Here is a 1,153,433-nt window from a genome sequence, read left to right on the forward strand (position 1 = left end):
CCTTGCCAAATCCCCATTGTTTGTTCAGAAAGGCTTGAATCTTTTTCGAGACAGTTCACCCATCCCTACTTTGTAATTAATAAACAAGTCCCTCCTTAACAATCCATAGCAAAATGACGCAATGAGTGTAAAGGCATGTTACAGTCAACAGGAGTGAGGGTGGGAGAGAGAATTGTATTAGCTGTTATCAACCAGAGGCAGGTTATAATTACAAGGCTAAGTTGAGGCCACAAAACAATGTTCAGGGATGATATGTCTTTCAGAACGCCCCCTGGTTTTGTAACATCATTATAATATATCAATAAATGACATCAATATTTAAACAACAAAACCAATTTTAGAACGTGATTGGACCCATGCAGTGAGCATTCTCAAGATGTAATGTTGGCTATGGGAGACCTAATTCGTGAGGAACGTTGGGATGGAAGTAACAGAGGCCTTGTAACAGTTGTTAAGGCCCTCTTAAACACCATTGTTCACTATGGTCTGTCAACATTCCAATGCTAGGTCTATGAACGGACGAATGGTGTTGCATTTAAATAATACCTCAAATGATGGCTGGTGGCCTTTCGCAAACTTGACATGTACCTGTATGTGTCAGATCTGTGTGCAGGAAGTGGAGTTCTTGGTAATATGAGTTACTGTGCCCTGCTGTAGTTTATGGGATGCAATTAATATTTAACACTGTGGACAAACAACAATTCACTGGGGAATCTTTAAAAAAAAACTCATGGGGGCGTGGGGGGTTGAATTGCTTATGCAGTTCATTGCTCCAAGGCAGTTGTGACATGTAGAGAAACCAAGGCCATCGACGTATTCAAAAAATAGGATGGGCCTCATTCCGAGTATGGCGGTAAGGGATAGCGGCCACCGCTAACGAGAGCGGTGGCGGTAATCCCTTACCGCCATACTCCGAGTTCCCTTAGCGCCATGGTGCTATTAACACCTGCTTTTAGCAGGCGTTAAATACCATGGCGCTAAGGGACCTTGATGTTAATTACGCCACCGTAATTTACGGTGGCGTAATTGACGCCTTCCCCACTCCCATTATGCCCTATGGGGCAAGAATGGGAATGGGGAAGGGTAAATGGGGATTGGGGAATTACCGCCCCGCCAACCTTGGAATGGGGCGGTAATTCCGCCAACCACCAAGGCGCTGCCGGTCCGGGTACGGCGTCAACCAAGGCGTTAATAGCGCCATTGGTTAGCGCCGTACTCGGAATGAGGCCCAGATGTGTTGTAAATAACAAACTTCTTCGATGGAATAATGTTGATTTCATCCTATAAAAAAGGTTAGCACATACATTCATCTAAATGTTGGAATGAAATATAACCACAGCAGGATTTCTTGAAAGATTTGTAAGTACTCTAATTCTCTGTTAGGCGGTGACTCCATCTGGGAAGAAACTCTATCTTCCATTTCAACAACCACCATTACTTGCATTATTTGTGTGGGTGTATATTTCGCACCTTTTGAGGAGGACTCTACGGACACAGTGGGAGACAGGCTTATGTTTCATTTAGGTTTCATACTGAGGTGGAAGCAGCAACCACATAGGTTTAGTTCTTGTATAAAGACATTCACATACAGCTAATTTTCAATAAGCCTATCTGTCAAATATATTGGCAGTCAACTTCTGTGCACAAATTTGAGCTTTCGGGGAATCCCATACAGGCCTCCAGGAAGCAGATCAAGAGAGAATAATGGGTTTAGGACTTCTTGGTGTATCATCCTTAGACAATCTGTATGTGAGAGGGATCTGGCTAAACATGTATTGTTTTTTTGTAAAGGAATCATCAGTTGTAACCAAACTTCTGCAACATCCCGAAAAGCATTCCTGTGTCACTGCTGCTATATTTCCTTTGTAAAAAAAAAACCACGTTGATGACTGGTTCTCACATTTTTGGACTGGAGAAAATCAGAGATGCCGATAGGCATTTCTGATTTGCATCTGCTACCTTATTCCTGAACCACAAAGACTGAGCAACTCTGAAGATGTGTGGAGAAAGTCTAAAATACTCACTGCAACCTTGATTCACACAAGTTCGTTGAAGGGCAGATAGGAGTTGCTCCAACCATATCAAGATTTGTCCAGTTTGAGGCTTTGCGAATTCAGGTAAAATGCGTTAGGTGCAGAATCTGATTTCACTTTCAAATCCTTGTGTATGAGTCTCACCTTTTCTTTCAAGTATTGAAGATAGACCTGCAGGCTCCGGAAGTGAGATATTATGAATATTCCTAGCAGGCCAGATTTTCTAACAAATGGAGAACCAAGTCAGAATTCTGAGTCAAAGGACTTGTGGTTCACCTACATTGATAAACCATGTTCACACTCATGCACATTCACTTCTTTAGAACAACACACATAACCCACCCAATCAATTATGAAAAATTGACGGTGTAGCATGACTAGTGAAGAAAGGAGAACACTTTCAGTATATCTCACTCAATGATATGAGTCCCCTAAACTTCTCCCTTTCTGCAATGGCCTTGAATAGTTGTGATAGAGGGCTTTAAAAGCTTCACAGGGGGTCTACCACATCATCTTCATTCTAGGATGTTGTGCACATTATCAGTCTATTTAGTATTATTTTCGAATCCTGAGGCTGGATAGCAGGATAGTGTTGAGAATAGTGATTATTCCCTGTGCATAGTGAAAGGATAGCTGCCTTGCTACTAAAATACTTGGTGGCACACACTGCTTAAACAGCAAAGTCGTGCATCGTGCGCTGTGTAGAACGGTATGCCAAAATGTTCAGGTGAAGAAATGTATCCATGGGAATATTGCTACTTATGCTTATACCAAATATACACTGTGCTACTCCTACTATTAAGAACAGACTCCAAAACCTATGGATACCCCAGTTCCCTGCACACTTTCGTACTGAAAAGAGCCAGTCAGAACTAAATGAGTTTAATTAATGATTGGGAGAAAAGTTAATGAGTAAATAACAACTTAAATAATACAATACATGTTGTGTGGACAACTCAAATCCTTAATACGTTCTTAATGGTTTAATGTATCTCAGATTCAACGCGTTTCAGGAGATATTCCCTTCATCAGGAGCAACATTTACATCTGCCAGTAGAGAGACAAAAAATAAACAAATCTATATATTACTAGCCAATAGGGGAGTCAGTGATAATGTCCACACGTTTCCACCTATGACAATTTTGAAAAATATTTTACATATTTCTTCTACATTAGTTATCAATAACAGTTCCTCGAATTAGTGACTAAAAACAATGTTGAAAAATGTCAAAAATGAATGGGAAAATGTCAAAGAACACACACAAAAAAATCAAAACAATGAAGTATGACAAATGTATCCAGTATTTGTCAGGCAGTTTACATTTTTCAAAACTGAAAGCAATGTGTAGGCCTAATGGCAATCATAGAAATTAATCCAAGTAGCAAATGGTAGAAAAGTACCAATATGTGAGACTAGCCCTTCTAGGACCCAATCTGTACTGTGGGGAAACATCTGGAATTGAAAATTGCAGGTACTGTAAACTGCTATATTTAAACCACTGTTTCTTGTTTGTGTGATGCAAGGCTTTAGGCTTTACTGTGCATGTGTTTGCAATAATATCCATATGTGGGCAATCATTTCATCTGGGATTACATCAAATTGAAAACGAAGTCTAGAGATAGTGGGAGCATGGCTGAATTTACCGAGGGATTCCAGACAATGTCACTTGAGTGACCAAGTTCAATGAGAGTCCATCAACCACCTTCTGACCGCCTGTCATGCTCTTCTCGAATTACGATTGCTAGCACTAAAATCAGTTGGAATAGAGGGGTAATTATCGGTAGCGGCTCTGTGTTTGATATATATGAATGTAATTATGAGGGATGCATTATTTTTCTTACTACTTTATGGAGAAAGATTGAGGCTATTGTGCACATCTTGACATGAGATCATTGTAAAGCTGCTACATGTTATCTTTTTTCTTTTTCTCTGTTGATTTTGAAATGATATAAAATGTGGAAACCATGTTTTTATTTTTAAGCTGAATTTTGAAAGGTTCTTTGATTCTGTTCCATAATTTGGATTGCATAGGAGGCGTATTAAAAGTTGACTCTGTTGACTGTATAACAAGATACATGTCTAAATAAATAAATGCACTGCTACATTTGCATTTAGGACCCAATCACCAATGATTTGAAAACAGACGTGTACCCTGCCTCTCCCTAGCGTTTTATCATCACACAGATACACCAAGTGAATATCTGAGGAAATAATCACACACAGGTCAGCTATTAATCTGAGGAGGGTTAGCATCCTCAAACAATTCACGGAGACATTTTTATCTCGAATGGACTCAAACAACAATCCATGGCAACGGCCAACCCTCCGAGATTGCCAGATCATCGTCGTCTGCTTTTATTTCCAAGGGCTTTTCCCTCTTACTCCCTCCCAAAGTGACAACAAAGCCAATACTTTCCAGACCCATAGTATAGGACTGTGTAGCAATATCCTTACAGTCCTCAAATACTGTCTTTGTTGGTCCTAGCACCATGTACACACACTCCACTTCACTACCAATTCTGTTAATGTCAGTCTCTACACTTTTTGTAAGAGCTTGGGCCTCATTACACGGATGGCGGTGAACCATGGCGCTATTAGCGCCATGGTTCATGCCGGTAAAATACCGGCACCGCCTTGGTGGAAAGGGGAATTACCGCCCTATTCCAAGGTTGGTGGGGCGGTAATTCCCCCTTCCACCATTGCCCTTGCCCATTCCCATTTTTTCCCCATAGGGCTCTATGGGAATGAGGAAGGCGCTAATTACGGTACCGCAAATTGCGGTACCGTAATTAGCTCCCTGGTCCCTTTGCGGGTTGGTTTTTAACGCCTGCAAAAAGCAGGCGTTAAATTCCCCAACCCGCAAAGGGACCTCGTAGTAAGGTGGTAAGGATTTACTGGTACCGGTAAAATACTGGTACCGGTAAAGTCTTACCGCCATCCGTGTGATGAGGCCCCTTGTCTAAGATCTCTCTACCACTTTCCTTAGTTAAATTAGTGTCTGAGGTGGTCCTGTCTCCCTGCTCAGAAATCTGAAGTCCTCTGTTAGATAGGCCCTTATCTCTGTATTTATATGAACCGACTTCACCCTCTCACTTACAGTACGCACCATTTCGTATTGCTTGATCAACTGATCTTGCAGAGCTTCCGAGTCCTCGGTCATTCAGAGCTGATATTTCTAAAGAACTGGGTGATCTTTTTGTTCTTTTTAGCCTGATTCTTTTCTCCACCTATGCAGAACTGCTTTATTGCTATGAGTCCCTCCTACCTCCAAGCCCTGTGCAAAAGTATGGCTGGGCGAGTCAGGAGATTGTGCAAAAATGTCCTACAACTGACTAAGTTCAGAGAGTTTAGGGCACTACCATTGTACAGTAACTCTTGGAATGGTAGAGAGGGACTGATACCATCCGGTGGTTGATCACTGTAATTGCGCGGTACAGACAAATCACCCTCCTCCTCGTGAAACAGTAAATTCGGCGAGACACTCCGCCACTGTGAGAACGGACCATGCTCTTTGTAGCCCACTTTCCTCAATTAACTTAGTATTAGGTGGGGGAATATTTCGATTACCCCCCAACACCGTGGGATGAGCATCATCCAGTTGCAATATATGCTCTCTTCCTCTGGAGCCGGAGAGTAGCATTACAAACTCCTGACTATTCTGCGTGGGCAGATCCTGCACAGCGTTTACAGTCTCACTGTACAGTTTTTGAGGGGCAATAGCAAAGAACAGTGTGATTTTCCTAATTGCTGGCAGCATTACCCCTTCTCTGCACGAAATAGTAGAAGATACTTCCTTATCCAAGGATGTTGCATCCAAACTCCTCAGGTTGTAGCATTTGGCATGCCTCCTAATTTTATAGAAACAAGTCCAATAAATACGATTTAATCTGGTATCTCTGGCAGGACTTAAAATCGTCTAATGCTCAAAGTATGAGAGTGACTCGTTGGGCAGAGCGGCTCAGGGCTTTTTCACCACTCCACCACCACCAACAGCAACTACAGAACTCTCATTCGGCACTCCACTTCTCGGTGCTCTGTGTCGGTTCACTGTCTATGAAGTGGGAAAGGTGGCCACGTCAGATGGCACACGAGGGGAGTCCAAGCAGAGTGTCGGCAACAACGGCCTGCCTGGTCACGCATGGCAATATGTGGTGGTGCGTAAAGTCAACTTGTAAACTCAGGAACATCATTTCACCAAAATGCCAGGGGTACCTGAAGAGACATCACATGACCATGACCTCTGATGACATCACAGGAAGTGATGTCATTTGACCCCACTCCAAAGTGAAAACACAGGAAGCAATGGAACACGACCATTCACCCCTTGACAAAACAGGAAGTGGCATCGCATAACAATGATCCTTGGTACACTACGAAAAATATGGTTACCATATCGCTAAAATGTGATATACATTTCATACAGGAATGCATCACCATATGTATGGTTAATATCAGTGTGTATAAGCCCATATTACCAAATTACTGTAATTACAAGCAGACGTCCAAGGACAAATGATAATGATGTGGTACTATATAGCACTTACGCTTAAGCGCTTTATACCAAACAAATATACATTCAATATCACCCAACCTGTGTTGGTACTCATTTAGCGACCTCATAAGAATGAAAGGCTGGATTGAGGTGTTTATGAACAGACTGAATCAGTGACTCATCCCCTGAAGTGTGTCTAAAACAAACCCTTAATGAGGCTAGCAGTTATTGTATAGAATTCCAGAAAGACACATTGCCTCATTAAGAGTATCGAGGCAGCCATGGAGCTATGACTACCACCATACCGGGCTCCATTACCGGGTTCCTGCAATGGGGACTTACTGGGTTAGTCCGACCCGGTAAGTCCTCCTTGCAGGAACCCATCCCCATTCCCATTTGAACCCCTATAGGGCTCAATGGGAATGGGGAGGGAGGTAACAACAAGCACATTACGAGTGTCCCTTGCTGCCTCCCTCTTCCCTTCGCGGGACCCAGAAAATGGTCTGGTTTTACCAGACGTCTGATCCGGTCCCGCGATGGCAAGCTCGTAATCGGCTCTCACGTAATGAAGGGGGCCGGGCACGTACCTGCCCCCTTCATTACGGGAGTGCCAGCCTTATAATGAGGCCCATTATTTGTTATTCCAATTTTTTCTTATTTAGGGTCACTGCTCAAAGTGTTACACTTTTAGAACACCATGGTTTTTTAAGAGGCCTGAGCAAGAAAGCCAGCCACTTTAGAAAAAAAGAGTCACATGGCACTGGCCAGATCCCAGGAGCTTACATGTAAAAATATATAAATATTTTTTATAGGGGTAGCAAGGGAGACCACAGGGGTAGCAAGGGTGTGCTCATTTCAGTTGACAGGCATTGCAGGTAGTGTCGGCTGGTGAATTTTCCAATTGGAAGTTTTGTTAGGAGTGCTAGGTGTGTAGTACGCCCTTGGTGTTAGGCCAACTTTTGGTACTTTCCTGAATTTGAAGAAATATTGGTTTGTCCTTAATATTGTGGGTAGGGAGTTCCAAAGTCGGGCGGCCATAACTGGAAAGCTACTGCCCTCTGTTTTATTTTAGTTTGAATTGGGTGACTCTTAGGCAAATGGTGTTTGATGTCCTTGTAGGACGTGTTGACGTGTTTTTGAGAATTTTCTCTATTGGGTATAGAGGAGCTGAATTATTTAGACATTTGTGGGTAAGGGAGACGGTTTTGAAGTGAATTGCCATTGAGGTGTTTCAGAGGTTCTCCCACCGTGAACATTTTGACCGAATACCTTCTGTGAAAAATGTTGTCAAAAGCCACAAAGTTTAAATTTGATTTTGACAGATTTTGACAGGAGTTCCCACACCTTTGAGAATAGAAAACATACCCAGACAGGTAGCAGCAAGGTTGGCCAGTCTATCCATATAACAAATATTATCATGTTTGCTTTACCCATGATGCCCAGCTATAAGTGACATGTCAGAGGCACAAAATGTAACTTCAGTAACTTCTGGCTGCAGAAATGAAGTTCAGTCTAGCCACATAAAAACACTGATCATGTTTGCTGTAAACTTAATGCTCAGTAAAGAATTCCGGGAAGCATAAAACATATCCAGACTGGCTGCAGCAACATAGGCGAGTTTAGCAGCATAGCAACTCTTATATTGCTTTAGTTATGATGCCCAGTATAAAATGCCATACCAGAGTTAGAAAACGCAGCCAGACTCACTGAAGAAATGCATTCCAGTTTAGCCATGTAACAAAATGTTTAATGTTTGCTTTAACATTGATGCCCAGTACAAAATGCTGGGCCAGAGTCACAAAATGACTGGATGCAACAATGCAAGCCAGTATAGACACATAACAACACTTATCATCTTTGCTTTAACCATGATGGCCAGTAGAAAAAGAAATGATAGGGTCAAGAAATGTAACCAGACTGGCTTCAGAAATGAAGTTCAGTATAGCCGTATAACAACACTTACCATGTTTGCCTCAAGCTTGAAGTCTAGTACAAAATGTCATTCCAGAAGCATAAGGCATAACCAGTCTTGTACCAGCAATGTAGGCCACTCTAGCCATGTAACAACTCTTAACATGTTTGCTTTAACCATGATGTTCAATAAAAAGTTCCATGCCAGAGGCAGAAAACATAACCAGACTGGCTTCAGCAATGCTGTCTAGTCTAACCACATAACAATACTTATCACTTTTGCTTTAACAATAATGCCCAGTAAAAAAAGGCAATGACAGAGTCGGTAAATATAAACAGATGTATCATGCTTGCCTTAACCTTGATGCCCAGTAAAGAATGTAACCAGACTCACTGCAACAATGCAGTCTGGTCCAGTTTATCCACATTACAAGACTTATCATGTTTGTTTTAATCTAGTTGCCCAATAAAAAGTGATATACCAGAGTCTGAAAATGTAACCACACTGTCTGAAGCAACATCGGCCACTCTAGCCACATATCAACAGTTATCATGTTTGCTTTAACCTTGATGCCCAGTACAAAATGCCCTGCCATTTTAAGAAATTGTAACTGGACTGGTTGCAGCAATGTAAGCTAGTCTAGCCGCATAGCAACATTTATTATCAGTGTTTTAACCTTCATTCTGCTAAAAAAAAATAACATCCCACGGTAAGGAACCATAACCAGACTGGCTTCAGCAATGTAGACCAGTCTAGTCATTTAATAACTTGTTTCATGTTTGCTTTAACTATTATGCCCAGTAAACATTGTCATGCCAGACTGATTGCAGCTGATCAGCAGGCCTCTGATTATTGGGTGCATCCATTTATGTATTTTAATTAATATTAGGCTGTATAGTGTGTGGGAGTGATGGTTCATTTGGGCCCTGCTCACACATTCAGCACAAAATAACACACTTGCTCACGCATTAACGAGGGACACCGCCATTGCCCGTATGCTAACATTAGCATAAGAAGGGCTATTGCAGGAAACACTTGCCTTCCATTTTGTGTGCCCTCGACTCCATGTTTGGACTAGGCCTCACTTCGATAATATGAAAAGGCTTCTCCCCCTCAACAGCGCTGCTCACAGAACGCTCATGGCGCCCACCTCTTCCTCCACTGTCTGAAAGCCTCACAAATCACTTTCTCACTGATGCGCCGGGGATAATTGAAACAAATAATATAATGTATCATACCACCCTTCCTCTGTGATCACTGCCCTGTGTATGAACCAGCTTGAACCATGCCTTGTAGCTCATCCATCTCCACAAAACCCGCTCCTGCCCTCTTACCCCTGCTGTTAGAAAATTACTTCCAATGTAACCCTGTGCCCTCCTAAGGTATTCTCTTGATGTACCAGAAGTGTAACCCTGCTGTGCAGCCCACCCCAGAGTGCCCCCAATAAACCCAGACCTCTGTCACCGTATATTGTGCCCTAAAACTAAAATGTATCATTACACTCTCCACTTGCCTTAATGTGCTAAGAACCCCCCACCCCCTGTCGCTCAGGTTATCCCAGAGGACAAGCCCCCTAAGCCCTGTACCACATAAAAGTCCCAATGAAAGATGCTGTAATCACATGTATGCAATTTATAGGTTTTCAAGATTTATTCAAAAGTATACTAATGATTGTTTTTTATTAGATGTCTAATGGTAGTTTCTCATGCCAGCTTAGTTAGTGTCAACTCTATCTCGCCATGACCTCACCCCTCCTAGACACAGGAAGCTGGACCTTGTGATGCTCACCTTCCCGCCATCTGGGCAGCCTATCCAGAAGAAGCAGCGGCTACAACGACATATGTGCCTTTACCCTCCAGCCAATTATGCACTTTTGTAGTACCTTTTGTTAGTTTCATCATTTATGATGCTATTTTCCTTTATAATTCTTTGTAACTGTATTGTTTGCCAGGCAGCAGAGTTCTATGGATGCCAACTTTATATAAAATTGCTAAATCTTGCAACCCGTTCTCTTAGTCTCATTCCCCACTGGGGTGTGTTATATTTTATAATTCTGTATTGGTAAATCGGGGAGTGAGCCATTACATTTGGTGACCCCCGCGATGTGATTGAGACAGGTGTGCCGAGCGATGTTCTGGGATGCCCCCAGCAAAACCATTGCCTCCACGGTTGATCAGTGTGCGCACAAAAAAGAAAGGTTCCAAGGGTCCCCGTCATCTTTGCAACGGAGGCTCTCGGACAACCTTGGACACGTGAGTACTGGTTGCATGATTCTTATATGAGGGGCAAAATTGAGAAATAATGGTGTAAAAGATAAGGGTTCCGAAATAGTGGGAAAGTGGGAATTGGAAGTTTAGGTTTAGGGCCTGTGTGAGTGAAACTGTGAGGCTTTTCTTATCTATCCTTTATATGGTCATTAGGTTGTTGTGGAACAAGAGATAAAAAGGAATACAGGATCCTAGCTCCAAAGGGGGGTAGAAGGCGGTGCCAGGTAGCATTGTCTCAACCAGTGCAGGATAAAAAGTGGAAGTATGAAAGGAAAACCTAGGTGCCTCATATATTTAGTAGGCTCGGAGTAGTAATTTAGAATATTCTTTTTCCGTGTGAACAGAATTCTTCAAGGAGGTAGCCTAAGGGGGCTCAGAGGTGGGGAGTGAATGAGAAAATAAGAGTAAGGGGAAAGAAACCAGAACAAATAAGGGGGCGATCTAAAGCAGAAGATAGTACATGTTATATGTTACATGTTCAATGTTGTTGAAGTACTTTGTGTTGGTCTGCCGACAAAGCATGTCTTTGTCAATGGTGTCTATGCAATAAGTATTGATAAAAAATGTTTTGTGTTTTTTTAGTTCCTGAAAAAGGTGTAAGTAAAAAAGAGTATTGACATTTAATGTGGTACAATTGAGAAAGTATTGACAAAAGAAAGGAAAGATTGTCAAAGTTACATTGTATAACATACACAGTAGAGTGCTGGAAAAGGAAAAACATTGGGAGAAAAGATGACGGGGGGAGTACGCCACTAGCACATATTTGTCAACACCTCCCTTTGTACAGTGAAAAAATACACAAGCAGTTGCTCACAGAAATAAAAGGAGAGGGCTTGTCCAAAATATGGCCAAAAGGAAGGTCCTTTGAGAAAAGAGTGTTAGATCTTGTAGCAACCCATTTGTTAGCAAAGTATCGAGGTAAACAACTACAAAACAGACGCAAAGTACTAGATTTGTGGAGAGTTTGTTTGAGAAAGCAGCCCCGAGCCGTGACACAAATAAGGAAAGGCCCTCAGAAGGGCAGGCAGCCCCGACGGGGGGAGAGGGAGTAACAGTGGTGGGGTGTTCAGTAAAAACAGGAGAAAATGATCTCACTAAGCTTTATCCATTATTATCGAGGATCGCAGTAGGGTATAGTGAGTATATGCCTGCGCCGAGTGCCCCAACAACTTCAGCTGCCATGGCACCACCTCCTTATAATACGAGAGGATTATACAGGCCCACTAGTGCCCCTCCAGTAGACCTAGCACAGCTTACTGGGGATTTAGAAAGACAACTTGCTAATTATCAAATGGAAATAACCCGGCTAAGAGCACTGTGTGATAGGGGACAGATGCTGCTGGGGGGAGGAGAGGCACCACCCAGTGTGGCGAGTGACTTAACACCTCCACCCAGTGTAGCAGGGGAGTCTACACCATCTCCGCCGCCACAGGGGAATCGCCAAAGGGACCAGAACATGAGCGGCAATCAGGAGAGTTTTTCTTCCATTTAAACGATAAGTCAATAAGAATAGTATGAGCAGAAGCCGCAGACGACAAAGGAGGAGAGGGACAGGGAGAAAGAGAGTCAGAAGAGGAGATAAATGAGGCATGGAGTGATTTGGATGAGCATGAGGAAGGGGCAGCAGCAGCAGGATTTTCGCTCCCATTACAGATCGACCCGGAGGATGGGGGAGGGCTCCCAAGGTGGCAAGGGAGGTTGAGGCAAAGAGTAGGAAACATGTTGGTAAGTAAAACAAAGAAGGGAACGGTAAGTAAAAAAGGAGGTAAGGCCAAATTACAGATGTCGCTGATGCATAAGGCAGCAGGAAGACTGCACTACATACGATGGGCACAGATGGACACAAATAACCTGTTGAAACTCCTCCCTCCACTTTCGGGTGGGGCGGGGAAGTGGATACATGCATTTGAAAAGAACACAGCAGAGGTACCATTGATCACAGGGGATGTAAAAAGTTTATTAATGTCCGCCGTCAGTGATCAAGCAGATGGGGTGTGGGTGAAGGCCGTGTTCCCGGGAGTAAGTACGAACTGTGACCGCCATGATGGGTCGCCGTTCAACAATATAAGAGACCATATAAGAGCACAAGTATGGGATGCATTGCGGAGGATCTTCCCACACACCCCAGACTTACATTAAGTAATGCAGTGTACTATGGGAGAAGAGGAAGAGGCTATGCAATTCATCCTTCAGGTGCAAGAATTGTGGAGATCAGAAATGGGCACGGCATGGGACCAATCCACTGCCGTATTTTATTTCATAATTAAAAAAGGGCTCCCGAAGGAGGTACAGAAGGTCTTGGATAAAATAGCTGAGATAGAAGACAAGGGCTGACCAGAGATTCAGAGCATAATAGTACACCATTGTAGGAGGATCAAAGAAAGAGAAAAGGAGATAGGTCAGAGAAGGTTGGCAGATGAAGCAAAATTGGTTCAAAATAAATTAGTGAAGGTCGCGTCAATGAATTCAGCACTACCCACTGACAGGCAAGGAGAGGAGGGGTCAGGAAATACACCAGGGGGGATGGCAGCAACTTGGTGTGCAAACGGACAGGAGCATTGGGAAGGAGAGGAACAGTATGAAGGCTCCCAATGGCAGGGCAGACCCGCAAGAGGATGAGGTGGGTACCGGGGACAGAGAGGGGGATTTGAGGGAATGGGAAATAGAGGATTTGGAGGGCAAGGAATGAGGGGTGGACCCCAAGGATCGTGTTGGAATTGCGGGAGGTGGGGACATTTTTCAAGAGAATGTCGAATGCGACCAATAGGATATTATCAAGGGCCGCCTCCCATGGGGAATGAAAAGCAGTGTAGTCACCCACATCCAGGCAGTCCCTCTGGGTTACCAATGGGTGGGAGTGGGCAGAACGAATAATGCTATAATGAGCAGCAGCAGAGAGTACAGCAAATGCCATGCAGACAACTACCCCAACAGCAAGGTATGCAACAACAAGTAGCACGTCAGAACACAATGGGAAACCCAAACACTAACATTTTTGCAACAACTGCAAATGGCGTGCCGGCACATTTCCGCAGCACAGCTGTGGTGTGGGACAATGTCTTTTCTGTACCTGGAACAGACACATACCCAGATTAGGACAGCCCACAGAAAGCACTTGTGTGTCCAGTCCTATGAACTACCCTACGTGCAGAAGAGGAACCCCTGGTGGGCGCAGAGATAGGCAACAAACAGTTCATCTTTATGGTGGACTCGGGAGCTGAAAAATCATGCCTCATGGAAGGCCAGTTCCTGCTCTCAGGAACAAATTTGGAAATGCAGGGGTTCTCTGGGGCTATTTTAAAAGTTCCTTACACAAAAGACCTAGACATAACGGTGGGGGGAAAGACTGTGCATGCACCCCTACTATATCAGGAAAACTCGCCAATACATTTGTTGGGTCGGGACCTCCTGAGCAAATTGAATGTGACAATTTCCTTTACAGAACGAGGGGATAGTGTGCTCACTCCAGGGGTGTGCCCAGTAAGAGCAATGTTGATGATACGCACTATGACAAATGAAATTGCAGTAAGAGGGGTACCCATAGATGTGGACATGTTCATTTATGGAATACGGGTACTGGCTAGAGTCGTGCCTGAGATAACATGCAAAGAATGGAGAGTGCCATCTGATTTTGTCTTCCGCCCAATTGTAAACTCAGATATTGTGCCAGGTACAATAATGTCTATTGATTTAAAAGGGGTACAAGTGTCAAGCAAACGTATTGCGGTAATAGGACTGGACACACATGGATGCGAATGGAGAACAGTGTTGTGTATAGACGCGAATGTAGCTCTGCGTGATTTGACTGATGAGGAATTGTTCACTGACAATGATACTGATCGGGAAATTATAATGGAAATAAGTGTACCTTGTGACATAATGATCCAGCAAAGAGAAATACATAATCCTCTCATGGCTAGCATTAGTGCACCACTCACTATATTTGATGAAGATATGGAAAAAGTACTGCCGGAATTATGGACTACAGGCCCATATGACGTAGGGCTATTGCAAGAGGTCACAGCCATAAAAATAAAATTGAAACCAGGTGCAATTCCGCCTAGAGTAAAACAGTACCCATTGTCAAGAGAAGCAGAGGAGGGCATAAAATAAACTATAACAGCATTATTACAACAAGGTATAATAGTGCCATCAAACTCAGCTTGTAATACGGCAATTTACCCGATCAAAAAAGCAAGGGGCTGGGCTTGGATGATGATACAGGACCTACACCCACTTAATGATGTCATACAGAAAGAGTTCCCACTAGTGCCTAATCCTGCATCCATTTTGTGTAGCATACCTAAAGAAGCCACTTGTTTCACGGTCGTAGATTTGAAAAACGCTTTTTTTCTCAGGGCCACTTGACCCCAGTGTCAGTATCTCACAACATTCACATTGGGGTGCAACGGATATGAACATTGTAGATTGCCACAGGGGTACTGTGAGAGCCCAAGTATCTTTAATAGGATTTTGCATGGAGACCTTGGTAATGTGTATGTAAAGAGCACGATTATCCAGTACGTGGATGATCTCCTCATCTGCAGTAAGAGTGAAGAACAGTGCAGAGAGGACTCGATTTCATTACTAAACTTGCTGGCCACAAAAGGATACAAGGTGGACAAAGGTAAACTGAAATACTGCCTAGCAGAAGTGTTATACTTAGGACAGTTTATTTCAAAAGATGGTAAAAGAATTATACCAGACAGAACAGCAGCATTAATTCAAACAATAATGCCAAACAGTGAAGGACATGCAGACATTTCTTGCCATTTGTAGTTATTGCCGTGCATGGATACTGGACTATGCAGCATACATACGCCCATTATTGCAAGGATTAAAAGAAGCACAAAAGAACATCGCCCCGATAAAATGGTCACAGGAAATGATGACGCAATATTTCAAACTAAAAGACCTCATCTCACACATGCACCAGTCCTAGCGAACCCCGATTATAACCTTGAGTTATACCTATTTTCACACTGTAATGGGATACTGCTAACCACAGTGCTAACACAGAAAACATCATTAGGCCACAAGCCATTGGCCTACTACAGCAGCACATTAGACTTAGTAATGCAGGGCCACTTCACGTGCGAACAAGCTCTCGCAGCAGCAGCCTTCGTGATAGAGAAAAGAGCCACCATCGTGATGGGCTGTTCAGTGACATTGTATGCAGAGCACTCACTGTTTGCCATTTTAGAAAGGTCAAAATCAACTCTCACAACACAAAGGGCCACATCATACGAGATCATAATATCCAGCCCAAACGTCCATGTGGTTAGATGTAAGACAGTGATCGCTGCAACATTCATTACTGAACCATGCACAGTGGAAGACATACAGGCACATGATTGCACCACATATGAAGGAGAGGTGGATGACATTCCAAAATCGAGTGAGAATGCCCTCGAGGAGGGGGAAATATACTTTGCAGACGGGTCAGCATCAATAGGCAGTGAGATAGGAGAAAAACATATTGGGGCAGCAGTGATCAGAATCGAAGGAGAAGAGTAGGAAGTTATTGTGCAGAAACGCCTCCCCTCACATTATTCAGCGCAGGCAACAGAACTAATAGCGCTCATTGAAGCATTACATACACGATGTGCAGTAACAATCTATTCTGACTCGGCATACGTGACAGCGACGGTACATTCAGGGTTGTCACGATGTCGACAAAGAGGGTTCAGGAGGGCAGATAGCTCGCCAGTACAGCATGTAGCACTATTAAACGACCTAATTGAAGCCCTACCAGAACCATAAGTGGTAGCATTGGTAAAGTGCCGATCACATACAAATAACACAAACGTGATCTCACTCGGGAACGCAGCAGCAGATGCTGCTGCAAAAGAAGCAGCATATTTTGATGTCCCACAACCACTAGAGTGCATTATAAAAACAACAAGTTCGGAGGTACAGGAGGAAGGATACAACTGCACACCCATTCTACAAGTTATAGAATTGCAAAAACATGCACCATTAGAAGAACAGGAATTATGGGGAAAAAGAAGATGCAAACAATCACCAACAGATTTAATATGGCGACAAGAACTGACAGGGAAGGTAGTGATGCCATTAGAATTGTTACTGATAGCATTCCAACAACTACACTTCCCAACACATGTAACAAAACAACACATTACAGCAGAGATTCAGGAAGAATGGGTTGCCCCCAATTGTGCAGGAACATCTTTCTAAATTAACAATTGAATGCACTACATGCCAAACATATCATTCAGGGATGACTCTCAGAACACTACGAGGAACACTGCCACTTCCGGTGGGGCCACATTGACTATACAGACATGGGAGAAAGTTGTAATGGAGCGAGGTATCTCATTGCAATAGTTTGTCCCTTCTCACAGTGGGTGGAAGCTGGGCCATGTCCCCACCCAGATGTGAAGTGCGCAGCAACGTGTTTGGCACTAGGGGTATATGTGATGTGATCAGATCAGACAATAGCACCCATTTTGTAAACGATCTCTTCAAGGAGGTGACCACCTTGTTAGGTGTAAAGTACAAATTATGTTTGATTTATCACCGGCAAGCAAACTGGGTGGTGGAAAAAATCAACGGCCTGCTCAAAAGTAAATTGTCCAAGTTGTGTAACACACTCAAGAATAACTGGGTGCATTGCTTACCTCTAGCACTGTTCCAGCTCAGAAAACAACTGAATAAAGACCACCATTTGAGCCTGCACGAAATATTGACGGGGCAGCACATTTATATGCCACTATCACCAGTAAGAAGACCATCAGATTCTCACAGAGCTGTCACAGTGCTAGGGGATGAATTTACAGAATACCTCGCCCAGCTGAAACGTGCAGTACTGAGCATAGCAAGGCACATAGCGCCAAGATTTACACAGGATAATGAGACACAACAACACCAGCACAGGACAGCCCCACAGGACAGTTAATGCCAGGAGAAAATGTGTATGTGCGTAGTTTCGTGCAGAGATGGAACCCATGAAGTTGCAAGTGGTTAAAAATGAGGAATGAAAGATGTAATACAATATTAAAGATTTTCAGTGAGCATGCAATGAAGAAAATGTGCAAAAATAAAGAAAAATGTATAAAAAATGTGTTAAAGAAGTTTACAGCATGCATCTCTCTGTCTCTCTCTCTTTGTGTTGCTTGCTATTTCTTCATGTCTTTCTATTGAGCTCACGTTTTTCTGAGCACGTCTTATGGACACTAATAGAATTTAAAGAAATACACATAGATGAGTAAAATATCAAAATAATTAAGTGTTTCCTTACTAAAAAGTTTAATATTACTAAAAATAAGATAAAGGTCATACGTGTGATTTATAAATATGTATGTGCTATTTTTTGGACAAAAAATGAGTATAGAAAAATATAAAGTGTTTTATGATGTACTTAACCCTTTTATATCACCCATTTAGGTGCAAATATGACAGAGAGGAGGGCCCTCACTAACAACGACTCCACTTTAGATAGTGATAGGGCAGATAATAGAGCGAATAGATACTATAATTATGCCTGCGGCCTATATTTTTCCGCAATAGTGTTTTCTGTAATGTTATTTTGTCTTGGATTGTAAGGAATGTTTCTTTCATAATTGGGGATATGAAAGAGGGGGAGAGTGGGGTAAGCCTAATACGAGAAGGATCAAGCCTTATATGGACTGGAGTTAAGGTCATTTGGTCACATAATACCTCCCTAAATGATAATCTTACAACATTGCATAAAAACCGAACTGTGAAAACCCCGTCCCTACCTATGCTGCTATAGGATTTGTTAATGATGATGAAATTAACAAATATGATGGTGATTATTCCCTGTTCGGTATGCCTGACCTGACATTCACAAACACACATGCAACCACAGAACCTACCTCATATGGCACTCACATGCACTTTAGCACAAAAGCCCCAACCACCCAGGATCCCTTGGTATCACAGTCCTGGCAAAATGATAAGTTGATGCAACATGGGCAAACATTTTTCCTATAAAGTATCAAAGAGTAAAAATGCTAAATAATGATCAAGGGGGGAGCAGGAGATGGAAAAGCGGGGACGGAGGGAAGAATTATGATGCATACCATGGCCTGGGACTAGACGAAATTGAAGACCCCCACCACCCGACCAATCTAACAAATGGTACTCAGACATGCGCGCCACCGCAAACAAGCAACGAACGAGAGCAGTTACGTTTTGCTCTCTCATCCCTCATGCCTCTGGCACACACAAAAATATTATAACTCAAGAAGTGCCCTTGTCGGATGCCCAATGTTTAGTTCTTCTAGTATTGTGTAGGATTCGAAGCACCTTCCAGGTGCACACAGTTACAATAGAAATGCTACAGAACGAGAAAACCTGCACAAGTAAACCACAAGGAGTGATTTGCATCAAAGAACCCTTTTTTGTTATCCGAGGGACACGGTTCACAGAAAACAAGTGGCATTACGAGACTATCACGTGCAAATCTGAGGCATTGCAAGGCCTAACGGAAGAGAACGTTCAGTGGTTCAAAGACACATGCACTCTGGTCTGGTCACAGCACATCACGAAACTCACGTGGGCTAAGCTCTCGCGAAACCCATTAAAACACAGAAGGAAATTGGAAATGAACTTTGTTTCCATGGCAAAGGGAAGGTACAGATGGGCTCTAACAGACAATGCAACAAAACTATCATCATTCCAGATATGAAAAAGGGTACACCAGCACTCATGGACATGTATTGGGTATGTGGCAAGCAAGTATACCTGCATCTCGCAACATCGTGGAGGGGTACCTGTGCCCTGGCCACACTGCATTCGGCGCAAATGGTGATTCCAGAAAGCCATATCCAAGGGGGGAAAAATTCAGCTGACATATCGGCAGCACCCCAGCCAGCAACAACAGAGCCTTCCACATACGACATTCTGTCTGAAAACTAACTACAAGACAGGGTGTCTCGCAAACGACAGTCATCCAACTATATCTCCAGCAAGTCATCAGACCTCCTGGCTGAGAATCCAGATAAATACAAGCTCTTCAACTAGGCGGACACATTTTTGCCTCTCTCCTGGTGCCAGGAGTTCATCCGCGAACAAACACCAAATGGCTGCAGATCATGCGCTGGGAGCTGATCCAACTGGCCAACGGCACTGAAGGAGGGTTCAATGTGATAAAAGTGGAACTTCGCACCTTGCGCCTAATGACGATGCAGAACTGGTACGTCCTGGACCTCCTCACAGCAATGGACGGTGGTGTTTGCCAATAAATCGGGAGTGCCTGCTGTACATTCATACCTTCTGAAGACGCAGACAATGGGACCCTTTCCCACGTCATCTCAGCGGTGCACAGTGTGGGGGAAAGAATGCGGAAGGAAGGAGGAATAGAGCCAAGCAACTGGTTTGATGACATTTTTAATTGGATACCCTCCTGGTTCAGTGTGATGATAAACATTTTCGTGCCAGTCATTGTTTTTCTTTTGCTATTTTTCTGTGTGTGTTAGATGTTTTGCAAAATCAATGCCTAGTTCTGCACTGATGATGGAAACAATGGGCAAATTGACAACAGTAGCAAATGTGAAAGATGCTCAAATGCAAACAAGGGAATCAAACCCCCCAGTTTTGCCTGACAGCTGTATATCATCAGCGTGGGGACAGGGTGGATAACTTATACCACACCACCATTAAAGAGCCACGTGATATACAATGGTACAGGGAGGTGTGGGTGGACCTGGATGGAGGATTATATATGACCTGTGCACCTGATGGGTATGCCAGGAGAGGTCAAAGTTTACGAAGTGTTTGCAGGGCCTGGATGCCAATAAAAGGCACTCCCGCATGGGATGAGGCAGTGCAGGAAGCAGAGTATTATCGGAATGAAAATAGTAATAAGGAGAAGTTTGTTACTTTAGATTTAATGAAAGGGGGGAATATGTGGGAGTGAGGGGTCGGTTGGGGCCCCCTCGCACATTCAACACAAATTAACCCACTTGCTCACGCATTAGCATGGGACGCCTCCATTGCCATTAAGTGGGGCTATTTCGGGATACACTTGGCTTCCATTTTGTGTGCCCTCGACTCCATCTTTGGACTAGGCCTCACTTTGATAATATGAAAAGGCTTCTCTCACCTCTGCAGCGCTGCGCACTACGCGCTCATGGCCCCCACCTCTTCCTCCACTGTCTGAAAGTCTCACAAATCCCTTTCTCACGGATGTGCCGGGGATAATTTAAGCAAATAATAGAATGTATCATACCACCCTTCCTCTGTGATCACTGCCCTGTGTTTGAACCAGCTTGAACCATGCATTGTAGCTCATCCATCTCCACAAACCTGCTCCTTCCCTCTTACCCCCGCTGTTGGAAAATTACTGCCAATGTAACCCTGTGCCCTCCTAAGTTATTCTCTTGATGTACCAGAATTGTGATTCTGCTGTGCAGCCCACCCCCGAGTGCCCCCAATAAACCCAAACCTCTGTCACAGTATATTGTGTCCTAAAACTAACATATGTCATTACACTCCCCACTTGCCTTAATGTGCTAAGAACCGCCCCGTCGCCCAGGTTATCCCAGAGGACAAGCCCCCTAAGCCCTGCACCCCATAAAAGTCCCAATGAAAGATGGTGTAATCACATGTATGCAATTTATAGGTTTTCAAGATTGATTCAAAGGTATACTAATGATTGTTGTTTATTGTATGTCTAATGGTAGTTTCTCATGCCAGCTTAGTTAGTGTCAACTCTATCTCGCCGTGACCTAACCCTCACCCCTCCTAGACACAGGCAGCTGGACCTTGTGATGCTTACCCTCCTGCCATCTGGCAGCCTATCCAGAAGAAGCAGCACCTACAACGACATATGTGCCTTTACCCTCCAGCCAATCCTGCACTGTTGTAGTACCCTATGTTAGTTGTGCCATTTATGAAGCTGTTTTCCTATATAATTCATTGTAACTGTATTGTTTCCCAGAGAGCTCTCGAGGCAGCAGAGTTCTCTGGATGCCAACATTATATATATATATATATACTGGGTTGTGTTTTATTTTATTATTTTGTATTGGTAAATCGGGAGTGAGCCCTTACAATATTTCAGGCTCTTTTAACATTACACTATACAATGAGGAAACGTTGGATACGTCATAGAATATGAAAGATGTAAGAATCAGACAAAATAACCTTGAAAATCAAGATTAACATGTTGAATGTGCAGCAATCTAAACGGTCTATCCTGATTACCCCAAGCATATGGTGTAAATTGAGTGCTTCTAGTGGCTAGTAAGATCAGCTACAATGCTACGAATTAGGTCCCAAAGCTTACTAATATAAAATGTCAGGTTATGAACATTACAAGCCATAAAATGTGACCAGATGTATTTGCAAGTTATGACTTTTCTGTTAAAATGGCCATTGGCCATTATAGTCTTCCTGCAAGTTGCTACTTGGCTTTCGCAGTCGACCAAAAGGTGATATGTGGTTTTGATAATTACTTCCCACATATCCTGCATTGATGATGTTCTGTATGAATGTGCAGTCTGGCCCCAGTAATGTCAAAGGAAAGCACTTGATGCCACTTTTTTTTCAATATTTTCCAGAAAATATCATTTTCAGTATAGGCATTGATATAAGCAAGCAAACCTTGTAGCTCGTGAGATGTATAATATAATCCCTACTATTTAATCTGGTTGAGAAGTACACAATTGCTGTGAGTTCTTTAACAGTTATTCATGTGACCAGTGTTTACCGCTGGAAGCTATTACCATAAGTATTAGCTGGGAAGTATCTACTCAAAGATTTCTCATTATTGAATAAGTGATTCAGTGTTCTCCATCCTAGAGCCTCCTTGAAAGCCTGAATGATGATATGCAGCAAAGACCCATATAAAGCATAGGTACATTTTCAAAGTAGATTCAGGCACTGTAAAATGAATGTTGCTGAAAGCTGACATAGGTTAAACTTTAAGAGGACATACTCATTACAGGGCGAAGTGGGGAGGGTTGAGCAGTATCTTTAAGCATTTGATTTCAATCTGATCTAAGGCTTTTTCATGTTTTATGGCCCAACCCATAGGTGATCGTATATAGAATTTAGGAGCAATACACCTTAATTATTGTATCAACAGTATGCCCCCCATGCTTAGAAGAAAAGGCCTTTAGTAGTCCAACCTGCTGATCGATTTTTAGTTTGATGTGTTCTAGTTGTGATGCCCAGCTTAGTTTGTTATCTATGATCACTCCAAGATATTTGTATTTGTTGACTACATTCACGTTTATTTTTCAAGTGACCACCACATTCATTCTTTCAGCATCCATGCACATTCAATTATGCAGCCATTCACATTCACAACACTTTGAACCGTACACCCATAACATACGCTCTCTCATTTGCATGCACATCAACAAAACATACACTCTTTCATTCATGCATGCAAACACACATATACTCATTCGTAAATACGCAGCCAAGCACACATTCACATACACATTTCTTATCTGCGGCCCAGTTCCAGAATCAGCTCTGCCACCATCAGGAAAGGATCCCACATCCCTCTCCAACTCCTGCAAAACATGAACAGAAACCAGGAAGCAAGGAGAGCTTTCTGGTTCCTACACATGCATGCAGGAGCCGGAACGCCCCTTGGAGTACTCACTAGCAGCTCTGAATGTGTGGGGAGGTGCAGTAGTGCCCACTACACATATTCAGAGATGCAGTACCTCAGCCTGCATCCCCAATGGATCATGCAATGCTGGGGAAGAAAAGCACCGATGGCCTTTGCACATGCTCCCTGGCATACAAATGTTAAAGGGAAACCACTTGTCCCTTTGACAGTTCAAGCGAGCTCAGAAGTGCTCCCTCTGTTGCATGTTGCAAATTCATTTGAACCTTTGAGAATCTGACCCAATGTTTGTGACTTGGCTTTAATGGCCGCTTTATATTTGGAGGCCTTTCAGTGTTTTTTTTCCAAGGATTTCCAGTAGTCTTGCTGAAATGTGTCAGATACCACTGACATTCTTTCTTTCATTGGAGATTGTGGGTAAATGTATATCTTTCTATAGCTCTAATGAAACGACCATTCAGAGGTTTGAGAACTAATTTTAGGAAAAACAACTTCATTTTACTCCTGTGTACGTTGCCTATGAAAGGTGGGTGTAGGTGATGCTTTCCTTTTATTAATCACCTCCCACTTTTTGACGTTGAATGTCATTAATGAGTTGCATCTTACAGATTTAACGGAAGCACAGCATGCACCTCCTTCATGTTACTTGATTGGTATTGTCGAGCGGAGACACATTTTATTAGGAGATGTGATCAGGCATTTCTGCCCCGCGCAGATCATTTCCACGGGAGGACTACTGCAAAGTAATGAGATGCAAAGATTCTCACACTTCGGTGCTTTTAGAGAGTGGAGGAATATTCAGTTGTCTCCAAGGTATCTAATAAGAAGAAAATAATTCTAATCAACGCCTTTGGGACAAGCCTAGGCTAATAGATAAATGTGCATTCAGTGATGACTCGGTGGCGCTCCACAGAGGGAATTCCCAGCATCAGAGATGGTAATTTGAAGTGTAAGTGCTTCACACATTATGCACGTGCGAGTCAGGGCCTCGATTCTTGTCACATAAAATTGTAACTGATCTTGGTAGATCTGGACTTGCAGTAAGTAGAGCTGCGATAATATATATATTTTTATTGTGTATTCAGTTTCAAAAAAATGAACACAACGAAAATCACACAAACTTGAAATTGCATGAATGATGATACATATAAAGTAAAACAATACATCAGAATTCATTCGCTTATTAGACAATTACAAATCTAACTCATATAAAAAGAAGGGATTAATACATCTTCATTAAGATCGACAAAATAGATGAAAAAGATTAACAGAGAGATGGGAGACAGAATCACTAGAGCACTGAGAGGCAGAATAGTATGCAGAATGGTATAAAACTGCCATAATTGTATTAATAATTTTCTTAAAAGCATGTTGGCGCCTGGAAGCACTCTGCTGTATAGGTGCCATGCAAATGCTCAATAAATAAATACAAAACTGTACATGTGTTCGTTTTGCATTACTGCATGTATATACAATGCTGCATGTATTTGTGGTTTCATGACTCACCAGATTGGCATCAACCTCTGCAGCAGTGTATGGGCAGGTACTTGGGTAAGAAATCCTTCCTGAACACTTGTCTTGGAATGCTCACCTTTGAAACGAACACATTGGGCCTGATTTACAAAAATGTTTTACAATGGCACAATTAAGTACAAAAACACATTGATTTATAAAAAGGTTTTTTGATATGATTTGTTGGTTGGTTGAAATCAAGTTTGATTGTTACTATTGACTTAATGAGACACCTTCATATTTTCTTTTTTTAGGAATTTATTTTGGTTTGCTAGTTATTTAAAGATTAACATTTATGTTCGTGCAATAGATTTTGTAAGGTGGTCAGGGTATGATTTGAATATTCATAAATTAGTGCTGTCGTTGCATTGTTTATGAGCAGATTACAAATATGAAAGTTGTATGGTTCATTATACAAGGTTTTATGAATAAAAAAGTGCATGCAAATTTAGTAAACAAGAGGACTACATCAACAGCAAATATTATCCAGTCACACAGATATAGTATAAAAGGCATTAAATGAAACATAATTCATCCTTGCCCAATATGTGCCATTGCTTGTAAATACCAGAATAAAGCATACGACCTAAAGACGGCCACAAGTTGGGGGATATGTGTGGAACTATGTACTGCATACCCGGATCTCCTTGTAAATCTGAAGTACGTATAGTTGCAGTCAGCCAAGGCAAATATAGATAACAAGGCAGACGTGTCTTGACAAAAGAATTGCTCGCTCTCTTACCAATCATCATCATCCTCATTCTCTTATTTTTTCCTGAAAATATCACAATAACCCTCGGTCGCCCAATACTGTAGGGAAGCTGACAGAGTCAATGGCGACACTTGACAAAACAAATACGTAACTAAATAAATCCACACTTACTTTAATTTGACTAAAATAAAATAATATATAATTATATAAAAGTTCTACATGACAGCTGCAAACATAATACAAAGCCATGATATACTACTGATTATGACATACTACACAGACATTAGTTACGTTAACTGTGATCTAGAAATCTAGAGGACTTTCAAATGAACCTAATATGTCTGGACATAAAAAGCTTAAGCGTTTAACCAGTGACTGCTCTGATCATTTCAGTGTATGCGCCTCTGCAGCTGTGTACAGGTACGTTATAAATGCCACATCATAACATATCATATCATATCATATGCTGCTTTGTGCTACTTTACATTTATTTTGTTGCGACTACTACTATAACATGGTGATATTTAAATGGTTCAAATCCTCCTATAATGCAAATTGGAGTGTGGGGGAAGATGACAACAGAGGCCTATAACAATACACTACACATGGTCATCTTTTTCATGTGTTGTACTTCCTACTTAATAACAAATCATCAAAAACTCCTTGCAATTATGACACAAAAAAAGGTTTTTGCTGGAAAACGTTCATATCATACATTTGTTTTCATTGTTTTTTTTTAATTGTGTGCCTCCGGTTACATTTAAAACCATTTTACACTGCTAAATTTACAGCAAATTAAAAGCATACTGTCTAAAACAAACCTTAAATCATCATACATTACATTTACATGAATAGTCAAAATTAACATCATTTTCATACAGTAAAATATAAAAATGTCCTTAAGACGTCCAACTGGGGTCATTGTAATTTAAAATTAGGCATATATTGTTTTAGTTTTATTTTTTATTGATGTAGTTGAATAAACATCAACCTCTCAATTTTTTATGTTTGAAAATGCACCGCATCATAACATAAGAAAATATTGAAAAAAATATTAAGAAAATTATCACTCAATATTAAACAGGGAAATAAGTAAAGAAATTAAATCAGATATTCCATCCATCACAATACAAAACAAGAACGTATCGTTATTCTCTCTAAGTTCATACTGAGGAGTACAGATTTGTAGACATAATATATAACAATTAGAAAACGAATAACAGAGCAAGAAAATTGCACAACATCAGTCAATTCCGTTAATATCTAACAAGAGCAAAAACCTAATTATAGAAATTCTTACTGTTGTATGTTTGGAGGAAATAATGTGATTCCAAAGAACATTTGAGGTTAAAATTCTAAAATGTTTTAAATATTTTTCCAGATAAAATGTCCACTTGTGAATGAGTTTCGGGCATTCGATTATATGTTTCAAAGTGTCAGATTGATTTGTTGCCTTACAAAAGTGACATATATTATCAGACTTGCCAATACTTTTCCACTTGGCTAATATCTCATTGGTAGGCCACAGGTTAAGCCTGAATCGTAAAAAGGCATTTCTAAACAAAGAAGAAGGGAATTGTAGTAAATAAGATTCTAGAGTGCAGAACCTTTTATGTTCAAATGGGTTGTTCTTGAAATCTGCATAAGTTAAACACGCTTGACACCTGTTAATCCAATCCTGTCGCCATAGTTTTTCTTTGGCACATGTTGAATTGGTCACAAGAAGATTGATAGATATATCTGCCGCTTACAATAACTTTGTTGTTTCTGTCTTCCAGGTTAATATAAATGTATGATTGGAAGTTCTTAAATAATCAGATAAAATTTGCAGAAAGGAATTTGTTTCAGTAGATAGCAAGCATTGTCTATGTAATAAGCACACTTTCCATATGTACGCACTGTACAAAGATAACTATTCCAAGCCATGCCTAATAATCGGCATTGGTTGTCCTTTGGGAAGAGAGAGTACATGTTTCCAGAACATATCTTCCATGTTAAGCCAGAAAGATTCAGATTTCCATGACTTGGTCTCTGCACCATACAAGAATATTGGCACTACCTTCTGAGTATAAAATGTTAGCACCGGAGCACGGGAAAACTTTCCATACTTAGCATGTATTATCCATGCTTGTGAGATTGCAGTAGTCCTCTTGGACCTGACCTCCAACGTGTATGGGAGGTCCAATATAGGATCATTCATATTTGCTCCTAAATATCGATAGTCATGGACCACCTCTAAACTTGTTTAAAAAGAAGATTAGAGACAACAATTTTTCAGGCAATTGTTAACCAATTAGTCATCAATAAAAATATTTTTGGAAGCCAGTCTGGCCCCTTGGCCATCCCTCCCTGTTTCTTCATGCCATTTCGTAAGTTGTGGAGGGACTTTACTGAAGTACTTAGGAAAGAGTTGTCCCAGGTATGTAGTGGATCATTGGTGCAGCATGTGGTGCCTATTTTCTTGCATACTCCCCCTTCCATGCCAGTGAGGAAATCTAAGATGAGCCTGTTTTGTAATGTCATTAATCCGAGTGCCCTTAATTCCTCATTCGCAGCATTGAGACCATGCTCTGACTGATTGATTTTTTTTTAAAATGTGTTTATTGACATTTTTAAGTCATACATTGCTTAGCAATTAACAATAAACAGCATCACAATGCCCTTATCTGAGATTACAGAACATAATACATTAATTCAAAAAACAAGTAACAAACTCAAACTGTCTTCATGCATTTTAGCAGGTTGTATCTTCCACTGTAGTTCAGGAGTGTGGTGTTGGATCATCACTGCACAGCAGTAGGGTGGTGGCAGAGGTGAGTCAGTCTAGTGTTCTCATCTGTCAGTGTGTTAATTACATTTCCAGATTTCATCCCGTTTTTTCAGGGGGGCATGTCGTCAGACGGGAGGAACATGTCTCTTATAAGTGCCTTCCATGCCTCAAATTTAACATTGGTCTCTCCATCACCCCCAGGGGCCCCAGTGCCCCATGCTTCTGTTTCTGCAGTTGCCCACCGTTCAAGTTCCCCTTTCCACTGTACATACTGCATGCCTGTTTTCGATTTCCAGGCTATGGCAATGGCCCTTTTTGCCAGTATGCAGACCTCATCCATGAGCTTCACAGTATTTTTGATCTTACTCAATCTGGGCTATGTACCTTAAAGGCATTCTTTTGGGGACCTGGCATATCATTGACTCCCCCTTTCTTACATGTCTGTTCAATATTCGTCCAGAAAATGCTCACCTTCCCACATCCCCAAAACATGTGCATCAAGTCAGCTTCGCCGCAGCCGCACCACAGACATTGTGCCTCTGTCTTTCTATTGAAACTTGCCACGTTTTCCAGGGTCATATATGTTCTGTATAGGACATTCAGCTGTATTGGGTAAATCTAGTATTCCTAGATACTTATTTAGGGTATTTCAATGCCCTCTCCCACTCGTTGTCTGTGATAGTTTCACCAAAGTCCATCTCCCACTTGGCTTTTAGTGTGGTGCTGCGGGGGTTAGATCTATCATTTAATTGGACGTATAGCCCTGACACTGGTTTCCATCCATCACTCAGGATATATAATTCGGTCACTAGGGGGTTTGTTGCTGGCTCAGTTGGCTAGCCAGCACACTTCCCTCTTGCTGCATGTTTAAGCTTTTGATACCACAGGAACTGTCCCTTTGCCAACCCCTCCTTCTCGTAAAGCTATTCCAATTCTCTAAATACCCCCTCTTCGTACATGTTCCGCCAGTTATATATGTCCAGTCTTTCCCATTGTCTCATGGTGTGTAGTTCAGTCGGCGCTATTCCTGTCTTTGACACAATTGGTATTTCAGGAGAATAAAGATGCACCAGGTGTGTGAGAGTCTTGGCCCCTTCCATATTTGTCTACCTAGCTGAGCTAGCATTGGAGTGTGTTGCGTGTGGTCTTGTGGGATCCACAATATCTCCTTCAGATATGCAGGTGTGACCAGGTCCTGCAAGAGGCCCGTCTCAGTATTGGCATTGTCCAACAGCCATCTAGTAATGTGGCTTAGTTGCGCCGCCAGATAGTATTGTTCAAAATCCAGGAGTTGTATGCCCTCTGCTCCATATGGTAGTGTCAACATAGTCAGTGCCAGTTTGTCGCGTGCCATTCCCCATATAAAGTCTCTAATCAGGGCATCCAGATTTTGAAAGAATGTCGGCCTGATATAGTAGCAAATGTTCTGGAAATAATATAAACATTTTGGCAGGATAATCATTTTAGCAATCAATGCTCTCCCCATGATTGATAGCAGCAGTTTGGACTAGAACTCCATTGAGTTGTGGTGTCTCTGTATTACAGCCATTGTGTTGTGCTCGTCCATGAGTTCCGGCGTATTTGTATTTAATTTATTTCTAGAGCGCACCAGTCCCACAGGCATCCGGGCATATAATCCTGCATAACACAGTTACAGTTACAGTTACAAGTCAATGAAAGTGAAATAGCTCAACCTGTTTACAGAAAAATATAGAAGTGAGCCAAATTCGCAAAATGTCAACATAAATAAAAAGCAGTACAGTAATATACATTGAGACAAAGCAGCCGTAATGCTGTTGGTATCAGGCCCTATGTTAGGGGAGTCACATATTCTGTGTGAAGAGCCACAATTTAGTTTTATTATTGAAGGCTTGGAAGGACAGCTCAGTTCTGATGGAGATGCGAAGGGACTTCCAGAGCTTCGTGGCCAGGACGGGGAAGCTCACGCCCTCAGCTTTTTGCAGTTTGAATCTGGGCAGAGAGAGACTGTGTATTTGGGCAGATCTCATGGGACGTGTGGAAGTGTGGAGAGTGAGGCGGTTGGATAGGTACGATGGGGCCTTGTTAGCCAAGCACTTGTGTGTGAGGGCAAGGGTTTTCAGAGTGATTCAGTGTTTAACTGGGAGCCAATGTAGATTGGCTCTGAAGTCAGAAATATTTTGGTTCCTAGGAATGTTAAGTGCTGCTCTGATGGCATTATTCTGGGTAATTTGCAATTTGTTGAGGTTGAGTTGGCTAGTCCCCAGGTAGAGGGCACTGCAATAGTCAATCCTAGACATAATGAGAGTTCTGGCCAGGGTGATTAAGTTAGGGGAATTTAAAAAGGGCTTGCAGGCGTTAATGAGTTTGCAGGTATAGGCCGCTGATGACCTTACTGCATTGGTTTGTCTGTTCATCGATAGAGCCGAGTCAAGATAGACACCCAAGGTTTTAGCGTCCCTGGAGACCATGATAACATTGCCATCAATGATGAAAGACTTAAAGGCCTGGTCTAGTTTATGAAGATGATGAGTTGAGCCTAATATTAGGAGCTCAGTCTTGTCATCAGTAAGCAAAGTTCATGTTGTGCCATCTAGGCTTGAATGACCAGGTAGACGTCATTCAAGGAGTTGGTGTCAGCTGTGTGGTCACCTGTGATAGGGATGAGTATCTGGGTGTCATCCGCATAAATAGTGTTAAGAGACACCCAGATAGTCAAGAACGTCAAAGAGAGGTTTAGTGAACACATTGTAAAGTGTAGGTGACACACAAGAACCTTGAGGGAAGCCGCAGTGGATGGGAGCGGGGTCTGTGGAGGCTGTAGGGGAGAAGACCCGCATGGATCTATTGCTTAGAAAGAACTGATCCACGCAGTGGCTGAGTCAGAGAAGTTGACGGCAGATGTGAGATGCTGGAATAGGATTTGGTGATTGATCAGATCAAACACAGCAGAAAGGTCAACTAGTAATAGCAGAGCTACTTTCCGATTATTTTTTAAGAACTCAATTTGTGTTTTGAGATCGATCAGGGCTGTTTTAGTCCCATGTCTAGGACGGAAGCTTGATTGTCTCAGACCAAGGAGATTGTTGGTTTCGAGTCTTGGGTTAGCAAGTACGCTGCACAATCTAATATTTTGAGCATGAAAGTGACAAATTCTCTCAGTACCTTTACCAGCCATTCCCAGTATATGGAATCGAACACCTTAATGGCATCTAGTGACAGCACAGCCAGGTGTTCCTCACTTTCCTCTGTTTGTGCCATGCTCTGATGGGTTGATGAGCTGCACTACATCCCACTGTACTGCATTTGTGGCTGCCTGAACACCCGGGGCTAACAGCGATGTGAAGAAGCTCTCAGTCTTGGTGAAAAGCCTATACTGAGCAGATATTTTGTTCAATGTGTCTATGGATTCTCAGCAGTAGTTTGATCTTCTTCTATGGGAGAAAATGAGGGATCGTTTATTAGGCCGATGGGACAGAGCTACCGGTGGAGACTTGAAATTCCAAATTTCTACCGAAAGGTGATGTTCAGGTAGTAACAAAACAGGTGGATAACGAGGACCACGGAGCACCAGGCCATGATTGCAGATGATGAAAATAGGCCATGCCTCCACACAGCCAAAACAGGTACATGAGGGTAACCATACCTTGGTACAGGACTGGCATAAGAAATGTTTCGGCGCAGTTTAAGTTCCTTCCCATGGGTGCAGTCCCATTTCCTATGAAATAGAAGGAAGATTGGGTGAGTCTTTGTGCCTTAACAGGTTGTTCATGGTGTTGCAGAAATGTTAATCATTTGACATTAGCGTTCCACAGTTGTCCGGGAGGATAGCTGAGGGGCAACATGTCTGTCTTGGAAGCAAACAACGCAAAGCAACAGAGGTTTGAATCCCGGTCTTGTGCTTTGTTAAGATGGATTTCTGAAGGGGCAGAGGTTCAGAAGGCCAGCCTAGTTTCCTGGAACAGGGTAACCTCTGGACAAGTAACTACAAATTGGAGTTTGGAGGCAGTCGCCTCCTGTTTATACCTCAGTATTATGACACATGTGTAACAGAAGGCTAGGCAATTACAAAAGTTATTCCTGACGCTGAGTCCCTAGCACAAAGTTAAATGACCCTACATGTAAAAAATCTCGTATCCGATGTAGAATGGCCCTAGTGAGTGCTGCTGAGCCGACTACAAAGGATGTTGAGATCCTGACCCCATCCTCTCTAAAACACTTTCCTAATATCTACAGGTGCACGCAAAAAATGGAGGTCGGTATTTTGTTTTTAATCTTTCCGCCCCCACAACGCATGTCTTATCGTTAAAATAACAAAGGTCCTCACTGACAGTTAGTCACTAGAGGAATTAAAAGACCCTATTACCTCCTCACTAAGTTGTAGTGGAGATAGAGTATATAGTGATAACTTCAGCAATTTCTTTGTGCAACCCCTTTCTCTATATATAAGGGTATTGGATTATGGGTTATAAACCAGTACTCTTAAACCAACAGTCAACCGGTTTCAGCCGGATTCTTGGGTGGTCACTTTCATCAGGACGAATACTTTTCAGGTTATAATAACCTCTGGACAAGCCAGACCAATCAGGGTAGCGATGGCGGCGGTCAAGACTGGGGGCCTCATTACACGGTAGGCGGTAAACCATGGCGCTATTAGCGCCATGGTTCATGCCGGTAATTTACTGATACCGCCATGAAGGAAAGGGGAATTACCGCCCTATTCCAAGGTTGGCGGGGCGGTAATTCCTCCTTCCTCCATTGCCCTTCCCCATTCCCATTTTTGCCCCATAGGGCATAATGGGAATGGGGAACGGGCTAATTACGGTACCGCAAATTGCGGTACCGTAATTAGCACCCTGGTCCCTTTGCGGGTTGGATTTTTAACGCCTGCAAAAAGCAGGCGTTAAATTCCCCAACCCGCAAAGGGACCTCGTAGTAAGGCGGTAAGGATTTACTGGTACCGGTAAAATACCGGTACCGGTAAACCCTTACCGCCTACCGTGTAATGAGGCCCTAAGTCTCAAGAGGGGTGAGGGTGACGGAAAGACCTCAATGAGCACACAAAGCAAGGACACTTACAAATTACTCCAGACAGGTGTTATATTAAAAATATAGACACATTTATCACAAGGCATTTGTAACATCGACCATAGCAAAGAATCACAATAATACTAAAGTAAACCAACACATCACAATCAATACAATATATATACAAGACCGAGGGGTCTAAGGAGTTAGGAGCACGTAATATGTAGACCACCTAGATGGGGAGGAAAACAGGCAGTGCAAGTAATCATTAGACCCAGTTCGACATCTGAAATACACCTAACTAGGAGGAAGTCCGAACCCTAGGAACAGAGGCGCCTTATGCTCAAAAGTACCTGCACGCACTGGTGCCAATGGACAAGAGAGGGCCTCTTCGAGGATATCCGGCAGTTCAGGAAGGTGAATAAAGCAATGCAGAACAAGTCCCCACTACTCAAGCAAGGCCTCCACTTGTGGGCAGAGGCAGGGCGAGAGTGCGAGGTAGAGTCGCTATTTCGCAACAGCGGTAGAAAAGAAATGGGCTCCTGCGTGAGGGGCCACCAGTTGGAGTGAGGACTACTCACTGGTCCCCGACGCAGGCAGACCCAGACTTCTCCAGTTCAATTCACGTTGCTGGCAGGTTCAGCTGCGATGTTCAGGGCGTCTCGACACCGTGTAGATTCTGCGTAGCAGGATGCAGGGTAGAGGGTGTCCCAAATGCAGCGGACATGCACAGGTTGTTACCACTCCAGGGCAACACGGCAACCACATTTACTCTGGTCCGGGCGCACTCGTCTCACTTCAGACCTGGGAATGCCAAGTTTACGAAATTCAGTGTGAGGGTGCCGTGGACACAGAGCAAGCAGTAAACCAAGTTTCGAGGGCTTCCCTGAAACGGCGGCGGTGACAGAGCAAAGCATCCTGCATAAACTGGTCAGCCCACTGGTTGGCCCAGGGCCACTTCCGAAGAAGCTTGCAGGGTTTGATGAAGGTGCCGGGAATAGTTGATCCCACTATTCCAATGGGTCAAAGCGCCTTCGCAGACCTTCTAGGACATTCAGATGCAGAGGGGTCTCGCAGGACGACAGCAGTTCAGAGTGCCAAACCTTCAGCGGGTCACCAGCGGTTCCTCGACTCAGCTTCTTGTTGCAGGATACTTGCTCCTTATCCCTTGTTCAGTGTGAACTCAGGAGATCGACATGGTAGTGGTGTTTTCAGCCTCCTCTTATCCAAAGTTCCCTTCGCGCCAAAACGGAGAGGGCCCAATGGGAGATCTGCTCACAAACACTCACACCATACGTGGACCTATCACGGACCACTGTGGTCCCAGGCATTCAGGACACTCTAGAATCTCTGGCACCCAGGATGTGTATTGGGAACAGACATCCCAGCCCACATCCTGTAGGCACACACAAGGCATGCAGAAGCCCACGAAAACGTTGTGTTTCGCGGGAAAGTGCATGACCAAATAAGGACTGCCCCGGGTCAGCTCGACCTGGGGGAAGGTGAAGGGGCAAGACGGTCAGCGGACAGGACAAAGAACCTCGTGGCATGGCCATTTTGGGAGCCAGGCCACCTATTCGTGCCAAATGCGGTAAGCATGAATACATGGCAAAAAAGGGTTCAAAACACAAGAGAAACGATAGCTGCCACCAGTCCCGTCTGTGACACACTTGCACAGTTCATAATAAGTCCAGCGAGAGTTTCTGGGGGCCTTTCGAATGACTAGCGACCCAAGAGCGCGGTAATGTAAGTTACGGTGCACTCTTGTTTCATGTTGCACAAAAGCTGCAACATGAGGAAAGGACTAAGGGAAACAAAGTCTCCTAGTACTGACTGTCTTAAGGGCATGTCAGTTTCCCCATAAGAATTGAGCGAAAGCCCAGAGGAGTGCTGCAGAAGGCTGCGCTTCTCTGGCAAAGTCTAGATCAGGGTGTAAAACAACAGCAAACAGTTTGGGGGTTGCCACATGGAGGGAAAATTACCTACAATTATGAAATCTTTCCTAACACGCTTAGAAACTGGTCTCTGGTCTCCGGTATTAAGCACGTTATAAAAGAACAATTATAATCGGTCATTGGTATCCACCACTATGTCTTCTGTAAAGCCCACCAGTCCCTCAGCTCTGAAAACAGATCACCACTTCACCGATTTGTTATGCCAAAGGTGTGCTCCTTTGATATGTATTTTGCAGTCTGACATTGCATCGCATGTACTCCCTCTGGCTTTTTCCCATTGCAGCCATTTTAGTTAATCTTTTCTAATGTTGCTTGAGCTGTGTGTCCCTGGAACTGTCCTCATGCCGTGTAGAGAAGTGGGTGTGCTAAACACTGTGGCACTGAGGATGACACTTCCTTGTACAAGAATAATCTGGGGGTGCCCACAGCATAGGGATTGAGAATACACACATGGCATGAAATGCTATACTCATTCCTACACACCTCCCTCATTCTACTATACCACAAATTGGTAGCTTCAGAGTAATGCTCTTTTATAATGCTGTTATATGTGTTCTCTTAATTGTGGATAATCTTTTTTGATCTGGTCACAGGGTTATTATAAATTGCTAATATATTTACTACATTAGTGCCATTATTCTTCCCTTTTTCACCCCTCATCCTTATACGATCCATTAGAAAGAAGGAGAGAGTGACAGAGACAAGCAAACAAAAGTCACACAATAAAAATATTATATTCTCCTGCATTCCTCCAATCATACTCCTCTAAGCTGTGAAGAAAAGTCAGACACTTTAGCTCAAAGGGGCACAACGAGTTTCAAACAGTCTGGACGTTTCCTTCTTTACTCATTTTTTAAATGTCTGTATTGTCCCCGGTGCCCTCCTGGTGGTGGTTGATAGAGCTGGCACTGGTATCTTTGTGGATATCAGTGAGGTGCACCCACGTTCTGCAGCCCTTCACTTTGACTGTGGTCGGGGTAAAGAATATTACTTCATAGGGGCCAGAAAACATCTGCTCTTGTCACTTTTTATTTAAGCCAGGGTACAGTTGGGGTTTTGATAGGGACACTTGGTTGCTTGAGTGTGGTGCAGCTGGCTGGTGCAGATGGGGGGCAGTGTGATGGGTGATAACTTTAGCACATGTTGTTAAATCCCTAAGGTACCCCTGGAACGCCTCCCCCAACACTTCTGCACTTTAACCAGGATCTGAGATTGTTCAAGCAGGGCCAACCAGCATATGCATTTGCGGGCACGTAACCACCTCATGAGGTGTCAAGTGGTGGTTCTTGCTTGGCTGGTTGCTCAGGCTGAATGATGCCAGAGGCAAACAATAGAGCCAACTCTTTTTTAAGCAGTGGTATATTTTAGACAGTTTGTTTTTAGGCAATTTAGTTAATCTTTCCACTATTCCGTTGGCTTGTGAGTGGTACACTGAGCAAAGCCTGTGCTTTATGCCCAGCAAGGTGGGAATTTCTCTGAAAAGTTCATTTCCAAAATAAGAAATATTGCCAGAGGTCAGGAAATCACAAATGCCTCATCTGGGGAAATACCACTCTGCTTTGGAATTTTGCTGCAGATTTTGCATCAGCATGGACACATGGGCCCACCGCAAGCCAACAGGAGAATGGACAAACAACAACAATCATATAATGAAAGGTACTGCAACAGTTAATCATGTTGACAAAGTCAATATAGATCTCTCTGAGCGGTGGGGTAATGTTATTTCCAAAGTCTTTAGAGTGTGTCCTGAGTTGAACAGGTGGCACATGGTGCAATTCGCCATGAAATTGTCAATGTGTTGTGAAAGATTGGGGACAAACCAATGCTCACTGATATCTGCATCAATGTGCTGCTTAGGGGCATGTGTGGGATGGTGCAAATGATCCAAGGCAATGGTTAATAATTCTAGAGGCATAATATTTTACCTATAACAAGTTGGCCCTCATTAAGAGTTTGGAGGTATCCTTGCCAGTATTACTGGTGATATATTGGCAAACTGCCCTTACAATCTCTGCCACCTGATATCTCGGTGGCAGAGAGCAGGTAAGTTCCCGATCCCATGGAGTCCTCTACGATGGGATTGCCTGAATCACCAGCACTGGATTTTCCGGTGCCAGTGATTCATGCATTTCTTTGCCCAATTGGCCCTGATCTACAGGCAGGCTCTGGCTGCCAGCCGGTTCATCTGTGGCCCCCACTGGCAACCTTAAAGTGTGCCAGTCCAGAAAAATGGCTGGAGTCGGAATTACTGTAATTTTTCCAGCATTATTTCCAGACCGGCACACGTGTAATGAGACCCTAATGAGGGTGACAATGCACATCCCCTTTTGATCCATAGGTCTTTTTCCTGCTGTGGGACTCATCCTTGCAATTCTATGATCTGTGCTAGGGGGACTGTGTTATACTGGACAGGTGGCTGTGCTTGTTATAATGCAATAACAGGGGGTTTGTTCCCCTCTAAAAGTAGAATGTATGCTGCCTGTTTTGCTGCTGTGTCTGCAGCGCCATTACCACAAGAGATTTGGTCTGTTCACTTAGTATGGGTGATGCATTTCACAATGACCACTAGTGAGGGGCATTTGAATGCATCAGTTAATCTAGTGAGCAATGCTACATGCTATTGGGGTTCATTCTGACTTCTTGAACCCTTTCCTGTGCCATCTTGATAGACATTAATGTTTTGTGGAAGTGATGCATGCTGAGTCTGAATAGATGTTGACCTCACATTCTGGTGACATTTATTATGCCTTAATGAGTGCTATGAGTTCTGCTGCTTGTGCTAAATAGTACAAGAGCATTATTTTTGGTATGACCACTTGATATTCCTCTTCTCGTCCTATACAGAACTCACCACTGCCAACCCTGTATCCCTTTGTCCATTCTCCTGACCAATCATTGATGACCCCTCAATGAACAACACCTCCCTCTCCTCCAGTGCATCTTTGATTACTGGGGTGCCTTCCTCGGTTGCACCCTCAAATACTTTGCAATCGTGCACCTTAGTTACTGGGCATCCCAAAGTTATCCTAGTGTACTTCTGTATTGCAAAAGCGAGGCTGCCAGTGTCTGTTCACATGGAAAATGTCCCTGCATTTCTGGGTCTAGGAGTCATCTGTATTAAGCTGTGGGTTTTGGCCACTGGACATGTGTTGGTGAGAACTGCTGTCACTATAGAGTGTGAGAAAAAAAGAATGGCTTGCTGAAGTTTGATGATGCAAACACAGGCGCATTGCTAATCATCCCTTTAAGATCCTGAAAACATTCAGCCATCTCATCTGTCCATTCGATGGTCCCCTTCACTTTATGTGCTTCCTTCAAAACTTGCAGCAAAGGCCTAGTGTAATCAGTGTAATTAAAGATCAATTCCCTGCAATAGTTGCACAACCCCAAAATCTGATGTGCTCTCTCACTGTGGTTGGCTGGGGTGTGTTGTACACTGCTGCTGCTCTGTCTGGGGTCACTCTCCTCCCTACTGGCAGCATTTTTTGCCCTAGATACACTACTTCCTTCTGACAATACTGCAGCTTATCCTTGTCCATTTTATAGCCAGTGTGTGCCAGTAAGGTTAAGAGCTGCACTTAATCCTTCCTGTACTGCTCCTCTGCCGGGCTGCATATTAAAAGATCTTCTATATATTGAATGAAAAAGTGACACTATGGGCCTCATTACACGGACGGCGGTAAGGGTTTATCGGTACCTTACTACAAGGTCCCTTTGCGGGTTGGTACTATAACGCCTGCTGTTTAGCAGGTGTTAAAAACCAACCCGCAAAGGGACCATGGTGCTAATTACGGTACCGCAATTTGCAGCACCATAATTAGCGCCTTCCCCATTCCCATAGAGCCCTATGGGGCAATAATGGGAATGGGGAAGGACAATGGTAAAGGGGGAATTACCGCCCCTCCAACCTTTGAATAGGGCGGTAATTCCCCTTTCCACCAAGGCGGTACTAATAGCACCTTGGGCCTCCGCCTACCGTGTAATGAGGCCTCTGTGTATGGATCTAACCACTCGAGTGTGTGCTATGTCCACTTCTAGAATAAAATATAATTGCAAGCTGTGTTGCTAGCACCACAAAGTCTGCCCATAAAGACCAGGTAAGACAAAAGATTGGATTGGTACTAGCGATTCGCGCTTAGACTCCCAAATCTTAATTTACAAAGTTACTGCCACAATGACTGAACAATATTGACAAATCGTCATCCTTTAGTGTTTTAATTATCAAAAAATCAGCCGACTCGTGCTTTGACCTAAGTCATCCTCAAGGCTGACATAGTAATCAAACAATCATAATCAGATGTTACAAGTGTTGATAAGTGTGTATACAAATCTAACCAGTGTTATAAACATAACAAATAGTGAACAAAATGTTTAAATATAAGATATAAAAAACGAAAAAAATATAGCAACCAATAAAATAAAATATTAGAATTGTACATTTGCCACAAAACAAATAATGAATAATCACAAAGTAAGTATTGCTAGAGGTTACATACCCATAATTGTATCAATCACAATGGGGTATATAGATGCGGAAAGAACAGAAAAATGCAGTTCATTATATGTTATTGCTATGTTTCTCACACTAATTTCTTATGAAATTGTTGATTCAATCAAGTTATGTTTGGAAAGTAATTACATGAGATAACTCATTTCTACATGGCCATTGAGACAACTAATCCTGGAAGTTGAATAATTGTTAACTGGTATTATTCATGCATACACTTAAGAGTTCATATAGTGTATGGTAATGTGAACTATATTTCCTATCAATGAAAAACTGCCTATCAATTGCCAGAGCTACAGTCGGCACCAAGCTTGACTACTGTAATGCCCTCTTCCTGGGCACATCTGCCAAAAACCTTAATAAGCTACAAGTTACACAAAACAATGCCCTCAGGGTGGCATTGAGCATTGCAAAGAGGGAAGACATCTCCCAGGCAAGGAAAGACGCACATTGGCTGCCAATAAAAGAACACAGTCTCTTTAAAACCATGGCCATTACACACAAATGTCTTTCACTTGACGCCCCCCGTTACCTATTGGAACGGATCACTGTCAGCACTTCTTCCAGATGCACGAGATCGCATCTCACCAAGCAGATCTATGTTCCCTCCTTCAATAAGTCCAAAGCAGGAGGCTCCAGCTTTCAAAATTTAGCACCCAAAAACTGGAATGCCCTCCCCACTGAACTCAGAAATGAAAAGTCTTATACATGATTCCGCAAAATATTGAAAACCAAACTGTTCAACTAATCAAATCACGTTGCCGTAACCAGCTAATCTTTTATGCTGTTCCTCTGTAGCTGATTAACATGCAACCTCCTACGCTTTGTCCACTTTTGTCTGCACTGTTTTACTCTCTTATGTAAGTCTGTGCTAAGCAGCAATTCTGTAACAGTGCCACGATGCCCCAGGACCGCTGTGAGCTATACGAATGTAAATAAATAAAAAAATGGTGGCAGTAACTTTGTAAATAAAAATTTGGGGTGCTACATGCGAATCGCTAGTACCAATCTGATCTTTTATATATTGAATGCCCATGCTTGTACCCTGCAGGTTACCTAGATCCTTCTGGAGTACCCTGTTGAAAATGCTTGGGAGGTCACAATATCCCTGAGGTAAGCGAGTGTGCTGAAAACACTGCATGTGGTAGGCAAATTCAGTGAGATACTGGGAGTCTGGGTGCAGTGGGATGGAATAAAAATCTTTTTTTTAGATCAATCACAGTGAAATGGCTTGCATTTGTGAGTATATTGCACAGAATGGTGAATGGGTTAGGCACTACTGGGAACTCTGCTTCAACAATATTATTTATTGTGTGGAGATCATGTGTCATCCTCCAAGATGACCCTACTGCTGTCTTCACAGGGTATATGGCCGTTTTGCACGGTGATACTGATGGTACTATAATGTCTTGTTCAACTAATGCATCAATGGTTGATTTGATCCCTTCGTCTGCCTCTCTAGCAGGTGGTATTGCTTCACTCAGGATAATATTGCACCTGGTTTCAGCATTATTTGTACTGTTCTTATGCTCTTCAATAATCCTACATCATGAAGGTTGCTAGTCTACAGGCAACTGGATACCATTGCTATAGCTTCATGTAAGAGCAACGGTGGTGACTTGGCAACTCGTGCAGTGTGCCATACTACTTTGAATTGTACTGCTATGTGACGGGGTATGCGAATTGCAAACACTGTTTCTCCTTCCTCTGCCGTGTTTTCGGACAGCTGTTTATTGGACATGCACATGACTGTACTCCATTCTACTCCCTCCTCGTCTGTGGCTGCCAAAATTACTGTATCTTTTCTGGTTATCATACTTCCAAATCTGAGGTAATGATGGTACGGTGTGCCTTTTCCTGGTGGACTGCTGGTCTGAACATTCTGGATCCCGGTCAGTCATCCTAATAGAATTGTTACTCCATATAGGAACAGGTCTCGGTGTAAGGGCACCCATCATACATCACTGCTACTCTAGCGTAAAGCATGCCTGGTGTCAAGCACACTATTCCTTTATCAGTAAATGAAATGGTAATGTTCAATTTGCTCAGATGATCTCTACCCAGAAGGTTGACAGGGCTACCTTCACAATACAACAAGGGTTCTGACAATTCATGTGCACATACATTAATGGGTAAATACTTAGTGAAAGTAACTGAAACCACAGTTCCTGTGAATCCCTGTGTATCCTTAATTCCATTGGCCAATGGAAACCTCCCTACAGGATCTGATGGCCCTTGTGTCAACAATAAAGCTGAGCTTTCTGTGTCCTATCTTGACTCCCACCTGGGGTTCCTCTTCTCGGTCGGGGGAGAACGACAAGACTTGGCATGTGGATAGGTGTTCATACCTTGAAGTGGGAAAGTGTTGCTCCCTAGGACACTCGCCCCTGTGTAATGGGTTACTGTAACCTGGCAAGGTATTCTTTTCCCATGGTTGCGTGCTTATTTGGTCAGATGCTTGCTGAATGGGTGTCTGCATTACGTTAGGGGTTGGGTACTGGATGCACTGTGGTTGCATGGATGCTGGGACCTTCATGGAACCTGTTGTTTGCATTTCTATAGAGCCTGGGGCTGGACATACTTGGAAGCTGGGGCCTGCCCTGGGCCTGGGCTGTAGGGGGCCCCGAAAGGGTGGTAGGTGGGATAGTGATCGGATGGAGCACCTGGGTAATACTACATAGGGGGCCTGCTCTGACAATCGTGCACAAAATGCCCCATTCTTCCACAAATAGATCATCCCCCCTGAACTTCGGTCTTGGTGTACACAATCCCCCATCCCTACCTCAATGAGAAGTGCCTCTTCCTCTCTGAAAGCCTCCCATGTCTCTTCTTCAGTCTTCTTGCCCCCTATCCATCCTCGCTGCTGTTTCTGCTCATACTGCTACTTTGTGATGTTAGTAATCACTGCTCCTTCCAAGCTCACTTAAGCTAGCTTTTTCTGCACCAGTTTTGCTTCTGGTCTCTGAGCTTCTTCCACCTTCTTCCTTTCCTTCTTTCGCCTTCTCCTACAGAAGTGTACTATATGTGCCTGTATCTAAGCCTATTCCTTTGCCTCCACACCCACTACCTTTTTCAAATCTGACTGTACTTTGGTGTGGAGACCCCTGCGCGACATATGATAAAACACTGGTAAACACTTATCCCATGGTCCTCGCCTGGGTTCATTGTGCGCACCATTATCAAACCTTTGTCTGGTTTGGCTGGATAGGTATCCCTCAAAGCCTTCCACACATGGGCTTGACAGTTGTTAAATGGACTGCCAGTAGGTGTGTCACTTTCTAGTTGTACCCTGGTACCCTGCTATTGGCCAAATGATATTCATCTGTTCTCCAATTATTGCAGCAAACAGACTCTTCATTTCCCTCACTGCTAACGTAACTCCTGCTGTCTGTTTCTCAAGGGCATAGATCCATTTAGCTGCTCCCGCTGTGAGAGAGGGCAATGCCTTCAATAGGTTGTTCCTGTCCATATGTCGCCAGGTCACATATATTCACTTCTGTAGTAAGGGGAACTATGGCGTCCCCTTCTGGGATGGTGTGATGCTGGAAATGCCTTATGGAGGGATAGGGCCTCCTGTACTTGTCCTACCACTTCCCTGTGTGTGTTTTCTCTATGTTTTCTGTCACTGAGGTTCTGACCTGGGCCTCTGGCAGTGCAGCTCTTCATTCTTTTCTTTTGTTGAACATCACCCATGGCATACTCTTATGCTACCCATGGGTGGATGTACTCCCTTTTACCCCTTATGTGGATTGTTGGGCGCAGAGCAGGGCATGAGCTGGTGGCAGCTATATGCTGACTTGACAGTGGCTCTGAGTATCCTTTGGTTTGGGATACCCAGGCCCTGCCCTAGGAATCAGGAGATTTCTGACAGATTGTAGGCTGGCCCCTGTGGCCTCTTGTTTTCTATTGCCTTTTACCTTGTTTCCCAAGGTTCTGGCAAGCCCTGACTCTGTCCCTTCCTCCTGAATGGGTGCTGGGTGGAAACACCACATATGTCTCTGTTGTTCCCTTTGCCTATGACTGGCTGTTGGGCTGAAATACCATGTATGGCTCTGGGGCTGCCTCCTGTCAGACTGACTGTAGCCTTACCAGGTGTTGTGTGTTGTTGGTACACCCTAGGGGTGGGACTTGTATGTATGGAGTCTGAAGTAAACTCACGTTCTGTGTTGGGGTGTCAAGTTTCTGCTTGTGTGACACAATGTATTAGATATCCCTGACTGAAACTGACATGCATGCAGTATAGTGTGCTGAAAGGCTGGGTGCTTGCCCTAATCAACATTCTTTGTTATGGGTGTTTGTGTGTAGTAAATGGCTTGAACGGCTGTGAGCTTGATTGGTTGCCTGCCTGCATGAATGCCTTACTGTGTAATTTGTAAGGGATTTCAATCAGGCACACACCCAGGTCTCGCCTAGCATGTAGTACACAATGAAACCCTTATTTATTTTTGTCTATAAGTTCAATATTCTGAATGATATACGTCTCATATAACACCCATCTCAAAATATCCCCTAGGTCATACTGGAGCAGGAATCAGGCTAGTTTGTAAAGGTAAATATTTATGTATTTATTTATTTAATGTTCAAATCGCACACCAATTTTAATATATATATATATATATATGGGGCAGCAATCACCAAGGGGTGACAATACAATTCAGAAAATAAGTAAAGCGATTGAATTCACTTATAATAAGGCAGAGTAGAAAACACAGGAAAATGAACAGTTTTGGTTTGTGAGCAGATAGCGTTTAGGTTAATATTCCCCCTGCAAAGTTTTTTTAAATACAAATGAGCAATCCTACACAGATGTAAGTAATCAGCAGGTATTCAGGAATGAAAGACAATGGACCTCATTACGAGTTTGGAGGAAGCCATGGTGCTATTAGTGCCATGGCTGCCTCCAAGCTCGGGTCCGGGTTCCTTGAATGAGGAATTACTGGGTCATTCAAACCTTGGAGGACCCGGTAATTCCTCATTCAAAAAACCCATCCCCATTCCCATTTGAACCCCCGTAGGGCTCAATGGGAATGGGGAGGGATCTATTAATGGACCTGTTAATAACAGGCCCCTTATTAGCTCCCTGGTCCCCTTGCGGGACCCGCAAAGTACGTCTGGTCTGACCAGACCTTCTGAGCGGGTTCCGCAAGAGAACCTCGTAATAGGGCGGAATGGGATTACCGGCACCAGCACCATTACCGGCGCCGTTAAACCAATTCCACCCACCTCGTAATGAGGCCCAATGTCTACAGCTTAAATGCAATCTTCCTCTCCAAACAAGAGAGAAAACCGTTTTTGGAAAGTGACCCTTTTAAACTGACAGGTGACAATTGCTTTGTAAAATAATGCAAAAGGGTGCAAAAATGCTTAAATGGAGAAAAATTCTGAGGAAAGCAACACAAAACAAGTCCTAACACACATGAGCAATAATATAAACAACAGTACACACTTTAGATCAGGATGGGATGGAAGAAGCACTTTAAAACGGGAAAAAGACATGTGTAAACTTTTGAAAACTGCAAATTCGTGGCAAACTTTACTATGCAAAATTGGAGAAAACCGGGTCAAATTCGGTTTTAAAAATTACAGATACGTTTTATTTGCACTATTATGATGACTATGAAAAAGAGGAGGCCACACATGAATCTTCACAGCTACGTGGCCAGCGCAACCATTCAAGTGGTGGATACTCAATTTCGTTCTGGGATTTACTTTAGTTACTAAAAATCACTACGAATTTATGGTTTTGTAACACAGATGAGAAAAATCAGCGCAAGAAGGGTTATAACGAAACTAGGGTTCTGAATTTAAAGATGGGATGGGTTGAGATTGGGATAATACAATGCAGATATACTATGGTTCACTGTTCTTCCTGGGGGGAATTTAATTACAGTCTTTTGTAATTAAATTGGACCGTCAGCTCTGGTCATTGGGTCGGATCAGGCCTACCGGCAGCAGGGCACCTCTGGTGGGATTGGATCAGCAGCGCGGTTCTGGTCAATTTTGGACTGCGCCTAAGACTGGATTTGGATGGGCCCTTCTGGTCACTGGGCACGGCAGATTACAGGATGCATGCTTCTTTTTTATTTATTTATTTATTTTTTGGGGCAAAAATGAGCCTTTAAAAAAAAGAAACACGTACATCATTACAACATTACAGATATCCATATTTCACCACATATGTTTTTCGTGTAACCACCATCCAGCGACCTGTACTACGTCAACAATTTTTCCAGCAGAGTCAAAAAGCAGATTAAGGCATAGTTCAGCTGCTTTTCACGACTATCAAACAAGGCTTGCCACCATTCATCAGCACTTGGCGTTTGATATTTGGTTAGCTGTGGTCCCAATGTCAGCGATCTTTGCTCAAGTAGCCCTTTACAAAACAGTGTTAGATGCTTTAGCGTTTCGTCCGTCTGGTTGCAGAATCTACACTTTGCATTGGAGTCTTCTGTATTACGTAACTCTCTTAGCCACTCTTTAGTTTTGTATACATTTAGTCGTAACAGTATATACAGCGATCTACTCACATTGTCTGGATATATATCAACGTAATTCTGCAGCTTATTTAGCTTTCTGGCTTCAGGCGGGGAGTCTTTCATTAGCTTGTTTGATGTCCTAAGCTCCCCTGTCAGAATCCAATCTAGGCACCAGACTTTGCTTTTTGCTGCATTCGGAGTGTCGTGAAGAGTTTTTAGGTCTACGTGGTAAAAAGCAAGAATTTCCTCGCAAAGTTTACTCCATAGTGATAGAAGGCACTCAGGATTTCCCTTGCTTGAGTTTTGGAGTATCTCAAACTGCAGGGCTACTTCTTTCATGGTAACCTTCCGGAAGAGGCTCAACATGTTCCAATTAACTCGTGCATTGATTGATATTAGATTTAATTCATATCTAATGCAAGCAGTTGAGGTTCCCTTCGGTAATTGCAAGACTTGTACCCAAAAGATGTTTTCTAGAGTCGACCAAACATCAGGGGAGCAACCAAATGCATTTTCTGCGCCGTGTATGAGTGCAGGCACTACCTTTTGACAGTAGAAGTTCCTTACTGGTTTTATGGAGAATTTGCCATATTTTTTATGTAAGACGCTTCCTTGGCAAGTAAATTGCCGACATTTGGTTTTGGCGATCTCTTCCCAGGGACTATCATTCAGATTGGCATTAATTTGCATGCCCAAGTATCTTGTATTTGTTATGTTACCTAGGCATTCATTCCCTAGGTGCCATTTAAATGACTTCTTCTTGGAGTTCTTCAAGTTTTGCAATGTTAGCACCTCAATTTTTTTTTGTTGATCTGTAGACCGTTATCTCTTAAGTACTGTTCCACGGCATCCATCTTACGCTGTAGACCTATTGGTGTGGTATCCAGTAATATCAGTTTGTCTGCGTACAACATCCAACTTATTGGGGAGCCATGTATTTTTGGAGAGAAGGATCGGATATTATCAATTGCACCTCCAATATCCGATAGGAATAGATTAAATATTATTGCAGCCAAAGGACAGCCCTGCTTGACTCCACAAAAGGTGTTGATAGCTTCAGAGAGGGTACCTTTTTGATCAAGTCGGATTTTAATGTTTGTGCCAGTGTGGAGTTCACGGATGGCTGCGATCAAATTTTCAGGGCACTCCCAGGCCTTCATTTTGGCCCATAATAGGTCTCGATTTATGCTGTCGAAGGCGTGGGAGAAGTCAATTAGGGCTAGATACACCTTGGTTCCAGTTCTTATGGCTTCCATTTTGAGTAGATTTATCAGTAGTAGATTCAAGGCGCATCCAACTCCCTTGACAAAGCCAGTCTGACGTGGGTCGAAATGTTTTGATTTGGCTGCCCATTTCGCTAGTTGCTGCTGTAATAGGGTAGCATACACTTTGCCCAATACATCTAGTAGGGCAATAGGTCGATAGTGCTTTGGATCCGCGCGGTTCCCTTTTTTAAAACTTGGGATAATTATCGCAAATTTCTAAGATTCGGGGCTTTTGCAATTGGCCGATATTCTGTGAAACAAAGCATAGCATAATTCTGTCCACATCTCCGGATTTGCTTTGATGGTGTGGTTTGGTAAGCCGTCGGGACCTGGAGCTCTGGAGGAGCTGGATTTTTTTATTCTCTTCAATATCACTTTTTTCAAAGTTTAAATTCCAGCTTTCGAGTTTGGGTGATGAGCTCTCTTTTCCCGTTCTTCTTTTGCTGTATAATTCCGAAAAGTGTTTAACCCATTCAGCTTCGGTTATAACGTTAGCCAGCAATGCCATTTGCGGCGCTCCTTTGTTATTAATTAGCTTCCAGAATTCAGAGGAGTTTTTGTTTTGCAGCTTTTCCATTATTAATTCAGAACCATTTTGCAACATAGTTGCTTTGTGGTTTCGTAGCCAGTGTTTGTATTTTTGTTTACATACTCTTTTCACGTTTAAGTAGGTGTTAGAATCCAAGTTTGGCAGATGTCTTATTTGTGCTCTCAGTTCTCTTCCTTGTTCTCACCTCTAGGTCAAATTTGTGTTTTGTGACGAATCCACATGCTTTAGAGCCCTGTTGTTTTTCTTTATAAGCGACTAGCAGATGGGTATACTCGGTTTCATTTTGCTCTTCTACATGCGAGGTTACAATGTGTGTAACCTCAGTCTTCTTTAGCCTCAGTCTAAATCTGTTAGATTCGATCAGTAGAGGAAAGTTCCATGCTGGGCGTTTAAGTCCATTGGTTGTAGCAAGTGACAAAATGACTAAGTTATGATCACTTAGGGACGTGTGATGCACTTCAAGCGAAATCGACATTTGGTGTACTTTCTCGCTGACATAGAAATAATCAAGCGTGGATCGTTGATTACCTCTGGACCACGCTGGTTTGGCCGGGATGTTGCCTGCGATGTTTCCATTCATCATTGTTAAGTTTCTTAATTCCATCTCTAGCATCCATTGACTAGCGAGTTGCGATTTGTTAGTTTTGGTCACTTTAAGATTTTTAATTGGTGCTAGGCAATTCAAATTCAGGTCTCCACAGATCACAATATTGGCATCAGCGTCAGCCTCTAGCCATTCGTCAATGACCGAAGTAACTTCATCTATGTAGCCAATACCGAAAGTTTTTTTTTGATTCCAGTATAGATTTAGAAAATGCGTTTTCCTGTTACCCGCGTTCTTCTGTGCAATTGTGATTGCCTGAATGTAATGTGACACATTCTCCGATTTGATGATATAGTGTCCAGAGCTTTTTTCACCAAGGTTAAAAGGCCTGCCATAGGTCTACCAAATGTTTGTTTGATGGCGGGATTAAAGGCAATCTCATAGTCTCCAGAACTAGGGCAGTTGCCCATCCACGTCTCTTGAAGACAGACAATATCCAAATCAGAAAGCCAGCTCTCTTGGAACAAGTGTGAGAATCCTCTGGTATTCCAGGATCCAATCTTAATCGTTTGTAACTTGGGCTCCGATTGGCATTAACTTTGATTTGTCTTATTCAGGGCCTTAGCGAGCCACCCCCAGTTTTCAGGTTGTTCCATCTCAGATTTTCTAGCTTCAATTTTGCTGTTTTTCATATTGGAGGCTTCGTTACTAGAAAATGTTATTTGGATTTGCTCCCCCAAGTCTCTTGCATTGTATGTCACATTTTTTGAGTCGTGACTACTTTCGTGATCCCGTTTTATCTGGTGCGTCGAGTCCTGTCGCGTTGACGCCGATATCTGAGCCTCGATGGATTTCTTCCTGTCAGAAGGAGCTGACCAAGCTTCTGTGTGCTCTTGTATGTGTTCGTTATAGTTATCTCTGTCGGTTACTTCCAAGATGTCAAACCCTAAAGACATCATCTCCGAAGTTGCCTCTAAGATAATATTAAATATAATTTTTGACTTCAAATGGACGATCACATGATCATTCAGGCCTTCTTGCGGGAATTCCACCGTTTGAATATCAAGCGATTGTATGGTTCACAGACGTGGTACACAGTACAAGAGGCGTAGAACATTGTTGCGGTTCATGATCAGATCATCTCGACTTTCAATTCTTTCTAGTTTCAGTTTGTACATTGCAACAGGAATTTTGCCGACTTTCTTTTGTGTTTGAAATATTGTTCGTGTTTTAGGCTCCTCGAGCATTTGTTTCGACACAAATGTGTTTCTTGCAAGGGACCCCTTCCCGTTATGGTTGATGGGTACAAACTTGCTAACTTCCGCTTGCTCCCCTCGAGTTTCCTCCGAGCATTCAGAGTAAGGGGTGTTTTTTTTTGTATCCATCTCCCATTTTTCTCTTTCAGCATTTTTCTTAATGAGGTTGTCTCTTCTTTCTTTCATTGTTAGGAAGATGGGGCTTGTCTCAGGGGCTTGCTCATCTACTGTTTTTGCCAACTTCGGTATCAGCGAACATATTCTTTGAGGGATTAGGTCAGTGGGAGCCAATGTTGGGTTCATATCCTTTGGCTCGATGTTAGACGATTCAATCTCTTGTGTGCTGTTGGTGGCCTGTTTAGTAACGTAGATTCGGGTGCTTCCAAATCATCTGCATCCTCCTGGGTGGACAAGTTCAGTAATTCATTAATTTGCTCGTCGTCCTTGTTAGCATCCACAGGTGATTTTACATCTAAATCCCCTACATTTGCAGTTTCATAGTTTTCCTTGTGCTGAGTTTGAGTTTTTGCACTTAGATTTTGATCTTCCGTTCTTAGATTTTGATTTACAGTGACGACATTAACAGTCTTTATGAAACGTAAGAACTTTCTGGAGTCGTTACCACGTCGAAAGTTCTTGCTGCATTGGTTTTTAGACATTTTACATTGTGACGGTTTTTTTACTTTGATTTTAAGTGTTTCATGCAATTGATTGTTGTTTCCCTTGAAAATCGGAAAGATGTCATTATTTGTTGTTTCCTCTGTATCAAGGATCATTAATTCGCTGGTTTGAAGGGTTTCGCATTTGCTCATGTCTGATGAGGTAGTTGGTATTTGTGGATCCAGCACAGCTGGATTATATGATGATCTCGTTTTTCCCAAAATACTTTCAAAGCAGGACATGTTTTTTGGTTCGGGAACCTCTCTTCTACCAGCCTCGAGTACAGTGGAGCATGGTGTGTTGGTTTCCATTATTCAGTACTTCAGTTCTTATTTGGGTATCCAGGCTTTTTTTCTTTTGTATCTTGTCTTGCTGTATATGTTCATCTTTAGTTAGGTCTATGGAAGGCAGCATTAGGTCAATCTCTTCATGTCTTCGACCTATCGTGCATGCTGTCTGGTCAGACGGATTTACTGCAGTGTTTGATGAAGGTGCCAGATTTGGAGTCGCCTGACTGCTCGGTCTCTTGTTAGACACACTCAGTTCCTGCTGATTCGGATTGACAGGCATAGTCTCCTCTCTGGCGATCTCAGATGAAATTTTCTTTGTTTTTAATAAGTTAAGTGCCTCTTTCGTGATTTCAACCAGCAGCTTGTTTTCCATACCATTAGTTTTTCTTTGATCCAGCAGGGTGTTTAAGGAGGCCTCTATTCTTTTATTAGAATCGTCGCGCTGTACCTGATTGGTTAATGTGATTTCCATGTCCATGCCAACCAATTTTGAGTTCATCAATGTGACCAAGGTGGTCAGGTCCTTTAGATTCCCGTCCACTTGCTCATAGAGTTTTATGAATGGAGCTATTGAAATGGCAAGCGATGACATCACTTTGGGGTGGATTTCTTTCATTATGGAACCCACTAGCTCTGAACGTGCCTCCTTGTTCCTTTGTTGAAAAGATGCCTGCTGTCGAGATTTAGAGTATCTTGGTTTGGTGTAGTTTTGATCTGAGGTACGCGAGTCAGGGGATGAGGACGAGGGGGTAGAAGATTTTCTTGCCTTGTGAGCACCTCTATGCGAATGAGTAGGTGTATTGATGCTCTTTATTTGCAGGGCAGTTGGATTTGTGCCTTTCCTCTGTGACCACGGCAGAGTAGGGGATACACTATTTTCAATGCGTCTGCGTTTCCCATAGGTGTTGTTCTGATTCTGCATAGACGATCCGCTCAGCGACTCGTGCATTACCTCCGTAATGTTTATGATGGCCTCTTTAATGCTTGGCTTTGGTCTCGTAGCATTCTCATTTTCTTTACTGAAAGAGCTGCATAGAGTCTCTATTGTGGAATGATGGCCTTGCAAGAATACATCATCGTCGTTTGAGATAGCTTCGCGCGCTGTGCTCTTTTTTTCAGGCAAGGTTTCAAGGGGTGCAGAGTCTTTCCAACAAATGGAATTTCTTAAAGGAGCCTCCTCTCCGGTTATTTGAGGGCTCTTTAAGGTTGTTTGTGTGAGTTGTACGCCCGTTTTGAGTGAGCTTTGAGTGGAATCCTAGGTCTGACAGATTGATGGCACGGTTCCGCTTACAACAGGGATGAGCATCACCACCTCTCCATCTTTTAAAGACGCTTTGTAGATAGCACCAGAAAGGCCTGGTGCATGATCACACACGCACTGGGTCTCGGCTTTGCAGAGTGAATCTCCTTTGCGGGCTTCATCAGGATTTAAACTGACGGGACATAAGTCGGCCGGGCAGCTCACCATCCGGTTTGCACTCGCAGCATGTGGTTGAGTGGTATCCTGGTGATTAATGATGGTAAGGTCCACGACCTCCTTTTCGCTAGTTAGGGTATTACAATCTGTTTTGGAGTGTAAGCTCCCAGATTGTATCTGATTTGTAAGAGAAGTTAGACCATGTTCGAAAGCAGAGTCAGGTGTTAGGCTGTTTTCCATACTCTTGTAATCACAGTCTGACTTGCTTACGAGGGCGCATGTGGTTTTGCTAGTGGAAGCTAGCGAATTCCATCTGCGCAGCTGTGATCTAGTTTGGTGATGAAACTGATTTTCCATGTTTGTTGGAGCATTAGGCACCTGTTTCCCGCGTGCCAATTGTTCGGTATTAGTTTTGCCATAAGTTGCAGACATCCTATGCCTATCCTTTCCGGGCGTAAGAGCTCAAATATGCTCAATTAATCAGGGTTTGTCCGACCGGGTTGGCGTGACTAAACTCAGTTGGCTCTCAGGGCTCGCTGGGCTCACAGGGTTCAAGGGATCAAAGGGGTCAACCCCCCGCAGTCTCCCTAGCCCGGGCACAGCTGTTACAATAATGCGATATGTGCTCAAGAAGAATCACTGTTTGCAGATCAATATTATCAATAGATAAGGATACCAACTGAGTTTAAGCAATGATCTGCTTATCTCACCTTGATCGCTTCCTGGCTAACTGCAGGGTGAGCGCCTCCAGCGCCGAAAAGCCACACAACAGCCGATGGACTTGACTCCACGGGGCTTAACGCCGCGAGGGTGGATGGCTCGGCCTCTTCAAGGTGTTCAAAGTCACGTAATACGTCACGTGATTAGCATGGCCACGCCTCCTCCAGGCAGCACACAGGCACACGGGAACCAGCAAGAGCTCCTTTCTTGCTCGCAGTGCTGGTGCTGGTGTGCACAGAAATAAACGTTTGTTCGCAAGCACAAAACTACTGCTTTGATGCAGCAACAGACGCCCCTCGGGCGGATGGCTCTGCCTCTTCAAGGTGTTCAAAGTCACGTGATAAGTCACGTGATTAGCATGGCCACGCCTCCTCCAGGCAGCACACAGGCACACGGGAACCAGCAAGAGCTCCTTTCTTGCTCGCAGTGCTGGTGCTGGTGTGCACAGAAATAAACTTTTGTTCGTAAGCACAAAACTACTGCTTTGATGCAGCAACAGATGCCCTCGGGCGGATGGCTCTGCCTCTTCAAGGTGTTTAAAGTCACGTGATACGTCACATGATTAGCATGGCCACGCCTCCTCCAAGCAGCACAGGCACACGGGAACCAGCAAGAGCTCCTTTTTTGCTCGCAGTGCTGGTGCTGGTGTGCACAGAAATAAACATTTGTTCGTAAGCACAAAACTACTGCTTTGATGCAGCAACAGACACCCCTCGGGCGGATGTCTCTGCCTCTTCAAGGTGTTCAAGGTCCAGTGATACGTCCCGTGATTAGCACGGCCACGCCTCCTCCAGGCAGCACACAGGCACACGGGAACCAGCAAGAGCTCCTTTCTTGCTCGCAGTGCTGGTGCTGGTCTGCACAGAAATAAACGTTTGTTCGTAAGCACAAAACTACTGCTTTGATGCAGCAAGCTTCAGCGGGCAAGCCTTAATGGTATCAAGCCAAGCTGAATCAGAATTATGAATACGTTTTGGATGTTTTGAAATTGGGTCTAGCTAGCAAGAGTTCATCATTGCTAAAGTCTAGTTTCTGCAAGGAAATCTGCATCATCAAAGAAGTCTGGAATCTGCAACAAGATGAAGAGTTCTGGAACAAAGTGCTGCGTGTAAATTTGGATGCGTTCTGGAAGCAGTCTGTCCTATGTGTTGTGAAGTTCCTATATTTATACTATCAAATGCCATCCACAAGTTTATGGTGAAATCTGCATCATCAAAGAAGTCTGGAATCTGCAACAAGATGAAGAGTTCTGGAACAAAGTGCTGCGTGGAAATTTGGATGCGTTCTGGAAGCAGTCTGTCCTATGTGTTGTGAAGTTCCTATATGTATACTATCAAATGCCATCCACAAGTTTATGGTGTGGGTGGAATTTCAAAACATGCCCCCACGGCTGTGAGTGGCCACAGGCACTTGCCTTGTCCTGGTTGGCGGTCTGAACAGAGCTGTCATCTTTATGATGCGATTTAGGAACCCCCCCATTGATTTTGACCACAAGTTAGCTTTCCCATAAATACACATTTTTACAATTATACCCTCTACTAAAATCAGACACATGCATTACATTTTTTATGGTTTATTCTGGCGTCCAATTCACTTCTCGGTGAGAGCTGTCTTTCTCATTCTATGGGATTTCATCAATTTTAATCATAACAGTTTGGATTAATAATTTCTAATTTGGTACACCTCAGGGTGCTTATCAGTGGATCAAGTACATACAATCTTAGGCTTGCAACATTAATAGTTCTGATGCCATAAGGATTTTTTCGTAACTTCGGTTCCTTAAGTGGTACAGATTTCATCAATGTCTTAAAAGCATTGGCCTAAAATTAGGTTAACATCTACCAATGTTTAGATGTATATTCCTTCAGGTTGCACAGTTAAATAGTTTCAACAAACAACAGCTGTCAGATCCCTTTGATCAGGGAGGTGTGTCCCCTTCCTGGAGAGGGAAGCTCCTGCCCCTCCCAGCAGAGGTCAATGCTCAGCTTGTCCTTTGTTCTTGGCTCAGCCAGAGACAAATGGCTAATGTGGTCTCATTATGCTCCTTGTTGTCGTTATGCGGGAACCATTAGCATCACTTAAGCCGTCCTGTAGCAAGGGGTTGTCAAACTGAAGTGTCAATCTTTCCCAGGCTGGGCTGTCAGATCAGAATGAAATAGTTGATTAGCTCCAGACTGGGTTCCTTTAAATTAAATTCTTTTCATTTCCCACATATAAAATATAAGAACAGTTTATAAGGGATTTGGACATTTTAAAAGAATTAGCCCTTCACAAACATGCTTTTTGAAATCTCGTCAGGAAAAAAAAAACAATTTAAACTGGGTTTGACTGCTAATTTTCGGATGCAGCTGTCAGACAGTGAGGCCTGGCCTTCTCTGAGCCACCTGTAGAATCTGTTATTTCAGCAACTTTTCATTTCAATAGCTTACAGGGTAAATGACTGAATTTAGCGTCAAAACAGCACTTTGAAGGTTGCCATTGATTAGGAAGCTGCATTTAAGGGCATTTTCGGATTTTAGCCCACCTTTGTGGCCTTGATTCATGTGACAGGTAACAACACCCACTGGCATTCTCCTGCAGGGAGTTCTGGTTTTGACATCAACTTTGCCTGTTTGTGGCAAGGTGGTGCAGCCTCTTTGTGATTTCTGAACCATGCACAGTTTTTCAGATTCTTTCCCCCATTGGCAAATGGATGTAGTGTGGTGCATTGGCATGGGTTGAAATATCCCACAGATTGGCTGACTGTGTATATCTGGGGACCTCTCTCATATCAATTTTTTAGGTAGCTGAAATCGAAGCATAGAAAGAAGAAGCTGCTCCTTGAAGCCCAGCTGGAAGAGAATCTGCTAGTGCATTTCTTCATGAATCTGAAAGCTGTTGTGTCTCCCAAGGACTGATCCTGAGAGGACCTTCAAAGGAGACCTCTCCCTGAGCTAAGAGGGACCATCATGCAAAATTGCTACATTTCATCGAAGTATCCTGGAAGCCAGTCCTGTGTTCCTGCCATCCAAAGAAAGGGTCTTCGAAGTCCAGAAGAGGAGTGTCGAACATCTAGAGGCAGAGAAGTCCATTGGTGTTGCCCAGGGTCCAGAGATGCATTCCGTGACTGCTGGAAGCCAATGCTGTCTACCGCCAAAAAGAGGGGCTACCTTGGCATAGTGCTGCTGGACACCCGCAGCTGCGAAAGTTCCAATCTGCCTAAGAACATTTGAAAGGACATTCTTGCAGTCACCTCTGACCACCTTTTCCCACCTAAGAGAGCCCAGGGTCGTGGAATGTCATGGAAGGTCTGCCGGTGGATTTCCCGCCACCAGAAGCTAACAAGGTCATCCTCAGGGTCCAGATTTGGTGAAGGACTGAGGTTGAATCCAGTGGTCATGTCCAGGTCACCAGAAGCCAACCAGATGTCTGTGTTGTGGCTGCATCACCAAAGAAATGAAAGTCAAACAACTGCAATATTCTAAAACCTAACACCAGAAGTGGCCCATGCACCGCTCATGGCCAGAACTCATTGAAAGGTCTCTGTTACGCTCACCTGACTCCCACGGAGGCGCTGACCTGGTTTGCGGTGCTCTGACCTCTTCTAAGGTGAGGCGCAGGGTTCGGAAGACGGACTGGACCGGGCCCCCAAATCTGGCTTGTCTGGCTCGCAGAAGTATCCTTCTGTAGGCGAAAATAGGGGATTAACTGTCTGCGGGGTAATGCAATCGGCCTTCCATTTTCCCCTCTCACCCTCCTTGAAACCCTTCTGTGATTTCTCGTAGCGTCTCACCTTAGGGTCTGGAAGGACGAGCTCTCCATCCTGCTTCTGATTCAGGGCGCGTTGGTATCCAGTTACTTCAATGGATTTTCGGATTGGTGAGAACCAAACTTGATTGGCTTCCAGGTAAGTTTTTTGGTAAGAGGTTCCCCTTGTGTCCATGCATTAATGTACTAATGCTAGTGTCTTTTCCCCATAGGGGCCGGGGTACGGAATGCCGGGGAACAGGCACCGACCCGAGATGAGAGGTGAAATCCTTGTAGAAATCAGGTAAGTCTTTAATGAGCGTTTTTTGGTAATGTCTTTTCATTCGCTCATTAACGGTGATGCCTTTTTTTCCCCTTAGGGGCCGGGGTCCGTAAATGCCAGGATGCGGCGCGGACCCGAAATGAAGAGGGAATGAATCAACAGGTAAGTCTTAACATGGAGATTTAGCTTTCCTTATTCCCTTCTCTCTCTCACCTTTTGTTCTGGTGTTTTTCTCCCTAGGCGCTGGGGCGTGACTGCGAATCCAGATGATCGCTGCTGAACATGGAGGCGCCCTGTAAAGGTGAGTGGAATGCGGCGCTGCAGCGATTGACGCAATGAGCTTTTAAATGAAAGTCTTCCTTTTCAGGATTGTCGGCGAGATGTCTCCGGGATGCGGATTTAGCAGGTAAGGACTTTTCCTTCTTCTGTTCTCTTCTTCTCTTCCTTTGTAGGTGATCCAGGATGCTGGCAGGCGTGGCAGAAGTCAGGATGCAGGAGCAGACACGGTGAGCGTCCAGCTGCTAGATGCAGAACAACGCGAAGCACGTGTGGTTGTTCGGGTGGGGTTTAATTAGCCTTGGAAGAAGTTCCAGGTATGTATCCTTCCTCCAATCAGGTCTGTATCCTTCCCCGACCACGCCCGGATGGTAAATTAGTCCCACAGGTAAAGTAGTTCCTTTCAGGCCTCAAGGAGGCCGGGATCCTGCAGCATGGTCTGCATCAGGTAAGTGCACCCAAGCATTCCCATAATGAGCCTGGTGCCTAAGGCGCCAGGACTGATGTCTTTTATGAGCCTGGCACCATAGGCGCCAGGACACTGTCCAAAGGGCCCCCATATGGGGTTGCTGGGTCCTTCCTTGGGGACTGGATGTCAGCTTTCGGGGACGCCGGGCTTGAACCGGCTCCCTGGGGGCGGGCATCATGACAGTCTCAGGGGTCTTATGTTCACCCACCAAGCATTTAAAGAGACCACAGACATTTCTTCTTCACTGGACTTTTACAGTGAGATAAATCGTCGACCAAAGGAGAACACCACGAATAGCCAAACTGCTGCCATTCTGAAAGACTTTGGATCCTTTTTATTCTTGGACTCAGCATCCCAGCGTCTCCTTCTTCCAAGGGGGTCCATCCACAGAGGGAAACATTGAGTAAAGCCAAGAAACTCTGCCTATTCACCTGCAAAAGCACCACAGGTACTGTGACGAGGAAGAGCATATGCTAGCCTCAGGAGTCTTCCAGGGGTCCCCGATTCATCTTGGACCCTCTTCTCCTTTGGTTTCTCAGGAACCTTTTAAAAGAAAGCACAAACGTTATTGAACAATATTGGACAGGTCTGTAATGGACAACATAAGTTACTCCCTAACTTTTCCATCACAGGTTGCCCAAGTGGGGGGATCCTCAGAATGACTTGTCTATTCTAAATGTAACATTCTGCCACTGTTCATAACTGACCTGCCTTTCTTTCCTATTCTATGCTGGTTATACCTTATTTAAGAATTCACCTGCCATTTAAAACTGTCTGCAGTTAATACAGTTCTTACTCAATTTAAGTAGTGCGTGGTACCACATAGAGTGTTTATATGTACCATTCCCTGAATAAGTCATTCCATGTACAAAGTGTTAATATTTATATGTGTATACTGTTGGTAGAGAGAGCAACCTTATGTTATATAAAGAAGCTGCATAACCACTTAACATAGTGTTTGGACATTCCTTTGTGGGGGCTTTGGGGAAACACGATACTTAAGAACCTGCCTGCATCATCTCCTGAAAGCCTAAGCCTGGCTGCTTTCCACATTCTACCTAATTGAGAGCCTTGCTGGGGGTGTTCGGTGCCTTTACCCTACCATATCAGGGGCAGAAGTACATATACCCCCCAACACCTGTCTTCCAGACGGTTTTCCACTTTCTTCCCTTTTGCAACTGCCATTCGCCTGGGACATGGTCTAAACCTGACTCCCATGGTGTAATTTCCCTCTGTTTCTCATCTGTCTCCCACTCCTCCTCCTCTGCCTGTTCCCCTTCTCCTTCAGAAAATACTGAATCTTAGCCTATGCTCTGGTGTTGTCCCTGTCTACATGCTCAGCTCTCCCAATTCCTCCTTTGCGGAGTAGACACCCTCATCCGTCTCTACCTTGACGTCCTTAATAACATTAACGTCCATTTTGAGAAGGGTGTATGTATCGGCATCCATTGCCAGACACTGGCCACCCCCTTCACTTCTCAGTGCCACCCTCACAAGTTCCTCCTCTATCCTGTGCAATTTGGCTACCAAGTCCCTGCACTCTCTGTTCTCTATCTCCATTATAAATGGGGTGGGTGTTCTGGCTGCACCACTTCCTGATGAACTTGATCTGAGTTCAGTTCGAGGCACAATTTGGGGGTTTGTATATACTGCATCAGGCTGTAAAGGATATGTTCCGGTAGGTCCATGGCACGTGTGTTGGTGCCTGTACCTGGCTGGTAGCCGTGGCAGAGAGGGTCGGTGCAGCTGCCTGCGCCTGTCCCTGAGCAGGTGTTTGTGCCTGTGTCTGACTGGGGGCATGTGCGTTAAGCAGACGGGAGTCCACCTGTGCAGGTGTCCTTGACCCCTCCTCTCGATGATACTATTGGGAGCTTCTTCTACCTCCTCGTATACCTTCCATAACTCAAGTATGCTTTGCCTATTTTTTTACTTCTTGCCTTTATAGGTTGATATCAAATAAGTGTACATATGCTCAATGATTCTCTTGTCGTGCGTGAACGCAGTGAACATCTTGACCTCTGTCCCCTATACACACTCATGGTGGTACTTCAAGATCTTTTCTTGAATTGTGGGAGCACTTTACACATGTGCTTTACCAGCGTGCTCATATTTTCTCAATAACAACACTAACACAAAGCCCCAGCAACAAACCTACACACAAAATCCACTACTAATTAAAACCTCCAGAGGGTAACACAGGCACATGCTCACTTCTTCTTTGTGTGCAGGCAGGGGAGTTTCCAGCTCCTTGCAGGGGAGGGTGTGGGACTGGAAATCATATCAGGTTCACCACAATGTTGGAGCAAAACGAGCAAAAACAATTCAAGGAGCAATAAAGAGTGCACAAATTGCAAGAAAAACAAGTTTTATTACATGCTTCTGCTGGGAAAAAAACAAGCTTCATTCACCATTCCTATATTCAATGGTGCTATATAGAGCATGAAATGTAAACAGACACAAGACACATGTAAAATCCTATAATCCCATTGGCTAATATCCTTAGTCTTCTAAAGAAATCCATACATCAGTTGGCCCTATTGGCCCAATTCTACCCTCGTTACCCATCAAGTACAACCTCTCTAACAGTGACCTAATACCTTAGCTATACTTCTACATTCCCATTGGCTGGTAGCTTCGGGTACATTTGTTTCATTCATACCCTTTCCCCATTGGTCAATCCAACCTCGAGTATCTCATTGTGTGCTTTGCCCCTTAGCCCCTCAGCAATGACCAATCCCTTGTGAGGTGTGAGGCGTAGAGCGTGTGACAACAGAAACAGATGCCTCATCCACTTCCCATGTGACCAGAAAGTTCGGCACCCCTGATGGCTCTCAGCCTTGTGGTTGGTCAATGGGCAGCTCCTGCTGTGATTCCCATTTGGGACACATCCTTCCCTTCCTCCTAAGAAAACATGTGTGTGTCCTTTTAAAAAAATGACACTGGGACATCGCTCTTTGGAAATTAATTTCTCTAATGTATGGGCTTCATTTACCCTGCTTACTGCAGTTTCAATTGAGTGACCATTCCTCACTGGGTAGCAGTACAACCACACCCTGATCAAGCCCCTGTGGCCACAGCTAAACAGGACCCTGTTCCCACCAAGATATTTCTGTCACCACTAAATTGCTAAGCCAATGTCTGGAACACTATTATAAAGTCCTTTGTTCGATGTCTGGGCTACTGCTAGACCCTACAACATCAACTAATCATGTGTGGCATTTGACAACACCTGCAAGGGTGCTGGCACCATCTGTGCACTGGCTACAGGGAGCAGGAATTAAATCTAATTCACTAAAGAAAACAAAAGTCAAAAAAGCAGCCAAGTCATCTGGGGCAACCAAAAGCTACAACATTGAATGTAGCTTATTTCGACCTGGCAAAACACTAGCTAATATAACCAAGGGTCTACTAATAAACCCAGCATATGTTCTCCTTAACACCTGCACTGTCTGATTCCTATTAACTAAATAAAGCTTTGTCATATACAAAAGGGTTCCTGCCACAACCTCTGTCTAACTGCACATGTCTACACACCCAAATCACCTAATTTTCACTAGCAAACGCCCCTTATACCACCCAGGTCTAAACTGCATTCTATAGTGTATCTGGACTAACTACAATTTACACGTGGCTAAACTGATTATCTTGCCTTGCTATAGGAACTTCCTTAGTTTTTACTTTCTCACGTTTGGGGCATTGAAATTGTATCCCAACAACATCACAAAAACAATGTGCGTCTTTTGGCAAAATGGTCATCACATAATTTTCCAGTTGCCTCTAGCCCACATTTTCTTATGGCTGATCTGACATAGTAATAATCCTAAATTATTGTGTTGGTTGTAATTATTCCTCATATTTCAAGCATTTCAATGTTGTTAAACCTGTTCTTAATTGTTTTTTTTCTTTCTGGTAATTTCCTCATATGCTGACTCCCTACCTTTACTGTTTATCATTATACAACTTTGACTTCTTTATATTGCAAAACCTTTTGTCTACTTTTTAATATGTTTTTAACATAGGTTTGCACATCTGCTGGAGTTACTTCTACAAATGTATCTATATTTGCTTTTACATTTCCTGACAAGATGCACTTTCTTGACCAATTAATTCTATTCACTTTTTCATTAAGCTTTAAAACCCACAGCGAGGCTCCATCCGTCTCATAAGGTTCCAATTGCATCTTCAAATCCATAATATACTGGTCACTAGCAGAATTCCTTTTAACGTGCAATATGCATCCAAAGTCAAAATGATTGATCTTAACCAAGTAATAGTCATTTTTTATCAAAACAGACGCATCACATCTCGTGTAATTTCCTGGTATATCCCCCTTGGTACATCTGTTTAACAAGACCATATTCCAATTACCAAAGAAATATGTCCAAACATTCTTATATTCTTATTGGCTACCCTTTGTTGCATAAAAGCATCAGAATTCAACTGGGAGGCCAAAGCTTCTCTATTGAAAACTGCAGTATTTTCGGGTCATCACTGGCACAGAAGATGAATGCTTCTGGATATTGTTCAACCCGATTATCTAGAATATAGTTGAATATCTTCCAACTATTTTGCTATCAGGAATTCCAGAGTGAACATAAATATTCAGCACCAGACCCTTCCATATATGAATTAGTCCTCTGTACATAAACATAATCACTTGAATATTATAATTTGAATCACATTTCATACATTCTTCTGAGAGAATATCATTATTAATTCCAAAACATACTCCTCCCCTAGGTCTACACAGCAGGCCCTTCTGGGCCAGCCTATTGTAAGCAGTATAGCCATCTATGTTCAACATAAATATTAGCCAGGATTCCTGAATAAAGTAAATGTCTTGAATAATGTTTTCCCACAATATCTGGGTCATTTAACAATGGAGTGTGTGCCATGGAATTCCATGAATGAATAGAAACTATTTTACTACAGTGATCAGGAGTTCCTCTTAGCATGCTTTGTCAACACTGTAGGTAACCATTGCCAATCATCTTCCTTTGTGGTCACTTCGCATGACATTTCCATGTGCTGCCATACCACTGTATTATTCACTGAATCCTTCAGTCATTTAATAAAATAAGAATTGTTTGTTTACATAGTGTGGTGATTAGGCTATTTTCCCACCTTTGCCATCAGCTGTATTATAAATATCATAACCGTACAAATTATTTCAATTTTCCACAATTAATTTGGTTTCCAACCAATGAATCAAGATGAATTTCCACATGATTTAATGTTTCATCATCCGTAAATTCAATACACTCAATAGTAGTAAACAATCTCAACATACGAATTAAATGAAACACAGGTTATGTTCGAATTCTGTTTAAAGTCTCCAGTTTATCACCAAAAATTCCTTCAAAGACCAGTTTCTAGACATTCATTTAGTATCACATTAATCTTTCAGATGTAACCTACTACATTTCAATACCTTTTCCATATTAGTCATCCTAACTGTAACCAGATCTTGACTCATTTGTTTGTTACTGACAAGCAGTTCCCTATTTTCCATTCTCATTCTGTCCTCAAATGTTCAAATTTCAACATCCTTATCTATCATTCTTGTCATGATGTTGTCTTCTTTGTTATTCTGTTTCATATTATCACTAACGTCTAAAACAGTTAAATCTTGTAAATTGACAGAATCTTCAATTTCCAGATCTTTTTGACAGAGTTTTTATTTCTCATTTCACACATTTGTGAAATATTTCCAATACCATTTGGCATATGTTTTGATGCTCTTTTTTTCTTACTGTTGCACTAACTTCTTTTCATTTAAGAAGACCGATTACCTTCATTTTATTCTCAGTTAGTTGAAATATTCCTTCTTCATTCCCAATGAATGTGAAGTCTTCCTATTACTCAACTCTGAATCCTTCTGTTGTTTCTAACTTATGTACATCATGATCATTAGAACTTTATTTCAGCAAAATGCCATAGAAGAAATATACAGATGCAAATAAAATCCCATCAGTAAAATACATAAGAATGTATAAATAATAAGAATATGTGTCTATCCTCTGTATAATATTAACGTTCCGTTATTTCCATTTCTTTTCAATTTGTCTCAATTTATATTTCCTTGATCTATTTTAGTTTTTTCTCATACTGATTTATTCTGAGAATTCACATTTAAGGAAACATTTTCCAAGCCATCTTTCGCACAGTTTTCTATCACTTCACAAACCAATTTGTGACAACAATATGTCCCACATTTGTGTCTTTGAAATTGTAAAATTTGTGCATGAAGGTCACATTGGGGGTCATTACGAGTGCGCGGTAAGGGGTTAATGGCGCTGGTAAGAAAGCCGGTGCCGTTAACACCTTACCTCCGTATTACGAGGTCCCTTAGCGGGTCCCACTAAGGCCAACTGGTAAAACCAGCCATATCCACCAGGAGTCGCTAAGGGACCAGGGAGCTAATAACAGGCCCATTATTAACGGGCCCGTTATTAGCTCCCTCCCCATTCCCATTAAGCCCTATGGGAGCTCGAATGAGGATGGATATTTTGAATGGGGATTTACCGGGTCCTCCAAGGTTGGAATGACCCACTAAGTCCCCATTCAAGGAACCCGGACCCGGACACGAGTTTGGAGGCAGCCATGGCGCTAATAGAACCACGGCTGCCTCCAAACTCGTAATGACCCACTATGTGTTGTTTGTGAAGGAATTTCATAAGTGACATATTTTTGGATAAACTGCAAAACAGTGGCATCACTGTGCTGACCAAATGTAGGAGCATCTTTAATCCATAAAAGCATGTAGATGTGTGGTGCTCCTCTGGCTTGGTATTCTTTTCTCCAAAAGAAGTGTGGCACTTCTCCAAGGGGAAGAACAGTTTTATTACAAATAAAGTGTACCACTGCAATGAAGCGATGATGGAAATATCTTGATACATTTAAAGGATCTAGAGAGCAGAGTTCTCCTGGTGTTTCTATGTTTGTTTTATTTTTGTTTGCTATGCGTAGGAAATCGTGTAAATCTTCCCATGCATATTCAGCACAACTTAATGTAACAAACCAAGAGGGTGGGCCAAGGTTTTTTATCATACAGCGTACATCTCTGTGATGTCGGAACCAGTATTCTTTTGTACCACACATGTTTGCTAAAGAATGTGTAATACTTGACTGTAAAACCTCATCTTTTTCTTGCACTTTTTGTAGTAATTGCGTAGCTGACATACTTTGAAAATGGGTACCTGATTTTAATGTGTGTGCAACTCCGTAACATAGAGTTGCTCGTTCACTTTCAAAGAGAAGGTGCAATATGTATTCCACGTTTTGTCTGAGTTTGGGGTTGTCAGAATACATTCATAAAGAGCGATATTCTGATGCTGTTATTTGTGTGGGTCTATCATCGTACCTTCCTCCTTTTCCAGTAGGAAAGAGTAGAGGAAAGGCACGTGCTTCTATACATTTTTCCCATATGCTGATTGGAGATCCTTTGGCTTGTTGCATTTGGTACGTTTCCAGTGCATCATCTATGGTGTCTTTATAGTATAACGGATTAATTGTATAATGGTCTAAAATAGTGGATTCTGTAGCAGGATCTAGAAGTTGAAATTGACCAGTTTCTGGTGACTCTTGAATTATTTCAATGGTTTCTCTCAGGTTGTCACGATCCATTCCCCTGACCCCCTCAGGTATAACAGCCCCCTGGCAGCAGCGGGGCTAAAGCCCTTCACACTGGCCCCAAGGGCCTTAAAACTCCATCAGAAACATACATGGAGTCAGTCCTGGCGCCTTAGGCGCCAGGCTCATTATCAGGAATAAAGCAATACCAGTTTTGGACCTTAATCCAACATGGAGGCCTATTACACAGCTCAGTTCTTTAGAACAAATCCATGCGGTCTAGTGTTTTGGGTGTGGCTGGGACTGGAACTACTTGGCCTGGAACTACTTTACCTGGGCTATTTAAACCACACCCAAACAGCAGAACATGCTTCAGGTTATTCTGCACTCCTGCAGCGTAACGGTCACCGTGTCCTGCTCCTGCTCATCTGCTTCTCCGGCGGCCTGATCCTGAAGCCCTAGATCCGGATTACATTAATAACCTGAAAGAACAAGAACAGCATTAGCAAGCAAGAACACTTACCTGTGAAGTAACCAGCCTTGAATCCATCCCGCGCTTCGCTTACCTCGGCCATCTCCAGAGTTTTCCGCAACCTGCAAAGGTAAAGAAACAAGAACAGCATTAATAACAATTCTTACGTGGGCAAGCAGCGAGTCCTGGCAGCACCCTGCGCTTCTCTTACCTCGCCCATCTCTGGGTTTCACCGCAACCTGCAAGGGAGAAGGAACAAGGTCAGCATTAACAAAGCACTTACCATCGCTCATCACTCTGGAACATCACCGCAACCTGTACAAAGAAGAGAAGAGAACACAGTTCAGCAATTAACACAAATAAACAGCGCAGCCCTCCGCGCATCTATAACTCACTGTGGTGTTCGCCATCGGTGCGACAACTCCGAGATTGCAACCATCGCTGTGAAAACAAAAAGAGACATTGTTAGGGAACAGCATAGAGATGCCGACAAGACAGAGAAAACTGAGGGAAAGAAAGAGACAGAATAAAGAATGAAAAGACATTATAAATCACCTGGAAGACAGCAAGCAGAGTCGGAGTCACAGCCGGTCTGGACCTGACATAAGGGCACACGGACCAGTGAAGCAACTAGGTCCACGGGACGCCTGCACCAACCACGCACCCCTGCACAGAGATGCAGGACGGAGAGTTCAACGCACAAAACCTAAGGCGCTAGCCAACGTCTGGCACATAACCAAGCAGAGAGGGGTCCGAGATAGCGCTTAAACCTCCATCCAGTATCGTGTGGTGCCCCAGTGGATACGAGGTGAGCATAACACAGGTTTTCTTCAATATTAATTTCTTTGTAGTATTCATTGTTCTTTTTTAGATATTGCAGGGCTTGTCTAACTTTATGGAAGTCCACGAGTTGTTGCAAATTTGTTTTGTCTTTTGTAGGTATGCCATTTACTAAGACAATTCAATATTTATCTATTGGATGTTGCACTCCCAGAGTGTGTACATTTTCTTTGAGATCTAATGGTAAATAAACTACTTTGCTACGAATGCCTTTCACTAATTCAGAGGGAGGTAATTTTGCTGTTTTTGGTTGAAGGCGTTTTATTGCTTGAAATGGGTGCACTGTTTGAATTATGATAGCACATGAAGGTGTTTGGTTGTTGTCAGGTTCTGCAGTGCAATAAAGTATTAAGGTGTCAATAATTTCGTATTTGTTTTCAGCTATAAGGTAGAGAGCTAATTTGAACCATTTAATCTTCATTGTCGACTATTTTGTACGTTATGTATACAGTTTTTGTGCTACTGTTATAAAAAGTCCTGCGGCAACACACACACATGGTTTGGTACTTCAGCAGATGTACTTTTAAACTTTAGTATTTCTTTTTTTGTATGTGTGTAATAGAAGGTTGCTATTTGTACAGTAGTTGCTAGTTTATTGTAAAGCTATTGATTTTGTAACTGGCATTCACTTCCAAAATATTTTCTCTGGATATGCTCTATTTCTTCGAGTAGTTGTTTGGCTGTACCATGTAGAAGATTGTTATTTAACTTGGCTAGTGCTAAAGCTAGACTTTTAGCATAGTAGAGTTTATGGACCAGATTTCCTATAGTTGAATGATGTGTTGATATCATTTTGATTTGATGGAAGGTGCTTTAGCAAATAGGTCCTTAAATGCAGGCTAATGAATGTCCTTGTAGCCCTGTGTATTTGCGCACTGGCCAGGCATCCATATTTTGTAGTAGTTTCATTTTGAATTTGTCTTTGCTTTTTACATACTGATTGAGGAACTGGGTTAAACATTTGAAAGATTTTTTGGCAATGTTATACATTGATGTGCACAGCCATTTGTAGACTGGACGTTTTGGTTCAGTGGAATGGAGAGGTTATATTGAGTTTTATGGGGATATTTTTGTGAGCAGTGTTTCTTGTTCCATAATTGGATAATTACGTTTTTCATACCCTCGTCCACTGCTATGTATGGCAATTGGGTTTGTTTGCTTTTGTTTGTTTGCTTCTTCATTAAAATATGGTTCTGTGCTCGTTGTGTGACTCCATTCACCTCCACAGATGTTTAAGAAGCTAGTTGTGTTGATATTCCGTTTATTGAGAAGTTTTTTGTAGTTTAATAGTTAGTTTTGTTAGTGGTTTCATTCTCTTTAAAACTAAAATAAATAACTCCCTTTTGCGAAGGATTGCACTGTCTATGAGAGCTTCTAGGATTAATGTTCTACTGAAGGGTTAAAGAGTTGTGCATGATTTCTCACCTGTTTTTATAAGGTTCTGAAGGACTCTGTGACGGAACATTTATTGTAAAAAAAAAATGTTGGTATGGTTACTTGCCACTACATTAAGATGTATAGGTTTAGTGTTAGCAGTAGTGGTAGCGGAAGTCTTGTTCATCACTTTCTGTTTCGTTTTACATTTTGAAAGAGGAGGCAAAGTTTCTATAATGGAAGCTTGTTTTGTTTCACTTAATGACTGTATTAGCTGTTTTGTTTGAACTTTTTGTACAAATTCTGCTAGAGATGGATTCTTATTATGAACACTTTGACTACTTCTGCATTGCTTTCTACAGAGTTGTTTTTTGGTAGGCATTCTTTGAAAAGAAAGTATGGGTGGGGCTGTTGTGCAGTGTTTGTGTGCTTTGTGCATGAGTGTCTGAGTATGATGGTAAGGATGTGTGTGGAGGTTTGTGATTGTGCAATGGGCAACTAAATCAAGTTGGGAAGACTATTCTTACATTTGTGTGTTAATATATTGTGGTTCAGATGACAATACAAAGTATGCAGCTGGTGAGGGGAAGCACTAATACTAAATCTAATGGTACAGGGATAATATAATTGTTTGTTCTACAATACTAGAAATCTAGTGTGTTTTAGTAACAGTTAGAACTTTATGGTAGTATTGCACTTACTTTTTTGTATGAAAAGAGTAGGTTTCTTCTAAATTCTTATTCGTACTTCAGACGCTGCAGCTGTTCAGGAGAGTGGTCTTCACTGCAATTGTAAAAGAAAGAAGTTAGTAAATATGTGTGTTTATGGCCCTGTTGCTAATGTAGACATTGATTTTTTGTTTTGTTTTTGCAGTAGTAGTGTTTTCTGATAACTGAGCATAGTATGTACATGCACTTTCCTTTGCCTATGTGCATCCTGTATATTTTACTTAGAATCTGTTAGTTGAACATGCTTTACAAATGAGTATAATAGTAAGCATACGGAGCACACTTGGCTTCTTAAGGCTGTGTTATTGGATGTTAGAATATAGAAGAAATAATCATATGCTTTTTTTGCTATTTTTACAGTGTAAATGGCAGGAACTGTACAGAAAAGCATGCACTGTATACATTTGTGAAGGTGTTGTAAATAAAGCAGAAGGATTTGATATAGAGGCAGTGTTGTTGTTTGAGCTGGGAGCCTTTCCAATGATATTGTCTATCTGTGTGCATGAATAAAGATGCATGTACTCATCCTGGCTGTGTGTCATTTTATAATACACTACAAAGCATTTTTCAACAATTATACCATTATTTCTCTCATCTTTTAATATGAAATGCCACTTTGTTAGATAGCTGTGTGTGTAAACAAACATTTGGAGAGCAGACAGGTTTGCAAGTGACACTTGATCATTGCAGATGGGAGAAATGAAAGTAGGTTTATTTTACAGGTTATACAGGGTAAGTGGCAGTTACTCTGTTTATATGCATTCATACAAGAGCTGTACATGTACTGTGCAGAAAATATTCATACCTGTAGTTTGTGTTCATGCATGTGAATGTGCATGAATCTCCAAGTAGAATTCTTGGGGCGTTGTATAGTAGTTGTTGCTGTAGGTCCTTTGCAGTCACAGCCCAATTGTACTGAGAGTGATCAATAGTACATCTAAAGTGCTGATCTGACATGATGGAGTTCGATGTAGAGTTCTTGCATGTGATTGGTGGATGGTTGTGTGACTGCTTAACAGTAGCCATTGAGGAAATGGTGCAGAGAGTGAAGTGGAAAGGGTAGAAGGGCTGCTCCATTGTTACACGCTCCGTGGACACCGCAGCTGTCCGCGGACAGGGCGTGCCACATACGGGACTTGCCAACATATCTGGCATGGAAATAGGACTGTAGGGATCAGCCAATCAGGTGTTGAGGTTGTGGTTTGTATTGAAAGAGGCTGGGAGTAGTGAAGATGGCAGAGGTGGAGAAAGCCAGGGTGTTGGTGCTCGGAAATATGTGTGTTGATAGTTTGAGGCAGTATACTAAATGTGGGAATGTGGCAAAGAATTCTGATGTTAAAGGAGTGGAGGTGGTGTGGAGTACTGTGCCTGATTTCAATTTGCAGGCAATTGTACGAGTTTGTGAAGATATGGGCAAGGTAAGCAGTCTGGTGCTTTGAATTTGGGCTGTGTCAGTGCCACTACTTTGTTGAAAGATGTAGAAAACTTGGTTCAGGCAGTAATGAATCTAATTCCAAATGCCAAGGTAATGTTTTCTGGTTTGGTACCTATGGCAATATGGGACAATAGTTTTGTTTGTTGTCCTCAGCAAAATATTGCTTGGTGTTTAATCAACTGAGGATTGTTTGCTTTTATGCTTAGAGCTGGCATGTTCTTTTGCAACAATGACAACATTGACTCTGGTAATGTTGATTGTTTTAAAGAAGATGGCATGTCTTTACCTTTATTGGGAAATGCCTGGATATAAGGATTGCTTTAGAGAAGGTAATGTGAAGGATTTCTGGAGGAAAATAAGGGAAAATAAAACCCAAAATACAAAATAAAAGGTGTTTCTGAAGCATCTTACAAAAAAAACAAAAAAAGGTTCTTTTCAGAGCCAACCTGAAAGGGGAAATTGGGCACACTATTTAAATTTTCATTCTCCACTCTCAGATTTTTCGATTTGTCCGTGGACAGTGCGTATTACATATGGGGATTTTGAGGTTGGAGGTATGCAAATGAGACTTAGCAGGGCAAGGGATTGGTCAATAAAGTTTACTGGGTGTGATGTGTAAGGAGAGAGTTTGTTAGAAAGTATTTTTCCTGAGAGGAGAGCAGATAGCTATGGCTGTGTGTTTCAGAAAGCAGATTGTTTGGATTTTGGGAGATTGTGGATAAATTGGTTGGAGGTGCATGCAGATCGCTGTGGAGTAGCTGTACATCTTGGATTCCCTCATGTGGAAGTGCACTGGCATTTGTGATGTTATCTTGGATGTCCTGGGTGTTAGTCAAAGCAGTGCACAGTGGTGGCATGAGTTATGGTAGCTTAGCTTACTATAACTGGCGAATTGCAGGGGTTTTTCAGTTTTACTTGAAGCATAACGTCCCTTTAACAAAGTTTTTTTCTCTGAATTTCATTGGCTTTAGTAGCACAACTTAACCAGAATGTCCCTTTAACAAAGTTTTTTGACTGAATATATATATATAGTATATATTTATATATATATATTCACTACAAAAAAACTTTGTTAAAGGGACGTTCTGGTTAAGTTGCCCTATTAAAAACATATGCCATTCAGTACAAAAAATGTGTTAAAAGGACGTTATGATTACAAGTAAAATCTAAAAACCCCTGAAATTTGGCAGGTATGGTAGGCTAAGCACTCATTTTTCCCATCAGCACTCTCCACTTCTACAACTACCACCCCGGACATGAAAGATGCCATCGCACATGTCATTGCTGCCATCACTGACGCCATCACATGTTTAGCCCCTTTGTTTTATGTCAGCTAAGCAACCATAACTCGCACCATCTACGTGCATTGCTAAGACTAACACCCAGGACATCAAAGATGACATCACAAATATAATTGATGACATCACTGTTCCTGTTTGAAGAAAACAAATCCTTTTCCAAGATGGCCACCATGGAAAAGGAAGGCGGGCGTTGCATAGAAACTCTTTTTGCGCTTTCCATTACAGCTGCCAAAAAGGAAAAAAGGAAATGGTGTGACCGTAGTGGGTGAAGGACATTTGTGTTTGTTCTAAAATGTGTCCTTATCAGCAACATTTTTAACAGAAAGGCAGTGCCTGGTGGGCATGGTGACTTCAATGCAATGTTTTGTCCCAACCAGTAATGGGCAGTATTTAGCTCCCCGGCATTGTGGTCAGTAACCATACCTACAGCCTACCCTTCAGAGACGAAAGGCGTACCGTTGATTTGTTATGTACATGACGACACTTGTGAAATATGAAAACACTACCACATGTAAAACACAAAGGTGTTCGGTCGTGCGCAATGAACTTTACATAAATATGTGGAAGATACAGTGAATATGTTAGGCAAAAATGTGCGTACAGAAGGCAAAGGAGTAGTCTTCTAACGTCTGGACAAAATCACAACAAACTCTATAAGTCAAGTGCAATAACGGCAGAAATATTGCAAGCAACACCATTACCACTGACCTGTGCACACATTTTTGTGTAAGTGCCACAGGTTGAATGGGGTGAAGAAATGTGTAGTGGGAAGGTATAATGAAGCATTGCTTTGCAAACGTTTCTCTGCAGCAAACAATTTCACTGCACCTGATCTCATTTGTTCACTTTTAGAAAGATACCAAATCTGACAACATAGCGTCTTCTTGCAGAACTAATCTTGGTAATTGGGGCATCTGGGTGACAGAAAGTAGCCTGACGGCATGGAAGCATAAGAGATGGGTCTGAGCGTTAGGTAGCCAAACCAAATGGTGTGCAATAGCAGTCTGGATAACGTACCTTGGCAGCATAAAAAATGATTACATAATGACTTACGTACCGTGATACGGCACCTACTAAAGAACATACTGCAACGTAACATGACACATTGTGAAGGGAAAGATTAAATTGTTAAAAAACACATTAACAGGTAGAAATGTGCAAGGTACTTTTATTTCACAATGCACAGTGCTAAAACATCACCCTATTCTCATTTGCAGAGAAATCGGAAGTGTGTTTCTGTGCTGCACAATGAAAATGGTAATTTTGACGGTGACGTTGATGTTTTGCCACACAGTCACCATGCGTTGGCGGCACAGTTTTTATCACACACACAGTATGCATTGGCGACACAGTAGTCGGTTTCCTCTCACATTCAGCACCAAGAGGACATCAATCACTGTGATGTAGTCCATCAGAAAGCATGGTATGTTACTTAAAATGTTAGTGGTAATGGTGACGTTGTTTTACCGCATAGAAAATATGCGTTGTTGACACAGTAGTCGTATTCCTCTCACAGTGATTTACAAGGCGACGTGAATGGCTGTGAACTATGACACCAGAAAGGATGGTATGTTGCTTCTTAATGCTACAACTGCGTACGGACATAGAGGTCCGAACGGTCATCCCATTCAATGATGACGCACATGCATCTGGTGACGAATAGCTGCACTTGACGTTAAAAAAAACATCACTTGGGTGCTGCAATCCATGACAATCACGATAGGGAAGGAAGTAGCTGAGGTGAAAATGAAAAAAAAGATCTATCAATACGAAGCCTTTGCAGAAATGAAAGGTGTAACACATAACATTTCTATGAACAATTAATGTTATATGGGGAAATGTAGTGGCACCCTACAAACGGCCACAATGTGCAATCTGCATAATTGCTAAAAAATTATCAATGACACATAAAGTTTGTAGAAAATAGTACAAATAGTAGTGACATCGTACAGACGGCGGTAATGTGCAATCTCCATAGTGGGGGTACGTCATTATTAATATAAGACTGTGTGTTTCGTACTAGATAAGCAAGGAAGTGGAATTAAAACATGTAGCAGTACGCAACCTCAGCACAATCCAATGGTGTAAAACGTTCCCTTTTTTAGTAAACATGAACTTTTTATGGAGCAATATAGTACCACCTTACAAACCGCGACAATGTGCAACGTGCATAATGGCCATTGGAATTTCAATAGCACAGAAACGTCCAAATGGATTAGTAGTAATAATTTTTTTTTGCAGACTAAGTATTTAATGGCAGTTTAGTGTACAGGCCTGAAAAATAAGCTTACATGATATGCACCGGCTCCATTGCGGCCTCCCCAGACACACAGTAGGTTGTTTCCAGGAAGACGTCCTCGGGAACTGATTTTTCATGTGCTTCACAAACCTTTTTGAAGCATAACTTATCAAAGGGTATCTTTCACAAACTGTGCTTCCCTGCATTCTTTCTGTGTCTTCCCTGTACGTCAAGGTCAAAAAACAATTGACCCTTATGAGTTTTGGTACATGTGCGACCATACAGAGCGCCTACTGAAAAATTTAAATTAAGTGACCTTCACTCAGAACGCAAATACATTCTCATTTTGCAACAACATACCAGCAGTCATTCAAGAGAACCGTTACTCCCGAACACGTGCAGAAGCAATGTGTTTACAAAACAGTGCAGGTGGCTGCCTCAGATTCCAAACTATAGGACGCCAGTCTGACCGCAGTACTGTTGGTTATGGCTTTTTACATAGATGTGGTAAGGGCTTGTCTTACATTGCCTACCAAGACCCACTGTACGGTATGATAGTGGTAACAAGAATAAAGCACTGTTTCACTTCCTACTGCCACATATAAGTAATGCTTTCCTTCGACACAGTGTTCCATAAGGGTTTGTTTGTGGTGATTTCGGCATACAACAGAAAACAAAATAACCATGGTGGCCGTATCAAAAGAACGCACTTGACGCTGTGGCAGAACCAATCGGTGAAAGTTCAACATCTTGACGTGCAGCATGCCACAGATTAGCCAATAGAATTCTTCTCCACTGAGCGAACAGGGAAGTGGGATCGCGGAGCAGACATTGATATCACTAATTCTTAGAGTGCTACTTTTTGATTGTTTTAAAGAAAAGTACTGGATGATTTGTCACAATATTTACAAAAGCACGCTTTGGGAGAAAAAAAAATCCATGTCGGATTAAAAAAAAACTTTTCTTGTTATGGTATAGTACATTTATTTGTTTGTTTTTAGTGTTTACTTGTTGTTTCTGGCTAATGTTCTATCTGTTGGTTGTTGCAGATTGTTAGATATGTGACGTCGAATTGTAACTGTTTTTTATTTGTATTATTAACTTTGCTAATATACCTGTTGGGTTGTTGCAGATTCTTGGGGCAGTTTGATACCTGTTACCGTATTCTAACTGTTTATTTCTTCTTATAATTTAGTGGTGTTGATTAATCTGTTTGGTTGTTGCAGAATTTTGGGGCAGTTAGATATCTGTTGGTGTATTCTAACTATGTATTTCTTTTTATAGTTTAGTGGTGTTGATTTATCTGTTTGGTTTTTGCAGAATTTTGAGGCAGTTAGATTCCTGTTGGCATATTGTAACTGTTTATAGTTTTCTAATTGAAGTTTTATTAATGTTTATGCACAGATTGGTTATTACATTTTGGTTTTAAGAATATTAAATAAGCATTTAAAGGATTTGCTGGTAATCTTTGTTTTAGAGTAATGGTATTATCATTACATTCAAACCAGCACAATTGTTTTTTATATATGCAGTGTAGTGACTTGCATTGGTTGTGGCTCCTGCATGGTAGATTATACCTACTGTTGTGAAGGTTTTCTTACCAAGTGATACTTGACTATGTGTGAATCCAGTCAGCTTGCAATTGTTTTTGGTACCATCTGCATTGTAACGTAGAAGCATTAGTATTAAGTATTTACTATGTGTTTGTATTTTTAAGGTGGGGTGATTATCTGAATTGCAGGTAGTACATAATCTACCATGGTTTGCATTTTGTACAAGTTGCTGAAATGAAATGGATCCACAGTTAGGTATGTATACATACACAAAGCATTCATTAGGGATTTGTTCCTGTGGCACATTGTTGCAGAGAGTGCATGTATGTTTCCACATGTGTGAAATCTGGAATATTTCATTTATAGGCATATTTTTGTTTTCCAGTACTTGTAGTAAGTACATTAGACATTCTTGTGGATCTTCTTGTTAGTTTATAGTGAATTTCACCATTCCAGCACAGTAGTCCAATGCTTGTCTTATTCCATGAACACTGTAAGTGTTGTCAGGATTGTTGGTTGCATTTCTATGAAGGATTAACATTTGCAAACACAATTGGTCAGTATTGTGTAAGTAAATGTTGTTAATAATTGATGGCAATTGAAATAGAATATTTATTGCTACATTTGCATAGCAATTTACATCAGTTACATTTGAAAATTTAAATGGACCAGATAGCTCTGTGTCCAAGTCATTTCTTCGGATTGTGTGTTGCTTCTTTGAAGAAGTATCTGAGTTACTTTGAATTGACCGTCAAGTGTACGTAAGCGTGATAGTGCTACATAGCTCATGCCTTCTTTAAAGACTGTGTTACCAATATCTATCAATGCTTTATCTACGGTAAGACCCTGTGATTTGTGAATGGTGACTGCGTACGCTAGAGTTAGAGAAAATTGCTCTCTGCGTACATACATGTCTTTTAAAAGACGGAATTGAGCTGTTGAGCATTATTTTCTTTTTACTCCCAATAGTTTGTCAAAGAGAAGATTGACAAACTGAATGTTGGTGTCATGTGAGTATGTTTGAAAGCCAACAACTGTACCAAGTGCTCCATTAAATAGTCCTTGCTCCACGTCAAGGTTACCTTTAATCATTACTCTACAGTTTAAAGATAATTTTAATATTTTCTCCAAACTTGCTGTGTTGGAGATAGAGTTTTCTGAGCCATTTAATCTTGTTGTGGCTTGTTGACACATGGGTAGTGTCATACCATGTACGTCCAGTTTGTCTGTGGAGCAAATTTCAATTATTGGTTGCATTTCTTTTTTTAACATTGTTTCATTGAACTTGGAACAGCTTGCAAGAGTTGGCATCAAGGACATACACGTGAGATTTCTGTGTGCTAATTGTTCCATGACATCAGAAGAACATGAGTTTTGGCCATAAATGCATGGATGTGCCGGGTTTTTAATATTGCTTGTGCTTCTTGAGATAGTACACCAACTCTAATACTTTATAAAATGTTGGCGTATGTGAGGTCTGCAGACTGGCGCATGTTTTCTGTTAATTGTATGTATTGAAAATGTTAGCAAAGGTTAAAATTTCCTATGCTGCCAACAGTTTTACAGCAGAGCTTGTGCCCTAAGGTTTTAAAAATAGGTTCACCTTTCACTGGTGTCAATTGAAGAAGATCTCCGAAAACAATAATTTGTTTTCCTTCAAAGAGCTCTGCATAATTTGTTTTGAGTACTTCTTGTAATCTGAGATGAATCAAAGCCAACATTAGATTGGAGACCATGCTCACCTCAACTATTAGCAGCATTTTCATTTAATTTAACACACTGTGTAATTCCATTGCAGCTTCTGTAGAAAGTTTGTAATATTCTAATTTGTTTTGGTGTTCCACTGGAAGGAGTAGTAATCAGTGTAAAGTGACACTGCCTATGTTGTACGCATCTAAACCTGTGGGGCCAGTTACAACAGCTGACAGTTTGTTGTTTGTCAATTGTTGAAGGAATTTGCTGATGATTTTGATTAAGAATGTTTTGCCTGAACCAGCTTCACCACTGACATATAGTATTATAAGTTTGTAATTTTGGCAGGTACATTCTTTATTTTCATGTTGTACACCATGTGCAATTTCTTTTGTTACTTGAAAAATGGTATGCTGTTCTTTATTTAGTTTTGATTGTAGTACAGTTAAGTCTTCTGTATCTTCTTCATAGTGACACATGGTGTTTTCTACTTCTGTCATAGCTAATTCTGCCTCAATTGCTATTACTAGCTGTCCCAGTGGTTCTTGGCTTCCTGTTTTAGAAGGTTGACTACTGTCAGGAGTGTCTTTATCTAGTTGATCCTGGAGTTCTTCTTCGTGTTGCTGTTCATTGTGCAACATTGTTTTGTACTGTGTAAAGTTTACATTGGTTATAGTGCTTTGATTTGCTTTGAAAGTGTCTTCATAAGAGTCAGAGATACCTAGAATCTCTTCTTCTTTTCTCCATGGTTTAAAAAGTTGTAGCAGGGACATGTAATATAGTTCTTTATGTTGAGGAGTATTTAATGACAATTTTATATGATTAATTAAGTTTCTTTTGGTAAGTTTCACTAAGCTGTTTGTCACTCTGTATCTACCTTTGTTTTCATCGGGTTTTATATTATTTTTGTATGTGAAGTTTTGGGCTATGTGGTATAGACACATGGTTTCCAAAGTGGTACTTCTGTTTGGGTAGTACGTGTCAAGTAAATCATTTTTCAAAATGTCTTGGCTGTTGGGATCATTTATGGCTATTGTTTCTATTTCGTCGTATGATTTGAGAACTCTTTTTCTAGATGTAGCAGGACCAAGATTTAGCCATACTATATTTTCAGATTTTCCATATAAAGCAGTACCGGTTAAACGATCTGCAGCTACATAGCAGCCGCATTCTCTATGGGAGAGCATTTTTATGCCTAAGCTGTACAATTTCTGAGACAGTGTTTTGTCCAATGATAGGTCATTCCAGAGGTCTTCCAGCTCTGTTTGTTCTGCTTTGGTTAAGTAGGCTGTAACATATTGTGCAACTGCAGTGGAATTGTCTGCAATGTACTGCACATCTATGTTTGCATTCCATAAGAGGGCAATGATTGCATTGTAATCATTGATATATTTTGCTTCTTCTGTTCTTTTTATGTAATATGAATTCTTAGGTGATTTACTTTTAACACTGTTTCTAACTGAAGACATGAAGTTGTTCACTTCACCTGTTTCTGTAACTGGTCTAGGGAAACCAAAGCCGCATTTGGTGTAGTATTTCCCTTTGTTTTTGTATTTGCGACTACAATATTTCCGACATTTGTGTCTTTGAAATTGTACAATTTGTGCATGAAGTTCACTATTTGTTGCTTCTGATGGAATTTCACAAGTGACATATTTTTCGAAAAACTGTAAAACAGTGGATTCACTGTCTTGACCAAATTTAGGAGCATCTTTAATCCATAAAAGCATGTGGATATGTGGTGCTCCTCTGGCTTGGTATTCTTTTCCCCAAAAGAAGTGTTGCACTTCTCTGAGGGGAGGAACACTTTTATTACAAATAAAGTGTAGCATAGCAATGAAGCGAGGATGGAAATTTCATGAAACATTAACAGGATCTAGTGAGCAAAGTTCTCCAGGTGTTAGTATATCTATGTTTGTTTTGTTTTTATTTGCTATGTGTAGGAAATCATGTAAATCTTCCCATGCATATTCTGCACAACTTAATGTAACAAACCAAGTGGGCGGGCCATTGTTTCTATCACACAACGTACATCTCCGTAACATCTGAACAAGTACTCTTTAGTACCACACATGTTTGCTAACAGATTTATTATGCTTGATTGTAGAACCTCATCTTTTTCTTGTACTTTTTGTAGTAATTGCATAGCTGACATATTTTGAAATTGGGTAAATCTGGGATCTTCAGAATACATTCATAATGAGCAGTATTCTGATGCTGTTATCTGAATGGGTCTATCATCATACCTTCCTCCTTTTCCAGTAGGAAAGAGTAGAGGAAAAGCACATGCTTCTATACTTTTTTCCATATGCTGATTGGTCATCCTTTGGTTTGTAGCATTTGGTACGTTTCTAGTGTATCATCTATGGTGTCACTAGAGTGTAATGGATGAATTGTATAATGATCTACAATATTGGATAGTGTAGCAGGATCTAGAAGTTCAAATTGACCACTTTCTGGTGACGATTGAATTATTTTAGTGGTTTCCTTCAGGTTTTCTTCAATATTAATTTATTTGTAGTATTCATTATTGTCTCTTAGATATTGCAAGGCTTGTCTAACTTTATGTAAGTCTACGAGTTTTTGCCAATTTTTTTTGTCTTTTGTAGGTACACCATTTACTAAGACAATTAAAGATTGCTCGATTGGACGTTGTAGTCCCAGAGTGTTTACATTTTCTTTCAGATCTAATGGTAAATAAACAACTTTGCCACAAATGCCTTTCACTAATTCAGAGGGAGGTAATTTTGCTGTTTTTGGTTGAAGGCGTATTATTGCTTGAAATGGGTGCACTCTTTGACTTATAATGCTCTCAAGTTATTTGTTATAGCACGTGAAGGAGTTTGGTTGTTGTCAAGTTTTGTAGTGCAGTAAGTGCAAAGTATAAAGGGGTCATTTATCTCATATTTGATTTCTGCTATAAGGTACAGAGCTCATTCAAACCATTTGCACTCTTCATTGTCTTCTATTTTGTATGTTACGTCTACTGTTTTTGTGTTACTTTTATAAAAAGTTCTACAGCAACACACACACACATGGTTTGGTATTTCAGCGGATGTATTTTTAAATGTGCGCATTTCTTTTTTGTATGTGTGTAGTAGAAGGTTGCCATCTGTACAATTGTTGGTAGTCTGTTGTAAAGGTATTGTGCCTTTCACTTCCAAAATATTTTCTCTCGATATGCTCTATTTCTTCAAGTAGATATTTGACTGTACCATGTAGAAGATTGTTATTTAAATTGGCTAGTGCTAAAGCAGGACTTTTAGCATAGCACAGTTTATAGACTAGATTTCTTATAGTCGAATGATGTGTTGATATCATTTTGATATGATGGAAAGTGCTTTTGCAAATAGGCCCTGAAATGCAGGCTAATGAATGTCCTTGTAGTCCTGTGTGTTTGCACACTGGACAGGTATCCATATTTTGTAGTAGTTTCATTTGATTTTGTCTTTGCCTTTCACATACTGATTGAGGAACTGGCGTAAACATTTGAAAGGTTTTTTGGCAATGTTACACATTGACATGCACAACCATTTGTATACTGGACGTTCTGGTTCAGTTGAATGGAGAGGTGATATTGAATTTTCTGGGGACATTTTTGTAAGCAGTATTTCTTGTTCCATAATGGTATTATTAAGTTTTTCATAGCCACTTCCACTGCTATTTATGGCAATTATATTTGTTTGCTTTTGTTTGTATGCTTCTTCATTGAAATATGTTTCTGTGCTGGTGGTGTGTCTCCATTCACCTCTACAGATATTTAAGAAGTTATTTTTGTAGACATTCTGTTTATTTAGAAGTCTTTTTTGTAATTTAGTAGTTAGTTTTGTTAGTGGTTTCATTCTGTTTAACACTAAAATAAATAATTTCCCTATGAGAAGGATTGCACTGTCTATCAAAGCTTCTAAAATTAATTTTCTACGGTAGGTTTTAAAGGTTGTGCATGATTTCTGTCCTGTTTGTATAAGATTTTGAAGGACTCTGTGGCGGAACTTTGTTTCTAATATACTTTTTTTGGTATGGTTACTTGCCACTACATCAAGATTTATAGGAGCAGTGTTAGCAGTAGTGGTAGCTGAATTGTTGTAAATCACTTTTGTTTTGTTTTATATTTTGAAAGAGGAGGGAATGTTTTTGTACTGGAAGCTTGTTTTGTTTCACTTAATGACTCTATTAGATCTTTTGTTTTGACTTTTTGTACAAATTCTGCTAGAGATGGATGCTTATTTTGGACACTTTTATTTTCATTTGCTCTACTTCTGCTTTGCTTTCTACTGACTTGGTTCTTGGTAGGCATTCTTTGGGGTCTGTTGAAAATAAAAAGAAGGTATGGTTTGGGCTGTTTTGCAATGTATGTGTGTTGTGTGCATGAGTGTGTGAGTATGATGGTAAAGATGTATGTGGTGGTGTGTGATTGTGCATTGGGCAGCTACAACTAGTTGGGAAGGCTATTCTTGTACGTGTGTGTTACTATGCTTGGGTTCAGATGACAGTACAAAGAAAGCTAGTGGTGAGCAGAAGTCCTAATACTAAATCTAATGGTATAGAATTAAACCAGTTCTTTGTTCTGTAATACTAACATTCTAGTGGCTGAGTTATGTTATTTGTGTGTCGAAAAACAGGGATTTGTGTGCTATTCTGCCTATTAATTCATGTCTAACAAATGTCAAATCTGGTGTACAAATCTCTGTTTTGTGGCACACAAATTCAATGAATCAACTGCACAGTGAGTTTGAGTAACAGTAAGGATATTATGGTAGTACTGTACTTACTTTTTTTGTTTGGAATGAGCAGGTTTCTTCTGAGTTGCTGTTTGTACTTCAGATGTTGCTGCTTTTCAGGAGAGTGGTCTTCACTTCAATTGTAAAAGAAAGAAGTTAGTAATTTTGTGTGTTTATAGCATTGATGTTAATTTAGACGTTTATTTGTATCTTTTTGCGTAGTAGTATACATATGTGTATATGTATGTGTGAATATACTGATACTCATGATAATGCTTCCTTGACTTTCAATGACCATTGTTTTGTATTTAATGTATCCTGTACCTGTATCTTGCTCCGATTGCAATCACTGCTCTATGTATTGCTACCTTTGCACTGTAACTAAGTTTAAAGATTTCTTGTTTCTCTTGCGCCCGTCTACCTAAGGGGTTGGTGCGCATTACCAAACAAATAAACAAACAATCAAACAAACAAACAAGTATTCTTGTTTGATCAGAGAACATAGTGTGTGAATGCAGTTTCCTTTGACTATGTTCAGGCTTTATATTTTACTTATAATATGTTACTTCAATATGCTTTGCAAATGAGTAGAATACTAAGGGCCTCATTACAAGTTGTGCGGAATGCGTTTAACGGCGCAGGTAATGGTGCTGGCGCCGTTAAACGCATTCTTCACTATTACGAGGTTCCCTCGCGGGACCCGATGTGGACGTCTGGTTTATCCAGCGGTCCATACCGGTTCCCGCGAGGGAACCAGAGAGCTAACAACGGGCCCTCTTGTAATGGGCCCGTTGTTAGCTCCCTCCCCATTCCCATTGAGCCCTATGGGGGCTCGAATGGGAATGGGGAATGTCCGGGTCCGGGTTCCCTGAATGGGGAAATACCAGGCCCTCCATACTCGGAATGGCCCGGTATTTCCCCTTTCAGGGAACCTGGACACGGTTTTGGAGGCAGTCATGGCGCCAATAGCGCCATGGCTACCTCCAAAGTCGTAATGAGGCCCTAAGCGTTTGTTTTTATTTGTTTGTTTTATGTGTACAGCGCTCCAAACCCAGGGGTAGAAGGGCGCTTAAGAATACGGTTACAGCATTGAGAAGTATCTTTGTGTTGCATACTTTGTGCATACTTATAATACATATATATATATACATTTATCAATATACAGTTACAATATACATACAGTACATGAACCAGTTACCGCGCATGGGGTGTGAGGTATGGTGTTAGTGGGGCTACTCTTTGTTTAGGAGCCAGCTGATGACCTGCTTCCTGAAGATCTGGAAGGACTCGATAGTTTTGATGTTGAGAGGTAGGGTATTCCAGAGTTGGGGGGCAAGTACTGTGAAGCTTGCCCCTCCAGCTCTTGTTAGGTGGAATCTGGGCACTGTCAAGCATAGAGTATTGAGGATCTGGTGGATCTGGTGGCAGGTTTCATGGTGAATTTGTTAGCTAGATATGGTGGTGCTAGGTGGTTGAGGGACTTGTACGTGAGGCAGATGGTTTTTAAATCAATTTTTTGGCGTATGGAGAGCCATTTGCAGGCTTTCCTAGTAGCGGAGATATGCTCTCGTCTGGGAATGTTGAGGGCTGCACGCAGAGCATTATATTGTAGTGCCTGCAGCTTGTTAAGTACGGATTGGTTAGCACCTAGGTACAGGCTGTTGCAGTAATCCAGTTTGGATTGTATGAGGGCTTTGGCGAGGGTGAGGCAGCTGTTGGGTGATAGGAATGGTCTGCTGGCCCTAATGAGCTTGCCGGTGTAGGCAGCAGCTGAGGCGGTCATATTGGTGTGTTTGGAGAGGTTGGTGTTGGCATCCAGATAGAAGCCAAGGGTTTTCACGCTTTTGTCAATAGGGATGGTGTGACCATCGATCGTGATGTTATTGTAGCTAGGATTGAGTTTAGTTAGTGTGTTGGGGGAGCCGACGATGAGGAGCGCTGTCTTCTCATCATTCAGGCAGAGGCCATGCGAGGCCATCCATGCCTGAATGATGGAGAATAGTTCATTGATCCGGGTGACGTCTGCTTGGTAATTGCCTGTGATGGTGAGGAGTATCTGGGTGTCATCTGCGTAATTTGTGTAGGTGACACCCAGACGGTCCAGTTGGTCAAATAGAGGCTTTGTAAATATATTGCACAGAGTGGAGGAAACACAGGATCCCTGTGGGACCCCGCATGTGATGGGGATGGGGTCTGCTGCAGCTGTTGTTGAGAAAACCCGCATGGTTCTGTTTGCCAGGAAGGATTGTATCCATGTGATGGCAGAGGAGGAGAGGTGGGCTGTGGTGGCTAAGTGACTACAAAGGATTTCATGGCTGTCCAGGTCAAAGGCCGCTGAGAGGTCTAGGAGGAGTAGGAGCCTTTGTCTTTAATTTCATCAATCTGGCTTTTGAGATCAACAAGGGCGGTTTCTGTTCCGTGTTGAGGTCGGAAGCCAGATTGACGTATTCCTAGCAGTTGGATGGATTCCAAGTATTCCTGAATTTGGATGTAGGCAACTCTGTCCAGGATTTGTAGTAGGAAGGGGACTGTGGTGATGGGCCTGTAGTTGGTGGGTATGGCTGGGTCGAGGGATTGTTTTTTCAGGAGTGGGATAACCCATGATTGTTTTAGGTTGCTGGGGATCGAGTTATTGGGGAAGGATAGGTTAATAAGTTTGGTAATGAAAGGGGAGAGCTCTCTAGCTGCATCTTTTATGATCTGGGTTTGGCAGCTATCTCCTTTGCAGTTTGAGGGTTTCAAGGAGGTGATGATTTTTTGAACTTCCGTAATGGTGACTTTCTTAAACGAGAAGCCCAAACTACTATTGTTAGGCGTGCGTAGGCTAGGGTTGGTGGCCTTGTTATTGGAGAGTTGTTGGCGTTTGTCCTCAATTTTGGTTTGGAGTCCTGAAATGTTATTGTTGAGGGCGTTTTGGATGCTGGTGCACCAGGATTTGTCTTTCAGACAGGTGTCTGGAGGTGAAATAGGGTTTTCTAGTTCCTTCAGAATTTTAAATAATTCTTTGGTGGAGGATCCTGCCTGAACAATCCTGGTGTTGTATACATCTTTTTTGTTGCAAATTATCTCGCGTATGAAACTCACTTGTATTTTTTAAGGCTGTGTTATTGAATGTTAGGAGAAAGAAGAAATAATGATATACTTATTTTTCAATGTTTATAAGGTAAATGGTAGAAATTGTATAGAGAACCATGGAATGTATATGCATTTGTGAAGGCATGGGTAATAAAGTAGAATAATTTGATTTATAGGGAGTGGTGTTATTTCAGCTGGGAGCTTTTCAATGATACTGTCTATCTGTGTGAGTGTATGAAGATGCATAATGTGTGTAATTTTATAATACACTACTAAGTGTTTTTCTATAATTATACTGTTATTTCTCTTATCTTTTGTTATTATAATTTTTTAGATAGCTGTGTGCGTAAAAAATAAATTAGATAGCAGACAGGTCTGGAAGTGAGAGTTGATTATAACAGATGGGGAAAATGACAGTACTCTTTTTATAGGTTATACAGATTAAGTGGCAGTTACTCTGTTTATATGCATTCATAAGAGTTGTTCATGTACTGTGCAGAAAATATGCATACCTGTAGTTTGTATTCTTGCATGTGGATATGCATATAGCTGCAAGTAGAAATCTTGGAGACTTGTACAGTAGTTATTTGTAGTAGGTGCTTTCCAATGATATGAGACTTGTACTCAGAGTGATCAACATTACATTTGAAGTGCTGAACTCTGATGATGGAGTTAGATGTAGAGGTCTTGGATGTGATTGGTGGATGGTTGTGTGACTGCTTAGCTGTATCAAATGAGGGAATGGCACAGAGAGTGAAGTGGAAAGGGTAGAAGGGCTGTCCAAGGTGCCTGTCAAGCATCTGCAACAATAAAAACCATAAAAAACAGCTCTTTTCAGAGCCAGCCTCAAAAGGGAAATGGGGCACACTGTTTAAATTTAATACACTACGCTCAGATTTTTGATATATCCCAGACATGGCAGTAGTCCGCGGACAGCGCATATTACATACAGGGATTTTCGGGTGGAAAAGGCATGCAAATGAGAATGAGAAAATCAAGGGATTGGTCAGTAAAGTTTACTGGGTGTGTTGTATAAGGAGAGAGTTTGTCAGAAAGTCTTTTTTTCTGTGAGAAGAACGGATAGCTATGGCTATGTGTTTCAGAAAACAGATTATATGGATTTTGGGAGACTCATGAATACATTGGTTGGAGGTGCATGCAGAACGCTGTGGAGTAGCTTCAGATCATGGATTCCCTCATGTGGAACTGCACTGGCATGGAGTGTGTGGAATGACGTGGCTGGACTTGCTACTTCTCTGTGCTAGTTTGGAGACAGATCATCATCCAGACATAATTATAATTCATTGTGGAGGGAACAGTTTAGGATATGTGTCTGGACTTTCTTTGCAATTTGCAATGAAAGAAGGACTTGGGAAGGTCATGGACATGTTTCCAAATTCCCAAGTAATTTTTTCTCGTATTGAGACAAATGTGGGTGCGTTCTTCTTCATTTGGTCCACAAATGGAGACAGCGAGGTGAAATGTCAATAAGGCTGTTTGTGCCTTTCTAAGAGATGTTGGCATGTCCACTTTTCACAATGAAAATATGTTTCATAGCACATACATTTTTCGCAGAGATGGAGTTCATCTTACTTATGCAGGCAATCAGATTTTTCTCAGAAATGTGCAAAATGCATTACAACCTTTTTTGTAATTACAGCCATCCATTTTCCAGTAGGTGTTGACCATTTGAGGTTTTTCAAACACAAACACCACCAAACGCCTCTTTTCAGAGCTACCACTTTCTCCCACAAATAAGTGCAACGGTTATGATAGGGCAGCACCCCAAACTTTTAGATGTCCGCGAACTGTCCGCAGACTTCTACAAGATGCATAGGGCCCTGCACTATTTTTTTGTCACTTCTATTTTTGGACTGTGAAAGGCGGCTCTGAAAAGATCCTTATTTTTTGGGGGATTTTTGTTGTTTTATTTTTTTTGGGGGTTTTTTACATACGACATACTAGGAGAGGAGGGGAAAGGAGGGTAAGGAAGGGACACCAACCACGGGGATAAGAAAGGGCAGGTGGAGAGAGGAACATGTATTGTGGGCCTTATTTAGGCAGTGGGCAGACCTTCTCATGCTCCATGACTGTAATCTCGAAAGCACTCCGAAGACTCATCCCCCTGCAGAGTACTGCGTCACAGTACATACACAATATTGTGACCCTCGAAAGGTAAGGGTCAACAGAATCGTGAATGGCCTGTGAGGCAGCTGGAGGGATGCGCTGTCCAACAAGAGTGGGTCTTGTGGTGACAGGAGCGGAAACAGAGGATGTGGTAGAGGAAATCAACCTACTACGTTGATCACAAGGAACAACCTTGCGAACGACCCCACCGTGGAACCACCTTAGGTGTCACTTCATAGATGTCGTACCAATGCTGTACGAACCAGGCCTCCCACGACTCAGCACCAGGTGGAACTGATTGCAATTGACCTTGTTCGCACACGCTATTGGCACTCCACCCTGAATGGTAAATAACCGCCACACCCAAGTCCCACGGCGAGTGCTGGTAGTAGGGACCTACACTACCTCATCCTCTTCATCCTCTTCATCCTCCTCTACATCCTCACGCCTGTTCCCCTCTTCAGGCCCTTGGGGAGGTGGTGGTGGTGGAGGGGGTAGGGGAAGTGCTGAGGCAGATGTAGCACCAGGTGGAACAACAGCAGCCATGGATGCCATCAGGTTTCAGCAAAGGCAGCACAGCAAAAGCAGGTAATCTTCAATAGTAGGAAGACAGAATAAAGATCAGCTCTGGGGTGTGGCATTTTATAGGGGTGCTGGTGTGCGCTCCGCGGACAGCCATGCTGTCCGTGGACAGATCGAACACCCCAAAAAGGCTTAAAAAGTTCCAAAAATTATGTAGAAAGTCAGGGTCATTGTCTGGGACATTTGCAATGGTGAATATTTACTGTAAAATACATTGGATTACCCAAAAAAGTACTTCTAAAATGTTCAGGGTTCAGAACAGTGTCCGCAATTCAGGACACACGCCCAGCGTGGGTGCGGTCACATGATAACATCGTGAACACGTCCGCGAAGGGAACCGGTGTTCGCAGGACACCAAATGCACATGAATGGCCGTGCGCATGCGCGCGGATGTTCTACGGACAGTGTTCGGGTCCTCAAACTAATTAAAAGTGCAACACGAGTAATACGGACAGTTACGGACAGGCATGATGTTCGTAGGACTTATGGGTGTGGTGCGCATGTGCGTAGATGTTCTACAGACAGTACGGACAGGTATAGTTTCCTTAGGACACCTCCATTTTGGGTTAATTGCGAACATTTCGGACACCAAATGTGTTCTAAGAACAGTTCCATGTTGCTTACGGACTGTACGGACAGATATAGTGTCCTAAGGACACCTCCATTTTGATTAATTATGGACACTGATCGCCTTCTAAGAACAGTTCCATGTTGCTTGCGGACAGTACAGACAGGTATAGTGTCCGCAGGGCACCCCCATTTTGGTTCATTACAGACATTCCGGACACCAAAAGTGTTCTAAGAACAGTTCTATCTTGCTTGCGGACAGTGCGGACAGGTATAGTATCCTTAGGACACCTCGATTTTGGTTAATTGCGGACATTCCGAACACCTAGTGTGTTCTAAGAACAGTTTCACTTTGCCTGCAGACAGTACGGACAGGTATAGTGTTCTCAGGAAACCCTCATTTTGGTTAATTCCAGACATTCCGGACACCCGTGCTGTCTGTGGACACCCCAACTGCCTTTTAAAAAAAAAAAATAAGACACAAAGAACTAAATTAAAACACACATATTATTTTTTTATTATATACAGATATAACATTTATGAAAGAGACGGGGAAGCAGAAACTGACACAAACACAGGGGAATTAGGGGTTCGGAGAGGATGGATGGGAGGGGATGAAGGGATGGATGTCTCATCAAAACGTTTTTCTTGATGCTGAGGGTTTTGGGGATATTTGACTGGGACAGGGAGAGGGGGAACAGGTGCATGTGGGACAATGAGATTTTTTTTTTTCTTTTATGTGGTCCTCCACAAAATGTTTCAAAAGATTGAAATTTTCCATAAGCATGTCCATTTTTTGTTCCATGCGCTGCAGAGTATTTTATAATGTCTCTTTTGGTGTATTATTTTCAATGTTTGTATGGACTGTTAAAATGTATATATATATATGTTAAGTACACATAAAGTAATGGTTATTAATTTGCTTATATAGAGAAGTGTCTTCCATTAGTATCACTGTCTTCAGACATTTACTCAAGAGGGAAATATTCCTCAAGCCATTCCAAAGTACTGGACATTTCTGTGTAAAAGAAATAATATATTACTTTTACTGTACCAAATACAGAAAGTTTAGAAATGTATAAAAAAAATGAAGTTTACTTACTAGTTTCTGCTAACTTGTGTTCTTACTGTTGTGTAGGTCTGCTGTTGCTCTTAGCTGTGCAGTTTCTGTCAGGTAATTATGTTAGAGGCATATCTTTTTTGTTGTGGTATATTCCATTTTAGTACATATGGTATTTAAATGGATGGTTGATGTGTTACATATATAGGTTCAATTTCCTATTTATTATTACATATAATGTGTTAATGTGCTGCTTTTTGAACTTTTTCAGTGTTTATATAGCATGATCGAACAATCTAAGATTCCCCCTGAGTTTTTGGGTAGTGTTGATGTTGTCCGCGTCCGACCGCGGACATTCGCACAGTCCGCAGACATCAAAATCACTAGCAGGGGGTTCAGCAGGTTATATGTATGTAAATTAACGGAATCCTAATAAACATCTATCAAATTCACACTATGTATATGTGTATTCAGGAAAAAATACTTTGATAAAGGGACGTTATGGTTAAGTTGCGTTACTAAAAACCCATGAAATTCAGTAAAAAAACTTTGTTAAAGGGATGTTATAGTTCCAAGTAAACAAAAACAAAAACTGAAATTTGCCAGTTATGGTAAGCTATGCAACCATAACTCGCACCACCATCGTGCATTGCTAAGACTAACAGCCAGGACATCAAAGATGACATCACAAATGTCATTGATGACATCACTGATGAGATCACATGTGTATTTACTTTTTATAAAAACTCTGTACAAGGGATTTTTATTATAATGTTTACAGAAAAAGTGTTAGCGATCATTGGAATAGATATCTTGAGCTATGTAGTGCATTAGACAATGCATTGATATAAATAGCATTCTATTATGAAGTTCTTAAGAATATACTAAGCTACTCATGTATAAAAAGGATTTTGTGCAGCATACATGATGGAAGTGCAATATTCATAATTTTCCCGTGTTGAATAGTGAAATGATAAATGCTTTCTTATTACAGTTTTCTGTACTGTGCAACTTGTAATAAGTAGCTAATAAAACCCCTGACTACATAATTTCATTACTACATCCAAAACAGAATGACACAACAACACAAACAAATATAAATATGTATAGAGAATGTAAAGTATGTACAAAAAGCAGCAGTAGAAGCAGAAAGTGTTCACAACCTAACTGATTATCTTTATGCACTGAAATTATTGCTCTGCTTCATACCTAGTACTTCCCTATGTACAAATGTCACATGATGTGACTGTACCCTAAAAAAGTAGTACAAATACAAATATGAACACATGCAGACAAAGTCCAGTAATAAAAGAACAACAGAACAATAAGAAAGTGTTGATAACCTTACTGATTATCTTCATACACAGAAAACATTGCTATCTTTTAAGTGTATATTTTTCTTATGTATATTGTCATATGCTGTAAGTGGACCCTAAGTGAATTATTGTAAGGACACATTTGAAATATAAGTCTACAAATATAGTACTTTTTGATTTATTTGTTCCTAACTATTACTGTCTAAGATATATCACTAAAAGAAAAATCAGTGAGTTAGACATGCGATGTCATCAGTGATGTCATCAAGGAAATTTCTGATGTCATCTTTGATGTCCTGGGTGTTAATCTTAGCAATGCACAGTGGTGGCGCGAGTTATGGTTGCATAGCTTACCGTATCTGGTGAATTTCAGGGGTTTTTCGGTTTTACTTGGAACCATAACGTCCCTCTATATATTTGAGAAAGAGTTGAAAAATTATTTTTTTAATACATCCATACCTGTTAGATGCAGATCTTGTTGAATATGGAAATAGAAATCTTGGGCAGTTGCATAATAGTTTTTGATGCAGATGTCTTTCATTAACAGGGATGTGTACACTGAGAGTTCAAGAGTACATCTGAAGAGTTCAATGGAGATGACAGAGTTATGTGTAGAGGTTTTGGATGTGATTGATGGATGTATCTGTCACTCTTCAAAAGCAGCCAATGAGGGAGTGTTGAGAATATGAAAGTGGAAAGGGTAGACGGGCTGCCCCTGTGTCAAGGGTCTATGGATACTGCAGTAGTCCATGGATGGCACATGTCACATCTGGTTTTTTTTTAGGATGCCTGCCATGGAAAGGGGAATGTGGGGAGTAGCCAACCAGGTTTGCTGGGTGTGGTGTACAGGAAGAGAGGGTAGTATGATTTTTGTTTGCAGGAGTTGTGAGAGCAGTGACAATGGCTATGGCTATGTGTTTCAGAAGGCAAACTGAGGATTCTGTGGGACTCTTCAATTCAGTCATTGAAGGTATATGCTGATAATATGGCATCCTTGGAAATATTGGATTGGCAGAAGTGGATGTTTTCAGGCATGCAGTTTGTGGTTTAAACTGGGCAGGCTTGCTTTCATTCTGTGAGAGTATGGCTCACTTTAAATGTCCAGACATTGTGATTGTGCATTGTGGAGGGGACAGTTTGGGTTTCGTGACTCCAGCGTCTTTGCAAGTTGCGCTGATGGCTTTCTTTAAAAACCTAATTCAACTGTTTGCTTCTACTCAGATTGTTTTTTTAGAAATAAATCAGAGGTGAACATGGAGATGTCCCACAAACTTTTTCAATCCTCAAATTGAAGAATCAAAGCAGATTGTCAATAAAGGTGTATCTGCTTTGTACATGCTTTTGGAATGTCATCTTTTGAGATTAATAATATAAATTCAGATGGTGTTCACTTTACAGAAGTCGGAAATGTAATTTTCCTTTACAATCTTAGAAATGCATTGAAGAAGTTCCTGTAAGGAAATTGTAAAGATAGATGTAGAGTGTGCAATACAGTGTGTGGTTTGGAGGGAGTGGTGGTTTGCTAGTATACAGTGTCTGGGCTAAACTAGGTGAGTCTACTATCATTTTGTAAGACTATGGCTCACTTTCAATGCCCACATATGGCTCCTTCTGAAAATGAAAACATCAAAGTGGATGGTGCAAACAATGTTCTGAGTGATGGAGTGAATTTTACTGATTATGGGAATCAGATGTTCCTTGTAAATATTCAAAATGCACTGAGAAAGTTTACATGAAAAAGATGTACAGTGCATATGAACATATTTGTAAGTAGTTTTAGGAAATACAAATAAGAAAAGCAACAAAAAAAATCAAAACTGAAAAAAACAAAGGGCCACCAGTGTATAATACATTGTTTAAATTAAGTGTCAACCTCCCCACCCCCTTCACTTGGATGATATCTACCTGCGGACACCACGGTAGCCTGCAGTCAGCACGTGCTGGGTCGTTTAAGGGTGTATGGCATGGAAAGGGGATTGCGGAGATCGCGAACAGTCGTAGGTGTCCACGGACATCGGAGGAACAGCCAATCAGATTTCCTGGGTGTGGTGTTCAGGAAGAGATGGTAGCAGGAGTTTTGTTAGTAGGAGTTGTGAGAGGATTGAAAATTGCCATGGCACTGTCTTTCAGCAGGCAGAGTGTTTGGAGGTTGGGGAACTCTTGGGTTCACTGGGTGATGGTGTTTGCTGAGCATTGCGGAATAGCCAAAAATCTTAGATTCCCCAAATTAGAAGTGTTCTGGCATGGAGTTCGAGGCATGAAGTCGGTGTACTTGCTCACATTTTGTGCAAATATGTTTCAATTGAAACATCCAGACATTACTATCATTCATTGTGGTGGGAACAGTTTGGGGAATGTGACTGGAATTTCATTTTAATGAAGGAAACATTGGGAAACTTGAAGGAAATATTTCCTAATACCAAAATAATTTGTTCAACCATTGTGCAGAGACAAATGTGAATGTGTTCCAATTCATTTGGTCCACAAATGGAAAAAGCGAGGCACAACGTCAATACAGCTGTGTGTGATTTTGTTTGAAATGTTGGCATTGCATCACTTCATAATGAGAACATTAAATTTGATAGGGCCAACATTTTCGGTGAGATGGAGTCCATCTAACTGATGTGGGTAATCAGATCTTTGAGGAAAACATTCAAAATGCTTTGAAGCAGTGTTTGTGAAAGTGAGAAAAAATAATGAAATTCAGTTAAATGTTTTTTTAGTTCAGTTTGTAAATCCCAAAATGTAAAACAAATATAAAAGCCAAAAACACAAAAAAAAGAAATTATTTTAAGAGCCATACTTTTTGAGCACTAAAAACAATTAAAATTATTTCAACAGTCTCATGCCCAGAATGTTTTATATGTCAGCGGACTACCATGCTATCCGCAGACTATTAAGGCTACACAGGGGCCTGTTACTATCTAACTGATGTGGGTAATCAGATTTTTGTGGAAAACTATCAAAATGCTTTGAAGCAGTTTTTGTGAAAGTTAGAAGAAATAAAGAAAATACAATGAAATATTTTCTTAGTTTAGTTTGTAAAACCAAAAATTTAATAAAAAATATAAAAGACAAAAACAAAAAAAAAGTTCTTTTAAGAGCCACACTTTTTGATAAAACAATTAAAATGATTTCAATCGTCCCACGCCTGGAATGTTTCAGATGTCCATGGTCCACCATGCTATGCGCAGACTATTCAGACTACAAAGGGGCCTGTTACCTTTTTTCTCACTTCTATTTTTTAACTGTTAAAGATGGCTTCTAAAAGAACCTTTTTTTGTATTTTTTTTAATTTTGTATTTGTTTTGCATTTTTTCTCAGGAGAGGCAAGGTAGGAGAGGGAAGGGGCACCAACCACAGGGATGAAGGGGCAGGTGGAGAGACGAAGATGTTGGGCAGGTCTTAATCAGGTAGGTGGCAGTGTTTCTCATGCTCCTTGACCGAAGCCTTGAAAGCACTCTGAAACTGCTCCCCCCTACAGATCGGTGTTCCACAGTAAATGCATGGCACTGTGACCCTCAGAAGGTAAGGATCAAGAGCATTCTGTATGGCCTGTGAAGCCGCTGCTGGAATCCTCTGCCCCAAAGGAGTATCCTTTGTAGTGACAGGAGCAGATGAAGATGATGGGGTGGAGGAAGTCAACCTGCTCTTACCTGAGAAAGGTAATACCTTTCTCAGATCAGTCTGGTGCGTCAATTTTGTGTAGTGCCTCATGAAAGTAGCAATACAAGCCAGGTTTCCGACAACTGAGTACAAGTTTCCACTCAGTGCATCGAACCTTGCTTACACAAGCCTCTCAAACATGTGCAACGGTCATAAATAATTGTCACACCCAGGACTCCCTCTGAGTACTGGTGACAATGACTTCCTCCAATTCATCTCCTTCTTCCTCTTGATCCTCCTCTTCTGCATATCTGTGCCTGTTCCCCTCTCCAGGCCCTCCAGATGATTGTGGTGGTGGTGGTGGGGTGGCTGGGTAGAAGCAATGGCCATACCAGATGACATGGTTTCCAATATGAACAGCAGTGAAGCAGCAGTGAAGCAGGTGCTGTCCCTTGAACAGATCTGCAAAACAGCAAAGCAGGAAATTAGAAACTGCAAGCAGGTGCTCTCTCCTGGATAGCCCAATTGAGATTGGGGAAAGGTAATGAGTGGGTTCCTTCTGAGTTACCGTCCGTGGCCAGTTGTACTTCCAGTGGACTATCGAGTCACAAATAGGACTTGACAAGTTGTACAGGTTGCTAGATCAATCAAGAATGGGTCTGGAAGCAGTGCAAGGCTACGGTTTCTGCTTGAAACAGACCAGATTGGCTGGAAAAGCACTTTTAAACTGTCCACCTCCACGGAGACAGTATGCAGTCACCATGTCACGCTTCACAGGTGCGGTCACATGATGACATCCAGGGACGTCTGCTGACCCGAAGGCCATCCGCGGACTCCCTCCAGGGAACATTTTTAATTACATGATTTTTCACGTACTGTACAAGTTCACGATTTGATTATTTACAATTGGGGATAGGGCTTCTGGTTGTGATTCTGGGGGTTGGGTATGAATCAGTTAGGGTGTGGTTTTTTCATGAAACCGATGTACTGTAAGAGAAATAGAATTTATTATTTTAGTAAGGTGTGTACAACATACATTATTTGTTTATATTAAAATATCTATTGTATACCTTTGGACATGTTATAGTCGCTCATTTCTTCTTTTGGAAAGTTCTCCTCTAACCATTCAAGTGTGCTTGCCATTTCTGTGAGATAAAAAGGGCTCCTGTCTTATAACACATCTTTCTATAATGAAAGGTAATAATAGAGAAATAAATACAATGCACTTACTATTTATTGAGAATGTGTTGTCCAATAAGCAGCTGGTGTTTTTCATGCTGTATGAAGAGCTGTAGTGAGGAGATTATATGAAATGCACAGTTAAGCTTTGTGATTGGAGCATTCCATTGTAATGTGCATTTATTAAATAATTCATATTTTTGTAATGTACGTGTTTGTACAAAAAGGTATATTTGCATGTTGTGAACATTAGTTGTGATTTTTGGTACATCTGTTTGTTGGTTGCTGGATACATCTTTTTTGGTTCTCCCAAATGATTCTGAGCCTTGTAAATGCTGCCCGACGTCTGTGGACTACCCCACTGTCCACGGACTCCATATCTATGGCATGGACATATTCGGGGGGGTGTATAATATAAGGAACTTGTAGCTGAGGAAAGGGGCATTAGTAAAAACCTATGAAATTCACTGAAAAAACAATGGGGGTCATTACGAGTTGGGTGGTAAGGGATACCGGGCACCGGTAAGGAGACCGGTGCCGGTAATCCCTTACCGCCCAATTCCGAGGTCCCTTAGCGGGAACCGTAAAGGACATGTGGTTTGACCACACGTCCTTTATGGGTCCCGCTAAGGGACCAGGGCGCTCCTAACGGGCCTGCTATTCGCAAGCCTGTTATTAGTGCCCTCGCCATTCCCATTGAGCCCTATGGGGGCTCAAATGGGAATGGGGAATGGTTTGTTCAATGGGGACTTACCGGTCCCTCCAGGGTCGGAATGCACTGGTAACCAGACCAGTGCCGGACCCGGTATTGGAGGCAGCCATGATGCAAATAGCACCATGGCTACCTCCAATCTGGGAATGAGGCCCATTGTTAGAGGGACATAATGGTTAAGTTGAACTAATAAAAACCCATGAAATTAACTGAAAAAACTTTGATAAAACCCATTATGGTTACAAGTAAAACCGAAAAACCCTTCAAATTCACCAGTTATGGTACGCTAAGCAACCATAACTCGCACTACCTCTGTGCTGTGCTAAGATGAACACCCAGGACATCAAAGTTGACATCACAAATGGGATACCATTGATTTTATTGAGGAAATCCTTGGTGTCTCTTAGATAAGATGGCAATGAAGTTACAAAATAAACCAGGGTCTCATCTACAACGTTCTCAAGTAAAGCTCCAATTAAAGTGACAATGGGTCTGCCCGGAGACCTCTTCATACTTTTATGGAGCTTCGGTAAGAAATATATTGTAGGCATTATATATGTACATTACAGGGCCTGCGGTAGCTGCCCTGTAGTTATGTTTAAATTGATGAACCCATAGGAAGAACACTTTTTGGGAGGCTTATTACTTTGCACCCCTGGACTAATCCTTGTGAAACTTTGCAAAAAAGTATTTGGCCCAGATTGATTGTGCGAAGGCCGGGCAAAGTTATAGGAGGGTTCCAAAATGTGTGTGTTTTTTCCACAGACGCAACCGAAAAGAAATTTGCTCACGTCTACAGCCCAAACTGCTGGATGGATTTTCACCAAATTTTTGGCAGGAGTGGTGGCTTGGTCCCAAAAGCGGTGGCTTGGTCCCGAAAGTGTGCTTTTGTAAGTTTGGTGTAAATCCGTCTAGTAGTTTATTTTTAAACCTAAAGTAGGTCAAAAGAAATTAGTGATATCTGGGTTCGGTCCATGGACTCACTTCCGTGTTCGTTCCGCGGACGGGCATTCAATTGGTACAGCAGGTGGCATGAAGGCCGAAGACATCAGACGTACCCGCTGATTGGATGGTGAAAAGCGTGGGATGTGTCAGATTTTTTGAAACCCTCACCATGTTGGATTTGTGGACCTTGGCCGTTGCTTGGGTACGAGATTACTTTGTTGACCATGTTGTGATTTTTTTTATAATACCACTGTTAAGCAAGTATCTGAGAACACCATCTTCAAGAAGAACTCCTTGCTCTTTATGGGATAAGCCAATAAGCCAAATAAGGGGCTTGGGAAAGGGTTCTCTTTAGTTGTTTTATTGCCTCAGATTGTTCCGTACCTCAGTCCCACTTGACCCCAGCCTTTTATAAATGGACCAAGGGTCGGGTGACCTCTGCATAGTCTTCAATTAACTTTATGCTATGATTAGTGAGTCCAAGAAGGCTTCTTAGTTCTCACAGGGTTGTAGGGTCTTTTCATTTCAACAATGCTTCCACATTGTTCGCCTGTGGACTGAGGCCCATAGGGTTGATTTTGTGCCCTAAGAAGTTTGTGGGTCTTACACCACTGAGGTTTCTGAAAGGACAGTTTTGCTCCGCCTTTCGGCAACTGGGTCAGAACATAGCGCAGTTCTGCTATATGTTCCTTGACAGTTTTGCTCTTGGTTAAGACATCATCTAGATAGTCCAGGTTTGCCCCTTCGCCCAAATCGAGCATGGCCTTATGTATGAAGATGTTAAATTAATTGGCTGAGTTTATGTATCCGAAGAGGGTTTGGGTCCATGCACATTGTTGCCACCCAAAGGTAAAGGCAAGCTTATACTGGTCTTCCCTACTCACGGGTGGTGTCCAGTAACCGTTGGTCAAGTCAATGGCGACATATACCTTTAACCATTGAATCTGGGCCAGTCCCTGATCGATGTAAGGAAGGGGACATCTTGACATGTGGACCCATTTATGTAACTCCCTTAGGTCTGCACAAAGTCTCCATTGGCCATAGGGTTTCAGTATCCCCAGTACACAGTTGATAAAGGTACTGTGGATTGGAAGGATTATCCCACAGGATTCTACGCTTTTCATAATCTCTGTGAGTGACTCCATGAACGAGAGAGGAAACCGGTATTGCTTAACAAATACTGGAGCCTTCTCTGGGTCCATGGGTATGGTGTTTGAATGTATGTCTGTGCATCCACAGTCATATGAATAAACTGCAAAGACATCCTGAAAATCTAGAAACACCAGTTTCAGGCTCTGTTTTTGCTCCTCGGTCTCACAGGCATCAGCAAGATTGATTTGTTCTTCACCCATCTGCTTAAAGCCTGGAAAGACATCAGGCTTGGCAAATTCTGTAGTATCCTCCAGTTGGGTGGAGAGATCTCTTGTGATGGTGTTGGCCTGGACGGGAGGTTGCAAGAATGGAGTAGTTACTTTTGACTCAGAATACCACCTCATCCTTCCTGATGTCACAGGTCACCTCTTCCACACCATGAGGGCAGGAAGCGTACACCAAGAAATTCCTCCGTTGCCTGGTGAAATTATTTTCCGGAGGGATACTGTTGTTAAAATTCTAGCAGTCATTTGAAATTGGCCCAATGATCTCATTACCTAAATCAATAGAATAATGTTGGGCATCAAACAACATTACAATAACAGTGTGTGTGCCCAAAGTGATACTTTGCGTATTGCTGTTATCCCCCAATATCCTAAGGGTGTCATGTTTTAGGTCACCTAGGGGTGTTAGATGTAAATACAAGCCTTGTTGGAGATGAGTATTCAAATTTAAATACGCGCCCTTGTTTTTGAAGTTCTGTCCTCGCTTAATTTTTGGGGGAACTGTTAATTGTCAAACCTGTACTGGGATGGGAACCTCTTCTCTCACTTGAACTTCAACCACATACAGCAGCAATTGAGCTGACCAGATGCTTTGTCAGGTTTGTCAAAGCCCATTGGGATACCCCCAGTCGGGACCAGGCTTTGTTATTAATTAGGTCCAAATTAATTGAGAATCAATTGAGAATGTCACTGCCTAAGTAAAAGGTGGAGGGGACAACTCTCACAACCCAACAATTATGTTCTATGCTTTTGTCGCCAATGGACATTTTTAGCTTACACCTGCTAGGCAGGAGATGTTTGAAATGTGGAGTTTCCAGCCCCATTTCCCACTTATCATTCAATTTAAATGTGGGAATGGTCTGATCTTTTGGGAGTTTCATGAATAATGCTTTGCTGATGAAACTTCTTCCATTATTCAAGCATACTCTGGCGAGAACAGGCTCCTTGATATGATATGATATGGCATTTGTAACGCGCCTATCTGAATGGGGAAAACAGCTGTTCATCCTTTACCTGGATGTCGGTCAAACTTTGAGCTGGTTTTTCATCAGCTTTTGTCATGTGATTTGGGTTTTCCTCTGATTGTGGATTATGATATGATATGATATTTTATTGGTATTGCGCTCATAAACAGGTTTTTCAGAGCACGATGAAGCAAGGGAGGGGAACAAGGGACGCCAAAATATCTTACTATGCCCAGTGACATTGAGAAGGTGCAAGTGAATGGTAGAGGGAAGGGGGTAAGTGCATGGGAGAGGGGAGTAGTGGAAAGTGTTGAGCAAGGGATAAAAAAAGTGGTTGTGCAGCCAGCAAGGTGGCAAGGGAAAGGTTTGTGGTGCAGACACGGGGTGTCTGATAAGTGCAGGTAAGGGGACTGTAGGGTTACAGATACAGACCCAAGTGCAAGGGTTGCCAGGAGGCAGTGCAGGTGTGTGGATGGGTAGGCAGGGCCCTGGGCCCAAAATCAGAGGGTAACCATGTTCACTGTGCCGAAGCAGACAGATCAGCAATGGAGCAGAGGAGCGAAGGCAGAAAGAAGCAAAGAGGAAGGTCTTGAGGTGCTTCCGGAACTGGAGATAGTTCTCCTCAAGTTTCAGAGTGGGAGGGAGGCTGTTCCAGAGGGAGGCTCCAGCTGAGGAAAGAGATCTACACCCAACTCGTTGCTTGGAGAAGCGACTGACACTGAGGGAGTTAGAGGTGGAGGAGCGAAGAGCTCGAGTGGGAAGGTATTTATGGCAGAGAGCTGAACGTATTTTGGACCTAAGCCCCAGAAAGCCTTTTGAACAATGCAAAAGGTCTTGAATTTAATCCTTGCAGCCACTGGGAGCCAATGAATAGATTTCAGGGCTGGAGAGATATGATACCAGGGCTTGAGGCCAGGGACAAGTCACGCAGGCTCAATTGGTATAAAACTTCAGCGTATTTACCTCCAGTGTGGAATGCCTTTTAAAACTGGGAGGGAGGGTGATTTTCAAGAATGGAGAAGGGTTCCCATCACCAGTTTGTTCTGCTACAGAGATGACGGTGATGTCTGGGACTTGATTTTTCCTAAAATGGAATTCTATTTTGTCGAACCGTTGTTCAATCATGTGGCATGTGCCATTCAAGCTCACATAATTTGCACTTTGTTTTAATTTGATTGGCCCGTTAGTCTGAGTCCAGAGGACCTTGTTCATGCAGTCAGTCAGGGGGGATAACCTCTGATTGAGGTTATTCCTCAATAGACAAGGTGTGTCCTTTGGAGTCACGACTATCACTTAATTTTTATCTCGAGATCTGCAGTCTCTTCAACGGAATTATCATTTACATCGAAGTTTGTCCGGGAAGAGGTTTGAGGGGAATTTGGTGACTCGCTCCCTTTGCCGAATTTAGTTGGTCCAAGGCCTTTTTGGACAGGTATGGTATCCAGTATCCACCAGCGCTGATAATGCACACTGACCCTGTACCTTGCCGGAAGCATACAATCTTCCTTCTCTCTCCTCAAGGGGGCAAAGAAAATGTGCATGCTGTGCCAGCTTGGCAGTTAACGTTATTATTTTGAACTGTGACAATGTGTGGTCTTGGACAGTTTTCTGTGTTGGAATCCAGGAATCGATAAAAAATAAATTGCACCCAGAAACAGGTGGGATTGGGAAGTCCTTTTTTTCATGATTATTTTCTGTCTGCCTTTTCCTGGAGACATTTACCCAAACCTGTTTGGGGGGAGGATACCTATATGATTTCTGGATCCTCTGGGTGACATTGTTTGGGGACATTGTTTGGGTTTAAGAGCTTCTTGCTCTGGGTCGGTTTCCATACTTACCCCATCAAAATCAGGGTCTTTTGGGACCCATTCTTCCGTGGGAGGGATCCCTCCATCTCTGAATGAGAAGATTGTCTTCCCTGAATCCTCTAGGGATTATTCTCTTTCGAAAGGGATGATGCAGACTTCCTCCACAAATGGGGTTGTCTTTGGCTGTGGATTTCTCCTACTTAATATCTGTTTTTTAGGTTCCATCTTTTCGGGGGTAGAAGATTCATGCTCAGTTTCAGGGGTTTCCAGGGGTTTGTTCAAGTGCGAAAGGAAGCTTCCTCTAGGGCTTTACACCTCCCTTCCACCCAGGCCCCCTAATCTGGAACCTGTTGGTTGTCATGGTTTTCTTCCCGTCATTGCTCCCCCAGGTGTTGAGTTATTCTAGGGCAGACATTTCCATTTGAGGGCTATGCTTAGCTCTGAACATGTGACCCAAATCAAGGTTTCATTGCTGGACTTGTCGCTCAAGTTGTGACATTTCTTCTGGTTGGTAGGGAGGTCTAGATTCATACCTTTGCAGCTCCCGGAAAGGTTAGCTGTCCTTTCTCCCGGAGTAGCTTGGGTATTGGTAGTTTCCCTGATAAACTTCCATCCTCGGTCTCCCTTCTCCCAGATTCAGGAATCTAGTGTCCTAAAAGCAGGGAGAGAGAGGAGGATTGTTCTGGAAATGACAGTTTGAAGGGTATCTGGGAAAGAAGCTTAGGTTATGGGGTGGAATATTATTCCCTCCTGAAGGTAATTTGGAGGGACATTTTGAGGGATGTTTTCTGGGGCGATACTTACCTGATTGGACCCCTCTTGAACCAACGGAGTCCATATAAATCTGGGTATATGTCTTGTACCTTTGTATTTTGGACTTACATAGGTGGCAGGGTCAGAAGGGTCATTTGTCTGATACCCTGCATGGCTATCACCCGATAGGGTTGGATACAAGGGCCTCCTCTGCCTCTCTTTCTGCTTATTGGTGGTAGGAGTATTTTTAGGCCACCCGTTCTCCAAGTCCAATAGGGAGTATTTTTCACCTCCACTACCTTGGCAGCAGCAGGTGTGTTTGATCATTTTTTTGTGGTTATTCTTACAAGGCCTGTTCTATCACCCAATCCAGGGTCCTATCCTATGCTCATGGAAATCCCATACTAATTAGGTCATTATGTATTTTGGGAGCGCGTGAAAATTTGTGTTGATGAACTCCCGGCTATTGGTGTTCACCCACCTAGAAGTCTGTGCAAATGCTTGTTTCAGCTCCTGCACAAACTCTCTAGGCGCTTGGTCTTCCCCACATTGTACGATGTATGCCACCTTTTTGGCCTCCTGTGTGGTTCCTATAGATTGAAAAGTATTTTAGAATGGCCGCCTTATAAGTGGACCATTTTTGGTGATCTTGGTCCTCCGGCCCTGCAAAGAAGCTGGGGTATTCAGGGGAGAATGTCGACTTAGCGAATTCCATACAATTCTCATCATTTTTAATACCAAATGATGTCATCTTTTGGTCATAAATGTCTAGATGCTCCCAATACCCAGTATTTTGCATTTTTATGGTAGGGAGTCATGAAGCTATTTATGGCCTTTATCGGCTGAATTGGGTCTTTTGCCAGACTTTTCTCCTGTTTGGCAGATTTCCTTTTCTGCTGTACTTGGGTCCACTCATTCTCTGACTCAGAGCTGCTACTGTTGGTGGTCCTTTCCCTGTCCTCTAGACGCTCCTTACCCCTATGAGACAGGGAATACCTCCCACAATTACAGGGTCTGGACTCTTCTCTCCTGTGGAGCTGTGAGCTCTTGGGGTAATTTCCCTTATACTCCCCTTTTCGTACTGGAGAGCACTCATCCTCCTCATCACTTCTTCCATGGATGGTTGGGAATTCTCCCCACATCCCTGAATGTGTGGAGGTTTTTAAGATGCTCTTTTGGGGCCTAAACTCTGGTTCTCCTCTTTGTAACTGCATATTCTGCCAGTCCAGCTCCCTGATCTTTTCATCATATGTGCCCTTCTGGTCAGCATTACATGCCAGGGTATTTTTAAATTCCCAGAGACTAATGGTCCGGCCACCTTCCCTTCTACTTGGCAACTCTGAACCCTCATCGATATCGGATAATGACTGGCCTTCTGGATCAGTTGGACTAGGCCTGGTTGAGTCCAGCTACCTCATGTTTCCCTGTTCTTGACAATTGGCAGGTATGAAGTCAGCTGCATTCTGTATATATGAGGTGGTGTGTCAGCTTGAGGTCCCTGGTAAGGGGGTCATCACTCCATAATTGGATGGTGTTTTTCCATAGCCTGACTGGTCAGGGTGCCTCAAAGCCTTTTTGTATTTGGCTATTTCACTTTCCAACCTCTCACATTTGTTTTTCTCAGTCCCTATCTCTTGGTGATATGCAGAGACCTGCATGTTTAATTCTGACACCAGTCGTCACATCTCACTATTCCCACTGGTCGTGGTGGTGCTGTGGCTGGCTTCACTATGATGGTGCCTTACGGCCCGCTATTCGGTTACACAAACTGCTTCCAAGATGGCTGCTGGGAAGTGCCGGTCTGATAATGTTAGCATGTTGGGTTTAGCATGCGGGGTATCTCTGCCCTCTCGCAGTCATGTGACAGTTCTTAAGCAGCTGAAGCTGGTGCTCCTGCGTGTCGCTACTCCAGAGTCAGACGCTCGGTAAGTTTGCAATCTAGGAGACCTTTCTTCCAGACAGTGTATATTCCTTTCTGTTAACTTTCTCTCTTCCTCTTGCAGAACCGTACTGTCTGTGGTCACTTCTGCTGCAGGATCTCCCTTTCCCTCTTATCTCTTATCCCGGCACACTCCGTAGGGCTTCGTATTCAATCTCTGCTATCCACTTCTCTGCGAGTGATACCAATGAGACATGGTAGGGAATTTACTTACCTTTTGAAACTGTCCCACCTTAAGAGAGGATGGTAGAGTTAACTTCCATTTCTCTTCAGTTCGACAACAAGAGAGGACAAGCCCCCTTTTAGAGACATCCAACTGTTTTCATGCGCATCACTTGTGGGTCCTAAATACAAGCAAGGACATGAAGGTTCTAGGGGAAGAGGGAGTTCTTACTGGCAAATCAGGGACACACAATACTCATTGTTTCTTACTACTTGAGTAGGAGACAAGACATGTCCTGGGAAACACTTCACCATGTCAGAGCTTGTTTACTAGGGAGGTCAGAACACAAGTGACTCCGTTTCAGGTTCCGATCTCTACTCTGTATTTATCTCTTTCCCTTCCTACTTCTGGCAATTCTATTTACCTCATCTCTTGTATTTGGTAGACAACTTCCAAAACAACAGTTGTGGAAGAGTAGCAGTTTTTTGTCCAAAGACCCAGGACCCGCAGCTGTCATCACACTCCAGTCCAGCACAGGGTTTTCTGTCCCAGAGGGTTTACCTGGGGATTTTGCTTCTCTCCATTCCCTGTTCCAGTCAGGCGGAGAGTGGTAAGGTTCACAGGGGAGTTTTCCATACGTCCAGGGATTGCATCCTGCTCAGGTTAGTGGTTTCTGCTAATATTTGTACTTATTCCCTAATACCAGTGCTTGAGTGGCTTCTAGCACTTTACTTTGTGCCATTAATCGGTCTCTTAGTCCCTTGTTCTTTTCACAGTGGGACTCATTTTCCTTCTGTGAGGCTTGCATCGTCTGTGCATATTCCGAGTGTTTCCTTTTCAGGAGACTAATCTCTTACCTGTGCGCAATTTTGGCCTGTGTTGGCTGCTCTAGGTGAATCTCTGCTTGCCTCACATGCATTAATTATGCATTTTGTAACCTATTGTCAGTCAGTTCCTGAGGACAGGACTCATTTTCCCCACATCCATCTTTAACTGATGCACTTCCTGAAACAGGGTGCTATTCTCTTGACTTCATTTGATAGTTTCTTCCCTCAGCTCCTCTCTCAGCCATTTCAAGGTGTTCAGATCTTGGTGCATCTGATCGAACTCACTCTGAGAGTCAACCCCTTTGATAATTAACTGGCCGTTTTCAGCCTTCACTTGTTTTACCTGGGATTGAAATGTGAAAATGCCCTCTAAGCAGGCTCTATTATGAAAAACATGCTCATTTAATTTGTGTTGACTTGCGCTCCAATTTTCAACACATTCTTTATACTCCCCTTGCAGTGCAGAACATTGAGTCTCTCACTCTCCATTTTCTTGTTGCTGTGTTTTCAAATCGTCTTTTAGCTGTTCAATAATATTTCCTAATTTTAACTCCAAATGTTGGCTCTGTTGTGCTTTCGCTTCTAATTGTTTCAGCTCTTTCTGGGCTTGATTCAAAAGCTCAGGCTGGTTTTGCTCAGAGGCCACATTATCCTGGTGTCTTTCTTCCATGATCAGCATATGGAAATACTTGTATGCTGTGAGCTGAGCCATTTTAATTGGCTCATGTTTGCTGGTCTGTGTCATGTAAATGTTTGTCAGGACCTGCTGTAACAGTCCATTATCCAGTTACATTTCAACATTTCAACATTTGCAGAGGTAGCCTTGTGCATCATTCTGGATTGCCATATTTCATGTTCTTGTTCTACCCTTCACCTTTAATAAACAATTTGGATAAGAGGTGCTTCCTGGCCATACTGATTTCTACTGTGCTCATTCTGAAATGTGTTCTGCACCTTATAAACTCTCCATTCAAGGGCACAACTAACACCCCTGTTCCTGCTTAGTTTCCACTTACAATGACAACTCAAAATCAACACTGTTTTATCTATACACCGCCCTGGAACCTAGCTTAACAATGCAAACACATCTTTCTGTTCAATGCAATTACACCAAAATAAATAGTCTGCTCTTACTGCACCATCACAAGTGAAGACTCTCAACCAATACCTGACTCGAGCCCCCATTTTTGTCACGGTTTATTAGATGGTCACTCTCACCTCAGGGAGCCTCCCCCAAGCAAGGTGAGCACAACAAAACACTGTACAGATTCAACTTTAGTGAGGCCTCCACTTCTATCGTACCCTATGTCAAAATAACCTCTTTACCATAAATCAGCTATGAACCAGGCCGGTGTACAGTATAAATATATATTTATTTAAGTTTTACAAAGAATAATAGGCAATCACAAAAACATCAACCACCAACGCTGTGGCACTACACAATAACAGATTTCTTGCACCAATTGACTAACATAGGTTTAAAGGACTTGCAGTTGCTATAAGACACCAGTAAAATTTTGAAGTTTGCAGTCACAATTTTCATCACATTTCTGGCATATTAACCAATAGGAAAAATACAAAACACACAGTGATTGCTTGGTTTGGCACAATACTCCTTTCTTCCAGCAAACCCAACCCTCTGGGCATCAATTAGATATGACCCCTCTGATCTGAAGGTAAGGTACCTTGAGTGGGAACACAATTGAAAATCGTTCAGGGCTTTTCATTTTGGTAAAATGCAATGTTTTGAAATGATGATTTGCGATGCCAGGAAATACATGGTTACTTTTGTTGTGCACCACTGGGATTCTGGATTGGACTGAAAGGGAACTTTCATTTTGCACAATTTGCTTTCAAAGGGGATGCAAGGTTTTGGGATTTTTGTTTTGGGGACACTAGGACATTGAATTTAATAGCAGGGTTAGACAATTACATTACAGACTACAGTAATTTACAGTTCACTGGGATAATCCTTTGTCAATTTTGAATTTTGACAAAAACATCACCCTGTTGGAACTAATTAAATTAGAATTTTAGTTAATTGTGCTAAGGGTATACGCGCTTTCCCCACCCCCTCACACTAATGAAGAGCAACCACCAATGCAATGGTAAGCGTTAAACAGACAGATTTGAACATGATTCAATGTAACTAGATAGAGTGTTGTTCTATAGAGAATTCATTGAGTTAACTTTTTTGTTCAATATGGACAGGGTCTACCCAATTATGCCCCCCTTCACCCACTAAGGAAAAGGTATTAACCCCCCACACAACTGATAGATTAGGGATATATCTACTTGCATGGGAGATCTCTGATCTTGGTTCAGGAGGCCTGCCAGATCCTAGGACCCACTTTCAGGCCAGCAGCTCCCACCTCAAGCCTCTATCCACCAGCCAGGTCTCTCTGGACACAGACCTCTCTCAGATAGGCCTCCCAGGTTTCGAAGCAAAGTCCCTGAGTCTCCTTTTCTCCCTCCTTCTAGGTAGGCCTTGGTTTAGATTTGTTCCCCTGGCAAGGTGGTGCCCAGATGGATTAGGAAGCTCTCCTGGTTTCTATCCCTATTGGTTTTCTTGCAGTTCCCCTCTTAGATTGGAAATTGTCAAGATATAGGGCTGATGACACCTAAATATTATCATAATTTCCATGATATGGATACGCTAGCTCTCTCCCTTCACCTCCCACCAAGATGTCCGCTTTCTGCTGACAGGACCAGAATTTGGGAGGTATGGGTTAAGGAAGCAGAGGGAGGAGGAAAAATACATCATTTAAAAAAGACAGGTGGTTTTACACTTTTGGGTTCTGGAAATCTGCCAACGCGGCAACTACCTTAATCTTTCAGATAACTGCATGAACCTATATATTTTGGAATTCTACAGTTTATGGCAAGTCAGAAAATATGAATTTTATTTTGGCACGCCCTTCCTCGGTGGAGCTACCATTTTTCATGATTGGCTCCTGAGCCGAAATAGTCACAATTCTGCCCCTTCCTGATTCAAACCTTACTTCCATTACCTGATCGTCACAACAACTTTATATTCCCTCGGAATTATGAGAAGGCCGGAATCAAAAATGTTCTTATAACTCAAGTTGTATCATCACACAAAATGTGTTTGTACATGGTCCTGACCGGGGTCTGATCCCCTTTAATATGAACCCAGGATGAGCTCAACGGAACACACAGTGCACTTTTTATGCAAGAAAATGTATTTAATGTTAGTCAATGGCAAGGTACCGCAAGTGTCCCTGGGTTTCACAACAGCCCCCACCAATTTTTAGGTTTCATTTCTCTCCTATGACCTGATCAGGACATCTGGCTGGCCCATTGGATCATGCCATCCCATCCTGGGCTTCAAATGTTTTTGTTCGAACTAATGCACAGTTAATGCGGAGACCTGACCTTAAAAGTTATTTCTGCTGACTGTGTTATCTGCAAATCCCACAATTCTGATCTAATTATCCATATATCTTAGCATTTAAACTGAACACCAGACCTTCTTCTCCTAGAGGTCCTCAGCCAATGTCTTGAGGTCAAAGTTTCAGAGGCACAGACCTTCCAGTTCAATGGAGAAAAACAAGCTACATACATAATTCTAAAATAATTGCATTTTTCATTGATAAGATGTGTTTAACATGTAACATTTTGTATTACAAATAGGCCTACTGTTCATTAAAACAATCTTTCTGTTCTACTCTATTAGGACAGAGGTACATTCATTATTAATCTTTTGCACACAGATAGGCCACAGTTAACATAGGAAACCAGTACTCACTTCTACAAAAACTAAATAGGCTGTTCTCTATACAGGCTGTCATTTTATATAATGAAAATTAAGTCTCTTTATTCCTGATAAACACAATCTGTCACTTGACTTTATTCCTGAAATGTTATGCATTATTCCTCCTTTTTATCTTCCAAATGCACAGTGTTTCAGATGTACATTTTATTTCCACATGCACTGCTGCAGATTTACATCTGTCAAAGGTGCCTTTTCCCAGTTTATACAAAGTCAGCAGCTACTGCACCATGTGTTTCTTTTTGTTTGCCTCCATTGTACACAATCACAATAATACAATTCTAAGTCATACTCTCCTTCAACTCAGTATCTTTGTCTTTTACTAAAGTTGAAATAGGCCAATGTTTGTTCATTCACTAGGCTTTATATCGGAAAACAATGTTTTGACTGGCATTTATATTTCAATGGAACTTCACATTAGCCAGCTTCACTCTCACAATAGTGGTCTAGCATGGCCTCTCCATCTATGTCATTCTAGGGCTGTATTTTCACCCCAAATTAGTGAGCTATGAGACTTGCTCTTTCAGTACCAGTAGCCCTACCAAGCATTTCCGGAACTCTCTTAGTTGTCATGGCCTAGTGTCCTAGTTCATAGTCTGCACTACTCACTTGCTTCCTACAGACAGTTCATTCAAAGCCCAGGGCATGAAGTTCAGCAACACATGAACATAACAATGACACCACCACCGGGGATGAGAACTCAATCAATTCCCATTTACAACAGTCTCCCACCCTAGGTAGTTTGATACAAGTCATATCGACTGTACTTAAATCAGAGAGCTTGGGAGTTAAGGACCGTAGAATCATTAGATTAGAAAGATTCAGAAAAGGGCTATTCAGTACTGGATTCAATTCTTATAATTGAACCCATTTCCCTACTAGTAAGCATTCTTGGCAACCATAATATGTAGACCTTTGTGCTGATGAAGATAGTTCAGCCTGTCTGAACTTTCATTAATGACAGACAGACAGCAGCCCCAGCTGAGGTGGTAGTGTCGGGTATCACCAGATTATCCAAGGGAGCCTTATCCTTGGTCCGACCCTCTGTAGCCATCCATTTATCAGGCCCCGCAGATGTACCTTCCTAGTGGATCTATCTGCTTGGGTTTGTGTCACCCTAACGCCTTTGTTGAGGACAACTTCACCCCTCATCACCATTTGTCTTATAGCCAGGTAATGTTGTTGAATAGGCTGTGTGACTGAGACGGGTTCCACCTCAAACTGTTGTTTGGGCAATGTCTCCTCCTCAATTTCCATACAGGGTGCCCCCCCTCCCCTTGAGGTGAGGCCAATCATGAGGAATTAACAGGCAGTTCAGACACCGGGAGGCGGTCGGATACATTGTTGCCGATCATAATGGTCGGCTCTAACATTTGAGCAGACTTAGCTGCCACTGATTCCCTGGGGTGAGCGGGGCTCAGCTTGGGGTTGCCTGGTGTAGAGATGTTTCGATCATCCAATAGTGAGTCCACAAACCTTGCCAGGATACATTTCAGATAAAGTTGTTCTACTGAAATAGTAGTGCGAAGTAGGTGAAGTGCTTTGATCTTGTCGATACAGTTAGTTATTGCATGCAGATGGGAATTGTAACTCTCCATGTCTTTTGAAAAAGTTATTGCCTTCATTAGCGCAATACTCTCACCATCACTAGAAGAGTCAGAGAAATCTAAAGTCGAGCCTAGCCTCCGAAAGTCTGGACTCGCCAAAAAAATTGGAACCAATAATGTTTCTGAAATCCTGCTCCTCTTCATTAGGTGCCTTAACGGCGCCAGCTGACTCATGCCGAAGTCCTAAGCGTAGATTCAGGAGGGATTGGTTATTATCGATGGAGAAGGATTCTGGGCTTAAAGCTTCTTGGGTACATGTGTCAGCTACGATGTCTGGGGTGTCGGTAGTTTGTGCTGATAAGAGAAACCCAGATATGTGTGGCTGTTGAGCAGCCAGACCAGTGGGATTGTCTTTCTTTGCCTTGGGGGATGTGCAGGTGCCGGTAGGATTGGGGCTACGTGCTTGTTTGCCATTCTTCCTCAGGGTGCTCTGAAGTGAGCATTTCCACTGTTTACAAATCTTCATCCTGTTACTATTGCGTTATAGCCATTAAATTAAGGATAGTAAAAAAGTCGTAATCTGCATTCACTTACTGCATATTCAGCGAGTCAGGAAGCGCTTGGGCGAACCCCAGCATACTCACAGGAATAGTCACGGGCAATCCCTGAGTGACAGGCTCTTTGCGGCACTGTTTCTTCTGGCACCGTTAACCACTGTCTAACACCACAAACACCACAAACACTTTTCCTCCTCACTTCGCGTCGCTTCGCGAGATTAGGCAGTTATGTTGGCATTCCTTAAAGGCACAGGAAAGTGCTTGCGCGCGACCAATGAACCACGGTAAACGTCCTCTCCCTCCAGGCATTAGCATAGACTCAAACACCACAAACACGTCACCTCACTTCACGTCACTTTGCGAGAGTAGGCAGTTATGTAGGTGTTCCTTAAAGGCACATGAAAGTGTTTGCTTGCTCGGGAACAGCGAACCACGATAAGCGTCCTCTCCCTCCAGGCACCACCAGCATAGAGACAAACACCACAAACACTTTGCCTCACTTTACCGAGATTGTGCAACAATAGCTTCTTAAATAAAAATTCCTTCATTCCAGTAACACACTGTGATAAACAAATGCCATGCTAGAGTTGTATTTAAGCACCCGAGCCCCTCAATGTAGAGAGTACCCCGTCATCTACCTAGAAACCAAGTAGCAAATGCGCACTGTTGAAGGAACGTTCTAATTCAGAAAACGCATCGAGGCCACCAATGGTGGCAGATGGGCACTAAAGAATCACACTTACATTACATTAGAAAATCTTAGTTATGAAACCAGTATGTGTATTCGAATCATCCTGTGTGTTTATGGAAGAGCACTGTATTCTGCACGCAAGTCGCTAGTTCCTCAAGCAACTATCTAAAAATTTGGCGTAATTCGACTCGACCGTCTAAATCGAGCACGTTCCCTCTTAAAAAAGAACAACTGCATTGTTTAAGGGCCCTATAAATAGCACATGGTGTGTGCGGATGTGGTGTCCAGTTACAGTTTCGAAAATAAAGGTTCAAATGACCTTTTATTCGAAAGTCAAAGGGTCGGAAAAAAAAGGTTTTATTTTTTTATTTATATTTTTTTTAGTTTGGTTTGGTAAAAAAAAGTTTTTTTAATAAAGAAAACGGGGGGTTGGAGTGACCCCCCCCATAAAAAATTGAGTAGTTTTGCGCAGTAATCTGCGTCACACAGGGGAGGCTCTATAATGTTTACCGACACACTAGTGGCATAGCCCAGGGCGTTGGGCAGCGAGCTACGGAGGGACCTGTGTTGGGGTGGAGGATTATGGATGTGATTATTCAACACGCATGCCCTTGCCATGAGTGCCAGGACAGCGAAATGTGCGCTGCTTCGTCGCAAACTCTCAACAACGTAGAGGCCATTTAACATACCGCGCATAAGTATTGAGTTGCGCATTTCACTCATTAAAGGTACACAACCCCGGGTCATATATTGTGTGCTGTGCAAGGGTCGCCTTACTTCCTCTTGTTCTGAAGCGTCGACGCCTCGGCGGCTGGCAGCGCGGACGCGGTATGTACCATAGCAGTGATAGTGAGTGCATAGCGCAGACAGGTGCGATGGGCACTCTGCAGAAGAACCGTCATTGCCAAAAGGAAAATGCGTAAGGTGGTGGAAAACTCTGCATACGCAGAATGGGATGTTACAGATGATGTACCTTCTAACCTAATTTCTCTGCATTATTGGCAAGTAAACTGCACAACTCCACGGCGCAGCTGATGCCACTGCGCCATTATGTCGGCTATTTGTGTGTTGCTTTAAACAGGCACTCGTGGATTGCTTGGAGATCTGTCAAGATCCTCGCGAATAGGGCGCGTGCCTCTTACCCGGCTCCTTGGCACCCTTGAACCTCTTGCCCCCCCCTCTCTGTCACTCTGTCAAAATGTTAGTTCACGGGTTAAACCCCGAACGGCATTTCCACTTTTTTCACTTCGACGACATTATTATAACTCCCCGATAAACAACGCAACTACGCAGGGCAGTACGAGTCTTATCTGCCCCGGCCTTCGGTGGGCAGCCTTGGCATCAACCGCCCGTGCCACGAAGGCTGTGCAGGAATGGGGAGGTGGGGGGACACGCGCCTGCAGAGCGGTGGGCGGTGAGGAATCGGCGAACGGAACCAGAAGGCAGTGTGGATCAGCCTGTTGCCTCCCACCCCGGCAGCGGGAGGCGCTGGCTACTTGATACACAGGCGGTGTCTGGCGCACGGCGAGAGGGGTGCAGGTCCGAGGCAGCGCTCCCTGGGGTCGCCACCATCAGCAGGAGGTGGGCCGCCCGCCGTGTGTGCAGTGCGCTTGATGCGACGCTTGCCTGGCGCTGCTGCCGGGGTTCTCCCCCAGACTGGGCTTGGTATGGCATGACGAGCGACGCCGAACCTTAAAGGATGGCATGCAAAGATGGTCTCTGCCAGGAAGGAGCAAGCAATCGTGATGCCCTCCGCCGCCTTCCCCCTTGTCGCCCTTTACTATCTCCTGTGCCTGGTTACATGGTAAGTGCCGGAGACCCCCGCCTCCACCCACATGACCGTGCTTTAGGGTGTGTGGGCGACGGCAACACGTGTGTGTGTGTGTTTTGCCTGAATTCCAGCTATATTGTTTTGAGTATGGGGGCATCACGGAGAGGCGCAGTTTGCCAGCCGTGTTGCCTTCCTGCGTCTCCGCATCAGTTGCAGAAGAAGCGCCCCCCTCCTCCTGCAGAGCTCTAACTCCATCTCTGCTCTCCTTCCCCCGCAGTGCCGCTGCTGAGCCGCCCGGGCAGGCGAAAAAGGAGGAAAAACTGTACCCCGAGAATTTCACCAGGATCTTGGACAGTCTGCTGGACGGTTATGACAACAGGCTGCGTCCTGGATTTGGGGGTATGGTGATTTCAAAGCATCGAGTACTGTGCAGTCCTGTCTGTTTGTCTGTCTGTCTGTGTTGGAGTACCGCCGTAGGTATGTGCTGTGTAAAAAATATGGATTTTCGTTTAATAAGAAATGCACATTTTGAAATGGTAAACGCTGTGCAGCCACTTCTCAGTGTTATCGCAAGGCAAGCCACCTTTCACGCTGTAATGGAACGGGTGGGGGTGAGGGGGGGGCGCTTTAGTTAACTGCTTCGCGTTAAACAAAAACATGGAGTTACTGCTTTGCTCGTCTTCTCCTCCGGCGCTACTTTGGCGCCTGACTGAAGCGCGCGTGACGCACCTGAGCGCACAGGCGTGTCATCTCAGCCACACCCTCAGGACCCTCCGGCGCGCGCCGAGCGCGCCATGGAAACACCTGCGTGTTTCATCCACAGTCAGGCCGATGCCATGTTCCCGCATAATGAACCAGACTCCCAAACGCCCGGGACCAAGGAGCGCTAACCCAATTGCATTACTAATGAAGCCATTTAAGCGGATGCTCGCGGCGGGTGCGCTCCTGGAAGACGCGCTGGTGCGCGTATCTACTGTTCGCTTAGGAAGTAATGACGCACTCTAGATGTATCCTTCCTCAGTGGCGTTAAAGGTTGCTGGGGTCATTACATGTGGAAGATCGGCAGGAGGAAGCTTTTACGACAGACCTTAATGACAGAACCAGAAGCGCACGTGGAGCATTTTAAATTACATGTCTTCATTGGGTCGACCCATATAGTACTCGGCGAGGCCTTCCCCACGTTTCATGCAGTGCAATGCTCCAGTTACAGATGGGGTATGAATGAAGGGTTCTGATTCCTATACGCACACTAGACCCGTGTCGCGTTATATGTACTGCATTCTGCTAACAGGCATATTCATACTATGTATGGCGTAATTAATATACAAGACCACAGGTTTGAAATCCATGTGGTCCGATTTTTGCCAACCATTATAGAAGTTTTGCAGGTACAGTCGTTCTTCAGGGCCTCATTGTGGCAACGGTAAAGCATATGGGCCTAATTCACGGACGCATTTTTCAATGGCAAAACCCCATTGGAAAACGCTCTGTGAATCTGGACCATAGTATTATAAATGGCTCTTATTTGTTTTGGCTATTAGGTGGAAACCAAGCACCACCTGCAAGCCAAAACATTTGCATTGGAGTACAGCTATGGGGTAGATGATGTGTGAGGAGGGATACAGAGGGTGTGGGTGTTGTTTGGTTATTTACACACACCTTGACTGTCCATGGCTATGCTAGTCGTGGAGGTCAGTGCGTGTGACAACCAAAGCAGAAAAGGGTTTGCTATAGAAGAAGGTGATAGAAATGTAGTATTATTTTGGGGGATTTGCCTCTAAAGACACCCGAAGAACCTCCTCTTATTTACCTCTCAAGTATAGAAGAGGAAGTTAACGGTAGAGAGTGCGTTACGGCCGATGCGCACAGACTGGGGGATGGGCGGCTACAGAAGCTCATGCAAAGACAGACATGTAGAGAAGCTAACAGCATCACTGTGCATTCTGATCACTAATCGTAAATGAGCTTTTTCAAGAACTGAGGTTTAAAAAATATGCATGTAGAAAGTAGACACATCCTCTCTCTAGAGGAGGGCACACCTGTTTGGGATTGTTTGCATGCTCCGCGAGAGGGAACCTCATTATCATATTGCTGGTCTGCTCATGCTACACGTTAGCTCAAAACATGGAATGGAATGCTACACGGAGGAATTCCCAGTGGCGAAGAAGCATTATCTGAAGCACATGCATCCATCATGTCTTGGACAGACATGTGGTGGGGTTTTTCAGAAGACAGGCAGGGTGGGGCTGTGACTAAGGTTTCATCAGTGAGGAGGCACACGTCTTCGTCTAGTCTGGGTGGCCTGTGTCTCTTGAACAGGAGACATGGCCTAGCACTTCAAGTTGGACTGCACGCTTAGTTACTTTCTGTAATGGCACAGGTGAGACATCAAACTCTTAAAAGGGAGGCTTCAGGGCCTGGAGAAGTTACCATTTGCCCTGTTTTAAGCATTTCCAACCATCTCTTTTTGGTTGTTCTAATGAAAGTTTTCTTTGTCACATCTGTTCTTTTCCTCACATTATTGTCAAAGTTCAACTCACTACAGATTGTTCACCTGATCCAACATTATTTTTCGAAACGTGCTACCAAAACCGGATCTACATTGGCTCATATTGGAAAGTGAAGTGTGTTTTTCAGGTGTAATGTCAGGCAGTCCAATACACATAGGGTCTGATTTACAAAGCAAAGGAGTGACACGCAGTGCACAGCGGGTACAGGAACACTCTATATTTAAGTATTACAGATAACAGGCCCACCACTTAAGTGCTACTGTTCTTCCCTGACTCTTCTACAAACTGTCACTCCAAGAACCTTCCCACAGAATGCCCTACTATTCCATATTCCACTAAGTGTTACACATTCTACTACCCATACAATTCTAACACGTAGCTAAGAACTAAGAACACTACACAAACGTTTTACAATTGGATGTTCCCATTGGAAAACTCTTTTGTAAATCAGGCCATTTGAGTCATTTCATTGCCAATGGCAATCAGTGCTGAATAATGACTCTCTGTTCCCTGGAGGGCCACGAGGACATGTTTTTGTAACCGACCAGGGTTATTCCATTTGTAAATCTCCCACAGGTCCCTCTGTCAGCAGAATCACAGCTTCATTTTGAGTATCGTGATGGGAATTCATATCATTATTTATTTTTAACTGCAGATTTGTTTTCTTTCTGCAAAAAAGTGTAGGGACATATGAAGTGTCTCAAAGTAACTTTGTAGATACTTACCAGTTACGGACATGATGGCGTATATTATGCTTGCTCTGGATTCACACCTGTGATGTAACCACAGGAGATATTTCAAAATGATTCTCCAAGACATTGGGCCTCATTACAAGTTTGCCGGTACAGTAACAACGGTACCTATAAGCTTGCCGGTACCATTGTTACCGTACCAGCAAACTATGAGTTCTGCTCGTGGGTGACTTTTTGCTTGCCAGGTTTGACCTGGCGGGCAGACCGGCACCCGTGAGCAGACCATGCTGGATGCGCCAGCACCATTTTGAATGGTGCCAGTGCATCCGGCCTCCCCATTGAATCCTATGGGGCTCGTATGGGAATGGAGAGCATTTCTTTCCGGCACCCTGGAATGGGCAATTACTGGATGCAGGGGGGCCATAATGACCCAGTAAATGCACATTCCTGGGCGCCAGGAAAAAGATGATACCGGCAGCAGCCGTGCCTGTTATACCGGCACGGCTAGCACCGGTATTGTAATGAGGCCCAAATATGTTCAATCAGGAGGCAAACTATACGGATTTACTGGAAGGACGAGCAGGAGCAGAGGGAGAGAGACAGACAGACAGAGATCAGTGGATAGAAAGACAGGGAAGACGAGAAGAAGAGAGTGACCGAGAAAAAATAGCTAGCCAGATGGATACAAGATCCAAGCAGACAGGGAGAAGTCTAGCAAGCAAAGGCGAGAGAAAGAGAGGTTGATGGGAATCGGTGAATGGGAGAGAGACAAAGAGAACGAGCGAAATCCAGAGATTGGTATAGAGTGAGTGTTATCCAGAGAGAGGATGCATGGGAGACATAGAGAAAGAGAGAGATCCAACCAAAAAGCGAAAGAGAGCCTTTTAGCATGGCTGCGTTGTCACTGCTTTTGTGAGTGCTTACAATAAAAACAGCTCTGCATGAATGACCAGTTATGCTCTGCTGAAAAAATGAAACTGTCAATATTAGTGCGAGGTGAATAACTTCAGAATTAACTTGAACTACTTGATTTTCGTGTGGTTCTAGGTCACTTTCAAATTGTTTCTGAGTTTCTTTCATAAAAGTTTGAGGTACAATAGGAGGTCAGCAGTTGGTGTACTGTGTGGGAAAGTAGGGTGCTGCCATGTTATGTTATGTTATGTTATGTTATGTTAAAGGTACTTATATAGCACACCGTCACCAACGGAATTGGTCCCCAGACACTCTGGAGGATCTGTAAACTGGAAGGACGGGTAAGGTGACTAGGGAGGAGGGGAGCAGGAGGGTGCGAGAAGTGATGTGCTGTTGGCAGCTTCAGCTCGGTATACACCGAGTGCTGGGCTTTGGTGCTAGTATCGGATTGCGTGAGACCCCAAGTGCTGTAGGTGATGTTTATGTGTTGTTGATGCGGTGTTGTAAAGTACGTGCGGATTGCTGGGAGAGAGATGGTTGTGTGGCTTTGTGTGGTTTAAGTATGCAGAAGATTGAGGGTTTGGTTAGTGGGGTCTGTGTCCTGATTCAGGTACTTTTGATTCTGTTAGAGTTGTATCCCATGTGTACCAGCGCCATGATGCCCCCGGGCGACGGTGCGCTCTACAAGTTCAGGTAACATAACATAACATCCCTGTGGGTTGGGTTGATGCTGGTTCCTCATCGGCCGACTCACTTTGTTGGTGCTGTGCTGACCCTGCTGTATCATAATGAGTATTGTTTGGATTGATAGGTGCGTCTGAACCTTTCTTCGGGTGTGGGACTGGGTTGGTAATATCTCTATTCTCTTGTTATCTAGTGTGACACTGGTCAGTTGAGGTTATGAATGGTTCAGGGTTGGAGTGGTGTTGATGTGGCGTTCTAGTGCTTCCGTCTTGGTGAGCCTGTGTATTCAGTTGTTCTTTTCCTCCTATCATGACTATCTTTCCGTTGGTTCTTTGGTTTCTGTGGGGTGAACATCCTTGGGAATGTTGTTTAGTTGTAGCTTTTGTGTGATGGTGCATTGTGCTTCCCGCTGTGTAGTAGGTGGACAGTGTGTAGTTATGAAACATTCTGTTTCTCACCCACTGGATTGGGGCTCGTGGTGTAGTGCTTCCTTTCCCTCTCTGTCTGTTGTCTTTAGGTCAGTTGGGAATGGCTATGGTTTAAGGTCATGGTCCTCTTGATGATTCGTCCTTGTGTTTCTGTCTTTGTCTTGCTATGTATACGGTCTTTGGTCGTATTGCGGCTAATTCCCGGTTGGTGTTTAGTATGTTGTGGGATATTTTCCTGAGGGTTTTTCCCATTGATTGTTTGGTGTGGATCCGAGTCTCTCTCTACGTTCATAGATGTTTTAGTTGTGTGCGTGCCCCTGTGGCTGGTCCTTCTAGTTATGACGTGAAAAGCCAGGTTTTGAGTAGTTTTCTGAATAGCAGGTGGTTTCTTGTGTTAAGTATGTACTTTGGAAGGTCATTGCAGGTTTCTGGAGCTTGGTGAGAGAAGGAGGATCGTCCAAGTTTTCTTTCGTTGTAGAGTTTTGGTTCCAGGCGCATGTCAACGCTTGATCTGAGCGTTCTTGTTGGTTGATGTAGATGCAGTTTGTCTCTGAGGAACTCAGTGCCTACGTTGTGTACCGCTCTGTGCATGAGGCACATTGTTTTGAATTTTATTAGTTGTTTTATTGGTAGCCAATGTTGTGTGTTCAGCGCTGGTGTGGTGTGTTCTCTTCGGGGTAGTTTCAGAAGCAGTCTGGCTGCCGTGTTTTGAATGCGTTGTAGTTTTTTTAAAAGTCGTTCCAGCATGCCTATGTATAGGCTGTTGGCGTAGTCTACTCAGGACATGACTAGGGCGATGATGGTGGTTGTTTTGTTGGCGAACGATAGGAATGGTGGGATCCTCTTTGCCGCTCGCAGGAGGAAGAAGATTTTCTTGAGAAGGGCGTTTACTTGTGGCTCTAGCGTGAGATCATTGTCCATCAGGAACCCCAGATTTTTTACAACCGGTGAGGGTGCTGGGGTTGTCCCGAGTTCCCTTGGCCAAGGGATGAAGTGATTTTCTCCTCCATTTTTTCTGACAACCATTATTCCTGTTTTGCTTGGGTTGATTTTGAGGCAGTGAGGTTCATCCAGAGGAATATATGACAGAGACAGTTTTCTAGCGTTGAGTTTATTTCTAAGTTTTCTTGTATTTTGAAGATTATTTGTGTATCGTCGGCATAGGTGTAGCAGGTGAGGCTGTGGCTTTTGATGATTCTGATAAGTAGATACAGGTAGATGTTGAATTGTAGCGGGGAGAAGGAAGATCCTTGTGGTACTCGACAGGTGGAATAACTTGGGCTAGATTTGAAGGGTTTCACCCATACGGATCCATTCTGTTTTTTAGGAAAGATTTGATCCATAGTAAGGTGGTGTCTGTTATTTCCAGTCCTTCTAATCTTGTTATGAGTGTGTTGTGGGTAACTGTGTTGAATGCTGCTGATAGGTCTAGGAGTATCAAGGCAGTGCTGTTGTCCCAGTCTGTGTTCATTTTTAGATCGTCCCATATTTAGAGCAGAGCTGATTCCGTTCCTCTCATTGGTCGGAAGCCAACTTTTGCTTGGTCTAGTAGGCCGTGCTCTTCTATGAAGTCTTGGGTCGTTTTTTATTTGTAAGTTTCGAGCAGTTTGGCTGTGTACGGGATGTTGGAGATGGGTCTGTAGTTGGAGTTGTCCTCTCCGTTTCCTCCTCTACGTTTCCCCCACACAGACCTCTGTAGCTTGACCCAGGGTCATAGTTCTGCCTAGTAGGCCATTAAAAAGCAGTGAGCTAGATTCACGTTTTAATTTGGCCTATTAGGTGTCGCTATAAACCAAAACTATTGCATTAGAGTACAGATAGGGAGAAATGGCACATGAGGAGAGACACACAGCTTGTAGGTGTTGTTTGCTTATTTACCAGCCCATTAACTGCCCAGGGTCATGATAATCTCTATGGCCATTCTCACCAGGTTCTTGCCCTTCCCCGCCCAAAACACTTCCTTGTGGGAACTTTTTGAGCTCACTTTAATCAAGCCATACCATCAAACTTTGCACTCAAAGTCATCATTACGAGTTGGGTGGTATTTCGGTGGTAAATCTGCCAGAATACCGCCCAAAGGAATTACTTTTACCGTCACTTTGTCTGGCAGATTTACAGCTGGATTACAAGTGATGGTGGCAGTGTTAGTCCCCATTAATATGGAGTGCATTGGACTTCATGGGTGATTTCGGCAGAATTACTGGCAGCGTAATTACCCCAGTGGTAATTCTGCCGATTTTGCTGATGTTTCACGGAAAGTGGGAGGTTTTACCTCCAGCATGCTGCTGGAGGTAAATCACCAACTCCAGGGCCAAACTCGTAGTATGGCAAAGGGGGAAAAGTGGCAGTAATTTTGTTACATCACTTTTTTATCACACAACCATACTCGTAATGAGCCCCTTATAAAGTGCCTGCCAGTGTTTTTTTCAAAGCAGTCTTCTGCGAGTTAATTACTTAAATGAAGTTGTAAACCCACTGTTGGTGTACCTGAAAATATCTTAACCAGGTCTGCCAGGCCTGCCTTTAGCCACTCTATTTATAAGCACTCCTTCACTGAAGTCCTGCTAAAATCAAGCACTGTGAAAGCCAACATTTCTGGTTTGTGTATAACTATTAGGCATTTGGCAGTCACTGCTATTAGATGCCAAGGAACCCACACCATTTTGCACCTGCAACCATCAATGGGCAGTTAGTACCACTATGGCTGTGCCTGGCAAGTGCCTTTCCCATGCTTAGTCTACACAAAAACACAAACTGTTGGCCTTGCTCTTGTACTGGAAACAGAACATTATTTTACACTTCTTGGGGTGATTTGTTGGGGCATGGTGAGCAGTAGGGGAAAGAGGGGATCTTTGGGTGTCTTGGAGGTAATTGGTCAACCCCACAAAAGAGACACACTTGCCGATACCAACATTTTTAATCTGTGCCCTGCGAGTTTTTCAACTTTCCTTTTGGAGGGTTTGCACAGGCTTAGTACAGAGTAAGTCTTACTAGAAGGTATGTTTTGAAGAAGAATAAAAATGAAAGATGCAGACTGTGGGCCTAATTTAAGAACCATGTTAAAAACAATATGGGGCTATATTCTGTACTGTGCTAATCACAATAAAGTAGAAACCGAGTTTAGGATTAACATATTTCAAATGATATTCTATCTCTTAGCACTTGCAGTTCAATCTACAGCAGTCAAAAATAAATGCACCATAAATTCAATGGATATTTTTGGACACTATGCACATAACCTGCTTTTGTTTTGTGTGGGCTGAGGCAGGAAGTTCCACATCATTTGAAGGAACAGGATTTATTTTTGGAATATGTGGAACATTGATTGGATTTAGTTGAATGAAGGGTAGGAAAAAAGGCAGGTACATCATTTAGGGTCGCAACTAGCACCCCTCAATTCTCCCTTGCTACCCCTGTGGCCTCCCTTGATGCCCCTAAAAAAAGAAAGAAAAAAACGTGTTTTTTTAGGCTCCTGGGCTGGGGCCAGCAGCATGTGTTTTTTTTGTTTCTGGAGTGGCTGGTTTTCTGGTAGCTATAGCTGGTAAGATAGTTCAGTGGGTAGAGCGTTCACTGATGCAATGTGTGTGTGATCTACAGGTTCGACTCCCGGCAAGGTCAATTTGGTCTTTCTTTCTGATGAGGTTGATAAATGATTACCAACACAGGTTGGGTGATATTTTATGTATATTTATTCTATATGAAGTGCTTAAACGTAAGTGCTATATAATAATACATCATTATCGTTTGGCATTGGATGTCTGCTTGCATTCACAGTAATTTGATAATATGGGCCTATACGCACTGATATTAACAATACATATGGTGATTCATTCTTGTATGCAATGTATATCACTTTACAGTGATATGGTAAAAATATTTTTCATAGTGTACTTAGAAACAATGCTATTTGATGCCACTTTCTGTTTTGTCAAGAATTGGAAGGTCATGTTCCATCGTTTCCCAGGATGTCACTTCGGGGTGGGGTCAGATGACATCACGTCCTGTGATGTCATCAGAGGTCAATGGCCATGTGATGTCACTTCCACTACCCCAGGTATTTGGTGAAATGACATCCCTGAAAAACATTTTTGTGACTACACCTTACATTGCATGACATAAATGCTTTGACTACTGCTTGTCAGCTTGTGGAGCAGGACATCACATCATTGTTTGGAAGAAGCTACAGGCAGCAGATTACATTTCGTAGCTGAAAATATGTCCTCCTTTTTGTGGCTAGAGAAAATAATAATTTGTACTCGTGTAGAATGAGTCTTCTAATGCTTAGGAGGCAGGAGAGTGCATACAGTAGTTGTAAATGTCATTCCGCGGCCATGGAAAATACTTTTTGATCATGTAGAAAAAGTCTTATAATTATTTGGTGGTTGGAACAGACTGCAGCTCGTTTTCCTTAGGCATGTGGCATAGAAAACATACATAAAAGGCAAGGGTTTTATGCATTTTCCATACTTTACGTTTCTTCCTGCATTTGGATAGCGGAGAAGAGGGGTGGAAGACAACATTGCATTTCCGCCACTCCCTTCCTCTCTGAGATACAAATACTTATAGCATTTGCGCTGGCATGGATTTTCTTGCAGGCAGCAAATGCTGTGGATCCCTATGCGGTCTGCTGGTTTATTATTTTTATTTTATTGGGTATTTTTGAAACATCTATACAGCAAATGGTGTTTCAGGTGCCACAAGACAAATATGGGGGTGGGAAGAAAAAAAGCAATAACAGTCCTACTAGGCCTTGTGTCATTCGTATCATGCATGTACTGTAACAAGAAGTGCAAGGGAGGGGGAAGTGGAGGGGGCGAGGGGGGTTTGCCGGTCGGTGCCAAATGCTATTGTGGGATGGGAAGTGCAGGGCAGAGAGGAGAGAGTGCAAGGGGTTTGGGGGGGGAAGAGGGCCACAGGGCGCATAAAAAAGTAGGCAGACCCCATAGGGATCCATTGTAAACTCTGCCCGCGATGTACAAATGGCAAGCAGCGTTTACTCAATTTGCAAGACGGAGTGGAAGATTGCAGGGCAAAAGGCAGCGTACACGATTGTAAACTGGCTTTTGTCTGCACACTTGCACTCTGTCATGCAAATGATCAAATGTCAGCAGCAGGGACTTGCCTACATGTATGTCTAAACGTAACTTGTCCCTGCCTCCGAAAACCACCTGACTCCAAAATGAACCCCATTATGTTCAGTGACTTTATCTTAAGTGAGTGTGCCATTTTAGTATTGGGGTACAGATCATTCTAGTGACCACCTTGTATGACATAAATGTGCATGTCACTGTTTGCCAAACTGAGCAGAAGAACATCAAATATTTTTTTGTGAGGTGAGCAGCAGGCCAGAGATTGCATTCAGTTATTGTACCATTTTTTTGCGGTGAGAGAAAATATTAGCATATTAAAAGTCTTATAAGTCTTTCAAGACTCATTCATTTAGTGGTTTTAACACAGTGAGTATTCATTTGTGACCAGCGAAAATACCGATTGATTGCTTAGATGCAGTCTTATAATTCCTATGAGGCAGGAGGAGGTTATATTCAATGTATCTAACTCTTTTTTCCATCTTGTTGCATCCTGACAAAATACTTGTTGCTGGTGAAGTTGGGAATAAAGCAGTTTAGTAGTCTTTATGGCAAGAGAGTGCAGTCAGGGTCTGTAAATTAATGCGTCACCGTTCTTTGTCTACCAGAAATACTTGCTGCTTGTATGGAAAAAGTCTTACTTCGAAATGGTTGAGATTATCGTCAGTTGCTGCAAATGAGTGCACCTTTTAGTGCTATGGATGCGATCATCCCAGTGATTACCTTCCATGATATAAAGACATTTTTGGAGAAAGAAGCAGGCATGTGATTGCATTTAGTGGATGTAACTCACTTGATTATTTGTTTGTAGTAAGAGAACATATTCGTGTCTTGCACAGGATAAATCTTATCATTGTTTGGAGGCAGAAGCATGCATTCAGTCACTGTAACCGCAAGTATTATCTTGTGTGGCCAGAAGATATGCTTGTTTCTTACTAAGGTGTGAATACAAACATCTTAGCACGCAAGAGATCTTATTGAGTGTCTATTTCTGAGTGTGTTATTTTTTTATGGTCAGAGGTTGGTTATACATGTTGCTTTCAGGGAAAACATAATTTTTGGGGGGAAAGAGGAGATTATGTTGAGTTTATGTAACTTGCGAGTGCCATATTTTTATAGGGAGACAAAATAAATCTATGGTATGTACTTTGCTGTCTAATTTGATCATATATGATGCAGAAATTACACAGATCTCCCACACCTGACTGTAACAATCCCACCCCAAAATCTAGGACAAGTAACACCGTTTTTAATCTATTTAGTTTTACTTAAAATAATTAATTAAGAAATTAATGTAGGTCCCCAGATGTTGACAAAGACACCTTCAACCTGCCTCTGTTGCCGCACTGTTTTCATTCCAATTTGCACCAAGATCCATACATAGAAAAAAAAATTAAGAATGAATTCTAGGCAGTGGATTCAAATACTTCTCAATGGAAGACACGCAAATTGACATTGCTACATTTTACTTTTGTGAAAGATTCTATTTATATTATAGAATTGTGTCTACCGAGACCCACCCCCAATGAAATTGAAAGGTGAGGCAGATCTCAGACAAAAGTTTAAAATAAAACAATGTACATTGTTTTCCCTGAAACAGTTAAGACATACTTGCAACAGGGACATATTTTGCTTTAATAAAAACCATCAATTCTTGTACTGATTTAATCTGCAATGTTTGGTATGTCTGTGAAAAACCGTTGATTCCAAGTTTGGGTATAGATACTATTTGAAATCTTTTGTGATGTTTTATTGTTTGTAAATATTTGTAAAACTTGACTTTCTTAGAGTGTCTTTTTCTTTTGGAATGCTGGGACAGTGTGGCCTAACTTTCACTTTTCTCCAGGAATCAGGTTCACCATCACAACACCTGAGCATGATGTGTTTATTAAGAAATATATGTCAATTACTGTATGGACTGTGGCAGATACCAACCAAAGTCCTTATAATTCCACATCTTAATCTGAGATGTCTAAGGGCTCCACATATGCCAAACTGCAGCAGAAAAAGCATATTATGTCATGGCACCTAGGGTCTAAAGAGGGCTCCTAAAATACTGTAAAAAACAGCTCTGAAAATACATGTTATCTGGGATCTAATTTTGGGGAAATTGTCTAGCTAATGTTGGGCGTGATACTCATTTTGTTTGTTTTTCAAAATCCAACAACGGGTAGAAAAACCAACTGGACTCATGCAGCTCTGTAAAGTTAGATCTTTCTTTCATTCCGTACACCTTCTCTCAGGTAGGTTGGTTCTGTCCTGGAAAAGGCCTCTTCATTCAATCCAATGTGGGAAAAGGCTCTTTATTGTGATTTCCCCATAAGTTACATCCGGTTGGCATACAATTTACTTCTCTCCTGTCAGACGGGCCTTCTTGCTTCCCTGTTTTTTTTCTAAAACTTCAGCTTATTCCTGTATGTGTGATCTTAAATAGCTAGCAATCTCCCACCAGGCAGCTTTATTTGACATGGCATTTTGGATTGGACAGGGCTTGGGATGGATTCCATTCACTTTCTCACACTCGCCAGAACCCTATTATTTGAGTCACTTGGCACATTCAATTTTGACACGTCAGGTGGGGTTGTATCAGCTACAAACTAATTTGGAGTAACCAATATTGAACTAGAATCTTTATTTTTCAACTAATTCTCTGCATGGGCATGTGATGTTGGTAAAATAGCATGTTCAGGGTCATACACATATTCTCAATCTAGGTATATTTTGTTATGTTCTTGGCACTAAATGCATGATGGAGTTATTAAAATATGTGAATTATACATGTCATATATTTTTAATATACAATGTTTATATGCAAATGATTGCCAAATGCCTACTGAATCCAGATCTATATCCGGTTTAAAAGAGAGATGAATGCTTCTGAAATTATAACTTATAATGTATTACCCATCTTCACTCTGTCCTACACCATTCTAAGTCAATTTTACTATTCATTTTAACTGAATTTCATATGTGTGGCTTTCCCCTTTATCAACAGAAACCATATTTTTAAATCTATTATTTAATGTGATAAAAGATCAAACTGGACTGAGACCTAATAGCACATATGTACATTTGCTGTGAAGCATAATGCTCTTCAAGATTGCATGCTACAAACCTCTCGTATGTATCTGTTTCTGGAATTGTATGTAATGTTTGATTAGACACGGGAATTGTAGACTTTCTCTTTACATAAAAAAATAGGGCCAAGGCCTTGAAAATTTTAAAGCAAACTACTCACATTTAAATGTATTTCTTGTAGTTTTGAAAAAGTGCCTATTGTTAAAAGGGCTATTAAATCATCTCTGCATTGATCAATGTGGTCTGCACACAATAGCTTTACAAAAGAGTTTAAATGTATGGATGGTTTCAGGACATGTTCCTTTTTGGGTTATTCTGAGTTCACATTCAAGAGAGATTCTGGGGAGGTTGAAACCTCAAATCTCCCTCCTACTGCTGCCCAAAGGTATAGTCATTTAAAATAAGTGGGTATACCTTACCTTACTGTAGACACCTCCAAAATCCCCCTAAGGGAAGTGGTGTACTTATAAAAACAAAATTCACAGCTGATCACCATTCCCCAGACCCTGTCTTAAAGCAAAGGGGTGTTAAATGTAAACTGAATATCCGGGTATGTGCTGGGGCAGAAACGTGTCTTGCCAAATTACATAGAGTGAAGTCCCTGATTAAAAGCATTCCCTCTACAGAGAGTGACAAAGTGACTTCTGATAGAAGAGTGATTCTTCATTGCATAGTGGTGAAGGAGAAATGGTTCCATACATATAAAACATTTAATTTTTTACATCTGTTGTGCTCCAACACTGCTAGCATTGCCAAGTGCACAGGGAGATTAAAAATAAAGAGTGCTGCATGTGTGAATTTGCTTTTGCTAATAGAAAAGTGATGCATGTAAATTAAGCTTAATGTAAAGTGTATTGCCAAGCGTATGATCTGGTCAGGTTTCATGGTGCTTCATGTTATGTAAATTAAACCCCATGCAAAGTATACTGGGAAGTTAACTAGTTCTGTCATATCCAGGGTGCTGCACATTTCTGTATATTAATAGTATTTTGTGATAGACACAGGTATCTGAGGTTTCTAAAGACCTGTATTTGTATGTAACCAAGATGGGAAAAAAAGAACCAAAGAACCCAAGAAGGAAAATTGTACATGTTGTTAGGTTAAACAGACTGGGATCTGCGTTATCCGAAACCCACTGGTGTTTTCAATTTGTGTGAAAATTGAATTGTCAGGAAATAAAAACATTTGGCCCATGGAGCGTGGTGGTGTGTATTGTGATTTGTGCAAATATAAATGTTCCTATTAATCAAAAAATATATTCTTTCTACACACTGGCCCAATTCTTGTCTTATCTATTGCACAGGGGTGAGGGCTGATAGTGGTGCGAAATGAAGTCAAGTAAATCATCAGTGCGCATCCACTCAAATTACAAGCAATTTATGCTTCAGAAAAGTTATATACAATTTGGGTTCAGGGGAGGAATACTGAGCCTGACACGAGATCGTGATACAAACAGTGAAAGATAAGAGTCCTGTCTATTGACCATCCAGTCTCCTGCTGTCATGATGCCTACCCCCGGGCATCCGGATCAAGCCCATCACATCAGCCCCGGGAGCAGGCACCCAGACATTTACAAAAACCCCAGCAGCCCCAGCTAGGGGCTGTCTGGGTTCAGTTCTGGCGCCGTAGGCACCAGGCTCATAATAAAAATCAGTCCTGGCGCCATAGGCGCCAGGCTCATAGACATTACTTACCTCATGCAGACCATGCTGCAAATAAATCCAAGCCAACGTGAGGCCTGGATGGGACTATCTTACTACAGGGACTATTTTTTACTTGGGTGTGGTCCTGGGGAACTTCCTTCCTGGGACTACTTTGGAGGCTATTTAAACAACGCCCGAACAGCAGCACTTGCTTCGTGTTATTCTGCATCCAGCAGCGTGACTCTCACCGTGCCTGCAGCCAGCATCCAGTCTTCTGCCATGCCCGCCTCGAATCCGGAGCTCCTAGAATAAAGAGGAAGAAAAGGACAAGGTTAGAAAACAAACTTATTTCAAATTCCTCACCTGATTCTGGATCCATTTCATCTCCCGACCTGGAAGTACATCAGTCCTGTACGCGTCGCTTCGCCAGCTCCAGCACGGCGCCATACTCGCCAGTTCTCACAGCATATTTCGATCCGGCACTGTCTCCATCATTTCTTCGCCGTACTCCGGCACCGAGGGGCACAAGAATAACAAGGTGAGCCAAGGGAATCAACAAATACCTCTTACCACCATAGACTTACCTGATTTACCACTGGCGGTATTATTCTCCATATCTTCATATGCCGCATCTTTAAAGAGGGAGAAAAACAACACGTTAACGCATGTAATAGTTACCGGACAGCGTTGGGTAACACAGACTCTTACCTGAATGCCAGCAGCAGCTACGAGACCTTCTTCTCACGAACTCAGTTGCAACTTAAGGAAGGAAGGGGACAAGAGTGAACATCGGGCACATTGAACTCTTTGAACTTGATACTTACCAATCCCGCCTGGGACTTCAGAGTCAATGCTTACCGGAACTCTCCCAACGCCTTCAAACCAGTGAAGTAACTGGTATCTACGTGCCACTGCAAGACATGCAGGATGAAGAGCTCATCTTTACAAACATAAGGTGAAGTTACTAAGGGGATATCAGAGGTGATTAGTGGGGGAGAGCGAGAACAGTTGGGAGGCCCTCACTAAAACCCACAGGTGGCTAATCCCTGTCTCCACTAGCAGGAAAATACTTCTTCGGGTCCAGCAGACAAGACTAGGCGGGCCAGTCCAGACAGTCATCTCTGCACTACACATCACGTTGACGGAGACCGCAGCTGTCCGGGTCCGATCGACACCCCTGTGGGGTCCAGGTGAGCGTAACAGAACACAAAGCCTTTCTAAAAATACCCACCCGGGTGTTATGGAAACCTCAGAAACCAACCAACTGGCCCAATTATTGGGGGAATTTGGGGCGGAAGTACATACCGCTCGCCAAGAGACTAATGCCCTCAGGAGAGAACTGATTGTCTCAAAGGAGCGCACTGATGATCTGGCTAGGCAACTACTGCAAAACCAAGCTGGGCAAACACCCCTACCTGGATATGGGGGAAACCCAACCCCCGTTTCATCAAGCAATCCTGTGCAAGTGGTTTTACCAGGAAATATTCCGTTAGCTCCACCCGAATGCTTTGCTGGGGACCCCAAAAGGTTCGTCGTATTTATGAACCAATGCCGCTTGCACTTTTTATGCAGACCGGGAGCCTTTCCAAATGACAAAGCCAAAGTAGCCTTTGTATTGTCATATCTTAGTGGCAGCGCAGCGGATTGGTCCATTCCATTAGTCAACCAGGATGATCCTCTTCTCCGGGATTTTCAGGGTTTTCAAAGGAGCATGGAAAAACTATTCGCCAGACACTTACAGTGTCAAGCCCTAGACAATGAACTTTTATCCTTACGACGGGGTAACCAGGATCTGCTAACCTATATTGCAACCTTCAATAGGTTGGTGGTGGAAACCGGGTGGCTGGAGGAAAAACGAATTACATTGTTTCATCGTGGTCTTCGGGGAGAACTCAAAGACGTCTTGGCTCAAGTTGTGAACAAACCTCAGGATTGCACAGAATTTATAGACTTAGTGGTCCAGCTAGACCACCGACTTCAGAACCGAAAGACTGATTGAGCTAAGTTCGAGAATCGGGTATTGGTTAAACCCAACGTTGCCCTCAAAGGAACAGATGCATCTGAACCTATGCAGATCGGGGGATTAAAGGACCCTTAAATCAAAAGGAAAGAGAAAGAAGACGACAGATACAGTTGTGTCTGTACTGTGGAACCTCAGGACATTTTCTACGGGATTGCCTTACAAAACCACCCAAGAAGGTGGTAGGAGTTGCTGATAAAAGCTACATAGAGCCTGATTCGGGAAACGACCACGCCCGACAAGCGTAGAGGTCCGCTTGCCGAGCTTAAAGAAGGACACTCAGACCTCGCATCTGATCATCCCAATGGTCCTACTTGATTCCAGGCAGCCATCACGTATGCACGCAGTAAGGGCATACATAGATAGCGGGGCCGTAGGAAACTATATGGACCACGAATTGGTGTCAAGGATGAATCTACCTCTTTCAAAAAGACCACTTCGGATGTCATCACCACAGTTGATGGAACTGAGATTGCCTCGGGGCCTGTAACTCATTCCACTTCAGAGATGACACTGTTGAGTCAAGATGGGCATCGAGAGACTATTTTGTTTGATCTAATCAAAGCCCCACAGTTCCAGATAATACTGGGGATGCCATGGTTGGAAACACATAATCCTTGTATAGAATGGCGAGAGAAGAGAATAACCTTCCCGGATTGTGCACACACCTGTTACCCGGAGAAAACTTTGAACAAAGGCCTGGCTACAGTCGTTAACCAAATCGTGCAGTTACCTCAGGAATACCAAGAATTTCAGGATGTTTTTCAAAAAGAACAGGCCAATACATTACCTCCTCACAGATCATACGATTGTCAAATCGACCTCCTACCCGGTGCACAACCCCCATGCAGTAGAATATACGCCCTCACAGAACCTGAAAATCTTCACCTACGGCAATACTTGGACCAATACCTTGCTAATGGCTTTATTCGTCCTTCCAAGTCTCCTGCATCCTCAGCTTTATTCTTCGTGCCAAAAAAGGAAGGTGACCTTAGAACGTGCATAGATTACCGTGCATTAAATCAGATTACGGTAAAAAACCGATACCCATTGCCTTTGATCCCCGAATTACTAGACCAAGTAAAGGATGCTTGTATCTACACTAAGTTAGATCTCCGAGGGGCATATCATCTGGTACGTGTCAAGAAAGGCGACAAATGGAAGACTGTCTTTCACACCAAGTACGGATTATTCGAATATCAGGTGATGCCCTTCGGGTTGTGCAATGCACCAGCAGCCTTCCAGTATTTTATGAACAATGTCCTTCGTGAACTCATTGACGTCTGTGTCGTCGTATACTTAGATGATATTCTAGTGTACTCCTCCTCAGAATCAGACCATATTAAGCACGTGCATGCAGTCCTTGAGAAACTACGCCAGCACAAGTTATATGCAAAATTGGAAAAATGTGTTTTTCATGCTACGGAAGTTGAATTTCTTGGATTTATCCTGACTCCAAAGGGAGTCCGAATGGACTCTCGAAAGGTGGACACAATTCTCAAGTGGCCATCACCCAGTTCAGTCAAAGGGGTACAAAGCATGCTCGGATTTGCTAATTTCTACCACAGATTCATTCCGGACTTCTCCCATGTTGTACACCCCATCACAGCACTTTTGCGAAAAAAAAAACGCTTCTTGTGGACCGAAGAGGCTGAAAAGGCCTTCCAAGAGCTGAAAGCGAAATTCACATCAGCACCTGTTTTAAAGCATCCACGCCCTGAGCTTCCATACATAGTAGAAACTGATGAATCCAGTTTAGCCATGGGAGCTGTCCTGTCCCAGAAGGATCCTGAAACCGGTCAACTTCACCCAGTAGCGTTTTTGTCCAGAAAGTTCCCAGCACCTGAGTTAAACTATGCGATTACCGATAAAGAGCTATTAGCTATCAAATCTGCCTTTAAGGCTTGGCGGCACTACCTTCTTGGTGCCAGGCATACCATTACCGTAATCACTGATCACCGAAACCTGCAGTATCTAAAAACAGCCAAAGCCCAATCATCGCAACAACTTCGATGGTCATTGTTCTTTGCCGAATTCGATTTCGTGATCACTTATCGACCAGGCTGCAAAAATGGCAAAGCAGATGCCTTATCCCGAATAGGGATGGGAGAAGCATATGCAAACCCGGAACCGGTGCCAATAATTCCCAAGCAAAGAATTCTTGGCATAACTACTCTACAGACACTAGACGATATTCATTCAAAAATCCAACATTTCTTCGATCCAGCAACCCTGCAGGACTGGGTAAAGAAAGGCCCGGACTACTCAGTCGTCAATGACCTACCTTACTATCAAGGACAACTATTTCTACCACACAAGGAAATACAAGAACTAGTCATCTCCAATTACCATGACACCCTGATGGAAGGGCACCCAGGTATCGCAAAAACTGAAGCGAAAATTAAGAGACAGTTCTGGTGGCCCACTTGGCGAAAAGACGTAAAGTCATTTGTGATGTCTTGTGGCATTTGCGCCCAAAACAAAAGCCAGAAGAAAAAACCCGCTGGCCTTTTACAACCTTTGGATATTCCACCTACACCATGGCGCACCTTGTCTTTAGACTTTATTACAGATCTATCTCCATGTAATGGATTTAACACCATCCTAGTTATTGTGGATCTTTTTTCCAAGATGGCCCACTTTATTCCTTTAAAAGGATTACCTTCCGCTTCAATTTTGGCCAAGGAGTTCCTCGAAAACATTGTTCGAATACACAGATTTCCTTCCGTATTGGTCTCTGACCGAGGCAGTCAATTCATTTCACAATTTTGGAAGAAATGTTGTCAATTGGCGCAAATCGACGTGAGGTTATCAACCAGTCACCATCCCCAGACCCATGGTCAGACGGAGAGGACCAACCAGACCCTTGAACAGTACCTACGTTGCATGCTGCACCAGACCGAAAGCAATTGGAAGGATATTTTATGGATTTCCGAATATGCATACAATAACTCAGTACATTCTGGAACCGGACAAAGCCACTTCTATACCATAAACGGACATCACCCTCAAACCTCAGAACTCGATTCGCCTCAGCACTTAGAAATGCCTGCAGTTAGCCATTTACACTCTACTATTACACAAGCCTTTAAGGTGGCAACAGAACATTTGAAACAAGCGAAAGAGAAATATAAGAAAAATGCTGATCAACATAGAAGCAATGCTCCACGATATCAGATTGGGGATCAAGTTTGGCTGGCTACAAAACACATACCTCTAAAAGGAACTAAGACTTTTAATCCTAGGTATTTGGGACCTTACACTATTAAGGCCATTAGCAACCCGGTGGCCGTCAAGTTGGAATTACTCTCTAATATGCGGATCCATCCTGTCTTTCATGTTTCACTTCTGAAACCAGTTCAACCCTGTAAGAGGATTCAATTCAACACTACAGCTAAGTCAATGTCTAGTCTGGGATACTGAATGGAAACCCTTATTAATATATCTTTATGTCCAGTTCATGCGTTCTGGATGACTACCCCTATATAACACCCCTCTCTTGGAATCCCCCTGACCCCACTGAGCCAAGAAGTAGTTCTGTTTTGCAAGTTTAAAGGTTTATTTGATAATTTAAACAATATATATATATATCACGCTTTATAATAAATTAATAATTGAATATCACACTGAATCTGAGCAGTAATCAATAATGGATAGTCCGGCACTAGCACACTTGTGAATATGAACAGAAGAATAAGGTGGTAGAGAATGCTTTATATAAGTTCAGATGGATGTAATGATGAATGAAAATGCAATACAGAAAATACTCAATATGATTTCAACAAAACAATGTAATCACTTTTCTCTGGCAATCCCCTCCCCCCTTTATGCAATGCAAGGAAATGGAAGGAAAGCACACAGTTCTCAGAAATACAATCAAACGTAATTCAGTTCACCCCAGCAAGCTTAGACTACAGATCGGAGTTTTAAACACAGGCCCAAAATGTTTTTATATGTGCTGGCAATGAAGTGAAAAATATGCTAAAATGCTTTTAATTCCCTCTAGAGGTTCCGGGTGAGTGGTATCTAGTTTATATTAGTCCCGGCTCACTCTAGCAATGATTCAGGGATGGTTCTTAAGAGGCAAACAAATTTTTGGCAAGGAAACTGCTGTTTCACACGTAGAGAAATTTGCAAATCGCGGTAAATTCACGAGTGCGTTTTTCGCGATTGCGGCAAAAGTGTATGGTTAGGTGTAGGTTCGTTGAAAAGCCAAGATTCTAAGCTTTCAGAGGAAAGTTAAACCAAGTTCCTAGCCCAAACGGTGACGGAGTTATGAACAATTAAATAAAGGTAGTTTTTCGGATTTGAAATTTTAAAGTTCAAAATGACAAATGACAGCTAGCAACTAGAAATGACAGGTGACAGCTTTTAGGCAGTTCTACTTAGATTAAAATAGATTGAATTATATTATTTTAACTAAGAGATTGGTTCTGCACAGTTCCGCTAGGTACTCACAATATCTTTAGAAATAGAATGGGCCTCGCCACGGATCTGGTCAGGTTTTAGACTGGACTCTGGTCTGGTCTCGGCACTTCACAGTGATCTGGGTCAGCTCTCTGGTTCTGCTAACAGTGGTCTGGGTCAGCTCTGCTCTCTCTGGATCTTTCTGCACAGCTTTCCCTGGAGATTGATGGATTTGAAGTCTGGATCTCTGGATGTGGTATGGTCCGGGAAAGCGCGTTGCAGCAAATGGAATTGAATGTCCCTATCTGTCCTGACTGTCTGCTTTTATGTGTTTTGAAAATGGGTGGAAAGGCTAGCTTCCTAGGCCCTACCCCTCTCCACTTGTCATTGGCCACTTCCTCCTCTTCCCCTTGATTGGGGGAATGAAATGAAGTGTCATCATGATGAGGTCTGTTTATGATACAGAGAACCCACCCCTGTCAACTTTACACACAATCTATATTTGATCCAAAAGACATATTTGCACAGGTACACATTTGTTTAAAATTACATGCACCCATCACATATCACAGGAGGTATACCCTGTCCAAATCTGCTCTTCCTGGGAGCTTGCATTGAGAAATGGCAACATATTTCACTTTTTGGTCAGGTTACCAATATCAGATTCTTACTCAAATTTATACACATGTGCGCAAGGCATGCAGGCATTAATTGATGAAGTATCAGACTTTTCACATGCATACATTTTAAGTAATACCCTCTTAACTGCTAGCTTGCCCCCAGATCATGCCACCGGTTCTAAAAACCTCTTAAAATGTGGGCAGAAAAATCACAAGAATTATGGTATCATTTAAATAATTATGACAAGTCCGTACTATGAGTTATTCATCTTTTTCTAAAACCATATTCTGGCTACAGGGGTGTGTCTTTTCAGGTCACATGGTACAGAAACCAGTCTTTCCACTTTCTTCAAGCTCAGCCTCTGTCTCCAGTTTCTCCCCCGCCCAGTTTCTGCCAAGAGGAAGCCATTTTTACGCCCCCATAATAAAACATTTGCCTGAGTCAGGACAGGGCTTTGTTCAATTTCCTGCAGAGCCCAGGTAATTCAATCAGAGAAGTGTCATATCCCTTTTGGTGGGAGCAGCAAAATGGCAGCTAGGCCTGGGAACACAGCTGTTGTGCAAGTCTCATCTCCTGTCGGGGGTAGCTGGTGGGCAGAATTCAGTTCCTTAAGCGAGGCCCCAGCTAATGTCATTTTTAGTTACCCAGTTTTCTGCATTCAAATAAAATGAACCATTTTTACATATGCAGCTAGAATGCTGATTCTAAGTTTAAAACTATAACATTTAAACAATTGCAACCTATGTGACACTCAAAAGTAGGTCACTCATTTCTTTTAAACATTTAGATTTTTAGTGTCTTTCAGTCCAAATTTACTTAAACTGCTGAAATCCACAGCTCAGCCAGTCTGGTTATAAACCTTCAAGTCACTTCAGAATATAACTTTAGATTGTATCCACCTCTCAGTAAGCCTTTCTTTGGCCTGCCTTCATTTATTTCATTCATTTATTCAGTTTTACACAAAAAGAAAAAAGTCTGGTGTTGTTTTAAAACGCCGGCTTTCTGATAGTGGTGAGTACTGGTAATGCACCCATTTTTGGGATTTAAGAAAATGAATTCCCCACAATTCTAGGTTGCTTTTGGCAATCAGCATTGCCATTCCCAATGGTTTCAGACTACTGTGTGGGTAGTCCAATGGTGGTTTTAGGCAAAATGAGTGGCAGCCTATTCTTCATGCATTTCCCTGTGCATTTTCTGGGAAGCTCTGGCCATCATGATGTTTTCCATGTCAGTACTGCACAGTTTTTGAGGTAGGGCTTGGTAGGGCTTGGATGCGTGGATAAAAACATCCCACAAGCCCCGCTCTTGCGATGGCCATTCTGTTTCACTGATGGAACTCGCAAGACCTGGGATGTTTCCTCATCTTCTTCCAATAGATGGCACAGTTCAGCATCTTTTCCTCCATCCGGTCGGATCGATCGGTTCTCCTCGCCGGTCCTGATGGGAGTATTGGGCGGTACACTGGGCCCCTTGCGTCTCTGCTCCCGGTCTCCGGATCGTCCTCCTTGGCCCGTCTCCAGGTTTTCTTTCTCCTAGGACGACAAAGGAAGAGCGGCAATACCTACTCTTAGACATTTTTCCCCCACCATTGATATAGTGGGGTGGCATATAAATTTATAGTCAAAACATATGGACATGCACATTTCTTTTTGCATTCAAAAACGAAAACACCCACATTGAGAAACTCAGAATTTGATTGGCGATATGTAGGATATTTTAAGTTAGAACTGAATTAATCTGAGACAGTACCCTCTAGGATTCCAGAGGATTCCTCCAGTTGTTGCAGAGTGTGCCTGGGATGGCAACACTTCAACTGGTTTATGTGTACCCACTTGTCTTCCCCCTCTGCCAAACCGCCTTTGGGGATGCGGATCTTGTAGGCCACAGGGGAGATTTTGTCTATAATCTCAAAGGGTCCCTTCCATGTAGGCAAACATTTTCGCTGTTTGGCCTGGTTCCTTTGGAAATTGTATAGATAGACCCGGTCCCCCACCTGATATTCCTTCCTGGAAGTCTTCAGGTCATAGTGGGTCTTCATGCTATCAGCTGATCTTTCTAGATTCCGCTGAGCATAAGCAAAAGCATGTTGAAGGTGTTTCCTTAAATTCTCCACATACTCATGAGTTGTGGAGGCATTTATCAGTGTCTGCTCTTGGGTCCTGTAGAGCAAATGCTGAGGAAGCACCATCTTGCGCCCAGTCATCAACTCAAATGGTGACATTTTGGTTGCAGATGAAGGGGTAGATCTGATGGCCATTAGGACCAGAGGTAATCGGATATCCCAACTTGGCCCAGAATCTGCCACAAACTTCTTTAATATGCTCACAATGGTTCGGTTATATCTCTCTACTGCCCCAGAAGAAGCTGGCCGGTAAGCAATATGCAACTTCCTTTTGACCCCCAGTATCTCCCACATCTTTGTCATCACTTCACTGGTGAAGTGGCTACCTCTGTCTGACTCAATCCTTTGAGGTAGACCAAAACGGGAAAAGATGTGGTTAATCATCAGGGCAGCTGCAGTTTCTGCCTTGCAATTTGGGGCTGGGAGACATTCCACCCACTTGGTAAACAAGCATGTCACAGTCAACATATACTTATTCCCCCTAGCAGAGCGAATCACGGGGCCTACAAAGTCGATTTGTAAATCTGACCATGGCAGTGTCATCCCCCTCTTTTGGAGAGGCGCACGGTGCGTGAGGGATGATGGCTGAAATTGTGCACACACAAGACACCCCTTCAAGTATTGGTTGAGGTCCTGGCCCATGTGTGGCCAGTATGCAACCTATCTTAAGATTTCCAATGTTGTGTGAAACCCCCTATGACCGGCGGTGGCCGCATCATGGGCGTGACTTAACATCAGGCTTCGGAATGAGGTAGGAACCACCCACTGATCGTGGCCAGCTTTGGATTTCCTTACCAGTAAACCGTCTTGGATTCGGAACATTTTTGGACATTTCATCAACACTCTTAGGTCCTCTTTCCCAATATAATCGGTATCCGTCAGGGGAAAGTTCTCAGGGTCCTCAAGGTGTTGGTAAAACTTACCAATTATTGGATCCCCCTTCTGAGCGGTAATCAAATCAGCATCAGGGGTCTCCTTACTCCATTGGGCAGTTGAAAGGTCGTTGTGAGCATTTGTCTGGGACCTAGTGATAGCAGTGACCTGGATTTCCCCCAACAGGGACTCAATATCAATTAGATCCCCTTGGATGGCCCCCGGTTTTGGCCAGCTGATCAGTTAAGTCATTTCCAGTTTTGTCTGGTCCCTCTACTTTGGAATGACCCTTGATCTTTTTCCAATAGATGGTCATCTCATTCGAGGCGACCAGATCATCAATGTTCTGGATCAACTTCCCATGTTTCAAGGGTTTGTTATTAGCACATAACATGCCTCTGGTTTTCCAATTAACCAGGTGCTCCACGAACCCGTTCCGTACATAATCCGAATCTGTGATTATGACCAGTTCGTGGAGTTGATGCTGGACAGCAGTGAGGATGGCCTGATGCACAGCCATCAATTCTGCCACCTGACTACTTCGGGGACCAATTTTGTATCCAGCGGAGGGTTCTGGGAACTCCTTCACCCATGCATTCCCTACGCCGGCCACCAGTTCTTTCTCCCCGTCGTTGTCAACATGGTAAGAGCATCCATCCACATAGACAGTGGGCATTCCCTCGCACTTGTCCTCTTCAAAGACTTTGTGGGGGGAATTAAGGTATGCCTCCATGTTGTCCTTTATTTTTAGACTTTCGTCCTCGAGACAGTTTTCTCTGGCACAATCATGCAAGTCATCCAGACCTTGCGCGAGGGGACTCTTCTTGTTTTGGCCATATCTGACCTCCACAGGAAAGCCTTGCATTGACAGAATCCAGGAAGTAATTCGGGAATTACTCACATTTCCGGCCCGGATTCTATCACTTTGGAGATATTGCAGAGGCTGGTGTGGAGTCTCCACTATGATGTGTTCCCCCTGGATAAACGGGCGGTAATTCTTCAATGCCCACACCGTTGCCAGGAGTGCCTTCTCACAATCGTTGAATTTTTCCTCTGCAGAGGATAAAGTTTTGCTCGCATAGGAGATTACTTTATTGACCTTGTCATGCTTTTGGTATAATACTGCCGTCAGGCACGTATTAGAGAACCCTGTCTCCAGGAAGAACTCCTTGTTTCTGACAGGGTAAGCTAGGCAAGGCGCTTGTGAGAGGCTTCTTTTGAGTTGTTTTACTGCCTCGGCTTGTTCTGGACCTCATTCCCACTTGACCCCCCCCTTCAAGAGATGAATCAGGGGTCTGGTGATCTCTGCGTAGCCCTCAATGAACTTTCTGCTGTAATTAGTCAGTCCAAGGAGGCTCCTTAGTTCCCGCAGAGTTGTGGGGTCTTTCAGTTTTTGGAGTGCTTCCACCTTCTTTTCCTGGGGACAGAGACCCTGAGGAGTAATCTCATGCCCCAAGAAATTAACACGGGTTCTACACCACTGTGCTTTCTGAAAGGAAAGTTTTGCTCCGGCGGCCCTCAACTGGGTCAGAACATAACGGATCTCCGCTATGTGTTCCTCCACAGATGAACTTTTGATGAGGACATCATCTACATAAGCCAGGTTACCCCTCGCACCCAGGTCGGGCATGGCCTTATGTAGGAAAATGTTGAATTAATTGCCGGAGTTGAGGTATCCGAAGGGAGTCCGGGTCCATGTGTACTGCTGGCCCCCAAAGGTAAAAGCCAGCTTGTATTGGTCCTCCCTGCTGACAGGCACAGTCCAGTATCCATTGGTCAGGTCTATTGCAGTGAATACCTGTGACCCCTGGATCTGGGCCAGCCCTTGGTCAATGTAGGGCAGAGGCCATCGGGAAGTATGGACCCGTTTGTTGAGCTCCCTGAGGTCGGCGCAGAGTCTCCACTGGCCGTTTGGCTTCAATATTCCCAGCACCGGATTATTGAAGGTGCTGTGGACTGGACGGATTATTCCCCGGGACTCAAGGTTCTTAATAATTTCAGTAAGGGACTCCATTGATGCGAGAGGCAAGCGATATTGCTTCACAAACACTGGAGTCATGTCAGGGTCCGTGGGGATTGTTGTTGTGTGGATGTCAGTGCGACCACAGTCATATGAGTCTACCGCAAAGAGATCTTGGAAATCCAAGAAAACTTGTTTCAACTTTTGCTTTTGTGCCAGAGTCACACAGGCATCAGCTAGGTTGACTCTCTCTTCCACCATCTGCCTGAATCCTGGAAAGACTTCTGGTTTGGCTATTTCAGCGGCCTCCTCCAGCTGGGTGGAGAAGTCCCTGGTCAGAGTGCTGATTTGGACTGGGGGCTTCAGGTGGGAAAGGCAGCCCTCATGGACTTGGAAAATCACCTCATCCCTCCTGAAGTCACAAGTCACATCTTCCTTACCATAGGGGCAAGAAGTGTACACCAGGAAGTTCCCCCCATGCCGGGTAAAAATCCTGTCTGGTGTTGTATTGTCATCACTGTCACTGTCAAAGCAGTCCTTGGGGATTGGCCCTAACAGTTCATTACCTAAATCTATGGAAAAATGTCGGTCATCAACCGCCATTCCAATAATGGTGCCTGCGGCTAGAGTAATACTCTTTAAGTCGCTGTTATCCACCTCTATTAGAATGGTGTCATGTTCTATGTTGACTAATGGTGTTGGGTTTACCCCCAACCCTTGGTGTTGGAGAGAAGCGTTTAGATGTAAGCAAGCATCAGGGTTTTTCAAATGTTGTCCTCTTTTAGCTTTCACTTCCAGGGAGAATTGTCGGGTCCTTTCTGGGATGGTGACTTCCTCTTTGATCTGAATTTCAACTGCATAAGGTAGCAATTGAGCTGACCTAAATGCTTTTTCTGGATCATCAAAGCCCATGGGATTATCCGCTAATCGGGACGAAGCTTTGAAGTTTATTAGGTCCAAACTAATGGCAAAGCGATTGAGAATGTCACTGCCTAAGTAAAAGGCGGCAGGGACGTCTCGCACGACCCAACAATTGTGGACTATGCTCTTGTTGCCAATGGAGATTTTGAGCATACACCTGCTTGGCAGGAGATGTTTGGAATTAGGCGCTTCCAGGTCCATTTCCCATTTGTCTATCAGTTTGAATGTGGGAATGGCTGGATCTTTTGGGAGTTGGTGGAACATGGCTTCGCTGATGAAGCTCTTACCGTTGCTCACACACACTCGAGCGAGAACAGAGTCCTTCCCATCATTTAACTGAACAGGGATGAACAACTGCTCTCCAATTTGCTGAATCTCAGCCAGGCTCTGAGCTGTTTTCACATCTTTCTGGACTATAGGAGTGGGAGTTTCTGGTTGTGGATTAGTAAAAAATTTCAGGGTGTTTCCTTCCAGTGTGGAATACCACCTTAAACTGGAAGGAAGGTTGATTTTCAGAAATAGAGAGGATCCTCCATCACCAGTCTGTTGTCCTACTGCTATTACCGTCACGTCTGGAATTTGGCTATTCTGGAAGTGAAATTCTACTTGGTCAGATTTTTGTTCAACCATGTGGCAGGTGCCGTTTAAACTAACATGGTTGACACTCTGTTTTAATTTTATTGGTCGGCTAGTCTGGGTCCAGAGGACCTTGTTTACGCAATCTATTAAGGGTGACAACCTCCTCAGGAGGTCATTCCCCAGTAAACAAGGGGTGCCCTCTGGAGTCACAACTATGACCGGGTGTTTCAACTTGTGTCGCCCAATTTTAATGTCCAAATCTGCCGTCCCCTCGACGGGAATTTCCTTCCCGTCAAAGTTCTGGAGTTGTCCAGGAAGTGAGGTGAGAGGAATTTGGTAATTCCCTTCCCTTCCTGCATTCAGTTCATCAAAGGCCCTTCTGGACAGAAGGGTAGCTTGAGATCCCGTGTCCACCTGTGCCAAAATTGTACCCTGTCCCTGTACTTGTACCGGGGCATAGTATCTTCCCTCCTTCTCCTCAAGAGGAGAGTCACCAGGATGGGTTTGAACCAGGGGATTTTCTTGCTGTTGGTTCTGGGATGAGATGGTGGGCGTCGGTAGCTCAGTCTCCACATCTCCCCAGTCTGAATTGACATCCCTTGGGACCCATTTTTCTTTGGGAGGAGTTCCCCCATCTCTGAAGGAGAAGATCCTTTTCCCAGGATCTTCGGAGGATCCCTCTACCTCAAATTGGAAGATCTGTACCTCCTCCTCAAACTGAGTCTGTTTGGGTCTTTTGTTTCTCCTACCCCCCCTCTGCTCCTTTGGAGGCAGACTTTCAGGGGCAAGAGATTTTGTTTCCGGTTCCTGGGTTTCCAGGGGCTGTTTACAAGTGAGGAAGGAAGCTTCCTCCAAGGCTTTACACCCCCCTTCCCTTTGTGCCTCCTCCCTGGGAACCGGTGAGTTATCGGGGTGCTGCCCCCGTCATTGTTCTGGAGCACCAGGTCCAGAGTTGGGTGCGTTCTGCGCCGGCATGCCGATTTGAGGGTTCTGCTGAGCCCTCAGTATGTGACCCAGATCCCGTGCCATATTTTGGACCTGGTGCTCTAACTGGGAAACCCGCTCAGGCTGATACGGGGCTCTATTTTCTCCCCTGGGCTGAACCCGGGAAGTGTAGCTATCCCTTCTCTGGTAGTACCCCTGGTTGGGAAGATTTTGGTACCCCTCCACCCTTGGCCTCCCCTCTCCCGGATTAGGTTGTCTGGGCTCAGGGAATTGGGGAAAGAAGGATGGATGATTTTGGGGTTGGAAATTGGGTGGATACCTGGGGAAAAAGTTCTGCCCAGGATTCAGAGAATTTCTGCCCTCCGGTGGGAAGTTAGGAGGAAAGTTCCCTGGGTTAGGTTCTTGGCTGGATCTCCCCCCTTGGGCTGGAGGAGTCCACACATAACCCAAGCCCTGAAAATGGGCCCCCGCACACCTACAACTGAGCGTCTTGAAGAGTAGCTGGCCAACCAGGGAACACAACATACTGTGCACCAGCCAGAGAATATATCCCGTAGACTCACTACCATGAACCACCAGGACAGACACGGCTAGCTAATTGGATTCCAAAACATAGCCAGGAACAGGAACCTCCTACCAGTAAGCACAGACCAATATGTTCATTCTCCACTTTACACCAACAAACAATAGAATGCAGCTGTACCCCTCAAACAATTTTGGCCTAGCTGCACATATACTTAAACTAGTCCTTGTACACCTCAGCAGTCTGCTAGAATGCAGCTATACCCCACAAAATAAAATTGGCCTAGCTGCACACATAATCTCTCACACAGGCCCCACAGCAGCTAGAATGCAGGTTTGTAGCTCACCTACCCTGCTGCACACATTCCACTGATCTCTCACAACCACTGCACCACACCTAGCATTGGAACGCAGCCAACTCCACGCAACCACAATAGCTGCACACATACTGAGTGCACTCTAGCACCATATGCTAATCTACTCTCGCCACTGATCCGGACTATGGTCCCCGAGGGGGTTCAACCCACAGTGCTTTGAGATCATGCCAATGTTGGCGCAACCCACTGCTCGGTGTTAGCATATGCCGATGACCTGATATTTATGGATCACACGTTTAGTGGTTTACGTAGATCTGCTTTGAAGCTATGGGAGTGTGCAGTGAATAACGATCTAATAATTAATCAAGAGAAAACCCAGTTAATGGTCTTTTCAAGTAAGAAGATCGCCAGACCACGGCTCATACTATATGAAGCGGAAATCAAATATACTCAGCAGTATAAATATCTAGGTGTTGAAATGGACGCTAAGAGCGGTTACAATTCTTATATCCAATCAAGGAAAATCAGGGCAGCCCAAGTAAAATCTTTGGTTAGTCAATTTGCAAGAAAGAACTGCGGTTTTAGCCTGTGTGGAATTCGTCAACTATACACACAGGTGTTAACTCCAATGGTTGTCTATGGTCTGGAAGCATTGCTACAAATGGACTTAAGATGGTTGCAAGTGATCGAAGGGAAATTTTGGCGGAGAATCTTAGGACTTGCTCAATCTATTCCAATGGCGATATTAAGATTGGAAATTGGTGTCTCCTCTTTAAGGTCTATTGTCCTAAAAAGGAGAGCCGAACTGTATCTAAGGATCTCTAATAACCCAGAGAACCAGCTATTGAAAGTGATCTACTCAGAAATTATTAAGGAAACTACTAATTGTCAACTTAAAATGGTGACTGAAACCTTTCTGAGGGAATTATGTTGAACTGAGAGTGGTGATAAGTTTTCCAATCCCCAAAAAAAAGCATTGTCCAAAAAGGTTGATCTCTGGGATTGGCTCGAAAATTACGCCCACCTTGAGAAACTCCCCGAATACCAATTTATTCATCACATGCTTTATTCTTTTAAACAAATGCAGACCTATCTAAATCTCTGCCCTTCAACTAGACTTAGGCGATTTGTACTTTTGCTGAGGACGGATAATCTGCCGCTAGTGACTAACAGAAGTATATATACCTGTTTATCTCCCACAGAAAGATATTGTCGCCTATGCAAGGACAGAGGATGCAAAGAAACTGCAAATCATTTATTAACTAATTGTGCAAAGATGACTGATATTTACTCAGTATGTTATAGCAAACTTGTGCATGACATTGCTTCTTTTATACGGGAATCTGCGTTTTGGCAACACCTTATGAACACTCAAAGTCTGCAGATGCAAATTGCTACCTTTAATGTCTGGCTGGTAATAGAAAGAATTTTGAATATTTTTATTTGAATTCATTTGATATTATGATATTGACTTCTGAAGAGGACATTGTTTTCTGTGTTATATCAATTTTATCAATTTGTTAGGAATATTAAGTCTAAGTTTAAGTTTAAGTTTAAGTTTAAGTGTCAATCTAGTTTTAATTAGGTAGATAAGTAGAAATATGAGATTGAATTTTTTGCTGTTGTTTTGTTTTATGTATATTCTATTTTCTAAGCAGTATTGTTTTATTTTGTAACTTATCAATATGTGTAAAGTTTAAATATAAACTATAACACATTATTAATAAATTATTATAATATATAGGAATGGAATGCTTAATTCCTGGAAGAAAATGTCAGTGCTTTTCACAGTTGCAGTTCGAAATGGTTTGTGCAAGTTTAAGCCACACTTGTGTAGATCTCATGTCCCACAATGCAGTGGGCTAAACATAGTCAAAAGACAGACGATGAGAGCCGAGGGCAGCTTGTGCCATTGAACAGAGCAATGACTAGGTTTGTCCTATTGTGAGAAGCCCATAGACCTCAATTGCCATCAACACTGTGGTAGAGGTTGCCAAGAAAGAGAGGTGACTAGGAGGTGTGATGTGTCCTCTAGGACTGTTTCCTGTGTTTTACTTTCTTGTGGTTCCCAAGAGGCATTCTTTGCTTTGTATATCCTGCTTGACTGGTGTCTTGCATAAGTTGCATATAACAGTGTCGTCCACCCACTTACAGTCTTCCCCTCCCACAAGCAAATTAGTCCCTGGCACATATCAAGTTGGGCACTGTCATGAATATGGAGAATGTACCCTTTCCTTCCGGAATCCTGTCATGGGACACTTGTGCCTTCCTTGACCCTTCTACAAATACAATCACAAGTGCAGTATCAACCTTAGTCTAGTTCTCCTCTGAACCATCTGCTGTCGCAACACTTGTGTCTCATCCATTGTCTCCTTCAGCTGTATCACCCCATTCCCATCTGCCTCTATGGAGCCCTATATCTCTGCTGCACCCTCTACCTAAGCCACTATTATAACAACTCCAACCTTAAAGTTAATTAATACATTATCTGTCAAAGGCTATAGTTTATCCAAAGCTACAATGCCCTCCTTATGCAATATTTCAACTATGGCTGCTCAATCCCCAGGTACATCACCAGATCCATCCACAACTGTCACTGCCCCTGCCTTCCACTGTCCACACTGTCTCCTCCTTTTGTGGAAGTGGTAAACCCTCCAGTGTCAGCCCTGCATACTCCTCTCTCAAGCAACAGATACTACGGCTGTGGGTGTCTGTCATCTACAGCTCCCACTACCACTAGAGTCCCACCATTCTCAACCTCCACTGGCCAATTGACATCCCCTTGCCCCAAAAAGTGAACCGCCTCTCTCTGCTAAACCACTACCTCAAAATACAAAGCCGAAGCCCTCTTCAATATTTTTTTTTTAAAGGAAGATTAGACAAAACAAGAACTATACGTGATTGACTATATAGCAATTAAACGGTTCACGCAGAATTGAATAGGGTTCTAGGACACACAATGAAGGTGATTAAACATAGCAAGGATTCCCTGATTCTCTGGTTCACTCACTAGTGGAAATATTTTTCATATTTCACAAAAAGCAGGAATTCAAATGTGTATAGTTGGTTTATTTTCTTATATATTCTATAAGGTAAAACCCCGGCCAAATGGTATTAGGAATACAAAATGCCAAATCATTTTTTTTTAAACCTTTTGGGTGTCACAAGGGGAAAAGGACAGGGAATGCATGTTGATGATGTTTTAAAAACCTTTTATGAGTGAAAGTAGGGCCAAAAGTGAAAGGAGATAAAAAGGTTGTAACATACATACACACAGACAAAGGGAGAAGGAGGTGAGGCTGGGCTTAAAACACACTTTAAATTTATTATATTGGCTAACAAAAAGTCCCCCAAAAACTCCAAAGTCCAGCAAAATCCTTTAAAAATGAATCTCCCCTGTACACTCATGCTCCTGCAGTCTAACAACATTCACCAAGAGAAAATGAAAGGAAGCTGGCCCAAATGAGCACCAAAAGCTACCCCTGGAAAACTTTTTGATACCTCTGGCAGTGCCTCTGTTTCACTGGTCACAGGTACACTGTCCGAGGCAATAAGAATTGTGTGACTCTTGGAAGCAATGCTATGCTATGCTGGAAACGTGGATTTCATTGGCAAGCAAATTATTTTGTAATTAAAAAACGGTCCACGTGTTGCATGAAATACTAAAATGGCAGAAAGTTTTAGATCGTGGATCAGAGTGAATCTTCAGGTCGGTGTGTCATAAACTGTAGAATACCTCTGATTTCAATAGCTCTCGATCCATGGCAAGTCATATGTACATTTCTTTATTGAATTTGACAGGGAAGCTATTCACAACCACTAACTTTGACAGGTTCTATTTTCAAGTACAAGTGAATAATATACAGAGCATATTGAACCTTTCAGATTACATGATAGGTTTAAACTGTGCTCACTGCAAGCCACAACTGCAATGCGCATTCAGAGTATATTCTTATCCAAGCAGAAAGCCCAAAGGTAGCCAAATTATGCAAAGGGTTAATTTCTAATTTGTAAATGTAAAAAATATTTCTGTCAAAGGAATGGTTCATGCTTTGCCAAAATGAGTGTTGTGAGAAACTGGAAGGTGTCTCACCCGCTAGTCCCCGGGGATCTGTCATCCAGGTGGCCAGTACACGGCCATTGCTTTTGGATCCAGTTCCTGCGGGTGTACCAGTGCGGGGATCACCTCGATGAGGGGTCCTCAGGGAGTGGAAGGGGGACAACAGAGGGTGAGACGTGGTATCCCCTTCCCAATAAAACTTTTCACCCATCCTTCCAGGTAGGATACATAGGAATTCAACCCTCCCCTTTTCCGAGACAACACTTTCTCACGGACAGAACACCATGAGCGACAAAGGACTAACACCCAAGCCGTATACCTGACATGTCCCAAAACAAGGGTCAAACAGAGTCATGCAATTACTGATAACTACACACACCTGACTTCCATCACACTTCCCCACACGGATAAAAGGCGGAGCACCAAAGCACACTCTGAGCAAGGCAAAACACACAAGGAAGCAGCAGTTCCGAGTTTGCAGTTTAATACGAGGAGAACGACGACGAGACTGGAAATGGTCGCAAGGAAGGGATTGCTCTTGGCCTTTTCAGAGGAAAGAAACCACTACTTTCATGAACCCTCGAGGATAAGAAAAATGAAACTGGGAGATAAAGCTGAAGAAAGATGCATTGTGTGTTGAAGGTACCCGGGTCTTTCCTGGATCGACAGCAGAGGTGGGTAGGAGCGAATGCTGCTGTGTTACTGTCCTTGGCTCCTACAGCAAAGCCGCTGCAGAAAAGTCAGCAAAGCCAGTGAGTCGGAGAGACTGATGGCAGATCTGTCTGTGTTAGAACCAAGGATGCAAATGGCAACATTGTATGAAGAAATCTGCAAAGAACAATATACAGGGCGTATGTGGTGAGCGACACAAATATAATTGAGTATTCATGGAATAACTGAACTTTTGTAAATCAAGGCAGATACTGTATACAGAATGGTCCAGCACTATGTGGGTGCGCATTCAAAAGTCTCTGTAAGATATCCAACTGAGAGTGTAACATTGTGAACTGTGAAATTGAAGTGGTCCTGCAATGTGGCAAGCCAAACCCTGTGCACATTCGAAAGTCTGTGATAGCTAATGCAAACTGCAATTGGTCCGAGCCCAAATGAGGGAGATTAATTGTGGAAAAGGGACCTGAGCCCGGATGAGGGGGATCCAGGGTGAACCATGAGTTACCCGAAGAAAAGGTATCCGAACTGTAATTGGTCTGAGCATGGCTGAGGGAGACTAATTGTGAAAAGGGGATCTGAGGCGGTTGAGGAGGATCCAGTGTAAATAGTGAATCACCCTATTTGAATATATGTAAAGGAACTTTTCGTTTGTTTGCTACATCAGGCCCTCTGAGTCAAGAAACTTTGATGACGTAAGAGACTTGGGCACAGAAGGCCCTGATGTTGGTAATGGAACTGTGTCCTCGTGCCGCAGAAGCCCAAGAGTGTTCTATGCTCGACTGAATCGCCTTGTCCCGTGCTGAAATGCGGGGAAGGGAGGAAAAAGGCCTGACCATCCTGACTTATCATTTTGTGAACACTTCTTTCTTTTTCATGAACATTACCCCACATTATTTTGTAACTTAGCGGTAAGGATTGGCAATAGGTCTTTTAGTATAGGCCCTTTTATTTTGACGAGACTCCACTAGAACAGCATTATTAATATTTGATGGTCTTAGCTTGCTCCCATCTTGCTTTAGGTTTAAATAGGCATTTATCACACACTTGATTTTAAGGCTCAATAAACACCCTTGAATTGTGGCACTTGTGTCTGTCTTACTTTATTACCATTCCTTCCTATCAGTGTGTACTGAAATGTATCTATTATTCTATTGGTTTATTATGGAAACACTGTAATAGAGAGTGCAGCAATTAAAAACAAAGAATGGCTATTTGTTAAACACGAGAAGTACATTTTAAAAAGGATTAATTACACACTGTAATAGAAACACTTTTTCATTCTCATGCATACATGGCATTGCACGTTGTAAAATATTCAGTGTTAAATGATTCTTACTTCAAACAAATCCATGACACTTGAAAATTATGAAATCTGCCATATTAAAATGTGACATCATGCACAGAGAAGATGATAGTGAAATGTCAAGGTTGCACTTATAATACGAGTTTGTAAATGTCCTAGTCTGAAGTTGATTTTGTAAACAAATTACAGATTGCCATGGTTTTTATGTTTTATTTGTTTTCAGTTTATTACAAACCTTTACAAAAAGATAGATGTACATAATCAAGAAAATATACAATAGTTATATAAAAATAATTATCACTTCTTGTTATTTAAGGAACATAATTTTCACATTTTGTCTTACTGCATATTTCATCCCAGTTGCTATACAATAAACATAAAGGCAATTAATTGTAATATATATACAAAAGAAACCCTAGACAACAATTCCTAAAACCTTTTTGGCAAACCTAATAGCAGCAGTAGTAAGGGCAGGGCAATATCCATTTAAAATTCTACACCAAAACTCTTTACTGTGACTGTTATGATATACGTGAACAAATCTCCTAAAAAAAACAGTTCTCTCCATAAAGTAAGGTTAGAACATTTAACAAATAGACATTCTAATGTTTCTACTTATTTTACATGACAGTAATGACAAGAGATAATGATTCGATCCAGTTTGCCCAAAACATCCCTTGTAGGTAATACATTGAATATCAGCCTCATGAATGTAGATCTCCAACTAGCAAAGGGAAAATGTTTAAATATTTGGGCAAATGATCTAATCTTTTCTCTTGTAACTGAATTTACAAAAATAACTTGTATTTATTTTTGCCTGAAGAAATTTGTATTCAATTCATAAGCCATAACCTTTTCTTAATGCTTGTTGGATTGCAAACCAGTTCTTATTTGGTTGCTTCAATTTATTTTTAAGATATCCACCCAGTGCAATATCCATTTGTTAAGGACAGTGCATTATCTCACTTCAGCTAGGCAGCATTATCTCACTTCAGCTAGGCAGCATTATCTCACTTCAGCTAGGCAGCATTATCTCACTTCAGCTAGGCAGCATTATCTCACTTCAGCTAGGCAGCATTATCTCACTTCAGCTAGGAAATGCAGGTAATAAAATAAAGAGTCGGGTGGAGGATGCAGACTTTGGAAAACAGCAACAGCCTTTTTACATTCCACCCTCACCTGAATAGAAGTCTATGCTAATTCAAAGCAAATGTTAACAGTGGGAATTGCTTGTGGGAGATAGAGAATTTCCCTGGTAGGTTTCACCAAGGGAAATAGGGATCTTTTAATTCAGCTCTCAATAGCAATACTGGAAGAATGTTAGCAAACTAAAATGGTAGTATTGGTCCAATAGAAAATGTGCCATACTTATTATTTTCCTTTCTCATCTGGGCCACAAAGGCCATAATACGAGGAGACAGATTGTTGAAATCTATGACTGGATTAAAGCAGGTTTTTTTCCAATCTAATACCTCCTTCAATTTGATGCTATTCAGACACCATTTAAATGTGTTGCAGCAATTAATTTTAGATATGTTTTTTGAAGTGAAAATCCACATTTTTGTTTTATTTGGATTTACCTCCAGATCCATTTCCTTGTTGTACACTGAGAGATAATCAAGAGAGTGTTGCAATCCTACTGGCATCTGATCAATAGGGACAAAACCACCAGCATATATAATATACAGTATTCCAACAGTACCAAGACACGGTGGAAAAGCCTTAGTCCCCTGAGAATAGTCCCTGAATAGTCCCTGATGTCTGCTATATATAGGTTAAAAAGTATAGGCACCAAGACATACTCTTGGCATAGTCCTCAAAAAGTAGATATAGGCTTGTTAGCAATCCTTCTGTGTCTGATCTGATTTGGAACTTAGGGTTACAATGAGGGTTCCGCAAAATATTTAGAATATGTGATAGACATCCCCATTTATGCAGTTTGAACCACAGTTTCTCCTAGTTGCGACAAATAGGTGTTTTATTTACTGTCACCTGTTCTTGTAAAAGGGACATAACAAATCCATTCAGAGCTGTTCCAAGTCCTTTCCTGAAACGAGACTGATACTTGTCTCAAATGCCTGCTTGATAGTACCAAAGTTTGAGATCTTTTAGAAGGATGTAGTCAAACGTTTTGCTTGAGGTATACAGTAACGCAATTGGGCTATAGTTGTTGGGAGACATCCTATCGCCTTTTGGCATGATATAAACAGTCTTCCAAGTATCAGGTAATAGCTTGTTTTTAAGTCTACTAGAAAATAAGTGTTAGTTAATATAAATTAAACCTGAGTCAGTGCAAGCAGTGATTAAAATATGCAGATACAACCGAAGGACAGCCCTAACAAGCAACAATGGGAAACATTGGTCTTGTATATACTTGTTTAAAGACAAAATGCATGATTTTCTTGGATGAATGCCAGATTATGGGCCTCATTACACGTTGTGCGGTAGGGATTTAACGTTACCGGTAATGGAATACCGGTAACGTTAAATCCCCATGCCATTTACGACCTGGCTCACCGCTATTAGCGGCACCGCTAAGTACGGTGCCACTAATAGAGGGCAGGCCGCGTGCGCGCGACCCTCCTTCCCGTAAATTACGCCATGCCGCTATTAGCACAGCATCACAAGGCGAGCGGACATGCTAATAGCGGCATGGCAAAGCCCCCCAAACCCCTTACCGCCATGGTGCTAATACCGGCATCGTGAACCATCCGTTAAGAGAACTGAGCAGTGTTCCCCCCTGCCACAGGTGGACAAAATCAGCACAGGTGGAGGCAATGGAGACAGTGGCAGCACTAAAGGAGCACACCACACCCCTTCCCACACCAAGATGATTCCAATACTGGCAGCATTACATGGCCTGGAGGACCTCATTGCAGTGCAGCTGCAACAACAACAGGCAGCACAAAGGAGACGCAGGAGGAGGAGGAGGAGGAGGGCAAGGCAGGCACAGCAAGCACCACCATGGCACCTAATCATACCACAGAGGCACCCACCAATCCCCAGGATCAGAGGCAGTCCATTCAACCTAACCCCTGAGCAGATACACACCCTGTACCGTCTGGACACGGCTACCATCACCAGCATTGTGGACATGATGCACGACGACATTGTGTGCCTCATAGACACAGAACTGCCATCCCCCGCCACTTCCTGTCCACAGGTACTTATCACCATACAGTGGGACAGATGCATGGCATCTCACAACCAGCATTCCCACACACACTGAACCAGGTACCCGATGCACACCTGAAGCATGCACCTGAATACATATCCATGCCACAGACTGCCCAGGAGATAGCAAACACAAAAGTTGGCTTCCATCCACTGGCAGGCATCCCAAGTTGCATCGGGGCCATTGACTGTACCCATGTTGAATTGGTGGTCCCACATCACAATAAAGTAGTCTACCAAAACAGGGAGCAATTCCACTCTATCTACGTCCAAATGGTATGTGACGCCAACCAGATATTCACACATTGCTGTGCCAGATTTCCTGGAACTACACATGAATCCATGGTTCTGCGGATCTCAAATATCCCACACTACATGGAGCGACACACCGGACAACGTACGTGGCTACTTGGTGAGTAGCCGGGCAAGCACATGGCAACGTGATTTGGGGGGGGAGAGACACACGCTCAAAGTGGGTGTTGACTGGCGTCCGTACGGAAAATGGACATACAGATGTACGCCAATGTCCATCAGGGAAGCCCACGACGTACCTGAGAAAAACCAACATGCAATTTGAAGGTGCACGACTATGAGAACAATGCAGGCTGCAAAATATTACACATCCATTCACATTTCACGTCATGCCACGCCACATATTACACAAATCAGCAACATGGCGTCAAGATGGTAATACAGAATCAGCGCATCACAGCATCAATCCAGCAATGTACCCTTGAATGCATGCAAAGGGAACACCCCTAGGCATAGCACTGAACCACACACCTATAGCACCACTGAAGTGATGCTTCACAGCATGGCAACATCGGTGTCAGAATGTTAGTACACTAGCAGTGTGCTACAAAATTTGCCTGGCCCAGGGACACCTAAGACCTGGCCTCACCCAGGACATGTCAAAATTACTGTTGTAGGCATTATTGTGGCATTTCTACTTGCAGGGTCGGCCACACACTTGCACATTGCTGTCACACAACCATCTGCATGTATGCTCTCAGTTTAGCACTAGCATCACAATGCAATGTCAATTTGTGTGATGTGAACAGGCCGCCCTTGAGGTGAACAGTAACAGGACCCCATTCATCCCCCCATACAGGTGATGCGGCCTATCCCCTGAAAACCTGGCTCCTCACACCTGTACGGAGACCACAGAACAGGCACGAGGAGGTATACAATCGTGCACATACCCGTACCCGCATCGTGATCGAGCAGGCCTTTGGACTTTTGAAGTCACGTTGAATGTGCATTACCAGGTCTGGTGCTGCTCTCCTGTATGGACTTGAGAAGGTGGCCAAGATCACCATGGCATGTGTCATGCTGCACAATATGTGTGACAGACGGAATGGCCCACTGCCCCCTGACGTTGGAATAGAAGCCCCTGATGAGGATGATGATGTTGATGAGGACGGAGGTGAAGGGGATGCAGGTGTTGCAAGAGGGGATGGCCAGGAGGCACGTGCTGTGAGACAGCATCTGATCAGCCAATCAATCTGCAGAACATGTTTTCGTACTGTCACATGGATATGGGGAGGAATGCACTGGTGTATGTCTTAGAGCACGCAATGGACCCTGTCGCCAATTAAGTACACACACACACAATGAAGATGTCCAAGGCTGTGTTTTCATCAGAAACCAGTGTATTAACTAACATAAAGGTGAAGAAGTGCAAGCCCCACAACATCCCACCACCCTTGATACCCACCCCCCCACAACAGACCCATAACACCCTTCCCACCACCCCCCACAACAGACCCATAACACCTTTCCCACCACCCCCCACAACAGACCCATAACACCCTTCCCACCACCCCCCACAACAGACCCATAACACCCTTCCCACCACCCCCCACAACAGACTCATAACACCCTTCCCACCACCCCCCACAACAGACCCATAACACCCTTCCCACCACCCCCCACAACAGACCCATAACACCCTTCCCACCATCCCCCACAACAGACCCATAACACCCTTCCCACCACCCCCCACAACAGACCCATAACACCCTTCCCACCACCCCCCACAACAGACCCATAACACCCTTCCCACCACCCCCCACAACAGACCCATAACACCCTTCCCACCACCCCCCAAACAGACCCATAACACCCTTCCCACCACCCCCCACAACAGTCCCTCATGTGTCTGCCATTTTTGCCATGGCCAATGCACACCGAGGTATCCCCATCAACCCCCTAATTTCCATTGTATCTTGAGGGTTGCCAGATGTGCGCCTGGTGGTTCGCATTGAGCGCCTGAGGGGGCTTGTTTGTGTTGACCCGGAAGACGAGGATGGGGCAGACTGGCCTTGTTGGTGAAAGTGGCGGTCCATTGTGTCTGCCATGCGGACAAGCACCTCCCTAAGCCTTGCAATTTCATTGCATATCCTGTCCGTGTTGGCGTCCATGCGCTCAGTGGAGTGCCTCACCGTCTGGACAATGTTCTCACTGAGATTGGCAGCCTCAGCGACATGCTGGCCAACCAGCACGGTCAGCTCCTGTTGGCGCTGCAGGATGGTGGAAATTTGGAGGTCAGTGCCGGGTGACCCTGCACTGGATGCCGTGCCCTCAGATGGCTCCAATGCAACAGGTGATGGTAGCATGGGTGACATGATTGCAGGGTTGGTGTCCTCAAAAGTCCCATCAGAACCAGGGGTCTGGGATGCCACTGACTCTGGGCTTCCTGGGGGGCTTGGGGTGTGCATCTCCATGTGCTGGACTAGGGTGTCCTCTGGATCGGATAGGGGGCCAGTGGCGGCTGCCTCACCAGCGGAGCTTGCCGCAGTTGATGGTGGGCCCTGGGTGTCTGGCATTGTTGCCAGTGGGTTTGCCTCCGGTGGTGGGGCCACAGTTGGTGGTGCAGCTACTGCTGCCCTGGCAGTGGCACTATGTGTGGTCTTCCCCCCTTGCCCCTGGATGTTGCTGGGGTATCCTCCGGCTCCTGTGCCCTTGGCCTCTTGGATGTAGGTGGTGCCTTTGATGCATCAGCGGCATCCTCCCCATCTGTATGTGAGCCTGTCAGGGACGAGAAGGGGGATGGCATTGGTTGCGTTTCTCCATGCTGCCCACTCCCTCGATGCTTTCGGTGGCAATCATGTTTGCACATGTCTCCTCCCATTCCTTCAGGCGTATTGGGAGCCATCTCCACCGGCACTGGCAATGCGGTGGTTCTCCGCCAGGATGCCCCTCACCCGCAGCCTGAGGTCGTCCCACCTCTTCCTGCATTCGCGCACAGTGCGCGTGCTGGTGCCCACGGCACTGACTTTGACAGCCACCTCCTCCCAGATGGCTTTCTTCTTCAGCAAGGTAGCGCGGCGCATGTCATTGGCAAAGACTACCTCTGCATGCTCTGCAAGGGTCTGTGTCAACATGACCAGTTCCTCATTAGTATATTTTTCCTTCCGCTGCCTGTCACAGGTTTTCTTCAAGGCCTTGGGCATGATGCAGGTGTCACGGATGATTTAACACAGCTCCCAACTCCAAGATGGTCCAGGGGGCAGAGGATGGCAATGGATTGTGTTTTTAAAGATGGCCGCCGTGCTCTTTCCCGTTCCGGTGCGATGACGCTATTTCCGGTTCCGCAATTTAACGGTCAATGCTAATAGCGGTGACCGCTAATAGCGGTGACCGCTATTAGCATGTAGAGTGAGGGCGGAGGTGCTATCAGCACTTTGGTCAACCCCGGTAAGGTGCTTTTGCGGCATGGCGGTAGGGTCATTTACCGGCATGGCCCTATGCGCGTGTCCGCTTACTCGTAATGGTACGCTATTGGCGGTCTCCTGTGAGGGCGGACACGCTAATACCGCCATGCCGGTAAATCCCGTTTTTTACCGCCTACTGTGTAATGGGGCCCTATGTGTGCTGCCGACAGGGCAGCTTTGCTTGCATTTCAATATAAACAAACAGAATCACCCATCTGTTAGTATTGGATTGGCCAACAGGGGAACAGGGGTGGATCAAATTAAGATGAAGGGTCTAACCCTTTATTTGAAAAAAGCTGTTTCAGAAAGCATGGAGGACCACTTCCCAGGAGACACTGGAAGCTACCTCACTGCAGTGCATATCCTGGGGGGAAGAGCTTAAAGGACACCAGTTTATCCCACAAGACTGCTGGGTAAGAGAGCAAGCAGCAGATTTAGTGACTACGCCAAGACTGTAATTCTAGTATATGGGCCTACAATTGGCACTTTGCCAACGTTTCAAAATTCTGATTTTTATTGTTGTTTCAATATTCAGGAGCAAAACTTCATTACAGAACTGAACTGCTTTAGAAACAAGAAGAAAACAACTTTAAAATGTCATTACCCTGAGTCAGTAAACTCCTCATGGAGTTAATTATAGGCATAGGCGCTTTGCCAATTTTTCCAAATGTACATTTTTTACAAGATATTGTTTTTCTTTCCGTGGTTAGACCATTAATATACACCATGATGTATTTTTGTTATGTATGTCTTGTAACATTCCCTGTGCTGGTAAAACATTGATGTAGCCTGGTACCGAGTTGTGGCACAGCAAACCAAAGATAGCATGTGCTGTCCCTTGTAGGTTAAATGCATGCATCAAAGCACAGAGGAAGTGTGAGTAGAATCCTGCTAGGGGATTCAAAATGCTTAACCTGTAATCTTTTTATCCATGCCTGTGAACTGCTTTTAGATTGTTCTTAGTTAACCTCCCATAGAAGCCATAGACCTTTGACAGAACTGCTTTGACCCTTTCCATCTGATTGGTTTTAAGAGTGCAGTCTTTATAAACTCACCTGTCCTCTGGCTTGCCAATCCCTATTGTCAGATTGGTTTTAAGTTTGACTGTGGCACAATGGATACACATCTTGCTAAGAAAGAACATATATACATACATGCTAAACAAGCCATTGATAGCATTCCTGCCACAATATTGCATATGCCAAAATACGCATCGGTTTAGTGATAAAACCTTGTAGGTAAAATATTGATAATAGCCTAATGTTCATCATACACACAAAGGAAATATGCATTGGTACAAAGATACTCTAGTGGTAGACTCACAACAATATTGTTGCCCAATAGTACGCCTGTCAGATGCCATGGAGTAAAACTTTATCTCGCACTAAGTGCATAGGCCGACATTTCTCCAGACCCTTGCTTTGGACACAGAGCCATTCTCTGCCGCAAAACCTGCCACAGAGGCAGGTAGGCATTTAGACTGCCTTTGGGGTGGACGTTCACCTCTGGCATGTAAGGTATGATGAAACCATGACAGAACTTCATTGTACTTGTTTTTATCATGCTGGTGGGGGAGGTATGCCATTTATTTTCATTAAGTTATCACAATGCACCAATTACAGTACTGCACTGTCTGTGTGCCTGCCTATGGGTATTGGGAAGGTAAAGAACTTTATTAACATAAATATGCCCAGTTGTCCCATTACTACTTCATTGTTTGCATTACTGCACACACAGTTGTGCATTTGTAATAGAGAAAATAAAATATCTGTATCTGATTGCGAAGGAAAAACAGGCGCTGGATCAATGATATACTCCTCTCGGATTTGTCCCCCTTTAAATATCAATGTATTATTATATGTATGTATGTGTGTGTGTGTGGGTGTGGGGTATTTCAGAAAAGAAAGATATTTAAGAGGGTGTACTTAAACATATTCAATATGAATTCTTAAATCTACTAAAGGAACTGGGCAGCGTAGAAAGCTGTGCACTGAGGAAACAGTGCAGTTTCCCATAGATTAGCAGGCGAGATAATAACCTATTACTACAATACATAAAAGTAGTAGAACTCTATCGAGAAGCTATAACACATTGTAATATGTTTAGTAAGATTGAATGTCTGTGACTATTGCTTTGTTGCAAAGGAACCCTGAACTGGTCAGCTTCCAAAACCCTATGGTATTGGGGCTTACACACCTGTGTATGAGCGCGATATAAATAAAATATCATATCATATATTATCATATCATATCCCCTCAAGGTAAGAGAGGCTGGAGGGCAGAAGGGTGCTACTCTGGCAAATTATGTACCTTGCCAGGTTTGGGGGCTATTTTGAGTGGCCTATGAATCCTGTGTGATCTTGCAGGACCACAACTGTGTTTGACCCACAATTAGGCCTGGTTGGATGTTCGCCCAACCCAAACCCTTACATCAGGTTTCTTCAAACCAAGAAAAGTAGTAAACTAGTGTGTGAACAGCCAAGTCCATGATAATATTTCAAAAACTACGTTCCTTTTTTGGGAGTCAGCACCATTATGCCATGTCAGCATACCAGTGTATTTTGTAAATTAAACTCCGTTAAGAATCCTTACTCATAGAACTTTTGCAAATGAAATAAGTGTTATCCAACTGCTTAGACAATTTGTAATCATTTTCACTGTTGTCACATTTCCAGTAAATTGTATCGTAAATTGCTCATCGTCAAGATTGCTGTTTTTTTCCATTTTCTCCACAGATCTTTTTGGAATGGTTTATCCTATCCTAAAAGTGAATTATTCATGTTTGGTGTGGTTGAACCCTGCATCGACCATGCAGTGGCTTCCTGGGTGTCTCATAGTGATTTATGGACCAATCAGGAGCCTCAGTTCACAGGTCGACTCTCAAGCCTTTTTGTTGGGGTTAGTTCAGCCAATCCCAGCCCTGTCAGGCTGATTCACTGTGTTGATGTGTAAAGAAGAGCCCTCAGATATTCTAATTCTCTTAGGAGGTCTATAAAAAGCCCTGTTGTCAGTGCAGTGTTGTGTATTGAGTCTTGAACTGTTCAAGCGTGGTTCTCCTTTCTATGGAGTTCTCCCATTTTCCAGCTCTCTGTTTTAAGAAGAGGAATAGTGTGTGTAGCGTAGCTTGGACAGGAAGAAAGTGGGAGTAGAGTAGGAGGAGGGCCTGTGTTTCACTTCACATTGGTGAGTTGGGGGGTACCTTGTGCTGTTTGTTGACATTGTTTCACCAGTGTAGCGCACATATCATGTATCTTCTTTTCTGAGTGAGGGAAGCTGATGAATTGGGAAGGGTTTCATGAGCAGGTGTAGAAGAGGATGCAGACCCATTTGAAGAGTCTCTGTGCTGGAGCGGTGGCAAGGGAGATATACTGGGACGCATGGCACAGGAGTGCTTCCAGCACCTGTACAAGCACCTTTGAAAATGTGGGCTGTGCAACACCATGCAGCATAGACACAGAGTGCTGGAAGGTGTCAGTTCTCAGGAATTGTAAAACAGACACTCAGCGGTAGCCCTGCTGGTGCTAATGGCGGCTTGCAGCTGGACCCGCAAAGATTGACCGGCGCCTGACTTCCCGGTGCCACCGTCTCATTACGAGTCCGACAGCTGGGAAGTCAGGAGCCGGTAAATTTGTAAATCCCCATTTCCATAGAGTCCGATAGTTAATTATTCTGGTGCTTCTGTGACAGCTTTGCTTGCCCTTATCGCTGTGCCGGCAGGGTCAGACCTGTCGGGCACAGCAGTTCTGGCAGGCAAACCTGTAGTTTGCTGGTCCAGAAGAAAGGGTTCTGTGAGCTTACCAGCACCATTATTTCTGGACTGGCAAACTTAACATGAGGCCCTAGGTCTTCATTGATTGAGGTGTGCAGCTCACCTACATACTCCCTGTTCAGCCTCTGGGGGAGTTATGTCAACATCCGGGCACAGAGAGGCATGTCTCCTAATGCACATGTTGTGCAGCATGGCCCACACAACAATGTTGCCCACCATCTCACATAAGGGTCCTTCCTGTCTGACGGAGACACCAGGACCATATCTTCAGCAGGCCAAAGGTACGCTCTGTACAGCCTGGTCTTCATATGCTTCTCATTGTACGCGTCCACCAGTGCTGTCCATGGGTTCTGGACAGGTGTCAGCCAAGGGAGCTGAGTAAAGCAAGAGTCCCCTACAAAGGCAATGGAGATAGGTGTTGTTTACAGGAATATGAGTAAGTATAACAATTAGTCATGACATGAAGGACGACATGTCAGTTACTAAACGTATGACATATTTGAAATTCACAAGTTGTCTCCCATTCACTTTATTATACAATGCCACATTGACTAAGGGGGAAACGGTAAATGTCACAAACAGAATTCCCCATTACACACATCACTGCCCCAAAAGTGGTAACAGTCATACACTGCAACTGGATTGCCAATTAACATCTTCTGTATGAATATTCAGTAGTGGGCACTCATGCGTGTGCTCTGATAAGCTTTCTGGTAATGTTGTGCACTTTGTGTAATTCTCCTGCCCTCGGGAAATAACATTCATGGGTGGCAGGAAAACTGTTTCTAGAATTTATGGAATTCACTTTCTATAATTTCTGGATACCTGATGGTATTGGTTCTTTATTTTAGAGGACGGAATCCATGCATAAAGGGTCACAACAAGGCCTATGTGTAGGTATGGGTTCCCTATGCATTGTGGTACCTGTAGTTCACTCATAGTATATATTTTAGTAAATTTGGGTTCATGCATTTCTCACAAGCTCTGATGTTGTCCTGCAAGGCCTTACCTGGTTTGGTGTTGCGTCTTATGTCCTGTGTCAGAGGACAGGTCCTTCAAGCACCGGGATGTGACAGAGCATGCATTACATCAACATCAAATAGGTGTTTGCCCTCCGCCATTGTTGGTTCCATTTTCACTTGAGAAGTGCTGTGTTGTTTGATGGGGACTGTGCTTGAACAAGATCCAGGTTCGTTGTCTTCTGTCTGTCTCCATATATGCTGGCAGTATACAGTTTCAGAGGATCATGGCATTATGGGTTGACCCTGGGAAGTTGGTGCAGCAGTGTCGCAGTGAGGTCAGCATCACAGGTCAGCTCTATGGTTGTTGTTTCCTGTTCCTGTGCACTTCTTGTCACGTGTGTGCTGCCCAGAGCATTGTTGACTTTGGAGACTTGGACATCTGCATGTAACAATTCCTTAGTTGCATTTATCTGTGCAGGGGTGTTGGGCAGGAAGAGGTGCTGGGGTGCATGTAGCATGAACACGTCCAACACCTGGCCAAGCACAATAGAAAACATGTGGGTTGAGGCCTACCATGTCCCATGCCCACAGTATGCTGGAAAGTGCATTACCCACACACAATAACAATTAGCTGCCCATCAGTTAGTACCCAGGGTGATGGCCTAATCTGGAAAGGGGGAGCTTTTCTTACCAGGTGTAGCATCTATGTTTCTGCCGCTTGCTCTCTGTGGTCCTGCTGTGCATGTCTCACCAGCGCAATGTACATCAGGAGATTGTGGATCTCGGGGTTTGCTAATGCTAGTGGCAGCATGGTGTTGGGACATGTGTTTGGTGAAGGTGTGCACCTACCATGCCCATGGAGGGCCCATTGCTGTGCACCTGTAGCTTAATTTCCACTTCCTGTCTGTATTCAACACCACCTTTTGGGTGGAGGTAACTGTGCTGTGTTTTTGGTGGAATTACCACCCATTTTTGGTGGCACACCAGCAATATTTCCACTTGTAATTAGGTGGAATTGACATTTTTATTTCTGGCTATAATACCACCAGTGGACTTCCATTTCCTCCACTTACCACACAACTCCTAAGGAGGCCCATATTTGTCTCTTTTTCATTTTTGAGATCCAATCAGCACTTAGCAGTTTCTAGTCCAGAGTTTTAAAGGTCCTGCTTAGGTGGACACTTCTTATATTGTGTGGCTTGACTCTGGAAGGATATATCCCTCTATATTAGAGCAACAGAAAATCATCTATATTTGGGAAACTCTTGAAAACCTATCTGTCTCTGTACTTAAGACTTTGGTATGCAGTGTGAGTCATTCTGCGTAGGTTTAAGCCAGCGCCAAGAAGCTACTCAAGTGGTGACAGTGCACTTTAAAGAACAAGTTAACATTAAATCATTCATTCCCCAAATTGTTTCCTATAAATTCAGATGTGTTTGACTCCTTTCTTAGCAGGTAGAATCTGGCCAGTGCCCAATGTGTCTGAGAAGATGCCTTGTGTGAGTGAGGCCTTGCTAGTGTGGAGGAGAGGCGTGAAAGCCATTCCTGTGAAGACATCTATCTGTAACCTGGAAGTCAAAGGTAGATTTTTGAATGGCTGTCATCAAGGTGCATAGAACAAACTTGCCAAGTGTCCCTTTGTACAGTGGGCATGACAATGTTTAGCAAACTTTAAAAACGTTTCACAGCATGCAACCGCCAAACATCTATGCTCCCATGAAAACCATTTGTAAAACAAAGCTCAATCTTTCGTGCATTAAATCATTCAATTGAATTGTTTCGAAGGTTGACATGTATTATACGTCCAAGTGATGCGTCCAGCATCTGTTAACACACAAAATGAGATTTTGTGGCCGGAATAATTAGACTTTTATTTGCTCATTGATGTGCATTAGCAGGTGATATGATTAAACCGAAAGTAGAAGAATTGGAAGCAAATTAAAATTAAATAAAAGGCATCTCTTCTCCTAAGCTGCATTACACAGATATGTTGCAGTTCTGAATCCAGCCACAACCCACCCAGAGTTGCATAAATACTACAAAACCCAAACACTGTGCATAGGCACTGATGCTGCCACTTTGTCTTACATTATTAAAATAATATCTATGAATACACAACTAATACACACATTAACGGTAAGTTACAAATCCACAGTCATGTGTCCATGTTGCCCCTGCCCATGCCCACATGAATGCCCTATTTCTAAAACACTGCCTCCCCAGGTATATGAGAGCATGAGTCTTGGCCTCGGAGGTGATGTCTGGGTCTGTGGTAGATTCTGTTCTATGAAAGGCACAAAACACCACTAGAGATTCTCTCCAAAACTTGCTGATTCCACATATGCTGTGGTTTAGCCATGTCTGATATTTTGGCAGGAAATAGGATGCTCACTAGTGAACATTAGCTCTATATGAATTCAGCGTCAAGTTTGATTAACAGTGCTACTGCTGCCAAGGTTGTTCGCATGACACAAATGAGATGGTGAATGCAGTGAAAAGAATAGAACGGGTGTTTGAGCAATAGAGAAACATCAAAGACATGTTCATACATTGTTTCTTTTTAGTCATGGAAGAATATTGTATGCCCATACATAGCAATGGCAAAATCCAGCGTTTTTCTTGATAGGATATAGAAAGCTTCTGACCGTGGCCTCCTCATCTTCTCTTGCCAGATGACCTATACTTTTTATGGCTGTCTTGTTATCTCTATACCAATGAGACCCATTTCTTTTCATCCTTTCCTTGTCCTAATGACTCTCTGTATTATCTCTGGTAGCAAGAACACATTGGCAGCAGATGCTATTGAATGTATTATGTTCAACCCTGCTCTGATTATTTATCATTCAGATTGTATCTCCCATGTCTTCACCATCTTGTTTGATTCTGCCTAGCTCCTTTGCATGCAATCTAGGTCTTCAAATGAGAGTATTCACATTCATCAACTTGTCTGTCTCAACCACCTGGGACAACGTAATACAACATTTTATAATCAGCCAGTTCCTCACCTTCCACACTGCCAATATCCCAAGTTATGCACTAAGTCTAATTGAGCTGGATACACAATCAAAATGTCACTGGAATCCCATTTACCCCTTCCTTCTTCATTCTTTCTTTCTTAACAAATATAAATATAAACACACAGAAATATTATATTGCATTGTAAATGTATAGCCCACCATGAACAATGATTATTATTCAAACCAAACAGAAATAGAAGCCCCTTAAACCACACCCACCAAAAACAATTCAATGTAGTCACCCAACATGTTGTTAGGTGTATTCACATTGTCTATACAAGGAAATGGGATTCCTTCGCTTAGCCAGTACCACTGTCTTCCATACATTCACGAGGCCATGCAGAATCAACCCACAAAGACACAAGTTTTGATGAATTAGATTAATGTTTACACGAGGACCCTCTGGGGAATCCCGGGATAACTCGAGTGAACTACACTTAGAGAAACCCAACCTTGCCCCGGACTGAAAAGACTCTATAGAAACCATAATATGGTTTAGGTATAGGGAGGTTTAGGGAATGTCTCTTTCCTAAAAAGGACGATATGCCCATATATAATGTTAAAATCATGTTTTCAATTTTGCAAATACAAAAATGCGAAAATACTAAAAATGTTTTAAAGCATCTTACAGAGAACCAAAACAATCAATGTGATACATTCAGTACTTAAAGTGTACCATTCCACCACCAAAGAGACCCCTAAACCTTAATACACTGCAATGTCAGACATATTTTATCTCACTGTCTTTGACACCCCACTGTCCGGTTGGTTTAAAAATTGCTTAAACTCTGGGCAATGAAAATTCCGTTGTCCACTAGCTCAACAAGTCTTATTTACTGTATTGGGTTGTAACCAATGCCCTACACTCTTCAGGAGCTTCAAAAAAGCACATATTATCAGTTGTTTTCAAAATAAGGAATGTGTCAGCATTTGTCTTGGGCCTTGTTGTGGCCCTTTATGCAGGGATTCTCTCCTCTTACAAAAAGAACCAATACCATCAGGTATCTAGAAGGTACAGAAAGTGGTTTCCATACATTCTAGAAAAAGGTTTCCATAAAATCTAGGAAAAGGTGACACACTGTATTATTAGTATGTGGTCATCATTATAGACTACAAGTACATGCATTACCTGTTTGGAGTCTTTTCTGGCTTTGCTCTTATTGTGCTGCATTTCTTTTTAACATGGTACCAGATTGCCTTCCGTGTCCTGCAAGGATACATAGAGTTGTCCTCTTCAGTGCTAGAAGGCATGACAGTAAACTTCCCACCTCTCCCCATTTCCCACCTTGTCTGTGTACTCACCAAGGCGTCACATGCTGGATATGTACGCTGTTATATGGCTAATCGTTGATTCTTCTGCCGGGACTCTTCACATTGAAGTGCCTATGGAGAAGACAATATATGAAATTCAATACAGGTGCTTGTGCCCTGTAGCCTGGAGATGCTTTTGCCTGTGCGTTCACTGGATTACTTATGGGGAAATTGCAATATTTGCTTACCTGAGTCTTATTGTTATGGTATTTCAAACTCAATCAGGTCACTTTGGCATTTGTCCTTAATACACGATACCGCCTTATCCTGTTTCCTGCTGTGAATTTGCCCACGTTATGTTGCTATTTGGAAGAAAACACACAGCATGTCAGGCACACCATTTGTTCACTATGCGCTCAATATTGCCATGCTTAGCTAGGGATGCTACCTTTTCTTGAAATTTCAGAGCCCACAGCGGATTACTGCTCGCAATGAGGTGTTCTTTCTGAACAATCCAGCACTGTTCTTTCTCTCCTATGCCCGCGCTGCACTTGCAATTTACACAAATACAACGTTGGAAGACACTAACAAGGAACAAATTCTTACTAGAGTGCTTCCTTGTCGCTACTATTAAGTGTCTATAAACCCACTCTCAAATGGAGCTGTTCCTTGGAATTAGTAAAAATGGCTGCAAAGCAATCAGCTGTACTTTCCAACTATATTGTGGCAATAAGACCTGAGGCGGCATGCCAATACCGCCCCAGGTAATGCCCCAGGCGCTGTAGTTACAGGCTGTAGCGTAGCAAGGGCCTTAATGAAGCCCCAGGGCATTACTGTGGCCAGTATTGGCCCCCCGTGAGGGTCTTATAGCCATTAGTACCCTGGCCCGTTAGACCACCCGCTGCCACGTTTCGAAACAGAAAAAAAAAGGTGAAAACAAATGGCTGCCGGGACGTAGTCCGTTTTCCCTTTCCATGGCGGCCATCGGGAGTGGATGCGCTGGGAACAGAAGTGTTTCCAGCACGTTTGCTCCCAAGAAAACAAGAACAAAAAAGGTAAGTGGGTTTGGAAGGGCGGGGAGGGGATAGTTTGCGGGGCAGGGAGGCGGAGGAGCCTCCTCATTGGCTAAGGGGCTGCCACGCCCTTCGTTGGGAACAGAGTACCCAGCACGCGTGGGACGCACTAACGTACACAGGAATACTGTGTGGTATGGCTCGGAAAAGAGCCAATCCACACGTAGTATTTCCAGTGTACAGCGCGCGCCAGGTACTAATATGTGTTCCACCATGCTTGGCAAATAACTCTATTTCAAATCTGAAATATATATTGTGGACATAGTAGCAGCCATTGTCAGATGATTATAGGTCTTACTATGAAATATCACAAGCATTAAAAACGACCCCTTTGCCTTATATGCTCAGAGGTGGCTTCCTTACCAGTTTGACTGTAATTGATAGCTGAAACTATTGGAATGGAGGTGCCACAAAAAAGCACAGGATTGCGATCTTCCAGATTTATAGAGCAAATAACATTCTCAATAACATGCACATTTCTCAGTGAGGGACATACAAGCAGTTTTATATCAAATTATGTTTTTGTTTCTAGGGAAATTCACTGTGCCATATGTGTTTTAGCTGGCTTGGATTTCAGACCACTAATTCACTACTGTTACCATTCAGAGTGGACTGTGGTTTTAGGAAGGTTTTGTGTGTGTATGCAATGCTGTTGGAGAACGAGATAACCTTGGAGGAACCAAAAACTCTTTATCAATGAGATTTTCAAATTATTGATAATCACATGGATATAGGATTACTTGGAGGGTTTACAGAGGGTGCACCATGTAGAAGGGTGATGACGGCTACTAGAACTCAGCAAAGGAAAATGTATGGCTCTTAATTGTACAATTTACTAGGTTGACTGAAAGATGTCTCATTTAGAGCTGTCAAGAGATCTCAACAGTGTAATATTAATGCACTCCTCAAATTCAATTATAACATTACATTAAAGCTTTTGAAAAAAAAAACCCATTTGTAACTATCCAGGATGTGCACAATCCATTGAAGAGCAAAAAGATGCCATCTCTTCACATGGCAATCCAATTATCAATATAATGCCACATCATAGACCAATGCTGAGAACACTGGGTAGTGCATTCCTATAGATATGTAAGGTGTTTTGGAATGCTACCAGAATTTTACCAAAGTGGCTGAAGAATTCTTTGAAAAACATCCAGAAACATAGAAGAAATGTACGAAAGTAATGTGCAGCCCATCAGTAAAACTCTTTAATATGATATTGGAGGAAGGCAAAACCCAGTATTTCTTTTGACTAGGGACAATCATATTGTACCCCAAACCTAAGAAGCACAAGGCATTGCTGTTGTTATCACTAAATGACATATGTATTTGATTGCTATACAAAATTATGATATATGTAGTTAAATAGTGTCTAAAATAATTTGTTCTTTAATAGGTGCTGACCAAACTGGTCCATCCCTGGTAGCCAACTAGCAGTTCACTGGCAATATTTAGTGGAGACTGTTAATTATGCAGACAATATTTTACTTCTAGACCGTAGTGTTCTGTGTTGCCAAAAAACCTTTGCCCCGGTATCTGGAAATTTCTATGAGCCATAGTTTTGAAAATGTACTTTTCCTTCCGATTCACTAGGTCCTCAAAAGGCATACCTGCAGGTTCCAAGTCTAATTTGACAATTGGTGGAACGGATCTGAAGTGGTTGATAATGGTGTGTTGAGGGAGTGTCTCTGTGTTTTCCATTCCTGGAGGGGGTGCCTATTTGCAACAGGAGCTCGGAACGACATATCATCCCGAATTCGGCGTGGAGCGCTGCACGGATCACAAGTGGTTCAAGTGATCTGTTGTAGGAGTCTCTCTGCATTTTCCATACATGGAGGAAGTTCCTATTTGCAACATGAGTTTGGAACGGCATATCATCTCAAACTCAGCAGGGATGGCTGTGTGGATCAAAAGTGGTTCAAAGTGGTCTGTTGTGGCCATCTCTCTATGTTTTCCATACCTGGAGTAGGTGCCTATTTGCAACATGAGCTTGGAGCGGCATATAATCCAGAACTCGCGTGGAGCACTGCGTGGATCACAAGTGGTTCAAAGTGGTCTGTTGAGGACTGGAAGGGGACCTTGCTGCCTTACACAGTGCTCTGGAACATATTTCAAGGTAAGACTTTCACCAAAAACCTTTGTATTCTGTGCATGATTGCACGGGCCTGAAGATAGCGTGCACAAAGTAAAGTAGCACTTGGTAACATGCCAAGGAAAGCGGTCAACAAGACCAAAGCATATATGTAAGGAATGCAAGAAGGCTATTGCTCCCGCTCTCATCCAAAATGAAAATTCACATGGATGGAAGTGGTTAAAGAGCTTCTTGCCAATACAAGGATGTGACACTAGATGAATATGCAAGTTGACCTCCTGGAATACTAGGTGATGCTCACATTTTATAGCTTCATATGGTTCCTTGGACATGCTATCAAACCACAACATGCTATTGCTCCAGGAGAACTGGTTGACCACCCCTATACACATGGTTGGGTACCACACACATCAAGTAAATGCAAGAAAAGGGCCAAGAGGGCATCTCTGTGGTGCCTTATGGTGAATACAAAATAGGTCCTGAATTCCCTTAGTATAATGCCTAAAGATAGCAATGGAAATATGGCAGTGGTGGAGGTCACACTTATGGATGGAGAAATTAGTAAATGTATGCTAGTTGTAAATGTATATGACCCTCCTGGAGGAACTTACAATGGGTGTACTAAGGGAGATTGCTTAAGGAGGGGCACCTGAAATAATGGGTCAAGGATCGCAAATAGCAAACACCTACTGGAACCCAGCAGCCATAAACCAACAGACCTACTTATCCATGATGGAAAACCTGCTGGATGAAATTCAAGCTTCGCACCAGGTCCTTTCAATCATAATTTGTGGGGACTTGAACGCCCAATGACTCGACGAACCTGCAAAGCCGGATACAACCTCAAATACGACAGCAGCTGTGGAAAGAGGGTGTCTTTGGTCCTCCCTAATGTCATCAAGAAAATTGGAAAATTTGAACTCAGTCTTCCCAAACGATCATTGATTTTCAACTTGGGAACAAGGATCGCTCCATGCCACCATCGATTACATCTACGTATCCCGACCCTTTCTGGGAAAGGTAAAAGATTTTGAAGTCCGCAAGACAACAGCCAGCGATCACAACCAGCTCACGATGTCCCCGGTTAATCACTTTTAAGAGCCTGCACCGTATGTCATGGAGGTGGAATCAAACTCTCGTGGAAACCGTTTAAACTTGACAACACAAGCTGTTACAACCCTGCTGGCAAAATACACCGGGGATGGGAGTACCGAGGGAAACAAATCCTTGGACTATTTACCTCTACTGGTCCAACACTTGGTGTAATCAAAACAGTCAGCCTCCACATTCATTCCACCTAGACACACCTTTGACGCCACATCGGTGGCAAAAAGACGTGAACTCCGCAGACTGAAGAGACAGTTGGGAAACCGGCCGCAAAACAAAGAACAACTAAAGTCGGCAATATCAACTTACAAAAATTGGGTGAAAGATCATCGACGCCAACTTTACCAACAGGACGCGGAAACCATGCTAAAAGCCATGTGCGGTAACAAAGTTAAAGAGTTTTGGTCCCTGTTAAAATCTTTGGTGCCCTCACACAACAATTCGACTATCAACGCTATGGCTGAGCAAAAATGGATAACCCATTTCACCTCTGTCTTCCAAGCCCCCGATCCAAACGTCCAATCCGGAATGACATCTCTGAAGGCAGGATGGCTAAAACTGGATGACCAACAAGAAATCAGAGATCACATTAAAAAACTCAAGACTTCTAGAGTAGCGGGCCCGGATGGAATTTCCAACATAGATCTGAAGCCAAACCAAGTAGAATGGGCCATGCTGATCACGTCTATCTTTAAGAAATGTTCGGAGCAGAAATCTTTGCCGCCCTCATGGACAAAATCCATCATTGTCCCTATCTACAAAAAGGGGGACATTTCAGATCCACTAAACTATCGTCCCATAGCCCTTTTGGACTGCATTGGTAAAGTCTTTGGGAGTCTGCTTCTGAAATGATTCCAATCCTTGGCAGAGTCGGCCCCGTGCAACGATAAGTTTCAATCGGGCTTCAAAAAAAACATGGGCACGGCAGCAAACATTCTAACTATCAGCACCCTGAAAAGCAAGGTTTGGGAGGGAAAATCTCAGATTTTCATCGTTTTCATCGACCTCTCCCAGGCTTTCGACCTAGTTGATAGGTCTCGCCTGTGGCAAAAACTAAAGGGGTGGTGTTGCCCCCAGGAGATTCTGCAACCAATTAAAGCCCTACACTCGGACACCCCCTTCAGGGTCCGTTTGTCACAAAGAGGCACTCTATCAGAAGAAATACAGACTGGGCGGGGGGTAAAACAAGGATGCCCACTAGCTCCAGCGCTGTTCCTTGCATACATCGGCGACTACTACGCGTCCGTCAAAATAAGCCATCTGTTATATGCAGATAATTTAATTTTACTGGATCAGACTCAGATCGGCCTCCAGAGACAGTTATCCAATCTACTCACTTACACAGCAGAAAACAACTTAAAAATAAACAAAGAGAAAACCAAAATCATGATATTGGAAGCCAGCCAGAAGAAGAAGAAAAACACATACAAATTGAAATGGTGCCTTGAGAAAAATGTGATTGAGAGGGTCACAGATTACAAATACATGGGCGTTTCGATAGGCCTCCCAAGGAAAGGCAATCGACTAAAGATTTGGAAAATTCTCATGCATCCCCGTGACAGAGTTCTACAGGAAAAATGTCGTCCCCTCTATCATCTACGGAGCTGAGGCCATGCCAATGATTCCAGCTAGAACTTGGCAGAAACTAGAAAGCATGTTTTGGAAGGCGGTTCTTTCTCTCCCAAAATCTACATCCATTGCTGCAATCTGTCGTGAGCTGAGTCTAGTGTCATTAACGGCAACTGTAAACATCAATGCCCTCAGGCTATTCAGAAAATGTATCATGGACGACAGCGATCAAATCTACGGATTGCTAAACAAAGAACTTCAATCTGGCAAGGTGAAAATGTTAACATCTTGGAAAGAAAAAAACAGGGCCTTACTTGAGTCCGTCACATGCTCGGAAGCTGACCTCAGCACAAACCCGTCTAGAGTCTATAAGAAACTCAAAGACTTAGACTGGATTCAAACACAAGAGTCAGCAACCAATAACAAACTTCTTCACCTGCCCCCATCGTTCTACAAACTCAACAAGCCGATGAAGTACCTCCAAAAATTCCCGAGCAGGGGGGCACGAAATTTTCTTCTAAGGATCAGGCTGAACTTGCTTGAAACCAACGAAATCTGCAACATTAGAGGCCTATCAGACTCAAGTACGTGCCGCTTGTGCAAATCCAAGACTGAAACAATCAGACATCTACTGCTGTCATGTTCGAAAACTTCAGACTTGGACGATCGTGGGTGGGACGAAGAAACATGGTGGCCAAGACTGATCAGAGGAGACCGAATTACCTGGCTTCTAGCAACCACAAAAATACTAGAACACACCATGATTAGGCTAACAGGCTGAGGGTCCCAACCTGTGTAGTTACCGTGATTTCAACTTTCAACTTCTTTTGTAAAGTTCTTTTTGAACATACACAAATAAAAAAAAAATTAAAAAAAAATAATGGGTCAAGCTGGGCGACACTAGACTACTTCTTTGGTAGTAACACCCTGTTACACCATGTTAGAGATCTTGCTATGATTCCCAATGAATATAGTGATCACACAATCCTTTCAGTATCCCTGAGGTTAGGTGCTGATAAAAAAAGGATAGCCAATAATGAAGGAATAGAGCCAAATCATACTGGAAATAGTGGTCAAATGCAAATATAGAGAATACCTCTATTGTTACACAAAATGCAGGTACATCTGGATTGCCTATGCTTAAAAATGTTACTGCCAATTAAATGGCAAACTGGCTTAGGTACACAGTCACAAGGGTAGGAGCCTACAAAGGCCATTTTGTGTGATTCCCAATTAGTCGAATTCTAAAACATTCGACATAGTAATGTGGAATGTAAAGTGCAAGATGTGTGGGGTAATAATGGAGATTAGGAAAACTTCTTGCCCAATTAACGACAAGATGGTGAACATCAAAAAAGTTAAGTGTCGTTACCATATTTGGTTAAGGCGGTACAAGCTGTTTGCAAAAAATGCTCAGTTGCAGCGTATGATCGGGTGCCAAGGAGTCGAAATACACGCACCATATGTCAATTGTTGACCATGGCAAAGGGCGTGAAAACAAATCTTATTGTAAATCCTATTAGTGAAGACTTGTGGAAGAGCCATATTAGCACAAATATAAACATGCCAGAACCACCTCCTCTAGTAGGTCTTAAGAGAGTAGCTTGCTAGCCTATTAGCATGAGCAGCCAAAACGAAGTTAAAGAGCTCAAAGCCCTGGGCCCCAATCACCTAGCAAATGTCATGCTTAGGAAAGGCCCAGAAGGGTGGGCTTTGATTTTAGAACTCCTGTTTGAGAAAGTCTGTACTGAACACACTATTCCCAAATTATGGCAGCAGTCTATATTGGTACCAGTTTACAAAAAGGGCATCTGAGTATCTCCCAATAACTATCGACTGCTGTCCATGCTTTATGTTACAGGGAAGTTGTTTGCCTCTTTCATCCTTACAGAGTTGCAAAGTTGGTCTGAGACAGCAATATAATGTATGTCTTTCAGACAAGATTTTGCCCTGGGTCTTCTACTGTTCACACCATATGATTGCTGGACACATTGATAAACAGGGCTAGACAAAGCGCAGGAGGTGCGCTTTATATAACATAGGTTGATTTTCGGACAGCTTTTGACCGTGTAAACTGGAACATACTATGGCATTAATTGGATAAGCTGGGCTGCCCAAACTGGTCCCTGTAAATAATCAAATTAATACACAGTGATACAAAGGCACGGGTTCGCTTGGACTACCAGGGAGTTTTATCTGCTCCCATTGCCATCAACAGGGGAGTCAAGCAAGGTTGTGTGCTGGCTTCCCTGTTGTTTAACTCATATCTTGCAGATCTGCCACCACGACTGCATAATAAGGCCAACTGCCCCCCGAAGATTGGTGACTTGTGAATGGTTAGGATGTTATATGTTATATGCTGATGATTTGTTCATTTTTGTCCAGACTTATTCAGGCATGAAGAGCATGTTAAATGAACTTTCGCCACACGCAACTGAAAATTAACAGAGTTTCAATGGTAACATTGTTAGACACTATTGGTTACACTGGAAACTACCCTTATTTAGGCCATGAGATGAGTGCCCAAGCTGACCATTCTTTGATAAAAGAAGTTAGTAGAAAAACATGGCAGCTCACAAATTTCTTCTATCGATTCGCAGAACGGACTGCAGGTTACTCTCTAGAAAACATTCTGAGCCTATACAAACAGTACTATTGCCCAACAGTACTCTATGGGTTTGAGGCTTTGACAATGAAAGACACCTCTTGGTTGAACCACCTGGACGGATACTTTTAGCGGAACATTTTAAACTAGCCTCCATCCACCCCCATGAAGCCTGAGACTTGAAGTAGGTTTAGTTTCCATGAGCGGGCACGCCCTGAGAAAGGGAGGAGAGCTTTAGATTAAATCAAGGGCTTTGCCCAAATGCCTGCTGCTTGCAAAAATAGGCAAAAGCTCAAAAGCTATGGCACTGAGTGCACTACTTTTCAAAGAGTTAAATATTGAGCTCTTTGAAAGTATAAATTGGGTACCGCTTTTTGACCATGAAAAGAATTACGTTGTGCTCAAGGAATCATTTAAAAGAAAACTGTATCTTTGGGACGGGGTCAACAATTTTTTACATTAGCCTAGCTACAGAGTTATTAATGCATTTCTACTGTGGTTTATAACTTTTAGAGGACACAGTCCTGTTTGCTCCAGTGCCAAAATCCGGCAGTACGAAAATTGATTCTTCAGTTGTGCACCAATGAGTTTCCGTTGCTTACAGTATTTGGCTTACACTCTTCTACTTGAGCTTGGGTTTTGCTGCATATGCAAGCTACCTCATAAGCCGGTAATGGCCAAGTATGTGTTTACAGAATGTGCAAAACTCGGATCTCTATATATGTGTAATCTGGAACAGTTTGTGAATCAGCATGACACGATCATATTCACAGACTTTTGAAACTATTGTATTAACTTTGAGCCGATCTTTGGCTTCAGATACAAAAATGCTTGAACTGTTAAACTAATGGATGGAGATAAATACTATGATATGATTGATGTTCTAATATGACTGGCTGTGTATGAATGTTATGCTCATTATGGGTTATGTAAGACGGGTGACCACTATTTTTAAAAAAAAGTTAAATGACTGAATTAGTCGGTTGATATAGATGAATTTCATTAATGATTAAATGAGTATTGAGTATGATTTATTGAATTGAAGTGTTGCAATAATGTATTTGAATTTGCTATTTTTGCATTTGTGAAAAAAAAATGTATGAAGAAAACATAAGAAATATAAATAAGTACATGAAACATTGGTTTCAATTTGTGTCCGTCTTTGGAATTTAGATTTCTTCCAATCCATGCAAAAAATAGTTGCTTTTATGAAGCTTTGTTTTTTAAACTGAGCAGAGAACACATACGGGTTAGCCTTATCTTATGTATTTATTGGGGGCTATCCATTAAGCATAGAATAATTACATTCTAGCAGCCAAATTGTTCCTTGTTGCAAAAAGGCCTTGGATATGGTGAATTGAGAGTTATTTCTGTTGTCTATGTCCGTCATTTTCCTCTCAGTTCAACAGGGCTACAAAAGGCATACACATAGGTGCCAGGACAAAGTTCAAAAATTGATTACATTAGGATTTTTGAAAAGTGCTTATATGCTGATGAAGTTGCCTTGTAGTTCTATTCTACTATGAAAACGCAAGGTTAGTCCTGAATACATTTACAGATTTATGTGAGTATGTAATCCATGGTGCTTAGTCTTTGTTAAGTTGTAATAGAGAGGTGGCGAGTGATGGTGGCATGACCAGTATTGCTAACATGTGTTTAGCTTAATGGCTTCTTCTGTGAAAATTGGGTAACACCATTTTGTATTGTAATGGGGTTGTGTTTGGAAAATCTATTAGTGCAATCCAAACAGCAGGTATATTCATTTTAAACAATTATGTAATTGTTGATGCAAAATAGTATGTGGGTCAGTTTGATAGAGGAGGATGGAAAAAGAGAAGATGAAAAACTAAAGAAACCCAAGACTTCTTTACAATTGCACCAGCTGATTATGGGATGTTCCAATGCTGACATGTTTTAGGTGACAAGGCGATAGTCAAGTTTATATCCTAGTTTCAATACTTTGCATTGTTCTTAGTAATGATAAGCAATTGTGTTTTTTGTTTCTAGTAATGCCATACTGGGAGTTGAAAATGTGATAAGATGCTGTCACATTTGGCAATATTTTCTAGGAATTGGTTTTTAAGGATCTTATTTGACGGTTACAGTATAATATTCATTGCGACATGTTTTTGGTAAAACAATCAAATTGATGATAAATTGTTTGAATCAAGTAATAATATGACTTAAGAATAAAGCAAAATGTTCATTTACGTTAAGGAATTATGGTTATAGACTTCATTGAACATTAAAGTAGTCATAGAGGGAGAATGATGTAAAAAAGGCATGCTTAGCAAAAGATACTTTGGCATAAGAATGGGTGCTCCAGGAATGTGGCATTGCTAAGTCAGGGAGAAAATAGATTAGCAGTGAGTAGTAGTGCTGACATGGTCACATGGCAGCGGCTTAGTAGAATGGTTTACATAATAAATGGATCAAATGAAACTGAACTAATTCCATCATTTCATGATAGGCAGGGCAGGAGTCAGAGTTTCTTTGTTTAAACATAAAAGTGCATATCAGTTGCAAAAGCAACTTTTTACACTATTATCATAAGATAAACATCATAAAAACATCATAAATAAACAATTCACAGCGAAGACCTATATCATTACCATTAAAAACATATAGAATAAAATCACAATGTAAATATTAGTACCAATATTAAATCTGCTATTCTTTAAAATGTAACCATACATAATATTGTCCAATACATTATGTTTAGATAATTTACCCCAAACCTAAAGATAAATCTCAAACAGTAAATGAATATCACTTTAAAAATTCAACAATTATCTATAAAATAATATACACATGTTGCTACTATCCATGCAAGATTTCAATAAGACCAAAACTTTCCTTTTCTATCCTTAACCATTAATTGGATACTGCCAGGGTCAGGGCCCAGGCTGCTGCCTTTTAAACACCTTCCCCAAGCATATCTCTCTGGATACTTTCCAGCTTACTCACAAATGTAGCTAAATATCTTTCATATAAAGGTAGCCGCCTCTGTGAAAATATGTCTGTTAGTTTCAATTGTGCCATTCTTAGTGTTACAAACACGGTAAACCTGCTTATTGAGTGCAAGACTCTTCCAGCTCTGCAAACATCTAATTATCCTTGTGCGTGTTAACTGCCACCTAATATTTGTGAATGTGTCTTTGGAAAACCAATATACCTTAAGAAATTGGATAGTAATAATTTTGTTCACTATTTTATATTGGTCATTGAATTAAAAAAAACATTTAAACATTTATAACATGTATAGAGTGGTACCTGTAGAGGGGTACCTAGACCAATAAAGTACAGTGGTGTCCTAACACACATATACATATTACTTGCCTTTTACAAATGACAACATGAAAAAATTTAAAATCGCAAAATTCAATTTAATTCTTGGTTAAACTGAAGCACCAATCTTGGAGAAGCACTATCAATGGACAACATCTCTTAAAGGAATGGTTCGCCCAAAATGTTTTATTTCAAAAATAGATAGGCAATATAAAAAAAAAAGATTGTCATTTTTTTTTTTGAAGTCCCTATGTAAAATTTTGAGCAATTCAAGTTCAAAGATAGCACATGGGGGCATCCATTTTGTGAAACGGATGCCCGCCGCTGTACTCGCTTTGGCTTCTGCGGCACTAATGAAGGAAAAGCCAGCCAGCTGTAGTAAACAAAAGCTACCACTGGGTGGCTTTTCTTTCATTGGTGCTGGGACTCGGAGGACGCGGACCGGAGACTACAGGCAGAAAACCTGCAGCTGCATCTCGGTAAGTGCTATTTATTATTTTTTTAAAAATAAGCACTAGCTGCGTTTTCCGGGCTGGAGGAGCTTTAAGAACGTTCTATTTATGTGTGCGGTAGCTTTTGAAGCGACCGCAAACATAAATACAACGCGGTTGTGTTTGAAAATGCTGCGGTTTTTCTTTCTGAGTTTCTCAGGCTCCTCTGATCCGGAGGAGCCTGAGAAACTTAGAAAGAAAAACCGCAGCATTTTCAAACACAACCACATTGTGTTTCTGCCTGCCGTGGCTCCTCCAGCCCAGAAAACGTAGAAAAATAACTGCAGCTAGTGCTTATTTTAAAAAAATAAATAAATAGCACTTACCGAGATGCAGCTTTTCTGCCTTTAGTCTCTGGTCCGCGTCCTCCGAGTCCCGGCACCAATGAAGGAAAAGCCACCCAGTAGTAGTTTTTGTTTACTACAGCTGGCTGGCTTTTCCTTCATTAGTGCCGCAAAAGCAAAAGCCAGCACAGGCGGGCAGCCATTTCACAAAATGGATGCGCCCATGTGCTTGCTTTTTCAATTTTTGAGCTTGAATTGCTCAAAATTTTACATAGGGACTTCGAAAAAAATAAATGCCAATCGTTTTTATTTTATATTGCCTATCTATTTTTGAAATAAAAATGTTTGGGCGAACCATTCCTTTAAATACTATCTCCCATTATAGACCCTTATTCTTCTGTGTCTTATTTATCTGACTCGACCCTACATGTTGCAACCCTCTATGTTGGTAATGGGTTTTTCTTCAGGGCTTGTATAGTTGTAAAAGGTGCAAACTTGATGAGGATTTCATCAGGTATTGGAAAGAAGACTGTGGTGTGTGGTACCTATCGATACACAATGACATACACAATGTGTAAGGGGCAGGCAAGTGACTGTGAAATTATCAACAATGTGAGCGAGGAAAAGTCCTTAGTTATTTGGGAAAATACCTCTTCTGTGCTGAGGACTTCAAAAAGTGCCAATGGATAGGCATCCATTTTGAATAAAGCATAAGTCCTTGTTTACATGTTTCAGCTTACACTTGTCTTCTCATGACAAACAGGTCTTGTGAAAACCACAAGAACCACTATGTTGTTCATAGTGCTTGTGACCGGCTTTTTACTATAGAATGTTAATGTGCAAAAATGCACAGAAAGGGAGAGAATGATTAAGGGGTAACCAGGTTTAGGTACAATACAACGTCAATTTGGATTACTACACATTCTGATAATGGATCTTACCAAAGAGCGTGAGTTATGCTACAGCGCCTGCTGGACTCACGTTGATACAGCATGAACACTGATCTTTTTTGAAGCCAGAATCTAGGCTTGTTTCTCGTGCTATTCAAAAAATAAAGAATAATAAATGGGACTAGATAGCCCTGTTGTATACAAATGACGGGTATGTTTTGTCACTCTGTGCCAACTGTTCGATCCCTCCAGGTACCTTAAGGTATACCCATACCCTGAATAAACAAAAGGTTCTGAACTGGTACCTCTGTGAGGTGCCAGTCTCTCAGTTGTTGTGTGGATTTGTATCTTATTAAATAATCATTTCAAAGTCCTGTACCTTTACTGCCCATTTAGCATTATTATCTCAATAGCCCCACATGTTGACATGTGTTTCGACCGTGTTTGGGTCTTTGTCAAAACTGGGTTGGTTGTGTCAACCACATCAGTTTTTGCAACAGCAATGTAATGTGATGAAGATACATATAAACCATCATCCAATAAAAACCATGATGTATCATATCACGAAAAATGTGCAGATGTTATTGATACCATAAGGGTGTTAAATAATGAAATTGGGAAAATTAAGATATAGAAAACAAAAACATTATCATAATGCCAAGCAATGTTGAGTAAAAAATAATAAATACATGATGAGTCCAGGATATTAACCAAAAGAAATGACAAGAAAGAAAAGATTATTCAAACACAACATTATAACACATAAGGACGGCATAGGGTTGGTTAAGGGGAGGTTTGTTAGGGAGAGAGAGGTATGAGAAATATAAGTCAAGATACATTGATATAAGGAATACTTGCCACATATATACTTGCACTTAGAACCTATAGGGCCTCGTTACAAGAATGCCAGTAAGAAATTTGAGTTTCTGGCATGCCGGTGCAACCCGTGATGCTGGAATCTCCGGATTATTACGTTTTGTCGTGCACATGAATTCCGTCATCCCAGAAATGGTGGCACCGGCAGGCCGGAAACACCATCAAAACCCCCCAAATATTACAACACTGTCATCCTCGTGCCTGTGAATCTGAATCCGGCAAAACGGTCCTGGAGTCACCAGCACCATTAACAGTGGTCCCGCAAATACCGTGACCGGAAACAAAGTGATTGCCAGAACAGGAAATCGGCTGGTGGGCATTAAAAAAACACAATGCATTGCAATCCTGAAAGCACAGGTGACATCCACCCCTCATGACCACAGAAACACCACTTTGACCATGACATCAAGAGTCTGTGAGACCCGAAAGTGCAAGCCACGCTTAAGTAAGGCAGAATTGAACATGCTAGCGGACACCATTGTCCAGCATGCTGCAGAATTCTTCTCAAATGCCCAGCACAGGCAGGCCAAGGTGCGCAAGAAGAGCATCTGGGAAGAGGTGGTCCTGAAGGTCTCTGCAGTCGGCACAACCCCCCGCACAGTGCGAGATTGCCACAATAGTTGGGATGACCTGTGATTAATTTGAGGGTCCGCAACATCCTCACGGACTAGCGCAGACAGGACATGGCCACAGGAGGAGTGAGCACATTCCCAATACGCCTCCTGCCTTGTGCGGAGATATACAGCAGTGTGCTGCACCTCGAGGCCATCAAAGGGCTCAGTGCTGCAGAGCTGGAGCCGAGACACCTGAAGAGGGTGGTGAGTACACGCAACCCCAATGTAATGTAAACATATGACATGATTGTCAAGTGCATCTTCCACAACACCAAAAATACTCTGCATGACCCACCCCTAGAGACCAGCAACCTGGGTGTATACACTGACATACACCTTGTCCCCCAAAGTATGACTGATACCACTAATACACCTAGAACACAGCAAAGGCACCCTGTACTGCCAACAGCACATGCTTCTGCTTCCACACAAACACAAATCACACTGCCACAGCTTAAAGCACGTGTGCCCGCCGTGCTTCCACCTGGCACAAAATAAAATCAGTGTTAAGCCCCATCTCCACCCACAAATGACCAGCGTCACACAGAAAGGCAACATGTGACTTCCTTGTCCCAGCCAGCCCAACCCACTTATGCTTGTAAGTGCTACAGGCAGCAGGCACATGCTGACCCCATCCATACCACACCCCTACCCAACCCAACATCCCACAGCATCAAGGTCACACCCCTAACACCATACCCAGCAATTGTCAGTACACCACCACAGTATCCTTGGCACACTGCTCTACCATGTACGAACATCACACATCCACCCACAGAGTACACATGACACAAGCATATGTGTGCTATGCCATGTACCCCACCATGTCCCGACACAGCACAGGGACAACCAAGATAATGCATGTATCTCTGCCTCATCAACCCAGACTATTCACTGACAACATGTGTTTCTGACTCCCTGAGGCATATCATCTGACAATGAAGAGGTGCAGCCAAGCACCTCAAGGGGCTCCACCCATTGACGCTGCAGGGCCCAATGGACCACCACCACCTGCACCCAGGACACCACTGTCTCAACAGGCACAACTGCCACTGCCACCCCAGCTGCACCCGTTGAGGCAGCAACGGTCACCCCAGCTGCACCCATCCAGCCAACACTGGTCTCCCCAGCTGCCTCTGTTGAGGCAGCACTGGTTGCCCCAGCTGCACCCATCCAGCCATCACCGGTCACCCCAACTGCAGCCATCCTGGCAGCACTGGTCACCCCAGCTGCACCCATCCAGGCAGCCCCGGCTGCTGCAGTACCACCACCACCACACCAGCCAGATGCACATGTGTCCAGTGCAGAGGACATAGCAGACAACGGCGGAGTGGACAAATGGGAGACCACTGACCACAGCACCGATGAGCCATTGTTATTCATCCCCATGGCCCCAATGAGCCACAATGCTCACTCTTCCCCAGTGTGAGGGAAATGGATGGCAGACTCAGGAGCACGGAGTAACGCCAGGCTGCCTTGACTGCCCTAGTGCAGCAGCACCTCCAGAAGGTGCAGGTGATGCAGGAGAGTGTGCAGGCTAGTGGGCATAAGAATTCTCATGCACTTGACCAGTGTACAAATGCTATAGTACAGATAGCCATGAGGGTACGGGAGGGCAACAGTGTGATTTCATCAATTGCTGAGACAATGGATATGTTCCTCCAGGCATTCCTAGACAGATAGCCCACGGAATTGGTCCACACACCATCCACTAGTTCAACACCTGCTAGTTCCGTGCCTAGAAGCCCAAGGTGGGATTCAATGTGGCTGTTAAGCATGGCACACTGCCGCACACCAGTCACAAAAAGGGGACGTAAATAGGCCCAGGACACACATGTGCCCTGTCTGTGACTTGTGCAAGTACTCCATGCAGGACATGACAGGAGCTGTGTAGAGACAGTTGGGGATGGAGATTGGGGAGGAATAGTTGGGGCGGGGTAGTGGGAGGGATAGTTGAAAAGGGGAAGTGGGGAGGGATAGTTGGGGAATGGGAGTGGGGAGAGATAGTTTGGGCAGTTATTGTTTTTCCCCATTTGTGACTCATTTCATTATACACATTACAGTTGGTGTTGCATTGAAATCATGATAGGACATTGATTAAGTGAATAATTTATTTACTGTGCAGTGCCAAGTGTGTTAGCTGGCATGTGCCACGTGCATGTGTGAAGTGCTAAAAAATAGTGGTAAATCAGGTAATCACATGCAACACAGCCATTCATTGCATCCCTGCGATGTGCCAAAGGCAGTTCATCATCAGTGGCATCCTTCTCCGCCTCTGGTGGTTGCATCTCCATATCGGGGGGCAGTGGGATGGTGCACCTGATACACATGTTGTGCAACAAAACACAGGCCATGACTATCTTGCCCACTGTCATAGGGCTGTGCATAAGTGCTCCCCCCGATCTGCTCAGGCAGTGGAACCTTGACTTTAACAGGCCAAATGTCTGCTCTATCGCACAACGAATACGGATGTGAGCACGGTTGTATCCCTGCTCATGCTGGTTCTATGGCTGCCTCATGGGGGTCATCAGCCATGGCATCAGGGGATATCCAGCAGCACCTGCATGGGAGCGACCGAAAAGGTAGAAGGTCATTGTTGTGCCCGTTTCATTTTGGTACAGTCTGCATAGTGTTCACTAAGCAATGCAAAATTACACATGCTAATGGTGACGTAGCATATGTCATATTTGGGCATGTTCACATGCACATTGTCACTGTGAATGGATGTCCATGCATTGTATGGACCATTTTGCATAGGATCAGGGTGATATTAGGGATTTATGTCTGCACTCATCAATGTCAATGTAATGACAGGTTCTAAACGCAATCGTGGCTTGCCCGGGTGTAAGTGTGCCAGTGCATCACCAGGTGGCAATGTTTCTCAGCCTGCAAAATAGTATTCGGCCTGACACAGCCGGTGTGCCCGACAAGGTAGACCCTGCCGGGCCGCAGATTTGGTAGGCAGGGTTGACACTGGTAAGGATGTTAATCTCTGTTAAAATGAGATTTAATATATTTTTGGGATTCAGTCATGCCTGAAGGTATACTTGCATTCTGATATACATGACGTGCTGTCTGGGAGTGGTTGAACAGCATCAAAAATTATGCCAAAATTATGGATGTGGATATATTCGCAGAACGATACCATACGAGGAATTGAATGGATGGGGAAGGCGATGACAGCCTAATGATTACCTAATGATTGCCACCAAGCCAATAAGGCTTCTCAATATGCGTGGTGGGTGTGTGGTTTTCTGTAACTTTTCCATGGCCCATTCACACCCACCTTCACCTCCGACCCTTTCACTACAACACACATATATGAGACTGGTGTGTGTTTTTATTGTGTTCCAATTCTATAGTTCTATGATGAACATATCACACATTTTTGCACTTCAGGTCACATTCATATGTGTATGTGCACTTGAAACAGGCAGGGGACTTGGCTACCTGGTGTGCGGAATGCTAGTGGTATGGGGGTGATGTGATGCATAAGAATGATTAGTCTCTGCAGCAGGTGGAGTGGGTTGTGCTGAGTGTGTCTGTGCTGGGTTTTGGGACATTGGTGTGATGCATTCTGGTACATGTAGTGCGTTTGATGTTGCAGTACAGTTTTGATGTTGTTATGCATGTGCATGATCTGTGTGGACAATTGACACACGCCAGTCAAGGCCTTGAACTCAGGCACAATATTTCTGTGTTGGACATTGCATTGCACACATGCACTGCTGATAGGTGTTGTATATCCCACCATTCAACACTGCACATGCTTTGGTAGATACACTCACCCAAATGCCAGTTATGCTATGGTGTATTCCTCCCACCCCCATTCAACAGTGAACATGATTTGGTAGATACACTCACCCAACAGCCAGGTATACTATGGTGTATCCTGCCCCCCCCACCTTCAACAGTGCCCATGCTTTGGCAGATACACTCACCCAACAGCCAGGTATGGCATGGTATATCCTGCCCCCTTGCCCCATTCACCAGTGCACATGGTTTGGTAGATACTGTCGTCCAACAGCCAGGTACGCTGTGCTGTATCCTACCCCTATTCAACAGTGCACATGATTTGGGAGATACACTCACCAAACAGCCAGGTACACTCTCTGCTGTGACGTGCCATGTACCCTGGCAGCGTGGAGTTCTGCAGCACCATGGAGTTGTGGGTTGAACCAGGGAATCTGGCACAGCAGTCGGTGATGAGGTGGCCGGCATCACACACCATCTACACATTGAGTGAGTGGTAGAGTTTTCGGGTTCCTGTACATTGCCTCAATGGCATTCCTGGCCGCCAGCTTCCAATGTATATAGTCCAATGCACCTATCACAGTGGGCATGCCAGCAAGGGCTTGGAATTCGATTTTCATGGCATTGACCTGTTCAGTTGTTCTGGGTAGGCCTATGTAATCTACCACGTGCCACAGGAGTGCATCAATGACCTGAAACAGGAAAGCGATAAACAGGGTTGCAATAGCCCATGCAGTTCACCCACAGTGTGTTGGTAATTGCCCGTGGCTAGGAAGTATAGCGCAGACACCACCTTGAGCAAGGGGGGATGGCTGTCCAGATCTGTATGAGGCTGACCACGTCATCATGGATCAGATCCACTATGGATGTGATGGTGTCCCAGTCTAGCTGGTACAGGGTGTGGATCTGGGTTTGGCTCAGGTTGAACGGTGTGGCCCTTATTCATCGTATAGGTGGCTGCCTGTGGGCTGCAACCTGCTGGTCACTGTTGTTTTGCAGGGCCTCTGTGCAGGGCTTCTGTCGCATTCTCTGCCTTCCTGCCTCTACAAGTAGTAGGCATGCATGCAGGGCCTCCAGCTCCAGTACTGCTACTGCTAGCATGGTAGTGTTGGAAGGGGTGTGGGTCTTTGGAGTGGTCCTTTTGTACTTTTGCAGTGCTCATTGGGGCCACCTGGGCTGATGTTGGCCACCTGTGGGCTGTTTCTGCACACCTGACTCTAGTTAATGCCTGGTCCGCGATGCTGGTGTTTCCGGCGCAGATTTCCCGATGTTACCAGCATGTCCATGGCAGTGTTTCGTGTACATGGTGCTCGGAATGTGCACGCACTTACGCCATGCTGGTGTCTCAAGCACGGCTGACGCATTTTGCCACAGATTCCGGTCACAGTGTTGCCGGATAAGTAGGTCAGTTGCGGTGATGGTGTTAGCGGCATCGCAACTCAGAGAATGCTCGACCGGCACCCCTATTTCTGGACCGGCATACTCGTAATGAGGCCCATAGTGTTCAGTGTGAGTAAGTGCAAAACTCACATGGACACCATTAAATCCCTTATCTCTTCATATCTTAGTGCCTATTTGTGCAACATGGTGATTAGGGGCTATTGTTATACTCCCTAAGGTCATGAGTTCGAAATTACATCTATTTGAGTCATTGGTTTCTGTATTACAACACATGCTCAACTTGTTATCTTTGACATGGAATCGAGTTGCTCTTGAACGAAGATAAAGGGGATAACTCTCTTGAAACCTGAAAGGATACTTCCATAATATTATTCCTAATAGCATTCTGCTGGTTATGCAGCTTGAAATTGGGGCATGTGTCTCCAAGTGGCTACTTATGTGGGCCTGAGCAAATAGGGGTGTATGCTTCAGAACCCATACTCATAGCAGAACTATTGATTTGACTCCTTATTCTTAGTTGATGACTGTTTAGTTATTCGATTCATGTATGAATACAGTCTGAATGTGGAGACTTTAGGGCTTACACTAAAGTCCTTATCCCCTTGTTCAGGATGGGTAAGAAGGCATGCATTGTGCTCCACATATAATGTTTGACGCAGGCATCATTTTGGATATCTTACTGGCATATATAAACATAGATGTCTTCACATGTTGGGCGTGGGACGTAGCAGCTCCTTACTTGGATGCTGAACTCACAGCTGTGTTCGGGAATGCTAATACTTATAAAAACAATTATGAGTTGCGTGCCAAACACTCATATTCGAAATGTTACTGTGACTTTAATCTAACGCCTATCATGGAGAGCACCCTTAATTCTTTATTACGTAGCATTTCATTATTATCACCCTTATCAGAAATGTCATAGCCAAAGTAGGTGTTTGAGATCGCAAGATACTGCCAAAAGGAGACGGAATGTAGTCAAAGTTCTTATTACAACAGCCAACTCTCATATATTCAGTGGTCGGAGTGGGCGGGAGCGGTTGGGAGCAGTGCTCCTCTCCTTCTTTTAATTAAGTTTTACAGTTCCTATACTTTTATTTTAAAAAGAAACCGTTTTAAAAAGGAAGAAGTAGAAGCTTTCACTTTCGGTGCACTGCACTGAGAGTTCCCCTAAACAGCAGGAGCATGTGTTTTCGGGTTTGTATTTTGCGTGGGGGGGGGTGGCGATTGGGTTTGTGGGGAGCTGTGCAGGCTGGTAGAGAATATAGTTCCACTACTTCTTTTCGTACACACCGACCGCTGCATATATTTCATCTTGGCACATTCATTTTAAGGTCATTGGATTGAGCATAGTCACAGAGTCTAGCTGTGCTTTGCTTTAATCCTACATAAGTATTATCCACTATTAAAAGGTCATCGGCATATGCGAACCAGAGTATGTGGGTGTTACCAATTTTTCGGTGAGTATTGTCGCCCGCCATGAATATGTCTTTTTTGTTTGATTCATATATATTCAAAAGCATGGGAGCCAAGGTGCACCCCTGCTTCACACCACTAAACATTCCTATCCCTCCGGAAGGTAGGCCATGGCTATTTAACTTTAAATTAAATACCCAATCAACCATTCGGGCAGACCAGACACCATAAGGTTGGTCCAGAGCTTAGTTCTATTTACAGTATCGAATTTAGTGTTCAAGTCGATAAAAACAATATGCAAAGAGGGTTTATCATTCCTATATGCATTGACAATTTAAACATTCAGTATTTATTATTATGCATAGTCGCATTTCCTGCTCTAAAGGCTGTGTGAAAAGGGCTTAGCAAGCTATGATTTTCAACCCCTGCTGACAATACTTTCAATACAAATTTTGCAAATAGTTTAGAACTGGTTTCTAATGAAGTCCACAACCTAATTCCTTGGGTCGCCCCGGTGTCCCTTTTTATGCACAGGTTATGCATAGGTTTTTCCCACCTTCCAACACAATTTTACATAACCAATATAGTCTAATGGAGCAATAGTCTGTGTTTTTAAGGATCAAGTTAGGCAGCCCATCTGGGATGGGGGCTTGAGAGGTCTCTAACCTCTTTATGCATTTAAATATGTACTCTTGTGAGATATCAAGATCCCTCTCACAGCATCTAACCTCTACAGTTGTCCTCATACAACTATCAATGGTTTCCCCCACAAAACAATCCCCTGTATCCTCTCCTATATGGTTAAGTAGCGTTTTTGCATCTTTATCTCTCTCAACATTTAAGACCTTCCAGAATGTATTCAAATTGCATTTCACTGATCACCTATGTGCCTTCACCCAATTATTGTCTCAGGTCCCTGAATCAAGTTGTATGCCTTCACCTGATCATTACAGTATTTTAACACCAGTCTACATTATCTGTACAAGAACATTTCTGCTTTACTAATCCGAGCATCAAAAGGAGCAGAATGCTTTACAGGACAGCTCACCATAGTATTATTACGTAGGGAATGAAACCAGAGGTAACCTTCATAATTTGATTCACAATCTCTTCCAAGTGTAACCACCAGGATTATCACCCCAAGGTCTACCATTCATCTTCACTAATTTCCAATGGTGGGCAAACTCAATCCATCTAAATCCTTGTCTATTTTCCTGACTTTGTTTCATCACCTAGTGCTACCCAACAGATGTGTGTTCACCACATACAGAATCATTTGTTTATTTGTTTATTTGTTTATTTATTTGGTATTGTGCGCCAAACCCATTAGGTAGCCGGGCGCAGTAGAGGTCAAGACAGCTTAAGCTTGGTTACATAATGTGTACAAAGAAGCACAGTTTGAAAATAGGTTGCCAGGATGGTTACAGTGGCATACAGAAGGAAGCAAGTTAAGAGACATGCAGCAGAGACAGGAGTGCAAGGTACCGAGAAGGTAAGCTAACAGTCATTCGTTCGTAGCCATTTAATTATATTGAGTCTAAATTTAGGATATGGTTGTTCCTTTCTGAGGTCAAACGGTAGTGCATTCCAAGTTTGTGCTGCAATAACTGGGAAGCTAGATCCTCCAGCTGTCACACGTTTAAATCTAGGCATTTCCAGGGTATGGGCATTGGCTGTTCATTGACACCATGGACATTCAGATCACCCCGCCACATGATCATTTAATTAGCATTATTTAATAACATGTCATTCATCACTTCATAGATATTTGACATGATGCTCTGAGTCTGAAAACCCCAAGAGGGATCATATATATATCACACAAAAGTATCTTGTTAATCCCCGCATAACTCATGACCCCAATACAAATTACTTTTAATAATCACAGCCAGGAGTATCAATCATCATGGAGGTACAACACGACTTAACCCAAACCAACAAACCACCCTTCAGACAACCCCTTTCCACCTTAACCACCTGCTTACAATATGTGATATATCCATCCACGTGAATATTTGATTGCAGCCGGCACTCCTGCAAACAAAATATATCAGAAGACATAAAGAGGTCACCACCCCGCCTCTTTACAGTAAGTTGCCTGTGGCTCTTAGTGTTCCATGACATCAAGCTTATCTGTCAATTCCACCTAGAAGGATTTGATGGAAGAAGCCTGACAAGCCAGGATCACTCTGCCTCAGTCTTTTTGGAAAGGGCCGGGTTTATGATCTAATAAAAGGGCCGCAGAAATAGTTTGACCACTTCTGGAAGTAGTTACTTTCAGGCACAGTAGTGCTAGTCTATTCCTGTAATCTGCTCTTGGTCTGGAAACAATGTTGTATCCCGTAAATAAGTCAAACCGTGTTCACAATTGATGTAGAAACGCATTGAGCAAAAGCACAGTTCAATCTGGTTTCATCCAGAAAGTCTATAAATTCAGTATCCCTTGTGCTCAGCACATTTGGGAATAACTGTTTAATCACAAAAACCATATCATCTTTAACAAGACTAGAGCCCGGTACCCCATTAACTTCTCTCGATCTTAATTGACCTTCACGTTCTCTTACTCAGAAGACTAATTTGTGCCATGACTATGTATAGACTCTACATCATCTATATCAGGGGGGTCCGGCCCTTCCAGTACATTTTTGTGGATTCCATGTCTTGAGCCACGCCCCACTGTGGGGCCTGCTGGTCCGCATTTGCAGGAACCGAGTCGTCCAATCTTGTGTTGCCACTGATCCGACATTCTCCCCCAAATAGGATCTAGGCCCATCATGATTAGAGAATCGTTTCCTATGGTAAACAGAATATCTGTGTGCATACCCAGAGTCTCATTGATTTTTCCAGAGTTTTAACAGTATTTTCAATGTGAATTGCATTGTCCCTAATTACGCCCCTTTAGATAGCATTCCCTTGTTATACTCTGTGTCAACCTCATCCCCAACTCTTTCTTGAAACAGTCCTGGAGTAGCTGATATTTTGGTAGTCTCCAACTGCTTATGACAAATTTCCCTACTAGGTTCCCTGGGCAACATAACAGAGTTCAACGGTTCAGGCCCTGTCAGGACTTCACACTCTCTTTGCAAGGAATACCATAGGTTTAATAGTGAGTTGTTATTGTACATAGGGGGGAGGGTATGCATCTCCAATCATTCTTGAGCTTTCAGCAATCTTGTTAGAGCTCAAAACTACCATGCTGTGGTCTTTAGTTACTTAATTTAATAATTTATTACCAGTGTTTGCTGCAGGAAAATATGCCGTAATCTTATTGCCTCCCACGACATATTCTTCTGGTGAGCTACTTATCTGCCCTTCCTTAGCCCCCTCCACCACTTCTTCATGCCCCGAGGCTGGCTGAGCCATAGGGTTTTCCCTCCCAATATTTACAGTTCTCTTTCTTCAGGGCACGGCAAACGCATGTTCATTGAAACCGGAAACTAATGCACTACGTCAGTAGAACTGGAGCAGCCGCTGTAACACAAGCAATTCCCCTGCTGAGGCTCCCCTGTAAGTCACTAGTCTCACCAGATGCTTTAGTGAGTGAGTAAAATCCTTATTGTAATAATAGATCAAGTGAGTAGGAGTGCATGGGGGGCTTATCTGGGCACTGGCATTGTTGTCCCTAGATGTTAGTTATGCTGTGCAGATACCGATGTCACCGCTGCTCCTGCAGCAGCTGCCATCATTGCACTCCGCTGAACTCCGCATGGCACTCTGCACTGCCTACAGTGTTTTGTTGATTCACACCAAGCACCTCCTGCACTCAGGGACAGCCACAAAAAAACACTAATGATGTGCTCCATGGGTAAGATATCTTGCTGATGCAGCCGTAACTTCACTCGGCTGCACTGCAAGTCAGAGGTACCATCATGACATGGTAAATTGGGTGATGGGGCATCGAGATATGTATGTGCATGTTCCTAGTGTACTAGTCAACTAGTGCAGGAGAGGAAGGTGAGTTATGATGTTCTGGACACTGCTAGTGAAGATCAAGGAACCCATAAAGATCTGAAGAGTGTAGCTGCAAAGTCTATTGGTCAAAAAGAAAAAAGAATAACTAAATTAAGTGAAGGGTAATATTTGTAGTTGGAGGTTCAAGGTGAATATAACATGTCAATATAACCCTACTGGTTTTGTTGGGCCTGTAATATGAAAATAGAAGTACTTGAATATTTGTGATCGTTAATTAGAAAGAGAGGTGATGTACGAGGGCTAGAAATGTTGGCAGCTTCACTTGGTGATTCATGGGCAGTGCGGCACATTTCTCGCAGGGATGACCTGTTATGGTTGATAGTTCATGCAGGAACAGGCTAGGTGGTGGTCTGAAAGTGACAGCAACTGATTGCTGGAGGTTTAGCTAAAGACCTCGACAAACCTTTTGAAAACTTATCCACGGTAGTGGACCCATCTTTTATAAATGTTTTGTCCCTACAGCGAGACTGGGATGGGATTTTGAAGACTTATGAATCATTCACAGATTTGGGTCAGGCTTCCAGGTCTCGCTCAATAATTCATTGTCCAGTCTGCAGTGATGGACACGAAATGAATATCAGCTATATTGATCAGATTTGTCAAGCCAATAAGAGCCCAGGCAGGTGATTTGATGAGTTTGTCCAATTATTGCTTCCAATCAAAGGCCGCCAATCTTCTAAAGGGCACTCTTTCCGCTACGAATGTCCCTGCCCACTTCCTGTTTCTTTATGGGGTTTGATAGGCTGTGAAGGGAGGTGTTGCACAGGGCTGACTCATACTTGGAGGGCAGCTGAATCTTTTGGTGAGTTTTAGATGTTTTTGAAGGAGTTTGGAGGACAGTTTTCTGTTTGTTGTTTGTTCTTCGTGTAGTATCTTTTTGTCAGTGTGTTTCAAAGCCAATGTTCTGTTTCCTTTTGTCTAAGTGTTTGTTTATTTTGAGACAGTGTCTTATGTTCGATTTCCTTCATTAAAAGGAAAAAAATAACCTTTTGCCTTTTCCCCTTGTACCTTTGCCTTTTTGTGTTCTTTTATCACAGTGCTCTGGTTCTCACATACATGTTTCTCAGCCTTAATGGCAGTTGAAATAGTGCTCCATCTATCAAACTGGGGGACAAAGTGGAAGAAGGCTGGGTGGAGAAGGAGAAGAAGAACTACACTTCTCTTGCATGATTTTAGGGTAATGATTTGTGGGCCCAGGATACAGAGGACCGCCAATCATCTGAGCTGGGACGAGGGGTAGGTGAGGGTGAGAAGACATTAGGAGATGTCTAAGGAGTGGGAGAGGAGGCAGGGCCAGTAGATGATGTCCCAGGAATGCCAAACACAGAGGCAGGATGTGGAGGACATTATGCAGCACCTGTACTAAGGTAATGGAGGAGCAATCAGGCATCTCCATCATATGGGAGGGAGGAAGGGCCACAGAAAGCACCCTAAAGTGGATGTTTACTTTGGGCCCTGACTGGGTGGGTGCTCAGGGAAACGACAAGTATGTGGAGGTGCCACTTAAGAGGTTCACTCACCATAAGGGGAGTATGAAGAGGATGGGCCGTTAGTGGTAAAGGTGGCGATGGCAGAGGGGAAAAGCCAGGATTATCCTCACAGAGTGGGTGACCTCAACCTCCACATCCCCCACAGGGTCTTTCGTGTGGCTATTTCACCTTGCAACAGGTAAGACTATCAGTGGTGAGAAGCCTTAGATATTCTGCCACAGGGGCCATCTTGCCTTCCTACAGGAATCTATTGATTCCTATGGCAGGGTATGGGTGTCCCAAAATGGAGGACACTCAGAGCCACTGCCAAGCAAACATATAGCTGCCACCGGCCCATACCCTGCTCTGTGGGAAACACACGTGCCTCAAAACACAAATAAGGGGTAGAAGGGTGTACCCCCAGCCCTGGTTGCCATAAGGGTACCCCATGGGTGTTTTTTCACCAAAATGAAAACATGAAGAGCAGCACTGCCAGAGGTCCAGGCTGGACCTCAGTTGCAGAAATCACAGAGAAAACACACACAGATAAGTTGCAGGATTGTTGGGGATTCTTGTGAAATTGGCGCTGCACATATAGTTTAAGTGTTTTGATTAAATTGAATTCGTGGTCAGTTTGTTGGTTCTCAATTCAAAAAATGAGGAGAACTTGTTGGTCCCATGTGTGCCATTGGTTTTAACCCACGAGTACAGATAAATCCACCTGGGGCATTGAGCACTGCCCCATTCGGTTCTTAGAACAAGCTGCTACCACGCACCCATCGCAAGGAAACAAGCACAAGCGTGGCAGTCAAACTTTTGCGGTGCTTCTAACCCCCCTTTCTTCAACACACATAGAAGTGGTAGGACATGGGCTAAGAGGCCCTGTGCCTACATAAGGCATTTCCAGCATCACAGGGACACACCCAGGGAGTTACAGGCAGAGTACAGATTTAACAGAGGTTTGGGAATGCAAGGGTTAGTGAGCTCTGGGGGTGCGAAGTGATTGGCTTGAGTGACATCATAGATAACTCAAAAGATGCCCACACTGTCTAAAACGTAACTCAAGCTCAGTCCCCCTATGTAGTAAACATGCCTTTATTGATGAAATTATGTACTTTTTGTGAATGTCTCATTACATCTTGGTGTATATAAGTATTTTCCATTTTGAATCTACATTCATCAACGCCTTATTTAAAATGACTAAGTCTCCCTCTTTCGGTGTTATGCCCTTTTCATACTCAAGACTAGCATCACGCATCTGACTATCCTCTACTCGTTCACTTATAAGTCATCCTTTGTATGTACTCGGAAGTCTTAACGTGTGTATGCTACAAGAATCATGAGACTTCAGAACGAAATCTAGGCTGCTCGGTTTGTGCTCTAGAAATAGCAAAGCTATATCCCACTGTATTTGAACAGACTAGGTTAAGGGTTCAGTGGAATCCCTGGCCTCACAATTAGTGGTAGATATTTTTTGCTATGCAAGGGAAAGATACCATTATACAACAAATGTTTCCCGGTATAAAGGCAATATATAATTTTGGTGAAATAGAAAGACAAACTCTTAAAAAATAAAGACATATTGAAAAGAACATATTTTAAAATGTCCTTCATGTGGTTTAATGACGTTTTAATGATAGATGGGTTCTTAACAAAATATTTATTTGACATATTTTCCTCAAGCAAATGTGATATGTTTTCTCACATTATGTATACATATTTATTTTCTGAAAATCAAATGTTTATAACTTATTTCAATTATTCAGGTCCTGTTACAGAGGTCAAAACAGACATATATGTCACCAGCTTTGGACCGGTATCAGATGTGGAAATGGTATGTAATTGATTATCTTCATATAATTACACAATCAGGGAAAGCTTGTGCTCTAAGTTTGAAACCGATTGTAAAGAAAAGCAATTACACACGCACTACTTTTTTTTTACACTGGCTAGAGACCCACTCTTGCTGTGATTGTATCACTAGGGGGCATTTCACTTCTACCATATTCTGTCTCAGGGAACCCTTCATAATGCTACATTTCATTGTTTCAAACAAGAAATATTTTATGCAAGTTGTAGCTCGTTTTAATTATAAGAGAGAGCCTGTAGTCACTCCCTCTCTTTCCAAATGCTCTTCGTCCCTCAAGTTCCATTTAATTGTTCTAATATTAGCAAGAGACAGTCACAGACAAAGCTAATATATATTTTCAACAGCAACATGTTATTTATGTTAGTCTAAAAAACGGCTAAAGGAAGAAGAACAGGAGTGGGTACCAGCACCGTTAAGAAAGAGTAAGGTATATAGTAATACATGAAAGTAATAATAATAATAATAATAATAATAATAATAAGAATAATAAGAATAATAAGAATAATAGTTCAACCGTCCCCAAACAGGCATTATTGGGTAAAGTATAAAAATACGAATGAGCAGAGCAACTAACTCAGGTGCTGTGTGCTCACATCCAACGTTATACAATAAACCAACTTAGATTTTTTAATAGGTTGCAAGCATAGAAGTACTTGGAAAGGTTCCGAAGTTTGTAGAACAAACCTTCTTAATTATCCATTTAATTCATGGGGTTGAGAACAGAAGCACGCAGCCAAAAAGGCCAATGCGAATACTAGATCCTTCCTCAGGGCAAATCCATCCTTCTCAATGGATAACATCTGCCGCTCCATCTCGTGAGAAATCCACATGATCACACAACAGACTTTGAATATTATGTATGTTTTTGGTGGAATATTGAGAGGGAGAAGTTTGGCCTGACAAAGGATCTACGATCCAAAATTCATTGGCCTTTTCATTTGATTGCTTCTGCTCTCAGCCTCCTGGAGTATATGGATTACTACAAAGATTTGTTCTGCAACCTTTGGAATTTTTTTTGAGTTTTTCTTCACTTGAAACATATTGAACAAACTAGCCTGGTTTCTTAGTTTATTTTATAATATTGACAGTGCGCACACAGAGCCTGCGTTAATTACTCTGGGCTTCCCTCTTTTTGTCTAAAAAAAACACACCTATAACTTCAGAAGAACTAGCTTTTCTTTGACTGACTCAACTTCAAAACGGTTTAGTTCAAAGGGTCTATGAATCCTAATGAAAAAGGTCAAAATCAAGCTTACTTAAATAGCTATTTCAACTGGATTTAAGGTCTTCATATCTACACTCACCAATCACAAATATACTGAGAAGAGTTATTTTGATTTTCTGCAGTGTGCAGTCTCATTCTTTTAGACTTGGGGCCTCATTACGACCCTGGCGCTAAGGGATTACCGGTACCGGTAAGGGTACCTGTATGTGTAATCCCTTAGCACCTGAATACGAGGTCCCTTTGCGGGTTCCCACCTTAACGGCTGGTTTTACCATCCGTTAAGGAATGGACCCGCAAAGGGACCTTGGTGCTAATTACGGTACCGCAATTTGCGGTACCGTAATTACCGCCTTCCCCATTCCCATTATGCCCTATGGGGCAAAAATGGGAATGGGGAAGGGCCATAGAGGAAGGGGGAATTACCGCCCCGCTAACCTTGTAATGGGGTGGTAATTCCCCTTTTCTCCATGGCGGAGTCGGTAAGTTACCGGCATGGACCATGGTGCTATTAACACCATGGTTTTCTGCCTGGGTCGTAATGAGGCCCTTAGTATGGTTGAACCTTGGTTGCATTGCAGTCATTGAACCATACACGTAAGAGGTTTATTGTAGTATTTTTTTCATGTTGTCAACGAAAAATATTGAAAAGGTGTTGATAGTACGATTATGTCAACTTAAAATTTGGAGCTAGAGAAGCCCCTAACGATAGGAGTGATAAGTGAAGCTATTGTTAAACTTGCTTGTTAAACTTGCTTTGTCTGTTGGTTTAATATACGGATTGTTAATAAATATTACCATTTGCTAATCACTCATACTGTCAAAATAGTATTCTTAACAATTACCATGAACTGTTTACAGTTTATAACCATTTCCTCCTCTTCAAGTATATATGAGCTTGATGCTTTGCAGTATTGTACACGTGGGTCCTTTCTCCTCTCTGCCTTTCTATTTATGAGAAGATGCATAGTCTGTTCAGTCATTCTTGCCACGGAAAAATCCTTAACAATTATTTGTCCATTCATGTTTTTCTTTGGAGTCAATGTCCTTGTGTCATTGTAATAACATGTCACCTATTCGTTCATGATGTATGTTGTGTAGAAACACACAGTTCTCAGTAGCTATCAGTTCCATTTTAGACCAGCAACAAAAGACAACCCAACTGTGCACTAAGACGGTAGACATGAATACATGTGTATAAAAGCAGTGCCAATCTGAAGGAACTGTTGATGCTATTGAGAGGTGACCTATTTGCTCCACAATGGCCATGGCTTGTCAGTTTAATTTCCAATCGCAATTGCGTAACATGAATCAACAATACGTTGCAGTAGGTGTAACTCATTGGGGCTGATTCTCAAAATGTTTTCTTGAGCAATTGGAAGATGCACCAGAAAATAAGCAAAAGAAAAAGATGTGCATGATTTAAAAAATGGGCATCTGCAAAATGCACCAGTGCGAATAAACTTTGGAAAACCATGGCAAAAGATGCTCAAAGTGAGCATAACACATGGGAATCAGCTAAACCAAGCTTACAAGTGGGAGGTGGTCATTTAAAATGCAAACCATTGTTAATGTGCCCCATTCTTCTGCAGGTAACACTGCATTTTACAGTGGGGATGGGGTCTTAATAGACAAACAATGCAAGGATTTGCCATCTCCCCACAAGTGAATCTGATATTAGCCTTGCATGTCTTGGCAACTGACCCCTCCCACAGGACCGGGGATAGATCACAGTTACATGCTCTACACAAGGTCCTCAAATTAATCATTGCATCTGCAAGATAGTACATAGCCGTTCCGAATAACCCCGGGACAACAGAACAACAGTACATGAAGAGGCAATAATGGCATTGTTAAGCGGCTTCACTTCAACACTACAGCTAAGTCAATGCCTAGTCTGGGATGCTGAGGGAAACCCTTATTGATATATTTTTAGGTCCAGTTCATGAACTCTGGATGACAACCCTTATATAACACCCCTCTCTTAGAATCCCCCTGACCCCACTGAGCCAAGAAGTAGGTTTGTTTTGCAAATTAAAAGGTTTATTTGAAAATTAAAACAATATATATATATATCACACTTCTATAAATAAATTGATAATGGTTATTACACTTGTGAATATGAGCAGTAATCAGCAAGAGGTAACTTATGAATAGGAACAGAAGAATAAGGTGGGAAAGAATGCTTTATATGGTTCAAGGAAACATGATGAATGAAATGCAGTACAGAAAATAACTTGATATGGCTTCAACAAAAGACAATGTAATCACTTTTCCTTGACAATTCACCCCCCTCTATGCAATGTAAGAAATGGAAGGAGAGCACACAGTCTTCAAGAATCCCAACAAAATGCAATACGAAATGCAGTTCCCCCCAGGCAAGCTTAGAGGAAACAGGTAGAAGTTTGAAACACAGGCCCAAAATGCTTTTAAATGTGATGGCAACGGATGGGAAAATGTGCTAACTGATTTTAATTCCCTCTAGAGATTCAGGGTGAGTGAGAGATGCTTGTTGGTATTAGTTCAGGCTCACTTTAGCAATGCTCTAAGAGTTATTACCAGGTTGCAAACGGATTTTAACAAAGGAAAGAATGGAGCTGCTATTTTGACAAGTGGAGAAATTGAGCCAAAATCGCAAATCGCAGTAAATTTCACGAGTGCGTAAATCGCGATTGCGGGAAAAGTATAGGGTAGATTTTTGGATTTAAAGTAAAACTCAAAATGACAGGTGACAGCTTGCAGCTGCAGAATTGACAGGTGACAGTTGTGCAGCTTTACAAATGACAGATGACACGATTTCTAGGAGGCTGTTCTAATTAGGTTAAAATAGCTTGGATTAGATTATTTTAACTAAGAGATTGGTTCTGCACAGTTCTGCTAGGTACTCACAATATAAATTTGAACAAGGCCTCGTCACGGATCTGGTCACCACGTCTGGCGGCGGTTCTGTCTGCTCGGCGGGTCAATCAGGCAACGGTTTTGCTCACAGCGATCCGGATCTCTGGTTCTGCTCACAGCGGTCTGGGTCAGCTCTGCTCTGCTGGTCTAGCCTCTCTGGATACAGCGGCCTCTGGTTCTGGATACTGCTCTGCTTTCCGGTCCGGATCAAGTGGATTCTGGATGTAACACTGCTTTCTGGGTACTGGCAAAAGTTCTTGGCAAAAGAATTCAGACAGCTCGCCCGGCTGTGGAATAGTTTGCAAATGATTTTAAGGATGCTGAGGCCTGCTGAGAAGAGTTCTCAGTTTGTTGGTTTAGGCCCTTGCTTTAAGTTCTGAAGTAAATTTCTGGTCTCTGAAGATTGATGGATGTGAAGTCTGGAGTCTCCCGGCAGAGCGTCCCGCAGAAAATGGAATTGAATGTCTCTACCTGTCCCAGCAGTCTCTTTTTATGTGTTTTGGAAGTGGGTGTGTGCGTGGCATAACTGAGCCTGCCCCTCTCTACTTGTCATTGGCCCAATTCTCCCCTCTCCCATGATTTTGGGAAGGAAACGGATTGTCATCATGATGAGGTCCTTTTATGGGTCAGAGGATCCTCCCCTGGTCAATTTGCCCACAAATCTATATTTGATTCAAATACATATTTCCCAGATACACAAGTGGTTGACATTACATGTACACATTATATATTCCTTATGGTCCATGCTTGTCCGCCTCTGATCTTCCTGGGGGCTTGCATTAAAAAATGACAACATTTTGCGCTTTTTGACTGGTATACCAATATCAGACATTTACCAAAAATTACACACATGTGCGCAATGAATATGGACATTAATTGAGGAAGTGTCAGATTTTTAACATGCAGACATTTGGAGTAAGACCCTATTTTCCACTAGCAACCCCCCAGCATCACCACAGGGTCCTAACACCTCTTAAAACGTGCACAGAAAAATCACAAGAATAATGATATTACTTATATAATTCTGACAAGTCCGCACTATGAGTTATCTATCTTTTTAAAATTATGCTCTGGCCCAGATGGGTATGGTTTAGGTTCCAAAGCACATGGGGGAAGCTTCTGTCTGCCCCCGCCTCCAGCTCGGGTGGCTCCCAGAGGCACTTCTCCTCCCACTTCTCCCAAGAGGAAGCCACTTTACGGCCCCCCCAATATAACATTTGCCTGAGTCCAGGACAAGGCTTTGTGCAACCTCCTGCAGGTGCCCCTCCCCTAATCTAATCAGAGAGGTGTCAACTCCTTTTGGTGCGGAAGCAGGATGCAGCTAGGCCTGGGATGAGTGGCTGAGCAGGTTTCTCCTGTCGGGGGTAGTTGTCAGGCAGAATTCAGCTAAATGTCACTTTTGTTCCCAGTTTTCTACATTCAAATCCAACTTACATGCAGCTATTTTTATATATACATTAAATAATTACTTCCTTCAAGTCATTTCAGAATATAGTTTTACATTGTATCCACCTCTTAGCAAGTATTTCCTTGGTCTGTTTTGGGTTCCTCTGTTCAGTTTTACACAAAAGTCTGGTGGTTTTAAAATGCCGGCTTTCTGATAGTGGTGAGTACCGGTATTGCAACCATTTTTGGGATTAAGAAAATGAATTCCCCACAGTTCTGAGTTGCTTTTTGGCAATCAGCATTGCCATTCCCAATGGTTTCAGGCTACTGTGTGTGTAGCCCAATGGTGGTTTTAGGCAGTGCCCTTCTGTGCTCACAACATAGGCAAAAATGGGTGGCAGCCTATTCTTCATGTTTTCCCTGTGCACTCTCTGGGGAGTTCTGGCCATCATGATGTTTTCCATGCCAGTACTGCACAGTTTTATGGTAGGGCTTGGATGCATGGGTAAAAACATCCCACAAGCCCCCCCTCTTGCGATGGCCATTCTGTCCTTTCACTGATGGAACTCGCAAGATCTGGGATGTTCGCCTCCTCTTCTTCCAATTCCATAGATGGCACAGTTCAGCATCTTTTCCTCCCTCCAGTCGATCAATCAGTTCTCCTTGCTGGTCCTGATGGGAGGATTGGGCGGTACCTCGGGCCCCTCGGATCTTCGCTCCCGGTCCCCAGGTCACCTTCCTTGGTCAGTCTCCATGTTTTCTTTCTCCTAGGACGACAAATGAAAGCGGCAATACCTATTCATAGACATTTCTCCCCCACTATTGATATAGTGGGGCAACATATACATTTTATACTTTAATAGACATAGCATTCCAATTTTTAAAAACAAGATATAATTCAGAGACAGTGGCTTACAAGCATCATAATATTTTAGAGACTATATATGGGATATTTTAGGGTTGGAACTGAATTACTCTGGAGCGGCCCCCTCTGGTATTCCAGAGGACTCCTCCAGTTGCTGCAGAGTGTGCCTGTGATGGCAACACTTCAGCTGATTAATATGGACCCACTTATCTTCCCCTTCCGCCAAATTACCTTTGGGGATGCAGATGTTGTAGGCCACAGGGGAGATCTTGTCTATAATTTCAAACGGTCCCTTCCAGGTAAGCAAACATTTTCGCTGTTTGGCCTGGTTCCTTTGGAAATTGTATAGATAGACCCGGTCCCCCACAGTATATTCCTTCCTGGTGGTCTTCAGGTCGTAGTGGGTTTTCAGGCTATCAGATTCCGCTGAGGAGCATAGGCGAAAGCATGCTGAAGGTGTTTCTCCACATACTCATGAGTTGTGGAGGCATTTATCAGTGTCTGCTCTTGGGTCCTGTAGAGCAGATGCTGGGGAAGCACCATCTTGCGCCCCGTCATCAACTCAAATGGTGACATTTTGGTTGCAGATGAAGGGGTAGATCTGATGGCCATTAGGACCAGAGGTAATCGGATATCCCAACTTAGCCCAGAATCTGCCACAAACTTTTTTAAAATGCTCACAATGGTTCGGTTGTATCTCTCTACTGCCCCAGAAGAAGCTGGCCGGTAAGCAATATGTAGCTTTCTTTTGACCCCCAGTATCTCCCACATCTTTGTCATTACTTCACTAGTGAAGTGGCTAACTCTGTCTGACTCAATCCTTTGAGGTAGACCACAACGGGAAAAGATGTGGTTAATCATCAGGGCAGCTGCTGTTTCTGCCTTGCAGTTTGGGGCCGGGAGACATTCCCCCCACTTGGTAAACAAGCATGTAACGGTCAACATGTACTTGTTTCCTCTAGACAAGCGAATTACAGGGCCTACAAAGTCGATTTGCAAATCTGACCATGGCAGTGTCATCCCCCTCTTTTGGAGAGGCGCACGGTGTGTGAGGTATGATGGCTGAAATTGTGCACACACAAGAGACCCCTTCAAGTATTGGTCGAGGTCCTTCCCCATGTGTGGCCAGTATGCAACCTCTCTTAAGATTTCCAGTGGTGTGTGAAACCCCCTATGACCGGCTGTGGCCGCATCATGGGCGTGACTTAACATCAGGCTTCGGAATGAGGTAGGAACCACCCACTGATCATGGCCAGCTTGGGATTTCCTTACCAACAGCCCGTCTTGGATCCAGAACATCTTTGGACATTTCATCAACACTCTTAGGTCCTCTTTCCCAATGTAATCGGTATCCGTCAGGGGAAAGTTCTCAGGGTCCTCAATGTGTTGGTAAAACTTACCAATTATTGGATCCCCCTTTTGAGCCTAATCAAATCAGCATCAGGGGTCTCCTTACTCCATTGTGCAGTTGAAAGATCATTGTGAGCATTTGTCTGGGACCTAGTGATAGCAGTGACCTGGAGTTCCCCAAACAGGGACTCTGTTTCTATAAGATACCCTTGGATGGCCCCGGTTTTAGCCAGCTGATCAGCTAAGTCATTTCCAGTTTTGTCTGGTCCCTCTACTTTGGAATGACCCTTGATCCTTTTCCAGTAGATGGTCATCCCATTCGAGGTGACCAGATCATCAATGTTTTGGATTAACTTCCCATGTTTCAAGGGTTTGTTATTAGCACATAACATGCCTCTGGTTTTCCAGTTAACCAGGTGCTCCACGAACCATTCCGTACATAATCCGAGTCTGTGATTATGACCAGTTCGTGGAGTTGATGTTGGACAGCAGTGAGGATGGCCTGATGCACAGCCATCAATTCTGCCACCTGACTACTTCGGGGACCAATTTTGTATCCAGCAGAGGGTTCTGGGGACTCATTCACCCATGCATTCCCTATGCCGGCCACCAGTTCTTTCTCCCCGTGGTTGTAAACATGGTAAGAGCATCCATCCACATAGACAGTGGGCATTCCCTCACACTTGTCCTCTTCAAAGATTTTGTGTGGGGAATTGAGGTATGCCTCCATGTTGTCCTTGATTTTTAGACTTTCGTCCTCGAGACAGTTTTCTCTGGCACAATCATGCAAGTCAGCCAGACCTTGCGCGAGGGGACTCTTCTTGTTTTGGCCATATCTGACCCCTACAGGAAAGCATTGCATTGACAGAATCCAGGAAGTAATTCGGGAATTACTCACATTTCCGGCCCGGATTCAGTCACTTTGGAGATATTGCAGAGGCTGGTGTCGAGTCTCCACTATGATGTGTTCCAACTGGATAAACGGGTGGTAATTCTTCAATGCCCACACCATTGCCGGGAGTGCCTTCTCACAATCGTTGAATTTTTCCTCCACAGAGGATAAAGTTTTGCTCATATAGGAGATTACTTTATTGATCTTGTGTCATGATCTCTGCTTCCAAAAGATAAGGACTTGCCCGACTCCCTTGGAAGCAGACCCATAACCCCGGTTCCGAGTGCCAGCCAGTCCCAATTGGGACCTTTTGGACCCTGTCCTGGCGCCAGTGGCACCAGGCTCATAAAGATGCCCAGTCCCAGCGCTGGAAGCGTCGGGCTCATAATGCTTCTACGGTCTTCAGTGGCAGCGCATCTCTTACCTGGTCCATCGGCTGTCACCAACGCCTCGCGCTGCATTCCGGCATCTGAAAGACAAAGGCTTACCTACTCTTCGCATGCTCCGGAGGCCTTCGGCGCTGCATCCCGCATCTGAAAGACAAAAGAAGGTGCGTTTAAAGACATTGGGCAACTTTATTACTCACGTGCCATTACTCCTTCCCACGCCGAATCCAGTGGGTATTCCAGCACCTTTCAGCTTCTCTAAAGCTCCGAACTTGTACCTGCAAGATAAAAGGGACAGTTAGTGCGCATCGTGAAGCAGGCTACAAGCGCTTACTTACGTGCTTCCAGGCGCTTCTATTCCTCACGCGGGTTCGATCCTCAACTCTCATCAGCCCGCCATCCGCCATCGCCGGAACCCTGCAAAACAATAGATATCATTACAAAAGACTTTTAAGACATTTGAAGTGCCCAGAACTTACCGTTCGTGCAGTTAACGACGGACAGCAGTCCTCTGAGGTCAAGAGGCCTGCACCCTTATCCAGTGAAGAAACTGGTTACGGCACCCTGCCCCGAGGCAGATGGAGAGCTCGGCGTTCACTTACCTAAGACATCTTACTCTTCAAGTCAGACATACAGTGCACAGAGGTCCAGCCCAAAGAGCCAACCGTGAGTTACACATCACCTTTGAAGATACGGCATTCACCCAGTCAAGACCGGCGCCTCTGCGGGAATCAGGTGAGCGTTACAGAACACAAAGACTACCGCAAAACTCCCACCCAGGCGCTATGGAAACCTCGGATACCGACCAGCTAGCCCAGTTACTTGGGGAACTAAGAGCAGAAGTGCATGCAGCCCGTCAGGAAACGAATGCTCTAAGAAGGGAACTGATTATTTCCAAGGAGCGAACCGACAATCTCGCTAGTCAATTGCTACATTCACAAGCCGGACAAACTCCGTTACCTGCATCAGGGGCAAATCTTCCTTCAACATCCTCTACGAACCCATTGCAGATAAACCTACCTGGGAATGTACCTCTGGCTCCGCCCGAACGATTTTCTGGTGACCCAAAGAGGTTTGCAGTATTTATTAATCAGTGCCGGTTGCACTTCTTATGCCGGCCAGCAGACTTTCCAACTGATCAAGCTAAGGTAGCTTTTGTGCTTTCGTACCTTAGTGGCAATGCGGCAGACTGGTCGATCCCTCTAGTTAATCAAGATGATCCGGTTCTCCATGATTTTCAAGCTTTTCAGCTCAGTATGGAAAAACTGTTTGCAAGACATTCACAGGGGCAGGCCTTGGACAATGAGCTCCTTTCATTGCGACAGGGTAATCAAGACCTTTTGGCTTATATTGCGTCTTTCAACAGACTGATAGTGGAAACTCGATGGCCTGAGGACAAAAGGATTACGCTGTTTTATAGAGGTCTACGTGGAGAGCTCAAAGATGTGTTACCCCAAGTAGTGAATCCCCCGCAAGACTGTTCGGACTATATTGACTTAGTCGTTCAAATTGACCACAGACTGCAGAACAGGAAGGCCGATCGTTCCAAGTTTGATGCTCGAGTATTTTCCAAGCCACCAACACCTACCAAAGGAGTAGACTCCGGGGAACCCAGGCAAATAGGGGGCCTGAAAGGACCACTAACACAAAAGGAGCGGGAAAGGAGAAAACAGCTGCAATTATGCCTCTGTTGTGGAAACTCGGGGCACTTTCTTTGAGACTGTCCGGTGAAACCAGCCAAGAAGGCAGTAGGAGCTGCAGTTACCAGGGTCACAAACTCTGAGCAGGGAAACGACCTCGCCCGACAAGAATAGAGGTCCTCTTGCCGAGCGTTAAAACCAGTTCAGTGACCTCGCATTTCGTGATAACTATGGTCCTCATTAGCCCTGAACATCCGGATCGATTACATGCGATTGAAGCTTACGTCGACAGCGGTGCCATCGGCAATTATGTGGATCATGAAATGGTTTTGAGGATGAATCTGACTCTTTGTCCAAAGGCTGTAAAGGACGTCATTACTACGGTGGATGGTACGGAGATAGCCTCCGGACCAGTAACGCATACCACCCAAGAAGTGACGCTAGTAAGTCAAGATGGACACCATGAGAAGATCGTGTTCGATGTGATCAAGGCCCCTCAGTTCCAGATTATTCTAGGAATTCCTTGGTTAGAGAAGCACAATCCTCAGATCGATTGGCGAGCAAGAACGGTTCAGTTTCCAGAATGTGTCTCTACTTGTCACCCTCGACCTGGTGTTGCACTGGCAGCAATTTCCTCGGAGGCTCCCCAGTTACCTCCTGAATACCTAGAATTCCAAGAAGTTTTCCGGAAGGATCAGGCTAACTCTCTACCTCCTCATAGGTCTTATGACTGCCAGATAGACCTGATACCTGGATCTACTCCTCCTTGTAGTAGAATTTATGCCCTCACCGAGCCTGAGAATCTTCACCTCCGACAATACCTGGATCAATACCTAGCGAATGGGTTTATTCGTCCTTCCAAGTCCCCTGCTTCCTCAGCTTTGTTCTTCGTTCCAAAAAAAGAAGGGGACCTTAGAACTTGTATAGATTATCGCGCCCTGAACCAGATCACTGTTAAGAATAGATATCCGTTACCTTTGATCCCTGAACTCCTGGACCAAGTCAGAAAAGCATGCATATATACAAAGCTGGATCTTAGAGGAGCCTACCACTTGGTACGAGGAAAAGAGGGTGATGAATGGAAGACGGCCTTCCGCTCCAAGTATGGGCTATTTGAATATCAGGTCATGCCCTTCGGACTTTGCAATGCCCCGGCCGCCTTTCAATATTTTATGAACGATGTCCTCAGAGAGCTCATAGATGTGTGTGTTGTTGTTTACATTGACGACATTCTCGTTTATTCTTCATCGGAAACTGAACATCGGAAACACGTGAAAATGGTCCTCGAGAGATTGCGTCAACACAAACTTTTCGCTAAGTTGGAAAAATGTGTTTTCAACGTGACTGAAGTTGAATTCTTGGGATTCATATTATCACCTAGCGGAGTGCGTATGGATTCAAAGAAGGTCGATGCAATTCTCAAATGGCCATCGCCATCCTCCGTAAAAGGTGTTCAAAGCATGTTACGCTTCGCTAACTTTTACCGCAGGTTTATCCCCGAATTCTCTCGAATAGTCCAGCCCATCACCGCCTTGTTAAAGAAAAACAAACGTTTTGAATGGTCTACCGAGGCGGAACAAGCTTTCCAGAATTTGAAGACTAGATTTATCTCTGCACCGATCTTAAAACATCCTCGCCCAGAACTCCCCTACATCGTTGAAACTGATGCTTCGAGCCTTGCCATGGGGGCAGTTCTATCACAAAAGGACCCAGTAACCAATCAGTTGCATCCCGTGGCATTTTGGTCCCGCAAATTCTCGCCTCCTGAAATCAATGACACTATTACTGATAAGGAAATTCTAGCTATCAAGTCCGCCTTTAAGGCTTGGCGGCATTATCTTCTGGGGGCCCGACAAACCGTTACTGTGATTACAGATCACCGAAACCAGCAATATTTGGAAACCGCAAAAGCTCAATCCTCTAGGCAACTCCGTTGGGCACTATTCTTTGCCGAGTTTGACTTCATAATTACCTATCGACCTGGTACAAAAAACGGTAAAGCTGATGCCCTTTCTCGGATGGGAGTGGAAGAACGTTTGATCAATCCTAAACCTGTACCTATCATTCCCGAACAAAGAATTCTAGGTGTAATCACCACACAATCCATAGAGGAAGTTAAGGATAAAGCCAGGCTACTGGTAACTCCAGCAGACATACAGAATTGGCATCTGCAGGGAAAGGACTTTATGGTGAAGGACAACCTATTATATTTCCAAGAACGGTTATACCTGCCCAGCACAGATTTACAGAAAAAGGTAATCTCTTGTTATCACGATTCTTTAATGGAAGGACATCCCGGTATGACCAAGACCTCGGAAAAGATCAAGCGCTACTTCTGGTGGCCGTCTTGGAAAAAAGATATCAGAGACTTTATAATGTCCTGTGGAGTAAGCGCCCAAAACAAGAGTCAAAAGGAAAAACCAGCCGGCCTCTTACGCCCTATTGACATCCCGCCTCGCCCTTGGCATACGCTTTCTATGGACTTCATTACCGATCTACCTCCATGCTCCGGATACAATACGATCCTAGTAATCGTGGACCTATTCTCCAAGATGGCGCATTTCATTCCACTCAAACCAACCAACCAACAGCAGCAACTCTGGCCCGAGAATTTCTCGAAAACATCGTCCGACTGCACGGTTTTCCTTCAGTTCTGATTTCGGATCGAGGTAGTCAATTTATTTCTCATTTTTGGCGAAGTTGCTGTCGGTCAGCTCAAATTGATGTGAGACTTTCGACCAGCCACCACCCTCAAACCGACGGACAAACCGAGAGGACCAATCAAACTCTGGAACAGTATTTGCGCTGCATGCTACAACAAACTGAAAAAACTTGGAAAGATATCCTTTGGATAGCCGAATATGCCTACAATAACTCTGTCCACTCGGGAACTGGGAAGACCCCGTTTTTTCTTTTATACGGTAGTCACCCTCGAACCTCGGAGTTGGATCCACTCCAAGATCTTGGAACACCAGCAGTAGACCACCTGCATTCTACAATCACCCAAGCCTTTAAGGAAGCCGTTTCTCACCTTCAAAGGGCTAAAGAACAATACAAGAAAGGAGCAGACCAACATCGGAAGGAAGCCCCCCAATATCAAGTAGGAGATCAAGTCCGGTTATCCACCAAATATCTACCTCTAAAAGGACCACGCACATTCAACCCAAGATACCTTGGTCCCTATTCCATCACTACCATAGTAAATCCAGTAGCGGTCAAGTTGGAATTGCCCCCTCACATGAAGATACATCTGGTCTTTCACGTCTCTCTATTAAAACCTGTGCAACCTCAAACCCGACTAACTGCATCTCCAAAACCTATTCTAGTTGATGGAGCATCCTGGATTCCAAGATCTCCAAATCTAAACTATTTTACCTGATTGACTGGAAAGGCTACGGTCCCCAAGAAAGATCCTGGGAACCTGCAGAATATGTCCACGCGCCTCGTCTAATCAAAAGATTTCATCGAACATTTCCTAACAAGCCCAAACCCCCAGAGAAGCCCGGTTTGGGAGGGGCCTTGAGGGGGGGTGCTGTCATGATCTCTGCTTCCAAAAGATAAGGACTTGCCCGACTCCCTTGGAAGCAGACCCATAACCCCGGTTCCGAGTGCCAGCCAGTCCCAATTGGGACCTTTTGGACCCTGTCCTGGCGCCAGTGGCACCAGGCTCATAAAGATGCCCAGTCCCAGCGCTGGAAGCGCCGGGCTCATAATGCTTGGGTGGACTTACCTGCAGCAGACCATGCTGCTTACTTACCTGCCAGTTGAACCCCTGATCCTCTTCTGTTTGGGACTACTTTTCCTGTTGGGTGGGGCAGGAGCCACTCCCTAGGTTCAGAACACTGGAACTCTTCTGGAAAGCAGGAACTCTTTTCTTACCTAGGCGTGGCTGTGGAAGGAGACACCTAAGCACTACAGGAGGCTATTTAAACCACACCCGATGCATGAATCTTGCTTTGTGTTATTCTACATTCTCTGCAGCAGAACGCTCATCGTGTCTTCTGCTTCTGATCCTGGGCCTAAGGGAACAAAGGCTTACCATCCTGGAATCCAGTCTTCAGTAGCACCTGTAACGACAAAGAAAGAACAGGTTAGCACTACGGACTAACTCGGCGTTCACTTACCTAAGACATCTTACTCTTCAAGTCAGAGATACAGTGCACAGAGGTCCAGCCCAAAGAGCCAACCGTGTGTTACACATCACCTTTGAAGATACGGCATTTACCCAGTCAAGACCGGCGCCTCTGCGGGAATCAGGTGAGCGTTACACCTTGTCATGCTTTTGGTACAATACTGCCGTCAAGAACGTATTAGAGAACCCTGTCTCCAGGAAGAACTCCTTGTTTCTGACAGGGAAAGCTAGGCAAGGCGCTTGTGAGAGGCTTCTTTTGAGTTGTCTTACTGCCTCGGCTTGTTCTGGACCCCATTTCCACTTGACCCCCCCTTCAGGAGATGAATCAGGGGTCTGGTGATCTCTGCGTAGCCCTCAATGAACTTTCTGCTGTAATTAGTCAGTCCAAGGAGGCTCCTTATTTCCCGCAGAGTTGTGGAATCCTTCAGTTTCTGAAGTGCTTCCACTTTCTTTTCTTGGGGACAGAGACCCTGAGGAGTAACCTCATGCCCCAAGAAATTAACACGGGTTCTACACCACTGTGCTTTCTGAAAGGAAAGTTTTGCTCCAGCGGCCCTCAACTGTGTCAGAACATAACGGATCTCCGCTATGTGTTCCTCCACAGATGAACTTTTGATGAGGACATCATCTACATAAGCCAGGTTACCCCTCGCACCCAGGTCGGGCATGGCCTTATGTAGGAAAATGTTGAATTTATTGCCGTAGTTGAGGTATCCGAAGGGAGTCCGGGTCCATGTGTACTGCTGGCCCCCAAAGGTAAAAGCCAGTTTGTATTGGTCCTCCCTACTGACAGGCACGGCCAAGTATCCATTGGTCAGGTCTATTGCAGTGAATACCTGTGACCCCTGAATCTGGGCCAGCCCTTGGTCAATGTAGGGTAGAGGCCATCGGGAAGTATGGACCCATTTGTTGAGCTCCCTAAGGTCAGCGCAGAGTCTCCACTGGCCGTTTGGCTTCAATATTCCCAGCACCGGATTATTGAAGGTGCTGTGTACTGGACGGATTATTCCCCGGGACTCAAGGTTCTTAATTTTTTCAGGAAGGGACTCCATGGATGCGAGCGGCAAGCGATATTGCTTCACAAACACTGGAGTCATGCCAGGGTCCGTGGGAATTGTTGTTGTGTGGATGTCGGTGCGACCACAGTCATATGAGTCTACTGCAAAGAGATCTTAGAAATCCAAGAAAACTTGTTTCAACTTTTGCTTCTGTTCCAGAGTCACACAGGCATCAGCTAGGTTGCTCTCTCTTCCACCATCTGCCTGAAGCCTGGAAAGACTTCTGGTTTTGCTATCTCAGCGGCCTCCTCCAGCTGGGTGGAGAAGTCCCTGGTCAGAGTGCTGATTTGGACCAGAGGCTTCAGGTGGGCAAGGCAGCCCTCATGGACCTGGAAAATCACCTCATCCCCTCTGAAGTCACAAGTCACATCTTCCTTACCATAAGGGCAAGAAGTGTACACCAGGAAGTTCCCCCCATGCCGGGTGAAAATCCTGTCTGGTGTTGTATTGTCCTCACTGCCACTGTCAAAACAGTCCTTGGGGATTGGTCCTAACAGTTCATTTCCTAAATCAATGGAGAAATGTTGGTCATCAACCCCCATTCCAATAATGGTGCCTGCGGCTAGAGTAATGCTCTTTAAGTCGCTGTTATCCACCTCTATTGGAATGGTGTCATATTCTATGTTGACTAATGGTGTTGGGTTTACCCCCAACCCTTGCTGTTGGAGAGAAGCATTTAGATGTATATAAGCATCAGGGTTTTTCAATTTTAGTCCTCTTTTAACTTTCACTTCCAGTGAGAATTGTCGGGTCCTTTCTGGGATGGTGACTTCCTCTTTGATCTGAATTTCAACTGCATAAGGTAGCAATTGAGCTGACCTAAATGCTTTTTCTGGATCATCAAAGCCCATGGGGTTATCCACTAATCGGGACCAAGCTTTGAAGTTTATTAGGTCCAAACTAATGGCAAAGCGATTGAGAATGTCACTGCCTAAGTAAAAGGCGGCAGTGATGTCTCGCACGACCCAACAATTATGGACTATGCTCTTGTTGCCAAAGGAGATTTTGAGCATACACCTGCTTGGCAGGAGATGTTTGGAATTAGGTGCTTCCAGGTCCATTTCCCATTTGTCTATCAGTTTGAATGTGGAATGGCTGGATCTTTTGGGAGTTGGCGGAACATGGCTTCGCTGATGAAGCTCTTACCGTTGTTCACACACACTCGAGCGAGAACAGAGTCCTTCCCATCATTTAACTGAACAGGGATGAACAACTGCTCTCCAATTTGCTGAATATCAGCCAGGCTCTGAGCTGATTTCACATCTTTCTGGACTATAGGAGTGGGAGTTTCTGATTGTGGAATGGTAAAGAATTTCAGAGTGTTTCCTTCCAGTGTGGAATACCACCTTAAACTGGAAGGAAGGTTGATTTTCAGAAATAGAGAGGACCCCCATCACCAGTCTGTAGTCCTACTGCTATTACTGTCACGTCTGGAATTTGGTTGTTCTGGAAGTGAAATTCTTCTTGGTCCGATTTTTGTTCAACCATGTGGCAGGTGCCGTTTAAACTACCATGGTTGACACTCTGTTTTAATTTTATTGGTCGGCTAGTCTGGGTCCAGAGGACCTTGTTTACGCAATCTATTAGGGGTGACAACCTTCTCAGGAGGTCATTCCCTAGTAAACAAGGGGTGCCCTCTGGAGTCACTACTATGACCGGGTGTTTCACCTTGTGTCGCCCAATTTTGATGTCCAAATCTGCAGTCCCCTCGACAGGAATTCCCTTCCCGTCAAAGTTCTGCAGTTGTCCAGGAAGAGAGGTGAGAGGAATACGGTAATTCTCCCCCCTTCCTGCATTTAGTTCATCAAAGGCCCTTTTGGACAGAAGGGTAGCTTGGGATCCAGTGTCCACCAGTGCCGAAATTGGACCCTGCCCCTGTACTTGTACCAGGGCATAATATCTTCCCTCCTTCTCCTCAAGGGGGCACAGATAATGCACATTTTTGGACAACTGGTGGGCTAACTTTCTGGTTTTGGACATTGCTAGCGAAGAGATTTGGGCAGAATTCTGTGGAGAGCCTGGGGAATCTGAAAGAAAAAGTTGGCAACTGGAAATGGTTTCGGGTTCTGGGCCGCCCCCCCCTTTTTGGAGGCAGTCATCAAGATGGGTTTGACCCATGGGATTTTGGTATTGTCGGTTCTGGAATGAGATGATGGGCGGCGGTAGCTCAGTCTCTACATCTCCCCAGTCTGAATTGGCATCCGTTGGGACCCATTTTTCCTTGGGAGGAGTTCCCCCATCTCTGAAGGAGTAGATCCTTTTCCCAGGATCTTCTGAGGATCGCTCTCCCTCAAATTGGAAGACCTGTACCTCCTCCGCAAAGTGGGTCTGTTTGGGTCCTTTGTTTCTCCTACCCCCCCTCTGCTCTTTGGGTGGCAGACTTTCAGGGGCAAGAGATTTTGTTTCTGGTTCTTGGTTTTCCAGGGGCTGTTTACAAGTTGGGAAGGAAGCTTCCTCCAAGGCTTTACTCCCCCCTTCCCCTTGTGCCTCCTCCCTGGGAACTGGTGGGTTATCGGGGTGCTGCCCCCGTCATTGTTCTGGAGCACCAGGTCCAGAGTTTGGGGCATTCTGCGGTGGCATGCTCATCTGAGGGTTCTGTTGAGCCCTCAGTATGTGACCCAGATCTCGTGCCATATTTTGGACCTGGCGCTCAAGTTGTGAAACCCGCTAAGGCTGATACGGGGCTCTATTTTCTCCCCTGGACTGATCCCGGGAAAGGTAGCTATCCCTTCTCTGGTAATACCCCGGATTGGGAAGATTTGGGTACCCCTCCACCCTTGGCCCCCCCTCTCCCGGATTAGGTTGTCTGGGCTCAGGGAATTGGGGAAAGAAGGATGGATGATTTTGGGGCTGGAAATTGGGCGGATACCTGGGGAAAAAGTTCTGCCCAGGATTTGGAGAATTTCTTCCCTCCTGTGGGAAGTTGGGAGGGAAGTTCCCTGGGTTAGGTGCTTGACTGGATCCCCCCTTGGGCTGGAGGAGTCCACACATAACCCAGGATGGGTCGGGTTCCCTTGTAGCGGGGACTAACATAATCAGGGGAGCGAGGGACCCCATTTGTGGGACTACCTCCTTGACTCCCTGTCTGTGACTGGCCCGAGGGCCTTCTGGGATGTGAATTATTTGGTGCAGGCAGGTTTTTAGGCCCCCCATCTCCAAATCTAAAACGGGGGCAATCTTTACCTTTGCCACCTTAGCAGCAGCAGGGATGCTGTTGGTTTTGGGGTTTTTCTGTGCATTATTTTTATTTTCTATGGGCTTCTGCACCTCATAGATCCGGGTAGCCTGTTCAATGACCCAGTCTAAAGATCTTTTCTCATGAAAATCTCTCACAAGCTGGGTCATTATGTATTTGGGTAAGGCATGAAAAACGTATTGATAAATTCTCGCTATCCGTGCGCACCTTTCTGGTGGTCTGCGCAAAAGCACGCTTTAATTCTTGCACAAACTCTTGTGGGGCCTGATCCTCCCCACATTGCAAATTGTAGGCTGCCTTGCGAGCCTCTTGAGGATTTCTGTGCACAGAAAAATGTTTCAAGATGGCCTCCCTGTATGTGGACCACCTTGAATGGTTTTGATCCTCCAGCCCTGCAAAGAAACTAGAGTATTCTGGGGAGAATGTCCATTTGACGTACTGGATGCAGCTACTGCTGTCCTTCAAATGGAAAGTCTCCATCATTTGCTCATAGAGCTCCAAGTGTTCCCAAACAGAATACTTGGCGTTCTTAAGATAAGGGGTGATGACACTCCTTATTGCCTTTATTTGTTTCAATGGGTCCTCAAGCAAGGCCCTTTTTTGCCTTATTGGCCTTTTTGGTTCGGGTAACCCTGGTCCATTCATCCTCTGACTCAGAAGCACTGCTCCCAGAGGTGCCCGTCTGATCTTCCAGGTTTTCCCGGATTCTGCGAGCCTGGGAATGGCTGGCAGAATGTGGGGACCTGGTCTCCTGTGTCCTGTAATGCTCAGAGGAGTCTTCAGATCCCTCCTTGCTGCCAGGATTTGATTGGTACCCCCCCCACTGACCTAACTGGGCAGAGGTTTTCAGGATGCCCTTAATGGGCCTACTCTCCTGGGGTTCCCCACTAAATTGCACTGTGCTTGGGTGCCCATACTCGGATGCCCGCTCATCCAATCCTGGGAGGTACTGGCCTATGAGCCCCATACTTCTAGCTGGATAGTAATCTGCCATCCCCGTGGCCCTGGGCTCATGTGCGCAAGGGGACATAGGGGTGGCAGAGTCCAGGGACTGGGAGAGATGAAGGCCTCTGGTACTAGGGCTCCTGAGGTTATGCTCAGGAGTTTCTCTTTCCCAGCGAACCTCATCTCTATCCGCCCCTGTTCCCTGTTGCAATGCAAGAGCCTGCGCTTTCAGTTCCTCAGTTAAGGTCTTACTAGACTCTATCAGTCTCTCCTGCATCGCTACCTGTTGCTGGAGCCTATCATTGTGCTGGCAGAGAGCCTCATTCTCTCTCTGTGCCTCCTGATTGGTCCTGGAGTACTGGGCCAGTCTGTGCTGCAGGAGGGTTACCTCCTGAGTCCCATCCCTACTGGCATGCACCTTTCTTGCCAGAGCCTCCTCCACCCTCCTGGTGTGCTCTAACAAGTTCTGGTGTTCTTTTTGGAGGTCACCCAGTCCCTGGAGGGCCAGGTGATTTTCTTCCATTTTCCTTTTTAAGTGGCAGACTTCCTGGCCTAAGGTATCCCTTTCCTGACTAAGAGCCTGGATCTGTGCCGCCAGGTGGTCCCTTTGCCTTTGGAATGCACCAGCTTTCTGGCGCTCCTGGTCAAACTCTGCCTGGGTATCCAGGTCTTTCAAAATCAGTTTATTGCTTTCCTCTTTTTCCCTATCTAGGTGGCTTTGCAGGGTGACTACCTGCTCAGCACATGCCCTATTGAAATCTAATTGTTGCTCCAGCTTTTTCTGGCTCTGCAGTAGGGAGTCCAAACCTTCTTGGTACTCCCTCTGTAAGGCCAGAAATCTGGTATCCTGGTCAGCCTTTTCCTGTTGCAGCACATCCATATCCTCCTTTATTTTAGTGATGTACTGTCTGCTGTCATTTTCTGACTCCTGGCTCCTGAGCAGCCTCTGCTCAGAAGAGTCCAGATCAGATTGGGCCTTCTCTAACGCCATCTGTTGCCTATTTGCCAGATCTTGGCCTTCAGCACATTTATTCTGTATGGCTCCCATATATAGGTACAAATATGCCGCTATCCTGCCAATATTATTATGTTCATCTTTGGCTTTAGGGACCATATATAGTTCACTCAGGGCCACATGTAGGGGACCCTGATCTCTCCATGTATCTGACCCTGTTTCAGTGACCTGTTGCGCGATTGCCTGCAACCAGACCGTTTGGTCCTGATGAGTCCACTCACCTCTCACAAATAGCTTATGTAAGAAGTGCTCTCTAGCTATTTTGATGTCTACCAGTGTCGTCATTCTGGAATTTGAGTTCCTTCCTGACTTACAGAAGTTTGTATTTTATTTTTGCAAAACAGACCGTTTCCTTAGAGCGTTCCTTTAAAGAGTGCTTTACAGCGTAACACAGTGTGGTGATCCGACTGGATGTATGTCTCCTGTCAGTTAGCACACTGTATTAATCTGCACAAGTGATAGATCTAAGCCAGAATCTCCGGCTACGAGCCCCCACTTTGTTAAGCGGCTTCACTTCAACACTACAGCTAAGTCAATGCCTAGTCTGGGATGCTGAGGGAAACCCTTATTGATATATTTTTAGGTCCAGTTCATGTACTATGGATGACAACCCTTATATAACACCCCTCTCTTAGAATCCCCCTGACCCCACCGAGCCAAGAAGTAGGTTTGTTTTGCAAATTAAAAGGTTTATTTGAAAATTAAAACAATATATATATATATCACACTTCTATAAATAAATTGATAATGGATATTACACTTGTGAATATGAGCAGTTATCAGCAAGAGGTAACTTATGAATAGGAACAGAAGAAAAAGGTGGGAAAGAATGCTTTATATGGTTCAAGGAAACATGATGAATGAAATGCAGTACAGAAAATAACTTGATATGGCTTCAACAAAAGACAATGTAATCACTTTTCCTTGACAATTCACTCCCCCCCCTATGCAATGTAAGAAATGGAAGGAGAGCACACAGTCTTCAAGAATCCCAACAAAATGCAATACGAAATGCAGTTCCACCCAGCAAGCTTAGAGGAAATAGGAAGAAGTTTGAAACACAGGCCCAAAATGTTTTTAATGTGATGGCAACGGATGGGAAAATGTGCTAACTGATTGTAATTCCCTCTAGAGATTCAGGGTGAGTGAGAGATGCTTGTTGGTATTAGCTCAGGCTCACTTTAGCAATGCTCTATGAGTTATTACCAGGTTGCAAACGGATTTTAACAAAGGAAAGAATGAAGCTGCTATTTTGACAAGTGGAGAAATTGAGCCAAAATCGCAAATCGCAGTAAATTTCGCGAGTGCATAAATCGCGATTGCGGAACATATATAGGGATAGCCTAGAACATATATTGGAAAGCCTAGAATCACAGCTTTAAAATGAAAGTTAAACCCCGTTCCTAGGACAAACGGTTCCGGAGATACAGACGATTTAATAAAGGTAGATTTTCGGATTTAAAGTAAAACTCAAAATGACAGGTGACAGCTTGCAGCTGCAGAATTGACAGGTGACAGTTGTGCAGCTTTACAAATGACAGATGACACGATTTCTAGGAGGCTGTTCTAATTAGGTTAAAATAGCTTGAATTAGATTATTTTAACTAAGAGATTGGTTCTGCACAGTTCTCCTAGGTACTCACAATATAAATTTGAACTAGGCCTCGTCATGGATCTGGTCAACACGTCCGGCGGCGGTTCTGTCTGCTCTGCTGGTCAATCAGGCACCGGTTCTGCTCACAGCGATCCAGATCTCTGGTTCTGCTCACAGGAGTCCGGGTCAGCTCTGCTCTGCTGGTCTAGCCTCTCTGGATACAGCGGACTCTGGTTCTGGATACTGCTCTGCTTTCCGGTCCGGATCAAGTGGATTCTGGATGTAACACTGCTTTCTGGGTACTGAAAAAAGTTCTTGGCAAAAGAATTCAGACAGCTCGCCCGGCTGTGGAATGATTTTAAGGATGCTGAGGCCTGCTGAGAAGAGTTCTCAGTTTGTGGGTTTAGGCCCTTGCTTTAAGTTCTGAAGTAAATTTCTGGTCTCTGAAGATTGATGGATGTGAAGTCTGGAGTCTCCCGGCAGAGCGTCCCGCAGAAAATGGAATTGAATGTCTCTACCTGTCCCAGCAGTCTCTTTTTATGTGTTTTGGAAGTGGGTGTGTGCGTGGCATAACTGAGTCTGCTCCTCTCTACTTGTCATTGGCCCAATTCTCCCCTCTCCCATAATTGGGGGAAGGAAATGGATTGTCATCATGATGAGGTCTGTTTATGGGTCAGAGGATCCTCCCCTGGTCAATTTGCCCACAAATCTATATTTGATTCAAATACATATTTCCCAGATACACAAGTGGTTGACATTACATGTACACATTATATATTCCGTATGGTGCATGCTTGTCCGCCTCTGATCTTCCTTGGGGCTTGCATTCAAAAATGACAACATTTTGCGCTTTTTGACTGGTTTACCAATATCGGACATTTACCAAAAATTACACACATGTGCGCAAGGAGTATGGACATTAATTGAGGAAGTGTCAGATTTTTAACATGCAGACATTTGGAGTAAGACAAGTCCGCAATATGAGTTATCTATCTTTTTAAAATTATGCTCTGGCCCAGATGGGCGTGGTTTAGGTTCCAAAGCACCTGGGGGATGCTTCTGTCTGCCCCCGCCTCCAGCTCGGGTGGCTCCCAGAGGCACTTCTCCTCCCACTTCTCCCAAGAGGAAGCCACTTTACGGCCCCCCCAATATAACATTTGCCTGAGTCCAGGACAAGGCTTTGTGCAACCTCCTGCAGGTGCCCCTCCCCTAATCTAATCAGAGAGGTGTCAACTCCTATTGGTGGGGAAGCAGGATGCTGCTAGGCCTGGGAACAGTGGCTGAGCAGGTTTCTCCTGTCGGGGGTAGTTGTCAGGCAGAATTCAGCTAAATGTCACTTTAGTTCCCAGTTTTCTACATTCAAATCCAACTTAAATGCAGCTATTTTTTATATATACATTAAATAATTACTTCCTTCACGTCATTTCAGAATATAGTTTTACATTGTATCCACCTCTTAGCAAGTATTTCCTTGGTCTGTTTTGGGTTCCTCTGTTCAGTTTTACACAAAAGTCTGGTGGTTTTAAAATGCCGGCTTTCTGATAGTGGTGAGTACCGGTATTGCAACCATTTTTGGGATTTAGAAAATGAATTCCCCACAGTTCTGAGTTGCTTTTTGGCAATCAGCATTGCCATTACCAATGGTTTCAGGCTACTGTGTGTGTAGCCCAATGGTGGTTTTAGGCAGTGCCCTCCTGTTCTCACAACATAGGCAAAAATGGGTGGCAGCCTATTCTTCATGTTTTCCCTGTGCACTCTCTGGGGAGTTCTGGCCATCATGATGTTTTCCATGCCAGTACTGCACAGTTTTATGGTAGGGCTTGGATGCATGGGTAAAAACATCCCACAAGCATTCTAACAATGTCCAGATGCTTTGTAATCCAGCATTAGCACCCCCGAATGTGAATACCAACTACTCAGGCGTGGCAGCTACTCCTACCAGCACTTTGAAGTTGCATTCCTTTTTAAGTCAGGATAATATGAGGATACATGTTTGCTTGGTCAATTATACCAATTTACTTTTGGCACACATCTGCATGCACAGATTTAAACAGCTTTGACATGAGGACTCGCTTCCACATGGCTGACAGTGCTTACCTCTCGAGGAAAATACCAATTTGTCTATTTCAGGTACTTAGTGAGCAGCAAAGTTACTATACAGCACATATATGCAATGGAATTTCATCGAGTGTATGTTTGGGATTCCGAAGTCCTGCATTATATGTCCTGATCATTCTGGAGTTGCGCTACTGCATGATTCTCTGACTTTGTTTAGCATCATTGTTGCCTTGCTGCCTGTTGTGGCTATATAGCTTTATGTGACCTTCAAAAGGAGTTGTGCTATAATCTGTGCCCACATTCGCTCATCCCGCATGCTGCAGTTGATGGACTGAGGGACGTTGCTGTGGGTTCAGGCATGATCTGGTAGCAAGGTATTTTGCATGATTATGTATGATCTGCCAGTGACACATGACAGGTTGTGGCTGCACATGACATCACTCTTTGTGACTGTTCTTGCACTAAATATACTTGGATAAGCAACTGTGTGAAAGAAGTAAACCAGTTACACAGTGGCACCCATATGTATCCTTAATTGCCCATCTACAAATTGGAGCTCACATCACACAGCACTTTCACTGAATCATCTGGATTTACACAGGTCTGTTGCTTCAATGCTAGATAAGTTTAATATGAGATTGCAACACCCCATTCCATTGGCGATCCATGCATCAGTGGCACAAAATGCATATTTTGTAGAGAGATTGTTAGTGATGTAGTCTTACCCAAATGTTAGAGCTTAAACTATATTTTAGGAGGCGTGGCTTGACGCCGAGGTTGATGGCTGCTTGATTTCACTCTTCCCGCCCGTGGCATCTTTTCAACTATGCCTGCATCTTTTTATTAATCCTTTTTGACATTTTTTACTTACCTGGTGGCTGCCTTTTCTTGAGGGAGTAGTGCAGTGACTTTTTCTCCGACATTGCTGACTTTTCAGCCTGCATGGAGCCCTTTAGCTTTGCAGCGACAGCTGTTCTTCTCTGAAGCTGATTCAGCTGACTGGAATTTCGGCTGTCTCATCAGGAAACACCAGAGGTCTCTGAGCCAGGCCTCTCACATATGCCATCTACTGGATAATAACAATACACACTAAAAGGAATAGAAATCTAATATACTGGAATTGAGAACATTTCTCTTTCAGCAATTTCTGCTTTATACTGCAGTGAGAATCTCTTTATTTTAATTTGTTTGTCATTTTTGTGTAGCTGCTCATTTGACTCCTAAGGCCTCATTACACGGAATGCAGTAAACCATGGTGTTATTAGCACCATGGTTGCCGCCTGTACCATACCGGTACCACCATGGAGAAAAGGGGAATTACCACCCCATTCCAAGGTTGGCGGGCGGTAATTCCCCCTTTCTCTGTGGCCCTTCCCCATTCCCATTTTTGACCCATAGGGCTCAATGGGAATGGGGAAGGAGCTAATTACGGTACCGCAAATTGCGGTATCGTAATTAGCACCAAGGTCCCTTTGCGGGTCCCAACTTTAGCGGCTGGTCTATATGAGCCGTTAAGGTCGGGTCCCGCCAAGGGACCTCGTAGTAAGGCGGTAAGGGTTTACCGGTACCGGTGCCCTTACTGGTACCAGTAAACCCTTACCGCCTTCTGTGTAATGAGGCCCCTAGTCTTATACTGAGGCAAACTTCACTGAAATATCTTATTTGCTATTGCTTGTGATACTCAGTCATATTCCTGGCTAATTCCCCATTATCTCTGACACTATAACTAACTATACGAAATAATAATATATAATGGGAAATAATTTAAACATCATGGCTTCAGGAAAAGGCACGCAAAAGCTAGCACAAGCTCACAAAGATGCACAGTCAGCCTCATCCTCTGACACACTGAAAAGGCTCAAAAGCGATTCTCCCCCTCCATCTTACTCAGTTGACCCCAGTATGGAATTATTACTACTGGAAATCCGGTCTTTGAGGCCTTTTATTGAAACTACCAATTCAAAATTACAACTCAATGATAGATGATGCGCATTTGAAAACAGAATGGAGGAGGTAGAAAAAAGAGTAAACAGTGTGGAGGATATCTCTCCTAGAGTGTATGCACTTGAAACCACTGTTAAAGAGCTCCGGAAGCACAACGAAGAAATGGAAAACCGAGGAGGAGGAATAACCTCTGCATATCAGGCTTTCCTGAAGGATGTGAAGGAAAGGATGTCATCTTGTTTCTTCAGAAAATTCTGTCATCCCTCCTCCACATTCCACCAGATATTGTCCTTACCATTGAACAGGCACACAGAATAGGACCTCACAAATCTGCTTATCCTCCAAATCCCATGCCACACACTCCTATTTTCTTATTGCTGGAATATACACAGTTGCAGCTTATCATTTCCAAAGCTAAAGAAAAACAGAATCTCATCTGGCAAGGCAGAAGGAACTGCATCTCACAGGATGTCACTCGGATTATGGCCCAGTGGTGAAAGGATTTCCTCTCATATCGTCCTGCTCTCAAACAACTAAACATCAGATATGACATTTTCTATCACTGCTCCTTCAAAGTTAAACATAATGGAAGAACATCGGTCTTTGACGATCCTGCAGACATCAAATCCATCATAAGATCCCTCAAGGCTGAGAACATGGACACTTCTGCTCCACCCATGCCTTCTACTTCAGCCACCTGACTCTCCTCTCAGTTAAGCTTATCTCATTATGGTACTGTTTCTACTTTTCCTTTATTGCGGGCATAGACCACATGTTCAGTTATTTTTTTATATAGTTTGCAGATGTGGTGGCTCTGGCTTGGGTGCCCTCCAACCTGCAGGACTCACTTTGAAGTCCAGCCAGGGGTCACCTAGCCCTAAACTACACTTGGTTAATTTCTCTGTTTTTACCTGACACCTATTTTCTTTTCTTCTTTTTTGTCTTAACATTTCTCTTTTTCCTCTACATCTCCTATTCTCATGCCATGTCATTCAAATGCCAGGTGCGTTCGTCATCCCTCCCTCCTTATGTGTTAACCTTTTGTGCCCAGCTTACTCTTAAAAGGTTCATGTTACGAGCCATGACATATATATGGTTGTTTTTCCCATTATCATCCTATGTTGGCTATTTATTTTATTCAATTGCTATGAATAACATGTACTGTTCATATTTTCATGCTCCAATAGTCAATAATGAGCACGTTTAAATGTATTTCCAGGAATGCAAAAGGGATTAACAACTCTGTTACACAGTATAAGGTTCTCTCACATCTCAAAAGATGTGGCACCTCTGCTGCCTGTATACAAGAGACCCACTTGTCCATGGTAGAGTCCATGAAGCTAAAATCGCTATGGGTCCAAGATGTCATTGCCAGCCCTGCCTCTACAAAGAAAAATGGTGTTGCCAGACTCATTAGTAAAGGCCTCCCCTACCAGATTATTAATCAAAATTTCGATGCTAGTGGTCGGTGGGTATGGGTTAAACTACGGATCGGAGCTAATGTTATTGCTATTATGAATGTTTATGGACCCACTGTGCCTGACCCAAGTTTCTGGGACTCTGTGAAACAAAATATTTTACAATCTGACCTCACTAACCTTGTAGTATGTGGTGACCTCAATAATGTCCTTGAGCCTTTTATGGATAGGTGATCCAAGTGTGTTTTTCGTAGCTCCAAGTCCCATGATGTTTTCACCCGCAGCATTTCAGAAACTGGTTTGACCGATACCTGGAGACTCTTGCACCCCACAGACTTTGACTTCAAATTCCAATCTTTGCCTCATGATTCCCTCTCACGCCTGGACTATATCTTTGTCACTAAATCAATGTCACACGCTGTCCTTGATTCTAGAATCACCAATATTGTGATCTCACGTCATTACAACTTTTTCAACATTATAAATATACTGGCAGATGGCACTTCAATAATTCCTTATTACAAGATGATCAGTTTATTAAATCATTTTCTAGTTTTCATCAACAGTTCTTTCTTGATAATAAGGGGAATAACTGGAATGCATTTAAAGCAGCTTTATGAGGGCATGTTATTCAGTATGTCAGCAGAAAGAAGAAAGAATATAAAAAAGTATTGGATTAATTATTTCTGGAGCTCTCCAGAACTGAGAAAACATACTACGAATCCCCTTCCTAATCTAAGCTTCATCAAGTTCTGTTCTGATCTTGCTTCCAGTTCCAACCTAAAGTTCAAATCGAAAATATACCAAACCTCAAACAAAGCAGGGAATGCTCTTGCTTCATATCTCAAATCCTGCAAAGAGAAAACCTTCATCTCACAATTTAAGAATGGTGTTGGCACCACCGTTACCAGCTCTAGTGAGATTCTTGATGTTTTGAAAACCTTCTACTCTCACATTTACTCCCTTGACACCACCATCACTCCAGATAACCTGGTCTCTTTCTTCCAAAACATTAAGAGTGACCCATACCCTAAGGTAGATCTTAGCAGCCTGGACTCTGAAACATCCACCCAAGAAATGTTTCAGGCAACTAAAGATCTCAAGACAAGCAAAGCTAAAGTCCTGATGGCCTCTCTCGTGATCGCTTCTCTAGTATCCTATCCCCTATCCAATCAAATCTCTCTTTAGCTTTTTTCGCTAACAAAAACTCCTCCTCCGGGTTATTTGCCAAAGCCACCCTGATTATCTTCCCTAAAGCTCTAATAGGCTCTGACCTTCCTAAACATGATAGGCCCATTTCCTTAATAAATGTTGAGTGTAAGATAATTGCAAGGATACTTACCAACAAAATTGAATCCTTCCTCCCCAAACTAATTAAATCAGATCAAGCTGGTTATGTAAAAGGGAGAAATATCTCCACAAATGCAAGACTAGACACCATGGATCTTATAGCGAAAGACAAATCAGTTAAGCATGGTTATGCCACCATAGCGCTTGACTGAGAAAAAGATTTCAATCGTGTGCACTGGGATTTCGTGTTCCAATCTCTACATTTGCACAGCTGTGGTGTGGGCTTTTACTTGCTCGTTAAACATCTATATTCCAACCCCAAATCCTCTATTTTCATCAACGGTTGATCATCATTTTTCTCCCTCAAAAGGGGTACTAGACAGGGCTGATCCTTTTTTCCCATTTTATATGTTTGATCTCTTGAGCCTTTATTACAGCACATAAGAGCTAACCCGCTAATTCCAGGTGTAACTTGCAGTAAACATGAATTTAAAATTGCTGCATATGCAGCATATTCCACACTTATTGTCAGTCCTCAATGATTTCTCCTTGGGCTCTGGTCATTTTGTCTTAAGCATGAAATTGACATGTTTGACTTCAAATGGTGTGATAACTCATTTAATTATCTGGTTGTACTCTTTACCTCTTCCTTTAAAAATACCATAAAATTAAACTCGACATCTCTTCTTCTTAGACTTAAGGAACTCACCTCTCTCTGGTCACCCCTATATATCTCTTGTAGGGGCGTCTTGAAACTATTAAGATGATGCTTTCACCCATTGTCCTCTATTACCTTCAAATGCTCCCCATCCCTGTTTCCTCTTCCTTTTTCTCTGCCATAAACTCTATCCTGCTTATCTTTTCATGGGGCACTGGTAAAAGTAAGAGAGTTTCGGTCAGCAAACTTAGAGCCCCCTTTAAGCATGGTGGTGTTACATTTTTGGACTTCAAAATATATCATAATGCATTCCTTATTAAACAATCATGCATCTGGTTTAACATCTTTGCATCCAAAGACCTACCTACTTGGTTCATTCTTGAAAGGGAATTAACCTCACCCTTTAAAACCAAAGATTTGATCTAAATATTTGGATCTTTTTCTACTAAGCTCACCAATCCGATTAAGGTGGCTGTCTATGCTGTAGAACCTGTCTCTTCCAACCCACTTGCTAGCTTTGTCCTGTAGAACAGAAAATATATCACGTTCAATAATAGGAAACTTTATAGAAAGTCCTGGATTAGCAAAGGCATTAGATTTATTCATCAAATCTATCATTCTCCCGGTTGGGAACCCTTTCATGAATTGAAGAAACGATTCTCCTTACCCTCCTCAGAGTTTGGCTTTTACAAGAAATTAAATAAAAAGATAAACTCTGCATCTCTTCTTCTTAGACTTAAGGAACTCACCTCTCTCTAGTCACCCCTATATATCTCTTGTAGGGGCGTCTTGAAACTATTAAGATGATGTTTTCACCCATTGTCCTCTATTACCTTCAAATGCTTTCACCCATTGTCCTCTATTACCTTCAAATGCTCCCCATCCCTGTTTCCTCTTCCTTTTTCTCTGCCATAAACTCTATCCTGCTTATCTTTTCATGGGGCACTAGTAAAAGTAAGAGAGTTTCGGTCAGCAAACTTAGAGCCCCCTTTAAGCATGGTGGTGTTACATTTTTGGACTTCAAAATATATCATAATGCATTCCTTATTAAACAATCATGCATCTGGTTTAACACCTTTGCATCCAAAGACCTACCTACTTGGTTCATTCTTGAAAGGGAATTAACCTCACCCTTTAAAACCAAAGATTTGATCTAAATATTTGGATATTTTTCTACTAAGCTCACCAATCCGATTAAGGTGGCTGTCTATGCCTGTAGAACCTGTCTCTTCCAACCCACTTGCTAGCTTTCCCTTAAATTCTCACCTTTCCTGTAGAACAGAAAATATATCACATTCAATAATAGGAAACTTTATAGAAAGTCCTGGATTAGCAAAGGCATTAGATTTATTCATCAAATCTATCATTCTCCCGGTTGGGAACCCTTTCATGAATTGAAGAAACGATTCTCCTTACCCTCTTCAGAGTTTGGCTTTTACAAGAAATTAGTTAACGCATGCCTTAATAGTTTCCCTCACTTCTCTCAGAAGGAGCTCATTCCAAAAACCTACACAAATCATGTTCATGACCTCTACTCCCATTATCAAAGTGGCTCAATTCTATACTTTATTGGGCACCAAACATTTTCCTGCTGATATATGGTCCATCCAAGCCCAATGGGAAACAGATTGTGAATGAGGTTTGATGATGAAACATGGCAAATACTCTGGTCTAGGGTCAAGACTGTCTTCACTGCTGCCAACATATTTCACCAAAACCTATTCTTCTTTCTTCATTGAGCCTTTATAACCCCAAAGCATCTGTTGAAATCCAAGTATGCTGCAGATGGAAACTGCTGGACTTGTGGCAACATTTGCAGATCCTACAGTCATATGTTCTTTCAATGTATCTTTTGGTCAATCATTCTGGCGAGAGGTGTGGCCTCTCTTGATTATTGTTTTCAAGGTCAATCCCTCATAACATTCTCAAACATACTCCTTGGAAGCTTAGCCCTTGATTCTAGGAAGAGCACACGCCCCACCCTTGGCTTATTTGACCTATTCATTGCAATTGCTATTAAGCTTATTACAACCAACTAGAAAGACTTTAAAAAACGATCTGTTAATGGCTGGTGGAATAATGTTTGTCACATTCACAGACTAGAACACTGCATGGTGGACACCTCGATGCTAAATCCAAACATGATGTCAAATGGTCTCTTTTAATTGAGTATCTCTCTTATCACAATATGTCCACTCATGGTTCATGAATATCAATTGTTTTTTTATTACTTCAAGTTACTGATTACCTGTGTACAATTATTTCAACTACCCAACTCTTACTGTGTTCAAGTGCTCCCTCACCCTCTTTTCCCTCCATTATCTGTTCGTCTTCAGTCTGTCTAGCCCTCGTTCGTCTCATTGTAATCTCCATTTAATCTCTATATAATGATTAGATCTTTAATCTAGTTGATTTCTATATGTATATCATACTGTTAGTATTCTCTCATTTAGATAATTTATGCTGAATATTGTCATTTTATACTTTTTTCCTCAGAACCTTTGGTGCATAATTGTACCCACAGATATATTGTTCTCATCATCTTCGTCATTTGTTATTACTATTAAATGATGAATAAAAATGTATTAAACAAAAAAAACTATATTTTAGTATGCCCCTTCACAATACAGCTATATTTCAGTTTTTTGTCCATTATTTTTGAGAGTGCTCTGATACTGTTGAATTTGGAGAAGAAAAATTATATTTCGAAAGTTTAACGTTTTTTTCTACAGAACCATTTTTAGAGGTATAGATATTGTCAGTTCACCTTCAAATATATTGGTCACTTATTGAATCCCTTTACTTAGGCACTCTGGCATACCAGCTCAGGAAGCTCCAAAGAATCTAAAACTCTGCTGCCTGTCTCTACCTTGGCCTCTAACCAAGAGAACATATAATGCCCACACTCAGAGTACTACACGGGCTCCCTGTCAGCCGACAAACTACCTTTGAAGCCATGTCCATCACTCACCACGCAGCCTTTTACAGATGCAATCTGTACCCAACAACTCAAAGACAAGGCTGCGACCGAGCCTCAAAGTACATATGCACACACTGCTTCAGTGTACCTCGGCCAAAGGCATGGCTACCCATCCACACGCATTAGAATGCAGTGATGACTATGACACAAATTCGGTCTTGCAGGACACAATGCTCCCCCATGCTTAAACACAGCCTACAACACATCTTCCATCAGAATTCAGTGATGACCCACAACTAAATTCGGTCTTACTGGTCACCTAACGAGTACTCTTGTTATATCACACACAGTCCCCCCACTCAGCACCCATCCATATACCTGACTTTATGGGTAGCTTTTTTGAGCCCGGCCAGCCCTCATAACTCCTTATCTGATCCAAATGCACACATGCATTCTAGTCTTCACACAATTTCCCACTCCTTGGACTTCAGCCCCCCGAAAGCCTTCCCACGACAAGTGCATTGAAGCCATTTTTTTTAAACATAATTTATTGGTGTTTTGTATTAAGCGCATACAAATACAAACATATAAACTGTAAACAATGAAAAATAAAAAAAAACAAAAACGACAGTCTTCATGAGGTGTGGTGCATGTCTCTCGGGTGAATGTGAGGAAAGAGAGATTGCATGTCTCGGGGAACTGGTGGAGTCTCGAGTAGGGATCATCGTCACAGTGGTATCTCAAGCGTTCAGTTGTAACAGATTGTTGGGGGTTTTCAAGGGGGTTTGTGGTCTGCGCTGAAGGATATGTCTCTCAGTAGGGCCTTCCAAGAGTCTAAGGTGCCACTCGCCATGTCTCCGGTGGAGTTGGCTCCATCTTGCCAGGCCCTGGTTTCAGCTGCTGTCCATCTCTGCATCTCCTTCAACCAGTGTTCGTGTCTGTGGCTGGCTGGTTTCTTCCATGCCATGGCTATGGTTCTTTTTGCTAGGATGCATGAAATGTCCATCATTTTTACAAGGTGTTTGAGTTTGGTTGGTCTGGGGTAGGTGCCCAGTAAACATTCTCCCGGTGTCCACTTTCCATTCCTGCGTCTGTGCAGGTCTGTTTGACTTTGGATCACAGTTCCATCGCTTTAGTGCATGTCCAGAACATATGAATCAGGTCCGCTCTGTCGTTCCCGCACCTTGGGCATGCCGGGGAAGCTTGTTTGTTGAAGGAAGCCACCCTGTGTGGAGTCATGTATGTTCGATAAAGGACGTTCAGCTGGATCTGACCAAATCTGGAGTTCCTGGACACTTTCTTGGGATATATTAATGCTCTTTCCCATTCCCTGTCTGTGAGCGTGATTCCGATATCTGCTTCCCATCTCGCCTTCAGTGCCTCTCCCTTGGGGTTGGGTTTATCAGTGAGTCTGTTGTAGAGCCTGGAGATCAGTCTCCAGCCGTCCTCAAGATTGTGCATTTCCTGCAGCAGCGGGTCCGGAGTGGGTTCCTCTGGTCAGCCGTTCCAGTTTTTCTTGCTGGTTTGTTTGATACGTTGGTACCAGAGAAACTGACCACTTGATAGCCCTTCTTTGGTCTGCAGTGACTCGAGTTCTCTGAATTCTCCCTCCTCAAACATATCTCCCCATGTGTAAATGCCTGCCTCTTCTCATCTTCTTGCTGTGGATAGGTCAGATTCTGATTTGCACATGTCCACCAAGATGGGGTTGTCTGGGGAGTACGGATGTTTCACTTGCCTGATGTAGCAGGTTCTGGCCCATACCTGCCTGCCAAGACCGATGACCAAGGGGGCGTCGGGGGATTGTCGTAGGGGGCTCCATAGGGTTTCCCTGGGTGTTAATTTGGTAGAGAATTGACTCAGGAGTCCCAGTTCAGCGGACGGTTCATCCGAGAGCCACTTCGTGATGTGGCTAAGCTGCGCCGCAAGGTAATATAGCTGAAGGTCCGGTAGTTTTATTCCTCCCTCCTTGTGTGGGAGAGATAGTGTAGCCAAGGACAGTTTTTGCCTGTTGGGACCCCACAGAAAGTCTCTTATAAGCGCCTCTAGTTTCTTGAAGAAGGGTGGTCTTACGTAGAAGCAAATATTCAAGAAAAAATACAGGAACCGGGGGAGAATTATCATCTTGACAATCGCCGCTCTACCAGCCATTGCCAGTGGGAGTTTAGACCAGAATTTCATGGATCTGCGAAGGCTTGATATGGCAGCTTCCGTGTTGTGTTCGTGTGTGAGCATCGGAGTGTGGCTCACTTTAATTCCTAAGGTACCTGAACTTATCGAGTTGCCATTTTATTCCTATAGCTGGGAGATCAGTCTCTGCTAGGCCTCTCAAGCCAGCCAGGGGGAATGCTTAAGATTTGTGTCTGCTAAATTGTATTCCGGAATATTTCGAGTAATTGTCTAGTACCTCCAGTGTGGTCGGTGCATTGACCTTGGGGTCATTTAGGTACAATAGAACGTCATCAGCGTAGAGGGAGATTATGTTGTAGGCATTGCCGACCTTGATGCCAGCGTCGAAAAATTGTTGCCTGAAATATATGGCAATCGGCTCTAGGCCGAGTATATATAGCATTGACGAGAGTGGGCATCCCTGTCTTGTGCCCCTCTCTATCTGCCAGGGTTCTGACATCGTTCTGCCTGTCTTCACTCTTGCGGTTGGAGTGTTATATAGTACCGTGATCCATCTGATGAAGCCCTCGCCAAACCCAAATCCTCTCAGTACCTCGATAAGCCACTCCCAGTAGATGGAGTCGAAGGCTTTGATGGCGTCAAGTGAAAGCACCGCTAGGTCCTCATCCTTTTCATAAGTCTCTGCCATGATGTGTTGAAGCCTTCTCAGGTTAGCTGTGGTGTTGCGACCGAAAAAAAAACCGTTTTGGTCTTCGTGGATTATGGAACCCAGCACTCTGGCGAGTCTACCAGCTAATATGGTGGTGAGGATCTTGTTGTCATAATTTAGCATGGCCAGAGGGCGATAGGAGTCGCAATCAGTGGGTGTTTTGTGTGGCTTGAGCATAGGAATGATTATTGTCTCCCTCATAGTGTTGGGCAGCACCCCGTCTGCGTAGGCCTCTTGATATACTTCGTGCAGGATTGGAGTTAGGGTGGATTTGTGTGTTTTATAGAACTCAGATGGGAGGCCATCACTTCCGGGGGCCCTGCCGGTGGCGAGCGATCTGATTGCTCCCTTCACTTCCTCGGCCGTGATCTCCTTCTCCAGTTCGTCCCTCTGTTCATTGGTGATCTTGGGGAGGCCTATCTCTTCCAGTGTATCGATGATTTCGTCTCTGGGAATTTGCTTGTCGTGAGTGTACAACCTGGAGTAGAATTTGGCGAATGCCTTGTTAACTCCCGTCTGCGTCCTGTGAGATGTCCCTTCTTCGTCTAGTATCTCGGTGGGGAGATGCTTAGGGTGTTCCTTCCTGCATAGCCAAGCCAATAGCCTACCAGGTTTATCCGATTCTTTATGGGATCTAGTGGTGTACGTTGCGTAGTCAAATTTATCTAATCTGTCCCAGGAGGATTGGCAGTTCTCGCGGAGCTCTTTCAGTTTCATCTCGACTACTGGAGTGATGTTAGAGGAAGATTCCAGGCGTGTTATCTCCAGTTCCTGTGCCTCAAGGGACGCCTTTAGTTGCCTGCGGGTACCACCAGCTTTCAATATTATTTCACCCCTTGCCACCACCTTCATGGCCTCCCACAGTGTGCTCCAGGTGGATACTGAGCCCTTGTTGATGTCGACGTATTCTTCAAGTTTTTCGGTGAGGTCCTCTCTGAACTCTGGGTCTTCGAGGGCCGCAACAGGCATCCTCCACATAGGGATGGGGGGTCTGGGTCCTTTAAGCTGCCATTGCATGATCAGTGGTGAATGGTCGGAGACCGATCTGCCCAAATACTTTGAAGACTCCACCCATTGCATTTGTTCTCTATCAACGAAGAAGTAATCAATTCTTGTGTAGACTCTGTGTGGAGCTGAGTAGTAGGAGTAGACCTTTTCCGTGGGGTGTTGTTCTCTCCATATGTCCATTATGTGAAGCTTCGTTAATGTCTCCATCAGGGCGCACGATGCAGGGTTTCTTGTTTGGGGAGGAGGTATTGATCTGTCCATGGCAACATCCACAACACAATTAAAGTCACCGCCCCATATAAAGGTTCTGTCTCCGTGTTGAGCCAGCTTTGCACTGATCATTCCGAGGTGCGATGGTATCCCATGGGGTGGAAAGTATGAGTTAACTAGGCATATCGGGATTTGCTCTATGGTGCCCCACATAATCACAAAACAACCTTTTTTATCAGTCTCGTACCCTTGTAGCTGAAAGGGGACATTCGGGTTTACCCATGTGAGCACACCCCTCGCATATTTGGAGTAGGGGGATCCCTTCGGCGTCCCATCCCATCGGTCCGCTAATTTGGCCATGGCATCTTCTGTGAGGTGTGTCTCTTGTAGCATCGCAATTGAAACTTTCTTCCTTCGGAGGAAGGATTGTATGCGGTTCCGTCTGAGATACGAGCCCATCCCCCTCACATTCCACGTCATCACGTTGAGTTGTGACGCCATTGGGTCGATGTTTCGGGGCTGGCGGGGGGCTCCATCCTTGGGGCCTGGAGTGACGACGATCTGTACTCAGGGGGTCGCAGACAGGGACGGTCTGAATCTGTACTTCTTATTGCATTTCTTACACCCGGCGTATGTTTCTTCGGCAGCATTGATTTGAAGACTGTGTAACTGTTGAAACAAACAACATAACTCAAACTGGTGCGCCCAGCGACTACTCTCGTGTCGTGGTGCTCAGGCGCTCTCGAGCCGTCTAGGCCCATCCGGGCTTCGGGCGCGAGTTGGGTCTGGTGGTGGCCTGACCCGGGTGGGTTGTTCGCTGGGGGTTGGGATGGGGCCCGGCGAGGAGGCCGAACGAGGGTCGTTTCCATATAGCATGCTGTAACTGGATTACCTTCTGAGATACGGGTTCAATTGTTGCTGTGCTGTCTCTGTGCTGTATGTGTCCTGCTTAGGTAATCTGAGGAGCTCAGTCCTTATTATGTGGAGTGTCCCTGCCATCGGCAAGGTTGTTGTCCTCGAGCCACATGTTGGCGGCCTCTGGGTTTTCGAGGAATATCGCTCGTCCTTTATGTATAACTTTCAGGCGTGAGGTGTAGAGCAGCCTGTATTTCAGATCTAGCTGGCGGAGCCTTGCTTTGATCGGTACGAAAGAATTTCTCTCTCTCTGTACTTTCTGGGTGTAATCCGGGTATATGGTTATCTTAGAGTCTCCCCTTTCGATAGGACTTTCTTCCCTGGAGTGTCTTAAGATGGTTTCCCTATCTTGAAAGTTTAGTATCTTGGCAATTATTGGTCGGGGATGCAAGCCAGGGGGGGGGCGTTTTTGGAGGGATCTGTGGGCCCTCTCGACGGCGAATCCCTGTGTCATCTTCCCGGCTCCAATCTCTTGCAGTAGTAGGGATTCTACGTAGGTTGTGGTGTTTGAGCCCTCACTTCCCTCCGGAACCCCCAGGATCCTGATGTTGCCCCGTCTGGCCCGACCTTCAGCCTCCTCTGCCCTTTCTTCAAGAGAGTGAACTTTCCTTTTCAGATCGGCAACCTCAGACCGTAGTGATGCGGTTGCCCCGGCCGTTTCTTCTGCTGAGTTCTCAATAATCGTCACTCTTTCCGTCAGGTTGCGTGCGTCTTGGCGGATGAGTTCAATGTCAATTTTGAACTCATCTATTTTGGAGTCTATATGGGTCCTCAATGAGGCAATGGCTTCCAATATTTGAGAGTGATTGTCTATGGATTCACCCTCTTTTGTTTGGGTGTTTTCGGCAGCGCTAGGTTTAGCCTGAGTGGGTGTTTTCGGCTTGGCAGCAACGAAGGAGTTCATGGTGGCTGCTTTGGCTTTATTCCTGGCGGCCATTTTGGAGCGGCTCTAGTGTTGTGACTAGGGCTCTGTGCTGGGGTGAAATTTCAAGTCCCTTCTGCTAGGGCTTAGGTGGTGTTCACAGGGTTGTTGTGGGCTGCAAGTTCAGTGGAGATGGTAGGGGGTGATTAGGAGTGCCTATCCTTGGGTCTGCGTGGGTACCCAATCCCCGTTATATAGGTCCAAAAAAGGGGCTTCTGTTTCTTAGGGGCCGTTGCCTTCCCCCCTATCTTGAGGGCTACTAACGTTCATGTGGCACTGGGGTGATGGTGGTGGTGGGATTAGGTTCACCTCTTGTGGGGTTGTAAAGGCAACTTACCAGGTGTCTGTGACCCCCAGTACCAGGGGACTGTGGATGAGTACCTCTCGTGACTGTTGCAGGGTCTGTCTCGGTCTGTCTTTCCGCGCTGCTTCCTCCGTAGCTCCGGTGTTCCCGCCTCCTGGTGTCCGGGTCGCCAAGAGATTTCGGAGGGGAGGTGTGCCGCAGGGGCTGCTCCTCCGTGGTCTCGCCGCCGAGTCAACTGCAGCATAGGAGTCGGGTGTGGGCCCGGGGACCGTGTGCTCCCTCTTCGGGCTGTTCGCGGCGCTGGTGGCGTCCGCGTATCACGGGCTGGGGATGATTGAGAGGCTCCACTGGATCAGCAGTCGCGGAGCGAAGGGGCCGCCTGACGATGGCTCCGGAGTCTGGTGTGAGCTTCAGGCTGCCGCCGCTCCCAGGTTCCTCGGTCCTTGGTTCACTGCCTCCCACCCGGCCAGTAACCGCCGACGGAGGTGCTTCTCCGCGGTTTCGTTACATGGCGCGTGGCGCCATCTTGATTTCTTGCGAGGCGGGGGGAGTGCAGTTTGGGGCCGCTGGTATCGTCACGGGGGTCTGATTCCCCGATTGAGCAAGCGGGGCTTGTCGGGATCAGCTTCCTCCACCTCCGTGGTCCTTTATTATTGATGCAGCTTCGCTCGAGCCGGGATAAAGGATCTGGAAACGGCGTCTCGGCCGGAGCTCGGCGGATCAGCCTCCGAACGCCATCGGCTCCAGGCCACGCCCCATGCATTGAAGCCATATTAATGGGATGAAGGCGCTATACAAATGAATGCTACTACTACTACTACTACTTTGAACAGCAAAATCAAATGCACGTTAGAACACCTAGCACTTGGGAAATCAAATAAAGTTATCATTTTAAGTAAACATTGTTCTCTTGGGAGTTCAGTGTATTAAAGTAGAAAACTTGTGTTTTAGAATTTCTTTGGAGCAGTCTACCTTAGACGTCAATCATGTAGCACGGAAAGCACAGGCTACAAAATGCAAAGTTGCACTTTTGGCCTAAAAGAAAAGGTTTTACACAAATTGCATAGATGTTGAAACAAAAGAACTGACAGGGGTTATTAAAACATCTGCAAAGAATTATCAGGAAAGCCTCCAAACTCTGTTCATATACCTCTTACCCAGGAGTTTTGCAATCTGCTACATAACATTTTGTTGTGAAAAAAGATCATAACATTAGATGTCCAATTTTAGACGATCGAATTCCGGTCTATAATGACTGTTACCCCTTCTGCGCAAGAGTTGTCCAAATTTTGGTTACTGTCTGACAGAACGGACACTAGCAAAAAGTACCTGTACTCCACATGGGTTCTGTAGACAATCATGATAACACTCTCATCAATTGTTGAAAATCGATGGTCCTGTAGGCTGCTGATTTGAGTTAATTATCGCTTGATGTGCTTTGTGCTCTGACGTAAACTGCGCTGAGAATGGCCGCATTTGGCTGGCTTGCAAACCCCGGAGCAGACGTGGAGGGGAGGCGAGAGTTGGGATGCTGCAGCACAGTGGGAACATCTGTGCACGCTCCCCACCTGTTGCCTCACCCTGGCACGATGCAGTACGTTGCGGTGCAAATATCACAGAAGTGTGTGCTCCAAACAATGTTCTGATAACACATTTTGTATTGCTCCACAATTCATTTTAAATTGTCAAAACATGCAATGTGCACAAAGCAGCCTGTTAAAAGTCATGCTATTCAAGTCTTTTGTAGTCACAGAAAGTTTGGCCATGTTACCAATTTAGGCATCAGACTGGCTACCTATTAACATTCACATTCTTTCAGGGTTCTCCACTGGATTCCGATTGACCGACCTTCAAGGCCAAGTACATTACCCACTGTGTGCATTACCCACAGTGCCCTCCACAAGACAGGCCCTGAATTCATCCAACACAAACTTACATGCTATGAACAGAACACAAACCTTAGATCTGGCTCTACGCTCCTCCTTGTGAACCCCCCCTTCAACTCCACCAGAATAGGAGAATCCTCTTTCTCTTTCCCAGCTCCCACTCTATGGAACTCCCGATCGCTCTGCATCTGCTGCATAGAAGACCGCCTCTCCTTCAGGAAGGCCTTCAAAACCTGTTTCTTCCCTCCCCCAACCTGGCGAACCTTCCCCACCTTATGTTGTCCTTCATAACACCTAGGCTGTGACACTGTTTGCCACCCCAGGACATCTCCAGAGCAAGGTAAAGTATATCTCATGGCAAACTGGACAGTCAAATTCCATGGCCACATTACAAGCTAACCCAACACATACTACAACGTTGCATTAAACTGCTTTTCCTGTACACATTCCCACTTAACTTAGTAAAGTTCATTTTGGTGGAAAATATTTACAATTATCATGAATTTCCTTACGGAATGCGATTTACATAGGGGGTAATTCATAGAATTTCGCGCACACGAGGCGCACGCGGCTGGCGCACAGTGTGCGCGTGCGAATGTCTGCGCCAGCCGCATGCGCTAAAATCGATTTCCGCGCACAGCGTATTCATGGATTTTAGCCTCCAAAACCAGCCGTGGCGCAGAGTGGTGCAGCGACCCTGCAGCAGAGCCAGTTATGCTCCCAAGAACGCCCTTGCGCAAGGAAAAGCCATCAAAATCCCCAATCCAGCGCAAAGGGCTGCGCTAACCCTGGACCAGTTTACAGGGCTGCCAAACAGCAAACGCCAAGCGGGGAACGTGTATTACTGGGGTTCGCGTGAAGTTTCACACGCGAAAGGGCCTGTGCGAGTGGGGTATGTGTATCACTGGGGTTTGCGTGAAGTTTCACACGCGATTGGAGCAGGGTACGTGTATTACGGGGTTCGTGGGAAGTTTCCCACGCGAAAGGGCCTGTGCGAGTGGGGTACGTGTATAACTGGGGTTCGCGGGAAGATTCACATGCGATTGGAGCAGGGTACGTGTATTACGGGGGTTTGCAGGAAGTCTCACACACGATTGGATCCGGGTACGTGTATTTTGGGGGTGCGTGGGAAGTTTCACACGCAAAAGTGCCTGTGCGAGTGGGGTATGTGTATAACTGGGGTTCATGGTAAGTTTCACACGCGATAGGCCCTGTGCGAGCGGGTTACGTGTATTACTGGGGTTCGTGGTAAGTTTCACACGTGATTGGAGCAGGATACGTGTATTACGGGGTTTGCGGGAAGTTTCACACGCGAAAGGGCCTGTGCGAGTGGGGTACGTGTATAACTGGGGTTCGCAGGAAGTCTCACATGTGATTTCAGCAGGGTATGTGTATTACGGGGGTGCGCAGGAAGTTTCACACGCGAAAGGTCCTATGCGAGTGGGGTATGTGTATTCCTGGGGTTCGCATGAAGTTTTACATGCGAAAGGGCCCTGTGCGAGTGGGTTACGTGTATTCCTGGGTGTTAGGCAGAAACCTGTGCAGTTCCCTCTGGGACCACTGCAAAAGATTTAGGACTACAGGTGTTTGGCAGTAAACCCAATTGGTAGCAGTCTGTACCACCCAGATTTACCTGGTAGCTGTGGCTGAGCAGTAAGACTTCCCTCAAGAAGAGTTAGGCCGTATTTGGAGTATACAGGATAGGGCAATTTACACAGTAGAACATGCAGACACTGATCAGAGCTTGGGTGTAAAGATATATAATTATTTATTTAAAACACATCTATGGAAAACACACTGGCGCTAATATAGCAAACAACTTCAATCACAGTTACTATAAGTATATATCAATCTCATAACAATATTTTGACAAGTCTAGGTTCAACAGCACCACTTATTTGCAGACAAAGGTGAATGCTTTAACCTAGATGGCACTCTAGTAATTGTTAGAAAGGGAGAGAAAAAGGCAGGGTATGAAACCAACTCAGTACCAACACTTTTACGAAACAAACTCAAGGCGAGCAAGGCAGGGTCGACTGTAAATCATAAAGTTCAGAGGCCAGGCCCACTCGGAGAGAGGCAAGGCTGTATGTCCCAAAAGTATCACAGTGGAAATGCACTTCAAGTCTTTGTAGCAAAATGTCACAGCAAGTTTGGAGCACATATAGAACAAACGTTTAAGACGGTCTGGAGGCGACCCAATGGAAGGCTAAGGATTTAAGACACCTCACGCTAACCGTTTCAAGGGAAGCCAGGCAGACACAGTACCTTGAAAGTGAAGAGACAGCTCCGGCGGGGGCAGTTGTTCCTGGTGGTGGATGCAAGTCAGGGCTTTGCCAGAAGATGGGAGGATCTTGTCTTCGAGGAAAGTTGAAGACCGTTGCACCACCAGGGAAGAGACCAGCCGCGGAGTGCTCCGTCACAAGGCACCACCTTTTGGTCACGGTACAGTGGTCAGTGGCTATCCGGTTGCCGGGGTGCTTAGCACGGGCAATTCGACCACTAGACGTCCTGGAAGTGAAGAAACAGCAAGGGACTGGTTGTTCCCACCAGTCAGGGGAAGAAGACTCTCCAGCAGGGAGATCTCCTCTGTCGTTGGGAAGTGGTGAGTTGGTTCAGCAGGGCTCCACCAGAGGTGTCGTCGTAGCAGGGCGGCTCAGCTTTACCCTCGTCGGATTCTTAGGTCCTGTGGCGACTTCTGAAGTTCCAGTCCCAAAAGCCCTGCTTTTATGCAGAAAACATGCTAAGTGGTGTGGGGGGCTGCTCACCACTCGGGCCAATCATACAAGAGTGCGACTTGAGTTGGCAAGGCAACTCAGTCCAGGGTGCCTAAACCCCCTCCCATACCCCCTGTGGTACCCAGACAGAATGGCACCACTCTGGAGGGCTTCTGTGCAGAAGCCCGTCAAAAGTGGAACAAAGGGCTCAACCTTTGGTTTCGGAGTTACAGAGGCGAACACATACGCCATTTTAAAAACCGAGTTCTGGCAGAAAATACCAACCGGTGGATTTATTTAAGACAAATAAACCGGCGGTATGTTAGAGACTAATGTGAAAAAGTATTAGCATCCAACAATGGGAAGAATCCCATAGGAATATATTTGCGGTCGAATATAAAAAGTAGTGTCCACTGCCACCAGCCAAAACTCGAAGAGGGGGACGGGACAGTGCCCCCTCGAACAACAGACCCAGGGGTAATCGAATTACCCCTACCAGTACGTCCATAATAGGAGGGTTTGTACTATTTCTGTTAGTAAATGTAGGTCTAGTAAAGCCAATGGTGACTTTACATGCCCTGGGAGACAGTAGTCAATCCCAGGGTATGGAGTCTATGGTGGGGATCCTCTAGGACACCCCAGTGTTACGGCACGGAGGGTGCGGTGTAACACACATAGCAAAACACATGAGGCCCTATGGAGTAAAAGACCCCATAGCCCATAGAACACATTGACATTCAAAGAAATCAACCACATTCATGTCCAAGTGTGGGAGAAAAAGAGTCTCACTCTTGGCAGGATCAAAAAAACAAACTCCATGAATCCAACAAAGCTGCTGGGGGACTCACTAGGTTAGGAAATTCAGCCTAAGCAGAGAATTCTCCCTAACACTGGGGTTCGCATGAAGTTTTACACGTGAAAGGGCAACGCCCGTGAGCGATACGTCACAGACGCGCTTACGCGCTAAGGGCCTTTGGTCCAATGAAATCGCGTACGTGTGCTGACCCGCTTACACGCTAAGGGCCTTTCCTCGAATTACACGCTGACGTGCAATTTATTCACATGCCAAATCACTCCGTATCAAGCTGGCCATGCATACACACACGGAAGACCACGCTCCTGCCCTGAAGGCCATTTTCCTGCCCCCCAGAGCCCCGAGCACGCTCCCACCTGCCATGTGCTGCTGCCTAACTGTCTGCTGCCCACGTGCCCTGCTATTTGGTGCCTGCACATCAGCCATCTGCAGGGGTCCAGTTGCTGTGTCCACCCCTGCTGGAACAGAAGACTCCCGACTGGGATACCATCGCTCCACAGCCCAGCCCCAGGACCCAGTTGCCCACCCACTCCTGCCTCTGGGGTTGCCATGTCGGGCATATCTCCATCTTGCACCACTGGCAACCCCCAGCCAGAGAGGCAGAGGGCCACCAGCTTCACTGCCACCGAAGTTGGTGCCCTGGTGGAGCATGTCCTGGGGCATTATGATGCCCTCTTCGGAACATCACGCGCCAACAAGGAAGGATGGGAGAGGATCTGGGACGACGTAGTGGTTGCCATCAACGCGGAGGGGGTGGCATCCCGCAACATCAAGCACCTCAAGAAGCGCTGGGAGGACTTCAGGTCCAAGACCCTCCACAAGACCCGGCACGTCGCGGAGGGGGGCCGGGCATGCATGAGTAACAGTCCGGTCTAAATATTGCCATACAGTGGAGTCTGTTTATCCACTAATAGCTCAGACAACCAGTGGGGGGCTAATGAAATATGATCGCATTGCCATTTATGTCTATCATGTCTGCTGGAGGGTGATGCCTTGTCTAAAATTGTCATAGAATGCATAACCATTGTGTGCACAAATTTGCTCTATAAGAAAAAATGTATTTGACACACTATACACACCCCCTTACTGAGAACTAGCAAGCAGATCATTATTTACTGCAGTGTTAAGTATACCTTCATAGGATCCATATACACTCAAAAATGGCGACCCCTTTCTAATACTGAGGAAAGTCCTTCCTCTGTTACACACACGAATGGACTGGACTTGGCAGTCCTCTTTCGATGTCAAGGAATGACATTTGGCTTACACCAGTATTCAACCAAGGAAAAAGCCACGGGGTAAAGCAAATCTGTGAAGGCGAATGCACACACGACAGGTAAGCCTGCTTTGAAATCCATGCCACACTTGATTGTTGCTCAAAAACGTACAGAGAGTCTAATTGTACTCTCTGGTACCTTTGTCTCACACACAGAGCCATTCACTGACACGCGAGCGGTTTGAAATATCTAACCCAATATATAACAATGCAAGACAGCCTTGGGGATCATTATGGCCAAGTAAGTGTTACTCCCTGCCACTTAAATGCTTGAAAGAAACGCAAATCAGGTGAAACCTGTGAAATTGAAAGGCTTTTTGCATTTCTTTTAGATTCCATGATGCATTATGGGACATGTAGTATCCGGAATACCATAGAAACTCGGTACACCACTGAAATTTCTCTGCAGTACTTGAAACAAAAATCCCTGCCTTACACATAAAGTGGTAAATATGATTGATTCATATATCAAAATGTAACTATTGTTGGTTCAATATGTGACTTGTTTCAACAAAAATCCAAATAAATGTACGTATTGATTTACAGCTTGAATTCTTAAAATGGACTGGTCTGCCGCCTCATTTAAATTGATTCATGCAATCGCTTTGCCCATCACACCAAAAGAAATCACTTTTAAGGTTAGCAACCTGGCTACTTGTTTTGTATGCACACAAACACCACCATCACCGTTTTTATCATGTTTGAGTAAAACAATTTTTATTTATCTTTTTAGGTCACTACACTGACACATAGGAGCCATGTTGCCAGTGTAACGTGTTTCTTTAACCTATCGCGTCCTGAAGACGGGGCGTTGGACTTTACTGACAAGCTTTAAACTGCAACAGTGTTGTCCTTCTCCCTAGAAACATATTCAAATGTTGACGCTATTATACCATGTTGTTGTATAATTGAAAATGCGATCAAAATACACCATTACTAACATCACGCAAATTGTACATTGCAAATGTTTTGGTGTCTGCTTCTTCCGCCCATTTGTGTTTCTACAAATAACGAACGCTGGAAATAGATTTTTTATGTTGTTTTACCATGTTGTTTGATATAATAATTAAAATATGCTAAACACATTTCTTTGTCTATGGTGGGAGATATAATCCTATGAAATTCCTACTGTGAGGTAAATTCCTGACAAGTAGCCACCTTTCGGTGTGTTAGAGGTGGGTAGCTAGTGGTATATGTACGTTTTTTTCTGCTCTATCTCTCCTCAAATACCACAGCCACCTTAAAAAATTGAGGAAACCCTTGTGCTCAAAACACTTGCTTATCCCCCACGCATGAGTAACATCTAGATGAGGGTCCTGGAATGCGTAGGCCCAGCGCTCCACGCCCAGATCCTTCGGAGGCAGACCCGCCTGGAGTTGAGCGGTAAGTGGCCAAGCATTGCTGTGTGAGACAGGGCATGTTGCAGTGTGCTCGTAGTCTGATGCTTGCCTTATGTGTGACATAGGCCATGTATGGATGTGTGTGTGCAGGAACATCATGGTCATGCATGTGAGACCAGTAATGTGTGAACCACATGGTTGGTGCATGTGTTTTAATGCAACATGGGGAGCTCTATGCGGAATGCACACATGAAAGCATGGCTGTCTCTGTTCCTGGACATGAAGGGGGGGTGAGGAATGGGTGCTGATGTCATGTACATGTATGGTGCACATGTGTGTGTGTGTGTGCCTGAGAAGTGTGTATGTGACTTTGAAATGCCATGGATGCATGTGACTTTGAAGGCAACATCATGGTTTACAGGGGCCCTTCTACATGGATGTTGATGTTGATTGCAGGTGCCAGGACTGTTTCTGCATGTGTGTTGTGTGCATTCACCCATGTGTTGTGGAATGACAGGATGGAAGTGACATTTGACAGTGCCACTCATGTGTTATTGCTTCCTGTCTATGGTATTTTGCACTGTACCCTGATGCTTGTGTTCTATGTCTCCCTCTACGCAGTGTCAAGTGAAGAAGAGGGCGGAGACACCCCCACCCCCCAGCAGTGCGGGGCACCTGCCAGCAGGCCCCCACTCATGTCCCACTCATGTCCCCTTGCACCGCCACCCCTCAGCAGTGCAGGGCACCTGCCAGCAGGCCCCCACTCATGTCCCACTCATGTCCCCCTGCACCCCCACCCCCCAGCAGTACAGGGCACCTGCCAGCAGGCCCCCACTCATGTCCCCTTGCACCCCCACCCCCCAGCAGTGCAGGCCACCTGCCAGCAGGCCCCACTCATGTCCCACTCATGTGCCCCCTACACGAAATAAAGATGCACAGTCATGGCCCACTTCTACGCCAAAAAATACCACATCACGCCACCCCATTCTTGAGACGCAATGATTTCCCAATCCACCCCACACTGACATGCCTATCTCAAGACACAAACCACACATGGAACTAAAATATGAAAAGGTATTATGTACATAAATAAATAAATAAATGAAATGAAAGCATACCAAAATATCAAACATGAAATGAAAAGCATGTGAAAAAGATGAAAGAATGAAAATGATAAGCAATGCAAAAAATCTGAAAGAAAAACAGTTCAAACTCTTCCTCCACCAACGCAAATCCAAAAAAAGGTAAAAAAAGATATCCATTGTTTCATGTTCATAATGATAAATAAAAATGCGAAAGCAATCCATAGTCCAACTATTTACAATACATTGTCCTGAAAAGAAAAACCATTACCCCATGTCCATAATGAAAAAAAAAATCCAAATGAATCCTTGATGTAACTATATACAATCCATTGTCCAAAATAAGAATCCATTAATCCATGTGCAAAAATCCCCCCAAAAAAATCAATCCATTGTCCAACGATGTAAAGGGTCCATGAGCTCAACTAAACAAATGAAACCTACCTAAGAAACTACCTAAAAATATAACTATATACAAATGTGTGTGGCTTTGTCCATTGACCACAAATAAAAGGAAAACGAAAAGGAAACCTAACTCTAAAAACTATTTACAATGGCAGCGGACTAGTCCGACGGCTCACTTTTGGATGTCCTGGGCCAGGGCATCATCGAACTCCTGCTCAATGTCCTGGAGGCGGGCCTCTGTCCTGGCCCCGAGGTCTCGCAGGGAGGCACTCATGGCCTGTTCCAACTCCCTGCGAGTTGCCTGGAGGCACTCTGCCCGCCTCAGGGCCCTCCGCATGGAGTTCTCAGCCCTGACCATCGTGAGCCGTGCCTCTTCTGCCCACTGCCGCACTGCATCTATAGCATGGCCTAACCGCTGCCACACGGAAGACACTTCCAGTCCTGGGTCCTCCTGCCCTCTGGCCGATGCCTGCCCCTCCGATGACGAAGTCCCTGAGACATCATGGCTCCCACCTTGTTGCTGCTGCTGCTGTGTCTCTGCCTGTGCCCTGGCTCTTGCTGCCTGCACATCCTCCTCCGGCTGGGGTGCAGTTGTTGATGTGGCCACCCCTGCTGGACGTCCGACTCCCAACTGTGGCAGGGATGTGTCCTCCACCAGCCTGGCTGCAGCATCAGAGGCAGCTCCACAGGGTACGCAGGTGATACATGGGTGGGAAGATGGCATGGAGTATGACTGGCACATAGGGGGTTCAGTTGAGGAGGGGGTTGGAACAAGGTCCAGCAAACAGAGGAATCCAGCCCTGGTGTGCTGTCCCAGTAGGTCAACGCGGTCAACGAGCCATTCGAGATGACGTGCAGTCTCCTCATGAAAAGACTGCAGGTCACCTCGCATGGCCCGTTGACGCAACGCCACACCACCCAGGACAGGCTCAACCCGATCCTGGATAGCCACGTCCTTAGGGAGAGGAAGGCCAGTTGTATGCGGATCCCCTCCCTGAAAACGGGTCTGGACGTAGGCATCCCTGCTGGTGCGGGATGATGCTGTCACAGGATCGGGGACAGGATTAAACACAGGCACCTCCGCGGTGGCTTGTGCTGCCTCCTGTCCCTGCCTCTGCACTGCACCACTAGCACCAGTGGAATCCCCACCTCCAGACCCCGTGTATGTCCCTTGCACGGCCCCCTCCTCCACCAAACCGTCCACCAACCTGGATGACTCCGTGCCATCTTCCTCCGTCGGACCCTGTGGGTTCTCAGCTGCCCCTTCTGCTGCTGAGGAGTCCAATTCCGACCTCCGCCTCTTGGACCTTCCCTCGGCAGCTGCAGCCTGGGATGTGGCACTGGACTCCTCACTCACCGACAAGATGACAACCTGGGAGGGGAGCCGGGCCTTGCGTCTCCGGCTGGCGGGATGATCCCTGCCGCTGTGCTCCACAGCACCCTCTCCGCTTTCTTCTTCAGTTGACGCTGCAGACAGGGAGAGATAAAACACAGGCATCAGGGCACTGTACAATGGACTGATACACACATGACAGTTGCACATGAGCGGCATTGTTTAACTACAGACACGGCATCACACTCCACGACACACATGTCATTTTACCTCACACACATGAACATTTCAACAGCAATATTGCACCAGGCAGCACCATCCATACACATACAACAGCATGAACAGCCAAAGGTGAGCCTGACATCACATGAAACACAAGGAGTGCACTAGACATGCACACACACCACCACACTTACATGCATGTCTACATCTCCTCCAACTGTTGCAGTGATGAGATCGCCATACATGTCACATCTGCCATTCATCCTTCTGCATATCAGTGTCATATGCATCCATGTTGCATCACAGTTGCACACTTGTCAGATACACATACATGCACATGTACACAGTGCAGATACATGCATTATGAGCCACCATCCATGTCACAACCATGCCAATGTACATACACAGAAATTCAAACATGTGTGCTCCCACACCTGCATTTTCCTAGCATGCTTACCAACACATACACCATCAATGTGTCTCACAACTGAGAGGACTTACATGTGGCAGCCTCATGCCCATGTTCATACACATCCCTACATGGCCCTACATAAACACATGTGCAACCTGCACACTACTGGCACACCATGACACGCACAGCGTACTATGAACATGCATGTACACTTACCGCTCGACTCCAGACGGGTCTGCCTCTCAAGGATCTGGACGTAGAGCGCTGGGCATATGCATTCCAGGACCCTCATTTGATGGTTCGACAGCTAGCCCCAGCGCCCCTTGGCATCCACTGCCTTAGCGAGGCGCCGGGCCTTGTTGAGGGTCCTGGACCTGAAGTCCTCCCAGCGCTTCTTGACATGATGTAAGTCGCTGCCTGCCACCCCCTCCGCGTTGATGGCAGTCACGATGTCCATCCATATCCTGGTCCGTACTTCATTGTCGGCGCGCAAACTTCCAAAGAGGGCATCATACTGCCCCAGGACTTGCTCCACCAGGACACCAACTTCAGTGGCAGAGAAGCTGGTGGCCCTCTGCCTCTCTGGCTGGGGGTTGCCAGTGCTGCGAGATGGTGTCGTGCTGGACATGGCAACCCCAGAGGCAGGAGTGGGTGGGCAACTGGGTCCTGGGGCTGGGCTGTGGAGCGGGGGAATCCCAGTCGGGAGTCTTCGGTTCCAGCAGGGGTGGTCACAGCAACTACCCCCCTGGCTGACGTGCAGGCAGGAAATGGCAGGGCACGTGGGCAGCAGGCAGCAGCAGATGGCAGGTGGGAGCGTGCTCGGGGCTCTGGGGGGCAGTAATTCGGCCTTCTGGGCAGGAGTGTGGTCTTCCGTGTGTTTTCACGTGACCCGCTTGATACAGAGTGATTTGGCACGTGAAAAAATTGCACGTCAGCGTGTAATTCGAGGAAAGGGCCTTAGCGCTTAAGCGCATCAGCACATGCATGCGATTTCATGGGACCAAATGCCCTTAGCGCGTAAGCACATAAATTACATTACGCACGCAGGCGTTTCCCTCATAGCACGTGATGACAGAGCACACATGGAAAAACTGCACGTCCGAGTGTCATTGCGTGTAATTGGAGGAAAGCGCCCACGTACACTCATATCTGACGTGTACGTGTGGGCCGGTTTAAAAGCTACGTGTAGGATGCCATTTCCTTGTACGTGCTTTTCGTGGAGAGCGAGTGGGTGAAATCTGTACTTCTTGACAGTTCACATGCGATTACTTCACAGCGTTTCTAGTTCGTACTCCCTGTTACCTCTGACAGCTCTTTTCTGAATTTTTGTTGGGCCTGTTTCCTCAAACAGAGTTCACTTCTCCTTTTGTCCTGTCTCTCTCCGCGTATTTTTCACGTTCTTTTTCTAGGCAGACGGTGAGTTCCGCACGTACTTAGCAATGTGCTTGCCCCATGTGTCGCGTTCCCCTTCAGAGATCATTGTAGGCTGCGTGTATTACGCGTATGCTTATTTTTGTGTTTCTGGGTGCCACAGCATAGTGCAGGTTCATTTTTTCACACACGTGGTCTACGAGGGGTTGCATGCCCGTTCATTTTTGATTTTGGGCTGCCTGTGCATTGCGTGACCCGTCATCTTCCCCCATGGGTCACAGACAGCCTTGTTAGAGCACTAGGGTACGAATTCCATCTAGTATCCTAGCCCTTTGACCCCCAATTGCCCAGGACAATAGTTTACTGCAACTCCCATACGCACAACAACATCAGTGCCATGGTTGGGAGGCGACCAAGCGGTAGGGGAGACAAAGGTAGCCGACCTTCAAAAGATGGGCGTGGTGGGCGCAGTAGGGGACGTGGCCGGGATTTGCAGGGTACCCCTATACCCCCATGTGTGGAGCAACAATCAGGGACACCCATGCCCCCCCCATGCTTGAGGGAAACGTGGCTGACACCATCCCAGCTCAGCCCCTGTTGGACCAGCCAATTGTGGCACCTGACCTGGCACAGAATGACTCCCTGGCTGACTTCCAGGTCAGCAAGTCTAGGCCACATGTGGCGGGGCAAGTTGTTGTCACCAAGCCACGTGGATCTAGGGCAGCTATGTTATCTGCTGCCCCAAGTATGCAGGGTGGGGAGGCTGCAGGGGCAGCTGCAGCTCCATCCGCCCCAGCTCTGACTCTCCCAGCAAGGACAGTGTCAGACCAGGTCCATCAAACTGACGTTCCCCCTGCCAACATTACCCTGCAACCAATGCCTGCATCAAGACCTATGGTCATTGTGCATTCCCACACTCCTACTACCCAGTCCACCGGTGATTATGCCCCTACTGACCAGAGCAGCGTAAGCCACTCTGGCTCTGCTCCACCTTTAAAGAAGAGGAAGAAGGGTGCTCTGGCACAACAGGCTGAGACCCCAGACACGGCTACACACTCCGGTACCTCAAGGAAGCCTTGCTTTAATGAAGTGGAACTTGATGCACTTGTGTCCTATGTGTCTGCACATAGCCACGAAATGCTGGTGACTGCAGGGTCCAAGACCACAACTGGTCAACGTAAGTCACACTGGCAGATTATCGCCGACCGCATAAGTGCCCTTGGATTTGTGAGGCGCACAGCTGATGATTGCTACAAGCGGTGGAATGACCAGAAACGCAGAGCAAAGAACAAGCTGGCCTCAAATCATGCCGCTACTCTGGTGACTGGTGGTGGGTCTCGACAAGAGGACAACAAACTCACTGAACATGAGTCTGTTGCTGGGGCCTTCGTCACAGAGGAACAGATCCAAGGTGTGGGAGACTACCTGATTATGATGCATTGTCCGGTGAGTGCCCATGCATGTGTGTGTAATGCAGGTGTATGTTGTTTGGGTGACGGGTTCTGATTGAGTACCAGGTGAGGGTGTGTGTGCCTGAGTGGTATGGGTCACCCATGTGCTTCATCCAAAACATTCAGCGGCCTTGGATTTGGGTGTGACAGTATCCCTTCTGCCCACAGTAGTAATTTAGCGCAACATTACGGAAGTTGCCCTTGAAGTGGCATCTTGCAACAACATTGTTTGTATTTTTCAGTGTTCGTTCAGGCTGATTGTTTCAATTCTCCCAATTTTGCTACGCATTCCTCAGCCCTATTGTCACATTTGTGACATGCTTCTGTCATTGATGAACCCCACATTGGCCCACATGTGTTACCTTGTTAGGTGAATGATTTGACCATTCAGGCTGATTGACTATTGGCCTGATCACATACATTTTTGGGGCCTGTTTGAATGTGGAACATGATAGTTGTTTCCTGTCATGTTGAAGTGCACAACCATTGATGTGTACATCGGCCTACAATCACTGTATTTTCGTACGCTGGATGTGTTGCAGTGTGTAGCACATGCCTATTTTGTCACACTATGTAGCATTTTTCATCTCATCATGTCCATCTCACATGGATGGCTGACAATATTCATTCACTGACATGTGGATGTATTTGCGGAATGTACCATGGCTATGGTACATGCCATCTGTGTGATGGCATGTGTCATGTATGTGTATTGGACATGCCACTCACAGGCCAATGTCCTTTCCCCTCCCATGCGCAGTGGCCGTGCATGTGGTTGGGGATGTGGGGGCATCACCATGTCCACAGGCAGGCCCTGGCGTGTTGCAACGTTGTGCAGGACACATGCTGCCACTATGATCCTGCACACTATTGGGGGAGCGTATAACAGCTGCCTGCCAGAACGGTCAAGAGAGCGAAAGCGTGACTTGAGCACTCCAAATGAGCGCTCCACTATGCCCCGGGTTGCAATGTGGGCTGTGTTGTATCTTACCTCGGGTGGCGTGGTGGGGTTCCGAATTGGCGTCATCATGTGGGTGCTCAGAGGGTAGGCACTGTCCCCTGGGGAGGTAGTGATGGGTATCATTAGTGGGGTTGTGACATTACTCAGTATCTGACATGGCAGTGCTACCCAGCATGCAGCAAATGTGTTGCTCTTCCATCTTGGTGTCATCAGTGTCTGGCCTTTTGCCTCCCCAGTGCATGCATGAGAGGGTTATAGTCATGTGGGACATGTGTAAATCATGTAGTGGTTCTGTAGCTTGTCAGGCCTATTTGTGTGCTATGGTGCTAATGCCTGTTTCCATTTTTTGTCTTTCATGTTTTTGCAGGGGATGACGCACTTGATGCTGTTGAGGTTGAGGAGATGGTGCAGACCCAGGAGGGATCTGAAGCACGACCGGGCACCAGTGGGGGACGTGGTGTGGTGGTGGGTGAGAACCCAATCTTGCCACAGACCATTCTTTCCAGGGGTGTCTCTGGGTGCACCTCCCCAGACCTATTCAGGTGTTGATTCGGATGATGAAACCTATGTGCCGTCGCAGGTAAGTGTTTCTGGCAGGGATTCTGTTCTGTCCAACCCACCTGCACCAGGGGTAGAACCCTCTATGGGGATGTCAGTGTTGGTAAGTCTGCCTTTGGTGGTTACGGATGCAGGGTCACACTCCACAACATCTGATCCTGTTCCTGGGCCAGCAGATCAGAGGGGGAATGCAGTCCTGCAGCCTCAGGCAGTGCCGGCACAGCAAGGTGCAGATCGCCTTGCCCCAAACAGGTGTGGTGCCCGCCGACGCGGTGGCCGTACGCCACCAGGCAATACCGCATGGGAACAATCCATGTACGGTATGGCAACCCAACAGGCAGCATCAGTTGAGATGAATGGCTCAAGCAATGGAGAGGGTGGCCACTTCCATTGCCCCCCCTGAAAGGCAGATGTCGCAACTACAGCAGGCAACAGACTCCATTTGCCAATCACACAGGGAGGACATGTTGGCGTCCAACAGGGACCAACGGGCGGCACTGGAGACTCTACGCCAATCGATATCAATAGAGTCCCAGGACCACAGGGTAGAACTCCATCACAACAGGGAGACTCTTGTTGACCTGGAGGCTTCCACTACCTTGAGGACAGAACAGCAGCTGGAGCGGCTCACACATTCGCTCTCAGCTGAGATGCAGGCAACTCGGGAGGAGATCCGGGCATCACATCAGGTGCTGCATGGGGATCTCCGCACTATAATCCTACAGAACGAGACCTTCCATACCCGCATGCTTGCTGCCATGGAGGACCATACCGGGGCTTTGCGCGGGCTGCCACCCATAGCACCACCACCTCCTGATGCAGCAGCTGAGGGTGATGAGAGCGACAGCAGCAGTTCTCCCACATTGGCATAGCCGTGCAGGCCATGAGCCCATCAAGGTGTTTTTTTTTCCCAACATCCACACAGGTGGCTGTTGGTGCGCACCCTGTCCTCGGACCTCCTGGGTGGCCTCCCCCCCTGCCCCCCACATGGCCATTTTTGATTTTTGATTTTTTTTTTACAGTGTGTTGCCCTGTGTGGCTCCCGTGGGCATCCACTGTATTCCGGCTGGGCACATGCAGGCTTGTCCTGAGTTTGGGTTAGATGCTTGGGTTCATGAGAGACACACCCCTCCTGCTTCCCATTTCCATGGGCTTGCAAAGGGTGTGTCCAAGTGACAGTGACTTACACAGTGATGTTGGACTCCCATGAGCTGTGTGGGCAGACTGTAGTCAATACTGTGTATACATTCCTAGTGGATATTGTTGTTGTATTGTACACTGCATGGTGTATTGATATGTGCTTGTGCATCCATGTCTTCCTCCTAATTTGCAGGTTCATTCCTCATGCCTTCACAAGGCCGTCTACTTTGGAGATGGAGTTCATGTTGTAAGCAGTGCACTTACACATTTGCGTGGCAACAACACTGTACAGTTGGAAGGGGGAGATGTGCTGGCATAATCAGGTTGTAAGACTACTACTACTTTAACTTAGTACTGTCATGTTTTTGCTATGTTTGAGGTTGTGTAGCTGCATTGTATTGTTGGTAAGTATTTGGTCATGTGTGTTGTTAGTTCTACATTACTGGGAGCATATTGTGTGTGGCCAGTTTCCATTAGGGACACTGTACTTTGTGACACTTGTGTCAGGTTTTGGGGATTGCTTTGTTTGCACTCACATAGCATGACATGCCATGGTGTGTTGGGTGGCGGTGCTGGGGAGGGGATGGGTGACATGGCACTGTTGTCATGTTGTATTTTGCAAGGGGGTAATGAATTTAGCAGCATAGAAGTGTATCTTTTGATGACACAGCATTGGTGGTGTTTGTGTAGGTTGGGATGCACACAATGTAACACTTCTAGGTGACCAATCTCAGGCTGGTATGGTTGTGACAGTTGACTGTCCCTTATGTCATCATCATTGATTGTCAGATGGTATGTGCCAGGGCTGTGTGCACTCCACAGGGGTGTGATTTTAGGTGAAGTAATTAGCCACCAGCTGCGTACAGGCTGCCTCACCCCGTGCCCTTTCCCCTCCCATGCGCAGTGGCTGTGCATGTGGTTGGGGATGTGGGGGCACCACCATGTCCACGGGCAGGCCCTGGCATGTTGCAATGTTGTGCAGGACACATGCTGCCACTATGATCCTGCATACTATTGGGGGAGCGTATAACAGCTGCCTGCCAGAACGGTCAAGGGTGCGAAAGCGTGACTTGAGCACTCCAAATGTGCGCTCCACTATGCCCCGGGTTGCAATGTGGGCTGTGTTGTATCTTACCTCGGGTGGCATGGTGGGGTTCCGAATTGGCGTCATCATGTGGGTGCTCAGAGAGTAGGCACTGTCCCCTGTGGAGGTGGTGATGGGTATCATTAGTGGGGTTGTGACATTACTCAGTATCTGACATGCATGCATGTGCTGTGGCATTTATACTCACCGAGCAGCCATGTATCGCCATGCTGCCCAGCTTCTAGGTCCCGGTTTAGGGTTGAAATTCTGTAAATAAAACTGTCGTGGGTGGACCCTGGATAGTTGGCAAATACTAAGGTGATGATTCCCTTGGCATCACATATTACCTGGACATTGATGGAATGCCAGTGCTTGCGGTTTCTAGAGATGTGCTCTGATGCCCTGGGGGGACGTAGAGCCACATGGGTGCAATCAATGGCACCTAGGACTTTGGGGAATTGTGCCACCCCGTAGAAATCCTGGACGGCAGCCTGCCTTTCTGCAGATGTTCTGGGCAGGTATATGTGCCTGCGGACTGATGGGCGTGCAGTCATGATGGCCAAGACCTGGTGTAGGTAGCGTGACTGCGTGGCCTGTGACACCCCCCCACTATAGCACTTGTTCGCTGAAATGATCCAGTGACCAAGAAGTGCAGTACATTGAAGACCTTCACCGGGGGGCTGAGTGCCTGGGAGCACAGGGTGGGTGATGTGAGGTCATCCTCCCACTCACCAGGTCGAGTATTATGTGAGGTGGAAACCTGTCCTCCCATACACCTGGTCATCAGGCATCCCAAAAAGGCTAGTTCTGGGTGTGAAAATTCTGGACCTGACTATCCTCCTCCTCCTCCTGCGGTATCCCACGACCACTGCTGCTAGGAACGGTATATTCATCCTGGCGTCTGAGCTTGTTTGTTGTTTGCGTGCACTTTTATGCTGCGCAGGTCCACGTACGTCTGCTTCCTGCTGGCGTACGTGTTTCCGGATTAGCGCGTCTTTTTTGGCGCACGCGTTAGCCCGTTCGAATCCACGAATACGTGTTTTGAACGTGCATGTGGGCGTTCCGTGCATTTGCCTCCTGTACTTCCCCCGTGACGCCCACATTTTCACGCGTTGTTCCGCATTCCGTGTGTCACGCCCTCTGTTCCTCCTACTTTTGTTGTGTGCACCGCGCTATGTGCGATTTAGCTGTGCGCGTAGCGCACGCTGTTTGGAGACGTGTGCGCCAGCGTGCACCACTCAGAATTTTGGCGCACATCCTGGGATTTACACGCGCACGGACTTCCATGAATCGCTGTGCACGGGTTTCGCTGTGATTTTCGCACTGGCACTGCGATTTGCACGTTTTTGCACGCGTTCGCACGCTTGCACTGAAAGTTTCAGCACACATTAATTCCATGAATCGGCCTGATAATGTCATGTCACCACATTCACCAGTGTCCATACCGCTTACTCCAGCAGAGAAGATTGTCTCTACTGGAGGTTCATGTGTTTTCTGTGTCGGTCATTTTGCCCTTTCATATACCTTGTCTGTCACCTCACTGGAGATAGTGCTTTTGCTAGATTAAGTTACCTGGATGAAACATAGTCCTCTGCTCCTATCGCTGTGTTTTTTTACCCCTATGTCTTGTACACTGTACATTAGCATAAGATGTACTTGACTCTGAGTAGTATGCTGATGCGTATGGCATATACTCAAATAACTTGGCCAGTTCCTTGCCTCTTGGGGTCCGGTAACTCAGCCACTATGTCCACCAGTTGTCCATTGCCTCCCTCTCAATGGCTTGCCTGCTGCTGGACATGTTGTTGTTCACCCCCTGTAGCACCTCACCAAACATTGTATGGATTAATGAGAGCCAGATGTGAAGGGCTACATGAAACTGTTGTATCTCTTCCTTAAAGGTCATCAATGGATGTGTGGCAAGCATATTGGTGTGTGCTCATCGGGGCACATGTTGTCGTGTGGCGGCACCACCATCTAGGATTGTGCATAGACCTATTGTTCTGTTATGTTATCCACATTTATAGAGCGCCCCTTCACCATCAAGAGCATCATGGCACGAGAGGCTGACTACTAAACACTGGACAGTACCAAAACAGCAAAAAAGATTTAAGCTGAATAATGAAAGGTCTTCAGATCTCGCCTAAAGGACAGATGATCAGAAATCTCACAAAGGGACAATGCAGTGGAGTTCCAACGCAGAGCCGCAGCCACTGAAAAAGAGCGCCCACTCATGGGAGAAAGTTTAAACCTAGTGCATTATAATCTGAAGAGAAGTGGAAGAGCAAAGAACACAAGATGGAATATAGTGTCTAAATTTGGCCTGCAAGTACTCAGGCCCTGAGGCATAAAATGGCAGATGAACCATACACAAAGCCTTAAATTTGACTCATCTCGCCACCCGAAGCCAATGCAGGGTGTTCAAAACTTGAGAAGCCGAAGACCAGCGAGTCGCACCCACGGCCAGCCTGGCCGCCAATTTTTGAACCACCTGTAAACGTTGAAGAAGAAAAACCGGCTGAGCCAAAAACAGGGCACTACCGTAGTCAAGTGAGCCCAAAGTGAGAGAAGATACCACCACAGGACAAAGAGCTAAAGGTAGCTAATGCAGAACCTTATGGAGAGTTTGTAATGTAAAATGGACAGGTTGCGGTGATAGCTCTGAAACATACGGGAATGCCATAAGTCATTCTGTGGTGTCTCAGTCCATTGGTTCATCCAACATGTCCGAGCTTGGTTATACAGACATCCCCCTCTGCATGCTCCTCTTCTTTCTCTCCCTTCTTAGATAGAACCTGTGCATGTCTATGTAGTTTCCTGTGGCAAAGCATCTGTGTGAGGCAATGATGGTTTATTGCCTTTTTTGTGCACATGTCTGTGTAGGTTAAACTAAGCAATATAAGTCTGTATCTGTTAACACATTATTATTCCTTTGTTATTCCTTTGTAAGCTAGCCCATCAAGAGCTCATTACTTAAACCTGATCTGTGTACCAACTAAGGCTCATAGACTGCGGAATTTCGCTCCCACCACACATCACATATCAAGACCCTCCATCTGTCTAATCAATTTAGATTTTGGTTTCCAGAACAATGTGTCCTCACACCACACAGACACATAAGGCTGCAGTGCCTTCTGTGGGATGTGTCATGGCATCGGGTTTATGGTGGGTTTAGGGAGGGGTGTCCTGGTGCATGTGTGGAGTGTGAGAGTTTAGAAAGTGTTTGTAGTTTATGATTACTTCCTTCAATTAACCCTTATACAGGCACCAAGTCCACTTCCAAATGATGGTTCCAATTTTCTGTAAGTGTCCAGAGATCTGCAAAGGGCATTGTCTGGGCTTTAGAATGCTTTTGAATACTAGTCTGCCCTTCAACAGATCCTGTCCCTGTGCATACATCGTTCTGGATCACTCCATGTTAAGGCTATACGACCATAGAAAATCAGCGTTATTGATCTCCACTCAATTCCCCAACTCCAAGTCAGGGGAAGAAGCAGCTTGAAGAGAAGTGGTCAGAGCACAGGGTCCCACAGTTCGCTTCATGGGAAGCAGTGCAGCCACTTCTTTATTTATTACATTAGTGGGAGGTTATGGCGTTTTCCCTAGGAAGAAATTTGACCAGTGTTGGTCCATTAACCATTGACTAGTGGCCTGGGAAGTCCATTATTTACATGGTGCAGTGCCTCTCCCTTTTTCACTCCATGTACATTTGCTATTCAGTTGGTTTTGCTATTCCCTAGTGCGTGCAGTACACAGTTCCTCCTAGGGTTAGTAGGATTAGTGATTCTCCGGTAGAGTCACTTCTTCCTCATTGGATGCACTGTCTATTCGTTTTTTCCAGCTACACCACTTTGTTTATTACTTACCTTGTAGAACATCAGTTAGGGATCGAGTTTTAGGAAGTTGGAGTAGGTTAGTTAGTTAGTTAGAAATTCCCATTTGTTGTCACCTGGTCAAGATCCTATGTTTTCAACTCAGCCATCTGAACTCCTTAAGAGAAGGACTCATGCAACTCTTCAAAGAATTCAAGAAATTGAGTTCAAACCTTTGCAGAATTTTAGGAGCTATATCCAGGTGTGCAGGCTCAATCGAGGAGGAGTCCCAGGTGCAGTACACCTGTTGAAGGTTTTTGTAATTTCTTTCCTTCCCTTAGAGACTGTGATGAAGTCGGGGGAGAATCCTTTCTGGTTTTTCTACTTTGTCCAATTTCCCCTTCCCCCAGCTGTCCAGAAGCTGATACACATGTTGTAACGGGTATTTGGTATTGGATGTTTGTGGATGGATGGAGCATGGCACTCCTACAATAAGGTTCAGTGTAGAGCTCCTGGCACTTTTTACATGAACCACAGAGGCAATAACCCACACACAGCAGCCATACACTTCCACACAGTGCACACCAGCACAGCAGCAACGTTGTCTGGCATTTCACCCTTTTGCACACTGACAAACCCTGGTGCCAACCTTTGCTTGCCCTAAGGCACTATGTTCAAATCCAAATATATATATATTATATATAATATATAGTTTAGAGTGTGTCCGTATTTGAAATGACACAGGTAGAAAGTGTGTCATCTAGTATCGAGTATTTCTGAACTCGATCGAATGACGCAAAGATTGCAGGATACAAAATAGGATGATGTCATAGATGACGCATTTTGGGGTATAAATCATGTGTATAGTCAAGTGTGTGTGTGAGTGTACAAGTATCAACCCAGTGTCTGCCAGTCTTCCTTGTTTTAGTAAATGGAGAATAAAGTATTGCTGTGCCATATTCTTTGAGTCTGTCAATTTATTTTGAATCAGATCTTTATTGGTAATACCATCTAGCACAAGAGACACTTCAAGGTGCTGGAGCACATTTTGGTAGCAGTGCTGATGGTTCAGGTCTAATAGACCTAGGCCCATGCCCAGATTCAGACCTCCAGACGTTCGACTGCTTTCGACATTAGCCAGAAGACCGCAGATCTTCTTCTGCTGAACGGGTTGCAAAAGCATGTGTGAGAAGATATGGTTCACAGGTCCCCCTTTCACAAAATTCCTGTCCAGTCCCTGCAGGTGCCCCGTGGATGGAAGGCAAAATTGTCTGTTGACAGAGAGTAGATGCCGAGTGCTGAAAGTGTAAAGTATAGGGGAAATAAGTGTAAAGTATAGGGGAAATAATACATATATATGAAAGTAACAGGATCATTGTGGATTATAAAGCAGACAAATAGATACCTTGATTCCTGGTTCCAAGGGACGGAAGGATATGCACTAAAAAAAGACTCCAAATAGGGCTGCAAAGGATTCCCGAGGCAAGGCCAACAAGAAGAGTGCTTATCAAACTCCAAGATTGAGTAAAAATGACATGAGATATATTTATTAAAGAAAGTAAAACAAGGCATACACAGATTTTTTTAAATATCCACGTGTGGTCTTATGAATATGTCAGTGTAAAGCATTTGTTGTGTTTAAACCAATAAATATAAAACGATAGTAAACAATTAAGTGATTATTAGATTTTTTAATCGAGAGATTGACGTCAATCAGGAGGATAAAAATCAAAGGAACAGACTCTTAAAATATCAATGGTAGAACAATGAGATACTATACATTCATAGAAACTGTAAACGAAAGAACAAAAAGAACTTTGTTGCATAGATTTTAAAAGTGGTTAAAAAACATATCTATATATATATATGTATATATATATATATGTAATTTATTTTTTCAGATAAATCAGCGGCGATTGATGGTGCCTGCTCAAATTGATAAGTGTGGTTTACTTGATAAAATAAACAGAAGAATAAATGGATGTGTAAGTATAGACAGTCAAGATCAACTCATTATCATGGGGGACACTCCTCTTTTACACTTATGCAGAACATTGCCAAAATACACAGCCAAAATAAGGAAGTATCATCCAGAGTGGGTTCGAGGCAATAATGCCATGGCCTCAGGAGGGTTTGTTGTCAAAAACATTATTGCGACATATGGTGACATATTTGCATGCCACATATACGGGAAAGAATTTACATAAAAGGTTGGCTATTTTAGAGTTATTGAAAATGTATCAAAGTGAGAAAAAAGATCCAGCCGATAAGGAGTGGGTGCTTAATCAGCATAAAGGGGAGTATGTAACGTCTTCGGCTCCCCTCTCCCCTCATGAAAATAAGAGCGTAGACAGAGAGGGGAAGGGATTTTATCCCTTAAAGCAATATAATGCATCGGCGGGCCACGTTAATCCTACATATGAGCCCCCAGCTTACAACAGTGAGGAAAATGCAGAAGAGAGCAATAGCAGAGAATGCAAATATATATGGACATGCACTGAAAGCAAACAGTATGATGAGAGAAAGGATTGGCAAGGTAGACAGATGGAGAAAGAGGAAGAAGCAAAGAAGCAGAAAGTAAAACACTACAGAGCTAATGGAATAACAATAGTATTTTGTATTTGTATTTTATTTATTTATAAAGCGCAGAAACCAGGCCCAGGGGCAACCGGGCGCATACTCTTAAACATGTTACAATAAACAGTTACACAGTACATTACAACATATACAGCATATATACATATACCGAGGGGTATCATTAACAGAGTATAATACAGTACATATCAGAGAGAGAAATATATACATGTCCTGAATCACACAGAGGGGCTGGACTGAGTAAGGGTCTCATAGATCATGGGAGAACAGCCATGTTTTGGCATTGTTCTTGAAGGAGTGGAATGATGGTTCAGTTCTAATGGGCGTGGGCAGGGTGTTCCAAAGTTTGGGTCTAGGACAGGGAAGCTCACCCCACCTGCTTTTTGGAATTTGCATCTCGGCACGGTGAGGCTGTGAGTTTGGGCTGCTCTAATGGGTCGAGTGGATGTGTGGAGTGTGAAGCGAGCGGACAGGTAAGGTGGGGCGTTGTTGCTCAGGCATTTGTGAGTCAGGGCTAGGGTTTTCAGGGCAATTCTTTGTTTTACCGGGAGCCAACGTAAGTCCGATCTGATGGAGGAGATGTGTGAATGTCTCGGGATGTTCACACATCGTACAGAATGAATGGGTGTGTGTTGACAAATATTACTCAAGCTAGAAAATAAGGGCATTGATGAGGTTCGAGAAAGAAAATAGAGAGAAGAGTGGAAAAAGAAGGAAAAGGAAGAAGAGAGGGCATATAAAGAAGAGAAGGAAAGAGAAGGAAAGTGAAGGGAAAAATAAAGAAGATACAGGGCAAGGAATGAAAAGGTGGGTTTAGAAGAGAAGAGACGAGAGAAGGTTGAAGCACAAAACATCGAATGAAAGTACATAGGTTGCATAGAAGGAGAGAGGAAGATGAATTGCGGGGCATGAAGAGATGAGGAGAAGGGAAGAAGAGATCAACAGACGTAGTTGACTAAAAGATGATGTGATAGAGTATTTATGTCATAGAAGCATAGTGCTAATCGAAGCCCAAGAACGATTTGAGGAACATAGAGGGTCACAACAGCCCTGCGGGAAGCTGCAAGAGATACCAAACATACTACCGTGGGCTGACTAGCGAGATACAGAAGATGTAGGGAAAAGAATTGGTGATTTATATAGGCAAATGTGGGATGAACAAGGGTTTAAAACCGAATATAATGTAGAAGGATCTTTATCAAGGGAAACTGGAGGAAGGCTAGATGACATTATAACAGACGAGCACAGAACGCTGTCTTTGAGTTGACTAAATCGTGATGATGCAGAAAAGGATAACAGTCATACAAGCTGGGGTATAATAATCTCAGGCGAAGAATGGGAAGAAAATGAGAGAGCCCAAAGGGAGCGCGCATGCAGATTTTCAAAAGAATCCAGTTTAGAAAAGGGGTATAATGGTTACATTTAAAGGACTCCATAGAAAAAACACCAGAATGGACACAATATACTGAGCGACCACAAGCAGGATTGTGCAGTACAGGGGATGTATTCCCACCTGGAAAACAACAAGTGTAGGCAGGTATGATTACGAACCAGGATTTTCACAATTCAAGATGTACATTACTGAGTTTAACCTCTGGTGTGGGAAAATGGATTTATGAATTAGGTAGAATGACATCAGGAATGATGTTAGCCATAGGTGACATAAAAGACTTGCGAGGAACCATTACAGGAGAGAGAGAGCTGATGACATTTGGAAGCATGCAGGATATGCAAGTGTGACTGCACAAAATACAACAGATGATGGAGTGCCATTTAATAATTGCAGAACAGATGTATGGTGGGTGCTCAGTGTACAATAACCCATGCGATTATGACTCGGATAATGGGGGAGGATGAAAACATTCAAGAGAGATGGTGCATTGAGACGCGTAAACCATGGGATAAAACAGTGGCATTATTTTACCACATTTTGGGTCATGGACTGCCCGAGCCAGTGCCACGGCAGATGAAGAAACAGGTGGAAATGGAAGCGAAAACATGGCTAGAAATACACTTGACGATTGTGCATTACTACCGATTGATGCAGGAGAAAAATAAGAAGAAAGCCGTAGGAATCAGGAGAAAGCGAAAGCGACGTTAGTCCAGAAAAATGTGTCAAAAATAGCCATAGAGGGAGTGGTATTGACGAGTAATGAAAGTAGGGTGACACAGGAGATGCAATCAGTACAGCAAAACAACATAGTGTATCCCACAGATCCGAGTGGGTATAATATTTGGCCAAGTGGAAGAGGGAATGGACCTAGAGGAGATGCATACGGTGGATTTCAAAATCCTCAGGGAGGAGAAGGATTTAATGGTGGACAGCATCAACATTGTTGGAATTGCAGAAGAATAGGACGCATAGCCAGAATATGTAGAAGCAGAGGAGGCATGCAGCAAAATTGGCAAGCACTAAGAGGGGGATGGGCTATGTTCTGCAATATAATGCAGACTTGCACGAGTATTATGCTCAAAATCACATGCAGGCTCAGATATATGCGCTGCAACCACAGCAAATATAGCAAGCGCCATTACAAATGCAATCGCCACAAGGACAATCGCAGCAAGTACCCATGCAAACACAACAGGTACAAACTCTGCAAGTGCAGAAACAACAGGCCATGGTACCACAATGGAATATGACTACACAAGTCCAGCAATCACCCGCACCCAAACTGGCAAGTGTGACCATGGTAGGAGGAAATCATTTTGCAGTTACAGGGATGAAATTATATCCACAATAGGACAGCCCACAGAGTGACATGATGTGTTCAGTACTATCTGTGACACCAGACCCCGAAGAGGTACCAAGGGTCAAGGTGACAATAGGATACAAGACATTTTCAATTCTTGTGGACACTGAGCAACTCGTTCCTGCATCCGTAAGGGAAAATATCCAATTTCAGGTTTTGTCATGAATTCACAAGGATTCTCTGGCTGATGAGTTTAGTTCCTTTTAAAGATGAATTAACCATCTCTATAGGAGAACATAATATGCCATTGCCATTATTATATTCTAAGAAGATGCCTTAAACTTAACATGAAAATATAATTTACTGATGAAGGAATAGTGTGTTCAAATCCAGGGACACATTATATAAATATGAGAGAGTTTATATTAGCCTTTTACAGGCCAGAATGCATTACCAGGAATTTCCTTAGATACAGAAGTATTCTTGTATGGATTGACTGTTTTATTATCGTGGTTACCCAGATTGATAGGTAAACTATTATGCATACCTGATGAGCTTTTGTTTAGACTAGAAATCCCTATGGATGAGGAAGAAGGGCAGATTATCCACTTAGAATTAAAAGCAGCAGTGGTCAGAGAGGAAAGGGTGGTTCATCATGGAACAGATGATGATGGAAGAGGATGGAGAACAGTGATAGCCCTCTGAGAAGTATGTAAACTGACAGATCTGACAGACGAGGAGGTATTTAAGGATGAGTACTCACATGATTAATTCATATTTTTCATATGTCTCACTTATTTGATTAAAGAAGAGAATAAAAAAATACTGCAGAGAATGGTGTTGGTAAAAATAAAACATGATGTTTCCAGGGTGATTTGGAGAAAGTCCCACACATTTTATGGACCACAAGTTAAGGTCTATTAAAAGGAGTAGGAGCAGTTAAAATAAAACTTAAACCAGGAGCCTTTTTGCCATGTGCAGGCAATAGCCCATGTCTAGAGAGGGGGATGAAGGTATATTTGAGACTAACTGCTTTAATGAAGCAAGGAATATTAGTACCATCCGATTCTCCATGTAACACGGCTGTGTACCCAGTGATAAAAACAATGTGGGGGTCATGAATATTCATACAGGACTTTCGCCTTCTAAGCAATATAGTCGAAGCTGAGTTTCCATCAGTTCAAAATCCTGCAACAATATTGTGCAAAATCCCATCTAAGGCCAGATATTTTAAAATCATAGAATTAAGGAACACATTCTTTTCAATTCAACAAAGACACACAGGATTTGGCTAACTTTATGTATAGAAATAACCACCTGAAACATACTTGTTTGTCCTAGGGGTACTGTGAGCCCCCTTCCATCTTTAAGATACTCCTTCAGACGGACCTAGGCAATGTTCCGCTCAAAAGTGCAATAGTCCAATATGTGAATGAGATTTTGGTGTGTATCGAGACAGGAGAAAGATGCAGAGAAGATTCAGTTAAGCTTGTGACTATATGAAAGCTACAATACTGTTAGGAAGAGGTCTTGTATATAGGACAGTTGATTTCTCACGAGGGGAGGAAAGTGACTCCTGATAGTGCAATAGCAATTATGAAGACCTCAAAGCCTAAAACAGTGAGGGAAATGAAACCATTTTTAGGCCTTTGTAACTACTGTAGTGACTGGGTTTTTGATTACAGTACATATATTTGACCACTTTTAAAAGGGCTTAAAGAAGCACAGGTGGGCAAGAGAAAAATAATATGGACATATGAGATGACTGAAGGATTTGAAGAATTTCAAAAGACAATCAGTACAACCCACGTGTTGGGAATTCCAGATTATCATGAACAATTGTACTTATTTTCTCATTGAAATGGAGAAGTCATGACAGCAGTCCTTACACAGAAAACAACATTAGGAAATGGATGCACACCGTTGGCCTATTATAGTGGGATTTTAGATCCAGTTATGAAAGGGCAATATCATTCACAATCGAAAAAGCTTAAAGTATAACAATGGGGTGTTCAGTAACACTATTTGTAGAGAATGCATTATTTGTGATTTTAGAGAAACCTAAAAGTAAATTGACCACACAAAGGGCATCAGGATATGAGCTAATTATATTGAATCCTGCGATTAAAATTGTCAGATGTAACACAGTGAACCCAGCAATGTTCATAGCTGAACCAGTCAGGGGGATGATTATGTATATGATTATAAAAACGCATACTGAACACTATGATGATATTCCCCAAGCTAAAGAAAATAAATGGGAGGGGGGAAGTTGTCTTCATTGATGGTTCTTCAGAAATTGACTAAATGACTGGCAAAAGGCTTACTGGATCAGAAGTAGCAAAGTTGAACCCAGAGGGTGTATTTGAGGTAGTGACACATGCAAGATTGCCTTTGCATTATTCAGCATAGGCTGCAGAATAAGTGGCTCTTATTGCTGCTCCTCAGAGATTTGAAGATGAAGAAGTGACAGTTTACTCTGACTCCGCCTATGCGACATCAACCGTACATGCAGGTTTGTCATACTGGAAAAGCAGGGGCTTCCTCCACGGAGACGCCACTCCAGTGCAACATGCCACCCTATTGGATAAACCTATTGAAGCATTAGCTAAAAGAGAAGATGTAATTTCCAGTGGAAATGAGCCCACAGACTTAGAAGCAAAAATGGCAGCCTATTTCGCACCATTTCTAAATTTTAAATAGAAAGTCTACAACAGATGACAGGATGATGCATGTTGGTAAATGAGGGCTTGAACATGCTGTCTATTGTCCATTTAACCGATATACATGGTCAAGCATCACAAGAAGAAAAGGATATATGGAAAGAGCAGGGGTGTTCTTTATCCCCCACTGAGGCAATTTGGAGACAGGATAGCACTGGAAGCCAGTTATGTCTCCAGCATTATTCAGGGTTGTGCTGCAGCAGCTCCACTACCCCATGCATGTGTCTCGAGACAGTCTAGCTGCTACAATTGCAGAAGAGTGGTTCTCTCCAAATCTGCTAGAGCATGTGAACAGTGAGAGGAACAATTCCTAGACCCAATGGCCCATTTCAGCACCTACATATAGATTATGTGGATATGCTGCAGACATACAAGGGCTACTGATATATGCTGGTGGTTCTACTATGCCCTTTTTCTAGATGTATAGGGCAGGTCCATGCAGCCCTCTGATATCAGGTGTGCTGCCAAGTTCCTTGTGCGTGACGTGTTTTCAAGATGCAGTGTATGCAAGGTTTTGTGGTCGGACAATGGACCGCATTTTGTAAATGAACTGTTTGAACAAATCTATTAGGCTTTAAGTACACATTTTCCTCTGCGTATCACCCATAGGTGAATGGCGGCTGTGAATAATTAAATGGATTATTGAAGGAACGGATTGCAAAAATAAAGATGACTCTAAAGAAGGGTTGGTTATATTGCTCACCCCTTGCTTTATATGCCCTAACAAACCAGCCTGGCTCAGATCAACATCTAACACCTGATGAGTTGGTGACTGGACGCAACATGAGAACCCCCCCGTGCTCCTCCAACTAGGTTCAAAACGTATGCCCATAGTGTATCAAAGACACCAGGTGATGGGATGCATGATTACCTGACAACAATGACTGCAAGTGTTTCTTTCATGTCTTAGCAGGTCAAAAACTGAAGGATTGGGTCGAAGAGAAGTGACCAAGATGATCAATCCATTGATGCAGTAGATTTGTTTAAACAACACAGCTATACCCAGGGCACCAGGTGCTGGTATGAAAGTGTGTTCTCACTTGGAGCATGCCTCGTTTTGAAGGACTATATGAGGTGGAAGAAGTTACCCCTACAGCTGCCAAGTTAAAAGGAAGAAGAGCTAGGCTACATTTGCATGACATTAAACCATATAAAGGAGAAACTCAGACCCCTCATGCAACTACCGACGGTGAAGCAAGAGAAGAAGTTCCACACATACAAACTTCTTTAATGGCCAAGAGCAAAGACAAGGAAAATACGAAGCACAACAGCACTTTAAATTAGAGACCAATATCTTTCAACATTGGATAATAATTAAATAGACTTGAAGTTATCCTAGAACTTTTCTAGATAGGCTCAAGCAACAATGTTTTAATCTACCAGAGCTGAAAGAAGAGAAGCACATTTCATTTTATGTTACCCATTACAATAACAAGACACTCAATTTTGTATGCTGTTTTTACGAACATATTACAGCCTTATCTTGCTTTAGTAAGAAGACACATGAATATAGTGATGTTTTTCGGTAATAAAAAGAATAGTCATATATATATATATATATATATATATATATATATATATATTCAGTGAAACAACTTTGTTAAAGGGACGTTATGGTTAAGTTGCGCTACTAAAAATCTAAAAAATTCAGTGAAAAAACTTTGTTAAAGGGACGTTATGGTTCCAAGTAAAACCGAAAAAACCCTTGAAATTCGCAAGTTATGGTAAGCTAAGCAACCATAACTCGCGCCACCACCGTGCACTGCTAAGACTAACACCCAGGAAATCAAAGATGACATCACAAATGTCATTGATTACATGTGTGGCTCCCCCTTTTTTCCTTTACTGACATATCTAGGCCACATGGTTTTCTTCAGTAACAGTCAGGAATTAAAAGTGGAAAAGGTAGTATATTTGTAGACTTATCCTTCAAGTATGTTCTTACAATAATTCCCATAGGGTCCAGTCATATCATATGAAACATATACATAGGGGAAGACACAAGCTTGAAAGATAGCAATCCTTTCTGTGCATTAAAATAATCAGTAGAGTTGTCAGCACTTTCTGATAGTTCTGTTGTTATTACTGTACTATCCCTGTATAAGCTCCTATTTTTAGATCTTGTATTCACACTACTTTCATTAGAGTCCAGGCACATCATGTGATATATATACATAGGGTAAGTAGCAGCTTTGAAACAGAACAATCATTTATCTGCATAAAGGTAATCAGTTAGGTTATGAACACTTTTTGCTATTACTGCTGATATTTTTCTCTTACTTCAATTTCTTTGTATATACTCATATTTGTATGTGGTGTTGTCTCTTTGTGTTTTGTCTATAATAATGCAATTATGTAGTAACTGGTTTTTATTATCTACTTATCACGTTTCCCAGTATTCCAAAGTCTAATAAGAAAACAGTTATCATTTCACTATTCAACATGGCAAGCTTATGAATATTGCATCTCCATCATGTTTGCTGCACACAATGCCTACATTTCTACATGAGCACTTTAGTATACTGGATGGACTAATTAGCCCTTGATATTTATTCCAATGATCCTTCACACTTTTTTTATTAACATTACAATAAGAAACCCTTGTACAGACTTTTCATGAAAGGTAAATGCATATGTGATGTCATTAGTGATGTCATCAATGACATTTGTGATGTGATCTTTGATGTCCTGGGTGTTAGTCTTAGCAGTGCACGGTGGTGGCGCGAGTTATGGTTGCTTAGCTTACCATAACTGGCGAATTTCAAGGGTTTTTCGGTTTTACTTGGAACCATAACATCCCTTTAACAACGTTTTTTCACTGAATTTCATAGGTTTTTATTAGCGCAACTTTACCATAATGTCCCTTTAACAAAGTTTTTTCACTGAATTTCATAGGTTTTTAGTAGCGCAACTTAACCATAACGTCCCTTTAACAAAGTTTTTTCATCTGAATTTCATAGGTTTTTAGTAGCGCAACTTAACCATAACATCCCTTTAACAATGTTTTTTTCACTGAATTTCATAGGTTTTTAGTAGGGCAACTTAACCATAACGTCTCTTTAACAAAGTTTTTTCACTGAATTTCATAGGTTTTTAGTAGCACAACTTAACCATAACGTCCCTTTAACAAAGTTTTTTCACTGAATTTCATAGGTTTTTAGTAGCAAAGCTCAACAATAGTAACTTTGACTTTATGTACATGTAATATGGAACATACTGAACCACTTCTACTGAATGTGATGTCCGCAAACTTTTTTGATGTCCGCAGACATGTTCGGACAACAGTACCACTACCTAAAAAGTCGGGGGGGGGGCGGTATGTTTAATTGTTATATTACAACATGATAACATTTAAAAAATTCACAAAGTAATACACATACATATTAGATGTAGTAACACATACGAAATGTAACCCATATATGTACCACACTAACCATTCATTTAAATACAATATGTTCTAAAATGGAATATACCAAGAGAAGATAAATTGGCTTCCAACATAATTACCTCAAAGACACTTCACAACTAAGACCAAGACCAGACCTACAGAGTACTCAGAACATATCTTACCTGAAATAGTAAGTGTACTTCATTTTACTCATATATTTATAAACTTTCTGTATTAGATAAAAAAATGATTATATTTTTTTTTCTCACAGAAATGTCTAGTACTCTGGAATGGCTAGAGGAGCACTTCCCACATGATGAAATGTCAGAAGATATTGAAGCTAATGGTACACACTTTACAATATAAACCATTTACTTGTTATTATTTTATATATGTTTAACATATATATTTCTTTTTGTACAGAGCATACCAAAATAGAAAATATCTCTGAAGAAACTGTTATGGAAAACACGCTTGACTGCATAAAAGAAAAAAATGATTTATTATTGACCAATTTTAATAGTTTGAAAACTTTTGTTGAGGATCATTTTAAAACAAAAGCCTCATACCATTGTGCCACATGTACTTGTCCCCCCCACCATATCGCAGTCAATTATCCCCAAACCCGCTCCATAACCCAAAACGTTTTGATGAGACTTCCATCACTTCTTCACCTGATACCAATCATGTTGAAACCCCTAATTCTCCTGTTTTTGTTTCTGTTTCTGCCTCACCTTCTCTGTCATAAATTATTAATATATGTTAAATAAAGTTACATTTTTATATTGTGTTGTAATTAGTTCCCATTTTTTATTTTTTTAAAAACAATGTAGGTGTCCGCGGACAGCGCGGGTGTTCTGAAATGTTCGTAAATAAACGAAAATGGAGGTGTCGTGAAGAACACTATACCTGTCCATGGTGTTCGCTAGTAAGTTGAAACTGTTCTAAGAACACACGCGGTGTCCTGAAATGTTCGTAATTAAACGAAAATGGCGGTGTCCTAAAGAACACTATACCTGTCCGTACTGTTCGCTAGCAAGTTGAAACTGTTCTAAGAACACAATTGATGTCCAAAATGTCCGTAATCAAACGAAAATGGAAGTGCCCTAAAGAACACTATATCTGTCCGTAGTGTTCGCTAGCAAGTTTAAACTGTTCTAGAACACACGCAATGTCCAGAAATGTTCGTTTGATGTGTGACGCACTTTTAATTAATTCAGGACCTGAACAGTGTCCATAGAACATCAACGCGCATGCGCAAACCAATGTCCGTGCATTTGGTGCGAACAGGAGCTTCCTTCGCGGAAATGTTCGCAAAGGGATCATGTGACCGCACCAACGCTAATCACTTGTTCTGAATGTGGACACTGTTTGTGTCCCCGAACAAATTAAAAGTACATTTTCGAGTAATCCACAATATTTCTGCATAAAAACTCATCATGGCACAAGTCCCACATAGTAATCCTGAGTTTCTACATATCTTTTGAAACTTTTTGAACCCTTTTTTGTGTTTGATCTGTCCGCAGACAGCGCGCATGTCTGCGAACCGTGTAAAAGCACCCCTATAAAAAACCACGCCCTAGAGCTTATTCTCATTGTGTTTCTGGCTATTCTTCAGAGCACAGCTATTTTTCCTGCAACTTGCAGATTACACCATCGAGATGGCATCCCTGGCTGCAGTACTGCCACCTAGTGCTGCACCAGCTCAGCACCATCCCCACCCCCTCCACCACCACCACCTTCCCAAGGGCCTGAAGAGGGGAACAGGAGTGAGGATGCAGAGGAGGAAGAAGAGGATGATGAGAATGAGGTAGAGGAAATCCCTACTACCCGCACTAGGCGTGAGTCTTGGGTGTGGCGGTTGTTTACCATTCATGGGAATGGTCCTAAGGCTTGTGCGAACCATGTCACCTGCAATGAGTGCAAAATGATACTCAGTCGCGGGAGGCATGGTTCGTACAGCTTTGGGACCATGACCATGAAGCGACACCTGAGGTCATTTCACTCTGGGGCTATTCGCAAGGTTGTACCTTGCGAAGAACGTAGTAGGTTGATTTCCTCTACTTCATCCTCTGTTTCTGATCCTGTCACTAGAAGGACCACCTCTGTGGGACAGCGTCTTCCTCAAGCTGCCTCACAGGCCATACAGAATTCTGATGACCCTTACCTTTCGAGGGTCACAGTTGTATGTATGTACTGTGACACAGTACTCTGCAGGGGGGAGCGACTTTGCAGCGCGTTTGAGACTATCGTCTCAGAGCATGAGAAGACTTGCTCACTACCCAAATAAAACCCACTCTACATCTTCCTCTCTCAGCTCACCCTTTCTTATCCCTGTGGTTGGGGTCCCCCCTTTCCCCGCCTTTCCCCTCCTCTCCTAGTGTGTCGTGTCTAAAAAACCAAAAAAAATACAAAATTACAAAAATCAAAAAAAAATAAGGCTCTTTTCAGAGAGCCGGCTTTCACAGTTAAAAAATAGAAGTGAAAATAAATGAAGCAGGGCCCTTTGTATTTTTGAGAAGTCCGCGGACAGTTCGCAGACATCAAAAAAATTGGGTTGATACCCTATCATAACCATTGCAATTTTCTCTGGTAGGAAGTGGTGGCTCTTAAAAGAGCCTTTGGAAGGTGTTTGTATGTCAAAAATTATAAATACTTAACACCTACTTCAAAATGGATGCTGTAAATCTAAAAAAGGTCGTAATGCATTTTGTATAATTGTCAAAAAAATCTGATTGCCAGTATAAGTAAGATGGACTCCATCTCTGCGAAAAATGTTGGTACTGCGAAACATAATATTTTCATTATGAAAAGAGGACATGCCAAAATCTCTTAGAAAGGCACAAACAGCCTTATTAACATTGCACCTTGCTTTTTCCATTTGTGGACCAAATGAAGAAGAATGAAGCCACATTTGTCTCTGTGCAATCCGTGAAAATATTACTTGAGAATTAGGAAACATGTACATGACCTTCCCAAGTCCTTCCTTCATAGAAAATTGCAAAGAAATTCAAGACACATGTCCTAAACTGTTCCCTCCACAATGAATTACAATTATGCCTTGATGTTGCTCTGTCTCCAAAGTAGCAAGTACAACCACTTCATTCCACGTACTCCATGCCAGTGTTCTTCCACATGTGGAAATCCAAGATCTACAGCTACTCCACAGCTTTCTGCATGCACCTTCAACCAATGTATCCATGAATCTCCCAAAATCCAAACAATCTGTTTTCTGAAACACACAGCCATATCTATCTGTTCTCTCAGCAAAAAGAGTATCTGAGAAACTCTCTCCTGGCACAACACACCCACTAAACTTTCCTGACCAATCCCTTTCCGTGCTCATTCTCAAGTGCATGACTTCTGAACCCAAAAATCCCTGGATGTAACACCCGATGTCCGCGAACTACCGCAATGTCCGCGGACATATCGTAACATGAACAGTCCTTCTATCATTTCCACTTCACTTTCTGTGCCATTCCCTCATTGGATGTAGCTAAGAAGTCACATGACCATCCACCAATCACATTCAAGACCTCTACATCTAACTGCATCATCATAGTTCAGCACTGCAAATGTACTGCAAATCTCTCTGAGTACAAGTGTCATATCATTGGCAAGCACCATCTACAACAAATACTGTACAAGTCTCCAAGATTTCTACTTGCAGCTCCATGCATATCCAAATGCATGAACACAAACTACAGGTATGCATATTTTCTGTACAATACATGAACACATTTTCAAACGGACTTAATATTTTTGTTTTATTTCTTTATTTATTCAATTACTTTAATTTAAGCATGACATTGAGGCACTATCACCTGGAAGAGCTTACTTACAGAAAAAGTGGTATTCAGTGGTACATTATGAATTTCACATTTTCAAACGGACTTAATATTTTTGTTTTATTTCTTTATTTATTCAATTACTTTAATTTAAGCATGACATTGAGGCACTATTACCTGGAAGAGCTTACTTACAGAAATAGTGGTATTCAGTGGTACATTATGAATTTCACAAACATAGTAAAGATATTTTGTTTGCTAAAGTTAGTAATTACAATACAATTTGTTCATTAAGGACATATCATATGTATTGAACTTGTGCAACGTATCTTATGTAAATAAGATAGCTTTAATGGTTTTGAGGAAAGCGCTGAGGATTTCAATAAAAAAAATCAATGTCTAAATTAAAACAGTGCTATATACAAACAAAATTACTAATTTGTTTCTTTTACAATTACAGTGAAGACCATTCTCCTGAAAAGAAGCAACCGAATTTGAAGAACAAAGAAGAACTAAGAATTAACCTGTTCATTTTAGAAAAAAAGTAAGTAGAATATCACAATAATATTTGCATTATTACTTAAAAACACCGTAAAGTTAATTCATGCTATTTCCGTGACTAAAAATAGACTTTGTACACCACTCTGTCCAAAAATCCCCATGTCTTAAACAAAAATTTACAGACAGAATGGCCCACAAATTCCTATTTTTGGACACACAAATTACCCAACTCAACCGCTACCATTTGGATATTATAGAACAAACACAAACAACTGTTTTAATTGTATACATTAGATTTACTATTTTACTTCTCCACACCACCACACCACCAGCTTACTTTTTTCTGGCATCTGAACCCCAGTTTAGTAGCATATAAATTCAAGAATACCCATCCCTACTAGTTGTAGTTCCCAATGCACAATCACACACCATTACATACATCCTTATCATCTTACTCAAACACTCATGCACACAGCACACATACATTGTAGAACAGCCCAACCCATACCTTCTTTATTTTTTCAACAGACCCTAAAGAATGCCTACCAAAAGTCAAGTCCGTAAAAAGCAACGCAGAAGTAGAGCAAATGAAAATAAAAGTGTCCAACATAAGCATCCATATCTAGCACAATGTGTAAAAGAAGTTGAAAACAAACAGCTAATACAGTCATTTAGTGAAACAAAAGATGTGTCAAGTGGAAAAACTTTGCCTCCTCTATCAAAATGTAAAACAAACCAGAAAACAATTAACAAAAAATCAGCTATCACTACAGATAGAACTGCTTCTATAAATCTTGATAAAGTTCAAAGTAAGCATACAAAGAAAAGGATTTTAGCCAAAATGTTCTGTCACAGAGTCCTTCAAAATCTTATAAAAACAGGAGAGAAACCAGGTTCGACCCTTAAAACCTATCGTAGGAAATTAATCTTAGAAGCATTGATAGATAGTGTAATTCTTCTCAAAAGAAAGTTATTTATTTTAGTGTTAAACAAAATGAAACCACTACCAAAACTAATAACTAAATTACAAAAAAGACTTCTCAATAAACAAAATGTCAACAGAAAGAACTTCTTAAGTATCTGCGAAGGTGAATGGAATCACACTACGAGCACAGAACCATACTTGAAGAAGCGTACAAACAAAAGCAAACAAATACAATTGCCATACATAGCAGTGGTCGAGGTTATGAAAAAGTAAATAATACGATAATGGAACAAGAAGTATTCCTTACAAAAATATGCCCTGAAAACTTAGAATTACCACTCCATTCAACTGAATCAGAACATCTAGTGTACAAATGGCCATGCACGTCAATATGTAACATTCCCAAACAATTTTCAAGTCTTTATGCCAATTCCTCAATCAATATGTAAAAAGCAAAGACAAAATCAAAATTAAACTACTGCAAAATATGGATACCTGTCCAATGCGCATGTACACAGGACTACAAGGGCATTCATTGGCCTGCATTACAGGACCTACTTGTAAAACCACCTTCCATGATATCAAAAGGATATCAACGCATCATTCAACTATAAGAAATCTAGTTTATAAACTGTACTATGCTAAAGTCCTGCTTTAGCACTAGCCAATTTAAATAACATTCTTCTACATAGTAAAGCAAAAGACCTACTTGAAGAAATTGACTATATCCAGAAAAAATATTTTGGAAGTGAAAGCCACTTACAGAATGAAATGGCTTTAAACCAAATTAGCAACAATTCTACACATTGCAACCTTTTACTAAACACATACAAAAAAGAAATACTAAAATTTAAAAGTACATCAGCTGAAGTACCAAACCATGTGTGTGTATGTTGCTGCAGAACTTTTAATAAAAGTAACACAAAAACTGTAGACCTATCATACAAAATAGAAGACAATGAAGATTCTAAATGGTTTGAATTAGCTCTCTACCTTGTAGCAGAAAACAAATACGAAATAACTGACCCCTTAATACTTTGCAGTTACTGCACTACAAAACTTGACAACAACCAAACTCCATCACGTGCTATCAGAAATAACTTGGAATTATACCCACTACCAAAACCCCTACAACAACTTAATTTATATGAGAGCATCATAATTCAAACAGTGCACCCATTTCAAGCAACAATACGCCTTCAACCAAAAACAGCAAAATTACCTCCCTCTGAATTGGTAAAAGGCATTTGTGGAAAAGTAGTTTATTTACCATTAGATTTAAAAGGAAATGTGCATACTCTAGGAGTGCAACGTCCAATGCAGCAATCTTTAATTATCTTAGTAAATGGAGTACCTACAAAAGACAAAAAAATATGGCAACAGCTGGTAGATTTACATAAAGTTAGACATGCCTTGCAATATCTCAAAGAGAATGATGAATATTACAAAGAAATTAATATTGAAGAAAACTTGAAGGATACAACTGAAATAATTCAAGAAACACAAGAAGCTGGTCAATTTGAGCTCCTAGATCCTGCTACAAAATCAAATACTTTAGACCATTATATAATTCATCCTTTGCACTCTAATGACAACATAGAAGATGCACTGGAAACGTACCAAATGCGTCAAACAAAAGGATCACCAATCAGCATATGGGATAAAAGTATAGAAGCACATGCTTTTCCTCTACTCTTTCCTACTGTCAAAGGAGGAAGTTACGATGATAGACCTATTCAAATATCAGCTTCAGAATACCACTCATTACGGATGTATTCTGAAGATCCCAGATTTAGACAAAATCTGGAATACATAATCCACCTACTGTTTGAAAGTGAACTAGCAACATTATTTTACGGATTTGCACACATATTAAAATCAGGATCACACTTTCAAAATATGACAGCTACACAATTATTACAAAAAGTGCAACAAAAGGATGAGGTTTTACAATCAAATATTACAAATCTATTAGCAAATATGCGTGGTACTAAAGAGTACTGGTTTCGACGTCATGGAGATGTACGTTGTATGATCAGAAACCTTGGCCCACCCACTTGGTTTGTTACATAAAGTTGTGCAGAATATGCATGGGAAGATTTACATTATTTCCTACGCATATCAAATAAAAACAAAACAAACATAGATATACTAACACCCGGAGAACTTTGTTCTTTGGATCCAGTTAATGTTTCAAGATATGTTTACCATCGCTTCATTGCTATGCTACATTTTATTTGTAATAAAACTGTTCCTCCCCTTGGAGGAGTGCAACACTTCTTTTGGAGAAAAGAATACCAAGCCAGAGGAGCGCCACATATCCACTTGCTTTTATGGATTAAAGATGCTCCTAAATTTGGTCAAGACAGTGATGCCACTGTTTTACAGTTTATTGAAAAATATGTCACTTGTGAAATTCCAGCAGAATCCACAAATAGTGATCTACATGCACACATTTTACAATTTCAAAGACATAAATGTGGCAAATATTGTCGTCGCAAATACAAAAACAAAGGGAAATACTACACCAAATGCCGATTTGGTTTCCCTAGACCAGTTACAAATACAGGTCAAGTGAACAACCTCATGTCTTCAGTTAGACATAGTGTTAAAGGTAAGTCACCTAAAAATACATATTACATAAAAAGAAAAGAAGAAGAGAAATATATCAATGATTACAATGCAATCATTGCCCACTTATGGAATGCAAACATAGATGTGCAGTACATTGCAGACAATTCTACTTCAGTTGCACGATATGTCACAGCATACTTGACCAAAGAAGAAAAAACAGAGCTCCAAGACCTTTGGAATGACCTGTCATCAGATAAAACAGTGTCTCAGAAATTATACAGTTTGGGCATAAAAATGCTCTCCCATAGAGAATGTGGATCATATGAAGCAGCTGATCGTTTAACTGGTACTGCATTGTATGGTAAATCTAAAAATATATTATGGCTAAGTCTTGGTCCAGCTAAATCTAGAAAAAGAGTTCTAAAATCCTACGAAGACAAAGAAACGATAGCTTAACATGATCCCAACAGCCAAGACATTTTAAAAAACAATTTATTGGACACATACTACCCAATAAGAAGTAATACTTTGGAAACCATGTGTCTATACCACATAGCCCAAAACTACACATACAAAAATAATATAAAACCTGATGACAAAAAAAGGTAAATACAGAGTGTCAAACTGTGAAGGCAGCTTTGTTAAACTCACTAAACCAAATTTAATTAATTATATCAAATTGTCATTGAAGACTCCTCAACATAAAGAAGTATATTACATGTCCCTGCTACAACTCTTTAAACCATGGAGAATAGAAGAACAAATACTAGAAAACTATGACTCATATGAAGATGCTTTCAAAGCAAATGAAAGCACTATAACTGATGTAAACTTTACACAATACAAAACAATGTTGCACAATGAACAGCAACACAAAGAAGAACTCCAGGCCCAACTAGATAAAGACACACCTGACAGTAGTCAACCTTCTGTAACAGGAAGCCAAGAACCACTGAGAGAACTACTAATAATAAATGAGGCAGAATTAGCTATGATAGAAGTAGTATGTGTCAGTATGAAGATAAAGAAGACTTAACTATACTACAATCAAAACTAAACAACGAACAATGTAGCATTTTTGAAGAAGTAACAAAACAAATTACACATGGTGTACAACATGAAAATAAAGAATGTTCCTGCCATAATTTTAAACCTATACTACTGTACGTCAGTGGTGAAGCTGGTTCTGGCAAAACATTCCTAATCAAAATCATCAGTAAGTTCCTTCAACAATTGACAAACAACAAACTGTCAGCTGTTGTAACTGCCCCCACAGGTTTAGCTGCCTACAACATAGGTGGTGTAACATTACACCGATTACTACTATTGCCAGTAGAACACCAGAACAAATTAGACTATTACAAACTTTCTGCAGAAGCTGCAATGGAACTATGCAGAGTATTGAAACAAATGAAAATGCTACTAATAGATGAAGTGAGCATGGTCTCCAACCTAATGTTGGCTTTGATTCATCTCAGATTACAAGAAATACTCAAAACAAACTATAAAGAGCTCTTTGCAGGAAAACACATTATTGTTTTCGGAGATCTTCTTCAATTGACACCAGTAAAAGGTGAGCCTATTTTTAAAAAATTAGGACACAAACTCTGCCGTAAAACTGTTGGCAGCATTGGAAATGTCAACCTTTGGCAACATTTCCAATACAGAGAATTAACAGAAAACATGTGGCAATCTGCAGATCTCAATTATACCAACATCTTAAAAAGTATCAGAGTTGGTATACTTTCTAAAGAAGAAGAAGCAATATTGAAAACCCGGCGCATTAATGCACTTTATGCCGATAATGCATGTGCTACAGATGTTATGGAACAATTAGCCTACAAAAATGTCAATTGTATGGCCTTAATGCCAACTCTTGCAAGCTGTTTCAAATTCAATGAAATAATGTTAAGTAAAGAAATGCAACCAATAATGGAAATTAGTGCCACAGACAAACTAGATGTACATGGTATGACACTACCTATGTGTGACCAAGCCACAACAAGACTAAATAGTTTAGAAAAATCAATCTCAAACACAGCAGGCTTAGAAAAGATATTAAAATTATCCTTAAATTGCAGAGTAATGCTTAACCATAACCTTGACGTGGACCAAGGACTAGTTAACGGAGCACTGGGTACAGTTGTTGGCTTTCAAACATACCCAGTTGACAACAAAATTCAGTTTGTCAATATTCTCTTTGACAAACTTTCAGAAGTAAAAAGGATAGGACGCTCAACAGCTCAATTCCTTCTCTTCAAAGACATGTATGTACGCAGAGAACAATTTTCACTAACTCTTGCATACGCAGTCACGATTCATAAATCACAAGGTCTTACCCTAGAAAAAGCAATGATAGATATTGGTAACACAATCTTTAAAGAAGGCATGAGCTATGTAGCACTATCACGTTTACGTACACTTGACGGTCTATTTCTAATCAACTTTGATGCAAGTAAACTAAACGCTGATATTCCTTTCATTTTAGAATACACTAGGCTTCGCTCACTATACACCCCCCATCTAAACACATATTCTGTTCCACAAAAAGTAAAACGTTATAAAAGAAAAATAAATCAAACAGAAATGCAACAGGATGTCACTGCAAATCCTCCAAAGAGAGTAAAAGAAAGTAATACTTCATCAAGTACCACAAGCAAAAAATAATCAATTAGGGAAAGTAAACCAAGTACTTCTTCAAAGAAGGAAGACAAACTCCAAAAAAAGCAGTCAGATACAGAACTACCTGGTCCATTTAAACTCTCAAATATAGTTGGTGTAAGTTGCTATGCAAATGTAGCAATGAATATTCTATTTCAATTACCACCAATTGTTGACAACATTTACTTACACAGTACAGACCCATTGTGTATGCAAATGTTAGTACTTCACAGAAATGCAGCAAACAATCCTGATAACACGTATAGTGTTTATGGAATAAGACAACAATTGGACTACTTTGCTGGAATGGTGAAATTCACTATAAACTCACAGGAAGATCCACAAGAATTTCTAATGTACTTACTACAAGTTCTGGAAAACAAAAACATACCTATAAATGAAATCTTCCAGATTTCATACATGTGGAAACATACATGCACTCTCTGCAACAATGTGACAGAAGAACAAATCCCCAATGAACGCTTTTATATATATCAATACCTAATTGTGAATCCATTCCATTTCAGCAACTTGTAAATAATGCAAACCATGGTAGATTATGTTCTACCTGCAATTCAGATAATCGCTCCACATTACTAATACAAACACATAGTAAATACTGAATGAAAAAATAAATACATTAAGAAATACTAATGCTTCTACATTACAATGCAGATGGTACCAAAAACAACTGCAAGCTGACTGTATTCACACATGGTCAAATATCACTTGGTAAGAAAACCTTCACAACAATAGGTATAATCTACCACGCAGGAGCCACAACCAATTCGGGGCACTACACTGCATATATAAAAAAGATGTGGATGGTTTCAATGTAATGATAGTACCGTTACTCTAAAGCAGAGATTACCAGCAAATCTTACAAACGCTTATTTAATGTTCTTAAAACCAAAATTTGATAACTAAACTGTACTTAAACCCTAAGCAAACTTGTAGTAAAAAATGTAAACTGTTAGAATATTCCAAAAGCTATCTAACTGCCCAAAGATTCTACAACAACTAATCAAATAAATGAATACCCACAAATTATAGCAAAAAAAAGACAGTTAGAATACGCCTACTGGTTGCTAACTGCACCAAAATTTTATAATATCCAAACAAATAAATAATATGTTACTGCTCCAAAAAAATGCAATAAGCCCATGTATAAAACATTAGCCAGAAACAACAAGTGAACACTGAAAAGAAACAAACAAATAAACTGTAGCATAACAGAAAAAGGTTTTTTTTTAATCCAACATGGACTTTTTTTTTCTCCCACAGACCCAATGATTTTAGCAACGAACACAGAAACTGAGCACATTGCACAGTACTCTGGGTTGTAATCTACTAAATATGAGGGTAAAAAAAAAATGTTGATTATACAATGTAATAAGTCATTACAAAATACTAATACTAACATGCTATTTTCTTTTATCACAGAAATGAACAAGAAATACATGTACTCCAGTTACTAAACCAAACAAAATGTATATTATACACTCTATGCCCTGGCCACAACCATTGCAGCATATCACACCCATAGTATCTTATAACTTTGTTCCGTATAAATTTGATTTTGACCCAAAGTTATAAGCAACTATAAGTGTTATATGTTGCAGTGGTTGTGGCCAGGGCATAGAGTGTATAATGGCCATGCACCCAAACTCTATGCCCTGGCCACAACCACCGCAGCATATCACACCCATAGAGTAAAACATTTCAACTATGGCTTATGGAAACTTTTAATGTCCGCGGACATTATGAGTGTTATTAGAACACTTTGAACTTGACAACGAACAATACGGACAGCGTCCTCAGGACACCCCCATTTTGTTGATTTACGAACATTGCAGGACACCGCGAGAGTTCTTAGAACATTTTCAACTTGACAACGAACAATACGGACAGCGTCTTCAGGACACCCCCTACAAACATTTCAGGACACCACGAGTCTTCTCAGAACACATTCAATTTACCATCGAACAATACGGACAGAGTCCTCAGAACACCCCCATTTTGTTTATTTACAAACATTTCAGGACACCACGAGTGTTCTTAGAACACAATCAACTTGACAAAGAACCGCTAGGGACAGCATCCTCAGAACACCCCCATTTTGTTTATTTGCGAACATTTCAGGACACCACGGGAGTTCTTAGAACACATTCAACTTGCCAGAGAACAATACTGACAGCATCCTCAGAACACCCCCCTTTTGTTAATTTACGAACATTTCAGGACACTGCAAGTGTTCTCAGAACATATTCAACTTGCCAGAGAACAATACGGACAGCGTCCACAGGACGGACAGCGTCATCAGAACACCCCTATGAACATTTCAGGACAACGCAAGAGTTCTTCGAACGCTTTCAACTTCACAACGAACAATACGGACAACGTCCTCAGAACACCCCCATTTTCTTTATTTGCGAACATTTCAGGACATAGCGGGAGTTCTTAGAACACATTCAACTTGCCAGAGAACAATACAGACAGCGTCCTCAGAACACCCCCATTTTGTTTATTTGTGAACATTTCAGGACACCGTGGGAGTCCTTAGAACACATTCAACTTGCCAGAGAACAATACGGACAGCGTCCTCAGAACACCCCCATTTTGTTTATTTACGAACATTTGAGGACAACGCGAGTGTTCTCAGAACACATTCAACTTGCCAGAGAATAATATGGACAGCGTCCTCAGGACGGACAGCATCATCAGAACACCCCCTACGAATATTTCAGGACACCACAAGTGTTCTTAGAACACATTCAACTTGCTATCGAACAGTACGAACAGCGTCTTCAGAACACCCCCTACGAACATTTCAGGACACCGCAAGTGTTCTTAGAACACATTCAACTTGCCATCGAACAATACGGACAGTGTCTTCAGCACACCCCCTATGAACATTTCAGAACAACGCGAAAGTTCTTCGAACATTTTCAACTTGACAACGAACAATACGGACAGTGTCCTCAGAACACCCCCATTTTGTTTATTAACGAACATTTAAGGTCACCGCGAGAGTTCTTAGAACATTTTCAACTTGACAGCGAACAATACGGACAGCGTCTTCAGGACACCCCCTACAAACATTTCCAGACACCGCAAGTGTTCTTAGAACAGTTTCAGCTTGCTTCCGAACAAAACGGACACACATTGAGTCCTCAGAACACCCCCCATTCAGTTTATTTAGAACATTTCAGAACACCCGTGATGTCCGCAGACAAATCAAACACAACAAGAACGTATACCACATAAAAAAACACAACTTTCAATCTATCTCATACTCTCCCACCCTCCCCAAACACTCCTACACACCAACATACTCTACTAAATCCACATTTTTAACCAAGTTTCACTGCGCTGTCCGCGAACGTCCGCGAATCCAAGATGGTGGGCGCCACTGAAAATCTGACGCGCTTCACGCTCCACACCATCCAATCAGCGAACACGTCGCATGTCCGCAGACATGACGTAAGCTGATCAGCCAATCAGGACACTGTCCGCGGAGCGAACAGGGAAGTGTGTCCGCAGACCGAACACAGATATCACTAATTTTTATGACCCACTTTTTGATCATTTTTTTAAAAACTACTGGGCGGATTTTCACCAAATCTGCAGAAGCACGCTTCCGGGACCAAGCCGCTGCTCTTGGTCCAAATTTGGTGAAAATCCGTCCAGCGGTTTGGGCTGTAGGCACGAGCAAAGTTTTTTCCCATTCAGTCTATGGGAAAAAAAGAAATTTTGGAACCCCCCCTATAACTTTTCCCCCCCTGAACGAATCCTCACCAAACTTTGCAAAAAAATTCAGATATCATCACATATCACATCAGTGATTACATCACTAATTACATTACAGCAGTAACTGGCATTACGCAAGACCTTCTGGCATTGTCAGTGTACATTGCCAAATATATTCTAACACATTAATGGGTACTAGTTATGGCCTTCAGTTATGGACAGTGGTCACAACCTTCACTGATGCACACTGAACATTTTAAAACACTAACAGGCTACCAACCATTGATTTTGGCCTTTACCAGTGGACACAGCTTTCAACTGTGTCCACTATATAATATATACACTGATCAGGCACTAGCCATGGAATTTAGCACAATACTGGCTGTGCCCACTATATATTCTTACAAATACATGGGCAACTAGCCGTGGCCTTGATCTTGAGAAGTTTTGAGAAGCCATGTCCACTGTATATATCACAATAATAACATGCAATGAGCGATGGCCTTTAGCAGTGCCCACTGTATATACACTAACCAGCCACTAGCCATGGTCTTCAACACAATACTATCAATGGCCACAGCCTTTGGCTGTGCAAACTGTATATTTTAACTTATCAATGGGCCCTAACTATGGCCTTTAGTCACAACCACTGACTACAGCTTTCAACGTTGCCCACTTTATATTTTAAAACAGTTATGGGTACTAGGCATGGCTTTTAACCGTGCACATCAGTATTTTTTAACACTAACCGAACACTAGCTATGGCCTTTGGTACTAGCCCGTGACCTCAGCCTTTGTCATGGCCAAGTCCATGGCCTACATTTTTATTAAGTTAATCAAAGTTTTTATGAGCTAACTTATAAATGATGGTATGTCTAATTCCATTATTCATGTAATCGTTATATACAATGTGATTGGTGTTGTCACCAGGGATGTCATTTCAACAAAATTCCAATGGTAGCAGAAGTGATATCACATGACCCTTGACCTCTGATGACATCAAAGGAAGTGATGTCATTTGACCCCACACCATAGTAGCATCACGGGAAGCAATGGAACACAAACTTTCACCCGGGATAAAACGGAAAAGTGGCATTACAAAGCATTGTTCCTATGATAAATATGGTTACGATATCACTGCAATATGATATACATTTCATACAAGAATGAATCACCCTATGTATCATTAATATCAATGTGTATAGGCCCATATTACCAAATTACTGTGAACGCACGTAGACATCCAAGGCCAAATGATAATGATGTGTTATTTCATAGCACTTACGCTAAAGCGCTTTATACCAAACAAATGTACATACAATATCCCACAACCTGTGTTGGTACTCATTTATAGACCTCAGAAGGATGAAAGACTGAGTTGGCCTTGCCGGAATTCAAACACGCAACCTGCCATTCACACACAGAGCACAGCAGCGAGCGCTCCACCCTCTGAGCTATCTTATCAACTAATGCTATCTTTCCTGCTATAGTAAAATGAGCAATTGCATGGCTGAATGTTCTTAAAGTCAGAAAGCAAATTGCACTCTGTAGTGGATACCAATAAACTGGTAACTGAGATTTAAAAGCGGGGAAGTTCATCTGCAGGTCTGTTGCAAAGTTGGCCTGCATGCATCTACTTTTTAGGCTTCAGAGTTTGGCAAAATACATACCAAATGGGAGGGTTACACACACAGTGTATTCAAGAATGTAGACTAGCACAGGGAAAGCAGCACACTCACACAGCATCCAGTACTCTGGGCACTCGTCACCTCATACATGAAAACAAACATCCTGAACAGCATGCCAGGGAGTTAGGAAAGATAGACAAATCAGAACATGCATTAATTTAATTGTGCCACAATGAAATCAAGGGCCACTTGATGTGCCTTGGTCAAACATTTCTACACTGTACACAAGCATTTAGGCACAAGGATTTTGTCAAGTGACAGTGGACACCGAGATGTAATGTCTTGTGATGATCGTAACAGAGACAATGGGCCTCATTCCGACACTGGCGTTATTTGATGAATCCAAGGTTGGCGGGTCGGTAATTCCCCATTCACCATGGGCCCTTCCCCATTCCCATTTTTGCCCCATAGGGCTCAATGGGAATGGGGAAGGCGCTAATTACGGCACCGTAAATTACGGTGCCGTAATTAGCACCTAGGTACCTTTGCGGATTGGTTTTTTAATGCCGGCAAAAAGCAGGCGTTAAGTACCAACCCGCAAAGGGAACTCGGAATAGGGCGGTAAGAGTTTAACGGCACCGGTCTTGTTACCGGTGACCGTTAACCCTTACCGCCCTACTCGGAATGACCCCCAATGGCAAAAAACACTTTGTGAAAAGCAAAATAAGTGTTTGTCTGCATTGTAAGGGTCACTGCTCAAAGTTTTACACTTATGGAACACCCTATTTTCTTTAGGACGCCTGAGCAAGAAAGCCAGCCACTCGAGAAACAAAGAGCCACATGGCTGTGGCCACAGCCCAGGAGCTTCATTGAAAAAAGGGTGAACTCATAGACCTTAGAGTCCTTTAAGACGAGTTAGCAATACTTAGAGGTGGACAGGGATGCCGAAGTTACTCAAACATCAATAATCAAAACGACTGGGGAAGTTGGCAAAACTGCGTTCTGTTTTATTAACAATTATCTAATACAGGGAGTACAACGGAAATCAACCGACTTTGCACAGCACGATCTGAACACATTTCATAAAAAACAGTACTTTTATAACAAAAACCTGTCATTGCTGACGTCATTCTATGTGGCAAACTATAAAAACGTATGAGTAACAGTGGTTGGCTTTCAGGGAACATCTATATAGCTGGAGGTTATGATTGGGTACCTTAAGTCAGGTGGGCAACTAAGCCCATCGCAAATAAATGGTCATCATCATCGTCACTACATACACAACGATTCATTAGTTACACAAACTATAGGGCTCTTTACTACGTGACCCTCTATGATTGGTTTGGCACTATGAACTTTGCTTTGCAGAAGCTGCTTGCACCTGAGAAATAAAGGGAGTGTGCGATCATTCTGTCTTCTTGGTTTCGGTGTAGCTGGACCCAAGCTATTTTGATCTCACCGATGTGATTAGAGACCAATCTTTTGAGCCTTTTGCTGCATTTAATATTATTAAATGATGAGCTCTAGACACCTTCAGTGTTTTTTCATTCTGCTTCAAACAGAAGTTTGTTCTTTTCTCACGTTCGGTGTAGCCTTTTTGGCAGGCACCCAACTCACTGTGTCTGCGTCTTCTTGGTCCTTGCCTTCAGTAATTTCCAACTACGCCACACACTGAAATCCTTTCCACCCATGGGATTTCGAGCTTTGCTAAAGTGCATTGTGGAATATCCAGGTTCCGTACATTCCCGTATGTATACATGGGCGCATCACCGCAAAATGTATTCACTACGTAGCCAGCCTTATGATTACTTTTCCATACTTGCGTTACTGCGTCTGTACAAGTGTAAACTCATTTACATATTCTTCCGCGTTTCTGTAGCATGAGCATCTTCATCTCGAGCCTGAAATGTTGCTCATCTTTACCATCTCTCTTCAGCTCTTAGAGAATGTTTATGTTCTTTCACCTCGTCCATCTTTTCTGGGTACGTGAGCTCTTACTTCGCATGACATCATCAGTCTCCTTCCGTGTTCAAATGCACATTTCTTCTGGCACTCCAGCCAGAGTGGCACCATTTCTTCGTGCATTCATATAGGGTTTTCTCAATGGGTACCTTATCTCAAAGGTTCTTTGCAGTATTGGCATTCTTACTGGAACTGCACATGTCTCCATTTCTGTTTCCCAACATATAGGCAACAAGGGGGTGGAGCTTTTCATGGGGTACATGGCTCCACCTCTACACTCCCCCCTCTGGGCGAATCATTGACCACTCTATCATCAACCTTCACATGCAAACATCCTCATCTGAAGAAATACTCTTTGGTACCCATATCTTTATGACTCGCTTCAGACCTCCTGCTGATTTCACATGTTCATCTACACTCCAAGTAATAAGCATGCATTGTACATTGGGTCTACAGTAGATCCATTTCCCCACATACCTCTTGTGGTGTCTCGGATACAGGAACTTGGTTCCATCAGGGGCGTGGATGCTGCCCGTCACGTAGTCTCTGATTTCTTCATTTGTCAGCTCTTTAGGCTGAACTCCTGATTTAACATCAATCATAATCTGCATTCCTACTGCTTTCTTTGCAGTCTTCTTGCATTGTGTGATTATTATTCTGATCACACAAAATCCGACCATGACCATCACCAGCAGGGCTCCCAATAACTTGATCATGTCTGCCATCCATTGTGGAATCCACAAGAAGATCGATCCAAGCCAACTGTCATCAGCAATGTCTTTCACTTCGTCTATCATCTGAACGTGAAAGTTTGTCAGTATTGATATGGCCTCTGGTAAGGTGCCATTCTCATCAGTGTGAGAAGAGATGAATGTGCAACATGATTCTCCAATTTTGGCACAAACACCTCCATCCATAGATATGATCATGTCAAGGACATATCTGTTCTAGAGAGTCATTAATCATACGGCTCTCAGCTTTTGTTATGACTTGAGGTCCACGTGGATTATAATGCCTCCGTCCTCAAGTACCAGTCAGAGATGAGTAAAAGTACTCGCTGACCAGTTATTGGGGCCGCAGGAGGTAGGCAGGAGCAGGAAGCACCGGGTCCCCGGGTGGCTGAAAAGGAAAGCAAAGTTAGAATGCAAATCTAAGAATACTGTAATGACTAATGATATAGTGGAAAATAATAAACACCTACCCCAAGGATAACAGGTGCTAGCGTGGAACCTAACAGCTCCTGTCTGAAGGAATGGAGGGCGGGATGTTGGTAATCAAGGTGGTAAACGTGCGGCTGAATACTTGAATCTTGAAAGTTCCAAGAATGTCCAGGGCAAACAAATCCAAAGGATAATCCAGATAGCAGTCCAATTATGCAGTTCAGTGGTCAGCACAGTTCCAGTATACAAGGTTCAGTGGGTAAATCCAAAGCAATCCAGGTAAGCAGAAAAACAAGGTTAAAAATACCAGAAATCCAACAAGAAAAGGTCCAGATAGCGACTCGCCGCGAAAACAGCTGAAAAGCAATGAGAATACGGACCAAGGCTCCTTTTAAGCGTCTCTTCTGGGTCACGTGACTGCCCACCTAGTCACGTGACCGATTTGTACAAATCTTCCGGGTCACATGACCACTAATCGGTTCACGTGACCCTCTGCTGTGGAGCGCTGGATTCCTGGGGTGCCCCTGTCATCGGTGGGCACCCATGTGCACCCGCAAGTGCCAAGGCAAACCCCAGGACAGGCGGGGACAGAGGCTCCAAGGACGCCACAAGGGGCAAAGTGCCGCCGAAGGCCGAGCGGAAGGGATCCGCGGCCCGTGCGAGTGCTGATGCTCCAACCCAGCAGGTAAGGAAAGGGCCAAGGGGGCGGAGGTGGACGATGACAAGGAGGGCATGACAGAGCCCCTCCCCAAGGCCACACATCCTTGTGGGCTTAGAGGATTATCCCTGTGGAATCAGGCAGTCAGCAAAGGGGCATTAACCTCACTAGTGGGCTCTCAGGACCTTTCCTCCGGGCCATGCCCTAACCAATCTATCAAATAATATAGACAACCCCGAATGAAACGGGATCCCAAAGTGGCGTTAACCTCGTATTCGACTGAGGTTCCTTTAAGGACTGGGGAAGGAGGCAGAACTATCCGCACACTGTTTGGACATGGTTTGAGAAGGGAAGTGTGAAATACTGGGTGAATGCGCCAAGAGACGGGCAGTAAGAGTCGATAGGCTACTGGATTGACTACCTGGGTTATTCAGTATAGACCAACAATAGAGGAGAAACCCGCGATAAAACGTCGGTAAAAGTTAGCGAAACCAATAAACGACTGTAATTTGTTCACAGTTTTTGGTAGGGGCCAATACACCACTGCTTGGATCTTGGTGGTGTTCATAGCCAGCCCGCCAGAGGCGATATGGAACCCTAAAAAGTCTACTTCATGGACATGGAACTGACATTATTCAGGTTTGGCATAAAGATGGTGAGTACGGAGTCGGTTTAGGACCTCGCGGACATGTAGAATGTGTTCTTGTTGTGTCTGTGAGAATATAAAGATATCATCCAGGTAAACAACCATGAAGGTATCAATGATATCGTGGAATGTGGCATTCATGAATCTTTGAAATGTTGTTGGTGCATTACAGAGCCCAAAGGACATAACCGCGTATTCGAAAAGACCGTATTTGGTAAAGACTCTGGCGTTTACAAGGCGATCCAGTAAAGGAGTGTTGAGGGGAATAAGATAGCGATATTTGATAGTAACATGGTTAAAGCGATGATAATCGATACATGGGCGGGGATCGCCTTCTTTTTTAGGGACGAAGAATATTGGGTTTGCAGCTGGGGATTGAGACGGCCGTATATGCCCTACTCGGAGAGATTGGTGTATGTATTCCCACAAAATGGCATCCTCTGGAGGGGAGAGGGAATATATCCACCACAAGGTACTGCAGCCCCAGGAACCAAATCTATGGGGCAGTCGTGAGACCGGTGAGGAGGCAAATGTTCCGAGTCTTTTTTGTCAAAAACCTCTAAATACTCGTGGTATTCAGGAGGTACATTGGTGGTAATGAGATCGACTACATGTTCTGAGACATCTCGCTCCATCGGTTGTGGATCATGTATGGACATCTGTATGGACATCTGGGCCATGGCGCCCAATACTTGGGCAGGTGTGGTCACTTGATCCGGTAGGGTAAAACAATGTTCTTGGCAGATTATTTACTCAAAAAACACTAAACCTTGGGACCAATTATTGACAGGATTATGAGTACGTAGCCATGGGATTCCAAGGATGAAAACAACCATATTGCGGGGTGGTAATCAGGTCGAAAGTAAAGACTTCTTCATGTGTGTCTTGCATGAGAGTGGGTCAGAGGTACTGTTTGTTGTCTGATAGGACCCGAAAACAATGGAGACCCATCCACGGCCTGTACGGGTTCAGGTCTTGGTTTGTTCTGTAAAGGCAGGTTAAGTGACACTGCTAGTGAAATGTCAACATAATTACCCGTAGCTCCTGAATCTATGACCAATTGAACCTGATGTTTGATTTTATCAGCAGAAATAAGAACAGGTGCGAGAGACAAAGGTTGCGTGACTTGCGACAAGGTAGGGGGCATATGATGCTGTGTTGGTGGGCTCGTCCGTGCCCCCTGCTCTAGGGACGAGCCTTCAGAAAACCCACGGATCGTTGTTTGGGCCTTCTGGGACATTCTTTAACAAAATTGCCATTCAGGCCACAATAGAAGCAGGCATTGGCCTGTCTGCGCCTTTCCCTTTCGGTAGGGGATATGGGACTCTGGACACCCCCGATTGGCATAGGTTCACTGGGTTATTCGGACGTGATGGAATGCGAGGAAAATGAAGGGCTAGGTCTTTTGGATTCCGTCTTCCTTTCAGAGTGTCTGGCATCTACTTGTAGTGCTAAATCCACTAATTCAGGGTATTGTGTAGGAAGTGAAGGAACTACAGCAAGGGCATCTTTCATGCGATCACTTAGACCTTTATAGAATATAACTGCTTTCTTTTCTTCTGGCCAGGCCGTCTCGAATGATAATTGATTAAACCGTGTTATGTATTCAAGCAGTGGGGTTTTTCCCTGTGTTAAATCAAGGAGGTCCAGACCTGTGTCTGTGCTTTGTGTCGTGCGTCAAACACCTCAGTCATTTCCTCAACTAGCCTATCAAAATTATACAATCCAGGACTATCATTTTCCAGCAACAGGTTGGCCCAAGTGGCGGCAATGCCAAAAAGATGAGACAAAGTAAAAGCAGCCTTGGTTGTAGAATCAGGGAAGGCTTGGGGGCAGCACACAAAGTGTAATTTGCATCGATTTAGGAAGGTGCAAAACTTCCGAAGGTCTCCATGGAATTTCTCAGGGGCGGCTAATGGGAAGGGTGTAGGTACATAGAGCGGGGCTGGAGCGGTTGGTGCTTCAGGGGGTTCTGACTGAGAAGGGGCGTCTCTGGGATTCTTCATCAGGAGGTAGGGCATGTCTCTCACTTAGAATCGTATCTAATCGCTGATGGATGGCGACAGTGGCTGCCATCATATCAACTCTCAGGACAGTGATTGCTTGGACATGGGCAGCCACCGGGTCCCAGACAGAGGCATCCATAATCCTGTGGGTGGCGGCTTCTCAGTCTGTTATGACTTGAGGTCCACGTGGATTATAATGCCTCCGTCCCCAAGTACCAGTCAGGGATGAGTAAAAGTACACGCTGACCAGTTATTGGGGCCGCAGGAGATAGGCAGGAGCAGAAAGCACCAGGTCCCAGGGTGGCTGAAAAGAAAAGAATACTGCAATAACTAATGATATAGTGGAAAATAATAAACACCTACCCCAAGGATAACGGGTGCTAGCGTGGAACCTAACTGCTCCTGTCTGATGGAATGGAGGGCGGGATGTTGGTAATCAAGATGATAAAGGTGGGGCTGAATACTTGAATCTTGAAAGTTCCAAGAATGTCCAGGGCAAACAAATCCAAAGGATAATCCAGGTAGCAGTCCAATTATGCAGTCCAGTGGTCAGCACAGTTCCAGTATACAAGGTTCAGTGGGTAAATCCAAAGCAATCCAGGTAAGCAGAAAAACAAGGTTAAAAATACCAAAAATCCAACAAGAAAAGGTCCAGATAGCGACTCGCCGCTGAAAACAGCTGTGAAGCAATGAGAATACGGACCAACGCTCCTTTTAAGCGTCTCTTCCAGGTCATGTGAGTGCCCACCTGATCACGTCACCGATTTGTACAAATCTTCTGGGTCACATGACTGCTAATCGGTTCACGTGACCCTCTGCTGGGGTGCCCGTGTCATCGGTGGGCACCCCTGTGCACCTGCAAGTGCCAAGGCAAGCCCCAGGACAGGTGGGGACAGAGGCGCCAAGGACGCCACAAGGGGCGAAGTGCCGCCGAAGGCCGAGCGGATGGGATCTGCAGCCAGTGCAAGCGCCGAGGCTCCAACGTGGCTCCAACCTGGCAGGTAAGAAAGGGGCCGAAGGGGCAGAGCCGGACGATGACAAGGAGGGCGTGACAGCTTTTCCTTGATAGCTTTGAATCCCTTTATGGTAGTGTTGATTGTCTGCAAAAGCTCCCATCTGGTTATTTGTAACCATTTAGTATTTGCGTGTGTCTGGATCCTGGGCATGAAGATTATCGTGCAAATCGATTAAGTCTTACTAAACAATCTGTGTTCACAGGGAATGGAATCAAAAGCTTCTATTGACTTTGCTGTAAAATGGTTCTCCCTCTTCAATCGATTCAATAGCTCAGCAGATCTCTTCTTTCTCAGGTGAGCATCTGCCTTTGGGAACTCACTAATGTTCAGCACTTTTTAGAATCACCAATGCTGGAACATGGACAATCACTATAGAACATTGTCCTCAACAAACTCTGGGCATGTAAGCTCTGGATCCACAGGCCCAATATTGATCCATTATCACTGCTGTCTCAATGCTCATTCCTGGCACATCGAAGATTCAACCACAATTTTGATTCTCTCCAAGTTTTCTCATGCCATTATTTCTAAAACATAGCTTTGCTTTATCCAGAGGTACTATCTGTAAAGGACCTGTTTGTCTTGGACCCACGTCAGTAAGTTTGCAAGTTTCGGCAATAAGGGATTTCATCAATTTTCCACAATGTCAATGGTTGGCTTGCGGTACCCAATTACTACCCAAGTACTGTATATAACCGTACCTTCCTCCCAGCTGCCCGTAGAAAGTACTGATCCCCAGATCTGCATCTGGCCTCTTTATTTCCATCTTTATATTTATTCTGCAGTCTTTCCTGGGCTCTCAAGTCTTCTGTTTATTTCCCATCTGATTCCTCCTCCCTTCTTACCCGGCTATTAATATCTTATCACATGATTTTTGGCGTGTACTCTTCCTCTTGTTGCCCATACCAAAGATGCGGTTGGACCCATGATCTGGACTCTTGCCAGGCAGAGTGCTATGTGAGATAGGCAATGTGCTGTTTGGACATCTATTTCAATGTCTTTGAAAACCTTAGACTTTCCCATACTATAAGGCAGGAGTGCACATACATAGCATTCCTCCTCAGAAGTTGGTTTTCCCACCTCTTTCATATGCTGATACCACACACTATTTCCTAAATGTGCTGTACTGTCTAAATAATTATTTAATTCATTATCATCTTCTACTTCATGTCTCTTGGGTCTCTTTCTTGCATAATACTCAGGCAGCCAAAGATCATGAAAAACTTGTAGCGCATACCTCCCTCCAAAGGGAAGCTCTGAACCATTTGTCACAAACCTAAGTGCTTTCTCATGCACCACTATTGGGGGGACAATTACATAGGGCCTAGGGTTTCTTACAATGTCTACCTCTCCGTCAGCTACTGGAGTGGGAAGAATTAGAGGAACCCTTCTCCTATTTGGGCCCACAATATATGCAGCATGAATTATCAGGATCAGAAAAACAATGATAAACATTGAGCAAGCATATATAGTGCACCAGTACATTAATCTCCATCAACGATGTCTCTCCACTCGTCGCTGTGTTTGACACTTTCTGGAATAGCTAGGTGGTTTATGGACCACATTGTTTGCCTGTAATTATCATTAAGTAAAGAAACACTCTTTTGATTCAGGCAATCTCATAACTCTGGCAGCTGTTGAAACTGCTCCACAAGTTCTACAAGCAGCTGGCTGATTGCAGGACGATTGATAGGATTCCAAATTAACACAAACATGTTATCTTTGTGCCAAACAAGATGAGGATGTTCTTCAAGCAAATAGTAAAAGATCAAGGCCAATAAATTGTGAATGTCATCACTCAACAGGACCATTCGTACGTTCAAATAGATATTCAGGTATTTGTCTGATCTGGTCTAGAATTGCTGCCAGAAGACGTCTAATCGCGGGGCCCTTCTTGGGACCTTGGATGAAAGTGCGCACATCAACATGTTGGCCAACAAGAGCAGGGGAAGCTCTGAGTATGAAGATGAAGACAGCAAGAAGTAGTCTGCATATGTCGACATCAGTGAGCACCATATGGCCCACCAAAGACAAACTCTCTTTTTCAATCGTCAAACATGAAAACTAGATCTGGCATTCTTTGCTTTTTCTTTTGCACTCCAAAGTAGGGAAGTCCGTGGAAGGGAGCCCAAGGGCAAGCCTTATCTAGGCTTCTTATCCACCTGGATCCTAAGAACTTCGACTGGAGCTTTTCCGTCTCTTGCTTGGCTTTCGGCCATTATCCTCTTACCTCCCTGTCGCCTCTCTCGCAGTATCACCCTCTTAATTCATTTCATTGCGTTTTGATAAATTCGAACCAGTGGCACTCAGTTTGGAAAGAGTCAGGGAACTGCTCTCTCTTCCACTCATCAAACATGAAATCCAGATCTGGCATTCTTTGCTTTTTCTTTTGTACTCCAAAGTCCAATGTCAACACACTTCTGTGGCTAAAGAACATTAACTTTCTCACTCTTTGCTGTAGCAGATACAAAGACTGTTTTCAGGGAAGCCACAGTCCAATGTCACCAATCCCTGTGGCACAAGAACAATTGCTGGTATGCACTCCTACCAAGTATTTATACGAGTGCCTGAAAAGGAACCACAGTCCAATGTAGTCTTTATCTATCTATTGGATAGTCTCTGCATCCTTCTTCCTCATCATTGATCTAGTCTGCACATGCTGAACTCCTTCTTATTCACTGCTTTCTGAATGGGTTGTGGTGCTGGGGTCTCTCCAATGTAGAGTTTCACGTCACCTTGACGAATCCATGCTCATCTTCCAAGGATCTTGACTGCTGATGGTGTGACGTTTTCCACAATAAAACATACTCCACATCTAGGCTTGTGCCACTTCCTTGTGAAATTTCTGAAAAGTATTTGATCTCATGGAAAAATCTAGTTCTTGAAATCGGGTTGCTGAATGGTCTTCATCTGTGTTCTGAGACTGACATCTGTCCGCTTGACTTGATCTGAACTGACAGAGATCCTAGCCATCATACATGTTAAGTAATCACGTAACTCAGATCCTGACAATTCTGCAGTTGTCTGGGCATCATTCCTAATCCTCGATGGAGGAGTTAGAGGCATTCTCATTCACCTCCCTGGAACTAGTTTGTGGGGTGTGAGGTGGCGGTCTGAGCCAGGTTGATTTCTCAATGCATATAATGCAAGGGGTAAGCAATGCATCCACCCCTTCTTCAGTGTAAGCTTTAATATGGCTATCCTTCCCTTGAGCAGACCATTGAGTCTCTCACATAATCAGTTCGTTTGTGCGTGATAAGCAGAAGACAAATTGTGCTTTATACTGAGCAATAAACTAATTTGCTCGAACACTTCATTCACAAAATGGGGGCCATTATCTGATCGCAGCACCTCACATATTCCCCATCTAGGAAATACTTCTCAGACTAAAAACTTTGCAGCGCAAGTGGCATCAGGGTGTGTGCATGGACCTGCTTCAATCCACCTTGAGAAGGGGCACACCACCACTAACATATAGCCATAACCATTACAGACTTGCAGCATATCAATATAATCAATATGTAAATGCTGAAATGGGCCATTCGGTCGAGGGATAACTCCTCTTACTGCTTGCAGCATGTGCCCAGCAGTAAACTTTTGACATACGAAGCAATATACTACATAAAATGCTGCAAGGCTTTCCGTAGTGACATGCGCAGGGTAGTGTAGCTCTTCTAACGCCACCCTTATTAAGGCTACTGGCATCACTGGTTTACCAGTGCTGTCTTGTCGCCCCAGTACCTTGGTGGGGGATAAAGTACACCCCCTCTGTGTCCACAGTTCTTTCTCATTCTCTGGGGCTCCAACCTGATCTTCCATAAGTTGCATTTTCGATAAGTGGTTAAAGCTTTCATTCACAATCATAATTAGAACAATTTTCTCTTTCACATCAGGCGTATCAAAACTCATTATGTCAGATGAATATGCAACCCTTTTCACCTCTTCGTCCGCGGCTTGGTTTCTGCGTGAAACAAAGTCTGTTCTCTTAGTGTGTGTTGCGCACTTAACTATTGTGATGGCTACTGGGAGTTGTAGTGCCTTAATGAGCCTCTCCATTAAAGCACTATGTTGCATCAGAGTGGCATCTGCTCTGAGGTAGCCCCTCCTTTTCCAACGTGCTAGCCCTGCATGCATGGTTGACGTGACATAGGTGGAGTCACTGTACACTATAACTTCCTGGTTTGCATGTTTCTCGAGCATGACAATCAGCGCGACTAATTCTTCAGACTGTGCTGAAAAGTGAGATGGTAGTCTTGCACTCGCCATTACTTCGAAATCCCCACTAGCCTTGTGCTTTACTACAGCAGCACCTGAATGCCTTTCTCCATCAGTTTGATCAATTCTCGCAGAACTCTCAATAAAAATATTCTCCCCTGCCGCGAGAACATTTTCTTTCACTCTCGGAATATCATCATAGAATTCCTCATAATTCGAACAATCATGCACTTCTTCATCCTCTGCCAGTACCCTAATATGGTTCTCTTTGTGAGCACTGCTGTCATAACTGTTCCATTTGTGTGCAAAAATAAAAAAAAACTCTTCAGAATAACAGGGGATTCCTAAAACTGGCACTGTGCATATTGCCTTTTTTAATTCATCAAACCCTTCCTCCATTTCCTCAGTCCATTCAATTTTTCCCTGATTCTGATGTGCCTTTTTCAGGGCTTGCACAATGGTCTTGTGTAAGAATTATAATCAAATAACCATGCTCTGACATAATTGCACATTCCTAAAAACTGCTGCATTTGCTTTATCGTTTGGGGTTTTGCTGTTATCAAAATTGCCTGAACTCTTTCAGGTGTAACCTTCTTTAATTTGTGTGAGATTAACTGCCCTATGTACCTCTTCCTGGCATTACTGCAGTTTCTCTTTATCTACCTTATACCCTTTCTCTGCTAAAATGATTCACTATTTGAATCAAGTCTCATCTGCACTCTTCTTCTGGTGTGCTGCAGACTAAAATGTCATCTACATATTGCAGCACTACACTTGGCAAATCAATATTGCTTAGGTCCATCTGCAGGACCCTATTGAAAATTGATGGAGTCGGAAAATACCCTTGAGGCAAACGTGTGCTTTCAACTTAGTCTGACGGAACGTAAATGATGTAAGATCTTGAGAGTCCTTATGCAACGGGATCGAGAAAAATGCATTTTTCAAGTCAATCACCGTGAAATAATGTGCCGCAACCGGGATAATACATTGGATTGTCGCTGGATTTGGAACTAGAGGAAACTCTGCCTCCACAATCTGGTTAATCAGCCTGATGTCCTCAATTAAACGCCACAACCCCCCTTTTGATTCTTTGATAGGATACACTGCAGTGTTGCATGGTGACTCTGACATCACTAAAATGCCTTGATCCATCATGGCTGATATAGTCTTAAAAATCCCCTCATCTGCCTCTCGAGACATAGGATACTGTCTCGCTCGAGATAAAATTGCCCTGGCTTCGGATTTATCTTGACTTTTTCATCAAAAAATGTGGGACGCTACCCACGATCACCATTCGCTGAGGGATCTCTCTCCTCTCTGTCCTGATCCAATATGTAATGCTCATCTCAAACAGTACTTCGTCATCTGACGGGTTGTCTCTAAACATATCCCCGTCAGTGATGTCAGTCAATTGGTAGCCTTCCCCAATAACAATCACTGTCCCCCATGGCCTGGCCTCATCATCAAATCCTTTGAGCATGGCCAGCTCCCCTCGTACTACAGCTGCTTGTAACTCCAAATATCTGTCCCCCCTCTTTGTCCATAGGTATCTGTGGTCTGAACAAAAATTCATCAGGTATTGTCATTACCCTTCCCACTAGTCCAGGTAGCATTGTTAACAAAATGTGTACCCCATAGTGATAAACCTCTGGTTCTAGCTGCTTTTTTTTGCAAAGCTATTTGTCCTGTGAATGCCATAATGAGTTCACTTACATTCAAATAACGTATTCCTGGTGTAGAACCCACTATGCCTTCATCAGAGAAAGAAATTGTCATATTTAACTGTGTCATTAAATCTCTGCCTAGTATATTAACTGGTGTCTGTTTAGAATACAATAATGGAACAGACACCACATTCTCCTATAGAGACTGGCCATTTCTCAGTAAAAAAAAAAAACTCTACTTGTGGCTCCTGAGGATCCTTGAGCATTCATGGTATTACCCGATAATACACATTTTCCCACTCGTATACATGAGCGAGTTGCTCCAGTGTCTACTAAAAAAGAAAAGGATTTGACTCCTATTGTGACGTCAACACTTAGTTCCTCTTGAGGATTAGGCATCACAGACCGTACTGACACATCAAGTCACCCAGTGAGCTGTCCTATTGTGGGTATTTACTTATTCCCGTACCTGTCAAAAGATTCCCACTCTCCACGGTTGACACCTCCTACTCTAGGGGTCAATAACTGTCCTGTATTTGCACTTTGCTGTATCTTCATGGGTGTGTGCTGTGACTGTCCTTGTGGCGGACTCAATGGTGCTTGCTGTGCTTGCAAAGCCTGCTGTGTTCATGGTGCTTGTGTCTGATACACTGTCTGATCTTGGTTGTACCCGTCCCTGCTTTGTGGGCTATATGCTGGAGGATAAGCTGTCCCCCCCTCTCGAGAATTGCCCATTCTGTACATACCCTTGGCACCCACATGTTCTCGCTATATGTCCTGTCATTCCACATGTCCAACATACAGGAGGGAATCTTCTAACTTGCCCATCCTGCATGCCGTGATTCCCACCTTGGTTATTCTGAAAATGTCCTTGATTACTCTGAAGGTTTCCCTGATTATTCTGAAAGCCTCCTCTTCCGCGGTAGCCTCCTCTGCCTCTTGGTATAAATCTGTTTCCTCCTTTGTCTGATTGCCATTGATTATTCACCTGTGGCATAGTCAGCATTGCCCCTTCTATAACATATTTGGACCATTTCTTCTGCACTAGTTTAGTTTCTTCAATCTTCCTGGTGTCCTCTATCTTCCAATTTTTCACTTGCAACAATCGGCAATGATGGACTATGGTCAGCTGTACTTCTGGCCATGGCTTTGCCTCCATACCCTCCAGCTTCTTAAGCTGTCCCTGTACCTGTTATGTCAATCACTGACCGGAATATGATAGAATAACGGTATAGATTTTCCCCATGGTTCTCGAGGTTCCAAAGACCACTGCTCTTGAAAATTCTGAATGTAAATAAGCGGATCCTCCCCATCCAGCATTTTACATGCCATTATTGCTCCCATATATGACGTGCCAGGATATTGTACTCTAAGTGCTTTCCCGACTGCCACTCTTCAATTATTTAATGGTGCGCCATCATGTGTTGTGCTCTGTGCAGTGACTCCTGCATATCCTGCTCTTGTCCAAATGTCATCGCATTTTTCCCAAGATGGCTGCAAGTAGACCGTTAATGTCCCCTATTGCTAACGTTTTTCCTCCTGTCATTTTTTCAAATTCATAAATCCATTTTCTGGCACCCGACGTTAAGCTGGGCAATTTACATTTCAAGTTGTCTTGTTCATTTGGGGCAATGGAATATACTGTGCTCTGGCCCCTTCTTTTTCTAACAAGGGTCACTGTGAGATCCCAAAATCACAATCAGCTTCCATCGTTTGCCTATCCATAGTAGGGACAATGGTTCCCGATCGACTTCTTCCTGGCAATTACCTTAGTCTGTTCACATATGATGGCGATCCCCCTTACACTAGGGGATCGCCCTTTAGGTCGACCTGGCCGCACCACAAGTTCTGGCATGCTAGGCTCAGGTAGGTCCAAATCCGACTATCTAACTTCCTTGTTTGTCGGAAAACATCCTTCGGGACCGCAAGCACCAGCTCCCCATAGAAGGTTTCCCTTTCTTCAACTAACATATCTTGTCCCCAACTCATATGGCTATCCTCTTTCTCGTTCCAATTCAGGGTTAGCCTGTCCAAAAGCAAAGCTCAGTGCTTGAAACTGAACAGACTTAACTCCTTGCCTCGTAATCTGGAAATCTCAAATTGATCATCTTTCCCCTTTCCTTTCAATTCACTTTTTGTCCTCATCCTGTGATATGCTTTTGCAATTCTGTCCCCTATGGTTCCTACTTCAAATTCCTCCTCTAGATTTACCCTAGAGCGCCCTGGCATCGGTTCCTGTGGTGGGAAGAATTCCTCTGTCCTCCCATGCTACTACTGGATTCGGTTGGATTAGCTCTCCCTCAATGAGATCAATTACACATGCTCTCTGTCTCCTCTTTTGTTCCATTTCCTCGTCAAATGCCCTTTGGTTTTTTGCTTCTTCTCTAACGCTGTCTTCCTCCGGTCTTTTTGCTTCCCTTCTCTCATTTGCCCTACGCAATTCTTCATCTTTCCGTCTTTGCATTCTTTTCTCTCTTAATTTCTGTTCTTCCTCTTATTCTCTCTTCTTTTCTAGCCTGTCCCGTTCTTCGATCGCTCTCTGCCTGTTGTCATATTTCTTTGTTCTTCTGCCCTTTCTTCCATTCTTTGCTGTTCTTCCTAACACATCTGTTATCGTCTTTGTCTGCTCTTTTGTTTAGACTCATCTTCTCTCAATCGCTTTTCTCTTTCCCTATCTTTTTTTATCTTGTTCATCCTGATCTTCCCTTTGCCTCACTTCCTCAATACTCTTCACAACAAGTTTGAGCAATATCTGACAGGACACATAGACAACCTGGTCAGCCCACATATGTCTCCGCCAAAGCTCCTCGTGGCTACTTTCTACCCCTAAATTACTCCTGAATTGGAGTTTAGATTGCTTTCTTTAACAAAATCTATTTTGTTTGTCGTCTATATATCCGCTTCAGATTTTAAAGCAATCTATTCTGACGATCGTGAATGCAGGCCTCTGGGCTTATCCTATGGATTGCTCCTCGTCCATATACTTTTACTCAATACTCTTTATCACTAACCTATTTTCCAACCAACCCTCTGTTACTTTTTTCCATTATCATTTTCCCCATACAATGTACTTTTTGCCACATTTCTAAATCTACTCACCATTCGTTTTTCAGCTCCTGACACTCAGGATCGTCTCCTCCTTAACCAGCTGCTTCAGCCTTTCGGTCAGCTCAGCTGCCCGTAGAAACTGGGAGGGAAAATCTGTGAAAGAGGGACCCGCCCCAGCTATCTATTTAGTGACTTGAAGTGTTTACTACTGGCCACTCTCTACAGGGAGCTTTGCATTCTTCCACCTAAATGGCAGAGGACATCCGATAATCTGAAACACATAAAAGCCTACCAGGTCGATGGGGACTTTAACCATCACCTTTGCTACCACGTGAACTCATAGACCTTAGAGTCCTTTGAGACGAGGTAGCAATAGTTAGAGGTCGAAGAGGGTGCAGAAGTTACTCAAACATCAATAATCAAAATGACTCAGGAAGTTGGCAAAACTGCGTACTGTTTTATCATCAATTATCTGAAACAGGGAGTGCAACGGACATCATCCGACGCTGCACAACACGATCTCAACACATTTCAGAAAAAACTGTTCTTTTATAACAAAAAACTGTCATTGCTGATGCCATTCTACGTGGCAAACTACAAAAACGTATAAGTAACGGTGGTTGGCTTTCAGGCAACATCTAAGTATCCATTCTATGTAGCCGGAGGTTATGTTTGGGTATCTTAAGTCAGTTGGGCAACTAAACCCATCCCACATAAATGTCCATCATCATGGTTACTGAATGCACAACGATGGATAGATTACACAAACAATACGGTTCTTTACTACGTGACCCTCTATGATTGGTTTGGCACTCTTTCACCCCACTGGAATATTCCACACTCTATCAGCACGCAGGCTACCACTCTAGGTGCATGGAGGTTTGGCGTGGTCTTGCCTCCCCACCAATTAGCCCAACATCTATCATCACTCCTACAGTCTGCCAGTCATCAAGGCTCTGACCTAGGCCTTGCAGAAGCTGCTTGTGCCTGAGAAATAAAGGGAGTGTGGCATCATTCTGTCTTCTTGGTTTCGGTGTAGCTTGACCCAAGCTACTTGAATCTCACCCATGTTACTAGAACCACTATTTTGAGCCTTTTACTGCATTTAATCTTATTAAATGATGAACTCTTGATGCCTTCAGTGTTTTTTCATTCTGCTTCAAACAGAAGTTTGTTCTTTTCTCACGTTCATTGTAGCCTTTTTGACAGGCGTCCAACTCAGTATGGGCCAGCCAAGCCTTTCTCAAAATACGTCCTCACGATCAGTACACTGAAATCCTTTCCACCCATAGGATTTCAAGCCTTGCTAAAGTGCATCATGGAATATCCAGGTTCTGTACATTATTATATGTATACATTGGTGCATCGCTGCCAAATGTATTCACTACGTAGCCATCCTTATGATTACTTTTCCCTACTTCCGTTACTGCGACTGTACAAGTGTAAACTGATTTACATATTCTTCAGTGTTTCTGTAGCAAGAGCATCTTCACCTCATCCATCTGCGTGCGTCAGCTCGTACTTCGCATGGATCATCAGTCTCCTTCCATCTTCAAATGCAAATTTCTTCTGGCACTCCAGCCAGGCAGGCACCATTTCTTCGTGCATTCATATAGGGTTTTCTCAATGGGTACCTTATCTCAAAGGTTCTTTGCGGTATTGGCATTGTTACTGGAACTGCACGTTTCACCATTTCTGGTTCACAACATATGGGCAACATGGGAGCAGAGTTTTTGGTGGGGGTACTTGGCTCTACCTCTACAAGGGGTCGCAAGATAGACCAGAAAGGTAGCAAGGGAGACCACAAGGGAAGCAAGGGAGATCTCAGGGGGTCGCAGTTCTGACCCCTGGTGATCCCCAAATGGCATCCCTGGTTACCACCAGGGATGTGATTTGTAATGTCATCAGTGTTCTCATACAACATGCAATTAGTGATGTCATCAATGATGTGATCTGTGATGTCATCATTGTGGTAATAGCCTAAGCAACAGGGGGCGCAACATTCAGGTGGCTTTAGCTGATTTTCAGGGGTTTTGTCGCATTTAGTACTCAACTTAACATCCCTGCAGCTAACAATTTTTCCTTGAATTTCAAGGGTTTTATTCTTCCATAGACCACTCTATACATTTTAGAACACTTGCAACCCATCGCTCAAAGACTTTCATCAATCACAAACTGATTTTGTGTTGTTTTGACAATGGTATTGTTAGGTATAGAAGATTGCAGCCTTTGAGAACTCACAATGTTTTTAGGCAATGCGCAGTGAGATTACATTATTTGCCATGGACCACACACATTGGTTCAGCAAAGTGCTCCAAGCCCCTTGTTTTATGGCTGGTCTCTTGTGACTGTTGTGATACATCTCCCCACCAGAGCTTAGTACACCAACCAGCTACACATACCACGCATAAAGAGATCCACAGCGGGAGGTCTAGGCTTCTCCTATATTGCACCGAAACTCTGGAACTCACTCCCTGCCACCCTTAGAGCTGAAACCCATCTCTGTCTTCCGCAACAACCTCAAGGCCACTCTCCTCAACTAGCAAGTGGGGGACTGCCTCCTCCACTTCTGCCATGTATATTGTAACATAACACAAATGTAATATAACTATATTGTAACCTGTATATATACTGCTAATGACTATGTAACTATATTGCAACCTGTATATATATTGCTAATGACCATGTAACTAAGTAACTAAGCTGTGTACTGTAACAAGTGCCACAATGTCCTTGGGCTGTTGTGCGCTATATAAATACGAATAAAACAAAAACAAAACAAACATTGCACATCCCCAGCGAATCATATTTAAGTAGCACGGAAACAGGGAAAAAATAACACGCTGCGAGAATAACACATGCCCAGGTACTTTGTGCACCTTTAGCGAAAATTAAAAGCTGGCCCCCATGAATAAACACACAGTAAGCATACGCATATCTTAAAGTGAAATATACAAATGTAGTTCATTTGACCTGCACCTTAGAAGAAAGTGCGCAAGACAAAATAGCATTGGAACACCAGAAAAATAACATGAGAGAGGAAATGCTCCAATAAATATGCTGGTAAAGTATGAAAGGTGCTCACCTTTTAAACCCAGCAATTGGTAGTGAAATATTCCCTGGTTAACAAAATCCTAATATGAAAACAAGTGCTTGTGGTCTTGTGGGTAAACATATGCACTGGGAACATGACAACCTGAGTAAAATCCTGGTCGCCAAATACTTGAGCAAGCTTGCCAATCTCAAAAAACACATGTGTTGCGTTCACCCTCTGAAAAACAGTTACGGTCTTCTCCCAAATGTGTCCTTTACTTGTGCCCTGAAAAGCCATGATCAGGGAGAATAACTGCACCATTGTCTAGGATTACAAACTTTCTTGCCACATTGTGGGTAATACTAATGCTTGCCTTCTCATCATTTCCCCTCCTCTCCCTCATGTCTTGCTTTCAACAATACTCTGCTTTATAAAGAAAACCTGAAAATTACACATTCCATAGTGTCACTCAACTATATAAATCCTTATTATACAATGTTAGGCAAAAAGTTAACAGTTGTGCCATTACCGGCCGGTCTCTTGGTGACTGTTTTGATACATTGACCAACTCCTACTAACAGCATTTAAGCAGCACGGAAAAGAGAACAAGATTTCCAGCGACAACAAATATTTATGCCCAGGTACATTTACCACCATAGCGAAAAGAAAAACCTGGGACCCATGAATATATGCACAGTAAGTGAATATATATATATATATATATATATATATATATATATATATATATATATATATATATATATCTTAAAGTAAAATATACAAATGTAGTTCAATAGACCTCCTTAGACGAAAGTGCACAAGACAAAATAGCATAGGACTTCTAAAAAAAAGTAATGAATACCAGAAAAATAACATGAGCGAGGAAATGTTCCAATAAATATGCTTTTGGTCTTGTGGGTAAGCGTCTGTAATGCAAACATGACAACCTGAGTTAAATCCTGGTATCACAATACTTGAGCAAGCTTTCTAACCTCAAAATAACCCAAGGGGTTGCGTCCCCTCTCTGAAAAATGTGACTCTGTCCAACCGTCCAACCACATGTGTCCTTTACTGGTGCCCTGAAAAGCAGCCACAATCAGGGGAAAATAACCAAACCAGTTTCCAGGATTGCAAACTCTCTTGCCACATCATGGGCAAATACGCATGAATTCCTTGCCCTCTCATCATTTCCCCTCCTCACCCCCATGTCTGGCTCTTAACAATACTCTGCTTTATAAAGCTAACTTGAAAAGTACACATACCATATTGTCACTCAAATATATATATATATTCTTATAGAGCTATGTTAGCTAAAAAGTGTACAGTTATGGAATGTTTCCTCCCATCTTGACTGTGAGCCTACAAATACCAGGATGCAATTCAGCAAAAGGCTAACCATGGTCTCTGAGTACAAAACTTTCAAGTACTGATCATAGTACAGTTTAAAAAAAAGAATGGGGATGCCGTGTGTTATGAGATATTTAAAACTAAGACAACACACAGCATTCAGGACTGTGGACTGTTTGCCATCCATACAGTAACCGGGACCCACCTGGCTTAGTTTCAGAGCCAGGAAGGATTATTAGGCAACATGGCCTTAAGGGGCTGACCCCTTCCTCACTTTGAAGCTAAGCAGTGTTACTCAGTTACTGCAGTGATGGAAACTCACTGTTGCTCTAAAAATATCTTATTTTTTTATATTATTGACTGGGAGACTACAATACCAGAATACAATTCAGCAAAAGGCAAAAAATTGTCTCTTAGTGCAAAACGTTCAAGGACTGACAGGGGCACGGTTTAAAATAAATCATAATTTGGAAGTCCATTCGGTCGCCCATTCATGCAGTAACTGGGTCTGATCCTGCTTAGCTTCAAAGCGGGACTGACATTGCTTAGCTTCAAAGCAAGGAAAGTGTCGTCCTGTTTCTCTAGGTTGTTTTGTAACATTGTATCATTTTTTGGGCAACATGGCTGGAGGAGGCTGACCCCCTTCCTCACTTTGAAGCTAAGCAGAGACTGTCATGGTTACTGCATGGATGGGAGACCTGAATTGCAATTGTTTCTCTGGACATGGCCAGTGATTTTTCACCCCTGATGTCACTTTAGTTGTCAGAAATATATATATTTTTAAAGAAATCTGTAACTGCGGGCAACGAGCTACACATACCCTCAATCATCTGCAGTCCTTTATAGCCTTGAATATAGCTGCGGATATCAGAAAAATTGCTGGAAAAAATGCTTTCCTGTCCTCCAAGGCCCTCACCCATGCCCCATTCCCCAGATGACCTCCTCACTTCCCCTGCCCTCTCCCTTTTCCCCACATCACACACTGTTTCTATGACGCAGTTTGCTATGTTATGTCGGCAATTTGCGGCTATAGCCGAGGCTACTGAAAGCTTTTTGTAGCAAACTGTGTCCATAGACACCTTCCTACTCCCAAATTTCACTTGGTGCCCTCTAGCTTGATGGCATTTGCATGTTTTTTGACATGCAAATAGCTTTTTTCCTGTGTTTATTTTATTTTCCCATATCCTCTGCTATAGCTTCCAATATGTCTCTCATTGAAAGAAAAACAAGATGGTGACTTTTTCATTTTTGAAAACCATTATATTGCAATGCAACATGGGAGATATAACTATCAATTTTTGAGAAGGGTGCACCCCTGTGTCCATCATATATGCAAATAACTACTGCACAGAATAACCCCAAACCATGCATGTATCGCGAGTCATGGCTTTGTGCCCAAGTTGTTTCGGACCTGGTCCAAATCTGTCCAGTGGTTTGAACTGTACACTTTGGCAAAAATGTACATTGTTTGTCAATGGGAAAATGAAAGGGATGTAGGCCACATCTTTGGAGAAAAAAAAATGGGGGTGTGCGCGTCCCTTATCATTTCCGGAATATTTCAGTCAAATCCATTAATCGAATCAAAAGTTATTAACAATAAAGGTTTGAGGGGTCCCTATGGGAGTCTGACTCACCTTAACTATAGGGCAGCTATTGCCACCCTATAATATATATAGTCAGAATTAAACAAGATAAGGAGTCTCCAGGATATATGAGGCTCATTGCAATCAAGAAAATCAATGAGCTTTCATGAAATAATAATTGTTGAGAAAGACCATGAAAATATAAACACATATCTTGATAATTCGGCTAATTTTGGATGTAGAGGGGCCAGGGCCCACACTTCATCCAACTCTCTCTTCCTAAGTACCTTCCTTCTCGAACCCTTTACTCAGCTACCTCCAACTCTCTAATGATCAGACACTTCTCCAGGCAGAGAGTGGGTAATAGATCACTCTCCTCTGCAAGTGCCTCCCTCTGGAATGGCCTTCCTGCCCCACCCAAACTGGAGCTGGACCACCGGGAGTTCTGGAAGCAGCTCAAACTTTTCCTCCTCTTCTCTGCTTTCTCTCTCTCCCTCCCCTGCTGACCTACCTGACCTACTTGTCTGTCGCACTGACTGGTTTCTTGCCTACCCTCAGAGTCTCAGTGGGTCCTAGGCTCTCTCTTGATCAGTCACCCCTGCACTACCTCCGGACCTTTCATGTACCTAGGGGCTGTAACTGTAACCTCTACAGTCCCTTGCCTCCTTGCATTTACCTAGAGCCGCGCTGCCCTTTGCTGCACTTTGTCAGGGCATTGCTGCCCTTTTTTCCCCAATCATGTCCCTTGCACTTCTCCCCATCTCCTTTCCACTTTCCACTTTGCACTTCTCACACTTGCACTATCTGTATGTTACAAGGCCTAGTAATATAATTTGTCTTGTCCTCCCTCTGTCTTCCCTCCCTTGTCATTTCGCACCTAGTAACACATGTACAGGTACATTATAAATGACTTATCATATCATATCATTTAAAAAATAATTTATGGTATCAGCACATGAAGGAGGTGGGATAGAGAACGTCAGATGAAAGCTACTATGTCTGTTCCCTAATACCGTATGGCATGAATGCAGCAAGGACATTTATTGACAAAGAGATGCCTGCACATGATGCAATATGTCTCAGTGTGAACAACAAGAGGGCATTTGAAAGAAAATGGGCAACTTTACAATGTCGATCAAGAAGAACATTTCCATATGAAGATACTTATGTGAAAAAGGATGGGAAGTGGGATGGGGTGGACAAGCAAAAAACATGTGTATCCATCCCAAATTGGAGAACAAATCAAAATTGTTGAAATGAAGAGGATGGATTGCTCAGATTTGACTGAAAGATCAGTAGAGCCAGAATGCTGAGAGAGACCTAAGCTATTGGTATATGGGCGTGTTGCCACCAGTACTGGATAGGAAGAAGTACTATTATCTTGCCCTGCACATTTTTGAAGAAGAACCAGTAGGTATAGTGCAAATAGCGAATGACAGATGCCTAGAATCCTGGACCAAGTATTCTAAGTTACTAATATGGGTTGACAATGTAGCAGGACCAGTATCTATCATACCATTAAAGAATGCAACAACATGCTTCAAGAAATGAGTCTTGGTTCTGGTTGGGAAGAACAAAGGATGTCGACAGACAGTTGAGGTCCCAGGAATGAATGAAGGAACTGCCGTACTGATGGACTGATATTGGGCCTGTGGATCCAGAGCTTACATGCAGTTGCCTAAATATTGGAGAAGAATATGTTCCATTGTATTTATAGATGTTCCAGCATTAGTGATTCCTCAAAGTGATCTCAATAACAATGAATTTCCAAAAATGAATGAACACCAGAGAAGGAAGAGGTTGCTTATTCTTTGCCGGCTGAAGAGGGAGAACTACTTTTCATCGGAATCAATAAAGGTCTATGAAGACATTCCAGATGAACACAACTGTTCACCAAGACAGCAATGATAATGACATTTGTATTTATGCCAGGACCCCAGATTGCAGTGAATGCTGAGTGGCTGCAGATCACCAGATGGGAGCTGTTACAGACAAAGCTACAATAAAAGGATTAAATGCAATCAGAGAAGATTTGAGAGCCAGCAGGCTGACAACTCTCCAGAACAGGTATGTCCTGGACTTAATTACAGCAATAGGAGGAGGTGTGTGTGCCAAGTTTGGGCCTACTTGCTGTACATTCAAACCATCCCATGATGGAGAAAATGGAGCCCTGACAGAAGCAATACCTATGCTGATGACACTGCATACAAAGATGGAACATGAAGCTGATGAGACACCAGGAGATGACTGGATCTCATTTCTATTGTCATGGATTCCAACCTGGCCGGCCAATGCTTTCAAAATACTTGGAGCAATACTCGTGTCGGTGTTGCTAGGATTTTGTCTCATAAGGATCATCAGGGGACAGTGAGAAGATAATGATTGATATAGATGCTGGAGCTGGTGAGCAGATGCAAAATGAGGAAAGCACCCATGAGAATATAAAGGAAAGCACCCTTGCACCTCCAGTAACAAAGTTCTACTATCTCAAGGATCATGAAAAATATGTAGGACTTTGGATGTTCTGTCCACCATCAGGAGAATGCTGCCAAATTACCTGGCATGTGGATGGACATATAAAGAATGCAGGACAACTGAGGGGGTGACAAAGATATAAATCCCAAAGAAATGATGGTATAAAGAGAAGATAAAGGAGAACAAAGATGAGAATGTGGTTGAGGACTCGACCAGAGGAGGGAATGTAAAGGAGCATGTGGATGCATTATCCCTAACTCCTGTCCCCTCACCATCATCATACTGAAACAGTAGGAGAAGAGCCTTATATTGGACTCCATGTGTTATGCCTATATCGCGTGGACTGTACAAGAGACAATATGCACTCAGACAACTGTATCAAATGCATCCTCACACTGAGAGAATGGAAAGATATTGTTTGGAAGGATGTCAGCACACACCAATGGACATCATGTAGTGCTGAGTGCAATCTGACAAGGGCAGAGTTATGTTAGTAAGAAGATATACAACGACATACTAAAACAATATGAACATACATACAATTGACAATGCTACTGACGTGACACGCGCTACATGTACAAAATGATAAAGTAATAATATATTATAATAATTTATCTTTGTTAATTGTTCTTTTATAATGCACTTAATACCAACAAGTGCTTTCTAAGCGTGGGATCAGGATTCAAACCTGTGCTGTGTTGTCTTGTTTACAAGCAAGTGCATTGCCCCTGAGATATACTTTCTCCCAAAAGAATATAAAGTAACTACAAAGAAGATAAAGTAACTTGCTGACCAATAAGTGTAAATAAGCAGCAATGCAAGATAGATGAGACTTAAAAAAGCTTGCTATGGAGAAAAATATAATGTGGCAAGGACAGACATGATAGGAAAATGAACCACGGCTTGTGTAAAGATTCAATCAAGCTACCTCAAAACAGACTAGGGGTGCAGAATCCGGAGACATTGAAGAGTTAGCTTTGTGTGCAAAATGAAGAGCAGTCTATGGGCCTCATTCCGAGTATGGAGGTAGCCATGCTGCTTTTGGCGGCATGGCTACCCCCATACCGGGTACCAGGTCGGGGTTCCTTGAATGGGGAAATACCGGGCCATACCGACCTTGGAGGGCCCGGTATTTCCCCATTCAAGGAACCCAGACCCGGAACATCCCCAATGCCATTTGAGCCCCCATAGGGCCCAATGGGAATGGGGAGGGCTAACAACGGGCCCGATAACGACGGGCCCGTTGTTAGCATCCTGGTCTGCTTGCGGGTCCCGCAAGCAGACCTCATAATGAGGCGGTAGGGGGTTAACAGCGCCAGCATCTCTACCGCGCCGTTAAGCCCCAATCACCTGGGTCATAATGAGGCCCTATGTTTCCCTGGGATCAAGGATGCTATTTCAAGGAATAGCTGCAAAGCACAAAGGGAGACAGATGGATAAACCATGGACGTGAGACACATTTTTCTTAAATTAAAGAAGAAGAAAGCATTTGCAAGAGTCAAGTATTGGACAATTACCAATGGAAAAGGCTCCTACAAGATGGAGTGAGCAAGTCTCTAGAAGCCAAGAGGAGCAATGACATCCAGCATGATTGAATCAAACAGCAGTAAATAAGAGGTCAAAATGGAAACCTTTGCATTCACTTCACACATAATTCAGAAGTCAAAAACACAGGCTATTCATTAAGAAGTAGATGAAGATAGTGATGTGCTTACGCTACCTTGAATGACCGAGAACAGAGGGCAAGCTACAAGGTCAACTATAGATGGGGAATTTTGGCTCATGTTCAGACTGATGAGAGATGATGAACTCATTGGGAAAGTGGGGAGTCATCTGACGTCACTCAAACACATGTGTTTCATTTTGCTTACATGCTGCTAGCCCAGCCAAAAGTCCAAGGTTGGGTGAGAATGCCAATCAATCAGTGGGTCTATGGGGCAACCTGCTATACAATGTTGCATAGACCAATTTTCTGCTATTTTTCTGCTCTAATCAGTATTATACATATTTAGAGGTAGTTTGAGGCGTGCCTTACAGATAAGAGACAGCCAATGAAGTACTAACCCATATGTATTCTATAAGTCGATGTGTCCCCCTAACCAATCCCTCCCATCAATAGGTTTTAAAGTTTGCTACATAGGATGATGTCATAGATGACGCATATTGGGTTATAAAGCCTCTGTGTAATCAAGTTTTGTGTGAGTGTGCAAGCATCAGTCAGATGTCTGCCAGTTTGCCCTGCTTTATTTAATAGAGAATAAAGTAGTACTGTGTCATATCCTTTGGTCTGTCCAGTTACTTGGTTGGAAATCGTTATTGGTAATTCCATCTAGCACAAAAGACACTTCAAGGTGCTAGAGCAGAGATCCTACAGATAACATTGGCATCACATTTAATTTTGTACTCGACAATGGCCTCAGCAGCAATCTTGTTGACCACAGTCTTTGAGCGATACACTTCCTAACCCTGTTTAAAATCTCTTGTTGCACTCCTTTTTCATATTAACTCAAAGGATGAACTCTGAACCCCATCACACCATTGAATAACATCACACTTTGGAGCCCAACATAAGGCAGGACCCAAATGTGAATGCCTTAGATTCCTCTATACATGGATGTTCAATAGGAATCTATGCTAGAATAGGGACACTATGGACATACTTAATACCAACCACAAAGACCAACAAAGGAAAACACACATTTGATCTAGATATTTTTCATCTTAAGGACCGCACCTCGAATTCACAGATAACAGATCTGAAGACCATTAAAGACTAAATAAAATCAGGAAACAACTCAAACAGGTTTTCATGAAACTCACCTTCTCCTTACTGTACACTACTCTGCTGATTAAGAGAATAGAGGACTGTCCATAGCGTATGGTCATATGTTGCCATTACTCCAATTATGCTTTAGTTCACACAGTAAAAACAAGGAACGTATTGTAAGACCAGCCTCTGATTGAAAAGTGTAATGCTCCCTTTTCTCCTGCCCCATCCCATGTTCGTGCTCCCTATTTTTACACCTCTGTGTGCCCTCCATTGGGTTATTTGCATGCTGACACCAAGTTATGAATGAGAAAACACTAACCTGGAAAAACCCAAGAACATACCATTAAGTACTAATCAAATCTATAAAATTCCCCATATTATTTAACAATCAAAATCAGCAAAATAAGCATCATCATCCAGAATGACCAAGCCAGATCCACATTTCCCCCTCACAACACAAGTGACTAACTGTCATGTACCCCAGGAGTCTCATGCAAATGACTTTGGCTTCTACTAATGATTGCATCCTCAGATCTTCCATCCAATTCTCGTCAATCTGTTTACAAATGTCACACGATTCAGTGGAATATTCGTGCCAGACATAACTGAGCTGTTAAATATTTCAGTCTTCAAAAGTATGGTTGCGTAAGCAGTGAAGCAAACTATTATGAACCTGTTGGATAGTCTAGCGAGTTAAGCTTCTAATATAATAATAAAATAAAATAAAAATATTTCAGCAAACTAATTGCTTGCATCTGACATCTGCCTGCAGCCTGCTGACACAGGTTTCACACCTGGCAGGGAGTCCTTCTTCCTGCTGAGAGCAGTACATTGATCATCATTAAATTCAGTCAAAAACCACCAATTTCCACACTGGTGATAAGCAGATAAATCCAACATGAATTGCAATATAAAACATGATATTGTAATATTGTTATTATAATATTTCCTCTTCTAAAAAGCCAGTAGCAGACAGATAAGAACTATTCAATCAATACGTCATCTACAATCTCTTTTATGCTGGAAGGGTATATCACCAGACAATGCCAGGTCTTTGTGAGCTAACACATTCTTCCTCATGATGATCATGGTACAGACTGCCCATGAAAATAGAAAGGGCATAGCTGAACATGTGGGAGGGATTCATCAACTATTTATTTATTTTTATTTATTTCATTTGTAAAGCGCGCAACCGACCCCTGAGGCATTGAGGTGCTGTTGCAGGTACAAGTCAAGGAAACATACTTTGTCATACAGATAGCATATTACGTCAGTCATGTGAACAATGGAGGACTTACATAGAGGATAAGATAGTATCATGCATGTCAGTGAGCAGAGTGCTGATATTAAATACAAGACCAAGGGGTGAGTGGGAGGTTAGGAAAAGAGCTGGGTTTTGAGAGCTTTGTGAAAGATCCAGTATGATTTCTCAGCCCTGAGGGATGGAGGGGGGGTTGTTCCAAAGTTTTGCAGCAAGGTAAGGGAAGCTTGAACCTTCTGCTGTGCATTTCTTGATATTGGGCACGATTAGGGGGTCAATATAGGGGGACCTGGTGGGTCGGGAAGACTTGGTGATTCTGTGTGTGATGTATGGGGTATGTGAGGTATGTGAAACTACCTCAATAAATGTACCTCTATAAAGGTACTGTGCCAGCACTATTTCTACTTGGCCTATGCTGGGGCTGTGGTATGGAAGCTAATCAGATCTACCATGAAGAACTTATAAATTAGGTAGTGGTATCAGTATTAGCCCTTAAACGGTTTTCATGTCAGCCTATTAATCACGCATGTATGTATGGTATTTACTTAGGCTGAACCTAACAAGGAAGCAGCAAACAAGAGCTCAAAAGGTACATAATTGGTTTAAAAGAGTAACAACATGTTGTTGAAGTCCATTGTGGTGTCTGGGAGGCAGGCACATGTTTGGGCATGCCATGGTCACTGGTGCTCTGAGAGGAACTTCTGAAATTAATAGTCGTCAGTTCTTTTCTGACCAATTAAAAACATTGCAGTTGGGTTTTTTGTTATTTTGTTTTTTTGTTCACAGTATCAGGGTATAAGATGGCCTGTTTTTTGGAATTCTGTTTCAGCTAGCTGTTTTCTCCAGGCCCAACATTTTGCAACTTCTGTCATTGTATTGATGCCTGCAATTTTGTAGCTTTTCTGATACATAGGTCAGCCCTTGTGTTGATATAGCCTTGAATAGCTAGGCTCTTTTAAAAATTATCCTGGCTCACATCGACAGCAAATTATTTTTTGAGAATGGGAGGGATAGTGGACTTTACTGATGCTGGTGATTAGTGTGACAACAACCATTTTTACTGCTTATAGTTGCACTAAGGCTGATGTAGTGACACCTGAGAGAAGCAAGGTTCATCAATCTAGGGGTCACAGGACTAATGCTTCAGCAGTGGTCCTGAATTCAGAGGGTGGCAGAAGGTTATTGTGTTCTTTTATGTAGGTGTATTATCTGTCACCAAGCTGTTTGGGTCATGTGAGGTTTAAACAGTTAGGTTGCCAAAACCGAGGGATTGGTCACACAGACTAAATATGACCTCATTTGAGATTCATTTTGGGTTGCAGAGAAACATACACTCTGTTTTAGTGAGTCTGAGATTTAGGTTGGATTTTGACATCCAGGATTGGATGATCTTGAGACAGTGTTTCAGACATGAGCTTTCTTGGGTGTAATCAATCTGACGGACTGAGTTGTGCGAGACATCTAGGAGATCTTAAAGAGGCTCCATGAATAGAACATGTTTCGTGACAGGGTGGTGAACCAGTTGAGCAGTGAGTCTGAGATCCCCATCTGTGAGGCTAGCAATATAATCAGAGGTATGTGGTTGACTGTGTCAAAATCTGCAGGTTGAAGCTACATCTGGGTGTGTTATATAGAGTTTTTCCTAAAATAGACTATGTTGTTCTAATATTTGTGTATAACTTTGTGGTAAGATTTGGGCAGTCTGAACCACCATCCTTTTGTATTATATGTAGCGTACCCAAACGCTTGGTGCTTTCACTATTTCGCTACAATATATACATGCGGGCATAACCATAAGTAAAAGAACAGCAGCTATTTCACTTGAAAATGTATGTAAAGCAAATGCAAATTCATCTTCAGTTGCAATACAAACCCAAAGAGTAGAATGTTATCACTGAAGGCCTAACTGTACCTAAATTGGTGAAAACAGAAATCTCCTTTATTGACAAGGCATAACTCATGTCTTTCCAATGGTCACAAGTCTTAGGTTCTTCTCCGGCACCAAAACAAAAAAAGGGCTTTTTGTTTGACAAAAACCTCCCCTTCACACCTCAGATCAACGCTGCTGTGGTGAGTACTAACATTGTTATGATGCTAAGAAAGGTACAGCCACAAAGAATGAATTACAAAAGCTTCAACTTTGTGCAAGAGAGGCACCTGAATCACAATTCTAACAATAACATTGTGAAATGATAGGTACAAGCAAAGGAATACATACTTAATCTAGCATCAGTAGCATAAGAGTGGCCCATGAAAGAACAAGTAAATATTGCTGTCATCCACTTGAATGGAATGCTTTGAGATATATGACATCACAGATATGATCGCTAAAACGTAAAGTCTGCGAACACGAGAAATAATAATATTAAAGTAACAACATACAAATATATAATCTATATGTTTATGAAAATATATTAAAATCAAACTTCATGGTAGCCTTTACTCGGCCTGTTTTTGTTTTGTAAAATGTAGCTTGTGTCTTAAATTGAAGGTGAAGGAATTTTTTTAAAATTAATATTTGTTTGTGTTTCATACAAAAGGGAAACCATGTTTTATTGATTTATGATCTATGTTTTTGAATGTTTGTATGTTTGTATTCTTGTTTATGTATAGTATGACTATTAGAATTCAAATGTGACTAACTTTATACATTGTGTAAATTGTGCATATGTTGATGTTATTAGTGGATATCATCGTTGATGAATATTGTATTGTATAGTATAATGTAATCATTATTTTTGCTTAGTGTATGCTTTATTTTTATGTGTACTGCATGTTGTATTTTAATTTATGTTTATTTTTACTGAATTAAACAGTACAAAAATATGTTATGGTTTGTTTAATAATGAATTATGTAGCAAACATTAAATTTACTTTTTAATCACATTATTTGTTTGTATGTATATATGTTTATTACATAATATTATTTCGCGTTTGTAGGTTTCTGGGTAAGGTTACCAAAATATTTGATTTTAATATAATATTTTTATGAATGTATTGCTAATATACGTTTATGTTGTTACCTTTACGTTTTATTTCTAATGTTTGTAGACTGTACATTTTGGTTGGTTTAAAAGTAACTCTTTGGTAAAAAAAAAAATCAAACAATTCCTACAGTATTTTTTGCAATTTTGTAATTCTTTATAACATGTTCTAAAGTACTCATACTTTTTGTAATTTATTATGTGTTATAATGTATTTATTTAAACTATATTACATTTTTCTGTAATTGTGTTTTGTTTTTATGTAGTTGTTTAAAATCTAAATCTATTAATACCTTACCTCCAATACTATGAAGAACCTTTGAAAATAAGTCAAATTTTAAAAAAAAATCTCATTTAAAATTTTAAACATTTGCTTAGATGTAATGTTTGTGTAGTAAATAGCTTTTTGAAAAGTACCAATTAAAGGTTCTCAGTTATAATATGAATACGTTTATTTACTTGTTCAATTTTTTCTGAGTATCACCAGGAATTGAAGATATATTAAAAGTACACTTACATTTTAATAATATCAAAATATGATGGGGCTGTTTCATGGAATTTGTGCGCCGAAAAACAGGGATTTGTGCGCCATTCTGCCCGCAAATCGTTGTTTAACAAATGGGGATTTGCGGGCAGAATGGCGCACAAATCCCCGTTTTTCGGCACACAAATTCCATGAAGCTACCCCTTTATATTTTGAACTTTTTTTTTCTTTATTCTTTTTTATAGTATGGATTAAGCTTCAGTAAATGTACATAAAACGTCTAATTTATGGGACATATTTTAATGTACATATTTTAAACATTGCTTTTTAAAATTACTTTAATTAGTACTAACTTTACTTGTGATTGTATGATTTTTTAAATAAAAACAATATATTTGAATTATAGTTTTTATTATCAGCATTATTGATGCTGGTGGTTTCACATTTTTTTAATTAGCCAAAAACTATTTTCTGTGTTAGTATGTTTTGTACAACATATGGAAAACATGTAAATTATATTAGCTGTTATATGCATCTTTAATATTAATAGATTATTTTTTAAATTGGTATGAAGTGTATTTGTGTTTGAGGTATTGTTTTATTAATGTTTAAAGTTATATTATACATTACCTATAACATTTAAAAAGTCACTTTTTAAAGGATAGACCAGTGAGAGGCACACACAACGGGTCTTAAGATGGGATTGAAAGATATATGAAGGCTGGAAGAGGCACAGATGTCAGGAGGTAGTTTGTTCCATAGTTAAGGAACCAGAAGTTAAAATGACCAGAACTGCAAAGGGGCACAGGCAGAATTTAGAGAGGTAAGAGGATGAAGGTGCTGAGAGCGGAGAGAGTGTGTAGCAATGCAAGGCGAAATAATGGAGGAGAGATAGGGAGTAGCAAGACTATTATAGCATTTTAAGAATATACAAAAATTAAACTGACAGGTCCGGACAGTAGACGAGATGTGTTAAGAGAAGGATAGCGCAGAATCAAAAGTAACCCCTAAATTACAGGAAGTAGTAGATCAGGAGATAAGGGAAGGGGAAAAGAAGAGAATGTCCATTTCAGAGGGGTTCAGAGCAAGAAAACACAGTGACATCCAGGATAGGATTGTTTGGAGACAAGAAGTGACACGAGAGTGGAAAGAATCAGGAAAAGAAGAAAAAGAAAAGAAAATCTGGGAGTCACCTATGTAGAAATGACATGAACTATCAAAGGATTCAATTAGAGATGCAAGGGATATTATGTAGACAGAAAAGAGGAAGGGGCCCACAACTGAACATTGGGGAACACCATAGAGGAGGGGGCTGGAAGAAGAAGTACAGCCAGACCATGAGGCAAAGAAAGATTGAGCAGAAAGGTATGAGTTAAGCCATTGTAAAGCAGAACCTGAAAAAACAGAGATGATAGCACAGTAGGGTGATCAACAGTATGAAAGGTGGCAGAAAGATCTAAAATGACTAAAATAGAAGCAAGCCTATTGTGACTATTAGAAAGAATAGAGTTAGATAGAGAAGAGCTATTTTAATGGAGTGAGCAGAACAAAAATCAGTTTGACTAGAGGGCAGAAGAGAGTGTTCAGTAAAGTAGGACGATATTTGATAAGAGGCCGCTCATTTTAGGGGTTAGAAGATAGAACAAAATGTATGCTGGAATGAGGAATCCAGCTAATGTTTTTTAAGTATAGGGATAACAGTAGCATGTTTGAAAGAAGAAGGAAAGTTAGATGTTGTATGCAAAATATTGATAATAGTGGTAGGACAGAGTAGTAGCAATTCATAGATTTGAAGAACAAGAGAAGCAGGAGAGAGATAAAGATGGAAGGCAGTAGGTAGAGCCAGTGATGAAAGTTAAATGTGTCAGTGTCATTTAACAAAGAAAACAAAGAAGTAGTTGTGGAATGCTGGAGAAGAGGAAGGGGAGAAAGACAGAAGCAAATAGTAGACATTTTTGTAGTGAAATAATGAAAGAATTCAGAGGCTGCAAGTATAGATGAGGTCAAGAGATCAGCAGAAGGGAGAAAGTTAGTTTATTAATAGGTTGGAAAATAACATGAGGATGGTGGGAAAGGGAAACTTAGAAATGAGAAGAAGTGTTTTAGCAGCTAACAGAGAAGAACAGTAAGAAGAATGAAGAGCAGACAGGCGATTGAGATCAGCTTGAGAGTTTTTTTTCCAATGCTGCTCAGATTGTGGCGTGAAGCGAATGGTGAGCAGAGGATAGCCAAGGCTGTGAAGGTTTACGAGAGGGAAAAAAATAGAAGGAAGGCAGAGTGTGTCCATAGTGGAGAAAAGATTGTTATTTAGTGTAGAATCAGCAATATCAGGTGATAAAGTAGAGAACAGATTGATAGATGTAAGACAGAGAAAATAGCAGATGAGAAAGAGAATGGTGAGAACTGCCATAGATTAAAACAATAGAAGGGGTTAGGAGAGAAAGTGGGGAATAATCGCAAGTGGGAGTTGAAGGGATAAAGACAGAACAAAATGGTTAGATGAGTAAATCAGGAAGGAAACCACAGGGCATGAGTGGAAATAGATGAGAAAAGAAACATCAAAAGAAGATGCCGGATATGACAGGGGGAACATGGAAGAGCAAATAGAGAGTACATTTGAAGTATGACAATAAGGTGTAATGAGGCATGTGTAGAAGATAGATGGAGTTTAAAGCCACCAAGGAGATAGAATAGAGGGTGGTTAGGAAGAAGAAGAACGAGTAGTAAGTCTTGGTCTTCATAGAAGCTGGAAATCAAACTAGGCGGCTGGCACATAGCCAGTATGGTTTAGAAAAGGCAGAAAGGTATACTCAAAGGGAAAGAAGGAAGGGAGGTTGGTCAAGGGGGGGGTAAACGGACAAAGAGGGGTAGCAGGAAATACAGGTGCCACCTCCATGTCTATATAAGATTGATATAAGATTGGCAGTACATCAGTGTGAGAGCATGTTGGGTGACTTGGTGAGGTGAGGACAAGTAAGGTAAGACTGTGCAGGAGATAGGAGATTAGGGGAGACATGGGAGAGCAAGCAAAACAATAGCAATGGAATTGACCCATGATGTAATATAGGTTACCTGTAATTTTGTAATTGAACCGCATTTTAAATATGTATTTTTCTTAGGCATTATGTAACACACACAGATATGTGTATTACTGGTTTATAAATGGCATTCATTTTTTAGACTGAATTTATATTTATTTCAAATACATATTATTTTATTTTATTTTGGAAATGTACAAATCATTTATTGTAATACATTGCTTAATATTCAAGAGCAACCTCCAACATTTATGAATAAGCAAGAAAGCACAAACCTTAATGTGAAAGTATGTATTTAAATGGGGCTGATTTACAAAGCTAAATAAGTAGCTTACTAGGAGCCTAAGTATACTTACACTATATTTTTAGCTTAGTAAATGTAGCTTTGCTTACAATATTTTTGTGAGCTCAGAAAATCAGTCCAATACAAATATATGTGTGGGGCTAATAAATGAACACACCTTACAAGACCACTTAGAGAAACATGAACTTAGGGGGATAACTCCTTCCTCGCTGTGAAACTAAGCAGCATCGGTCCTGGTTACTGCATGGATGGGAGACAGTCCACAATCCCAAATGCTGTGTGCTTTCTTAGTTTTAACTATCCCGTAACACACGGTATCCACATTTCTTTTCAAACCGTGCTACTGTCAGTACTTGAATGTTTTGCACTCAGAGACCATTTTTTGCCTTCTGCGAAATTGCATTCTGATATTTGAAGTGTCACAGTCAAGATGGGGGTAATAATGCCACAATTGTAAACTTTTTGCCTAACATAGTTCAATAAGGATTTATATATTTCAGTGACACTATGGTATGGGTACGAGGTGGCAAAAGAGTTTACAATCCTGGACACCGGTGCAGTTATTTTCCACTGATTGTGGCTGCTTTTCAAAGCACCAGTAAAGGACACTTGTGGGTGGGCAGTGTAACTTTTTTGAGAATGCAGACCCAACCCCTTGGCATGTTCTGAGTTTGGCAAGCATGCTCAAGTATTTGGGTATCAGGATTTTACTCAGGTTGTCATGTTCCCAGTGCAGATGCTTACCCACAAGACCATAAGCACTTGTGTTATATTGGGATTTTGTTTTCCATGGAATAGTTCACTACAGATTGCTGGGTATGAAAGGTGAGCACATTTTATACTTTGGCAGCATATTTATTGGAAGATTTCCTCTCTAAGGTTATTTTTCTGGTGTTCATTACTTTTTTTAAAGGTGCAGTGATATTTTGTCTTGTGCACTTTCTTCTAAGGAGAAGGTCAATTGAACTACATTTGTATATTTCACTTTAAAATATATGGTCACTTACTTTTTGTATATTCATGGGTGGCAGCTTTTGATTTTTGCTAGGGGGGCAGACGTACCTGGGCATACATTATGCTTTCAGCTGATCATTATTTCCCCTTTTCTGTGATGCTTTAATGCGGTTAGTTGGGGTTGTGCAATGTATCACCACAAGCACCAAGAGACCAGCCATAAAACAAGGGGCTTGTAGCACGCTGCTTAACCAAAGTGTGTGATCCTAAGCAAATAATGTAATCCCACTGCGCATTGACTAAACACATTGGGCCTGATTCATGGAAGTGTTTTATAATGGCTCAATCCCATAGGAACACGTTCTGTGAATCAGGGCCATTGTGAGGTCTCAAAGCCTAACATCTTTTATACATATCAAACAAAAAGATAAAGAGGGTATCCCGTACATGCAGTAACCAGCGACCAACCTTGCTTAATTTCAAAGCAAAAAACAGGCAAGCCCCCTCAGGCCATGTTGCCTAACAAATGAGCCCACATTACCACACCACTTAGAGCAACATGGCCTGAGGCGGCCGGATCCTTCTTCAATTTGAAGTTAATCAGGGTCGGTTCCTGATCCTGCAGGGATGGGATAGGCCTGAATGCTGTGTGTTTTCCCAGTTTTACATATCTCATAACACACAGCATCCACATTATTTGTTTTAAACCATGCTACTGTAAGTCCTTGAAAGATTTGAACTCGGAGACAATTGTTTTGCCTTTTGCTGATTTTCATTCTGCTATTTGTAGTCTCCCAGTCAAGGTGCGGGAAATCATTTTACAACTGTGCACTTGTTGCCAAACATATTTCTATAAGGAATTATATATTTAAGAGACACTATGGCATGTGTCATTTACAAGTTTTCTTTATAAAGCTGAGTATTGTTGAAAGCCAGACATGTGGGTGAGGAGGGGAAATGATGAGAAGACAAGTAAGTCATGAGTATTGCCCACAATGCGGCAAGCGAGTTTGCAATCCTGGACATTGATGCAGTTAATTTACCCTGATTGTGGCTGCATTTCAGGGCACCAGCAAAGGACACATGAGGGTGGAGAGCGTAACTAATTGCATGTTCCATGAGAACACTGATGACATTACAAATTACATCACTAATGACAACACTGATTGCATTGTATATAACTGATTACATCAATAATGGAATTAGACATAACATGATTTATAAGTTAGCTCATGAAAACTTTGGTTACCTTAATAAGAATTTAGGCTGTTTTGTTGCGTTAAGTTCTCACCTTAACGTCCCTGCAACTAAAGTGTGTTCCTTAAATATATATTCAATGAAAAAATATTGTTAAATGGATGTTATGGTTACAAGAAAAACTGAAAAACCTCAGAAATTCGCCAGTTATGGTAAGCTAAGCAACCATAACTCATGCCACCACTGTGCACTGCTAAGACTAACACCCAGGCCATCAAAGATAACATCACAAATGTCATTGATGACATGACTGATGACATCACATGTGACATTAATTTTGATTAAAAGTTCCTACAAGGGGTTGTGTTTATAATGTTGGTTGCATGATGTCAGGGGTGATTGTGTAATGTTTAACATGTAATAACTAGCTAACAATTCAAGACTTAATACACACTTGTGCTAGTACAAACAATACATATGAAGGCACACAATGCATACAAGTCAGAGGCACATACAGGGAAACTAAAGTAAGGAAGAAAGACACAGCATCATCAGAAAATGTTAATAACATTAACGTTTATCTTCATGCATACAAATTAATTGTGTGTTTGAGGCCAGCCTATTGCCCCATGTACGTACACCATGAGCTGAGACCAAACCCTAAGGAAAGTACTTTAAGAACATATGACAAGGTTAAAGTCTAGATATGCAGCACCTTTTGAGTTTTAATGTTCTGACTGTCAGTGAACAAAACCACCTGACCTAAAGATTTCAGTGATGTCATCAATGACATTTGTGATGTCCTGGGTGTTAGTGTTAGCAGTGCACGATGGTGGTGCAAGTTCTGGTTGCTTGGCTTACCATTACTGGTGAATTTCTGAGGTTTTTTAGTTTTACTTTTAACCATAATTTCCCTTTAACAACTTGTTTTCATTGAATTTCATAGGTTTTTATTAGTGCAATTTAGTATAACATCCCTTAAAAGAAGTTGTTTCATTGAATTTCATAGGTTTTTATTAGTGCTGCTTAACCATGAAGTCCCATTAACAAAGTTTTTTTCAATTAATTGTTTAGGTTTTTATTGGTGCAACTTAACCATAACGTCTCTTTAACAAAGTTTTTTTCAGAGAATTCCATGGGTTTTTACCATTGCATGCTATTTTCCTCCAACTTACTAATATCATACTTACGCCAATATAGCAAAGTTTTTTTATCCAATTTACAACGTTTGACCTTAGAACTCTGCCATTTCCCACCTTCTAGCATCATTTTTAACACTTCTACATTTGTTCCACTGATTGCGCATGTGCGCGGTAGGTTGACATGTCCATGAACGCGTTTGCACTTCGCATTCGGGTACTTGCTTCGAGGACAGTTCGATACCGATTTTTCTACTGATCTAGCAACTTTGAAGCTTAAAATGTACCCTTACACAGCTCCTACACCTATTCTTACTCATTATCCATTAACAATCTAGTACAAAGCACATACTTGAAGAATATTAGCAACACTGCTATTTATCTTAAAAATGGCAAGAGTTATTGCCATCCCTCCTCCCCAAGAGCCACCACCACCAGCTGGAGGATCCACACAACAGAAAAAGCACAGTATTTCCAAAGACAATGAAGAGGACCAAAAAGATGAGGTAGAGGAAGTGCCTACCTGTAGCACCCAGAGAGAATCGTGGGTGTGGCAGTTCGTTTGTTCAACTTTGTACTCAGTTGCAGACTATCTGGACATTACTCATACAGGACTGCCTCCATGCGCCGCCACACCAAATCCAACTACCGCAATGCTCTCAGAAAGATTGTTCCTTTCTTAGCAAAGAGCAGGATATGTCTTCCTCCACCTCATCTTCCTCAACCAATAGTGTAACCACACATCCTACTTCTGTGGGACACAATATCCTACCAGCTACCTTGCAAGCGCTAAAAGAGGCTGTTGTCTATTTCAAAGACAACAGTCCTCTGTGTAGACTGCAATGCACCACTCTGCAGGAGGAGGCAATTGCAAACTGTTTTTGAAGCTGTAATCAAGGAGCATGAGAAACACTGCCCCCTACCTTAGATGTAAAACACACACAACATCTTCACCTGTCCACCTGCCCCTTCTTATTAGTGATTGGTGCCTCTTCCCTCATCACCTTGCTTTTTATTACCTCTCCATTTAAACATGTTTTAAAAAGAAAACAACAAAAGAAAGGTTCCTTTAGGAACCACCTTTCACAGTTAAAAAATAGAACTAAAAATAAATCTTATAGACTCATCTACTTTACATTTCTCAGTAAAGTGCATAGACTCAATACATTTTTCCAACATTTCTATTAGCATTTTGTGTTATGCTAATGGGAATGATTTGACGTTCCCTGGAACGGGGAATAACAGCCTGACAACCCAAGTTATGGGCCCAAGTGAAGTGTGTCTGTGTGCGCCCTGATGACTATGGGCTTCAGAACATTATAAATAAATAGATAATGAGGACTCTGTACCATTATCCTCCATTGCAGCCCCTTGGTTCCCAAAGCATAAACCCGGGGTGCTAAAAAATTGATTTTTCTTCCTACAGCGGGGTGCCTGTAGCGTCCCACTGTAGGAAGGAAAATCCTGTTCCAAGATGGCCACCATGGAAAGAGAAGGCGGGGCTCTGTACAGTGCCCCTACCATGTCAGCCCGAAGAAGGCGAAGTCAGAACCCTATGACCATATTACCACGAGAACATTTTCTTTCAATTTCAAACCTATCCTATTTCGAATACCTTTACAACATAGCCGGTCCCAGGTGGACATTGCCACTTTAACACAATGTAACACAATTTTTCATCCCTCCCGGTCATGGCCAGTACCCAGATTGTCCGGGTCATTACCTTATTTTTTATTTTTTTATTTATTTGAATCCCAACTGTTTACATAGCAAGATATATAGAAACTGAAGAGATTCTTTCACAATTGTTCAAAAAACAAGATGTATAAAAAGATATAAATGGTTAAAAAAATATAACTGTTCTTTTACATTTATCGCACACTTAAAAAAAAAATAGGTTCTGAAGGGAGAATAAATAAGCAGAGAAAAATATACAGCAAACACTATAGAGAGAACATAGGAACATACAACCCAAGTTACACCATTGCAAACTAAGCCAGTTTGGGGGGTTCTTCTTCCACTACTACCTTTCTTAGCTTCTCCAGGATCTTGTATAGGAAATCACATAGTGCTAATATGAGACTCTGTGCTTGTCCACCCATCAGTCTAACCCACAGGGCCTCGCTCCCGTGGAATATATCTAAATATCTTAACCTTTCTTCCCTTAAGGCGTCACAACCCATGACCAGATGTTTTGTGGTTTCTTTGAGCTCAGCACATAACCTACAGCTTCTATTGTCTGTGCCCCCTTTCCAATTTCCCATTCTCTCAAGGGTGGGCATTTGATTTAATTGAAAGCAGAGATATAATCGTCTGCTTCTTGGGCATGGGAAGATAATGTGATATTTTGAAACCTGTTCCCTTTTGTACACCAATTTTGAATAGTCCCTATATAAGCTATACTTTACTAATTCTTCAGATGTTTTCCACCAGTCATGTTGAAATAGCTTTCTCTTTACTTTGGCTTGATTAATTATCAACTCCTCACTTGATGAGCGATTTTCTCTTAATAGTTTACTCATCTCAAATTTCAGTGTGTTAATAGAAGTTTGCAAAGTTCGTGTTTGTACTTCGCCTCATTTTTCATACAGAGAATCCAAAGGTGGATTTAGCAAATTTGCATAGCTCGTTAATTTCCTCCATGTTGCCCTGGTGGCAAGTGAGATTAACCCAAACTCATGCCATATCACGGCATTTGGTAGTGATATTGCGAATCTCAAGGTCTCTTTCCAGAGTTTAACCTGGATTGTGTTAAGCTGTTTACCTAGATCATTTAGGTTGATGTCCAGCCTGTACAAAATTGTTGGCTCCACTTGCATTAGGTAAAATCTAATCAAGGATGTCAGTGAAAATGTGCATAACTGCGCATATACAAGCCTAATTTTTGCAAGTAACAGACCAAATTTACTGGTTAGATATTTTGTCCCGCCCTCTAGGGAGGTGGAGCTTACAACTTCATATCCCAGGTAGGTCAGGGCGGATACCCGCTCCAATGGCTCATCCCCCACTTGCCATTTCATTGTTTTTGAATGACTGATTATTGAAAACACACACACTCTATATTTGGATCCATTTACCTTGAGGTTGTTCTCAGCTGCATATGTGTGGAACAGTGACAGTTTCTGTTGTAATCCCAGGGGTGTTATATCAAACAGCACTACATCGTCGGCAAAGGCTATCCAGTCAAGTGTTCCCAATACTAGTCTTACTGGATTAGTACCTCCCCCCTTCCAGATCTTTGCTACATCTGCCACGTACAAGTTATACAAGGTGGGAGCAATGACACATCCCTGTCTCAGCCCCACTAGTGTCCAAACAAGGTTTGTCATGGCCCCACCCTGTTTTATACCATGACCCGGACAATCGGGCCACTGCCCATGACCACAGATCATCCCTCAGTCACCAAAGGTATATCACAATTTTTTGTACCTACATTATGACACGTGTCAAAAAATAAAACACTGGCACATTTGCACAACCATGCTTTAAGTTCCTTGCTAATGCTCCTTACACAAGTTTGCTTGAAATCCGCCCATGTTTTATTTTTTCAAAAGTGTCAAAATGTATCTACATACAATAGTCATATAACTTAGCCCCTACTTGACAAAATCCATTCAGTATTTACAGACACATTGAAGGTTGGGTCTATAATCGTTCTGAAAACTTTTGTCCACATTCGTCAAACGGCAGCAAAGTTATATGTAAAAATGTTATGACCCCCCCTCTAATTTAGCCCCCTCTTGAGAAAATCCTACCAAACTTTACAAAAACATTTATATCTAGATTTAAAATAGTTTTGCATACTTTTGTAAAGATTTGTCAAATGGCACCACATTTATCAACTTTAACAATATTTTGGGACCCACCTCTAAATGTGTTCCCTCTTGACAAAACAGCTCCACACTTTCCAACACCATTCAGAATCAAGTCTAGAATAAAATTCCAAAATTTCATGCAGTTTAATTGAGTCCTAAGCCATCCAAGAACTGCTTTTCACCAACGTTGTAATCCAGTAATAAGCATAGATGTCCTCGAACATCTGAAGTGTTGGTGGACTTCGGGGAAGGAAAACCCCAGATTTTTGGCTTCTTACCACCATATCCAATCCCATCCTCATCAGCCCTCATCTCCCCATAGATTGTTTGATAAGTTTGACAAGTGCAATGTTGTGTTTTTTTATGTTTCTACTGCAGTGTCCGCGGACACTGGCAGATGTTCGTAAATCCAACATGGTAGGCTTTTCCAAAAATCTGATGCATTTCGCGCTTTTCACCAAACAATCAGTGATGCGTCTGATGTCCGCGGACATTACAGCACCCTTTAGGCCAATCGGCTGCCTATCCGGGAACCAAACAGGTTAATGGGTCCGCGGACCGAACCCAGATAGCACTAATTTTTTTGGACCTACTTTTTGGTCATTTTAAAATAAACTACTGGACGGTTTTACATCAAATTTACAAAAGCATGCTTTTAGGACCGAGCCGCCTCTCCTGGAGAAAATTTGTTGAAAATCTGTCTAGCGGTTTGGGCTGTAGGCGTGAGCACATTTCTTTTCCATTATGTCTATGGAATAAAATCCATTTTTGGGACCACCTATAACTTTGTCCCCCCTTGACGAAACCTCACCAAACTTGCCGAAACATCCCGGGCCATATACTTATTTTACAAAGTTTGGTAAGGATTCGTGCAGGGGGAGCGAAGTTATAAGCCGCCCATAAAGTGCTCTTGCTATGAGTTGAGCAACTTAACCATAACTACACGGCAGCTGCCGCAGGCCGTCTAATTCACTGAAAACACTTTCTTAAAGGGACATTATAGTTAAGTTGCACTAACATATGTCAGTGAACAAAAAGAAGTGACCCAGATGTATGATGTCAACAATGACATTAGTGATATCATCTTTAATGTCCTGGGTCTTAGTCTTAGCAGTGTACAGAGGTGGCGTGAGTTATGGTTGCTTAGAGTACAATAACTGGTGATTTTATGAGGTTTTTCAGTTTTACTTGTAACCATAACATCCCTTTAACAATGTTTTTTAGTGAACTTCGTGAATTTTTGTTAGTGCAACCTAACCATAACGTCCCTTTCACAATGGTTTTTCAGTCAATTTCATGGTTTTATGTTAGTGCAACTTAACCATAACGTCCCTTTACCAACATTCTTTCAGTGAATTTCATAAATTGTGCCCCTTTAATCTTTGCCCCTTTAATCTGCAACAAGTTTCCTATATTATAAGCCCCCCCCTCAATATGGCAGATATGGAGTCTGTGGACAACGCAGTAGTCCGTGGACATTGAGCAGTATTTACAAGGCTCAGAATCATAGCGGAGAACCAAAAAAGATGTACCCAGCAACCAACATACAGATGTACCTAAAATCACAACTAATGTTTACAACATGCAAGTATACCTTTTTGTACAAACATGTTAGAAAATATGATTTTATTTTTAATTTAACATGCTTTACAAAGGAATGCACCAATCACAAACCATAACTGTACACTTCTTGTAATAGCCTCACTACAACTCTACATACAGATTGAGGCACACCAAGTGGTTATTGGACAACACAGTCTCAGTAAATAGTAAGTGCATTGTATTTATTTCTCTATTATTGGCTTTCATTATATAGACATGTGTTATAAGACAGAAACCCTTTTTTCAAAAAGAAATGGCAAACACACTTGAATGGTTAGAGGAGAACTTCCCAAAGGAAGACATGAACAACAATAACATCTCCAAGGGTATACCATAGATATTTTAATGTAAACAAATAATGTATTTTGTACACACCTTACTTAAAATAAATTTTTCTTGGTCTTACAGTACATACTTTTCATGAGGAAACCATGCCCTTATTTTAATTATACCCAAACCCCAGAAGTACAAACAGAAGCCCTATCACCAAACTGTAAATAATCGAATCATGAACTTGTCCAACAAATGAGATAAACTTAGTATTAATTTCAAAGAACTTGTACAGTATGGGAAAAATCATGTAATTAAAAATGTTCCCTATCACTGTCCTTCTTGCCCCTGTACCCCTTGTCCCCAGCCATCATTCCCAGCAAATTATGAACATTTTAATGAAAGATGCTTTGATGAAACCTCATTCCCTTCCTCACCCCATAATTATTGTACAAAAGTTCCGGATTCTCCCATTTATGTTTCCCATTCTGATACCCCATCATTTTCTTGAATAAATATATGTTTTTGTATTATACATGTTTTGTTTATTGTTGTGTGAAATGTCCCACTTTAAAAAAAACTCCCATTATGAGTCCACGGACACTGCAACTGTCCAGGGTGTCCACATACAAAATGGAGGTGCCCCCAGACAGGTGCGATGTCCGGAAATGTCTGTTTTTGTGTGACACACATTTAATTAGTCAGTGCATACCCTATTCTATGAATATTCTATAATTGTGAAATTGGGTCAGTGAATGGGAGGATTATTAGGGGATGAGACAAGAGAGATAGGGGACAGAAAAATGGTATATATATATCAGAATCACCATTGAAATACATATATGTTGGGTTAGACCGTAGGGCATTGATATGTTCATGATTGTTGATACCTGAATAGCTAGCATCCATATTTGCATCATACATTCATTTTAAATTAGGTTTTATTTGTATGTCATTAAGTGTCACTATTTGTATTCTATATAAAAGATCCAAGTAGTGCAATTGTTCCTATCATTCTTGAATCCTTTTGTAATTTGTGATAAAAATTGTAGTTCAAAATGAAGATTCCTCAAGGTTCACATTGGTTTGGGACACATGCATTTACTCAAAAAGTCTCCTTACCATTCGTCTTCTAGTCGTAGTGCCATCCAACATTATTTTATAGGGTTAAATCCCTGTGGAAAATTGATAACAAAATAGGCCATGAGCAACACTTTGTGTCTGGTTGTTAGTATAAATATCCTACGCGTTTCACTAAGCCGGATTGCAGTGGGTCGGCCAAAAAATGTGCGAGGCGCATTGTTGCAAGTTTGTTTGACGTCAAATAGGTGTAGTACCGCTGGTCCTGATGGCGATCTTGTGATCTGATTATAATTGTCGATACAGATACAGATTTGCATAACCCAACATATATTTATTTCAATGGTGATTCTGATATATATACTTTTTTTGTCCCTATCTCTCTTCTCTCACTCCCTAGAAATCCTCTTCTTCACCAACCTTTGAATTTCTGTCACCAAATTATACAATTTTATGTTGGATTGAATAGGATTGCATATGGTTGTTCATCTTGACCCTATTGATACCATTTAACTGTACAGAGTTATCTTTTTTCTTTTCTGAGATTATAAATATCACAAGCCCTGATTTGAAAAAGGCGGTGAACGCTGAAACACGATAAGTGGTTACAACCAAATGATTGTCGCCAATTTGACCACCCTTAACTAAAGCCAAGTTATTAACCTCACAACAATGGATCATGTCATGAATTGAGAAGACCCAAGTAGTATATAAGGAGTTAGTGGTTGTGCATAGTACACAGACTCTGAAGAGTCAAGCAAACTCATGAATTAAACCCCAAATTCCTTTTTTCATGCCAGGCATCCTTGAAAGACTCGGATGTGGCACTTCCCGTACTCAGACTTAAGCGATTCCGTGGATGTCATGACCACTCAAAGGGGTGGATGGGGGAATTAAACACAATTTAAGTTATTTAATCTTTAGTGGCATCTCTGAAATGAACCTTTTTGGGGGGCCTTGGGGTTTGCTAACAAACACCTTTTTTTGCTTTTATGTACATTAGTACTGTACACTCTACATCTACATTTACAATTTCATTACAGGAACTTGTTCAGTGCATTCCTAAGATTGTAAAGGAAAATTGCATCTCTGACCTCTGTGAAGTAAATTTCATCTTGACCAAAAAAAATCACACCATCAGAACTTATATTATCATTCTCAGAATATGACATTCCTGCAGCATATACAATAGCAAATACGGCTTTATTGACAATCTGCCTTGATTCTTCAATCTGTGTACTGAAAACGTTTGTTGGACATCTCAATTTTTGCCTCTGATTTATTTCAGAAAAACATATCTGAGTGGCAGGACAAAGTTGCATTGGGGTTTTGAAGAAATACTTCAGGGCAACTTGCAAAGACACTGGAGTCACAAACCCCAAACTGTCCCCTCAACAATTCACAATCACAATGTCTGGACATTGAAAGTAAGCCATACTCTCAAAGAATGAAAGCAAGCTTGCCCAGTTTAAACCACAAGCTGAATGCCAGAAAACCTCCACTTCTGCCAATCCAATATTTCCAAGGATGCCATGATTTTTAGCATACACCTTCAATGAATCAATTGAAGAGTCCCACAGAATCCACACATTATGCCTTCACAAACAGATAGCCATGGCTATTGTCACTGCTCTCACAACTCCTGCAAACACAACTCCTACTACCCTCTCTTCCTGTACATCACACCCAGCAAACCTGCTTGACTTATCCCCACAGTCCCCTTTCCATGCCAGGCATCCTCTAGCCTTTACACTTTCATGATCTCAATACTCCCTCATTGGCTGCTATCAAAGCATCACACACCCATCCACCAATCAAATCCAAAGCCTCTACACCTAATCCTGTCATCTCACTTCAACACTTCAGATGTACTCTTGAACTCTCAGAGTACATATTTCAGGTTAGTGAAATACATCAGCATCAAAAACTACTTTGCAACTGTCCAAGACTTCTTTTTCCAGAGTCAACAAGATCTTCATATAACAAAACATAGTACAGGTATGCTTATATTTTTTAAAAAAATCAACTCTTTCACAAATACATCTAAAGGGTTGCTGCTACTTACCCTTTAATAAGCTTCTCAATAAGCATATTCTCTTTTTTAACGACTTGAGCAAATGCTATGTGTTGCAGCATTCATCAACTGCTCACATGAAGCAGGAAACCATTACAATGCTCTGCGCTTCAAAATGTTTCTATTTACAATCCTTGTGATGAAAGTAAAAAAAATGCATACGTGCATGTATAGCAGCACTGTGTCACTGTTTCATAAAATAAAGGACAAGCAGATAAAATAGATCTGTAGATCATTCTTAAGTTATGCAAATTGACAAGGGGGTCCTGGGAGTCCCTTTGCCAAACATTAGTCCTGGTTACAAGAGCCTTACCCAGATTCTTTAACTCACTATCTTTCACAGAAGAGAAATATCCAAACATATCAGTCTTTGTCCTGCCCTGTGGCAGTCCAGCACAGAAATGCACAGGAATTCTCCTCTGAACAAGAGTACCAGCAGTAACCCTAGACACATGTTTCGGTCTATTTGGACCTCATCAATAGGGTGGAGCTGTGCCTCTCTAAGACAGCCCCACGCCGGACAAAGACTGATATGTTTGGATATTTCTCCTCTGTGAAAGATAGTGAGCTAAAGAATCTGGTTAAGGACCTCGTAAACTGGACTAATGTCTGGCAGAGTGACTCCCTGGACCCCCCTTGTTAATTTGACCATTCCTAACTGACACTTAGTGTCTGCCAGTTTAGTATGTTAGCAGCAAATGCATACAACCCAACATCACCCATTTGAATCTATAGGGAAGCACATTTCTTTTTTCTTTTTCATTCTGTCACTTCCAATTCCACTTCTCCCATTATGAAACTCAAACTACAACTCCCAGAATGCAAAGAAAGAAACACGACTATAGCTGATAAAATAGATTTGTACATCATTTGTAATTGGTACTCAGTGTATGCCAAATGAATATATTTGCAGTACATGTACACTTCCTAACATAACCCATTCCATTCTTCAGCTGCTTATGCAGTCCTACTTTTTTCTCTACATTCTGTGACATGTACACCAACTTGCACAAAGTCAAAAGTGGAACTACAAGTCCTAGAACGCAAACACAAAATCTAGGACTACATAAATGGAAACAGATTAAAATACATCATGTTACCAAGTGTGCATATGCTCCTAACATATTAAACTTCCACACACCAACTGCCATTCAAAAAAGGACAAGTAAATAGATTAATGTCTTCTGTTAGACACAGCGTAAAAGGTCCCTCACAATACATACAAAAAGGGCTGAAGCATCCAAGTGCATCAATGATTACAATGCAATCATTGCCCTGTTATGGAATGCAAACATAGACATACAATACATTGCATGCAATTCCACTGCAGTTGCAAGGTATGTCACAGCCTATCTCACCAAAGCTGAGAAAACGGAGCTAAAAGACCTCTGGGATGGCATATCATTTGACAAAACACTATTAAAGAAATTGTACAGCTTTGGTATAAAACTGCTATCCCATAGAGAATGCAGATGCTACAAAGCTAAAGAGCATTTAACAGGTACAGTATTCTATATGGCAAATCTGAACGCATTGTCTGGCTGAACCTCCCAGAAAAGAGTACTACCAAGAGATAGAAAACATAGCCACAAATGATACCAACAGCCAGGATGTTTTGAAAAAATGGAATTGACACATACTACCCAAACAGAAGTACTTCCTTGTAAAACATGTGTCTGTACAACATTGCCCAAAACTACACCTACAAAAACAATGTCACACCAAATAAAACAACTGGCCAATATTCAGTCTCAACTTATGAAGGAAGGCTAGTCAAACTCACCAAACCCAGTCTAATTAATCATATAAAGTAATAATTTAAATCTCCACACCATAGAGAACTGTATTACATGGACCTACTGCAACTTTTTAAACCTTGGAGAAAAGAAAAATAATATTATGCTACTATGACTAATTTGAAGCTGCATTCAAAGAAAATGAAAACAGTATAACACATGACAAAAAATACAAACAAAAGTTGGACAATGAATGCCAAGCAGAAGAAGAAATTGCAGCTAAACTAACTAGGCAAAGACACTCCTGAGGGCAGTTTCCCTTCCCTTACAGGAATCCAAGAATTACTTGGAGAACCACTAATTCTAAATGAAGCAGAGATAGAAACGAGTGAGGTAGAAAATACCATGCATCAATATAAACAATCTGAGGATGTCTTGTCAGTGTAGGAATCACAAGTAAATGAGGAACAACTCACCATTTATCTAGAAGCCACTCAAGAAAATGAACATGGCTTTAAACATGAAACTAAAACCTGTACCTGTTACAATTATAAACCTCTGCTCCTTTATGTAGGTGGTGAAGCCAGCTCTGGTAAAACATTCTTAATTAAAATAATCAGCACATTTCTACCAAACTTAGAAAACAACAACCCTTCGGCTGTAGTAACAGCCTCCACAGGTTTAGCTGTTGTGAGAAACCTGAAGGTCTCTCACTAGCTAGTCCTCGGGAATCTGTCAACCAAGTGGCCAGGACACAGCCATCGGTTTTGGATTCAGTTCCTGGGGATGGACGAGTGTGGGAGGATCACCTGGATAAGTGTTCTTTGGGGAGTGGAAGTTGGACACCAGATGGTGAGATGCAGTATCCCCTTCCCTGTAAAACCTTTACCCCATCCTGCCAGGTAGGATACATGGGAATTCAACCCCTCACCCCTTTTCCGACATGAACACTTTTCCATGGACAACTCACTGTGAGCATTGTGAGCAAAAATGAACTAACCCCTGAGCCGTATACCTGACATGTCCCAATACAATATTCAGGCATGGTCAGTCAGTAAACCCCAAAACCCACCGGAAGATCGTACTAGAGATTGTGCATCCCCATCTGACAGGGGAACACTTAGGACAATCCAGGCACACATCAGTGGGCAGTTTTACTTGCCTGGTATTGTTGCTGATATAAGAATCTGTATTTACACATGTGAAATATGTCAGAAAACCAGCACTCACATCCTATTGCCTGCCCCTCTGAATCCTTTACCAATAATAGAAGTCCCTTTATCAAGAATTGCGATGGACATCATTGGACCTTTAGAAACGTCTAGACTGGGTAGCAAATATGGCCTTGTGATCATCAACTACGCGACTAGATACCCAGAGGCATTCGCTATGCCGAACAACACCACACAGCAGACTCTAAACCACCTCATCCCCCTTTTTTGGCTTTCCTAAGGAAATCCTGACAGATCAAGGATCCAATCCAAGCTCATGGGTAAAGTCAAGGAGCTGCTCCATATGACCTACTTATGAACTTCAGTTTACCATCCCCAAACAGACAGATTGGTAGAAATATTACACGAACACTCAAATTGATGTTAGGAAAGTTGGTAGATAAGGACGGGAAGCAATGGGACAGTATGATCCCCTTGGCACTATTTGCAGTAGGGAATATCCCTTAGGCATTCACTGGATTCTCTCCTTTTCAACCACGTTATGGTAAAGAACTTAGAGATATCCTGGACATGCTACAGGAGACCTGGGAAGAAAGACAAGAGGCACCCATTCCCCTTTCGTAAACTGCTACCAGGTAGCAAGAGCATTTGAGACTTGTTTGAAATCTATTCTATACTCATATGGAAAAAGCCCAAATCCAACAAAAGCCCACATATGACAAAAAGGTAAACCTAAAATAATTTTCCGTAGGACTAAAAGTATTGATCCTCTTGCCTATCTTAGAAAACAAACTTGTCTCTAAGGGGCATGGGCCATATGAAATATCAGAACAAACAGGAACCTGTACTTATAAGGTAGCACAACCTGACAGAAAACAAAAGATCAATCGATATCATGTAAATCTCTTAAAAGAGTGGAAGGAAAACCTGTCTGCCACCTATTCAACGATACTATCCTATTTGGTACCAGAAGAAATAGATAACTTTGAATTAATTCCTCAACAGTTATCTAATCGAAAACAAGAAGATTTAAAGGAATTAGTTGTAACATTTTCCAATGTATTCATGGAGAAACCAGGAAGAGTGAAAGGCACTTATCACTACATTAGAACACCTAAGGGAAAAGTGGTCCATCTGAAACCATATAGACTCCCGTAAACTCGTAAACAAAGAGTGGTTGAGAAAGTGAATAAAATGTTAGGAGTGAATATTATCGAACCCTCTTCAAGCCCATGGTCCTCCCCTATGGTATTGGTCAGCAAACTTGACCATTCCAAGATGTTTTGCATAGACTTCCACCAAGTTAATGCCATTTCCGTTTTCGATGCCTATCTCATGCCAAGCATCAACGACCTGATTGATAAACTCAGAAATGCCACTTTTCTATCAACCCTAGACTGAACCAAAGGGTACTGACAGGTCCCAGTGTACGGACCTGATAAATAAAAAGACAGCTTTCTCAACACCCCTTGGACTGTCCCAGTTCCAAGTCCTACCTTTTGACTTTCACAGGGCTCCAGCTACCTTCCAATGACTTATGTCCAAATATTACAGCACTACTCTGATTTCTGTGGAGCTTATATTGACGAAATTGTCACTTATAGTAAAACCTGGGAATATCATCTTTCCATCTCTTTACTATTATGAATGCAGACTGGCCCGATCAGCCGTGAAATACCTCAGCTTCTTTGTAGGGAATAGTAGTGTTCAACCTTAATGCAAGAAAGTGAAGGCCGTTCTGGATACCACTAGACCTAAAACTAAAATAGACCTCAGAGACTTCTTGGGGTTAATCAGTTATTACCGTAGGTTTATCGCAAACTTCTTGGACAGGACAGCTAGGCTGACAGACAAATTAAAGAACGCTGAATCCCAGAAAGTGCATTGGACTGACAAAGACTATATATGTTAACACAACCTAAAACAAACCCTGTGCCAGAACCTGATCCTAAAATAGTAAATTTGAATTACAAACAGACGCCTCCCTTGCAGGGCTAGGAGCAGTCTTGTCACAAATTTGCAATGGATTGGAGCATCCCATCTTATTTACGAGTCGCAAACATTTCCCTCTTGAAAAATTACTCTGTGCTGGAATAAGAGGTCCTTGCAATCAAGTTGGCCATTACCCACCTTAGATATTACCTCGTAGGAAGCAAGTTCACACTTGTCACAGATTATGCTGGATTAGCCAATGGAAAGATTCTAACCCTTGAGTCATGCGATGGTTCTTAAACCTGCACCCCTACTGTTTCACTGTGGAGCACCAAAAAGGCAAAGACCAAGGGAACGTAGATTTACTTTCTCGGTTCCTTTGGGAAACAGATGCAGGTACATTGCATAAGGGAAGTGTATATGTGAAACCTGAAGGTGTCTCACCCGCTAGTCCCCGGGGATCTGTCATTCAAGTGGCCAGGACACAGCCATCGCTTTTGGATCCAGTTCCTGGGGGTGGACTAGTGCGGGAGGATCTCCTGGATGAGGGGTCTTCAGGAAGTGGAAGCGGGACAGCGGGTGGTGAAACATGGTATCCCCTTCCCTGTAAAACCTTTTACCATCCTACCAGGTAGGGTATGAAGGGAATCAACACCCCCCTTTTCTGACATGAAACACCTTTCCACCGACAACTCACTGTGAGCAAAAACAGACTAACACCCGAGCCGTATATTTGACAATGGTCAGACTGTGTCAGATAATTACTGATCATTACACACACCTGACTTCCATCACATCTCCCCACAAAAGGCAGAGCACAAAAGCACACTTGGGCGAGGACAAGCACATGAGGAAGCAGAAGTTCCAAGATGGAAGTTTAATACGAGGCAGAAGTCGGCAAGACCGAAGAGCATTGCAAGGAGGGAAATGCCCTTGACTTTTTCACTAAAAAACTGCATCTTTCATGAGCCTTTGAGAATAGGAAACATAAGACCTGGAATTAAAGCTGAAGAATCCTGCATTGTGTGTCAGAGGTACCCGGGGCACTCGTCGCGCTGAAAGTCAAGGTGGGGAGAGGCATTTGCTGCTGTGCTACTGTCCTTTCCTCCTACAACAAAACGCCACCAGTGAATTCAGTAACGCAGGTGAGATGGGACGACTGATACCAGACCGGTCTGTGTGGAAACCAATGTTGCAAACAGCAACATTGTATGAAGAGGATTATAAAAACAGCAGATGAGTGAATGAACTTTGAAGCTAAAATATGATTCCATAGACAGAGTGGCTCAGAATCACGTGGGTGCTCATTGGAAAGTCTCTGTTAGGTATCTAACCAAAAGGGTGCGAACATTAAAATAAAGAGAATTGTGAAATCGTAGTGGTCCTGCAACAGGTCAAGCCAAATCCTGTGCCCATTCGACAGTCTTCAATACTTGATGTAAAATTGACATTGGGGCGAGCGTGGTTGAAGAAGACTAATTGTGTTGAAGGGATCTGAGCCTGGCTGAGGGGGATCCAGGTGAACCGTGAGTCTCCCAGAAAATAATAATTTACAAACAAAGCAAAAGGTGAAAGCAAGCTCGAGGATATGAGCCCGGCTGTGGGGGATCCAGGGTGGCGAGTGACTCACCCAATGTGAATACTGTGAAAATCTGGAGACGAAAATAACTTGTTGTTTATTTGGTTGTATCAGGCTCTTTGAGTGAAGAGACTTTGAAAAGCAAGGAGACTTATGCTCTGAAGTCCTGATGCTGATGATTGAGCTGTAACCTTGTGCTAAAGAGCCAGAGACTGTGCTATCCTCGAGTGACCTGCCTTTTCCCGTGCTGAAAACATGGGAAAGGGAGGACAATGGCTTGAAAACCAGACATATCATTTTTAACAGGTTGTTCTTTCTTTCATAAATTTTCCCCACAGTATTTGTATTTAGAGGTAAGGGTTGACAATATCTTTTTTAGTATGGGCCCTTTTAGTTTGACACCACTAGGACTGCATTATTATTATTTGATGGTCATTGGTTGCTCACATCTGTAGATTTAGGTTTAGATGGGCATTTATCACACCCTTTTTGAAGTTCAATAAACACCCTTAAACTGTGGCTGTCTTACTGTGGATACCTTGCCTTCCTTACACTGCCTATAAGGTTTAGCTGCATGATCTGAATGACACAAGTCTTAGTAAGATCATTGTTTTGGCATCCCTTTGTTTCTCCTTCCTTTTCTTGTCACGCCCAGAAACCCTTGTGTACAGGCACATTACAAATGCCATATTATATCATCATATCATAAGGGGTAACTTTACTGTGACTACTACTCCTCCCCGTAGAACACCAAAACAAATTAGAATACTACAAATTATCATCAGAAGCTGCTACTGAAGTACGCTAAATTGTTAAACAAATGAAAGTGCTCCTGATAGATGAAGTAAGCATGGTTTCTAACCTCATGTTATCTTTTTTTAATCTCAGAATGCAAGTCCTTAAAATCAACTACGAAGAACTGTTTGGAGGAAAGCATGTTTTTGTTTTCAGGGACCTCCTACAGTTATCACCAGTGAAAGGTGAACCTATTTTCAAAACATCAGAAAAAAAACAATGCCGTAATTCCCTCAGAAGCATTCTAAATGTAAATCTCTGGCAACATTTCTATTACAGAAAACTAACTCAAAACATGCCTCACTCTGCAGACCTCACATATGCTAACATTTTAAAAAGAATTAGAACTAGCCTACTTACTAAAGATGTAAAATCCATCTTAAATGGTAGACTTATCTATGAGTATATATGGACAAAATACATCTGCTTCTGATGTCATGGCACAATTAACTGAACAAAATCTTAAATGTATGTCTTTAATGCATTGTAAGCTGTAATAAATTCAACGAGACAATGTTGAAAAAAGAAATGCAACCCATACTTCATATCAGCTCCACAGACAAACGAAGTGCACAGCATGACACCTATGTGTTAACAAGCAACAGCACAATTAAATATCTTCGAAAAATGTTTCTCCAACAAAGCTGAATTGGAGAAAATATTGACTTTGTGTATAAACTGCAGTCATTCTTAAATGTAACCTTGACGTAGAACAAGATTTAGTCAATGGAGCAATTTGTTCAGGTTTTGGCTTCCAAACATATCCACATGACAGCAACATTCAGTTTGTCAACATCTACTTTGACAAACTTGTGGAAGTTAAAATAAAAAAATTGGCCAGACAATAGCACGTTTACATCTTTTCAAAGACATGTACGTATGCAGAGAGCAATTTTCTCTATCCCTTGCAAATGCTGTCACTATTCACAAATCAAGGTCTAACCGTAGATTAAGCATTCATTGATGTTGGTAGCACAGTCTTTAAAGAAGCTATGAGTTATGTAGTACTTCCACTTAATGGTCTATTCCTAGTTAACTTTGATCCAAACAAAGTCAATGCTGGCATTGCTTGCATCCTGAAATACAACAGGATATGGGCACTATACACCCCTCATCTAGATATGTACCCTGTACCTCAAAATCTGAAACCTATTAAAAAGACAGATGGACGCTATAGCAGATCTCCCAACAATATTGCTTAAAACAACCACCAATTCCTTCAGGATCAAACAATACAACCACAAAACTATCTATGAACAAAGTCAACTGTGCATCCATGAGAAAGGAAAGACTGACATCTGTCTTCTCCAGAAAGTTCTGCAGGCCCATCAAACGATTCACAAACAGAACTGTTTGGTCCATTTAAATTCAGGAACACAACTGGAGTAAATTGTTATGCTAATATGACAATGAATCTTCTCTTTGAATTGCCACCAATGGTTCACAAAATTCACTTAAACGCTCAGACCTATTATGTTTGCAAATGCTTGTCCTTCACAAAAAATGGGCCTCATTACGACCCTGGCAGAAGACCATGATGCTCTTAGCACCATGGTCCATGCCGGTAAATTACCGACTCCGCCATGGAGAAAGGGGTAATTACCACCCCATTACAAGGTTGGTGGGGCGGCAATTCCCCCTTCCTCCATGGCCCTTCCCCATTCCCATTTTTGCCCCATAGGGCTCAATGGGAATGGGGAAGGCGCTAAGTACGGTGCTGCAAATTGCAACACCGTAATAAGCACAAAGGTCCCTTTGCGGGTCCCTACTTTAACGGCTGGTTTACACCAGCCGTTAAGGTCGGGTCCTGCAAAGGGACCTCGTAATTAGGCGCTAATAGGTTAATGGCGCCGCAGCCTTTTACGGCGCTGTTAACTCATAAGCGCCTGGGTCGTAATGAGGCTCAATGTCACAAATCATCCTGACAACACTTACAGTATCTCAGGTATAAGGCAAGAATTGGACTACTGTGCAGGAATGGTAAAATCTACCATAAACACACAGGACGATCCACAAGCATTCCACATGTACTTACTACAGGTACTGGAAACCCAGTTGTACATTTTTTCTTTCTTCAGGTAGTATATTGCCCAGGAATTGGAGTACGCGCATCACCCCCTCTTTTTTACATGTATATTGTGGAGCTCTGGACTCCAGAGGCTGTAGCACAGGGGATAATTTGGATAATTTACCCTACAGTGGAGAACTATAGTTATGGTTTTCCCCACTCCCCCTGCTAAGGGTAAGATGTGTGCTCCTGGAGGGGAGTCTTTCCTTGGTCACCTGAACTGAACAAAAAAATGTTCACTACAGCTCCCATAATCCTTAGAGACTGCATTAGCAATTTAATTGGATTCATCTGAAAAGCAAGGCAACACAGCTTCCCTGAAGAGTGTTGCGAAACGAAAGCGCTAGGAGAAGGAGAACAGCAGCACAAATGCAGCCGAAGGGATCTTAGCCTGTGAACATTTTCGCAACAATTGGGATCTAACCCAGTGAATTGGACACGTTTGGGATTTAACCAAGTTACATATTTTTTCTTTCTTCAGGTAGTATATTGGCCAGGAATTGGAGTGTGTGCCTCACCCCTCTCTTTTATACATGCAATTAACTATATGACAAGTATGTACCATAGACCGACAACTAATAAAACTCACCCTGACCCCATGCAATCAAAATGATGTCTGTGGACACCGGAATTGACTGCGGTCTCAGCAGCATTTCTAAACCCCTTTTCACCTATAAAAACAGCTCCATATTGCTATCATTCCAATGCTATCACCTACCCAACCTTTTTCAGCCTGCAAAAATAGCTCCATATCAGCTTTATCCCATTCACCCACCCTTCGCAGACCATCTTTCCACCACCAAATCACTCAAAATGTGTTTTTCAGACTTTATCCACACTGTGCTGTACGCAGTCAGCTGCGACTGTCCGCGGAGCCAGCATGGTGGCTGTTTTGAAAAAGAATGATGCATCTCATGCTCTTCACCATCCAATCAGCTAGCACGTCCGATGTCCCCGGACATCAGACTGGGCCAATTGGCAGCCCATCCATGGATCGAATAGGGAAGTGAGTCAGCGGACCGGACCCAGATATCACTAATTTTCTTTTACCTACTTTTTGGTCATTTAAAAAAAATTACTGGACGGATTTAGACCAAATTTACAAAAGCACATTTTTGGGACCAAGCCGCCACACATGCCGCACATTTTGTGAAACTCTATAAAGCGGTTTGTGCTTTGGACATGAGCAACCTTTTTTTTGCATTGCTTCTATGTGAAAAACCACACATTTTGGGAGCCCCCTATAACTTTGCCCCTCATGCACGAAACCTCACCACACTTTGCAGGATAAATCTGACAGGGCCATATACATGTTATGCAGTGTTTCATGAGGATTTGTCCACAGGGGGTGAAGTTATACATCACCCAAAAAGTGCTCTTCCTTTGGGTTGAGCAACTTAACCATAACTACAGGGCTGCTACCACAGGCCCTGTAATACAGATATATACATATATATTATAGTGTGGCAGTCATTGCTCACACTATAGTTAAGGTGATTGCCTAGATCCCCAGGAAATCAGAAAATTCTGTTACTTATAACTTTTGACTTGCAGGACAGATTTGGCTGATATTTTCAAAACAAAATGTTTGTCTCATCCCCACCGCTCCCTGTCTTCCAGACAAGACATTTTGTCCAAGATTCATTACAAAATCAAAACATTATTAAGAAAGCAAAATAACACTGTTTCTGCCTGCTCCCATTAATTTTCCCATCGAGAAAAAGTCCACATATTTTCTCACCGAAGGTTAAAAACGGCTGGACGGAATTGGACTTAATAAAAAACAACTTGGGCACTAAGTGTTGACTTGATTTCCAGGACAGGTATGGAGTAAATCCATCCAGGAGCTTTAAAAATATTTGACAGAGGCGGGGGTGTCCCCTGCTTCACAAAAAATAGCTTTATCTCCCATGGTACTTTTCAGCTGAGAAGCAGAGAGGATTTTCAGAAATGAAAAAGCACACATTTTTCCCTAAGAATCTGGATGGATTCATATGAAATGATCAAAGCAAAGACAAGCCCTCCCCCAAATACACACTTTGGGAAAAATACATTATAAAATGAAAGTTATAAAGAAAATAAAACACCACAGTTTTCAGCCCATTGATTTTCCTGAAGAGAAAAAGTGCAATTTTTGAACACCTGTAGCGTGAAAACCGCTGGCCAGATTTGAGCCCAATCAGAAACAAAATGGGTACAAGGTATTGATGTAGTTTCCTTGACTAGTTTGGGGGTAAATCCATCCATTAGCTTTTAAAGTATTGAACAGAGAAGGGGTGCCAGCTGCCCATTAAAACCTTTATATTGGCCTTTGTGCTCTGCCGCCAAACAAAACCCGACAGTTTTCAACCCATTCATTTTCCCATAGAGAAAAAGTACAGTTTTTGAACATCTGTACCCTGCTTGGCACATTTGGACCAAATTAGAAACAATTTGGGCACAAAGTCTTGACTTACTTTGCTTTACTGGTTTGGGGTAAATCCATCCAGTAGTTTTTACTGCTCCTTAAAACCTGTATATCGTTTGTGGTGCTTTGTAGAAGGGAGGCTGAGAGACTTTTCAGAAATGAAAAGCAACAATTTATTTTTTGCGCAATACAAGTGATTCCCATGATATTACTGGGAGAAAACACCAATGCAAATATTCAAAATACGATTTGGAGGAGGAAAAAGGATGCCATCAAACCTTGGAATGAACTCCCTCATGAATTTAGTATTGGTCTCAAAATCAGAAAGAGACTCAAAACTCTTCTGTTTATGTAGTCACTACACGGGGAGCACAGATTGTTTTTAACAACAGAACTTAGATGGCAATCATATCATGCTAGTGGTTGGGAGTGGGAAAGAAGAAATCATCTGAAGATAGGGATTTGAGGGTGGGTTGGGGAGCAAGTTATGGGTAGAACATTTTCAGTTTATCATGGAAAGACCATGTGCATCTCATGAGATTACGGCGGCAATGCCTCAAGAGGCGTTCAGAAATAAATGTGTGACACACGAAGCAATGCATTATGGGATAATCAGAGAGTGTTTAGGGAGGGATAAAACAGTCTAGTGGACTGAGGGGAACTGTAAAAAAGAAGGGGGACACATGCTGAGTGCCTGTGAGGATGTTGAAATCCTTTTGATGTTGAACAATTTCTCCCGTTAATGCAGGAATCGGCGAACTGCCACTCTACCACAGGAATTTCTGTTATTGGAAATGATTACTGTGAAATTATTGTGTAACTAAGGAGTTAGAAAAAAACGGTTTAACATCTGCAGTGCCTACATCTACTGGACAGGGGCAATGAGTTTTTGGTAATACATTTATGGTGTGACAAGGCCAGTGGGCATGGCTAGTGGCCCAAAAAAAGATATTGCTGCAACATATTCAGAGGCCATGGCCGTAGGCCACAGCTAGTGAGATCTCATAGACTATGTAACTTGTTTGGTCCTGGCCACTGGCCATAGCTGAAGGCCATTGCTAGTGGGACCCAAAGAGTACTAATGGTACAACATGTACAGTGGTCATGGCACACGTTCATGGCTAGTTCACACTGAGGAAATTAAAGTATAGCAAAACCCTTGAAATTCAGTGATAAAACATTTAAGAGAAAGAGATAAGGTGATCAAAATGTACACTCCCATTTCAATTAAGTCCACCTTGGAGAATAAAATGTGTCACACCTTCCAAACAGTGATCGGGGGTAATGGCCAAGAGACAGCCAGGGAGGCATCAAGCAATTGAGGGGAGTGCACCATGCAAAGGGGAGGTGGGCACTTGGTGAGTGCCTGTGATGAATTCCGAGCATTATTGGGGGAATACCAGGGGAATACCCCAGGCATGGGTAGTTCAATGCCACTGTATGTGTCGTTTGTTTCCATTATCGGGGGAATATTGCAGGAATCCCACAGAAATGGAAAGATAGTGGAAAAAGAGCAATTTTACACCTACTGTGATCACATCTCCTAGGTAGGGGATAATGGGTCTCTGTGCTGAAGGTCATGGCTAGTGTACCCCAGTGAAACCTATTAGTGCAACATGTACTGTGACAATGGAATAGGTCCATGGTTAAAGGACCCCAAAGAAACCTATTTTTAAAAGTTGTTTTTCCCCATAACCGCAGTTATATCAGTAATGAACTACAAATGACCACAAATATTATGATGCGCTTTAAAAAATAGCCTGGAATATGAACAAATAACCTTGAATACGCAAAACGGTTCAGGCTCTGAACTTGGTTCCCACACACATACAAATGCACCAATGTCACATGGTGTCCTCCTTTCCCCTCCCCACCACTAGCATGGTGCCATTTCATCAATTTTCCTCCTCCAAATGGCATTTTTTCAACATTTAAATTTCGGATAACCTCGAATATTAACGGTAATATTCACAAATATTTCTCACATTGGGCAATGAACATGGCAGATTTTTCAATTCTATAAAGCCTTTCTGCTGCAATGCAGATGGTCTCCACGAAATATAGACTCACTAAATGACACACTTAAGAGGGTTTATGTCTTCTTCAACTTTGGAAGGGAAGTTGAGGGTGTTTAACGTCCTTAGTTTCGATTCCACCTTCGAGGAATTCATGATGAGTTTATTAAGAGGAGGGAGTATTAGGGGTAGTCATTGGCGCAGGTGACACTTACTTGTACACAATGAAACTCTTGCCCATAGGAAATTAATGATGATATGTGAACTTAGAGTACTGAGGGGAGAAAGGCGACCTACGCCTCTGCTAGCCGAAAGAGTTACGTTACTAAGACAAAGTTACAAGTATTGGTGCAAACAAAAGAAAGCAGACCTTGTGAAAAGGGATGGGGAAAATATGCTTCAGGTAGTGATTAGTAAAGATGTCAGTGTGTTTTGGTCAATAATTAATGGTCTAGATGTTTCACTACTTCTCTCTCAAACTAATACAGTTTTGGAGAAGGATTGGGTTGCTCACTTTCCTAAACTGTATTCCTTGGGGAATGCAAAACAGGAATCCCCGGAGGTTACACCACCAATTGAACCATTAGTAGGATTTGAGTTGAGGGTGGATATTGAGAGGGTAGCCAAACTAATCCAATCTTGTAAGCCCTCCAGGGTGGCTGGCCGCAATGGCCTAACCAATAGTACTTCAAGGGCTAATCCCTTTAATTGGACGAACACTCTGGTAATTCTCTCCAACAGCATAATTGTATCAAAAGCTCTTCCGCCCTCTTGGCATACAGCCACAGTGGTCCCCATATTCAACAGAGGTGCACGATAAGATCCGAGTAAATATAGTCCGATATTCCTTTTGGATTCTGACAGTAAGATATTTGCATTTCTCTTCATGCCTCATTTAGAAGCCTGGGCCACCGGCAAAGAGGTTTTACATTTTTCAGACAGGCTTTCGGAGAGGCCACATAACCAATATTAACGGGTTGGTGGTAAGAGCATTCCAGGAATGTTCCTTTTCTGATAAATCTCCTACTACTTATGTGACCTCTATAAACCTTTCCGGGGCCTTCGATCAAGTGGATTGGATCGTAGGCACTATGGTGGAAATTTAATTCCTGTGGTATGCCAAAGGGTATGTTGAAACTGATTATGGCCCTTCATGAGAATTCGAGGGTGAGGGTATGCCTGACTAGGGATGGTATGATTTCAGACTTTATTTCAACTCCGTCTGGCCTAAAGCAAGGCTGTAAACTCAATGTGCATGCATCAGATTACCGATGTACTTAAGTAAGGCTTATATTGCCTCCCCAAAGCTAGGAGATTCGACAATAACATGGCTTAAATATGCAGATGACTTTTTGTTGTGTGACCACACATGCATGGGTATAAGTAGGCTATGAACTGCTTTTTCAAAATGTGCTTCTTAATTAACTCGCAAAGACTAACATTCATAATTCTTAATGTCAGTAGAGGGAGGAAAACAAACCAGCTAGCTTGGGCTTTTTTATTTCAGCTAGACCATCTATGTTATTGCTCCAACAAATTCTGAATACAAAAGGCTTCACTATTGTCATACCAATTGGCGACTGTGAATCAACGATTTGGTTGCTTTTCGATTAAACCAGCATTAACGGTCTAAGAAGTGAAGTTTATCCCTAAAATTGAATGCAGATTTGGTCTGTACTGTGTTAACATAAAGGTTATGTTGAACCAATAACAATATTAAAACAATCAATACGTGTTGCAGAGGAGAAGACATCTTATATTTCTTTGAGGGCAGGGAGAGATTAGATTCATTGAGTGTTACTGAGGCAGGAAGAGACCATATTCAGAGTGTGTAACTACCATATTCAGCATATTTAACTAAGTGTGTTGTCTTTTAATGGCCACACCAATTATTAGTTAGCAGTTAAAATGAGAAAGTTGCTGAGCAACAGGAGATTATATGCAGTGGCATAGTTGGCTGTGCCATACCAGTTTCTTGCAAAGTTATAAATAACAAATCTTAGAATTCTCATGCAGCAAAATGGAGCATTCAGTGTCTGTAACTGGGTGCATCATATTTTAGTGTGCACAACAAATACTGCTTAGCAGTTTCAGAGATACATTCTTATAATTCTTGGTAGGCAGGATGTGATTATACATATACACACTGTAGGTGCTTTCACATGACTCCTGAATTGAACTGGAGGGAATCGTTTGTGTTTGCAGCTATTTGCAAAAGGCCCCCCCTGTGTAATTTTTTTTTTAAAAAACATTATTTTGAAAGAACAAGATAGACATCACAAACTCATTGTTAAGATGACATGCAAGGTTGGTGACATGATTCCAAAGATTCAACCCCACGCCACCAAAAAGCAGCATGCAACTGCATTTCCACAACTCTGCAACATATTTGTTAATGCTCATCCCTTTGTTTCTCCAGTGGGGTACTTCCAATCGTTTGTGTAGACTACGCTAGATATATAGTGCAATGGGTTCCAAATGTCTTTGGTCCTACAGGCTGAGGTTACCATAGGAATATAGGTTTCTCCTCTCTCACTAGTGCAGACCAGGTCTCTCAGCCATGCCGAACATGTTGGAACAAAAAGGATTTTTTTTTCTGCAACAATAAAGGCTGCATTAAATAGTCTCTGATTAACTATCAATACCTTGCCATGGTCCCCCAACAGATATTTAATAGGAGACATTGTGGGCAGGATATCAACACTATAACCTAAGGACCTAGCCACCTATGCGCAGAAATTAGCCACAGACGGGCATTCCCAGACCATGTGAATGAAATCTGCCGGGGATATCCCACATTTCATGCAGGCATCAGTAGGGGTGAACTTGGCCAGTTTAGCTGCTGCATAATGTAAATGGTTTAGTATCTTAAATTGAATTGATCTGTATCTAACACACATGGACACCTCTTTGGCTAGTAGGCAGTATATCTTTCACTGTATATCAGAGAATTCCAGACCCAGGTCCCGTTCCCATTTCAAACGTACTCCAATTTTAGAAGGCTGATTGGCCTGAATAAGGCTGTACAGCTTGGAGACCAAATCCCTAGTTTGATCTCCCGTAACAATGGCTTCTATTCGTGAATGAGTCTAAGGCTCTTGCAGAGAAGATGGCCACAGCCGTCTAACAGCAGCCTTCATACGGAAATATTGCAGCACTTTAATAGGAATATTCCAAGTTTACTAGTGAATTCATCGAGTGAAACAAATTGCCCATCAGGGAATAAATCACCAAGTGTCAATTGCACTCCCTCCCCCAAGAGAGCAATGCCTAATAAATTCCTCAACGGGATACCTCTTTTATATAAAATGGTTGCATTCAATCTGCGGAAGTTCCTAGACCAAGCATTAAGGGGTAATTCATAGAATCCAGCGCACAAGTGGCGCACGCGGCTGGCGCTCAGTGTGCACGTGCGAATCCCTGCGCCAGCCGCGTGCGCTAAAATCCATTTCCGCGCACATTTGGTGGATTCCAGCCACCAAAACCAGCCGTGGCGCACAGTGGCACAGCGACCCTGCAGCAGCGCCAGTTACGCCCCCAAGAACGCCTCTCGCGCAGGGAAAAGCCATCAATATACCCAATCCAGCGCAAAGGGCTGCGCTAACCCTGTACCAGCACAGCAAGCGGGCTACGTGTATCACTGGGGTGCGCGGGAAGTACCTCACGCGATTGGGCCCGTGCGAGCAGGGTACGCGTATTTCAGGGGTGCGCTGGAAGTTCCACACGCGATTTCATCATGGTACGTGTATTTCAGGGGTGCGCGGGAATTTCCACACACGATTGGGCCTGTGCGAGCAGGGTACGAGTATCTCAAGGGTGCGCGGGAAGTTCCACACGCGATTCCATCAGGGTACGTGTATTTCGGGGTGCACGTGAAGTTCCACACGCGATATCAGCAGGGTACGTGTATTTCAGGGTGCAGGGGAAGTTACACACGCGATTCCAGCAGGGTACGTGTATTTCAGGGGTGCGCAGGAATTTCCACACGTGATTGGGCCCGTGCGCGCAGGGTACGCATATCTCAGGGGTGCGCGGGAAGTTCCACACGCGATTCCATCAGGGTATGTGTATTTCAGGGTGCGCGGGAATTTCCACACGCAATTGGGCCCGTGCGAGCAGGGTACGCGTATCTCAGGGGTGCGCGGGAAGTTCCACACGCGATTCCATCAGGGTACGTGTATTTCGGGGTGCGCGTGAAGTTCCACACGCGATATCAGCAGGGTACGTGTATTTCAGGGTGCGGGGGAAGTTTCACACGCGAAATCAGCAGGGTACGTGTATTCCAGGGGTGCGCGGGAAGTTCCACACGCGATTCCATCAGGGTACGTGTATTTCAGGGTGCAGGGGAAGTTCCACACGCGATTTCAGCAGGGTACGTGTATTTCAGGGGTGCGCGTGAAGTTCCACATGCGATATCAGCAGGGTACTTGTATTTCAGGGTGCAGGGGAAGTTACACACGTGATTCCATCAGGGTACGTGTATTACAGGGGTGCGGGGGAAGTTCGACACGTGATTCCATCAGGGTACGTGTATTACAGGGGTGCGCAGGGAACACCACACGTGAATTGCACGTGTGGGCCCTCCCAGGTGTTCCCTCTACACCCTCCACGGCCCCTGCAGGTGGCTCACACCACAGGGGCCTACCCTGCACATGTCCTGCAGGCACCCCATCCACCATGGCCATGCCCCCCAGCCAACCCACATGTCAACTTGCACTACTGCCCACCAACGCATGTCCCCCTGCACCCCCAGCCACCAGGGGCACCCTCCACAGGCCCCCACCCATGTCTCCCACCACCCCCACCCCCCAGCCACTAGGGGCAGCCTCCACCAGGCCCCCACCCATGTCCAGCTCATGTACCCCTGCACCCCCACCCCCAAGCACTGTGGGGCACCTGCCAGCAGGCCCCCACCCATGTCCAACTCATGTTCCCCACCACCCCCACCCACCAGGACTGTGGGGCACCGGCCAGCAGGCCCCCACCCATGTGCAACTCATGTTCCCCACCACCCCCACACCCCAGCACTGTGGGGCACCTGCCAGCAGGCCCCCACCCATGTCCAACTCATGTACCCCTGCACCCCCACCCCCCAGCACTGTGGGGCACCTGCCAGCAGGCCCCCACCCATGTCTCCCACCCCCCCCAGCAGTGCAGGGGCAGCCTCCACCAGGCCCCCACCCATGTCTCCCGCCACCCCCACCCCCCACTCCCCAGGGGCACCCTCCACCAGGCCCCCACCCATGTCTCCCACCCCCCCACCCCCCAGCAGTGCAGGGGCAGCCTCCAACAGGCCCCCACCCATGTCTCCCAGCACCCCCACCCCACAGCCACCAGGGGCAGCCTCCACCAGGCCCCCACCCATGTCTCCCACCACCCCCACCCCCCACTCCCCAGGGGCCACCTCCACCAGGCCCCCACCCATGTCTCCCACCCCCCCACCCCCCAGCAGTGCAGGGGCAGCCTCCACCAGGCCCCCACCCATGTCTCCCAGCACCCCCACCCCTCAGCCACCAGGGGCAGCCTCCACCAGGCCCCCACCCATGTCTCCCACCACCTCCACCCCCCACTCCCCAGGGGCAGCCTCCACCAGGCCCCCACCCATGTCTCCCACCCCCCTCACCCCCCAGCAGTGCAGGGGCAGCCTCGACCAGGCCCCCACCCATGTCTCCCAGCACCCCCACCCCCCAGCCACCAGGGGCAGCCTCCACCAGGCCCCCACCCATGTCCAACTCATGTACCCATGCACCCCCACCCCCAAGCACTGTGGGGCACCTGCCAGCAGGCCCCCACCCATGTCCAACTCATGTTCCCCACCACCCCCACCCCCCAACACTGTGGGGCACCTCCCAGCAGGCCCCCACCCATGTCCAACTCATGTTCTCCACCACCCCCAGCACTGTGGGGCACCTGCCAGCAGGCCCCCACCCATGTCCAACTCATGTTCCCCACCACCCCCACCCCCCAGCACTGTGGGGCACCTGCCAGCAGGCCCCCACTCATGTCCAACTCATGTACCCCTGCACCCCCACCACCCAGCACTGTGGGGCACCCTCCACCAGGCCCCCAATCATGTCCCCTATCACCCCCACCCCCAGAAGTGCAGGGGCAGCCCCCACCAGGCCCCCACTCATGTCTCCCACCACCCCCACCCCCACAGCAGTGCAGGGGCAGCCCCCACCAGGCCCCCACTCATGTCTCCCACCACCCCCACCCCCCAGCACTGTGGGGCACCTGCCGGCAGGCCCCCACCCATGTGCAACTCATGTACCCCTGCACCCTACCCCCCAGCACTGTGGGGCACCTGCCAGCAGGCCCCCACCCATGTCCAACTCATGTTCCCCACCACCCCCACCCCCCAGCACTGTGGGGCACCTGCCAGCAGGCCCCCACACATGTCCAACTCATGTACCCCACCCCCACCCCACCCCCCAGCACTGTGGGGCACCCTCCACCAGGCCCCCACTCATGTCCCCTATCAACCCCACGCCCAGCAGTGCAGGGGCAGCCCCCACCAGGCCCCCACCCATGTGCAACTCATGTTCCCCACCACCCCCACCCCCCAGCACTGTGGGGCACCTGCCAGCAGGCCCCCACCCATGTCCAACTCATGTTCCCCACCACCCCCACCCCCCAGCACTGTGGGGCACCTGCCAGCAGGCCCCCACCCATGTCCAACTCATGTTCCCCACCACCCCCACCCCCCAGCACTGTGGGGCACCTGCCAGCAGGCCCCCACTCATGTCCAACTCATGTACCCCACTACCCCTACCCCCCAGCACTGTGGGGCACCCTCCACCGGCCCCCACTCATGTCCCCTATCACCCCCACCCCCCAGCCACCATGGGCAGCCTCCACCAGGTCCTCACAATCCCCATTCATGTGCGTTATGGTCAGCCTCCACAGCCAAAAAGCCCTACAAAGTAACCCATTCACCCACATGGAAATTGAAATTACATGTTACACCCCCAATGTCCATAAAGCAAATGAATCCATGTCCGTCACACACAATGGTTGCAATTGAATGGGAAAACACCCAACATGACATGCATGAAACCAATGAGATGATACCACACAGTGAAGTATGAAAACAAAATATGATATCGCATGTGGAACATCACGCGCACCCCGAAATACACGTACCCTGATGGAATCGCGTGTGTGACTTCCCGCGAACCCCTGAAATACATGTAGCCCGCTCCCCCAGGCCCGATCGCGTGAAAGAGTTCACGCGAACCCCTGAGATACACGTAGCGCGCTCCCCCAGGCCCGATCGCGTGAAAAAGTTCACGCGAACCCCTGAGATTCACGTAGCCCGCTCCCCCAGGCCCGATCGTGTGAGAATGTTCCCGCGAACCCCTGAAATACACGTAGCCCGCTCCCCCAGGCCCGATCGCGTGAGAAAGTTCACGCGCACCCCCGGAATACACGTACCCCGCTCAATCGCGTGTGTAACTTCCCGCGCAACCCCGAAATACATGTGCCCCGCTCGCACAGGCACTATTGCTGTATGTTGCCACTTTTGTAATGCGCAGGGACGCTACCGCCTGCCTTCGTGTGGCGGACGTGTTTCGGCTTGTGCGTGTCTTTCGCTGTGCGTGGCTTTGCCCTATTCGATTCCATGAATACGTGTGGTTCGGGTGCGTGTGGGCGTTCTGTCTGCTTCCCTGCAGTTCATCCCCAGTTATGCCCTTATTTTCGCGAGTTCTTCCCCATTCCGCGCGTTACGCCCCGTGTTCCGCCCACTTTCTAGTGTATGCGCCGAGGTTGTGCGCTTTCACTGTGCGCGTCGCGCACGTCTTTCGGGATGTTGCAGTGACGTGTGCGCCATGCACGGGTTTGGCGCACATCCCGAGGAAGAAACGCGCAGGGACTTCCATGTATCCTGTTTTTTTCCGCTTGCGCCTGCTTGCGCGAAGATTTTCGGCGCACGTTTGTTCCATGAATCGGCCCCTTAATGTTTTATCAGCAGGATCGAAAGTGCAGGAATCAACGTATGTGTTGCTAAAAATAACCGCTTTCAAGTTAGTAGGGGGTGCAGGATATGCCTCGATCGCCAGGTGCAACAGTTGTGAGGGGGAAGTATACAAATTCCCTGCAAATTGTGCTTTGGCCGCAAGATAATACTATTCAAAATATGGTGCTGCCAACCTGCCCCACTTGTATGGTTCCACTAGTTTTTCACAACTTATCCTGGCAACACCCCTCCCCCAGAGAAACTCTACCACCAAAGACGTCAAAATTGTGAAGAATGTCATACCCAGCCAAATAGGTGTGTTACAGAAAAAATATAGTACTTTAGAGAGAACTATAATTTTCAACAAGGAAAGTCACCCATACATTGACAGTGGAATCCATACATTGACAGTGGAATCGCTTTTGAAGCAACCGCAAACATAAATGCAATGTTATTGTGTTGGAAAACGCTGCGGTTTTCAGGGGAGCACTGGAGACCCAAAGTGATAGCCACAGCAGGAAGAAACACACGCGGTTGTGTTGGAAAACGCTGCGGTTTTTCTTTCCAAGTTTCTCAGGCTCCTCCGAGCCGGAGGAGCCTGAGAAACTTGGAAAGTGAAACCGCAGCGTTTTCCAACACAATAACGTTGCATTTATGTTTGCGGTCGCTTCAAAAGCGACCGCAAACATAAATACAACGTTTTTAAAGCTGCGGTTTTATTTCTAAGTTTTCCGGGCTCCTCCAGCCCGGAAAATTTAGAAAAAAAAACGCAGCTAGTGCTTATTTAAAAAAATAAAATAAATAGCACTTACCGAGATTCAGCTGCAGCTTTCCTGCTCTGGTCTCCGGTCCCCGTCCTCCGCCTACAGCACTAATGAAGGGAAAGCCACCCAGCGGTAGCCTTTGTTTACTACAGCTGGCTGGCTTTTCCTTCATTAGTGCCGCAAAAGCAAAAGCCAGCACAGGAGGGCCTCCATTTCACAAAATGGATGCACCCATGTGCTTGCTTTTGCGAATTCTGAGCTTGAATAGCTCAAAATATTACATAGGAAGTTTTAAAACGGAGAATGCTAGTATTTTTTTTTATGTTGCCTATCTATTTTTTAAATAAAATTTTTTACTAGACCACCCCTTTAAGAAAAGTGGTACCAAGGATCACATATGGCTTGGAACTCTTTTCTACAATCACTACAATCATTGCAGATTTTTTGAAAACCTTGGAAGGAACTATATGGAAGAGGCTACTATTTTTCTTACCTAAAAGCATTCCGATGGAGGTATTAAGATATGAATTGGGTTTGCAGTCTCTCCATTCGGTGGTTGCAACAAAGAGGCTTTTGATATGGAGAAAATGTAAGCTGTCTGGGGCTAAATATTTCTACGTGGAAGCAGGAATTGATCCAGTATGCCCGTTTATGATTTCTTTAAATAATGAAGTTGAAAGGTTGTTGGCTGAAACTCGTATAGCTAAGTGCACTTTATTGAACAAGCCGGAAAAATGTAAAACTATTATAAGTGGGATGGATTAGTCTCTGACAAAAAGTAAAGTTTAAAGTTTTTGATTCCAAGCTTCATAACCAAGCTCACTCTTTTTGGAAATTCTTACCAGGCATGGAAAGGTATTTAATAAAATATCCATCAAGGATTTTTAGAAATTCTTTTAGGAGATTTAGACTGAATGTTATGCATACTCTCTATATACTAAATATAAGAAACCCATTACAGGAGAAGAAATGGTGCAGGTTTTGTAATCAATCTGAAATGGATGAAACCTTATATCATATCATGTTAAGATGTCCTTTGCTGACCAAGCAGAGAACAGAATACTTTACGGATTTATTCACCTCTAGATTATGAGTGGACTGTAATTGTATCTGGTATAGAATGAGAAATGGATATTCACCTACTTTGATTATTCGTTTAATTACATTTTTAAAAACAGTGTGTGAGTTAAGTTAGACATGTCTCTGTTTCTTGATTGGTGGATTTTGAATTTTGGTGTTTTGTTTCATATTCTTTCATTTTGTATTCTCTTTAGTTTTTCTCCTTCTTATGTATTTTAGAAATATAATGTCGTTTTTATCTTAAAGTAATGTTTATACTGGGAAATATTAAATTTTGCTTAGTTTTAACTGTTTGTTCAGTGTATGAATATTTTGTAAAGGTTTATGATAAACCATGAACAAATAAACAAATGAAAAAAAATGAGAAATTACCCATTTGGACCCCATCAAGTCAGGGAGTGGGGTGCAATGTCAGTCAAGGGAAACCACTCTGATGTGGTCCTGTTTACATTGTATCCCGACTACCCTGAGAATTCATAGACATCATCTATTATGGGACTGAGATTCACCTGCGTGTCATGAACATATAGCAACGTGTCATCTGCATACAATGAGATCACCTGCAGTGGCCCAGGAATGCGAATAACCCTATGCCCATGCCTCAGTGAAGCTAGCGGCTTTATCTGGAGTGTGAAAAGGAGGGCAGACAGGGAGCTACCTTGGCGCATCCCTTTTCCCAAGTTGTTGCTCTGAGGCATAGTGTTGTCTACTCTCACCATGGGGTGAGAGTAGAGGATCTGAACAAAACTACAGAATTATTGGCTGAACCGGAATTGCTGCAGAACCATGAACAGGTATTTCCAAGACACTTAATCAACAGCATTTTCAGCATCTAGTGAGGCAGCTACCACTTTAGGATAAGGATCTATTTGGGCCATAATACAGAAGAGTCGCCTCAGTTTAGAAGCCGTAGACTGGGATGGGGTGAATCACAACTGATCAGGATGTACCAGAGTGGTCAAATATGGCAGGAATCTAGTAGCCAGGATTTTAGCAAATATTTTTGCATCTACATTTATTAGGGACAATGGCTGATATGAGGCTACCTCATCAGGCTGCTTATTCGGCTTCAACAACATAGTAATGATTGCTTCTCTTAGGGATGGGGGAGTTTCCCCAGTTCCAATGACACCTCCCATACATGGAGTAAATGTGGTGCCAGGGTTAATTTGAACACTTTATAGAATTCCACACTTTATAGAATTCCACCCCCAGGTTATCAGAGCCAGGTGCCATGCCAGATGCCAACGTTGCTATAGCAGCAGTCACCTCCTCAGCTGTTATTGGTGAGTCAAGAACAAGACATGCTTCCTCCGGAAGCTCTGGAAGACCTATCCCATTCAAATATTCCATCAGCATCTGTTCTGAGAACGTTTCTACACCAGCATTTAACACGGTGTAATAATTCCTAAATTTTGTGTTGTTATCACCATGTTCCCCATTATTGTACATGCCTTACTTACAGCCCTGACAGCTGTGGCCACTGGCCTACTTGATCTGTCCATCTCACCATATTTACAAGCAGGCACTGGCTTCAACATATACAACACCTCCTTTTCCGCTAACTTCTGAAATCTTAACAGGTTACATTTATTCACTTCCAACAATGCCCTGTTGATTGGCACACCAGACTCATTCTCTAACCATATTATCTGGTCATCCACCTCACACAGCTCTGAGTTTAGGGTCCTAAGTGTCCCAGTCAACCATTACAACAGCTTCACATGCACAAATACTTTAAATCCTTCCCAAACCGAGGAGTACAAAGGCACAGAGCCAATATTATGAATGAAATATTTGTCAATTTTGTCATGCAAAGATGCCGTCCGGTCTAGGACCAGCAAAATAACAGTAGACATCTTCCACATTGAATGGGACTTAGGGTGCTAGCCCCATGCAAGGGACAGTGCCACCAGGGAATGATCTGAGAATGTTCACGAGAAGATTACACATTTTTCTACTATCAATACTAGGTCAGTGGAGAGTAGCCAGTAATCTATCCTGGACATTGGGTCATGGACCATTGAGTAACAGGTATATTCCATACCCTCAGAAGGAGAACACCTCCAAATATTGACAAACTGTGACACTTAATTTGAACACCTCCAAATTTTGACAAACTAAAGGTGGGACATAATATGTGACACATTTTCATTTTCATTTTTTTATTTTTACTGTGATTTAATTTGTCAATACAAACTTTAATCACATGTCCTACATCTGCTTCATCTTACAAAGCTCTACTAATATACTTAAAACACATCACTTGATTGTTGTCATGATCACTTTACCCAGGGTATATTTGCCCAGTCTATATGACATTTGTCATTTAATCATCCTTTGGGTTTCATTTGTGTCTTCCTATCTTTGATCAAGTTTCTTTAAAGGTTCGTCCAGTAGCTTTATTCCAGCACCAGTAAATTTCATATTTTGTCCTAGTATAAAATGTATCCACCATGTGTCAACAGATCTGTCTCTAAACGGCATCATATGACTTTCAAGGTATGCTGTTCGCTCTAATAGTTGTTCAGAGCATTCCAGGAGAAGGTGTTTTGAAGACTCTAGCATTTGGACTTCATTACACAATCTACAGACTCTGTTATTAACTCCTCTATTGCCTGTCCTTTGTTTTAAAAGGTTAGTTGGTAGTACTCCAACTCTAGTTTGCAAGGTGTTTCGATAGGAGTTTCTTCAGATATTGAGGAACCGTATCTCTTTACCTGCACTCGTAATCTGTGGTTTGATTAAACTTGGATTCTGATGTGGCTTCTTTTGTAAGAGTCCTGTCATTAAAGTTTCTCATTTACCTTGGTCGGATTCTCGATTAGTTCTTGTAGTGAGGAGTCAATGGAATCTAGTTGATTTGTCCATTCTGATTTCCAGAGGTTTAATAGGGTTGCACTCTTTCCCACTGTGTGCGCTGCAAGAACTTGATACCCTGTTGCCGCAGAATCCGACAATATTTACCTCAACAGGGATACAGTTTTCAATTTTATTATGGAATACAGTGCTTGGAGACCCAATTCTTCTCTTATGGTGGCTATTGGAGTACATCTAGGCAGTTTCAGAATTGATTTCCAAAATGGCGATTCCAGTCTTTCCCATATTTCCCATGGGAGGTTCAAGCCTGCTTCCCCTCGATATGTCAGAATTGGAATAACTTTTTGGATATAAAACAGTCGAACTGGCATTAAGGAAAATGTTCAAAATTTCTCATTTAGAATGGACCCTTGAGCGCTTAACGCTCTTGCTTTAGAAAATAGGTACTCTTCCCAAGATTTTTCCATGACGGACCGGTTTACTCGTATTCCCAGGTATCGAATTTCTTTCACTTTTTCAACTGTATCTTATCCAATCTTCCAGATGAACTTTATCCCAGATGGCTCAGATGGCTCAGTTGATCCTACTAGTGATAAGATTTTTGACTTTCCGATGTTAATATCCAACTGATTTTGAATCGTGTACAGCTGAAGTTTAGATGGGAGTTGCTGAAGACCTATTTGTGTTCGGTCTAGTAGAAAGATATCATCGGCGTAACAGATCATTGAGATATCCTGGATATTTAGTTTCAAGGGGAAATGCCTCACGTGATTGAAGACTTCTGGCAAATGAGCAATGTATAGCTTAAAAAGGGTAGCTGCCAGTGGGCACCCCTACTTTACTGCTTTATTAATTTGCATCACACCAGAGAGATTGCCTTTGGTGTCTATCCTCACTTGAGTTGTGATGTTTTTATGGAGAGCTTTTATCGGCTGTAATAGTTTGTCCGGGCAGTTCCATTTCTCAAATTATTGCCATAGCTGTTCTCTATTTACTCCATCAAAAGCTTGCCTTAAATCAATAAAGGCCAGGTAGTTTTGTTACTTTGTTATGATGGTATTGCTTTTCAGAATTGACAAGATGAAGAGATTTAGATCGTTCCGGTCCCCTTAGTGAACCCAGTCTGGCAAGGATCTATTGTACCATTTTTATCAGCCCAATCTGATAACTTTTTTTGCAGGTCGGTTGGCAAATATCCTGCCTATTGTGCCCAAAAGAGATATTGGTTGATAATTAAAAGGGTTGTCTCGAAGACCTTTTTCAAATATTGGGACAGTGATGCTTTTAGTACATGAATCTGGAATTATTTCAGCAGCTTCGATGTTCTCAAATATGGCTTTTATTATTGCAGACCAGTGTTCCAGGCATTTTTTTAGGTGCATGTTTGTAAGTCCATCTGGTCCTGCTGCTGTTGAATTTTTTAGTTTCTTGATCATTTGTTCAATCACTGTCTCGTCGGTACTTCCAAAGACAACCTCGTAGTGCTTCATCCATTGTGCCTCTGTGACTCCATTTATTACCCTAAATTGTTGGTTTAGAGTTTGGTTATTGATGATACGCCACATGTCTCTTGTTGTGGAATGGGCCATGGCACATAGCATCATTTCCCCTTGCTCCTGATCGCGTAAGAAACAGAATTCTTTGAACCAGTGTTTATACTGCTGTATCTCAAGTCTGATCTGTTTCTGTAGTTCCACGCCAACATACGTTTTCTTTATTCGTCGAATTTCACCTCTATGTTGTTTCCTCCTGGTTATCAGTTGGTTACTGTATTGATATTTTGGCTTCATTTGAGATGTTTTCGAACCCACACTTTTGTTTTCGTAAGTCTTCAGGAGTGTGTCATAGGCCAGGTCACTTTTATCGGCTTGAGTTTGCGATCTGTACTTGTCCAACAGGTTGTCAACATCTGATGGCTTCAGTCTCAAAAAATTATAAGTTGGATTCAACTCCAGCTGTATCGCTGGGACTGAAGCCTCACTTTTTTCATCGCACAACCTGGTCACCTGCAGGATGTTGTGGTCACTTAGTTCCTGCAGCCTAACTTCCAAGCCTTCAATTTTTTGTTTAATATTTTCCGATACCCATACATAGTCTATTATGGAGGAAATCACTAGACCATGTTGCTTTTGCCGGAATGTCACCCTTCAGATGTCCGTTCAACACAAGTAGATTGTGTTCCTTGGCCATCTGGATCCATCTTCAGGTGTCTGAGTTCTCATGGGTGATGATGTCTATTAGTTCAGTGCCATGGCTGTTCAAACATTTAATGTTTAAGCCACCACAAATTATGAATCCCAAGTTAAAACATGTTTTCCTTTCTTTTGTGATGGTTTTCCAATCGTGTTCAGTAGTGTGTTGGTCTTGATCTTTAGATGATTCCAGTATACATTAATTATTAGAAGGCAGGGTTCCCATGCTTGATAACTTCTAGACCACTTCCATGTTTAGTTAATATCAGTAGACCACCATAGGGTCTGCCGTTTGCACCTTTTTGGGCCGGATTCATGTACATATCATGGGTATCACATAGGAGAAGCTCCCGAATCCACGTTTCTTGGAGACACACTACTGATGCATTAATTAGCTCATTATTACTTGCGTTCATTAGATGAGGAAATCCCCTGGTATCCCAAGAGACGAGTGTTACTTTTCCTCATAACTCGTCTATATCTTCACATCGCTGCTAATGCTTCAATGACAATGTACAAGCTAACCAGGACCAGGACCAATCATCATCCAATGTAGATTTCTGTGCTTACAAAGCACATATATGTTCAGGAACTTGTTCTTTCTCTACATGGTCAACTGTAATTCTTATTATATCCATTTTGATCTTATTCTGTTCACTGAATTCTTTTTTTTCCCACGCTATTTTGTCAACATTCTGATTTCCTTTACATGATGTTGAACCCGTCTTTTTTTTTTGTGGTCTGTGTATGTTCGTGAACATCGTAACCCAATTTTCTTTACTGGCTAGCATCACATAGAATTTTGAGACTCTCTGAATGCTGGTGTTGAATTACTTGATCCACTAGTTTTTCATCTACATATACCACCACCGCTATGTCATCTGAAGAGATTTCTTTTAGCGTCTGGACGCTACATAGTAGATGAACCACATTTTTTCTGTTTAGGTTAGTTTCTTTGTTTTCCTTTAACATATTTTCAATTCTTATTCTTGATCTTTACACTGATGCGTTGTTAAGTTGATGACCTTTAATAGGATGTGATTGCCATTTGTTTGTTTTTTCTGCAGGTTGCTTTGGGTTCCAGGTCGTTTTTGTTGGAATCTTTGGGGATTTATTCCTTTTTACCTCCTGATGGCTATCATTTGAGAGATTCCTGTTTCTTTTTTTTGTTTCTCGTCCATCGTGACAAAGACACCCTCCTCATCTTCGCTTGTTTCTGTGCTTTCATCTTCTATGACCACAATCTTGGTCTGAAGTTTGAGAGTTTTCTCCTTTTCTATTGTCACTTTTCTGGACTCTTGCGAGACTGTGCTGATGTCAGCCACTTCATAGGTTTGAGCTTTGTTGATATAAAAGGAGGCATTGTCTATTAGATTATGGTCCCCTTCTATGGTGGCCTCGTACATAGCTAAGAAGTTGTCCGTAGTCGTCTCACTTTCCTGTGGTGTAATGTTGAGCTCTGGTCAATCTTTTACCCCTTTCTCCTGATTATGCTTCCGTTCAATCCTTTCAAACATTTTTGTTGGTGGTAAGATCTGAATATTCCTTAAGAAAGCTCTTGAGCCACTGCCTTGTTCCTTGGGCCCGATTTGAAGTTCTTTGATTTTTTATTGGTGTTTTAAATTCTACATCAGCTGCTCAATTTCTTTTTTGAGTCAAAAGACTGCCTGCATGGTTCTTACTAGTCATGGTCAAATCTAAGGATATGTGGAACACTGGAAAGAGACTACCGTTCACCTTTGTCTCTTTGTTTGTTTGGAGCTTGTTCATCTGTGGTCGGTTTACCTCCTTGGGTACTGTTAAAACCATTAGTCACAGTGTCAGAGAACAGTGTTGTAATTCATCACCTTGAGGTGTGGAATGTAAAGGTGACTCTGGCAGTTGAACTTTCATGTTGGTGTTCTTCAGATGCTGAGTTCGTTTCTTAGAGCCCGCATTTGTTACCAATTTCTCACGCACTTGTATCTTCTCGTTTGTTTCTTTATTTACAGTTGTTAAGATTGCAACTGGAGCAATCATTTCTTTGGCCGAGTGAGATGTAAAGTTACTTGAATTTCGCATTTCTAAATGGTCACACATTTTCGCAAGCTCTCTTTCTTTGTATTCTGTTGATTTCCTCATCCACTTAATTGAGTCTAATAAGGCTTGTTTGAATATTGATTGCTCATCTTGATTTCCTCGGGCTAAATCGCACAGCCTTCTCTGCCAAACTGATGAGGTCTAAGCTTCTTGGTTTAACCTCTCTTCAAGTTTGCCTGAGAAGAGTTCCAAAGTTGTTGATTTAGATTGTATTTGTATCAGCAGATTTGTGTTTTCCCTTAGGTTTTCGTTAATAGTTTCATACAACTTTGTGTATGGTGTCAGGGAGATGGTGAGCGCTGCCATTACATTGTTATGGATTTGCATCCACGCAGCGATGGATAGTTGACTTTTCTCTAATGGATGTGGTGGAATAACTTCGGGGGTATGTTCCTTCCTTTCAGACACATTCTTGTTGTATGGTCTCATAATTTTGGGAGATCTCTGTTGAATTCTTTCTTTCTGTCACACTACTTGTGCGTTCAAGTCCACTGGCCTATTAGTGTTCTCAAATGACTGATTTTGTGGTACGAGCCCACTAGCCAAGGTACCTGCATCATGCTCCTGACTACTCTAAATACATTTAATGTTATCCGTTTCATCCATAGTACTGCCATTTTGTGCTGAGGTCGTTTGTAATTCAGAATTACATTTTTCGTTGGAGTATTTTTCCAAGCATTCATCTTTCTTATAAAGATATCTCGCTATTCTAACTCGCAGATTTCGTCTGCTATCGACACATCATTGACACTTTTATTTCTGGTTTTACCTCGTTTTCCGATCAATGGGGTTGAAACCTTTACCCTTTCTAGCATTGGATGTGAGAAATGTTGTTTTTTTCCCCATGAAGGTGGTCTTGTTCCGTTGTTCGCTTTGTCTGATTTATTTCCGAAGATTGGAAATCTTTATTTGTGGAGACGTTCTGCAGCCACACATCCTCTTTGTCTCTGTTGATGGACAAGTTGTTACTGTCATCCCAGGACTTGTGGTTGACCACAATACGCACCTGTTTGTCATCAGCCAGGATTGTAGAGACGTCATTATTTTAAAAATCACCAGAAATTTCTCTTGGAAATTTTCCCATGTCATTTTTAGCTGTTGAATCATTGCTTGTTTCAAGATGATGCTGTCGTACATTTTCATGAACATTCTTGTCTTTTGAATTCTGACTGGTCACAGCTGGAATATTCAATGCTTCATCGTAGTCTTGAGAGATCATTTTTTTGCTAATGTCCAAGCATGTTGTTGTTGTTACGCCAACCAAACTGGAATTTGTCTCCAGCCTGCCTTCACAGGCTCCATATCTATTTCCGTTGGTCACATGTCAGATGGATTCGCAATGCACAGATATTCTAGCCAATATTCAAGGAGGGTTCACGTCTTCTGGACTTTCAATGGAATGCGCATGTTCGAGATCGTATTGCATGAATTCATTTTCTCCAGTTGAGGGACTATCTGTCATAAGAGGACACGGTATAGCCCCTCCTCCTTGAGGCGTGATTATTGGCATAGTTGCTGGAAAAGTTCTGAATTCCAATTCTGTTTTCTTCTCAATGTCTCAATGTCACCCGTTTGTTTATCCGATAATTGTCGGATTTGATCCACACTTAGGGCACACATTTTCTATTGTAAGTCTGTAAGTGAACTATGAGTCTCTGAATCTAAGACCAGTTCCAATATAGCTCAACTCTGCGTCTGTGACAATCAGAGTTTCAGTTTCATTTAGCTGTTTTCACCGAGTTCAATGTATGTCACTTTTAACTCAGCACAACTTGTCGAGCCTCTTGTTGCCGTATGCAGAATATTAACTTCCGTGTTGAAAAGGGGGCTTTTAAAGCTGTTAAGGCTTTGAGGGCAAGCTGTGGGTATTAAATTCCTTGCACCAGACAAACCCACCATGCTGCTTATTTCGACAGCGTCACTGAGGTAACTATGGTTCATTTCATGGTCATCCACTTCGCACGCATCACATGCTTCACTCACCGCTCGTGTTTTAGGCTTCCTCAAACGGGATGTCGGGGACTGAATATCACGAGCGGCTGTCAGTTGAAGTTTCCGTCTGGTGTTCTGCCGCTTCACTGGCAGAAGAGAGGGAGCCTCCATGACTCCGCCTGACCTCAGACTGGCCTCTGACTGGAAACTCCTTCCCGAACTCACGTGACACATAATCTGGGACACTTGCGCTGCATTAGATATGGACTGAAGAGTATCAAGGATAGTGTTAAGGTCCCCTCCCCAGATAATGGAAACATCCGTCACTTCAGCTAGGATGCCAATAAAAGTCAGGGTCATCGACATTTCGACCCGTAAGTTTTGATCAATCCAATCATTTGACCAGCCATGGTTCTCCACACTATTACATACCTCCCAATGGGGTCAATACAGGTTGTACTAACATTGAATGGGTTCAAGGAGTGGATGAGGGTCATAACCCCTCTTGACTAAGATGAGTATTCAGTATAATATCTCTGGTGCCCACACTTTCCTTGCAAATGCCTCGTGCATGTTACACATTGCAGGTGTTTCCTGCAACATTAGAACTTTAGGGCTTTGCTGTTCGAGGTATGCTAGCAACTTAAAGGCTTTGGTCAGATTATTTAAATACTGTACATTCCATGTAAGAAACATAATGGCCTCCCACTTGCCCCAAATGTTCACGTCATGCATCACCAAAAGTCCAACGAACAGCCACCAACCCTGGCGTAAATGCTCCCTGCATGTCAATTACCAGATTTTCTGACATAGCTTTTAAACTTGCCCCATCCCACCACCCCCCATGCTCACTATCCACCCCAACATGACGGTGCATACACCAAACATATAATTTTGAAAAATCATGGAGTACGATGTGAACAGCAACTTTACATACAGTTCATTTGAGTACCACGACATACCTCAAATCCATAAACATTGAGCCATATTCACCCCATATCTAGGAGAATCTCCCAACAGGAGTTTTCATATTCACTCCTCTGAGGTCAAGGGACCAGTGGGCGGACCGTGGCCCATCCTGTCACTCCCTGCAATGCCTCTAGAAGGCAACAGGATTGATGCTTTCAATGTAGGCTTTAGCTTCTCCACGATTCTCCAAAAAGTGTGCTTTATGCAAAGCTTTGACAGGAATAAAATTGCATAAGGGATTTGTTGCTCACAGAGCAGATGCTTGACAGGATCATAGGATGTTGTGGTGGATTGGACGCTTGCAGTGTGGATATATAAAAACTGAGCTCGATTCATACTTTAGCGACCCCTGTTCTCTCGATAGCTTCAGTATTCTATTGGTCTTTGTAATTCAGTAGCCTCGCAATAATTGTGCATGGTGGAGCACCGAGCTTTGGGGCTGAGGCAAGCACACAATGAGCCCTTTCCACTAGAAACTGTACCAAAAAGGGTGTGTCACCAAAAAAGCTTTTTAGGAGGTCCTCAAGAAAATTTTCCATGGCATCTTTGACAGCATTCTGGGCACCCCACTATGCGTATGTTGTTCCTACATGAACGTGACTCTAAATCTTCACATTTAGCCTGCACTGTTGTCAGCTCCTTCTTAACCATGGCTATATTTTGGTCATGACGTTCCACTAGATCATCCAGGTCACTGATGTGCTTTTCTGCCATGGTTATGCGCCCACTTTCCTTGTATAGTTTGGCCCACAAGGAACTTATATTGGCCACAATATTGTCCAACTTTGAATTAACAGAAGCAAAACCACTCTGCATTGCAGCCATGAGGGGCTCCATTTGCGCAGGAGTGTCCTGGCTGTCCTTTGGGGTATCGTTAGAGATGGTCTCTGCAGCAATTTCCTTGGTTGATGTAATAGTAAAGGAATCAATGAGCCCATGCTTTTTCTCCGTTCCTCTTGTCATGACTGCAGGTAAGGCTTTGTGTAGTCTTAGAATATAATAATATCCCACTATGTCCACCGAGGTTCTAGCACAGATTCTAAATATCTCACCGAGGACTGGCAGGCTGATACAAAAGCCAGATATCAGTACCTGTCACTGGAGCCCCCAACAAGCTAGGCCACTTTCCCCCACACTGTAGCCTTCCCTCACTGCACAGGGCCTCTTCGGCTCCTCAACCCCATGCACCAACACTCCACAGGCCTCGTCGCCTCCTTCACTCGCCTTCCACTCAGTGTCACAGTGCTGACCCAGATGGGTGACTTGCTGCCTCTCCACTTCTCACCACCACAGTCCTGAAGTGCACACAAGTTTGTCAAGCTCAACTCCCGCGTTTGCCAGGTGATGCCTCACTTCACTTGCCTGATGATGCACAAAGGCGTGCCCACCAGATGTTTCGTCTGACAATCTACTCTTCACCCCTTCTCCACAGAGCCAGCCCTCGTGCACCACCAACAGCAGAACTTGACATCCCCTTTGCACCATAGGGGCTGCGTACCAGGAGCCATCACCTAAAGCCCAGGGAAAAGCTCGGAAGAAGTGCCGCCCCTGCCACCGTTACATGCTCCTGCTGGGAGCCTGGAGCCTCACAGAGAGCGCTCCCACATGAGAACTCCGCTGACAGCCTCGATCTGTTGCGGGATTGTCACAGGACCATACACCACCTTACACACACTTTCCACCACCTGCAGCAGCAACGGGGGCTCGTCCACAAGGCTAAATGTGGGATTTATTTAATGGAAGGAGGTTGCCAGGGCCAGAGCTCACAGGCTAGGAAGCCATCCCTGTTGCTGCCCATCAGCAACTAACCCCTTATGAGCAATTTCAGATATTTCAATAAATGGAGTGTAAACGTGAAGATTAACAGGCACAATTGCTCTACTCTTTACAATTCCAATCCATTTTGGGAAAATGTATAAATGATTTGCAAATGACCTTTACAGTGGATTTCTCTGGGATATGCATGCATTTCCCAGAAGGCAAACGGAGGCAGATTTCATATGAATTCATTGCTGTTCCACCAGCATGTATATAAATGCTAATGGACAACCATGGTCCTATTTGTAGTCAGCGGGGGAATGCACAATGGAAATTGACATCCCATTCTGCACCCCCACTCTGCGTTCAAATAGCATGAAAGCCCTCTGAACTATAAAAAAGGCTTAAAGAGCTTATGTCTATGTTTGCATATTTCTATAATGTTCTGGAGGTTTAGAAAATGACCCCCATTGTCGTTAACTAAGTGTGGTGTATTTTAGTGACCATACTAAATATTAGTGGCTGAGAAACATTCTTACATTTCTTCATAGGCAAGAATAGATTATATTTAAGGGTTGTAACTGAGTATGCAATGTGCCATCTTTTTGTGATTATAGAGAAAGAGGCCATTTTGAGTGCCAAATATGTGCAAGACCTAAAAGTTAGATTGCAAGTGTGAGGCCCATGGATGAGGTTCAGGATATTGTCTATGGGATTTACAAGGGAGTATGGTTACCAATTGTATCCACTGGCAAGGGGAAAGAAAAAAGTGCAGAGGTGCAGTTTGGGTCTGAGGATAATGATGATGGTGATGATGAATGGAACCATGATCAAGGGGGTGACCCATCTGAGCCCAGGCCCGACAAAACATCCATTTGAACCCCAGCGATACATAGGAGGGAACAGAGGATCATAATGATATAGAAGTGAGGGCAATGCTACTCTTCTACTATTGTACAGTGGCTTGGACAATGTCAGCATGTGACACTCACACCACAAACTCTGCCCCTCCACCGTTAACTTTGTTGCCAGAAGAGCATAGAAGAACATGTCTTCTTACTCCAGCAAGAAAGTACAAAGTGTAGAAGTTCTTCATTTTATCAGAAAAAGAATGACATACTCTTGCCACCTTCACATGGTGCAATTAAATTATGGACAAAGGAAAGTCTGGGACTAAGTCGGGCACCCTATCTTAAAATGCAACACCGCACACAGGACTGTGATGAACCCTGAAAGGCTCTACTGCAACCCGCTTAACACTGTCTAGTAAACGTGAGCTTATACAGATGGTCGACAACACCCTCAACATCCTTGATGATGGCCACTCCTGCCTCCTGGTTCTACTCAAACTCTTGGCGACTTTCGGCCCAGTAGACCAACAGGCACTTACAGACACCCTACATCAGCACATAGGGATCAGCAACCGTGTCCTACACTGATTCAAGCCCGGCCAAGTAGTTGTTTCAGATGGGCTCCTCTAGATCGCCAATGATGCTTGTCACCTGTGGAGTACCACAGGGTTCCATCCTCTCCCCAGTGATCTTCAATCTATACATGAAGCCACTGGTAGCCCTCCTAGCCACACACAACATACACATCCACCAATATGCCAACGACGCACAGCTTTACCTCATGATTGAGTCCATCAAGGACATCGCCACACTCAAAACCTGCCTCTCACTGATCCAGTCTTGAATGTCCAGTGCATACTTGAAGCTGAACCCGTCCAAGACCGAATTCCTACTCCTCACCAACAACACTCAACACCCATACATACAGATCTTGCTATAAACCATGAAACCCGAAGGCCTCACACCTGAGCTCATCTCCTGCGCCAAGTACCTGAGGTTTCGACATCGACAAACATCTCTATTTTCAAGACACACATAGCTAAGACATCTCAGACAACTTGGTATTAGCTCTCGCCCTGCGGAAGGTCTAGCCCTTCCTCCCTCCAGACAGCTTTAGATCCACTACTTAAGCACCAGTCCTATCTCGCTGGATGGGGGCAATGCCTCCTTGAAGACCACCTGCTGTCCTTACTTGTGCCCCAGAGAATTATTGTACATGCGGTTGAATCAAGGGTCTACATAGATACAACCACATCACCTCAGCCCTCATCAACCTTCAATGGTTCCCAATGCACGCATAAATCTCCTTCATGTCTTGCTGCATCATCAATAAGGCAGTCGCACTCAAGTCACCCAACTACCTCAAATAGAAACTCAGCATCTCCAGTGGACAGCGCACCACCAGACGCCAGGACACATGCAGAATTGAAAGCCTTCTCTGCCTATGACTCAAGACTATGAAACCTCTTTCCTTTCAGCATCAGACTCGCCCCCATGCTCCTACAATTCAGAAATGATCTGAAGAACTACACCTTCGAGGAGTCTCTCCTCCTCAACACCTAGGCAAGTACGTGACCCCCCACACCACCTGACTCGCTAGACACGTCCACCCCTCTCCTCCCTGCCACCCTGTACAGCTGTATCCCTCCTCTGTGCCCCTCTGTATCATATCCCCCACAGTATATCTGTTCTATTACCTCTGAAAAGTGCTCCGTTATGTATCTGTACTGTTATATACCCCTGTAAAGTTCTCTGTTGTTTATCTATATTGTTGTATACCTCTGTAAAGGTCTCCCATTGCGTTTCTGTGCAAATTCATTTTAATAATATAAAAAATATTTTCAAATCTTTAAAACAAACTTAGAAACTCACTGTTCATGTTTGGATGATTTTTAATTTTTTTATTTAGTTGTGTTTAGTTTGTCTACAAACTTTGACAACATAATTAGAGTTGCTTAATTTGTACAAAAAATATATGATCATGTGAACATTTTACACGTAATGTGTCCATCACAACTTTACATAATTTAACAGTCATATTACAATTTGTTAAAATTTAAGCAAGTTGAAAGTTACGAAGTTGGGAGGTTGAGGTAAGTTTCATAATTTTACTACAACCCAGCCCCTCAACTTTAAATTTAACACGCAGTGTCATTTGATGCGATTCTTGTGCAAATAACAGATGTGCAAATATGCAAAAATGATTATTAAAACATGAGAATGTTGAGAGATAATATAGACACTTAACTTCAACAGTTAAGCACACAAACAGATCAAATAATCTGGGTACTCATACGACTATCGATACATGGAGTTGTTCGTTAGGTATACCAACGATGTGCATTGTACATTTCTAGTGTTTGACATTACCATGCATGACAATTCTTATCAAATAAGCTGATCAGTCCAACCCTGTGAAAACATCAAACATAGCTTCTCTATAATACATTTACTTTCCACAAGAGGTCCTTGTTAATAATGGCTAATAATCGAGTCAATGATAACACAAGAGTTATACTTCTTCCCCACATGCACCTAATCCACAACCATTCCCTTGATAGTTCTGTCGAGCCAATGTTTCCTTTGCCTCAAATTTAATTTCTATGTATGTCAAAGTGCTCACAGTGCAAGACCAAATGCTTAAGGGTTTCAACTTGTGTGCCGCTGCAACAAAAGCGACATGCTCCCTTCAGTCCATTGTGAGTGTGAGGGAACCGATTATTGATTCTTTCGTTGGTGTGAAGCTGGTTCAGCTTGAATCGTAAATAAAGATCTTGCGCCCTGTCACAGGGAAAGCGAATGAGATAGGCCAGGCGCGGCACTCTTTTAGTGATAAACTGTGCTGATTCCTGTTAGTAATTGTATGTCCCAAGAAGTTCTAATGTCTGACCCCAATCCAATTCAAACAGCTTTTTTTTTGCATACGCTGGCCTTAAGCAAAGGTCATCAACATTTGACTCAATCGATTTCAACTATTTATTTATTTTATCATAATGCACCACTATTGACTGTGGAGTTCCCTCTTTTATCATATTTGCAATATCCTCAAATAAGAAATTGCTTGAGGGAGAAGTCATTTTAACAAAGTTATTTATGAGTTTCCACTTATATCTGACCGACAATGATAGGATCCCAATTCATGCTGCAACATTGAATTCGGTGGTGAGTTTGCGAGCCTGAGCGTTTGTTTCCAGACCTTCCTTGTAACTGGTCCAGGATGGGATTGAGGTTTACAAGACACATGTCTAGTCCATAAAGAATAACCGCCTCTACTTTTAAAATATAAAAATCAATGAGAGGCATTATAGAATATTTACAGTATTTACTGTAAATCAATTTCATTTGGAAAATTAACGACTTAACTTTATTGTTAAGCACATTTTTCCACATGGCAACTGATGACATGTCGCATAGATAATAACCCAAGTATTTAACAGATGCTGCACATTCGACATGCAGTCCATCAATGGACCACTTGAATGAGGATATTTTCTTCTTTAAGTTATTAAAGATAATGATGCTAGATTTGGTGGCATTGGAATGAAGATTACGGTTCTGTGCATAATGGGCAAAAAGCTCTAATTTAGGCTGAAATCCAAAGGGGATTTTATCAGATAGGAGAATATGGTCGGCAAAGGCCAACCAATGGATATGTAATTTACCAGGTTTAACCGGAAATGTGACATTTTGATGCCACAGCTTGTCCATATCACTCAAGTATAAATTAACAATGTTGAGGCTAAATTTCAGCCCTGCTTAACACAAAACCAGTTCGGAATCGGCTGAGTTAGAGCCCCATGTTCATTTATTCTTACTGAATAGGTCGTATTCTCAAGTAATTTAGATAATAAAAGGACCATTTGAGCGGGAAAGCCAATTTGTAGAATCTTGTTCCATAAGACGTTACGAATAACACAGTCAAATGCCCCAGCTAGATCCGAGAGATGCCATATATACTGGCCCAGAATTGCCCATCTTGCTCCTTGCGAGTATGGGTGCCAGAACGGTGGCATTCAAGGCAGTCCACATCTGTCTGCGAAAGCCAACCTGAAAACATGACAAAATGCTATTTTGCATCATTTCAAGTTCTGTTAAGATTTAGAACGGAAAAGACCTTTGCCGAAATGTCCAAAACTGCAATTGCACGAAAATTCCCCGGTTCCGCCGGGTTGCCCTTTTTTGAAGATTGGAACTATAAAAGAAGTGTGCCAATATTTAGGTATTTTATTTAATAGGTAGATGTTAACACATTTTGTTTTTAATACAGAGGCCCAAAAGCTCGGATTGTGTTTGTGCACGCAGGCGGGGATGCAATCCGGACCAGGATCTTTGGAGTAATTCAATCTTGAAATTTCCCATTCCACGTCTCCTGTGGACCACGGGCAAACAGTGCTATTCAATCTAGTGCAATTGGTAACCTTCACATTGATGAATTCTGGCAGCAGTTTATATTTGTCTGTGAAGTATGAAGACCACATTTGTGCAGATATGGACGAAGTTAGATTATCAACCTGATTGGAGGATACACTTCTTTACTATGCCCACAATGATCTTCTATTATTATGATACAGATTTAAAATGATCTTTTGGTTGTCTGCAATCTGGATATTGTGTTTGATGATGCGGCACTAATTCCTGTATGAGTTGCACATCAGTTTTTTTCTGTGTAGATGAGACTGCAGTCGGAACTATCGCCACAGCTAATCTCAGTACTGACTAAAGGGCTTACATTTTGTCCTACAAATACTTATGATTACTTTGAGACTACAATCGATCTATACTGTTTCTGAAGTAAACTTAAACTCAGAAAGCATTTTCTGAAAATTACATCTCAATCAATATCTACCAGCACAGGAATAAGTTCTGAACTATCCGTCACACATGTGAAAAACACCATATATTTACTCAATTTGTCTGAAGAAGTGGACATCCATACCACAGAATCCTTCTCTCAAGAACAAGGGATCATATTGGGACTCTCAGAGGAAACCAGTTTGAAACCGAGATCTAGATTTGTCCCAATCTTGGGAACTGACAACACTATAGATCTTTTCTTTCAGGCGAGCCAATTACATTTAAGAGAATTATATTTTAAGGACACCAAACCAAAAATGTAACAAAATCTGAGCCAATCCCATCAACAAGCTCTAATACAACTTAAAGACAATTATGGAATCACTGTCAAAATTGCAGATAAGGGAGGAAATATTGTTTTGCTCGAAACTGAAGGTTACGTGAAGATAGCTATGGAACACTTAAATGACAGTGAATGCTATCAAAAATTGAATTACAACCCAATACCCTAATTACAAAAAAACTGGCAAGACAATGGACTACTAACAGAAGAAGAACATCTGTACATGAGCATGTCACATCCAATATTACCAACTATATATTTTGTACCAAAAATTCATAAACCTTTTTTAGATCTACCACAATGTCATCCAATAATAACCAGTATTGGCTCCCTGACAGAAAGGATCTCAGAGTACATAGACCATCATCTACAACCATTAGCCACAGGCTTAACTTCCTACATCAAGGACACCACTCACACCATTCAACAATTAGAAACTATCCATTGGGAAATCGGCTACTGGTTTGTAACTCTAGATGTTACAGCATTATACACAAGTATAATACATGAAAAAGGTATCCTCACCACTAATTATTTCTTAAAACCAAGATTAATATCATATCAGGAACAGAATCAGATGATCCTGGAGATGCTCCATTTCACTCTAATCAATAATATCTTCAGTTTTTGAGAACTATTGTATAAACAATCCGAAGGCACAGCTATGGGTGTCAAATTTGCACCAGGTCCGCCAATCTGTATATGTGACACATTGAGACACAATATGTGTGGCAACATCCGGCTTTCTCAACACAAAACAAGGTTGCCTTTTAGAGCAGATTCATTGATGACATTATTATGATATGGAATGGCACAGAACAGGAACTTCAGGACTACCATCAATACCTGAACAATAACACATCCAACCTAAAATTAACCATCAACTACAGTCAATCAGCCATAGATTTTTTGGACCTTCATCTAACCAATAGCAGTCAACAGCATTTTACATGCATCAAGTAATCATCCACAACATACAATTCGAAACATACCCTATGGAGAACTCTTATGAGCAAAAAGAAACTGCACAACAGCAGACGAATTCAGAAAACATGCAAATATAGCTATTTAAAAATTCACACAAAGAGGATAAAACCGCAAACACTTACAAAAACACTTCAGAAAACGAACAGATGACTGAGGTCCGTCCGATCATCACATGAAGAAAACACAAGACCAACCACAACCAACGATAACAAGATTTATAACAACATACAGTACCAACAACTCTATAATTAAGATAATTCTAATAATAAATTGGAATATACTACGAGTAGACCCAGATATGCATACAATTTTGGAAACAACCCAGTATCACATTCTTCAAATGTAAAAACTTAGACATCCTGAGTCCTTCTTTCTTTGACCAAAACAAAAGCAAATCACAGAACCAATAATCATCATGGTTACAACCACCAACCAAAGGAAGCTACAAATGTGCTCAATGCAATATCTGTAAATAGATGATAAATTCAAAACAGGAAATCATCAAACCAAATGGTAGCACTGTAACAATTAAGGATATCATAAAATGTAATAGCAAGCATGCATTGTACAGAATTGAATGTGTCTGCCTTATACTATATATAGGCAGCACGATCAGGAAACTAAAGATAAGGATTGGAGAACACTTAAGAGCAATCATGAATAAAGACTTAAGATAACATTTAGCAATGCATTTTCAGGAACAACACCAGCAACAAGACATCATAAAACTTAAGTGCTATGGAATTGAAAAAATACTGCCCCCACCGAGAGGAGGCAACATGGAAACAATATTAAGAGACAGGAGGCCTTCTGGATCTGCACTATGGACACATGCCATACTGGTCTAACATAGACCAAGAGATGTACCATTTTCTTTAATAACTGAATATGTTGGAAAAAACTGTTATATATTTTTTTTATTGTGTATTCTTTCTGTATGTCGAATGAAAGTGATACTAATCTGAAGATAAACCCAGCAGAATGGCATTCTGCCTGTGCAGTGAATGAAGTAACTATAATATATGTCGCTAGTAAACACATACAATATAAGTAAATATCAATCACATTATTCTTCAACTCTGGGCAGGGTTTGGTTTATTGCAAAATAGATTAAACATATTCTCTAAAATAACCTCAGCAAACTCAATTGAAAATAACCACCTATATGAAGTAATTAAAATAACCAAAAAGGGCCAGCCTCATACAGACACTGAGAAGATAGAAATGCAATAAAGATTTAAGTATTTGTTAATCCAATTCCAATCCAATATGGCAGCAATACAGGATTTACGTGTGACGTTATCACGTGAATGACACACAAAGTCATCCCGCTATACAGAAACAATAATTACGCCTGTTATTATCCACAGCAATCGAACCAGAGGCAATTCTCAAAACAGCAAGGTAAGAGATAGCCAAAACTAACATCCTTTACCAAACGCTAGTACCATTAGTAAGGAATATCTTGAATTAAACACTTTTTCTTTTTCTAAATGTAATTTAAATGACTCAAATATAAAGCACTAGTGAACAGTAAACTGTTAAAGTAAGTACTTTGTTGAAAAAGTACATTTAACTTAACACCGCTTTAATCGTATGCAACACACTCAGTGTTAGCACTGACCTAATCTTCAGCATTGTTTGTACCTTTAGGAAGTACTTGGTCTCAATTACTTAAGGATTTTGCATCAAACCATATTACGGTGCAAACAGGAAATATAACCCCATAAGGATTTGAGCGGATAAATTTACCCCACAGTGGCACACAGATTTGCATATTGGCATAAGGCACCTTGAATCCCAAACATCACAAGTGTACTTATTTAATAAGTATATAATATGTAATCTCTAATTGAGTCAAACCAACACATATATGATTGAAGACTACCAATACTCACCCCTATTTGGTTGTATTATTTATTTCAGAAATCTCTAATATGGCTTCATGCAATACATTGTATACCAATCGGATTTTGTATCCAATAATAAATCTATTCCAAGAATTACAATATATCCCCTGAAGAACCGTCACACACCAGACGGAGAAACACATGTCGGAATAATAGGCAAAGAGGGATGTCATACAAAACGTATATGACTGCTTTAGATGAATGAAGACAATTCATTAGAGTGTAGTAGTTGAATGCAACAAATCCGAAACAGGATAAAAGGCAAAGATGTATAATCAAGCATAACCAACAAGAACTCTAGGATTGCACACAAAATGTTTATGATTGCTTCAACTGAAACAAGATAATTTATCAGAGTGTGACAGTTGAACGAAGTCAATTCAACACAACCTGTAACAACTCAGGACGTACACATAAAATTTGCTGAGGAACAAAAACAAACCAGTTTCTAATTATTTCTTGTGTGCGAGTGCAATACAAGCTGAATCTACTTATACACATTTTGCAGTTGGAACATGAAGTGATTTAAGATTACGCAATAGCCTATTTTTGTGCTGTTTTAAAGCACGCACCTCAGGATTGTAAAAGTGAGCTTGGCTAGAACTACTGGTTGAGTGAGCTTCAGCAAGTTTTCCCAGCATGTGTTTAATTATTTGATTATTGCTGTCTTCTTTTTGTTGAACGTGTAATGTGTTAGTTGTGACATCATTATTCAGAATGATCTCTTTATTGATCATAATGATTAGCTTTTTACATAGGTAAGAGCTCCCTTGGAAAGATAAACTGGGACAATCAATCTCAAGTAATTCTAGGCAAGGAGCCATTCAAAGAAGAGGACTTGCAGCATCAATAGAAGTAGAGATAATTATATGATCTCCCAAGCTAGGGTCAATGGTCGACACTGGCTTGCAGGAGGGAAGCAAATGGAGCGAAGCTGCAAAGTAATCTATGCATGATGTTTTGGAGTGGCTATGCCACGCGAATTGCAAGGCTTGATGGTCATAGCCCAAAAAGTAAATATCCCATTGTGCTAAGAAGTCCCTCCATCGTATATCTCTGCTATTAGCTGTGGAGTCAGATTCAAACGACATACTACATACTATTTCCCAAAGTTGAAGATTGGGAAAGACAACAGGCATTGAAATTGCCACATAGAAGAATATTGTAGTCAGGATTGTTGATGAAGTCATCTTCGAAAATCGCACCTAAATGTGCAAACATTTGATCAAGCGATTTTCTGTCCGGGTTCCAGTATAGGCATATTATTAAGTATGAGACATTGTTTACATTAGACAGCGTTAAATCTATGGCAAGGATGTCTTCCAATACGGTCACTACTTTGGAGGATACATCCATGCCATTGTTGACTAAGATAGCCAGACCCCCATACGGCCTTCCCAAATTTCCACCTTTTGCATTAACAGAACAGGACGTGAACCCATTTAAATATAGTTTTTTTAAACTTCATGGTTTCTTGACACAACATGATGGATACATGGTCATTAAAGGATGTAGAATTCACCCACAAATGATTGTATCCACATGAATTCCACACAACCACTGAGGGGGCGCATTGGTTCCATTGGTGGAGTAGAACTCTTAGCAGCCTTAAGACTGTTTACTAAAGGCGCAAGCCAAGAGTAGTCTTTGATGGCCGAGGACAAAATTGCAAGCTGTGCAATGACAGTTTCATTTGAGGGGTTCAAGGTTGAATTGGATAAAGAGGATTCGACTGCCTCTTTATATACGTTATCCTGGAACTCTAGAAAACTCACTGCAGCTTCCTTAGAGGTAAATAAGTGCAGAGTTAAGCCTAACTGCGTGAAGTCTAATCTATGCTCCCATACCATTTTGGTGATGATTGCCGAATGGAATTGGCATATCATGCCATTGTTATTAGTTTGGGTGAGTGTTACACAGTCAATATCCTCTGAATTTGAGATTCTCAGGAATCAGATTGCAGGAATGTAGTTAAACGATTGAAGAATAAAGGAGCAATTGAGTCTGCACCTACCATTAATAGAGACAGCCACTAATATGAGTGGTATCAGAGGTGAAATCAATGGCAGGAGTCACAGCTATATGTGCACCCTTGTCTCCCCCTTCAATAGGAATCACATGGTGATCTACAATACCCATTGCCTTGTCATTAGATGGTACCATAGGATCAGAACCACTCGGTGAAGGCTGTATGGAGGGAGGCAATGGCAAATTGCAGTTGCCTACATCATTTGCTATAGTATAAGGGGCTAGCCCCAAGGAGTCGGACTACGTAGAGGGGTGCAGAATTCCCTCATTGGAGAATGCAGAGTTAATACCTTTTATGGTTCTCTAAGTAAGCGGCTGGAATGTTGAAAGTTGGGTCTGCTTAGAGGCTGCTAATGCTACAGGTAAAGTCTGAGGGATCATTGGTGCAGCGATATCATTAACACTTGCTAACACAGAATTGCCCGCTTCTACGGTACAACCCGCTTCAGTAGGAGCTTTTTTTTCTTTTTTGTTTTTATTCTTGTTTTTGTTATTTTTGTCATTTGTGTTAACTGTATTAGGCAACATCTCCTTCATTTGGAGCGCCTCTTTACTTTCTTCATCAAGTTGGTTCAAGTCCAACACAGCCTCTTCGTTTGACAGAGTGAGGTTTTTTACTTTTTTGCAGCACTCATTGTTCTGTGAGTCCTTCTCTTGAGTGCTCTAATTTGGAGCCATTTGTCTCTAGGTGACATAAAGTGCCTATAGGAGCTACCTTCAATGTACTTAATAGATGCCTCAGGCACAACTTCCCTATTCCCCATTCCACTTGATTCCTGATCGATCAAATTGGTCAAGGCTGAGGGACTATATGGGTTGTCACATATAGAACCATATCCTGTGGGCATACGTAGCAATTCGATTGGGTAGGGTTAGTCGAAAGCTGTAGGGTTTTAATTACTGCTTCAAGTTTTTCAATTTTTGTCATGTTGGTAATGACATTTAGCCTCAGCTTAGCATCTTTGACACCTTCACCATCCTGCTGTGTCTGTGCGGGGGTTAATGAGAGCCTGAACATAAGATTGGGTGGAAGATGTTATTAATTTCTCAAAGAAGGTCGTTTGTGTAGACCTCGCACATACAGAAGGCACACTGGTTTGAGAACCCTGGGTCCTTGATGACACATTAAGAGATTGTACATCTTTAGCGGCATTAAGTGCCTTCACAGTTTCCTGGGCACACATGAAGCCTTCTAGTTTGTTTAATTTTGCTAGTATATCAGATGAGGAAAGTTCTAAGTCTCTGATCTCATAATGCGTTATGTCATGTTCTTTGTCTAGCATGTTTAGTGCACGCGTTAGTACAGGAACTTACATTTCAAAACTCTGGAGATCCTGAGCTGAAAGCGAATTGCCCATAAAGGCGATGTGCGAGGCTTCATGTGTGCTTAAGGGAACTTGTATTGATTGAAATGGACTAGAGCAGACCTGGAGGGCCAGGGTACAATCAAGGTTCGACTTTGGGTCATTTGGTTCACTGGGGTTAGGAAAGTTCGCCAATGATGCAGATGGATGCAAAGCACTCTGAACGGCACCCGAAAGGGCGGCACCAGGGCCTCTGATCACCCTGTACCTGTTATTATGTAAGTGCACATTATCAGTGCCTCAACTGCTGCCCCCACAGGGATAGATGGACCAAGAGAGAGTCAGACTCTTTTCCCCAGTTCAGTCATTATGGCTTGGGCCAACATTGAAACGTCACAGATGGATTGATTTGGCAACTCTGAGAGGCGTACTAGGGCAGACATATGGCATGTTTTCCCGGATGCTGAGAAAAGCGTGCTGGGTAGAAAGATCAAGGTCATGGGCCTCTTTGAGGGCAAAAGAGTGCGTTCTTCGTGCATCATCAGAAGGTGCATGCATTTGCGCATGCATAAATGAAAAGGCTACATCTTGGGCAATTCCCTCATTCCTACTGATCTGCGCAGTATTGGCCTGTACAGCTCCCTCTCCCGTAACCGTTACTGGATGTGGTTGAGGAATCACCTCAGGTGTATAAACATCTGATGTAGGCGCAACTGTGGTTTGTGATGTTCTGTTAGCTATTATATCGCTTTTTAAAATGTTTTGCTTTACAAACCTTCCCGCTTCTGAGGCTTCCCACCATGCTATGGATTGCAATCTGGCAGGCAGGACGACGACGGCAGCAATCAGCTATAGCAACCTGCAGTCCCGCAGTCCCGGTCGCAAGCCCTGAAAAGTACACAAAGCTAAATGAGTGTGTTGCCGATAGTAGCACTTGTTATCCGCACCGAAGGAGTGCAAAGTTTAATTACCATGTGCAGTGCAAGCAGATATTTTAGCGCAATTTCCTGAGCCACTACGCAGCTGATGTAATCGGGACACCGTTCATGCATAAAAAACAATCCCGCATTGAAAATGTAACACGCAGATGTTTTAACCCCTGTGAAAGAACAACATGCATATACCATGTGTTAAGATGGATTTCTGAACTCTGTCCTGGAGGGGCAGAGGTTCAGAAGGCCAGCCTAGTTTCTTGGAACAGGGTAACCTCTGGACAAGCCAGACCAATCAGGGTAGCGATGGCGGCGGTCAAGACTAGGTCTCAAGAGGGGTGAGGGTGACCGCAATGAGCACACAATGCAAGGACGCTTACAAATTACTCCAGGCAGGTGTTATATTAAAAATATAGACACATTTATTACAAGGCCTTTGTAACATCAACCATAGTAAAGAATCACGATAAAACTCAAGTAAACCAACACATCACAATCAATACAATATATATACAAAACCGAGGGGTCTAACGAGTTAGGAGCATGAAATATGCAGACCACCCAGATGGGGAGGAAAACAGGCAGTGCAAGTAATCGTTAGGCCCAGTTCGACATCAGAGACCACCTAACTAGAAGGAAGTCTGAGCCCTACGAAGAGTGGAGCCTTGTGCTCAAAAGTACCTGCAAACGCGGGTGCCAACGGGCCAAGGAGTGTCTCTTCAGGGAAATCAGGCAGTTCAGAGAGGTGAACAAACGATGGCGAACAGACCTCCGCGACTCAAGCGCAGCCTCCACTTGTGGGCAGAAGCAGGGCGCGAGTACAGAGAAAGGGGTGCTGCTTTTCAACAGCGGGGGAAAGCCACAGGCTTCTGCAGGAGGGAGACCGGTTCAGGGTATTGACTACACACCGGTCCCCGATGCAGGCAGACCCAGGCTTCTCCGAGTTAGTTTCTTCGCTGGCAGGTTCAGATGCGATCAGAGGGACGTCTCGGCGCTGTGTAGATTCCGCGGCAGCAGAAGTCAGGGTCGAGGGGGTCCCAAACGCAGCGAACACGCACAGATGGTTACCTCAACAGGGCAACTCGGCAGCCGCTTGTATTCCAGGCCCAATGTACACTTCTCACTTCAGACCTGGGAATGCCAAGTGTACGAAGCGTGTGAGAGTGTCAAGGGCTTGGATTTAAACAGCAGCCAGACAGCGGTAACAGAGCAAGGTTCCAGTGTAGGCTGGTCAGTCTGCTGGATGGCCCAGGGACGCTTCCGAAGGCTTACGTACAGGAGTTGGTGAAGATGCCGAGAATAGTTGTTCCCACTATTCTAAAGGGTCGAAGCGCCAGTACAGGCCTTCTCGTTCGATCAGAGGCAGAGGGGTCTCACAGGACGACAGCCGTGCAGGGTGCCAAACCTTCAGTGGGTCACCAGCGATTCCTCGACTCAGCTTCTTAGTTGCAGTATACTTGGCTCCTTTATCCTTTGTTCGTGAGAACTTAGGAGATCGACATGGTAGTGGTGTTTTCAGCCTCCTCTTATCCAGGGTTCCCTTCGCGACAAAACGAAGAGGGCCCAATGGGAGATCTGCTCACAAAACACTCACACCATATGTGGACCTATCATGGACCACGGTGGTCCTAGGCATTCAAGACACACTAGACTCTCTGGCACCCAGGATGTGTATTGGGACCAGACATCCCAACCCACATCCTGGAGGCTCACAACAGGCCTGTAGAAGCCCGCAAAAGCATCTGTGTTTCGCGGGAAAGTACATGCCCAAATAAGGATGGCCCTGGGTCAGCTCGACCTGGGGAAGGTGAAGGGGCAAGACGGTCAGTGGACAGGACAAAGAACCTCGTGGTCTGGCCATTTTGGAAGCCAGGCCACCCATTTTGGCCAAACAAGAGAAGCGCGGTTAACAGAGCAAAAGGGATTTCAAAACACAAAGAAACGATCGATGCCACCAGTCCCGTCCGTGACATACTTGCACAGTTAGTTTTAAATCCATCGAGAGTTACTAGGGCCTGTAAAATGACTAGAGACCCAAGAGTGCAGTAACTTAGCTTACAGTGCCCTCTTGTGCCATGTTGCGCGAAAGCTGCAACATGAGAAAAGAACTATGGAAAACAACGTTTCCCGGTACTGACTGTATTAAGGGCATGTCAGTTTCCCCGTAAGAATGGAGCGAAAGCCCAGAGGAGTGCGGCGGAAGGCTGCGCTTCTCTGGCAAAGTCTAGATCAGTGTGTAAAACAACAGCAAAAAGTTTGGGGGTTGCCACATGGAAGGAAAATTACCTACAATATGAAATCTTTCCTAACACTCGCCCCTCCCAGACTAAGGACAGGGGGAACTAATCCACCCCTGGATGAGTCTCTTGTTCAGGTTGGTTAAACATTCTGGACAACCCATCAGCATTGCTATGTTGGACACCTGGCCTATGCTCAATAGTGAAGTCAAAGCCTTGTAGACTTATGGACCACCTAAGCAACTTTGGATTCTCTCCCTTCATGTTCATCAGCCACTTTAAGGGCTTATGGTCAGTTTGCACAGTGAAGTGGGTCCCATAGAGGTAGGGCCTCATCTTCCGTAGGGCCCACACAACAGAGAAACATTCTTTCTCTACTGTGGACCATCTGAGCTCTCTGTCCTTAAGCTGGTGACTAATGAACCCAATAGGGTGTTCCTTACCCTTCTCATCTACTTGCGATAGTACAGCTCCTATCCCAGTGTCAGAGGCGTCTGTCTGCACAATAAAAGGCCTTTGATAATCAGGGGCCCTGAGGACAGGGGCCTGGCACAAGGAGTATTTTAAGCCGTTGAAGGCCTTCTCACACTCATCGGTCCAAGTTACCTTCTTGGGTTTCTTTGGAGTGGTGAGGGCAGTCAGAGGGGCAGCTATGGTGCCATAGTCTGCCATGAGGTTGCGGTAATACCCGGTGAGTCCTAGGAAGGCTCTCACTTGGGTCTGTGTAGTGGGGGTAGGCCAGTCCTGTACTGCTTGTACTTTACTGGGAAGAGGCTGTATCCTTCCTCCACCTACTTCATGTCCAACGTAAACCACTGAACCTTGTCCAATCTGGCATTTACTAGCCTTTATGGTCAAATGTGCTTTCTGAAGAGCCTGTAGCACAATCCTGAGGTGTTTCACATGGTCTTCCCAGGTGGCGCTGAAAGCTGCTATATCATCCAGATATGCAAGACAGAATTCATCCAACCCATTCAAGACATGATTCGCAAGCCTCTGGAAAGTGGCAGGTGCATTCTTCAACCCGAATGGCATTACCCTGAATTGGTAAAGACCTTCTGGAGTGGAAAACACTGTCTTTCCCTTGGCATGTTCTGCTAAGGCTATTTGCCAATAGCCTGCAGTGAGGTCAAACGTGCTGAGGTACTTGGAGGCACCCAAGGTATCCACCAGCTCATCTGTTCGAGGCAAGGGGTGTGCATCTGTCTTGGTGACAGCATTCAGAGCCCTGTAATCCATGCAGAACCTCAATTCAGAAGTGCCTGCTTTTGGAACCAAAACCACATGGTTGGGCCAAGGACTACTAGAGGGTTCAATCACCCCAAGGTCTAACATTTTGTTGACCTCTGTCTTAATGTAAGACCGTACTTTGTCTGACATCCTGTATCCTCTGCTTTTGGTAGGAACGCTGTCTCCTTTGTCTATGTTATGTTTGCACCAAGGTGTCAAACCAGGGGACTGCGAAAACAGGGGGGAAAATTGCCTAAGCAAACTTTTCACCTCAGCCTGCTGATCAGAAGTCAGTTGAGGGGCCACTCGGACACCCTCAAAGGAGCTATCTGAAGGACTGCTTTGGAACAGGTCGGGGAGAGTTTCAAACTCCTCTTCCTCAACATCTGAAGCCAGAAGCAGTGCTGCGATTTCATCTCTTGGGACGAAAGCCTTCAGCCTATTTACGTGGAACACTTTTGGAGCCTGTCCAGGCCTTCCAAGGTCCACTAAATAGTTGACCTCACCCAGGGGCTCCACCACTGTGTAAGGGCCTGACCATTTGTCCTGTAAATCTCTAGGCCTTATGGGATTCATAATCAGGACTTGCTGACCAGGTGTAAAGTTGATGAGGGAAGCTTTCTGGTCATACCAATGTTTCACCAGCGCTTTTCCTGCCTTCAACTTGTCACTAGCCAGACCCATCAGAAGTACCATCCGTTTTCTGAGCCCTAACACATAGTCTACTATGTTGGTAGTAATAGGGGGAGTGGGCATCTCCCATCCCTCCTTGACTATGGCTAAGGGTCCCCGCACAGGGTGACCAAACAGAAGTTCGAAGGGGCTGAAGCCAACACCCTCCTGGGGTACCTCTCGGTAGGCAAACAGTAATCATGGTAAAAGAAGATCCCATTTTCGTCTTTGAGGTTCTTCCAGAGCCCCAATCATACTCTTTAACGTTCTGTTGAACTGTTACACCAGACCATTGGTCTGGTATGCGGAAGAGAACTTGTAGGTGACCCCACATTCCTTCCACATAGCCTGCATATACTTTCACATAAAGTTGCTGCCTCTGTCAGACACAAGTTCTTTAGGGAAGCCAACCCTAGTAAAGATGCCAAGTAATGCTTTTGCAACTGACTTGGCGGTTACAGTTTTCAATGGGATGGCCTCAGGATATCTGGTAGCATAGTCGACCAGCACCAGGATAAACCTATTGCCTGAGGATGTTTGCGGGTCAAGGGGACCAACGATGTCAATCCCTACCCTTTTGAATGGTATTCCCACAACTGGGAGTGGTACCAATGGAGCTTGGATTGTTGAACCACTCTTACCAGATAACTGGCAGGAGGCACAACTCCTGCAGTGACTTTCTACTTGCACCCCCATCTTGGGCCAGTAGAAGTGCATGGATAACCTTTGCTTGGTCCTCTTAATACCAAAGGTGACCAGCAAGGGGCACTTCATGCACCAGATGCAGGAGGAAGGGTCTTACAGCAAGGGGAACCACCAACCTCCTATGGTCTCCTTCTGTAGACTCTGTGGACTCACTGTACAGGCGTCCACCTTCCCAATACATCCGATGCTTCCCAGGAGGTTCACCCTCAAGCTGGGAGCAGGCCTGTCTCCTTAGGCCTTCCAGAGATGGGCACTCACGTTGGCCTTTACTGAACTTTTCCCTGTCATGACCACATTCTACTAACAAGTCTTTTAGTTCAGGATGGTCATTGGGGTCAAATACTTCAGGTATCGCCGCCTCCTCATCAGGTCCGGGGCGATTGACCAACTTCCCCAACCGCAGTGGTAGGTGAGTTCGGGGGAATATTTCCTTTCCCTCGTTTTGGTTTCTTTACTCCTTTAGCCTTGGGTTTCCCCTTTGGCTGTGGCAGTGCATTGGTCTTGGCCAATGCTGCCCGCAGTGCTTAAAGTGGGGTGGGGTCTCCAAAAAGTGGGATGCATTATCCCGTCGCGGCCGCAGCCGCAACGGAAGATGCGCCTGCCATGAAGTCAGGCGAGCTGACAGAATTGGCAGCCAGCCACAGCGACGCTGTGACTGGCTGCCACTTCCGTCAGTCATAGTAACTGCCTTTGGTGACCTCTTGCGTGAGAGGTCACCAGAGGCAGTTACTGTCCCTTTGTTTCCCCAGGTCGCCGAGGTGTCTTTAACCCTCGGCGAACCTTGGGATTCCTCGACGTTTATAAAAGATGGCTTGGAAAGTACACATTTCAAGCCATCTTTTATAAAGCTTTGCCGACGGACAATTTTGTCCGTAGTCAAAGCTTTATAAAAGATGGTTTGGATTGTGTAATTTCAAAGCCATCTTTTATAAACCCAAATTCTTTAAAAAAGATGGTCTGAAAACTAGGCAAACCGTAGGGTATGCACACAAATATATATAAATGTTATATATTTGTGTGCGTACCTTACTATGGTTTGTGTACTTTGCAAGCCATCCTTTATAAACGTAGAAATATGTTACATATCTCTATGTTTAGAAAAGATGGGTTGCATAGTACACAAACCATAGTAAGGTGTGCACACAAATATATAACATTTATATATATTTGTGTGTATACCCTACGATTTGCGTACTTTTTAGGCCACGCCCCTCCCACAAGCCACGCCCCCAAATGAGGGCCCCCCCTCGATTTCTTACCCCACTTAAAGCCCTGGCTGCCCGTGTTTGAGACCGTGTGCAGGGTCTGTCAGCAGTTTCTCCCACGAGCCCTAAAGCTCTGCGATCGTTGCCTAACAAGACCTTTCCTGGGACGTTCCTCTGAATGCTCACTGAAATCCTGACTGCTTTACCATTGAGAGTAAGATTTACAGGTATTACTGGAAACATGCGAGGTGGGCCGACAGCCAACTTAGTGGGAATCAGAGTAGTTCTGGCAACTTCCTCTGAGTCTACCGAGGTAGAATCCATTACAGTTCGACTGCACCCACTATCCCTAAGAGCTGGAGTATCGACTCCTTTGATCAGCACACTGTCTTTAAAGTAGTGCTTGGTGTTATCTGTAATCCTAGCATAAGCCTCTGCGACTTTAGGCTCCCAGGAACCAGAGGCGTTGCTAGGGGGGGCTAAGGTGGCTATAGCCCCTGGGCTTTTGGTTGTAGCCCCGGATAGAATCTCAGGAGCTACAACCAAAAGGCTAGCTAGCCCCCAGTCCCGGCAGTTCTGACATCAGCGTAGCCCCAGATCTTTGCCAGACCTAGCAACACCCCTGCCAGAAACCCAGGGAAACTAAAACTACCTCAGCTTCTATCCCACTGGGGAAGGAGTCTGAGGGGAAGGATGCTCCTGTAATCTCTTCTTCCTCGTAGGAGGAGAAGGCCAGATTAGCGGAGTGGACCCCCAAAGGTTTAACAACATTACACCGGGGATCCCCCTTCACGTGGTCAGTTGCTCCACAAGCAAAACAAGAGCCATTGGGTCTGTTTACATGGGGAGGCATACTATAACCAGAGTTCTGTTTCGGTGGCTTACCTCCACTACCCTGTGAGTTCTCTTGTGTCTTACCCTTATTTTTCTTTTTGTTGCCCTATTGAGAAGAAGTTTTATCAGATTCTCCACCCTCCTTATCTTTGGACTTTTCCCCTTCCTCCTGCTTACCAGGATGAGTTTTGTCCTTATGGGACACTCGATGTGACACCCATAAATCTGCTGCAATCGCAAGCTTCTTAGGATCTATCTCCTTTGAATCTGCCAAATGCTGCTTATGTTCAGGGGAAGAAGATGCAAAAATATGTTCCAGCATGACAAGACTTATCATACCTTCAAAGGTAGAAACCTTATAACCTTTGACCGAGCCAGTCACGTTTTTTAAGGATTTGGGTACATAAGATACCCAAGTACCACCTTATTTTTTCTTATACTCTCGGAATCGTTTTAAATATTGGGCAGGAGTCTTTCCAAACTTTAAAATGAGAGTTTGCTTCAACATTGCAAAATCTGCTCGCTCAGCCTTTGACATTTCCATAATGGCACTGAAGCCAGAATGGGGCAGTCTGCTGAGAACCAGGCAATTTTATCAGCATTGTCAATTTGTTGAACTTCACATGCATACTCAAATGTATTCAGCCAGTCCATAATGTCATTTTTTCCTCATACACACTGAGCAGATCTTTTGGAAACCTTGGATGAGAGGAAGCCCCAGACCCATGTCCAGGACCCTTGGATCCATTGGCAACTTGAAGCTTGGCCAGTTCCAAATGATGATCCCTGTCTTTCTGTTTTTCTGCCTGTGTCTGTTCGATTTTTAGTTTGGCCATATTGAAATCAAGTTCTTGCTTCTTGAATTCAAGCATGGCCTCCCCATCGACACTGGCAGAGGAAACATTGGACATTTCATCCTCCCTGTCCTCATGGTTGCGGTGGACCAGTGCAGCGGCAGAACTGTCAGTTCTACCAGTGAGAGCAGCCTCACCTCCTTCTGCACTGTCCTTGGAAGCTATAGCGTCAAGCTGAGCTTCTTGCCACGCCATGATTCTTTGGATCATTTCCATGTTTGTGCCTTGCGAGGAGACACCTCTTTCAGCACATATCTTTTTCAATGTTTCGGATTTAGAAGCATTTAAAGTTAACAAGGTACCTGTTTCCATACTGTTAGTTCTGCAGCCAGAATGGGGCAGTCTGCTGAGTAACCAGGCAATTTTATCAGCATTGTCAACTTGTTGAACTTCACATGCATACTCAAATAATTTCAGCCAGTCCATAATGTCATTCATTTCCTCATACACACTGAGCAGATCTTTTGGAAACCTTGGATGAGAGGAGGCTCCAGACCCATGTCCAGGACCCTTGGATCCATTGGCAACTTGAAGCTTGGCCAGTTCCAACTGATGATCCATGTCTTTCTGTTTTTCTGCCTGTGCCTGTTCGATTTTTAGTTTGGCCATATTGAAATCAAAGTCCTTCTGCCTAAACAGCAGTTCTTGCTTCTTGAATTCAAGCAGGGCCTCCCCATCGACACTGGCAGAGGAAACATTGGACATTTCATCCTCCCTGTCCTCATGGTCGCGGTGGACCAGTGCAGGGGCCGAACTGTCAGTTCTACCAGTGAGAGCAGCCTCACCTCCTTCTGCACTGTCCTCGGAAGCTATAGCGACAAGCTGAGCTTCATGCCACGCCATGATTCTTTGGATCATTTCCATTTTTGTGCCTTGCGAGGAGACACCTCTTTCAGCACATATCTTTTTCAATGTTTCGGATTTAGAAGCATTTAAAGTTAACAAGGTACCTGTTTCCATACTGTTAGATAGGACTATGGCCTTTTAAAAGTTATACTACGACAATTCACTACGTGTCCTGGTAGGAATAACTAGTTTCTTGGAACAGGGTAACCTCTGGACAAGCCAGACCAATCAGGGTAGCAATGGTGGCGGTCAAGACTAGGTCTCAAGAGGGGTGAGGTGACTGAAAGCCTGCAATGAGCACACAAAGCAAGGACGCTTACAAATTACTCCAGGCAGGTGTTATATTAAAAATATAGACTGATTTATTACAAGGCCTTTGTAACATCGACCATAGAAAAGAATCACGATAAAACTCAAGTAAAGCAACACATCACAATCAATACAATATATATACAAGACGGGGGGTCTAACGAGTTAGGAGCACGAAATATGCAGACCACCTAGATGGGGAGGAAAACAGGCAGTGCAAGTAATCGTTAGGCCCAGTTCGACATCAGAGACCACCTAACTAGAAGGATGTCCGAGCCCTACGAAGAGTGGAGCCTTGTGCTCAAAAGTACCTGCACACGCGGGTGCCAACGGGCCAAGGAGTGTCTCTTCGGGGAAATCAGGCAGTTCAGAGAGGTGAACAAACGATGGCAAACAGACCTCCGCGACTCAAGGTCAGCCTCCACTTGTGGGCAGATGCGGGGCTCGAGTACGGAGAAAGGGGTGCTGCTTTTCAACAGTGGGGGAAAGCCGCAGTCTTCTGCAGGAGGGAGACCGGTTCTGGGTATTGACTACTCACCGGTCCCGATGCAGGCAGACCCAGGCTTCTCCGAGTTAGTTTCTTCACTGGCAGGTTCAGATGCGATCAGAGGGACGTCTCGCCGCCGTGCAGATTCTGCGGCAGCAGAAGTCAGTGTTGAGGGGGTCCCAAATGCAGCGAACACACAAAGATGGTTACCTCAGCGGGGCAACTCAGCAGTCGCTTGTATTCCAGGCCCAATGTACACTTCTCACTTCAGACCTGGGAACGCCAAGTGTACGAAGCGTGTGAGAGTGTCAAGGGCTTGGATTTCAGCAGCAGCCAGACGGCGGTGACAGAGCAAGGTTCTTGTGTAGGCTGTTCAGTCCGCTGGATGGCCCAGGGAGGCTTCCGAAGGCTTACGTACAGGAGTTGGTGAAGATGCCGAGAATAGTTGTTCCCACTATTCTAAAGGGTCGAAGCGCCAGTACAGGCCTTCTCGTTCGATCAGAGGCAGAGGGGTCTCACAGGACGACAGCAGTGCAGGGTGCCAAACCTTCAGCGGGTCACCAGCGATTCCTCGACTCAGCTAATTAGTTGCAGGATACTTGGCTCCTTTATCCTTTGTTCGTGAGAACTCAGGAGATCTAAATGGTAGTGGTGTTTCCAGCCTCCTCTTATCCAGGGTTCCCTTTGCGCCAAAACGAAGAGGGCCCAATGGGAGATCTGCTCACAAAACACTCACACCGTACGTGGACCTATCACGGACCAGGTGGTCCCAGGCATTCAAGACACACTAGACTCTCTGGCACCCAGGATGTGTATTGGGACCAGACATCCCAGCCCACATTCTGGAGGCTCACAACAGGCCTGTAGAAGCCTGCGAAAGCATCTGTGTTTCGCGGGAAAGTACATGCCCAAATAAGGATGGCCCCGAGTCGGCTCAACCTGGGGAAGGTGAAGGGGCAAGACAGTCAGCGGACAGGACAAAGAACCTCCTGGTCTGGCCATTTTGGAAGCCAGGCCACCCATTTTGGCCAAACGCGAGAAGCGCAGTTAACAGGGAAAAAGGGAGTTCAAAACACAAAGAAACGATCGCTGCCACCAGTCCCGTCCGTGACATACTTGCACAGTTCGTTATAAATCCATCGAGAGTTACTAGGGCCTGTAGAATGACTAGAGACCCAAGAGTGCAGTAACTTAGCTTACAGTGCTCTCTTGTGCCATGTTGCGCAAAAGCTGCAACATGAGAAAAGAACTACGGAAAACAACGTTTCCCGGTACTGACTGTTTTAAGGGCATGTCAATTTCCCCGTAAGAATGGAGCGAAAGCCCAGAGGAGTGCGGCAGAAGGCTGCGCTTCTCTGGCAAAGTCTAGATCAGGGTGTAAAACAACAGCAAAAAGTTTGGGGGTTGCCACATGGAAGGAAAGTTACCTACAATATGTAATCTTTCCTAACACCATGGCAACCTATTATGCTATATAAACTATTTGTTTTGGGCATTATTGTTATTCTGCCGATCACCGTGAGACCAGCAGCGCACTACGAACCCAGCCGGGCACGGATCCTATCCAGCCAACCACTCTGATATTCTCCAAGACCCAGACCCACACGGGACTTCTTACAAACAAATCTTGCCTTGAGAAAACCTTGGGTTGAAACACTTGTTGGCACTTAAATCCTAAGCAAGCAGCTTATGACCATAGTTGAAATACATTGTACACCGGGACGCATGTCACAAAAGTGACAACTACTGCTAGATGAAAACATACAATTGACCAATTGGACCATTAAAGACAAAGTTTCTCAAAGCCAAAATGGTGCCAAAAATGATTTAAGAAAGAATCAGAGTACTCCCAAAAATAGATAAATACCTGTTCTAGTGCCAAGGTACAACAGGGTTCTAATTCCCAAAACAAAAAGTACATTCACAGAACTGGGACTGCCTGAGCTCTGTCCCTTTGGAACCCCACATACAGGCAACATAAGGTTATAGCATACGCCGACGACAAGCTCCTAGCCCTGGAAGACCCTGGGAATTCTCTACCGAGAATCATAGAAACACTGGAGGAATTTGGGGGGATCTCGGGCCTGAAGATAAATAGGAAAAAATCAGAGTTGATGCTCCCAGCGGGAAACAAGGAGTTATTAGAAACAGTGGCAGGCCTGCTAAGTCTAAAAACAGTAGAGGAGGGCATCAAATACCTAGGGGTGACACTCACGCACAGGGTGGACAAGATCTATTAGTGCAATTACACATATCTCTTGAATAGAGTTAAAAAGGATCTAGAAAGATGGTGCCCGCTTAGGATCTCATGGTGGGGAAGGATTCAATCAGTGAAAATGAACATTCTCCCCAGGGTGCTCTACTATTTCCATGCCCTCCCTGTATCAGTCCCTGACTCCTTCTTCAAAGCTCTCTCCAAAGCCATATCGCAATTCGTGTGAAACAGGAAACTCCTGAGGGTCGCCAGAGCCATTCTTACGGCACCAATAAAGGCAGGCGGAATCTCTCTACCACACTTCAGGAAATATTATCAGGCAGCCCAACTCTGGGTCCTGAAGGAATGGTTGGGGGAGGACCAACAGACGATCTGGGTAACACAAGACAGGGCGGTCACCAGGACCCCCCTGGAGGACCTACTGTGGAAACATAAACAACACAGACACCAGAATCTTCGAGTAAGTGAAGTCATGAGAACCACCCTCAAAGCCTGGGATGACCAAACCAGAAAGGGAATCATGACTACCCCAATGGCCCCCTTCTCGCCTATTTGCAGGAACCCCCAGTTCCCATAAGGTCTGGAATCCGGTGGCTTTGGGAAATGGGAAGCAGCAGGATGCAGGAAAATCGGGGAAATGGTCCAAGACAAAGAAATTCGAACTTTTGCGGAATGTAAAAATATGTGGAAACTAACGGAAGAAGATAGATACAAATATGAGCAGATAAAACATTGGCTGAATACACCAGAGGTCTTCCAGGTGGCCACAAGAGACCTCACACCATTTGAGACGTATATAATAACCAACCCGGGTGAAAAAAGATTGGTGTCGACATTATATAATTTCATGAACACACAAGAAGAAGAAATCAAATGGACATACATGAGGAGATGGGAGGCCACACTGGGGGACGAAATTTCCAGGCAGCAATGGGAGGAACTGTGGGCAGGCATCCTCAAACTCACTATGGCCGTTCAAACCAGAGAAATGTGGCTGAAAATAATCACACAATGGCACTACACCCCAGAGAGGCTCAAATCGATGTATCCGGATACGTCGGATCGCTGTTGGAGGGGGTGTCCGGACGCAGGAACGTGTAGGCATATCTGGTGGGACTGTCAAGGAGTGAAGGGCTTCTGGAAAGAAGTGCAAAGGGAAATGTCAAGAATATTCCCAGAGGTGGACCAAATGGGAGTGAGGGTGTGGTTGTGCGGATTTAAAGACCCACAGGCCAAAAGACTCCACATAGCACAATGGAGGAGATTTATGGGCCTAGTCATCACGGCATGGGCAACGATAGCTCAAAGCTGGAAGAAACGAAACCCGCCACTGGTATTCACCTGGCTGCAAAAGGTGTGGTCCCAGATGACCATGGAAAAAATCACGAATCATCTTCAGGGCCAAAACAACTCTTTCATGAAGGAATGGGGATCAATGCTGGAATACTTGAAATCAAACTATATGGAACTAGTGCCCACACAACGTCAAAATATCAGACATTTACAGCACATAAAGATACCCGAAGAGCAAACCAACGAGGACCCAAACTCTTCCGGGGGGCGGGGGGGTAGGGAGCGGGGGAAGTTGGGGAGAGTAAGGGTGTTGATGTTAATCACGTGTAAAACAATAAAACCATGTTTACAAAAAAAAAATAATCTACGCAAGCTAGGGCAGAGATCCTCAGTTCCACTAAGCTCCAACCCCATGACCTGCTATATAAACTACACATAAGTGCCGTATTGAAAAGACCAGCACTGCAACAATCCAGAATGTGTAAACTAGTGCTGCTTGAACGCAACATGTACACGCTCACTGCAACACAGGAAACACAGCTGCTCATAATCCAGCTCTTAGATTAAGTAACAATAGCCCCCCTAGTGCCAGCCGGTCCGTGTTGCGCACACCCGTAGCACTGTGAGTGACACCAGGCGTGACGCTATGCTCAATGCACTGAAAGCTTACCATACAAGTGGAAAAATTGTCTTCACATCAATAAACGTTGCAATTCAGCCCGGTTAAGCAAAATAGACTCAGCGCCCCCCCCGCACCCCACACACCCGAACAGCCAAACAGCACACTTCGGTGCACTGCTGTTTGGATGCATGATTGCATGATCTAAGTGTGAATCTCCTAACTAATCCCAGTTTACCTAACAACAGTGATTTCAAGCTAAGCAATTACACACACATGCAAAACAAACAATCACATATACATATGCAATGGCAGAAATTGAAAAAGTATGAAAGCTTGAGTGTAAACCCAACACTGTTTTAAGTTATGTGTGTCTGCATATAAAAAGTACCAGAGTTTACACAAAATTACCCTATTTCAAGACAACCGTTGATCATGGGCATAATTTATCAAGACGTCAACATAAGTTTCGTCTACATTGATTGTCATTTTTGGACCAGTCTTCCTCGGGGCATAGTCATATTTTCTAGGGTGGGAGATAAGCAAAGGTAGATCTATAATGTAAGAAAAATGCATTGAATATAAAACCTAACGCCTTATCCTCAAGTTAAGCACCTTTTTACAAATTATGAAACATTTTAGAATCTTTTTTTTTAAGTTATAGTATTTACGCACCTTTAAACCCATATCTACTGGCTTAATAGGATTGGATATGCCTCTCATGCATTTCACTTATTTGTAATCAAGCCGTGAAGCCAACCACCACAACATGCATCTCAGAAGACTGTAACTGCAGGCTGTATGCTGTAACCAGAAATATGTGTGTATAGGGTGAAGTCTCGTTTGAAGTCCTACACAAGCAAGTAAACGTTCCCACTCCAAATGATTGTACCGTTGTTTTTCAAAAGAACTTAATCACTTAGGTCCATGCTTATTGCTTGGTTTCACCATGCGCTCTCTTGCAAGATGGTAATACATGGAGTTTAATATTTCCGTTACTGTGCGAGTTGCTTTTAATGTCCAAGGACTGGTTTCATATGGTTTCATATGTTTGTTCTGCGGGAAAGACCAGTCAGGCCATTTTCCAATTTCCTGTACTTATGCCTTCCTCTGTTTCCCAAAGAACAACCCTTCATTGGTATACCATGCATCAACGAGGTATGAATAGGTTGTGTATCAGAATTCCTTCCTTGCTCCCTGTCTCATGACGATGTTGCTTCTTTCCTGGCCTGGGATATACACTGTCCTGCAGATACTTAACAAGGAAACCCTGTATGTGACTTGCACCTACTTGAAGAGCAAGCAGAGTTGCAGGTGCCTCCATTTTTGTTATTCTCTTTAGACATCTGCTGTCCTTTCTCTTCAAGATGTATCTTCTCCCACTGAGCTGTCAACTGCATTATCCCCTTGTCTGTGCCCTGGCAGTCTAGCACATTTGCTGCAGTCTCTCTCTCTCTGAATTAACATCATATCCTCTTCAACTCCTAAGTTAGTTATGGCATTGCCCAATGCAACTCTAGTGGATGTGCAAATACAATGCCCCCCTGTTGTAAGTCAAGTAGTGCATACCATTCATCCTCCTCACTCAAATCCCAGATCTCTAGCATAAGGAATCCTACAGCAGCCTTCCCCATTCTGTCTTCTCCATCTCCACATGTGGCCGTGCCAAATCCTACTTTGTTGTGTGTCTTCATCAGCCCTGCCTCCTCTCCTCTTCTTGAGCCACCCCAAATGACTCTCCCACTGCAGTTTACACATGCTCTGTCTGTGGGGATCTGGAAGCTGCGCAGCTACCCAAAATCGCAAGGGGTACACCATTCTCTTCCAATATCTCCACCTGGCAATCATTGTCCTCATCCACTGAGAAGTCAGCATCCCCTTCCTATTCCTAATCCCTGCCCTGCCCCATCATTTAATTTCCCTTTTCTTAAAAAGTGCTAACACACTAAACAATAGCAACAAGTGACTGGCTAGAACAGACAAATTGGTTCACACAGACTTCTTGGAAGTTGGCTAAAGGAAGGGTTCTCTGGTACATATGGCAATGGCCCTCATTACGACCCTGGCGGAGAGGGGTTTACGCCAGCGTAATGCATGGCGTACCTCTCCGCCAGATTCCGACTTTCCGTAGCGCCATGGTGATTTTTACGCCCGGATTTTCCGGGCGGAAAAATCCATGGCGCTACGGGACCTCTTGTTAATTACGCCACCGTAATCTACGGTGGCGTAATTAACGCCTTCCCCACTCCCATTATACCCTATGGGGCAAAAATGGGAATGGGGAAGGGTAAATGGGGATTGGGGACTAACCGCCCCGCCAAGGTCGGAATGGGGCGGTAAGTCCGCCAACCCCCATGGCGGAGTTGGCAGCTCTGCGCCATGGACCATGGTGCAAATTGCACCATGGTCCTCCGCCAGGGTCGTAATGAGGGCCAATGGGCCTCATTAGGACCCAGGCGGTAAGGGGTTTACGGCGGCGTAAACAGCGCCGACCCTTACCGCCTGATTCCGAGGTCCCTTAGCGCCATGGCGGATTTAACACCTGCTTTTAGCAGGTGTTAAAATCCATGGCGCTAAGGGACCATGTTGTTAATTACGCCACCGTAATTTACGGTGGCGTAGTTAACGCCTTCCCCACTCCCATTATGCCCTATGGGGCAAAAATGGGAATGGGGAAGGGTAAATGGGGATTGGGGACTTACCGCCCCGCCGACCTCGGGATGGGGCGGTAAGTCCGCCAACCACCATGGCGTAAACGTAGTTTATGCCATGGTGGTAAAGGTACGACCCAGGCGGTAACTTACGGCCTGGGTCGTAATGAGGCCCAATGTCTTTTAGACTTCATACACAAGCAGTAATATACAAAGGGGTCATTTTTTTTCTTTTTTGGGGGTAAGGAAAACAGTAAAAGTTCACACACCTTCTGGTAAAACAAATCCACAGCCACATGGGATTAGGGATACACAAGGACATTTGTTTTCCTTTTTACATTTTTTTGGTCACACAAAGGGGGAAAGGAGTAGTGGTAAGCAGGAACGTCATTTCACCAAAATGTCAGCGGTAGTGGAAGTGGCATTACACGCCCCTTGACCACTGATGACATCACAGGAAGTGATCTCATTTGAGTAACATCACGAGAAGCGATGGAACATGACCTTTCACCCTTTGACAAAACAGGAAGTGGCATCACATAGCATTTATTGTCCCTAACTACACTACGCAAAATATGCTTAAACTATCACTGTAATGTAATATACATTTCATACAATAATGGATCACCATATGTATCGTTAATATCAGTGTGTATAGGCCCATATTACCAAATTACTGTGAATGCAACAGACGTCCAAGGCCAAATGATAATGATGTGTAATTATATTGCACTTACTTTTAAGTGCTTCATATGGAACAAATATACATACAATATCACCCAACCTGTCTTGGTACTCATTTTTCAACCTCAGAAGGATGAAAGGCTGAGTTGGCCTTGCAGGGATTCAAGCCTGCATCCTGCAACTCACACACACATCGCAGCAGCGAGCACTCAACCAACATAGCTATCTTACCGGATATAGCTATCTTACCAGCTATAGTCAAATGAGAACTTATATGTCTGAATGTTCTCAAAGTCAGAAAGCAAATTACACTCTGTAGTGGATACCATTAAATTGGCAACTGAGATTTAACAGCAGGCCACTTCATCTGCAGGTCTGGTGCAAAGTTGGCCACATGCCAAGCCTGCGTGGATCTACTTTTCCGGCTTCTGAGGTTAGCAAAATAGATACCTATTCGAGGGTTAAAAACTGTGTATTAAAGAATTTAGTAGGGCAGAGAAATCAGCGCACTCACACGGCATCCCATAATCTGGGCACTCATTACCTCAGACATGCAAACAAACATCCTGAACAGTTAGTATGCCATGGAGAAAGGAAAGATGGATACATTACAAGGAAGCATTAATGGTGACAGAATGAAATCAAGGGCCACTTGATTTGCTATGGTGAAACATTTCTACCCTGTACACAAGCTTTTAGGCACAAGGATTTTGTCAAGTGAACGAGGACACCGAGAAGGAATGTCTTGTGATGATCGTAACATAGACAACTGCAGAAAAAAACATGGTATAACTGCAACTTGCGAAAAGCAAAATACATTGGCCCTCATTACGACCCTGGCGTTGGACCATGGTGCTAATAGCACCATGGTCCATGCCGGTAACTTACAGACTCCGCCATGGCGGAATGGGGAATTACCGCCCCATTCCGAGGTTGGTGGGGCGGTAATTCCCCATGCCGCCATGGCCCTTCCCCATTCCCATTTTTGCCCCATAGGGCTCAATGGAAATGAGGAAGGCGCTAAGTACGGTGCCGCAAATTGCGGCACCGTACTTAGCACCAAGGTCCCTTTGCGGGTTGGATTTTAACGCCTGCAAAAAGCAGGCGTTAAAATCGCCAAACCGCAAAGGGACCTCGTAATCAGGCGTTAAGGGGTTAACGGCGCCGCCACCTTTTACAGCGCCGTTAACCCCTTAACGCCACGGTTGTAATGAGGGCCATAGTCTGAAATGGATGCTTATTCTACTCTAAATGCTTTTTGGACGTTTTAGTCTGCATTGTGAATTTGAGGTGTTTACGAACAGACACAATCAGCGATTCTCCCTCTGAAGTGTGCCTGAAATGAACCTTTAATAAGTCGAGCAATTATTGTATAGAATTCCAGAAAGACAAATCATTTGTTATTCCTTTTCTTTCTTATTTTTGGTCACTGCTCAAAGTGTTACACTTGTGGCACCTCCTTTTATTTGTAAGAGGCCTGAACAATAAAGAGCCACATGGCACTGGCCACAACCAAGGAGCTTCAATTTAAATAAATGAAAAATAAAAAATTGTGGCAGGTACCAAGGCTGACCACAGGGGTAGCAAGGGAGATCTCAGGGGTTGCAGGTGCCTCCCCGAAATTACATCCCTGGGGGCAAGTATAGAGAAAACTTAACGGGGAGTTTTACTCTGAGGGAAAGTAAGGTTAAAAGGAAATATGATTGAGGGGGGCCTGTCAGACATGGAAACAGACACTAGGTCGCAAATAGAGAAAAAAAAGAAAGGCACTGTCAATACATTTTTTTTAATAGGCCTCTGAACCTGCTAGAGCACAAAATATATCTCTTGTTAATTCAGTGACTCTGAATGGCCCGCCAGGAAAGACCCAGTCTTCCCGTATCCATGGGAGAAGTCTGGTCACGCTTCTTTACTGCAAACAAGTCCTACAGAATCTTGCAGGAAGTCCAAACACTGACATGCTTGTTCAGTTGGAGCAGTGAACAAGGCTCGGTAGAAGTTCAACTAACCTTTGTGAAAACCAATGTCAATGAAGAACATGCAGGCTGTATTTACTGGTCCAGCTTGTGTTCCATTTATTTCAAGGAGGCTGGTATCTTTTTTAATTGGGTCTGAGACTGAATGGCTAAGTGTGCGTGGCATGTGATTCTGGACATATACACGTAGCAGAAGGACTATTTCTGGGTAAACAACGCTTGTAATGTCTCCATCATTGCCTAGTTCCTGTTGATGGGCTGTGAATCACTGGAACACAATTGACATAGTGATATTACAGAATAACATGTACACATAATATACTTTGAACGTAAAGTACATTCACCTCATTTTGTTCCTCTTCACTTGGTCCAATACGCAGGTGTCACATAGTGGACATCAACTTACAAAATTGACATACAAGGAGACATACTTAAATAAGGCTATTTTTATATGCAAAATGTACAAGTGATGGCCAACATCAACAAGAAGCATATGACCCAAACTAAAAGGTGTCCGGATAGTTAGTGTCATGATGTGGTAGTGCTCAGGGATTACTGGGCAAAAGTGATCATCTCCTCGGGAAGTTAAATGTTCAAACAAAACGTTCTTCCAGTTCTCAGAACATCTGAAGCCAGGTGTCATGTGGCAAAGCCAGAACATAATTAGTAAGCTTGCATTTCTGGGGTTTAAGTGTTTCCCTTACCCTATTTCCCAAAGTTCTCAACATCTCTTCTCCTTAGTTCTCAGACCCAGTTTCTAATCTTTCCTAGGTTTCTCGCAGCCTTTTCTCTTTGTTCCTCAGTCCCATGTGTTAGCTTTATACTCAGAGCCTGTGGGTGAATTCTGGGATGGAGACTTTCAGTGGTGGACCTTCCATGATGGATTGGAGCCAGAGGATGGCATCTAGGGTAGGGTTCTCACTATGTTCTGAACTGCCTCCCTTTATCTAGGTTCTGCTCCTCCAACCACCTGCCCCAATGTTGCCCTTCTCTCTGGTTTCTCACCTCCCATCTCACTCCCACAATGTTTTGCACAATGCTGTCTTTCAATTTGTACCTTTTTGTGTCTCAGACTCTGCCCCTTCTTCTTTAACAATATCCAGTTTCCCACTTCTCTCTACCTCCTCCTCCCCTAGTCATTAAACAGGCTTCCACCTGTTCTCTTCAGTACGTTCTACTGCATGTTCCTTGATGTTGCCCAAAATGTCCTGTTCACTTCGTTATATCACCTCTTCCTTTACCTTCCTAAGGTTTCTCCACGCCTCAGCCTCTTTCAACAATTCCTCTACTCGCTCTGATTCACTTTCCTCTTTCTCCTATTCTTTTCTTATCCATCTCTCATCACTGTTTCCTAAAACCATTTGTATATTCTGCTTCCAACCAACTTTGCCCCTCTAGACATCTTCTTCACTCCTTTTTAAGCCTATCTTATAACTATTCCAGTTGCCTATCTTCACTTCTTTGGGCAACACCTCCCCCTTAGTCTGTCTCCCATAACAAGTAAGATTTCACAATTCAGTTCCAAATCTTCTTAACCTCTTTGAACACCTTCTTCCCTCAACTCCTCTGAACCCTTCTGCTTCTGGGCCTCGTGGTCAACTCCACCCAACCTCCTTGACTTTTTTCTCCAAAGCCCCTGGGTCTCACACTTTCAGGTGACTGATTCCTCACCTTCAGGGTTTGTCTTGTCTGAGCCCGCCAGCCATGCCTGAAGCCACCTGTCTCATACTTACCCCAGTTTTCTGTGTCTCTCCTTTTGTCTTCTGCCCCTCTCAGGCACTATGGACTGTGTTCCAGCCCCCTCTTTCTAGCTCTTTTTCAAACTCCAAATTATTGTTATTGCTACTAGACCTATCTGTGGCCTTTGACTTGGTTGACCATACCATACCCTGCAACCACATCTCCACAGCCGCCCTATTCTCCCCCGAAGCCTGTCAGTGGAGCTCATCTTTTTTTGCCCGACCGCACCTCACATGTCTTTGCCGGCAACCACTCCTCCACCTCCACCACCATCACCTGTGGGGTCCCCCAAGGCTCATGCATCTCCTCCACCCTCTACAATGTCTTTACCAAGCCCCCCAAATCCAATATACCAACTACGCTGATGACACCCAGATCCTCATTCCCCTTTCCGGCATCCATCACCAGGACAGTGCCAAAATTAACTGCATCTATGAATCTGTCCAATCCTGTTGGCGACCCATCAGGTTTGTCTGAATGATGATAACACAGAACTCCTTCTTGTCAGCAACCCAGCCCACTTAGCCAACCTAGAACCTGAATACTTCCACTTCACCATTGACAACAGCATTGTTCCGGTCTCCTCAGTAGTCAAATCCTTGGGCGTCCACTTGAACTCTACAAACCAAACATGTGAACTCCATCGCCTCCTCATCAGCATATACCCCCAAACTCATCAACGGCTGCGCCTAGACCTCTACACCGACAATTGCATCAACATCGCCCAAGCCACCTTCTGCTCCAAGTTGGATTTCTGCAACTCTCTCCTTGCTGGCACCACCAAAGGTAAGGTGCATAAACTACAAACTGTTCAGACAATGCCCTCTATGCTGCCCTGGGCCTAAAAAATCAGACCACATCTCTCAAGCCAGGAGGGACGCACATTGGCTGCCAGTGAAGGACCGTATCTTCTTCAAAATTCTTACCTTGACCCACTGCTGCATCAATAACACTGCTCCCAATACCTCTCAGAGCGTATCACCAAACTAAATTTTTCAAGACCCACCAGAACTGTGTATGCCAACCTCCTGCACCCACCTGAGTTCACAAGAACCAGAGCAGGAGGATCCAACTTCTCCGCATAAGCCACCACACTCTGGAATACCCTCCGACCCCACCTCAGAATAGAGAAGTCTCCGACTATGTTCAGAAAAAGACACACAAAAATTCTGTTTATCTGAACTGATCTGACTTGGAACCCCTGTACATACCTGACTTGTACATATCTGTAACCATTACTCTAAGCTCACAGCGTCTTGATGCCATCGGGGATTTCATTCGCTCTACAAATGTAATAAATAAATAAATACAAATAAATTAATTCTGTAGCTCCTCCTTCGGCTTTTTTTCTGTCTTCTTCTCTTCACCTCCCCAACCAGTTCAAAATGAACTCTTCCTCTTGACTCCACCAACTATTGATTGAGCTCTTGGAATTATATTGGGATTATATAGTCTCCCTCTGGTGTAAGGGGACTCCGGTACGGTAGATGGGATGGAGATTGGCTGAAGGGCACCACCTCTGGGAATCGCTTTCCACCCTGCTGTGAAACTTGGGATTGGTTTTCCTTGCCCATAGGTGCCCTACTTTTGACTGACAAACCTTGGCCCTGTCTTCCAGCCTCTCTCATGGTTATGGGAACTCAGGTGTGCTTGTGTGGTATAGGGAATGTATAAGTCATATTTTTCATGGTGTGGGTGGGTCTGTTGTGTCTGCTTGATTGCAGTTTCAAGAACCATGTCCATCATATAGGAGTCCCTAACTTCCTATTTTTTTGTTTTTGCTGGCATAGGGACTTTCTGACTGTCTCTCGGAGACGTTGGCCTTAGAATGGTGTCTGCACACGAGCGTTATGGGAAAGTTGCTTTCCTGAAAGTTCTGGATTATCTATGTTTACACAGTGATGGGCTTCTGCCATCTGTATGTTATATAATGGGGCTAGTGCTTGGATCTTAATAATCTCACACCCAGGCCCAAAGTCATATTGCTGCACCCAGTGTCCATGTTGACTTCACCATCCACCAACACAATCATTGTCACTGAGTTTAGTCTTAAACTAATGTCAAGGTGGCCATAGTCAGATTCTCCACCACGCACCATGTGCTACAGAGGTCTCACCTGCACTTTGAGCTTTTAGCATTTTGCAATAAAGTTTCAAAAAATGTCCAAGAAATAATTAGGTGTCCTTCTTTGCACATCTCTTGCATTATTTTCTAAGCAACATAACAGCCAAGCACTCTTTTTTGGGCCACCCCTATAATAACAGTTAATGAGGCACCTTCTGTCTTCTGTTCCAGCTGACTCTTGCCCTCTTGTTATAGGCGTTTGTACGCCACCACTTGTGTTTCTTCAATGCTGACATCAAATGTAATGTCTTGGAAACTGGTTTTGCTGCTGGCGATTACCTTAACTAAGCTCAATAAGGAAGCCATACAGAAAGTTTCAAGAGAATAGGTGGTGCATAGACAATATCCATGCCTTGTGCAGAAGATTGTCTCGGCCCGTACCATGAATACGCCCCTCTCTCATCCCAACTTCTTTGGCACACATGGAATGTAAGCAGAAATTGTGAGCCATTTTATAGATGAGATTCTGAGCATGCCCCGCAATTGCACATTGACTATACAAAGGACACCAGCTCTACTAACACTTTGAGGCATTTGGCCAAGCAAGCAAGGGTCATTTGCCGTCCACTGGTGACTAATTCACTAGCATTTTCTATCACCTATTCTGCAGGGGTGCAGGTTTTCATCTGACTAATCACAACCCATACTCCTACATCGCTTTCCTCTTCCTCTATACTCATGGCACATCCCATCAAAAAGAATCTGAGACGGCACCTTTCAACCAACCAATGCGCTCATGCAGCCAAGTCTAATGGTACCCCCGATTCACCACCCGGTCTCAAACCAACTCATGGCACTTTGAGAATAATATCAATGACTAGAATATAGCACCACCTCTTCACATACCCACTGCACCCTCCATCACCACTTTCAGAAAGCGTCTCAAAACAAACCGGTTTCCCTGCACATGACTCTGCCTCTACATACTCCCTGCTACAACTTCTCAATTGTAATCTTACTAGCCTACTCTGAAAACCTTTTGTAACCTCTGTTTCACCTCCCACCTTTTCAACCTTTGAAACCTGTAAGGCGCTCCAAGACCACCTGGGTAAGGCCAGTGTTGAACAAAGATGTTCGAATAAATAAACAATTTAATAAAAAAACACGACTGGGCACCACTATAACTGTAAGAGTACCCCACCTTTTTTGTTAACATCAAATATGTAACACAGGTTTTCAGTCCACTGCTACCGCAAAGAAGCCAATACCTTTCACTGCAACAAAACAACACTGGGTTCATGAGCTTGCAATTGATTTACAAACCTGCGGGACCAGTCATTGCCCTATCGACTAATTCTCAATGTTCTCCACTTCCCTCACCAAGCGCGAACTAACACTTTCCACTCCCAGACAGTATTTAAAAAAGCCTTTCCCCAGTCTCTGAACAGCACAACTCTACACCTCTAACACGAACTGACACATCCAGCCCTGACCAACACTCCAAGGACTATGTTTCCTCTCTGCACACAAAGACTCTTAACACATAACACCTACATAAATGTCACACACACAGACCACAGAGTACTTCTGATCGACAGGATCAACACAACGCACTGCAAACTTGCTTTTTACCGCTCCTCCTAACTAACCAAACCCATGTTCCTGCAGATCAGCCTGCAGATCAGCTACAGTGCCTAGACAGCATGCAATGGTAGTGGTGTGCATACAGACACTAATATCGTAACATATCAGAACACCCTCCAAGTCCCACGATGAACACGTAGCACTGTGCCGCAGCTTTTGCACTTCTGCTGCAATTAACATTTGAACAAGTTCCATCCCAAGAAATCCTTTCCTTTTTTCAATGTGCATACGAGCTCTATTAAGACAACAATCAATGCTTTCTTATAGTCCGTTTTCAGTTTCAATTACACCTTTTTGGTAGACACTGAAAAAGGAAGTCTTTTTTTTCCACTCCCTACAATCCACATTTTCTCCAGTAAATGTTTTCTTTCCAAGCCTTAAGAACCCACTTTTGTAATCCGTACTCACAGGTGATAATGGTGGCAATAACCTTCTTGGCGAGCTTCGCTATATAACTTTAACTCAGTCTGCTGGGCTGTTTCCTGGTCACTGTGCTTTTCATTATCACCAAAGCCTTTTAAACGAAGGCGAAAGCTGACAGCTTATATGTTTCTCAATACTTGGTGGTTTCTGTGACTTTTAAAATATAACAGGCCTATGCTGTTAAGCAATATATGCACACTGGGGATGAAAGGAGTTCTACCACGCCGTTCAAAAAGTGCCTTATTTGCGTTATGCATACTTTAGATTTATTGCTCATTAGAACATGTACATTTGTATGCACTAAGGTGTTTTTTTCGTTTTATTTTTCTGTAGACTACATTGTGAATCCTAAATGTTTATGTTGCGAATCCTAAATGTTTATGTTGATGTTTATTTTATTAAATGCCTTTTGTTTCTGTCCAGGAATATACAATGGACGTCTTTTTTCGTCAGACATGGGTTGACAAAAGACTTAGGTATGAAGGACCCATTGAAATATTAAGACTTAACAATCTCATGGTTACTAAAGTGTGGACACCTGACACTTTCTTCAGAAATGGCAAAAAATCGGTTTCTCACAACATGACAGCTCCAAATAAACTCTTCAGAATAATGAAGAATGGAACCATTCTATATACAATGAGGTATTGTTTTTTTCATTGCAGTGTTCAATGTCTATGTTCATGAACTGTATCTCTCTCTACAAAAGGAAACTAGATTATTTTTTTTCCTTTTAATTATGCACAGGCTCACCATCAGTGCTGAATGTCCTATGAGACTAGTGGATTTTCCAATGGATGGGCATGCGTGCCCTCTGAAATTTGGCAGCTGTAAGTTAAAGCTCAGATATTTCTTTTCACTGTTTACGTTTTCATTGAAGATTTCTTTTTTATATACATATATATATATTTTGTAACTTTATATATTTGTTTGTAACTTCATGCATCATAGTAGAAAGATGAGACATGTTATTCATTCAGTCGAATGTATAGAAAGGTATATTAATGTTTGAGTATTATAAAAATGCAATGCACTGTTAATGTCTTGGTGCTATATGATGATTGTCGTACCCATACAGTGGAATAAAAAAAATAACTAACGAGTAGTCTGTGAACGGTGATATAGTCCCTTAAATATCCATCCCTTGTTGTTTAGTAAGGAACACCAATTCAATTCAATGTTTATTTGGGAAAAAGAAATTCCCCTTAAAAAAAACAAAATCAATGAATCTCATTACAAATAGCATCATCATAAAAATATGCTTACGAGCAATATAAAATCATCATATCCCCACACTCAAATATGAATATGTAGTTAGAAATATCAGAGCATTAAGTGGTTAGTACATCCCTGGGTTGCCAGTAATTGATGTCTTTTGTACAGCACCCTTCACAAATGTAACAATAAGAACCAGCCCACCTTTGGAGACCCTGACCATTATAAATATAATGAAGCCAGGCCGCATTGAGCCACGCCTGCCTCCCTTAGTATCTGTGTCAGAGTGCTAGTTGTAGTATTATTTGCAGGGGCAGGACACAACAATTATGTGGCCTTGCTGATAGCGTTGCTCTCAGGGGAAGTCAATTAAACCTTGCCCTGGTGATTGGAACTCTTTGATTGGCGTGTGTTGCACATAACAGATATATTTGTGTTGAGCATGGTGTGATTATTATGTGCCTGCGATTGACTGTTTTTGAGAGCTCCATAGTCTCTCTCCTTTCATGTATATATGCAACCATTCTTTGCTTTAGTTGGTTTACCATGGAGTGGGCTAATGTGTCCGGTGCGGTGAAGTGGCTAAGTGCGTTCATTTCGGTTTGTATATGCTGTAGCCATGGTATCTACAGTGCTTTTTCTTTGCTTCGTAATGACTTTATTAATGATTTAGTGAGTCCGGCTTTCTCATTGCTCAAGAGGTGAATCGATTGGAGAACAGGTTGAATAGATACATCATCTTCTATATGAGTAATCCTGAGTTCCATATGCACCACCACATTTCTGATGTTATCACTGCACAATACTTTACATGAAAATATGCCCTGCAAAAACCTACATTCTTACCAGAGTACCAAAAAAAAGGCAAACCTGGTGTGATGTTGATTCGGAAGCGCTCTAGTTGGTTCCTAATTTCAGTGGTCGAGTCGAAGTGAGTGGGAGCAGGAGGGAGCAGCGGTCCTCTACTTTTTTTTAGTTAAGGTGCACCTTTTCTTTCCGTTTTAGAATAAACTTTGCTTGAACTACATGTGTGCTTACACAAGTGTAGTCTAATTATGCTACATTAACCTTTTCGTTGTTGTGTGTCAACACTTACCATAGCGCCCCAAGGCTGAGGTAGCTTGGACTCTTTCTCCTATTTTTCTGCTACACCCTCATGAGCCAGGACCCGCCTAACCAAAAACAGAATGTTGCATTTACAAAGGCTTTGTTGCCATAATTACAGCTGCACTTAATTTAGTGCTTTACCATAACAAGTTTGAGTCATCTCTGCCAACATGTGTTTTAACCTCTGGTCTTTGTCAAGGCTATCATTCATATACAGCTCTTCACTTAATTACACATAAAATTCCTGTAAACACATGTTTTTACCTCTGTCTTGTTTTGTGTACTTCCCGGTTTCAGGTATTTATTCACTGGTACACATCAACATTCTTTTCTCCTCTGTTGCAGCAAATGCAGTATGCCCGGTTCCTTGAATATTTGTTCAGCAATACCCAGCAATACATATACATATTAATCAATGTAGGTTTTTCTGGCACAGTGCAATTCTTGGTACTGCATACATTTACTTTCTGGGCTTGCGTAGTTACTGACCTATCATCTCCAAAGAGAGTTTTGAAGAGAGTGTTCCCTTCCCTTCCACTGTAATTCTTTACAAATCAGTGTAAAAGGGGTGTGTTAAAGCACTTTTTGCCAAAGATATAGGTTAAAAACATATAGATATTTTATATGTGATTATAAAGATAGTTTATTAACTAGTCCAAAACTTCAAGATCTGCCACAGTAGAGAGAGAAATATGTTTAAGCAACAAAGAATTATTCTCTGCTCAGTATAGACAATGGTCCTCATTACGAGTCCGGCGGTAACCGTGCCCGTGCTACCAGCGGGTTACTGCCGGACTCGTAAAATATTACGGGTGCCTGACTTCTCAGTGCCACCGGGACATTACAAGTCTGCCAGCCCGGGAAGTCAGGCACCGTTAAAATGTAAGTCCCCATTCCCAATAGGACTCTATGGGAGATGGGGCACACACACGGAAGTGATGGCACCGTTGCTAACGGTGCCAGTGCGTCTGTGACTGCTGTGCCTACCGTGGATGCTTCAGCAAGCAGGGTCAGACCTGTCGGGAACAACAGCCCCAGCAGGCAGACTCCTAGTTTGCCAGTCCAGAAACAAGTGTGCCGGTAAGCTTTCTGGCACACTTGTGTCCAGACAAGCAAACTTACAATGAGGCCCAATATGTTTAGTTGTGGCTATTCATTTTTTTACATTGCTCATAGACAATGCAGAAAGCATTTTCTGCCACTGGAAAAAACAATTCAGACAGGATACAATATTTGCAGATGGAATAATGGCAACGAATAAGAAAGCGTCCGAAAAAATGTCAACGGGAATTCATGTGCCACTCATAATTTCTATAAGTATAATATTTGCATCAGAATGACTGCACCACAGAATATGATGATCAGATTTCCTGATTTCCTTGTCCTATGCTTACTCTCCACATTAGAGCAAAGAGGCATACCACCACCGTGTTTTACTCCCTAAAGATATAAAAATGTTCCCAACAAAAAAGGGAAACACGAAACATATATGAGCCTTCGCTCTGCTTCGGGGAGGAAGGATAGCTCGGGGGCAATGCTTTTGTCTTGGAAGCAAGGCAACGCAACATAGGTTCAAATCCCGATCCCACGCTTAGAAACCACTCGATATTAAGTGCACTATAGAAGAACAATTATAATTATAATTACCCTCAAAGCTCCACTGATATTTGTGAATCTGTGACCTCCAGAGCAGTGGCATAGGATGGAACTTTAAGGGCAAAGAACTTCTATTAGTAAGCATAAAGCATCCCTATTGGCAAAGTTAATTGCTGTTTTACTCCCTGAAAAATCCTTTGATTCCAAATAGGCAATACAATCTTATTAGAGCCCATTTTTCAACTGTGACATAGGTAGTGAAATGACAAGGCACATAATACAATGTAGAGATGTGCCCTTCCATCCTCACCAAAGCCTAGACAAAAATCAACAGGAGCCTTACTGAGGTTTCTTATGAAGCGTTGTTGACAAACATCACATATATTTGCCTTTTGAGTTAGTAGCAGCAATGCTCATCAGTACAATAGATTGAGTGCCTTCTCTAACTTCTGAAACTCCCTGTTCTCATTTAAACAAGATGTATGGGGATGCTTGAGGCAATACACGCAGAACACATGATTATGCTGAAAAGCAATCAGCAAATGAGAATAGAAAGAAACAGAAGGTGCAATTTCCTAAACTGTTACCAGAGTTTCCTATCTTTAGCAAACAAGCAACACATTTCCTTCACTGTGCTGCCAAAATGACTTACTTGATTTTTGAAAGTTGCTGATTTGCTCTTCACCCCTAATGAGTGTTCTCCTGTGCCCTTCCCCCGGCTACTGTGCTAGCCTCCAATACTAGCTGACAGTGATCTGTAAAAAGTGCGGGATTGTAGCAGTAAAATCATGCCCAATACTATTTTGTAAGCAAAGCATATTTAAAGCCTCACCATGATATTATGGGCAATTCAAGAGCATGCCATGAATCTACATGTACACAATTATTTTGTCATGCATACAATATTGTTTGCAATATACACCATCCTAATATTGTTGCATAGGAATATCCAACCACTCAGTAAAACAGTTTTTCAATATCAGAGAGTTACTATATAACTTGTTGAGGTCTATGCCCAATGGAACTCTGAAAACTTGGAAATGATGTAGACTGTGTGAAAAGCATTCTAGCTGTTTTAATATTGATTGCCCTAATTCTATGTATGAGTAATTACAGGCATAGACCATACCCATTATCCCTTGCAGGGCAAGTAAACAATATTGCAATGTTGCTCTACACTGTTAGGGCAATGCTAGAAATGCTAAAGTAGGAGATGCTGAGCATGAATAACATTTACCTATTCAAAATCCTTAGAGGGCAAATACATATTTGAGTTTGATAATGCATCAACTGGAAAGGGTGCCACTTCAAAGTGCTTGTGTGTATATGTACAAACAAAAGGGTGCATGGGATGAGGTTACACATCCTATTAGCCTTCTTATTTACATTTAGTATCCAATATTTCAGCTGACAGTTGGGTTACATTGTGTAGGTGACACTTTTGCTAAGGCACCATGAGTAACATGAATTCTGGTGCTTGAATGTTATTCATATTAAAGTAAACATAAAACAAGTGTATGTAGGTACATGTCTGGTAACCTTCTGCAGAGTCAATGTAGGAAGAGTCAAGGTTATCTGGAAATTTCTAAATGTGTCCTAGGACAAAAGTTAGAGTCATAGGGCCTCATTACACGGAAGGCGGTGAGCCATGGCGCTATTAGCGCCATGGCTCATGCCGGTAACATACCGGCACCGCCTTGGCGGAAAGGGGATTTACCGCCCCATTCCAAGGTTGGAGGGGCGGTAAATCCCCCTTCCGCCATTGCCCTTCCCCATTCCCATTTCTGCCCCATAGGGCTCTATGGGAATGGGGAAGGCGCTAATTACGGCACCGCAATTTTGCGGTGCCGTAATTAGCTCCGAGGTCCCTTAGCGGGTTGGTTTTTAACGCCTGAAAAAACAGGCGTTAAAGCACCAACCCGCTAAGGGACCTCGTAGTAAGGCGGTAATGGTTAACGGTCACCGTTACCATTAACGGTGGCCGTTAACCATTACCGCCTTCCGTGTAATGAGGCCCATAGTGTATAAATGTGGTAGAGTCAGGAATAGGAGTCTGCTTACTGTTATTTTGCCAAAGTAAATTACTGTGCTGTCAACAGGTAATTACAATGAGGTAATTTACATCGGCAAAATAACGTAGAACCATAGGAGTCATGGTTGGGGAGAGAAGGTAATTTGGTTGATGTGTGCAGGCATATCTTAGTTTGATCTTCTGTGTTCATGGAACTATTATGTTTTCATGTTTCCTTTAACTTCTTGAGGATGTAGTCTGTTTTTAGGGTTTTCATGTGTTTATAGTCACTTAAGGGATAGTAGGGTATTGTAAATAGGCTAGACCAGACTGTAAGGACTAGTTCGTCTCATTTAGCTTTATTAAGAGAGAAAGCAAATATCAGGTAATTGGTGTGTATAACTAATTTCTGAGAAGGTTGGAATTGTCTGTGTGTGCTGCTAGAACTCTTCTGAAGGAAGCAGGGAAGCTCACATGCTGACTTCTTAGACGGAACATTCACTGGGAGGCCATACCCTGGATTCCTACTTCTCTTCCATTCTGCCCATGTCAAATATAAACATTTGCCACATTTGTCAGATGGCATGCATCTCTCCACACATTGACACAAACTACAACAGCTCAGTGCTTTCAATTTTACGCCAGACAATCGATCAGTAGTGGTGCAAGTTTTGAAACTTTCAAACACTCACTGCTCTCACTCGCTTGCCAGAAAACATCCCTATAAACCTAAACAGAGAACTATCTGGATCCCTTGATATATTGGCTTGCACTATTCACAAAATAATCGACAATCCTACCAAATACTATAATACATGGTTTGATACTGCAAAATTCAAATACAATGCATTTAAATATTGCTGGTAAAATCTCTGAATAACAAATATAAACACAATAAGGAGGCTACTGTGTGACTATCACTTGCAAAAAGTGTACCTTTACAATCTTTCAGGCCACAAATACCTCTGCTGAAACCCTTCATATTTGCACAGACTAAGAAACCCCACCACTGAAAATGCAACAGATCCCACTGCCTCTCAAGCATTGGTCAACAACCTGTGCACATTTCTTGTGGTATTAAAGCAAAAGGATTGACGCAAACATCAGAAACCAGATCAGATTGTCTAACAAGTCACTACAGGGTAACACACTATCGTCGTTGCTATCTTCCATCAAATGTGTCACCACTAAAGACATCACATAAGTCATCCAGGGAATACATGCATCTTCAGTACACATTTACCCATGCACAGCTTGACCAATAACAGAAAACATGGCTTCCTTGGCTGCATTCAACAGTTCAATAGAGTACTAGAATTTTCTATCAGTGCTAAAAGAAATCTTGTATCTATCCACTGTTATAAAAACTGCCAGTGACCTGCACCGCCTGGCATATTGCCCAATCACTAAAATACCCTTTCATAGGCAGGCTCCTGTTGATAATAGCCCTAACCAAGTATTAGAATGCAGTGAGCCCTGGAACCTGCTGCATGAGTATAAATACGGGTTCAGGGACTCCATAGCATGCAATCTAATATCCTGCTTATGATAGATGGGCTCCAGCAATCAATGGCACAACATGTCTGCCAATCATCTTCTGTTAGAACTGCCTGAAGCTTTAAATCAGCCCACTCTAGTCAAATGATTTGAAGCCCATATCGTTCTGGAAGGCTGTGCCCTGAAATGGATCTCCTCCTACATGGAAGACTGATAATTCTAAGTCAAATCTGGGTCTTTTGTCTCCAGGATTAATATCAGAAATTTTGGAGTGCTACAAGGTTCACCACAGTCGCTCTGTCTATTTAACACCCATATAAAACTTCTAGCAGATCTCCTCAACACTGTTTTTTAACTTTCAACCCTACACTGATGACACCCACATAGGCTTCAGATTAGACAGATCTCCACAGGCTGAAGATCAAATCTCATCTTGTCTCTCATTAAAACAGAACTGGATGATGAACAGCAGTCAATGCTTAAAAGCTAAAATGCTTCCAAGACAGAGATCATCCTTGTTGGCTGCTCAAATGCCCTTTAGCTACGCCTTATATGTCCTCCTAATAAAGGATCCCTGTCTAACACAATTTTCTCTGTAAAAAATCAGGGACCCCATTACGAGTTTGTCGGTGCAGTAAAAAAGTGGTGGTAATTCTGTGCCTGCCACTTTTTGGGAAGTAACAGAATTACTGCCATTTTTACCACACCAAATTCTGAGTTTGGCATTCAAGTGGAGGACTTAGCTCCAGCATAATCCTGGAGGTAAATCTTCCACTTTAAAGCCAATAATAAGTGCAATTACCACAGAGGAATTAACACTGATGATAATCCTAGCAAAAACCCCACAGAGTCCTATGGACTCCAGATATTGCTACTGACACTGTCTTGCCAGCACTTTAATCACATGGTAAACCCATGGGACCAAGTGGCAGTAACAGTAACTGATTTTGGTGGTAATTTGGCAGAATGACCACCGAATTAACGTCAAACTCGGAATGCATAACCTTATAAAGTGGAAGTGACTAGAGCCATGGTCATATCCCTTTAGGATTACTGCAGGTCTAAAACAGTGATACTGGGACTTAAACCTATGAACCACATCAGCCCTTCCCTAACATCTCACCAGTGCTTCCACTGGATGGAAGCATTGACATCAAATTCCTCTTCTTTACCCACAAGCTGTGCTTAATTTGTGTCCGTGTTTGCCAAGGGTCAGCCCTGGCACTTGTTTTTGAGCCCTGGCACTTATTGTCTCAGAATCAGTTTGATTATGATGTTGTCACACACAATAAACACCTATAGAATCAGAGTAAAATGTAAATGATAATTGTGTTTAAAGATGCACTTAAACATTAGCCTCATGTCAAGACACGAGTATGTCATTGTATGTTTATGTTGATTGGTATTTGTAATTCACACATCTGCCATAGAGAGTATATCCATCCACCACACTAAGCCAGTGGTAGTTACAACTTTAACCCCATATATGTTTCCAACATGGAGAGCAGACATGGGTGGTGGCAAAAATGGGAAGAGAGCTGCCCATCCTAACGTGTCATTGGCATGTTAGGAAATATTTGAGTGCCGGCACTTATTTATTTACAAATTAAGTACTGCTCACAAGACATACTATGGTTCAGGACCTATCTATCTTAATAAGAAAATCCCCAAAATACCGCCCACCAGGATTGTTTATTTATTTATTTATAATGCGCACCTCACCCGTGGGTATCTGGGCGCAGTACAAGATAATGCAAATTCTTGGTTTACAGAGATACATTTAAACCGTGCAAATAATTTAGTAGCAGAGGCAGGTAGTCAATACAGTACAGTATATAGCAAGAATCTGGACAGAAAGAAGTATTCACAGTAGGGAGGCAATGCCTTAAGGAAAAGCGAGGATAAATTACAGATGGAGCATGAGAGAGGAGATATTACAAATATACATGATAAGGCTGGTGCATTCTTAAGGGTCATTGTTAGAAATAAGCCAATTCTTCATGTTATGTCTGAAACTGGAGAGGGATTGGCTAGATCTGAAGTTGGAGGGGACAGAATTCCAAAGTTGGGCCGCCAGTACTGGGAAGCTATTGCCTCCTACTTATTGGAATTTGTATGTATTCACTTGTAGGAGTACCAGACTGGATGATCTGGTGATTCTGGTGTATTGTTTTGGAACACACTTGTAAACACGATATTGGGGAGCTGCGTTATTGAGGCATTTATGGGTAAGAGATGCAGTTTTAAGTTATATACTTTCTTTAATAGAGAGCCAGTTGTGGTCTCTTCTTATGGAGGAAATGTGTTGTTTACACAGGATGCTCAGGGCTGTCCTAGAGCGTTATTGTGCAGGATCTGTAATTTTTTTGTGATGTATTTGTTGGCCCCAAGGTTTAGTCCAGTACAATAGTCAATTTTGGAAAGTATTAGGCCTCTGGACAGAGTGATGTAGCTTTTAGTGGAGAGGTAGGGTTTACATGCTCGGATGAGCTTGCAGGGGTAGGCACTTGCCGAGGCAGTCGCACTGACCTCCTTTCTCATATTTAGGGAGGAGTCTAGGTAAAAGCCTAACATTTCTACTTTGCTGGTGACTTTTATGGTGTTGCCATCGATGTTAAACTCGGGTTACTCAGATCCACCAGCTCCATGACTCTCCTATCAGCAAGTAACTGACGTTTCTTTTAGAAGTTTAGCGAACCATATGAGATTAAAAAAATTATTAAAACCCTGAATCCTCAGGAAAAATCTTTGACGCTGGACTATCGTTTCGGCAACCTCCAATGAGGCACCACTCACGTCGATGGCCTTCAATTGAGCAGTTGCACGTACAGCACCCTAGAGATTATGAGCGTATGTCCTCCTGACACTTACTCCTTCATGGGCCCATACCTGTAATATCAGATACTGCACTTGTTTATCTTGAATTATTATTCAGTACCCTGCACTTGTTATATGGTGCTGGCTGTTGCACGTATCCCCTGCCTTCCCTTTTGTACTTACATGATTTGAAACGTAATAGAGCATCGTCAATGCCATTTCCCTTTGTCCCCTTCCCTCACCTCCCCTATCATCTCCCATTGGGATGCCTTGAAACGATTGCATCTCAGTAAGCACATTAGAAACTAATAATGAATAAAGGAATAAATTAGCTTGAATTTCCTGTATTTAACAAATGTAAAAGCATGAGTGCCATATCAGCTAGCGGGGGGGATATGGCCACCCATGTTTTTTCTCCTTAAGGTTTCAGGTGCATCTGGTGTTGCAAATGGAAGGACGCTAGCACTTAGTATCTGAGCCCCTACATATCAAGACACATACTGAGCGGGCGCCTAGGAATTTCAAGAGATGTCGGAGATAGATCAGGTAGGCACATACTGTAACTTGTCTTCTGTGGTTGATCAAGAGGTAATGCCAGGCCTCCAAATAGTTTCTTCTCCCTTCACTCCTTCAACAATCACATATTCATCTCTATGGTATGTGTTAAATTAAAATAATACAGCTTCTAACTAAGACAATTACCCCGATTGTTATTCTTAAAGAAAGACTCATCTTCTAATTCTACTCTAACCCTCCTTAACTCTCATTCAAATTCTAATTGTATTCTATTATAATAGGTTTACTCCTCTTATTCTAATTTTCTAATTCTATTTCATTCCTTATTCCAACACCTGGGAGCAGTTTCCTACCTCTCAGGAAAGTTTCTAAAAACGAATTCCTGGCAAACAAAGTCATACAAGGAGATGTCGAGATATCAAGTTACCAAGATACTTAAATTATACAACTCCTCAATAATACTATTGAAAAATACCCAATGATCTCCAACATAACATTCAGAACAAAGATCCTGGATGCGTGTGTATATATTCAAATCCTGGAACACATAAGAGGTTGTTATGCGCTGAGCGGGAAATAAAAACATGCAATTGATTTTTAGTTTTTCCTTTTTTTGCTCCAGCTCCATTTTCGTGCCATCCTGAGACATAAGAATGCAGCAAATAGAAATGATAGCGTCGTTGTGATTTCCTACTCGTTTCAGGAGAACACTTCATTTGACAACTGGATTAGATTTAATTGCAGAAGTAAAGCAAATGGTTCCAATGGAGCACACCTCACATTAGCACCTACTAATGAGCAGGTGGATTCCAATGCCACCTCTGCTCTTCATCAGGTACAACGCCCCCATTCATGACACCCTCTAAACGGCACAGCCTCACTTGGTGCAACTGTGCAGATGACACATACACCATTCTCAAAATGTCAATGAAACACGACACAGAAGCCACTCTCAACAGCTGCCTGGATCAAGTTAATGTGTGTATGATCAAATAAACTAAAACGAAACAGGAACAAGACAGAGATCATCAGGTCCTCACTGGACACCACACCACAGAGAGCAATTCCATAGCATGAAGAGATGGGTATTTCCGTGGTAACCTCAAAAAAGTGGTAAACAATGTAGGGATTTTGATGGACAGTGGGATAATCCTGGAAACACAAATCAATGCCATAGCTAGGAAATGTTTCTACCAGTGACACTCAATGAGCTAGTTAATGTCTTTCCTTAGCTACCCAGGCAGAACCCTCACTGTCATTTCCCAGATGTACTAAATATTCAACTGTGTCATCAGCATACATCTCGGCATGTCAGATCACCTTACTAAGAAACTGAAATGCACCCAGAACAATGCTGCACGATTATTACTCCGACTCAACCGGAGGGAACATGTTAAGCCAGCTTAGGATCACTCCACTGTCGACCAGTCAAGTGCAGAACACATTTCAAAACACTCTGAAACACACATGCTGTGCTCCTCGATGTGACGTTGCGAGCATGAATGACGCATACACGAGCCTCGTTCCGGTCCGCTCATGCGCGATCATAATAAAGAACGTCCATGCGGGCAGTTGCCGCCGGGACGCCGTAAGGCACACACGCGTGTCCCGTGTCTCCTTGTGTGGATGCGTGTGAACGAGTGTGTGTGCAGGGCGGCCCGAGGCACGGGTTTGCCCACAACATCTGGCGAAGAGACGGGATGCAAACGGAGCGTTCTGCTGACATAACGCTGCATGTACACGGCAGCAACGTTATACCGGAGCATTCCCCGAATCCTGCGCGAGCAGAGCGGATGGGTTTCTACGCAGGACACGTGGCAGTAGCGGCCTGAAAAGCTGCTCATGCGCTGCTCACGTTCCATAGAAACTACTGTGAACACATTTTTGGAATCCTGACAGTTCTCGACATCCAAGAGGACTGTCTTTCAAGCAGTGGTAATTGGAGGGGTCCACGGCCACGTTGATCCCCACCACGCAGTGGCCTGAGGTACGTCAACTGTCTGCACAAGTCAGGTTTGCGGCCTCTAAACCCTGAGGAGGTGCCAATGCGACCTGTGAAAATGGCAGAGAGTGACGAAGATGCAGGGACAGTGCAGGTGGTGTTAAGGAGGAGACAACAGGGATCTCTGTTACCCATGCAAGAATTCGACACGTCAGGTCCACCCTCAAAATTGGGCCCAAGATGGCTGCTGTGGATAGAAAATTGGACATGTACTTGACTGCAACAGGAGAAACTAATGATGATGCAAAAAGGGCAACTCTACTGTACTCCGCGGGTATGGACGTCCTATGCATTTATGAGTCCCTTAACCTGCAAGTAGTCACCTATGATGCGGTCAAGACTGAATCATTTTATTCCGCTGTCCAACGTGGACTATGAGAGGTTCCTATTCAATAGTGAAAAACAGCGGTAAGAAGAGTCGCTTGATCAATTCTGCGCTCGCCTAAGACAAATGGCCACGACGTGCAGATGGGACAACAAGGAGGCCATGATTAGAAATCAAGTCATCCAAGGCTGTGGCTCAGGCAAACTCCGCAGACAGGTGTTAAGGGAGCCAGGATGAACGCTGTCACAGATCCTGGACAGTGGAAGAATATATGAACTGGCAGAATCGAGGGATGCCACTATGGACTCGGCGTTGCGTCCCGGCAGGTCAGAAGAGGCGTTTGCAGTCGGGAGGCAGTCCATTTCAAAGAGTAAGTGGAGCCAGAAACGCCAAGAAGCAAGTCCAACGCATGGAGTGACGTTCATTTGTCAGTATTGCGGATACGATTTGCCGCACTCGGAAGAATGTCCCGCAAAATCCAGATCCTGTGGCAGATGCAATGGACTCGGACACTATGCCCGGATGTGCCGCGCTCCTGCGCCGGTGGCTACTCAAAGGGGTCCGGCCAGGTTGTTTGGCAGCGGGTCGAGGGGGCAAAAGAGCATTGCGACAGTTGAACAGGACATGCAGAGGCTGAACATGGCCGAGGAGGAAGAAGATAAGGATGAGGTGTTCTTCATTTTGAGCATAGCCACAGGGGCAAGGAAAAAGAGGCAGCCCAAATGCATCGTGGACCTTCAAGGGGTCCCTACACAAGTGATGATTGACACGGGAGTCTCGGTATGTTTGCTGGCCTCAGATCACTACCAGTCGATCCCACAACCACCACCGTTGGATGTCCCCATTCTGATCTTCACGTTCGGCGGCGACACACCACTCCCCATCAAGGGCGTCTTTGTGGCGCCCGTTTCAAAGGGCGGCAAGTCCATAAAAGCACGATTTTTCATCACTGACGTGAGCCCCCACTCCCTGCTTAGCTGTGCGGCGTCGGAGGCATTGGACCTTGTGCATTTTGCGTTTGCAGTCTATCAAGTTGACATTGAGCAGCTACTGGCCAGATTCTCAGGAATTTTTGAAGGAGTGGGAAAGTTGAGAGCTCCTCCTGTGCGTCTCTACATTGACGACACCATCAGGCCTACGGCTCTCAAACATCGACGGATCCCGTTCCATCTCCGGGAGCAGGTGGAGGAAGAACTCCGCTCACTGGTGAGAATGGACATCATCGAAAGGGTGGAAGGCCCGACGCCCTGGGCCTCGCCCATAGTGGCCCCCAAGCCAAAACAGCCGGGAGCGGTGCGCATTTGCGTCGATATGCGCCTCCCGAATGCGGCTATCAAAAGGGAGAGACACATTACTCCCACTCTCGATGATATTATAGGAGAACTGCAAGGGGCGAGAGTCTTTTCGAAGTTAGACTTGAGGGCGGGCTATCATCAGCTCGAGCTCCACCCGGACTCACGTTATATCACGACTTTTACGACGCATGATGGCCTCTATCAGTTTAAGAGCCCTGAGTTTCGGCATTTCATCTACTGCAGAAGTTTTTCAAAATACCATCAGGGGGGCACTGGCAGGACTGAAAGGGGTTTTGAATATGAGCAATGACATTTTGGTGTTTACAGACTCAGAGGCAGAATGCATGAAGAGATTGGAGTGCACGCTGAAGAGGCTAGAAGATTTGGGGCTTACCCTACACCGTGAAAAATGTGAGTTTTTCAAAGACAGAATTGGGTTTTTCGGCTTCATCTTTCATGCCAGCGGCGTGTCGCCCGATCCTGCAAAGATCAAGGACATTTGGGAGGCTGCAGCACCCCAGTCCCCAACGGAGGTAAGGAGTTTCTTGGGGATGGTAAACTACTGTGGGCGCTTCATTAAGGGTTTGGCCTCCTTGTCGGAACGCCTCAGAGCGCTGACCAAGAATGACGCTGTCTGGGTGTGGGAAAGGAAAGAGCAAGAGGCATTTCAGGTCATCAAAAATGCCCTGTCCGACGGAGACACCATGGCGTACTTCGACCCCACTGCTGAGTCCGAGATCGTTGTTGACGCCAGCCCGGTGGGTGTAGGCGAGGTGCTGATGCAAGCGGACAAGAGAGGGGACATGCAACCAATTGCATACGTGAGCAAGGCGCTCACAGACACAGAAAAGCGTTACTCGCAAATAGAAAGGGAGGCCTTGGCCATACTGTGGGGCTGTCGCCATTTTCGTCTCTGCATCCTGCGCAAGCCGGTCATAGTCGTGACCGATCATAAGCCCCTGCTGCCCATCCTGGCGGGTGTGTCATCAAAACCTCCACCCAGAATATGAACGAATGATGCTGGCCCTTATGGAATATGGGGTTCGACTGGTGTACAGACCAGGGACCAATAATCCGGCAGACTATCTGTCGCGACACCCAAACCCAGAGAATGTGGAAAACACCAAGGAGATGTCTGACTGTCATATGAGGGCTGCTGTGTCATGTGGTGGAAGGTGCGTTGCCGGTGGCGCTGTCCAGACTCACCATAGCGACAGAGTCCTCCAAGGATGAAGTGTTCCACATCATCAAAACGGCGGTTAGAAGCGGCGATTGGAGAGAGGTGCTTCAGAACAATTCAAGCTGGCAGGCTGACGCCCAGAAAGACCTTCAGGTGCTTTGGAGGGTGAGGGATGAGCTATCCATTTCTGACGACGGACTACTGCTGAGGGGGAGGCAAATTGTGATCCCACAGGCGCTGAGAGACTGTGTATTGGAGTTAGCTCACATAGGGCACCAAGGGGTAGCCAAGACCAAAGCGCGGCTTCGACTCAAGATGCGGTTCCCTGACCTCGAGGGAATGGTCAAGCTGTTTATAAAAAGGTGTCTCCCATGTCAGGCGGTGAATCCCAGGGATAAAGCTCCACCGATCTGCTCAATGGAACAGAGCGAAAAGCCCTGGGGAACTGTCCATGTGGATTTTGGATCAAAGGGTCGGGGCATGTATTTTTTAGCGGTGGTAGATCAATGGTCCAGATATCCCGAGGTGGAGGTCGTAGAGTCCACCGCCACCGAGTACACCACCAGGGCCTTGGACAAAATGTTTGCGGCCCATGGCTTCCCCGAAATACTATGCTCAGACAATGGTCCCCCATTCACGGGCAGCCAGTTCGCACAGTATCTCAAAGCGAGGGGCATCCATCACCGGAGAGTATCCCCGTTGTGGCCGCGTGCGAACGGGGAAGCTGAAAGGCTCATGCGCACGCTAAACAAGGTGCTGAGAATATCCGCAAGCGGTGGGGAGGACCTTCCGAAGAAGGTTGTGGAATTCCTGTGAGAGTATCGGACCATGCTGCATCAATCGACGGGCGTAGCCCCTGCTGAAGCGCTATTCGGGTGCTGCCCTCGTGGCATGATACCGGAGATAGAAGGAAGAGTACCCGGGGTCATTGACAATGAAAAAGTGAGGGAGGAGCGAGCAGCCCGCAATCAGATAGAGAGCGAGAGGAGAGGTCTCCAAGACAAGGAAGTGGCCGTAGGTGATTCCGTGCTAGTTCAGAATCGCCACCCAGAAGGCAAACTGTCACTGCCTTACGAGCCTCACCCGTGGACAGTCACGCACGTGAAAGGAACCATGGTCACGGCAGCATGCAAACGGGGGACTGTCACCCGCAACAGGTCCTTTTTCAAAAAAGTGGACACTTCAACGAGGGCTAGTAGACCGGACGAAAGCACCTCTTCCGATGCTGTCCCCGAAGGTCAGGCGGAGGACGCCCAGAGGGAGGCCATTCCGCATGCAGATGGTCCCAGCTCGACTTCGCAAAACACCCCTCGGTACCCTGTGCAAGGAAACCGCAGACTGCCGGCTCGCCTCAAGGACTATGTCCTGGACTCGGGAGACTGAACCGAGGTTACAGCAGCCAGCCAACCCACGTTGGGTTACATGCTTTATGTTTATGGGTTATTCTGTTCATCCTTGTTGATGTTAGATTTTTTTGTTGAAGAAAAAAAGGGATGTAACGTTGCAAGCATGAACGACTCATGCGCGAGCCTCATTCCGGTCCACACATGCGCGTTCATAATAAAGAACGTCTGTGCGGGCAGTTGCCGCCGGGACGCCGTAAGGCACACACGCGTGTCCCATGTCTCCTTGTGTGGATGCGTGTGAACGAGTGTGTGTGCGGGGCGGCCCGAGGCACGGGTTTGCACACAACACTCAGGTCCATAGAGCCTCATTAAGTCCAGGAAAGACTACTCTGGAATATACCTATGTTCAAGGTCACCCAATACAAATCATGCACTGCTGGCTCCCAGAGGTAGCACTGAAATGTGTGTACTTTTCCTACACCTATTGCACCATGACCTTCACAATGTTGATGTTGAGTCTCTTGTAACCCTCAACGTCTTGCCTCTTATTCTCCCTCTACATATATTAATTCACTCTTGTTCAGGGCCAGTTAATGCAATCTTTATGTCAAAATAATTTTGCTGTGTCTATAATTCAGTATTAGCATGCTTGATCGAAAAACATTTAAACTTTTCAATTTGACCACATGTCTTTAATCGTTTTTTTCAGTCAAATTAAATTAAATACATATATGGGGAGGGGTAAGGGAATAGGTTAATCTGGGGGTGTTGGGAGGGAGTGTTGGGGTCTCCTCCTGTATTTCCGACCAAAAAAAAACAGCAAAAGAAATTAGGTCAAATTGGAACAGGTCAAATATTTTCGATCAAATAGACGTAAACACTGTATTAATATTCCTTATGAAGCTACTTGTAGAATGGTGCATGTAACAAACATGAACAATAAATATATTCAATTAAATTAATGCATTTCTCAGAACAAGACACCAGATCATAGTGGAATAGGATCCAATTAGTGCACAGCAACATTTTACCTTGTGCTGCTATGTAGCATGTTGCTGAATCACCAAGTCACTTGTTGCTGAGTCACCTGTAGCCCTGCACTGAGAAACCCAATAATATAACATGACATAACATAAAGAAACATAACTGGTGATGCTCCACCAATGCATGATCTCCTTGAAGGATCAACTCACGCAAACCTTTTCAGCCACGAAATCCGCTGATTCAGTCTTCAGACCAATGTGTTCACCCACGGCTAATGCTCATGTCACTCCCATAACACTCAACCCCCAATATTAGTCAACTTTTTATATGCAACTTTAAAGTCTCATTTAGTATTAGAAAGACACTATAAAACTCATGTGTGATGAATTGCTTTAATGAACTGTGCTTCTATGTTGTTCAGATGCCTACCCAAAGACTGAGATGGTATACACCTGGACAAAAGGACCTGAAAAATCTGTGGAAGTCCCCAAAGAGTCATCCAGTTTAGTACAATATGATCTGGTCGGGCAAACTGTATCCAGTGAAACAATTAAGTCTATTACAGGTATGTTTTTGAATCTGCCTCAAAGTAGTGCTAAATGTTGTTCCAGTGCTGTCGATTTCCCCCGGCCCAAAAGGCCCTTTCAGGTAGGGGGTTTATAGGAAGGTGCATGTAAGAGGTAAAGCAAAAAGAAAGAACTGAGACAATGTTTTTTAAAGCCCTAATTTGAATGGGTATGTACCTCACTGGACTTACTTGACTAAACCATGTTTCCCCGCCATTGGGGACACATTGACCTTAGGGACATTGGACAATGAGCAGGTCCCCCCTGCCAGCAAGTATGAACTTACCTGAGAGGATTCCAATAGTGAATTAATTGAAAAAAAGGCAGCTAGAAGAGACAGTTGGAAGAAGGAGAAAATAGATGCAGACAGGCAAAGAGAGAAATAAGAAATACAATGAGAGAAGAGAAGTAAGAAGGTTAGCACACCCTGTGGGGCTGTGGCCTCGTGTGGACCCCCAAGACAAAAAGGAGATGGCTTGCCGGGCTGCGTATGCCAGCTGTACCCTGGCCCGAACCTGAAGGACCAGGCTGCATTTTGAGTGCAGTCCGGGTAAAGTCACGACCCACACAGGGGCTGCGTGAGCGAGTGACATAGAGACCAATGGCATGGCTTGTGAGGCAACAGCCTGCCCGGGAACAAGGGAAAGTCCGGGCCTCATGGCATGATGGTCTGGTGAAGATAGTGCCTGTAGCTGGGGCCGCATGAGCAAGTGTCCCTAAACCAGGGCACAGCCTGTGCGGATACAGTCTGCCCATTGACGCGACTGGGCACACCAGAGCAGGTGAATGTCCCGGGCCACTTGACAAACGACAGCCAAAATGAAAATGGTGAACCTGAGGGAAGTACACTCGACGCAGATGGTGAAGAGAAGGCACCAGATGTGGGTGCGGGGCGACCAGCAATGCTGGGAGACTGTGAAGTCTACACCCACCCTGGGGCGACACATGGAGGGTGGCGCAAGCCCCGGCTGCTGCATCCTTTGTGGCCAGGGCTCAGCGTCGGAGTGTGATGGATCACCGTAGGGCAGGACGTGGACGGAGCCTGACAACTTCAGCACCTGCTCACTGCCATGGAGGAAATTGACATTGGAGCACAACATGGAGTAAATGAGGGCACTGAAAGCCCTGGAGAGATATTTAAACCACTGCACTGCTTCGGAGGAAATAAGGGCTATGACAGCCCAGAGACATCATTAGCACCACTACTGAGGAAACAGATTTAGGGCTCAATAGGCCCTGATGCAAAATACAAAGAGAAATCAAGGGCTGCATAAGCCCATGCAGTGAAACCACTGCCATGGGGGAAATCGGGACAGGCACCCCCTCTCATGCCGTGCCCAAAGTCAACAGAGGGCTTAACCCGTGGCAGCCACCCACTGCAGAGCAGGGGTAAATAAGAAGAACAGAAGGCACATTGCAGAAAAGGCAGACTAAAGTAATAAGGTTCTACACTTTTTGTTCTAAATCTAACTGACAAATAGGGAATTGACAATTAAGGGCAGACTGCAGCTGCCAACGTTCTGGGGACACCTTCAAGTAAATGTGCATTGGAAATAAGGGGGAATGTTGGGAATGAGGAGAGAAAGTGACAATAGGAACTTGTTCAAGTTTGCATAGCATAGAGTGGGGTATATTGAAAAGGGTATCTACTACTCTACAAAATGTATAAAAAAAAAATGAATGAGACTAGGAAGGGAGACCAGTATACTGTGGCTTATGTAATATCAGGAACCTAGGCCTTCTTCTCCCACTTTAGGAATCTCAAACATAGCTGGCTTTCCACTGGTTTTTAAATTTGCTTGAAGCTGCACCACTAAAATTGCACTGTTTTAAATTGCTTGTATCTGCACGACTAAAATTGCAATGTTTTAATTTGCTTGTATATGCACTTCTAAAACTGCATTGTGAAACCTAGGCCTTTGCTCCCTCTTTAGGAATCTCAAACTTAGGTGGCTTTCCATTGGTTCTAATTTGCTTGAAGCTGCACCACTAAAATTGCATTGTTTTAAATTGCTTGTATCTGCACTTCTAAAAATGCAGTGTGAAACCTAGGCCCTTTACTCCCTCTCTTAGGATCCTCAAACTTAGGTGTCTTTCCACTGATTTTTAATTTGCTTGAAGCTGCACCACTAAAATTGCATTGTTTTAAATTGCCTGTATCTGCACTTCTAAAATTGCAGTGTTAAACCTAGGTCCTTTCTCCCTCTCTTAGGATCCTCAAACGTAGGTGGCTTTCCACTGGCTTTAAATTTGATTGTAGCTGCATCACTAAAATTGCATTGTTTTAAATTGCGTGTATCTGCACTTCTTAAATTGCATTGTGGAACCTAGGCCTTTTCTCCCTCTTTAGGAATCTCAAACTTAGGCATCTCTTCTCTCATGTCTTAGAATGTCCTCTGCTTTTTCTGCCCTCGGATCCTGAGTACTGTCGTCTTGTCCAATATCTCTTCTCACAGCCTCTCGCTGTCTAGTCAGTCTACCCCTGGCACCCCCCTCCGCTCCCACCTACTCTATGGCGCTCTCTGTCTCCCCTATCTTTTCTAACTGCTTCTCTATTGACTATCCTGCTCTCCTCACTAAGTCTGGTAGGAAGAAGTTTAAAAAGGACATCCTGGTCTCCAACCCAGGCCTCCCGTTCGTCGACACCTACATCAGCGCCTCCTCCAAGGAAACTCTCACCAACATCCTCTTTGTCGTTCCTTCACCACATATATGGACCCCTCATATGGTCTCTGCGGTCTCTCCTTTCTCCTCTTCTCCCATTAATGGTGGCACCCATTGGGACACCCTCCTGGCCTCCTTCCTATCCTCTAAGGTCATCATTAATGTCTACTCTAATGGGGCATCTTGGTCCAAGGCCCTTAGGCCAACCTTCATCTCTTTGATAGACGCTTTCTGAGCCTCATCAACTTCCTTTCTTCTCCTGTTGTCCCCTCTCCTCTTCCCCGGGCTACCTTGCCTTCCCCCTCCCTCTTTGCCTCCTCTCGGGCTCTTTCTACACTTCCACAGGGCATACCTCTGATCTGTACCCCTCCCCGGAAGTCCTTCAAGGAGGGCAACCTTCTCCACATTGCCACTCTGAACTCCCGCTCCGCTGTCAAACATTCCTCTGATATCTGCCGCCTTCTTGAAGAACTTGACCTCGATGTCCTCGGTCTCACTGAGACATAGTTTACGGCCAGCTCCGTCACCAGCTTTGACACACTCCTACCTGATGGCAACAAGATCCTCTCCGCGCCCAGGCCCTACCGCTCTGGTGGGGGTGTAGCCCTTATCTTCCCTGAGTGGATTCCTGCCTCTGTCACTCCTACGCAGGCCTACTCCTCTTTTGAATGCCTCGTCTGCAGGCTTTCTCTCTCCCCTAGCCATTCCCTTACTGTGGCTACTATCTATCGGCCACCTAGTCAGATGTCTTCCTTCCTCTCTGAATGGGCAGACCTCTCCTCCTCACTCCTGGCCTCTACCACTCAACTCCTCCTTCTTGGAGACTTCAACATCCACTTGGATGCCTCATGTCCTCCCTATGGACGCTTTCACAAACTCTGCGACTCTCTCACACTCACCATTCTCCCCTCTAGCCCGACTCACTCTGCAGGGCACACTCTCGATGTACTGATCTCTTCAGACCTTCCCCTTTCTGCCCCTCTCTCCACTCCTCTCTCCTAGAGTGACCACTTTCTCCTATCCTCCCACCTCACACTCCCTAACCCGCAGGCCAAGCCTCCTCCTTCACTGCCTCCCACCTTCTCAGTCATCCGACCCATGAAGCGCGTGTCATTTGAGGCTTTCGCTCCACATTCTCACCCCCTCCTTCCCCTCTGGCTGACTCTCACCTTGACACAGCTCTCTCCACGCTCCACTCTTCTATATCCGATACTCTTGATATCCTTTCCCCTGCCATGAGAATCCGCCTGAAGAAGTGCAACTCCTGGTATGACTCAGACCTCGTCACCCTAAAACACAGGTGTAGGGTGGCCGAGAGGAAATGGCGTGCTTCAAATTCATCCTCTGACAAACTGGCCCGCCGCCTGCTGCAAAGGCAATATCGGCTCTCTGTCCTCACCAAGAAGAGAGTTCATATCCAAGCCCGCATCTCTGCAGCATCTAACAACTCGGCTGATCTGCAAGGAACTGGCCAATCCTGCTGCAGTCTCTACCTCTCCTGTCCTTTCCCAGGCCCTCTGCATGGCACTGGCTTCTCACTTCATTTCTAAAACTCAGGATATCCTGTCCTCACTCTATGCCTTTTGCCTCCCCCCTTCTACTCCCTGCTCTTCCTCTGGCCTTTCCTCTACCACCCCTCCTCCCTCCTTCTCGGCCTTTCCCCTTTTCTCTGCAGACGAGGTTTCTAGACAAGTCCGATCTATGAAAGTCTCATTGAAACATCCACCCCTGTTCCTCCAAAACTATCAAGGACCAAATCGACTCCCTGGCTCCTGCCCTGGCTGATTTCTGCAACCACTCCTTCGCAACTGGAGTCTTCCCTTCCTCCCTAAAGCACTCCCTTGTGCACCCTCTTCTAAAGATACCCTCTGCAGACCCCTCCTGTCCGGCTAACTATCGCCCAATCTCCATCACTCCCTTCCTAGGCAAGCTCCTGGAGAAACTGGCCATCTCCCAGCTCAATCTCCACACTGAATCTGTTGGTTGTTTTCATGACCATCAGTCTGGCTTCAGAGCTGACAGAAGCACGGAAACTGCTCTCCTGAACATCCGTGAAGACCTGCTCACTAAACTTGACTCTAATACCCTGTGCGTTCTCATCTTGCTTGACCTCTCTTTTGCCTTTGACACACGGACCCTCCCAGGTCCAACTGGGGTCCTTCCTCTCCGACATCTTTTTCTCTACCTGTGGTGTCCCCCACGGATCCAACCTCTCTCCCTGGCTGTTCAACCAATACCTGGCACTCCTTGCCCACTGCATTGCCGCTCTGTGTCCCAACTTTCAGTGCTATACGGACGATACCAAGCTCATCTTCAGGCTACGCTCTGCCTCCTCCTCTTCTTCCCTCATATCCGACTGTCTGTCTGCCATCCAGGAGTGCTGTGCGCCAACGACCTCTGCCTTAATGCCAGTAGGACGGAGATTCTACTCATCGGCACACCCACTCCCTCCTTCCCTGCAGCTCTTTGGCCGGCCTCTCTTGGCCCTCTTCCTACTCCCACCTGCAAGGCCAAAAACCTCAGAGTCATCTTCGACTCTGCTCTCTCCTTCTCCCCTCACATCTCTGACGTCTCTAAGAAGTCACACTACCAGCTGCACCTCCTTAGAGGTATTCTTCCTTTCCTCTCCTTCCCCCAAAAGCTCACTGTCTCTTGTGCCCTGGTTCTCTCTAAGCTGGACTATTGTAACAGCCTCTATCTAAATCTACCTGCCTCTACCCTCCCTCCTCTGCAACCTATCCAGAACAGGACTGCAAGACTTGTCCTTGGCCTCAAGTCCAGGGATCGTATCTCTCCAGGACTGAAATCTCTGCACTGGCTCCCAGTGGCTGCGAGGATTAAGTTCAAAACCCTCTGCATTGTACACAAGGCTTCTGGGGTCTGGGGCCGCAATACCTTCAACTCTCTCTTCCTAAATATCTTCCTTTTCAAGCTCTTCGCTCATCTGCCTCCAACTCCCTCAGTGTCAGTCGCTTTTCCATGCAACGAGTTGTGGAAGCTTACTCTCTTCGGCTGGGACCTCTCTCTGGAACAGCCTTCCTGCCTCCCTGAAACTCGTGCAGAAGCATCTCCGGTTCCGGAAGCACCTCAAAACCTTCCTCTTTGCCTCTGCTTTCTCCCCCCCTCCCCTGCTGATTTTCTGACTGAAAATGCTCGGGTTATCTGGCCAACTTTTCTGATGGCTGGCCTAGGCCCCGTCAATTTGCCCACTTGCACTGACTCCCTGGCAACCCCTGCACCTGGAGACCGTTCTGTATCCCTACAGTCCCCCATCCAATGTACTGCACCTTCCCCTCTCCCTTCCCCCGCACACTTTTCCTTTTCCCCCCTTCCCAGGCACTTGAATGACACTTGGCTTACTAGGATCGTTGTCTGTCCTCCCCTTGTCCCCCACCTTGCCTTGTCGCGCCTTGAAACACTTGTGTATAGGCGCGTTATAAAGGCCATATCATATTATATCATATCCTACATCATATCATATCATATCATAACCAATGATTGTGGCCCATCTCCTGTACTAACATGTTTAAATCGCAGGTTGCTCTGCACCTCACCATACCAGCTGGTCTGGGATGGTGGAGTGGTTCCAGTGTTACCCATTACTGGTCTGGGGTAAACTTTAAGTATGCACACTCAGCCCAAGGCCAACAAAAACAGGAGAACATTTCAGAAAATGTATTCTCCCATGTCTATTCACTGGGATATGTAAGTTTATATTTACTCTGAGAGAGTTCATTGTATACATGCGCAACACTATTTTATATCCCTCACCTGTATTTCTAGTCTTTGTGAAACTGCCCATGGTATGTAACAAACATGAAAAATAAATACATTCAAATAAATAAATGCATTTCTCAGAGCAGGATTCTATACTTTAGATCAATGGTTGAACAGTATTCACTTAGTGTCTTTACAACAACTTTTTACCTTCTGTTGTCATTACATGGCCTGTGGTAATGGCCGTGTAGTTATGCTTAAGTTGCTCAACTTATAGGAAAATCACTTTTTGGGTGGTTTATAACTTCCCTTCCCCTGGACGAATCCTTACCAAACTTTGCAAAAAAGTATTTGGCCCACTCTGAATTTTTTAAATAAGTTTGGTGAGGTTTTGTCAAGGGGGACAAAGCTATAGGAGGGGTACCAAACATTTCTTTTTTCCATAGACGCAATGTAAAAAAGCTGCTCACTCCTACAACCTAAATCGCTGGTCGGATTTTCACCAAATTTGCGGCAGGAGCAGTGGCTTTGTCCCGAAACCGTGCTTTAGTAAATTTGGTGTAAATTCGTCCAGTAGTTTTTTTAAAATGGGCTAAAAGCAGGTCCAAAGAAATTAGTCATATCTGGGTTCGGTCCGCGGACCCACTTCCCTGTTTGGTCCGCAGATGGCCTCTGATTGGTTCGGATGGTGACTTGAGGTCCACAGACATCAGGCGCGCCCAATGATTGGATGGTGAAAAGCGTGAAGTGCGTCACATTTTTGGAAATGCGGACTGCGGCCGTTGTCCACCGACATTGCATTAAAAACATATTAAAAAAACAACATTGCACTTGTCAAACATATCAAACAATCCGTGGGGAGGTGAGGTGTGATGAGAATGGGAAAGGATATGGCCGCAAGAAGGCAAAAAACTGGCGTTTTTCATCCCCAAAGTCAGAAAACAGTCCGGATGTTTCAGTGCAGTCCTGTGATGTTCGCAAACACTTCATATGTTCAGGGACATCTATGCTTATTTCTGCAACACAGGGTTGGTGAAAGGCAGTTTTTGGATAGCTTATAACTTTAGCGCCACTCAATGAAACTGCATCTAGATCTGTTTCAGAATGGTTTTGCAAAGGTGGTGGGATTCTGTCAAGATGGGCAAATTAGAGGGGGGAGTCCCAAAATGTTGCAACATGTCATCAATGACATGTGTGATGTAATCTTTGATGTCCTGGGTGTTAGTCTTAGCTGTGCACGGTGGTGGCGTGAGATATGGTTGCTTAGCTTACCATAACTGGCAAATTTCTGAGGTTTTACTTGTAAGCATAGCGTCCATTTAACAACGTCTTTTTTTGTTCATTGAATATATCATACTGCTGAGTCAACAAGTCACATGTTACTGAGTATCCTTCAGCCCTGCACCAAGTACCCCCAAGCCACCGGATAGGCTGACTGAGAATGGGCTACAGCTATACTCCCTGTCTACCTTTATAATGGCTGGTTGAATCCTGTAATTAACATAGGCTCCTCTGCCAGGTGAGTATATCCCTCACCTGTATTTCTAATCTTTGTGAAGCTACCCGTGGTATGTAACAAACATGACAAATAAATACATTCAAATAAATAAATGCATTTCTCAGAGCAAGATTCCATACTCTAGATCATGGTTGAACAGTATTCACTTAGTGTCATTACACCAACTTTTTTACCTTGTGTTTTCATTACACGGCCTGCAGTATTGGCCGTGTAGTTATGCTTAAGTTGCTCAACTGATAAGAAAAGCACTTTTTAGGTGGCTTATAACTTCGCTTCCCCTGGACAAATGTTTACCAAACTTTGCAAAAAAATACTGCTCTGAATTATTTTTGGTGCATTTGGTGAGGTGTTTACAAGGGGGGTGGCTATAGGAGGGGCACCAAACATTTTTTTTTCCATAGACGCACTGGGAAAACAATGTTGCTCACGCCTACAGCCCAAACCGCTGCACAGGTTGTCAACCTTTATAATGGCTGCTTGAGCCCTGTAATTAACATAGGCTCCTGTTCCAGGTGAGTGGCCTGAGCCCTTCTAAGAAATGCACCTAAGGACTTGGCCTGTGGCCAGAGTGAGTGGCCTCTTTGACCCTATTGGAGGTCCATCTGCGATAAAGAACTCCGGTCTGTGAGTATCTTTTCATGTCTTAGATCCAGATAGAGCCTGTGAACCAGGAGGTGGCCACAGGCCATCCTAGTGGCTTTCTGGCCTCTGCTGCTACATAACTTTGTTTTTTGAACATTTAAAAATTGGGGCATATACCACCTTTGCCCTCCACTGTATCAAGTTAACAAGAGAGTTGCTATGTGCCACATTTAAACACTTTTGCAGTGCACAGTTCAACAGAAACTCCCGAAAATGTTGTTGATCAGAATGGCAGCACACTCAACAATGCTTCACACTGTCACCAACCAAACTGGCTTTACTGCAGAGGGCAAATATGATTGTTCCTTACTCAGTGCCACCTGTTCCAGGTTTCGCATTGGGGCTGCAGATCGGAGTCAAGCAGCCAATGGAGTGGCAAATATTGATATGCAGGTCTCTGGACTGTACCAGGCAAACCTAGACATCACAAATTCATTTTTGGGTAGTTTTGGGCATATTAAAAATGATGCCGGACACATTTCCATCAAATTTCAAAATGCAATGGAAAGAGAGAGCTAAAGGAGAGATAGATGAGCCAACGAGAGATTGAGCTTGGGCTGACAGGGAAAAATAGCTACAGAGAGAAATAGATGGAAAACTGGCATCAAGACACGTGGAACAGATGGGGCGTGGTTTTGAAGAGGGAAAGAATGTGCAATAGAGATAGGGCAGAGAACATGTGAAAGAGATGCAACATCACAGTCAGGGATAAGGGAGAGAGAGATAGAGAGAGGGAGAGCAAGTGAGATAGATGAGTTGGAGAGAAACGGGAATAGGGTGAATGAGAGAGATAGGACCAAGGGAGGGCCGTAGCAGAGATACGGAATATAGAGTTATGGTGTGCAAAAGGATGAGGATGCATAACTGAGGGGAAACTGGGCAATGGAGATTGCTAGTGCTGAGAAATTGCTGATTGCATGTATTTCTTTCAAAGAATGGGTTGCTCGCTCGCCATGAACTGTACTTTTAAACAAATAACCAACAACAAATACTCACCCAACATGGGGGCCTTAGAATAGGAAGGCAGAGCCCCTCTTCCATTTCCATGGTGGCTAGCAATATCTGCAATATGGTGGTGCTGCAAAACTGACAGGTATGTTGGAGGAGGACGGGCAGCAAAATGGAGGCGGCAAAAGTAGAGGAGCAGACCAGAGTCGGTGGGGAGCAGATAGGAAGACGGAGGGTGAGTGTAAGCAGCGCACATCCACCTCCAAACATGGGCTAAGATTGTTAGATTCAGCCTCGGTTTGGAACAGCCTCTATGGCTGTAACACATGCTTCGAGTGCTAATGAAGAGGATGCAACCTGAAAATGAATTAAGTGGTGCTCTGCTCAAGCAGTATCCTTCCAGGCTCTGATAGTATTTATACAAATGTAACTTCTTCATTGACCAGAGACAAACTCATGGTGTTTTCTTCCATTGACACAGCAAGCACAGTTGTAACAAGCTCAAGGAACCTCTTCACCTAGAGTGCATTTCTTCTTGAAGAGTAGGAAGAGGCAGAATCAGTAGAAACCAAGAGTGCTGGTAACCAGTAAATAGGTTACTATAACTGCTGCTGAACCCAAGCAGGGTACCTCAAACCTTGATTCCTCAAGAAGCCTTGCATACCTGGGTGTCTATACTTACCCTGATGCTCAAGGTGCCAACACTTTTTCACAGAGACATCTGGTAAATATCCCATTCTGCAGACAACTATTAAATAACAAATTCAGGGTCAAGGTCTATAAGGAAATTGCTGAGTCGCCAGCACTATCCCTGCAAATATATGTAAACTGGTAATTGATGTGCTGAAAACATTCAGATAGGATGTTCATACATCTTTTATTCATTCCCATACCAACAGTATCCTTTTCTGCGATAGTACATACAACTTCATAATACCGATGTTTGAACCTTCTGTTATTTATCCAAAAATGTTGCTCTTCTGTCTCTTCAAGAACATAAGCTGAGCTTGACTGTTAACCACTGCTACAATTAGGTGCACCATGGAAAGTGTTAGACCTGAAGATGAATATTTGGCAAGACCTAGTTTTATTTCATGGCTGGTCCCCTGAAAAGCTTCAATAATTCTTTCCCCTTTCAGGAAGCCGAGAGTTATCAATAAGACATATAAAGTTAGATGCTATCTTAAAGGAACTTTATTTATAATCAGAGAACATATGGCTAAACTAAGGCACACAATATTCTCATTGGACAGAAAAAACAGAAAACAAAGGTTCAGAGGTTTTCTCATGAGGAAGAAAACAAGTAAGTAATTGTAAAGAAATGCCTTGAGGTGGGTGTCTGTACTCCTGCTCTCTATATGGCAGAGGGAGGCACAGAGGACACGAGCTAAGATTCTCTATTGTTGGTAACGTAATCGAGCAATCAAGGCCTAGCTTCTCAGGAGGTGATGCAGGCTGGTTCTTAAGTACAGTGTCATCCCCAAGCACCCACAAAGGAATGTCCACACACTGTATTAGTTAAAACACAGTCTTTATATAAATAAGGTTCAATGATATATACACTATCACAATACTGCACTTTGTGCTCTGACAATTCTAAAATGGTAAATATATACAGTTCTAGGTGGCACCACGATTACTCTGATTCCCTTAGAATGCATCAACTGTACTCAGTTGAAATAGCATACGAATAAACACAGTAAAATGATATCAACCATAGATTTAGGAGGAAGACAAGTTGGTTCGACAATTGGCAGAATACTGAGTCCCTACCAACCAGACACAGTTCTGTGTGAGGATTCCCCAACCTGGGCAACCTGTAAATAAAGATATATCGTACAGGCACAGTCCATATATTGTCTATTAGAGTCTTATCTTCTTCTATAGTTCTGCAACCCAAATGTACCTTGCGTTGTAGAGTTCTTTGTCTGGGAATCGACTGGCCCTTCTTGAGTGCACCCCCTTTCAAGCGAGAGCAAACATGTCGTTGAACTTCCAAGGTGAAGAAGGGTGAATCTTTGTCGTTGAGGCAGCAGCTTTGGTCCTTGCGGTGCTCATAGACGAGTGATCGAAAACGTCCTGCAACAGGGGAGGTGTGCGGTGCACCAACACGACGATGGTTCGTTGCCGCAAAGAGTTAGTGAAGAACTTTGGCCCACCAAGGGCATTGAGTTGTCAGCATCTGGTGTTGGCGAACGGGGCGTGACCACAGCTGGCTTCAGTAGCTTCGTCTGCGTCTATGAGGTTTTCGGGTGGTGGGAAACCCACCGGCGGATTCTCCTCGGTCGTCGAGGGCCTTGACTTTTTCCGGCAGGACGAAAGCGGTCAACGATGATGAACAAGGGAGTCCTTGGATCAAATGTTTCTTAGGCAAACGGGAGCATAGGTGCTCCGGACGGCAACGGCGGTCGTCAATGGTGGACGGCTGTCCAGTGCTTTTCTTCGTTCTCCTCGGCAGTCCCCTTCCCCGGTCGGCAGCCTTTGGTAGGTCTGTCTACCAGAGAGCTTTGGCAAAGATCAGCTGGTGCACGAAGGTCCTCTCTTGGATCATTTCTTGAAGACACAGCAGCTTTCAGATTACACGGAAGGGACCAGCAGTTCACCTTCTTCTTCTGGCTTGGCTTTGAAAGTAAGCATCAAGTATCAACTTCAGCTTCTGAACGATTTCTAGCAGTGAGAGGCCCCCAGATATAGTGTTTTTTCCCCATTCACTCTGGTGGGTCACACTCAGGCAATCAATCATTCAGAAGGGCTTTCAGTCAGTCAGGCGCACCGTGCATTCAGGCCATTTTTTTTCTCCATCCAGACACTCACAACACAGAACGCGGATTTGGCAAGTACTCTGTCATTCAGCAGTACACACTGCATTCATACCAGTTTTGGGCAGGGCTGTCTCAGTCACTGTGTCAAACACCAGATACTAGACACCCCTAACACAGGATGCGTATTCGTCACACACTCCATTCACCCAGGTCCCACCCCACGGGCGTACCCGCAACATACAGTCATTGGGAAGGCTCCAGCCAGTCTGGTCAGCACTTCCCCACACTACCATGTATGAAACTTCCACCAACAGCCAGGGGGAAGGGACAGAGTCAGGGCTTCCCGGAACTTCGGGAAAACCAAGGGAGCGATGGACGGCAAGAGGCAACGGGGGCCATCTTGTCTCCATCAGGAATCAACTGACCCCAATGACAAGGCCTGGGCATCCCAAAATGCAGGACGCTCAGGGCACCTGTCAAATCAGCACGGAGCTGCCACCAGCCCGTTCCCTGCTGTGTGAGCCACACCCAGGTGCCCAAAAACATACACTAGGAGTGCAGGGTCATACTCCCACCGATTGGTGCCATAAGAGTATCCCAATGGTATGTTCACCAAACCAAATACAGGAAGAGCTGCACTGCCAGGAGTCCTGCATGAACTCCTGTGTGGAAAACAAGTCATAACATACATGATAAAGCAATAAAGTACAATAATTCAGAGGCCCTGTTCCTCTGATACATTTCCAGCATCACAGTAATCAGACACAATCTTTTCAACCAAATGGTCTCAATTTCTGGCTCCCCCCTGCCTGGCAATGGGGGATGACTGTCTTTTCATAGTTTGTTGTGTTATCTACACTCCTTTTTACCAGTCCACCTGCCGTTATATTCCTAGTTAATGACTCTATTTGAGAGGAGGTGAGGGGCTGCTAATGACTAATCTCCAGATCTGGCTGACTACTGATAGAACTGTGGTCACCAAGGGTAGTCTTGTCAGTTTTCATACTGTGTTACTTGGCATGGGTGTCGGAGAAAAGCACTTGTGCCTCTGATTCAGTAGCTCTCCGACCACTCCCTAACCTTCCTTTCTGGCGATTCTACACTGGGCCCCATGCCAGTATCCCTACTTGGCCTTACCTTTGCTACTCCTTTCTTATGCTTAACTTCAGGTACCATCTCAGTGCCCTGGGGTGTGCTCATACCTGCCCTGCCCATACTGATCTGTGATATGTCTGATGTATCAGTGGGTACTTCATGCTCTGTCTCTACCTGTCTGGGGTTCTCCACTGACCTTCTCCTCTTACCCCTGTGGCTAGTCTCTCATTATCAACCTATGGAATATTTCTCTCCCACAACTATGGGTTCTTCCTCTCCCCAATCTCTGGAATATATATCTCTCTCCACCTTCTGGGGTTTCTGTTTTCCCAAACTCAAAGATATAACTCTTTCCAACATCTGGGGAATATCTCTTCCCAACTTCTGGGTATCTCTCTCCAAACCTCCAGAGCACCTCTCTAGTCCACTTTCCTTTGATGTTCCTTCCCTTCTCCTTCCTGTTCCCAAGCAAACAAAAATGTCTCCCAAGATGCAGTCTTTTGGAATATTCAGTCTTCCACCCCATGGCACTCAGTCTCTGTGAAATGACAGTGGTTCTTGCTCTTGATTGGGTAATTTATTGTTTGCAAATGGTGTAGGAGAACTCCTTTAACTGTCCACTGTTGCAGTGGCTATTTGGAGTACAACCAGAAGTTGGTTCCAAGTCAGACAATGGGGAAGGCTTGGATTCTCTGACAAACAGTGGGGCCATATTTGGTCTTCCACTGGCTTTCCCCTGAGGTTCACGCCACACCCCTGCCATCCCACATCCATGAAACATCCATCTATCTTGCAACATGCTCGTATGTTAGGAGACCTCTTGTGACCCCTATTTCTCCACATCTCTCTCCTATACCACCACCTTCCGCTCCTCCATGGGCCACTAAAAATGTGCACTTCCAAGACCCTCACAATAGTGGCTTGGGGTTCACCTTCTATCACTGACTTTTGCTTCCTCTATTTATCCCCTCCTTTCACTTCCTTTTCTTCTCATTCTCCCCATCTTCTCCATTTATCTTTCCTCAACCTACTCTCAATGTTCTCTTTTACCTGCTCTCCCCTCAAGGTGTCTGATGTTAATCACCTCTTTCTACACTCACCATCCAAAATATTTCACATGCAGTCTCCTAATCTTAACCTCCTTCTCCCCGTTCCTTCCTTCCAAGACAGCATTGAGGAGGCTCATGACCAGATCCTGACACTCAGTTGCCCTTCCCACCACCATATTGTGTGCCTTCCATGCAGCTACTTAGAGACTCTGGGCCAGCTCCAGTCAGACAGCATTGAGGATGCTGCTGGACACGTGGCCAGCCTGCCACTCAGTTGCTTCTCCCACCATCATGATTAGTGCCTTCAAGACAGCTACTTATGAACTCAAGGCCAGCTCCAGGCAGACAGCATTGATGTGGCTGCTGGATACATGCCCAGATCCTGCTGTTCAGCTGCTCAACCCACCAGCAGGTTTAACCCCTTCCAGGGAGCTACTTAAGGACACTAGGCCTGCACCAGGCAGACAGCATTGAGGAGGACCAGGCCCTGCCACTCAGCTGCTCTGCCTACCACCAGGTTTCACACTTTCCATGCAGATACTAAAGGGCTCCAGGCCAGTTGCAGGCAGATAGCATTGAGGAGGTTCCTGGTCACATGACAAGGTCCTGCCACTCAGTTGCCCCACCATCACCAAGCCTCCTTATGCATCCTCAGAAAGGGCAGATGAAGAAAAGGACCTCAACCTCAACTGTTCGGTCCCAGCAGGTCCAATGGCCACACCCACTGTTCTGCATTTCACATACACAAAGTAGTTGCTACTACTACTACTGCTTGCCAAAAAGTATCACCATATATCTCCACCTTCCACAGCCTATCAAGACCCTCTCTAGGGTTTGAATGGCCAAGCACCCTGGGCAGCTCTGCCAAGACACCTTTGTGAGCCCCAACAATATTGCTGTTGTCCCCATTCAACACCAACGGACTACACGCATATAACCTCCATGTTGATCATTGATTGCTTGGCAGTCACTGAAGCCACAGATATTGAAACCTCATCTCAGACAACAACCTTGATGTCCTCTTCATACTGAAACATGGTTCACCCCATCCTTCCCCCATGTTTTTGATGTCCACCCACCCCCAGGCTGCTGCATCCATCAAGCCGGCTGGCCAGGAAGGGCAGTAGGCAGAGTGGCTTTCATCCACAGGAGCGATTGGGCGATTGGTCATGCTTCATCATCCCTTACCCCATAACAAGCTTGTTTAAATCACTCGCCTGCCAGTTCCCTTTATTTCACAAGAAATCCATCACCTTTCTTTGAATGGATTGTGTCCTCCAACGTATTCCACATCTTTGACATGTAATGTCCAAGATGGGAATACATTGCAGGAACATCCAGTCGAAAGAACGTTACCAGTTGGTAAGTAACTTTTTCATTTCATCTACTGGCAACCTTACCAGAGTATTTGTATTTGGTATTTTACTTATTTGTATAGCGCACCAGGCCCGAGGGCAACCGGGCGCATATCTTAGAGCAACAGGTACATGAATGGCATGGAGTACAGTTACATTCAATCAATTACATTCACAATAGCAGTAAAGTACATAGCATTGCAGATTGGCAAGCAGATTGGCAAGGATGGAGAAGATCAGATGGCCTGTGAAGGCAATTGGCCAAATGTAGCGGATAGCCAGAGCTTGGCTTTGTGTTTGAATAGGCTAGGAGATGGCAAGGTTCTAATGGTAAGTGGCAGTGCGTTCCAGAGTTTGGCAGCTAGGACTGGGAAGCTAGCACCTGCGGCTGTCTGTAGTTTGTATCTGGGGATCGTAAGGCAATGAACTTGGGAAGATCTGAGTGACAGTGAAGGTATATACTGAGAGAACCGAGAGGCTAGGTAGATGGGGGCCTGGTTGTTTGCACATTTGTGAGTGATGGCAGGGATTTCAATGATATCCTTTGGGCAACTGAAAGCCAGTGTAGGCTCTTCCTGGTTTCAGTGAAATGTGCAGATCTAGGAATGTTGAGGGCCGCTCTAATAGCATTGTTTTGAGTAATCTGGACTTTGTTGAGGTTGCGTTGGTTGGTTCCTTGATAAAGTGCATTACAATAATCGAGTTTGGACATAACCAGTGTCCTAGCAAGAATAATGCAGTTCTGAGTGGATATGAATGGACAGCAGGCTGTGATCAGCTTACATGTGTAAGCAGAGGCAGCGACGACCGCATTTGTTTGTCTATTAAGGGAGAGTGTAGAATTGAAGTAGATTCCCAGAGTTTTAATATCTTTGGATACTTTTATAGAGTTGCCATCGATGTTGAAAGTATTAAACGAGGGGTCTAGTTTATTGAGTCTTTGTTGGGTGCCCAAGATGAGGAGCTCTGTCTTGTCATCGTTGAGACAGAGCTCGTGTTGGGCCATCCAGGCTTGGACAACTTGGTAGATGTCATCCAAAGCTCTAGAATCAGCGATGTAGTCACCAGTGATAGGGATGAGTATCTGGGTGTCATCAGCGTAGTTGGTGTAGGTGACACCCAGATAGTCAAGCACATCAAATAAAGGTTTGGTAAATACATTGTAAAGTGTAGGGGATACACAAGACGCTTATGGGACTCCACAGGAGATCAGGGTTGGATCTGCCGATGAGGTAGGTGAGAATACTCTCATATGTCTATTGTCCAAGAAGGAGCTAATCCAATTAGTTGCTTTTTCAGAAAAGTGGGTAGCTGATTTCAAATGATGGCAGAGGATTTGGTGATTGACCAAATCGAAAGCTGCAGAGAGATCCAGGAGTAGAAGGAGGGCCAGTTTGCCATTGTCTTTTAATTTGAGTTTTGAGATCTAATAGGGCTTTTTCTGCCCTGTGCTTAGGTCTAAAGCCAGATTGTCTAGTGCCTAGTAGATTGTTAGTTTCCAGGTACTTCTGTATCTGTAGGTAGGCTGCTCTATCTAACATTTTTAGAAGGAATGGGACCGTGGTGAATGGTCTGTAGTTGGATGGTATTGATGGATCCAGTGTAGGTTTTTTCAGCAAGGGGATGACCCAAGCGTCCTTCAGATTGTTAGGGAGAATTCCAGAGTGAAATGAGGAATTGACGAAGGCGGTAATGAAGTGGGCAAGGTCGTGTGCTGATTCCTTGATGATCGGTGCAGGGCAGGAATCACCTTGGCAGTTGGAAGTTTTTAAATTGCTAATGATTTTTTCCACTTCTTGGATGGTGAGAGGTACAAAGCTAAATGGGGTCTGGGTGAAGGCAGTGGTGACCGTCTTGGGTGCAGGGAGTTTAGTTTGGGAAGAGGTAAGAAGGGAGCTCTGTTTGGCATTGATTTTGGCTTGTAAGGTGGTTATTTTAGTGAGGAGAGCATTTTGGATATTATTGCACCATGTACTGTCTTTGCTGCATGTGTCTAGGATGGGCGAAGGGGATTCTAATTCTTTGAGAATTTTAAATAACTCCTTTGTGTTGGATTCTGCTTGCGAGATGCGCTGGTTGTAAGTCTCTTTTTTTGCTTGTATGATCACTTCCTTGTAATTAAGGGATGCGATGGAGAGCTTGTCTTTGTTAGTCGCACATGGAAGACTTTTCCAGAGCGCTTCGGCCTTCCGTTTTTCTTTGCGCAGAGCTCTAAATTGCAGTGTAAACCAAGAATTCAAATGGGCTCGTTGTTTAGCTTTCCGTAGTTTGAGCGGTGCTATGGTGTCAATGGCTTTGAGCAATGTTTGGTTAAAGGTGTCCACTAGGACAGTGGGGTCGTTGTGCTGTGAGGCACACTTGTTAAGAATAGGTAGGATGAGGGGGAGTAGTTTGCCCCTAGTGATGTCTTTTTTGTTCCTTGTAGGAATAGGGGGAGTTATATTAGGTTTAGGGCAGGGGTTGGTGGCTGGTATATGAGTTGGAGCTTCTCGATGTGTTACAATTTAAATCTACAATCCAATCGAGCGGTCTACCCTTGTTATGGGTTGGTCCGAGAATGCATTGCTGGAAACCTAAGATAGAGATGATAATAGCAACCTTGGTGGCCATGAGATCCTTAGGGTCTGATAGGCCAAGGTTGATGTCACCCAGTAGCAGCACTTGCGAATTGGGGTTGGTGTTGTCAGTAAGGATGAATGTAATATCCTCCGCGAAGGAGGTGAGAGTTCCTGGTGGTCTGTATATAAGGTGTAGTGATGCTGTGTTGGTCGGTGATAGGGATAGTTTAACTGATTGAGACTAGGCAGAGCTAAATTGGGTGTTGGGGATGAGCCTCATATTGATGTTGTCCCTATGTATAAATGCAACACTTTCATGCTTTCAAAAGTGACTCTTTCACGTCTCCAATGTTCACGCTGACAACCACATTCGAAGCAGGCTTTTCACCTTGACCAGATCTGTGGACCTTAAGCAAACTGTGTTCTTCGCCACACACAACAAAGTCAACACCCGAGATTTAGAGCCTCATTACAAGGTGGGCGGTAAGGGGTTAACGGTGCCGGTAAAGGTGCCGGAGCCGTTAACCCCTTACCGCCCTATTACGAGGTCCACTCGCGGGACCCGCTCAGGATGCCTGGTTTTACCAGACGTCCTTAGTGGGTCCCACGAGTGGCCCAGCATGCTAACAACGGACCAGTCATTAACAGGCCCATTGCTAGCATGCTCCCCATTCCCATTGAGCCATATGGGGGCTCAAATGGGAATGGGGATGGTCCGGGTTCCCTGAATGGAGAAATACCGGGCCCTCCAAATTCGAAATGGCCCTGTATTTACCCATTCAGGGAACCCGGACACGGACCCGAGTTTGGAGGCAGTCATGCCCTTAACAAGGCATGGCTTCCTACAAACTCGTAATGAGGCCCTTAGTCTTTACATCATCTTCCCTCCGCACCTGTACAAACCCTATCCCACTCAACTGGTATAACCATCCCTCCATCCCACTGTTTATTACGCACTTGACCAAGGTCCACACATTTCATACTAAATGCCCCTGCCCCCTCAGTGATGCTCCTTCAAAACCTTCCTAGTCAATGAGCTAGAAGCAAACTTTACAGTTTTCCTCAATTCCCCGCTATGAAACTGGCAGACACTCGTGCCCCTTAAAAAACAGCCACTCTAAGACCAAACCATCAGCCCCTTGGTACTCCCCCAAGCTCACGTCTAACAAATGCAGAATCAGAGCCCTAGAGAAACGGTAGCACAAAAACATAACCCTGGAGATCTCACAAACCCGAAAATCTCTTTGTGCCAACCGAAGGATTCTGATTGCTGAGGCTAAAGCTGCTTACTACTCCACTACAATTGTGGCAACCTTTAACAGGAGCAGATCCCTCTTTGAGGTGGTAAAGCATTATACCAAATGCTAACCCAAACTTGAGGTGCCAGAAACTCAAGAAAAATGTGAGAGAATCAACAACTTTTTTATTGATATGATATGATATGATATTTTATTTATATCGCGCTCATACTCAAGTGTTTCAGAGCGCGACCAAGCAAAGGGAGGGGAACAAGGGATACCAACAAAAAAATTAAAACAACGATCTTACTAGGCCCAGTGACATGAAGAACGCGCAAGTGCATGGAGAAGGGAAAAGGGGGAAAGAGCGAGGAAGTGGGAGAAGTGGAAAGTGCAGAACAGAGGAGAGAAAAGAATAAGTTAAATAAATGAATAAATACAGGCAATGAAAAAGTGGTAGTGCAGCCAGCAAGTGGCAAGTGCAAGATTAGTCAGATAGGGTATATCTGATAAGTGCAGAGGAGGAGTGGGGACTGTATGGGTACAGATACAGAACCCATTGTAATGCTAGGCCCGGAGGCAGTGCCGGAGGGAGGCAAGGTGAGCAGGTAACTGGGCCCGAAGGACAGAGGGTGTCCAGGTTCACAGTACCAAGAGAGAAAAACAGGTCAGCAGGGGAGAAGCGGGGCAAAGGCAGAAGCGAAGAGGAAGCTCTTGAGGTACTTCCGGAACCGGAGATGATTCTCCTCAATTTTCAAGGTGGCTGGTAGGCTGTTCCCAGGGAGGCCCCAGCCGAAGACAGAGATCTGCCCCCAGTTAGTTTCTTTGAAAAACGACTGACCCTGAGTGAGTTAGAGGTAGAGGAGCGAAGGGCTCGAGAGTAGAGGTATTTGCAGAGGGATAGTTGAAGGTATTTTGGACCCAGGCCCCAGAAAGCCTTGCGGACAATGCAGAGGGTTTTTAATTTAATCCTTGCATCCACTGGGAGCCAATAAAGTGACTTCAGAGCTCGAGAGATACGACCCCAGGGCTTGAGGCCAAGGACAAGTCCTGCAGTCCTGTTCTGGATTAGTTGTAAAGGGCGGAGAGTGGAGGCAGGTAGATTTAGAAAGAGACTGTTACAGTAGTCCAACCTGGAGAGATCCAGAGCTTGAGAGACAGTGAGCTTCTGGGGAAAGGAGAGGAAAGGCAGGGTACCTCTGAGGAGGTGGAGAAAGAAGTTTGACTTTTTAGAGACGTCAGAGATGTGTGCAGAGAAGGAACGTTTGGAGTCAAAGATGACCCCGAGGTTCTTGGCCTCGCAGGTGGGGGTAGGAGGAGGGCCAAGGGATGCCGGCCAGAGCATAATGGGAAAGGATGGTGAAGGTGTGCCGATGAGGAGGATCTCAGTCTTGTTGGCATTTAGACAAAGATTGTTGGCAGTACACCAATTTTGAATGGCAATCAGAAATGAGGGAGGGAGAGAAGGTGGCCAAGGGCAGCCCCAAAATGAGTTAAGTGCCATCAGCATAGCACTGAAAGTTTGCTCAGAAAATGGAAATGCAGTATGCGAGAGCTGCAAGATATTGGTTGAAAAGCCAGGGTGAGAGTTTGGACCCCTGGGGAACACAACAGGTAGAGAGGGAGATCGATTAAAGGAAGGACCCAAGTTGTACCTGGGAGGGTCGATCCGAGAGAAAGGAGGTCAGCCAGGCCAGAGCCTGATCAGTGCTACCGAGGTTGTCACAGAGACGGTTGAGCAGGGTGATGTGGTTGACCGTGTTGAAGGCAGAGAAGAGATCATGTAGGATAAGGACAGAGGGAATGTGGAGAGCAGATCTTCACGGATGTTCAGGGGAGCAGTTTCCGTGCTTCTGGCAGCTCTGAAGGCAGATTGGTGGTCATGGAGAGAGCCAACAACATTGGAATGAAGGTTTAGCTCAGAGATGGGCAGCTTTTCCAGGAGTTTACCCAAAAAGGGAGCAATGGAAATTGGGCGATAGTTAGCAGGACAGGAAGGATCGGCTATGGGTTTCTTGAGCAGAGGATGCACAATGGAGTGCTTTAGGGGGAAGGGTGAAGATCCAGAGGCAAAGGAAGGGTTGCAGAAATCGGCAAGGGCTGGAGCAAGGGTATCAATGTGGTCCTTAAAGGTTTTAGAGGAACAGGTATGGACTTGTTTTGATGAGGCTTTCATAGATTGGACTTGTCTAGCGACCTTGACAGGGGAGAAAAAACGAAAGGAGGAGAAAGAGGGTGGAGGGGTAGCTGGTGGAGGGACAGCAAGCAGAGACATAGTGGGAAGAGGAGGGGGAGCGGAGGAGAGGGTGGACAAGTTGTCCTGGGTTTTATAGATAAAGTGAGCGGCAAGGGCATTGCAAAGAGCCTCGGAGGTGAGAAGGGGATGTGGAGACTGCAGCAGGGTTGGCCAGCTCCTTGCAGATTTTAAAGGGTTCAGCTGAATTGTTAGATGCTGCAGAGACACAGGCTTGAATGTGGACTCACTTCTTGGTGCAGACAGAGAGTCTGTATTGTCTTTGGAGCAGGCAGCAGGCCAGTTTGTCTGAGGATGAACAAGAAGCCCTCCATTTCCTCTCAGCCGCCCTACACTTACTGTTATGTGTAGCTAGGTCAGAGTTATACCAGGAATTGCACTTGGCTTTGGACTTCAAACGGATCCTCATGACAGGGGCAAGAGCATCAAGAATGTCAGAAATAGAAGAGTAGAGAAGGGACAGGGCTGTGTTCGGGTGTGAGTCAGCCAGAGGACGAGGGGGGTGGGAGAAGGTGGCAGCAAAAGCCTCACTGACAAGCGCTTCATGGGCCAGATGTCCGAGAAGGTAGGTGGCAGTGTTGGGGTAGGCTTGGCTTGGGGGAAGCGAGTGAGAGATGAGAGGAGAGGAGGTAGTGGTCACTCCAGGAGAGAGGAGTAGTCAGATGGACAGAGAGGGGGAGGCCACAGGAGATCAAGACATCAAGTGTGTAACCGGCAGAGTGATTTGGGCCGGAGGGGAGGATGGAGAGGGAGAGTGAATTGCAGAGGTTGCGAAAGAGCACAGATGAAGAACAGTGAGAATCCAGATGGATATTGAGGTCCCCAATAAGGAGGAGTTGAGTGGTTGAGGCCAGGAGGGATGAGGAGAGGATTTCCCAATCAGAGAGAAAAGAAGTAATTTGACCAGGTAGAGAGTAGCAACAGTGAGAGAGTGGCTAGGAGAGAGAGAGAGCCTGCAGACAAGGCATTCGAAAGAAGAGTAAGTCTGAGTAGGGATGAAAGAGGCTGGAATCCACTCAGGGTAGATCAGGGCTACACCACCTCCAGGCCAGTGGGATCTGGGAGCGTAGAGGATCTTGTAGTCGTTAGGGAGGAGAGTGTCAACATTTGTGACAGAGCTGGCCATGAACCAGGTCTCGGTAAGACCGAGGACATCAAGTCAAGTTCTTCGAGGAGGTGGCAGATGTCAGATGAGTGTTTGACAGCCAAGCGAGAGCTGAGAGTTGCCAGCCATAAAGACCATCCGGGGAAGGGTACAGATCAGAGATACACCCTGCGGAGGAGAAAGAGCCCTAGGAGGGGCAGAGGAGGAGGAGAGTGAGGGCAAAGTAGCCAAGAGAGGAGAGGAGGGGACAGCAGGAGATGAGAGGAAATTGATGAGGCGAGGGAACCGTCTATCAAAGAGTAGGAGATTAGCCTGAGGGCCTTGCACCATGACAGTGCCACTTAGGTAGACATTAATGATGAATCTGGAGGAGTCAAAGAATGCCATGAGGACTTCCCAGCGGGTGCCACCATTAATGGGAGAGGAGAAGACAGAACACAGCACAGGGATCATACGAGGGGTCCATAGATCAGGTGAAGGAACGAAAAAGAGAATGTCAGTGAGGGTTTGTCTGGCAGAGGCACTAGAATAGGTATCATCGATGGGGAGACCTGGGTTTGAAGCCAAGATATCCTTTTTGACTTTCTTCTTACCAGTCTTACTGAGAAGGGAAGGATAGTTGATAGAGAATCAGTTGGAGTAGATAGGAGAGATAGATAATGCCATGAGTAGAGAGAGGAGGCAGTAGGAGAAATATGCAAGAGAAGCGTTAAGGAACAGTCACTGGGCTAGCCAGTTACAATTTAGGACCTGAAGTGAAGTTGAAAACACACCCAAATTTGACTTTCAGAACAACCCAAATTGCAGTTATTTGAGTGGTTTCAACCCAGCATTCCACCTAAGTCAATGCCTACCGTGTGATGCACACCTGGAACCCTTAATTATATATTTGTGTCTATAAGTTCTTTTATTTCTGAATGATGTACCCTTATATCACGCCCATCTATTTGAATCCCCCCGGTCTCACTGAACCAAGAAGAAGGTTGTTTTGGAAAGTTAAAAGATTTATTTTATGGATTTGAACAAAATAGATATCACACTTTTATGAATTTGAACAATATCTAGATAACACACCATTAATATGTATACAATGATCACCAATGGCTGTTATTATAATCAACAATCTCTTTAATCAGTAGGAGTATGGATGAGAAGAATAATGTAGCATAGAATAAAACTTTGTGTGGGTTCAGTCAAATGCAATGATAGGAAATTAATGCAGCACAGAAATAATACTTTTGTGTGCTCAATCAAATGCAATGTAATCAATCGTTCCCCCTGATGCTACTCAATCCCCCCTAATATGCAATATAGAGATGGAAGGAGAGACAACAGGTTTCAGGAATGTACAATCTCAACAATACAGTTTCAATCCCAGTTTCCCCCAGCAAGCATAGAGAGAAACAGGAATGATTTCAAAACAGGTTGAATGCTTTTAAATGTGGCTTGTAATGAATGGGAAAAACACTGAAAATTGATTTAATTCTCTAAATTGGATTCAAAACTAGTGGGAGCCACTTTGGATAGTTTCAGGTAAACACTAGCAATGATGATTGAATAACTAGCAGATTGGAAACTGAATTTAGAGGTCAGATGCGAAGAATAGCTATTTTACATGTTTTGAAATTGAGCCAAATGAAAATCCGCAGCACACATTTCAGCACGCGGGAAACCTAATTACGGCAAATCTATTAGGAACGCTGGGGATGTTAGCTTCAATCTGACATTAAAATTTTGTTTCTAGCATGTACAGTTCAGAAGTTATGAAGGTTTTAGTAAAGGTTATTTTTCTCAAAAAGTCAAGATTTTCAAATGAAAGATCTGCTTTTGAAATTACAAACAGATTTTCTTTACACTTAAGGAGGCTATGAAGATGCAAGATACCCAACGGGACAGCCACCAGAACAGCGGCACCTCTGCTCACTACACTTAACAAAGGACTATATGGATGAGGGAAAGATTCAGAAAAGACAAAAGAGATTTTACAATGCAGTTATGGATATGCTAGAATGGTTTTGGATTGGATTACTTAAAGCTAAGAGATTGGCTATGGACAATTCTATGCTAGATACTCACAACTATGGTTTGGAATAGGCCCGTCAAAGATCTGGTCAAAGGTGTTGGACTGGAATTGTGCTAGCCCACCGGACAGGACTCAGGCACCGGTTCTGCACTCAGCACGGCACTCAGTCTCTGCACGGCCTCTGAACTGGATCTGACGGGTTGGTTCTTGGTTACAGCTATCTGGTTACAGCTCTGCTCTACTGGTTTGGATCTATCGGTTCCAGCAAGAGTTCTTGGCAAGAAGCAGAATCAGCACAGCCAGGCTGTTCAATTATTTTGTGTGCCCCTTGGAAGTCTGGGGTTAAAATCAGGTTGCAAGATTTTAAAGGCCAGCTGAGAAATGTTCAGCTTTGGAATTGGGCCTTCTGCTTTCAGAGTTCTGGAGTCTTGGATCTGGGTTCTCCTGCAGAGCGCTTCGCCAGTAAATCAGTTGATGGGTGAATCTGTCTGTCTCTCTAGGTCCTAAACATTGCCTATTTATGTATTTCCCAAAGGGGTGGGTAGGCTGATTATACTAAGCCCACCCTCTAGGAATCCGATTGGTCAGAGCATTTCTCCTCTCCTGATTTGAGAAGGAAATCTAGTGTCATAGTGATGCTGCAATTTACAATCCAAGGAGTACCTCCCCTTTGTTTCAGTACAGTATACCTATTTTTCACATAAATCATATTTACAATATCACCAAGTTGCTAATAATATATATTCACAACACAAATTTAGTAGAACTCGTATCCGTCTCAGTCTCATTTTAGTGTAAGCTTCGGTTCAAAATTAAATGTTTTTCACACTTGTGGTGGGGTACCCAGTGTCAGATCTGTCCACATTTTTCTCCATACATGCACATGACATCTGGGCATAATCCTGTGAAGGTTCATATTTCTAGCATTATCACAATTGCTACAACATCCAAATTTCAGTAGCACTGTCTCTGAACATCGCATAGAGCTCAGAGTAGTTTCAAACGGTGAGCAGCATTTTCATATTAACAACCTCTAATTTACAGATTTTTACAAATTGTTCACAGTTTTCTATGAGTCTTTTTCCAAAAAGATATTTTCTTGTAATCTAAGATACACAAATCTGTAAGACCCCGCCTCCATGGTTTGGCTGGGCCCAGAGCACTCCCAGGCTTTCTTCCTGCTAGCAGTTGGTTTCTGTTGACACCCGAATTTGCATTTCCTTTCAGTCCAGGAAGTCTTTTGTTTCTCTCCCAGAGCAACAGGCCAAAATCTCCTCCCACCTCCATTAACAACTCAATGACAGTTCCTGAGCAGAGAGCAGGGGGAAGATGCCTTTGAAGTACTGTGGCTAACATTAGTTCACTTTTAAAACACTGTTTTAAAATTGTCTTTTCTAAAATAAACTTTACATTTTCAACAATTATACCCACAGATCTCTTCATTGCAGTCTTTTTAAAACATAGAAATTGAATTGTAGCAACCTATATTGCTTTTGATGGCAAGTCTCTTCTTTTCCACAATTTGATTTTAAGACGCACGTTTTAAACTGCCAGTATAAGTAAATGACAGCTTTGACACAGGCGAGCGGCGGTACTGCACCCATATCTGACAGATTTTTCCAGGCAAGCATCATTTTGAATGTGGATTTCCTTATGATGAAAGGTACTAGATGGATTCTTTAAATAAAGTGATGTTTAACACCCAACAAGGATGTTGGATCTTTTCTGATGTTTGGGAACCATGATTTTGCACTTTCAACACCCAAGTAAAAACTTATTTTAAAGCACTTCTAGGTTTTTCTGGCAATGCAACCCTGCCTTTTCAGGTAATTCCATTTCAATCTGTGAGCAGCCCAATGACAGATTTTGGCAGTGTGGTCTCTTGTTTTACTACTGACATTGGCAAAATGTATTGGCGGCCTATTTTTCAGGTTTCCCTTCGCACTTCTCAGAGATTTTTAGCGCACATAAGGCTTTTCGGCGGCCATTCTGTTGTTTCTGATGAAAACAGCCCACAGTGATGTGGCAGGGCAGAGCCTAGTGTGTCAGAACATCCCGCTGTTACAAAACACACCCAAATTTGACTTTCAGAGCAACCCAAATTGCAGATTCAAAACATATCCAAATTTGACTTCCAGAACAACCCAAATTGCAGTTACAAAACACACCCAAATTTGACTTTCAGAACAACCCAATTGAAAAAGTAAACACAATCCAGCAAATCGTAGAACAAAACTTACAGCATTAGCCCCACTGAAAATAAGCACACACTCCACCCCTCTGGACTGAATTCTTTCATCTCTCTTCCTCAGACATAGTAAAAAAAACTGCCTTCCTCAAACCTACTTCTTACTCTAAGGATATCATCTCAGCCTCTATCAATAAACAACTGATGGGCCTGGTTCAATGCACTACTCAGAATCATTAATGCATCCCTCACAGAAGGCTCATTCCCACACACCCTCAAGACAGGTCTCATCAAACCTCTTTTGAAAAATCGCTAGCGGCACCGTTGCTACCGTACCACCATACTACGAGTTCTGCTCGCAGGTACCCTTGCAGCCACCAGGTCTGACCTGGTGGCCGTACCGGCACCCACGAGCAGAACATGATGCTACCAGCCTCCCCATTCCCATTCAGCCCTATGGGGCCGAATGGGGATGGGGAGTCTCTTATTACTGGCACCCACGAATGGGCAATTACCGGGTCTGCCAAACTCGGCATGACCCGGTAATTGCCCATTCATGGGTGCTGGATTTTTTTCGCAAGTTTGGAGGTATCCTGCCTGTAATACAGGCATGGCTACCTCCAAACTCGTAATGAGGCCCATGTCTTCCTTTGTAGATTTCTTGTATTGTTATAGCTGCACTGATCACCCTAAAGTGAAGTGTGTTAAGAATATTGTGGGCCCCATCACAAGTTTAGTAGTATTCCGGCAGTACATCCAATGAAATATCACCAAATTAAATTACCATTACCACCACTTGGTCTGGTGGATTTACCGCTGGATTAAAAGTTGTGGCAGGTGGTGTTAGTCCCCATTAGTTCTAGTCCATAGGACTCCATGGGGGTTTTTGGCGGAATTCCTGAGATTTTGCAGTAAAGTAGAGGATCTACTCCCAAATTCCTAATGAAGGTTTCTCCATCACTTTACCTCCAAACTCATAGTTGGGTGGTGTGATAATGAGGCAGCAACAGCATTACCACCACATGACTGCCAGGTTTTACTGCACCACCGAACTTCTAATGAGACCCACATGTAACTTTTTCTTTGGTAACTTTGTGGTTACAAATGCAGTATGTCCAGAATGGGCTGATGGCAGCAGATATATTTCACCATATTTTTGTCTTTATACTTGGAACATTTGAATATCACCCAATACTACCATGAAGATGGCCACACACTGCATACTGTCTGTGCCATGAGAGTTTCACCTCTCCTTTGCCCATTTTGTCTTTTGTCCTTCTTCTTCTATTCTTGTGTCAGTAATTGTCTTATATCGAAAGTCCTTTCCCTGGGAAAGCTTCAGCTTCCTTTGTCAAATTGGCTGTCTGTGTGTGTGGCCGGATGTGGGGGTTGCAACAACTTGGTCCCAACCCACATCCATGTCCTCGATGTCACAATGTGTCTTTTGCTGGTAAGAATGTTTGGCCAGTTGCTATACATGATTGGAACCATTGGCAGTTTTAATGTTGCAGATCCATACTATTGTTGTACCTGGTGGTTACTCCAGTCCAAATCCTGCAGCCATTTGACAGATCATCATTGGAGTCAAGAACCTGCAAAGAAGAGCACCCCACTGAAGACCCATTGATGACCATTGCAACTCACCAGCATCAACTGCACTGCAGTCCTCGTGAAACCCTGCTCCTCTGTCCTGATCTCATCATCAGTGCTTCGACCCCTGGCTCTGGACTGGTGAAACCAATCCCAGCTTAAGGATCTGTGCCTTATGAGCCGACGGAACTGTCCCTGTACCGCCAAATGGACTGATCAGCTCTCTCCTGGGCTACCTCACTGCAGCTGTCACTGTTCTGGGTGCATCCTTAGAACTTGGAGGATCCTCAACCTGTTCTAAAAGATGCCTGATCCTACATGTTTATCCTTCTAGTCCCAAAAGAAGCCATGCAGGGCCTGTCCCTTTGTCCCCCAACCGAAGATCACCTGTTGCCACATGATCATGGTGAATCCCACTTTCTACAGGTCCTAGAGGTCTTCTGAGGTAATTTGTCCCATGAATGTCTGCAGGGCTGGTGCTACCACTAGGCAAGGTTAGGCACTTTCTTATAAGGTGCAAATGTTAGAGTGGCAAGTGCCACCAAAGGCAATACCCACTTATGCAATTTTTGTATACATTTATTAATTATTCTCTCTCTCGAGTCTCGACTACTTGAATGCAGCACTCTCAGCACTGTCTGCAGCAGCAGCAGTGCAGCAGGCACCGTGAGGTTTGGGTCTGGTGTGGGTGTGGTGCTGTGCACTGTGCAGGTCCTCAGGCCACACCTGTCCATTATCACCGCACATACCCTTGTGAGGCTTGTGTGAATATTCTTCTTCTTCTTCTGGACCATGGCCTGCCCTGTAACAGCTGAAGCCTGCTGCTGTGGGTGGCTGTCCGGCCTGAGAGAGAATCATACACATGCACAGGCTGGTGAGGTGCCCTATTTTTTTGCAATTGTTCTGCCTCGCGGTCTTGGGGGCAGCAATAGCCGAATTGGGATAGAGTAGACAAACAGCAAATTAGAGCCAGTGGAAATTTGTGGATGGCAGGCTGACAGTGCTCATTTCCAGCCTACCCAGTGTTGCTCACGTCCAGTTGGCATTAACTAAGCCCAAAATCCCAGAACACATTTTAGTTTCACTGAATGAGGGTTCAGCATGCATGACTAAAAAGCAGCGCTGTGCCATGGCGTTACTTACCTTGGCCTTCTATTTATGATCGGGTGAGTATGATGGAGAGGTTTACCCTTGTACATTCTAACTCCCTCCCAGACATCCCTTCAATAAATGAGTATATCTTTCCTCTGCCTTAGGCCCTCTGTAAATGAGTCTTCTCGCCGTCTGTGCTCAACTTCCCTCCAACACACCCAAACAAGGCTGTCAACATGTATGGGTTATCCTTGTAACTGGCACTAGCAGCTGGGATTGTAACTGGCACTCGCCTCGTTTACACTTTCAGTGATCTTGAGTGCAGCTTCCCCTGTGTCTAATCAATAAGGAATCTGCAATGGAAATGCACCCGCTGACAGTTACACATATTTAGAAATGTACTTGGATAGGATTGCGGCACCCCGCGCTCACCCCCTAAGAACTTTTCTCTCACCTGTGCATATATAATATGGCATTTATAACATACCTATGCACAAGTGTTTTAAGGTGCGGCGAGGCAAGGGAGGTGGAAACGAGGGAGGACAGACAACAATCTTACTAGTTCTCTCAAGGACCGGATGTAGGTCGGTCCTTTAACCGTACAACCAGGCAAAGCTAAAGGTTCCCTAAAAGGTGGACCGCAGGGTCCAATAAGCCATGTGATTGGCTATAGAAGGCGATGTTTACATGCTATGCTTTACATCTTTCACTAGACAATAAGAATTGGTCAGGAATTCTGTTCATAATTGTATACACCATTGGCGCATGATGCAGCAAGATTAAAAGAAAGAAGTGTGTGGGGAGAAGGAGTTGTGATGAATTCCTAGACGTTGTCAGGTCATCACTTCTCCCCAAGAGGGAGCCCCTTCCCATGAAGCCAGGGTGGTGAGGCCGCTACCCGACAGTCCCCCTGGGGGTGTTGCACAGTGGTAGGATCTCATGGGAAGAGACTTCCCATCTGGGGACAAAGGACAACATCTCAGGAGAATTCAATATGACCCGATCCCGGTTTGATCCTTTAACCGTGCAAACCAGCAAAGGTAAAGGCTCCCTAAGAAAGTGGTCTGTGGGGTCCGGGAGCCATACTTGCCTTGCCGGCAGTGATGGGTCACAGATGCAGACGCGAGAAGCTGATGACCACAGAGGCTGAACGAATGCCCAACTCCAGTCTCAGGAATCCCTAAAGGTAACGGGGCGACAGTCAGACCGGCTGGGACATAGGGAGGATATAGGGGCCTAATCCACATGCTGAAAGGGTCGTGAGGCCTAGGAAGAGGACAAAGAGGGTCTGGGACCCCGAAGAGAGAATTGTGAAGATTGGAGGGAATCTCCCTCTGACTGGTGGTAGAGTAAAGCCACTGACCACAAGGGAAGGGTCGAGGACTCAAGAACAAGCAAACAACACAGGACATCTTCCTTGTGGCAGTACTTGAGAGGAAAGGGCTTCAATTACTCAAATGCAAAGAAGAGAAATACGGGTCTGGGACCTGCACCCACAAAAGAATATCCCTGCAAGTCATCTTCGTGGCAGTACCTGGAAGAAGAGTTAACCAGGTCTGCCAAATCAAAGCAGTGGAGAAGTAAGGGCTGGGAACCGCACCCGCAAGATAAGAGGAGTACAAATCATCTTCCTCGTGGCGGTACTTGGCAGGGGAGTGATCCAAGTCTGGAGATGGGGAAGCCTGCATCTGGAAGCCTGGGCCTTGCACCCTCAAAGTGTAAGACTAAAGGTGAAAGAGAGGCCAGGTGAATGGAGTTATTCTCCCTGGTGGAGTTGAACTGTCAAATCAAGATACCAGGAGAAGGGAGTCATTCTTCTAGTAACCAAAGCTGAAAAGACTTTCTGCTACAAAGTCTTAAAAGATAAGCAGTGGATTTGACAGAGAAACGTGATTTGACTTTGTCTTTTGTGTTGCAGGACAGTCTTGGCCCAGAGAAGGGAGTCATTCAATTAAGAAGAAGCCAAGACCTACATATATACTTGTATCCCCAGTGCAGCAGCAGTGAGTCATTCTTCTGGTCCAAAAAGGTATTTTTTATCTCGAATTTCCTTTCAAGTGTAAGGGACAGAAGTAGGGTTTTCGACACAAGATGGTGGACTATTGATTTACATGTACATTCTGATAGAACCTTTAATGTTTTAGTTGAGGCAGGGAAACCCATTTTAGAGATCTCTTTATTTTATTGCCTAATAAAGGTCGATAGCAATCACTAAGCCACTTGTGTGTCAGTCTCCTCCTTCTGCACCCTTACAGAGTGTATACATGTATGAGTGTATGTGTGTGTGCACATGGAAGAGATCATGCAATGCGAGTGTATGAGACTGTGAGTGTTTGTAAACTAAGAGTGTGTTAGGGCTAGCCAGCCGTTCTGTCCCGAAGCTGGCACACAGGTAGGGCAGTTGCCTCAGTACTGGTAACAACTAGCAAAGCTTTATTGTTTTAGACTTTGAACACAATGTTAAATGGTGCATCACCAAATTGGACGTATTTATATTTTTCTGGAGCGATGGGGCAGAACAGCCCTCCCCTGTCCCATGCAAGCATGTCTGCTGCCACATACATCCTTTTCTTCAAAGCAGTGTCAAGTCATAGGTCTACAGAGCACCTTTCAAAGTTTCAAAGTCCCTGTACTTGCTGGATAGTGTTCTTACTCAAGCCAGTCTTGTAGACACCACTTTTCTGTTGGTCAGATCAGGAAACCGTGGATAAGGCTGGGACATTCACTGAAACCTCTGTTTCTTCTTTATGTGACATAGAGGAGTTGTTTAAATCACAGTCAGTATGCTTTTCTTAGGCTGGTTTGATTGTCATTTTAAATTGCAGGGCTGAAGCCTGGGAGCCGCGGGGGGAGTGCGGGTGGGATCGAGCCGTTCTCCCGGCCGGGTTAAATATTTGCCCTCTGAAAATTAACTTCTCAGTCTTCATCCGATTGAGGACCCAGAGTGGGGGGCGCCAATTTGACAGTTTGCCTAGGGTGGCAAAATTCCTTGCACCGGCCCTGAAAGTCTGCATCTCTTCATGTCAAGGGTGTCCAGCTGCTCAGTCTCCAGAACCATGCCACTGGACTGCATACTAGCTGGAGCCAAACCTGATGCCAAAGTTGATTCATCTAAAGCCCCTGGATCCACCTGGACTGGACATATTGCATAGGTAAGAGGGCCTAGCAGATATAGGGACCCCTGAAGTGGTTGATGGAAGAATCAGAGTAAGGCAGAAAGGTTATTCTGCCTATTCCTGCGCCCCTCCCTCCATAGAGTTACATGGGTATGAAGTGCTTGCCCTATCCCTCCCTTACCTCACTAGGATGAGGTGTGGTCTGGTCAAGGATCTCCACCTGGGCTAACCCTAGTGTGCTGGGACTTGGAGAGAAACTTACCTGAAATGTTCCTGAATTCTGGAACTCTTAACCACAACCACTGCCATTGACCAAAATCCATTAGTGAACAGTATAGCTTCTGGAAGTGGTGACTGTTGGGCACTAAGCCCCATTTAATATCAGTGTTGGACTTACTAAGGGTATGGATCTAATTCTAGGATTGTTCATAAGTATTTCTATTACATATTTCTAGTTGAGTTCTTAACTGTGTCTACTGGTTTTGTATCAACTGATTTTCTAACTCTTCACTTGCTGTACCACTCACAGTTATTTAACGTATTGCTTATGCTTACGCTAACTGTTGATAAACTCTCTCAAATGTTAAGTGTAGGGGTCACATTCAGAAACCCAACAGCTGTGAATGTATATATGTATTTTGATAATAGGTAGTCGACATTACTTACCTTAGGTTTTCATATGTTAAGAAAGTGTTTAAAGACCTAATAGATAATTGTATATTTGTATACTTCTTTGTGTCTGTCACATTGTAGCCATAGACTACTCTTCCACCCCTTCTGACTCTAAGTCTCACCGCCCTGCTATGATGCCTAGAATGGGTTTGGTTATACTGCAATGTCGTTCCTGTTCACCATATTAGATTAGCCTCTCAGTGTCCATCCCCAGGGTTTATTCTGAAAATCCATATTAACGTGGAGCATACAGAAAAAATGCCATTCTTTTCTTTCTCCTTCGTAATAGTAGTAGCCGTAGTATTATTATTTGAGGAAAGGTAAAACCATGTGAAGTGTTCTAGTACTAACAGGGCACCACTAACTGAGAAGCAGATAGCCATCTATTTGGTAAAAAATGCCCACTTTTAACCTGCTAATAAGAAGAAAGTGGTAGCCGGTGGAACAAACTAAACAAAAAAGCATCTGCCTGATATCATCCGTACTGTCTGTGCCAATGTAGACTTGAGAACCCACTTAAGAACACTCATCATGTGTGTTTTGCACACAATCTCAGTAAAATGATATGCCACAGTTAGAAAATATGTCAATACTGGCTGCAATAATGTAGGCAGATGTTCGCACTTAACAACATTGATCATGATGGTGTCACACATCATTCTGGTAAATATGAAATGCCACTATTTGAAACAAATCTGTATTGTATGTGCCATCGTTGGCATGTCATCTCAACAGGAACAATCATCATGTTGGTTTTACCAATAATTCCAATAATGATTATATGCCACATTATATGCCACTATTACAAAACATGTCCATACCAGCTGCATAAATGTAGGCCAGCATCCCAAAATAAGAACAGTCAATCTGTTGGATTTGCGACTAACGCCAGAAAAAATTGCATGCTACAGAAATAAAGCATGTCCATACTTGCTGCACCAACAAAGATCAGTATCCATATTTAAAACATTATCATGTTTTGAACACAATGCCAGTAAAATGGCTATGCCAATGTTACAATGCAGGTCCATAACAACTGTTACAATGTAGGCCAGTATACCAACGTAAGAGGACTCAACCTGTTGGCTTTTCCCATAATGCCAGTAAAAGGTATATGCACTGCTAAAAAAACATGCCCATGTTGGCTGTGCCAATGTTGGCCAGTATACCAGCATAAGGCTTTCAGTAGACAGACACGAATACTCATCATGATTCTTTTGCCAATAATGACAGTAACAATGATATACCACTGTTAGAAAACATGCGCTCAATGGATGCACCAATGTAGGCCACTGACTCCAAATAGGAACACTCGTCAAGTTGGCGTTGCCACAACTCCAGATAAAGTGATATGCCACTGTTAGAAAACATGCACATATATTTGGTGGACCCTACAGATCTGCCCCTAACCTCTAATCACAAAGCTCTACTTCTCGGTCACAGGCATGTTCTCACTTTCATAGACATCCACATTGCATTCATTTACTCATTTACATGCACACCCATCAGCTACAACATACACACTAGAGTCTCATTCTCACATTCACATATGTACCCATACACTACATCATTCACACTTCACTGTCATCCCCACACACAGTTGTATAGACATTCACATGCATGCATATGTGTGTACCCTAACCTGCCAGACGCTCAACCCTCAGCACTCCCCCACCACCAGATATACCAGACATGTTGCGTCCATGCCCCTCTGGATCGCCTGCACCCCACACACAAGATCAAGGAAGCAGGGGAAATGATCAATTAAAAACCTCTCTTTTTCTCATTTGAGACTTGTACAGCGGAGCAAATAACCATTAAATCACACCCCTTACCCTCCCAATGCTCATGGGGAGAGAGGGGTGTCCTGTAAATACAAGTGGGACTGCAGTTCTCAATCTGAATGCACAATGGGCCATGGAAGGCTGGGGAAACAAAACCAGCCTGGGGAATACCCGCCTTGAATAAACAATTGGGCCAATGCGACCTGTGGTACTGCAACAAAGCCAGCATAGGAGTACATTTTCAGCTGCTTGACACAGTTAAAGGAGCATCTGTTTTTTCATTGAGCTGGTTGCATGTTCTCACTTTCATAGACATCCACACTGCATTAATTTACACATTTACTTGCACATCCATAAGCTACAATATTCACACTACAGCCTCATTCTCACATTCACATATGTATCCATTTACTACATCATTCACACTTCACTCTCATCCCAACCAACAGTTACACAGACATGCACTTGCATACATATGTTTGTCTGCACCCTAATCTGCCAGGCACTGAACCCTCAGCACTCCCCCACCACCAGTAATACCACACATGTTGCGTCCATGTCCCCCTGGCTCTCCTGCACCCCACACACAGGATCAAGGAAGCAGGGGCAGTTTCAATTAAACACCTCTCTCTTTCTTATTTCAGACGTGTACAGTGGAGCAAAGAGCCTGTAACTCACACCCCATATCCTCCCACTGCTCATGGAGACACAGGGGTGGGTGTGGTTGCAGTTCTCTATCTGAATGCACAATGCTCCCTGAAAGCTGGGGAAACAAAACCAGCCTGGGGAATCCCCAGCCTTCAATAAACAATTAGGCTTGTGATACATGTAGTACTGTAAACCACAGGGAAACCAGGTTTCCCTACAACAAAGCCAGCATAGGAGTGTATCTTCAGCTTCTTGCTGCAGTTGAAGGAGCATCCCTTTTTTCATTGAGCTGGTTATTTTAAAAGCAATCATTATTAGTTATGGATCCTCCATAACGGGTGGCGGACCAGGGCCCTCTTGCCCATTATCAAAGAGATTCCACTGAATAAGCACCTTAGTTCATCTCTCCTTATTGTTCTCCTTTCCTTGACATTGCAGAGAATTTGCGCAAGTGATGGAATGCTCATGTTATTTATTATCTGGCACTAATCATATTGAACAGAAAGAAACAGAATTGCATTATGTTAAAAACATTCTTTTGTCTTTTTTTCATAGGTGAATACGTTGTAATGACAGTTTACTTCCACCTGAGACGTAAAATGGGTTATTTTATGATCCAAACCTATATTCCCTGCATCATGACAGTCATTCTCTCACAGGTGTCTTTTTGGATAAACAAAGAATCTGTACCAGCGAGGACTGTGTTTGGTAAATATCACCTATTTTACATGCACACCTTTCGCGAACTATGTTTCTGACATGTTTGTGTTTACATATGTGTAACTTCAATGTGTACCTGCTTTCTGTTGAACATTTGCAGATAAATAGAAATTAGAAAACATACACCTAAATGTATTTGACCTACAACTTTATTCATCATCTGTATATTGTGATAAGATCATGACTGAGTCACACGACAGCTAGAATACATTTTCAGTTTTATTATAAACATTGGGCCTCATTACGATTTTGGAGGTAGCTATGGTGCTATTATAGCACCATGGCTGCCTCCAAAATCGTGTCTGGGTCCGGGTCTGTGAATGAGGAATTACCGGGTCATTCCGACCTTGGAGGACCAGGTAATTCCTCATTCACAAAACCATTTCCCATTCCCATTCGAGCCCCCATAGGGCTCAATGGGGATGGAGCTAATAATGGGCGCGTTAATAACGGGCCCGTTATTAGCTCCTTGGTCCCCTCGCGGGACCCGGAAAGGATGTCTGGTTTTACCAGACATCCTTTCCGGGTCCCGCGAGGGAACCTCATAATAGGGCAGAATGGGTTTACCGGCACCGGCACCATTACCGGTAAACCCATTCTGCCAACCTCGTAATGAGGCCCATAGTCTCACAAAAACATTCACTTGGGGTTAGCAGGCCAGAGGTACACTTTCCCTTATACTTTGATTATGCTACAACCTAAATAGCCAGGTCTCCCTACTGAATCAGGTCTGAAAACTGTACAGATTATCTCTATAGATAGACAGACCCTAATTTCTAGGCTAGCCCTACCATAGGGAGGCCTAGCATTCATAGCCTGATGTGTCTATCACCCAGAGAGTCTTTCTATGTGACCTAATGTGGTAGTCTGTTTGCCTTAGCTCCCTTCCTGCATATAACTGTTTCTCAACCTCTTCTTCACTTTTGGGTGTCTCCTCCCTCACTCTTCACACTCTGTATCCTGGTCTACCCTCTCTCTATATATGTATTCCTTCTCCTGCCCCAGCATCCTGATCTCTCCCCTCTCTGCCTCCTGATCATATCTCTCTCTCTTAAACCTCTGTTTTATACTTTACTGGTCACTCCTGCTCCCTCTTCCCCCCACACTACCTCTGTATCTACTCTCCACCATCTTGTCTCTCAGTTCTCTCTCTCTTTATCTACTCTCCACCATCTTGTCTCTCAGTTCTCTCTCTCTTTATCTATCCTACTCTCAGACACCATCCTGTTCTCTCTCCGAAAATACCTTCAATGACTCACTCACATATAACTGCCAAATTGGTACCACCCTTTTCAACACCCTTTTTCATCTCTGCCAAGTCATACTCCACCTGTGCACACTCTATGTTCCCCTGGTATTTTTCCAAGATGACCCAACCAACACCCATTGCAGAATGACTGCCAGCTGTTCATAGCCCTCTTCTTCTTACCTGGAAGCCTCCCCATTACTTAATAATAATAGTTCTCTCTGTGCACATGGGCTATCTGAGTCAACTGCTTCCTGGAGCAAATCTCTGTCTAAGCTACTCCCAACTCCTACCATCCCATATCCTTTTGGGCTGAGATTTTCCCAAAATGTCTTTATGTGGGCCATTGGCCCCACACCCTTTCCAGTCTCTATACTCCTCGAGCTAGTCATTAAGTCACTGTGGTTGTTTCCTCTCTGGTTCTCACATGTACCCAGATGTTCAATGTCTACCAAGGCTTTGGGGAGGGATACCTGGTCTCCCCCAGGTTCGTGTCATTCTATGCTTGCTCCAGCCCTGCCGCTGCTCTTCCCCTGCTCCACTGTTGCTTTATTGGGCAGTGTGTCATGGGTGTTTGGTCTCTATTAACTTCCTGGGTGTAGATACCTATTACATTTGCATTTGGGTGACCTGTTTGTGTGCCCTGCTCCAGGCCGTGCCTTAACATGTGGGGCGAGGTGCATTGTGGTACTTGTAGTAGCCTGGATCATCGAGCCTCCCAGGAACCAATATCCATCCTAGTGGTCTAAGGAGTCTGCGCATACTTGGATTCGAAGTCTCTCGGGAACCACCTGAAAGAGAAAAGAACTAGACCTGGCTAGGAGAGTGGCTGATAAGCATCTGGTCAAGGAAAGAAGTACCAATTTACATGCACAGCTCCATGCCATGGAAGTATGGACGGGGGTACCCATCAACTCCCCCACTTCATCTCTGGAATCCCTGGCCCCCTTTGACAGGGTCAAACCCATGACATTCTCTTATACTCCCACCCTTTCTAATAGGTCACCCTCCTCTACTGGAATTTCTTTCTCTGGAACAGAGGGCTGCCTCTTTCTAAATCCCTCCCCCATTGAATAGATTGCCCATGCTTCTGTGTCTAGGACTTCTTCTCAAATGGTATCGGGTCCCCTCATTTTCCACTCTGCCTGGAATCCATTTTATTATTTACCCTGTTCCTCATGAGAAGCAGGATAAAGCAATCCAAGCTTCATCGGTTCTGTCTTTGGTTAGGCTAAAACCATGCAGTGTGGCCATATGTGCCATGTGCATAACAGTTAACACCCAGATTGGTTCAAGGGAAATAAAAGGGACTGGAAGATCTTGTGCCATCTCTCCTAACTCATCGCTTCACCTTGTCCGTCTATGTAAGCTTCCATGCGGTGGCTGAAGATCGGGGGGAATAATTTCCTACTTGAGGATGTGGCAGGACCGTCTTGTAGAGGAGCAGCTGAATGCCTCTGCAGGAAGTATCGCCCCCATCCTTCCTATATGTTGGGAGCTAGAAGTTGTGACATGCACGATACCAGTGATTTTGCCTATTCCACGGAGAGCATTCGAGAAAAGGTATCCATTGAGAAAACCCTATCCGATGTATCCTCGTAGAGATGTCAATCTCTTGGAGGAAATCCCCAAAGAAATATGAAGATGAAAGAACGAGAAGTTGGTGACATCACAAGAAGCAATCGTGACGTACTGAGAAGAGTGGCTAAAGAAGAAGATGTATAGACTTTATGGAATCTGATGACGAAATAAAGAATCGAGTAAACGTTCATATGTGGAATGAAGATTGCATGTGTGAAGAACACTGCAGAAAATGGAAGCCGTTCAATAACTGTACAGATGCAGCCACGTAAGTAGACTAAGTGATCATAAAGTCTACCCATATGTAGTGAATAGAATGCAGGCGCTGCCACCATTATATAGAAGCTGTACATCAGTGACACATGTTTAGTAAGCTCAAACCCGTGGAGACGGAACAATCAGAAAAGCTGTGTCGCAGCAACATGAAGATAAAAGCATGGAAAAGCCTGGAAGAGCTGTCTGGCCTGGTGACAAAGGATGAAGTAGCCAATAACTGGTTATCTATCTGAAGAACAGTAACCGTGAGACGCTTAATCGCCTCGTGTTCAGGTACAAGGAAAGAACACCGCAAGTGCCAAGTTTGTTAATTAAAGACAATTAAATGCTGCAAAACAGGCTAAAATACGGTCTCCTGTCACGTGAGCTAAGGCTGGAAATAGAAGGTAGGCATACTGCTCTGACCATGAGATGGTACGTTGCAAGAGCAAGTTCAAAGACAATCTGAATGGAGGAAGGCATGAGCGATGAGAAATTTTGGGCTAATTGGGTGGGGAGACATGGTCAAAGTCCACCCACTGGTACCTTGTGTACCGGCTTACGTGCTGCTACTGTGCAAAATGTTCCAAAAGGGTACAAGCACGCCAACCAATTATAGAGGACCATATAATGAATGGCTGTATATTTTGAGAGCCTATAGTATACTGTGTACCTAATAACTGATGAGGATGACTTGCACTAGCGGTGGGCATAAATTGTCAACCTGACTGTAGAGACCCAATCACAACCCACCCATCCCTATATCTTAAATGTTCCCTTTGAGCGTATCAAACCCCCCCATCCCCAGGTTTCTCTTATTTTCCATGTAGTACGACGTCATGTATGAAGAATCTTTGCTATATAAATGTTGTTTTTTGATGAAAAGCTTTGAGAGAACTTAAGCGAACATCCGTTGATGCTCTTCTTGAAATCATCATGAGGTATCACCATGGGTTTAGCCCTTTGGCTGACATTTTCCTGTTTGGAACACTTACTCCTGGGTGCTTCATAGAGTTGCTGCCTGACAGCCTTCTTAATGTAAGGGGGTTGGAACTCCATACCCTGATCCCCACCATCGGTTTAGGAGGTACCTCCTGTGGTATGAACACTGTCTAGTGGTTTCATTTGGATGTAACCTTAACCCTCTAAGCCGCATCTGGTACAGTCTGTCATCATACCCCAAGTTCTCCAAGACTCCTTCTTGACATCTTCAAAGGGGGTGTTCCCGTAAGGATTAAGGGTCTTAAAAGCCTGTTGAGTGTCTTGCATATGGAGTGGTGCTGTGTAGCGTACCAAATGTCTTGGTCACTCTCTTTAAGCTCATTAAGAATGTGGCCAGGTCTTCCCCAATTCCCAGCTTCTGCAGCACAGTGGGTGGTATCAAAGGGTCTCCCGAAATCTCTGCAAGTGTTCCATAAAGGGACATCATAGTCTCATGTTCATGGTGATTTATTGTGACAAGGTGATTGGCTGTCTGACAAGAGCCTCAGCATCTCTTCCAAGGCAGCTGGGCTGGGTTCTGTTCCTTTTGGTCTTTTCCTTGTACTAGTCGAATGGGACCTCTCCCAATCTTCCTCCTCTTTGTCATTCAGAACCAAATCTATTTTTATTTTTCAAATTGAACAAAATATTCCAAATGATTTCATATTTGTCACTTTAAATTGCATTTATTTTGTACTGCACAGCCCATCTTGAATTCGACATTTTTGTGTTTTCACCCATTCTTATCAGCTGAAGCCATCTGCAGTGGAAACATTCTGTGAAGCAAAAGGATAATTTGAATGGGCAGCTTTAATGTAGCAAATTGCTATGCACGGGTTGGAGGGCATGGCCTTTTCAAGCCCTCTTTACTTTACTGAACCACCATACCCTGGTCCTATTGCCCTTCGCATGCTCTGAAAATTACAAGTCCATGGAATTGAGCTGAATCTGATATAAATATCACATTTTGCTCTATTTTATTGTTAATTTATAACAAGGTCTTTGCTTTTCAATAAACATAGAGAAGCAATTTGCCTCTTTAGTACCTTTATCAAGAGGAACATAACAGGGTCTGTTTTTCAGAAAGCTGAGCTCTGCACTCTACATGCAGTATATTTTATCCCTTGCAACAAAATGTGCCATTTGCCTTTTTATTCATCATAACACGTATATAATAAATGGTTATTTGCATAACTGTACTAGACCTCTTACAAGTAACAGTCTGGTTTTTATTTATTTGCAGAAAACTGAAGAACAAGTTGCACCATCTGCATGTTCTTGTTTTATATGTCAGCAGAAACACAATATTTCCTCTGTATTAGCTATTTAATGTTTATTAAATATACGGCCGTGTTATGTTAAGCATTAGTTACATGATATGTCAATGCAAGATCAAATTCTGAGCTGACATTCGTGGAGGGCATACATTCAAAATAATAATCTTCGCAACAGTTGAAGCCAATGAAGGAAAAGAGATATTATTATTATTATTATTATTATTATTATTATTATTATTATTATATAGTTTATATAGATAAAGGTCCATCTCAGCCCTCACAAAAGTGTGAAGTTCTTTTACGTTGGAAAACCAACAAGTTCACCTTCCCATCCATCATATATGCAAGAAAATTATCTTGCGAGGGAAGCCGAGTAACAATTAAGACACTTCTTTTCAGAGTGCCCACATGTGATAGCATCATGCAAATGCTCAGCAAAGGAAAGAGAAACCTAGCAGCATCCCTCTATGGCAGGGAATGGTCATATTTACACCACCATCCTACATTACCATACAGAAGAATCTTGCTTATTCACAGATTTTCACAAGCCCTGTTGGAACACCAGCTTTGCCTGTAGATGGCACAGTATGCAGGCACATTGTTGTATGATATGATGAGTAGTTTATAACGCGCCTGTACACAAGTGTTATAAGATGTGACAAGACAAGGTAGGGAAGACAGAGGGAGGACAAACCAAATGATCCTACTAGGCCTTGTGTCATTCAGATCATGGAAGTGCAGGGGGGAGAGGAAGAGGAGAATTGCCAGGGGGAGGGTAGGAGGAAGTGCAATCAGGGCAGCATAGCTCTAAGCAAGTGAAGCCAGGGCAGTTCAGCTCTGGGTCAGTGCAAGTAGGCAGAGGACAGTAGGGTTACAGATACAACCCCAAGTAATAGGCCTGGAGTCAGTGCAGGGCCTACTGGTCGTGGAGGAGCCTGGTGCCCATTGAGATTCTGAGGGTAGCTAGGAAAGTAGACAGTGCAGCAAACAGGTGAGTCGGCAGGGGAGGAGAGAGAGAAAGCAGAAGTGAAAAGAAAGGTTTTGAATTTCTTCAGGAACCTCAGTTGGTCTAGCTCAAATTTGAGAGGGGCAGGGAGGCCATTCAAGAGGGATGCACCTGCAGAGGAGAGTGATCTACCAACCACTCTCTGACTGGAGAAGCATCTGATCCTCAGAGAGTTGGATGTGGCTGAGCGAGGGGCTCGAGAAGGAAGGTGTTTAGGAAGAGAGGTTTGGATGTAGTGTGGGCCCTGGCCCCAGAATACCTTGTGGATGATGCAGAGGAACTTGATCCATGCAGCCACCAGTGGAGAGAGTTCAGGACTGGAGAGATACAATCCCTGGGCATAAGGCCAAGGACAAGTCTCACAGTCCTGTTCTGGATTAGTTGCAGAGGGTGGACGGTAGAGGCAGGCAGATTGAGAAAGAAGGTGTTGCAGTAGTGTAGTCCAGCCTAGAGAGAACCAGATTTCTGGAGACAGTGAGCTTCTGGAGGACAGTGAGAAAAGGAAGAATACCTCTGAGGAGGTGCAGCTGTTAGTGGGACTTCTTAACGAGGTCCGTGGTGTGAGGAGAGAAGGAGAGAGTGGAGTTGAATAAGACACCAAGGTTTTTTGTGTCACAGGAAGACGCAGGAAGAAGGCCCAAGGTGGCCGGCCAGAGTGAAAGAGGGAAAGTGGGAACAGGGGTCCCAATGAGAAAGATCTCAGTCTTACTGGCATTAAGGAGGTGCACCACTCCGGAATCGCAGATAGACATTCAGGAATCAGCTAGAGAGTAGAGGAGGCTGAGGGGAGCCTGAAGGAGAGCTGAGTGTCAACTGCATCACACTAAAAGTAATAGGAGAAGGTAGAGATGAGGTGGGCCAAAGGGGCCACGTAGACGTTAAAATGCCAGGGTGAGAAGTCACATGTGGAGCGAGGTGGTGGAGACAAGATACCCAAGTTGGACCTGGGACGGTCGGTCCAGGAAGAAGGAGGCAAATAAGCCAGGGCTGATCCGTGATGCCCAGGTTCTTATGTAGAAGATTGATCAGGATGGCATGATTGACCATGTCGATAGCAGAGGAAATATCAAGGAGGATGAGGACAGAAGGAAGGCTAGAGTTCAGATTAGTGAGCATATCTTCCTGGTCAGGAGAGCAGCTTCCGTGCCTCTAACTGCTCTGAAGCCATACTGATGGTCATGGAGACAACCAACAGATTCAGTATGGAGAGCAAGCTGGGAGATGGCCATCTTTTCCAGCAGTTTGCCCAGGTAAGAAGTGATAGAGCTCGGGCAGTAGTTTACAGGAAAGGAAAGATCGGCAGAAGGTTTTTCTCAGGACGAAGTGCGCAAGGGAACAATTTAGGGGGAGGAGAACGTTCCAGTGACAAAAGAGTGATTGCAGAGATCAGCCAAGACTGGAGCAAGGGTGATGATGTGGTCCTTGATGGTTCTGTAGGAGCAAGGTAGCACCTGTTTGGATGATACTTTAATAGATCTGACTTGACTAGAAACATCGTCAGGTGTGATTGAAGAGAAATAGAAGAAAGGATGAGGAGAGGGAGAGGCAGCCAGAGGGGGCTGAGAGAGGTAGAGGGTGAGGAAGAGACGAGAGAGGATAGAATGTCCTGAGTTTTAGTGGTGAAGTGAGAAGTCAGAGCCATGCAGAGGGCCTGAGAAGCAACAGGAGAGGTGGAGACTGCAGTAGGATTGGCCAGATCCTTGCAGATTTTGAAGAGTTTGGCTGTGATGTAGAGGCTGCAGAGATGCCACCCAGTGGTGGGATAAAGGGAAATGAGTAGTATCTCCTAGCATCTTTTCTGGGCCCACTGTTGCCAACCTTTTAACAGAGTGAGGATGAAAATAATAACGGGATTCCTCATCTGCAAGACACAGATGGTAGGCATCAATTATGTTCATTGTAAACACTCCCTGACATGCACACATGGTAGGCAGCATTAATTGTAAACATTGCTTGACATGTGATGCATGACAGGCAGCATTTTCAATGGATCCATCTGGAGTCCGTCTGCTTTATGCTGGCACATAAACCCTCCTGCAGGCTCCATAAGGATCCCCAGCATTTACCCTGGCATGAAAATGCATGCCAGCGCCAATGATGGGGCATTTTTATGGTGGAGAGGAAGGAGAGCAAGTTCCATTCTACCCCTTCTCTCCACCATACAAATGATTGAAAATGTGGTGTGACATGAATGGAATGCATAAAAGCCTTTTGCAAGGCATTTACGATACGCCCCTGTACAGAATGAGCCTACCCCCCTTAGTGCTTTCCTGAATCCCTCATTATTGAATTCCCTCTGCCAAATTAAAAAGAGCTACAAAAGAGCTTTCTCAAATGTGATGTTTTCTATTGTGCTTAATTGTTTTCCAATGTTTGCTTTGCAGGCATAACAACTGTATTGACAATGACAACATTGAGCATAAGTGCACGACATTCCTTGCCAAAGGTATCTTATGCTACAGCCATGGACTGGTTTATTGCTGTCTGCTTCGCATTTGTGTTTTCTGCACTTATCGAGTTTGCAGCTGTCAACTATTTTACAAACATTCAAATGGAAAAAGCAAAAAAGAAAGTGCCAAAACCACCGCCGGTGTTTCCAGCTAGTTCAACAATAAATGAAAAGTGTACAGAAGAGCAATATTTGGTATGCATTTTTAATTTCAACTCTTTTTGGAAATGTGTTATGTTACTATGAAGTAATATTCGTACTCTGGCCGAGCGCCGGCCGGGGAGCACTGTTCAGCATCATGGTGTTGATGGGGCATAGGTAGTAAATAATATAATATAATGTCATGATTGGGGTGGGATTTTGCCCTAGGCACACATTGGATTCAGATGTAGAGATGTATTTCTACACTGCTATTTGCCTCAACGGTGCACACCCTCCCTCTGTTTCTGTGGGTTTATTGGGTTTGGTGTCCCAACCTGCACTGCTCAGACAGTCATTGAGAGGTCACTGCATGGGACATTGGGATATGAGGATGTAGTAAATAGCCTGCTGCAAATCACTTACTATAAATGCGTCTTTGACAATTGATGATCAACCCACGGAGAAAGAAGCAGAGCAAAAATCCTGAAGGACGATATATAATAAGTAAAACACGTGAGTATGAGCGTGATACACATAAAATATCAATATCAAAAACACATGCATACATTTCTCTGTTGATTACACATCCATTCCTACACTCCTGAGCCATGTTGTACCTTTACTGATACGAACAAAGTTCTCCTAGAATCTGTGTTTGGGATCGTGAATAGGCACACACATTCAGTGGAAGCTCACTATTGCATCTCCAAATCAGGTCATTGGAATACAACATGTCTTTTTCGAATTATGATCATCATTTCAGCTTTATTCTATATATCTAATTGTCTCTGGTATTATCGTGGATAGTTCAGTTAATGATTGCTTTGTTTTCAATGATAAACTCTGCATAATTGTGTGTTCCATGCAGTGTCTGAATGATAGAATTCAACTTGTTTATCACAGTTCCATTCTGTATGATATGTATGACCTGACGTGTCTTACCCTGTTGACAAGTAGTGGCTGGCAAGAGGTATCGTTCTAAATAAAGGAAACTGATGGCACTAATTCCTACTCAGGGGTCCCCGCCTCGTGATCTATGATCTAGGGCTTCCAGAGTGTCTGGAATGGGATGGGATACGTAGGTCACTTGAGGCTGGTGAATGGGGTGACATTACCTTGATTGCAGATGCACTGAGCAGCAGCAAAAAAACAGAGGTGTTGCACATGGCCAACCCTGGAGAATCGCCCCTTTGCTATGCCATAAAGCAGTGAATTAGGAAGGGACAGAGAGAGGAGGACTCTGGGTAAGGGGGTGGTGTGGGCTACTGTTAACCATCGATAGTGTTAACTGGTGCCAGCATTATCCCACTGTCTTGGTTCTTGCTCACCCATAACCATAGTAAACTTGTCCTTAAAGCCTCTGGCGATCCTTCTGGCCTTCCTTATGAGTTTGCCCTTGGTGGTAGAGAGGCAACCATTTAGGCAGTTGCAATATGACTAAGGAAATGCTTTGCTCCAAGGTGGCATCACAAAGAAAGTGCCACATATGTGGAGGTTGCATCCTGTCCATCTGATGATGCATGTGCCAATGAGTTGTATCCCGCTGCTGGATAACTCTGCTGAATCACTCTGCGATTCCCTTTTGCATGCATGCTGGCAAACAGAATAAGGAATGGATCTATCCAGTATTTCAGAAGTGGATTCATGTATACCTAATGATAGGGAACTTGTTTTTTGTTTGAAATGTCTGAGCATTTGATTTTTTCGATATTGATTGTACACACATAGAGGTGTTACCAGAAATGTATTTTAATGGATACCTTGAGTGTGGTGATACCAGATATGAATAGGTTTACATGAGGAGCAAAGGTGTCAGTGGTATTAAAGTAACATTGTGCACAGACTTTATTCAATGAACTACTAACAGACCCCTTTGTCATTAAAGAAAACATACACCAGTTTGTTTGTGAACTCATATTATTTTATTTTGTACATCCTAAGGAATTGATTCCTACGTGATAAGGTTTCTCTGCTTGTGGTTGACTCGCCTGGTAGAGGAAATGATGATGTGTCACTTGACCTTTGGTTATTACATGTGCAATTTCTATTTTTCACACAAAAATATTTTAATCAGGCTGATGCCCCAGGAATGATTTCCACCCTGTAATTTGAATATGTAGATACATGTCAAGAAGAGAGGTGTGTCTAGTTTGGTGTTCCACAAGGGCTAGTCGATCACTGTCACATTTTTTGCATGTAAATTGAGTTAACTTCAGTTACAATATGCAAATGATCATTAGGGATTTCATTTTGTTGTTAAACCATGTCCATGTATTTTGTGTAGTTTCCTAAAATGTCAAATGTAAGACGTTGAAATAATTGAAATTAGTTAACACTTGCGTTAGGATGTCAACAGTGAAGTTGGTTAATTATTCTGCTAGGATTACTTTAAAGTAACATTTATTTTGTTATCAATTTTAGGAGTTCTTTCTCATTTTGTATACTTTATAAGAGTTATAAAATAATTCTATGATTTTTAAAAGGTTCTTACCTGAAACATTTTAAAACATTTTTAAGATATTTTACACAGCTGTAAATAGTTAAAACTGTTGGGTAGTCATGTAATTCCATTTTTAATTGGAATTACTACTTAAGCAGCATTACAGGTTCTTGAGAACATTTGAGGTTAGAAGTAGTTATTCAAGTCCATTAGGAGTTCTAAAGCAATGTAATTGTTAGTTAAAAATATCTAAAATAGCCCTGTTAGAGAGGTTTGTTGTTTTGTAAAGTCAGCATTCTTGGTTAAACACTTACCAATTGCCTTTAAGATTTTTTTAAAGTAATAATTAATTTCAGTAATGAAACGAAATTGCATAGTTAATTTAGGAGTTGTGAAATATGGTTAGACCATTTTGTAAATATAGACATGTTTTTTCTCAATAACACTTTAGATATGACTATAAAACATTTCGGTTTTTAAAGTAGTTTTACATTTCCCAAAGAGAGTGGTTAAAACTGTAGTTTAGGATATTGTGAACAGTTAGACTACACAAGCAAAATATACATGTACGTTTAGTATATTTTAATATGCACATTATTTGATTTATTTTTTAAATATTTGGATTGATGTGCACAGTTAAAGCAGTATTCAATTTGTTAACATTGTCAAACTGGATTGTTAAAAAGATCAAAATGTTTTAGTACTTAAAGGTAACTTGAAAATGTATATTAAAAAGCATAGGTTTACTTATAAAACATTCTCCAGTTGGAATATTAACATTTTCAAAAGACCTTTCAACCTTTGCAACCAGTTACTTGAATACGTTTTAAAACCACACATTTTCACTATGTTCATCCTTATTTCAAACAAATACAGAATATTTGAAGTTGTTGAAGCTGGAGAATGTCCCTCTCCCACCCACCAAGAGTAATGCAAAGATACATTGGTTGTTGGGGCACCTCCAGTCTTTCTATATATTCTAAAGGGGATGAACTGTACAAGATGTGTAAGCCTCAATGGAGTATGGTCTCAAACAAATCAAAGACCTAATGGAACACCTCAGTGAACAGCTCTTTGGAACTCCAACAGCTGTGGCAGCAGTTGCACAAGAGACATTGCTTGGCCTCTGTATGGCACCTGTGCATCCCATGGTGTCACAAATGGAAGTAATCTAATCCAGAATGGGGATCCATGTAACAGGAATCTCTTCTCATAAAAAAAGGACATGTGGGACACCCTGGTTGGCAAGTGTGTGGGGACATAGAAGTTCTGAAATAGTGCCAGTCTTGGCATCACATAGCATTACTAATTCATGAAGCTGTTGTATTAAGATGTGTTTGAGCTATAGGGTTTCTAAAAAAGGACAAACTCAGAGAAAGTTATTCTCCAGACCTTTTCATATGTCTGCTCCTGGTGGTAGGAAGGCTTTAAACATATTATGAAAACCTAGACTACTATTCCTAGACAAATCAGATCTTCTGCAGTTCTTACCTTCTTATAATCAACTCTGAAGATGGAAACCCGCAAGAAAAGAGAACGTTTGGTACAGCTGAAGATTTTGGAGCTCTGCTTTTAATCTGGACCCTCCCACCCTCTCCAGAATATCTAGATGCTGGACGTAAGGTCCAAGTGGACCTTACGCATTAGAGATGAGCACCATTATTAATCTAAATTGCAACATTGTAAAAGTGGCAAAAGAAAGAGGTTTGCATTTATCTTGACTCCATAACTTGCTGCAGGGTTGGCTTCATGGTCATAAATTGACAGATGGAATCACCCAGATGGTATTACCCATAACTCTCAGAAATAATTTATCTGGGTGCAAAACAATAATTGGCTTAGAGAAAGTAGAAGATGATTACATTCAATGTGCAAATATATCAGGTAACTCAGCAGAAAGCTGGGGCCCTTTCATTGCCCACTTGAAGATACAACTTCTTCTTAAAGACTGGAGTACTTCGATCAACTTGACAGGCCTCATTTTAGGAGCCAACATGGTCTTTGACTGCTCAATTTTTCCCCAAAAGCACCATTCACACCTGGGGAAGGCAGTTTATTCAATGAGAACCTGTCTTTTCTGGGTTCAAATCAATAATCACCACCTCTGCTGTGACAAAACATTTCAAGCTTGAATGTGGGGAGCCAACAGGGCATCTCTTCCGGTTGCCTCCCCAGGTCCCATCCCCTAAAATAAAACCATAACCCTTCCCCACTCCCTCCCTCCACACTCACCTGCAGGAACTGAGCTTTGTGCTCTGCTCCTGGCGCTTCTTCCGTCTCCCAGCCACCACCATAGACATGGAAAAAGGAATTAGTCCCTTTTCCCTATGTCTGTGGGCATAATTTTCTCCTTTGTTTTTTCCCTCGGGATATTGGCTGTGCAAGTGACGCCAATCTCCTGAGGAAACAAACAAACATTTGCACCCTGGATAGACCCCAGGGGACGGATATGGCCTTGAATGGCCCACAGCCCTTGCCGAGGCCCTTGTTTCGCTCAGGCCGATCTGAGCTAGGGCTGACAGGCTGTTAAAGGACCTGTCTGCCCCCCAGAGCGAAGGTTGAATACTATAGAAAAGACAGACTCAAGTTTAAAAGCTGAGCTCTGCTTTTGGGTAGAAGCCCCAATGCGAGGATTATCTCCCCTCCAGAAACCTCAGCAGTAGGAGATGCTGCCATTCCCAAAACTATAAGTGATCTGGAAAAGCCTATGAAACAACAATGGTTGCAGGAATCCTAGCAGAGAACAGAGCTGCCTTATTACAGAATAAAGGTTCAGGATGTGATTTTACTTCCCGGCAGATCCGGTTGCTCTCTGTCGACATGGTAACGCAATTAAAGACAATATAGAGAGAACTGGGTGGAGATACTTCACAGGAAGATTTGCCTGTTAGAGAACTGGCATCTCATATGAATTCAGATCGAATGGTGTCACAATCACAGTGTGAACTATGGATTATGTCAGTGCTTAAAAGTCCTTGGTTGTGTATGCCCTGTAATCACTTGATGCATGGTGACAAGACTGCATGCATTTGCCAAGTCTAATGAACAATTTAAGAAAGTAGCAGAAGAGACGGCCTATCCTGCTGACTGATTCGTTCACATGGTCATGTTGGTTGCTGCATTACAGTTGGGGTAAAGTATTTGACGGACAAAATGAATTCAGTACACCTACATTTTGAATCCCTGAGACAACACCTCCGCAAAGTAATCCAGAATTAGGCAGAATAAGGCTCTACAATAGAGTTAAAGCATTGTGAGATCCATTTGTTTCCAGATGTCTTCGCAGAGCTGAAAGTGGAACTTCAGGCAGACATAAATCAGGCATAAATATTTCAGAGTACTAGCACAAGAGACAAACCAAGAGACAGACATTTCAGGGAACTACAATAAAAATGAGAGACACCAAGAGCGGTCATTGTTAAAATCCTCACATTATCAGTCAATAATAATTTGGTCACGTTATTTCTAGAAAACACATTATTTTTTGTCAGATGAAAGCCTGTAGACAACTCAAAGGTGATGTGAACTGGAGTCTTGCATTGAAACCCTGCCACCACTATTAACTGGGTCACTGTCATTCAAACATAGACTTGTATAGGAAGGGGTCGCTGCTGCGCAACAAGATGGCCACTTGAATGAGGATCTCCTCTCAGGCATGAATCCTGATCGAATTATCAGGATTATTCCAGACTGCATTGAACCTCGTAAGCTACCAGTGCTGTTCCCGGAGAACATCCTGACCTTGCAGGCGAAATCCTGACCGAAAACAGACTTCCCAATCCTGGGAACCCTGGTGGACCTTAAAGACACGGGCCGGAGTCGCTTCACAGCTCCACAAGAATCTACGAGGACGCCGCGGCTCCCTCTTAAACCGGGCCTCACAGTGGGTGGAGCGAGACCAGCGGACTGCGGCCACGATACTTCGCGCCACACAATCTCTGGGCATACTGTGCTCTGCCCGGCATAGGGCGCCCTGCAACTTCCCTCCTACTGAGGAAGGTGCTCCCGGACCCTCGTTGCTGTGCCCTGGGCCTCCTCGGAGCCTGGCTGCCTGCTTCCGGGCCCTTCGCTTGGTCGCGCCTGTGGCTGGCGTGGTCACCCGGTGGCCTGGATTGGATGTTCCCATTCCTCGTCCCAGAGATGAGAGCTGCGTGAGACTGGGCTGGCGTGGCGGCTGGGCGCAAAGAACGTGTGGGGCTCTCTGACCCGGATCAAACATATCCTGGGGCTGCCCCTGACGGACACGGCTGGTGTCCCCCCGGGTCACCCTGTGCTCCCCTTCATCTAGCTCGGAGCTTCTACCATCAAATTACACTGTGAAAATTCACGCCTGTCAGCTCTGGGGGTCATCGCCCCGCTTACGCCATGGAGCACGCCATCTTGGAACAATCGATGTTTCGGGTGCACCGGGATCCCTGCGGACCTTGCGCTCTCCTGAGCCGTCCTCCACCACACTTTAACACGCGCCCCTCTCATCCCATCAGGCCCAGGCCGTATCTCCACCTCCACAATGCCTGGAAAAAATGCGTGCAAAACCAGGAAGACGCGGCCGATGGACTCCTTTACTAGCTCGCAATCATCTCCTGAATGCCCGGATCCTCAATCTCCAGCCTCACCCCTAAATGCAGAAGATACGAAATTTGATCACCTGCTGACTGCAGTTCAAAATAGATTCCTTGCCTTAATGTCAAACTTGATGACATTGTCTGCACGATTGGTTCCCTAAAAACTCGCCTAGACAAGGAAAGTGCCAGAATCACAGAAGCTGAAAGCAGAATTGGCACGAATGAGGAGTCTACTCGGCAAAACACCCAGGACATCGCACTCCTTAGAGGGGAAATGAATAAACTCTGCGATAAATGCAACGATTTGGGATCCCAATCCAGACGGAACAACATCCTGCAAAGGTCCGATGGAGTCCCGAATCGAAGACCTTTTGAAATCTGTCCTCGGGGAGGAGGCACTCTCACCCCAGTTCCTCGTCGAGCGGGCACATCGCTCCCTCGCTCCGCCACCCAGACCAGGGGCTCCTCCCCGCACAGTGATTGCCAAACTGTTGAACTACAGGGGCAGGGACGCCATCCTCAAACTGGCGAGAGAGAAAGGACCCCTGAGGTTTGGTAACAGACAGCATCCATGTATACCAGGACTTCTCCGCAGGTGTCCAGACTCAAAGACCATCCTACGAAGCTGTCAAGCGCCAGCTACGATTGAGACAGGTCCCCTACGCCCTTCTCTTTCCGGCAAAACTTTGTATACAACATGCTGGAAGAGCACACTTTTTCGAATCTCCTGCCACAGCTTTGGCCTACATGGAAGCCTCGATACCCCTCCCGCCCGGGAGACGGAAACTTGACCAGAACGACTTGCAACAACCTATATAACTTGTTTTCCTACTCATTGGTCCCAGCCGCATTCAGGGCTGGTCTATGCTGGTCACTGTGAATGCTGGAAACAGGATGAAGCAGGGAGAACTCCCCTGCCCTCCATCCTTTAACAATGCCGGATGAGATGCGCCCGACCTCGAAGCAGAGTTGCTGCACTCGTCCCCTTCTTTGGGAACATCCACAAGTTAGTTAAAAGGGTTCATCATCAAGTTGGGCACAATGGTGTGGGAGGGGGTGGGTACGGGCAACAGGGGACTGTTCCACTGTTTGAACACTATGTTAATGCTGCAGATAGCCCCTGTTGGGCACCAGGCACAATGTTCAGTTTGCTTAACCATGGGTAAAATTGCACTCACGGTTTCACTTGCTGTCCTCCACTACGAGAAAACCCACTCTCCCAAGCTCTTGTATGACACACGGAAATGGCACATAAAACCAATACACTCGGGGGGTTTAAACTAAAACTGTTCACATGGAATATCCGGGGGTTAAACAACAGGGCGAAAGCCAGCAAACTAGGCGCTTTCATTAAGAGACATCACCCACATATCGCTATGCTCCAAGTGACTCATGCATTAAAATCCACCAACGAAAGTATCGTGCGACAGTGGGGAAAAAATAGGTATTACACGGAATACTCCTCCCAAAATAGAGGCGTCATCACGCTAATACACCCTTCACTGGGGTTCTTCACCGAGAAAAGTATTATCGATCCACAGGACAGATATGCTGTGGTCTGGGACACCGTGGCTGGCAGAAAATGTATATTGGTTAATACATATGGTCCAAACCTAGATGAGCCAGGATTCTACACGCACCTCCTTGCAGAGGTAGGCCCTACAACGGAAGCCTGGGTATTGTGGGGAGGAGACCTTAACACTATCCTCGACATTACGTTAGATAGGTCCTCAAATAAACCTAGAGCCCTTACTAAAACAGCCAACATTATACACCGAGCCCAGGAGGAACTTGCTTTGTCCGATGCGTGGAGAGGGACCCACCCCACAGATAGAAAATACACCTTTTATTCCTCGGTCCATGATTCTGAATCCAGAATAGACTACTGGCTCATCTCATCCCCCCTCATCAAATCCATCAAATGCTGTGATATTCTTCCGCGCACACTCTCGGACCATTCCCCCGCCACTCTAGATATACTGCTTCCCGACATCCGCCGCTCTGCAAAGCGATGGAGGATGCCCCCCAATATATTGAAGGACCCGAATGTGGTGGAGGCTCTATATACTGAGACGGAAGAATTCTTCCAGCTAAATAAGGGCTCTGTGGGCAGCTGGGCTTCCATCTGGGAAACATTTAAGGTGTAGGTACGAGGCAACCTTATGTCCAAGACGTCTGGTCTCCTCAGAACCATTAGAACCAACTTGGGCAACACAGAATCAATCCTGCAATCGCTCGAATCTGCCTATAGTAGGACCCATGACAAACGTATTTTCTATATTCTACACCTCCAAACCTTTAACGGACTGCCCACCAAAGAACAACAATACATGACCATCCCGTCCAGGGCATGCAAATACGGGTAGGGCAACAGGGCGGATCACCACCTGGCCCGTATACTTCACAATGACCACACCCACACCCCTATTGCAAGTATTCTAACAGATGGGGGAACAGCTGTGCACCGGGAGGATGAAATAAACTCTGAGTTCACAGACTATTACATTAATCTGTACGCCAACCACGATAGATCCACACAAGACAACGTAAAGATTTTTGTAAGATTTCCCTCCCTAGTCTAACTTTAGAAGACAACTGGTCCCCTGAACAACCCATGACACCCGAGGAAATTGCTGAAGCGATCAAAGCACTAGCAGTGGGTAAAACTCCAGGGCCGGACGGTCTATACGCCGACCTGTATAAGGCATGCTCTCCGATACTCGCCCCAATATTGTCCCTTGTTTGGGAAGAGGCTATGAACGCTGGTTCATTCCCTGAGTCCATGTCAGATGCAGTCATTACGGTGCTATTGAAACCCAGACGCCCGGCACATGAACGCTCCTCCTACCGTCCCTTGTCCCTGATTAACACGGATGCCAAGATTTACGCGAAGGTGCTGGCCACTAGACTGCTCCCCAAAATGACCATCTTAATCCATCTCGACCAATGCGGATTTATCCCTACGAGATCAACGGCCCTGAACCTGCGCAGACTTTTCAGTGTTCTAGCACAGATCAAACCAGAGGCACAAGCGGCAGCCGTTTCACTTGACGCCGAAAAAACGTTCGATTCAGTATTGTGGCTTTACATGTTTGAGGTTCTTCATAAATTCGGATTTGGCCCTTATCTGATAGGTTGTGTCAAACTTCTCTACTCCTCTCCCAAGGCCAGAGTTTTAACCAATCGTACCCTATCCAATCAATTTACTCTATGCAGGGGAACGAGGCATCCTTTTTGCCCTCACCATCAAACCAGTGGCGGCTGCAGTCAGAGCTGAACAAGACCTTAGGGGTATAAAAATGGCCGGGGTATACCAAGCCATCTCATTGTATGCAGACGATGCACTACTATATGTTCGGGAACCAGAAAATAAACTATCCCCCATTTTAACGGTGATCACCAAATTCACTACACACTCAGGCTACAAGATTAATACTTCCAAATCCGAGCAGTATAAATAAAGGAGGCGTTCCCGGCCGCAGCAGTGTGACCGGGAAGCCCGAGCAAGACGGAGGTCTCTGTGTCCTTGAATGTTGCTTGGGGGCTTACGGGGACTGCAGAGGGGGCTCTGGAAAACCCCCAACAGTGTGGGGATGATGCCTGGGCCCGGCGGTGATAGAAACTTCAATTTCTTTTCCCCGGAGCGGAATCTTAATTGCATTTCATTTCATGCCGTGAGATGTGCATCAACCACCCGGCTTGTGGCCATTTTAGATTTTCGGCCGTGGATACTCGCCGAGCTCTAGGGTGAACGGTGAGAGGCATCCAGGTCTAATTTTTGGACTCACTACTAGCAGGCAGTCATACCTGCATTTATATGCCAGAAGTTTGGATTTTACCTGATTTCTGAGCTTCCTACGTCGAGTGTAAGCGAGGTGAAGGGCTAACCTGGCTAGCCCTGCTTAGCCCATTATCTCCTTTGCTCAATTTTTGGAGCACCTGGACTTACCCAATCAGCTGGGCAGCTGAGGACTTTTGTCTTCATCATCCTCTTCATCATCATTCCAGGCTGCTGCAGCTGTGGACTTCTGCATCTTATCATCCTCTTCATCATCATGCCTGGCTGACTGTGTCTGTGCAGGGAGTTTTTCTGTGTCTCTACCATCGCTGATCATCACTGCCAGGTTGGACATCTGCATTCCTGGTGTGGGTGCCAAGACTGTGTTGTGGTGGTGGGGGTGAGTTGTGGCCCCGTAGATCTTGGGGGTGCCTGTGCGCTCTAACCCATGAACGGATCTGAAGACGAGGACAGTGGGCAGCCTGCGAACCAGCAGCAGCCTCCAGCCCAGCTCCAACTTTCGGCGCAGCCTCAAGCCCCAGCAGTGCCTCAGGTTCATCAGCCTCAGTCCCCACAAGTGGTGCAACCAGTTGTTCAGCCGCCACCTCCCATCATGGCTCAAGCACGGGCCCCAGCGGCTTTGGAGCCCATTCCTGAGTTCGATGTCTCTGGCCCGGCATCCAGTTTGGGGCCAAGATGGAAGAAGTGGGTGGACCCCCTCGACATGTATTTCAGGGCCACTATGGAGACGGACGATGACAGCAAGTTGGCCACCATGCTGTACTCGGCAGGACCTGCCGTCCAGGAGATCTTTGAGTCATTGCCGCTGGGTGATGGTTCCTATGCGGCTGCAAAGACTGCCCTTCAGGCTCATTTTCTGCCCCTTACCAATTCAGACTATGAAAAATGTGTGATGTTGTCTGCAAAGCAGAAGGAGGATGAGACTTTAGACACTTTTTACGGCCTCCTTAGGCGCTTGTCGCTGGCATGTGCCTGGGGTGATGCGGATGATATGATTCGCACGATGCTCATACAGGCGTGTTTTTTGGGCAAGTTAAGACGGCAGGAGCTGAGGGAGCCAGGCACCACGCTTGCCCGCATCCTTGAGCTTGGACGCTGCTACAAAGTGTACGAGTCCCGGGCGTTCTGAATTGAAGCTGGCACACGTCCGGTCAAGACTGAGGAGGTATGCGCCATGTGGCGAGGTGGCAGAGGCACCAGTAGAGCTGGATCTGGCTTAAGTGACAGAGGTGGAAGAGCTGGCGAGTCATGCCAGAAGTGCGGGTATGACCTACCCCACCCTGCTGAGTGTCCTGCAGCTGGCAAAACATGCGGTAGGTGTGGCCTGGCGGATCACTTCTCCCGGGTGTGCAAGGCAGCCTTGCCTGTGATGGTGCCCAGAGGTCCGGTTCGGTCTGGGATTCTTCACCAAAGTCGCCCATCGAATGTTGCCCAGGTGGGCCAAAGCGAAGAAGTTCCCCCAGGGGAAGAAGAGGAGGAGGAAGAAGAGGAGAATATTTTCTTTGTATCGAGTGTGGGAGCTCTCCAATCCAAGGCCAGGCGACAGCCAAGGTGTATAGTCAAGGTCAACAAGTCGCCGGTCCAAGTCCTCGTGGACACGGGTGCATCAGTCAATGTGATGGCCCGTGGACATTATGATGCAATGATCACGCCTCCCAAACTAGTCAGCCCAAGGGCCCGCATCATTGCTTTTGGAGGGATGGAACCTCTCACGCTGGATGGTGCTTTTGTAGCCAAGGTGGAGCATGATGGCTCACAGATCACTGCACGCTTCTATGTAACGTCGGTGAGCACAAACACTCTTCTAAGCTGTGCTGCAGCGGAGGCCCTTGGCATTGTCAGCTTTGCATATTCTGTGTATCTGGAGGACATCAATGACCTCCTGGACAAGTATGCTGCTCTATTCAACGGAATTGGACAGATGGCTGGCGACCCTGTGAGGTTCCACATAGATGAGTATGTGCAACCCATTGCCCTCAAACACCGGAGGGTGCCTTTTCACCTTCAGGAACAGGTGGATAAAGAGCTGGACAACCTCATGAATTTGGACATAATCGAGAAGGTGGAGGGTCCAACTCCGTGCGTCTCCCCGATTGTGGTGGCAAGAAAGCCAAAGCAACCTGATTCCGTCCGCATTTGTGTCGACATGAGGCTGCCCAACAAAGCCATCAAAAGAGAGAGACACCTCACTCCAACGATCAACGACATAATTTCCGAGGTGCAGGGTGCCCAGTTTTTCTCAAAACTGGATCTCCGGGCCGGCTACCATCAGGTGGTTTTACACCCCGAATCAAGGTACATTACGACATTTATCACCCACCGGGGGCTCTACCGCTACAAAAGACTCAGTTTTGATGTGTCATCTGCGGCTGAGGTATTTCAGAATATCATCTGGGGCACCCTCGCTGATCTGGAGGGTGTCTTAAAAATTAGCGATGATATCCTAGTGTTTGCCAGGACCGAGGTCGACCACCTGCGCAGGCTAGCAAGGACATTTTAAAGACTACATTCGCTTGGCCTCACCCTCCACAGGGAGAAGTGTGAAATTCTTTGCCCTTCCATTGAGTTCTTTGGATTTGTTTTCAAGGAGGGGGGCGTGTCGCCAGATCCAAGGAAGGTCCAGGACATCAAGAAAGCACAACCACCAGAATCGGTGTCTGATGTGAGGAGTTTTCTTGGCATGGTGACCTACTGTGGCCGTTTTATCCAAAATCTTGCCTCGAGGTCGGAACCCCTGAGAGTCCTTACAAAGAAGGACACGAGCTGGCATTGGGGCCTCCTTGAGCAAGCGGCTTTTGATGACGTCAAGAGTGCATTAACGGCTGACGACACCATGGCTTTCTTCGATCCATGTGATGGATGCTAGCCTGGGGGCTGTACTAACACAAGTGGACAGAGACGGTGGTGCCCGTCCGTTGGCCTACGCCAGCAAGGTTCTTTCTGACACGAAACAGCGCTACTCGCAAATCGAACAAGAGGCACTGGCGGTGCTGTGGGGCTGCAGGCATTTTAGGTTTTATATCCTGGGCCGCCCGGTGACGGTCGTAACGGACCACAAGCCTCTGCTCCCAATCCTGGCGGGGTCCTCATCCAAGCCACCAGCAAGGATAGAGAGGTGGATGCTGGCACTTGTAGAATATGGGGTCACCTTGGTATATCGGCCAGGGGCGAACAATGCGGCAGACTACCTGTCCATGCATCCAGGTGTGCACAGAGGGGAGGACCCGGATACGTGTGCCGAGGAGGCGGACTACCATGTTCGCATGGTGGTGGAAGCGGCAACTCCAAATGCCATGCCCCTTGAAGATCTGGAGGCAGCAGCAGCACAGGACGAGTGTTTCCGGATCCTGAAACAGGCCATGCCGCAGGGCTCGTGGAAGACGATGCTGGAGTCCCTGGCGGGGCACACCCAAGAGGCCAAGATCGGACTGGAGCAGCTCTGGTGGGTGAGGGAGGAGTTGTCATTTTTGGCTTCTGGCCTCCTGCTGAGGGGTGACCGAATTGTGGTGCCCCAGTTGAAGGTCGAAGAGGTGATCTCCTTGGCCCACCATGGACACCAAGGCGCAGCGAAAACCAAGGCCAGGCTGTGGCTCAAGGTGTGGTTCCCCGAACTGGAGCGCAGGGTTGATGACTTTGTGGCGACGTGTGTGTGGTGTCTGACGTCCTCCTCTCTACAAAGAGAGGCGGCTATAGAGGCGATGCCGTGGGGTACGTGGCCCTGGGAAGTGGTGCATGCAGACTTTGGATCCACCACCCTCGGTACCCACTTCCTGTTGGTCGTGGATGAATACTCTCGGTACCCGTAGGTGGAGTTCGTGTAGTTGGTGGCATTTGAGCATGTTGTGGTCGCCATCGAGAAGGTGTTTGCTGTCCACGGATTCCCCCACACATTGTGCTCTGACAACGGGGTGCCATTCCAAAGCGAGCGTTTTTCGGAGCTGATGGAAGGGTACGGGGTACAGCATAGGAAGATTACCCCGCTATGGCCAAGGGTAAATGGAGAGGCAGAGAGGCTGATGAGGACACTGAACAAGACCTTCAGAATAGCCCAGGGCCAGGGTCAATGTCTGCAGAGAGCACTGTACCAATTTCTGCAGGTGTATCGCACCACCCCCCAGGCGTCCACTGTTGTGGCACCTGCTGAAGCCCTTTTCAAGCGCTGCCCCTGGGGACTGTTGCTCGAGGTGGGGGAGAAGGAGCCAGGGGTGATCGATGACCAGCAGGTGGAAACAGACCGGCGGCTGCGTATTGAACAAGAGAATGTGCGGAGCGACGGGAACCGGGGGATGAGGTGCTCATCAGGAACAGGCATCCCCATGGGAAGCTCTCTCTCCCTTACGAACCCGAGCCGCTCGATGTGGTGGCCATAAAGGGGTCCATGGTAACAGCCTCGGACGGGAGGTTGGCTATTACCCGGAATGTGAGTTTCTTTAAGAAGCTAAGGGACCCCAGGACTGAGCCTCCCCGTGAAACGGACTTAACAGCGATACCTGAGGACAGAGGAGGTCCATCATCAACACCCACGTCCCCCGTCCGGGGATTGCCATCGGATGGACTGCCCGTGCTGGAGGTAAGCGGGAGGTACCCCGGAGGGCTGGGCGAGGGAAACCCACTTATCTCAGCGATTACGTTTTGGGACATGTGTCATGATTGGCCTGGGGATCATGGTGTTATTTGCGGGGATCCAGGGCAGCTGTAAATAAAGGGGTGTTGGGGGACATTTTGAAAGTTTCTTGATTTCCATATTGTGTGGATAGTTTATTAGAGTAACCAAGTTGTTTGTTTGTCCTCATGAAAAAGGAGGCGTGTGGCGTTGTCCCTTTAAGGAGGCGCACGTGGTGGCGTGACTTTGCACGCCGCCGCGTGCAGTATAAATAAAGGGGGCATTCCCTGCCACGGCAGTGTGACCAGGAAGCCTGAGCAAGACAGAGGTCTCTGTGTCCTTGTATGTTGCTTGGGGGCTTATGGGGACTGCCAGAGGGGGCTCCGGAAAACCCCCAACACCCAGAATCTATTATACATTCTCTGTAATCACATAGAACAAAACTTTGATCCCCTGTAGCTAGCAACTTGTTGGGTTTTACCTATCCTGGTCATCCCATGATAGTGTGTGTGGGCTTGGAGTGTGGAATGTAGAGTGTTGTTTGTAGAATGTTTTGGTGTGAAGCTGCTCTAATTCCACAGAGAGTCAGTTGAGATATGAAGCCTAATGCTTCTAACCTATGAACTTGTCCTGTATTATACCTAATGTACTTACCTGTGTTCCTGTGCACTTACTAAAGATACCTAAACCTAACAAGGCTCCTGAGTGGTTATTTATAACCCCAACCCACAACTTAACATGAGTTGGAAAGTGAGCTTGGGACAGGGTGACCGGTGGATGTTTCTGTTACCATGAACTTGTCCTGTATTGTAACCTAATTGTACTTACCTATTGATACAAACCTACTAAAACCATATAACTTAATCAAGTAACACTGGCGTCGAGGATTGTTGGAAACTGGAAGAAGCAGGAACTAAAAAGAAACAAGGAGTACAATAAAAGACTTGGACCAGGAAACAAAGGTGGAAAGGACGTTAACCACCAGGAAGAAGCAAAGACCCAGAGGCATCCACCGTCCCCCCCGGCCCCAAGGAAAGCGTGCCCCTGTTGCACTAACAAGTGGCAAGCCTAGTATAGTGCTTTGAAGGGCAGCGCTGTGCAGCTGTGCTATATTTGGATTTGGCCATGGTACGACAGTGATCATCAGTAACAGCGCGTAAAAGGGTCGGGGAAACCTATGAATAAAAGTGGCCTGCATTACATGAGTAACAGTAGAAACAGCGGTCGGAGAGACATCAAACATTGAAGCAGTGTTTTAAAACTATTACCGTCCCGGCATTTCTTCGAGCTGCAGCTGCGTCTATGGATTGCTGGTGTGGTCCATTGTGTCGGGCAGCACTTCTGGGGGTGACGGTTGGTCCGGAGAGCTCTGTCCGTGGCTCTGGTTCAATTCATTATGGTGACGTCACTGAGTCACAGGAGGTATTGGCGATCGTTGCTTGCATAGAATGTTTACCCAACGTTCCGGGAGCCTGCGGCAGACAGCATCACATCTCAGCAATGTAATTGAAGACTGGAAGAGAGCACCTTTCAACATGCTTGTGACGTGCCCTATTTCTGGATATTACTGAGGAATTCTACAGCAAAAGAATAGACACCTGGCAGAACTCTGCAACATACTCTGAAAGTATTACGGCAAGTGTGAAACTGCAGTGGAGTGAAAATCCTTCAGGACCAGAGTTTATATCGAGACAAAGAGGGAAGTTTCAGTATATGGATATAAGGAGAAAGGCAGTCAATGTGATTATGTTTATTTCATGTGTATATCACACTATTTCTGCGATGCCATGAGTTGGCACGAGGTACTCTTTTAACGTTTTCTTCAATAGTTTGTTGGATGGGTATATTCTAGGAAGATGTCTGTAGATTTGATCATTTAATGTTTAGTTCCAAAACTGATTAGTGTCCATCCTCCTTCTGTTTATATTGTTTAGTGCCCATCATTTCTCAGTCTCCCCATTATTCTATGTTGTCATGTAAGGGGGAGATGTGTTGGGTTTTACTTATCCTGGTCATCCCATGATAGTGTGTGTGGGCTTGGAGTGTGGAATGTAGAGTGTTGGTTGTAGAATGTTTTGGTGTGAAGCTGCTCTAATTCCACAGAGGGTCAGTTGAGATCTGAAGCCTAAGAGTAGGGGGACCGGTGGATGCTTCTAACCTATGAACTTGTCCTGTATTATACCTAATGTACTTACCTGTGTTCCTGTGGACTTACTAAAGATACCTAAACCTAACAAGGCTCCTGAGTGGTTATTTATAACCCCAACCCACAACTTAACACAACTCCTGCAGAAACCTGCTAACTCAGCTATTAGGCCCACTTCTGGGCATCGGTTCAACCAATCAAGTAGAGTCGAGCCAACCGGAGATACCATCACTCTGTTAACCTCATTGAGCCACCTCATTAGCCTTGATATGTCTGCTTCAAACCTACACCTATGCACCCCCGAGCAGTCAATCAAAGTTATTGTGCCTTGTGACTCAAAGGCAACAAGTCAGTGCCAGAGCAAAGTCTCGCCATTGAGCCGCCAGTTCTTCAGACATACATTTTGTTTACTGAGTATCATTCAGACAACCCAAAATGTTGTAATCACAACTCAAACCCATGCAGGCCTGCTCAACACTGTTGAGCCATCATGAAGAGACTAATTAGGGAACATGTCAGCTAGATGCCATTCTTACGCATCATATGTGGCTTGACCTCCTGGCCTTTTCTTAGACTAGTTATATCAGCCTTTCCTATATTGTGCAAAATCATTTAACATACCATTTTCTTAGCTTTTTCTATTTCTAGTCAGAAGTTGCTATTTTTCCAGTTCCTTCTGGTGGATCTGTGTGCATTATTGTCTGCTTTACATTGAAGGGGTTGTTTGTAAGTGTATTTAGTTATACAGTGTGTTTTGTGTAAAGACAGGGTATTTAACTTTACTTGGACATTACTTTAATTGTAGTACTTACTGTATTTTGTGTATGGAAACATCCATTGCTTCGGGGTGTATAGCCTGCTCTTGGCTCATATTACCCAGGTTAGGTGAAGAAGATATGCTACCCACTTTTGCCTCTTTATCTTTATGACTGACAAACCATTGAAGCACGTTTTTTACACAATTTCTGACATAGCACATAGAAGCCTTTACTCCCCCTTTGTACTTCCCCTAGCCATTAGCCACTTCTAGCTATAATGTACATCAGAACATTATGAAAATAACTAATCTATTTATTTATTTATTCATTTATAGCACACACAGAGCCTGTTGGCATCTAGGTACTGGTTCCATACAGTAGTTGAGTGCCAGGAGAAAATAGTTCAATAGAAGTGGGTTTTAAGTTTCTTTCTGAACAGCGGGTATGATGGTTAAGCCCTCAGGTGAGGTGAGGGGGGAAGTTGTTCCAGGGGATAGATTCACAGACTGGGAAACTGGAGACTTCTTCCCTTTTGCGCTTGAATCTTCGTGTAGTCAGGCAATGTTTGTAGTGAGATCACTGAGCTCTCAGAGGCGCTTGTTATTTCAGCTTCTGGGTGAGGTATGTCGGTACATGATTGAATAGGCAGTGGTGGGTGAGAGAGCAAGTCTTGAATTTGATAGTCTCTCTGATCAGGAGCCAGTGAATTGATCTCCTGGCTTTGTAGATATGAGCATATTTACCCAGCTACATATCTGCTCACAGGGTGTTGATCTGTGTGACTTGTAGTTTGTTTATGTTTTTTTCTGAAGTACCTTAGAGTAGTGAGTTACAATAGTGAAACTTAGAACCGATGAGTGCTCGGGCGACAGTAAGGTGATTTTCCATGGAGAGGAACAGTTTACTAGCGTAGATAAGCTTTGTGGCATAGGCTTAGGTTGAGGTAATCTAGTTAGTCTGCCATGACATATTAAGGATAGTATCCAGGCAGAAACCTAATGTTTTTACTGCAGCAGCAACCAGTATTTGATGGCCATCAATGATAAATGATTTTAATTAACTGTCTAGTCTGGGGAGGCAGGCTGGAAAGCCGATGAGGAGTAGCTCTGTGTTTTCATCATTTAAGCAGAGACTATACAGGGCTATCCATGAGTGGATGATTTCACAAGTAGTGCTTACCTTGCTAGTGTCTTAAGTGTAGTCACCGGGCATAGAGATGAGAATTTGAGTGTTGTTGGCATAGTTTGTGTATGATGTGCCAAGGAGGTCGAATAAAGGCTTTGTGTAGATGTTGTAGAGGGTGGGCGAGACACAGGAACCTTGAGGAACACCACAGGAGATAGGTGTAGGAGCGGCAGCCACATTACCTGCGAAGACTCTGGATGTCCTGTTGGATAGGAAGGAAGAGATCCATTTGTTGGCATTGGGAGAGAAATGCACAGAGCTAGTGAGGTAGTGGCAAAGTGTCTGTTGGTCAACAAGACCGAAGGCCACCCAAAGGTCAAGAAAGAGTAAGATGAAGAACTTTCCGGCATAAACTGCATCGTCCAGTTGGCTTTTTAGGTCCAGTAGGGCTGTCTCAGTTCTGTGTCTGGGGTGGAAGCCTGATTGCCCGGTGCTTAGAATGTGGTGAGATTCGAGGAAGTCTAGAATTTGGTGGTAGGCCACTCTGTCAATGAGCTTCAGAAGGAAGGGGACGTTGTTTATAGCCCGGTAGTTGGTAGGAATCATTGGATATAGGGCTGGTTTTTTGACAATGGGGAAATCCAAGATTCCTTAAAGGCAGAAGGAACACGGCAGGAAGCAAAGGAGTTAGTGATGGCAGCGATATGAGGAAGCAAAAGTTCAGTGCAGTATTTTACAAGGGATGCCTGGCAGATTTCCCCTTTACATCTGGATTGCTTAAGACCCTTGATTATGGTGGCTGGATCAGGGGCTGAGATGGGATGAAATTGGAAATGGGGGTGTTTGTAGGTGTTCCAAGTTGAGGGGGCAGTGGCAAGGTCACTGTCGTGCAGACACGCTTGGTGTTGATTTTGGTTTGGAGCTGTACAATTTTTCTAGTGAAGGTGTTGTGGGCAATGCTACACCATGTGGTGTCTTTTACCCGTAGAGACGGTGGAGTGATACAGGTTTCTAACTCCCAAAAGATTAAAGAAAAATTCTTCTGGGTGCCTGATTAGGCATGGGCAAATATAGTGTTGTAGGTAGTGGCTTTGGCAGTGTGGTTACTTTGCATATATTTTAAGGTGATGTCTGCAAAAAAGGCTTTGTTAGTGGTGTTAGGGTCCTTCTACCAAGCGGCTTCAGCTACCCTTTTTTTGAGTACGTAAGGCACAGAGGTCAGTAGTGAACCATGTGTTGTGGTGTCTGGAAATTTTGGCTTTGTAGGCTTTGATAAGGGCCAGGGAGTCGACTGTGTTACCTAAGATTGTATTATAGTGGTCCACCAAGGTGGCAGTGTCTTGGACAATGAGGATGGGATGGCTGAGCAAGTGAAGGCTGCATACTCTGGTGAGGTTGCGAGTACTACGTACTATAGTGTGAGTGGTCAGGGGCCAATTTTAGTACTAGTTATATTCTGTTTACTCGGGATAGGGGTGGAGTAGGTGATTATGTGGTGGGCTGACCATATTTTCACTTGTAATATGGATGCCTTAATTTGATATAAGCATGTTTTTTTTGATAGCCATCGTCCTACAGAAGGTGCATAATCAAATTATGGAAAGAAAGAAAGGCTTTGTAAAGATTTGTGTTCCTTGAAGGGTGTCACTAATCAAGTTGCTAAATTAATATATAACATGGTGGTAGAAGTAGTTATTGAATAGAGAGATGATTGGTGGCCCAATTAAAGTATAACAAGCATGATTATACAGTACTACTGGTACCACCCAGTGCTGCCCGGGTATGCACGTGGGGGTCTGCTATCGCCTTTTGTATCTTATATTGTGTCCTAACTTCCTATTTTTGAAAAATTGTAATCAAAATTGCCTTTACTGATAGCACAGGGCTGGGCCCCACTCCATCCCTGTGCAGGGCGCATGGGTGGGGTTGGTCAAATTTCACCATCGCTAGTACACCCCAGAGTGGTATGTCGACCTTGTGTCCTTGCTTCCTATTTTTGAATAAGTTGCAAAATTGTCAATCTCCCAAAATCGTCTATACTGTGCAGGGTGAATGGGTGGGGTTGGTCAAATTTCACTATCGTCAGTACACCCCAGACTGGTATGCCGACCTCGGGCCAAAACTTCAGCCCACCAATGTGTGTGGGGCTGGAGCCAACAATCGCAAAATCAGCAATCTCCCAAAATCGCCCATACTGATAGCAAAGGGACGGACCCCGCCCTGTGCTGGGCGAAATGTTGGGGTTGGTAAAATGTCTTTATCACCAGTACACCCCAGACGGGTATGCCGACCATGGCCCAACATTTCATCCCACCAACTGTTATGGGTCTGGAGCCAACCCCGAACATACAAACAGACTTTCCCAAAAATATATATAGATCTCAATAAAAAAAGATTGTTAAAGGGATGTTATGGTTACAAGTAAACCCAGAAAACCTCAGAAATTCACCAGTTTTGGTAAGGTAAGCAACCACAACTCACACCACCATTGTGTACTGACTGCTAAGCCTAACACCCGGGACATCAAAGTCACAGATGTCATTGATGACATCACTGATGCCATTACCTATCTGGGCCTCTTGTTTTTGTTCACTGACATATCTCGGCCAGGTGGTTTTGTTCACTGACAGTGCGAATATTAAAATTCAAAAGGTGCTTTATATCTAGACATTAACCTTCTCGTATGTTCTTAAAGTACTTCCCTTAGGGTTTGGTCTCAGCTCATGGTGCACATACATGGGGCAATAAGCAGGCCTCAAACACACAATTTATTTGTATACATGAAGATGAACTTTAATGCCATTAAAATGTTCTGGTGATGCTGTTTCTTTCTTCCTTACTTTAGTGTCCCTGCATGTGCCTCTGATTTGTATGCATTGTGAGTCTTCATATGTATTGTTTGTACTAGCACAAGTGTCGTGAATTGTTAGCTAGTTATTACATTTTTAACATTACTCAAAACTCTGATAAGGTAGCATTCATTATTTTACTATTAAAAATTATAAGATTATAAATATTGTACTTCTTTGGTGCGTGCTCCAGCCATTGCCTATGTTTATGTATGAGCAGGTTCCTGTATTAACACAACACTCCAATATAATGTTTTGTTTACATGAGTACATTCTTTAATAGATTGAGTCATTCATGATAGGTCTCCCGATCACCCCTGACATCTTGTTACCAACATTACAAACACAACCCCTTGTAGGGACTTTTCATCGAAATTAATTTAATATGTGATGTCATCAATGACATTTCTTATGTCATCTTTGGTGCCCTGGGTGTTAGTCTTAGCAGTGCACGGTGGTGGCACGAGTTATGGTTGCTTTACCATAACTGGCAAATTTCTGATTTTTTTCGGTTTTACTTGTAACCATAACGTTCCTTTAACAATGTTTATCTTTGAATTTCATAGGTTATTATTAGTGCAACTTAACCCTAACGTCACTTTAACAAAGTTTATTCAATTAGTTTCATAGTTTTTTATTAGTGCAACTTAACCATAATGTCCCTTTAACAACGTTTTTTCATTGAATTTCATAGTTTTTTATTAGTGCAATTTAACCATAATGTCCATTTAACAAAGTTTTTTCAGTGAATTCCATGGGATTTTACCAGTGCATGCTAATTACCTACAACTTGCTAATATCATACTTACCCCAATATAGCAACCTTTTTGTCCAATTTACAAAGTTTCACCTTACACCTCTGTCATTTCCCACCTTCTAGCATCATGTTTAACATTTCTATACATGTTTTGCAACTTTTCCCACTGTTTTTGCAATCGGCGACATCCGCGAATGTCTGACATCATCATGGACCGTCCAAACAGTATGATGACGTGTTCGCAAACCTGTCCACACCTCGCGATGTGGTCCATGTTTCGCAGACAGTTCGGAACTGCACTTTCTACTGATCTAGGATCTTTTAAGCTCAAAACTTTTCCCTTGCACAGCTCCTACACCTATTCTTATTCCTTTTCTATTAACAATCTAGTACTGAGCACATACTTGGAAGAATATTAGCAAAACTGCTATTTATTTTAAAAATGGCATCAGCTATTGCCATCCCTCCTCCACAAGAGCCACCACCAGCTGGAGGACCTACACAACAAAAAAAAAACACAGTACCTCCAAAGACAATGAAGAGTGCCAAGCAGATGAGGTAGAGGAAGTGCTTACCTCCAGCACCAAGAGCGAATCATGGGTGTGGCAGTTCTTTACCACTGTTGGGAATGTAACAAAGGCTAAAGCCACCCAAGTGAAATGCACTGAGTGCAACGTTGTACTCAGTCGTGGACAACCTAGACAGAACTCCTACGGGACCACCACCATGCGCCTCTGCACCCATTACAAACACTGCAATGCCCTCAGAAAGGAGGTTCCTTTCCTAGCAAGTAGTAGGCTGTCTTCCTCCACCTCATCTTCCTCAACCAATACTGTAACCTTCCAGCCTACTTCTGTGGGACGCAAAATCCCACCAGCTACCTTGCAAGCAAAAAAATTGGCTGTTGATCCATATCTTTCAAAGAAAACAGTTCTCTGTATATAATGCAACACACCACTATGCAGAGGGGAGCACTTTCAAAGTGCTTTTGAAGCTGTAATCAAGGAGCATGAGATTCACTGCCCTCTACCTTAGATGTAACACACGCACAACATTACATCTTCCCCTGTCCACAGGCTCCTCCATATTAGCACTTGGTGCCTCTTCCCTCATTTCTCTCCCCACTTTACGTTCTAAACTCTCCTGCAGAAAAAAAGATAAAAAAACAACAAAAAAGGTGCTGTTAGGAACCACCTTTCACAGTTACAAAATAGAACTAAAAAAACAGTATTCTAGATTCCATGTACTTTACATTTATCAGTAAAATATATAGACTCAATAAGATTTTCCAATATTTCCATTAGCATTTTTTGTTATGCTAATGGGAATAATGTTGCGTTTGTCTCCCGTTCTAGGGTTTTGAACGGGGGATAACGGTGCGCCAGCCCAAGTTATTGGCCCAAAGGAAGCAAGGGCGGATAACAAAGGCTCTGGACCATTATCCCCCGTTCCAGCCCCTGCAATGGGGGATGAAGGCCCTTACCACCCCGGGTAGCCAAAGTGGTTACTCAGGGAGCAAAAAAAAGGATTGTTCTTCCTAAAACGGGAGGCTCGGCACCCCAATGTAGGAAGGGAAATCCTTTCCATGATGGCCACCTTGGAAAGGGAATGTGGGGCTCCATACAGAGCACCTCTTACCTTTCCATGGCGGCCTGCAGAAGGTGAAGGGAGTACCCTATGACCATATTACCACAAGCACATTTTTTTCACCTTTCAAATCTATCCCAATTTCAAAACTATTTACCACATAGTCGGTGCAGATTCGTCACATGGCACCACAATTATAAGCCTTTACAATATTTCGAGACCCCCCTCTAATTTTGCCCCCTCCTGACACAATCCCACCAAACTATGCAAAAACATTTATATCTAGATCTTAAATCTTTTGCAAACTTTTGTACACATTCATCAAATGGCACCATATTTATAATCATTTACAATATTTCGGGACCCCCCCTCTAATTTCGATCCCTCTTGACAAAACAGCACCACACTTTCCAGAACCTTTCAGAAACAGGTCTAGAATGAAATTCCAAAATCCAAAATGTCATGCAGTTTCATTGAGTGGCGCCAAAGTTATAAGCCCTCCAAAAACTGCTCTTCACCAACCACCAACCAATGCCGCCGAACATCTCAGATACTCGCGGACATCGCAGGACTGCACCGGACTGTTCACGGACATGTGAGAAGAAAAACACAATTTATTTTGGCTTTTTATGGCCACATCCCATCCTATCCTCATCACGCCTCAGCTCCCCAGAGATTGTTTGATAAGTTTGACAAGTGCAATGTTGTGTTCTTTATAATGTTTTACCGCGATGTTCGCAGACACAGGCACCTGTCCATGAATCCAACATGATGGGCGTTTCCAAAAATCTGACGCACCTCATGTTTTTTATTGACCAATTAGTGGGTGTGCCCAATATCCGCGATCTCGTTTCAGCCTCTGGGCCAATCGGAGGCCCCTCCGTGGACCGAACAGGGAAGGGAGTCCACAGACCGAACCCAGATATCACAACATTTTGTTGACCTACTTGTCGGTAGTTTAAAAAAATATACTGCATGGATTTACACCAAATTTTAAAAAGCATGAATTCAGGACCAAGCTGCCGCTCCTGCCACAATTTTGGTGAAAATCGGTCCAGCGATTTGGGCTGTAGGCGTGGGACCCCAATATAACCTTGCCCCCTCTTGACGAAACCTCAACAAACTTTGCAGGATCGAACTGACAGGGCCATATACTTTTTTTGCAATATTCCGTGAGGATTAGTCCTGGGTGGGGGGCAAAGTTAGAAGCTGCCCAAAAAGTGCTCTTCCTATGGGTTTAGCAACGTAACCATGACTACAGGTCTGCTTATGCGGGCCCTGTAATATCTTACATTTTCAAATTATAGATATCCACTTTATGTATGGACAATTCAACTGTGTACCAGATGGATCACTAGATCGTTTCAGTGCCAAAGGCAGGAAAATAAATTGGTCCTTTCACCAAAATCACATAATTTTCATTTGTTTTCAACTTCCTAGCCAATGTTTGCAAAATAGATTTGGCTCTCGTAAGCACTGGCCTATGTCTTGTGCAAGGGTGGACTCTATGGGCATCTCTGCCTTAGATCACTCACCACTCTTAATAAAGATACATGTCGAGAAAACCTAAATAAATCCATAATATAATCAACTGTCTGGAAATATTTTAGTGACTGAGAATACTGACTGACATATAATGAGAGCCCAGGTTACAGGAGTTATAGGAGTAGAGAAAATTATCCTCTCAGCGAACAGTAATTCGGAACACTAGAAATCAGTTTTAAGAGAATTGAACGCTTCAAGCTGCATCGCAGTATTTAGAAGGAATGAGAATCTATGTGGGCAATTGTTTTGGTGCCTATATATTTGTGAATTAGGCCATTCCAAGTAACTGAACTAACTGAAGACGAAAGTGATAGCTGGGAAATACAAACAGATTCTAATGTTAATAAGTTTAGAAATTCAACCTTATTTGGAAAAGAAGGGAATCATTTCACAAGCAGACTCCGATGAGCAGTATGAAGTAAGTGGGTATATAGTTAAAGAATTGCCTGATTTGCGGGGGTCAGCCAACAGGGCAGACAAACCACAATGGGCCTCATTACAAGTTCGGCAGTAGCCTTGCCGTAAAACTGGCGCCTGGCAATGGGGAAATACAAGGGCATTAAGGCCCTGGTGAACCCTATATTTCCCCATTGCCGAGTGCCAGTAATAATTAATCTCCATTCTCATTTGAGCCCCATAGGCCTCAATGGGAATGAGGAGGCCAGATGCACCGGCACCATTCATGAATGGTGTCGGTGCATCTGACATGGTCTGCCTGAGGGTGCTGGTCTGCCCGCCAGGTCAGTTCTGGCGGGCGGGAGGGCCCCCGCGAGCAGAACGTGTAGTTTGCCGGTCCGGCAACCACAGCACTGGACCGGCAAACTTGTAATGAGGCCCAATGACTAATACAACTTGAGGATTGTATCTTTTCCATATATTGTTCTCTTCACAGTATAATCTGGAACATTTTGGTGGCCATCCGAATCACATCCAATGTTTTTGCATGTTATCAGAGAACCCAGGCTCACACATCAATATTAGTTGATGGCAAACAGAGGCACCTTTTATTCATTGGCTTGCAAGTCAAAGAAAACTGTATTTTGCACATAAAGGGACCCTGCCTCACTGACCCAACCCTCCTTCGCACCTCTTACCTTTAGAAATAACTAGTTACCTGACATGAGAAAATTTGAGTAAATTACTGCTAGGCCTTCTGACACATGTATCCTGCCACCTTCCAAACCAATGGATTCATTCATTCCTGGCTAGTTCTCCGGTAGTGATATAATCTGACATTTGGTCTGCCGATCAGCTCTGACTGGTGTGAGATCTCTACCCGCATGAGGACTTCCAGTCACCTTACTGTTCTTCACAGTTCAAGCAAGTTTGGACCGCTGTATGCAGTCCTCCGTCATTATAATAATAATTATTTGCATTTATATAGCACTATGGACCCTCAGGCATCTGAGCACTGCTTATTATTACCCACAGTGTGTGGTGCTCATTTAATAACCTCATTTAATAACCTCACAAGCATGAAAGGGTGAGTTTGGCCCTGCCGGGATTTGAACCTGCATCGGCAGGCTCAGCAGAGATGTCAAAGCGAGTGCTCTGCTTGTTGTGCTATCTGACCGCCATTGGCCCAGTAACCCCGCTGGACAACACCTTGTAGTCTAAATCCCATTGCACATGCATGAGACCACAGTTCCTATCAGTGTGGCTAAGCAAATATGGGATTGGACCTAAAAGAGTCAGTTATATGAAAACAATGACGGAAAGGTAAATAGAATATCATGTCATAGGGGCTAGGGACACATTTCTATATATTCATGGTCATAATATTCACCTATAAAAGAAAGCTTTTCCCGCTCCCTTCCATTCAAATCATTATGTGTTTATTGACGTATTTATTTATTTAAGTTATTTGTCCACACTGTTCAGGAAGGACCTCAAGAGTTTCCTTTTCAGTCAATATGTAGGAGTCGACTAGGTTTCATGTGTTCCTTCATCACATCCTATCCCCAAGGCTGGGACAACCCATGACAAATATTGTAACCGGCCCTCCTTGCTTTATATTTACCAGTAAAGCAATATGTACAATGTCCCATTGCATCCTGGCTAGGTTTCCACTATATAAAACTCCAAATGAGAATAGAAATACAGGATCTTAGAAAAGCGCAGAGAAATATTGAAAGATAAAACTCGAATTTGGTTGTCGACAATTTATTTAGGCAAAAGGGGTCAAGTTGTTCAACCTATAAGGGATATTGCGGCTAGCACTGTTGGCTTTTTATGAAAAGACAGGTGGTCTCCCTTGGAAGCCTATGGACAATTTATGGAATGTTGGCTGCCAATTTGAGACCACTGACTTTAGCATTTCCAGACTCATGGAGTGAGGGTCACATCGAGGTTATACACATGGAAAGGAAGGCTCCTTCAGAGCTGGTCTTTTACTAGCCAATCTCTCCATTGAATGAGGAGAGTAAGGGCTCCATTCATGGAATTATCTGCGCAGAAAATGGGGCACATGCACGTGAAACTGTGCGCAAATCCGCCTTTGTCGATTCATGGAATCAAATGCGCTGTACTTTTTCTAGACTTGCGTGGCTTTCGCCCTGGCCAGGCATGTCGCTGCGAGTGGAGGAACGCCTTGCACGAGACTCGAAGCAGAGTGTGGGCCGGGCCTACACAGCAAGCAAAATAAGGGGCGGTACATGCAGAAGGAGGAATAACACACACAAATGTGGCTGTGTTGAGGGATGGTCCACGGTCAAGCAATCGCACGCCAGTGCAAATAAACACATATTCATGGATTCCAACTCTGAATGTCGGGTCTCAAAAACCTTCATGCAAATCCTGGTACACTCCCGCCACCTGATAGTAGGCATAAACGTCAACGCGCATCTATAAAGCATGCAATAGACACCAAGTGAAACATATCCAGCCACGATGAATCCAGCATTTGTCAGAGGGATGGTGCACAGACACAGCAGGAGGAGGAGGATGGCCAAGGCCCAGATCTTCAGTATGCTGGATGACCAGGTCTATGGCAGGTACAGGTTCACCCCATATCATCCTAGACCTAGTCAGGGAGCGGGAAGATGGGTTAACATCACCCACCATGTGCTCACAGGCCCATAACCCCATACAAAAAGTGCTCACTGCCTTACATTTCATGGCAACTGGATCCTTCCAGCAGACCACTGCCATAGTAGACGGCATCTCCCAGGCCACACAGTCACGTTGCCTGCACAAGGTGCTCTCTCGCATATCTGCACAACCTTCTGTTCACTGCCACATCAATATGCCAAGACCACCGGCAGAAGGGAAATAGTAATGCAGGACTTGAATGCTGTGGCGTGCCTCCCACAAGTGCTTGGTGCAATAGATTGCACCCATGTTGCGCTACATCCCTCCAGATTGACCGAGCACATGTACCGCAACTGAAAACATTGGCACTCAATCAATGTTATGTTGTGTGACATGTTGTGTGAGATGCCAAGGGCTGATAATAACTGAAGTGTATGAAAACTATCCAGGAAGCACATACAACAGTTATATATTGTGAATGTCACCACTACACCGGAACCTGGTAGCCAGCAAGCATGGGAATGCATGGTTTATTAGTGAGTATGAAAGGACATGCACATGCATGCACGTTGCACACTTACCAATAGACACTGGCAACAAATGATAATGACAGCCATGTACACACTTACAGGGAACAGTGCCTACCCGCTGAGCACATTTATGATGATGCCCATGAAGCCCATACGGAATACCACCACACCAGCCGAGGTAAGGTGCAATACTGCCCATGAAGCGACTAGGGGCATAGTGCAGAACACATTCATACTGCTAAAGTCACTTTTAGGCTCCCTTGACCACTCTGGTAGTGTGTTGCTCTATACCACCAGTTTTGTGCAGGATCATTGTGGCAGCATGTGTCCTGCACAACGTAGCCACACAGCGCAGGCTCCCAGTGAACATGTTGGTGGGCCACCACCCGTACCCACATTTGTGATTGGCTGTCCAAAGGGCACGTGGAGAGGCTGCATGTCCCCAGCTGGTGCAATTCTACTTTACATAAAATCCTGCCCCTGCGGAGTGCACACGATCAAGCCACATCCCAGGTGCCATCAATGATGATCATGGGCCAATCCTTCGTGCCCACTAAAACACCCTGAGAATGTGCCCCTGAGAGGGCAAAACAAAATTGCGTGCATCCATTATACATAAAACAACATGCACAAAGTATGGCCAAATGAAAGACACGCAAGTGGGAGTATACTACCACCGTGACACAAGGTGAACACCACCAGCTGATCAAGACATATACTGCATGCAGAAACCATGGGGAACAATTACACAAGCATAACATGCAAGAGAGTGCACATGGTTGCCTGCTGACTGAGCCAGCATGATGAGATGCACAACTCAAAGAAAAAGGTAAAAATAAATAAAAAAAAATAAAAATATTCCACCTTGGAAAGGGACGAACAACAACACATGCCAACATCTGGACCAGGGATCTTGAAACCAACGTTTTTTTTTTTTTCATGGCAAACCAAGGGACACACAAGAAGAAATAAAATGGCCATGGCAATACAAAATATAAGAAAAAATGTCAATTATGGACACGAGGGGGGGGAGGGTCCACCCTGGAAGGAGGAGCAGGAGGGTGCATGCCAATGTCCACAAGATTGGACAACAAATGAGACTTTGAAAACAATAATAAACAAAAGAAAATTCCAAGGGCTCATTGACCTCATGGCAATGGTTGACTAGGAGACATGTCTGTGCTGGGACCCCAATCCTGTGATTGATCTGCAGGTGGTTGTGGTGCTGGTGGCAAATCACACAGTGCCAAGGCCTGGTCTTCAGAGGCGGTGGCCATGTGTGACACTGATGAATGCACCAGCACATTTAGGCTGGTGATGTCTGTATGCATTGCATCACAGAAGACAACAGAGTCTGCATGTGCAGATGCCCATGATGCATGGAGTTCGTCTGTGGGTGACTGCCTGAAGGCACCAAGCTCATCATGGATCAGAGTCCTTGTGGCTGTCAGTTCTGTGTGGAGTGCAATCCTCTGGGCCTCCATCTCAAGCCTCAAGGCCTCTCTGTGGGCCTGAACGTCTGCATGCAGGGAAGCCTGCAAACACCCCAGATCAGCCCATCGCCACTTGATGTTGGCCTCTATGCACAGTCTGTGGGAGTGGCAATATGACCGCATGAACTGCAGCTGTTGCTCTATCCGGGCTTCTAGCAGGATCATGGTTTTGGCCCACTTATCCATGCCCTCAAATATCTTATCCAACACATATCCATGTCGGAGGGCGGCACGCAACATCTGCGGCTCCCACTCTGTCTCCCCAGCCTGCACATGTCCCCACGTGTGCGGTACCCATGGCGGCCTGATGCAAGGGTCCTAGTCCTTCGCTGTGGTTCCCCTGTTATTGGCTGCAGGTCTTCATTCCTCTGTTGGACATCTGTACCGAGAAATACATATTGATAGATGCCAAAAGAGAAAACAATGTAAATATGCTCCAAGGAGTACTCTGACAAGAAATGGCATTACAGGCACCCATCAGACATTGCACATTCACACACATGGTCCAAAAAGCAACTGATGTATGGAATTTGCTGACAAGTGCCGCCCCAATTCCCCATCATGTCCATGCCATCACTGGGGAGCGGTCACACATCCATATCTACAGAAAACACCATGGTCAACACATGATACACTAATCTGCTCTGGGACAGATAACAGGAGAGAATGAGGACCTGCAGGAATGCATGGAAAGGGAAGTGTCAAACTGGATATTAGATGATGCCTCCTATTGTAATGATTGTATGTATATTGGCGTACGCCAAGTTGCTTAAAACTATACGCGAATAACTCTCTACGGCAAGGTCTTGACGTTAGAAATTGATGTAAGCCGCCATCTTGAATCGAGCCACCATTTTAGGTTCTCTTGCTGTGTAAAAGTCACCCTGTACATCAAAATGGTGGACGATGCCATTCCGAACAGAATCTGGTCATCATGACCTCCATACAGCTAATGTATAACTTGCCTACAGGCCACTTGTTAGGGTTGTGAACTGAGACCTTGTCCTTCTGTTGACCTGTGTGTGTAAATGGATTATGTGTATCAACGGAACTGATCTATGCACATACTGATGTATATATTAAAGGTCAACCTGGCAGAGACCCTAGACCAGTAATACATTCATGGAATGGTTAACCCGCAAAGGGGTTGGACAACAGGCTGGAGAAATGTATATAAGCCTGAATGTCCCAATGTACAGTCTCTCACTGAATACATCGAACCCCGTTGAAGTTCGTTGTGTTGTACTGAGGGCCGATAGCTATCTGATCTGTCATTGACTTTGTCACTGCTTGACCTTAAAATAAAGTACTTTGTATGTTCCTTTGTAACCGGTGTTTGGTGTGTTTCCTTTGGGTTTCCCGGCCTCATATTATTTTTCTCTTTTACAGTTGGCGCCCGAATAGGGACCCTCAAGATTGATACCGGACCGTTGAAGGTTGACACATGCTATTGGACCGGGATCGGACGGTGTGATACTACGGGCCAGACTGAACGAGACGCGACACCTCTATAGCGCTGCACAATCCTATCCTTGGATGATAGCCGTGCGGTCTGAGACGGCATCTTGACGAGGGTCCACTTTTGAGGGGGGCAGATTTGCCAAAATCACCAAACACAAGGTAAAATTCATTAGGTAAGTTCTTTGATAAACCGTACGGTCCTCCTTAGGTTTGGTCAGGTGAGTCGTAACCAGACTCTTAATTTACTCCTGACAATTTGAATTTGGCGCATTGTATCTGCAGACACAATTATTGACCAGGTAACACCAAGTATTTGAGAAATGCCTGGGAAATTGTCCAGCTGCTTTAGGGCATTATTCCGCAGCGATCGACAATCTTTGGAATTTAGCCGCCCGCACCACAGGAGGGGTCGCCGGCGTTTACTATGTTTTGTAAACATGGCATTGGAAGTGTAGTATTTAATGATATTTGGCACAGACAAACCAGACATGCCTCCGAACTTCAGTGGCCAATCAATGGTAGTTTTGAGATCCCTCGTATTGAAAACTTAGAGTCAGTCTTGTTAAAGAAAAAGGCCAGGCCCACAGCATTTGATGTTCTACAGAATTGGAAAAAAGAAGCGTTGCAGCAGCTTAAGAGTAGGGAAAAACATGCGCGCCGTCATAAAACGAACGCTGAAAAGGCGTTGTTATATGATCAGGACAAACAGACTGAGTCAGTTAGGAATATGGATAGGGCTTTCTCACTCGGTATTCAGAAAATCTATCCTTCTAAAGACCTTCATGTTTCTGACGAGTTTCTCGACAAATTGTTAAACGAGCGAAGGCCTGGTGCCTCTGCACCACCTCTGTATGATCCTCTTCCTGTTGCCTTGCCTCTTCCTGCTGTTATTCCTGCTCTCACTGCTCAACCTGTTGTTCCTATTCTTCCGGCTGTTGTTCCTCCGCCTGCTCTACTACCTCTTCCGATTGCACCAGTAATAACACCTCCATTGAATCTGCCTGCACCTCCACTCCCGAGTGGTTCTGTACTGACTATAGTTGATCGGGGTGCGGGGTCGACGGTTGTTACTCGTAATACTGTCCCTACAGATAAAAAGCGGGATTTGTTTGCATGGGCTAAGCATTGTATGGAGAGAGATGATCGAGCTAATGTTTTTGCCACACTGTCTAATATGGATAATTTTCCTGAGAAAAATGTTTTTATTGAAGGTTTAGGGATTCATGTATGCGTAATGTGGGGTAAATTAAATAATGTGGATCTCCCACAAGGGCTGAGGGATCTGAATACTTTAGCACTTTCAAGAGACACTGTGGAGAAAGTACATGAGCATGTCGAGAGGTTATTTGAGTATAGGAGAGATTTGGAGAAGTTACGGAATGAGGATGACGAAGAAGAGAGTATGTATGTACAGAAACTAATTCTTCCGTGTCGCAAATGGGCATCTGAGGAAGCACAAATTTGTACAAGAGATGCGATTAGATGGATTTTGGATTTATCGATAACCCCGGTTGAGGTATATGACACATACAGTCAATAAACGCTAGAAATGCAGAGGAAGGTGATTCAGGTAATGGTAGAGTACCTATATGATGAATGTGTGGGGAAGAAGGTTAGTTGTCCCACAGAGTCACTGGGTATTTATAAGAAAGCTTTTTCACTTGACACTTCTTCGACTGCTTTAGCGCTCGACTTAGCTCTGTTGCTTAGTAAGCGTTCGGAGTTGCCTATATCTCAGTTGCCTATGAGAGAGGTACCTCCGACATTTGTCCCAAAAGTTGAGATTGCCGCTAATGTTGCAGCAGGTATAGCTGCTGTGGACATTCCCGAACATTATGTATCACAGTTTGTTCACGTCCCGTTTTTGCGACAGGAAGTGAACACTATTAGGCAATCTATTCCCGACATTAGGAAAAATCCGACAGGATTCTATAAAGAGATAGAGTCCGTCTTGGAGTCCTCAGTGTTCACCCTAGGCGATATTGACTTGTTATTCCCTGTACTCCTACCCGTAGATTTGTGGAAGCAGGTTAGAACAATAGATGATGCACCTGGGTTGGGAGATACGTGGGCTAATATAACTAGGCTTGACGGGGAAAGGCCAGCTGGTGAGAGACCGCCTCAGGTGATACTCACTTTGCCTGACAGAATCATTGCGAAATTAAAAACTATAATTCCCGAAAAAAGAATTATTTGGGACAAGCTTACGGCCTGCGTCCAAGGAAAATCTGAGGGTGCCACCGAGTTCTTTAATTGGTTTGAACAAGTATTCTCGGACTTCAGTGGACAGGATTTAGGCACAGAGTCTGGGAAAAGGTTATTTGTGGACAAATGTGTGCGTGGATTGCTGCCTGACATCCAGTCACAGATTATGTCTTCCGAGAGCGCTTGGCAGGCAAAATCCCAATCAGAAGTACTGCACATGGCTCAGTATTACGAGAACCGTGTCAATAATAAAAAAGATAGAGTAGACAAGAGAAAAGGAGACTTAAAGACTAAAGTTTTGTTACAAAAAATTGTTAGAGGCCCCAGAGGGCGTAGTTTGCAGATTAGAGGTCAGTATGTTCCACAAGGGAACGTGCCCTTGGGTCCTGTGAACATTAACCAGTGTGCCTATTGTCGCCAGGAGGATCATTGGCGTGCACAATGCCCCGTCCTTCGACAGAGGTCGAATAACACATTTGGGAGTATGGGTAGACGACCCAGAGGTCGCCCCAGGGTGGGGGGCCCTGGTAGAGGTTAGTTTTCACAGGATCCTCAGCAACCTTTTTCACAGGACAATCAGACTTCGAGTGTGGATGCTAGAAACATATTCAATCACCCCTCTGCTGCTTACCTCTCTGAGGAACTTCCTCTTGACGATATTCTGTTTCGTTAGGACTGCCCGAAGCAGTGTTTGGAACCTACACCTATTTGCGTTAGTCAGAAAGGTCCCTACATTGAAATGGTAGTGGGAAATAGGAAACATCAGTTCTTGATAGACACTGGAGCACAGAAGTGCTCCATTGATCATTCTTGGGTTCCAAACATTCCACTCTCAGGGCAAACCAATGTCTCTGTAGGGTTTTCTGGCACACCAGTCATTTGTCCGGTTTCTTCGCCGGTAACTATTTCTTTGGGTCCCTTTATGGACCACTGTCCATTTCTTTTGACTTCAAATTGTGGGGAAAATGTGTTGGGGTTGAATCTGTTGAAGGAATTAAATGCGGTAATTCATGGTTCATCTGATGGAGTGCGTTTGACGATTTCACCACAGCAGTTTTCTGTTTCACAATTTTTGACTAGACCTTTGCCACCAGAATTCAGTAATGTCCCGGAGTGTTTGTGGGCGGCTGACGACAATGATGTCGGTGTTCTACAGATTGAGCCTGTTAAAATAGTCTTGAAACATGGTATTAAGCTGCCACGTATCCCGCAGTATAAGATCTCGGTTGAAGGTGAGCGAGCTTTGAAGAGCATTGTTTCTGATTTTGTGCATCGTGGGGTGATTGAGGAGATTACAGGAAGTTTGTGCAATAGTCCGATCTTACCCGTATACAAAAAAGGCGATAATGCTATTCCGTTTCGTTTTATAATTGATTTGCGTGCCATCAATAGAGTTGTCGCTCTGCAATTTCCTATTGTGCCTGATGTGACAACAATATTAACTATGATTCCAGCTACGGCTACTTACTTCAGTGTTGTGGACCTGAATAATGCTTTCTTCAGTATTCCTATACACAAGGACAGTAGATATTTGTTCGCGTTCACCTTAGGGGGACGCTCGTTCACATTTACTTGTGCACCTCAAGGTTACACCGAGAGTCCTAGCATTTATAGTAGGGCCTTGAAAGAACAGCTTGATACTCTTGAATTACCCCCTACTTGTATGCTGCTTCAGTATGTTGATGACTTGCTTTTAGCAGCAGATTCTGAGAGCTCTTGTAAAGAGGGCACTGTATTGTTGCTCATCCATCTAGCTAAACATGGTCACAAAGCTTTGCTTAAAAAGTTTCAATATTGGTGCCAGGAGGTCACCTATTTAGGCTACCTCCTGTCAAAGGAGGGAAGAAGATTGACACCTGAAAGAATAAACCACATTTCTGACATGTCTGTCCCAAATACACAGAAGGAAGTCAGAGCCTTAATAGGTATGGCTTCTTACTGTAGGTTATGGATCCCGCACTTTTCACTAGTGATAAAACCGATGTTGGCTTTGACAAAGAAGGGCATTTCTTCGCCATTGCCATGGAAATCGGAACATCAACAATCATTTGAGCTTCTCAAGACTGCATTATGCTCTGCACCGGTTTTGGGTACACCAAATTACAACAAGGCCTTTGTGTTGTTTGTGCATAAATGTGATGGATGTGCTTTGGCTGTATTAACGCAGAAACATGGAGGGAAGAATAGGCTGTGCGGTTACTACTCTTTCGCCCTTGATCCTGTCGCATGCGCTTTGCCAAGATGTTTGCGAGCTGTCGCTGCTGCTGCCGCGTCTGTAAAGCAGAGTGAGGGAATGGTCCTAGGCCATGATCTAGCCTTGATGGTGCCTCACTCTGTAGATGTTCTATTGAACAAAACCCAAACGCAACACATCACTTCCGCACGATTGACGAGATATGAATTGATTCTGTTTGTTCCCCACATCCAAATTAGGAGGTGTTGTGTTCTTAATCCGGCTGAACTCCTACCTTTCCCGCAAAATACTGTTTGCGGTGATGACGAGTCACATGACTGCCTGTATACTACTGAACAAGAAACAAAGGGCAGAATTGATCTTAAGGACACTCCTTTGGATAATGCGCAAGGGGAGCTATTTTGTGATGGCTCCTGCTTCAAACTTCCGGATGGTACATCCACAGCTGCTTATGCAGTCACTACATTAAGCACGGTTGTAGAGACCAAGTGAATTACGCATAACTCTGTGCAGGCCGCAGAGATTATACTATTAACCCGAGTTTGTGAGCTTTCCGAAGGGCTAACGGTGAATATATATACTGACAGTCAGTATGCTTTTGGGGTGGCTCACAGCTTTGGGAGACTTTGGTCAGAGAGAGGGTTTCTAACTTCACATGGGACCAAGATTCAGCATGGCCCCTTGATAGTACAATTGCTCTCGGCGCTCGTGCTCCCTAGTCAGTTAGCAATCATGAAATGCACAGCGCACCGCAAGATCACAGATGATGTAGGAAAAGGAAATGCTTTCGCTGATCAGATAGCCAGACAAACTGCCACAGATCTTTGCACAGAAATGTATGCTCTATGAGAAACTAGGGATGTGTATGTAATGGACGAGGATATTGGGTCTGTGCGGGATATCCAAGCTAATGCCACAATGGAAGAATCTAAGAAATGGGCTGAAGGCTTGGGGAAATTAGATGATGATGGGTATTGGGTGGACACAGTTGAAGGGAAATGGTTACTTCCTAATGCCTACATAGTCATGATGGTTACTATGGCACACGGTCCCACACATGTGTGTGCTCAACAGATCACGAAAATGTTAAAGAAAGTCTGAGTAAATGATAAGATTTCGAAAATTGCTCAGCATTATGTCCAAAATTGCATGATTTGCCTACAGCACAATGTGGGGAAGGGGACGGTAACTCCAAGGGGTATCTTTGGGCCTCCTTCTGTCCCGTTTGAAGTGATTCATTTTGATTTTATTGAGATGGAGCGGTGCAATAGCTTAAAATATGCCCTTGTGGTCATTTGTGCCTTTAGTAAATGGGTTGAGGCTTTCCCTGTCAAAGATGCTACAGCCATGACCACTGCGAAAATTATGATAACATTTTTTAACCCACGGTTTGGGTTGCCAAGAGTCATTTGGTCGGACAATGGTCCACATTTTGTTGCTGCTGTAATTTTACAGATATGTACGGCACTACATATTGATAAGCGATTTCATTCAGCTAGACATCCTCAAAGTGCCGGGTTGGTAGAGAGACATAACGGTATCCTAAAGAACAAGCTTGCTAAGACGTGTGCCGGTACCAAACTAAAATGGCCGGACGCCTTACCGATCGTGTTACGAGCCAAGCGCACTACCACTCAAACTAATACTGGGCTCTCTCCATTTGAGGTGGTGATGGGGAGGCCTGCCAATATTTGTGGTCTTCCGAAACTTAAAGCACTGAGAAGTGTTGAGAATGTATTGTTTTCAGAATACTGTAACCAGTTGACTAAAAATCTGTATTTCATTTATCATCAGGTACGATCAGCTTTACCTGTACGCTATGAGGGCCCAGGTCACAACATCCAGCCCGGAAGTTGGGTCCTGGTGAGAGCATACGAGCGGTCTTCTTGCCTCTTGCCTCGCTGGCGGGGACCATTCCAGGTCTTGTTGGTCACCCAAACGGCAGTGCGGGTGGCTGGAAAGAAGAATTGGATACACGCGACGCATGTCAAGAAACTTCCTCACGCAACGCTGCACGTTACATAACAAGCAGAAGCTCTCACTAATGCTGCAATCGATGATCCTGTAGCTGCAAATAGCACTGTGAGTGAGTCGGAGAATCTCTTTGAGCCCGTGGGGCTTGGGGAACCGTCCATTTTGTCTCCACATTCTTTGGAAAAGTCATTTCCGGAAACCATTGCTCCGAATTCTGCAACCTCTGTTGCCCCCGATACGTTGCTTCCCTCAGGAAGTGGTGTTACCTTATTTCTGGATCAAACAGTACCGGGAACCACCAGATATAATCTTCGGCGGAGAAAATAGACCTACGGCACAGTTCGACTGTGCATTAAAAAAAAAGGGAAGGATCATCAAGGGCTTGCTTTTGCCCAAATTTGAGAAAGAGGATTCTGTTGGCTAGGGTTGGGGAAGGACTAAGAAGCCGCGCGACCGGGGGGTCGCCAGCAAGGAACATTGGGGTTTCCATCTGAAGACTACGATGCCTGCCACCGCTACTGCTCGTATTGGACTTGTAAATAAGGGGGTGACCAACTTGGACAATGAACAATGTGCCTGGGCCCCGAAAACGTATTGCTGTGTTTTGATGATAATAATTGGGGTTTTTATAGTAACTGCTTTACGATTCTGGTACGTCGAGGAGATTTATCCTCTAGAGCCTCTTTTGCCAACTGAAATTGCACCTACTGTTTTTACTTCTTTTGTACATTTGCATACTCTGTCCCCTACGGATTCTCAGCATAGACAGAAGTATCACAACAGTACTATGATGTTGATTATGAATTCGACACATGCCATTTTTAACAAAACCAATTGTTGGGTCTGCTCACTTTTGCCACAACATGGGGATAAGGGGCTAGGTTGGTATATTCATCCCTTACCTTTGACAACTGCTTGTTATGCCTCTCTTAGAGCACTGTTCCTTGGCCGATGGAATGATAGCATCTCTGGGAATTTTGATGGAACTAATTTGAATAATTTTGAAAAACGTGTTCTGACTCCCCTGGGATGCTCGCTTTTCGCAAATAGGAGTAAACTCAACGTTGCTTCAATTAGGCCTTCTGATAGACTATCTCGTCCTTTCCAATCTTTGGTTTGCAGGCGTTAAAAACCAACCCGCTAAGGGACCTCGGAGCTAATTAAAGCACCGCAAAATTGCGGTGCCGTAATTAGCGCCTTCCCCATTCCCATAGAGCCCTATGGGGCAGAAATGGGAATGGGGAAGGGCAATGGCGGAAGGGGGATTTACCGCCCAACCAACCTTGGAATGGGGTGGTAAATCCCCTTTCCGCCAAGGCGGTGCCGGTATTTTACCGGCATGAGCCATGGCGCTACTAGCGCCATGGCTCACCGCCTTCCGTGTAATGAGACCCACAGGGCTTGGTTTTGGGGACACTTGCGATCTTGGGGTTGGAAGGTGCTTTCAGTTTTGCTGATCATTTTGGGAGTTCTGCTATTCATTTGTTGTATCCAATGTCTGCCTAGTATATGTTCAATATAGGCAACATCCCCCCGCTAGGGGGATGTTGTGCTCAGGCGATAGGTACGATAGGACATAAAGTATATGCCCCGGATAAAACTTCCAAGGAGTATGTGTTAAAAGAGATCTTAGTGAACGACCTGATGGCCATAGATATCTCTGACAGCGGTTCAGGGTGTATGGACGATGACGTATGGAGTTACTTGCAAGGAGATCAGAAGTAATCTTAGCAGTTGGCATAGGCCAAAAGGAGGGTTTGTCAAACTGGATATTAAATTATGCCTCCTATTGTAATGATTGTATGTATATTGGCCTACGCCAAGTTGCTTAAAACTATATGCGAATAACTCTCTACGGCAAGGTCTTGACCTTAGAAATTGATGTAAGCCGCCATCTTGAATCAAGCCGCCATTTTAGGTTCTCTTGCTGTGTAAAAGTCACCCTGTACATCAAAATGGTAGACAATGCCATTCCAAACAGAATCTGGTCGTCATGACCTCCGTAAAGCTAATGTATAACTTGCCTCCAGGCCACTTGTTAGGGTCGTGAACTGAGACCTTGTCCTTCTGTTGACCTGTGTGTAAATGGATTACCTGTATCAACAGAGCTGATCTATGCACATACTGATTCATATATTAAAAGTCGACTTGGCAGAGACTCTAGACCATTAATACATTCATGGAATGGTTAACCCGCGAAGGGGTTGGATAACAGGTTGGAGAAATGTATATAAGCCTGAATGTCCCAATGTACAGTCTCTCACTGAATACATCGAACCCCGTTGAAGTTTGTTGTGTTGTACTGAGGGCCGATAGCTATCCGATTTGTCATTGACTTTGTCACTGCTTGACCTTAAAATAAAGTACTTTGTATGTTCCTTTGTAACCAGTGTTTGGTGTGTTTCCTTTGGGTTTCCTGGTCTCATATTATTTTTCTCTTTTACAGAAGAAGCCTGTGAGTAGGTACACCCGAAAGTGTGACTTCTGGTAAAGTTTCCTGAAGTGCAGTGAGATGGGGAGTGGATTGAGTGATGTTAACAAGGTCCACCAAGCCACAAGAGGGTGACGGCAGTGGCCACATGGAGTGGGCACATAGTGTTGGGGTGTAAGAGGGAGCATGCACCACAATGGTAGGCTCTCTTTGGCACTGGAATTGAGACCATGTGTATGTGGTCTGCGGACACTCATGCAGCTACACTCTGGGAACACGACAATGTGTGTTGACACATAGCTCAAATATGCATTGTGACAAGGAAACCCTGAGGAGCAGGTCTAGCCGGTCTGCCGGTCTAGCAGTGCAGAGTAAAACACAAGAAGAATGTGGCAATGAACACTACTTGTATGTGTCACATTTTTCACAAGTGTCGGGGAGTACCCTGTGGGGGATGTGTCCTGTCACAAAGACATGTGCTACAAATGGCTGCCACACGAGCTATGCCCAGTATGATAGCCAATTAACACGAGTCTGTAGGTCACAGAACATGCTTTATCCAGGGCTATCATACAAATGCAGTCAGATGTCACTATACACAATTGATGTGGGTGATGCATGACAGTAAAACACAGGAGGTGCTATGAAAGACACTTACCTGATGTGTCCTCATAATTCTCCAGGCCTCCCATGCCTTGCACCGGCTCAACGAGGATGAATTGGCTCATGGCCTCTTCATGCAGTGTCAGCTGCTCCTATTCTGGTGGTCCCCTCCAGTTACCAGTGCAGAGGTCTGGTTGACACTCAGCTTGTGCTTGGTGCGACAGATGAGATCATTCCAGCACTTCATGACCTGTTCCGCTGTGCGCATCTGCACCGCTAAGGCATTTATCTGTTCCATGATATGCTGCCAATGCACCATATGAAATAATGGAATGTTTGGCCCCCCAAAAATACATGGAAACTACTATACTCTCTCTTCGCTCCTTCGTGTGAACAACCAGTGATGCCTTTACTTATCCTTATGTGTCCCTGTCAATGCTGCGTTGGGGTGCCTGCTTTCCAGCCATTGCCTATGCTCCTGTCTCCAGCCATGTGACCACCTCAGCTGCTGTGTTGGACTCCCGCCTTCACATACCAGCACCACCACTGCTTCACAGCCCATCTCCATGAGCAGCCTACCCACCCAAACCTACCTTTGGGGTTGCCAGTTCCACACCATCTACCTCTGACCAGAGTGGCAACCCCATGGCAGCAAGGCAGAGGGCTGCCAACTTCACTGCAAAAGAAGTTGACATCTTGGTGGATAAGGTCCTGGAGAATTTGTATGCCCTGGTCAACCAAGCGATGCAACGCGGCAAGGAAGGGCATCTCCATATCTGGGAGGACATAACAGCTGCTATCAACGTAGAGGGGGTGGCAGTCCGCTGCTACAAGACTGTCCATAAGCTCTGGGAGAACATCAAATTCAGGACGCAGGTCAAGGCCACGGCGCTTCCTGAAGGCCGGTGCAACCGCAGAGGTGCACGTGGCGCGCAGGTGCCAGTTGTCCAACAACAATATGCGGGTCCTCGCAAGCTTTTACCCGTAGCTGCAGGCCCAGGTCTTTGAGTTGCAATGATGTCTGGAGTCGAGTCAGATGGTGAGTAGACATGTGTTGTACTGCTCTATGGTGCATGTGTGTTGTGCATGTGCTAGCATGTTTGCAGTGACCCCCTTACTTTTGCAGCATGTATGCTTCAGTGATCAACATCTACACGCAGGCCCCAGACAATGTTCCCAAGTGGGACATCAGACCGGTGCGGATTGGAAATGCACTGTAATTTGCATTGTGTGTTGTAGTACATTTTTGCAAACTGTGACTATGTAATGCTTCTTGTGTCTGAGCCGTGCCTGGCTGGCAAGTGTGACAATTGAGGGAGTGTTCACAATGCCAGGTGCATGCATGCTGCTCATATGGTAGTGGTGACAATAATAATGTGTGACTATGCATCACTCACATCTGGAGGTCACGCGTTCATTTGGATGTTTGGCGTAGTCACGTTTGGGCATTGCAATTTGTGGGACTGTGAAGTGATCGGTCATGATGCTGCTTGTGCACTGTGAATGTGCTTTGGGCTATGGCATGCCACATGTGCCTGTTCAGTTGATGCATGTATGTGCTCATGCGCGCAGGATGGGTTGTGTCGGAGGCATATTGTTTAGTGTGATGGTGTGGAGAGGTGTCGAGGCAGGTGTCGGCATGGCCATGCTGTGAGTGGTGCTAGTATGACTGGTCACTGGTGGCCATGATTCCACTGTGTGTTTTGCCCACAATGTGTCCATGGCGTTGGGCCAACACATCTGTGCACATGCTTTGCATGTCTGTATGCCATACCAGTTTGCTCCCTGCCCACCCCTGTACCCATGTGGAATGTCTCCCATGGATGTGCATCAGGTTGAAGTTGGGTCACGTTGACCTTCCCCGAGGGTCATGTGATTCATCTTGGTATGTGTATGTGCACTGGCCACATTGTGCTGCATTTACATGTTGTTTTGTCATGAAAGTGTTTCACATCGTGCCTGGGTTGTTCTGTCTGTTTGGATGCCTTAGCTTACAAGGGAGCCCATAAGTTTTCTTTGGGGGTGCTGCCTTAGCTTATGAGGGAGCCTGCATGTTTTCATTAGGGGTGCAGCCTCGACTTACGAGGAAACTCTTGCATTTTAACAGGGTGCCACCTTACCTTATGACGGACCCACGCGTTTTCATTGGGGGTGTAGCCTCGACTTACAAGGGAGCTCTCGCGTTTTTGCAGTGGTTCCGCCTTAGCTTACGAGGGAGCCTGCATGTTCTTTCTTTGGGGGGCGGCCTCGACTTACGAGGAAGTGCTTATGTTTTCTCAGGGGTGCCGCCTTAGCTTAGGAGCATGCTCTCGCGTTTCAGCTGGGGTGCCGCCCTATCTTACGAGGGAGCCTGTGTGTTTTCGTTGGGGGTGCAGCAACGAATTACGAGGAAGCTCACTTGTTTTTCCTGGGGTGCTGCCTGCTTATGAGGGGGCCCGCGCGTTTTCACAGTGGTGCTGGATTGTGGCTCAGGGGCAGATGTGGAGGCTTGCGCTTAGGTTGGGGCACCCCTTGGGTTATGGTTTGCATGGGTTCGTGTTGTGGGCGTTCCTCGTGCAGCTCGATTCCCTTTGCGTGTCTGCTGGAATTTCGTGTTTGGATCCATGAATATGCAGAGCTCGCAGCTTTACCTTTTCCCACAGGCTCTCGCAGTGTCCTTCTCGGCACATGGCCCTTGCAGGATTTCTGCCCACATTTCCATGAATTGGGCCCTAAAATGTTAAAAAAAGGCTATGTAATAGAATAAAAGAAGTTGTGTCAAAAGTAACTGAGGAAGAAAACAGTGGCTTAATGCAAGAAAAAGTACTATACACGATACTCACCGGTCCTAGTGTTGATTGACATTGCTGCCCTGCACGATTCCCAGCCCTCCTGAATATATTTAGACATAGAAAAACTATTTCATTTTGTGAACTGGTGTCTCCACAGAAGAGTGATGGGTAGATTGGGAGGTCCAGTTGCATGTATAAAATGCTGCAGGTTTAGTGTGTAGTTTGCAACACAGACATGTCCTTAAGATGACACACTGCACATAGGTTCAAAGTTTGTAGCGCACCTTGCAGGGATGCTGTGTGCCCTTCACATCAGTACATGTGTGCAGTGCATTAAACAAGATCAGGTAATTTCTTCCTTTTTGGTGGCATCTCTAAGTTTCACATCAAAAGCACGCTGGGGATTGTAGCCATTGCCTGCCAACTTTGCAGAAGCCTGTCTAGAAGCGGATCATAGATTATACCAATTTAAACTTCTTTCGAGCAGCACTCCCCAGCCAGAAAGGTAAAGGAGAGAAGGAACTGTAACATATATACATCTGCAAGATGTATTTCTCAACCTGCACAACAATTCAAATGCTTGCACTTAGTTCAAATATAACTACATTCTGGGAGGAAGTCTTTGCTGGATTGCTAGATAAATGGGTATAATAGCCCAGTGTGTCCTGCAATGATAGGAAAGTCACCTCAGCTGATGGGAGAAAGCTAACTATGTGACTCTCTATTTGAAGTAATTTTATTTGGGGTGAGTAGTATTGGTTAGGAACTGGAAGGAGTAAATCCCTCGCCCGTCAGGGGAGAAGGGTATTTCAGTCCCACGGACAAGACTTTCTCTTTCAAGGAAGTTACAGCCTTCGGTTTATATTTGAGGACACAATGTAAAGAACGTGTTTGCTCTACTTGAAAGAAGAATTAGTCTTTATTTAGGAAGCCATTTTATCTTGCATAACTGATCTTATGTCTGAGGAAATATTTGGTGGATTTAGTTTTTTCTCTCTTTCTTTAATGAAGTCAATGCGTCTTTACAAAATACAAAATGTAAATAAAAAGTAAACAAGCACATTGTTTTAACTTCTTTAAATGAATTATTCCCATACGCCTTTGCCCAGTACAAAGTAGTAAAACCCAATAGGCTAATCACAAAATACTTTTCAATCTGTTTCTGCAATATACATTCCCAAGTTGGAAAAAGTGCAAACCAGCATGCCCTCATGCACAACATAAACTTTCACCGCATGCAAGTGTAGACATTGCCCTGTGTACACACAATGGGCCTCATTACAACTCAGGCGGTAAGGGTTTTACGGCGGCGTAAACAGCGCCGACCCTTACCGCCTGAGTACGAAGTCCCTTAGCGCCATGGAGGTTTTAACACCTGCTTTTAGCGGGTGTTAAAATCCATGGCGCTAAGGGACCATGGAGTTAATTACGCCACCGTAATTTACGGTGGCGTAATTAACGCCTTCCCCACTCCCATTATGCCCTATGGGGCAAAATGGGGAAGGGTAAATGGGAAAATGGGGATTTACCACCCCGCCAAGGTTGGAATGGGGCGGTAAATCCGCCAACCACCATGGCGTAAACGTAGTTTACGCCATGGTGGTAAAGTCACGGCCCAGGCGGTAACTTACCGCCTGGGTCGTAATGAGGCCCAATGCCTAATTCCCATCTGTTTTGGTAGACTCACCTGTTGGCTTGTGCCCGATGCACTTATGTATGCGCACTGCCTTACCCTGCCCTAAAAGGCACAAAAGAGAAGCAACACAGGAAGTATAGTGTAGGGTTTGTCAATGCAGTCAAAAGACTGATGCAACCTTTTCATAGACTCCAGAACATAATATGTATAAGAAAAATGTCATACCATTGATCTTCTTTTTCAAATACAGTTTCAACAAATGTCATTTGACAGTGAGAGTTTTGCAAAAATAAAGCGTATATAAAAAATAAATATTTTTGATGATAATTAAATGAATGTGTAGATATCAATTCAATGAAAGAGTTTTCCTGTTTGCTAATATATCCCAAACTTGATCTTGCATCACTCATTAGCCCCTGTCAGGGGGTTAATGGAGCCTCCCCAACAGTCAGAAAAGTTGGAAGTTTGGCTATACCACACAGCATTTCCTGCATTCCGAGCATCCACAGAAACCGGAGGCTGCCTTCTTTCACACCAGACAATAAATCCTTCGGTGCAACGCCAACCATTCTCCTGCCCCTCAACTTCCACCTTTCCCACCTACTCCCCTCACCCAACTGGCCAACACCCCACTTTCATGTAGCTCACCAGCTACAGGAACACTTGTTGTTCTGGCCTTTGGCCACCATAGCAATGGCTACCATGAAAAGGGATAAGGGACTACATGTAATTTCCATCTCCCTATGTGCATGGGGGACTTTTTTTGTATTTGTTTTATTTTTAAAGTTGAGAACCATGCCAGTAAATGCCTTAAAATGAAAAAGCTATTGGTTTATCCGAGTGCTAATAGATATAAACCCCTCCATTGGTGGGAGAGATTACTTGACCCGAAATGCCCTCTCACATCAGGATTTATGCCTTAATTAAAGCTTATTTGGTAATACACTTCAGTTTCTTTGGAAATGAAAAAAAAACAAAAACAATATGTTTCTCTCCAACGTGCTTTCTCAAGGCTATTTTGATTGTGGATGATATTCAGGGGTACAGATCCCAAATGGAGAAACTGGGGTGGGGAAATTATTTTTTGTCTTTATTTAGATATACTACTAATAGCAAGAAAAGGTGACTAAGCAGCGTGCCAGCATGCCGTTCAGACTGTGAACCTGTTGAAGAAATTCTGCTCCACTCTTGCATGCTGAACGCACGCCTGTGTTTTGAGACATCAGAAGGATGGCTATTGATTTTTTAGGAAGTGGTATTCCAAAAGACAATTTAAATGCACATGGGCCAATGCCTTTTTATAGTGAGAAATGTAAGATGTTGCTGCTACTGAGAAGCCAGTTTCTAAAAGATTGCTGGTGGAGAGGTATGTTTAGCCGTGAGCATTTGGTATTTTTAATTAATGCAGATATGGGTCATCCGACAAAAGTTTGTAAAGGGACATGGATGGACAGATATTTAGGGTTACTTATTTTCGAAAATGTATCAGTTTTATCATTAATTGTATGATCACATTTAGATTGAATCTCTGCCTGAATGGTCATTATATTTTTCTGCAAATATTAATCTATGATATTAAAAAAGTCAGAGATAGCCAGATCCTATTTTAACAGACATTCCATTTTGCTTTGAAAATCCGGTGTTTTATTGTTTGATATTTTGCAACAAACACATCTCGTAATACAATGTAATGTAATTTGTCATCTGCATAGCACCTTTATTCCATTGATATGGCCTCAAAGCGCTGTAGGTGAATGCCCTCGGGAACCGTAGTCCAAAGTTCGGGAAAGTTTGAGTATAGGATTTAATGGTGCCTTTTGGCCAAAGCAAAGTTGGGCAGCGTTGCCAAATCGCCACTAGCTACCCATATTGAGCTGATCCTCATGAAGATAGTACCTTTGCAAATTATTTTTCATATACTTTCAGAGACGTTTGTTCATTTCTGCTTTTGTTTCGGTTTTGCACCGAGGTAAACGGAATATATTTGTCTAAACGGATGGTGGTCATCTATTCAGTGGGAATCCATTATGGCACAGGGGCTCATCCGGAAAAGTGAGGAGTAAAGTCCATGGGGATAAGGATTTCCAGTGACGTTTGAATTAATATGATTATTGAACTTAATCCCTATGTCTGTCCATTTGGTTCTCAAAGAAAAAATCAGACAAAGAAAATGCTTGTTACCACAGGGTTTTGCCATATAAATGCCTTGCAGTCAGAAAGGTGAAAGGTGAAGCCGTATCTTGTTAAATATAAGGGTCAAATTGTACTGCAATCTCTGTAACCCATTGCATCCAATATCCCAATGGCATGGCACTGCTCGCCAATGGGTTGGAATGGCTCACAAAGACACATTTAGAATTTTTGCCATAAATGCAGCACCCAACTCAATAGAAAAGATGCTCTCGGGAAAAATAAATAATAATAAAGCCTAAAATAGAAATATACTACAGTTCCTAAACATAGTTCAGCATATACCCTGTATAATTACTGAGACGTAGGGCCTCATTCTGAGTTGGGCGGTAAGGGTTAACGTTCACCGGTAAGGAAACCGGTGCCGTTAAACGCTTACCGCCCAATTCCGAGTTCCCTTAGCGGGACCCGCAAAGGACGCGGGCCCGTAATTAGCGCCTTCCCCATTCCCATTGAGCCCTATGGGGGCTCAAATGGGAATGAGGAATGGCGCACTGAATGGGGACTTACCGGGTCCTCCAAGGTCGGAATGACCCGGTAAAGTGCATTTTGGGTTGGGTTTCGCATCTTTACAGTACCAGCAACTTTACTCTGCATGCTTTTGTGCCTCTGCACCCCCTTTGCGCATCAGGGGACACAATACTAAAAACCAGGCTGCAACAGACAAAGCACAGGCCGGCTGCTCCAGGCACAACCCATGGCTCTGCAGGCCATTCTAAAAATAAAGCTGCCCGCCCCTGCATGCATCGCTCTAGAGTGGTGCAGCATTTCTTTAATGGTGCCTACTATGTTTGAACCTCTCACAGCTGGCAGCGTGGCTTTGCTGCACTGACAGACTTGCGAGGTTCAAAGTGAAGTGTTCCCTTGAAGAGTTCAGAAAACCCCAGTGTGGCATGCAGTCTATATATACAGCAATTACCCCACAATAGGACAACATCCTGGGGTGGCCCTGGAACCCTCTAGTGCCCTTTCAAAGAGCATTTCCATGGTGAGAGAGAGAGTGTGTGTGTGTGTGAGTGTGTGTCTGTCACCCATCCCTGGTGGCAAACACATACGCAGGCACATTGGCTTGATAGCCATTGTGCATGCGGAACTAGCCAGTCCCCGACGCCCCCCAACCCCCCCCCATTTGCATGCCGCTATTCAAATCAGGGAATGCCTCTTCATGTGTGGACACCTGTTAAGGCAGCAAGTGTTCATTCAATAGTGAGGAAGTTGACTCGGGGCCCTTCTGCAGCTCTAACGACACAATGGGCCTCATTACGACCCTGGCGGTAAGGGGTTTACGCCAGCGTTAGCTGCGCCGACCCCTTACCGCCAATTACGAGGTCCCTTAGCGCCATGGAGGTTTTAACACCCGCTTTTGGCGGGTGTTAAAATCCATGGCGCTAAGGGACCATGGAGTTAATTACGCCACCGTAATTTACGGTGGCGTACTTAACGCCTTCCCCACTCCCATTATGCCCTATGGGGCAAAAATGGGAATGGGGAAGGGTAAATGGGGATTGGGGACTTACCGCCCCGCCAAGGTCGGAATGGGGCGGTAAGTCCGCCAACCACCATGGCGTAAACGTAGTTTACGCCATGGTGGTAAAGTCACGGCCCAGGCGGTAACTTACCGCCTGGGTCGTAATGAGGCCCAATGGGCCATTTGCACATTGCACACTTGCACGTTATGTAATGAGTCCCCGTGTTCTTTAAATGTCATAATTTACTGTTTACACTGCTTTGCTTGAACATATTTTAAAGCCTGCTGTGTGATGTCATCACTTAGAGTGAGCGGAATGACAGATTGATATGTTATAAGGAACAATGTGCTAAACATGCAGATTGTGATCTATGATGATGTTCATTGTTCCTGACATTAAGTGATGTCACTTGCTTATTTCCTTTTCTTAGAGTAACTTCTTGGAGGAATTTAAGGTAAATGCTGTCTACTTATTTAAGAAAGAGTATCTTGAAGAAAACAATGGCTTCCATATTTTGCAAATACTGTATTCTTTCTTAGTCATGTCTTGATAAAATGTAGTCACATTGTTTTAAACTAGTCCTCTGAAAACTGTACAATAATGTCAATTGCATCTCTAGCTGATAGATTGGTTTTGATAATATAGTCAATTTGTTCTCAGCGACTATTGTTGAATAGCCCTCCATCTTTGTTGGCATTATTTTTAATATTTGTGCAGCTCTGAACATGAAGGGACTCAAAACTGCATAATAGAATCATCAAACATGATGCAGCAATAACAAAGTGATACAAATGCAAATACACACGGAAACCTGCTGACTATGTGCAGAAATCCAAGCAGTGATGAACGACAATTTCTGAAAAGGAATCACTTTAGGTTTCACGTGTATCCAAAGAGGTTTTAGAATGTTTGCACACCAACAGGAAAGCTATACTTCCACCAAGGTGTATTTCTCCTACTCCTGTTTCCGAGCACGAAAATGTGTGCTGAACATACAAAGGTTAGAAGGATATATGTATAACCACTGAAACACATTGATTAGGGAAGTTATGTTCCTTTAGCACTGATAAGGTCTGATAAGAAGTGCCTCAGCCAAGTATCTGTATTCTGATTTGTGTGCCGACTGGGAGCAGTTAGTTGTATTCTTCAGTCAAGCAGGGAAAAGGAGAGCTTCGACAAAACGAGCAGTGAAGACAGGGATGTCATTTCACCAAAATGTCAGGGGTAGCAGTAGTGACATCACACGACCCTTGACCTCTGATCACATCACAGGAAGTGGCCTTTAATGAGTCTAGAAATGATTGTATAGAATTCCAGAAAGAAAAATTATGTGTTATTCCTATTCTTTTTTATTTAGGGTCACTGCTCAGGGTAAATGCTTTTTAAGAGGCCTGAACAAGAAATTCAGCCACTCCCGAAACAAAGTGTCACATGGTGCTGGCCACAGCCCAAGAGTTTCAAAAAACCCCCAAGAGAATTATTTTTCAATGTTTTAAGGGGTCGCAAGGGAGACCACTGCGGTAGCAAGGGAGACATCAGGGGTCACAGGTGCGACCCCTGGCCACCCCCAAATGACGTCCCTTAGCAACGGGTGAAGCGCTACAAAATCTTCCTGCTAAGTGACAACCGTTAGTATAATTGGTGTGGTAGGTGTGGAGGTGCAGGGTGAGAAGCTAATAAGTAAATTAGCCTTGGTGAGAAGGGTTTCCTTATACTTCACTACAATTCGTTTTCACTCATACATAATGGCTTAAAAGTTTAGAAAGGTAGACTTGTAATTAGATCTGAATTTGGCTATTATTTGTTTGGAAGTGACTGAAAATGGAACATCATTTAATCGAATTACACCAGCCCATGACATAAAGTCTTCTGCTTTTCGTACCATCTCCGTGTTTTAAAGTTGGACTGCTTTTAGTAGAACCGGTGAGATAGGGGCTGCTCTCTTAACCCTGCTGAGATCTCCTGCACCCAACTTCAAAATCAGCACCCTGACATGCTGCAACAACCTAGACCCCTAACCCCTTTCTACTGGTCTATCTTCAGCTAGTTATAATATGGGAAGCAAACCTTTAATGAACTAAACGATCAGATAATGTGGGTGAAATGGGAACAATGTATTGCACACCAGTTTCAAAATATTGTCTCCCGAACAATTCTAATATACAATTTCAACGTCCAGCTACCAGGTCTAACGAGTGTGAAGAAACATTAATTGACACTTCTCCCATGGGTCAAACATTGAAATTAGGAGAGCTATGCTGTGCTGAGAATAAAATCACCAAGTACTTTAGTTGAATGAATGGTGTGGTTATGATGCTAAAGTAAAGAAAAAACGAAAAGAAAACCCTCAAAAACATGTCTTTTTAGGTTAAGCTGGTGAACACACAGCCCTCCCACCAACATGCACTAGCCATGACCTTAAACATTACATCACAGGTCACATTACAAATGACAGATCCTATGGCCTCCTTGATGTTATAATATATGGCAATATTAAGTTACATCCTCATTGTCTGAAGTGATGGAGATTGTGGGGCGTACAGGCAGAGGTGGGGGGCGGAGGGGTGACAGATAGATGCAGATTGTGTTCATGGTAAATTACCAAAAGGGCCTGGTGTATGAAGGCATGGTCAGACTCCATGCCCTAGGTTCAGTAATATCAGAGTAACATCAGAGCATGGTGGTAAGCCATGCCATGGGGACAGTGTATATAGGGGTACCGTGCCACGCGCAGTGCATTGTTTATGATCCAGGCCTAAGCTATCGAGATGCTAACAGACTATTTCGTGATCAGTTTGGACTTGAGATAAAAGAGCCACATAGTTAAGTGTTTTATAAACGCCCTAGTAACTTCTAGGAGAAAGGAAGGTCAACAGTCTTTGGGCCTCATTACATGGACGGCGGTGGACCAAGTTGCTATTATCACCTTGGTCCATGCCGGTAAAATACCGGCACCGCCTTGGAGGAAAGGGGAATTACTGCCCTATTCCAAGGTTGGTGGGGCGGTAATTCCCCCTTTCCCCATTGCCCTTCCCCATTCCCATTTTTGCCCCATAGGGCATAATGGGAATGGGGAAGGTGATAATTACAGCAACGCAAATTGCGGTACCGTAATTAGCTCCCAGGTCCCTTTGCGGGTTGGTTTTTAACGCCTGCAAAAAGCAGGCGTTAAAGTCTCCAACCCGCAAAGGGACCTCGTAGTAAGGCGGTAAGGGTTAACGGTCACCGGTACCATTAACGGTGACCGTTAACCCTTACCGCCGTCCGTGTAATGAGACCCTATGTGTCCCTTTTACTTTTTTATATTATTTGTTCAAGTCCAAAGCATTTGATCAAGAGATGTCATCTTACCTCCTTCTAGAAATTGGGAATCTCTATTGAGGCACACAACATGATTTTTTAAGGTATTCACTTTTCATCATGCCATGTTTGGATGAACATCCAACTGGTGATGCACTCATTTTTGTTAACCAGGTTTATTTCTGTGTGAAAAGTGCGGTAGGCACAACCTGATCATGGGTCACCTGGGATTCTTTGTCAATCACCCCGCATGGACAATTTGCATGTGACTGCAGCCACAATTGGTGCCTGCTGAATTTTTCAGGTTATATATGACTTTTGCTGTTACCCAATCTAGAGACATTTCAAGTGAAATACAGCACGGGAAGAGTTCCTACACAAGTCACTCGAAATCTCCATTTTGAATTAGCTAAACTGCTACCATCGCAGACAATGAATTCATTATATTCTGTAGCCAAAAGATGATATTCAGATTAGCCCTTGTCAGTACTCAGCCTTTAAGCATGTTGCTTCTGAACATATGGCCCTTTTGGAAACTGCTCATGGACAATGTACCTTTAAAGATATTGTTGTTGGCTCCACTGTCTGAACCTTTGTGTGAGCTTTGGGGTCATTTTTTTCAAATTTAATTTGCTCACCAGTGCTCCGAATGCACCCACAGCCCCTCCCAGCCCCCAGACTGACCCGCTTCCTGTTTCTCTGAAGCCGCCCACTCCCAGATCATCCTAACCCCTCATTGGCCAAACAAAAAGAATTGGTAGCAGCTATGGTCTTTGCACAGTGTTTGCACACCCAAACTACTTTTGATTTGTCCAAGGTGAGGTAAGCGAGTTGCCCCACTGCCTGACCCTTTGTGTGATCTTTGGGGTCACTTTAAAAACATTTAATTTGATCCCCAGCTCTCCATGTGCAATCAAGTTGCATTCAATCTACCAAACCCAATCTGCTTCCTGTTTCCCTGCAGCCAACCGCCTACCAGCCCACCCTGCCCCCTAATTGGCCACTGAAGCCATCTAAATACATCCTCCTAGGGCAGCCTCAAAGAAGCAGCTGCTCTCTGTGTTTTCACATTTTTGCCTGGGATGCTTGTCGCATTGAACCAACAGCGAAAGATAAGGTAAGTGTGGCATGGGCATGGAGTACAGCCATTATTGTATTCCATTAAAACCAGTCCACTCTTATTGCCTAAAACCTTATAGCCACATGCACTTACCTAAGTGTGTCTGGGAGCCTCACATTGCTCCTAGGCCATCTGCGTTGGTTATCCACTTTTTGCAAATAGCATATTGGGGTAAAGTAAACATTAGCTTGCATTTAGTCTACATTGTCTAAGATAATCAAAGTGTGCATTTAACCCAACTATAGAAGGCAGCCAAAGCCTTCCCTTGGCCTTACTGGGTAAGACTTACAAAAGTGTACATTTAACCTCATTGCATGTGGTAACCCAGGGTTTAGATTGAGCGTAATTGTCTAAGGTTTGAAACCTACTTGTATCTTCCCTGCTGTGTTCCTTTGAATCTAGGTGACTTTGCCCTACTGTGTTTCTTTCAAATCTAGGTGTACATGCCTGCTGTATTTCTTTTAAATCTAGGTATATTCTGCCTGCTGTGCTCTTATAAATCTAGGTGGATTGTCCCTGCTGTGTTCTTTTGAATCTAACTGCATTTGCTCTACTGTGTTCATTTAAATCTGGGTGCATTTTCCTACGGTGTTCTCTTACATGGAGGTGTGTATTGGTCCGCTGTGTTTCTTATAAATCTAGGTGCATTTGCCCTACTGTGTTCTTTTAAATCTAGGAGTATTATTATTATTATCTTTATTGTTTTTGGTTTTTTACAAACCCTTACAAATTTTTTCTTGAGAATCAATCTATTATAAACTTCTAAAACACATTTTTTAAAACAATACAAACAATCATTATATGTACATTCGAAACCTAAAAAATCTTAAAATCTATTCCAAGATTAAAACTCTAACTGTTTATACATTTTAGAATTTCTTTCTTATACTTTTAAAACATAATAAAATAAACAACATTTACAATTATATCCAGCAATTATCAGCAATTTGTAACGTTATTATAATAGACTGGAGCAAATTCAAACCTCAAGATACATCACATACGATCCTCAAGAATTCATTAATGCGTATTTTCAATATCGTTGAATTTCCATGCATCATCTCATACCATAAATTTTCCCTATTTACATTTGAGGTATCATTAACAAACTTCGAAAAATATTATATTCGTTGTTTCAATAATCTAGGACAGATCAATAACAAATGTATTAAGGTTTCTTTTGTTCCTGATATGTTAAAATGTCTACATGTTTTAAGAGTCACATCATTTTTCGCTCTGATATGTATTTCGTAGGTGTTCAGAACATTGAAACAGAATCTCATTGTTGAGTTGCGGAAAGATCTAGAGGGATATTTCATTATGTATTTCTCCGGAACTGCATACCATTTCCAGAAGGAAATCACTTGATAATACAGGGCAGAATTTATATCACCACGTTATTCTCTAGACAATCATAGGCTTTTAATAATTCTTTTACCTTCCACAGATTTGTTAGTAAAGTCTCGTCTGCAAGGCCTAAGTCCAGTGATTTCTTATCACATATTTTTTTTAGTTCTTTCATGAAAACTCCCTCTAAATCATTTCCTAGACATTGATACATTGTGTTCTTTTTATCAATGTGACATTTACGCATTAATAGAAGCTTTTTCCGGTATACAATACTTTTCAGTGATGTTAAACCTAATTCATATCTTATTGTTTCTATGGGTAAACATTTTGGTAGATGTTTTAGGACTTTACGCCATATGCAAGCTTCAATCATTTTCAAATACGGTAACAGATCATTTGAACAGAGTTCGAGGCCATAAGTCAATCTTGGTATGGCTTTGGTTCGGTAAAAAATGATACATGACTTAATGTAAACTTGCCATATTTTTTTTCAATTACCTTCATTTGGTTAGCGATACACAAGGCCTTCCTTTTAAGTTCCTTTATCATGTAACTAAGTGTGTATGTATTGGTATAGGTATATCCTAAATATCTAAGTACGGAATTATTTTTTATTTTTACACCATCACAAAACATTACCAAAGAATCTTGTTTTAGAGGTTTCACACCGGTGTGAAAAATCACAGTTTTGTTTGGATTTACCAACAGTTTTCTCTCATTTATAAAATTTACAAATGAATTCATCATTCTCTGCAGACCTACTTTCGTCCCGTCAAACAGAAGAAAGTCGTCTCCATATGCTATCCACTTTATAATAGACTTACCTATCTTTGGTGAAACTAAGCCACTTACATCCAAAGTTTTTCCCATCTGAGATACGTAGAGATTAAAAAGAGTGGATGCTAACCTTCATCCCTGCCTCAAACCATTATTTGCTTTAATTTGTTCTGAAAGTGAGCCTCTGTTACTTAAGTGCACTCTCATTGCAGTGTCTGAATATAGCTTTATTATGAGTTCTAATAGACCTTTATCCATTCCCAGGTTGTCTAAGGTTCTCCATAACGTACCTCTATCTACTTTATCAAAAGCCATGGAGAGGTCCATTGAAGCTATATAGAGTGCATGGTTGCCTTTCACTTTAGCCTTCGCCTGTAGACTTGCAACTATCAAGCCTCCTATTTCTGTTCCCATGGCTTGCCTAAATCCTATTTGTCTTGGGTCCAGTATATTGTTATTCTCAATCCAAACATTTATTTCTTCTAATACTATTGCAGTAAATATTTTTGATTCCACATCTGATATCATTATGGGTCGATAGTTTAAAGGACTTGAGCGGTTACCTTTTTTAAATATTAAAATTACGTATGCCATCTTCCAAGAAGTCGTAATTTGTTTAGTTGTTGTAATCTCTTTAAATAAGCAGTGCAAAATGTTAGCCCATAGCTCGCTGTTATGCTTTAATGTGATATTGGATAAGTTATTTGGACCTGGTGTAGTTGAGGATTTGACCTTTTTGATATACGTCAAAATCTTCTTTATGGAAATATCCAGCAACCAAGCCTGATCACAATTATAGTTATTCAACATTTGCACCTCTGAGCTCTTATATAAATCTTCGAAGTAGTTCACCCATATGTCTCCTGCTATAGGGTTCAAAGAAAGTTGCAGTTGCGTAGTTTCAGTGCCATTGATCAAAGACCAGGTTTTACGTGTATTACTATCCTTCATGGCTGCAAGCATAGCTTCACCGTCTCTTTGTGCCATATGTGCACGATGTGATATGATCCAATTTTTATATATCTGTTTACAGTGCTTAATTTTTTGTGTGATTTCAACTAAATTGCCCTTCGACTTGTTCAGACTACACACCTCATTACGCAGTTGCGCCTTTCTTTTTTTGGCATCAATGTCAAATACATTAATGTTTTTAGTTACAGGTACTTGGTAATATGTTTTCTTTACATTACATTTGTCTATCGTTTCTTGTATGTAATCTTTAAAGACCCCACCAGTGTATGTAGACATTTTCCATTCAATTGGAAAAGACATATAGTCCTGTAATAACAAAGAGTTTACCTTTTCAAGGTTATACAGTGTCCATTTCACTCTATTGCCTGCTACATTTATTTCTACACGTATATCACATGACTCTTCCATCACTTTTTGTTTATTCCAAGGAAACTGTATTGATATCATTGCATGATAGCTTCCCTTACAGGTTTGCACTTTCATATTGCAGCTATCGAAGAAGAAGTGGTTACTGACTAGTATGTAATCTAAGATAGAGTTCAATCCTCTGGCTTTCCAAGTGGGACTTGTGTTGTACATAGGTTGTAAACCCCAACTCGATGCAAATTCCATCCATAGACTACCTCTGTATCGTTTGCTAAATGCTGCTGCAGAATTAGGATTTATGGACGTTAATGTCCATGAGCTATCTGAATGCCCTAAATCACAATCTGCATTCAAATCTCCTGCCAATACAAGTGTGCCCATAGGGTATTGCTCTAACCAGGACATAATTCTGTTATTCATTAACTCCAATCCATCAACCAGCTGCTCGTTTGAGTGAAAGGCTGCATTCCAGTATATGTTTATTATCATGATGTATCTTATCATTTGTGTAGTTCGTATTTTGAATGTACCAATTATTACACATTCCAATAGTTGCTGATTAGTTAACATGGTAATATTTACATCCGATTTGTACGCCATAAGCATCCCTCCACTAGGTCGACCAATTGGACCTTTGATTGCTTTCAGGTTTCTTATTCCATAACCATGCCATTTCAGGTTGTTCATTGCCCATGTTTGCTGTAGTAACACAAAGTCATATTCTTCAAGTAGACTCACAAGTTTTTTGTTCGCCACCATATGTGAGTATCCCCTTGTGTTCCAGGAAACTAGACTGAATGAGATCACTTTGACAAAGTGATATTTTTGCAAATTTCAGATTCTCTATGGAGTCTCGCAATGACATAGCAAGTGACCTCCATTCCTGCATGTCAATCAGCTGGGACATAGCATCATCTATTACTGATCTATCTTGCATCTTAGTGGTTGTTACCTGGGATCCAAGTCTATCAGTGCTATGCCCATTACTTCTTGAATGTTATATTCTTGTTTTCTTAAACCATCTTCCCTTTGCGCATATTCTTGATATCTTTGTACATCAAAGCCTCTCTTCTGTAAGGCACACGCCTCCTTCAGTATCAGAGCTTTTACCAGTGGAGATGTTATGATTAATCTAACATAGTCATACCTCTCATTGTGTATGAAGTTGAATATCTGTTGTTGTTATTAAGCTTAAATCGGGTATTTCCCCAAATAAGGATAGAAGGTAGTGTCTATTGAGAGATCGTGGACCACCCTCATCAAACACGTAATAAATTATAAGGCTTGGTTCATTTGGAAAAGCTGGCCTTCTTAAATTTTGCAAAACTGATTTCTTGGCCTCTTTATTCCATTGATTCAATTCATACGATGCGCCTAATAAAAACCCATCCTTTTTATGATCTAAGTACTGGTGGATTGTGTGATTCATCTGTAGGTCATTACCTTGCGTTACATCATCAGCTTTTGGTAGTTGGCGTTTGGTTTCAATGAGTTTTCGATATATTAATTCTTCTACGAGTATGCTTAAGTCTGTTCTATTTAACTGGGAGGCCTTGTTTGTATCATAGATGGCTTCCTCTAGATCAGTAATTGTTTTTTTCTGTGTTTCTGTCAAACTCACTTGTTCTCGGGCAGTTATGTTATACTCATCTGTTACTCCGCCTTCAGGTTGTAGATTACTTCCATTATTCAAACTTTGATCATTTCCATTTGGCAATGTATTTAAGACATGCAGCGAGCTATTTGGATCTTTATACTTATGTTTCAGTAGATTTTCAATTAGCAGACTTATTGCTTCGCTACTCAATTGTGTGTCTTTCAGCACTTGCCCATTGGACTCATCTAAGGATTCATTTGATTGTTTAATTTCCTGTGACTCTTTAGGGTGGACTAATGAGGCTAATGCCTCTTTAGTTCCTTGCAGTGTACTCTTTACAGTAGTAGTAGTAGAACTTAGCAGTGACTTACTGATTGAAGGCTCAAAGAGTACCATTGAAGCAGGTGTATTTGGCCTTGAAGGAGCACCTGGATTTTTAAAAAATGTCGAAAATATCTTGAACTCCTCTTTCTAAGGCTCGAAGATTGCTGTCATTCCTTTCAGATGTTACTTTATTTTTCAGAACCTCTGAGAGCATGGAAGATCCTTCACCATAACTAGGTCTATCTATACAACCATTACCAGCATTACTGTCAATCTCCATTTCGTTGACTATCTCATTGTTTGTATTCTCACTGGATTTATTTTGTTCCCGATCTTTCTTACTTTTGTCAACTACCTGACAGTCAGGCCATGCCTTACGTATATCCACATTTCTTAGATATTTTCTTGAGGATGTATGGCTCGCTTTAGCCATTTTTGCCTGTTTTTTTCTTTGTTTTTTCACTTTCCTTTTAGAGATTTTTTCAACAAACAGGGAATTATCATCATCACTTATTACAGTCACAGCGGCAAGTTTATTACTATCCGCTTCAGTATTTACCATAGTTTCTACCAGAATTGGATACGTATTTGTCTCTGGCATATTGCAGTTTTGTACATTTACCAAAGGTATCTTGATAGGCAACACATTAGATTTTGCAACCTCACTATTCAATTAATTTTCATTTATCGACTCTCTGTCTATAACATCAATCGTAGTGTATGCTCCTTTATGAGCAGGCACAGAACTTTGCATATTTTCTATTGTCTCGTTCCGTGCCCTGTTCATCAGGTCATTAATAAAATCTGGTAATGCTATAAATGCCATCACCATTTCTTTTAATAGATTCGACTGAGATTTCAATTCTGATAGTATTAGTAATTGTGTCTCATTACTTGTGGTCTCTAATATGTGTATTGTATCAACATGATGCTCACTATCCGATTCATCCGGCATGTTCTTATCCAAGTGCTGTGACAACACCAGAAGCGAACTATCAACAGTATGAAAGACTTGGGGAGTGTCAGCATTCTCATTGCTCACATTAATCGCTTTTTCCATGTTATTTTCTAGGTCAACAATCTGGTTTAACTCATTTAAATCCCCGTCTTCTGCAAACAATGATTGTGAACTTTCAATCAACTCCACATTAGACCCAGCCTCTTGGGCCATCTCTTCCATTCTCTGCTCTAATGAACACTGATTAGCACATTCAATAAGGTCCTCGGTTAAATATGGTGAGCCTAGATGACACGCCGCAGCAGCACGAGCTACACTCATCCTAGTAGCCATTTGTTTAGTAAAGGGCACTATAGCTAATTGCTGCTTGCTTATAACAGATTTCTTTACACTCATTTTTTCCTCTAGCCACTTCTTAAATATAACTAAACAGTGACTATAATCGTTCGCAAGCGCCTATCACGGTGCTTACAGACAGTAGGGAATCAAACGTACAGAAACCAAACTTCTTACCTATCCCCCTAGACCCACAGACTCACAGGCTAAACAGGTGAAACAGGCCACTTGAGAGGCCCCTTTTATGGATACATCCCCTTAGTGGGCATGACCTATAGTAACAAGATAATATTATGTTACAATTACATCTATATCAGGTTTGTATATATCCAATATCCACTGCATATATATATATAATCACCAAGTCTCTGTGTCACGTGATCCAGGAAATGCAGGACGTTACTTTTCCATAACAAATAACGAGTTGAAGTTGACGAGCTGTAAGACGCTGGGAGCAGACGCAAAGTCCACAGGCGAAACAGGCCACTTGAGAGGCCACTTACTGAGGCGTGCGCGTTGATGGCGCGCAGCCTCGTACTTTTATGGATACTCCCCCTTAGTGGGCGTGACCTATATTAATAAGATAATATTATGTTACAATTACATCTATATCAGGTTTGTATATATCCAATATCGACTGCATATATATATATATATATATATATATATATATATATATATATATATATATATATATATAATCATAAAGTCTCTGTGTCACGTGATCCAGGAAATGCAGGACGTTACTTTTCCATAACAAATAACAAGTTGAAGTTGACGAGCTGTAAGACGCTGGGAGCAGACGCAGAGTCCACAGGTGAAACAGGCCATTTGAGAGGCCACTTGCTGAGGCGCGCACTCAGCACACACACTCTCAAGCATGTACCCATACAGACCTGAACCTCCCCACCCCCCAACTCAGCACACACACTCTTAAATATGCACCCATACAGACCCAAACCCCCAACCCCCCAAATCAGCATTCAAACTCACAAGCATGCACCCATACAGACCCTGCATCTCAACATACACCGCACTTACACTCCAAAACAAACATTCATGCACACCCGAACCCCCCACACCCGCATCTCAACAAACACAGCACAATCTAGGAGTATTTGCTTGCTGTGGTCTTTTAAATCTAGGTGCAGTTTCCCCGCTGTGCTGTCTTAAAACTAGGTGTACTTTCCCACTGTGCTCTTTTAAATCTAGGTACATCTTCAACCTTTGCGGTATTCCGACCTCCATGAGCTTTGAATCGCAGGCATAATTTCCAAATGATAGACAGCATGCCTCACACTGCCCAAATCAGAGAAACACGCGGGTGCGGCAGAAAGCCTATCGATGTCCAACCTAGCCCCCCCTCCCTCTCCCTCATCTAGTCTACCCTTGCGCTCCTCGCCCATACACGCAGCCCCTTCCATTCTCTTCAACACTCCCAGATAAACACTTTACCTCCACCCATCTCTACCCACCCTCTTCTCCCACCCATCCAGCTTCAATGCAGATCTCGCTCCTCCCAAGCCAGAGCTGCATGCTGGCATGCTAGAGTTGAAAACTTTGACCCCTCTAGCCTCTCCCCCATCTCACCGGCCCAGCTTGCTACCTCATCCCACATCTCCTGATTTTCCTCGCCCTCATCCCGCCAACTCACACTTTGAATTGCTAAGTGCAGTAAGGCACATCTCGGTGAATACTCTGATCGCAACAACCCCCCCACTCTCTCCCACACCCCATGGGCTACATGAAAGTCATGAATGGACCACAGTCAAAGCAGCTTCAGGCTCCACCTCACTTCTCCATTGCTCCATCCCAGACCCCAATCCCTGCCCACTTTCTGCAGCTCCCAGATCTCCCCACCACAATCCACACCCAGCTCTATTCTCCTCCTCCCCTTACCCTGATTCACCCACCTACCCCAAATCCCTCTGCTGGCCACCCCATCGCCTCCCCTGTTTCCACCACTCCCCGAACCCCCTTTCTCCCACGACAACACAGATATTGTATATTTCACTGAATCCAATTTCACCTACCCAGAAATCTTTGAATTTAGTTTTTCTTCAAATTGGTTAGGTAGTAGGTACATTTTAAAACATAGATGAGGTTGGGGTAAGGGGATAGGATAAGATTGGGGAAGTGGGGGGTCTCCCCCTCATAATAAAAAAAAATGTAAGACATTTCTTTTAGAAGATTTCTTCTTTAGGTGAAGTGGATTCAGTGAAATCACAGACATTCCAACAACACATCCCATGGCCTTCCAGTTCATCCTCCATATCCAACAAAACACACCCCGATCCCCACTGTCACCAGGAACACCCTCACACCCAAAATCATATCTGCTTTCTTGCATTTTCATCATTACCAGGTGAGTCTCTAAAAACATATTTAACATCTTTGACGTGATATCAGATGAAAACCCAGACATCCTCTTCATCACAGAGACCTGTTTTGCAGATGACTACAAACCTATTGCACATGAGGCATCCTCCCCGAATACAACCTGATTGTCCTTAACAGACCTAGAAGAGGAGGGGGTAGCCACCCTACAAAAACACCAGTTTGCAGTCCTATCTAAGGACTCCATAGCCTGCAGAACAGATCATGAATCCCTGCTTGTAAAATTCCAACTCTGCCCCGTTACCTACCCAAAATCATGTTCCCCCCTTTCACGTCCACCTCTCGCCCAGTGCTGAAAGAGGTTCCGCAGGGAGCATCCCTATCTCCCCTCCTTTTCAGTATCTATTTTAGCACCCTCCCTGCACTCATTTGCTCCCACAACCTCACCTGTTATAACTATGCAGATGACACTCAGATCATCCTTAAAATCCCCAAATGGACAGGTGCCACCTGTCCGAATCTCGAATCATGCCTCTCTGATATTGACCGGTAGATGATAAACAACCACCTCCTCCTCAACCCATGAAAAATAGAAATCCTAGTATGCAGAAAAACCACTCGCCTTATCCAACCTATCCCCTGGCCTCACTCTCTAGGCCCCCTCCGGCACCTTCCACTTCGCTGAAAAACCTCAGATGCAAGTCAACTCAAATATTTTCCTTTCCCAACACATCAACTCTGTATCCAGAACCTGCTTCTTTTATCTACGCATCTTCAGGTGAATCTTCCTGTACCTTGCCTACCGACACTGATTCTCTGCCATATCCTAATCATCATCCTCTCCCCCTTAGATTATGCAAACTGCCTTTATCTATGGGCACCAGCTTTCTGACTTAGAAAACTAGAAAGAATCTAGAATGCTGCTGCCCGTCTTGTCATGGGCCTACCACCTAGAGAACACATCAGCCATGCACAAAGTGCCCTAGACTGGCTCCCTATTGTTTGACGGACTACCTTTAAAGCCATGTGCATTCATTGATTGATAGATTGTTTATTTATTATGCGCTTATACACAAGTCTTTCTAAACACAACCATGTATGGGAGGGGAAGACATAAGGAAGACAAGATAAAGTGATCTTATTAGGCATGGTATATTCAGATCATGCAGGTCACAGAAATGGAAATGAGTGGGTGTAGGCAATAGAGACCAACAGGGTAATTCATAGAATTTCGCAGAAAAGTGTCGCAAGCGGCTGGCGCAGAGTGTCCGCGTGCGATTGCCTGCGCCAGGCACGTGCGCTAAAACCGATTTCCGTGCACAGCGTATTCATGGATTTCAGGCTCCCAAACCAGCCGTGGCGCCGAGTATCGCAGCGACCCTGCAGCAGCGCCAGTAATGCCCCCAAGAACGCCCTCGCGCAAGGAAAAGCCATCAAAATCGCTAAATCATCGCAAAGGGCTGCGCTAACCCTGGACCAGTCTACAGGAATGCCAAACAAGGAACGCAAAGCGGGTAACGTGCATATCAGGGGTATGCGTGAAGTCATACACGCGATTAGCCAGGGTACGTGTACTACAGGGGTACGCGGGAAGTACTACACGCGGTTGGGCAGGGTACGTGTATTACAGGGGTGTGCGGGAAGTTCTACACGCGATTCGGCTGGGTACGTGTATTACAGGGGTGCGCGGTAATTCTCACATGCGATTTGGCCAGGTACGTGTATTACAGGGGTGCGCGGGAATTATCACACGCGATTAGGCCTGGTATGTGTATTACAGGGGTGCGTGGGAAGTTCTACATGCGATTGGCCAGGGTACGTGTATTACAGGGGTGCGCGGGAATTCTCACATGCGATTTGGCCAGGTACGTGTATTACAGGGGTGTGCGGGAAGTTGTACATGCGATTCGGCTGGGTACGTGTATTACAGGGGTGCGCGGGAATAATCACACGCGATTTGGCCTGGTACATGTATTACAGGGGTGCGTGGGAAGTTCTACACGCGATTGGCCAGGGTACGTGAATTACAGGGGTGCGCAGGAATTATCACACGCGATTTGGCTTGCTACGTGTATTACAGGGGTGCGTGGGAAGTTCTACACGCGATTGGCCAGGGTACGTGTATTACAGGGGTGTGCGGGAAGTTCTACACGCGATTCAGCTGGGTACGTGTATTACAGGGGTGCGCGGGAATTCTCACTTGCGATTTGGCCAGGTACGTGTATTACAGGGGTGCGCGGGAATTATCACACGCGATTTGGCCAGGTACGTGTATTACAGGGGTGTGCGGGAATTATCACACGCAATTAGGCTGGGTGGGTCCTCACAGGTGTTCCCTGTACACCCTCCACGGCCCCTGCAGGCAGCCCACAAAACAGGGGACTACCCTGCACACCTGCTCATGTCCCCCTGCACCCCCACCCCCCAGCAGTGCAGGGGCACCCTCCACCAGGCCCCCACCCATGTCCCCTATCACCCCCACCCCCCAGCCACCAGGGGCACCCTCCACCAGGCCCCCACCCATGTCTCCCAACACCCCCACCCCCCAGCAGTGCAGGGGCACCCTCCACCAGGCCCCCACTCATGTCTCCCACCACCCCCACCCCCCAGCCACCAGGGGCACCCTCCACCAGGCCCCCACCCATGTCTCCCAACACCCCCACCCCCCAGCAGTGCAGGGGCACCCTCCACCAGGCCCCCACTCATGTCTCCCACCACCCCCACCCCCCAGCCACCAGGGGCACCCTCCACCAGGCCCCAACCCATGTCCCCTATCACCCCCACCCCCCAGCAGTGCAGGGGCACCCTCCACCAGGCCCCCACCCATGTCCCCTATCACCTCACCCCGCCGCCACCAGGGGCACCCTCCACCAGGCCCCCACCCATGTCCCCTATAACCCCCACCCCCCAGCCACCAGGGGCACCCTCCACCAGGCCCCCGCTCATGTCCCCTATCACCCCCACCCCCCCGCCACCAGGGGCACCCTCCACCAGGCCCCCACCCATGTCCCCTATCACCCCCACCCCCCAGCCACCAGGGGCACCCTCCACCAGGCCCCCACTCATGTCCCCTATCACCCCCACCCCCCCGCCACCAGGGGCACCCTCCACCAGGCCCCCACCCATGTCCCCTATCACCCCCACCCCCCAGCAGTGCAGGGGCACCCTCCACCAGGCCCCCACCCATGTCCCCTATCACCCCCACCCCCCAGCAGTGCAGGGGCACCCTCCACCAGGCCCCCACCCATGTCCCCTATCACCCCCACCCCCCAGCAGTGCAGGGGCACCCTCCACCAGGCCCCCACCCATGTCCCCTATCACCCCCACCCACCAACCACCAGGGGCACCCTCCACCAGGCCCCCACTCATGTCCCCTATCACCCCCACCCCCCAGCCACCAGGGGCACCCTCCACCAGGCCCCCACCCATGTCTCCCAACACCCCCACCCCCCAGAAGTGCAGGGGCACCCTCCACCAGGCCCCCACTCATGTCTCCCACACCCCCACCAGCCAGCCACCAGGGGCACCCTCCACCAGGCCCCCACTCATGTCCCCTATCACCCCCACCCCCCAGCCACCAGGGGCACCCTCCACCAGGCCCCCACCCATGTCTCCCAACACCCCCACCCCCCAGCAGTGCAGGGGCACCCTCCACCAGGCCCCCACTCATGTCTCCCACCACCCCCACCCCCCAGCCACCAGGGGCACCCTCCACCAGGCCCCCACCCATGTCTCCCAACACCCCCACCCCCCAGCAGTGCAGGGGCACCCTCCACCAGGCCCCCACTCATGTCTCCCACCACCCCCACCCCCCAGCCACCAGGGGCACCCTCCACCAGGCCCCCACCCATGTCCCCTATCACCCCCACCCCCCAGCAGTGCAGGGGCACCCTCCACCAGGCCCCCACCCATGTCCCCTATCACCCCCACCCCCCGCCACCAGGGGCACCCTCCACCAGGCCCCCACCCATGTCCCCTATCACCCCCACCCCCCAGCCACCAGGGGCACCCTCCACCAGGCCCCTACTCATGTCCCCTATCACCCCCACCCCCCCGCCACCAGGGGCACCCTCCACCAGGCCCCCACCCATGTCCCCTATCACCCCCACCCCCCAGCCACCACGGGCACCCTCCACCAGGCCCCCACTCATGTCCCCTATCACCCCCACCCCCCGCCACCAGGGGCACCCTCCACCAGGCCCCCACCCATGTCCCCTATCACCCCCACCCCCCAGCAGTGCAGGGGCACCCTCCACCAGGCCCCCACCCATGTCCCCTATCACCCCCACCCCCCAGCCACCAGGGGCACCCTCCACCAGGCCCCCACTCATGTCCCCTATCACCCCCACCCCCCAGCCACCAGGGGCACCCTCCACCAGGCCCCCACCCATGTCTCCCAACACCCCCACTCCCCAGCAGTGCAGGGGCACCCTCCACCAGGCCCCCACTCATGTCTCCCACCACCCCCACCCCCCAGCCACCAGGGGCACCCTCCACCAGGCCCCCACCCATGTCTCCCAACACCCCCACCCCCCAGCAGTGCAGGGGCACCCTCCACCAGGCCCCCACCCTTGTCCCCTATCACCCCCACCCCCCAGCCAGCAGGGGCACCCTCCACCAGGCCCCCACTCATGTCCCCTATCACCTCCACCCCCCAGCCACCAGGGGCACCCTCCACCAGGCCCCCACCCATGTCTCCCACCACCCCCACCCCCCAGCCACCAGGGGCACCCTCCACCAGGCCCCCACCCATGTCTCCCAACACCCCCACCCCCCAGCAGTGCAGGGGCTCCCTCCACCAGGCCCCCACTCATGTCTCCCACCACCCCCACCCCCCAGCCACCAGGGGCACCCTCCACCAGGCCCCCACCCATGTCCCCTATCACCCCCACCCCCCAGCAGTGCAGGGGCACCCTCCACCAGGCCCCCACCCATGTCCCCTATCACCCCCACCCCCCCGCCACCAGGGGCACCCTCCACCAGGCCCCCACCCATGTCCCGTATCACCCCCACCCCCCAGCCACCAGGGGCACCCTCCACCAGGCCCCCACTCATGTCCCCTATCACCCCCACCCCCGCCACCAGGGGCACCCTCCACCAGGCCCCCACCCATGTCCCCTATCACCCCCACCCCCCAGCAGTGCAGGGCAGCAGGCAGTCAGGCAGCAGCAGGTGGGAGCGTGCTCGGGGCTCTGGGGGGCAGTAGTTCGGCCTTCCGGGCAGGAGCGTGGTATTCCGTGTGCGTAGGCGTGGCCAGCTTGGTACGGAGTGATTTTGCACGTGAAAATCCTGCACGTCAGCGTGAAAACTGAGGAAAGGCTCTCAGCGCGTAAGCGCGTCTGTGACGTGACCCGCACGGGTGTTTCCCACACAGCACGTGATGACAGAGCACACGTGGAAAGACTGCACGTCAGAGTGTAATTGCGTGTGATTGGTGGAAATGGCCCTACACGCAGAAGTGACAGAGCGTGTAATTGGTGGAAATGGCCCTACACGCAGAAGTGACAAAGCGTGTAATTGGTGGAAATGTCCCTACACGCAGAAGTGACAAAGCGTGTAATTGGTGGAAATGGCCCTAGCGCGTACACGCCGCGTAAGTGAGCTGGACGTGTGGCCCTGTATAAAAGGTATGTGTAGAACACGTTTTCCTTGTACGTGCTTTTCGTGGAGAGCGAGTGGGTGAATTCTGTACTTCTTGTCGTTTCACACGCGATTTACTTCACAGCGTTTCAAGTTCATATTCCCTGTTACCTCTGACAGCTTTTTTTCTTTTTTCGCTTTTACTGGTTTACCTGGGCCTGTTCCCTCAAACAGTGTTCCCTTCTACTGTTGTCCTGTCTCCTCAGACAGCGTACAAATCTTCTTTTGGCGGGGGTGTTGCCAACCAAACGTGCTCCTTTTACACGCTCGTTTACCAGGCAGACGGTGAGTCACGCACGTATCTAACATCTGTGCTTGCCCCGTGTGTAGCCTACCCCTTCAGAGGTCATTCTAGGCTGCGTGTGACACGCATACGTTCATTCTTGTGTTACTGGGTGCCACAGCGTAGTGCAGGTTTTTCTTTCTGCACACGTGGTCTAGGAGGGGTTGCGTGCACGTCATCTCCCTTTTTTGGGGCTCCTGTGCATAGCGTGACCCGTCATCTTTCCCCAGGGGTTACAATCAGCCTTGCAAGAGCACTAGGGTACAATTACCATCTGGTACCCAACCCCTATGACCCCCAATTGCCCAGGACAATAGTTTACAGCCACTCCCATACGCACATTTACATCAGTGCCATGGCTGGGAGGCGAGGATTCCGTAAGGGTGGCAAAGGTGGAAGAGCCACAAGTGGTGGCCGTGGTGGATCCGGTAGGGGACGTGGTCGTTACTTGCAGGGTGAGCCTGTCCCCCCATGTGTGGAGGACCAGTCAAGGGCACCCATAATCCCCCCCCTCCCGTTGAGGCTGATGTGGCTGACACCATCCATGCTCAGCCATTGTTGGACCAGCCCATTGTGGCACCAGATCTGGCTGACTCCATGGCTGACTTCCAGGTCAGCAGGCCTATGACACGTGCGCTGGTGCACGTTGATGTCACCATGCCACGTGCATCTGGGCCAGCAAGGTCATCTGCTGCACCAAGGAGGCAGGGCGGAGAGGCTGCAGGGGCAGCTGCGGCTCCATCCACCCCAGCCCTCACACACCCAGCCAGGACAGTGTCGGTCCTAGTCCATGCTGCTGACATTCCCCCTGACACCATCACACTAGAGCCAATGCCTGCACCAACTCCCATGCTGAGTGTGCAATCCCACACTCCTGATACAGAGTCCACCAGGGCTCCTGCCCCTAGTGTCCAGAGCGGCGCAGGACACTCAGGATCACCACCACCTTCCAAGCGGAAGAGGAAGAGTGCTCGTCCGGCACAGGCTGATGCCCCAGACACGGCTACACAGTCCGGCCCATCCAGGAAGCCCAGCTTCACGGATGACGAACTGAATGCACTTGTCGAGTATGTGTCCGGACATGACAACGAGATGGTCATTGTTGCAGGATCCAAGACCACACCTGCACAACGCCAGGCACATTGGCAGACCGTTGCGGACATCGTAAGTGCCCTTGGAATCGTGAGGCGCACAGCCAATGATTGCTATAAGCGCTGGAATGACCTAAAGCGCAGGGCAAAGAGTAAGCTGGCCTCAAGTCATGCTGCGACTCTAGTGATTGGAGGTGGGTCTCCAGTAGTAGACATGGAACTCACTCCACATGAGTCAGTCGCTGGGACCTACGTCACGGAGGAACAGATCCAAGGCGTGGGAGATCTGGCTGATTACGAGGCATTGTCCGGTGAGTGCACATGCATGTGTGTGTCATCCATGTGCATGGTGTGAGTGTGAGGGCTTCTGTTTGTGTGCCAGGTGAGAGTGTGTGCGCCTGAGTCGTTTGGGTCAGCCATGTGCTTCATGCAATACTTCCTGCGCAGCTGCATTTGGCCATAGCAGTATCCCTTCTGCCAACAGTAGACATCTAGCCCAACTGCATGCCAGTTGCCCTTGAAGTGTCACCTTGCCACAACATATTTTTCACAGTTCATTCAGTCAGTTTGTTTGCATTCCACCACTTTCACTAGGCATGTCACTGTCCACTAGTCACATGTCTGACATGGCTATGGTAAAGTGGAGTGACTTTGTTACCTGGATATAATTTGTACACACATGTCCCTGTGCAATTGGACCATTTCAGACTGGCAGCTCCAGGTGAAAAATCTGACCTGTTAGAATTAGAAAAGCGATTACATGCGGGAACTGGACTGAATGAATAGGTGCTGCCCTCCTCTCCATCTTCACTCAATAGCAATGGTACATGCCATCTGTGTGATGGCATGTGTGTATCACCTGGCAATTACAGGCCAATGTGTGATGCCACTGCCAGGCAGCATGCAGAAAATGTGTTCATCTTCCATCTTGGTGTCATCAGTGTGTGCCATTTGCCTGCACTTCATACGCAGTGAGGGTGCATGCATGGGAGGGTTTCAGTCATGTGGGACATGTGTCAATCAAGTACTGGTTCTCTTGCTTCTCAGCCCTCATTGTGTGCCATGGTGCTAATGCCTGTTTCCATTTCTTTGTTTTCATGTCTTTGCAGGGGAAAACGCACCTGATACTGCTGGGGTTGTGGAGATGGTGCAGACCCAGGAGAGGTCCGAGGGCCGACCAACCACCAGTGAGGGACATGGTGTGGTGGTGGGGGAGAACCCACAAGTGCTGCAGGTCGTGCTCTCAAGGGGTGTCTCTGGCTGCACCTCCCCCGAGCTGTACTCAGGTGTTGATTCGGATGAGACCTACGTGCCGTCGCAGGTGAGTGTTCCAGGGAGGGATTCTGTTCTGTCTCACCCACCTGCACCAGGGTCAGAACCCTCCATGGGGATGTCAGTGTTGGCAGCTACGCCTTCGGTGGTTACGGATGCAGGGTCACACTCCGCGACATCTGATCCTGTTCCTGGGCCAGCAGATCAGAGGGGGAATGCAGTCCTGCAGCCTCAGGCAGTGCCGGCACAGCAAGGCGCAGTTCGCCTTGCCCCAGACAGGTGTGGTGCCCGCCGAAGTGGTGGCCGTACGCCACCCGGCAATACCGCATGGGAGCAATCCATTTACGGTATGGCAACCCAACAGGCTGCATCATCCGAGATGATGGCTCAGGCCATGGATAGGGTGGCCACTTCCATTGTCCCCCCAGAAAGGCTGATGGAGCGACTAGAGCAGGCAACCGACTCCATCTGCCAGTCACACAGGGAGGACATGTTGGGGTCCAACAGGGACAGGCGGGCGGCACTGGCGACTCTGCAGGAGGCCATCTCCATTGAGTCCCAGGGCCACAGGGAAGCCCTGAGGCAGGAGCTCCTTCACCTCAGGACGACTCTTGTTGAGCTTGAGCTTGAGGCTTCAACACACCAAAGGACAGAACAGCAGCTGGAGCGTCTCACCCGTACGCTCTCAGCTGAGATGCAGGCAACGAGGGCGGAGGTCCGGGCATCCCGTGAGTTGTTGCATGTGGACCTCCGCACACTCATCCTCCAGAACCAGACCTACCACACCCGCATGCTTGCAGCCATGGAGGAGCAGACTAGGACCTTGCGTGGGCTGCCTCCCATAGTGCAACCACCTCCGGATGCAGCTGCACAGGGTGATAATAGCGACAGCAGTGATACTCCCACAATAGGGTAGCGGTGTGGGCCATGAGCCCATGGAGGTGTTTTATCTTCCCAGGATCCACGCAGGTGGGTTCTTGCGTGCATCCTGTCCTCGGACCTCCTGGGTGGCCTCCCCAACCCCCCCGGGCCCATCAATGGCCATTTTTGATTGTTTCTTATTTTTATTTTTATTTTGATTTCTTTTATTCCCAATTTTTTTGGGACGATTTGTTGGCTTCCGTGGTTACTGTGGGCATACGCTGCATTGTGGCTGGGCACATGCAGGCTTGTAATGTATTTGGTTCAGATGCTTGGGTTTGAGTCACACACACCCCTCCTGCTTCCCGTTTCCATGGGCTTGCAAAGGGTGTGCCCAAGTGACAGTGAATTTCACAGTGATGTTGGACTCCCATGAGCTGTGTGGGCAGTCTGTAGTCAATACTGTGTATACATTCCTAGTGCATATTGCTGTTGTGTTGTACACTGCATGTTGCATTGATGTGTAACTCTTCTTCTGTGTCTACCTCCCAATTTGCAGGTCCCTTCCTCATGTCTTCACAAGGCCCTCTAGTCTGGAGATGGGGTCCATGTTGGCAGCAGTGCACCTACAACTCTACATGGCGCCAACACTGCACAGTTGGTAGTGGTGGGAGTGCAGGCATTTCCAGGTGGTGAGACTACTAATATGTAACATTTGTGATGTCATGTTAATGGTACTACGTGCTCAAGTATGTTGTTGGTCCGGCATTGCTGTGAGCATTTCAGGTGTTGCAGGTTTCTAATAGGGACACTGTACATAGTGAGACTAGTGTCATGTTGTGGGGATTACTTTGTTTACCTGCAATTAGCATGACATGGCACAGTGTGTCGTGTGGCGGTGCTGGGGTTGGGTTGGCTGACATGGCACTGTCCTCTTGTTTCATTTTGCAAGTGGGTATTCATTTTAGCTGCTTGAATGTGTAACTTCACAAAATTGCATTGGTGGTGTCTGTGTGGGTAGGGATGCACACATTGTGACACTTCCAGGTGAACAATCTTAGGCTGATAAGGTATTCATGGTTCATTCTCCAGAGATTCAGGATCAGTGTCAGGTTGAGTCATCATTGATTGTCAGATGGAATGTGCCAGGGCAGTGTGCACTCCACAGGGGTGTGATTTCTATGTGAAGTAATTAGCCACTAGCTGTGTACGGGCTGCCTCCCCCCGTGCCCTTTCCCTTCCCATGCGCAGCGGCTGTTCATGTGGTTGGGGATGTGGGGCCACCACCATGTCCACGGCCAGGCCCCGGCGTGTTGCAACGTTGTGCAGGACACATGCTGCCACTATGATCCTGCACACTACTGGGGGAGCGTACAACAGCTGCCCGCCAGAACGGTCAAGGGAGCGAAAGCGTGACTTTAGCACTCCGAATGTGCACTCCACTATGCCCCGGGTCGTAATGTGGGCTGTGTTATATCTTACCTCGGGTGGCGTGGTGGGGTTCCGAATTGGCGTCATCATGTGGGGGCTGAGAGGGTAGGCACTGTCCCCTGTGGAGGTGGTGATTGGTATCATTGGTGGGGTTGTGACCTTGCTCAGTATCCAACATGCATGCATGTGCAGTGGCATACATACTCACCAAGCAGCCATGTATCGCCATGCCGCCCAGCTTCTAGGTCCCGGCTTAGGGTGGACATTCGGTAAATGAAGCTGTCGTGGGTGGAGCCGGGATAGTTGGCATATACTGAGGTGATGATTCCCTTGGCATTACATGCTACCTGCACGTTGATGGAATGCCAGTGCTTGCGGTTCCTATAGATGTGCTCAGATGCCCTGGGGGGACGTAGAGCCACATGGGTGCAGTCGATGGCACCTAGCACTTTGGGGAATCGTGCCACACCGTAAAAATCCAGGGCGGCAGCATGCCTTTCTGCAGGTGTTCTGGGCAGGTATATGTGCCTGCGGACTGATGGGCGTGCAGTCATGATGTTCAAGACCTGGTGTAGGCAGCGTGACTGGGTGGCCTGTGACACCCCACCCACTATGGCACTTGTCCGCTGAAATGATCCAGTGGCTAAGAAGTGCAGTACATTGAGGACCTTCTCCAGGGGGCTGAGTGCTTGGGAGCACAGGGTGGGTGATGTGAGGTCATCCTCCCACTCACTCACCAGGTCCAGTATAATGTGTGGTGGAAACCTGTACCTCCCATACACCTGGTCATCAGGCATCCCGAAAAGGCTGGTTCTGGGTGTGAATATTCTGGCCCTGACTATCCTCCTCCTCCTCCTTTGGTAGCCCACTGCCACTGCTGCTAGGAACGGTATGTTCATCCTGGCGTCTGAGCTTGTCATTGTTAAAGTGCGCAAATTTATGCTTTGCGCGTGTTCTAGGCGAGCGTGTGACCTGCGCACCCCTGGAATCCAGTTCCCAGTCCAATAGCGTGTGGAAATTCACACGCACCACGGGATACAGGTTCGCTGACGTACTTGCGTGTGTAAGTGCCCGCGCACCCATGAAATACACGTACATAGGCCAATCGCGTGTACGCGCACTTTTGTCCAATTACACGCGATGACACTCTGACGTGCAGTATTTCCACGTGTGCCCCGTCATCACGTGCTGAGTGGGGAACACCCGTGCGGGTCACGTCACAGACGCGCTTACGCGCTGAGGGACTCTGGTCCAATAGACTCGCGTATGCGTGCTGACGCGCTTACGCGCTAAGGGCCTTTCCTCGGATTTCACGCTGACGTGCAGGATTTTCACGTGCCAAATCACTCCGTATCAAGCTGGCCACGCGAAAACACACGGAAGACCACGCTCCTGCCCAGAAGGCTGAGTTACTGCCCCCCAGTGCCCCGAGCAGCCTCCCACGTGCCATCTGCTGCTGCCTGCCTGCCTGCCTGCTGTCACCGTGCCCTGCCATTTGGTGCCTGCACATCAGCCATCTGCAGGGGTCCAGATGCTGTGTCCACCCCTGCTGGAACTGAAGACTCCCGACTGGGATTACATTGCTCCACAGCCCAGCCCCAGGACCCAGTTGCCCACCCACACCTGCCTCTGGGGTTGCCATGTCGGGCACTTCCACATCTGGCACCAGTGGCAACCCCAGGCCAGAGGGGCAGAGGGGCACCAGCTTCACTGACACCGAAGTTGGTGTCCTGGTGGAGCATGTCCTGGGGCAGTATGATGCCCTCTTTGGATCGTCCCGCGCCAGCAAGGAAGGACGGGAGAGGATCTGGGCCGACTGTGTGGTTGCCATTAACGCGGAGGGGGTGGCAACCCGCAACGTCCTGAAGATCAAGAAGCGCTGGGAGGACTTGAGGACCTTGTGAAGGCCCGGCGCCTCGTGGAGGGGGGCCGGGGCCGCATGAGTTCCATCCAGATGAGGGTCCTGGAACGCGTACGCCCAGCGCTCCACGCCCAGATCCTTGAGAGGGAGGCCCGTCTGGAGTTGATCGGTAAGTGTCCAAGCATTACTGTGTGAGACAGGGCATGTTGCGGTGTGCTGGTTCTATGATACTTGCCTGTATGTGTGCCATAGGAGTTTAGCCAGCCCTGCTAAGTCCTAATAATGGCCAAATGGACACACGCATCTTAAATTCTACTATTTTCTACTCTTAGCCTCATTCCGAGATTGGAGGTAGTCATGGCGCTATTTGCGCCATGACTGCCTCCAATAATGGTACCGGCACCGGTCTCGTTCAATGGGGACTTACCGGTGTAATCCGACCTTTGCGGGACCGGTTGGTCCCCATTGAAAAAACCATTCCCCATTCCCATGTGAGCCCCCATAGGGTTCAATGGGAATGGGGAATTAGCTAATAACGGTACCGCAATTTGCGGTACCGTTATTAGCTCTGAGGTCCCTTAGCGGGTCCCGTCCATAACGCCTGGTAAAACCAGGCATTAAAGGAGGGATCCTCTAAGGGAACTCGTAGTAGGGCGGTAAGGGATTACCGGCACTGTTCTCCTTAACGGTGCCCGGTACCCCTTACCGCCCCACTGTTTTTCCCATACCTGGACTACAAAGCAAATTGACACCATATAAATGGAAAAAGGCACTATATAATGACAACTACAATACAATGCAATTCAGTGCAAGCAGCCCATTCACATTTTGTCATTGGGCATATAACCCGTGGGCAACTTGCTCACTGACATCTTACTCATGAACCATGTGCTCACTGGATCTGAGGAACATGCATACATTTTATCCTTACTCGCCTTAATCATAATGCCACTGACTCAAAGATGTATTTACAACAAGGCCGACTAGGCCCAGGCCTAGTGCGGCATATTGCCAGAGGAGCAGCATTGTCTTGCAGTTTATTTTTAATTTACTGGTTGTAATGTTTTAAATATGAACCCAATTTTGTTTCTCAGAGTCTGACTGATCCACAAGACTGTGAGTAATTATCATCTATTAGTACCCGGCGAGGGACAATGAGATTGTAACATGCAATCTCATTGGCCCTCACTGGGGCTTTACCCGACCAGGAATCCCACTCCTCGCAACGTTCCTTCCTTCCCCAGCAGGGGGTGTGGCAGCCACTCAGCCAATGAGGACGACTCGAAACGGGGTAATCCCCGCTCTGAGCCACCACAAGGCTGGAGGATGCCATCTTGCCCCGCCTGGCATCGAGGTAAGTGTTGTAACCCTCCCCCTCACACACAATCCAAAGAATTCCCTCCCCGCCCTCCCAAACCGTCTTACCCTCTTTTCTGTCAATTTTGGGAGAGGATGCTTTGGGAACACGTCTGTTCCCAGCGCGTCAGCTCCCGATCGGCGAAAGGACGTCATGGAAAGGAAGATGGGACTACATGTGGTCCCTTCTCTCCTTTCCATTGCTGCCATTTTGTTTGTTTACTTTTTGTCAATAATTTTCAATGGCCACGATGGAAAGGGAAAATAGACGGTAGTTACGCCTATGGTAATCCACCCCCCCCGGCTCGGGGTCTATTGCTTAATTAGCAGTCATTCCACTCTCAAATCTACATTTTTTGATGCCCAAACTTATAAATATGCTTGATATTTACAAAAGCTTAGTGTGACATTTTTTTTTTTTACAACAATATTTTATTGGGTTTTATATTTAGTACAACATACACAGCAGCACATTAAATGTATCCAACACAACACTGATAGAAGTCTGTTATGTTATTGCAGTCTTTGATGAATGTGATGATTGGTTGTATTCTTGCGTCAATGTCTATAGTCTGTATCTTTGGTGAGTGGAGACGAGTTCTATTCCTCAGGAGCTGTATCTGGGGCTAAATGTTTAATAAAGTGGGGAGCATTGAAGCCATCTGGTGAGTGGAGGTCTCATGGTGAGAGCCGGGAATTTAGCTGCGTAGTCCATGAAAGGGTCCCATGTATTTATGGTTCTATACAGGGAGCCCGCTCTTATTGCAGTGATATTTTCGGCGACTGCTATGTTCCAGCATTTAGACCACCATAGGGCTGTGGAAGGGCCGCTTTTGTGTTTCCACAGTCGGGCCATCGCAATTTTTGCTACGAGGAGAAGATGTGTGCATAGACGGGGGATTTGGCCGGAGACCGGGAATGCGCCATTTCCTGTTTCGCCCAGTAGGACGATTCCTGGGTCCCAAGGTATTGTGAGACCGGAAATGTCTTTGATATGTTTTAATATTTCTTTCCAATATATCTCCGCTTTAGGGCATTCCCAGACCATGTGGAACAGTGTGCCAGGAACCGAGCATCCTCGCCAGCAGGTTTCGGGGATCTTCGGGTTGGCTGTGTGGATTTGAGTTGGGGTAACATAGTACCTATAACAAAGTTTATATCCCCCTTCCCTATTCGAAATGCATTGGGAGCTTTTGTGCAACCTTGCCCATATCTTCCCCCATTCTTCAATTTCGATCTCTCGTCCCAGGTCCTTTTCCCACTCTAACATGTATCTTTCTTTTTGCCCCGGGTCTGCCCTGTCCAATAGGCGATAGATGGATGAGATCCTACCTCTATTAGCTGGGGACGTTAATAAGAGCTCCAATGCTGTCAGCTCTCTGGAGCATTTATCTCGAGCCCTTCTATGGGACAACCAGTGTCTAATTTGAGAATATCGGAATCTTTCACATTCCCCTACCCCAAATTTTACTTTACATCTCTCAAACGAGATGGGGGCCCCATCTTCTAAAAATGTGTTAGTTGTGCTCAGTCCACCGTCTATCCAGGCCTGAAAACCGGATGGGGGATTCCCTGGCGAGAAGTCAGGATTATTCCAGATTGGAGTTAGGGGCCCAAGCGACCCACGGAGGTCCCATTTGCAGGCTGCCATTTTCCAGCATTGTACCATTGTTAGTGTGGATCGGAGGGAACTGGTGTGTGTCTGTGGCTTCATATTTGGTAAGTGTGGTAAGCTGGGGGGTGTAGTCAGGGAACAGGCTTCTTCAATTTGTGTCCACTTCGGGGGGTCTGTCTCTTGCACCCAGGAGAATGCATGCGATAGTTGGGCGGCCAACGTGTATCTGGCCAGATCGGGTACTCCCAGCCCCCCTTGTGCTTTCCCCCTCATCATAATACGTTTACCGATTCAAGGCCCCCCCCCCCCCAGACAAATTCTTGTATTTTCTTCTGAAGGGCTTTTAGAGCAGGACCTGGGATCTGGATTGGTAAGGCTGTACAGTTGTATAGCCACCTGGGGATTAAGTTCATTTTAATGGCCGTTATTCTCCCGAAACATGATATGTGACATTTGTTATTTTAAAAAAAGGAAACACCTAACAAACTCAGCAGGCTTTACGTTGTTGCCTTTTATCACATTATGCTGCCATCTTAGTACTACCAGCAGAACCAACTGCAAAGTTGGTCACACATGCATAACTGTGATGTTTGTAAGTGATCTTTGCATTAATTATATTTTATATACAAGGTAGGACATTTACTGTGACACAGTACTTCACACGACAGCAGTACATCTACATTTATGCCCACAAAACCCAAAATCTTCTAATGTATTGTACAATCCAACTGCACAGAGTTAACAAACATTTTTAATTACCTTAAACACAAGCTGGCAAAACCCATAGCCTAAACCACACCCACAAAGGTAATATTGTACTGGAACGCCCAATCCATTGCTCACTTTTACTCTTGGAGTGTTGGGTATTTTGAACAATTGCACAAACAGCAATAATGTAAATGATGTAGATGATGTACAATTTGATTTCTTATAAATGATTCCTGCATTGTGCAGCTACGAGAAATGCTGTAGCTTCCCACGCATGAATGTTCAGAGTAGCCCCTATCCATTACTCCACTGTGAGAATGCACAGCCAAAGATTCCAAAAACCGTCCCCAACTGTATTTACTCTACTGAGGTGTTTATGCATAGGCAGAGTTTACAGCCCAAGGGATTGGAGTTACATCGGCTGCAGCAGGTAACTTGCTTTAATTCCATTTTGCCCCCTGCTAACACCAGAGCTGTTACCATGAGAAGGGGGTGAGTTATTCAACTTTTTATAAGATGTGCCTGTACCACTTGCATATATTCCATCTGTAAACTGCACCATTTGACAAGGCTGGATGTAGAAGTTTAGTTATGTTGCACTACTTTTACAGACCTGTCCAGGCCCTTCTAATAGAGTGTGTGAGAGTACCAGATATTAGCACCAAAATTGCTTGTTCAAACCTTCTCTCACTTGTGTTCAGTTGGCAGCCAGCTTATGTAGTAAGTGCTTCATCTAAAAGTTTGTTTATGGACCTCGCCGAAAGTAGATCATTAGTTGTAACAATTACCTCTAGTGCACTCAACTGTAGCACACATTGTCTTCTTCAAATCTTGGGCAGCAGAGATCTGAAAACACTCTTTCATCTTAAATAACTTAGAAGACGACAGGCTTGAATTAATAACAAGGAAGTAATACATTTCTATTTCCTGCTCCCTTAAAAACATACTTATAATGTTATGGAGCCAAAATGGTGGACACAATGGGGGTGAAGGGGCATAGTTTGGACAATCTGGCTAGAGTTTGTTGAAGGGGCTTAATCTGGTGATGGGGTGCAGATGTTGGCAGAGGTGGAGTAAAGTTGGGCGGGCGCATGCACTTATTTGGGCCCAGGGCAGAAGAAAGCCTGCATGCACCACTGCACTGACTATCAATGACTTTAGGCGATACAGTAGCCATGACACATTTTTGTTGACGGTAGATAGAAGGAATGCAAAGGACTAAATTAAGACTACTCGATTACAGCAAATACAAATATTGCTTCCATGCATTATAATTTTTCACAAATAATACATTTTCATGAGCTTGGCTCTTTATCCTTTTTTGACACATGATATACGAATAGAATCAACATATTTATCAAGATAACCAGTTTGATGGTGTAATGTATACTAGTGTAATTTGCCAAGTATGTACTCCTTTGGTCCTATTTGGAGGAGGTTAGCAAGTCTGTTGCTCTACTTTGTGAGTCACCATACATACTACAGCCTTTGCTCTGTCTATGTGTGATTCATTAATCCACGTTGCCTGACCTTAATCACACTTTCTCCACTCTAACCTTTCCAGATGGGAGTGCGGTCATTTGAATAAATGACCACCGTTCTCCCCTCCACATTGGTGAGCTCAGAAGACTAAGTTTGCAGTTGGGAAAAGTTGGGAAAAGTTGGGAAAAGGGAATGGTGTATTACACCACTGTGCACCACAGTTATGAATCGGACATTATTTGCACATGCACAGAGTGTGCTTTTCTCTGTCCAAGTACATTGGAGAGCAAACTGTTTCTAAAAGAATCGGGCACCTTTGTTTAAGCTGCTTATATGTTTTTATTCTGCACATGTTTTTAGGTTTGGCTGAGGACAGCCTGACCTATTTTATTATATAAAACTAAATAAAACCAGCAGAAGGTTCCTCAGTGTTCATTGTTTTTTCAATGTGTCTCTTTTCATAAACATGTCACTGTGGCAAGATGGAGAGGCAGAAAGAGGAAGCCAGCCATCCCCCTTCAAGTAGGTTGAAAAGTCTGAATGCCTTCTGTGTCCTTCAACGCCATGTCCCTATTCCCACACTCATGTTCTTAACCAACAGATGTGGGTGGACAGGGACATGGATAGAGCTGGGGGGACTGATAATCGCACATACGTTTCATCTGTGGTCCATCATTCTTTCCTCTGGGCCCTGTACGTTATGGGACATGTTGCACCCCTGTTAGGCAGAATTACATGCAGTACCCTTTGGGGACACTACACACAATTAAGACTACAGCTGTAAGCACAATCTCACCTTTGGTATAAGTCTGTACTACACAGTTTTGTGGTAGCAGGGCTGAGCAGCCAGGCTTATCTCAAGAGGGATGTGAGCAGTACAAGGCGTTACACAAAGGACTTGCAATCACAGTGGTTCAAACAAACACTTACTCAAGGTTTCTTGGTAAAACAATATTAATATACTTACACATATAGTTAGAAAACATTCTACTAGAATAACCAGCTCAATATCACACTAATACAGTACAGTACCAAACCAATAAGTTTCTGAACAAGTTAGGCTCCCCTGAAGTGGGAGCACAATGGCACTTCAGTAACTTTCAAAGGGGTAGAAAGTCAAAGGTTATCAGAATCAAACACAGTTACTTGTCATAGGCAGGGCACATAGGTTCAGTTCACTACAAGAGGCAGTTCAATTCAATAGGCCTGGGCCAAAATCAATGGATCAGTGTCTCAGATAGGATAACACAGTTCTGGTAGTAAACGGTTACGTCTTTGCCAATGTTCTTAGAAGTAGTTTGCACGAAAAAGAGTTATATGTCGTTTTAGTAGCGAACAAGACTTCAAAGTTGGGAAAGTTTCACAAACTTTCACCGCGGCAAAGAGGATTTCTCTATTGCACTTGCACAGTACCTTTTGAATGAAGAAAAGCTGTAGCTGAGGCAGTTGTTCCTGGCAGTTCCTGCAGATCTCGCTGTTCCTGAGCCTCAGTTTTGGGGACAAGAGGGAGGACATTGGGAGTTTCCTGCACTGCATGGGGAAGGATCCACATGCTTGGCAAAACGTCGGTTTAAGTTGTGAGTGCCTTAAAGTACACAAACTGGTATCCTTCTCACTGGCTATCCAGTTTTCAACAGCACTCGGAAGGAAATGTAGTATGGAGATGGTTTCCGGGTGGCTTGCGAGTTGGTTGTTCCCACCAGCTCAAGGGAAGAAATCGTCCTTGAAGGGGTTCTCTGTCGAGGGAGTTTCAGGCAATTTGGACCTGCATCAGGGCTTCACAGCGCAAACCAACAGTCCAGGATTTGCAGCAGTCGTCTTCCTTCAGCTCGTCTTCGGTTATTTCGTTTCAGTGGTCGACTCTGCCCTCCAAGTCCCAGAGACCTGCTTTTGAACAGTTTTCTCCCATTAAATCCAGCCTGGCTGTCATTCACCCAGCAGGGTAGCTGTCCTTGCCTGACAGTCAGCCAGCCAATCAAGCCAGAGTGCATTCAGGTCTCCAAGGAGACAAAGCACAGGGAGTTTCGGGCACCTTCCTCACATCCTGTCCATCCCAGACACTCAGGCACCAAAGGAGGGCTTCAGTACAGGAGCCGCCAAAGGCAAATGAACAAAGGGACCAAACCAGGTTTGGCGCGCATAGACAAACACCAGAAGGACCTTTCCAAAAAGAAATGGCGAAAAAAGTCGATCAGAACCTGTTTACCAGCTACCGGAGCGTTTAAATGGGTTGTGGTCGGGGAAATCAAGGTAATACCACTGCCAGCAGCCATTCCGAGAGGTAAAGGTAGCTTTTGTGGGCTACATGAGTTTTCTAGGCATAGGGAACACTAGGTATTCCCTCCAGCACTCTGCTGTAAGTCAGTGTGTGCTGGGTCTAGCAATTTAAAAAGACTAGTAAAGTCAATTCAACTTTACATTCACAGGGAGACAGTAGTCAGTCCCAGAGAGGTATTTAAACCTTGGGAAGTCTAAAAGACATCCCTGTGCCAATGCATTGAGGGTGCTGTGTAACAAACAAGAAAAAGATGATGCCTATGGAGTTACCTAAAACTCCATATCCAAAGAACACAATAAGTAAAACACACATCAAAATACATGTAATAGTGGAAAAAAAGATTCACACTCTTTCCAGGTAAAAAATAAAGTCCTAGAAATCCAGCAAAGTCGCTGGGGGTCTCAAAAGGTAGGGTAAATTAGCACATTTGTGAGAATTCTCCCTAACAACCCCATTGAGGAAATGGCTGACTGGCCAGCCAGTCAGGATGGTGGAATTCTGGGGCCAATTTTTGGTTGTGCCTGGAATGTTGAATTAACAGAGGCAGGACACACATACTATTGCTCTCCATCATGCACTCATAAGATCTCCATGGTCTTACTTTCCTGTTGCAGGTAAGCCGTTGCTGGGCTATGTTTTCTAACCATTGCATTGCCGCACCTTTATTAACAACTCCATCATGGCCGCCGTGGTGGCTACAAGATTTGCGATTCCTTCCCAAAAGCCAAATTGGCTGAGGCCCTCCTAATGTGTATCCTGTCCAGGGAGCTTGCAGGTGAAGCTGGACCCCTCCAAGGGCCCCATTTAAGGGTCATACTCATCGCTGTCTGGGTCTGTCGGGCATGTACAGCACCTCAGGCCAATTCTCCAGATCCACACACTTAACATTGGGACGTTAACCTTGACTCTCCAGGCACCTAATGGCTAGCATTGCCCCTACCTCAGTCATTAATACTTAAGTGGCATCCATATAACTCTCATGATATACATGAAGATCTGATGTGACGACCTCTGAGGTGGTGGCAATAGCTGTGATGCAAGGTAAGGAGGTATCGTACCTCTGCAGCCATTTATCATCTCCCCATTACTTCCGCCACTTACTGATACATTTTGACAGTTTGCCAATTATCCACAGCCACAACTCTACTACCTTAGCATCTATCTACTCGAATCTGCCCTAGCACTTAACCAGTGACCACCAATGCATTCACACCGTTGCCCGTTACAGTTAGCGTGCTACGGCTATCATTCCTGCTATCATGGTTCCTTGCTGTGTCTTACCTCCAATGTCTGCAACAACTGATGTAGAACCCTGCTGCTCAGGGTGAGTCTTTCCCAGTTGTGCGAGACACTCCATGAACTCTCATTTACCCTTCCTGGTCTGATGAGCTTTGTCCTAGCAAATTAGGGCTTGTGACACTGATCACTCAACTGAGAACCTAATCCTGGACACTGACTCTTTTTGTTCAGTTAGACTCTCTAATCAATGTAACATGTTAACCTGTATCCAGATCACAACTTCACCTCCCTCATCATGAGATGAACTTTGCCCAATCTGTGTACGCACACCTTTCCTGTCTCTTTTGCTTGTTTGCCTGCCTGAAGTAGCCCCCATACCATGATGTGGGGCATTTCCTGCCTGTGCACACATTTGTCTCTTATGCTTGTTTGCGCGCCAGAAGTAGCCCCTCGTACCTTGAGTTGAGACGCGACCAAGTTCATTTTAGCACCTGCTTCTACGCTATAACCACATGATTGCTCTTGCACCGTATGTACTGTACCATGCACTTTCTGTAACCAGAGCCTAGATGCCTCAGGGCTTTGTGCGTTTTTATAAATGCAAAAATAAAATTGTGCATCTTCACACTCCTTGGCCGCTCACTTTTCTCTTCTCTCCTCGCTCTTGTTCCTCACCCACTTTCTGGTACCACTCTGCCCTCGGGATGTGGAAGATCGGCTCTGCCTGCTCTCACCGGTGCACCAGTTGTCTGCTACATGCTTTCCGATGGCACTAGCATAGCCATTCTGCGCAGCCTTATCTCAGAGTTGCTTCTCTCAGTGCTCACCCTTTGCCACATCAACACAGACAGCAAGCACTGTGAGGAAGCAGCCCCCATCACTTAGCCGTAGCACCCTTAGGTGGGGCAGAACCGCCAGTGTATGACCCCATGCTTGTTACCAAATCTTGCTTAACACTGGGCCGTTAACCTTGACTCTCCAGGCACCTAATGGCTAGCATTGCTCCTACCTCAGTCATTAATACTTAAGTAGACATGTGGGATTCAGCCACTGAATGAGGTAGAGTGAGGCAGAGAGAGAGTTCTGGAAAAAAATATACGTGTCTTTGAGGACCTAAATTTGAAGTTAGCAGAGGTTGGAGTTGTGTTGCAATTCAGCTCTGGAAATGAGAAGCCATTTCTCCCAAGAAAGCTGCAACATTATTCTGTGCCATTTGGCATTCCCCAAATTCAAATACTACATAGTTCACAATTCATTCTGCTGCTCTGCTACAAGACCAGCGATCGGAATCTGTACTTTTCAGTAATTCATCCCCCACAGTGCACTGCACGGAGCTCATGGAAGACTCCTATAATGTACACAACTTTACTTTTGCATATGCAGCTTGTAGACTGAGATGATGTTGTTTGCAATCACAGAATAAAACAAAATCTGGTGTTTTCATTAAAGAGTCATGGTTGTGATGGATTTCAGTGAAGGCAATGGGCCCGATTCAGACAGCGTTTTGCAATGGAATTGTGACATTAGAAAACACTTCTGACTGTAATTCCAAACGATAAAATGGCGTGGCTTTACCGACCCTTACCTTATGCTCTTTGGGATAATTTGCCATTTGTTTCAGTTGTACCTGTTTGTGTCCATCTTGTATGTGTTTAATTGCAAAGTAAAGTCAATGCGCAGTTTTATTTTACTTCAAATCTTTCAGGGACCATTAGCAAGATCTCGAACCTTTCCTAGGTACCCCCAGGGGTGCATCGAGAAAGTAGGTCGTTGTCAAAAACGGACACTGTTTTACTCTTTCTTTGACAGAAAATAGATTAAGAAAACACACGTAAACAAAATGACATCTGTAAAAAACATTTACAAGAAGAATAAGGTTCTAAAAGAAGGAACATGTATTTGAGATGTAAATGGTGTTGCGGGTGGTACACGCAGGGCTGCATCCATCTCTTTCCTTTGCATATTATTTATGACATTTTGTTCGCAGACAGATATGCACAAAGTGCGACATTTCTGCCCTTGTGGTGCTTTTAGGGTACACGTTCTTCAAATGTATTTTTATATTCCTGCAAATGACATCCACGTGTACAGAATTTCCCTTAACTTTGATAGAATATAATGCACAGACAATGGTGCTTTGTTCGCATAAAATAATCCGAAACCCGCCAGCAGGATTTCAATGAAGGCAGTTGACAATGATGCGTGACTTGCGGCCCTAAAATTATTACGGGTTCATTTTTGTTGAGCTTTCAGTTCGAGAGCTAAAAAACAATCCATTCATGGAATGCCATTCACAGTGTCTAATTGCAAGTGCAAACTTCTACAAGGTTGGGAATTCATATCGTGCACTCTAGAAAATCTCAACCTATCATTTTTGACATTGTTTTAATTCAATGCTTGTTTGATAAATTTCGCCTTTTGAAACACTCTGCACAAGCGGCTTTCATTTTAACTTTGTACTGGTTTTAGATGTTAAGAAAACTCCACAACCCTCTTGATGGCTTTGCGCCTTGATACCCTCCGGTCTGGCCCGCATTATAAATATTAAAACAAACAAAGAAACAAACAAACACGCACTTGGCAGGCTACCTTTCCCTCTTGATGGACATTTACTAGACCCGAGGCATAGGGACTGGTCAAAATGACGACCAATGATCTTCACCATCTGTTGACAATTATAAACCACACTTTATTATTTTAACCAACAATTATTATATATGGAGTATCTAAAGTACCAATTATGCAACGCTGTCCATTCCAGAGATACCAGTCTGTCTTTACCACTTCATAAATAGGAGACACTTTTAACACTGTATATTCATCATTTGGATGGTTCACATTTCTTATGCGGAAGGAAAAACCCTCCTAGTAGATTCACAGCCCAATTTGGACACGAGGAGTAAGTAATGATCAAAACAAATGCTTTACAGAAAATAGTATTTTTGTGTTGGGTTCAGATCAGATAGCACTATGGTTAGAATTTCCCCCTGCAACACCCCTCATCCCCCCAATAGGCAATGTAAAGAGATAGGAGGAGAGAGCAGGTATTCAGGAATGGCACAAATCAAACAGAAAATCAGTCCCACTTCCCCCCAACAAACACATGAGAAAAACGGAATTTACTTTTCATCTGTCAAACTGGCTTTCAAGATTGTCTTTAGAATGGACTGGGCAAAAACACCAAATATGGTCAAAAATACTGAAATTGTTATAAATTCCTATGGAAGCTGCTTTGAACAGTTGCACAAAAGCACAAGCAATGATTTGGTCAGCAGAACACAATTGAAACCTTAAGGTCCAAGTCGGAAGCAGTTCAAAACTATTTAACTAGTTAACTATTTAACTATTTAACACGTGTAAACCTTTCAGATTTTACAAATCGTGTCAAACTTTTAATTCCCTGGATAGCTAGAGATGTTGGGTACAAGTAGGAGTTGAAATTTCGTTTCTATCACAAAAACTGAGGGAGTTATGGAGGTTTTAGTAAAGGTCATTTTTGAAAAATAGGCGCGAGAATGGAAAACAGAAATGCACTTTTGAAAATGACAAATGGGTTTGCTTACACTAGGGGATGACTATGAAGAAGCAAATACCACACAGGGATCTTACAGTCACTGGATCAGGGTGACCCACCTGATAAGGAAGCATCTGCAGGTGAGAAAAGGGTTAGCACAAAGATAGTTCTAACAATACTGGTTCTGCAGGAAAGATAGGATCGGTTTCAGATAGGGATAAGACAAGGCAAAGATACTCCTAACAATACTAGTTCTGAATGAAAGATAGGATGGGTTTGAAATAGGGATGAGACAATGCAATTATACTATGGGCCACAGTTCTTCCTATTCATACTCACAGGATACGTTTTTAAATGGGACCGTCAGCTCTGGTCAGGATTGGGTCTGGTCTAGGAAAGACAGCGCATCAGGCACATGGATCCTCTAGGCCGGTCGCCGGATTGGCACAGGATCTGCTCTCCTAGTCTGTGGGTATTTGGTTCAGCTGGATGGCAAGTTCCTCAGGCAAGCCTAGTGGTGGTAAGCTAGAGAATTTCTGGATACTGGTTCAAAAGGCCTTCTCACACCACACAGCGCTTTACTGAGTGGAGCGAATACATTTGAGGATTGGGGCCTTGCTGGAAATCAATAGTTTCTATTGCTGGCAAGAGTTTTGGCATCTGGATCTGGAAGAATATTTAAAGTTGGATTTAGAAAGCTGGATCAGAGTGATTCGCCGGAATCAGGAAAGTGGCTGGATCAGTGAGTACCTATGTGTTGTCAGCTGTCTCTATTTATGCTAATGATTGACATCACAAAGGGGGCGTGTGTGCCGGCTTAGCTAAGCTTGTCCCTGTGAGCTGGGATTGGACCAAACTTCATCTCAACATTGCAATTTGAGTGATTGGATCAAGGCTGGGTGATGTCATGTTTTATGATTTACTTTACAATCCTCGAGACCTCCCTTTAGCCACTGGTCTCAAAATCGGATTAGATAGTAAATGATAGTAAATGTAAATTTCCATATTGGTCACCTTTATACAAATCACACAAAAAGATGCCATATTTTACATAGCAGCTATTCCTCAAAACCCCGCAGTGGTGGGACAATTTTACCATAATACATTTTGCATAAAACCTCATATCTTGCCATTCCTGCCCAGAACATGTCACACAGTTCTAGTGCCTCTTCACACGTGCAGCCAGAAATTAAATTAACAACTCTGTCCTTTTTATATTTTTCACCATTTTGAAAAGCAAGTTATGAGTCTTTTAAAAAGTGTTCTTTGTTCATGTTTAGCATCAGATGGTCACTTGACTCCACCTCTTTTTGTCTCCCTGCATTCCAGGGCATCCCCTTCCTTGCTTGTTCATTCCAGAGGCCATTTACGACCCCTTTCACACTTCTAGTTTCCTGGGCTGCTGTTTTGTCATTGTTCTTTAGCTCTCTGTAGACAAGATTCTGTCCTAACCTGAAATTAACACCTCCCAGTGAGTTTCTGCTGAGAGGAAGGCCTTCCTTCTGGGAGAAAAACCGGCTTTTTCAGTATCTAGCAGCTTCAGCCAAGCTAATGAACTTTTAAACCCAGAAAAACCCACATTTGGTGCATCACATACAAATACATTTCTTTCTTGGCCTTAAAATCTGTGGAATCAAAAACACAACTAAAATATGTATTCCTTTTTGGCAACAGCCCTGTTTATGTTTGCTAATTCAACAGACTTTTTAGTTTTAGGTCATTTTAAAGCTAGTAATCCTCTGACAGCTGTCATTCAGGTGGCCCGGCGCAGCACCCAGATTTTGGCATAGATGCTGTCAGTTTTCAGACTTTGTATGCTTCACAATGTTTCATTTGATACATGAATTTTAGCACCAGGCAAGATTGTGAATGTTGAAAACTGTTGTGTTATAGGCATTTTGGAGTTTTTGGCAACAAAGCAAATGTCATTTGTAGGCACTTTTTTGATTTTCACTTGCAAAGTGATGCTGTTCTCTCTGCACTCTGTTCGCTGGTCATGGGACCCACTGGCACATTTCTGCAGGGTGTGGTCTATTCTACTGCACAAGCACCATGGGTGGCAGGTTGTGCATCCCTCTTTTTGTTTGCTGAAGCACATGGTTTTTGTAGGTTTTTGGCATGCACAAGGTTTTTGCCGCCATTGTTGCCGTTTCTTTCACCACAACTGGCAGAGTAATGCCGCATAGCATAGCGGAGTGGATAAATACATCCCACAGAGCCCCCCTCCCGACTTGATTTTGACTGCCTGTCAAGGGGAAGTCGGGAAATTGGGATGTTCTTTTCTTTTGTCCATGTGGAGAAGTTCAGCTGCTTCTCCTGTCAGTACTGGGGTGACACGCTCTCCTCGCCGGTTCTAGTCAGGAGTATTGCTCATTCAGGTTGGGAGTATGGAGCGGCACTCCGTGCTCCTCGGGTCTTTCCTCCCCGTCCCCGAGTGGTCCTCCTTGGTAATCCTTTGGATAATTCTTAGTCCAGATGCTAGAAGATAGAACATAGCATGGTTATGGACATTTTCCCACTACTGTGTCCACACGTCATCTGGGGATGTCAGCAGTGGGAAAGACACTTGCATTGGTTATAATTGGCACTATTCCCCCTCTGTGTTTCCAGTTGGTTCCTCTATTTGACGCAAAGTATTCCTGGGATGGCAACTCTTCATCTGGTTTATGTGGACCCCCTTGTCTTCCCCTTCTGCCAAACTGCCCTTGGGGATGCGGATTCTGTAGGCGACTGGTGAGATTCTGTCCACAATTTCAAAAGGGCCTCGCCAAGTTGGGAGGAATTTGTTTGGCTTGGTTCCTTTGGAAATTGTACAAGTAGACCCGGTCTCCTACTTGGTATTCCTTTTTAGTTGTCTTGAGATCATAGTGGGCCTTCATACTGTCTGCAGATCTCTCTAGATTCTGCTGAGCATAGGCAAAAGGATGTTGAAGGTGTTTTCTCAGATTCTCAACATACTCATGAGTTGTGGAGGCATTTATCATGGTCTGCTCTTGGGTTCTGTAGAGCACATGCTGGGGTAGCAGCATACTTCGTCCAGTCATCAGCTCAAATGGATACATTTTTGTTGCAGAAGAAGGGGTAGATCTGATGGCCATCAGGACAAGGGATAATCGAATGTCCCAACTTGGCCCAGAATCTGACACAAACATTTTTAATATGCTCACAATAGTTTTATTGTACCTCGCAACTCCACCGGTAGTGGATCGCTGGTAGGCAATGTGTAGTTTCCTTTTGACCCCAAGTATCTCCCACATCTTTGTCATCACATCGCTAGTGAAGTGACTACCTCGGTCTGACTCAATCCTTTGGGGTAGTCCAAAATGCGAGAAGATGTGATTGATCATCAGGGCACCTGCTGTTTCTGCCTTGCAATTTGGGGTCGGGAGACATTCCACCCATTTAGTGAACAAGCATGTTTCGGTCAACATGTACTTGTTCCGCCTAGAGGAGCGAATCACTAGTCCGATAAAATCGACTTGCAAATCTGACCAAGGCAGTGTCATCCCCCTCTTTTGGAGGGGAGCACGGTGTGTGAGTGATGTTGGCTGAAATTGTACACACACTAGACACCCCTTCAAGTACTGGTCGAGGCCCTGCCCCTTGTGTGGCCAGTATGCAACCTGTCACAAGATTTCTAATGTCGTATGAAACCCCCGATGACCGCCTGTGGCCGCATCATGGACGTGATTTAGCATCAGGCTTCAGAATGAGGTGGGGACCACCCACTGGTCATGGCAAGCTATGGATCTCCTCACTAGCAAACTGTCTTGGATTCAGAACATATTTGGACATTTCATCAATACTCTGAGGTCCTCTTTTCTAATGTAATCGGTACCCGTCAGGGGAAAGTTCTCAGGGTCCTCAATGTATTGATAAAACTTACCAATTATTGGATCCCCTTTTTGAGCCGTAATCAAATCAGCATCTGGGGTCTCCTTACACCATTGTGCAGTTGAGAGTTCATTGTGAGTGTTTGTCTGGGACCTAGTGATAGCAGTGACCTGGATTTCCCCCAACAGGCACTCGATCTCAAGTAGATCCCCTTGGAAGGCTCTGGTTTCGGCCAGCTGATCAGATAGTTCATTTCCAGTTTTGTCTGGTCCCTCTACTTTAGAATGACCTTTGATCTTTTTCCAGTAGATGGTCATCCCATTCGAGGTGACCAGATCATCAATATTTTGTATTCATTTTCCATGTTTTAAAGGTTTATTATTAGCACATAACATGCCTCTGGTTTTCCAGTTAACCAGGTGCTCCACGAACCCGTTCCGTATATAATCTGAATCAGTGATTATGACCAGTTCGTGGAGTTGGTGTTGGACAGCACTGAGGTTGGCTTCATGCACAGCCATCAACTCTGCCACTTGACTACTTCAGGGACCAATCTTGTACCCGACGGAGGGTTCTGGGGCATCATTCACCCATGCATTCCCTACGCCGGCCACAAGTTCCTTTTCCCCATTGTTGTCAACGTGGTAGGAACACCCATCCACATAGACAGTGGGCATTCCCTCACACTTGTCTTCTTCATAGACTTTGTGTGGGGAATTAAGGTTTTTGACAGGGTAAGCTAGGCAAGGCGCTTTTTAGAGGCTTCTTTTGAGTTGTCTAACTGCCTCAGCTTGTTCTGGACCCCACTCCCACTTGACCCCCTCTTGAACAGATTGATCAGGGGTCTTGTGATCTCTGCGTAGTCCTCAATGAACTTTCTGTTGTAATTAGTTAGTCCAAGGAGGCTCCTTATTTCCCGCAGAGTTGTGGGGTCTTTTATTTCCTGGAGTGCTTCTACTTTCTTTTCCTGGGGACAGAGAAACTCAGGAGTTATCTCATGTCCCAAGAAATTGACACGGGTCCTGCACCACTGTGCCTTTTGGAAAGAAAATGTTGCTCCGGCAGCCCTCAACTGTGTTAGAACATAACAGATCTCTGCTATGTGATCCTCCACAGTTGAGCTTTTGATCAGAACATTGTCTATATAGGCCAAGTTACCCCTTTCGCCCAAGTCAGCATGGCCTTGTGCAGAAAGATGTTAAATTAATTGCCAGAGTTGATGTGTCCGAAGGGAGTCCGAGTCCAAGTGTACTGCTGCCCCCAAAGGTAAAGGCCAGCTTGTATTGGTCCTCCCTACTGACAGGTACAGTCCAGTACCCATTGGTCAGGTCAATTGCAGTGAATGCCTTTGACCCTTGGATCTGGGCCAGCCCTTGGTCAATGTAGGGGAGAGGCCATCAGGAAGTATGGACCCGTTTGTTGATCTGCCTTGGGTCAGCACAGAGTCTCCACTGGCCGTTTGGTTTCAAAATCCCCAGCACTGGATTATTGAAGGTGCTGTGGACTGGACGAATTATCCCATGGGACTCAAGTTTCTTAATTATTTCAGTAAGGGACACCATTGATGCGAGAGGCAAGCGATATTGCTTCACAAACACTGGAGTCATGCCAGGGTCTGTGGGAATTGTTGTTATGTGGATGTCGGTGTGACCACAGTCATATTAGTCCACCACAAAGAGATCTTGAAAATCTAAGAAAACTTGTTTCAATTTTTGCTTTTGCTCCAGAGTCTCACAGGCATCAGCTAGGTTGACGCTCTCTTCAACCACCTGCCTGAAGCCTGGTAAGACTTCTGGTTTGGCTATATCAGTGGCATCCTTCAGCTGGGTGGAGACATCCCTGGTCAATGTACTCACGTGGACTGTCGACTTCAGGTGGGGAAGGCAGTCCTTGTGGACTTGAAAGATCACCTCATGCCTCCTGAAGTCACAGGTCACATCTTCCTTACCATAAGGGCAGGAAGAGTACACCAGGAAATTCCCCCCCATGCCTGGTGAAGATCCTGTTTGGTGTTGTGTCATTGTCGCTATCACTGTCAAAATAATCTTTGGGGATTGGTCCTAACAGTTCGTTACCTAAATCTTTGGAAAAATGTCAGTCATCAACCGCCATTCCAATAATGGTGCCTGCGCCCAGAGTGAAACTCTTTAGGTCGCTGTTATCCACCTCTATTGGAATGGTGTTGTGTTCTATATTGACTAGTAGTGTTGGGTTTACCCCCAACCCCTGTTGTTGGAAATGAGCATTGAGATGGACATAGGCGTCAGGATTTTTCAGTTTCTATAGTTTCTGTCCTCTTTTAATTTTTACTTCCAGTGAGAATTGTCGGGTCCGTTCTGGGATGGTGACGTCTGCTCCAATCTGAATTGCAACTGCATATGGCAGCAGTTGAGCTGACCGAAATGCTTTCTCTTGGTCATCAAAGTCCATGGGATTACCCGCTAATCGGGACCAGGCTTTGAAGTTTATTAGGTCCAAACAAATGGCAAAGCGATTAGGAATGTCGCACGACCCAATAATTATGGACTATGCTCTTGTTGCCTATGGAAATTTTGAGCAAAAACCTGCTAGGCAGGAGATGTTTGGAATTGGGTGTTTCCAGGTCCATTTCCCATTTGTCTAACAGTTTAAATGTGGGAATGGCTGGAACTTTTGGGAGTTTGCGGAAATATGGCCTCGCTGATGAAGCTCTTACCGTTGTTCACAAATACTTGGTTGAGAACAGAGTCCTTCCCTTCATTCAAGTGAATTTGTATAGAATTTCAGAGTGTTCCCTTCCAGTGTGGAATGCCACCTTAGACCTGAAGGAAGGTTGATTTTCAGAAATAGAGAGGACTCCCCATCACCAATTTGTTGTCCTACTGCAATTACTGTCACGTCTGGGATTTGGTTATTTTGAAAATGGAATTCAATCTGGTCAGGTTTCTGTTCAACCATGTGGCATGTGTCATTTAAACTAACAAGGTTGACACTATGTTTCAATGTTATTGGTTGGTTAATCTGGGTCCAGAGGACCTTGTTTACACAATCTATGAGGGGAGACAATCTACACAGGATGTCATTCCCTAGTAAAAATGGTGTGCCCTCTGGAATCACAGCTATGACCGGGTGCTTTACCTTGTGACGGCCAATTTTAATGTCTAAATCCACAGTCCCCTCGACAGGAATTTTCTTCCCATCAAAGTTCTGAAGTTGTCCAGGAAGAGGGGTGAGAGGAATTTGGTATTTCTCCCCCCTTCCATAATTTAGCTGATCAAAGGTCCTTTTGACAGAAGGGTGGCTTGGGATCCAGTGTCCACCAGTGCCAAAATTGTTCATTGCCCCTGTATTTGGACCGGGGCATAACATCTTCTCTCCTTCTCCTCAAAGATAATGCACATTTTTGGACAATTGGGGGGTTAATTTCTTTGCTTTGGATTCTGACAGAGGGGTCATTTGGGCAGGATTTTGTTTGGGATATTGGGAACCTGTAAGAAAAAGGTGGCAATTGGATATGGAGGAAGTTTTGGGCTCCCCTGGTTCTGATTCTGGGCTCCCCCTTTTTAGGAGGCAGTCACCAGAATTAGTTTGAACAAGGGGATTTTCTTGTTGGTCATTCTGGGGTTTGATGATGGGCGGTTTTAATTCGGTCCCCACATCTAATCAGTCTTGATCCGGATCTCTTAGGACCCATTTTTCTTTGGGAGGAGCTCGCCCATCCCTGAAGGAGAAGATCCTTTTCCCAGAATCCTCTGAGGACCCCTCTCCTTCAACTCCAGCACCTCCTCCACAAAATATGCCTTTTTAGGCTCTTTATTTCTCCTACCCACCCTCTGTTCCTGGGGTTGCAGACTTTTGGGGGCAGGAGATTCTGGTTCCGGTTCCTGGTTTTCCAGGGGCTTTTCACAAGTGGGGAAGGAAGCTTCCTCTAAGGCTTTACACCCCCCTTCCTCTTGTGCCTCCTCCCTGGGAACCGGAGGGTTGTCGGGGTTCTTCCCCCATCATTGTTCTGGATCACTAGACCCTTGATTTGAGGAGTTCTGAGTCGGCATGTTCATTGGATGGTTTTGCTGTGCCCTCGACATACGACCCAGATCCGGTGCCATGTTCTGGACCTGGTGCTCCAGTTGGGATACCCACTCTGGCTGTAGGGGGTCCTCTGGTCTACCCTTGGTTGATCACAGGAGGGGTAACTGTCCCTTATCCTATAATACCCCTGGTTGGGATAGTTTTTGTACACTCCCCCTTGGCCTCCCTCTCACAGATTGGGCTGTCTGGGCTCAGGGAAGCGGGGAAAGAAAGAAGGGTTGTTTTGGGGGTTGAGGTTTGGCGGGTACCGGGGAAAAACCTCAACCCGGCATTTGGGGGATTACTGCCCTCCTGGGGAAAGTGAGGAGGGAAGTTCCCTGGGTTGGCAGCTGTCTGGTTATATCCCCCCTTGAGCTGGAGGAGTCCACACATAGCCCAGGATGGGTCTGTTGCCCTTGTACCGGGGGCTGATGTAGTCAGGGGAGTTAGGGGTTCCATTTGTGGGGTTACCTCCCTGACTCCCTGTTTGGGATTGGCCCGAGGGCCTTCTGGGTCTGGGACTGGTAGGATTCTGTGTGGGAATGTTTTTAAGCCCATTCACTATACTTAAGGTAAATCCAATACTCCAAAAAGAACCTAAATCCACGGTTCGGGGTTTACCATCATTATTTATACAAAAAGGAGAAAGGGTGCATAACAATTAATGTAATACATCTCTCATCTGTCTAACGAAATATGTTAATTATGATCTATAACCATTGGTCCTGAAAAAATGGACTTGGTACACAAAGCATTCTTATAAACTTGACCATTTTAATTCTCCAAAATCGATAAAACACTGCTAAAGAACTTGCTAAAAACACATACAATATGACCCAAGATTTAGACCCACATGGTGGGTATAACAGCAACATAATGGGATAATTTACATCACAATTAACAACATGTAAAATTCAACAAAACACATAACAATTACAAAGCACTATACCATATCCCGACATGTTTCAGTTCTTTATAGCTTCAATGCTTGAACTTTCTTCAGGGGAAAAAATGGTTTCACGTAAATTCTTCACCACCATGTAATCCCGGGTAGAGAGCGCGGCGATCCCAAATGAGGCCACCTGCACAGAACAAAACCAACACCTCCATATAAGACAGTGGGCTAGGTTCTCAATGTAACACACAACACTTCTAGACTACACCAATGCGGTGGCTAGAAGACTAGGACCAGGTCCTAAATAGGCCTGCCGTAAACAAGTTATAACTACTATACCTCTAAGTGTGGCTTTAGTAGTGCTACTGTCGATGTTAATAGCTTCAGACTTCTTCAATCAAGTCTATTTTAATAAAAGGGTTCTCAAAGTAACCCTTCCAATTCCAAGGTCTGTATAGGTGACAAAAAATAATAAACAGGAGACATAAATAAAACAATATACTAAATACAAACAAGACACTTAGGCAAATGTGTGGGTTATAAGGTGTAGACGTCTCTTTTTCCGACACAGCTTTCTCTCTCCTTTGTGTACATTTTTTGTTCTTTTGGTTTTCTGCAGCCGATCCCTACATTTCTTTGTCGGCTCAGCTTTTCTTTTCACCCTCCCGGTGGAGGTGCTCCCCCGCCCCAGTCCGGTTCGCATTCCTTCTCTGTCATTTCCCTTTGCTAACCTTCTTCCGCGTTTGCTTTCCCGCTTACCTTTCCTGTCTTCTTCAGTTTCCCCGCTTTTCTTCCCTTCCTCTTCCTGTTCCCTCTTGGTGGCTGCTGGATTTCTCTGCTTCCTTGGCTGTGGTAGTTCGGCTTTGTATTAGTTTTGCAACTTGGGAGATTTGAAGACTTTTCTTTACGGAGCCTACTAATACTAATAATATTTATTGTGATTTAGTTTACATTAAAACTTTACACATGAATGTAACATTTGCATAAGAAAATCGTAAGAAGAATAAAAGTTATCATATAAAAGAGAACACATATCATATGAATACAAAGATAAAAGAGGAAAAAAAATGCATTATATTCCCTAAACAGACAAATAATCGTGGCATCATCATTAAGATTTAAGATTTCAATAGTCTCGATTTAGTGATAGATCAACAGCCGTACAATGCCTCATAATGACAGCTACTCCTCAGGGCAGACGTCCAAAACTTAGTTAACAGAACAATGGTGGTTTACTATCATGGCAAGCCCTGTTTGAATACAGGCCCATGGCAAATAGCAAAATCACTTAGGCTACGGCAGTGACTGTTCAATGGCTCATCTTTGTGTCATCCTATATAGTTACATTGAGGCTAGGTTTCACCTTCATCCAAATATTGTACAATGCCATCAAGAGCCTCATGCTGTTAGAATTGATACAATGATACCAAAATAATTCCTCTTTGATGTATCCGTAACTGTGAACAAAATTGCCCAAACAGAGGTTTATAGTACTTAGCATTTTGTGGCATTCTGTCAACAAATGTCTGGCCGTCTCTGGCTGATTCACTTCATTATATAGTCGACAAAGCCGTAGTTCAGGAGCAATCTTGTCTCTTCTCCCAGTGATCATTAACGTAGGTAGTTGTTCGAGTCTTAAAAGTAAAATGAAGCGTCTAAGTCTCGCATCTGGGCACAGATTAAGGTAACTCTGAGGTTTTTTAAAACTGTACAGTCTATACTGGACAAACTGATAGCTTTTCAGTACCCGGAGATGATCATAGTTCTCTAACCAGTCCCGAAGATCTATACGTTTACCCAGGGCCCTCTGTGCTTCTTCTGTAACACTACCCACCCTAATTTGCCACCCAATAGCCACCAGAAATGTGGACATCTGCTCCTTCAAGGGGCACAGGGAGTTAGCCTTAGACATCTCTTGGTGGACAGCATTTAGTAGCCCATTATTGGTCTCACCACTCATTTTCAGGTAGAGTAGGGCTCGCTTTTTTAACACTGGAGCTTTCAACGAGGTCAACCCCAATTCTAGTCTTATTATTGCCATGGGAATTCCTGGTGGTAGGCCCAAGATATAGGGCCAGAATGTTCCTTCTATCACCTGTAACCATTTCAGGTCAATATTCAGGAGAGCTTCCAAACCGTAAGTAATCATTGGGGACAAGACCTGTGTATAGAGTTGACGTGTACCCCAGATAGTAAACCCTCCCTGATTTAATGTAAATCTATGGAAGAGGGCGGTCAATTGCGCCGCTCTAGTAATGTGTGACTGTTTACATATTCCATAGTCACCAACGGTCTCAAATTCAATCCCGAAATAGCGATAATGAGGAATATAGGCAATGTTATCGAGGCCTACTCTAAGCTGCACGTGGGTGGTGTTCCTTTTGGTGAATCTCATGACCTTAGTTTTTTCCAAGTTAATTTTAAGGCCACTTCTCTTGGCATATTCCCAAAGGGCAGTGGCCGACCTCCGTAACCCACTGATGGTATGGTTGAGTATTACTAGATCGTCTGCATCGGCAAGTACGGGGCAGATGGACTCCCCTATTTTCGGTGGACAATTTGTCACAGCCCTAATAGCCATGGGGATATCATGTACAGGTAAATTGTATATTAAAGAGCTGTGATGCAGCCTTGTTTGACCCACCTGTTTTGGAGCATGCTTCTGGTGGTATGACCTTCCTGATCCAATTTTACTTTTACAGTGGTATTCTGATGGAGCAATCTGAGATAGTAAGTCAGGCCATCGGGGCAGCCCATTGATTTTAATTTCTGCCAAAGACACTCTCGGGGAATAGAATTGAATGCTACCGAGAAGTCTATATAGAGGGCATATAATGGGGGCTGCCCCCCTGATCTTGCTTGTGACCTTAGGAGGCCCATACCCATGATAATATGCGCCATGAAATAACCCTGCCTAAAGCCGCTTTGGAATTTGCAAAGTATATCAGATTGCTCCTACCCAAAGCTGTAGTTCTTTTAATAGAAGTGAGGCAAATATCTTCCCCGTAGTATCCAGCATTGAGAGAAGTCTATAATTACTAGGATCAGCACGGTTGCCCTTTTTAAAGACCGGTATGAGAACTGCCGTTTGCCAAGATCGAGGTATTTTCCCTTCATTTAAGATCTTTTTAAACAGGATAACTAGTAGTGATGCCCAAAATTCAGGGTGAGACTTCATCACAATGTTTGCCAGTCCGTTAGGGCCTGGTGCACGTGAGGATTTTAATTCTGTGATTTTATTCATCACCATTTTGTATGATGCATTAATGGGAGCAATTAATGGCATATTGTCCAATGGGCAGGGTTCCTCCATAACTACCTTGGCATTTCGATTTTCAAGGAATGCTATCCATGTTTCGGCCTCAATAGGGTTAACTAATGGGCCTTTCACAGTGCTCAAGCTTCACCCAGCAAAGACCAGATGTTACAGGTTTTACCTGTACAAATTGTATTTACTAGCCTTTGCCAGGACAGAATTTCATTGGATTTCCTTTTGGCCTTGATAATAGCTCTATATCTATTTTTGATACACCTCACCTTGATATAATATTGATCAGGGGCACATGCTTGTCTCTTAGCAAGCCGGAGTTCAGCTCTGAACTCTCTCTTCGCATCTCTGATCATTTTATCAGAAGGAGGCTTTTTTTTTTCTCCCAGCTGGTCATAGCCCCTATGCGACAAGCGGCATGTTTCCCAACAAAGGAGATGATCCAATCTTCGATGGAATTGATCGTCATCTCCTGAAATTCGGTAGAAGGTGTAGGTTATCACTGGCCAAAGCTGCTACGGCATGGGTCACATTTTATCAGACCAGCTGATCCGTGTGCCTGCTTTATTTAGCTTAATGTTACCCATATTGGTGGCAGGGGTGTCTTTTGCCCTGATGTTCAGTTTGCATGTGAGTGTGGCGTGGTCACTCCACTCATTAGGGATCACTTGCATGTCATCCACCATCTCATACAATCTTGGGCAGACAAAGATGTAATCTAAAGTACTGCAGGAGATTCCATTAGACCAAGTGTGGTGTCCTGGATAATCGCTAATGGTTTTACGATTAACCATTTCTACGTCCCAAGACTCGAACAGATGTTCCCACCCTCGACCTTCGGGATCCCTTTTATTATGTTGCATGCAATTTTTGGGTTTTAATTTAGGATTATGAGACTTTCCTCTAATCCCGGTCATGTGACAGTTGAAATCGCCAACCACTATTACCCCAGTGTTTCCAAGTTTTAACAGCCAGGCAACCAATTGGTCATGAAGAGCCTCCTGCAGTTGTTCTCTTAATGCACCAGGGGGGTTATATAGGCTGACTAATAGGAAGTGATCCTTTCCTGCCTGATTGTCGAAGTATGCTTCAACCACCATCATGTTACTAGCTAATTGAGTTTCCACTTGTTTCGAGCCAAGAGTGTTAGCTACCCCTGTAATAAGGCCACCATATGGTCTACCCTTTTCGCCTTTTATCGCTGCCATTTGGTAAGTGACAAAACCATCCAAAATCAATGGGTCCATCGCCCACATTTCTTGGAGACAGAAACAGCTATGTTTATCCAAGATCTTGGTAGAGCCCCCTGTTGACAGCAAATGTGCAAAACCCCTGCAGTTCCATGACAGAATTGTAATATCTCATTGTTTTAACAACACTCCAGGTAGCGAATCGACCAGCCATTTTAGTACTTGTTGGATGTCCGAGACATCCACCTTCTTCCCTTGAGGGAGATTTGGACAGGCACTGACATCGACTGGCAAATCTACCTTTCTGGGCAAACATCTTAAGTCTATCATTCAAATCGACATCAACCTCCACATCGACAGCTTTCAGTTCGACCTTATAATTCCTTAGCAATTGTGCAGTTGATAGAAACTTGCAGTGCAGCGCTGAAACCTGGGGATTTGGACGTTTTAATGGTTCCACGAACAGTCTAGTTAGCAATTCTGAGCGAGAGCGCCATTTTGGTTCTTCACTTAAGTATAAGTTCTTTATCAAACATGTACGATTTCCTTCTGTGGCGGCTTTGGTTTCAGTCGATGGAGTTATATTAGTTGTTGGGACTGTTAGGGAGAATTTTCTGTTTAGGCTGAATTTCCTAACCTAGTGATTCCCTCAGCAGCTTTGCTGGATTTCTGGAGTTTGTTTTTTTCATCCTGCCAAGAGTGAGACTCTTTTTCTCCCACTCTTGGACATGAATGTGGTTGATTTCTTTGAATGTCAATGTGTTCTATGGGCTATGGGGTCTTTTACTCCATAGGGCCTCATGTGTTTTGCTATGTGTGTTACACCGCACCCTCCATGACGTAACACTGGGGTGTCCTAGAGGATCCCACCATAGACTCCATAACCTGGGACTGACTACTGCCTCCCAGGGCATGTAAAGTCACCATTGGCTTTACTAGACCTAAATTTACTAACAGAACTAGTACAAACCATCCTATTGTGGACGTACTGGTAGGGGTAATTCGATTACCCCTGGGTCTGTTGTTTGAGGGGGCACTGTCCCGTCCCCCTCGTCGAGTTTTGGCTGGTGGCAGTGGATACTACTTTTTATTTTCGACCGCAAATATATTCCTATGGGATTCTTCCCATTGTTGGAGGCTAATACTTTTTCGCATTAGTCTCTAACATACCGCTGTTTTATTTGTCTTAAATAAATCCACCGGTTGGTATTTTCTGCCAGAACTCAGTTTTTAAAATGGCGTATGTGTTCGCCTCTGTAACTCCGAACCAAAGGTTGAGCCCTTTGTTCCACTTTTGGCGGGCTTCTGCACAGAATCCCTCCAGAGTGGTGCCATTCTGTCTGGGTACCACAGGGGGCTTGGGAGGGGGTTTAGGCACCCTGGACTGAGTTGCCTTGCCAACTCAAGTCGCACTATGGTGTGATTGGCCCGAGTGGTGAGCCGCCCCGCTCACCACTTAGCATGTTTGATCGACAGCTAGGCTGAATGAATGGGGGTTTTCTGCATAAAAGCAGGGCTTTTGGGACTGGAACTTCAGAAGTCGCCACAGGACCTAAGAATCCGACGAGGGCAAAGCTGAGCCGACCTGCAACGACGACACGTCCGGTGGAGCCCTGCTGAACCGACTCACCACTTCCCAACGACAGAGGAGATCTCACTGCTGGAGAGTCTTCTTCCCCTGACTGGTGGGAGCAACCAGTCCCTTGCTTTTCTTCGCTTCCAGGACGTCTAGTGGTCGAATTGCCCATGCTGAGCACCCCAGCAACCGGATAGCCACTAACCACTGAACCGCGACCAAAAGGTTGTGCCTTGTGATTGAGCACTCCGTGGCTGTTCTCTTCCCTGGTGGTGCAACGATCCTCAACTTTCCTCGACGACGAGATCATCTCATCTTCTGGCAAAGCCCCGACTTGCATCCACCACCAGGAACAACTGCCCCTGCCGGAGCTGCCTCTTCACTCTCAAGGTACTGTTTCCACCTGGCTTCCCTTGAAATGGTTAGCGTGAGGTGGTTTAAATCCTTAGCTTCCCATTGGGTTGCCTCCAGACCTTCTTAAACTTTTGTTCTAAACTGGTCCAACCTTTCTGTGACATTTTCCTACAAAGACTTGAAGTGCATTTCCAGTGTGATACTTTTGGGACATACAGCCTTGCCTCTCTCCGAGTGGGCCTGGCCTCTGAACTTTGTGATTTATAGTAGACCCTGCCTTGCTCGCCTTGCATTTGTTTCGTAAAAGTGTTGGTACTGAGTTGGTTTCATACCCTGCCTTTTTCTCTCCCTTTCTAACGAATACTAGAGTGCCATCTAGGTTAAAGCATTCACCTCTGTCTACAAATATGTGGTGCCGTTGGACCTAGATTTGTTGAAATATTGTTATGGGGTTGATATATACTTATAGTAACTGTGATTGAAGTTGTTTGCCATATTAGTGCCAGTGTGTTTTCCTTGGATGTGTTTTTAAATAAATAATTATATATCTTTACACCCAAGCTCTGATCAGTGTCTGCTTGTTCTACTGTGTAAATTGCCCTATCCTGTATACTCCAAATACGGCCTAACTCTTCTTGAGGGAAGTCTGACTGCTCAGCCACAGCTACCAAGTGAATCTGTGTGGTACAGACTGCTACCAAGTGGGTTTACTGCCGAACATCTGTAGTCCTAAATCTTTTGCAGTGGTCCCAGAGGGAACTGCACAGGTTTCTGCCTAACAGGGACTTGTAGTTCTGGTATTCCTGCGGTCCTCTCCTCGTTAGTTGCCACATCCTCTTCGCTCAGATTGTCCCCCTCAAGTATTCCATCATCCTCATCAAGCTCAATCATCTTTTCTTGTTCAGATATTAACCAGCTAGTCAGGCAGCCCTCTCCAATGTTCTTCCTTTTCTTTGCTCTGGCTGCTCTTTTTTTGGCTTTCTTTGAGGGATGCCCAGTAAGTTCCTTGTCGAGCCTGGAAGGAGCCATAGCTTTGGCTCTTTTATTCTCAGCCCCCCTCCTCGCCATTCTATTTTGCTTATGCGAGAAGAATGGTTCATTGTTTTCCTTGTCTGCCTCCACCTCCAGGTTTTGTCGTTCTTCAATTTGCTGTTCCTCGATTTCTTCGACCAACTGTATGGCTTCCGATAGGTTGGATTCTGCTGAAAGATCTGCTTCAACTATTCCACCAGCTTTCTCCCTCTTCATCATGTCTAGGTTTAAAGCATTAGAATTATCCAGTATTTGCCCAGACATTTTCAATAGGATTTTAAGAGCGAATTGCAGGGATGCAACTGAGGACTGAATCTCAGCAATCTCAGCAGCCCTAGGGTAGAAACTAGCCAGACATTCGCTTTCGACTTCAGGGCTATCTTCCATTGAAGCCATCGCCAGGTTCGGTGATACAGATAATCTGCCCATTGATTCCACTGGAGTAGGAGTGTCATAGGGAATATTTGTCTGCTCGTTTTCTTGGGTGCAGCCAATGTTGATGGGCATTGTTCCTGGTACAGGGGTCATATTTCTTTGGATGTTTAGACACAGTTCCAATAATGAATTATTGTCTATGTCGTCGTAGTTCAAGGCACATAATGAGCGTGTATTATATGGAGCTGGTGCAATAGCTTCCTCGATAGTGGTGGAGTTTGTTTCAGGGAGCGGGTTTGTGGGAAAAACTCAGTGATCATGCCCTGGTCTGCAGGTATGGCGTTCTTCGCTTTCTTCCTGGGTTTTGCCCATACTGTATCTTTTCTCAGAGGGCTCTTTGCTTTCTCCATTCCCTTAGTTCGTCTTAGGTTATACTTGAGCTGTGTAGATCTCTTCATTGGAGGCATTCAGGCTTTCTCGGACTCTAGTCCTCTGCACCTTGGTTATGTCGAATTTCAGTATCAATGGGAATAGGTCCCACAGTCACCTGTTTGTGGCAGGGTACGGGATCAAAGGGAACAAATCCTTGCAATCTCCTCAATATATCGGCGGTCAAGGTCAAAGGGAACAATTCCCCACAGTCTCTTGACTTGAACTACTCACTGTATTTTACCTCTTTGTTAAGGGGGGGGTGTAGCTGGAAAGGTACAAGGTATTTACTGAAAAAATAGCTACAACAAACACCCATAAGTTCTTTCTTCACCCGATCAGTATAAGCTGTACACCAGGACTCTACAGGTGACACCACCAAGTAGCACCCTGCAGGTTTAAACAGCCAACTCTCTACCTACAGTGGTGCTCAGAGAGTGCCTAAACAGGCTCATATATTCCACCTGACCAAAGACAAAAGAGGGCATGCAGCTGCATAGCATATGACTTTGAATGTAGCCAGGGATAATAGGCGTTATCTACACATATTAGCCCCCAGTGCCCCCGTCAGAAGTAATGTTTAGCACCTCCCAATAGTAGCCCACAGCAAGGCAATGTAAATGGTGCCCCCCGGATCGCCACCGGGACCCAGCAGGCTGCTGCCCTACTAGTATTAATACAGTCAGAAGCCCTGCAATCCCGCTCAACGTTTGCCTCTCCGCACTGCTCAGCACAGCTCACTGCTGGCTGCGCGTGACACACGACTCCCAATTCCTACACTCAGTCCCCCTCTCACCAGTCCGTGATCCAGGTATCCTGCAACGGCGGCAGACGGCGGGCGTGCTCACTTAGCACCTCGCCTCGCCAGGCCTCGCCAAGCTGTGCCAATGATCAGGATGTCGGGTGGCGGGAGTCGGGTATCAAAGGCTCAGAGGAACGAAGGGAAGAGCCCTTCGTTAAGAAAGCCGCAGACTGCGGGCTGCAAACAGCGCAAACACACCGACACACCAGCTTCCAACGGCAAAAAACAAAGCTGTGGGAGTGTCAAGCTGCAGCTCCAGCCACAATGGCAAAAGGCACGCAAAATGTACGCAAGGAGGTGGCCGCTTCCGACACGGCCGCTTCCGACACAGAGCCTACTTTCCAAACGGAAGTCACCGGCAGATTGCTTCCTTGGGGTTTTTTGCTGCCAGTCCTGGCTTTTTCCCCAATCTTTCCCTTCCCGTGAGGGGGTCACCGACAAGGCTCCCTGCTAAGCCTTCGAGGTGGCTTCCATTTGAGGAAGGAGTACACCTCGAACAAGAAAAGAGAGGGATTACAGAGCCAGACGATCCTTGAGTCCTGAGAGTCAAGACAAAGCCTTAACAGGTGAGGAGGAGGAGGAGGAGGGTATCTGGGATATACAGGAACCACTACAATCAGAGCTTGACAGATTGCAACACCAAGACCCTCAACCATTAGATATGGCTATTGCTGAACAATTACAAGAGCTGGTTGCAGCAGTTCAGAATCTTTTGGTGGAGATGCAGAACATCAAGCCCAAAAACAACCTCCTAAAACAAATGGTGGCATCTAGAGAACCTCCTAACACTGATTTGCCTCCCATGGCGTTGTCCTTCGGGAAGTTTGAAGGGGCCCCAAAGAAGCTTAAGGAGTTACTAGATGCATGCAGAGTATATTTTACTTTCAGGAAACACACCTATTCCACGGATCACAAGGTGGGCTTTCTTGTCTCAAATATGTCTGGTAACCCCCTAGCTTGGGTTACTCCATTAGTCACTGGTGAATATCCCATTCTTCAAGATTTTGGGGCATTTCTAGAGCTATTGAAACGCACCTTTGAAAGACCCGAGATCGCCCAATCGGCATGTGAAGACCTTGTGGACATACGTCAGGGACAAGCTGGTGTTTTGTCTTATGTTTCCTCATTTAAAAAGTTGGCCACTGAGATAGGGTGGTCAGAACAGACGCAGGCTGCGAGTGGAGCTGAAAGATGAGCTTGCTCGAGCCCCTCGCCCAACAACATTGGCAGATCTTATGTCGACTACTATTCAAATTGAATTTCAGATGCAGGAAAGATGACACGAAAGGCGTTGTAACCGACCAGTCTTTCCTAGGAACCTCTCACCTCCTCCTCCTATGCCTGTGTCCAAACGGACCGACGAACATATGCAAATAGGCTCTGCTCGTCGTTCGCTTCCTCCCGAGGAACGAAGGAGAAGTAGAGATCAAGGCCTCTGTGCCTATTGTGGTTCAGAACAACACCTAATTCGGACCTGTCCTGAATTACCAGCCATACAGCCAGAAAACGACAACCCTCGGATCTAGAAGGGGCAGGAAACCGAGGGGATGGTACTAGTCCCTATGTGTCCATGTCCATCGGCTCAGCTAGATGCTCTGAAGACTCACGATTAATGGTGTTAGCCATCAAGGTGAAGGTGGGAGATCATCAGGTGGAAGAACTAGCCTTGTTGGACTGTGGGGCCGCAGGAAATGTCATCGACAGGGTAGATAAAATGGGTCTACGGCGTGTAGATCACTTAGAAGACCAAAGAGTGGAGGGAGTTGGTGGGAAACCTTTGAGCTCAGGCCCCATTACACATAACACAGAATTACTTCAGGTTACCATCCAACAACATTCCGAACAAATCCTGTTTGAAATTATTCACGCAGCGCATTTTCCTATTATTCTGGGTATTACTTGGTTCCGACAACACAACCCACACATCGACTGGTCGACCAACAGGTTGGGATTTGACTCTTCTTACTGTCAAAAGCATTGCCTGCTGACTGTCCGCTACCAAGAAGCCACAATGCTACCTAGCATATAACACAACCATCGGAGTCCATTCTATTGCTGGTATCTTGGAGACATATGAGGCAGTGTTTGCGGAAACAAATTCTCTGGGGTTACCACCTCATCGACCAGAAGATGCAACATAGATTTGTTACCCGAGGCATTGGTACCTTTTGGGAGAATGTTCACCTTATCTCATAAGGAGAAAGAAGTATTAAAAAGATATCTCGATGACAACTTACAGAATGGGTTAATAAGACCTTCCAAATCACCAGCTGGAGCTCCATTATTTTTCTTCCCAAAAAAGATTCTACCGACCTTCGACCATGTATTGATTTTCGAGGGCTTAATAAAGTCATTGTCAGGTATCATTATCCCATGCCACTTATCCCAGATATTTTGGAAGCAGTTCAAGGTGCCACCGTTTTTTCCATGCTGGATCTACGCAGTGCCTACCATTTACTCAGAGTGAGATCAGGGGATGAGTCGAAGACAGCATTCCGGACCCCATTTGGCCTATACGAATATCATGTGATGCTGTTTGGTTTAGTGAATGCGCCAGCCATATTTCAACGCTTTATGGATCGCATTTTCTCAGATCTTCTATTAATTTCAGTGGTGATATATCTGGATGATATATTGGTATTTTCACGTACCTGACAAGAACACCTGGAACACCTCTCACAAGTCTTGGATCGTCTCAAAGAGAACCGACTCCTCGCCAAAAGATAAAAATGCATGTTTGGTGTCTCATCCGTCCCTTACCTGGGGTTTATTTTGTCATCTCAAGGGGTACAGATGGACAAGAAGAAGACTGAAGCTATCGAGCGATCCCCAGCTCCGACCTCAGTTAAGGAGGTACAAAGATTTTTGGGCTTATCAAATTTTTATCGGCGGGTTATTGCCGGATTCTCTGAAACGGTTCTACCTATCACCAACTTACTAAAAAAATCTTCTGGGACATTTCAATGGAGCCTCAAGGCAGAAGACAGTTTCCAAGCACTAACACGTCTTTTTTGCTGCACTCCTATTCTTAAACATCCAAATCAGACAAGACCCTTTAAACTCGAGACAGATGCTTCGGCCGCCACCATCGGAACTGTACTTTTGCAGGAACACAACAACAAAGAACATCCCTTAGCTTATCTATCTAAAATACTTACAGACAGCCAACGGAATTACTCTGTTCTTGAACGGGAACTCGTAGCTATGAAAATGGCCTATAGCGAATTGAGACATCTACTGCAAGGCGGTAGGCATCCTTTTCCCATACAGACAGATCATAAAAACCTACAAGTATTACAAAAGATGGAGTGCATAAACTTGCGTCAAGCCCGCTGGGCATATTTCTTTGGCCAGTACTATTTCCATATCACATACATTCCAGGAAGCCAAAACACAATAGCAGATGCTCTCTCTAGGAAGACCGGAGAAACGAAGCCCTGCTCCATCCATCAGGACAGAAGGTTTGCCAGAAACATAATAATCAACAACGTTACCTCCTTTTTGCAACAGTTCAAGGAGGACGTAACAACTCGAAAAGTCCAAACCTATAAGGAAGAATTAATGGAGAAGGATGGCTTATTGTTCTATAAAGGCCTCTTGTTCCTTCACACTGCAGCGCTCCGCAACAAAGCCTTGTTCTGGTGTCATGATCACAAGACAACCAGTCATAGAGGTCAAAAGACTACATTAGATCTGGTACAACGGGTGTTCTACTGGCTGGTTCTGTCGGCTGTCATCCAACGCTATTTATGAGATTGCAATTCCTGTAATCAAAGCAAATACAACACTTCAAAACCCGTGGGTCTGTTGGAACAGAACGATATACCTGAACGTCCTTGAGTCACATCTCCACGGATTTTATAGTGGACTTGCCCCTTTCCGAAGGGTGTTCTTGTATCATGGTGACCGTAGATGCTTTTTCAAAGGATGGCTCACTTTTTACCACTTCCAGGTTTACCCATGGCAAGAGAAATGGCAGAAATATTCACCAAAGATATATTTAGACTCCATGGTCTTCCCGACAAGATAACCTCAGATCGGGGGAGTCAATATATTTCTAAGTTCTGGAAGTTCCTCCGTCAGAACCTGGGTATTGAATGTGCTTTATCTTCAGGGTACCATCCGCAGACCAATGGTCAGACGGAGAGGCTGAATGGTACCCTTGAAAATACCTCTGCTTTTACGTCAACATGCAACAGGACAACTGGGTGTCCTTATTACCAACAGCAGAATTCTCATATAATAATGCTAAACATTCGGCAACCGGGATGTCACCATTTTTCTGCACATATGGGGTACACCCCCATTCGTTTCTTCCAGCAGCCATTGTTCAATCCTCTTTGCCTGCGGTAGAGGACAGTCTATCCAGAATACAAGAAGCAGCTAAACTCAGTCTCGCAGACAGCCTGCGAACCGCCAAAGCTTATGCAGATAAGCATTGCCTCGAGGTTCCAGACTGGAAAGTGGGCTCCAAGGTGTGGCTTTCCACAAGATTCTTGCCACGATGGGTACATCCCTCCAAACTATCCCCACGGTTCATAGGGCCTTTTCCCATTGATGCCAGAATTAAACCGGTAGCGTTTCGTCTCAAACTACCTCCTAGTCTGAATAGTGTTCACCCAGTATTCCACTCCTCTTTGTTAGGAGATGCTCAATTATCACGTCCCACTCGATCGGTTACAGTTCCGAGGCCCTTGTCTACTGATGAGGAATATGAGGTATCTCAGGTGAGGGATTCACGCTACAGGGAAGGTAGGTTGGAATACCTTATACATTGGAAGGGGTACCCCAGTTCGGAAGACTCTTGGGAGCCTCTATCACATATTCGGGCTCCGATTCTCCTTAAAAAGTTTCACTGTGCCCATCCTGGTAAGCTGGGGGGGTGCAGCTAGGAGAGGGGCATGCTGTTATGCACCGCCTTGGTGACTGGCGCATATGGCTGTGTTTCTGCATTGGAAGACTTAAGTTGCCACCACATCTTCCGCCTTAGTGGTCTAGTGTTTCTACGCGCGCGGTCAAAGGCTTTTTAGCCATGCCCCCCTTTGCCGCCATCGCGTTGCAACTGCTTGGTCAGCTTCCCTGATGCTTAGCTATCTGTTGTTGCCATACGCTCCTTTCTCTCTCCTTTGTGTACATTTTTTGTTCTTTTGGTTTTCCGCAGCGATCCCTACATTTCTTTGTCGGCCCAGCTTTTCGTTCTCGCACTCCCGGTGTGGGTGCTTTGCCCCCCCACTCCGGTTCGCTTCATTCTCTGTCATTTCCCTTTGCTAACCTTCTTCCGTGTTTGTTTTCGCTCTTACCTTTCCTTTCTTCTTCAGTTTTCCCCGCTTTACTTCCCTTCCTCTTCCTGTTCCCTCTTGGTGGCTGCAGGATTTCTCTGCTTACTTGGCTGTGGTAGTTCGGCTTTGTATTAGTTTTGCAACTTGGGAGATTTGCCGACTTTTCATTACGGAGCCAACTTTCTAGACAGAAGCCAGCGGCTGATTGCTTCCCTGGGGTTTTTTGCTGCCAGTTCCTGACTTTTTTCCCACAATCTTTCCCTTCTCGGGAGGGAGTCATCGACAAGGCTCCCTGCTAAGCCTTTGCAGTGGCTTCCATTCGAGGAAAGAGTGCACCTCGAACAAGAGAAGAGAGGAATTACAGAGCCAGATGATCCTGGAACCCTGAGAGTCAAGACAAAGCCCTAACAGGTGAGGAGGAGGGTATATGGGATATACAGGAACCACTACAATCAGAGCTTGACAGAAAGAAGGTATTGACAAATTCCCTACTGTCAGTGCGCACCCTCCTGGTGATCTGCACAAAGGCACGTTTCAGTTCTTGGACAAATTCTTGTGGGGCCTGGTCTTCCCCACATTCCACGTTGTAGGCTGCCTCTTGAGGGTTTCTATGAATTGAAAAATGCTTTAGGATGGCCGTCCTATTGGTGGACCATCTTGAATGGTTCTGATCCTCCAGCCCCGCAAAGAAGCTGGAGTATTCAGGTGAAAATGTCCACTTGGCATTCTGAATACAGCTTTGGCTGTCCTTCAGGTGGAAAGTCTCCATCATTTGCTCAAACAATTCGAGGTGCTCCCAAACTGAATATTTGGCATTTTTGTGGTAGGGCGTGATGACGCTCCTAATAGCTTTGATTTGCTTCAGGGGATGTTTCAGTAAAGCGCTATTAACTTTGTTGGCCTTTTTAGTTCTGGTCACCCTGGTCCACTCATCCTCTGACTCAGAGGCACTGCTACCCGAAGTGGATGTCTGTTCCTCTAGGCTCTCCCTGATTCTGCGAGCTCGGAAATGGCTGGCAGAACGTGGGGGCCAAGTCTCTAGAGATCTGTGGTGCTCAGAAGAGTCTTTTGACTCTCACTTACTCCCCGGATTGGTTAAGTACCCCGCCCCCACTGTCCTAGCTGGGAAGAGGTTTTTAAGATGCTCTTAGTGGGCCTATTTTCATGGAATTCCCCACCAAATTTTACTGCCTGATCTCTAGGTAGGTGATATTTCTGAGGATCCAGTTCTCTGACTCTCCCCTCACTGGAGTCTCCCTGATCAGAGAGGATGGCCCTAATAATTGGAAACCTGTACACAGATGCCCACCCCTCCATTTCTGATCTATCAGTCCCATATTTCCCATTGTGTTGAAGTCTACCATCCCCTTGGTGCGTATGATCCCGTAGACATGGAGGTGGCAGAGTCCATGGAACTGAAGGGATTAAAGTCCCTGATGCCCAGGTTCCTGGGGTTATGCTCAGGGGTTTCTCTCTCTCATCTTACCTCATCTCTTTCAGCCCCTATTTCTTGATGACATGCCAATATCTAACCTTTTTGCTCCTCTATTAAGGCCTTACTAGTCTCTATGTGTTGTTCTTGCATGGCTATCTGTCTATGGCGCCTGTCATTATTTTCACAGAGAGCCTCATTGTCTCTCTGTGCTTCCTGCCTGAATTGGGAGTATTGGGCCAATTTTTGCTGCAGGAGAATCACCTCCTGAGTTTGGTCTTTACTGGTCTGATTTTTCTTTTCCAAGGCATCCTCCACCCGCCTGGTGTGCTCTAACAGCTTTTCACAATCCATTTTGATTTCACCAAGTTCCTGAAGGGCCAGGTGATTTTCTTCTAACTTTATTTTTAAATGGCTGACTTCCTGGCCTAAGGCGTTCCTTTCCTGAGTTAGAGTGCCCCTTTGTGCAGCCAGGTCGTCCCTCTGTTTTTTAAAGGCACCAGCTTTCTGGCGCTTCTCATCAAACTCTGGGATTCTAGGTCTTTGATAATTAATTTATTATTTTCCGCCTTTAAGGATTCTAGGTGGTTTTCTCAGGTGACTAACTGTTCTGCGCATGCTCTGTTAAAAGTTAATTGCTGCGCCAGTTTTTGTTGACTCTGTTTTAAAGAGTCAAGCCTTTCCTGACACCCTTTTTGCAGTTTCAGTACCTGGGCATCTTGCTGTGCATTCTTTTTAAGTAAGAGTGTCAGTTCTTCTTGCAGTTTGGTGGCATACTGCCTAGCCACTGTTTCAGCGTCTTCGCTACTCTGGAGCCTTTGCTCTGCAGAGCCCAAATTAGTCTGGATTTTCTGCATTGCTTCCCCATGCCTCTTTGTGAAGTCTACATGGTCTGCGTACTTTTCGTGTATGACTCCTATGTGGAGGTAGATGTAGGCCGCTATTTTGGCAATTTTGCATTGTTCCTCTTTTATTTTAGGGGTCATATACAATTCACTAAGTGCTTGATGAAATGGCCCCTTGTCCTGCCAGATATTAAGGTTGGTTTCAGTGACTTCTTGTTTTATTCCCTGCAGGCATATCTGTTCGTCCTGTTCTACCCATTCAGCCCTGACAAACAATTTGTGTAGTAGGTGTTCCTTTGCCATATTGATTTCCACTGGGGTCGCCATTCCAGAAATATTAATTTCCTTCTGGCTTATCTCAGGGTTACTTTACTTTTGCAAACAGGCCCAACTCCTCTGAGTATTTCTTTTGAGGGCTGCTTATATAGTGTAGCACAGTATGGTAACCCAACAAGGTGTATATACCCCGTCAGCTAGAACACTGTGTTATATTGTCACGAGTGGTATGTCTATTTCAGGATCTCGCGACGAGATCCCAAGCTGTAAGTGATTTCAATCTGGCACACACCCAAGTCAAAGCCCAGCATGTAGTTCACAACTGATATCCTTATTTATTTCTGTCTATAAGTTCAATATTCTGAACGATATACCACTCATATCACACCCTTCTCCTAGAACCCCCCCGGTCACACTGAATCAGGAATCAGGCTAGTTTGCAAAGGTAAATATTTATTTATGTATTTAAGATTTAATCACAATATCTTTTAATAGGTAAACAACAATCACCAATGGGGTGACAGAACACTGAATAATATCTTTAATACACAAGGAGTAAGCAATGAGCAAAACAAATGCAGCACAGAAAATAATATTTTGTGTTGGGTTCAGATCAGATAGCACTATGGTTAGATGTTCCCCCTGCAACAACACTCAACCCCCCAATAGGCAATGTAAAGAGATAGGATGAGAGAGCAGGTATTCAGGAATATCACAAATCAAACAGAAGATCAGTCCCACTTTCCCCCAGCAAACACAAAAGAAAAACGGAATTTACTTTTCAGCTGTTAGACTGGCTTTCAAGATTGTCTTTAGAAAGGATCGGCCAAAAACACCAAATATGGTCAAAAATACTGAAATTGTTATAAATTCCTATGGGAGCCACTTTGAAAAACTATTTTACACGTGTAAACCTTTCAGATTTTTAAAATTGCGGCAAACTTTTCATTGCGCGATATTCGCGATAACGGGAGAATCACACTTGGTTCTATGGATAGCTACAGATGTTAGGTACAAATAGGAGCTATCACAAAAACTGAAGGAGTTATGGAGGTTTTAGTAAAGGTCGTTTTTGTAAAATAGGCATGAGAATGGAAATGCACTTTTGAAAATGACAAATGGGTTTGCTTACACTAGGGGATGACTATGAAGAAGCGAATGCCAAACAGGGATTTTACAGTCACTGGATCAGGGTGACCCACATGATAAGGAAACTCGACTTCTTCAGATGAGAAAAGGGTCAGCGCAATGATAGTGTTAACAATACTGGTTCTGCATGAAAGATAGGATGGGTTTGAAATAGGGATGAGACAATGCAATTATACTACGGGCCACAGTTCTTCCTATTCATACTCACAGGATACGTATTTAAATGGGACCGTCAGCTCTGGTCAGGATTGGGTCTGGTCTAGGAAAGACAGCACATCAGGCACGGGACTGGATCCTTGAGGCCGGTCGCCGGATTGGCACAGAATCTGCTCTCCTAGTCTGTGGGTATTTGGATCAGCTGGATGGCGAGTTCCTCAGGCAAGCCTAGTGGTGGCAAGCCCGAGAATTTCTGGATACTGGTTCAAAAGGCCTTCTCACACCACACAGCGCTTTACTGAGTGGAGAGAATAAATTTGAGGATTGGGGCCTTGCTGGAAATCAATAGTCTCTATTGCTGGCAAGAGTTTTGGCATCTGGATCTGGAAGAATATTTAAAGCTGGATGTAGAAAGCTGGATCAAGAGTGATTCGCCGGAATCAGGAAAGTGGATGGATCAGTGAGTCCCTATGTGTTGTCAGCTGTCTCTATTTATGCTATAGAATGACATCACAATGGGGGTGTGTGTGCCGGCTTAGCTAAGCTTGCCCCTGTGAGCTGGGATTGGACCAAACTTCATCTCTGCCTTGCAATTTGAGTGATTGGATCAAGGCTGGGTGATGACACGTTTTATGATTTGCTTTACAATCCTCAGAGACCTCCCTTTAGCCACTGGTCTCAAAATCGGATTTGATACTAAGGCCCTCATTACAAGTCCGGCGCTGGACCATGGTGCTGTTAGCACCATGGTCCATGCCGGATTCCGCCATGGTGGATGGCGGAATTACCGCCCCATTCCAAGGTGAGTGGGGCGGTAATTCCCCATTCACCATTTGCCCTTCCCCATTCCCATTTTTGCCCCATAGGGCATAATGGGGATGGGGAAGGCGCTAATTACGGCACCGTAAATTACGGTGCAGTAATTAGCACCAAGGTCGCTTAGCGCCTTGGACTTTAACGCCTGCGAAAAGTAGGCGTTAAAGTGTGAATAAGGCGTTAAGGGTTAACGGCGCCGACGGTGCCGTTAAACCCTTAACGCCTGACTTGTAATGAGGGCCTAAATGTACATTTCTACATTGGTCACCTTTATATAAATTGCACACAAAGATGCCATATTTTACATAGCAGCTATTCCTCAAAACCCCACAGTGGTGGGATTTTGTCTCACTTTCTACAGAATTTTGCCCTTTTCGCTATGATCACAATGTCCCCATTTTATGCAAATGTCCACAAATGTGCGCGTTTAACATAGGGATATGCGTCTACATTTTCACAATTCTAACCATAATACATTTTGCAAAAAAACACATATCTTGCCATTCCTGCCCAGAACATGTCACACAGTTCTACCGCCTCTTCACATGTGTAGCCAGAAATTAAATTAACAACTCTGTCCTTTTTATATTTTTTAACATTTTGAATAGCAAGTTATGAGTTTTTAAAAATGTGTTCTTTGTTCATGTTTAGCAACAGATAGTCGCTTGACTCCTCCTCTTTTTGTCTCCCTGCAGTCCAGGGCATCCCCTTCCTTGCTTGTTCCTTCCAGAGGCCATTTACAACCCGTTTCACACTTCTAGTTTCCTGGGCTGCAGCTTTGTCATTGTTCCTTTGCTCTCTGTAGACAAGATTCTGTCCTAACCTGCGATTAACACCTCCCAGGGAGTTTCTGCTGAGAGGAAGGCCCTCCTTCTGGGAGAAAAACCTGTTTTTCCTGTTTTTTGCATCTTCAGCCAAGCTAATTAACTTTTAACCCCAGCAAAACCCACATTTGTTGCATCACATACAACTACATTTCTTTCTTGGCCTTAAAATCTGTGGAATCAAAAACACAACTAAAATATGTATTCCTTTTTGGCAACAATCCTGTTTATGTTTGCTAATTCAACAGACTTTTTAGTTTTAGGTCATTTTAAAGCTTCCTCAGTACTCCTCTGAAAGCTGTCATTCAGGTGGCCCCGGGTACTGCACACAGATTTTGGCATAAAGGCTGTCAGTTTTCAGACTTTGGATGGTTCACAATGTTTCATTTGATACATGAATTTTAGCACCAGGCAAGATTGTGAATGTTGAAAAGTGTTGTGTTATAGGCATTTTGGAGTTTTTGGCAACAAAGCAAATGTCATTTGTAGGCTCATTTTTGAGTTTCACTTGCAAAATGCTGCTTTTCTCTCTACCCTCTGTTTGCTGGTCATGGGACACACTGGCACATTTCTGCAGGGTGTGCTCTATTCCACTGCACATGCGCCATGGGTGGCATGTTGTGCATCCCTCTTTTTGTGTGCTGAAGCACACACTTTTTGTAGGTTTATACAGCACACAAGGGTTTTGCTGCCATTGTTGCCATTTCTTTCACCACAACTGGCAGATTGATGCCGCATAGCATAGCGGAGTGGGTCAATACATCCCACTACACATATCCAAACATGTATGTGATCTGACCACTGTACCATCACATTTATGCTTAGTCTCCGTAACAAGACTAAACCTAAAGAGAATGCAGTAGAAAAGGTCAGAAGCAGGAACTTCAATAACATAACCAAATCCGACCTAGGACGTTGTCTTGAGGACCTTTGGGACTCTGACACACTCAGATGTTAAACAGTGTTGCTCCTTTTAAACCTTGGATGGTTAGAAATATAGACAACAGTCATAAATCGTGTACCCCAATTCTCTCTACCCTTAAACAAGACAAAGGAAGAGCAGAATGGACATGGATCAAAGCCCAAACTCAGACAAATAGAGATACATGGAAGAAAATTTAAAGACAATACTGAGACGAGATTTTTAAAGCTAAAAGATAATTTTTTTAATGTTCAGATCACTAACTCAGGAAATAATGCAAAAAGACTGTTTGAAATCCTGAGAAATCTGTAAAAGCCTACAGTATCACTTAATACATTTGTTCCCACCAATCCTGAATCTGAAAATATACACAAAGTTTTCTTACAGAAAATTCGCTCCACACAGCAAAAAATCAAGACAGACACTAGTGTGAACATTAGATCTGATCCTTTACTAGGAGAACCCCTGGACCCGGGAAAACCTTCATTCGATTTTCATGCTATCACCATAGAGTACATGCAAAAAACTGTTAAAGGTATGTGTCCAACTACATGCCAGGAAGATGTTATTCCATCCAGGATTGTACTCCAATATGGGGACTTTTATTTTTGGTATGCTATACCAATGCCTCCTTTGTGGAAAACAAGGTGTCTTCTGAAAAATTTTACTGTTACCCCATTGAATAAAAAAATGTCCTTAGACGCAAATAAATGGATTAACTATAGGCCGATTACCAACGTTCCCTTTCTCTTAAAGCTGACAGACAAAATAGCGACACTACAATTTCAGGAACATTTGGACAAGGAAGGTATGTTGCATGTCAGTCCATTAGGTTTTAGATCACGGCATAATACCAAGAGCGCACTACTTGACTTACAAACGGAGATGCTGGGCATAATGGAAGAAAGTCAATCTGGCTGCTGATGCTGATAGACTTATCAGTGGCCTTTGATTTAAACAACCAAGAAAAACGTATAAATAGGCTACCCACCACGGGGCAATGCTCTTTAAATGCGATTGCATGGTTTGAATCATTCTTAAAAAACAGAATGGCTAAAATTACAAAGAGAAATGCCTCTCCTGAAGCTAAGCAGATAAACTGTGGAGTACCACATGGTGCTTGTCTGTCCCCAGCACTTTTTAACGTGTTCTGCCATCCTCTACGCAGACGACACTCAGCTCCTTTTGGAACTGAGTGGTAACTATGAGAAAGATGCAGAGCCATTTCTTTCATCTATGACTCTATCAAGTCATGGATGACTAAAAACGGATTTGGTCTAAACAGTTCTAAGAGTGAACTGCTGATTTTTGAGTCTGTTAAATCGCAAGCCTAATTGGATGTACAATTCTCAAGTTTTTACATCGATCAACATATGATCAAAGATCAAAGTGGTGAATCAGGTGAAGACACTTGGAGTGAGTAAAACTAGACTCAACACTTAGTGCTGATGCCCAAGTCACAAATGTAATAAAACATTCCCAGTACTTTTTAAGACTCCTACATTTGATGAAACCTTACGTATCTTCCATAAACGGTGGTACACTGGTTCAAGCATTGATCATGCTGAGGATGGACTGCAGTAATGCCCTACTGGGGGTGGGGGAGTGATGGAAAGGGCTGGGTAAGGAGATTACAGATATTGCAAAATGATGCAGTAAGAATTGCAAAAAATATACCTAGAAGAGACCCCATCTATGAACACCGTAGGGAGCTTCATTGGCTACCGATGGAGGCAAGAATTCATTTTAAAATAAATCTCGTCACCCATGGATGTTTATTTGATCAAGCCCCGTATTATCTAAAAAAACAAGTCCTGGCTCGAAAATCGGTCAGAACTACCTGATCTACAGACACGCTATTATTAGTATGCCTGAAAATAAAATGCACTAGAGGAAATGGACACTCTTTCCCTGTGTTGGCAGCACATTTCTGGAACAAACTCGCTCTAGATTTATGGTTAGAAGAAAACGTATTCACCTTCTGGAAGAAGCTGAAGAAGTTCTTGTTTATCTAGACAATTCTCCCCCCTATTGCTTATTGTGAAAGGCTTATGCGCTGATATGTTTGTGGTTGGCATCCCGCGTCCTGATGCCTGAGGCCTTTCGGCGTGTAATAAGTACATCACATAACATAACATAACATAACATATATATCATTCCCAGTAATGGGGGCCATCCCCCAGAGACTCGTTAATGTGGGTTCTTTCTGGCGCTGGTACAGAATTACCCTTAATTTTGATGGAATATTATGCACAAACAATGGTGCTTTGTTTGCATCAAATAATCCAAAACTCGCCAGCAGGATATGTGACAGGCGCATCCGACATCAATGCAATCATCATTCTATCACTTACAGTTTGTGTGAGCATCTGCATATACCTTTGGCCTTCCAGTAGCAGTAGTTGGAGCGCAGACTGGGAGGTAAGTTGCATTCTGTCACCTCAAGACATGCATTTTAGGTTAGAAGTAGCATCGAGATAGTGACAGTGTGAGGTGGGCGAGACAAATGCCCACACAGGAACTATAGCAGCACCAGTAAGTCACCATCAGGGCAACTAACCATCACACATACCAGTCTCCACTAAGACCATTCAGATATCACATGAGGTGAGAGTACAAGGTACAAACAACGAGAAGAATGATAGGGATGGGGGTATGTAACAGATTCTGGGCAGCATATAAAAAGGGACAAGATATGTACCTGTTATAAATCATTTGTGGTTTGGGTATTTTACATGATATGACCCTTGGGTTATTCTTAATGTTAACCTATATATATGATGACAAATATGTTAGTAATGTTACAAGAACTGAGTAATTACTTTCCCATCTCACCTTCCTCATCCCAACCCAATAAATAGTGATGGGTTCCAGTCCCAGGTGTGGCGGGGTGGCCCGCCACAAAGAAACATGCTGACTCAGATAGCAAATTCAAGGTTGTTTATTAAAGGGTCAGACTGGCTTCTGTTTTTAAGGTTCGTCAGGGCCTACCAGGTGCTCTTGGGAGATTTGGGGCCAGTGCCGTACCTCTCTGTGTCAACTTCCCCGGCCTTATCCCCAGTTGTCCTTAATGGGAGTGTTAGTAGATATTGATCAGTAAAACCTATGATCTTCTCTGGCTGGGATTATGGATGTTCTTCCTAAAATGATACCTGTCTTCCTAGGAATCTTCTAGACTTTCCCTAACCTAGCCTGCTTATTTATTTATTTATTACATTTGTTATACACCCAGACCCGGAGGTACCACGGCGTAGTTACAGACAATGGGAGAATGCAATCTTAGAAAGAACATAGAGGTATACAGGAGTAGCAATAAAAAAATATACAGTAATATGCAGGGCAGTCAGGAATAAATAAATAATATAAAAAAAATATACAAAGCAGTCAGGTATAAGTAGTTACTAGGAGGGGGTAGGTAGGTGCTCTGGTTCAGTTAGAACTTGTTGAAGAGCCAAGTCTTCAGGAGGCTTTTGAATTTGGGGAATGATTAGTGATCTTTAGGGAATAATGATTGGTGCCTTCTTTTGCCCAGTGTCATACTTAATCCTTTCACGTCCTCCTGTACCTGACTCTTCGCTATACTGATCTTGCAGGCTTTTCTCCTTCCACCACGTCACTGTTCCTCCAATCTCTCTCTCTGCATTTCCACATCCACCCTTCAATTTTACTTCCGTTCCTACTCCGGTTCTTACTTTCGCTCACCCTTCCAACTATCCTTGTATTTCATCTCTTCCTTCCTTACTCTCACTACACATCCCATCTTCCTATTGTTCCTCTAGTTACAATCTCTGTTTCACTGTATGCCAATAGCTACCTCAGACTCCCACTCTCTGTCACTCTTCCCACTCGCCCTCTAATACTGTTCGTATTCCGCTAATACCACCGTTCCTTTACTACCTTTACTTCTCAAGACACTCAGGGATACATGCCCTGCTCACCCCTCTCCTACTGAATACCATTCAACCACTTATTTCCTTCACTCGCTACTCTGCCACCTACTATCTCTACTCCCAACTACTACTACTACCTCTGCCACTACTACTACCACACTCCATTACTCCTACTCCTACTCTACCTCTACTACTCACGCTCTCCCCTCCCTCACACAAACACTCCACAGACTACACTCCTTATAAAAACCTTTGCACTCCTTTGACTCTCACCTCAGCTGGTCTCTCCGACATCCTTCATTTCCCCACCCAACTAAGCCACACTTGCATACTCACACACACTCCTCCTTGAATAACCCATCCCTCCGAAGATTGGATATTTAACTTGTCACACCTGAAATACTTCAAACAAGTTTTATAAGTGAAAAGCACTCCCCTTCTCTCCTACCACCCATAGCCCCAAACGTTATGGTCAGCCATAAGAAGGGAACAGCCTTGACACACTTTCTGCTTTCTGACTGTCCTGTAATAGGACTTCAGGTAAGTGTGATCCCTTACTTTTGAGTTGGAGAACTTCACTAGAAGGGAATGGTTTAAGGCAGTTCAGTGAATTTGCCACGGTATTGAAAGTGCAATATATCCTACAACTTGCCATAAACACAACTACTGGAGCAGCCCCCAGACATAAAGCTGGGGATTTTTTACCTTCCTTTTTGTTTCCAGTTAGGAATCCCTGCATAATGCCCCAGTTAGGAGACCTATTTATGGGCGTGTTGCAGAGGTATATGCTTGGGTAGGTAACGCTCTGAGTTTCCACTGCTTGTGTATTGCTAGTAAATGGATCAGCACATTCAATGCCATGGGTAGAGAATAGCACAAAGCCCTTTGCAAATTGGGGATGCTGTTCAGAGGATCCCAGAAGACTTTCAGAAGGAAATGGAAATGAAATGCTTCATTCCAGTATGTTTAGAATTTTTCCGTTTTTATAAATATTGGGCCGATGGGGCAGATATTGCTAATTAATTGCATGCTCTCCTGCTCATAGACAGTCCCTGCAAGGAGATCAGACACCAGGTTGGTATTGTTGCCCAAATAAAGGACAGAAGGTTTTTCATCTTGCTCATGACCCTATGCTGAAACCCTTGGATCAGGTACAAGGTATGACTGAACAAACTGTAGAAACAATTCTGGCCAAAAATTCCACTGATACAGTGAGTGTGGGCCCTGCCCCTACTTCAACACCAGAGGACCCCTGCACGGTTATTGATCCAATTCCAATGGATCCATCAGGGGAGGACTCTTCTGAATGTGTGGAAGCTCTTTTCTAAGTAAACACCTACTGCAATGACAGCTTATGTGTACAGCAATGTACAAATCCCTGACCTGGAAGAACCTCTACTTCTGATGCCAAGATTAATGCAACTCCAGCAAAGGTAGGCATTCCAGTACTAACTGAGATAAAGGATATTTTATCAAAGGAATGTGAGGGACCAGGCAGTACTGGTGTTCCTCAGTCCCTCAGTAGGTGACACTTCCTTCAAACATTGATGTGGGATGTGGACTGCCCAGCATCATTAAAGCAGGATCCTTGCTCTCTACATTTTCTGGAAATACTAGTGTGGCATTTTAAGGCGAGTCCCCATTGGACAAACAACATGTTTGAAGAATCTCTAAAGTCTAAATTGTGACTAACTTCTCTTTTACAACAGCTGACTATGCTATGCTATAATACTGTTGCTACTACAAGAATGTGCCACCATTTGGAAAGCAACTGAGGAAGGGATTGATTGTACTGATAAATTAAGTATAATGGCGAAATGGGTGCACCTGATGGTAGCATTTCATGTGATTTTCTCAAGACAGCAGCACGGGAGGGGGGCACAGTGGGTGCAAGGAGACATCTGCGGCTTAAATATCTTAAAGCTGATCCTAAGAGAGCTTACTTTGTGTCTGCCATTCCTGGGTCCAGGATCATGGAAAGACACAGAAACCCTTTCTTCATTGAAGCAGTAGACAGAATGGTCGAGGTTGAAGAGAGCTGGCGTTGCAGGCAACTCATTCCCTTCTCCAGCTAAGCAATAACCTTCTTGACAATGCCTGGCCTTCACAGGGGTCCTCCTAAATTTGCTACATGGTTAGAAGGATTCAATGGTTCTGGGCTACTTGATAAATGGACATCACGGATCAGTGGGTACTCAATGTAATGAAGAAGAAGTATGCCTTGATGTTACCAGAGTAGCCCATGCCCCACAACTACAGAGTTCATCATAATTTCATTCCAGGGAATATGCCTCTGCTCTCCCGATGGATGTCCAAGCTCTGGTGGAAAATGGCACTGTTGCCAGGGTGCCTAAGGAAAGGGTTATTCTCTCTGTCTTTCACACCACTTTTCGAATGGAATCAGTTATGTCCATTGAAACTATATTATAAAGGGAGGACTTCATGATTGCAATAGACATCGAAGATGGCAAGTTACATGTGCCTGTCAGAGATGGTCACCAGATGTTCCTGCAATTCTGGGTCACAGATTTGCAGTACCAGTTTTGTGTTTGCCCCTTTGTATTGAAGAATGTACTGCACCGAGTTTTTTTTTAGGAAGGAGCTTGTACTGCTGGTGGCTGCCCTGAATGGGTATGATACTTGTCTGCATCCTTAGATAGACGACTGCTTAGTGCATCTATATTCCACACACCTGGTTCAAGCAAATTACTATAGTGTGTGACCCTGTTCGAAGATCATGGCTGGGTCATTATCTGTGAAAGTTCCCAACTCCTATCATCCCAGGTCATGTAGTTTATTGAAATAGTGTTTGTCCAAAACAGAATTTTTGTAACCCTCTAGAGAAATAATAAGGTGAGATCCAGCCTTCATATTTTGTTCACTTGTCCTCATTTGATGGCATCACATGGCTCCAGGTCCAGGGCAAGTTTTAGTTCTGCATATCATCAATGCCATGGGTTCACTTCTGATGCCTCTGCTTCCACAGTTACTTAGGCATTTGTCACACGAGAGCCACAATTATGAGATAGGAATTACTATACCTGAGGCACTGAAAAAGGACTTGCAGTGTCACTTTCAGGACCAGCTGGTATTCTGGGTATTAGAGTTATAAACTATAGCCCCTCTTATTGTTACCATGCACACAAACAAGGAGGGATGCGGGTGACCTTGGGCTCTTTCACCATCCTGGGACAACCTTCACCAGTGAAAGATGACTTCTCAGCAAACTGGAGAGAGCTAATGGCAACATTTCTGGCCTGGAAAGTTTTCCAATCAGTGATCAAGGATTTTCCGGTCCACATTTGAATGGACTGTTAGGCAGAAACCTGTGCAGTTCCCTTAGGGAACACTGCAAAAGATTTGGGACTACAGGTGTTAGCAGTAAACCCACTTGGTAGCAGTCTGTACCACCCAGATTTACCTGGTAGCTGTGGCTGAGCAGTCAGACTTCCCTCAAGAAGAGTTAGGCAGTATGCAAAGTATACACAATAGGCACTCAGACACAATAGCACAAGCAAACACTGACCAGAGCTTTGGTATCAAAGTATATAATTATTTATTTAAAAACACACTGTTTGAAACACTCCAGCACTCTTATTGTAAAATATTCTAAACACAGTCACTATTATAATATATACAACCCTTATTCCTTATCAGATTAACACCACTTATTTCCATACAGAGGTGAGCGCTTAACTATAGATGGCACTCCAATAAGTTTATGAAAAAGGGAGGGAAAAAGACAGAATGTGGAAAGGTACACCACTCTAAGATTTAGGAACACTATTAGCAAGGCAGAAGAGCAAAAGTCACTTGTGAGCCAAAGTCCATAGGCTGGGCACACTCTTAGAGAGAGCAGAGCACAAATGCGGCCAAGATCACACAGTTACACTAGGCTTAGAAAGTCTTGCAGGGAGTTTGAAAAGAGTTTAGAGAGGTTAGCCAGGGTGTCCCAGGTGCTGGGGTGCTTGGCACAGGCAAGACGGCCACGAGATACATTGGGAAGGCGAAAAGACGGTGAAACTGGTTATCACCACCAGTCAAAGGAAGAAGACTCTCCGGCAGGAGATCTCCTCTGTCGTTGGGAAAAGTGGTGAGACGGTCCAGCAGGGCTCCACCGGTGGTGTCGTTGTGGCAGGTCGGCTCAGCTTCTCCCTCGTCTGATTCCTAGGTCCTGTAGTGACTTCTGAAGTTCCAGTCCCCAAAGCCCTGCTTTTATGCAGAAAACCCCCATTCACTCAGCCTAGCTGTCACTCAAACATGCTAAGTGGTGAGCCGGCCGGCTCACCACTTGGGCCAATCAGAATGGAGTGCGACTTGATTTGCCTAGGCAACTCAGTCCAGGGTGCATAAATCCCCTTCCACCCCTCCTAAGTACCCCAGACAGAGTGGCACCACTTTGGAGGGCTTCTGTGGAGAAGTCCGCCAAAAAGTGGAACAAAGGGCTCGTCTTGGGTTGGAATCACAGAAGAGAACACAAACACCATTTTAGAACCGAGTTTTGGCAAAAAATACCAACCGGAGAATTAATATTAATTAGATAAACCGGCGGTATGTTCGAGGCTATCGTAATTAAATAAATAAAGATAGTAGCCTCGAACAATGGGAAAATCCCATAGAGAAATATTCGCGGTTGAATATAAAAAGTAGTATCTACTGCCATCAGCCAAAACTCAATCGGGGAACGGAGACGTGCCCCCTCGACTAACAGACCCCGGGGCAATCGAATTGCCCCAGCCAGTACGTCCACAATATGATGGTTTGTACTGGTTCTGTTCAGAATTTAAGACTAGTAAAGTCAATGGTGACTTTACAGACCCTGGGAGACAGTAGTCAGTCCCAGGGTATGGAGTCTATACTGGGCGGTCACTATGACACCCCTGTGTCACTGCACTGAGGGTGCTGTGTAACACACATCACAAAAACACATGAACCCCTATGGAGTAAAAGACCCCATAGCCCATTAAACACATCTAGAGTCAAAGGAACACACTCAAATCATGTCCAAGAGTGAGGGTAAAAGAGTCTCACTCTTGGCAGGAGAAAAAAATAAACCCCAAAAATCCAGCAAAGCTGCTGGGGGACTCACTAGGTTAGGAAATTCAGCCTAAACAGAGAATTCTCCCTAACATGGACAATCAGGTGACTAATTATTACTTGAACCATCTGGGTGATTCCCCAAGAGCCCTGGGAGAACAAGCCCAGAACCTATGAATATGGACAGAAGCTAGCTTTCCAACTCTGTCAGCCTCTTACATCCCAGGATTGGAAAATATGGAGACAGTTTCACTAAGGAGGATCTTCTCTCCTCCCAGCATCTCTCCCTGTCTCTACTTGTTTTCTCAAATGTTTTTTAGAAGTGTGGTGGCCTTGGATGGATCTCATGGCAGCAGGCAACAATGCACAACATCTGAGGTTTTGCTCCCCTCACATAGATGAGAGAAAAAATGGGCGGAACCCTCTTTTTTGTAAAGGGGGCCTGACTCCTGTGGGTGGGTATAATAGAAAGAAAGAAAATGGAGTCAAAGGCTACCCTAACCCAAGACTTGATAGGGGGTCACAACATTTGCAGCAAAGCTAGGTGGTGGCTAGCTTGAAAAGACAAACACCTTAAAAAGGAAGAGTGTATCAAGAAAAAGGTTTATTAACACTAACACAATAGACATATTTTCAAAAACGAGACATATTTTCAAAAGAGTGCCATGGCACTAAGGGTGTGCATCATTGAGCACATAAATATCTGCTTTTTCGTGGGTTAGTAGGCAGAGTGAAAACTTAATACATATATTGCTTGGAATCACAATACGATCGTTTTGTCGACACAAAGACTGGTGTTTCTGGTTCGGTGTATTTGATGATATGTTGCAGTGGCTGTACAAGGTGGAGCCGCGCTGCTTGGATGTACCGAACAGTCTTCAAGACTATAAGTTGTGGTTGGAGCCAAGGTGGTGAAGTGCGTCCATCTAAATTTTGTGAGAAAGGACTGGGTTAGTCTACGGGCGGTGGTCTCAATGATTAAAAGATATGAAGAAAGAACGCTGCAAAAAAGTAGACCTACCATGTTCGGATAATTGTGCGTCTAGGTCAAGGTCCAATACAATTATATTTGGACTGGCGGGCATCTGCGATTAAGTCAAATGTCAGGAGCTGTAAGTCACACAAATGAAAAGGTAAATAGGTATTACCCTACTTGTGGCAACAAATACTTGAAAGTGCCTACAAAGTGATATGCTGCATGTGAGGCAAGAGTGCTCCTTTTAGACACAACCCGCTAGGAATTTAAAGCCCAGGTTATTCTCATTAAGACGAGAACTGCACCAACGATTACCTGCACTAATAGTTCTGCATGTTTTCACACGCCGCTATGATGCCTTCCACATCAGCGGTGAGGTACCTCTGCCCAACCAGCACTGGATGCACCACCAGTCCTTTGTACATAATAATTTTTACACAACCACCTGTACCCAACACAGACGGTTCTCTCTGCCGCATCACATGCAGCATAGCACTTTGTAGGCACTTTCAAGTATTCGTTGCCACAATTAGGGTAATACCTATTTACCTTTTCATTTGTGTGACTTACAGCTCCTGACATTTGACTTAATCGCAGATGCCCGCCAGTCCAAATATAATTGTTTTGGACCTTGACCTAGACGCACAATTATCCGAACATGGTAGGTCTACTTTTTTTGCAGCGTTCTTTCTTCATATCTTTTAATCATTGACACCACCGCCCCTAGACTAACCCAGTCCTTTCTCACAAAATTTAGATGGACGCACTTCACCACCATGGCTCCAACCACAACTTATAGTCCTGAAGACCGTTCGGTACATCCAAGCAGCGCGGCTCCACCTTGTTCAGCCACTGCAACATATCATCAAATACACCGAACCAGAAACACCAGTCTTTGTGTCGACAAAACGATCGTATTGTGATTCCAAGCAATATAAGTTTTCACTCTGCCTACTAACCCACGAAAAAGCAGATATTTATGTGCTCAATGATGCACACCCTTAGTGCGATGGCACTCTTTTGAAAATATGTCTCGTTTTTGAAAATATGTCTATTGTGTTAGTGTTAATAAACCTTTTTCTTGATACACTCTTCCTTTTTAAGGTGTTTGTCTTTTCAAGCTAGCCACCACCTAGCTTCGCTGCAAATGTTGTGACCCCCTGTCACGTCTTGGGTTAGGGTAGCCTTTGACTCCATTTTCTTTCTTCCCCTCACATAGAGTCACAAATTTGGGTTGTCACTTCCATGAGTTAGGGTTCTCCTGTACATCTGTCTCATATACTCTTGATAACTAGGTCCTGAGCAAGATTTGGAGTGAGAAGGCTTGCATGATTTTGGTTGCCCCACTGTGGAAGAGGAATTCATGTTTCCCGTAATGAAGTGAATGGCAGTGGGGGAAGAATGGAGTCTGCTGTTAGTCCTTTCTCCTCTCTGCCCACTCTCTGTGTCCTCCCAGTCTTGGCTTAGCTCCACTTAGAGGTTTGGCTGCTATAAACAGGGAATTTGTGGAAAAGGGGATTGCAGCAGATGTGACAGCAGCTATTCAAGGGGCCAGAAATCCTTCCAAGTGACTGAATTGATAGACATTGTTTTTTTAAATGTGTAAAGTGTAAAGCAGTGAGAAAGTATACTAGGCAGAGTACACTGCATCTAGTTGCTGATGTAACACGCATAAGCATTGAAGCAGGGAGTTTGATAAGTAGGATTTAAGAAAAGAGCAGGGTTTTCAGATTCCTACCAAAAGTCAACAAAGTGTTCATATATCATAGTTAAACTGGAAGATGGCTCCAACGGTCTGTTCAGACCATATAGAATTGCCAATCTTCTGTCATATTTTTTTGAGAAGGCGGAATGGTTAAAAGAGGTAACTGTGCTGATCGAAGTGAACGTCATGGGCTATATAGATTAATTTCATATGAAAGATATGGTGGTGCTAAGCCATGAACATACTTATAAACTAATACAAATTTCGTAAAAGTAATGCTTTGGCAAATGTGTAACCAGTACAGAGACCGTTTTACAGCAGAAGTTGGGGAATATCTTGGTAGATTGAAGATCAGGCAGATAGTTGCATGTGCGTGATTTGAAGATGGCATATGAGATAGTTCAACAAGGCTGCTTATCGTTCATTGGCCGAAATAAAAAGGAGTTTACCAATGCGCACTGTGGCTTTATCTGAATAAGGAAAGAAATGGAGAGTACAATGCCGAAACTGGAGGCCCAAGAAGACCGATTTTACAACCATGTTGATTTGTTTGGATCACCATGGTTCTGGATCGCACATGGTTCCCAAATGTTTTACTTTTTCAAGAAGCTTTTATCAAGACTGAACAAGTGAGGAAAAGAAGGGTGATGTGAGCGGTCACAATTGTTGTTAGTTACCCATGTTGTACTTCTTCAAGGCAGAGCTTATCAGAGGTTTCTTAAAAACAGTTGAGTATCATTGGCATATGAATGGAATTGGATGTTACTTTTCTGAATAAGAGACATGGGAGGTTAAATAAACGAGGTGATAAAGAGTATCCCTGAGGGACTCACTCTGCTAGTGATGGAAGCGGAGGTTGACATAAAAGGCTACATTTTCCTAGTATGTTTTATGTCAGAAAGAAAGTTGCACACCAGTCTAAAGAAGGGCCAGGAACTCCAGAGGTTTCTGAGAGCCACAGCAAAAGGGCAGCATGGTGCACCATGTCGAAGTGGCAGAGAGATCCAGCATGACCAACAGGGATAGGTGTCCTTGGTCCAAATAGTAGTAGAACACCATTCCAGGCTGAGACCATCGCTGTCTTGGGCTCATTACGAGTACGGCTGTAATACAGCAGTATTTCCACCTCGACAAAATTACTGTTACTGCCGTGCTGTCTGTCAGAATTACAAGTTGTTTGGAATGCACACACATCATTGGTTGTAATGTTATTTCAGTCCAGCGGAATTCCCACTGAAACCGAATCCCTGACGGTAATTCTTCCTGTGTGCTGCAGAATTACCATTACATCTGTACAATCTGTGCCAATTCTGCTGGCGGAATTACCGTCAGCGGAAATAGCATCATTGCTGGAACCGGAAAGATGGCAGCAGACATTTTGAAAAATTACATCCACCATGAATCCCCCACTTCCTGTAGCCATCCAGAGCCATAAGGTAGATAATTCATGTTCCAAGAGGAGACCAAAGGGAAGGTGCATGATCTGAGGCTAAGGAAGCAGAAGTTAAGTGACAAGGTGGTGGCTCATGCTGAGGATTTATATGGCTCTCTGCATCGTAAGACATTAGGGCAAAGGAAGGCAGCAATCTGGACAGGCATTCGTGACAAGGGCCCTCATTACGACCCTTGCGGAAAGCGACTGACCGGAGCGCCACAGCGTAAATAGCGTTTCCGCCATTGCACGAAGGAGCAAAGTGCGGCCCATTCCGACCCATCGGGCACGAGCACCACGCCACGGCGGAAGTGCAAAGTCCGCGATGGCGGAAATGACCCCAAAACGGCCCACACCGCCGCCGTACGGCGCCCTAGGTGCAATACCGCCACCCCTCTTAGCGGTCACCGCAGTGTGCGCCTACCGGAAAGTACGGTGACCGGAAATATACGGAAACGGAAGTAAAAACATGGGCCCGGAACGGGAAACATCCCGGCGTACACCTATAAAACCACTAAAACCACACAACCACTAAAATCACTACCCTGAAACACACCCCAACCCGTCACCCACCCTAGCGAAACCAAGACAAATGGGAAAAGTAGCGAAGAAAGCGTGCGACCGCAAGCGGCAGGTCCACTTCTCCCGCGAGGAACTCACCGTGCTAACAGAGACCCTCCAGGAGAATGCTGCCGTCGTCTTCTCCACGCAAATGACCAGAACGGCACTTGCAAACAAGAAGACCATATGGGCTCTGGTGGCACAGCGGGTAAGTGCGGTGGGGACCGCACCCCGCACCCCACAGCAATGCCGCAAGCGATGGGACGACCTGCGGATACGCGTCCGCAGCATACTCTCTGCCAACCGCAACATTGCCACAGCCACCGGGGGAGGTCCTGAATCACCCATCAAGTTGACCCCCTGGGAAGAAATCTGTGCCTCCACCATCGGAATGGAGAGCATAGAGGGAGCCGGAGGGATGGAGAAAGGAGTGCAGACATCCGAAGATTCAGGTAGGTGTACCAGATAAAACAATGCCAAATCCACACAGTCCATCCATGTGAAGTACCATGCGTCCACATAGTGCAACAGAAACACATGTCCAGGAGAACGGCCACACACATCGGCCTGATAGCGCACGTTAAAACCCACAATAAATACATAAATAATTAAAAACCCCTAATACACGCACTACACGTGCAGCAGGCACACCCTAACTGCAGGCTGCCAAACAACTGCACCCTCACTCCACACACAAATCAAAGCACCTCCAAGGACCCGACCCAAATCACCCTCAGGTACCACCCCAGAGCATGTGATACAATGCCATTCCAATTCCCACAGATCCATCATTAACCCTCGCCCTCCTTTACTCCACCACAGGGTCCGATCCAAACGACGAGCTACAGGACACCCCTACCAGCACACCTGCAAAGAGGGCCAAGACCAACGGCCAGAGACCCTCCACCTCAGCTGCACGCATCAAGACACGGCAGCAGCACAAATCAGGTGGCAGCACAGAGGAGGGAACATCAACAGGCACCCCAGCAGCCAGCATGCCCACAACACCACCACCACAGGTCCCCCCAATGGATGCCACAGAAGGCACTGCCTCTGGTGGCAGCAGCACCATAGGTGACACCCCATTGATGGCAGCATGCTCCGACACAGAAAACGGGGATGTCGAAGTCAGATCCATCCATGACCTGTCCCAATCCCCCTGTCTGTCCCATCCCGTACAACATGAGGATACCACGCAGGGGCACCCACAAGACAACGACTGGCCATCCCCCCCAAGCCCTGTGGCAAGGCAACATGAGGACAACAGCCCCTCTGTGACACCCCCGCAAATGGGCATGGCCCAGCAGAGGCAACAGTCCCTCGACCAGTTAATCGTGCAACAGCAGCAAATGGCCACGCTCCTCAAGGACCATGCCGATGAATGTGGGGGCACTAAGGCAGACATAGAAACATCAACTGAGACACTTAGGGCAGAAATGGAGAGAGGCACAGAGACGCTGAGGGAACAAATGGAGAGTAGCACCGAGAGCCTGAGAGTCCAAATGGAGAGAAGCACCGAGAGCCTGAGGGGGGAACTGCATGCGACGTCCAAAGACGTATGTGCCGAACTTGCCGCAGTGCGCCGTGTGCTCACTGAGCTCTCGCAAACCCTTAGGGACATGCATGGACGTGAGCAGGCAGACACATCATCCGTTGCAAGTTCCGTCCAGGGCAGCCCCCAACGTAGATCTGGAAGGAACCTGCGCTCCACAGGCAGGGGTGCCCCTGATACCAGCAGAGGGGGCTTGCAATAGCGACAGCCCACTGACAATGAGCATCTTTGGACACTGGGGTTCGTGGGGGAGGTAGGAGGGTGGAGGGGGTGTGTTGGGCTCACTTGGGTGGCGGGTCGATAGGGTGTTCAACATGACATCACATATGCCATAAAAAGTGCACGATCAACCAATGAGATGTGTGGACATTGATTTCTGTGTACTAGGCCATCATAGGCGTACAGTCCATATTGTGCATGTCCCAGACACGCACAGTGCCACGAGTCCCGTGTCCATGTATCAGCCACCAGGCGTGAGTGCTAGAAGCATACATCAATGAGATGCTGACGAATGTCACGGGCCTCCGGTGCCTCGCAGACTCCATGAGGTGCTGCCACATCCCCACCCTCATCATGACCATCATCATGTGCTTGCAGTTCTGCGTCAGGGGGCATGGGCACATTTCTACGTACGCACATGTTGTGGAGCATGACACATGCCATGACCATCTTTGCAACCTTCTCATGGTGGTACAGGAGTGCCCCGCCAGACCTGCTGAGGCAGCGGAAACGGCCCTTCAGTAGGCCGAATGCCTGTTCAATGACTACACGGGTACGTGAGTGGGCATGGTTGTAGTCCTCCTCATGCTGGTCCCGTGGGTTCCGGACTGGTGTGAGGAGCCATCTCTTCAGTGGATATCCAGCATCACCTGTATGTGGACGAGAAACGTATGATGTGGAATGCCATTGCTACGTACGCACACCCCCCCCCTTCCTGCCAGGTCATTGCCAAATCACATTCCCCACATAATCATGCATGTAATGAGACTCACCGAGTAGCCAGGATCTGTTCCCTGCGTGTCGCTCCATGTAGCGTGGTATTGTAGAGTTCCTCAAGACCATAGAATCATGGGTTGATCCAGGGAATCGGGCACAACAATGTGTAATGATCCTGTTGGAGTCACACACCATTTGTACATTCAGGGAATAAAATTGTTTTCTGTTGCGGTACTGGGCCTCCATGGCATGTGGGACGACCAATTCCACATGGGTGCAGTCGATGGCACCAATGCAACCCGGTATGCCGGCAAGTGCATGGAATCCCACTTTTGTGTTGGTAATTTCCTGCTCCGAGCGTGGTAGAGAGATGTAGTCGTCTGCGTGCTGCAGGAGGGCATCGAGCACTTGCGATAGTGTCCGTGAGAACAGTGGCTGAGAAATGCCATGCAACTGTCCGACTGTGTGCTGGTAGGTGCCTGTGGCCAGGAAGTGGAGTACAGACACCACCTTCAGTAGGGGTGGGATGGCGGTTGGGCTATCTATCATGCTGACAAGGTCAGCCTGTGTCATGTCCACAATGGCGGCTATGGTGTCCCGGTCCAGACGGTAGAGGGTGTGGATCTGCTCATCAGTGAGGTTGAACGGATGTGCTCGGAGGCGTGGGATTGCGGGCTGCCTGCGTGGTGGTAGTGGCTGTGCTGGCGGCCCTTGCTGGCCCTGCCTTGGCCTCCTCCTCCTCCTGCGTCTCCTTCGTGCGGCCGGTAGCAGTTGGTGTTCGTCTTCTTCTTGGAGTTGGAGTAGTTGCAGTGCTATCAGGTCCCCCAGGGCCAACATCGCGAGTCCTGCCGGTAGCATTTCGGTGTGGTTGTGGGAGGAGACTGGCTGTGCAATTTATGTGTTTTCAGGCTGTATGGCCTCCACCTGTGGTGATTAATTCCACCTGTGCAAGCTGCTCTCCCCTTTGGCCGAGCACGTCCCGCGCACAACGCTGCAAATCTGGGAATGGCATCTTGCTATTGCAATCATGTATTGGTACCCGATGGCCGTGTAACATTGGTTGACATGTTCATTCTGCTGTGGTCCCATTGTTGCACATACTATCTGTGCAGTCGCGAACAGACTTGTGAAGGGTCAGTGGAACGTAGTACTCGAGTAACGGTGGGCCCTCATGCATCACTGTACCGAGTTGCAATGACGGGCGGGGCGTCCCATTTGTGGGTGAAGGCAGTTGCCATTTTCACACACAGCCGCACTCGATGGAATAATTAGTGATTTCAAACGGCCACAGATGCCTTTTCGGCGTGATGTTGCAAATGTGGAATTCCAAGGGCGGCGCTTTCGGTTTCCAGCTAGCGGCGAGGAGATGCCCACAGGTCTGACTGCAAATATAACGTTCTGTTGTTCAATGTCCTTGAGACAGGGCCCATGGCGAGGAAGCAATGATTGATATGAATAGTTTGGGATGCGCAATTGCTACGTGGGCGATGAGGCCGGCCGTTCCCACATACATGTTACTTCACAACACTGGAATTACGGGCTGGGGCACTGTGGATTTTGCAGGCTGCATAACGCACAGACTCAATGGATGTTTCTAATGTTATGTGAGTAATTATTCAGGCGTTTTGATTCCGGGATGAGGGAATGATGTATGGATGCATGGGCAGGTGATTTGATACAGAGTTTGCCATGTACAGGGCTTCTTGGGATCTATCCGCCTCCCCTACGCTATGTGATGCAGGGCTGCCATGGTGGGACCATCGTCTATCTGGCCTTGTTGAGCCCTCCCTGTCTCGACACGCCCTCAGACACTTGTGTCCATGCACATTAACATTCCCATCTGATGGATTCTGTTTTGACAGACGCATGCACAGGTACACTCGTTTGTGATGGTGTTTGCACCTCGATATAGATGGTTAGGAGTCACAAGTGGTTTTGGGGTGGTGATGATCCTTTGGAGTGGGCTAGCATGCATATGGCTGTGGATTTCGTGTGATCATTGAAGTGAGTTGTTGGAATGTAGTTCTGATGGCCATTCTGTTTTTTTATTTTCTTTTGGTTGACAGGTATCTCCTCCCCTTTTGCCACTGCCATCTGTATGCCACTCCTGCAGATGGGTTTTACTCCCGACACCTGCTGCTTCGTGTTAATCAGTGGAGCAGCATTACGATCTTATGGGACGATCGCCAATGGCCCACATGCCCTTACGCAGTACTGGTGGCTCGGAGCAACATTTCGGCCTTTCAGCTGGACTAGTGCCTCCCCATTGGGACGGCCCTGCGGTTCTGTGCGCTTCCATGTTGCCTTTTCGTACGTGATTGTGGCTCTGTGTACCATGAGGGAACAGGACGACACACAAGTAGTGGCTGGTCATTTCTTGCGGATGCAGCCCACAATGGTGATTGGTGTTTAGGAGTTCATGGCCTGATGGCTGTATGGGCTTGGTGACTTTGATGTGCATTAAATTTCTATTCTGATTTGGCCCGTGTAGCGTTTTTCTTTGCAAGTGATGTGGCATATGCCTATTTGGGGGGCGATGTATTGTGAGGAGATCTGCATTGGGTTCCAGCTTCGGAGTTTAGTTGCGTGGTACTGTACTGGGCGCGTTTGCCTACTAAGCCCGTGAGGTCAGGGATGGGGGCTGCCAATATGACAGTTTGAATGTTGTCATGCTCAGGGGCGGGGGATTGGGTTTTGTGTAACAGATGCCGGTCAGCCAGGTGGACTGGTGGAATGATGTGATTCTCGGAATATGGCTGGTCACAGGTGCCTGTGTTTGCGTGCGTTTCTTGGTGGGGGACTGTGGTCATGTCCATTGGGATGGCTTCTGTATTCGTGCCATCTGTGCCCTGCAGCTCCCATTGGCCCCTCTTGTGTTTCTTTTGTTCGTTGCCATGCATGGGTGACTTGTACATTTCAATGGTTGCATTGTGGCTTCATTGCACCTACGGGGAGTTGTACTTTGTGGGCAGGGAGCGGTGTATAGGCACTCAGTGGGGCCGTTTACGGTTGATTCGCGATGCCGTACTTCTCACCATGGCGGAATGGTACATTACGCCATGCCTGATGGCGTTAGGTACATGTCCGCTAGGGTCGGAATTGGCGTACCGTTGCGCCATGGTGGTGTTTGCGGTTTCACATGGCGCGCGCGCGCGTGCTTGGTGCAGTTAGCGTTGGCGTTCACTACGGTGTCGCTAATGGCTTCGTACTTTGCGGTGACGGGTCATAGTCGCACCGAGCGCTATTCGATGGCGGTATTGCATTTCCGCCATCGTTTTCCGATTTCCGCAAGGGTCGTAATGAGGGCCAAGGTCTGCAGGGAGCAGTGAAATGACATGAAGGCCATGGTCTGCAGCCTCCTGTCTAAACACCGGCGGGAGACATTGGTCACAGGAGGTGGTATGATGGACCCTTTTATCCTAACCCCTTGGTAGGAGAAAGCCAGCTCCATCCTGCGCATGGAGTGGATCGAGGGACTTGGGAGAGCCAAGGTCAGAGCCAGCAGCCAAGGCAAAACTGCAAGTTGGGACAGCATGCTCCTTACACTCCAACACATCCGCCACCTCCACAGAGAGATGCATTCTCAGCACTCAAAGGCACTGCACCATGCACCATCAGGCTCCAGCGGTGCTGGAGCAGACTTGCGAGGGCAAGTGACTTGACATTGGACTCTGTACATAGGCACAAGGAAGGTGGGAGGGCATGGGTGTGTTGTGGAGATGGGGAGGTGGGAGGGCATGGTGGAGTTGGGGATGGTATGTTGGGGAGGAGAGGTGGGTGGGCATGGGTGTGTTGAGGATGCTGTTTTGGGGAGGTGGAAGGGGAGGGGATGGGTGTGTTGGGGATGATGTGCTAGGGAGGATGCGGTAGGTGAGGATGGTTCATTCACACTTACGTATTTCACTTGAAGCAATACCAGGACATTCCTTTTTGTGTAATTGTGGTTTGTGCGATGCATGGCTTTGCACAAAGGTGAGCATCATATGATTATTCATTTGAATAATTGTCTATCACAAGACAACCTTCTCTTGCCTTCTCCCACTCACTGTGTGGCAGCACTGCACCTGCAGGTGCTGAGTCATTGTCTCCTGGGGGTGGCATGTCCTCATGGGGGGGGGGGCATTTCGTCTGAGGCAGATGTTATGCAGCATGGCGCAGGCAAGAAACATTTCTTCGAGCTTCTTTTATGCTCACCTGGTATCCACAGGGACGCCATCCAGCCGGGTTACTCGCTGGTATGCTTCTCAGCTTTGCCCTGATGTGGTCTACAGGGAAGGTTCTGCCTGAAAATACAGGAGGACTGTGTTCAAGACTGACCAACTGGGGTAAGTATCCTCCCTCCACCCCCATATGATTTCAGTCCCTCTGGCGCCCTCTCCTCACCTTATGGTAGAATTAGGCGTGCTCTCCGTCTTGCCTTCTTTGCAGGGGCACGTTGTCTTTCATGGGCGAGTGCGGTCCAGTTACTTCACTGACGCCGGCCCATTTGATATTGTACAGGTAGGTCTTATTTCTGTTCTTTAGTTGTGTTGCTATCCTGCATGCCTTTCTTTGTTTAAAATGTCTCTTTTTTCTCCCTTAGGTATGCAGAGCTTCAGCGCGGCGAACTGGCTTGGTTGAGCCCCGCTGGTAAATGATGGCGCATTAAGAGCGCTATGATGCAGTAAGAAAGCGCTATGCGCAGCGCTGCAAAGTCTTGCCTTTGCTAACCTATGTTTTCCTTCCTTGTAGGTCACAGTGTTCTTCAGCGCGCGTGGAATGTCCGGAGTGGTGCCAGCCGAGAGGCGACCAGCCAGGTAAGCCTTTTGAGCAGTTCGTAATTTGTAAATGTCTCTACTTCTTTCCTTAATGTTGCCTCTATCTTCCTCTTTCAGGTCGTTCTGTCCGGGAGGCGTGCAGGTTTGAGGAAGCTGTTCTCAGTAGCTGCGAGTGTTTAAAGATGAAGACTGCAGATAAGATGCTGCTGCTAATGATGTTCCTTTTGTTTCCTTGCAGGTTCTGCTTCTCCGAGGTTCAAGGGAATAGCTGGACACGGTGAGCGTCACGTTGCAAGTTGCAAGCTGCAAAGTAACTCGAAGCGTGTTGTCTTGCTCGGGTGTGGTTTAAATAGTCCCAACAAAATAGTCCAGGTAAAATAGTCCCTAGGCTACCACACCCAAAACACTAGACCGCATAGCTTGGTTCTTAGGAACCAAGCTATGTGGATGCCTCCATGTTGTCTGACAATACAATAAAGTAGTTCCCAAGCACATTGTTTTTCATGGTGTATGAGCCTGGCACCATAGGCGCCAGGACTGGCCCCATGAGGGCTTTTGAAGAGGATGCCAGGCTCTAGAGGCCTGAGTCCTGACTCCACCTGGCCAATGGGTTGGCCAGAGGGGGTTTTGGGCGAGGGTCATGACAGCTTCTCTGGCCTCTACACTAAGGCCCCTCCGGTGTGGCGTAGACACTGAAAGCAACACTTCAGCAAATGTAACAGGTGTCATACACATTGCATTGTGGATGAGTTTCCTTTCCAAAGGCATTTTGATGGCCACTCTGGTCATGCATTTATTCACCATTGTTGCACTGGGTTTTCCATCCCAGTAATTGAATGTGGTTTCATTTACTATAAGGGTACATAAACATTGTTGTTTTACACCATGCACATAGCTCTCAACCAGCAGTGATCACATTCAAGGCCTGTAATTGGCCTTGCCGGGTGCATGTGGCCTTTGTTGAGCCTGTGCCCCCTTTTACATGGAAATAACTGCACTGTATTTTTGGCAGTATTATTATCTGTTTTTGGTGGTATTTTAACAGCATTTCAACTTGTATAGCATTGTAAATACTGTTTTGGATCTCAGCGGTACTTCCACTGGTGGAATTAGCCCCAGCGCTAATTCCACCAGATGTTTTAGGTAATTCCATCAGTGCCAACTGTGCAGAGGCTAATTCCGCCAATGGAATTAATGCTGACTCCTGTTTCGGCTGTATGGTAAAAGTGGCAGTAATTTTGCTACCACCATTTTTACCGTATACCACCTAACTCATAATGGGCCTCTTTATTGCCATGTCTTGTTAGACAGTCTGACTGAAACTGGTCCAAAATCTGGTTGCTCTCCACATAGTGCATTAGTTGTAGAAGCACCACTGTTTCAAGAAACTTGGCCACCCAAAGCAGACGGCTCTGTGTTGATAAGTACCTATTTCAATTAGGTCAAAAAAGGGTTTATGAAAGGCACTGTGGTATCTTCTCCAAATTGTGCCTGGGTAGAGGGCTTGCTCCCTTTACCTGTGACCCTCTCTTGATGTTGGAGTTTCTCCCGGGAGGGTTTTAAATTGGAATGGCAGAGTCTACCCTCTTATGAACGTTACCAGTGCAACCATCCTCCCCATTCCCACTGAGCCCTATGGGACTGAATGGGGATGGGGAGTCCCTTATTACGGCACCAGCGAATGGGCAATTACCGGGTCCGCCAAACTCAGCTTGACTTGGTAATTCAGCCATGCCGGTACTACTGTCATGACCCTTGCCCCTGGCCCTTACTGCAAGTCAGCCTTCCAGTTAGGGCCAGGTCAAATGCCTTAAAACCTCATCCAAGACTCTCTTGGAGTCTGTCCTGGCGCCTTTGGTGCCAGGCTCATAACCATCATGAAGACCAACATTAGAATGGGACTATTTACTTGGGACTATTTAACTTGTGGGGGGGTTCAGCCAACAAAATGGGGCACACACATAGCTCAGTTACAAGGAACTGAGCGATGCAGTCTAGTCTTTTGGGTGTGGCAGGCCTGGGACTACTTTACCTGGACTACTTTGGGTGTGGCAGGCCTGGGACTATTTTACCTGGACTACTTTACCTGAGACTATTTAAACCGCACCCAAACAGCAGAACATGATTTGCGTTATTCTGCTGTGGGCAGCGTAACGCTCACCGTGTCCAGTTCTTTGATGCCAGCTTACCTGAAACCAAGGACCTGCAGAGAGAGAAAGAACACTACGAAACTTACCTGGAACAGTATGCTGTCTTCAATCCATTGCCAACTTCATTTCCACTCCCCTGAAGGTACGAACTCCATCATCCGGCACCGCATGCATCCTGGAATACCATAACCTGGAAAGAGGAGCAAGAAAGACAACATTAGTAAGCGTTTACTCATGTTTCCTCTAAAATGAAGAAAGCCACACAATTCTTACCTGGGTAGTCATCTCCTGGTCAGTATCATTGCTGGAACATTACGGCACTCGGCGAGGAACATTGCAACCTGCAAGGAGAGAAAAGACACAGGTTAGCAATATAAAACGCGAAACAACGCCGCGCATCGCGCATTACTCACTGGACAGCATTGCGCAAACCGCACTTTCCCCTATCGGCCCATGCTCATCTTCAAACTGCATGACAACACCACAACACCTTTCCATACCTGAAAGGAAAGGGACAAGACATTATTATTTGAACTAAGAGGAACATAAGAATTGCATATAAAGACTGTAAAGCAGCAAACCTACGGAGTCACAGCAGGCTTGGATTCTCACAGGGGGGCTTGCACAAGTGAAGTAACTTGGTCGCTGCTCGCCCCCCACATCTACGCGTCCCTGCCACGAGGAGCAGGACGGAGAATACACCTTTTACAATATTAAGGTGAGGAGAGGGCCCAAGGGGGAGGAAGGAGTTGAGGCCGAGGGAGGTAGGAAAACTTAAAGACAATCTGGTATTGAATCCAGCTCTCCTATATTGCAGACACATCTTTAACCAGAGGCCTTACCAAGGGACCGGGAGAGGGTTCGAGAGTGCAGATCATCCAACCAGGGCTGGTTGGGGTCCCCGTGGATACCAGGTGAGCATAATAGAACGCAAAGCCTCAATAATATTATCCACCTGGGCCTCATGGAGACTTCAGAGACTGACCAGTTAGTTCAGTTGTTGGGACAATTACGCGCGCTGAAGTACATTCAGTCAGGCAAGAAACCAACTCTTTTAGGAGGGATTTGATTGTTACTAAGGATCGTACCGACAAAATAAGTAGACAATTGCTCCAATCACAGGCAGGACATACCCCATTGCCTGGTAACATTCCGCCAGCACCTGTACCAACTTCTTCTACCAATCCAGTACAAATAACCCTTCCTGGGGCAGTTCCTTTAGCTCCACCTCAACGATTTACAGGGGACCCCAAGAAGTACGCAACGCTCATGAACCAGTGTCGTCTTCATTTCCTTTGCAGATCTCGGGCTTTTCTTAACGAGCAAGCACGGGTTGCTTTTGTCTTGTCATATCTGAGTGCTAGTGCTGCGGATTGGTCGGTACCATTGGTAAGTCAAGTTAACCCGTTGTTCCATGAATTTGGGGGTTTCCAGATAGAAATGGAAAAACTCTTTGCTCGTCATACCCAAGGCCAAGCATTAGACAACAGACTTTTGTCACTCCGTCAAGGAAGTCAAGACTTTCTTACATATATAGCAACATTTAACAGACTAGTCGTTGAAGCTGGGTGGCCTGAGGAAAAAAGGACCACACTATTTCATCGGGGTCTACGAGGGGAACTAAAGGATGTCCTTGCTTAAGTGGTCAACCCACCTAAAGAGTGTGGAGAATTCGTCAATCTTGTGGTGCAATTAGATCACAGATTACAAGACCGAAAAGCAGACCTATAAGGTTAGACACTCGAGCTATGTATGTCCGGTCAAAGGATAATGTTCCACGTACATTGGAAAACAGGGTAGAACCCATGCAAATCGGAGGTGTACGGCCCCCTTTAACTAAAACTGAAAGAGACAAGAGAAGACAACAGCAATTATGCTTATATTGCAGAAAAAAAGGCCACTTCCTCAAAGAATGTCCAGTGAAACCACCAGGGAGAACTGTTGGAGCCACAGAGAAGGAAGATAATAACAAGGAGTTGGAAAACTACAAAGCCCTGCAACGTAGAGGTCCGCTTGTCGAGCGAGAAGGATGAGCCACAGACCTCACACTTTGCATTACCAGTAATTTAGATCAATCACCAACAACCGTCTCGGATGCATGCTGTCGAAGCATACATAGACAGCGGAGCAGTTGGGAATTATGTAGACCAAGATCTGGCAGCAGAGATGGGGCTTCACTTATGCTCTAAGTCGACTACTGAAATAGTTGCTACAGTTGATGGGACAGAAATATCTTCTGGACCAGTAACCCAATGCACAGCAGCACTAACCTTACTGTGCCAGGATCAACAAAGAGAATCTATTGCATTTGACCACATCAAAGCTCCTCAGTTTCAACTAATCTTAGGGATGCCATGGTTGGTAGCTCACAACCCTCTAATAGATTGGCGTGCCAAGAAGTTGGCCTTTTCCGTTGATTGTGCTTGCACCTGTTATTACCAAGAAAAGGGGAAAACAGACATATGTACATCTGCTACTCCCAGTACGGCGGCGATTGTATTAGGTGTGACTAGTTCTCTACCAAATGAATACCAAGATTTTCAAGACGTGTTCCAGAAAGAACAAGCCAATACTCTACCACTGCACAGGCCCTACGATTGTCAGATCAACCTCATACCTGGTGCGCAAATTCCTTGTGGTCGAATCTATGCACTTACTGAACCAGAAAACCTCCATTTGAAATCTTATCTTGATCAGTACCTGGCAAATGGATTTATCCACCCATCTAAATCACCGGCAGCCAGTCCCTTATTCTTCGTACCAAAGAAGGAAGGAGATTTGAGGACTTGCATCGACTATCGCGCATTAAACCAGATCACAGTAAAAAACCATTATCCACTGCCCCTTATTCCTGAATTATTGGTCAAGTCAAAGATGCCCAAATCTATACCAAACTGGACCTTAGGGGGGCATACCATCTTGTTCGAGTGAAGAAAGGAGAAGAATGGAAAACCGTCTTTCGTACCAAATATGGCTTGTATGAATACCAGGTAATGCCTTTTGGACTTTGCAACGCTCCTGCTGCATTCCAGTACTTTATGAATGATGTTTTGCGGGAGTTAATCGACGTTTGCACCCTGGTTTACATTGATGACATCTTAGTGTATTCTGCTACAAAAGAAGACCATGTCAGGCATGTCCGCTCTGTCCTTACTAAACTCCGCCAACATAAATTGTAAGCTAAACTTGAAAAATGCTCTTTTCATGTCACCGAAGTGGAGTGCCTTGGTTTTATCCTCACACCAAAAGGTATCAGAATGGATGGCACAAGGTAGATGCCATTCTTAACTGGCTGTCACCAACTTCATTTAAAGGAATCCAGAGTATGTTGGGCTTTGCAAACTTTTACCGCTGATTCATCCCAGATTTTTCCCAAATAGTGCATCCAATTACATCACTATTGAGAAAAAACATTAAAAAGTTCCATTGGACCGAAGAAGCAGAGAAGGCCTTTCAAGAATTTAAGAAAACATACACTTCTGCTCCAGTTCTACAGCATCCTCACCCAGACCTCCCTTATATAGTTGAAACAGATGCCTCTGGCATGGCTATGGGAGCTGTTCTCTCACAAAGGGACCTAGGAACTGGCCTGTTACACCCTGTGGCCTTCTGGTCATGAAAATTCTGACCTCCCGAACGGAACTATGCTATCACAGACAAAGAACTCTTGGCTATAAAATCAGCTTTCAAGACATGGCAACATTATCTCCTTGGTGCTAGATATACTGTTATGGTCATAACTGATCATCGAAACCTGAAATACCTAAAAACAGCAAAGGCTCAATCATCCCGTCAACTGCGGTGGGCTCTTTTCTTCGCTGAATATGACTATGTGATCACCTACCAACCGTCTATACTTGCCAAGTAAAGATTTACAAGAGCAGGTTATTTCGGGTTATGACGACTCCCTGATTGAAGGTCATCCTGGAATTGCCAAAACTCTAACTAAAGTAAAACAAAACTATTGGTGGCCCACATGGCGTAAGAACATCATACAATTTATCCAATCTTGCGGTGTGTGTGCACAAAACAAGTCCCAAAAGCAGAAACCAGCTGGTCTTCTCCAACCATTGGAAATTCTTCCCGCACCATGGCACACACTGTCCCTTGATTTCATTACAGATCTAACTCCCAGTCAAGGATTCAACACCATTTTAGTAGTTGTAGACTTGTTCTCTATAATGGCACACTTTATTCCTTTTAAGTGTCTTGCAAATGCATCCAATTTAGCAAATGTATTCCTGGAGGAAATCATACGGCTACATGGCTTTCCATCGGTCTTGATCTCAGATTGAGGTAGTCAGTTTGTATCCAACTTCTGGAGGAAATGCTGTTCAATGGCCCAAATTGACATTCGACTATCCACAAGTCACCATCCTCAAACAGATGGCCAAACAGAAAGAACAAACCAAACCCTCGAGCAATACTTACGTCGCATGTTACATCCGTTGGAAAGAAATTTTGAAGGACTTGTTATGGATAGCTGAATATGCTTATAATAATTGATTACACACCAGCACTGGACAAACCCCTTTCTACACTGTATATGGAAGACCTCCACGTACTTCAGAATTGGATCTCCCAACCCGTTTGGAAATGCCAGCAGTTAAAATCCTACATATGACTATTTCCCAGGCCTTCAAAGAAGCAGCAGAACATTTACTCCAAGCCAAGAACAGACAAAAGAAATTCGCTGACCAACATCGTAGTAAAACCCCCGACTATCAAATTGGAGACAAGGTCTAGTTAGCATCAAAATATGTGCCCATTTCCTCCTTGATATCTGGGACCTTATTCTATTGAATCCATAATAATACAGTGGTAGTTAAATTAGCCCTACCACCCACTATGAAGATTCATCCTGTGTTTCATGTATCACTCATGAAACTGGTACAACCCGGTACTCGGGTTACAACACCACCAAAGCCAGTATTAGTTGACGGAGAACCAGAGTTTGAAGTAAGGGATATCCTAGACTCAAAATACACCAGATCCAAACTACACCACTTAGTTCATTGGAAGGGATATGGCCCTCAAGACAGATCATGGGAACCTAGTGAATACATCCATGTACCTCGCTTAATTAAAAAGTTCCATCAGAATTACCCATCCAAACCAGGACCAGGCTGAAGTTTCACTGTGAGAGGGGCCTTGGGGGGAGTGCTGTCATGACCGTTGCCCCTGGCCCTGACTGGCAAGTCAGCCTTCCAGTTAGGGCCAGGTCAAAGGCCTTAAAACCTCATCCAATACCATCATGAAGACCAACATTAGAATGGGACTATTTACTTGGGACTATTTAAGTTTGGGGGGGTTCAGCCAACATGGAGGCACACGCATAGCTCAGTTACAAGAAACTGAGCTATGCGGTCTAGTCTTTTGGGTGTGGCAGGCCTGGGACTACTTTACCTGGACTACTTTGGGTGTGGCAGGCCTGGGACTATTTTACCTGTACTACTTTACCTGAGACTATTTAAACCACACCCAAACAGCAGAACATGCTTTACGTTATTCAATCTTCGGATGGTACCAGGAAGTTGCAGAGGTGAGGGATGTCCTTGGGGCCACTAACCTTAAGATACAGCTGAATGGCTATGTTGGGGTTATTTAGGTGAGCTACCAAGGTTCAATGAAGATGATTGAGGAGAGAATGGAACATTGGGGGACCACAAGTGACTGGGAGTTGGTTGGATCTGAATAAGTCAATATGTATACGACTGGTGTTTGTCGGGTTGCTAGGATGCAAAACCATGTAGGACAGTTCCAGAGAAGCCCATACCGTCTGTGTGAAGCGATCTGAGTGTTAAGTGGCAGCTGAGAGGCCGACTAGAATAGGGGGCACAACTCCCGTGTCAGTGATTTGCAGCACATTTTCCACAACTGGAATGGTTGCAGTCACACGCTCAGTGCTGCATTTGGTCTGTAAGCAGACAGGTCATTAGGGAGGATATCAGTGGTATGATATGATATGATATGGCATTTGTAACGCGCCTATACACAAGTGTTTCAAGGCACGACGAGGCAGGGAGGGGGAACAAGGGGAAGACAGACAACGATCCTACTAGGCCAGGTGTCATTCAGACCGCGCAAGTGCAGGGGTAGGGGGAAGGGAAAAGTGCAAGGGGAAGGGGAGGGGGGAAGTGCAGTACAAAGTAAGTATAGTAAAAAATAAATAAATAGGGCAGTTGGTGGCAAGTGCCAGGTAAGTGCAGACAAGTGCTGGGAAGGGGGGGCTGTAGGGATACAGAGACAGTCCCGCAATTCTGGGGTTGCCAGGGAGGCAGTGCAAGTGAAGAGTGGCTGGGCCCAGGACCAAGGTCGGTCAGAGTGGCCCAGTAGCAGATTCAGTGCAGTTTCAGTGAAGAATTTAGCAGGGGAGAGGGAGAGAGAAAGCAGAAGCAAAGAGGAAGGTTTTGAGGTGCTTCCGGAACCGGAGATGGTTCTCCTCAAGTTTCAGGGAGGCAGGAAGGCTGTTCCAGAGGGAGGCCCCTGCCGCGGAGAGAGATCTACCCCCAGCTCGTTGCTTCGAGAAGCAACTGACCCTGAGGGAGTTGGAGACGGATGAGCGAAGGGCTCGGGAAGGAAGATATTTAGGAAGAGAGAGTTGAAGGTATTTAGGCCCCAGGCCCCAGAAGGCCTTGTGGACAATGCAGAGGGTTTTGAACTTAATCCTCGCAGCCACTGGGAGCCAGTGTAGGGATTTCAGTCCTGGAGAGATACGGTCCCTGGGCTTGAGGCCAAGGACAAGTCTCGCACTTCTGTTTTGGATGAGATGCAGAGGACGGAGAGTGGAGGCAGGGAGATTAAGATAGAGGCTGTTACAGTAGTCCAGCTTCGAGAGAACTAGGGCTCGGGAGACAGTGAGCTTCTTGGGGAAGGAGAGGAAGGGAAGTATACCTCTGAGGAGGTGCATCTGGTAGTGTGATTTCTTAGAGACGTCAGATATATGAAGAGAGAGGGAGAGTGTGGAGTCGAAGATGACCCCGAGGTTTTTCACCTTGCAAGTAGGAGCAGGAAGAGAGCCAAGATTGGCTGGCCAGAAAACTGCAGGAAAGGAGGGAGTGGGTGTGCCGATGAGTAGTATCTCAGTCTTACTGGCATTAAAGCAGAGGTCATGGGCGGTACACCATTCCTGGATAGCAGACAGACAGTCAGAGATGAGGGAAGGAGAGGAGGAGGCCGAGGGTAGCCTGAAAATGAGCTGGGTATCGTCCGCATAGCACTGAAAGTTGGGGCAGAGGGCGGCGATGCGGTGGGCAAGCAGTGCCAGATACTGGTTGAACAGCCAGGGAGAGAGATCCCTGGGGAACACCACAGGTGGAGAAAAAGATGTCAGAGAGGAAGGACCCACTTACTATATCATGATGGATGTTTAATAACCATGACTCATGATCTGTTTGATTCACTGGTATTTATTCTGGAGGAATGATGTTCACTTCAAAGTCCTTCTGGTTGTGTCCAGTTGGTCAGTGTTATTGCAGTGGTATGACCCGAGGTGTTGGCAATGGTCCAGCGGTTAATCATCAGAGAAAATATGTCCAGGTTATCAAAATCCCTTTGCTTGTCCAGCGTCTCACCATCCCTATGAGTGTGGTTATGGACCATTTGGACAATCCCATGTTTGAAATGTAACATCCCTGATCTTATGCATAGTTGCTGAAGTGGTAATCTGGTCTATCACCAATGTGTTTCTTGACCATTTTTGAGTGATTTAGTATTATTTCAGTCATCTCAGAAGGATTCCCTGGGAACAGTAGGGTACCAGTATTGCAATGGTTTTGTTTGCATTGAACAAGCATATGGTTAGCATATGTACAATTACGGGGGTCATTACGAGTTTGGAGGAAGCCATGGCGCTATTAGCAACTGAAACCCTTATTTATTTGTGTCTAAAAGTTCTTTTATTCTGAACGATGTACCACTCATATCATGCCCCTCTCTTGAACCCCCCCCACCCGGTCACACTGAACCAGGAATCAGGCTGGTTTACAAAGTTAAAATATTTATATATGTAATTACAGTTTAATCAAACTATGTTTAATGGGCATACAATAATCACCAATGGAGTGATGTAAAACTAAGCAATCTCTTTAATCACAATTAGCAATAGTGAGCAAAACAATTCAGCACAGAAATAATAATTTTGTGTGTGTGTTCAGAACAGATAGCAGTGTGGTTACTATTTCACCCTGAACACCCCCCAACCCCCTAATAGACAATATAAAGAGATATGAGGAGAGAACAGGTTTCAGGAATGCAGAATTCAAACAAATAACAATCCCACTTTCCCCCCAGCAAAACAAGAGAAAAACAGAATGATTGGCAAGTTGTCAAAATGGTTTTTTAAAGTTATCTAGAGAATGGATTGGGTAAAACACTAAATATGGGCTAAATTGCTGAAATTGTTTAATTTCTTACGGGAGCCGCTTTGGATGGTTACAGACAAACACTAACAATGATTTAATACTAAGAAGCAATGTGAAATCTTAAAATTAGGTCGGAAGCAAACAAACGCTGTTTTACACATGTCAGAATTTCTCTAAACGAAAATTTGCTGCAAACTTTTCAGCGCGCGGTAATCACGATTACGGGAGAACTATACAGATTTGGAATGCGGTTTTAGGTTCTATGGAAAGCTGACGATGTTAGCTACCAGCAAACGCTTCTAGCATAAAAACTGAAGAAGTTATGGACGTTTTAGTGGAGGTTGTTTTTTTCGATCTTGGATCTTTTGGTTCTGGTAATAATTCTTTTCAGCAGGGAAGCAGTACAGCACAGCCAGGCTGCCTATTTTGTTCCCCTTAGGTTTTGGAATTTTAAGGCCTAGCTGAAAATGGTTCAGCTAAATAATGGGCCTTTCTGCTTGCCAAGTTTCTGGAGTCAGGAGCAAGGAAATGGAAGGTTCTGCTTCAGAGTGCTTCGCCAGTATCAGGATAGTTTATCCTAAGCGTGCCCCCTTTCCAGGGATTGGTCAGGGTCTCCTCTCTTCCTTGATAGGATGAGAAAAATAGTGTGTCATCATGAAGATGTGGTTTTACGAGGCCTCGAGTCCACCCCTCGCCTCATGATCACAAAATCTACTTTTGGTACCATACATATTGCCATGTGTGCAACCTCTATAACAATAACACATATAGATTACACATTTTGTGTAGCAGATACTCCTCCAAACCCCGTCACTATAAGATCTTGTGTCTGCTTTTTACAGAATTTTGCCCTTTTTGTCCAGAACACACTGTCCAATTTTAAAACAAATTTCTTAAAATGTGCGCATTGTATATGGGTATAAGCATGTACAGTTTCATACTTTTGGCATAAATCCATTTGGTGAAAAACCAAATTTTTCGCCGTTTCTTCCCAGAACATATCACAGAGTTTTGGCACCTCTTAGAAGGTGCCGCCAAAAATGTGATTCACAAATCTGTTGTTTACATATTTTTGACAATTTTAATTTATCAGTCTTTTTAAAACATGCTTTTTGGTTCTTGTTAAGCAACAACTGGTTGTTTGTTCCTGCCTCCTTCTTCTCCCTGTAGCTCAGAAACAGTCTCCTCCCAGTTCCTCCTGGCAGAGGCCATTTATGACCCTTCATAATTAGCATCTCCTTGAGCTGGAGGAAGTCCATTTTCCCCTTCCCACAGCAGCCCAAATTCTCCTTCCACCCTGTAATAATCACTTAGGTGTGATTTCCTGGTGGAGGGAAGCAAACGGGAGAGGCCTGGCCTCGGTGGGGGAAGCTGGTATACTGGTTTGGCTGCTTTTAGTCAAGCTTAAATTCAAATGTCATTCTGTTGCATTTTTTTCTTGGTTTAAAACACACTTGTAATTTCAAAACAAGGAGCTATAACACTGATTCCAGATTCTAAACCATGGGATTAAACAGTTACAACCTAAGTTACTCTCTTTAACAAGTCACTTCATTTTCAGACATTAGAGTTCAGTTGTATAAGTTTACAGTTTTAATGCAGGCTTCTGACAGCTGTAATTCAGGCGGCTGAGGGTACTGCGCCCAGATTTTGACAGATTTTACAGGCAGGCAACTTTTGCTTGTGAACGATTCTTTGACAAATTCAGCTTTCGAGGACATTGTAATATAACCATGATGTTTTGAACTAAATGAATTGTAACACCCAGCAAGAATATTGGATGTTTGAGGGTGTTTCTTCAGTTTCAGCAACCAATAAAAAGGATTTCAAAGCAAGATTTTGGATTTCCTTCAGCAAAGTACTGTTTTTCCCTCTGTGCTCCATTTTTACTTGTTGGGCAGCCCAGTGACATGTTTCAGGAGTGCGCTCTCTGTTCCACCACTGACAACATGCATGACAGATCTGGCAGCCATCTTTTTGTGTTGTAAAGCGCGATTTCCATAGGTTTTGGTGCACACATGGGTGTTGCAGCCATTTTGATATTTCTGGCACCATCAGAGCACATGGATGCTGCAAGGTAGAACAAAAGTGGGTCAAAACAGCCCAGAGAGCCCCCCTGCCGACTTAAGTTTGAACGCCCATCAAGGAGAAGTCAGGAGATTGGGATGTTGATTCTTTCTTTTTGGTCCAAGTGGAAAAATGTGTCTGCTTCTCCCATCAGTGCTGGATCGACAGGTTCTCCTTGCCGGTTCTGGATGGGAGTATGGAGCGATACTATGGGCCCCTTGGGTCTTTTCTCCCGGTCCCCAAGTGGTCCTCCTTGGTGCTTAGAATCCATGGTTCCAGTACTATGAGACAGAACAGAGCAGGGTTGTGGACATATCCCCACCACTATTCATGTAGTGGGGCAGATGCATACATTTGACATACACTTGACAATATTTCCCACCTGTAATTACTCCTGATTTTAACAGGTGGAATGGTTTTACAGTTGGAATTTTCTAGGGATCCGGAATGTCCCCCTCTGGGTTTCCGGAGGGCTCCTCTATTTGCTGCAGAGTATACCTAGGATGTCAACACTTCAGCTGCTTGATGTGGACCCACTTGTCTTCCCCTTTTGGCAAACTGCCTTTGGGAATGCAGATTTTATAGGCGACTGGTGATATTCTGTCTACAATTTCAAAATAACCCCCCACGTAGGAAGAAATGTGCGCTGTTTGGCCTGGTGCCTTTGGAAATTGTACACGTAGACACGGTTTCCTACTTGGTATTCTTTTTTAGCTGTCTTAAGGTCATAGTGGGTCTTCATACTGTCTGCAGATTTTTCTACATTCCGCTGAGCATAGGCAAAAGCATGTTGAAGGTGTTTTCTCAGATTCTCAACATACTCATGAGATGTGGAGGCATTTATCAAGTTCTGCTCTTGGGTTCTGTAGAGCAGATGCTGGGGAAGCACCAACCTTCGTCCAGTCATCAGTTCAAACATAAACATTTTTGTTGCAGAATAAGGGGTAGATCTGATGGCCATCATGAAAAGAGGTAATCAAATGTCACAACTTGGCCCAGAATCTGCCACAAACCTTTTTAATATGCTCACAATTGTCTTGTTGTATCTCTCAACTCCACCACTAGAGGCCCACATCTTCGTCATCACTTCACTAGTGAAATGGATACCTCGGTCCGACTCAATCCTTTGGCGTAGTCCAAAATGCGAGAAGATGTGGTTGATCATCAGGGCAGCTGCTGTTTCTGCCTTGCAATTTGGGGCCAGGAGACATTCCACCCATTTAGTGAACAAGCATGTTACGGTCAACATGTACTTGTTCCCCCTAGAGGAGCGAATCACAGGCACAATGAAATCTACTTGTAAATCTGACCAAGGCAGTTTCATCCCCCTCTTTTGATGGGGAGCATGGGGTGTGTGTGATGTTGGCTGAAATTGTACACACCCAAGACACCCATTCAAGTATTCGTCGAGGTCCTGCCCCATGTGTGGCCAGTATGCAACATCTCACAAGATTTCTAGTGTCATATGAAACCCCCGATGACTGGCTGTGGCTGCATCATGGGCGTGACTTAGCATCAGGCTTCGGAATGAGGTGTGGACCACCCACTGGTCATGGCCAGCTATGGATCTCCTTACCAACAAACCGTCTTGGATTCAGAACATTTTTGGGCATTTCATGAACACACTGAGGTCCTCTTGCCCAATGTAATCGGTATCTGTCAGTGGAAAGTGATGAGGGTCCTCAATGTGTTGATAAAACTTAGCAATTATTGGATCCCCTTTTTGAGCCTTAATCAAATCAGCATCTGGGGTCTCCTTACTCCATGGGGCAGTTGAGAGTTCCTTGTGAGCATTTGTCTGGGACCTAGTTATAGCAGTGACCTGGATTTCCCCCAACAGGGACTCAATCTCAAGTAGATCCCCTTGAGTGGCTCTGGTTTTGGCCAGCTGATCAGCTAGGTCATTTCTAGTTTTGTCTGGTCCCTCTACTTTAGAATGTCCCTTGATCTTTATCCAATAGATGGTCATCCCATTTGAGGTGACCAGATCATCAATATTCCGTATTAATTTCCCATGTTTCAATGGTTTGTTATTAGCATGCCTCTGGTTTTCCAATTAACCAGGTGCTCCATGAACCCGTTCCGTACATAATCTGAATCAGTGATTATGACCAGTTCGTGGAGTTGGTGTTGGACAGCAGTGAAGATGGCTTGGTGCACAGCCATCAGCTCTGCCACTTGACTACTTCGGGGACCAATTTTGTACCCAGCGGAGGGTTCTGGGGCATCATTCACCTAGGCATTCCCTACGCCGGCCACAAGTTCTTTTTCCCCGTTGTTGTCAACATGGTAAGAGCACCCATCCACATAGACAGTGGGCATTCCCTCACAGTTGTCTTCTTCATAGACTTTGTGTGGGGAATTAAGGTATGCCTCCATGTTGTCCTTGATTTTAAGACTTTCCTCCTCGAGACAGTTTTCTCTGGCACAATCATGCAAGTCAGCCAGACCTTGCGTGAGGGGACTCTTCTTATTTTGGCCATATCTGACCTCCACAGGAAAGCCTTGCATTGACAGAATCCAGGAAGTAATTTGGGAATTACTCACATTTCCGGTCCGGATTCTGTCACTCTGAAGATATTGCAAAGTTTGGTGTGGAGTCTCCACTATGATGTGTTCCCTCTGGATAAACGGGTGGTAATTCTTCAATGCCCACACCGTTGCCAGGATTGCCTTCTCACAATCTAAATTGTTCCTCCACAGAGGATAAAGTCTTACTGGCATTGGAGATTACTTTATTGACCTTGTCATGCTTTTGAGAACCTTGTCTCCAAGAAGAACTCCTTGTTTTTGACAGGGTAAGCTAGGCAAGGAACTTGTGGGAGGCTTCTTTTGAGTTGTCTTACCTCCTCGGCTTGTTCTGGACCCCACACCACCTTGATCCCTCCTTCAAAAGATGGATCAGGGGTCTTGTGATCTCTGCGTAGTCTTCAATGAACTTTCTGCTGTAATTAGTTAGTCCAAGGAGGCTCCTTAGTTCCCGCAGAGTTGTGGGGTCTTTTAATTTCCGGAGTGCTTCCACTTTCTTTTCCTGGGGACAGAGACCCTGAGGAGTTATCGCATGCCCAAGAAATTGACACTGGTTCTGCACCACTGTTCCTTTTGAAATTAGAGTTTTGCTCCGGCAGCCTTCAACGGTGTCAGGACATAACGGATCTCCGCTATGTGTTCCTCCACAGTTGAGCTTTTGACTAGAACATCATCTACATAGACCAGGTTACCTCCTTCACCCAGGTCGGGCATGACCTTGTGTATAAAAATGTTGAATTAATTGCCGGAGTTGATGTATCCGAAGGGAGTCCGGGTCCACGTGTACTGCTGTACTGCTGTCCCCAAAGGTAAAAGCCAGCTTGTATTGGTCCTCCCTACTGACAGGTACAGTCCAGTACCCATTGGTCAGGTCGATGGCAGTGAATACCTTTGACCCCTGGATTTGGGCCAGCCCTTGGTCAATGTAGGGAAGAGGCCATCAGGAAGTATGGACCCATTTGTTGAGCTCCCTCAGGTTGGCAAAGAGTCTCCACTGGCTGTTTGGTTTCAAAATCCCCAGCTCCGGATTATTGAAGGTGCAGTGGACTGGACAAATTATCCCACAGGACTCAAGGTTCTTAATTATTTCAGTAAGGGACTCCATTGATGCAAGAGTCAAGCGATATTGCTTCACAAACACTTGAGTCATGCCAGGGTCCATGGGAATTGTTGTTGTGTGGATGTCGGTGCGACCACAGTCATATGAGCCTACCGCAAAGAGATCTTGAAAATCTAAGAAAACTTGTTTCAATTTTTGCTTTTGCTCCAGAGTCTCACAGGCATCAGCTAGGTTGACTCTCTCTTCAACCATCTGTCTTGAAAGATCACCTCATCCCTACCAAAGTCACAGGTCACATCTTCCTTTCCATAAGGGCAGGAAGTGTACACCAGGAAATTCCCCCCATGCCGAGTGAAGATTCTGTCTGGTGTTGCGTCATCGTCGCTATCACTGTCAAAACAGTGCTTGGGGATTGGTCCTAACAGTTAATTACCTAAATCTATGGAAAGATGTTGGTCATCAACCGCCATTCCAATAATGGTGCCTGCGCCCAGAGTGATACTCTTTAGGTTGCTGTTATCTAACTCTATTGGAATGGTGTTGTGTTCTATGTTGACTAGTGGTGTTGGGTTTACCCCCAACCCTTGCTGTTGGAAATGAGCATTAAGATGGATTTTCAATTTCTGTCCTCTTTTCATTTTTACATCCATTGAGAATTGTCGGGTCCATTCTGGGATGGTGACTTCCTCTCCAATCTGAATTTCAACTGCATATGGCAGCAGTTGTGTTGACCGAAATGCTTTCTCTGCGTCATCAAAGTCCATGGGATTACCCACTAATCAGGACCAGGCTTTGAAGTTTATTAGTTCCAAACTAATGGCAAAGAGATTGAGAATGTCACTGCTTGAATAAAATGCAGAAGGGACATCTCGCACAACCCAACAATTATGGCCTATGCTCTTGTGTCCTATCGAAATTTTGAGCATGCACCTGCTAGGCAGAAGATGTTTGGAATTGGGTGTTTCCAGGTCCATTTCCCATTTGTCATTTGTCGGAAGGCCTGGATTTTGGGAGTTTGCGGAACATGGCCTCGCTGATGAAGCTCTTACCGTTGCTCACACATACTTGGGCGAGAACATAGTCCTTCCCTTCATGTAACTGAATAGGGATGAACAACTGCTCTCCAATTTTCTGAATATCAGCTTTGAGCTGATTTCTCATCTTTTTGGACTCTAGCAATAGGATTTTCTGATTGTGAATTTGTATAGAATTTCAGAGTATTTCCTTTCAGTGTGGAATGCCACTTTAGACTGGAAGGAAGATTGATTTTCAGAAAAAGAGAGGACTTCCTATCACCAGTTTGCTGTCCTACTGCAATTACTGTCACCTCTGGATTTGATTATTCTGGAAGTGAAATTCAATTCGGTCATGTTTTTGTTCAACCATGTGGCATGTGCCGTTTAAACTAACATGGTTGACACTCTGTTTCAATTTTATTGGCTGGCTAGTCTGGGTCCAGAGGACCTTGTTTACACAATTTACGAGGGGAAACAACCTACGCAAGATGTCATTCCCTAGTAAACAAGATGTGCCCTCTGGAGTCACAACTATGATCGGGAGCTTCACCTTGAATCACCCAATTTTAATGTCCAAATCCGCAGTCCCCTCGACAGGGATTTCCTTCCCCTCGAAGTTCTGAAGTTGTCCAGGAAGAGGGTTAGAGGAATTTGGTATTTCTCCCCCTTCCCAAATTCAGTTGATAAAAGGCCCTTTTTGACAGAAGGGTAGCTTGGGATCTAGTTTCCACCAGTGCCAAAATTCTACGCTGCCCCTGTATTTGGACTGGAACATAAAATACTCCCTCCTTTTCCTCAAGGGACAAAGATAATTCACATTTTTGGCCAACTGGTGGGTTAATTTCTTGGTTTTGGATACTGCCGTTGAGGTGATTTGGGCAGGATTCTGTTTGGGATCTTGGGAAACTGTAAGAGAAAGGTGACAGCTAGATATGGGGGAGGTTTTGGGCTCCCCTGGTTCTGATTCTGGGCTTTACCCTCCCCCTTTTTGGAGGCAGTCACCAGGATGGGTTTGAACCAGGGGATTTTTGTGCTGGTCATTCTGGGTACTGATGATGGGCGGTTCTAACTCGGTCCCCACATCTACCCAGTCTGGATTTCGATCCTTTGGGACCCATTTTTCTTTGGGAGGAATTCCCCCATCCCTGAAGTAGAAGATCCTTTCCCCAGGATCCTCTGAGGATCCCTCTCCTTCAAACTGGAATATGTGTACCTCCTCCACAAAATGGGTCTTTTTGGGCTCTTTATTTCTCCTACCCGCCCTCTGCTCCTTGGGTTGCAGACTTTCAGGGGCATGATGTTTTGGTTCAGGTTCCTGGGTTTTCAGAGGCTTTTCACAAGTGGGGAAGGAAGTTTCCTCCAAGGCTTTATACCCCCCTTCCCCTTGTGCCTCCTCCCTGGGAACCGGTGGGTTGTCGGGGTTCTTCCTCCATCATTGTTCTGGAGCACCAGACCCTGGATTCGAGGAGTTCTGAGCCGCCATATTCATCTGAGGCTTCTGTTGAGCCCTCAGCATGCGAGCAAGATCCTCTGCCATGTTCTGGACCTGGCACTCTAGTTGGGACACCCGCTCTGGCTGGTACGGGTCCTCTTGTCTCCCCTGGGTTGATCCTGGGAAGGGTAACTATCACTTGGCCTCCCCTCTCCCGGATTGGGCTGCCTGGGCTCAGGAAAGTGCGGAAAGAAAGATGGGTTGTTTTGGGGGTTGAAATTAGGCAGGTATCTGGGAAAGAAATTTGGTCCGGCATTTGGGGGATTACTGCCCTCCTGGGGAAAGTGAGGAGGGAAGTTTCCTGGGCTAGCTGCTGTCTGGTTGGATCCCCCCTTGGGCTGGAGAGGCCACACATAACCCAGGATGGGTCTATTTCCCTTGTAGTGTGGGCTGATGTAGTCAGGGGAGTTAGGGGTCCCATTTGTGGGGTTACCTCCCTGGCTCCCTGTTTGTGATTGGCCCGAGGGTCTTCTGGGTTTGGGGTTGTTTGGATTCTGTGCAAGAAGGTTTTTAGGCCCCTCCCATCTCCAGATCTAAAGTGGGGGCCACCTTAACCTCCGCCACCTTAGCAGCACCATGAGTGTTGGTTGTTTTGGGGCTTTTGCTACTATTTTTATTTTCCAACGGCTTCTGTACCTCATAGATGCGCGTTGCTTGTTCAATGACCCAGTCCAGTGATCTTTTCTCGTGAAAGTCCCTCACTAGCTGGGTCATAATATACTTAGGGAGAGCATGAAAGAAGGTGAACATTCTTTACTGTCAGTGTGCACCCTTATAATAGTCTGCGCAAAGGCACATTTTAATTCCTGAACAAATTCTTGCAGGGCCTGGTCTTCCCCACATTGTAAATTGTTGGCTGCCTTGCGAGCCTCTTGAGAGTTCCTATAGATGGATTTTTTTTTCAAGATGGCCGCCCTAACGATGGACCTTCTGGAATGGTTTTGATTCTCCAGCCCCGCAAAGAAGCTGGAGTACTCAGGAGAAAATGTCCACTTTACAAACTGAATACAGCTTTGGCTGTCCTTCAGATGGAAAGTTTCCATCATCTGTTCAAAGAACTCAAGGTGCTCCCAAACCAAGTATTTTGCATTCTTGTGGTAGGGCGTAATGACGCCCCTAATGGCTTGTATTTGTTTCAGGGGATCCTTGAGCAAGGCCCTTTTGACTTTGTTGGCTTTTTTATTTCGGGTCACCCTGGTCCACTCATCCTCTGACTCAGAGGCACTGCTACCAGAGGTGGCTGTCTGGTCTTCTCGGCTCCCGGATTCTGCGAGCTTGGGAATGGCTGGCAGAATGTGGGGGCCTAGTTCCTTGGGTCCTGTGGCACTCAGAAGAGTCTTCCGATTCTTCCTTGCTCCCAGGATTTGCTGGGTACCCCCCTCCCCACTGTCCTAGCTGGGAAGAGGTTTTTAGTATGCTCTTAGTGGGAATACTCTCATGGAATTCCCCACTAAATGTTACCGTCTGATCTCTGGGTGAGTTATATTTCTGAGGATCCATTTCTCTGATCCTCCCTCATTGGAGTCTCCCTGATCAGAGAAAATGACCCTAGCACTTGGCAACCCAGACATAGATGCCCGCCCATCCATTTCTGGGAGGCGGTGAACTATTAGCCCCATATTCCTCATTGGGTTGAAGTCTACCATCCCCATGGCCCATATGCACCAGTGGACGTGGGGGTGGCATAGCCCATGGAATTGAAGAAATTGAGGTCTCTGGTGCCAGGGTACCTGAGGTTAAGCTTAGGGGTTTCCCTCTCCCATCTGACCTCATCTCTCTCAGCCCCTACTCCGTGTTGATATGCAAGAAACCGACCCTTTTGTTCTTCTATTAAGGCCTTACTGGTCTCTAGTAGTTGTTCCTGCATAGCTACCTGTCTATGGAGCCTGTCATTTTTCTCACAGAGAGACTCATTGTCTCTCTGTGCGTCCTGCCTAATTTTGGAGTATTGGGCCAATTTTTGCTGAAGGAGGGTCACTTCCTGAGTCTGATCCTTACTGGGCTGGTCATTCTTTGCTAGAGCATCTTCCACCCTCCTGGTGTGCTCTAACAGTTTTTCGTAGTCCATTTTGAGCTCACCCAGTCCAGGAAGGGCCAGGTGATTTTCTTCCTTCTTGGTTTTTAAATAACTGACTTCCTGGCCGAAGGTGTTCCTTTCCTGAATTAGAGTGCCCCTCTGTGCAGCCAGGTCATCCCTTTGTTTTTTAGTGCACCAGCTTTCTGCCGCTCTTCATCAAATTCTGTTTGAGATTCAAGGTCTTTGAGAATTAATTTATTATTTTCTTCTTTTACTTGGTCTATCTGGTCTTGTAAGACGACCATCTATTCTGCACAAACCCTATTAAAAGTTGATTGTTGCACCCATTTTTGTTGGCTCTGTAGTAGAGAATCCAACCTTTCCCGACATTCTTTTTGCAGTGTCAGTAATTTGGTGTCTTGCTCTACCTTCTCTTGCTGCAGGAGATCCAGATCTTCCTTTTCTTTTATCAGGTATTGTCTGGTTTCACTCTCTGAATCTTGGCTTTTTTGTAGCCTTTGCTCTGCAGAGTCCAGATCAGTTTGGGCCTTTTCCAAGGATTGTACTTGCCTTTTTGCCAGATCTAGGTTACGGCATATTTTTCCTGTATTTCTCCTATGTGGAGGTATAGATATGTCGCTATTTTGTCAGATTCTACATTGCTCTTCTTTTACCCTTGGGACCATATACAGCTCACTAAGTGCCATGTGTAGTGGACCCTGGTCCTGACATCTACCTAATCCTGTGGCAGTGGCTTGTTCTTTGATTTCTTGCAGCCAAACCTTCTGATCCTGCTCAGCCCATTCACCCCTGACAAACAGTTTGTGCAGTAGGTGTTCTTTTGCCATATTAATTTCCACTGGGGTCGCCATTACAGAAATATTAATTTCCTTGTGACTTATCTCAGGGTTACTTTTACCTTTGCAAAACAGGCCAAACTCCTTTGAGTGTTTCTATTGAAGGGTGTTTTTACAGTGTAGCACAGTGCGGTAGCCCAACAAGGTGTATGTACCCGGTCATTTAGCATGCTGTATTAGACTGTCACAAGTGGTATGTCTAATTCAGGATCTCGTGATGAGCCCCCAATCTGTAAGTGATTTCAATCCGGCACTTCACCTAAGTCAACGCCCAGCACGTAATACGCAACTGAAATCCTTGTTTATTTGTGTCTAAAAGTTATTTTATTCTAAACGATGTGCCACTCATATCACGCCCCTCTCTTGGAACCCCTCGGGTCACATTGAACCAGGAACCAGGCTGGTTTGCAAAGTTAAAATATTTATTTATGTAATTACAATTTAATCACACTATGTGATGGGTATACAATAATCACCAATGGGGTGATGTAACATTAAGCAATCTCTTTAATCACAAGAAGCAATAGTGAGCAAAACAATTCAGCACGTAAATAATACTTTTGTGTGTGTGTGTTCAGAACAGATAGCAGTGTGGTTACTATTTCCCCCTGCACACCACTCAACCCCCCAATAGACAATGTAAAGAGATAGGAGGAGAGAACAGGTTTCAGGAATGAGGAATTCAAACAAATAACAATCCCACTTTCCCCCCAGCAACACAAGAGAAAAACGGAATGATTGGCAAGCTGTCAAAAAGGTTTCTAGAGAATGGATTGGGTACGACACTAAATATGCGCTAAATTACTGAAATTGTTTAATTTCTTACAGGAGCCACTCTGGGTGGTTACAGACAAACACTAACAATGATTTAATACTAAGAAGCAATATGAAATCTTTTAAAGTTAAAATTAAGGTCGGAAGCAAACAAAAGCTGTTTTACACGTGTCAGAAATTCCCTAAATGAAAACTCACGGCAAACTTTTCAGTGCGCGTTAATCGTGATTATGAGAAATATATAGATTTGGAAAGCTGAGGATGTTAGCTACCAGCAGAAGTTAAAATTCTGTTTCTAGCATAACAACTGAAGAAGTTATGGACGTTTTAGTGGAGGTCATTTTTTCAAGATAGGCACAAAGATGGAAAACGGGAATGCAGTTTTAAATTACAAAAAGGATTTCTTACACTAGGTAAAGACTACCAAAAAGTATAATGCCACACAGGAAGGTCATTCACGGCCGCTCATAACAGTTCAGGTGTGATACTCTACTTTCTGTTTGTTTTGGAAATTACTTTTTTAATCAATCAAAAGGAAGTTAGGGTTTAGGAACACATATGACAGAAAAGTCCACGCAAAGATACTTCTAACAATACTCGCTCGGAAAGAAAGAGGATGGGTTTAAGATAGGGATTAACTAAGCAATTTACATAGGCTAGTGACACAGTTCTATCTATAGATACTCACTATATGTGTTTTAAATGGAACCTCATGGATTCTGGTCAGGTATTGGCAGCGTCAAGGCGCTCTATATACCGTACGGCACAACTGGACTGGATCTGATCTGCGATGGCTCTGGTCACAGCACGGCACAACTTGTGTGGATCTTTTGGTTCTGGTAATAATAATTTTCAGCAGGGAAGCAATACAGCACAGCCCGGCTGTATATTTGGTTCCCCTTAGGTTCTGGAATTTTAAGGCCTAGCTGAAAATGGTTCAGCTATATAATGGGCCTTTCTGCTTGCCAAGTTTCTGGAGTCAGGAGCAAGGAAGATGGAAGGTTCTGGTTCAAAGTGCTTCACCAGGATCAGGATAGTTTATCCTAAGCATGCCCCCTTTCCAGGGATTGGTCAGGGTCTCCTCTCTTCCTTGATAGGATGAGAAAAACAGTGTGTCATCATGATGATGTGGTTTTACAAGGCCTAGAGTCCACCCCTCGCCTCTTGATCACAAATCTACTTTTGGTACCATACATATTTCCATGTGTGCAACCTCTATATCAATAACATATATAGATTACATATTTTGTGTAGCAGATACCCCTCCAAACCCCGTAACTGTAAGAGCTTCTGTCTACTTTTTACAGAATTTTGCCTTTTTTGTCCAGAACACACTGTCCAATTTCGGAGAAAATTTCCTAAAATGTGCGCATTGTATATGGGTATAAGCGTGTACAGTTTTATACTTTTGGCATAAATCCATTTGGTGTAAAACCATATTTTCCGCTGTTTCTTCCCAGAACATATCACAGAGTGCTGGCGCCTCTTAAAACATGCCACCAAAAATGAGATTCGCAGATCAGTTGTTTACATATTTTTCACAATTTTAAACAGAAATGTATCAGTCTTTTTAAAATGTGCTTTTTGGTCCTTATTAAGTAACAACTGGTTGTTTTTCCCGGCCTCCTTCTTCTCCCTGCAGCTCAGAAACAGTCTCCTCCCAGTTCCTCCTGGCAGAAGCCATTTACGACCCTTCATAATTAGCATCTCCTTGAGCTGGAGGAAGTCCATTGTCCCCTTCCCACAGCAGCTCAAATTCTCCTCCCGCCCTGTAATCATCACTTAGGTGTGATTCCCTGGTGGAGGGAAGCAGAAGGGAGAGGCCTGGCCTTTGTGGGGGAAGCTGTTATACTGGTTTGGCTGATTTTAGGCAAGCTTAAATTCAAATGTCATTCTGTTACATTTTTTTCTTGGTTTAAAACACACTTGCAATTTCAAAACAAGCAGCTATAACACTGATTCCAGTTTCTAAACCATGGGAATAAACCGTTACAACCTAAGTTACTCTCAATAACAGGTGACTTAGTTGTCAGACATTAGATTTCAGTTGTATAAGTTTACAGTTTTAATGCAGGCTTCTGACAGCTGTAATTCAGGCGGTTGAATGTACTGCGCCCAGATTTTGACAGATTTCACAGGCAGGCAACTTTTGCTTGTGAATATTTCTTTGACAAATTCAGCTTTCCAGGACATTGTAATATCACCATGACTTCTTGAACTAAATGAATTGTAACACCCAGCAAGAATATTGGATGTTTGAGGGTGTTTTATACCGGCATTCTGCAGTTTCAGCAACCAACCAAAAGGATTTCAAAGCAAAATTTTAGATTTCCTTCAGCAAAGCACTGCTTTTCCCACTGTGCTCCATTTTTCCTTGTTGGGCAGCCCAGTGAAATGTTTCAGGAGTGCGCTCTCAGTTCCACCATGGACAACATGCATGGCAGATTTGGCAGCCATCGTTTTGTGTTGTAAAGCACAATTTCCATAGGTTTTGGCGCGCACAAGGGTTTTGCGGCCATTTTGATATTTCTGGCACCATCAGAGCACAGGGATGCCGCATGGTAGCGCAAAAGTGGGTCAATACATCCAACAGAACACATACAGATGTCTTGCAGGCTAATGGGATGTTGGCCGCAGAGAAAGCAGAAAACAAGAAGGGAATAGGTGTCCCGCTTGGAGGCAGAATGACAAATGCTATATAACTGAAAGCTGGTCACCTGTGGGTGAACAAAAAAAAGAGTGGCATAAAAGCCCAGTTAACCAGAAGTACATTGTTGTAAGATGCTGGGAAAGCATCATTCCTGTCAGCCCAGAGTCGGCCCTACGGAAAGACAGAGATTGGGTCATGGTCGTTTGACCTGTACTGGATGGACTTGGGTGGACCAACAACTGTGCCAAAACCACCAAACCTACCTGTTCACACAGCTACCTACATAGACCTAAACAGTATCCAGAGAGGTGGTATCTGGACGATCAATAAAAGGAAGGAAGGCCGAAGCCATGGTCCGCCTCCCGACAGTTAGCTGTACAGGGCCCAGGAAGAAAATTCGAATTAGAGGGGGGGGAAGGCAATTGATAGTCATAAAAACCCTGCCCAAACAGGTGAAGACTTCCGACACCAAGTACCAGCAAACCAGAATTATTCGAGTCCAGGAGAGTGCCAAGGGAAACCTAAGAAACCTTAGAGACCGTTATTCGACATTAGTAATAGCATGAGGGTTTAAATTACTGTTAGCTGAACACACTCAAAGATTAATAGCAGTAAAAATCTAACACTCACCTTGGCAGTTGTGATTAAAGTCTGTCAGTACAGCTTCAGGCAGTAGACAAATTAAGAGACTTATCCATAAATTGAACAGGTCCATAGGTTTGAGTAAATGACTATATCTCATCAGGATTAACACACAACAATACCCTGACTCTTGTAATAGATGATTGCTATGATTACACCAATTTCTCAGTTTTATTTACCTGAGAATGTTCTGTTCTACAAATTTTGTTTTTTAATGTATTAATTCATTTATTGGTTCTATTCTTTACTTTTTGAATCAGTCTAAATACACATGTATGTTTCATTTATATATGTACCTTTAAAAAACTATGTTGTATGATTTTGTTCTTTGGTGTTTTTCTCCTCAATCAAGTGTATTAACAATAAATGTTGCTTTTATGTTTTCATAGTTTACTCTCTCTGTGTTGTTCCCTTAGTGATTTCTTTAAGCACCAATTTAAGCCTTTCTCCTTAAATATATTCATCTAAAAAACAACAATGAAATGAAAATTGTTCCAAATGTGGATTTTCTCTTTGTCAGTTAATCAGTATTCTCTACCCCTAAATCCACATTAGCTTCAGGGGTAACCCTATTGTTCGTACTTCAGCCTCAGAAACAAGACACCCCTCAAAGCGTATTCAAGGGGTTACCTTCTAGAATACAATCTGAAGAAGCAGAAACCCGTCAACGGGCCTTCTGGACAATCATCAAAGAGAACAGAGTTCTCAGGAGGGCATTGTTCATAGAGACTGAGAGGTCCTCATGGGCACACCCCAGAATCATCTAGGGCTGCTACATTGAATTGCATTGCATTGCATTGAACCAAACCACAATCATCTTCTATCATCAGTCTGTTACACATTGCTGGTAGGTCGACACCAGATCCTGCCGAGATTCCTGTCTTTTCAGGTCATGACCTTTCCCTCCTCAAGATAGGAAGAAAACCATTACTGTTGTCATTTTCTTCATGCTTGAAAAGCTAGGTAAATAAAAAGGGAAATAAAAAATCCTCTGATACTGTAAAACATAAAGAAACACAGAAACCATTTTGTGATACAGTTCCCAGTCCAGTTGCAAGGGAGTGTGGTGCTGGAGAGTTGGGAGGGACTCTGGGGAACAGCTTTATTGTCCCAGTGGGGCAGATCAAGAATTGTGCAAAGCCAAGACATTGTGAAAATCTCCATAAGGGAGCTACAAACCTTATTAAGAACTGTGAAAGACATTGGAGAACAATCTAAGAGAAAGGTGTCATTCTCGTATCGCCACAAGAACTTTATGTGATTGTTAATTTTTTGTTGGGTTATGGAGAACTCAGAACTTATGTTTTGAAAAACCGGAAAGGTGTTTTGATGCTTGTTTTGACTCACACAGAGTTCCTGATGAGCACCAGAGTTTATTTAGTTTTGTTAGGGAAGCCCCCTTAGAGTAAGGGAAAGATAAGTTTGGTTTATCATTAAATAAAAGTCGATAGCAACCACCACAGCACCACTTGGTCAGTGTCTTCATTCTTGTCACCACAACTCTCTTAGCTCTTATTCCTGTTAACTTGGTCCTTCTGCTAAACCTTTTTTACGACTGACTTCTGGTGTTTCTCTGTGCTACCTTCTCTTTGTTCCCTACCTAACTCCTCCTCCCCTCCTCTGGCCACCTCTCTCTAGCCTTCACCATCCTGTCCACCGCCAACTCTCTCTAGCACTCTGTCTCCTTCCCAGCTTCCAAGGTAGATAAGAACATGGGAACACCCTGAGGTACTGACTGTGCCTAATCATGCACAGGTGTTGCTCATAATTCTATTGCAACTCTGATTGGTTGGATTGCTTTAGATTGCTGGCTCTCTACCACTCCAATTGACCTGCTCCTGAATCCACAGAGATGTGGCCTGAGCCTTGATTCAGGTTGGCTGCCATCATGGATCTGCGTATGGCACTCTTTTAGTAGTGGTTCAGCTTGTTTGGAGTTCTGCAGTTCAGGTTTGCACATGGCAGCACTCTGTGGCAACTGATGTATAATGAAAGGAAGGTCTCTGTGACATCACACACATATTTTGTGGTATTACCCAAATTGTTCATTTACAATTGTTCGAATTAACAATTGACCGAATTTAAAGGGTCACAATTGACCTTTTCACAATTGACCAATATATATATATATATATATATATATATATATATATATATATATATATATATATATATATATATCGGTTTGGTTATATATATATATATATATATGGGTTTTGGGGGGTTTGGCGTTGGGTGGGGGGTTGTGGGGGGTTTCCCCCCACATATAAAGTACAATTGACCTTCACAATTCCGTCAATTGTGAAAAGGTCAATTGTCATTCGAACAGTTGTAAAACGAACAATTCGCATACAACCTATTTTGTAACTTTGTAGGGAGCATAATGTCTAAAGCACACTGGGGTCTTTGATTCTAGCATTCTTACATCATAATTTACTCTGTAATTTGAAAGCACTAAATCCTCTTCTTTTGGTGACCTGATCATATATCCTCGGGCTGTACCATATCGTATCATCATATCTCGCAGGACAGTTCGACCCAGCGAGTTCCAAGGGGATTGGTGATCCTACTTATGTTTAGGGTCTCCTTAAAGGGTGTGTGGGCATTGTGTGGCCCATTGAGACAAGTACCTACCTAAAACACAAGGACAAGGGCCAAGGGATTCTCCACACACCACTCGGGCCTGACCTCACATAGTTTACAGTGGCACCTGGACCTAAATGCCACCCCACACTCTACTCTGAGAGGGAAGCATGGATCTTCATCATGAAAGGAAACACAATCTTGTGTCCACCAGTTATTCCAGGAAGTAGGTAACTCAGAGCAGACAAAAAAGACAACCCAAATGTCATGACCAACCCCATGGTCTCCCGAATATCTACTGCAATGCTCTTCTGTCGATATCCTTCCTCATCTTCCAAGGCCATTAAAAGATGGTCATCCAGAAGAAGATCAGGCACATGACGCTTAAATAAAGACAAAATTTGACAGGACACAGATTCTTAATGATGCCCAGTGGAGCAGATAAATGTCCAAATGGAAGGCAGGCACACCTCCACAACAGTTCATCCCCAGAAAAGGAGGAAATAATGATGGTAGCATGCAATCAAGGAATGGCTGTCCACTAACACATAGGTTCATACACTGTCAATTCCCCACTATACAAGAGACTGGGTGATCTGATCTCCAATGTTTTCTCCCCTGGTAGCTTGTTGATCTGCAGAAGACAATTGCTCCCACTTCCCTGTTGTTAGATACCCACTCCCTAATTTCCCTGCTGCCTTACATAGTTCTTTCCCCTTTGATCGTTAAGCGCTCTGTTGCTTCCTGAAACTAGGTCCGCGATCAACAAATACCCTAATAACAATCAGCACAAAAACCTACTCGTGTCCAAATGAGCAGATGAAAGTCCAAATGAAAGGCAGGTGAGCCTCCAAACCCTTCACCAAATGAAAGGCAAAGGGAACCCTGATGGTAGCATGAAAGTTGCACTGTCTCATGTGGGTCCTTGAGATCCAAATGAACCAGAAAGCCCTCCTGCCTCTGTGCACCCCTTTTCTTGAAGTGGTGGTAAATGATCCACCAGTTCAAAGCCCTGTGGCTTAAAACAGATCTCATGGCTTCTTTCTTTTTCTCCACCCAAAAACAGAGCTGAAGGCATGGAGGAATGACTGTGTCTGTGACCCATTTGGCTTGCAACAAAACTCTATCTTTTAATCTTACAGTCTGCCAAGACTGAAGTGTAGAGTATAACTCTAAACTAAGAAGCTGCAAACAAATTCTAATATCATGCCCATCTGCACAGTGGAGGAAATATGGCCTCAACATATCTGTGATTGAATCTCCAAGAGGATGTCCACTTAAGGGGTGACAATTCTAGCTTCTTCTGTGGAATCCATTACTGTGGTAGATATTTGGCAACTTCTGGGCATGATGGAGACTCGTGAATTGTTAGGAACATCTAAAAAACAAGTCCACCGTGCAAGCCACAATCAGGAATTTAGCTACCCGATAGACTTTTGGCTCAAGGGGAATCCTCCTATTATATCTCTATGGTCTCTAGATAACGTGTTAAAAGCCCACACATAGTTTATTAAATCTTTGAGGATGACATCCCAAAACAGCAGGCTCTGCAGCAAAACACCCAGCCCTATGTGACCCCGGAATCTGGTCATGTTTCCAGAGGACCATCCTCCAGCTGTCAGTCACCAGGATCTCATTGGCATGTCAAAAAAAGTACAGTGCTCTCTGAAGCGACCGTCTCATGACTATCACATTGACAGCAGACTTCCTTCGTCAGATTGAATGTCTTGACAAACTGAACAGAGATGCCAGTAGACAGCTGTGACAAGACCTAAGGCACTTGTTCAGACTTAGAAAAAAAAGACAAGACTAAAGGGTTTGGGTCATGGGTCACCAGTACCTTTTAAGACAGTTCTGGGCTGGGGCAACCGGGTGGGTGAAAACCTCCTTCACACACAATGGACACTCTGCATAGGGAGTGGGGATCCACTCCAGAGGGCAGGAGCCCTACCAGAAACAAGTAAAACATATAATTCTTTAAAAAAAAAAACAGACGCTCAGTCATAGGGAGTTCCCCAGAAAAAATGGGGTGTTTCTGGGGGAAGAAAATATCCAATTATTTACCCATCTTAAAACCTGTTGAGTAACTTAGTCTTAACACATCCTTCTTCTCTTGGGCTCATGGAACACTTCACTAAATTCACACTTGGAGTGTTAGGTTGGCCACTAACAGGTACCTGACAAAATCCTGGTTGACAGAGTGTGCCTTTCTAGGACCACAAGACAGTCAACTCAGGCCGCCAATGGCACGGCATTCTCCACTTCTGGCACTGTGCTTCAGATATGTTCCACATTCCTTTGTTTCCTGACACAAGGAAAGAGTCCCCCTGGTTTGAGTGACTTATGTTCGCAGAAGGGCATGCGGAAAGATGGGTCTGCAGGTGACTGCAGGCTGTGCCTGGGATAGGAATAATAAAAGGACAGTTAAGTGTATGAGCACAACATAAGAGTCTCAAAGAAACAACCACATCCACATCAAACTGGACTCATGGCGTTAGGACTGGACTTGATTGATACATTTAAGCAAAAGTGCTTTCCATTTGTCCATTCGTCTGTATATTACAATGCAGTATGCCCTATCTATGTGGGCGATGAAACCCCAAAAATCACTAATAGCAATGTAAATACTAGCTCCAGATATTGTCTAACAGGAATGACAAAACCTTGCCGTATACTATCAAAACAAAGCCACCAGTGCATCAAGGGCATGCCCATCAACCAGAAGGAATACATTCACCTCATGTACCCCTGAGGGTTATGTGGGAGCAACCATCAAGGTTATCTATTAATGGTCACTAGGCAACATTTCAAAGTTGCAGGAGAAAGACAGATGTTTAGTGAAAATTCATTTGTATTTCGAAACAAGGACTATATTTTCAAGGACTATGCCAAAAAAAGACATACCATATGACACTACCTGAGACACCTCTTCTCCTGCCCATACAATTTTTTCCCAATTGTCCACGCCATTGCACTCTCCCAAGTATGTAACAGTTTTGCAGTCTGTTTTATGTACTGTCCTCTGGGCACTTGGTGCCTAAACTAGACCTCCACATTATGTTCTTTGTAAACTACTCAAATGCTCAATTGCTGATGCCTTCGCTTAATATGAATTTGCTAATTTGAAACATATACACCTGTCTTCGATGCAGTCATTACAAAGAATCAACTTATAAAATGGTAGCAATTTTTATTTCAATTAACCTGTTCCATATGCATATTATGTCTTCTTTGTCTCTCTGTGCCGCCCTCAGGCTCACTGACGATCCATTCAATTAATTTCCATTCTCCCTCTGCCCTGTCTTCTCGTCAATCGGTAGGTGCTGCACATCCCTGGGAGCCTTTACCATGTGTGCCCTCCACATTTTCCCTCAGTTTCACTGAATCCAAGCTTTTTTTTTTTTACAAGTTAAAGTGAGTTTATTTGGCTTTCTACATGCCAGCTATAGAAAGTATTCTGAAAATATAAACTTCGATTTCCAACCTATGTTTTGAAAGGTAATGCGTGGTGCACACGTTCACCCTTGTATCACTACTTACTGATTTTATCAGTGTGAGGAGTAGCCGTCATATTTTATTTACAGTGCACATCCTTCCCCCACCCTCCCCTACCTAACCCTTTGCATCCCCCAACAGCGCCCCTACTTGCGCTCGATTTAGACACATCCAGCCCCCTACATCCCCCCCCACAGCGCTCCTATCTGTGCTCCACTGGGACTCATCCTCTCCCCCTCCCCTCCACAATGCTTCTACCGCCACTCCACTTGAACCCACCCAACCACCTACCCCCCCACAGTGTTCTTACCTGTTCTTCACTGGGACCCGGTAGGGTATTAGCACCCACACAGCCCCTACCTCCCCGACAGCATTCTTACCTGGAAAGCTCTACTGCGACTCAACCAAATCTATGCCATGCAGTGCAGCAAGACTGCTTACGCGCCACAGTCCTTACTCCACTACTCCCCTCCTCCCTCCACGGTATCCTCAGAACATGCATGTGAAAACTTGACAGACCAATCCTAAGCTACCCATGGCCTCGCCTACCAATCCCCACTCCTAGCACCCAGAACCAGACCACACCAGCCACTCTTACCCTCGCCTATGGAAACAACATTGGCATCAGCTCCTTGCCCGCATTAGTACCCCCTACCTGGCTACACAATTTACTAATCTATCAAGGCCCATGATAAGCAAAAACAGAATCTCCACCAGAACTAACCCCCATCTGCCCTGACCCACCCATCACCCACCCACCTCTGACGCATCCTAGCACCCCCTACAACACTCAGCTCCCAATTACGACCAACCTGCCTGCCTCTCTCAAGTGTGCCCTGATTAATCTATGCTCAATTGGAGCCCATGCTACAACAATTCATGACCTCATAATTGACCAGAAACTAGACATGTTTGCAGTCATCAAATCGTGGACCCAAAATACCTCGGGTCCCCTCCTCTCACTGGCCATCCCATTGAACTACACCATCCTTAGAGCCGAAAAGCCACTGCACCAGCAGAAAGGGTTGCCCTTATCACTAAATCATCCCTTAACTTTAGAACGATTGACGCCCCACTTATATCTAGATACACATTGTTCCTCACCAAACTCATTATCAATCCCAAGACAACATAAAACCTTCTGCTACCATAGCAGCGATCCAACCCCCACTCCTCCGCAGAGATTGACCTTCCGCTGCTCCTCCCCGTTGCTAAACATCTACATTTGGGCTCTTGTGTGTCTCAGTCGCTCCTTCGGCGTCAATTGCAACTTGTACGCCAATGACATTCAGATACTGATCCGATTAAATCTCGATCTGCCTGAAGTTTCGTCAAGCCTGCAGGAGTGCCTGACAGCTGTTGGAGACTGGATGAACCACAATTGGCACACACTGAATGGAGATAAGACTGAGGTGATGGTGGTGGGCTAGCCCCCTAATCCTACACTCTGGGTGTCCTCCTTCTGGCTCTCTTCCCTGGGACCTTTGCCGATCCTGGTTAAGAAAGTGAAAAACCTGGGCTTGGTTTTATCAGCATCCTTGTACTACAGCTGACCCCAGCCCCATTTCACCCTCCAGTGGTAGCAGCCATGGTTTTATCATGGATAGACTATTGCAATTCCTTGTATCCGGCCCAACCCAAGTGCTTTATTAAACAGCTGCTGTGGTTGCAGCAAAATCTGCCCACTCTGGTAGCCATGGGCACGCCTTTTGGAGCTCACATCTCTCCTGTGCTTTGGACTCTCCACTGGCTTCCGGTGACCCAGCAGGTGGAGTTTAAGGCTGTGTGTATAGTTCATCATGCCCTCCATAATCAGGGAGCGGAATACCTCCAAGCCAAGTTTATTTGCAACTATCTTGCCAGCAACCTTTGCTCAGCCACTGCCGAACAACTTGTTGTGCCAAGACACAATGGGGACCGGGTTGGCGGGCAGGCTTTTTCCATCGCTGCAGCAGCTCTGTGGAATAATCTCCCACTTGTCATCAAGAAAACCCCAAACTATTTGGAGTTTAGACGATGGGTTAAAACCCACTTATTTTGATCCACCAAGGCGTCTGCTTCTCTCTCTCTCCTCAGCGACATGATGCCTTCAGGCGACTGTGTGCTATATAAGAAATGGTAAGATAACATAACATAACAAACTAACCCCGCTCAATAAGCCCACCACCAAATGTATTATTCTGGGAGATATCAATCTGTGCTTCAATGAGACTGATGACCTCAAAGCTGCTATACTGGCTTAATCCCTGTAAGACATGAACCTCCTCCAACATGTTTCAACCCCAACTCACAACAGAGGGTGCACAGTTGACTGGATACTCTCCACCAACCTGCTCCTTGACATCTCAGCCATCCAACTGGTGTCCTGGTCAGACCACTCCTTGATAAAGTTCAGTATCTCCTCACCATATCATACGTCCAAACCTACCACATCTACTGTGCTCATGCTTATGCGTAATTCCCATAAACTGACTGAATCTACCCTATGGCGCAAGCTACAGACCCTACTCACCACCGCAGAACCCACCTGTAATGATCCCAAAAAGCTTGTTGACCTCTAAACATGGAATCTCCAAACCACCATGGATCAACATGCTCCACTTACACCCAAAATAGTCAAACCCCATACACCATCCAATCCTTCGTTCACGGATGAGCTCACTTCACTTCAGAGACAAAAAAACCCTCCCAAACGCCTCAGGAGGAATCAGCCTACCCCTCTCAACCATGCCAACCTCACTAATCTCTCCAACACCTACAAGCACACTCTCATTAGTACCAAGGCCAACCCCTGCAACACACACACACATCACCAATGCCAGCTCTAACACAAATAACTATTCACAATCCCTAAAGAGCTTGAAAACCCAACTACTACTAGCTCCTAGCCTCTCACAGATAAAGATTGGTGGATTACCATACAATTGGCCCTCTCAAACAAAATTCCGATCTTGAGCCAACATCAACACCAAAGAAACACTACTTGCAGCCAAACTACCCTCCCTAGAGTCAACCCTTTTTCCTTCTCACAAGTATTGCATATACATGTTTTCAAAACCATCCACACCCTCAAGCCTTCCAACTGTAAGGGCGACACCTGCCCTCCTTGGCCTCCTTTACCTCCAGCTCAGTCCTTGCTAGCCACAAGGTCGCTTGGGTTACCCCGATCCTAATGAAACCATTGCTTGGTCCCACCCTTCCCACCAATTATCGCCCCTTGACCTCTGTACCCTACCTCCTCAAGATTCTTGACCGCATGACCTACCACCAAGTACAGCTGTACCTCAAACACCACAGCCTACTAAGCACAAGACAATCACGGTTCTGCCGTAAACAGAGCACTGAATCTGCTCTTCTAGACCACAAAAACGAATTGCCCACCATCCGAGACTCTGGTAATTAGGCCCTTATCTTCCTACTTGACCTCTTGACAGCGTTCGACCTGGTGGATCATGACCTCCTACATGCCAACCTCTGCACCTTCAAAGCGCTTCAAGGCAAGGGAGGGAGCAAGGGAAAACACAATAACATTCTTACAGGCCATGAACGGTAAGGATGTGAAATTAACTATCATACTCGGCCTGACGACATTCAGATAGTGCTGGAAGGCCGGGGTGGGAGCAAGTAAGGGCAGGGGAAGGAGACAGACGCGGTTGCTATTATACTAGGTCCAGGGACAATTCTGATAGAGTAAGTGGATAGAAGAAAGTAAGGGGATGAGGAGAGGAGATAGGAAAAGGGAGAAAGGGAGAGGAAAGAACAGATAGTAAGCAGTCAAAAAGACAGGAGAGCGAATACAATTGCAGAAGTCAGTAGTAACACATAATGTTGCAAGCCAGGATACAAGATGAAGATGGGAACAGCATGATTCAGGGCCACCATGAGTACAAGAAGCAAAGGAAGTCCAGCATGAGAGTTGAGAAAGGGGGACGGACCGTAAATCAATGAAGGTTATAAAAGTAAAATCCAGCATTGGCCACAAGACGGTGTTGATGAAACCAGAATGTATCAGGACAGACATCTGCAGAAGTAGGCTGGAGGGGAGGCAGGTGGGGAGGGGGAGAAGAGTAGTACAATCAAGCAAAACAGGCAACACCTGTGTGTGAGAAGGGTAGGGGGCACAAGGGAACATCACAGGGGGACCTGAGGGGTGAGGAAAGCCTGTGGAGACAGAGGGAGTAAACACATATTGGTGCATGCTTACTTGCTGTCTGAGCAGGGGGTCGGGCCGTGGGTCCTCCTAGTCCGAACAGATCCAAACAGGAATTTCCCTTTTCTTCGTCAGCCCTTCACTTCGGATGCCCAGGGCGAGAGACGTTCTTGATCTAAGAGTTAAGAGCAGGAAGGAATAGGCAGGGCTAAAATGGTGGGCGGGGCTTAGGCCAGGTGACCTAGATCCACTTGCACATGCACCCCATCTGCAAAGGAAAAGAGGCTGGAGGGCTCCTTAAGTAGGGAAAAAGAGTGGCAACCAGGAAGGCACCACGTGGGAGGGGCTTGCTAAGTGGGCAAAAAGAGCCACAACCTGGCAGGCGCCAGGTGGCCAGGGCTTAGGCCAAGTGACCTAGATCCACTTGCACCTGCTTCCATCTGCAACGGAAAAGAGGCTGGAGGGCTCCTTGAGTAGGGAAAAGAGTGGCAACCAGGAAGGCACCAGGTGAGCAGGGCTTGCTAAGTGGGGGAAAAGAGCTGCAACCTGGAAGGCACCAGGTGGTGGGGCTTAGGCCAGGTGACCTAGATCCACTTGCACCTGCTCCCCATCTGCAAAGGAAAAGACGCTGGAGTTCCCCTTAAGTAGGGAAAAAAGAGTGGCAACCAAGAAGGCACCAGGTGGGCGGGGCTTGCTAAGTGGGGAAAAAAAGCGGCAACCTGGAAGGCACCAAGTTTGCGGGGCTTAGGCCAGGTGACCTAGATCCACTTGCAAATGCTCTCCATCTGCAAAGGAAAAGAGGATAGCAGGCTTCTTAAGCAGGGAAAAGGAGCGGCAACCAGGAAGGCACCAAGTGGGTGGGACTTGCTAAGTGGGGAAAAAGAGCAGCAACTGGGAAGGCCCCAGGTGGCAGGGGCTTAGGCCAGGTGACCTAGATCCACTTGCACCTGCTCCCAATCTGCAAAGGAAAAGAGGCCGGAGAATGGCTTAAGTAGGGAAAAAGGGGGCAACCAGGAAGGCACCAGGTGGGTGGGGCTTGCTAAGAGGGGAAAAAAGCAGAAACCTGGAAGGTGCCAGGTGGGCGGGGCTTAGGCCAGGTGACCTAGATCCACTTGCACCAGCTCTCCCTCTGCAAAGGAAAAGAGGCTGCTGGGCTCCTTAAGTGGGGAAAAGTGCAGCAACCAGGAAGGCACCACATGGGCGGGGCTTGCTACGCAGGCAAAAAGAGCGGCAACCTGGAAGGCACCAGGTGACCGGGGCTTAGGCCAGGTGACCTAGATCCACTTGCACCTGCTCCACATCTGCAAAGGAAAATAGGCTGGAGGGCTCCTTAAATAGGGAAAAGAACAGGAACCTGGAAGGCGTTAGGTGGGCAGGGCTTATGCCAGGTGACCTAGATCCCCTTGCACCTGTTTCCCATCTGCAAAGGAAAATAGGCTGAAGGGCCCCTTAAGTAGGGAAAAAGAGTGTCAACTAGGAAAGCACCAGGTGGGTGGGGCTTGCTAAGTGGGGAAAAAGAGCAGCAACCGAGATGGCCCCTGGTGGGTGGGGCTTAGGCCAGGTGACCTAAATCCACTTGCACCTGCTCCCCATCTGCAAAAGAAAAAGAGGCTAGTGGGCTCCTTAAGGAGGGAAAAAGAGCGACAACCAGGAAGGTACAAAGTGGGCGGGTGGGGAAAAAAAGTGGCAACCTGGAAGGCTCCAAGTAGGACAGGCTTATGCCAGGTGACCTAGATCCACTTGCACCTGCTCCCCATCTGCAAAGGAAAAGAGGCTGGAGGGCTGCTTAAGTAGGGGAAAAGAGGGGTAACCAGGAAGGCACCAAGTTGGTGGGGCTTGCTAAAAGGGGAAAAAAGCAGCAACCTCAAAGGTGCAACGTAGGCTGGGTTTAGGACAGGTGATCTAGATCCACTTGAAATTGCTCCACATCTGCAAAGGAAAAGAGGCTGGAGGGCTCCTTAAGTAGGGAAAAGAGCAGCAACTAGGAAGGCACCAGGTGGGCAGGGCTTAGGCCAGATGACCTAGATCCAATAGCACCTGCTCTCCATATGTACAGGAAAAGAAGCTGGAGGGCTCCTTAAGTAGGAAAAAAGAGCGGCAACCAGGAAGGCAGCAGGTGGGCAGGGCTTGCTAAGTGGGGAAAAAGAGCGGCTACCTGGAAGGCGCCAGGTTTGCAGGGCTTAGGCCAGGTGACCTAGATCCACTTGCACCTGTTCCTCATCTTCAAAGGAAAAGAGACTGGCAGGATCCCAAAGTAGGGAAAAAGAGCGGCAACCAGGAAGGCACCAAGTGGGTGGGACTTGCTAAGTGGGGATAAAGAGCGGCAACTGGGAAGGCACCATTTGGCAGGAGCTCAGGCCAGGTGACCTAGATCCACTTGCACCTGCTCCCAATCTGAAAAGGAAAAGAGGCCGGAGGGCGGCTTAAGTACAGAAAAAGAGGGGCAACCAGGATGGCACCAGGTGGGCAGAGCTTGCTAAAATGGGAAAAGCGGCAACCTGGAAGGTTCCAGGTAGGTGGGGCTTAGGCCAGGTGAGCTAGATCCAGTTGCACTTGCTCCCCATCTGCAAAGGAAAAGAGGCCGCAGGGCTCCTTAAGTGGAGAACAGTGCGGCAACTAGGAAGGCACCACATGGGCAGGGCTTGCTAAGTAGGGAAAAAGAGCGAAAACCGGAAGGCACTAGGGGGGAGTGCTTGGACCAGGTGACCTAGATCCACTTGCACCTGCTCCCCATCTGCAAAGGAAAGAGGCTGAAGGGCTCCATAAGTAGGGAAAAGAGCAGCAACCAGGAAGGCACCAGGTGGGTGGGGATTGCTAAGTGGGGAAAAAGAGCGGTAACCTGGAAGGCTCCAAGTAGGACAGGCTTATGCCAGGTGACCTAGATCCACTTGCACCTGCTCCCCATCTGCAAAGGAAAAGAGGCTGGATGGCTGCTTAAGTAGGGGAAAAGAGGGGTAACCAGGAAGGCACCAGGGTGGCGGGGCTTGCTAAAAGGGGAAAAAAGCAGCAACCTGAAAGGTGCAACGTAGGCTGGGTTTAGGACAGGTGATCTAGATCCACTTGCAATTGCTCCACATCTGCAAAGGAAAAGAGGCTGGAGGGCTAATTAAGTAGGGAAAAGAGCAGCAACTAGGAAGGCACCAGGTGGGCAGGGCTTAGGCCAGATGACCTAGATCCAATAGCACCTGCTCCCCATATGCACAGGAAAAGAAGCTGGAGGGCTCCTTAAGTAGGAAAAAAGAGCGGCAACCAGGAAGGCACCAGGTGGGCAGGGCTTGCTAATTGGGGAAAAAGAGCGGCTACCTGGAAGGCACCAGGTTTGCAGGGCTTAGGCCAGGTGACCTAGATCCACTTGCACCTGTTCCTCATCTTCAAAGGAAAAGAGACTGGCAGGATCCCAAAGTAGGGAAAAAGAGCGGCAACCAGGAAGGCACCAAGTGGGTGGGACTTGCAAAGTGGGGATAAAGAGCGGCAACTGGGAAGGCACCAGTTGGCAGGGGCTCAGGCCAGGTGACCTAGATCCACTTGCACCTGCTCCCAATCTGCAAAGGAAAAGAGGCCGGAGGGCGGCTTAAGTACGGAAAAAGAGGGGCAACCAGGATGGCACCAGGTGGGCAGAGCTTGCTAAAATGGGAAAAGCGGCAACATGGAAGGTTCCAGGTAGGTGGGGCTTAGGTCAGGTGAGCTAGATCCAGTTGCACTTGATCCCCATCTGCAAAGGAAAATAGGCCGCAGGGCTCCTTAAGTGGAGAACAGTGCGGCAACTAGGAAGGCACCACATGTGCAGGGCTTGCTAAGTAGGGAAAAAGAGCAGAAACCTGGAAGGCACCAGGGGGGGGTGCTTGGACCAGGTGACCTAGATCCACTTGCACCTGCTCCCCATCTACACAGGAAAAGAGGCTGGAGGGCTCCTTAAGTAGGGAAAGAGAGTGGCAACCAGGAAGGCACCAGGTGGGCAGGGCTTGCTAAGTGGGGAAAAAGAGTGGAAACCTGGAAGGCACCTGGTATGCAGGGCCTAGGCCAGGTGACCTCGATTCACTTGCACCTGCTCCTCATCTGCAAAGGAAAAGAGACTGGTGGCCTCCTTAAGTAGGGAAAAAGAGCTGCAACCAGGAGGGAACCAGGTGGGCGGGGCTTGCTAAGTGGGGAAAAAGAGTAGCAACCTGGAAGGCACCAGGTGGGTGGGGCTTATGCCAGGTGACCTAGATACACTTGCACCTGCTCCCCACCTACAAAGGAAAATAGGCTGGTGAGCTCCTTAAACAGGAAAAAAGAGAAGCAACCAGGAATGCCCCAGGTGGGCAGGGCTTGCTAAGTGGGGAAAAAAGTGGCAACCTGGAAGGTCCCAGGTGGGCCAACCTTAGGCCAGGTGACCTAGATCCACTTGCACCTGCTCCCCATCTGCAAAGGAAAAGAGGCTGGAGGACTGCTTTAGTAGGAAAAAAGAGTGGCAACCAGGAAGGAACCAGGTGGATGGGCTTGAAAAGTGGGCAAATTGAGCGGCAACCGGCAATGCGCAAGGTGGGCGGGGCTTAGGCCAGATGGCCTAGATCCACTTGCACATGCCACCCATCTGCCTATCCCCATGTCTTTCCATATAGGTGTTGCAAGGCTCTTGTATCTCCCCCTCTTTATACAACACCTACAGCAAACCCCTTTTTGACCTGCTTGTCTCTCTCGATATATGGAATACCAACTTTGCAGATGGTACCCAAATCCTTATCCCCATTTCAGGAAACTACTACACGGACTTAGTAATACCCCTTTTGACCTGCTTGTCTCTCTCAATATCCAGAATACCAACTTTGCAGATGGTACCCAAATCCTTATCCCCATCTCAGGAAACTACCACAGGGCCTCAGTAATAGTAAACAGGGTATATAGTTTTGTGCAAGCATGGGTGGCTATTCACAGCCTGTGTCTCAATGATGAAAAATTGGAGATGCTTATTGTAGGCTCCTCCCATCGCCTCAAAGGTTTCAACCATGCCTTCTCCTCCTTACTTATTGATGGCGCCACTATTTAAGTGTCAAAACATGTGAAAACACTAGGCATCTACCTATTTGCAGAACTCTCGATGAATAACCACATAAATGTCCTTGCCTCCTCTACCGCTTACCCTATTAGGCTCATCTCCTTGAGCAGACAATTCCACTCCACAGAAAACCGCTTGACTCTCTACAGAGCCATCATCCACAGTAAACTAGATCACTGTAATGCCCTCTACATGGGCACCACCACCAAAGATATTGACACACTACAATTCCTCTAAAATAAGGCCCTCCGTACAGCAGTGGGCCTTACACGCTCTGATCACATCTCAGCCATCAGACATAATGTACACTGGCTTCCTATCAAAGCCTGTATCAAATTCAAGATCCTGACCCTCGCACACAGATGCATAAACAAAGTGGCCCCACTCTACCTCAGTGACTGAGTAGCATTGAAATGCCATGGACCCTTCACTTTGGAACTCCCTTCCTGCTGACATCAGAGATGAACACTCATATACAATGTTCAGAAAAGCGTGTTAAAACCTGACTATCTCCTCCTAACACTGTTTACCTCTCAGGACTCACTACTTGTATTACTTTTACTTATATAAATGCTGTGATACCCGTAGGTCTGGGGCGTTACAACAATGTAATACAAAAACAAATAATATCACTTCATTTTCCACTTCTTCTATTGTTCATAATTTACCTTTTTCCTATGGATATCATTTTATTGTGGGGCACATGGATATAAATTGCAGTTTTTCTTCAGACACGCCACATTCATATTCCATTTTCCACCAGTAAGTGCACGGAAGTGTGCTGTTTGCTGTTACTGACCCTAACCGGATCCTGGACCTTTTTGTCAGCTGTTCCAACATACAAGGATTCTGCTTGCGAGCCACAAGTGCCTGGAGGAAGTCATATGCTGCTACACCCGGACACTGCCTGACTTTGCAAGTCAAGGATTGGTCTGCTTCAGGTGGCCCCTCCCCTCCACTTCCCCTGTGCTGAGTGATAATCCCAGCATGCAGCACACCACACGCGTGCACCAGTAAGTGCACGGAAGTGTGCTGTTTGCTGTTATCGACCATAACCGGATCCTGGACCTTTTTGTCAGCTGTTCCAACGTACGAGGATTCTGCTCGGGAGCCGCAAGTGCCTGGAGGAAGTCATATGCTGCTACACCCGGACACTGCCTGACTTTGCAATAAACATAGACGAGCGCTTGCACGCCTATTAGTTGGATTGGACACGTTTTTTGTTTCCTTCTTGTTTCTCCCCAGACTCGTGATAGATTGGATACGCCCACCCCCTTTGTAATTTCCCAGACTCGTGTCAGATTGGATACACCCACCCCCTTTGTCATTTCCCAGACTCGTGTCAGATTGGATACACCTACCTCCTTTGTAACTCCTCTGACCTTTGCCAGATTAGATACGCCCAGCATTCCTACGCATGATTCTAATTGTAGTTTTATCTTTCTTTTAATCTTTTTAGAGTCAAGGATTGGTCTGCTTCAGGTGGCCCCTCCCCTCCACTTCCCCTGTGCTGAGTGATAATCCCAGCATGCAGCGCACCACGTGCGCGCGCATCAGTAAGTGCACGGAAGTGTGCTGTTTGCGGTGCGTGGCGCAAGGTGCATAGTGCAGGGTTTATGCTGCAGGGCAATAAGAACAATAAAATAGCTATACATGTGGGAAGAAATATAAAGTCTGCATGATTGTTAATAACGTTGCGTACAATATAGCTGAAAGAGTGTGCGCTAGTGAAACATTGCCTAAGGTGAGTGGATTTGGACTTGTTATTTAGCATATTTCTGGTTGATATTTTAATAAATCCCAATTGATGATGAATCTGAGATCAAATAGTAGTATAGGCATTGAAGGAAAAAAAATTTACTGATATGATCCAGCGACCTAACCGTGCTTGCAAAAGGAAGATCATAAGCAAGCATGGTCTCCTACCTGAAGCCAAGCTAGCTAAAATGACGACTTTCTTTGACAGAATTGAGTCCACACAGTCGGGTAACATTAAACTAGCAGAGTGTAAGATTAGAAATAAGTGCCAAACTGGTGGATGTCTCTAATAGTCTGCCATGTATTGGCGCTAAATTACTCTCTGAGCTGTTAGAAACTCAAAATAGCAGAGATGAGATGAATGCCCATAAGAGAATAAGTATAACGGATTCTTATAATACCTGTACCGATATGGCCATATGGGGTAGTACTGAGGTGCATCAGCCCAAAATTCCCAATCCCAGTAACTTAATTAACTGGCATGAACTAGATTCCATGACACATGAAAGATTCCATGACACATGAAACAGTAAATGAAGCCAGACACTATGACGGCGATATTAAGGAGGATTGTAGCCGCAATGTTGACCATTTGAGTACATTGGGTGAGGAAGTAAAAGAAAGAGTTATTGTTGACCTCGATTTCTGGCCTAATAACCTATGCTGCCATTTCAACTAAGGTGACAAACACAAAAGCGCCTGTCCCTAACTCTAGAATGAACACCAGTATGATCTCTATAAATAGTAGACTTTCAGAAGAAAATGAGAGCTTCAGTCCATTGAAAAATGAAGAACTTTGGGAAGCCCTAGAACGGGTGCTAACTGAGATTGTAGAAAGATGTGATACGATAGAACGTCAGTTAGATAGTCACACTGCCTTACTGCATACAAGCTCCACCAAAGAATGTATGACATTCAGAGAAATAGGTACTAATACTGAAACGTCTTCAAAGTTAGATGCCGAAGGCGATCATGATCCAGAGGCCAATATGGCCAAGTCACTTAACGATCAGTATCCCCAGGCTGTGGGGTATTCCATTAACTCCAATGCTATGGTATGTTGGTATAAGAAAAAGTTGAGAAATGGGAAAAAGCTAATGAAACAAAGAAAATTGAAAACAATACAAAGATCATTGCCACATGATGCTTGTGAGAGAGTGATCACTAATGGATGCATTGTGAGAGAAGATGTTATGCCCAATAATGTTGAAAAATGCACATCCACATGGGCAAGAGAGGTCACTTTAGAAGCTGTGAGACCCAAACCGATTCACATCACCAAAGAACCTAATTTCTCAGGTAAACACATAGTAGCAATCCACGCTCCAGTGGACAAGATTGGAAATGATAGTCACAATAAGAACAAGGGGTCAAGTAAAGTGCATAAGATATTAAAACCCACTAAACTAGTAGTCCCAACATTGGATGAGAGGGTAGTTCCATTAAAGAAAAAAGAAAAGAAGGAAAAAAAGATGAATAATAATAAAGAAATCTCTACCAAGGTATTAAAAGCTATTAAAACTCTTTTCTTAGAAGAAAGTATTGAGATTGATCAATGTCCAGCCTCCTGTCCGGAACCAGACTCCTCCCAGGAAGGTTATGTGGAGGGGAAACAGGCTGGAAAGGCTGTTCATTTTGGCGAATATAGTAATGATAAAGTGTATGAACCTACCTACAAGAGAGATCCACTAAATTTTGTTAAGACACTACAGTTTCAGGCAATTGATAAATCTGGACCAATAGAAATATTAAATAGACAGCGAATTGTCAAACTCTGTGCATTGGTAGTCCCGCTGCGGACCTTACAATTGATTGATTTTAAGATTGTAGACAAACTAGTAACTCCAAAATTAGTCACCACTAATGTGTGGTGCTTAGAAGCTACTACTCTTGAATTTATACTAAGCCATCAAGAGTACTTTACTAAATTAGGAAATACCTGCACAGAAATTTCTATGTGTAAAGTGAAATATCAGAGGGCAGCAATCGAAGTAAAAAGAAATGAGTACTCAAGAACTGTAAACATGAATGAGATTTCAACAGAAATGAATCTACTTAAATCGTCAAAATGTGTAAAGGACCCAGTGAGACAAATCTATATTAGTAATGTTACCCAACCTGGAAAGGCTGGCAACCTAAAAGATCATGGTAAGACTAACAGTGATCTAAATACGGTTGGCTACTGACACTGGCTACCAATAGAGTTCAAATCTAGACTAGAACAAAGTTCCTGATGACATCAATATGATGTTCTCATGGAATACTAGAGGGAATTTGCATTATGAGAAAAAAGATGGGCTCCTCAATAATTTGGATGCCTTCTGCTTAGTCACATTGCAAGAGACATGGCTAAATGAAACATGTGATTTAGGCGGGTGGTGTTCTATTCAAAGTCTAGCATGCAGAGGTCCGAGAGGCCGCCCAAAAGGTGGACTATTAACAGCTATTAAACACCCATGGGCCGGTGTCAAATCTAGCTGGTCCAATGAGATGGTCCTGGGAGTGATTGTAAAAATGAATAGCCCCCGATTCCCGAGTTTTCTACTTATAAATATTTACAACCCCCCAAATGGAACTAAGAATAAAGAGAATGTAGAGATGCTAACACAAATCATAACAGAACATAACGCTGTGCTTACCATTATAATTGCAGGTGATTTTAATGCTAAAATAATCTTACCAGAGAACCCAATGTGTGAGGATAAGAGTGCTGGTCCTATTGTCATGGGAATCTGCAATAAATATGGTGAAGCCTGGTGTAAACTGATACTTAGTCAACAGCTGATTATGCTTAATGAACATACTAAAGGTGATGCTAAATGAGGGGCAAAAAGAGTAGGATGGGGTAGTGTAACTACAATTGACTAAATTATTGTTAATGAAAAGGCCAATAACTTCATCATCGATATGGCGATAGGAAGCTGAGAAGAAAGTGACCATTTTCCACTTATTGTAATGTTGGAATATCCGAATGAGGAGGCAGAATATCATGTGGCTGGAAACATAAAAGTAAATAATGCTGCTAATCAGATCTCTTGGAATAACTAGAAAAAGTGAATGCGGTTGCCGTTAATGAGCTACAAAAGTGGTGGGATATGATAGATGATAGACAAATAGGTATTCATAGCAAATTTATTTGGAAATATGAAGAAGTCATAAGTAAAATCAAAGAAGCTGCCTCCCAAAAACAGAAGTATTCCAGCAATGGTGAAAAATGGAATCTTACACTCAGCAAACACAATTCCTATGATCCAGCAATTAATAAAGTTAAAAATGTGTTGAGGAAAGCTATTAAGGAAATTGGTGAAGCCAAGAGTAGTGATGCCACCACACAGATAAAATGGTTAAGAAAACAACATAGGAAGTGGATGCGTTACCATAAAAAAAATAAAGTATGTGAAACATGGTTAAACATTGCTGCACAAGCGAGAAGTAATAATCAGCAAGGGATGTGGAGAGTAATAAATGACGTAAAAAATCATAATCTCCCAATTAATAGTGTGACAGAAAAAGAGTGGATTACGCATGTAATAAACACCTTGGGCTCTGTTGACACTAAAAAAGTTAGGTTGATGACAAGTTGTAATATGGGTGGGCAATTTTTCTGAATTTTCTCTGGCTAACATGATTGAGAAATTGCACTCCTCAAGAGCAACCTGCCCTGATGGGACCTGCAATGCTCTTTGACGTTTAGCACTGGAAGTATAGGCAAAAGTACTTAATCTCCGGTTCAGATGGATTGGTATGAATGGGTTGATCCCAAAAACGTGGCATGAAAGTATAATACTGCCGATATACAAAAAGGGTGAATGGAAAGACCCTAAAAATTATAGTATGCTGGCGAAGCTGGACATCCCGGCAAAAATATTTGCAAAAGTATTACTTGATAATTTAAACATATGGATTGAGAGGAATAAGATCCTGCTGATTTATCAAGCAGGGTTTCTAGCGAAATCCTCCACCACCCACAATATAATCAACCTAGTTTCAGCAGTAGAGTACTCGTGGAATGTCCGTAAGTTGCCAGTATATGTGGTGTTCATAGATTTTTCTGCCGCATTTGATTTGGTGATATCAGAGAAAAACTATGGAACAAATTGAAGTTGTGATGGATACCAGAAGGGATACTGTTTATTATACAGCTACTTTACTCTGACACTTCAGTTAGAGTATGTTTAGACAGCGAAGGACGGCTCTCCCAATCAATCTCCACAGTATGTGGAGTAAAACAAGGTTGTAGGCTGGCAGCGACAATGTTTAATCTTTACCTGGCCGATTGTATGAATGAGGTAGATGAAAGAATGGTCAATCCAGTGAAGTTGGGCATGATAGATCTCCCATGGCTAGGATATGCCGATGATTTGGTCCTGCTAGACTATACGCCGGCAGGGCTACAAACAAGGCTAAATTGTCTGATGCTATTCTCTGAAACGAAGGTAATGGCCTTTCTGGGAAAAACAGAACAAACTTGGTCCAACAACTTTAAGTGGATGGTGAATTCAGAAATGCTTGAAAAAGTTGAATGCTATCGGTATTTGGGAGTCATAATAGACTCGAACCTGCTGTGGAATGATCATTGGAAGGCAACTAAACTTTTATGTCTAAAAAACACTGGTGCAATTAGTAAATTCATTGGGAAACAAGGGGGAATATCAGTAAATACTATCTTACTATTATATGCTAGTAAGATAATATCTTGTCTACTATATGGAGCCTAGGTATGGGGAGGTAAATATGCAAATCAAATGTGCAAACTGGAAGGAACATTTTTGTTTAGATTACCTAGTACAATATCCTGCCAATATATTTTATTAGAAGGTGATTTTAGATTTGCAAAGGATGTATTGGAATATAAATCTGCAATGCTATTTGCAAAATTAAGCACGTTATCCACTGTGGTACTTTTGTGGTTGAACTGATGAATAATTTTACCAAGGATGAGCAAAAACAGTTTAAATCTTTAAGTAGATTACATATGGTATATGTGAAATGGGCGACTGATAATGAAAAGAGCTGGTTACTCCTAAAGCAAGTTAAGATCAAAAAACTATTACAAGGAGTAATATATAGTCATGCAAAGGAGCGATGCATGATTACTTTGGCCACAAAATCTACAAGTGGTTTATTTTTAGAACATTGGTCTTTAGTATCTGCGAAACCAAAATATCTGTATGCTTTCCCCACTGCAGCCATTGTGAGACAGTATTTTATGTTCAAATTTAATCGTTGTGACACGATGGAGATTTTAGCTGCTAAATTGGGGTATGAAAGGAACACAAGGTTTTGTAGATTGTGTGGTACGGAACAAATTGAAACTACTAAACATTTGCTATGTTATTGTGATAGTCTTGTAAACCTTCGTGAAAAGTATCTTTCACGTTATAAGAATTCCAGTCTAATTGAGGATATTGACATTTTTTGGAAAAGACTGATGGAAGGGAACGACATGAATCTGATATACCATATGATGAAATGTTATGAATTAATTTTAATAATTTTAAAGGACCTATCAGAGGATATTTTTGTATGTACATTTTAATAATTGTAGAATGTGTGATTACGTGTTTTAAATCGATGTTTGTATATGTAAAACCACTCGTGGCTGTGAACATATTATAAATAAATAAATATTCCATTTTCCACTTTCCAATTTATGTGGCCTACATTCCTTCTCTTTCATCTGCATGCATTTATTTTTGATTAGTGGCAAGCCAGTTCAAACATTTTTTGCATTAGGTTTTGCAATTTGCTTTGCAGTTCCTTCTTGCTTTTCGAAAAACTGTAGTTGAACTCTCAGAAATGTTAGGATTTTAATTATTTGATGCAGGGGCATTGCTATCTCTGTGAAAGATCCAGTGCCAGAGCCCATTGCAAGTTTAGACGTCACATAACTATATCGCATGAACACACGTGCTATGTCATACTTTCAAGTGTAGCATGCATTTTTATTGCATGCTACACTGCTCATAATCATTTGAAAGAATTGTTAAGATGTAGCTATAATGCCACTCCAAAGTGTGAACATTCATCCAGTAGTACTAAGTAAAACTTTATGAGGTTATATACGATAAAGAAAAGCCTTTGAACAGGATGCCAAAGACTTGCTGTTGATTGAGAAATTGTATTGAAGCAGCAGCTGCAGCGCTACATGTTTGCCACATTAACCATACAGTCTCTTACTGTTAGTTGTTGGGCTGACAAACTGACAGGAGGTAGCTAGTGGGCTTAAAAAGTGGTCATCAGAATTATTGTAATTATACAATGTAGCGAACGAGTGCAGCGGGCAAGCCTGAACTTGACCAGGGAGGTACAGGGAGACGCTCTTCTGTGAGAAAATATTTGAAAAAATCCTGTTAAAAAACACACACATTTCAGCCTGATTTTTTCAAAATAACCAGAAATATGCACATGTTTCTTAGTGATCTAAAGGGCGACTGAATATTGTGTCGCTAATAAGCTGCTGCCAGCGGCATGTAAGCGGGATGCACATATTAAATATAACATAATATAACATAACTAACAAATGAAAAGCATTTTCAATTCCAACATAGCTTCTTAAACAATGACATTTGTTTTATTCCATTACCAGCAGCCCTCAGGGTGTAGAGAGAACTATGTTACCCCAGACTGTGTATGCCAGGAGCAGCCTGGGCTGAGTTGCTTGTGGACTGGGGCCTGAGATGGCGAGCCAGGCTGCGTGATCTGTGTGGCGGGAGGAGAAGATGGCAATCTAGCCCATGAAAGCCTGTACGGCCTGTTTAGAAGATAAAGACTCAGACCACATCAGCTGTGTGGCCAGTAGGATATAGTGGGAGGGGCCTGTTTGGTTATTAGGCTCATATAGAGTTCCACAAGGGCAGGGTGCTAAACCAAAATTGGCTGTAGTGTGGTTACTGAGATCACCTGTTAGAACTCAGGCCTAGTCCATTTACTGTCCTAAATGTTACCTATATGGTGAAGGTCACCTAGCACTGTTTCTCTCCACAGCTGGTGTAGGGAGAGGGGTACGTCATAAAGTCACCCCACCTTGGCCTGGTGGCAATGGCCACACCACTAGGCTAGGGCCCAAAATACCTGGGCTACACATGCATTCAGCAGGATGGTGCTTTGATTGTGATTGTGGATAGGGCTGGTGAACAATCGCAAAGCAGATTAGGCAGTTGTATGCATTCACAGGCTGGTGTGTTGAGCATGGATTCCTGAGGGGATATTGGGGCGGTGCACAAGACCAAAGCAGGTATGGGCAGTTATATGCATTCAGCAGAAACAAGCTTTGCATTTGAATGTATGTGGGGAAGTGAATAATACCAAAGCAGATTGGGGTAGGTATATGCATTCAGCTTCAGCAAGAAGAATCTTCAATCGTGGATGTATGGGGGTAGATCAGAAAACAAAGCAAAGCATTCAACAGGAAGGTGTTTTGGGTGTGGATGTGTGTGGGGGGCATGGTGAAGTGTGTAATACCAAAGCAGATTTGGACAGTTAACAACTGCTTATGATTCAACCTTTTACAGTTGCAAAACGTCTTGGCTCAACCTGGGCTTCACAATTATTCAACAGGAGTTATAGTTTGGTGGACCCAGCAGGAAATAGTAATTTCTGTCCAGAAATGTGTTCGGCCTGCTGCTCAGAGCCTTCAAATTAAGGCATACTTGATGCAAGGTGTTGTCACCTTTTGTGGACCATCCCATTTGAAGAAAAATATGGGGCATTTCTGAAATTACCAGGTAAGCTTTTCTTTCTGAAAACATAAGGATGACTGAGCGCATGAACCTTGCTCTGCTTGTCACTCAAAATTCACACATGTCACAACGCACACAAGCACATGGAAACGCCATATACATCGAATATAAGCACGTGACACTTCTTAAACGCTTGTCCATGCAATGGCTCAACAGGGAGACTGGTTCACAAAAAATGCCAATGACGGGCTAGAGTGAGACCGAGCCAGTCACATAATAAGGTTAGCCTACCGCACGCTTTTCGTCCTCTCAAAGCCATGGGAACTGCAAGCATTTTTAAGTACAGCACCCACACTCAGATGAACTGCGTGTACCTTCCTGTTATAAGAATAGCAGGAAGGGTCAGAATGGCTTGCATTTCCTTATTGTAAGTATAGGAGCCAAACTGAGAAGTAGATCCATTGAGAACTGCTTGTTCGACCGCATTACAAGTGTAGCAGCAGCACTGAGCACTTCATGAGATTTCCGAGATTTTAGATTGCCATGCCAATTAAAATACTGCCCTTTGGAGAGATATGCTGGAATTGAAAACGCTCCAATCAGAATGTAGCAACTATACAGCCAAGTGCCACTACTACTCCTGTAAAGTAATAGTCATGCGTCAAGAGATACTACTGCTTTCTTGGACCAGTGCAGGTCTTGCACTTCTGCAGTTATGCTGAAGGCATACTTCCATTACGAAATAAATAATTTGAGGAAAGTCACCCCAGCAGTATTTAAACACAATCGGATGATATGATATGGTATGATAATGATATGATATGTCATTTATAATGTGACTGTACACAAGTGTTTCTAGGTGCAACAAGACAAGGAAGGGAGGACAGAAGGAGGACAAAACAATGATCTTACTAGGCCTTGTGTCAATCAGATCGTGCAAGTGCCAGGGGGAAGGAGGGGAGAGTGCAAAGTAACTTGTAAGTAACTTGTAAGTGCAGCCGGGTGGTGGCTCATAAGGGCAGAGAGTCGGGGGACTGTAGGATTGCAGATACAGTCCCTTGAGTGGTTGGGAGGCCCGGAGGCAGTTCAAGGGCAACTGGTTGTGCAGGAGCCTGGTCGCATAAGTTCAGCTGGTGGCCAGGTAACCAGGATGGGAAAGGAGGAACCACATCCCTTGGCAGAAACTGTGGCTGGTGTCCTAGCGACATATACACTTTCTAAGTCACCCAGTTCTGAGGGACGGTGCATCAGCTGGTGTTCCTAGTTAGAGCTGCAAATCCGTATACAGGGAGGCTTAATCTAACGCCATCCCCTGCTGCATTTTCCTTAGCAGTCTGTCCCGGCCTCAACCCGTTCCAAATAGCAATGGAATCAGCACATTCCCCTGCTGTGAAGAGGGGGGGAGTCTGGAGTAGGTGAAGCTGCAGAATATATGTATCTTTGTGCAGCAAATCTTACCATTTAACTAGGACCTGTGATTTTAGTATTCACCATTGTTATTTGTTTCCTTTGCTTTTGTTATCCTGGCGTCTTTATATCTCAATTCAGCTCTTACATGAAAGTATGCCTATTATGGAGCTACATCGCGGGAGAAGTCAAAGGACTCTAGTCCATATTATCTTCAGCAGCATATTCCTATTATTTACTTTAAATGGCGGTAATTTTAATGTTGTGTTGGATTCGTAAAGGTGTGTGAAAAAGTACTCTACGTATAAATGTCCACAAAGAAATTGAGATAATCTATTTCCTCGAATCCAACCAGGTAATATGTAAGCTGATTCAAAAAATCTAGTGGTTCTCGAGCACAGTTGTGGTGTGACTGGCTCACAGCAATGTGTGCTATGTTAATAACTTCTCTCACCAGATTAGAATTAAAAAGTGGGAAGAATTAAGACCAAATTAAGCCCGTGCCAGGTTGCCAGCAGCACCAAATGTGCATTCTTATGTGAAATCTGCAACATATGCACATCAACAACCACCCTTTCACTATATGCATACTTGGAAAAGTTGCATGACGATACCAAGCACACCCATTCCACGGCAAGAATGTTACCCAATAAGAGGTGTAAAGTAGTGGTCCTAAACACCTCTTGCTTCCATTACTTTGCACCCTGTGTGGCATGGGGCCGTCAGCACTGCAGCTTGATTTGCTGGACCCATCCTTTGCAAAGTTAGATGAGCTGCTGTGTAACCGGTTTTAAGACATGGCACACTCCAGACCAGGACTCTTTCCACTGGCAAGGGATATGGAGCACAATAAAAACACTTTTAATTTTATTGATTTCGGATTCTGCTTTGAGAAGGCACCCAACCTGTCTCACCGCCCCTCCCCACCACCTTTGACAAACACCCTGTGTCGCAATGGACCATGAACCAGGCCGGTGTGTAATAAAGAAATATTTATTTATTTTTAAATTTGAATGCAAAATCAAACAAATCAAATTTAGGGCAGCAATCTCAAGTGGGGTGATAAATACAGCAACGTTTTACAATACAAATAATTTAACTTTCTAACATTTGACCCATACATTTTAAACTATTGGCAGGGAACTGAAGCAACATGAATACAGGTAAGAAAATCGACTTTGAAAAGGAAAACAGTGCCGCAAAAATCACATGTGGCAAACTTGCAATTTCTTATTTTTCATGGATTTAAACAAGCAAACAGCTAAGGAAATGGGCTAAACAGTCAAAATCAGAAATCGTTTTTTCTGATGAGGTACAAAGGCACATAGCAGACACAATACTGAAGTGAAGGGAAAACTCTTCTGGAGTGACAGTATGGGTTTCTTTATAGGAAATGAAAATCGGATTAAATCATGAAAGCAATCACATAGGCAAAAATCGGTTTTATTAACAAAATGATTTGTTCTATTGAGACTGTATATTAGTGGCTAGATTATTAAAGAAAGACACTACACGCGAGGAGGTTAATTTGGAATTTTAACCAATTTTCTGATGAGGTACAAAGGCACATAGCAGATATGACACTGAAGTGAAGGGAGAACTCTTCTGGGGTGGCAGTATGGGTTTCTTTATAGGAAATGAAAATCGGATGAAATCATGAAAGCAATCACATGGGCAAAAATCGGTTTTGTTAACAGAATGATTTGTTCTACTGAGACTGTATTTTAGTGGCTAGATTATTAAAGAAAGACACTGCACGCAAGGAGGTTAATTTTGAATTTTAACCAATTTGCGCCATGCACCTCCTTATATGGGAATTAATTAATTTATCTCAAAATGGTGCAAAGGACTTACACAACTATCTGAAAGGATTGCAAAAGAATACACTAACAGATATATACTATACAGATTCTTCTGAGGACCGGATTAAAAGAGGATGCTAACAATTTGGGAAGTTACTCAGATTCTTATGGGTTTTTATCGGGTTTGGACAGAATGCAAGGTAACAGAGCGGGGGATGCAGTTTTTGGTTACTGGGGAGGGTGATACTTACAAAATTAACTTAAGCTGGGTAATTTGGACAGCTAACCGGGTCTCTGGACAGCGAGGCCAGTATCTGGTCAGTTGGCAGCGGCTGGGCTCTCCTTTATAGGTACAGCTGGTCAAAAGGGGTCTGGTCTCTGGATTCTCACAATGGGGATCAGCAGCCTCTCCTCTTTTCTCCCTGGATTAGTGCTACTGCCTTGATCTAGATGGGTGATTCTGCCTGTATCTGGATCGGGATAGGGGGTTCTGCCTGCATGGATCTGGATCAGCTACCTCTGGAGTCTTGAAATCTTGCAGGGTGAATTTTGAATGTCTGGATTTTTGAATGTCCTGAATCCCCCTATGCCTCCTTCTTATATAGGCAGGATGACATCAGAGAATTTTTACAATGTGGGCATATGTAATCTGACCATAGCGCTTGGATTGGATAGGTCAGGCTATGGGTGTCCTCTCCTTCCTGCGGGCTGATTGGTTCCAGTGGAGTAAGATCAGTTTAAGTGTGTGTGTTTTATGACTTGCTTTGTTTCACCACAGTTACTTTTAGAAAAATAAGTTACGGAACAAAAACCTTCTTATATTTGCATTCTTCACCATAAAAATCAAATAGGCAGATCCCATATTTCACAAGGAATATGTCAGTTCAAACGGCAGGTCTGTGCGATGCTGCTTCACCCTTTGGGCACCATTTTGCAGATTTTCACAGGAAACATTTTATCAAAAATTCTACAAATGGCTACATATAAGCCTAATAATGCCTGGCTTATTTTCTCCAAATTAAATATCTGTGCCATTTATGCTTTCCACAGAAATGCCTTTTTCACTGCTATACACACCCACCACTTGCCAGGAAGACACACATGGTCTTATTTTGCTTATAAATGAATTAAATTAAAACTGTCATAATCTCACATTATTGCTTTTTCCGATTACTAAAATAAATGTCTTATTATGAAAATGTCTTTAAATCAAATGGGCTGGATTTGTCTGCAAATGTGGGCAGTATTTTAAACCCCCCAGCCAAATGTCTTCCCTTGGTCAGCTTGCACAGGGGCTGCCATGACTCCCCCTTTGAAGTCCTCCAGCAGTTTGAATGCAAAGGAACTCACACTTCTGAGGCAAACACAGTGCTTGACTCTTCCTTTGTCCATGGAAGCATTTCTTCCATGCAGTCTGAAGCAGCCTGTAATTATCACACTTGTCAGGTCCAACAAGCAAGGCCTCTGCCCTGGAAGTATCGGTTCACAGGGAGGTGCGACATAGGCCTTCAAACCAAACTCGTCTGACAGGAATGCCTGAGCCTCAGCTAGGCTGTTGAATTTCTTTTTTTTAAGGGGAAAAACACAGATCACAATATACATATGTCTTTGTAGCCCTTCTTCCCAAATGTACAGTTGTGATTCTGTGTGAGCTGCAGTATTATTTCCCATTTAGTTCCCACAATGTCATTTCACTACTTTGCAAAACCAGGTTTACACTGGTTCATTTTTTTCCCACATGTTCATTTCACAAAATGTGGTTTTCTCTGCATTTACTTCCTGAAGGCTTTTTATGGCTCTGGTCAGTTTCTGTACACAGGGATATGCTTGCAAAATGGGTTCTTGGTAATTGACATAAGGCAAGGGAGAGCATCTTTTCTTTGGAGTATTTTGCGTCTGTTAGTTTATTTCCAAAAGTAAATCCAAGCCGTGTTTCAGTAGTAAACCAAATTCTTTGCTTATAAATTGATTTCCCAGTACATGAGCGGCTCTGAGAATGTGTTTGACTCACTTCTTGCTACTCAGCAGAAATAAAACACGCCAGGATGGGTTTCCTTGAGGGGTACAACTTTGTGATATTTTAAAATAAAATCAAGTGTAAATTGCAAAGTCGTCTTGGGTGTCATGTGTGCACCTGTAGAATTAAGCATGACAGAACAGAAAAAGGTGATGCCGTTCTGAGCTTATGTCATTTTCTGCTTGATTTAGATAAAAGAAGCAAATGGAGCCATTCTTTGTAGAGGCAGTGTTTAAAGCTTGCCACCTCCTGCACCAGGGAACAAAAGCACAGCGGCTTTTGGGTGAAATGTGGAAATGTGGTTTTTGTGGTAGGGGTTTTCTGTTGGGGCTGGCAAATGTGCCCCACAGCAGGACCACCTCTGAATACGATCAAGAACGTGATCTTCATTTGCGGATCATAGTCTTCCAGATTTTAAGGATTTGGGAATGTCATAATTACCAGGAAACTGTGTTGATAATGGAATCTGGGCCGCAGTGACAGCTGCAGGGGTATTGATGATATTTCCACTTAAGCGGTTTCCAACGCTCAAATTAAAACCCCAGAGAGAGGGGGTTTGTTATGTGATCACATTAGTGACAGTAATATGGTGCTGTCTGGGGGAAATAATCTCCCCTTTCACTCCTCCGCTCATACCAGATCCCCCTCTATTGTCCTCCCTCAACGCAACTATCGATACTGCTCATGCTGGAAAAGGGGCAGAGAAAAACAGAAGCAAGAGCATATCCTGAGGAGGGGTATTTCACCTTCATGGCCTACCTTTTTACTCTCCACTTTTCAAGATCATAGCGTCTTAGGAGCTAGCTTATTTTAAGGCCAGCTGTGTGCACCACAGGAATGGCTTCAAACTGAACATCTGGCAAATAAAGGCTACATTAACTACAAATACCAAGAGGCACTTCAGTTGGGCCTGCTCAGAAAATATTAGGGCAACATAACATGCATGACTGGGTCTTACAACGGAAACCATGCAAACGTGTAAAACGCGTGTCTGCACCCAATTTATGTTTAACAGTGTCGAAAGACTAGTCCTATACGGATTGTGCACTGCTTGAACCAAATCGAATGGACAAAAAGAAGCAGGACTATTTTTTACATTTTTTTATTTTCATTTAGTTTATACAAACTTTTGAAAAAGATCTTGTCTTACATCATCTTAAAAAGGCAGAGAAGAAGATAACAACAATGACACGAAGCACTCATCGGAAAAACACAAAAGAGATCAGCCCAATTATCTCAGCGATCATCTGCATGCAAACGCCATCACAGTTTCCAATCAGCCTGACCATTTTTAGATGGTTCTCATGCTTTTAAGTTTCCTCCGGGCGGTGTCCATTGATTTCATTTCTCCACTCACTTATCGACTACTCTGCCTCTCAGGTAATTTCCATACCTTGAGTTGGCCTCACTTGATCTCAAATTGCCAGCTTCCGTTAAAGTTCCTGCAAGCCAAAGACATCCTTTTCTCTTGGATTGGCAAATTTATGCCACATCTCCTCTCCAGATAAGGTGGCATATTGGTTGACTACTTGACCCAGATGCAAAGTTCTCAGGCCCTTTAAAGTGGGGCAATACAGAGTAAGATGTTTTAAGGTCTCAAGATGTCGGTTACAGAATCGACAATTGTTTGTCTCAGTTGGTCTTCGGAATCTCAGGGCTAAGCTTCTTTTTGTGTCAAACAAATGAAGTCTGAATTTTAGAAGCATCCTTCGGTGCCTAGCATTCCCTGTTTTCCCCAAATATTGCATCTGTTTTTTCTGATTTTTCCCTTCAATTGCAGCATCCTCCATCAACTTATAACAATTTATGTTGTCTACTGTGGCACACCAATCTTGTACCCATAGCTTGTTTTTCACTTGATTTGGATTAGCTTTCAGATTTTCAAGGTCCATACCTATCTCGGCAAGGTATTTTTTGCATTAATTTGCCCATATTATCAGAAGTGATTCCTGATTTCCTTTCATCGCGTCTCGTAGTATGGCAAATTGAGGTGTAAAATCATTGATGATTATTTTCCTATAGACAGACATCATGTTCCACAGTACCGGCGCGTTCATAGATATTAGATTCAGTTCGTAGCGTAGGCACGCACTGGGAATACCTTTTTGTAGCTGCAACACTCCAATACTGGTTTTCTAGTTGACTCCAGAGACTCGAGGTTACTCCTAAGGGACATTCTGCCCCGTAGATTATTGTTGGGACTGATTTTTGGTTGTAGTGGGCCAGAGCAGGCAACAGGGAGAACTTCCCATACTTTTTATTTATGAGCATTCCCTAGCATGCTAGTTGCTTGCATTTTTGTTTCACATTCTCGGCCCACGGAGCATCATTTATGTTGCTCTTAATCCACATACTGAGATATTTAAGCTTTTTTACACAGCTCAGATATTCATCATTCAGTCTCCATGTGAAATAGTTTTTTTTGGCTTGATTTTTACTTCGAGTGAGATCTTGGAGTATTATTACTTCTGATTTTGCCAGATTGATTCTCAATTTGTTTTTTAGCACGTATTCTTCCAGGGCCTTTAGCTTTCTTGCTAGACCAATTGGCGTTAGGTCACGCAATGCGATGTCATCCGCATATAGCACCAAACTTACACTCATGCCGTTGATTCGTGGAGGATGAGAATTCACTGCTTCTATGGATTCTCCAAAATCAGATAGAAAAAGGCCAAACAGGGTAGCCGCCAATGGGCAGCCCTGCTTCACACCTTGATTTGTCTTAATTGACTCACTGAGAGTTCCTCTGGCGTCCAGTCTGAGCTTAATGTCAGTGCCGGTGTGAAGTTCTTTAATGGGCTCTAATAATCTTTCCGGACAGTTCTATTTCTTCAATTTGGCCCAGAGCATCTCACGATCAACTGAGTCAAATGCACTTGACAGATCTACAAATACAATGTAGATCTTTTTGTTTTGCCGTATAGCTTCCATTTTCAGAAAGTTTATGATTGTGAGATTAAGACTGCAACCAACACCCTTAACAAATCCTTCTTGTTGAGTATCATATCGTCCTGATTCTTGTATCCATTTCAGCAATTTTCTTTGAAGCTGGGTGGCAAATATTTTCCCCACCACATCAAGTAGGGCTATAGGGCGGTAGTTCTTTGGATCTGTCCGTTTGTCCTTTTTAAAGATTGGTACGATGATAGCACTTCGCCAGGTGGTGGGGATCTTCTTCTCCTGCAGAATCGCCAGGAATAAGGAGTGACAGAAGGCCGTCCATATCTCTGGTTGTTGCTTTAGAAGTTGATTTGTTAGCCCGTCGGGTCCGGGGGCTCTCGACGTGCTAAGTCTTGCGATGTTGTGGTGTATGTCTTCCTTGTCGATTATTATCGACTACTCGTTTCTTGGATTCGTTGCATTACTAGGCTTTGCATTTTTGGTTTAGAATGTATCTGAATAGTGTTCCACCCAAGCTGATTCCAGGATCATGTTTTTTATCACGGCCCCTTGTGGTATCGATATGTTGTTTAAATAGGCCCAAAAGGCACTGGTGTTCCATTTTGCAAGTGTTTCCATCATTGCTTCCGCATCTCGTTGTAGCATTACATGTTTATAACTGATCAACCAGTTTTGGTATTTTTGTTTTAGTGATTTTTTCTCTCTTTCATATTCGCCGTAGGTGTTTTTTCTCAAGTTTCGTACGGCTTTGTTTATTTCTTTCTTCTTAACCGTGATCTCGAAGTCCCATGCATGTACTTTAGTAAAATCGGGCCTCGACCTCGCAGTTTGCTTTTCTCGGTATGTTTCTAATAAAGTTGTGTAGTCAATTTTTTCGTTGGCTAGACTTTCTTCCATCAATGTTAGCAACAATTTTATCTTGTTTTGATTTAGCCATAGCCGGTTACAACTTGGTGTAACAACCAAATCATTACATGCAGTAACTGCTTTCGCTGTTGGTGAGTATGTGTTCATATACAATTTTAATATGCAGTGGTCACTTGCATTTGTTTCAATCATTTTTAGGCATGCAACCTCTTGTTTCATTTTTTCAGTTGCAAACATGTAATCAATAGTGGATTGATGATGGTTTCTTTGCCAGGTGAAATGTGCTGGAATATCACCAGGGGTGTCACCATTCAGTATTTTAGGTTCCACGCTTTCATTTCATTCATCCATATTGTGGTTGCTTTGATGTCTCTACTTTCCCCATGTTCAATGCAATTTATGTTGAGGTCACCGCAAATCAAAATCTTAGTCTCCTTCTCATTTTCTTTGATGTCGCATATCGTTTCTGAGATTAGCTCCATAAAATTATCAAATTGTGTTGCAGCATGATGCCAATAGATGTTAATCAGCATTAACAGGTTCTCCACTTTGGGCAACAATGTTGGGAGTTTGATCTTGACGACTTGTATGTATTGCGATATATTTTTTGATGCTAAAATACGTAAGCCACTTCCAGTTTTCACAAGAGTCAGCAGACCAGACATAGGGCGTCCTTTAGTTCCTTTGATAGCTTGATTATATGCAATCTCATAATCATCCGCTATTGGTGGGTTCATAAGCCATGTTTCTTGTAGACATGGAGGGGCTGATTCATGGAATTATTTGCACCGAAAAACAGGGATTTGTGTGCCATTCTGCCCGCAAATCACTGTTTCACAAATGGGGATTTGCGGGCAGAATGGCACACAAATCCCCGTTTTTAGGCGCACATAATTCCATGAATCAGCCCCAAAATGTCTACATCTTCTAAGTCGGATGGAATGTAGCCGAACAGATGCATATGACCTCTAGTATTCCAAGAGCTAATGCATCTCTTTCCCGATTCACAGGGCTTTGGGCATTAGCTTTCTTAGTGACTATTGATGGTTTGGGCGACCCAGGTGCAATCCTGGACATCTCCGGAGGAGAAACTGCACTTCTGTGCTGCACAGTCAGCCTTCGCAATCGTTATTTTAATCTGTTCAGTTTCGCGGGCCTGCTCTTTACTGCAGGTCTGCTCATCGTGTACATTTATGGTGCAAGTAGCCTTGATTCCTCCCACTTGCTTAACAGTGTCATTAGGAGCTGTTAATTCAGAATCAGATGAAGAGTAGAGTTTCTTGGGCTGCTTAATATCGCAGGTTTCAATAATGTCAAATCCTAAGGAATTCAGGATCATACCGCTATTCATCAATGAGTCGCGAATGATTTTCGAAGCTATGTGTAATATTACACAGTCGTTTTTGAATTCATTCTCAAATTCCACGGCTTCAATGTCTTCGGAGACCACAGTTCTCAGTTGTGGTATGTGATGAAAGAGCATCATCACGTTCTTCCGGTTTAATATCAGTCCGTCTTTTTCTTTCTCGATGCGCTCCAGCCGTAATAAGTATTTCCCAGTTCTTTTTTTTTGGGTCAACGTGATGATGATGGCCAGTTTTTTGTCCAGGAGAAGCATCAGCCTTTCTATATTTTTGGGCGACCACGATCCTAGGTTTATAGGAGTCACAATATATTTTTCTTGTTGGTGAGGACCGTTTGTTTAGATAGTGAGAGTTTGTTTTGTGTTTTGTTGGCTCGTTGTTCCGCTTCTCTGATCTGACAGTAATACTTTCTTGGGTCTTCCCGGTATCGCTTAGGGCTCTGTTAGACTTGAGGGTCTGAAATTTCAACTCATATTTCGTCAGATCATGGTTGTGCAATGCCTCTTCAAATTCATAAGTTATATGTTTTCTGCCGATAGCAATTTGGGTGCTTTTGTCCTCCAACGTGAGAAAACTGACAGACGAGTCAGCTAGATGCTTTGGTTTAGTTTCATCCGTTTTTTTGGCTTCAATAGTGACCAGTCTTTGTTCACATGATGGGGGTTCGTTTTTGTTAGGGACTCCAGGTTTCTTCATGGTTGGCTCTTTTTGTTTGGCGTTAGCCAATGTCTTTTCATCTTTCTTGCATGCACCGGAGTCGATGTTTATATTTAAATTGGCAGCATCCGGTTTAAGGATCTCCTTTGTTATTGCGACCCCAGTTCTAGACTGGTCGCATGCATCTTCTTCATCATTCTCATACGTTGAGAGATCCAACAGCTCCCCCATACTGCTGTCATCTTCAGGTGTTGTAGTCTCCTCTGTAGCAGTACATTTTTTTTACACCGCTGTTTATGCCGGACTTTGTTTGTTTTTGATGTATTTTATTGCAGGTTGTTGTTATACTAAACCCTTTGATGTTTCTTAAAAATGATCATATATGCGATCTTTGTTGGGTCTTCCTTTTTTCCATGTTTTTGGACTTCTTTCCCGCGTTGATATTGTTTGAGCCACCCTCTTTTACCACCTCTTTGTTGTGGTTAAAAATTGCAAACACTTCTTCAGTTGCGAGAGGCTCATTGCCAGCTGGAAGGTCTTTCACACATGTGGAACCACTGAATGTTTCTGAATTGAGTAGATCACGACTCCGTGGGTGACTCTCCTGACTTTGAATATGACTTGGAGGTAACAATAAGACCTTTGCAGTTGTGTCCGGTAGTGGTAAATCCGAGGTGATATCGACAGTCACGATCTGAGGTTGACTGGTGAGTGCAGCCTCCTTTGGCCCTTCAGTTGTCAGAACTGTTTTGTCTCCAGTAAGTGAAGCTCTATTCTCATTTTCTCCACAATGACGGTCCAGTAAGGTTCCATTTCGTTTGCTTCCATTTAGATGCTTCCTTTTATGTTTACATTTTTGCGGTTGTGATATATTTGGCTGGTCTGCAGGTGGAATAACAGTGCTAATTTCGCCCACAGGGTTTTGTGTCACGGCATTTGTCACACAGGGTGCCTTCGTTTGATCTTTCAGGTTAGATCGGTTTTTGGTGGTTATCAAACCACCATCATCTTTCGCTTTGTTAAGCCGATCTGGTGTTGATGTTTCTGTATTTTGCCATTTCAGCAGAGCAATTGCTTCTCGAGCAGCTTCTGCAAACAGGCGTTTGTCCATCGCACTGTTCTTAGTTTGTTCCAGTATCACTTTCCATTTGCATCAGATCTTGCGTATTTGTTTGCCATAATTTGTTTATTCGTTGTTAACTCCTGCTCAACCATTACCATTTTGGTATTCAGCATGGCTAATAGGGTTGTCTGATCCTTAGCATTGTCATTTAGATGTTCGTACAATTTCATGTACGGCGCTAGCGACACTGTGTGGGCCACCATTATCAGTGTATTCAAATCTTTAGAGATTAGGTTGGCAAGTTCTTGCGCCAGATGTTGTGTTTGATGAGGTTTTTTAGTTTGTACAGGATGATGTTTTTTGCCCCTAAAAGTCTTCTTCTTTATTGGTGATTCAGTTGTGTAATTGTCATTCATAGAAAAAGTCAGATGTTGATCCACTGATTTATTACCTAAGGGATTGTGTTTGGGTTGCAGTTCCCTCGTAAGTCTCTTTTGAGAGCCAGGTATATGATCTTCCGTTGGAGATTCTAGTCTCTTTCTTTTTGCCATCGGTTGAGGTCATGGCAGGCGTTCATAATCATGCGCTGTTTCAAAGGTTGAAATCTGGGGCCAGTTCATTTGCTTAGATCCAAATGCCCACAGAGGCGGCACTTGGCGATCTCTATTCTTTGATGTTTCGACCAAATTGATCGGGTTTGGTTGGTGACCAAATCTTGCATTCAGTTCTCTTAGATCTTTTAAAACTTTATCTACTGCCACGATTGAACGACGCCTGTCCGTGCTTTCCTCACTACTAGTAGACTTGGCTAGCAAAGTATTTGGACTAGCCCAATTAGCTATTGGTTGAGCGTTTGTTTGATCTATCGGTGGACTACCTCTCACGGTACACTGGCTATTGGCGTCTCCCAGTTGAGTGTCATCAGTTGATTCAGGGCCTACTACAGCCTTGGGAAATTTTTCCACATGGTGGCACAATTCTAAGTACTTCTGAGCTCTTTGGGCTTTCTGGGCAGTCATTAGTGTGGGTCAAATCAAGGGAGACTTGTGCCACTATAGATTGCAAGGTCTTATCAGTAGAGATGTCATCCTCCAGATTGTTTGAGATCATACAATCTGTCAATTTAATCACTTGCGACTCTTCATGTTCAGTTTCAGTCAGTTTAAGACCATCAATCAAGTTAGTTTCAGAGACATCTGTGTCCCATACATTTGAAGCTTTATTCACACTCGAGCACCCCAGGGCTTTTTTGCCAGTCAGTGTCTCTTGATCATTTGCCCCAACCACCCCTCTATCCAATACATCCATTACTGCAGGTGGAGATAGCATGGAAAATGCAGGGGAGGGGCAGTCAAAAAAAGTATCAGAATTTATAGAAGTGGTAGATGCACCGGTTCGTTTTCATGAAGTACGGGCACTTACCAGAGGAGCCGCTCGGGGCTCGGACAGCTCCGACAGCTCTCTACCCCCTGCGGCCAAAAAACGACACTGCCACTGTGTAAACGGGTGGGCACCTCCGTCATCTCCCGTTCGGTTAATGTGGAAAACCTTGTCATTTATGCCAAGCCCCGAGGTGCTAGGGCAGGTGGGGACCATAGGGCCCATTGAGAGCGTGATTTCACCCACAAGTGGCAGGCGTTGGACCAACATGCGGCCTGGGACTTGGGGTTTGGGGCATGGGGGACTCGCTCAGCACACACCGGCGCAACACGATCAACACACTCGCCGCACTCCGCGACACTCCACGTGTGTAAACAGGTTTTATTAGAGGAACTCCTCCTCCTCTAACAATGGAAAGTGAAAACAGCCTCTGGAAAAGCACGTCGCAGCAGCTCCTCAGCATCCCAACAGGATCAAAACACTTGGTGCACTCCACATGACTTTGTTATATAGAATTTGGGCAATAATACCTCACATATTGTAGCAAAACAGGTGTGCATGGCTCTGCAAATTAAAGACAATCTGAATTCACATGGTCGCACCTCAGATGCGTAACATCAGCTAATGCAGGCAGCAGCTTGCTGAGCAGAGAGCCAGGCTTGACACAGGCATCTTGGGCTGCACCTGCTGGCTGCTGCGTATGTGAGAGATCATCCACAGCACACAGGGCATGTGCAGTTGAGGCCTAAGTGGTGCCCCCTCCAAAATGTGCATGCACGATCCACGGATGGCACAGGTATAACATGCAGGCAGCAGCGTTTGTGTGTTCATGTTCCCATTTAATGTGATTAAAAGGGATCATGAACATTTCTGCTGCAACTAATGTACCTGTGTAATAATTATAATCAACAGAGGCCCGGTATCCCGCCCGGTAGTGGGCCAGTGAGTGCAGGACTAGCCTTTGGTTGAAGTCCCTGATTTCCATCCGGGCTATAACCAAAAGACGCTGGGGTATATGCCCTTCATACCCCCAGGCCTTACCTAGTGACACCACTCCTGGGTGTAAATAAAGTTTTCCTCTGTCATTAACTCACCTATGCTATTCCTACCTATTGTCGTTTTTAAAAGAAATAATATTGTTTTTCTATTTGATCTTTACCATTTTCTTTATTTAAATAGTAGACACCTTCATGGATTAGTGAAAGATGTCTATTCTGGTGTTCCCTGCATCCCAGTTCTTGCTAGTTTACATTACATTCTAATATTTCTGTGGTCAATCTTGTCAACCGTGTACTTCACAAAACATTTCTGCAGATACCCCAAATTTGGTCTGACTTACAAAACGTTGAAATTGTTCATTTGAGGTAAAATGAAAAACAGAACACCTGCAGCTTAATGGGCTGGACTGGAGTCATTTCTAACAACTAGACACTCCCACTTCACAGAGTAAAAATTGGTGTTCCTGGTGTGAAGGAGCAGCCCGCCACAAAGAACCATGCTGACTCTGATAGCAAGTACAATGGTGTTTATTGAAATATTTTAAAAATAGAATAGCTGTATCTCTTGTGTCAAAAGTATCTGGGCCAAACCGGTCTTAGGTTTTTTGGAACTGGGGTTGACCCTCTCTCTCTGGTCAATCCCAGCCTTGTCCCCACCTCCCTAACCCAGACGTCCCTAATGGGGATGTTAGTAGCGCTGGGATCTGTAACCCCTATCTGTCGTTTACTTCCTGGGCTTCACCGGTTTTCCCTAAGTCGTTGAATAACTGACTCCCTAGGGATTTTCTAATTTTCGCTCCCCTGTTCTGTTAGTAGTCTCCAGGAGTTATGAATGGTGCCCTCTTCTGTCCAGTGTCATGCTCACTCCTTTCATACCCTGTTGTACCTGATCCTTTGGTATACATGTCTCTTAAACTGTTCTAAGACTACTGTCCCATCACTCTCTCACTCTGCATTCCTACTTCCACCCTTAGATGTCATCACTTGCCTTAGTCCAACTGCCACTCTACTATGAGACCTCGACTAGTATAGCCTTCGCTCCCCCATCACTACTACTCCACTTTCGACTCCGCCTCTACTGTTACCACTAGTCCCATGCTACCACTACCATTCTCCCCTGATCCTACTACTCCTATTATTCTCACTCTCACAAACCCTGTCCTGCTGCTGTCACTTCCATTATGTACTACAACTAACTACCACCCATTACTACCAACTACCATGTCCTGCTATTACCAGCACACCCAACTACTACTACTACTTTCTACTATATTGCTAGCTCTCAAACATAAACACTCCACAGAGCCCCTCTCACCAATAGCCTCCACATTCCTTTTGCCTCCTCTGGTATCTCAGAAGTGTTTATCCACCGCCTGTCCTCACCCGACTTACCCACACTGCACAACTCACATGTACCTTCTTAAATACCCCACCCCCTCTCACAATTGCATGCTCACCCTGTCCAATCGCTTACCTGGCTCATGGGGGCGTGGCAGGGGTAATGCTTAGGGAGGCTTCATTAAGGGCCTGTAAGCCGCACCCCCTTTTCTGGCAGCAACTCTTGCAAAGAAAGTAAAAGACTTTCTGAGGGACTGAAGTCCCTGTTTGATAACACCTTCTGGTGGGCCTTTTAATGTTAATGTCCCTGTCAGTGTTCTCCTGCAGCTGGGACCTCACCATCATCAGATAAGGTTGGAAGGGGACATGTACTCACCCACATGGGCACCGCACGGTGTTTGAGGTGGGCTCCCTCTCTCCCCTGACAGGGCCTGTATGCAGGCATTGTTACACTGGCAAAGTGTGAATGTCCTGGGTAGTCCGGGATGGATAAACTACAAATTATCTAAATTTGCACTGTATTTGGCTAATTCAAGGTTCAAACTCATTTTTTAGAAATGTGGGTTACATACTCATATTAAACTCTTGAATATTTGTTGGTGTTGACATGTTGCTGTAAAAAGTGAATTGACGACTTCAGGCCTGTCCTGCTAGGACACAGTCAAAGCTAACAATGTATAAACTTAATGGAAACGGTTAGAACCTTGCCTATCCGGAATGCCCACAGAAAACAAAGTGTCTAAATGATTAATGGACATTGTTGTTACTTTAACACAGAAACTAAAATCAACTCTGTTTTCAGTTGGTAAATATAATATTTTTTATTTTTTATTTTTTTTTTATTTTGGCTGGTTAAATTAAATTAACCTTTCAAAACAATATGTGTACATAAGATTTAAAATTGCAAGTCACATCACATCACAACAGGAAGAGACATTAACGACTAAAATTATGAAAGAGACATAACATACAAAAAAACAACACAACAGCTTACTTTACAAGCACAGTACAAAACATAAACCCAAATAGAAAATAAAAAAAGAAAATATAAAAGCATAAGCATTTAAACAACTATGACAACAAGACAGAAGTGAGATGCAGTTGGGCAGCATCATGCTACTCGTAACCACACTAAAATCAACTTTTTTAACAGAATAATTAGTCTATAGACAATGCTGAGCTTAATAATTGCATAGTAGCCATTCTTAATGAAATTTTACTTGTTACAAATAGTTCATGCCATAGATAATCATCTGACCGCATCAGATAATGTGTTTGGGTCAATTTACAGAGGACAGTTTTCCTTTGTTTTATGAAAGCAACACACATAATAAATATTTGTTTTAAGGACTCTTCCGTTCCTTTGACATTACAAAAAATCGACAGTGCAAATCATCAGCATGGCTTAACCCCCTTCTCAGTAGAATTTGATGGTCACTTAAAAGGTCAGTCACTGGGAACTGTTTGAAGACTAGTTTTGCTAATTGTTTTTTTAATGCACATTTTAATGTGACTCCCATTTGTGAATCTGGGATGCCCATTAAAATATGCAGATATGGCCTCTTGTGCAAACACACAGAGGGGGTGAAAAGGGGCTCCTGAATGTGATCATCTTTGATGCACACATGCAAATGCTCTTTGTGAATAGGGTACATCAGTTTTGATGAGATGTAGTAGCACATCCCTTCCACCAAAATTTTTGGTGAGAATTGGCCTCATAATGCTGGATTACTTTCTGACTAAATTGTATTCATGTAGGCACTGTCAGAGGGACACATGTCTGCATCATGAATTCTTGAAAATGTTACTGACTCTGTTTCTGCCTAACTACACTACTCAAGGATATTGACCTATAGCCATGGATTCTGACTATTATAAAACAATGGTCCTCACAGAAGCAAACTCAGGAGGATGATATTTCATGCACACCTAATGCATGACTGGCTCTATCTACCTCAGCCCTTTAGACTTTCCAAAGGTCCACGCCTTTCCAGTAATACTCAGTGTAAGGCCTGACATGTGGCTGACTCTTCTAACCATTGCCGTTTTCAACTTTACTAATTTGTCATCTTCAGAAGGTTGAAAGGCTGAGCTCTTAGCCAGATGTAAACCCCAAACCTGCAGTTTAAAAAAAATCTTTTTTTCAAGTGTTTATCTTACTGTAAAGTGTAATGTACTGTCCCATTTAGATAACTTTGCATATGCACATGCCTCTGTTTCCTCTTGCTAACTCCCATACCGAACTTTAGCTTGATCTTTCCTGTCCCCCAAACTGTCTTTCCCTTCCTGCAGCCTTTGGAGCTATTTTGTATATGTTTTTTTACTAAGAATCAACCAGAACATAGCTCTTAAAGGAAATGCTTTTAGATTTGGGATGCAAGAAAATTCCTTGCAAACTTGCGATTATGTGCCAATCTCATTTACGGATTTACAGGAGCCCCCAGAACGCTTTTGTTAGTCATGTAGGGGGGGACACCTATAAACACACATGAATTCGCCCATTTCACACACAAAAAGTATTCTTGTAACATCTGGTTCCATTTTCAATTTAGAAAGTCAGATTAGGGACATAACAAATATACAAAGAGAAATGTACCTTTTTTAAAAAAAGTCTGCCTGAAAGTAGTTCATGTGCCCCATTGCTACCTCTTTCAGATGAATAGATGAAACTGTTTTTTCAAATGTTTTTAAAGTACCCTTTCACAGTTCGAGGGACATGTGCTTGTGTCATAAAAAATGCTTTGAGTATTGGGGCAATTTGTTTTCATTCTGTCAGAAGTGCAAATCACATTTAGCTCATATTGCACCCGCAAATGAAAATCTTTGTTTATTTGGCACAGCACTTAGCACTGCATTACTTAATTTAACTGTATGCTGTTTTATTTGGCTTTTCAGTAGATTCAATCTGTCACTCCAAATTTCAACCTGCCACAGAGGTAATGTGATGATCCTCCTTCTAAAGCCTCCCATACCCTGTGGTAGTTATGGGTGCTCTGGATATGTTGGCAGTCAAAATGGTTACATCTTTGAAGCCATAGGAAGATGGCAAGTGTGCTTCACTCTCTAGCCTTCAAAGATTTCTAAGATCTTTTATTTGCGACTAGCAACAAGTATGTTATCTGGCCACAAAACGATGAAATACCCTGGCAACATGTGAACACTTCTTCTAGGCAGGCAAAAAGGATTTTGTGCTCCCACTAAAATATAGCACACTGATTCTAGCCACTGAAACCAATATCTTACTACCTCCAAACACGGTAAGACATTTATTAGACAAGCAACATGTATTTTGCCCGACAACAACATATGTCACACTTGAAGGAATTGAATACACTCTTTATGTTAGAAAGAACTTTTAGATTTGTTTGTTTACTTTTGCAAGGTGCCAATAGGGAGCCTAACAACAGGAAGTTTTGTCTCACCAAAAGATGGCACACTGATTTACATCCACTGAATAGAATCTCTGTCTGCCTCCACAGGATGCTAAACCTATTTATGTGCAAGTAGCAGGCATGTTGTTTTCACCATAAAAAGATGGCTGTTGAAAGTAATTTCCTGCCTGCCTGCAAAGGCATATAAGCCTTTTGAATGAAGACCACAATTATTTTTTCTTAGTGAAAAAGGTTCCCTGATTTACAGCTACTGAATATAAGAAAAAGAATAATGTGTTTTTACATAGCACTTCAACCCGGAGGCCTCCCACTTCTAAGTGCTGTAATATCCAGTGTAAATATTGCCCCATTTCATATGGTACTTGACTAATAAACACCTGCTAAGGATGAAAGGCTAAATTGGTCCTGCCTTAGGATTTCTCATGTCAGAGACCAGTGCAATAAGGTGAGCTATGGATGATCTCCCCCAACCAGCAAATGATCATAAAACTATTTCTTTGCAGACACATAGTATGTATTCTGTCTCACAGGTGAAAGAGTAGGCCTGAGTTTCAGCCACTGAATCTAACTTCCTTCTGCTGCCACGGAATTACTAGACATTTTATCTATAACTAGTATTTAGCTTGCCACAAAAAAACACAGCCCCCAAATACTCAGCTAGCACCAAACAATTCAAAGAAAATCTCGTTTCATACAAAAACTAATATTTTATCCCACTACATAAAGGAAGGCATTCTTGTTTACAGCAAACACATGTAATCCCTGTGTACAGTACCTCCAAATAATTATAAAAAGTGTTCTGTGCAAGCAACTAATATTAAAGCAATAATCAGTAATGGGGCATTACTGACTCAGGTAATGCCCCAGGGCCCATAGTTATAGGCCCAAGCGAAGGCCCCGTGGCATTACTTGCAATGCTTGTGCCAAGCTACCTAAGGGTTTGGTTGCGCTCTATCAAAGAAAGAAAGAAAGAAAGAAAGAAACATTACCTAAGTTGGTAATGTCCCCGCCGCGAGCGGCATATAGCTATTAGTACCCTGGCCTGCAAGAAGTGCATGACAGGGGCTCTAAAAGCTTTTTTTGTCCCGAAACGCTGCAGCGTTTTCAGAGAAAAAAAGACAAAGAAAATGGCCGCCGGGAAAGGAAAAACAGAGTCTGTTTTCCCTTTCCATGGTGGCCATTGGGAGTGGGCGCGCTGGAAACAGAAGCGTTCCCAACGCGTCCACTCCCGAAAAAAAAGAAGGTAAGTGGGGTTGGTAGGGTGGAAGGGAGGGGGAAGGGAAAAAAACCTGCTGCGGTCTCCGGCGGGGGACGATGGAAGCCTCCAGCCGTGTGTATGCTCGAAGTGGGGATGGCCCTGCTCTGAGTCTCCACACGCCTGGAGGCTGCCATCGTCCCATCGTCCCCCACCAGGGACCAAGGGATAGAAAGTAAGTGGGTGGGGAGGGCAGGGAGGTGGGAGGAGGGAGGAAAGGAAAAAAAAACCCTTACCTAAGTGCCCGGCGGGGGGCAAAGGCAGCCTCCCAGCCGTGGGGAGGCACGGAGCGGGGATGGCCTGCTTCAAGCCTCCTCATTGGCTGAGGGGCTGCCATACCCCCCGGCGAGGACAAGGCTGCTGGAATCCAGGCCGAGAATCAAAGGATTCTCGGCTGGGTAATGCCTTGGTGAGGACCAATCAGAATGGCTCTTTCATTGTGATTGTGCCCTTGCTGGGTACTAATTTGTTAAACACACTGAAAGCACACTTTCTCCCCCAAAAATGTAAACATTGTGTATTTATATTTGGTATTTGACAACAAGCATATTGTCTAACCACAAATAGATGGCACACAGAGTGACAGCCACTGAATATTATCATCCCCTGCCTCTTAAAATTTCTAAGACTTTGTACATGTAGCCTGACAGAAAAAAAAGAAGGTAAGTGGGGTTGGGAGGGTGGAAGGGAGGGGGAAGGGAAAAAAACCTGCTGCGGTCTCCGGCGGGGGGACGATGGAAGCCTCCAGCCTTGTGTATGCTCGAAGTGGGGATGGCCCTGCTCTGAGTCTCCACACGCCTGGAGGCTGCCATTGTCCCATCGTCCCCCACCAGGGACCAAGGGATAGAAAGTAAGTGGGTGGGGAGGGCAGGGAGGTGGGAGGAGGGAGGAAAGGAAAAAAAAACCCTTACCTAAGTGCCCGGCGGGGGGCAAAGGCAGCCTCCCAGCCGTGGGGAGGCACAGAGCGGGGATGACCTGCTTCAAGCCTCCTCATTGGCTGAGGGGCTGCCATACCCCCCGGCGAGGACAAGGCTGCTGGAATCCAGGCCGAGAATCAAAGGATTCTCGGCTGGGTAATGCCTTGGTGAGGGCCAATCAGAATGGCTCTTTCATTCTGATTGTGCCCTTGCTGGGTACTAATTTGTTAAACACACTGAAAGCACACTTTCTCCCCCAAAAATGTAAACATTGTGTATTTATATTTGGTATTTGACAAAAAGCATATTGTCTAACCACAAATAGATGGCACACAGAGTGACAGCCACTGAATATTATCATCCCCTGCCTCTTAAAATTTCTAAGACTTTACTCCTCAAGCAACAACTATTTTGTCACTCCATACAAATGTGGCACTTTCATTTAGATACAATGAATGTATTTTCTTTCCCCCAAAACATTCTAACTAGCTTTCTATGCAAACAACACTTATTTTGAAAGACCACAGAATGATGGTACATCTATCTACTGCTACTGAATGTAATCTGGTACAGAACCTCCAAAGAATTATACGATTCTCTCTGTGCAATGTGTATTTTGTCGAAATACCAAAAGATAATACACTCAGTTACAACCATTGAATACACTCCAGTACCTCCCTAACAACCTGTCCAAGCAAGCAGAGCATTCTGTTTCACAACAAAGGTATGACAAAATAATTGGGAGCCACAGCATATACTCTCATGCTCTCAAAGCATCTCCTTCTGCCTCCAAAGACTTTGTATAGGTAATTTGTATTTTGTCTCAAAAGAAAAAGACAACACACTCAGTTGAAACCACTAAAAGCATTGTGTAGGCTTAAGGGTTCACCAAAGCAGTCTTTAGCATATGTGCACGTTGTGTGTGTGGAATAAGATAAAAGCAGTCTAAGGCACATGTGCATTTTGTTGGTGTGGGAATTGCAAAAGCAGACTTAGGCATACATGCATTTTATAGCCATGGAGTGTGCCAAAGCAGATTTACCTAAACACACATTTTGTAGGTGTGGGATTAGCTGTATTAGGCACGCCTGCATGCAGCAGATGATGCTTAGGTGCAAACCATAGTCTGATAGTTTTATTTTTCTTTTGAAGGGGTATTGTGCTTGTATTTTTTCAATACTGATATAATCTAGAAATTGAAATTAGTTTGGACATCAAGTTGCCGTTTGAAGGGGCAGGAGCAAAATGACATCCTTTCTCTAGCTAGTTAAGAAATTAATGTGTGTAGTTAGGACTAGTTTTAGTGTAGATCACAGTATGATTGAATTGATATTAGACCCTAGGTAGAGTTTGTGTATTTGTATACAATCATGGGGAGTTCGGTACCATATGATCTTTGGGTGGAGAAGGGGGAGAACACCAAACTAGGAAAAGCAGTTAGAACTCTATGTGCTTCTTGTAGGCAGGGGTAGAGTTTAAAAGAAGTTTTGCACACATTTTGCAGGCATGGGAAAATGCCAAGAGCAGGGTAAGGTATACAGGAATTTTCTCAGCAGGGAATTATGTGGAAGCAGTCATAGGTACGTGTGTGTTTTGTAAGTGGTTATAGCACGAAAGCAGTGTTGGGCACACATGAAGTATGCCGGAGTAGGAGTGTGTCAAAGCAGTGACATACACATGTGAATTTTGTAGGCATAAGAGAACAGCAAAGCGGCATTAGGCACACATGAGGTTTGTAGATGGCCGTATGCAAAAGCACTCTTAGGAAAACATGCTTTTTGTACACTGAGGGGAGAGCAAAAGCAATGTTAGGCACAACATGGATTTTATAGGTGTGTGAATGTGCTAAGGCATTCCTAAACGCAAATGGATTTTGTCATGGGGAAATCTCACAAAAAAGTCTTAAACACACATGCACATGTACAGGAGTATGCTAAAGGAGTCTTAAGCACACTTGCATTTGACCTGGCATGATGCTGTTGAGCCTTCTAAGGCAAATACAAGATACTGAAAAGAGACCCTGTGCCCCTGGTCCATAATCTGCGGCCATAGTGACTTTAAGCCCTCTTTTCCACCTTGTTCTTCATGATATATCAGTTCTGAACCATGACTTTATTGCAATGTTTTGCCTGAATAGCCAATCACATTTGCGAAGTGTCTTACTACACCAGTTTGCATTTTCTGTGTTCTGGTTACAATGGTGGGTTTTTGCTAGTGCTTTTAGTTAGTTGATTGCATTTGTTAATGGTCTAAAGTATATTTTTTATCAAACCTTGATTGGACATTAATTTATTTTGGAGTCTTTGCACTGCTCCTCTCTGGGTTACTACTATTATCGCCTCACACCATTCCTCAGAGCACAGCCCGCCCCGGCCTAGGAAAAGGGAAAGGAGGAATACTCATTGAGCTTTGTCTGTTTTTCTTTTATAAGTTGTATCACTGCTGGTTTAGCAATAGTGTGGTGCTGAGTATGCACTTTAGCTACTACTCATCCCTGTACTCATCCAGAGCAGTATTTTGTCAAACAAGCACATTACATTCTATGTTGACGATAGTGTGAGGAAATGCAATCTGGAAAAGGTGTAGAAGCCTTGCCTTTTTGATTTGTATTGATTAATACAATGATGTGGGTAGTTCACTTGTGAAAAGCTGATCTGCTAAACAGACTCTGCTTTCCTTAAGCTCCTTGGCAAAAATATACTGGCACATGGCCCTGCTGCATTAGCTCCTGATCTGAAGCGCCTGCTCTCTAGTGTCACAGAGCAGGAACATGCCCTTTTTACAGACCCTGGCTGTGACAGCCAACTCACTGCAATGCAAAGGCTACATTTAAATATTTACCTGTAGTCCATAACTACATAATTATTATGAATTATCATCCTGGTGGCAGTTTAATCTATACAAATAAGCGATAACTGAGATGGTGTATGGTTGCTAGTAATTAACATGATTATTAAAGCCACATCTGGTCTGTATCATACATATGTTTACACTGTGAGCTCATGCCAGCCATGTACAGCTTGTGTATATTCCACCTAGACTGGCTGCCTCCGCTGAAACCAGCAGGACAATATCCATTGGGGGCTTCATCTCTTATGATACATTGTGTGGTCGGGTAACACCTCTCTCTAGCAGGACAGCCCCACAGCAGGAGTTGTCCTGGGTAAGAGGAATCAAAGGTAACATCCTTAATAAAAGGACTAGCATAACAGCAGGCTATTGTAAACCAATGGGAATGTGTTGCTATGGGTCTGAGGAGGGGGCAAGATAAGTATAGCAAGAGGGAAGTCAGCAAAGTTGAAGGTTTCCACTATCTTGTTATTCTATGTACCTCTTCTTCCTTCCTGTCCCCTACACTTACTTTAGTGCACAGCACTTTGGACATGATTCAGCCAGGCAAAGACCACCTGTCACAAACTCAGGGATCGGACCCCTTAAAGCAGGTTTGCTTTCCTACAATCCTATAAAAGAGGGTATCTTCCCCTTCTTCGACTCATGTATGGACCATCCAGGCCTCAAGGGAGAATTCCTTTAGACCTCTTATGGGAGGACAGACCACTTCAAATCCCTCTGCCAGTGAGGTGAATATTGAGTGTCCAGGGCAGAGGTAAACTGTGCTCACTAACCCTGGCGGAAAGTTACCGCCAGGGCCGTGACTTTACCGCCATGGTGCTAACTACGTTAACGCCATGGCGGTAAGGGGATTTACCGCCCCATTCCGACCTTGGCGGGGCGGTAAATCCCCAATCCCCATTTACCCTTCCCCATTCCCATTTTTGCCCCATAGGGCATAATGGGAGTGGGGAAGGCGTTAATTACGCCACCGTAAATTACGGTGGCGTAATTAACACCAAGTTCCCTTACCGCCATGGTTTTTTACACCCGCTAAAAGCAGGTGTAAAAACCGCCATGGCGGAAAGGGAACTCGTGATTGGCGGTAAGGGGTCGGCGCAGCTAACGATGGCGCTAACCCCTTACCGCCAGGGTCGTAATGAGGCCCATTGGGGTGACCTTCTACTGGTACAAGACCTGCTTCTCTGCCATCTACACCCAGGACTTCTCTGGAGGTGGAGGACCCCTGCAGGTGTTTGATAGCCCTCATCCCATGTTGGGAAAATGAGAATTAAAAATCATCTTGTCCCTGAGCCCCTATATTGAGACTCACAACGTTGTTAGAGCCAGAACAGCCAGGATCACTGTCTTCCATCATTGAGCCACTTTCAGCCTTCTTTGAACCATATTCGACATCCGTGCTTTTGGCACTCTCTCGATCTTCGAACCACTATGCTAGCATCATCGAACTGGCTCGAGAGCAAAAGCAGTGTTAGGCACACTTGAACGTTGCCCCAGCAGAGCATCGGGATTGATCTGACTCAAGCACCAGTGGCCCATACATATGAATTGGAACTACTGCATCAAACCACTAGAATTATGCATCGCAGCTAGACTCAAACGACGGGACCATTGTGTCACTCGTTGAGCTGAACCAGCTGTACTCATCTTCTCGAACAACCCTCGATCATCAAACTGCTCCTGGTGATCAATTCCACCTGTATCGTTCACCGCTTTCTTTTTTTTTTGATCAAAGATTTTATTGGTTTTCAAGGTTAAAACAACATTACATTCATCTCTCTACATTCCAGGGAGGGGACACGGAAGGGGGAGGGAGGAGGGGAGAGGGGAAAGAGAGCGAAGAGGGGGAGGGCAAATGCCAGGGAAAGGTAGTGGTGGGGAGAGAGCAGAACAATCAAAAGAAGAACAATAACAATGACAAACTCAGCTGCAGGGACCATGGTCTGACAGACCGTCGAATTTAACATAGGATGGCTTCATGACACAGGGTGATCTTAACAGAGTCAATATTTCCCTTTTGGTGGGCCTCACACAGTCTCAGCGGCTACAGGGTAGCCCTTGGCCTTCAGATATCCTCCGCCCATCTTCTCCATATTTTCCCTGCCTTTTGTGGGCAACCTCTTGCTTTGTAACCCCGGTGCTCCATTACAGCGCATATGTCCACGTCTGTGACCCACTGGTCATAGCTGGGTGTGCGCTCCGAGCCCCACAGTTGTGCAATGTTCCGCCTATGGACTGCAAACGCAGTTGACTACAGCAGTTTCTCATAGCGGGATAAATCAGATTCTCCGGAGACCCCCAGAAGCAATTGTTTGGGCACCTCTGTATCGTCTTTCCCAGAACGCTAGACAGTTTGTCGCAGCATTTCTGCCAGAGCAGCTGAATATTACTACACTCCCACAGAATATGAAAAAAGGTACCTTCCTCTCGCTTACAGCGTAGGCACTTTGCGTCCGCGGCCCTGCCCCAACGGAAGAGGGCCACTCTTGGGTAGTAGGTGCGATGCATGATCTTCAACTGGACGAGTCAGAGCCTCGAGGAGATGGTTGTTTCATGCGGGTACATCAGGGCCTCCGTCCAGTCCTCCGGAAGGAGTGGACCCACGTCTCACTCCCACTTTGATTTCAGACTGGATAGTTCCGGTCTTGCGAAGGAAGTTATCACAGTGTACATGGTGGAGGTGACCTTCCGCTCTACCCGATCCAGGACTATGTTTCATTCAATCGGGGAGCTTTCCGGCAGGTCTTGTGTGATCTGTCGATGGGTCGTCCAAGCATGATTCAGCTGCATGTGGTGGAACCTCTCTGTGTCCGGCAGGGAGAAACTTTCTTGCATTATCTCGAATGTTACCAGATTGTCCTCATGTACCACATGCCCAATGCTAGAAATTCCCCGCTGGGTCCACTCAGGCCATCTCGGTAGTTTCCGTATTTCGGGAAGGTTGCAATTGTTCCACAACGGTTGGGCCAGTGTTGTTTTCCCACCCCACCCCAAGTATCAAAGCGCTTCCTTCCAAACTCTCGTTATGTGCAATGCCATATCAGATTTCAGAGGGCGATCCAAGAGCTATAGCGGTGCTATATTGGCTTATTTGTGGTGCTACAGTGGAAGCCCTCAATGTGTGGGAGGATCCTGTTGCCGTGAAGCATATCGTTTACCACCTCCATCTGGCTGGCCCAGTAATATGATTGCAGCCTGGGCAGCCCAATCCCCCCTTCCCAGACAGACCTCTGGAGGGTGGCAAGAGCAATTCTTGGGTGGCCTCCTTTCCAAAGCAGTTTCCGGAGGGTGCAATCGATTTTGTGGAAGTCCCGATGGTGGATGTACAGTGGCGCGTTTTGCAGGATGTATAGGAATTTAGGGAGGGCAATCATTTTGAACAAACCTGCCCTACCCATCAGCGTCAGCGGCAAGGAGATCCAGTGGTGAGTGTCATCTGCAAATCTTGCTACCAAGGGGGAGAGGTTTAAGGCTGCATATTCAGTAAGGTGCGTCGTGATGTGTATCTCCAGGTATTTGAACTGTTCCTTCTCGATCTGGTTGGGGCCAGTCACCAGACTCACCAATGAGGTGTCCCCTATAGGGAAGAGGATGGATTTGGACCAGTTCACGCGTAATCCACAGAATGCCTCATATTGGCCCAGCAGTTGCACAACTCTGGGGCAAGAAGTGTTTGGGTCCTTCAGGTAGATGAATAGGTCATCCGTATAGAGGGATATTCTGTCTTCCCAGTGATCGGACCACCGGAAGCCCTCCCAGGTTAGATCGTTCACAGCAGGATCGCCAGGGGCAATAGCGAAAATCATGGCCGATAGTGGGCAGCCCTGCCTTGTACCCCTTGCCAGACCGAACAGTTCTGATCGCCAGCCGTTGACCCTGGTCCTAGCACCCGGGGATTCATAAAACAGCCGCACCCAACTCATGAAGTTCTCACCGAAGCCCATGCAATGTATTATTGTCCAGACAGCCTCCCATCTCACCGAATCAAAGGCCTTTTCAAAGTCAATTGCTAACAGGGCTAGTGGCCCCTGTATGCTGTTGGCTCTTTCCAAAGCTGAGAATAGTCTGCGGAGGTTCATGCGAGCTGATCTTTGTGGCATGAATCCGCACTGGTCCGGGTGAATCAGGGAGGGAATTACCTCATGTAGGCGGTCCGCTAAAAGCTTTGCCAGTATTTTAGTCTCAGAGTTGATGAGTGAAATGGGCCTGTACGAGCTACATCTTTCCGGGGGCTTGTCCGGCTTGGGTATCACTACTATCGTTGCTTCTCGGAGATCTGAAGGGAGAATGCCCTTTTCACGTGCGTGGAGGTACATTTGCAGTAGTTGGGGGGCTATCCCGTTGGTACCCACCCTCTGCCATAGCTCCACCGGGAAGCCATTTGGACCAGGGGTCTTACTGGTCTGGAGACCAGAAATGGCGGCTAGGATCTCATCCTCAGTGATCTCCCGCTCCAACCGTTGGCGCTGCGCCTCATTTAGGGTAGGGGTTTCAATTCGGTCCATAATCGTAGCGTCCATCAGGGTTGTGGATTCACTATATAACTCAGCGTAATAATCTGCGAAGCCCTGGGTTATTTCCTGGTCCGTCACCCTTGTGTTTGATCCATCCGCCTCGAGCCTCCGGACACGGCTGCATCCCTGCTCGTTCCTTTCCAGCCATGCCAGCATCTTGCTGGCCTTGTCGCCTGTTTCATAGATCCTTGCTCTCATAGCAGTATGCGCTTAGTGAGCATTGTCCATTGCTATGCTTTGCAATCTTTTTTGTGCTAGTAGCAACGTCCGATTAGAGGCCGGCGTATTTTTGTTTACGTGCCCCTCCTCTGCCTGTTTGACATGAAGCTCCGCTTCAAGAATCTTGCTCATGTGCTGCCTCTTTTTGGCTGCCGTCCATGATATTAGTTCGCCTCTTAGCACCGTTTTATAGGCTTCCCATAACATTTCAGGGTTCATTGCCGTCTGTGTGTTTAGCTCAAAGTATGTGTTGGTGGTCTCCTGTAGTCTGTCCACCAGCTCAGGATCTCCCAGTAACTGTTCAGGTGCCAACATGGCGGTGGGATCCTCCGGGACGTTATGAGTAACAGTTCTAGCAGAGAGTGGTCGGAGTTGCCTCTAGGCAGCATGTTTATTTCCTGTGCCCTATATAGGTCAGTTGCGGGAGTGAAGAAGTAATCTAATCTGGAGAGCGAGGCATGGGCCCCCGAGTGGAAAGAGTACGCTCTAGTGTCTGGGTGAAGTTCCCTCCATACATCGCACAGGCTGAGTGCGTTGGCGAATGTGGAAAGCCTAGTGGGGTCATTGGGATTCCTGTTCCGTATGTGCGATCTATCCAGGGTTACATTCATGACTTCATTGAAGTCACCACCTAGTATCATGCAGTTGGAGGTATCATTAGCGATTAGCGGGGTAATGTCAGTGATCAGTGGTTCTAGAAGGGTCGGTGGTGCATAGATAGCTATCAGTGCGATGGATTGCCCCCATAAGTCACCCGTCACATATATGTATCTGCCGCCTGTATCATGGGTCACTGTGTAGAGGTGGAGGGGGAGGCCTTTGTGTACTAAGATCATGACGCCTCTTGAGCCCATCGTGAAGCCCGAGTGGAATGTCAGCTTATAATTTGTGCGCCTAAATAGGGTACATTCTGTGCCTGCGAGATGTGTCTCGGATAGGAACACTATATCAGCCCCCCGTCTGTTCAGAAATTGGCCCACCAGGCAGCGCTTAATTGCATTGCCCAAGCCATTGACGTTCCACGACATGAGCCTCAGTGTTCTGAGAGCATCGACATTACTATGTGTCTTTTGGAAATATGGCCATGGTGTACTGGCATCCTTTCCGGCCATGTTCCCCTATTAGTTCGACTGGTCCCCAATGAAGCTGTGCTTAACAAACCCAAAACCCCCCACCCCATACTCCTCCCAACTAGAAGCATTGGTCGCCCGAACAAAGAATCTATGGTGTCAACTGGACACCTAACATGCACTGAACTTGATATCAAATAAAAGTGGCCTTCCCCTAGGTGGGACCCAGGGGGAAGGTAATACTCCTCTGAAGGTGGTCCCCGAGGGCGTCCACGTGTGTACTACACGTGGAATTTGTTGCACTCTCGGGGGGATTCTCCTTTTATTGTAGGGCTTGGGGCATACCGCGGCCGCTACAGGTGGGTACGTGCTGCCTATCATTGTCTGTGTGTGTGTACTGTAGGAAGATCTATGGTCTGACTTGGGTATCTCATTGTGGCCACAGGATATTGACAGCCTTGGTGAGGGGGGGTTATCACCCCTCCCAAGTCTGCCGGTGAGTCCTGTGGAGGTGGTCGTCGGGGTTCTCGCCGTTGGTCTGGCAGAGGTCTTCGATTTCTTACCCTATTTTCGCGGGGGCGGACCAATCTCCTATGTTTTGCTCGGCCCAGCGCCAAGCCTCCTTAGGGTCACTAAAATGGACTGTTGTGCCTTTGTGATAAATCTTGAGTTGTGCAGGGAAGAGCAGGCCGAACTTCACTCCCATCGTGTGTAGTTGCCTTTTCAGGGAGTCGAAGGACTGCCTTGCCCTTTGCACTTCCCTCGTGTAATCCGGGAAAAAGGCGATTTTGGAGCCATTGAACGTGACAGCTCCTTTGGCGCGCTCATGTTGCAGTAGGGCGTCGCGGTCTCTGTAATTTAAGAATCTTGCTATTACAGTTCGTGGGGGGGAGCCAGGCGGTGGTCTGCCCGTGGGTACTCTGTGTGCCCTCTCTATGGAAAAAAACTTGGAAAAGGCATCGGGCTCGTACAGGTCAGAAAGCCATTGTTCTAGAAAAAGTCCCATGCAGGCGCCCTCTGCCTTTTCGGGTATACCCAGGATGCGCACATTGTTGTGTCTGGACCTGCCCTCTCCCTCTTCAATTCTGTCTTCCAGCACCTTCAATTTGGATGTCGTGTTATGGAGCTGCTGTTGCATGGTGGTCATCCTGTCCTCCGTGTTGGAAATGCGCTGCTCAGCCTCCCCCGGTGCATGCCATTAGTTTTTGGAGGTCGTGCCTGAGGAGAGAAACATCCATACTTATTCCGTCCATTTTCTGCTCCATGGACGTGCGGGAATCGGTTATGGAGGCCATGATGTCTTTCAGCGAGATTCCCTGGTCCGTCTCCATGTCATCTGAGGATTGCGGGTGGTGGTCAGTGGGCTGGGGTGGAGGAATGGTGTACTGATCCATTCTGCTCTGGGTATGAAGCTTCCACATGGCGCCACATCCACCTTATACGCTATATGGGCCGATGTGGGCGCCCGTCCAGCCAGCTTTTTGTGAGCACTACGCTTCCCAGTGTGCCTCCTGTCTCTTTTACCTTGTTGGTAAGTCACTCCTTTTGTTGCTGCTGCCGGTGGTATGCCCTTGCTGTGCCTCTACTCGTGGGCCGACGCAGCGCCGCGCCTCTAGGGAGCCTCCCTCAGAGCCTTTCGCCATCGCAGCCGCCCGCTGCCCAGCCACAGCATGCCTTCCTGGGCAAGTCGTATCCCCCGCTGCAGGCACACAGGTTCCTGCACCGGCCCACGGGTCCGCGCGTATGTCACTGGATGAGCGGCACCCGCAGGAGCGGAAAGGCAGAAGGGCCTCTCTCCGGGCCTCCCTGCTTGCCTGTTGTCGGGGGCAGGGCTCCCACGGGTGTACGCCCCTCTCTCCCTTCGCTGGCCCTCTTGGCTTCCCAGCCGGTGACGTTCTAGTCCGATGCTCCGGCCGGACCCCCCAAAGGGCGGGAGCCGGCGCGGGCGGCCCGGACTCCACTCCTCGGCAGATTCTCCTGCCACTCTCTTGTCTGTGCTGACCTGCGAGAGCACGCCCGCTGATCGGGACCTCTCCGGGACCCAGCTGGGTCGCACCTTTGTTCCGCCGTGATCGACCGGTCTGTTGCGGGCTGGACACTGCCTCAGCGTGGCCTCACTCGATATGCACAGGACGTTCAGCTGTATGCGCCCGCGGCCATTTTGAAGGCGGGCTAGATGCTGTCGCCACAGAACTTCACACGGTCATCTCCTGTGAATCTGACCGCGGTTTTCTTCTATCTTCACTCCAGGTGTGCCCAAGGATGTTTGCCGTCACATCAGGGTATTTCCAGCTCTTGTTACCCCTGAAAACAGGCTTTTTTATAACAGGATGTTAGTGCGGCCATGGGAGCCGAGCAGACGCACGTCTACTGCATCTCGCGGTTAGCCACACCCTCTGTTCACCGCTTTCTTGAACTGCAAGAAGTACCCGCTGAAATCTGACTCAATGCCCAGGCGCAATGTGATTCACATTCTCTGAATTTGACTTTGCCCGCAAGCACAATCGCTTGAAGCCTGGTTCAACATATTCGAACCGTTAAGTCCTGAAAAAAGGTACTGTTGGAAGACCCCAGCCCCCTGCTCCAAATGCTGGGACTCTAGAGACTGGCTAAGCCTCTTTTGCTCCTTTTTCACCAACAAACATATCCCTTTTGAACATTGTGTTACTCTATTTCTTTTTCCCTCTCTGCTAAGTATTATCTTTATTTTCTGCATTTCTCTGTCTTCCTTTAGGGGGGGCTATAGTGTTTTACTGGTAAATTGTTTATTTTTGTGTTTAATTAAAGTATATATTTCTACAGAACCTTGATTGGACAGTCTTTAATGTTGTCTGATGTATTATTGCTGTTTGGGTTGCTACTGGATCACATTCACACCCCTTCTGAGAGTGCAGCCTTCCCTCTGTACACATTACCACAGATGGTGAAGGAGGTATATCTCCTAGCTATTACTGCTTTACCTGTATGATAGGGATTGCTGTTGGTTTGTAGAAATGTCAGTGCTGAGTAGGCACGTTAGCCACTACTCATCATTCTTCTATGCAGAGGAGAAGCCATTTTGTCACATGTAGGTGTTACTTGTATAACTGCCAACCATGGCCTTACCATTGAGCTCTCTGGAAGACTTTAGAGTCAGGGTGTTGCAGACATTGCAAGACTGCATCCAAATAGATTTCTAGATTATTTAATTCATTATATTTCAGCTGTTATGAAAAAGTAATGCTTTGTTCAATAAAACTTTACAGTGTGCAATCAACTCGGTGGGCAATTTGTTTATAACAAACACATGTTCAATATAATGACCCACTATTGCAGGCAGCGTGTGTTTTGGAAAATCATTTTGGGTAATGATGCTGTCAGACCTCACAGTTATAGCGATGGCCAAAGGCTATTGAAGATAACAGCTCAGTTGTGGGTCATGTCCCTTTCTGTGGCTGCTAACATTTGTAGGAGGAATCACAAAATGCTGTTATTTGTATAATAGGGGAAAGAGTGGTGAGCTGGAGAAGATGCACACGAGTGTAGGGTAGATAGCCAGTATTTAGCTGTGTTTCTTTGTGAGCTTACTGCACACACCACAGCATACACTGGGCCTCATTACGACCCAGGCGTTAAGGGTTAACGCCGTCGTTAACCCTTAACGCCTATTCTGATTTTAACGGCTGCTCTTAGCAGCCGTTAAAATCCATGGCGCTAACCTGCCATGATGCTAATTACGCCACCGTAATTTACGGTGGCGTAATTAGCGCCTTCCCCACTCCCATTATGCCCTACGGGGCAAAAATGGGAATGGGGAAGGGAGAATGGGAAATGGGGATTTACCGCCCCACTAACCTTGTAATGGGGCGGTAAATCCGCCATCCACCATGGTGTAAACGTAGTTTACACCATGGTGGTAAAGTTGGCGCAATTAGCGCCTGGGTCGTAATGACCCCCACTGTCTCTAGGAGCTGAGAATGGAGGGATGAATGGAGATGGGATGGGAAAAGGTGTTGAGAAAAAAGAGAAGTGTTCAAGAGATAGTAAAGGAAAACAAACAGGAGAGATCTAGACTTGAATGAAGAGCCACGTTTTTAAGCCAGTTTCCTGAATTGTAAAAGGGATTAGGCATGGTGGATATGGGAGGACATGTCCAGTTCAAAGTGGATGTATTAAGAGACAACATTGCGGAGAAGCCTTGAGGGTGCAGGAGTCTAAAACATGTACATGTAGCCTGACAGTAAATCAGTACCCTTTTGGGGGAGTCGACTTTGGAAAGTCAGTCGAATAGTAGGAGGATAGCGGTCTGGTGAGCTTTTTAGGGAAAGTCTCTGTGCTGCCTAATTGATGGCCAGGGCCGTGCTTTCATGGCAATGAAGGCATGGGTAGAGGCAGGCCACAGATACAATGGCCCAAACACATTTCAACCTACTGTAATGACTTGTACAGGTGCCCCGAGTAGAACCCAATACAAAGGTACAGGCAGAAGATGACAACTGCTACGCCCACTACAATTCAGAGGAACATGTGGGAAAGATTCTCCACTGGGGCACAGCTGGTAGAAATCAGAATTCATGAGCACTTGCCTAGCAGCTCAAGGGTCAGTTCAGCATCAGAGATAACACAATGATTTAGGCTAGTGTGCTTGCAAGTTGGACATTGTTTGAGAACACCAAAGAGTGTGACGTGTTAAGGCGGTAGAAGGGATCATTTTTTTTATTTTTATTTTTATTTTTTTACTTGAATTTTAATTAAAAAATACATTTTCAGTTTTTACAAGGGTTTTTCCCAACTTAAGTAGTCCCGAAGTGCGGAGATGAACTATTGACTCTGGAGTCCTTTGATCCCGTCTGGTTATATTCCGTTTTTTTTTTTTTTTTTTTTTTAGCTGCAGGTAGCATCTCCCTCTTCGCTAATTGGGTTTAGATCAAGCTATTCCCTGGTTTTCGGATGGCGTCTCAATGGTGCCTGTCTGGTTTATCCTCTTAAAGGCTGTTTCTATTAGCTTCACCAGTGACAGGGACCAACGTGTTGTCTCTCCTGAAATTAGTCTGTGCCACAGCACCTCTTCTTCTACCAGCGTTACACCTTGCAGACGAGGGTGGAGATATGTGACTCTGCCTTGTTTGGTATTCGGGCACTGCAGGGTCAAATGTTTCAAGGTTTCCACTTGGTCAATGTTCTTACATAGCCGACAGCTGTTGTCTGTTGCCTGATTACGTATGGCTTGAATTTCCTTTGTCCTCAGCAAGTTGAGTCTGGCCCTCAGGATCATGTTTCGCATCGCTTTGTTCGGAAATTTCAGGAGGTAATTTTGCATTTTTTTCACTTCATTAAATGTTGGTGGGAGGTGGGCCAGTAGTTTGTTGGCACTGGCTTTTTCGGTTGTTTCAATCCAGTCTCTCCATTCCATTTTTAGTTTAACCCGGTCTGGGTTAGATATCAGATCTTCCTCTGTGCAGGCTATTTCTATTAGAATGCTTTGGAGGCTTACCGCCCAGTTCTTGAAAGCCTTGCATGAGCCAGTCTTGAGTTCTTCTGTGATGATTTTGAAGATTGGTAGTGAGTCCGTCATTAAGATTTTTCTCCATAACCTCATTTTGCTTTGGTCTACCAGTGAAGCTAGGGAAACAAGGCCCAGTTCTCGCCTAATCGCAGGCTTGGAGGTTGAGCATGGTAGACTCAAAACCGACTTCCAAACATGACTTTCCAACTTCTGCCACACAGTTCTTGGAATGTTTAATGACGCTTCCATGCCATAAATGATCGCTGGGACCACCTTCCCTTTATAGAAGTTAATGTCCGGCAGCATGGAGAATTTGCCAAATTTGCTATCAACCACTCTTGTCTGTGCTGTTAATGTTCTGACCTTGGTCCATAGATGCTCTTGCATTGCTTTATCTCTGGCCGATCCGTCGATAATCACCCTCAGGTATTTGAACTTGTTCACGACCTCAATTTTTGTTTTGTTCAGAAAGCATTTTGGCAGTCTCATCGATTTCTTTGTAGTTTTTTCTAATACTAGCATTTTTGTTTTTGCTGTATTAATCTCTAGATGGTTCAATTCTGTGTATCTCCCCAGGTTAGTTAGTCTGCGTTGGAGTCCGATTTGGGTCTGATCGATGATAATTACATCATCTGCATATAGTAATCGCGATATTTGAACATTTCCGATTTTAGGTGGAAAGGCTCTGATTTGTTCTTCGTCAGTTTGGTAGTCCCCTAGAAAAGCGATAAACAAGGCCGGAGCTAAGGGGCATCCTTGTTTGACGCCTCGCTTTACCGGGATCTCCTTACACAGGCCTCCTTGTTTGTTCAGTTTCACCCTGATTTTCGTGTCTGCATGCAGGGCTTTTATCGGGTTCGGAATTGGTGGTGGACAGTCCCAGAGTTTTAGTTTAGCCCACAGTTTTGCCCTGTCGATTTTGTCGAAGGCTTTCGACAGGTCTACAAATGTAAGGTACATTTTTGGGGCTCCTTCTCTCACTTTGGCCTTTAGAATGTTGATCAGTAAGATGTTTATTGAAGTGCTTCTGTTTTTTTGAAAGCCTGTTTGGAAGGTGTCATAGCATCGAGCGGTTTTGGCCCAGTTTCGAAGATGGACTAGTAGCTGGGATGCGAATATCTTCCCCACGATGTCGAGCAAAGCTATCGGCCTGTAACTTTCTGGGTCGTCTCTGTCCCCTTTCTTGTAGATGGGGACGATTATCGCCTTCTGCCAAGTTTTGGGAATCATCTTAGTGTTCTTACAATGGGTGAAAATTTTGCTGATCACGTCTGCCCATGCTTTTGGTGATTTTTTCAAGTCGACATTGGTCAGCCCATCCGGACCCGGGGCTCTTGAAGTTTTAAGAAGGGATCATTTCAACAAAATCAAGGGATCTTGGTCTTCGTGGCATTGTGGCACTGTCTCTCCTGTTGCACTACATTTTGTAGAACGGTAAGCAGTGGGAGAGGTGATCTATGCCCCAGAACCATCTGCGCCAATAACGTAATGCTGGAAATCACCTCATTGTTACATCCATTGCAAAATAAAACATGTTACTTCAATAACATACACATTCACTTTCAATTCCTACCTGAAAGAGGCTATGCTTCAAACGTAAACGTGTACATAACCTTGTGTAGAACAAATCTACACTTTGCACAAAAAGCGAATTCAAAATAGACAGTTGGGTCAATGCAAACAATACCAATTAGCTTGCATGTGAGTATAATTAGTATGTAGTAAGCATGTAAGGCTGCCTCTTAGTGGAGATAATGGAATATACTTGCATCATTGTATTTGATTGACTTTAGGCCTATGAATAGGTCACATCAAGTCTGCAATGATATGCACTAAAATATATGGTGGTAAAACTGCCTTTTTCTTGCAGATTTAAAGTGTGATCTTATATGCAAATTTAAAGTTTGATCTTATAAAGGTTGAGTGCAAAACTGACCTTTAACCGTAGACTAAATCATTGTATTATATAAGCCAAATTGTATATGTTTTCCTTCAGAAATAAAACACGACTTTGAGCACACAGTTAACAAGTGCTGGAACTTATTTTGATAAGCTATGATGACCTGTGCCTCTTTTAACAAATTGTTTTTCTACACAAGGTGCACAATATGAGACTCTTTCTTAGAGTAGAGTCCAGCTGGCATGCGGAAGCAACATAGTGGCCTTAGACAATGGTTAATTAGGTTCATTTAGTTTCAGATAGAGAACCATGCTGTGTTTCTATGAACTAGAATACTCTGGTTTTTCCAGCCATCCACAGTGGGTCCCGCGAGGGGACCAGGGAGCTAACAACGGGCCCGTTTGTAATGGGCCTGCTGTTAGCTCCCTCCCCATTCCCATTGAGCCCTCAGAGGGCTCTAATGGGAATGGGGACGGACCGGGCCCGGGTTCCCTGAAGGAGGAAATACCGGGCCCTCCATACTTGGAATGGCCTGTTATTTCCCCATTCAGGGAACCCGGACCCGGACACGATTTTGGGGGCAGCCATGCCTTTATTAAGGGCATGGCTGCCTCCAAAGTCGTAATGAGGCCCTATCACTTGAATTATAGCGGCCTAGTATCTGGAATACCGCTGTCTGTATCACTATATCTGGAATTGTGCTAAACTAAACCTTTCCTTCTAATTCACTGCAGTGCTGCTCTCCCAGACCTCAATAACCGCCCTGATGGTGCATGCCTAACACTGTAAATTAAAAAGAACTCGAATCGATGATGACTGCGAGGTTATACCCTGCTTATTACAAATACTATTTATTTGTAAAATACGTTCAAGGTTGGCCCCCTTTACTTCACACAGAATACTTTGTGGAAACGCACGTCTTCTGCGTTCACTTCCTCTTGCATTTACTTCTTCCCGTTCTGGCTTCAGCTGCACCTTCACTTCTTCAAGGTGGCCTGTCACATAACATATTTTAACACATGCCGCTTAATGTGACCCACATTGTGTTATTTTCCACAGGTGGGGAACTAACATACATAACAGTGAGAATACATTTCTGTGAGCTGTTCAGAAAACTAATTTACACTGTCGAGAAATCAGATGAGATCTCTGCTTACAAAACACATAATCATCACCTGAAGACAAGCAGCATCCCGCCAGGATATTTCTCATATTCTATAATAAACAATAAAAGCTAATCGAGGAAAAACATCGCTGTAAATCTTCCACAACATGCACAGTCCCTGCCTTCAAACAACAAAGGAAAGGAAAGATATCAGCAGTTTGGTACATTGCACGGTTACAAGCCCTCAAGCTTGCTTATAAACAAGCTGAACGTACCTGGCGCAGCAGGTGTCTGGAAGCAGATACGCGCAAAATGAGTGCACTGTACGAGATGCCACAAGGAAAATAAAGCTGCAAATATTGCATATTTTTCCGAGTGCGGCCAGCACTCAACATCACAAAAAGCTATTTATTTATTTATTTATTGTTTGTTTGTTAGGCACTTATACAATAAGAATATATTGCTTCAAAGCGTCCACAGGGCAGGGAGGCAACGAGGGTGGGAAGTACAATTACAACATTACAACACAATATTTAAGAGCAGAGGGGGAAGAGAAAGGGGGAGACAAACCTACTATGCCTCGTGAGAATTCAGAAAATTCAAGTGTAGAAAGGAAGAGGGGGTAAGTGCTGGGGAGTCCGAGCCCGTAGGTGAGCCATGGACGAAGTGCTAGAATGTTGAGTGCTACACGGCCTGGGCCACAAGAGGTGTAAGTACGAGTCTCCAGAGCAGAGGGTATGCAGATGCACATTGCTGTGGAAAGACAGGTGCTGGGAAGAATTGGTGTGGGAGGTCAAGGCCCCAAAGATGCATAAGGGCCAAGGACACTGATTCAGCACCTGTGGAAATAGCAGAGCAGAGAAGGGGGGGAAGGAGGAGGAAAAGAGGAAAGTCTTAAGGAGTTGGTGCCAGAGGAGTGAAGTGGTCTAGGGGAAGAGTATTTAGAGAGATAAAGTTGAAGATAGTGTGCTCCCCAGGCCCAGACAGCCTTGTGGATGATGCAGAGGGATTTGAATTTAATCCACACAGCTACCAGGTGCCAGTGAAGACTTTTTAGTGCAGGAGAAATGCAGTCCCAGGATAAGTCTTGCTGCCCTATTCTGGACAAGCTGGAGGGGTCGCAGAGTGGAAGACTGCTGTTATAAAGCCACTTGTGGTTAAGGAATGTAAATTGCTAGCTATTTTAACTTACCCTGCATTTTAGTAATTGAACTGTTTGCACTATGCACTTTGTGCTTTTATTTAATAGGCAGCTACCGCTTCTTGCTTGTTTCCTGCTAAGTTACTGAATTGTCTGTTGTGTAGGACGCACCGTGTGCGGCTGTCCTCTTTCTTTGTTCAGAGGGGGCAGTTCTTTGCCTCTCCTCCATTCTACTCACAGCCTCTTATGTCCCAGAGTGATCGCCCGTGCAGCGGTTGGATGCAGCGGACACACCTTCAGCATGGCAAGAGCACGCTTAAGGATAGCCTGCCTGTGTCTGTCCATGCGACGGCCGTTAGATGTGGAACTCTATGTTACAATGGGAGTGATCTTCCCTCTTTGGTTACTGCCTGTTCTTGCTTTCCCCCCGGATGGCAGGCAGTTTGGTTTGCTGATTTCTCATCCGGTGGAAGCAGCTGCCATCTTTAGACTCTAATATATCTGCCCTGCCTTTATTACTGTTGAACACTCGCGCTCTCATGGCACATGGGGCTGCGGTGTCTTTTCTATTTACCGACCACCGCCCAGCACTGCTGGTCTTCACAGAGACATGGCTCCAGAGGCGCTCGCCCCCGTTCTTGGCTCAGGCCATCCTGGATGGATATAACATTATCCATTGGGATAGGCCTAAACCTCAGTATGGCGATGGGGTTGCTGCCCTTTTTTAAATCTGATTTCTTGTGCACTCAGCTGTGCTGCCCTCATTCACTAAGCATGGATGCCCTTTTGCTTAGGTGTGTTATTTCCCCAACCTATGCGTGTCATATTATGGCCATTTAACACCCTCCTGGCTCTAATGTTGGACTACTGAAACCTTTGGTAGACCTCATAGCAGATCTGCAAACTAAATACTCCAACTTGATGATACTTGGTGACCTGAATTTGAAGTTCAATTCTCCTAGGGCTTCTGCCCTGGATTCATTCTACGACAGCCTGATGGTTTTAGATCTTCCTCGGCAGGTAGTCGGGCCTACCCACAAGTTGTGGAACACTTTGGATCTTGTATCTGCTAATGAGGCCTCCTCTCTTTTCAGTCTGCTGAGCCTATGGTCTGGACTGACCACTATTTGGTGACTTGTTAACTTCTGGTAGGCCATGGACTACCTAAGATTTTACCTGGGCGTGCTGGTGGTGCTGCTGGCAATCAGCCAATTTACAGAATTGTGTTCTCTCTGTTAAAGAAAAATTTGTAGCGGCCACCTTGCAGTCAATTTCTCTCTTAAGTACCTCCTTCTTGGCTGCCGCCGATGAAGTTACTTACTGTGCCATTTTCAACCTTGTAGGCTTCCCTCTGAGCCTTGGTTCTCAGATCAGTTGAAATCTGCCCGGTTGAGTGTGAGCCAGTTGGAACGGAAATGGCATACTAAATTGTTATGAAGAGGCTGGCGCAGACAGGTAAGTGATATTAAAGTTTTAATTAGTATTTAACAAAGGAAGAAGACCCCCAACATTAAGACACTCCTCTCCTTCAGCTCTTTCTCCAACTGACAACATTAGAACGCTTAGATTACCCCAACAATGAACACTGTCATCAACATTCCATGACATCATACTTGGGATGCAGCACACAGGAGAGAAACACTATGGAGGGCTTTCTCCACTTACATCTCATGAGTCACTACAACACATCTCCCCTTTTTTTTTTAACTTCACTTATATAATCTAAAATCTGATCACACTAAATAACTTAAGGGTGTCATGTTGATGACCACAATAACTCACATAGATAGGTCCAGTTCTCGACACACACAATATATGCCCTCTCTTGACCGCAGCAATTCTGTCTTTATTCCACATTTGCCCTCCAGTCACACGTACGGCCCCTTTCATGACCGCTACAACTCTGACTGGATCCGAATAAAGGGACTCTCCTTTCCTCTTTACAATTCCCTTCTTGATCCTAACCCAATCTCCACACTCTACGCGCAACTCTTTCTTACCTCTCTTCAGGTTTTCACGCGCCACCCATTCAGACTTCTTCCTCACCAATGACTTTCTTACTTCATCAATAACCAGATCTGATTCCCTACTCCTGCCCAGCCACGGCGGACACACCATGGAATATGGCTTCCTGCCTCTCATAAGCTCAAACAGGCACAGACCTGTCGTTGAATGTGGCGCCATCCTTAGGGCCCAGATCCTATTCTGTATCACAGCCACCTTATCCAATCCGCACTCTTCCCCCATGCGAATACTCTCCATCACACACCTATTCATCCTTTCAACTACACCGTTGGATTCAGGATGATACAATGAAGTCCTTTTGTGACGCACTCCACATTTCCTTAAATAGCTGGTGAAGTTCCCCCCTACAAATTGGGGACCATTGTCCGTCAACAAACTCTCCGGCAGACCTTCATTGGAAAATATCTCCTGCAAAGTCTTTATCATGCTTTCTCCGGTCACATCTCTCACAATTTTAAAATTCACCCACCTGGAGAACAGATCCATCACCAGGACTATGAACTTTCCACGTCCATACCCCAAATCCGCAGGACCAAGGATATCCATGGCGAGATCACTCCATATCCTGGACGGAAGGCCCACGTCCACAAATGGTTGCTTCTTGGCTACAGATCCCTTCCCACTCCTGACACAAAATTGACAATTTTCTAAGCAATTTTCTATTTCCCTGTCAAAACCCGGCCACCAATAGTCTTCCCTCAATACACCTTTGGTCTTGGTAACTCCTATGTGACCACTGTGTGCCAACTCTATGACTCTCTTCCTCAATCCAACTGGAACCACAGCTCTTCCCCATCTGAACAACACCCCACCGATGACCGACAATTCATCCTTCACTTCCCAATATGGCCTCGCGCCCTCCGCTACTTCCACTTTGTTTGGCCATGCGGCAGAAACAACATACGGAATTATTTTATTTATGTTCTCATCGCTCCTCATCCCTTCCAACCACTCCTGTTTGGAAACTATACCATCTGTGTTGACAAACACTAATTCCATTTCTTCATCTTCCACAACACCAGAATCAATTATCGTCTTGTTTCTGGGATAAAACCGCACCTAACCCACATTCACTCGCATCCACTGTGATGATGGATGGCTTTCTTGTGTCAAAACAACCAAAGGGTTGGGCTAAGTTTATCTCTTCTTTTATACCATTGAATTCCGCCTCGCACTGACTATTGCACACAAACTCAGCACCTTTCCTCAGAATCTTTCTCATCTCATGCACTTTGTCAGCATAATTTACCACAAATTTCTGATAAAACTCCGTCATTCCCAAAAAAGAGCGTAATTCACTCTTATCAATCGGTCTTTCTATCCTCTTTATGGCATTCACTATTTCTTCCTTGGGTCTGATACCATTTCCCGACACTTCATGTCCCAAATAGTCCACTTTTGTCACAGCAAATTTGCATTTCTCTTCCTTAAGTGTGATCCCTCTTTCCTCGAATATCTTCAACACCTTACACAAATTCCTGTCATGCTCCTCCAATGTCACTCCACTCACCAACACATCATCCTGAAAACAGAAAAAAACCCTCACCCCCTTCAACAAGCGATCCATGATTTTCTGGAACACTGAGGAAGCGGATGCTAAGCCGAAGGGCATCCTCCTGAATTGAAATACACCTTCATGTGTCACAAACGCCGTGACTTTCCTACATCCCTCCTCCAACTCCACCTGATGATAGGCTGACGTCATATCCAGTTTAGAGAAGTACTTCCCCCCACCCACCATGGTTAACAATTCACCCATGTTGGGTAGAGGGTGCCTGTCCACCAACACACACTTATTCAACCCGCGCATATCAACGCACAGCCTCAGATCCCCTGAACTTTTCTTCACTATGACGACCGGGGAAACCCACTCGACCCCCCCTGCTCTTTCAATCACACCTGATTTAAGACGTTTCTCCAACTCCTTCTTTACTCTGTCCCTTAACACAAAAGGGACAGGCCTGAGTTTCGCCACGGTGGGAACACTGCCTCTCTTCAACAATATCTGATGCTGAAATCCCTTCACTCTTCCCAATGTCTCGTCAAATACCTTCCCATGCTCTCTCACATACTTGCTATATGTCGAACACACTTCTGCTACTTGTAAAACTTGATCAGGATGGTTGGGATCTAATCTGATTCCCAAATTCTTTTGCTCTCTCCATCCTAGCAAAGATTGACCTTTCTTTGTCACATACACTTTCCCTTCACAGCATCATCCTTTAAATTCAAACTTACTCCAGACATACCCCAGCAAATCAATCTTTTCTTGGTTGTACCCCCCTGGACTTATGTCTGGCACCAATAATGTTGACACTGCCCCTTTCATTTCATCCTCATGTGCGCTTTTGGATATCAAAGTGATCTTCGACCCCGAATCAGCCATCATCGACACTTTACATCCATTCACGGTCACAATAGTATATGGGCGCTCACAATCATCCGGGATCTCATCCCTACCAACAACATTGACAGTGTTCACAATGACATTTTGCAAAGCCAGTACGGTGTCATCTTCTGATGACCTCCCTTCTTCCTCTTCATTCACGTATAGGACTTTCCTTTGATTCATTTGGCTAAACTGATAGTTCTTGCAGCACGTCCCAAAGTGTCCTCTCCTTTTGCACTTATTGCAGATCGCCTTCCGCCCTGGACACACCACTGAAAAGCAAAATGTGTTGCACTGGCGCACCTATAGCACACTCTCTCATCCTTTTTATCTTCTCTTTGCGTTGACTCTTGATTTCTTCTTTCTTCTGCATTGCTCCTCTCCTTCTGTTTGTTTCTTCCCTTCCTCTTGTTCTTTCCTTCATTCACCTTCAATACTTCCGGCTTGGCTTCTTTAGAGTCTCCTCCTTCAGCCTTCGATAGTTTGGCAACACATGCCAGCGAATGTTCTACACGTTTGGCTAAGTCCAATACCTCGTCCAAGTTCGGCTCGTCCTTCAGCCACAGTTCCTCGCGTATCTTATTTGACCGACAATGCGTCATGAACTGATCACGGATGTGCTCGTCAAAACTACCTTGAAACTTACACGTTAGAACCATATGATGGAGGGCAGTCACATAGTCTTCAACAGACTCCCCATGGGCTTGTATGCGCATGCGGAAATTGTAACGTACCAAGATCGTGCTTCTTTTTGGGTTGAAATGTTTGTCTAGTCTCATCAAAGCTGACTCGAAATCATTCAATTCATCCCCGCTTCCATCACTTGCTAAATGAGGGAGAGTCTCAAAAATTCTTTGGCCTTCGTAACCCAAAAAATGAAGCAATAACGCTAATTTCCTTTCGCTGGAATATGCCGTTCCCCCGGCCGCCTTCATATAATGCATAAAGCCCTTGCGCCATTGGGGCCAAGCAATTTTTGCTGCCCCTGGCGTGGGCATAAATATGGGTGGTCCAGATATGCCGGGTAAAGCTGCCATGTCTTCAAGTTACAATTCTAGTTCAGAGCAGAGTGTTTTTTTTTTTTCTTTTTGTTGCACCTCTAACTTAAGCCCTTGTGTGCTTGTTGGAGAAGAGGAGAAAAACTCAAATCTGCTGGGTTGTCTTGTCACAGAAGGATTTTTCTTTTTGATGCTAGGATGCCTTTGCTGTCACTGGAGCCCCTTTTTTTTTTTTTTTTTTTGCTGCCACAGTTCGGTTTCCACCCTCTCAAAGTACTTGCAGTAGCACTGTACCCAGAACAGTGCTGTATTAGTTTTAATTGACCCTCTATTACATGTGTTACGGTAATAGCGTTGCGCCCTCCTGATGCAACCTGTCCCTCTATTATCAGGAACACAGTAATTTGGCTTACCGTCTCCCGTTCCTTGCTGCTCGAATCACACAGCCGTGGGGATGGCCCGTGCAGTGATCCGCGGCGGTGGGATACAAAATGTGCACTTACTTGGCAGCGGTCGCAGGGGTATGATGGCCGCTCAACACCAGGGACCAGCGGAGCAACCTCCCCCGTGCCAATGGTGCTTGGTTAGCACGTCCTTAGACGACACTTACAGGGGTAGGCGGCCACTCGACGCAAGAGTGAGGCGGAGCAACCTCCCCTGTGCCTCTGGTACTGTCAGGGGCCGCTCGCTCCTACTTTTCCGCCACGCCTGCTCCAGGAATGTCGACGGTTGTCTCGTCTTTCGCACTGGGGGGGGCGCTCAACGCACGGATGATGCAGAGCAGCCCACAGCGACCCGTGGCTCCTGCTGACTGGGGCGGGGCCGCCGCTTCTGCTCACCCGGGCTCTGGGGCAGTACAGATCGTCCCTCTGCGGGTCACTCCACGCCGATGGACCTCGACGGTCGTCCTGTCGTTCGCACTGGGGGGCCGCTCAACGCACAAATGATGCGGAGCAGCCCACGGCGAACCACGGCTACTGCCGACTGGGGTGGGGCCGCCGCTCCTCTTCACCCAGGCTGGCTCTGGGGTCACTCAGTGGCCTTCAGGAGCAAAACAGGTACGGCTGGCTGCTGGGGGTCTCCTTTCGCCCGTCCGCTGTGGCCACTTCATCCCATCCTCCTCGCCATTGTTATGAAGAGGCTGGCGCAGACAGGTAAGTGATATTACAGTTTTAATTAGTATTTAACAAAGGAAGAAGACCCCCAACATTAAGACACTCCTCTCCTTCAGCTCTTTCTCCAACTGACATTAGAACGCTTAGATTACCCCAACAAGGAACACTGTCATCAACATTCCATGACATCATACTTGGGATGCAGCACACAGGAGAGAAACACTATGGAGGGCATTCTCCACTTACATCTCATGAGTCACTACAACATAAATACAATCCAATTCACAGGCTTCAATATAGGGTTGGTCTATCAGCCCACCGAGTGGCTATTCAAACGGCAAAAAAACTCTACTTTGCCTGTAAAATTGAGACTGCTCTGAATCAGCCGAAGGCTCTCTTTGCTGTAATCAAGTCTTTATCATCTTTCACTAAATGGGCCCCTAGCATTAGACCTACTCAGGAGCTGTGTGACTCCTTATCTGAGTTGTTTATTAATACGGTCGTGACTATCCATGCTAACATTGCAGAATGCCTGGCTTCTTTGGCCCATGTTCTAATGTCTTGCAATCTGCCTCTTAATGACAGTATGAGTAGACCTTGTCCCAGCTTCATTCCCTCTATTCTCTGAGGATATGGTCTGTAATGCTATGCAAAGGATCAAGTCCTGCGCTCCTTCTGATCTTCTGCCTCTGGGAGTGTTGAAGGAGATTTCAGTTGATCTCTTAGGTGAGATTACTGCTGCTGTGAACATCTCCTGCCAGTAGGGGCTTATCCCATCTGAGCTTAAAGCTGCCATGGTCATCCCACTGCTGAAGAAACCTTCTTTGGACCCCGCTCTGCCTTCCAATTTTCGGCCTATTTCTCTTCTCTCTTTTCTGATGAAACTTCTGGAATCAGTGGTCTCTCCTATTCTGTCCTCTTTTCTTGAATCTTCCAGTTTCCTTGACCCGGCCCGGTCTGGTTTTCGTCCAGGCAGGGGCATGGAAAGTGTCCTTGTCTCCGTACAGGACAATATGGCCAGGCTGGTTGACAGGGGGGTGTCAGTGCCCTGATTCTTTTAGATCTTTCAGCGACTTTCGATTCCATGGATCATGCCACCCTGCCCCCCGCCTGCGCCAGATCAGTGTTTCGGGGCAAGTACTGGCCTTGTTTGTTTCCTTTCTGGCTCCTCATAGATCCCAAACTCTTTCTCTTCCTCTCTTCACGTCTAAGTCCTGTCACCTCAGTTGCGGTGTTCCCCAGGGGTCTGCTTTGTCCCCCATTCTTTTCAACATTTATATCTTTTTGTTGTTGTCCCTCATTCGCTCCTTCAGCGTCAGGTGCTATTCGTACACTGACGATACCCATCTACTGATCTGTCTTGATCTTGATCAGTCTGAGGTGTTGGCGTGCCTGTATAAGTGCCTGACGGCCGTGGGGGGTAGATAGCCCACAAATGGTTGAAATTGAACGGGGACAAACCCGATGGGTTGGTGGTGTGTTCTCCTCCGGATCCCTCACTTTGGATTTCTTCATGTTGGCCTCCTTCCCATGGCTCACTTCCTGTGCCCTCGACTATGGTGAAAACTCTCGCGGTGATTATGTCTGGCAATCTGTCCATGGCCACTCAGGTATCAGCGGTATGCCAGACTAGGCATTTTCAATTGAACATTTTAAGAAAGGTGCTCCATCTGATCCCTGCAGAGCTAAGTCCCCCTATGGTGGCTGCCATGATTCTAAGTAGGCTGGTCTAATGTATTTCCATTTACCTTTTGCAGCCTAAGGGGCTGGTAGGCCGACTCCAACGTCTCCAGATACTGGCGGCTCGGGTGGCAACAGGTACCCACAATGGGGCTCATATTTCTCCCGTACTGCGTTCCCTTCACTGGCTCCCAGTAACCCAGGCATTCAATTTAAAGTACTTTGTATTGTTCACTGTGCTTTTCGTGATCAGGGAGCTGAGTATTTGTGCCCAAACTGCCCCCATGCTATGTGCGCCCTCTTTTCACCTCACTTGTGTGGGGGGTCGGGTTTTCTCGATTGCAGCAGCACAGTGTGGAATATCTTCCCACTATCTATGAAATCGCTGTCTAATCATCTGCTCTTCCGGAATGCTTTAAAAACCCATCTAGTCTGATATCTCAGCATTCCTGGCCTTATTTTGTGGTTCTGTTAGAGCTACCTGCCTCTCCAGTGCCATGATGCCTTTGGGTGACTGTGCACTCTTCAAGTGACATAACATAACATAACATAACATATAACATAACATAACAAGAAGGAAGGTTCAGGAGGAGGCTGCTACAGTAGTCAAGTCTAGAGAGAACAAGGGCTTGAGCCACAGTGAGAGTCTGAGGGAAAGTGAGAAAAGGTAGAATTCCTTTGAGAAGGAAGAGCTGATAGTTGGACTTCTTGGCAATGTCCTGAGTGTGAGGGAAGAAGGAAAGAGAGGAGTTGAAGATGACTCCAAGGTTTATGGCTTCAGTTGAAGGCGCAGGGGGAGAGCCCAAGGAGAAAGGCCAGAGTAAAGGGGAGATGGAGGGAGCAGGGGTCCCAATGGGAAGGATCTCCGTTTTACAGGCGTTGAGGCAGAGGTCATTGGAGGCACACCAGGACTGGATGGCAGATAGGCAGTCAGGGATGATGGAGGGTGCAAGAGGTTCAGCAGGGAGTCTGAAGAAGAGCTGTGTGTCATTTGCCTAACACTGGAAGTTGGAGGAAAAAGAGTATATGAAGCATGCAAGGAGAGCAAGGTAGATGTTGAAGAGCCAGGGGGAGAATATAGAGCCCTCAGGGACACCACAGGTGGAGATGGAAGAAGGAGAGGAGAAAGGGCCCAGGAGGACATGGGAAGAGTGGTTAGTGAGGAAAGAGGACAGTCAATCCAGTGCCCATTCTGAGATACCAAGTGTATCGTGTAGCCTTTGTATGAAGATGAATGGTTAACTGTGTCAAATGCAGAGGAGAGAATGAGAAGGATAAGGACAGCTGGGCAGTTGGAGTCCAGCAATGCAAGCAGTTCTTCATAGGTGTTCAGAAGAGCAGTTTCCGTGCCTCTGGATGCTCGGAATTCTGATTACTGGTCGTGGAGGCCTCTTACAAGTTCAGTGTGAGAGTTAAATTGGGACAAAGCAAACTTCTCAAGTAGCTTCCCCAGGAAAGGGATGATGGATTTAGGGTGATAGTTTGCAGGGCAGTTAGAGTCAGAGGATGTTTATTTCAGAAGTGGGCGCACAAGGGAGTGCTTAAGGGAGGAGGGGAAGGATCCAGTGATAAAGGAGTAATTGCAGAAATCAGCAAGAGCAGGGGCAAGGGAGCCAATGTTATCCTTGATGGTCCTGGATGAGCAAGGGGAGATCTGTTTAGAAGATACCTTCATGGCGTGGACAACTCTGGTAAGTTCTTCAGGTGTGACAGGAGAAAAGAAGGAAAAGGAGGAAGGAGGAGGTAGGGGGGAATGTGGTGGGAAGAAGGATGGGTTGTGAGGGATTGTAGAAAAGGTGGTCAGAATGACCTGAGTTTTGGCAAAGTGTGAGACCAGTGCATTCAAGAGGGCCTGGGAAGGAGAAGGGGAGGCGGTGACTGTGGAGGGATTGGCTAGTTCCCTGCAGATTTTGAAAAGTTCAGCCCTGTTATTGGATGTGCCTGAGACTTGTGCCTGAATTTGGGCTCTTTTCTTTGCACGGATGATGAGTCTGTATTGCCTTTGGAGTTGGCGGCAGGCCAGTTTGTCAGAGGAGGAGCCTGAGGTTTGCCACTTTTGTTCTGCTGCCCTGCACTTTCATTTCAGGGATGCAAGTTCGGTGTCGTACCATGTGTTATGCTTTGAGGGAGATTTCAGGCGGATCCTCATGACTGTGGCAAGAATGGCAAGAGTGTTGGTGAGGGAAAGATGGAGGTTGCTGAGGGCAGAGTCAGAGGTAGAGTCAGAAGTGGGTATTGAGGGGCTGAAGGTGGAGACGAAGGCAGCCACAGTCACTCGTTTCATTGGGCGGGTGTTAGTGAACGAGGTTGGTGAGAATTTTGGTGGTGCAGTCAGGGGGCCAATGAGACCCAGATGAGAGGAGAGGAGAGAGTGGTCTGACCAGGAGAGAGGGGTGACTAGTAGAGGGGATAGAGAGAGATTAGGGTGTATGAGGACATCCAGAGAGTGTCCAGCTGTGTGGGTTGACCCTAACGGGAGAATGTAGAGGACAAGCGAGGAGCTAATGTCAGTGAATAGAGTGGATGCAGAGCCAGGGGAGTCCAGTTGAATGTTGGTCACCCAGGAGGAGAAGGTTAGGGGTGGGGTGGAGTAAAGTAAAGAAGAGCAGAAGTCAGCCCATTCACAGAGGAAAAGAGAGGTGGAACCTGGAGGCTTCTAGATGGTAGCAATAGTCATGGAGGAGGTGGGAGAGGTGACCAACTTTCAAACCATGCTTTGAAAACAGGAATAGGTCTGGATAGGTAAGATGGTAGCAGGAACCCACTCAGGGAATAAAAAGTCAACCCCCCACCAGTGCAGTTAGGTTGAGGCTTGGAGATGATCTTGAAGTCATCAAGGAGGAGGGAGTCAAAGGCAGTGACTGAGCTGGCATTGAACCAAGTCTTGGTAAGAGCGAGAATGTCGAGGTCAATGTCTTCAAGAAAGAGTGGTTGTTGGCTGAGCGGCCGTTAAGAGTCGCCAGGTGGAGTAGGTCAGTGCTTTTGAAGGTTTTCTGAGGTGGGGTACAGGGGTGTGGTACACCAATCAGAGGAGGGAGAGGGGGAGAAGGAGGGGATGTAGGCAAAAGAAGGGAGTTAATGAGGGAAGGCAAGGTGTGGTCAAAAAGAAGGAGGTTGGGTTGTGTACCCTGAACCAGAATGGTGACCGTGTGATAGACATTAACGAAACAACAAGAGGATGCAAAGTAGCCAAGAGGACTTCCCACTTGGTGCCACTGTTAATAGAGGAGTGTGAGAAGGGAGAGAGAGTGGAGCTGAGACCGGGGGTCCAGAGATCAGGAGAAGAGACAGAGAAAAGGATATCAGTGAAAACCTCTCTAGAGGCACTGACATAGGTGTCTACAATGGGAAGTTCAGTTTTTGCAATCAGGATGTATTTTTTGTGCTTCTTCCTGCCGGACCTGGAGAGAGAAGGAGGATAGATGATAGTTTAGCAGTTAAAGAATATAGGAGAAATGGAAAGAGTTATAGGAAGGCAGGGGATTAGCCAAAGAATGAGGGAGGAGCGGCAGCACTGCACAGTTCTGGCTTAACTCACTAGGATGCTTAGTAGAATGAGGTTGGAGAGAGTAAGAGAAACCCAGAGGAAGTAGAATTGATGGGGAGAAGGTTCACGAGTCTTGGAGTGTAGACAGAGAAGGTCTTTCTCATTCTCTCCTTCCTGCACTGTCAGAGTTTACGCTTGAAAATGTCCTTACTTCTGGTGGATCACAGGCCCCTGGAAATGCTGAGTTTCTCAGTGAGGTAGCTTGGATACTTCAGGGGGACAGCCTTGTAGATGATGCAACAGTATTTGAAGATGACAGGAGCTTGCAGTAGAAGCCTGTGCAGCTCGATGAAGGTCAGGGTAATGTGGTTGAATGTGCAGAGTCCTTTAATGAGTCTTGGCCATCATTTAAGATTTCAAGGGCATCGTCGATCACCTTGATGGTAGCCACTTCTGTACTGCATCTGAGTCTGAAGTCCTCTGTCCAAACAAATCTAACCTGTCCCCCTTCCACTATTAAAACAACTAGGCACAGGTGAATGACTCCCTTCTCCTGTGCTCTGGTTCTGAGCAAGTTTACTTTAGTAAAGTACTCATATGTCGTTTTTTATAACTACTTTTATCCAGATGTATAGTTTAGATACTGTGCTCTTGAACTTATCAACAGTGTCTTTTACACGTTGGGTCTTCCTCTCTGTTTTATTCTTCTCTCTTCTAATCTTATTTCATTCTGTCCCCCTTTTCTTGGAGTAATTCTCTGTTGAGAGAGTGGGATGAAACACATATTCAAAGGAGCTTACCTGATTTTAAGAGGGGCAGGGATTCTGGTCGGGGGTCCTCCCTGTCCGAAATGGTCCAAATATGAATTGCACTTTTCTTCATCTGCCCTTCACTTCGGACAGTTCGGGTACCCAGGCAAGAGTCCCCCTTGATCTAAGAGTTAAGAAAAGAAAGAGAATGGCCGGGCTAAGAAGGTTGGTGGGGCTTAAGTCATGTGACCTAGATCCACTTGCACCTGCAACTGCAAAGGAAAAGAGACTGGAGTGCTGCTTAAGCAAGGAAAAAGGGTAGCAAAACAAGGCACTAACAGATCATCAGTGATTGACGGTGGGTGGGGCTTAGGTCTTGTGACCTAGATCCATTTCCACCTGCTCACCAACTGAAAAAAAAGAGGTTGGAGGGCTGCTGAAGTCAGAAAAATTGGTGGCAAAACAAGAAGGCCCCCACATATTAGCAGTGCTTGACAGGTGTATGGAGCTTAGGCTATCCACTTGCACCAGCTCACTGAAGGGGAGGCATGATATCACAAGTATGACACTGATACAATGGGTACAATTTGTAAAACCTTTATTGAAATTGTTGGGGTTGGAGACACTCCGACTCTGCCCTATAACTAAGATGCGAGTAGTCTCGACCATCACATAATAAATAACGCTGTCCTAGTGAAGTATGTCAAATCTAAATGGCCTATGCTAACAAAACATAATGCCTGCCCTATCTCTTGTACAAAAAGTGTAAAAAGGAGAAATGAATGCAAAAAGGAAATAAATCAGTGGTCAAATGATAATGTGGCTGAACCAGCTCTGCTCCCCACGTTAGGCCTCACAGAGTAAGGTGATACCTGTAGGCAGGATGACACACTCTGGCTCGGTTTCCAACATAATACACAGTTCAAAATCGTATATCGAGGCCCGTCTGACCTTTCACGTTAAAGTCTATTTCTCTGACTTCCAAAATAATGTTTCAACCAAAACATTCACTAAGATGCCTCTTTGCCGGGAATAGATCTTTCACCACACAGTTCTCGTAGGTACCCCTATGTCGGGCTTAGACCTCTCATGATAAGTTCAACACAAAGTAGCAAGGGGGCTCCCTTCCCCAAGCTTATTATACTTATGTCTCCCTCAGTCGTGCCGGTACCACTTTCGAATGTCGAAGTCTTTCAAATGTGCGATGTTTTCTTTACAGACCACTGCAGGACCACTCAAAGTTCACTGTTTCATTTTCACTCTTTCCTTCTGCAGGAATTAATCTTCGTTCTTTCCCTTTTGCTGTTCATTCTATTTTTTACTTTAAACAAAGTACCTTTCACAGAGACTTTTAAGTGGACTACTTCCTTACATCAGACCACTCCATTACTTAGTATCGCTGATCACACAGCTGTCCTTTACATCAAAGTTCACTCCCAGGTCTGCCTTTCTTCATGTCTCATCCACATGCATGCAGCCTTCACTTGCAATATAAGTTTTCTATTTCAAATTTTAAAACACACCAGTCTCTCAGGTCGCTTGCCAACTCACCGGCTGTGTTCGTCTTTTTTTGGGTTTTGTGATTTCCAATTCACACGTCAAGGTTAGTACCACAGGCTTGGTCTTGCCTCCCCAATCTTGCCGTTCACACAGGATGGTCGCTGTCATCCTTGAAACATAATACAGTCTTCACTTGTGGGATCTGGCCTTCTCCACGTATCTTTCAAGGCCGGTGGGAGGCAACAACCTCCAGTAGGGAACTTTTGGGGTTTTATACACCCAGCTCTTGTCCCTTGGTCTGTCACTCTGCTCCAGTAGGTTTGCCTTTGTCCTGGAAGTTCTGCTTGTACTCGTATTCCAGCTTGCTCAAAGTGTGTCTTCAGGTGTTGCCTTTTATCCGTGTGAGAAGAGCTAATTGGTATCAGGTGTATGCACTAAATGCCAAGTGCCTGACTTCACCTGACCCGATTGCCGGGACATGCATACTACGAGGTATGAGAGTTAGTTTTGTTACTACCAGTCACCCTCTTCCTCGGCTCACTGCTTGTATAAAAAGGTGCAGAGGGGAGTTGGGATCTGGGAGTATCCTGAAAAATAGGATGGGGTATATGAACAAGTAAGGGGGGAATACCACGTCTCACCATCTGCTGACTCACCCCCACTCCCCAAAGACCCCTCACCCAGGTGATCCACCCGCACTGGTCCACCCCCAGGGTCTAGATCCAAAGGTGATGGCCGTGCCCTGGCCATCAGAGAACGATATCCCCAGGGGATAATGGGTGAGACACCCTCTGGTTTCTCACATCACCTACTGCTAAGGAAAAGAGGCTGAAGTAGGGAAAATGGGCAGCAAAACAAGGAGGTATCCACAGGTGGGTGGGGCTTATGTAATGTCACCTACATCCACTTGCACCTGCTCACCAACTGCAAAGAAAAAGAGGCTGGAAGGCTGATTAAGTAGGGGGAACGTGTGTCAAAACAAGAAGGCACCAACAGATTTACAGTGATTCAGATTTGCAGTGATTGACAGGTGGGTGGGGATTAGATCACGTGCCCTAGATACACTTGCAACTGCTCACCAATCGAAAAGGAAAAGAGGCTGGAGAACTACATCAGTAGGGGAAAAAAGGCAGCAATACAAGAAGGCACCAACACATTAGCAGTGATTGACCAGTGGGTGGGGCTTAGATGTAGGCATACAAAACACAATACCATTGTTTATTGCTGAGAAAAATAATGTATGCAGTTGTCAAACTTTTTTCCAGAGGCCTTTTTTGTTAGTCAACATAAAACCCCAAACTGCACCCTCATATAGCTAATTCTAAACATGTTTTTCACTTTAGTTACCAGCACATACATGCTAAGATCCATGTACATTCATTGTAATCATTCCCATAGCAGAGGTTTAAAATGTGGGCCTATTTCATGAGAGGGATTTCTTCACTTGCTTTAGCCACTACAAGACAAGCATAGAAATGCCAAAAAGTACAAATATGACTGCACTGCTGTCTGATAACGTTTCTTTAATGGAAACCAATTGGATAGCTTAATTTGTTTATCCTGCTCAACTGAGGTTCGTGTTTCAACATGTAATGCTCCCAGAAGTCTTGGACTGTGATAACATTACATCTGTCTGTGGGAGTGTAAGGATGAGTAGTGTCTAAACATCCGACTCTCCCCCACACCTCTACAAACCAACATTGATCCCAATCCTAAAGGTAAAACCATCACATCTAAGAGATATACCTCCTTTACCTTTTGTGGTAATCTGGGCTGATGCAAGGCTACACACTCAGGTATATATGTCATCTAGTAACAACATAGACAGGAACAGTACACAGTTCCAAAGTAAAATAATGTGCAATCAAGGTCCTATACACATATACATACTTATCTGAACAATCAATTGTGCATATAACTATGAAAAAAACACTATAAGAACCTACCCCAGCAAAAGGAGACAGAGAGATGCATAACAAGACTGTAGATGCTCTCTGGATTCTTTGTTTAGGGGATAGAAGTCAAGGAATGCAAATATGGTTCCAAAATGAATGACATTATGAAGAAAAAGGAACAACAAAGGTGCTATACTTGTCTATCGAGTGCCACATGGACCAGTTGGACAGGTTCTCTCAAAAGTACCTTACTCTGTACTTGGTGCTTTGATTGGGTCGAACCGAGCTACAAGCTGTATTGCAGTGTAGGTCTAGTCAGATTCGGGTGTGACAAGTTGTTCTTGTCCAAACAGAAGGCGGACATCTAGGTGGTTTGAACCAGAAGCTTGGTGCAGTTTGAGTGCAGCATTCGGGCCATGCAGTTCCAATCAGTATCAGGGTTGGTTTGAGTGCCTAGTCAGTTCAAGACATAAGTAACCATTTGGTTAAGCTGGTGTGTGATGGGATGCTCCAGAGGTTCAAGTTGAGGTATGGCAGTTCTGGGTGGTGACCTTGATGAACTGATGCAGGGGTTTGTAACTGTTTATTGAGATGCCACCCTTAACACAGGGAGTTCCTGCCCTCCCCAATGTAGGAGCTATATACAATAAACAGTTTAATGTCAGTTCTTTGTTCAGCCCTATTTCTGATTAATCTAATTTCCCTTGGATCCCTACCTCTGAGGTACCAATGAGCCAAGAACCAGACTGTTTTACAGGAAATATATTTATATTTATTGGAATGGTAAATAATGAAGATCACACTACAGCGACACACGCCACCTTCTTCGTGGCTCACTTTTAAACTTCTTGTTACACAAATAAACAACACCAGTTAGTTGGGAAAACACAAATCTCAATTCATTACTTTCTATTGATTTCACTTCTAGAAATAATCAAACTGGACAATGAACAGAATCAATTACGTATGCAATGATGTGCATTTTCCTTTGGACTTAAAATTCTAGCAGTTTCGTTTACAGATTTGTACAAATGAATATGGCAATTAGTATTTCACCCACATGTTTGCTTTAAAATAAACACAGGGTGATTTAACAGTTAGTTTTTTCAGATCCCCCTACGTTGGCCAATGTTGGGGAAGCTGGACAGAAAAAATTGGGAAGATCTAAGAGTTTGGGATTTCCAACCCCTTTTCTGCCAACGGGAATTAATTAAATTAATAGTTTTCGTTAAATAGGCTGAGGATCTACACAGTTGTAGGATCTAAGCCAAGCAGATTCCCACACCTTTTAGTTTCAAAGGGATCAATTCTACTTGCATTGAAAACCTCTGTTTAAAGTTTAGGAAAGCCAGCTGGAGGACAAGGCAGTGGTCCCCAGCTCTTCACCATAGGGCCCACTCAGTTGTTTTAGGCCTCTACAGCGATAGATACAATATCAGCAGTCTCCTCTGATGTTTCCTTTTGTCTGTCAGATGGGAATTTTCAACAGCTCTGTCCCCGCTCTGATAGTGCATCCACTTTATAAACCAGTGATGACACCATCAAGATTTCAGTATTGGGCAGTGCCCTGCAACAGTTCACGCACCTAGGATTGAACAGTTGCCATTCTCTCTACCCCGAAGACCAGCCTCCTCCTAAGGATTGGTTTAGGAGTCTAAAGCAGACATATGGCAATTCCGCTTTGAAATTCCCTTTTGTTTCCATGTAAAAATGTTGGCAAAAACTAGCTATGTGGCAAAACTTCATACTTTACTATTAACTGCCACAAGGCATTTGGCAATTGTCCAACATTTTTACAAAAATCATAATGGTAATGCATATGCAACTTACCTCCCAAATTCTTAATATTATATGCCACCATTTTGCCAACTCTCAAATTCAGAACATGTTCAGAGCAGCCAGGAACACCTTTTAGCTGGCCATTACAATTCCCTATGTCACAGGTGGCTGCGTTTAATTTCAACAAGTTCTCCTGGAAATTATCTACAGAATGACACAGAAATTAAGGCAGTAGGACCTATGGCTGCTGAGGAAAAAACATAAGTGATAACAGCCCCTTTAAATTAATATGAAATCTTAATGTTATGCAAATTGGAGCTCTCCTGTCTGCGGGCTGTTTGCTCCTCTTGGCCAGCATGTGCCCAGAGTTTTTCTTTTATTAGCCTCTTTGTTGTTTGAAGTTTGTTGCTTGAAGTTGGTGGCTGCCGGTCGTTAAGACTTGGGAGGCATTGGCAACACAGAGGTCCCCCTCCCCACATTACAGTCACGCACTGGCTAGTACATTTGGCCTGCACAGTACTGCCTTCAGAGACAGCAGATCTGGGGACACTTGGTATTCAACACCCTTCAGGCAGGCCGCATTTTATCACAGTTGTAAACAGTGGGGATGCACAAACCAGGCTTCCAGTGGGGGAAGCCATTTGTGAATTCGGATCAAAGGCCCACCAATTGTGTTTGGCTGAAAGGAACTCACATATTTCATTTTCTAACAAAAGCCTCTATCTGACATACTTTATGTTTTACTGATCAGGGTTCACTTTGCTTTTGCATCAATGGATTTCTCCTTCTCATTTCACAGAGCATTGGTTATTTTAAAGATGACAGCTGAAAATACAGGGCTGTTCCTCTCAGTCATTAATTAAATACGCTTTTAATTATCTGTTGTTCATTTTTCTGCTGAAAAGGGGGTCTGAATTGTCACAGTGCACCTTTTGATGGGTGACAGTTTCAGTGAAAAATGCTGCATGTATTTCTCAGCCCGCAACGTGATGTGCTTTTCCAATTTGAGCTCGGATTTTAGCTTTAACTGGATTTCCACTGCAGAAAGACACCCACATATTCTGCCTAAATAGACCTATTTTCAGCTTACAGGTTTCTGCATGTTTGCAGGTCATTTCCCCACTGGGCCCTTCAGTTCAGTTAGTTTGGGGCCTTTGATTACACCCCACAGTTTGAAGATGTGGCAGAACAGGTGACCGGATCCTCTTGTTACGATGCAGCAGCAAACCTGTTTGACAGATGCAAAACAGAAATGGTACAACATTCAATGGAGTACGAAAGAAGCACCAACAGGTCCCTCTGGTTTGAGTGTGTTGGAAATGGTTTGAATGTGGTTTGACAGGTTAATGCGGAAGACCAGGGACCCTGGCTGTACTGCCCCTCCAGAAGCTGTGGGAGGCACTGCAGGGGCTCTAGGACAGGCTGGGTCCTTTCTCAATCTGTTCTCCAAGCATATGCAGGTTTGGAAGCAGAGTGGCAGGTCCTCGTCATCGACAAGAGCCACTCCCAAATTTACCCTGAAAGTAGGTAGGAAGCAGAGCCTGCCTCTTCTTAGAACACTCCTTCACCTGAATGGCTGAGGGATTTGGAAAGATCAAAACTCCCAAACAAGGTCAAAAAGATTTCTTTCTTATGTCCTGGATGGTCCAAATGTGAATAAAAGATAAAGTGGGAGATCCCCTCTTTTATAGGTAAAAATCCATGTGGGATTGGTGGTAAGCAAGCTGTATTTAAGGAGGCCAGTCATAATTCTTGAGACATGTGTCCCTTCCCTTCTGAGGTCAAGCCAAAGTGCCTTGTTCTGCAGGAAGTGGAGGTGGCAGGAATGGGGACACACCCACATAAAGTAAGTTAGAGGAACCCTTGTCCACAATTGGCCTGGATTGCCAGGATGTCCTAATTCTGCCACCTACTCAACCTGAAGTTTCAAAGGCTCTCTGTTGTGCAACCCCTGGTGCAAAACATCCTTTGTTCAAGTACCTATCACTTTGATGCCAAACTCTGCCTTCCCTCCTAGAGGGTCAGGAGAGACAGGCAGCCCATTGCTCTATTTTCTCATTCAGTAGAATGCAGGCATGCATGATCCTGGAATCCACAGAGCCCCCGGGAGTTATCTGAGGTTACAAGGCTGACACTAGTATGCTATGAATCAGATGTGGCTTTAATAATTATGTGAACAATATGCCACACTTAGATGGAATTGTGATTATTAGCATATGTTACCCCTAGACGTATTCGTAAATATTGGCCGGCATTGCATCTGGATGGATCGCATGCGTTGGCCTGCATTGCATCTAGATAGGAATAAAATGTCAGCATATGCCGCATTTGGATAGAATTGTGATTGTTAGCATTTGCCCAATTAACCAATCCACTGACAATTTCACCCCTCTGCATACACCTCTCAAACTCTAACCAAACACATCCACAAGCCTCTAACACAACAATCTGCACAAACTTCACTACACTGCAACAAAAAAAACAAACCACACATAGACTCGCACAACAGCACACAACGACTACCGACTGAAAAACACCCCAAGCCCAGCCAACGGAGTTACCGGGTTGAGGCCGCCAACAGCAATTCACTGCTCTCTAGCCATTTTCCAGCTTATACCCACTAACTCACCCCCCGCCTCTTTTCTGAGCCGCCAGAGCGCCAGGGGACCACTCCAGTGGTAATAGCACATGGTACAAATATCCCTTAACATTAACATTAACATTAACATCAACATTAACCTTCAGCCACTATATCCCAACCCAAGCATGGCTCGATTAAACTGCCACCAGTTTATCATAATTATGCAGTTTTAGAACAAAGGTACATATCTTAAATGCAGCCCCTGCTCTTCAGTGACTTTGCTGTTGCAGCAGCTGTCATACTGGGCACCCGTGACCTTTGAAGCTGCTCTGTGTCACTGCAGAACAGGTGCTGCATATCAGGAAAACAGATGCAGGAGGGCACATGTGTCATTAGTCACTATGCTTTTGTCATGGCCGGTGGTGAAAACGGGGTCTGGTTAGCAGACCACCCTTTTTGTGATAGAATGACCTGAATCATTGTATTAATTAATATTGTTCACCCTTCCCAGATGTCAATCCTTCAGATGGACACCATGGTGGGTTGTCACATTTTGACTTTAAAGCCACAATCCATCTGCCTTGCATTCCAAAGAATAAATATCATGGCGTCTTAAAGCAATTTTCAGGAATTTCTCTCATAGCTGTCTACGAACAAAAGAGTAATGTGAGAGTGAATATCTCTGGGGAAACGCCTGCTTGTGACAGATATGTTTGCATAGGAACCAGACACCTGGGGGTTTTCCCATCTTCCTAGGCAAGGTAAAAAAGCTCTTGAATTTGACAATTATGCATACAGTATGACTGTAGTAGCATGTTCCCTATCTCAATGCCTGAATCGTAGAACTGCTGCTTTGAATGGTACGCTGTGACAAAATGACTTCTGCTTGGCAGAAGTATTAGAATGAGTAGTGTCTAAACTGCATACTCCTCCCCCACACCTCTACAAACCAACAGGGATCCCAATCATGCAGGTTAAACATGCAGAACCAAGACATATACCTCCTTCACCTGTATAATTATAATTGGTTTGTTTGAGGACACTTAATACCGAACAAGTTTCTAAGCGCGGACCCGGGATTCAAACCTGTGTTGCTCTGCACTGTCTTGCTTTCAAGACGAGTGCGTTGCGACTGAGCGATACTACCTGTGTCCTTTTGTGATAATGTGGGCTAATGAAAGGCAATACACTCTGAAGGGTTCTGAATCTGAGACAGTAAGCAGCCCAAACAGCAATAGAATAGCAGTTAAAAAATGATTGTCCAATCAAGGTCGATAAAATATATATATATTTATATATGTATGTGTGTGTATATATATATATATATATATATATATATATATATATATATATATATATATATATATATATGTATATGTATGTGTGTATATATATATATATTTATTGTGTATTTAGTTAATAATAAACTTAGTATAAATTCACAAAGTACAAAATTTAAATATATACTTTAATTATAAAATAAATGAATACTTCCTTAGGTCATTGAAGGCTCAAAAGTGAATCAAAGAAGGGCTCTCCTCCTTTTTTTATAGGCACAATGCCACATTTGATTGGAGGAAACCAAGCCCCCTTTAAGGAGTCAAATCCCTGTCCTTGAGACAGGTACCCCTGCCTTCGGATGTCAAACTCAAAGCGCCTTGTTGCATGGGAAATGGAGGGGACCTAAAGGAGAGAAAAGACAACAGAAAATACTATGGAGGAACCCTTTCTCGATAACACTTGTGCTTCTATGACTGTTCAAACTTCACCCCTGTCCCAGCCTGCAGCTTCAAAGATGTGCAGCCCCTAAGTGTGAGGTAGGCCTTTGTTATGGAATTGCCTCTTTGTAGCCAGGCTCTCAGGACATCTCCAACTGGGAGATCGCAGGTCTGGCAAGGGAGGTGTTATGTTCCCCCCCAGAGAGACAATGGAGACATTCTTCTTGTCCTTTTGTCTCATTTACTGGTATTCAGATGGGCAGGTACCTGAAATCCATATATCCTTCTATAGCTGTCTAAGTTCAAAGGGATGACCCTGGTATGTTATAAATCAGATGTGTCTTTAATAATCATGTGACCTACCAAGAAACATATCTAAATAGGTATTACTTACATTTCAAATTATGCTGCCACCAAGTGGGTAGTTTATCATAGTTATGATGGTTTCTGAACAGAGGCGTGGAATCAAATGCAACCTCTGCACTACATTGGCTTGTCTATCACTACAGCTGTCAAACAGGGCACATGTGACCTTTTAACCAGATTTGTGCCACAGGAGAGAAGGAGCTGCAGATCAGGTTACTGGTGCAGCAGGACACTATCTTCAGGGGATGCCTCAACATCTTTCGTTCTAGCTCCCCAACACTCTATGCCTGTGTGTCAAGTGTACTCCCACTTTCTTCTAACTTCACCCCTGATCCCCCTCTATCTTCAATACCCTCTTGCTCACCTTGGGGTATCTCTTCCGGTTCAGCTCCGAATCTCCTTTTCCAGACTTCCTGTTCTCTGGTAGGATGAGAGGACCTACCCCGAGAGGAAGCCACCCTGCCCCTCCAACTCGGGGCAAAAAGGGGGCCCCCGAACCGGGGTAGACCGGTGTAGGGGAAAAAGCCTGAAAGGCACAAAAACCCCTTCTTTGCAGGTCAGTAGTGGTTCTGGTCAAGACTGCAGGGCATATCAGGATAATGTCGAAATGGAGCTCGAGGCGCCCGCTAAATAGGGCAGAGACAGGAGTGTCTACCTAGGAAGGCAGAACGGCAAGCAGAGAAAGGAGCCAGTAGGGAACGCGTCCCAATGGGAGTGCTTAAGAGGTAGTCAATGAGGGAGAGAGAGACAAAGGGAGAGGACGAGGAACGGAAGGAGGAACAAGAGAGGAAGGAGCGAAGCAGCCGGGGGAATGCGGTGGCGAAGCCACGGAAAGGAAAACTGTAGCGTACCAACCCGAAGCCTGACGCGAAGGTTGCAACGCGCGGGCTTCCGGGTTAGGTGACGTTAAATAGGCTCCGCCGGGAAGCGCGGAAAAAACTAGACCGCTGGATGCGGACGCCGTCAGCGTGACGTCCAATTCAATGGCCGCCCCATCGCCAGCGTCTCCACAGCCGCCAACCGCGGCCGAGCGTGACAGTATGCCCCCCTCCAAGGCTGGTTCCCCCGGGCTTACCCGGATGAGCACGGTGAAAACTCCTGACCATTCTGGGTGCACGAACATAGGATTTAGGCTCCCAGGAGTCCTCTGAACTAGGGTAGTTCCTCCAGGAAACCAGGTATTCCAACCTGCCCTTGCGATATCTGGAATCACGAATGGCCGATACCTCATATTCTTCGGACAGGTCTTTGGTATTACCGGACAATCCAAAAGCCTTCTTGACTGAGATATGGGGATCAACCGGCCGAAGGAGGGACGAGTGAAAGACCGGGTGTACCCGGTGCATGGATTTGGGAAGCTGTAATCTATAGGCCACAGGATTGATCTTCTTGTTGATCTTATAGGGCCCTACAAATCGGGGGGTCAATTTGGTCGAATGCACCCACCTAGGCAGGAATCGGGTTGATAACCAAACTCGATCACCCTCCTTCCAATCAGGGCAAGGCGAGCGAGACCGATCAGCAAAAACCTTATACCTATGCCTAGTGGAAGCCAAACTCCGTTGAGCGGTAGAATGTGCGGTAGTTAAGCGATCCAAGGTAGATTCAATAGTAGGTATATTAGAAGGTGAGGGAAACACAGGAAGTATACTACGAGGGTGAACCCCATAGGAGCAGAAAAAAGGGCTAAGACCCGTAGCCGAATGTACTGTGTTGTTGTAGGCAAATTCTGCCGTGGGTAGAAGGCTAACCCAATTGTCCTGATTTTTGTTAATGTAACACCTAAGGTACTGCTCGAGGGAGGCGTTAATTCGCTCCGTCTGGCCATTGGTCTGGGGGTGAAAGCCAGATGATAAGGCCCTTTCTATCCCTAGTCGGTGGCATAGGGCTCTCCAGAAACGAGATGTATATTGAGTGCCTCTATCAGAGATTATCTTATCGGGAAGACCATGGAGTCTGAATACGTCCCTAAGAAAGACTTCCGCCATCTGGGGGGCAGAAGGTATTCCTGGTAATGCAGAAAAATGTGCCATCTTAGTAAACGTGTCTATGGTAACCATGAGACAAGTCGAACCCTGGGATACTGGCAAGTCTACAATGAAGTCTGTAGATATTTGAGTCCAGGGTTTGTTGGGTAGTTCTGGTTGAGTCAATAACCCATAGGGTTTGCAGGTGGGATTCTTGTTCTGTGCGCACACCGTACACGTTCTACAGTGTCTTCTCACATCCTGAGATAGTGACGGCCAAAAGAATGAGCGAGAGATCAACTCAGTGGTTCCTTTTACTCCTCTATGTCCAGCTGTCATATGGTTATGGCCCCAATCCAGTACCTTCCGCTGTAGGATTTCGGAGGGAACATATAAACGCTGACCCACTAGTAAAAGTCCTTCCGACCAACCTATTTGTGGGCGCAGACTTCCAGGTATTGAAGTGACTAAGTCCGGTCTGGTTACCGTCTTGACTTCTTGCAGAAAGGAAGAAACTAATCCCACCATCCTGTTTCGAGGAAACAGAGGGTTCCCGATTGGGGGGGTGAGGTGCTCGAAAGACTGTCTTCTGGATAGGGCATCGGCCAAGCAGTTCTGAGTGCCTGGTATGTAGGTTATATCAAAATCGTACTGACTAAAGAAATGCGCCCACCGGGCCTGTCTGGAGTTGACACACTCCATGCTTCCGAGTACCTTTAGGTTCTTGTGGTCCGTGCGTAACACGAAAGGATGGGTGCCGCCTTGGAGTAAGTGTCTCCATTCTTCACAGGAACTTTGAGGGCCAACAGTTCTTTTTCTATTACCGAGTAATTCCTCTGGCTAGCTGAAAGGGTTTTAGAGAGATAGGCTACGGGATGTTCTGTGCCATCCTTAAGTTGAAGGAGAACAGCTCCCAATGCGTGGGCCGAGGCGTCTGCCTCGACTATGAAGGGCTGGTCCTGATCCGGTTGAGACAGAATTGGAGCGGAGCAGAATCTTCCTTTCAGATCTAAAAAGGCTTGGTTGGCCGATTCCGACCAAAAGAAAGGTTTGGTGTCCTTTTTCAGGAGGGCGGTGATTGAAAGCACTATCTGTGAGAAGTGATTGATAAATTTTCTATAGAAATTAGCTAACCCCAAAAACCGTTGGACGTCTTTTTGGGATGCTGGAACTGGCCAATCCAGGATGGCTGATACCTTCCTGGGATCCATACTGATTCCTTTTTGAGAGAGGATGTACCCTAAGTATGGAATAGAAGGTTGGTAGAAGAGACATTTCTCAAGCTTGACCAATAGCTGTTGCGAGCGTAGTCGCTGGAATACTGTCCGAAGATGACACACGTGTTCGGAATTGGTTTTTGAAAACACCAAAATGTCATCCAAATAAACAATGACACTACAACATAGCAGATCGGAAAACATGCGGTCCATAAAGCGTTGGAATATGGCGGGTGCGTTTACCAGGCCGAATGGCATCACCCGATACTCAAAAAGGCCAAACGGGGTCCGAAAAGCAGTCTTCCATTCATCCCCATTTCTAATTCGCAGGAGATGATAGGCACTGCGAAGGTCCAATTTAGAAAATACTGTGGAACCCTGGACTGCTTCCAAGATGTCAGCTATCAGGGGCATTGGGTACCTGTCCCGAATTGTGACCTTGTTCAGGCCCCGGTAATCAATACAGGGCCTCAGTTCTGAGGTATCTTTCTTGGGTATGAAGAAGAGAGATGCACCTGCCGGTGATTTGGAAGGTCGAATAAGGCCATTAACTAAATGGGAATCCAAATATTTACGAAGGGCCCTCTTTTCCGTAAGAGATAAGGAGAACATGCGGCTGAATGGCACCAGGGCATCAGGTTGTAGCTCGATGACACAGTCTTCCGGCCGATGTGGGGGTAGTTCCAAAACTGAGTTGTCCTTGAAGAGGTCAGAAAATTCGGTCAATTCTTGGGGAACTTTACGAATCTCATTTACCCCTTGTTGTAGTGGAGTAAGGACCTGTACCAGCTCTTCTGCGGGATGGATACCGCAATTGTGTCTACAGTAGGAGGAAGTGAAGGCCAAAGTGTTCCGTGTCCAATCTATTAGTGGGTTATGCATCCTCAGCCAGGAGATTCCTAGTATTACTGGGAAATGAGCGGCTCGAATTAAATCAAACTGTAACTGTTCCGAATGGTGAAAGATGCGAACCATCATGGTTTCGGTGGAGTGGGTGATAGGACCTGATGAAAGCGGAGACCCATCGACTCCTTCCACCTTCTGGACTTCCTCCCTTTGTACAAGTGTTAGACCGTGTTTGTGTGCCCACATAGTATCCATAAACACTCCTGCAGCGCCACAATCCACCAAGGCCATGGTGGTAAGAACTTCCTTCGGTGTAGTCAATTGGATGGGAACTGCCATAAGACGTGAGTCCAGCGTAGTTGAATGTGACGTCACTGTCACCGTAAGATAGGGACTAAAAGTCCGACCTCGTTCACTCGTCCCCTTCAGTTCCGAGGTCGTTCGTTTCCCGACCGTCTTGGCGGTACTTCTGAGCAATTTCGAAGCAGGTGGGAATCCGAGCCGCAATACATACAAAGTCCCAATTCTCTACGGCGTCTTCTCTCTTCGGATGACAAAGGAGTTCTGGTAGACCCAATCTGCATAGGTTCTTCCTTGTTGTTGGGGTGAGCTAGAGAAGGTACCGAATGGGTGCCTTGAGGGAGGGAGACAGGGGACTTATATTTCTTTCTCTCTGCCTTACGTTCACTCAAACGATACTCAATCTGGGTGACTATGGAAAACAAATCCGACAGGGTTGTTGGACGAGCTATTCTTGGCAATTCGTCCTTAATCTCCTCCTTCAGTCCACGACGGAACACAGTATACTGGGCCTGTTCTGGCCATCCCGCGGTGGAAGCCAAGCGCTTAAAAGTGGAGATATACGTCAACAGGTCACTGGAACCCTGGTGAACATCCAATAGTTCTTCTGCTGCTACATGGACGATCTCGTCCTGTTCAAAGGTCTGGCGCAATAAGGTCACAAATCCACCAAAATTACTTATCACAGGATCATTGTTTGACACCAGGGGAGTGACCCAAGCTAAGGCGTTCCCTGTCATGTTGGAAACCATAAATCCCACCTTGGTGTGATCAGTGGAGAACAGACCAGGTCTGAACGTAAAATACATAGAAAATGCTTCCAGGAATTCTTTGAGGCGCCTTGGGGTTCCGTCAAACTTGCCAGTAGATAAAGCCATGGGAGGTAAATCATGATCCCTGGGTTCTCGTGAAGTGATCATTTGTCTCAAGGTTAGATTATCAGCCTTAACGTTCTGTAGTTCAACGTTCAAGGCCTGAACTGCGGCCACTAACTCCTGTACCTGTTCAGGGGTGGCCATTGTTACTTCCTGGCGTTGCAATCTGTCAAGTGTACTCCCACTTTCTTCTAACTTCACCCCTGATCCCCCTCTATCTTCAATACCCTCTTGCTCACCTTGGGGTATCTCTTCCGGTTCAGCTCCAAATCTCCTTTTCCAGACTTCCTGTTCTCTGGTAGGATGAGAGGACCTACCCCGAGAGGAAGCCACCCTGCCCCTCCAACTCGGGGCAAAAAGGGGGCCCCCGAACCGGGGTAGACCGGTGTAGGGGAAAAAGCCTGAAAGGCACAAAAACCCCTTCTTTGCAGGTCAGTAGTGGTTCTGGTCAAGACTGCAGGGCATATCAGGATAATGTCGAAATGGAGCTCGAGGCGCCCGCTAAATAGGGCAGAGACAGGAGTGTCTACCTAGGAAGGCAGAACGGCAAGCAGAGAAAGGAGCCAGTAGGGAACGCGTCCCAATGGGAGTGCTTAAGAGGTAGTCAATGAGGGAGAGAGAGACAAAGGGAGAGGACGAGGAACGGAAGGAGGAACAAGAGAGGAAGGAGCGAAGCAGCCGGGGGAATGCGGTGGCGAAGCCACGGAAAGGAAAACTGTAGCGTACCAACCCGAAGCCTGACGCGAAGGTTGCAACGCGCGGGCTTCCGGGTTAGGTGACGTTAAATAGGCTCCGCCGGGAAGCGCGGAAAAAACTAGACCGCTGGATGCGGACGCCGTCAGCGTGACGTCCAATTCAATGGCCGCCCCATCGCCAGCGTCTCCACAGCCGCCAACCGCGGCCGAGCGTGACACTGTGAGGCAATGTTGGTTAAACTCAACATGAACCCCACATCAACACTTAATATTCTTATTCTCTCTCGCCCTCCTACTGTCACTCCTCTCTTTGAAGAACAGCTACTTGCGTTTATAGGGTCCCACATTAAAACTCAAGCACCATTGTTAGTCATTGGGAACTTCAATTTGTGGGCATCTAACCCTTAGGATAATGAGGCTTCTGCTCTGTTAAAACTTCTTGAGATCATCAGTTTAATCCAACACCTAACTGTACCCACAAACCAAGGGGGAAATATCCTAGATTGGATACTAAAAATGAACCAAGCTATTTCCACTCTGGATGTTCAAACCTGCTGTTGGTCAGATCACTATACTATGCAGTTTGATATCACAACCCCTAACCAACTTGTCTGTGAAGCACTCATAATATCTCACAGGAGGAATTTTAGTTGATTGCCTGCCCACAGTTAGCCTCTCTGGATGAGCTAGGTACTCTTGAACCATATGTGGTACAGCTCCGTACCACCTTGAATGAGACCTTTGAGAAATTAGCACCAGCAAGGTTAACTCGTAAACCCAAACACATTATAAATCAATGGTTCTCCCAGGAAATTATAGTAGCCAGAAAAGTCAAGTGTATTGCCAAGAGGAGCTGGAGTAAATACCCCACAGACTCTTCACTTACAACATATAAGGAGGCAGCTAAGAGCTACCAGAGAATTATTCTCAAAGCCAAAAAAGATAAGTTAGAGCAACGGATTATGGGAGCAAAATTCAGCTCTAGAGAGTTGTTCATAATATTGAATGAACTGAGGGGCACAGTCCCGGACTCACCAGTAAATACTGATGATGCCTGGTGTCAGAAAATGTATGATGGGTTCACTAAGAAAATTAGCCAACACCTGCCACACATCACAGTTGACACACACAACACACCAAACCTAGGTTGTAGGTTACAGCTGATAACACTGAGACAGATGTTATTGTCACTACTTTTTCTTTTTACACTGTAACAGCTAGTGAAGTCTCAGATATTGTCGCTAGAATAACACCCACATCATGTAAGGGAGACACCTTTCCTGCTTCACATTTCAAAGAAAACTTCCCTTCTATTGGCCCATCATATATTAAATGATCCTTCAAGGAAGGAAATGTTCATGATTGCATCAAAAGGCTTAGATCTCCCCCTTGTTAAAAAAAAGAGAAACCTACATCCAAATCACCCAGCTAATTATAGGCCCATTACTAAAGTACCATACTTGCTGAAGGTCATAGACAAGGGTGCGTGCACTCTGTACAACAACTGCGTAGAACAGAGGGAAATCCTGGCCAAAAGTTAATCAGGTTTCAGGGAAAAAGATGGGACTGAAACAGCATTGGTGGATGTTAAATCTTTCATAGCGGATATTATGGATAAGGGCAGGCTGGCCATGCTGTTGCTGCTTGACCTGTCTGCCGCTTTTGACTTGGTGAATCTTGATATCATGGCAGATAGGCTAGCTAAGGTGGGAAACTGCTCTGGATTGGCTGTGGATTGGTTTAGGTCCTTTCTGGTACCAAGGAGGGCAAGTGTCGCTAGGGGGAATTTTCAATTGCATCATGTCCAACTCATTTGTGGTCTCCCTCAGGTCTCATGCATGTCACCACTACTATATACTATCTACTCTAAACCACTTTTCGATCTCCTGCATGGCCTTGGAGTTAAGTTTGCAAATTATGCATATGATACCCAGATTGTCCTAGAGTTATCTGGAACCTACGCTGAAGACTTCATAACAGTAAGGGGGATCTTTGTTACCATTAAAAAAATGGATGGTGGAAAACTCCCTTGGATTGAATGACAGTAAGACTGAAATTATGATTCTCGGAACAGATGCAAAGTTATAGAAACTAGATGCCCAATACATAGCCTTCCTGATTGAAGGAACCAGGATACTAGTCTCCGACCATGTGAAAACCCTGGTGGATAGTTTTGACTCTAATCTGCACTTTAAAAAAAATGTCTCCCATCTAAGTTCTACCTGTGCCTATGTAACCCAGCTCCTCTGGCAGATATGCCCATATTTGTCAGAGGGAAATAGAGCTTTAATTGCAGCAGCCACCATCAATACAAGGCTTGACTACTGTATCGGTCTGCTGGTTGGAACCTCACAAGCCAATATAAATAGACGCCAGACTATCCAGAACGGTGCAGTCAGAGCCGTACGTGGCCTGAAGCATTGAGGCCACGTAACATCCACACGCAAGGAGCTGCATTGGCTCCCTGTCTGTGAGAGAATTTATTTCAAAGCATTAAACCTGATCTACAAATGCTCAACCGGAGACACATCGGCCTAACTTAGCTCTTGGATCAAGAGACTGCCTTTCCGACACACTTTGAGATCAGACAAAGAAGCCTTACTAATACAGCTCCACTTTCTAATGGGAAGGTTTGGGGGTGCCAGTTTCAACTCTTGGGCCCCTAGGATCTGGAATGCCCTCTCACAGTCACTCAGGCAGCTCCCCTCAGTTGCACAGTTTAAGAAGGCATTGAAGACTTACCTCTTTGACAGGGAAAGAGATTAGAAAGTCCTAACTCACACACTGCCTGTTGAAAGGAAGCGCCCCCAAATTCAGCACGATCCTCCCCGCAATGAGAGACAATAAGGGACTCTCCCGTAGTGGGAATAAGACCAAGACAGAGTGCGGGTGAGCGTAAGTGGGAGTTTATCCAAAGAATAGGGCATGCAAAGAACTCTGCAACCTCCGAGAGCGCTCTGTCTGACAATAGCAAAGACAGGCGTATTTCTAATACAAAAAACGTCATCAGAACCTACACACTATAGGGGGCACAAGTTAATTGGGATTGGGTGGCGTCGACTAACTATAGGTGTTGCTGCAGCGTGGTTGGTCTTGGCGTGAGGACGTCACTGGTCAGCCTCGTGGGTTGGGTTGGGCCTGGCAGGCCAGCTTGAGGTCATCCGAGCGGTGTTGGTATGCTGGGGCAGCCTGTGACAAAGATGAATACCTTTCCTGACTCGTTTGCCCTAGGCCATGCACACTGCAGTTATTCAAGAAACGACATCTAAGTTCATCAATAAATCGCTCAGCAGTTTGTCTTATAAAATAAACGCAACACATGAGGAATGCACCTCGTGAGAGGTCCGGTGGTTGCCGGTTGGGGTGAGATTTACCTGTGTCCTATTGACCGGTATTTTAGGTCGAGGGGCTGGGCTCTGGGGCCTGAGCCGAATGATACATGTCTGTCTGCCGCGTTAGAAGTTATTATAAAATGGGTCTCTGTGTCTTGTCCCAGTGATGGGGATCGTCTTTGCACGGGGTCATGATTCTTAGGGTGGTCTAGGGGGGGTTGTGGAATTTACGAGAGGGTGCTGGTAGATCAGTGGATTCAAACGTGGGTTTATTACCGTGCTGTAAATAACACAGGTGGCGGGCTGTGGCCTTGGGTGCGGTACCGGGCCTCTGACTCTCTGAAGCGGCTCCAGCTTGGTTGGGGGAGGTGAGGGAGCGCGGCACAGGCCTTAGCTTCTTTATCTGGCAGGCTTGGTAGGGTGGGAGGGAGAATGGCCTTGCATGTATTCACAAAGGTTTTTTCCTCGTGCGTTGCTAACTTTTGAATGCAGAACTTTTATAATGTTCCGCCTTATTTTGATGTTATTTAAACACACATATACATTTCAATTTCGTTACACATTTCTTTAATACAGTCGGTCCGAGTACCTTTTCATTACCTAACATTATATTTACTACATGGTGTGATTATTTTATGTACATTAGACGTTACACGAGGTAGTTCTAGGTTATGGCCTACAGAAATTGATGCTCGCTGCTTTAGGTGATTAAGAAAACATATATGAGTTCAGGTTTCTACATAAAATTGTAAGAACACTTATACAGATAAAGGCTATACATTTGGTCGACATCTTTCTCTGTGGTTATAGCAGCACTAGTCCAGACCTGGGGTGGTATCATGTAACGTTACATCTTTATGGTTTATTCACAGTTTACAGGATCTGTTTAAACAGAGGTAGTTCGTTAATACCAATACTTGAATTATTTTCTACTTTCTTCAGATAGTGATGCTTCAGCTTTTTTCCCGTCACCCCGGCCTCGCGGACCAGGTCATGCGGGGTGCAATATTACATTGTGAACGATAAAATGTTACAGTGTCAGCATCTCGGGTTAGCTCATACCCGACTTTCTCATGGGAACGCGCTCGCAGCGGATCTACCAGGGCTACTGCGGCGGCGGAGATGCATGAAAGGCCCTCCAAAGGTGGGGGCCTCGTTACAGTGTGCTGAACTCACGCCATGTTTGCTAAACAAAATGGCTTCTAGGCCTAACTGAATTTTGGTATATGCAGGGAACGGATATGTGTGGGCAATGTCGTCGGCGGGTGACCCCTCCTCCACCTGGGCCCGGGTGGCATGAGGGGACGGCCACCGAGTCATGGTCCTCACCTGGGGAGAAGGCTGCAGGTGAGGAGGGCCTCGCGGCCAGTCCTCCCCTACACTGTGCTCTCTTTATGTTGCTTTTCTGTATGTTCCGTGAGCTCCCTGAGGCCTACACTCATGTTGGCGCTATATAAAAGCCCATTAGAATATAACTGATGTACATTATGCTTTTGGCATGGGGTTTAATGAAAGGGGGGTCTGATTAGCAGATCACCATTTCTGAAATGGATTCCACCATCTTTTTAAATTTAATATAAATGTAAAAAGCTTTACACTTTTGCCAGATGGCAATCCTTCAAATACACCACCTCCTTCTAATTAGTGCTCAAATGCTAATTAGTATTGTGTCTAAAACGAGGGCCATGAGTCAGTACATTTGTAGCCCCAGTGTGTCTGACAGATTTTGGGGAGATAAGCTTTGAGATCCTCACATTAGTACCTGAAGTTCTGGCTGTGATTATTTCAGCAGTTTCCTGACATGCTTTGTTAGTAATATCTATAGTTTGAAAATCTTCATGAATGGTTACGCTGTTGCTTGAACTCAAGTGTACACAAGATTTCTAAATCCATCTCATTTTTATAAGAATGGTTTGGAGCACACCTCTTTTGTTTTGACTTCTCCAAGCTGTCAAAGTCCCAGTCACTCACTTTATAATTGTGTAACTTCTTTGGAATATTGCTCCAGAAAGTATTTTTTTATCTGCATTCCTAGAACAATATGTTAATGTATTTAGATATTTCATTTAAGTATACAACATCACCCCTTCTTACATCTTATGCACTTTGAGAGTTCACAGGCAGAACTGGGTCCAAGACTTTGGAATGCTCTCAAGCCCAACCTTAGAGTAGAAAATAATAACTTGTGATTCAGAAAACTGCAGAAGAGAGAACTCTTCAATCAGGCTTTATTTTTACAAATCCATGATGATCTATTCCACTCAAAGAAGAATGACGGATCATGGACCACCCCAACATCAGTCTGGACTCTGGAGTTTTTAATGTTTGCAGACAATTTAATGCATGCTGCCCTTTTTTTATCTTTGTATTCCTGTTCTCTTTGTATATCTTCATATCACTCTTAAGTGACTGAATGTGAATTGTAGTTCAATGCACAACTTTGTAAATACACAACCAATAAATAAATAAGGACTGTCTACTTTAGTTGAATTGTGTCAGCTAAAAGGTTGTTAGGTTTCTAGATAGCAACCTTTCATGTCATTTGCCCAAGCAACCACCTTCTCTATTACTGCAAACAAATGACTGCTGCCTCCCTCTGTAGTAGTGTAGTAGGTTCGTTCAATGATCGTTTTTTGGTTAATTATCTTATTTGCTACGAACATTAACATAAGATCGTGCCAAGTGAAAATTAAATAAGACTTGAACACGCACAAGAAAAGTTACACAATATTGATTCCAAGGCCACACCCTCTTATTATTCTGGCATTTGTTGTTAAACAAATGCTCCTTTTGGTAGCTGGAGATATGAGCATTTTACACTAGGTTACTACTCCATATAGTATTCTGGGCAACATGATGTCTGGAGTGGATTTACCAACATGAATACAATTCAGGGGTTGTGTAAACTCTTCATTGATGGTTAGGCATTTGATACAGACTCGACTTTATACAGTCAGTTGCAGGCTTTGCCTCACCTATGGAGGTTGGGAAGGGTGGATCTTGTGTTTTGAGAGAGCTTGAAATTCTCTTAGATCAGATCGACTGGCAGCAGAGCTCACTTTGACACAAAGAGAGGGAATGGAGACTGCTGTAGAGGAGGCAGATAGGGAGGTTCCATCAGTGTAACCTGTGCCGAGCAGAAGGAGTTCCACCTCCTTGGGGGTTCTATGAGCAGAGGCAGGTTTTTCTGTCCCCACACACAAGTAAATACAATATCTGAAGTCCCCTCTCCATTTCTACTCTAAAATAAATGCCTGGAAAACCCAAGTAAATAACTGTAAAATGCATCTTTAAGATTAAATGCCAGATGAAGGACAAGATCCCAAAACACGCGTCAAATACCACACAACACAAACCACATGAAGGTATCCAAGCCTGTGATGAAATATCACTGACATTTTTTGTTAAACTATTTTATGATGACGGATCACTTTTTTCTGTTACTTCACAAGAGGAAGAATGAATATTGAATGAATTCATATTTGTTCAATCTGTACTGCGATGGAGGTTTATTATAGTCTATAACAGCATAGGCAGTTACACTGATATGCGTTTAAGCTGGATACATTTTTAAGTGTGGGAGGCAGACACAATTATTTTAAATATGTTCACCTGAAAGTAATTTGCCAAGAAGATTAAAGCACCGGACATAGCTTGCATAATGGCGAAAACCTTAACGCTCCTTAAAAGAGAGTTTTTTGTTCCAGTACGGAGCTACACCCAACTGGATGGGTGGATAGTTCAGTTAGTTAAGAGGTTGCATCAGACATGGGTCCACTCTGCACTTCACCATTTCGAATCCTGGCAGGGCCAGCTCAACCCTTCAGGTGATACAATGTGCTAATAATAACACTTACTATTACTGTACTTGGATGCATTAAAAAGTAATATCGTTATTAACTTTATTTCAGTTTTATAATCTGTTAGGGGACCTGAGTGAAATAGTTGCTTTAAAGTCATACTACGTGTGGGATTGTATATATTGGATTAATAAAGTGTAAAAGTAACTCTGCAGGCTCAGAGTAGATTAGGCACCAGTGGAGATCAATCTTCATGTCTTGCTACCTTGAGCAGCACCAGAACGAGCACCCTCTTTGCGAGCATTGTTTATTAAGTGTGGGAATGTGTTTGCCAGATTACACTCCGTAAATCTCACAAGGTGGTAGCCTCCTCACTGCTATCTGTTTCCCACTGAGGTATTTATTTGTATTTATTTGCATTTTTAATGATCTCACGCAGCCTGGGGGCATCGAGGTGCTGTTACAGAATTCTTTGTCGTCTTAGTTACATATTTATAACACACTTAAATACCCAGAGGTTTCTAAGCACGGACCCAGGGATCGAACCTGTCTTGCTTCTTGTTGTCTTACTTCCAAGGTGAGCACATTGCCACTGAACTATCCTCCCGGGGTAGATGACATAATAGGTAAATGTTGCAAAATGTGTGTCCATTTCAGCGAGTTTGGTAAATCCTGGAAAGATGAGAAGATTGTAAACTAGGATTGCCCTTCTCCAGACTGACCTCATGAAGGACGTTTTCACCCAAGTAATGTAACTCTGCTGTCAATGAGTGTGTGGTGCTACCTGCCTCTCCATCAACTTTCTATAACATGATTTTCTAAATATACTCTCGATATCCTCACGTGTCTAGTCATTCTTGTATACTTTTCCCTTACCTCCAAGTTAACCATTACTCAAGGTTCTGATAGAATTGGATTTATTCTTAGACTAACCAGATTAAACATGCATTACTTCATGTTCCATGCTACAGCCATTGCTAATGTTTATGAATGTTTAGATCTATCTATTATCAACATAACTTCAGTGCAAAGCTCCTGTTTCAATAAGTATATTTAACAGAGTAGAGAGACCCACCTATCACCCTTCATATTTTGCTAGCAATACTTTAAACAGAACCCCTTGTAAGGACTTTCCATCAGGATTGTTATAGAGATGCGATATTATACATGATGGCATCAGTGATGTCATTGATAAAGCCATTTTTGATGTCATCTTTGATATTCTGGGTTTTAGTCTGAGCAGTGCTGTTTGGGGGCGTGAGTTATGGTTATGTAGCTTACCATAACTGGCAAATTTCTTTGATTTTTAGATTGTGCACTGCAACCATAATTGTATTTATTTATTTAATGTTATTGTGCATTTGTAAGGTGCTGATACATCAAGTTACTTGTGTTTCTACGTACTGACGTTCATGGGTTTTTATTAGAGCAATTTAACCATAATGTCCCTTTAACAAAGATGTTCACTAAATTGCAAAGGTTTTAATTTAAGCAACTTAACCACAATGTCCCTTTTAGCAAAGTGTTTTACTGAATGTAAAGGTTTCTTATTTGAGCAACATAACCACAATCTCCCTTTAACAAGGTGTTTCCCTGGATTTCTGAGGTTTTCTTTATGGCAATTTATTTTACCATCAGTTTGACACCTTATCTCAACTGCCAACATTTCAACAAGCACTATGCATCTAATAATAGTACTCTCTCACTTATAATATTTAAAATGTCATCAAACAATCGCACACTTCCACAGACATAGAATTGCATGCTGTATACATAATATTTCACAAACAAAAGTAATTCAAATTATTATTTGTAAGCATCTATCTTATAAGTGTATAAATGGAAATCATATTTTAAAATTATATTCATATGTTTAGGATTGTACCATATATTGATGTAAATTGTAAACCATTTTGAAGCAATTCACTTCAACACCTGGCATGTAGTGGAAGACAGCATTTTTTTAAATTCACAACATTGCTTCAGAAATTTAAGTAAGTAGTATGCCCTGAAATAAAAAAAAAACAATAAGTGTCAATAGTATGTAGAAACATGCACGTAACGCTAGTAAATTTATGAATGTTATACAGAGTCATAATTGAAATTACCTAGCATTTGCATTTTTCAAATCACTTTTTGAAAACGCCTTATGTTATTATTTGCTATAATGCACTACATATTCATTTATACAACTATTATTGAAAATGATATTGCCATAAGATTTTTGTTTCTCAGAACGAACAGGTGTCATATTTCTAATATACATATCACTACATGTTTTATAAAATAATACCATTTAAAAATAAAGTTACATATAGATATACATTAAGTTATACTTTTTAAATTAACATATATCTTAATAGATATGAAAACTCTTCTACAATGGCTAGATGGCTTCCGTGAAGAAGAAGAAACTGGAAATGATACATTACTCTGTATTTTAGCATGATATAGTATACTCTTCATATTTACACATAAAAGTACATTTTAATGTATTATGTAAGTTGTGCTTCGCAATTTAGAATTGCAACAACAGAATCAAGAACCACGTGCACAAAATAATTAAGAAAATATAGTATATGGACATTTTGAACAATGACTAGAGAATATTGAAAACACTAGCAATCAATTAAGTGAGGAATCGAGAAATTAAAAATCAACTAACATAATTATCTACAGATATAGAAAACTATTTTATAAGAAAAAGTAATTTGAATTCCACTGGTGATCAAAGCTCCTAACAATCCCCTCAATGAAGTACAGAGGACATTTGCGATCAATGATTTGATGAAGTTTGTATTCCTCCTTCCCTTAATCATGAAACTTTATTGTGTTTACCCCTAGGGATTCTCCTTTATTTTGTTGATTGTAAATAATGTATGTAAATATTTACTTTTTTGATAATACTTTAATAATTCTGTAAATATATACATATATATCAATGTACATATATATTACGTATATAAAACTATATATATACATATATATATATATATATATATATATATATATATATATATATATATATATATATATGCATGCACAAAAAAGTAGGAAAGTAAACCACACTCCAGGTGAGGAAACAAGGCATCTCCATAACTGCCACACCAGAAACAAATATGAAAACTCAAATCAAAATGATTAAGAGTGTATTAAATTGGTTAAAGCAGCAACAAAAAAACAACACAGGCAGGACACCATAGGGCAAGTCCTGTTACAGAACACCCTTCGTGCTCCACTAAGCGCTTGTTCACATATGGGGGACAAGGCTTGCAAGCAGTATAAATCACACACAATAGTCCTTTCATTGTGTCCACTGCTCCCAGCAACAAGCTAATCCGTGTGTGATAACCACAGCAGACATCTTGGAATAGGGAAAGACCAATATAAAGTGTAGTCCTAGATAGGAAGGCACTGAAAAATAACAAACAATAGTAAAACAGCATCCGAATGTAAAAACACAGACTACAACCCGAAGCGGGTTCCTGAGAGCAATAGTCTTCGAACACGTACTAATTGACTAAAGCTACGCATTGATCCAAAGAAGCTGTCATTGGTTATAAAAATATAGAGGTCATCAGAACACACACACTCATGGGGTTAAATTCAAAAAAACATAATAAGGCATTATTATAATAAGTAGATCCACACAGTTGGTAAATATAAATGTACAAAATGTAGCATTAGAAGTAAAGTGCAAAATTGTGCATTATTATAATACATAAATACACGCAGTTGGTAAATATAGATGTACAAAATGCAGCATTAGACATAAAGTGCAAAATTGTAAATTAATGACTTCATAATAAAGTGAAAGTGCAGTACCAGTTAGACAATTTCGTTGTTAGGGTGCAGATGTAATAGCATACCATTGACAAAAGATCAGAGCTGAATATACAGACTAGTGAACTAAAGTGCAAATCCGATGAGCCACAAATGACTGCCAATTGAAAAGACCTCAGCTAATTCCTGATTAATACATGTGAACACTGAAATTACTTAGAGGAATGAACAGCATAAAAATAAAATACTGATGCAATACACAGACCAAAAGGCAACTTCACGATAAAGTGCAAATGCAAGAATAATATTGGCATGGGACCATCAAATTTAGACACACCCACAGCCACACTAGTAAGCTAAGAGGCAAATGCAAAGCATAATAAACCAATGAACTGCAACAACGACGCAAAACATGTCAGTAAAATGCAAATGTACACAAAAGCTGTAAATTCATAACAGTGACAGAAAATTGACCATGAAATACATGTGTACAAACAAACATGGATGGAGAGCTAGTAAATATGCACCGGAAAAAACATCAGTGGATGATGATCTGATGTAAAACACACAGAAAAAAACAAGCTTGGCACCAACAGATGGAAGGTAGGCAAGAGAGTCCCCTATTATTCTAGACAAATAAAACAGCCAAGCATCAAAAATAAGATCTGGATAAAAGTCCATAGACCAAAAAGGACCAGAAATAGTTATAGTGAAGAACAACAAAAATTGGCGCAAATAACAAAGTGAAATACAACATAGCCCCAAGACGTAAATGAGCCACAAAAAAACACAAATGTAAATATGTATACTTCTAAAAAGGTATAAAGTTCCTCGTCCACATTAAGGAAATTAGGAACTTTTGTGTCAAAGTCTAGAATGAGCTTTGTTTCTAATTGCCGTAGTTTCAAGATCTGATCACCACCTCTTTGATGTATCGGGACATGTGCCACTGCAAAAAAGGTTAGTAGGCAAAAATCATGTTCATGTTCTTGCTTTAAATGTTTGGCCATTGGGTACATTTGATCAGAATTTTTTATATCTCTTAAATGCTGAAGAATTCTCAATTTCAGTTTAAAAATAGTGCTACCAACGTACCATTTCTGGCAAGGGCACGAAAGAACATATACTACAAAAGCAGTATCACAATTGATTAAATATTTGATCTCATATTTGAAACCCGCAATCGGATGCATGAATGATTTTTGCACCATTGCATGAGTACAGACTTTACATATAGAACATTTAATAAAGCCTGAAGGTGAACCGGGACGCCAATTAGACAAGGAAGAGTTCTTATTATTGAGGGGAGGTAAAAACTAGACACCAATCTGTCCTTTAAAGATGGTACTAGTTTATAAGTTAGTACTGGACGTGTAGATATTAAAGGATAGAACTCTGCACAGGATTTGTTGTCGGAAGCGGCTGCTAGGAGGCCAGGCAGTGTGGCTTGACAACCTTACCCGTAATTCGCGTACCTACGTGTGGACACGTGACGTCTACAGGGTCCTTTACGCGAGCCTTCCGTATCGTGGTGCGGTACGAGGGGCGAGGAGGCAGAAGCAACGGCGGAGTCAGTTTGGACCACCTGGGCCGTGACGGACCTGAGAAGAAGGCCGAGGAGTTCAGGGATTAGCGAGGTCACAGAGCAGGGTGCCGGAGGAAGCGGTTTAACCGATGATTTGCAAAAGGGAGGTAAGATCTGACTCCTGGGCCCCTGGACTCCTGGGCTTTGCTGGGCTCTGCTGTTGGAGCAGAAGCCATAGCAACTTTGATATACCCTGAGAGCCAGGGAGAGGAATTGCAGTTGAGTGGAAACAGACCCACGCAGTATATACCTCTCACTGCTCTTTCCTTGCTCTCCCCTTCTCTCTATCTCCTCCTCCCCCTCGTACCCCACCTACCCCCCACTTTTCTCCCCTCCCTCTTGATAGCTAGTGTCAAGAGGTGGAGAAGATAATAGAACAAGTAGCTTGTGGGATCTGCATGTGAGTCCTCCAAAAAAGACGGGCTAATCAACATCTTCCACTTCACTTTTACAGTGATTATTCCATCAACTGAATTGCCCTGTGACTCAGTGGATAGCTGGGGAGATATTGAGTCTCCCCCGAGAAGGAACATTGAGCTATCCAGGAATTTAAACAGAGGATTCTTAAATACTTAGAAGGACCAAATCCATACAGGCAAAGAATTTACAGTTGTAATATTTCTGCCAGGAGACTGTGGGCTTTATGCCTTTGATCCTGACGTGGACTGAAAACGTATTGGCTCAATGCAAAGGGATTAATAATTTGCTGGTCTAATGCAAGAAGTAACAGAACGGAAACAAACCACATATAATCTAAGGAAACCTAAGGTGAAAACCATAAACCAGACCCTTGTCAACAAGGAGGTCGAAATGGAAAAAACCAGGATAAAAAAGAAAGTAAGGAAAATGCCTCCCATAAATCAAGGTGTGATTACTGAATTCTTTCCATTGAATGCAGGTCGTGAAATAAATTCCACTGCTGTTGAAGAAGATATACCAGCTCATTGTGACAATGAGGCTATAACATCGATAGACTTTGCGGACATAGACAACAATTCGCTACTAGACTTGTGCTTAAATATCCTAAGAAGTATGACACCACACCCGGTCAGAAGGAGTAATAACAGTGGCATACAGATAGATAGAACCATGACCACACCTTTAGGAACAACAACGGTGGGCCGTGGTTTAGACAGGCTGTCAATCTCACCTAACCTAGAAATGGTTTCTACAGAAGATGTGCCTGATGTGGAAGTCCCAGGATAAGACTTTCCCAGGGGCGTCAGAAATAGCGGAAATCCAGGCGTCAGTATCATCATTACAATTTGCACTTAAGATTCTGCTCAAAATGTCCGGGCGAATATTGGCCAACACTGAGTCATTTGCTATGGAAAATAAAGGAAGACGGATAGCAGCAGAAGACGCAGAAGCCAATCTATCAGAAGACATCCTTATTGTCAATGAAATCGAAGAGCAAGAAATTCTGGAGTCTAAGCAGGACGTGCGTAGCCCTAACCCTCTTTTCTCACGAAAACAACAGAGTCTGGCAAGAAGGGCTGGAAAGGGCAAAAGAGCCAGGACTAAGGCACGCCCGGCGCCAGAGCAGGGTGAGACGGGATTACTTACCAAAAAGAGCAGGAAAAGAGTGGCAAGAACGAAGAAAAGGAAGGCAGCCAGAGAGGGATACCTTACCAGCTGGCTGCTTCCTGCACAAGTGGTCGTCAACGAGCCTGAAGTGGAGATAAAGACGGTGGAGTTGGAAGAGATCTGTAACGGAGAGGCCGAAATGGATGAATTATTGAAATTTCCTATGGAATTAGAAAATTCAGAAACCACAGTAGCTGTCATTTTGGAAAACAAAGGGGAGATGAGGGGAAACAGGATATGTCTGATTAAGAATTTATATCACAGCAAGGACAGCAAATGGTTATCGCGTTCAGAATTTTTTACATGACTAGATTCTGTCCCACAATTGCGGGTCCTTAAATCCGATGATTTTGTATTTGTTGAGCCCCTGAAAGGCCCTAACCCTAAAGTATCTGCATTACACTGTAAGTTCCTGGCAACAGCTGAACTGCTAAGGAACTACAAAGAGGAATTAAAAGCAGTGGATGTTGAAGCTGACGCTGATCTTAAAGAGGTTGACCAGGACTGTCCTACGGTAGAAGCAGAAATGGCTCCGGTAACAGCAGATTATCCAAGTTTACTTAAGGGAAAGAAGACCACTGCATCTAAAGTTCAACAAGTCTTAAAATGGCTAGTAGATGCGCTTCCTGGGATCATTTCTAATCATTGAGATTTAACCTTACTATCTTGAAACTGCCGAGGCTTTGCCCATCTCCTATCCCCGGAGGGTTCAACTACGTTATTGGATAAATATAGCTCCTTTTGTTTACAAGAAACGTGGGCCCTTGATCCTTTAATAATGGATGGTTTTGTGCTATATCAGGCAGCAGCAAAAAGGGGAGAAAAAGGCAGGCCTTATGGTGGTCTAATTATAGGGGTGGCCAACACAATGGGTTTGAGACAGATTGACTGCAACTCTGAAAGTAATATGATAGCAGTCAAAATAATTCCGGACTTTAAGAACCCCAGGGGCTCTTTTTTGCTAGTGAGTTTATACAATCCACCTGGGGCGAAGCTATGCGAGCAATTGCAGGACTCTCTCCAGGATCTACTGGCTGAGTGGCTTTATACATCTAGTGACACAGGAATAATTGTTGTTGGTGACTTTAATTGCCACATGTTAGGCTACGAGAGTAAAATGCAGAACCCTAGGTTAAGAAAAAGAGGAGCTATGGCCCATAATAAAAAGGATCCTGAGGGTGGAGTGTGGGAATATTTGTTTGAGTCCTGGGACATGGAAATGCTCAATGGCAGAACAACCAGTGATTATCCCGGACACCATACTTGGTCGAATGGGAATTCATATAGTACATTGGATTATATATTTGTGTGTCCCAGGATCCAGCAACTGGTGATGGATATGACAGTGATCACTAATGAATGGAGAGACCACGCCGCTTTGAAATGTGAGATCAGTATTCCTAGAGAGCAGGCCTTGTCTAACAATATTGGTATGGTAAAAACTAATAAATCCGGTATTAGGATTTCTTGGTCGGATAAAAATATCTCCCTGGCAATTGAGGCCCTGGGGATGGTGGACGACAGCAAGCTTCCTAACTTTAACGAGCTGTCAATTGACGACATAGAGGATTGGGTTCAGGCTTTTGCAGAAAAGCATGCAGCGTCGCCAGTGGGGTCAATGATAAGTACAGAGGGAAAAAAATTGCCTTACGATAAAGTAATCAGAGATATGAAAAGATCTTTTAGAGCGGTGCGTCGTAACGCTAAAAAAGATGTGGCCCTTTGGGAGAGATATTATGTACAGTTAGAGGGATTAAAAACAGATATAGGGCGGCCATCAAAGCTAAAAGAAGAGCAGATAGATTACTGGCCTGGCAAAAAATGGTGAAGACCATATGTGAATGGAATACACGTAACATCTGGTCCCTGCTGGGTGAGGCACGAGGCCCGCAAAATGGGATATTGACCAACCCTATTGAAATCAGAGTCTGGGAAAAAAAATTGGAAAATCAAAATGCTGAGGACAATAAATTTACAGTATCGTATAGTCCTCCATTAGTAGCTCCATTTGATATATCATATGAATCTATTTTTAATAAAATAAAAGAGATAAAATCGTCACGAGCACCGGGACCCAATGGACTATCTAATATTGTTATTAAATCTCACCCCGTTTTTTGGGCCAGCCTATTGAGTATATTATTTGAGAAAATAGTAAAATCTGGTAAAATACCTTGTTCTTGGAAATGGCAATTTTAATCCCTGTGTTTAAAAAGGGAAACAGACTTGACCCTAGTAACTACAGGCTGCTCTCAATGTTAGATGCCACAGGGAAAATATTTGCCTCTCTTCTGCTAAAAGAACTACAAGCATGGGCTGAGGGTTCTGGTGTATTGTCCAAATTCCTGAGCGGGTTTAGACAGGGATATTCCACCTCCCATAATATTATGATCATGGATATGCTACGAACTAGGGCTCTAAGAGTAGGGGCCACTCCTTTATATGCTTTATATATAGACTTTTCGGCAGCCTTTGATTCTATTCCCAGAAGTCGTTTGTGGTGGAAATTGAATACAATGGGCTGTCCGAGAGGTCTTATATATTACCTAAGACTTCTACATCAAAATAACACAGTAAAACTGAAATTAGATCAAGAAGGCCACACTACTGCTAATATCACACAAAATAGGGGTGTGAAGCAAGGCTGTGTTACAGCGCCCCTAATCTACAATCTATATGTGTATGATATTCCCAAAGCAATAGCTGTCGTAAACAACTGCCCTCTTAAAATTGGCAAAGCCTTCTGCCCTGTCTTGGCGTATGGCGACGATCTGGTGATCTTCGACTATACCATTAGTGGAATATGCAGATCTGCGGCGGCACTCTGGGAGTATGCTGAAGTGAATGGCCTGAGTATTAATCTAGGGAAAACAAAGGTTATGAGATACACTAAAAAGAGAGTATCCCGTGTATCACTTAAGGTAGGTTTGGTGAATATTACCTATGTTCCTCAATATCGGTACTTGGGTATAGATTTCGAAATCACTGGCGATTATGTGGCCTGTAAACAAGTGCGTACAATTAGAGCAGCGCAATTGACTGCCTTGTTCCACAGGTTTACTGTAAAGCAGAGTGGTTTTACGCTGTGGGGCATTCGGCAGCTGTACATACAGGCCTTTTGCCCGGCCATAATATATGGTCTAGAACTAGGTTGGTTACAAGTGATCGAAGGGAAATTTTGGCGCTGTATTCTTGGCCTAGCCCCCTGTATACCAATGGCCATAATAAGACTAGAATTGGGCTTGATCTCTCTTAAGGCGCTAGTACTGAAGAAGCGTGCATCACTATATCTAAAAATGACTTGTGACACTAGTAATGGCTTACTAACAGCAGCCCATCAAGAAATGGCCAGGGAGAATTCGAGCATTACAACTATTGCTCAGATGACCAAGTTGTACCTTGAAATTGGGTGACAAAATAAGGAGGGGGGTTACTCAGAAAAAGCTCAAAGAGCACTCTGTAAACGTATAGACCTCTGGGATTGGACTGAGAATTTTGAACATCTGAGGAGTCTGAGAAGCTATACATTTGTCCAACATAGACTGTATGATTTCAAGAAACCACAGAGATATCTGAATATTTGTCCATCAGTTAGACTTAGACGGTTTATCCTGTTACTTAGATTGGAGGAACTCCCTACGATGATGATTACGGGAAGAAAAGCTAAGATGGCTGTTACATTGCGACTATGCCGTCTATGTAAAGTTCAAGATCAGTTGGAAACGGCAAGGCATCACTTGACTGAATGCCCCGAGATGGCCAATACATTTAATCCCCTTCTGGGTTGTTATGTTCATGATGAGTATATCAAGGATGGCCTTTTCTGGAACCACTGCATTAATTCCAACAGTATGCGTCTGTTGACAGCTTTGTATACTATCTGACTGAGGATTGAAGTTATACTGGATATAACACTTTAAGCAACTGTATCGATCGAATAATTGTATCATAATAGTTATTCTATAGATAATCGATGTGGTGTATATCTGTTTGTATGAAGATGATCTTTTTACTTCTATTTCATATTTTAACTTTTTTTTCTCTTCGTTTGCTTTTTTATATGTTTTATTTTTATACTATGAGATTGGATTATGTTTCATTAATATGATATTTATTTTTTGTTTTGTGTAAAGTTTATAATCTAAACTATATCACAACAAATAAATAAATTAAATAAATAAGTTAAAGGATAGAGATCCTTGTCCAAGGTGAGAATATTATGAACAAGAATGGTATCAGGAGAACAAGAGAGACTGAAGAAGGTGGACAGACAAATAAGAACTTAAAAAGCTGATCAATTCATTAAACCACTTCTTTTCATTGAGTTTATAAAACATTCACAATGTTATAAACCACAGTTCATTCCTAAATGTAAATGTAATATCATGTAATATCGACTATTGGTGCCTAAGACTATTGGTGCCTAACAAAAAAGCTTCCCATTTATTTAATAGTTTCGACTTCGACAAGTTGTGTGTGTCCCATCAAAACTGGTCAGTAGCTTAGTTTCCCTTTTTTTGAACCCTGGAGCCCTGAATGAAATTGGGTGGACTGCATATGGGGATATGAAAATAGCTGATTTAGTCGGCTTTACTTAAACTGGCTGTACTGTACTGACCAGTTTTGATGGGATCATGGGTAAGGGAATACCCACTTGGACTTAGAGACAATTTTTGTTCTAGTGTTCAATGTTTGATCCAATTCATGAGAGAGAGTTACTGATAGAAGGTTGACAGCAGTATTTTAACTATGTCTTAATTGTATGTTTGTTTATTTTTAGAATGTTGCTACTGTTCATCCAATCCTGATGAAGACACACACAACTTGTCGAAGTCGAAACTATTAAATAAATGGGAAGCTTTTTTGTAAAGAAGATTGATATTGTTAGGCACCAATAGTCTTAGGCACCAATAGTCGATATTACATGATATTACATTTAGGAATGAACTGTGGTTTATAACATTGTGAATGTTTTATAAACTCAATGAAAAGAAGTGGTTTAATGAATTGATCAGCTTCTTTAATTTCTCAGCACTGTACATTATTTAAACATTGCATTAGAGTGTGTATGTAAGGTTGTATGATTAGCAAAATGTCTTTTAGAATTAATTAAATTAATATGTGTTGAAGTGTTTTTTAGATAAATCTTAATAAAATGAATATACCGATTTAAGTTCTTATTTGTCTGTCCACCTTCTTCAGTCTCTCTTGTTCTCCTGATACCATTCTTGTTCATAATGCTTGGTGTTACCTCTAGGTATCAGTGAAAGTTGAGGTTCCCACTTTGGGTTTGTTGTCAAGGTGAGAATATGCCAATGTCTTTGAACAATTTTTTCAGACACTGGAAGAAGCATTATTGTAAGTAACAATACGGCTGAGATCGTCATTTTTGATGAATATGTCAAGTCCAGTGCCATGTAAAAGTCTTTCACTGGAGAGTCCACATGCCCCCATGTAGTCCATTTCAATGATTTGTGTATCATAGCCTTGTGTTAAAAAATCTGTAGCAGCCAAAGCACAGTGTCGATCATATTGTAAAATGCCTGTACAATTACAGCTAAAGTACATTAATTCGCCATGTGGGATGCTCTTCTTGCAAGATGGTGGATGGCAGCTACTAGCATGCAGGGGAAGGCCAGTAGTAGAAGATTTTTTATACAGGGAAGTATGGATACCTAATGCATCAAGACAGACAATAACATTGAGGTATACAATTTCAGTATAACTATGGCATTCCGTAACCTTAAGATTGACCCAATTGGTGTTGATACTCTTGACAAATAATAACCAATCATTCTCAGTGCCCTTCCAAATTATAAAGACATCATTGATGTACCGCCATCAAGAGCCAATCTGTGTTGGAAAACTCAAAGAAAGTAAATCAGATAAAAAGGTTGCCTCCCACCACACCATAGTCAAATTAGCGTAGGATGGAGGAAAATTACTGCCCATAGCAGTACCTCTTCTAAAAAAAAGAACCTTCAAATAAGAAAACATTATTGGTCAAACAAAACAATAACATTTCCAGAATCATGGTGCTATGTCCCAATAGGTTCAGTGATCGAGTGTCCAAGAAATACTTGCAGGCTGTCATACCAACATTATGATCAATAGAAGTATATAACGAGATAACATCAGGTGTGGCCAAAATAAGCCCTCCTTCCCAAGGTGTATTAGTGATGTGTTGCAGAAATTCTCTAGTATCCCACAGATAAAATGGCAGAACTGAAACAAATAAAAACAAAGTTTCATCTATAAATTGGACCAAGTCCTCTAACAGGGAACCACATAAAGTACCAATGGGTCTCCCAGGTGGATGAGTCAGAGATTTATGTGTTTTTGGTAAAACATAAATGGTAGGTATAATGTAACAAAGGAGAACAAGAAATGTAACCACGTCATCCTCAAGTAAACCTCTTTCCAACCACTTGGTGCATAAAGATGTAACTTAAGATTGTATTAGTGGAAACAGATTATTTGAGAGTTCAAGATAACAAATCTGGATTTGTTTTTCAGTTTGGTATAGACAGCCCAGTTGGGATCGATATCAAACACAAAAAGATCAAAATGAGATGGATCAAAGAGGACATCATCCAAACAAGCCATATCAACTAACGATGGAACATCTGAAATACATAAATCAGTATGGCCAGCCTGTGATATCTGTGGTTTGATGGTAGCAGGATTGATAGCAAAAAAAATATGCTTGATTGATCTTGTGAAAATATGTATCAAAGTCAAGACGTGACTGTACATAGTCGAATGTCATGGTAGGGCAAACATTAATGCTTAAAGAGAGGAGTGACTGCTGCCGTCTCGTAAGGACATGGGACGAAAGATTGATCATTTGAAAAAGGTTCATGGCATTGGTTTTTAATGATTGGTCCCAGAGTGCATTTGTATGCTCTGTTGGTCCACCTTTGAGCCGTTTCCCACATCGGCCTCTGCAAGTTTTCTTCCTGCAGGCACTTTCTGTCCTCTTCCTTTTCCTATGCCCTTGCCGCAACCCCTGCCTCGTTTTTGTTTCTTTCCATCCTGACAGAACAGTCGCATCTCTTCTAAAAAATTAAGCTTCACTGTAGGCTCATAATTTTCTGAAGCAGAAATATCTCATTCTGAAGAGACAATCCCTGTTTCCACGGATTGAGGTGGCAATGGTTGTGTGCCTGGAGTTTTACACAAGGAGTCGAACCGTTTGGCAAAGGTGAACACCCTTCCTGACTCATAATCACGTTTGTCCCTGATAAAAGTTTTATGTTTACTTTGTTTGATTTCATCCTCGTAAGTAATTAGACCTTCTTCAATTTTGGTACCTAGTTTTTTTTCCTCCTTCTGCACTTGATATATTAGTTAATTCAGATTCCACTTTTTCCAATTGTTGAAGTGCAACAATTTGGTCTTTTTTGGCATATTTAACCAAAATGGTCAAAAATGGAGCTGAACAATCTTTAACTCCACATATTGGATGCCCCAAATGAGGTTACTGGGCTTTCTCCTCCACTATAATAGTCACATCAAGAAAAACTATCGACCTTTGACTGTGTGTTTCTCTGAACTTAAGATTATATTCATTATTATTCAGTGATTACACAAAGCCTAGCCATTCCTTATTTCGCTCCCTCTCCAGATTATTAATAATTCAGTGATATAGGAGCCACATTACGATTCTATCTGTTTGGACTTAATTCTCTTCCCGCCATACTCCAAATCTCTCCCAGTACCTCATAATAAGGTTAGCAAAGGAGGGGAGCAATGTAGTGCCTGTAGCTGTTCCTTGTAACTGTCTGAAAAAATCCTTATTGAAAAAACAGGAACCCACTGTTCGTAAAACACAAGTTAATCATAGCCAGTACCATTTCTGTATGTCGTAGATAAATAAGCGACCATGTGTTTAGGAAATACTCACATCCAAAACTATGTTGTATGATGTATATAACAATAGCACATCCATACTGGCCAGGATTTACTCTGGTTCCCAGGTATGTAGAGAGGATACAAAAGGGAACATCGTCTCGTTGATGTATTTGAACATATTTTCAAGTAATGAACCCACCAAAGTGACAATTGGACTGCCTGGGGGTCTGTTGATATTTTAATTTAGCTTGGGGAGGAAGTATATTGTAGCAATAGTGCAATGAGGTTTAAAGAGATATTTACAATACTCTTCTTCAAGAATTCCCTTAATTTCTAATTCAGATAGGAATATTCAAACATTATTTTTAAATTCCCTCATGGAATTGGAGACACGTTTTTCGTAACATACTTTCAGGATCATTGCGAGTTGGGCGGTATCCCTTTAAGGGTCTGTCAAATCACGGGTTTCACAGTATTTACCCCCAGCTCTGAGCTGGTGGGAAATCTGCCTGCAATTTGTCAATTTTCAGTGCTTTTACCGCGCAGTAATACCGACGTTGGTAATCCTGCTGAAAATTCCCCATTGAGTCCAATGGGGAATACCCGAATCGGCCCAATGGGGAAGTACCGTTCCACCAAACCTGTGTTCCAGCGCTAAAAGCGCCGGACCGGTTGACGGTAGCATTATAAGCACAGGCGGTTTGCCAGTGGGAATACGGCCGGGATACTGCCCAACTCGTAATGAGGCCTTTTGTCATTGAGTTGTCTACATGATTCTTGAATATAATCATATTTATTAATTATAACAATATTAAGGCCCGTATCAGAGGGTTTGATTATACACTTCGAAAGTAGACAAAGCTCGTTCAGAAAATTTCCATTTTTATAGAAAAGAATGTATCTGTGCTGGATTTTATTGCACTTTATGATGGCTTTAGGATCTTCTATGACCACATTTTTACATTATTGCCTGATGTCAGAGAGGTATTGAATTTAGATTTTGATTTCATTTGTTTTTTTTGTACCATGCTGGATTTATGCCTACCTCTTGAAAGTCAATGAGTGCATCATATGTGGCAAAATCGCTTCCCTTTTCTAGATGAACCAGAGGTGACAGTGTGCTAAATTCCCCAATAGTAATGTCATTTGTCCTACCTTCTTGTATGGGGGTAGGAGGTTTAGAGTAAACATTTGTTGCAAAAACCATTTTCAGCTGTATTTTACATATAAAATGGTCAAAATCAATACGTTTTTGAACATAGTCATATGAGGCAGTGGGGCAAAAATTAAGTTCCAAACTCAGCAATGTATGTTGGTCATCAGTATGTATATGATCAAATAAATTGACCACTCATCTTCATGCTCTCTTCAATCATTTCTGTATCTACTTCCCAGAGTGCAAAGACCTCCCGAGATACTGTTGATTGCATTTCCTGCCCCTCTGCCCTCTCCCTGTTTTATCTTCCTCCTCTCTGTTGTCCACAAGTATAGTTTCCCGCTCTTAATTGTTTGCCGGGTCTGCCTTCTCGGCAAAGCAGGCACATTTCTTCTGAATGATGTAGTCGTACTGTGGGTTCCTCATTTTCGCTACCCATGATATCAGACTCTGAGGTAGATGGTATCTCGCTAATTGTGCCCTCATTATCCCCTGGTGACACCATAGATCCAACTTTAGTTTGTTTTCTAAGGTTCTCAAATCGACGGGCAAATATATATACCCGACCGTTTTGCAATTGTCTTAGTCCCTCAAAAATGTGCGCTATTTCCTTTGTTTAATTTCCTCTTCAGGGGCTTTTAGGCTGATATCCATATTGTTTTTAAGTTTCTTTCCTTCCTCACTTTCTTGCACATGTGGTATTTTTCCTTAAATCTCGGCCATCTTGGACAAAATCTTGTTACCATCACTTCTAGCACATTTGATCAATATTCTCAGAAAATTATTTGAACATCCATTTGTTCAATCGCTCCACTCTCGTAGCATTATAGATCTTGCTCATAAAACAAAGGGGTTGTGAGAAGTTTATGATGTCTAGGGATTCTCTCCACATCAATGTAATGTTTTAGGGAGTGTTCTTCCCACCACTTGCTAACTTCTTTTAAGTTATTCAAGATTCTTTTATAGAGAAATGTCACTGTTGTCTGTTGTTAATGTTGCACCAAGTTTATTATTATTATTGCTGATCTTTAGTGTCTCATTGAACAGGGTATTGGCTTATTCCTTACGTGCCGCCTCCCTACTGGCTTGGAAGCAGATCCTAAAGTTGAATGTAAATTATTTTGAAACCGGACTCTGTAAATGCGAAGGAATCCTTTAATTTGCATAATTTGAGAATATGCAAAACGCTTCCGATTATAATTGTGTATCTGATATTCGTTGAATAGTTGAGTAATTTCACCGAACACCTGCAGGTTTCATGAACAGCATATAGGCAGAGTGTTTACAGCAGTACTCACCACCACATCTTTTCCGACAGCATCCTCTGACTCATCAGGTCTGTGCCGCCTAGGTGGAATTTCCCACTGCAAATCTCCTCGTCTTGCACTTTTCCAACAATAAATGCAGCAACTCGAGCAGCAGCAGGACACTAGGTCACAGATGCTGTACTACACCGCATGCTCAAAATTCAATCTTTACATAGGTGCAGGCTCTGCGTTGTAATGTCACAACATGTATAAATCTTGTGGCAGCCGATGTGGTGACACAGGCAATGTTGAGTCGCACTCCCAGAAGGCTTGATCACAAACAAATCGTTATCTCCCGAGTCTAGATCATAAGTTTAAAATATGTCTTTATTCACAATTGTATACAATCCATATCTCCCAAAAGCACCAGAGAATGCAGCGGCAAAGATTACTTATTTCCCAATGATCCTGGTGCTTGATCACATAGCCATATATATATATGAAAAGAGCCTTTTGGGTATTGTATTACTTTATTACATATATCTACAAGTGCAAGGTTCGGGGTTAGACCTTGTCACAGTATACTGGTTATTGTAAATATGATGTATTTCATTAAAAAAATTAGCCGCATGATGATTCAGTGCATCATGTCAAATGCTACTTTGTTCAGAAGATGCAATATTGCAATCTTGAAGCAATGGAACAAACATCTTAATTCGCATTGCACTTGTCTTTTTCAATTCATGGACAACATAGGTTTAACATTTCCACACTTGTGTTTGTGTAATTCGTGAAAAAAATAAAGAGGGTTTGTGTGCTAAAAAATGTATCTTTCATGACAAACTGTAAAACAATTCCAATACCATACTCTAAAATATATCCTCCACAATGAACAATAATCATTTGTGGGTGTTTGCAATTCACCATGTCCTGGTACATAGATAATACTTGATTCTACTTCATATCATGAATGTAATGTAATGTTAGGATGTTTATAAAGCATTACAGTGACCCAAGGTTGTCGTAGTGCTGAGAGGGTCCCTTATAAGAAGCAGACCCAACAATCACAGAAGAAAGACAAGAAAACAGAAACAGTAAACTCAGTGATTAAACAGAAAAAGTTTTCAGAGCTTTTCTGAAGCACAGATGATCCTCGATAATCCAGAGGTGCAAAGGGAGAGAATTCCACAGTGAGGGAGCAACCGAGAAGGTTCTGCCACCCACAGAGAATTTACAAAAACGGGGAACTTGAAGCAGATATTGATTTGCGGAGCAAAGATTCCAAGAGGGGCAGAATCTCCTGATTGTATGATAGAGATTAGTGGTTCCACAACCATAAAATGCTTGATGGACCATACAAAGAGTTTAGAACATAATTCAGCTGCCAATCCAGTGCCAATGCATCTTCTGAAGCACAGCAGAGGTCTGGGCAAATTTAGGTAGCCCTGTGACCAAACGGCTGCCGAGTTTTGCACCAGAAAAGGAATAATCTTCTTAAGTATTTTAAGCTAAAAGTGGGCAGCACTACATCTGGCCTTAACCTGAGGTGCAACCCAAAGTGATGCATATATTTAATGCCTAGAACTGGGGCAGGGAGAGGCCCCAAGGAGGAAGGCCAAAAGGCAGCCCAATGAGCCAACACCCAAATCCATGACCTCTGTCTTGTTGGTGTTCAGCTTAATACAGTTTCTAATTCCATAGCAACTCCAAAAGATTTTGGGAGATATTAAGCTGCATAGCATCCATCTCTAACCAATAAACCCAAGAATCCCCAATGATCCAATCAATCTTCTTGTTGATCTCAATGCCTCCAGCAATGCAGAAATGGAAATTAAGTACATGCTGTCCTTCCATATGCAGTTCAACTCCTCCTGTATAAATTGAATGACTGATTGGCTGAACCTTCCGATGTCCACCAAAATCCATGGTGTCTGAGATCACCACAGTACACTTTCCTTGCATGTCATGACAAAAGTGCCTGGATGGCACATGTGATCCATCCGCAAACAACTGCATGTGTCCACTGACTTTGGACGAAAGGCACTGGGTAGCACTTCTTCTCCTTTACCCTTATCTATGTAACATACTCTAATTGGTTGTGTTCAAGCATTCCACAAAAAATATCTGTGCTGTACAACATATTTTCCAAAGATGTGGCTGCTTCTGAAATCAATGCCACAAGGGAATGGCTGTCCACATTCATGGCAGCAAAGCAGCCTAGCCTAGGATGCAGATGGCCACCTACTGGGTATGTAAGTGTTTAAATAATCCAAATGTTACGAGGAGTGCTTCATGCTGTAATGATGTGCTACGTTCCTTGAGCTGGTAAAGATCCTTGATCTGGAAAAGAAATAAACTGTAAAAAGGAGCACTTCATACGTGTTAAAATTGTTTAGACCCACCAAAACCAGAATTTGGCAAATAGGGCTGCATGCTGGAATCAAAGGTCTTAGAGCCATCAAGAAACTGAGTGAGACAATAAATACCAAGGGTAAGGATGCAAAGTGGTCCTTAAATTCCAAAGTCCCCAAAACACTGGGGAAATTGAATACCCAGAAAAATTGAGTCAGAATAACTTGTACTTGCTGAAAGTGGTTTGAGTTGTAGAATGATAAAGGCAGCTCTGGTGGGATTTTCCAGTATATTAGGATCAGCGATCCCAAGACTCAAGAGCCATTGGGAAATTGAAAACCTGTAGCAACGTTTCACACTGGGACTTTCAGTTCAAAATCCAAAACGAGTATTAAGAGAAACTTGGCTCATAAAATGTGAATTTCAGAGTCTTAAGAGATTCGAAAACATTGCATGCTGTCAGTTGATGTCACATGTTTCCAAGGACATATACTGTGGTGAAGAAATCATGTGACAATTCAGAGACAAAGATTAAAGTGTCTAGACACCTGCAAACTTGTCTTCGATTAAGATTGAATTCAATCTATTTGTTTTACAGCACACTTGTGGGGTTTTTAATGGCCTTACACACATTGATAGGGTCTCCATAGTTATGGTTAAGTCGGACATGGTAAGAAAGGATCACCTTTAAAGTTTCTATTTAACTTATGCACTGTTTAAAGCTTTTACAAGAAAGTTTTATAAAAATACAAATACTTCTCCCAATTTTCTTTGAAAATTTCATGAAGTTCTGTGCAGGTGGGGAAACATTATGGGAGGTCCCAAAAGTTTTATTTTCTATATAACTTCCTAGGAGGATTGCTTGCTTTCACCTACATCAAAACATTACCGAATGGGGTTACACCTAACCTGGGGAGAGTAGGATGGCTGGTCCAACTTGCAGTCTTCAATTAGTATGGTGAACATCTTTCAATCAGAATTTTCTTTTTTTTAAATGAGGGCCAAAAATGGACAAAATGAGTTTGAGATCATTTGTGTCCTGAGACAGTCTGCTGACCCAATCTATATGATCACAGAATTGTGACTAGCTGAAGCCAGGCTGCAAATATGTGCCTGCCCACCATCTTGGATTCAAATCACAGACCTGAAGGCAGGGTTATGATACTTTTTGCATCCCCTGACCAACATAGAAATACAATGAAAAAGAAACAACAGGGCACTAGTCATTAAAGTAAGTGAAGAGTCCTTAGGTCACTTTTGATATGTTTGATATGTGCAGGGCTTCAGGCACCACTAGGCATGGCATCAGGCCTGAGGGTTTGTGTATATTCACTTTATCCAGGGCCATATGCCCAGTTTTTACTGCAGATGGTTTTGATGTGACCAGGGTACTAGATGTGAGAAGAGTTGATGCATTTGGTGTGCCCGGTCCATATCCTATTGTATGTATGCCCACTCTGAGCGATGACTCAGGCAGTGTTCTCCAGGCATATAGAGATGTCAATGTAGGTGTGTTTCTTTTGCCTGGGTCCCCGGGCAGAGTGTTCTCTAAGCACTGTGCGTACTTTTATTGGACCTGAGGCACGGCCACAGGACATGCCCAGTGGGCACTTTGGGTTTGTATAGTGGGCCCAGCGCAGGGCCTTATGCCATTTGGCCAGGCCCCATTCACAGCACCCACATGGCATGGCTTGTGTCAATGCAAAGTGGGCACTGTTGGTATGGTCATCTTTTCCGAGAAATGATCGAAGGCGGGGGTCTGCAAACTGCGGCTCTGCAGATGTTTTGGACTATGTCTGCATTGTGGTCTCTGAGTTGACTATGCCCATTTCTCTTTGGGTGTAGAGAAACACAATCTGTGTACGGTATTTCACGCATGTCTTACCAGCCCAGACTCCATAAGTCAAAGGACTAAAATATGACTGGTTGTGCTCCATCCCTACTGGCCTTCAGGAAGCACAGGCCCTATATGTGAATGACTGTCACCACCTATCTAGCAAAGGGACCAGAGTGACATATAGCAGCCTTCAACAAAACGTTATCTACCATGAATGACAGTATGCCATGTCTTTGTGCCTTCCGGAGAGCATTCCGAAAGGGTATTTTTCTCATAATATTATTTCATAAATAACTGTGTTCTGCAGTGGAGAATGGCATATTACACAACTGTTTCAATGCTGTATAACATTTTCAGATGAACAATTCCCAAATGTATTAACAATTCCCAAATGTTTTTCAAAGTAGGTCTAGAGACACAGGGGGGGTCATTACGACCCTGGCGCTAATTGGTTAACGGCGCCGTAAAAGGCTGTGGCGCCGTTAACCACTTAGCGCCTTACAACGAGGTCCCTTTGCGGGACCCGACCTGAACGGCTGGTCTAGACCAGCCGTTAAAGTAGGGACCCGCAAAGGGACCTCGCAGGCAATTGCCACCTTCCCCATTCCCGATGAGCCCTATGGGGCAAAAATGGGAATGGGGAAGGGCCATGGTGAAATGGGGAAATACCGCCCCGCCAACCTTGGAATGGGGCGGTATTTCCCCATTTCATCATGGCGGACTTGTTACAACACCGGCACCAACCATGGTGCTAATAGCGCCATGGTTTAGCGCCGGTGTTGTAATGAGGGCAAGGGAGTCATTTTGACTGCCTACAAAGTGAACAGTTAGAAAATTGCACATAAGCAGTCCTCTCCATGACATGAAAACTGGGGAAACCAGAGATATACCCATTTATGAAATCAATCATAATCTCTGCCTGCAATACCTATACATAATGGATGGCATTTGCATTCCTATTGGGGTCTGCATAGTTTCTGCAATTGCAAAAAACATGGTGGTGTGCATAGGTAATTGAGCCTCTCGGCCCACGACAACCAATACAGGCAGAGATGCATGAGCAGAAAATGCATGAGAATTGCATGGTTGGTAATCTACTGGAGGAGACATTGCAAAGCACTACTCACTTCAACCGCATCAAAATTATTCTACCTCACTCTCCCAACAAAATCGTGTTTTAAGTGCACCAGCATGTGAAGCAATTAATTCACCAGTGGAAGGGAGAGGCAGTCTGTGGCACTTCACCCATTGTGGAGTGCTACTGCAATTAGAGGGAGCTAGGCCCAGGAAGCCTGTAATACTCCCTCACTCTCCAGATGAAAGCACACGTGGCAGTAATGCCCCATTGGGGTGGGTATGGCAGTCTGTTGTCAGGGCATGGAAGAGGCATGTTTCTGTTAGAGTTCCACTTCGTGAGTAATTAAACTGCTTTCAGACATTGATGTACTTGACTTCTATTTTGTAATGTGCACTGCTCGTATATATATTGAGTTGGTGTGGCCATTATATGTTCAAATTACTTAGATATAGATGTGTCAAAATGAAAGACAGTAAGAGCTGCTTAGGGAAAAAGGTGCCATTAGCCTTAGAAGAGCTTTTTGTGCTTTGACATTTGTAAGGTGCAAATACACACCTGTTTCCAGGCGTTACAGGACACAAAGGGATTGGGTGGGGGGTAGAAACAACAACAATAAATGTTCCTACTAGGCCTTGTGACATTTGGACCATGCAAGTGCAGTGACAATAAGTGCAGGGGGACGGGGCAGGTCAGGGTTGAAGGGCTGGGATAAGTGAAAGGGGGAGAGCAGAAGCGCAGGACGGATGGGGTGCCAGGGGCTGGGCAAGTGTTGAGGGGAGCCCAGGAGGGCAAGTGCCTGGGGAACCAGGGTAAAGGTCAGCTAGTGGAAGGATGGGGTTAGAACAGATTCAGGCTAATCAGGCAAGGGTACCCGAGGGCAAGTGCTGGTTAGGGGTGCTGGGGTAGACTGGACGAGGAAGGCCTGGCCCCTGTAAGACACATAAGGGACCAGGCACCAGTCACAGTGCCAGGGGACCATTGGCAGGTGAGAGGGAGAGTGAAGGAGGAGGAGAAAAGGAAAGTCTTGAGAGGTTTCCGGAAGTTAAGGAGATCCGGCTCAAGTCTGAGAAGGGCAGGAAGGCTGTTCCAGAGGGAGGCTCATGTCAAAGAAAGATATCTACCCCCCACTCTCTGCTTGGAGAAACGTCTGATCTGCAGGGAGCTATTTATGGAGAGAATGTTGGATGTAGTGGGGTACCAGGCCCCAGAAAGCTTTGTGGATGATGCAGAGGGTCTTGAAATGGATCTTTGCAGCCACTGGGAGCCAGTGGAGAGATTTTAGGGGCTGGAGAGATGCAGCCCCTGGGCTTGAAGCCAAGGATAAGACTTGGTAAAGGAATTGCTGTGCCCTTGACCAAGTATATTGCATACATACAGAAGTACAACTGTTTCGACACATGTAAGCTCCTGCAAACAAACTCTGCATATGCCAACACCAGCATTGGCTAGTACTCTCACTGGTAAAATGATCTTGCAGCCAGAATGAAACTTACTGTAAACCGCAACATTAAAAAATCTGCCATACTCAGAGGAACTCAAAGTATGAATTTGCACAAAATGATCAAAACTGATGGCTTCTGAAATCACTACTTTAGAGCACTAAAGGTCGGACCCTGCAGCACAAAATGATTCTCAAGCATAAAAAATAACATCCGCGGGACTGGCCACCAGGGGGCGCACGGATGAGCTTCCTCGCTGTGTGAGCTCCAAGGCCGAGGTACGTGTTGTGGCCCTAAGCCCCCACTTCACGACCCCCCCAAGCTGAGGAACGAGCAACAGAAGCATAAGGGTGCCCCCCCCCAGCAAGGGAAAACATTTGGAGAAAATCGGAGCTGCCTTCACAGAGATAACAGTGAAGGGACCAGTCTGTGCTAACATCGCCACAGAGGAGAAAGTGAAACTGCTCGGAACACGCGACGGAACTTCAAGTGAGCCACCTGGACTTGAGGACCCCCGATCAGGACGAACCTGCAAGGGGCATACACACCGGACCCCACCCACTGCACGCCACCAACAGCAAGGGGACACAGGCTACTTAACCTGTATGCGCACCCCTGATTCCTCCAGCAAGAGGCACCGGACCACAAACAACGACCGCAAAGGACCACACAGCGCACCCACCCTTGGCACAGCCTCTCTTGCAGTGCATTGCCGCCACGGACCCTTCACGATTGGAGGCCCCACCCAACAAGAAAAACACATAGGACCAGAGCCATATGGCTACAGAGCAGTGGCACTAGAGCCTCTGACCGCACATCTAGATGCTCTGTGCGGCCCGGCTGGCTCCCGCTCATGGCCCCCCCATCACAACGAAGGCACCCCCCAGAATGCCCGATCCATGGAGTCTTGAGACCCCCACATCTGGCACCCGATGGAACACAGCAGAAACAGAACTCGACCCACTGAAAACCCTGCTTTCAGGCACCGCAGTGGGATTGGTGCGACGCAGGCCTCTACAGAGATTTGTGAAGGTAGGTGATGCCTGACCCCTCTGAAGCACACACGTGGATCATACTGTGCCACACGATAAAATACCTTATATAGGTATTATCTCGGGCAATATATGCGCACAAACCAACGAAGTAGATAGAACTACCCAGGAACGACCTCTGCCGTAGGCCATGCAGTGACCCTCCAACAGCAGGAACAGCCTCCCCTACGTTCACCCAGCGCAAATGGAGATGCTTACCTACCAGTAGCCACGGAGAGTGAAGCAGCTGTTAGGTGCCTCAGACTGAACAACTCTTTGACACGGGACATTAATTACATGCACAGGGCCCGGATAGACGTGCATCCGCATGAAGGGCACGTTCCCTCCAACCAGCATGTAGGAAGGCCCAAACTCTCAAGGAGGGAATCGAACGTTGAGAAGCCTCAACAGCTGACAGGCCCCAGCGGAACCCGGAAACGCATATGAACCCTCACCAGACTGCAGCAGAGACACTGGGACTACGTCATTCCAGCATTCCAGGATGCACGTTTAAGAGCTGCTCCCATAGCACGCAGAGAGACACAGCGCTACCCTCCATGCAGTACCCCAAAACATACTCAGAATCCCTGGAACCACACTGAGCCCACTCATGATCAAGGTCTCATTGGCGGAGCACTCAACTGAATAAAACTGCTGAGCACGAGACAGAAAATGCGACATACACCCAAGACAACAAGTGAGAGGGGAGCAGGCACTAGCTACCGGAGCCAAGAATTACAGACCATTTTGCGTTTGAAATATGTGACCAAGTACTCATCCGGCACATCCTCCACGACCAGGCCATAGACCGAGAGATAGAGGGAGATACCCAAGAGCGACCGAACTAGGCGAACACTGTGAAACAAAGCTACTTCTACTGAATGACCCCGGCACCTCAGATCTCAAACCTGCCACTCTCGGAGCCCCGAAGAAGCAGCCAAAGGGAACACCTAGAGTGTATGAACGTACAATAGAAGCTTGCCATCTATGCATACGCTCCATCAGCGCACTACTCTGCCACACCCAGAATGGCAACCACGGCAAGCGTGAATGTTGAAACTGCTGCCACGAAAGGGGACATTGCTGCCTTACTGACGGAGATAAAGAACATGGAGGCCAATATAGGCGAGAAAATTGACAAGCTCACACTTTGCGTAGACATTGAAGACAGACTAGAAGGAGTGGAGAAAAATCAAGCCTCCATAGACACTCTAGAGACAAAGCTGGAACACAGAATAACTGACTTGGAACAGAGAGAAGAGGAGTTCAAACTTAAAATGGACGATTTAGAAAAATCGCAAAGGAGAAACAAACTACGCTTTTTTTGAATTCCAGAACAAGAAGGGGAAACAGAAGAAGACCTCAAAAGAATGCTTCACAACATCATAAAGCTGCTAGTCGCAAAAGAAACCATTGATGAACCCAAAACAGAACAAATCCACCAAGCCGGAGCCCCCCCCGTGGGCCCAAGATCAGTCCTCGCCCTGTTTCACTGGTCCCAAGACAAGGCCAGGGTGTTGGAGAAAGTGAGGAGTGCGGGCGCGATCACCCTGGGAGGAGCACAAATAACGATATATCAAGACTTGTCCTCCCTGACGCTAGCTCTCAGGAGATTGTGTGGAACCCTCACAAAATTGTTGAAGGAACGGGACACTCGCTATAGATGGGGATACTCTTTCTCCCTCTCCTTTGAAGGTACAAAGATCAAGTTGAGTTCACAGAAAGAGATTAAAGCTTGTATATCGGAATTGGTGGACCCGCAAGGGCATAAAGAAGAATGAGATGACTCAACAAAGGATGGAAGAAAATGGTGCATTCAAGGTCCAAAGAGAAGAAAGGTGAAAGGCTCGAGGAAATTCCGCAGAGGCAACGTTTCCCCCCGACGGGGACAAATAGATCCCGATACACATGATATAATTAACCTAGATGTCTCACGATAACACAAGGTTTGATAACTGGCTGTTAGATTACCATTGAGACAGATGCTTTACTTTGAGCTATATGCTAAGTGCAAGGGGAGGGTAGTGGGGGCTTATTCTTTATATTGATTTTACTATTGGTGGTTCAATGCTGGGCCAGTGCTTTCAACTGGGCTCGATCGGACGCCATCAAATGGGGATAGGGAAGGCGGGAGGGGGAGGGAGACAGGGGCATGTGGCAAGACCAAGGAAGGGGCTAGGGAGACAGCTTTAGAAACTAAAAAAGAGAGAAATGTTAGGGGGTCAATTGAATGGAAGGCATATTGGTTGTTGCAGTCAAACATTATGTACACTATGAGACTCCGCAATTATGATGACCGCTGAATCTCACAGAAGGGGCTCCATTAGGGTGGGAACACTTAACGTTAAAGGTCTCAATTCTCCGACCAAGAGATCCCTTGTGTCCAGAGAATTCCGTAGAGCAAGAATTGATATCCTTGTCTTACAAGAGGCCAAATATATGAAGGGTGATGAAAGGCCTGTACTGGGGAAAAGAAGTGGAATAGAATTTTGGGGCTGTGGCTCGCTGAGAAAAGGCGGGTTTGGAATCCTTATCAGGAAGGGGACAGACATTCAGGTCACCAAGACTTGGTCAGACATAGAAGGCCGAACTTTATTAGTAACAGGATCCATTGTTAGGGAGAATTCTCTGTTTAGGCTGAATTTCCTAACCTAGTGAGTCCCCCAGCAGCTTTGCTGGATTTCTGGAGTTTGTTTTTTCCTCCTGCCAAGAGTGAGACTCTTGGACATGATTTATGGTGTTCCTTTGACTGCTTATGTGTTTTATGGGCTATGGGGTCCTTTACTCCATAGGGTCTCATGTGTTTTTACTATGTGTATTACACAGCACCCTCCGTGCAGTGACACAGGGGTGTCACAGTGACACCCCACCATAGACTCCATATCCTGGGACTCACTACTGTCTCCCATGGCATGTAAAGTCACCATTGGCTTTACTAGTCCCAAATTATGAACAGAAACGAGTACAAACCATCATATTGTGGATGTACTGGTCGGGGCAATTCGATTGCCCCGGGGTCTATTAGTCGAGGGGCATGTCTCCATCCCCCCTGATCAAGTTTTGGCTGGTGGCAGTGGATACTACTTTTTATATTCGACCGCAAATATATCCCTATGGGATTTTCCCATTGTTCGAGGCTACCAACTTTAATTATTGAATTCTCATAGCCTGGAACATACCGCCGGTTTATTTATTTAATATTAATTCGCCGGTTGGTAGTTTTTGCCAGGACTCGATTCTAAAATGGCGTATGTGTTCTCTTCTGTGACTCCAACCCAAGTCGAGCCCTTTGTTCCACTTTTGGCGGGCTTCTCCACAGAAGCCTCCAAAAGTGGTGCCACTCTGTCTGGGTAACATAGGGGGTGTTGGAGGGGGTTTAGGCACTCTGGACTGAGTTACCTTGGTAACTCAAGTCGCACTCTTTTGTGATTGGCCCGAGTGGTGAGCCGGCCGGTTCACCACTTAGCATGTTTGAGTGACAGCTAGGCTGAGTGAATGGGGGTGTGCTCCATAAAAGCAGGGCTTTGGGGACTGGAACTTCAGAAGTCGCCACAGGACCTGAGAATCCGACGAGGGAGAAGCTGAGCCGACCTGCTACGACGACACCACGGGTGGAGCCCTGCGGAACCGACTCACCACTTCCCGACGACAGAGAAGATCTCCCGACTGGAGAGTCTTCTTCCCCTGACTGGTGGGCACAACCAGTTTACCTTCTTTTTCTCGCATCCCAGGATGTCTTGTGGTCGAATTGCCCGTGCCAAGCACCCCAGTAACCTGATAGCCACTTACCACTGGACCGCGAACCAAAGGACCGCTCCTTTTAACTGAGAACTCCGTGGCTGGTTTCTTTCCTGGCAGTGCAACGGACTCCTGTCTTCCTCCCCGACGAGATCCTCTCTTCCCACGGATGAAGCACCGACTTGCATCCGCTGCCAGGAACAACTGCCCCCGCTGGAGCATTCTCACAACTTTAAGGTACTGTGTCCGCCAGGCCTCCCTTTCTAAAGATTGCTACAAGGTAATAATAATCCCTTAACCTTCTGGACTGGGCTGGCCTCCTTGACCATCTAACTGGTCCCTTTCTTTTGGTCCAACTCTTTCTGAACCTTTTCGAGACTTTTGTGCACTTTGCAACCGTGTGACCTTGGACACATTTCGTTCTGATCCTCTTAAAGTGGATCCGGCCTTCTGAACTCTAACTTCACAGTTTTACGTTGCCTTCCTCTCTTGTTGTGTTCTTGTGAAAGTGTTGGGATCTGTTTCAAATTATACTCTGCTTTTCTCTCCCTTTTAAAACGAATTATTAGAGTGCCATCTGCGTTAAGCGCTCACCGCTGTCTGAAAATAAGTGGGGCTTTTTATTTAGACTTGTCTAATATTCTTTTAAGGGAGTGTATATCTTTTAGTGACCGTGTTTTTGAACTGCTTAATATTAGTGCCTGTGTGTTTTACTAGATTTGGTTTTAAATAAATAATTATATCTCTTTTACACCAAGCTCTGGTCAGTTTTCGCTTGTTCTACTGTGTTCTTTTGACCTATTGTGAATACTCTGTATACTGCCTAACTCTTCTTGAGGGAAGTCTGACTGCTCAGCCACAGCTACCAAGTGAATCTGTGTGGTACAGACTGCTACCAAGTGGGTTTACTGCCAAACACCTGTAGTCTTCAATCTTTTGCAGTGGTCCCAGAGGGAACTGCACAGGTTTCTGCCTAACACCCATCTCACACCATTTCTGATCGAGCTATTCAACGAGATCCTAGAAACAGGGAAACTCCCGGATTCTTTCATCAGAGCTCTCATAACAGTGATTCCGAAAGAGGGAAGAGACCCCAGAAGATGCGGATTATATCGTCGCATATCCCTGCTTCACGTAGACGCGAAAATCTATACAAGAGTATTAGCCTCTAGACTCGACACACTTATGCCCCATCTTATCCACCCTGACCAAGTGGGCTTCATTCTTGGACGGCAAGGAGCTCACACCATGCGCAAGACCTTGCACCTGGTCCACAAATCTCACGAGATGAACAACGACCCTGCCCTGCTTTCCATTGATGCAGAAAAAGCCTTTGACAGGGTAAAATTTCCTGACATGAGTCTTACACAAGGTTGGGATAGGGCCTAAATTCAGAAGAGGGATTTGGGCAGTTTATGCAGCACCCAAATCCTCAGTATTTGTGAACGGGGAATATTCTAGGTGGTTTGAACTAAAACGGGGTGCTAGGCAGGGATGCCCCCTTTCAGCTATCCTCTTTGCCCTCTCACTGGAGCCATTGGCACAGAAGATGAGAGATAATATCCAGGTGGAGGGAATGCAACTAGGCCAGATTGAATATGAAGTGGCAATGTACGCCGATGACATACTCTTGCATGTAGCCAATCCGAATACATCCATCCCTAGAGCTATGCTTCTCCTTGAGGAATACGGCCGATTATCAGGATTCAAAGTCAACAGAACCAAGTCAATTATGTTCTCCCTACAAGGGTCCGCAGAGATAAATGAAGACAAATATTCCCTCCATGGTCTAACGATTAAACACAACACGTTACAATATATGGGGATACAAATCACAAAACAAATATGAAACCTATATGAAGCGAACTTCCCAAAACTCCCTAAAAATGTCCACGCAGACCTGGCTGGATGGGACAAATTGACAATATCCTGTCTAGGATGCCTCAACGTGATAAAAATGGTCTGTCTCCCACGATTTCTGTACCCCTTCCAAATGCTCCCCATCACCATACCAGGACACTTCTTCTTAGAGGCCAAGAGAGCGATTGTAAAATTACTCTGGCAAGGGAAAAAATCTAGAATTGCATATGACACCCTGCCATTACCTAAGTATAGGGGCGGGGTAGGCCTCCCGGACCTCAAGAAATATTTCGAAGCAGCCCAATTACAGGTGATCATTCACCACCTGCGTAATCAGAAAGAGCTATAGTGAATTGAAATGGACAATTGCTACCTCTCCCCAGCCACGGTCATGGAGTGGCTGTGGGCCCCACGGAGGAGAGTACTAAACAGATCGAAGGCACACCCAATCTAAGAAACAGTATGGGAAATATAGAGGGAGGGCACGGAGATGAGGAAAATTACCACATGGCCATCACCGCTGAGCCACTTATGGTCCCCAGGAATTAATGACCATATCCCCAATGTAGAAAGATTTCAGTCCTGGTACGAAGCGTGACTCGAAAGAGTAGGCCAACTTTTAAAAAGCGACTCCTTCATCACACTCCCAGAGCTAATAGAGACCTAAAGGATGGGGGCACTGTCCACATTCCAATTCTCACAGATTAAGGGTGTTTTGACAAAACCAGAGTGGAAGGATAAATTGATCAGATAACTTACCCCTTTTGAAATATTACTGGACTCTAGAACAGAAATGAAGGGATTGATGTTGGCTAGGTACAAAACACTGATAGAGGCAGGTAGAGGAACTGCGGAACATCTCAGAGCAAGATGGGAGATAGACTTGGGGGAAGATATTGATCAAGATACATGTGGGATAATATGCAAAGCAGCGTCCTTAACATCTATATCATGTCAATATAAATTGCATGCTATCAAACTCTTACACCGGTGGCAGTATGACCCATATAGACTCGCCAAAATGTACCAGACAACCAGTCCACTGCGGTGGCATGAATGTGGAGAAGCTGCAGACTTTTGGCATATGTGGTGGGCGTGCTCCCGAATTAAGATCCCTACCTCGTCCTGTTTGGCTTTGAGAAATATGAGGATGAATGGAGGAGAATACAGGGTCTGGCTGCACAACTACTGCTGGCCGCCAGGGCTCTGCTAGTTATGAAGTGGAAGTCAGCAACAACCCCCACTGAGAAAGAATGGGTCAATGTGGCATCAAACATATGCACCATGGAAAAAATAACATCATCCCTACATTGCAAGTCAACACAATGCGACATTCTCTGGATGGATTTTTTGAACAAATACATGCCAGGGACTATACATTAGAAGGTAGAGACACATAGTGAACCTAAACCCGAAAACTTCCCTCACATACAACACCCTCCCAATGCTTGATATCATCCCGTATGTATCCCAAAATGCGACGAAGAAACACAAAAAAGCGCTTCCTACCAATGGAGACCACCGGAATCTGGAAAAAGAAACCGCCAACACATGAGAACACATAAAAACACACCACACTCGCGGAACAAATGCCCGGTCTTAAAGGGGTGTGGGGGAGGGGTGGGAGGAGGTCGAAAAAACGGGAGCGGGAAGAGTTATAAGATTTTGTACACTGCAAATGAAAAAGTAAATGAAGCTGATGTTAAACAAAGATATTAGAATATTGAAACTTACATTTTATTGTATAACCAAATGCATATGTATGTGGCTTTTTTTCTCTTTCCCCTTTGTGGGGCCTGTTTTCTATGAAAATTCAATAAAATCAAATGGCATGTGCCACACACACATTTTAAATTACCCACTGCAGAATGATAACAATTACAATCCTATATTGATAAAGTTCTTTCTTCACTTGAAATGATGATTAGGGGTGTCACCAAGAAAGCAGCAACGATAACGACAATAGTGAACATTCTCTCTATGGCTCAATTGAAAAGGCAGGAAAAAAGAACCCTTGGCCCATGCTAGCACTTCGGCTGATTACTATGTGAGAGTCCTTGTAGAGGTCAAACCATATGTACTTTCAACTCAGATAATACAGAACAATAAGCGGTCACAACATCATTGTAAGCTATCTACTGACTAGCCAATAAAACAACATAAGTGCATTTAGCTCATGATTGCACCCCTTATCTTGTTGTGCTGGCTAATGTTCCAAAACCTAGCAGAGGAGCAAATAAGGGTGCCCTAACTTTATTACAGGAATCCCTACGCGGGCAATACCAAGTTTGGCATTGTGGAACACAGAGTGAAATTGGTTAACTGGATTGAGGATCAGACAAAGGATTGTATGGACAACTGAGTGGTTTGTTATTTGAAAAATTAATAATCCTAGAAAAATGAGGGAGGCTTTGCTAAATCACCATCCACCGCTGCCTATTGATGCCAACCATGCACTTCTTTTACCACTCTGCATATGTTTCACAAGAGGGCAATGGCAGAAGTGTGAGCCCATGATTGTAGGACCAGTTTTTATTGGCCAGAATGTGGCAGTTTTTATTTTTTTTTATTTTTGCAGAATAGACCGTCAGGGTGAATTCAAAGATGATAGGATGAGAATTACTACATTACCTAACCGTTAAATAAACAATACTGTATCCCATAAAAAACGGTTCTTTAGGAGAAACAATGTTACAGAAAATTCCAGGAGCCGAGGAGGCTCAAATAAACATGTCTAACACCCTAGCACCTACTCATAATGCGTTTAGTCATTTTAATAGAGGTAATGCCACCAGCATTTTTCTTATCAAAATATCAAATCGATGTGTTCCATTTTATAAGATCACATAGGTTGACTGATAGCTAAAGGCAAGTCCATGTTTAGGAATTGAAAACATGAAAAGAAGGCAAAGCTATTCAAATACAGAGCTGGGATGGGGGCTTGAAATCTAGAAAACGTGCTCTTGGAATAAGGTTTCAATCGCACTTGCTTTTTAAGACTGCTGAAATCAAGCTTATTGTTTGATTAATATATGTGTACCTTGCAGGAGGTTCAGAATTGAAAGCTCAGTATACAAATATTGTTGCATGTGAGACTGCAAACAGATTATAAACTAGTCTGAAAATTAAGCAGTAAAAAACAAAAAGGTACAAATAACAAATCTACATTGAAAGTAATGAAAAGAATAAACAATGTATAATTTCAAAATGAGGAAAGTAATAATAGCAGAATGTATAATTGTATGCATTTTCTTAGAAAGAAAATTATTTCCGAATATATTTCCGAATATATGCATCTCTTTTTAAATGTATTTATTGTTTTCTACTTTAGTAGTAAAGGGTTAAAACCGTGCAGCCACCAGCTCAGTGCATCACTCCTTCTGTTGCACGTACCTGTGAACATCCAACGAGGGGAACCGCCTGTACACAAACACCATTTCAACCTCCTCTGACCTTGGTACTTTCTCTAAACCATGCTGCTCCTACCCTTTACTTTTACTGCATTCCTCACTTTCTCTTCCCTACCTCCCCTGCCACCTTTAATCAGGACTTCACCATTCATCTATGGTTTTTGTTTTCTGTCCCTTCGTTTGAATGTGCATGTATTGACCACTCTTTACGCACCTATTGTACATTATTATTGCACACACCCTCCTCCCTGCCCTCGCTACATACCCTTACCAGGTCAGGACTTCGGGTGCAGTTCGAAATTGAGTACTACACATGCCATCCACATTCATGCATTTTGCAGTGTTGGTAGCTAATCAGAACGCAATGTGTACTTACCACTGCACCTTGGCATTATCCAGAGACTTTCAATCGGGATTCATGCGAGCTATTTCCGTAACCACCCGGACAGAAGCATTCAGCAGGACAGGACTAGTTATGCGTCACACTGTATGACTTAGAAGCCTGCAGAGCGTTCTGGCCAATCACAATCACTAGTATTTTCCAAGAAGGTGGAAGGCACTCATCTTTTTGTATGATGGTTGCTTTCTGTTCTCTCTTTTACACTTTCTATTTAAAAAATCCTGCAGTTTGAGGGCTCCTGGACCCGGCATTTAAAAAAGAATTAGACTTGATATGGTTCTATAGTTTGTGGGTAGCTTTTGAGTGGCACGGCTCTGGACATCTATGTGCTCCACTGTGTGTGATTCTTAAAAACAAGAGATCCACATCTTCTCCCGAAACAAAAGAAAATTGTGTGAATTATTTTTGCTTTCTTCATGTTCAATATTGGTATTTTCCATTCATACTATGTAAGAAAAATTACCTGCTACGCAAAGACAGGGAATCAAGTTAAATATTGTATGGTTCATTGTACTGTAGAATTCCAGTAGGTGATAGCATTATTGCAATTTTGAATGCTGGTATTTATGGTGTTTTAAAGTCAATAACTTTCATATCTTCATTTCCATTTTTTAGAATGTTGATTCTAATTTAAATATAAGGAAAAGAACAAACACCATGCTACCTGCTGCATATGATGGAGAAAATGTCCCTGACGCTGGGAAAAACATCACGAAAAGCGAATCTACAAGAACTGCACCACTGGTTCAGGTGTCCTCTGCACTTCCATCACCGTCCCGCTCTTCATCAAGCCCTAACCCTTTTAGTCGAAGTAATGTAGCAGAAACACTCTCTTTCGCCAAATATACGCCTCCTGCTCCACCATCTACTCCGACTCTAACCGGTCATGTACCACAGCGTGTTTTAACGTGTTCCACTTCCATGAACAGTTTGCTTGGGACCAGACTGGAACACATTCAAACCACAGGTAAGGCTGTGGGGGGATCCACAAAGCCCTCAGCAGTTGCTCCTGCCCCCCCACCGGCGCCATTTTCTGGCACCAGCAAAATAGACAAGTATGCACGTATTCTCTTCCCTGTAACTTTTGGGGCTTTCAATATGGTCTACTGGGTGGTGTATCTGTCGAAGGACACCATGGAAAAATCGGAAAGTCAAATGTAGTATTGCTGCTATGTAGTAATGTCTTACCCTATGTCCTATTGTATTTTGGTTCAGGGTTTATTTTTAACAATGTTGAAATGTAAATCTTACATCTTTGTGAAAATAAATATAAAAACTGTCTTGTGTTAAGATTCATTATTATTATCAATTCATCTATGATTGTGTTTTTTGGTTTTTGGAAATATATAACATCAATTGATCTAGCATCTCTCACGCTTGTGCGAGAGGCATTGTTCTGCTGTACTAAGAAATATGATGTTTTAAGTTGAAGATTTGTCAGATAAGCAGCAGTCCAGTAGCTAAAGTGTTAGACATTAGGATAACCTCTCAAAATATATTACGTAATTTTAATGCAAACTAAGCTTATTTCTGTTTCTCTTTTTTGATGGGGGCACTCTATGCCAACTCTTGTAGATCTAATACTTCTCTTGCCAACTTTCTGTGGTAGGCACACTGCAGACTAAAATTAGACAATGAAAGCACTATGTTTGTGTCCAAGTTGTTGGGTTATGGTCTGATACTTCTCTTGCAAACTTTTCTGTGGTAGGCACACTGGGGAAATTGATTCTTGTTCTGCAGACTAAAATTAGACAATGAAAGCATTATGTTCGTGTCGAAGTTGTTGGGTTATGGTCTGATACTTCTCTTGCAAACTTTTCTGTGGTAGGCACACTGGGGAAATTGATTCTTGTTCTGCAGACTAAAATTAGACAATGAAAGCATTATGTTTGTGTCCAAGTTGTTGGTTTATCGTCCACCAAGCATTCTTTTCACCTACGGCTCCAATATCCAACGTGAGTCCTGGGAAAACAGCCATGCTGCTTCTCCGTGGGACTCCAGCATCCACTAACACATGAATTGAAAACAGATTCACATCCCAGCTAGGTCTTTGCAACACAACTTGCATAAACGCGCATCCTAAAGTAGCATCCCACACTGCCTGAACCCCTCATTAGCATTGTTCACATCCCAACTGCTGTTCAATAAGGTAAGTGCAGCACAGACATGCACACTTGAAAATACATGTTCTTCCTGAGGTGCACGTTTGGATGGTGGCACTCTACTAAAGTGCAGTGTTTTCGTAACACCAGGATTTTTATTGCATGTTTGCCTTGGAAGTCACACCTCTGGTACCCTCTGCATGATTTCAAGTGTGAGGCAGCAAGATCCTGGGTCCTGTGCAAGCAGCCATGATTGCGCTGGAATGGACTTCCTCCCCATTAACATACTAATGGTAAACTGAATTGAAACATGTGTCTCACATATTGAATTATATTTCTTGAGAAAGGACCTCAGATTACAGTCTGTCAGAGCCAGAAAGATCCATTTTCATGGGGCTAAGAAACTTGTTGAACCAGATCTTTTTCCCCTCAGATCTAGTGGAAACTATCGGTCCAGCAAACTTGAAAGTGAGGAATGTGTGTTATCTGCTGCTCTACGTGTTACACACTATGTCAAGCACAGCTGAAAGGGAGATGGCACACATAAATGAGATCTGCGTTGCCTTTGCCTCAGTGAATCAAGATTCTTGTAGATATCAGATGTTCCAGAAATCTAGAAATCAAGAGGGATGCAATAAAGAGCCAGTCTTTAAAAAACTTCCGAAAAGAAACTCCAGCTAGGCACATCAGACACAAACAATGGGTGCAACTGTTCACCAGGTGTAGGTGACTTTTTGCATATATGTTAGCGCTGTGGCAGGAACAAATTATGGTGGGGTAAGTATTAGGTTCTCACTTTGATCAGCTAAGGTTCTCTTTGGGGCAACATACATGTATGAAATCCCTAATGCGATTACTTTTCAACTGGGGGGCTTTGACCTGTGGAAAGAAGGAGGTCCTGCATGAGTAGAAGAGTGCTGAACCACCCCGACTGGAAACAATCTCCTTTATGTAAGAGGGTAACGGTACAAATATTGTGATATGTGATCATTGTTTTTAAACGTATATACTAACCCATGCAAAGAACATGTGTATATAACTGCAGATGCGTCTCCCATCCGCCCCGTGCCCTTGCCCTAATCCTATCCTGATGGACTCCCCTCTTCTTCTTTCTTACCTTTTCCTGTTTCGTACTTTCACATGTGTTAGGCAATTCCTCTTTCAAGTTATTGTTGTATTATCCTTATGCTGTACCGTTTCGTCTAAAGACATGCACTCATTTGGGCTAGGAAACTTGGCAAAGCTCCAGTCCCAGACTACCATGCCATACTGCCTCGCCCTTCTCATTAGCCCTGTCATCAAACCATGCTGCTGTAAAGAATAAATATAATCTCATATGGGTACATTTGTACACACATTTTCTGTCTGAGTTTTAAGCACACAGGACATGGCACTAACACTTTCCCACGTGTCACATATTTCTTTTAACGTCATGGTGTATTTGCTTCATATATCTCGAGGTCTTGCAACTAAGGGACACAATAAGTGAAGAGTAATTCCCATTTGACATCGTTTGCCAGAGAAGTTGTAAGACGTAGCCTTTCAGTATTGGAGTAGCACATATTTTGGATTCATTTACATTACAAAAAAAAGTGTAAGCTTGTTGGATTGTTCACTACTTGTGTGAACAGGTGTTGACCATTTATTTCTTACATCTATTTTTAAAGGAGACTTCTACTTTGATGATATTGTATTGGTGCAATGTTTGTTTTGTGTTGTGAATTGTGTTCAATACAATGAGGTTTTGTAACAATAAAATTGCGAGATTAAGAACTGACATAGTACGGAATTTAATCGAATTTTTTCTATCCGAGTGCTATGTGTTTTTGAGATATTTTCTGCTCTCTCTGGTTCCCGGCACTGATGCACATTACATCCGGTCTTTGTTTTTTTTTTTTTAGTTTTGATTATTTAACCAGGTGTGACCGTGGTGTATCAAATCCTGGGGTCCTTCTTTCTAGTGGGGTGTCAATTTACATTACAGACAGAAAATAGTAAATGTCCTTTCTTGACATACTGCGTAAGTGGCACAATTCGAGACACGTACTTTGTGAAACAGAACATAATGTCATCCGCATACACAAACAGTTCCTATTCCTCATATCGACATTTCATGCTTTTCATGGCATTTTTTTCGATCATTTTAGTTGAAAGGAGATATTTGTAACAAGATGCAGTGACATTGTGTGTTTTGTATCCATATAATTTTACAATGTTTGAAAAAAGAGTGATCCATTGGGGGCGTGGCTTGGAGCGGCCGTGTGCGGCATGTCTTCCTAGGAGCTCCTGGCTTGCCTGATGCGCAGTTAACAATAACTCCGTTTGCGTCCTCCGTTTTCCGCCGAAAATAAACTACAGCTTGTGGGAGGACTAGCTGCGGCTGCATGGCTAGTGCTTTCCTGGAAGGCGGCCGAATCACTGAGTTCGGAGGCATTTTTGACTCGGGGGAGCTCCCAGCGACAAAATGACGGCATGTCCCGCGGATACGAAGGGAGGAGTGAGTCATTGGATTAAATGTACCCCCAACATATGGTAACATCAAGGCACACCACGAAGCTTGAGCATCTGGATATAACTGCGGTGGGGCCCTACACAGAGAAGCAGAGCCGCGGATACCTGGGGGAGAAGCCATGCGAGCAGTCGCACCAGGGCTTGTATGAAATAACGCTCACCCGACCCTGGGGACAGTACATCTAAACAAAAGGTAAATCATTACCCTTGCACCAGTGTCGGCCAAAAGACACCTAAGAGGCAGCAATATAAATGATCTGCCCCTCTGCCACCTCAAGCTGAAAGGGGGGATTAGGTGGATGTGAATGCCCGCTCGGCGCCATTACGCAATTACTTCAACCGGCAGTGTGCAATAGAACTCCTTCGGGGGACCTGCCTGCTTCACCTGGTCACCCCCCACCCCCCTCACGCATACTACCTATCTCCTGCTCCTCTGGGCAGATCAAGCAAGTGATTACATTGCAGAGGGGAAAAATTAGGGGGTTGGCGGGAGCAAGGATGTCGAGGAGTGGGAAGATGTCCAAGCAGGCGGACATTGCGGCATTGATGACTAGCGTCTCGAATGCCACGAATGATCGCTCCAAAAAAGGGGAAAGGTCCGAGGGTCCCGCAGAGGAGGAGGTCCCTAACAGCGCACAATCAGCTGTCAATGCAGCACAAATGGTGACCAAGGAGGACCTGCAGGAACTACTCACCGCACTGACAACTGAAATTCACATGAGTACAGCGGAAGTAATGGGGAAAATAAACACCCTGGACAAACGAATGGGGGAGGTGGAGAGACGGACGGCAGAGCTGGAATCAGAAGTTTGTGATCAGCGGTTCGAGGACGAGTACGACAGAGACAGAATCAAAGCACTGGAGGAGAGGTGTGACCTTATCGAAGACAAACAAGAAGATGCAGAGAACCGGTCGCGGAGGATCAATATCCGCATCTGGGGAATTCCATCATCCGCACCAGACCCGGAGCTAAGAAACTATGTCTTCGGGTTGCTCAGATACTTCATAACCCTGCAGGATGATGCGCCTCTAGAACTGGATCGGGTTCACAGGTCGGTCCCGAGATCCGCATCCAGCTTCCCTCCGGATGTCTTGGTAAGAAATAAAAAATACCATTCCAGGGGTCGAAAATAGCGCTGTACCAAGACCTGGCGAATTCAACGCTACAGAAACGCAAAGCCATGCAGTCATTCACTGAATGGTTGCAGGGGAAAAAAGTTGCCTACCAATGGGGATTTCCCACTTCGGTCAAATTCACATGGGAGGGGTCTAGGAAACAAATTCGATCTCCGAAAGAGGCTGACAAATCCATGGGCATCGGAGCTGCAGGGGGCGGTTCAGACTCTGAAGGACCATCCCAATCTCAGCACAGCAATCCTCCGGACGGAGCATGGTCGAAACCTGCCTGATGGCGTAGATCCCGAGGCCCACCCAGGAAAAACCCCAACCCCGGATGATCTTCAATCAAATTACAGCAACGACGGGGGGTATCAGAGGCTCTCTACCAGATCGTGTCAATTAACAATAAGGGCTTTGGAAGGATACACAATTCCAAAAGGAGATGGAGTCTCACGTTGAGTCTAACTCCTCACTCAGGCACTGAGAGCGATGGCCTGGCAGTGCGTATAGAGTGCATCAGTTCTAGTTTGCAGTTGGTTCGGCGGCCCAGTTGGCCAATATGAGCGCATCAAGGCCACCAGTTTCCCAGTTACTGTAGGTTGGAGCTCTTCCTACTGATTCGTAATAACGGGGGGAGGAGTTTGCCGAAAGGCAATCAAATACCCGGGGTCTGGCAGCTCTATCGGTTCGACCCTGTGCGTAAGCTCACATCATGACATCCCAGCAACATCAAGGAAGCAAGACCGAAGCATCAAAGAGGGCCCAGGCAGGGTTGATGAAATCAGCAAGCGAAAAAGTGTCTAATATTAAACAAAAAGGAATAAGAGACTATGGCTGACACAAGTGAAATAACAATCCTATCATGGAATGTGCAGAGACTTAACTCGCCACGGAAGCGGAAATCAGTTGAACAAAGACTTGGGCAATTAGGCGGGGACATTGTCTTGCTACAAGAAACTCATCTACTGCAAGAAGATGAACACAGAGTGAGATTTATCAAGTACAAAAAGGCATTCTTTGCCACCTCTGGCCAGAAGAAAAGAGGAGTGGCCATACTCCTGAGTGACAGATAACAAAAATCACCATCAAAAGAGATCCAAACGGCTGGTTCCTCTTACTCAAGGGGCTATTTGAAGGACTCCCGATCACCATCGCTGCAATTTATGGTCTCAACTCAGCTAAAACTAAATTCATCACAAGTTTAATCCCAATAATTTTGGCATTTCAAGAAGGGCACCTAATCATGGGCGGAGACTTCAATTCGATGCCAGATCCCCAAATGGACAAAACCCTGCCGCCCACTAAATCTAACTTCATTCAAGTGTTTGCATTAGCCAAGCTATTAAGGGAAACGGAAACCGTAGATGCCTGGAGGCTTTTCAACGGGGCCGCAAGAGACTACACCCATTATTCCCAGGTGTATAAAGGCTTCTCGGGAATTGACTTAATACTGATCTCAGGGGTTCTTTACCCATGCTTGGATGCATTGTCAATACAAACATGCATGATTTCGGATCATGCACCAGTGACTGCAAAATTAGCTATTTCAGGGCAAAAGCGCCCGGTCCCAAAACACTGGAGAATGAATGACGCTCTGTTACTGGATGAATGCATCAGCCTGGAGGTAGAGAACACAATTGTTAACTACTTCAAAGAAAACACAATCAAGACATCTCCTGTTAATGTCATCTGGGATGCCATGAAGGCAGTCGTCAGGGGGGCTCCGATTAGCGCGGTAGCTGAACAGCGAAGGGTCTTGAACATTGCTGCATCCAAGCTGGAGGAGAGTGTGAGCCAACTAGAAGCAGAGTTGAAAAAGCGATACTCCAGAAAAGTCGATAGAGAGCTCAGAAAGGCAAAAACAAACTGCCTTGGAAATGCACTGCGCCGACCGTACAGCTAAATCCTTAGCATTCACAAGACAGTTTTATTACGCAAAGGGAAATAAAGCAAACAAAATACTAGCGCAAAAACTGCAGAAAATTAGAAGCAGGAACAATATCCTCACACTAACTGGGGCTGATGGGAATACCCTCTACACCGATACGGATATAATCAATGAACTATCAAGATACCACGCAGATATCATGCAGGGAGCACCGACAGCATTAGATAGCTTACCGAAGTACCTGCAGTCCCTACCTAATCAGCACTCGACTCAGCTGCAGCAACTCGAGCTGCCCATCTCAGCTGAGGAAATAACGGAAGCCATTAAATCATTGAAATCTAAGGCTCCTGGTCCCGATGGATTATCCGCATCCTTTTACAAGAAATATTCTAGGCTGCTGGTTCCTCAGCTGATGATATTGTTCTGCTCCTTTCTGTCATCTGGTTCAGTCACTGGAACTGTGGCCGAATCAATAACTGTCCTGCTGCACAAGCCTGGGAAGCCTCCAGAATTGGCTGCGTCTTACCGACCAATCAAGCTTATGAACAATGACGGTAAGATCTTCGCAAAAATATTAGCGGGCAGGTTGGGAGCGGTCTTACCAGACCTGATCGACAGTGACCAGACGGGATTCATACCAGGGAGAGGGACTCACGACAATATTCGAAGAACTATAGACATTATTGAACATGTCCACAGATCCGGGGAGAGAACTGCCGTGATATCACTAGATGCTCATAAAGCATTCGATCTGATGTACTGGGGGTATTTACGTGCAATCCTGGAACATATTGGATTTGGTCCAAACTTCATCACTTGGGTAATGGCCAATTACCAAATCCCCACAACACAGCTACGAGTTAATGGCAGGAGATCCGAAGCAATACAAATCTCAAGAGGTACAAGACAGGGGTGCCAACTCTCTCCTCTGGTTTTCGCTCTGTCTATGGAACCCTTTGCAGCCAAAATCAGGCAGAATGCGAGGATAAGGGGGATTAAAATAGGAAGTAGGGATTATAAAATAGCATTCTATGCTGATGACGTATTAATAACAGCATCAGATCTGGCCTCCTCCCTTGAGTCCTTGTGGAAGGAAATTAATGAATTTAGCTCATTATCAGGGTTCAAAATTAACATAGACAAGTCATCAGCCCTTGTGATCATTATCTCTAAACAAGAAAGAACTGCCCTCAGCCAATTAATGCCGATCCCAGGTGTGAAAGACGCGATCGAATACTTGGGGGTATGGATCACTAGAGACCCTGCCCATCTATATGCTGCAAACTTTCCGCAACTTATTACAACTCTTAAGAAAGACATAAAGACGTGGTCCTCTCAGGAGGTCTCCTGGTTTGGGCGAATTACAGCCATAAAAATGAATAAAATTCCTAGGTGGCTATACTTTTGCACAGCAGTGCCGACACGCATTCCAGGCCCGGTACTGGTGGACATGCAGAAAAAATTACAGGGCTTTGTCTGGGGCGGGGGAGCCTTGTATCGGTAAGCGAATAATGTTGCGTGACAAAACTCTGAGAGGGCTAGGAGTGCCAGACATAGCTAGATATACATTATCAGCCCCGCTTTCACATGCATTCTCCTGGGTCCAGGAAGAGGACACGCCAAAGTGGATGCAGATCGAGGGGAGCTGGTGTCCGGTTAAACCCGCGGACCTACCACATTTGCCAGTGATGAAAGGGCAAGCGAATAAAGGCCCCCTATCGGCCAAGTTAACAGTTGTCCAAAGCTGGAAGGCAGCAGCGCGGAAATGGGGTATAAGGGGTTCAATGGGCCCACTAACCCCTATCTGGAACAACCCAGAGTTTTCTCCAGGCTGTAATACCAACAGCTTTCAGTCGTGGCGGGAGGGTGGTCTACTTAGGACTGGTGACTTTCTGGAGGAGGGTTCCCCCATCACATTCGAAAGATGCAAAGAGAAGTTTGGGGTAAATGAGAGTGAGAGATTTTGCTACACCCAAATACGGCACTGGCTGTCTCATAGGGCAGTTCGGAAGAAATGCTGCAGAGAGCTGATAGCTCTGGAGATCTCCCTCACAACCCCAACAAAAAGAGGTAAAATCTCGGCTCTTTACCGCCTCCTAGATAGGGTTGACCCCACGGGAAAAGAAAGATATATGATTGAGTGGGAGAAGGACCTGGGCCTGGAGATAGAAAGCGAGGAATGGGCTAAAATCTGGACCAGACTGCACAAAAGCTTGCAATGTATTACAAACAGAGAGGGAGGTTACAAGCTCTGTTATAGATATTATGTTACTCCAGTTCAGATCAACAGAGCGAATCCAAAACTCTCTGATCGCTGCTGGCGGTGTTGCCCCAACCCGGGCTCCCTAGTTCACATGGTCTGGACTTGCCCAAGGGCTGAGACATACTGGAGGGAAGTGATTAAACACATTAAGGAACTCACGGGAATCACCATACCCTGGGATCCGGGAATTATTCTCTTGGGGGAATAAGGGGGGGGAGCGCTACCACTTTCCAGACACATTCCGCGTTTATGTATGCATTTACCCCTAGCAGCAAAAATTGCCATGGCCCGGTTGTGGAAAAATGAAGATGGTCCCTCAGTAGCATTATGATGGGCCAAGTGTTGGGACATCGCAGTAGCATAAAAGGTGACTGCAATCCCAACTTTCAATAAAACTAGGAACATTTGGGATTCCTTCATGGACTATGCAACTAGATTCCTGGCGCTGTCTAGAAGGCCACCAATAACCAGATGGCTGCAAAGTAGCCCCCTCTACTGACCAACACATAGACCTCATGCAGAAATGCTTTTCCTATAACCACCTATATGGCCACCAAGATAGGTCATGCTAGCGGACAATGGAGCTAATGCGGGCACCTGCTATCTCATCCTTATTCCTGGCTATGATACCACTGAGATAACGTAATTAAATGTCCCTGTATTGTCATTGATGTCATGTAGATTTATATACATTAATAAAATGTTGTTATGAAAAACAAAAGAGTGATCCATCACAACATTCTGGAATCCGAGGTAGTGAATAGAGAAGTTTTCGCTCACAGACAAGCTATGCATGGAGCTAATGGCATCTAAAAAAATACATATTAAGCATATGTACTTACTGGCTACCTGTGTCAAGATGGTAATGAAACAAATGTTATCTGTCCTTTATCTGTTCATGATAAAACTGTGGTAGAGTGACATGAATTCTGTATTGTATACTTTCATTCTTTCTTTTCACGCACCATTTCTCAGTAATTTGAAAGGGAAAAATAGGACACTGACTGTTATTTTATGCTATGCTGTTAGAGAATGGTATGTTATGTTATTTTCTGAGGTGTTTATTGTGTAGCAAGTCACCACTGGAGTAGTCTCAGAGAGCATAGTGTCCCTCTGAAAGGGGTAGTGAGACCTTAGTCTGCAGAAGGAATAGCTGCAGGTGAAATCTTAGAGAATGGCACAAAAGGAATAGGGCCACAGAGAGCAACAGATGAAAGAGTGCAGTGGGTCAAAAACGTTTTGTGGTGCTCTGGGTGCATATCAGTCCTGTTCTGTGGTACATAGATTTATCTTTTTCTCCTTTTTTTTTTTTTTTTTTTTTTTTTTGTGGTACATAGATTTATGATGACAAAATAAATGGGTATTTCCTAGAGTGTATGTGATCAATTGGAATGTGTTTTTGTGCAGATTTCAAGAATATGAAGTTTTGTCAAGAGACTGTTGGGCTGTGAAACGGTTCAATGGTGTGTGGGCTCAATTCCGATGAACTGGTTGGATAGTAAATAAAGACATACATTCGAAAATGAGCAAAACTCCCTTAAGCCCAAGCTGCAATTTTTCTTTCTGTATTATTACATAGGACTTAGCAATGGAGTGAATAACAATAGAAAAAGGCCTTATGCAGAAAAAATGGAGTAGCCGATAGTAATGGTAAAACTGAAGACCATGAAACATCTGCGTGTACAGAGTAGTAGGACAAATAGTCAGATGATTTGAACCATTGGATTCATGAATGGTTTTAACCAATTTCAACTTTACTAAATCTTACCTATGCCTGGTTTCCTATTTGCAGTAATGTGCAAAGATTTAATTTCTTTTGTGAAAACACATACAGAAATATTGTTGTTGGACAGGTTTCATAACACAGTTGATAACTCTTCCCTGTAAAATGTGCAAAATGCATTTATAAATAAACCCATGACATATTTGTAATTGCTTCAAGAAATACTTCTTGCGTTGATATATATTTGCCAAAACACATTTTATTAAAAACTTGCTGCAATGGAATTAGATTGATATCTGATCAAAAACAAAATCCCTTTTTTTAAGGATCTGCATGAAGCTCGTCTCCAAGTGCAAAAGCTGGTATTATTCCGACCTAGTCTTGCTAAAGCACAAGTGCAAAGTTGATGAAGGAAAATGGTTGTCTTGTAGCACATGCTCTGACAAACTCACCTGTCGCCTGCTCCAAAGGCAATACAGACACTCCATCGGCTCCAAGAAACGGGCCCACATCCAAGCCCACATCTCTGGGGCCACAAAAAACACAACTGGACTTTTCAAAATCTGCAAGGAACTGCCCAATACTTCATTTATTTGTTTTATTATGTATTTATTTGACAACTACACACTTGCTGTTTATTGCACACAACTTATTTGCACAAATAAAACTATCCAAACAAAACGGATGAATTTGGTGGTGATGCAAAATCACGTGCAATGTCTTTGTTCACACAACATTGGTATAATGGACAACACAGATACACAGTAAATGTAAAAACACATTTGCTTTGGTCGAGATAGTTATGAACATCCAATCATCACATATACAAATACATATTTACATTTCAGGAAATAAAAAATAATGTCCAACTTGATATTTTTTATTTTTTTTAAAGACAAGGAGTACAATACCTGATGGTGAACAAAAACATCAAAAAGGAATTAGTCCCACTATCAGACACAGTTTAATTTGATTTCTGATAACCTTTTATTTATGGGCTTCTCGTCTTTTCAGCAGTCGGTTTTATTTGTATGGCAGCTATACGTCTGATATAGTAGGCAGCTGCAGTGATAACAATGGAATCTGCTGAGCAGATTGTTCAACAGAATTGGTCAGATTGAATGCTGGCCTCTGAGCTACAAGGACCATCATAGCCCTGCAGGTACAATGCTCTCAATTCTAAGCATCCTGGAGGATATGTCTAGAAGTTTCTATTTCTAAATTACAGAGGCAGCAGAGTCGCGTTTGATGCTTAATGCTGCTGCATACCTGCGTATTTTCAAATATTGACAATATGTTTAGGCGTAAACATTTGATACCTGTTGGGCCGCCTCACCCTTGCCTCTGGCGCTCTCCTGAGCTCACCATCTACAAGAGCCATTACCTGACGACCGCCTGCTGGGCCGCCTCGCCCTTCCCAGGACTGTGTGCATTACTGAGCTGCCTCGCCAGAACCACCAGTGTCTGGGTGCTGTTGGCACCCTCGCACTCTGTCTCCGGGCCGCCATCTGGACTTCATTCGCCCGTCTGCTGGGCCGCCTCACCCTTGCCTTTGGCGCTCTACTGAGCTCACCACATGCATGACCCATTGCCTTACGACCCCCTTACCTCACCGCCTGCCAGGACTGTGTGTGCACGTTGCTGAGCCGCCTCACCAGTACACAAGAGCTCCACTAGCCTGCACTCCAGCCCGCTCTGACCCTGAGGGGCCACTACTTCCATTTTACCACTTTCCGGAGCTCACCATCTGCAAGAGCTCTTGTGCTCCCTGCCTCCAGCCTGCACTGGCACTGTTGGACTGCCACTCAAGTGACTTATCTCCCTTCTCCTCCTCCTGAGGACACTGGACCGTCTTCTCCAATAGTGCTCCCTGACCTACACTCCAGCCTGTTCTGACTCCGAGGGGCCGCTGTTCTAGTGACTAAACATTCTATCTCCTACTCCTGGGAGCGTCGTCCTCCTCCTCTGTCTCCTCCTTCTAGACATGCTGCTGGGCCACCTCAGCCTTTCCTCTGGTGCTCACCATCTGCAGGAGCCCCTGTGCTCCCTGCCTCCAGCCCCCTCCGACTCTGCTGGGCTGCCGCACAAGTGACTTAGCTTCCTCCTGTTGTCCTCCTCCTCTGTCTCCTCCTCCTGGGCATGCTGCTCGGCTACCTCACCCTTTCCTAAGGTGCTCACCATCTGCAAGAGCCCCTGCACTCACTGCCTCCAGCCCGTTCTGACACTGTTGGGCCACCGCACAAGAGACTTTCCTTCCTCCTCCTCCTACTGAGGACACCAGACCTACTTCTTCAACAGTGCTCTCCTGGCCTGCATACCAGACCTGGACCTGACCACCTCTGCCTTCACTCCAGCCCGCCTCGACTTGGCTGCCTCCAGTCCACCTTCTGCCTCCTCCTCCCGAGGACACCGGACTGACTTGTTTGTGCCTCCTCCTGGCCTCCGCTACTCACCTCTCTGCCCTGGATGCTCTGCTGCTCTGCTGATCTCTCCAACTGCCCTTGATCGCTTCCTGCTGAAACCCTTATTCTAGGTCCTTGCTGTTCTCACCTCTCCGACACCCGGCTGCCAATCTTCGAAGGTTACAACCACCCTCATCTATCCACCCTCGGATGCTCTGCTGCAGCGACCCTCACCCCACTGCCTTGAATCCCTCTCACGTACTGTGACTCCCCATCCATCTTCTCTAAGACCTCCCCTCACCAGCCACCTTGCCCCCCCACTGTACCTGCTACAGCCCCTGACACCAACTACAACTGTGGTCACTCTGCTGTGTGGCCACCAGCACTTACTGCTTTCCCCTTCCTGTCCTGTCATGCACCCTATCTGTCTTTCCCTTTGTCGGCTTCCCTCCATCTCCCTCTCCCTCCTCCTCCTCTACCTTTCCCTCATCCTAATGTCCACCCCTCCTCACACCTCCCCCCCTGCCCAACACTTCCTACCCGCACAATCCCTTCTCACCCTAATCTTATCCACCTCCCCACTGCCAACCCCTCCAGCATCATCAACATTGCCCTCTGGAACGCCCGATCCATCTACAATAAAGCCATTGTGACCCTCGACCTGTTCTTCCGGATCAATATTCACTTCCTCTGCATCACCGAAACTTGGATCTCCCCCTTCAATTCCACTGTCCCTGCGTCTCTCTCCACCCCTATCCTCACCCTCCCCATCTTCTCTTCCTTTGAATTTCTCTTCAAATCCTCCACTTATCCTCACGCAATCTCCTTCATAATTATTTACAGAACTTTTGGCCCCCTCTCTTCCTTCTATGAAGATCTGGATCATCTTCTCTCTCTCATCTCTCCCTCCCCTACTCCTCTCTCAGTCTTCGGCAACTTCAACCTCCCTCTCTCACCCACATCTCATTCTTCTCCTCTTCTATCATTACTCAACTCATACCTCCTCTCCCCCCTTCCTACCCCGCCTACCCACTCCTCTGGCTTCATGCTCGATCTCATCTTTCTCTCTTCTTACTCTTCCTCCCCTGTATCGTCTCTCCCCAACTATCTCTCTGAGCACTCCTGCTCTCCTTCTCCCTCACTCCTCCTCATCTTCCTCCCCCTCTCCCTCCTTCTCTCGTCCTGACCTCCACAACTTCAACCCTTCTCTCTTCCTCGACTCCTGTTCTTTCTCCCTTCCCCCCTCCCTGACTTTGCTTCTCTCTCAGCTGATGACACCCTCTCCACACTGTACTCCTCTATAACCTCCAGTCTTGACCAATTCTATCCTCTTACTTCCTTCTCCCCCTCTCACAAACCATTCCAACTCTGGCTGTCTTCTCACCTTCTGTCCTTGCACCGCCTCCTCCGTCGCCTCGAACGACGCTGGCTCAAATCCCCTTCTCTGACTAATCAATCCTCTTATTTCTCTTATCACTCTCTCTATGAATATTGCCTCTCATCTGCCAAGCGCTCCTACTATTCTACCCTCCTCCACTCACAAGCCTCTCATCCCGCTGTATCTTCCAGACCCTTTCTCGCCTTCTTTCCCCTCCTACCTCTGACCCTTCCACAAACTCTCCCCACTCTCCCTCTGACTTCGCTAACTTCTTCTCATCCAAAATCCTCTCTCTTTGCCAGAACATCCTCTCCTCTCCTTCCTTCTCCCCTCCTTCCCCCTCCCCCTCTTCCAGCCTGCCCACTTGTCCACCTTCTCTGCTATCACCCCAGCCTGTGGCTCCCATCTCCTGTCCAAAACTCACCCTACTGCTGCCCCTTCTGATCCCATCCCCACTTCCTTCATCCCTAAAATGTACCCTCTCCTTATCCCCTACCTAACCGCCTTCTTCAACATCTGTTTCTCCTCCGCCACCTTTCCTTCAGCTTTCAAACACACTACCATAATCCCTATCCTGAAGAAACCTTCTACTAGTCCTGTTCTTGCCTCCAACTTCAGACCAATCTCCCTTCTCCCCTTCATCTCAAAGCTCCTCGAGTGCCTAGCCTACTCTCAACTTTCTGCTTTCGTCTCATCCCACTCCCTCCTCCCCACCTCTCAATCTGGTTTCCCCCCTAAACACTCCACTGAGTCTCCATCTCGACTCCTCTCTCTCCTTCTCCAACCACATCTCTCTAACCTCTCGAGCCTGTCGGCACCACCTCTTCAACATTCGCAAGATCTGCTCCTCTATCACATTCCATGCTTCCAAACACCTAATCTCCTCCCTTATTTTATCCCGCCTCTTCTACTGCTCCTCTCTCCTCTTTGGACTCACTGTCTCTCACCTAACTCCCCTAAAATCCATCCACTACTCCTCTATTCGTACTCTATGTCTTCTCGGCCCTCGAGACTCTATTTCTTCCTCTCTCTCTCAGCTTGGCTGGCTTCCCTTCCTCTCACAACTGAAATTTCAATTCCTCTGTCTTGTCTACAAATCTCTCCATGACCTGTCCCCCCACCTTTCTTCCCTCCTCTCATTTTTCACCCTCCCGCTCTACCTTCTCATTGTACGCCCAGCCCCATGTGCCTCTCACGTTTCTGCTCCTCCCAACTCTTGGCCCTGACACTGGAACTCCCTACCGCTCTCCATCCGCTCCTCCCCTACCTACTCATCCTTCTGCTCCTCCCTGAAAGCCCTTCTTCTTCACCCCCCTGACTCCCCTTCCATACCCCTCTCTGGCTGTGTCTGCCACGAGCCCTACTGAATTTCATCTGGAGGACGTCTGAGGCTGCGACACCGTTGCTTTGCCTGACCGTACAGGAAGAAGCTATCATACCCGCATTGGAAACCCCACCTTCTTCTTTGGTAACGCCTCTTCCTGGGTCCTCATATTCCTACCCACCAGCGCACCGCGCGAGCACCATCAAGTACAGGACAAGTACTGTTGGCTGTGTCTGCCACGAGCCCTATTGAATTTCGTCTGGAGGACGTCTGAGGTTGCAACACCGTTGCTTTGCTTGACCGTACAGGAAGAAGGTGACTTTTTTGCCCTGGTAACATCCTGTAGTGCCGAGCCACAGTCTACGAACTAGATGCCGACACACGGCGGACTCTAACAAGTGTGTGCTCTACATTGTATCAGTGTGCTTGTTACCTTATCAGTGTGCCCAACTCTCCACTGACACATGAATATACAAAATAGTGTGAGCTCTCCATAGTGTTGCTACGTGTCTTTATCGTCACCCTGAAAGTAAACTCATTCCTCTGTGTTTGTCGTTTAAGGTATCATTTCCGCATTGGAAACCCCGCCTTCTGCTTGGGTAACGCCTCACCGCGCGTGCACCGTCAAGTACAGGACAAGTACTTTTGGCTGTTCGCGGTGCGCGGTAGGTGGTAGGTTCTTCTATATTTTGTCTGTTATTTGCTCTGTCTGATTCGATCTAGGAGTTCAAGGAGAATCAGGCATCTGCTTGTCCAAATATTCTGATTGGGATTATTATCTACTCGAACATTGAGTTGGTTGAAATAAACTGGGCTAAATTTAATCCACTAACAAAAGTCTGATAGCAACAGTTTTGGATGGTGAGTAAAGGGGACAGTAGAGATCATTATACTAAGATTTGGCTTCCATGAGGTCTGATAGTTGGCATTATTATTTGATCCAATAATAACTGGTTGCCAAAAGTAGCGCTGCTTGTTTCAAATTTACGATTACACAGGAGCCAATCCCACGCGACCGTATTGCTGAATATCTAAAATAAAATGTTTCTTGGTATATTTGACAGGATAACATGTCCTCGCGACTCCGCAGTGGTCTTAAGGAGACTATAATAATTCCAAAAAAATGTAACATTGATGCCACAATGGCTAAATTAAATTTAATGTACGGGGTTTCTAAGGATCCGCCCAATAACCATATTAATACACCAATTAAGGCTGAAATTGTGCTTGACAAACATCCCACAGCGCCTAACACAAGGAGAAGCTTTCTAAGTGTGTTGGATCCCGAGACCAATCACGATCTAGGCACGATTGTAGATGTGAATATAGGGCCACACTCTGATATCTCGATCTTGGCACCAGCAGTATTAATGGAGCTAAAAGAACATATTATTCTCTCTGATGGTCCATCAACGCCAGTTACAGTGTGTCCTATTGTTCATATTCATTGTGAGGCTTCATGTACTCCTTCATCAAAAACTCTTGCTGACATATGCTGACCTAGAAAGCTCACTTAATAAACATGTGACTGTTGATTCATATAATGAAGATTCTGCTCAAACCAAAGAGGGGGTAGTATGTTCATCTCCTGAATCTCAACATTTCATTCAACCTAGTTTGATGAATGTTGAGAACAATTCGAATTTTCAACCAAAGCCAACCTCCGAAGTCGAGGATCTTCTAATTTTGAATCATCATATCTTGTCATGTCGAGAATTCTTAATTTGCTGGATAAAGGGCATGATTATACCGACTATGAACTTTGTGATATAAAATCAGCACTACTTGATATTTCCTCAAAACTTAATAAACTCGAGGGGTATATATTCGCTGACAACTATAAAAATCAAAAAGGTTGTCATTCTCCAAAGATTCCTCTCACGATTATGCAGACAACCGCATCTCAAACAGAGAGTGAACAAACTGGGTGTCAGGACATCCCAAAATAAAACGTGAGCTGTCCAATCTAAGAATTTCCCTCAACATTTGCTCAGACGGTCAATGCACAAAGAAATGTAGAATGTATTCAAATGTATACGCATGCACAATTATATCAAATGGTAGCTGTCCATGCAGAGAAAATTGATCAGTACTCTTCTTTAATCAGATAAATGATTCGGAACCTACAACGAAAGATTTAAATAAAGAGTCTCACCAGATGCAACATCCCAGTGCAACTCCTGACAGTCCATCTGAATTAATCAAAATAATAAATGAAGAGAACTTGCGGGCAGGCGTAGAATTGGACCCCCACAAATAGAGGAACCCTCTGTCTTTGGAGAACAAAAACAATTCATATCTCGCAAACAAAAAAGACTGCACACATGTGCAATGAACAGACTAAACTTACGTCACGCAAAATTAGTGGAAACACAAGAAAAAAATCTAAAACAAAAAAAATCAACTACCCAAAAACAACATTCAAATGCTGACTTAAAAGCTAAAAGCAAAGTAGTATTAACTGAGACAAAAACAAATATCCCCCCTGCTCAGTCAAACATCGAATTGGGGATCAATGTGGAGGAGCTTACACTTGAAAGTCGATTAGCCTTACAGCTTCAATCGAACTTGGCCGGTCGTAATGAAAAAAAGCATATGTCAGCGATAGAAAAATCCATTATGGATAAACAAAAAGAATTTTCAGCTTCATTATCCTCCTCACAACAGTCTTTACTCTCAGCTTTTTACAAACCAATTCCCAACAAAAAACTACTGAACGATCAACTTCAGACTATGAACCTCCATTGGTGCCCGGAAATCGGGTATTGAAATGCCAAGAGGAAAACCAGCCAAGTCACGCACTCATAGAGTCAGAGTGTAATACTAACACTCAGGACACTGCTGAACAACAACATAATTCACCACAAAAAGTGCCCCGAGTGCAGTCTGAAAACAACGAGAATTCTAAGACTACGGAGGAATCTGACTTCTCCTCAATTGACAAGAGTCATCAAATTCAAAGAAACAAGCCGACTAAGAATCCTGAATGTGATTCCATGACTAAAAAAACACATAAAACGGTTGAATCTATGGATCAATCAATGCTTGATATATCCACATCGAGTATTTTGGGTTGGATTAGCTCAACCGAAATAAATAAAGATCAAGACCTAAATCAATCATTCATGTTGCAGACTTTTAAAAAGATTGCAGCTTTGAGAACGCTGGTATCGAGCGACATTATTTGGATCACATTGCCCTCTATAAAAAATCATAGGATGGTATTTGAACTCCAATCTCTAATAATTACGGAACGGAACTAATATGGAATCATAGAAGAGAACTAAGAATGTTAGGATTATCTAATTTCCAAATTCAGACGATTGAAGAAGCAAAAATATTCAATGAACCTGCTCCGCTTATTGCAGTGAATAATAATAAACAAACAACATTTCCCATCACTTTGCATGCTTCGGAAACTGCAGTCTTGACACAGTTGGTTGCAATTTCTGCCGTCTCCAAAGACTGGTCCTGGCTATCAGCACTATTGGGATTCCACAAGGACTCATTAAAAGAGGAACACTCATAGTAGCAAATAGCTCCTACGAGTAATGTCTTGGAATTCATGCAGAGTTAAAAATTTAAAAAGGTGGGCATCAATGTATGCCCCTCAGGAAATCATGGATATAGTCTAATGCCAAGAAACAATGGGGGTCATTCCGAGGTTGGAGTAAAGGATTACCAGCATCGCTTACCGCTACGGGCCATTCCGACCGGTCAGACCGTAATCTACGATGCTGTAAATACCGGTCTTGGGTCACGCGCGCGCCCCACCATGCCGAAATTAGCGACATGGTGTAAACCGGAGCTGATCGCAAGTATGGAGCACACGTAAATAACGGTCTCATTAGGGCCGTAAAGTCACTTACCGGCATCGAGTACACACAGGCATCTCAGAGAAGGAGTAAAGAACCCTGAGCAGTGGTCCACAGAGCCACAGGTGCACACAATCAGCACAGGTGGAGGCAATGGAGTGTGCCACAGCACAAAAGGACCACACCCACACACCACACCCCCTCCCACACCAAGAAAAGACCAATAGTGGTAGCAGCACATGAGGTAGGAGGCCCTGCCAGCAAGGTCACAACCACTAGAACTACACCAAAAACACCAGGCATCCCAACTGAGGAGACACAGGGGGAAAAGGAGGGGGGGACAGGCCAAGCATGCAGCACCAGTGCAGCCTCCGCCACCACCCCAGCAGCCCCCATTCCCACACAGTAGGTCCTGTACCTCAAGGAAACCCCTGAGCAGACACACACCCCCTACCCGCCACAATGTGACAGCCTCGCCACCATAATTTGGTGGCTAAATTACTAGATAAGTGAGCAGCATACAAATACACACCACTCTCCCGGCACATTTGAAGGTGGTGCCTGTGCCCCACACCCATGCCACAGGCACCTATCAGCGCACAGTTGGACCCATGCATGGCATATCACAACCATCCAGTACACAGACGCAGGACGAAGTGCTGGAGCACCTCCTCAGGCACACAAGGGGCTACAAATCCCTAACAAGGACTACCCAGGAGATATACTACACAAAAGTTGGCCCCCATGCATTGGCAGGCATGCCAAATGACATGGGTGGCCCTGACAGCACCCACGTGGATTAGGTTGACCTGCATGGCATGTATGTGGCAGATCACAACCGCAAGCAATACCATTCCCCCAACGTGCAGACGGAAAGCAAGGCAAGCAAGAACAGTTCCCCTACATGACAGTCCAGACACTTACCAAAATTGGCTACACATGCAGGTGTTGGCGGCTGTCCCTTGACACCATGGTACTGGACCCCTGTCAGAAACCCATAGAGCAGGCCCAGGGAGCACTATTATAATGGCCATACCCGTGCATGCGTGGAGATGAAGCAACCACCTTGCTTGCATAAGGCACATATGAGTTGCCGAAGCTGGGCCGGTGGGGGACCCATCTTCTGCAATGTGCTGTCCAAGACCCCCATGTCATGTGTACAGCTCAACAAATTGTGCATCCCTTGGAATGTGGCTCTGTCCCCTGACATGGGACTGCTAGTACCAGATGAAGATTGAGTGAAGGAGGAGGAGGAAGGGGCAAGACAGCATCATGGAGGCGGTGCATGGGAGGGACATGTCGTGTAGCTTACAACGTTTGGACATAATAACCAAAACACAAGAGAGCAGAGGCCGGCATTATATGGGCACACAGAGCCCTGGGTGTGTGTATACTTGTAGACATGCACTGTCAGACGTCATGATACAAATGCTGAATGATAAATGTCCACACAAGTTAAACTTTGCAACTCCAATGGTGTATTTAAATTTTGAATGGATGAGTGTAAACAATCCCTCCACCTACCCAACCACCTCCCCCCAACTCCACAACAAACCCTCACCCTCTCCCCCCAACTCCACAACAAACCCTCACTCCCCTCCCCCAACTCCACAACAAACCCTCACCCCCGTCCCCCTACCCCCCAACTCCACAACAGTACTCCAATATAGTACATTAAGGCCACATGTGGCACCAATGACGATTAATGCATGCTCCCAGGGCCCGGGGGAGGCATGTCCCAGCGCCGCATGGAATGCAGAGTGCGTTGCGGAGAAGTTGCCGGTGTGTCACGACTGGATGTGGCTGTGTCCTCCTGCTGATGCTGCGGATTGGAATGTGCAGCCTCAAGGGCATCAGGCATGCGTCCTAGGACGTCACACAACCTGTTAGTGCTCTCAGTGACTGCCTGACGCATTTCCCGGAGTTCATTTAGCCATTCCACCCTGGCCTGGCGGTCTTCCTCCATGAACATTGTGATGAGGTCAGTCAGCTGAGTTGCACGACGTGCATCAGATGATGGGTGTTCATCACTGGAGTGACTTGGCCCTACGTGCTCTGGCATGGACTGGACTGGTGAACTTGGGCCACGATCATCGTATCCCTGTGTGTCTGTTGGAGCAGTATGGCCAGGTGTTCCAGGATCCCCAGAGTCACTGCATGATGCCAGGGGGACATTGCTGGGCTCCGGGGTGTGGACTGTGGGGTAAAACTCCTCCTTGGATGCCCCACAGATGGATGAAGCGCTGTCCACCTTCTTCTCGGGGCCCGTAGCTGCAACCTCCCCAGCAATACTGGACTCTGCCGACGTTTGGGTGGCCATTGTGGCAGGCGCAGATGCTGGGAGGGATTGGGGTGGTGCAGCCTCCACTGACCTTTCACGAGCCGGGGTGGGTGTTTTTTTCGGTGCTGGAATGCGCCGGTCCCTGCCACTGCCCATGGAGGTGGTTGGACGGCTTGTCTGTGGCTCACCGCTGTCATGATCTGTGCCTGTGGGGGTAGAAGAGATGGCTAACATGAATGATTGTATGATGTCCTAATAACATACATGGCTGCATTCACATTTCAGTCATTTGGGGTTTGTGGCCTTTTGGGTGTAGCAACAGCAGTGGTACATGTGCATGAGTATGATATGTAGGCAGGTTTCGGAGTGACTCATCCTGGCCTGGTAATGTGCTGTCTGGCTGGCAAACTGCCGAACCTGCTGCACAGTGTGCATGATGGGATGTGCAAGTTAGTGCACTATGGTTGATGTGCGTTATGTACTTGCACTTGGCCCTTGATTGCGTGGCAGTTGGCTCTGCATTAGTTGGATGGGGGGGAAGGCAACATGACAAGGTGCCTTCGATGGCCCTTGGGGAAGCATACATCATGCAATTGCCATTGGCAGTGTTGACTTTGGACACTCACCTCCTTCGGCAGACGACGTTGCCCCACACTCCATCTCGCCTATGCCCTCAATTGATTCCATCCCAATCAACGCCGCACATGTCTGGATTAAATCAAATGAACCAGCACAACCCTTAGCTGTTGATTTACTTGCCGTGAGAATTAACATCTTAAAAAAAAAAAAAAACAGGATATTGCGCACCTATCCAAAATCGGTTTATCTAACTCCGAATATGAAATTACAAAAAGAAAATCATTAACAAATATCACAATAATATTAAAAATTACAGAACTTATCTTCATCATTCAATAAATCTAAAAAGATTGCATCACTGTGCTCTAATGACAGGCGATCCACCTGGGCTCTTTCAAGGGGTAATGAAAACTCAAGAAATGACGATCACTCCTCCAATATTAGTGCAGAGACATGGATGCATTTTTATAAGGAAAAATGTGCCCTACCTGAAAGATTCCGAGAATCATCTTCCAAATTTAACTATCAATCAGTAGAGCAACTGAAGGGATGGTCTATAGAGATATATTACATTGGCCCTAGGAAAATTAAATAAATCAAAAGCCCCTGGACCAGACTTTATTCCTCCATGTGTACTTAAGGAAAATGTGGGCACCGGTGCTGAAACCACAATTTGATGAAATTATTCGGGCATCTAGTGTTCCTCCTTCATGGTTGCACTCCGTTATAGTTCCCATTCATAAGAAAGGTACTAGATCAAACCTTGGTAACTTCCGACCTATTGCACTAATTGATGCAAGTGCAAAGACCTTGCTGTCTTATTATTACAGCAATTAAAAGAGATTGTAAATCGGCTTCACCATTTCAGATTGGTTTTCGCGCCAGAATGGGAACTGCTCTGAATGCAACTGTATTGGCACACCTAATAGCCCGCTCTAAAATTCCAAACTCGGCTGCCCTATACATGGCATCCGTTGATTTATTTGCAGAATTTGACTGTGTAGTCAGGAATTTACTTTGGGAAAAACTTGACGCAAAGGGGATACCACAGTCCCTAATTGCGATGTTGGCCAAATTACATCAAGGCACTTCATATTTGGTTCGTATCAACAACTCTGGTTCAACAACAACTCCTATCCCAACTGAAGTGGGGGTTAAACAGGGTTGCAACTTGGCGGCTACCCTGTTTAATCTCTACCTCTCTGACACTGAACAAATTTGGAATACTGAGATCACTTACCCTGCAATATTGGGACGTCTCTGGATTCAATGGATTGCTTTTGCGGATGATGTCCTAATCTTTCATCGATCACCATACGGATTACAAAAAAACATTGTAATATTTGCAGAATATTTGTTCAAACATAACCTAACTTGTAATGTGGAGAAATCGAGTATCTTCATTTGAAAAAATACGAAAAAGAGAATTTCCACAATGAAATGGTCCATAAACTCTATTCCTATGCCTATAAATTAATATGAGATTCCTGGGATCTGATGTGATAGATTCTTCCTCAAGAAAAAACTGGTTAGTAAACTTAAATGTGAAGAAAGCTGTTTTGTTGACACAGATGCGGATCATATTCATGAAATATTGTAAATTTTCAATACTACCACTCTTACAATTCTATATGCTGAAAGTGGAAGCCATTTTATTATATGGGCTTGATTTATGTTTGTGCAATATTGATGCAATTCTAGACCAAATCCAAGGACAACTATGGAAATCTACACAGAGACTATCAAATTCTTTACCTAACTGCGTACTATGACAAGAGCTAGGGATCTCAGCTATATCAGGAAGATTCCATTGGCGACAGTTAACAAACTATGTTATTTCCACCTCAGCAATCGCTCTATGAGGAATTCTTAATCATAATTAAGAATCAAGCGCCTGCCTCGTTGGTCACTTTTTCAAATCTTATGACCAACAAACTTCATGAATGTGACCTAAAACCAATAGATCTTGAATTTAGGGTGGCGTATGTGAAGAAAAGATGATATGAACATGATTGGTTAATCACACTGAATGATATGCACTCCAAAAAATTATACTCTGAAGCAGCTAAATTTGCTACTCTTAGAATACCTCGTTGCGCCTATCTGTTAAAATTCCTTGCTAATTCCTATTACGACCTATATTTGAGATTTAAGCTCAACCAATTGCATACTTTCGAAAAAACAATTACTTGGACTAAGCAATCCCTGGTGACTCAGATCCCATGGTGTAGATTTTGCGATGGTAATATCTGCATGGAAAATTTAAAACATCTAACCATGTATTGTACTAATTTTGAACCTCTGAGATACTCTCTCATTGGTCCTAATGTATTAGGTATGAACCAAGAAGCCAGAGAATGGTGTTGGGAGAAATTTATGTGGGGATATTCATTCAAAATAATCGTCGTATTGTGCAAATTTCTTGAGAAATTGGTTGCTGAGTTAGATAAGAAGGAAACAAATTTTATGATTATGAATTAGTCTTCTAAATTGATAGAAGGAAGAAATCTATTATGCTATCAAAGAATATTTTAATCTTTTATATATGATTCGAATTGAATGTAATTATTTAGTATGTTATGTAAATGAATCGATAATGACTATGATATTTTTTTTCTTTTGTAATAATTGTTGCAAAAAGTTTGGTAACCAAACTGACAAACAACTGTTTTTAATAAGAAAAAAAAATGCATATAATGTGAATTCAGACCCAACTCTAGGGGCAATGCCTCAACCTGGACCAAAGTCAGTATACCTAGCATGGAGCGTAGAAATGTCCCTTCAAGGCCCTTAATCCAGCTAATATGCTTTGCCAGAAGTGTTTCTTTGTCATAGATAATGCAGGGTACAATGCTCTTTTTGTACACCTCCAATAAGGCTTCCACCAAGCCCCCACATTGCCTACTGATGACATTTCTGGTCACTTGCCATCGCCCCATAACTTTTGCATGGAAGTATCTTGGAAATAGGTACTTACCGGGTATGATCAACTAGATCGCCACAAAATCTTTTCCTTCATTGGGAGCCAATGGAAGCTCGAAGGAGGACATAGAGAGCTTCGTGTTGTGTGGTCCTACTGCAGATTAAAAACAAAGGGGGGTCTGGGAATCTCTCTACCAGCATGAACACAGCCTAATGACCTGTTCTTGGGTGAATAACCCCTGGGAGAGACTCTACCAAGTCTTTAGCTCACTGTCCCTTTCACAGAGAAGAAATTTCCCTGCATATCGGCCTTTGTCCTGCCCTGGGGCAGTCCAGCGCCGAAATGCTAGGCAATTCTCCACTGAACAAGAGTACCATCAGTAACCCCATACACGTGTTTCAGCCTTGTTGGGCATCATCAGTTAACAGGGCAATCCAGACGTGGACCCCTGGCTCACTGTTCTTAGAGAGGCAACAGTTTCACCTCACTGATGATGCCCAACAAGGCTGAATTACCTGGAACGCCGGGGTCAGAGCAGGGAGGTCATTGGAATGTTTGTACATTTTCCATGCAAACATGCAGCTAGTTCCCCCACAACCCCCGCTCACTATACTGTTTAGTATAGTGAGCGGGGTGTTGCGGGGGATACCCTTGCAGCCCCCGTTTTTTTTTCATTTTTTTTCCTGTTCGGTTGGGAGAGCTCAGGGGTGTCGCCTGAAATGTGAGCGACTTATCAGATATTAGAGAGACTGCCAAAGCACCAACTGTAAGATCTTTCAGTGTGATCGCATTCATTGCTACTGCAGAGTCCACACCAATTAAGAGCCCTCCCGAGGCCCTCCCGCCTTTACTTGACATAGCCAATTGAGAGAAGACCCGGTGTTGCGGGGAACACCCGTCCAGCCATCTGAGGCCTTTAAAAAAAAAATGTCATACCGACCCCACCAAAGTACCTAAACACATACCACGAAAAGTTCAAACTTTTGGTAGTTAGAACTTTTCGTGGTGTGTGTTTTCGGTCTTTTGGTGGGGTCGGTAATTTTTTTCAGACATTTCGTCCTATTCCGTTAATATATACTGACATAAGGGGATTTTTTTGTAGCTGGGTTATTGGACAGGTTATTGTATGGCTAACCTTTAATAGTGATGGGAGGGTGATTGCTGCTGGAGAATGCTACCTGTGATTTTCAGGATGTTGGAACTGAAATGTCAGCAATGTCAGCGCATATGTTCTCCCAAAACTTTAAAAACACAGACGGGTAGGAGTTGGTGCTTTGCTTTTGAGATGCTGGGACTTTATCTGCTGAATGGAAGGGATTTTGGTGAAATACATAATATGCAAACGTTTTTCAGAGGAGCAAGTTCATCGACTCTAGATTATGTTTTCATTGATGACCATCTGCTAAATTGCTGTACCACCTACTCAGTGTTTAAGAGTGAATGGAGTGATCATGGTATTTTAGAGATCAAATTCAATATGGTTCTCAATATTAGGGAACATTCTAAGATGCCCCAATTGAGAACTACCTCCTCGGGCAATGTCATTCCCTTTGCACCCCCACCCCCTTCCTGCACCCATGAGTCTGTCCTGATACATTCTGGTTTCACCATCACCATCTTGTAGCCAATGCTGGATTTTACTTTTATGGACTTCATTGATTCACGGTGCGTCACCCTTTCTCAACTCTCATGCTGGACTTCCTTTGCATCTTGTACTCATGGTGGCCCTGAATAATGTTGTTCCATCTTCATCTTGTATCCTGGCTTGCAACATTATGTGTTACTACTGACTTCTGCAATTGTATTCGCTCTCCTCTCTTGCTTCTCCACTCTTTTTGACTGCTTACTCTCTCTTCTCTACTCCCCTCTCCGTTTTCCTATCTCCTCCCCTCCTCCCCTTAATTTCTTCTATGCACTTACTATATCAGAATTGTCCCTGGACCTACTATGATAGCAACCTAGTCTGTCGCTCCCCTATCCCCTTACTGTTGCCCCCCCTCCCTCCAGCACTATCTGAAATGCTGTCAGGCCTAGTACGATAGTCACTTGTTTTGTTCCTCCCCTCCCTTTCTGCACCCCTCTCCCTCACCTTTTATTTTCCTCCAGCTCTACCAGAAATGTCATCAGGCCTAGTACTGTAGTGGCCTGTCTGTTTCCATTTCCTTCCCTCTCTCCCCCTCCCTTATCTATGTCTTATCACTTGCACTATCTGAAATGTCGTCAGGTCAAGTACGATAGTTAATTTCACATCCTTACTGTTCATGACCTGTAAGAATGTTGTTGTATTTTCCCTTGTTCCCTTCCTTGCCTTGAAGTGCTTTGAAACACATTGTGTATAGGCGCTATATAAATAAACTATGATATCATATCATATCATTCGCTGGTCTGATTCATATATTACATCTCTAAACATAGCACTGCACTCCATTACGCAAGTGACCTCTTTGGAGTGGAAGACGGATGTGACCAATGCCAAGATCATTGATGGCTTTATGAGCGATATGGTTAATCAAGTGCAAATAAATTCCAATAATAGGGGTAGGAACACCATTAACCCGATACATATTGATAATGAGGAGCTGGCAGGAGCAAATACAATTATCAGAAAATAGATTATATATTCTAGACCCCCTGCTAAAATTGAACAATATAAAAAAAAATAAGAAAAAATATAAACACGTCTGAAAATCAATGAAAGTGTCCATGGTGCAACTGGATGATGAAGCTATGCTTTGAATCCTGATTGCTTCTAAAGTAGGGACATTTTGGACTTTGATTAATAAATACAACTCTGTAATCAATACGTCCCAAATTAATGCAGTTTTGGAACATCAGTGGATCCCATTTTTTGGAGATGTGTATGGTATTCCTTTAAGAACTATTGGTAATGCTCTAACTTTTAATATTCCAGCTTTTGAACAGAAGTGGCCATTTGAACTCAATAGAGAAGTTATTTAAAACTTCAATAATGAAATTTAGAAGTCAAGGGCAACAGGGCCGAATGGCCTCACAAATAACACCTTTAAGGCTGGCTCTTCTGATTGGACCAATGTTCTGTTTCTGCAATTTGGGAGTATCCTAGATACTGACTGGTTGCTAGTAACCTGGAGTACGGCAAATGTCCCGATTTTTAAAAGGGGTAGGTCTGAGCCTAAAAATTACCGACCTATATCACTAATTGATGCCGATTATACATTTTGTACTTCCTTCCTTTTGATACATTTGGAGAATTGGGCCGCTAATATGCATGTCCTAAACACACTACAGACCGGCTTCGATAGAGGTAATTCGACTAATGGGCTTACACTGAAATCACTACAAGAAGCTGTATGGTTAGAAAGTGTTGGGTGTACCTACCTGGCCTCAATCAACCTCTCGCTGCATTCGATTGTGCAGATCGGAATAGACTGTTGGCCAAATTGGCTAGCTGGGGGTTACCTAATGGACTATTGCGCCTCCTGATGGGATTGTATGAGAACTCAAATATCCAGATAAGAATAAATAAGAAAGGTGATTTAACCAGTAAAATTAGGACTCATGTGGGATTGAGACAGGGATGTGTCGTGGCCACATTGCTTTATAATCAGTAGACATGAGATGTGGGTGAACACCTTGAGAAAGCCGGCTTAATTACACCAAAAGTTGGCCAATGTAAAAGTTCATGGATGGCATATGCTGATGATTTCCTCCTTTTTGATGAATCTAAGGTCGGCCTTTAAAGATTTCTGAATTCTTTTTCAGCATATGCTAAAGAGAAGGTCTAGTAATAAACCCAGGTAAAACGAGGATACTGGCCTTTTCAAGGGGGAGGGAAAACAAGTGTTGCCTTTCTGGATCCTGGAAGATACAATGATCAAGACCTGTTCCAGCTTCACCTATTTAGGCTTCAACTTTAGCGCGCAACTGGGTTCCAAGAATGTTCATGAGATTATGCTTCCAAAAGCAACTGTGCTGCAAAACCAAATACTAAAGCGTTGATCGCAAATATGGGCAATTCTCCCTTAAGCCTACATCGTTATCCTTTGAGGGTAAAATTGTCCCAAAGCTAATTTATGGCCTGGAGCTCTATGGTACATCAACTGCCAAAGTGCTGGATAAGATTGAGGTGAGGCTGTGGCAGAGAAATATTGAGGGTCCCTAATGTGATCCCATTAGCAGCCGTTAGATATAATCTGGGCATATCGTCCCTTAGATTTAGAGTTGAATGGCATATGCTTGCTCTATATGCAAAACTGAAGGCACCAATACAGGGCTCGATATATAAGGCCATGGGGCTTACTCCTAAGAGTGTGACTAATACTGAACCACCAACCTATATTGTCAAATTTGGTAAAAGATGTGAAGCAATTCTATCTAGGCTCTCGAGGGATATTGAAAGTCTGTTGAGGAACCCGAACAAAGTTAAAAGGTTGCTGCTTGATCTGGACTGGATTGCTACAGTTGATCTATTCCACCTAACTCATGAACATAAAAAACGGGGGATGCTCTCACCAATGTTTACCATGTTCCCAAATCGATATTATAGGGATATGCTTATGAGGCTTTGCTTGGAATTTGCTGCCATTTAGAGAAATACAATTTACGAGAAAGGTAATTCCTGAACAGAATAGATACTGTAGATTTTGTAACCCTACTGTGTAAACTATCAAGCACCTGATGTTACATTGTAAATTCCTAACCCACTCTACGATGATATGCATGCAGAGTTTACAGGTGTTTGATCCTATGTGGACTGATTACATGCTATGGTACAGAATATTCAGCATACCCAGGATGGTTTGGCAGTATCTGCTTTTATTAAAAGTATGAACTTGTTGTAAATTAGCCATAACATTCTTTTTAGGGAGGTCAATGTTTTTTCTTTTATGACTAATGTAATTATGGATTAGTGTGCAATGTTATTATCGTTTTGCAATTGTTATTTTTAATGAAATGACACTTTTTATTTAGAACCTGTTCATTTATTGACTTTGTTTATTATTTATTTTATTATCCTTTGTTCTTTTTGTAAAGGTTTGTTTATAAACCATAAACAATAAAACAAAAAGAAAATAAATATGCTTCAGATGAGGGTGAGATAGAACGTGACAAGACTTGAATTGAGGTATAAAATTGAAGTAAGATTTAGTAGTTGCAAAGAAAATGTCTTTTCAATGATTGGTTTGCAAGAGGAGATATTGTTCATCGGTCACTGCACTGTCTTTTATTTACCATACCAAATACACATTCCAAGTTCTGAAGGTATGAATATCAAATATTAGAATTTCTTTGAGACAACAGAGTTCAGTCAGTGTCTGAAAATGAGTGTTTTCGTTTAGTAGGCATACCAAATACTATGTGCACAGAAAAATGCTTACATTTTTGATGGACAGGACCAGATTATGTTCAGTAAGTGACTGTTCCATCGTCTAGTGAACAGAGAAAAGAATATTCTGTCATTGCACATACATATTCCATGGTGCTTGGTGTTCAAGAGGAGAACATATTCAGTGGTTTTAAATGAATGCATCAATTTATGGTGGACAGTGTAAATATGTGTTGAACATTATGAAACTGAACTAACAGATATTAAAACTTTAAAGTCGTTTGATTTAATAGAGTGCATTCAGTGTCCATTTTTGAAAATGCCCTCTTTTAGCAGTACTTGCAGAGGCAAACGCTCATATTTTTTTGTTGGCAGCGAAAGATCATATTCAGTGGCATCTTTTAGTGGTCGTGCCAAATACCTATTAGTAGTTGCAAAATGGTCTCATAATTCTTGGTGGCACGAGATTATGTGCCATTGTAATTGACTGTTTAATTTTTTAGGAATAAAAGCAAATCTGTGTCCTAATTGTTAGAATTATTTTGAGGCATAATAGGTGTATATAACCAACCGGCTGGGCCATCTTTTAGTGCCTTTAGCAAACACTAGTTGCAGGAATTACGTTTTATAAACTAGTGAGGATAAATAACAGAAGGAAAATTCCACCGATACAAAAGTGGAAGGTAGGATAATGCTACTTTTCCACCTTTTTAGAGGGTCTTTGAAGGGCAGCTTATCCATTCTGTAAGTTCACAATATCAGCATGTTGGGGCCTTAGCATTAACTGCATCAAAAGGATCAGCAGGTTCAGGCCAAAAAGGAATTGGAAGGCAGCATTTCACCCCCACAGACTGTGCAATACAATTGTGTGATGGGAAAAGTCTGGGATCAAGTTGGTTTCCATATATTTGCAGTGCAATATGATGCAACACCATGCACTGGATTGGGATGCGTTCAAATATCCGTAGCGCAGACCTCTCACTGACACCAGTCACTATGTCCCACCGGTCTGTAAAGTGAATCTCACCCAAGGAAATGTGCCTTCTTGTGTGAGCAAGGTGCCATTTACTGACTGTAGTGGGGTTGAAAATCTACTTACCATTTGCACTACTACTCTTATGTTCTTGAATCCTGATTCCACTATGTTATAACCACACTAATGCAGATAGATGAGTCTTTTCTTGTGAAGTGAGAGGAGCTAAAATAACATTTATTACCTATTCCAGTCGCTGAAAATCATGAGAGTACAAAGACTCCGGGCACATGCCATGAGTTTCAATACCAAAAATTTGCTGTGGTGCCCTTTTTTGACAGATATTTTAACAGCCAAGTCACTGCAGTGCAAGGGTTGCATTTAGGTCTACACCCCAGTTACAATTGAATATAATTATGATACACTACCCAACTGGTGGCAGGGTAAACTGAAAATATAAGCCATACCTATTCTTGGTATGGTGGTGTGTACGTTACATAATTATCAAGTCACTTCTCTCTTGTCACATACCAGTATCATCCCTGGAAGTTTGGACAACTATTAGAGGCTGTATGGATTTCAGGCACCTGCCTCTGCTTTTTCTCTGGGAGGGAAGCTAAAACCCTCCTTTCCAGACCTGGGATCTCCCATCTGGCCTTCCTCACACTAGGGGTGCAAGGTTAGAGGGGGTGGGGTTAGACAGACAGGCAGGGCGGATAACACAGAAAAAATACTTCCTCATCTTACTTACTGCGGGCCTGTCTCTCTGTTGACAAACAGATTCATATGTTATTCAAAGCTACTTCCCCTCCCCCACCCCCATATCACACTGGTGATAAACGCTACTCAGGCAGGTACAGCAGGAAATTGACCTAATTTAACTAAAGATGGTGAGAACAAGCAAGCTCACAATGAAATAACACATGCAAGTAATAAACACATGCATGCAATAGACACAAAGAAAATATGCACCACCATGAAGAATGATCACTAGGTCAGATGTGCATACAAGAACAATAAGGATTGCATCCAGTTAGACATGAAGAATACTAACATAAGTAATGTATAAGTTGAATTTGACATGAATTCAACTTATACATGAATGACATACGTATATTGTTCACTAACATAGAAACACGACAGTACTGAGCGGCCATCTTTTCAAATTGGAAGCCGCAGCGCGCATTGGAGGAAATGAGTGGGCTCGAGGCTTCACGAAGCGTCAAGCTGCTGAATTCACTGAAATACACTGAAATACAACCCATGTAGGATGCAGAAAGTAGCTATGCAGAAGAAGCCAAAGTTACTGAGAAATTAGGGAGGGGCCGGACAGCTCGGACAGAACACAAGATAATAATTCCCAAGGCATAAAGCCATATTTTTAAGATTTATTAAAGGAACAAACAGTCTTTGAAGGCCAGGTGCAGAATAATTATTAGCTAAAGATTTCAGAGGGAACGGATCAAGCAAGTCTCTAGTGGTAGTAAAAACCATGGCACTCATATTAAAATTAGCTAAAATACCCATAAATGTAGGCCAAAATAAATCCAAATTCTTTGTGGACATTGCTGTGGACACTATACTGCTCCTGGGAAGTAATTTCCCTTTAATCTGTCTCCGCCCCCTGCAAACATATATCAGGCCCTAGGGCGCGAAGCGCCGGTGCAGGAATTGGCACATAGTTAACTGGAGGCACCAGTGGGGAAATCTTTGCATTCGTTGTGGACATTCTTGTGGACACTGTAACTGCCCCTTGCAAGTCCTTTCACTTTAATATGTCTCCTCCTCCTGCAAGCATATACCTGCTCCCTGGGGCACGAAGCATCAACGTGAGAGTTGGCGTAGAGTTAACTCGGAGGAACAAGAGGGCGTGCGGATGGCAGCTTCTGGCCCGTGAATGAAGAATCAACTAAAAAGATGTCCGGCTTTATCACGCAGTTCAGTTAATTGCGCTCAAAAAAGAAATGGAACCAGAACTCTTAGTATTCGCATAAACCTTGAGGGGATCATTACTATGTATGTGTAGGTGAGTTATACTGACAGATTGACAAACTGTACAAATAAAAAATTGGAATTGGGAAGAGAAGCTGCAGTCCAGCCCTCTGTACCACCGGCAGCTCGATATTACAAAAAACTCTTGGGGCTCCAGTCTCAACTTTCTGATAGAAAACGAGTGCCATAAGGAGAATTGGCCGAAAACTAACCTGTGTCAATTGTACTAGATTCGTATCCAGGAGTCCCTTCGCCGCTGACAAATCACAACCTCACTTTGACTATTCAATCATCGATCTTAGTTCCATGCCTCAATTCGACAAGTCTCGCTGAGACTAGTGTCGATACTATCTTGACTGCTGCTGAATCAGATAGCCTGGGAATCTTTGACCAAGAATCTCATAATGAGGGATGAATGACAGAGAGGAATAAACAAGATCACGGTCTGACTAACATCATAACCCCAGCAATTGTTAATATCACACAGTCCGCTTCCTGTAGACCTACGAAGCAAATAGACATGCTTGACCATTGTCTGCTGTTGACGGCAGCACACATTTTGGAAAAAAGAGCAGTGGCAAGAGCGGTTAGAGATTTTAACTCGATATTGCAGAAATTGAAGGTCTATTGCATAACCAGCAGCGGAGCAATGCAGTGCTTGGATCCCCTCAACAAAATGAGTGCAGGATAAATCCTCACAAAATTTAATCAATCACCACGCCCTCCACTTGTACTTACAAGACCATGTTTTACCGCTGGACAAGAATGCTCTAGTCAAGTGCATCCAACAAATGAGACTGTATCCACTTTTATACCCACAGACATACTGCCTTTCAGAGAACAAGTTTGCTCACTGCACATAATGAATTGACTGCAGAAGATAAATACATCTAGAAAGATTCATTTACACAGCAAACAGTAAATGGGAAAAAAGTGAGAGAAGAGATCCCCTCTCCACCAGCTATGATGGATCTACAGAACACTGTGATGGCGGCATTGACTATCTCTTTAGCACCATTCGTGAAGCTATATGAGAACATAAGCGATGCAATGAAGGACCAGGCGACCCCGCTAGACATGGTGCATTCAAAACAGATATATCTAGATACTTTTGTGACAAAAAATCAATCTCACCTAGATACAGAAGCCGAATTGACGGCACAATGGCAAGCAAGACTCTTTGACGTGGCAAGAGGAGAACAGGCAGAAACGAAAACCATGATGATTGCGATTCTAGATATGATGAATGCATTACGACATGAAAAACTCAATGTGCTTAGTCAGACCTTGCCTCAGATTCAACCTATAGGAGACACCAACTTACTTCTAACCAATACAATAACAGCAAATAATCAAGAAGCATGGCAAACTTCACCCGGAAACAGTGTGTTACTTCCTCCCGGACAAATGTGAAAGATGTTAATATCAGATCGATCATACCTCCACTCCCTGAAATATCACAATCAGTTGACATCTCTGAACAGCAGTCTATATTAGATGAGCCTTCACTTGACTCGCTCCGAGCGTCTGATACACACATAGAGGTTAGACAGAGAGTACAGTTAGTACTTTCAAACCCCTGAGTCATAACTGACACTGCTCCGATCATGTTACAGCAGAGTGTGTCAGGGAAGGAGTTAACGGTTGCAGCGAAGAATCATCACTTCAATATTTTCGGGAAAAGAACCTCTAATACCAAAGGCGTGGAAACCTTATCAAAGGAAACTAAAAATCAACCTAGAGGCCTAAAGTCAAAGCCTTAAGTATTGAGGGCATTCTTACGTAACATAAGAATCCCAGTGGAGAATCATCCAATTCCAGCCAAACCAATGGTAGGGAACAAGAAGGAGAATCCTGTATTTATATTACGAGAAGAAAATCCTAATAATAAGAAAAGCAATGAAGAGTAAATGGAACAGAGAGCGATTATCATGAATCTTTATCCATCAGAAGAAGAAGATGAGGACGAATTGACGTTGGTGACAAATCACCAAACCTCAGTCGAAGAAATCTCAGATGATGATTTAGAGCTATCAATTAGATTATTGTTTCCTACATCTCAAGATGCCACGGTTGTTGATGTGCTAGCTGTTTCTAGAGATTTTTTTTTTTTTTACTGTGGATCAAAAGCGTTTGAGAACCCTCAAAAGAGATGAACAAGTGGATAAGAAAACTAATAATATAATCTTAAAAGATTCAAACCCCATTCGACCAAACTTTGATCTATCGAGACCCTCACGGTTACCCTGTACAGTAGTCATTGAACATATTCTCAGAGCATCAGATGGCCTGATCCTCAAACAAGCTAATGTACTCAAACTTCTGTAGTTCATTTCAGAACTGAAACATGTAAGATCAAGTGACATAACAATTATTCAGTTTGTTGAAGAAAAAAGAAATGATTAGGTAATTATCCATCTCTTTTCAACTGCGGTGAAAGCAGCTCTTCTCAATCCGAGTGAGGCCTTCCTACCATTGGGATTTGATGTAAGCCAGATGTTATCAGCTAAGAATTTACACTAACTGAAGAACCAACGAGACAGCTGAGGGAGGCTCCTCTTCGACGAAATACTGGTAGACACCCAAATGATTAAAATTAATTGAGATGTTATAAGGAAGTGGTTTGATTCTGTAAATTATCATTGAACTTTGACAATGGAGACCACAAGATCTGTAGATTAATGATGATGGCGGAAAATTCAATTTTTACTGGAAATCTGAATTACCAAAATTTAAGCGAAGCAAAGAAGACCTGCAAAGCACACAGACTAGCAACCAGGAATTCAGGTGGATTTGCCTCTGAAGTTAGGCTGCTGGAATACTGGAGGATTCAGCCATTTGGTTACAGAAGGCAATGAAGTTCTGCAGTCATTTGCCTGCAAGAAACGTGGATCCATTCTCTACCGGCTTGTGATGGGTATATTGCCTTCTTAAATCCTGCACTCAGAGGAAAAATGGGGAGGCCTTCTTCCGGCTTGCTCATTCTGGTGAAATCCGCTTCAAATTTAGAAGTACATGAGGAGCAAAATCCCAATCCTTACATCCAAATACTGGTAATTCAGATAACAGCAGTAAATAAGGAAGGGTATACACATCTGGGTTTCTGTAATCTATATTGGGAACCCAGCTGAAATTAACCACACCCTATTTATCCACACAGTACTTATAATTGATGACTTACAGCAAAGATACAAGAATCTCCAACTGATTATATGTGGTGATCTAAATATTCATCTGTTTGACAACACTGGGAGTGTGATACCCAACCAGATGCTACCCACAAATGCCAAACTGTGAATTAAGATACTCCAAGTAAGATCATTCCTTTTGATGAATGGACATCTCCCAGAAGATATCCCCCCGATACCTACTTGGCAGAAGGGAACCTCCTTAGCCTATTTGGATTATATCTTCTCGTATTAAAACCTAATTGCAGAGTTCTTTAATCTGAAAGTTCTCCTAACCACAAAAAGTGTCCACCGCTTACTGGCACTAACTTGGAAAAGCAATCAGGGCAGGCTGACCTTGAAGAAGTTGCTGACATTACGGCTGATTAACAACAAAAATAGACTCTGCATACATTCCTCAGACATACCGATTATGATGTTGATGTTCCTAAACTGTACCAAAAGGGGATCTGATAGATAGGATTATGGATGGATCTTGATTCTATCTAAACTTGCAGAATCTAAAAGATCTATAACTGTTCACAAGTCTGAGCATGCTTATAACATTGAATTGGTATCTCAAAGAAAAAGATATCGAACAGATTAGAGAAAATTAAAAGCAGACAAAGGGGGAGATAGATTGAGCCTCATTCGGAAAAGAAAACAGCAATATAAAAATTGCTTTGGATGCCTAAAGCTCATCCACTCCAATTAGATGCAGAAATTATGTTAAAAAAGTTGGCTAACCAAAATACCCGTGAACTTTGTGTGCTTCTGAATAATCAGCAGAATACATCTTTTTCATTTACCACCATGGTCCCAGAGGCATTCTGGGTCACTCATTTCTCTGCACTATATGCAAAGATCTTTAACTGGGGAACATCTCAAGACAACCATGTAGCCATGAAATGGACCATCAAATGGGATCAAAAATTACTTTCTGACATTAATTAGACAACTTAATATGTCACGGGTTCCTGGGCCCGATGGACTATCAAATAGCTCTTTGAAGCTCCATCCAGAGGCCTGGACTGATTTCTGTGTGTCTCTTTTTACCACCATTATGGGAAAAATGGGGTCCCACTTTCCTGGAAAAATGTTGTCCTGATTCCCATCTATAAACAAGACGATAGAGCCTCTCCTAGCAATTATCGGCCAATTGCCTTATTGGACCCGTTGGGGAATCTTTTCGCTGCAATTCTTCTCCAACAACTGGCGTTGTGGGCAAAACAGAACAACAGAAATGATCCTCGGCAGACTTACTTTGTTAAGGGAGTAAGAACAACCATCAATCTGATGCTACTTAACTTATTAAAGCTAGAAGTCATGAAAGCTAAAACTAAGATCTATGCAGTGTTTCTAGACTTCAAGCAAGTTTTCGATGGTGTGGCCTGACAACTTTTATGGCACAAACTACGAAAAATTGTAGTGTCCTGCAGACCTTGTGGCAGCTATACAGGCTCTATACACAGACACATCGATACATGTGAGATTGTCGACCCAAGGCGCTCTTTCAAAGAAAATTCTAACCGTGGAATGGCCTCAAACAAGGATGCCCTCTTGCCGGCATTCTCTTTAATCTGTGATATCGGATTTGACCACTGCTCAAGGAGACAAAGAAGAAATCCGCCAATTCTAAATGGCACGACTGTACCTTGGATGGTCTATGCAGCCAATCTCGTCCTTTTGGACCACAACACTGATTGGTCTCCAACGGTGCTTAAATGCTCTATTGACATATTTCAAGGAAAATGGTTTAATTGTCAACTCAACAAAGACTCATCCCATGTCCTTTCATAATCTACAAGGATGACTCAAAGAGAAGTGTTACTTGTTTCTGGGAGCCACAAAGCTAAAATAAGTTAATACAATAAAGTATCTAGGAGTCTGGATCAACTCTTCTGTTCACGATCGGGAATGGGAGAATGCTCTACAGGTGAAAGTCAAGTCTTTGTTGTGCCAAGATTTGGGATTGAACAAAAAGTCTAGAAAATTCTCTTTGCACCCGGTACTAATTTTTTATCGCCAAAATGTGATCCCTATTCTATTATTTGGTGCTGCACCAGCTCTAAACCTAACATGGAAGATTTGGGATATATTAGAAGGAATATTTTGGAGGAAAGTACTTTCACTGCCTAAATCCTTTCCAATTGCTCAGATCACATTTGAACTTGCCATCCAGTCAATCCACTCAATAGTGCTGTGGAAAGCGATTGACTTGTACCAAACAATTCTCTCAGAGAATGTTATTTTACTACTAATCATTCTGAGAACTAATCCATCCCAGCAGCAAAATGGAATTCTGAATCTTTGGAAGACTAGATTCACAAAGTGGATTGAAGCTCTTGATTGAACTGAAGAAATTTTAATATTCTACATTGATTAAAAAGAAAATCCAATGGAATGATTGAATACAGACTCAGCAGATCAAGTCAAGCTACAAACCTTCCTAAAACTGCATGTTGGAATCTCGAATAATAAATCAACTTCCATCTTATTTGTCCAGATTCCCTTGCCCAAATTTTAGAGCTGTATTCTAGCATCTGCGATTGAATCTCTTGCGTACGAGAGAAGTACTAGCACATCGGAATCAATTAAATGTCAAAACTAGTTATTGTCGATTTTGCCACAACCTTAACCAACAAGAATCTCTGCGCCATATTTTGATGGATTGCAACACTCTCTCACAATTTAGGCTTACGTATCGAGATGTCTTTCAATTGGAAGCGGTAACTCTGGCCGCAGGCGAGCGTTGGACTTTGCTATAATTGGGTGAACAAAAATCTTTTATTTTTAGGATCTTGCAATTTCGGCTGGAATTAGTCATTTTAACGGAATTCTGAATGTAGTAAATTAAAATGATGTAAGAATTGTTTTGGTGATAAATTTGGAATTCTGATGTTGAAACTAAGTAGAATGATTGTAATAAACCAAAGCACTAATAAAAAAATATTTTTAAAAAATCCAAATGCGGTCCCAGCACACGTGACCCAACTCGAAGAACACTCTCTATTCATTAGCCCAAGACAGAAATAGAGCACCTGCCTAATTCATAACGTATATTCCGAAATGAGAGGTGCCATGCAAGGCCAACTACAGAGGATTCACCCTGGCATATGACCTAGAAATAAGGGATAGTATCTTTTTTAATTGAAAGGAAAACAGTCCACAGACCCCTCTCCACCTACTCCCTTTCGCACTCATGTGTTGACAACCTGTCAGTTGTCCAAGGTTGGTCAGGTCAAGGCCAACCAACCAAGACCATCAATGTGAGGCCACCCAGTACATGGTGCACTAACCAATTATGCATTTTAAAAGGACATATATTCACTATTATCAATCAATTTAGAGGTGGTCTCAAGTGGAGCAATCAAATACATAATGTACAATTAGAAGATTTTACCCATACATATTATTTATATAGTCGAGTCCCTTAACCAGTACCTTCACTCGTTAGGTTTGTGTATCTAAGATTGTAGTATGACGTCAGTGATCATGAAATCCTGCCTTATAATCTGCTATTTTGCATAAGAACCTTAGAAAGCTGGGATTCAATTGCTTGGATGCTGTCCCTGATTTATTTGTGAGTAAATCACTTTGAAAGTCGCTGTTGTGCTGGGGAGTACCCTTGTGGAGTCAAAGGACTTCTGTGTTTTAAGTCTGAAAACTGCCTGGTACAGCTCATTCTTTCATGGACTGCTTATTGAGGATTTACTGAGGACTGTTGTATCACTTACATATGAAAACTAACACTAATATATGTTTATTTTGTATGCTTAGGGGCAAATATAGATGCCCCGCCCCCTTTTCCCAGAAGCCAAGCTAAGCAGAGAATGCACGCTTCAGTGCGTGCTCTTTGGATAAGTCACTTTGGAAGTCGCTGTTGTGCTGGGGCGGACCCTTGTGGAGCGAAAGGACTGCCGTGGTTTAAGTCTGAAAACTGCCTGGTACAGCACATTTTTTATGGACTGCTTATTGAGGACTTACTGAGGACTGATTTATCACTTAGATGTGAAAACGAACACTAAACACCAACATATGTTTATTTTGTATGTTTAGTTCCTAATATAGATGTCCCGCCCCCTCTTCCCAGAAGCCAAATTAAGCAGGGAATGTGCGCTTCGAGTAAGTCACTTTGGAAGCCACTGTTGTGCTGTTTGGCTTCTTGGTGCGCTGGTGTGCCAGGAACACAGCTCTATTCACATTCTGCCAAACAGTGAGAGATTGTAGCTTTTGGGTACTTGTCAATCCAAGCCTGCCTGCCTAGAGTGCAGTACTGCATAACATCTTATACGCAGCCCTGATAACCAAGGTATCGTACCCTTTCTGCTTTTCCTTACTGTCTCTGCTCTCTTATGTGGGCGCCACTCACTGTTACTTGTATTGTTATTGATTTGGGTTTTGTCTGTAGTGTGCTCATAGCGCATGCTTCACCGATTGAGGTTGTGCGGCTTAAATAGAAAATAGCCACACAGCGCCAAAGAAGTCATAGAAAGCAAGGTATGGCTTTCAAACAACAGACTGCGTATTTTCCAAAAATGCTACCCTCGCCTAGCGTCAGTGTTAGTGCTCGCACACGCCCAGCTGTTAAAGAATTGGTAGGTGGTCTCACCAAAGAAATCGGCTATATTAGCTCTACATTTTTAGATGATGTGTTTTGTGGGGAGGTAAAGCAAAACACTGATCCCAGTGTAACCACCATAAACAGTACTGATGATGAACATGCTATGGCCCCTTTGTTGAATGATGAGTCTAAAGGCATGGCTGAGAGTGTAATGTATGGTGGAATCAGCAACACTCCAGCAGGTGTTGGGCTGCTGACCTTGCCAGTAGGAAAAAAACAAAATATACAAGCAATAGTTCACAACAAAGCTGAAGGTGGTCCGTCAGTATTGGCATGTATCTATCTTCCTAGTGGTGACTTAGAAGAGTACGAAGTAGAGTATCTTGGAAACAATATGATGACATCCTTTACTGAAGCAGTCTCCACTCCAAAATTATTGGTGGAAATGTCTCCCCATGCAGTGGGACCACCAGGAGCAATTGTGTTTCCCCATATATCCAACTATGAGCTGGATCAAGCTACCAAACCCAAAGATTTGAAGGAACGGGATGTCTTGGCCCTAGAATGAGTCCCTAAAACAAATGATGACAGCTATGAAGAAGCCTTAACTAAAGCAGTCAGTGATCCAAGTGAGAGGACGAATATAAGCATCAATGACAACAGTATGACATCAAGTGAGATCTTCAGTGCTTTTGAGAATCTCCTAACTGAAATAGTAGCAAAATGTGAGCGTCTTGAAGTGGGACACACAACAGTATGTGAACGTGGAACTAGCAGGTCACCTCCGAAAGTTGTTTTACATGATATCATAGAGACTTTGGGGAAGGTTAAAATCTCTGTGCAGAAAAATGCAAAACAAAGCAGGTCTGTAGCCACGAGTGGTAGACAATCATCATTTGAAAAGAAACCGTCCACATTGGCAAACTATGCATTAATGTATAGCAATAAACTCAAACTGCGAAAAAACATGCAAAGTTTACGAAAAAGGCAGCTTCAACAATTGAGCTACATAAAGTTGTGCCTAGTGTCAACCCGCAGTTAGAAAACCCTATAGTTGAGGTGGTGATAGGATCAATAAACAACATTACACATGGAGCTGAAGTAAATGCGGTGCCACAAGCAGAATCTTAGTTGCCATCAGCAGCGGAAATACCAGTGTTGGCCAAAACATCAGGTGCATTGGCTGATATCCTAGTGCAACCTGTAGTCCACCCTCGGACACAACGTACCTTGACAGAGCTATGGAATGTCAATCGCCACAATAGATTTGAGAAAGAGGTAGATGGCATCCCTCTAATGAAATCTGAGAAATCACTAAAGTTGCAACAGGTCTTTCATGGGGAAAATCAAACACCATTCAACAGATCAGCAGTCTTAGACATCCTACATTCAATTGTTCCTTTAAGGGCAATAACAACCAGAGATATTATGATAGTAGATCAAGTGGAATAAGCGGGTGTGTTTATATCAAATGAATGCTTTAGATCTGAACAAATCCTAAACTACGTTATGAGTTATGATGTTGATTTATTGAGACTAGGTTTTACCTGCAACGTAGTAACTATACCAATGTCAAAATTGCATCCAGCTATGGTACAGCTATGGGTAATACTGAATTGAACCACACAAGCTGTGCGCTCAGTCTTAATACCCATAGCTATGGGGACCAGATGACTAAAAGCTCAGATCCAATGGCAATGATGAGTAATGGATGCAAGAACTCTAAATCTCTTGTAACACCGTGTAACAACTTGGTTGTGCCCAGTCAAGATGTAACAGAAAAAGGGTACTGGCAGTGGCTCCCGGTGGCATTCAAGCAACATATTATGATGGGCCAAGGTTGAGATAATTTTATGTTCACATGGAACACGAGGGGTCATAGTCACTTGTTTGAAGAAGAGGGTTTTGTATCTGTGCTTGATAGTTTCCTGATTGTTGCATTGCAGGAAACTTGGCTTTCCAACAACATATTATTTGACGGGCGTAATACTGTACAGCAACTTGCGATACAGGGGCAAAAAGGGTGACCCAAGGGAGACCTTCTAATAAAAGTCAAATCCCTGTGGGTAGCTCAAATGTTGAAGGAATCAACCTTAAGCATCTTGGCAGCAAAGTTGTTGTACCAAAAAGAAGTAATCATACTTCTGAATATATATATATATATAACTCTCCCAATATGGCCAATACAAAAAATAATGTAATAGTAGTCAGTAACATTATTCAGCAGTATAATCATAAATATCCGATATGGATTAGTGGAGACTTCAATGCTAAGATTTGTCCCTTGTCGATAAGTGTGCTGCATGTCACTGGGAAAGCATCTTCGCCAATCAAGTTGGTAGAAAATAATAGGCAAGGGAAGCCGTGGTATACAACATTGACATCCTACGGTTTCACAATGTTAAATGGCAGAGTCATGAACATGGCAGTCACACGAGTGGCTGGTAGATCAGCATCGATATTAGACTATATGTTTGCAAACCCAAGAAACCCAAAAAGGTGGCCGCCGGAGTCAAGAAGAGTCCCAAGAAGGTGAAGAAGCCGGCAGCCGCCAAGAGCCCAAAAAAGCCCAAGGCTGCTCCAGCCAAGAAGGCCGCCAAGAGCCCCACAAAAGCCAAAGCAGTGAAGGCGAAAGCGGCAAAGAAGAGCCCGGCCAAGGTCGTGAAGCCCAAGGCCGTCAAACCCAAAGCGGCAAAGCCCAAAAAGGCTGCGCCCAAAAAGAAGTAGAGTCTTTCGCCGAGACCTTAAAAACACAAGGGTGGGTTTCTGTGTATGTTTGCAAACAGCAAAGGCATAGCCTATATCCATGACATGGGCATAGTATGCAGATAGGGGAGTGACCACCTGCCTCTCTGCATGCTCTTGACATTGACTAACAACAAGAGTGTATCACACAATTACGATCATAACGGCCAAATACATGTGAACGAGGGTCACAACCACATACAATGGCATGCTATGCTCATAATCTGGATTATGCAAATGAAGTGGCTAAACCGTTACTTCTAAAATGTATTGTCGAAGGTCACTCCATGGGAATAATGATGGCACAATGATAGTATTGCACTTCTCTGATATGATGGCGGTCATTCAAAACCAAGTGAAGGAGAATCAGGGATATACAACTACCATTGAAAGATCAAATAAAGGTGTGCCTAGTAAAAAGTACACAGATAAGGATATTAGCACTGCAAAAAAAGGCAATGCTAGTGAAATGGCAGATGTCGTCTGTTGCACTAGGTTGAGGCTTGATGCCGAGTCGGTCACGGCCAGAGTGAAATCTATCAAGAATAGATATCTTCGTTGGTTAAGAAAAGACCAGGTAATCGAGAAATAGAGCGATGGCAACATTTTGCTTTCTTGGCACAGTCAAAGAATTCATCCATGATATGGGATGTAATCCGTAGCTCCAAACAGAGAGACCTAACAATAAACTGTATCTCTGAAGAGCCTTGGTGTGCTCACATTAAATTGACCTTAGGTCAAATTGAACACCCCGACGAGGCTTATCCCCTACCTGAAGAGACATGGGTATGTAAAGCATCCATGCTGGATATTCCATTAATTATCAAGCAGCTCAATAACTCCAGAGAGGGGGGGCAACGGCACTGTAACAAATTGCTCAAATCAGAGCCAGATTTGTGGGCCTCTGCATTGCACGTATTGTTTGTTCAAATTGGTGCTATAGGTATAATCCCAAAATCATGGAGTGTGAGCCACATCCTAGCATTGAGCATGGGATGACCAGGGGTGGACTGGGAACCAAAAGAGGCCCTGGAAATAGTATTCAAAGTGGCCCCATATTACACATTTCAGCAAGCCCAACCCTTTTCCTATGAGAAACGTTTGAAATAAAATAGGTCACCACACAAAAGAGGCCCAGGGTGAAGAGGCCTAATGGGAAATCTCCAGAGATCGCCGTAGGCCAGTACACGCCTGGGGATGACCATAAGAACTTTATCTTGCTGGCGGTGCTCGATATACCATCAAAAATATTTTCTCAAGTACTATTAACATAATTAAACAACTGCATAAAAAATAATAACATTCTGCCAGATCGGTTTCAGACACCTTCAAGCACAACCCATAACCTAAGTGTACTATCATCTGCCATCGAATATGCACTGCAGCGACGAAACCTGAATGTTTTTTGTGCTCCAATCGATTTCTCAGCTACCTTTGATTAAGTACTTAGGAATCAATTATGGCACAAGCTCAGTTCGTGCAGTATACCTAAAGGGCTATTAAAAATGCTCATTCTATTGTATTCAGGCACCTCGTGTGGATACGCTTGGATGCCAAAAGGGAAACTGTCTACGAGTATACCTACAAGCTGTGGAGTAAAGCAGGGTTGCATAGTGGCAGCAGCCCTGTTCAACATATACTTGGCTGACATGGAATATGCCTTTGAAAACTTGAAACGTGGCACATCGTCTCTGGGGTGGTTAGCATACGTGGACAACCTGCTATTGCTCGAGTACACTCCAGCAGGCCTACAGAGGTTGCTCAATGCACTGGCTGTCTATTCTAACAACAATGGCTAAACATAAACATTGATAAGAGCAAAATAATGATAAAGACAATCCCTGAGAAACATGTATGGTCTATGAATAGTGCAAATCTAGAACAGGTCTCTAGTTATAAGTATTTGGGGATTTTGATTGATAATAAGTTAATGTGGGAAAGGCAATGGTTATCAATTAAATCACAATGCTCACTTCAGCCAATGCAATCAGCGCCTTTATAGCAACGTTGGATATTCTGTGTATGCTATTATATTGATGTACACAGCAAAAGTAAGAGCCGTGCTTATATACGCAATCGAGATATGGGAACACAAATATTTATCTTGCTTAGAAAAACTCGAGGCGAGGATACTTCATAAACGTATGCGTCTCCCTGACCATATCAGTGGAATACTTGTACCTAGAATGCAATATGAAATGTATGAGAGCCGAGTATATAAGCAGTATATAAGCAGATCTGTAATGTGTTACGATAATCTGACCAAGTTCACGAATGGAACCATTGTTATATCACATGTGCAAGCATTTTTGAAAATTGACAGGTGCTCAACGCTGGGTATTTTAGGCATTATTAAAAACATGAATGAAAAATGAGTTGCCGGGTATACGCAAATCCAAAGCGACACTCCTTATGTTCAATTCAAGGGTTGGCTTAAAAAGAAATCAGCGGTGCACAGTAATGAAATCCATGTAGTGGATTTAGCAACCAAAGTACACAGCGGTCATTATTATCAATATTACTTAAATCGCAAGACTGTACCTAAATACATCAAGACCTACCCCGGTCCTCTGATATTCAGATCATATCTTTTAATGAAATTTAACAACTCGGAGGCGCTTGGAACCAAAAGTTTGTGATATGAGACAATGCAGACTGTGTGGTTGTGAAGTCACAGAATCTCTATAACATTTAATGTTGTGTTGTGTTGTGATTTTTATATCATATGATAAATAGAGTGTTGTAATGCTTCAATGCAATGACAACATTTTATGAAAGGTGATGACTGTAATTTCGTCTATTTTATGGTGTCATTTTATCTGCGAGTTGTTGACATTTTAAATTGTTTGGGTTAAGTTGTTCAACAATTCCAGTCATTTTAATTATCATAGTGTATATGAGTGTGTAAATTGTTCTTAGTTAACCTGAAGTTAATATGATGATATGTATTTGGCTGTCTACTTTTGTATATACAAAGCCGAAACGCTACTAGTATATTAAAAAAACTGAAACTGATAAAGCTGGGATTTGTCTTGTACTTTGACTATTTCCGTCATTGAGTTTGATTTTTCTGGCTCCACATCTACTGCATATGTCTGGGGTTTTCCAGGCCATCATTACATCTCCTTCCTGCCCCTCCACTTCCAGCAGAAAAGAAACACTCTGGTTATGACATCAGAAGGCAATTGGGCACGTGTAAGAAGTACAGGGGGGGGTGTCTTTTACTGAGGACCAATGACCACCACTCTGCATGCAAACCTCCCTAGGCTGGGAGGGCAGAGACTGAAGGATTCACCTTGTCCTAGAGTGCTGTGCATTGGGTTTCACAGCATCCTGAGAGCCAGGCTCCCTCGTTTCATCACATAGAATTGATCAAATGGAATTCATGCCATGTCTACCACCCTCAAACTGAACGGACCTACCGGTGCTGCTCTTGGTATTCTCTCAAACGTCAAACCACCATGCTCACAGCATTGTACAGATTCTACACCACATTACCCCAGTGGAGACTCATTACCTGTCTGGCACGAGCACCGTACACTGTGCAGATTCAAACTGCTGCATCAAACCAATTACCCAACTGCCAGGACTTCGTATTGAAGCTCGACTCGAACCGCTGGACCATTGTATCACTCATCAACCTGAACCAACAATAATCATTGTTTTACCCAATGCTTGATCATCAATCCACTCCCGGTAATACATTTCACTTATATCGTAGAATGCCTTGAATCACAACACACTTCAATTTGACTTGATACTAACTTGCTGCCTGGGTTCAATAAAACTGGATATTTCTGAATGGTTGACCCAGAAACACAACCCTCCAATGCCTGGTTGGATACCATCAAACCACTTAACATTGGATTCAGGTATTTTGAAGTTACCCTCTCCCCATTGTCCACCTTCTGAAGCCCCAGATATGATATGATACTTTATTTATATAGCGCCTATACACAATGTGTTTCAAAGCGCTTCAAGACAAGGGAGGGAACAAGGAAAAATACAATGATATTCTTACAAGCCATGACAGTAAGGATGTGAAATTAACTATCATACTCGGCCTGAGGACATTTCAGATAGTGCAAGAGCTAAGACATAGATAAGGAAGGGAGGGGGAGAGTGCAAAGGAAATGGAAACAGACAGGCGACTACTGCACTAGGCCTGACAACATTTCTGGTAGAGCCGGAGAAAAACAAAAGGTGAGGTAGAGGGGTGCAGAAATGGAGGAGAGGAACAAAACAAGCGATTATCGTATTAGGCCTGACGACATTTCAGATAATGCTGGAGCCGGGGGGGGGGGCAAGTAAGAGGATGGGGAGGAGACAGATGAGGTTGCTATCATACTAGGTCCAGGGACAATTCTGATAGAGTAAGTGCATAGAAGAAAGTAAGAAGTAAGGGAAGGAGGGGAGGAGATAGGAAAAGGGAGAAAGGGAGAAAGGGAGAGGAGGAGAGAACAGAGAGTAAGCAGTCAAAAAGAGTGGAGAAGCAAGACTGGAGAGCGAATACAATTGCAGAAGTCAGTAGTACGACATAATGTTACAAGCCAGGATACAAGATGAAGATGGGAACAGCATGATACAGGACCACCATGAGTACAAGATGTGCAAAGGAAGTCCAGCATGAGAGTTGAGAAAGGGTGACGCGCCGTGAATCAATGAAGTCCATAAAAGTCAAATCCAGCATTGGCCACAAGACGGTGATGGTGAAACCAGAATGTATCAGGACAGTCTCCTGCAGAAGTAGGCTGGAGGGGGTAAAGGGGGCACAGGGGTAGCAGGGCAGAAGAATCAAGCAAAATAGGCTACACCTGTGTGCGAGAAGGGTTGGGGGCACAAGGGAACATGGTTAAGACCCCTTTGCACTTTTGTCCAGGAAGACAATCATTTTATTGTTGCATTTCTTGCCTGTTTTCCCTTCCTTTCAAAGTATCCAGAGTGTTTATACATTTCTGTTCTGCATCTTCTGTCTCTTATTACAGGGGTGGGTTTTTGATAATGTTTTTAATACCTAATTGTGTCATAGATTTTTTAAATTAATGTATATACTTTCAGAGAACCTTGGTGTTTGGGTTGCTAATGTTTCTCATTCGCATGCCTTCTAGGAGTATGTTCGCCCCTCGGCCCACATTACTAAAAAAAAAGTGAAAGAGGTATATCTCTTAGCTGTTCCTTTTTTACCTTTATGATTGGGATCACTGTTAGTTTGTAGAAGTGTGGGGACTGAGTAGGCAGTTTAGCCACTACTCATCCGTGTACTGCTGCAAAGCAGAAGTCATTGTGTCACACCTAGAGATGAAGACGTGAGTGAAGGGAAACGTGTAAAATGGCTGTGACTGCCATTTATGTTTTTTAAGTTAACCACAGATCAGCATTGGAGAATGTTCTATATATTCAGGTACCTGCAGCCTCCATTTCCTGTCGCTAAAAAATTACAGTATTAAAGAACAGAGCTTTTTTGTGTCCATGTCAAGTAAACTTTATACTGTTTCCAATACGTCACCTGTTAAATACTGAGTCAAAATGGTCAAAAACAGTTTATCGTGAAAGCAGGGGTGAGTCATTGCGTCCACTGTCGTTCTCTGAATTTGTCTATCTAATCATTTCAGCGGTGCATATATCATATGGCATTTATCAGAACGTTCTCATGCTACAGGTAATCTGTCAAGGGAGTTTTATGATTAAGCTTTACTTGCCATTTGATGGGGGTTTAACACACTTTCGTGCTCTATCCATGAGATTGTCCCACAGTGAACTGGGACACTAGACACTTGAGGTCGAGGATCACAATGCAGGTGGCTCACGGAAGCACAATACAGTAAGAGCTCCAGAAGATTCCAATGGCTGGTCATGTGACTCCAGGCACATGGCTGGTCGAAAATCACAGGAAAGGTGAGTTGTGCATTGAGAGACCTGCAGTGAGATGAGACATCAGTGATCTGAGGTGGAGGATCACAGTGCCGGCTACCCGCAGAGCGTCTTGCTACAGGATGATTACAGAGGAGCAAGATGGTGAGTGATCTGCCAGATTCCTACTGCTGCTGGTCATGTGACCACAGTCGCATGGCTGGTTTTAATCCCAGGACGTGTGGGCAGGGTTTAGAGTGATCTTAGGCAAGATGGAACATCAGTCACCTGTGGTGGAGGATCACAGTGCAGGGTGACTGGGGATCATCTGTTTCATCACAAAGAGATGGCATACTCAGTTACACTCTCCTGACTGAAAACAAAGAGTTTAATTTTGCACAAAATTATTTTTTTGTCTTAACAGAAATCTTCACAAATACGTTTTTCTCACATCACTCAGGAAAAATGGCCATCCAAGTACAAACTGTGCAAATACTTTCCTACCATCAATCAATTCCAAGCATTTTGTCTCACTGCTACTATTTTCTCTGCTCACAAATCTTCACAACTAGTATTTCGCTCATGTATCAGAAATGGTCGGAAACACCAATAAAAGAACTAAATGTAGTCTCCTACCTAGTATTTCTCTTGTCTATCAGAAATGGTCTTGAGCACCCAGTCTGACCTCTAAATGCAGTCTCCTACCTCCAAACAGGTGTACGCATTTTTCTCTGCAACTGTTTTTGTATCAAACAAATTCGGAGATAATATTCCATACCAACATTCACGTATTACCAATAGAAACACTGAATGTATTCAGCAGCTTTAAAGCAATTCTACACATTTTATGTCTAACTACTATTTTACCACATCACAAAAATGTAGAACACTGACTGCAACCACTGAATGTTCTTGTCTACATCCAAACAGTTCTACAATCAATGTACCTTCTTGAATTATTTTGAGCAATTACTATGTTTTCATGTTTCAAGAAGAATACATATTCAGTTACAGTCACTGAATCTACTCTTAGTCTCTAAATTATTTTAGGAATTGTTCTTCACAACTATTTTGTCTTGTCAAAAATATTTGCAAGTAGCATTTGCGTTTCAATCATCATACAAATGTAGCCTACCAATACAACCAATGAAAGTGCTCACCCGACCTCAAAATATTCCAAGAGTGTTTCTTCACAGTTAATATTATATGGACCACTCAGACCCACTGCTCCCTTGTCTCATCACAAACATTCACATGAGAGGACTTTTGGATTAGGCCAAATTCAGACAGGATAGTGGCAATATTAGTGGCTGGTTTGTCAAGCAGGTTGTTAATTCCTAGGTTAAGATCACCAGGGAGTAGGACTACTGGCTGGCTTTTGCTTCATTGGTGCTGGACGCGAAGGACGGGGACCAGAGACTACAGGGAGGAAAGCTGCAGCTGCATCTCGGTAAGTGCTATTTTCTTTTAAAAAATAACACTAGCAGTGTTTTTTTTTCTAAGTTTTCCGGGCTGGAGGAGCCCGGAAAACTTAGAAATAAAACCGCAGCTTTTAAAACGTTGTATTTATGTTTGCAGTAGCTTCAGCTTGGGCTCCAAGCTGAAGCTACCGCAAACATAAATACAACGTTGTTGTGTTTCAAAAACGCTTTGGTTTTTCTTTCTAAGTTTCTCAGGCTCCTCTGAGCCGGGGGAGCCTGAGAAACTTAGAAGAAAAACTGAAGCATTTTTGAAACACAACCGCGCTGTGTTTGTGCCTGCCGTGGCTATCACTTGGGGTCTCCGGTCCCCCGGGGAGCACCGGAGAACCAAAGTGAAAGCCAAGGCAGGCACAAACACAACGCGGTTCCAACAACGGCAATCACAAATACAACAATGTTATATTTGTAATTGGTGCGTTTCAGCCTTTTGCCTTCATTTGACATTTTCTGTGCTTCCCTGGGTTTGGGGAGCACAGAAAACGTAAAATGAAAGTGAAGGCAGCCTCCTCAGCTCTGCTCAGGTTGCAGTAAGCAAAAGCTCCCAGTAGGGGGCTTTTGCTGCTTGTTTAGTGCCGCAAATGCACAGCCGAGGAGGCTGCCTGCAATCACAAAATGGATGCCCCCTAGTGATTGCAATTTTAAAGTTTGAGTTTCATTTGCTCGAAACTTTCCATAGGGACTTAAAAAATATATATATTTTAGATATTTGTTTTATTACGGCCATCTTTTTGGCCAATAATATTTTCTGACCAAACTATTCCTTTAACTGCCACGCCAACATCACTTCCATCTCCCCTCTAACTTGGACAGACCACCTACTGGTGTCCTTTGTGATTAACACAATTAGACCTCTACCCACCCTGATACACAGATTCTCCTGCCACTTTCAGGGTATTACGATGAGGATTTGGCCATGGTGAATAGGGTGTATCTCATCATCCAGGAATAGATGGCGACCCATGGTCTATGCCTGAATGATGACAAAACAGAGATCATCATTCTGGGAACCCCCAATAACCTTAAGAGACTAGGACCCAAATACTGTAGGGGAGGGCAGGTCGTTAGGACCCCCCCTCACCTACATCTCCTACCTATGTGAAGACTCATGACTCGTCAGCAGCCCCCTCGCCCCAGGCCCCAGGAGGCGGGATGGCTGCGGATCGACACGTGAGGCTGCACAACCACATATATGGCAGAGCACAGACACCATTTTGTAGTAGACAACTCCATTTTGTTAAAGGCGCTAAAAACCTAACACATGCAGAACAACTCGCATACACAGAGAGCTGCAGCCTGACCCCTGCTTGACCGTGCTCGCAGAGGACTGTACTTCCCCCCGGCCTCCTCCTCATGGTAGATCAGCTGAGAGCTTGTTCTCACGATCAACCAGACACGAACAAACAACAAAATAAACACTGTATCGTCTAACCTTCCGCAGTACATCATTGCCCCAGCCGTGATCAGGCTCATTCGGAAGTAACTGAAACCAGCCCAATCCTGCATACCCTGACCATGTACCAAGCCCCAAAGCTGGACTGTGTGGCGTCCCTCACCCCCACCCACCCCGGAGGCACCTTGCATTGTATGATAATCATTTTGTGATACATGTCGCGTTGACAAAACATTTGCTGCTATTGTAAAGAAGAGTGGTTATACAATATATGACAGCTTCTGACAGCTCCTGTACATATTGTAATAACAAACATTTGAAACACATGTAGACCCACCAAGGTACTGGAGCCAGATTGTATCATGGTATAATATTTATTGCCCTCTTTGCACACAAACCAATCTAATGCTACCTCATGTTCGTATGTCAACTGCTGTTATGAAATGTTGTGCTAAAGGAAAGGGTCCCCCAACATATATCCTCATTAATGTAAATACACGTGCATAATCCCAGGAGTCCTAAGTGTTGTCGCCTGCCCTTTGCCAAAGGTACGATGCGCTGCTCTGTGCAGGGAGACAGGCGCAGGGCTGCAAGGTCGTCTCCCCCTCCTCCCGCCAGGCCCGCCAGGGATAGCTGGTGTTCAAACAGCAAAGCCTCGCCTCCCCTCCCAATCTCGCTGGGCCCACATCAAGCATTCACCTCCCCCATGTCAGAGGCCGCCACAGCCTGACTCCATGAATTATGAACTACCTGGTCCTAAATCCCACCGCCTCCAGGGCACCAGTTACATACCCTCACGGGCCATTGGTATTTCTGCTGACCCCCAGTTAATGGCCCTCAAAGGGGGGGCGCCCACCACTTGTACCAACAGATTGCAATACCATCCTCCACTGCACCCATCAGAACAGGGCGATCGAATAACCCCTCCTGTGCCCCTTACCCAATGCATGGACTCGTGGGACTAGCATGTTTGAACCCAAGGTGTCACTACAATAGATGTATTAGGATACTTCTGATTGCATATCAATGTCCCTGCTCCTTCATGATCTAAGGTCAATCTATTACAAGAGTTACAAGACAACTGAAACTGCATAGTATAATGAATGGATGCGAGTGTGTGGCCACAAGGGCAAAGTAGCAACCCAGCCACCAATCATCACTGCAAGCTGTGTCCTGCTCACCACTCCACCCCGATGAGCCCAGCTGACCGTTCACCCAGCACTGGCACCACGTGGATCTCCGGCAATCGTGGAACAGCACAGTAGATATTGTATATAGTTCTAGATGATGCCACCCAATCCCAACGACTATGTGCCCCCTACAGCTACTTTAGGTGTGACATATTTTTCTGTAATAAGTATGACTGTCTTTGCTATTGTCAGACAGAGCACTCTCAGAGTTTGCAGAGTCCTTTGCATGCCCTATATTGATTTAGATAAAAACCCTTTTGATCTCACCCGCACTTGGTCCTGGTCTCATTCCCTCCTGGGGTGTGTCCTTTATTGCCTCTCACTAAGGGGGGTGAGGTTTTGGGTACGCTTACATTCAATGCACGTCCTTCATAATTGATGGCAACCTTAGTAAAGTGGCTAATGAGGTAAAAACCCTGGGATTTTACCTGGACTCAACCCTCTCCTTCTCCAAACAAGGCAACAGCATGGCTTCCACTACTGCGTATATTTGCAAACTTATAAGAACCGGCAAACCTTTCCTATCCAACAATATCTGTATTATCCTGGCCAGAGCCCTCATTCTGTCCAGGCTTGACTATTGCAATGCCCTCTACTTTGGATCCAACAAATTAATCATCAAATAAATCCAAATACTTCAAAACAATGCCCTCAGAGTGGCCTTGGGAGTAGCTTGGAGAGAATATATTTCTGAAACTAGGCGTCAAAATAATTGGTTCTCGACAAATCACAAAATCAAGTTGAACATTCCCTCACTTGCATACAAATCCCTGTATAATGCAGCACCTAGTTATCTAACAGAGAGATTACATAGAGGGACCTCCACCAGACCATCCAGACTACCCCAAACTAATTGCCTCCACGTCCCCAGTTTCAAACTCTCCAAAGTAGGAGGCAGTAACTTTCCGGTTAAAGCAGCCCAACTATGGAACTCCCTGCCACCTACCATCCGTGTCCCCAGTTTCAAACTCTCCAAAGTAGGAGGCAGTAACTTTCCGGTTAAAGCAGCCCAACTATGGAACTCCCTTCCACCTACCATCCGTGAAGACCAGTCATATCATAGCTTCAGATCTTACTGCATCAACCGGCTCAAAACCACCGACCTCTAAACCTTCCATCATTTGGATAGCTCTATAACCAATCAGTATCTGATTTTCTCTGCCCATGTATATATCTACAATGTATACTCATGTATATATGTATGCTCATGTATATCTCTACAATGCATATTTACTGTCTTACTGTGTATTTTGCTATGTATAGAATGTATTGTATTTATGCTGTCCTACTTTGTTACTAAGCTTTGAAATTTCCTTTAAACCCTGTGCCCCGATACCTAAGGGTCTGGAGTGCAATACAAATAAATAAATAAACAAACAAACAAACACACAATCTTCACAAGTAATATTTTCTCTCATCCATCACAAAAACCTGACACACAAAGCACAACATGTGTATGTACTCTACTGCCCCCAAACAATTCTAAGAATGTTTCTTTGCAACTTCTATTTTATCTCATCACAAAATAGTGGTGAACTCACTTACACCCACTGAGTGTACTCTCCTGCCCCCACACAATTCTCAATGTGTTTCTTTACAACTACTATTTTCGCTGACCCCAAATCTCTGCAATTAGTATTTTATGCCATCTATCATAATACATTGGCACATGCAAAACAAATAATGAATGTACTAATCTGCTTCCAAACAATTCTATGTAATTTATTCTGCAACTATTGTATCTAACCACACACATATGGCATACACAACTATAGCTACAGAATATTCTCAACTGCCTCTAAATAATTACATACATGATTTGTTTTAACTACTATTGTGTCTCATCGCTAATCTTCACAGCCAGTAATTTAAATTATCCATCACAAACTGGTAGCACATCCACAATAAACAATTAATGGACTAAACTGTTTCCAAAAGAAGATTACAGATTTTTCTTCAGAACTACAATTTCTTTCTGTCACAAAAATATGGTAAATATAGTTATAGTCACTGAATATACACTCCTGACTCCAGAAAGATCCAAGCATTTGTCTTAGCAGCTACTATTTGTCTTGATCGCAAACCTTCATAACTATAATTTTTATTTTATCAATCAGATAATTTGCCTCATCCATCACAGCCACTGAATGTATTCGTCCGCCCTCAAACAATTTTAAGATTCCGTCTTCACAATTACTAGGTTGCTTTGGCAAACATCTCTGAAAATAATATTCTTTCAACCACTACAAAAAAAACAATCACACCCATTCCAACAAATTAATGTACTTGGCTGCTTCCTAACATTTCTAAGATGTTTTCTTTACAACTGCTATTTCATCTCTCAACAAATCTTTAAACATGCATTACCTCTCATCCATCACAATAAACTGCCACACCCTATACAAAATAATCAATGTATATTCCAAAATATCTTCTTCCTACTATTTTGACACATCACAAAATGATGGTACACTCAGTTTGTTTCATTGAAAGTACTCTTTTTCTTAGTCGCTTTGTATTTGTCTCAACACAAATCTTGCCATTTTCTCTGATCTCTTATTAAAGGTTGGCACACCTAGTATACCCAATGCATGGTATATTCTGCCACCAAAAACCTCTAAGATTGTTTAACCACAACTATTATTTTGTCTCATCACTAAAATGTATCATGGGCAATTATAGTCACTGAATGTAATCTCCTGCCTCTCTGCAAACAATCATGATATTTTCACCTCAGTCCATAGTCACTGACAATAAATGTGACGTGTGTATGTGATGAACAGTGTCAATGGGAGTCATTACTCCCTGATTGTCATGCATATATAGTATGCTATTTCTTCCTTTCCTTCAACCAAATTGTATTGTAAGTTTCCTTTTCTCCCTCAACTAAGACCTATTTTCATTTTCTACCGTCCCTCAACTAGACCCTATCTTTTAATTTTATCTTTCTTCATAAAAGCCTATTTTAAATGTCTACCTTTCCCTCAACTGAAGCCTATTTTCATGTTCTAGCTCTCACTCAACTGCTCCAGAGTTCTCCTGTCTCTGCCTGTACTTCTGATCACAAATTCAAACTCAATCAATATTGTTTATGTGAACATTGTTCAGAAAACATGATATACACATCAACAAATACAATCGGTCTGCTAACTCTTAAAATACAGAGCCAATACACCAGCTGAACAGTAGAATATCATTTCTAAAAGATTTTTCCATAAATGTAAAGAAGTCTTTATCACATAGTAATAAAACAAGTTGGTTTCAACGCCGGCGGTTATACAAAAAAGGCTGTACAGAAGTCTCTAATCCTTTATAGAGCAGGAATACATTGTCCAAGGCTTCAACAGAGCCTAAAAGCACATGCAAACAACAAAAAATAAATATCTCAGCACTGCATAAGTCCCAACATTTCCAAATGAGGAATTTCATATTTTCACCTGGGCTTTAAATACCAGTGACAGAAACGCAAAGCAAGCACATTGGGTTCCAGTTATATGTAGTCATGGTGGAAACTTGGGTCGCCATTTTGTTTCCAGGACATTCTATTAGCCACAAAAGGTAGTAGGTTAAGACTAAGCCTTGTTGTAAGCTTTCTGGCACTTATATTATAGATGCAGTACAGGAAAAATAAATTACTAATATTGTGTTGCGTGAACGGCAACACAGCCTTTACAGTTGCTTTAGAAACTTCACAAAGTTGAACTGAAGTTACACTATTTATATAATTGTAGACCAAGCATGCTTGAATCTTAAACTGAATCATGAAAGTTGTACATGAAAGTTCAATCAGGACCAACGCAGCAACTATTTGTGTGTTTCAGTAAGTTCCTAAATACATTAGTTGTGCTTATCTAAGAGTTCACAAACATACGTGGTGATGGCACCATCTGTCTCAGATGAGTGCTAATATGGACTGGAATGGAGTAAAATAGACTCACAGTCATTCACAGTGCCAGTCCTGCTATTTCTTAAGGTCATTCTGTCAAATCAGACTGCCCTGTACTTTGTGTGGGATAGTATTACAACAGACAGAAACATTGACGGGCTAGATGATTCTTTTATTTCATGTGTATTTATGTTGCAAGAGAAACATATGATACAGTGATTCTGTAAATATTAAAATGATCAGTCTGGTAAGGTGACAGAAGCTTTCAACTCTCTCAAGAAGACAGAACCATTTACTATGCAATGCTGTCATATGCTTGGCACTTCATCATCTAAGAAATAAATGATACCTCTAGGCAAAGGGTGACATCATGATGAATTGACACCATACCATTTAGCAGCACCTTCATAAAGGATCAATATTTAAAGTTTAGTTGACAGCGTAGATGTGAAAACTATTAAGGGACATTTCAAAATCATTGTAGTTTCCATAAATCGTGTTTGCCACCCCAACTAAAGGTTTTTAAATTGCAAAGGTCACTTAGCTTAGAAAGTGCTAGCACGGCAAAATCTATAACATTTTAATCCACAGAGGACATTACACTTTGCTTTAAATCATACATTCAAAGGCAAATCACAAGAAACATGGGTAATTACACAGCCACCCTAGTGGCTGTGTAGTTATGGTTAAGTTGCTGTTTCCATAGGAAGAGCCCTTTTTGGGTGGCTTATAACTTTGCTCTCCCCCGGACGAATCCTTACCAAACTTTGGCTTGGTTGGTGAAAATCCGTCCAGTAGTTTTTTATAAAATGAGCAAACAATAGGTCAAAAGAAATTAGTGATATCTATGTTCGGTCGGCGGACACACTTCCCTGTTCGCTCTGCGGACAGTGTCCTGATTGGCCAATCGGCTTGCGTCATGTCCGCGGACATGCAACGTGTTCGTTGATTGGACGGTGAAGAGCGTGAAGTGCGTCAGATTTTCTGGAACACCCGTCATCTTGTATTCGCGGACGTCCGCGGACAGCGCAGTAAAACCTTGTTGAAAAATACTATTTAGTACAGTGTGTTGTTGTGTGAAAGTGTTTGGGGAGGGTTGGAGAGTAAGAGATGGGTTAAATGTTTTATTTATTTAGGTGGTAGACCCCCCCGTTTGTTTTAGCTTTGTCCGCGGACAACGCGGATGTTCTAAAATGTTCTAAATAAACGAAATGGGGGTGTTCTGAGGACACTACGCCTGTCCGTATTGTTCACAAGCAAGCTGAAAGTGTTCTAAGAACACTGGGGGTGTCCTGAAATGTTCGAAAATAAACAAAATGGGTGTGTTCTCAGGACGGTAAGCCTGTTTGTTCTGTTCGCAAGCAATTTCAAATTGTTCTAAGAACAGATGTTCACAAGCATGTTCAAAGTGTTCTTAGGACACATTATGTGTCCTGGGATGTTCGTAAATAAACGAAATGAGGGTGTCCTGAGGACGTTATGTCTGTCCGTACTGTTCGTAGGCAAGTTGAAACTGTTCTAAGGACACTCATGATGTCGGCGGACATTAAAAGTGTCCATATGGCATAGTTGAAATGTTTGATTCTATGGGTGTGATATGCTGCGATGGTTGTGGCCATATGGCCATGCTCCCAAGACTCTATGCTTTGGCCACAACTACCGCAGCATATCACACCCAAAGTGGTTTATAACTTTGGGATCCAAGAACAAATTCATAAGCAACAAAGTTATAAGCCACTATGGGTGTTATATGCTGTGGTGGCTGTGGGCAGGGCCTATAGTCTTGGGTGCATGGACAAGATCAAATTTATAGGCAGTAAAGTTGAAACTGTTCTAAGAACACTCATGATGTCCGCGGACATTAAAAGTGTCCGTATGGCATAGTTAAAATGTTTGACTCTATGGGTGTGATATGCTGCAGTGGTTTTGGCCAGGGCATAGAGTCTTGGGAGCATGGCCATGCACCCAAGACTCTATGCCCTGACCACAACCACTGCAGCATATCACACCCATAGTGGCTTATAACTTTTGGATCCAAGAACACATTTATAAGCAACAAAGTTATAAGCCACTATGGGTGTGATATGCTGTGGTGGTTGTGGGCAGGGTCTATAGTCTTGGGTGTATGGACAAGATCAAATTTATAGGCAGCATATTATGTCACTATGGGTATTATTTGCTGTGATGGTTGTACTTAATATAATATACTTACTGTTTGGTTAAGTAACTGGAGTACATGTATTTCTTGTTTATTTCTGTGATAAAAGAAAAGATCATATTAGTATTGGTATTTTGTAAAAACTTATAACATTGAATAATCAACATTTTTTTTTTTAACCCTCATATTTAGTAGATTACAAACCAGTGTACTGTGCAATTTGCTCAGTTTCTGTGTTTGTTGCTAAGATCATTGGATCTGTGGAAGAACAAAAAATCCATGTTGGATTAAAAAAAAAAACTGTTATGCTATAGTCTATTTGTTTGTTTGTTTTCAGTGTTCACTTGTTGTTTCTGCCTAATGCTCTATATATTGCTTGTTGCAGATTTTTGGAGCAGTTAGATACCTGTTGACATATTATAACAGTCTATTTTTTGTTATAATGAAGTGGTATTGATTTATCTATTTGGTTATTGTAAAATTTTGTGTTAGTTAGATACCATTTGGCGTATTCTAACTGTCTATTTTTTACATAATTTAGTGGTATTCATTTATCTGTTTAGTTGTTGTAGAATCTTGGGGCAGTTATTTAGCTGTTGACATATTGTAACAGTTTATAGTTTTCTAATAGAAGTTTAGTTAATACATTTTGGTTTAAAGAAATTACAATGAAGTGGTTTTGATGTATCTGTTCGTATATTGTACACTTTTGGGGTAGTTAGATACCATTTGGTGTATTCTAACTGTCTATTTTTTTTATAATGTAGTGGTATTGATTTATCTGTTTGGTTATTGAAAATCTTGGGGTAGTTAGATACCAGGTGGCGTATTCTAACTGTTTATTTTTTTATATAATTTAGTGGTATTCATTTATCTGTTTAGTTGTTGTAGAATCTTCTAGAATCTTGGGCAGTTTTATAGCTGTTGGCATATTGTAACAGTTTATAGTTTTCTAATAAAAGTTTAGTTAATGTTTAAGTACAGTTTAATTCATAAATTTTGGTTTTAAGAAGATTAAATAAGCATTTGTAAGATTTGCAGGTAATCTCTGCTTTAGAGTAATGGTACAATCATTACATTCGAACCATCCACAATTCTTTTTTATATATGCAGTATAGTGACCTGCATTGGTTGTGGCTCCTGTGTGGTAGATTATACGTATTGTTGTGAAGGTTTTTTTACCAAGTGATACTTGACCATGTGTGATTCCAGTCAGCTTGCAGTTGTTTTTGGTACCATCTGCATTGAAACGTAGAAGCACTAGTATTACGTTTTTATTATGTGTTTGTATTAGTAAGGTGGAGCGATTATCTGAATTGCAAGTAGTACATAATCTACCATGGTTTGCATTTTGAACAAGTTGCTGAAATGGAACGGATTCACAATTAGGTATTGATACATACACAAAGCGCTCATTGGGGATTTGTTCTTGTGTCACATTGTTGCACAGAGTGCATGTATGTTTCCACATGTATGAAATCTGGAAGATTTCATTTATAGGTATGTTTTTGTTTTCCAGTACTTGTAGTAAGTACATTAGAAATTATTGTGGATCTTCCTGTGAGTTTATAGTGAATTTCACCATTCCAGCACAGAAGCCCAATTGTTGTCTTATTCCATAAACACTATACGTGTTGTCAGGATTGTTTGTTGCGTTTCTATGAAGTACTAACATTTGCAAACACAATTGGTCTGTAATGTGTAAGTAAATGTTGTCAACTATTGGTGGTAATTGAAATAGAATAGTCATTGCTACATTTGCGTAGCAACTTACACCATTTACATTTGAAAGTTTAAATGGACCAGGTAGTTCTGTATCTGAGTGCTTTTTTTAAAGTTTGTCTTCCTTCTTTGAAGAAGTCCCTGGTTTACTATCCCTAATAGGTTCTTTTTTGATTGTGGTACTTGATGAAGTATTAGTTTCTTTTAATCTCTTTGGAGGATTTGCAGTGACATCCTGTTGCATTTCTGTTTGATTTAGTTTTCTTTTAGAACATTTTACTTTTTGTGGAATAGGATATGTTTTTAGATGGGAGTGTATCGTGAACAAAGTCTATTGTATTCTGAAATGCAAGGAATATCAGCGTTTACTTTACTTGCATCAAAGTTGATTAGAAAAAGACTGTCAAGTGTACGTAAGCATGGTAGTGCTACGTAGCTCATGACTTCTTTAAAGACTGTGTTACAAATGTCTATCAATGTTTTGTCTAGTGTAAGACCTTGTGATGTATGAATGGTGACTGCATATGCAAGAGTTAGAGAAAATTGTTCTCTTCGTACATACATGTCTTTGAAGAGAAGGAATCAAGCTGTTGAGCGTGCTATCCTTTTCACTTCTGAAAGTTTGTCAAAGAGAATATTGACAAACTGAATATTGTTGTCAGGTGGGTATGTTTGAAAGCCAACAACTGTACCCAGTGCTCCATTAACTAGTCCTTGATCCACGTCAAGGTAACGTTTAATCATTACTCTGCAATTTAAGGATACTTTTAATATTTTTTCCAATCCAGCTGTGCTGGAGATTGAATTTTCTAAACTATTTAGACTTGTTGTGGCTTGTTCACACATGGGTAGTGTCATACCATGTATGTCTAGTTTGTCTGTGGCGCTAATTTCAATTATTGGTTGCATTTCTTTTTTTAACATTGTTTCATTGAATTTGAAACAGCTTGCAAGAGTTGGTATTAAGGCCATACAATTTACATTTTGTGGGCTAATTGTTCCATAACATCCGTAGCACATGCATTATGGCCATAAAGTGCATGAATGTGCTGGGTTTTCAATATTGTTTGTGCTTCTTGAGATAATATACCAACTCTAATACTTTTTAAGATGTTGGCATAAGTGAGATCTGCAGATTGCCGAATATTTTCTGTTAATTCTCTGTATTGGAAATGTTTGTTGCCAAAGGTTGACATTTCCATTGCTGCCAACAGTTTTACGGCAGAGTTTGTGCCCTAAGGTTTTAAAAATAGGCTCACCTTCACTGGTGTCAATTGAAAATGATCTCCAAAAACAATAATGTGTTTTCCTCCAAAGAGCTCTTCATAGTTTGTTTTGAGTACTTCTTGTAATCTGAGGTGAATCAAGGCCAACATTAGGTTGGAGACATGCTCACCTCATCTATTAGTGGCATTTTCATTTGTTTTAATACTCTGCGTAGTTCCATTGCCGCTTCTGTAGAAAGTTTGTAATAGTCTAATTTGTTTTGGTGTTCTACTGGCAGGAGTAGTAATCGGTGTAAAGTGACACCACCTATGTTGTAGGCAGCTAAACCTGTGGGGGCAGTGACAGCAGCTGACAGTTTGTTGTTTGTCAATTGTTCAAGGAATTTACTGATGATTTTGATTAAGAATGTTTTGCCAGAATCAGCTTCACCACTGACATACAGTAGTATAGGTTTGTAATTTTGGCAGGGGCATTCTTTGTTTTCATGTTGTACACCATGTGCAATTTCTTTTGTAAATTCTTCAAAAATGCTACTTTGTTCATTGTTTAGTTTTGATTATAGTATAGTTAAGTCGTCTTTATCGTCATACTGACACATGGTGTTTTCTACTTCTGTCATAGCTAATTCTGCCTCATTTGTTATTAGTGGCTCTCCCAGTGGTTCTTGGCTTCCTGTTACAGAAGGTTGACTACTGTCAGGAGTGTCCTTATCTAGTTGGGCCTGCAGTTCTTCTTTGTATTGCTGTTCATTGTGCAACATTGTTTTGTACTGTGTAAAGTTTACATCAGTTATAGTGCTTTCATTTGCTTTGAAAGCGTCTTCATAGGAGTCATAGTTATCTAGTATTTCTTATTCTTTTCTCCATGGTTTAAACAGTTGTAGCAGGGACATGTGATATAGTTTTTTATGTTGAGGATTCTTTAATGACAATTTGATATAATTAATTAAATTTGGTTTGTTGAGTTTTACTAAGCTGCCTTCACAATTTGTCACTCTGTATCTACCTTTTTTTCCATTTGGTTTTATATTATTGTTGTATGTGAAGTTTTGGGCTATGTGGTATAGACACATGGTTTCCAAAGTAGTACTTCTGTTTGGATAGTATGTGTCCAACAAATTGTTTTTTAAAATGTCTTGGCTGTTGGGATCATGTTTGGCTATTGTTTCTAAATCTTCGTATGATTTTAGAACTCTTTTTCTAGATTTAGCAGGACCAAGACTTAGCTATACTATATTTTCAGTTTTTCCATACAAATCATTACCAGTTAAACGATCTGCTGCTTCATAGGAGCCACATTCTCTATGGGAGAGCATTTTTATGCCCAAGCTGTATAATTTTTGAGACAGTGTTTTGTCTGATGACAGTTCATTCCAGAGGTCTTGTAGCTCTGTTTTTTCTGCTTTGGTTAAGTATGCTGTAACATATCGTGCAACTGCAGTGGAATTGTCTGCAATGTATTGCACATCTATGTTTGCATTCCATAAGTGGGCAATGATTGCATTGATATATTTTCTTCTTCTGTTCTTTTTATGTAATATGTATTTTTAGTTGATTTGCCTTTAACACTATGTCTAACTGCAGACATGAAGCTGTTCACTTGACCTGTTTTTGTAACCGGTCTAGGGAAAGCAAACCGGCATTTGGTGTAGTATTTCCCTTTGTTTTTGTATTTGCAACGACAATATTTGCCACATTTGTGTCTTTGAAATTGTAAAATTTGTGCTTGGAGATCACTATTTGTTGCTTCTGATGGAATTTGACAAGTGACATATTTTCAATAAACTGTAAAACAGTGGCGTCACTGTCTTGAGCAAATTTAGGAGCATCTTTAATCCATAAAAGCATGTGGATATGTGGTGCTCCTCTGGCTTGGTATTCTTTTCTCCAAAAGAAGTGTTGCACTTCTCAAAGGGGAGGAACAGTTTTATTACAAATAAAGTGTAGCATAGCAATGAAGCAATGGTGAAAATATCTTGAAACATTAACAGGATCTAGAGAACAAAGTTCGCCAGGTGTTAGTATATCAATGTTTGTTTTGTTTTTGTTTGATATGCATAGGAAATCATGCAAATCTTCCCATGCATATTCTGCACAACTTAATGTAACAAACCAAGTGGGTGGGCCAAGGTTTCTTATCATACAACGTACATCTCCGTGACGTCGAAGCCAGTATTCTTTAGTACCACGCATATTTGCTAATAGATTTGTAATATTTGATCGTAAAACCTCACCTTTTTGTTGCACTTTTTGTAATAATTGTGTAGCTGACATATTTTGAAAGTGGCATCCTGATTTTAATGTGTGTGCAACTCCGTAACATAAAGTTGCTAGTTCACTTTCAAAGAGTAGGTGGAATATGTATTCCACATTTTGTCTAAATCTGCGATCTTCAGAATACATCCGTAATGAGCAATATTCTGATGCTGTTATTTGAATAGGTCTATCATCGTAACTTCCTCCTTTGCCAGTAGGAAAAAGTAGAGGAAAAGCACGTGCTTCTATACTTTTTTCCCATACGCTGATTGGTGATCCTTTTGTTTGACGCATTTGGTACATTTCTAGTGCATCTTCTATGGCGTCTTTAGAATGCAATGGGTGAATTATATAATGGTCTAAACTATTGGATATTGTAGCAGGATCTAGGAGCTCAAATTGGCCAGCTTCTTGTGTCTCTTGAATTATTGCAGTGGTATCCTTCAAGTTTTCTTCAATATTCATTTCTTTGTAATATTCATTAATGTCTTTTAGATGTTGCAAAGCTTGTCTAACTTTATGTAAATCTACCAGTTGTTGCCAAATTTGTTTGTCTTTTGTAGGTACACCATTTACTAAGATAATTAAAGATTGCTCCATTGGACGTTGCACTCCTAGAGTGTGCACATTTTCTTTTAGATCTAATGGTAAATACACTACTTTTCCACGAATACGTTTCACTAATTCAGAGGGAGGTAATTTTTGAAGGCATATTATAGCTTGAATTTGGTGCACTGTTTGAATTATGATGCTCTCATATAAATTGAGTTGTTGTAGGGGTTTTGGTAGTGGAAATAATTCCAAATTATTTGTGATAGCACGTGAAGGAGTTTGGTTGTTGTCAAGTTTTGTAGTGCAGTAACTGCAAAGTATTAAGGGGTCAGTTATTTCGTATTTGTTTTCTGCTATAAGGTAGATAGCTAATTCAAACCATTTAGAATCATCATTGTTTTCTATTTTATATGTTAGGTCTACAGTTGTTGTGTTACTTTTATAGAACGTTCTACGGCAACATACACACACATGGTTTGATATTTCAGCAGATGTACTTTTAAATTTCAGTATTTCTTTTTAGTATGTGTGCAGTAGAAGGTTGCCATCACATAATTGTTGCTAATTTGCTTTAAAGCTATTTCATTCTGTAAGTGGCTTTCACGTGCAAAATATGTTTTTCTGGATATAGTCAATTTCTTCAAGTAGGTCTTTTGCTGTGCCATGTAGAAGAATGTTATTTAAATTGGTTAGTGCTAAAGCAGGACTTTTAGCATAGTGCAGTTTATAGACTAGATTTCTTATAGTTGAATGATGTGTTGATATCATTTTTATATAATGGAAGGTGGTTTTGCAAGTAGGTCCTGAAATGCAGGCCAATGAATGTCCTTGTAGTCCTGTGTACTTGCGCACTGGAAAGGTATCCATATTGTGCAGTAGTTTAATTTTCATTTTGTCTTTGCCTTTCACATATTGATTGAGGAATTGGCGTAAAGACTTGAAAGATTCTTTGGGAATGTTACACATTGACGTGCATGGCCATTTGTATACTAGACGTTCTGATTCAGTTGAATGGAGAGGTAATTCTAAGTTTTCTGGGGATATTTTTGTAAGTAGTATTTCTTGTTCCATTATGGTATTATTAACTTTTTCATAACCTTGTCCACTGCTATGTATGGCAATTGTATTTGTTTGCTTTTGTTTGTATGCTTCTTCATTAAAGTATGGTTCTGTGCTCGTAGTGTGACTCCACTCACCTCCACAGATACTTAAGAAGTCTTTTTTGTAATTTAGTCATTAGTTTTGTTAGTGGTTTTATTTTGTTTAACACTAAAATAAATAAGTTTCTTTTGAGAAGGATTGCACTGTCTATCAACGCTTCTAAGATTAATTTCCTACGATAGGTTTTCAGCGTTGAGTTTGATTTCTCTCCTGTTTTTAAAAGATTTTGCAGGACTCTGTGACGGACCATTTTTGCTAAAATACTTTTTTTGGTAAGCTTAGTTTGCACTATATCAAGATTTATAGGAGCAGTTTCATCTGTAGTGGTAGCTGATTTTTTGCTAATTGTTTTGTGGTTTGTTTTACATTTTGATAGAAGAGGCAAAGTTTCTGTACTTGAAGCTTGTTTTGTTTCGCTAAATGACTGTATTAGCTGTTTTGTTTTAACTTTTTTTACAAATTCCGCTAGAGATGGATGCTTGTTTTGGACACTTCTATTTTCATTTGCTCTGTTTCTGCGTTGTTTTCTACGGACTTGATTTTTGCTAGGCATTCTTTAGGGTCTGTTGAAAAAAATAAAGAAGGTATGGGTTGGGGTGTTCTTAATGTATGTGTGCTGTTTGCATGAGTGTGTGAGTAAGATAATAAAGATGTATGTAATGTAGTGTGATTGTGCATTGGGCAACTACAACTAGTTGGGATGGCTATTCTTGAATTTATGTGCTACTAAACTGGGGTTCAGATGATAGTAGAAAGTAAGCTGGTGTTGTGGAGAAGTAGAAATAATAAATATAATGGTATACAATTAAAACAGTTGTTTGTTCTATAATATGAAAATTCTAGGGGTTGAGTTGGGTTATTTGTGTGTCGAAAACTAAGAAATTGTGCGTCATTCTGCCTGTAAATCTCTGTTTAAGAAATGGGGATTTGTAGAGAGAATGGTGCACAATCTCTATTTTTAGACACAGAAATAGCATGAATTAACCTTACAGTGTGTTTGAATAATAGTACAAATACTATGGTGGTGTTCAACTTACTTTTTTTTTTTAAATGAGCAGGTTTCTTCTTAGTTGTTCTTTGTACTTCAAATCCGGCTGCTTCTTTTCAGGAAAATGGTCTTCACTGCAATTGTAAAGGAAACAAATAAGGAATTTTGCTTGTATATAGCATTGTTTTTAATTTAGACATTAATTTATTTAATTGACATTGACCCTCAGTGCCTTCCTCAAAATCATGAAAACTATCTTATTCACATAAGATGCGTTGCACCAGTTGAATACATATCATATGTTCTTAATGCATAAACTGTATTGTACTGACTAACTGTACCAACCAAAATATCATTTGTATGCCTTGTGGAATTCATAATGTACCACTGAATACCCTTATTTATGTAACTAAGCTCTTGTAAGTAACAGCGCCTCAATGCCATGGACTGCTTGTGCAGTATATAAATATAAGTAAATAAATGTTTACATTTTTGTACAAGTATTGTTGTTTGATTTTTGAACATACTGTGTTCATGCAATTTTGTTTGAGTATGTTAACTCTTCATATTCTACTTTAAATATGTTAGTTCAACATGCTTTAGTCGGTGTGTTGTGCCAGGAGAGAGTTTCTCAGATACTCTTTTTTCTGAGAGAAGAACAGATAGCTATGGCTGTGTGTTTCAAAAAACAGTTTGTTTGGATTTTGGGAGACTCGTGGATACATTGGTTGAAGGTGCATGCAGAAAGCTGTGGAGTAGCTGTAGACCGTGGATTCCCACATGTGGAAGTGCACTGGCATGGAGTACGTGGAATGAAGTGGTTGGATTTGCTACATCTCTGTGCTACTTTGGAAACATAGCAACATCCAGACATAATTGTAATTGATTGTGGAGGGAACAGTTTAGGACATGTGTCTGGATTTCTTTGCAATTTGCAATGAAAGAAGGACTTGGGAAGGTCATGGACATGTTTCCAAATTCTCCCCATAAGATTTCACGGATTGCGCAGAGACAAATATAGCTTTATTCTTCTTCATTTGGTCCACAAATGGAGAAAGCAAGGCACAATGTCAATAAGGCTGTTTGTGCCTTTCTAAGAGATTGTGGCATGTCCTCTTTTCACAATGAAAATATTATGTTTCGTAGTACATACATTTTTCGCAGAGATGGGGACCATCTTACTTATGCTGGCAATCAGATTTTGTTGAGAAATGTACAAAATGCATTGCAACCTTTTTTGGAATTACAGCATCCATTTTATAGTAGGTGTTGAGCATTTCACATTTTTCAAACACAAATAAACACCACCAAAAGGCTCTTTTCAGAGCCACCACTTCCTCCCAGATAAAACTGCAATGGTTATGATAGATGTCCGCGGACTGTCCGCGGACTTCTAAAAAATACACAGAGTCCTGCTTCATTTATTTTCACTTCTATTTTTTAACTGTAAAAGGCGGCTCTGAAAAGAGCAATTTTTTGTGGATTTTTGTTGTTTTAAATTTTGTTTGGTTTTTTATACAAGAAACACTAGGAGAGGAGGGGAAAGAAGGGTAAGAGGGGGACACCAACCACGGGGATAAGAAAGGGTGAGCTGAGAGAGGAAGGTGTAGAGTGGGTTTCACTTGGGTAGAGAGCAGACTTTTTCGTGCTCTGAAACGATAGCCTCAAAAGCACTACAAAGTCTCTCCCCCTGCACAGTACTGCGTCGCAGTACATACACACAACTGTGACCCTCGAAAGGTAAGGGTCATCAGCATTGCGTATGGCCTGTGAGGCAGCTTGAGAAATATGCTGTCCCACAGGAGTGTTCCTTGTGGTGACAGGATCGGAAACAGAGGATGAAGTAGAGGAAGTCAACCTGCTTGTTCCTCGCAAGGTACAACTTTGCGAACGGCCCCCGAGTGGAATGACTTTAGGTGTCGCTCCATGGTAGTTGTCCCAAAGCTGTATGAACCATGCCTCCCGTGACTGAGTACCATTTTGCACTCATTGCAGGTGACTTGGTTCGAACGCGCCTTAGGACCATTACCGCAAATGGTAAATAACTGCCACACCCAAGACTCAAGCTGAGTGCTGGTAGTAGGGACTTCCACTACCTCATTCTCATCATCCCCTTCTTCCTCCTGTGCATCCTCACTCCTGTTCCCCTCTTTAGGCCCCTGGGGAGGTGGTGGTGGTGGAGGGGGTGGGGGTGGAGCTGAGGCAGCTGCAGCACCAGGTGGCAGTAGTGGAGCCACAGATGCCATCAAGTTCGTGATGGAAATCTTCAAATTGGCAGCAACATTTCTGTGCTCTGTAGGATAGCCAGAAACACAATGAGAATGAGCTCTAGGGCGTGGTCTTTTATAGGGGTGATTGTGCGCGGTTCGCGGACATGCGCACTGTCCGCGGACAGATCGAACATAAAAAAGGGTTCAAAAAGTCACAAAAAGTATGTAGAAACTCAGGGACTTGTTCTATGGTGAGTTTTTGTTTGAAAATATTGTAGATTACTTGAAAATGTAGTTTTAAATTGTTCGGGGACACGAACAGTGTTCGCAATCAGAACATACGCTGATCGTGGCCGCGGTCACATGATAGCTTCGCGAACATGTCCACGAAGGGAGCGGGTGTCCGCAGGACACCAAATGTATTGAAACTATTTTGCGCATGCGCGTTGGTGTTCTACGGACACTGTTCGGGCCCTGGAGTGATTAAAAGTGCGTCACAAGTGAAACGAACAGTTACGGACAGGCGTTTGTTCTTAAAACAGTTTCAACTTGTCTGTGAACAATACGGACAGACATAACGTCCTCAGGACACCCCCATTTTGTTTATTTACGAACATTCCGGGACACTTGATGTGTTCTGAGAACAGTTTCAACCTGCCTACGAACAGTACGGACAGGCATAGCGTCCTCAGGACACCCCCATTTTTTTATTTATGAACACCCCAGGACACATACTATGTTCTAAGAACACTTTCAACTTGCCTGCGAACAATACGGACAGGCAGAGCATCCTCAGGACACTCCCATTTTGGTTCTTTATGAACATTTTAGGACACAGCCTGTGTTCTTAGAACAATTTCAACTTGCCTGTGAACAATACGGACAGGCATAGCGTCCTCAGGACACCCCCATTTTGTTTATTTACGAACATCCCAGGACACATAATATGTTCTAAGAACACTTTCATCTTGCCAGCGAACAATACAGACAGCATCGTCAGGACACCCACATTTCGTCCATTGATGAAAATTTCAGGACACCGCGTGTGTTCTATGAACAGTTTCAACTTGCCTGCTAACATTATGGACAGGCATAGCGTCCTAAGGACACTCCCATTTTGTTTCTTTACGAACATTTTAGGACACAGCCTGTGTTCTTAGAACAGTTTCAACTTGCCTGTGAATAATACGGACAGGCATACCATCCTCAGGACACTTCCATTTTGTTTCTTTATGAACATTTTAGGACACAGCCTGTGTTCTTAGAACAGTTTCAACTTGCCTGCGAACAATACGGACAGGCATAGCGTCCTCCGGATCCACCCATTTTGTTTATTTATGAACATCCCAGGACACATAATATGTTCTAAGAACACTTTCATCTTGCCAGCGAACAATACAGACAGCGTCCTCAGGACACCCACATTTCGTCCATTGACGAACATTTCAGGACACCGGGTGTGTTCTTAGAACAGTTTCAACTTCCCTGCGAACAATACAGACAGGCAGAGCGTCCTAAGAACACTCACATTTTGTTTCTTTACGAACATTTTAGGACACAGCCTGTGTTCTTAGAACAATTTCAACTTGCTTGCAAACAATACGGACAGGCATAACGTCCTCAGGGCACCTCCATTTTGTTTATTTACGAACATCCCAGGACACATAATATGTTCTAAGAACACTTTCATCTTGCCAGCGAACAATATGGACAGCGTCGTCAGGACACCTACATTTCGTCCATTGACGAACATTTCAGGACACTTCGTGTGTTCTTAGAACAGTTTCAACTTGCCTGCGAACAATACAGACAGGCAGAGCATCCTCAGGACATTCCCATTTTGTTTCTTTATGAACATTTTAGGATACAGCCTGTGTTCTTAGAACAATTTCAACTTGCCTGTGAACAATGCGGACAGGCATAGCATCCTCAGGACACCCCCATTTTGTTTATTTACGAACATCCCAGGACACATAATATGTTCTAAGAACACTTTCATTTTGCCAGCGAACAATACGGATAGCGTCGTCAGGTCATCCACATTTCGTCCATTGACGAACATTTCAGGACACCGCTAGTGTTCTTAGAACAGTTTTAACTTGCTAGCGAACAGTACGGACAGATATAGTGTTCTTAGAACACCTCCATTTTCTTTTCTTCACGGATATTCCGGACACCCGACCTGTCCGCGGACACCTGAATTGCTTTTTTAAAAAAAAACAAGAAATGAATTAGGACACAATATAATAATTTTACTTTGTTTTACATGTATGTTAAATTAATGACAGAGAAGGTGAGGCAGAAACTGAAACAAAAACAGGAGAATTAGGGGTTTCAATAGGATTTATATGGGGTGAAGACGGGATGGAAGTCTCATCAAAACGTTTTGGTTCATGGAGAGGGTTTTAGGATAATTGACTGGGATATGGTGAGGGGGGGACAGGTACATGTGGGACAATGGTATGTAGTTGTTTGTTTGAAGTGATCCTCCACAAAGTTTTTCAAATTATTTAAATTTGCCAAGAGTAGGTCAATTTTTTCTTCTATGTGCTGAAGAGTCTTATCCAATACAGCTTTTTCATTAGTATTTTCAATTTTTGTAATCTTCTGTATAAAAAAAAAAATATATATGTTAAATGTATATAAAATAATATTAATTAATTGGTTTATATAGTAAAGTGTCTACCATTAGATTCACTATCTTCTGACATTTCCTCACGTGGGAAATGCTCCTCTAGCCGCTCCAGAGTACTAGACATTTCTGTGAGAAAAAAAAACATAATATCATTCTTTTTTGTATCTTAAACAGAAAGTTTACAAATATATGAGTAAAATGCAGTACACTTACTATTTCAGGTAAGGTGTGTTCTGAGTGGTCTGTAGATCTGCTGTTGTTCTGAGTTGTGGAGTTTCTGTGAGGTAATCATGTTGGAAGCCTATCTTTCTTCTTTTGGTATATTGCATTTTAGAAAATATTTTATTTAAATGAATGGTTAGTGTGTTTTATATATGGGTAACACTTCTTATTTATTACTACATATAATGTGTATGTGTGCTGGTTTGTGAATTTGTAAAATGTTCATATGTTATGATATAACAATTAAACATACCCCTCCAGACTTTTTGGATAGTGGTGCTGTTGTCCGAACATGTCCGGGGACATTAAAAGAGTTTGCGGACATCAAATTCAGTAGAGGGGGTTCAGTATGTTCCATATTACATGTACATAAAGTCAGAGTTATTATTGTTAAGTTGGGCTACTAAAAACCTATGAAATTCAGCGAAAAAACTTTGTTAAAGGGACGTTATGGTTAAGTTGTGCTACTAAAAACCTATGAAATTCAGTGAAAAAACTTTGTTAAAGGGAAGTTATGTTTCCAAGTAAAACCGAAAAACCCCTGAAATTCACTAGTTATGGTAAGCTAAGCAACCATAACTTGCGCCACCACTGTGCACTGCTAAGACTAACACCCCGACATCAAAGATGACATCACAAATGTCATTGATGACATCACTGATGACATCACTTGTCTGTCTCCCTCTTTTTTCCTTTACTGACATATGTAGGCCACATGGTTTTCTTCAGTAACAGTCATGAACTAAAAATTGTAAATGTACTATATTTGTAGACTTATCCTTCAAGTATGTTCTTACAGTAATTCCCTTAGGGTCCAGTCATATCATATGAAACATATACATATGGGAAGACACAAGCTTGAAAAACAGCAATTCTTTCTGTGCATGAAGACAATCAGTAGAGTTATTAGCACTTTCTGATAGTTTTGTTGTTTTTTTATTACTGTATTTTCCCTGTATATGCTCATATTTGTATACATTTTACTCACACCACTTTCCTTAGGGTCCAGTCACATCATGTAATACATGTACATAGGATAAATAGCAGCTTTGAAACAGAGCAATCATTTATTTGCATAAAGATAATCAGTTAGGTTATGAATTATTTCTGCTACTACTTCTGCTTTATTGCTTACTTCACTTTCCCTGTATATACCCATATTTGTATGTGTCATTGTCTCTTTGTGTTTTGTTTGTAATAATGCAATTATGTAATACATGGGTTTTATTAGCTACTTATTACGTATTTAACAGTACGCAAAACTCTAATAAGAAAACAGTTATAATTTCATTATTCAACATATCAACATTATGAATATTGTACCTTCATCATACATGCTGCACACAATGCCTATGTTTCTGCATGAGTATCTTAGTATACTGGATAGCACTTCATAATAGAATGCTATTTATATCAATGCATTGCTTAATGCACTAATTAGAACATGATATTTTTTCCAATGAACCTTGACAGTGTTTTCTCAACATTATAATAAGAATCCCTTGTACACACATTTCATGAAAAGTAAATACACATGTGATGTCATCAGTGATGTCATCAATGACATTTGTGATGTCATCTTTGATGTCGTGGGTGTTAGTCTTAGCAGTGCACAGTGGTGGCGTGAGTTATGGTTGCTTAGCTTACCATAACTGGCGAATTTCAGGGGGTTTTCGGTTTTACTTGGAACCATAACGTCCATTTAACAAAGGTTTTTCACTGAATTTCGTAGGTTTTTAGTAGTGCAACTTAACCATAACGTTCCTTTAACAATGTTTTTTCACTGAATATATATATATATATATGTATATAGAGTGGTAAATATTATCTTACAGAACATCCCCCTCACCTGCTACCCCATTCCTATCCTCTATTCCTCCTACAAACAACACCATGGCTGTTCACCTCTTCCATGCACTAACCACTCTCATCTAATCAATCCTGTCTGTCATCCCTCAGCCACTTCTCTACACTACTACTGACCCAATTTGCCTACTTCTTGCGTCCTTCTGCCCTAATCTGGACCCTGAAATGTCCAATCCATCTGCAATAAATCTTCTTTCATTAATGACCACTTTATCACCCATCACACTAAACTATCTGCACTGGCCATCCCTGTAACCTGGATGCCCCCCATGAATAAGCACTTTTCTGCACATATAACTAACTTTTCTTCCGTTCCCCACCTGCCTCGATTTTCAAAAGAAGTTGGTTCTGGGTGTCACATGATCATAGGGAACACGATGTGCCACAATTTCCAGCTCAGGCTTCACCCCCTCCTCCTTTAAACACACAGCAGTCCAACTCAGTGCTCCCACTCCACTCCTCATCATCCTTCTCATTTATTGCGCATCTGGCATCCTCAATGTATTCTTCTTACACTGACCTACTTCTCAAGTTCTTCCCAGCCAACGTCACCATGGTCATGGTACCTGACTTCAACCTCCCCATCATATCTAACTCTCATCAACTACCATCTTGACTCCACTCTCCTCTGTTACCCAGGTCCAGCTCCATGATTTTTCATCTGGATGGGCCAGATTGTGATCAGCAGGGCCCAATTTCCAGTGGATGTGAGTGTGAGTGTAGGAGTATCCTAAACACATTGAGCCATAATTCCTTTATCTGTAATCCAGCAAAACATGTCTTCCTGGATACGGAAAAAGAAAAATCCATTTGCACACTTCATTTGGTTTTATTTGGTCTGCTTTAAAAGGAACAGAAGCCTGGATTCAAATCCAGGTTGTTAGGACTAGGGACGAGACACTTACCCATACAATTACTTGAATGTTTTATCAGGATGCTTGTAAAGATTGCACTCAGTGGCAGAGTTAAGACAAACAGATTCAGGCACAAGATTTACAGATGGCCCTAGTTAGGCTGGCGTGGAGGTGGAGCTTAGGGTGGGAGTACTAAATGGCTGCCACAAGTGCGACAAATGTTCCATGTTTTTAGATGTTTTTCCTAACAAAGTCATTTGCCCAGGAACACTCAATGTGGGAAATCTGATCAGCCTCTCCATCTGCTCATCTCTTCCAAAATGACATGCTCTGCAGTACCCCTTCCAAAGTCGTTTGCTCTTCTCTTCCATCTGCTCCCTTGTTTCCTTCCATAAACTCCCAACTACCTTGACCTTCCATTTGCTATTCACTTCAGCTTCCATGCACACCCCGATCTCCATGAAGACAACTATTTCCAAAGCATGAACAATATAACCATATTCTGCAGACCCTGACCATGACCATGAGAGTTGAATCCCAATTAATTATGCCCTAAATTATGTATATTTGTTCAACATAATGCGATAAATGAGCTACAAAATAGTAAAGTGAAAAAGAGAAGCAAGCAAAATAGTGTGACCTACCTTCCCTTACCTTCCTATCGGCCCTCCCCTTTCTATTCTATGCACTGCTCATTCACCTTTAACCCTAAGCACCTTCCATCAGCTCCCACTGACCACCATTCCCAAATACCACCACTTTCACCTACCTCTACCATGCCTTCTTTGCATGGCTGGAGAGAATAAAGGATGATGCCTCCTCCCAGGGGCGTTGCTAGGGGGAGGCTAAGGGGGCTATAGCCCCTGATCTTTTGGTTGTAGGCCCGGATAGAATCTCAGTAGCTACAGCCAAAAGACTAGCTAGCCCCCAGTCCCAACAGTTCCGACATCACCTTAGCCCCGGGTCTTTTCCAGACCTAGCAACTCCCCTGCCTCCTCCTCCTCCTCTGTGAGGGCTGAGCAACAAAGCTCCCAGTACTTATTCGATCTCAGATGGTGTACTACGCTTAATAATGCCTCTCTGAACACTGTGGCTACTCCCAGCAGGCCATGGAGGAGTGCTTGTGATCCTGCCATCTTGCTATGGGAGACAGACAGCCCCCAGAATACTAAAGCAAGGAATATTTACTGCAAAATGACATTTGTGTTGCATTTTTGCAGTGCATTTTATTTGAATTGAGGGTGTGAGAGAGTGCTAGCTTGCAGCATAGACAGCCAGGGCGGGGGTGCTGGATCAGGAGGCAGGTGGTGTAGGTTGAGGGGTTTCTGGCCTCCTGGTATAGCTTCATGTGTGGCATGGCAGGGAGGAGGGAGTCCTATATGTCATTGCCTGGTACATACTGTTTACAGTATGCAATTGACCATGATGACTTTGTGTTTGATGCAATTGCTTTTATTTGCTGTTGACTGTCGCAATTTTGATGTGTGTGTATCTCCTTGGCAGCCCCTTACCCCTTTGCTGCCCATCTATTAAACTATGAGTGAGCCATTTTTGGGATAGATTTTTCTGCAATCACTTCTAGGGACACCTAATGTTGGCAGGTAAGTCACAGTCATATTAAATGATCATGCACGTAAGTGGTAAAGCCAGAATTTGAGCATAGCCTTACATTTAGGTACTTGACCATGCATATTCTTAGCTACATTTGGTACAAATATGTTTTGAAGTTTGGTTTTGCATGCATACAATAATCAATTTTGTACATATTACTTCAAACAAGACAATGGGCCTCATTATTGGGCCGGCGGTAACCGTGCCGGTAAACGGGGCAGGTAGGCACCGGACCAGTAAACAGTTTCCAGCGCTGGCTTGCCGGTAACACCGAGGTATTACAATCGATGCAGCTGGAAATTCAGGCACCGGTAATATGTGGTAATATGTGGTTCCCCTTTCCCATAGAGTCCCATAAGACTCTATGGGAATGGGAATGGGGACCACAGAAACACTGGCAACGGTAATAACGGTTCCGGTGCTTCCGTGAAAGTCTGTGGGCTATTGCCGGTCCACCCGGCAAGTGATATCTGCCGGCCGGGAGGGCACCCGCCCACCAGACTTGTACTTTGGATGCTGTACTTGTACTTGTACTTGTAAGTTTGTACTTGTAAGCTTACCGGCACCGTTGTTTCCGGACAGGCAAAGTTGTAATGAGGCCCATTGTATAAATTGTAGAAATGTGTTCATGAAAAAGAGCATGTGTGTCATTTTGTTTTGAATCCTAAATTGCATGGCGGGGACCGCTCTGGTTGGCACATGCTTGCAAAAGATCAATTCCATGCAATTTCAATTGTTTCCACCATGTAATGGAAAAGTAAAACTCAGGCAACATCACCTTTGCTCTATGTTTCGATTACATGTCTGAAAAAGTGTAACTCCCTCCCACAATTAACAATTGTTGGAGCCATCTGCAATAGATTCCTCTGTAATCTGCCTGCTTTTACTCTGTGTAAATGTCAGGCAGTTTTCATGGAAATCCATTGGTGTTCCACCAGCATAAAAATACATGCAGGTGGAAAACCAATCAAATTTGGAAGGAGGACCTGGAGGAGCAGGCACACATATTAACACCACTCTGCTCTCCAACTTCACCTGCCCAATCATACACAATCATGCAGCATAAAAAAAAGTGGCAGGAAATGCTCATAGCACCATTTATTCCACTTAGCTTGACTTTGAAAATTACCCCTTATGATTGTAGCTATGTTTTCGCCATCCTGAATGGAAGCCTACAAGTTCCAGTATGCAAATTAATGAGAATTTACAACAAATCTCCTACAGGGACAAAGTGAAATTAAATGCATGACAAGGTCATTGTTGGACAAAGCTTGTTCTGTACCCCATAATTTCTAATCACCAAACCATCACACTTAAATAGCTTATTACAATCTTACATAATTTATAGAAAACATTACCACAGCACTGGTCACTGGCAGTTACCGTTTCCCATCTGTAATCATTATCTATTGTAAATAATATGATGCTGAGACACATTAAACGATAATACTTCACTAGGAGGGTCTATGCAGCCCTGTCTGTTTGTCTTTCAGGGTAGAGAGGCAGGCATTGGTCCCCATGAGCATTTACTCCATTTCCGACTGTTAAATCCACCTCTTGATTGCACTCTCTAGGTAGTGATAAAATACTGTTTTTTAGATTTAAAAGATGTGCCCCTTTTATACTTTACCAGCAACATTATAGGAAACACAGCTCTCTTGTGTGATTTTCCAGGTATTGATTATTAATCTTCTGAGAGGCACATGTTTATTGGGGGTGGGAACAATCATGCTGTCCCACTCTATCCCCCCATGTCGCTGGTGGGATCGTACAGTAAATAATATCCATTTACAGCACTGTATGAACAGCCAAAACCCAGGGCATAATACCTTCTAAATATGTCCCACAATAAACATGATGTATTCTGTTTGCATACCAACTCTGTTAATAATTACTCAAACAGTATTAGATTATCAAGTCAGTACTTATCCGTTCGAATCATGAAATGTTCTGGCAGGGCAGGCTAGGTTTACACACAAAGATATGTTATATTATGGTCAGAAGCCCACTGGTAAGTAAACATGAGAAGAATGACACTGGGCCACACTTGTCATCCTAGCCTTGACATGTTCAGGTAGGGCCTTTTTCGGACGACTGTGAGCTGCAGCTCTATTCACAAGGCATAGCAAGCAAGGCACCCACATCTGGGCATATACACTTTCACTCACTGAAAGCAACATGCATTGGCAAAGCCAAAAGCTTGGGCCTTTGACTAGGCATGGGCTAGGAATTTTCCAGGCACTGCCACAATGGTACCAGCTGACTATGAGATGGTAACAGATGGAAAATGGTGTGAGTACCTGGGCATATGATGGCACTTCCTGGAAAATGTTTGTCTATCACCTATACACAACCCAAAACAGTTGGCTTTGTGATAGCTTGTTTTAGACAGGACTCCACTGCAAGAAACAGATGCATAACATATACATTGCTTATAAATGAACAGGCTACAGACACACATTGTTAGGAGATTTTGTATTACATCAGGAGCTCATATACTGAGGCGTTTCAGTCATTAAACACTCAAAGGAGTACAAAGATATAACACTGACAGGCCCAACACAGCACAGAAGTTGGTGTTCCTTTGTGATAGAACTTTCTCAAAGAGTTCCCAGGAGGGCATGTTTTGTCAGGGAGAGCCAGGTAGTTGGTGGGAATGCCATAGGGATTAACATGGCAATGGATAGTGAATGAATTTGTAAATGACCAAACACACCCATAGGTCTGTGTGTCCCACCTAACATGGAAACTGCTCTACTGAACACCAGTTCTTATCCTTCTGGATCTTTTTCCACGCCTTCGACGCGGTCAATCACGCCACCCTGACAAAAATCGGCTTTGTGACACCCATATTTATTATTTTATTTATATTTTCACTTATCAAGTGCACTAAGCATGTGGGCATCAGGGCACTGTTACCAAACCAGTTTCACACACAAAGTTGCACACACAAGAATAAAACAGAGTGAAAGGGTTCAAGAGACAACGGCCACCCTGTGGGTTTATGCAAAATAGCTACGTTTTTAGTGCTTGCCTTAAGACCTAGTAAGAATTTTCCGCTCTTAGAGAGGGGGGCAGGTTCCAGTGCTTAACTGCATCGGATGGAAAGCTGGCGCCATGAAATCACGGGCCTGGCACTGGACTGGTTGACCTCATTCCTCTCCGATCGGCCTTCTGAGGTTCAACTAGGCCCTTTTCCCTCCCCTATCACACTCTCCACCTTTGGCGTCCCTCAAGGCTATATCCTCTTGCTGTGGCTCTTCAACATCTACCTTGCCTCTCTAGCCCACCTGATTTCCTCCTTCTCTCCACACTTCCAATGTTATGCTGACAACACAGAGCTCTCCTTCAAGCTGCCCTCTACTTCCTCATCCTCCTCCTCTCTCATACCTGACTGTCTGATTGCTATTCAGGTGTGGTGTGCTTACAATGATCTCTGCCGTAATGCCAGTAAGACTGAGATCTTACTCATTGGGACCCCAGTTCCCCTCTTCCCGCCTACCCTCTGGCTGCCCTCTATGGGTCCACTCCCCTCATCCTCTTGTGAGGCAAAAAACCTTGGTATCATCTTTGACTCCTCTCTCTCTCCTTCTCTCCTCACATTGCGGACCTTGCCAAGAAGGCCCACAATCACTGCAGCTCCTCAGAGGTATTCTCCCTTTCCTCACCTTTCCCCAGAAACTCAATGTCTCCAGAGCTCTGCGCCTCTCTGGGCTGGACTACTTTGATAGCCTCTTCCTCCACCTTCATTTATACTCCCTTCTCCCCCTTCAACTAATCCAGAATAGGACGGCGAGATGTATCCTTTGCTCAAGCCTAGGGACTGCATCTCTCCAGTCCTAAAACCTCTCCACTGGCTGCCGGTTGCTGCTAGGATCAGGTTCAAGACCCTTTGCATCAACCACAATGCTTTCCGGGGCCTGGGACTCCACTACATCCAACTCTTTCACCCTAAATACCTCCCTGCTAGAGCACTTCGGTCTTCTAGCTCCAACTCTCAGCAGAACAAATGCTTCTCTAAGAAGAGAGTGGGGGAGCCTCCTGGAATGATCTTCTTGCCTCCTCTCACGCTTGAGCCAGATCTCCTTAAATTCCTGAAGCTCCTCAAGACCCTCTTTTTCTCATCTTCCTTCCCTCTCCCCCTCCCCTGCTAACACCCCTGTCTGCCGCAATGACTGGTGGCCTGGTTCCCTCTGAGTTTTACAGGTCTCCAGGCCCCCCGCACAGTCCTCCACCTCCTCACACTTAGCATGTGAAACCTCACCACCTGCACCTCATGCAATTCCCTAGCACTTACTCTCCTGGCCTCCCGTTAGCAGTGGCCTAGCCCCTGTGACCCTCTTCCCCCTCCTTCTCCACTCCCTATTTGACCTGCACTCTCTCAGCTTTTCCCGTCACTTCCCTTCCCATGCTATAGTGGCCTTAAAAATATCCAATACATAAATAAATTAAATCACCATCCTATCTATGTTCCAATGCAGGCGTTTTGGCTTACACCTAACAGACCAAACAAAAACAGTATGGATGTAAATTTCTGAATCAATCATAACCACTGGCATTGCTTTGCCCAGGCTATTGTTTGCAAAATAGCCTTAAACCTTCCATTAATCTCAGCTGCCTTGCCCGAACTGCTAGACAACCAGGCCTAAAGATGCCTATGGTGGCTTGTGTTACAGTTCAGAGGAGATATGGTCTGGTAATTCAGATTGAACTGACTGTTTGGTGGCAGAGCCAAGACTCATTTGCTAATGGCTTGTCCCCTTCTGTAATGGCACAGACATACCAAAGGATTATGGCATGGAAGACTGCCCAGAGCAATGATAGTGGTAATGTTTAATTCAAAGCCCTGCATCTATCACTTTTTGATTTTACTACACTTTCCCCTCAAGAAATATTTGTTTCTTATTACCAATCTTATTTTTTCACTTATACTCAAATGTCATTTTCAAGGGCCCTCAGTCAGTTGTTGCCCCCACTGCAGAAATCTGTGTGCAAGCAACATCACCTTTCATTTATTGTTTAATGGAGTTAAACATTTTATTAAGCATCATGGGTCTAACTTTTATATCCCTACCAAAATAATACGTTAAATTACAGAAATCAATTTGTGATTTTAATTTTCTGAAAATAGCTACCTTGTAACTGAGATGTTCGAAATGTATGTAAAACGAAAAGCAACACAGGATCGTTCTAGGTAGTTGTAGGTAGCCTGCTTAAGCAATTGTGCTGCCTACTTAGAGGTGTGAATGGCCCTCCATCTCCATGGTCATTTGGGCTTTCATGGCTGTGGAGCATACATTATTGACCAGGGCAAGCAATACAATTCTGGCCAGGCCTACTGCAGTGCAGCCCATCAGAATGCTAATCACAATGAAGTTGCTGCCACATGTTGAGAGCAAAATCCCCCATGGCCTGCCCCGCCTTCACCACCTTCCCAGTGGTGTTTAACACCGCTGGCAAGAGCTCATGTCTAGGGTGTTTTAGGGGATGCGCCCCCTTGCTGGAGCTGGGCTGGTTTCACCACTCCTTTCTGAGCACCCCTGCGCTCCCAATTTACACTGTTGAGAACTCTTTGGTAATTGTCTTCCTATCTTCCACCCTCCACTCAGCACACTCCACTCCTCTATTGATCTGTCTCCCTTTGATCATTCAGTACATAGTCTTGTTAACTGGCCTATCACAACCGCCCCTAGAGAAAGTTCAAACCGGATGCCATGACTCCTTACGTGGACCAGGTCAAATCCTCTCTCCTAGCACTCTCTCCTCCCCTTGTCTCCTCCATCGAATTGGCCTTCACTGAGTTCAATGACAATGTTGCCACCCCCTTTGTCTATCACTACTTTCCATGTCCTCCCACTCATTATCCTTATCTTCAAACATGGACACACCCAACCTTTCCACAGCAAACTACATCCATGCACCTTTGCCTACACCGATATCACAACGGTCACCCCCCACAGACTCTCTCCTCGTCCTTACTACTGCCATTGACTATGCCAAAGTATTCTACTAAAACAACTTCACTTATTTTCCCCACTCCCACCCTTGCAAGCTCTCTATAAGCTTCCAGGCTATATTCTCTATTCCTAAAACACCTTCACTAACTTCATTTCTCATAGTTTACGATTCTGATTTCTACTTCTCACCCAAAATCCCAAAACAAATGTGTCCTACCTTAGCAACCCTTCTATCCCTCCCACCTCCTCCCGCCTTCTGTCTACTTTCTATCACCCGTCTCTCTTCTCACTATATCACTTCCCCCTCGCCTCCTGCACAGAAACCCCTCTAACCAACCTTTCCTGTGCAACTACTTACCCCTTTGCACTCCAAGTAAGTCTTGCATTTTCTTGCCACTGCGCTCTGCTACCCCTGGGTCTGGCGCGCATAAAAAGTGAATAAAACAAACAAACAAACAAACAAGCAATAAAAGTACTTGCACCCATCATCGACTGGTGTAAATGGCACCCTACTTTTAATAAATACAAGAACAACGCCTGAGGCATAGATCAGTGAATGTTAACCTGCTCAAATGTTATCTACGGGTATTCATTTTCAGAGCTAAATACAAGACTTGACAAATAACGTGGTCAATATCTTGTACCATTCAAAGCATTAAAAAAAATACAAGAAGGTTCATGGAAAGGACTTGATTAAACGCACAACGATCGAACATGGAAACAAAATGTAGGCATCCCGAATACATGGCATTGATGGTGTTACTATCATCTATGAACAAGAGATGGCAGGAGTGCTAAGCAAATACGTTAACAAGACTTTGCAAAGAGGAAAATGACAAATGAGGATCCCTTCAAAGAATCTGTCAAAGATCAAGCTGAGAATGAGGTCAGGGAAGGAGACATGTTGAGAAGCGTTCTGGGGGATTATGGGAAAACTAAGGGCCGGTTTAGGCCAACGTTATACTGTATGAGGTCAAGCAACATGTATTTCTGTCTGAGGAAATTATCTCTGGGCCTGGGAGAGGATGGACTTTTCTAGAACATCTATTGGAACAGTAGAAGCATGGTGTCAGAGCACCGACGTCATTGTCAAGGCAATAATTAAGCAAATGAAAAACAAAATGGAAACTACTGTGCTCATAACCCCGTCCATGAGTTGTAAATTCAGGGCACAGGGAATCACGGGCTGGGTATTTAAAAGAATGCCAGAGTCATTGTTCATTATTTCAATTCTAGAGGAAACGGATTTTGAAGTACACCCACTAACATCGAGAAAGCTGTAGTAAGTGCAGACATCACAGTGCACTGTAGCACAGGCGAAAAAGCCTGCACAACACAAGTGTTCCTCGGCTCATCAGAAAACATAGTAGAAGACATGCGTTTTATAATTTTACAGACAATGGGCCTCATTAGGACCCAGGCGGTAAGGGGTTTACGGCGGCGTAAACAGCGCCGACCCTTACCGCCTGATTCCGAGGTCCCTTAGCGCCATGGAGGATTTAACACCTGCTTTTAGCAGGTGTTAAAATCCATGGCGCTAAGGGACCTTGTTGTTAATTACGCCACCGTAATTTACGGTGGCGTAATTAACGCCTTCCCCACTCCCATTATGCCCTATGGGGCAAAAATGGGAATGGGGAAGGGTAAATGGGTTAATGGGGACTTACCGCCCTGCCAACCTCGGAATGGGGCGGTAAGTCCGCCAACCACAGGTACGACCCAGGCGGTAACTTACCGCCTGGGTCGTAATGAGGCCCAATGTCAATTTTTCTCTCGGGATTACTCTTGATCAATTTATTTCTAGCAGCAGATTTGTGTTTCATTTATAATAATTTTGATAGCATTAGTACGTTAGGCCAGGCAGAACTGACATTTTGCTAAACTGAGTTTCAAATCAAGATTTTATTAACGGTAAAATCACTATTTTATGAAAGCAAACTTTCACATTTCTTACTCAAGTTACATTGCAGCACACTAAGACATAACTTTGTACTAAGAACCGTTCTCAGTAAAATGAAAACCGTTGCGTGCAAAGTTCCTTGTTGATCAATGCCCAACCAGTAACACTTAACCCACCCAAAAGCAACTGTTAGGCAAGTCCGCCTGACTAATTCCAGTTTACTAGGATTCGTTTTAGTTAATACTTCTCACTGCAGGCCCTTTTTTATAATTATTTGGTTATTGGTTTGTATGTATCTGTCTACTTGGCAGAGTTGCTCTCTTTTGCGCATTTATGTCTGGCACGATGGTTATAGCATTTTTCAATTGGCGATTTATGGTAAAGCTTGTGCTTAATAAAACTACTTTACTAATAAAAGAGACACCCAGACCCATTCCATAGGACAACGTGTCGAGAGTGGAGACACATACGTACGATATGTATGCTCACCTCTTATGCATAGATTTTTGCTGACTGCTTAGTCTTCAGCCCATATAGGTGGGATATGTGAGGGAAAGAATAAGAACAGATTGATACCAACCTCCATGTCGCCATTAAAATCTTGAATTTATACTCATCCCGAAATCGTAGGTTTTAAAATCTGAAACTTTCATCTCTCCAAATGTTTTGGTCACCAGCTTTAATCAGCCCTAGCCAGCCTAGTTTATGGTGGGGGATCATAGGAGTTGCAGTCCAAAACATATTATGAGCTGCTGGCTGCAGACCCCAATGCTATCATATGATAAGTTATTTATAACACGCTTAATACCTAGATGTTTTAAGTGCAGACCCGGTAATTGAACCTGTGGTGCCCGTGTTTTCTTGCTTCCAAGGCGAGCACGTTGCCCCTGAGCTATCTTCCCTAGATGTCGATACAGTTATTGTCAGCCCTTTTACGACTATTATATTGTGTCAATGGGTTTCATCTAAATGGAGGTGATGGTGAAAATAACATCTTTAAGAATATCCTCATAATGTTACTACTACATAAAATGTTTGAATGTCATAACTCGCCTTCCAGCATATGCACCATTAGCCAGTAACTCGATAGCACGAGGCCCCCTTAAATATATGGTTATCTTATACTCAGCCCCTGCCCCCATGTTCGCTTACCTTTTTAATTTCCCAGAAAGATTCTTACGATGTCCCGTGTGCAAACATTTTCCTGCAGTATAAACTTGAAAGTGATCACAGTCTGTATATATTGAGTTGACAGACACATGAAGTAAAGATACATGGAAGTTTCACCCAGTAATGGGTAGATCTTTTTGGAATTCTTCTTGCAGGACCCATGGATCGAACCATTATATACAAGTTTGTGGAATCCTCAGAAAGGATGAGTTTGATTAAATTGACAAGGGGATCTATCAGCTGAGATCCCAACCACACGCGGGGTAAAGCAAGGGTGCCTGCTAGCATCATCTCTTCCTGGCCTACATAGGCGATTTTCAGAATACAGAAGCAGCGGTACGAGCATTCCCACCTAAAATTGGAGGTGCGCCGATTTCACGGCTCTTGTACGCAGACGATCTCACATTATTTGACCAAACACCTATTGGCCTAAAGCGTCAATTGAATAACCTACTTCTATACACAAGAGAAAATCATATAGAGATAAAGAAAAAACAAAAGTAATGATCCTGCAGAAATCCATCAGAAAAACAGACAAAACCAAATGGTTCTTGGCAGAAACTCAAACAGAGACAGTCCGGAGCTTCAAATATCTGGGAGTCACTCTGGACATCTCTAATCGTGAAACTGCAATGCAAGTTATTCTACAAGGAAAAATCAAAAAGCTGGCGACTCAGGCAAAAGTGTTTGACAAAAAATGTGGCCGATATTCACTGATTCCTACAATCAACTTCTATAAAATGAAGGTCGTTCCCTCTGTGATGTATGGGGCCGAGGCAATGCCAACAATTCCGAGCGAGTTCCGGCCTAAATTAGAAGCCGCCTTTCGGAGATCTGTTTTAGGGCTCCCTAATTCTACATTTGGAGTAGCCATCAGACGGGAACTGAGCCTTCTGTCACTTCAATGCACTGTAAGCTGCAACTCCCTAATGCTATACAGAAAATGCAGAATGAGGACAACAACTTAATTTGCACAATGCTTAACAAAGAAATGCAAGATGACAGATGTCAACTACTAACAAACTGGAAAAAGGAAAATTAATTGTTACTGGACTCAATTGTTAGCCAAGAAGATGAGCTCATTCAGAATCCGGGGAAGATGGTACGAAAAATCAAAGAATTTGATTGGGCAAAGACCCCAGAAATGGCAGCAAAAAACAAATTGACCCTACATCTACCGTGCAATACAAAAAAATTAAATGAACTACAAAATTTCATAAATGAATTTCCAAATAAAGCTGCGTGTGATCTAATCTTAAGAGCCAGCCTAAATCTGCTAGAAACAAATGAAATTCTTCACATTAGAGGCCTTTCTCAGACAGCCAGCTGCCGCTATTGCAAAGAAATGCCGGCTCATAACAAATAAACCATACAGCATATGTTGCTCTCATGCTCAGGAATTTACCTGATTAGATTACGATATTTAAACAAACTGTTTGCAAACGACATTCCACTGAACAAAGAGACATGGTGGTACAGGCTGATTGGTGGCGACAGAATTAGTTGGCAAATCACAACGGCAAAAATTCTTGAGTATATCGAGAACAACTTGTTTCAGCAGAAATTGCTCCTATAAACATGCTGGTGACTTTGGCAGACTAATGAATAAGTGACAAATGCTGAAAACAACTTACTTCATTTCTTGTTGATTAAACAAATATTAAGTAAAAAATTATACATATTTTCAAATCCATTTAATTCATTTCATGTTTTTGATGTACACAGAATGCAAGCCAGACTTAAAATTCTTGTCCTATATAAGTGGGAGTATATTTATTTAAACGGTAGGTGCTGTCACAGAATCTGTCCCTTGAGGACATATTTTCAGAAAGTGCAGTTTAAGCAATCTGATTTAGGGATGCTCAATAGTAAAACGTCAAAACGAAGAGATTACCCATATTTTGTTTTTCACAGTGATCACAGAGATTCATTAAAGTTCAATACGGGGAAGCAGTTTTGCACCAAATGTAATAGATAATGGCCTCCATTCACAAAACATTATTCTGATCACAAATGCGTTTGCGAATTGAAAAATGTGCAAATTCCCCCTGAATCTATTTTCAGTTTAATTTATAAAGACCATGTGCATCTCATTGTGTCATGGCACTGACATCAACAGAATGGGGGAAAAGCTGGATTAATTTGAATGCTACAGTTAATAGTCTACGTTTTAGAAGATGTCTAAAAGACTGGTGGTTGCCACTGATATGCAGTTGGAGACGGCTGCTTTCCATTCAGCAGCTGCCAAGATAGAAAAGGCGCAGTCGCCATTCTGAGAGAAGCAGAATCAGGGAACACTCAGAAGAAGCATGTTGGCACGGGTAGTATAGCTCAGTGGCTACATACTCGTCTTGGAAGCAAGACAGTGCAGAGCAACACAGGTTTGAATTCCGTGTCTCAGTTTAGAAACCTCTTCAGTATTGATTGTGTTATAATTAACCAATTATAAGTATAATTAGCTGGTCACAGATTGCAGGAGGACATGAATGGGAAACGAGATGAAATATGGTAGGGCATTGTTTACAGGGCATGATGCATAGAGATTTGAACCAAATCCACTTCAAAATTGATATCCAATTGAAAGATCCAAGTACAGGCTTGATATTGATAGACTATGGGAAAGCAAACGGCAGCTGCCCCTGAAATGAGTTGCAGCTGCCACAGAATGCAACTAAGAAGACAGCGTTCTCCTTTAGTCCAGATGTGATAGGCAGCAAGCTGTGATTGCAAATATAGTAAGGAACTTGGACATATAGGGCCTGATTCACAGAACACTTTTCAATGGGATTGCATCATTATAAAAGGCGTCTATGAATCAGGCCCATAGGGTAGTATTTGTCTCATCACTCATAGATGGGAACAGTATGAGGATGAAAACTGCTATATCTGAGGGAATAAAGAAACACAATAATATAGTCAGAATCCCAGATTGTTTTTACTGAAGTAACCTGGGGTGTGCAAGGTGTCATGTCAGAAAGAAGTGCTGTAAAGCCAAGATGAACTGCTAGTCACCACTACCTCTCTCTTTTCGGTGTTCCACTTCAGTGAGTAGTTGTTCTTCTAAATGAAGATTGAAAAACTACAGATCTGACAATGGGTAATGTCTAGCCATGTGTCCCCATCCAGTAGGATGAAAAGTCGGGCGGCTTCAACATAACTAAGTAAGAAAACAAGGTGTACGAGTTCAACCAAAGGTTGATCATAAAGATTGAAAAGAAGAGGACAATAAAGGGCCCTTGGGGACTCCACAGCCGAGAAGAAGAAAATACAAAGAACATGAAGGGAGTGAAATTGCTTAAGAGCGTCCCTACAGAAAATAGACAATCTAAGATATGGCAAGATGCAATTTGCCATGGTCAATGGTGTGGAAGACATCTGAGCAGCCTATTGTTAATCATGCTGACATATCCTTGACTATGACCACCTTACGTAGATCACCCATATCTGTAACAAGGAAATATTCGAGGCTTTGACCTGGTTGACACCCAGCTTGCTGTAAGTGTAGTATGTTGCTACTCTCACAGAGGACACACAGTTGATGAGTGACAGTACATTACAAGACCTTTGCTGTTGCTGTGAGAAGAGCAAGGAGATGCCATTTTAATGTGCTATTTGTGTCAAAAGGATTGAGTAGCTTTACTATTGAAGAAATTACATTATGTCAAGATTTAAGACAGGCATCTAGAGGACAACTACATTTAATTCAAGATATTTTAGTCAGAAGGGAATCAGAGGGGATTGGGGAAAGCATACAGAATGTATGTTAGAGGAGGGAATGGTAAGACATGCTCATGGTGGAAGATCAATGTCAGTGTGAATGGAGACAATTTTATCTGAAAAAAGGGGGATAGTTTATCACAAAGGTTCTGAGAGGCAGGTAGCAGGGCAGAGCTGGCAAAGGGAGTGGAACGTCCCTTGATGGTAGACAATAGTTTATTTTCTTGTTATTGGCACAGTCAGTTTCAGCAGAAAAATAATTATTTTCATCTTTATGATTTTTTCCTGTATTGGTTTAAACAAGCATATTAACTATCCTGTGATACAACTCAGTAGTGTACAAGCCAATGCTTTTTCTGAAGGGTTATAACCACCTTTCATTGACCAACATCACAGTGATCTACTATGGCCTCTTTATTTAAGGAAGGGAGCGAAGTTTTAGCAGGCATTTGAGAATTCAATGTCCAAGGCATTATGTTATCAAATGATTCTGTGCCTGTATTGATGTTAAACTCATAACAACAGTGGTATAATCCAACAGCTCACTGGCTAAGATGACTACCTTGAAATTCATCCAAAGGTGATTATGCATTTTCTGGGTATTGGAAACAGAATATTTCAATGAAGAAATTAGAGGTAGAAGAGGAGCTGCTATATGGCCGGACCATATAACAGTGCCAGGAGAGAGAGAGGCTCATAATAGTAATGAGAAGAGGAATAAGAGACGCATGCATTAGTGGCACCTGAAACAAGTTGTTTTAGTCCCAGGATCTCAGAATTCACAAAGAGAATAGCAACTGCTAGAAAGGAGTGGTACTATGTACAGATATTAAAGTCTCCCAACGCAATGATGTTTGTAATGCCATTGACCTGTGTCACAAAGGGAATTGCTCCATTCACTAATGATTTGCGCTAACAATTCCTGTCCCTGTTCAATGAGATTGTTGTGGCCTCAGAATAGACACTAGATGCCCACACATCACACCTTAGTAAGATGGTAAAGAGCCACTTTGATGGGCAAAGGGCCTTCCTGCATTAGGCTGAAGCCAGCAGGTTTCAGTTCTGGGAAAGCAGGATATTTTCTCTGCACCTATGTACCAGCACAAATGATTGAACAGCAAGTTCAGCAAAATAATTCTGTCACAAAGAGCAAACTGTTGACTAAATATTCATTACCGCCTTCTCGGTGAAAATTTCTATGAAGTCCATCAAGTGTTCTGATCCAGGCCTGTGTTGGATTTACAAATTTAATCCAGAAAATGTTTAGGATTACCCCTCTCAATATCCAATAACCACCATACAATCCTGCAGTCAGCTAAACCATGACATGGGTCCCAAAAAGGCAAGGTCTCAACTTGTAGACAGTCCGTCCAACCAAAAATGCTTCTCTCGCAACAGTGGCTTTGATTCTCTGGATTTGTGTCCCCAGCGTTCTTCTTATGAAGGTAACTGGTTGTTTCACTCATGTACAGTTTAACTCTGCCAAGACTGCTCTAGTAACAAAATCTCTAACATATGTCTATGTATCGAATTGCTTGTTGCCAAGGGTTTCTAGAACTGGGTCCATGCACAAACCATCTTTTAAGCTTTGAAAGGATGTTTGACAGGCAGAGCTCCAGAGTATCACCACTGTGAATTGCTTAGAAGTAATTTTCTCCAAGGTACATGAATGAGTGATAACCAGTAAGATCAAGGAAGGATCTTTCCTGGGTCCTACTTGTGTCATAATCCTTAGTATCCCCTCAAGGAAAATGGATGATCTTGCCAGGCATAGCTGAATACTGAAATGCCCAACACTGAAGTCTTGCAGCCCCATCAGGACCTGTTTTACTGTACTTTGTAGCGTGGAAGTTGCATTTATTTTTAACATTTTGACACCCCATTTGCACCATCTGAGTAATTTTTCAGTACCTAACTTCTCAATGAGTTTCTGGGTTCCCTTCATTTATGCCAGTGCCACAGGGCTAGCACATGGACTGGCCCAAGCACTCTGAGTATTTTGAACGCTTCAGCCTTTATGTTTTCTCTCAATGTGTCTGACATGCAGTGCATCCTGATCTTCACCAATTTGCTGCCCCCTGTGGTAATATTGCGTACACACTATTTTGTTAAACTAGAAGTCAGTGATAGTATACTAGTGAACTGTACCAGTGCACGCTGGTTGTCACTGCATTGATCCCCTGTCAAAGCTGAAGAGATGTGTACCAGCTGCTTTTCAGGTCAGGCAGGACTCCAAAACCAAAGATGGTGGGAGAGCACACCTCAAGTAAATAGTCTTTTTGAAATGTAATTACTGTAAAAGGTGCAAGGGAGAAAATCAACCCAGGCATTGGGATGAACATACAATGAACATTCAAAAAAGCCCACAGTGTGTGGGACACATGTGTCCCTTGCAAACCTGTAGTGGTTCAATACCAGTCAAAGGTTCCATTATTAAGTGGAAATTCCTCAGTCACTGACCCCCACTGGACAATCTAAATTTCATTAGCAATGCTTCAGATTTATCTTCAAAATTGTAAAACTGTAAAAAAACATACATTCACACTATACGTTTGCAAAAGCACAAATTCATTTATTTACTTATTTTGTTGTGCAATTCAACCTAAAACACATTAGATAAAGTTATTTTATACAAAGAATACACAAAATACAATTTGTATGATTCAATGTACATAAGCTTTATGCATTTCGCGGACATTCACCTTCCTCAGGAGCAATCAATCTTCTTTTGGATCATAAATATCCTTCCTATTCTGATGGAACTTGTACGACATTTGTGATTTATATTAGATTCATACGCTTCCTCTTCTAATTACACATTCTACTTTCATGTAGCTAATATACCCAGGTTGTTTTCTATCTGTCATGATTGGAGTTAAACTCATTTACCTAGTGAGGGTCTATGGCATGTCAATTGGAAGATTCAACTGGCCCCTCACCTGGTCTTATTCTGTAAGAAAGAGGGCTGGAACCCTGTGATTAAAAACGTGACTATGTTTGAGAAAAACGTCCACAATTGCAAAAAAAGTCTGAACTATTCTATGGTCAAGAACAGTGACAATGGGCCTCATTACGACCCCGGAGGTAGCCGTACAGGTAGAAACATCACGGCTGCCGCCGGAGTTGGGTTTTTTTCTGGCGCCGGAAAACGTAACTCCCCATTCCCATTCGAGTCCCACAGGTCTCAATGGGAATGGGGAAGATGGAAGCACCGGCACCATCCATAATGGTGCCGGTGCTACCATCATAGACTGCGAGCGGTTGCTTTTCCACCCGCCAGGTCAGAGCTTGCGGGCTGGAGGGCATCCGCCCGCAAAATTTTACTCTGCCGGTCCGGTAACACCAGTGCCAGTAAGCCTACCGGCACCATTGTTACCGGACCGGCAGGGTCATAATGACCCCCAATGTCACCATAAACTACATTTCATTGTGCAACCAATTACAGAACTTGAATCTTTGACTGGTATTCAGCCACTATAGGTGTGCAAGGGACGCAAGTGTCCCACAGACTGTGGGCACTTTTGTTTGTTCAACCCAATGCCTGGGTTGATTTTCTCCCTTGCACCTTCTACAGTAATTACATTTCGAAAAGACTATTTTCTTGAGGTGTGCTCCGCAACCATCTTTGGTTTTTGGAGCTTACTTTTCCCTCCTGTTCTGGGTTGTTGGCACACAGGTTGGAAGCAGCACCCGAAACGGACGATTTAGAGACAGTAGCATGTATTTCTCTAAGATAAACTCCAATACAGATAAACACGGGACCACAATAGCCTTTGATAAAGAGGAAGCTAGCCATATCTTAGGGCTAATTATAGACATCGAGTCAACAGTAATCACTTCACCCAACCCAGATCAGATTATAACCCATTTAGAGAGACTGATCCAAAGAGAAATTTCCCAGAAATTGCATGCAACAACACAGGCCCAATACTATTGAGCGAAGCAAATAGCTAGAGGTCTGAGAGTTTACCTTAGACCTATACTCTGTAAGGACAATCCTTACTTTGTAAAATGGTGGGAACAGAACCAGAATAAGTGTTAATTAGATATTATTTTGTTGACTATAGAAGAACTCTCAAAATCAGTATCACATCTAGAAATTGAAATACAAGAACTAACAGAACAGCTAGCAAGATTTAATAGTAACAACAAATTACAAAGCATTCTTAAGGACATTAATAGATCATTAGAAGGATACAAAAAAACATTGTGCAACAAAAGGTACACACGTTTAGAAGAGACACATTAGACTACTCTCTGGATATTGTTTACACGTGGCAGGAATACTACCAGAAAATGAGGCCAACACGTCCCAACGAACCACAACCTAAGTTACCAATACAAGATAAGAGTGACATCAGCAGTTACCCCTTAGTGGGGAAGAGATCCTTAGAAACTCAAGTCATGAAAAATAGAAAACACCCTGAGTATTTTAGATACATGAAAGTAGAATGTGTAATGAGAATAGGAAGCAAATTAATCGAATATGAATCACATATGTCTTACAGATTCTATCTGAATAGGAATTATATTTATGAAGCAAAAGAAGATTGATTGCTCCTGAGGAAGGGGAATGTCCCTGAAATGTGTAGATCTTATAAAAATGGAATTATACAAATTGTATTTCTCGTATTCTTTGTATAAAATAACTTTGTGTTATGTGTTTTATGTTGAATTGCACAACAAAAGTAAATACATGAATTTGTGTTTTTACAAAATTATAGTGTGAATGTATGCTTTTTTTACAGCTTCACACTTTTGAAGATAAATCTTAAACATTGCTAATGAAATGTATTTTCCCCAGTGGGGTGCCAGTGACTGAAGAATTTCCACTTAGAAATTGAACCTTTCACTGGTATTCAGATTAAGCAGGACTGACAGAATTCGTTTACTTTCACTCCTATCTGGGCCCACCTAGTATGTGATGTTTACTGATGACCTATTATGGTCACTCTAAAGTGGCCAACTAAGGTGTATTGTGAGCCCAATTCAGTAGGAGAATCATGTGGCATCCAAGGGCAACCTGCATTTCTGTAATAATAGATCCATGAGTACGTTCTGGGCTAGCAGACCTTAGATGCCCCTGCATCACACCTACTTGAGATGTCAATGTGACAATTAGTTTGACAAAGGACAACAATACATTGGGCCAATTTCAGCTGCTTTCAGTTCTAGGCGAATTGGCTGTTTTCACATCCTCTGCAATATATACCAGCACAAATCAGTGAATGGCAAGTTTAGCAGTTATTAAGGTTAGAAATAGCAGATACATACATTTCTTTCTTTTCTGTACATAACATAGTAGTCAATTGGAAATATGCTGCCTTTGGTTATATGGTCAGAGTTGCGATAGATGTCTGAATATTATTAATTCATCATTCTAATTCTCAAGTTCAAGGAAGAGACCATGAAAAGCTGCAAAGTCGTTTTTCATGAGGTAATTCCGGGTTGCATATGGAAATTTGTTTCTGGCAGTCTGCCTTTTCATCTTCTATGTACCCGTTTGACTTTGGACTGTGCATACCACAATTGTACATGAATCCAATATATGGATGTTGTGGAACAAGCTCAAAACTTTGATCCGTAAAAACAGTCAAAAAATAAAGAGTGCACATCTTTGCTGGGAAAACAAAGTTTATTACAAAATAACTTGGCCAAGGAGAGGTCAGATAGTATTGTAAGGCTGAAAAACCGGCACTCTACCCGGAGGATGCTTAGCATCTCTGTACCAGAGTTCATTCTTCAAGGTCAATCTGAATACATGTTGAATCGGTCTTGCATTTGTTCTTCTGCTGTTCTGCCTGCTTTCAAAGCATTACCAGAGTGGTACATTATTGGCATCTGAAAAAAGAATGCTGACTGCAAACCCCTCATTTCTAGCAGACCCATAAAATCAGTTGTGAAGTCCATCCCAGAGTACTGTACCTCAGGAGCAGGACAATCCAGGGCCACTGACTCATCCTCCACCAGAACGGCCAGCTCAGTGGGCTTTGGGCTTATTTTGTTTGAGCTACATGTGTTTCCTGCCTCATGGACTCTCTTGCTGGCAGATTGTCTTGGGCCACAGCCTTGAAAGACTTTCCCTTTGATGTTTGTAGAACCCTTGCTCTGGTGACCTTCATTACCCAGTAAAGACCCTACTGAACTGGAAGCACTCAAAGATGTATCCCCTGCAATTAAAATCTATCATAGACAATGGGGAAATGCTTGGTCCATCCAACCCTTTCTCAGTACATCTGGTTAATTTTTATGTTATGTCCAATGTCACAGAGAGCTAGTTTTGCCTCTGTTTATGCAAACATACTTGTTAAACATTTGCATATTTTTGGGTACTGTGTATTCCTCTGTAGATCCTATTTCGCCCCACTCATAGAAACCATACTAATGATTGCCATATGTTTTTTCCCTAGCAAACTAGTTCTCCCTGTTCATGGGACGTAATCACACAACATCCACGTGCCCTGGGTCCAATGAAGGTCATATTGCCACTGTTAGAAGCTTTTCTAAGGTTGAAATGCAGATGATTGTCTAACTCCCTTTGCATTTGTCAGAAGTCTGCTCTTGTGACTTGTCTGCAATCAGTTGAGTTTTCTTTTAGAAACAAGTTCTGTCACTAACCTTTTCAAGCTTCCTAAGTTCCTAGAAGCTGCAATAGTTAGAGAAGAAAAGATAACGCTTCATGGGACAGACGATGAGGTAAGGGGATGGCCCTTAAGGAAAGATATAGGTTGACAGACTTGGCAGATAAAGAGATATTTAGGGATGACTATTCAAATGATGAGTATAAATCGTATTTATTGGATCAAAGTAGAGAATGTACAAATACTGCACAGAATGGCATTGGTAAAAAAGAAGCTGCCATTTTTTAGGAAAATTCAGAAAAGGTAACAAGTATCTTGTGGACTTCAAGGCCTTATGCCGTGGGATTATTGAAAGGAGTATGAGCAGTTAAAATTAAGCTTAAACCTAGTTCAATTCTGCCATGTGCAACACAGTATCCGAAGTCCAGAGAAATGGATATAGGTATATACGCAACCATATCCACTTTAATGACGCAAGGAATATTGGTACCATCTGATTCCACATCTAATACAGTCATTTACCCTGTCAAAAATTCAACGGGCGGTTATGGAGACTTATCCAGGACCTTCACCCTCTGAACATTGTATTTGAAGCAGAGTTTATCTTAGTTCCAAATCATGTGACAATATTGTACAATATCCCATCAAAAGCAAAGTATTTCACTGTTGTAGATTTAAAAAACGCATTTTTCACAATTCCCCTTCATGAAGAATCACAAGATTTGATTTCCTTTTCGTATAGAAGGATTTGCCTCAAACACACATGTTTGCCCCAAAGGTACTGTGAGTAACCATCAATTTTTAATAGAGCCTTCAGAGGGTTTGGATAATCTCCAACTTGAAACTACCATATTTCAATATGTTGATGACAATTTAGTGTGCAGTGAGACAGAAGAAAGCTGCAGAGAAGGCTTTGTCATACTTATGACTATACTGGCTGAGAAAGGGTTCAAATTAGAAAAGGAGAAATTGCAATACTGTCAAGAAGAAGTACTGTATATAGGACAGTTGATCTCGCACAAAGGAAGAAAAGTCACACCTGAGGCTATTATGAGAACTAAACAGCCAAGAACAGTGAAACAAATGCAACAATTATTAGGCCTATGCAATTATTGCAGGGCCTGGGTCTTTGATTACAGTACATATATTGATCTACTTTTAAAAGGATTCAAAGAGGCCCAGATGTCTAAAAATAAAACAATATGGACAGAAGAAATGACTGAGGGATTTCATGAATTAAAAAACGCATCAGCACAGCTCGTGTGTTAGGAATTCCAAACTATAGTGAATAACTTTTTCTTATTGTCTCATTCGAATGGAGAAGTCTTGACAGCAGTACTTACACAGAAAACAACACAAGGACATGGTCCTAACCATGGTCATGCCCATTCAATTATTATAGTGGGATCCCTGTGAGCAATATTTAGATGCAGCTGCATTTGCAATTGAAAAGGCCTCAAGTATAACTATGGGGTGTTCAGTAACTTTATTCATAGAGCACACATTATTTGCTATTTGAGAGAAGCCCAAAAGTACATTGACAACACAAAGAGTGTAAGGGTATGAGGTCATTATCTCAAACCCTGCAATCAAAATGGTTAGGTGTAGCACAGTTAGCCCAGCAATGTTTATAGCTGAACCAGTGGGAGAAGATGATGATGTGCATGACTTTATAATGTATACTGAATGTTATGATGATATTCCCAGAGCTATAGAGAATGCCCTATAAAGTGGTACCGGCAGTGGTAAAATCTGTGGTACTGATTAGCAGAAGATTATCACCAAATTACTCAGCACAGGCTGCAGAATTAGTGGTTCTTATTGATGTGCTATGAAGCTTTGAGGATGAGGAAGTGACGGTGTACTATGACTCCGCCTGTGTGACGTTAACTGTACACAGTCATGTTGGAAAAGTAGGGGCTTTCTCTGTGCAGACAGCACTCCAGTACAACATGCTGGCTTAGTAGAAAAACGTATTGAAGCATTGAGTTTCACAGAGATACTAGCAATCGTAAAATCTCAGCCCATTGAAAGAGAACATATTTAATTTCTTGCAGAAACAAAGCCGCAGATTTAGAAGCTAAAAAAGTGTCCTATTACCCAACCACATTTGTAAGTGAAGTAAAAAATATAAGGCAAACAACAGAGCGATGCATGCTGGTCAAGGAAGGATTTAACATGACGTCCATCGTACAGTTAATTGAAATAAAAGGGCGAGCATCGCATAAAGACAAAGAGTGGAAAAAATGGGGATGTTCTCTGTCATCTACTGAGGCAATGTAGAGTCAGGATAGCACTGCAAAGACAGTTATGCCTCTAGCATTATTGAGGGTAGCGTTGGAGCAACGTCACTACCCAGCGCATGTAACACAAACGAGTTTAGCTGCTACTATTGCAGAAGAATGGTTTGTACCGAACCTATTTGAACATGTGGCACAGTTCATTATAAATTGCATTTTGTGCCAGAAATCTACTGCAGGACATTTGTGAACAGTGAGAGGAGTAATCCCCACACCAACCAGACCATTTCAGCACCTACATTTAGATTATGTAGATATGCTGCAGAGTTGTAATGGGCATAGATATATGTTAGTTGTAGTATGTCCCTTTTCCAGATGGATGGAGGTGGATCCATGCACACACCCTGATGCTGCATTTGCAGCCAAGTTCCTTGTGCACAAAGTATTTACAAGATGGGTTATATGCGAGGTTCTGCGATCTGAAAATGGGCTGCACTTCGTAAATGAACTATTCGAAAATATAGTTTATTATTAGGAATAACACACACGTTTGCATCAGCCTTTCATCTGCAAGCAAACAGTTTTTGTGAGAAATGAAATGGGCTTTTGAAAGAAAGAATAGTGAAACTGAAACTCACTTTAAAAAAAGGGATGGCTTCATTGCCTACCCCTTGCTCTGTATGCGTTGCAGAATCAGCCTGGCTCAGAACATCTTTTCACTCCATATGACTGGGCACCATATAAGAACTCCCCCCGCCACCCCAACAAGGGCAAATACAGATGCCCATAGTCTAGTGACGGCTTTAGAAGATTAAATGCATGATTATTTAAAAAAAATGACTGAAAGTGTTTCTTTTATGTCTCAACCGCTCCAGAATCGACAGGATGGGTCAAGGGGAAATAAAAAGGACAGTTAGCCTATTGATTTGAAAGAAACACTCAAGCCTCTCAGCCTGTATCCAGGGAACAGTTTCTGGTGCACAAATTCCTATGCACCTGGAGTACCAGCCACTTTGAGGGCCCCACAGAGGTAAGCCCTACTGCCGTGAAATTACAAGGGAGGAGACCATGGATATACTTACATGATGTAAAATCCTATACAGGAGAAACCTTGACCTCTCCTGCAACTACCCCTACTGAAGCATGTGAAGAATTTCAGCGGGTATAGACAAGATCCATCCCCTAAAGTCAAGTCAAGGGAAGAAGATGCGGTTTTCTTAGGGACTGATGGACTTGCAGTGATCCCAAAACACTTTAATTAGACTGGGACAAGAAAGAAAATGGGACATAATCAGTAAAAGCCAGAAGAAAGGAGGAATACTTTATTGTCTATGCTACCTATTGTACTCACATTCTTGCTTGCAGTATTTTCTTAAATACTACAAGTTCATCCAGCTCTGATTAGAAGACATACAGACATTGTGATATTTCTCAGAAACCTGAAAAAAAACACTATCATTCTGAGAATTATTTTGGTGATTTTTTTGCAGGTTTTATTAGAAATGTATGAGTTATTAATAAATCAATAACTTTGGTATATTGAAAAGGATTATGGAAATTGAGACATCTACTATTGTTCCAATTAAGAGTGCAACAACCCCACTGATATCTGATATTAAAAGATATTTTTCTCAAAAAAAGAGAGGTACTGAAGAAGATAATGTGAGTATACTTACATATTTAGACAGATCGTCTCACCTCGCTTGCAACCTATGGAACCAGCACCCGAGGGAGATGGGAGAAAGAACAACGGAAGAAGGTTGTTATGTTTGCTCCTTAATACCATATCCCATGAATGCGGTAAGCACATTTATTGCAAGGGAGATGCCTGCACATGATGCAAAATGTCTCAGCCACCTGGCAGAATGCACCGCGAGTGGAAAAATCGAAGGAAAATGGGCAACTCTAAAATGGCAATCAAGACAACATTTTCCATACAAAGACACACATGTGAAAACAAAGATAATGAAATTGGATTGGGGTGGACAAGCAAAAAACGAATGTTTCCATCCCAGTATGGAGACCCAATAAAAATAATTGAAATTAAAAGAATCAATTGCTCAGAGATGACAGAAAAATCAGGAGAGCCAGGATGCTGGGAAAGAACACAGCTGTTGGTGTATGGGCATGTAGCAACCAGTACTGGATGGGAAGATGTCCTAATATCATGCACTGCATACTTACTGAAGAAAGAAGCAATCCTCAAGGTGCAAAAGGTGAATGATGAATGTCTAGAATCATGGGCCAAGCATGCAAGACTGCTAACATGGGTTGATAACGAAGCAGGACCAGTGCATATATTGCAAATGAAGAATGTGACAACCTGCTTTAAGAATGATGGCAAGGTCTATGTTGGAAACAATAAAGGTAGTGGAGAAATAATCAAAGCGCCAGGAATTAATGGAGGTACTGCAGTGCTAATGGATTGATATTGGGCTTGCAGATCCAGAGCTTACATGCACTTGTCTAATGACTGGGGAGGAGTGTGCTCCATTCAATGGTACATGTCCCTGTGTTAGTGACCTGCATATTGAGGACTTTCCAAAAATGAATGAGTACCTAAGGAGCAAGAGATCACTTCATCTTCATAGATTAAAAAGAGATAACTATTTCTCATCAAAATCAATACATTCTCATGATGATATTGATGATGAATTCAAATTATTCTGTAAGACTGCCATAATAATGATATCCATATTCACACCAGGACTCCAAGCAGCAGTGATTGTCTAGTGGTTACAAATCACTAGGTGGGAATTGCTGCTGACGATCAATGCAACAATAAAATTATTCAATGCAATCAAAGAAGAATTGAGAGCCATCAGGCCGATGATCCTCCACAACAGGTATGTTCTGGATCTAATAACAGCAAAGAAGGGAGGCATTTGTGCCAATGTCGGGCATCTTGCTGTATGTTTATATAAGCTCATGATGGAGAAATTGTGACCCTGATGAAAGCAATAATGATGTTAACAACCCTGCATAAAAAGATGAAAAAGGAAACTGATGAGATGCCAGGAGACGATTGGTTCTCATCTCAGTTTTCATAGATTCCATCTTTGTTGGCGAATGCTTTTAAATTACTTGGAGCCATACAGGTTGTCAGTGCTGTTAGGACTATGCCAGAATACAGCCAAGAAAGCCATTAGAATGCAGATAATGATTGACATTAACAGTGGCACTCGAGAACAGATGAAGACGGAAGAGAGTACTCAAGAAAACCTTAAGAAGAGTACCCTTGCACCTCCAAGAACACAGTTTTACTATCCCCAAGATTGGAAGAGGTATGTGAGATGATGGATATTCTGCTCACCAGTACGGGACTGCAGATATATGACTTGCAGTGTGGATGAACATAGGCAAAATGCAGGTCACCTGAGGGTGGTGATGAAAATATGGGTCTCAAAGAAAAGAAAATATGATGAGATGATAGAAGAAGATGAAGCAGTAATTGCAGAAGAAGAGGCAAAGAAGAGTATGGTTGAATATTCAACCAGTGGTATGAATGAAGAAGGAGCAGGTGGATGGTCCCTGCCCCCTCACAACTGTCCTACTGTACTAGCAGGCAAATAGTTGCAATTGGCAACCCTCTGGCCCGACTCATTCTCCAGGGCACACTCTAGATGTTCTGATCTCTTCAGACCTTCCCCTCCCTGTCCCTCTCTCCACTCCTCTCTCCTGGAGTGACCACTTTCTCCTATCCTCCCACCTCACCCTCCCTACCCCGCATTTCAAGCCACCTCCGTCACTGCCACCCAACTTCTCGGTCACCCGACCCATGAAGCGTGTGTCAGTTGAGGCTTTCGCTGCCACCTTCTCGCCCCCTCCTCCGAACATGGCTGTCTCTCACCATGACACAGGGATGCATTGTGGAAGATGAAGAATCGCTTTCCAAAATTTGCCCTCCAGCCTATCCAGGACCAATGACGGCCAGGCTGATTGAGACTCAAGACCATATAATATACATGGGGTGGCTTTTTGTTTCCAGTACATCAATGCTGGTTTTATGGTGAAAGCACCATAACGGTGCATTATAATCTTGGTTTGGGAAATAGCTGAGTCTAACTTGCGCTTCACAACATCTAAATGGGCATCAACTGAGGCACTACCATCAAAAACCATGCCCAAGTAGACATAATTCGGCACAGTCGGCAAGTTTATGTGATTAATGGTCCATCGAGGTTTGTATCTGGCCTAATTAGTAGGACTGTAAATGACAATCTGGGTTTTGGAAGTATTAACCCACAGTTTGTTCTTCACTATGTAGGCGTTGAAGCCATCCAATAAATTCTGAAGGCCACGCAGGGTTTTTGAAATTATTACCAAATCATCGGCATACATGAGTGTCTGGATCTTACAATGGTTTATTTTGGGTGAGTCTGATGGTATTGCCTCGAAAACTTGCCGTACATGATACATAAAGTAGTTAAAAATTGCAGACGCCAAGAGGCATCCTTGTTTTAGGTCGCGAGCAGTGGGAATGGCCACTGATAGTAACCCTTCTAGGTTTAATCTGATGTAGATTGATGTTTCGCAATGCAATGATTAAATGATTTGCTGTAATGTGAAGGGGCATTTGTCTCTGGTAAGTTTAGCAAAAAGGAGGTGACGGGAAATGGCATCAAAGGCCATGTCGAGATCCACAAAAGCAAAATCGAGTGCTTGTTTTGAAGCCTGTGCTTGAAATTTAACTGCATTAATGCAGAGCATATTGATATTCATGGCCAGGCCAGCAAGTTAACCTGTTTGAAAGGGGTCTCTTGTATGGGAAGCTTTGGTCCAGTTAAAATCTCGAAGGATAAGTTTGGAAAAAAGTTTCCCAGGCTCATCTAAAAGTGCGATGGGCCTATAATTACAAGGAAGGGTATGAACACCCTTCTTGTGAATCGGTACTATGATAGAGGTTTTCCAAGAATTAGGGATATTACGAGAGACAATGATATGTTGGAAAAGATTGTTCAGAATTTTGGCCCACATTGAAGGATTGGATTTGAACGTAAAGTTACTAAGGCCATCAGGGCCCTTTGGTCTTGAGGAACTGATGTGCTTAATATAACCTTCAAGGATGACTGGGGAGCATTCAAGAGACCAGCTTTGCTGGCTGTCAGGTAGATGGGCCAGGTTCAAAAAAGTCAGATCTGCATATAAATTGGTATAATGCTGGATCCATTGTGCTTCAGTCACACTGAGAACTTGCATAGCACACTGGGACTGGTGAGCACACTGATTGAATATGGCCCATGTTTCAGCTGTGTTTTTCTTCGCTATTAGTCTAAGCATGTGCTCACTATCAGCTTGCAGGATGTGTGCTCCGTGTTGTCGCATCCAGTTGCGATACCTGCATTTGGCTGATCTCAGCTGTTGGTTGCGAGTTGACTGATTTAGCTTGCAAATAAGCCATTTTTTGCAATGGTATTCAGCCTTTCTAGCTTTAACTAGAGGGTTGAAGGAATGTCTATGGGAAGTCTCTGTGTGACTACCATTTTTCGCAGGGTTCTTGAATGTAATTAGAAGATTGGTATACTGTGTTGGGTTATGAGAATTATTGTTACACATAACCAATTGGGACAAGGCTAATAAGTTGGTATCCGACCATCGGAAACAAGACTTAGCATTATTAACAACCAGATGGTTTAGATAAAGGGACTTGTTAGGTGGTACATAGCTCCGGTTTATTGTGAGAACAAGCAGGTGATGGTCACTATGTACCTGGGGGATGACTTGGAAAGTTTGTATTTGTCCATTTAGATTGGAATGAGTGTACATATAATCAATTGTGGTACAAGTGGATTCTCTTTGCCATATCGCATGGGCAGGAATGTCACCTTGTATAGAGCCATTAGTCTTGTGGAAATTACGTTCCATCATGAATGAAAACCACCGCTTAACCTTGTCAATGGTGGTTTTAGCCTTAGGATGAAGACAATCCAAGATGAGGTCTCCAACAATGATGGTGTCTGTAATATCCGGAGTAAGGAATACAAGATCCAGGAGTCTAGTCAAGCCCTCATAAAATGAGTCAGTCAGCCCAAGAGGGTTGCGATGTTGATCATTGCAATAATGTGCGATGGGCATGAGATTTTTACAAGCTGTATAAAGACTGATACCGAGGCCCAGGACTGAACAGCAAATCCCCTTGACATGTTTACACCCACTAAAAGGCCTGAAGGAGGTCAGCCCTTTTGGCCTGCCATAGGTGGAAGTAGTGCAACCTCATAGTTATTCCATGTAGGGGTTTGTAAAAGCCAAGTTTCTTGTAGTGTGATTATATCATATACTGCAGGAAAACCAGAAATAGATGTCGGTAAATGTGAATGGCCCTGTGTGTTCGAACTTGCAATAGTAAAATGGCATTCTGTTGGAGTTACTGGTAGTTATGACATGTGAGGCTGATCATAATAAACGTGTTTCACAGTTGTTTCAAACAAATTGTTATGAGCAGTCAATTGTTTTACATCTGTTCCCGCATTCATGCGTGCTGGATCTTGCACTAATAGAAATCCCATGTTAAACAGTTGCATTTTAGATTTCCAAACAGTATTTAGCACAATTCCCGAGGCAATCCACAAGCGCACCACCGAGCAAGTGGACTCGGAGATAAATTCAATTTGTTCGATGTCACTAGAACAAATATCTTCGAGTTCCACTAGTTCTGAGAAAATGTTTAGCACACTACGTCGATTAAGATCGTAGGTGCCAAAAGTACCTCCCTACACTTTAGTATTAAAGAATGACATTTCCGGGAGTCTAGGGCAAGAGGTTTAGTTGGCAACACAGGTGCCGCTTGAGGCTTGGTATTTACAGTTGGGATAACCTCATCCAGGCTGATGGGAAGAGAAGAATGGCGAGAGCCATCTGCATGCATAGAAAAGGAGCTTGGGAGAAGCCACTGGCGCAGATTGGAGGTCACTTCACGGGGCATTTCAATTGGGTTTGGGGAAGGGGAATGGATGCATGAGGCTAGGTAAGAGTCCACAGCCTCACGTATTTCAATGGTTGTGAGTTCACAAGTCTTTTTTCCACTCAAGATGGTGACAGGGGCGCAACATTGGATCGCGAGTCCTGACCCACAGAGCTTTTAACAAGATCAGACAGTCTTTGAGTAGTTGCAAGGTCTAATTCGCGAATTACAGCATTCAATGGAGGGTAGGCTGTAACCACAGAAGCAATGGGTTTTGGGGGGCACAACAGGAGCTTGAGGCCTAAAGGACGACTCCAAAGGAACTTGCTTAAGTGGTAAGGTAGTTGGATTCTCCTTTGCTGGTAACACGAAATCAGCTTTCAAGGGCACTACTAGTGCCTGCTCAGATGAGCTAGGTGTCTTTGGACTGAGGCTGGGTGGAATGGGAGGCAAGGGTGGTGACGATGGCTGTGGGTACAAGATGGCTTCCGCAGCACTATTTGGCTCAGGGCTTGGTTTTAATGTTTGAAAAAAAGTTTTCATGGTTTGTTTAGGGAGTCTCAGTGTAAAATGATTTGGATTCTTTTTGGGTGGTGGGCGAGACACCCTCGAGATCATTTTTTTTTTTCTGGGGGCCGGAGGAATGGTAATGTTGGTCCCCTCTTTGGTGGCATTCGTGACTGGCAAAGGGACTGGATTAGGAATGGAAGCAGGGATAGCTGGGGAGGGCGGGAGACTAGTCCACGACTCGTTCGGGGGAGCAGGACCCCTGGGAGCACTAGATCCAACCTCTGGAGTAATGATGTTAGCGAACACTGGAAGAGCTGGAATGGGCAGGGGGGTGGGAGATGGAGACCCAGCAGAGCCAATAGTGATGATGGATACCTCATTAGATGGAACATCATCCAAGAATGAAGCAACATGCAGATTCGACTTGGAATGTCGGACCAGTGCGTTTAATAGGGACAGCATTTCACAGGATTGAGTGGATTGTTCTGCAATTTTAACATCAAGACCTTCATATAATTTGAATAGGCTTTGCAGATTTAAATGCATGGCGACTAAGGTAGCATCAAGCACGAGTGGGAGGGCAGGGACAGCCACTGCTGTATCATCCAACGTGTGAGGCAAAGGGGAAATGTGCAAATTTGGAGAGTTACAATCTTCATCAGGACAAAAGGAGGAAGAAGCTTGTGTATCCCGAGCACACGCCCTTCTAGGCGTAGGGTAAATAAAGGATATAGATGAGGAACTTGTAGAAGACGCCGAGGTTGGGGACTCACATTGGCTGGCGTAAAGAGAAAGATCAGGATCAGTGCGAGGGGAAGAGGTTTGTGGCATCTCTAAAGGCTTGGCACCTTTCCTAGAAGAAGTAAGATGAGGAAGAGGTGTGCGAAGCATGGTGTTGTCTGATAAGGGGAGCGCAGAAAATTTTGAGTCAAGCTTTGGTTGGGGAGGAACTATTGGGCCGAACGGAAAGAATATTCTTGCAGCATGTGAAGAATCAGTGCTTATGCATGGCGGCGCTGACATGATCACATTTTTCGTAAAAGCCACTGCATTCACAGGGGACAGCGTGATAGTCTTGTGAGATAAGCACGAAAAACGTGCAAGTGCGGTAGTTAGCCCTTTCTGTTGGAACGATGTAGGCATGCCTGTTTTTAGAGAGTACGCCATAAGCGTATATATGGCACTGAAGGACACAAGGAATTACCTGTAAAGAAACTGTTGTTAGTAGTACAAAACAATTTAAAAAGGAAACTTATACTTTGTCAGATAGGCAGGAAATTAACAATAATTGTAAAAGAAAAAAGAAAAGATGAAACCCGAAATGAAAAAAGAAAGTATGACAATGGGCACCGCGACTGCTGGCTGCGCAGCTAAGCAGCCAAGCAATACTTAACCAGTACTTGCCCCGAGTGCGCGCGCGTGGTTGCGCATGCATTTTCAAATATATTGCTTGCCCAGAGCCACGGACAGAAAGAGGCAGAGCTCTAAGAAAGAAAAAAAAAGGAGTAGAAATCAGGAGAATGCACACGGCAAAATCCAACAAAATCCAACAAAGTCCAACAAAGTCCGGGCACTGGGAGGCACTGAGTGTGCAGCAGTCAACAGTCACCTTCTTAAAGGGCACACAGCAATCTTCAGTGAAGACAGCACAAACCAATCTGCATCCACAAATACAGAAGCGCAGGGTGACTCGCAGCCAAGCAGTACTTAACCAGTACTTGCCCCGAGTGCGCGCGCACGGGTGCGTGTGTGTTTACAAATATATTGCTTGGCCAGAGCCACGGACAGAAAAGAGGCAGAGCTCTTCTTAAAGGGCACACAGCAATCTTCAGTGGACACAGCACAAACCAATCTGCATCCACAAACACAGAAGCGCAGGGGGACTCGCAGCCAAGCAGTACTTAACCAGTGCTTCAAGTTCATCCTCTGACAAACTGGCCTGCCACCTGCTGCAAAGGTAATACCGGCTCTCCGTCCTCACCAAGAAGAGAGCTCATATCCAAGCCCGCGTCTCTGTGGCATCTAACAACACGGTTGAACTCTTTAAAATCTGCAAGTAACTGGCCAATCCTGCCGCAGTCTCTAACTCTCCTGTCCCTTCCCAGGCCTTCTGCATGGCACTGGCCTCTCATTTCATTTAAAAAACTCAGGACATCCTGTCCCAACTCTCCTACTCTCATCACCCTCCGGCTATTCCCTGCTCTTCCTCTGGCCCTTCTGCAGCCACCCCTCCTCCCTCCTTCTCTGTCTTTCCCCTTTTCTCTCCAGATGAGGTTTCTAGACAAGTCCGATCTATGAAAGTCTCAGCGAATAGGGTTCACCCTTGTTCCTCCAAAACTATCAAGGATCGCATTGACTCCCTGGCTCCTGTCCTGGTGGATTTCTGCAATCACTCCTTCACCACTGGAGTCTTCCCTTCCCCCCTGAAGCACTCCCTTGTGCACCCTCTTCTTAAGAAACCCTCTGCTGACCCCTCCTGCCCGGCTATCTATCGCCCAATCTCCATCGCTCTCTTCCTGGGCAAGCTCCTGGAGAAACTGGCCATCTCCCAGCTCAATCTCCACACTGAATCTGTTGGTTGTCTTCATGACCACCAGTCTGGCTTCAGAGCTGCCAGAAGCACGGAAACTGCTCTCCTGAACATCCGTGAAGATCTGCTCACCAACCTCGACTCTAACACCCCCTGTGTTCTGATCTTGCTTGATCTCTCTTCTGCCGTTGACACTGTCAACCATGCCATCATGCTCAACTGTCTCCGTGATAACCTTGGTATCACTGGTCAGGCTCTGGCATGGCTGACTTCTTTCCTCTCCGACCGACCCTCCCAGGTCCAACTTGGGTCCTTCCTCTCCGACATCCTTTTCTCTACCTGTGGTGTCCCCCAGGGATCTAACCTCTCTCCCTGGCTGTTCAACCAATACCTGGCACTCCTTGCCCACCGCATTGCCACTCTCTGTCCCAACTTTCAGTGCTATGCGGATACCCAGCTTATTTTCAGGCTACCCTCGGCCTCCTCCTCCTCTCCTTCCCTCATCTCTGACTGTCTGTCTGCCATCCATGGATGGCGTGCCGTCAACGACCTCTGCCTTAATGCCAATAAGACTGAGATTCTACTCATCGGCACACCCACTCCCACCTTCCCTGCAGCTCTCTGCCCGGCCTCTCTTGGCCCTCCTCCCACTCCCACCTGCAAGGCTAAAAACCTCGGGGTCATCTTCGACTCTGCACTCTCCTTCTCCCCTCACATCGCTGATGTCTCTAAGAAGTCACACTACCAGCTGCACCTCCTTAGAGGTATTCTTACTTTCCTCTCCTTCCACCAGAAGCTCACTGTCTCCAGAGCCCTGGTCCTCTCTAAGCTGGACTACTGTAACAGCCTCAATCTAAATCTTCCTGCCTCCATTCTCCGCCCTCTGCAACTTATCCTGAACAGGACTGCGAGACTTGTCCTTGGCCTCAAGCCCGGGGATCGTATCTCTCCAGGACTGAAATCTCTGCACTGGCTCCCAGTGGCTGCGAGGATTAAATTCAAAACCCTCTGCATTGTACACAAGGCCTTCTGGGGACTGGGGCCGCAATACCTTCAACTCTCTCTTCCTAAACATCTTCCTTCTCGAGCTCTTCGCTCATCTGCCTCCAAATCCTTCAGGTTCAGTCGCTTCTCCAAGCAACGAGTTGGTGGTAGATCACTCTCTTCGGCAGGGGCCGCTCTCTGGAACAGCCTTCCTGCCTCCCTGAAACTCGAAGGAGAACCATCTCCGGTTCCGGAAACACCTCAAAACCTTCCTCTTTGCTTCTGCTTTCTCTCCTTCCCTCCCATGCTGATTTTCCTGACTGAAATTGTACCAGTTACCTGGCCACCCTTTTCTGATCTCTGGCCCTGGCCCATCAATTGCCCACCTGCACTGCCTCCCTGGCAACCCCTGCACTTGGGGACCTTTTTTCTGTATCCTTTCAGTCCCCCTACCAGCACTTATGTCTGCACTTCCTTGCACTTGCCACTAACTGGCTGTTTATTTGTCTTTTTTTTAATCTTATTTATTCCACTTTCCCATGTACTGCACTTTCCCCTCTCCCTTCCCCTTGTGCACTTTTCCTTTCCCCCCTTCCCATGCACTTGCGCGATCTGAATGACTCCTGGCCTAGTATGATCGTTTTCTGTCTTCCCTTGTTCTCCCCCTTTGCCTCGTCGCGTCTTGAAACACTTGTTATAGGCGCGTTATAAATGCCATATCATATCATATCATATCATGTATGAATCCATGCAGCTGTCTGATACTGCATTGAGTGTATGAAAGACAATATACACCCAGGTAGCCATTCAGATTCTACCCTCACGTAGAAGCAGAGGAAGGATGATTTCGGGAAGGGTGCCCACTACCAAGATGCCTAAATGTGGCTATGAGTATTATGAGTAATATGGATGAACTCTAAGTAAAGTCTGAAGACGACAGAATGATGTCATAAAGGAGATGTTTTAACCTATGCCGAAATTATATGAAAATACCTTAAACTGACAATGTAACTGAAGCACTAAGAGGAATATGTACCTAAAGACAAAGTATTGTGAATATAAAAAGATTAAATAATGTGCTGACCAATAACTGTAAATACGCTGTAACGCATGGTAGAAAAGATACACAGAAGGTTGCTAAAAAGAGGTATACATAGAATGTTAAGAACCGCCATTGGAAGGAAATGGACGATGGACTCTGTTAAGAATCAACCCTTTTACCTCAAAAGACGAGCCTAGTATTGCAAATCGAAGAACTGATGAAGAAGCTGTTTTTGTGTGCAGAATAAGGGAGTACCTTGTCCTGGGAACAAGAAGGCTATTTCAAGAGATGGGTGCAAGGCACAAAGGGAGCAGAAGGAACAGACCAGGTGCATACAACATATTTCTGCTAAGATTAGGAGAGACGATGACGCTTTAAGTGCTAAGTATTGAACAATCATGAGTGCAAAAGCCTATGTGAGGTGGAGAGAGCAAGTCACTAAAGGCTAGAGAGGGTAATGGCACCCTGTTTAATAAAAATCAAATAGTCCTAAATAACAGGCTGAAATTGACAAAATCGTGGTCTCCTAACACGGGACTCAGTAGTCAAAAACAAGGGCTATTCATTAAAACCCAGATGGAGATAGTGGTCTGCTCATACCCCCTCAATGTTCCAGAACAGTGAGCAGACTATGAGGTCAACTACAAACAGAAGGCCTTGGCTAAGGATCCAGTTGATGGCATACAATGGGCTAATTGGGAATACAAGAAATTAATTGATGCATCTAGAGTACCTAGGTTACACTTCTACTCACGTGCTTCTAAACAACCGGAAAGTCCAAGTTTGGATGGGGTTGCCAACCAATCATAAAGCCTGCCATGCACTTTCACAAGCAGACCTTGGCCCTCTCCAGCCAATCAATTATAGGCCCATCTCCAACACCAAATTCCTGGTGAAACTCATCGACTGCTCTGCTTACTCTCAACTCAACCTCTTCACTGAATTCAACAACCTACTAGACACTGCTCAGTCTGGCTTCCAGCCTCACTACAGAACTGAAACCACACTGATCTCGATCTGGGATGACCTCAGTGTCACAGAAGACTCTGAAGGATGTGCTGCTCTGGTTCTCCTTGATCTCTCAGCTGCCTTTGACACCATTAACCACTAAATCCTCCTTGACCCACCCAATGAACACCGGAGTACCCCAAGGTGCTTGCCTCCTATTCAACCTCTACTTGACCCCGCTGCCAGGGCCCATCTCCTCACACGACCTCACCTGCTACAATTACGCTTACGGCACCCAAATTATCCTGAGAATCACCAACATGAGCTCTGATCAACGCCCTGACCTAGCAGCTTGCCTCAGTGATATAGACCTATGGAGCACAAGAAACCACCTCCTTCTCAACGCATGGAAAACAGAGATCATGGAGTGTGGAAACAAAACTCTACTCCCGCAATCACTCCCATGGCCATCTTCCTTCGGCACTCCACCTTACCTCCATCACAGTCAAAAACATTGGCTGCACAATAGTCTCAGGCCTAACCATGTCCCACTAATTCAATAATGTATTCAAATCCTGTGACTATCACCTTAGGCTTCTGAGATTCATATACCCTTATCTCACCTTCCCCAACAGACTGGCTTCTATTATGACCATTTTCATGCCCAGCCTAGACTATGTGAACTCCATGTACCTGGGTGCAATGGCCTACCAACCTAACAAACTCCAAAGACTATAAAACACATATGCTAGACTCCTCCTTGCACTGGTAAGAAGGGACCACATTTTGCCTGCTCTCCGCACTCTCCACTGGCTGGGCCACGTTGAAAATCCTATGCATAACCCAGCCAGCAGTGCACAAGGCCAGCCCGACATACCTCTAAGAGATGATTATGCCCTACCGCCCAACACGCACCATAAGGTCAAGCACAGCCCTCCTACTGGTGGTCCAAGCCTCCACTTCAGCCAGATTTGGAGGATCAGCCTACTCTAACTTGGCACCAACTCTGTGGAATTAATTGACTCTCGACATTCAACACAACCGGGACTACATGCCCTCTGTAAAGCGTTAAACACATGCCTTTTCCAAAATCAGTGAAAGGGACCACCTAAGGCCACAAATCCATCCACCAATTGCCACATTTGTGATAGAATCTGCACAACGTGAAACACAGCAATAGTAGGGCCACAGAAGACAACTAACTAATTTAAATGACATCGGAAAGCAGGAACAGGGAGGGCACGGAGGTCAGCCTATAGACTAGAGGGATTCTGGCCTAGGCAACAGCAGATTGTACGCCCCTGGCACGACCACAAAGGCATAGCAGGTGGCTGATGATCAATAGAGGCTACTCCGGCCTACCTAGGAATAAGAGGCAATAACCGCTCACTGGAGACACAGAATTAACAATGCTTGGCTGGTCACTTTGGAGAATCATGCGATAACCGAGAAAGTAAGCACCCCCTACCTTAAACTTCCAGCAAGGACCAAGAAAATGGGCCCTCTTAGTCCTACTACAGAGCGTCTGGAAATAGTCCACCCAACTGAGCTAACACATTATTTTCTCACCGGCCAGACTATCTCTCTCAGAAATCCACTACCACGAACCTCAGGACAGACACGGCCAATGCATTGAGCTCCAAAAGCAACCCAGGAACGAGGGCCTCTGACCGGTGACTACAGACACTCATTCTTACCAATATGCTCACTCTCCACTTTGCATCAAAAAATAATAGAACACAACAACAACTCTCAATCAATTTGGCCTAGCTGCACACATACCTACATTGCTCCGAAAAACACCTCAACAGCCTGGTAGAATGCAGCCCAGCCCACATAATCTCCTACACAGACCCAACGGCAGCCTGAATGCAGAGCTGGAGACCACCCTCCTTACTGCGCACATTACACTGACCACTCACATCCACCGCAGCACACCTAACAGTAGAATGCAGCCAAACTGCTCAAACCACTCTGGCCACACACATACCAAGTGCACCCAAGCACTATTTGCTACACTACACTCTCCACTGACACGGACCACGGTCCCCAAGGCCGTTCAAACCACATCACTTTGAGATCATACAAATGATGCATAAGGCGCTATACAAATGCACCTAAATATAACATAACACAATGTTGCAGTTACCAACCCGCTGTCATATTCTATGCTATAATCAGTATACTACATACGTAGAAGTAGCTCAGGGAGTGTCCTACAGACAAGGGGCAGCCAATGTGATATTAACACTTATATGATTCCATAAGTAGACACGACCTCTAATCCAATCCCTCCAGACATTAAGTTTTGCAAAATGCCACGCATCTTCCTTGGGTCTGTCCAGTTTTTTGGTCTAAGATATTTACTGATAATTGCATCTATCACAAAGAGGATGCTTTCAAGTTCTAGAGCTCAAATCCTTAGTGTTTGTTCTGAGAGCAACAAGATTATACAGGCCTTCAAATGTAACTATATAGTTCCCACAGTTCATTCTAAGCAGGCGAGAAAAAGCTTCTGAATTATAGTTACCCTCCTAGAGAGTTCCAAAAAACTCCACAAATATTGTTCATGGATCTTACAAGGTTTCCTATTCGCAGGGTTTTTACTATTAACATTATTGGGCATATTCTTTGAGAGCAGTTTAATTATGTTGTTCATGCCCTGGGTTAGTAGTGCCCGCACAATGCATCAGCCAAATTTTGGAACCTGTTGGGGTGGTCCAAGTCAAATTACCCTGGGACTCAAGCTCTAACCTCGAGCTCTGTTGCCATGGGGCTCCCTTTGATAGCAGCCTTAAGCTCTCCTAGTTCCTCCTGACCAACGTGGCCAGGAGTAACATTCTCTACATTAGGGCAATCTCGAGTTTAGTGCTCAGCAGACTATACTACTGCTTAAGCCTACTACTTGGCTTTGCTACAGTCAGCCGCTACAGTCTCTTCATAGATTCTCCCGCCTCATCATTGTTGGTAAGGGGGCAGCCCCTCCCCAGTCCCCTAGGCACTAGTGAGACGAGATGCATTTGAAGCACTATAATGGGTCGTGGGGATGGGTGGGTGAGAGGACCAACTCCCAGTATAAAAAGGAGCCCACTCCAATATAACCAGATATAGTTTATACACATAGCACAGCATAAGGCACGAGCAGCGTTGCTATTTTGCATAGATATTGCATCATTGCATGCACTAGACAAGGGACATTTCCAGCTATGGCCAAGCTCCAATGAGGACAGTCCACACCCCCAACTGCCACAATGCCTATTTATTGTTCTAAAAGTGTTGCAAAGATGTTCGAGAGGAATGTGCCCTACAAGGGCATGATCACAGACCGGCGCCTGCTGTGAATTGAATGTTATCTCACACTGGCCAAAGCATGACCCGGCCCATCCCCAGGCAACCACGAGTTATAGCTAATATAACTGACTCAAACGTAAGACCTCGGAATTCCATGACATCAGGTGCCCTTTGACCACCAACCCCAAAGTAACAAGTCTTGATAAGTTCAAAGAGGACGGACAGGGCACATTGTTGATAATCGTGTGATTTGTATTGCGAGTGGTGGGAGGGATAGATTATAGTTCAAAACAAGTGTGGAGACCTTGGAGTGGGGTGGCATGGAAGGGATCGGTTGAAATGTGTGTGTGAAGGTTAGTGTGCCCCATGATCTCCTTTGTGCCTGTCTTAAGGCCTGCAAAGTGCACAGTATGAGTGATAAAGTAGTCGTATGTTAGGAGTATAATTAATTTGTTCTCTGACCTTCGATGTGAGAAGAAGATAATCACTGCAGCAGCCATGTGATGGAATACAGACATATTGGGCTGGAACCAATGGCATGGCATCCTTTAAGGGGCAGGTGGATTCTGCATAGGCGCACACCAACTTGCCACGCAGGATTTTACTATATGTATTGCACCATGTATGACGATGTTTTTCTTTATAAGATTCTGCTTTTGCTATTTTTCGGCAGACCGTTCTTAGCAGCAGAGTTCTTTGCTGTTGCTCTCATCGGCGTGTGAGATTAAAACTTGTTATCCTTACAAGATCGACTTGGGCCTTTCTTCCCTAGCGGGTTGTATTTTCTCTGGTGTGAGAATTCAGGCGCTTGCCTTCATCATACTGATTTCATGCTGGATGGAGTGCCATACAAAATCCCCCACTCTTTGATTTCTTCATGTTGTCTTCATATCTATTCTTGGCCTAGCCTCCTATTACATTGCTGACTGCATATGACACTACTCTTCCTTTCAGGCTCTATAATCTTCATCTGCCCATACTCTATCTGAGCCCCAGAACTCCTGTTCCTCCTCCTGCTTGCTGACTGCATCGGACACTGAGACTCTCCCACTCAGACTCTACATTCCTCACTTGACCTGCATTTCTACTTGCCTCTCTCCACTACTAGGCTCTTTCCCTGAACATCAAGGCCATTCAATCCCTGTAACGTTTAAAAACTGGCTCAGACTCCTTTACTGGTTGGTGAGGGAGAATCTCCTATTCCCGTATCACACTTACCCCAGCTAGCCATTCCCAGTTCGCTAACAGCTGGCACTATATATGTAACTTGTGTCAGTGTAATTACTGGCACCATGCCCTACATTTATATCATATGTCGGTCTTTTTTCCATCACACTACCCCTTCACCATCTGGCCTATTCCCATCTGTATAATCATTGTAAAATGAAAAGGCACCCTATCCAGGGAATCACCTGCTGTATGTACTCTACCTTCTGAAGATCACTTTTGTTCAAAATGACATTATCCTTAGAAGACAATTGATAATAATAAATGTGCACAGGTTGTAGGCATCCAATCCTCCTTTAACCTGTCTTTGCTTCTGTACTTCTAGCCCAAGTTACTTGTCAAAAGTAAGACTTGTTTCTTCTAAAAAAATATTCTGGTCTCCAACTCAGTTGTGATTGTTGGGAAGGAGATGGTAATGGTAATGTTAATTTGTAAAGCGCCTATACAATAGACAATGTTTCAAAGCGCTCAAGGAGCGGGGAGCAAGGAGAGAAAAACAACAGTCATTCAGAGCCCTTGAATAACTGAACGATACAAGTCTGCCTACTAGATAAAAGCAAATAGGTCAGATGACAATTCTGCAGTTTTTCCAAGAGCATAGGGCACAACCATGCAGGAGGGGAGGCAGGGGGTAAATGAGAGATAATCTTCTGGCATGGTACGATCAGATCATGCGAGTGCACAGCAGGTACAGGTGAGGGGAGGAGGGATAAGTGCAGAGCGGGGCACAAGAGCAACTGGTTAGTCAGAGAAACTGTTAAGTGCTGAGAGAAGTTGTTCACATGGGTCATTGACCAAGTGCAGTAGCAATGGGGCAAGTGCAGGCCCTGAGGCAAGTTCTGGATGAATGGCAAGAGAGCCAGGACCTGTGAAATTCTGAGGTACGCCCGGCGACCAGTCGGCATGCTGTGTGAAGAGGAGGGGAATAGGAGAGAGGGGTTAGCAGGGTAGAAGGAGAGAGATGGAAGAGGAGAAGAGGAATGTCTTAAGGAGTTTCCGGAACATAAGGAGATCAGGTTCAAGATGGAGGGTGTCAGGGAGGCTGTTCCAGAGGGAGGCCCCTACTGAGGATAAATATCTCCCTCCACATCTCTACTTAGAGAACCAGCTCACTCCCAAAAGTTTGGAGGTAGATTAGCGGCGGGCTCAGGAGGGACAGTATTTGGGAAGGCATTGATGCAGATAGGTGGGTCCCAGGCCCCAGAACGCTTTGTGGACAATACAGATAGTCTTAAACCTGATCCTTGCAGCCATGGGGAGCCAGTGGAGGGATTTCAGCACCAGAGAAATGCAGTCTCAGGGCTTCAGGCCAAGGATAAGGCGTGCAGTTCTATTCTGGATGAATTGCAGAGTGTGCAGAGTTAGCAGAGGTGGGGAGATTGAGAAAGAGGCTGCTCCTGCAGTAGTCCAGCCCTGAGAGAACCAGGGCTCTGGAGACAGTGAGCCTCTGGGGGAAGGTGAGGAAAGGAAGAGTACCTCTGAGATAAACCTATTCCAGCCCCCTAGTGCTTTAGAGTAAGGTGAATCCCATAAATACACATGTGATGTGCCAAGGAGTAGGGCCCTGAACGATAACATTACTATGTGAAATGTAGACGATTAGACTTAGTGGGTTGTAGGTCAACTGGTCGAATCTAAATGGTCGACAGGACAAATGGTCGACACCAAAAGGTCGACAGGTCAAATGGTCGATTTTTTTTTTCACTTTTTTTTTTTTTTTTTTGGGGAGTCCCTCCCCCAACCCCATTTTTTTTGCTAAAAAAACCTTTTTTTCCCTAAACGAAAACCTAAAAAAATATATATAACAAAAAAAAATGGATCATTTGTCCTGTCGACCAAATTGTGTCGACCATTTGTCTGTCGACCATTTGACTAGACACCGACTTAGTGCACTCATTTAAACAGGCACCATTTTGTAGTTATGGTAGAAACATTTGGGCCTGCATGGCTGAACGGTAGATACAGACCACAAAACCTAAAAGGCCGCAAGACAGTACCAGATGCCTCACAGTGCACATTCATTACAGCCAGACCCCCACCCAGCCAATTATAAGTTATGGCACCCAAAACGGACCCAGTTCAAGACTTCTGAATTCCACGATAGTAAGTGACCCCACACCACCAATCATAAACCCACTGGCCATAAAAGATCTAAAAAAACATGAGCATTCCATATAATTACATAAGGACAAGATTTGTAATGTGAGGTACAGGCTGGAATAAATTATAGACTAATGTGAGGGTAGAAGCATTGGGTGCGGATAGTGCAATACGGTTTATAGTCATAGCATCGAATGCCAAAGCATCGAATGCCTTACCATCTAAAAAAAAGCGTTGAAAAAAAAGCATCTAATGCATTTTTTTTTTAATGGGTGGTCCCCACACAATCTCCCTTTTTTTAACCTTTAAAAACCCAATACAATTAAAATAGACCCTTTTCCATAAAAAAACTGCATTAGATGCTTTTTTTCGACGCTTTTCTTTAGATGGTAAGGCATTCAATGCTTTGGCATTCGATGCTATGACTGGATACCGTGCAATACAGAATGAGTGAAGAATGTGTGGGTCAGCTTGATCTTAAGCTTCCTGCTGTGCCAGTCCATGAGCTTCTCAGCTGCTCGCCGTGATGATAGAGTAGCATTGTCTTAAATAGTAATTAATTGTGAACTTGACCTTGGTTCCCTGGAGATGATGAGTCCAGCAGACTCCACGTGATGGCAGACCAATGGACGGGGCTGGGGCCAATCGCCTGGCATCTCCTATAGAGCAGGCTGACCATGTATAAGGTCTCACCAACCAGTCACGCAGTTTTTTACTGTATATGTTTACGTCACTTATGATGATTTATTACCCTGTAACATTTTGCTTATACAATTTTTTGTCAGAACATTCTTGAGCAGCATACTTATTTTTTGTGTGATTAAAACTTGTTATCCCTGCAAGAATCTCATGGCCTTTTTTCTCTAGCGGGTTGTATTTTTTCTGTCGTGAGCAATTGTGGGCATGCCTTCATTTGGTGACTCTGATGTGATGCTAGTGCCCCTCATACCTGTGGTGGTGTCCAGGCAGCCTCTCTGAAGGGGCCGCCCCCACCTACAGCGACTCGTCTAAAAAAACATGTATTTCCCAGCGGCTGTACACGAGCCATCTTTGCAGAATTCCTGTCTGTTCTTTGGAGTGGGGCACGGCTCTGAGGAGAGGTAAAGGCTGTGTTGTTGGAACTCTGTGATGTAGGAGTTTGGGTGAATATGCACATGTGAGTTTAGACTTGCAAGTGATAACAAGTAGGGGATAGATGTATGGGAGAATGTGAACAATGTGAACACGCAGATATTGAAATTGTGGGTGTGGCCTGAATGTGGTTTGTCTTGTTTCTTGATATTATACATTTTTTGTAGAATATTCATGAAAGGAAAATGGAATGGTAGGGATCCTCCCCGAGTGAAGGGAGAATGTGGCACCACTCATACTGTGTAACGGAGGAAAAGGAAATACATAGGAGCCCCGTGTATTTAGAGGGCTCTGGAATAGTAGCTGTTGTTATTTTAGCTTGTTATTTTAGCTTATTTTATTTGTGTTTTTATTGTGTAGAGTGGAGGCCCAGGAGGGGCACTGTGTGATTTGTACTATAGTTTGAATGTGTGGATTGTGTGAGTGGCAATGTGGAATGAGAGGGAAATAAAAAGATAATTTTTCCAATTTTTTGACAGAAGGGAGGAGGTGAAAATTGCTTGTGTTTTTTGACAAACTGTAACAGTGTAACAGGCATATGGACAACAAGAGCGCAACCAACACCATGGGAGGAGAAACGCCAATAGAATATACGTTTAAGGACCTACCGCTGTACCGAGACAGACTTGAGAAGTGCCATAAGCAGTGGGTGACAGAGACAAGAGGAGGGGGATGCCCTGCTCATGGCAGGGCTCCCATAATAAGGGTATGCTAGAGCATACGTCCACAATCCTAACAGTCAAATATAAGGGAAAACAATTACAAAGAAGGAAGGAAATATTAGACATTTGGAAGATGTAAGGGAGAGGATGGACAGAATGGTAGCAAGGGCGATTGCCGAGGACGAGAGGGCGGGGCAGCAAAAGAAGCGCAGAGGAATATACCCACTGACAGCCTGCCCCGCTGTGGGATAGCCACCGCTGACATACGTGTCCCATGCAGAGGCCCCAGGACATGCCGATGTCAATAAGAGAGATTTAGAGATGGGACTGGCCTCAGCAAGAGCAGAATTGAAACAACTTGCAAACAGTGCAAAATGAAGTGAAATCTGACAGACAGGTAGAGAAGGCACCAATGGATGGAAAGTAGGGGATTTCCTATTTAGCATGGATAATACACCTATAAAACACATGCATGTGCAAAAGGAGGGAGAAGGACGTGAACGGGAGGACAGCCTAGGATATGACAATGCTGATGGATGGAGTACATTCGATGAGTTTGAGGATGACGAGGCAGAGGAGGCAGAACATGCACCTGAATAAACTCCTAGGGTGGAAGGTTTATGGGATGGAGCAGGTTTGGCAGGATGGAGGTAGAAGGTAAAAAAAGAATTGGGAAGAATACAAAAGGGGAACAAATTACGCTACAGATGCCTCTTATACAAAAGGGGACCAGCAGGCCTCACTATGTGCCATGGGCACAAATGGACAAAAAAATCTAATAAAATTGTTCCTGGCCCTTACGGTGGCCGCAGGGAAGTGGATCTATGCATTTGAAAAACAGATGGCAGGCATACAAGTAGGAGACATCAAAGGCCTATTAGTAGCTACCATCGGAAATCAGTCTGCCGATGTGTCAGTAAAAGCAGGGTATCCAGGAATAACTCTGGGAACCGATGCACATGATGGGTAATCCATTAGTAAGATTTGAGCGGAAATATGGGATGTGCTTTGGTGAGCATTTTCTGACACATCTGACTTGCTGTCAATTATGTAATGTACTATGGGTGATAATGAAGACACCGCTCAATTCATTTTTTAAGTTCAGGAGATGTGGAATGCAGAAATGGGCAATGCATGGGATCAATCAATGCCCTTTTTCTACTCCATTGTTAAACATGGCATGCCCAAAGAAGTGCAGAAGGCACTAGACAAAATTGTTGGGGTTGAGGCAATGGGGTGACCTGAAATACAGAGCATAATAGTACACCATTGCAGAAGAATACAGGACCGTGACAAGGAAATGACTTAAAGACAACAAGCAGAGGAAGCAAAACTAGTACAAAATAAATAAGCTAAGGTCACTGTGGAGGCGTCAGTATTGACGCCAGCACAGACAGAAGTGTTAGGGTACACCCCTAATTTTGCGAACACCAGAATAGCCACAGTGTGGTTAGAAGGAGGACAAGAGCAGTGGGTGGAAAAACACAGTATCCTGGCCCACAGGGCGAGGATACGCAAATAGAATACGTAAATAGAGCGAATTACGCGGATGATACCCAGATCCTCCTTCCACTTTCTGGAGATTATGGAAAGGATTTGGCCTTGGTGAATAGAGTGTACATCATCATCCAGGCATGGATGGCCACACATGGACTATGCCTGAATGATGATAAAACTGAACTCATAACTCTAGGCACTACCACTAGCTTGAAGAAACTGGACTCTGACTACTGTTCCTTTATGATTGATGGCAACTGCATTAAGGTGGGACAAGAGGTTAAAACCCTAGGTTTTTACCTGGACTCCACCCTCTCCTTCCACAGACAGGTGAAATCCCTAGCCTCATCATCAGCCTACACCTGTAAATTGATCCGTGCAGCCAAACCCTTCCTGTCTGACTCTAGCTGCTTGACCCTGGCCAGAGCCCTTATACTATCCCGCCTGGACTACTGCAACGCTCTCTATCTTGGGTCTACCAAAGCCGTTACCAGTAAACTCCAAACCCTCCAGAACAATGCTCTTAGGGCGGCTCTAGGCATCTCTAGAAGAGAGCATATTTCAGCACATAGTCAACAGAGTAACTGGCTCACTGTCAACAACAAAATCCTCCTCAAGATTGCCTCACTTACACATAAATCACTCAACAATGATGCCCCTATCTATCTCATCGACAGATTCCATAGACAGACCTCCCTGAGACCAACAAGAATACCATATAAAGACTGCCTCTCTGTCCCAAACTTTAAACGCTCCACCATAGGCGGTAACAGTTTCCCAGTCAAAGCAGCACAACTGTGGAACTCCCTTCCACCACCCTTCAGAATGGACCTGCACTATCAGAACCTCCGAGCGAAGGTCATCTCATGGCTGAAAACGTAGGCTCCCACTACAGCTAGCCGACTAATCCTCTCAGACTCATCTTTAATGCACCTAATGATGCCCGCTTGCACATTTGTATATACTCCTGCTGTTACTGTATATTGTATATTTTGTTGTATTTTGTTCTTTTGTCATAACTAAGCCTCGCAATCTCTTGTAAATGCTGTGCACCGTTACCCTAGGGTATGGATTGCGCATTACAAATAATAAACAAACAAACAAACAAACAAGGAGGACAACAGCGAGGAAGAGGATCAAGGGGAGGGGGATTTGGAGGAATGGGATCCAGGGGAGGAGGAATGGGGGGATCACAATGTTGGAACTGTGGAAAAAGGGGGCATTTGTCAAGAGAGTGTAAAAGAAGACAGGGGATGGGGTACAGTCACAGTCAACAAATGTATGGTACGCCGCCACAAGGGGTGACTCCCAGAATGACCTCCATACCCCACAAAAAACACCAAGCCTACACGCAGTTGCCCCCACAGATACTAGGCCCTCCCTCAGAGCAACAACCACAGCAAATGATGCAACAATATATGCCCACACCACCTTTCAGCAGAAAGGAAACACAAACCTCTTTAACAGAGTGCTCAATGAGATAGTTGCCCCGTTCTAAGATGCAATCATGGTGGGAGGAAATCCCTTCTCATTTCCGGGGACAAATACATAACCTGATTAGGACAGCTCAGAGAGAGCACTTGCGTGTCCGGTCATGTCGATGACCCTGAACCCTGAAGAGGAACCCTTGATGGGGACAGAGATAGAAAACAAGCAATTCATTTTTATGGTTGATTTTTGCAATGAGAAAATATGCATCAGTGAAGGGGACTTCCCATTATCTGGCAAAACTCTTGATACACAGGGATTCTCTGGGGCTATTTCTACGGTTCCATATAATAAAGATTTGGTTGTAAAGGTGGGGGAAGGAGGTACACGCTCCTCTATTGTACTCTGAGAGTTATCATGTAAACCTGCTCAGTAGCGATCTGCTTAGCAAGTTGAACATGATCAAGAGGGGATGATATTTACCAACTATGTGGATGATACCCAGCGTGTAGTCCCTGTGGTTGGTTCATATGAAATAGATGAGGCAGAACTGAACAAAGCTTACTCCTCTATCGAATACTGGATGTTGGGGAACAACTTAGCTCTTAATAGGAGTAAGACTGAGCTCCTAATCGTTAGCTCGCAAGCAAGGTTATTGAAGTGTGGTGCATCTTACGAGAGTTTCCAACTTGCCGAGGTCAAGATAAACCCCTTGAAGAAGATTAAAACCTTGGGGGTTAACTTCCACCAGCATCTCACTATGAAGGCTCATGTAGGGAGTCTTGTCTCTGCAGCAGCCTTTTTTATTAAACTGCTGGCCCACCACGGGCCGTTTGTAACACAGGCTAATGCAGAAAATATCGCTCGAGCTATCATTGGAGAAAAAATTGATTATTGCTGCAGTCTATAAGTGGGTATGAGTAAAAAGGAAGGAAACAGACTTCAAGTCATACAGAATGGCATAGTCAGAGTGGTGTTGGGGTTGTCAAAAGGCCATGGGGGCAATTGGAAAATGATCCATGATTTACACCCTCTAAATGATGTAGTACAGAAAGAATGTTCTGTAGTTCCAAACCTGGCCACCATTTTGTGTAGTGTCCCCAAGGAAGCTACCCACTTCACGGTAGTCCATTTAAAGAACGCCTTCTTTTTAATACCTTTGCATGCTAATTCAGAGTACCTCACCGCCTTTACATTGGCGGAAATCGCTACAAACACACTCTTTGCCCTAAGGATACTGTGAAAGCCCAAGCATTTTTAACAGAATACTACACACTGTCCTAGATTACATCCAAGGGCCCAGCACGGTCATCCAGTATGTGGATGAATTGCTTGTTTGCAGAGACAGTGAGCAAGACTGCCGAAGATTCTCCATTACTCTCCTTCAACATCTGGCCTCGCAAGGAATAAATGGTTGACAGGGCCAAACTCCAGTATAGCTAACTGGAAGTACTGTGCTCGGGTCAGTTGGTATCAGCAAATGGTAAGCGAATAATACCAGACAGAGGAGCAACCTTGTGCGCCACGCCCAGACCTGTGACAGTGAAGAACATGAAAATGTTCCTATGGTTGTGCAATTACTGCAGAGCTTGGATTCTAGATTATGCAGCGTACACGCGACCACTTCTACAGGGTCTCAAAGAAGCACACAAATGCAATCACAAACCTGAATGGTCAGCACACATGGTACAAAATATCTACAGCCCCAGTTCTTGCCACGCCAGACTATACACAAGAAATCTACATATTTTTGCATTCTAACGGCATACTTATGACCATCGTACTGACCCAGAAAAGCACAATGGGCCAAAAGCCATTGGCCTACTACTGTCATGATGCCTACCTCTAAGGAGCCAGGCCGGGCCCAGCAACCCCAGAGGCAGACATCATTTTCCCCAGGGAAGTCTCAGCGGGCCCAAGTCGGGGCCCTTTGGACTCAGTCTTGGCGCCTTAGGCGCCAGGCTCATAGCGGACCCCAGTCCTGGCGCCTTAGGCGCCAGGCTCATAGAAAAGGATATGTGTTTAAGTGCTTGGGTGCACACTTACCTGATGCAGACCTTGCTGCTTCATCCAGGCCCTCTTGAGGCCTGAATGGGACTACTTAACCTGTAGGACTACTTCACCACCCGGGTGTGGTCGGGGAAGGATACATACCTGATTGGTGGAAGGATACATACCAGGAACTTCTTCCAAGGCTATTTAAACCCCACCCGAACAGCCACACATGCTTCGCGTTGTTCTGCACCTAGCAGCTGGACGTTCACCGTGTCAGCTCCTGCATCCTGACTTCAGCCACGCCTGCCAGCACCCTGGAACACCTGCAAGGGGAGAAAGGAAGAGAATAGGAGAAGAAAAGCCCTTACCTGCTTAATCTGCATCCCGGAGTCATTTCTCCAACGGCCCTGAAAAGGAAGACATCATTTTAAAGGCATTTTGTTTCGATCGCTGCAGCGCTGCATTTTACTCACCTTTGCAAGGCGCTTCCATCTTCAGCAGCGATCTTCCGGATTCAGCTACGCCTCGGCGCCTAGAGGAAAAAAGACAAGAACAAAGGTGAGAGGGAGAAAAGGAATAAGGAAAGCTCAGTTTCCTTTTAAGTCTTACCTGTTGGATTATTCCCACTGCATTTCGGGTCCTGCCGCTTCCTGGCATCTCCGGACCCCGGCCCCTATGGGGAAAAAAGACAAAGACATTGAATGAGCGAATGCAAAGACATTACCTGAGCGCTCATCCAGAACTGTTTCACTTCGGGTCAGCGCCATATCTCCGGCACTCCGAACCCCGGCCCCTAAGGGGAAAAAGACATAAGCATTAGCGCTTGCTGCAATTAGACAACGAACATTATTATTAAGCTTGAACTTTTGAACAGAACTTTTACAGCGCCTTACCTGAACAGTCAAGCTTACCTGAACTCCCATCAATCCTCAATCCAGTGAAGTAACTGGGTTTCAACGCGCCCCTGCATCAGAAGCAGGATGGAGAGCTCATCCTTCCAAACCCTAAGGTGAGGCTTCACGGGGAATCGTGGAGGAGGTATCGTGGAGGGTTGGAAGGGAGTGGGAGGCTTGAGCATTGTTCCACAGTTGGTAATACTCCCTTTTCACGCACAGGAGGGTATCCAACGAGCCAGGGAAGCCAGAATAGAGGGGTCCTTCCTGTCCATCTTCAGAGTTCTGCGCCTTCGACGCCGCGCCTCCGTGGGAACCAGGTGAGCGTTACAACTACAGCAGTACACTTGACTCAGATATGCATGGTCAAAGCTACTGTAATGGCACCTGTGTTCCATTTTTCCTCCACGTTCTCGATGCCCAGGTGCTCCTGCTTGAAAGGGAGTACACCCTCGAAGGATCCCATCGACAAACCGTCGGAAAAACTCTTCCACTTCAGGTACATTGGGGTGGTTGAACTCCTTAAACAAGAAGCAAGGCTTATTGAGCATTTATGGACAAGGCTTGTCAATTCTCTTATTACTTATTTATTTATTTATTTTATTTAATGTGATATCGTTTTTTACAGAAACACTTTTCAGATAAATCAATCAATCTATTCATACAATTAAATCCAATTAAAAGGGACAAAGAAAACTCTAATACAATTCTAACATTCTCATAAACTATGTAACTAATTAAATTGCATAGCATTAATTAATTCATATTACAAAAAATTAAAGGTAGGCTTTTGGTAATAAGAATTAAATGGAAGAGAGCAAGCAAATGAGCTCAGTACTTAATTTCTTCCAGACATATTTAACACATATCTTCCAGCACATCTCTAAATTTGATACCATTCATAGGGCCTCATTACATGGAAGGCGGTAACCATGGCGCTATTAGCGCCATGGTTGCCGCTGGTAATTTACCGATCGCGCCATGGTGAATGGCAGAATTACCGCCCCATTCCAAGGTTGGCAGGGCGGTAATTCCCCATTCACCATTGGCCCTTCCCCATTCCCATTTGAGCCCCCATAGGGCTCAATAGGAATGGGGAAGGCGGCAATTACGGTACCGCAAATTGCGGTACTGTAATTGCCACCCAGGTCCCTTTGCGGGTCCCGTCCTTAACGGCTGGTAAAACTAGCCGGTCAGGTAGGGACCAGCAAAGGGAGCTCGTAATAGGACGGTAAGGGATTACCGGCACCGGTGCACTTACCGGTGCCGGTAATCCCTTACCGCCATCCGTGTAATGAGGCCCATAGTCTCTTAGCCAATTCCACAGCCCATTGGGCCCTTCAACTCAGCAGTCTTAATTAGCTCAATTAATTTCCCATTAATCATTATAGCCATACCAAATTGCTAGTTCAAAGTTTTCAGAGTTCTACTACTTGGCCTTATTCATTTGATTCTGCAGCATCCTTTTACTGCCATACCGTTACACATGTGCTCATAAGATCTTCTGCAATGCACTATATAGTGACAGATGAAGGCTAACATTATACACTGGTACCAGAATGTGGCCTCTTTAATATGATCTAAATGGTGCAGAAATTTTCCATAATGTTTGGTATAAACTGGTCCCATTAACAAACATTGGGCCTCATTACACGGATGGCGGTGAACCATGGCGCTATTAGCGCCATGGTTCATGTTGGTAAAATACTGGCACCGCCTTGGTGGAAAGGGGAATTACCGCCCTATTCCAAGGTTGGCGGGGCGGTAATTCCCCCTTCCACCATTGCCCTTCCCCATTCCCATTTTTGCCCCATAGGGCTCTATGGGAATGGAGAAGGCGCTAATTACGGTACCGCAAATTGCAGTATCGTAATTAGCTTCCTGGTCCCTTTGCGGGTTGGTTTTTAACGCCTGCAAAAAGCAGGCGTTAAATTCCCCAACCCGCAAAGGGACCTCGTAGTAAGGCGGTAAGGATTTACCGGTACCGGTAAAATACCGGTACCGGTAAACCCTTACCGCCATCCGTGTAATGAGGTCCATTGTGTTAGTATATGCTTAGCAGTCTCAAGCGCCATGCTATTCTTACATATTCAACATATTCATTCAGCCTTAGGCACATGTCGCTCTTGTCCCACCACTGCCAAACCTGGTAAATGGGTAATTCGCAGTAACAATATAAATTTCCTAAACTTAATAGAGGGCACAGATTCAGATACGTTTGCACCCGTTTGAACATGTACAGCATGCACTAAATTAACTTATAACTTTTCAGGTTCTCTAAATGGACAACATTATTGTGCCAATCCCACAAGACCATGTGCTTGCCAAGAGTGTATTTCAAATTGTCATGCTCTTCTCTCCATTGCGGTGTCCAGCCTATGGCTTCGAAGAGAAAATCCATGTTAGCTGTTAACACGGGTTGCTTTTTACTTCGAATATCTTCTCCCGGACTCGCCAATAGCAAGTTTGTTGGAACATTGAGAGTTTTGATATATAGTTCCGCCCTCTTTTTCATGACCAGTGATTTAAGTGACAGCAGTTACAACTCTAACCCTAATGTAGCCGGAGGGAGCCCCCATACCTTCCTCCAGAATTTGTATTCAATAATCTGGAGCCATTTAAGATCCATATTAACTAATGCTTCTAGTCCATAATTTACCATAGGGAACAAACATTGTATGTATAATTGGCGTGCCCACCCCACAAGGAGTAGCCACTTTGCTTACAAGTAAACTGATAAATTAAAGCTGTTAACTGTGCAGCCTTAACTGTACGTGATTGTATGCAAGAAAAATAATCCCCTTAGGATCAAACTCCACTCCCAGATATTTATAGGATGGAGCATATTGTATTTCAAATGTTGTAGCATGCATACGTGGTCGTGCAATCTTTCCCCTTGTGTATAAAATCAACTAGGTCGAATTATGGTTAATCACTAGTCCGTTGATTTCAGAGTATTACCACAACCTTTCAGCAGATCTTAGTAACCCGCTAAACGTATGATTGAGGATCACTAAATCGTCTGCATACGCTAATAAAGAGCAATGTTTGGTACCGATTTTATAAGGACAGTTATGGACTGCCTGGATGGATTGATGGATATCAGAAACAAAATGATTATAGAGCAAAGGGGCAGTACTGCATCCCTGCTTCACTCCCCTATTCTGTTTAATAGGCTTTGTCATGGTACCACAACTGTCAAGTTCAAGCTGGACAGTAGTGTTACTGTGCAGTAACTTCAGAAAGTAGAGTTTCCCTATCGGGCATCCCAATTCCTAGAGTTTAAGCCAAAGTCTCTCTCTACTGACCGCATAAAATGCGCTGAATTCAAAGTATAGGGCATAAACAGGCTGGCTGCTAGTTTGCTGTACTCTACTTCTTAAAGCATCCATAACTACTAGGTTATGTGTAGCTCTAAAACTGCTCTGGAAGCGATGAAGGACCCTTACTTTGTCTGCCCAGGATTGTAGTTCTCATAAAAGTAATGCAACAAATAACTTTCCTGTGCAGTCAAGCAAAGACAACAGTCTATCATTTCCGGGATCAGTTTTAATCCCTTTTTTAAACGCAGGTACTAGAATAGCTGTCTGCCAAGAGCAGTGAATTATTCTCTCCATTAACACCTTCTCAAACAATATTTTTAGCAGGCTCGCCCAGAAATGGGAATTATTTTTCAGAACCATGTTGGACAAACCATTAGGTCCTGGGGCCATTGATGATTTTAAATTACTTATTTTGTTTTGTAGATCTACTACTGTCACCACGAATGAAGGGAATTCCCGCTTGGCACTATTTTCATAGGTCCAGGCCAACCTATCAGGATCATTAAGGCTCTCAATAAACTCGACCCAATCATGGGCAGCTATGGGATTGACCAGGAGTTGTTGCCTGCTTCCTCTTGCCTCCCCCAGTAGAGCCCATATATTGTGGGTATTCCTTGTGCACAGTATATTAACCACGCATTGCCAAGACTCAACTCACTTAGCCCTTTTCCTCAATTTTCACCACAGTCGATAATTATTCTTTAATTTTCTGATAACCACATGGATGAAGAGCAGCAAACTGCATGCTCTTTTGGCTTTATGAATGTCCCTTCTTAACCTCTGTTTAGCATCTCTAATTTCTTTGTGGAAGGGCGCCTCCGTTTGTGAGTCTTTTACCACCAAGATTCAGTTCTCGATTTCCTCTATCGACATGGTCTGAAACATAGGTAAGGAATTTACATTCAGATCTATAATAGCCCGCCCTGCTTTTAGAATATTGTGTTCAGACCATACTATCCGAGTAGCAGAGTGATTCACTAATAGTTTACCCACCTCAATAACCTTAGGAGTATGTTCCACGGCACCAAAATGCATGATCAGTGCGTCGTGGTCACTCCACTCATTTTCAACTATTCGCATTTCTTTAATTAGGGCTGCCACTTCACAGCTTGCAAAGATGTAGTCCAGGGTGCTCTGTGCAAGACCGCCTTTCCAAGTGTGTTTCCCCGGGCGGTCACTAAATGTACACCCATTTATTATTTCTAACTCCCAATTATTAAAGAAGTTAAGCCAACATTCCGCCTCTGCGTCATCGATGTTATGTTCCATGTAACTCCACGGTTACAATAATGTGTTAGTGGCCATACCATTTCCCCCCTTAATGTGACAGTTAACGTCTCCTGCAACAATGACATAATTACTTTAGAATCATACATCCATTGACTTAATAGGCTATGCGGTGTGTCTTGGATCAATTCTCTGTAATGGGCGCCTAGTGGGTTATATAGGTTCACTCATTCACCATTACCATCACTTCTACTGCGTTAATGCTATCTTCAAGAGGTGTTACGAACTTATTTTCTTTCAGTGCAACCGATACTCCAATTAACAACCCTCCATAAGGCCTCCCTCGTTGTCCCTTCTTAGCTTTTGTTTGATATGTAGAAAATCCATCCACAACAGTTTGGGTAAAAATGATGAATTAGAATCAATGGAAGAGGCCCATTCTTAGATAGAAAGTGCTTAAAACTACACATATTCCAAGTTAATAAGGACCAGACTCAGTGTTTTTGTATCGCTAAGAGCAGGGATTCGGCCAGCCACTTTAGCATCCTTTGAATGTCATTTGTACATATTTCCCCAACGGATGCTCAGGTTTATTGAGATTTTTGTTTCTTTGTAAGTTATCCTTCTCCTTTAGTTCAGATTCTTCTTTTTCAGGGTTGGCATCAATTTCCATTCCCACTTGCACCAAGCTCTTCTTGTGTTTCTGAATCAGTTGTGCTGTAGCTAAAACTTTGCAGTGCAGTGCTGTGACATTAGGGTTGATAGTACTCAATGGATCAACAAACCAAAGTCCTCAGAAAGTAGTACACGCAACTGAGGATTCAGGTGTAATTTTGTAATCATTGACGATCTTGTCAGCCATCTACATCTCTCTTTTTGATTTAAATTCTTTATTATGCACATCTTATTTTCTGCTAGATTATTGTTCCTTGATGTTTCTGTAACTTCTTCCACAGAGAGGTTGGCTTGACCCTCCTGCAGGGTGTAGAAAATGTGTTCTCTGTATGTCCCAAATTTTGGGAGAGATCAGAATCTTGATTGTCACTGCTTACCAGGGAGATCTCGTTGGACTTTTCAGGGATCTATCAATAGGTTCGGTGATGCCGATAGATGCGCAGACCTGGCCACTGTTGGAGAGCTTTTCCGCTGGTTGTAATACCTGTGCTTCAACGATGACTACCTACCCTCCTATAGGCAAGACCTTGCTATCCGCAGATAGCATAGTTCTCTGTATTGACAGAAATAGGTCAAGAAGGGATTTATTATGGATGTCATCATAATTTGTCACATCCTGAGGCTGGCTGCCATTATGAATAGGCAACAAATCGTCTTCAGTTGGGGCGATGTTTTTTTCCTTTAGGGCATTGTTATGAAATAGAGCCAGGGTCGTTCCCTTTTCATCGGGTCTCTTCACTGTCTTTGCCCCTTTCTTCTTGGTATTAGACGTGTTCATATCCTTCTCAATCGCACCCCTCCTCATATTATAGTGGGGCTTTAGAGTTTTAGATTTTGATGGCATATCGTGTCAGAATGTGGTTTTATTTTGGGTCAATTGTTCAATATGAAGTATTGGTAGCAGTACAATATTCCTTCCAGGATTCTACATGACTTATTACCCAGACCGACGCTTTGTTACCGCTAATTCCACCTATTACAGCGGTTGTAGGGATCTACGTGCAGCGCAGTTTAAAGAGCTGTGTTCTAATAGAGATTGTTCTCTGTGTAGCCTCACTGCCGTAGACTTTGTTAACCATAAACTAGTTCAATGTATACAAAGTCACACTAAGTCAAACGGGATCAAAGGGGGAATTCCCCCGACAGTCTCCTGCTCGCTCTTAAGGTACAAGCAATGTATTGCAGCTTACCATTGCAGCCTGTGTTCACAGGTCCTCTGCTATCCCCACAGTCACAACAGATGCAAACTGTAGATAGAAGGTGTGGGATCTTCCACCTCTCTCATCCCTGAGTGACCACGATAGACCACTTCTACACCACTTCCTCTTCTCTTATTACAGGTTGCCCATATGGGGGATCATCATTCAGGATTGTGCCTCTATATCCAAAGAAAGCATTCTGCCATTGTTTAACTTTAACCTGCCTTCCTTCCTTATCGTCTATGTTGATACGCCTTACTGAAAGATTTGTATGCTCTATTGCAACTGCCAGCAGTTGATGCATTTTTAAGGAATCTAAAGCCTAAGTGTTGGACCACATACAATTGTATAGATTTGCCATTATAGAATTACCAGAGTACAAAGAAAAGTCAAGATATTTTGACCAAAGAATATGTAATACCAAATCAAGACCCAGAGAACTCTCCAAAGTCCTCAAAGAGGTTGAAGGGAAAAGCAATACCCTTAATACCATCACCCAGGACTTTAGATACTGTCAATCTATCCAAGACGAGTTCTCAAATAATTGAGGTCATAAAAAAAATGTCCAGATGAAACAGCAACTATCATCATAAACGAATATCGGTCCATCTGATCCTCCTACGAACCATATGTGCAGCAGAGTTGAATTTTAAACAGTGCACACAAACCAAGATATAAAAATCATGAACTATCTGAAACCTTCCCCTTGCAGGGGTGATATTTGTCCTGCAAATATCATTAAGGAATCCATGTTATTTCTTACTCCATGCAGGGCTCAAGTTGAGGGTAGACACGGGGGACAGAGTCCACCCACTTTATTCAAAGGGTGAACTCAGTCCCCCTCAGCAAAAATGTGAAACATTGAATATCCTCTTTGAATTGATTAATTAAAGCCAACCTCGGCAGTCGGCATTTGTATTGGTTCTTGGAGTTTAAAACAGGCACATCCTTTAAAGTTTTCAAAAACACCATTAGAATAAAATATCCTCTCTTGGTTTTGTGTGTGTTGATTTTATGAAAGGCAAATGCCATTCGTCCAGTTCAATTTGCATGGTTATCCAAAGCCAATTTAATGAAATGTGCATATTTCACCTTTATATTCCAATTTCTGGCGACATCACATCCTATGGCGTTTGTTGATGAGTCCGCCAACTTTATTTTTTAGGACTTGACCCCTGACTCCATGGATTAATAAAACGGTCAATTTATCATTTCCGGAGGGAGTGGTCCATCTAAGCTTAATGCAGTTCAAGATGTTTCTACACAAAAAGCCCCATTGTAATTGGTAGAGGAAAACACAGAAAACACATGTTGTGTGCTTTCCTCTGTATCCGCACCTTTGTAATGAGTGTCATGCACTAACCCCATGTAGGAACTCTGCACCATAGCTTCTGCGCAGGGTTGGCAAACTGTGCTGGAACTTCACTTACATCATGGATCATCAATTTAATTCCTTTGTAACAGCGTGATTTCATTGAGTCGTTCCTTTGTTTTACTTTATAGGGAAAAAGCAGAAGAATCTTTTGAACTCAATGAGCCAAGGACGACCGCCATTTCTGTCATGCTGGCCGCAATCCCAATCTAGTCAGGCTGAGATCACTTCAGATAGACTTCATGAGCCCAATGATAGTCCAGGAATTCTAGGCAGCTTTGGTTAGGCTCCCTTTACATGCCTCTACAGTGACTCCATCATCTACGCAGGCATACAACTGTCCAGGTCCTGTCGCTTGAATTGACCTCTTTCATCAGAACGGGGATGGATGTCTCTCTGCCAGCAGGATCACACACTGCCGAGCATTAGTCTTTTTTGTAGTAAAAGGAGGTAAGAAGAGATAATAACATTTAGCCGGGACATCAAGCAAAGTAGCTTGAGGCTGAAGGGCAAATGGAACCCTGAAGAGAAGTTTCAAACCAAACCTTCCCTGTTCACATTTTAAGATGAAAAGCTGAAGCCATTATTCAAAACGAAATTCCTGAAGACACTGGGACCCATTACATCTTTGGCGGTAGCCAAGCCGCTATTGGCGGCATGGCTGCCACCAAAACCGGGTCCGGGTTCCCTGAATGGGGAATTACCGGGCCATTCCGACTTTGGAGGGGCCGGTAATTCCTCCTTCCAGGTACCCGGACCTTCCCCATTCCCATTTGAGCCCCCATAGGGCTCAATGGGAATGGGGGAGGGAGCTAACAACGGCTGATTACGACAGGCCCGTTGTTAGCTCCCTCTTCCCCTCGCGGGACCCGGTAAGGACGCCTGGTTTTACCAGGCGTCCTTACCGGGTCCCGCGAGGGGACCTCGTAATCAGGCAGAATGATGTTAACGGGCCCGCCACCATTAGCGGAGCTCGTTAACCCATTCTGCCTGACTTGTAATGAGGCCCACTATCTTGTTAGTTAACTTTCAAAATATTTGGATTAGTAAAATGTGTTTTACAAAATGAGTAACATGTCGATCTACACCAGTGAGGTAGTTTCTTGAATGTCACAATGAGGCGTTATCTAAAGGCTCCAGTGAAGGTTTCTCATTCACTGAAGCCTACGTGGTCTAATGGCGCCTTATATCAGCTTCGTACATCTGCATCTCGTTTATGCCGAGGGGACTTGCAATTGCATTTGGAAAATTCCTTCAAATCGGATATGAGATCTTTTCCAAGGGGTTCTGTCTGTGAGAGATGCGCACAAAACTGTAATGTAAAGTGCTGTAAAAACAGCATATTTAATTTCGAGAGCAGATGTGGCTCGACATAAGTTTGAAATTATTATTCTGGTTTGACATTAAAATATGTATTACTACTATGCCATCTGGCGTCATAGATAAGAGTTTCTGACGGAGCAGATTTCATCTCGTTGCAAAGATATAACTGAGCGGGGGTCACTGAGGGAAATGGCAAACGTGCTAGTGAGCATAACTGTGAGGGGAGCATTACAATAAAACATGTGTTTCGTATACCAGTGATGGTCCTACCAACCGCCCCATGCAAAGAATATGTATGAATAATTATACAGCGATGTGTGCAATGCAAACTCCTTAGAACATGCCTTTCAGCTTGCAGCTGGTCATGAATATTCCCAGAGTTTTAACAATGTCATTGTAGAAGACGCATCTGCTTAATGCCGATATTTTGCGCTTATCTCTGCCTCCAAAAGTGGGCTGGCTGCACGCGTGAGCTGGAGTACAGATGTGTTTAGTATAAAAGTGCACCCTGCTCTCGTGTCATCAAATATCTATAGGGTGGTTCGGTTTTAGAAAGTACATGTATTTTTAGTTTTGGTTATTATGTTAGTACATGAGTGTCATCTACACACGACCACTTCTGCATTGGCTTAAAACTAGGGGGGAGATGACATGTGAGGAGGGCTAAAAAATGTGTGGGTGTTGTTTTTGTAATACTTTTATTATTAGGTGTAGTCATGGTTTAAACCTAATACACTCTCCAACATAATAAAACAATATTACACATTACATGCATATTACAACTTTACAGAATAATAAAATACATCATATTAAACATCCTTTCTGTAGACTGTTCATTCACATTGCGGTGTAATCCACCTATGTAAATGCAATTGAATAAAAAGCCAAAATTGAACCCTGGCAAGATTTTGGCTTATTTTTTTTATAGAAAAGAACATATGTGAGGTTAGGAATTTTAGTAGGAATTCACAGAGGTAAAACATCCACAACTCTTTATAGTCCCAGCAGAGTCCTCATTTTTACCCACTTTTGATTTGAACAAGAGACTTTTCCCTGGGACCACTTTCCGATTTTGTGGACATTTTGGACTGAGATGCACATCCATTAATTGGAGTATGCTGACGACCTGTGTCTAATTGAGAAGACGTCCTGACCTCATACATAGTCTTTTTAGTTACTTTGGAGTCCGGGGAGAGGGCAAGTATAAACAATATAGGTGCAACCAGGGTTCACTTTCTATTTAAGGCTTATTTGTTTATTGTTCATGCAATGGGCCTGATCATGAGTTGGGCGGTATCCCGGGTGGGATACTGCCCAAATATGTTAGTGTTAGTGCCCACTCATCCGGCGGTATTACTGCCGGATCACGGGTCGGGCACTAACTGTAAATCCCCATTCCCCATTGGGTCCATTGGACTGAATGGGGAATTTTTGGTGCAATTACCATGTGGTAATACTGCCGGCGGTAATTGCGCTGAAAATTGGCATTTTCTCTGCGTGTTTATCCCCAGCTCTGAGCTGGCCGGACTTGTGATAGGACCAGCCATTAAATGCGGTGGAAACAGCATTACTGCATCATTTAAGGGCTAACGCCAACTCATGATCAGGCCCAGTGAGAGCAAAACATCTCAATACACGTGCACAATTCCCAAAAAATGTAATCCTGTGTGCGTCTATCTCTGAACAGTTTTAGACTAAATGTTTGATATTCTCTAAAGTGGTCTGGCTATTTACACAATCTACACATGCACCTTATTTTTGGAATTGTTTGTCTTTGGCCACCAACATCTGAGGTGTCTAATACATTCACAAAAAGGTCTGATGACAACTCTTCCGAGAACAAACATGGCCAAAAAACCTGTTCTATGGGAAGGTTCCCTCACTGCAGGGTCTACAATCACATTTTACCTGACTGTGCCTGTGTATAACCATGTTCTTTCATTTGTAAAACTTGGGGTTTCACCATAAGTAACCCAGGGTAATCCAGACGTGGACTCCTTGCTCACTGTGCCTTAGAGAGGTTCATATTCACCTGAATGAGGAGGCCCAACAAGACCAAAACACGTGTCTGGGGTTGCTGATGGTACTTTTGTTTGGAGAAAATCACCTAGCATGCCGATGCTGGACTGCCTGTGTGTGTGGGACCAGACCTATATGCAAATGGATATTTCTCCTCTGTGAATGGTGCAGTGAGCACAACAGTGGGTGTACCCTCCTGAGTGCAAGTAACTCTATAGAACAGGTTATTTTAACCATGTTCGTCAGTTGTAGAGGGGATCCTACAGTCTTTTTTAATATCTAATATATTCAACCAGAATTTCATATAGCAGGATCTCATGTCTTCGTTTGTGAAAAGACAAACATAGTTTTGGTTATTGCAATATCAACAAGGGACCTATTATAGTTCTGTAATCTGTGGTTTGTCTCAATTAGCTTCCAGTTGTTAATCAATTTCTGGGTTTTTGCTTAGGCCTTAGGATATTTTAGGTTGGCATCCATGGCTACCTTAATGTTGTATAAAAAAACTATCTTGCCAAAGTCAACTTTTTAGATTGCTGAAATATTTTGAGCTCCAATGGTCTGTGCATAGCGGCACCAGATCCTGCTCTATTCTAAATAAGGGAATAGCAGCGTTCCTCAGAAAACCTGGGCATGGGCCCCTTAATTTGTGCTCAAAATTAGGCGGATAGTCTTACACATTAGAGGTCAGGACCTAATGGGCGTAAGCAATTGTTGTTTCATTTATGATTATATAACAGCCCTTGAATAAAACACACCCATTTTCCGATGAAGGATTGTGTGTGGATGACTGTTTTTGGCTTTTTCTTCAATTAAAATTTCACTCAGAGATGCAAGTAGTTATTTCAAGAGCCAAATACTTATATTCTTCAACTTTCTCAAAATGTTGGTCAGCTAGATATCGTTTAGATGCATCTTCTTTTCTTAGTAGTAATAATCATAATTTTTTTTTTTTTGACGTATCAGTTTTTAATACAAAGTGATTGCATAGGAAATCAGATGGTTTAATGATCTCCGTAAACCAATTGGAGTATGATCAAATACAACTATAGGAAGATTATGGAAAATGTTGGGTGCTGATTTTGAGTGGAATGAGTGGGTGCTCAACAAATATTAAAAATAATATAAATGGAGCCAACAAACAGCCTTGGTTCATTCCTTTACAGTGCAGATTGTTTTAGTGAATTTACCCTTGAGTCCAGCCTAATGCTATGTGGAGTATCACTATGTAAAATGTCAATGGTCTTCCACCAGATTTAGAGCAGCCTTCCTTTATGTAGTTTAGTCAGGAGACACTGCTGAGACACTGCATTAAAAGCTTGCAAAAAGTCAATAAGTGCAGCAAATAAAGATAAATGATTTATTGGGGGAGAATTTGTTGCTACATAATTGAAAATCAACATATTATACTTAGTTGAAAATGTTTCGGGAATGCTGATTTGTGCTCCACTTAAGGGCTTCATTACATGGTTGCCACCAATGTCATTACACGGTTTCTGGCACCTAGCTTCCCAGTGCCACCAGGACATACCGGTCCCGGCGGCCCGGGAAGCTAGGTGACGGAGAATGTTAGTCCCCATTCCCGTGGAGTCTCATGGGACTCCACGGGAATGGGTTCACAGAAGCACTGGCACGGTTTTTCCATGATGAGTCAGCCTACCAGGTAACGACCCCGGTAGGCAGACTCATCACGGAAGCACCAGCACTATTAGTAGCAGTGCTTCCATGAAACCATTCCCGTGGAGTCCTATGGGACTACACAGGAATGGGGATTAACATTTTACGGCACCTAGCTTGCCGGTCTGACGAGCACAAGGAAGTTAGATGCCAGAAACAGTGTTACGAGGTCGGCGGCAACCTGCCAGCAGCACCGGTGGGTTACTGCTGAGCTCGTAATGAGGCCCTTTGTGTGGGGACCGATTTCTTTAGTCTAATCAAAATTAAACTTGCAAATGTTTTATCCAGAGAATCCAGTAGAGTGATAAGCCTATAAGCACTTTGGGCGTATCTGGAACCCTACATGAAAATTAAAATAATTGATTCTTTCCAAGATTCTGGAATTACCCTGATCAGTGCTATTTGTATGAAAAGCGTAAGGGCGGAATTGGCCCAATTCTCAGCCTGCTGAACAAATATAACATTCGCTGGCCCATCAGGGCCCAGAGCTCTAGATTTGTTAATCGATATTTGTGTAGCCCAGTCCTTCTCATATTGAAAAGGAGGAAGATCGAGAGGCAAATTATGATATGAATGATTAGCGCTACCTCTGCAATCCAGATAAGAGACTTTTATCAATGAAATCCATCAGGTTTTTGATACTGGCATTATGAATCTTAATTGCTCACTATCATTGATAGTGTTTATCAACCCCCAAAAGGCAAGGGCATGTTGTTTAGTTATCACAGATAACATATTATCCCATTGAGCCATGATCTTAGTCTGTTTATGTTGCTTTAACCGGTTTTTATACTATTGATGCATATTGTTTCTTAAAGTGATATACACTGCTTCAATCAGATTTGACATAATCAGCTCTTTGCAAAGATCTCTTTAATTAGCCTTGATCAACGGGTCAAATGTTTTACACTCCTGCGACTAATGGACAGAATAGTACAATTATGGGTCCAGCTTTTACTTGAGTCGCATAATCTTGAATTTAGTCTTTGATTGTTTCAATGCATTGCATTTGCTAATAATAGGTGTCGGACATTTAGCAAAAGCTTTTAAGATGTTATGTGACCAGACAATTGCTGTCCCCTCCACATTTTTATTTAATCCTCCCAGACCCTTATTCAACCAGGAAATAGGATCACAACCCTCCAAAGTCGAAGAAAGATAAGTGTGATCACTTAAATTCTTTATAATGAAGGGAAGGCTTTGTATAATTGTAGCATAGTGGAGTCCGGTATTTGATTATAGGACGCATCAAACACGCCAACACCTGCATACATTCCTGTATATCGTGCATTACAGTCTCCCCCACAAAGTATTAAGGTTCCCAGATCAAAAAGCTATCCATGTTTTTAATGCCAAATTTAAATGTTTTACCAGATCAGTTCTTTCCTCCGAATTGGAGGGGGAATTAAGATGAACTATTCATCTCAATAGTTCCACATTATCCAGATTGAAATATTGTATGCTTACCGCTAAAATGTTGTCATCTAACACATTTATGGGACTAATTGTGACATAACTTAGTTTCTCACTCCAATTCCAAGGTTCCATTCGGGAAGGCCTAATTGATCCTTCCCTGCGGGAGTATAATCATTAGTAAAGCCATCAAACCAGACTCGAGTCATCAACATTATTTCTTAAATTAAGAAAAAATAATGTGTAGCTAACAATTTTTTGACTCTTCCATTATCCAGAATTTGGGGATGTTCAATCTAATTCCAGCAAATAATCTGAAATCTTTCTTAATTCATTCAGGAAGACCACTTCACGTAATTTGCAGGTTCTTCAGGAAGCCATCTCCAGTCTTCTTCTTTGTCAGTCCTCTTAGCAAATGGTAGCCACCAACAACTTATTTTTACTAGTTGCAGAATGTGAACTGTGGTGGTTAGTACATGGGGTGAGATAGTTTTCGTTCTCCAAACACCAAAGAGTTCACTTGTTCCTTAATTGGCATTTCATCAAACCCATAATATGCAGACTGTCCAAGTTCTCTAAGACCATGCGCCTGATAAGTGTAAATATATAATGGATTTTGACTATTCACAAATCATCATGCTGCAATAATTCAACAAGAATTGTGTCTTTAGAGGAAATGAGATGTAGTATAGGTATAACTTGAAAGGAGGTGAGCAAACACGTGTTATTCATTGGAATGCCCTTTTTCTAGAATAATATATTTTTTTTATAAGTTGTTAACTATTTTTAGGGACTGTAGCACCACTTCCGGCTCAAGGAGAAGGAAACATAGTCTCATCTGTCCTGCTAGAGCTATATAGTGGGAGAAACTCGTACCGACCCAACTGATCCATTTGTATTATATGATCTTCATGATCCCCATTTTCATAATAAATGATCCCCTGTTCACGCTTCCGTATGTCTGGCCTTAAGCTCACCACTTCACAATCGACCATGGTATCTTGTGGAATTCTATCATTATATGACTTGTCAGTAGATTTAATTCCACACAAGTTTCTTAGATCCCTATTGTGTAGTGTAGATTTTTTTTATTTTTCCTTTTTATGGATCTGCTTTCTGTTACATTGTTAGGATCGTTTAATTCATGAATGTCTTGTTTATTTTCAGTTAAAGACATGTTCAGACCATCCGTGATTCGAATAGAAGAGTTGAACATTTTTATCAAATTCTGCTTTCTGTGTTCTCTCTTAAGAAGCCTTTTAACTTTTCTTCCAAAGCGTTGGCCCCTGGTTTTATTTTTTGTCATAAATTTTGTTTGCTCCCCATCTCAACCTCTTCTATTGTGACAGAGGAAGAGCAAAGCACGTGGTTGTTTGTATGGCTTCTACTTGATAAGTGATCAGGCTTTTAGAAACGTTATCAGCCTGGATCACTGAAGGCAACTCAAGACACCCGTTGCAGGTTCGCATCAGCACATGATTGCTAATGGTGTTAACTGATGATAGAGTGACTCCTTGTTGTTCCACCTCACTCCTTAGTTGTTTAAAAAGTTCCACTAAAGATTTTAGAAGTAAGTGCACAGGTGTGTGTTTAAGCTCCTGCACTGCATTTAAAGCACTATGTGGGACACATCCAGTTGATTAAGCAAATTGATACAACTGTGCTTTGTGTGCACGTTGGTTTGTCTTTTACGGACAAATTGACTGCTCACAGCTATGCTGATCCCAACAGTCATTCTCACTGATGCCCAAAACACATCCTCCTGTGATCTCTTTGAGCTATCGCTATACATCAGTAACATCAAGCCTTGGCATGCCAGTATTCTTTTGACGCCGTCTTCTCTATGGTGTCTGTCAATTGATGGCTTAATTGCAGCAATACATATGCTTTGGTGTAATACAAATGTCTCAACCAAGTATGCCTTCAGCCACTTGCTTACTATCTGTCCCTTGCTGTCATGTTAAAAACACACATTGACAAAAGCAACAGCCAGGCTTGTGTATGGGTGCTAGGCAGGTCAACATACTATTTTCCAGCTGTTACCATCTTATAGCCAGGTAGTGGGATTATGACATTGTCGAGACATGCCTATCCCATGCCAACACAAAAGCCAACGCTCCTGGCTTTGCCAATGCTTGTTTTTTTTTATTAATTACAAAATAAACACAAATAATAATGTCACTGGCTGTGGATGTGCACTTTAAACAGGTCTGCCTAAATAACATATTATGTAAATGCCAACTGATGTTGGCGTACAAATAAAACACAAGCATGTTTAATTTGTTGAGGATTTCTTAAATGTCGGATTTGAAAGCTAGACTATAACACTTGTATATTTTGTTAGCCATAGGTTAGTGTACTTCATATGTTTGATAACATTTCCCAGATAATGTTTAACCAGACTGTGAAATTCCACAAGAAGAGCCGTTTCTCTTAGCATCACTAGAGTAGAGCAGGCTTGTTAGGTAGAAAAACAGACAATCTATTTGCACGGATCTTCTTCACATATGACATCACACATATCCAAAAGGGACTATTGCGTGAACAACAAGCAGCCTAACTGAAACACCTGGTCATTTTAACTTTGATCCACCAAAAGGAAGGCCCAAAGCTGTAGCATTTGGCCAGTACACACTTTTCCTTCAGACATATGCTGAGCAAGCACACTTTATCACCTCAACCTCACCAATGGCCCAAAAAGGACTGCAGCAACTGAATTCCCAGCTGTTCCAGCTCACCTGCGTCCCAGCTTCCACTTCAACACACCCCACTCGCTCATGGTTCCAGAGATGATCATGCAACCAAGATTTCCCATCAAAGAAAAGGTCTGCTAGGCTATCTTTCCCCTGAAACTGGCAAAGTGTGATGCCTGTTTGCCTGGTTAACATGTCATCTAAGCTATATCCTGCCATCCACCCCCGGGTCTGGACCCAGAAGGCTCTACAATCACGTAAGGCATGACAGTCTGTTCTAAATGTTTATCCCAATCTAATCTTGCACTGTGGTGCCCTACTGTAATTTCTTCCCCACTATGATTTTTCTCCCTATTGTCCCACTTAATTACTGCCCACTGTGACTTTGCTCCCAGTTGTCCTACTTAATTATTGCTCCACTGTATTTTGCTTCATGATTTTCCACTGAAAGTTCTCCCCCATTGTTAATTGTCCCCTGAAGTCCTACTGCAATTGAATCGCTCTAACACTGTGATTATATTCTCTAGTGTGCTACCATAATTATTGCATGCAGTGATTTGGCTCCCTGGACTTCCACTTTAAGTACTGGCCCACCATTTAGTTGCTCTTTGGTGTCCCACTTTAATATTGCCCATTGTGATCAAGCTCATGGTATTACACTGTGTAGTGTGGTCCCCGTCCCCAGAAAGCCTTGTTGGCGATGCAGAGGGTCTTGAACTTGAGCCTCCCTGCCACAGGGAGCCAGCAGAGAGATTTCAGGGCCGGAGAGATACGATCCCTGGGCTTGAGGCGAGAAGGAGAGGCTAGAGTCGAAGATGAACCCCAGGCTCTTAGCCTCAATGGAAGGAGCAGGTAGAGGGCCCAGGGTGGGCGGCAAGAGTAAGAGTGGGAAGGCGGGAGCAGGAGCCCCAATGAGGAGGATCTCAGTCTTACTGGTATTAAGGCAGAGATTGTTGGAGGCACACCATTCCTGAATAGCGAACAGTCTGTTATGAGAGAAGGAGCAGTAGAGGCTGAGGGGAGCCTATAAGAGAGCTGGCTGTCATCCGCATAACAATGAAAGTTAGAGCAGAAGGTAGAGATGCGGTGGCCAGAGGTGCCAGGTAGTGGTTAAATAGCCAGGGAAACCCCCAAGGAACACAACAAGTAGAGAGGTAGATAGAAGAGGGGAAAGACCTAAATTGGACCTGGGAGGGTTGATCAGTTAGAAAGGAGATAAACCAGGCAAGGGCATGACCAGAGATACCCAGGTTGTCAGAGAGATGATTGAGCTGGATGGCATGGTTGACCGTGTCGAAAGCAGAGAATAGGTCAAGAAGAATGAGGGCAGATGGAAGATTAGAGTCAAGATTGGATAGCAAGTTTTCACAGGTGTTCAGGGGAGCAGTTTCGTTGCTTCTTGCTGCTGTGAAGCCACACTGGTGGTCATGGAAGCAACCAATAAATTCAATAAGTAGATTAACCTGGGAGATGGCCAGCTTTTCAAGGAGTTTACCCACAAAACGAGTAATGGAGATGGGGCGATAATTTGCTGGAGAAAAACGATTGGCAGAAGGCTTCTTAAGAAGGGGGTGCACAAGGGAGGTCTTAAGGGGAGAGGGGAAGGTTCCAGTGGCAAAAGAGTGATTGCAAAAATCAGCCAAGGCTGGAGAAAGGGTGTTGATGTGGTCCTTGATGGGTCTGGAGGAGCAGGTGAGAACCTAATTTGACGAGACTTTCACAGATCAGACCTGTCTAGAAACATCGTCTGGAGTGAACAGGGGGAAGGAGGAGAAAGGACGAAGAGAAATGGCTGGAGAGGGGTCTGGAAAGGTAGAGGAAGAGGCCGTGTTGTTAGAGGCCACCAAGATGCAGGCTTGGATGTAGGCTCTCTTCTTAGAGAGGGCAGAGAGTCTGTATTGCCTTTGGAGGAGCTGGCAGCAGGCCAGTTTGTCTAAGGCTATGCATGATGCCTTGCCCTTCCTTTCTGCCATTTCACATTTGTGCTTAAAGGTGGTGAGGTTAGAATTGTACCAAGAGTTGCAGTTGGCTGCAGGCTTCAAATGGATCCTCATTACAGGGGCAAAGATATCAAGAGTGTTAGAGATAGAGAGATGAAGGTTTGAAAGGACTGTGTCAGAGTGTGAGTCAGCCAAAGGTGTAGGAGGAGGAGAAAAAGTAGCGGTGAAAGCCTCCACTGACACATGCTTCATGGGCTGGATGACTGAGAAGGTGGGTGGCAGTGCTGGTGACCGCTTAGCCTGAGGTGCAGAGAGCAACAGGTGAGAGAGAGAAGAAAGTAGTCAGTCCAAGAGAGAGGAGTGGTGAGGGGGTGAATTGGGCCGGAGGGTAGAATAGAGAGTGAGAGAGTTGCAGAGGCCATGAAATAGCCTCGAGGAGGGGCTATTAGCATCCAAGTGGATGTTAAGATCTCCGAGGAGGAGTAGTTGAGAGGTAGAGGCAAGGAGGGAAGAGGAGAGGATAGCCCACTTAGAGGGAAGAGAGCGACCTGACCAGGCGGCCTGTCGAAGGTGGCCACAGTGAGAGAGCGACCAGGAGAGATAGAGAGCCTGCAGACCAGGCATTCAAGGGAGGAGTAGGCCTGCGTAGAAATGACAGAAGCAGGGGTCCACTCCAGGAAGATCAGGGCTACTGCCTCTGCAGGACGGTTGGTTCTGGGTTCAGAGATGATCTTGTAGCCATCAGGGAGGAGAGTGTCAAAACTTGTGACACAGCTAGCCATGAACCAAGTCTCGGTCAGACTGAGTACATCCAAATCAAGCTCTTCCAGGAGACCGTAGATGTCCAAGGAGTGTTTGACAGCAGAGTGAGAGTTAAGAGTAGCGATGTGGAACATATTGCCACCTTTGAAAGACTTCTGTGAAAGGGGTAAAGGCATGACGTACACCCAGATGAAGTGTTAGAGGAGAACGAGAGTGGGCAGAGGAGAAAGGAGGAGGTGGGAGAGTAGTCAGAGAGGACGAAGAGAGTGCTGGAGAGGTGGCAAAAGGAGGAGAAGGCTGAGTGGCCAGAGAAGCAGAGGAGGTTGTCAGAGGGGTGGTGGCAGAGGGCGGAGAAGGCAGAGGAGCCAGAGAGGGGTAGATAGGAGTAGCAGCAATGAAAGGAAGTTCACAAGACTGCATCATTTATAGCCCAGCAAACAACAATTTTGCAGGGCTATAAATATCAGATATCCCTTTTAATCAACTCAATTGTACTGCTGAATTGTGCGAAGGAGGATGAAAGATTGAGTTAGCTGGTAACACATTCAAATCCGTCATGTACAATGCTTAATTTGTGTGGGGAGGGGGCTTGCCAGGGCTCCAGCACTGGCTGGCACCTATTTCTGAGCCCAGGCACATATTTCTGATCCCAGCTTAATTGTGCTCTAGCCATTTAGCAACGTTCTTATTTTAATTGTCAGTCAATCCTAGTAATAAACAATCAACTGCAAAGTGCACTGGCCAGGATCTCTACATATGCTCATTGTTATTCATGAACCTGATGACCCATGTTGGCAGGGCTATTTATCCATTTTCATGAATACAAATGAGCTGGAAGGTGACAATACTGGGCACTGATGCTGGCCATGCCCACACACTTCTCCACTCAGCCTGCATGACATTGCTGCCAGTTCTGTACTGTAATAATTGGTAGGATAGGTCGACAGCAACAGACAACCAACAGCCAGCAGCCGCAAACATAGGGGCAAAGTCTGTGAAAAGACACATATCAAAGAGAAGTGTCTGTCATGAGTGGCCACCTATACATGAAGATCTTGCTGCAGTGTTTGACAGGCAAGTTTCTCAGTTTAGTATTGATTTTTCCATCATTTGTTCATCAGTTTACCACAGGAGGAAAGCACGTTTGCTCATGTATTCTGTGGATAGATGGCTAATATATTCTACCTACCACGGCTAGGATCAGAGCATAATGTTAAAGATGATGTGTTTCAAAGAAACACTTAAACATTTATTATATTTCAAGACACAATTAATATGTTACGTGGATTGATATCTGTAAATCGCACAGTGCATCAACCACCCTAAATACACCAATGGGACTTGCAGCTTAAACCTCAAAAATGTTGACAGAGTATGGAGCAGCCATGGGTGGTGTCAACAGTGGGCGGGGCACTGTCCGCCCCGTTGTGTCACAGGCATGCTAGAAATTATTTGGTGCCTGTAACTTATTTTCTTAGAAATGAAGGACTGGTCGTGGACAGGTTATGAAAATGTTCCTGAAGCAGTTGTATTCATCCACTACACTGTATGGCATGTTTTTAACGAGGTCACTTTCCTCATACATTTTTCCCAGTGGTCTTTTTCATCATTTATTTTAATATGTGTTGCGTGTTTGGGGTAAGGGGATTGGGGGTTGGTAGGTGGCAGGGTGTGCTGGCTAGGGGTTGTTTAGATGGGGGTTAGCGGGGGATTCCCCCATTTAAAAAAGACCATTGGATGAAAACGAACACAGGAAAAATGCAGTAGTAATGAGAATTTGCTAAACACATGTACATCCCAATATACAATCATGCTAATTTTCTAAGATGGAGGCTCGAGAAAGAAAAGGGGACAGACTCATGTCTTTCCTTAAGAAACGCTGTTTTGGGCATATTCTCTGACGCAGTGGGGTTCATACAGGGTCCCCGCCTCTAATCATTAGGTGGAACCATTCAGATGGAAAGTGTTACAAGGTTGCACAACAGTGACTCCGCCCACCTACTGGTGCTGATGGCATTCGTCCATATTTATACAGATTCCAAATATATTGTTTTTCCCAAATCACAGAGCACTATTTGCTGCAGTTACAAAAAATATAAACATCCACCCAGGCACCATCACATGATGCTGTATTAAAAATGTTACACACAATAATGTTGTTTAGTCGTTTTGTTGTAAAGAAAATGAAAGGGGGCATTTCTCCTCTTTGCGTGGCATGTTTAATTAACCACTGCCACGGCCTATATTGAACTCGTGATAAGCAGCGTTATCATAACTACAAAACCAAAAAGGAAATATGATTACAGTTTTGCAATTGCTCACCTTAAAATGCCTGTTTATTTCCCAACCACTTGTGGTTTACTTTTTGGTCAATTGCAAGGCCTGCTTCAGAATACTTGAATCATCCCAAACTGGAAACAGTAGCAGTAGGTGGCTCTCTGGCCAATGAGGAAGGTAAGGTGTACGATCACACTGCACTGGTTTGCCTGTCTCAATGACTTTATTCCAGGCACCCATCAGATGAACCTGCTACCGGTGTGTACACATTGAGATGAATGTTGTCCAGTCCACTGTATGGGCAAATCTTTCTCACTTCTAACTCAGATCGGTTTGCATACATTTGTGCCTGCACTTGCAGAAGGGGCGTGGGACCACAAATGGTTTCTAACACAATTTCTAGCACCCATGGAATCCCTATACATTTTTGCTGGATGGCATCGCCACAGAAGCGTTGGGTTTGAGCTATTGACAAACTGCATGGAATTCCACATATGCACAGACATCCCCACCTGTGCTGATATCACAATGTAGTATGATATGATATGGCATTTATAACGCACCTGTACAAAAGTGGGTGCGACAAGACAAGGAGGGGGGGAACAGAGGGAGGACAACACAACAATCTTACTAGGCCTTGTTTCATTCAGTTAGCAAAAGTGTGGGGAAGGGATGGGGAGAAGGGCCAAAGGGGGTGGGAGGATGGAGAAGTGCAGGTAGTCGAAAGTGCAGCCAGCTGCTGGCTCAGTGCAGGTAAAAGAAAGTGCATCCAATGGGTGACTCTTAAGCGCAGAGAGAGGGGACTGTAGTTTAGTTTAGTTTATTTATTTGTATCGCGCACCGGACCCTCGGGTAACTGGGTGCTTAGACCCCATACAGAGGTTACAGCATTGTGGAGACATGTATATACAGGGAATACAGTCAGAGGTTTTACAGGAGATGCAGATAGGTACAGGCGATTATTACAAGATTTACAGAGAAATACTGTAGGGTTCCAGATACAGACCACACATATTGGGGGAGCCAAGAGGCAGTGCAAGGTGCAACTGGACATGCAGGGACCTGGGCCCGAGTTCAGAGGGTGGACAGGTGGCCAGTGCGTGGACCAGCTGGGTCATCAGCATGGGAGAGGAAGACAGAAAACGGAAGCGAAGAGGAAGATCCTGAGTTGCTTCCAAAACCGAGGTGGTTCTGCTCAAGTTTGAGTGAGGCAGGGAGGCTGTTCCAGAGGGAGGCCCCAGCCGAAGAAAGAGATCTGTCCCTAACTCTCTACTTTGAAAAGCGACTGACCATCAGAGAATTGGAGGTGGATGAGCTGAGAGATTGAGAAGGGAGATGTTTAGGAAGCGAGTGTTGGAGGTAGCGCAGTCCCAGGCCGCAGAAAGTCGTGTGAACAATGCACAGGGTCTTTAACTTGATCCTTGCAGCCACTGGGAGCCAGTGAATGAGATTTCAGTGCTGGAGAGATACAATCCCTGGGCTTGAGGCTAAGGACAAGTTTTGCAGCCCTGTTCTGGATAAGTTGTAGAGGACGGAGAGTAGAGGCAGGGAGATTTAGAAAGAGGCTGTCGGAATAGTTCAGCCTAGAGTGAACCAGAGCTCTGGAGACAGTGAGCTTCTGGGGAAAAGTGAATAAAGGAAGACAATCTTTGCAGAGGTGCATCTGATAGTTTGACTTCTTAGAGATGTCGGAGATGTGAGGAGAGAAGGAGAGGGTGGAGTAAAAGATGACCCCAAGGTTCTTAGCCTCACAGGTAGGAGTAGGAAGAGAGCCCAGAGTAGGCGGCCAGAGAGATAGAGGAAAGGAAGGACTGGTGTTTTTAGATGAGGAGAATCTCAGTCTTACTGGCATTGGTGGCACATCACTCCTGGAAAGCGGACAGACAGTCTGGTATGAAATAGCATATAGGTGGCCGAGGGGAGCCTGAAAGAGAGAGCTGGATGACATCTGCATAACACTGAAAGCTGAAGCAGAGAGCAGCAATGCAGTGGGTAAGAGGTGTCAGGTATTGGTTGAACAGCCAGGGAGAGAGGTTAGACACCTTTGTATGATAGGATATGATGTGATATGGCTTCATAACGTGCCTATACAAGTGTTTCGAGGCACGACGAGGCAGGGGAGGGGGACAGAGGGAAGACAGACATCGATCTTACTAGGCCAGGTGTCATTCAGATTGCGCAAGTGCATGGGAAGAGGAGGGAGGAGAAGTGCAAAGGGGAAGGGGGAGAGGACAGTGCAGTACAAGGGATAAGAAATAAATAACAATAAGTAGAAGTACAGCCAGCCGGTGGCAAGTGCAGGGTAAGTGCAGAGATCAGGTGTCAAGTGCTGGTAGTGGGACTGTAGGGATACAGAAACAGTCCCCAAGTGCTGGGGTTGCCAGGAAGGCAGTTCAGGAGTGCGACTGGAGGGGGGGGGCTGGGCCCGAGATCAGAGGGTAGCCAGGAAGTCAGCAAGGGAGAGGAGGAGAAAAAGCAGAAGCAACGAGAAAGGTTATGCGGTGCTTTCGGAACCGAAGATGATTCTCCTCAAGTTTCAGGGGGGCAGGGAGGCTATTCCAGGTGGAGGACCCAGCCGAAGAAAGAGATCTACCACCAACTTGTTGCTTGGAGAAGCGACTGACCCTGAGGGAGTTTGAGGCAGATGAGCGAATAGCTCGAGAAGGAAGGTATTTAGGAAGAGAGAGTTGAAGGTATTGAGGCCCCAGGCCCCAAAAGGCCTTGTAGACGATGCAGAGGGTTTTGAACTTAATCCTCGCAGCCACTGGGAGCCAGTGCAGATATTTCAGTCCTGGAGAGATACGATCCCTGGGCTTGAGGCCAAGGACAAGTCTCGCAGTCCTGTTCTGGATGAGTTGCAGGGGCGGATGGTAGAAGCAGGCCGATTTAGAAAGAGTCTGTTGCAGTAGTCCAGCCTAGTGAGGACCAGAGCTCTGGAGACAGTGAGCTTCTGGGGGAAGCAGAGGAAAGGAAGAATACCTCTGAGGAGGTGCAGCTGGTAGTGTGACTTCATGAGGGATGTTGTCCTGTGTGCCCCTAGTCTGTACAAAGGCCAAAATGCATTTTCTCTTCACTTCAGAGACCTACATGTGTCCACAGGTATATTGCACATCACGCCTACACACATTGACACAATAGGCTGCTTATCTGACTCATACTTCACCCTATTCCATACAGAGCTCTATTGACAGTTAAATACAGAGCCATGTGGAAATGTGCACACTTCCACAAATCTGGTGTCAGACTACACAAGTGAAAATGTGCAACTGTATTAGGGTCATCAACGATATTTTGCACCAGTGTTTAATTTCAGATAGACTGGGATAGCTTTCATGCATTTTATTTATCCAACCACTCAAGGTGAAAATCCTTGGAATGCTGGCACTGAGAAAAGAAATGATTTGCGTGATAGAAGGTCTACTGGCATGCCAACAGTCCTTGCAGTGCTTACAAGTGAAAGGGATAGATTCCAGGTACTCGGGGCAACGTATTGGCCAAAAAATTATCTGTTGACAGCACCCAGCTCAAAATGGAGGCAAAGACTTTTGCCCTCAAGAGGACTGTTCCACCCAAAGTGCTGAAGTCTGGCAATAGATGTTTGTCCAAATTTGAAGTGCCCAATTTGAACAGGAAGGAGAACCTTCAGCTTCAGTGGCTCAGAGAAAGAACAGTTTCTAATATCAAATAAAGTTTACAGTACAGTGTTTCTCTTGACTGGCTCCTACACTACTATGCCCAATACATATGCACCTTGGTGGAGTTTGGTATGGGAATACAGTAGTCTGTGTATCAACTATTAACCCAGGGAATGTTTTGAACAAAAGACAACACAAAGCCATTGAACAAGCATATATTTTGTTTTTTTGCTTAACCACTAAGGACTATACTTGAAAGGTCACGGTCATTGTTTGGGCTGTAACCTTCTGTGGTCTCATTTCCACTCCCACAATAAACCCCACACTTTCCAGTGAAATGATTGTACCAGAAAACCCTTACCCAACTCCAAACCCATGTTCACTTCCATTTACTAAAATAAGATTGACACAATCCCTACTCAAAATCATTTGATTTGACACTTTTTCATTACTGTAATATCGTGTTCATGTAATTAACCACTGGAACTTTGTGTGCTTTAGCTCCAAGACCACAGCTTCCCCATACCTGGTTTGGAACTCATGAAGCAAAACATCTTGGAGGTGGTATTAAAGACCAATACTTAACGTGGGGACCCAATACACTGTCCTTAAAGTCCTGGAATCATAGATACACACCATACCAAAGTTAAGATATGGAATTGTGTTCCCCTTGTCATACTCAGCAATTTTTTACAGATCTGCTTAAAAGAACTACATAGATATCATAACGTTTTTAGTATGTGCCACATTTTCCAAAAACAAATATTTCAGTTATCTCTTGATATATAAACCAGAACACCTATTAGTTTGTTCCGGATACAATTCCACACCGTTCCTGCACCACGTAGTTACCTGCTAGGACCCTACGGACATTATTTGGCTACATGACATTTGGACACCCCACCTCTTTACCTGGATTTCATCCCCTTCACACGTGAGACAGTTGCCTGAAATCGGCGAAACATCAATGTGGTCATAGAATGACTAGATAAAGCTAATTTTAAGTGTCCTTATGTGCGTAACACAACTCAAAGGAAAAACAACAAGTTTCAAGGCCCCAATGTGCATTGCTTCTGAGATATTTGGACCACAATGCACTGCACCGTGCCTGGTTGAGGCGACAGGGGGGAGAGCGCACAGAAGGTCCCAGTATGCTGCAGCACACCAACTCTTGCCTCCTCTCCACATCTGCTCAAGGGTAATACGTTCCCATTCACAGTACAGTTTACTTGAGAATGTTATCATGTCTGTCTGCGTAACCCGTGCAGAGTACAGATACTTTTGTTAGTAACATACATTTATTTTTAGACATATTGAATGTCATTGATCAATAGTTTAAAACTACTTGACTAAATTATTATTTTGCACCACACATGATTGCCTCATACATGTGCTAGCAGAGTTAAACACAAAACTCACCAAACATGTTGGCACACTGAGGGGAATTTTCTACTGAAGTGCTGCGTAACAGGAAAGCGTAAATGCAGTTCTTGCTTTCTCTAATTTAATATACAGTGATCCAGGGGCATAGGAGGGCAGCAAAGCGGGGATGGCATCTCTTTTACTTTCCTCCTCTGTCTCGGAGGAGAATTTGTTTTCACACCTGCATGTGACATTCATACAGGTGTAAAACCAATGGATCTGATTGCAATATGCCTCTCATTTGCACATGCTAATCAGCAGGTTGATTCCATTGGAATCAATTATAAAACACGTTCGGCAAACTGTATTTGTAGGCACTGGTTTATTCTCCCAAAGAGTTGTGAGGAATTGCTATGTGGCAAGGGTGTAGAAGCCATGGCATTTTTGAATTTCATTAATTAATAAAATTATGCAGGTAATTCAATATCAGAAAGGGTGATTTGCTTATCAGATCCCCCTTTCATAAGCTCCACACCATAAGCATAGTGTACAGATGTTACCTGCTGACTCCGTATTCTGATGTACAGCGCTTGCTCTACAGTGGCACAGAGCAGGTCCTGTGGTCCCAGATGCCCATTTGACAGTAGCTTTGACAGCCAAGCCACTTCAATGCAGAGGCTGCATTTAAAGAATGCACCAATGTTAGAAAATACAGTTATGATGAATTACTAATATGATGGCAGTTTAATCTTTAAACATCAAGCCACCGCTGAGTTTAGGGTAGGGAAGATAGTAATTCACATAACTATAAGAAACCACATTAGATTAATATAATACACATGCCAGCAGTGTGTGCCCAGGCCATTTGTGGAATGATTGTGTTTATTCAGTTCAGACGCCCTCCCCCGACCCTGCAAACCCAGGGCAGGAAATTGAAAGACAGTTTTTTTGTTAATCCTTTCTGAGGTTCGGAAACATCTCTCTCCAGCAGGACAGTCACCTTGAAGGAGCTGTCTTGGGAAACAGAAATCAAAGGACACACCCACCCCAAATGGACTTGCCTCACCCCAAGTTTCTGCATACCAAAAGGGTCTTTGGTGCTATTTGCAAGGGAAGGAGTGGAGTTAGTGTTGATAGAGGAAACTCAGCATAGTTGGAATCTTGTATAACTCTCTGTACCTCTCTCATTCCTATAAACCTCATTTAGCACAAGACACTTTCGGTATGATATCAGAAGGGAAAGACCACTTGTCTCAAGTACAGGGTTTTGACCCCATAAAGCAGTATTGCTGTTAGTCACTCGCCTGTGGGCTTTTGCCTATAAAAGAGGGAGTCTCTTAATCCTTTTCAGTTATTTTCTGGATTTCGATCCTTCAAGACTGTTTGCCCTTGCTGGGAGAATAGTTCTTTCCAGTTGTGAGGTGATGTCAGCTGATAAAAGACAGACGCAATCTCTGTCTCCTAACAATCATGGGGTACACTGGGGATGACCAGCTGCTGGAGCAAGTCCTAACTCTTTGTGAGCTAAACTAGTACCCAGGACCTCACTGGAGCTAAAGGTCCTCAGCATGTGATTGCCAGCCTCCCTTGTTTATGGGAGAACGAGAACAAGGACCTATCTTGTCGCTAAGACCCTGGATTGGGACTCACAGCACCTGAAGACAAGCAGCTGGTCTCCACCAGTTTGACTGTGTTTAAACCAATAGAACCTGTGATACTGCCTGTGTCACTTCTTCAAGCTCTTGGGGGGGCTGTGACTGTATACTCATAGTGTATCATTGCCTCAGTTTGAAACAACATCTCACCACTGTGGAAGAATTTGAACCACTTTGAGCCCGATTCAATGCTTGTTCCCCACCTGGATCACTGTGACTCACCGCAATCGAACCACTCACACAGTGGCAAGAAGCCTGGTTCGATTATGTTGAACCACCAAGCACAGCGAGAAGGTATTATTGACTGCTCACTACACCCCTGGTCCATCTTTGGGGCCTAGAGACTAGTTAGGTTACTTTAAATTCCTTTTACACACAAGAACATATAATTGTATGCACATTTTGGTTATTGATTGCCTTTCACCTCTGTTTAATTGCCCAGAGTGCTGTATCTTTCTATCTCCTGCATATTCCATATTCTTTCCACAGAGGTGGATTTTCATAGGGTATTCTATATTTAGTTATTTTTGCAAATGATGTGTTTAACTAATACATATATGTTTTATATAACCTTGCCATTTCTTTATTTGGGGCTGTTATTTGCTGTTTGGATTGTTACTCTTTCACATGCAGCTCCTTCCTTAGAGTATATCCCGTCCTTGGGCCATGTTACCACAAAAGGTGACAGAGGTACATCTTGTATGTGTGCCTGGTTCACCTTTATGATTGGGTAAATTCCTGTTATATAGAAGTGTGAGGGATGAGTAGGAGGTTTTTCCACTACTCATCCTTGTAATCCTGCTGGGCAGAATAATTTCATCACAAGCCAAGAGTAAAAGTGAAGAGTAAAGGCGATTTTGCCTTCATTCATTCTTTTATTTTACACTCTGCTTTGTGGGTGTTTAAAATTGTATACAGGAGACTGGCAACATGAAAGTATTAGAGTTGCAATTACTATTTTATATCATTGACTTGCATTATGTTTTGGCCTGATGTGCTGTACAGAAAGTCCATCTGACCTACCATCTATTTACATAATGGGCATGCTTTTTTTCTAATCTCAACAGATGTGTTTCTTTTTTATTTTATGTATTTATTAGTATCATACAGTCAACAAAAGACAATTTGTCATGCAAAATTAATCACAATAGTAAAATAAGAAAAGGGAACATCAACATAGGAATACAATTGGATCATAAGAATATTACCACACATAATTAAGTAAAATTACACTTTCAGATACATACATCAAATGATCTCTAAAATCTTAAGTACATTGAGAGCAAAATGAACCTAACAATATTGAGATTTAAAATGTTATGAGAGATACATTAAAATACTAGGAATCAATTTCCAAAATGTCACCACAAATGAAATACATACATCATTGTCTCCATTTATAAAATAAATCCCACAAGAAGTTATTGTAATCCTGTAGTGTCCCAATGTGGCTAAACAGTCATTTCTCAGATTCACGAAATAAGGACAACCCAGCAAACACTGCTTCACATATTTCATGCACCACATAGCCTACAAAATCTCTCCCATCTAGAAATATCAAGGCGACTGCGTTAAACTTTACTTTCAAATAATCCCAAATCGAATAGTTACCAAGGTAATTGTTTATTTATGTGGCAACAGCTTCTCACCCCAAATAGTATGGAACATACGTTTCAGCAGTAGATTTAGTCAACAAATTGTCTAAGGTTTGTCCCCTAAAATATGTGAGTAAAAGTTCACGTACCGTAAAATGATACCCAGGATAAGGCAACCTTAACAAATCCCCAGGAACTCGAGCAAACCAGAATGTTCAGAAATGTCCTGAAGATTGCTAATGACACTTGATTTCATATATTTTTCATGATAACAGGGTATCCCAAAGAAGCCCCGGTAGAGTCTCTGAGGAAGCATCGGGCAATTTCCAGTAATTAAATAAGCATCACAGATAAACCTTGAAAGTGATGTTCTTAATGTCAAATTCAAGCAGTGCAAACTCCACTGGGCTATAATAAGCTAAGCGTAATAATCTCCTGAGAATACATCACTCTCACTTGGCAAGAATAGAGACCTTCTTGATGACCCTGAATTCGTCCCCATATAAAATTATCAGAAGGATCTTGCTAAGATGTTATTTAGTGATCACTCCAAGAGAATAACCACCACACCGATAGGAAAAAGATTTAATAGCACCAATTACTGATGAGGTTTGATGCAGCACCTGTTCCAAGTGCAGCCTGCCATCTAGTTTAGAATCCAGAATGCTCCCCAAGTATTTATTTGAGAAAACCACCTCAATACATTCCCAGTTGAACAGCCAATTCAACCCCAAACATTTATTTAGGTTTTTAACTTTGGACAAAACACCATAATTTTAGACTTAGCAGAATTGATCTTCTGTGAGTTGAGCTGAGCATATGTATATAGTTTATCCATCAATGCCTGCAGCCCCCTTGGGGACAAATCAAGCAAAGCAAGAACATCTGCATCAGCTAGCCATTACAACTTAGTATTTCCTAATTTGGGGGAATGGAAATCGAGTTATTAATAGACTCGCAGAAGTCTGTGAGACAAAGGTTAAACAGGGTTGGGGCGAGAATACGACCCTGCTTTAAGCCTGAGTGAGTCTCAATCCACCTAGTCATCATACCTTGTTGATTCATACCTAGCCTAACTCTAGTACCTGAGTGAAGAACAATAATCATACACAATAAACCGCTAGGGATGTCCAAGTTAATCAGCTTATTCAACAGCCGTTGCCTATTCGTCAAATAGAAAGCATTGCTAAAATCGATAAAAACCACAAAGTCAGACTGCTTGCAAATCAGCCAGGTCTGCTGAATAGAGCAAGCCCATTAATATTGGTATTAGATCCCATTCTAGAGCCAGTCAGATTTAGGGGAGTAATGTTTTTTCCTCAACCCAACCATTACATTTGGCGAAGATTACCATGGCAAAAACATTCGCCGGGGCATCAAGCAAAGCAAGCCTTATGTAGCTTTGTGGATCCCATAGACACATATCTTAAGCACCGGAACAATGATGCTTTCTTTCCAAGTGGAAGGCACTCTTTGTGTAGCAGAAATCCACCAGAATAGCAAGTTCAATGCACTCACCCTGAAGGATGTGTCAGGCTTAATAAGCTAATTACACAAACCATCCGGTCCAGGTGCACTGGAAGATTGTATCACACCAATAATTTTATAAAGGTCTGCAGAATAAGCTCAGCACTCCTGAATGAACAAAGTATTATGTCTGGTATATAGTGAGTCATCGCCAAACGTAGTCTCAATGTGAACAATCCAATCAATCTATGAAACTCCACAGCCAACACTATTGTCACTCTTAGTGTAGCTAATAATCTTCCAAAAACCTTTTGGAATTGTTTGATTGGGCACTAAATAACAATCTCTGGAGGCTTTTACATTCAAGTGTTCATTCCACGAGGTGGGTTTTCATAGGGTATTCTATATTTAGTTATTTTTGCATATGGTTTGTTTTTCTAAAGTATATATATTTGTATACAACCTTGCAATTCCTTTATCTGAGGCTGTTCTTTGCTGTTTGGGTTGTTACTGTTTCACATTCAGATCCTTCCTTAGAATATGTCCTGTCCTTGGGCCACGTTACCACAAAAGGTGACAGAGATACATCTTGTACATGTGTCTGGTTCAACTTTATGCCTGGGTCCACTGCTGTTGTATAGAATTGTGAGGGATGAGTAGTAGGTTTTGCCACTACTCATCTGTGTAATCCTCTGAGGCAGAACAATTTCATCAGAAGCAGAGAGTAAAATGGAAGAGTAAAGGTGATTTTGCCTTCATTCACTCTTTTATTTTACACTCTGCTTTGTGAGTGTTTAAATTTGAGTGAGTAACTATGCCTTTTCAAGCATTCTCAATACTTTGAGCAAATCTTCCTTGGGTGGGTACTGACGAGAAACAACACTACGCATCTCAAGTCTAAACAGTCTTTTCCTGTCTCCCAAGACAATCAAATGGATAACGATGGTCCGGCTAAGTTGTTCCGATTCCCCTTCTGATTACTTTTTCATAATGATTTAAAATGCTAGTTTTAATCTCCCTAACACTGCATTCATATTTAGTGAGGCCCAATTTGGCCCCTTCCTTGGCTGAGGTAAGCTCAGGAAGCAGAAGGCATTCAGTATTATAATTCATAAATAGGCCATGTGCCAGTGCACCAGCCACTGATAAGCAGTTAGAAGTCCAAACAATCTTTGTAGACTAATTACTAACCCTAATATTGCCGGATCTTCATGGCAAATAGAATGGCGTTCCAAAGTGAGGCTGGTAATGAGGTAAAGGTGGCCACCCTCCTTTTTTTGCACAATGCACATATCAAGAATTAGAGAATATGGTTGCAAGACAACAGAGTAGTCAATGATGCGTGCATAGGTGTTGGAAGTCCAAGTAAATAGCAGAGGTGCGTCAGAAGGACGATTACTGTTGACCATAGTTAGGTGCAAAAATAAACTATCTTGACCCAAGCCAGTCCACGCCTGCACTTTTGGTCGAGCCTACCAATGGCACTAGGAGCAGAACCAATTTCTAGCTCATGCCCAGTCAGATTAATAGCTCTAGGAATCTTGGCGTTCACATCTCCACAAAGAATAATAGGTAATAAGCCCCTTATTTTAACGGGAAGGATGCCCAACTCCCTAAGGATTTCACAATGTATCACTTGAAATGGTGGGTCAGAGACCGTGTTTAAAATAAATGAACTCCCAAAGTCTGGTGAATTGCCACTATACATAAGTGTTAATTTATCAGACAAAATATAATTAGAGTGAGTTTTACATTTCACAATTTGCATTCAGGTACTATCCCCAGGAGAGAAGGATACGAACGACTGAATACACAGGCTGACCAAGACGGATCCACTAGGATATCACATCAACACGACTTCGACCCTGAACCATTCAAAGCCATAACCAACCAGGGTCACACTAGATAACCTGAGAATAGATATTACCTACCCAGTCCCACACCTGAAGATTAGGTTCAGACGCACCTACCAATCCAAACTATACTCAATAGGATACAGTTGGATCAGCGCAACACCACCAAAGCAAGTCGGCCCACGAGGAACCAGCAACAACCTAACCCACAGGTATACAACTCTAACGGAACCATAAGTACCTGAATAAGGATACAGACCCCACTAACACAACCCTCAATCTTCTGTATACTTAAATCCACACAAACCACACAACCATCTCTCTCCCAGCAATCTGCATGCATTTTACCACACCGCATCAACAACACATAAACTTCACCCACAGCCCTTGACGCCTCGCCCGATCCGATACTAGCACCAAAGCCCAGCACTCGGTGTATACCGAGCTGAAGCTGCCAACAGCACACCACTTCTCCCACTCTCCTTCTCCACTCTTCCCGACTAACCCTACCCGCCCTTCCTGTTTGCAGATCCACCAGAGCGCCTCGGGACCAATTCCATTGGTGACGGTGCGCCCTACAAGTACCGTTAACATAACATTGAACACCTAACACTGAGGAGTAATACCTGGGGGTCCTGAGAAGCCAATTTGTTGATAATATTCCATTGATCACTAGTAAATGGTGAGGTGTTCCATGTTTCCTGTAATGCAATAATGGAAAGCTTACCAATTACTTCAAAAAGACCATCTTGTTCGAAAAGATGTTTATGTCCCCTAGTATTAAAGGACAGCATGAAAAAGGCTAAGTAGGAGCGAGGGGCCAGTCTCTGCAATAGCGTATTCAAAAGCCAATCCCAACAGGCATTGTCCTTTTCCAACTTATCAAGTGGTTTACGAGAATCACTAGTCATATGAGATACTATCGATGAATGAGTTAAGGTGTTTGCAGGTGGCCACAATGATGGGAAAGAAGGGCCCTATTCTGTGGACCATCCACACCACTAATCCTTCCAACATCACAATCTTAATCATAAACCCCCATTTGTTGTTCAGAAATACCTTTACCACTCGAAACCCTCGAGTAATACATGATCTCTATTGCATAACACAATTTTATTAAGGAAGACATGTGTTGTATTGTTGTAGCCCTTTGGTGGGCATTCCCTTATCTGATGTTACGCTCACCTGACTCCCACGGAGGCGCAGGCCTGGTTTGGAGTGCTGTTGCCTCTTCTATGGTGAAGCGCATGACTCGGAAGATGGACAGGACCGGACCTTCAAATCTGGCTTGTCTGACTCGCAGAAATATCCTTCTTAGGGTCTGAAAGGACGAGCTCTCCATCCTGCTTCTGATGCAGGGGCGCGTTGTAATCCAGTTACTTCACTGGATCATAGATTGTAGAGAGTTCAAGTTTGCTTGACCTTCCTGGTAAAGTATTGTGAGAATTCTGTTTATAAGTATGAGCCCGAAATAATAATTGTCCAGTGTCTCTATTTCAGGTGCAGAACAAAGATTCCGAGATGAGCAATGGAACTGACGAAGGAAACTCAGGTGAGTTGTTTGATGAGAGGTTCCTTTAGTGTCCTTGCATTAATGCACTAATGCTTGTGTCTTTTTTCCCCATAGGGGCCGGGGTTCGGAAATGCCGGAGATATGGCACCGACCCGAAGTGAAAGGTGCAGTTCCAGTAGCTATCAGGTAAGTCTTTAATGCGCGTTCAGGTAATGTCTTAGCATTCGCTCACTAACGCTGATGTTTCTTTTTCCCCTTAGGGGCCGGGGTCCGGAAATGCCAGGATGCGGCACCAACGCGAAATGAAGTGGGAATGACCCAACAGGTAAGTCTTATGATGGCAAATTAAGGTTTTCTTATTCTCTTCCCTAGCTCACCTTTGTTCTTGTCTTTTTCTCCCTAGGCGCTAAAATGTGGTTGCGGATCCAGATGGTCGCTGATGAACATGGAGGCGCCTAGTAAAGGTGAGTGGCATGCGGCGCTGCAGCGATCGATGCATTGTGCTTTTAAAATGAATGTCTTCCTTTTCAGGATCGTGGGCGAAATGTCTCCGGAATGCGGATTTAGCAGGTAAGGACTCTTCTTTCTCCTATTCTCTTCTCTTCTCCCTTTGCAGGTGTTCCAGGATGCTGGCGGGCGTGGCAGAAGTCAAGATGCAGGAGCAGACACGGTGAGCGTCCAGCTGCTAGATGCAGAACAACGCGAAGCGTGAGTTGCTGCTTGGCCGTGGCTTAAATAGCCTTCAAAGTAGTTCCAGGTACGTATCCTTCCTCTCAGGTATGTATTCTTCGTCCGGCCACACCCGTGTGGTTAAGTAGCCCCCAAAGAGAAAGTAGTCCCATTCAGGCCTCTAGATGGCCCGGATGTTGCAGCATGGTCTGCATCAGGTAAGTTTACACCAAGCACCTTTAAACACAAAGTCATCTTTTATGAGCCTGGCGCCAAAGGCGCCAGGACTGAGTCCAAAGGGCCCCTACTTGGGGCTGCTGAGACTTCCCTCGGGGACTTGATGTCTGCCTCTGGGGTAGCGGGGCCTGGTCTGGCTCCTTGGAGGTAGGCACCATGACAGAACCCCCTCCCAAGGCCCCTCCCAAGGTTGTTCTCTCCGGGGGTTTTGGCTTGTTTGGGAATTTTCAGATTAATCGCGGCACATGTACATGGTCGCTTGGTTCCCAAGATCTCTCCTGAGGTCCATACCCCTTCCAATCAACTAGATAGAAGAGTTTTGGCGTTAACACCTTGGAATCCAATATGTCTTTAACTAAATTCTAATTCCCCATCAATCTGAATTGGTTCTGGTGGTTTGATCAGTCTGGTTCCTGGTTGCACCGGTTTCAACAGTGAGGCGTGAAAAACGGGATGAATTCGCATGTTCGCTGGTAGATCGAGTTTAAAGGCCACCGGGTTGATTATAGCTTTGATGGGATAGGGTTCTATGTATCTGGGGTTGAAATTCCGCGGTCCTTTGAGAGGTAAATGTCTAGTTGATAGCCACACCTGGTCCCCTATTTGGTACGGAGGTGCTTCACTTTGATGTAAATCAGCATTTTCTTTGTACTTTCTCTTGGCTTGCTGAAGATGAGTCGTAGCTTCTTTGAAAGCTCGGGTTATCGTGGAATGCAAATGATCTACCACAGGCATTTCCAGGTTTTGAGGAGGGTCCACGTCTGAGGTTCGAGGATGATGACCATACAAGGTCTAAAAAGGGGTTAGTCCTGTTCCAGAATGTACAGAATTGTTATATGCATATTCTGCGATCCAAAGAATGTATTTCCAATTGCATTCAGATTGGTGCAACATACACCGAAGATATTGTTCAAGGGTTTGGTTAGTTCTCTCGGTTTGGCCATCGGTTTGGGGATGGTGACTGGTGGATAGTCGTACATCAATTTGCGCCAGTTGACAACATTTCCTCCAAAAATGGGAAATGAACTGGCTTCCTCGATCTGAGACTAATATGGATGGAAAACCATCCATTCGAACTATGTTCTCCAGAAATTCCTTGGCCAAGATGGAGGCTGAGGGTAACCCTTTTAAAGTGATAAAATGGGCCATTTTGGAGAAGAGATCCACAATCACCAAGATAGTGTTGTATCCATAGCAAGGAGGCAGGTCGGTAATAAAGTCCATCAACAAGGTGTGCCAAGGTGCCGGTGGAATATCCAAAGGTTGTAGAAGACCGGCTGGTCTTTTCTTTTGACCTTTATTTTGGGCGCAAACTCCGCAAGACATCACAAAAGATTTTATGTCTTTTCTCCAGGATGGCCACCAGAATTGTCGTTTGATCTTTTCCTCAGTTTTAGCGATACCAGGATGTCCTTCCATTAATGTATCATGATAATGGGCAATAACGAGTTCTTGCAGTTCTTTGTTAGGCAGAAATAATCGCCCCTGGAAATACGGTAAATCGTTATTAACGGAAAAGTGTGACCCCTTTTGGCTCCATTCTTGTAAGGCTGTGGAGTCTAATAGTTGTTTAACTCGAGTTTGAACGTCCTCAATAGTTTGTAAAGAGGTCAAACCCAAAATTCTCTGTTTAGGTATAATCGGTACAGGTTCTAAGCTCGAATTTGTTTCTTCCATCCCAATCCGGGATAAAGCGTCCGCTTTGCCATTCTTGCAACCAGGGCGATATGTGATTACAAAATCAAATTCCGCAAAGAATAAAGCCCATCGGAGTTGACGTGATGATTGGGCTTTGGCCGTCTTTAAATATTGCAAATTTCTGTGATCTGTAATCACTGTGATGGTTTGTCTTGCGCCGAGGAGGTAATGACGCCAAGCTTTGAAGGCGGACTTAATAGCTAGTAACTCCTTGTCGGTTATTGCGTAATTAATTTCAGGAGCCGAGAATTTTCTGGACCAAAAGGCTACAGGGTGTAGTTGGTTAGTTATTGGATCCCTTTGAGACAGGACAGCTCCCATGGCTAAGCTGGATGCGTCGGTTTCAACAATGTAAGGGAGATCTGGGCGTGGATGCTTCAACTCAGGTGCAGAGGTGAATTTAGTCTTTAGGTCTTGAAAGGCCTGTTCTGCCTCATGAGTCCATTCGAAGCGTTTATTCTTCCGTAAGAGATCTGTGATGGGTTGGACCACTCGAGAAAATTCCGGGATGAATCTTCGATAAAAATTGGCAAAACCAAGCATGCTCTGAACCCCCTTCACAGAGCTAGGAGATGGCCATTTGAGGATGGCGTCCACCTTTCGCGAGTCCATTCGGACTCCTTTAGGTGTCAGGATGAATCCGAGAAACTCGACTTCTGTGGTATGAAAAACGCATTTTTTGAGTTTTGCAAACAGTTTGTGCTGGCGCAATTTTTCAAGAACTGCCCTGACATGTTTTCTGTGATCGGATTCCGAAGAGGAGTACACCAGGATGTCGTCGATATATACGATGACACAAACATCGATAAGTTCCCGAAGAACGTCATTCATAAAGTATTGAAAGGCGGCAGGTGCGTTGCACAATCCGAAGGGCATCACCTGATATTCAAAGAGCCCATATTTGGTGCAGAATGCAGTCTTCCATTCGTCGCCTTCTTTTATACGCACCAGGTGATAAGCTCCCCGGAGATCTAACTTGGTGTACATACAAGCATCTTTTACCTGGTTGAGAAGTTCAGGGATCAGAGGCAGAGGATAACGATTCTTAATCGTTATTTGATTTAGGGCGCGGTAGTCAATACATGTTCTAAGGTCGCCTTCTTTTTTCAGCACGAAGAACAGAGCTGAGGAAACAGGAGACTTTGACGGGCGAATAAAACCATTGGCAAGGTACTGATCTAAATACTGACGCAAATGAAGGTTCTCAGGTTCAGTAAGAGCATAAATCCTACTGCAAGGCGGTTGAGCATTGGGTACCAGATCGATTTGACAATCGTACGACCGGTGGGGAGGTAACGTGTTGGCCTGTTCTTTTTGGAAAACGTCTTGGAATTCTTGGTACTCAGCCGGTAGTTGTATAGTGGCGGAAGTTACTGAGGCCAGGCCCATATTTGGATTTCTTGGATAACAAGTTTGTTCACAATCAGGAAAGGTTATTCTCTTTGCTCGCCAGTCTATTCGAGGATTATGGGCCTCATTAGGACCCTGGCGGAGAGGGTATTACGCCAGCGTAGTGCATGGCGTACCTCTCCGCCATACTACGAGTTCCCGTAGCGCCATGGAGGTTTTCTCCGCCTGGTTTTACCAGCCGGAGAAAACCATGGCGCTACGGGACCTCGTTGTTAATTACGCCACCGTATTTTACGGTGGCGTAATTAACTCCTTCCCCACTCCCATTATACCCTATGGGGCAAAAATGGGAATGGGGAAGGGCAGAATGGGGATTGGGGATTTACCGCTCCGCCGAGGTCGGAATGGGGCGGTAAATCCGCCAACCCCCATGGCGCTATCGGCGGCTTTCCGCCATGCTTCGCGGTGCATTTAGCACCGCAAAGTCCGCCTGGGTCGTAATGAGGCCCTATGTGTTTCTAACCAAGGAATTCCTAGAATTACTTGAAACTGTGGGGCCTTGATTACGTCAAACACAATAGCTTCCCGATGTCCATCCTGACCCACTAGTGTCACTTCTGTAGTGGAATGAGTTACCGGCCCTGAGGCTATTTCGGTTCCATCAACTGTAGTAATGACATCCTTGTTAGTTTTCGGACGAAGAGGGAGATTAATCCTGGAGGCCAATTTACGATCTACATAGTTTCCAATAGCTCCACTGTTGATGTATGCCTTTATAGTATGCAACCGCAGAGGCTGTTTCGGATCCACGAGGACCATTGGCATGATGAAATGCGAGGTCAAAGAGTTTGTTTTCAAGCTCGGCAAGCGGACCTCTACGCTTGTCGGGCTTGGTCGTTTCCCGAATCAGGTATTGTTAAATTGTTGTCAGTGGCTCCAACCACCTTCTTAGGTGGTTTTACTGGACAATCTCGTAGAAAGTGACCAGAAGCTCCGCAATAGAGACATAATTGCTTTTGCCGCCTTCTCTCCCGTTCCTTCTGCGTTAACGGTCCTTTAACTCCACCGATTTGCATAGGTTCTGAAACGTCGGTACTCTTGGGGTTAGCGTGAGTTTTGATCAACACTCTGGTTTCAAACTTGGATCGATCTGCTTTTCTATTCTGAAGTCTGTGATCAAGTTGGACCACAAGGTCTATGTACTCCGCGCAGACTTGGGGTGGATTTACTATTTGGGCTAGCACGTCTTTAATTTCTCCACGCAGACCTCGATGAAATAATGTGATCCTTTTATTCTCTGGCCACCCAGTTTCCACAACCAACCTATTAAAGGTGGCGATGTAAGATAAGAGATCCTGGTTAGCTTGTCGTAAGGATAGCAGTTCGTTGTCTAGGGCCTGTCCCTGAGAGTGTCGAGCAAATAATTTTTCCATGCTTGCCTGGAAGCCTTGAAAATCCTAGCGAATTGGGTCATCTTGATTTACCAAAGGAACTGACCAATCGGCAGCACTGCCGCTGAGATAAGATAATACAAAAGCTACCTTGGTCTGGTCATTAGGGAAGGCCCCAGGTCTGCATAGGAAGTGTAAGCGACATTGGTTCATAAAAACGGCATATTTCTTGGGGTCCCCAGCAAAACGTTCAGGCGGGGCCAAAGGCATGTTTCCAGGTAGATTGATTTGTACCGGGTTATTCGAAATCATAGAAGTGGGATTACCCCCGGAACTAGGTAAAGGAGTTTGTCCTGCCTGACCCTGCAGCAACCGTTTGGCCAGGTCATCAATTCTTTCCTTAGATAGGATTCATTCTCTTTTGAGAGCGTTAGTCTCCTGGTGGGCGGAGTGTACTTCTGCCCGTAATTCCCCCAAAAGCTGGGCCAGCTGGTCTGTCTCGGAAGTTTCCATAGTGCCCGGGTGGGAAATTGTAGGTAGGCTTCGCGTTCTGTTACGCACACCTGACTCACACGGAGGCGCAGGCCTGGTTTGGAGTGCTGTTGCCTCTTCTATGGTGAAGCGCAGGACTCGGAAGATGGACAGGACCGGACCTTCAAATCTGGCTTGTCTGACTCGCAGAAATATCCTTCTTAGGGTCTGAAAGGACGAGCTCTCCATCCTGCTTCTGATGCAAGTGCGTGTTGTAATCCAGTTACTTCACTGGATCATAGATTGTAGAGAGTTCAAGTTTGCTTGACCTTCCTGGTAAAGTACTGTGAGAATTCTGTTTATAAGTATGAGCCCGAAATAATAATTGTCAGTTGTCTCTATTTCAGGTGCAGAACAAAGATTCCGAGATGAGCAATGGAACTGACGAAGGAAACTCAGGTGAGTTGTTTGATGAGAGGTTCCTTTAGTGTCCTTGCATTAATGCACTAATGCTTGTGTCTTTTTTCCCCATAGGGGCCGGGGTTCGGAAATGCCGGAGATATGGCACCGACCCAAAGTGAAAGGTGCAGTTCCAGTAGATATCAGGTAAGTCTTTAATGAGCGTTCAGGTAATGTCTTAGCATTCGCTCACTAACGCTGATGTCTCTTTTTCCCCTTAGGGGCCGGGGTCCGGAAATGCCAGGATGCGGCACCGACCCGAAATGAAGTGAGAATGACCCAACAGGTAAGTCTTATGATGGCAAATTAAGGTTTTCTTATTCTCTTCCCTAGCTCACCTTTGTTCTTGTCTTTTTCTCCCTAGGTGCTAAAATGTGGTTGCGGATCCAGATGGTCGCTGATGAACATGGAGGCGCCTAGTAAAGGTGAGTGGAATGCGGAGCTGCAGCGATCGATGCAATGTGCTTTTAAAATGAATGTCTTCCTTTTCAGGATCGTCGGCGAAATGTCTCCGGAATGCGGATTTAGCAGGTAAGGACTCTTCTTTCTCCTATTCTCTTCTCTTCTCCCTTTGCAGGTGTTCCAGGATGCTGGCGGGCGTGGCAGAAGTCAGGATGCAGGAGCAGACACGGTGAGCGTCCAGCTGCTAGATGCAGAACAACGCGAAGCGTGAGTTGCTGCTTGGGCGTGGCTTAAATAGCCTTCAAAGTAGTTACAGGTATGGATCCTTCCTCTCAGGTATGTATTCTTCCTCCGACCACACCCGTGTGGTTAAGTAGTCCCCAAAGAGAAAGTAGTCCCATTCAGGCCTCTAGATGGCCCGGATGTTGCAGCATGGTCTGCATCAGGTAAGTTTACACCAAGCACCTTTAAACACAAAGTCATCTTTTATGAGCCTGGCGCCTGTGGCGCCAGGACTGTTGTCCAATATGAGCCTGGCGCCAAAGGCGCCAGGACTGAGTCCAAAGGGCCCCTACTTGGGGCTGCTGAGACTTCCCTCGGGGACATGATGTCTGCCTCTGGGGTAGCTGGGCCTGGTCTGGCTCCTTGGAGGTAGGCACCATGACATCTGACTTCCACTGTTTCCAGGTAATCCAAAATGGAGCAGTGAGGGTCGTTAAATGTCTTAAGTAAAGAGATCATGTATCAGAAGCTAGAAGAAGTCTTCACTGGATCCCGATCCATCCCAGGGTTTCCTTCAGGTTGCTTCTTATTACCCACAACTGTGTGCAGGTCCAAAGGCCTGCCTACCTCAAGGAGCCATTATAATAAAACATAGATCCAGATCACTCAGATCAGATTATTCTAATATTCTCACCACCACTTGGTGTAAGACCAAGAAGGCAAGGAATGGTGCCTTTGGTTTAGCGGCCCCCTTGGCATGGAACACCTTAATGCCTTCACTAAGAACTATATTCTCGAAAGAGGTTTTCAAGAAAAAGCTTAAGACTATACTTTTCTCTTAAAACCTTCCTTCCTGATGAATTTCTTTTTGCCCCCCACTAAGATTATGTTTTTGCCCACATGATCCCTGCCTCTCTCAGATGTATGTGTTCTGTTCAGTTCAATATATGTATGTTAGCACCCATAAGCCTTTGGGTACCAGGTGCTCTCTATAATTCCATAAACATTAACAATGTAATGATATCTGATTAACAACATGCTGAGATTTTAAATATATAATAGATGTGGCATTCTTTGTGTCCTCTCAAATATCTACAAGCCAAATGTCATAACTACCAATACACTGTAAGGATATGATGCCATGCACCTATCAATAAATCTATCTTGCTCAATTGTTATAAGTAACCTCCCGGGGATAAAAGAGGCTACAAACCTTAAGGGCCAATGCAATACATATAGTAGCCCTACGTTTGATTTCATCAGCACTCAAAACAATGTCTGGTATTTGACCAGAAGTGTCAGTTTGTGATGAGACATCAATTAATTTGGATGCAGAAAAATCAGCAGTGACCCGAAACAGATCCTGGAGATAGTTTAATACCTCATTATCACATTCCCTTTCCTTCCTCAACTTCTTTGTTTGTCTTTGGGAACGCTTGACAATGCCATCCATAGTATGATGGGTGATAGCTATAGTAGTGGCTGTGCTAATATAGGAACACGTATCATGCTGACCTCTAGACAAGGGTAAGGTGCTCCCTACCTCTCAGCCGATTTCATTAACCAAACTATTGGGTACTTCACAATTCTTAACACCATGGTTCAAATTAGCTTTCATGAGGGAGACTGGTAGACAAATAGAACCACCATCAGGAATGTCTCAATGTTCTCTGAGAAATGTACATATTCATGTCAACACTCCCTAGAGGACTGATTAGCTCTTTGTTTTGATTAACGTCATACATAATAGCCTGGTGAGTAACTCTTCTATTTCTTCTCTTATTCCAACCAACAGATGAATCAGATTCCTTATTATTTACTAAGCTTGCGGTATTGGAGGTACACTCACCTTCCAGATTAGGTACAAGAACTTCACAACCCCACGCAACATTATTATTAACAGTGCCAATAATCGATTCAACATTAGTGGTCATTTTAACCAATGACCGAGTGTCAGTATCAAATTTACTATCTAATGAATCAATAAGCATAGTAATCTTGTTCAAAGTGGTATCTAAAACAATAATGTTACCCTCCAAAGAATAACATTTTTTGGCTAAAGTAGTTAAAAGGTTCTCATAGACACTAAACATTTCAGTCAAATAACAACTGACATTACAACCAATGGTAACATTTAGAAGTTCACCGCCCACCTCCTCAGTATTAATGTGATCAACAGTATTTGACTCAAAAAGCCGAGGAGTAGGCGAAAGAGCAGATGCAGTGGAGGGCAGGTCAAGTGAGTCAATGGAGTTAATGGTACTCAGTTGGGCATGCTGCATATTGGGTAAGTCTCCTACGGCCCCCACCATTACACTTGAGCAAGAACCACGATTGTTATTATAACAAATATTAGACAGACATATAGGGTCCTCAGAACCATCCAAGCTATCACAAGTGGTGGACGTTGTTAGGGAGAATTCTCCAGAATGGCTCATTTCCCTTACCTACTGAGTCCCTCAGCAACTTTGCTGGATTTCTGGAGTTTATTTCTTTCACCTGGTAAGAGTGTCAGCCTTTTTTCCCACTCTTACATGTGTTTTGTTGTGTGTGTTTAACATTTTCTTGTGTTCATAGACTGTGGAGCCTCACCTACCCCATATGCATCATCTTTTTACTGTGTGTTACACAGCGCCTTCTGTGCTGTGACACAGGGTTGCCTTTTTTTGACTTCCCAACTACTGTCTCCCAGAACATGTAAATTTGCTATTGACTTTCTTAGTCTCTTTAAAAAAACTCACAGACTCAGTACAAACTATCTTAAATAGAGTTCTGGAAAGGGTTAATACTTATCCCTTTTTGTCTGTTTCTCTAGGAGCATTGTTTCACTCCCTTTTCATTAAGACTTGGCTGGTGACAGTGGTAACTACCCTATTTTTTTTTACCGCGGTTATCTTAAATAGCCTTGGTATTGTTTTAGGCTATCTTTTTGTAAAAGTCTTTCTCGTGTTTTACTCTGCTGCCAAACCAGGTTTGGTTCCTTTGTTCGCCGTCCTTTCGCAGGCTTCTGCACGGAAGCCCTCCTTCGGTGCCTGTATGTCTGGGGGGGACAGAATGTGAGGGAGTGGTTTAGGACTCCCTGTACAGGTTCTCCTTGGAGACCCATGTCGCACTCTGATCTGATTGGCTATGGTGACTGTCCCGGCGGGACAGCCACCCTGCTGTGTGATTAAGAACCAGGATGTGTGAATAGGGGAAACTGCATAAAAAGCAGGTCTCTGGGACTGGAAAGGCAGAGTCACCACTGGAACGAGAGAACTGAAGAGGAGCTGACAGAAGAGGACCCCTACGACGACTGAACCTCCCAGTGAAGCCCTGCTGCAGGTCTGAATCTTCATACTCCAATGACAAGGACGATCTGCAAGGAATCTTCTCCCCTTGAACTGGTGGGAACAACCAGTTTACCAAACTGCTCTTCACGCCTCCCTTCTCTGGTCGAATTTGCTGTACAGAGCTACAGTGAACTGGATAGCCAGGAATAACGGACCCTGCTTGCATTTTAAGGAGCACACCTTTTATTTGTTGCTTTGCTCTGCTGCTGGTTTCTTTCCTGGGCAGTGCAGGACCCTTCAGTCTTCCTACTTCGTGTCAGTCTGACAGTCGCTTCAGGAATCGTGAGCCTGCAGGACCTGCCAGGAACGTCCGCCTCAGCTACAGCCTTCTTCTCCATTTAAGGTACTGTTCAAACACGGTTGTTCATTTCGTCCAGCCACGGTAAAAGTGTGTGAAACCTTTCGCCAATCCGAGGGCTTGTCCTTCTCCATTCTTTAAGCTAACTTTACTGCCGATCAATTTCGTCCTGAACTCTTGGCAAAGACTTAACTGCGAACTACCCTGAACTGTGTGTGTGATCTCGAGCAACACACTTTGACCCATTAAAATTGGCCTATTGAATTGATTTCTTCACTGTAGTTCCTTTTTCTAGATTGCCCTGCCTATTACTTGTTGGTACTGCTACATTTTTTGATAACTTTGTCTTTCCCTCACTTTTTGAAATACTGGAGTGCCATTTTGCTCACACTTCATTTTGAGCCTAACTTGTCCAGAATCTCTTGAGTGCTGTGTAGTGTGTTAAGAGTGTGATTTTCAACTGCTTTACTTTAGTGAAATGTTTTACAACTAATGTGTAAATAAATGTATATTCTTTTTCTCAGAAATCTTAAGTCAGTGTTTGTTTGAATCATAGTAATTGCTGTCCTTTGTGTAACTATTGATACTGCTCACTTACTCTTGAAATAAGTCAGGCTGCTAAGACATCGCTACCACTTTACTGTGTAGTACAGGCTTGTACCAAAGGTGAATATGTACTGTCACTTGTAATCTTAATTGTGTGTGGTGTTCCCAAAGGGTACTGCATATAATTCTGCCTAACAGACGTTTCTTGTACATCAATGGAATTAATAGTAATCAATTGAACAGACAGCACACTGAATAGGTCTCATGTGTTTATCACGTTTGCAGGGGAGCAAGAGTCACAATCATAATTAGTGCAACATTAGACAAACATACAGGGTCTACAGTGCCATCTAATGTACTGCAAGTTACCATTTTGGGTTGATACCGTTCCATGATGGATTCAATGGTTTTAGAGTCCAAACAGGGTACTGAAGCAGAAAGTTCAGCCATAAACTCGGAGCAAACAGCTTCGAAGATCAAATTCAAGTCTTCTCTAATTGGGAAAAAGTTAGTAATGTTAGCAATGTTTTTATGTGCATCCTCCATACTCACAGTTCTGAATGTGTTTTGTGAGAAAGTTCTCAAAGATCTATGTAAAAAGGGAGATTGGGTGGCCTCCACAAGTTCCAGCTTGTAAATCAAGGCAGTGTCATCCAGATCTGCAGAGCCAGTAACTCTGCGTGGCTCACTATCAATGTAATGCTCCATAGCTGGATACTGGTTCACCAGTAGGCCTGAGTGTGTGACGGTGAAGTTCTTCGCACGCACCATGCACATCGCAGTCGCAATTCGAGTGTGTCGCTTCAGTGTCCTGTCTGTTCTTAATAGCAGAGGAGCGGTTCAAAGGGCATGTTCGAGCCCGATAGCCACCGCTCAGCAGGCTGGTTGCTTGAGTCCTCAGGTGAGTTGCACTCACATTAGAATCAAACTGCAAGTCTCACAATCAGCAAGTGAATAAATGAAAGCACCCTGCCTATTCTTAATAGCCGAGGAGCGGTTCAAAGGGTGTGCTCGATCCCCACAGTCACTTCTCAGCATGCTGGTCATTGTTATATAATGTTTGGTTAAAATAAAGGAGGAATGTTATATCCACCTTACGTCCCACAACACGGTGACGTAAGGCGTTACTAATAAAAGCCCCACCCCCGCTCAGCGAGGGCAGTTCCGGGCAGACAGCTTGTGTCATCATTGCTCCCGCTGGAGCTGCGCAGCGGGGCCTGATAGCCTGGGGCCCCGTCATCCTGTTTCCCGCCGACGCCTAAGCTGGAAAGCAGGATCTAACATTAGCGACGAGGAAAGCAAACAAAAGGCACATGCAACGCCCAGCAAATTAAGCTCTCGGCAGGGCACAATTTTTGGAAGCACAGTGGGGGGCCCATTCCCCACCTGGAAAAAAACAAATGTTTCCCTCTTTTTCTCCTGCCATTCTCCATCTGGCCTGAAACAATTCCGGACACATCCATAAATGATCACAAAGTGGCCATACAGCTAAGATCCTGAAGGCCCAAGACCAACTGGCAGACGTCATTGGGCCCACCTGCATGAAAAGGAATAAAGGCAAGAGCATTGGGCCCACACCTCCACCAACACGTGTGCACAGGCAAGCACCAGGGCCACGCACCATGGCCATGGGAAGCTCTACTCCCAGGCCTGGCACGCCCTCCAGACTGGCCGCGAATGTATCACCATCCACGCCACAAGCACGCCCACAAGGGGGAACGTCGATTGCACTTGGCCCTTTCGATCCATACACCAACCCGTCATCGGTTGTCCCCGGGTGGCAACTGTGGCTACAAAAATTTGAGATGGCCATGGATTGCAAGGACTTTACCACATCAAGGAAAATGAGGTTGCACCTCCTACTAAACGTCGGGGATGAAGTACCAAGGACCCGCTCACGGGCCTCTTCATGCCCCAGCTCAATCCAGACTACGAGACATTCATATTCTGCACTAGCATCCATCTGGAGGATGAGACATTGGATGCCTATCACACTAGGCCACGGAAACTCGCAATCTCATGTGAATTTACCAACATTGAAAAGGAAATCCGATGACAGCTCATAAATGGGATGCAATCAGAAAAACTGAGGAGGATGGTGCTCAGTGAAAAATGCATATCTGTGACCAGGATCCTGGAACTTGGACGCCAGAGGGAGTTGGCACATGCCAGAGCAGCGCACATGGGCACAACCCTGCAGAAACTCCAACCGGCACTCACGACAGAGACGGTGGCCCAAATCACGAACCGCCAACACACGAGGGAAGAAACCGGCAGCAACAACGCATACCCCAGATGGCAATCAAGAACCCTGGGACCCACGGCGTGTGGGTGGTGCGGAGGACCTCGCCATGGTAGATGCAATTGCCCAGCTCAAGGCACCACGTGTGGGGCATGCGGCAGAAAGGACCACTACGCCAAAGTCTGCAGATCAGCGGGGCTGCCACAACAACCCCAAAACCCACAAGATAGGACCCCAACCTCGGGAAAGAAGAAGAAACAGGCCAGTGCTCACCGAGTCGAGACGGCAAATTCATCGACCGAGGAGGAAGGGGACGATGTGACACAACCACAGCAAGGGGCCGCAAATGAACAATGGAAGAAAGGAAAGAAAATATACCTGGTCTTGTCACTGAACTACAGCGACACCACACCCAAAAGAAAATTGAGAAATTATATATCTACTGTAAAAAAACAACATAGGCATAACTAAAACATGGACCCATCCTTTGTCAGGTGCAGTATGTCTTTTTGCAAACGAAACATGGAAATAATGGGTTCCCTCTTGTTATTAGATTTTGAATGTATAACAAGAGGAGTTTAAAAAAAAATGCAATAAATCATTAGATACTGTATTCTCTCAAATGATATATATTGCTGTGTGCCAGTTACTGTATTTATTATTATTAGATTATAGCATGATCAATTCAATTTTTGACAAAATCACAATGTCCGGTCTATGTTTTTTTCCTCATTATTAATTCATTTCTTATATTTTCCTTTCTGGTTTTTGTAATTAAATGTAATATTTCTTTGCCTTGTTGTTTCACACATATCACAACATTTTACTTCACTTTCCTTTCTCTCTACATATGTATCACCATATATTTAACATGGATCTCCGGGAGAGAATCTTAATGAAATCATACATCAACAAAATGTTAGCATTTCTCTTGGTTGTTCACCCGTTGGTTGTTCACCCGTTCACCCATTCATATAGTTCCTTTCAACTAAAGTGCTGTACTGTAGATTCGTTCAGACTTTTCTCCTCAAAAGGATCGACAATCTAAAAACGAAAAGCACAAGATTGATTGCTCCTGAGGAAGGGGGGTTTCCCTGAAAAGTGTAGAGCTGATGAAAATCATCTTACTGTTATTGGAGATATGTGATACAAGTTTTTCTATGACTTTGTCTTAACTTTGCAACAAAAAAGAAGAAATATATATATATATATATATATATTATTATGATGAAACGGAGTGGAAGTGATTTCTTAAATCTAATTGGAACTATTTGGGTAAAACTAAGGTTCCTGTGTGGGGATCTTTATTGAAAACTCATTATTCTAATTAAAGAATTGACTGGTACCCAGCAGCAAAAGGGGAGCAGGAGTCACGAGTGTCCCACAGATTGTGGGTGCTTTCTTTTAGTAGTTTTTGTACTGCCATGGTATTCTCTCATTGATAGGCACATGGCGTTACATTTATGTTTTTGATGTTGGTGGGCAAGATTACCAATTGCATGTCTCTTTTGCTGTGTGAATTTGACATTGAGGGTTGAATTATTGATAATGAACAACATATGGTAGTTTTCTTTCATGGGGATACATCCTACACAAACATAACATTTCTGCCAGTTTTAGCTCTTGCACAGCACATCAGACTACATGATGTTACACAGTCAAAGATATGTTTCCAATGTTCACAACCATGTGAATGCAGTACGCAGTGGAAAATACTGTAAATTAGTATTGCCAAAGTGAATAGTGGTTGCATATGTTATTTTCACTCCATCTAAGTCTGCAAAAAAAGTCTGCCAAACTTCTTCCATAATGACATTAATTTGACTAACCTAAAAGTTAGATTCAGATTTCCCTGAAATGATAGATTGCCTCGCCTCTTCATCTCTGTGGTGTAACAAGTAAGAATGCTGCATACACCAGGCTCTAAACTTCACATTGTCAATAATCGCATCTGGATCCTAGGTTTCCACTATTTTTAAACTGGGCTGATCCATGCCAGCACCCACTGGAGATCTACCATATGATACTGCCGTAACCGATAGAGTTGAACTGACCTTGCATGCTGATTTCTTTCTCACTTTGGTGTCATTTGCTTTAGATTTCTTCCTGTGATCATCTTGAATCTACCCCATCTCCAGTCAAAGGCCACAGGAGGCTCCTCTGGGAGCACCAATCAGGAAGAAATTGCCTTATCCAAGCTACACCAGGACGATATCAGAGAGACCAACCACTGATGGACTAGGCGATCCGGAAACATCAGCATGTGTCATCACCTCTGAACTTCCTAGTGGCATCAAGGCAGGGATGTCCCAGTTATGGGTGGAACAGTGAAGAGTGTAGACCAGCCATTAACCAGCCTCTTTGCCTCTTAGCGTATTGGCCTTTGTGTTTGCCTTTCTCCTGGTTGCACCTTCGAGTACTGCAAGCTTTCTAATTTCTGTACTGTCTCTCCACATTGTGCTACTCTCCTAATGCATTCACTCCTGCTTCTCCTCCTACTCACCTCTCCCTACGCTTTCTCCAATTATTCTAAAATGTCCTTCTTTTCATATCCCTTTTATAAAACTCACAACTCAAACCTCCTACTATTCCATCTCTCTTTCACCTCCTTCCAACAAACAAATCCGACAAGCTAACCATACCTCCTCAAACACCTATCCACCTGGCCTCTCTTCCTCTGAGACGCAACTTCTGTACTTTTCCTTACCTCATCAACTGAACATTCCACTCTGGAATGCTCAGTCTGTATGTAACAAAACCTCTTTTATCACTGACTACTTTCACTCCACCTCCCCTCCCCTAGACCTTCTTGCTATCACTGAAACCTGGATTTCTCCATCTGACACTGCCACTCTGGCAACCCTACACTACTCCAAATTATCCTTCAGTCACTCTCCTTGATGGACTGGCATAAGTGGAGGCATCAGGCACCTACTCTCCATATGCCTCAATGCCACACAAATCTCCAATGCCACGTCCTCTCCTACATCATTCTAATTCACCATCTGTACCATTTCTCTGTCTCACTCGGTTCGCATCATCTCCATCTATCACCCTCCTGGCCTCACTGCACCATTCTTTGATGATCTTGGGCAACTCCTTGATTCTCTTTTCCCTAAACATCACGTTATTCTCTTAGGTGACTTTAAGCTTCCCTCTCTAACCACTTCTCCTAAATCTGAACCTCAGTCTTTTCATAGTGACCCTGCTCACCTATCCATACAGGGGGTAACTGTTTGTACCTCTTATTCATCTTCACCTCTCTCTCAGCCACTAATACTACGGTCACCCGATCCATATCTGATCACATAATTGTTTCCATCACCATCTCCTTTCCACCCTCTGACCTTTCCTCACAACTTGCTTCACCGATTACTAAAAGGAAATGTAAACCTTCTTTCATTCCTCCCTTTCTCTCTGACCTACAGCTTTCATTCTCCTCTTTAACACCTGATGCCTCTTCGACCAACACTGCCTTCTCCATCTTCCAATCCCTGCTATAGGACTCATTTGTCTTTCACTTTCCACTGCTTAAAATAACCCATAAGTTTCAGCAACCTCAACCATTGGTCTCCACATTCATATGCTTTCTCCACACAGACATGTGTTGGCTGCTGCACAAATGGTGGCATTCCAACTCGCAAATGAGCCAGCAACTCTACCCCTCTGCCCTAAACCCTTTCAAGTCCAGCAAAAAAGGAATTCTACCTAGCTCTCATTGACTCTCACTCTAACCATCCACACTGGCTACAGGGCACCCTAAACTCACTCTTCACTCCTCCTAAGTCTATGACTATCAACTCCACTCTTACTGCTACTGACTTAGCTGAATACTTCACTGTAAATATTTCCAAAATTAGACTCTTTCCTGACCTTCCTCACACTCCCTCCTCCTACATTTTATACTCTGCCTGCTCTACCATCATCTTCCGCCTCTAGCTCCCACTTTAGTCACACTAATAGTGACAACGTGCTTTCTCTACTGATAAAGGCTAACTCCTCTTGTACCCATCAGATCCTCTCGCTCCTGAGCTAGTCAAACCTATTGCCACTCACCTCACTGAACTCTTCAACCTGTCCTTCACCTCCGCTTCCATTCCCTCTCTATCCAAAACAGCCACAGTCATAACTCTCCTATAAAAGCAAGGCGCTGACATGAACTTACAAGCTAACTGTCACCCTGTGTCGTTCCTTCCGCTCTTCTCAAAAGCGCTCGAAAGGATTGTGTTAAATCAGCTTACCAATTTCCTAGACATCCACAACCTTCGAGACCCCCCATAAGCAGGTTTTTCCGCTCATGTCACTCCACATAAACTGTTCTCATAAATGTGTCCAACTTCATCGTCTCTGCTAAGCGCTCCAACCTATCCTCTATCCTAATTCTCCCTGACCCGTCTGCTGCCTTGGATACTGTAAAACACTCTGATCTCTTTAATGTACTTTTTCTTCTTGGGATTTGTGATTGAACTCTTCCCTGGAATGAATCCTACCTTGTACCTCACCAATTTTCTGTCCCCTGGAGCAACAACACTCTCAACTCACTCCTCTAACTGGTGAACCCGTCATCCATCTGGACTTCCCTGACTCCTCAGTACCTATCTGCAACCGATGTGATTCCCTCTCCCTCTGTATCTTAAATTCTGTATCCACGCACACAGCGGGCCACACTTTGAATGCTCCCATCTCTACCAACATGCCCCTCTCTATCCCTCTCACTAACGCTCTCTTTTGGACAGACCACTCTCTTCTCTCTTCACACTTGAAGCTCTCCTCTCCTCTTGCATCGGCACAACCGGTGCGGCCACTTGGATTCCAAGTGACCAGACCCATGAAAAGAGTGACAGCGGCAGAATTCGCCTCCACCTACTCTCTGCCTCCTACTACTGTGGCTGACTCCGACCCTGACACAGCCCTCCCTAACTTCAATCTCTCTATCTCTAACACCCTTGATACCCTTGCCCCAATCATGAAGGTCCGAATGAAACCTTCCAAAAAGTGCGACTCTTAGTCCGACTCTGATCTGGCTGCCCTTAAACGCAAGGGCAGCTGAGCAGAAATGGAATGCGTCAGGCGGACCTTCTGACAAACTGGCATGCCGCCTCCTTCAAAAGCAAAATCGACTCTCCATCCACACCAACAAAAAGTATTTATTCAAGCATGCATCTCAATGGCATCAAACAACACGGCCAAACTTTTGAAAGTCTGTAAGGAACTGGCCAATCCTGCAGCAGCCTCCTCGTCTGTCACACACACCCAGGACCTTTGCTCAGCCCTGGCTTCACACTTCACTGAAAAAAGACATTTTGTTTCCTCTCTCGCTTGCACACCAAATCATACACCAACACCTCTAGAGTCTCCCTTGGCCCCTCCACCACTTCTCCTCTCTTTTCTCCCATCACACCTGATGAGGTCACCAGACAAGTCCAGTCTATGAAGGCCTCATCCAATCAGGTGGACTCCTGTCCCTCCAAAACCATTCAGGACAACACTGACTGTCTTGCTCCAGCCGTTGCTGATCTCTGCAATCTCTCTTTTGCCGCTGGAGTTTTCCCAATTTCTCTTAAGCACTCCCTTGTGCAGACTCTGCTTAAGAAACCCTCTTCCAGCCCCTTCATTCTGGCAAATTAATGCCCCATCTCTATCAACGCTTTCCTGGGCAAACTCATAGAGAAGCTGGTTATCTCTCAGCTCACCCTCCACACTGAATCTGCTGGTTGCCTCCATGACCATCAGTCTGGCTTTAGAGCACCCAGAGGCATGGAAACTAGTTTTCTGAACACATGTGAAGACCTGCTCTCAAATTGTGACTCTAACATACCCTCTGTCCTAGTTCTTCTTGACCTATCCTCTGCCTTTGAAACAGTAAATCACACCATTCTGATCGCACAACTCTGTGACACCCTGGGAATCACAGGTGAGGCTCTGTAATGGTTAAACTCCTTCCTTTTTGACCACCCAATCCAGGTGAAACTTGGGTCCTTTCTCTACTACCACTCTTTCAACTTGCAGCAGTCCCCAGGGTTCCAACCTACCCCCCCTGGTTCTTCAATGTCTACATCATGGCTTCCCTGGCAAGTTTGATTGCCAGTTTCACCACTAGCTTACAGTTTTATTCAGATGACATGTAACTCTAGTTCAGGCTACCCTCAGCCACCTGCTCTACCTCGTTCATATCTGACTGTCTGTCCGCAATTCAGTCATGGTGTGCTGCAAACGATCTCTGCCTCAACACCAGTAAGACTGAGATTGTTTGAATTGGGACTCCTGCTCCCGCTTTCCTAATCTAACTCTGGCAGGCCTCCCTTGACCCTGCGCCCACACCCACCTGCGGGGCAAAAAACCTTGGGGTCATCTTCGAATACACTCTCTCCTTCTACACATTTCGGACATCTCTAAAAAGTCCAACTACCAGCTGCACCTCCTCAGAGGTACTCTTCCTTTTCTCACCTTCCCCCAGAGGCTCACTGTATATACAGAGCCCTGGTTCTCTAAAGGCTGGACTACTGCAACAGCCTCTTTCTCAACCTCTCTGCCTCTCCTTTGAGCCCTCTGCAACTCATCCAGAACAGAACGGCAAGACTTATCCTTGGCCTCAAGCCCAGGGACTGCATCTCTCAGGTGCTGAAATCCCCCCACTGGCTCCCGTGGCTGCAAGGATCAAGTTCAAGACCCTCTGCATTGTCCAAAAGGCTTTCTGGGCTTGGGACCTACCTTTCAGCAATGATGCCTTCCTAAATACTGTCCCTCCCGAGCCATCCGCTAATCCATGTCCAACCTTCTGGGAGTGAGCCAGTTCTCTAAGCAGATTTTTGGAGGAAGATCTTTATCCTCAGCAGGGGTCTCCCTTTGGAATAGCCTTCCTGCTGCCCTCCATCTTGAGGTTGAACTCCTTATGTTCTGGAAACTCCTTAAGACATTCCTCTTCTTCTCTCTGCTTTATCCCTCTCTCCCTCCTTTTCCACACAACATGCCGACTGGCCGTCAGGCATACTTCAGAGTCTCACCGGTCCCAGGAACCCTTGCCAGTCCTCTCACACTTGCCTCAGGGCCTGCACTTGCCTACTTTCTGCTGCACTTGGTCATTGACCCATGAGAATGGCATTTCTCAGCACTTACCCAGTTTACTGACTAATTGGGCACACTTGGGTCCCCCTGCACTTTCCGCCTTCCCTTCCACCCTCCCCTCTCCTGCACTGTCTGTGCACTTGCACAATCTGAACATACCATGCCTTGAAGATCATCTATCTATTCTCCCTGACACCCCTCCTTGCATGGTTGCACATCTATACACTTAGAAAAACTGCAGAACCATCATCAGACCTATTTGCTGTTATTATCTACACTGTTAATTGTATAATATACACTTACTCTGCCTGTGCAGACTTGAATCGTTCAGAAATTCAAGGGCTCTGGATGACTATTGTTTTCCCCTTCTTCTCTCCCTCATTGAGCGCTTTGAAACACTTGCCTTATGTATAGGCGCTTTCAAATAAACATTACCAGACCATACAATTTGTGTTTCACACAGCTTTGTCTTGGGTCCACTCCTCTTTATATTCTATACCTCTTCTCTGCTCTTTGGGCACTAATCTCCTCCTTTGGGTTCTCATACCAACTCTTCACGTCCAACACCCACATCTTTTTTTTAATGAAATCTTCTCTGATCTCTCTATCAAAATGTCCACCTGCCTCTCTACCAGTAAATATTGGATGGCACCACCAATCATCTCTTAACCACTTGTGTCTTCTCTAAACTGAACTACTGTGCCAGCATCCTCATTGGTCTACCCAACTATGCTTTCTGTCCTCTTGACAAGATCATTGACTTCACTACCAGGACTCTCTTTGAATTCCCTTACTTCACACCTACTTCCACGCACCATAACCAGGCTGGATGGCTGAAGATGCTAAATAGGACAGATTTAAATTCCTTCTCCTGGTTCACAAATCTATCCATGGTAAGGCACCACTGTATCTATCCTCTATCCAACACTACCAGCTTCCTCGTAATCTCTACTCTGCCTCCTTGACTACCTTTTTGTGGCTCCTCACCCTCCCTGTGCTTCCTCTCACTACCACTCGTTCTCCCTTCTTGCTCCACTTGGATGAAATTCTCTTGCCCTGCACATCTGAGAAAAAGTCCATTCAGCTTTGTTCAGAATAAAACTAAAACCCTACCTCCTGACCTCTGAGTTACCCTCTTAACCTACCTCTCATCTGCCTTCTAGCTAACATTCGTCCCTCACCTATAAGCTGCCTCTGTCCCTCACTTCCTCTGTCCCCTCTCTAGCACTTCACCTTCATGGTCACAGCCCAAGCACAGCTGGCCGTACCGCCTTCCTGCTCTAAAAACTGTGCAATGTTGGTTATCCTTATGTTTGTCCACTTATGTATTGTCCCCAGTGACTGTTCCATTTACTCCCCTCCACAACCTGGTCAGAATGCCCCTCAACTCAACCCATTGTAAGAAGTTCACTGCTTCCCGTCAAATATGATTTCTTATCTATTTTACTTTATTTTGTGATCAAAAGAAAATTGTTGCTCATGTATATGCATTTCCTTTGAGACTTATTTGTGGATTTAACTTTATTGCCTCGGGTCACGGGGTCAGATGGATCACGTATGAAAGAGGATTCTTTAATTCCTAAGTTGCATAAGAATTTTCTTGATGGTTTCTTTTTTCTTCTTTTGGCCCTTTTGTTCTACAGACACTTGTGTATAGGCGCGTTATAAATGCCATATCATATCATATCATATCATATCATATCATATCATACTCTTTTTTTGTTGTTTCTTATAACCAATTTTGAGGCAACCGATAAAGCTGTTACTATATGATCTACTTATTGGGGCCCCTCTTGATTAGCATCTTCTTCAGGTACATGTGATATATTGAGCCCACCCGACGATGTTGACACTCCAATACAACTATTCACCCTCTCAACTGGGCAGCTCTGCATTTCGTTATCAGTGGTAAACTGTGTTTGTTGGGGTAAACCTATGCTACACACTCTGGCCTCATCCCATTTGCTCAATCTAAGTATGATCGAATTTAGCAGAGCTGTTCGGGACTTAACTTCTGCTCTAATATTATCATACATTTTAACAAACAATGACAGAACCAGGTGCAGGGCCATCAAAGATGAGAGAGCAGAATCCTCAATTATTTTTGATAACTCTGCCGTTCTTAGAGTCATTTATGGATGAACCCATAGAGGAAGAATCAGAGATGAATGAATCAAAATTGGTGAAGATTGGGGTAGTGTTTAATAATGATGTGTCAAGTGCTTCCGTTAAGACTTTGTCATGTAATGACACGCAACTTTGATTTATATTAGAGGGCTGCATAGCTTTGTTAATAGTATGTAAACAGTGTGTGCCCAAATTCTTTGAGGCAGTGGTTTCCATTTCACGAATAATCGCAATAATAGGGTCAAACACTTACCCTTGTTCACTGTGGACATTTATGGCCTGCTTTGGAATTGGGGAAAAATGGTCCTTGATCTTATACTTTTTGCCCTTAGATTGGACAACTATTGAAGTCATAGTCGAACAAAGAGCAGAAGGTAGGGTCGGCAGGATGGGGTTGCCATAGCCAATTTCCTAACAACAGGAGAACTTCCAATGTCTGTAACACAGAACAGTATCACTCGTTTTGCACACTTGATTATTCTAGCTGCACAAATGTACATGTATTGTTGCAATAAGCAGGTAGACTCACACTGGGCTTACCTGTATGCAGCTTCTCGTACCTCCAACCAACTGCCATACAACTGCAGACTCAGCATGGCATCTGTGGCGTGCTGCGCACTGAGTTTCCTTTCACCTAATCTTGTGTCACATGAAAGTTTGTCGTGGGGGAAACTGCTTCTCAGAGAAAATGTGATGCTCATTCAGCAGGCACACTGGCACATTCAGTGATGTTAAGTGGGGGAACAACACAAATGACATCACCATAGATTTATGAAGGCTGGTGACCCCAGTGAGTGACTGTTTTTTTAAGGAGTGGACAAGACACATGCCATTGGGTGAAACTTGGGAGGAGGATTGAGACAAGCGAGTCATCACTTAGGTAAGTATGAAGGAGAGATACCCTGGCCTAATTTTTCAAGGAGGAAGCAGCTGAGATTTAGGTATGAGGGTGACACAGTAAGCAAAGTACATCTCCTGAAGCAGTAGAGGGGGAAGGACACGTCCCATGAGTGGGGGGAGCTGGGAATATCTGAATAAAGCTTATGGAGAGACATGCTTGTCTGATTTTGCTGGGAGACAGCAGCAGAGTAAAAGGTAAGCAGCTGACACACCAGTCTGTGTCCATCTCTTGAAGTGAGTGAACAGGTTAAATTCCATTGGGTAACATTTGTGAGAAGGAGGGGCAGCCTTGAGAATCTTTGAGGGCAGCTTGTGGGAGAAACACATCTACCTAATTTGGCTGGGGAAAGTAACACCTTGCAGTGAGCTGTTTGCCACACCACTCATTGTCTATATTTGGAAGTCAGTGGACAACGGATGACACCTGGAAGGAGGAGCAGGAGGAGTTTGGTCCCTGTCGGTAGCTTTTGGGAAAGATTCACTCTCCTCATTTTGCTGTGTGGTAACAGCGGAGATTCATGGAGGCTGTTGTCACCCCAGTCAGTGTTTTCATCTTGAGGTGAGTGGATGACACGTGTGCCATTGGGTGAAACCTAGCAGGTGGGCAGAAAGACTCAGGAATCACTGGGGCCAGCTTGTGGAATAGGCACACTCACCTGATTATTCTGTGTGTGGCGGTGTGTGACAAACTAGACAGTGCACATTTCTTTAAGGGTGTGGAAGAGATACATGCTTTTGGGTGACACCTAGATGGAGGACCTGGTAGGGAGTAGCAGATATTGAAGGAGATGAGTGAAGCACTAGTTGTTGAGTATACAACATATTTGAAACACCCTGTCAGCACCCAAAACCCCCAGAGAAAGGGGAAATTCTGCTCATGGTCTTTGCACTCACAAAGTAGCTCTTTGTGTGTGAACTGGAGAGACCAGATTTGTGCATCAACTGTTGAAGCAATCATACAACTCACATTCTGCAACCCTCGACACAAGTTACTCTGGGGAACGTGCACCAGAACAAGTGAATTCACAGGGAATTATTTAAAATGATGACATTTATCCAGAACATCAGATAAGGTTTCACAAACAGCTACATCCTATAATGCAGGGGCGGGTGAGGGAGGTGTGCAGATCTTATTTACTCAAGATAAGGGTAGAACAAAACATGGAGTAGTTGAACAGCTGGAATTTGAAAATCCCAGGTTTCTAGCTTCATCTCCCGTCCACTGATAAGTCAGATAATAATGATAAGATCATGGATGATGAACAGGACAAAGATTATGATCCATCAGAACCCAGATGGGAAAGAGCACTGCGACTGGAAAGCAGCAATACTTAGGACTAGGTGCACACTACAGAAGCAGTGGATGTAGTATTATTAAAGGCTTGCCACCCACCTTTATGAAATCTCTTTGAGAAACAGCCATCCTGTCAGACATGAGAAAGGAAACCACATCATTCCATGGCATCCAGAACACTACTAGCACCAACACCACCACCACCATCCCACCTGCATGAGTACAGCCTGTGTCTTAGCCAACAATGAAAGTCAAACTGTTGCAATACTTTACACAGAACAAACAGTACTGAACCTGGCCACTTACAACTCTGCCAGAAAGTGGTTCGCCTAGGGGAGGAAGGGAACAACTTGGGTACCATATATATGTGGTTCCAAGCACAGACATGGGAAGCAGTCTAAAGTCCAAAGGTGCATTTGTTCCCATACCGTCAGCCAACAGCTTAACTCCACCAACCACCACAATTATTTCTGAAAATACTGTGGCTGTGTTAGTGCTTAAAAGTGGAACATCAAGCTATGCCTCATGTAAAGCAACTGTGTAGAGCAGCAATCCCCCATTAATGAAGGCCAGTGTGGTGGAAACATTTGAGCGTGGCCAAAAATAGACATCTCCCATGACAGAGAGAACTTGCGCAATGCCTACCTGGCTGTAATGCTGTTAATAGACCTGTGGCACAATTCTTTTGTGGAAAATTGTCGACTTCCTTGGCTTATGGGAAAACGCAATCATCACTGCAAAGTTCCAAGCTGGTGTATTTTCTCTCATATGACAGTACCAGAATTTTACAATGGGGTTATGGCTGCAGTGGGGTAGGTACTACAGCAGTCTGTGGGACAGAAAGTCTACTTCACTATCGACATGTGGAACAGCCATCATGACACTGATTACATGGACATTACAGCACTCTGGATGAACTTTCCTTCCTCTACCAAGCAAGTTGAGTCACAGAGTAATTCAATGGGACAGCAGATCTTTGCATTTTGGCACAAGGCAACCTTCTGCATGCAAGTGATTCAGGGGAGAGGCCACTGGGGAGTTGACATCTCAGAATCTCAGAGAAGGTGGGGGAGGTTGAGGCAGATTGGCAGAGGCCTTGTCGTTTGCATGTGGGCCTTATTGAAGCAGACAATAGATTGAATGCACTTGCTGATATACAAAATAGCAGTGCAATACAGTCCTCCTGCTTTTCACATGTCCTTCGCATTGTGGCCACATGCTATATAAGTAATTAGTAGCCAACGAGGGGTGTGTGGTGACCACCCAGACAATGAGGAGGCTCAGAACACAGACGTTAACAGATGTTATCCCGCAGCCCTGTTCCTCCTCAGGGCTGGTGGCCGCCATCTCCCCTTGCCGGGGAATGAGGTAAGTCTTCCCCTCCCCCACTCCCAGCCACAGAATTCCCTCCCTGCCCTGCAACTCCTACTTACCTTCTTTTCTGCCATTTCGGAAATGGACACACTGGGAACCCTTTTGTCCCCAGCGCGTCCCCTACCGATCTGCAACGGGCTGTCATGGAAAGGAAGAGGGACTAAAACTAGTCCCTCTTCCTTTCCATGGCGGCCATGTTTCTGTTTCCTTTTTTTTAATGGCCGCAACGGAAAGAGAGCCCTTTTTTTGTTTACTTTTTTCTTTTTTTTTTTCAATGGCTGCCATGAAAAGGGGAAACAAACTTCGTTTTCCCTTCTCTGGTGGCCATTTATTTTACATTTTCTTTCTGTTCCAAAATGCCAGAGCTTTTCACAACAGAAAAAAAAAGCTTTCAGTACCCTGGTTTTATGGGCCAGGGTACTAATAGCAATAGCAATAGGCCCCTTGCAGGGGGGGCATTACCACTTCAGGTAATGACCCGGGCATTCATAAGTATGGCCCCAGGGCATTACCCGAAGTGATAATGCCCCCCTCTCCCCCACCCCCGTGAGGGGTCTATTGCTTAAGTGTGAGCCTCTGAAAGAAATGGTCACGGTGGCTGAAAATCTGCAGTCATTTCCGATTTCCTTTACTCAACCTCAGACCTCAGTTAGAACCTGTTATTTATTTTATTACATTTGTTATACGACCAGACCCGGAGGTATCACAACATTGTTACAGACAGTGGGCAAGTACATATTTATGATATAACATAGGAATAGAATAAAACACTGTCATTGTTACTTACAGTGTATATACAGATGGATGGAGGAGGTCTAGTCAGGATGGGTGAGGGGTCTTAGCTAAGGTTAGTATAAGTTGAATAACCACGTTTTCAGTGATGTTTTGAATTGTGGAAAGAATGTTTCAGTCTTAATATTGGTGGGTAGGGAGTTCCAGTGTTTAGGTGCAAGGACTTTGAAGCCACTGCCCCCGCTTTGTTAAGTATTTCAATCAGGCGCGATAACCTGGTCTCAGCCTAGTATGCAGCACAGAGCTAAAATGCTTATTTTATTATGTCTATAGGTTCAATATTCTGAGTAATATACCACTCATATCACACCCCTTCTCAAAATACACCCAGGTCACAATGGACCAGGAATCAGGCTGGTTGGTAAAGGTAATATTTATTTATTTTAAATTCAAATTAAACATACTTTTTAATAGGGAGCAGGAATCACCTATGTGGTGACAATAACAGATAGAAAGGTATGTAATGCACTTATATTCACTTTTTAGCAACACAGAAGGAAAACGTAGAGAAAAGAGCACTTTTTGGAAAGATAGCACTTATGATAGGATTTCCCCCTGCAACATTCCTCAACCTACAAATAAACAATTCTAAACAGATATCAGGAATCAGCAGGTAATTAGGAATAAAGAACAGTTAACAGAATTTAAATACACTCTTCCCTCCCCAAACAAGAGAGAAAAACGGGTTTGCAATCTTACACGTTTTAAACTGACATTCGAAAATGGCTTAGCAAAACAATGAAAAGTGTGCAAAAATCCTAAATTCAGTATAGATTTCTATGGGAGCAACATTAGAAAGATGCTAACAATCATGGGCTATAGTTTGAGCAAAAGTAAACACTTTGAATCTTAATGGAAGTTTGGAAATAATTTAAATTGATAATCACACGTGTAAAACTTTGCAGAAATGCAGATTCCCGCCTAGAATTAACCAAATGGAAATATACTGATTTAGGTTTAGCTAATGGTCTTAGGTATACTCTAGAGTTGAAATAAAATCTATAGCCATTAAATTGAGTGAGTTATGCAATGTTGAATGAGAGGCGTTTTTGGAAAATAAAGGCGTGAAAACGGAAATCAATTTTTACAAGGATAGTTATGTTCTGCACTAGGGCATTCAGGCTAGGTTACCAGATTGAAACACAGTAAACTCTAGAGTTGATCCGCGCAACCAACCCGAGCACCTCCGTGTCCTCCCTGGCGGACTCAGTCCGATTACCCGAGGGAGGATTAAGGGTTTTGGATTTCACAAGACAAAATTAATTGAAGGAGTTAGCACTGGCGCAAGGAATCAAAATCAGGGTGGCAATAAGGATTCTGACAATGTTACCAGTTCTTAAGGTAAGGATAGGATGACTTAGAGATTGGGATGGAACAAAACAAGGCAAGGTATGCTAGGATCTTCTATGCTTCCTATTAATACTTACATTCCACTTTACTTTAGGATTTTGGACCATCAAGGGTTCTGGTCATCACACGGATCAGGTCTAACCAAGGACAGTAGGGCACATCTGGCGGGATAGGGTCTGCTGGGCGGTTCTGGTCACCGGACTGCACTGGACTGCACTTCTGGTTTACTGGAGACTGGAGATCAGTGGGATGGCGAGTTTGCAGTAGGCAAGCATTTAGTAGTAGCAAGCCAGACTGGATCAAAATGCTTCCCTTGGATTTTTGGGATTGCTTCAGAATTTGAGCCTAGCTGAAAGAGGAGTTCAGCAATGCTGAGGCCTTAGCTTTGCAATGAAATCTGGAATCAGGATCAAGGATGCAGAAAATCAGGAAGAAGTCAGGAATCAGTGTCCATGTGCAGTGACGTTCACTAATTTATTGTGCCAAATGACATATGGAAGGGGCAGGTTTACTGTCCACACCCCTAATGCTAGGATTGGGCAAAAGTCTAACCTCTGCCTAACTTTTCGCTGATTAGATGACAGAAAAGGATGTCATGTTTATGGGATGATTTTTACAATGTCTGGAAACCACCCATAGCTATTGGGACCAAAATCTACCTTTTCCACAAATACATATTTATGTAGTTATAACCTCTAAGAAAATCCGATGCACAGGTTACATATTTTGTGGGTTACATTTCAATCCAACTCCCAAGTCTGTAGGGCCTGGTTTAGTCTTTCTGCAATTTTGGCAATTTTAACCATGAAAGATTTGGCCTAACATTTCCCAATTATGTACATAGATGCACAATTACCCCTGGGATATGGGTACACAATGTTATGTTTGCAACATTATTACTTTCCGGACATTCGGTCATTCTTCATAACTTCTGTTCCTTATGCAGTACTGAGTCCTACCAAGTCTTCAAATGAATATCATAAAATTAGATTTAAAACTACCAACATTCAGATTGTTCCTCATTCTTGTGGCAAAGTTAAACGTCTTGAAAGTTCAGTTGCAAAATAGGCATTTTAAACACCAAATGTCACCTGTCAGTTTTGTTTCTTTTTCTCAAGTGTAAGGAAATGTCAATCCCTTTGAAGTAGAATGAGGGGCCTCTCCCTTGTGATTGAAGCTTCCTGCACCTCCCACTGGAAGGGTGAGTGTCTTAGCCTGCTATTGTCTTAGCCTGGGGCAAACACAAATGTCTAATTGACTTGAAAAGCTCCATTGTCCTGGGTATTCAAAGCCTCCAAGCTAGCAATTAGCCTTTCCTGTGCCAGCGGTTTGAGGTGTCACCCTTTCTCAGGGTCAGCACTGGCAGAGCAGGGTTTTTTCTTCTTTTAAATATAGTTTAGCAAATCAGACTCAGGTTGAGCTTTGAGTTTCACCTTTTAAATCTTTACTTTAAACCTATGTAATTAAACAATTTATATGTGGATTTTTAACAGTAGCAAATCCTTTTACATTCTTAAATAATCAAGCCTTTACACAATAATATACTTTAAAAATACTTTAAAAATAGGCAATTTCGCTCTTCATACAGGAAAAAGCAAACAAGCTGTCATTCAGATGAGGCCTGGTTCCTCTGAGACTCAAGACTGATCCTGGGCATTGCAGGGCCCTTTAACCACAGTGGTTCATAAGAAATGAATGGATTAGTGCCTAAACAGCACTTTTTAAGGTAGAAAAGATGACATTTTAAAGAGGCATTTTGGGTTTACAGCAAAGTAATGCTGCTTCTTTCCTTTGCTCCATGTAAGATTTTGAAGAGCACACTGCATACTCAGGCAGTAAGTACTCTGTTCCACCCCACCTGAAATGTGTTTTCGTAGGGCGGTTCAGCCATTTTCTGTTTTTTACAATACGCAGTTTCAAGATCTTGGCGCACAGAGGGGTCAGCACAACCATTTTGTGTGCTGTTGCTGGCATCAAAGCAGCAAAGTGGTGTAACATAGCACATCTGAGTGGGTCAAAATATCCCACAGCGTTCTCTCTTTTATATCGTGGGATTTCAAGGTGAAAGTTGTTATGTAAGGAGTCTGGTCTGAGATTTCTTTGTGACTGTGTTGATGAGGTATTTGGGAGCTTTGTTGACAACGCATTTATGCGTGATGCTTAGAGTTTTGAAATGTATGCTAGCTTGGATAGGGAGCCAGTGATTGTCTCTCCTGATGTTGGAGATGTGTTCAGATTTTTTTATGCCTAGGTTGGCTCTGAGAGCTTTGTTCTGCATAACTTGGCTATGTTGGCTTTGGAGGTGCCAAGGAAGAGGATGTTACAATAGTCGAGCTTGGATAGTATAAGTGTTCTAGCTAATGTAATGCAGTTGTTGGGTGAGAGGAATTTACGGCTTAGGGAGATGAGTTTAAATGTGTAGGCGGTGGAGGAGGCTAGTGTGTTTACATGCTTTGACATGGTTAAGGTAGCATCTAAGTAGACACCCAGTGTCTTGACTTGTTTAAGTACTGGGATTGTACTTATCCCAGTACTTAAACAAGTCATTGACAGTGCCATCAATGATAAATGATTTATAGGTATGCTGAAGTGAGTCAGTTTTGGAGGATGAGCCTAATATGAGTAGCTCTGTTTCGTCATCATTGAGGCAAAGGCTATTGTTCGCCATCCCATTTTGGATAAGTGAGTATATTTGGTTGATGAGCAGTGAGTGTTGCTTGTGGTTACCTGTTAGTGGGATAAGGATCTGGGTGTCATCTGCAAAGTTGGTATAGATGACACCCATAGAATCCAGGGCTGCAAAGAGCAACTTAGTATAGGCATTATACAGTGTAGGGGATAGGCACAGGCCCTGTGGGACGCCTACGGGAACTGGTATGGGGTCAGCTGATTCTTTGCCGATGGATACTCTAGATGTCCTGTCTGCTAAGAAGGATTTGATCCAGTCAGTGGCATCCTTGGACAGATTGAAAGTGTTGGCTAGTGTGTTGCAGAGCTTATCATTTTCAACCAAATTGAAAGCCGCCGAGAGGTCCAGTAGCAATAGTAGGCAGAGTTTGCCTGCTTCTCTGGTGGCGTCCATTTGGATTTTCAGATCGAGAAGGGCTGTCTCAGTACTGTGATTAGGGCGGAATCCTGACTGCCGGTCCCCCAGTAGTTGGTGTTATTCTAGGTGGTTTTGTATTTGGTAGTACGCTATTTTGTCTATTATTTCCAGGAGGAACGGTACCGTTGTGATAGGTCAGTAATTCGTGGGGATTGATGGATCGAGGGTTAGTTTTTTTAAGAGAGGGGTTACCCAAGCATTTTTTAATGCTGGTAGGGGCTTTATCGGTATGAAAGGAGGCATTAACAAATTCACTGATGATGGGTGGGGGCACAGAATTTGACTAGGTGGTAAGGGAATTGGTCTTTTTTACAGTTGGAAGCTTTCAGTTTCGCTATGGTATCTAACACTTCTTTATCTGAGACTGGCGTGAAGTGGAATGGAGTGCCAGGGGTGGTGTTTGATGGGCTGGCTGTGATGGTGGGTGGTGTTTTTCCTGCTAGGATTGTCTTTTTACTGTCAATTTTCTTTTGTAGTAGTAGGATTTTAGATGCTACAGCATCTTGTATAGTGGTGCACCAGGCTTTGCTGGCATTGGTGGGTGCACTAATTTGACACAGATTTTCTAGCTCTCTAAGGATAAAGAACAGTTCTTTGATGTCTGATGAGGCATTGGTGATAGGAATGTTAAAAGCATTAGATATATGGGTGATTATAGCTAATTTGTATTTATTCTAGGTGGTTTTTTATTTGGGAGTACGCTATTTTGTCTATTATTTCCAGGAGGAACGGTACCATTGTGATAGGTCAGTAATTCGTGGGGATTGATGGATCGAGGGTTGGTTTTTTTAAGAGGGGTGTTACCCAAGCATTTTTTAATGCTGGTAGGGGCTGTATCGGTATGAAAGAAGGCATTAACAAATTCACTGATGATGGGTGGGGGCACAGAGTTTGACTAGGTGGGAAGGGAATTGGTCTTCTTTACAGTTGGAAGCTTTGAGTTTCGCTGTGGTATCTAACACTTCTTTATCTGAGACTGGCGTGAAGTGGAATGGAGTGCCAGGGGTGGTGTTTGATGGGCTGGCTGTGATGGTGGGTGGTGTTTTTTCTGCTAGGATTGTCTTTTTACTGTCAATTTTCTTTTGTAGTAGTAGGATTTTAGATGCTACAGCATCTTGTATAGTGGTGCACCAGGATTTGCTGGCATTGGTGGGTGCACTAATTTGACACAGATTTTCTAGCTCTCTAAGGATAAAGAACAGTTCTTTGATGTCTGATGAGGCATTGGTGATACGAAGGTTAAAAGCATTAGATATATGGGTGATTATAGCTAATTTGTATTTTTTTGTTGCTTCGTCAAAGTCTTTTGCTGATTCTGGAGTGTTAGTTTTCCTATGGAGGTGCTCAAGCAATCTTTTTTTGCGTCTAAGGGTGACTAATTCTTCATTAAACCAGAAACACAATTGTTTATCTGGCCTTCGAGTTTTGGTAATGATGGGAGCAAGTAGGTCGATAGTGTGGGTTAGGCTTTGTTGGTAGAGCTCTGCTAGGTAAGCAGGGTTGTTGGTATCTGGAGTCATGTCAGCTAGGGCTTCATTCAGGGAAGGGGAGAGATTGTCTGCTGTGCGATTTTTGGTGTTTCTGGTTTCAAAGGTGTCAGATTTTTTGGAGATAGTGTGGAATGTGATATTGTTATTCAGTGTAACGTTGATGACGAAATGGTCTGACCACTTTACAGGGAGGATAGAGTCGATAGTGACTTGTGAATTAAGAATGAGGAGCCAATCCAGTGTTCTTCCTTTGGAATGGGTGGGTTCATTAATCAGCTGTATACATTTTATATCTAGCATAGCTGTGTGGAAAGCTGATGCTTTGAGATCTAGGGGATGACTGAAGCCTATGCATATATTGCCGAGAATTACACATTTAGTGTTGGGCTTGATAAGGGGAGTTAATATTAGCGGAATGTCCAAGTTAGGGTGAGTGTTTTTATTCAGTGACCTATACATTACTAGGAAGTTGGTAGTGGTTTTCAGGTTGGATGTAAATTTTACTAGTAGTAGTTTGTAGCCTTGTATTTGTTCTATTGGGCAGGCTCTGATTTGCAAAGAGGTTCTGGCTATTAAGGCGACTCCGCCTCCTTGGTTGTTGGCCCTGTCCCTTCGAAGGATGCTGAATTCTGGGGGGGATAGCAATGGCTAGGAGTGGGCTTGCAGCGGGGTGTACTACCAAAATATGAAGTTGTTGGTCCACAATGAGGTCATGGATTTCTATGGCATGAGTTCTGAGGGATCACGCATTGATAAGTGCACCTTTGAGATTGGTTGTGGGAGAGGTATGCAACAGTGATTTACCTTGTGCAGTACCTAGGTTAGGGGTATAAATATTTATTTTAGGGTTGGTTTTAGGTTTGATGGCTTTCTTGGTGCTGTCTTTATGTTGGCAGTTATTAGAGTTGGTGTCAAATTTGGCCGGAGTGTTTGTTGTTATGGTGAGAGTGGTGGCTCTGTGAGTGGTTCTAGTTCTAGCCCTGAGCCTATTAAACCTGTCGATATCCAAGGTGGGTGTAGTCTTGGTGTTTGTCTCGTTAGTGTGGGAGTGTTTGGCAGAGTTCTGACTGAAGCTCGGGATAGTTGGGATTACTTTATTTGTGGCATTGGAATAGGACTTATTTGTGGATGCAATTTGCAAGGGAAATGGAGATAGTGAAAGAAGGAATGGGTTAGGACAGGGGATCGGGTGGTGGCGCTGACATCCCACTTTGGCTAATCCTTCATTGATCTTGATGAAGGATCCTCCTGTGCATGGTATGGAATGGGGGTATTATGCAAAAAGGGAACATGATGGTGGTCAGGAAGACCAGCATTATGTTGAAAGGATTGGCTGCATAAAATTCAGGCGCTGATGCGAGGTAAGCTAGAGTTGCTAAGGGGCTGCTGCATTCAATTACAGAGTGAACCGTAGGCAGGTTCAATAGTTAATGTGGTTAGCACAAAATGAAGAAATGGGCTATTTCAATAGACAATGCAGTGGAGACAAAGTGAACATTGAGAAGTTACACTAGTCAATACCATGCAGTAAACACTAAGTGAGGGTAGGCTACTTTAATAGTAAATACAATGCAGTACACACTAAATGAGGGTAGGCTATTTCAATAGTCAATACAATGCAGTAAACGTGCGGTTGGGCTATTTCAGTACTATGCAATAGGCACTAGGTGAAAGTAGTCTGTTTCATTAGTCAATGCAGTATGCACAAAGTGGGCAGTAGGCTGGTTCAATAGGCAGTGCAGAGGGAATATGATGCATGCAAGCTATCAATGATTATATAATTACGGTATACTATCAAATAACACTGTAGTTGGTAATATAACAACAATAGTCTTCATAGGGGATGGCAGGTTGCCTGGTCTGCAGTGACTGAAGATGGCAATATCGGTTTCAGGCCTGTCCAATACATGTAGTTAATGCAGAGATTCGCATTTTCGGTGGCAAAGAACGTGAGGGCAGTGAGAGCTCAAAGGTGGATATCTGCATCAAGAAATTCGTTCTGAATTGGTTGAGGCTATAATAACGTGGGGACAATTAAAATGAATACCTTGATAGTCCTAATCAGCGACATGTGACGTACATCGGCGAACAGGAGGCAAACAGGGCCTTTCTCGTGGCCTTCCTCCAACGGCTTCTGCCTACTGTCAGTGCTTGCTGGGAAAAATGTGTGCTGGTTGCTTAGCAACCGGATCGAGCCTCGTTGTGGGCCTGAGTCGCTCCAGCCATTTTAGAATGGGCCACGCTTCCTGAATAATTGCATTAAATCAGGATCAGCTGTTCTGGACGCGATCAGCTGTGCAGTAGAGTTCCAGTTGCTTACTTTGTGGATCAGCTGGATGCGATCAGCTGTGTAGGGTGGGCAATGGGCCTGCCCTTGGACAGGGAGCGATCATCTGTGGGGCGAGTGACCTTAGGGATCAGCTGGGTTTGCAGACGATGAGAGAGGGGCTCCAACCCACTCCTCCTCACAGCTGCTGGTGACGACTTCATCATGCTGGACAGGCTTAACGAGCAACGCAATGCCATCACAAATTACTGCAGCTCTCAGAGCAGAGCTCTAGATGGGGCATTGTAACCAAGCAGGTAAGCCATCACAATACAGCCATTAGTAAGGTTCTCCTTTTGTTGTCCCTGCTTGAGCTCAGCCTGACCAACAGCGTGAGGACCCCATGACTTGGAAGGTGATGCCAATTTGTTCCAGCTGGTGGAGACCTGATTTTAACTTTGGGTAGATGGATTCAAATGTAACACTGAGTAACAGCTGGATTCCTTTGTGAATCGACCTTCTGAGGTAAAACGGGGTGCTTTTCATCCACATTTTTTGCGAGCTCAGGACATGCAGCAAGAACCTCAAGGAGAAGATACAGTGCTAGGACATTTTGCTACAGTGGTTGCAACATCAATAGGAGAAGGAATACAGGCATCTGGAAGAACAACCAGCTCCCCAAACGTTGCCAAGTACACTGGGAAATTCAAGATCAAGGTTGACAACATCAAATGGCAGTAGAGCAGTGATATCTGTTGAAATCTTTCTGAGGAGAGTGGTTGCATCCTACCAGGAGGCGACTATGTGGGATTCTGCCCTCAGAGACCCAGGCCTCTTGAATACAGAAAGATCAGCAACAGGAACAGACAGTGAACCTTGTTGAGACACACAAATGCTTGATGCCTGTCTAATGGACACTTCACCCATTGGAAGGGATGAAGACCATTTAAAGTACCGATAAAGCATGCAGTCTGTCTTGCCAAAGGCACTTGTGTGACTTGCTGTTAAATCACTACGCTACCCCGCCGCCACACAACTGTACAGATACATTTTAGTGCCACTGCAGTTTTTTCCTCTAACTGCAGGAGAAGAGTTGCAGCCCCACCTTTTGAAAATGTGTCATTTATAAAAATTAACAGTCACTTCATTGCAGAAGACTGTGATAGAACATCTATCCGTATCCAACACACCAGCTCTGATGCTGACAATGATTTGTTACTTGGTACATGTCAACCACTAATACATAGTGGATAGCATTCTGTTTCAGTGAATATGGCTAGCAAATGTATAGCTATAGTTGAGACTGAAAGGACCAGACCACTGGTATATTGGGGATCCCTGTTTACCTTGCGGTGCAGTGTGCCATGCCACCCCAGGTCCTGCATGACTTTAAGTCATTGTGAGGGCTGGGCTGGGGCTGACTGAAGTTAGCACTGGAATGAAAAACTCTGCGTCCATGCTTGCTCGCTGCAAACGTCAGACAGGAAGCAGTGTCCCTGCATCCTGTCTGCATGCCACACGTGAGCTGGGGTCCGGATGGAAGAAGGATCATGCTTGAACGAAACAGTTAAGGAAACATTTTTGGGAGAGGAAATGTGTATGTGTGACTGAATGACTGCTTGTCTGTTGTGATGGTATGCATGTATGTTTATGTGTGTGTGCCTGTGAATGGCGCATGTGTGTATGGTTGGTGAGTGCGTGTCTGTTGTCATTGAGAATGCAGGTTGCGTGAACAAATGTTCTCGGTGCTCATGTGATTAAGAATGCAGTGTGAGTAAATGTGAGAGGTGCATGTGTGAGTGACTGCTGGGTGAATGTGTATGAATTAAATTGTGTGTTCTGGGTGGGTGTCTGTGTGTACAATGTAGTGTGAGTGAATGTAAAAGTGTATGGATGAGTGACAGGTGAGTGAATGGTTAAGCATGTCATTGTTCTGGGTAGTTGGGTGCTGTGTGGTGGATGCAGTGCGAGTGACTGTGAGAAAAGGTGTATGAGAAGGTGACAGATGAGTGAATGGGTATGAACGTGATTGTATGTTCTGTGTGGGTGCATTTGTGGAGAGTGCAGTGTGTTTGACTATGAGATAAGGAGTATGGGTGAGTGAATGGCTATGAATTTTATTGTGAATGTTCTGGGTGGTTTCATGTGTGGAGAATGCAATGTGAGTGACAATGAGAAAAGGTGTATGGGTGAGTGATAGGTGAGTGAATTGTTCTGAATGTGACTGTGAATGTTCTGGCCGGGTGGGTGGTTGCCCGTAAGGAGAATGCAGTGTGAGTAACAATGAGAGAAAGTGTATGAGTGAGTGATAGGTGAGTTAATGGGTATGAATATGACTGTGAATGTACTGGGTGGGTGCTGGTGCTCATGTGGAGAATGCAGTGCGAGTGACTGTGAGAGAAGATGTATGAGTGAGTGACAGGTTAGTGAATGGGTATGAATATGACTGTGTATGATCTGAGTCAGTGGGGGCATGTGTGGAGAATACAGCATGAGTGAATGTGAAAGTTGTATGGGTAAGCAACTGATGGGTGAATGGGTATGCATGTGATTGTGGGTGCAACTTTGGGAATACAGTGTGAATATTCTGTGTGCATGCGTGAGTGAATGTGAGGGAAAGTGTATGTGTGGGTGACTGGTGAGTGAATGAGGTTCAATATGATTATGTGTGTGTGCAAGTCGCTGGGGGGCTGGAAGCACTGGAGAAATGCTGTAATTTCACTAAGTTACATGACATGTTTTATCGGTCTTTTTGGGATAAGCCAGCTTGATGTCATTACATGGCTAAACTGGCATTTTGGTACAGCCAGCCTAGCTACTCTTTACTATGGCATTACATGTTTACTGATCATCTATAATAAAGCACACATGATATGTGTATTTACATATTTAGACTGGTCTATATTGCACCCAGTTTGGATATGTTTTCTTATTGTGGTATGGCATTTTAAATGGTAATGCCAACAAGAGTATGTTCTTACATGGGTACTGGAATATATTGATAGAGCCAGCTTGGACATATGTTCTTATAGTATCATTGCTGGCATTACTCACAAAACAACAAACATGCAATTTGTTTAAACATGTTTTTATACTGGCATAAATTGTGGGGAAATTCATGCAAATGCACTGGTGAATGTTTCTGTGCACTACTGATTACATTTATTGGATTTGTTCATCATTTACCAAACACAATCAATTGCACATTGCACAGCTTTTTACCTAATTTTTCACAAAAAGGGTGCCGTATATTGTACCATTCTAATACAGTATTCAGATATTTCTTACTGTGGTATTACATTTCTTTACTGCGGATCCAATATAAAGGGAGCATGGCACATGTACGTACATGTCTAGACTGACCTACATTGAAGTCAGTTTCATTGGACCCAGGCCATGGTTTCTTATTGCGGTATGTCATTTTCAGTGGCCATGCCAACAGGAGTATGTTTTTAACTGGGGGTACTGGCATATACCAGCAGAGCCAGCTTCTACATGTTTTCTTATGGTATCATCACTGGCATTATGCACAAAGCAAACATGAGAATGTTCTTCTATGGGAATACTGGCATACCTTGGTGCAGTCAGCATGGAAATGTATGGGCAGAGCAAGCGTGGACATATATTTTTTATTCTGCATATATTGTGGGGAAATGTATGAACATGAATTGGGAAATGTTCCTGTGCACTGTTGGTGACTTGCATCTATTGGATCGTTTCATGAGTTATGCAACAAAACCAATTGCACCCTGTCTCGATTTTGTAGCGATTTTTCACAAAAAGTGTGCTATGCAATGCACCTTTTTAACCCATTATTCAAGCACTTACTTGGGTGGAGAAACCCCAAAGCCCCTTTCGTTGGTTCAGGCTTCCTTGTTACACTTGATCGTTCTTGCATATTTGTGGCAAATATGTACATGGGTCCAATTAAAAAATTCACCAGCCACCATGGGTGGCTAGTACATTTGGGTCCGAGAGGTGAAGGATTTAAGCTTTGATTACAAATATACATCTTCCATCTTGTGCAGTGTGCAGCAGCATGATCATCATGGACATTGTGCATGCATGGTGGTCCAGGCTGGCCCAAGGTGTGTAGTGTCCAGTGCTTTGTTGATCAGCTTTAGGGTAGGGTGGGCCTCTTCAGGATGGTTTGCAGATTGTGCCCCAAAATGTGTGTTATTCCACCGAGCATGACCATTTGCTGTCTTACACATGCTGTCACTTAATGTACAAGTAATATTTTTGGATCATTGATTTTATGAAAATGATCACACCACTTGGCATATGTTCTCTAACAGATTGAAGCCACCCACTAAGGTTATCAGGATCTCCTACAGGGTGCACCCACCCAGAACGTGTCTTGAGTTCACCCACAGAGCATATCCTCCACTAAGGTGGTGTGTTCTCCCAGATGGTGCAGCCTCCTCTTAACGTTCTCGGGTTCTCCCCCAGGGTGTAGTTACTACGTAAGGGTTGTGTATTGTTTCACTTGGTGCAAGTTGTCTCAAAGGTTACATCCTCCCACTATGGTTCTTACGTTCTACCTCTTAAGATCCTCTTGTTCTTGAGTATGGTACAGCCACCCACTGAAGCAATTTAAAAGTACAGCCTTGCACGAACGTTCTTGGGCTGTTTTTCAGGGTACTGTCACCCACCAAATGTCTGAAGCTCTCCCACAGCACTTTTTCAAATGATCTCAAGCTCTGCCACAGACCGCTGTCACTCTCACTCTCCCTGTGAAGACAGTCCATTCTCCATGAATTCCTCCTTCCTCCCCCCACCCAATGCTCTACAAGATGGAAGAGTTTTAGAGGTCCATGTGCCTCCTCATAATAGCCACAATGACTACATCGTCCATCTCCCATAGGTTATTACATTTCCCACAATAAATGCAGAACGTGCCTCTTTGTCTAATGATGTTGTTGAAGGTATCTTGACAAAATATGGGTGTTGCCAGTGGTGCATCATTGCCATCCACTTGTTGGGGCAGTGCGGGCAGCAGGTGCCCCCTGTTGGCCATTGTTGCTGGTGCCCCAGCTCCATTTGGGCAGGCTGGACTAGTGTGGGGGAATTGGCATGCCATTGTACAATGGTACCAATGTTCTGCACCCCAGGCCTGGAGGGAGCGAGGATCCTGTCTCTCCTTACCAGCACTGGACGTGGTGATGGTAGCTGTGTCCCTAGCAGTTTCTACAGATGCAGGAATCACTTTTCTTGTTATACTTTCTTTTTCCAATAGTAAACATGGTTTCTCATGCCATCATTTCTAGGGCCCTCCCTTTCCCTTTCTTTTCTGACCTCACTTTACCCCCTTACCAGATCCACCAGAGTGCAGAATACCTACTGAACATCCCTCTGACATTCTTCCCTGGTTACAGGGCAAAATATTACAACATTCAGGACCATGTGGGACGTGTAGGGGTTAGAGGTCCGCACTTCCTTAGACTTGATTGGCCCGAAACCATGGCAGGTCATGAAGACAATCATATACCCCCTCCGTGACCCCTTCATCAAGTTGTTCCTCATCCTCCTCATTCAGGTAGGCCCACCACTTGCTGAGGCACCTATGGAGGCAGGTACTCACTCCGTACTTCCTCCTGAAGGACTTCCTCCTTATCCTCAGTAACAAACTCACTCTGCTGAGTTGAGACTACTTCCTCCACAATAGGCCCACCCAGACAGAAGCCTTCCCATTCTCCCCCTACATGGTGCTTGATGTGGCTGCTCCCCTCCCAGAGGTGGAAAATGCCATTATGCTCCTGTTTACATTCTTGCATCTGTCAGAACATGCACTAGAGACCCTGCTTCCCCTACCTCTGTTGGAGTATCCACAGAGGCCTTTCCTTCAGTGTCTCTGTGAGGGCATCCAGTAGAGGCACTGCCTCCCCTGCCTAAACATGGGTGTCCATAAATTGCACTACCATCCATACCTCTGGGGTACTAGTTTGGGCAACCCCTGATAGCCCGGCTTCCTTCAAAATATCTTCTCCTGATGCCCGCCCAATGCCTCATGCTCCCCGATGACTATGGGAGATTGGCCGTGCTGCATGGCCTGGCCCAGCAAACACTTCAACAGGTTCCCCAAAGTTTAGTAAACTATGTCCTGACTGCCTAGTGAGGAGAAATGGAAGGACCCCTCATGTAAATACATGTGACATTAGTTGAAACACAATTTCTACATTTGTTTTTTTTGTTTGTTTTGTTTTATTCATATTTATATAGCGCACAACAGCCCGAGGGCATTGTGGCACTTATTACAGTACAAAGCTTAGTTACTTAGTTACATAGTCATTAGCAGTATATATACATGTTACAATATAGTTATATTACATTTGTGCTATATTACAATATACATGACAGAAGTGGAGGAGGTAGTCCTCCACTTGCTAGTTGAGGAGAGTGGCCTTGAGGTTGTTGCAGAAGACAGAGATGGAAGTTTCAGCTCTAAGGGTGGCAGGAAGTGAGTTCCAGAGTTTCGGTGCAATATTGGAGAAGCCTAGATCTCTCGCCGTGGCTCTATTTATGCGTGGTAGGTGTAGCTGGTTGATGTACTGAGCTCTGGTGGGGCGAGTGGCTGTGGTCCTTGATATTGCTTCAGATAGGTATGTTGGAGAGGTTTTGTTGATGCACCTGTGAGTGGTGGTGAGGGTTTTCAGAGTAATACGGTCTTTGACCTGGAGCCACCGTGCTTCACGTCTGGGGTGGGATATATGGTCTCTTCTAGGGATGCTCATGGCGGCTCTGAGGGCATTGTTTTGTGTGGTTTGCAGTCTGAGAATGTTTTTGGCGCAGGTGCCAGCTAAAAGGGCATTGCAATAATCGAGTTTGGCTCCTATAGTTGCTCTAGCTATGGCGAAGCGGTTGGGGGTGGATCAGTAGGGTTTAATGGCATTGATGAGTTTGGTGCTGAACGCTGATGCAGAGGCTATGGCGCTGACTTGTTTGTTCATCGATAGATTTGCATCAATGTGAACACCTAGAGTCTTGACAGAGGATGATAAGGAGATGGATGAGTTGTCTATGTTGAAGTTGTTGTATTGGGGACTTAGTTTCGATAATGTGTTTGTCTGGTCTTCTCCCCGTTAAGACAGAGGCCATTGATTGCCATCCAAGCTTGGATAGTGGCATAGATGTTGTGAAGGGCCGTGGCGTATTGGTGATAGAGTCCAGATAGGGGTAAAAGTACTTGAGCGTTGTCTGCATAGTTTGTATATGCAACACCCATGGAGTCAAGTAGGTCGAAGAGGGGTTTTGTGAAGAGGTTATATAGGGTGGGGGCTGTACAAGATCCTTGGGGGACACCGCAGTTTATAGTGGTAGGATCTGCGTTAGCCATGTCGGAGTAGACCTTCATGGCTCTTCCTTCAAGGAAGGAAGTGATCCAGGATGCTGCTTGATTAGAGAAATGGGCTGCATGGGTGAGGTGGGTGGTGAGTGTTTGGTGATCTACCAGATCAAAAGCAGCTGATAGATCGAGGAGGAGGAGCAAGGCAGGTTTGCCTTTGTCCATGATCTGTGAGATTTGATTTTATAGGTCTAATAAGGCGATTCTGTTCCATGCCCGAAACGAAAGCCAGATTGTCTTTTGCCTAGTATGGTGTTAGCTTCTATGTATGATTGGATCTTGATGTGAGCTGCTTTATCCAGGATTTTTAGGAGGAAAGGGACTGTCGTTATCGGTCTGTAGTTGTTGGGTTGTGCTGGGTCAAGTGTGGCCTTTTTTAGAAGTGGCCGCACCCAGGCGTCCTTGAGATTGTTTGGGACAGTTCCTGTTTGGAAAGATGTGTTAATGAAGGCAGTAATCAGGGGTGCTTAGTCATTGGGGCATTCCTTGATGATTTTGGGAGGGAAAATGTCTGCTTTGCAGAGGGATGGTTTGAGGTTTTTGATGAGATTAAGGACCTCAGGTTCAGTGACGTTTCTGAAGGAGAATTGAGCGTGATTGAGATTACTACGCTTGTCTTGTGTAGGGCGGTTGTTTTTTTTGATTTGGGAGGGCTTTGCAGTGGTTTTGGATTTTGTTCTATAGGAGTTTTATTTTGTTGAGCATGGCGGACTGAATGCTGGCACACCAGGCTTTGTCTTTAGTTATCTCGTCAGTGGTAGCCAGAGGAGTGACTAATTCATTAAAGATTGTGAATAGTTCTTTAGCTTGGGAGTTGGCCTTTGCGAACCTATCATTGAAGGAGTTGGATTCTGCTGCTAAAATGGCTTTTTTATATTGGAGGGCTATTTGTTTGAAGAGGCTCTTATTTAGATCACTCGGATCCGTTTGCCAGTTTCTAAGCGACTGGCACTTTTGAGCTCGGAGAGTTTGGAGTTCTTCCGAGAACCAAGAATTGTAGTGAAATGATTTTTTTTCCTTCTTGCTTTCAAGTGGGGCTATAGAGTTTATGGCATTGGTGAAAGTATCATTGAAGATAGCTGATAGTATATTTGGGTCCTGAGAGAAAGGAGGTGCTAGGTAGGGGCTTTTAAGGTGGGGACGCAAGTTGTCTGCGTTGAGTTTTTTAGAACTTCTTATTGTGGCAGGTGGTGCGTGGTGAGAGTCTTGGGTTTAGGGTTGGTGGGGATGAGGAATTCGATGCATGTGTGGTCCATCCAAGGAAGGGCAGTGTTTGAGGTAATGTTGGATGCACAGTTGTGATCCATGACCCAGTCAAGGGTGCGGCCTTTGGAGTGAGTAGGGGTGAGGACTCTTTGGGATAAACCTAAGTCTCTGAGTTCTTTTGCTAGGGTTGCGGCGGATTTATCCTTAGGATCATTGTATCCTAAATTTAAGTCTCCTAATAGAAGGATTTTGGAGGACTATTTAATGTTGTTGCTGAGTCGATGGGAGGGGTGCTCTTGGAAGTCAGCTGGGAGTCCGGGAGGTTTGTATAGGATGTAGATGTTGATTAGATTATTGGGGGAGAGCGTAAGCTTGGCCGATAGGATATCAGCATTACCACCCCATGTACTATGGTCTGCTAATCTGATGGATAGTGAGTCTTTGTGGATAAGGGCGATTCCCCCTCCAATCTTATCACATCTATCTTGCCTAAGGATGGTGTAACCTGTGGTTAGGGCTAGTGCGATGGCTGGGCAGGAGGCATCATTGAGCCAGGATTCGGTGATGCAAAGTAAGTCCACATTAAGTGTGGATAGTAGATCATTTATCTCGAGGGCATGTGCAGGTAGGGAGCATACGTTCAGTAGTGCACATTTAAGAGGTGGGTGTTGTGTGCTTTTCATGTTTTTGTTTGTACTAGTATGGGGTGAAGTGTGCTTGTTCTTTATTCTTTTGAATAGACTTTCTGTGCTGCATACTGACATTTCCTAGAACTCTTTATTATTGACCCGCAGCTTTGTACTACATTATGCTGTTTAATCCCTAAAAGAGATTATGACATTATACATTCAGCACTCAGTGGTTTATTCATGTGGTTGCATATGGCTTGGAAGCTTTGACCATCTGTAACCTCTTATGGTTAGATAAAGATGAAGGCCATTTCTAGCAAACAGTTTTGGGGCTTCCCCATACTTGGTCCATTCAATACATTTGTGTTGAATTTGGTCTGACCTCTTTTAAGGCTATTATTTTACAACAGAGAGACCTGTTACCGCTGAAAGCCCTACGTCACCCTGTAAGTCAAATGCTAAAAATATTGGGAACTAATATCATACAGATGCATAAAACTAAAGCAGACAACAAATATGATGCGATGTGCATTGACTTATGTTCCGATTTGGATTGGTCAATTAACCGCTCTTGGTGTGGAAGATGCAGTGCAGTCAAATCAGCATTTAAACAACTCCTTCAAAAGAAAGATTGGGTGTCCAATTTTGACCACATTAGCAAATTGCACAATTTTCTATATCATAAAGGAATAGTTAATTCCTTCCTTTCACCTCAGAGGTATCTGAAACGCTTCCCAAATCCGATGGTATGTACGTGCTGCCTTCTTTTGAGGCTAATTCAATTACCAGTGAGAGCCATACGTGGCACTCAGCGACAGCTATCAGCCGATGAAGGATACTCTCGAATATCCAAAAACAAGGCAATGTTGGAGACCCCCTCAACATATTCTAACAGCATGTTCTTCCCTTGCATTGTTATATGTGGATATATATGGTCGCTATGTTCATCAGCCAACTTCTATAACTACCATACACTGCTGGCACCTCTGTTTAAATTCTCCATTAGAATCCTTGCATATTGCCATGTTTAAAGTATGGTCTGTCGCTGAATCTATTTGGAATCTCATTGTATAAAGTGTACCTGAGTGAAGTTCTAGTGTATAATGACGAAATTGCTGGTTTAACTTCATTTTGTACAGACGATATAGTATTAGAACATGTTGATCATTCATGACATCTGATCCACTATAATTGCAATATGACTGCCGCTATTGACATATCTATATATGATGCAGTAAAGTACAATGTAATCTAATGAACTTGTACGTATCCTCCATGATGGCAACATATGATTTTAATTAGACTATCTAGATGTGATCATATATGAATACTAGAGCCAACCACCTTCCAGTGATAATCTATGAGATGTGTATTATTTAGTCAGACCTATATCGACATGTCCTTTTGTGACATACATTGGAAACTTTTATTAAGTCCTTTTATGTGGTATAGTTATACCATTTTAGTTAATTTGAAGATCGATGATGATGAGGAGATCATGAATTATATTATGGAAGAGTATTTGAATTATGAGTTATGTATGAATTTGAATGTTAATTCTTTATACTAACTGTAATAAGTATGATTGATTGATGTTGAAAACTTATACATTTTGATATGTAGTTTATTTATAAAAATTGTAAACGTTTGTAATGAACTATAAACAACTATGCAAATAAAATAAAATAAACATTTATTATTATGCTAACAGACCATGAATTCCAGATATTTGCTGCAGGATCAACAGCGGTATTGTATGATGTAAGGTACTGCATGAAGCAAATGGAAGTCTCTGGAGACAGAAGCAGAAGTAGACAGTCACTTCAAAGCAGTTGTTCTTTGCGTTTTATGTTTATAGAAATGAGTTTACCTTTGCCCAATAAAGAATGGGTCCAGCTCAAAGAACATGAAAAGTGAAGTGCCAGTTATCACATGAGTAATATTAGGTGAGCTGTCAGCCTGTGCTGACTAATTCAGTACCTACACTATTTTATATGAGAAGCTGAGGAGCAAAGGCTGAAGCTTATGCAGCAAACAGTGAAGAATCCATTCATTAAAATGCCACAAGGTAAGTCTGTAGAGTTATGAAACAGACTGCAGGAAACTATTATAGATGAGAACATGCATATGTAGGCTGTAATGCATGATAAGTATTGTTTGCAGCATGATGAGACTAGCATACTGTGCCAAAATCCAGCCACTGTTTACCAGACAGGCTCTTGCTAAAATGATATCAACATTCTTCCAAACATGCCAGTTATCACTGATGTAAGGAAAAACTGGAAGCATTGAAGGCCATAAACTCATTTCCAGCTGGGAAACATTTGAGCAGCATTCATGCCGAACCATGTATTTCTGGTACAAGTGTGTTAGGCAGAATCATATGCAGTACCCTTTGGGAACACCACACACAATTAAGACTACAAGTGACAGTACAAATTCACCTTTGGTACAAGCCTGTACTACACAGTAAAGTGGTAGCGATGGCTGAGCAGCCAGACTTATCTCAAGAGTAAAGTGAGCAGTATCAATAGTTACACAAAGGACAGCAAGGACTATGGTTCAAACAAACACTGACTCAAGGTTTCTGAGTAAAAGAATATACATTTATTTACACAACAGTTATAAAACATTTCAATATTATCAAGCAGTTGAAAAATCACACTCTTAATACGCTACACCGCACCCAATAGATTCTGGACAAGTTAAGCTCAAAATGAAGTGTGAGCAAATGACACTCTATTAACTTAAAAGGGAGGGAAAGACAAAGTTAGACAAAAATTGAGCAGCACCAACAAGTAAGTAAGCAGGGCAATCTACAAAAAGTAACTACAGTGAGGAAATCAAATCAAGAGGCCAGAGTAGTTCACTGTTAAGTCTTTGCCAAGAGTTCAGAACGAAGTTGGTCGAACGAAAAGTTACTTTAAAGAATAGAGAAGGACAAGCTCTTGAATTGGCAAAATATTTCAAGCACTTTTACCACGGTCGGACGGAACAAATGACTGGATTTGAACAGTACCTTAAATGGAGAAGAAGGCTGTAGCTGAGGTGGACGTTCCTGGCAGGTCCTGCAGGCTCACGGTTCCTGAAGCGACTGTCGGACTGAAATGAAGTAGGAAGACTGGAGGGTCCTGCACTGCCCAGGGAAGAAACCAGCAGCAGCGCAAAGCAACAAATAAAAGATGCGCTCCTTAAAACCCAAGCATGGTCCGGTCCTCCTAGCTATCCGGTTCACTGTAGCTGGGCACAGCAAATTAGACTAGCGGAGGGAGGCCTGGGTTGCAGTTTGGTGAACTGGTTGATCCCACCAGCTCAAGGGGAGAAGATTCCTTGGAGATCTTCCCTGTCGTTGAAGTTTGGATATTCAGACCCGCAGCAGGGCTTCACCGGGAGGTTCAGTCGTGGTAGAGGTCCTCTTCTGTCCGTTTCTCTTCGCTTCTCTTGATCCAGTGGCGACTCTGCCTTCTCAGTCCCAGAGACCTGCTTTTTATGCAGTTTTCCCCTATTCACACAGCCTGGCTGTCAATCACACAGCAGGGTGGCTGTCCCGGCGGTTTCCACAGCCAATCACAAAGTGCGACATGGGTCTCCAAGGAGACCTTGTGCAGGGAGGCTCAAACTCCTCCCTCACATCCTGTCCCCCTCAGACTTTCAGGCGCCTAAGGAGGGCTTCTGTGCAGAAGCCTGCCAAAGGACAGCGAACAAAGGAACCAAACCTGGTTTGGCGTGCAGAGTAAAACACGCAAAAGACTTTTACAAAAAGAAATGGCGAATAAACCCAGCTAAAACCAAATAAAAGTAATTGTGGTCCAGCGGGTTTAAGTTCTAGGCTACTAAAATAGCCTAAAACACTACGAAGGCTATTTAAATAGACTGCGGTAGGAAAAATAGGGTAGATACCACAGCCACCACCCAAATCTTAATGAAAAGGGAATGAAATAATGTTCAATGAGAAACAGACAAAAAGGAATAACTATTAACCCTTTCCAGAATTCTATGTAAGATAGTTTGTACTGGGTCTGTGGATTTAAAAAAACTAATAAAGTCAATGGCAACTTTACATGTTCTGGGAGACAGTAGTCAGTCCCAGAAAATGGAGTTTACAGTGAGGAGTCTGAAAAAGACAACCCTGTGTCACTGCACTGAACGTTCTGTGTAACCCACAGTAAAAAGATGATGCCTATGGAGTAGGTGAGGCTCCACAGTCTATGAAGACACAAATGTTAAAGACACACAGCAAAACACATGTAAGAGTGGGAAAAAAGGCTCACACTCTTACCAGGTGAAGAAAAAAAATTCTAAAAATCCAGCAAAGCTGCTGAGGGGCTCAGTAGGTAAGGGAAATTTGCCATTCTGGAGAATTCTCCCTAACAAAGTGCATCAGCTGATCTGCTCAGTCCTTGCCTACAAGCCTTTCACTTAATAACTCACCATACGTTCCATGCATACACCAAACCCAAATAACCAAATACTGCCACATGGGACAAAATGTAGAAATACCACACACAGATCCATATGCAGGAATGGAGTGGAGCTGTGGTTCTGCATAACAGAGCAAAAAGCATGCTCATTACATAACAGTGCATGCTATCAGCATCTAGCCTCTTGCAAATTCTGCAGTCAGCCATTAATTCTTTCATAGCCTTCTAGAGAAGGAGACATGTAGATCTGAATGTGGCTTTCAATTACATATATAGAGAGTTGCTTTGAGGGTCACTGTTGATGGATGATTTAGGGAAAGCTGAATGGGGATTCTAGAGTTACTTCATGATGGTAAGGTGCCAAGAGTCGAATATGGCTGAATACTGAACTAATGAGTCAATTGTATATATCAATGCATGCCACACAGAGCTGTGTGCTGACTCGAACCTTATTCATAATGTCCAGAAATTATTTTGAGAATTTTCTGGATGACCAACAACTAGATGTGCCCAGAGTACAAGGTCAGGACATTCAATTCCTGCTGTTTGGGGTACATACCATGCTTTGCAAATCACTGATCACTTTGACTCTCCCCTACCACCCCCAGCTATCACAGAAATCTGGATCTCCCCTCATAACTCTGTTATACTAGCAGCTCTCCAAACTGACTCTGCTACCTTCTCCCACTTTCCCAGACATGTTGGGAAGGACAACAGTGTGAAGTTCATTATCAATAAGGGCCTCAACACGGACTCTCCACCCTCCTCTGACATGAGCTCCTTCTCTTTTGAAAATGCCACCATTCAACATTTCCCTGCTATTCCTCTCACTGTTCTGGCTCTCTATCGAATCCATGGTTCACTCAACTACTCCATTCTTCCCTGATCTGACTCTTCTCTTTAATTTACTTCCTGCTGTCATCCCCATTGTCATGCTGGGGGACTTTAACCTTCCCATGCCCTCTGCAGCCACCTGTCATGAACTTAAATAATTCCTATCAGAACTCTCTTGACATGTCTTTCTCTCTAATTAACTCCCCACCTCTGATCTCTCCATTGACTCCTCTCCCTCCATTGCTCACTTAAATTCATCCACCTTGTACTCCTCACCTCCCCTCTTCAGTGATTAAGATGACATTTAGGCAGGATCTTTTGAGCCTTACATTTTTGATGTGAGAACGCATCTCCTATCTCTTTCCCCGATTCATGTCTCTTCCATTGACCCTGCTTTCTCTAACTTGCACCATGTCCTTATGACTCCATAAGGCCAACGCTATTTGTTCGCACTTTCACATCTTCCTTTCCCTATCCTCAGCCTTGGATCACCTTTGAAATTCAGAACCTCAAAACAAGCATGTGCCATGACCTACAATGCTAGCACAAATAAAATATGCCTTCCCTTCACCTAACCCACAAATATTCCCTTGCTGCACTAACCACTGCAATGAACTCTACCAAATACTCCAACTTCATAAACCTAATCTCCTTCCTTCACAGTCACCCACGGAAATTATCATTTTCTCTCCAATCGTTGCTCACACCTCGCAAGCCAATATCCATTGCCTCCTTTTTTTCTGCAAATTACTTTGTACACTATAAGTTAAAGTAAGCTTATGGCTCTTTTCTTTCTTACTGGTTTGCCTGGTGACTCCTTTATTCATAAAAGAACCAACAAAAAATAATTAAATATGCCCGGATTTGAGAAAGGCAAAATGTCGATACACATGTCATCCCAAGGGCACACACGACAGGACCAATAAATTGTGGCGATGGTGATAAACCTTGATGCGTGGTCTCATTGAGTATTAGTACATTTGGACTTTGCACACTATACTTCCAATAGAATTTCCATAATTCATGAAACTCTCATAGCCCTCCTCTCACTCCAGCCCACATTCTGTCCATCAGCTTCTCTCCACTACCTCTTCTATGCTTGACTACTTCTCCCTACCTCTCCTATTGATAAAGACCCATTCTTCAGACTGCCAAACCATTATGCGCTCCTACCGACCCTTTTGCTCCCCAAATGTTCAAAGGCTTAGTCTCAATCACTTGCCCTTATCTCTCTGAGCTCTTTAACTTCTCTCTCTGCTGGACTCTTCCCTGCCTCCATAACATCTGCAACTGCCTTACTCCTATTGAAGAAATCCTCTGCTGACCCACAAGTCCCAGCAAACTATCACCCAATATCTCTCCTTCCCCATTATTTGGGCGTCCTTGAGCAGGTGGACTTCAACCGACTCACCAAGTACCTGGAGGATAATGGCCTTGGAGAGCAACTTCAATCTCTTTTCGATTGTAAGCACTCCACAGAGAGAGCACTAATGCACGTATCCAACTTTCTATTTTAAGCTCACCTCTCCAAACTCTCTTATATACCCATCCTTTTTGACCTTTCTGATGCTTTTTACACTAACAACCACTCCTCTTGCTTTCTCACTTTCCAGGACCTTGCATCCTGCAAATCTGCTCTTCACTGGATTGCTTCAATCCTTTAAAACTCTTGGAACTTGCACACCTCCGACACCACTCCTCTCCCTGTCGGCATTCCTCAAGGCTCAGTGCTTGGACAATCTGCTCTTCACCCTTGATACCTCTGTGTTAGGAAGACTTATCTCATTCTTCGGCTTCCACTATCACCTTTTTGCTGATGACACTGAAATATTTTTCTGTTTTTGTACCTTCACCCTAGCCATCTTGGAAGAGATTACCAATTTTCTCACTGCAATTCATCACTGGATGGTTCTATGCTACCTCTTGCTGAACTCTTCCAAAAGGGAAAGTTATATTTTTCCCAGCTACCAAATGCCATCCCGCCCCTCTCCTTTCCACCACGCTTTCTTGCTCCTTCACCCAGGGTTTGCATTTGTGGGGTCCTCTTTGTTAGCTACCTATGACTGCAACAATTCATCACTACCACTTCCTCTGCTGCTTATTTTAACCTACTCAACAAGTAATCTTTTACTCAGTAACCACTCTACAAAACTCTAATCTCCACTCTTGTGCTTAGAAAACTGGTCTACTGTTCAATCCTGCTCTTTGGCTTCCTTCTAGAAAAAGTCCTCAACTTTGCTACCTGCACTCTCTACAACCTACTTAGATCCTCCCACACTTCTACCTACCTCCAACATGCTCTTTGTCTCTCCATGCACAACCGCTCCCTTTTCAAGATCCTTCTCTCAGTCTACAAAACTATCATTGGTCTTGCTCCTCAGTACCTGTCTATTGTATCTCAGTTTTCTCACCATATTATTCCATCTGATCATCCTCGGCACTCAATCTCACCATCCCACACCTTTCCTGTGCCTCCTCTTGCCTCCGCTCTTACCCCCTAATCTCCCTACTCCACCGGAATCTGCTGCCCACAACAATCAAAGCCAGTCATACTGTGGATCTCTTTAAAGCTCTGATTAAACGTCACTTGCTGACTAATGATGGAGCTCCTCCTGCATTATTCCCCATCCTCCGTGAAACCACAGCTGCCTCCAGTGGTACGTATTTATGTAATTTATTATATTTAATTAGTACTATTTAGTTTAAAGCATCTTCCCCCTTAGTTTAAGGCTACCGGTTTTCTTATGTAGATTGTGTCTCTTCGTTTTGATTTGTCACTGGTATATGTCCTAATTATTTACAGCTAAATAAACTGCTCATTACTTGTTCTCATCTTTATGCCATTGTATGGGCACCCTCATGGGAATGCTTCTGACTGTAAATGTGTTATTGTAAGCCATTTCCATTTAAAAGACGACATTCATGTGCTTCAAATAAATACAAATACAAAAAATACTAATTTGCACAGACCTAGCAATACATTAATCACATGTTGTAATAAATGCATACCCAAAGATATGGTCACTAATGAAAGCAAATCAAAGGCAATAGTGATGGGCCAATCTAATGCTTCAGGATTATTTATTTCATGTTAGAGAGAGTATCTATTATTAACTGCCTGGGCATCGGCTTTGATAATAATAAAAAGAAGGTTGGGGTATGCTGTTGGAAAGGAATCGGAATAAGGTGGGCCAATCTGCTGATGGGGTTGTAAGTTTCAAGGGGAAGAATTGGGGACATGCCATTTAAACAGCTTTGATGTTGGTTCCTGTCGGTCTACACAGTTTATGGGGTTCATTGCTTCCTTAGAAGACTATTTTCATTGTCATAGGGAACTCTGATCAGACCTGTGTCTAGAGAATGGGATGTGTCCTATCACTCTTCATATTACCCTTCCACCAACAGCACAATGGATTAGGCTATCAGGTAACCTGCAGACTAGATTATGCCAAGCCGCAACACTTATGTGGGCGTAGGTGAAGAACACTTTCCATGGACCAGGCTTTCTGACCCAGTAGGAGTCTCCAACCATGATTACTAGGGATTAATAGAAATTTCCTTAGGGAAGTGAAGGAGAGCTTTTGGGATGCAATGTTGGGTGACCAAGACAAATGCCCCATGATGTTCATATATGTGAAACCTAGGGATATATGGCAAATAGATACAAAGGATACAAAATAAGGCCCAGGAAGCTAGTTATCTAGTTTCCATTATAATGTGTCCCTCTTGGCTTTCTGACTGCTAGGTTAAGCCAGGTGCCTAGGGCAAGACTGCATAAACAGCCTGCTTTAGGTGAAACATTATTAAAATATTTGAGAAGCCTGTGGAATTTGGTATATTCACTAAAGATGAGAGGGTTCCATTTGAGAGGTTACCCATATTTCACTACTGCCTGGCAATGGAAGAAGAATTACTCTGGCTCCCTAGATATTAGGGCTTTGTTATGGCAATACAAGAGCGAGATGTGGGACATTGTGGTTGTTTTATTGAATATCTCATTTGTATTGGTGTGTCTTAACATGGGCATCTGATTATATGGATTGTTGTTTTCCATTATATTTGAAATTTTATATTGTAATGGCTTTTACCACATCTCAAAGTGATTGTGATGTAGATGTTGATGATGGGAGAAGATATAGTAAATAAGAGAAGACGTGAAAGAGGTAGAGAGAGAGAGACAGAGAGAGAACAAGTCAAAGAGACAGAAAGAGAAAGACCAAGAAGCACCTATGGAGTGGGGCAAAATTAAAGATAGATAAAGAGATACAGATGGGGATCCAGAGAGTTGGAGACTTTCGGTGACTGACTGGAAGGATGTGCCTGGGAATATGAGTTTGGGAAAGGGTGCAGTGTGACAAAGGAGAAGGTTTATGGTGAAGGAGAAGGTGTATGAGAAAGAACTGTGATTTAGGAGAAGGACTGTGGTGAAGCAGAACACTTGTGAAAGAAGTGATTGTGATGAATGTGAAGGACTGTGATGAAGAAGGACTTATGAATGATACATGAATGTTGAACTGTGAAAGAAAAGAAGGACTGCGATTAAAGAAATTGTCTGACAAAGGTGAAGGACTGTGATGAAGAAGGACTGTGATGAAGGAGATAGACTCTAATGAGGGGGAAGGACTGTGATGAAGGAAACGAACTGTGATGAAGGTGAAGGACTGCATCAAAAGACTGTGATGAAGGTGAAGGGCAGTTATGCAGGAGAAGGACAGTGGTGAAGGAGGACTGTGACAAAAGAGTGTTCTGTTGCAGGAGAACTCTGATGAAGCATAACTATCACTAAGCATTGTGATTCAAGAGAAATAATCTAATAACATAGATTGATTGTGGTGAGAGGTGTGAACTATGATGAAGGGGACGGACTATGTTGAAGGAGAAGGACAATTACAATAGAGGAATACTGCTATGAAGGAGAATGAAAGCGACAAAGAAGGATAATACTGAAGGAGAAGATTTGTGATGGAAGATAAGTACAGTGATGGAGGACTGTGACAAGGAACAAGAAATGTGATGAAGGAGAATGACTGTTATTAAGGAAGGAGGAAATAGAAGGGCTGTGATGAACGCCTGGTGAAGGAGAAGGACTGTGATGATGGAGAAAAACTGTGAGCAAGTAGAATGACTGTACTGAAACACTGGAAAGAGAAGTAATGTGATGAAGTAAAAGGACTGATGGGGGATAATGATAAAGAAGGACTGTGACAAAAGAAAATAATTGTCATCCCCATACAACACTCTGTACTCTAATTCCATAAAAACACATACTTTATAAGAGAATCATTCAAAGCCACAGTTTATAGATTATTTGTAAACATAAGGAGTTATGAACACAAGAATTAACAATGAATCCGGTAAAATGTACATCCTCAGTAAAAAACACATTTAGTAATTTATTACATTAGTAAATCACCTCAACTCTACTATTATGATATACATTAGCACCCTGAGTGGTGGAGCTAGCCAATCAGGTGGCTAGGAATGTGGGCTTGAACCACCAATGTAATCCCACGTTCTAAGCCGCCTGACCCCAGGCTTCCCCTGCCACCATCTTCCCCCCCAGCCTCATTCTTTGTTTTTGTTTTTCTTCTGTTTTTCAAACTGATTAAAAATGCCTTTGATGAATTGGCCATATCCAGCAGGCTGGCCTCTGCCACGAGAACTATGCTAGAAATAGATTATTGGGCACATATGTCTGTGTTTGGAAAAGAGAGATATCCACACTATAACATAAAATCGTAAGTGATGACTTTGTGTAACGTTTTTATGTAACTATTTTTGTAATGCTTGAAATGGGGGTCATCGTATGTCCTACAGACATGGTTCTGGTGTCATTCCGTTTCACATTCAGCCCACTTGAATGGTATACTGCCCAAATTTGCAATTCCTAAGGCGTTTAAGTTTATTCACTGATGAAATTGTGTATAAGTGATGCATTCGTGCAAGGTTTTTTTTTTTTGTTGTAATGCTTTAAATTGGGGTCATTGTATATCCTACAGACATGGGCCTGGTGTCATTCCGTTCCACATTTAGCCAACATCAATGGTATACTGTCCAAACTACAATTCCTAAGACATTTGAAGTCCATTGACTGGAGTTCATTTACTGATGAAGTTGTGTATAAGTGATGATTTCCTATAAAGTTTCATATGAGTCTGGTGGCAGTCCGTTCCACATGCATCGAACTTTGATGGTATACTGTCCAAATCTACAATTCCTAAGGCATTTGAATTTCATTAACTGACATTAACAGATGAAGTTGTGTGATGAACTCGTGCAGGTGATAAATGACCATACCGTAGTGCTTTGAATTCACGTCATTGGATTCCCTAAAGATATGGGTCTGCTGTCATTCCGTCCCACATTCCTCCAACTTTGCTGGCATGCTATCCAACTTTCTGATTCCCCAAAGAGAGGTGTACGAACAAAGTGTGCCATTGGTGGAATATCTCTACAAGCGACCAAACCTCAGAGTTCAACGTGCAGCAGTCACCAGGGGATGAGGGGGCAAGCAAAGCGAGCCTCTCAGGGGGTTGGGCACCAAAGACAAAAGGGCAAAAGTATAACAAATACCGTACATGATACATTCTCCTGTGAGTGGCAAGAATGTGAGAGGAATTTGTCTACACATCTTGAGGAGAAGAAAAGTGTTTGGAGAAACAGGGGGAACAAATTCACAAGAGCCTGGGAAGACCCTTTAAAAGAACTGAAGGAGCTATTACAAGGAATAGCCAGAGACTCTTTGAAGATATGTATTGAAGAGACGTGTGCTGAGAAGCATCCCCTAGGAGAAGGGAGTCCTCCACTTCTTTTGTTATGTATAAACAGTGGTAGGGTCAGCTTAGGCTAGTTTTGAAGGAGGATCTGACGATAATGGTTTTGTTTGGTAGTGCATACCGTAGACTAGGGTTAGCGAGACATTTTCTTTATCATTTAAATGAAAGCAAATTGCACATGACACCTTATAGGCCGTCTCCTCCTTCTGACCGACCACAGCATGCACCTGAGAATGAGAGTATGTATATTGTGCGTGGGTGAATGAGAAAAATGAATGTATATTTGAAAGAGCATGTGCTGGGTGAATTTGCATGTGCCGTGATGTGGGTCTCTGAAAGAATAGGTGGGGGTGGGAGATTATTGTTGCAGCGGCACCAGGGCATGGTTGTTTACTGTCACATGGCATTTTGTATACTGGAAATCTAACATTTGTGACACCAGCCGGGTAATTTGTTCTTACTTTGGCATGGCATTTGGTATTGGGAATCAAGGGAAAGGCAAGCATGATGAATGTTATTGTGTTATTGTGTGACAAGGCTGGCCAATGTTGGTAGTACCAATCTTGATATATTTACTTTTGCATGTCATTTCTTTAATCACCATCAAGTGTAAAGCAGTCGTGATCAGTGTTATTACATGGCTGAAATCAAGAGTAAAGCATACAAGTTGAGTATTATTATGCTAGACTGACTGGCCTTCTTTGGTGGAGTCTCTCTGATATATATTCTCACAGTGATATGTCTTTTCTTTTACTGGGACTCAAGGGTAAAGCAAACACCATATGTGTTTTTATGTGGCTAGACTGGCCTTCTTTGGTGCAGCCAGTCTGTTCAAATATTCTTACCATAGCGTGCCATTATTGTTACTGGGAATCAGGGTTAAATCAAACATGATAAGTGATATTATGAGACCAGACTGGCCTAAATGGGTGGTGACATGGCAATATATCTTGGCATCAAGGTCAAAGCTAAAGTAAGTGTTATTAGGTAAGTAAACTAGCCTACATTTGGTGGTGCAGCCAGTCCGGAAATGTTTTCTACTGTACCATGACATTTCTACTGGCAAAGCTAACAGCAGCTTGTCCCTACATGGAAATAATAGAAAGAGAAAGAATTGTCAGAGCCAACATGGATATATTTACTTCTAATATCATTACTGCCATTATGTGCAAAGCATGCATTGGTATGTTTTTATATGAACATTCTGACATATGTTTGTGCATCCAGCATGGCCATTTATGGTCATAGCCGGCATGAAAGTGCATGTTTTCACTGGCATATATTCTGAGCAAAGGCATCAAGAATGTTCTTGCGCACTGTAGGTGATGTGCATCTATTAGATTTATTCAAGTGTTACCTTCAAAACCATTTGCAAAAAGTGTGATGCTTTTTACCCATGTTTTCACAGATAGTATGCTGTAAAACATTCCATTCAAACAAGTTATGTATAACCTTTTCTCAGGGGAGAACCAAGGAAACACACTTTCATGGTAATTCATAGAATTCAGCGCACAAGTGGCGCACGTGGCTGGCGCACAGTGTGTACGTGCGGATTTCTGCGCCAGCCACGTGCGCTAAAATCCATTTCCGCGCACAGCGTATTCATGGTTTTAGTTTCCGAAAGCAGCCGTGGCTCAGAGTGGCGCCGCGACCCTGCAGCAGCCCCAGTTACGCCCCCAACCCCTCCCCGTGCGCCATGCACAGCGCACAAATCCCGTATATGGCACACAGGCCCCCAACCATGAAAACGTCTGTAAAACTCCCCGCGCACCCCTCCGAATACACGTACCCCGCTCCACGGGGAGTGTCACACGCGATTGGAGCGGGGTACGTGTATAACAGGGGTTCGCAGGAAGTTTCACATGTGAAATATGCCCTGTGCGAGTGGGGTACATCTATTCCTGGGGTGCGCGGGAAGTTTCACACGCGATAGGCCCTGTGCGAGTGGGGTACGTGTATTGATGGGGTGCACGGGAAGTTTCCCACACGATAGGCCCTGTGCAAGTGGGGTACATGTATTCCTGGGGTGCGCGGGAAGTTTCACATGGAATAGGCCCTGTGCGAGTGGGGTACGTGTATTCCTGAGGTGCGCGGGAAGTTTCACACGCGATAGGCCCTGTGCGGGTGGGGTATGTATATTCCTGGGGTGCGCGGGAAGTTTCACATGCGATAGGCCCTGTGAGAGTGGGGTACGTGCATTCCTGGGGTGCGCGGGAAGTTTCACACGCGATTGGAGCGGAGAATGTGTATTTTGGGGGTGCGCGGGAAGTTTCACACGCGAAATGCCCTGTGCGAGTGGGGTACGTGTATTGCTGTGGTGCGCGGGAAGTTTCACACGCGATTGGAGTGGGGTATGTGTATTTCAGGGGGTGCGCTGGAAGTTTCACACGCGAAATGCCCTGTGCGAGTGGGGTATGTGTATTCCTGGGGTGCGCGGGAAGTTTCACACGCAATTGGAGAGGGGAACGTGTATTTCGGGGGTGTGCAGGAAATTTCACACCCGATAGGCCCTGTGCGAGTGGGGTACGTGTATTCCTGGGGTGCGCAGGAAGTTTCACACGCGATAGGCTCTGTGCGAGTGGGGTTAATGTATTACTGGGGTGCGCGGGAAGTTTCACACGCAATTGGAGATGGGAACGTGTATTTCGGGGGTGCGTGGGAAGTTTCACATGCGAAATGCCCTGTGCGAGTGGGGTACGTGTATTTCTGGGGTGTGCGGGAAGTTTCACATGCGATTGGAGCGGGGTACGTGTATTTCGGGGGTGGGCGGGAATTTTCACACGCGAAATGCCCTGTGCGAGTAGGGTACGTGTATTCCTGGGGTGTGCGGGAAGTTTCACACGCGATTGGAGTGGGGTACGTGTATTTTGGGGGTGCGCGGGAAGTTTCACACGCGAAATGCCCTGTGGAAGTGGGGTACTTGTATTCCTGGGGTGCGCGGGAAGTTCCAGACACGATTGGAGAGGGGAACGTGTATTTCGGGGGTGTGTGGGAATTTTCACACGCGATAGGCCCTGTGCGAGTGGGGTACGTGTATTCCTAGGGTGCGCGGGAAGTTTCACACGCGATAGGCCCTGTGCGAGTGGGATATGTGTATTCCTGGGGTGCGCAGGAAGTATCAGACGCGAAATGCCCTGTGCGAATGGGGTACGTGTATTCCTGGGGTGCGCGTGAAGTTTCACATGTGATTGGAGCAGGGAACGTGTATTTCGGGGGTGCGCGGGAAGTTTCACAAGCGATAGGCCCTGTGCGAGTGGGGTACGTGTATTCCTGGGATGCGCAGGAAGTTTCAAACGCGATAGGCCCTGTGCGAGTGGGGTACGTGTATTCCTGGAGTGCGCTGGAAGTTTCACACGTGATTTTGCTGGCAGAGCGGGGTACGTGATTTTCGGGGGTTCGCGCAGAGTCCTACACGTGAATTGGCAGTGTGGGTCCTCCCAGGTGTTCCCTCTACACCCTCCACGGCCCCTGCAGGCAGCCCACACCACAGGGGACTACCCTGCACCCCTGGTCATGTCCCGCAGGCAGCCCATCCACCATGGGCATGCCCCTCAGCCAAGCCACATGACACCTTGCACCAGTGATCACCAACTCATGTTCCCCAACACCCTCACCCACCAGCAGTGAGGGGCACCTGTCAGCAGGCCCCCCCTCATGTTCCCCAGCACCCCACCCCCCAGCAGTCAGTGGCACCTGCCAGCAGGCCCCCACTCATGTCCCCCAGCACCCCCACCCCCCAGCAGTCAGGGGCACCTGCCAGCAGGCCCCCCTATGTCCCCCAGCACCCCCACCCCCCAGCAGTCAGGGGCACCTGCCAGCAGGCCCCCACTCATGTCCCACACATGTCCCCCAGCACCTCCACCCCCCAGCAGTGAGGGGAACCTGCCAGCAGGACCCCACTCATGCCCCACACATGTCCCCCAGCACCCCCACCCCCAGCAGTGAGGGGCACCTGCCAGCAGGCCCCAACACATGTCCCCCAGCACCCCACCCCCCAGCAGTGAGGGGCATCTGCCAGAAGGCCCCCACACATTTCCCCCATCACCCCCACCCCCCAGCAGTCAGGGGCAACTGCCAGCAGGCCCCCACTCATGTCCCCCAGCACCCCCACCCCCCAGCAGTCAGGGGCACCTGCCAGCAGGCCCCCACTCATGTCCCCCAGCACCCCCACCCCCCAGCAGTCAGGGGCACCTGCCAGCAGGCCCCCACTCATGTCCCACTGCCCCCACGTCATGACGATCCTCAATCATGGGCCTTATGGCCAGCCACATCACACCCCACGCCACCCCAGCCCAAAGACCCAACCAAGTATTGCATCCACCCACAGAGAAATGCCCATTACATGATACAACCCGGGTTCGCGGGGAGTCCTACACGTGAATTGGCAGTGTGGGTCCTCCCAGGTGTTCCCTCTACAACCTCCATGGCCCCTGCAGGCAGCCCACACCACAGGGGACTACCCTGCACCCCTGGTCATGTCCCGCAGGCAGCCCATCCACCATGGGCATGCCCCTCAGCCAAGCCACATGACACCTTGCACCAGTGATCACCAACTCATGTTCCCCAGCACCCCACCCCCCAGCAGTCAGTGGCACCTGCCAGCAGGCCCCCACTCATGTCCCCCAGCACCCCCACCCCCCAGCAGTCAGGGGCACCTGCCAGCAAGCCCCCTCATGTCCCTTAGCACCCCACCCCCCAGCATTCAGGGGCACCTGCCAGCAGGCCCCCACTCATGTCCCACACATGTCCCCCAGCACCCCCACCCCCCAGCAGTGAGGGGAACCTGCCAGCAGGCCCCCACTCATGCCCCACACATGTCCCCCAGCACCCCCACCCCCCAGCAGTCAGTGGCACCTGCCAGCAGGCCCCCACTCATGTCCCCCAGCACCCCCACCCCCCAGCAGTCAGGGGCACCTGCCAGCAAGCCCCCTCATGTCCCTTAGCACCCCCACCCCCCAGCATTCAGGGGCACCTGCCAGCAGGCCCCCACTCATGTCCCACACATGTCCCCCAGGACCCCCACCCCCCAGCAGTGAGGTGCACCTGCCAGCAGGCCCCAACACATGTCCCCCAGCACCCCACCCCCCAGCAGTGAGGGGCATCTGCCAGAAGGCCCCCACACATTTCCCCCATCACCCCCACCCCCCAGCAGTCAGGGGCAACTGCCAGCAGGCCCCCACTCATGTCCCCCAGCACCCCCACCCCCCAGCAGTCAGGGGCACCTGCCAGCAGGCCCCCACTCATGTCCCCCAGCACCCCCACCCCCCAGCAGTCAGGGGCACCTGCCAGCAGGCCCCCACTCATGTCCCACTGCCCCCACGTCATGACGATCCTCAATCATGGGCCTTATGGCCAGCCACATCACACCCCACGCCACCCCAGCCCAAAGACCCAACCAAGTATTGCATCCACCCACAGAGAAATGCCCATTACATGATACAACCCGGGTTCGCGGGGAGTCCTACACGTGAATTGGCAGTGTGGGTCCTCCCAGGTGTTCCCTCTACAACCTCCATGGCCCCTGCAGGCAGCCCACACCACAGGGGACTACCCTGCACCCCTGGTCATGTCCCGCAGGCAGCCCATCCACCATGGGCATGCCCCTCAGCCAAGCCACATGACACCTTGCACCAGTGATCACCAACTCATGTTCCCCAGCACCCCACCCCCCAGCAGTCAGTGGCACCTGCCAGCAGGCCCCCACTCATGTCCCCCAGCACCCCCACCCCCCAGCAGTCAGGGGCACCTGCCAGCAAGCCCCCTCATGTCCCTTAGCACCCCCACCCCCCAGCATTCAGGGGCACCTGCCAGCAGGCCCCCACTCATGTCCCACACATGTCCCCCAGCACCCCCACCCCCCAGCAGTGAGGGGAACCTGCCAGCAGGCCCCCACTCATGCCCCACACATGTCCCCCAGCACCCCCACCCCCCAGCAGTGAGGGGCACCTGCCAGCAGGCCCCAACACATGTCCCCCAGCACTCCACCCCCCAGCAGTGAGGGGCATCTGCCAGCAGGCCCCCACACATTTCCCCCATCACCCCCACCCCCCAGCAGTCAGGGGCAACTGCCAGCAGGCCCCCACTCATGTCCCCAGCACCCCCACCCCCCAGCAGTCAGGGGCACCTGCCAGCAGGCCCCCACTCATGTCCCCCAGCGCCCCCACCCCGCAGCAGTCAGGGGCACCTGCCAGCAGGCCCCCACTCATGTCCCCCTGCCCCCACGTCATGACGATCCTCAATCATGGGCCTTATGGCCAGCCACATCACACCCCACGCCACCCCAGCCCAAAGACCCAACCAAGTATTGCATCCACCCACAGAGAAATGCCCATTACATGATACAACCCGAATGGCTAGTATGTAAATAAACACATGTCCGTCACACACACACAATGGGTGCAAGTGAATGTGAAAACCACACATCGAAGTATGAAACAAGAAATAATCAAAAATATGAAATCAGAATCCAAAGAAATCCAAATGAAAATGTTTCCAAAGTCTCAGTCCAACAAAGCAAATCCAAGGGAAAAAAATAAGTGAAATCCATTCTCCATGGTGAAATGAAAAAAAAAAAAAAAATCCACTGTTCAACTATATACAAATCGCCAATCCAGGGTCCATGAGCCCAACAAATTAAATAAAACCTACAAAAAAGACTACATATTAAAGAACTATATACAAAAATGTGGTGCATTGTCCAAGCACCCCAAAATAAACAAAAACAGAAAGGAAACCTAACACTATCTAACTATATACAATGGCGGCGGGCAAGTCCTGCGGCTCACTCTGTGCTGTCCCGGGCCAGGGCATCATCGAACTCCATGTCGATGTCCCGGAGGCGGGCCTCTGCCCTGGCCCCGAGGTCTCGCAGGGAGGCACTCATGGCCTATTCCAACTCGCTGCCCGCCTCAACGCCGACGCATGGAGAACTCCGCCCTGATCATGGTGAGCCGCGCCTCTTCGGCCCGCCGCCGCTCCGCATCTATCCTCTGGCCCAACCGCTGCCAAACGGAAGACACTCCCATTCCTGGGTCCTCCTGCCCTCCGGCCGGTGCATGCCCCTCCGATGTTGATGGCCCCGAGCCATCATTGCTCCCACCTGCAGCCTGCTCCTGCTGCTGCTGCTGCTGCTGTCCATGTGCCCTGTCCGATGGTGACTGCACATCCTCCATCAGCTGGTCTCCAGTTGTGGTGTCCACCCCTGCTGGACCGCCGACTCCCGACTGTGGCAGGGATGTGAGCTCCACCAAGCTGGCTGTGTTGGTCAGGGCAGTTCCACAGGGGGCCCTGGTGGAATCTGGGCCGGAAGACGGCAGGGAGAACGACTGGCGCATAGTCTCCACAGAGGAGGAGAGGTCCACCAGAGTTGCGCGACACATGTAGGAACCCACCGACCAGGGCCCCTCCCAACAGTGCCACATCGCGACGCTGCTGTTCGTGATGGCGTGCGTTCATCCGCCCAGGACGAACGCACGTCATCACGAATGTCACGCGTGCGCAACGCGACACCAATCAGGATGGAGCCCATACGGGCATGGGACCCCTCGTCCGCAGTTAGTGGAGAGGCAGATGACATAGCACTCTCCCCTACCTGCGGACGGGCCTGGGACGGGGCATCCCTGCTGGTGCACGCTGGTGCAATCACAGGGTCAAGGACAGGGACATACACAGGCCCCTCCGCAGTGACCTGTGCTGCCTCCTGACCCTGGCCCTGGCTGCACCACTTGCACCAGTGGTACTACCCCCACCAGGCCCCATGTGCGGCTCAGTAGTGGGCTCCTCCTCCTCTGTGGAGACCACCAACCTGGATGTCTCCGTACAGTCTTCCGCCATTGCAAGCCCGTGTGGGGGCTCACCCGGTCCTTCCGCCACAGCCGTAGTGGCAGACACGGCACCAGCCCCCTTGCTCCCGGCTGATGGCAAGTCCTGCGAGGGTGGCTGGGCCTTGCGTCGCTGCCCGGTGGAGGCATCCCCGCCGCTTGGCTCCACAGCGCCATCTCCGCCCTCTTCTTCACTTGATGCTGCATAGAGGGAGACATAGAACACAAGCATCAGGGTACGGTACAACATTTACCTAGACAGGAAGCAATAACACATGAGTTGCAGTGTCTAACGTCACTTCCATCCTGTCCCTCCACAACACATGGGTGAATGCATACAACACACATGCATGAACAGGCACAGCGCCTGCAATCAACATCAGCATCCATGTACAAGGGCCTCAATTAACCAAAATCGTGCCTTCAAACTCACATGCATCATGGCTCACACTGATCCCATGCACACACATTCCTTGCACACCACAGACACAGTGGATAGACACAGTGCATACAACGGTGACCTCACTGCATGACTGAATGTACACATCATCACAGACATGTGTCATGAATCCATGGTGTACATAAGTCACACACACACCTCTCAGACACACACACATGTGCACAATACATGTACATGACAGCAGTACCCATCCCTCACACCCCCACCATGTGCAAGAACAGACACTGGCATGTTTTCATGTGTGCATTTGCCATACAGCTACCCATGTTGCATTGTAACTCATGCACCAACCATGTGGTTCACACATTACTGGTCTCACATGCATGACCATGATGTCCCTGCACACACACACATCCATACATGGCCTAAATCACAGATACAGGCAAGTATCAGACTACCAGCAAACTTCAACATGCCCTGTCTCACACACCAATGCTTGGCCACTTACCGCTCAACTCCAGATGGGTCTTCCCCTGCAGGATCTGAGCATGGAGTGCTGGGCCTACGCGTTCCAAGAACCTCATCTGGATGTCACTCATGCTGACCCGGCCCCCCTCCGCGAGGCGCCGGGCCTTGTAGAGGGTCCTGGACCTCAAGTCCTCCCAGTGCTTCTTGACGTGCTTGATGTCGCGGGTTACCACCCCCTCCGCGTTGATGGCAACCACTACGTCGTCCCAGATCCTCTCCCGTCCTTCCTTGTTGGCGCGTGATGTTCCGAAGAGGGCATCAAAATGCCCCAGGACATGCTCCACCAGGACACCAACTTCCTTCACACTGAAGCTGGTGGCCCTCTGCCTCTCTGGCTGGGGGTCGCCAGTGGTCTCAGATGGTGTTTGCCCCGACATGGCGACCCCCGAGGCAGGCGTGGGTGGGCAACTGGGTCCTGGGGCTGGGCTTTGGAGCGATGGTATCCCAGTCGGGAGTCTTCTGTTCCAGCAGGGGTGGACACAGCAACTGGAACCCTGGCTGACGTGCAGGCACCAAATAGCAGGGCACGTGGGCATCAGGCAGGCAGGCAGGCAGCAGCAGATGGCAGGTGGGAGCGTGCTCAGGGCTCTGGGGGGCAGTAATTCGGCATTCTGGGCAGGAGCGTGGTCTTCCGTGTGTTGTTGCGTGGCCAGCTTGATATGGAGTGATTTGGCACGTGAAAATCTTGCACGTCAGCATGTAATTTGAGGAAAGCCCCTTCGCGCGTAAGCGCATCAGCACATGTACACGGTTTCATTGGACCAAAGGCCCTTAACGCGTAAGCGCTTCTGTGATGTGATTCGCGCGGGTGTTTCCCTCGTGACGTGGGCATAGTGGTTCAGTGCGAGTGAAAAAACTGCACGTCCGCATGTGGATGCGTGTAATCCGAGGAAAGGACCTACGCGCGTAAATGACCTGACGCGCGCGGGCGTTTCCATCAACACGGGTGCATGTTCATCGTACACATCCAAAAACTACACGTCCGAGTGTAAGCTCATGTAATTGGAGGAAAGGGCCTTAGCGCGTACACGCGTAAGTGACGCTGTACGTGTGGGTCGCTTTAAAAGGTACTTGTAGGACCCCATTCCCTTGTACGTGCTTTTCGTGGAGAGCAAGTGTGTGAATTCTGTACTTCTTGTCGGTTCACACGCGATTACTCCTCAGACAGCGTACAGTTCTTCTTTTGGCGGGGGTGTTGCCTACGCGCACCCGCAAGTTTTTTTCATGTTCTTTTTCCAGGCAGACGGTGAGTCGCGCACGCATTTACCAACTGTGCTTGCCCCGTGTGTCGCGTACCCCTTCAGAGGTCATTGTAGGCTGTGTGTAACACCGTACGCTTGTTTTTGTGTTTCTGGGTGCCACAGCGTAGTGCGGGTCAATTTTTTGTTTTTGGGGTGCCTGTGCATTGCGTGACCCGTCATCTTCCCCCAGGGGTCACAGATAGCCTTGCTAGAGCACTAGGGTATGAATTCCATCTAGTACCCTACCCCTTTCACTCACAATTGCCCAGGACAACTCCTATACACACAACAACATCAGTGCCATGGTTGGGAGGCGACCTAGCGGTAAGGGAGGCAAAGGTGGCCGACCTCCAAAAGGTGGGCGTGGTGGGCGCGGTAGGGGATGTGGCCATGATTTGCAGGGTGCCCCTAGACCCCCATGTGTGGAGGACCAATCAGGGACACCCATGCCCCCCCCCATGGTTGAGGGAAACGTGGCTGGCACCATCCCAGCTCAGCCCTTGTTGGACCAGCCCATTGTGGCACCTGAGCCGCCACAGGATGACTCCCAGGCTGACTTCCAGGTCAGCAAGTCTAAGCCACGTGTGTCGGTGCAAGTTGGTGTCACCAGGCCACGTGGATCTAGGCAGGGTGGGGAGGCTGCAGGGGTAGCCCACCCCAGCTCTGAGTCTCCCAGCCGGGACAGAGTCGGTCCTGGTCCATCAAACTGACATTGCCCCTGCCAACATCACACTTCAGCCAATGCCTGCACAAAGACCTATGGTCATTGTGCCTTTGCACACTCCCAGTACCCAGTCCACCTGTGCTTCTGCCCCTACTGACCAGAGCGGCGCAAGCCACTCAGGCTCAGCTCCACCTTTGAAGAAGAGGAAGAAGGGTGCTCTGGCACTACAGGCTGAGACCCCAGACATGGCTACACAGTCCGGAACATCAAGGAAGCCTAGCTTTAATGACCCCGAACTTCATGCACTTTTGAGCTATGTGTCGGCACATAGCTGCAAAATGTTGATGACTGCAGGGTGCAAGACCACACCTGGTCAACGTAGGGCACACTGGCAGACCATTGCGGACCGCATAAGTGCCCTTGGATTTGTGAGGCCCACAGCTGATGATTGCTACAAGCGGTGGAATGATCGGAAACGCAGAGCAAAGAACAAGCTGGCCTCAAATCATGCCGCTACTGGTGACTGGCAGTGGGTCTCCACAAGAGGACAACAAACTCACTGAACATGAGTCTGTTGCTGGGACCTTCGTCACAGAGGAACAGATCCAAGGTGTGGGAGAACTACCTGATTACGACACATTGTCCGGTGAGTGCCCATGCGTGTGTGTGTAATCCATGTGTATGTTGTTTGGGTGACGGGTTCTGATTGAGTGCCAGGTGAGGGTGTGTAAACCTGAGTGTTATGGGTCACCCATTTGCTTCCTCCCATACATTCACGTGCCTTGGATTTGGGCATGACTGTATCCCTTCTGCCCACAGTTTCCAATTAGGCCCACATTAGCGCACTTTACCTTCAACTGTCATCTTGCAACTACATTGTTCAGATTTTGTAAGTGTTCATTCAGGCTGATCGTTTCCACTCTCCCATTTTTGCTACGCATTATTCTGTCCGATTGCAACATATGTGATATGCTTCGGTCATTGTTTGCAGCCCACACTGGGCCACTATTTTTACCTAGTTGTGTTAATGATTACACCATTCAGGCCGATGGAGTATTGGGCTGCAGAAATTTTTCATTAGAGCCTGTTTGCATGTGGAAGATGACAGATGTTTCCTGTAATGTTAAAGTGACCAACCATTGATCAGCCCACAATGATTGTGTTATTGGACACTGGATGTGTTTCAGTGTGTGGCACATGCATATTTTGCAACACTATTCAGCATCAATCTTCGCATCATGTCGATGTGACATGGATGTGTGACAGTACTCATTCACTGACATATTGCTGTAGTTTTGTAATTTACCGTGGCTATGCTACATGACATCTGTGGGGTGGCATGTGTCATGTATGTGTATTGGACATGCCACTCACAGCCTGATGTGTGATGCCAGTGCTACCCAACATGCTGTTAATGTGTTGCATTTCCATCTTGCTCTCCCCAGTGTCTGCCTTTTGGACTCCACTTCCAACTCTTTGGCAGTGCATGCATGGCAGGGTTATAGTCATGTGGGACATGTGTAAATCATGTACTGGATCTCTGGCTTGTCATGGCCTATGTGTGTGCTATGGTGCTCATGCCTGTTTCCATTTGTTGTCTTTCATGTTTTTGCAGGTGATGACGCACTTGGTGCTGTTGAGGTTGAGGAGATGGTGCAGACCCAGGAGGAATCTCAGGCACGACCGGGCACCAGTGGGGACGTGGTGTGGTGGTGGGTGAAAACCCAATGTTACTGCAGACCATACTGTCCAGGGGTGCCTCTGGGTGCACCTCCGCAGACCTCTATTTAGGTGCTGAGTCGGATGATGAGACGTATGTGCCATCGCAGGGAAGTGTTTCTGGCAGGGATTCTGTTCTGTCCAACCCACCTGCACTATGGGGATGTCAGTGTTGGTAGGTCCGCCTTTGGCAGTTACAGAGGAAGGGTCACACTCCACAGCATCTGATCCTGTTCCTGGGCCAGCAGATAAGAGGGGGAATGCAGTCCTGCAGACAGTGCCAGCACAGCAAGGTGCAGATCGCCTTGCCCCGAACAGGTGTGGCGCCCGTCGACGCGGTGGCCGTGCGCCACCAGGCAATACTGTATGGGAAAACTGCATGTGCGGTATGGCAATCCAACAGGCAGCATCAGTAGAAATGATGGCTCAGGCAATGGAGAGGGTGGGCACTTCCATTATCCCCCCTGAAAGGCAGATGGAGCAACAACAGCAGGCAACAGACTCAATTTGCCAATCACACAGGGAAGACATGTTGGCGTCCAACAGGGACAGATGGGCGACACTGGAGACTCTGAGCGAATCCATATCAATAGAGTCCCAGGGCCACAGGGAAGCCCTGAGGGTAGAACTACACAACCTTGAGGCTTCCAGTAATTTAAGGGCAGAACAGCAGCTGGAGCAACTCACACGTTCGCTCTCAGCTGCACTGAATGCAACATGTGAGGAGATCCGGGCATCACGTGAGGCCATGCGTGCAGAAATGCAGGCAACCCGTGATGTGCTGCATGGGGATCTCCGCACTTTAATCCTCCAGAATCAGACCTTCCAGACTTGCATGCTTGCTGCCATGGAGGACCATACCAGGGCTTTGCGTGGGCTGCCTCCCATAGTGCCACCGCCTCCTGATGCAGCAGCAGAGGTTGAGCAGAGCGACAGCAGTTCTCCCACTATGGCATAGCCGTGCAGGCCATGAGCCCAAGGAGGTATTTTTTTTTCTCGCAACATCCACGCAGGTGGGTGTTGGTGTGCACCCTGTCCTTGAACCTCCTGGGTGGTCTCCCCCACAACCCCTGGCCCCCACATGACCATTTTTGATTTTAGATTTTTTTTTTTACAGTGTGTTGCCTTGTGTGGCTCCCGTGGACATCCACTGTATTCCGGCTGGGCACATGCAGGCTTGTCCTGAGTTTGGGTTAGATGCTTGGGTTCGTGAGACACACACCCCTCCTGCTTCCCGTTTCCATGGGCTTGCAAAGGGTGTGACCAAGTGACAGTGAATTACACAGTGAAGATGGGCTCCCATGAGCTGTGTGGGCAGTCTGTAGTCAATACTGTGAAGACATCCCTAGTGGATATTGTTGTTGTATTGTACACTGCATGGTGTATTGATATGTGCTTGTGCATCCATGTCTTCCTCCTAATCTGCAGGTTCCTTCCTCATGTCTTCACAAGGCCGTCTACTTTGCAGATGCAGTTCATGTTGTATGCAGTACACTGAGACATTTGCGTGGCAGCAACACTCTACAGTTGTAAGGGGTCGATGTGCTGGCATATTCAGGTTGTAAGACTACCACTACTTGAACTTAGTACTGTCATGTTTTTGCATTTTTCCATGTTGTGTTGCAGTATTGTGTTGGTGGTAAGTATTTGCTAATGTGTGCTGTTAGTTCTACATTACTGGGAGCATATTCTATGTGGGCAGTTTCCATTAGGGACAGTGTACTTTGTGACACTTGTGTCAGGTCTTGTGCATTGCTTTGTTTGCTTTGACATTGCATGACATGCCATGGTGTGTTTGTTGGTGGAGCTGGGGAGGGGTTGGGTGACATGGCGCTGTTCTCATGTTTTATTTAGCAAGGGGGTAATGAATTTAGCAGCATAGATGTATGTCTTTTGATGACACAGCATTGGTGGTGTTTGGGTAGGTAGGGATGCACACAATGGAACACTTCCAGCTGACCAATCTCAGGATGGTATGGTTGTGACAGTTGAGTGTCCTTTATATCATCATCATTGATTGTCAGCTGGTATGAGCCAGGGCTGTGTGCACTCCACAGGGTTGTGATTTTATGTGAAGTAATTAGCCACCAGCTGCGTACGGGCTGCCTTACCACGTGCCCTTTCCCCTCCCATGCGCAGCGGGCGTGCATGTGGTTGGGGATGTGGGGGCACCACTATGTCCACTGGCAGGCCCCGGCGTGCTGCAACGTTGTGCAGGACACATGCTGCCACTATGATACTGCACACTACTGGGGGAGCATATAACAGCTGCCCACCAGAGCGGTCAAGGGAGCGAAAGCGTGACTTGAGCACTCCGAATGTGCGCTCCACTATGCCTCGGGTTGCAATATGGGCTGTGTTGTATCTTGCCTTGGGTGGCATGGTGGGGTTCGGAATTGGCATCATCATGTGGGTGCTCAGAGGGTAGGCCCTGTCCCCTGGGGAGGTGGTGATGGGTATCATTAGTGGGGTTGTGACATTACTCAGTATCTGACATGCTTGCATGTGCAGTGGCATTTATACTCACCAAGCAACCATGTATCGCAATGCCGCCCAGCTTCTAGGTCCCGGTTTAGGGTTGACATTCTGTAAATGAAACTGTCGTGGGTGGACCCTGGATAGTTGGGATATACTGAGGTGATGATTCCCTTGGCATCACATACTACCTGCACGTGTATGGAATGCCAGTGCTTGCGGTTTCTATAGATATGCTCAGATGCCCTGGGGGGACGTCGAGCCACATGGGTGCAATCAATGGCACCTAGCACTTTGGGGAATTGTGCCACCCCATAGAAATCCTGGACGGCAGCCTGCCTTTCTGCCTTTCTGCAAGTGTTCTGGGCAGGTATATGTGCCTGCGGACTGATGGGCGTGCAGTCATGATGGCCAACACCTGGTGTAGGCAGCGTGACTGCGTGGCCTGTGACACCCCCCCCCACTATAGCACTTGTCCGCTGAAATGATCCAGTGGCCAAGAGGTGCAGTACATCAAGGACCTTCTCCAGGGGGCTGAGTGCTTGGGAGCACAGGTTGGGTGATGTGAGGTCATCCTCCCACCCACTCACCAGGTCGAGTATTATGTGAGGTGGAAACCTGTACCTCCCATACACCTGGTCATCAGACATCCCAAAAAGGCTGGTTCTTCTGCACACATATTTTAATGGTTGACTTCGAAGACTTTTGCCTTTTTTGGCTTCTGCACCTCATAAATCCTTGTACTTTTGGTGATAATCGATTTCAGTGACATTAAATCTTAATATCTGCAGAGTTATATACTACATATTTCAGAAGGAAGTGGAAGGAAGTCGTTTTGCATTTCGGTCTTTCAATATTGACCTGTGGAGAAATGTAGGCAATGCATGCTAATATTCTTGATCATACTCCCTAGGAAATTGATATTCAGCACACATTAAATTATAAGCTGCACTGCAGACTTCTTGGGGGTTTATATGTGTTGAACACTATTTTAAAATGGCTTGTGTGAAAGGCCCATTTATAATTATGTAAGTTTTCCAGTTGGCAAACAAGAAAACTCTGGGGGAAAGCCAATGTCATATATACAATATTGTTTTGGTGATGTTCAATCCAAATGTCATCATCTGGTTGTGCAATTCTACATCTTCCCACACAGAGTAGTTTGCATTTTTATGATAAGAGGTCATCTACATTTTCATGGTCTTAATCTGTTTGATTGGAACTTTCCCAATACAAGATTGTAGCTTATATTTTCTGTCTTCTTCCTTGAGTCAAATTTTCCTCATCTGAATCAGATCCACTACTTGAACTCCTCAACCTGGTTACATATATGTCCTAATGGCTATAGGAAGATTTCCTATGTGTACTGTGGCAGTTCAAAAGAATGACGTGGACACAGTGATGACATTTCCGAAAAAGTCTTTATTTAAGCCATAACCAACCGTTCCAAGGGCTGGAATGGGTGGCAACGGGCCAGGGCCCAGGTTCCACATGGATCCCCTCTTCCGTTTCCATGGTGGTCAGAAGCGATACCGAGTAGCAGCAGCAGCAGCCGGGGGTGCCACTGCCACTGAAGTAATAAGGTAAGTCAGGCTGGGAATGGGAGGGATGGGAAATTAAAATGAAGGGATGGGAAGGGTGGGGAAGATGGTGGGGTGGGGGAAGCAAACATGAGGTTGCTTGGCAAATGAAGGCTTGGATCAGTTGATTCAGCCTATGATACAAGCAACTTGATTGGTGCTATTTAATAATAAAAATAAGGCCTATCTTTCCCTATCAGTATGGGGGTGTTCCCTACGTATGTAAACAACCAAGGTGCGTGTCAGTTATCAGAAATTGTCAAGGTGAATAAGTCTGATGTCCAAAACTAATTATAACTGACCCTACCACTATTCTAACAAAGGTCAGGAAAATGTCTCCCTTCTCCTGATGGTTGCCTCTAGCACGTGTCTCCTTTTACTTTAGACTTCCTGTTAATTTAGAATTTGTAGATAGTCTCTAGTCTCTCAGTATCAATTCTTGAGAGTCTCTCACAAGACTGATTGGCTTTTTGCTTTGCTTTTAGGGATTGCTTTCTATAATCCTCTTCTTGACCATTGCCATATCGTTTGATCCAGGTTAATGGCCATTGGGTTATCTTGTAAGGAAGATTTTTCTATGTGCTGTTTGCTTTCTGGATAATTACAGTCCACCCTCTTCTGGCATTGTGGCTCTTGTGTATCTTTTATTCCATGGGCTTCTCTTGCCTTAACTTCATAGTATCATTCTCTCTCTGATATGTTCCAGTCTGTACTTCTCGAATAATGGGGTACTTTAATGGTCTCACTCTCAGGGTTATTTGTGATTCCCTTTCTCACCTCCCTATAGGCTTCTCTTGCATTCACCTCATAGATTGTTCTCTCTGTTATAGTTCATTATGTGCTTCTTGAATAACGGGATATCTTCCCCTCTTCCCAGGGTACTGTTACCCAAGTTTTACTACTCCCCCTCAGGATTATTTGTGTTTCTCTTTTTCACAGTAATACAGTTCAATTTCTTCAACTTACTTTCCAAGGTTTTGTCACTTGTATCTGGATGAGTTTCTCTGATTGCATAATGAGTCCCTGATGGCTTACCAGTCTTCCTGTTCTCCCTGTTACCTCTACTATTAGGGTGGAAAGTCTCTTCGACCTGTAGTTGCATGCGGCCCTCTCTTTCCTTTTGTTTCTCGGTCAGCTCGGTTTTGCCAATTTCCTCTTCTCACTGCTCTGTGTTTCACGCATACTGAGGCAGAGGAGGCCCCCTGAAAGCATAACACCTGAAGGAGGCAGAGTTAAAGAGAGTTGTGGTGGGTAGACTGCCTGTCCAATTACACTGACACTATCCCGCTGAGGAGTCAGCAAACAATCCAGTTACCAGCAGAGGTACAAAAACACTTTGAAAACTTGAAATATTTGGAATCAGATGTGTGAAAACAAATATTTTGAATCTTATATAAAGTTAAAAAATGTGTGAAAACCAGCAATGTGCATTTTATAGTTGCAACATTTGAACTCATTTGCTATTACAAATATTAAGAATCGGAAATAAAAACAACAAACACCCATCAGGACTCCCAGAAATATTTGTAATTATTTTATTAAAACTTAGAATTTAATACAGACAGGAACAGCAGCAAGACCCCTTCAAATGAACAATTTATTTTTGATATTAGACAGTCACAATATTTGGGATTATCTCTTAGTGACGGCACCCTAATAAATATTCTAAATTATTTGCCGCTTGGTTTGACCTATCTCTGCGTCATTAGTTCATATGATACTTAAAGTACAAACTATTCAAAATGCAAACATTTTTTAATGAAAGGGTTACATTTAGTCAAACACTTTCTACACATTCACATGATAAATTCTGATCTTATTTGTGGGCAGAAAAAACATAAACACTTCTTCCTGCTGAAATAACAAGGACATTCATTCAATCAACCATGAAAGTAACAGGGAAATCGGACATCCCTATATGGTCCCCCGTTCCATGGTAATATGCCAATTGATCTTTCAACCATGCATTTAATCTACCTGGGTTTTATCTCCATTGAAATCTCTGCGCCACTTAAAATAGCCCGATGGACAGTGCTATCCCTTAGGTAAGCACATCACATTCCTTGCTTAGTAAGCTGCTCCTAACCTCAACATTGCCTTCTCTTTTCAGACGAATAGGACTGAGCTGCTACATCTCTATCAATATCAGACTCACCCCCTCACTTCTACAGTTCTGGAAGTTGCTCAAGATCCTCCTCTTCAATGATTGCCTCCTCCCTAACACCTAGGTGCACACACCTTCGACTCCCCAACCTACCAGAGACTGGGCAATCTGCTCCTTGCCGTTTCCTCACCGGATTGCTTGTAGATCCCTTGCTAGCACAATGCCTGCGCACCCTCTCCCCTGTTAGCGCTCTGCTACCTTGTTTCTCTGCTTCCCTCACAATGCTCTTTCCCCTATGATTGTAAAGTGTTCCGTTGCTTCCCGAAGCTAGGGCAATGCTCAATAAGTACAATAATAATAATAATAATAATAATAATAATAATAATAATAATAATAATAATACATATTGTGTTTCAATGGGGTTTCTAGTTCAATACTGTTCAGTTGAATAGTACATGATCAGATAAAAGGGTGGAAGATATCTCTGAGTTTGAACAAGTTATGTTTTAAAATATAAACAATGAAATAATGTAAACACTATAGGGAGGCATGCACTATAAAAAGCACACTGTGGAATGTATGGTTGCTGTACACCTCATATATGAATCAATGGAGTGTTGTTAATGTTATATATTTACATTTATTTGTGTGGTACATTTGTCTCCTTTACCAGAAATATCATACATACCAAAATGTGATATGATAGGTTTAAATGGTGGGTGTAGAGACATGAAAATGGGACACATGACATTAGAATGTCATACATAAATAGGCAGTATATTTAGGCATTTCGCCAGCACTATGATGGATGCTATTTAAAGCTTTAGTCAGAGAAATTCAAGCACTAGAGAAGGTTGAGAATGTATCTTTTCTGGCTATTACATGGACCTTCAGCTTCCTCTTAAATGCTTGCACTGACAGAATTGTGATGTGGTCCAGTAAACTAAATGAGCTAGGGAGGTAGTCAGTGAGGGTGGAGCTATGGACACACAGGCTGTTGATGGTAAGGCAGCTTTGAGCCCAAGAGGGAGAGCAGAGAGAAATGGGTTCAGCCTGGTATTGGGGGGTCTATGTTTGAATAATTTGGCTAAGTATTTTAATGAACATACAAAGTAAAGAGTGAAGGCGGTACTTGTGCATTGATCATAGCTTAATAGCCACAGCTAGAGGAAGAATTTAAAAAATGGTCAATAGATAACATGTACAGGGGAGAAGGTCATGCTGTGTTGTACAATTATAGTGCTTGCTAGTTTTGTAAAAACAAGGTGGTATTTAGAGAGAAGTGAATGAGATAACACACAGGGACTAGCTGTACTAGTGGGGTCGTGGAAGATATAAGAACATCGGGGAGTTAAGAGAGCATAGGTGCTTTAAGACTAAACAGAATGCACGAATACACTGTTGAATACTTTGAAAATTAAGGAAACCAGGTACTTCACTACTTCCATCTGTACTCAGCTGCATACAACAAATAACATTATTATTCAAATGAGAAGTGGTTGAAATGTATTTTGCAAGAGCACAGACAAAAGGCCTGTTGGGGGTTAATAGCTTCAATGAATGGCTAAAATTGCATAGGCCTGCACAGTAGTGTGCATGCTTATCAAGGACAAATTTAAGTAATTTACTTCGACTAATAGCCTTCTTTTACAATGGATAGGCTAAAAATTAGACCCATTTCTTTGAAAAAATAACAAGATTCCTACGCCGATTCCGAGATAAATGAGAGAGCTATGCCTTTCAGAGACAGCCCTGTTGATTTGTTGTTGAAATAGCATGGATACCAAAAAGGAAGTGGACACGTGCCTTCCTTTTCAGAAACTAATGAGGTTGTTTATTTCCAAGATTAATGAGATGGCTAGGATGGATTTTCTCTATACACTACATACTTGCTGATGATAGGGCAGGACTTTTATAAGAGGTATACATGTGGGCTGATTTAAACATGAAGCGAAAAGGAGAAAAACACTTATGGGATGAATTTCACACACTTGCTGAGCTGGACACAGTGGTTCATGTAATTCAGCCAGGCTGTGTATGGAGGATTCGACGGGACATAAATAGCATTAGCATCCTGGGGGGGGGTGGGGGCACTGGGCAATCTCCAAGCTCAGAACATGGGCTGTATTCTTTTCTATTCGATTGCCATCTGAGCAACCCAAGAGCAGCTCTGCCTGTGCCTCTTATGCTCTCTCGCTCTTCTGCCCATTGCCTGCTCCCGGTAGGTGCCTAGGAACCCACAAAGTCTGCATGTGCACTCTAAAGACACATTAGGACTAAAATGAAGAAAAAACAAATCTTACAGAGTCATCACTGAAGCCATGTTGTACTTCTGCTGTCATGATCATCAAAAAGGAAAAATGACCTCGGAAGTATAGAGTGGCTTCAGACAACACAGCATACCATTTTTTTTTTTTTCAAGAGCCCTGCCCTTAGGAACTGCATGTGAGCTTTGATAGTGTGAATGGTGATATTCACTTCGGCTTTGGGCTTTCCCTGCTGCCCTGTTGGTAACATGCCCAAGTTAAGGGACCCTTGTTTTGCCAGGCTCTTAACTTGGGCAGCAGGCCTTTACTGGCAGGGTTGTGATGCCATCTCCAGTGGAATAATTTTGCTGAAAAAGATGGGGTGGGGAGCGGTGTGATAGCCGAATGAAAGTTGCGAGGCAGGTGAAAAAAGGGTCAGAAATGGGCAAGGTGATAGAAGTTGGCAGGACAGAAGAAGGGGCATTTCTCATAGGAAATTATGGAATAAAGTTTTAAAAGTAGTGTGTTATCAGGTCAAGGGCTCTCTGGTACCACTGTTGTATTTGATCTAGGGCTCGAGGCCTAAAAAACATAGGGGGACTGTGATGAATCAAGGACCTTCATCCCTTCTCCCCAAGGAGGAGTCCCTTAATGTGATGCTAGAGAGGTAAGCCCACTCTGCAATAACCTCCCGTGGGTAGAGGCAAGTGGGACCTCACCAGGGGAGACTCCTCCTTAGGGACAAGGACTCCTGTTCCTGTGAGGAACTCCCTAGAGTAGCACGCACTACGGCATACTTGAGATGTTCCCAAATTCCAGAAACATCTTTAACTGCAAACTGGGATGAAGAAACTCTACAGAGATGCCATAATTTTGCTGAAAACGACTGTGTCCCTTTAAATAGAAATAGCCAATCTTCTAAGACAAGTATGTCTTATAACGTAACCTTGAGGAATCGAGAGAGAGAGTGTGTTAAGCATTTCAATCAGGCAATACACCCTGGTCTCAGCCTAGTATGCAGTGCACAACCAAAATGCTTATTTTATTATATATATAGGTTCAATATTTTGAGTGATACACCATTCATATCACACCCCTTTTCAAATACCCCAGGTCACGATTGGACCAAGAATCAGGCTGGTTGGTAAAGGTAATATTTATTTATTTATTTAAAATTCAAATCAAACATACTTTTTAATAGGGAGCGAGCAGAAATCACCAATGGGGTGACAATAACAGATAAGAAGGCATGTAATGCACTTAAATTCACTCTTTAGCAACACAGATGGAAAACACCAGAGAAAAGAACACGTTTGGCTTGTTTAGAAAGATAGCAATTAAGTTAGAATTCCCCCTGCAATATTTCTCAACCCGCAAATAAGCAATTTTAAATAGATATAAGGAAACAACAGGTAATCAGGAATAAAGAACAAGAAACCGAATTTGAATCCACCCTTCCCTCCCCAAACAAGAGAGAAAAACGGATTTGAAATCTTCCACTGTTTAAAATGACTTTTGGAAATGGCTGAATAAAACACTGAAAATGTGCAAAAATCCTTAAATCAGTACAAATTTATATGGGAGCAACATTGGAAAGACACTAACAGTCATAAGCTATAGTTTGAGCAAAAGTAAACAATTCAAATTTGAATTGGAAGGTTGAAAATAATTTAGAATAAAAAGCACACCTGTAAAACATTGCAAAAATGTTGATTCCTGCCTAAAAATAACCAAACAGTTTAATAAAAACGGGTGAAATTTTGAGTGTGGTTCTTGGGTTGGGATGTAGATATATGTCTTAGGTATAATCAAGAGTTGACATGAAGTCTCTAGCTATTAAACTGAGGGAGATATGCAATGTGGACTGAGAGGCGTTTTCAGAAAAATCGGGTGGTGAAAACAGAAAAGAAACTCAGTTTGGACAAGAAAATATTTACTATAATTTCACTCTAGACTAGAGCATTCCAGCTAGAATACCAAAGAGGGACACAGAAAGCTCTAGAGTGGCGGAACCAGTCGGATCACTCGAAATAGGATTGATAGTTTAGGATTTACACAAGATAAAAATGACTAAAGAAATGGTGCTTAGCAAGATAAATCAAGACAGGATTGCAATAAGGATTCTGACAAGGTTACAAGTTATTAAGTTAAGGATAGGATGGTTTAGAGATTGAGATAGGACATGTCAAGGCAAGGTATGCTCTGGTTTTCTATAAATCCTATTAATACTTACAGTTCACTTTAATTCAATTTGTATAACTTCTGTCCCTTATGCCGCACTGAGTTCTACCAAGTTTTCAAAGAAAGAGCATACAATTAGATTTAGAACTACAAACTTTTATATTTTTCCTAATTATTGCTGAAAAGTTTAATGTCTTTAAAGTTCAGTTACAAAATAACCTTTTAAACCAAATGTCACTTGATCCGTTTTTTTCCCCCAACTGCAAGCAGCTGTCAATTCCTTTGAAGCAGGTTGAGGGACTTCTCTCTTGATTGAAGGTTTTATTGCCCCTCACACTTGTTAGGTGAGAGGCTCAGCCTGCTATTGTCCCAGCCTGGAGCAAAGATGAATGTCTGAAGAGCTGGGAAAGTCCCTTTGTCCTGGTGCCTTCAAAGTCCTTTCAGCTAGCAATTAGTGCTTTCTTGTGCCAAAAGCTTATGAGGTGTCACCCTTTCTCAGGTCTAGCAAATAGCAGAGCAAGTTTTTTTATGTAGTTTGCTAACTTACATTTTACATCTTGACTTAAATCTGTGGAATCAAAACAGTTTATAGATGTACTTTTGCGAGCAACAAATCCTTTTACATTTCTAAAAAAGCAGGCCTTCACACACCAATTTACTTTTAAATAGGCAATTTTCTCTCTTCAGTCAGAAAAAGCACATTTTACTATTTCTTTAAATTCAGTTTTCATCTCCTGCAAATACACACATTCTGCAGCTATATTTTGCTGAAGTTGTTTTGGAGCATGAATACATTTAACAGGCATCTATTTAGAGTCTTTCTCTGAACAGCTGATTCTTGATACTTTTGCAAGGAAAATAGACGCGTTTCCCGTGTAAAATGAAAACAAAGCCCCTGGTTGATTTTTCAAAGATTCTTTTGACAGGAGCTGTCATTCAAATGAGGCCTGATTCCTCTGAGGCATAATAAATTATCCTGAGCTTTGCAGGGCCTTTTTAACCACAGTGGTTCATGAGAAAATGATGAATTTATCGCCAAGCAGCACTTTTAAGGTTGAAAAAGTGTAATTTTAAAGAGGCATTTTGGGTTTTCAGCAAAGTACTTCTGCCTCTTTCCTCTCACTTCACTCCATGTTAAATGTTGCCGAGCACACTGGCACATTACTGCAGTGAGTACTCTGTTCCACCCCACCTGAAATGTGCATGGCAGGGTGGTGCAGCCATTTTCTGGTCGTTGCAAAAATGCAATTTAGAGATCTTGGCGTGCACAGGAGTCAGCGTGGCCATTTTGCTGTTTCTTGCCCCAATGCAGCAAGTGATGTGGTAAGGCACCTCTGAGGGGGTCAATATATCCCACAAGAGAGGATAGCAGACGGCATTGCGGGAAGGACCACAGGAAGGACCCAAGTGATGTGACACCTGCAGGAATCAGGAACCAGAGAGCCCATGAGTTTCAAACTCACTCCAGCATATTGGACAGAATGCCAATGCTGCAGCATGGCAGCAGTGAGAGAATCCAGCAGGATAGGAGCCTGCAAATAGATGGTGGATGGATCACAGGGAAACATCCATGTTGGACCGACAGTCCAAGCAACTCTGCTAAAGCCATGGCCCCATGTTCAGAGACCGAAACACCAAAGGGAGACAAGAAACCAAGAGCAGAAGGGAGATCGTGAGAAACCATATGCCAAAGAAGGAAATGCACCAGCGGTAGACAGCAGGCAAGAAGGATTCCGAGGACCCCTCGTCTAGTGTAATGACCACTGTGAGGGGGCACAAGTTGTGCCACACGCAGGCTCCCACCAGAACCCTGAGGGCCTTAAAACCACTGCAAAAGGGCTCCTGGAGCCAGTCCTGGCGCCTTTGGCACCAGGCTCATATGTAGGAAGGAAGGGCTGTTCAAACTAAGCCCATTTATGTACATGGGCCTTTAAATCCAACATGGAAGCACCCACACAGTCTAGTTCTAAGCACCAAGCCATGCGGTCTAGTGTTTTGGATGTGGCAGGCCTGGAACTACTTTCCCTGGTACTACTTTACCTGGGCTATATAAACCACACCCTGATTGCAGAACACGCTTCGTGTTATTCTGCAACCAACAGCGTGACGCTCACCGTGTCCAGCTCCTGGTCTTCAGCATCTTCCTCTAATCCTGCAAGAACAAGATTATTCTGTTTTACCTGAGAAAACACCATCCAGCACACAGCACCTCAACTGGGCTGCAATCTGTGGAAACCGAGAGAACAAGAAACATCACTCACTGTGACTGCTAGCTTAAGGACTAACAGCGAACCGCTACCACAGCTGCTGTTCAAACATTGCGACCTGTAATAACGAGAAAGTGAAAAACAGTATTAGAACGCACGCTTCCAAAACATCGAATTCCATCAGTCTTACCTGTATTCCATTGCGCTACGCCACGCTTCCACCGGAGCACCACAGCAACATCTGCAAAGGAAAAGAGACATATTCAGGTTCGCTTTCAATATTAAACAACCGCACAGCGCTGTACTTACCTTAACGCATTCCGGGGCCTGTTTTTCATCGCGCTCTCATCCACTTGCAGCACCATAGTGGCCGGTGAGGAGAAGAAGAAGAAAACACAGGTTAGCTTTAAAAGACAATAAAGGCGCGGCGCTTTGCGCTTTCTCTTACCTAGAAACCTGCCTCTCCATCCGGCACGCCAGCATCAAGACCTTCGCACCTGAAAAGAAGGAGATAAAGACATTAAGAAATTCCCACCATAAACAGAACAAAGACTTACAATGAACAAACCTACCTGCCTACCAGCAGATTCGGGGTCACAGCAGGCCTGGCCACAAGGAAGGCATACTGCATCAGTGAAGCAACTTGGGCAGCTCGCCAACAAATGTCAAGTACCCCTGCACAAGAAACGCAGGACGGATAGCTCACCCTACAAATACCTAAGGTGAGAAAAGAACCCAGTGGGAAGGGAATCGGTCTAGAAGATATTCTCTTTTGAAGAAGAAGATCACCAGAAAAACAGGAGTCGCGGGTGACCTCAAAGCAGGGATCGCTATGTTGTAGATCCAACTCAGTTTTAATTTGGAAACACAGTTAATCTTGAAGCAAGTCTAGAGAAAGAGTGAGAGACCAAGAGGGGGAGCTTCTGAGAGAGAAGAAATTGTGATTGTAATACCCTGGGAAAAGGATAAATAATCTAAAGTGTGATAGCTTGAATGCACAAGCCATACCCTGAGAAAAGCGTAAAGAATCTAAATTGAATGCAAAGTGTGATAGCTTGGAAGCACAGGCCATACCCCGTGACATGATGAAAGAATTAAAGTGAATTCAAATTCTGATAGCTTGAAAGCACATTCCATACCCTGAGTAAAGTGCAATGAATATAAAGTGAATGTAAAGTGTGATAGCTTGAAAGTACATTCCATACCCTGAGAAAGAGAGAACAAATCTAAAGTGAATGCTATGTGTGATAGCTTGAAAGCACAAGCCATTCCCTGGAAAAAGGAAAGAATCTAAAGTGAATGCAAAGTGTTATAGCTTGAAAGCAGAAGCCATACCCTGGGAAAAGGGGAAAGAATATAAAGTGAATGGAAAGTGTTTTAGCTTGAAAGTACAATCCCTACGTTGGGAAATGGGGAACAAATCTAACGTGAATGCTATGTGTGATAGCCTGAAAGCACAAGCCATACCCTGTGAAAAGGGGAAGGAATGTAAAGTGAACACAAAGTGTGATAGCTTGAAAGCACGCATCCTACCCGGGGAAAAAAATAGATAATCTAAAGTGAATGCAAAGTGTGACCACACGAAAGTGCAAGTTGTTAAAAAAGTGAAGGCAAAGAGAGAAAAACCAGTGACCATACTATCTTTGGAATGCAAGGTTGGACAGTCCAAACTAAACTATTAGGGCTGACTATTAGGGCTGAAATCGGTGCTAGGCTTACTTCTGGGTCTGATCAAAACAAAGGGCTCCTGGCTACTGAAAGACACAACGCAAAGCAGCAGTAATATATTGGTAAATAAAAAATAAATGACATCAAGTATTTTCCCAAAGTGCATCATTTGGGCTAAAGTACACACAATCTAACAGATCCATCTCCTACTGTCGAGATACATCAAGACAGGGGTCATGGCAATTGAACAGGTATGACATAAGATACATATACAATTAAACATAGTTACACAACAGGAAAGAACAGTGAGTATTTTCCAACACTCAGACTCAGAGAGTCATAGTCATGGTCTACACCACAGTGTTTCGGCCCTTCTGGGGTTCGAATATGAGCCTTTCTTGTGGGGCCTTCATCAGGACAAGACGACTGAGGCGTCTGGGTGTTCTGTGAGTGCTGTCAAAAATAAATGAAGTACAGTGAGGGGTAGTGCTAGAGAGGTAGGTGGCACAATATTTACAATATTTCATAGGCACATTGAATTTGGTAATGGTGACCATCTGTCTAAATTTATTGGACAGGGCTTACCGTGTCTGCTCGAGGCTGGTACACGGGAAACTGGAGGACAGACACACTTAGTCAAACAGGTGTCGTGTGGCCAGCTGGGTACAAATACAGATCCAATCTGTAAAGGACACCTCTGTATTAGTATAACAGAGTTACAGGGGTGTGTATAACATCAATATACAATTTCATAAGCTGCTTACCTGTTCGGTTGCAGCAGAATTAATGTCAGGAATAATGCAGGAATGCTCACCTGCAGGGGAGGCATGGGTAAATGACTAATCTGGCCGATGTAGTTTGTGATAACTTAAACAGCTTTAATGACATGTCCCATTCCGAGACAGAGTGCATCATTCCATGGACACTGGATGTTCTAAATGTGTTGGCCCAGGTTGTGCCATTCACAGCTGACAAAGAGCTGCGCTTTCAAATATGCAGACAAGTTGAATTTGCATGGCTCGAATGTTAGGTTTGAGTGAGTGCCATTAGGCACACAGCAGTCTCCTATTCACAGCTTGTAGGTGAATGGGGGCTGAAGGGCCCCAGGAGAGCAAGGGTATGGACAGCCGCCCACGTAGCTATGCGCTAAGGAGGTCACAGGAGGTCAAGCCATGTGACTGTTTACAGACACAGACCAGATTAAAGAATGTGTACACTGCTGAAGGACTTGCTTTACCTCTAAAATGGATCATCACTTTAGTAATTTGATCACCTTTTTCTTCAACCTGTACTACTTGTGTGTTTTCTGACACCTCTGTTTTGCGAGTCATGGTTCAGTTGGTAGATGTGCTAGATAATGTGCAGGGGGGGGCAATCGGATGTGCCACCAAAGTTGGATGGTACAGACACCTCTGTCCTCCCCTTAAATTACGGCACGGTACACCTCTCTGAATATCACTTCAGTGTTCTCTCGCGTTACAGCCAAGTGATTCCTGACCAGGCTGATGAACAGAATTTACAGACTGGAGAGCGGGTATTGGTGTTTATGTTTTGTGGATTGAACATAGAAAAAAAGAACAACCGTTCGTCAATTTGGAGAGTAAATGGTTGGTTTCAACAACCAGCCTAAAAGTCCTCATCATGACATTAGTTCAATTTATACAGAATAGGAATTAAGTCAATTTTGAAAAGCAAACCATGTTTTTGATCCTCAAAGGGAGCAGTAAGTGTAGGCATTGCCTACAAGTCCTCAATAAGAATAGAACTGTGTGAACAGGGTTTTATCTGTGAGACGGCATTCCAAATCAAGGTTGTGTAATCAGAGTAAAAGAATGTTAGCATTTCTTGATGTCAACCTACATGCAGAAACGACACTTGAAAATGTGCTGCACATAAAATTGATGAATTTTGTTTGAATATTAAGTTAGTTGATTAAACCAGTTAATCCTGCGTGCCACTCAATTTCACAACACAGCAAGTAAGTATGTACAAATATTGAATATCCAAGGGTTTGGATTTATTTTGGTGCAATTGTCTTTAATTCCAGCCAACACGTGTTTCGACACAAGGTCTTTCTCGCGGCATTGATGTCAAATTGATCTTTCCCATGCGTTGTAACTATTCTTCAAAGAATATCAATGATCGCTATTATCTGAGAATTGTGTTCATCTTCTCTAGCTTAAATGCTTGGTTGTTCAGGTATTTTGCTATCATTGGTGTGGAACCTCTGTGGAACATGGTATAATCAACTAACTTGATATTACATATGAGGTTAAGGGTAGAACCTCATCATACTAGCAACGCAGCACAACACATATCATAATGTTATGGCCTAAGTGCACTAAGAGGCAGTCATACTCTGATCTGTTACTCTGTTTGAATATTAGTTGGTGTTTAGTGGTCATGTTTGTTTCGGCATACCAGATTGTAAAACATACATAAAATGTAACCAATATTATATCACAGTATATGCTGAATGATGGGTGCATGGATCATATTCAATGCAATAAAGTGTTTTGAAGTTAGTGATTTGTGTGTTCTTCATTAATTCCCAGTACAATCATTTTCTGAATGATTAATTATCTAGTGAAAAAAGGCCTTATGTAAACAAAATACTACTACAAGAGAGGGAGAATTGAGTAGGATACAGTGGTAGTATATAAGAACTAGGGGGTTGAGTTTAGAGTTTAGGCAGTAGTGCGTGAAGCAAGGGCAGATCATCCTGATATTCCAAAGGTTAATCCTGTTTATAGTGGCAGTTGCCATGGTAAAGCAAGGACCTTCAGACTGCAAGACTGGGGACTGGTGTAGTTTGCCAGAAGGAACGGATATTGTGGTGGGAGTGTGTGGCTGGTACAACAGGCCAGTAGAAATATAGTCTTTGAGGAGATTAGGATCAGACAACACAAGGCCATCTCTTGCCGGATGTCAGAGAGAAAGTTAGTTATGTTCTGAGAGATGTCAGGGGTGAAAGAAAGGAGATAAATATTTGTATTTTAAGATGGTTAGAAATAGGCTCTACCACCTCAAAGCCTGCCACAGAGATCAACCGTTAATGCAGTATAGCATCCTTCGGATGAAGAAAATGAAATCAGAAATGGAAATATTTAGCTTTTCTTCTGAATTAGTGCAAATCCTTGGTGGAACATATGTCTTCTGGTAAGGCCTTCCAATTCCAAAGATCTGGGCGTCACTAACAAAGAGGTGCAGATAGACTCTAAACAGTTATATAAGTTTGCCTATGGAGCAGGCATACAGAACAAAGCAAAGTGGGCCCAAGGTAATCCTTGTGCAATGCCCTCTGGTTAGGGAGTGGGGGATAAGGTGTTTCTCTTCTAGGAAATAGAGAATGTGTGGTCAAAGAGTTATGAGACTCCCCCCCACTTGAGTCTGGTGTTCTTGAAGCCATAATTTTATATAGAGTGTGGAGGATGCAGGGAGGTTGTACAGTGTCAAAGGCTGAATAGATATCAAGTAGCATGAGTATTGAGCAGAGGTGCAAGCAGTGAGCAGTAGGGAGAAAGCAACATACACACGTTGGAGGTGACTGAGTGGTGTGCCCGCTGCAGAACACAGATTTGAGGAGCTTGATAAGAGCATTTATCTCCAGATACTTTACCAAGCCATTGAAGACAATGCAGTCATCTGTTTTAGATTGATGAGGCATAAGAGATGCATGTCTGTAGAAAGAGAGATTTTTTGGTTGGTGGTTGATTCTTACAGGAAGGTTATGACTGTGGCCACCTTGCAGACATCTTGGAAGATGTCAGATATTATAGAGAGGTTGAAGAGAAGGGAGAGGCCTTTAAGAATTTGAGGTGGACAAAAGGAAGTACTGAATGAGTTGGCTGATTTTCCAGGTGTCAGTTCAACAGGCAGGCAGGGCATGTATGTGACAGTGAAGAGATTGCGGACTGGCGGGGAGAAGGATGCCAGTGGAAGAGATCAGAGAGTGTCCTGCTTCATTTAGTGATTAGAGTGGAGAAGTAGGTGACAAAGTAACCAGCAGAGAGTGAGGGGGATATGTAGAATATTTTCAGGGCTTGCATGGTCTGGAGAGTCATGGCCTGTTTGCAAAGCTGTGAATAGAGAGAAGTTATACGATCACTATTGTAGGAAGATTTGGCCAAATCTAGAACAGTGTTGAGGGCAAAGAGATGGAAGCATACATTTAAGTAGCAAGAAAAAGAGTGGAGCAAGACGTTTGCTGAAACGTGAAGCTGAAGGTTGTGCTCGCTTATTGGATCACCAGAAACATCCATGGTAGTGGGGTAAGGGTAGAAGGAGTGAAAGATTGAGGTATGCAGTAAAGGTCAAATTTGCGGGAAACTAGAGCTGTATTAAACATGATAATGGCAATTTCGATAGAGAGAGCAAATGGGGAGGGAGACCTTTGAGTTAAACCCTAACTTCATGTCATGGAAGGAGGCCAGTGAGCCAAACTTGAATTTTCTTTTAGTGATGATGAAAGAAGCAGAAACAGCCATGGAGGAGACAGACAAGGAGAAGTGGATACACAAGTATTCAGAGTGTGAGGGGTTAACACTGAGAAATAAGGTAAGACACGAAGAGGAGGATAGAAATGCAATATCTGTGGAATTGCTATGGCTGTTAGTAGGAATAGAGTTTACATTAAAAAGAGTGGGCAGATAGAGTGGAGTACATATACAGAAAATGGGCCTTGGTCACATTTCTGAGGTTGAGGTGAACCATGAGGATGGCAAAGACATCATCCTGGAGACTTTCAAGAAGTATGCTGATTTCAGAAAAGATGTGACTGAGGTTGCCAGGTGGATGGTAGAGGAGGAGGATAGTGAGAGGGATGGGACCAAATCATTGTACAAACATGTATACAAAACAAGGGAGAGTGAAATCAGTGAACCGATAGTGCTAATCATCAAACTGATGACACTGCCTCTCGCTACTAGTTGAGGGGAGTTCGAGAAGGTACCAAAATCAATGTGGAGGGCACGCAGATTGGCAGTGTGAAGCAGGGGAATCAACTGCTCGGTGACAGCCATAACAGAGAGTTTTGGTTGATGGGAGTCGATGTGGTCAGTGAGGAAGGACATTTTATTACAGACAGATTTGACATCAAGCCAAGGGACCACATCTCTCAAGCTCTGAAAAAGAGATTTATCCACGGCCTCAAGCCCAAGGACCACATCACTCCTAACCTGAAATCTCTCCACTGGCTCCCGGTGGCTGCAAGGGACAAGTGAAAGACCCTCTGCATTGACCACAAGTCTTTCTGGGGCCGGGGCCTGCACTCTATCCAACTCTCTCTTCCAAAATACCTTCCTTCTTGAGCCGTTTGCTCACCTACCTCCAACTCTATGAGGGTCAGACGCTTCTCCAGGCCCTCCTTTTCTCCTCTCCATTCTCTATCTCACTCACGTGCTAACTTACCTGTCGACTGCGCTGACTGGTTGCTTGATTCCCTCAGAGTCTCACAGGTGACAGGCTCCTCCATGACCAGTCCTCCTTGCACTGCCTCCTGGCCTACAGTGCACTTAGGGGCTGTATCTGTAGCCCCAACAGCCCACAGGCCTCCTGCACTTACCATGAGCCACGCTGCCCGGCTGTACTTACTCAGATCCATGATGCCCTAATCACACTTCCCTGTTTCCTCTCCCTTGCAATTCCCCCTGTCCTTCCCCTTGCACTTCTATTGTTGCACTTGCATGATCCTATTGACACAAGGCCTAGTAGGATGGTTTATCTTGTCCTCCCTCTGTCATTCCTTCCATTGTCTTGTCGCACCTAGAAAAACTTGTGTAGAGGTGCATTATAAATGCCTTATCACATCATATCATATCATTCAATAAGACCAAGGGATACTCTGGAAAGTATTGTCTTGATTACCTTGACCTGTAGAATCCTAAAGGATCACTCTTTTTCGAGGCTTACATGCCATGTGACAAATCAATCCAATACTTATTCATTTAGGTCAGAGGGGATTGCAGTTCTACTTGTTTCTACTTTCAAGACACCACTGTAGCATAAAGGCTAAAACGGAGTAGGTCATGGGAATGGGGTGATAAATCAATAAAGCGGCAGTCTAACTCAAGTCTCACTTGTGAGTTGATGGTGGGAGAAGTCCAGGGGCTTTCGGGTCAGCCTATCTGGTGCTCCAGGTGCCTCCTGAAAGTCAATGCTCCCCATTCAGCATCACTAATGTAGGCTTGGAAATTGTGTGGAGCAGTGAGTCATATGATCACTGCATACCAATTCATGTGATCACATAGAGCCATTTGACAAAGCGTCTGGTCTCACCTCTGCAGCCAACCTAGCATCGCTCCACTTGAGATGACATTCTGTATTGGAGTAGGACCCAAACCCACAAACTCCACTTGGCAATAGATGTATCTAAAACAGTTATTGTTGGAATGCCATCTGATAATGTTAGGATGGGTAAATGATGCCAGAGTTGATGTTAACTCAGATCATCACAGATTGGGTCAAAATAAATCTAAAAGATACACTTTAAAGAAGAAAGTGTATCTTAAATACTCAGACAGTAACACTTTTACCTTGTTTATTATGCCTGGTTCATTATCATTTTCAAGCTACATACCTGGATACTTATTTTCTTGCTATCAGAATTGTCACACTGCAAAAAGAAGGTAAGCACTGAGAGTGAATGTTTAACAAACTATACTGTGAAAACAATTAGGGTCACATCTGGCAATATGAGTCTTTTTGTAATTGGATGAAAGAGGCCTTGCTTTTTTCATCCACTTGTCTAGTCATCATGTTTTTTAGTCTATGGTTCCCCATGCCATTTACTCTCTAATTTTCTTCTCTGTCTTGTGTTGTTTTTCAAGCATAGAAATCAACATCTCTGCTAATACATTTTAACCATTAAGGGCCTCTTGGAGGAGGCATATAATGGGTGATATTCCCTCAATTGTGACCGCTGCACTTGCCCTTTCTAGCTGAAAAACTATTAGATCTTGAAGGTTAGCCAGCATGTATTCCTTGAAAGAAATTTCCAGAGGGTCAAAGCCTTTTAGAGCACCTGCTACTCCTTGGTGATTTACTCATGGTTTCTACTACAAGCTACACTTTAGAAAACAAAAGGGAAATATAATTTGTAATTATATAGCTTCACAAATGTATTAACAAAACTATTTCTGAGTAAGAGCACAGCATAGGCAACTATAAAATAGTTATAACTTGACTACAAACATTCCTGATGTGATTATTATGTGTATTCTGTTTTGTTCATTGATATAGTCCTGACTTTTGTGGCCAGAGTCAGTTTATTTTCCACCGCAGCCCTAACACGTAGTAAATACGATAGAGCCATTGGAGCTCTGAATCATTGAATACTAGAACGCAGTAGATTCAAAGTCGGAGTGCTTTAACTAATTTCTAGTTCAGTATAGTGATTATTATGTGCACCATTTATCCCATCAGTCCATCCTTCCTAGATATAGTAATGTTACTGACCAAATGCAGGCACCAATGGTGTTCTTGATCATTATGCATCAAAGGAGTGCATTTCCTTCTTTTCTTTCGAATGGCATCTTTATTTCAAAGCATCATTAGGTTTTTCTTCTTTTTCTACAGGTTAATGTAAGTCATTCCAAAGCTTCCCCCACCAACAGAGGGATTCCATTTTTCAGATATTTCTGATGGTATTGTAGTGGCCACCGGCCCCAGGTTGGAAGTTCTGTTTCCAACAGTGGGACTGCAGTTACTTACCAATGTGCCCATTCTTTACCTCTGCTAATGTAGACTCATTGCTTGTTGTCAATGCTTTGATGTCAGTCCGAATTGCAGGATTGAGTGAGGGGGCTGAATGAGCAGATGCTTCGTCTGGAAGTAGTTTTGGAAGGATGATAACACAACCTTATAGATGTATTGCTTGGTCTTATTAACCATCCCCATGCTCTGTTCGGGCCACTCAGGAGATCGAACCTCTTTACAAATCCCAAGGAAGACATCAATGTTGTGGTTGACTTTGTTTCTCAATCATTTGGGAATTACTATGTGTATGCTTGCAGTTTATTATTTGTTTGAATATGTCATTTTGTTGTGCTTTTTGGGAGTTTGGTTGAAATGATGTGGAACCTGTTGGAATAACGACATGACACATGGTTATCAAATGAAACATGGGACTCTGTTATCCTTTGGTTTAGTTACGGCTGCTACTTCAGGCTCGGGCTTCGCATGCACATTATACAGTTTAAGTATCATAAGGGAAATATTGCTTGTGATTATAATGCATCACAAACGTGTTAGTAAAATCATAGCGCAAACAACTATCCAGTAGTTGCACCTTTCCCACAAAAATCCTTGATGTGATTAGTATGTGCACAGTTCGGGTGTGATATGGTCTGTAGTTGAAAATAACAACCACTGTACAATTCCTGTGGATTGATGAACACTTTATTAGTCAAGCAACAAGCAAAACAAAGAACCAATATCAACACAAGACTTTGGCGCAAGTGTAACCCCCTCCCTCTTAGGTTCAGATCTCTTATATTCGCAGGAACACATGAGTGTTAATAGAAGGTGGTGGTCCTAGCTTGGAAAGCTCACATCTTGCACATGTAATTGCTGACTAAGACAAAACCCTATTGTACAGTCGTTTGATGCCAGCTGCATTTGGCAGTGCTTGTTAGTGTTATTAGAAAAAGCAGCACATGGTAATGCAATTCTTCAAGGTGAGAGTACTCCATAAAGCTTCACACTCACCTCAAGGTCTAGTTATATGAAGACATCCACCAGCTAAAGCTCACTTTCAGAAGAAAGGTGAGAACAGAAAATATGCTTAGTAATTATTGTATGTTATTTTTTTACATTTTAGTTTAGCCGATATTCCAGCTTTTCACACAATTGGAAACAAATGCATTCATACAAATACCAATTCATACATACATCCTAAATATGCAATAATCTATATATCAATTTCCAAATAACATCATTTGTGTAGAGACAATTCCAGTACAGATACAGATTTTAACAACTGAATAATTCATTCCATATAGAAGGAAACATAACAGGAGAAAATAGAAAAAAAGAACATTAAGAAAATTAAAAGCTAATACATCCAATCAATATTCTATTTACATCCTGCATACTTCAGACATCGCAGCACCCCCAAAGTTAACAATGGGTCGTAGCTCGAAGAGGCTCTTGCTCCCAGAACGCATCCATATCCAACCAGCCATCCTGCTAAACAGAACCTGAAAGATAACTAAGCCTTACCTCTTGCAATGCTGTACAATCAACAACAATATGTTTTAAAGTCTGCAATTGCCCTATTCCACAGAGTGAACAGAATACTTCCTCATTACTTATCCTCTAACTAGCAGCCTTTAATTCATCTGTATGAATCAGATTAAGGCAAAATCTAAGAAATACATTTTTCTCACTGTCATGCAGACATTTTATCAGATTGCCCAAAAGGGTGCCCCTCGCTTTATCAAGAATGGAAAATGATTTAGATAGCTTCAGACTTCTCATAGATTCAATGGTCTGAATACAATCTCGGTCCAAAATTGCCCTTTTGACTTCATCTGGATTCTCAGTAAGGTCCTTGGGCAATTTATTGAGTCGAGACAGACACTTCAAAGAAAAGTCTTTAAATCTCCTCAATTCAGGCGAAGTACCTCGGTTTACATGGTCCACAACCACTTCATGCAAACATGCAAAGATCCCACCCTGTGGATCAGCACTGATTGAAAAAGAGAAACTATTCTCCTTTACAGTAATGTTTCCAAAGAACTCAGACCCAATTAGTAATGCAAGCTGGAGATTGGAAGGGACTGTGGTAAATTAAGGACCCTCTTCCAGAGCCTTCCCTCTATTCTTATCCAGCCCACTGACCAGCTTGAACATCTGAGTCCAGGCCATAAAGAATTTTTGGCATCACCTTACCTTTTCAGAAGCGAATTAGAGGCATCAGAGAGAATGTACAATATGTTGTCATCATTTTTCTCATCTTACAGCCAAGTTGGACTATGGAGTCCTCTAGACAAGTGGTCACTTTCGAGACCGAGTGGGAACAATACAGCAGTAGACTGAGATATTTTCTTTGCAATTTTACAGGAACAGGGTTTTAGAGGAGAGCCATTCAGATACCACTAATAGTTTGGTGTACATCAACCAGAGTTGTGGAAACAGACTATGGTGTTTGTCGCTGTATTAGTAATTAAATCGTTATTAGCTGCGTATTTCTCAAACCCTTTCAAAAGCCACTGGAGGCCTACAGGAGTGTAGTCCACCAGGACAACATCATCCATGTATGCAATTCAGCTCAATGATAGGCTCCATATCTTCGGCGGGCCAAGTGCACAGGGCAATAGCGCCTTATTCAAATCTGCATAGTAGAGGTTAAAAAGACAGGGAGGCAACATGCATCCCTGTCTGACTCATCTAGATGTGCGTATTGGACAGGACAGGGTTCCACTCCCATCTAGACTGACCTGAATCTGTGTATCTATGTGAAGATGCATTATTATGGCCAGTAGACTGAGGGTCAAACCCCATTGTTGTAGTTTGGACCAGAGCCTATTTCTATTAATGGTGTCAAAGGTTAATGACAAATCAACCCAGGCACCATAGAGAACTGGGCCACCTTTAGACCATGATTTCCCAATCAGAAAGTGCATTATCAGGCTATTCAAGGAAGTCAAAAGCCCTCTCCAAAACGCTATTTGTTGCTTGTTCAAAATTCCTGAACCCACTGCCCATGCTTCCAATTCTCCCAGAATTGCTGCTGCCAAAATCTTACTGTCCGCATCCAACAGGGCGAAAGGGCGATAGTTGGCAGGTTACACCGTATCGCCCCACTTGAAGTTCGGAACTACAATGGCAGAAATCCAAGAGGGAGGAGTATCCGTAAATTGCAGACTGTTCTCAAACATACGACAGAAGATTTTTCAGGCATGAAGTATCCCACACATAAATGGGAACCCAGTCTTGATGATGGTGGACAGGTGTTCTCCAGATTCCATAATCACTGAGACCTGAGAGATAACCCATTGGGGCTCATTATGAGGTTGGAGGTAACAATGGCGCTATTAGCGCCATGGCTGCCTCCAAAACCTTACCGACTCCGCCCTGGTGAATGGAGCTATTACCGGCCCATTCCAAGGTTAGTGGGACCGGTAATTACCCATTCACCAGGGCCCTTCCCCATTCCCATTTGAGCCCCAATAGGCTCAATGGGAATGGGGAAGACGCTAATAACGGTACCGCAGTACCGTTTCTAGCTCTAAAGTCCCTTGGGGGTCCCGTCCTTAACGCCTGGAAAAACCAGGCGTTAAGGGAGGACCCGCAAAGGGAACTCGTAGTAGGCCGGTAAGGGATTACTGGCACCGGTGTCCTTACCGGTGCCGGTAATCCCTTACTGCCCACCTCATAATGAGGCCCATTCTCTTAACGACCTATCTCTCTTCTTGACACCCAATTGAAGATCTTTGGGCGTATATCCTGGCCAAATCAGAACAAAGGGTTCTGGACCAGAACCTCTTAAGTGACATCCAATTTGAATTCTGAAGTGGCTTAGAAACCCAAGACAAGATCCTAGGTTTATATATCACCATGACCCACTTGTTCTATGCAACGAAGTCACCCTTTTATCTTGTTTTTATGGACCTCCAGTGCACTTAGGTGTTCGTTAGGGCTGCGGCCTGGCTCCTCTTTTATTTTCCTTGTACATTATTGGGCTTCATGATTACCTACTCAAGGATCACAATGAAGCCCCTAAAATTGGAAATCAATTTTTCCCAGCCTTAATTTATGCCAATGATACTGTTATTATGGCCTGCACACCATGTGCCTTGTAACATTTGATAGAGAGATAAACTTTATTCATGAATTCATTGGATCTGCAGGTAAAAACTAGCAAGTCTTCTATTATGGCCTGTCAGAAGGGCAAACAAGTCCTAAAACTGGCTACTATTTTCAAAATTCTATAGGTGACCGAATTTGATTACCTGGGAGAGAGACTCACCTCAAACTTTAGTGGCATGGCTTGCATTTCAAGATAAGTGGGCAAAATGCAAAAGGCTGTGGCAGGTGCATTCAGATTCATGAAACAATGCAAAATCCAATATGTGGTGGCCCTAACAGTCTATAAAGTAAAGCCATTGGAAATTGCAAAATATGGCTATATTGTCTGGGGACTTATCACATTTACAAATAGCCAAAAATAGTTTAATGATGAGACTTCTGCGCCTCCCACAATCTGTCTCAAATTTTGCTGCACTTAAGTAACTCCGTCTCAGTCACCTGGAAGATGATTTCCCCTGCCGACATATAATTGTTTGGTTGAGGTTATGGAACAACCCTGTGCAGTTTTAAAACATTTTATTATCCATGCTTGCCTAGAAAAACCTGCCTCCAATTACATTGCATGGTTCCTATACATTAATTCTCTGCTTTCAAATCTATATGCTCAAGACCTTTTCTGTAGCCCAACCTCTATTGGCAATGTTGATCTTAGAAGCATAAAAGTGTGGCGCTCTAGCATCCTGTAGGCGGTTAGAGAAGACGGTTTACTTTACTTAACCTTAATACATTTTTAACAGCACACCACATGACCCGGGGGCTTAAGCGCACCAGAAAAACATATAACATACAAGTTTTACTAGCAACATGGTCACAAAAACAGGCAAACATAAAGGGAGAAAGCTGGTACTTGAAGTGGCCAAGGCAGGGGACATTATTTAAGTAGCATAGTTTTCAGCTTTTTTTTTAAACATGGCAGTCAAGCAAATTTCCTTTAACTCTTGAGGGACAGCATTCCAGGCGCTAGGACCTCCCTGAAGAAAGCGTGTTTCTTCACTTGAAACAGTTTACAGTTTGGTGTTTTCAGTTGATTGGTGAATTTTGATCTAAGAGTCCCGGTACTAGATTTGTTTACCTTCGATAAGGTATAAAGTACTAAGCTCCGTCAGACGTTTGTGTGTGATCAAAAGCAGGCAGAACATGCTTCCCAATGTAGATTATGATTCAGATACATGATATCTCCTATTGAGACCAGTAACTAATCACAACACATTATTTAGTAGTTTTTGAAGTCATGCACACTCTGATGTGGCTATACTCACTAGCAGGCTGCTACAGTGGTCAATCTTAGAAGCTATGATGGCTCTTGCCACAGTCTCACAACTGGCTCTGGAAATGTATGGACGGAGCTCAGCTAGCAACTTAATGTAATATTCTGTGGTGGAAACCAGGCTACTTAAATGGGTCCGCATGTTCATATTCTGGTTCCAAAAAACAATGTCTAACCTCTCGCCCTGGCTCTTCAACTAATACTTGGCTACTCTCGCCTATTGCATTTTCTTTTACTGCCCAGCCTTCCAGTGCTATGCTGATGATACCCAACTCATTTTCAGGCTTCCCTCAGGCACCTCCTATCCTTCCCTTTGCTCCTCTACTTCTAACTCCCTCAGAGTCAGTCGTTTTTCAAAGAAATGAGCTGGGGCAGATCTCTTCTTTGGCTAGGGCCTCCCTTAGGAACAGCCTCCCAGTCACCTTAAAACTTGAGGAGAACCATCTGCGGTTCCGGAAACACCTCAAGACCTTCCTCTTCACATCTGCATTTACCCTTCTTCTCCCCTGCTGATCTGCTTCTCTCTCACGGCATGGCGCACCTGGCCACCCTCTGTCGCTCGGGCCCAGGTACCTGCTCATCCTGCCTCCCTCCCTCCTGCAATGCCTCTGGGCCACCCCTGGCAGTGGGATCTGTATCTGTACCCATACAGTCCCCCAGTGCCAGCTGCACTACCTTTCTCACTACATTTATTTATGTATTTATCTATTTTACTTCCTATTTATACTTTTATCTCCTATGTCCGCACTTTCCACTTCCCCCCTTCCATGCACTTTCCCCCTTTCCCTCTTCCTTGCACTTGTGCGTTCTTAATGTCACTGGGCCTAGTAAGATCGCTATTTTGTCTCCCCTGTTCCCCTGCCTTTGCTTGGTTGCGCTCTGAAACACTTTAGTCTGAGTGCAGTATAAATAAAATACCATATCATATCATATCAATGTTTTAACTTTTTCTTTTGTTTTGATATCACAGCCGGCCATTTAAAAGTTAGTATATTCAGTTCCTGCTTGCATATTTTTGCCTCTGTACCAATCACCATCAGTTCTGTCTCTTCTTTATTAAGCGTTAAACCGTTTGTTAGCATCCAAGTCCATGGCCCTCATTACAACTGAGGTGCTAAGTGCACCAACTTTACCACCATGGTGTAAACTACGTTTACACCATGGTGGATGGCGGATTTACCGCCCCATTACAAGGTGAGTGGGGCGGTAAATCCCCATTTCCCATTTTCCCTTCCCCATTCCCATTTTTGCCCCATAGGGCATAATGGGAGTGGGGAAGGCGCTAATTACGGCACCGTAAATTACGGTGCCGTAATTAGCACCAAGGTGCCTTAGCACCATGGAACTTAACGCCTGCAAAAAGCAGGCGTTAAGGTGGGAATCAGGCGTTAAGGGTTAACGGTGGCGTTAACCCTTAACGCCTGAGTTGTAATGAGGGCCATGTATTTTATTATTGGTGTTTTAGTCATCCAGATGGTTACCAAATAGTGGGATGATACACTGCATGCCATCATCATAATTAGTAAAGCCAATATTATTTTCCTTCAAAAGATTGAGGAACAGCGCAGGGAATATGTTATATGGAAAGGGTGAAAGAAGGGCCCCTGTGGGACACAGTAGGCCAGGAGTGCTGGTTGAGCTTCAGAATCCTTGCTGTAACTTTAAACCATCAATTACTCAGCAAAGAGCTAATATGAACTGGTTAAACCCACTAACTGTAATCACCAGATGTGCATGTCACATGGTTTACAGCCTTATTTACTGTGGTTTAATCTGTCAAAAGACAGATGCTTAATCATAAGGGCATAATTTAACAAACACACTTATCGGATTCCATGATTTTTAAGATTATATTATGGGTTGGTTTTACAGACTAATTTTTATATGCAGCATTTAATGTTGTGAATTTGTGCTTTAATGGATTATTTTTTATCCAAAAAAGTGATTATGGTATATGATAAATGAATATGATTATAAACCAAAAAGCGATGCCCTGAAGGCCGTACCCATTGAACAAAGATGAAATACAACCCATTCTGGTGTTAGCAGAGTTTTATAATAAATTCACCAGGTATTTTTATTTTTCAGAGAGTACACTGCCACTGCGCATATTGCTGAAAAGGAATGTGAAATTCAAGTGGATACAAGAATGTGCAGATGCAGTGACTCAGAACTAGGCAGGTTTGAGATAGGAAGACCAGGTATAATGACAGTGGGTGCCAGCACTAAGGGATTGGTATGATTTACTAAAGGGTACAAGAGAAGAAAAACATTGTATGCCATGCCTCTCACTCAGTTATAAAATCAGAAGCAACGTATTCAGTTATTGAGAGGGAATTCCTCATGTATGCCTGGGGAATGCACTATTTCTGTTGTTCTTTATTGGGCGGACCCTTTGTGGTTCCAGACCACAAGCCTTTCATTGAATTTCTGTTTGTCAAAGGGATGGCCAGGCAACACTGTGCATAGTAAGGTGGTGCTTGAATGATAATGACTATGGCTTTCTCAATGAATGTGTACCAGGAGTTCAAAATAGGGTGGCTAATTTTATTTCATGTATGCCCATTGAGGATGAGGAGGATTCCACAATGGAAGTAGAGAAAGTGGTGGCCAGCATGTTAGTGATCTCGAATGAAGGGATCTCCAGACAAGAAGGAGAGTGAGTTATTAATGATGGTATTCTAACCAAGGTTATGCAATGGACAAAAGAGTTGCCCAAAAGAAATACATGAATGAGCAGACTAGGTGGTCATGGACAAATTGTCCATAGAGGGTGACTTGTTGCTTCAAAGACACTATGGCCCTCATTACGACCCAGGCGGTAAGGGGTTTACGCCGGCGTAAACATCGCCGACCCTTACCGCCTGAGTACAAGTTCCCTTAGCGCCATGGCGGATTTAACACCTGCTTTTAGCAGGTGTTAAAATCCATGGCGCTAAGGGACCTTGTTGTTAATTACGCCACCGTAATTTACGGTGGCGTAATTAACGCCTTCCCCACTCCCATTATGCCCTATGGGGCAAAAATGGGAATGGGGAAGGGTAAATGGGGATTGGGGACTTACCGCCCCGCCAAGGTCGGAATGGGGCGGTAAGTCCGCCAACCACCATGGCGGAATTGCACCCTTAGCGGCATGGACCATGGTGCTAATAGCACCATGGTTCTCCGCCAAGGTCGTAATGAGGGCCTATCTCTTACCTCCTACATCCCTTTGGCAGAGGGTAATTCACGTGGTTTATGAGTGACACTCAAACATTAAAGACACAAAAAGGAAACTCATCAAAAGGTAATGGTGGTCGACCGAGACAGATGTGTTTAATGTCAGAGAATGATTGCCATGGCACAATGCAGATAAGAGTATCTAGGCACACAAACAAGAGTTTGTACTTGTAATGGTAGAGTTCTACTTTAAGTGGCCCGAGATCAAACAAGTATTTCACACAACCTCAAAAGATAATAGGCCCTTTCCAGGGCAGATATTCAGGAGGGATTGATAATTAGCGACAATGGGCCTCAATTTAGGAGAAAGCAAATGACAGTGTAAGCTGAAAAGAATAGAGATAAAGTCAAAATTCACATCTAATTATCAAGCAGAGACAAATGGTGTAGTTGAAAGATTTAATGGAAAAGTGTGAAAGACCTCTCAAATTTCGTGGAGGAACAACATAAAAGGGATCAAAGCACGGGAACTGATAGTCTGGAGTTCCACGTCCTCCCCAAACAGAATTATAGTGATTTCCCCTTTTTGACTTAAGAGAGGTAGACAGACCAACTCAAGACTCAAACTTTTCTCAATAAGCTGCAGATGTGTAGGAAATGAGGTGGACCCTCGAACTCTCAATCAGACTAATAAAGGTATAAGTAAGACAGAAGGTGCTGTGGGTGAAGGACCCCATCAAGCAAACAATAGGTATACAGGATCTTGTGAGAGTCAAGAAGGGTAGGCCCATGCCCAGAGGCATTTCCAAGTATATAAAACATGTGAAGCTTGTGGAGGTTTTTCCTAAGGCTCAGAATATGAGTCCATATGGATCCTTGGTATGTTACACAGATGCACAGTTACAAGTGAGCGGCATGTGTAGAAGCAATTGATAGGCAATTATCCAGGAGACCTGGGGATAACATATTGAGCTGACTCCTTTCTAACACTTCTCATGAGTCTTCATCAGCTTCTGAAACTTATTTATATGTATAGATTGTTGATTGGTCCACTTCCTTGGAGCTGTGTGAAGTAAGGATGGAATCTGAGAGAGTAGAGTGTTAGTTAAAGAGAGTGGAGGATGCACGTGCTGTTGTGTTTTACATTTCTAGTAAAAAACAAATTTGATAATCACCTCCTTGGGTTGACAATACTTCCAAAGGAACAACTTTCTCATCTTATTTGCCCCACATGTGCCATGGACTCTGAAGGGACCAGATTATTAATGTAATATTTTCATTAATTAAACTTAAACCTCTTCCTACCCAATTCTTAGGGGTACTAGACAGGGCTGTCCACTATCTCCACTTTTATTTGTTTTCCCCGTAGAACCCATCCTTGAAAGTATGATAATTGTTGACATTACAGGTATTTGTATTAATTCTATAACTGTTAAGCTATCTGCTTATGCTGATGATATACTGCTTACATTGTTTAATACTCAATCATCCATTCCTAATTTACTCACATCCATTCATATGTTTTCTGAAATTTCAGGATACAAATTGAATCTTGACAAATCTGAAAAACTCCCTCTTGATAGCTCTTTGATGTCAAATAATATGAAGGCTCTTACGATGTCACTATGCACTACAAGCATCAAATACCTTGGGATTATTGTTGCTATTAGTATCCCATACTCTTTCAAACTTGATGCAGATTTTGTGTTATCAGTTATTGTAAATGTGGTTACTAAGTGGTCTCCCTTATGACCTACCAGGTGGGGTAGGCTTGACACTAATAAAATGAGGCTTGAACCTATTAGTTTATACATATTCTCTGTGGATCCCATTCCCCCCCCCAAAAACATTGCATAAAAAGATGTATTATAGTCTCCTCAAAGTTGTACGGAACAAAAAGACCCTGACAAATGCATAAAAAATATAAGCTCCCTAAAAGCGTAGGTCTTAAATTCCCATACATTGAATCCTACCACAGAGCTTTTGTTTTGTTGAAGAATTATGTATTGTTTCCCCAGCTTGGTGCAAGATTGAAATGGAATTGTTATCTCCATTCAAACTATTAGAAGTTCAACATGACCGCTTGGCCCAGTTTAAAAACGTTCCTACCATGCACTTTCTTAAAATTGCTTGGTTAAGCCTACTTGCCATGTCTTCTGACATTCTGGATCAAGACAAGGTTGGTGTATGGTTTAATAAGAGACTACCTTTCAAAGTGGATTTTAATCTTATTTAAAGATGCTATAGTAAAGGTGTGTCTTGTATTCATCATATATATTTTATTTTAATTTTTTTTATTAGCATTTCTTAGTTTACTATTTTAAACTTTTTATGCTAGATTTAGCACCGTAACAATGATTATACAACATTAATTGTTCTAGGTAAACAAGTTATTGATTCCAAAGGAATTAAAAAGATATTAGAATGGTAATGAATTAAAACAAAGAACATAAGGAGAAGGGTATACGATCCTGCTACCACATACAAGTACATTGTCACAACTGGGTAAGTCACCACACAGTCCAGATATCATTGTCGTTTTATTAACTCACCTCTGGTACGATGGGACTCTTTTGCAATTCCAAAAACCTGTTTGAGATGTCTTTACAAAAAACAGTAATCCCATTGTTACGGTGGTTCTTCTCCCTTGCATCAAGAGAACCCATATTTCTCTTTCAAATCTTGTAGAGCAGTTTTTTAGAAATTCACCCAAGTGTTTTTCCCTTAAGTCCTTCAAAGCTAGGCACTCAGTCATTAACTGCCTCTGATTTTCAAAAGGTTCTGCGCATAGCCTTCATGAATAGTTGTGCTCGCTTTCCATCCGCCATCTCTCAGTTACTTCCTTGTTAGGGAAGAGATTCAGGCAGAGTCTCAGGAACTCCTGCCTTAAAATAGGCGAAGGGTGATTTCTTGATGTAAGTCAATGGATCCCTTCTTTTCCCAAGTAGACTTCCCAGTACACATCCTATTTCAGGTTAGGGAATCCTGTCATTTGTAATTAACCAGTCAAAGTCAAGTAATTTTCTTTTTACTAGTTCTGGATTTTCCAGCGAAGTATCTTCTGAGAAGGCCAACCTTTGGAGTATCTCTGAGCATATGCTCTTCCACTCAGTCAGGGATCTTTCCATATATTTTACTCCAATGCTGTGCTCCCCTTTCCAGACACTCGTCTATATATTCAACCTGGATGATTCAGATGTTGCTGCACTTCAGGAGGTTGTTAAAATATTTCCTTGTCATTGCCAAGTCTCTCACAATGAACCCCTTCCATGCAACTTCAAAATCTTCTTGCAAGATTAGCTACTAAGGCTGCAGCAGTCTAGAAATGTTTTATTTCCGATTCCAGCTTGTCGTCTACTGAGCACCTCGTCAACAATGGATGGCTCAATGACCTCTGAGGTCAATGTACTACTACCATGTGCGAAAAGGTTCGACTACACGTTTTTCAGATATCTAAAGCCACAAATTTAACTCAGACAGCCTTTTTTAATTTAAAAGAAAATCGGTTTCTAGATTTGCTCCCAACTTCACAAACCTGTGCTCGTCTTGCAAAGAATGTACTGCTGATTTCAAATACTGTTGGCAAATGTGTATTCACTTTCTGGGATTCCATTTTACCACTCAACTCAATCTTGAAAAACATATTGTTGGATTGTATGGTTACTCTGATTTAACCAATATTCCCACTCACAGGTTATTTCACTTACCATTCTCATTGGTTTCCATCTGATGTCTTCTAACTCAAAATGTTGTGATCGCTTATCCTATGCAACCTGGTGGAATTATGTATGCTACACCCACAACCTGGAAAAAGGTTGTGCCATCTCTCTAATTGATGTGCACAAATGTAATCAAAAGTAGAATGCATTGATTTAATATCTTAATGCCTCCTAGCTGATTCTTTTTTATTTTAATTCTTCAGTTTTAGTTTCATTTGTTTTTCCCTCTCCCCTTGTGTCTTGTACTACCCTGCCTGTTTATTCCTCTTTAGTGACCGTGTAGTCTTTTTAAGTGTATGTCTCTTATATATTGTTTCAAATAATTCTAATGTTAGAGCTTTGCAAATTAATTTTTAATGACTTTATCAATTAGATATTTTCTTTCTTGCTCTTATTATAACCTTGATACATTACTTTGTTGCCTTCTAATTGTTAACTGAATGTACATATTTATCTTGTATTATTTGACTGGCAATTCTTATAATTGTTAATTGCTAATTACTATATTCTGTATTTGTTCATTATAATCACTTAATAAAAATGACTTAACAAAAAATAAGATAGATGTGAGCAGATGCATCAGTCCAGCATCATATGAAATCAATCAGTAGAGACCAAGCAGAAGGATTCTCATGTCTTCAGAGGACCGGCATCATTTGAACAGCATAAAAGGCGTGACCCTTTACCCAAACTGTTCATGCATCTGCAATCTTTAAGGTTCACTTTCATTGTTGAAATTAAGCTAGCACAGGCGTACCTGTATGCCCAACAACATTGAAACATGTTGCTAGGTGCTGTCATTGTCGAATATGTTATTTTTACTTCGGACATCTGCCATGGACGGAAGCCTGAGTAGGCTTTGTGACTACAGTAGCGAAAGCTGTGGCAACACATTTAGAGTAAGTTCCCTTGATCATCCTTCAAGTACTACACCACAAAGAGATGGAGTCCTTCGCAATGTAGACGAGGATCAGGAAGAGAATGCTGAGATCAAATGGTGTAGCAAGGCCGCCTATTAAATCTGTTTTGAGAAGCAACACAATGCTAATACAAGAGCAACGTTGCATTATCACTTTTTCAAAAAGAGTACACATGCACAATAAAGCTGCTAGATGTGAAAAGTGTTATGATGGAGAAATGTTAAAGTGAGCAGAACTCATGAGCACCAATACAAAAAAAAAAACAACAAGGACATTGTTCATTTATTGTAGAGTTTATCTTGGTTGGAAGAAATTGTGGCAGCACCCATACAAATAAGCAATTTCTGCAAGGAGCTGTTTTTCACCACTCACCGTGAAAGTGCAGATGTATAGGTATTGATTGTAGCACACTGGCATGAACAAGTGGTATGTAAGATTTTACTTTTAGAGCTTGACTTGTGAGAACTACATAACTTTTTGCTGGACAGGTAGATTACTTTCCCCTATAACTCATCGAATGTGAACCTTTTTCCACACTCACACATCAATTTTTATACTTTTATGGGTCTCATTTGTAAGACTCTCCATAGTATCCTTTTGATTTGATCAACTTTGACAACTTTTGGTGTTACAGCATTGCCCTGTGGAACTCCTCTTTTACTTTCTCTGGCTAACCTTGTAAGAACTACAGTTTCCATGAGTAGAAAGGATATTTCTACCCCTTCTACATTTTACTAGGTGAACACCAGCGCATACCACCTTATGTGGAGTGCTGGTAAGACACAATGTATCCCCTTTCTCACTAGCACTGTAACAATTATGTTACAGGGACAAGCTTACCTTAAATGGCTGGTTGCAGTGAACCTTTTTACTAATTCGGTTCACCTTAACCGCAGGCTGTTTTCACAGCAGTGGTAAAAGCACCCATGGGTACCCATTTTACCAAAATGGCCCCTGTCTTCTTTTTTGCCATTGTTGTGTTTCTTGTCCTTTCTTGGTTTTTCCCCTGATCTCAAAGGTGGGGAATTCCTTTGTGTGATTTTTATCTTTGGCGGTAGACCCCGGTCAAGACTGCCCAGGTTCCAGAGTGTCTGTGAAGGCAGGAAGCGAGAGTTCAAATCACTGCAGGTTGGGAGAAAACAGTTAAAACTGGCAGTCTGGCTGTCCTGAAAGGACTGCTAAACCACAAAGTTTGAATGTTGCACATCTGTTTGATTGGCTGTGTTCCTGCATAAAAGTCAGATTCTGGTAGCTGAAGAGGTAGTCGACCACTGGACCTGAATCTGAAGAGGAAGATGAAGAAAATGCAGCTGAGATTATTTCTAACGACCGTAGAGCCTGCTTTGTAATCGTAACCTGCTGTTATCCTTCCTTCCAAGCAGCCTGGGGATTCCAGAAATCGATGACCCCAACTCCGAGCCCCGTGAGATCCACTATACTCACGAAGATCTGCATTTTTTACTATCCCACTTCATGCTGCAACCTTACGGGACTGCAATACCCGAATACCCTGGGTACTCAAGACATCGGGCAGTGGATGGTCTTCCAAATTCCGAATCAGGCTGAAACTTTGGTGGCATCTTGCTGGCCCTCCTGAGACTTGATTCCAGTCCTTGAGGTCCCCTCAGCTGAGTGTTGGATCAGATTAGCAATACAAATCCAATCAGCGATATTCAGTCTTCCTCTGGCTACTGAAAAGGGCACCAAAACCATAAAGCTGCATCCAGCCACTACAAAACTCTTGCCTGGATCCTTCCCCTTGATCCCTGCTGCAGAAGCTCTTCCATTGTCATGTTTTCAGTCTTCATGACAAGGAATTCAGCAACCTTTTTTTTGTTAGATGCAAATCCTTAGGTCTCCCCTGCTGCAACCTCTACTTCTGTGCTGAGTAAACCATGTGAAGAACCTGCTGCTTAGAGCGTTCCCTGTGAACCCTTCTTCAAAAGCCCTTCCAGTGTCCTGTCTTAAGTATTCCTGATAAAGGAATTCATCGACCAGGTTTTTGGCTGCAGATCCTGAAGTCTACTTGCTGCAACTCTTCTTTCATGCTAAGGTACTGTATTGACAAGGATATTCAGTTACCTTAAGCCTTTGTGATTCCGGTGTAGCTTTGGGGTGTTTTCTGCAATTGGGAGGCCACTCGTCCAGTTCACCCGGGCCACTGCTGCAATCCTTCTAGGGTGTCTTCTCTATAGTTCATGGACCCTGACCAACTTTAAAGTTAACTACTTACTTGTTTGAACAGTCTTCCACAGGAACTCAGACTTTTTCTGCAACAGAACTCTATCTCACACTGCCTACAGCTGGTTCCTAGACCACTAGGGTCCATCTTCTGCCTTTGACTCAACTCATGCCATAGACTAGGGAAGGACTGGATAAGTAAAGGATTCTGTCTAGAGAAGAATAACAAGTGTCAGAAAAGTACATACTTGTGAAAGAGTTAGTTGGTAACTGTAACTCTGAGAGTGAGTAGTTAAAAAAGTTCTTACTCACCTGAATGTGTATTGTGCCGTTCTGAAAAGTATATGTAAGGCTAATTTATTTACCTTGGAATTGCTTGTGCCTCTTCCCAAATGTAATGTTGTTGGCTTCACTGAACTATTTCTTTTAGAATATTAGTCTGTACGTTCACCAACTGGGTTTTGCTTTCTCTGGTCAATTTTACACAGATTCTAAAACAGTCTTAGTTTTATACAGTCTTAGGTCTATAGGTGCTGGACTGCCATTTTGTGGGCAGGACAATGGGCCTCATTACGAGTCCGGCGGTAACCGTGCTGGAAATTCCATCAGGTTACCGCCGGACTCATATTACCATTCCACCTCCGTGATTGCCGGAATCACCGGGGCCTTACAGCCCTGCTGACCCGGTAATTCCGAAGGCGGAATTCTGTTAATCCCCATCCCCATGGAGTCCTATAGGTCTCCATGGTAATGGGGAAGTGGAAGCAACGGCACGATGCTGTAATGGTGCCAGTGTTTCCATGTCCGACTGCAGGCGGGTGGTGTTAAACCCGCCAGGTCAGACCTGGTGGGAGTGACACCTCCCGCCTGCAGAACTCGAGATCAGCCTGTCCGTAAACAACAGTGGTGGCGGGTTTGCCGCCACCGTTATTTCCGTACCGGCTGACTCGTAATGAAGCCCAATGACTGATATGCAAATGGGTATTCCTCCTTTGTGAAAAGTACAGTGAGCAAAAAGGGATGGCTGCGGATTCTCAAAGTGGTAAAAAAACACAGAACAGTTTATCATGTCCTGTTGTTTCTAGAGAGAGGCACCTGCTACCCTTTTTTGTATTTTTGCAAGGAACTTGGGGTTGGCTACCCTAGGTTACCTGGGGGAACCCAGATGTGGTGCCTGGCTCAGTGTGCTCAGAGATGCACAGCTCCACAAGCTTGATGGCCCTGTGAGAAAAATCCCTTGATCATTGTAGTTCAGATGGTCTTGAAATGTGGTCATTTCTTGATCATTGCCATTCCACATTAATAGGATGTCATCGATGAATCTTGTCCAAATCACACTTTTGTCTTGTGCATCTTTATCTGTGTACACATATTTATCTTCAAACATACTCATAAAGAGATTTGCTAGGGCTGGTGCGTACTTAACGCCTATTGCTACTCCCTGTTTTTGCCTAAAATATGTTTTATCAAACAAAAATATGTTGTGTTCCAAGGTGGTCGTCAACATTTCCTTGATCATAGTGATATAATGGTAGTGTGAAGCTGTTTCCCTCAAAATGTATAATCTATGGTTTCTATGGCCGAATCATGTCTAATTGACAAATACAATGCTCGGACATCCCAGGTGACAAGTTGATATGTGGGTTCCCAATGTATGTTTTGTAGTTTTTTGATAACATCTGTAAAATCCTTGATATAAGCCTTGATCTTGGGAACTCTTGGTCTCAATATATTGTCTATAAATTCACTGATTTTTTCTGTGGCCCAGCCTATCCCACTAACGATTGGTCTTCCTTCAGGAATTTTGTTGAAAGTTTTGTGTACTTTTCGTAAAAAGTAAATAGTCAGAACCACAGGATATTGAACAGACATGTATTCTCATTCATCTTCGATAATTAAGCCTTTCCTTTCCCAGTTGTTAATCTGCTTCAAAATTTGATTTTTAATTGCCATGGTTGGATTGGACAATAATTCTTCATAACATTATGGAGTTGTTAAGTGGTTCTGGGCCATCTGGATGTAGTCTGTTCGGTCCATAATAATTATCTAACCCCCTTTATCGGCTTCCTTAATAACTAAGGAGTAGTCCATTTGTAGGCTTTTCAAAGACTTTAATTCTTCTGGCGTCAAATTGTTGTTTTTGTTGTTTTTTCAAATAGGTTATTGATGTCAGTTTGAACCACTTTGTGGAAAGCATCAATCATGTTTTGTTGTTCCGATTGTGGAGTAAATTTAGATCTCGGGTTCAATTGTTCTGTTGAAATACTAATTGGTTTAATTCTTAAATCATGTAGGGTTTTGTGTATCTCCAAATCTCCCGATTCTGGTGATCTTAATAGATATGATATGATATGATATGATATGGTATTTGTAACGCGCCTATACACAAGTGTTTCAAGGCGCGACGAGGCAGGGAGGGAGGGAAACAAGGGGAAGACAGACAAACGATCCTACTAGGCCAGGTGTCATTCAGATCGCGCAAGTGCAGAGGTAAGGGGAAAAGGAGAAAGATGGATGTTCTCAATATCTTGTATGGTCAATGTACTTGTTACCGGTTTTTCCTCCATTGGTCGGTATTGCCGAACTTGGGTAGCAAAAACTTTTTTAGTTTCAATTTCTGTATAAATTTGAATAAGTCTATCTGTGCTTGGATATGGTCATATCTAAAGGTGGGGCAAAGGATAGGCCCTTATTAAGTAGTTTGATTTAGTCTGGTGTCAAGTCGTTTGAAGAGATGTTCATGACAAGATAATTTATTTCTTTGTTCCCGCAGCTATCCGAGCACTGGCTCTTGTTAAGCGTCTGTAATCTTCCAGAGCATCTGGATTTCCGCTGTCTTGTACCCCCCTCTTTCCTCTCCTCCTAGTGAAGCTGGCTGAGGGTTTGTTGGTGCAGCTGCTTGAAAATGGACTTGCTTGGTATTACCAATTCTAGTTCCCTTTTTAAAGGGTCGAATCTGATTCAGAAAGCCTGAACCTTCAATGTTTCGTTCTGGTTCCCCCGTTTCGTCTTTGTCGTTTTCTGAATCAACATCTAAGCTACCGGGTGAGGTATTGGGTGTGTTCTCCTTTGATAAAGGTTTGGATAGTTTATTGTATTTTTCTTGAAAAGTATACACTTTATCCTCACGATAGTCTTCTTCATCTCTGTAAAATTTGCTACTTTTCGTATCTTGATCTCATCCTGATATTCTTTAAGAATTTCATGCATTTTTTAAAAGTTTGTTTTCCCTGGTTGCTTCAAGTACCTGTTTTTCTGTTATTTCTTTTGTGATGAGATCTATTTGTTCCGTTGCTCGCTTCTGTTCTCTTGTAGCATGTTCTATGAGAATTTGTAACATTTCAGTGGAACTTGTATTCATATTCTTTTCCCAATCCTCTGCTTAATCTTTGTCCTCATCTTTTGAGAAGTCAGAGAAAATCAATATCCTCAGCCCACAAGGTATAAATCCATTTTTCAGATAATCCTTCAAAGACACAATTTTCAAAAATGTGTCGATTTCCTTTCTTGAAATCCTTTCTAATTTGATAAACTTGTATCGTAAATCTTCCCTTTTTGGTAGAGATGACGAAAAACCATATGTTGTGTCCTCTCTTTCAGTGAACAGATTTGTGGTGTCGGTTTCACGATTAAAAATGTATTCAGCCATGAAGCTAGTTTAGAGGCAGCACAGAAATTTGGTAACTTGATAAACAACTTGGACAACGTTTCAGGGGTTTTGTTGATACCAACTTAAATTTTAACCATGCGCCTAGTATCTATTCCAATTCAGAATTGCGTTGCAGGTGCGTGGGAAAGAAAAGAGAGTTACTCACCCCAACCTCTTGGACTAACATTGAATTGAATCATCACACGCTAGAAAAAAACCTGCGCCACACTTGTATAGGTGAACTTGTTTGTATTTATACAGTCTTGTTCGTTTGGACAAATTAACCGTCAGTGCCTTTTCGGATAACACGTGTTTCAACATATCAGTGTCCTTTTCAAATCAGGACTAATACAAACTACATTTCATATTGCAAGTTCCAATCCAAGTCATTTGTAAGTAACACAAAAACACAGAAATAATACAACAAAGATTTTAGAAACATTTTTTGTTTGAAATCACATCAATGTTATTGTTTGTAAAATCACAGACATTGGGGAGGGGTGAAAGGGGTGGAGGTTTTAAGGTTGTGAAAATAAAAAAACATATAAACAAAACAAAACACAGCGTCAGTTTTGCAATTCCAAAATCCTGGGTCTAGGTCAAAATATTGTATGAATTCCATATCTATTGTTCCAATCTAAGTAGCCATTAATTCACAGGTTAAATCCCCCTGAGAAATGAATTTATGGAGATCATATGTCAATAGCTCATCGACATTCCTACATTTCCTATGAGGTTTGGCTGGTTGAGAAATGTCTTAAACCAAGAAGTGTATTTTGGGAGCGTGTCGGTGTATCCCTCCAAAATGCACATTCTATAGAATGCAAACAAATTACAAAGTTACGTTTATATGTGGATTGATTTCGTGATTGATTTTATAGCTTGGTATATTGTACATATGTAAACACGTTCTCTCAGTTATCTCCTCATCTTAAATTTCAAGCTGAACACTAGTTTTATGGATTCTGCGTCTATAGATTACTAGAAAATCAGAGTCAATTCCTTTTGCAGTGATCAAAAGGGTCCCTGGTTACGAAGTTGCATATGTTTATATTGTATTTGTATCTGTTCATCTGGTTCACATTTGTAAATGTTGCAAATGCTTATAATTTAGACGCCAGTAAGGTCTGAACACGAGGAACCACAGGATAAGTGGACCTTAGCTAAAGAGCCCGCTCGATCGAGCGATCGTAGTTTCAAGGGCTTACCTGTAAAGTTTCACTGCAATCTCCCCGCGTCGGCTCAAGTTTCTGGCTGTGCTGGATCGTATATATAAGTGTTACCAAGGGAACACTTGTCCTGCTTTAGTTTCTATTGTTTCAAGCCTGTGGCTGAAAAGTTAGTCACCATGTTTAGGGCTGTGCTGCCATGGTGTGTATAGATATAACAGGGGAGAACCCCAATGTGCCCCCATTACGTTGGAAACTACAAATATATTCACCGTAATTGTTGTTGAAATTAATATTGTGACATTGTTTTTTAACCCTGTTATTTGTGTACATTAGTTCTGCGCTAATTCAAATTAGCAACATAGGTGAAAAGCTTGTGCAAAAACATACCCATCTATGCCCAAAGCAACTAACTATAGTGAGGGCCTTTCAACAACAGTGAGGGCCTTTCAACAACTTGAATGCATGCTGTGCTGCATGCCCATCCCATGCACATTGTAAGCATTTAGAGCACATTTATTGAACTTTAAAGGGTAAGAATGTACATCACCTGCATGCAGACTTGACAGACCCAAAACTGGTCAGTGCCTTTGCATTGTGTGCACACCCAAAATGAAAAATAACACAATGTATTGCAAGAGAAGGATATTGAATGTGCAATAAAGCCCATTAACTTCAACCTTACCCAATGAACAGCACATCATATCGTCTTTGCCTTATTACCACTACTGGTGATCTGTTTTCATTTCAATATATATGGAGTGCAAGCAAGGATTCAAGGGTAAGCTGTCAAGATAGGTTGTCAATAAACAGGAGCCCCGCTAGGTTACTTCAGCTTGTTTTGATGTAAAGGAATACAAAAGAGAAGAGCAGAGGTTGGAGCAGTTTCCAGAACTTAAGGGAGGGGCAGGGAGGCTGTTTCAAAGGGAGGAACCAGCCGAGGAGAGAGACCTGCCCCCCACTCTCTGCTTGGAGAAGTGTTTGACAGACAGAGAGTTGGAGTTGGAGGATTGTAGGGATCTAGCAGGGGAGTATTTAGGGAGGGAATGTTGGAGATAGTGTGGGCCAGGCCCCAGAATGCTTTGTGGATGATGTAGAGGGTCTTTAATTTGATTTTGACCCTTGCAGCCACCAGGAACCAGTGGAGAGATTTTAGGGCTCGATAGATATGACCCATGGGCTTGAGGCCAAGGATAAATCATGCAGCCCCATTCTGGATTAGCTGGAGGGGGCAAAGTAAGGAAAGAGGGAGATTGAGAAAGAGGCTGTTGCAGTAGTCCAGCCTGGAGAGGACCAGATCACTGGAGACGTTGAGCTTCTGGGGAAGGTGAGAAAAGGAAGAAGGTCTCTGGGGAGGTGGAGCTGTAAGTGAGACTTCTTGGTATTGTCCATGAAGTGAGGGGTGAATGAGAGAGTCAAAGATGACCCCAAGGTGTTTGGCCTCACAAGATGGCCCAAAGATGGTGGCTTAGGCAGGAAAAAAAGAGGGCAGCGATCTCCCAATGAGGAGGGTCTCCATCTTTCTATCATTGAGACAGATCATTTGCTGCACACCATGCCCTGGCCTCGTGAGGAGAAGCTACCTCAGAGTGATGACATTGCCAGATTTATCACAGCTTCTCTGGGAATAATCTGGATCTACACCACTCCTTTTCAGCCTCTTCCCTGAGCTGCAGTTGTTTAGTTAGGTTGACAGATGACAGTAGAGTAAATCCAGATAGGTTTTGGAGAACCGCTATGTTTATTGGACGACCTGCTCTGGATAGTCATGAAGTCTAAAGTCTCAGGGTAGCCTTCAGGCTCAATGTGCTCTAGAACGGACTCACAGGCAGGGAAAATTGTAATATGGGCAACATTTACTCTCTGAATCCCTTTTGATAAAGAACAGTCAGGATTACGTGTATGTCAGAACTGTTAATTGCCTTTTTTTGAGACTCGCTGAAAAATTAGCAGAAAGTTCAATTTTTATTTTGACATCTTCCATTTTGCCTTTATGGTACAAAGTTTTATTCTGTGCTAAATATCCACCGAGGTAGTCTTAGAGCCCTGCGGCATGTACGAAAAGTGGCATATTGTGCCACCGTCAGGGGTTTCCAGGCAGTAGTTTGTGAGGAAAGGAAAAACCAAAGAATTGCAGCAAGAGAAAAAGTGGGCAACAAATAATGGATGAACAGGGAAAAGACAATAGGGAAAGACCCAAGACTAAAAGATGGAAAAGAGAGCAGTAAGGTTTGTGAAGGTTTGTGTGCATGATGCTCCAATAAGCCTGGAACGTGCAGCGCTGTGCAGCCTATGTTCAAAGGTGTCTGTAGGTAAGGAAGAATTTAATTGACAGCAGTTTTAATGCATAATATTACAAATTGTAGTCGGTGGCTATGTGATGCATTTGAAATGTGCCCAAATGACCTCCTGAAACCACCTGTCTGCTTTCATTACTCGCGAGTAGATGAGCAGATGATTGTCTGGGAATGCCAAGGCTATTGGCCAAGAGTGACAAAGTGAAGAATAAACTGTGAAAGGCTAATGTGATTGATGATGAACGGGACACAGGTAGAGAGAAGTGAGCAAGACATCTGCCTTTCTGTATGCAGTAAAGGACTGGCATCCTTTTGTGTGAGATATTCTAAGTTCTTGAGCACAGCTTTGGTTCAGCTGTGATCAGGCCTTCCACAGTGCCAGAGTGTCATTGTGACCCTTGGTGTTTACTTACTTCTCTATGCCCAAAATGGTCCACGAACACCAAGGTTCTATAGAAAGGAACGTGGAAGGAACTACAAGCACTTTTTAATGAGGTTGCATATTTAAATGTGGCTCCTATGAAGTTCTTGAGTCCTACTAGGAAGTTAATGTTGATGGTTAGAGTAGTGTGTTAGGCAGGACTCTCAGGGCTCAAGGCAAGGGTGCTGATGGTGGAAGGTGTCCGCCCACTTTTTTCAGAGGCCAGACTGACATCCCCCTGGGTATTTTAGAGGCCATGTGTAAATGAGAAACAGTGATTGTAATTTTTTCAACTTCTTAATTTACCCCGTTCTCGGGACTCGAACTGCAGGTACCAGGTTCGCAGTCCCGGACCTGCACCACTGCACCAGATAAACTGATGAAAATAGCAAACAAATTAAGGTGAAATGTCATATTTGACCTGCATGTTCCAGGGAAAACATTGTTCTTGATTCTTGGGTTGTAAAACGTGCACACCTTTTAACGTTGTCAAACACTATCATAAGAAAATATCCTCTCTTGGTTTTTTGTGAGTTGACTTTATGAAAGGCGAATTCCATTCGTCCTGTGCAATTTGTATGGGTTTGCATCCATTGCTTATGTTAATGGGTCCCCCCACTTTTTAGGACTTGACCAATTCTCTTATCACCCATGACTGTAATTACTTCGGTTCTGTTGAGGACCAGCAGGAGTATGTATTCTGCTTACCAAATTAATTTGCAGATGTACTTTGGGCGTCATGGCTCTTTTCATGAACTGAGTACTGCTCAAGTGTAACATTTATTTATGGGTGCGTTTTGTGGCTTTTGGCCTCTGGCTGCTTGTCAACCTTGTACCGAGCAAAGTGACATTCATGTGAACTAACGTGAAAACCATCTCATAATATAACATGTCATAACACAACACAAGCAGCTAGAATAACAAAAGCCTGCATTATGCCCCTAAAAACGAAAGTAAGGGCAGGGAGCAAATAGGAAGGAGCATTTGCTCCTTCCTAAAATGGCAGACGCAACCACTGTAGTTTCATCTGCGTTTTCCGGCACACAGTTTGAATGGATGCGTGTGCCCGCTGAAACGCAACAAGATTGGTTGCCTGAATGACTTCCGAACCGGAGTCCAGTAAGCCGGCAGGCGATGCAGTTCCCTGTCAGAGGCATTAGTACTTTGCTGTCTGCGCCTTCACATGCTAGGCGTGCTGTTTGGTGCCATCCTACCTCGATTCCCGCACCGAGCCCGCCTGCAGTGGCAGGCCCTCTATCTCACGAATCTACCATCCGCTTCCTCTGGTACTGCTTCTTCTACCATCCTCATCACTCTGCAACGTCCAACAATGGCCGCCATAGCGGCATACTTTGCACTGCTGAGGTAAGCCACCTGCGCTGCCGTTGCCTTATGAGACCTAACTACAGCATCAAGCATGGTGTGCCTTGTCTTCACTGTCTGCTCTATGCACACAAATGTGTGAACCTCTCTGGCAAATGTCTGCTGCACCCTTAGATTACACTAATCTGCACTCTACTGTAGAATATGTCTCCTAACATGTTTGCACCCTACCTGACCTCAATATGTATCTCACTTGTCTGCAGCCTACCTGACCTGCTCTGCAATCTATTGTTGAATATGTATCTTACCTGTCTGCCACCCCATACCATAAGGTGTGACTTGACAGACAAACTGCGCACATACCCGATTGTGTCTTTTTGTGTATCTGCATACCTGATGCAGCACCAAGTACCATGAGGCGTGTTTTCCCAGTCTGTGCACCGACCGATAGTGTCTTTGGCATATCTGCATACCCGATGAGGCCTCCCCCAAACCATGAAGAGTGGCATTCCCAGTTTGTGCACTTATCTGATTTTGTCATTGAATATCTGCATAGCTGATGTAGCCCCTCCCATACCCAGAGGCGTGGATTTCCCACTCTGTGCACCTACCTGATTTTGAATTTTGCATATCTGTATACCTGATGTAACCCCCTGTTCCATGAGGCGTGGCATGCCATATTATGCCTTATAGCACGATCTGTATGTTGTAACATGTATGCGTGATCTTGCAGTTGGAAGAATGTACCTTTGCACTTACTGTAACTAGCACCCTGATGCCTAAGGGTTTGGTGCGCTGCTATAAATGCACAAATAAATAAATAAAATACAGTCTGGATGATAGAGGAGGAAGAGGGGGGAGGTAGAGGGACGTTTGAAGGAAAGCTGTGTGTCATCGGAATACCGCTGGAAATGGGAAGAGAAGGAGGAGATCAGGTGAGCAAGAGGGGCAAGATAGACATTGATAGATATTTCTAAATCTGCTTGCTTCTACTCTCCGCCCTCTGCAACTCATCCAGAACAGAACTTTCCAGGGTTCATATATCTCCAAGAGGGAAATCTCTGCACTGGCTCCCAGTGGCTGCGTGGATTAAGTTCAAAACCCTATGCATTGTCCACAAGGCCTTCTGGGGGAACACCACAGGTAGAGAGGCTGATGGTGGAGGAGAAAAAGCCCATTTGCAGCTCAGAAGAGTAGTTAGTAAGGTAAGGGGTCATTCAATCCAGTGCCAGGTCAGTGATGACCGAGGTTTTCACAGAGTCTTTTTTGAGGACAGAAGTGTTGACCGTGTCAAAGGCAGAGGCAAGATCGAGGAGAATGAGAACAGCAGGAGAGTTGGAGTCGAAATTTGTGAGCATGGTTTCACAGGTTTTCAGGAGAGCAGTATCACCATTATTACCCGCGAGTAACCATATGGGCGTACTAAGGGTGAAGTAAAACATTTTTTTAAATTCAAACGTACCTTTCTTCAGTCATGCGATGCCACTTTGGGAACAAGAGACCGTTTTCAGTGTTGATTACAAACAAACACTGCAAATTGACTCCTTTCCAGATCCGGCATTGCAGGACTGAAGAAAGATCACTTTTTCTTTTCCCTTCACTTGAGCACCCGTATGTGGTTAGTCATGGCTGCTAAAGGCGTTCTAGGGAACATAGGGGGAGAGCAAAGGAGGCACAGCGTGAGCGGTGCACAACAGTGGGGTAGCTCGGAACACAGGTTTATACCAGAGAATACAGCTCGATCTATGAACTCCATGATGGTAGCAGCACCTTCCCCCACCCCTCCGGTGCTAGTAAACTAGAACATACTCTCTTGACTAAAATTACAGGCAGCCCCATAGTTAAAATGCTGCTGTACTTTTCAAATATTGAAAGATATGTTAGTTAAAAAAATATTTAGGTTAAGATTGTGGTCTGATTTATATGTGCCCTGAAGATGTGACTAACTTCAAAGGACAAAATGGGCACCAGCAAAAATTCTACTAAAAGAGGGGCAATTCCTGAAGAAGCTAACCATATCGAAATAAAATTATCATTACTCAACAGAAGGTTCTACTATAAGACAGAAATGATTTCAGTGGTCATGTTTAAACATATGTAGGATAAATTAGGACATGTGTTGACATTTAAGAAAGTACATCTGTGTACAGAAAGTGTAGGCCACAAGCATGGTTCAAATTATTTATTTATTTTGTATGTATTGTGCATTTGTATGGTGCTTATACATCAAGTAAATTGTGTTTCAATGTTAATGCAGAACAATTTGGCATGTATAAATACACAAAGGGCATTTGCTCAAATTCAAATATCTGCAAGAATCCACTCCATCCAATGCAGATAACAACATCTGAGGCACAGCATGCATTTGTGCATTCATCTGGGAAACAATCCATGCTATGAAATAAGTAGTATTGTTAAAAGAGCTTGCAGAGTTTCCTAAAATACAATAGTATATAAAATAGAATAATACGCCATATTATTGAAATAAATTGACATTGAAAATTGACAGATGACATGAGAACCCACATCTAATATGTTATTATTGCACACATGTGGAAGAGATATTTGGACATGATAAAACAAACATGAATTTATACAAATTATGCAAATTATGAATTTATGCAACAACCATATAACCGAAAAAACAAGTTAAGGATGTTAATGTTGGCGAGAAGATAAGTGACACATCCAGTAAATATTGAAAAGCAGAGTCATGTCTTTCTTTCAAGAAACACAAATACACCCATGTCAGAATATATAACTGCACGTCCTCGTGGCTATATTTAGTTTGTTTATTATTTTTCTAGAGCGCCTTGACAAGACGATTTACAAAATGAATGGATTGCTACAATAAATGATATGATAATCAATAAAAAACAGAATAGAAGAGAAGAAGAAAAATAGAAGATAAGAATCACCAGAAAGAAAGAAAGAAATTAGGCAGACCAAACATCAGAAAGGTGAAAGTCAGGCAAGAAGATGAGGAGTTGCTAGACAAAAAACACGACCGTCCCCCTTCAGAAACCATTCATGAGGATAGGTAAAATCTAAAAATAAATACAGATAGTTCTATGCTGGTTTCAGCATAGCGTCCGCCGGTAACAATCTCACTAAAAGGGCCTAAAAAAGAGCCCCAGATGGAAGTCGGTACCAGCAAGCAAACGAAATCCAAGAATCCAAAGAGGGAATCAGGACCTTGGGGCTGTGATCTCCACGACTCCCAGGACAGTCACTAGGATTGCCAGACCACCACCTGCATCCCAGGGGTGTCTTGAAAGACTTGTGTATGAGTGTGATATAAATAAAATAGCAATTCAATTCAATTCCAGGGCCTCCAGAAGAATCCAGGAGCACCATCCTCTACTCTATCAACGTCTTGTATGTCTCAGGAACTTGACAAAGTTGGATACCTTTCGCAGGGCTTCCAGGATATACTCCAGTGCTGGTCATCACCTCCAAGGCAATCTGGCTGTGAAGCGTCACAGAGTTAGTGTAGAGAAACTCCATCCGTGCCAGGAAGACATTGGACTGTATGTGTAGAGGATGATGGGCTCCTGCTACACAGAGGAGTTCGCCAATGAAAGGGTGCTCCAAGAACATCTCACAGAACGCTTGGCAGCTTGACTACAAATGCAAAACGGTATCAAAACCTGTATGACCTATATATATCCATATAACCATCAGGACAGTTCGAAATGTCCACATTTTTGTATGTGTGCAAAAATGATCATACAGGAGACAAGTTCAAGAATTGGTAAAAGCTTTGGAAATCAGTGGAGTGCACATTCCTTACATTTAACAATAATGTAACAACAGAGTTTGATTCACAAAGAGTTACACTGAGTAAATGATGAGATTGTTAAATTCACAAAGTCTAAAACTGGAAGAACTCTGGCAATGTCTGGAGCATATCTGAGATGCTCAAGTGCGGCCCAGCAACAAAGCCTCACACGTGATCGTTCCCAACTACCCTCAGTGTCATACAAGATGCTAGAGGCTCTGGATGCATGGTCCCCCAGTATCTAAAAAACACAATCACAAAAGGGCCTGATTTAGTGCATCCTACTGAACCACCCACAGGCACTCAATTTGGCAGGGTGATGATACGCTGGTTCCAATACTATCCCACTTTCCCTCTCCCCAGCTTAATCTTGCCGTATCCCTCAATCTACTCTCTAATAAAAAATGAGCTTCTTGATCATTTTCTTTATACACGTCCCCCACATGTGCAGTAGCATAGAATTTTAGCCAACCCTCACCCCAACCTTATGGAGCTGAGAAGCAAACTCATGATACCAAGTCTTGGCCTCCATTTACTCATTCTATCTTTACAGTCTACTGATTCTGGGGGTCCTTTTGCTGGTGAAGTTGATAATACAAATGACAGTAAACATGTGCACTTCAATGTTTTCCAATCAGCCTCATTTTGCTAACTGTGTATTGCAGTACACCAAAGATGAAGCAAGCAATGTGCATGAAGGCACACATACGTGCAGGGCAGACAAACTATGACCACCTCCATTTCTCTATTTCCCTCTCGGCTACTGTCAACTCAGTATGTAGCTGCCACCAGCCCAGACCCTGCTCTTTGGGCAGCGCACATGTGCCAAAAACATACAATACAGATACAAGGGGGTAGCCTTACCCATGGATGCCCTAAGGGTATCCCCTGGGTACTGTTCACCAAAAGGTAAAGATGAAGAACTGCACTGGCAGTGGTCCAAACCGGACTCCTGTGAAAAAGACCACACAGAAAACATCAACAGAGAAGTGGCAGGACAAGGACGAGGAGGATCTCCCCCCAAAAGCATTTCCATCATCACAAACAGTAAAGGCAATATTGCCTATTTGTTTACTTCTCATATTCCATTGTGGTGTGAAGTGACGTGAATGGAAGCCTTGACTAAGGCTTTAGAACCTTCCATGCATGCCACACCACATGTTCAATCATTAGTATGGTGGGGAGGAGGGGCAGAACGCAACTTGTGTTTCCACCACCTCCCGTTGTCTCTGCCATACAAATGCTGCAGCATTGGAACTGGAATGGATTTTCATACCAGTGCAAATGCTGGAGATCCCCATTAGGTATGCTGTTTTATGATCCATTGTTCACTTTGGCTGTTTCATGGCAGGCAGCATGTTCAATTACAATTAAATGCTGTTGGTCAGTGCTTGATTGTAACTGTGAATGTTGCCTACCATGCAGACATGCCAGGCAGCGTTTACTCACTTTGCACAGTGGAGTGCAAAAGTGGAGGGCAAAAGGCAGCATACACAGTGTATGCGGAGATGCCAGGCAGGGTTTACTCACTTTGCACAGTGGAGTGCAAAGGTGGAGGGCAAAAGGCAGCATACACAGTGTATGCGGACATGCCAGGCAGGGTTTACTCACTTTGCACAGTGGAGTGCAAAGGTGGAGGGCAAAAGGCAGCATACACAGTGTATGCGGACATGCCAGGCAGGGTTTACTCACTTTGCACAGTGGAGTGCAAAGGTAGAGGGCAAAAGGCAGCATACACGGTGTATGCTGCCTTTTGCCCTGAACATTTACACTCGTAATGATAAACATGTAATTGATAAATATTTTGCAGCAGGTACCTGGCTACACCTAAGTGCAAAAGTAATAGGTCCCGCTGCAGAATCACGAAAGGGAGCAACATGTGCTCCATAGAGTAAATGAGAATAATTGCATGGAGGGGACTTTGACTCAAAAGTTAACACAAAGGCGGCTCCCTCCATGCATTTAGAGTGATGGTCAAACATGAACCCCTATATCTGATCTTGCTGGAACCCTGGATTTCAACACAGTGGTCTATCCATCACACTTCATCTGTTTGCTGAACATTGTCACACTGTTCCTCAATGGCCGTTCAGCGGTTCATGAGTGTTGATGTAGGTACAAATATTTCTCTTACAGTAACTGGGGATTGGTGGGGCTTTGACTGGAGGATTAGGCAAAAGCATTTCACACACAATTTTCCCTGACCTGTGATCAAGCATATTAAGACTAATTTAGTGTACCTGTAGACACACACAAGCAGTTGCAAATGTATTGTACAGTATAATGTTGGTTCGGCATGTAGGCAAACACACTCTATAAGCACAGTAAGAGAGAAATACAAATACAAATACCAACATCTTGCAGCAACATTACAAAATGCAGCAACATTTCTTTCCAAGGATAATCGGATTGATTATTTTTGCTTGATTGCCCAGCTGGCAAGTGTTAACTGATTTAGAGAAAAACAGAGGGGGGAAATGGATTGTACATGGAGAAAGAAGATATGATTAGATAGCATTTGACTTGAGGACCTTTATGTCACAGTAAGGTACAGGTACTGGTGATGCTTGAGGTGAAATCAGAGATTAAAGGAAACAGGGACACATAGCTCAAGTGGCGATCGGACACAAGGAGGATAAAGAAGGGATGGTTGATGTAAAAGGAAGAGGTCAGACGGTCGTTATCCATCACCGAATGGGGAACATCAAGTGAATAAGGCTAATATTACAAGATACTATGGTTTAGGGAGGGGTGTAACAATGATTCAGTGGTGATCAAAAGAGGTAAGTACAAAGGATCGCATAAAGCTGCACTGGGCTGTTTTGTGTATGCAGGGAGACACGTATACAGGGTGACAGGTGTGCAAGGGGAAATGGTAAAAACAAAGAGCCTAGTGGAAGGAAATATATTGGCGCAAACAGTGACAAGGCAAGGATTTTACATGGATAGGGGGAACTTGAAAACTACACTGTGTTAGGGAAGCTTTCCTAAAGTCCTACTGGCAGTAAGACTTTAGTAAGCTATCCCGGTGATTTTTAGATCCCCAACGCTTAGTATCAGTCTGTACTAGCTCAGGACCTAGGTAGAGCGGCAGAGCAGTCAGGTTTATTGTAAGAGGCAGATGTGAGCTGTAGGTAAGTACTCTGATTTTTAGCTAGACAGGCACAACAAAGAAGCACTTACACATATAGGTATATAAAAGGGATGTACGTGATTTTTCTTTTGCGGAAAAGTCAGCGACGGAATAAATGTGCATGAGAAATGTGCGAACCACAAAAGGTTTGCACATTTCCCATGCAAACACGCATTAAAACCCCCTACAAACCCTTTACTTATAATTGTAACTTTCTAGACCCAGCACACACTATCTTACAATAGGGTGCTCGAGGGGTTACCTAGTATCCCCTTTTTCTAGCTTCTCATGTAACAATTTGATGTTACCCTTTCCTCACTGAATGGCTGGTGGCAGTGGTTTAGTTTTAACTACCGTGGTGTGCATTTACTGTGGGCTGTGTTCGCAGCTGCAGTAAAGCACCCAAGGGTGCAATTTTTGTCAAAATGGCCCAAGTCTTCTTTTTTCACCATTTCTTTGTGGAAAGGTCCTTCTTGAGATTTACTCTGTGTGCCAGACCAGGTTTGGTCCCATTGTTCGATTTGCCTTTGGCAGGATTCACGAGTGAAGCCTGCCTCTGGCTCCATGGTCTATGGGGTGGGCAGGAAGTGAGGAAGGTGCCCGGAACTCCATGTGCTTAGTCTTCTAGGAGACCCAAATGCACTCTGTAGTGATTGGCTGGATGACTGTCTGGCAAGGACAGTCACCCTGCTGGGTGACTGACAGCTAGGCTGGAATGAATGGGAGAGAACTGAATAAATGGTGAGGCTTTTGGCTTGGCAGGCAGAGTTGACCACTGGACGAAGGAATCAAGGAAGAATTTGAAGAGGACGCCTGCTGCAACTCCTGGACTGTTGGTTTGCCCGGTGAAGCCCTGCTGTTTCGCTGAAACTCCAAATTCGTATCGACAAAGAAGCCCCTGCAAGGACGACTTCTCCCCTTGAGTTGGTGGGACCAATCAACTCCAAAGTAAGCCACCTGGACATCCTTCTCGGAGCTCGTTGCATTTCCACAGAGTTGCTGCTGGAAACCAAATAGCAAAGGACAAGAACACCAGATTGTGTGTGTTGCTTTTAAGTTGGCCAAGAGCTCCAGGAAAGTCCTCTGGACTCCCAGGAAGCAGGACAGACTGAGCATGAGCCCCCTCAACAGAGTGCAGGACCCCAGAAGCAAGGAAAGTCCATCTCGACAGCCAGGAACCACGCTGTTGCTATTTGCGATAGTCACGAGGAGCTGAAACACCGAAATGCCACTTGTTGGAAAGATTTCCGGTTGCGAGGGGTGACTTTCCCATTGCAGTGCAGGAGTCCCCAGGAGTCCTCCCTCTTGTCCCCACGACTGAGGCCCAGGAACAGAGAGATCTGCAGAGCTGCTCAGGAACAGAAGTCATCTGCTGCACCTTTTCTTCAATAAAAGGTACTATAAAAGTCTGAGAGAATTTACCTATCATTGTAGAGTTGCTTGCATCTTCTACCACTCAAAAGTCGAAGCAGTTTGTGACCCTACATTTGATTCCTCTTTTCTTCAAAGACTTCTAAAACATTGTGCTAAAACCTTTCTACTTACCTACCAGAGGTGCTTCATCCTATATAAGACTTTTGCTCATTGACTTTGGCCTAGCCTAATATACTGAATGAATCTGCTTAGGGGATCCAAAAAGTATTTGCCTGCTTAAGAATATTTGTGGTTTCTTGTTTGTTCTAATAACCTTTTACCTTTACCAACTTCTAAGAATATTCTAAATGCCAACAGCAAGATATTAATGTCCCCAGCACCCTACCTATTGAAGACACCTGAGAGTGTAGGTGTTGTCTGTGGGCCATCCCCAAAGTGTCTTTACTGATCAAGAAACTAAGAGTGTATAGTATTGAAGTATATTTGTTTGTTACTTTTTATATTGCTCCCTTCTGAAGAAGGCTTAGTCTAACTGACTGATGAATAAAATAATAATTGTTTACTCAAGAAACCTTGGGTGTAAGTGTTTATTTGAATACTTGTCATTGTAAATCTCTGTGCAACTTCCCTACAGCTCACATTGTCCCTCTTGATCGAAGCATGGCTGCTCAACACACTACCAAACTGTGTAGTACAAACCTATACCAAAGGTCGGGTGTCCTATTACCTGTAGTCAGAGTTGTTGTAGTGAACCCTAAGGGTACTGCATACAAACTTTGCCTAACAGGCAGCTCCAGACCTGATCTCTGGGTTTCCTTGTTTGATGACGAAAGGCAGGACAATGAATGGTGTCTCTCAGCATAGGTCTCCAGGGAGGACCTATAGCACGACTTTCAGCAACTTCTTGGTTCACTTTGCGGTTTTGGCATCTTTTCAGCAGCACGTTCAAAGGACACAGATTGCCCAGTAAATCTTCCTCACTTCCTGCAGTCCCACACTTTGGTGAAGGGGTGTGGGTGAGTTGGGTCGGCTTGCTCACTGGTGTGTCCTTATAGGCTCAGCAAAGATTTGGATCGATTCAGCCTCTCCACAACAATGTACTCGAAATGGGCAGCAGGTCTCCTGGTATTGGGGTTCCGCAGCTCTGGAAGCTCCTAGGACCTCCGGAGATGGCTTGTATCAAAGATCATCTGGGGACTGGTTGTTCCCGTTAGCCAAAGGGAAGGAGTCATCCTATTCGGGGCTCCTCTGTTGCATAGAAAATGGGGTAAGGACTGCAGTGGTTGCTTCACGGTCTTGCAACGGATCTGCAGGTGTCCCTGGTCGTCTTCTTCTTCAGTTACTTCTGTTTCCTGTGGGAGACTTGCTTTACACTCCAGAATGCTCACCTTTTATACAATACCAGCACACACTCTTTTTCAATCTTTCAACATTTTACGGAAAGGGCCATTTGGCTGTCCAATCAGAACAGCCAGACCCCCTGTGAAAGATGGGCATATTCAGGCACTCTGGCAGACAAAGGAGAGGGGGATGAAAGACTCATCCCCCACTTCCTGCCTGCCCAGACACTCCGGCGCCCAGGCAGGAATATCTACTTGGTCCCGCCCAGGGCAAAACACACACATAGACCTCCCCCTTTCAGAATGGTAGAAGAAAGGCTAACAAAGAACAACCACACCAGTAATGGAGAAAAAAGAAGGGAGGCCCCACGTTGGTACTCAGCTGTCCCTATTGTGCACTATCAGGGCTATGGACATAGCCTGTTGTATAAAAAATACACAATAGTTGGTAGAACATATACACTGCCACCAGCCATAACTAGGTGATTGTCTATGTGACTAAAAAGTCAGAGGAGCAGAGACAAGGGAGATACTAAGTACCCCTGTTGCACTCAACTTAAGGTGTCGTGTGCCAATCTCTCAGACTATAGAGTGTTGGGAGAGACACTTAAGAACTGCAGTTACTTAAGGATATAGAAAAAGAATGTTAAAGGAATACAGTACAGATCGATTTACAAAGAATAGAGTTCCAAAAGACAGAGCCCACAAGAATGAAGGAGTGGAAAAAGCTCCACTCATTCAGGATTGAAAGAAAAAGGTCCAGAAGGCCCGCAAAAAGTGATGGGGGTCTCACTAGGAGAGGGGATTAAGCACAACAATGATACATCTCCCTAACACACTTCACTTATAGTTTCATCACAAACGTGTGGAGTCCCACAAAAATTGAGCCTATTATCCCTCCTTTTCAATATCTATATGATCCAACGTATGAAGTTAATTAAATAACACAAACTCATCTGCTACATTTACCTAAATTGACATAATAATTACATGGTTCTTACAGCTTCTCTCAATCAGACAGAAAATGTAATTTCTTAACTTCCCACACAGAACCATCACCATATAATTACTGTTTTATCAAAAATCAACTAAAACAACAGTATACATCTTGCCATGCAAGGTTACCCCACAGAAAACGAACACTGACACATTCAGAACACAGCAGCCAGACGACTACTTTGTCTTGGCTAGAGGGAACACATAACCCAGCCTTAGGAGTTCCCACTGTTTACCAGTCAAAAAAATAATCCACTGAACAGACCCCTACAACACCCAGATAACCCTTCATGGCTAACTCAGACCTCTGTGGATTCCCAAGCATGCCTTCTTTGCAGAAATGCATTGGATTCCCTGTTTTCCTTGGTGGCTGTGTCACCCCAGGCTCAAATCTCTAGGATGTCCACAAGAGCAAAATTCTTCCAAATCTGCTCTGCAGATTTGGGGTTACAAGTGGTTTAGCCTTTTTCCTTTTCACCCAAGTAGGTGCACCCACATATGTGAGGTACCGTTTTCATCCGGACACCTGTGGGAACACGAGACAGTAGGATATGTGTTGTTGGCGGTGTATTTTCATGGGTGGGTAGGGGGAAATGTGTGAAAATTGTGGGTTTTTTTGCCAAATTTCAGACTTTGCCAGGGATTGTGGGTAATACATTCTGGGCCGATGTGCGCAAGTCAGACCTTTGTGGATTCCCACAGGTGTCCTTTTTCGAAAATGCATGAGGTTCCCTGTTTTCCTTGCTGGCTGCGACACCCCAGGCCCAAATCTGTAGGTTGTCCACAGGAGCAAAATTCCTCAAAATCTGCTCTGCCGAAAGACTTGGGGTTACCAGTGGTTTAGCCTTTTCCCTTTGTGCCCAGGTAGGTGCACCCACCCATATGAGGTAAAGTAGGACATGTGTTCTTGGCGGTGTGTTTCAGTGGATGGGCAGAGGGAAATGTCTCAAAATTGTGTTTTTTATGCCAAATTTCGGACTTTGCCGGGGATTGTGGGTATTACATTCTAGGCTGATTCGCGCAAGTCAGACCTCTGTAGATTCACCGGTGTCTTCTTTTCGGGAATGCTTCGGGTTCCCTGTTTTACTTGGTGGCTTCGACACCCTAGGCCCAAATCTGTAGGTTGCCCACAAGAGAAGAATTCCTCAAAATCTGCTCTGCTGAAAGACTTGGGGTTACCAGTGGTTTAGCCTTTTCCCTTTGCGCCAGATAGGTGCACCCACCCATGTTAGGTACCATTTTCATCAGGACACCTGTGGGAATGCGGGATGGTAGGAAATTTGTTGTTGGTGGTGTTTTTTTGCCAAATTTTGGACATTGCTGGGGATTGTGGGTAATACATTCTGGCCCAATTCACACAAGTCGGACCTTTGTGGATTCCCACCGTTGGCTTCTTTTCGGAAATGCATGGGGTTCCCTGTTTTCCTTGCTGGCTGAGACACCCCAGGCCGAAATCTGAAGGTTGTCCACAAGAACAAAATTCCTCAAAATCTGCTCTGCCGAAAGACTTGGGGTTACCAGTGGTTTAGCCTTTTCCCTTTGCACCCAGGTAGGTGCACCCACACATGTGAGGTATCGTTTTTGTCAGGACACCTGTGGAAATGTGTTCTTGGCAGTGTGTTTCAGTGGGTGGGCAGAGGGAAATGTCTGAAAATTGTGTTTGTTCGCCGAATTTGGAATTTGCCGGGGATTGTGGGTAATAAATTCTAGGCTGATTCACGCACGTCAGACCTCTGTAGATTCCCACAGGTCTCTTCTTTTTGGAAAATGCATGGGGTTCCCTGTTTTCACTGGTGGCTTTGACACCTTAGGCCCAAATCTCTAGGTTGCCCACATGAGCAAAATCCTTCAAAATCTGATCTGACAAAAGACTTGGGGCTACCAGTGGTTTAGCCTTTTCCCTTTGGCCCCAGGTAGGTGCACCCACACATGAGAGGTACCGTGTTCATCAGGACACCTGTGGAAATGCAGGACGGTAGGACATATGTTGTTGGCAGTGTGCTTCAGTGGGTGGGCAGAGGGAAATATCTGAAAATTGTGTGTTTTTGGCCAAATGTAAGACTTATCCAGGGATTGTGGGTAATACATTTTGGGCTGATTCGCTCAAGTCAGACCTCTGTTGATTCCCATGGGTGTCTTCTTTTCAGAAATACATAGGTTTCCCTGTTTTCCTTGGTGGCTGCGACACCCTACGCCAAAATCTGTAGGTTGGCCACATGAGCCAAGTTCATCAAAATCTGCTCTGCCATTAGACTTGGGGTTACCAGTGGTTTAACCTTTTCCCTTTGCGTCCAGGTAGGTGCACCCATACATCAAAGGTACCGCATTCGTCGGGATACCTGTGGGAATGCGGGAAGGTAGGACATGTGTTGTGTTTACGTGGTTTTCATAACATTTTTGAACATTTGCTGCTGCACTTTTTCACACAACCCTTTCATTTCCCAAATGTGACCTACATTTAGTCGCTGCTTTAGGCACTATACCCTTTTGTAACCTGCACAAGTCACCTACCCTTCAAAATGTCTGCCTGTGCTCTTTCAAAAAATGCATGCGTGCGCTTCCTTACCACATGCTAAGTATGTCTGTTTAGGTTGTAAGCATAAAAAACCTGTGTACCATGGCTCCGTTTTTTGGCTTGTGGTATTGTTTGTTTTGTGAAACATTACAAAAAATGTGTGATTTCCTAACTGAAAGAGTCAGGGGAATGTAGCAGAGCATTGCTTTTCTCAAAATTCATAGAAATCATTGCCTTACCAGGCCAACCATTTCCACCACATACCTTTTATTTCAGTAATTTCCCCAATTTTTCCCCAAACTATGGAATTCTTCCCTACATAGTTGTTGCCCAACCTACGCAAATCACCCCTTCCTAAACTTGGAATTGTGTCTACTTTTCAGAAATGTATGCCTTTCTCTCCTCCCATTAAGCTTTCCTACCCTTCTCTTCCATTCCGTCCACGCATGTTCTTTTGGAAAAAAGGCCAAAATCGCCTACCTCTCACAAAACAGCTGGTAACCATATCAAAATGTTTTTTTTGGTTTCCACTCAGCTTGTTCATGAAAGCCTGAAAAATGGCGAATTTAGCACATCAAACCATTTTTGCAAGCTCTTACAAGAAAAGAAACCACAGGATCCTTTGTACATCATTGTATTGGCATTTTCAGAAAAAAACCAAAATGTTCTACCTTTCTGGTTATTTTCTCTCACCCCCTACAGCAAACGAGAATTTCTTGGTGGGGTTATGACCGCCTACATGTGTGGAAAAAGGGGTCAAATTTGGCCAAGATATCTCATATAACAAAAAAGTTACAAGGGATTGAATGGCGACATACCAAAATCACCAAAAAAGGCCTTGCCACTGGGGGGGGGGGACTCTTGGCAGTCAAGGAGTTAAATACTAATCTACCTGTTTTACTTTCCCAGCATTATACTTGACAGTTTTGCTCAATTGTTGTCCATGTACACTTCGAACATGTTATGTCTATTTAGTTATCCGTATTATCTTGATCCTGCTGTTCTTACCATTTGTATAATCTTAATAAAAAACTATCAAACTAAAAGGCTGCAAGTCTGGACCCAGATTAGCAATGTGACTCCTGAAAGATGCCATCACCACGAGGACTTCTAAACATAAAATGTGGCACTTAACAAAACCCTGTAACATAACAGTATCATCTTACCATGACTGCAACGTTTTGCTTTCCAGTTTTTATGGGTATGTATGTCCGTTGAGCTGTTCCTCTCAGAAAGTGATAGATTTTTTCGTGCACCATTTTGCTATTATTGGTAATGCCACAGTGTGCAGTCATAATAATATGTGTCTCTGACGAGTAATGGCTCTATTTCTTTGGTTTCAAAAAAGCCTTGCTTGATCAATCTATTTACTTCCCTCAATCCACCAGGAACACATTAGTAATTCAGCTAGCATAACAGGCTTGCCTTTGCTGTTCTCTAATACTTCAAAACCAATAGAGAACTGGACCTCTAATTTAGCCAGCTCTTTATTAATATAAAACATTAATTGTTTACATTTGTCACATTGCCAATTTCACATTTTTCCCACAGTCAAGAAAGGAAATCTCGGCTATACTAAATTGAAACGATGATTCTGAAAGGGCTTTGAATATTAAATGATCAAGAGGCAATTGGATTTTTCAAAGAAAGTGATGCATTATTAAACGAGGACAAATGAAAACTGGGATCGTGTTTATTATCTCAGTTAAAAGCTGGCAGCTCAGTTGTACATTCTTCAAAATGAACCGCAGATCTAGAAGCGGTCAACAAAAGCAATAAAGCAGGCTATTGAACCAGCTTGTGTACCATACGTTAAAGCAATTATAATCGTGTTCTCTGCTGCCAGGGTGACTATCATGCCATAGTGAAATATTTATGAATGGGGAATAGATGAAAATGGGAAAGGAAATAAGCAAGATATTCAAAGCGAATTGTTAAGACTTAAATATAATGGACAGAAAGAAAGGCTTAATGATTATAATAGTTCAGTGCTGTATTGTTTGTAGATCCCTTAGTGTCAAATTGGCCAAACTCCCTTGTTGTTAGCGCCAGACTCCTTCGGTTTTTCTGCTCCCCTTACTGTGTCCTTCCCCCAAGGATTGTAAAGTGCTCCATTGATTCAAGAAGCTAGATCTCTGTTCAATAAATATAGTAATAATAATAATAATAATAATAATAATAATAATAATAATAATAATAATAATAATAATAATAATAATAATAATAATAATGTCATGTTTTTACGAACCTACACCGGAACATAATTAATGAATATTTGTATATGAAGGCACATGGTGTTTCAACCACAAACACTTTACAAATGTAAATCAACAGGAAATGAGGCAGTCTTTAGTCAATGTCATACACTGGGACGCAGATGGTGATCACTTGACCAGATGATGATGGTGATCAAATGGTAGATAGAGAAACAAGGAATACGACACATTACATAGAGTGGTCAAATTGGACTTGGTATATACAGGGAGGTATTTAGACAAGATTTAGGTGGTGAGTAGTCAAGGAGTGTAATGAGGTGCGGGTAAGTAAATTCTGCTCCTTCAAGTTTAAGGAGGCGAAGCTTTAATGCAGCTTCGAATAAGATGATAGTGATAGCATTTTTAACATGGGGAGGAAGGTGAGTTCCAATGGTGTGGGGCAAGAATTGAACAGAGTAACTGGGTGAGCGGCGGTCAGTGAGAGTAAGGCAAAGATGGAAGTGAGCAGGAACAGTCGCGAGTGGAGTTCCAAATATTTTATTTTCTTACTGTTCACAGTTCGGCAACTTTTTACAACCTTATTCACCATTCCGGAACTATACATTTTGAAGTTAAACCATATTTCTTCACTTTAACATCTTATAGCAGTTGCAACTAAGCTGAAGTCTCACTGTATATGTATGAAGCCTAAAGGACATAGCCTTGATGGATTCTAGCTTGCTTTATCTTAACCATAGGAAGATGAAGGAGGTTGTTATTTCAGGTTAGATGCTAAAACAATACAGTTTCTAAAGGTCCATGTCATTCACAAGGGATACTCTTTTAACATCAGGTGGCTGCATAGGATGTGCCCATTCATGCCCCTCAACAAGTGTAAAGCTGCAGTAGAAGCCTTAGTTACTAGTCGCTTGCACAATTGCAATGAGCTTCTGGGGGGAGGGGGGTACTTCGATGGAACTTATTAGCAGATTCCATGGTTGAAACTGATTGGTTTCTGGATGTAGGAAACGTGATCATGTCCACGATGTTTAATGAAACGAGAGGTGGCTTTCAGTACAGGTGAGAAATCAGCTTAAAAATCTTTGCATCCTTTCAAATTCATTCATGGGGCTGCTTGTAACTACTTCAGGCCAGAGGAGATACAACTTTCAGTCTTGGGCCTCAGGATTTGGAGTAAATTATCAAATTCTGTTCATGTCAATACAAACTTTTTCCAATTCCAGGCCCTTGTTGAAGCAGCATATGTTCAGGTAGATTTTAGGTATAAGTGGAGTTGCAATCAGCAAGTGTAGTCAGTATATAAATAATCCCACTGACTGACCAAATGAAAAAGAAATGACAAACAAGACAGGGCCAACGCCTTCTATCACCATTCCACCCACTTGGCTGTCAACCCGCCACACCCCAATCCCTCGTCACATGCTGCAATATGCTGCAGAGGTCACAGTTCCACTAATTGTTTTCATAGATTTATATCACTGGAGTGCGTAGACTACGAGAGCCAAGGATGCAAGGAGAGATGTAGTGGGAGATATCATTAACCAGGCAGTAGGGTTCCAGCTCATTCATGGATTTCAACTAATGAGCCAATTGATGTAAAGGCAGTAAGTATAGGTGAAGAAGAGTGGGAAAGATTGTTGAGCGTGCAGGTGGCAAATGTAAATACTTTCTCAACTGGGAAGATGGAGCAGAGGCTGAAGGACAAGGAGGTGGGTGTCATCGTAGTTGAGGCACCTGAGTACCAGTCTAGTTCTAAACACCTTGGTAGAATTGAAGGTGAGAAGGGATGGATTTCTCTAATGTTCATCAGTTTTTTTTCTGGCAGCCACTGACTTGGAAGTGATGTAGTGGTGGAGGTTAATGATTTTATCATTAATGAGTTTGCCCTCCTTATGGGTGGCCAAGTCTAAGTCTGGCAGAAATTAGATGTGTGAAGGTAAGGTTCATTGGAGGCAGGAAGGTAGATTACTTCAGTTAAGGAGAAATACATCATAAGAGAGCAAAGTGCCCCCTTCAGATAAAAAAGAGAGACAAGCAGATAAGTGAGGCGAGAGGTCACGAGTACATTTGATGACAGAGAATATATCAGTGTTGCCCATGAAAAGGCAGGAGGAGAGATCACAAGAAGTGAGCAGTTGACAGAGGCAGGAGGTGTAGAATGTGAATAGCAGAGACAAGGATGCAACCTGGAAGATGCCAACCATGAGAGGAGTTATACCAGAGGTGCCCATGATCCATGATATAGAAAATGTTTAAAGAAAGAGATTTAAAAAATGTTCATTAAAGGGCAGTGCTTTGGATTCCAAGCCCAGTAAGCGTCTGAAGAAGAGAAGTGTTCCCTGGTGTCAAAATTAACTGAGAAATCCAGTACATAAAGGATAGAGGGTAGTTTAAAGTGGTAAGATCAGATCTTGAGATACATGGGTTGGAGACAATTCCACCAAAAGATGGCTAAGAAATTCAGATGGTGGGTCATGGAGGTTGTTCATCTAAAGTTCGGATGAATCTTATTGAGTACAAATATTCTAGGGATTTAGGAATAGCGGTGAAGGAAGAAAAGATACAGATTGATAGTTGGTGGGGTTATTAGTGGCAGCCGAGGGTTTCATAAGGTTACTTTGAGTATACAAGAATGTAATCACAACCCTTTGATTGCATATACATGCCATAAAGGGAACTCCTGAGGATCTAAAGGCTCCCTCCCATGCTGTGTTGCTATAAAAGCATGACCACAAGAGTGGAATGCAGAGTCCTTGTACTTGCATAGAACCAGAAACCTCCTGGCTGTGCCCACCTCCCTATTCCCAGTGTCTTTCGCTGTTCAATGTCAATAGCACCTGACATAGCATATTTCTATGCACTATTTGTGGATGCATTTCCTTGGTGTTAAAGCAACACTGAGAAAACAACTGTAGTGGTGAAGATAAAGCACTATCTCTGAGCATAAAAGTATAGATTCACTAGGTGATGTTAAAGCCAAAACAATGAACCAAACCCATAGCCTAAACCTTGCTGTCTGCAATGGCAAAACATTCCTCCTGAGAATGCTTTTTGAAGTGTGTTACTCGAGTAAGACCTTCTTGCATGCTATTTTTAGTAGTATATTTTCACGTAAAGAACATAAGGTGGTCCCAAAAATATATTTTCAAAATGTAAGCTAAAACAACCAAATATCACATACAATTACCTTACCCTTCCTCATTATTGCAAAGTGGACAATGGCCATGAACATAAACATGAGAAAAATAACAGATTTTACACGTACAGATAATATTGAATGTGACATTTGTGAAGATATAAAAAGAAAACATGTTCCGACTACAGGTCCTGTGAGATAGAGCATAACATAACGCCTGACATTCTGTGAAAAAGACTTTGGTTCAGAAGGAGTTAAGTTGAAACAGTTCAACAGAGCTAAACCCTTGAACGTCAGGGAACAAACCTTAGTTGGAGTGACATTAAGGTGATGGATGTTTTGCTAGTTAATGGGGCTGAACTTTTTTTTTAATGTCTATATGAGTAGTTTAATAGCAGTAGTGGCAGGTGTATTTTTAAATTTAAGGTGCATAAATATTTCCCACATATATGCTACAGAGACCGAAAGTAGCGAGGGAGCCCATACCAACCAAGTTCAGTTCAAGGAAATGTTACCTTCTAAAGAAAATGTTTAATAATGTGTTAAAATGGTTCATTGTACAGCACAATTGAAGGGACACTTTGGATAAAAAGCCAGTTAGCAGTTGGGTTTGCATGGTAACAAATGAGAAAATCCAATGTATGCAAGTCTCCAACAGTGCATTGGCGCATTTCCCCGACACATTTTCATGATGCTATTGGGTACAATGTATGCCATTTCCCTTAACATTTTAAACTGGATTTACCCAGACATGGTCATGCTGACTGCACCAATCTATGCCAGTATTCCCATATAAGAACATTCTCATGTTTGTTTGGCAAATTACACCAGTCTTGATAGTATGATAAAGCATGCCCAAGCTGGTTCTGCCACTATATGGCAGTATCCTCACATAGGAACATGCTCCTGTGACTTTGCCATTAAAAATGCGATGCCACAGTATTAAAACCTGTCCAAAATGGCTGCACCAAAATGCAAATCTAGCCATGCAATAACCCTTAGCATGCTTGCTTTATTATACATACCCAATAAAAAAGCCATACTAAAGAAATAGCTAGACCAGCTGCATCAAAATGCCAGTCTAGCCATGCAGTATGACTAATGATGCCTGTTTTATCAAAGATGCCCAGTAAAAAATGACTTGCCACATAGAGAAATGGATAGCCTGGCTGCACCAAAATGCCAGGCGGGCCACATAATAACACATACCATGGTTGCTTAATCAAAGATTAATTGTAACAAATAGCATGCCACAGAGAGAAATGGCTATACTGATGGCACCAAAATGGCAACCTGGCCACGTAATAACACTTATCATGCTTGCTTTATCAAAGATTAACAGTAAAAATGGCATGCGACAGTAAGAAATGTCTAGACTGGCTGCATCAAAAGACCAGTCTAGCCAGGCAATAACACTTATCATGTTTGCTTTATCAACGATGCTCAATACAAAATGTCATGGCACGCTAAGAAATTACTAGACTGGCTGCACTAAAATTCCAGACTAACCACATAATAACTTGTTCAGATTAGCTTTATCAAAGACGACCAATAAATAAATGCCATGCCACATTTAGAAATGGCTAGACTAGCACCATCAAAATTAACATGTGCCCACATAATAACACTTATCATGCTTGCTTTATCAAAGATGCCCAATAAAAATGCCATGCCCCAGTAACAAATGGCTAGACTGGCTGCACGGAAATTCCAATCTAGCCATGAAATACCAGTTATCATGCTTTTTTTCTCATTGGTTCCTGATGCAAAATGTCAGGTCACAATATGAAATGCCTAGACAGGCTGTATCAAAATGCATGTATGCCCATGTAATAACACTTATCTTGCTTGCTTTATCAAAGATGCCCAATAAAAAATGCCATGCCCCAGTAACAAATGGCTAGACTGGATGCACCAAAATGCCAGACTAGCCATCTAATACCAGTTATCATGCTTGCTTTCTCAAAGGTTCCCTATACAAAATGCCATGCCACAGTAGGAAATGGCTAGACAGGCTACATCAAAATACCAGTCTGGCCACATAATAAAACATATCATATTTGCTTTATCAATATAATCTTACTATGGGAATCTATGATAGATGGGCAGTAAAACAAAGCTGTTGTTGCCTAACTCCCCCGCTCCACATGCCAAAACTAGCTTCATCCCCCTGAATAAACACACATTCACACAACATTCAACTGCTCATTTACACACAGCATTCACACACAGAACCATAATCATACACTCACTAATTGCACAAGTATCCATGCATACATAAACACAAATACACAGACAAAAACTTGTAATTATTCTTACCTTCTGTGGCAGTCCTGATGCTTCTCAACGCGGCTTCTACCTAGTAGCTCTAAAGCTCCCAAGCAAAATGAAGAGGAACCATGAAGCTAAGACGCTTCCCGGTCACTGCACAAGCAGGCAGGAACCAGAGCGCTCCATTTACAGTGTCTGATCAGTTTGTAGGTTCAAGGAGGTGCTGGAGCATCCCCTTGCACGTGCAAACATGCAGTTCCCCATTCTGCATCCCCAATGGACTATGGAAGGCTGGGTAAGAAAAATAGCCTTGCCTTGCAGAGTCCATTTGACATGCATGTGTGGAAACAACAACCGTCAGAGGGAAACTCTGTGTACCTTTCTCAGTTTAATCTAGCACAGGAGCACTCCATTAGCTGCAAAAAGAAACTAAAGAACGCTCAGTATTTACACTGAGCTAGCTCTTTGGCTCCTCCATAATGGACAAGTATTCTGGTGGGTCAGTGTCCATTATGTACAACTGTTAGAATATGTTGTGGGAGTTATGCAGTTCAATTTAAGGACTTTTATTTATAGTACATATGTATGAGCAGATAGATTATATTGGAACAGTGAGAGCAATCAGAAGACAAGAACCTAAGAGAGAACTGACTTTTGGAACCAATGATCATGTTTGCAGTTATTAGTGGTGCGTGATTGCGTGGTTTCGAAGGTGTAGTGAATGCATTATGTATTTAATCACTGAGGTGAAGAAGACACCATTTGCTGTGCTATGATTGGACTGGTACTGCGCCTGTAAATATAGATGACAGGCGCAGAAGTGCTGTGGCATTTTATTTTGGCAGCAGAGTCTTCTTTCGTTTTGGCAAAGTGGGCTCTTATATGGTAGCTGAGAAGGAAAGTATATTTGCTTCCTCATTTACTATCTCCATGGGGCCGTATCCAGAAATCTTAGAACTGTTGGACAATATTTTGTTTCCAACTAGCCAGGGAGAAAGGGGGTTTCAGCAGGTAATGGTGGCTATTATAGGGTGATATCTTTATTTTTGGGGGCTGCACCTTGGATGGAGTAAATGAGCAGTTGGCAACCTATACTTTTTGTGGACAAATCTCTCACTGGCAGAAGTTTGTTTTTCTACCTTTGGCAAGAATATCATGGTGTATCTCAGAAAGCAAGAGCATTGTCAGTTCCAAGGGTATATGTACACGGTTAAAACTGGCATGTGCAGCTATATCGCGTGAAGGTTTTTCAGAGTAGTGCTTATGGTATATTCGTATATAGTTTAATAACCAACAGCATGTCTCTTTTTTGAGCCAGCATTTGGTCTGGAGTAGAATATAAAAGGCGGAATTGCATTCTTTTTTTTTAGAAGGAAAAGTATCACAAAGATAAAGCATCTTGATATTTTGGGGGCAATGCAAACAAAAAGAATTATCTAGAGGTGAAGATGTTGTGATATATTAGGGTAGTCCTTTCAATGACTGCTGCATTTCTGAAGCTGTTTTTTTTTTTTAAGAGGACAGTAAGGATAACAGTATATTAGATTGCATATGAAATTGGATATTGATGTTGGATATCCAATGCTTGCCACAGCCAATAATATAGGCAGAAAACCTTGTATTCACATTTATGTGGCCAAATTACATTTTTACTTCTGGTCGAGAAAATTAAAGATGTTTCTGGGAACATTTGGAATTGCTAGGCAATGTCATGTTTCACAAAGCATTAGAGTGATAGCCCTAATGCGCTTAAGATTATTGGGACCACATTGAATGACTATAATGCCAGGGTGTTTCCAATTAGTCAAGGAACAACATTTTGGTACATCATGTTCCCATTTAAAGCCAGATGTTCCCAACCAGTGAACTTTAAAATGGGGAAGAGCTACAGACATCCGTTTTCCTGTCTATGCAATACACGATCAATCAATGACACCCCAGATCATTCTTGATCCAAGAAAGCTTCCTTTGAACATCCATGCAAGTCCCTGAAAGTCCCGCTTGGCCTTGGCCGTGGTACTCTGTTCCGGAGTGCTCGTCATTTTCATTTGGATTGTAAAGAACTGCTTCAGCAACCTTTCCAGCTGCAACTACATTGCCCACAATGCTGTATGCAACGCTATGCTGTGGGAGTGTCTATTTAAACTTGGACGCACCCAAGCAAGTCCCTGAAAGTTCTGCTTGACCACTTTGTAGTGGTGCTGTGTGAATTGTGCCTCATACTAACTTAAATTGCAATATCACTCTCTTGTGGTTTGTTTAGAGTGAAACAAAGTGCGTGTGCCGGTGCATTATTCGCACGAGGAAGTAAATCGGGTAAATCTAACTGCTTATTTTCTCTTCGCCAGCGTAGAGGCGGGTGGCACGCTGGTGCATGAGTAAAACAGTTTCATGTTACACAATTTGTATACTTAAAAAAAATATGCCTGAATATTTAGGGTTGTTGTTAAATACACCCATAAATGGCAATAAAAAGGCTTTATCCAGTTCTCGTACATCAAGAAAATCTATCACACTCACCCCAGTCTTAAGAATGTCCCTGACAAACAGAGATATTCGGACGTTTTGTGCCAAAAGGAAAGTGTGCATGCCGGATGACTCAGTCCTTCAACAGGTTGTGGCGCCTGCAAGCTTGAATTCTGCGGTTTCTGCTAAGAATGAGCCTCCTAAAGACACGACTTTGATTTCGTCCATTGTGTCAGATTCAACTATTCTTACAATAGCATAAACGCCTAAAAAATATGCAAATACTAGCAAATCAATGTCTCCTGTGCCTGAAATTAATGATATGTCACCTGTACCATCGGATATTTCTGTTCATGCTAGCATAGATTAATTAAACAAGACATCTTGCTGGATATCTACAGATTATGGTGTGCCAGGGTCTATGGACAGTACCATTCATTCAATTGCTGAATCCTTCTTGCAACCTTACAAGGAGTCGCTTACAAATTAACAATTCTGATAATCCAACGGCAAATCTTGCCCTTATTGAAATTACCTTGGCTGTTGTTAATACAACTGTTGCAAGCCTATTCATTATTTGAGAGTTTGGATACTAAAATCACACAGCAATCCAGTCAGATAGGACACATACTTAACTGGATCAATAACTTACCTATTGATCTACAACAATTTGTGATTGTTGCTAATTTAAGAAATAATGTGCATGAAGCTTCACTTGTGTTGAAAAATAGTGCTAATCTTAGCTGTGTTCCTTCCGTACAGCCTTTGTTTAAGAATATCATATGTCCAGTGGAACAAACAGCTCCGGAAGTCATTAACCTAAATGACTCATGGATCAGTTTAGATAGGAGTGTAAAAAAAAACATACCCCAATGTTTGTGGGGTTTCCTCTGAGACTTTGTGTCAGCAAGTGATTCCTAGGCCACGATCAAAACGAATTACAACTAAATCAAGAGCGGCCCCCCGGAGGGCGCCCAGACCATCTCAGCCAGATAAAGTAATACCCTCAACATTCTCTTCCGCACAACTGGCAATACACTCAACATGAGCTGTCCAGGCTCTGGTTGTAATTTTGGCAAACCCTTCTATAACTAAGGAACGATCGAAGATGGCCTTGCACAAACCAATTGGTGACGGCATCCAACATAAGACTTTGCCCCTGAATTTACAAGCCCCTTACTGAGATAGTGAACCTCATTGAACCTTCATTATCTGGAGCACATAGCATGACGGAAAGGCGTGTGATTTGTGCATCAGAACCTGAGAGAAATTCTGAATCGAATTCAAATTCAGAACAAACTAAGAGAAAAGAGTCTGAGGAGCATGGTAATTTACAGGAGCGAGTGACATCAATTAGAGCTGCAGTTGATGCATACCTACTGCAGCGTGTCTCACAAGCAATGGTGGCTGAACCCTCCTGTTCTATGTTACAAAGGACAGCTTCACAGTCAATGAGTCACAATCATCCATCAATTAAAGAACCATTGGATGGCGCTTTTTCATACAAACAGACAAATTATTGGTCTCACTTGAATAATGAATCAACCCTCAAGCTAAATCTGGGATAACAATGACTAAATTAAAGACTTTAACCGACACTAACTCAAAGGGAAAGAAGGATAGAAATACCTTTCATAACTGCCATTCATTGATTGTCAAATTTCACAATGCCCCATTCGAGAAATATGATCTGTGTAGAATAAGCATATTAAACATCTTTGCAGATGTTCCTAATTTGGAAGACATATCTTCAAGCGACATCGACCAAATTGAGTTTGTCTGTAACCAAAATGTTTCCATTGTGCGATTGTGGATCAAATCTGGTATGGTCCTGAATTCAATCTGGAAGTCCAAAATGGATATATTCAAAATGGGCTTCCTGATTGCTCAGGACCCTGAACGTCTGATCCTGGAGAGAAATCTCTCAGTATCTAATAAAAAGATGCCAGTCATAAAATCTGCCTACTTGTTCATGCTCATATTGTGGACCTGCTCATAATGCTCATCAAAAAGAGGTGCACAACATGGAAGCATAACCACTAACAGATATAAGCTCAAAGGTATTATCGTTGGCTAGCTGGAACACTAAGGGGCATACTCACTTACAATGGGCCTCATGTCATCCTATAAACCAATTTGATATAGTTGCCCTGCAAGAGACCTGGCTGATGACTGCTCCAGTGTGGGATGACCACAAAATTATATTGCTACCAGCTCTTGCAGCCCAAAGGGGTAGGTCAACGTCAGGTCTTCTTGTTGCAGTTAAAATATGTAGAGGTGTATCTATAATTGAGTGAAATTCCAGAATAATTCATACAACTAGTTAAGATATCCAATACTCTTCAATCGCTGGCCTTAATTAATCTATATCGCAATCCGGCTGACATTTCAGATGATAAATTCTATAAAGATCTATCGAGGGTCTTAGAGATAATAAATGTGACACAGGACATCATGGACACCATTTTGGTAGGAGATTTAAATCTGGATTGCATACGATTGCCAAAAACATCACATGCACATGATATAAAGAGATGGATTAAGTTTTCTGAAGATCATGACTTCCATTTAGCAAATGGTTCCATTGAGGGAGATATCCCGCCTCATCATACGTGGGAAAGAGGCATGTCAAAATCTAATATAGACTATGTTTATATGACTGAAACCTTTTTTCATAAGGCCATTCAATTTGAAATACTTTATCAAACCATTAGTGATCATCATCTTCTAACATTATACTGGCAATGGGATTCTAAATTGCCTATGAATAATGATCAGTGGTATAAGCATAATCTGTTAGTAAATAATGTGAAAACACGATTTAGATGGTCTGACAATGCTCTGGATGCTTTAAATAATGTAGTTGAAAATCAAAATTGGACCGACTTTGCTTCCTATGTAGAGCTTCTACCTCTCTTTAGTAATGTTTATTTTGACAAAGGAACATCATGCATTAACCATAATGACAGGTTTGATCCACTTGTACAGCAAGTAAGAACATTGTATAGGAAAGAGTTAAGGCTTTCTGCAAAACTCTCACCAAAACATTGTGTTCAGGCACAAAAAACGATTAGGTGCAGGTATCGAAATTGGACTAGAGCGAGAAAATCTAAATTATTCCAACAGGACAGTGAGGCCTTTTTGATTGCTGCACGTATTATAAATTCTGGCCAAATGCGGGCTCTGTTGAGTAGCACTGTAAGTCCAATACAAGTAAGTGCTCAATTGAATGGGGTTACTGAAGCCCAATGGCTTAATCATTTCTCACTCCTTTATCCTGATAAGAACTTTGACAGTTATATGTATGATAATCAATCCATAGTTGGGTGGCAGCTGGAATGCTCGGAGGAGATAATAATAGAATTTATAAGAAAATCTTCCTCCTCCTGTGTGGTAGGACCAGACGGGCTGAGCAATTTTATGTTTGAACAAAATCCATTAAAGTGGGCTACCATTCTTAACAACATATACCAATTCATTTTGAAATTTAGACAAATACCAACTTCATGGAAGTCTTCACTAGTAGTTCCGATTTTCAAAAAAGGTAATCGTACAGAGCCATCAAGTTATCGCCCAATCGCCTTGCTTGATGCCCCGGGCAAGATTTTCTCAAAACTAGTCTTTAGGGATTTTGCAGGGTGGACCCAGGCATGCAAGCAACGCGATCCTAGTCAAACCGGCTTTGTTCCTGGTTTGGGAACAGCAGTGAACCTTCTAACCCTGAATGCACTTAAATCTCAAGCACAAACGTCCAAACAACCGATGTACTTCGCTTTTACATTCGGCCTTTGACTCAGTATCACGAGTCAAATTAATGAGAAAATTGCTGGATGCAGAGTGTCCATCATCCCTATGTAATGTTATTTATGCTTTACACTCCACTACTTCCATAAAGGTTAGACTATCAATGGTAGATCTTCTATCTGCAGCAATTTCCACCTCAAGAGGGTTGAAGCAAGGGTACATCCTTGCTTCGGCCCTCTTCAATTTCTTTATACAGGACGTAAAGCAGGCTTTTCATCAAGTGCGTTCAGATTCCCCTAAAATGAATGGCATTACAATCAGGGCTTTGTGGTATGCTGATAACCTTGTCCTAATTTCAAAGACACTGATAGGTCTGCAACATCTTTTCACTGCCCTTGGTGCATATCTAGATGACAATGAACTAGTCATCAATATGAAAAAAAACAGATAGTTTTATATGCACCAAGGGTAACCAACAGAGCCAAGATGGATTGGAGAATCAATGATGTAAGCCTAGAAATTGTACCAACTTATCTTTATCTAGGTGTATGAATTGATGGAATGTTGCAAATGGACTCACAAAATGCTTGCACATAGGCTAACCTCAGCCATATCGCAAACACGGTTGCTTTTATACAAATACGGTAAATTCTCAATTAAACCTGCTATTTTGTATTGGCGACAAAAGGTCATGCCAACCATTCTCTACTGATTAGAAACCAAAAATATAATTACAGCAGGTTTTCTCAATAAACTAGAATCAAAATTTTGGAAGGGTGTCCTCCACCTACCGTTATGTATTCCTGAACTGTGGATGCGGTATGAGTTGGGACTGTCATCATTGGTGGTAGAATACCAATGGCGACTATGTGCACTACTTCGTAAATGTCTAATCTTTACACAAACTGATAATATTCTAGCAACTCTGTCTTCGTATATGTTGTTGTCATCTCACGCCTTTGTTCAAACCTGGTCAACAGCGATTTTAAAAATTTTGGCAGGTGCTGATGTAACTATTGACGTCCTTATTGCCAATCCGGCCCGAGCTAAGGACAAGCTTTATCGGCTAGACTGGATTGATACAAGAAGGTTATGTCTTGCTTATAAGGACTTTCACGCAATTGCTTTTGAACATAAAAAACTCAAAGAAATGGAATGATACTTGTGCAGAGCTCTGTCACCACAATTGAGAACAATGATTCTACGTTTACGTTTTAATTTGATTTTAACACGAGATGTATTGACAAGAAGGGAACTCATTGATGGTAAAGATAAATATTGTCGATATTGCCTTGACACATCCATCAGGGAAACTTTAAGGCACGTAATAGTGGACTGCCAGGCCCTTATGAATCAGAGAGAGAAGTTTTTCTGGAAACATATGACTTATTTTGGTCAGATGTTGCCAGAAAATAGGTGGCCAAATATTCTGTCCACTAAAGTCATGAGTATTCGGATTTCAACTTTTAATTTTATGAATGCTTTGGACCTAAGTTTTTCAGGTGATGTAAAGATGGTGTAAAGACTTTTTGAATTGAAGTGTCTACATGAGACTGCTATGTATTGAAATTCTAACATTGATTATTAGTATAAGCATCATTGAGCTGTGTCAATCATGTATTGAAACGTGTTCTTTATATGAGCTGATCATTGTTATATGTAACAAAAAGGGTATGTTCTATATATGTAAACATGATTTTTTATGCATGTGTGTATCCATGATATTTTTATCTCATGTGTACCTCTATTTTTATTTTTTTTTGTTTGATGATGCTTCTTGATATGGTTATGGTATGTTTATTATGTGTATGTTGTACATTTCTTTATTTGAATGTTTTTGAAAAAGTTGAGTTTACTCCGCTAAATTCAAATAAAAAAATAAAATAAAAAAAAGAACATCCATGTCTTCTGTTCACAAATAATATGGGGTACATGTGGGAAGCCACTTGAAATTGTGAAGATGGTGCTTTTGGTGGAAACATGATTTATTGATATCCACACTTTGTTTTGTGCAATATGATGTGAAGAATGTGCCCAGCCACTTGATAAGACGTTTTGAATTGTGTTTAGAATAGGGTAATCACTTTATGAAGATGGTGTGAAGGTTCTTTGGTTGCTTTCATATGAATACTAGTGTCGTTTTGATGATTTGGGGTGTGGTCTCCTTTCTATGTCTGCTGTCTTTATTTTTATTTTATTGTTTAAAGCACTGACCAAGCTCGAGAGTGTTAGGGAGAATTCTCATAAATGTGCTAATTCTCTTCACCTTAGAGACCCCCACAACTTTGCTGGATTTTGAGGACTTGATTTTTTACCTGGAGAGAGTGTGAGCCTTTTTTTTCCCACTCTAACATGTATTTTGATGTATGTTTTGTGTGTTTTACTCTTGTGTTCTTTGATTATGGGGTTTTAGATAACTCCATAGGCATCATCTGTTCATGGGTGTCACACAGCACCTTCACTGCAGTGACACAGGGAAGCCTTTTAGGTTGTCCCAAGGTTTAAATACCTTCTCTGGGATAAACTACTGTTTCTCAGAGAATGTAGTCTTTTTTAATTCCTGGACCCAGCACACAATATCTTACACTAGAGTTCTGCAGGGGTTACCTAGTATCCCCTATGTCTAGAAACTCATGTAGCAGTCAAATGCTACCCTTTCCTATCAAAATGGCTGGTGGCAGTGGTTTTATAATGAACTACCACGATTTTTCCCGACCGCGAACACCGGTAGGTAAAAATCACGGGAGCCATGTTTTTCAAGATGGCGTCTGAGCCCCCTTTTTTAAACAGGTCCCGGTCTTCTTTTTTCACCATTTCTTTTTGGAAAGGTCCTTCTAGAGTTTGTCTCTGCACGCCAAACTAGGTTTCGTCCCTTTGTTCCTATGCCTTTGGCGGGCTTCAGGACTGAAGACCGCCTCTGGCGCCCGAGTGTCTGGGGTGGGCAGGTAGTGAGGGAGGTGCCCAAAACCCCCTGTGCTTAGTCTCCTAGGAGACCCAAATGCACTCTGGCGTGATTGGCTGGCTGACTGTCTGGCAAGGGTGAGTGGCAGCTAGGCTGGAATCAATGGGGGAAAACTGTTTCAAAGGCGAGTCTCTTGGACTGGAAAGCAGAGTCGACCACTGGAACGAAAGAACCGAAGATGAGCTGGAAGAAGACATCTGCTGCAACTACGGGACTGTTGGTTTACCCGGTGGAGCCCTGCTGCAGGTCCGAATCGCCAAGTTCACCTCAACAGAGAAGCCCCTTCAAGGATGACTTATTCCTTTGAGTTGGTAGAACCAATCAACTCGTAAACCACCTGGATACCATTCTCGGAGCTGGTTAGGATTAACCAGGGGGAAGGACACCAGCTTGTGTGCTTGAAGAAGAGCAACCGGAATCGAACATTTGCCAATTTGCCAGCTTTGTGACCCGTCCCCGTGCAGTGCAGGAGTCCTCCCTCTTGTCCCCAGGACTGAGGCTCAGGAACAGCGAGATGTGCAAGAATTGCATCTTTGTCTTCAATATAAGGTACTGTGAGAACCCGACAGAGAGAACTTACCTCTCACTGCGAAAGTGCGTACAACTTTGGCAACTTGCAGGCCTAGTCAGCTTGTGACCCGACATACAAACCTTTCTTCTGTGAACTACTTCTAAGAACCGTGGCAAAGACATTTCCGTTTTAAATACCAGAACCGTTTTTACTTATACAAGACTCTAGCACATTGAATTTGGCCTACCTATTGCATTGAATCGAGTCCTCTGGTGAACTCAAACTATTTGCACTGTTTTAGAGTAACTGTAATATTCGTTTTATTAACTTATGCCTTTTTGCTCCTACTTTCATGCTATTTTGCTCCTACTTCAAGGAAGCTCAACTGCGTAGTAATCAGTACTGTGGTATAATTTGTGTGTGATATTGGTTGCCTCATTTAGTGAATATCTGAATACTTGTCATTTTAGACCTTTGTGTAACAAGGAGTCCATTGTTGTTGGGTGACACAGATTACTTGAAAATCACTTTCAAGAGTTTCAAATGATATACCGGTTCTACATAGTGAATAATTAGAACTGGAAAGGGTTGTTTTGGATCTTGCACATTTTAGACCAGGGATGGAATTCGGATCTACAGAGCTTTGGGAAAGGATTTATCTAGTTTACCTAGCAAGGGATGGAGATTTATGGCAATAGGCCATGAGCGTATTGGGCATAAAAAAGTCATCTTCACAGGCAAATGGAGGATACAATGTCTCATCAAATGAAGCCATGACATCTCCCCGGAGGCTGTCTCGGGAGTATAGCTCAGGAGGATAGCTCAGCGGCAATGGGCTCGCCTTGGAAGCAAGACGACATGGAGCAACACAGGGTCCCCGGGTCTGCGCTTAGAAACCTCTGGAAATTAAGCGTGTTATAAATAACCAATCATATTATATCATATCCTCCCATGTGATCCTCCCTTACATAGCCGCCCCAGGGTCAGGACTGGGTAGCGGCTGCCATCCTCTGGCCACATGGGAGGAGGTTACCGCTGGGGAATTAGTGATGACACCATTGGACTCATCACAGGGGGTAGGACATGTGTTGCTCTTGGAGGGATTTTGGGAGTAAGAAATGTGTTGCCCTTGGATGGATTTTGGAGTTTGGAAATGTGTTGCACTTGGATTGATTTTGAGCATAGGAAATGTGTTGCACTTACATGGATTTTGGGGTTAGGAAATGTGTTGCTCTTAGATGGATTTTGGGGGTAGAAAATGTGTTGCTCTTAGATGGATTTTGGGGATGCGAAATGTGTTGCACTTAGGTGGATTTTGGGGGTAGGAAATGAGTTACACTAAGAAGGATTTTGAGGGGGGGAGGCATTGTGTTGCACTTTTTTGTTAGCCTGTCTATTTACGCAAATGTTTATGATGATGTCCTCTCCCCAGCACTCTGAAGATCATAGGGAGTACCAGCCCAAAGCGCCTGAAGCCCTCTAAGGACAGACTATTAGATGTATTATGATTGCCCCTGCTCTGCTTAAAGATTAGTCAGGATAGCTTGCCACTGCTCCGTGGCGATGGTACTGGACCTGACAGTTTCTTGATATTAGCTGGCATACACTCTCACAATTCCTGTAACGGCAGCCATGGGGTTGTATCTAGATAAGCGGGTAGCCTGGCATGGCAACTAGAAGAATGCGGATGTAGGTTAAGATATGTGGTTTTCAAGACTTTCAATGTTTAGCCCACCCATGGCGCTGGAAGATATGTGCTGGTAACCTTCTATTGCATTTATAACTGCTTAGGATAGCCATTGTAACACACAGTGGCTACATGTAGGTATTCTTGATATCGCGGATATTAGACTTCTTTGGTTAGCATTTGTAAAACATGGACGATGGGAGCAAGACCATGAAGGGCCTTGAATACAATACAAAGCAAATTGAATTTTAGCTGAGAGTGATACAGTAGCCAATGAAGAGAGGCTAAAGAGGTAGAGATAAAATCACGAATGGGCAGAGAATATAAGAGACAAATGGAAGAATAAAAAATCAGACTTTAAAGGAAATGAGAAACAGGGAGACCAAAGAGAAGTTCAGAACAGTAGAATGATTGCAAAAACATTAGAGAAGATATTAAACGCTTAGTGGCACTAAAGGTTAGGAAAGCATTAACTTTTCAAATATTAAGGAGATGTTCACAGGAGCGCAATGTGATAGAAAATGTGATAGGAAAAAGAAAGATTGGTGTCAAGGTGAAGACCAACATTATGAGCAGTCATAGAAATAGAAAGACTAGAGCATGGCAACAGAACAATGGAAGGAGGAACAGGAGAAGGAATTGTACCAGCTGGGAAGAAAGGTTTTAGAGGGATTACGAACCAAAAAGTTATCAGACATCCAGGTTTTGATAGCACAGAGACAGGTTGAAAGATGTACGTGAATAGCAGATGCAAAAGAAGAAAAAGATAAAAAGAGTTGGCATGTCATTAGCATAGAAGTGATGAGACAACCCAAAGGAAGAAATAATGGTAGCCAGTGGAGAGGTGCAATGAGAGAAGAGAAATGGATTAAGAACAGAGCCCTGTGGGACACCATGTGAGAGGAAGAGGATCAGAACAAGTACCGGCCCATGAGACCGAGTAGGTACAATTAGATAAGTACCATTTAAACCAAGATAATACAGAACCAGAAAACTCAAAGGAAGAGAGAAACTGAAGAAGTAGTGAGTGGTCTACCATGTCAAAGGCAGCAGATAGATGCAGAAATATGAGAATAGAAGATAGTTGGGAGTAATGAGCAGAGAGACACTGACAGAGAGAAGAGCAGTTTCAGTGGGGTGTAGAGGTTGAAACCCAGACTGAAAACAAGGTAAAATAGAGTTGAAAGTGACAAAGGAAGAAACCTGGAAATAAACAAGATGTTCCAGTAATTTAGATAGGTAAGGAAGAAGAGACATAGGATGGAAATTGGAGAGAAGAGATGGATTCAAAGAAGGTTTCTACAAGTTATTAAGGGTAATAGCATGTTTAAATAAGAGAGGGAAAGTAGAAGTAGCAAGAGAAATGTTAAGGAGACTAGCAAGAAAGGAATTTAAGGAAGGGTAGATTTGGGGATGAGAATGGAAGGAACAGGAACTTTAGGAGAAGCAGTAGGATGAGCCCGCAAGATCAGCAATGAGGTATCAGAGTTAGAGATACGTAAAAAGGAAGAAATGCTTATAGTAGAAGAAGGCAGAAGAGCAGAGTGAGAAGAAGGAGGGCAACTAAGAGAATTAGCTGCTCAAAGAGAATGAACTTTGAAAGTAAAGAAATGAGCAAAGTCAGAAGCAGACAGTGTCAACTGAAAAGAGTAGTCAGGAGATGGAGGAGTCAAGAGATGAGAAAGAGATTGAAAAAGATGTTGAGGAAGGGATGATTGAGAATGCAAGAGGTTGGAATAGTAGGAGCGTTTATAAGAAAGAGGTGCATCATCATAGAAAATATGGTACAAAGAAAATGATACCCCATCAGCAGAAGAGCGAGACGTATACCAACAACTCTCAAGGCAATGAAGCGCCCTTTGCAAAAAAGCGAAGGTGAAAAGTGATCCAGGGCCAGGAAAGCTTGCAAGTGGGAGAAAATGTAGAATTAGAATATAAAGTATTGAGAGATGTTTAAACAGAAGTGGAAAGGGATCAAGCAGCTGTGTACATTGATAGGGCAAGAAAACCAGAATGCGATTGGAGAGTAGAGTTGCAAGAAGATACAAAAAGGAGGTGCAGAGATCACGATGAAGAAAATAGGGGGTGACAAGAGAGTCTGCTCTGAGACCCCCAACCAGCCCATAGGGTCAGGGTTTGCCCAGAAGCACTTTAAGGCAAGATAGCAGCACCCGTGAGATGGATGGGGGTGCAGACTAAATACTCCAACACCAAATCAAAATGACACCTCGACGGATTGGCAAAGGGAGTCCGTTTAATGACAAGTACAAAAGACGGGGAGTCTCATGAATATCAGCGGATGTGAGATCTTCCTTCTCGCTTCACAACTCCAACAAACTTCAAAAAAATCATAACATTTATACTGAAGACTCGTCATTTTTGACGTTTAATGCTTAAAAGTTGGCATGCAATTCTATTGGTTCAGGAAAAATAACTTTAATATAGGTACTATATCTGTATATGGTAACAGAGTGAGGGGATTGGGTAAACACTGTCAGGTGGGTATGTAAGCCCTTCCTTCAAAATGGCTACTGCAGATGTCACTAAAAGTACGATGTCCTATTGGTTCTACTAACTATAGGACCCTAGATTACTTGGTCCATTGTGATTGGGTTGGCCCCAAGTTCATGCATACTTTTCCACTTTGCTTAGCATCATGCAGAATGGTCGGCCAGGTGCGGGGTGCCCTTTAGTTCCCCCGGACTTTCTCCAATTATTGTTACAATCAATCATTACTTTAGTGGCCATGTGTCAATTATTTCACTGTTGTTGGCCTCGAGGCCACATTTCCTGTCTGGATACGTTCTGCGTTCTGATATCTTCGCCTGGCCTGCTGCCATGAGTAAGTGTGAAACTCTCTTTTCTACTTGCTCGGCTTGTCACGTGATTCAGACACCGTGAATTTGCCTCTTTTCCACATAATTTGTGTATTTGATTCTCGTTTCACTCACCACCTGCCTTTGTCTTCTTATCTTGAACTTTCTGAGGCAGGATATTCTGTTCTTAGCTTCAATTAATTGTAGCTACTGTTCATCTATTCTACTGCTACGACCTTGGTTTTCCTGGCATGGTTCATCTCTGCTGAGTTTCACTTCTGCTGCTTATTCTTGATTTTGCTAAATATGAAGTCCTCCTTGTGTGGCCTTTAGTAACCTTGGGTTGATTCTGCTTCTTGTGCAAAGTGGAAATAAACTTATATAATGTGCTTCGTTTGAGGTAGAGATGTATATGTGGCACTTGCCGCACTATCCTTCTACTAAGCATAGCAAGCCGCCTGATTTTCTTAGCTTTCTTTCAGTTCCGAGCATATGTGAAAACTGGTTGAATATCTTCATTATGCTCATGGCTTAAGCTTCTTAAATTTGATATCGTCCCTTCACTTTAGGTTCACGATATCCTTGGACCCTATGGCATCTCGTCTCCTTACGTCTTCTCTGGTTGTCATTTCTTTTATATGTGAATCAGTCCGGGTACTCGTGACTTCACCATTTGTCTTCCATTAAGACCTTTTTGGTTTCTTCAGGGACGGTACTTAGACGATCTTCATTTTGTTTCATTTGTTGATATGGTTTTCTCAATGGTTACCCATCTGTCCATGGTTTCCTTGGTATCGGTACTTCAATAGGTACTGTTCTTCTGATAGGCACTGGACAGAGCCCTACTGCCGCTCTCTGCTGGTTTATTTGCTCATCCTACGTCACATATTTTGGCATGAACATTCTTGGTACTTCGAAATGGTCGGTTGGAGTGCGGGCTGTATTTGGGACCTCCTCTACAAGAGCGAGAAGAACAGGTGACAATATCAGGAAAGAAAATTCAGAATAGATGCAAATGATGTTCTGAAGAATAAATAGGATGGACGGAAACAGCAGACGTGGACATAGAGGAAGAGAACAGGACCCAGCAATATGAGTTGGAGGAGTAGAGGCAGGTAAGAGGCAATAATCGTGTATAATAGCTAATAATGGAATAGAGGCTTGGGAAGAAGAAATACATAAATAAACAAATAAATAAATAAATAAATAAAGATGAAGATTAAAATTGCCCAAGAGGATAAAAGAATTTGAGCAAGGTAATACAGCACAAAGTAGGGCATCAATGTTGTAACAAAAGGTGGTAAGAGGACCAGGAGGTCGGTAAATTAGAAGGAAAGTCACTGCACAGGAAAAGTAGAGAGAGAATATTCAAAAGAAGTAAAAGTACATAAGGAATGAGAAGGAATGAGAAAGAATGAGAAGTAGAATGAATCATGAAGGATGGTTGATAGAGAATACAAGTGCAGGTCAATTAAGGTTAATCGCATGGGAAATATGTTTGTTATTGATCAGAAAAAGAGACAATAGAGGAATCAATGTTACAAGTGGATAGTGAGGAAATAAGATCATCTGAAGTAATTCACAGTGGGGCCTTTTTTGACCATTTCTACAGTAAAGCATTTAATGTTCATAGAATTAGTTTAATTAATTACAGAGTGGCAAACAAAATGGTCACTTCAGGAAACAGAAGAGATTGAGATGAGCGTTAGTTCTAGATTTCTGGAGAATATCACATCCAAGCAGTGACCACCCCCATGAGAAATGGAAGCTACATGAGATTTCAATGAGTGGAATTCTAATGAATCCAGTAATCTAACAGAATCTTCAGAGTCATGGTAGTGAATCCAGATATTGAAATAGCCAAGAATGTGGATTTTAGCATTAGGAAATATTACAGAAGAAATATAATTCCCAATCCCTGTATCTAGTGGAATCTGATTAAAAGTCTTTAGCGGTGAACTAGCAAAATTGGGACTATTTGTCCAGCCTTGGTGATTAAAATGTTAACACAAAATGAGAGTTAAAAAAAAGATTGATACTCCTCCACTGCAATGATATTCCCTATTGACCATTTTATTAGAATATCATGCTGGCATTAATACATGGAAAAAAATATTGTCAGTCATCCGACAAACAGGTTTTCAATAATGAATGAAATATTGGGAAATTAAATCGGCAATGGCAAGGACATTGTTGACTGCTGATCTGTCAGTCAGACACTGATGTCTGCTCAAAATTACCTATGATTAATGATAGATTGGATATTATTACATACTATTCTATTAAGCATTCTCAGGATAATGGAGCCTAAATCCTTTTGTAAGGCAATCAGATGGTCTCTAGAATATATTATATGTCCTTGTTGCATTGTAGGAAGAATACCTACAATAATGACGAATGAAGCCTCACAAGAAGGTATGAAACAAAGAATAAAAGAGGGAAGTGGAGGCTATCTGCTGTATTATTACAAACGTGGTGAATCCTATGTTTCTTGGCAACAACATCCTGTAAATAAGTGTGCTTTTACATATAATTCATAGAGGAGGATGCACCGACCACCATGAATTACCTGAACAGGCCTAATCAGGCTTTATGTCAGCGCTTTGCACTGATGTCCTTAATTTAAGTTTTGCAGGTGTCTTCCAATGATGTTAAAACTGGATGTGCCCTGAAGAATTTACAAGGAGCATGGTCTGCAACTAGGTGAGTGTGCAATGGCCCAGAAGACCTAAAATGTAGGACAGGGATGAGGGATTTATGGAGAAACCATAAATAACATGATGTTGTATTTATGATTAAAAATATGTCATTCCTTTAAGAGATTAGCAGGAGAGGTGGGTTGAGCTGTCAGTTGAGAGTGGGAGGAGTAGGGTGGTTCAGCCATGCTTGTGAACACATGGAAGTTAATCCTGGTTTTACTCAGTGCCTGAACCTGCATGTCCTAGCAACAACCCACAAAGGAGCACTGTTTTCAAGCACATATGCATTCAGGTACGTGCCATATCCCACAGTCCGTGTGAATCGGAGGTTAGAATCCTTTAGTGGTGAATCTTCAATAAACTGAGAAACATGATCCGATGTTAGTGAACACCTTAATTAGTTCAGTGAACCCCTTAATCACCTGGGAGCCAGGGATTAATCCTCACCACCACCATTTCATTTCCTTCAATGTAATAGACACTACAGAGCATACTTTGTTTTTGTGTATTCCTTGTTTTTTTTCTCTGGTCATTTTACTTATCATGCTCACTTTAATCCATGTCCAACAGTACTTCACTGTGTTTTCAAAAGTCATCTAAATTAGAAGATCCTGAGTGCCTGTAGTTTACTATAAATCATGATATGGTCTGTCTTCAGGAAGCATGGGCTCAGACTACTGATGACCAAGCTGGATTTGTTATATTTAGTGTTCCTGTTCTGAAAAGGTCAAGGGGTAGACTGAAAGAGGGTATGACAATGTAGGTAAGAACAGCACTTGATGTAAAATGTACCATGTTAATACTGACTCCCCAGATATGCAAATATTGAGAATAACTCGAACCCCCAATGACAGCTATTTTATTTCTAACCTCTATTTAGATCTGACACCCACTACATTGAGAAACTCGAAAACACTCTATTAATGAAGTCTGAGCCAAAATGTTCAAGGGACGTAATTCTGACTGCCGGTGACGTTAATATGCAATTGAAACCATCCATTGCATCATAGAATTGAATGAGGAGGGCGAGATTTTGGGTGGGGGTTAGGTTTGTGGGGGTACCGATTTCCTCAGCTAAACCTACACACACCTATTATTGGTATGCCGATAGAATGGAAGTTTTCCAGAAGACACACCATCCTCTCAGGCCTGTAGAATGAATTCTAAATCATTACCTATTGATTATTTATTTGTTGGAATGAGGTAGTGAATTTTAAAGTGGTGCAGAGAGGTGAGAGTCACCATGATCCTATTGTATGTACATTAGTTAACCCTTGTATGGATGAGCAAAACCTTGTAGTGAAGTAGGTAACAGGGTGTAAAAGAAGACAATGGGAAAAGTTAAATGGAGACCATGAAATCTGGCCCTTTAGAATATACACTGTTACCTGGGTTTCAGGAATATTCTTTATCATAAGCTCCTACAGATTGCATTAAATTCCATCATAGGGTGGCGGACGCAATGACATTTTTTTCACATCTCCCAAGATAAATTCCCCCTGTAAGCATCCCACAAACAATACATTGAGTTGGTAAAATGCTGAGTGCAGAACAGCTAAGAAGGCTCTTCTTAATGAAGTTAAAAGAACTTTGGGGAAAGATAGTAACACTGTAATCAGGCTAGGGGCATGTTATAAAGATCTTATAATCCTAACCGCCTTTCACCTCATTTACCATCAGTCTTTATACCAACACCTTAGCTCAGCAGCTCACTTCTTCAGCATGGCATCTCCTGGATCGCCTCTTTTTTTTCCAATTGATCCATGAGAGTGTTTTCACCTACTGCTGCAGCCCCACTCGCCCTGGTTACCTGCAGAGTCCCACAATACTTTTGTGCATCACCCACCTTGTATATCATCTTCACAAAGCACCTCTTTGATCTTCTAGACTCCCAAGGTATCTTCTACAACAACTATGCAGATGATACACAACTACTCCTTCCTATCACAGGTGACTATGACTCTGACTCAAACACCCTGAATGCAGTCTACCTAACCATCCAGGCATGGATGACATCCCACTGACTCTGCCTTAACGTTGATAAGACCAAGATCCTCTTAGTCTGCACGCCTACCATGCTAAACAAACTAAACAAAGCATACAAATCTTTTATCATTGATGCATCACCATCTCAGTCTCAAGAGAGGTCAAGACCCTTGGAGTGTACCTTGACTCTACCCTTGTACTGTCAGGTCAGGTCAACGCTGTCTCATCCTCAGTAGCTTACACAACCAAACTGATTAACGCTTGAAAACCCTTCCTCTCCACTGACAGCCGCCTCACAATCGCCCGGGCCCTCATTGGACCCAGGCTCAACTATTGCAATCAACTATTTGCAGGCACTTATGGTTGTAACCTCAGCAAGCTACAGGTGATACAAAACAATGCTCTTAGTGCTGCCTTTAACATCCCCAAACATGATCACGACTCGGCTGCTAGAAGGCTAGCGTGTTGGCTGCCAATTAAGGAGTGCATCCTCTTCAAAACTTTAGCCATTTAGCAAAAATGCCTGATTAAATCAGCACCATCGTACTTGTCACAGAAGTTTGAAAAAAACAGACCAGTAGGCCCACCTGCTCTACACACATGCATGTCTTATCACCCCATAATTCCAGTGACAGAGATCTGGGGGTTTAAGCTTCCCAGTGATTGCCTTGAAAATTTGGAACACGCTACCACCACAGCTGAGATCTGAACAATCACACTGGACATTCTGCAAGCACCTGCAGACTCTGCTGTTCTCACATGAGATAACTAGCAACTCCTCCTTTACCAAGACTGTATCCCCTGTGCACATGGAAACATAAGCCAGTGGACCACCACCTGACACTGACTCTCCCAAGCAACTAAGCTCTGAAGTCCAACCCTTATCAGTACTGTGTCATATTCCTGCAAAAATAATGCTTGCATCAGGTTCCTTGATACCTCTGGGCTTAGTACGCTAAATAAATGAAATTAATCAATTACTACATAAAGATGGTCAGAGAACCAAAAGCACCTCACCTTTGTGAGTTTATTGGCAAGATTGCTACTTGCATGTGCACTAGGCACTACAGTATTGCTGGTTATTCCAGAGAGCTCTTAGGCCCAATCACAAGCATGGGGGCGGCAAGAGGAGGTCTGGAGCAAAATCCAGGAATCAAGTGGGAGGGAGTGCAGAGAGAAAGAGGATGACGAGTTGAGCCAGAAACAAGTTAAAATGCCCCAAATACTATTGAAAAATGGTCAGAGACCCAGAAGCACCTCACCTCTGAGAGTTTGGTGGCAAGATTGCTACTTGCCTGTGCGCCGTGCACTACAGCCTTGCCAGTGTTTCCAGAGGCCTCCTAGGCCCAATCACAGACATTGGGGGGTGGGCAGGAGTCAGTCCGGAGCAAAATCCAGGAAGCGTGAGGGCGGGTGTGAAGAGGGAAAGAGGATGGCGAGTCGAATGCCAGAAACAGGTTAAAATGCCCGAAATACTGTCAAAAATTGTCAGAGACCAAAAAATACCTCACCTCTGTGAGTTTGTTAGCAATGGCATCTTTGTGCTCAGGTTTCATTGCTGGAGTATATTGTTTTAATTTGGTTAATTACGAATATCTATGCTATGTTGTTGACATGTTTCTTGCTTATTTTATGATTTTGCTGAAATAAACAATACAAAGTAAGTAAGTTTAAAATTAAAGTAAATTTCAGTGTCCGCAGACATCATTTCGATTGCTGGGGGTGGGGGGAGTTTTATTAGTTGACCGGGTATGATACATATTTGTTATACAGTCCATTGTGTTGTGGTCAATGGCCAGATTCTGGGGGGCATTGTGCACAATCACCACAGTAGTAATATGTGTATTGTAATTATAGATAATATAATGCAGTAATGTAGTAGCTGTACAATGTGTTTGTAATATGGAGGAATTATGTAATTGAATTGTATACAGTACTTATGATTGTAGTAAAATTGAGGATAGTGCTCACAGACTATGTAGTTGATAAAGATTGATGTGGCTACTTATTGTTGTAGCGTCATGAAGCTGCAATCTCTGGTTTATTTTCTGTGGACCCTGATAAACAGTACAGTACTATATTTGGTACAACATTAGTGTATGACACACTGCTGTTGTTTTGACATTACATATTCATTGGGTCATGGGCAGGATAAAAAAAAAAAAACCTGATTACAGTTATGTGAGCGTGAGGGTGATAGTATGTTTGTTTGAAGTATGTTGTAATTAAGGGTAAGCTTAAAATAGTTAGATACCTATTGGCGTATTCGAACTACATTAGAGATTAGATGATTGTTTATCATATAAGATTTGAGATGGCATATTTCAGGTGCTTTGCAATGAAGGGAGTTTTTGAAGTAGTTAGATACCAGTTGGTGTATTCTAACTAGATTTACTTTTTCAAAAGTGTTCTTGCAGTATTATGGATGTAGTTAGATACCTGCTGGCGTATTCTACCTTGTAATTGTGCTATAGTTTAGTGACTAAATTTGGGTTGAAGAAATATTAAGTAGGCATTTGTTAACTTTGCTGGTAACCTATGTTTTGGGGTACCAGAGGTATCCTTAGATTCAAACTAACAACTTTTTTTTCCACATATGCAGTGAGGTAGTTGAGGCACCAGCATGATATATTATACCTACTGTAGTGAAGGTTTTCTTTCCAAGAGATACTTGGCCTTGTGTGAAGCCTGTAAGCTTACAGTTAATTCTGGTACCATCTGCATTGTACCTTAGAGGCAATAGTATGACATATTGGCTATGTGAGTTCAATTGTATGATTGTCTGAATTGCAAAAAGGGCATAATGTGCCATGATTTGCATTCTGCAGAAGCTGGTGAAATGGAATGGATTCACAATTTGATATGGATACATATAGAAATCGTTCATTAGGGACGCGGTCTTGTGAAACATGGTTGCAGAGAGTGCATGTATGCTTCCACATGTATGAAATCTGGAAGATTTCATTTATACGGTTGTTTTTGGTTTCCAGTACAGGTAGTAAGCACATTAGGAATGAATTCTTGTGGATCCTCTTGTGGATGGTAAATGGTTCCATTCCTGCACAGTAGTCCAAGTGTTGATGTATGCCTGGACACTGTAAGTGTTGTCAGGATTGTTTGTGGCATTTTTATGAAGGACGAACATTTGCAAACACAACTGGTCCGAGTCATTTAAGTAAATGTTGTGAACAATTGGTAAACACTGAAAGAGTAGATTCATTGTTACATTAGCATAACAATGTGCTGCATTTGTGTTACTGAATTTAAATGGACCAGAGAGTTCTGTTTGTGGATCGCAAAATAGAGGTACTGTTAATACCTTGTATGATAAGGTACACAATGGTGTGCATTTGACAAGGTAGTGCAAACAAAATGTAATTATTGATTTCATTCCACTGATTTATGTCTGTATCTGTTACACAGGTAGTGCAGTTTGGTGGCCTATCCCGCATTTACATGGTGGGTTCATGGAAAACTGGGATTTTGAGTCCGAAGAGTAATACCGGTTTGTGTGGGTTGGGCCATTATTGATGAATTCCCTAGTGACAGCAGACAGTACCATGGATTGATGCAGCCATTATGTCAACCTCTGCAGTATAATTTGTAGTGTCATTGATATCCACCTTACCAAACTAAATACAATATTAAAAATAATTGAAGGTAAACAGTTGTGAGAAAGTTTTGTAAGTGCACTACACGTTCAAACATATAAGAGTAGCATTACATATTGGTGTGCAATAACACGTGCATTGGCCTATGGCGCTCGCCTCATCCTTATATACCCCCTCCAGTATAAATTGCAGTTGGCACCTGTGATCGTGTGCTCGCAAGGGGGCTGGGTGGATGGGGAAGCTGAAGGTCTGGTACGCCATGTGCACCTGAAAGGCACCACATTCAAAGCCCTGGCCTTGACTAACAAGTGCCTTCATGACCTTGCCCCCCTTACTTGTCATGCAGAATCACCAAACCCGCCACCCTCAGACCTTCCAGATCCCCTTGCTCTAACCTCCTACCGGTTCCCAGAACCAACCCGTAAGATCCAGGCAGGCGGCTCTGCCTTCCCTGCTGTCACCCCCATACTCTGGAACTCCCTACCGCCTCACATCAGGATCATTGAATCCCACTCAGCCTTTCGCAAAGCCATCAAAACTAACCTCTTTATCTGACTGCTTTAACATGGATTCTATGACAATATGCACCTGCATGTATTCTGTGATACTCTGTAAACACTTTCTCTGAACTGAGCTGTAACAAGCACTCTTGGGCGGCATCCTTGTAACCCTTAATCAAGCCTTTTTAAGCTCTGATATAGCGCCTCGATGCCTGCGGGCTGTAGTGAGCTCTACAAATTTAAATAAATTGTATGCACTCTGACTATTGTCCAAATGGCCACTGCAGTCTTAATGTCTCCAGACTCCCCTTTGAAGGCCCCGTTCCTGCAATGAACATATGTATGTGTCCCCTGAAATTTGTCCTCGGCCTATTGTGCTTGCTCCATCCTCAACCTCCTCCTCTCGCTTTTACCTAGAATCTCAACGTCTGTAGAGCTATGGTACTTTGTAGGCTGTACTATTGCAACAGCCTCTCCTTTAATCTACCCACTTTCTTTCTCAGCCCCTCCAGGTAATTAAAAAAAAAAAGGCTGCAAGACATATCACTGGCCTCAAGACGAGTGACTGCGTATCTTACCGTGGCTCTTCAATCTTTACTTGGCACCAGTAGCTGTAACGCTCACCTGGTATCCACGGGGACGTCACTCAGCCTGTTCTGACCTCTTATGACCTTGAACCCTTCTCTGGAGTCTACTCAACTGGAGACTGGGCCTGAAACACATGATTGGTAGAGTTTAACTCCCTATTGTCTCTGTGTGCTTGAACCCCTTCTTCCCCGGGGTCCAACCCTTCCCTTTGATCCACAGCCCACCTTGTTTTCTTGGAAAGTGTGCTCTCCATCCTGCTTTCAGCGGAGGGGCGCGTTGATTGATGCAGGCTCGTTGCTGCCTAGTTACTTCACTGGCAAGAGTCCAACAGGTAAGTGTAATGAGTCTTTTGAACAGTTCTCTAACTTCGTTCCTTTCCTTCCTTGGATGATGGCTGGCGTCTGGGGATGGCGACGTGCTGCTGAGATGAGTACCGCTGAAGGTGAGTGAGAGCGTGATGCGCGATGCGACCCTTTAGCATTTGTATTGAACTGAGTTCTTTTTCGGTGTCTTTTAGGTGCCACAACGTTTTCAGTGTGGATGCCGGTTATGAAGAAGAAATGCATTGAGTAAGCGTGGTATGCGACGCCTCTAGCTGTTTCCACGCTAACCTGGAGTGGCTTTTCCCTCTTGCAGATGGATAGGAAGTTTCGGAGACAGAGTTCCCCCAGAGCGGCTGGGATTCAGGTAAAATGCCCGCAGAACAGAAGAAGCGATGAATGATGGGCAGAAGCGCTGCAAGGTAAGGCTGTTCCTAACGGTGTTCTTGTTCTTGCAGGTGCTGAGCGCAGAAGAATGATGCAGGCCTACTGGAGACCGATCCGAACACAGTGAGTGTCACGCTGCAGGTGCAGAAAACACAAAGCATGTTTCTCAGCCTGGGCGTGGTTTAAATAGTCTCTGGGTATCCCAGGTGTCTCTGGGCTGAACCACACCCGAAAGACTAGACTGCACATGCAGTTCTGATAACTGAAATATGTGGGGACATCCATCTTGTCCCCATCAAAGCACTACAAGTCCAATCCCCAATGTTATCCTATGGGAGTGAGTGAGTCTGGTGCCACAAGAGTCAAGTCTGACTTCAAGTGGGTCTTTGGAGGGATGGAGAGTCCCTTGAGGGCCATGTAGGTGATCGTCGCCTGGCTCCAGCCTGACATCTTAGAGGGCTGGGGACATGAGGGGCAGGAATCATGACAGCACTCCCCCCCAAGGCCCCTCTCAAGGTGGCTCTTCTGTCTGGTCCTGGTTTGTTTAGATGGTTTTGATGAAATCATCTAAGCAAGTGAGGTGCATGGATGTACTCACAAGGCTCCCATGTCCTGTCTTGTGGACCATACCCCTTCCAGTCTACTAAGTAGTATAATTTGGATCTGACGTACTTTGGATCCCGGATGTCCTTGACTTCGAATTCTGGCTCCCTGGCGACTACTACTGGCTGTGGTGGCGTTGCTACCCGGGTCCCAGGTTGAACAGGTTTAAGGAGAAACACAGGATGAATCTGCATGTTTGACGGTAAAGCTAGTTTGACCGCCACAGGATTTATCACAGAGGTGACAGTGAATGGACCCAGGTATCTTGGATGGAAAGTTCGGGTTCCTTTAATGGAAACGTGCTTAGACGCCAGCCAGACTTTGGGCCTCATCACGACTTTGGCGGTAACCCATAAATCCGGCGGTCGCGCTATTACCGCCAGATTTAAGGGTCCACCATATCAGGACTTTGGCGGATTTCGCCCCAGCTCTTGGCTGGGGGGAAATCTGCCGAAAATTCACGCTATTACCACCGGCGGGAAATCCGCCGGCGGTAAGAGCACAAATGTTCCCCATTGAGCCCAATGGAGAATGGGGCATTCCCGAATGGGCTCAATGGGGAATTACATTACCTCCGAACTCGTGATCTGGCGCTATTAGCGCCGTGGAGTTCGGCGGTAGGACTAATACTGCCGGCGGTACCGCCAAAGTTGTGATCAGGCCCCTTGTCTCCAACTTGGTAGTTGGGGGCATTTGCTCGCTGTCGATCAGAATACTTCTTTTGGCGATTTTTAGCTTGAAGAAGGTGTTCAGCTACCCTTTTAAAGGTTTGAGAAATGGTTGTGTGCAAGGTTTTGACTGCTGGCATTTCCAGGGTTGTAGGAACATCCAACTCAGAAGTACGTGGGTGCCTGCCATACATGGTATAAAAGGGTGTCTGCCCATTGCTGATGTGTAGGGAATTATTATAAGCATATTCAGCTATCCATAATAGGTCGAACCAGCTTCCTTCAGCCTGGTGTAACATGCAACGCAGATACTGCTCAAGCGTCTGATTTGTCCTCTCAGTTTGACCATCTGTTTGGGGATGGTGACTGGTGGATAGCCGGATGTCGATCTGGCCCATAGAGCAGCATTTTCTCCAGAAGTTAGATACAAATTGAGTACCTCGGTCTGAGACTAAAACTGAAGGAAACCCATGGAGCCGTACGATGCCTTCAAGAAATACCTTTGCCAGAGTGGAAGCATTTGGGAGCCCCTTAAGAGGAATGAAATGTGCCATTTTTTAAAATAGGTCCACGACCACAAGAATAGTGTTAAACCCTTGACTGGGTGATAAGTCAGTAATGAAATCGAGGGACAACGTGTGCCAGGGTGCTGGTGGGATTTCCAATGGTTGTAATAGCCCGGCCGGTTTCTGCTTGGATGACTTGTTTTGAGCACACACTCCACAAGATAGGATGAATTGGATAATGTCTTTACGACACGTGGGCCACCAATAATTTAGTTTTACCTTGGCTAGGGTTTTAGTGCTTCTGGGGTGTCCCTCGATCAAGGAATCATGATAACTGGACATGACTTGTTCTCGTAGTTCTTGGTTTGGTAAGAATAAACGATTCCTGAAGTAGGGCAACTGATCTTTTATCATGTAATGTTCTCCTTGTGCACTCCATGCTTGTAATTGCTCCGGACTCATCAGGTTTTGGATTTCTTCATGTAATTCTTTCTGAGTTATGGTTGCTGTGATTCCTAGGAGCTTGTCACTCGGGATGATTGCTAATGGGTCAGGGGTCTGATACCCTTGCTCTTCCACCCCCATAGGGGAAAGGGCATCGGCCTTCCCGTTTTTCACCCCTGGTCGAAATGTAATCACTTAGTCATATTCAGCAAAAAAAGAGCCCAACGTAGTTGTCGTGAGGATTGGGCCTTTGCTGTTTTTAGGTACTGGAGGTTCCGGTGGTCAGTTATTAATGTGACTGTGTGTCTGGCGCCCAAGATGTAGTGCCTCCATGCCTTAAAGGCTGACTTAATGGCCAGGAGTTCTTTGTCTCTGATAGCGTAATTGAGTTCAGGGGGTGTGAATTTACACGACCAAAATGCAACAGCGTGTAACTGGCCCGTTTCAGGGTTCTTTTGTGATAGGACGGCTCTCTTAGCCATGCTTGAGGCGTCCGTTTCCACAAGGTATGGGAGATCAGGGCGAGGGTGGCGTAAGATATGGGCAGATGTGAATCTTGTTTTGAGTTCCTGGAAAGCTTCCTCGGCTTCTGTTGTCCACTGGAACTTTTTGTTGCTTTTCCTTAGCAATGACATGATGGGATGCACGGTTTGCGAAAATCCTGGGATGAACCGGCAGTAGAATTTGCAAAACCCAGCATACTTTGAACCCCCTTGAATGAATTTAGGGATGGCCAGTTTAGGATAGCATCTACCTTGTGTACATCCATTCGGATTCCATTCGGGCTGAGAATAAAGCCCAGGAATTCCACCTCAGAGACGTGGAATGAGCACTTTTCGAGCTTGGCGTAGAGCTGGTGTTGACAGAGTTTCTCCCATATGGATCAGACGTGTTTTACGTGGTCCTGCTTTGATGCGGAATATACTAGAATATCGTCGATGTACACTAGAGCACAGACATCAATCAATTCCCGTAGGATATCGTTCATGAATTAATTGAAATGCTGCAGTCGCGTTGCAAAGGCCAAAGGGCATTACTTGATATTCATACAAGCCGTATTTGGTGCGAAAAGCAGTTTTTCATTCGTCCCCCTGTTTTACGCGAACAAGGTGATATGCCCCCCCGAGGTCTAGTTTTGTGTAGATTTGGGCATCTTTGACTTGATCAAGCAATTCAGGGATCAGTGGCAGGGGGTAGCAGTTTTTTACGGTAATCTGGTTCAGTGCGCGATAGTCGATGCACATTCTCAAGTCCCCCTCCTTTTTTGGTACAAAGAAATAAGGACTGGCTGCTGGAGACTTCGAGGGACGGATGAACCCATTGGCCAGGTATTGGTCAAGATAGGGCTTCAGGTGCTGGTTTTCGGGTTCAGTGAGTGCGTAAATTCTCCCACAAGGGATTTGTGTGCCAGGTATCAGGTCGATTTGGCAATTGTATGGTCTATGCAGTGGCAGGGTATTAGCCTGTTCTTTCTGAAAGACATCTTGAAAGTCCTGGTATTCACTTGGTAGGGTGCCGATTGCCACAGTCGCAAGCGTAGAGGTTCTGGTGTCTATTGGTTGTGTCTCTTGGCGATAACATGTGTGGGCGCAAGTCTCGGGAGAGGCCAATTCTTTGGCTCGCCAATCGATTCGATGATTGTGAGCTAACAACCATGAAATTCCCAAAATCAACCGGAACTGTGGTGCCTTAATGAGGTCGAAAATGATAGATTCTTGGTGTCCATCCTGGCACAGAAGGGTTAAAGCTGCAGTGCATTGGGATACTGGACCAGAAGCTATTTCCGTGCCGCCGACAGTGGTAACAGTGTCGGTGGTTGATTTAGGGCGTTGGGCGTAATGGAAGCCCCATCTTTGCCGCAAGATCCTGGTCGATATAATTCCCACTGTCAATGTACGCTCTTACTGCATGCATCCAAGATGGTTGTTGGTGATTGATCAAGACCACAGCAAAATGGGAGGTCTGTAGTTCACTTACTTCGCTCGACAAGTGGACCTCTACACTTGCTGGGCTGGGGAGTTTTCTGATTCCTTGATAGTATCTCCCTTGTCCGTGGCCCCTACCGTCCTCCTCGGTGGCTTCACAGGGCACTCTTTAAGGAAATGACCTGACCTTCCACAGTACAGACATAACTGCTGCTGTCTCCTAATATCCCTTTCTGCTTTAGTCAAGGGGGATCTGACCCCCCAACTTGCATTGGTTCTCCTGAACCTTCCGTTGTGAGGGAAATATTGTCTTTTGAACGCACATACATAGGGCAAGGGTCCGGTCTGGTTCGATCTGCTCTTCGGTCCTGCAACCTATGATTCAGTTGAACAACAAGGTCAATGAATTCTGAGCAGTCTTTCGGGGGGTTCACTACTTGTGCGAGAACATCCTTGAGCTCCACCCGCAACCCCCGATGAAATAACGTGGTTCTCTTCTCCACTGGCTATTCTGCTTCAACTACAAGTCTATTGAACATGGCTATGTTTGTTAATAGGTCTTGATCCCCTTGGCGTAGGGACAGAAGTTTGTTGTCTAATGCCTGCCCATGAGTATGACAGGCAAACAGCTTTTCCATCTCCTGTTGAAAGCCCCTGAAGTCATGCAGCAAAGGATTGTCTTGGGCCACAAAGAGTACAGACCAGTCTGCGGCGCTACCACTCAGGTAGGAAGGCATAAAAGCGACCCGTGATTGGTCATTCGGAAAGGCCCCTGGTTTACAAAGGAAGTGCAGGCGGCACTGGTTCATGAACGTTGCAAACCTCTTGGGATCCCCCGTAAATCGTTCAGGCGGGGCCAAGGGAACTGCCCCAGGAAGGGTTAGCTGAACAGGATTGGCTGATGGTGCTCGCATCAAGGGCACGCTTCCCGGCAATGGTGCATGCCCTGCTTGTGACTGGAGAAGTTGCCCGCTTAAATAATCAGTGCGTTCTTTGGCTACTATCAGCTCTCTCCTCAGGGTGTTGGTTTCCTGCCTAGCTGCATGTACTTCGGAACGTAGCTGCCCCAACATGTGGGCTAACTGGTCGGTTTCTGACATTTCCATGACGCCCGGGTGGATTTTGATGTGAGGCTTTGTGTTCTGTAACACTCACCTGGTCCACGGGGACGTCACTCAGCCTGTTCTGACCTCTTACAACCTCAAACCCTTCCCTGGAGTCTACTGGACTGGAGACTGGGCCTGAAACACAGGATTGGTAGAGTTTAACTCCCTATTGTCTCTGTGTGCTTGAACCCCATCTTCCCCGGGGTCCAACCCTTCCCTTTGATCCACAGCTCACCTTGTTTTCTTGGAAAGTGTGCTCTCCGTCCTGCTTTCCGCGCAGGGGCACGTTGATTGATGCGGGCTCGTTGCTGCCTAGTTACTTCACCGGCAAGAGTCCGACAGGTAAGTATAATGAGTCTTTTGAACAGTTCTCTAACTTCGTTCCTTTCCTTCCTTAGATGATGGCCAGCGTCCGGGGATGGCGACGTGCTGCTAAGATTAGTAGCGCTGAAGGTGAGTGAGAGCGCAATGCGCAATGCGACCCTTTTGTATTTGTATTGAAATGAGTTATTTTTCTGTGTCTTTTAGGTGCCATGACATTTTCAGCATGGATGCCGGTTATGAAGAAGAAATGCGGTGAGTAAGCACGGTAGGCGGCGCCTCTAGATGTTTCCACGCTAACCTAGAGTGTCTTTTCCCTCTTGCAGATGGATGAGAAGTTCCAGAGACAGAGTTCCCCCAGAGCGGCTGGGATTCAGGGAAGCGATTGAAGCTCGTACATTCTTTAAAAATAAGTGAAGATTTGCTGAATGCTTACTAATGCCTTTTGCATTTTTCCTGTTCTTTTCCCTTTTCCTTAGGAAGCGGCGTGCTGGGATGGGAATGACACCGCCAAAGATGCCCGCAGAACAGAAGAAGTGATGAATGATGGGCAGAAGCGCCGCAAGGTAAGGCTATTCCTAACGGTGTTTTTGTTCTTGCAGGAGCTGAGCGCAGAAGAATGATGCAGGCCTACTGGAGACCGATCCGAAAACGGTGAGTGTCACTCTGCAGGTGCAGAAAACACAAAGCATGTTTCTCAGCCTGGGCATGGCTTAAATAGTCTCTGGGTATCCCAAGGGTCTCTGGGCTGAACCACACCCAAAAGACTAGACTGCACATGCAGTTCTGGGAACCGAAATATGTGGGGGCATCCATCTTGTCCGCATCAAAGCACTACAAGTCCAATCCCCAATGTTATCGTATGGGAGTGAGTGAGCCTGGTGCCACAAGTGCCAAGTCTGACTCCAAGTGGGTCTTTGGAGGGATGGAGAGGCCCTTGAGGGCCATGTAGGTGATTGTGGCCTGGCTCCAGCCTGACATCTTGGAGTGCTGGGGACATGAGGGGCAGGAATCATGACAGTAGCGCACCTAATCTCTACATTCTTTTCTTACTTTCAGTGTTGTACAGATGACAAGCATCAAGTTTTTCGCTGCATCCTCTCGTCCCCTCTCTCACTTATTGGTGACTGTGTATGTGTGATTCAGGAATGGTATGCATCCAACAATGTCTGCCTTAATGCCAGTAAGACTGAGGTCATTCTTATTAGACCTCTGCTACTGTTTTCCCTATTTCACTCCGACTGTCCTCCTTGGGTCCTGTACCTATGCCTCCCGGTGAGAAAACAAACCTTGGTGTCATCTTTGACTCCACCCTCCCCTTCTGCCCTCACATTACAGACTTCTTCAAGAAGTCCCACTACCAGCTGCAGCTACTGAGAGGTATTGTTGCTTGTGTCACTTTCCCCCAGAAGCTCACTGTCTCAAGAGTTGTTGTTCTATCTAGGCTGCACTATTGTAAAAGCCTATTTCTACATCTGCCTGCCTCTACTCTTCAACCTCTGCAACTTATCCAGACAGGACTGTAGGATGTGTCCTTGGCCTTAACTCAAGGAATGATATATCTCCAGTCCTGAAATCTCTACACTGATTCCAATTGGTAGCTGCAAGGATCAATTTCAAGACCATCTGTATTGTTCACTAGGCTTTCGGGGGCTAGGGACTACAATACTTGAAACTTTATCTTCCTAGGCATTTTTCTTCGTCAGCCCTTCCCTCATCCACCTCCAACTCCATGAGGGTTAGACGCTCCTCTAGGTAGAGAGTGGGGGCGTGGGGGTAGATTTCTCTTCTCGACTGGTGAAGTAATCTGCAACAGATTCCATGCCTTTTCTAAACATGAGCAGGAACACCTCAGGGTCTGGACGTAATTGAAGACTTTCCTTTATGCTTCTGCTTTCTCTCTTCGTTGCTGAAGTTCTTGTTCTGCTGTACTAAATGGTTAGCTGGCCACCCGGTAAACCTTATGGGAACCAGGTTTCCTTGTGACCAATAGCTCCATGCACTGTCTCCGGGCCCATCACACACTATGGACTGTATCTGCAAGCACATGGTGCCATGCCTATTTGTACTTAGAACTGGCCACCCCAGCGTCACTTACTGGAGGTTGCTTACTGCACTCTCCCCTTCCATCACCCTGGCACTTCTCCTCTCGTTTCCTGTTGCACTTGCATGATATGAATGACACAAGGCCTAGTAAGATAATTTATTCTGTTTCCCCCTTCCTTGTCTTGTTGTGCCTAGAAACACCTGTGTAAAAGTGCTTTATAAATGACTTATCATATCATATCATTGTTGTTTTATTCCCGAGCCCCACCACGCTTTTTTGGTCTTGTACCAACATAGACATTGTTTTTAGGGTGTAGATAACCAAGAAATAAATTAATAAAGTTAATCAAGTCTGGACACGCTGGAAAGTATATACCATGATAAGTGGCTGCAGATTGCAATAGACCAAAGGTTTCTGTGCCAATGTTGGCCAACATTGATATAACGGGTGAAGGAATTTGTATTGTCAATGTGCATTGTGAATATGCGCCTGTGGTCTTTGCACATTAGCATCTTACTGCTGAGGGCAATGAGGGGCACGTGCATGAATTCATAAATGGATATGATTGTGGGAATAGATGTACAGAGAAGCTAGTAAGCTTGTACTCCACTGTTTGTATCTCTACTCGTATATGTGATCACTGTACTTGTCTTTTCGTAACTATTATCCCTTCAAGTTCCAGAAATTATGCTGGACAAAGTCTGCTGCCTTCGTGGATGCTTTAAGGATGGAATTCAAGACCCTTGTATTATCCACAAGGCTGTCTGGGGTGTGAGAACACACTACCTGCAGCTCTTTCTGACAAACTACTTTTCTTCACGATACATTGGATCTTGCCGCTCCAACTCTCTGCTAGGGAAATGCTTCTCATGGCTGAGAGCAGTGGGCGCATCACTGTTGACGTATAGGGAAATCTGTGCCTGTGTGCACTGCGTTTGAGGTTATTTTTGAAAGAAAACGTAAATGTATTGGGAACAAGCATTTTGGTACCAGTACAATGGAAGTAAATATTGTGATATATTGTTTATTTGAAATATTTTGTCGCTTTTCAGTACACTGATTGCCAGTAATAATGTTAATTTTTGTGGCATATGTTTACAAAAACAAAACTGACATGGGCACGCTGTGAACGCTACATGAAGGGTCTCATTGTTATGTGTCCTTGATTAGACTGCACTAAGAATTTGAAGGAGTAAATGTGTCGAAAATCCACAAATAATTGATAAGATTCACTATATTGAAAGCTGACATTGGAAAGTAAATTTTCTATTTCAGAAAATTGTGTTTTCAAGCAGTTGGTCCTCCTCTACAACAGAACAATGGATTCACAAAACGCAACGTAAGCAAGATTTTACATAATCGTTATTGAAGTGCGGTTCGAAAATGTATTGTGTGCCATATGCTGAACACTCTGAAGGATGAATGTTCAATTTGACGTAAAGAAGAGACATCATACGTTTTAATTTTAACTTATATTTATAGCCAAAATAAGAATGTACTGTGTATATTTTACTGTAAAGTGATTTCTGAAATAGGTGTTTGCATTCTCGATTTTACATAGTTATACACTCATTGCTGTGCACGTGTCATGGGTACAGTCTACCGGCCGATGGCTTCTTCTACAGTATTTGGAGAATAATTATCAACACAGATATGTGATAACAATCATCTAGGATGATCACCAGACAACAATCTGTCCTTTCGCGGTTGCAGTAACATAGATCAACTTGGAAGTGTATATGTTCTAAAAAAGTGCAGATGTGAAAGTGTTGCATTTATTTCATTTTTTTTTTTTTCCACTTAAGTTTTATTAATTTTAACATTGGATTTGAACATACAGATGGGTACATATTACGCACTGAGAGGTATCTCGCGTCAGAGTTCAAGTCCACCTTAACAAAATTTATCAACATTAACGTTCATCATTCCAATGAGGAGAGAAAATGAAAGCCCTGCCCCCCTCCCGCCTCCCTCCCTCCCGATTCTCAAGTCCCCTCCTTTCAAGGCATTGCTACTTTGAATCGACGTAGGCTGCATGGCGTTCCTCTTCAACCGTCCTTAGGTCACAGATCTCCAATACGTACTGTGACGGGCAAGGGTTATAGGCAGTGGGTCATCCTGCTTTCCGCCAGTGGGGCGCAAGTTAATCATTAAGATCCTTGCTGTGTAGAATCATCTATGGTTGAGCGTGGGATATACTGCGCGGTGAAATCGCACCAGGCTTCCTCTTGTCTTGCGGCTTTGTCATGTAATATTGCAGTTATTTTTTCCATTGTGTAGATGTTTGTGGCTATTTGTATCCAGTCATTCTTATCCGGTAGGCGTGGGGCTTTCCATTTTATCACTAGAGCAGCTCTTGCCGCGAGTAACAGAGTGGATATCAGACCTTTTACCCTGATCATGTCCTCGTCTTCTTCCTTGAGGCCAAAGAGGATCAGGAGGGGTGTCAATTCCCTCTCTATGCCATCCTGTTGTTTGATCCATCCCAGGACCTCCTGCCAGTAAATGCGCACTTTGGGGCAGGCCCACCACATGTGCCAGTAGTCGGCATTCATACCACATTGTCGCCAACATCTTGGACTGGAGCTCTGGAACATCTTAGACAGTCTGTATGGATCATACTGCCATCTGTGAAGCAGTTTTATAGCGTGCAATTTGTACTGGGCTGCGATTGATGTTTTGGATGGCGTCTCACAAATTTTTTCCCAGGCTTTTTGGTCGAACTCTGAGACGGTGGCTTGGTGCGTCGTCTTTGGTAATTAAGGCCCTGTACATTCGTGCTATGAGGCTTTTGGAGGAGGTAGTTGTGTCTAGGATCATCTCAAAAGGCGTTAGTTCTCTCTGTGTGGTGGCCTTCCATTCTTTTCTGGATAAGGCGCCCTTCAATCGCAGGTACAGGAAGACTGGTATTGGGTGGATTTGGAGGGCTTCTTCTTGATCCATTATTGAGATGAATTTCCCTTTTCTCCACAGCTGACCGACTCTCTCAAGGCCAGCATCAAACCACGATTGGTATCTAGCATGTTCCGGGATTTCTTCTCTGATCCCGGGGGACCAGAGATGGCTCAGGGGTGAACGCCACGTGGTGACTCCCAACATCGCTCTCCCCTTCTTCCATATGCTCCACATTGTGCCCTGTATCGGGTGGTTACGCAGCTTTCTCGTGAGTTTCGATGTGGGTACCCATAGCCATTCTGCCAGAGTTACGTTGGCTAAAACGTCGTTGTCCAGTTGGACCGATTGGAGGTCCTTCATATCTCGTATGTGTGGGATTAGAATTCTGAGCTGTGTAGCTTGATAATAGCGTTCTATGTCCGGCAGACCCACTCCTCCTAAGTCCTTTGGTAATATTAAGACATCATAGGGGATTCTGGGTTTCTTTCCATTCCAGAGTAAGTCTAGTATGGCCTTTCTGACTTGTCTGAAGAAGTGCTTTGGGATTGTAATGGGTAAGACCTGGAAGGGGTATAGGAACCGTGGGAGAGTCACCATTTTAATTGCGTTTAACCGCCCTATCCAGCAGATTGTCAGTGGTTTCCATTTTTTAAGATCAATCTTGAGGGCTTCGAGAAGTGAAGGGAAGTTGGCTTTGTAAAGGTCATTGCGGTGTCGCGTTAAGTTGATCCCCAAGTATCTCAGTGTTGGGCGTCCGATGAGCAGCCTGAGGTGCTCAAGGGTGATTTGATGTTCCGGGGTTGGATCGTGGAGTGGGAAGAGAGTGGATTTGGATTTGTTGATCTTGAATCCTGCGAGTGTGCCGTATTCTTCTATCAGCTGGATCGCTCGATGTTGGGTTTGACACATGGAGTAGAATGTCCTCCGCATACAAGGCTAACTTATATTCTTTGCCATTCACCCATATCCCTTCTACTGCAGGGTCTGCTCGCAGCATTACGGCTAGGGGTTCCAGGGACAGTGCAAAAAGTATTGCCAAGAGGGGGCATCCCTGTCTCGTGCCCCTGCTGAGGGGAAACCAGCGGGAGAACTGGGCATTCACCATGACCGAGGCTCTTGGGGCTGTGTAGATTGCTTTGATCCCTCGACGGAGTGTGGGGCCTAGGCCTATCTTCTTTAATGTGGCCTCTAGGAAATGCCACTCAACTCTGTCGAACGCTTTCTCGGCATCAATTGAGAGTAACGCCGGTTTGTTCGATGATGTTCGTGCCTCGTGGATTAGGTGCAAGGTTTTCCGGGTGGAGTCCGCTCCATGTCTGCCTAGGATGAAACCCACCTGGTCATTGTGGATTATTGCGGGCATGTGTGACTCCAGTCTTGCAGTAAGGACTCTCGTATAAATTTTGGCATCGATATTCAGGAGGGATATTGGGCGGTAGGAAGCACACAATTTTGGGTCCTTACCCTCCTTAGTGATGACAGTTATCAATGCTTCGGAGAAGGATTCGGGTGCCACACCAGATTGGAGGATGTTGTTGAATAGGTCAACCATGAATGGGAGAAGGGCATCCTTGAAGGTATTATAGAACCCTGCTGTGTACTCGTCATTTCCGGGGGCTTTTCGCGTTGGGAGTCTTTTGATTGCCTCTTCAATTTCTTCTCCTGGGATGGGGGCTTCCAAGGTATCTGCAGTATCAGATGGGAGAGTGGGCAGTGGAATTTTGTCCATATATTCACTTATCGCTTCTGGATGCGAGGCAGCGCGGGAGGTATATAACTCTTCGTAAAAGTCGGCGAAGGCTTCCGGGACGCTGGGGGGAAGTGGTTTGCGGGAGCTCCCTTCTGTTTGGATCGTGGGCACCCACCGCTCTTGGCGTTGACCTTGCAGTCTTGCAGCTAATAAGGCACCCGCCTTATCTCCGTGTTCATAGTGTTTCTGCTTCAGATATTGAAGCTTGTGTGCAATGTTATCCGCCTCCAGTTGTCGTAGTTCCTCCCTCTTATCATTGGCCTCTTTAATCTTTTGTAGTCTATCCTGTTGAGCTGACTGTGCCATGAGGTCCAGTTGGGTAATCTCTTTTTCTGAGCCTGTTTTCTATCAACTGTCTTTCTCTTTTTTTCGCTGCTCCTTCTTTAATAAGAAGCCCTCTCCAGGTCGCCTTGCCTGCCTCCCAAAGTGTGTTCATAGAAGTTTCCCCTGTGTTGTTGATTTCAAAGTAGTGGGTGATGTCCTGCTCTAGTTGATCCTGAAAAATTGGGTACTTAAAAAGGGTCTCGTTACAGCGCCATTTGGAGCATCTGCGAGGGAGGGCTATTTGATCAAGGGTGACCGTGACCATATCATGGTCTGACCATGAGACAGGGGTTATAATGGCTTCTGTCATTGCTGTGATGAGATCTGCAGTGAGATATATATAGTCTATTCTGGAAAAGGTCACATGTGGCGCTGAGAAGAAAGTGAAGCCAGGTCGGTTAGGACTGGTATGTCTCCATGCATCGGTAAGATTGTAGGCAGTCATCATATCTGCAACCGGTGGGCGTCTGGTGCTCGCTGGGGTGGGGGGTGTAGAGGTGCGTCCAGATTGTCTATCCTGTTCCGGATCCATCCACGTGTACAGGTCACCACCAAGTATTACGTCGCCTTCTGCTTCGCTCATGACTTTCGGGATTATCCTCTGCAGGAATCTGTCTTGTCCTGTGTTGGGGGCGTATATCGCCGCCAGGGTGACGACAGTGCCTTGTATCCTGCCCACTAGGACCAGCGCTCTACCACTGACATCCATCCATGATTTTGTGAGTTCAACTCGGATCTTTTTGTTGATTAATATGCTGACTCCCGCCTTCTTCAGTGGGCCAGAGCCCCAGTATTCAGAGCCCAGTTTAGCATATAAAACCTTCCTCTCTTCTCCCATGCTGTATCGGGTTTCTTGTAAGAAAAGTACGTCTAGTTTGGCTCTCTTGAACTCTCTCGTTACCAATGATCTCTTGGTGGGGGAGTTGAGACCCTTAACATTCAGCGTGCCTATTTTGAGTATGCCCTGCCCGTCACTTGATTCGTTATGTCTGCGGGACATTGACAGGTTTGTAGCAAGCATTTGCAATGTCACGCTGCCCATTGTAGGAAATTGCCTTGATGGAAGTGATGTCGTAGCTGCCTCTCCTTAACTGAGGCTTTACCCGAGGGTGTGCCATCCCCTGTGTCCCTCCCACCCCCAATCCCTGTAGGGTATTGAACATCATACCCCTTGCCCTCTGTTCTCTTGCGTTGCTCTTTTGTTCTTCAATGAGGGTTTGTGTCTATTTGTGATGGCGTCCGAGTTGGACTGGATGTAAACAGCCGGTCTACTGTCGGACCACCAGCAGGGGTCGTAACCGCACGACCCCGTCAACTAATAACATCAACATAGCATTTTTGTGCCCCCACCCCCCTCTCATAAAAATTATGTAACAAACAGTAATATGTCGAACACCAACAATTTAAACTGTAGGCAAATATATATTGTGATACATGCGGTTTCCGGCGTCTACGTCCCTCAGCAGTTCTCGTTTGCGGTTCAGGCAGTTCACTTGTCACATGATGAAATCAGGGATACAGGGGTGCCGTGATCCAGGATGTAGGTAGGTCCCCTGCGGGTATCGTGGAAACAATGGTCGCCGGAGTATAGAGCTTGGGTTTGCAGTGTCATTTGTTGCTATCTGGTGTGTCATTGGGTCGCCTGTACTTCCTGGATCCCTTTACTCGTTTCCTTCTCGGGCCCTGAAGTTCCCATCCCGATCTGTCGCGTGCAGGGGTATTCTGGGTTCCCTAACCCGATGGGGGTCCGAGGAGGTCGGCGATGCATTCTCGGATCTCTTCCTCGGAGCGGAGTAGGATCTTCCTGCTCCCGTGTTCAAACGCGAGAGAGAAGGGATATCCCCATCTATATCTTGTGCCTTGTTCTTTTAGCCATCTCGTGAGAGGACCACAGAGGCGACGTAGGGCCAGTGTCAGTGATGAAAGGTCCTAGTAGATAGTAATCTGGGCCCCTCCAAGGGTAAGGGTGCCTCCAGATCTGGCTTTAGCTAGTATCCTTGTTCTGTCCTGATACCTGTGGAATCTGGCGAGGACCGATCTCGGGCCACCCGGGGGGCCACCAGCTCTGTGAATTCTTTCGATCTTGAGTTCATCAATGTCTTCATCCGCTGTCAGGATTTTGACAATATCATGTATCGTTTGTTTGAGGTCTTCTTCTGTCTCCCCTTCTCTATCCGGAATTCCAAAAAAACGTAGGTTATTCCTTCTCTCTCTATTTTCTAAATCGTCTATCTTTAGGCAGATCTCGTCTTCTTTCTTCTCTATATTTCGTATTCTTAGGTCCATTTGGGTCTCTAGGATGTCGATTGAGGCTTGATTGTTCTCGACTCCCTCTAGTCTCTCCTCGATGTTGTCTATCCTCTGGGTCATCTTGTCCATTTTACCGCCGAGGTTGGCACCCATGTTCCGACTTTCAGTCAGAAGGGCGGCGATGTCTCCTTTGGTAGCGGCTGCCCCCGTTTCGGAGGCCTCCACTGACATCGTTGGTCTGGAGTCGTGGGCCTGTGACAGCAGAGTATAGGCGTACTTGGCAAGTTTACTCTGAGTGTTCATGGAGCCCTCGCGGGCGCGGAGGTGCACGCCTCAGGTTTGGAGGCCATCTCCTCGGGCCATGTGTGTTGACAATATTGGCGGGCACCGGGGTGATGATTCTGGTAGCGGGAATTCTTTTGGCGGGAGGAGTAGGGGGAGGCACACGCCCTGTCTCCAGGGGCTCTACCCTCCGCTCCGCTCTGTCTCACTCAGTGGGTCCGATGTCTTGTCCGGGGGGTCTGTGTCTCAATGCAGTCCCGTAATGGTGAGGCGGGAGGGTGAGCACCTCCAGGTATTTCGCTGTTCTCCGTTGGTGGGCCACTTATCCGTGTCCTGTTTAAGTCGTGAGCCGGGGCCTCGCCAGAGGAGGGCACTCGACCCAGGAGTGGGGGCCCAACCCTCTGCCCTGCCACGGTGCACCAGTGAGTATTCTGCTGTGTGGAGGGAGGCCCCGAGCAACGAAGTCCGCAGGAATTGCCCGCCTAGGTCTGGCTAGAGGCAGACGAGGCCGGGGTGCGGGCAGCACTTCAATTACTGTGTGGGGTCCCTGCTGTTGGGAGGCACGGGCGACTTTGTGGTCCACTGGGGTTGGTGCTGCGTAGCTGCGTAGTGCAACAGTTACCGATGGGCCAGAGTTTGACTTGCGCTGGGCGAGCAGGTCCGTACCGAGTTTGGGGCCACCTCCAGCTGGGCCCTTGTGTTTGATGGGGCCCTCTGTGGGCGGTTGAAGGCCAGGTCCTCGATGAGAGCGTGGGATGGGGGGTCGGTTTGGTCCCCCCGCTCAAGTATTCAGGTCTGGGGGGGAGTGGGCCCCTCTCAAAGCACGGTGCGTGGGAGCGCTTAAGGGGGGGCGGGCACTTACCTCCGCGTCCCGCTCCCGCCCGTCACCGGGTCGATGTCCAGAGATGCGGCTGCCACCGCACAGGGAGTGCACACGGGGACGCCTGGGGTGGCCGGCCCTCTAATCACGCCGGGGCGGCTGGGCGTCCGTGGCCTCCTCCGGCACCTAGGCCCGGCGCAGCGGCACCACGGAAGAAGCAGAGGGACTGGGCGGGCGCCGCGGGCGTCATCTCCAGTTGGTGTCCTCGAGGGCGAGAGGGGGACAAGTTCCAACGGAGCTTTCTCCTGTCCTACAAGTCGGATTTTTGTCGGGTTTTCGCTCAGGGGGTGGGTGGGGTGCTTCCCGTGACTTAATCTGCCGTTGTTGGGCCCGGGGGGGGGGGCAAAAGTGGGGGGCTCAGGTCACTTTTGGGGCCCGTGGGCTAGGAACTCACACGGAGGCGATCATCGTCCGTGCGCCCCCTGGTGGCCAGATTTATTTCAATTTTAAAGCACTAATTTCTCCACTGTAATGGAGCACCATGTGCATAGATTATCTGTCGGTCATGAAGATCATTTTTGGTGAAGAACGCAAACCTTGCATTGATCGATAGATGATCGGATTTGGCAGTCGAAGATTACCGTTGACAGTTTCACTAAAAATTTGAACGATGTGAAGTTCAGTAGCTATGAACTGTGTTTGAATAAGTTTAACAACATTTTTGTGGAGTTAATTGACTGTTTTCATAGTTGTGTCAAAATGAAAAGTACTTGTTACCGTCCCGACTATTGCTGTTTTCTTCAAAATAAAATGTTTCTATCATTTTTGTAAATTAAGCAAAAGGTTTACATTTGTTGTGGATGTGTGTGTTTAAGTTCCTTGTTCTGCGCTAGATAACCTTATGACGTTGGTGATGACAGGGTACGTTTGGCACAAAAAACAAAAATGGACAGTAGGTGAGAGGGTGGAAAGAAGCTAATAGCACAACATTGTTCACAAATAAATTGAATTGTATTACAAAATTACATATTACAATCATCATGTTATAATCCCTTTACATAAGATCCATTAGTGAATGGAAAAACCTTCTAACATCAACTAATTAAATCCACCATTCATACTCATACTCACAATCCAGCATAGCACCCATGTGTTGCCCAATTGCTAGGGTAATTAGCTATATAAAAACCCTTTATCAAATACAATTGATTCAACTATTCTAAAACACCCTTCCTTTTTACAAATGTGTCTCTATGTTGAATAGCATAAAAAGCTTGTTAACTTGTCTGTCGACACATGTTTAAGTTGGTTATCTGGGCTTCTGGTGTTGCCCTCTATTGCTCCAACCTTCTTCAGGATGATAGGTGGAGCTCAAATGTCGCCTCACCCATAACACAATGAAGTGGATGATGTCATCTACAGCAGTATAAAATAAATATTAGACCTTCATTAAAAGAAAAATCTCTCCAACCTCATAATTTATACAAAACAGCACATCTTATTTATGCGTATACTTCTTTTGTCTGTATACAGATTTCTACTTACCTCCAAAATCAAATAATGAGGTAGTGTAAACCATGGAATAGATCCTCAGTGGTCCAGTGATTAGACAAGTTCTCAAAAGAGCCTGTTTAAACAGAGGCAGAGGGTAAAAACAAATCCCTCTCCTGTTCATTCTTGAAAGCCAATACTCATTAACACATGTGGCTGACTGCCCTAACGTAATAATAATTCAGTCTATACTTACTTCCAAAATTCTGGCACAGATAATCTATTTTCACCATAGCACCAACTTGTCAAAATGTATTGTCGTTCTCTACTACCCGTAAATACATGTCACTTCTATCTTCAACGGGATAGTCTGCATAGGTTCCCGTATTCTACACAGCCTAATGAAGGGAAGACACAATGCAAAAAGGATGTGTCACTATCCTCCATATTGTGAATGATGACTACCTCTAATATGGGTTTACAGGGCATCTTAATATGCTAGGGATTGCTATTTTCATAAAGGCCTAGTCTATTCATATTTACAATTTCTTATTTACTTTGTTAATTTGTTAACCAATTATAAGTATTCAGTTTGTATTACGTCTTAACAATGGTGTCCGTATAGTTTACACTTACTTGTTACAGAGATGAAGGGTCAATCTCCATCTTGTCCCAGCGTACTCAATCTGCGGCCGAAAGTGTGTGATAACAAGTCACTTCTCCCACTGCAGTACTCTGCCCAATGTAATCTCGACTGCAAGACAAACCAAAAAACCAAAGTGGAAAGGATCAGCATCAATGGATCCCTTCGCCGTGCACGTTAGAAATGCAAACACTTTCTCATTTATCTAAAGGGACACTCTTCTAATTACAAAACATCTCTGTCTTATTCGGTGTATTTTAAATGTATTTTGAATCAGTTGGCTTGTGCTAGCACACCTCCACCTTATTGTGCACAAGATGTCATCCAGGTACCAGGTTACTAAGTCATAGTGAAATTGAGACTGGTCACTCAAAACTGCCCATATTCTAATGAGGGCCAGTGTGTAGCAAATTTCGCCTGCACATCTCCATCAGTGAATATAGCTTCAGAAGGAAACTCTACCCCCTACTACAACGGGGCGGTGAAAGCTGCTTAGATCCAACTTAATACACTGTCTCATTTGTTTACCTGGTAACTTGTGGCATGTGCGTCTTGTTCGCAGCATTCCATAGAACGGGTGTCCCATCTTCTGCCCTCACTTAGACGATTTCCATGGATATAGAAACAGGACTGGATCGGTCTTGTTTAACAACCGCCCTTGAATGTTATTCTTAATATTGCTCTTTCCCATGAGACTAGAAGGTGAAACACTACCTATATTGTATCAGTTTGTACACAGTAGTCAGTACCAATCAAGGAAAAGTTGCAGGCAACGGCTACTAAACATGATTCTGAGCCACCCCCTAGAGTGCACATGTTGGCTGGGAGTTGTAGTCTCCAATAACTCTGACAAATTAGTGCCAGAACCCCTAAAAAAAAGTCCACATTGGATCTTCTTTGCCCCATCCTCTCATATCGGTGGGTCATCACACCATGAGTTCTGTACACAATTCTCAGATAGTTCTTTCTCTTAATGTGGTCCATCCTTGGTAGGGTATCCCGAGTACCCTTTCAAATCTTGGCTCCTTCCTGGTCCAACTTCCAGGGTGATGCTGGCAAGCTTAATGCACACATACCAACTTGTTTCACTCCACCAACACATGTAAACCTTGGCGTACTGTGTTCAACGTATATATCCATTTTTGTTCCATCTTGTGAAGAGTGGTAGCTGTATCACCACCCTGTGCTTGTATTTTAATGGTTTGTAAGACAAACCACTTCACCTCTTTGTCTATATGTCCAGCCCTTAAATAGTGATCCACTAGAGGTTTATCTGGCACCTTATTCCTAATACAAGATCGGTTCTCGGATATACGTTGAAGGACTTGTCTTGTGGTTTTACTCACATAAATCAAATTACATGGACAAATGATGACATAGACAACGTTCTTCGTAAGGCAATTTGCATGTTGTTTCAATTGCCATCTCACAGAAACATCATTAAACTGGTGCCTAGTTTCTGTAAATGGGCATGCTGCACAGTTGCCACATTTGTAAAGTACTGTTATCGGGGGTAGACCCTACTTGTTCAATACTGATTGATTTCTTTCAGAGTCCCTATAAGTGTGGACTAGTTTTTGTCTTATAATATATCTCAGGTTTGGCTTTGTGTAGGACTGGTCAGTCTGGCGACACCTGGCCATTGATTATTGTAGTTGCCTGTTTATCAGAAACAGTTGTGATATTAAGGTCCTGTCGCACCTTGATGAGTGAAGTGGTCAAAAGCCACAAAACCACTACATATAAGCCAACAAAAAGCACTCATATATAGACCTGCGGCAGTTTTTCAGTTTTAACCATAAAATTTGTTTATTGCAAAAACATCTTATAGTTGCCCCTTGCGATGACACGTGTCTCGGCGGTAGCCGGCTTCTTCAAATCAGGGCATATGTCATATGTTCATACAGTACAAAGAATACTTTACACAATTTACGCAAAATTCATCCATTTGGTAAAAAAAAAATAAGTAAAATGAAGTTAAATGTTCAACAATTTAAATAAAGCATTGTTATTGCATTTCAATCCATTGTTGTGGTTACACAGAAATTGAGGGGTTGGTGTAAGGGAGGATTGATGGGGGAGTAGAGAAAGTAGATAAATAGACAAATAACATTGGAAAATATAAGTGAGAGAAATTCCATATAGTAAAACATGTCATATTATAGTTTTTAACATTTTTGCTTCATAATATACAGTTTTGGAGTATTATAGTCATCCTTGGAGGGGTCAGATTGCATTGTTTTCATGACTCATACCTGTAGATAATAACTGTCTGTTCCTAATTAAGGTGGTCCAAATATCTTTTTGCCATTTGGCATTACATAGTACAGTACTACATTATATAATTCATTACGCTTCTTAATTAATTGTAGTGCTTGAATTGTTTTGTATATAAATATCTTGTCCTTACCGTTTTGTCTTCTTGGTTTAGTTAATTTCGATAAATAAGCGGGTTAGATCCCTGAAAATAAATATATACTGTTTAGATCTGTACAAAAAAGGTATATTTGCCTCTGTGTGTTGTGCTGATTAGCTTACTAATGTTACTTTCACGGTCATATTCGTCCTATGTTACATTTCCTATTTATATTTTAAAGATAAGTATGTAACGTGCATATGCTGACCGTTACTGAAACTGTGCTTAATTTTCCATATTCACAAGTGTTTGATCATCTGTTGGGCTATTTACCAATATGTCCACATCGTGGGCTAATAGAATTCAATTAATTACAGATCTAAACTGTATATATTTATTTTCAGGGATCTAACCTGCTTAATTATCAAAATGAACTAAACCAAGAAGACAAAATGGTAAGGACAAGATATTTATATACAAAACAATCTAATCACTAAAATTAATTAAGAAGCGTAATGAATTATGTAATGTAGTAAGGGAGTATGTAATATCAATTGGCAAAAAGATATTCGGACCACCCTAATTAGGAAAAGACAGTTATTAACTACAGGTGTGAGTCATGAAAACAATGCTATCTGACCCCTTCAAGGATGACTATACTCCAGAACTCTATATTAGGAAGCAAAAATGTTGTTAACTATAATATGACTTATGTTTTACTACATTGAATTTATCTCACTTATATTTTCCAATTTTATTTTTTTATTTATCTACTTTCTCTAATACACCACCATCCTCCCTTACACTAACCCCTCATTGTCTGTGTAATCACAACAATAGATTGAAATGCAATAACGATGCTTCATTTAAATTGTTGAAAATGTAACTTCATTTTACTTTCTTTTTTTACCAAATGGATGAATTTGCGCAAATTATCTAAAGTACTCTTTGTACTGTATGAACATATGACATATGCCCGGATTTGAAGAAGGCGGCTACCGACGAAAACACATGTCATTGCAAAGGGAAACAATAAGATGTTTTTGCAATAAACCAAATTTATGGTTAAAACTGAAAAAACTGGTGCATGTCTATATATGAGTGCTTTTTGTTAGTGTCTCTCTTAAATTGCTGTTCCACTTAAAAGTGAACATGGGCTTCTTGGATAGACTCTTGGGATGGTCGACCAAATGGCAATTTTTGCTAATGCTTTTTTTTATCGTGTTGCTTATAGGGTTATAGGTCATCACACAGATCAGTCTGTCATTCTTGGGCTTGACCCTCGGTGTGAGGCACACATCCCTATGCGTATTTGCTGCCCTTTTATAATTTTCTTCAACAATTTTTTTGGGTAGCCTCTTTCCTCCAGTCTTTCTTTCAGTTGGGTTGCAGGCACTGAAAATTCCTCTTTTTTTGTGCAATTTCCGTGAATCCTCAAAAACTGGAAACTTGAGTAATGCAGTAAAGAATTTTTATCAGTCAGTTTCCTGTAGGGTGTTGTTTCTAGGAGACCTTCCAATTTCCAGATTGTTAAATCTAAGAAATTAACTTGTTCCATACTCCATTCCATCGTAATTTTGATATGTGGATCTCATGTATTGACCCATTTTGAATAATCCATCAGTGATGTGACCGTACCTCTCCATATTAAAAACACATCATCAATGTATCATTTCCATACAACCAGGTGGTTTCCAAATGTCAATCCTTTTAAAGTATTGTCCAGGCCTAATATGAACTTATCTTCAAAGAAAGCCATGTTAAGGGGCGCCACGTCTGGGGGCAAATGTCGCACCCATATTGACTGCCTTTAATTGTTTAAACAATTGCTGTTTAAATAGGAAATCATTTTTAGTCATCACCAGTTGTGCACATTCTAAAATGAAACCTTTCGGTGGAGTGTGTGGTAAGTCTTTCCGGTCTAAACAGTTGTCTAAGACATCTAAACATTCCATTTGTGGGATGGATGTGTATAGCGACTCGACATCCATCATCACCAGAATGTCGCTTGATTCGATCCTAACATCATTGCTGATTCGTATCATGTTGGTAGTTTCTTTAATTTATGCTGGCATTTCCAACACTAACGACTTTCAGAAAAATGCTGTATACACAGACATAGGCTCCAACAGGGAGTCTATTACTGAAACTATTGGTCTCCTGGGCAGGTTTTCTATATTTTTGTGCACTTTCGATAAGATATAAAATGCAGCTCTTTTAGGATGGATTTTGCACAAGAAACCGCCCTCTTCTTTACTCTCCCATTTCTCTTTGATGGCATGACTGATGAGACTAGTGATTTCCTCCTATAGTCTATATGTAGGATCAGTGTCTAATTTGTTATAGGAAGGTTCATCCTCCAGTAGCCGTAAACATTCCTGATCGTATCTGGTAGTGTCCATCAAGACGATGCCTCCCCCTTTATCTGCAGGCTTGATCATTATTTCACGTTTCTCAACCACATTTTTAAGGCTTTTTCTTTTTCTGCCTTTCTCAGATTGCCCTGTTGATGGCTGCTTTTCTTAATAGCCTCTTGCATTTGCTTTGTCACTATATTCTAAAAAGCTAATATTTCTGGGGGACATGTATGTGGTGGAGGATACAATTGGGACTTCATTTTAAGATCTGTCATGTTCATAATTTCATCTGGATAATCAGTAATTCTGGATTTCGCAAACTCCTGGCTAGGTAAAAAGACTTCAACATTTTTTTTCAATCTGATGTTACGGAAAAAATGATGTGATTCCATTTCACAGGGGAAAGCATCAGCTTTTGCTGCTGGTACAATTGAAAGTCCTTTAGCCAAAAAGTCCCTTTCTGAGGCATTCAATGTATGTTGAGATTAAGATGGGAATACTATCCGTGTTTATTGATTAGAATACCACTGCCTGGTTCTCATGCCTTGACCATGCTGCTGTCTCTTCCGTGGACGTCCAAGCTGCCTCCTTTTCGGGGTTAGCCTCTAGAGCGTCCCATTGTCCCGGGCCCTGATCATCCTGTAGACTGATCTCAGTCACTGGAGGACCCAGAAATGTGGGGAACGTCACATATCTGTTGGGTGGGCGGTTATACATCCCACTGGTGATTTCTGTGTAAGAGCCCAGAAGTAAATAAGGATATGTTTTTTCCTCCTTATAATTGCTCACATCCTTCTGCCGTTTGTGTATTTTCTGGTCTACATTTACGGTTTATATTTCTTTCATTATTCTTCAAAGTTCTCCAATAGTCCTTTTGCATCCTGAACTGCTTTGTTGTCAATTAATTGCTTCTCTAGGACTGCTAATTCTTCCCCATATGCATTTGCCTCTTCTTCTGCAGTTTCAATGATCAATATGATCCAATCCCTGGAGCACTTATTCCCCACTCCACTGAAATTTGTGGGAATCTTGGCTTATCTATTAACAGTCTTGGAATGTTTTTCACTTGGAGTCCCTCAGGAATTATACCTCCTTTGAGGTATTCCAGCATAAATTTGCCATGTAGCTCTGCGTGGATCAATATTTTCTTTTTTTTTGTTATTTTACCAATCTCGTCATTGACCAATATATTAGGATTATTTGTTTTTGCCCCTGTAAAAAGAGCAGGGGTTTCTAATAATTTCTTATAGTGATCACCAGAGAAAGAATATATATTGACATTCTCCATAATTTTGCTTTCTTAATTAGCTACAATATGATAAATTCCCTTCCAGCCAGTGGGCTGTACTAACAATATTTTAAATATATGGGTACCTGTAGAGCTACTGGTCCTCCAGGTAAGAGTCAGGAACGAAAAGCAAAAATGGACAGTAGCTGAGAGGTTGGAAAGTAGCTAATAGCACAACATTTTGCACAAATAAATAGAATTTTATTCCAAAATTACATATTAAAAATTCATCATGTTATAATCCTTTTACATAAGATCCATTTGTGAATGGAAAATCCTTCTAACATCAACTAATTAAATCCACCATTCATACTCATACTCGCAATCCAGCATAGCACCCATGTGTTGCCCAATTGCTAGGGTAATTAAGTATATGAAAACCCTTTATCAAATACAATTGATTCAACTATTCTAAAACGCCCTGTTAGGGAGAATTCACCAGAATGGCTAATTTCCCTTACCTACTGAGTCCCTCAGCAGCTTTGCTGGATTTCTAGGATTTTTTTTTCACCTGGTAAAAGTGTGAGCCTTTTTTCCCACTCTTACATGTGTTTTGCAGTGCGTGTTTAACATGTTATTCTGTTCATAGACTGTGGAGCCTCAACTACTCCATAGGCATCATCTTTTTACTGTGTGTTACACAGCACCTTCAGGGCAGTGAGATAGGGTTGTATTTTTGACTTCCCAACTCCGAATCCATTTTCTGGGACTGACGAGTGTCTCCCAGAACATGTAAAGTTGCCATTGACTTTATTAGTCTCTTTTAAAACTCACACAACCAGTACAAACTATCTGAAATAGAGATCTGGAAAGGGTTAATACTTATCCCTTTTTGTCTGTTTCTCTTGGAGCATTGAGACTTTAAGACTTGGCTGGTGGCAGTGGTAACTGCCCTATTTTTCCTACCGCGGTTATTTTAAATAGCCCTGGTATTGTTTTAGGCTATCTTGGTAGCCTCAAACTTAAACCCGCTAGACCATATATGTTTTTATACGGTTCCGGCTGGGTTTATTCGACATTTCTTTTTGTAAAGGACTTTCTCGTGTTTTACTCAGTGTGCCAAACCAGGTTTGGATTCTTTGTTTGCCGTCCTTTCGCAGGCTTCTGCACAGAAGCCCTCTTTAGGCGCCTGTATGTCTGGGGGGACAGGATGTGAGGGAGGGGTTTCGGACTCCCTGCACAGGGTCTCCTTGGAGACCCATGTCGCACTCTGATCTGATTGGCTGTGGTGACTGTCCCGGCGGGACATAAAAAGCAGGTCTCTTGGGCTGGAAAGGGAGAATCACCACCGGAACGAAGGAACCGATGAGAAGCTGACAGAAGAGGACCCCTACAACGACTGAACTGCCTGGTGAAGCCCTGCTGCAGGTCCGAATCTTCATACTCCAATGACACGGAAGATCTTCAAGGAATCTTCTCCCCTTGAGCTGGTTGGAACAACCAGTTCAGCAGTCTGCTCGCCAGGTCTCCCTTCTCTGGACGAATTTGCTGTACAGAGCTACAGCGAACCGGATAGCCAGGAGGAACAGACCCTGCTTGAGTTTTAAGGAGCGCACCTTTTATTTGTTGCTTTCCCTCTGCTGCTGGTTTCTTCCCTGGACAGTGCAGGACCCTCCAGTATTCCTACTTCGTGTCAGTCTGACAGTCACGTCAGGAACCGTGAGCCTGCAGGACCTGCCAGGAACGTCCGCCTCAACTACAGCCTTCTCGTTTCGTCTAGCCGCAGTGAAGGTGTGTGAAACCTTTTGCCGATCCGAGGGCTTGTTCTTCTCCATTCTTTAAACTAACTTTTCTGCTGACTAACTTTGTCCTGAACTCTTGGCAAAGACTTAACCACAAACTACCCTGAACTGTGTGATCTTGAGCAAAGACTTTGCTCCATTGACTTTGGGCCTGGCCCCTTGAATTTCCTCACTGTAGTTCCTTTTTCTAGATTGCCCTGCTTACTTACTTGTTGGTGCTGCTCAATTCTTGTCTAACTTTGTCTTTCCCTCCCTTTTAAATTGCTGGAGTGCCATTTTGCTCACACTTCATTTTGAGCCTAACTTGTCGAGAATCTATTGGGTGCAGTATAGTGTATTAAGAGTGTTATTTTTCAACTGCTTTACTTTAGTGAAATGTTTTACAACTGATGTGAAAATAAATGTATATTATTTTACTCGGAAACCTTGAGTCAGTGTTTGTTTGAATCATAGTAATTGCCGTCCTTTGTGTAACTATTGATACTGCTCACTTACTCTTGAGATAAGTCTCGCTGCTCAGCCATCACTACCACTTTACTGTGTAGTACAGGTTTGTACTAAAGGTGAATTTGTACTGTCTCTTGTAGTCTTAATTGTGTGTGGTGTTCCCAAAGGGTACTGCATATAATTCTGCCTAACACTCCCTTCCTGGTTACAAATGTGTTGCTATGTTGAACAGCACAAAAAGCCTGTCAACTTGTCTTTCGCCAAGTGTTTGGGTCGGTTTTATGGGCTTCTGGTGTTGCTTCTATTACTCCGACCTTCTTCAGTACATTTGGCTACGCTGCACACTAATGTCATTGAAATAGGTGGAGCTCATTGTGAGTGTATACTGATGTTGGCGTTAGGGGCGGGCGCAACATCCAGACACGTGAAGAGGACCAGCTGCTTTCCATGGTCCTGGAGCAGCACTCGCAACATCATCGGCCTTCTGCATTGAAGGCACGTAAAAATTGATTAAAGGGTGAGATCTTTGTCACGCTCCCTTTACCATCCCTCATCAATTCACCCACTTTTCGTAGAACACACATTTTTTATTAGCACTATGCTGTTACTGCCTCCAGCCAGTTCAGCCTGGCTTTGTCCTATTGTTCTGCCTGACTTCGCCAGGGTGGGCACAACGCGGCATCACAGTGAGGCTGGGCCTCATTCTCAAGCAACTCCTTTGCTACTTGTTTTCACAACATCCGCCGGCAGCGGGATACACCGGCACAACGAAGGCCAGACAATGGCCCTGTTAACTCCCGGCTTCCTTCAGTTCAGCAGTTCTCTACAAGGGAAGAGGGCAGGAGCCTTCTCCCTCATCCGAGGAGCTACATCGCGCAACATCGAGACATGTGGAGAGGACCAGCTGCATGGTCCTGGAGCAGCACTCGCAACATCATCGCCCTTCTGCACCTAGTACACGCAAAAAATGATTATAGGGTGATATCTTTGTCACACTCCCTTTACCATCCCATCCCTTATCAATTCGCCCACTTTTTGTAGAATGAACATTTTTGATTAGCACTATCCTGTTACTGCCTATGGCCATTTCTGCCTGACCTTGTCCTATGTTCCGCCTAACTTCGCCAGGGTGGGTGCAACGCGGCATCCCAGTGAGGCTGGGCCTCGTTCCCTACTTGTTTTCACAACATCCGCCGGCAGGCGAATACGCCAGAATGACAAAGGCCAGACAAAGGCCCTGTTAACTCCCCTGTTAACGCACCTGGAGTGAGCGGATTCGCCCCCCTTCTCTCTGGGGTAAGTGCAACCCAATATGCAGCCATTTTAAACAAACTTTGGGACTTATCGACATTTAGCTAAAGTATACACTGTGTTCTTCATTTTGACTGGATCAGCCTGCTCCAAGATTAGTGCTCTGATTTCTTAACCATTAATTGTTCAGACTCACTATGACCAATAGTACTCTTAGTACTCTACTGTAACCAATGGATTGCATGTCTTCCAAGTTGTGTTGTATTGACCTTCTGCATGAGTCGATCTAAGTTTATTTTGCAAATGTTATTCGGCAATCTACTGATAGTAGTTGGACCAATAGTACCTATGTATGCTAAGCTTGAATTCAGCCCAAGCTACTTAGCCTATTATTCTTGACTACGCACATGCCAAATTAGCCTATTCTGCTGATATTTAGGCCTTCTGATTCACTGATTGTACTCGCTTATGCTATGTTTTGCCTGCCCTCTCCTTGATTGCACTGGTCCTATTTACCCTCCTACAGACTAGCATATCCTGATGACCTTTAGGCCTGCTTTTTTTACTGATTGTACCTATCTCTGCTAATGTGAAAGTAGTCTATTTTGCCAAATGCATCAAGCCTGCCCCCTCCTTGAATGCACTGCTCTTTGCCATTGAACCAAATTGCTGATTGTCAGGCCCGCCTATTCCACATACTTTATGTTCCTAAGCCATTGTTGAAATAGCCCATTCTGGTGGTTATATTATATCGGATCTGCCTTACCAACTAACTACCAATAACCACAGTATGTTTAATACAGTTCATAACCTGTGTGCCCCAGGTATTTTATTCACACATAACATCTTATTGTGCACTGTCAGGCTTTCTCCTCCCTACTATCGAGATCCCCTAAGGTCGACCAACATCACAATGACTATAGACGCTCTATATAACCCTGCACAATAAAGAGCACTATAAAGAGCTCATTCCTTAGTAATCCTTGCACCACTGATACCAGGAATACCAGACTCCGATCTAGATTATCCAAACTTTTTGAACCCCTCGCCAGATCTCTGCCCTTCTCTAATATGAAAACCATCTCTCCTATCAGGCAAAATACAACAAGCGCCTATCCCACCCACATCAGAACACCTCTGCATGCTACAGCTAAGATCCATATTGCCTATCAACCCAAGAGAGCAGACTTGACAACATCCATTTATCGGCCACAGTCAGCCCTACCCCCCCACTTAAGGGGGCCCTAATAAACGCCAGGTCTCTAGTTGCACATGCCACAGAGATTGCCAACCTGATTTCAGCAGATAACCTTGACTTTCTTGGCATCACCGAGTCCTGGTTGCACGATGCAGCAGGCCCTATACTTATGCTAGCAGTCCCTGATGGCTATACGATTCTAAGACAAGACAGACACAACGCGTGAGGCGGTGGCATTGCCATTATCTCCAGATCTAGCCTATCCATGAGACTTGCACCTTCCCAAGATATCCAATCCTGCAAAGTTCTTACAGCTAAACTTCCACTAGTCCACTCCCAGACCCTTACGATTGTAAGAGGATTCAATTCAACACTACAGCTAAGTCAACGCCTAGTCTAGAATACTGAATGAAAACCCTTATTGATATATCTTTATGCCCAGTTCATGAGTTCTGGATCACTTTAGCAATGCTCTATGAATGGTTGTCAGGTTGCAAACGAATTTTTGCAACGGAAGGCAAGCAGCTGCAGATTTTTACACGTGAGCTAACCTTTCAATAGCACTAGTAGCCTAGGATCTCAGCTTCCAGATGAAAGTTAAATTCCGTTCCTAACCCAAACGGTTCCAGAGTTATGAACGATTTAGTAAAGGTAGATTTTCGGATTTAAAACAACTCAAAATGACAAGTGACAGCGTGCAACTTTGGAATTACATATGACAGCTCGCAGCTTAAGAATGACAGGTGACAGGATCTCTAGGAGACAGTTCTACTCAAGTTAAAATAGCTTGCATTATATTATTTTAACTAAGAGATTGGGTTCTGCACAGTTTTGGCGGATACTCACTCCTAATTTTTAGAAGGACTGGGCCTCGTCACAATCTGGTCAGCGGGTTTTCTTCACTCGCCATGGACGGTCTCTGCGCACAGCGTCTGGGTCAGCTCTACTCTGCAGGTCTGGTCTGGGTCTCTGGTTCTGATCAGGTCTGTGGGTCCGGATACAGCGGTCTCCGGTTCAGCTGGTCTCTCTCTGGATACAACACTGCTTTCTGGCAAATGGCAAGAGTTCTTGCAAAGAATTCAAACAGCTCGCCTGGCTGTAAATAGTTTACAATGATTTGAGGCCTGCAAAAGAAAGAGGGATTTAGCTTGTAGTTGACCTCTCTGCTACCAATTCTGAAGTAAAGTCTTGGTCTCTGAAGGTGGATAGATTGGAGTCTCTGTGTTGGCTCTCTGGAGGTTGATGGAGGTAAAGTATGGATTTTCCCGGCATAGCGTCCCGCAGCAGATGGAATAGCATGTCTCTATCTGTCCTGACTGTCTGCTATTATGTGTTTTGAAAGTGGGTGGAGAGGCTAGCTTTCTAGGCCCTACCCCTCTCCACTTGTCATTGGCCACTTCCTCCTCTTCCCCTTGATTGGGGGAATGAAATGAAGTGTCATCATGATGAGGTCTGTTTATGATACAGAGAACCCACCCCTGTCAACTTTACACACAAATCTATATCTGATCCAAATACATACTTCCCCCATAGACAGTTGTTTGGCATTGCATACACGCATCATGCATTTACTGATGGTAGCCCCTCTTCCAATTCTGTCGTTTCTAGGAGCTTGGGTTAAAAAATGGCAACATATTTCACTTTTTGGTCGGGTTACCAATATTGGATTTTTCCCCGCATTTACACAGATGTGCCCATGGTGTGTGGGCATTAGGTGGTGGAGTGTCAGATTTTTAACATACATACATTTAGAGTAATATCCTCTTTTCCGCTAAAAACCCCCCTGAACATACCACCGAGTCCTAACACGTCTTCAAATGTGCACTGAAAAATCACAAGAATAATGATATCACTTATAAAATTTTCACAAGTCCCCTCTATGAATGATCCATCTTTTTAGATTTATGTTCTGGCGCCAAAGGGGTGTGGTTTCCCCACAGCACAAGGTTGAATTTCTGTTTTTTCCAGTTCTGCCAAGCCAGCTTGCTCTCACAGGCAGTGCTCCTCCCCTTTCCTTCCAGGAGGAAGCCACTTTTACGACCCCCCCAATAAAACATTTGCCTGAGTCAGGACAGTGCTTTGTTCAATTTCCTGCAGAGCCCAGGTAATTCAATCAGAGAAGTGTCATATCCCTTTTGGTGGGAACAGCAAAAGGCAGCTAGGCCTGGGAACACAGCTGTTGTGCAAGTCTCAACTCCTGTCGGGGGTAGCTGGCGGGCAAAATTCCCTCTCTTTTTAAGCCAGGCCTCAGCTAAATGTCTCTTTGGCTGCCAGTTTTCCTGTCCAAATCAAACTTCCAATTTTTACACATGCAGCTCGAATGCTGATTCTAAGTTTAAAACTATGACATTTAAACAATTGCAACCTATGTGACACTCAAAAGTAGGTCACTCATTTCTTTTAAACATTTAGATTTTTAGTGTCTTTCAGTCCAAATTTACTTAAACTGCTGAAATCCACAGCTCAGCCAGTTTTGCTATGAACATTATTTTAGGCTCATCCTCTTTCCAGATTTTGTATGCCCACAAGACTTTATTCTGTGAAATGTCTGCTGGTGTTCAGTGAGATTGTTGGATATTCTGCAATGTTTGAAATGGGCATTCTGAGCTTGCCTTCAGAGAAACAAAGGGTGATTTTAAAGTGCTTTCTAGCAAACAGGCACTGCTGTTTTTCTCTTTGGCACCCCATTTCACTCATGGCTCTTCTGACCCAGCACACCCGCACCGGGGGGTGGCAAGTCAGGCGACCATTTTGGTGTGCGCACAAACTGCGCGTTTTTCATAGATTCTGGCGCACATGTGGGCTTTTTCGGCCATCTTGGATTTCCTAAGCCCACAGCACCAAATGTTGTAGCATAATAGTCCAAACGTGGGTCAGAGCACCCAACAAACCCCCCCGCCCGACTGCACTTTGATTGAGTCGAGGGGATGTCGGGTGCTAAGGATGTTGACCCACGTGCTGGGAGGTCCGCATCATCTTCTTCCAATTCCGCAGATGACAAAGTTCAGCATCCTTTCCTGCAGCAGGGGTGGATCAGTCGGTTCTCCTCGCCGGTCCTGATGGGAGTATTGGGCGGTACACTGGGCCCCTCGGATCTTTGCTCCCAGTCCCTGGTTGGCCGGTCTCCATGGTTTCATCTCTCCTAGGATGATAAAGCAAAAGCGGCAATACCTACTCATAGACATTTTTCCACCACTATTAATGGTGTGGCAAACATATATATTTTATACATACGGAGACGTAGCATTTTTAGTTTGAAAAACAAGATATAATTCAGAGACAGTCGCTCACAAGAAACATATTTTAGAGACTATATGTGGGATAGTTTAGGTTAGAACTGACTTACTCTGGAGTGGCCCCCTCAGGGATTCCAGAGGATTCCCCTAGTTGCTGTAGAGTGTGCCTGGGGTGGCAACATTTTAACTGATTAATGTGGACCCACTTGTCTTCCCCCTCTGCCAAACCGCCTTTGGGGATGCGGATTTTATAAGCTACAGGGGAGATCTTGTCTATAATTTCAAACGGTCCCTTCCATATAGGCAAAAATTTGAGCTGTCTGGCCTGGTTCCTTTGGAAATTGTATAGATAGACCCGGTCTCCCACCTGATATTCCTTCCTGGAAGTTTTCAGGTCATAGTGGGTCTTCATGCTATCAGCTGATCTTTCTAGATTCCGCTGAGCATAGGCAAAAGCATGTTGAAGGTGTTTCCTTAAATTCTCCACATACTCATGAGTTGTGGAGGCATTTATCAGTGTCTGCCCTTGGGTCCTGTAGAGCAAATGCTGAGGGAGCACCATTCTGTGCCCAGTCATCAACTCAAATGGTGACATTTTGGTTGCAGATGAAGGGGTAGATCTGATGGCCATTAGGACCAGAGGTAATCTGATATCCCAACTTGGCCCAGAATCTGCCAACAACTTTTTTAAGATGCTCACAATGGTCCGGTTGTAGCGTTCTACTGCTCCAGAAGAAGCTGGCCTGTAAGCAATATGTAGCTTTCTTTTGACCCCCAGTATCTCCCACATCTTTGTCATTACTTCACTGGTGAAGTGACTACCTATGTCTGACTCAATCCTTTGAGGTAGACCAAAATGGGAAAAGATGTGGTTAATCATCAGGGCAGCTGCAGTTTCTGCCTTGCAATTTGGGGCTGGGAGACATTCCACCCACTTGGTAAACAAGCATGAACCGTCAACATGTACTTATCCCCCCTCGCGGAGCGAATCACGGGACCTACAAAGTCAATTTGTAAATCTGACCATGGCAGTGTCATCCCCCGCTTTTGGAGAGGCGCGCGGTGTGTGAGGGACGTCGGCTGAAATTGCGCACACACAAGACACCCCTTCAAGTATTGGTTGAGGTCCTGGCCCATGTGTGGCCAGTATGCAACCTCTCTTAAGATTTCCAGTGTTGTGTGAAACCCCCTATGACCGGCAGTGGCCGCATCATGGGCGTGACTTAACATCAGGCTTCGGAATGAGGTAGGAACCACCCACCGATCATGGCCAGATTTGGATTTCCTCACCAACAAACCGTCTTGGATTCGGAACATTTTTGGACATTTCATCAACACTCTTAGGTCCTCTTTCCCAATGTAATCGGTATCCGTCAGGGGAAAGTTCTCAGGGTCCTCAAGGTGTTGGTAAAACTTATCAATTATTGGATCCCCCTTCTGAGATGTAATTAAATCAGCATCAGGGGTCTCCTTACTCCATTGTGCAGTGGAAAGATCATTGTGAGCATTTGTCTGGGACCTAGTGATCGCAGTGACCTGGAGTTCCCCCAACAGGGACTCTGTTTCTATTAGATCCCCTTGGATGGCCCTGGTTTTGGCCAGCTGATCAGCTAAGTCATTCCCAGTTTTGTCTGGTCCCTCTACTTTGGAATGACCCTTGATCTTTTTCCAATAGATGGTCATCCCATTCAAGGTGACCAGCTCATCAATGTTTTGGATTAACTTCCCATGTTTCAAGGGTTTGTTATTAGCACATAACATGCCTCTGGTTTTCCAATTAACCAGGTGCTCCACGAACCCGTTCCGTACATAATCCGAATCTGTGATTATGACCAGTTCGTGGAGTTGATGTTGGACAGCGGTGAGGATGGCTTGATGCACAGCCATCAACTCTGCCACCTGACTACTTCGGTGACGAATTTTGTACCCAGCGGAGGGTTATGGGAACTCCTTCACCCATGCATTCCCTACGCCGGCCACCAGTTCTTTTTCCCCGTTGTTGTCAACATGGTAAGAGCATCCATCCACATAAACAATGGGCATTCCCTCACACTTGTCTTCTTCAAAGACTTTGTGGGAGGGAATTAAGGTATGCCTCCATGTTGTCCCTTATTTTTAGACTTTCGTCCTCGAGACAGTTTTCTCTGGCACAATCATGCAAGTCAGCCAGACCTTGCGCGAGGGGACCTCCACAGGAAAGCCTTGCATTGACAGAATCCAGGAAGTAATTCGGAATTACTCACATTTCCGGCCCGGATTCTGTCACTTTGGAGACCACTGTGCTTTCTGAAAGGAAAGTTTTGCTCCGGCGGCCCTCAACTGTGTCAGAACATAACGGATCTCCGCTATGTGTTCCTCCACAGATGAACTTTTGATGAGGACATCATCTACATAAGCCAGGTTACCCCTCGCACCTAGGTCGGGCATGGCCTTATGTAGGAAAATATTGAACTCATTACCGGAGTTAAGGTATCCGAAGGGAGTCCGGGTCCATGTGTACTGCTGGCCCCCAAAGGTAAAAGCCAGTTTGTATTGGTCCTCCCTGCTGACAGGCACGGTCCAGTATCCATTGGTCAGGTCTATTGCAGTGAATACCTGTGACCCCTGAATCTGGGCCAGCCCTTGGTCAATGTAGGGAAGAGGCCATCGGGAAGTATGGACCCGTTTGTTGAGCTCCCTAAGGTCAGCGCAGAGTCTCCACTGGCCGTTTGGCTTTAATATTCACAGCACCGGATTATTGAAGGTGCTGTGGACGGGACGGATTATTCCCCTGGACTCAAGGTTCTTAATTATTTCAGTAAGGGACTCCATGGATGCGAGAGGCAAGTGATATTGCTTCACAAACACTGGAGTCATGCCAGGGTCCGTGGGAATTGTTGTTGTGTGGATGTCGGTGCGACCACAGTCATATGAGTCTACCGCAAAGAGATCTTGGAAATCCAAGAAGACTTGTTTCAACTGTTGCTTCTGTTCCAGAGTCACACAGGCATCAGCTAGGTTGACTCTCTCTTCCACCATCTGCCTGAAGCCTTGAAAGACTTCTGGTTTGGCTATCTCAGCGGCCTCCTCCAGCTGGGTGGAGAGGTCCCTGGTCAGAGTGCTGATTTGGACGGGAGGCCTCAGGTGGGAAAGGCAGCCCTCATGAACCTGGAAAACCACCTCATCCCTTCTGAAGTCACAAGTCACGTCTTCCTTGCCATAAGGGCAGGAAGTGTACACCAGGAAGTTCCCCCCATGCCGGGTTAAGATCCTGTCTGGTGTTGTATTGTCATCATTGTCACTGTCAAAACAGTCCTTGGGGATCGGTCCTAACAGTTCATTTCCTAGATCAATGGAGAAATGTCGGTCATCAACCGCCATTCCAATAATGGTGCCTGCGGTTAGAGTAATACTCTTTAAGTCGCTGTTATCCACCTCTATTGGAATGGTGTCATGCTCTATGTTGACTAATGGAGTTGGGTTTACCCCCAACCCTTGCTGTTGGAGAGAAGCATCAGGGTTTTTCAATTTTTGTCCTCTTTTAACTTTCACTTCCAGGGAGAATTGTCGGGTCCTTTTTGGGATGGTGACTTCCTCTTTAATCTGAACTTCAACTGCATAAGGTAGCAATTGAGCTGACCTAAATGCTTTTTCTGGATCATCAAAGCCCATGGGATTATCCGCTAATCAGGACCAAGCTTTGAAGTTTATTAGGTCCAAACTAATGGCAAAGCGATTGAGAATGTCACTGCCTAAGTAACAGGCGGCAGTGACGTCTCGCACGACCCAACAATTATGGACTATGCTCTTGTTGCCAATGGAGATTTTGAGCATACACCTGCTTGGCAGGAGATGTTTGGAATTAGGCGCTTCCAGGTCCATTTCCCATTTGTCTATCAGTTTGAATGTGGGAATGGCTGGATCTTTTGGGAGTTGGCGGAACATGGCTTCGCTGATGAAGCTCTTACCGTTGCTCACACACACTCGGGCGAGAACAGAGTCCTTCCCATCATTTAACTGAACAGGGATGAACAACTGCTCTCCAATTTGCTGAATATCAGGCAGGCTCTGAGCTGATTTCACATCTTTCTGGACTATAGGAGTGGGAGTTTCTGATTGTGGATTAGTATAGAATTTCAGGGTGTTTCCTTCCAGCGTGGAATACCACTTTAGACTGGAAGAAAGGTTGATTTTCAGAAATAGAGAGGACCCCCCATCACCAGTCTGTTGTCCTACTGCTATTACTGTCATGTCTGGAATTTGGTTATTCTGGAAGTGGAATTCTACTTGGTCAGATTTTTGTTCAACCATGTGGCATGTGCCGTTTAAACTAACATGGTTGACACTCTGTTTTAATTTTATGGGTCTGCTAGTTTGGGTCCAGAGGACCTTGTTTACGCAATCTATTAGGGGTGACAACCTTCTCAGGAGGTCATTCCCTAGTAAACAAGAGGTGCCCTCTGGAGTCACAACTATGACCGGGTGTTTCAACTTGTGTCGCCCAATTTTAATGTCCAAATCTGCCGTCCCCTCGACGGGAATTTCCTTCCCGTCAAAGTTCTGGAGTTGTCCAGGAAGTGAGGTGAGAGGAATTTGGTAATTCGCTCCCCTTCCTGCATTCAGTTCATCAAAGGCCCTTCTGGACAGAAGGGTAGCTTGAGATCCCGTGTCCACAAGCGCTGAAATCGTACCCTGCCCCTGTACTTGTACCGGGGCATAATATCTTCCCTCCTTCTCCTCAAGGGGGCACAGATAATGCACATTTTTGGACAACTGGTGGGCTAACTTTCTGGTTTTGGACATTGCAAGAGAAGAAATTTGGGCAGAATTCTGTGGAGAGCCTTGGGAATCTGAAAGAAAAATTTGGCAACTGGAGATCAGAGCCATTGTGGGTTCCCCTGGTTCCAGTTCTGGGCCCCCCCTCCTTTTTGGAGGCAGTCACCAGGATGGGTTTGAACCAGGGGATTTTCTTGCTGTTGGTTCTGGGATGAGATGATGGGCAGCGGTAGCTCAGTCTCCATATCTCCCCAGTCTGGATTGGAATCCTTTGGGACCCATTTTTCTTTGGGAGGAGTTCCCCCATCTCTGAAGGAGAAGATCCTTTTCCCAGGATCCTGTGAGGATCCTTCTCCCTCAAATTGGAAGACCTGTATTTCTTCCACAAAACGGGTCTGTTTGGGTACTTTGTTTCTCCTACCCCCCCTCTGCTCCTTTGGAGGCAGACTTTCAGGGGCAGGGGATTTTGTTTCTGGTTCCTGGGTTTCCAGGGGCTGTTTACAAGCGGGGAAGGAAGCTTCCTCCAAGACTTTACACCCCCCTTGCCCTTGTGCATCCTCCCTGGGAACCGGTGGGTTATCGGGTTGCTGCCCCCATCATTACTCTGGAGCACCAGGCCCAGAGTTTGGTGCATTCTGTGCCGGCATGCCCATCTCAGGGTTCTGCTGAGCCCTTAGCATGTGACCCAGATCCCGTGCCATGTTCTGAACCTGGCGCTCAAGTTGTGAAACCCGCTCAGGCTGGTACGGGGTTCTGTTTTCTCCCCTGGGCTGATCCCGGGAAGGGTAGCTATCCCTTCTCTGGTAGTACCCCTGGTTGGGAAGATTCGGGTTCCCCTCCACCCTTGGCCTCCCCTCTCCCGGATTAGGTTGTCTGGGCTCAGGGAATTGGGGAAAGAAGGATGGATGATTTTGGGGTTGGAAGTTGGGTGGATACCTGGGGAAGAAGTTCTGCCCAGGGTTTGGTGAGTTTCTGCCCTCCTGTGAGAAGTTAGGAGGGAAGTTCTCTGAGTTAGGTGCTTGGCTGGATCCCCCCCCCTTGGGCTGGAGGAGTCCACACATAACCCAGGATGGGTCTGTTTCCCTTGTAACGGGGACTTACATAATCAGGAGCCCATTTGTGGGGCTGCCTCCTTGGCTCCCTGTCTGTGACTGGCCCGAGGACCTTCTGGGCCTAGCATTATTAGGTGCAGGTAGGTTTTTAGGCCCCCCCATCTCCAAATCTAAAACGGGGGCAACCTTTACCTCTGCCACCTTGGCAGCAGCAGGGGTGCTGTTGGTTTTGGGGTTTTTCTGCGCATTACTTTTGTTTTCTACCGGTTTCTGCACCTCATAGATGCAGGTGGCTTGCTCAATGATCCAGTCTAAAGATCTTTTCTCGTGAAAATCTCTCACGAGCTGGGTCATTATGTACTTGGGTAAGGCATGGAAAAATGTATTAATACATTCTCTGCTGTCCGTGCGCACCCTTCTGGTGGTCTGCGCAAAAGCACGCTTTAATTCTTGCACAAACTCTTGTGGGGCCTGATCCTCCCCACATTGCAAATTGTAGGCTGCCTTGCGAGCCTCTTGAGGATTTCGGTGCACAGAAAAATGTTTCAAGATGGCCACCTTATAGGTGGACCATCTTAAATGATTTTGGTCCTCCAGCCCCGCGAAGAAACTGGAGTATTCTGGGGAGAATGTCCATTTGACGTACTGGATGCAGCTACTGCTGTCCTTCAAATGGAAAGTCTCCATCATTTGCTCATAGAGCTCCAAGTGTTCCCAAACAGAATACTTGGCGTTCTTATGATAAGGCGTGATGACACTCTTTATTGCCTTTATTTGCTTCAATGGGTCCTTAAGCAAGGCCCTTTTTGCCGTATTGGCCTTTTTGGTTCGGGTAACCCTGGTCCATTCATCTTCTGACTCAGAGGCACTGTTCCCAGAGGTTCCCGTTTGATCTTCCAGGTTTTCCCGGATTCCGCGAGCCTGGGAATGGCTGGCAGAATGTGGGGACCTGGTCTCCTGTGTCCTGTGTCGCTCAGAGGAGTCTTCAGATCCCTCCTTGCTACCAGGATTTGCTGGGTACCCCCCCCCCACTGACCTAACTGGGCAGAGGTTTTCAGGATGCCCTTGGTCGGCCTACTCTCCTGGGGTTCCCCACTAAACTGGACTGTACTTGGGTGCCCATACCCGGATGCCCGCCCCTTCATTCCTGGGTGGTACTGGCCTATGAGCCCCATACTTTTGGCTGGATAGTAATCTGCCATCCCTGTGGCCCCGTGCCTATGTGCGCCAGGGAGCATGGGGGTGGCAGAGTCCAGGGACTGGTAGAGATGAAGCCCTCTGGCACTAGGGCTCCTAAGGTTATGCTCAGGAATCTCTCTTTCCCAGTGAACCTCATCTCTATCCGCCCCTGCTCCCTGATGCCATGCAAGAGCCTGTGCTTTCAGTTCCTCAACTAAGGCCTTAATAGACTCTATCAGCCTCTCCTGCATGGCTACCTGTTGCTGGAGCCTATTGGTGTGCTGACAGAGAGCCTAATTTTCTCTCTGCGCCTCCTGATTGGTCCTGGAGCACTGGGTCAGTCTTTGCTGCAGGGTGGTTACCTCCTGGGCACCGTCCCTACTGGCCTGCTCCTTTCTTGCCAGAGCATCTTCCACCCTCCTGGTGTGCTCCAGCAAGTTCTGGTGTTCTTTTTGGAGGTCACCCAGTCCCTGGAGGGCCAGGTGATTGTCTTCAATTTTCCTTTTTAAGTGGCAGACTTCCTGGCCTAAGGTATCCCTTTCCTGACTAAGAGCCTGCATTTGTGCCGCCAGGTCGTCCCTTTGCCTTTGAAAGGCACCAGTTTCTGGCGTTCTTGGTCAAACTCTGCCTGGGTACCCAGGTCTTTCAAAATCAGTTTATTGCTCTCTGCCTTTTCCCTATCTAGGCGGCCTTGCAGGGTGACTACCTGCTCAGCACATACCCTGTTGAAGTACAGTTGTTGCTCCAGCTTTTTCTGGCCAGAAAGCAGTGTTGTATCCAGAGAGAGACCAGGTGAACAGGTGTCAGCACAGTAGGGAGTCCAAACCTTCTTGGTGTTCCTTCTGCAAAGCCAGAAATCTGGTATCCTGTTTTGCCTTTTCCTGTTGCAGGACATCCATATCCTCCTTTATTTTAATGAGATACTGTCTACTCTCATTTTCTGACTCCTGGCTTCTGTGCAGCCTTTGCTCAGAGGAGTCCAGATCAGATTGGGCCTTCTGTAGTGCCAACAGTTGCCTACTTGCCAGATCTTGGCCTTCAGCACACTTGTCCTGCATGACACCCATATATATGTACAAATATGCCGCTATTCTGGCGATCTTATTATGTTCATCTTTGGCTTTAGGGGCCATATATAGTTCACTCAGGGCCACATGTAATGGACCCTGATCTCTCCATATGTCTGACCCAGTTACAGTGACTTGTTGCGCGATTGCCTGCAACCACACATTTTGGTCCTGTTCAGTCCATTCACCTCTCACAAATAGCTTATGTAAGAAGTGCTCTCTGGCTATTTTCATATCTACTAAGGTCGTCATTCTGGAAGTTAATTTCCTTTCTGACTTACAACAGTTAGTATTTTATTTTGCAAAACAGACCTCCTTAAAGCGTCCCTTTGAGAAATGCTTTACAGCGTAAAACAGCGTATTGATCCGACCGGATTATGTTTCCTGTCAGTTAAAACACTGTATTACTCTGCACAAGTGATAGACCTAATCCAGACGTCCGGCTCGAGCCCCCACTTTGTAAGAGGATTCAATTCAACACTACAGCTAAGTCAACGCCTAGTCTAGAATACTGAATGAAAACCCTTATTGATATATCTTTATGCCCAGTTCATGAGTTCTGGATAACTTTAGCAATGCTCTATGAATGGTTGTCAGGTTGCAAACAAATTTTTGCAACGGAAGGCAAGCAAAGATTTTTACACGTGAGCTAACCTTTCAATTTGCGGCAAAATGTCAAATCGAGGAAGATTTTTCCGAGTGCGCCGGGCGCGATTACAGAGGAACTACAAGGAGTAGCAATATCGTTTTGGGGTCCTAGGACAGCCTAGGATCTCAGCTTCCAGATGAAAGTTAAATTTTGTTCCTAACCCAGACGGTTCCGGAGTTATGAACGATTTAGTAAAGGTAGATTTTCGGATTTAAAACAACTCAAAATGACAAGTGACAGCGTGCAACTTTGGGATTACATATGACAACTCGCAGCTTAAGAATGACAGGTGACAGGATCTCTAGGAGACAGTTCTACTCAAGCTAAAATAGCTTGCATTAGATTATTTTAACTAAGAGATTGGGTTCTGCACAGTTTTGGCGGATACTCACTCCTAATTTTTAGAAGGACTGGGCCTCGTCACGATCTGGTCAGCGGGTTTTCTTCACTCGCCACGGACGGTCTCTGCGCACAGCGTCTGGGTCAGCTCTACTCTGCTGGTCTGGTCTGGGTCTCTGGTTCTGATCAGGTCTGTGGGTCCGGATACAGCGGTCTCCGGTTCACCTGGTCTCTCTCTGGATACAACACTGCTTTCTGGCAAATGGCAAGAGTTCTTGCAAAGAATTCAAACAGCTCGCCTGGCTGTGAATAGTTTACAATGATTTGAGGCCTGCAAAAGAGGGATTTAGCTTGTAGTTGACCTCTCTGCTACCAATTCTGAAGTAAAGTCTTGGTAAGGTGGATAGATTGGAGTCTCTGTGTTGGCTCTCTGGAGGTTGATGGAGGTAAAGTATGGATATTTCCAGCAGAGCGTCCCGCAGCAGATGGAATAGCATGTCTCTATCTGTCCTGACTGTCTGCTTTTATGTGTTTTGAAAGTGGGTGGAGAGGCTAGCTTTCTAGGCCCTACCCCTCTCCACTTGTCATTGGCCACTTCCTCCTCTTCCCCTTGATTGGGGGAATGAAATGAAGTGTCATCATGATGAGGTCTGTTTATGATACAGAGAACCCACCCCTGTCAACTTTACACACAAATCTATATCTGATCCAAATACATACTTCCCCGATAGACAGTTGTTTGGCATTGTATACACACATCATGCATTTACTGATGGTAGCCCCTGTTCCAATTCTGTCGTTTCTAGGAGCTTGGGTTCAAAAATGGTAACATATTTCACTTTTTGGTCGGGTTACCAATATTGGATTTTTCCCCGCATTTACACAGATGTGCCCATGGTGTGTGGGCATTAGGTGGTGGAGTGTCAGATTTTTAACATACATACATTTAGAGTAATATCCTCTTTTCCGCTAAAACCCCCCCTGAACATAGCACCGGGTCCTAACACGTCTTCAAATGTGCACAGAAAAATCACAAGAATAATGATATCACTTATAAAATGTTCACAAGTCCGCTCTATGAATGATCCATCTTTTTAGATTTATGTTCTGGCCCCAAAGGGGTGTGGTTCCCCCCAGCACAAGGTTGTATTTCTGGTTTTTCCAGTTCTGCCAAGCCAGCTTGCTCTCACAGGCAGTGCTCCTCCCCTTTCCTTCCAGGAGGAAGCCACTTTTACGACCCCCCCAATAAAACATTTGCCTGAGTCAGGACAGGGCTTTGTTCAATTTCCTGCAGAGCCCAGGTAATTCAAGCAGAGAAGTGTCATATCCCTTTTGGTGGGAACAGCAAAAGGCAGCTAGGCCTGGGAACACAGCTGTTCTGCAAGTCTCAACTACTGCCGGGGGTAGCTGGTGGGCAAAATTCCCTCTCTTTTTAAGCCAGGCCTCAGCTAAATGTCTCTTTGGCTGCCAGTTTTCCTGTCCAAATCAAACTTCCAATTTTTACACATGCAGCTAGAATGCTGATTCTAAGTTTAAAACTATGACATTTAAACAATTGCAACCTATGTGACACTCAAAAGCAGGTCACTCATTTCTTTTAAACATTTAGATTTTTAGTGTCTTTCAGTCCAAATTTACTTAAACTGCTGAAATCCACAGCTCAGCCAGTTTTGCTATGAACATTATTTTAGGCTCATCCTCTTTCCAGATTTTGTATGCCCACAAGACTTTATTCTGTCAAATGTCTGCTGGTGTTCAGTGAGATTGTTGGATATTCTGCAATGTTTGAAATGGGCATTCTGAGCTTGCCTTCAGAGAAACAAAGGGTGATTTTTAAAGTGCTTTCTATCGAACAGGCACTGCTGTTTTTCTCTTTGGCACCCCATTTCACTCATAGCTCTTCTGACCCAGCACACCTGCACCGGGGGGTGGCAAGTCAGGCGACCATTTTGGTGTGCGCACAAATGCGCGGTTTTCATAGATTCTGGCGCACATGTGGGCTTTTTCGGCCATCTTGGATTTCCTAAGCCCACAGCACCAAATGTTGTAGCATAATAGTCCAAACGTGGGTCAGAACACCCAACACGATTCATCTAATTTATAGACCCCCCGGTGCCATTGGAACCTTTGAGGATATTTATACTATACTCTCTAACAACCTTAAAACTACCTCGCAATTACTACTCCTAGGCGATCTTAACTTAGGTTTCAATGACCCTCTGGATAAACATGCCATATCTACTGCCAATATCCTGGCCGAACTTGGCCTGACCCAAAAATTGTATGCGCCTACGCACAACAAAGGGAGAACCCTAGAATGGGTGGCTGATTACAACTGCATTGCTAATATCACCTCTATCTCCCCTCAACTCTGGATTGACCATTCCCTCCTGTCTTTTGCACTTACCACTCCCATTGCCCCACCTAGCTTAACTAGGAACAAAAAGAGCATCACAGTGGACAAACTTATTCAAGCTATCCTCCCTACCCTTAATTCTCTTGCGGATAGTTCAGGTCCAGGTACGCTCATTGAAGAGATTACATAAAATGACACTTACCTCGCTTGATATTATTGCCCATATTAAACTCAGACCACGTAAGCCTAAAACCCATCTGAACAAGTGGCTCACCCCACAATTAAAAAATCTACGGCAAAAGAAAAGGAAATGTGAAACCACCTGGAGATCACACCCTTCAGACGCAAATAGAAGTAAATTGACTCAGATCTCATCCCAATACAAAAAAGAACTTTGCCAAGCTAAACGAAAATCTTAGACATCCACTTCTCTCAAGCGAATTCCATTATGAAGCAATTATTCAAGATTCTAAAAGAATTAGAGGCCGCTAACCCCACACCTGACACCTGTACTAAAGACAAAACCTGGTGTGCAAACATCCAACAGGCCTTGGCCAACAAAGTAAACACCCTCCAAAATAAAATTGTCCAAAAAAAGAGCATCCCTTAACTCTCTACCACCACCTAAATACATGACCTCTGACATCCCTCACAAGAATACAATCGCTGACACCTCTTCATGCCCAATTCAACTTCACTAAAACTTCCATCCTCGAGGTAGAAAAAGTCATTCTCTCACTTAAGCCTTCTAATTGCCAGGGTGACTTCTGCCCAGCCCAGCTTATCAAGGATGCAGCAAGGGATCTTGCCCCTTTTATCTCCAAACTCATCAAGGCCTCTTTTGCATCTGGCACCATACCTACCAACCTTAAACAATCATGGGTGCTCCCATTGTTAAAAAAAACGAACCCTACACCCACTCATTCCAACCAACTACCGTCTGATCACGACAGTACCCTTTCTTTTAAAACTACTAGACAAGGTTGCATACCTTCAAATCCAGAAAAACCTGGAACTTCACCACATTTTAGGAACTAGACAATCAGGCTTCCACCCCCAACATGGAACAGAGACTGCCCTCATCAACCTGAAGGCCCAGGTTGACGAGATAAGAGACAAAGGGAAATCAGCCCTCCTTCTCCTCTTTGACCTCTCGGATGCATTCAACCTTGTGGACCACTAAGTACTATGCAGCCACCTATACTCAGCCGCGCATTTCTCCAAGGAGACCATAACTTGGATTGAGTCCTTTTTAAGTGATAGGGCTATGAGGGTCTTCTCCCCTTCAGCAGCGGCAGACCCCATTCCCATCACCTGTGGGGTGCCCCAGGGCTCTTGCTTCTCCCCTACGTTGTATAACATATTCCCTAAGCCCCTTTTCGATGATCTGGACCATCTTGTTATCACCTACACTAACTACGCGGATTGATACTCAGATTCTCCTCACACTTTCTGGGGATTACGATAAGGATTTGGCCTTGGTGAATAGAGTTGACCTCATCATCCCGGCATGGATGTCGACCCACGGGCTATGCCTGAATGATGATTAAACAGAGCTCATCATCAGGGGTGGCGCTGTTGAGCAGCCCAAGATGGCTGCCTAGCTCACAAGCTCTGTGTGGTTCGGCAGAAATCTGCCATCATCTCATACTTGCCAACCCTACAGATTTAGGCAGTAGGCTACTGCTTTTTAAGCAGTCCTACCGCCTACAGATTTCAGTGACAGATCCTACTGCTTTTTACAGTGGCAAGTAATTTATGTGATTCTAAGGCAGGCTCCAGGACAGAGCATGCAACACATTCGTTAGTCTGTCTATACAGTGGACTGACTGGTAGGTGAAAACTTTGACTGCACTCAGACCAATCCACTGACCTGACAGCTACTTGACTGAGTCCTGCACTTTTGCCGGTACAACCCTTAGGTGAACCACCAGTGAAGGCAATTGGCGGAGTGTAACACCATCACACAGCATCTGCCTATCAGCCTGAGGGGGTTATCAGTTGCCATGTCATTCAGTGTTCAACTTGTCATAACTATGTACTGCTTCACTTTCTAGGTTGAAGATCCGTACATCTCACCTCCTTCCCCCCACACACCCGAGCCTACCCCTTTCCCATTCCATAAGTCTCCCCTTAAGTTTGCCTGTTATATACAGGGCAAAAGGCGAGGGTACACGCGGGTGGACGGAGTCCACCCACTTTTTTCAGAGGGTGGACGCTGTCCCCCCAGCTAAAATGAGAAAATTGAAAGTCTTCCTTGAATTTATGAATTAAAGCCAAGCTTGAATTGCTGTTGTCAGGTTTGCAGGTCGGACACTTCAACACTGCACTGTATAACCTGATGAAAGATAACAAACAACTAAAGATGAAATGTCTCATTTCGGTACTGCATGTTCCAGGGAAAACATTTGTATTGGTTCTTGGAGTTTAAAACAGGCACACTGTTTAACGTTTTCAAAAACACTATTAGAAGAAAATATCCTCTCTTGGTTTTGTGTATGTGTTGATTTTATGAAAGGCAAATGCCATTCGTCTTGTGCAATTTGGGTGTTTATGCAAACCCAATTTAATGAAATGTGCATATTTCAACTTGATATACTAATTTCTGCCGACGTCACAGCCCAATGCGTTTGTTGATGAGTCCCCCCACTTTTACTTTTAGGACTTGACCCCTGTAAACTGACTTCATTTTGTACCCCCTCATGGGCATCCTAGTGTGTGCCTGTGAAATACGTGCTGTAAATTAAAACCTCCTCCAAATGAATTATATTGAGCGTTTAAAACATCCGTTTTATGGCTGAAGACAGAGGAATATTGTTTCTATTTCACCCAGTGATCTATTCCAATTAGTGCATGATGATGTCTCATGTTCTTTACTACTAATATAGGAAGAAAAAAAAGCGAGCGTCGGTGGAATGTCTGTCTCTTTCATGAGCGCTTCATCACTTTGCCAAATTGGCCAATTATACATTTTTAACATTTGAACATCTTTCCATGTTGTGGTGCTGTTTGATGGGTTGTGTATGAATGCTTCAATGGTGCCAACAATGTTTTGTATTTTCCTGTGATGTCATGATTGTTATGTGAATTATTTTTGAAACGTGAAAAATCCTACATCTTTTTGGTCACAGAATGTTGGCAAGTATGTCATCTGCGTAACACTGCATCCTTGAGGGCTGCCATTGGCTGGTGTTGTTGGGGACCATCTCCTGCTCCCATCCTGCGAGTTTGACATCGTTTGGCCTGCTGGGGGCCTTCCTGTGGTGCCTGAGCCGGCGGCTGCCTGGATGTGGGCGGCTGCCCCGTGGCACCCGGCGCTGGAATTTACGAGGCCGTGTCCTCAGTCCAGCGGCGCCGGGACCCCTGGCGCACCTCCATCGGCCCTGGGCGGGCGGGCCAGGCCCCACCGCAGCTGTGGGAGGCCGCGGCTATCGGTGGGCCGTTGCGGGTGGTGCTGCCAGGGAGTGAAGCTGGGGCTGGCTCGGCGACGGAGTGCAGCCGCTCTCCTCCCCTCCCGCCCCCACCCCTGCCCGTGGTGCCGGAGCTCCTGTGAGGACGAGCGCCGCGGGTGTATCCCGGGAGCCAGAGCTCCGGTGAAGACACGGACTGCACGTGTGCTGGGCCGTGCCCCAGGCGCCAGCTTCACCCAGGTGAGGAGCGCAGGGGGACCCATAGCGGACACGGGCATGCTAACAAGGCTGCGGGCCGCCTACTGTACTATTGAAGGGAGGAGATAGACACCAAACCCTTGGACTGCCAGTGCAGGCTCGTGTTACCTGGGAGAGTGCCACATGGAATTGGACACAGGCTTCCTCACCCCGCCTATCCCGCATTAACAGCTAACTTCCTTAGAGAGCGGGTGTGGGCCCATGCCCCTCTACCCCTTTTTTTGGCCTCACCTGAACATCACTTGGAGACCGCCTCCACTGGGGGCCACGCAGTCACCAACCCTGCATTAAGTGTGCCACAGCCATCCTGATGTTGCCGGCTGGCACTCACCTCTGAGAGAGGACAGCTCCTGCATGCCGGGCCCTGAGCTTGCCGTCCACCCCACCCTATGTTACAGGTGTCACTTGCCCTTGCCGCGGCCAGGCCCCTGCTGTTGTGGAATCGCTGATCGGTGAATGGCCGGATCCTTGAAGCCCTCATCACTTGCTTTCTCCGCTGGCACTGCCCGCGGACCACCCTCACATCCGCCCCTATCTAGCAATGCCAAACAGGCAGAAAGGGATTGCCAAGGGGGGAGCCATGGACAAATTTGCTAGAGCCATCTCGAGGGCTGAGGCGAGTCCGCTGCCACCCTTACAAGAAGAACTTGAGGCTGATGCCCACCCCGGTACATCGGGACCGGACCTTACCACCCTCATGGAATCAATGGCCAAAAACGTTGCCTCCTTCCACGAGAAACTGGATGAAATAAACACTAATGTCACCTCGCTCAGGACACGTGTGGACCAAGCCGGGACCAGGATCACAGAGGCTGAAAGCAGAATCTCTACAAATGAGGATGAAATACACACATTGCGGAACACTGTTGCATCCCTGTCACGAGACATGAAGACAGTGAAGGCCAAGTGTGACGACTTGGAGTCCAGCTCCCGCAGAAATAATCTACTCATTATCGGCATTCACGAGAACACCCTCAAGGGGCACATGGAAGACGCTGTTGAGAGCCTACACAAAGATCTCCTGAGCAATCCGGCTCTGTCACCATATTTTACAGTCGAGCACACCCACCGTGCTTTGTCCCCTCGCCCCAAGCCTGGCGACATCCCGCGAACCATCATCGCCAGAATTTTAAATTACCGGGATAGAGACCTCATCCTCCGCCTGGCACGTGAGAAAGGGGACGTACGCTTAGAGGCCAACATCATTAGGATTTTCCCCTATTTCTCAGTCGCGGATCAACAGGAGAGACACCAATTCATCGGTGTTAAATAATTGCTCAGGGAGCACAATGTCCCTTATGCCATCCTATTTCTGCTCGACTTACACTCACCCATAATGGAAAACTCTACTTCTTCATGGTCCCTGATGAGGCTGTGAAATTCATCGAGTCACAAATACCACTACACAATCCAGGGGATGGCCTCGCTGACGCTGAATAGTGTCAGATCAGCCGCTCGTAGATGCCCACACTATCTGGTGATCCTTGATTCTCAACGTGACAATGGCAACATTGCTCTCTACCCAGTAATGATGCCTCCGGCCCGGCCACCAATCGCGGCCCGGCCACCAACCACGCTCCGGAATCGGAGTGACCCATCACCCCTTCTTATTGATGCCTATGACCGGCCGCTTGCCCTGAACTCTCCTACATCAGCATCATGTTCCTTCTGGTACACATATTTGCTCCGAGGACCAAGTACTGGATCCGCCCACCGCAGAAACCTACCGCAGACAGCATCCACTGTCTGTCTTTGATGTTCAAGATGCCGACCAAACGGCAGCGGCGCACATCACTGCAGTTGCAACGATTCTATTTATTTTCATTTGGTTGCCACTACTGCTGTGCCCAGGTTGGACCGTGGAAGGGGCACGCCCACGTTGGGCGCTGGCCGCCGACCTACGGTTGAATGGTGGGGTTGGCTTAACTAGAATCACCTGGGCTTGGAGAAATGTTGGCACTTATGTTGGGGGGGGTTACACTGCAAGTTGGGGGTGGGCAGTGAGGGTGGGTGAGGGAGTGCTGGAGGGGGGTGGAGGGGGTTTGTTGTGTGTTATGAAAAATGGCAGAGGCGGATTGGCAGACCACAGTGCATCGGGGGCCCCTGTGGAGGCAGCCTCCGCCCTGGATTCACTTTACGACAACGGTGGTGGGATGTTACTTGAATCATTGACATGCCTGTAACAGTGATATCCTGGAATGTGCGGGGCCTGAGCAATTACACCAAGGCTCGTAAAATTATGGCGTACGCCAACAGACACGGTTGTAAAATACTGCTCCTGCAGGAGACTCACTCAACGGACCATCTGACCAAAAGTATTGCACCAACATGGGGTCCACACAGATATTTCACCTCATATTCCACGCGCGCCAGAGGGGTGGTGACGATGATCCATAAATCACTTAAGTTTGTTCTCCAGAAGAGCTATATAGATTCCGAGGGGAGATACACTGTGTTACATTGCACCATAGCCAACAGGGACTACTTGCTGGTGAATATATATGGGTCGAATGTTGACTCTCCCTATTTTGTCGACCAGGTGGTATCCATACTGCTGGGATACATCGGGGTGCAGATCATCTGGGGGGGACATGAACTTTATAGTGGATCCCGTGATGGATAGGACTGGCACAGCCCCTAGGTCCCTGTCTGGTGCAGCGCGCAGATTGCTGACCCACAGTGCGACACTTGACATTCATGATGCATGGAGGACCTTGCACCCACAAGCGCGTGAGTTTACTTATTACTCTTCAGTCCACGACAGTTCCTCCAGGATCGACATGGTTCGTTTGTCTGACCCTATGCTGGGCAGGGTAGTGGATACGCGGATACTCATGCGAACATTGTCTGATCATTCACCGATCTTGATAACCCTGGAATTGGGGATACCTGCCCCTACTATTAACACATGGCGTTTCAAATCATCCACTCTGCAGGACATTGTGTTCAAGGCGGATAGCCTCGCCGACATTCAGACTTATTTTGAAAACAATTTGCCCCGGTCCGCCACCCTAGGGGTCCGCTGGGACGCTTTCAAAGCGTTCATCAGAGGTGCGTCCATTTCTAGAGAGTTGGGAGTCCTCAAAACTATAAGAGCCACCCTGTCGCGCACCGAAACTAAATTATGGGACCTGGAACGAGCCCACCCAGCCTCGATCGACCAAAGTGTCCTCTCCCAGATCAGTGAGGAGCTCAAAATCTTCAATGAACAAGCCACTAGGGAAGTCCAGTACTTCAGTCGTCCACAGGCAGCACGTAAATACGGCGAGGGTGACAGACTCGGCAGAACGCTGGCCGCGTTGGCAAGGGGGGAGTGGGGCCAATCCCAAATAACCTGTGTCAAGGACAGTCAGGGGGTTATACAGTGGTCCGATCAGCAAATCCTTGAAGTCTTTACAGGCTTCTACTCTGAATTATACTCCCAGCCCCCTGAACATAGTGACTCCCAGATGCGATAGCTCCTGGAGCGGATACCCACCACCTGTGTCTCCCCTGCCACCAGAGACCAATTAGATTCCCCCATTACACTGAATGAAATAGTGGAGGCTATATCCAGTCTCCCTAAAGGTAAGGCACCGGGCCCAGACGGGCTAACGGCTGAATTTTATCAGGAGCACGTGGTAATATTGGCCCCGAACTGCTCGAGGGGTGGAATGAGTCACTCAGGCTAGCATCCCTTCCCCCAACATTACGTGAGGCCGTCATCATGGTCCTGCTCAAGCCTGGTAAGCCTAGCAATGAATCGGGATCCTACCAGCCCCTTTCATTGATGAATTTGGATACTAAAATTTGCGCTAAGGTGATCGCTAACCGCTTCCTACCTGTCATGTCCTATATGGTGCATGATGACCAGTCAGGCTTTGCGCCCGGGAGATCTACGTCCCACAATATCAGAAGGCTTCTTAACGTCATGGCACGAATTGATCAGGGTGTGAGTGTGGTTGCGGTCGCCTTGGATGCCCAGAAGGCCTTCGACATGGTGTCCTGGAAGTACATGTAGCTCGTCCTTGAGACCATGGGCATAGGACCCAGGATGATTGCATACATTAAGCTACTATACACATCCCTGGTTGCCAGGGTCCGTGTCAACTCCCAAACTTCCAATTTGTTCCCTCTCTTTAGAGGCACCCGTCAGGGATGCCCGTTTTCCCCGATCTTATTTGCCCTGGCTATCGAGTCCATGGCGGACTATGTCAGGGTGCGTCACTCACGTAAAGGGATACGGCTACAGGATACCCCCGAAATTATCTCACTCTACGCGGATGATGTGCTGCTGTTTGTCAGAGACCCCAATGACCACCTTGACCCAATCCTGTGTGACATCACCCGCATCGGTACAGGTTTCACAATCAATTATGCCAAGTCTGAACTCTTCCCTCTCACGAGCTCCACAGCGCGCCCTGCCACTGAGTACCCGCTCCGTTGGTCCCCTGACTGGATTAAATACCTGGGAATCCAGGTGTCCCTGACCAAAGACACCCTCCTGGCTGACAACTACTTGGCTGCGGCAGAACAGGCTGAAGCCAAGATAGCGCACTTGTGCCCTCTTCTGCTATCTCTAGCAGGGAGACTTTCACTGGTAAAAATGATACTACTTCCTAAGCTGCTAAGAAATGGCCTGGTAAGAAATATGTTGCAGACCTACACAAGCTGTGCGCTCAGTTTCTGTGGCAATCAGGGGCAGTGCGTAAAAAATAGCTTGCTATGACACTTCCCTACAAAAAAGTCGGTTTCACTGCCCCTGATATGCTGCAGTACTGGATCGCAGGCACAGTTCGCCTCCTACTGGTACCCCGGAACCACCCCCCCCACGCCCTCATGTCAAATTGGAGGCCTTGCGGCATCTGGCACCAACATAATGTCCTTAATATTACATCGTCGATACGAGCCAGACTCACCCATTGACCGGTCCAAACTACTGTGCAGGCTTGGGGACGGATATTCGCCACGGGGGCCGAGGAACACCCATATTCCAAGTGGCTCCCCGCCTGGCGTTTCCCCGGGCTGGAACCCACAAACGACATGGCCCTGGCACGACACTGGCAGTCCCTGGGATACCTAGCCCTAACTGACTTCTACCCAGGAGGGCAATTCATAACACCACAGACCTGGAAGCCGGGCCACTCAGCGTCACCGTTGGAACTTTTACAATTTTATAGGCTCCGAGCTGCCTTCCGTGGTGCCTGGCCTGGGTTTCCCAATGAACCCCCTGATTCCCCTGGGATTTCCTACATAGCCAACGGGGGTGGGGCCCATGGGGTGGAATCCTCACTATACAAACTCCTTCTTACTTCTGCCCCACCACAGCCTTCTGGGGGCCGGGACGACTGGGCATCCGAACTGGAGTTGGAACTCACCGACCAACTGTGGACGAAAATTTGCTCCCACACTAATAGAGTCTCCTTGAACTTCCGCTACCGTACCATTCAGTATAAACTGTTGAACAGGTTATATTAAACCCCACACAAGATCACCAGGTTTGTTCTCTCCGACCCAAGGCTTTGTCCTCGCTGCGGTGCAGAGGATGCGGGCCATCTGCATATGTTCTGGGTCTGTCTAAGGCTAGCAGCATTTTGGGACGAGATCCTGAAAACTCTGTCAGAAATATGTGACACTGTTGTTGAGCCTGACCCACTGGGGGTACTGTTTGGAGTATGGGGGGGCCGAGGGAGCCAGAAGTGCTGCTAAATTCTTAAATGTGAGTTGTATAGTTGCTAAGAAGTGTGTATTGCAGAGCTGGGAGTCCTCCTCACCCCCCCCCCACATTCCAGAAATGGTTGAACTTATTAACATGGTCTCGGAACTGTGAGGAGGAGTACCTCACTACCCTCCCGGCCCACTCCTGGCCTAAAAATATCTGGTCTCCCTTTAACAGCTATCTTAACAGCCTAGACACACCCTCTTCTGGGGACAACTCATCGCAATCGTCTCTATAAGGTGCCACAGCTTTGGACGCTGCATGATGCTGCATTCCTGACTGTCTTTATGCTACTGTTCATATGCACCACTGTACTCAGTTAAATATGTATTTTGTCACTCGTGGCTGCTCTGATGTATGTGCAAGCTATTCACCTCTGCCAACAAAAATAAAAGTAAAAAAAAAAAAAAAACAGAGCTCATCATCCTGGGTATCCCTGCCAATCTCAAAAAATTAGGCCAGGACTACTCTGCCTTCATAATCAATGGTAACCTCATTAAAGTGGCTTGCGAGGTAAAGACCCTTGGCTTTTACCTCAACTCCACTCTTTCCTTTACCAAACAGGCGAACACCATGGCTTCTGCCACTGCCTACACTTGTAAGCTCATTAGAAATGGTATACCATTTCTCCCAGACTATAGCTGCACTATCTTGGCCAGAGCACTAACTCTCTCCAGTCTAAATTATTGCAATGTCCTCTATTATTGCAATGCCCTCTACATTGGCTCTAATAAATCTATTATCCTGAGAATCCAAATTCTTCAAAAATAACACCCTTAGAGCGGCACTTGGCATGGCTAGAAGAACTCATATATCTGAGATTATGCGTCAAAATAATTGGCTCTTGACTTACAACAAAATCCAGTTAAAAACTGCTTCTCTTACCCATAAAGCCTTGAACAACGCTGCTCCTAGCTACCTCACCGAGAGATTCCACAGGAGAACCTCCATCAGACCCTCAAGACTTGCCAACTCAAACTGCCTCACCATTCCCAGATTTAAGCTCTCAAAGGTTGGAGGCAGTAGCTTCCCGGTCAAAGCGGCCCAGTTATGGAACGCCCTGTCACCTTCACTCAGAGAAGACCAACCTTACCTAAACTTTAGACTTAACTACATTAACCTGCTCAAGTCAACTGACCACTAAGAACTGGCTTCCTATCCCCACAGAGCATGCTTGTTTGTGTGCTCTTCCAGGTATTTATTGATTCTCACTTTTTCTCTTGTATCTGTACCTTTGCTCGAATTCTATGTGTCATGTGTAACTCATTCCTGTAATCCAAGGTGTGTATCACCTTGTACCCTTTGCGCCCTGATAGCCCTGGGTCTGGCGTGCATTACAAATGAATAAACAAACAAACAAACAAACAAACAGTGCCGCAAGGGCATATCTACTTTATTGAGAAATGTATGGTAGATGGAGTCTATGAGACAATTTTTTAGTTCTATTTTTTAACTGTGAAAAGTGGTTCCTAAAGGAAAATTTTTTTTTATTTTTTTTTTCAGGAGAGGTCAGAATGTAGGGGTGGGGAGGGAAATGAGGTAATAGGCACCAGGCACTAATATGGAGGGGCAGGTGGACAGGGGAAGATGTTGCACGTGTGTTACATCTAAGGTAGGGGCAGTGTGCCAGAGGTAGGCACTTCCTCTACCTCATCTTCTTGGTACTCTTCATTGTTTTTGGAAGTACTGTGCTTTTTTTGTTGTGTATGTCTTCCAGCTGGGTGGTATCAGGTAATATTGTCTCCATATATAATGTCGCCATACAAACAGTTGCCAAGAAACGGCATAGGCAACATTACATATGGGGACAATATTTGGGGTAAATGGGAGTGAGGGTTGCGGGGATGTCCCCCGCTCCCTTAAAACAAATACATTTTTCAGGAGTTGCGGGAGTGTCCCCGGCATGTACCAAGTGATAATGTCACCGCAAAAAAAACGGCGTCATTTTGAGACATTATCACATGGAACCATCTTGTGGTGGTGGTGGCTTTTGGGAAGCAAGGATGGCAATAGCTGATGCCATTATTAAGATAAATAGCATTTTGCTAATATTCCTTCAAGTATGTGCTGTGTACTATATTGTTAATGGATAAAGTAAAAGAATAGGTGTTTGTGCAATGGGAACATTTTGAGCTTCTAATTTCCTAGATGAGCAGCCAATGCAGTTCCTCTCTGTCCGTGAAGCACGGACACGATCATGAAGTGTGACACATTCGCAAACGCGTCATCATGCCATGTGTGAGTGTGTGGTCACGTGACAATGTCTGGAAGGCTCGCAATTACGTCAGACAACTGCAAATGTCGACAGATGCAAAATCAGTGCAAAAAGTTGCAAAAGGTGTATAGAGTGTTAAAAATTATGCTAGAAGGTGGGAAATGGAACGGTTTTAAGGTGGAACTTTGTAAATTGGAGAAAGATGTTGCTATATTGGGGTAAATATGATATTAGTAAGTTGTAGGAAATTAGCATGCACTGGTAAAAACCCATGAAATTCACTGAAAAATCTTTGTTAAAGGGACGCTATGGTTAAGTTGTACTAATAAAGACCTATGAAATTCAACAAAAAAACTTTGTTAAAGGGAGGTTATGGATACAAATAAAACCGTAAAACCTCAGAAATTCGCCAGTTATGGTAAGCTAAGCAACCATAACTCACGCCACCACTGTGCATTGCTAAGACTAACACCCAGGACATCAAAGATGACATTACAAATGTCATTGATGACCCCTTGATATTTTCACGTCAATGGGTATCTTGTCTGGGCCAGGCGCCTTGCTGGGCTTCTGATTCACTATTGCATTTCTTACTTCACCATCATGGAACTTGTTGGGGTGGCATCGGATCACACATATCAACTTCAGTGAAATTAACAGAGGTAACATCCCTGGCTTCTGAATATAGGTGTGAGAAATGGCAAAGCCAACCCTCTGTGTGCATGTTTCCATGTATGATGATTCTTTTGTCATGTCTTGCTGAGGCCACCAATATCCAGAAAGATGTGCTGTTTTTGGACTGTGCTGCATCCTTTTGTTGCCGACATTTATTTTCAACAACGTATACCTTCTTTTTCCTGTTTATTGCCACCTTATAGGTGTCTCAAGGGGTCACAAGTGATCTTTAGTATCTCAAGAGGTCTCAAGTGTCTAAGGTTATCTCTATCCTGTCCCTCCCTGTTCTTAAGCCCTTCTACAAGTACTTTCTTTGCTTCCCGGCAATTGCTGTGAAACCAGTTTTTATGCATGGTAGTAAATGTGGTACTTGTTTTCCTGATTGCTTTACCCAAGGGTAAATCACCATTGCAATATTTTAGTACACATAAACTGTGTTACTTATGTTGCAATCACTGAGAAGATTCTTGAGACATGGCAAAATATTAGATTATGCCATTGGTATTATGCTGCTGGACTCAAAATCTGCCCATTCCACAGAAATTGAAATATTGTTATTTCAACTTGTTGTTATCGACCTGGTCCCACTGTCCAACCCACCTACAAGAATTCTAAGCAGAGAGGGCGATGATTGCTTTCCGAGAGGCCGTAAACCTTAAATGATTTTACTAAATTCCAATCTTTTGTAGCAGTTAGGACATAGTCAATATGTAACTGAGTGAGTATTACTACTGAAGTTGGTATTTTTACTTTGAGGATAACAAACTGTCTGTAGACGCTTTAGAAGACAATTTCCATTAGGTCTTTCAGTAAAATAAGCATGCTGATAAACTGAGTAAATAAAGTGGATCTTAAACATCAAGGTACAGGCTGCAGGGATCGAAGAATAATGTCCAGACACCTGGGAGCAAGACCAGGAAGGCCTGCAAAGCCCTGAGTTTTCAGCCAAGACAGGGAAGGTCAGAGTCTCCACAAACGAATCAGAAGACCTGACAACTATAGAAAGCAATTTGTTGCATCCCCTATTGACCTACGGTCCATTATTTTTTATTCTAAATACAAAGATACATGTCTCTATGACCCTGTGAGAAGTACGGTTCAGGCATTGGGTGCATTATGTAAAAGATTAAAAATAGATACTCTATATGATCCAAATGTCCCTCTCTGGAATTACCCTCACATCCCTCCAACATTAGATACATCTCTACAACAGCTATGGATCCACAAAAAGAAATTAAAATGTATGACATGTTTCCGAACGGGAAGTTTGTGAGCATGGACGAGTTCCGTGACATGGTGGGAGGGGGGGAGCACTTAGAGCACTCGAATACTACAGAATGAAATCAGAATTCAGCACACAGTGCCCACTCTTCCCAGATGAACCCTCGGTGCCCCAATGCTTACAAGCAGCAACATCCGGCACGGGGCTGGGAACCTCTAAACTGTATGCGTTGACAGAGACATATTCCCCCACACTGAATGATGTTAAGATTTAAATGGGAAAGTGACTTGAAGGGTACCATTACAGAGGAGAAAGGGTCTAAATATTGTTTGCTCACCAAAACTGTATTAATGAATGCAGGCCTACGTCTGATACAGTTTAAGATCCTTAACAGACTTCATTATACCCCAGCCAAAATAGCTAAATTTACAACTGATGGGACCGGGGATTGCCCTAAATGTGAAGCACCTCAAGCGGGGTCATTTCATATGTATTGCGAATGCCTGGTGGTGGCTGAATTTTGGGGAAAAGTTGCAGAAGTTATAGAGGAGATAACTCAGATTCCAGCCTCCATGACTCCCCAAAAATACTTGTTTGTCGACATCGGCAAGAGAGCTGAAATCACCAGGAAATTGTTTAATGGTTCATGTATAATTGCGAAAAGGTGTATTTTACATTGCTGGAAGAGTTCCTCTCCACCAAACATTGAACATTTTCTACAAGAACTGTCATATGTGAATGAGTGTGAAGAACAATACATGATGACTGTACCTACAACTAATCGCCCCAAAGATATATGGGCCCCATGTAAGTGTTAATATACTACGAGATAAATGTAATGTATCAAACAACACATATGTACGGCTTCATAATTGCAAGTGAGTTGTATCTGCTAAGAACATCAATAAACAGAGGTTAAAAAAAAAAAAGAAAGTATGTCGGTGAAAGGCTCCAGCATTTTTTCAGCAAATGGGAGATGTGTTTGGCAGTCCAGTCACATTGGCCAGTTAGATGGTTAAATGAGACTATAAAATAGATATCTCAGCCCTGCCAGGACAGCCATACATGATCATGATGCCTACACCAAGAGGCTGGGTCATGAAGGCAGCCATGAAGAAGGAAATCATACAGCTACTCCAGAAAAGGGGAATTGGGAAAGTCTCATAGGAACACAAAGGCAGGGATGTATTCCATATTCTTTCTTGTTCCAAAACCATTGGGCAAATTCGGACTGTAATTAGCCCTCAGCGCTTTGAATGTGTTCATAAAGGGGGAGTCATTCAAAATGGAACCTTTACAAAGAATAATTCCCCTGGAGAGTAGGGGTGTTTGGTTAGCATCAATAGATGTTTCAATCAGGTCAAGCCAGTGGAAGTTCCTCACATTTGTGATAGGATGGAAGAATTATCATTTTCAAGTGTTATCATTTGGACTTAAAAAAGCTCCCACAATGTTGACGAAACTGATGGCTCTGTCCCACCTTTTGGGGATTTACATTTTCCCATATTTAAATGAGTGATCGCACAAAGTGTCTCAGAGGGTGGGGGAAGCAGGGTGGGGGAAGCAGCGGCTCATCTTGAGAGAATTTTGAGAGAATTTCTTTGGCCTTGGAGGATTGGGGTTTCCTGAAAAACTGTGAAAAATCTCAGTTATCCCAGCCTCAGGACCTGATGTTCACAGGAGCAACGTTTTGGACCAGACATGGAATGGTGGAATCAAGGTTTTACTTCCATTGGACAAGACAGCATGCCTGCAGATACTATTAACCAAAACCATGGTGAAAGAATAGGGATCCTCAAGGGAGCTTTTCACAGTACAAGGGCATATGATATCCAGTGTGACACCTCCGCAGCTCACCCAACCAAAAGTAAAGAAAATAAAAAAGAAAAGAAAAGGACCCTGAAGCCGTTTCCCAGTCACTGAAGTCAAAGGGAACCTGCGTCGCAGGGACACAGCGTGTCGGTATGAATGGTAAGTAGGGGTGTTGGAGGTGTCTTGGGGGTGTGTTGGGGGTGTGGGTGGGGGTGTGTTAGGGGTGTGGGCAGGGGTGGGAGTGTGTGTTTGTATGGATTGGGGTTGTTTTACAATGGATGACCGCATGGGAAATGAACAAACATTTTTGTACTGCGTACATTTCCCATGCAGTCATTTCCGTCGCAACCTTTTCTGTCATGGTAAAACAACCCCTATTCTTCAGTCCAATCCCCACACCCCATCTGCTATTTGTAGGTTGTAATTAGCATAGCAATGTGGCTGGAACAAATACAATGACCTATAAAGAGCTTAAAATCTCTGTCTGTAGTCCACTTTTTACCAACCATGGAAGCAAGGATTTTCCATGGTTGTTCTCCCCTTTGGTGTGCTCTGATTGACATTGCTTTATTTTGCTTAACAGTTGCTGGTATGAGGCACATTTCTCGGTGATGTGGGACACTTCTTCTCCCACTGCCTTAGGCTGTCTGTGCAGGACACCATCACCTCTCTATGCAAGGGTATGTATACGAGGGCATCGCTGCAACTGCTCTGTTCCTGCCCCTCTATTTCACACTGCATGCTTGTTCATTCGCCCACCATGGATTTAATCCCTTCAGATCATGCTTGTTATTTATCCCCTGCCCTTCACTGAAATGGCCTCCTCAAGACTACCTTTACTGGCTCCTGTTGTGCTTCCCCAATCTGTTCCCTTTCTTCCTCTACCACCTCCTCCATTTACATTCTCCAATCTACTCCTTTCGTTTACCTCCCTCCTCTTGATATTCAGAAAACTCTTCCTCCTCTTATCGTACCACCACCTCTTAATGTTCACCCAAATCCTCCTTCTCTGCTCCACTCCTTGGCCTGATTTTGTATGGCTACCTCCTCCTGATGTTAGTCCACCTCCTCTCGATCCTTCCCTGCTGCCCCCTTTTCCCAAGTCAACCTCCTCTCCAGCGTCCTACCACCAGAGCCTTCCAAACTTGTCAACACACACAAACAACCTAGCAAAGCCTTCCTTAAGTACCCTCACTGCCTAAATGACAACCTCACTTATAGAGCACTGTAGCCCCTCTGCCTGGGCTCAATTCTCTCTAAGGGTTGTTACCTGGAAAATGAGTGAGTGACTGGGATTTTCTTAGGTCAATAAATTCACCTGGATTTACTAATTGATTGGGTAGGTGGAGCAAGTCTTTTTATGGCTAGTGCAGCATCTTGTTTTTTTATATCTGGAATGGGAGTAGACTGTCAGTATCTCTTGGAGCTTTACTTACTTTACTTTACTGAGACTGGGAATTGAAAAAACTACTAGGTGAAGGTTACGTGTTTGAAGGTCTACCATTTACCTTGGGGTGCCATGAGTGGAGCAGGAGATGTCAATAGTGTCAGGCGAGACCACGGTCCTACATTAACTTTTTCGGTGTACAAAGTGGGAGATTTCTGAAAACTCCTGGTGCCTCTTTGAACCAATCATGCAAAGATTCACAAAGGGATCCTGAGGTTCGAGCAGGCTTCAGCAAATGACCAATATTCTCTGTCAAGGGTACACTATGTTCCTCTTGAATCCCCAGAAAACCTGACTCCTTAATGGACAAAATGCTGTTAGGGTGAATTTTCATAAAAGGGTGCTATTTCTGGCAATATGGTCACAGGGCTGAAAAGGGTGGTTTGTTTCCCTCTTTTGTCCCAGGGCTCCCCATGGGAGATGGTTTAAAGTTTCAGTGTCGTTGTCACTTGTATTATGGCTATCTGCTGCTCTCCAATTCAGGGGCTCAAAAGCTAACAAGAAGATCACCCACATACCACTTCAAGCACATCATCCCCTGGGTTGTGTCAGTACCTGCTTCTCTTGGTCACCCCAAAAGAAGTCCACAGAATCAGACAGGGAATGTCATTGCTGTTTTTACATATTGCACTGCCTCTTGTGATTCTGATATGGATATGCGGCCTGAAGGCATATCTTCCCTAAAAACAGCCTCCGAAGACCCCAAATGTGACAAATATTAACAAAGTGCTCTGAATTCACTTTATCAATTTTGTACTCGTTAACCGCTGAACTCCATTCTTTTCTCCTTTAACCTACATTCATACTGCAGTCATTGATGACATAGTTTATGTTTATGTTTATTTTTCTTAAAGAACCCCCATAGTTGGACTTCTCCATTTACAGAAAGAGGCAAAGCAAAATCCAGGTTTTCTTGACAGCACCATTTTGCTCAGCATTTGACAAAGCACAATCGCTAGGAACTAAACTCTCTTTCACCCATCATGCATCAGTGTTCTACCTACTGTGTAGATGTATACATGTATTTCTATAATTAAATAAAGACAGCTTGATTCATCATTCCATATGCCAGTTTCCCCTTTTGCAATCTTGAGAAATCACTATTCTCACTAAATGATACGATCCACCAAAACACGCTAAGTTACACAAGGTCCATTATGGTATGCACGACCATTTCAAGCCCCTTCCACCGCAAGCCCCAGTACATCACCTACCCAAATTCTGCATCCCATATACTCATAAGATTATTTTTAAATTCTTGCCTATAGGGTTCCCTTTCCTTAAATATATCATTCATTCTATCCATCAACAGCATGAATTGTCACTGTTTCTACTTTAAATCATTTTATTTTGTTATGTGTTCATTCTGCATTCATTAACTACATGGCTTAGTTGGTCCCATGCAAACTCAACCCAAAAATACATTGCTTATGCTAATGTTTATTTTTCTTCACAGAAGCCTGACAATAGAGAGGAGAGGAAGGTACTGGAGAGTGGGTGTTGATAACAATATTGAGGTGCCCAATTGCCCCCTGTTGGTATCAGCAAACCAGAGGTCCAAGAAGTGCTCGGCCAAGAATTGCTGGAGGAACTAGCACTGCAGAGTTCATCAAAAATGTGCCCTTTCTGCCTACCCCACCCCCCTTGATACACAGCACTCTTAATGGTTGCAGAGCTGTCAGGCCACAGGAGGCTTTTTTGACATCACAATTGTAGTGCGCACAGTCTCAGGGGCACTTTGAAATGTCTGATGGGGAGTTACGGGGTGCCAGTTTCAACCTTTGAACTTGAAATTGTTGATGAGCATCAGAAGGGTGAAGTTGAAGTGGGAACTATACCAGAACTAACACTATGACAAACAAAACATAAATGTACCCTTTTGATGACATGCTTCACTCCGACCCTTGTATTCTCTTAGTACACTCTCATCCAAGGACCCCTTCACATTTGCCTTGCCAGCCACCATCCAGGTACCCCTTGATCTTCTCCCACACATCCCCACACAGGTGCATGTGCCTTCTGCTGTCCCACCGGCTTATTGCTTTGTCACCAGACGTCTGTCCTGACAGTAGAGCAACCTCCACCACTCCTGCCTCTCAGCATTTGGACCATCAACTTCTACCTTAATTTCCCCAGGTGATGCTTGATGTGCCAGGCACCCCAGCCACTCCAGTGCCTCAGGGAAAGAAGGCTCTTAGTACGCTATTTGACATACACATTTCAGCAGAGGATGAGCAAGTCATAATACCTATAAGCATTGACCAGCATATGGCTGGTAAAGTGGTCAAATATGTGATCAGTGTTGAGAAGTGTGAGCCGTGGTGAAAGAAAGCGAATTTGCGAAATCAGACGACGAGGCAGCTCTTCATGTTCTTTTGAGGAATGTCATCTTCAACTTTGTGCTAAAAACTTTCCAAGGTAAAAATAAAATAAACAATTTGCTGCATATGCAGAAACAGGACGCGTGGCCCTCCATGCACACCACCTCTCTTCACTCACATCCTTAGCGCTCAACACCTTTGCCTCATCCACTGGTAGCAATCAACCGTCTCCCCGTTGGCCCACCTCTCCTGCATTGTTCCTTAAGATCAGAAACTTGTCCACTGGCCGCCATTATCCTCCCTCTGCCAACTCTGACTATTCTTTTTCCTTCACCTTTCACATCTTCAATGTAATTATACAGTAGGCGACACATCTCTCAAAAACTGTCCCACATCATCTCACTGTGTACAGTATTACGAACCATGCACTGCATATATTTTACCATAATGTGCAGCACTTATGCTCCTGGTCCCACAATAACACCTTTGCTAAGCTTTTTTGGGGGTCTGCATAGCTTTACTTATTCAAAGAAAATAATGTGATGGCATGTATTATTTTATATTATGTACTTTTTAATTTAAATTATTGTTAAAAATGGTATGAACCAAAACAACTCCTTGAAAGTATGGGGGCAAACACAGAGTGTGCACAACGAAATGGAAATCTAATATGGGGCAATGTAGATTGCATTCATATATTGGTCAAAGTCCCATTGTGCTCCTGCTGTATTTCGTTTTCTGAACTGCCACAGGTGTCTAGAGTCAGAACCTGTCACCAAAACCTTGAGATCCCCTTCAAGTTTCATGTTGTTAACAGACATGTCCACACATTTGAGATATTCCTAATTTGAAACCTAATAAGGTAACACACATTTTCAGGGAAATTAATGGAATTAATGTGCGCTGAAAAGGGAAGCGCAAGCGTGAAAATCGCAGCACATGCGTGCCAAATCTGTGCACGCAGCCATTTGTCGATTCATGGAATGCGCTGTGCGTGTTTTCCCCGGGATGTGTGCCAAATCTGTGGGTGGCGCACACGGGCGCACTCGTCATAGAATGCTGTGTTAGATGCGCACAGCGAAAATGCACAACTTGTAGTGCACCCCCAAAAGGGGGAAGAACACAGGGCAGAACATGTGGAATGGGGAACAACACATGAAAATGTGGGCGTTATGGGGGAAGTACCACAGCTAAATCCTCTCAACGCCCACATGCGCGCTAACAATACGTATTCATGGAATCGAACAGGGGTAACCCGCGCGCCACAAAAGACGCGCTAATCCGGAAGCACGTACGCCAGCAGGAAGCAGACGTAAGCGGCCCCGTGCAGCATAAAAGTGCACGCAAAGAACAAACAAGCTCATACGCTATGATGAATATACTGTTCCTCGCAGCAGTGGTCGTGGGACACCGCAGGAGGAGGATAGCCGGCCCTCATTATTTTACCCAGGACCAGCCTTTTTGGGATGCCTGATGACCGTACAGGTTTCCACCACAAATAATCCTAGAACTGGTTGCTGAGTGGGAGGATGACCTCACATCACCCACCCTGTGCTCCCAAGCACTGAGTCCCTTGGAAAAGGTGCTCAATGTACTGAATTTCTTGGCTACTGGGTCATTCCAGCGGACAAGTGCCATAGTTGGGGGTGACTCACAGGCCACGCAGTCAGGCTGCCTACACCAGGTGTTGGCGATCATGACTGCACGCCCCTCAGTCCGCAGGCACATATACATGCCCAGAACAACTTCAGAAAGTCAAGCCATGGTCCAGGACTTCTACGGGGTGGCACACACTTCCCCAAAGTGGCTCTATGTCCTCCCAGGGCCACTGAGCACATGTATCAAAACCGCAAGCACTGACATTCCATCAACATACAGGTTGTATGTGATGCCAAGGGAATCATCACCCCAGTATATGCCAACTATCCGGGGTCCAGCCATGATAGTTTTATATTCAGAATGTCACCCCTAAACTGGGACCTGGAAGCTGGGAGGCATGACGACACATGGCTCATTGGCGAGTACAAATGCCTCTGCACATGCACGCATGTCAGACACTGAGAAATGGAAAAACCTAACTAATGACAACCATTATCACCTCCCCAGGGGACAGTGCACCAATACGGAACCCCACCACACCACCCGAGGTAAGATACAACACAGCCCATATTGCAACCCGGGGCATAGTGGAGCACACATTCAGAGTGCTGAAGTCATATTTTCGCTCCATTGACCCCTCTGGTGGACAGCTGCTATATGCGCCCCCAGTAGTGTGCAGGATCATAGTGGCAGCATGTGTCCTGTACAACGTTGCAACCCGGCGGGGCGTGCCGGTGGACATGGTGGTGCCCCCACATCCACAACCACATGCACGGCCGCTTGCCCTTTCCCCTCCCATGCGCATGGGAGGGGAAAGGGCATGTGGTGAGGCAGCCTGTACCCAGCTTGTGGCAAATTTCTTCACCTAAGCTCCCACCAATGCGGAGTGCACACAGGCCTGGCACATACCAGGCCTGGCGCATACCAGCTGACAATTGATGATGATGACAAAAGGGACAGTCAACTGTCACAACCATATCACCCTGAGATTGTTTTCCTGGAAGTGCTACATTGTGAGCATCCCTAGCTACTTAAACAGACCCAATGCTGTTTCAGTAAAAGGCACACATTCATTCAGCATGAAGGACTACCCCCTTGAAAAATAGTACACCCAAATAGTGGCATGTCACCCAACCCCTCCCTAACCCCATCTCAGCTAACCAACACACCATGGCATGGCATGCCATGTGAAAGCAACCAAATGAATGCACAACACTTGACACAAGTGTCACAAAGTGCACCGTCCCAAATGGAAACAGGCCAGAGACAATTCCCTCGCACTAATGAAAAAGAAACAGCACACATGAACAAATACTTACCAGCAAGACAAAAAAATAGTACAGGACCCAACAGTGGCAATGTATGACAGTAACCAATGAAAATAGTGCAAGTGTTACAACCAGATAAAGGCAGCACATCAACCCCTTCAATCTCCAGTGTTCTGGTGGTAGGTAAATGTGGCACTGTACTGCATACAACATGAACTGCATCTACAATGGAGACAGGCTCGTTAAGACATGAAGAAGCTACATGCAAATATGCAAAATGTCCTGTATGGAATAAAATATACAAATCAACCATGCAGTGGAGAAATCATCACCAATCCCCACTAGGGCTGTATAAACAGTTTGGACTACAGACTGCCCACACAATTTATGGGAGCCCAATGCCTCTTTGTAAGTTACTGTCACTTGGTCACAGGCTTGTGAGCCCATGGAAAGGGGAAGCAGGAGTGGCATATGTGTCAGGAACCCAAGTTTCAAACCCAAACACAGGACAAGCCTGCATGTGCCCAGCTGGAACACACAGTGGATGCCTACGGGAGCCACACAAAGCAACACAGGGAGCCACACAAAGCAACACATTGTAAAATGGATGTACAATCTGAAAGAAAATAGTTATTAACAAAAAAGGAAATGCAACTTAAAAACATTAAATTAAAAATAAGAAAAAAAGAAAACGAAAAGTATAAAAAAGTCAAATAAAAAATGAAAATTTAAAA

At 44.0% G+C, this 1,153,433-nt stretch overlaps 1 protein-coding gene across 3 annotated transcripts; it reads left to right on the plus strand.

Moving 5' to 3' along the window:
* The first annotated feature begins 112,441 nt into the window (after window positions 1–112,441).
* On the plus strand, window positions 112,442–766,631 carry GABRA4 (gamma-aminobutyric acid type A receptor subunit alpha4). Of its 3 annotated transcripts, XM_069631718.1 has the most exons (10): window positions 112,641–112,990; window positions 113,235–113,356; window positions 193,871–193,938; window positions 403,431–403,651; window positions 403,755–403,837; window positions 421,320–421,463; window positions 458,039–458,191; window positions 466,934–467,193; window positions 517,731–517,754; window positions 765,967–766,631. In XM_069631718.1, exons 1-10 carry the CDS (start codon window positions 112,899–112,901, stop codon window positions 766,510–766,512), a joined length of 1,713 nt encoding a protein of 570 aa, XP_069487819.1. In that variant the 5' UTR covers window positions 112,641–112,898; the 3' UTR covers window positions 766,513–766,631. The 3 variants fall into 3 exon arrangements, with proteins under 3 accessions (XP_069487820.1, XP_069487819.1, XP_069487821.1); XM_069631719.1 differs by lacking the exon at window positions 517,731–517,754 and having other exon boundaries at window positions 112,442–112,990; XM_069631720.1 differs by lacking the exon at window positions 421,320–421,463.
* The last annotated feature ends 386,802 nt before the right edge of the window (window positions 766,632–1,153,433 follow it).

This window comes from Ambystoma mexicanum, chromosome 6q (assembly GCF_040938575.1).
Source record: "Ambystoma mexicanum isolate Mex_15411 chromosome 6q, UKY_AmexF1_1, whole genome shotgun sequence".
NCBI classification, from domain to species: Eukaryota; Metazoa; Chordata; class Amphibia; order Caudata; family Ambystomatidae; genus Ambystoma; species Ambystoma mexicanum.

What these genes read in the sequence shown, in the direction of transcription:
- GABRA4 (XM_069631718.1), top strand. Translation starts at nt 112,899, where the DNA reads ATGGTCTCTGCCAGGAAGGAGCAAGCAATCGTGATGCCCTCCGCCGCC. An exon ending in CGGTATCAGATGTGGAAATG is followed by an intron (nt 193,939 to 403,430) that starts GTATGTAATTGA and finishes GTTTCTGTCCAG; the next exon opens with GAATATACAATGGACGTCTT. An exon ending in ACTTCTTGGAGGAATTTAAG is followed by an intron (nt 517,755 to 765,966) that starts GTAAATGCTGTC and finishes TCCATTTTTTAG; the next exon opens with AATGTTGATTCTAATTTAAA.